General features: G+C 47.3%; 8 protein-coding genes, 4 long non-coding RNA genes, 9 other non-coding genes and 2 pseudogenes across 35 annotated transcripts; 10 read left to right on the top strand and 13 right to left on the bottom strand.

The window, feature by feature from the left end:
• On the top strand, nt 8836–8907 carry TRNAC-GCA. Its single transcript has one exon. It is a non-coding gene; the product is annotated as a tRNA-Cys (tRNA).
• Nucleotides 13397–13468, bottom strand: TRNAC-GCA. Its single transcript has one exon. It is a non-coding gene; the product is annotated as a tRNA-Cys (tRNA).
• LOC106506878 lies at nt 15114–24859 on the top strand. The gene is made up of 2 exons (XR_002340272.1): nt 15114–17465; nt 22725–24859. It is a non-coding gene; the product is annotated as an uncharacterized LOC106506878 (long non-coding RNA).
• TRNAC-GCA lies at nt 17050–17121 on the bottom strand. Its single transcript has one exon. It is a non-coding gene; the product is annotated as a tRNA-Cys (tRNA).
• Nucleotides 21799–21871, bottom strand: TRNAC-GCA. The gene has a single exon. It is a non-coding gene; the product is annotated as a tRNA-Cys (tRNA).
• ZNF746 (zinc finger protein 746) lies at nt 38076–59157 on the top strand. Its single transcript, XM_021078687.1, is given in 8 exon segments — nt 38076–38216; nt 41296–41595; nt 41726–41807; nt 42628–42741; nt 54347–54538; nt 55015–55140; nt 56684–57193; nt 57196–59157. Coding segments are annotated over 8 exon segments (1905 nt in total). The 5' UTR covers nt 38076–38192; the 3' UTR covers nt 57753–59157.
• ZNF777 (zinc finger protein 777) lies at nt 76933–107934 on the top strand. Of its 3 annotated transcripts, none has more exons than XM_003134910.5 (6): nt 76933–77261; nt 82148–83008; nt 84332–84458; nt 86694–86807; nt 102057–102308; nt 106448–107793. In XM_003134910.5, exons 2-6 carry the CDS (start codon nt 82163–82165, stop codon nt 107599–107601), a joined length of 2493 nt encoding a protein of 830 aa, XP_003134958.3. In that variant the 5' UTR covers nt 76933–77261; nt 82148–82162; the 3' UTR covers nt 107602–107793. The 3 variants fall into 3 exon arrangements, with proteins under 3 accessions (XP_003134958.3, XP_020934347.1, XP_020934348.1); XM_021078688.1 differs by lacking the exon at nt 76933–77261 and adding an exon at nt 77844–78006 and having other exon boundaries at nt 106448–107934; XM_021078689.1 differs by lacking the exon at nt 76933–77261 and adding an exon at nt 78356–78379 and having other exon boundaries at nt 106448–107601.
• Nucleotides 111232–116626, bottom strand: LOC102160792. Its single transcript, XR_002340270.1, has 3 exons — nt 116460–116626; nt 115830–115951; nt 111232–113049 (listed from the first exon to the last, which is right to left on the bottom strand). It is a non-coding gene; the product is annotated as an uncharacterized LOC102160792 (long non-coding RNA).
• TRNAC-GCA lies at nt 122468–122539 on the top strand. The gene has a single exon. It is a non-coding gene; the product is annotated as a tRNA-Cys (tRNA).
• Nucleotides 129331–129402, top strand: TRNAC-GCA. The gene has a single exon. It is a non-coding gene; the product is annotated as a tRNA-Cys (tRNA).
• Nucleotides 140098–140169, top strand: TRNAC-GCA. Its single transcript has one exon. It is a non-coding gene; the product is annotated as a tRNA-Cys (tRNA).
• Nucleotides 145863–145934, bottom strand: TRNAC-GCA. The gene has a single exon. It is a non-coding gene; the product is annotated as a tRNA-Cys (tRNA).
• On the bottom strand, nt 149472–149543 carry TRNAC-GCA. The gene has a single exon. It is a non-coding gene; the product is annotated as a tRNA-Cys (tRNA).
• Nucleotides 161634–177777, bottom strand: ZNF783 (zinc finger family member 783). Its single transcript, XM_021078756.1, has 7 exons — nt 177605–177777; nt 173334–173735; nt 173122–173248; nt 172863–172991; nt 167874–168002; nt 166507–166614; nt 161634–164656 (listed from the first exon to the last, which is right to left on the bottom strand). The coding sequence occupies exons 1-7, from the start codon at nt 177626–177628 to the stop codon at nt 163836–163838; spliced, it is 1740 nt and encodes a 579-aa protein (XP_020934415.1). The 5' UTR covers nt 177629–177777; the 3' UTR covers nt 161634–163835.
• Nucleotides 180793–194508, bottom strand: ZNF212 (zinc finger protein 212). Of its 2 annotated transcripts, none has more exons than XM_005673365.3 (5): nt 194350–194508; nt 185362–185751; nt 185115–185241; nt 183827–183919; nt 180793–182776 (listed from the first exon to the last, which is right to left on the bottom strand). In XM_005673365.3, exons 1-5 carry the CDS (start codon nt 194371–194373, stop codon nt 181917–181919), a joined length of 1494 nt encoding a protein of 497 aa, XP_005673422.1. In that variant the 5' UTR covers nt 194374–194508; the 3' UTR covers nt 180793–181916. The 2 variants fall into 2 exon arrangements, with proteins under 2 accessions (XP_005673422.1, XP_005673421.1); XM_005673364.3 differs by having other exon boundaries at nt 180793–182779; nt 194350–194490.
• On the top strand, nt 199203–202923 carry LOC110257509. Its single transcript, XR_002340214.1, has 2 exons — nt 199203–199777; nt 200931–202923. It is a non-coding gene; the product is annotated as an uncharacterized LOC110257509 (long non-coding RNA).
• ZNF282 (zinc finger protein 282) lies at nt 201345–227507 on the bottom strand. Of its 3 annotated transcripts, none has more exons than XM_021078538.1 (8): nt 227230–227507; nt 223994–224413; nt 215423–215549; nt 214825–214944; nt 212479–212598; nt 210990–211106; nt 209413–209526; nt 201345–204548 (listed from the first exon to the last, which is right to left on the bottom strand). In XM_021078538.1, exons 1-8 carry the CDS (start codon nt 227392–227394, stop codon nt 203734–203736), a joined length of 1998 nt encoding a protein of 665 aa, XP_020934197.1. In that variant the 5' UTR covers nt 227395–227507; the 3' UTR covers nt 201345–203733. The 3 variants fall into 3 exon arrangements, with proteins under 3 accessions (XP_020934197.1, XP_020934198.1, XP_020934196.1); XM_021078539.1 differs by having other exon boundaries at nt 210990–211103; nt 227230–227506; XM_021078537.1 differs by lacking the exon at nt 227230–227507 and adding an exon at nt 226135–226824.
• LOC110257530 lies at nt 239547–241120 on the bottom strand (annotated as a pseudogene).
• Nucleotides 256024–428997, bottom strand: VPS41 (VPS41, HOPS complex subunit). 2 transcript variants are annotated; one of them, XM_003134906.6, is made up of 30 exons: nt 426300–428997; nt 420992–421181; nt 409927–409965; nt 379935–380042; nt 372523–372600; nt 349335–349409; nt 342958–343020; nt 339946–340011; nt 320560–320679; nt 319366–319512; nt 311387–311453; nt 300086–300183; nt 295651–295780; nt 294130–294245; nt 292570–292626; nt 290319–290380; nt 288583–288664; nt 286061–286153; nt 283349–283476; nt 280530–280674; nt 278252–278293; nt 278057–278107; nt 275927–276064; nt 268237–268291; nt 267400–267540; nt 265650–265786; nt 259008–259107; nt 258862–258906; nt 256986–257065; nt 256024–256418 (listed from the first exon to the last, which is right to left on the bottom strand). In XM_003134906.6, the coding sequence occupies exons 2-30, from the start codon at nt 421010–421012 to the stop codon at nt 256338–256340; spliced, it is 2565 nt and encodes an 854-aa protein (XP_003134954.3). In that variant the 5' UTR covers nt 421013–421181; nt 426300–428997; the 3' UTR covers nt 256024–256337. The 2 variants fall into 2 exon arrangements, with proteins under 2 accessions (XP_003134954.3, XP_020934750.1); XM_021079091.1 differs by lacking the exons at nt 339946–340011; nt 342958–343020; nt 349335–349409; ... (3 more) ...; nt 420992–421181; nt 426300–428997 and adding an exon at nt 323727–324012 and having other exon boundaries at nt 259004–259107.
• Nucleotides 450263–451090, bottom strand: LOC100519753 (annotated as a pseudogene).
• On the top strand, nt 491024–977819 carry POU6F2 (POU class 6 homeobox 2). 8 transcript variants are annotated; one of them, XM_021079083.1, is made up of 10 exons: nt 491024–491368; nt 583424–583595; nt 694973–695064; nt 698113–698341; nt 833831–834162; nt 906679–906825; nt 939346–939552; nt 958520–958688; nt 969155–969323; nt 973444–977819. In XM_021079083.1, the coding sequence occupies exons 1-10, from the start codon at nt 491264–491266 to the stop codon at nt 973838–973840; spliced, it is 2019 nt and encodes a 672-aa protein (XP_020934742.1). In that variant the 5' UTR covers nt 491024–491263; the 3' UTR covers nt 973841–977819. The 8 variants fall into 8 exon arrangements, 3 of the variants coding, with proteins under 3 accessions (XP_020934742.1, XP_013841296.1, XP_020934743.1); XM_013985842.2 differs by having other exon boundaries at nt 973336–977819; XM_021079084.1 differs by lacking the exon at nt 491024–491368 and adding an exon at nt 491720–492183 and having other exon boundaries at nt 973336–977819.
• On the bottom strand, nt 922752–927610 carry LOC102158154. 2 transcript variants are annotated; one of them, XR_002340454.1, is made up of 5 exons: nt 926214–927610; nt 925689–925850; nt 924172–924292; nt 922921–923032; nt 922752–922791 (listed from the first exon to the last, which is right to left on the bottom strand). It is a non-coding gene; the product is annotated as an uncharacterized LOC102158154 (long non-coding RNA). The 2 variants fall into 2 exon arrangements; XR_002340453.1 differs by having other exon boundaries at nt 925689–927610.
• On the top strand, nt 1059445–1066135 carry YAE1D1 (Yae1 domain containing 1). Its single transcript, XM_003360217.5, is given in 4 exon segments — nt 1059445–1059637; nt 1060948–1061069; nt 1063523–1063776; nt 1063779–1066135. Coding segments are annotated over 4 exon segments (678 nt in total). The 5' UTR covers nt 1059445–1059508; the 3' UTR covers nt 1063952–1066135.

Below are 1076612 nucleotides of genomic sequence, written 5' to 3'. Positions count from 1 at the left end.
GAGGGAGGCTCTGACTGTAGCCCAAGGTAGAAGGGAGCATGGCAATTTCTCTGACTGTGTGCTTCCCACTTTTTTCCTTCTTTGAATGTAATTGTTGCGGTAAGTCTGTTCCTGCACTGTCACTGACTTCTGGCTGTGTGAGGGGTGGATAACTTGTCTTTTAAGTTCATAGGTTTCCAGGTCAAGGGCAGCCTTACCTGAATCTAATGGAGATCCTGGACTTTGTCTGATTGAAGGAGGCTTTGGGGACTTCGGATAAAGCTGAGTATATTTTGCATGTGGGAGAGATGTAGATAATTATGCCTGAGAGGGCAGACCATGGTGGATTAAACTGTTAGCCTCAGTTCTTATTCTGGGCCTAAGAGGCACTTATTATGCCTGTGCCCTTTGCCACAGGATTTTTCAGACCCTCCCATTAGAAGTGGGAGGACTTATCTCCCTGCCCTTGATTTTGGGCTTGGTCCTGGACTTGCTTCCACTGATGGGATGTTAGTGCACACGTGTGATACAGAGACTTGAAAGCTGCTTGCATTGGTGGGCTTGCCTTTTTGCCTTTCTGCCTTTGCCACAAGATAAACTTCCTCTGCCAGCTGCTAACTCCTGCAGCTGGGACTTCAGAATGGACAGGGAGCAGGCCTGAGCCCAACACGAAAAGAGAAACCAAACACAGATGGACCCACAGCTTGAAGCAGGGCCACCGGGTAAAACCCAGCCAAGACCCGCTGTTTGGCATCCATGATACGGCCCTGTGAACATGAAAACAAATGCTTATTGTTGCATGAATCAGAAGTTGGGGGTCATTTGTTTTGAAGCATTACTGTGGGAATAGCTGACCAATACAGCTGTGATTCTGACGTCTTCACCCCGACCCCCGACCCCCGACCCCGCACTGCTCACCAAGTTCTGAGCCAGGGGAGAAGAGACTTCCGTTTTTTGAAGGAATCCCGGTTGTGGCTACAGACTAGAAAAGTGCCTGTTAGACAAGTGAGGGGTCTCTGGGGAACGGAAGGTTGAACTCATGGCCCAAAGGCCGTCTTGGGTCAGTTTGTGGTGAGTCTACCAGGTTCCACAGACTGACTGGAAGTGAACAGAATGTATGACCCACCATGGAGTCCTTGAGTGTGAGGACATAGGTGAAATATGCTAAGGAAGACCAGCACATCAGCAAGGGGGTGTAGCTCAGGGGTAGAGCATTTGAGGCAGATCAAGAGGTCCCTGGTTCAAGTCCAGGCGCCCCCTGGTGGTCACTGTACTTATTGCCAGACGATAATGGATAATTGACCTTGGTATGCAGCATCTGTTTTACATTGACCTTCCCATTTAGCATCTTTCCTACCGGGAATCACCTTCATCACTACTCTTCCCCTGTGCCAGTCGAGCTAGTGCTATCTGGAGCAGATCTACGTGTGTTTCAGTTCCTAATGGGTGCCTCCTCTTTGAAGTTTGTGTTGTGGAGGACATGCTGAATCAAAGGTTACCCAGTTCGACTGCATCAGAGTTACTTAGCGACCTTATTAAAAATACGGATTACTGGGGGGTGGGGGAGGAGTGGGGTGGGAGGGGCAATAAGGGAAAATAGCCAATATTTTATAAGTATTAATGGAGTATAACCTTTAAAAACTGTGACTCACTGTATTGTACACCTGTAACTTATATAATATTGTGCAGCAACTATACTTCCGTATAGTTGGCCCCCCAAAAATTCTGACTTAGTAGGGCTGATGAGATGCCTGGGAACTTTTTGTTTTGGGGAAGCACATTCACCTGCTACACTTGATCCTAAAATTCAGTGATTCTAAGTGGCGGGAAAATTATTTTGGAACTTACCACCCTATGTAATTCTACACAAGGTCTCGCGGTCAACATCGGTGATTTTCAGGCTAGTGTCTTCAGCACTCCTGACTCGAGGGAAGGTGGGAGGCAGGGCTGTCGGCATAGACCAGGGCTAGGTGTGCAGAGGTGGGAGGATGTGGCCACCATGGTAGCATGGTGACAGACTGTAGTGGCACAATACTGCCAGGCATGGTGACAGCTCATACGTAGTAACTCAGTTCCGCTCGTTAATTGAAACACGCTCACAGACACCACCACTGGTTGTTTCTGAGTAAAGTATTTGATCAGTGATTCAGAGGCCCCTGCTTTCAGTTCAGATGTGTTGCTTTCTTTTTCTTCCCCCTCAACTTTTCCCATGTGCTGAGGATTCCCCGTTGTGTGAGCTCAGGTGAAGAAATGGCTCTACTTGCAGTGGGGCAGAAGCCAAAATTAAAGGCTACTTTGTCCTTCTGTGCCCCTGGCCCTTCTGACTCGTATTACACTCATATTACACAAATCCAGGGTTGGCAGAGCTTGGACACCGCCCGGCAGCGCCCCGACCAGTGTGACTTGCCCGTCAGTCTGGCTGGCATCCCTGGACCATCCCCTGCTTCACGTACCTGCACCTCCAGCCCAGCCTTTCCTTCAGTACCACGAGCCCCCTCAACCCAGACAGTGATTGGCCCGCTGGTTTCTGTTTCAGTAACATGTGCCTAGACTGATACAATAATTGGCGTGAGTTGCAGGCAAAAGAACTTTAAGATGTAAGATTGGTTTTCTGGCCTACCTGGGACTGAAGAAAGGGGAAATCCAGTCGATCCTTCAGGGCTGAGAGCCTGGGAGCCCAAGGCTGTCAGTGGTAAAGTAGCCGAGTAATTGATCACATAGATATGTCTGACCATCTGGAGCCAAGGCTGCCTGTTCGTCCGGTAGGCATTTAATGGCTGTTTCCGGCTGCCGTCCATTCTGACTGGTCAGGGTCTGTGGTCGTGGTTAAAGATTTTGGGAATCACCTCTTCTTGGACAACACCGTCAGGTACCAGCTGTTGTTCTGGAGTGGAATGAAGGGCCAAGCTGAGTCTGACAGCCTTGGGCAGCTCTCAGACATACACTGGAAAACTCAAATGTCAGCATTCTCTCCCCCTACACAGATGGAAATGGCCAGACTTCCCAATGACTGCACTAAAAACCTCAGCCCGTGCTGCTGTATGATGGAGATTGCTGAAAAACAAAGGCAAAATCGCCAGATTACAGTCATAGTTGGGTCCAGTGTCCCCATTTCTTGTATCACGTGCCACTTCAGGGACAGCTACTCCAGCAAAATTTCCAAGAGGCCATCAGGACACCTCCTCAAACCTGAAGGGCAAGTTGCTGCATCTTGTCCCCACCTTAGTCTTTGTTGAGAGTGTTTCCTGCTACTCAAGTGATGGTGCCAAGGACGATAAAACGCTTAGGCACAACGCATCTCTCCGAGTAGTTGCATAGAACTAGTGTTTACTAGCTGTCAAGTTCTACAGACGTGTATACACGTCTTTATATTCGTAGTGATCCCTAAAACTTTTTAAAAATATCTAACTCATGTGCACACACACACACACACACACATAACTTCAACATCTCTTGTTCGAATGTCTGTGACTGCCTAGACTTTGTTTCTTATCCAATAATATCCAATAATAAGTTGCACTTTGTAATTAGATACAGCCCTGGAACTGAATTCAAAGGGATATTTGGCACAAGTAAAAGATAAAGAACAGGAAAACACTGAATTCCCAATTTCCCCCTTCTCTTCTATGTCCACTTGTGACAATTCTTCCTATACTGCAAACCCAGCAACCATTCTTAAATATTTCTGGATGCAAATGTGTCAATAATACCAAATGTCGTGGACAGATGGGAGTATTTTGGCTTCTCAACATCCATTTCCCCTTCCTAATGACACCCCAGTTTTCCCTTGGATGGAGTCTGGTAAGACTGGACTCCAGGACTTTCTACAACCAAGCGATGTGTATGCTCTGATACTAGTTGCATCGTGCAGATGCTCTGTCCTTGGAATTGGAGCCTTGGACAAGAGACACATCATCCAGAATGGTTGCTTCTGGGTTGTGCCAATGCAATTCTCTGTCCACTCTGGCCTTATTGTGAGGTTACTGTTGCAATCTCCGAGGCTGACTTCAGGATCTGGGCGTTTGACTCCGTCCTGCCTTTTCCAAGCCTCATTCTCTGCCTCTGGGCACTTCTGTGGTGTGTTTCCAATAAATTCTTCTCTTCAATTCAGAGAAGAAGTTTGCTGAAAAACAGACACAACTGCCTTCGCTCTCTCCTTACTTTCTAGCAATTGGAAGAGCAACATGATGACATATTTGGGTCAGCAGGTGAGGAGGGACAGAAGCTTTGTTAAAAAAAAAAAAAAAAGTCTTCCTGGTTCTGCAGAAATGTGAAGACTCTCCCAAATAATAAAACCATTGGAGTCACCAAAATGAGGTCAGAGACCCTGAATCGGGATGTCACCCTTCTCTGAGACACCAGCCAGGATGCTGGGTCTTCCATGCAACACCCGTGGGAAGAGATGTGGGTGAGATCTGGGAGCAGGACCTGTCTCCACAGACCCATTTCAATCCTTACTGGAAACAGTTTCTTTTCAGACACGAGCATCTCTTAAGTGACACAGGCAATTGAAACCATTGTCCTTTTTAAAAGCAAAACTAAATTGGAAAAAAGCAAATAGTTCATCTCAGGGGTAATATACCTTTACAATGTGCATATAACTTTCTTACAAAAATGAAGCTATCCTTCCTCTTTTATGATGACTTTTACCATTGGAAGTCTTGTTTACTTTTTCATGCCAATAAAAAACTTTTACAACACCTTTCTAGTGGCCACATAGAACTCGATACGGCTACTGCTCTACTCTTTTTAGCCATCCCTTCTTTGTTGGACATCTATGCGGTTTCTAATTTCCATCCATGCTTGCAGACAACTCTGCAAAGGGTCTTGTTAAAGATGTGTCTCTCTTTTCATCTGGTTTTGCTTTAGCATTAATTCCTAGACGTGGAATTTCTGCATGTGCACATTTTATGCCTTTGTATTGCTAAATTTCTCACCAGAAATGACATATTGATGTGTACTTTCCCCAGTCATGTATGAAAATACGAGCAAATGGATTTTTAATTGTGAACTTTGAGTACAGAACAGTATACATGTGGTTATATACACAATTTAGTACAGTTTAATACTTACAGATAACCACATGGCCACTGCCAAGGACAAAACTAGAACACTGCCAGAGACCCCACCCAAGGATCCCTTTGTGTCCCTTTTCTTTATCACAATATCCTTTCTTCTTATTTGTGTCCTAATGTTTTTGAAAATAATAATTTTGTGAAAATCAAGTAGGTCATGTTTGTGTCAGTTCCGTTATTCAGATTCTCACACATCCTTACTGCCATATTTTTTGCCTGTTGTATCAGCTATTGAGAAAGTTAGTCTCCCACTGTGATTGAGGATTTGTCTTTTTCTCCTTTAGTTCTGTCCATTTTTGTTTTATATATTTTGACGCTACGTTACTGGGTACATTTAGATTTAGAGTTGTAATATCTTCCTAATGGACTGATTTCTTTATCACTTTTTATGATATTAAAAAACATTCAGTTTTATTCATTAGCATACATAAAGTTCACACATAGTCTAAATAAAGACTTTCAGAATCCACTCTGATCCGTAATCAAAATACAGATTACAGGAAGAGGCAAAATTGTCATTACTTGCAGATGACATGATACTCTACATAGAAAACCTAAAAGACTCCACGCAAAAACTATTAGAACTGATAAACAAATTCAGCAAGGTAGCAGGATACAAGATTAACATACGGAAATATGTTGCACTTCTTTACACTACGAATGAAATATCAGAAAGTTTAAAAAGATCACATTAAAAAAATACAATCACATTAAAAAATACCTAGGAATAAATTTGACCAAGGAGGTGAAAGGTCTGTATTCTGAGAATGATAAGACATTGTAAAGGAAACTGAGGAGGACTCAAAGAAATGGAAGGGATCGCATGCTCTCGGATTAGAAGAATTCCTATTGTTAAAGTGGCCACACCACCCAAAGCAATCTACACAGTTAACACAATCCCTGTCAAATTATCCACGACATCTGTCACAGAACTAGAACAAATAAATCTAAAATTAATTAATTAATTATTTTTATTTTTATTTTTATTTTTCATCTTTTGTCCTTTTAGGGCTGCACCCACGGCATATGGAGGTTCCCAGGCTAGGGATCTAATCGGAGCTGCTGCTGCCAGCCCACATCACAGCCACAGCAACGCCAGATCGGAACTGTGTCTGCAACCTACACCACAGCTCATGGCAATACCAGATCCTTAACCCACTGAGCGAGGCCAGGGATCAAACCCACAACCTCATGGTTCCTAGTCAGCTTCGTTTCCACTGCACCATGATGGGAATTCCATAAACCTAAAATTTATATGGAACTGCAAAAGACCCAGAATTGCCAAAGCAATCCTGAAGAAAAAGAACAAATCAGGAGGCATAACCCTCCCAGACTTCAGACAGTGCTACAAAGCTGCAGTAATCAAAACAGTGTGGTATGCACAAAACAGACATATGGATCAATGAAGCAGAATAGAGAATCCAGAAATAAACCCACACACCTATGCTCAATTAATCTTCAATAAAGGAAGCAAGAATACACAATGGAGAAAAGACGGTCTCTTCAGCAAGGGATGCTGGGAAAGCCGGACAGCCACGTGTAATTCAATGAAGCTACCACATACCCAGGAATAAACTCAGAATGGCTTAAAGACTTAAATGTAAGACATGATACCATAAAATTCTTAGAAGAGAATGGGCAAACATTCTCTGACATAAATCATAGCAGTATTTTCTTAGGTCATTCTCCCAAGGCAAAAGAAATAAAAGCAAAAATAAGCCAGTGGGACCTAATCAAACTTAAACAGCAAAGGAAACCATAAATAAAACGAAAAGACAACCTACAGACTCAAAGAAAATGAGTCAACCTACGGACTCAAAGAAAATGTTTGCAAGCAGTGTGGCCGACATGGGATTAATGTCTAAAATATATAAACAGCTTTATACAGCTCAATATAAAAAACAACCATCAAAAAATGGTCAGAAGATCTAATTAGACATTTCTGTATAGAACACATACAGACGGCCATGTGAAAAGATGCTCCACAAGATCTGTTGTTAAGAAATGTAAATCAAAACTACAATGAAGTATCATCACCTCACACTGGTCAGAATGACCATCATTAAAAAGTCTACAAATAATAAATGCTGGAGAGGGTGTGACAAAAAGAGAACCTTCCTACACTGTTGGTGGGAATGTAAATTGGTACAACCACTACGGAAAACAGTGTGAAGCTTCCCGAAAAAAATTGAAGGTGGAGTTGCCATGTGACTCAGCAATCCCACTCCTGGGCATGTATCTGGAAAAGATGAAAACTCTAATTAGAAAAGATAGGTGCATCCCAGTGTGCATAACAACACCATTTATGGTAGCCGAGACACGGGAGCAACCTGAGTGTCCATCAAAAGATGAATGGATAAATACGCAATGGAATACTACTCAGCCATAAAAAAGAACAAAATTTTGCCATTTGCAGCAACATGGATGGAGTTGGAGGGAATTGTACTAAGTGAAGTAAGTCAGACAAAGAAAGATAAATACTATGTGGTATCGTTTCTATGCGAAATCTAAAAAATGCAACAAACTAGTGAATATAACATAAAAGAAGCAGACTCAGGTATAGAGAACAGCTAGTGGTTACCAGTGGGGAGCAGGAGGAGGGGCAATTTAGGGATGGGGCAGTGGGCGTAAGATAGGCTAAGGATGTACTGCACAACACGGGTGTACAGTTTATAATAACTGCAAAGGGAAAGTAATCTTTAAAGTTGTGCTATAATTTGAAATTATAAATTAATTAATTGATTTTAAAAATTAGTTTCCCCTAGCCTAGTGCCATATCGTTTTAAGACCAGCAGTTGTTTTGCTGGTGAGATTAATTTTTTATGTCCTTTCCGTTGTTTATTTGTGTTGAACATCTGTAAGTTACCAACAGGCAAGGAACTGACATGAGATGTTCTTTTTTTTTTTAATAATCTTAAAAGAAGCAACATTTCTTTCTTCTTAGACACCCCCCCACCTTCTTAGGGCTTCTTCCTTTTACCACACTGAACATCTCTGTTTTATAAGAATAATTGAATCCAGACTTCCCTGGTGTCCTGGAGGATTAAAGATCTGGCAGTTGTCATCACTGTGGCACGGGTTCTATCCTTGGTCCAGGAATTTCTGCATACCTTGGGCACAGCCGAAAAAAAAAGAATTGAATCCCATTCCTAGTGGGTCTTTGCCATGGTCCTTCACGGCCTACTGGGTGGCAGCCCTCTGATGTTTTAGCTGCTAAGAAGGAGCAGTGAGTGACATCGTGGCCACAAATCTGACAGAGAAAAGGAGCCCATCCTTCAGAGAGGGGGTGGTCTCTCCTGCTGTGGGCAGGGCCTAAAGGGCCGGGCTTGGCACCTCTCCAGTGGTACCCACCCGCTGGTTTGGGCCTCTTGTAGGAGCTGGGACTGCCTTTGGGCCTCGCTGTGGAGGCGGCAGCGTTTATAGCCAGATGCCTGTCCGGGTGCCAACCAAGCCTCTGGAGGCTCTGCCAAGGCCCTGGCTGAGGGAGGATGGTAAAGGAGACCCAGAGTCCATCCACTTGCTCTAGAGGGGACAGTGTAGTGGCCCCAGGGGGGTATGGAGGCAGGGAGACCTCAGGTCAGGGCAGAGGAGGCTCTGGGTTCTCACAAAGCACAGAGGGCCAGGCGCTCACTGCCAGAAAAGGGTCAGTTTGCAGTGAGGTCCATCCACCAGGCACCCAAGGGTGGCAGACTAGGATGCAGAGAACAAAGGTGTGAGATTCTAGGGGATGAGGGTGTGGCCCTCACTGCTTAATAGTCATAAACCAGAGCCTTGCAAAGGAGGGGGTATAGCTCAGGGGAAAAGCATTTGACTGCAGATCAAGAGGTCCCTGGTTCAAGTCCAGGTGCCCCCTGGTGGGTACCCTTTTTTAACCCCTGAAACAGCTGCTGTCTGCCCATATTGAAATCTCTAGGGGGATGAGAGGGAAGAGGTGGGGTCTGGACCCCTTGAGTCTCACAAACCCCCCGGGCTTCGTCACCCAACCCCAAGGCTCTGGTCACTCCCTTTTTTTGTGGTCTCAAGTGGACTCCTGTCTTCCACTCTGCTAGCCCAGCGCTGGAACCCTCTTCCTCTGTTTTAGCAAAAGCCCAGAACAGTGCTGCGCCTTGGCGGAAAGCACAGCTCTGCAACCTGTTACCAAACAAGTTGCCAAAATATTTCCATGGCATGGCTCAGATTTTGAACATGGAGAGAGCATCGCACAGAGGCAGGAGCCTCCCGCCCTCAGTCAGCGCTGCTGGCTGCATCCAGTGTCCCTCCGGGTCTGGGGGCTCCTGCCCACAAGCTGCTGTGCTGTGATCTTGGCTGTGATTCTGGCCCCTCATCGCCTTGAGGCTGGCTCCCCTGCCCTCCTCCAAGGCTGCGGTTCCTGATGGCCTGTTTCCCCTGGACAGTCAGGCCAGCACTTGTGCTGCCACTGTACAGAAACTGGTCTCAGGAGTGATCTGCAGGCAAGAGCTGCTTAAGGAAATGGGAAATGGGTGGGAACTGGGGGCTGTCAGACCTAGTTGTACTGAAATCAGTAAAAACCCTGTTGGACCTTCCTGGATGGGAATTTAGCATCGGCTTCAGAGAGGCAAAATGGCTAAATCAAAGGTTGCCTGTGGTCAGCAGGAACCCAGGGCAGGTGGAGAGCAGGAGACCCCATAGAGTGGCTGATCCTGGTCACGAAGCATGGCTGGATCGAAGGCCCAGCTTCTTCCTTCTGTGCACAGGCCGGACACACGGCTTCCACGGCTGCGCTGAGAGGGCTAAGGCACCGCAGGGCAAGGAGCCCCAGAGGCAGACTGATCCGTTGCTACACTCAGCCAAATTCATAGCGTCCCTGGACTCTTGTGTGAACGCTGGGCATTTAGCAGGGAAGAACAGTGCTCCAGGAATTGTAAGCGGATTTATGAGAGACTGGAGAGAATTCGATGCAAACATCCCAACAAACTCCAAAGGCCGCCAAACCCCCATGGTGGCCAAAGCACCCAGGCTGGCAGCACCCCGGCCCCACCCACTGGCTGCAGTAACGGAAACGTCTCGAGAGGGAGGCTTTCCCGCCCATCAGAACCCTTGTGCTCTTGGTTCAGAATCGACACAGCCTGTGGCTCCAGGAGGGGGACATGCAAGGCCCCTGCAGAGGGAGAGGAGGAGGCGGGCACCGCCCGCAGAGGGAGAGGGTCCCCATCCCAGTTCGGAAGCCCCGTGGGGTCTGGGGTTTGGCCTTCAAACCGGGCAGGCTGAAGCCCGACCCCTGCCCCTCCGGGCGTGCGGACGCCCCCTGAAGTGGGGTCTTCCGAGGCAAGTGGAGCCGCTCCCCAGAACCGTGGCCTCAATCCGAAGCGCGGCCCCCAAAACTGGCCTTGGGCTAAAGAAGAAGAGGTAAAGGTAGAGGGTGGAAAGGAAGCAAAGTCTGGTCCCTGGTCCAACGCGGGGCGGGGGTGGAGGACTGGGCGGGGTGGGGGGATTCTAGAACAAATGGGCCGAGGGAACGGGGGTGGGGGGGGTCCAAGGAGGCGAAAGTGGGCGAGCGGGAGACGGGAGGGGCAGGCGCTGGGCAGGGCGGAGGAAGCTCTGGGCGCTCAGCTGAGGGAGGAGGAGCAGCTTGTCACCCGGAGAGGTGGGTCAGCGGGGGCACGGGGGACCGGAGCTACACGGGGCGACTGAGTTGCTGGAAGACGCTTCCCTGCCGAGGCCGCAAGCAGGAAATGGTGCCCCTGGGGAACGGTTTGCCGTGGGCTCCTGGCAGGAGCATCTGAGCGCCGGTGGCGAGGTGCGCAGTTCGCATTTCCAGGCCCCTGCGAGCTTGGTACCCAGCGTCGTGCGGAAGCCTTCTGGGCCACCTCTTGGGAAGGCCTGTCTCACCGCACCCGTTGAGGGCTCGTTCGGGGGAGTGGGAAGCCGATGAGGGCAGCCGGCCCCGTCGTGCCTCGCCCCAGGGTTGGCCCTTGGGGGAAGAAGACCGCAGCCCCTGGTTGGTAGCTCTGGCCCCAACCCTGTTATTAACCAGGTGTGCGTGCTTGGTTGGGTACATCTCCCAATTACGGCCTCTTTCAAGCCCATAAAACGGGCACAGAGCTAAAGCGGTGGTTCCCAGTTCCACTCTCCTTTGGCATCTTCTCAGGGTTTGGTAACTAGAGTGCTTTGGTCTCACTCCCAACTCTCCTGATGCAGGAGGTCTGCCTCGGAGCTTGAAGTTCATTTCCCTGAAGCCCATGCCTGCTCTCACCGCTCCACCTCCTCCCAGTGACCGGCAGCCCAGGTTGGGGGGCGGGGCGCTCTGGCCTCAGTTTGGTTCCGAGGCCTTCCGCTGCCACAGCCATGGCTTTGACACTCCTGCCCTTGACCCTGGACGGCTGGGCGTGGGCAGGGGATGTGCAGAAGCAGAGGGATGGTGAAGATCTGGATGCGGCGGGGCAGGTCTCGAGCTGACTAGACAGAAGGGGCATCGCAGTGGCTGAAGGAGTTCTGCATATCATTACAGAGGTGGAGGTCTTTACTGGGCAAAAAGAATGAGACGAGCTTTTAAGGACAGATGTGCCTTACCTGTTCTTATTTTTACATTTTCGCTGATTTTATTTTTTGTTATTATTTTTTAAAAATGATTTTTACTTTTTCCATTATAGTTGGTTTACAGTATTCTGTCAATTTTCTACTGTACAGTAAAGTGACGCAGTCACGCACACATATATACATTCTTTCTCTCATGTTACCCTCCATCGTAAGTGACTAGATAGCGTTTCCAGTCATTTTCACTGATTTTAGAAGGTGATTCCAGCTCCCTTTCCTCAGCCGGAGCCCATGAATCTGCACGGAGGAGAGAAGGAGGCAGGGAGCGTATGGCACAAATGAACCTGTCTACAGAACAGAAACAGACTCACGAACGTGGAGAACAGACCTGTGGTTGTCAAGCGGGCGTGACGGGGGAGTGGGATGGACTGGGAGTTTGGGGTTAGGAGACGCAACCTATTACACTGAGACTGGATAGACAAAGGGGTCCTGCTGTATAGCACAGGAACCTATGTCCAGTCTCCTAGGATAGACTGTGATGGGGGATGATATGAGAAAAAGAATGTGTATATGTGTATGACTGGGTCACTTTGCTGTACAGCAGAAATTGACACAGCATTGCACATCAACTAACTTAATAAAAGGAAGACTAGGCTTGACCCTGCTCTGTCTTAAATGGCTGTGTTTTCCTGCCCTTCAGCGTAAAGAGATTAAGACTTGTTGTCAAACAGTCTTATTATGAGAACCTGTCTTTAGCCTATCTAAAGGATAGACTTTGGGTGTTTAGATAAATCCGAGGCATCACGAACTGTATTTTCGGTGGCTGTGAGAAAGGTCATAGAAGATGACTAGTGTCAAGGATAATAAAACTCATGAACTGTGCTTTTTCTTTTTCTGACCACACCCACAGGCCTGCAGAAGTTGCCCGGCCAGGATCCAGCCCCGCCCAGCAGCACAATGCACCATAGGGGCAGCAAGGCTGGATCCTTAACCCCCTGCACCACTAGGTAACTCCCATGAACTGCACTTCTGAACGACGGCTGTACCTCTGAACCGCAAGGAGCTCTGCGATCCTTTACCCAGATGCCCAGCTGCTTGTTCTCCAAACCCTGAAAAGTCACCGTGTTCTTTAGTTTTGAGATGGTTGCCTTCAGCCGAAGTTGACTTTTAAAGCTTGAATAAGACCTGAAATTGTCTTCAAGAATCTCACAACCTAAACTTACACTTCTGTGTGTGGATATTTCGGCCTCTGCAAAGCTTCTCAGCCCCGTGAGGGCTCACTCCTTGCAGCCACGGACCCTGGGGGTTTGGCTACAAAACAGAATCCAGTGCTGCCCCATCCCACAGAGAATGACTGGGCTGAGCAGGGGGAAACTAGGGACACTAAGAAACGCTGACCCAGCAGTTGCTCCTGGAAGAAGCCATTAAGGTCAAGGCAGAAATAATGGCCACTTCAACAGGAACAGGAGATGCAGAACACAAGAGGCTGGGCCAGCAGGGCTGGGCTGAGTTTACCTGGGTCTGAGCAGCCTTCCTAGAAGCCTTGCTAGAGCCAGTTCTCAACTTAGCTGCAGACCAGGGGCTCTGGGGAGTGGGGACGGTCCCTGGGCTCCAGCCCAAACACGCTGAGCTCATTGGTCTGGGGTGGGGCCTGGGAAAGGGCACTTTCATAGACTCTTCAGGTGCTTCTCATTGACATTTAGAACTAAGAACCGCAACAACCATAGTAAAGCTTCACCATTTGCTGGTTCCAGAAAAAACAAAACAAAACAACAAAATTTTATGTTGTGCCTCATAAAGAAGTTGAAATGCAGCATGAATTACAAAGGTCAAGAATCAGGAAAAATAGGGGGCACCCAGACTTGAACTGGGGACCTCTTGATCTGCAGTCAAATGCTCTACCACTGAGCTATACCCCCTTCTGCTATATGTGGTGACAATTAATACTGTTCATCAGTCTAGCCACGCCCAGGCTGCCTGTAAATCTAAGAGCCGCCACTTCAGGAAGGACCTCTTTTGGGAACTGGCAAACCACTCTTCAGCCTGCCACCTAAGAAGCAACAAGCTCTGTCCTCAAAAGCCCTGCAGCCTGTGTCCACCCACCCCGCCCCAGCCAAGGGCCCCAGGGTGTGAGCAGCAGCCGGGAGAAGCCTTGACGTTGGCTGTAGAATGGCCTTCAGAGTCAGAGGCCTGGCTCCATCATGGTGGGCACCTAAAAAACAGACACTGCCGGTGACTGAGATGTCTGTGCAAACCCATTTAATGAGGCCTGACTCTCATGGGCCGACCGTCGGTTCAGGGCACTTTCTGCTAAACTACAGTCTGGGACAAAAATGACCCTCCTCTTCTGCAGTTAATAGAGATGGAGAATCATGGAGGTGATCCACTCCTAGGAACCGTCAGGAGTAGGCGGCTGAGTGAATTTAGGAATCATCCAAATTATCCCTGAGCTAACATGATGCAAGGACCAGGCCATGCTGCTGGAGAGGAACCATACTGAGCCCCGGGGCCCTCTGATCCGTGGGCAAATCTGTCTGCACACTCACGCCAAGACCTGCTTCTGCTCTTGTCCAGGAAGCTGGGAACCTTCTCTTTGGAAAACCGATGTTGGGAGCTCTCCCTCTCACCCCCCAGCTTCTCCCTCGGGGCCTCGGCAGCCCAGCAGTTGCTTTTCCTCCTCCCCTGGCTGAGAAGCTGGGGAGAGGCTGACCTTGACCGTGATGCTGAGGTGGAAGGAGACCCGGGGCAGGGCTCTGCGGGAGACGCCAGCCTTTGCTCTGCCCACTAACAAACTTAGAAGGCCCGCAACTGGGAGAAAGAGCGGCCACCAGAGGAAAAGGCAACAAGGGGAGCCCTGGAGGAGACTTGTGGGTGACTGGGGAGAGGAGGGGGGGGCAGGCAGGGAGGAGGGACCCGGCCTGGAACCCCAGCTGGGTGAGGCCCACAGAGCCCCTACCTGCCCTGCTCTCTCCCCAGACACGCCTCGGCCCTAAGATCTAAGTGACAGCGAAGCAGGTGCCTCCCAGCCACAGCAGGCCCTCCACCCCTGAGCCTCTGTAGAAGTCTTTCCTGCCGCCTGAAATGCCCTCCTTCCCGGCCCTCGAGGACCAGGCCCTGCACCCAGGAGGCTTCTCATTGGCTTCCTTCCTCTGCACCAGGCGCGGGCGGTCTGCTTCCGCATCAAAACTACTCAGCCTCCCTGGCCACAAGTTTCTAGGGGAGCCGCAGGGTCAGGCACCGCCCCCCCCCCCGCCCCCGTCCCCACCATGATTCCATTCTCTTAACACTAAGAGGAGGTCACAGAGGGTGGTCCTTCTCTGTCCTTGGCCTTGGAGTCCTCAGACACATAGGGGCTATTGGTTCAAACCCAGTGAGCTTAACACAGATTCGGGGAGTTTATTCCATAATGTGGCGGGGGTTTTTGTTTGTTTGTTTGTTTTGTCTTTTTAGGGCTGCACCTGTGACATATGGAGGTTCCCAGGCTAGGGGTTGAATCGGAGCTGGAGCTGCTGGCCTGCACCACAGTCTCAGCAACTCTGTATCCTAGCTGCGTCTGCAACCTACACCACAGATCACTGCAATGCCGGATCCTTAACCCACTGAGTGAGGCCAGGGATCGAACCTGCACCCTCATGGATACTAGTCGGGCTGGTTAACCACTGAGCCACAACAGGAACTCCCATTCCATAACTTGGGCTTTGTAGGGAGACTTCTTTAGAGACCGGAAGGAAATTCAAGCAGCACAAGCAGTCCAGTGACCTTTCCTTGAGAGAATCAGCCTCCACCCAATCCCAGCGCCTCTGCCCCTGGAACAGAGAGACAAGCACCTCTCTGCTCCGGTGGTTCGTGACCTTCTCCAGAGGACGTGGGCCCTGGCGCTTCCTGTCCACTGGAAGAAGAGCTCAGCATCTGCTGAGTCCAAAATCATGGCCTTTCAAAGACACTCCCTGAAACAGCAGTTGAACAAGAAAAGGACTCGCACAGCCACCATCTGTCTGTTGACCTGAGGGTAGGTTTTAGCTGGTGATACAAGTGATGTTTGGGTACTAGTTGCTGTTCTAAGTACTTCAAGCTCTCACCAAAAAAACCTATGAGGTGGGTCTATTATTATCCCCATTTTACAGATGGAGAAACTGAGGCACGAGTGAGGTCAAGCCACTTATCAGAGACAACACTCTCTCATTCATTCCTGTGAGCATCTGGCAGGCTGTGACAGTTGTAATCCCAACCAGATGTCCCACAGGAACTTTCCAGGTGTTCCTTTGTTACAAGGAATAACTCGCCTTCTCAACTCCATGGCGTGACAAAGGATGCAATCTGCAGCCTCCTTCAAGCCTGCACCTCCAAGGTGTCCTTGTCCTTCTTATGCACAGCCTTAGGGGAGGAGCCCGGGGGTTCACACCTTGGCCAGTGAGGACCCTGGGAATTCAGAAACACAGCTCAGCGCTCAGTAGCCCCCACAGGACCAAGTTGGCCCCGTTTCTCCTTGATGCTGGGGGAGCAGGAGGGGGTGTGCGGGGTGATGGAAGGACCATCCATTGAGTAGAGTAGTTTCTCAAACCTACCACGTGTGCCTTGGTCTCTGCAGCAGGGGATTCAAGTCAGGGCAGCCTTGCGTGGGGACTTGAGGAGGCGCACACGCCATTGCACATGTAGGGGCATGACATGGCCTGCTTTATGCCACCCTGGGAGGCCTCTAGTGTTGTTCCTGGGGCCACCTGACCTGCACTCAAGTGCTCTAGCGCTGAGCTGTATCCCCAGGCCTGGCAACAACCTTTAAACAACACCTTTCATCTGTGTGGCGACACTCAACTCTGCGCAATTAAGTTACACTGTCTCCACCAGGCCCTTCTCTTTGGAAGCTATCAGACTTGGCTCCTCCTAAGGCATTTTCCCTCAGGCCTGCAGCTTCCAGGCCTCAGTCCCTGCGCGAGGTCATCCACAAGGAGAAAAGGACAGAAGCTGCCTGATGAACCCCCAGCCCATTTCCCCGTCCATTGGTTTAGCCCAAGAGCTGGCCAAAGGTCTCCAAAACTACCCACATTCCCCTACCTGGGCTCCCAGCCCTTTGTGTCTATAGGTCTGACCCCCCCATCCCCACTCCCACGCCTCACCCCCCACTCCACTGAGCCTGTTTTGGACGGAAGGTGGGGTGAGGGTGACAGTTAGGGTTACCATCTATTGTCTGCTCCCGGGAAGTCAGTTGCATCCACAGCTCTCTGGTCTGCCCTGAAAAAGCCCGGCAGTCTGTCTCAGTCTTGCCTTCTCTTTGGGGATCCAACAGAGTTGGAGAAACGAGAAACAGAAGGAAAAGATCCAGATGCCAGTAAGAGGAAGGCTACCCAGAGTGTTGACACAGGAAGAGGCCCTGCACCTGGACTGCTGCTGTTCGAGGGCTGACCTGTAGCTCCCAGTAGTCTCAGGGAGGTTCCTGATAACTGGAGGATAGAGGAAGGTAAAAAGGAGCAAGAGCTTCTGTGAATGGAAGACCCAAGAGAGCAGGGGGCACCCGGGTTTGAACCAGGGACCTCTTGATCTGCAGTCAAGTGCTCTACCCCTGAGCTATACCCCCACCTCCCTGGTGCAGGTGCCTAATAACGACCTTTCACCTTTGTAGTCACACCCAAGTCCTACAGATGGAAGGTTTCTATTTATGTCCAGAGAGCTGGAAAGACCAGCTCTTTATTCCTTTGAAAATTCAGCCCAGAGAGGTCTTCCCCCAGGTCCCAGAGTCCCACATTCCTACCCTTCACCTGTCCTCAGTCTGTGGTGACAGCAGCATCCTGGAGGAGCACTGACATTTACCACTGGAAGGGACTTAGAGTTTGTTTTTCTCTTGTTCTTCATTACGAAACAGCACCTTGAAGAGATCCTGCCCAAGCTCTTTGGAGACATGTGCAGGACCTACACCTGAAGGTATATATCCCTTCAGTTGGCACATCTGTGCATTAACCTGGAAGGGGCTGGTGGGGGCGGCTGGGGAAGCTGGTGAACTTCCTACTCCCTAGCTGGGAGCTTTTTTATTTTCCTAGAGTGTGGTAACTCATGTCTCTTAGGCTAATATTTGATGTGTGTAAGCAGGTTGTAGCCTCAATTATATTATTATTGGCTATTATTATCCCCTTGTTTTGGAGGGAAAAACCTGCAGGGATTATGCAGGACTGGCTTCAGAATTTTTCTTTTCTTTTCTTTCCTTCCTTCCTTCCTTCCTTCCTTCCTTCCTTCCTTCCTTCTTTCTTTCTTTCTTTCTTTCTTTCTTTCTTTCTTTCTTTCTTTCTTTCTTTCTTTCTTTTTCTTTCTTTCTCTCTTTCTCTCTCTCTCTCTTTCTTTTTTTAAATGGTTACACTCATAGCATATGGAAGTCCCTGGGCCAGGGATTTAATCTGAGTTGCAGTTGCAAACTGTGCTGCAGATGGGTGACATCAGAGGGCCAGGGATTCTTTTTTATTATTATATTATCAAAGTACAGTTGATTTACAGTGTTGTGCCAATTTCTGCTGTACAGCAAAGTGACCCAGTCATATACATATGTTGTATTATATATATAATAAAATCTTGTATTATCTTCCATCATGTTATATCCTGAGAGACTGGATACAGTTCCCTGTGCTGTGCAGTAGGACCTCATTGCTTGTCCATTCTAAATGGAATAGTTTGCATCTACTAACCCTAAACTCCCAGTCCATCCCACTCCCTCCCCCTCCCCGTTGGCAACCACAAGTCTGTTCTCCACGTCTGTGAGTCTGTTTCCGCCCTGTAGATAAGTTCATTTGTGCCATATTTTAGATTCCACATATAAGTGATATAGTGGTATTTGTCTTTTTTTCTGACTGACTTCACCTAATATGAGAATCTCTGGATGCATCCATGTTGCTGGGATTGGCATTGTTTTGTTCTTTTTATGGCTGAGTAGTATTCCATTGTGTATATTTACCACGTCTTCTTAATCCATTCATCTATTGATGGACATTTAGGTTGCTTCCATGTCTTGGCTATTGTGAATAGTGCTGCTATGAACATATAGGTTCATGTTCTTTTTGAATTGTAATTTTGTCCGGATATATGCCTAGGAGTGGAATTGCTGGGTCCTATGGTAGTTCTATGTTCAGTTTTCTGAGGAACCTGCATACCTTTCTCCATTGTGGTTGTACCAATTTACACTCCCACCAACAGTGTAGGAGGGTTCCCTTTTCTCCACACCCTCTCCAGCATTTATTATTTGGAGACTTATTAATGATATTCTGACTGGTGTGAGTGGTGCCTCAGCATTTCTCTAATAATTAGTGACTTTGAGCATTTTCTCATATGCCTGGTGGCGATCTATGTGCCTTCTTTGGAGGAATGTCTATTTAGGTCTTCTGCCCATTTTTCAATTGGTTTGTTTGGTTTTTTGTTGTTGAGTTGTGTGGGTTATTTATATATTTTGGATGTTAATCCCTTGTCTGTTGCGTTGTTTGCAACTATTTCCTCCTATTCCATAGCTTGCTTTATATATATATATATATATATATATATATATATATATATATATAGTTTCCTTTGCTGTGCAAAAGTTTGTAAGTGTGATTAGGTCAATTTGTTTATTTTTGTTTTTATTTCTATTGCTTTTGGAGACTGACCTAAGAAAACATTTGTACCGTTGATGTCAGAGAATGTTTTGCCTATGTTCTCTTCTAGGAGTTTTACGGTGTCTTGTCTTCTGTTTAAGTCTTTAAGCCATTTTGAGTTTATTTTTGTGCATGGTGTGAGGGTGTGTTCTAGTTTTGTTGATTTACATGCAGCTGTCTGGTTTTCCCAACCCAGTTGCTGAAGAGAGTGCATTTCCCATTTTATATTCTTGCCTCCTTTGTCAAAGATTAACTGACCATAGGTGTCTGGGATTTATTTTTGGGTCCTCTGTTCTGTTCCATGGAAAAATATATCTGTTTCTGTGCTAATACCACACTCTTTTGACGACTGTAACTTTGTAGAATTATCTGAAGTCTGGGAAGTTTATGCCTCCTGCTTTGTTCTTTTTCCTTAGGATTGCTTTGGAAATTCTGGATCTTTTATGGTTCCATATGAATTTTTGGATTGTTTGTTCTACTTCTGCGAAAAATGTCATGAGTAATTTGATAGGGATTGCATTAAATTTGTAGATTGCTTTGAGTAGTATAGGGCTGGGATTCTTAATACATTGTGCCACGGTAGGGACAATATTTACTTTTAAATATTGTTGTTTCTGAGTGTATCGAGGGGTTGAGTGGAGTCGTCCCCTGACAACCAGAATAAGAGGTTCAAGTGGAATAAGGCAGGGCAGTAAACGCACACGCTGAAGTCGGATGCAGGAGTGAATTGGCTAGAAGCGCCCCCGTGTGGTCATGATGTGGGCTTATTGACCTGAAATATGAGCACCTTCAAGAGACAACGGGTCCACCATCTAGATGCCACCACAAAGAATGACAGCACCCAGTAGTACAGAAACCACTGCCTTTGCCAGACTTCCTCCAACATTCCCTGGTCAGCGCTGAAAGACTCTCTAAAGCTGATCACCTATCTTACTGAGAAAACAGCTCGAAGCTCACTCACGCCTGAGAGCTCTGTGAGTCTCTGCTGCTTAGATGGGAAGCAGACTCCAGGGAACATTTCCAGTGTCCCTGTTCAAGGCAGGTGACAGAGGTTCCTGTGTGAAGGCAGGGGCAGGGAGGTAGTCCCACACAGCCTCCTGCTTGCAGCCGCACTGCCCAAACGCTTGCAGCCCTAGCAGGTAGCAGGCAGTCCCCGCAGTCAACTCCCTTCTCTCTGTGCGGAAGCAGCTCAAGACGGAGCCCCTGCAGCCCTTCGGCAAGCACAGCCCTGTGCTCGGTAGTGGGGGAGCACACAGGAGGCGTCGAAGCTCCCATTCCCCCCATGCTGATGCCTGTGTGTGGCAGAGGTGGGACAGTGCCCACATGAAGGGCGGCATCAGCAAGTCTCTGAGAATAAGCATCACTGGGAGTGGGGGTCGGGTCAGCCCTGGAGAAATTCACCTGGGGCTGCAAGAAGAAGCTAGAGAGGCTTTTTCTAGCAAAAGCTCTAAACTATCGAAGCTCTCTTCTGTCCTAGGAAGACTCAATTCCACAGGACCCAGAGGTGAAAAGGCATTTCTTCAATCTGCAGAGAACTGAAAGGGGTACTGAGGGGTGGAGATATTGAGAAAAGTCCTCCAAACGGAGAAGGAACTTTAAGAGTGAAAAACAAAGCAGGCAACTCCATAGAGTAGCCGTATGAAGTTTATTGTGGATGACACCACAGGTGGGGCTGGCCTTCACAGCTGCACTCTGTGCTGTCAGTGGGGTCCAGGGGCATTTAAAGGGGCCACAGCAAAAGACAGAAGCTGCGGGAGAAGCGTGTCTGCACGGATGGCAGCCGAGGTTTTTGCCTCCCCTGTGGGGTCTCATAACCATTAACCCTTGCAAGTCATTAACCATCTGTCAGCAAAAGGCATATTCTTCCAGCGTGCCTTTCAGAGGCAGACAAGGGAAGAGGTTGATGGACACTCGTCTGTCTGGGGTGCATTCCTGGTGAGAAGGCTAAAGCTGTCTTGCAGAAGGGGAGGGGCAAGAGACGGAGCTGACAAAATGGGGTCAGTGTGGTTCAAACACACAGGCCCCTCCCTTGTGATCGCTGTCTGATAAGCACCCGTGTGGCCTCATCAGTACTTCTGTTTGTTTGTCATCAGCCCAGGAGGACAGCTCCACTGCAAACTAAACCCCTTCTCTCTCATTTTCTCCTTCCCCCAAGCCCTGACCCTTCCCACCTGGCAGCCCTGCAGCTTCCCCTCCCCCCAGTTCAAGGCAAGTCACCTAAAGCCACCAGTGTTCTCCTAGAAGAGCTTTTAGAATGATCCAGAACTTTGGCCAAACGGGGCACCCAGGAAAATCATCTCCTGTTTCTGTAATGTGGGTGGATGGAAAAAAAAAAAAGAAAGAGTGCTGTTGAAAAGTAAAACTTCCCAGGCTTAACAAACTCCGAATCCCTAGGGAGGGGCCTGGGGAAGTCCCGCAGCAGCCGCAGGTAGCTACAGTGCCCAGCCGAGCTATGATGTAAGGCCTTGGCATGGTCTTGGCTAGAACCACATTTCTGGTTCTGGGACTTTCCATTGCCCCAGCCTCGGAGATGAGGGGGACCAGTTTCCTCTCTACCCCCACCTCCCCCAGCTACTGGTTGTCCTCTCAATCTCAGCAGTGAATAAAGCCAACCTGAAAGGGCCATTTGGTGTGAGACCTTCAGGGGACACCTGGATTTGAACCAGGGACCTCTTGGATCTGCAGTCAAATGCCCTACCCCTGAGCTATACCCCCTTGCAAGGTATAGTGTCTAACAAATACCCTTTCACCTGTATTGAAATGCCCACACCCACTGTGCACTGCCGTTTCTACGATTCTCAGAAAGTTCTGGAGAGATGGGAATTTTGCCTTCCAGAAAATGAGCACCTTTTGGCCCTCTTCTTCCACATAAATCCCGTCCCAACTTTGGCCCCTAAAAACCTTCTCGTAGTCTCGTTTTTCCCAGTACCACTTTGAAGTTACCTGCTGCAAAAAAAAAAAAAAAAAAAAAAAATCATTGCTAAGAGCTGGACCACCCCTTCTTTCCTTCCTCTCCTCAGCAAGCCCCTTAAGCTTGTCCTCAGCCCTCTCTTCCTCCCCCGCCAAACCCCTGCCCTGTGGATGGTCTGGGGCTCCATTGCCCCACTTGTCCTTGGCTTTGAGAAAGGTCTTGACTGAATCCAGACAAATTGTTTGAATTTTTTGCCTAAGAGGTGACGAGCCCCGTCCTGGGGCCTGGAGAGCCTCCCCAGCAGTCTCAGGGGGACCTCAAACCAGGGGGTCAGCGCAGCCGAAGAACCAGGGCCCTCCCTGAGAAACAGGACCGGAGACTCTATGCTGGATGAACCCCTGGCCCGAGGCACAGCACGGTGAACCTGGCCCCTGGCCAACGCTATCCCCAAGGTTTAAAGGCCCCAAAGACCCCAAAAGTGTAGAGAAAAGGCCTTCACCCAGAGGTGGTGAGAATGCCTGTTACATCCGAGTCCAGGAGACCGAAGCTCAGAAGGCACAGGGGCCTGTGAAGGGAACCCAGCCAAAGGGGGCATAGCCGCCATCACCCCTCAATTTAATGCAGTGATTTTTTTACACTCTCTGTATCTTTCTACAGTGTCTAGCCCAACCCTAAGCATGAAAGTTGGTTTGCAATAACTATTTGTTGGATGGAAGGAAAGAGAGAAAAACTAGCAAAGACATTTTTGTCTGGGGTAAATGCAAATTACCTCAGGTACCACCAGCCACGTGAACACTGCTGCTGTTTATCCAAACTTGTGCGAGTACGTTCTCCCGCGTTTGGGTTGGAGCCCTTCCTCCCGGAGGTGAGCCAGTTCACAGCTCAAGACGCTCTCTCACGGTCATTCTCCCTCACGGGTCTTCTGGCTCCTTCGAAATGTTCCCTCTCTTGCTGAAAAGTAAAAAAAGCCAGGAAGGAATCGGAGAAATGCTCGATTAAAGTTTCTCTTGTTTGGAGTTCCCGTCGTGGCTCAGCGGTCACGAACCCGACTAGCATCCACGAGGACATGGTTCTGAGCCCTAGCCCTGCTCAGCCGGTGAAGTACCCGTGAGCTGCGGTGTAGGTCGCAGAGGCGGTTCTGATTCCCTGCGGCTATGGCTGTGGTGGAGGCCGGCAGCTGCAGCTCCGATTTGACCCCTAGCCTGGGAATCTCCACGGGTGCGCCCTAAAAAAAGACAAAAATAATAATAATAAAACATTTTAAAGCTTCCCTGAAAGACGTTGCAGGGGACCTAAGCAAAGGGCACGCTTTTAGGTGGTCCCCCAAACTAACAACTTCACAGCAATGTCGATGCTCCTGGATTGGCCTAGAGATTTAACGCAATTCCAGTCAAAATCCCAGTTAGGATTTTTATCGTCTTTGACATGCTAACGCAAAAAGTTATGTGGGAGGAGTCCCCTGGTGGCTTAGTGGTTGAGGACCCAGTGTTGTCACTGCTGGGGCACAGGTTCAATCCCTGACACAGGAAATTCCGCATGCTGCAAGTACCGGCCAAAAAGAAAAGTTATGTAGGAAAAGGAAGAGCTGGGAATAGCTAGTGTTTTCCTGAAGAACAAGAGCTGGGCAAAGAAACTAGTGCTATCAGATGTGAAGACATAAAATCGGTAAGATGGTGTTGTATTGGCACGAGGATAGACACACAAGACCGATAGAGCAGAATCGGACCAGAAATGGACCTCTCCATAGAGAGAAACTGATAAACGAGAGAGCTGGCATTGTAGCACAATGGAGAAAGAGCAGGTTTTTTGATAAATGGTGCTAAGACAATTGGATGGCCATACACAAAGTAAATTCTGGAAGGATTTAAGACTTAAGTATAAGAGACCAATCTGCAAACTTTTAAAAGAAAAAGTAACAGAAAACCCTTATGACCTTGGAATAAGAGAAGGATTGATTAATTAAGACGTACGTAAATACGATGAAGAAAAGGATTGGTCGATTCTAGTTTGTTGACAGTAGGAATTTCTGTGTACTGAGAGTCTCCAGAAAGAAAGCGAAAGGGAGAGTCATAGATCAGAAGACGCATGTCAATCGTTATGTCAGCCCAGGAATAGTCGGAAAACAGAAAGCACTCTAGGCTGTTCAGCAGAGAGAATGTGATACAGGCGATTGGTTAACTAGGTTTAGGAGAAGTAACACAGCAGAAAGAGAGCCTCGAGACAGTGCAGAGATAATAACCAGGAAGCAGCTGCCCTAGTGCTAAGAGAATAACTGAAGAGGTTGCAGGAGGCTTGGAGGGGGGCCCTCTAACGTGTTGGGACTCCAGCTTGTGGGGCAAGAGCACCGCCCAGCTGGTGCTGGTACCCTGGGAACACAGAAGGCTGGTCTCCCAGAGAAGTACTGAAAATAAGGCTGGTTCTAGGCCTGCCAAACAAAAGTGTGGGCATTTAAACCAGTGCCATCCAGGTGGAGGATCATGGCTGGGGTCCCCTGACAAGAGCGGGCAGAACAAAGCACGTTCTGGTCTGCTTTTGTCATCATAGACCACTTCGCATTTTCTTGTTGGTTATAAAAATGGAATGAGACATCACGCACTCTTTTTCTCTGCCTCCTTTCACTCAGCCTGTTTTCAGATTTGTCCATATTGCTGCATATGTATCATTTCTTTTTATTGCTCGGTAGTGCTCTCTCTGTTCAGTTTTGTGTACCCACCCGCTATTCACCTGTTTATGGTCATTTATTTGATTTCCAGTGTTTGGCTATTGCTAATAAAGCTGCTATGACACTCACATACAGATTTTTGGATATATGCTTTCGCTTCTTTTGGTTAAACACCTGTGAGTAGATCAGCTGAATCAAAGCGATTGTAACATTTTACAGTCAGCCAAGAGTGTATTCGCCCTGCAGTTGCTCCATATCCTTGTCAACAACTGATAAGACCTGGAGTTCCCATCGTGGCTCAGCAGTTAACGAACCCAGCTGGCATTCAGGAGGACGCAGGTTCTATCCCTGGCCTCGCTCAGTGGGTTAAGGATCTGGCAATGCTGTGAGCTGTGGTGAAGGTTGCAGACCTGGCTCGGATCCCGTGTTGCTGTGCCTGTGGCATAGGCCGGTGGCTACAGCTCTGATTCGACCCCAGCCTGGGAACCTCCGTGTGCCGAGGATGCAGTCCTAAAAAGACAAAAAAAAAAAAAAAAAAGGTATGGTCTCTCTTTTTAGCTTTAGTTATTCAAACAGGTGTGTAATTATATTAGGTGATTTTAATCTCGTTGTGGTTTTAGTTTGCTTTTCTCTAATGACTAGGGAGCACCCTCAGCTATGTTTGGTATAGCTGGAACCACTTTTCCAGGGTCATTTTTCTCGAACAAGTTCAAGTTAAGGTTGACCAAAATCAGCATCCACATGCTATTTGGGAAGTGGAATGAAGCAGCAGAGCCCTTCATTGTTGTGGTTAGGTGCTATGACAGACAGACACAGACACTCACAGATGCCAGCCTATCCGGGCTCTCCCCTGTTGTGTCCAGCTTCTCTTCCCAACTGCCTGTCCATCAACAGTAACCCCAGTGCCATCACCAGATATCTGGCTGAGGACCTACAGAAGCAGTTGCTAGCAGAAGTGGTAATTTTCTTTTCTTTTCTTTTTTTGTCTTTTTGCCTTTCTAGAGCCGCTCCCACGGCATACGGAGGTTCCCAGGCTAGGGGTCCAATCGGAGCTGTAGCCGCCGGCCTACGCGATCCGAGCCCCGTCTGCAACTTACACCACAGCTCACGGCAATGCCAGGTCCTCAACCCGCTGAGCAAGGCCAGAGATCGAACCCGCAACCTCATGGTTCCTAGTCGGATTCGTTAACCACTGCGCCACGACGGGAACTCCCAGAGGTGGTAATTTTCTATCAACTTTTTCACCAGTGTCCTCATGACCTCACTCCAGGGGTGGGATGTGCTTGGCTGCCCAAGCACAGATTTCCTGGCTTCTCTGACTTTTCCACCTTGTCTTGCTTTAGGAAGGCTCGGAAGTGACTGTTCTTTGATCCTCCAACTCCCCCTTCTGGACTGTTACTTCTCCCAGCTCTTGATAGCATCACGTAGTCTTATTTGCATAACAATTCCTTTGTTCGATAATAGTGCAGTGATTCTGCTTCTCTGATGAATACTGACTGGCACATCTCACTGGGTTTGTTTCTCACTTTTTCGCTCATGTATGAAATGTACAAAAACGCATCGATCATGGAGTTCCCGTCGTGGCTCAGGGGTTAATGAATCTGACTAGGAACCATGAGATTGCAGGTTCGGTCCCTGCCCTTGCTCAGTGGGTTAACGATCCAGCGTTGCCGTGAGCTGTGGTGTAGGTTGCAGACAGCGGCTCGGATCCCGCATTGCTGTGGCTCTGGCGTAGGCCAGCGGCTACAGCTCCAATTGGACCCCTAGCCTAGGAACAGCCCAAGAAATAGCAAAAAGACAAAAAAAAAAAAAATGCATCGATCATAGGTGTTCATCTTGATGAATAAAAAAAAATACACCTGTGTAATCTCACATCCAGATCAAGAAATAGAACATTAGGCAGAGGTGGATGGAAAGAGATATAAGGGACGGGAGTTCCTGTTGTGCCTCAGCAGAAACGGGCCCAACTATTATCCGTGAGGATGTGGGTTCAATCCCTGCCCTGCTCGGTGGGTTAAGGATCTGGAGTTGCGGCGTAGGTTATAGACGCAGGTTGGATCTGGTGTTGCTGTGGCTGTGTTGTAGACTGGCAGCTGCAGCTCCAATTGGACCTCTAACTTGGGAACTTCCATATGTTGCAGGTGCTGCCCTAAAAAAGCAAAAAAAAAAAAAAAAAAAAAAAAAAAAAAAAGAGAGAGAGAGAGACAAAGAAAGAGAAGGGATGGAGTAGGGAATTGGTCTTCCCTGCGTGTACATTTTTAGATAGCCTCGACTTTTATATCATTTTAACGTCTTCCATTTCCAAAAAAATAACTCAAGTACAAAGAGATGAACCTGAAAATAAATATAAATAACCTCCAAACCTTATGGTATATCGCATTGATAACATGACCACAAAGAAGGAAACGCCTTCAGTGGTAAACATTCTAAGGGAGAAAGAGGTACTAAACTTGACCTAGAAAGTCACTTGGGTGTCACCTGCCGAACCTATGATTTTCAGCAGATGAGTAAATATATTGATGGTTAGGAAAACCTAATTTCTAATTGTGGGAGAAAGGAGATATCAATTTGGAACGGAGATAGGCAAGGAAGAACTGTGGAGTTGGACTGGAATTGTAAGTAGCTTGTGAATACACACACACACACACACACACACACACACGTAACTCTGCCCTCAGAAAAAGTGCTAGAAACTCAGTTGCAATGAGCACTCCTTATGCCCATATCGTGGTTTTTAAATAACCATTTAAAAGAACAAGAGGTTTGGCTGATTCCAGGGCTGGACAAGAAACCTAAAAGATAAACTATGGAATATTTTGTGCCAGAAAGAATGAAAGTGCTCAAAAACTGATGGGTCATTCAACAGAACAGGGCCAGCTTGAAGAGGCTCACCACTAGCTAAATCTGGGACAATTTGAGCATCAAAACCAAAAGAGGAATGTATTATAGCTCATCACATGATCCATGAATCCAGGGTAGTAAGTTTGTTTTTTTTTTTTTTTCATTTTAGGTAGAGAAAGGACCACATTACGAAATCTTTACAGAAAAGTCAAACTATAAATGTTAAAAGGATAGAAATATAAAACAATCGTTTTATAACCATCATTGTAAAAACTGACTCAGATAAGAATCATTAATGAATGTTGGAGTTCCCGCCACGGCTCAGTGGTTAACGGATTTGACTAGGGACCCGGAGGTTGAGGGTTCAATCCCTGGCCTCACTCAGTGGGTTAAAGATCCCGCATTGCCCTGAGCTGTGGTGTAGGTCTCAGACGTGGCTTGGATCCCGCATTGCTGTGGCTGTGGTACAGGCCAGCGGCTACAGCTCCCATTCAACCCCTAGCCTGGGAACCTCCATATGCCGGGAGTGCGGCCCTAAAAAGACAAAAAAAAAAAAAAAAAAAAAAAAAAAAAAGAATCATTGATGTATGCTAAATTTGTTGAATGAAAATTATTAAGGAACAGAATATAGAAAATCTGTCAAACACCACTTAAATTGATGAATCAAATTCAACTTCATCCATAATGTAACAAACTAGAAGTTCCCGTTGCAGCGCAGCAGTTAACAAACCCGACTAGGATCCATGAGGATGCGGGTTCCATCCCCGGCCTCACTCAGTGGGTTAAGGATCCAGGGTTGCCCGTGAGCTGTGGTGCTGAGGCTCGGATCCCGGGTTGCTGGGACTGTGGTATAGGCCAGTAGCTGTAGTTCTGATTCAACAGGCTGGGGGTCGAATCCAAGGTACATGGTGTATCAGGTAGTGCAATCCCTCCAACTTTATTCTCTTTGCTGTTCCTACATGTCTTGCTGTTCCTGGTCTTTTGAATGTCCATACAAATTTTAGAATCAGCGTATAAATATCCACAGAAAAATTATGTGGACTTGCTGAGTCTATAGATAAAGATGAGACAAGAACTGGCATTGTTACTGTATTTAGTTCTTCATTCTATTAACTTAGTATATTCACCATTTTTTAGGTCTTTTAATTTTTCTCAGTGATAATCTACAGTGTTTCATAAAGAGATGTATGTATATATCTTTATTCCTCAGTAGTTTTTATATTACTGTAAATAGAATTGTTCGAACATTTTCTAACTCTTAAATTTCTGTCTTACAGAAAAATAAATTTTTAAATATTTTAACCTTCTATCAAGTGACATGTAATTTATCTGCCGATGTTAGTTGTTCATCTGTACAGTTTTGGATTTTCTGCACACCTAATAATACCTGTGAGTAGTGACGATGTTATTTCTTCCTTTTTTAAATCATTTGTGACTTTAATTCCTTTCTCTCTCCTTATCACACTAGCCAGGACCTTGGAAACATCATCGAATAGATGTGGTTAGGGTTGTCACTGCCTTTTTCCCAATCCCAAAGGAAAATCTTCTGGTATCTCCTCATTAAATGTGATGCATCCTTCCAAAGAAGACATACAGACAGATGGCCAGCAGGCACCTGAAAAAAATGCTCAACATCACTAATTATCAGAGAAACTCAAATCAAAACTACAATGAGGTACCACCTCACACCGGTCAGAATGGCCATCATTAGTAAGTTTACAAAGAACAAATCCTGGAGAGGGTGTGGAGAAAAGGGAACCCTCCTGCACTGTTGGTGGGAATGTAAATTGGTACAACCACTATGGAGAACAGTATGGAGGTTCCTCGGAAAACTATACATAGATCTACCATATGACCCAGCAATGACACTCCTGGGGATATATTGAGACAAAACATTCATTCAAAAAAATACACACAACCCTATGTTCATTGCAGCACTAGTCACGATAGCCAAGACATGGAAACAACCTAAACGTCCATCAACAGATGAATGGATTAAGAAGATGGGTATACGTATAAATGGGATACTACTCAGCCATGAACAAGAACAGAAAATGCCATTTGCAGCAACATGGATGCATCTAGAGACTCTCATACCAAGTGACGTAGGTCAGAAAGAGAAAGACAAATCCCATGTAAGATTACTTCTATGTGGAATCTAAACTATGAACCTATTGCAGAACAGACACAAGGAACAGACTTGTGGTTGCCACGGGGGAGGGAGGGGGAGTTTGGGGTTAGTAGATGCCAATTGTTACCTTTAGAATGGATAAGCAATGAGGTCCTACTCTACAGCACAGGGAACTACATCCAGCCTCCTGGACTAGAACATGATGGAAGATACCACAAGAAAGGGAATGTGTGTATATATGTATGACTGAGTCACTTTGCTGTGCAGCAGAAATTGGTACAACATTGTAAATCAACTATACTTTAATTTTTAAAAATGTGACGTTTACTATAGAAGTTTTCTAACACCCTTTATAGATGGATAATGCTGCCTTCTTTAGGAAGGCTGAATAATGTCTCCCAAAGATAACAAATTGTAATCTCTGGAGTCCCTGCTGTGGCACAGTGGAAATGAATCTGACCAGCATCCATGAGGATGTGGGTTCGATCCCTTTCCTTGCTCAGTGGGTCAAGGATCCTGTGTTGCTATGGCTGTGGTGTGGGCCAGCAACTGTAGCTCCAATTTGACCCCTAGCCTGGGAACTTCCATATGCCCGGGTGTGGTCCTAAAAAAAAAAAAAAAAAAAAATTGTAATCCCTGAAACCTGTGTACCTCACAGGGGGAAAGGGTCTTTGAAGATGTAAAAGGATCTTGAGCTGGGAGATTATCATGGGCGGCCCTCCGTGCAGTCACACAGGTGTCCAATAAGAGAGAGGCAGAGGAAGATCTGACACAGACAAAAGAGGAGGCGGCAGTAGGACACGAAGCTCAAGACTGGAGTGATGCAGCCACAAACCGAGGAATGCTGGCAGCTTCTGGAAGCTGGCAGAAGCGAGGAAGAGATTTCCTGTAGGGGCCCTGGAGGGAGGGCATCACTCCGGACACATAGATTTTGGCTCAGTGAAACTGATCTTGAACTTCCGGCCACAGAAGTGTAAAACAATAAACATGTGTTGTTTGAAGCCACCAAATCTGTGACTGTTACAGCAATAATAGAAAACTATGCTGGCTCAGAGTTGGTTTTGTTTTTTTTTTTAAATCATGAATAGATGTTGACGTTTTCAAATGCTTTTGGGAATTTTATTCTATTCATTCTATTAAGATGAATTTATTGATGTGATGAATTGTATTAATTGATTTTCAAATGTCAACTCAACCTTGAATGCCTGGACTGCATCTGATTGGTCTTAATGTTTTATCCTCTTAGATATTGTTGGGGAGTTCCCACTGTGGCCCAGCAGGGATCAAGAGCATCTCTGGGAGTTCCCATCATGGCTCAGCAGTTAACAAACCCGACCAGCATCCAAGAGAACACGGGTTCGATCCCTGGTCTCACTCTGTGGGCTGAGGATCCAGCGTTGCCGTGAGCTGTGGTATAGCCGGCAGCTACAGCTCCGATTGGACCCCTAGCCTGGGAAACTCCATATGCCACAGGTAGGGTCCTAAAAGGACAAAAAAAAAAAAAAAAAAAAAAAAAAAAAAAAAGAGCTTCTTTGGAGCTCTGGGATGCAGGTTCCATCCCTGGCCTAGTGCGGTGGGTTAAAGGACCCTGTATTGCTGCACCTTTGACAGAGGTTGCAATTGCAGCTCAAATATGATTCCTGGCCAGGGAACTCCACCTAACGCAGGGTAGCCAAAAAGGATTTTTAAAAAAAAATTATTATTGGAGTCCTCTAGTTGACAAGAGAGATTGACCTATATTATTCCTCTTGTCTTTCCAGGTTTTTGTTTTTTTTCTTGTCTTGCTTTAGGGTCATGAGGAATTTCCCTGGCCAGGGATCAAACCAGTGTCACAACAGTGGCAATGCCAGATCCTTAACTTGCTGAGCCAGCAGGGAGCTCTTGGCTTTCAATATCAATCACACTGGGCTCATAAAATATCTTGGAAAGAATTCCTTATTTTTCTAATTCTCTGATAAATTGTATATAAGATTTGTATTAGTTCTTCCTTCCGTATTTGGAAGATTTCACCAGTGAAATCTTCCAAGACTTGAGCTTTCCTCCTGAGAAGGGTACTGGCACGGAGTCTATTTAATAGATACAAAAAGAACTCAAGTGTCTGTTTCTTCTTGGTCAGTTATAAGAAATCATGTTTTTCAGGAGTTCCCATCATGGCTCAGCAGTAATGAACCTGACTAGCATCCATGAGGACGCAGGTTTGATCCCTGGCCTTGCTCAGTGGGTTAAGGATCCGGTGTTGCTCTGAGCTGTGGTGTAGGTCGCAGACGTGGCTTGGATCTGGCAGTTGCATGCAGCTCCGATTCGACCCATAGCCTAGGAACTTCCATATGCTACATGTGTGGCCTTATAAAGACCAACAACAACAACAAAAAAAAAAAAAAAAAAAAGAAAGAAAGAAAGAAAAGAAAAGAAAAAAAAAAGAAAGAGAGAAAGTTGTTTTTCAAGGGATTCGATATTTTCCTTGAAAATTATATCTAACTTTTGGGACGCCTTGGCATCGAGCTGTTCACAATATTCTTCTTTTATCCCTTCGATGTCTCCAGGCTCTGAAGGCTCTGTCACGGAGCATGCTTCATGTCCCTACCTGTGCCTTCTCTCCTTTTCTCTCCACAGTCTTGCCAAGGGCTCACCAATTTTGTTGGTTTTTTCACCGACTTGGGCTTTGTCGATTGGGTCACTGAGCACTTGCTCTCTGTTCTTATCTTCATCATCTCCTTTCTTCTACATTCTTTGGGTTTAATCTGTGGTTCTTTTCCTGATTTCTTGAAATGGCTGCTTCTATTGCAAATTGTTCCGCCTCTCCTCCTTTTCCAGTATGAGAGTGGAAGGCGTTAAAGGTCCATTAAGTGTGACGTGAGGTGTCACGCAGGTGTTACATGCGTTCTGTGTTCATCATCATTTGTTTCAAAGTACGTTCTAATTGCTGTGCGTTATGTAGAAGAGTCCTGAAATTTCCATTGCTTATGCTTCAGATATTCTGATCCTTGTCTGGACTGTTCCTCACCCCCCACACCTCGTCTGCCTAGCAAATACCCACTGCAGTGCTTCGCTCAAGCTGCATGTGTCGAAAAGCCACCGTGACCCCCAGGAAAGACCTAGAAGTCCTGCATGCGACTGCATGTTGTTTGCACAGCCATCCCCTTGTCTCCCTGCTAGGATCTCTCAGGTGCCTCTCCCACTCAGCATCCAGCTCCTTTTGCAGCAGCAGCGGCATCTGTCAACATCATGTTTAACCCTCACCAGTGTCTGTCCAACTAACAGCCTTGTATGCTTGCTCTCCTGGGGCAATGGTCATTTCAGATATTCTCTTTTATCCAGAGAAACCTATAAATTGTCCTAGATTTTTCTATTTGGGGGAGTCCAAATTACATCTCCCAGACAATCTCTCAGCACCAGAACGTGACATAAAAATTCTTTGTTATACCAAAAACCCTGGGGTGTTTTTTTTTAGAAAATATGGCCGCTTCGATTGCACACACTCCATGCTCAACACCAGGCTGAGGACTTGCAGATACTCAGTATGGGCTTGTTGACTAATTTCTACTGAGTAGGTTTTGTCCCTCGCCAAGCTAGAAAGGACTCAGTGTCCCTATAAAATACTCCTAATTTCGTCTGACTAGGCTTTGATGTGACAGGCGTCCCTCCAGAAAGGAATACAGTCATCACCAGGTCATCAAAAATTGATGACTCAAGGGTCGGCCTTATAAAACGTCAACATCTCTTGTAAACATGAGTCAGAATCTGAGTAATAAACTTGTTTCTGTTATAATTAACAGTGTCATTGCTGGGGTTGGCCGTGTTCTGAACAGTAAGTATTCCTGAAAGTACATGGTGAGAAATCTAATTTTATTTTAAAATAAAACACAATTTTCAAAAGCTGGGGTGGGAGAGAGGACTTAGTTATGGGAAAATCCAATCAATTCACTAACTGAAATTCAATATTTTGAATTCTTTAAAAAACATCTAAAAGCCCTGATGCTTGTTTCATACGTCTGGATTTTTCCACATTTGGAGTTTGCTTAAAGTAAGACCCACCTAGATTCTTTGCTGTGCTTCTCAACTTTACTGGCTCAAAGTGACCTCACTTTTGCCCCCCAGGGGGAGTCCAGGCCCAGAGCCTTTGCCTCTGCGAGGAAGCCTGGAAGGTCCCGGAGTTCAATTCTTCATCCCTGAGGCTCAAAGCTCTGATCTCACGGATGATGCAGAGGCCTGGGTGGGTCCCTGTCTAGGCTGTTGTCAGGCACTTCAGCATATCAGAATAGCGGAGGCTATGGAAGATTCTAGAAAGCATGAAGGGCCATTGTGAATGCCAGGGCACTGAAACGGCTCCCACATTTTGCCACACACCCACCTTGCCCCAGACTCTCTAAAGCCACATCGGGAGCTTCCCGATGGCTGAGGGTGATGTCACCACTGTGGAAACTGAGCCTCCTTGGAGCTGTGCTTCTCAGACTGAGGCAGAGACACACCCCCTGCCCCCCCCCACCCCCGGCCCAGGACAGAGGCCAAGAGAGACGAGGCAAATGGGAGCAAGAGAGGGACTTGAAGTTTCAAGTCATCAACCCTTTTTAGCAGTTCATAAGCATGCAATCTTTCAAAATTCAAACAGGCGTGGACGTGTCACAAAAGGGCTACAAGATTTCTGTGCATCATTAAAGTATGACGACTCAACACAACTTCCAGTTTGCGGAGGGCCGTTTCACGCAGTGGCCGGCCCACAAGGCAGGCACAGTCTTGGCTCCCTCCTCGAGTGCCATGGCGTGAATGTCTGTGAAGGGCTGGTCCACAGCCAGCCGGTCCTAGAGACGGGCAGAGCCTCCCCGCAGAAGAGCTGGAAAGGAGGTGGCCCCTCAGAGCCCCCTGTGGCTCCTCCTGAGCGATTCTAGAAAGAACCCAGTGCCCGCCCCATAGAGGAAGTCCAGAGCCAACGCTGGTTCTCCAGCTCTGAGGGCTGCAGGGCAGGTTCTCTGTGCAAGCTCTTGGTACCTTCTTTCCCTTGGGTGTGAGAAAGGCATGTGTGAGAGGCATCAAGCTTGAACAGACACCACCTGGAGTCAAGGACATCTTCCCTGATGCCCAGCCAACTTCTGCCAAGCCCTGGTATGGGTCAGGATGGGCCGGGGTCTGCTGCAGTAACTGTGAAACCCAAAGTCATGGGGCTTATTACAGTAACGGCTCGTTTCACGCTTGTGCTACGTGCTCATCAGAAGTTGGCTAGGAGACCTATTCGAGGTCACCAGGATAGAGGCTGATAGAATAATCACCTTCTCCAATATTGCCGGTCACCATGGCAAAGGGAAAGAAATCTTTGAAAGGCCCCAATTAAATGCTTAGCTCAGAAATGACAACTCATCGGCCAGAACACATCACAATCCAATCCAGGCAGAAAAGGCCAGGAAGCACAATCCAGCCGCATCCGTCAGGGAAGTGAACTAGAAATATTGGGTGAAGAGCAGTATGACCTTGCTGAAAGGCCTAGGACTGGACGTTTGGGCCATGTGCCCGGTGCCAAGGGAAAACCTCAGAACTAAGGGACCAGAGGGAAAAACGCGGGCTGTGCTCAAGCACAGAGGCACCTGCAGGAGATCCCGGGGTCAGCACCCCCCACATCTAAACAGTCTGAACCGCCTGCTTCAGCCTCTCCCCTCCTGGGGCTGACATGTGGTCTCATGGTCACCAGCCTCGCCAGGCTCCTTCAGAGGGGGCTATGGGTGCGCAGTGCCCTTGCTCCGCAGAGGAGGTGGGGTGGGAGTGGTGACAGCCCAGAGGAGAGTGCCTTCTTGGGACCATAGTTCGTCACACTGCATAGAACAAGGAGTCAAGATTCGTATTAAGTGAGACAAAGAACATATGCATGACTGGAGTTGACACAACATTGTAAATTAACCATAATTAATTTTTTAAAATTTAAAGGCTTAAAACATAAAGATTTGTATGAAGTGGTTCATTTATGCTCTGTAAACCTACCCTGTACCAGACACGGTAGGGGAGAGGAGAGAAAGGAGATCTGAAGGCTGCAGGGCCAGCTACCCAGGATGCTTTGCAGTGAGTGGATCCCAGTCTTTAGTGGCAGGTTGGGTGGGTCGTTATTCCCCAGGTTCAGGTGTGTATCCGAGCCCCACTCCCACCCCACCCATAAACCCTACTAGGAGCTTGTTAAAAATAGACCTTCTTTCTAAAAAGCTTTCCCCACAATAGTAAGGACCCATCCCCAGAGATTTAGATTCAGCAGCTCCAGGAATTGGCCCGCTCGCAATTCTCTGCTTGGCTGATGGTGAGGTGACAGGCGGTGTCACGGGATTAACACTGTCAGTCCTCAGGCTCTGAGGCCCGGGGGCCGTGTGTACTTAACATCTTCCATTTGGTGGGAGTTTGAGCATCTATAAAACAACTCAGGAAACATGCATCAGATTCCCTTATCTGGGCACTTCAAAAGAAAGCTAGGGCAGAGGATGTGGGGAGGGGTCTGTCCCAGGAAGGCCCAGGTGGGGTCCTGCTTGGTTACACTTTGAACAAAAGAAAAATCAAGGACTTGACTATGAAGCTAAGGAAGCTTCAGAGCACACCCCTTGCGCCAGCTCTTACCTTCTCTTCAAAATTTGTAATTCTGTGAAGGTTTATTTTCTTAAAAATAGTCCCCGAATTATACAAGCTTCCGGCCCACAAAACAGGGGTCTGGGAGAGGGGAGGCATGATTTGGAAAGGATAAAAAACACGTGGAAGAAGAGCGAGAGGAAAAAAAAAAAATTGGAAGACAACCTCCGAGTAGATTCCAGAACATTCTCCCACAGTGAGTAGGTCCAATTTGCCTGGTCAGGAATTTCCTTCCAAAGACAAAAGGTGCAGGGGCTCCAATTCCAAAATCTCTCTCCCTGACTCCCAGCCCCACTGAGGGGCAAAATCCCTGGGAGCTGAGGGCTGCGGGAAGTGGACCTCAGAAGACAACTGGGCCAGCAGCACCAGCGGGAAGAAGAAAATCAGGCCTCTGGAAACGACCTCTGGCAACAGTCTGAGGAAAGCCTTGGCCCCAGGCCGCTCCTGGGGAGATTCCGCTTTCACACATAAAGAAGAACACATCCGGGATAAGCCGCTTCCTGGACCTTCAGCCCAGAATGACCAAGAAACAACAATCTGCAGGTTGAGACCCCAGCTGCCAGACCGCAAGCCCAGCAGGACACGGAGCACGTGGCCCGCAGGTTCCGCGGATCCAGAGAGTCCCACTTAAGAGGAAATTCTGCAAGGAAATGCGTCTCGCAGCCACACGAGGGCCCCATTCAAAGCTCCCTCCAGCCACCAGCCCGGTTCGCCTCTTGAGGAGTTTTCCAATTTATTTGCCTTTCTCTCCCTGGTTTAAAAACACTATTCTTGTGATTACAAAATGGTATAAAATATTCGTGCTCCTATGACAAAATAAAGAACATTTAAGTTAGAAAATGTATAAAAATGGCTTGTGGTTTCACTTAATACACTTTCAAATCTTCCAATTTATATGTATACACACACACATATGCACATACATACACACACATAAAGTATCATTATTATATATACATAAATCATTCTGGACAGACTTCTCTTAAAATGCCATGAACATCTTCCCATACCAAGTTCTTCACCACAATAATTTTAAGTGATGGTATTGTGTTCCGCTGTTGATGCCGTTGAACATATTTTTACGGGTCATCTTAGAATTATAGAAAGTTCTAAGCGGCTGCCTATCAGGGCTTAGTGAACTATACTCCTCTTGTTGGAAGAATTTCTTTGCATTTCAAATCAAGGGCGGACGTGAGGTCCAGCCGTCCGCGTCCACACCCAAGAAGCCCAGAGCGCCTGGCGGGACCTAAAGCAGCAGCGGCGACGTGGCGGGAGCCCTTGGGCAGAAGGCGCGGGTCTGCTGGGGCTCGCAGGGGCCGCCGTCGCCACGATCCCCGCCCGGGGGCGGCCCGGCTGCTCCCGAGTCCCTCGGGGCGCGGGGGACCAGAGCCCGAGGCTCTCGCGGCCGGCGGGGGTCAGCGGGTCGAGGGGCAGGTGGGCAGGTGGGCCGGCGGTCGGGGGGTCGGGGGATCGGGGCGGCGGGCCGGGGTGATCGGCGGGCCAGACGCCCGGGAGGCCGGCGGGCGGGCCGGGACCAGGGCTCGGCCGGCGGGCGGGGCGGGCGGGGCGGGCGCCGCGCCTGCCGTTCGCCTCTCCGGGCTGCAGGTGGGGCTGTGCGGCCGCGCTGCCTCCAGGAAGCCTCACGGGCCTGCGCCGGCTCCCAGGATGCAGTGTGGACCGGCCGGGCGCTGACGGCGGCGGCGCGTCTGCGGGCGGAGCGGCGCGGGCGGACCAGCGAGGCGCGCGGCGACGCGGGCGGGGACGGCAGGGCCGGGCGGGCGCCGCCTGCGGAGAGGCCGGGGGCCGGCCTGCGTGGGGCCGCGCGCGGCAGCGGCGGCGTTGGCGGCGGCGGCGTTGGCGGCGACTTCCTCCGGGCCCGGCCGGACAGCACAGGGCCATGGCCGAGGCGGCCGCGGCTCCGGTAAGGGCGGCCCGCGCGCACGGACGCGCGGACGCGGGGCCCGGGCGGCCCGGGCCCAGCACACGGCGCCGCAGGCCCTGGGGAGCGGCTCCGGGGGCCGGGCCGGGCCGCCGCGCCTGGGGCTCCGGCGAGCGGGGCGCGGGGTCCGCCGGGGCCTACGGCGCCCGCCGGCCGGGCCCCCCGTTCCGGGCCGAGCCTGGGCGGGCGGAACCGGCCGCGCCCGCCCCCGAGGCCGCCCCACGCCGAGTTCCTGCCGGCGCCGGGGCTTCCTGCCCCCGCCCATCCGCTGGCCCCCCGCTCTCCGCGCCCCCCACCCCGCGTCTCCTTTCTCTGCCCACCGCCCAGCTCCCCCCAGCGGCCTGGTGGCACCTGGGAGGTGTCGGGGCGGCTGCGACGCCGAAGACACCGAGCACCCTCTGAGCGCCCAGCTCGCGCGGGGTCGGGGCGCAAGACAGCTGCTCCCGTGGGTAGAGGCGGGCCCGGCAGCAGCCCTGTTAGGCGTGATTGTGTCCTCACCACACATCTCGGGGGGGGGAGGTCCGCCTCCTCCGTGAGAAACAAGCAAAACGCGAGGCCTGAAGAAGTTAACTTACCCAGGATCGCACAGCCAGGAAGTGTGTGCAAAGCCGGGGTCGCTCTGTGTTCAGGGACACACACTGCGCCTTGCGGGGAGCAGACGGGTGCCCGGACGAAGGTGAAGCAAGACAGAAGGAGGTGCGTGCACCTCCCTGGCCTGTGCTGCTGTGATTTGAGCTGGGCTTTTAGGGCGGGCTGGGATTTCATCCGGCTGAGCTGGACCGGTGGAGCTTCTCTGGTAGAGAGGAGGCTTGGACCCAGAGACGGCAGAAGGGACCCTGTTTGCCTGGAAAAGATGGTTTCGGTAGCGAGGCAGTGGGAGAGGAGGCTGCAGAGAGAGTTGGAAGGGGTTTGGATGCCTGGACTTCATCAGATGGGTGGGGAGCCATTGAAGGATTTGGAGTCCTTTTAGCATCAGCCGCGCTCAAGCCAAGAGTGTCGCTAGCAGGAGGGTCAGGACGGCCCCATCATGTCCACGCACCGTTCTGTGAGTCGCTGGGCTTCAGGAGAAATATCTCCCACCACATGGTGTGAAGGCCGCGGTGAGGCTGCCTGGCCCTGTTAAAATGTAAGAAAGCTGTGTGCCTGGCTGAGAAGATTGGGGTTTATGCAGGTGCTGTTTTCCAGCCACACCAAGATGGTAATAAGGGCACTCAGATGCTCTTGGAGGTTGAGTGGGACTTCAGTGGATGGGGAGCTGGGTGATAAAGTGAAAGGACACTTCTGAAGCAAACATTTAGAGGTGGCAGTCGTGTGGCAGGACCCATCCAGAGGAGTGAGGGGAAGGGGCAAGGCTGAGCCCGCCCAAGGCGCCAGCCCAGGGCAGTCCCTGCAGCCTCAGGGCAGAACCACCTACCTCTTGAGCAAGAGTCCCACCCACATCCAGTTTCTCTGCCAATCCAGCTCCTCCCCATCCTTTGAGCCCCGCTAAAGCCCTTCCTTCAGGTCAGAGGTCATCTGGTCCAGCTGCCTTCCAAACCGCAGAATCCCTGATGCTCCATCCTTGGCAGTTTCTTCTGCCTCTGCTCAAACTCTCAACTGTCTTCGGAGGGGTCCACCCGTGTTCTAGTTCTCAGTGACTTTCCCTAAATGACTCCACCCTGCTTCCTAGTAGTCATTTCTTCATTTTGTAAATAGTCCCCAAACACTTGCTTGGGAAGGATTTTCAGAATGCTGTCAGAAACCATTGATCCTCAGGCACTGCTGGAAGGCGCAAAGAGCAGCACACGCTCTCTGACCCTTGGGTCCCAGCTTTAGATGTGGGTGTCCCGGGAGGGTGGTGGGCCAGCCCCACCCAAAGCAAAATGTGCCCTTGCCTCTGTGTCCCCAGCTGCCGGCCATCCAAGCCACCATGTGACTTTTCCAGTGGCAGGCAAGTCCCTGGGGCATCTCTTTATCCCTCTACCTCTTTATCATGTCTGGTAGCTGCCGCATATATCAAAGTCTGACCTTGAGGCATTTGTCTTACCTTCCTCACTAGTCTCTGTAAGGTTGTCACTGGTCTTGGGACAGCTACGAAAATGTTGGAGACCTTACTTCTCCTTGGGAGGAGTAGGAACAAGGAGAGAAAAAAATCAGTCTCACTAGGGCAGGGGGCTCGTGTTGTATCAAAAAGTATAACTCTTGGCTGGAGGATATTTGCAGTAATAGTGATTTTTAGGGGTTTTTTTTGAGGGGGATTGCATGGGAGGGGACAAAATCGGATTGTCCTGGGGTGGAGAGGAATTAGTCATTAGGTTTTTTTTTGTTTATTAAAGAGACACGAGATGCTTTTTTTAAAAAAAGCAGTTGGGCAACACTCGTGTTTGTGTCATTTCAGTGAACCAGCTGTTTTGGTGTGGTTTTTTTTTTTTTTTTTTTTTCGCTAGGTCATCATCAGTAGAGAGATCCTGTGCGATTATGATGGAAGGTGCTGGCTGGGCTAAATCTACAGTTGACTATTTCTCCACCAAAACACCCCAGTAGCGCCAAGTCTAGCAAAATGGCACTGTTTAGCAAAATGGCGCTGAGGGCCTACCATGGGCCACTCACTGTGCTGTGAAAAGATGCAGTACTGGAGTTCCCACTGTGGCAGTGGTGTCTCTGGAGCACTGGGACGCACGTTCAATCCCTAGCACGGCACAGTGGTTTCCTTGCATCTGATCCCTGACCTGGGAGCATCATATGCTGCAGGGTGGCCACAAAAGAAAAAGACAAAAAAAAAAAAAGACGCAGTATTGCTTTTGGGGGGCTCCTAGAGGCAGATGCAGGGGTGAGGTCCATGATGGGGGTCTGCTGGGCTGCTGCCAGGGCCTGGAGCAGGGGCCACCCGCCCAGCATAGGCAATGTCTAAGACCCCCAGAGGAGCTGACCGCCAGGCTGAGACCTGGCATGTGACACAGAACATCCCCACTCCCACCTGGCACTCCTGGCTCCCAGCCCAGCTCCTGGATGCCTAGGGGAGGGGCTCAAGGAACCTGGCAGGTGGAATGGTTGATGCTGGTCTTCTTTGCATTTCTGAAAGATTTCTCCGTGGACGATGGCAGCTACCATCCAGGCCATGGAAAGGAAGATTGAATCGCAGGCTGCCCGCCTGCTTTCCCTGGAAGGTCGAACCGGGATGGCCGAGAAGAAGCTGGCCGACTGCGAGAAGACGGCCCTGGAGTTCGGGAACCAGCTGGAGGGCAAGTGGGCGGTGCTGGGGACGCTGCTGCAGGAGTACGGGCTGCTGCAGAGGCGCCTGGAGAACATGGAGAACCTGCTGAGGAACCGCAACTTCTGGATCCTGCGGCTGCCCCCGGGCAGCAAGGGCGAGGCCCCCAAGGTGAGCCCCCGGGCGCCTGGGGCGGGACACCTGAGGCCTGGGCCTGGGCGTGCGTGGGTGAGCGAGCGTGACACTGTGGTTCCAGGTGCCCGTGACCTTTGATGACGTGGCCGTGTATTTCTCTGAGCAGGAGTGGGGCAAGCTGGATGAGTGGCAGAAGGAGCTGTACAAGCACGTGATGAGAGGCAACTATGAGACGCTGGTCTCCCTGGGTAAGGCGTGGGCCTCATGTCTCTGCTCAGAGTGATCCGGGGAGCTTTAACCTCTGTCTTCCCGCTGGTGGTCTTTTGCCGCAAGGCTGAAACATCCTGGGAAGCTGGACCAGGCACATTTATCTTCTTCCTAAGGATAAGCACTGGGTGACTGAGTCCAAAGCTGTCTTCTGCTGGGTGACATTCATGGGTTGCCAGACCGAGGGGCCTGGTGGCCGCTCTCCGAACCAGGCTCGGAGCACCCACGTGTCTGCTCTCCTGTGAGGCTTGAGGCGGAGAAGCCTCTTACACTCTCAGACCCAGTGTGACCAACTCACATTGGAGAAAGACTTTGCACTGTTTCTTCCTGTGCTTCTCACCTCCCGGGGGGGTGCCTGGGTGACCCCAGGTCTGAAGGCAGCGAGGCCTGCTGAGTGGGGCTGGGCGCAGGCGCGGGTGTGACGTAACAGTTCAGGCTGCAGGGACGTGTGGCCTCTGAACCCGGAGCCCCGTCCCAGGGTTGCTTCCACTGGGCACGGACGTGGGGCCCGGTGAGGCTTCGTTCAGGGGACCGCCCTATGCCTTGTAGGACAGTTTATCAGCCTCCCCCGCCTCTTCCCAGCAGATGCCAGTGGCATCCCTGCCCCAGCCCCCATGGTGACAACCAGAAATGTCTCTGCTTTGACACCTGTCCCCTGGGAGACAAAATCGTCTGTGGTTGAGAACCACCTCCCTTTGCCGATCAAGAAATCTAGTTCCTGGGCCGTCCTGGTTTCCCGGGCTGCCTGGCCCCAGCTCTGAGTGGGACGGGACAAAAGCTGACCCTCCTGTCTCTCCTCAGACTACGCCATCTCCAAGCCCGAGGTCCTCTCCCAGATTGAGCAGGGCAAGGATCCGTGCAGCTGGCGTCGCGCTGGCCCCAAGGTTCCTGATGTGCCCGTGGACCCGAGTCCAGGTGAGGAGGTGGGGCAGGGCCAGGGCGACGGCAGGGGGGAGCTGAAAAGTAAGGAGCCGGAGAGGGCGAGCCCAGGAGAAACGAGGCTGATTTGAACCTCCATAGTTGTCCGCTAGTTGAATCAGGACCCATGGCCTGTTAGCTGACACTCCAGGAACACTTCCCAGTGTGGACACCGCAGCACACCTAGTGTTTCAGGAAAGAGATGGTGCCAGTGGCTCAGAATCGGGGGAGGAGGGAGGAGGACACAGACAGGAAGGTACTAGAAGACAGTAAAGACAAAACGTAACTCGTTCAGAGCCTTGGGAAGAGTCTGCCTTGGCTCCGCCCAAGACCCAAATGTCTTAAATTGATTAGAATCGCGGAAGAGTAGCCTGTTGGCTAGCCACGTTTCGATATGATTAGAGCCACGGATTTATTTAAGATGAGTCTGGATACCTGACACCACGGGCTCAGATTTTCCCAGGCCTGTCAACACTTTTGAACGTTACGGAAAGGACAGGTGGACGCCTGAGGAAAGCAAAAGGGCTGACGTGAAGACCTTGGTGGACTGGGTGCAGCCACTCTGTCCCTTGACCAGGGAGACCCCGCCTCTGCAGGCTCAAGCCTGCTTGCCCCCAAGACCCCTTGTCTTGGGTTTCTCTTGCGCCTGAACACCTGTGTCTCTAAAAAGTCTTGTGTGTTTAGTGATTCATGAAACGTGACTTCCACGTTTGCTGTTTCATCGACATTAGATTTCCCCTTTACTGGGGCGGGCCGGCCCCCATCCTCCATCAGGAGAGCATTCGCCAGCTCAGCTCGACAGAGATATGTTGAGAATCCCCTAGGTGCCAGGGACAGGGCTGAAAGCGAGAAATGGACGAAGAGCAGGCTGCTGTCTGGATGGGAGAGACGGTTATGACACTGGAGCTGCCAGCTGTGACCTTGGGAGGGAGGTTCCCGCTGGGTTTGTTTTATTATATCGCATGCGTGTGGAGGCCTCCCTGGCTTCCACACACATTTGATGAGATTGAATATTGAATAGGGGTCTGGAAACGCGGGGACTTCTGGCAAGACTCTCCCCGCGCCCTCCTGTCTGGCACCCACAGCTCCCCTCTCTGCCTTGAGACCGTCAGCAGGAATCCCAAGTGGTCCAAGAAGCCTTCACGCACCTGTGTAGCCGTAAACAATCTAGAATGTGGTTTTGCGTGTTTTGAAAAGTCACCTGACGGTCATCATATCCATCCCTCAGGACTTCGTGCTCCATCCTTATCTTTGTTGGCGCATGTCCATCAAGCGTGTTCATTCTTTTGGAGTTCCCATCGTGGCGCAGTGGTTAACGAATCCGACTAGGGACCATGAGGTTGCGGTTCGATCCGTGCCCTTGCTCAGTGGGTTAACGATCCAGCATTGCCGTGAGCTGTGGTGTAGGTTGCAGACTCGGCTCGGATCCTGCGTTGCTGTGGCTCTGGCGTAGGCTGGCAGCTACAGCTCCGATTAGACCCCTAGCCTGGGAACCTCCATGTGCCGCGGAAGCGGCCCAAGAAATGGCAAAAAGACAAAAAAAAAAAAAAAAAAAAAAAAAAGCGTGTTCATTTTAATGGACGCTCAGCGTCCCCAAAGCGACTAAAATGCAGTTTATTTTCCCTCCCTCCGTTGAGTTGAGCTCAGGCTCTTTTGAATTTTTCACCCTCACAAGTGGTACCAGGGTGAGCGTGCTTGAACGCTGTGGTCGAGGGTATGTGCTGCTGTCTGTCTAGGGAGCGGACCCGGAGCTGGCACCCCGGCACAGAGGGCACGGCCGCCTTGCACCTCTGCCGCGGGCAGAGGGCCGTCCTGTGGTTCCCCGGGTCCCGACCCCTGCAGGCGGGAGGGCCCGCTTGTCGGAATTGGACCCTTGCCGCCCTGAGCGTCGTCTTCAGAGGTTTCCTTGGTTTCTTCTCCAGTGAATTCGCTTTTTCTTTCCTCTTCTGTTGTTTCACATTTTCTTGTTGGTTCAGGACTTGTTTATACAGTTCTAAATACTAACCCTTGGTCTGATGTTTGCGCTACAGATACCTTGCAGTCCGTGGCAGATCTTTTAACCTTGTCACTCTTGGACAAAATTTCAATTTTTGGCGCCAGTGCATAGCCGTCTTTTCCTTTGTGACCTGTGCTTTTTCTGTCCTAAAATACCTTTCCTGCCTCACTCCATTTTTGCTTTTCATGTTTGTCTTTAATCCAACTAGAGTTAGTATCCCTGGAAGCTGCAAGGGAGAATTAAAGACATCCTCCCCCACCCCAAGGGCATCTGATTTTCCAGCGAAGTTTGCCTGATAGCCTCCATCTCCCCAGTGATGTGCGATGCCAGTTGGGTCTCGAAGCAGCTTCCCAACCGGCCGCACCCTTCCTGGGCTTCTCGACGCCTCTCTTTGCTCTCTTTGTCTAGCTCTGCCCTGAAGCTCTTCGTTTCCAGTGAGCCTTGACGTCTAGCAGGCCAAGCGTTCCCTACCTGCTCTTTAAACTTGTTTTGGCCTCTAGGCTTGGACCTTGGCTCTTCCACAAGAATTTCAAATCTTTATGTCAAGTTCCCAGAAATCCTACTGGAATTTTGATTGGCATTGCATTTCGTTTATAATTTCATTTCTGGAAAATTACCCTCATTGCAATATTAAGCCCCCCATCCATGGGAAACTTGTTTAGTGAAGCCTTCTGCATGTGCCTGAATGAGGCTTTACAACTTTCTCCTGATTGTTCTGGTTTCTATTATGAATGGGACTTTTAAATAAATCGCATGTTTTAAGTAGTTGTTGCATTTAGGCTGTTGACTTTGTTTAGTAAAAGAAAAAATTTTCTCAACTCTCTTTTTACTTCTAATGACCGGTCAATTTAGATTCTCTTGTTTTTTAATGTAGATAATGGTACCCTCCATAGATAACACAAAAGTTATCTCTTTTTAAATTGTTATAACTTTGTTTTTCTCATGTAGCAGTGGGGCTAGGACATGTTAATAGTAGCTGGCATAGCTGGCATCCTTGTCCATGGGATGCTTCTAGAGTTTCAGAATTTAGGGTGATTTTTGCTGTGGACATTTGAAGATACTGTTAGTTTAAAGAAATTTCCTTCCACTTCTGGGAGTTCCCGTCGTGGCTCAGTGGTTAACAAATCTGTCTAGGAACCATGATGTTGCGGGTTTGCTCCCTGGCCTCGCTCAGTGGGTTAAGGATCTGGCATTGCCATGAGCTGTGGTGTAGGTCGCAGACAAGGCTCAGATCCGGCATTGCTGTGGCTGTGGTGTAGGCCAGCGGCTACAGCTCCAGTTGGATCCCTAGCTTGGGAACTTCCACATGCTGTGGGTACTACCCTAGAAAAGACAAAAAGAGACAAAAGAAATCTCCTTTTGCTTCTGGCTAGCGTTTTTATTCATGAACAAATGTTATATTGTATCAAATGTTTTGTTTTGTTTTTCGTTTTTTGTTTTTTTTGTCTTTTTGTCTTTTCTAGGGCCGCTCCCGCGGCATATGGAGGTTCCCAGGCTAGGGGTCTAACTGGAGCTGTAGCCACCGGCCTACGCCACAGCCACAGCAACGCGGGATCCAAGCCGAGTCTGCAACCTACACCACAGCTCACGGCAACGCCAGATCATTCACCCACTGAGCAAGGGCAGGGACCGAACCCGCAACCTCATGGTTTCTAGTCGGATTCGTTAACCCCTGCACCACGACGGGAACTCCACGGGTGCCTTTTTTTAAGGCACATTTTCTGTTGGTTGCGAGGGCTTGGGGGCAGGGAATACCCTTTCTCAGGGCTTTTTCTCGTGCAGCAGGGGCCTGGTTATGTAACGTCCTGTTCTCTGTCACCCACTTAGGTCCCTCACCAGGGGGCCCACCAGGGACAGACCTCATGGGCAAGTGTGGGAGCAAACTTTGGGAGCAAGGGTTGGACAAGAACAGTCCCTACTCAACCTTCTTTGCTTGGGCAGCTGGCCACCCCCAGGGACAGGTGGTCCCTGCTGCTCGGCTGGGGACAGCCGCCTTCACTGTGGCCCAGTGTGTGACTTCCTGACCTGAGGGTCAGTACTAAGGACCCCTCTTGCCCACAGATAAAAGCTGCATCCTCATTTATCAGTAAGAAACAGAGTTCACCCTCACCCAGCCTTCCTCCTTTGCTTTATTTCTCTGTTAAGATCTGTGACAGAGAAGAAAAGTGCTAAATGACAGGCTCCCTTAAAGCCCTAAGAGTAAACAAAAATGTCTTTTATTTACTGATATTTCTGTCTAGGAACCTTGCCAAAATTCTCATTATTGCTAATAACTTTCCCAGTAATTGTCTGGTGAGTCTCAGGTTTTCTGAGAAGGTAATCATACCCCTATGAGTAATAAGAATGTTTTTGTTTCCAAATCTTTGAGGTTTATTTTTCTTTTGTTTTATTGCACTGGCTGAGAACTCCCAGAAAGTCCTAAAATGAAAGTTATGACAACAGGTATTCCACCCTGTTGGTTTCTGCTGTTTCTGGACTTCCCACTGTGGCATAGTGCGTTAAGGATCTGACTGCACTGGCTCTGGTCACCGTGGAGGCGTGGGTTCAGTCCCTGGGCTGGGAACTTCCATATGCCATGAGTGCAGCCAAAAAAAAAAAAAAAAAAAGGAAGATGCTTTTTAGCTTTTCACATTGAACTTAATATCTGTTAACGGTTTTGTTGAGTGGTGCCATTTATATTTCTGGTTGACTAGATGTTTCAAATAGGAAAAGTTGTTGAATTATTATAGAATGCTATTTTGTTATCTATTGAGATGGTTATATATTATTTTTCTTCTTTAACCTGCTAGTATGGTAAATTGTGTTATTTTCTAATGTTGAACCAACCTTGCAATTTTGGAAAAAACCCAACTTAATTACGATACTTGATACACATTCCTGGATTTAATATGCTGATTATTTTGTTTGGAATCGTTGTTTATGAATGAGACTGGTTGATAATTTTCTTTTCTCAGACTGCCTTTGTCTGGTTTTGAGGTTAAAGATATGTTGTAATATATTCCCTCCTTTTTATTTGCTCAGAGAGTTTGTATACTATTGGAGTTATCTATTCCTTGAAAGGTTTTCTCTGTAGGGGAATTTTTGTCTGCTGATTTAAGGTCGTTAACATTTATAGGACTATTCAGGTTTTCTGTTTCTTCTTTAGTCAGTTTTGGGAAGTTCTAGTTTTTCTAAGGAATTTGTCCATTTTCTCAGAGGTTTCAAATTTCTTGGAATAGCATCCATAATAGTCTATCATTTTAATCTCTGCACATCTATAATTATGTCCTTCTTTCATTCTTCGTGTTGATTACTGGTGCTTTCTCCTTTGCTCTTGATAATCCTGCTTGGGACTTATTAGCTAATGTCCTTTCCAAAGAACCGACATTTGGTTCTCTGTGTTCTATCTTTGTTTCTTCCTCTTTTTTTTTTTTTCCGTTTAACTTAGTTTTTATTTTATTTTATCCTTTTTTTTTTTTTGTCTTTTTGCCTTTTCTAGGGCCACTTCCCACGGCACATGGAGGTTCCCAGGCTAGGGATCGAATCGGAGCTGTAGCCGCTGGCCTACACCAGAGCCACAGCAACACGGGATCCGAGCAGTGTCTGCGACCTACACCACAGCTCACAGCAATGCCAGATCCTTCACCCACTGAGCAGGCCAGGGATGGAACCTGCAACCTCATGGTTCCTAGTCGGATTCGTTAACCACTGCGCCACACGGGAACTCCTTAATTTAGTTTTTATTTTATATTGGAGTATGCTTGCTTTTTTTGTCGTGTTAGTTTCAGGTGTATAGCAAAGTAATTCAATTATGCATATTCATATATCCATTCTTTTTCCATTCTTTGTTTCTTCTTTTATTAATTTATACTCTCATAGTATTTCCTTTCTTTTTACTTTAAAAATTTATTATTGATGTTATTTCTTTTCAACATTTTGCTTTGACTGCTTGACCCACTAATTTTTTACCTTTTCCCCTTTTTTAATGTAAACACAAGGCTATAAAATTTCTTCTAAGTACCATGCAGATGCAGCCCATGCATTTTGATAAATCATATTTTCATTTACATTAGGTTCCAAATAACTCCCCATTTTCATTGTGATTTGTCCTTTGAGTCTTGGGTTATTTAGAAAACAAATATATATGCTTTTTTAAAAAAAAATTTGGTACATATGGGGAGGTTAGAGATAGCGTATTGATTTCTAACTTAATGGTGTTAAGTTAGAAAATAGCTGTGTAAAAGACGAATCTTTAAAAATTTACTGAAGTTTGTTTTATAGCCTAGAAAGTGTTGGTTTTTCTTTAATGTTCTGTGTGGCTTGAGGAGCTTGTGTTTTCTTTGCCTTTAGAGCCTCCTTACGTCCATTTGGTCCGTTCGTTGATAGTATTCAAATGTCCTGTACTCTTTGGTTGGCTTGGTTTATCAGTTAGAGACAGTGGTATGTCAGTCTCCCACTGAGAAGGGGGTCTGTTCGTTTCTCCTGGCGTTCCGTCAGCTTTGCTTTATGATTTTGAAGTGACATTATTATATTTGAAACAGAATTATTTTATCTTTCTGGTCAGTTTACCATTGCACGGTGATTCTCTTTTATTTCTATGAGTATTTTTGTTAAAGTCTGTTTCATCTGATATGGTACAGATACCGTATTTTTAAAAATTTTTAATTATTTATTTGGCTTAGTATGGCTTTCATTCTCTCTCAGTGCTTTTGCATCCTTGTAGTTTAGGTGTGTCCCCTGTAAACATCATACAGCTGAGTTTCTTGTTTGTTTTTAGTCTGATCATCCTTACCTGTTAAATGTTTACCTGTTAAGGAGTTCCCGTTGTGGCTCAGTGGTTAACGAATCTGACTAGGAACCATGGGGTTGCAGGTTCGATTCCTGGCCTTGCTCAGTGGGTTAAGGTTCCGGCGTTGCCGTGAGCTGTGGTATAGGTTGCAGACACGCCTCGGATCCCATGTTGCTCTGGCTCTGGCGTAGGCCGGCAGCTACAGCTCCGATTGGACCCCTGGCCTGGGAACCTCCATATGTCGCGAGTGTGGCCCTATATAGCAAAAAAAGAAAAGAAAAAGTTTACCTTTTAAATGTCCAGAAGAGTGGGCTGCGGCCACATGTGACTATCGAGGACTTGAAAAGTAAAGATGAAATAATATGTGTCTGAATGAATACTTCGGATATGTTGGGTTAAATAAACGTGATTCAAGTTCTTCCAGCTGTTTCTTTTTATTGTTACGCAGCTGCTATAAACCTTCAAGTGGGGCGTGTGGCCCCCTTAGATCTCTGCTGGACAGCCCTGGTCTAAATCACTGCCACTGACCATGGCCACTACTGTGTTCGGATTCTTAGGCACGATCTTAAATTGTGCTCTGAGACCTTAGCCCTGCTTTTTTCTATATTTCTTTCTTTCTTTTTTTTTTTTCTCACTCCTCCCTTGAAAATTATTCATTTAGATTTTACTCCTCAGACTATTATTATTTTTCATTAGTTTGGAAGTTGTGTTTTCTATTTCTGTACTTTTAGAGGTGACCTTAGACATTTTTATCATCTAAAATGCACCCTTTAGGAGTTCCCTTGTGGCACAGCAGGTTAAGTATCCATTGCTGTCACTGCAGTAGCCTCAGTTGCTGCTCTGGTGAGGGTTCAGTTCCACATGCCACAGGCACAACCAAAAAGATACACCCTTTAGAAGGGTTTTTTTTTTGGAGGGGGTGTGGATCTGCTTCTACTAACCTCTCAGTTTGTATGTGTTTGTGAGTTTCTGTGCCTGAAAACATCTTTGTTCCTTTTCTACATTCAAGGGATGTAATTCTAGTTTGACCGCTACGTTTTCGTAGCCCTTAGAAGGTAATTTGTTGCTCTTGAGATGTCAGTTAGCAGTCTAGCCATTGTCCTTGTGCATAATCTGCCTTTTTTCTCTGCCTTTTAGGTCCCTCTCTTTGGTGAGCTGCAGTGTTGCCACAGCATGTCTAGCTGTGGATTTCTTTTTTCTCTATCCTGCTTTAATCATTGGTATCTTTCAGCTCGTCGGGAAACTTGGCAGTGCTGTCTTTCTGAATATCACCTTGCCCCCATTTCCTCTACTCTTTTATTCCGGAACTGTTCACGTGGGCCTCCCGGGCTCCCGAACGAACAGCTCCACCTCTTCAGCTCTGTCCCTCTGCTGAGCTCTAAGTCGTTTCTTCTGCTTTCTCTTCTAGTTGGTTCACCTTTCTCTGTCCAGCTGTTTCCATTCTGTGGTTTAACCTATCTCAATTATTTTATTTTAATTAATTAAATTATTATTTTAATTATTGTAATTCTGAAGTTACGTTTTCTTGTTGGTGCCCTGGTCGGGATCCTGGGCCATCTCCCGCACCATGAAACTGCCAGGCAGTGCAGCCTGAGGCAGGGGCTCGGTTCGGTAGAGCTGGCGGCCAAAGGTGGGGGCGTTGTCGTTGACATCGGCAACGGGCAGCGAGAAGGCGGCCTCGGCCCTCGGCGGGGCCAGCCCGGGCCTGTGGCCGTAACTCGCAAGTTATGGGCATCCCGTTCCTCCCGATCCAGCCGGCGAGCCGCGCACACCAGGTAGATGATGCTGCCCTGAGACTCTGTCTGCCTTTGCTGATCATTGGAGTCATCACAGTCTCGACCTGTGGAGGTTTGGGGGCTCCAGGTTGGAGCGCTGAGAACACTGCCCTTTGGTCCCAGGTTTAGGTGTGTGTGGAAGGCGGGGGGGTGTCTCCAGCCCAACTTCCCCCCGTGCTTGAGCTTGTCCCACTCCCTGCCCTGCGTGTGCACAGTCACTCAGCCCAGCAGTGGGGGAGCCCGGCGCGCCCTCCAGTTTGCTGTGGTTGACCTGGGCTTTCCTAGAGCTTCTTAACGGTCATCTACCTTAAAGATTTCTGTGCTTTTACACTTCAGCCATCATTTTTATTTGTTTATTTGCTTTCTAGGGCCACACCCGAGGCATATGGAGGCTCCCAGGCTAGGGGTTGAATCAGAGCTGTAGCCACCGGCCTACACCACAGCTCATGGCAACGCCGGATCCTTAACCCACTGCGTGAGGCCAGGGATTGAACCCACATCCTCGTGGATACTAGTCGGGTTTGTTTCCGCCGTGCCACATCAGGAACTCCCTTGACCCATCATTTGTAGATGTTCCGTATTGAGGGGAGTTTCTCTGCACAGCTCGCCAGCAATATGCGAGAAATGGAAGAGCTGCAGGCTGCTTCTGTGTCTTGAGACAGTGGCATTGTCTTCTGCACTCATCTGTCTATGAACCGCATTACTCTTTTGCAAGGGGAGCTTATCCTTGAGGTCTCAGGATAAACCCAGTTTGGTCATAGTGTATTGTCTCTTCTTTTTGAAGCATATTTACTGGATTTGATTTGTAAGTCTTTCATTTAGAATCTTTGCGTATCTGTTCATAAATGATTATTTTATAGGAGTTCCCATTGTGACTCAACGGTAATGAACCCGACAAGTATCCACGAGGACATGGGTTCAATCCTTGGCCTCACTCAGTGGGTTAAGGATCCGGCCTTGCCATAAGCTTGTGGTGTCGGTCTCAGACGTGGCTTGGATCCGGTGTTGCCGTGGCTGTGGTGTAGGCCGGCGGCTACAGCTCTGATTTGACCCCTAGCCTGGGAACCTCTATATGCGTGGGGTGCGGCTCTAAAAAGACAAAACAAACAAAAAGGGTTGTGGCTGTGGCGCAGGCCGGCAGGTGTATCTCTGATTCCACCCCTAGCTTGGGAACTTCATGTGCTGATGGTGTGGCCCCCCCAAAAAAAAGATCGTTTTATGTTTTCGTATATTCTCTAGTTATACCAGGCTCAGAAAGTGAGTCGACAGCTATTTCCCCTCGGCATGTGACGATATTATCTTCTGACACATTGTACTACTTGCTGATAGGAATCTGCTTTCGGGGAGTTCCCGTCGTGGCGCAGTGGTTAAGGAATCCGACTAGGAACCATGAGGTTGCGGGTTCAGTCCCTGCCCCTTGCTCTGTGGGTTAACGATCCGGCATTGCCGTGAGCTGTGGTGTAGGTCGCAGACTCGGCTCGGATCCCGTGTTGCTGTGGCTCTGGCGTAGGCCGGCAGCTGCAGCTCCGATTCAACCCCTGGCCTGGGAACCTCCATATGCCAAGAAATGGCAAAAAGACAAAAAAAGAAAGAAAGAAATGTGCTTTCTGTCCGATGTCATTCTTTTCTCTTTGGAACCTTTAAGATCCCTTTTGTCTTTGCCGTTTTTCCATTTCACAGCATCTAGGTAGATAGCATTCCTCATTTCCGACTTAGGAATTGGTGTTTCCCCTCAAGCCATAGGCTTATGGTGCCTCAGTTTTGGAAGATTCTGTTATTATTTCTTACCTATTTCCATTCATCCATTTCTCATTCCCTCCTTCTGGAATTTCTACCAACATATGTTGGGATTTCTCATTGAATCCTCCACGTCCCAACTTCTCTTCCATATTTGCATCCACTTCTCTCCCAAAGTTGTGTTCTGGACTCTTTCCCCAGATCCATCTCGAAGTTGCTCATTTTCTTTGCAACTATGTTCATTCTGTTGTTAAGGCAGCCACTGGGTTTTTCATTTCTGTGACTGCTTTTGTCATTTCTAGAATGTCTATTTAGTACTCTTTCACATTTGCCTTTTTAAAAATAATTTTCTGTTCTTGCCTTAGAGATTCTGTTCCTGCCTTTATGTCTTTGAATATTTTAAACATACTTATGCTGATGTATCCTTTAGCCTTTCTTTCTGCAGTTTGTGGGAGCAAGTTCTGCTGTGGCTCTCAGGCCATTTGACTCCTCGTCTGGTTTATACGTTTAGCTTTTTAAGAGGGGGCCTGGCCTGCCCTGTGGGGAGGGCTTGCAATTTGCCTCTGTTCGGGGGCCTCCTGAGTTGCCGTGGTTCTCAGTCAGTTTTTCTGTGAATTTCTCAACAGAGGGTCTCTGCACCATGTGGGTAGGTGTGAACTCAGTGTGGGCCACGGGATTCTAACATCTTGCGGGTGGCTTTCCCACCCTTGGCCTTGAGCAGGAGGTGGCTTCCGAGAGGCTCCCTCAGGTGGTTTCCTGGGCCTCATCTCCCGCATGGGACAGAGCCTCCCAGCTCCGGCTGATGCAGGCAACTCAGCTCTGTTCTCAAAGCCCAGCCCCCGAGGCCTGCATCCTGTTCCAGCAACAGTGCTTGGCTCTCACTCAACTCTTGATTTGACTTTGTGTTTTGTCTTTGATTCTTATATCTGGAATCTTTCTTTTGTGTTCAGGTAAATACATGGGTAGGGTCAGGTTGTGGAGACAGGGTGGATTGTATCTAGCATTTCTGCGTGTGCAGTGAGAGCAGGACCTCCCCAGGGCAGCTCAGTCTTGCCCAAGGTCCCTCCCTGGGAGTGCCTTGCTGTGCGTTGGTTCCTTCCCTCCGGGAGGACCGGAGAGGCTCAGGCCACCTCGGAGGCTGCCTCAGTGTCATGTCACCTCATGCTTTGCCAGGAGCCCCCACGCCCTTGTCTGTGCTCTCACCTTCTCCTGGCACAAGGCTTTTTCGCTCCTTGACCTTTGCCAGGCCCCGGTGCCTTCCCTCGGCTGGTGGTGTGGCCGCCCAGGGCCTCTGATGTCCACACGCAGGCACTCTCTTTCTCTCAGGCTCCGGGGCCCCGGTTCCTGCCCCTGACCTCTTAATGCAGATCAAGCAGGAGGGCGAGCTCCAGCTCCAGGAGCAGCAGGCCCTGGGCGTAGAGGCCTGGGCCGCCGGACAGCCAGATATTGGGGAGGAGCCGTGGGGGCTCAGCCAGCTGGACTCCGGAGCAGGAGACGTCTCCACCGACACGGCCTCCGGTGAGTGGCGGAGGCTGGGAGTGGCGCCGCTGAAGATGCAGGGATGCAGGGATGCAGGGCCTGAGGGCTGTGCTGGGAGGAGGAGTTCCCAGAAGCCTCCTGGGGGCTACGGGGTCTGGAAGGGCGGGCCTGAGGTTTAGGTTTCCCACCTTCCCGCAGGGGCTGCCCCTCCGGTTCCAGAGTGCCCTTGTCCTGCTTCTCTCTGCCTCCCTTGGCCAGCCACACTCCTGCTCAGCCTGTCCCAGCGCCCGGCATTCGCGTCACCAGCTGCCTCGTGTCCCAGAGGGGTGTGGGACAAGAGTCAGCGGTGCCTCGGGGAAGGGGGCAGAAGAAAATGGGCTTGGGAGCGGGGGGGGGGGGGGGGGGGGGGTCGTGAGGCAGGAAGGTCCCGCGACACTGGCCTGGGGTCCCCCCGCGGGTCCGCCCCCTTCCTTCCCTAACCTGCCGCCTCTCGCCTCTCTCTCCCCCCGCCGCAGGCGTCCACTCCAACTTCTCAACCACTATCCCGCCCACCTCCTGGCAGGCGGATCTCCCCCCCCACCATCCCTCTTCCGCCTGCTCCGACGGGACGCTGAAGCTCAGCACGGCCGCCTCCACGGAAGGTGAGGGTGGCCGAGGGAGGAGCGCGGGAGGACGGGAGGGGCTCCCGGCTGCCGTGGCCCGGCCCCTGGCCGGCCGTTGGCAGGCTGCCAAGCGCCGGTGCTGTCGGGGGCTCGGGCCTGTCCCACCCGCTTCCGAGCTCTTGGGCGGGAACAGCCTTTGCGGAGAGGGTCGGTGTTTCGCAGGATCCCTTCTTGTGTTAACCTGTCAGTCCTGCCGAGCTCTTCCTCTGCCAGGAGGTCCGTGTCCCCAGCCTCAGCAACCCTGGCTCCTCTCTGGCCCGGAAAGACCCCAGCCCAGCCAGAACCACTTCTTAGATAGACACACAGCCAGAGACAGGTGTCCACGGGTGGGACGAACTGCTGCCTTTATGTACTCGTTTTTTATTTACTTATGTTTTAAAAGGCAGTTATTTGAATAACAATTTCTATCATATTTTAGCACCCCCAAGCTGTGCTAAAATCCTGGATCTCTGGGGGGAGGAGTTCTCTGGGGGCACAGCAGGTTAAGGATACAGCATTGTCACTGCTGTGGAGTGGGTTTGGTCCTTGGTCCGGGAACTTCCACATGCCACAGGCACAGCCAAAAACAAACAGAAAAACACAACGACTTCAGGAAATTCAAGTACATTTAGGGAAAACACATTTTTACTATTTTACTAATATATTAATCATTAGCTAGCCGGCTACATTTATTGAGGGCTTGCTGCACGCAAAGCAGCATACTATGTGTTTTCACACATTATCTAGTTTAATCTTAATATTTATGTGGTTTATTTATTTATTTGTCTTTTGTCCTTTTAGGGCCGCAACTGTGGCACATGGAGGTTCCCAGGCTAGGGGTTTAATCGGAGCTGTTGCTGCCGGCCTACGCCACAGCCACAGCAACGCCAGATCCGAGCCACGTCTGTGACCTACACCACAGCTCACAGCAACACCAGATCCTTAACCCACTGAGGGAGGCCAGGAATTGAACCCGAAACCTCATGGATACTGGTCGGATTCGTTGCTGCTGCGCCACGACGGGAACTCTGGTTTAATTTTAATACAATCCTTTGAGACACAGGGTCTTGCCAGAGGAACATGTCTGAGGTCACAGCTGCTCTCTGGGGACCCATGGTCGATCTCAGATCCACCTGAGCTCCCCTCTGCTTTTGCCCCTCGGGCACCTGGCCCCCAGTGGTCAGGGCTCCTTCCTTGGGATAATGTCCTGGTGAGCCATAACAGCCAAAGTGAAAGTGGAACAGGTGAGCAGATGCAATGGTTGCTGACCTGTGGTGAAGGTTCAAGAACAAGGCGAGCAGTTGCCATGGTGGTTTTACCTGTGGTGAAGGTTCTGGAACACAGGGTCCTCACCCATAATTTGAGGCAGTCCACCGACCACCTGGGCAATCTCTGCTGAGCTGGATCCCAGGCTTGGAGGCTCGGGCTCAGAGTGGCGAGAGTGGGGCCGAGAAGCAGCTGACTCTCCCGATGAAAGATCACCTCTTCCCTTCAGCAGGAGAGACGGGGACAGAATGATACCTGGTCTTTCTGTCTTTCTCAGCAGATGTAAAAATTGTGATAAAAACAGAAGTCCAGGAAGAGGAGGTGGTGGCCACCCCAGTGCATCCTACTGACCTAGAAGCCCATGGGCCCCTGTTCGGACCTGGCCAAGCCACAAGGTTCTTCCCCAGTCCTGTCCAGGAAGGCGCCTGGGAGAGCCAGGGCAGCTCCTTCCCCAGCCAGGACCCCGTGCTGGGGCTGAGAGAGCCCGCCCGGCCCGAGCAGCGCGACTTGGCCGAGCCCAGCCCCGCGGTGGCCCAGGACGAGGCCCCGCCCGGGGACTGGCTCTTTGGGGGGGTCCGCTGGGGCTGGAATTTCAGGTGTAAGCCGCCCGTGGGCCTGAACCCGCGGACCGGGCCCGAGGGGCTGCCCTACTCCTCCTCCGACGGCGGGGAGGCCGTGCTGGACCCCGGCCAGGCCCCGCGCCCCTTCGCCGACCCCTGTAAATACCCCGGCCGGACCAAAGGCTTCGGCCACAAGCCGGGCCTGAAGAAGCACCCGGCGGCGCCCCCGGGGGCCGCCCGTTCACCTGCGCCGCCTGCGGGAAGAGCTTCCAGCTGCAGGTCAGCCTGAGCGCGCACCAGCGCAGCTGCGGGCCGCCCGACGGGGCGCCGGGGGCGGCGGGCAGCGCACGGGACGGCAGCGCCCTGCGGTGCGGCGAGTGCGGCCGCTGCTTCACGCGCCCCGCGCACCTCATCCGGCACCGCATGCTGCACACGGGCGAGCGGCCCTTCCCCTGCACCGAGTGCGAGAAGCGCTTCACCGAGCGCTCCAAGCTCATCGACCACTACCGCACGCACACGGGCGTGCGGCCCTTCACCTGCACCGTGTGCGGCAAGAGCTTCATCCGCAAGGACCACCTCCGCAAGCACCAGCGCAACCACGCGGCCGGGGCCAAGCCGGCCCGGGGCCAGCCGCTCCCGCCACCGCCGCCGCCGCCGCCGCCCGCCGCGCCCCCGGACCCCTTCAAGGGCCCTGGCACCAAAGGACCCTTGGCCGCCACAGACCTCGTGACCGACTGGACTTGCGGCCTGAGTGTCCTGGGACCCACCGACGGCGGGGACCTGTGAGCCCCCGCGGCCGCGCGTACAAAGGCCCTTGTCCCGCCGCCAGGGGGCGCCCTGCGTCCCCCGCTGCTGTGCGGAGCCCCGGAGCCGGAGCCTCCACCTCGAAGCAGGCAGAAATCTCTGTGAAACTGAGCAGCATAGAGTTTTCAGTAATTTAATTACGAACTCTTTTTTTTTTTTTTAATTCTTGAAGCAAAAGCTGGAAAATAGTAGTAGCGCCAGTTTAGAGTGTCCTTTTGGTTTCTGGAGTATGTGTGTTTCGTGGGCTGTGTCCTTCCCGAGTCTGACAGTGAGTGTGCTGGAGGCCTGGCCAGCTGGGGACCAGCCAGAGAGGCACCTGGACCTCCGTGGCCCCTCGAGCCCTGGCGCACAGGCCCAGGGGAGTTGAGACCCCCCACCTTCCCCTGCGGGGCTGGGAGGTGAGGTAGACTGGGCGCTGCGGAAGCGGCTCAGGGGGAGAGGGACCTGAGCCGGCGCCCCCGGAGGTGTTTCTTCTCATCCAAAGGCTCCGCAGAAGTGCTGGCCCTGCCCGTGCCCCCCTGCGCCCCTCGCCCTGTTAGTGACTCCTGGGCCTCGTTCAGCAGAAGGGTCTGAAATCGCTGTTAGGGCGGCGGGAGGCGGGGCTGCGCTCCACTCCAGCGAGATGCTTCTTGGCTTTGCTCTCTGTGTGATGTCTGCTCCCTGCCCACATGCTCTCCGACCGAATCTGGTTTGATCGTCACTGTGACCTAGCGAAGCACGCAGGACGAGTATTCGTTCTCGTTGGAGGCGAGGAAAAGTTACCCCGAGGAGGCCCATCTTGTGCGCACGGTTGGTGCCCACTGCAGGGAAGACCCTCAGGGCGGACGCAGCTCATCCTCCTGGAGCATCAGTTTGGGGGAGGAAAGCTTTTGGGTTTTGCCCTAAGGTCTTCAAAGATTTGCCCCACTTCTGCCTGAGCAAAACCCTCAGGCCTCAAGCTTTAGCCGAGGCTCAGCTGTGGTAGCCGGCCGGCGGGGCAGGCGCTCTCCCCCGGGAGGGGCCAGGCAGCAGGGCTGGTCAGGGACAGGCTTGCTGGTTCCCTAGCCGACCTCTTAAAGGTGGGATTAGAAATGCACCCAGGTTTCTTGATTCCACCACAAGGCTGCCCCCTGCCACACGAGTATCCATTCCCGTTGTGTTGAAGCAGCCGCTCGTTCCGTGTCCCACGGGGAACTGGTCTCCCCTGAGGAAGGGGAGGCCATGGCTTCTGTTTATTCAGCTCCCTTGTGTGTACTTTTATTAGGCGATAGACTAGTTAAGAAAATTGTTTCTATGTACTGTATATTTTGTACCTGTTTACACTTCTAATATTGATATAACTGATATTTTGAAAAACAAATGAAGAGGAAACGTCCTGTTAAAATAAAACCTAACCAGCGCCAAGGTGGTTTGGAGGTTCTGTTCCTGGACCTGCGTCTTTGGTGCTGATGCCTCTGTGCGTGTCCCCCCGGGGAGCTGTGTGGTGAGCCTTCTGAGCGCCCTCCTCTTGCACAGGGTCGCCCTGGACCCAGGGAGGTCCTGTCCCTGAGTGCGAAGATGGGAGAATCCAGACAGGTTTGACTGCAGATAAAACTGACCTCTGGAGGAAAAAGAAAAACCCATCTAGTCACTTTGCTTCAGAATGTAGTCTGGTTTTTGTTATCTAGTTTAACATGATGCATTGTACATGAAGATAGGAAGGGCTGGGTGAAAAGATTGCAGGATATCAAAGAAAAACAGATGCAGGGGAGTTCCTGGCTCAGTGGTTAACGAATCCGACTAGGAACCATGAGGTTACGGGTTTGGTCCCTGCCCTTGCTCAGTGGGTTAACCATCCGGCATTGCCATGAGCTGTGGTGTAGGTTGCAGACTCAGCTTAGATCCCGCGTTGCTGTGGCTGTGGCACAGGCCGGTGGCTACAGCTCCGATTCGACCCCTAGCCTGGGAACCTCCATATGCCGCAGGAGCAGCCTAAGAAATGGCAAAAAGACAAAAGAAAAGCAAAGAAAAACATGCAGGGTGTTTTCTCTTTGCATCTTGTCTTGGCTGAGCAGAGGCCAAGAAGGGATCCGGGATGCCTGCGGTTGCTGCAGTCCTGGTCTCGGGGTGAAGTCCATCTGACGCTGTTTGATCCAGGCCAGCTGATGCCCATATTCCCACCAACCAGAGCTAACGGTTGTTTATGTTCTGTCTCCTGTTTTGATTTCAGTCTCTTTTGTTTTGATCATCGTCTTCTTAAGAAAATGAAAATTAAAATAATGGAAAAAAATCCACCGGGGCGGCAGGGTGGGGTGGGTGGGGGGCTCCAAGGGGACGCCCCGTCCGTGGTTAGGAGACCAGACAAGCCCCACGCAGCACATTCCCGGGAACCTTGCTCTGCCTCTGCTCTCAGGGCTCCTGCTTAGGCCGGAGACAGCAATCCGTGCACTCATCCCCTCCTGCTGCCCTGGCAAGTCAGCACAAACGTCATGGCTTCAACCAGCCTGCTGGGTCCTGTGGTCCTGGAGGTCAGACGTGCACAGTGAGCCTCGTGGCACTAAGGGCAAGGTGTCATCAGGGCTGCATTCCTTCCTTACCGTTTCCAACTTCTAGAGGCCACCTGCGCTCCTTGGCTGGTGGCCCCTTCCTCTTCGAAGGGAATCTCTCCAGCCTCTGCTTCTGTCATCACGTCTTTTTTTGACTTTGACCCTCTTACCTCCCTCTCATAAAGACTTGGCATTTCACTGGACCCACCCAGATCATCGGAAACAACCTCTCCGTCCTAAGATCCTGATTTAAGCACCCCCGCAAAGTCCCTGCTCCCATAAGGCTACACAGTCACAGCTTCTGGGAATGAGGATGTGGACTGCGTGGGGGAGGGTGGCCATTGCTGGGCTGACCACACCTGCCACGTCTCGGGACGACCCTCATCACCTCTCCGAGGCCAGGACAAGTCCTCCCCGGGATGCTTGGGTGTGTTCTGGAACTAAATCATGGGCCAAGATGAGAACATTGAGGTGCATTGTTCCCAGCCATTCCTTCATCTCAGCCACCCTCTGTTGTCCATCAAAAGGTACCCATCTGCTGCCTGCCTCCTCTTGACAGCTTTCTTTACCTTCATCTTTTTGCAAGCATCTTTCCTGATGCTTCCAAAGATGGTCGCCATGGCTTCAGACCTTACCTTAAGTAGTAGTGCTGCATCATTGTCGTGTTCACAGGTAGAGTGAGGACTGCACCTGAACCATTTCAACAGCATCAAGATTCTGGCCTCTGCTGTAACTATTACTCTTTTACGTCTCCATCCTGGGGAAGACACCCCAACTCTGAGGTTCCTGTCACCTTCTCTCTTTTTCTCTGTCATTTATCGGGCGTACTCCCACATCAGTGACGGCTTGCCAGAAGTCCTGTGGCTCTCCAGTCTGTGACTCCCACCCCACCCTGCACCGCTGCATCCAGGGTGACCTCTCCGAGAGGTCTGAGCTCTCTCCCCACTTAAAGTCCTCCAGTGACTCCATCACCTGCCCTGAGAACCTAAACTTCTGCACAGCATCCCACCCTCAGGGGTGGCTCCTTCCCCATCCTCATCTCCTGCAACTTCCCTTGCATCTCTCCCTCCAGATGCACTGAACCACCTGCCCTTCCCAGAGCGCTGTGCTCGTCCTCATCTCTACATATGCTGTTCCCGCTGAAGACCATGCCCCCCCCCCGCCCCCTGGTGCCCTCCCTCTCATCCCCTAGGTCAGGTCTCAGCACCACCAGCCATCCCGTCTCTGCAGATGGAATGGATGCCTCCCTATTCTTCCTCAAGCACCTGCTCATACTCCATCCGTCACCTCATTAGACTCTCCCTTACCTGTATGTCGTGTTCCTGGAAATGTGTATAAAGGTGTACATGTACAAATGAAGCAATTAAATGATGCAGCCAATAAGGAGTTAATTTCCAAAACATACAAACAGCTCATATAGGTCAATACAGATTAAAAAAAAAAACCCAACCCATTCAAAAAATGGGCAGAAGGCCTAGATAGTCATGTCTCCAAAGAAGACCTACCGATGGCAGCAGGCACAGGAAAAGGTGTCAACATCACTCATCGTTAGAGAGATGCAAATCAAAACCACAGGGAGGCATCACCTCACACGGTCAGAATGGCCATCATCAAAAAGGCGACAAATAATAAATGCTAAAGAGCATGTAGAGAAAAAGGACTTTCCTACACTGTTGGTGGGAGCGTAAACTGGTAAAGCCACTCTGGAGGACAGTATGGAGGTTCCTTTAAAAACTCAAAAAAGAGCTACCCTCTGATCCAGCAATCCCACTCCTGGGCCTACATCTGAAATGTGTAAACTCTAATTCAGAAAGATACATGCACCCCAATGAGCATAGCAGCACTATTTACAAAGCCAAGACATAGAAACAACCCAAATGCCCATCAACAGATGGCTGCTTAAAGATGTGAGATGTATCTAATAAAACATTTATAAATAATAAAATATTACTCAGTCATAAAAAGAGTGAAATATTGACATTTGCAGCAACGTGGATGACCTAGAAATTATCATACTGAGTAAAGCAGATCAGGCAGAGAAAGACAAATATTACATGACATCACTTGTATGTGAAATTAAAAAATCATACAAATGAATTCATTTACAAAACAAACTCACAGACATGGAGAACAAACTTATGGTTACTAAAGGGAAAAAGGAGGGAAGGAGAGGGATGAATTAGGAATATGGGATATACCAATACACACTACAATACATAAAAGAGATAAGCAACAAGGATTTACTGTACAGTACAGGGAACTATATTCAGTATTTTATAATAACCTACAATAGAACATAATCTGGAAAAAATCTTAATCACTTTGTACACCTGAAACTAACACAATATTGTAAATCATTATACTTCAATTTAAGAAAAAGAAGCAATAGACTTACAGACCATAAGGAAGGCTTTAATTCTTTGACAACTGTATGACAGATTCCGATTTGGCATAATTGTCAAGTTTCTTTCTGAGTATTGTACAATTTATTATTTAAAAACACTAAAAGTATAATTTAGACATTAAGTATATACACTTAATTTCTGTCTTAAAATTTTTGGTCAAAAAGTAATAAATCCAAAACATTCCTGATACAAACACCTAAAAATTCCAGATAGAACATAATAATTTTAACTGCAGAGCTAATACAAAAAGGAATAAAGGGAAACACTATTGTGCCAGAAACGAAGACAAAACCGAGCACTCTTCTCGGAAGCACATGAGTAGCTGCTGCATCTGCCTAAAGTAGGAGTAAGGAGAAAAGTGTGTAGGCCTTGAGCCCGTGAAAGTGAGAAGTTGGAACTAACACCTGCAGATAAATTCCCTTTAAGGCTTCTCTTCAGAAAATACATGGTTCAGGAGTTCTCTTGCGGTGCAGCAGGTTAAGGACCCAGTGGTATCACTTCAGTGGCTTGGCTTACTGCTGTGGCTTGTATTTGATCCCTGGTGAGGGAGCTTCTACATGCTGAGCGCATGCCACCCCCCAAACGCATGGTTCAGAAAAAATGCATCCTAACAACAAAAGATGGCGTGTTAGTTGGGTCCTTGGGAAGCAGATGCTGAGACACGGTTTGAAGTGCAAGAAAGTTATTGGAAAATGGTGCCCATGAAAAGGTAAAAGGGGGAGGAATCAGCGTGTTACAGGCAAAGTCTTAGACCAGGACGCAGATGCAACGTCCACAATGGGAAAGAGGAGAAGAAGCAGGTTTGGGCAACAGGAAGAGGGCATGATGCAGCTCTGACAAAGTCTCAGCCTGAACAGAGGGTTCTAGAGCAAATATTCCCCCCAGAGGAGTTGTGTGTTGCACAGAAATGACCAGGCTTAGGACCCCACCTGCTCACTCACTGGCTTGGGCTGCCCAAGAAAAGCACGGCCTTAGTTTGAGGGCCAAGGCATTTCCCAGAGGTGTTAGTGGTAACTGGTCAGTTAACTGCCCTTCTTGTAGCTGAATGGTAAGGTCTTCAACAGATTGCTGAGTGGTATAACTACATGGTTGCCACAGAAGACAGCAAGTTCCTCTGTCTCAGCTGGGCTCTGAAAGATGGAAGTGGATGGGATGATATTTTTCTTGAGAATCCAAAACCACAGCTAGTACCTTGTGGAAATTGGGCTTAAAATTTACATTACCCTCAGGGCTGATAAACTGACATTAAAAATAGGACCTAGGCCAATGATAGCACCTGAGGTTTCTAGCTGAAGGAAACAAAAACAAGAGGAGTTATCCTACAATCCAGACCACAAACCCAGCTCAATGTAAGTTCACAATCAGAAATTGCAAAACCCACAGAGAAACAGTCCACCATTGGTGAGAACACAGCAAAAGAATAGGAGCAAATATCCAAGAACTTGAATTCATGTAAAGTAATCCAAATAAACTACAATGTGAATATTTTTATAATTTATAAAACTAAAGGCAAAAAGTGGAAGAAGCAGCATGGAAAAAAATCTAGGTAAATAGAAATCACCAAACCTCAAGAAAAATCAAGATACTATTACAAAGAAAAAAAATTGAGAAAGCAAGAAGAAAAAAAAAACAGAGCCATTGCAATTTTTAAAAAACTCAAAGGTAGTTCCTACCATGGCTCAACAAATTAAGAACTTGAGGAGTTCCCTTTGTGGCACAGTGGTTAATGAATCCGACTAGGAACCATGAGGTTGCGGGTTCAGTCTCTGGCCTTGCTCAGTGGGTTAAGGACCTGGGGTTGCCGTGAGCTGTGGTGTAGGTTGCAGACGTGGCTCGGATCCCGTGTTGCTGTGGCTCTGGTGTAGGCCGGTGGCTACAGCTCCGATTAGACCCCTAGCCTGGGAACCTCCATATGCTGTGAGAGCGGCCCAAGAAAATGGCAAAAAAGACCAAAAAAAAAAAAAAAAAAAAACTTGACATAGTGTCCATGAGGTTTTGGTTTGATCCCTGACCTCACTCAGTGGGTTAAGTATCCAGCACTGCTGCAAGCTGTGGCATAGGTCACAGATGTGGCTTGGATCCATCATTGCTGAGGCTGTAGCATAGGCTGGCAGCTGCAGCTCCAATTAGACCCCTAGCCCAGGAACTTCCATATGCTGCAAGTGCAGCTGTAAAAATCAATAAAATAAAATAAAATACTCAATGGACTAGTTAAGGTTAAACAGCAGACCTAAACACAGCTGGGAAGAATTAGTTAACTGAATGACAGATGAGGAAAGGACCCAGAAGGAAAGATATATAAATGATGGGTAGAAACACATAGTATGTTAAGAGCATAAATTAGGAACACCTCGCATACATCTATCAAATCATATTTTCTCACCCAGAAACAGATAATTATGAAATTAGGAGAAATTTAAAAAAATAACTAACCATCTTCAACAACTGATGAAAGATATAAATATTCAAATCCTAGGGGCACAAATGTAAATCCACATGTATAAACATTGTGGTGGAATTAGAACACCGAAAGCAAAGAGTAAGTATTAAAAGCAAACAGAGGAGTTCTGTCGTGGCTCAGTGGTTAATGAACCTGACTAGTAACCATGGGGTTGTGTGGTCAATCCCTGGCTTTGCTCAGTGGGTTAAGGATCTGGTGTTGCTGTGGCTCTGGCATAGGCCAGCGGCTACAGTTCCAATTAGACCCCTAGCCTGGGAACCTCCATATGCCACAGGTGCAGCCCTAGAAAAGACACAAAGACAAACAAACAAACAAAAAAAAAAAGCAAACAGAGAAAAAGACAGATTGACATCAAAGAAGGAACTAGTAGAGCGACAATAAACTCTTCCATGATAAACATAGAGGTCAGAAGACAGTAGACTCAATAGACAATGGTGTGGGAAAATAACTGTCAACCTAGATTTTATACCCTGACCAATTATCACACTTGAGCAAAACCAAATAAGGATATTTTCAGGAAATAAAAAATGGAAATGTACCATTTATAAACCCTCAACGAAAAACTGGAGTTCCCGTCGTGGCGCAGTGGTTAACGAATCCGACTAGGAACCATGAGGTTGCGGGTTCGATCCCTGCCCTTGTTCAGTGGGTTAACGATCCGGAGTTGCTGTGAGCTGTGGTGTAAGTTGCAGACACGGCTCTGATCCTGCGTTGCTGTGGCTCTGACGTAGGCTGTCGGCTACAGCTCTGATTCGACCCCTAGCCTGGGAACCTCCATATGCCGCGAGAGCGGCCCAAGAAATGGCAAAAAGACAAATAAATAAATAAATAAATAAACTAATGAGGACTATCCTTTGGGAAGTGCAAACTTGAACTCAGTGAGAGGAAGGACACAAGGAGAATGGTGAGCAAAACAAATTTAGTAAATCTTAATACGGGCAAATTTTAATATGCATGACTTTGTAAGACAATAATAAAGACAAGCCTTGGGAGCACAGAACAAATGGAGCTGTAATACTAGACAACGTGTAAGAAGGATGGAACATGAGTTCAGTGAAAGTATCCTATGCTTCTTGCGCTTTCAAGAGAAGGGCAGAGATAGCAATTGCGTTTAGACTCTGTAACTCAAACATACATGTTTAGTATGTTCATCATAGCCACTAAAAGGACAGAAGTAGAATGACTCCTAGAGAGTGAAGAGGTGAATAAAGAAAACCTCACTGGCATTCTCTTGTGGCACAGCAGGTTAAGGATCTGGCATTGTCAATGCATGGCTTGGGTCACCGCTGTGGTGTGGGTTCAATTCCTGGCCAAGGAACTTCCACATTCTCCATATACAGCAGTGAAAAAAAAAAGAAAAGAAAAATGAAAAAGAAAACCTAATTACCTAATTAATCCAAAGAAAGAAGGTAGGGAAAGGGGGAAAGAAGCAAAGTTATGGTAGGAGCTCCCATTGTGACTCAGTGGTTAACGAATCTGACTAGCATCCCTGAGGTCACAGGTTCAATCCCTGGCCTCGCTCAGTGGGTGAGGGATCCCGTGTTGCTGTGAGCTGTGGTGTAGGTTACAGATGCAGCCCAGATCCTGTGTTGCTGTGGCTGTGGTGTAGGCTGGTAGCTACTGCTCAGATTCAACCCCTAGCCTGGGAACCTCGGCCCTAAAAAAAAAGAAAGAAAGGAAGGAAGGAAGGAAGGAAGGAAGGAAGGAGGAAAGAAAGAAAGAAGGAAAGAAAGAAAGAAAGAAAGAAAGAAAGAAAGAAAGAAAGAAAGAAAGAAAGAAAGAGGAAAGTTATGGTAAATAAGGATCACTAAACAAGATGATAGAAAAAAATCCAAATATATCTACATTCACTATAAAGAAAATAAGCTCTCCAGTTGAAAAGCAAATTGTCAGATGATAAAACTAAACAAAAATCCAGCTCAGTGCCTTGACGTTTCATGAGGAACATTAATTCACTGGGGCATAAACAAAGTTGTTTCCCTTTCTCCAGTGACTGTCCCATAAAGGTGTTTTGTCAACTTTTTTTTTTGCTTTTTAGGGCCACACAGTCAACATATGGAAGTTCCCAGGCTAGGGGTCAAATCCGAGCTGTAGCTGCCGGCCTACACCACGGCCACAGCAACGTGGCATCCTTAACCCACTGAGTGAGGCCAAGGATGGGGGCCCCATCCTCCCGGATACTAGTTAGGCTTGCTACCACTGAGCCACGATGGGCACTCCAAACCCTTCTTTTCTTACTGTACAATAGTGACATCTTTCTGAAATTCCAAAAGGTTTCATCATTTTCTGTTGTCAGAAAGTGTCGGGGGCGGGCAGGGTGAAGCTGAGCACCCCAAGGGGCCCTCAGACCGCCTACCTGGAAAGCAGCCCCAGAGGCGCGATCCAGGGGGAAGTCAGCGCTCCCAGGATTCGGATCAACACATGCAGTCGCCTCCTCCTCCACCTCCTTTCTGAACACTCCCTGCCTGGGCCAGGAGCGAGGCTTTGAGAAGTCCTAAAAGCCAGAGCGCGGGCCAAGGCCGCTGGGAGGACCGGGGGTCGGGGGTCGGGGGGGGGACGGAGGGCGCGTTTGATCAGCAGACCTCGTGCTCTTTTCACCCCAGGCGCTAGCGCCCCAGACCCATCCAGCCCGACTCGAGCGGAGGGAACCCCGGCTCAGTTCCAGTAGGGTTCAGACTGAGGTTAGAATGAGGCTGCTTGAGTCTTACCCTGAGCCATCGGGGGCTCAGGGGAACCAGGATGGGGTAGAGTCGCCCAGCCTTTTCTGGGTGATGCCTTTAAGCCTTCAGAAATCTACATTAGAAAGTGTCTGCTTCCCAATAAAAAATTTAAAACAGAAAACAAAAAACAGAGGCGTTCCCGTCGTGGCTCAGCGGTTAACAAAGCCGACTAGCATCCATGAGGACGTGGGTTTGACCCCTGGCCTTGCTCAGTGGGTTAAGGATCCAGAGTGGCCATGAGCTGTGGTGTAGGTCGCAGACACGTCTCAGATCTGGTGTTGCTGTGGCTGTGGTGTAGGCCAGTGGTCACAGCTCCAATTAAACCCCTAGCCTGGGAACCTACATATGCCGTGGGGGGTGGCCCTAAAAAAGACAAAAAGGCAAAAAAATAAATAAACAAAAAAAAACACAAACTTTAAAAACTCCACATATTTAAAGAAAAGAATCATACTGTGAAAACATTCCACCCACTACAGTCCCGAAAACCATGAAAACGCCTAGAACCAAAACAAAGCTCTTGACAAATGTAGGATATATTACAGTCTTCTAAACCGAATGAAAATAAACTTGCTTTATCTTTTATGATTAAGGGTCTAATATGAAACTAAATTAAGAAAAATAAATATTTCTTTCCTACCAAAACAACAACCCACCAAACCCTGGAGTTCCCATTGCGGCTCAGCAGGTTAAGGACCCGATGTTGTCTCTGTGAGTTAACAGTCCAGTGCTGCACGAGCTTCAGGATTCTTTACAGACGTGGCTCAGATGTGGTGTTGCCATGGCTGTGGAGTAGGCTGCAGCTGCAGCTCCAGTTGGACCCTGGGAATGTCCCTATGCTGCAGGTGCGGCCGTATAAAAAAAAAAAAAAAAAAAAAGACCTGTCTGCTTCCAGGGTCCAGTGTGCCCGCCACCTTCAGGGACACACATCAAACACCCTCCGCTTCCCTGTAAAGGGAGAGGGAGACTGCAAAGGGCAAAGAGCCACACTCCCGGGGACCGAGGGAACAAAAGGGGACGGAGCACTCTCTGGCTTGGTGCAAAGGGAGGGACAGCCAAGAAGGTCCTCTGTTTCTGTGCATGGGAAGGCTGGGGGGCTCCTGTCGGTTCTAGTAACTCTGTAGGTAAGGGACTGTCCCAACACCTACCGACTACATGAAATAAATCAACTATTCCTCAATTAAAAGGGGGGGTAGTTTATGTCTTTTGTCCTCAGCTCTGGACCTTAGCCTGGATTCCCAGACAAGGGTGAAAAGACACTTGACACTCTGAAACACGCTGTTTATAAGAGCTATCCACAACTTAAGGGCACAGTATAGTGCAAAGTAAGGACCGAGGAAACAGGCAGACCAGCGAACACCTTCCCAAAGAAAGCGGCAGCAGCACCACTAGACAACACAGACTTTAAAGGAAAAACCATTACAAGGATAAAAATGTCACTATATTGTGAAAAAAAGTAAGGAACAATGTACCTAACAGCATGATCTCAAAATATATAAGTCAAACAATGGCAGAATTACGAGAAAAAAATTGAAAAGAATCACAATGGAATTTTTCTATATACCTCTTTCTCTGTGTTTGAGAAACCCGGGACAAAAATTAGCAGGAATATAGAAACTTTGAAAAGCGTATTTCACTGGTGTCATCTAAACAGCAAGAGATTTTACATTACTTCAAATATACACGGAGTAGTTACAAAAATCGGCTGCGAAGCAAGTTACAACAAAGTCCAAACCTTCCATTTTTTCAGATCCCTTTTTATAATTACAATGCAATATTTACAAATAAATAATAAAATGAGATGCGAAATATCTTTTAAAGAGATAAACCACTTATTTAAGAAAAAACATTTTGCTGACATTTTAATACTGCCGCATATGCTTGTGTTTTGGAACAATTCCTATTGTAATAAGTTCCTAACAAAAAAACTTCAGCTGATTACACAATTTTTTTTTTTTTTTTTTTTGGTCTTTTTGTCTTTTTGCCATTTCTTGGGCCGCTCCTGCGGCATATGGAGGTTCCCAGGCTAGGGGTCCAATCGGAGTTGTAGCCACCCGCCTACGCCAGAGCCACAGCAACGCGGGATCCCACCCGCCTCTGCAACCTACACCACAGCTCACGGCAACGCCGGATCGTTAACCCACTGAGCAAGGGCAGGGACCAAACCCGAAACCTCATGGTTCCTAGTCGGATTCATTAACAACTGCGCCACGATGGGAACTTCTGATTACACAATATTTAATATTAGTGTGTCAGATACGCAGCTGGTAATCTTTTTTTTTTTTAATTTTATTTTATTTATTCTTTTTGTGGCTTTTTGCCTTTTCTTGAGCTGCTCCTGCAGCATATGGAGGTTCCCAGGCTAGGGGTCTAATTGGAGCTGTAGCCACCAGCCTATACCACAGCCACAGCAACTCGGGATCTGAGCTGTGTCTGCAACCCACACCATAGCTCACAGCAATGCCGGATCCTTAACCCACTGAGCAAGGCCAGGGATCGAACCTACAACCTCATGGTTCCTAGTCGGATTCATTAACCACTGTGCCACGACGGGAACTCCTGCAGCTGGTAATCTTGAGGGAGAAAATATACCACGAGTACAGACAATTGTAGAACTAAATTCATATTAAACATGTCGAATGGAAGATACATTTCATTTTTCGCACTTTTTATGTTGTCTAGAAGACAAAGGAAGATAAATGTACCCCAATCAGTGAATTAATTACTCCGGTGATTGAAGTCTTTAATTTTATTTTGGTAACAGAAAATCCAAATTTTTTTTTTTTTTTTTTTTTGCTTTTTAGGGCCACACCCACTGCATATGGAGGTTCCAGGCTAGGGGCTGAATCAGAGCCGTAGCCACTGGCCTACACCACAGCCACAGCAATGCCGGATCCAAGCTGCTTCTGTGACCTACACCACAGCTCACGGCAACGCCGGATCCTTAACCCACAGAGCGAGGCCAGGGATCAAACCTGCGTCCTTGTGGATCCTAGTCAGATTCATTTCCACTCAGCCATGACTTGACAGGAACTCCCAAAATTGCTAATACTGAATTTCTCATCTTATAGTCATCCAAAAAGAATGATCATAGATTGGTTAACCTCGAAGATTTTTAGTGGGATATAAACTGATTACTTGGCTTCTGGGCCCCATCAAAATTCCAGCTGGCTTATTTGCAGAAATTGATAAGGTCTTTCTAAAATTTACACAGAAGTTCAGGAGAGCCTGAAGAGGTCAAAACAGTCTTGAAAAAAAAAAAGCAAAGTCGAAGGACTCACACTTCATGATTTTGAAGCTTGCTACAAAGCTACAGTGATCAAAACAGTGTGGAACTAGCACAAAGATAACATACAGATCAATGGACAGAATTAAAATCAACTCTCACATTTATGGTCAATTGATATTTTTAGACGAAAGTGCCAAGACAATTCAAGGGGAGTAAAAAATGGTCTTTTTAACAAACGGTGCTGGGACAACTGGACATCCACATGCAAAGGAATGATGTTGGACCCTGCCTCACACTTTATACAAAATTTAACTTCACAGACCTGAATGTAGGAGCTAAAACTATAACACCCTCAGAAGGAAAACAGGCACAAGCCTTTGTGTTTTTGTTTCAGGCAATGGTTCTTTAGATATGACACCCAAAGCACAAACGACAAAAGGAAAAAACAGGTAAATTGGGTTTCCTCAAAATTAAAAAAAATTGTGCTTCAAAGGACACCTTTAAGAAAGTGAAACTAGGAGTTCCCGTCGTGGTGCAGTGGAAACGAATCTGACTAGGAACCATGAGGTTGCAGGTTCGACCCCTGCTCAGTGGGTTAAGGATCCAGTGTTGCCATGAGCTACGGTGTAGGTCGAAGATGTGGCTCAAATCTGGTGTGGCTGTGGCTGTGGTGTAGGCCAGCAGCTGTAGCTCTGATTAGACCCCTAGCCTGGAAACCTCTATGTACTGTGGGTGTGGCCCTAAAAAGCAAAAAAAAAAGGGGGGGGGGGAAATACAACCTACAGAATGGGAGAAACTATTTGTGAATAACACATTTGATGAGGGACCTGTATCTAGAATACAGAACTTTTACAGCCAAATTGGAAAATGGGCAAAGCAAACAATTTTTTAAAAAAGGGGCCAAGGACTTAAATACACACTTTTCTGAAGAAGATATATGCATAGCCAACAATCACAGGAAAAAGTGCTGTGCATCGCTGCTCCTTAGGGAAATGCAGGTCAAAGGCATCATGAGATGCGTTAGAATGGCTACTATCAGAAACAGAAACAGGAGTTCCCGTTGTGGCGCAGGGGTTAACAAATCCAACTGGGAACCATGAGGTTGCGGGTTTGGTCCCTGCCCTTATTCAGTGGGTTAACGATCCGGCGTTGCTGTGAGCTGTGGTGTAGGTTGCAGACACGGCTCAGATCCCGAGTTGCTGTGGCTCTGGCGTAGGAGGGTGGCTGCAGCTCCGATTCGACCCCTAGCCTGGGAACCTCCATATGCTGCAGGAGCAGCTCAAGAAATAGCAAAAAAGACCAAACCCCCCCCCCCCGAAAAAAAAAACCAAAAAAAAAACAAAAACAGAAAATGACAAGTCTGGTGAGGATGTGGAGAAATTGGAGCTCTCGTGCACTGCTGGTAGGAAAGTGAGAAGGTGCGGCTGCTGTGGAAACCAGGACAGTGTTTCCTCGAAAAGGTGAAAACAGAACCCATTTGATCCAGCAACTCAGCTTCTGAGCATATACCCAAAGAACTGAAAGCAGGGTCTCAAAGAGACCTGTCTACAACCGTGTTCGCAGCAGCATTATTCATAACAGCCATAAGGCGCCCGTAATCCAACTGTCCCCTAGGCGACGAATGGATAAGGGAAGGATGATCCATGCACACGACAGGACGGAATGTTATGCACCGGGAAAAGGAGGAACATTATGACCCATATGCTGCAACGCGGATGAAGCCCGATGACCCACATCATGCCAAGGAAGATGCGCCAGCCACGAAGAGACAAAGCGTGTCCGATTCGCCTCATAGGAGGTATACCTAGAGTAGGCAGATTTGTCGAGACGCAAAGGGCGGTGGTTGCCCAGGCACTGGGCTCAGGGAAATAGGGAGTAACTGTTTGATGGGTGTGAGTTTTAGTTTGGTCGGATGAAGAGCGTTTTGGAGACTGGTTGGACAACAAGGTCAATGTCCTTTATACTGCTGACCTCTGAACTGCACGCTTTAAAATGGTTAAAATGGTCACTTTAATGTTCTGTGTATTTTACCACAATTTAAACATTTTTAATGGCAAAAGTTCTGAGAAGACACACAGAGGACCACTATGCCCATAAAAAGACCTGCGACGTCATCAGTCACAGAGGAAATGTCGGTGAAAACCACAGTGGGACGCCACGCCACAGCCATCGATAGAGACAACAAGAAGGAAAATCCTCTTGGTGAGGATGTGCTGCTGGTGGGAACGCAAAGCGGTGCAGCTGCTTTGGAAAACAATCCAGCAGTTCCTCAAAGTATTGAAGAGCTGGCTCAGCTGGTCTGCTCTCAGGTAAACACCCAAGAGAAATGAAAACATCCATCCACGCAGACACCTGTAGACAAGTGCTCACAGTGGCATTTTGGGTAACACAGAGCAGAAATGATCTGTCTACGGAGCGATGAACTGAGAGATAAAACCGGGTCTGTCCATACAATGCGCTACTATTTGGCAATGGCAAGGAAGGATACACTGATGCATGCTACGACATGGGTGAACCTTAAAAACATGACGTGAGGAAAAGAAGCCAATAACAACTGACCACATACTATATATATGCTTCTATTTATTTGAAATTACCAGGATAGGCAAATCTATAGAAACTGAAAATGGATTAGTCATTACCTAGGGCTGAATGGGAGTGGTTAGGGGCAGATGGGTAATGACTGCTATTGGGTACGGGGTCTCTTTTTAGAGTGATGAAAATACTCTAAACAGGTCATGGTTGCATAACTCTGTGAACTTAATAAACCACTAAATTGTACACTTATCTATTTATTTGGCCATGCCCGAGGCATGTGGCCAGGAATCAAACCTGTGCCACTGTAGCGACCTGAACCACAGCAGTGACAACACCAGATCCTTAACTCACTGAGCCACCAGGGAACTCATGAATTGTACACTTTATTATTTTTAGGGCCGCACCCGTGGCACACGGAGGTTCCCAGACTAGGGGTCGAATTGGAGCTGTAGCCACAGCAATGCCAGATCCAAGCCGCGCCTTCGACCTAAACCACAGCTCACGGCAACGCCAGATCCTTAACCCACTGAGCAAGGCCATGGATCTAACCCGCCTCCTCACGGATACTAGTCAGATTCATTTCCACTGAGCCACAATAGCAACTCCAAATGTACACTTTAAATGGATAGATTTAATGCTATGTGAATTATATCTCAGTAAAGATGCAATTTATATTAAAAACTAAAAAAATTAATTCTAGATTAAAGATCTGTGTAGAAGGTAAACTGTAAACATTTTAGAATAAAAACATTGAGGCATATCCTTAAGGCGCTGGGTAGGGAAGAAAACAAAAATTAGAAGTACAGACCCTAGGAGTTCCTGCCGTGGCGCAGTGGTTAACGAATCTGACTAGGAACCATGAGGTTGCGGGTTCAGTCCCTGCCCTTGCTCAGTGGGTTAACGATCCGGTGTTGCCATGAGCTGTGGTGTAGGTTGCAGACGCGGCTTGGATCCCGCGTTGCTGTGGCTCTGGCGTAGGCCGGGGGCTACAGCTCCGATTCGACCCCTAGCCTGGGAACCTCCATATGCCGCGGGAGCGGCCCAAAGAAATAGCAAAAAGACAAAAAAAAAAAAAAAAAAAAGTACAGACCCTAAAAATAAACTAAATGTGATTACATTTAAATATAAATATCTGTGCAACAATTACCATGAAAAATGTTAAGACGAGACAGAATGGGAGAAGATATGGGTCATGTGCAAACCAACAATTTATTATGTGGATTATAACATCTAGAAACATAAAATGCATGCCTACGACAGCAAGAGGATGGTGGGACAGTTGCTGGAAAGTTAGAGCACAATGGTGGAGTGATAGAGTTTATGTGAAGCAGGCTGCTGAAATTAAAGATATATATTGTGAAATGTACAGCAACCACTAAAAATGAGGTGTAACTAATAGGTGAATGATGAAAATAGAACTGCTAAACAAAATACTCAATCCAGATGCAAGCAAAAGGAAAAACAGAAAAAAAAAACATGTTATTGAATGCCTGGAACACAGAAAGCAACTGTGATAAGTAGTGAGATGGGAGACATAAATGTAATCGTATCAGTCAGTAATCCCCTTAAGTATTTGGTGACAGAATGAATATCCAGAATACCCTAGAAAAAAAAGAAACCAGAGTTCCCGTCGTGGCGCAGTGGTTAAAGAACCTGACTAGGAACCATGAGGTTGCGGGTTTGGTCCCTGGCCTTGCTCAGTGTGTTAAGGATCCGGCGTTGCCGTGAGCTGTGGTGTAGGTTGCAGACGCGGCTTGGATCCCGCGTTGCTGTGGCTCTGGCGTAGGCCGGGGGCTACAGCTCCGATTCGACCCCTAGCCTGGGAACCTCCATATGCCATGGGAGCGGCCCAAGAAATAGCAAAAAGACAAAAAAACAAAAACAAAACAAAACAAAAAAAACTTATAAAACAATAAGAAAAAAACTTTACAGCAGAAATACCCACAAAGGATATAAAGAGGAAATTCACAAAGAAACCATACATCTAGTAAATATGAAAAGATGTTTAACTTCCCTTTTTTTTTTTTTTTTTTTTTTTTTTTTTTTTTAGGGCCAAACCCCTGTCATATGTTGGCTCCCAGGCTAGGGGTCAAATTGGAGCCATAGCCGCTGGCCTACACCACAGCCATAGCCATGCAGGATCCAAGCAATGCACGTCAAGGCAATGCCAGATCCTTAACCCACTGAGTGAGGCCAAGGAACCAACCTGCGACGTCATGGATGCTCGTCAGATACGTTTCTGTTGAGCCATGACAGGAACTCCTCAACTTCCTTCATAATCAGGGAAATACAAATCTAAACACAAAGTAAAATAATGAACTGCGGTTTCACATTCATCCTACTGGCAAATGTTTTCAGGCCATTATCTGTAAGCGTTGGTGAGGATGTGAAAACAGGACGCAGGCCCTGCTGGTGGACGTGCCCCTGGGCCCTCTCCCTCTGGTGAGCACTTCGGAGCCCAGGGAGGATGAAAGCGACACTGTCACCCAGGCCCCTGGGTGTCTGGGTCTCCCTGTCCCTCGGAGGGCCACTGCATGGTAGGCAACGTGGCATGTCTACAGACACCCCTCCCGGGAAGGGGGGTCAACTGGAGTTTCTCCAGTGAAATACTATACAGTGGTTAAAATGAACCAGATATGCCTATCTGAAGATGACTATATCTCAAAAACATAATGATGCGCCGAAAAAAGGCAAGTCCCGACAGGGTGTGGGCCGAAGCACAGCAGCCACATAAAAATGGGAAACAGCGAAACGAGCGGAATGCACTGTTCGATGCTGCCCGATAGGAAAGGGCCGGGAAGGGGAGGGAAAGGACGCCGGGGCCCCGGCGTGGGCTCTGCCCTCACTGTCCCCCTTTCGAGGGGGGTCCGAGCTGACAGCAAAATAAGGCCGGCCCGGCCGCCTCCCGGGCAACACCACCCCTGAGCCCCCTGGGGTCCCTTTAGGTGAACACAGAGCGTCTGCCTTCTTCTCTCCTTCCGTTAGTCCCGGCGGTTTTCGCCACCTGCAACCAGGAGGCCTGCCTGTACTTCCTCCGTCCTTCTTTTCTCGGGTCCTGCCCAGCGCTGGCCAGCTCGCGGGCGCTCCGCAAACGGGGGTGGGCGCGAACCTGTCCGGGGAGGGGAGTCGCCCACTCCACGCTCCCCCGCTGCCTGGAGGCTCGCGCCCCGGGTGAGAGCGCGCGCGCCCACCAGGCCCCGAGAGGCCGCTGCCCCGGGCCTCAGTTTCCTCCCCGGCGCGGGGCCTGCGCCGCCGGCCGCCCCCCGCCCCCGCCCCCGCCCCGGTGCGCGGCGCGCTGTCCTTTCAGGTCGAAAACACCACTCGGGCGTTTCACAAAAGCACCCAACCCCCTGCGCCCCTGGAACCCGGGCTGCACGGCGCTGGTCACATGAACTCCGGGCCTCTTTCTGTGGGGCGACGGGCTTCCCAGATCCCTTTGTGAGCGCAGGTTTTGAAAGCGAGCGCCCCGGGTTCTGGGTTTGAGAGGCGCGGGGGGATCCGGCGGGAGGAAGGCTGTCGGAGCCAATCAAGCCGCCTCCAGACCCCGCCGCGCCGCCTCGCCGCGCGCTCTCGCCGCCGCTCCGCTCTCGCGCCTCCGGGTCTCGCCCCAGGCGCCCCGGGGAGGCGAGGACCCCAGGTGAGCGGCCGGGGGGCCCCGGGGCGGGGGGAGGCCCGGGCGGGCCGGCCCGGGCGGCACGACGGGCCGGCCCGGGGCTCAGGGCGTGTCCGTCGCCGCCTGGCTGCTCGCTCGACACACTGTTCGCTCCTACCGGCTGTAGATGGAGCTGTCTGGGTTCCTGCCGCCTCCGACGAGCCTCGGAGTGTTTCTCTTTAAACGGCCTGAGAGGGACATGCCTCCCAGGATGCAGTTTGTATCAACATGGCAGCTGCGGTGCAGCTCCCCTGCTGAAGAGGCGCCGGGACGGCAGCGCAGCTCGCAGCGGGGCCGGGGCCGGAGCCGGGGTCGCAGCCGCGGCCGCTGAGGGGCTGCGCGCGGGCCGGGGGCCGGTGCTGAGGGCCGGGGCCCAGCTCGCGGCCGGGGCGCAGCCCGCGGAGCCGCCGCACCGCCGCGCGCCCCGCTCCGACGCCGCCGCCGGGCTCGGCCGCTCCGTCCCCGCCCGCCGCGAGCAGGCCGGGCCCGACGGCCGCGAGAGCCCGGGCGGGCAAGGCCGGGCCGGGCCGGCGCCGCCTGCGGAGAGGCCGGGGGCCGGCCTGCGTGGGGCCGCGCGGCGGCGGCGGCGGCGGCGGGCGGACAGCGCAGGGCCATGGCCGAGGCGGCCCCGGCTCCGGTGAGGGCGGCCCGCGCGCGCACGGACGCGCGGACTCGGGGCCCTGGGGACGGCCTGCGCGTCCCGGGCTCGGCGGCCCGGCCTGGGGTCTCGGTAAGGGACGGAACGGCCGCGACGTGGGGGCGGGGGGCCCGGGGGCTCGCGCGCCCCGGCTGGGCGGGCGCGGGGGGGCGGCGGCGGGCGGGGAGCCGGGCCGCGGAGCCGGCCGCCGTCCGGGCGCGGCTGCGGGGACGCCCGGGGCCTGGCACGCACGCGGGCCGGGAGGCGGGCGGCGGGGCGGCGCGCCTCGCTCCCTGCGGAGCCGGCGCTGCGTCCGTCGGGGTTGCCGCCGCACGTCTTCCGCAGAGCTCGGCCCCGCGGAGCCTCCCGCGGCCGGAGCGCGGCGCTGACGCGGCTCTCCCCATTTCGCAGAGCGGAGACACTGAGGCACGGACACCTGGCGGCGACCGGCCCTGCCTGCCCCAAGGTCACGTAGCGAGCCATCCGTGGCGCGGCGCCCGCGTGCCCAGAAACGCCTGCCTCGGGGCCGCGGGCCTGGACGGGGAGCGGGCGGCCCTGGCGGCGGCCTCCCCGGGGGTGGGGGGCCTGGGCCGGCGCGCCGGGGACGCGGCCCGTCGGGGGGTGGGCGGGGGGAGGCCGGGCAGCGCCCAGCCGATCGTCTCCGGCGTGGGGAGCAGGTGACTCTCGGGCTCCGGCGCCTGGGCCTCGGGTCTCTGCGTCCGGGGGTCCGGGTCGAACTCTGGCTGTCGGGACGGATGGGGCCTGGGGAGCGATGTGCTACAGCCTGAGGGGCTGGCGTGCCTCTTCGGGGGGGCCGTTCTTAAAAACCTGCCCGCAGACTTGCTCTTTGAGATGCAGTAGCCGGTGCTGGGAGGAGGATTGCTGCATGGAAGGAAGGCAGTGCCCCTGAGCCTCAGTTTCCTGTTGTGTCCATCAAGGCCTGGGGATTTACGGCTTGCTAAAAGGCCTCTCAGGTCTTAAAATAATAATAGCAATAGTGATGATATGTAAACACTGCTTGGAAAAATCAAATAAAGTGGCTTTGAAATGCTTAGACCTCTAGGGCCCTTGAATAGTGTGTAGTTCTGCGTGAACCACGCTGGGTATGACAAGACAATGGCACAGCTTTTTTTCTAAGTCAGATGGGTATGAGTATGTGTTTTCCTGCTCATGGATGAATCCTGGAGACCCCACCAGCTTAGGATGATGCACGGGTAGGGAGGGTGGGTTCAATCCTGTGAAATAGGAACCAGGAGAATTCTCTCCCTGCCCCCAACAGGAAAGAATGCAAGCTGCTTCTTACATATTGTATTTACAGCTCCAGCCTTCTCTTGGGCCATTTCTATCTGCTTAGGGTAATATCGAGCCACAGGTTTCCTGGGACTGATGACATTACAGCAAGGGTCTCTCATTCGGGGGTACTGGAGGGGATGTGCCCTTGTGGCCCCTCGTGCTCTGCAGTCCTCCAAATCCAGAAATGGATCGAGACAGTCTAATAACAGAGAGCGAAGAACTGGTATTTTCCTTTGAGCTTCGATTAGACTAGTTAGTAAAGATGTCTTGGCCCTAATGGCTTTATTTTCCAGTCCTGAAGCCTTTCTGCATTGTTTCAGTTAAACCTCTGTATTACTCTGGGAGACTAACTTGGCCCCCCTTCTTCCTACTAGTCGTAGGCAAAGACCCTAATCCTCCTGTGAGGACAGGGCTATCAATGTGCCTGTTGTGTTGCATTATGCTCGTCACTTTCCCTGTGGCTGAGGCTCCCATCTCAGAGGGTCGGCCAGTCTTGCCCTCACCCGTGCAGAGTGGAGGGGTGGCTTGGTTGTTGATGAGCCATCAGGTTCAGGGCTTTGCGAAACCCTTGAGAGTGCCTGCAGAATTTTGTATGGATGCCCTTGTGTGTTTTTTGAGGGAGAGAATCCATAATTCTCATTAGCTTTTCAAAGGGGTCTTTGACCCCAGCATCAGATGGAAATGTCTTCCCACAGGTCTTTGTTTAATCTGCAAGCCTCCAAATCTTAGAGGCAAAAAGAATTCAGAACACATACTGACCGGCTGTCTCAGTTGACAGATGAGGCCTAGAGGCAACCTGTACGGTGCAGGCAGAGGCCCAGGCTCTGGAGCCAGACTGCTCTGTGACCTTGGGCTGGTTACTTAGCCTCTCCAGGCCTTGGTGCCTCCCTGTGCTAAGTCTAGTAGTCCCTGTGCATAGGGTTTTGTGAAGATTAACCCTTTAAAACAGAGTTCATGGCACATAATAAATGTCAAATAATTGTTAGCTGCCACCTGACTCATTAGTCTCACATCTGGTTCAGTGCCGAGCTATGGGATCAAATAACTCAAAACCTCTGGCCTGAACTAGGTCTTAAATCTTCAATCCTTTTTTTTTTTTTTTTTTTTTTTTGTCTTTTTGCCTTTTTCTAGGGCTGCTCCCATGGCATATGGAGGTTCCCAGGCTAGGGGTCGAATCGGAGCTGTAGCCGCCGGCCTATGCCACAGCCACAGCAACGCCAGATCCGAGCCGTGTCTGCAACCTACACCACAGCTCATGGCAACACCGGATCCTTAACCCAGTGAGCAAGGCCAGGGATCGAACCCACAACCTCATGGTTCTGAATCAGATTCGTTAACCACTGCACCACAACGGGAACTCCCTCAATCCCTGGCTTAAAAGTGTGATGCTGTCTCAGTTGAGCTATCCCTAAGTGAATGAATGAACAAAGAAAAGAAAGCAATAGAAGACACAAATGGGTTTTGGTGGCTTTGATAGATGACCAAAGGAACTTTGTTTAGTCTAATCCCTTTTTTTTGGTAACACAATCATTTACACTATTCATTCTACAGACGTTTGTTGAGCACGTGCTATATTTCAGACTGGACACCAGGGATATGCTAGTTTTCAAAGAAATCAAAGGGGACTTTCGGGTACTTCAAAGACAACTTGTATTTGGTGCAGAGTAATTGGCCATTCAGCAGATTCACTGAAGGGAGATTATGAAGAAATGGACAAACATTGATGCAGAAGAAATTCTGTTCAGTTCCAATAAGCATATTGATTGTCTGGATAGCTGAACGCAGAGCTGGTCACTCAGAAGCCCTTGGCTTCGCCTCCCTGATGACACGAGCATTCTCTCAACATGGTCATCACAAGGTGGGGTGGGGGGGTGACTGACTGAAGGAACCGCCTTTATTTTGATTCTAGTCCCCACCAACCTTGACACAGATCACAGAACTGATTACTTCAGCTCTGCTTCCGGTCCAGGCCTCCGTTTCTCCTCGCGGACCATGGGGGGAACCCTGCACGGCCAGGACACACCCACCGCCGTGGGCCATCTGCCCCAGGAGCCTCGGCTCCCCAGGACAGTCTGCACTGGCATCCTCGCACCTGTCTCGGTGTCTCTCTCCCCTCTGCACACAGTGGGAGCCGGCCCCAAGGCCCAGTAGCCCATTCTGCCTCTCCAGCAGGGACCGGGTCGTAGAGCAGGTCGTAAAGGCGAACCCGCCCAGGATTAACCCTTTGAGAAATGTTATTGATAAGTCAGCACTTCAGCTTTTAGCAGAGTCTGGGAAACTTAAGGTCCTGGGGTGCCCTCCCTGGTGGACAAAGTGAGGGGAAGGACAGGGGCGCCACGGCTGCCTGATAACACAAGCCGAAGCCGTGGGGCTGGATGTCAGGTTCACCTTCAAGGCAAGTCTCTTAACAGAACCAGCCCCACCTTGCTGGCAGCCTTGGGACAGCCTGGCATTGACAAAATTCTCTATTGTCTTTCAAAGTTGTGTTTTATTTAATGCGCGATATGCTCCAAGAACTCAGCGAGGTAGCAGGTGTGTCCCTGATGGATGAGGGCCCTGAGAACAGAGAAGCTGCATGACGGCCAGGCGACCTGGGCAGCGTTGGGGTGGACAGGACAGAAAGCCAAGTGTTCTCATTCAGAGCCAGCGCCCTCCCTCCTCTCTCATGCCGCCACTCGTGAAATGACACCTGTGACATGTATGTTGTGAAAGAGGAGCTGGCTCTATAAAAAGCAGGTGGCATAGCCCCCTTTTATTTGGTGTCAGCAGTCGTTTTGCCATTGATGTGTAGATCGGTGCCAGGGCCTCAAGAAGAGGTTCACGTCCGTGAAACATACCTTATTTGCTCCTGAAGCCGTTTTCCTGTGGGCGCCTGGCGTTGGGATTTCTTTGCCAGCTGGAGACTGGCCCTCAATCCTGTCCTTTCTTTCCTGGAATACAGGTCCAGCGGCTGGACATGGAGGCCCAGCGCTCCTCACCTCTGTCATTCCCCAGCATCCTGCAAGAAGAAACCCCGGGTCAGGCCCCTGCTGGACTCCCTCGAGAAACCCTGTTCCAGTCCCACGTTCTTCCCTCCAAAGAAGCTCCTTCTCTGTCCCCCGCTGCTCCCCGGCAAGGCTCCCTACCCCAGACTCCCAGTCCTCCCAAGCAAGAGACTTCTGGCCGAATGCCCCGTGTTCTCCAGAAGGGACCCTCGCTCCTGTATCCTGCCACTTCCGAGCAAGAGACTCAGATCCAGGGCCCCCTGACTCCCCAGGAAGAGACCCCATTTCCGCCGCCAGCTGCTGCTGAACGAGAGACCTCACTTCTCTCCCACTCCACCCACCACCAGGAAGCCCCGCTCCACTCCCCCGAAGTTCCCGAGAAAGACCCCCTGACCCTCTCCCCGACGGTTCCCGAGGCCGACATGGACCCCCTGCTCCAGAGCCCGGCTTCCCAAAAGGACACCCCCTTCCAGACCTCTCCTGGGGCCCAGAAGGACCCGCCCCTCCCAACGGCGGAGATCACCCGCTTGGCCGTGTGGGCTGCCGTCCAAGCAGTGGAGAGGAAACTGGAGGCCCAAGCCATGCGGCTCCTGACCCTGGAGGGCAGGACCGGGACGAACGAGAAGAAGATCGCCGACTGTGAGAAGACGGCTGTGGAGTTTGCAAACCACCTGGAGAGCAAGTGGGTTGTGCTGGGGACGCTGCTGCAGGAGTACGGGCTGCTGCAGAGGCGCCTGGAGAACATGGAGAACCTGCTGAAGAACAGAAACTTCTGGATCCTCCGGCTGCCCCCGGGCAGCAACGGAGAAGTTCCCAAGGTAACCTCATCCCAACTGGGGCCTCGTGGGGAGTGTCCGGGACTGGGAATTGTCTTGGGACTTTGACATCAAGGAAAGGGAAGGCCAAGGTTAAGAAGGCAAACAAGGAGTTCCCGTCGTGGCGCAGTGGTTAACGAACCCGACTGGGAACCATGAGGTTGCGGGTTTGGTCCCTGCCCTTGCTCAGTGGGTTAACGATCCGGTGTTGCCATGAGCTGTGGTGTAGGTTGCATATGCGGCTCGGATCCCGAGTTGCTGTGGCTCTGGGGTAGGCTGGCGGCTACAGCTCCATTCGACCCCTAGCCTGGGAACCTCCATATGCCGTGGGAGCGGCCCAAGAAATAGCAAAAAGACAAAAAAAAAAAAAAAGAAGGCAAACAATACGATGGGACCTTGTCACCAGTCCCACATCTCTAAGAACAGGACACAGCAAAGCCAAACCACCTCTCCTCTTGACAAAAGCGTAGGTTGTGGATCAGAGGGATGGTCGCTGGCTGTGGGTGTGGATGGGGACTCCGTCCGCGATGGCTGAGGGTAGAAGGCAAGCTGAGGGCCAAGTGGTAGAGCTGTGGACGAGGGTGAACCCGTGGGTCCACGTCGGGGTGGAGGGAGAATTTGATGAACCGTCCCAGGGCTCCGTCCTGCTCGACATTTTTATCAGGTATCTTATAAGTCATGTTCGTTCTGGTAAAGATGTAATTTCAGAAGGTATCCTAGGAGTTCCCTGGTGGCTTAGTGGGGTAGGGACCTGACATTGTCAGTGCTGTGGCTCCTGTTGCTGCTGTGGCACAAGTCCCATCCCCGGCCCGGGAAGTTTTACATGCTGTGGGTGCAGCCAAAAATAAAAATAAAAAAAGGTATCCTAAAAAAACTAGGGAACAGCGAGGTTTAATATTTTTCCCTCAGAGGAAAGCACTTAAATGTGGACTGGTGTTCTTTCTGCTCTTTTATGCTCCTGCCCGTTGTCACGGCCTCATGGAGGGGGAGCCCAGGGACCATGCTGTCTAGGCCAGCACTTTTCCGATTGTTATTGTGTACACACATCACCCCGTTAAATCCCGAATATGAATCAGTGGGTCTAAGGTGGGGCCCGAGAGTCTGCATTTCCAGCAAGTTCCCTGTGAGGCCATTGCTGCTGGTCTGCGGGCGGTGCTTGATAGCCCCATGGATTGTCCCGTTAGAGAGGAAGGGACCAGACCAGATGGGGCCCTTCCTCCAGCCCTAAGAGGGGTTGGAGCCAGGCTCAGGGGGTCAGAGCCATTCAGGGCCTTCGGAGCTGGCAGCCCAGGGCCTGGCCGGAGCTGAGCCTGCCTGTGCTTTCAGGTCCCCGTGACGTTCGATGACGTCGCCGTCCATTTCTCGGAGCAGGAGTGGGGGAACCTGTCCGAGTGGCAGAAGGAGCTGTACAAGAACGTGATGCGGGGCAACTACGAGTCTCTGGTGTCCATGGGTAAGGAGGCCCTTGTGCCCACGCGGCTGCCCGTGCGAGGGCTGGGGGCTCGCCAGGAACCCTAGGGAGCTCCGAACCCCCAGAACAGTGTTGCAGAACATGACACCCCACATGCCCAAATACATCAGTGCAGCACAGCCCAGCTCAGCCAGGGCCCCGCTGGGGCCAGGGGACAGAGGCCAGCTGCCCCTCACCTTTGTATGTTATCTTCCCCGTGGCCGCAGTGTGTATCTTCAGATGGTCTTGCCAGCAAACTGTCATTAGGCAGAGTGTGAGGTCTCTGTGAGAATCCCAGGGAGCCCTGTCACCTCTCCCGCACAGAGCGAGCCCGGGCGTCGGCCCTCCTGAGGTTCCGCCCAGCTGGCGGAGCGCTGCCATCCATGGACGGAGGTCCCCCAGGTCCTCGTCCCCATTGTGCAGAGACCAGGCATGACCTGGGGATTACATGCTCATCCTAGGTCCCCACGAGGAAGTCACCGTATCCCCGAGTTCTCTCTTACCCCAAGGTCTGTGGGTGCTTTTGCCTCTGTTCGTGAAAGTATTTGAGGGGAGACCTGGGGGTACACGCTTTAGCTTCTATGTGTCCTTTTCTCTGATATGGGGAGTTCTTTGGGCACAAAGGGATTAGAAAAACACGCTGCTGTTGCATGGACACTTTGGTTCTTGCTGGAATTATTAATTGCATGCATGTATACCTCTCCACAGGATTTTTCTTTTCACAGTCTCTACGGAATGTGAACATGCAGCCATTTAGATTTGTACCATAAAGCGCACCCCCCACACACACCCGCCAGTTCTGCTCCCTGGAGGGAACCCCGAGAACCCTTGGGCCCTTGTTGTTTCTCCGCATTTCTGTGCACTTGTGCCCATGTGGTTTGTGGTTTGCACACATGGGATCACTCACGTCTTTGACCTAACGGTAGTCAGAGACAGCTTTCCACATCAGCACACCGGGCCGGGCGTGGTGTCCCCACTCGCCGCAGGTACGGAACCACTGATGAGCGGCCGCCGCTGGGGCTCTCGCTGCTGCCGCTGGGGCTCTGGCCGCTGCCGTTCACGGTCAGCATCTCTGTGCTTTTGTGCTCTTCTGGGGTATTTCAGTAGGATGGACTCCAGGAGGGGGCTCGGTGACAGTGTCACGGGCCCTCCCGAGGGCTGTGGTGTTTATGTGGCAAAGCCGTTCTCCACACCCTGGCCCCGACCAAGGTTCTCCCACCGAAAAGATTTGTCTTTTCTGATGGCTGGAAAATAACACTTGGTTATTGTGACATGTGTTTCTTTGACGCTTAGTGAACTTGTGCTTCTTTTTGTACGTTTGTTGGCCATTTGTCTATTTCCTACGAATTATTTGTATCTCTAATTTTTTATTTTTCACTAAATGTAGAGGCGCTTTCTATGTAATGACGGAGATTAACCCTCTGCCCTGTGTTTTACAAATGTGCATGTGTGATACTCTCCTCCACGTTTCTTCATATTTCAGTTTGACTTCCAAGGAATTTTAAAGTTTTTTTTAAATGTTAAAAAAAAAAAAATCTGTCAGTATTTGGAGTTCTTGTTGTGGCTCAGTGGGTTAAGAGCCCGACTAGAATCCGTGAGGATTTGGGTGTGACCCCTGGCCTCAGTCAGTGGGTTAAGGATCTGGTGTTGCCACAGGCTGTGGTGTAGGTTGTGGATGTGGCTCAGATCTGGTGTGGCTCTGGCTGTGGCGTAGGCCGTGGCCCGGGCTGCAATTTGATCCCTAGCCTGGGAACTTCCATATGCCACAGGTGCAGTCCTAAAAAAAAAATAAATAAATAAAAATCTATCAGTATTTTGTTTCATGGGTTCTAAACCTTATCAGGATTAGTTTTTTAGTTCATAAAATTTCAAATATCTTCTGCTTTTGTCAGGAAAACCTGAGCAGCCTTTGGCCACCTGTGAGCTGCAGGTGACAGAGGGCATTTCCCCTGGTGGGCAGGTGGTGCCCCACCGCTGGTCCCGATGGGAGGAGACAGGGTGAGGTTAACACATGCACGTGTACGGACGTGCTGCACGTGCGCGCGCGCACACACACACACACACACACACCCCTACACTCTGTGGGCCCTACAAGTGCTGGACACTCAGCCCTTCTGCAACACTGCCAGCCTCAGGTAGGGCAGCTGTTCCCATTGTCACACTCACTCAGGTGACCCCTCTGTAGCACCTAGTGTGATCTCATCCCATAGTATGTCTTCTCTTCTTCCTCCTGCCCAGACTATGCAATTTCCAAACCAGACCTCATGTCACAGATGGAGCGCGGGGAGCGGCCGGTCATGCAGGAGCAGGAGGACTCTGAGGAGGGCGAGACGCCTGCAGATCCCAGTGCTGGTGAGTGGCTGCCAGGTGACCTAGACCTTCCAGCACTCAGGAGGCCCAGCGTGGGGGGTTTACAACGCACGGCAGGCCCTGGAGGGCTCTTTTGGTGGTTGAGGGCAGGGAGGAGGCCTGCAGGTGCTGCGACCTGCTCGGGCCTCCATGAGCGCCAGTGGCCCGAGTGGCTGAGACGGGAATGCCGTTGGCTCATTGTCTCGGGGAGTTTTTGACGGAATGAGCATCACCTCACTCTTTGCAGGAAACTAAACAAGAACCGAAAGAAAGGCACTCGCGTGTCAGGGTGCGGTGCTGGTGCAGCTGCGAGCTCCCAGAGAAGGGCCGGTGCCTGGTCCTGCAGCTGCTCATTGAAGGGATAGGGATAGACGTGGACCTGAAAACGTCCCACAGAGCGCAGGGCGGTGTCTAGACGAGGAGGCGAGGTGTGGCAGGCAGGCCTGGCTGTGGGCTCAAGGGCAGACGCCAGGGTCAGGCCGCCCACACTTGAACCCCAGCTTCTCTGCATCCTCACTGTGTGGTTTTAGCTACTCAGCCTGTGGGAGGCCTGTGTTCTCATCTGTGAAACGGGACTGGTCCTGCCAGCGAGGAACCTGGCATGCGCATGGGCAGGTAGCAGCGGCCCAGGAGACACCAGCCGCTGTCTCTGCGTGGGGAGCCGTCCCTTCCGCGGTGGCCGCTCAGCCGTCCCACAAGTGCACTGTGCTGCTTTCGGGGTGCGGTTGGTTTTGAAGCCCCTGCTTTGGAATTGCCCTTGGACTTGCATCACTTACCTTGGGTCTTCGTAGGAGCAGATCCTTGTCCTTTGCAGCCAAACATCATTGGTGAGCCCGGCTTTTGGAAGAGGAGGGTAATCTAGCCGGAGAACTCGTGGGGCTGTTAGCCAGGCCCTGTATGAAATAACGCCGCTGGCTCTGGAACGTGGAAACTAGCTCCCAGGAGGTCCAGAGTCACACAGAGTGATGGCAGCCCCGTGGAGTAAGGACAGAGGTCACTTCCAGAGAGACAGAAGCCTGAGGAAGAATAAGTGCTGATGTGTTTCAGGGAAACCCTAAAGCATCATGACTTTCTAGATGTTTGCCTGGAGGGAGGCCATCCTGGTTCATTCCGGAAGACAAAAAGGATGGATTTAAAAGTTAGACGAGGAGTTCCTGTCATGGCTCAGTGGGTTAAGAACCTAACTAGTATCCATGAGGACCCCGGTTCCATCCCTGGCCTCACTCAGTGGGTTAAGGATCTGGCGTTGCTTCGAGCTGCAGTGTAGTTAGAGAAGCAGCTTCGATCCAGTGTCGTGTTGCTGCGGCTGTGGTGTAGGCCAGCAGCTGCAGCTCTGATTCAACCCTTAGCCCAAGAACTTCCATAAAAAAAGAAAAAAAAAGGAGATGAGATGATGCAGTTCCTGCTGTGGTGAGGTGGGTTAGTGATCTGGCTGTGTCTCTGTGGCAGCGCTGGTTCGATCCCCAGCCTGGTGCACTGGGTTAAGGATCCAGCATTGCTACAGCTGTGATGTAGGTCGCAGCTGTGCCTCGGATTCAGTCCCTGTCCTGGCAACTTGAATATGCCGAGGGTGTGGCTGAAAAAGAAAAAATAAATGTAGATGAGATGAGAGTGGGGGTCAGGATCAAAGTGTGGCGTGTGACAAGGTGTGGCCTGTGGCAGATCTTTTGTTCGGAGGAAAGTAAGTCTGTATGTGAAAGGTTTGGGTGGCCGTGTCTGAAAGCACGTGTCGGTGGGACTGGAGAGAGACTTGAAGGAGGAGAAATCAGAGGGGGCTTGGGGGGCAGTGGACGAGAAAGGGGAGAGGCGGTTTGTGATAAAAATCCTAAAGCCCGGGGAGTTCCCATTGTGGTGCAGTGGTTAACGAATCCAACTAGGAACCGTGAGGTTGCAGGTTCGATCCCTGGCCTTGATCAGTGGGTTAAGTATCCGGCGTTGCCGTGAGCTGTGGTGTAGGTCGCAGATGCGGCTCGGATCCCGTGTTGCTGTGTCTCTGGCGTAGGCTAGCAGCTACAGCTCTGATTCGACCCCTCGCCTGGTAACCTCCATATGTCAGGGGAGCGGCCCAAGAAATGGCAAAAAGACAAAAAAAAAAAAAAAAAAAAAAAAAAAAAAAAAAATCCTAAAGCCCACCTGGTGTCCCTGGGGGTTTGTGATCCGGGTGCTTCTCTTCTAGCATCTTCTTAGACTCGCTCTCGGGGATGGAAACTCGGGCCCCTTCCTCTGTCTTCTTGTTCATGCCCTCATCACAGGTGGGCCTCCCACAGTGTGGGGCCAGGATCGAAAGCAAATAACCCCAACCCGCTCTGTCGAGGGCGGGGTTGTTTCTGGCACCAGTGCATCCACAGCCGGAGCTTCTGTGGGCAGTGACGGGCTCACAGAGGCTGCCTTGTGTGGCTGGAATGTGCCATTTCTTCCACGAACTGTCTCTGGCCACTTGGGGCCTGCCTGGAGGGAGAATGGGGGAGGACGTAGGAACCGCTGGCCGGGGGTGGCCTTGAACTCGTACCTCTGTGGGAACCTGAGGCCCTGGCCTTGGGCTCACAGGTTTACACTGTGAGTCTGCAGCTGCCAGAGCCCTGAACACACCAGGGGCAGCCTGCTGTTCGAGTGTCCTTCTTAGAGGGACGGCCACAGAGCCAGCCCCGGGCCTGACCCAGAGGTGTGATACTAAGGGGAAATGTGTAGAAAACGGAGAATTTTCATAGCTGCAAATACACCAAGCGTGACAAGTTTGCGAGCTGGCTGAGTGGATGTTCCAATAAACCATTATTTACGGTTGGGATCCCGAAGGGCCAGGAGACCTGAAGATGATTCAGGTATCGACCCTGCTCTCAAAATTCTCGGAGCTGGGGCACCTGTTCATGGCCTGGGAAAGCCAGGGACCAGGGTCACCCAACCAATTAGCAGAGAAAACAATCCAGAAGGCCTGGCTGACATCCAGGTTCGCACATGTTATACGTAGCTTCAGTCTTTTTAAAAAGCAACCTGATATTTTTTTTGGTCTTAAACTATGTTTTCAATATTTAAAATGTTCATTTACTTAACTGAATAATTTCCTTTCTCAGAGTCTGTAGTCTAGAAAAGAATCCAAAATATGAATTAAGATGTACAAATAAGGAGTTCCTGTCATGGCTCAGTGGTTAATGAATCCGACTAGGAACCATGAGGTTATGGGTTCGATCCCTGGATCCCTGGCCTCGCTCAGTGGGTTAAGGATCCGGCGTTGCCGTTGCTGTGGCTGTGGTGTAGGCCCAAGGCTACAGCTCCAATTAGACCCCTAGCCTGGGAACCTCCATATGCCACAGGTGCAGCCCGGACAAACAAAGAAATTATGATAAACCGTTAGACAGCCCCTAAAATCATGAGTTTTTACACCACATTTTCACTTGTATCTTTGTTATTAAGTTTATCTGATGCTTTTTGCACCAGGTTCTATGTCAGGAGACTGATGTTAACAGACTAAATACCCCACACATGTGACAGGCATCGGGGTTCTGAGGCATAAGGAGGGGCCCTTACTGAGACCCGGTGATCAGCAAGGGCCCCGGAGGAGGGGGCTCTCAGTGGAGGGACAAGTGGGAGTTCCACCTGCTGGAGGGAGCAGAGCCTGGAGGCCAGGAGACCGGCAGGCTCTTTGTGCCGCCCTGGGGGCAGACCTGGCACCGCCCCGGGGGACGTGGGTATTTGGAGATGTGTTTGGCAGGAGGCGAGAGAGAGGACTTGGTGGCTGGCGGATATTGAATATGAGGAGAGGGGTCCCCAGGGTGACTCCCAGTGGTGACGAGAGTGAAAGGGTGGCTGGAGGACAACAGGGACGGGAAGGTGGGAAGGCGTTAGGGGTGAGGTCCCTGGACCTCAGGGAGAAGGTGTGAAGAGAGCCTGGAGCTCGCAAAAGAGGGCGGGGCCAGAGGCCGGGGCTTAGGCCCTGGATTAGCTTTCGCAGCCTAGAGGAGCCGAGGAGGCACAGGCCGAGCCCTTGGAGCCCTGAGCCATAGGGCGGATTTGGAGATGTGGTCTGAGCAGGGCCCAGGACAGGTGTTAGTATTTGTGTTTTTATTTTTGAAGCTTCCACAGTGATTCTCCTGTGCAGCCAGGACTGAAAATCACCATTGTGGGATTTGGAACAAGAAGGAGGAAGGACCAGAGGAGACAAAGGAAACAGGAGGAGTGGCCAGAAAGGCAGCAAAACATGAGGAGGGCACATCACTGGGTGTTTCAAGAAAAGAGTGTTTCCAGAAGGAGGGAGCGCGGTTAAAGGTGTTGAATTCCACAGGGTGGTTTTTCGGGGCAGAGACAGATGTGTCCGTTGGATCTGCTAACTGGCAACGTCGGTGACCTTAGCGAGGGAAACGGTGGTGGCATGAGGTGGGGGGGGGAGCCGCAGCGAGTGGGTTGAGGAGCGGATGGGGGATGAGGAAATGGACATTGCTCCCGTGGAGCTGGGAGCGGGCGGGCGGGCCAGCGGCCAGTCTCCTTCGCTTAAGATGGAGATGCTGAAGCCTGTTTGAAATGCTGAGGGGAGTGATCCGGTTAATAGGAGAAGCTGGTGATACAGGAGCGGATGATGTAAATACATAGGGAGTCAGCAAAAGATAGAGAAGAAACTGGCTGGAAACCTACCAAAGTCATATTTCTCTGTATTTCATAGAGTTTTCTGAATTGAGCCTGTATTACTTCTTAGTAAAAATACTTTTTTTTTTTTTTTTAAAAAAGACAGTGCATGAAGAAAGACGCCAGGTTAAAGACGGCAGATTGAACATGCATTTACTCCCACCTCCCCAAATCCTTCTAAAATAAAAGGGAAGGGGGCTTTTAACAGGAATGGCAACTAAGTTTTGGAAGGCTGAGAGCAGATGGCTGGGGATCACCCGTGTAGAGAGCAGAATCCAGAACTGGTATTGAGGTCCAGCCCCCTTATGGTGCTGCGGGTTAAGGATCTAGAGTTGTCATTTCAGTGCCCTGGGTTGCTGCTGTGATGCGGGTTTAATCCCTGGCCCTGGAACTTAATGGCGCAGGCGCAGTGAAAAAAAAAAAACCCAAAATTGGTATTTGGGAAAGCCGAAAAGAAACCCAATTTGCACTCCCCCCCCCCCCACTCAAGACTCAGAAACTAGCAATACTGGAGGTCCAGGTATCTTTGGAAATGGCGGGAAAGGCGAAGCTAAAAACAGAGCATTGGTCAAACATCTTTAAAGAGGCATCTCAACACTACCGTATTCCCCCAGTGCCTCACCCAGCTCTGGTAGACGACCAGGGCTTATTCCTTGGAGAGGGGTCGAGGGGCTCTGCAGACACAGGCCCCAGGCAGTGGGTACCATGTGGGCAGTGGGTACCATGTTGTAAACAAGGGGTTAAGTGAAGCTTGACATAGAGATGTTGAGATCTCCAGCCTTCTTCCCTAACCTGGCTCCCAAAATGATCCTGACATCCAAGATTAACCCTGCAGGGCAGGATATTAGAAGAATCTTATCTGGAGACTTCGGGGGCTCCATAAAGCCCAAGAGGTTTCTCAGTGGAATGACCAAGCCAGGTCTTCCTGCTGGGAAAGCTAAGACCTACCCAAATGCACAAAACGCCATTCTCTCCTGAGTGTTCTACTTGGAAAAATAAATGCATCACCAAGAACTGCAAGACGTTGTGGAAAAGCCGCTAATATATTGAGACAAAAGCGGGAGGTGGGGGGTGGGAGGCAGAAAAAATGAATTTCAAGGAAACAGATCATGCAGAGAGGGAGAAAAGTATGTTTAAACACTTACGTTTATTTAAAATACACACTTTTTCCCAGTTCCCTGGTGGCCTAATGGTTAAAGTTTCGGCATTGTCACTGATGTGGTTCATGTTGATTAATCCCTGGCCCAGGAACTTCCTGGTCCCGTGGGCACAGCCAGTACAGACACACACACACACATATATATATACATACACATGCATTTTTTCATATTCTCAGATAAAAGAAGTGAATGGACTCATGACAAAAGTATAATGCTTATTTTTTAAAAAGAACAGAAAGGAACTCTTGGAAATTAAAAATATAATATACAAATTAAAGACTCTGTAGCAGTGTTAGAAAATAAGGTTGAGCACACAACCCAGAATATATAAGAAGAAGACAGTAAAATGGGGAGAGACTAAGAAAATCAAAAGACAGAAATCCGGTGTCCAGTTAATAAGAATTATCAGAAAAAGAGAATATAGCAGAAGCAAGGAAGAGAGAATTAGCAAATAAAAGACATCAAGAAAAATGCCTGGCACTTACCAGACAGATTCCCAGATCGAACGCCCACCAACTGTCCAGAAGAGGGGATGAAAATAGACCCCACCTCCGATACTTCCGCAAGAACTATCAGAGCAACTGAGGACCTGGGAGGTCTGACAGACTCCTGGGAGAAAAACCAGGTTCATGCAGAGGAACAGGAATTAAAGTGGCTTTGGACTTTTCAACAGGATTGGAAGCTGCAAGACAGTAGAGCAATGCCTTTAAAATTCTCTAAATTTTAACATTAAAAAATATTTTCCAACACTCTAGAACTGAGAGCTAGGCAGAGTAGTGTAATTAAATATGAGAGTGAACTTGAGACATTGAGATATTCAAGGTCTGCCAGGCGCCCTTCCTCAAGCTGGGCAAGAACTTTGTCAAGTGAGGAAGCAAACCAAGAAAGAGGAGTTAGCTCCAGCTCAAGAAAGGTGAAGGACTCCCTGGGGTGCTGCCGAAGGGGATCCCCCAAAGACACCAGTGGGCCTGGAGGCACCCCATCCAGAGAGGAGCACATGAGAGGTTCCAGAAAACTTGTCTTCAAGGAGATGAAACTGAGAAATACCCATTATGCTCACATGTTTTGAGAGTTCCCGAGGCAGGGTGGGGGAGACTTAGAAGCTGACTTAGTGGTAACTGATAGCAAGCAAAGCAAAAGAAAAGAAAACTAGCTCCAGGGAAAGCAGAAAAGGTTTCAGGCATAGGAAAGTACTTCTAGTATCCTACATGGTTTGATTTTAAATTACATTGGCAGGAGTTCCCGTCGTGGCTCAGTGGTTAACCAATCCGACTAGGAACCATGAGGTTTCGGGTTCAGTCCCTGGCCTCGCTCAGTGGATCTGGCATTGCCGTGACCTGTGGTGTAGGTCGCAGACGCAGCTCAGATCCTCCGTTGCTGTGGCTGTGGTGTAGGCCAGTGGCTACAGCTCCAATTAGACCCCTCGCCTGGGAACCTCCATATGCCGTGGGAGCGGCCCTAGAAAGGTCAAAAATAAATAAATAAAGTACATCTGCATAATTTAGGAATGTAAACACCCAGTTTTAATCCAACCAGAATGACACACTGGGAGAATCAGGGACTTAGAAGAGAAGTGATTGGATGCGGAAGAGATGGCCCTTGCCTCCTGCACTTGGAAGTCAGCAGGTGATGCTTCAAACTGAAAACTCAAGGAGTAGCAATGTCATTATGTTACAGAGAGTCATGAGGGTAAAGGACAGAGAACTAAAGTGACTGTCTCTGGGGAGCAGGTGATAAGGGGTCAGAAGAGCTTTTTTCCTTTTTTCTTTTTTCCTTTTTTTTGGCGGTATCCTTTTATCCATTATGCTGGGCCAGGGATCGAACCTACATCCTGGTGCTACAGAGATGCTGCTGATCCCGTGACACCACCGCAGGAATTCTGGGAGAGTTTTAAAAACAAGCTTTGTAGAACTCTTCAAATCTCTGGCCTATGTACATATGTAACTTTTAAAAGAAGATTTGAAAAATTACCATACCAAAGTTTAAAAAATCTAACAAAGTGTAGCTGTGACAATGTTGGAAAGTCAGTGTCGGCCATCATCCCTTTGCTTTGAGCTGGTAGAAAAAGTAAATGTTGTAATGTTGATTTTTACCTTCCAATGAAACAGCGAAGTTTCATCAACATAATGCAAAAAGAAAAAATGCAGGAGTTCCCCAGTGGCACAGAGGGTTAAGGATCCAGTGTTGTTGCTACAGTGGTGCGGGTCACTGCTGTGGCGTGCGTTCCATCCCTGGCCCTGGAACTGCCACATGCTGCAAGTGCGGTCAAAAGAGAAAGAAAAAATGCAGAGAGAGTGGACGTCCCACATAATTCCCTCAAGAGTCCACGATTTATTCCTTCCATTTTGCAGACATGTAGTAACGCACTCACACAGCCGTAATTATGTAATACTTAAATGCTTTCTCCCTGTTAAAAAATTTCAAACTATATAGGAGTACGTTGTTGAGCAACTTGCTTTTTCCAGTAGTATATCTTTGGCATCTTTACAGTCAGAACATATAAGTCTCTTCTTTTAAGAGAGCAGGCTATGTGCTAGTATTCTGTATACTGATTGCATACCTTATTTAAATAAACTCCCATTGATGTACATTCCGGGTGCTTACAGAGTTCAGTGCTTCGTTAAAGATCCTTAGTAAGTAAATCTTTGTGCACTTGTCTGAAACTGATTTAGAAGCAGACTTTCTGGGTCAAAGGATGTACCCATTTAAAAACCTAATCGATGTTAGGAAATACCCTTCAAAACAATTGTGCACAATTTACACACCTGCATCTATGCATGAGACTGTTTCCACACACCCATGCCAACAGTAGGTATGACTTATCTTTTTTTTTTTTTTTTTTTTTTTTTTTTGGTCTTTTTAGGGCTGCACCCACTACATATGGAGGTTCCCAGGCTGGGGGTTGAATCAGAGCTACAGCAGCCGGCCTGCACCACAGCCACAGCCACTCTGGATCCGAGCCATATCTGCGACCCACGCCACAGCTCACGGCAATGCCAGATCCTTAACCCACTGAGCACGGCCAGGGATCGAACCCGTGTCCTCATGGATACTAGTCGGGTTCATTAACCACTGAGCCAGGATGGGAATTCCTACTTATCTTTTTATTATTTGCCAAACGATGGGCTGAAAATTCAACATTTTGACATTTTTAGGCAACCTCTTTAAGAGTGATGTTGAGGATATTTTTATATTTTTATTGGTCACCGTTATGTCTTATTTTATGAATTATTTTTTAACAATTAAGGATGTTAGCTCTTGGCTGTCTTACATGTGGAAATGTGTTTGTGAGTTAATGGTCTACTTTTGTGTGTATCTGCTATAGCTGTTTTAAATTTTTTATGTGTTCGAATTTATTAATTTTAAGTGTCCATGTATTTAAATTTACTAGAAATTTTCTTTTTGGTGGGTGGGCTTCATACCGAGTGTAGAAATATTTACTTGGCCTGTTTTATTCGTAAACATTATGATCACAGGCCTTGGACCTATAAGCTTTTCAAAAACCTATAAAAATATTTGAAAAATGAAATAAGGCATTTTTGCTCCAGAAAACAGGAGCAAGATTACAAGATGTGCATAATTAAATGTTTAAGTGTCTGTCACTATCACATTGTATCAGTTTCATGAATTATTAAATGTCATGTGCACAAACATTGAATCCATTTGAAAACAATTTGTAGGATAGGTTTTTCACATCTCAGAAGAGTTTTTATGAAGAAACATGATTACAGAAATTAAAAACCAATCACAAATGTTTCTTATCACCAAACAGTGTCAAGGCAAAGCTATAAAAATTCTTTTGCAAAAAATTTTCTCAGCTCAAAATTGTTTAAAAAAAAAAAGGAAGAGTTCTTGGAGTTCCCATTGTGGTGCAGCAGAAACGAATCCATGAAGTTGCGGGTTTGATCCCTGGCCTCGCTCAGTGGGTCAAGGATCCGGCATTGCCATGAGCCATGGTGTAGGTCACAGACACAACTCGGATCTGGCGTGGCTGTGGCTGTGGCTGGCAGCTGCAGCTCCGATGAGACCCCTAGCCTGAGAACCTTCATATGCTGCAGGTGCAGCCCTAAAAAGACCAAAAAAAAAAAAAAAAGAGAGAGAGAGAGAGTTCTCTGTGGTGCAGCAGGTAAGGATCCGGTGTTGTCACTGCAGTGGCACAGGTTCAGTCCCTGACCGGGAACTTCCACATACCACAGTGCAATCAAAAAAAAAAAAAAGGAAAGAGAGAAAGAAAGGGAAAAAAGCTATGCTCTTTTTTCTAATTCTAGTATGATTTCATTATTTATATCTAAAGTTTTTTTTTCTTTTTCAACTTTATTGAGGTACCATTGACACATAACATTAAACTGAAGGTGTGCAGCAGGTGGACTTGACACACTTAGATATTGCAGAGTGATGACTGCCATAGTATTAGGGTGTCTAAAGTTTTGATTCATCAGTAATTTATTTTGAGGCGAGATATGTGAAGATAGTTTTTTGTTTTCAGGTTTTGTTGTTGTTTTACTGTGCCAGAGCGGCATTTGGAAGTTCCTGGGCCAGGAATCGAACCCATGCTGTAGTTGCAACCTGCACCACACAGCTGCAGCAACACTGGATCCTTAACCCACTGTACCACATGGGAACTTCCTGAAGAGAGTTTTTTGGTTTTCTGTTTTCTGGTCGGGAAGCCAGTTGTCTCCACTTCATTTACCCAAACATTTTCCCACTGATCGAAATGCTACCTTTAGTCATAAACTGTGTTCCCACAATGTCTGTGTCTTCGATTCATATTTTTTAATGGGAGAACAAGTTGCTGCTTCTGAATGCAGTCTGCTCGTCAGTACTCTTTCAAAAGTTGTTTGGGGCGGAAAGCACTTTCAGGGGTGAGGGGGAAACACCAGCTTCCCTGCTCTCTAGCAAATGGGGGGAAAGAATGAGATGCCAGGGGTGAGAAAGCAGTGGTCTTCGGGCTGGAGGACCCATGCCTCCGGGTACCAGAGACTTTCCAAGGGGACACAACACAGGTGGCTTTGTAGGTACTTGCCCCATCTGTTCTCCTTCCTAAAGCGCATCATCGAGGGTGAAGGACACGCAAGGGCCCTGTAGAGCTGGTCCTTGTCTCTGGCTGCTGGGAAAAAAAGCACAGGCTCCTCCTGCCCACTCCGCCTTGTTCTGGAGGGCGTCTCTGATGTATAAAGAACTTCTGGGTCCTGAAACAAAGAGACCGTCCATGGAGTTCCCATCGTGGCGCAGCAGAAATGAATCTGACTAGAAACCGTGAGGTTTCGGGTTCAATCCCTGGCCTTACTCAGTGGGTTAAGGATCCAGCGTTGCTGGGAACTGTGGTGTAGGCCGCAGATGTGGCTCGGATCTGGCATTGCTGTGGCTCTGGTGTAGGCTGGCAGCTGTAGCTCCATAGCTCCGATTAGACCTCCACAGGCCGTGGGTGTGGCCCTAAAAGGACCAAAGACAAAAACATAAATAAATAAATAAATAAATAAGAACAAAGCAAACGAACAAAGACCATCGGGGAACCGGACCAGAAGCGCAGTGCTCTGGGCCCTGGATGGTGAATTCTTCTGCAGGTTAGATCATTTGCAGTACTTAGCTTTCAACAAATCAAAAGAGACCAAATTAAGTTGTCAGCTAATAAATAGGTCATTAAAAACAATTTTTGATGATACGTTAAGCATGTGCTTTGGCAGTGTTATAATTCAGAAGTTCAAAGAATGAACTGATGATTCTCTAACAAAGCTCCTGCCAGCCCATCTACAGATCTATGTAAATGAGCTTTCCCAACGCTTACATTTATAAAAACGAAAAATAGGAATGGATTTTATTCCGAAGTCTCATTCAAGCAGTAACAATATTCATTTTCAGATAAGTGAACTAATTGGGAAAAAAGTCCCTATCCATCCTTGTAAGAGATACATTTCCAACAGGTTTTTTTTGTTTCCTACTTTGAATCATTATTTTGCATTCCACAATAATAACGACTGAGGACGACTTAAGCCAGGCAAAAAAAAATAGCGCTTAGAGCCCTGTGGTTATTAGAAATGAAAGCAAAATTAATCTTTCAATTTGCATACGCATTTCTGTGGCAGAGCATTAGACGAGGTGATGGGTAAAAAGCATCTAAGCATAAAAAATACGTTCTATTGGGGTAGAATTCTGTGGGAATGGAAATAGAAGTTCATGGTGAAAAGGAATGATATTAAAACTTCAGGCATCAAAGAAGAACTTGTTCGTGTATTTTTTAAGTGAATAATATGGTGGGTTTAAAACTGCCAGAGTATTTAAGTTCCATTGGCGACATTAAATGGTGACGAAAGAGTTTATTTTAAAATATCAATATTTGCAATACTCCAGAAATTACATCTTTTGCAGTTACTGAAGCAGTTTATGTATTTATCCAAAAAGGCGCAAAGGGGTATACATGCTTTAAAAAAATTGGGGGGGGAGGGATGAGGCAAGCAAGATATTTTCAGGAGTTTATGAAGTCAGGGAAGATTTTTTTCTGGTGCTGGTGTCATAGCAGTCGGGGATCTAGTACAGAGCCAAGAAGAAGTGGGGCACAACCAACCGAGCAGAATTGCAGGGAGAAACCCGAGCAGGGCTGAGGGAACCAGCAGAGGATGCCGGAGAGAGAGGGCGAGGAGGGGCACAGGGGTTGCATCCAGCTGCAGCAGGAGGAAGCCCGGGTGGGTGTGCGAGACAGAGAATAGGATGGAGGCGTCTTTGGAGACTCGCCCGAGGGAAAGTCAGCCGGGCCTACTTGGAGGGCTTCGGGGAGCACAGCCTGCTTAAAGGCCGTCCACTCGCCAGCAGCCCGGATCGACTGGCTGATCAGAGAGGAAGTAAAGGATTTCCAGAAAGAACCCAGTGTTGGGTCATGTGGCATCAGTTGCTAGCATGAGCCATCGGTCTGCTTTCTGGGCCATGTGGCCCACTTTGGGCATGCCACGTGGCTTTGTACCCTGGGTTCCTCATTCCTTTTTCCCACAGCATTTCTCACCTGCTAACATACCATGTAATTTATCAATTATGTTTATTGCCTTATGGGAGATGCGGTTGGGCCGGGGGCTCTGTTTTGTTCCCTGATGTACCGCAGGCCATTCGAATACTGCATGGCACAGGCTGGTGCTTAACAAATAGCTACTGAAGCAATGTTCAAAGAAAGAATATGTTTACCCATTATATGTCTATAACTTCCTTATTCACAAGGTGGTCGTGGACCTGTAAAGGGGGGTGTTGCTGGTACAGCTCTGACCATAGGCGAGAAAATAAAGCTGAACCCCCACTGACACGATACACAACATGAAAAGCGATTTCAGGTGGAGTAAAGAGCTAAATGTACAAAATTAAACAATAAAAACCTGGGAATAAAATCCAGGTGGCCAGAGGAACCATCCAGGACCAGAGGAGACCCTCTTAAACTAAGACAGAAAACCCAGAAGCCATAAAAAGAAAGAAGGACATGTTTGATAAGGTGAAAGCTTTAAGAAAGTTATATGATAAAAAGGTAACACACAGGCAAAGACAAATGATAGATTTGGGGGGAAATTTGAAATGCCAGTAAGAGAAAACGGGTTATCTTTAATAGCAGAATCAAAGGACTCTGACCCACTGACAACAGAACACAGTTCACACAGAATCAACTCCAGAAGGCCAGGAAAGAAATAACAATCAGATTACCCTACTCAGGGAAGCAGAATTAAAGTATCAGTAAGTTGGCATTCCCACTGTGGCTCAGTGGGTTAAGAACCCGACTAGTATCCATGAAGATTCAGTTTCAGTCCTGGCCTCCCCCAGTGGGTTAAGGATCTGGCGTTGCTGTGAGCTGTGGTGTAGGTCGAAGATGTGGCTCAGATCTGGTGTTGCTGTGGCTGTGGTGTAGACCAGCAGCGACAGCTCCGATTCAACCACTAGCCCAGGAACTTCCATATGCCACAGGTGCAGCCCTAAAAAAGACTGAAAAAAAAAAAGTATTAGCAAGTTATCCCTTTGAACCCAACTGAGGAAAATTAAAAAGAGCAGTGCTGTCTGTTGCTGGCAGGGACATGGGGAAGGCTGTTCTTATGCAGGGCTGCTGGAAATATGAATTATTGAAGCCTTGTTGAAAAACAGTCTGATGATCTATCAGAATTTAAAACATTTTAATTTTTGACCCTGCAGTCCCACTCCTGGGGCTCTCATAACAATAAAGGCACAATTTTAGGGTGAGAGACATAAATCAACAACTGTTTATGGCAGCATTGTTCGTCTTGGCAAGAGGCTGGGCACGGAGAGTGAACGTTCCCGATAAGGACGTGGTTGATGCCATCGCTGTGTTGTCCTCCCGGGGGCCACACGCAGCCTGTGAAAGCAGGGCGTCAGCCTATGGAAATCGGTGCGAAGGGGTTTCTCCAGGCCGTTGGAGCGAGAAGAAGAACACAAAGGACTATGTCTAAGGCAATTTCATGTTTTTAAGTAATAGCAGCCAGAGAATAAAGGCATAAATGGAAAGCGGCTGTGAAGACTGCTCGGCGAGCAGAGGGAAGAGGGCCCGAGCAGAGGGAAGAGGGCCGGGCAGCCACGGGAGGGACCTGGGAGGGTCCCGCGGGTCAGCTGGGGCGGGAGGGATGGGGAGGCAAGCGAAGAGGGAAGAAATACTGCCCTGAAAAACAGAAATGTGTGCTCTAATCCCAGTTCTGTAAAGTGAGGACATTTGCAATTAACCTGCAGACGTACAGGCAGTTTCAAAAATGTCAGGGCCATGGATGTAATCGGAGCTGTGGAACTAAAAACAAACCCTACAGCCCATACTGCGTGTGTTTGGGGGCCTGCACATGTGGGCTGCGGGGGCACGGGGCCTCTGGTCTGTGGATGTAGGACTCCTGGCGGGGACTGCAGTGACGACAGCCAGCCTTTTCTGCCTTTCTTTCCCTCCTTCTCTCCCTCCCTCCCGTCTTTCCTTCTTTCCTTCCTTCGTTTTCCCAGCAGCCGCTGGGGTCACTGCTATGGCTTCCTCCCTTGCTCCCTCCCTACCCCCTTCTCTCCTTCCTTCCCTCCGTCCCTCCCTCAGTTCTGCGACCAGGGATCCTGTGCCATAGTAGTGATTCCAGCAGCTGCAGTGAAGACACAGGATCCTTAACTCGCTGGCCAGAGGGAAACTCCCCGATTAGCGTTTTCCTTTATTCAACATGATTGAGGGAGAGAGAAACCATTGGCTGTGCCTGTCCTAACCTGGGGAAGGCAGTTAGCATCTCTTTTTAAAAGGAACCCTGACTGTATCCTTTTTAAATTGTAGGGGTCATGGAAACAAACGCCCTCCATTTTAACTTCACCCCTCTTTATACAATGTCCAGAAAATTCTGCTTACTCACCGCCAGCTTAGGATATGTCTTCAGGGCCTCTAAAATAAAAAATTTTGAACTATAAATTCTAGGGCTGCAAAAACCTGAGCAGGTGGAATGAACATATTCTGGATTCTTTTGTCTCCCCCCTTCCCCCACCCCAGCCCATGACGGGATCGTGATTAAGATCGAGGTGCAGACCAACGATGAAGGCTCAGAGAGTTTGGAGACACCAGAGCCCCTGATGGGACAGGTGGAGGAGCACGGCTTCCAGGACTCAGAGCTGGGGGACCCGTGTGGCGAGCAGCCGGACCTGGACATGCAGGAGCGGGACACGGCGCTGGAGGAGTCCACGGAGGGCTCCAACGCCTTCAGCAAGCTCAAGCAGATGCTGGTGCAGCAGAGAAACTGTGCTGGTGAGTTGGGGGAGCCAGTGCCATTAGGCCCGAAGGGGACCGTGCCTGTGGGGCAGCTGAGGTCTCCTTCAGAGAGGTGGTTTGACGTCGATGGGTCAACAGGTGTGACACAACCCCAAACGTGGCCTTAGGTACAGGGTCCCTGCTGTGAGATTTAGAAGGAAAGATGGCATCACAGCCAGAGGCCAGGTCAGAGGAGGACACAGAGAGAGATCGTCTCTCCACCCCTCCCTCTGCAGGCAGAGGAGGTCAGATAGATTGGCCTCACATGGTAGTGGCAAGGCTAGAGCTTCCGTCTCCTGTCTTGATCATCCCCTGGTCACACGAGAAGCCTCCGGTGACTTGACCATTGCTACCCTTGGGTGGCACAGCTCTGTCCATGGCTGAGACTGTGCTGCCTTCTTCTGGTAGAATCTGGGCGTCCTTTCTGTTTAATCCTAAGACCTCAGGGTCACCATTCTGCACACTCTTGCTCTGTGTGAGCGTGAGGGAAGCCGTAAGGAGGGGGCTCACAGTGCTGCCAGGACACCTTGGGTGGTGAGTTCACCACTGCTGAACTGGCCTGGCAGGCCTGAGAAGAGCCCTATCTGGGTATGGAGTATTTTTTAAATACACTCCTAGACTTAGCTGCTATTTTATACAGGAATTTTACAACCACATTCATAAATGAAATGGACCTGAATTTTTCTTGAAAAATCATTAAGATTACACTGGACTTATCAAGTGAACTCAGAAGCTTTTGCTCTTTTTTTGTTTGTTTTTTTCTATAGCCTAAAAATAATATGGAAAATAGGAATTAGGTAATTTGGTAGAAAATTTGGTAGAACTCACTTGGGTTTTGGTTTTTGTCTGGATGTTTTGTTTATGTGCAAAAGAGTCCCTTGCCATCGTATTAATTAATATATCATCTATACTCAGAAACGTGACCACATGCGGTTTTTTTTGGATATTTTTATTTTTATTTATTTATTTACTTTTTTTCCCCATTGTACAGCATGGGGACCAAGTTCCTCTTACATGTGTACACTTTTTTTCCCACCCTTTGTTCTGTTGAATATAAGTATCCAGACATACTTCTCGATGCTACTCAGCAGGATCTCCATATGTAAATCCATTCCAAGTTGTATCCGATAACCCCAAGCTCCCAATCCTTCCCACTCCCTCCCTCTCCCCCTGGGCAGCCACAAGTCTATTTTCCAAGTCCATGATTTTCTTTTCTGAGGAGATGTTCATTTGTGCTGGATATTAGATTCCAGTTATAAGTGATATCATATGGTACTTGTCTTTGTCTTTCTGACTCATTTCACTCAGTACGAGAGTCTCTAGTTCCATCCGTGTTGCTGCAAATGGCATTATGTCATTCTTTTTTATGGCTGAGTAGTATTCCATTGTGTATATATACCACATCTTCCGAATCCAATCATCTGTTGATGGACATTTAGGTTGTTTCCATGTCCTGGCTATTGTGAATAGTGCTGCAATGAAACATGCGGGTGCATGTGTCTCTTTTAAGTGGAGTTTTGTCCGGATGTATGCCCAAGAGTGGGATTGCGGGGTCATATGGAAGTTCTATGTATAGATTTCTAAACTATCTCCAAACTGTTCTCCATAGTGGCTGTGCCAGTTTACATTCCCACCAACAGTGCAGGAGGGTTCCCTTTTCTCCACAACCCCTCCAGCACTTGTTATTGCCACATGCATTTTGATTTAGGCTTTTAAAAGTATTGTTTCAATGGTTTTTAAAGTATTTTTCACCTTATTTTATTCCTTTGCAGTTTGCCTTTTTTTTTTTTTTTTTTTTTGTCTTTTTGCCATTTCTTGGGCTGCTCCCGTGGCACATGGAGGTTCCCAGGCTAGGAGTCTAATCGGAGCTGTAGGCACCAGCTGACGCCAGAGCCACAGCAACTCGGGGATCCGAGTTGCGTCTGCAACCAACGCCACAGCTCACAGCAACGCCGGATCCCTAACCCACTGAGCAAGGCCAGGGATCGAACCCGCAACCTCATGGTTCCTAGTTGGATTTGTTAACCACTGAGCCACGATGGGAACTCCATAGCAGTTTGCCTTTTTGCACATAATAAAATATCATGGACAAAAGATGTGGCTTATTTACCTCATTTTTAAATATATTCGAGATGACATTCAGGAAATCTTTTTTAATATATGCCGTGTCTTTCCTTTGAGAATAGCGAAAGACACAGGTGAATTGTGTGTGTTGAATTCGAGCATCATGACGGGAATTCCAGATGCCCTCTGAACACACCAGTAATTCTGTTAGTACCATTTAGCAATATTCTGAGGGTCTCTGTGGGATTTTGAGACCTGAATTTTAGGGCCAGCTGTTTCATTTCTTATTTCATTGAAACAACAACAAAACAAGCAAACAAACTTGGATCCTCCAGGAAGGCTTATATCTTCCAAGGCCCATATTTTCCCTCTGCCTTTCATAAACAACCTTACTTTCAGGATCAACACCAGGGCAACGAGTTACCAACCTATGAAGCTGCTTCTTCCTTCCTCATCTTTTAAACTTCGTGTTCCCAGGAGGCCCCCGGTACCCAGGCAGCATTGTCTTATGACGAGAGGCCTGAGCACACCTGTGTGCTAATTTTAACACACTCACTGCGTGCCAGGACTAGCTGTGGCCTAGTGGTCACTGACAAACTTACAAGACCCTGGCCAGGCCACCAAGACTGCCAGCTGCTGCTTCCCTGGCAGTTGAGGGGACAGACTAGCTGGTCCCGAAATTCCACATTCTGAAACGGTCTTCCAAGTATTTACTGGACTTGGATACATTACTTGATACCCTCAGGCGCGGAGGCTCCACGTCTGTGAAATGGGGAGAATTCTTGCTTGACTTCTCCTAGAATCAGATACTGTGACTATGAGAGAGAAGAGGTGTGACGTGCTTTGAGAAAGTTCCCACGGGTTTGCTTTTACGAAGTCCGCACCTGCAGACTCATTGCTTCTTCCATCTCAGGTGGACTCAGCAGGGAAGGACTTTCTCCGGTGACACAAAGTCAATGACTAAAAAGAGAGCACGCCCATTAAGTGTTTAGGGAACGCCAGGTACGGGGCATTTGCGAAAATTCCAACAGGTGTTGGCGGCCTCTTCTTTTCTCTCAGACTTACATCCTTGAGGGACACTGTAGAAGAGCTAAGTGGCATCTTAGGGCCAAGCAAGAGGGCCAGGGCCTGGGAGCGGGAGGGCATGCATCATTGGGGTGTTGGTGAAATACCATGTCTGGGGCGCTGCACACCAGAGATTGTGGGAAAACAGAGGAAACCCCAGCCTGGGGTCGGGCTGGTGGAGTCTGACTGTACAGGTGAGTCATCCACCTGTGCAGGTGAGGTGCTGCGGGAAAAGGCCGCGTTCCTACGTCCTGGGGAGGCGCGCCAGTGCCACTGTGGGTGAGGGGTGCAGGTTGGGCTGGTCCAGGAAGGTTTCCAGAAAAAGACAGGATTGGATCTGGGTGTTAAGTAACGGGCAGAATTTGGAGACACGGAAGAGGGCAAGTGTGCCCGAGGAGGGGGAGGAGAGGCACCTCAGGAGGAATCCCGGGTGCGTCAGGCAAGCAGAGCAGGGAGGCTGCGCAGAGTCCGGGAGGAGGAGGCCGCAGCGGGGAAGGAGGTCGGGAACTGGATGCGTCGAGACCCTTTTGATAGATCAGGGGGTAGAAACCCAGCCCTCAAGGGGCGCGAATTAAGAAAAAGAGGTGTTGATGGGCTTGGATAACGGGTGGGTCCACGAGTGTGCCAGCCTCAGCCTCCCTGGGTCCGGGTGCGGCCGGGAGGGTTCTGCGCGCGGGGCCTCCTTTCCTGCTGCCGCCTGCTGGCGAGCAGGTGGGGGCATGGGCACGCGCAGCGCCAGCCTCCGTCACTGGGAAGCGGTGGGCCCTGTTTCCTCCGCATAAATTCCAAGAGAGGCCCCGGGCTCATTCCTGAACCACCCTCGGTGGCCCGCCGGGGTCTGGCCGCAGGGCGCCAAAAGGGGCACTTAGTCCCCGAAGGCCACGGTACACGCACACACGCGGCGTCCGTGGGTGAGGGTGAAGCCGGGCTTACCTAGACCCAGGTCAGGGGCACCAGGCTGCAGCTAACGCCGCCTTTGTCTCTCTCCCTCTCTGTCCCCGGAGCAGAGGGGATCGTGATCAAAACCGAGGAGCAGGAGGAGGAGGAGGAAGAGGAGGAGGAGGACGAGTTGCCGCAGCACCTGCAGTCCCTCGGGCAGCTGTCCGGGCGGTACGAGGCCAGCATGTACCCCACACCGCTGCCGGGGGAGCTGTCCCCCGAGGGCGAGGAGAGCCCCCCGCCGCTGCAGCTGGGGAACCCGGCGGTGAAGAGGCTGGCGCCCCCGTCGCACGGCGAGCGGCACCTGGGCGAGAACCGGGGCGCGGCCAGCCAGCAGCAGCGGAACCGGCGCGGCGAGCGGCCCTTCACCTGCATGGAGTGCGGCAAGAGCTTCCGGCTGAAGATCAACCTCATCATCCACCAGCGCAACCACATCAAGGAGGGGCCCTACGAGTGCGCCGAGTGCGAGATCAGCTTCCGGCACAAGCAGCAGCTCACGCTGCACCAGCGCATCCACCGCGTCCGCGGCGGCTACGCGTCGCCCGAGCGCGGGCCGGGCTTCGCCCCCAAGCACGCGCTCAAGCCGCGCCCCAAGTCGCCCAGCTCCGGCAGCGGCGGCGGCCCCAAGCCCTACAAGTGCCCCGAGTGCGACAGCAGCTTCAGCCACAAGTCCAGCCTGACCAAGCACCAGATCACGCACACGGGCGAACGGCCCTACACGTGCCCCGAGTGCAAGAAGAGCTTCCGCCTGCACATCAGCCTGGTCATCCACCAGCGCGTGCACGCGGGCAAGCACGAGGTCTCCTTCATCTGCAGCCTGTGCGGCAAGAGCTTCAGCCGCCCGTCGCACCTGCTGCGCCACCAGCGGACTCACACGGGCGAGCGGCCCTTCAAGTGCCCCGAGTGCGAGAAGAGCTTCAGCGAGAAGTCCAAGCTCACCAACCACTGCCGCGTGCACTCGCGCGAGCGCCCGCACGCCTGCCCCGAGTGCGGCAAGAGCTTCATCCGCAAGCACCACCTGCTGGAGCACCGGCGCATCCACACGGGCGAGCGGCCCTACCACTGCGCCGAGTGCGGCAAGCGCTTCACGCAGAAGCACCACCTGCTGGAGCACCAGCGCGCGCACACGGGCGAGCGGCCCTACCCCTGCACGCACTGCGCCAAGTGCTTCCGCTACAAGCAGTCGCTCAAGTACCACCTGCGGACCCACACGGGCGAGTGAGCGCGCCCTGTCCCCCTCTGCTGTGAGGCCCCCCCCCCCGCTCCTCTTCCCAAGGACGCGGGGTCCTAAGAGCGGGTCGCCTGCCGCCGCCGCGTTTCCCCGGGGCCCCGGGGCGGGGGGGTGGGGGGAGCGCGGACCCGGGGAACCCCTTCGGGCTGTTCATTTCCTTGACAATAAAATGGATGAAACCAATCGGCACGGGGGGCGTGATTTGGCCGCCGGCCGCTCGGAGGGGCGGGGCAGGGCCTCTTAGTCGGGGATAGAACTTTATAATTACATTTTGGATACTGTGGTTCTATTTGATAATAATAGAGTAATTTTTAAAAGAGCGTTTCCTGTTTGCCGTTTTTGTTTGCTTTTGAAGGGGAGGGGTTGAGAAGGTGGCCGAGGGACGTGTGCCTAGGCTCAGTGGACAGGTTCCGTGGAGTCCTTCCCCGTGAGGGGTGGCGAAGGGAGCGAAAGGAGAGGCAGACCTGCCGAGCTGGAGATGGGAACGAGCCGCTAGAGGGTGGCGGTGCCGGGGCAGGCCTTCCCCGCGCCCGGCCTCGGGGTTAGTGGGGTTCAGCACGGAGGCGGGGAGAGTGACAGGTTCGGAAGGGGCTGGGCGCTTCTCTCGGGCCGGTCAGCCCTCTCACCTGGCTTGGACCCCAGCTGGTGGAGGGTGGCGCAGGGAAGGGGACCTGGTGCCCATCCTGGGGAAATCCACAAAAGGTACCAGTCGGAAGACGTTTTCCTTGGATCTTGCTCCCCAGTGACTCCCTTGTTAAATGCACCAAGGCTCCCGCGCTTCGCCAGGTATTCTTTCACCTCCAGTCTCCCTCCAGGGAGAAGCTGCAGGTGTGTTTCGCTGCCCACAGAGCCATTTATTTACTCTTGCTCTGCTCCTGGGGGTGGCAGCGACTCTGAGAGAATTGAAGCAATTTGAAGGGATGATTCACAGAGGCTAGCGGAGTGCCCAGCTGGGCCACCTGATCTGGGGGGCAGACTTGGACCGAGGGCAGAGCCTGGCCTGAGAGCCAGAGCTGCTGAGAGGGGAGGACATACTTACAGGGGCTTCAGAAAAGAACTGGCGGGCAGAGTTGCTACCTTAAGGACTTTGAAAAGGCCCTAGAGGCCATCAACCCCCTCCTTTACAAAGATGCATAAAGTAAGGCACCAGGGGAAGTGGTGGCTCAGGAGCTCATACCTGAAAGGATGGGACTTGTTGGTTTACTCTGGAATTCCTGAAAGTTGGCAAGATGTCAGGGCTGGCAGCCGGAGGAGGCCAGTCTCACCCTTGACCTGGGAGCGGAGTCAGATCCAGGAGCAAATCCTGTCATTGGTGCGCCGGGAACACTTCAGGGCAAAGCGCATGCTAAGTACTCTGCCGGCCACGGGTGTAGACACAGGACAGCTTCTCTGTGGAGCTGGAATCCGAGCTGGTCCCTTGGGCTGAGGCTTCCACAGTGAAGAGAAAAGAGGAAGGCCTTCCAGCTGTGGGTGTTCCCGAAGGCGGAAGTGTGGAAAGTGGGCCCAGCTGAATTAGAGATGGGCGACTGGATTAGACCTGCTATGCTGGAGAAGGGGCTTGTGGAGAGAAACCAGTCCCGAAGGCTGGCTGGGAGCAGACTGCGGTGCAGAGGAGTCTCGGATTGGAGACTTGGAGCATGTGGAGTCTGCATTTGATCTTGTAGGAGATGCCTCCGAAGACAGCTGAGCAGGGGAGAGACAGGGGCCAGCAGGTATCAGGAGGCCGCAGCGGATGCGGATGGAAGCGGTCTGCAGGCAGACACACGGGAGAACCGGCCGCGGGCAGTGGTCGGGCCTGCGGACCACGCAGCTGGGGCCTGGAGGTTGAAGGCGTGACGGAGGAAATGACTCTCTTGAACACCAGATGTCTGGGGCCTCGAAGAGATGCTGGAGGAGGTGTTGGGAGACGTTTGGTGGAAGGTCACTGCTGCTCAAAACCTTCACTAGGCGTGGAACGTGAGGACCAGAGGGAGCCCGAAGTGTCGCGGCCTGTGCGGGAGACCCTGGTGGTTTCGGGTGAAACTCAGAGGGTACCTTCCTTTGTGGCCAGGACATTCCGGGCACTGAGGGGCTGTGGGGACCATGCCTGTGGGCCTTTCTTGTCCTAGGAAATCTGGTTTACAAGGGGTTCGGTATGATCAGAGCCTGGTACTTCTCCTGCGGTGCAGACCTGGACTGTCTGGGGCCCTCTGGGCCTCAACCCCTCCTTCCTTGGCTCCCAGCCCCTTTCCTCCTCGGGGCCCAGCGCCCTGAACTCATCAGCCTCCCTTTGTCCCCCTTCCTTGATACCATCCTGAATCTCACTTTCCATCTGCCATAGTCTCTGGGAGTGGTCCCAGACTAACGCCACACAGAGGTGGCTGCTATAGACTCTGGAATCAAACGGATGTGGATTTAAACATGATAGCTGTGTGGCCTTGAACAAGCTGATTAACAGCCATGTCCTCATCTGTCAACCAGGGACAAGAAAGGTCCCATTGTTCTGAGGCTTCTTAACAAATGGAGTAAATACACAACAAAGGAGTTCCCTTGTGGGGTAGTGGGTTAAGGAGTCAGTGTTTTCACTGCAGCGACGCAGGTTGCTGCTGTGGCACAGGTTCAATCCCTGGCCCCGGGAACTTCCACATGTCGTAGGTGTGGTGGAAACACACACACACACAGTAAAGATGTTGGTACATCCTAAGATCTAAATAAAAGTTTGCTAAATGCATGATTAGCTTATGGCTAATGACAGCTTCGCTTAGTAAAGGCAGAAGTTCGGTAGGTTTTGGGCTAGGGGTGTATCTTAAAAGAATGAATCTCTGAGAAGGAAATTTCCCCAACAGCCAGAAGCAGAAAATTCCTTCGGTGTGAGGAAGTTCACATCAATCCACCCAGGCAATTACACTTGGTCTTGCAGTCAGAGTGGACAGGGGTCTAAATTCATCTTTCAGCCACACACCAGACTCTGCACGGTGTAAGAAAGACCCGCCTTCGAGGGTACCCAGTGTTCTCACAGTGCTTTTCCTCCGCTGCCCTCAACTTAACTAGAAAGCCAGGCTTTCAGCGGAAGTTGTCAGTTGCCACTGGCTGAGTGAGTTGTGCCCCGAAAGGAGTAATTGCCATTTTATCGAACACTTACTTTTGAAGGCTTTACACACATTACCCCATAGCTCCGACGTGTGCACCACTACGCTCGCTTTATAGTGAAGGGCTTGAGGCACAGAGAAGTTAAGTTGGCCCAGAGTCACACAGCAACCACACAGGAGAGCCAAGATTTGAACTCTGGTGTCTTGACTGCAAAGCCCATGTGTTTGACCATTTCACTGAATAACCCAAATAGTTATTGAAAAAAGGGAAGTCAGAGCCCCTTTCAAATTATTCTGTTTTACCTTCAGATTTTGGAATTTAAGACGTTAAGTCACAACGAGGGAGTTCCTGTTGTGGCAGAGCTGAAATGACTCCGACTAGTATCCACGAGGACGCAGGTTCAATCCCTGGCCTCGATCAGTGGGTTGAGGATCCGGCCTTACCGTGAGCTGGGGTGTAGGTCTCAGACACGGCTCAGATCCTGCATTGCTGTGGCTGGGGTGTAGGCCGGCGGCTGCAGCTTTGATTCAACCCCTAGCCTGGGAACCTCCATATGCTGTGGGTTCAGCCCTAAAAAGACCAAAGCAAACAAACAAACAAACAAAAAACCAGACACAATGAGGTGAAACAATATATTGAGCAGAACATGATCTGTGCCCTACGTTTGCCAAAATCACGAACATGGTAAGAGAATTAGAAAAAAGATTTCTCGAGGCAAGAAAGGCCTTAGCATCGTGGAGCCCGTGCTCGCAGCTGGACAAATGGATTCAGGGAGGAGCGGGTGGTCCAGGCCGGCGCTCATGCAGGAGCAGCGGGGGTCTGGCGCCCTGGGGGATGCCCATCACCCCCCGGACGCCGGTATTTATTAGGCATCTGCTGTGTGCAAAGCATTGTACCAGGCTCCATGGAGAAACACCAAGGGATCAGGGGACCCTCCGCTGCCTGGACAGCACTTAGAATCTGGTGGATGCTGCAGCCTGATTCTCAGGACTGAGCCTCTGGGGTCCGGAAGGCTGACGGAGACCCCTCGGCAGCGCTTGGGGCAGGGGAGCCGCACCACCATCTTCTCTGCCCTCCTTTCAGATGGGGAGCCTTAACCAGCCAGGTGTCTGTGGGGACCTTTCCTCAGGCAATGTTGTGGCGGCGCCTCAGATTAAGGGATCAGGGACAGAGGCCTCCAGGCCCTACTGTTGCCAGGGCAACAGTGAGTCAGGCCAAGGCCTCTCCTCCAGCTTTTTCTGGAAAGCGTTTCAGCCGCTGAAGCCTCTTACTGCTTCCCAGGCACCGTGGCAACTTCTAGATTTGAATGTTTAGGAAGTCCGTTCTGCATTTACCATGTCTGGTCAGGTCTCTTGGAATGAGTATTTTTAGTTAAAACATAATAGAATCTAACTCTTCTATTTCTATTTTCTACAAAAGTAACTCCAGACTAAAATAATGTTTCCAAGCTAGAAAAGAAAGGATGAAAGGGAGGGAGGGAGCGAGGGAGGGAAGAAGGGAGGAAGGAGGAAGAAAAGAGAAAAAGAAAAAATTTCAAGTAAACTGAGTACTACTGACAGTGAGTGACCTCACATGAAAACTTTCACCAGAAATCACCGCTTGTGGGGCGTTCCCGTCGTGGCGCAGCAGAAATGAATAAACAAATCCGAGGAGGAGCCATGAGGATGCAGGTTCCATCCCTGGCCTCACTCAGTGGGTTAAGGATCCGGTGTTGCCATGAGCTGTGGGGTAGGTTGCAGACGCGGCTGGGATCCTGCGTTGCTGTGGCTGTGGTGTAGGCCTGTGGCTACAGCTCCGATTCAACCCCTAGCCTGGGAAACTTCATATGCCGCAGGTGCAACCTTAAAAAGCAGAACAACAACAACAACAAAAAAAACCCCCAAAAAAACCAAAAAGAAACCCTACCTTGAGTTTATTAGGGATAATAATAATTATCACTACGGTTCATTGGGTCTTACCATGTTCCAGGCACTGCGCTAAGTAAAGATTTTCACTTCGTTTTCTCTTTTGACAACCTGTGAAATTGGTATTCATAGCCCCCTTTACAGATGAAGTTCAGAGCAGTTAAGCAATTAGTCCATGGTCACACAGCCAGAATTTAAATATAAGTATATAAGTGTGTGGGACCCAAAGCACATGCTGTTAATTGCAGTTGTAGCCTGCCTCCCAATTTCTTCAACATCGATCCCTAATAAAGAGGGCACAACAGGAGTTCCCTTGTGGCTCAGTGGGTTACAAACCTGACTAGTATCCATGGGGATGTGGGTTCAATCCCTGGCCTCCCTCAGTGGGTTAAGGATCCAGTGTTTCTTTGAGCTGCAGTGTAGGTCACAGATGCAGCCTGGATCCAACGTTGTCCCTTGTGGGGCCCTTAAAAGAAAAAAAAAAAAGGCAAAACAGTACTTTTTGTCAAACTGCAGCTCTGACTGTCTCATGGACACTGTGTGTAAGTTCTGGACCTGGCAGACAGGCCAGCCCAGCCAGGCAGCACTGGGACTGTGGCTGGCTCAGCTAACCAGGCAGAATCGAGGCAGGGCGCTAAGCTGGCCCCTACTCTCTGGTAGGGATTTTGGGAAGGGGCTATCTGTTAAGGCAAGAAGCTCCCTGTCTGCGTTTGTTTCCATGTTGTGACCTAAGAAGCCATTTGTTTAACTCAGAGAAGGAGTTGGCTGAAGAAGATTATCCTAAGGAAAATGCACCTGCTCCCCAATAAGACTGCTCCCCCCTGACTCCAATCCCAGACGCCTGCTGCCTCTGGGGTCTCACCTCTAGCAATGAAGGAAACTCTCTGCTTCTCTTTATGAAATAAACAGGAGTTCCCTGGTGGCCTGGCAGTTAAGGATCTGGGTGTTGTCACTTGCTGAGGCTTGGGTCACTGCTGTGGCTCGGTTTTATCCCTGGCCTGGGGAACTTGCGCACGCCACGGCCAAGGAAGAAGGCAGGGAGGAAGGGCGGGTTCTCAAAGTAACATGAGCATAACAAGATGTAAAGGCAGTAAATTGGTTTGCATAGCTGCCCCCTGAACAATTCAATTCCAACTAAAATTATTCATTTCCCACTTCACCTTATCCTGAATTAATCAACGCCTTTCTAAGCCAAAGGTATGTGACACATTTTGAGATAAATTTGGGAGAAAAATTAAATCTCCAATGTTTCAGAGTCAACATCCAAATAACAATGTCTAGGATATTTAAGTCAAACAGTAGACATATTGAGAAGAAATAGACACATTTTTCTTGCCCAGATCTGTGCCAGCTCTTCGGAGTCTTGGAACAAGCGTCGACTAAACGGCATACAAACATGCTTGGGTGTTCATTTTACCAGAAAGGATTAACTCACATTTTAGTATGTTATTGCCATGTAACTGAGTTTCAGAATTTAATTTAAAATCCTTCTTCCCCAAATGAAAATAGCGTTGATGTTGTTGTGGCTGTTTTTCTTATGGCAAGGAGAATGTCTGAGGTCCAAAGAATGAAACCTTATCTCAACTGAATGAGCCACTTCCTTCTCTTCTCCAAGAGAAGGCATCAAATCTTATCCATAAATGTACCAGGAGAAATTCACTTCACCCACCACCCAGTGCCAGGACTTTTAACCACCTTTCCCCCTGTGAAATTAAATGGATTTTGCTTGGAAGTGTCCATCCCTCTCTGTAGAAACCAAGTCTACAGTATTATATTTTAGAATCTCTTTCAGAGTCAGGACACAACATTTTCATCAAATGTATCATGATCGGCCAAATTTTCTGTGCTGCATCTGTCAGTGTTTCCAAGCTTTTAGCCCCAGAATCCCTTGTTTAAATAAAACCAGTTTCAAAAAAATAACAATTAAGAAAACCATTTTTATAAGCTAAATATGTAAAATAATTGGAGCCAGAGGACTGGGGTTGAGTGGGGAGGTAGCTGCTAAAGCCACCTGCTCAGCCCTTCCCGCCCTGAGGGCTGCCCTGAGGGGTCTACCAGGAGGAAGCTGCTTCAAACGCCCCCTTCCACCCCTGGGCAATCGTGCTGACCCTTAGGCTTTGCCTCGATTTTCCCAGTCTCAATCCGAACTCCCTGTCTCCCTATGTTTAATTTATCCACTTTTTTTTTTTTAATTTTTACGGCCACACCCACGGCTTATGGAGGTTCCCAGGCTAGGGGTCCATTTGGAGCTACAGCTGCCAGCCTACACCACAGCTACAGCAACACCGGATCCTTAACCCACTGAGCAAGACCAGGGATCAAACCAGCAACCTCATGGTTCCTAGTCGGGATTCGTTTCCGCTGCGCTATGAAGGGAACTCCCTCTCCACTTTTTTTTGATAGGGCACAGGATTTCTAAAGTTTATTTCTTCCTTTTAGAGTGTACCTGCATCTCTATTCTCTAACCTCTACCTTGGGAGGCAGATATTCATGGCGAGTCCCTGCAACTCACCAGTGAAATTCTAGCAAAGCTGACACTCACCAGGAATCCCTGGAAGGCAGAAAGAAATTGTGGCACAGATGTCCAGAAAAACCCTGCAAGGAACCCAGGAGTTATTTTTACACAAACACTTTCACTGTGAAGGCAAGGGACCATCACAGCCCCGAAGGACCCTTGACCACACAATCTGGCTGTGGGAGGCTTTGAGGGTCTCTTCCTCCTGCAGGCTTTCCTGGGCTCTGGGCCTGCCTGGCCGGGGCCCTGGGCAATATGTGTGTTTGATACTCTCAAGGGCAGGCTTCAGGTCATTTCCCTGCTTGCTTCAGCGTCTGGCACCGGGGTCTGGCCTGGGTAAGGTACTCAACTGTTCAGTGACCGGGGAATTAAGACACAGGTAAAAATATGCAGGAAAGAGACAGGAGTAAAAAACCCCAAATCTCTGTGCAGTTGGGATGCAGATGATTTTCTTCATTGAAGTTAATCCACCGAGTTCCCTTTTGGTGCAGCAGGTTAAGGATCTGGCCTTGTCACTGCAGTGGCTCAGGTCACTGCTGCCGCCTGGGTTTGATCCCTGGCCCAGAACTTCTACATGCTGCGGGCATGACAAAATAAAAGGAAGGAAGGGAGGAAGGAAGAGCTAATCCAAACCTTTTAAAGAATGCACAGAAAATGTATTTTATCATCCCCGCTGATAGTTCAGCTCCAATTCTAGGTAGAATTCCCAGGTCACAGGCAAATTCTCTTACCAGAGTTGCAGGGTGGCTGGGGTGATGACAGAAATCCTTCTGGGCTGCGCTGCCCTTTGAAGGAAGGCCACCCAGCTCCCGGATACGGAGTCCAAGGTAGGCAGGCAGGCAGCAGAGCTAGACTGCAGGGGGATGGAGCGGTTGGCTTCTCCCTGGCATCCAGAGCCCTCCCACCTTCCCGGGCTGGCTGAGCTCTCCGATTGATTGTCACTTCTCTGCACAAGACAGCAGCCCCTCGCCGCTTCCTCTCATTTTAAGTCGCCTTGCTCTGCTGCGCCTTCCTGCTCTCTAGAGCAGCAGCACATGGCACATCACGGAGGCGTCGGGGCCCCTGGGTAGAGCCCTATCCCAGTCCCAGGCCCCCAGCCCCTTGAAGGCTTCCCGGGGGACCCTCAGAGCCCGCCCAGGCTCCCAGGGGACAGCCGTGCCTGTCCTCAGCCTCCTTCGCCGGCCTCCCAACTCCATCTCTTCCTGAGGCATCGACTCCCTCAAACATCTGGGCGCCAGTTCGGACCCGGGAAGTAGGACCTACATCATCCGTCTCCCAGGCGCTCTGAAAGCGACGCTGTGCGGAGACGGAGGCAGGCCTTAAGCAAGCAAGCAAGCAAGCAAACGCCCCTATAGGTTTACATTTTAAAACTGCGTTTCCAGAGATTCCGACGTTCCCGTTTAAATAAATGTATACGTATTGCGGAAACTTAATTGTCAGCCCTCTGAACGTGCTTAGCTCCTCGCCAGACCCTCCGCTCGCCCTGCGGCCGGCCGAGCGCGCGCGGGCCGGCGGCGGGGCCGGGGCCTCGCTGGGGCGCCCGCGCCACGTGGGGCCGCGGCGGGCCGTGCTGCCCCCTGCCGGCCGGAGCCGGGAGCCCGGAGGCCGCCGCGCCGCTCTAGGAACGCGGGGCCTCTCGGTGGTGGCGGGGCGGCCGTCGCGCCGGGAAGCGGCTCTGCCCCCGGAGCCGGCGTCTGCGGCGCGCCGGGCTCCCGGCCGGGCGGCCCTGCCTCGCGCGCGGCCCAGAGGCGTCCTCGCGCGCCGAGACCAGCCCTTTGGGGCCGCAGCCGCTCTGCTTTGCCCGATTCGTCGTCCGCGGGCCTGGCCGGTGCCCCGAGCCTCGCGGGGCGCGTTCTTTGTGCAGATCCGGAGGCTGGGAGGCCGTGGGTGCGGAGGGGAGGCCGCGGGGCGGCTCCGCAGAGGAGCAACGAGGACACCCGCGAGCCGGGGGACCGGGCAGGCGGCCGCCGGCATTGACCCGAGCCGCAGCGAGCCGGCCCCTTTCCGCGCAGCGCTCCATTCACCCACGTTCTCAAGCTGGCGTCGGTTGAGCTGGTGGCAGATGTGTTTACACACGCGGAGGCGGGCCTGGAGATGCGCCGTGTCCATGGGCTGGACTTGTTTGTTTCTGCGTCCATGCTCAAACGTTTGGTTGTTTTCAAAAGATGGCATGGCCCTGTCAAAGGGGAGGCTTTTTCCCCCTTCTTTTTAGGGCCGCACCCGCGGCATATGGAAGTTCCGAGGCTGGGGGTCGAATGCGAGCTGCCGCTGCCCGCCTCCGCCACAGCCCCAGCAACATGGGATCCCAGCGTCTGCGACCTACACTGTAGCTCACTGGCAAGGCCGGATCCATAGCCCGCTGAGCGGGGCCAGGGATTGAACCTGCGTCCTCACGGTTACTAGTGGGGTTGTTACTGCTTAGCCACAAGGGGAACTGGGGCTCTTTAGCTGTTAAGACTCCCGTGCCTGTTGTCTCCAGAATGGCCACCGGTTTATCTTGTTCTCTGTGGGATGTGGGTCGGGTACCAGCAGGCAGAGTGGGCAGCTGGGAAGGTGGTCTCTGGCCGGATCGGTGGGGGCCGAGAATCACCTGGCGTTTAAGGGGCCAAACATGGTTCTGGTCTCTATCTCTTCTCCTAAGGACGGTGAATTAAGGACTCACCCCAATCCAGACTGACCTCATCTTAAACTATCTGCCATGACCCTACTTCCAAATAACGCCATACGCTGAGGTTCCTGGAAGGACATGGATTTGAGGGGACACTATTCACCCCACAACCTGCAGCTCCAGGGCCCTGGCCTCTCCTCTCTCCTGGCTCAGCCTCCACCCACCTTGCCCGGCACCTCTGGGCCACCCATCTCTGTCTCACGTCCCCTCCTTCGAAGGCGTTGTGGAAATGTTACTGCCTCCAGGGAGCCTCCCAAACCCCGAAGATGAGGGGCGACCTTCCCCTGTTTTATGGGCCAAAGACACATCACAAGTCCATCTGAAGAAGTGCCTGGGTCACAGCGTCACTCTCACCTGTGCCTCCTCTGCTGGAAAGCACCCCCATGATGGCAGGAAGCGGCAGGGTTGCGATAGGACGGACTAGAGGGGTCAGGGCCTGTGTCGAGTCCACTGCAGAGCCCATCAGGAAGGTCTCCGAGGTGGTGGCCCCCGGGCACAGGAGGAGACAGACCTGCGTTCAGTGCAGGCTCACACTTCACTCTGACCATGACTCATGAGGCCCTCTCTACGCTGCCCGCCCCGCGTCACTGACCTCTGCTCACACCTCTGTCCTGGGTGTCCCTTTGCACTGTTCCTGCTCCTCCATCCATCCTGCCAAGCCAGCTCCCACCTTAGGGCCTTGGCAGACTCTGCCCATGGCCTGGAGCGCCCTCCATCCAAATTTTTACGCAGGGGCTTCTTAGCTTTCCGACTTCAGCTGCAGTGTCACTTCCTTACGCCCCATCTCACCCCCGTGGTCTTCCATCACATCAACCTGCCCTAAGGTCCTCTAGTGTTTTCAGTATCTTGGGATGATTCTGTGCATTTGTTTGTTTTCCTGTGTGTCACCCTAACCTCTCAGAATATAAGCTCTAAGAGGACACAGACCTTATTTGTTTGCCTGTTCACTGCTGAGCCCTCAGTGCCAGACTAGAACCTGCTATACAGTGGGTGCTTCCTAGATGTTTGGTGAACGACTGAATGAAAGTTAACCCCTCCAATACTCTAATAAAATTTTTTTGTAAAAATAAAATATTCCTTCATTTGTACACCAAAAGAGAGAGAGAAAGCAAGAAAAGGAAGAAAGAAAGAGAGAGAGAAAGAAAAGGAAGAAAGAAAGAAAGAAAGAAAGAAAGAAAGAAAGAAAGAAAGAAAGAAAGAAAGAAAGAAAAGAAAGAAAGAAAGAAAAGAAAGACAGAAAGACAGAAAGAAAAGAAAAAAGAAAAGAAAAGAGGAAAGGAAGAAAGGGGGTAAACTCCTCCAGCCCCTGCTTTTTCATCTGCGAAATGAGGGTAACCTGAGCTGCTTCGTTGGAGGTATAATAATAATGCCTGCCTCAGAGGGAGGATTAAATGAGAAGAGGTACATGCCATGCCTCCAGCACAGTAAACACGGAATATATCTGAGCCATTGTCAATTAGCTTAGATTGACACACATCCTAATGTCGACGGGGATGAGAGGGCAGATGAGGCGGTAACTCTTACAGATCCTCAGCCACTCAACTCTGATCACCTTTCCCACAAAAGGATGGAAGAAGTATGGTGTTGAAACAGCCCCGGACTTGGACCAAAAGGTCTCGACATTGGGTCTCTTGGACACTTTCCAAGCTGTGTTTTCTTCTGCAAAATGAAAATAATTATTCCTATAAAAGCTTAAATGAGTTATATGTACGTTACAATGCGTATTTCCCCAATTAGTATTCCATTCATTCATTTTGTCTTAAAGCAATTATTTGTTAATTATATCATAGTAAATGGTATTACTTGCAATTATTATAAGGAATGTGTTTAAATTTGTAGTATTTGTTGTTTTTTCTGGCTTCGAAAGTAATACATCTTCTTGCAGAAAATTTGGAGAATATAGAATGTATGAAGAAGAGTTTTTTTTTTTAATTAAAATGTAGTTGATTTACAATGTGTTAGTTTCTGGTGTACAGCAACGTGGTTCAGTTATATATATATTTTTTATATATTCTTTTCAATTATGGTTTATTACAGGATATTGAAAATACTTCCCTTTGCTATAAGGTAGGACCTTCTTATTTATCTGTTTATATGTAGTAGTTGACGAACAAAGTTTAAAAATCAACCATAATTCCCCCTTTTACGCTGCCACACTTGGGGCATATGGAAGTGGGGTCAGATCCTTAACCCACTGAGAGATGCCAGAGATCAAACCCACATCCTCACAGCGACAACGACAGGTCCTTAACCCACTGGGCCACAACGGGAACTCTCCCAGCCCTACCTTTGTAGTCTCACCTTTATGGGCCCAACAGTGCAAACTGAAACTTGTCCCTGGGAGGCACAGTGACGCAGGCAGGTAAGTCTGCTTCCTGAAAGGCCATGGGGAGTAGCCACTTGACAGGGTCCCGGGAGTGGCTCAGAGGGGTTCAAGTCCCATTATTTTAACTAATCTGGTTTTATAATAATGCCGTTCTCCTCAAGAAAGAGTGTACCAATTCACAGTTCAAATTTATAGGACTAGTATGATAATCATTATTTTAATTTTTTCCTAATTCGCTAGGCAAAAAATGTTACAATGTTTTATTTTGCATGTCTTTGGTTTTACTAGGATTTGCCCTGATTCGCTGAGATGGAACACAGCTTTGATGGCCGAAGTGGGCCCTTTACATATTCAGGATATTTGTAATAGTTCGTCTGTTGTAAATGATGGGAGTATTTGCCCAGCTTGCTATTAACCTTCCAATTTTGTTCATATACCTAAACTCTAACGCGTATGTGGCCAACTCTATTGGTGTTTTCTGTTGAGGTTTCTTCCACAGAAAAGCCTCTTCTGCTGCTCAGAAAAAAATGTATATCTGCATATGTAGGACCAAATCACTTGGCTGTACACCTGAAACGAACACAACATTGTAAATCAGCCATACTCCAATAAAATATTTTCAATAGATACTCGTTTGTATTCATGTTTGTCTGTGGTTTTTTTTTTTTTTTTGTCTTTTTGCTATTTCTTGGGCCGCTCCCGCGGCATATGGAGGTTCTCAGGCTAGGGGGTCCAATTGGAGCTGTAGCCACCGGCCTACACCAGAGCCACAGCAACGCGGGATCCGAGCCGCGTCTGCAACCTATACCACAGCTCACAGCAACGCCAGATCCTTAACCCACTGAGCAAGGCCAGGGATGGAACCTGCAACCTCATGGTTCCTAGTCGGGTTCCTTAACCACTGCGCCACGACGGGAACTCCTCATGTTTGATTTTGCTACACACAATGCCTAATCTACTTGGACTGTATCTTGAGATACAGAAAGAAGATTCCTTGCTACTTTAATTATTTTTCCCTAATAGCCAACTAAATTCTCCCAACATAATTTACCGAAATAACCTTCCCTTTCCCCTATGAATTCGTGACTGCTCAGCTCTTGGCACTAAACCACTGTGGTTAAAGAGTTTCCATGTGGCTTAGTGGGTTAAGTACCCAGTGTTTTCACTGCAGTGGCTTGGGTGGCTGCTACAGTGCGGGTTTGATCACTGGCCAAGGAACTTAGGAGTGAAATTTTAAGGAAACACACTGTGCTTAAGCGTGTGGGCTCTAGCACCAGGCTGCCTAGTATTTGCAGCTTGTGAAGCTGCACTTGGCCTATCACGATTACTAATAGTATCAAACACATATAGTACCGATTATGTCCAAATCTTAAACCTCCTACAATGCTAAAAATTATTATCCCAACAACAATACCACTCCCCGGTTTGCAGCCCGGCTGACAAATCATTTCTCCCTGGATGGCTTGCTTAGCGTCCTGGCACTTGGGGTTCCTCAGCTGCGCAAAAGCACTGGCAATGATCTTTCTTTTTTTTTTTAGGGCCGCACAGGCGGCACTTGGAGGTTCCCAGGCTAGAGGTCCAATTGGAGCTGCAGCTGCCGGTGCAGGATCCAAGCCGCATCTGAGGCCTATACCAACGCAACAGCAGATCCCACAGAGCGAGGCCAGAGATCAAACCTGCAACCGTCTACGGTTCCTTGTCGGACTCGTTCCAGCTGCAACATGGGAACTCGTCACTGTCTATTAAGCTTTTGCACTAGCTGTTTCCCCAGGCCTGGGTGCCAGGTATCCTGCCCTCACTCTGCCCTGGAGGATGTTGGAATCCTTACAGTGGAAAAGTCCTCCGGTGTCGCTCCTGTTATTTTCACAGTTTTCTTGGCTTCCGTTACCTATTTTAGTTTTGGAAATAATCGATCTACCTTTTAACTAGGCCTGAGCTTCTGTGCACATCTCAGGGCAAGAGTGTGGAAGGGCCACGGCCGATGGAGGTGAAGGACTGGCCGAGGCCGGGACGGATAGGAGAGCAGAGCCCCGAGAGGCATCAGGGTGGCGGGAAGAGGACAGAGGGTGGGGAGTGAGCTAGAAGGACAGAGGACGGAAACGGGCAGTTGGAGCAGAACCAGCGAGGCCACCGGACCGCGCTTGGTGAGGTGCGAGGGCTCCCGCCCGCCAGCGTTTTCTCCGGGTAAAGCGAAGGGCCCGGAAACTGCCACCTCCCGACTGTGGGCGGAAGATTGTGACCAAACCCATCGCCCTGCCAAACAGGTTGGAATTCAGAGCAGGAAGCAGGCACGGAAGCCCAGGCAGAGGCTGTGGGGGAAGAGCAAGGTCAGGGTGTGGCTAGAAAGGTGTTAGTGAGGAAAGCCTAGCAGCCTAGGGGGTATAGCTCAGCGGTAGAGCATTTGACTGCAGATCAAGAGGTCCCCGGTTCAAATCCGGGTACCCCCTGCTGGTTGTCTCTTTTGGAGCGTCCGGGCCTTAGCCGCTCTGAGGATGTGATTTCAGGAGGCCCGCAAGAGAAGGATTTTCATTGGTTGCCCCACTCTACCGAAGAGGAAACTGCCCTGGCCATAACGCCATACAGTCTGGGGATAGTGGGTCTGACAGGAGTTCCCTGGCGGCCTAGCAGTTAAGGATCTGCTGTGGTCAGGTCTGATTCCTGGCCTGGGAACTTCCACAGGCCTAGGGCACCGCGAGAAAAAGAAAGAGAGAGGTCAGGAACTCAAAAATCAGAGCCAGAGAGGAACAGCAAGGCCCCTCTGCTTGGCCAGCGGAGACAGAGCCTGGGCGAAGATTTGCTCCCCCCAGAAACAGAACTCATGTTTACACCTACCAGCAGCCACGTTAAATATTTAAATTAAAAATGGGAGATGGGGGCCGGTAAAAGTACAAACTTCCCTCTGGGTCTTAAAGTCCTCAGCAGAAGGGGGAAAACGTAACTGCGGAAGGGATGGATGTTAACCAGACCTATTGCCGTGATCCTTTCTCAGTACGTGCGCATGTCAAACCATTATGGTGTCAGCATCTTTAACACAAGATTGTACGTCAGTTATATCTTATGAAAAATGAGAAAATGCTTTAATAAAAATAAAAAGACATCAGGGAGGAGTTCAGCAGAAACGAATCTGACTAGCATCCATGAGGATGCAGGTTCGATCCCTGGCCTCGCTCAGTGGGTTAAGGATCCAGTGTTGCCGTGAGCTGTGGTGTAGGTCCCAGATGTGGCTCGGATCCTGCGTTGCTGTGGCTGTGGTGTAGGCCAGTGGCTGCAACTCCGATTTAACCCCTAGGCTGGAAACTTCCATATGCCATGGGTGTGGCCCTAAAAAAGACATTGCTGAAACTAATTTCCAAATTTTTAAACCCAATATATCCAAAACATTATCATTTTGACATGGGATCAATATGAAAATTGATAAACGGGCTGCTTGTTGGGACCCATCTAGCAGTGCGAGTTTCCTCTAAGGCACCTGTCCATCCAGACCAGCTGGCATGACACTGTGATTTTCGATGGCTGCCTGCAGTTTTAAGGAAACGGGGAGGGGGTGCTGGTGGGACTGGCCAGGGTCCAGGGAGCCTCCTCTTGCTCCCCAGAGTGTGGCAAAGGGAAAGAGCCCCTGAGAGGAGTCAGATATCAGGATTCCAGTCTCAATGTTGACATAACCCCACCTTTCTCATCAGCACGCAGGGCATTAGCCTGGAGCCAGGAAGGCACAGCCACTTTCAGTTGACTCTTCTCTGCAGAACAAATTTTTTTTTTTTTTTAAACCCACAGCTTGTGGAAGTTCCCGTCAAACCTATGCTACAGCAGTGGCAATGCCAGATCCTTAACCTGCTGAGCCACCAGGGAACTCCCAGAGTCTGTGTAATGACAATACTTTCAGTACAGGTGCTGAGGTAACTGGTAAGCTCAGAGCAAAGTGTGCTAATTGAAAAGTACTTTTGGTTGTAATTTTTATTTTGTATTGCAATATGTAAACATTTTAGCCACACAATTTTCACAGGTATCATCTTTTTGCTTCCATTCAATGTACATTTCTTTGTTTGGGGTCTTTTTGCTTTTCGTTTTGGGGCTTATCTGCCACATACGGAAGTTACTGGGCCAGGGATTGAATCTGAGCCACAGCTGTAATGCCAGATCCTTAACCCACCATGCCACAGCAGGAACTCCCCAAGCACATTTCTAAAATAAATACAAATATGGAGTTCCCTTGTGGTGCAGTGGCTTGAGGATCTGCATTGTCACTGTAGTGGCCTGGGTCATTTTTGCGGGCATGGGTTTGATCCCTTGCCCAGGAACTTCCACATGCCCTAGGTATAGCCAAAAAATAATAATGATAATTAATATACAAAATAAATACCAATTAAAAAAGGAGACAAAGTACATTTCTTCCACAAAAATATTTACAAGACAAAGCTCTTGAACCAAGTATGATTCTTTGGAATATTTCACCAAATTTAGATGCTGAAAAATCATAAGCTTTGAAAATGTCATTCGCTTCAGGTAGAGAATGTAAATTTATCCAATTTAAACGAGGTGCTCCAGCCAAAGATTCTCCTGAGACACCGCAAGAGCAATTTTAGAATTTCAGAAATAAATCTTGCATATCATGTGAACCTTCATTATTTAATTTGTTCAGTTTCTCTCTTGCTTTTGCAAGATTATATTTCAGTGTCTTTCTGTTTGCAGATTTTGTTCATTTATTGCAACTCCCTAAAGCTTCAAAAGCTGACTTTGGGGGCCTACCACTTGTGGAAAACTTTGGTTAAAGATTTCCAGTAGATTTGTGCAAAACACGACAATAATTTTTGGTGCTCATTTTTACACAAAAAAAAGTTGAATACCAGTATCGCTGTAGGACACTTAGATTAATTCATGAAGTAGTTATTCAAAGGCTCAAATGTCTCTAAAATCTTACTGGTCCTGGGGACAGACATGTCTAAGAGACTGCGTGGGTAAACCTACACATTAGTTCTTTTTTTGGCCGTACCTGCAGCATATGGAAGTTCCCAGGCTACGGGGAAGCTGTAGCCATGGTCTACACCACAGCCACTGAAAGGTCAGATCCTTAACTCCCTGATCCAGGCCAGGAATTGAGTCTGCATCCTCACAGAGACAACAGAGGGTCCCTAACTCACTAAGCCACAATGGGAACTCCTCCAAAATAGTCCAATTCCATAGCTATTTGTATTTTCTTATACATACTGCCATGATGAAATACCTTCTTGCTTTTTCTTGTATGTTTTTTCTTTTTTTTTTGGCTGCACTTGGGGCATGCTGAGGTTCCAGGGCCAGGGACTGAACCCGCACCACAGCAGTGACCTGAGCCACAGCAGCGACAAGGCCAGATCCTTAACACACCGAGCCAACCAAGGAACTCCATGTTTTCTTGTATTCATTCAACTCTGTCAAAAAATTATTTATTTTTAAAAGAACTTTTAAAAAACCAATTCAGCTTTTCTCTGAGCTGGTAGAATCTCACAGTTTGCCAACCACATTTCTGCTTCGTTGGCTTAGAATGTACCGAAGACTTCCTTGCTAAGAGCATTGCTTTTATCACAATGCTGGGCTCCAGACGTTGCATTCTTATATTATTACTGCAAAAACAAAGACTTCTGTCTTTGACTGCATTTTTAAATGGAGTTTAGAAGCATTCACAAGCTGTCAGGTGTTTCATCTTGGACAAAATGAACTCCCAAAGCTTCACTTGGAATCCATGAACCGGATGCCAGGACAACAGACCTGAAAGCGAGACCCTCCCCAGGGACAAACTTTCGTGGCCCTAGTTAACCAGACTGTGCAGTTCCTCAGCTTACCAGCTCCTCCTGTTCCTGAGATGGGGGTTCTCCTGGGAAAGGCTCCTCCCGCTGGCTGGTGGAGAGGTTGGACCACAGTCCAACCTGTGGGAAGGAGAAAGTGAAGGCAGGGCGGGGTGTTTGTGGGGAGGCCTGAGGTCCTAGATTCTGGAGCAGAATCAGAACCTTTAGGGTCTGGTTCTGACCCCCGTGGGCAGCCCGGACGTGCCCAGGCATGAAGCGGACGGCAGATCAATGTTTTTCAATGGTGCTTGAGTTCGCCTGAGAATCTTTCAAAGTTTCTATTCATATATATATGTATATATATTTGGCTGCACCTGCAGCATGTGAAAGTTCTGGGGTCAGGGATCAAATCCAAGCCTCAGCTTCAACGTGTACCACAGCTTGGGCAATGATGGACCTTTTTTTTTTTTTTGCCTTTTCTATGCCACTCCCTCAGCATATGGAGGTTCCCAGGCTAGGGGTCCAATCGGAGCTGTAGCTGCCGGCCTACACCACAGCCACAGCCACAGCAACGCAGGATCCGAGCCACATCTGGGACCTACACCCAGCTCATGGGAACACTGGATCCTTAACCCACTGAGCAAGGCCAGGGATCGAACCCGCAACCTCATGGTTCCTAGTCGGATTCGTTAACCCCTGAGCCATGACGGGAACTCCCATGCTGGATGTTTTAAGCAAGTGCGCCTGGCCCGGGATTAAATTCATGCCTCTACAGTGACCCAAGGGGCTGCAGTCAGAGTCTTAACCCACAGCACCACAGTGGGAACTCCCTCATATTTTAATAACAAACTTAACTGTTTAAAGATTGGCATCCTATGGCTGGTTTGCATGGCCTCCTATCATCTAGATACCAGTGCCGGCGTGTGCCCGTGTTTATGATCACGTTGGCACCGCCTGGGCTGTAATAGCTGTAATGACAGAGGAAGAGAGGCTAACGTCGTTTTTTGGGTTTTTTTCCTGCACCCACAGCATGCGGAACTTCCCAGGTCAGGGAACCCATGTCACAGCAGTGATCCAAGCCACAAGAGTGACAATGCTGCATCCTTAACTCACTGAGCCGCCAGGGAACTCCCAGAGGCTGACTTCAAAGGCAGCTTTTTTTTTTTTTTTTGGCTTTTTAGGGTCGCACTTGAGGCATATGGAGGTTCCTAGGCTAGGGGTCAAATGGGAGCTGCATCTGCCAGCCACAGCCACAACCACAGCAACCCCAGATCTGAGCCACATCTGTGATTTACACCACAGCTCAAGGCATCGCTGGATCCTTAACCCACTGAGCAAGGCCAGGGATCGAACCTGCATCCTCATGGACACTAGTTGGATAAGTTCCCGCTGCGCCATGATGGGAACTCCGAAAGCAGCTCTTTTGCTCCTTTCCTGTTTGCCCATTTCTGTTCCCCTCTAACCTTAATAGAACCTGATTATAGGAATGAGATCACTAGGCAGTTGGCCCTAACTCCTGACTCACACTCTCCTGAACGCACGCCCCGCCTTGTCTAATCCGTTCTTTCCCTAGATTCAGCGACGTAAGAAGGAAGAATTAAGCAGTTCAAGGACGGCCAGCTTGCTACCCCCAAGAGCCCCTTAGCAATTCTGCAGGCAGAACCCCCAGGGGAGAGCCCCTGCGGAGAGAGCCAGCCAGTCTGCCCGGAGGATGCAGGGGAGGTCTGGAGCAGGATGCAGAGCCCAGCCCCCTGCCTCTGCGAGTCACCCAGGTTCTTCCCCCTTTTCTCCCTTTAAAAGCCGTCGGGGCTGAGCAGGGTCTCCCGAGTTCTTCCAGGACCAGAGTCCACCTTCTTCTCCCAGACTGTCGGCTTTCCTGACGAAAGCACCTTTCTTTCTACCGACACCTGCCTCTCCCTTGTTGGCTTTGTGCATCGAGCCGCTGAACCTTAGCACCTCGGGATGCGAAGGAGCCACACCTGCAGCCTGCGTGGCAGCTCGGGGCCAGGCCGAGCAAGGCCGGTTCAGCCACAGTGAACTGAGTTCAGCCCCCCAGAGGCGGACTTGGGCGGCGGGAGGCCGCTGCCGGGCGTGGTGGCCGTTTCAGAGAGGAGTTGAAAGGGATAGCTGGGACTTCAGGCAGGAGCAGCCTCCCAAGCGAATAGCAAAGAACCTCATCTGGCAAGACATTTCCATCGGAATTGCTATGCACTTGAACGTTGTTGGGCTTGTGATTTCGTTTGTATTGATTTCGAGAATGGTTTTGTCTTATTAGTGTCGAGAGCTCCAAGTAGGAAGCATTTATATCCAGGTATGTTTACATATTTGGATACAGAGAGAAGCACCGCAATAAACTAAAGCTCAGTTAACCCGGGGCGCTGAGAGAACACGTTCACTTTCCAAGGTGTGCTCACACCTGGAGGCCAGTAGGGCGGTCGCGTGGCGGCTGGGTGACAGGGATGGAAGGGAGCCTTGACTCTTCTCTGAATGCTGCTTTGTACGTTTTCAAGTCTGTGACACATGATTGCGTCAACTCGCCCAAAGCTAGTTCAGTCACACGTTTAGGAAGTCTCGGTTCAAGCACTGTGACTTCCAGAGGCCTCGGTGGGTCCTCGGGAGGTGCTGGGTTGGGTCCACGCCCCAAGAGCCCCATTATAAAAGGGGGGAGAGCTGGAGTTCCCCATGTGGCTCAGTGGTAATGACCTGACTAGTATCCATGAGGAATCGGGTTCGATCCCTGGCCCCGCTCTGTGGGTTAAGGATCCCTCATTCCTGTGGCTGTGGCGAAGGCCAGCAGCTGCAGCTCCAATTCAACCCCTCGCCTGGGACCCTCCATAGACCTCGGCCTTAAAGAGACAAAAAAAAGAAGGCGGGGGGAGAGTTTCCAGGGAAGTGGGGTGAGGACGGCTGGGGTTGCAGAGCGGGGAGAAGGCAGAGGCAGAGGGTGCTGGGATCCAACCTCAAAGGGCAGCTGAATTGAGGCAGGATGGTAAAGATTTTTAGGGCCACACCCTCAGCATATGGAGGTTCCCAGGCTAGGGGTCGAATCAGAGCTGCAGCTGCCAGCCTCAACCACAGCCACAACCACTCTGGGTTGGAAGGAGCCACAGCTACAACCTACACCGCAGCTTGCAGCCATGCTGAGGGAGGCCAGGGAACCAACCCACATCCTCATGGTCACTGTGTCAGGTTTTTTAATCCACTGACCCACAGCGGTGACTCCCAAGTGTCAGTCTTTTAACTCTTGATTCTGTCACTTACGCTTTGTGTTCCCTGTGTCACTGTCACACATGTGGCAGGTGGCAGAGTGGTGCACGTGGCATCATCACAAATAATTTCTAAAAGTATACACAGGAAATGAAGGTCACAAAGCCACATTATAAGCACCCAATCAACATCAGGTCTTAAAATTATCACAGGTGTCCTGGGTGTGACCAACAAAGGGAGAAGTTCTGAGGATACGAGGAGTTACACCAGCAGGGGGTATAGCTCAGTGGTAGAGCATTTGACTGCAGATCAAGAGGTCCCCAGTTCAAGTCTGGGTGCCCCCTGTAATTATCCTGGACTTCCTCTCCCTGGGAGTTATTATTTGCTGGGCCTCCTGGGACTGCAGCCCTCCAGTGTAACCAGCAAGGATGAGGATGTGGAAAACTTACTGCCTGGGATGCTCCCGGGGGACCCAGCCCCCTGACTTTGGGGCTTCATTCCTCAGAGGCCCTGGGGCTGATTTGAGTCCTATCAAGAGAAACGGTTCCCAGTCAACACAGCCTTTTATTTATACAAAGTCAAGTAAGATGACAAAAGCTGAAAAAGCGAGATCCAGCACCGTGTGCGAGTTATGCCAGCATCTGCGTTTATAAATAAAGTCGGGGAGAGGCTGCGCTTCACTGACTGGCAGGCGCAGACTGTCCGCGGGAGAGCACAGAAGAACCCGTCGACACCAGCTCCGCCAGGGACCGTCTTTTTTAAAATTTATTTTATTTTATTTTTGCTTGTTGGGGCTGCGCCCTCGGCACATGGAAGTTCCCAGGCTAGAGGCTGAGTTGGACCTGCGGCTGCCGGCCTCCACCACAGCCACAGCAATGCAGGATCCAAGCCCCATCTGCGACCTGCACCACAGCTCATGGCAACACCAGATCCTTAACCCACTGAGCGAGGCCAGGGAAGGACCCATCATCCTCACAGGTGCTAGTGGGGTCTGTTACCACTGCGCCACGATGGGAACTCTTTTTTTCTTTTTAATGTCCATACCTGGCATATGGAAGTTCCTGGTCCACAGGATCTAACCTGTGCCTCCGCTGAGACCCAAGCTGCTGCAGATTCCTAACCCACTGTGCCACAGCGGGAACTCCTGGAGAGACTTGCTAGATGCCTCCTAGGGACCCACCGAGGCCTCTGGAAGTCACAGTGCTTGAACCGAGACTTCCTAAACGTGTGACTGAACTAGCTTTGGGCGAGTTGACGCAATCATGTGTCACAGACTTGAAAACGTACAAAGCAGCATTCAGAGAAGAGTCAAGGCTCCCTTCCATCCCTGTCACCCAGCTGCCGCCGCGCGACCGCCCGGCTGGTCTCCAGCTGCCTGCACACCTTTGACAGTGGATGTTTTCTCTTAGCGCTCCGGGGGCGTTACCTGAATTTTAGTTTATTGTAGGGCTTCTGTCTGTACACAAATATATATATACAAACCCAGATATAAGTGTGTCTTACTCACTGCAGTATGTGGAAGTTCCCTAGGCTGGGGAGGGAACCCACGCTGCTGCAGATGCACCTGCTGGATCCTTAATCTGCTTCACCACAGCGGGAACTCTACCTTCCGAGTACTTTCAAAGAAAATCAGACAGTAAGGAATTGGATGACGTTTTATCTAGGACTGCCCGGCAGACAGAGTCCCGACTGGATCTGTGTTTTTGAAAGAATTCTTGCAATATGGTCATCAGTTTTAATTCTGGAGTGAGTCTCTCTGGGTTACTGACTTTCTCTGAGCTTTCATTTCTCTCTCTGTAAATCGGGGATAATAATGGCACCTGTCTCATAGAATTGATGAGAAGAGGAAAGGCAACAATTCACCGAAAGCTTTCTGTACCACGTCCTAGGAAAGCCCCTGTAAGAGCAGTCTTGGAAGGATGGGGCATAGGAGAGTCATGGAGGGAAGACGGAGAGAGCGCGTGGGAAGCGGGGTCTTCCCACGGTTTAATGCCAAGGTCACCGCCCCGCCTCCCAGGCTGCTCTCTCCCCACCCCATCCCCTGGGGAGGTCTTTTGTCTGACAACACAGGGAAGGGATGACCCTGAAGATCGCGAGGTGTCAGTGCTCCGACATTGTGGGTGCTGGGGGATTCGGGGAACAAAGGTTGGCACCACTCTGCGCCAGCACGGGGGGGGGGGGTCGGCATGGCCGGGATAGCCAGGGAACGGCGGGGGGGGGGGGCACAGAAGGGACCAGCCTGGGATCAGAAGGTCCAATGTGGTCAGGACGACGTGGGGGCCAGATGCCAACCCTGCTCCCAAACCCATGGATACGGAAAAGCACTTTCAGAACTTAGAGGCAATGCCAAGGGGGCTGGGGTGGGAACTGGGGGAGTCCTGAGGTTGTCTCATTAAATTCCTGCCACTCAGTGGGGGTGGGACAGGAAGCAGAGATCAAGGTGTTTTGTAGAAAAATTATCTCCTAAATCCATGGACTAAGATGTCCACACTGAGCAGATCCCGGGCCTGCTGCACCGAGAAGGGACTCGGGGTCAGGAGGCGGAATGGTGGGTGCAGGGATCTAGGAGGGGCGCCTGAGGACACACGGAGGTTCCCAGCTCCAGGGCTGTGAGGATTCTGGCCTCTAAACAAAGAAAGCTACTTTGGAACAGGAATAATTCATAGTAATTTTCCGTGGCCTGAGAAATTACCCCCAAGAGCCTTCAATTCCCATGTGCCCTGATGGCAGCCTCAGGAAGCAACCTCCTGACCGCTCATCTGGTTTCCCGGGCAACCCGGAGGGCCTTCTGGCTTATTCTGCACCCGTCTCTCGGACCCTGATTAGGGAGGGCTCCAGAGCCAGGTCCAGCCCGGTTGCATCCCCGGTTGGGTCTGGCGATGCAGGTCTGCACGCCAAACTCCCCACCTGGGGACCACCCGGAGGTGCTGCCAGGTTAGGACTCCAGGGAAGGGCAGGACGGCGCGGGGGAGGCGGGGGCTGAAGGACAGACCTCAGGAGAAGCCCGGGGACTGTCACTGCCCAGGGCAGCTGTGAGCCGCAGAAGCCGCCCCTGGAGCCCCACTGCTTGGCTTTCAGGAGTCAGTCCTAGGGAAACCGCCTGAGAAGCGGGTTCCCGTTCCCGGAGGGTCGTTTTACGATCCCGGGAAAGCGCCGTCTGCTGACACTCTGAGCTCTTCTCCCCCGAGGCAGGCGGACCGCCGCAGGCAGCGCCTCATTCGACGTGTCAGGAGCCTCGGAAGCCTGACGAGCCCACGTTGGACAAATGGACCTTGAGCGCTGGTTTGGAGGTCAGAGAAGGGCTGCGGCTGTCCCCACACCCTTGACCAAGGAGCCGTCCTCCTCCGCCGGGAGGCCGGTGGCGCTCAGACCAATCTGAATGAAACAGCGGACGGTGGTAATGCCGCGTAACCGAGCAAGACTCAAACAGATCGGCAGCGACGGCTCAGGACTCCAAAATGTATGACTGCACAGCAGGGGCGTTTTGAGTTCCACAGAAGTGGGCAGGAGCCCAGCCCCAGGCCCGGAGCTGTGCTGACAGCTGGGTTCAGCCCTGCCCACGCCTCTCCCCTCAGGCAGCTGGGGCTGCAGTCTTCTTGGTCAGGTGCCTCCCCTGGGGTGAGCGGAGATCCCGACGGCCGCCCGTAGGTCTCGGGGCTTGGTCCCTGGGAAGGGCAACCGCAACAGAGAGTGGGAGATGGAGAAAAAAGAAATGAAGCGTCTTGGACATGGAGGGTCTGGACAGAGTTCCTCCCGCAGTCAGCAGTCGTCACAGTAATAGCAATGATAACAGTAGACAAAGAAGCGGGTGCTCTGGGAAGAGGGCTGTTTGGGCAGGCACAGGTGTGCAGAGTCTGAGGAAGGGGCGCAGCCCTGACAGGTGTGGTAGTGGGTCTCCAGGGAGACACAGGATGGTGAGAGGCAGCTTGGGAAAGACTGCAGTTGTAGAAGGACCTTAGAGACCCACATAGGCCACTGAGGGTATAGCTCAGTGGTAGAGCCTTTGCAGATCAAGAGGTCCCTGGTTCAACTCCAGGTGCCCCCTGTGTGATGTAGCTTTTACCTACTCGTCTTAAGCAGAGACCCAGCCTCATGGAATGGAAATTTCCAGTTCCTTCTGTGCCATTTCTCAAGTGCTACATTTTCACTTCCTCAGCCAGACTCTCTTCCTGGAGGGCAGAGGAAGTCTGCCCTAAGGTGTGTCTGCGTTTCCCTTGTGCCTAATTATTATCATCCTGATTTTTATTTGTTTAGACCAAGCTTGCTTCAAAAAATAGGATCTGAGGCAGCTGGCAATAAAAGACACAATAAAAATCCACCAGTGGGGCAAATATAAAAAGGCAAAGGATGACTTATACGAGGCAGTCAGAATCATATGGACAGAAAGCAGAGGGCAGTTCCCAGGGCTGGGGGGCGGGAGTTATTGATTAATGGGGACAGACTTTCATTTCCACAAGATGAAGAAGATCTGGAAATGGATAGTGGTGACGGTTATACAACACGATGAAAGTCCTAATGCCACTGCGCCGTATACTTAAACGTGGTTACGATGACAAGTTTTATGCTGTGTGTATTTGAGTACAATTTTTAAATTGAAGGGCGAAGTACTGCTGCTGAACATACAAAACTTATCCCTGAGCTTCCTGGTAATGAAACAGAAGGGAAAACATACCAATGCATCAACCGAGCAAAATATTTTCCTAGCTCTGAAAAACAGCAGGCATTCATATGATAAGTCTCTCGAGATGAAACGTTGGAGAGATGATGGTTATGCCAGGCCAGCCGAGTACAGTCACACAGGTTGCGTACTATGCAACTCCACAAATTGCACAGTCCCTGGAGTTAGGCACCATACCGACCCCAGATGTTGGCCATATTTTACCCCTTTGATAGAAGAAATATAAATTGTGTGTGTGTGTGTGTGTGTGTGTAGGGAGCAGAGCTCGCTAGTTCACTACCCAAAATATATTCTTCCTCCTCCCCTACTGACAGCAACCTGATTTTATGCCAAGCCGTTGTGTTCCAGCTAAAAGAGCCCCATTCCTGGCCTCTCTTTGCCAGGCGAGGCAAACGACGAGTAAGAAGCAGTCATCAGTCGAGATTTCTAGGAAAACCTAAAAGAAGGAGAAACATCAAAAGGCCGCCTTTTGGCCTTAACTCATGCTTCCTACTTGGAGCAGAGACGTGCTGGCTGGAGTGCCAGCTGCCAACTTGGACTATGAGTCAACCTTGAGAATGGGACCTGCATTTAAAGGAAGGCTGGAGTTCCCTGGTGGTGCAGAGGGTTAAGGATGCGGCATTGTCGTGGCTGTGGCCCGGGTTACTAAGGTGGTGCAGGGTCGATCCCTGGCCCAGGAACTTCAGCATATGCCTCAGGCTCGGCCAAACATAAGTAAATAAATAATGAAGACTAACCAGAGAGATTCAAAAAAGCCTGTGTCCCTAAAGACACCCTGGTGTGGCCGTGCCAGCCCTGGTCTGCTTGCCTTGCCTTTTACCAAAGAAAGACAGACATTTCTGGCTTTGTGTCCGGATGACTCTGAGGCTCGTATGCCCTTTCTCCACCAAAAACCTACTAAGCCCCTAACTCAGTAGGTCTGGGTTAGTCATTAAGAGGAGGCTTTTCTAGGAAAGCCACTTCCTACCGCAAGAACCTCCCATTGTCACAATCAGCCAGGTGCCCCCGAGGCGGTCTCAGCTCCCCTGGAACAAGGCAAAGCAGGGCAGGCAAAGGCCTTCTACAGACGCACACTCCGCAGAGTGCCCACTTCTGGTCTAGCCCCTTCCCTGTGGGACAGGGAGCCCCGTGGACCACATGCCGGGGCTGCTTCCTCCCCTGTAAGTCCCCCCACTAACTTTCTTTCCTTCACATCAGAGATGCGTGGTGCTGTGGTGAGCGAGTCTGAACCAGGAGCACAAGAGCCACTCTCATTTCTAATTGGTTACCAGCAGCTGAAAACTGGTGGAGTATGAGTCTTCTGGCGGTTGGAAGGGGCAGTTCCGAGGAGGTTTTGCATAACTAACTTAGCAGTGATAAAGTCACCCCTAGATTCCAGAAGAATCCGTGGTCAGCCTGCCCCTCGGACGGATGCTGCTCCAAGCGTGGTCCATGAACCTCTTGGGCGATGCTTAGAAATCCTACAGCCTGACACCGGCCAGCTCTGGTTGAGGTCGGTCTCGAAGACCGCAAGTCAGGGGTATCAGTACTGAGCCGCGGCAGCAGCTTTTCAGGGAAAGAAGAAACAACGCTGTTTGCTGACCAAAGACACAGCTGGAAACTCACTGCTTTAATTTACACCTTGGAGCACATTTCTCAGCATCCTCCGCCTGGAGCAGCGCTTCGGGCGTTAGCTTGTTGTGACTGTCAGGGCCTTTAGGCGCCAGCCACAGAAGGTAGTTTAAGCTGCAAAAGTTTATTAAAAATAAGTATCTCATTAGATAGGAGAGGCTGAAAATAAGTCTCCAGACTAACCTCCCAGGAAGAATACCCCACGCTAAGCTGCAGAACCACCACCGCTCCAGCCCCGCACAGCTCCAGGTGCTCCTCGGTTCCTGCCCGAAAGCGGCGCCTGTACCACATCCACATCAGACGCTCAAGCCCCGAACGCTGGGCGATGACACCATCCTTGCGAGCAAAACGGACTCAGTGCCTCCCTTTTCCCTCTCCAAGCCTGACACGTGTATTACTGGAGCCTGAATCTGTTCCAGAAACTCAAAGGAGAACAGGGTTTTCTAGCTTCTCTTTCGGGGCTGCTGCTCCTGCAGGGAAAGGAATTCCCTGGACAAAACAAGGGCCTTCGAGAGGCTCTGCACAGTCCGAAAACGTGGAAATGCCCTTTGCAGTCCTATTGGATTTTGGAATACTTAGTAACAAGAATAAAAATGCAAGGCGTTCCCATCATGGCTCAGTGGTAACCAACATGGCTAGTGCCTGTGAGGATGTGGGTTCCATCCTACCTCCGTGAGTGGGCTCAGGATCCAGTGTTGCTGTGAGCTGTGGTTGCAGACAAAGCTGCATTGCTGTGGCTGTGGGGTAGGCCGGCAGCTGTAGCTCTGATTCAACCCCTAGCCTGGGAACTTCCATATCCTGTGGGTGCAGCCCTAAAAAGCGAAAAAGCAAAAAAAAAAAAAAAAAAAAAGCAAACAATTTCATTATTAACTTTGCATGTCTTTTTAAAAAACGCAAACAATTTCATTACTAACCATGGTTTGTTCGTTTGTTTGTTTTGTTTTGTTTTGTTTTTTGCCACACCCAGGGATTGAACATGCACAAGATGGGTGGGTCAGGAACTCCAGTAGAGAGTCCCAGAAAGTGAGAACAAAAATGCTTTGCCAGGTCATGGGAGCAGTCGAAAGCTATCAATAGAGGCCTGGGAGGAATTCCATCGAGATGCCCAAGGAGTCGTTTCAAATACTTCCCAGGCCCAGAGAACTTCCTTCTCACACTGTCCTCCCTGCCTTCCTCCTCCCTCCAAAGTGCTAGGAAGGAAGGCCTGGTGGAGGAGAAAGAAGAGGGACCAGGTCCCCACTCCCACTTCTGGGGCGGAGGGAGGCTGAAGCCAGTTTCACCCAGGGAATTGCTTATTACATGGGACTGGACATTCTGGTTACCAGTTCAGACAGTGACCACAGGACTTTCTTTCTGTTACCTAAAAATATCATTAAACTCAGCTGGGCAAGAGAAATATTTCACTGAGAAAGTTTAAAGGGACAGGGAACGGCAAAAATGAAGTTGCCTTTTTTTTTTGGTCTTTTAGGGCCTGGGAATGTGGCGCTTCCCAGGCTAGGGATAAAATCACAGCTGTCGCACCAGCCTACACCACAGCCACAGCAATGCCAGATCCCAGCCCCATCCACAGCCTACCCCCAGCCAGGTCTGTGACCTGCACCACAGCTCATGGCAACACTGTATCCTTAATGAGAGAGGCCAGGGATGGAACCATGCGTCCTCATGGGTACTAGTCAGACCCATTTCCACTAAGCCATGACAGGAACTCCTGAAGTGGCTTTTACTCTTACTCCTTGAGTCCTTCAAGTTCAATGTACCAGATACAAGAGCAACACAGAAAGCTCTAAAAATGCGATATCATGTGCAAAAGAACTTAAGATGGAGAACTTCTGCACGTATGCCATTTGGGTTTTTTTTTTTTTTTTTTCTCTTTCAGCCAAACCCACGGCATATGGAGCTTTCCAGACTAGGGGTCTAATCCAAGCCACAGCTGCAGATGACAGTCTACACCACAGACACAGCAACGCCAGATCCGAGCCATGTCTTCGACCTACACCACAGCTCACGGCAATGCCAGATCCTTAACCCACTGAGCAAGGCCAGGGATCGAACCTGCAACCTCATGGATACTAATCAGGCTTGTTACTGCTGAGCCACACAGCCATGTCCACCATTTGGATTTTTTAAAGATACGCAGAATAATGCTGAGTATTGTTACTGAATGTAAAAGTATTACAAATGAGACTTGGTGAGATTAACACTGGGGGAAGCCAGCTGCCATGTCACGGGGCACATCAAGCAGGGAACTGAGGCCACCAACTAACAGCCCGTGAGGACCTGAGTCCTCATTCCAGCAGCTGATACCTTATCCACAATCTCAGGAGAGACCCTGAACCAGAACCACCCAGCTGAGCCACTCCCGGACACTGCGCGGTCTCTGAGACTGCATGACATCGTGAAGACGTGTGGTTCTAAGCGCAGCGTTTGGGGACGCGCTGTTATGCAGCGGTATCCAACTAGCGGAGTCCTACCGCCGGCAGCCTGACACCCGCCCTGGAGTCGGCCAAGCCTCTGGACCGCTTTGGGAAATGACACGAAAGGCAGCGACTGGGCGAGGAGAGAACAATCCAAGAAATGAAAAACTCAGAAAACGGATGTCAGCATGGACGGCAGGGGACGGCTGGAGGGAGACAGGAAGGGGAAGCGAGCAGCCTGGGGCAAGCAGACGAGCCCCAGGGCTGAAGTAACAAAAATCTGAAAGTTCCAGGGCCTTCAACAGATGGGGGATTCGGAGGTGAGATGGGAGAGAAAGTCATCCGCTCTGGAGGCTGTTTTGAACGTGATCTCAGCCGAAAAGCTCTCAGTGAACCTCTGGGCTTCATCTTCTGTCTGCACATCAGGCCAGGTACAGGCTTTGTTGTCTCAAACAGAACCTTCAGTGACCTTCCAAGCTAGTGCCCAAAAAGGACGTGCTTTTGTAAAAGGAGAGTTACAGCATACAGGGGTGCATGCACAAGGGGTCAAGCCGGAAGCAGCTTCGGGCCGGGTTAGAGCGAGCAGCCTGGGTCTGAGCAGAATGTAAAGAAGCTTGTTTATTACACACTGTGATGGCAGAGTGGGGAGATAGTGCAGTGGCTGAGCCGAGACCTGCAGATAAGGAGGTTCCTGGTTCAAGTCCCAGGTTCAGCTGGAAGGCATCCTTTTTCCTCCTTGAGCTGAATTGACAATATCTAGTCTTCGAGAGACCACCCTCAAAAGGAGAGGCTGGCAAGTGCCCAGGAAACAACACCCAGAGGGCCGCCCCTTGTGATTCAGGGTGTAGTCTGACACAGACCGAACCCGTCGCCAGGGCCTCTTGGAGGGCCTGTTTCCTGTTTCCCAATGGTATTTCTGTATTATCCAGGGTCCCATCCAGAGACAGAAATAGCACTCATTATTGCAACAGAGAGAATTCAATATAAATCATTGCTCGCCTGTGTGTCGGTATCCTGGGTCTGCTGTAACAAAGCACCGCAAGATAGACGGCCTGAAGCAGGAGGTGCTTTTGGGCTCACATTCTGGAGGGTAAACGTCTGAGACCCAGGTCGGGGGCTTCCTGGCCTCCCAGCTCCTGTCGTGGGTTGGCGTTCCTTGGCTCGGACAAGCCTCTCTCCCGTCTCTGCCTCCTGCTCACATGGCCACACAGTCCCGTCTCTTCCCTCTTGACAAGAGGACTCCAGCCCGTTGGAATAAGGGCGTGCCAGTCTCCATGGTGATGGCATCTTAACTAATAGCAGGTTGGTCGCCCCCTCCAGGTAAGGTCACATGATGAGGGCCTCAGGGCTAGGATTCAGCATTTCTTTTCTTTTCTTTCTTTCCTTTTTTCTTTTTTTTTTTTGGAGGGGAACGCAATTGAACCCACAACCCCCAGAACCAGAGGACCGAGAGTGACCGGGAAGACTAACTACCTACAAGAAGCAGCTCCCGCTCCTGGGCTGTGGGAATAAGAGAGGGAGATGAACTTGGTCAGTCTTACAAACCCGGGGAGGGTCTCTGTGGCTCGAGACCCAGACCCCCGTAAGGAGTGGGTAGTGTCCTTGCAGAGACGTGACAGAGCTGTGCCTGTGAGCGCCCGAGTGCAAGTGGCAGTATCCTGGGATGGACTGTCACTGCCAGCTGACACTGACAGGGACCCAGCAGGCAGGAAGGACGGTGCTTCTTCCTGCTACTGCCCTCCAGTTTCCCTCTGAAGCCCCACTGGCAAGACCAACCAGGAAGCTGCCTGGCAAAGGACAAGTGAGGTTGACAGAGTCCCAGACCCAGCATCACAGAGCGGAGCACAGAAGGGCGGATGGGGGGCTGAGAGAGTCATTTCTTTAGACAGCTCATCTCTCCCAACAGGGTAAGGGTGGAAGAGGTTGGATGTGGGCAGTGGGAGAGAGGCCAGCCTGCACCCTAGGATGTGGCGTCATGTGGAGCGCTAGCTCATAGGCAGTCAAAGTATGTTCTGTCTTGAGGCGTCGCGTGCTGGGCCCAGCCCCTGGGCGTTTGAGTCTCAGGTGCTCAGCCCAAAAGCCACAGTGGAGACATCAGAGCCTTCCAGCTGTCAGGGGAATGTGCTCCCGGGGTCATGCCTTCCTCCAGGACGGACAGTGGAGAGCTGTGGGGCTGAGGGAGAAGGGACCCTGCTTCTTCCTAAGGCAGGGAGGTGAGTCAGCAGTAGAGCAGGTCTGGCAACTCAGCCAACCCATCCTGAAGGCCCGCCCCCACCCCCTGGGGCTGGGCGTGGCAGCATAGAGAAAGGCACTCAATGGCCCTCACCTACGCCACAGGGGGTATAGCTCAGGGGTAGAGCATTTGACTGCAGATCAAGAGGTCCCCAGTTCGAATCTGGGTGCCCCCTGTTCTTTTAGCCACTGAAGGTGGCAGAGGAGGTGCCATTTCCTCTCTCCTCTTCCCGAATCTGGCCTCTGCTGCAGGTGGATTTAGAGGAGGCCCCTCTGACCCAAGCAAGGCAGCTCCATTCTGACATGTGTGTCCCACTCATCCATCTCCCCCTCCCCTGGTCTACACTGCAGTCCAATGTGTGCTTGATGCTACAAGCTGAGGATGAGGATTTTGTCCTTTGAAGGTAGCCAGAGAGAAAGCTGAGATCACCTACAAAGGAATAGTAGTTCAGCTGCTGGCTGACATCTCAGCAGTTGCAGAGGAAGCCAGAAGCCAGTGCAGTAACACAAGCACTGTCTGAAGAGGAAGTAACAGCCAGCTTAGAATTCTATTCCCAGCCAAACGGTTCTTTGAAAACAGACACAAGCTGAGAGTTTAGAGCCAACTACAGAAAACTCTAACATACATACTTTAGACAAAAGTAAAATGATCCCGCATAGGAGGTCTGAAATATACGAAGGAGTGTTGAACAAAGAAACAGATAGATAGGCAACCAGACTGATAAGTCGTTGTCTACAGCAGTATTAATTCTACTTTGGAGGGTTTTTTTTTTTTAAAGATAGAACTAAGGTAGTAACAATAACATTTTAGGGAAGGGCTGATAAGAGTTCGGACGCCTCTACGTAGTTTGGGAAGAAAATCCAGATATTGATTACCTTTAGTGGTTTTACCTTTGCATGCAGAAATTTCCAGTGCGTCTGAAAGTTGTAGTTCTGCTAGAAGCAAAAGGAGGTAAGAGAATGAAGGGTACCTGTTAGCAGTGTCGCTAAACACTCATTAACTCCAGTAATTTATTTGTTGATCCTTTTAGATTTTCCTACACAGATGATCATGTCACCTAAGACATTTGAAATTTTTATTTCCTGCAGTGCAATCCTTATTCTCTCTTTTCCTCGCCTCATTGTAATGGCGAAGACCACTGGTGTCATACTGAATAACGGTGTTGACATCTCATTCCACTTTGGTTTCAGATGAAAACCTTTAAACATGTCACCACTAAGTACATGTTGTGAATTATACGTTTGGTAAATGGTCTTTATCAAATTAGGGGATTTGGGGAGTTCCCATTGTGGCTCAAAGAGTTATGAACCCCACTAGTATCCATGAGGACACAGGTTCAATCCCTGGTCTTGATCAGTGAATTAAGGATCTGGGGTTGCCATGAGCTGTGGTGTAGGTCACAGACATGGCTTGGATCTGGCCTTACTGTGCCTGTGGTGTAGGCTGGTAGCTGCAGTTCCGATTTGACCCCTAGCCTGGGAACCTCCGTATGCTGCAGGTGTGGCCCTGAGAAGCAAGCAAACAAACAAACGATAACAAATTAGGGAATTTCCCTTCTACATCTAGTTTGAAAAAAAAAAAAAAGAAGGATCAATGTAGAATTTTCTCAAAAATTTTACATCTGTGGAGATAATCATATTTTTTTCTCCTTTAGTCTATTAAAACGGTGAATTACACTTATTGCTTTTTATAAATTAAACACACTTAGGGAGTTCCCATTGTGGCACAGCGGAAATGAATCTAACTAGTATCCATGAGGATGCAAGCTCGAGCTCAGCCTCACGTCTTTGACCTACACCACAGCTCATGGCAGTGTCGGATCCTTAGCCCACTGAGTGAGGCCAGGGATTGAACTTGTGTCTTCATGGATACCAGTCAGATTCATTTCCGCTGCACCACAATGGGAACTCCTGCATATGCCATCCTTGCCCAAGGTCCATGCTGATCTTCACTGTAGCATTTCAATTCTTAATATATGTGCTGCTGAAGTGAGTGTTCTCATAGTGTCCTTTTATCCAGTTTTTTTCTAACTTGAATTCTTTATGTTTATTCTTCTTTTCTTGCATATTGCTCAAATCTATAAGTATTCCTCTAAATGCTGACCTAGTGTCCGTCATGGATGAATGGAGAAGGAAAATGTAGTGTGTATCTATGTCTACAGTGTGTATCTACACTACATCTGTAGTGTGTATCCATTTTGTGTGTGTGTGTGTGTGTGTGTGTGTGTGTGTGTGTGTGCAGTAGAATATTATTCAGTCATTAGAAAGAAGGAAGTCCTGCATCTGCAGCACATGGATGGAACTGGAGGGCGTTGTGCTAAGTGAAGTAAGTCAAGCAGAAAAAGGCAAATATCAAATGACATCCCTTGGATGTGGAATCTAAAAAAAAAGTCAAACTCATAGAGAGGGAGGGCGAGGGGGAGATATTCGTCAAAGGATGCAAACTTTCCATCGTAAGATGAGTAAGTTCTGAGACTCTGCTGTACAGCATGGTGAATACAGTTAAGAATGTCGTTTTATAGGAGTTCCCTGGTGGCACAGTGCATTAAGGATCTGGTGGTGTCACTACAGCTGCTCAGGTCACTACTGTGGCATGGGTTTGATCCCTGGCCCAGGAACTTCCACTTGCTGTGGGTGCAGCCAAAAATAATAATAATAATAATAATGACAATAACATTTCAGGTATTATATACTTGAAAGTTGCTCTGAGGGTTGATCTCAAGCATTCTCACCCTTCCCAAAGAAAAGGTAACCGTGTGAGGTGATGGCTGTGTTAACTAACTTGATTGTGATAATCATTTCATATTGTATATTGTGTCATATCATCACACTGTGCACTTTAAATATGTTATGATTTTACTTGTCAATTATGCTACAGTACATCTTGGGGGAAAGAAACTAAAAATATATAGAAATTATTCACGATGTTTTTGTATGACTGTACTAGTTAGTTTTAAAAAGTATGTAACATTTCCTTACTCTAATTCTACATTTGTTTTCTTTGTTACCCTGTCCAGTTTTTACCGTACTTTTTTTTGTCTTTTTAGGGCCACACATGCAGCATGTGGAAGTTCCCAGGCTAGGCGTCGAATGGGAGCTACAGCTGATGGCCCACACCACAGCCACAGCAACGCCAGATCCAAGCTGTGTTTGCAGCCTAAGCCACAGCACATGGCAATGCCAGATCCTTAACCCACTGAGCGAGGCCAGGGATTAAACTCATGTCCTCATAGATGCTAGTTGGGTTCTTACCACTGAGCCACAGCAGAGACTTCTGGATGCAGGAGACCGAATATACACACAATTCTACTGCCTTCTGGCTTTTATTACTTCTCCTGAGAACTCAGTTGTTAATCTAACTGGCACTCCATTGAAAGTGGCATGTCTTTTTTAATGATACTTTTGAGTTTCTCATTATTTCTGGTTTTCTGCAATTTCACTCCAGTAACTCTAGGTAATGGATTTAATCTTGTTTATTAAGTTTGAGATTCATTAAGGTTCTTGAACTGAGTCAATCTAGAATTGATGTCTTTCATTAGCTGTGAAATAGTCTCAACGTACTATTTCCTCAATTTTTTTTTTTTTTTTTTTTTTGCTTTTCAGGGCCAAAGCTGTGGCATATGGAAGCTCCCAGGCTGGGGGTCTAATCAGAGCTGCAGATGCCGGCCACAGCCACAGCCACCGCAACGCCAGATTCAAGCCAAGTCTGCGACCTACACCACTGCTCACAGCGACCTGGATCCTTAACTCACTGAACAAGGCCAGGGGTGGAGGCCATGCCTTCATGGATGCCAGTCGGGCTCGTTACTGCTGAGTGACAGCAGGAGCTCTCGTGTCTCCTCAAATCTTGCATCCTCTTCATTCTCTCTCATTTCTTCCAGGACTCCATTTAAATGGACATTAGACCATCTCAACTATCCTCTATATTTACTACTCTCTATTCTGTGTTTGCCATACTTTTGTCTCTTTCTGCTTTATTATGGATAGTTTTTTTCCCCCCCAATGTTCTAATTCATTGATTTTTCTCTTTGACTGAATCTACTCATTGAGTAGAAACTGGGTATATTCACTGAGTGTTTAATTTTAGTTATCGATTTTTAGATATAAAGTTTCTATGTTGTTCTCGCTTCGAACTTTTTCTTTTTCTTTCTTTCTTTTCTTTTTTTTTTTGTCTTTTGACTATTTAGGGCCACACCCATGGCATATGGAGGTTCCCAGGCTAGGGATCCAATCGGAGCTGAAGTTGCGGGCCTACACCCCAGCCACAGCTGGGATCTGAGCTGTGTCTGTGATCTACACCACAGCTCATGGCAATGCTGGATCCTTAACCCACTGGGCAAAGCCAGGTATTGAACCCAGGTCCTCATGGATACTAGTCAGGTTTGTTAACCACTGAGCCATGATGGGAACTCCTCAAATTTTCTTAAGTTCCTTTTTTTTTTTTTTTTTTTTTTTGCTTTCCTATTTCCTACTGAAATATTCAAGTTTGTCTTTTCTCTCTCCAAGCAGAGCAAGCACTGGTATTTTACAGTGTCTTTCTGGCAGTCCTAAGATAAAACGTCCCCGTGTTTAGTTATATGGGCTGTTGTTTCTATTGATTTTCACTCATGGCATCTTGCTTCCCTGTGCACCTTGGCTATGTTGAGCATTGTATTCAAAAATGTATTTGTATAACCAGCTGGAGGAAGGGGATGATACTATTTTCCTTCATTTGTTTTTTCCTCGCCCTCAATGGGCTCTAGCGGTCAAGGAACCACAGCATAATATCAAGGCTGGAGTTTCCTGGGCCATTCAGATGTCACAAAGACCAGCCAGAAGTTCTTACAGTAGCTGTTTTCTTTCAGTTCATCCTTACTCCTCAGGATCCAGAAGCCAGAGATAGTTTCACCAGTGTCCCTAATCCAGGTGGGCCCAGAATTCTGATTTTTATCCCCATAGTCCTGAGAGGCTTCCAAAAGTTCCACTTAGCCTCGTCTTTCTCCTCTGGACTGAAAAATCCACTCAGGGTCAAAGCAGCTTCAAGTATGAAGATTTAACCTTCTGTTACCCATCCTTTCCAAATTTCTATCTATTATTTCCTGTCTAAAGTTAGCTCTTAGATTCTTTTAATGAGATCTTTAAAAATACGTTTCCAATTTTTAAACGTGTCTTCCTACAAAAGAGTGTTTCAGATTACCTTGTACATTAAAGAAGGTAGAGATTCTTCTGCAGGACTCTTTATACCATTTATATGTCCTAAATATTTTGTCTGGATTGGGAAAAAAACACTGTATAAAGCAGGGTCTACTTCTAGGCATTCCTCACTAAGGAAATACTGATTGAGGTTTCAAAAAGAAAAAAAAGAAATGGTAGGAGAGAGAGGAGAGAGAAGGGCGAATCATGTGCCCTATAGGAGAGTGTCTATTGCAGAGGCAACACCCCAAGAACGTCCCAGGAAGAGCAGAGACTTTTGCTTTTGACGTGGTTTTCAAGGCTTTACAGTTACCTCTGGAAATTAGGGGAATATACACCCTCCATGCTTTACAAGCAGTAGCAGCAAGAGCAAAGAGATAGCCTTCCTTCCGGAGATGACAGGGGGCTTGGGAAAATGAGGAAGTGAAGTCTCCACACCAGCCCTGAAGGGCAACAGTGTCCAGGTGGGGGTGGGGATGGGGGCGAGTTCGGACAAAGTCAGCCTCTTCAGAGAAATGTGACCTGCTCCCCTTATTGTCTGAATGACACCTGGCCAAGGGAGGATTCTTGAAGCCGGTTCCAGTCTGGATCCTAAATTTTTATAATAAGATATTACACATTAATATAATGTTCAAGTGTGCAGGAAGGGGGCTGAAACTATAGCCCATGGTTCAGTGGTTGAAAATGTGAGTGACACAGGGGGCACCCGGATTTGAACCGGGGACCTCTTGATCTGCAGTCAAATGCTCTACCGCTGAGCTATACCCCCATGTGGGACTCATACCTTAATTGTACCTTTTCATCTGGGCACCAGACTGCCTGTTCTGGATTTACAGCCCAGCTTCTGGGAGCAGGCAGCCTGACCAACGATAGCTTGGTTCTCACTGTCATTACTCCCTCACCCATCTATAAACACCTACTAATGGCCAGGCACAGCCTTCCTTCCGTTTTCTCTGGCTCCGCCTCCCCTGGCTCCGCCTCCCCTGGCTCCGCCTCCCCCTGGCTCCGCCTCCCTCTGGCTCCGCCTCCCTCTGGCTCCGCCTCCCTCTGGCTCCGCCTCCCTCTGGCTCCGCCTCCCTCTGGCATCCCAGTTCCATCTGCCCTGTAAAGGCGGCCTAACGGAACCCTGGTCCCCCCTCGCTTGCTGCACACAAGGGCAACGAGCTGCAGAGAGGACTCCGCACACAGGGAAACAGAGACAAGAACTGGTGCGGACAACCCCTCTTGGGACACAGAGGACCCCCTTTCTCCTTCCCCCGCCCCACTTTCTCCCTTCCTCCTCGTCCGCTCCCCTCCAGATCCCCTGTCAAGGAGAAAACTGACTTGGAGAGGGGGAGGAACACCACGAAAGCTTGCTTGTGAGCCCTCGGGGTTGCCAGCTTCACAGCCCAGGGCACCCCCCTCTGCATGAGCGGCGAGAAGCGGGAGGCAGCCAGGGAGGAGGCTGTGCTCGACGGGGGAACGCTGGGAGCTGGCGTGGGGCTGAGCCACTGATGGAGAAGCCGAAAAAGGCTTCAAGTCCCCTCTCTACCCTTCCCGCGGCTTCTTCCTCTCTCCCCAGAGGACAGCCTATGATGCTCACGGGCCCTGGGGAAGTACTTATTTTATCCAGAAATACTGAGGAGGGTCCTGGTCCCCACGGGCTGGTTTGTGGCAAGTTTGCCTCACACCCTTACTGTGCTCTCCTCTTCTGGCGAGGCCGCTGGGACCTTCCTCCCTCCATTGGCCCCCAAATATTTGTAGAGTATTTCAGTGATGTTTGCAGTTTCAGCTACGACAGAGGAAGAAGGTGGCAATCAGCCCGCCAGCACAGCTGACGGAGCTGGAACTGGTCCCCACCGGGCGTCCTAGGGCCCAACACCTGCCTGAGCGGAACTCCCCCTCAGCAGGAGGACCTGGGTCAACCCAGGCCACTGGGCACCTTCCTGCCAGAAACCTGGCAGTGAGACCACTGGCCTGGTCCCACTCCATATGGGACCCCCAACGCCCCCCGCCCCCCGCACGGGTCTCCATACCCTTATCCTTTCCCACCCCAGGACGTCGGCTGTCCCCCCAGGCCCCTTGGGAAGGGGGCTCGTTTGAGCAGCTCTGCTAGGAAACTGGCCTGAGCGGCCGAAGCAGCCAAGGGCTTGCGGCCCCGGCTCAGGGTCAGGGCCTCTGCATAGACCTGGCCCTGGGAGGCAGGACAGAAAGGAGACCCCTGAAAGAGGACACGCTGAGGACAGCCTGCAGGAGAGGCCAAGCCACGGAGAAACCGAGAGTGGGGAAGGGCCACTTCCGCGGGGTTTTAGTTCATTTGGGCTAGGAGAAGGCAGCCCTAGCTCGGGCAGGCAGCATGTTGGGTCACTCAGGAAGCCAGAAACGTGCATCAGAGCGGGTAGGGCTTTTCAACCAGATGAAGAAAGTTCTCGCTGAGGGTCTGGTGATGGGGGAGATGAGAGAGGGGACCCAGGGGAGGGTCCTCTATCCATTCGTTGCGAAAATGGTCAAAGGATGCTGTTACTGCTGCTTTATGTTGAGGAAAAACTGGCAATTTTTAAATTGTCATAGCACTAAACAGGAATCTTTTGGCTTTTACATAGTAAATTTCAGAAAAATTTTCATTGCTGTCTTATTTTCAACAGTTAAAGCGAACTGGTTTCTTTCTGAGACTGAGGGCTGGTGGTGTGACTTTTAGTAAGGCAGGAATTTCTTGGATATGGCACCAAAATTTCAACTGATAAATGGGACTTCATCAAAATTAGAAACTTTTGCACTCTTGACACTGTTAAGAGAATAAAAAGGCAAGTCACAATCTGGGAGCAAGTGTTTGCAAGCCACGTATCTGATACGGGACTTGCACCCTAAAATATAAAGAACTCTCACCACTCAATCATAAGAAACCAAACCACCCAAATGAAAAAATGGAGAAAAAAGATCTGAAGACACTTCACTACAGAAGATACATGCTGTCAATGAGCACATTAACGTACTCAGCATCATCGGTAATGAGAGAAACGAGATGCTACTATATGACGTTAGAGTGTAAATCAGAAAGAGTGACCATCTTCAAAACAACCTAGAGACCTCAAAACAAGCAAAAAAGCTGGAGACCGTAAAAACAAACCAAAAAACCCAAAACAACAACAAACCCAAAAAACTGACCGTAGCAAGTGCTGATGAGGTAGGTTGTGGAGCAGCTAGTACATCCACACCCACCGTGTGAATGCAAAATGGTACAACCACTTTGCAAAATGGTTGGCGGTTTCTTAAAAAGCTAAACACACGCCTAGCTTATAATCCAGCTCTTCCACTCCTAAGCATTTAACCAAGAGCAGCGAAAGCATTTACCACATGCTTGTGTACAAATGTCACTGTTAAAGCCCCAAACTGAAACAACCCAAACATCTACCAACAGGTGAGGGCCGAACAGATTGTGGTGTGTGCATAAAATGGAATACTTTCCATCAAACAAAAAACGAAGGAACAATCAATTCATACCACAATAGGCAAAGATCTCAAATAATTTTCCCTTTTTTAATGGCCACACTCACAGCCTATAGACGTTCCCAGTCCAGGTTTGCAACCTACACCGTAGCTGCGGGAATGCCGGATCCTTTAACCACTGTGCAGGGCTTGGGATCAAACACGTGCCTCCACAGCAACTCAAGCCGCTGCAGTCAGATTGTTGTGTTTTTTTGTTTGTTTTGTTTGTTTGTTTTTTGGCCTTTTTGCCATTTCTTGGGCCGCTCCCGCGGCATATGGAGGTTCCAGGCTAGGGGTCGAATCGGAGCTGTAGCCACCGGCCTACGCCAGAGCCACAGCAACGCGGGATCCGAGCCGCGTCTGCAACCTACACCACAGCTCACGGCAACGCCGGATCGGTAACCCACTGAGCAAGGGCAGGGACCGAACCCGCAACCTCATGGTTCCTAGTCGGACTCGTTAACCACTGACCACGACGGGAACTCCTGCAGTCAGATTCTTAACCCATGGCGCCACTGTGGGAACTCCTCAAATAATCTTCTTGAGTGAAAGAAACCAGATCAAAAGGGAGAAAGAACACACACACCGATTCTTTCCTCCCTGTGTTGTCTTCCTCCAGCCCAGCCAGGGCCGGGCCAGACAAGGCTATGCTGTTCAATGTGATCGCTCCCCCTGGTGGACATCTGTTGAATCTGTTTACCCAGCATCCCTCGCTGTGCTCCTTTGCAATCTCCCATTTCTCAACTTCCGCCCCCCACCCCTTACTCTGCAGACCCACCCTTTCTCTCTCTTGAGAGAGGAACTCTAAACCCTAGAGCGCTTTAGGCTTATAAAAGGGTTAAGGGGGCACCCGGACTTGAACCGGGGACCTCTTGATCTGCAGTCAAATGCTCTACCACTGAGCTATACCCCCATCTGTACTACCAGTTCAGTTAATATCATTTTACCTCCAGAATCATGTTACCTTAGTGGCAATGATTACATTTCAACTGATAAAAATTGTTTTAAGGACTTTAGATCAGAGAAAAAACTAACTCCCAGGCACGGAAATGCTATCAGGACTCTCCCTCCAGCTTTCGTCTTTGTTTCCCTCTCAAATCAGATTTAATCTCTCAAACCAATCTCTTCCGGCCTCTGAGACCCCCACCTCCAGCATCTCTAGGCTCACATCTCCGCATCTTGGTTGCCTGAGAGAAAAGGGCTTAAGTCTGAAAAATCCTAGAGAAGGACTGGCTTGGGTTCTGGGCCTGTGACCAGGGGAACAGAAGCACTAATCAGCCACACCGCTGTTGAGACTGAGGTTTAGCGGTTTGATGGCAGAGCCAGGAGCTGGGGTTCAAATCCAAGTGCCTTCTCCATATTCTAAACGTTCTCTCCTTTTATCCACATCAGACCCACTTGGCAGACAAGATCGCTGATTTCCTACGCCTCCTTTTCCACATCTTGTAAATGGGGATTAGAAAAGGCCCTGCAATTGTGCGGATTAAATGAGACCATTTAAAGCAGCCGTCAGGGAGTGCCCCTGAGGACCTGGGTTCGATTCCTGGCCTCCTTGTGGGTTAAAGGATCCCACTGTGGTGTAGGTTGCAGAGGCAGCTTGGACCCAGCGTTGCTGTGGCTACAGCTCCTATTCCACCCCTAGTTTGGGAACTTCCATATGCCCAGGTGTGGCCCTAAAACGACAAAAAATAAAAAATAAAAATTTAAAAAAAAAGGGAAAGAAAAAGAAAAGTAAGCAAGCAGGGGTCACATTTTTAAAAAGGTGGGGATGGAGGTAGGGGGATGGGGCAATGGTACAGAGTAAGTGCTCAGTAAATATCAGCTGTTATTTCTAAAATGATGCATCGTAGCAAGTAAAAATTATGCAATTTCTTTTTTTTTTTTTTTCCTGTCTTTCGTCTGGCCAGGGATCAAACCCTGGTCCTGATGGATACCAGTCCGGTTCGTTAACCGCTACCGCTGAGCCACGACAGAAACTCCCCTAGAGTTTTCAAATAAAGGTGTATTGGAGCGCGGAGCTCTCAGCCACCTGTGGAGGCTTTCCTCTACAAGGGCACAGGTGAGTGGTTGCAACAGGGTGGGTAGAGCCCGAAAACAAAAAATATGTACTGTCTGGCCCTTTTTTAAAAAAAAATGCGCTGACTCCTGACTTCATTTCTTTAGAGTGTTCTGCTGGATGCATAGCAAGTGCTTAATACAAAGTTGCCCTTACGGCTAGTAGTACAGCCGCAAGCAAACATCGCTCGTTGAGAGTGTGGAGTCTCTGGCTCCCTTGCTTTGGGACATTATCAGCTCCAGCTCCCTCCCCTTCCCAGGCCTCCAGATTGTTCTCCAGGGGCTTTACAGTGCAGTGCCCTGCGAGCTGACCACCTGCTGCCTCGCTGGGGCGGTGGGATGGACACGCAGGAACAGGAGTGGGTGTGCGTCCACTAGGAGCATGCGCTGATGCACTTTGGTGGCAGGAATCTGGCCAGGACACTCGGAACGACGAAAGCACATAACTTTGACACAGGACGACATTTCTAGAAACTTAGACGCACACCTATGTGGAATGACATTTGCACAAGGCTATTCCACTGCTTCGGCGTTTGTAATGCCAGAACAACGACAACCACGCAATTGCCCCCCATCGGAGCCCTGGTTAAATACGACACGGAACATCCTAGAATGCGATGCTAATAGACAGCCATTTAAAACAATGGTGGTGCTCTTCTCTTTATTCAGCGACCAGGAAACAAGGAAAGCAAGCTGCGGAAGAGTGTATCTACACCACAGAGTGCGACCACTAGTGGGGAACAGAAGAATGGAGAAAATACAGTTGCATTTATGCATAAAAATTCTATAGAAAGATATACAAGAAACTCTCAACATTAGTTGGCTTCAGGGAGGGGAAGCGGGTGGGGGGGCCCGGGGAGAGGAGATCTACCTGCCTGCCCTTTCCTACCTTTGAATGTTGAACCAGGCAAGTACATCCTTTATTTCCATACGTCATGACTCATCTAAAAAAGAAAGCGTAGGCGTTCCGTTGTGGCTCAGCAGGTGACAAACCTGACTAATATCCATGAGGATGTGGGTTCGATCCCTGGCCTTGCTCAGTGGGTTAAGGATCCTGGTGTTGCTGTGAGCCGAGTGTGGGTTGCAGATATGGCTGGGATCCTGTGTTGCTCTGGCTGTGGTGTGGGCCAGCAGCTGTAGCTCTGATTCTACCCGTAGCCTGGGAACTTCCGTATGCGGTGGGTGCGGCCCTAAAAAGACTAAATAAGTAAATAAATAAAGTGTAAACAAGAACAGAAGCCTGTGTCACCATCTGTGATGCGCTCCCTCCACCCCCTGCCAATGGGCATCTATGTGCCACATAAACATGCACATTTTTTAGTACAAAAATAAATATGGAAGTTATTATTATGTACAAAATAAATGGGTGACAGGAACCTACTGTATAGCTCGGGCATATCTATTCAGTCCTCGGTGAGAACCTGTCTGGGGAAAGAGTCTGAAAAAGAATGGGTATAGACATGTCTGCGTGTGGCCGATTCACTTTGCTGTAGGCCTGAAACTGACACAGCAGTGTAAGTCGCCTATACACCAAGAAAATTCATTTTAAAAAGTTTAGGATAGAAGAATATGTGTTTTAAAATAGTCATAACATTTTAAAGATACTGTTTAATACAGTGTCTTCGATACAGTAATACAGTTCCCACACCCATTTGTTTGTGTAAATTATAATAAAATACAAACAAAAAAGGATGCACACTTGCAATTTCTAGGCACCTTAATTTTACAGACCGCCAACTCTAGCACCAGTGCCATCATTTGTTTATTTACCTGTGGCCTCACTAGACAGAGCTGCTTGAGAAGAACCACTGTTTTACTCCCCTGGGAAGCCCCTCATCTAGCACAGTGCCTGGCATTTAACTCAGATTTGGAGACATTCTGCGCTGACGGACGTTCTCCAGCTCAGCCAGCGGAGATGAGCGCTTCCTGTGCCAGCAGATTCTGGTGCTGCATCCACAGAGAGAGGGGGTCTGGGGGCCATGCCTGTGGCCTCCCCCCACCAGCCTCACCTCCTTCCTCTGTCCACTATGCTGCCCAGCCAGTGCCTTAGTCTGCTTGGGCTGCCATCACAAAGTACCACAGACTGGGGGCTTAAATGACAGTTCTGGAGGCTGGAAGTCCAAGATCAAGGTGTGGCAGGGCTGGTTTCTTCTGAGACTCCTCTCCTCCGCTTACAGACAACCCCTTCTTCTTTTCCTCTCTCTCCTTTTTCTTTTTTTAGGGCTGCACCTTCGGCATTTGGAAGTTCCCAGGCCAGGGTTCGAATCTGAGCTGCAGCTGCTGACCGACACCACAGTTCACAGCTACGCCAGATCCTTAGCCCACTGAGCGAGGCCAGGGATCGAACTCTCATCCTCACGGATACTAGTCAGGTTCATAAGCTGCTGAGCCACAATAGGAGCTCCAGACGAGCCCTTCTTGCTGTGTTCCCACACCATAGCTCTGCTGTGCGTGTGCCTCACTCCTCTTCTTACAGAGACGTCAGTCCTATCGGATTGGGGCCTCACCCAACACAATAACCTCTGCAAAGGCTTTATCTCTAATTATGACTGTGTTCTGAGGTACTACTAGGAGTTGGGACTTGAACCTACAAGTTTTGGTGAGGGCACGATTCAGCCCATGACATCTACAAAATTAATCTGGTCACCCCATTGCCTTCCAGAAACGTTTGTCTCTTGATCAAGATCCTTTTTCATTGTCGTTTTGGCTTTTTCTTTGTTGTTTATTTGTTATCTAGCACTGCCATTCTAAGATGGCAACACTGATGGAATGGGTGACTTTACCAATCTGTGCCAATCGCTAAGATATAGTAAGGATATTAAGAATAAGGGGAGTTCCTCTTGTCGCTCAGAGGTAGTGAGCCTGACTGGTATCCATGAGGATGAAGGTTCGATCCCTGGCCTCACTCAGTGGGTTAAGGATCCATTGTTGCCATGAGCTGCAGTGTAGGTCACAGACACAGCTCAGATCTGGCGTTGCTGTGGCTGTAGTGCAGGCCGGCAGCTGCAGCTCTGATTTGACCCCTACCCTGGAACCTCCATATGCAGCATATGCAGCCCTAAAAAGACAAAAAAAAAAAAAAGGGCTATTAAGAATAGGGGATAGGAGTTCCCATGGTGGCTCAGTGGGTTAAGAACCTAACAGTGTCCATAAGGGTGTGGGTTTGATCCTGGCCTCACTCAGTGGGTTAAGGATCTGGCATTGCCATGGCATAGGTCACAGATGCAGCTAGGATCCCACGTTGGTGTAGCTGTGGCATAGGCCACCAGCTATAGCTCTGATTCAACCCCTAGCCTGGAAACTTCCATATGCCACAGGTATGGCTGTTAAAAATAATAATAAAGAATAGGGAATAATGACTGTTCCTTTTTCTTGCTCGGGTCTGACACAGGGTAGGCACAATTTTTGTCAAATAAATGATGAAGAACATTCCAGAAAACCAATATTTACCCACATCTTACAACACTGTGCCGCATTTTGTCCTCAGGACTAAAAGATAGAGCTCTTTCCTTTCCGTGGTACCTGGAGGCAACTTTGATGCTGTTACATTGAGGCACAGCCAGCCCAGCCACCTGGGCCCGGGGCTACTCCATTTGTTTTTCAAGTGAAGTATGATTGATTTACAGTGTTGTGTTAGTTTCAGGTGTACAGCAAAGCAATTCAGTTGTATAGGTGCTTTTTCATATTACATTCCCTTATACGTTGTTAAGAAATATTGCATATTGTCCCCTGTGCCATCCAGTAAGTCCTTGTTGCTTATTATTTTATATATAGTACTTAATCCCAAACTCCTGGTTTATGCCTCCCCTGCCCCTTCCTCCTTTGTTAACCATAAGTTTGGTTTCTATGTCTGTGGGTCTATTTCTATTTTGTAAATAAGTTCATTTGCTCATTTTTTTTTTTTTTTTAGATTCCACATATAAGCGGTATCATAAGATATTTGTCTTTCTCTGACTTACTTCACTTAGTATGGTCGTCTCCAGATCTGTCCATGTTCTGCAAATGGCATGATTTCATTCTTTTTATGGCTGAGTAATACCCATTGTATAAACATACCACATCTTCTTTATTCATCTGTCAGGAGTCATTTAGGTTGCTTTCATGACTTGGCTGTTGTAAATGGTGCTGCAATGAACACTGGGGTGCATGTATCTTTTTGAATAATATTTGCCTCCAAATATATGCCCAGGAGTGAGACTGTAGGCGCTGTGGTAACTATTTATAGTTCTTTAAGGAACCGAAAAAAATAAAAATAGTTTAGTACCAATTTACATTCCCACCAACGGTGTAGGAAGATTCCGTTTTCTCCACAACCTCTCCAGCATGGTTTGTAGGCTTTTTGGTAAAGGCAGTTCTGACTTATATGAGGTGACACGTTGTTGTAGTTTCCATTTGCATTTCTCTAATAATTAGAGATGTTGAGCATTTTTTTCCATGTGCCTCTTGGCCATCTGTATGTCTTCTTTGGAGAAATATCTATTTAGATCTTTTTTGAGGCATATGGAGGGTCCCAGGCTAGGGGTCTAATCGGAGCTATAGCTGCTGGCCTACACCACAGCCACGGCAACACAGCATCTGAGCCTTGTCTGTGACCAATACCACAGCTCACAGCAATGGCAACGCGGGATTGTTAACAACTGAGTGAGGCCAGGGATCGAACTCACAACTTCATGGTTCCTAGTGGGATTCATTTCAGCTGCGCCACGACTCGAACTCCATCTATTTAGATCTTTTGCCCATTTTTTGATTGGGTTGTTTGCTTTAATTTTATGGCTACACCCACCACAAATGGAAGTTCCTGGGCCAGGGATTGAATCCAAGCCACAGCTGCAATTTATGCCACAGCTGCAGCAATGCTGGATCTTTTTCACCCACTGCTGGGGACTGAACACACACCTCTGTAATTTGATTCTTAACCCACTGTGCCACAGCAGAAACTCTGCTTGTTTTGTTCTTTTTTGATAATTGAGTTGTAAGAGCTGTTTGTATATTTTGGAAATTAAGCCCTTGTTGGCTGCATAACTTGCAAATATTTTTTCCCATTCTATAGGTTTTCTTTTCATTTTGTTTATGGTTTCCTTTGCTGTGCAAAAAAGCTTTTAAGTTTAATTAGGTCTCATTTGCTTATTTTTATTTGCTTTACTCTAGGAGATGGATCCAAAAATATATTGCTATAATCGGAGTTCCCACTGTGGCCCTGATTAGGAACCATGAGGTTGCGGGTTCAATCCCTGGCCTTGCTCAGTGGGTGAAGGATCTGGTGTTGCCGTGAGCTGTGGTGTAGGTCGCAGACACGGCTCAGATCCTGCGTTACTGTGGCTCTGGCGTAGGCCGGTGGCTACAGTGCCGATTCGACCCCTAGCCTGGGAACCTACATATGCATGGGAGCAGCCCTAGAAAAGGCAAAAAGACAAAAACAAACAAACAAAACAAACAAACAAAATATATTGCTATGATTGATGTCAAAGAGCGTTCTGCCTATGTTTGCCTCTATGAGTTTTACAGTATATAGTTTTACATTTAGATCTTTAATCCCTCATAAGTTTATGTTTGTGTATGGTGTTAGAGAATGTTCTTTAACATTCCGGATCGTTAACCCCCTGAGCAAGGCCAGGGATCAAACCCAAAACCTCATGGTTCTTAGTCGGATTTGTTAACCACTGCACCACGACGAGAGCTCCGAGAATGTTCTAATTTCCTTCTTTTACATGTAGCTGTCCAATTTTCCCAGCACCACTTATTGAAAGGGCCATCTTTCCTCTACTGTGTATTCTTGCTTTCATTGTTGTAGATTAATTGACCATAGGTATGTGGGTTCATTTCTGGGCTTTCTATCCTTTTCCCATGATTTATATGTCTGTTTTTGTGCCAGTGCCATACTGTTTTGATGACTGGAGCTTTGTGGTATAGTCTGAAGCCAGGGAGCCTGATTCCTCCAGCTCGACTTTTCTTTCTCAAGATTGCTTGCTGGAGTTCCCATCATGGTTCAGTGGTAACAAACCTGACCAGTATCCAGGAGGACAAGGGTTCAATTCCTGGCCTCACTCAGTGGGTTAAGGATCCAGCATTGCCATGAGTTGTGGTGTGGGTTGCAGACATGGCTCAGATCTGATGTGGCTGTGGCTGTGGTGTAGGCCAGCAGCTGCAGCTCCAATTTGACCCCTAGCCTGGGAAACTCCATATGGTGTGGGTGAAGCCCTAAAAAAAAAAAAAAAGGGATTGCTTGCTACTTGGACTCTTTTGTACTTCCATACAAATTAAAAATTTTTGAATTCTAGTTTTGTGAAAAATGCCATTGGTAATTTGATAAAGATTGCGTTGGACTTGTTGATTGCCTTGGATGGTATAGTCGTTTTAACAAAATTGGTTTTTCCGGTCCAAGAACACAGCATATCTTTCCATCCGTTTGTGTTGTCTTCAGTTTCTTTCATCAGGATCATCGTTTTCAGAGAACACATCTTTCGCCTCTTCGGGTAGGTATGTTCCTAGGTATTTATTCTCTTCGATGCAGTGGTAAAAGGGATTCTTTCCTTAATTTCTCGTTCTGATCTTCCATTGTTAGTGTATAGAAATTCCACAGAGTACTGTGGATTAATTTTCTATCCTGCTACTTTATGGAAATCATTGATGAGCTCCAGTAGCTTTCTGTGGTACTAGCTGCAAACTTAATCGGCGCCCAGGAAACCAAGTTCCTATCATGTATGCAAGCCCAGGCTCTCAGAGAGGCAGCCAATCAAAATGTGCCGACAGGAGAAGTTCCCTAAGACATTTCTGAGTGAAAAACGGCAAGCTGCAGAATGTATGCTATGCACAGTTTTTAAACCCTGTGTTTTTCCACACTACCTCCATGTATGAAAACACACAATGGGGCGTTCCTGTGTAGCGCAGCAGAAATGAATCCGACTGGTATCCATGAAGATGCAGGTTCGATGTCTGGCCTCCCTCAGTGGGTCTGTGGTCTGGCGTTGCCTTGAGCTGTGGTGGAGGCTGGCAGCTACAGCTCCAATTAGATCCCCAGCCTGGGAACTTCCACGTGCCACGGGTGCAGCCCTAAAAAGCAAGCAAACGAACAAACAAGAACCAGGAGGAAGGAGCCTGAAAAGCTATATACTAGAATGGCAGTACTAGGGGCCCCAGGAGGGGAGGGGGTGGGAGGGGGACCAGCACGGAGAGCCCTTCAGCTTCATGTGCACCCGTTACATTTCTTGGCCAGAGTGTATTGTCATAAGAACACATCTGCGGAGTCAAAACGCCAACAGGTTAGAGCCCGGTCTGTCTCCGTTCAGAGGGTCCCCAGTCTTTGTTCTCCAGTGTGGGCCGCCACGCCCATCCCCCTGGGAACCTGTTAAAACTTCCGTGCCCGGGCCTCCTGAGGGCGAATGGGTTTCCGCCTTTCCGGGACTCCCAGGAGGAGGAGCCCCCACCCCACCCCCGGCCGGAATAAGTAAGGCAATTTGCACATTCACTGTCTGCCACTGAAATAGCTCCCCGGAGCAGGGCGGGTCCTGGGGGCAGGAAGCAGAGCTCCCTCCTGATAAATCTGGAAAAGCTTACAGAGGGTGGAAGGCAGGAAAGTAACTGCTGAGACATGGGGACTTCGCCGAGCACAGGGTGGCGCCAAGTCCCCAGGCGCTCATTCCTCCACCTCCACAGCAGAGCCCAGCTGATCCCTGGTGTCCCCAGAAACAGGGCCCCAGGGTTCCTATCCCCTGCGTCAGCCAGGAAGGTTCCACTTTGCCCTGTGTGGTTTCCAGCTGTCATTTGGATAAAAGCGTCCTCACTTAAAAACAAACAAAACCCCTTGAAAACTGCATATTGGATCCAGTGCTCTTATTTGAAAGACAAAGAAAACGGAGCTCCTCTCGGGTTCATCCTTCGTTTAATAACCCTCACTACCATCCGTGTCTGCACCGGGCACTGCGTTGGGTGCTGGGGACCTTCCAGAAAGACTCAGGCCCTTCCCACCAGGAGACCAGAGCCCAGGAGAGAGAGAAGGGGGCAGGAAAGGGAGCGCAGAGTGAGGAGGACTTGAGAGCTGGTGCCGGGGGACACACGGGGACAGACACAGGTCAGAGAGGGGCTCTGAAGGCCACCCTGCAGCCCATGTCTGCTGTGCGGGCTCAGCCTGCCTGACCACAGCTCCAGCCCGGGCTCTGGGCTGGCCTCTGCCCTCGCCCAAGCTCAGGCCCCAGTGACGTGCGTGTGTGCACGTGCGTGTGCATGAGAAAGAGAGGGAAAGAGAGAGAGAAGGCGCACGGACCTTCCCTGGGCACCAGAAAACAGCTGGTCCTGCCCTAACCGTGTGACACAGGCAGCTCATCCCTCCTCTGCCTGTTTCCGTTTCTGCGGAGGCCAGGACCTCGCACAGCCTGAGCGGCAGGTTTCAGGGCCTCGCCCTCTGCATCCCGTGCCCCCCAAGGCTCCCTGCCTCCCCTCTCCTTCCCTCTCCACGCAGCTTGGGCTGGGTGGTGACTCGGCCTATGAGGGAGGCAAGGGGCCCATCTGCATGGGGAAGTGATGCCGCTCAGCCCTGCGGGCCCCCCAGGGGTCTGGAGCAGGATCTGCCCACGTCTCCCAGACAGGTGGGGAAAGCACCACCTTTGAGGCAGAGCAGAGGTGCCCCCAGGCTCCCCAGCCCCAAAGTTCCGTCCTGCTGTCCCCACAGGGGAAGAAGTGGAACCCAAGAGAGACAGGAGCCCAAAGTCACAGCCCAGCCACTTGCTGGACAGAGGGGGAAACAGGCCTGGAAGTCAGCTCTCCGCAGGTGCAGGGGTCACTCAGAAGCCTCCCCCACAGCCTCACAGCACAGCTGACCCCCTTCTGGAAGAGGAACCTTGTAGGCACCTGAAGGGAAGCAGGGCACTTGTTCTGGGCCTCAGGCTCCCCAGGAGGGGAGCGTGGACAGAAGCAGGTTGCTTACCTGCTCAAAGCTGGGGGTGGGGGGAAATGCGGGCATGCGAGCCGGGGCAGAAAGGGGCCGGGCAACCTAGGTCAGTTATGTCTCACACTGGATCTTTAACCACTGCCTGAAGAACTTAGCCTTCTGGGACTGGACCTCCACTCCTAGGCCTGGGCACCCTTAAAGTCTGCCCACAAGGAGCTCCTCGTTCAGCAGGTGTTCTGGATCCAGCGTTGCCATAACAGCGTTGCTGTGTGTGGTGTAGGTCACAGATATGGCTCAGGATGTGGCATTGCTGTGGTTGTGGCACAGGCTGGCAGCTGCATCTCCAATTTGATCCCTGGCCTGGGAACTTCCATATGCCACACCAGCCCTAAAACGAACAAACAAAAAAACACTTAAAAACCCAAAAAATCAAAAACCCTAAAAATGAGAATCAAGGATAGAGTCTACCTGCCCGAAATCTGAGGGGTAATCAAATTATCTCAAACTGCTTCAGCTCTCAGATGGGACAGGCTTATTTGATCAAAAAGAGGAATAAAACCAAAGACTTTGGCCTTGGAAGTCCCCGGGGCTCGCCTTCATGACGTGCTTACAGAGCCTCTCTGCCCGTCCTCCTCCTGACCCGCAGGCTGCCCTCCTCCTGCTCTGGGAAGCACGTGGCCCCATCACCAGCAGTGACAGGCACTGCCGGCACCTGGAAGTATAGGTCACCGGCGCCCAGCATGAGCCATTTCAGAGAACAGCTAAAACCAGCTCCCACCTCTTCTCCACTGGCCCCAAACTAGAGCGCCCTGCTGGCCAAACCACTGCAAAAGCACCTCCATCATGTCTGCTTCAGATCAAGGGCAAGGATCCGTGATTAAAAGGATTCAGGACCAGGGCTCCCGGGTTCTCCTGTGCCCTCCTAGGTGCCCATCTCCCGTGAGTTCCCCTATGAGCACCAGTCCTCATGCTCAGAGGCCGTAGCAAGGATATTCTGGGGAATTTCAAGAGGGAGCAGACACCCAAACACATCCTGATAGGAGTCAGGGTTCAGACCTAGAAGAGCTGAAGGGACCCTCACTGCCAGAGGCAAGACTGCTAAGGGGAGGAAGCCAAGGGCCTAACTGGAGTGGCAATAACCTCCCCCAGACAACTAGCTTGGCAAGAGGATGAGAATGGGGTGACGGCATCCCTGAGATGCTCAGTTTGGGGGATGAGGGCTGAAGGGCAGGTTCAGGATGGAGGCCCTGGGGTGTCTCTGGAGTACGGATGGTCACAGTCCATCCGGCCCGCACCCCGACCCTGAGCCACATCACAGAACGTTGGGGCTGGCGGGCGGGCGTCCCTGAAATGTCGGTGTTAAGTCTGTAGTTGCGCCCGCCCGGGGCCAAGAACGGATTAGGGATTTTGTCGAAAGCCCTCCAACAGCTCCCCTCAGGTCCTCTGGCCTTAAGCGTCCGTGTCCTCATTCCTCTACCCAGGATGAGCCTCCCAGCTCCAGGCGGGGCGGGGATGGGAGGCAGGACCTTCTCGGTGATGCTCTTCCCGGAGACGGGCCGCTTCAGCCACGGCCCTGCACTGTCATGCGGGGCCCGAGCGTCGCCCCCGACGACCCTGGGCAGGCCCGTTGCCGGCCTCTCCCTGGCTCTCGGGGCTGTCAGGCCCCGCTGCACCGAGCGCGCGGAGACAGTCGGACCAGGCCCAGCGGCAGCCTCAGAACCAGGCGAGCGCCGCGCCGGCTGCCTGCGGGGCGGTGGCGCGGAGACGGCTCCTCATTGGTCGGACCGGAAGCTCCGTCCCCGCCCCGTGCGCGGGAGAGCTCCTCGCGGAAAGCAGGCTCCCCATTGGCCGGCGCGGAGGCCCCGCCCCCGCGGCGTGAGCGCGGGCCTAGCCGGCGCCGGGCAGGTGTTGGACGCGGAGCAGGTGCCAGGCTGGCGCCCCGCCCGAGGGCTGCCCTCTCGCGCGAATCTAGCCCCGGACTCCTACCGGGAAAGGCGTTGCGGGCATAGACTTCTCATACCGCCGCTCACTCGCAGACAGCAAGAACCAGATCGCGGGCACGCATCGAGTACAACATATTTATTTATAGCACTGATCGGGTCAAGGTTCTGCCCCTGTCAGTTCTTGAGGGCCTTTAACACCAGAATCCCAACTTTGTTTTACAAATGACGAAGCCGCGACCCAGAGCTGGGAGTGAGTCTGGGCCCAAACTAGGCTCCAGCCTCTCCCAGGCTCCGCAGCCTGTGTTGACTCAGTGTAAAGAACGTCCTTTGCACACTTGTTCGTGCCCGGCAAACTCACAAGGACTAGCTGGGAGCCTGGCACAAAAAATGCTTTGGAAGGGGAGCACCAGTGCTTGGCAATTGCTCCTTCTGTTAGAGCTTGTGTATTTACACAGGGCATTTCGCATTAGAAGGCCTAGAAACTCTGAGCCCTGAGCATCCCCAAGGAAACACCTGAGACTAGCTTTTGCAGCTGAGGGTTAAACTCTCAGCAGCTACACTAGCACAACATCCTGTCTGAACACTTGCTGACAGCCCAGCCCTGACTTGTGGGGCCCCCAGCAAGCAGAGTCCACAGCAGCACACCAGGGAAGCTGAGCTGTCACCGACGTGGGTACTCGCCCTCACCCCAGAGGTGATAGCAACATACCCATCTGCCCCCAACTCGGTTCACGACTTTAGGAGACGTGTGAGGGTCAGGGGGCAACAGGAAGTGGTTCAGCCAGGAGGCCTGAAAACTTCAAAGAGTGCCAGACAAATTAGACAATCAGAGAGCTGAGGACCCATCACTCCAGCTTCAAAAATCACCCAAACCAGGGGCTGGTCTATAACAGGTAGCACCCGAAGTGGTTCGATCTAAGAGGCACAAGAAGCTAGCTGCCATCAAGGCTTCTCCATGAGGCCCGATGCTACTGCTGGGGCCTCCCGTCTGGACATCACTGCTTTGGTAAGAGTCTGTTCCACTGAGGTACATGGGGCTCCTGGGCAGTACAGCCCAAGGGGAAAGTCTTACCTCACTTGGCACCCGTGGGACTTTTCACTCCAGAAAGAAAGGTTCTTCTTGAGTGATTCTGACTAGGAAAAGGGGTGGAGATCAACATGGAAGAGAAAGGGGGCTCTGAACGTGAAAGGAAGGTCAAAACCAGGCTTCCTATGTGCCCGTTGCCTCTAAATCTGTGATGACCCTGGCGACACGAGGTGAGGTAGGAGGCGCTGGGGTTTACCACCTTCCACGGACGAGGAACGTGTGGCTGGAGGCGGTTAACGTTCACCTAGATCTCCTGCTCCAACTCTGCCATGACCCCGAGTTCCAGAAGACAGGCCCTCCTTTACGGTGGCAAGGCAGGCCTGGAAACCCATGTCCCAGGCTGGCCGACCGGCCTCGCCCAGACCCGGATCTTCCTCCCAAGGAGGCACTGTGTGGGCCCACCCGGCATCTGACCCGCCCACCGCCCCCACGTCAGGGGGAGGCTCACTTCAGCCTGCAGTGTGCACACCCACGAACACCGAGACGGCGGGGAGGTGTCGTCCACTCCTGGCCTCCGTCTGGCTCTCAGCTGATAAGCAGAGTCAGTCGCGGGCTGAAGCATGCACGGGCGGAAGGACGATGATTCAGGAATCACTCTGGACCAAGCGACACACACCTGGGAAGAGCCCTGCTTTCCGGGGCAGCAGCCAGGCTGGTCTGGAGAGCGCTCCCGCCACCCCACACACGGGCAGGTGGCGAGTAAGGCCTGCCCTTCAGGAGTTCTCGGTCCCCTTGACAACCACACGCAACACTTAACAAAAGCACTTAGCCAAACTCCACAGAAAGAAAACAAAGTTTCAGAGTAACAGCCACTAATCTCCAGAGCCTGGTCTTCAGCCTGTCTGTCCACTCTGTGGCTCCTCGTTGTGACGCAAGGCCAGACCTCCGTGTGCGAATTCAAGCCCAGGCCCTCAATGTCTCTATCGGCCCCTATTGGAAAGGCAGGGACCCCTGGTCCTCTTGCCTGTCCCTGGTCCCTGTCAGAGGCCCCCACCAAACCTGGCATCCCCTGAGCCTTACAGGAGCCTTTCGAAGTCAGGAATGTGGAAAAGGCAGCAAAGAGCGACAAACTTAGGAAACCGGAAACTGAGACATCTGCTCAGAGGCATACACTCTGTCACCCAGAAGGCCGCGGAATGAGAAACAAAACCCAAACTCCCCAAAGCCATCCCAGCAAGAGCCAGCGTCAGGCGCCCGTGGGAAGGGCCGGCAGGTGGCAGGAGGCCCGGAGCCGGCTCAGCCCTCCTCGGAGCGGCTGGGCCGCGGCAGGCCGGGGCTCCCCGGGCGGGCCGAGGGCGCGGGGAAGTGCGGGCCCAGCTGGCCGCGGGCGTGCGTCTGCATGTGCACAGCCAGGTGGTGGTTCCGGTTGAAGGCCCGGCCGCACTGCGGGCACCGGTACGGCCGCTCGCCCGTGTGGATGCGCTGGTGCCGGAAGAGGTCCGAGGGCCGGCGGAAGGCCTTGCCGCAGTAGGGACAGGCCGGCCAGCCCTGGCTGTTGCCCGTGTGCAGGCGCTGGTGCAGCAGCAGGCTCTTGCGCTGCTGGAAGAAGCGCAGGCACTCGCTGCAGTGGTACAGCTTGGCGGCCGCCGGCCTCCGCCCCACCAAGGCCCGGCGGCCCTCGGGCTCCTCGGGGAGCCAGCGGATGACGGGCCCGGGCACCACCACCTCCCCAGGCTCCAGGGCCGAGTGGGCGTCCCCCCACCCGGTGGGCGAGCCGGCCCGGCTCTGCCTGTGCTCCTCCTCCACGTGGCTCCGCTGGTGAATGGTCAGGTTGATCTTCAGGCGGAAGCTCTGCCCGCAGTCAGGACAGGGGAAGGCCCGCTCTCGCCGCCGAGGGAGGATGCGGGGTGGCTCGCCCACCGCCCCTGGGGGCCGAGGGTCCCCTGCCCGCACCCTGGGCACGCCCCCGGGGGGAGGCCGGCCGGAGCCCCCAGGCCGGCTCCTGGGCCCCTTGGGCAGTCTGCACTTGGTCTGCCTCGGGGGCTCCCCCAGGAAGAGCTGCTCAGGCATCATCTCGTCCTCGGATTGTGCTTCTGTCTTGACCACACCGCCGGCACCTGGCAAATGGAATCTGCAATGATTTCCAGCAGGCCACATGGCCCCCAGAGGCGCCGCAGACCCAGTCCAGGCCCCGGGGCAGCTCCAGCCACACCAGCCCCTCCCCCGTCCTACCCCACTGACTTCTCTGAGTGCCCCCGCCCTCACCCCCACCCTCTGCCTCCTTCGCCACCTGGTCCAGTGCCCCACATTTCTAGGGGCAGCGGAGGCTGTGGGGAGAGAGGGAACAACGCTGCAAACCGGGAGCCTACATCCTGGCCCCTGAGACATGACGTGCTGGCCACGGAGGCCCCCACAGTTCCGACGACTTTGGTTCTGATCCGTGAATGCAGTGAACCTTGTGGGCCCTGACGGCCCCGGGACAGGAAAGGGGCTTCGGGCCTGGAGGTGGGGCGTGACTTGCAGCTACTCAGCCATGTTACAAATCCACGCTGAGCGTCCAGCCCGTGCCCGGCACCATGCTCTCTGGTAACGCAGAGCAGGCACCAGGGCCTGGGCTTCCGGGCTGGGTGGGTCACATGCGACTCTGAGGTGGGACTGAGGCAGGAACGGGTCTCGGCAGCAGCTCCCAGGGGTCCCTAACGCTGGGAAGGCAGGTCCTGACCTTGGAGCCCCGCCTGGAACACTGCCTTTCCCCCCATGCTCCAACGGGGGCTCAGCTGGTTTCCTCTGAAGTGGCCCCTGACCCTCCTCCTCTCCGGCCTCGTCCAGCCCCTGGCAGCAGCGTGGTCTGCTCAAGGGCGGACAGCGAACCTTGCCTGCCCTCTGCCTATCAGAATAAAAACCTTCAGCCCTCTGCGGACAACTTCCACGGCCCAGCACGAGAGTAGTTTCTATTCTTGCTGAAGTGTGAGCTTAATCCACAAGCCGGAAGGTCACGGAGGAGGAGGGCCCTGAACTGGCGAACCTCCAGGGCAGCACCTGCTCACCGTCCACCCAGTCATCACCCAAATAACACGTGCAGAACTTTGCTCTGATGTTAGGAACGCCCCTGTTTTACATTTGGTCCTTGAGCCAAAGAATCATCTAAACTTTGAGGTTAAACCTTGGTTCATTTAAGAGGCTGCCGCTGTCCTCATCCCGGGCTTAGGAATTAGTGACGTCTCAGGCCTTCTTTGCGGGGGGGGGGGGGGGGGGGGAGTCCAGGCTCCCAGAAGTCTTCATCTGAAGCCCACCTGCGGCTGCGCCACCGCCCCGAGGGGGATGTCTGCCTCCCACTGGAGGGGGAACCAGGAGGGAATGGGCGGGGCAGCTGATTTCTTTCTATTGGTCCAGAGTATATTTTTGTATTTCTTCCTTCCTTCCTTTCGCCGCACCCATGACATGCCTGGGGATCAAATCTGAGCCATAGCTGCAACCTACGCCACAGCTATGGCTGCACCACGTTTTTAACTTGCTGCGCCACAGCAGGAACGCCAATAATGGCTTTTTTTTTTTCTTTTTACTGCTTATTGGAGTGTACACTCGGGTCACAGAAAATACAAGGCTCTGAGCGGAGCTACATTTAAATCGCACCACATTCAAACTGTAAGATGTGAGAGGCTGTGGGGCTGGGCCGCTTCACAGGGTGGTGGGTGAGGTCGTGTCTCTGTCACCAGACCACACTCCTCGTGACAGGAAGCTTGTTTCAAGCAGCACTTTTCCAGCCAGGCCAGTGGGTGGTGGGGGAAGAACAGGGCCATAGGTGACCTGGGTGCCCAGAAGCCCGGAGAAGTAATACCGGGGGTGAGGGAGGCGCCCTCAGGCGGAAACGCCTCCCCAGGTCCCATCATGCGCCCCCCGCTACTCCCAAAGGGCCCCAAGCTCCTCCGAGGCTCTGCGGTGGCCTGGAGGCCCTGCCTTCACTCACCTGGCCCTGGGCCGGGCGGGACATCCCGGGGAGGGGACCGTGACTCTCCATCTGAAGATTCTTCCTCCTCTTTGATGGAGGACAAAACGCTGGTGCTGGCAGGCGGCCCTGTGAGAGAGAGTCCCATGAGGGTCTTTTCCCAACAGCAGGCTCCTGCAGGGGGACACGGCTGTTCCCCACCAGGCCTGAGGTCTGCTCAAGCGCCTGCAGGCCAGGAGGACGGGGCCCCGGGTTCTGTCCCGAGGCTGGCAGGTGGCCAAGGTGCAGCCTCTGTCTCAGCGGTGGGAGGAGAGCCGTGAAGGCCACGCCCCCAACCCCCCGTTGGTCCCTCAGCATCTGGGTGTCACCCTAATGGGCCTCAAAAGGGCAGAGAGTTTGGGGAGGCCCCAGGGCTCGGCACCAGGAAACAAAGCAGGAGCAATGAGAAGGCCACAGGCCACGGGGGAAGGACAGACACAGGGGTGGCAGAGGGGGTTGCCTCACACTGCAGGGGCCACGTTCAGTGGGGCAGAGGAGCAGAAATAACTGGAGAAAGCAACCCAGAGACCGACCAGTCAGCTGGGCAGGAGGGGGACCAAGGCAGCGAAGAGCACCCTGGAGACAGAAAACAGGCTCTGGTTTGCTTTTCTCTTTCTGTAGGGCCGCCCGCACCCGCCGCACATGGAAGTTCCTGGGCTAGGGCTCGAATCAGAGCTTTAGCTGCCGGCCTACACCACAGCCACAGCAAGGCCAGATCCTTAAGCCACTGAGTGAGGCCAGGGATCGAACCTGTGTCCTCATGGATGCTTCTCAGGTTGTTAAGCCACTGAGCCACAGCAGGCACTCCATTTTTCTGCTATGTGCTAGGCTAAATGCCTTCTGAATTATATTTCATTTCTGTGAAAGGATCAGCAGGAATTTTCCTAAACAAAAGCAGGCAGAGAATGGTGGGAGGGGTGACCGGAGCCACAGCCCTCACAGGCCTTCGGAAAGAGGAGTTCACCAGGGGCATGCCAGGCACACGACACACACTGCCCCACAACTGGACTGTCCTGAGAAGCCTGAAGAGGCACAACTCCCGTGTCCCATGCCCTCCCCCTCAGTCCAGCAGGGCCAGCACACCCAGCCCCGCACGCCCTACACTCCTGAGGAAGCTACGCCTTTGCTCGGACTGTCTTCTCCTGCCAAAAATACCCCCTGTTCCCAGCAGGCCTACCTCGAAGGCCTGTCTCAGGGACCCCCCTTTCTGGGAAGCCTGCCCAGCCTGGGCCGGCCCAGCCCAGTCTGGCCATCTCTTGCATCTCAAGCTGTGGCACTTATTCTCAGTACCACTCTCTGGGCCCATGGCTGGGCTCGCGTGTGCACTGCTGCCCAGAGCCCTCACTCACCAGCGCTTGTTTCGGGTGGGGTTGCTCTGGCTTCGGAGTCTCGCTGGTGCTGGGAAGTCTGACCTTCTTTTGGCTCCCCCTGGGCAGGGCTGACCGGGCTGAGGGTGTGCTCTGGACATGGTGCAAGGCCTGAGGATGCAAATCGGTGACACTGAGGACAGCACAGAGGAGCGGGGCCTCTGGGGAATGGCTAACTGCACTCCCTGGGCCATCCGGTCACACAGAGCGTATGGTCATTAAGAGGGCTTTGCTGACTGTCTAGCGACTAGGCTCTAGGCTAGAGCCTCCGCATCTGAGAAAAGAAAGTGGCACACATGACACGGCAAGTTCTCTGACAGCAGCAGACAGGCCGTGACACAGCAGGACCAAGGATCCGACTTTTTAGGGGTTCACGGCTCAGAACATTACAACAGTGGCTCCCAGCCCACATATAACGATCCCTTGGGGAAGAATGCCCGTTGTGGCTCAGTGGGTTAAAAACCCAACTAGCATCCATGAGGATGCAGGTTCGAGCCATGGCCTCCATGGGTTCTGCGTTGCCACAAGCTTCAGTGTAAGTTGCAGATGTGGCTTAGATCTGGCGTTGCTGTGGCTGTGGTGTAGGCCAGCAGCTGCAGCTCAGATTCAACCCTTAGCTTGGGAACTTCCATTTGCTGCATATGCAGCCCTAAAAAAAAAAAAAAAAAAAGATCCCTTGGGGAGCACCCCCAAGATTCTTATCAGTAGTCCTGGGTGGGCCTAGGAAGTATGCATTTTTAAAAAGCTTCCTGGGGAAAATGAATATTTTCACAATAAAAAATTTAAATGGAAACTACAGACCAAAATCTCTTAGGAGCACTGATGCCAAAATCCTCAACAAGATATCAGCAAACCAAATATTAAAAAGGACTAGGAGTTCCCGTCATGGCACAGTGGAAATGAATCCAACTAGGAGCCATGAGGGCGCGGGTTCTATCCCTGGCTTCGCTCAGTGGATTGAGGATCCCGCGTTGCTGTGGCTGTGGTGGAGGCCGGCAGTTGCAGCTCCGATTAGACCCCTGGCCTGGGAACCTCCATGTGCCATGGGTGTGACCCTAAAAAAAAGACAATAAATAAAAAAAAAAATTAAAAGGACTAAACATCAGAACTAAGTCGAGTTTATCTGCGGAATGCAAGGGTGATTCACGGAGGAGACCAGGCAGGTGGAACGCACCGCACGGGAGACCCGCGCGGTCACCTCGGCTGATGCAGAAGAGCCTTTGACAAACTTCAGCACCCTTCGGTGAAGAACAAGAAAGCCTCACAGAACCAAGGGCAGACGGAAACGAGCTCGTGTACCACGGGTCTTGATGAGGAAGGAAATTCCGACACAGGCCTCACCACCGATGAGCCGCCGACACTACACGCAGTGAGGTAAAGAGCCGCGCACACAAAGACAAATTCTGTGTGATTCTACCGACGGAGGTACTCCGAACCACAGGGACAGAAGGCAGAATTGTGGGTGCCAGGAGGTAGGAAAGGGCGCAACCTTAGGGGGGTGGGTACCATCTGACGGTGGAGAATTTCAGTTGACGAGAGGAAAAGAGCTGCAAAGACGGACAGCGGTGACGGTGGCACAACATGACTCTATTTAATGAATGCATTTAGTCCCACTGAACTGTACACTGAAGAAAAGGTGGCAAATTTTATGGTATGTGTATTTGACTACAATAAGAAAAAATAGAGCGCTGATACGCAGTACAACATAGATGAACCCTGAAAATACTATGCTCAGTGAAAGAAGACAGACACAAAAGACCACATATGATATGATTCCATTTATATCAAATTCCAGAACAGGCCAATCTATAAAGTCAGAAAGCAGATTTGCTTTTGCTTAGGGCTGGGGGCCTGGGAAGGGGTTCAGGGTAAGAGTTGAAAGATACTGGGTTTTTTCGTGTTTTTGTTTTTTGGGTTTTCCTTTTTGTTTTTCTTTTTAGGGCCACACCGACGGCATATGGAGGGTCCCAGGCTAGGGGTCCAATCGGAACTGTAGCCGCCGGCCTACACCACAGCCACAGCAACACCAGATCTGAACCACGTCTGCCACCTACACCACAGCTCACGGCAACCAGATCCTTAATCCATGAGCAAGCTAGGGATCGAACCTGTGTCCCCATGGATGCTAGTCAGATCTGTTAACCCCAGAGCCACAACCTGGTGTTTGTGTTTGTTTTTTTTAAATGGCCGCACCCATGGCACATGGAAGTCCCCAGGCCAGGGATGGAATCTGAGCCACAGCTGCGACCTGTGCCCCAGCTATGGCAATGCCAGATCCTTAACTCACTGCACCACAGCGGGAACTGCTGTATACTTTAAATGAGTGAATTGCATGGGGTGTGAATTATCTATAACAGAGCTACCATTTCTTAAAAAACTCCACTGAAACACTTCTTACCTATAAAGAGGACAAAAATCCTACAAGTCTGAGCACATTCTCTGGCGGCGAGGCTGCGGGGAAGGAGGCCCTCTTTTACAGGGCTGAAGGGAATGTAGATGATACAACCTCTATGGAGGGGACTGGGTGATAAGTTCTTTAAAAATTACATATTCACTACCTTTGGCCCAGCAGTCCAGCTTCTAGGAACCCATCCCAAAGATACACTGGCAAAAACATGAACCGGCTTAACGCACGAAACATTCCCTGCAGCACTACTTACCTCGCAAAAAACTGGCTCTTCCCCAAATAATCCTCCTGTGGGCGCTGGTGAGTCACACCCCAGAACACTCTATATTCACCACGCTCACAAAACCCGAGCAAGGTCTCTACGTTTTGCTCTGAAGAATCTCCAAGCCAAATACGACGGGCGAGCACAGAGGTATCGAGGTGTTACTCACCTTTGCCAAAGGAAACATCGGAAGTACCAACAAGAAGTAGCGGTGGTCCTGGCTTAGGAGGGGGAGAGGACAGGGATGGAAACGAGACTTCCCTGAATGTTGCCTGTTCAATCATTCCGACTTTGCAATCAGGGCTTACATATTCAAAAAGTTAAGTAGACAAAAAATAAAAAGTGCCATCTCTAAACACACAAAAAATAAGCAGAAACAAATAAACTTAACTGTATATCCAGTTGGTGGCATAACCACAAAAAGAAAACAATTATTTCAAGTGGTTTTAAAAGGCTCAGCCAAACAAAACACTGAATTATATACTTTAATCCACGAATTGCACGGTATGTCAATTACATCACAATAAAGTTGATTAAAAAGGATAGAGGGAGGGGCTTTTATAAGTTTCTTAACAGACTTAATAAACCAAATGCACACAAGACGTTTGGGTTATAGGATCAGGATCCCAACACCTGCAGAAAACATTTTTGAGATAATCAGGAAAAAGAGAACATGAACTAGGCATTAAACGACTGTCAGGTGTGATAATGGTATCGGGTTTGTTTAGAAAAAGGAAAACAACAGACGGACGAAGCAAAGGTGGCAAAATTTTGATCACTGTTGAATCTGGGTAACAATCATTTGGATCCGGTGTTGCTACAAGCTGTGACACAGGTTGCAGATGCAGCTTGGGCCTGGTGTTGCTGTGGCTGTGGTGTAGGCCGGCAGCTGTAACTCTGATTCAACCCCTATCCTGGGAAATTATATATGCCACAGGTACGGCCCCCAAAAGAAAAACAAACAAAAATTTTATTTATTTTTGCTTTTCAGGACTGCACCTGCAGCACACGGAAGTTCCTGGGCTAGGGGTTGAATCACAGCTACAGCTGCCGGCCTAGACCACAGCCGCAGCAATGCTGGATCCTTAACCCACTGAGTGAAGCCAGGGATCGAACCTGCATCCTCACGGATACTAGTTGGGTTCATTACTGCTGAGCCACAATGGGAACTCCTAAAATTTTTTTTCAAAGTAAAAAAACCCCAAAATATGGCACAAATGAACCTATATCTACAAAACAGAAACAGATCCCTGGACAAGGAGAGCAGACTTGTGGTTGTGGAGGGGGAGGGGGAGGGATGGGCCGGGCGTGTGGGGTCAGCAGATGCCAACTGCTCAGGATGGATAAACAAGGTCCCACTGCACAGCCCAGGGAACCACATCCAGTCTCCAGGGACAGAACACGATGGAGGAGAATATAGAAAAGAACGTCCACGTGTGTGACGGTCACTTTGTTACAGAGCAGAAACTGGCACAACACTGTAAGTCAACTACACTTTCGTCTTTTTAGGGCCGCACTTGCGGCAAGTGGAAGTTCCCAGGCTAGGGGCTGAATCAGAGCTGCAGCTGCCGTCCTGTGCCACAGCCACAGCAACACAGATCCGAGCTGCACCTGTGACCTGCACCACAGCAACGCTGGATCCTTTACCCACTGAGCGGGGCCAGGGGTCAAACCTGTGTCCTCACGGATACTACTCGGATTTCTTACTGCTGAGCCACAACAGGAACTCCCTAAATCAACTATACTTTAATTAAAAACATTTTTTTTTGTTTTTTTTTTGGTCTTTTTGTTGTTGTTGTTGTTGTTGCTATTTCTTGGGCCGCTCCCGTGGCATATGGAGGTTCCCAGGCCAGGGGTTGAATCAGAGCTGTAGCCACCGGCCTACGCCAGAGCCACAGCAACGCGGGATCCGAGCCGCGTCTGCAACCTACACCACAGCTCACGGCAACGCCGGATCGGTAACCCACTGAGCAAGGGCAGGGACCGAATCCGCAACCTCCTGGTTCCTAGTCGGATTCGTTAACCTCTGCGCCACGACAGGAACTCCTAAAAATATTTTTAATTAAAACAATAAAAAACGAGAGGTTCAACTTCCTGCCTGTCATTTCACTTAGTCCTAACAACCAAGCACTCTCCCTTGCACAGACGTGGAATCCGTGAGGCTCCAAGGCAAAGCCCCGCATCCCCGCCGACCAGGCTGGCCCAGGACAGGGTCCTCCCGCCGGGTTGAGGGCCTCTGCTCCTTCCCGACCTCGCAGCCCCGGGAGTCACGGCAGAGCCCCCAACCGCCCCGCTCGCTCACCAGCGGCCGGCCTCTGCGGGCGCGCCTCCTCGCTCTGGCGCCCCTCCTCCCGGCCCCACGTGCCTTCAGGGCAAGGCTCCTCTCCCCTCTCCATGCGGCTGAGGATGTCCGGTTTGGAGATGGCGTAATCTGCGCACAGAAGAGAGAGCTGGGCCAGGGCCCTTGCCGCCCGGCGGCCCAGAGGGACGCCCGGAGGAACAGCAGCCAAAGCAAAGGCCGGCTGGGGACGGCGGCCTGGGTGGCCACCGCGCAGCCTTACCCAGGGAGACGAGCGTCTCGTAGTTGCCTCTCATCACGTGCTTGTACAGCTCCTTCTGCCACTCATCCAGCTTGCCCCACTCCTGCTCCGAGAAATACACGGCCACGTCATCAAAGGTCACGGGCACCTGGAACCACAGTGTCACGCTCGCTCACCCACGCACGCCCAGGCCCAGGCCTCAGGTGTCCCGCCCCAGGTGCCCGGGGGCTCACCTTGGGGGCCTCGCCCTTGCTGCCCGGGGGCAGCCGCAGGATCCAGAAGTTGCGGTTCCTCAGCAGGTTCTCCATGTTCTCCAGGCGCCTCTGCAGCAGCCCGTACTCCTGCAGCAGCGTCCCCAGCACCGCCCACTTGCCCTCCAGCTGGTTCCCGAACTCCAGGGCCGTCTTCTCGCAGTCGGCCAGCTTCTTCTCGGCCATCCCGGTTCGACCTTCCAGGGTCAGCAGGCGGGCCAGGCAGGAATCCACCTTCTTCTCCACGGCCTGGATGGCGGCCACCACCGTCCACAGCGTGATCTCCGTGGAATAAAGGTAGGAGTCCTTCTCAGCAGCCGACTGGGGCGATGGAGACGGCGTCGAGGGCCTTTCTTCCCCTGGCTGCTTGTCCCTCTCTGGAGCCTGCGCACAAGAGAAAAGAGAGTGGTAGAAGAGTTATGCAGTCAAAACGTCTCGTGCAAAGAGAAACCTCAGGAGTTCCCGCTGCAGCTCAGTGCGTTAAGAACCCAGCTAATAACCTTGAAGATGCAGGTCTGACCCCTGGCCTTGAGCCCTGGGTTAAGGATCCGGCACCACCGTGAGCTGAGGTGTAGGTCACAGACGCAGCTTGGATCTGACATTGCTATTGTGTAGGCCAGCAGCTGTAGCTCCGATTCGACCCCTAGCCTGGGACCTTCCATAGGCCGTGGGTGCAGCCCTAAAAAGCAAAACAAAAACCAAACCAAACCAAACCTCAGAGTGGCCCCTGCCCAGGTAAAGTCGAAGGCTTCTGAAGACCAGTCAGGCAGCCACTCGGGGGGGTGGGGGAGGCTGGGAGGCCATGCGGCCTCAGGACCAGAGCCACTGGCTGGACCAGGCTGTCGGCAAGCAGGAGACAGGAGGGAAAGTACGACCAAAGGGGACGCATCTGTGCTTTTCCTTCTTGGGTGTGACGCCTCCTCCGACACTCGGAGGACTGTTCGAGCCCTGCAGTCAAACAGCCGAGCGCAGCTACCAACGCCACCACTCTCAAGGTTTGTTCAGCCTTTTGATTTCAATCCCACGTCTGTAAAACGGGGTAATACTAACAGCACCTACACGACAGCACCCTGAGAATTAATGACACAGTCTTTGTCAAAAGCACTTAACGCAATGCTGAGCACCTGGCAAATACTCAATAAATGTGAGCCCTGTGCTGTGACAGCGAGATGACGCGGAAGAGGATGCTGGCGCTTCTGGCTCAGGGATGCGGCCTTCACACCGCCTTTTCCTCCACCTCTCTGATCGCACTGTCCCTCGGCATCTTGGGAAGGAGCTTCTGACGCGCCTCAGCTACCCTGGGGCCTGACAACAAGGCCTCAGCCCCAGATGTCTCGCTGAGAGCCTTGCTGGAAAGAGGAGCTGACGTTCCACCCTCACTGCGTGTGTCCTCATGGTCGAGTCGCCATCAAGTTCTCCGCGCGGGACCTCTGACGTGATCTCAAATCCGTCCTCTTGTCTCCTCTGCCGTCACCGGTCCACGCCCCGACCACCCTTCCCCTGAACCACCGCAATTCCCCCCAGGTGGTATCCCAGGTTCATCCTTCTCCCCCACAGGACACCTTCCACACGGCGTCAGTAAGCTGTGTTTGTTTGTTTTTTGCTTTTTAGGGCCACACCAATGGCATGTGAAGGTACCCAGGCTAGGCGTCAAACCAGAGCTCCAGCTGCTGACTAAACCACAGCCACAGCCACGGCACTACTAGATCTGAGCCACGTCTGCGACCTACACCACAGGTCACGGCAATGCTGGATCCTTAACCCACTAAGAGAGGCCAGGACTCGAACCCACGTCCTCAGGAATGCAAGTCGGACTGTTTCCACTGCACCAGGACGGGAACTCGGGTCAGTGATCTTTTACACCCACAGACTAAATTTTTTTTTTTTTTTTGTCTTTTTTTGTCTTTTCTAGGGCCGCACCTGCGGCATATTGAGCTTCCCAGGCTAGGGGTGTAATTGGAGCTGTAGCTGCCGGCCTACACCACAGCCACAGCCACAGCCACGCCACATCCGAGCCGTGTCTGCAACCTACACCACAGCTCACGGCAACGCCGGATCCTTAACCCATTGAGCAAGGCCAAGGATCGAACCCATAATCTCATGGTTCCTAGTTGGATTCGTTAACCTCTGAGCCACGAAGGGGACTCTGACTAAATCATTTTAGTCACCTGCTTAAAACTCTTCCCTAGCTTCCCAACGTACCCAGAGCAAAATCGAACCGTATCCCACCCACCCCCCTTATCTCCTCCTGGGTATTCCCTACACTCCAGCTCCCCTGGCCTCCCTGGCTTCCCACGATGCTCCCAGCTTTCTCGCCATCTTTGTGTCAGCTCTTCCTGCACCTCTCTGTATGCCTGGCTCCCTCTCATAAGGCTTCAGCTGACAAACTGCCTCATCGAGCCCTCCGCCAACTAACACCCAAAGTAGGCCCCTGTCCGTCTTCGATTGTGCCCCGTCTCCTGTACTACACTTTCTTTCCCTCGCAAGAACATAAGCTCCACGGGGCTCTGCTATCCGCTGCTGCATCCCCAGTTTCTCAGAGTGCCCGGCTCATAGCAGATACTCAGCAAGCATCTAGGTGAATATCAACAAATATTAGGTGAATGAATGACTAAACAATTAAACACCATGTTTACTCAATTATGGAACACGAGTCATGGTGAAGCTACAACGGGGATGCAGAGAAAAGACGTGACTCTTCCTTTTCCGGGAGGAAAGTTCTGTACAAAACAGCCACGGTGAATAAGTGCGACACCGCACACTAGCAAAGGCTGGGGGCAAGTCTCTCCCGTGTGGGGAGTCTCTTGGGGTGGCAGGCGTTGCCAGAAGGGCAGCAGGAGAGGAGTGGGTGGGTAAGGATGGTCAAAGAGGGCTGAGAGAGGGCTCCCGGGCTGAGTGGGAGCTGAAAATGTCCCCAGAACCCCTTCGGGAAGGCCCTCCTGGGGCTTCCCCAGGAGCAGGGCCATACACCCCCCGAACGCCCACCCTCTTTTCCTCGCTGCCCGCAGAGAACCCTTTAAAATAAAACACACACAGCGTCTAACTTCTAAATGCCTCCTTTTTTTTTCCCCCCTGCACAAATGTCTTATTTATTTACTTTCGCCTTTGGTCCAGGTTGGGGCACGTGGAAGTTCCCAGGCCAGGAATCAAACCTGCACGACAGCAGCGACCCCAGCCCCAGCGGTGACCGCGCTGGGTCCTCAACCCGCAGAGCCACCAGGGAAGTTTCCAAATTCATCTATTAAAGAGGAGAAAGAGGTTTCTCCTTAAAAAGCTCCAGGAAAATCAAGGCTTCGTCACCTTTATTAAGATGAATTAATAGCTGACACCGTTTGTTTCGCTCTTTGCAAAGGTTTTTCTAGTAAGTCAGAAAAGGCCAAGAGATGATTTTCTCCGAACTGGACACACTGCACATTCTAATACCTGCCAAACTAATCTTTAAAAAAACCCCAGCCAGGAGTTCCCGTCGTGGCTCTGTGGTTAATGAATCCGACTAGGAACCATGAGGTTGCGGGTTCGATCCCTGGCCTTGCTCAGTGGGTTAAGGATCCGGCGTTGCTGTGAGCTGTGGCGTAGGCTGGTGGCTACGGTTCCAATTGGACCCCTAGCCTGGGAACCTCCATATGCCGTGGGAGCGGCCCTAGAAAAGGCAAAAAGACCAAAAAAAAAAAACAAAAAACCCCAGCCAAACAAAACCACTTTCAACCCCTCCAGCAAACAACTCGGAACACCTTCCCTGGGACCCTCGAAGGGGCCGTGATTCCGGAGCCCCAGCCTGGCCGGCAGGCCCCGGCCTCATCCCGGTGGAGGCGGGCGACCCGGGGCTTCGGTGGTCAGAGCCGAACGGGGCCGCGCCCCGCCCGCCCGCTCGCTCGCCCTCGGGCCGCGGACCCCCGGGGAGACAGCGGGCGGGGGGGAACCGGCCACTCGGTTTCCACGCGAGGGCCTGTCACCTGAAGTGTGACGGAAAGCCCAGCCTGCGCCCCCGACGTCAGGCGCCTGCCCGCCCGCCGCGCCCGGCCTGGCGTTTGGGCCGCCCGGCCGCTCGGCCTGGAAGCCCGGCGGGGACCAGGGCGGCCCGAGCGGGCCCGAGGCGCGGGCGCGGGCCTGGGCGCAGGCGGCGGGCGAGGAGGCCGCGCCGCGGGGCCGCTCGGGCCGCCCAGCCGAGACCCTCGCGGGCCCCGCGGCGGGGGCGGCGGGGGCGGCGGCGGCCCGGCCGGGCCAGGCCAGGCGTCCGCGCGCGGGGCGCTTACCAGGGCGGGCGCCGCTTCGGCCATGGCTGCCCGCGTCCCCGTCCCGGCGGCTCTTGTCCCGCACGGCCTGTCGGGCCCCGCGCGGCGCGGCGGCGCTGGCGGCGGCGGCGGAGCGGAGCCGCCCAGCCTCGGAGGTCCTGCCGGGCGGCCGCGAGCTGCGTCCGAGCCACGTGCCCCGCCGGCCCTTTAAACAAGAGCTGCGCTCGCGGCCGGGCCCGAGGGCGCGCACAGCGCCCCCTGCAGCCCGAAGGACCGCACGCCCGCGGCCGGCGGCCTCCCGCGCCCACCCGCCCCGGCGGCCGCCCGGGTCTGGCCAGGGGCGCCGGGCGGCCGCCCTCGCTTGGGCCGCGGGAGTCGACGTCGGGGCCGCAAGCGCGCGGGTCCAGCGCAGGTGCGGCTGGGTGGGCCCCGCCCAGGACCCTAACCTCTCGCCAGGGTCCGGGGGCTGAGGGACCCCAGACACCCACGCGGGGAAATCCAGGCTGCGGAGCTAAGGAAGGAAACGCGCAGGAAACTTCGAAGCTTTGGGGGAAGAAGCGGAGTCGCTGCCAGGTCATCTCGAACGGATGCAGATTTGCCGTTTTAACGCCTCTCTGGACCCTAAGTGACCATTTGGGTAGACATCATGCCCCAAAGCCAGAGGGATGGGAGGGATGGATAAGTGTTTTTAAACCCCTTTCTTCGCTTTCCAGAGTAGACCTCAGGAAAAATTTATTTCGTTAAAACAAACAAAGAGCCCTACTTGCCGCCCCCAACCTCTTTTTGGGGATCCTGGGTCTTCTCCTCCCTCCCAGGGTCCCAACCCTCCGGCAGATACCCTGCTCAGGGATCCTCCGGAATGCTCTGAGGCCCTCTCTGTCACCCCGTCTTCACTGCCCACCAGCCACCAGCTGGGGATCGATCCCCTGTAGCAGGAGTAGATACATCACCAGTTCAGGCCTTGAGGCATCTCGAATAAATGACTCGATGTAGGCCCTATTTTCCTCATCTGCAACCCAAGAGCCTTACTCTGGAAAAAACAGAGTTAATCACTGAATATAAGGCAAAGTACGCCCTACACAGTTTCCGCTTTATCATCTATCTTTCCTGCATTTCCCATTCATCTCAGTCTTTCTTTCAACAGCCTGCCAACTCTTCCCACTAGAAATTACTCGCCGGTTTTGTTTCTTTTTTTTTTTTTTTTTAGGATTTTTCTCTTGGAGGGAAGGGAGAAATGGTTTGCCCATATATTCGACCCAAGCAAGATGTGGTCAATTAACATAGTAGAAACATAAAGAAATTGATATCTTCTCCAAGTAAGGTGCACCCCTAGAAATCCGCAGAAGGTTACAAGAAGTGTTACTTTAAGGTAACAAGAAATCAAATCAGTATGTGGCATTGTTCATTGAGGAAACCCTTGCTGAAATAACCCAATCTAACAGTTTGCAAACTTGTGCTGAAGACAGGAAGAGACTTTCAACCCCCCCCTCCCCGCCATTCTCAGGAGGAGTCAGTCAGACCTCAAAGATATATTAAGGATTATAAATTTCTGGTAAATTGTGACCTCATAAAATAAGAGGCAAGCAGAGTCTGAAAAATGGATTCGAAAGAAAATGTTAGTATTTAACAAGCTGTGTTCAGTGAAGAACGCTCTAATTTTTGACAGCTGGTCTTGTTTAGAAAAGCTTCAGTAAATCAGTGGTATTCAGACTTCGGTATATGGAGTTCCCATGTGGCTCAGTGGGGTAAGGATCCAGTGTTGTCATTGCAGTGGCTCCCAGGGTTTGATCCCTGGCAGGGGAACTCCTGCATGCTTCAGGCACAGCCAAAAACAAAACAAAAGCCCACCATCAGTGAGTCAGAGTCTGCATGTGTACCAAGCTCCCAGGGGATGCTGCTGGTACAGAGACCACACTCGGGTAACAAGGACTTAGAATCCAACCCAGACACACGGAACCTGATTGTAGTCAAGTGTGTGGGCTCTGAAGTAAGATGGCCTGGGGTTCACTGCCACCTCTCAGGTCTCTTCCCGAGTCTCACGTGTAAAATCGGGTAATAATCACACCCACCACAGAGGGTCTTGTGAGGGTTTTTTTTCCTCATGAACTTAAAGCAGTGACTATCGCATGAGTGCTCAGTAAATACCAGCCATTATTACTACACTATTCTGACTGCTCAATGCAATTATTTCCTTGCCTCAAGAAGATGCTAACTTTGCTAACTTTCTCTTGTCCTTTGCTTTTCTCCCCGCAATGCAAGGCAAAGTTTGGTCACCTTCACGCCTTGGTCGGGAGGTAGGAACCGTGAAGTCTATGAGGCAAGAGCCTGGGGGCAGGAGACCGTGGGAGGGATTTAGGAGCCACTCCGGTTGTCCTCCTCACAACGCAGCTGAGACCTCTCACGGCGAGGCCCTGTGACAACCTCCCTGCACGTCCGTACCTACACCAAGTTCACGGATGCCTCACAGCGACCAAGTTCTTTTTTACCTATTTATTTAATTTACTCCTTTTTAGGCCCGTATCCCACTCACTCCTCCCCTGGGCAACTGTAATGCTTCTATGCAACTTTTTGTTTCTACATGTTTTTGCAAAATGATTTTTTCCCCCTTTTTTTAGGGCCACACCCACGGCATACGGAGGTTCCCAGGCTAGGGGTCGAATCGGAGCTACAGCTGCCGGCCTACACCACAGCCACAGCAACGTGGGATCCGAGCCGCGTCTGCAACGTACACCACAGCTCACAGCAACGCCAGATCCTTAACCCACTGAGCAAGGCCAGGGCTCGAACCCACAACCTCATGGTTCCTAGCTGGATTTGTTTCTGCTGCGCCATGACAGGAACTCCAAGATGATTTGTTTGGTGTACATGTGTTTTTTAATTTACAGAAATGGTACTGTTAAAGACCTCCCAAATTCTTAATTTCCCACTCACCCCGAATGTTTAAGATGGACCCACACAGCTAGACATCCATCTAAGGTCCCCAGTGCTCCGGGCGCACCTGCTCTCTCCCTCCCACCTTCTAACTCCCAGACCGCCTGCACCTTGACCACCTTGGCAGGTCCTGAGAACATTCCCAGGCACGCCCTCCTGGTGTGAGGACACGGGTCAGGCGTGCCCAGGCCTCTGGCACTGCTCCAGGTCAGACACTGCCTCCACCTGGCCCCAAAGGGTGTTTTTCACAGGTAGACGGAAACATCAAACACAAGCACTTTTTTTTCTTTTTACTAGTAGCAAGTTTTATTCTAGGCAACTGCAGATCATCAAAGGGGACACTCACATAGGGCCCAGGAGCCCACTCCCCCCCGACAGCAGTGGGGCAGGCGTTCAACACTCCCAAGAGACAGGCACCCGTGTGCCTTTTCTCCATCATCTCGAGAACAGCCAATCCCAGAACTAATGTGGAAAAGCGTGTGACTGGAACTGCCTCAAGAAACAACGGGTGTGACGGGAACTAACTCAAGCAACCACTGGCACAGGCTGAACGACCTGAAGTAACAAAGCAGTCTTCTGGCCTGGGAGGCTGCGGAACCACGCGAGGAGCAGAGAGGGCCATGGACAGAGATCCAAGCTCGAGGAAGCGGCGCTGTGCTCTCAGCTCCTTTCCAGGACCTTGGCGCCCAACAGGGGCAGGGGGTCTACCCTCCCCACGTCCTTCCCCTGGTCAGCTGCCCACCTCCAGAGTGCTGGGGCCACCGTGCAAGGGAGCCCAGCACATGGCCTGGTCTCAGGCCTAGTGGTGGGTGGGCTGAAGAAGCCCTGGAAATGACCCCCTCCTAGAGGGCAGGCCCGGTCCCCACGTTAGGAGCAACTGCTATAACCTTGGAAAAATTTTAAAGTATCAGACTTTTGTTTAAATCAACTAAAATCTAATTTGAAAAAAGGTTCTTTAGAGCAGGGTGAGCAGTTCATTTAAATTATTCCTTCACTTGTTATTAACAGAGAGACTACAAAGGAAGAGGACGTGGGCTCTGCCCCCAAGGCTCTTCCCCGCCCAGCTCACTCTTCCAGCCCGACTCCACCCCTGGAAGACCCGAGAGCCGGACAGGCCCTGGAACTGGGCACCAGCCTGCGGGCTCAAGGAGCCAACCCTGGCCCAGAACCATCAGCTCAGATGGGAAACCAGACACTCGAGGTGCCAAAGAGATGGCAACTTGGCAGCAGGGTGAAAAGACATAGCAGGAGAGCCCTAGGGGCTTGGCCTGACGCCTGGTCACGGGGAAGAAGTCAGAGCGACTCTCCTCAGGAAGCATCAGTCCCTGACTCTGCAGTGTCTCTTTGGGGGGACAGTGCCAGCCCCCTCCGCCCCCCCCAGCCGGGCAAGGGGCTGGCACTTCTAAAGCTGGCCATTGGGCCTTCCCGGCTCCAGGGCCGGCCCACCCCGCTCCCGCTGGTGGATCTTCTGGTGCTGCAGGAGGTGCTGCTTCTGGACAAAGCTCTTCTCACACTCGGTGCAGCTGTAGGGCCGCTCGCCCGTGTGGATGCGCTGGTGCCGCACCAAGTCCGATGGGTGGCTGAAGCTCTTGCCGCAGTAACTGCAGATGAGGGAACTCCGGCTTTTCCTCCAAGGGATATGGCCGGGCAATGCGACCAGGCTGTTGGGCGAGAACCGCTCCTGGACCTGGGGGCTGGCGCTGGGCCCCGCCTGCAGGTGGCAGCGCTGGTGGGTCAGCAGGCTCACCCTGCAGCTGAAGCTCCGGGGGCACACGTCACACTGATGCAGCTTCGCCTTCCTGGATGGGGGCTTGAGCCGGGGCCGGGGCCGAAGGCTCTCTGGCTCCAAGGCTGTGTGAGACCCCGACTCCGTGTGGGTCCGCAGATGGGCGGCCAGCTGCTGCTTACAGCGGAAGCTGAGCTCGCACTCGGAACATTCGTAGGGGCCAGGAATGTCTCTTTTCAGCTTCGGGCCCTGCCTGCACTCCTGCCCCAGCTGCAGGGGCCTGTGAGATGTCTGCTTCGGGGAGCAGCCCAGAGTCCGGCCACCACCAGGGTCTCTCCTGCCCTCAACGGGCTCCTCTGCATGCGTGTCCCCAGGACCTGACTCCGAGAGGCCAGAGCCGCCCTGACCGTCCCCGAGCTCAGTCGGCTCCGGGCTCAGGAAAGCGTGCGCTTGGGCGAGGCCCGAGATCGCCCCGCGGGGGTGCACAGCGCCGTCCCGCGCGCACTGCAGCTCCTGCTTCATCAGACGCCCCTCTGCTGCTAAGACAAAGAGGAGCCACTGAGAAGAGCACATTCTAGCACCTTCGGTTTTTTTCAGAGCTAAACAAACATCTGGGAATTCCACAAGGGCTCACCTCAAAGTACCCAGGACCAAGGGGTTAGGACAGTTTGGAAGAAGATGAGACTGTCTGGGTTCCAAAAACTAAACCTACACTCAGGTAGAGACTGATTGGAAATCTAGATATTTCATTCTTACAGGACAATGTTATAAACTCTCCAAGCTTGTCTAAAAGCTTGTCTTCAACCTCTGTGAAAAATGGCAAATAGGGGAGTTCCCTTAGTGGCTCAGGGGTTGACAAATCCGACTAGGAACCATGAGGTTGCAGGTTCGATCTCTGGCCTTGCTCACTGGGTGGAGGATCCTGCGTTGCCGTGAGCTGTGGTGTATGTAGCTCGCAGATGTGGCTCAGATCCCGCGTTGCTGTGGCTCTGGCGTAGGCTGGCAGCTACAGCTCCAATTTGACCCTTAGCCTGGGACCCTCCATATGCTGTGGGAGCGGCCCAAGAAATGGCAAAAAAAAAAAAAAAAAAAAAAAAAAAGGCAAAATATACTGTAACACCTATACTAATTTAAGTGTTACAGAGTGCTAAAATAAATGTGAATAAAAGGAAAAAAAACCCCAAACCTGTAGTTTAAAATTTCATGTATCCAGCTCTGTTCTCCCTACATTTTCTCCCATTACCTGGTTTACAGCTGTTTCTCCTGCCTCTGACCCAGTTAACTTCCCTCCTGAAGAAGTGACAACCCTATTCTCAGTCTCTGGGGGTTAGACTGAGGCCTGTCAGGCTCTGCACTCTGTAGGGCGTGAGGAAGCAGGATGCGGCCGTGAGTCTTAAGGACGCCACACGGCAGTTAAGGGGGAGGTACACATATAACAGATGAACTAATGCTAATCATAAAGGAACCTGGAACAAACAGATGCCAGCTGAGGCTACAGAGCATCAGTGTTGTTCAGTTTAACAGTGGGAAAGCTCACTCTAGGTTGCAGGGCGTGGGGACGGGTGGAATATTCTGGAGCCACTCACCTGGGTGGTCACCACCAGGGCCTTCTCCCTCCTCCAAGTCTCCCAGCATCTCTGTACCCAACTCTGCTTCTCCTTCTGGCTGGCCCAGCACCTCTGGGGTGGAAATGGCACAATGTGAGCCCAGGAGAGAGGACCGGGTCATTTGCCAATGAAAAAGGTGACCAGCGTCATGGCGCTGACATTAAAGCTTCGATGCGAAAAGGATGGCAATTGGAGCAATCCCTTCAGCTGCCTGCTGCCTTCGCTGCTCCTTCTCATCTGCTTGTGGCGCAGGTGGTGGGGCTCTTCTCCAACCCCCTTCCAGTGACACGGTCTCCCTCCCGGGAACCTAATTTCACCTGGGCCACAGCACTGCAAGCTAACAGGGGCTCTGCCATCCCCCCGTGACAGCAGAGGAAACTGCCACTGGCAGAACAGGTGGCCAAGCCGAAATCACAGTCACTTCTGACCCATCTGCCACCGCCCCCCCCCCCCCCCCCGCCACCCCGCTCCGGTCACACTGGCCTTGCAACCCTCCATGGACCTAGGTTTTTAAAGACTCTGTCAGGAGTTCCCATTGCGCCTCAGCCATCACGAACCTGACCAGTATCCATGAGGATGCAGGTTCAATCCTTGGCCTCGCTCAGTGGGTTAAGGATCTGCCACTACCATCAGCTGTGCTGTAAGTCACAGACTCAGCTCAGATCCTGCATTGCTGTGGCTGTGGTGTAGGCCGGCAGCTATAGGTCCGATTCCACCCCTAGCTTGGGAACCTCCATATGCAGCAGGTGTGGCCCTGAAAAAAAAAAAAGAAAAGAAAAATTTTGTCAACCAAACAAAATGCACTTATTGTGTAACAACCTATATTTTACACACAAAGATGTACATCTATCAGGCAGCGCTTCAAATCAACACAAAATGAACACTGAGACCACAAACACTGGCTGTCAATCCCAGGCAAATGCCAAGAGACCCTGTCTGGTGAGCCTCTGCTGCATGCCCGGCCCCCAGGTAACAGAGGATTTCTTGTTGAACGGTCTTAAGTATTAAAAACATGAGGCCCGCGATGACGTCTTATCTAGCAGTAAATATTATCAAGAACTGACTGTGACCCCATAAAGAAGGACTTAAAATGCAAAACACCGGGGCCCTTCCAAAAGTCTCCATAAACTGCAGGCTTGGAGACCCCCATTTCTCAAGCCAGCCGAGGTCAAGGGAGGATCCAAAGCCCACCGGAATCACAGATGTGGCCTGGGTTGCAAGCTTCTCGGCCGGGAACCGCAGGATGTCTAGAGAAACGGCTACTCACTCAGAGAGACCAGAGCCTCATAGTTGCTCCTCATCACGTTAGCGTAGAGCTCCTTCTGCCAGCCCTCCAGGTTCTCCCAGTCCTGCTCAGAGAAGCAGACCCCATCACTCTCAAGTGACCTGGACACCTGAAATCACAAATGTCACACAGTGAGGACCGCCAGTTACGGGCACGAGGAAAAGCCACTGTGAATCTTCCCTAAGGGCTGGGCCCCGCCCTCCGGTCGGACTCCCCACCCCGGGCTCACCTTGGGGGCCTCGCCCCTGCTGCCCGGGGGCAGCCGCAGGACCCAGAAGTTGCGGTTCCTCAGCAGGTTCTCCATGTTCTCCAGGCGCCTCTGCAGCAGCCCGTACTCCTGCAGCAGCGTCCCCAGCACCGCCCACTTGCCCTCCAGCTGGTTCCCGAACTCCAGGGCCGTCTTCTCGCAGTCGGCCAGCTTCTTCTCGGCCGTGCCCGTCCGCCCCTCCAGGCTCTGCAGCCGGGCGGCCTGGGCCTCCACCTTCTTCTCCACGGCCTGGATGGCGGCCACCACCGTCCAGAGTGAGATCTCCGTGGCTGGCAAGTAGGAGCTTTTCTCTGTGGCTTGTGGGGGCAACAAGGAGGAAGTCAAAGGGGTGGAGCGGCGCTTCCTCCTGTGCTGAAGAAGCAGGCACAGGGTCAGGCGGTCAGTGTCACTTCCAAACAAGAGGTATAAAGCACAGTGGGTCCAGAAGCGTTTACAGCTGTCCAGTTTTTCTTTTTCTTTCTTTTTTTTTCCGTTTTTTAGGGCTGCACCTGTGGCATATGGAAGTTCCTAGGCTAGAGGTCGAATTGCAGCTGCAGCTGTAGGCCTAGGCCACAGCCACAGCCACACCAAATCCGAGCTGTGTCTGTGATCTACACCAACGCTCACAGCAAGGCCAGGGATCGAACCCATGTCCTCATGGATGCTAGTCAGGTTTGTTACTGCGGAGCTACACTGGGAACTCCCCAGTTTCTGTTTAAAATTTAAAAAGCATGTGCTTTTATATCCTGATACTGCAAATTATATACATACACTGTAACAAGAAAATACTGAAAAGAAAGAAAGAAAAAATTATGGGAGTTCCCCCTGTAACACAGAGGGTTAAGGATTCAACATTGTCTCTGCAGTGGCTTATGTTGCTCCTGAGGCATGAGTTTGATCCCTGGCCCAGCAAGCACAGTGGGTTAAGGATCCAGCATTGCTGCAGCTGTGGTGTAGGTCTCAGCTGCCATTCAGATCTGATCTCTGGCCAGGGAACTCCCATACACCCTGGGTGCAGGGGAAAAAAAAGAAGGAAAAAAAAGAAAAAATTATGTAAAATACCACCATTCAGAAATAAGCTGTTAGAATTTTGGTATATTTCCTATAAGGTTTTTTCATCTTTCAACTTATTTCTTTTTCAGCAAAACTGCAATCATATTGTATATGTTTTGTTACCTGCATTTCACTGTCAGAATACTCCATGAGACTTTCCTGTGTTTTAAGCCTTTTTTTCTCTGTTTGATATTTGGGACTGTTTGTATACTTTGCTATAATAGATGAGGTGATTTACACTCACTGCTGACTCCACATTCCTGCCGCTTCACAGCTGATCATGTCACTCCTGCTGAAAACCTCTCGGCAGCTCCCCCAAGTCAAGACAAAATCCTTAGCAGGACCTACAAGTCTCACCTCAGTCACCTTTGTAACCTAGCAGCTAATACAGTGAAAACACCTACTAAATTCCTTTTCATTACTCAATGAATTTTATTACATTTATAGTTGCACAATACTCATCACAACCAAATTTGGGATTTCCATCCCAAACTCTCAGTGCATCCAACATGTCTCATTAGGAAACTGTAAGTTTTTCAAAGTCTGTGAGTCAGTTTCTGCTCTGCAAAGAAGTTCATTGTGTCCTTTTTTTAGATTCCACATGTCAGTGATAGCACATGATGTTGGTGTCTCATTGTCTGACTGACTCACTTAGCATAATTTCTATGTCCATCCATGTTGCTGCAGATGCCATTATTTCGTTCCTTTTAAAGGCTGAGTAATATTCCATTGTGTGTATGTACCACATCTTCTGGACCCACTCCTCTGCTGATGGGTATTTAGGCTGATCACATGTCTTCCCTGTTGTAGATAAGGTGCTGCACCGAACACTGGGGAACATGTATCGTTTTGAGTCATGGTTTTCTCTGGATAGATGCCCAGGAGTGGGACTGCTGGATCAAATGGTGGTTTAGTTCTCTGAGGAATCTCCACAGTTTTCCACAGTGGTTGCACCAATCTACATTCCCACCAACAGTAAAACACCTACTAAATTGTGAATACACATTTGCTTATATGGTTTAAGTTCTCTGACATTTTCCTTCCACTTCACATTTTTATGGTCTGTCCGTGACAGTAGAAAAATCACTGTGGTTGAAGCTTCAAATGACGAAACCCAACACTTGAGATGTCTTCCTGAAGCTGTCCTCTCGCCCCATCATCCCACTGCATGTTCATTTCAGTCCTAAAGCCCTAAAGCTTCGTATTCCCTTCCACGGCACACACTTTCTTCAAGGCTGCTGCTCTAACCACAATGGGGACAGTGAAACCAAGACGCTGAAAGGAAGTATCTTGGGAAGAACTGCAAGGGCCTGAGCTCATGGTCACCAGAACAGGGAACAACACGAAACCAAATGGCACAGAACCGAACACTTCGGTTTGGCCGTGACCTACTCCGGTGACCCACCTCAGTCCACTACTGAGCATAGGAGTCAAAAACTTCAATATGCCCTTAAAAAAATTTAAAGAAAAGTTTAATTAAAAGAAAAACACAAATAAAACAAAACATCAGATTTCTGAATAAATTCATTTCATCATACGTCCCGCTTTTAAGTCTGTAGCTTTTTGGAGGCGCCTCTTTGGCCCAGCACTGTTTTGCCTGCTAGCACTTCTTCCAAACAGGAAGGTGGGCTGGGACCTGAGCAGAAAAATAGCATCCTCCTCCCCCACAGGGTCAAAGGTTAAAAAGCGTGGTTAAGCCAAGTTTCTCTCCCTTCTGTTTTAAATTATCTATCACGATCTATCACAATTCAAATGTCCATCAACTGGTAGGCGAATGGATAAACCACCTGCTCCGTTTATATATTATGGGTTGGATCATGTCTCCCCAAAAAGACACGTGGAAGTCCTCACCCTCTGTACCTCAAAACTCGCTCTTAGTTGGAGACAGCCTTTACTGGGGTCGTCAATTTAGAGTGAGGTCATGGGAGTTGCCGTTGTGGCTCGGCGGTAACAAACCCAACTAGTATCCATGAGCACGAGGGTTTGAGCCCTGGCCTCGCTCAGTGGGTTAAGGATCTGGCATTGCTGTGAGCTGTGGTGTAGGTTGCAGACAAGGCGTGGATCTGGCATTACCGTGGCTGTGGTGTAAACTGGCAGCTGAAGCTCTGATTCGACCCCTAGCCTGGGAACTTCCAGATGCCCCAAGTGCGGCCCTAAAAAGCAACCATCCACAAACAATCAAGAAAGTGAGGTCACGAGGGTGGGCTCTATTCCAGTGTGACTGGTGTGAGTAGCGCCCTTATCAAGTAGGAGAGATGTGAGCACAGAGACAGACGCACACAGGGAGGAGGGGGCGGGCAGCAGAGCGAGAAGAGGGGCACGGGAGAATGGAGGCGCAGGTACGCTGCCACCAGTCAAGGAAACACGTGGCCCCACCAGAAGCTAGACGGGGGCATGGAACAGCTTCTCCCTCATGGTCCTCCTAAGGAACCAACCCAGCGACACCTTGATTTCAGGCTTCTCGCCTCCAGAACCACGAGACAACAAGCCTGCTGTTACTCAGCCTGAGGAAAGAAACACGCCACAGGTTAGAATGCAACTCGGCTATTAAAAGGAACCAATTATTGATACTTGTAACAACATGGATGAACCTCGAAATCACTAAGCCAAGTGAAAGAAGCCAGACACAAAAAGCCACATGCTGTGTGCCATTTACATGCCATTCCGGAAAAGGCAAACCTATAAGGACAGAAACCAGAGATGAGTGGTTGCCAGGAGCTGGGACTGGGGAAATGGACCACAGCTTTTGGGTAACTAACAACACCTGGTATGACAGGTCCTGGCTCCCTGTCTTACAGGAGTGTCGTGGCTATTTTTGGCCTGTTGATAGTGTACAAGCTTGAATGGTTTCACAAAAATATCTTTAAAGACTGTGGAACTGTATCAAATCTACGGATAAACTGGAGAAATGACATTTTTAGAAGAAAATGCTTCCACTCATACATACAGTATACATTACTTTCTAAGGTATTTTTAATATATCTTGATATTGAAACATATTCCATAGGTACCTGTCCCAATCGTCAATTGCTATACACAAGCTGTTTCGCTCACGAATCTGCAATTAAGGAGGTCCGGCAGGGACAGTCTGTCTCTGCCCGACTCCAGCTCAAGAGGAACCAATCACAGGCTGGCAGGTTCTGGAATCACCCGATGAATCCCAAGCCGCACGGGACGCGTGCAGGGTGATGTTCTGGTCAACCACCTCCCGAGGTCCCATTTTACAGTTAGCATCAACCAGCAGAACACACTTGCATTCCCTTTTTTTTGTCTTTTTAGGGCTACCCCACAGCATATGGAGGTTCCCAGGCTAGGGGTCAAATCTGAGTTGTGGCCAGTGGCCTACACCACAGCCACAGCAACGCAGGATCCAAGCCATGTCTGCAACCTACACCACAGCTCATGGCAATGCCGGATCCTTAACCCACGGATCGAGGTCAGGAATCAAACTTGCATCCTCACGGTTACTAGTCAGATTTGTTTCTGCTGAGCCATGACGGGAACTCCCTACTTTCATTCCTAATAGGGTGTATCTTTCTGCCCTCTCTTTTTCCTGCATTAAACTCTCTAAACACTGAAATTATATATTGACAGGTATGTGGATAAAAAGTGAATATTGTCCTCTATATCTGTGAGGTCCAATATAACAGGCCCTAGAAACACATAGACGCTTTCATTAAAAAATTAAAATGTGGAGTTCCCGTCGTGGCGCAGTGGTTAACGAATCCGACTAGGAACCATGAGGTTGCAGGTTCGATCCCTGCCCTATGCTCAGTGGGTTAACGATCCGGCGTTGCCGTGAGCTGTGGTGTAGGTTGCAGACGCGGCTTGGATCCCGAGTTGCTGTGGCTCTGGCATAGGCTGGTGGCTACAGCTCCAATTCAACCCCTAGCCTGGGAACCTCCATATGCCGCGGGAGCGGCCCAAGAAATAGCAACAACAACAACAACAAAAAAGACAAAAAGACAAAAAAAAAAAAAAAATTAAAATGTCAGTTCCTCAGCTATTGAGCTACACACTTCGAGTGCTCAAAAGCCACATGTAACTTGTGGCTACCATACTGAACAGGACAGAGGTAAATTCCCATCATCTAAGAAGTCTCTACTGGGTGTACTACACCCTTAGCAATTTTCTTCTGCTCATAAAATACTAAGGTTGCATTAAAATCTCTACTATGATGGTGAATTTTCCTGGTAGTTCCATCAATTTTTCTTTTATATATTTTGAGCTATATAATCAGGTGCATATAAGTCAGAAATGTCCTATCAGGCTGGTAAATGAAGTCTTCTGCCATTATAAAAGTAGTAGGGGCCCTGTATCTCTAGCAATATTGATGCAGCTGAGCCAATTTTCTTTTGCTTCATATTAGTCTGGTACATATTTTTATACCCTCTTATATTCAACTAATTCTATAGTTTTGTCTTTCAGTTGTATATATATATACGTATATATATATATATATATATATATATTTTTTTTTTTTTTTTTGTCCTTTGTCTTTTTAGGGCCGCACCCACGGCATATGAGGTTCCCAGGCTAGGGACTGAGTCAGAACTGCAGCTGTGGGCCTACTCCACAGCCACATGGGATCTGAGCTGTGTCTGCGACCCACACCACAGTCCACAGCAACTCCGGATCCACTGAGCCAGGCCAGGGATCAAACATGCAACCTCATGGTCACTAGCTGGGTTCGTTAACCACTGAGCCACGAAGGAACTCCACCTCTTTTAGCTGTATCTTTTATAAACCATTTGTTGAGCTTTAACTCATCCTATCCATCTTTGCCTTTTAGCTAGAACATTTAGTCCATTTACACTTATTGTCATCATTTTTACTTATTTTTACCTTTGTGCTGCTTATCCCATATTTCTTACCTTTTTAGATTTTTTATTATTCCCCCTTTTTAAATTGTAAGTTATACAGTCAGTTTCTAGTCTTTTAGCAACCATCCTAGACATATGTATGTAATTATAGACATAAGTATGTAATTACCTAGACATACTTACAAAGATCTTTATCTGAATTCTGACCATCTCTTCCTAACTTTTACATCAATGCTGCCATGTATTTTAATTCTGCCCTTGTCTTTAACCATGTAAGAGATTATTTTGTTCAATTAACATTTGTTTAGATTTACCCATTTTAATAATGAATCATCATACTTTCTTGTATTTGCATTTTCCACTTGAATTTCCTTTTATGAGAGTACATTGGTAACAAATTGTCAGTTTTGTCTGAAAAATCTTTATTTTACTGTTGGTTTCTGAAAGATGCTTTTGCTGAGTATACAAATCTGGGATTACATGGTTATTTTCTTTTAGCCCTTTGAAGATACCATTCTACCGCTGTCTGGTTTCCATTGTTGTTGGGAAGCTGCACCCCATTAGTCTTACAAGGTTCGTCTGAAGGTCATCTTTTTCCTTTGGCTGTTTTTAAGAGTTGTCTTGTATTCTGTACTTTCACCATGTTTCTAGGTAGAGATTTCTTAATGTTTAGCCTGATTAGGATCTTCTGGGCTTCTAAGAATTAGCATCTGCATCAGTCCTACAGTATCTTCAAACATTAGGTATTCATCAAATACGGTCTCCAGTGCAGACTGTGTGTGTGTGTGTGTTCCTACTTGAATTCCAACATGTTTTTCTTCTAGAATAGTAGTATCTGAAATCTCTGGAGGTCTACTTTTATTTCCCATTAATTTTACCAGCTTTCTCTTGTAGTTTCTCATTGCTTGGTAATTTTTTATTGTGAACTTGTTTGTCTTGGAATTTTATCTATGGAGTTATTTGAAGTCTGAGTTAACTGTAGATTCCTGCAGAGAAGATGTGTATTTATATCTGAAAGATAGCTGGAGACAAACTAAACTCTTGGCTTAAGGTTTTTTCCCAGACACCCAGGTTGTATGACTTCAGGCACTAAACCCACTTGAGAGTCATCATGAATTCTCAAGGGCTACCGTGCACCCAGCTCTCAACACCAAGGTTTGAGGGGATTTTCTCTGCAATTGCCGGGGTAGGAGCTTACTTCCAGTTCACCCTGAATGTTGCCCTTTGGAGTCTCGGCTTTATAGGATTGGTGTAGGAGGCATTTTAGACTCCCACCTTAGGCTCCGAGTTTTGTCTTCTATTTTCCAGACCTCTTGAGTTCATAAACACTACAGATGAATGTTCAGCAAATCCCCTCAAAGTTGGCTTCAGAACTCTGTTTACCTCTCAGGAGTTCCCTCTTTCACTTAGTCTTTGGGCTCCAAGTATTCTTTACCAGATGCATTTCAAATACATTGGTGTTTTTTCACCTCAGTATTTTTAGGTGTTTTCATCCAGGCACCTACTTGGCCATACTTCAAATAAGAGGTACAGCATCCTCATCTGAAGATAAGGATGGAAATATGTTCACAGGCAATTTAAATACGTTCCGCAATGACAGATCAATAAATTACTTAAAGTGGAGTTGGGGATTTGGAGGCTCTTTAAGATGTCCTTTTAACAAGGTCTGTTGAAGACACGTAGGTAACTGCACTGACCGGTCAGGAAGAAGTCCTCTGGAAGTTAGTAACGTGTCCTCCTGCCCAACTTTAGGACGACTCATTTGGTCTTGAGGAAAAGGCAAGTCCCTGACTGGATCACCTTAGGTTAAGGGAGTCAGATGAGGTAAATACTGTGGTATTGTTGACATCTGTCTTGTCTTCAAAATTCAACTGTAACTTCTTTAAAAGCAAACACCTGTTCTTTAAGTCTTACAATCCTTCCACTCTTAGGTCTTACCCACTTCCTATAAGAAATCAAGTGCAGGCACTCCAGCATCGCTTAGCCCTCAATGCTCACAAAGATCTCACAGGATTCCGAAGGTATTTCTGGATGAAGAAATGCCGGAGTTCCCGCCGGTGGCTCAGCAAAAACAAACCAGACTAGCATCTGTGACAACGCGGGTTCCATCCCTGGCCTCCCTCAGTGGGTTGGGGATCCAGCATTGCCATGAGCTGTGGTGTAGGCCACACCCCTACACCCCTAGCTCGCTTGGGAACTTCCATGTGCTGTGGGTGCGGCCCTAAAAAAGCCCCCCCCCCCAAAAAAAAGCCAAAAAAACCAAAAAACAATTAAACTCCATCTGCCCTTTCCATAGCAAATCCTCTAGTATCATCAAAGAAACCAACACTCGGGAGTAATGAGAGTCGGAGGCAGTTGGAACCTTAGAGATCATCTAGTAACTAGCCCAACGTGGAGGTCCGGCGCCAACACTGTTGCCTAAAGTTACTCAACTAGATAGCGGAGAACTGACTGACGCTGAAATCCAGTTTCCCGACTCCAGGCCCAAGCCCGCCCCGCAGTCTTGCCATTCCCGGAAGGGTGATGTCTGGGGGAGGGGAAGAGGGGGAAAGATCGACAGCTTCAAAACAAAACCCAGCAACTACACCGTGAGGTAACCCTGTCCCCAAGGAGAGGCAGGCCAGCCTGACTTCAACCCAGGACAGAAATCTGTAGCCGGAGGCACGGCAGAAGGCATGAGGAAACCCATCAGGCAGAGAACAAGCTGGTCTGAGAGCCTGAGCCCTGGGGTGCCCGGGCACGGGCCAGCTCGCCAGCGCTGCTGGGGACCCAGGGTTTCCAACCCGCGCCACCTCGCCAGGGCGCGACGAAAACGTGTCGGGACGGTCGCAAATGCAAGAACATGAAACAAGCCTCCGAGAAGTTTCTCGGCGAAGGCGCGTGGCGCGGAGGCTCTAGCCCGACGTGGAAGGAGCCGACGGGGGTAGAGCCCAGCGCTGGGGCCGCGGGGGGTGGGGGGCAGGTCGGCGTTGGCCTCGCCGGCAGCAGCCCGTGGACGCCCAGCCCCTCCCCGGTCCGCACCTCGAAGCCCCGCCCCGGTCGGGGCGCCACCATCCCGAACGCGCCCCCGGGCGGGCGCCGGGAGGACGCTTACCCGAGCGGGCGCCGACTCCGCCATGGCTGCCAGTCGCCCTTCCACACCCGCCCCGCCTGATACGCCCCGGGCTGCGCGAGGGTCCGCTGGGCGCCCCTGGCCCCTCCTCGAAGCCGCCCCCAGCGCTGTGTTGATACAAGGTGCATTGTGGGAATGCGGCCCTCCGGGGCCAAGACGGGCGCCGGCCGCGGATCCTCACCGTGCGGGAGTCCCCTTGCGCCCCCGTGCGGCAGGAGGGTGAACAGCCGCTGGGAGCTCGGCCGGAGCGGGACGGGACTTGGTCCTTCCAAGCCGAGGGCAGGCTCGGAATTTACCGCGTGCCCAGCGCTTCTGCGTGCCCAGCACTCTGGTAGGGCTTTGAGGGATTCAAAACTGTATAAACTCAGACTGTGCCCAGAGGGAAGAACGTGTACTCTAGTTGGGGAAAAGAGATACAGTCCCAGACGGCAAGCGGTGTTATTCCGAAAGTACACTTTTTTCTTTTTGTCTTTTTGCTAGTTCTTGGGCCGCTCCCTCGGCATAGGGAGGTTCCCAGACGAGGGGTCTAATCGGAGCTGTAGCCGCCAGCCTACGCCAGAGCCACAGCAAAGCGGGATCCGAGCCGCGTCTGCGGCCTACACCCCAGCTCACGACAACACCGGATCCTTAACCCACTGAACAAGGCCAGGGATCGAACCTGCAACCTCATGGTTCCTAGTCGGATTTGTTAACCCCTGCGCCACGACGGTAACTCCCCGAAAGTACACATGTTACTTCGCTTTTTGGAAATTAGAAATAGGGAGTTCCCGTGGTGGCTCAGGGGTTAATGAATCCGACTAGGAGCCATGAGGTTGCGGGTTCGATCCCTGGCCTTGCTCAGTGGGTTAAGGATCTGGCGTTGCCGTGAGCTGTGGTGTAGGTTGCAGACGCGGCTCGGATCCCGCTTTGCTGTGGCTCTGGCGTAGGCCGGTGGCTACAGCTCTGATTCGACCCCTAGCCTGGGAACCTCCATATGCCTCGGGGGCAGCCCCAGAAACGGCAAAAAGACAAAAAGAAAGAAAGAAATTAGAAATACGCTTCTCACATCAACGTGGGTTAGGTGCCCAGGCCAATCCACTGAAGCCTATCAGTTATAATAATCACATGCCTTGGAAAATGCAATTTTAGATAAAGTCTAAGTCCTGATTTCATATCCAGCCCGCACGCTGCATGTTAAACCATGCATTCAGAGTTTTGGATTGAAAAAGCATGGTTCGTGTGTTTGATAATGTGAGAAAAAAGAATGTATACATGTATGTGTAACTGGGTCACCTTGCTGTACAGTAGAAAATTGACAGAACACGGTAAACCAGCTATAATGGAAAAAATAAAAATCATTACAAAAATAAAATAGCAAACAAACAAAAAAACCCATGGTTGCAGAGTTCCCATCATGGCTCAGCAGTAAGGAACCTGACTAATAACCATGAGGGCGCAGGTTAGATCCCTGGCCTTGCTTGGTGGGTTAAGGCTCCAGCGTTGTCATGAGCTGTGGTGTTGGCTGCAGACACTGCTAAGGTCCTGTGTTGCTGTGGCTGCGTTGCAGGCTGGTGGCTGCAGCTCCAACTTCACCCCCAGTCTGGGCACTTCCATATGCCTGCCCCAGGTGCAGCCCTAAAAGACAAAAAAAAAAAAAAAAAAAAAGCCTGGTTGCTTTACCATTGGCGTATCCAACACTAATGCAACCATAATTACCGAATTCGTGCCACACCGTCTCAGTATCATCCACTCTGAATGATAGGTATGAATAAAACTCTTAAGAACAACAGAAAAATGATGATCAAATGACTGGCTCCTTCTTAGCAGGAGGGCTCAGTTCAGATTTACCTCCTGCTCCCAGAGTCATCCCCGTCCACCCTGTCTGCATATAGCCCAACCCCCCTCCATCCCAACAGTCAGTCTGCTCACCTTGCTCAAAGTTTTTCGTAGCATTTATCACTGTCTGAAATAACCTCTTCTTTTTATTAGTCTACATAGTAAATTTTGTAAGCTTTTCTTTCACTGAAGTATCCTCCATTCCTTGCACACAGAAATGCTCATAAATGTGTTTGGACGATTGAATGGTGAATCAGGAAGTAAGGACAGGAGTCCAACTGTGGCTCAGTGGGTTAAGAACGCGACATAGTGTCTGTGAGGATGCAGGTTCGATCCCTGGCCTCAATTAAGCGGGTTAAGGATCCGGCCTTGCCGCAAGCTGCGGCGTAGGTTTCTCAGCTGAGGCTCCAACCTGGTCTTGCTGCGGCTGTGGCACAGGCCTCAGCTGCAGCTCCAGCTCCACTCCTCGCCCGGGAGTAGAATTCATGCTCTCTGTTCTGTCTCTGTGTTCACCAGGCTGCCTTCTGAGGACGCAGGTTCCTGTGTAGCTACTGGGAGACAACCTACAGATCATGGCAACGCCAATGTCCAGACCACCCGTGGAAGTTATTCACCTGATTCTCGGCCTACCCATCCGTCCCCGAGAGTCAGCAGGACTCAGCATCCCCGCCTGGAACTCTGGGAGAAATATTTAGATCAAATCCCAACGTCAAGGGCAGCGGCATGGGGCACTGGTTTGCAGTTTCTCGGGCTCACAGAGACGGTGCCGTGATGGGGAAGGTGGGGCTGAGGAGTGAGAAAATCCGGGTCCGGAGCCCAGCGCTACTGCCCCTTTCTCGGCATGGACTGTGGGCAAGTCATTTGAACGTCTCAACACCTCCTCGTTATTAGTGAGGAATAATAGTAGCGCCTAGTTGATAGAGTCCTTGTGCAGGTGAAACGAGTTAGTTCAAATCAAGGGCTTCGAACAGTGCCTGGCACAGATTAAGAGCTCAGGAAGCGCGCCTCATCTCCACTGCTCTTTGCAAAATAACGGATGTAAGTGTGCGATGTGCAGCCGAGTGCCTGGTGTGCAGCAAGGACTCAGTACAAGCAATTTCTCTCTTTGCGGACCGGCTTCAGCAACATCCAAGCCTTGAACTGCAATGAATTCACCAAGGTCAATGTCGCCCTGTTGCATCTCTTAGAAGCCACCCATTTGTTCTTTCCCAGTGACAGTCAGCCTTTTTTTTTTTTTTTTTTTTTTTGCCACACCCGAGGCACGTGGAAGCTTCCAGGCCAGGAATCCAACCCGCGCCACAGCAGCAACTGAGCTGCTGCTGTAACGCCAGATCCTTAACCCACTGAGCCACCAGAGAGCTCGTTGAAACTTTTTTTTTTTTTTTTTTTTGGTTTTTAGGGCCACACTTGTGACATATGGAGGTTCCCAGGCTAGGGGTCGAATCGGAGCTGCAGCCTCTGGCCTACACCACAGCCACAGCAAGAGGGATCCGAGCCGTGGCTGCAACCTACACCACAGCTCATGGCAGCACCAGACCCTTAACCCACTGAGCAAGGCGGGGAATCGAACCCGCAACCTCAAGGTTCCTAGTCGGATTCGTTTCCTTTGTGCCACAATGGGAATGCCCCTGAAACTTTAGCTCAAGAAAGTTTTCAGACTACAGCTTTGAGGCTCTATTCTGTTCCTCTTACTTTCCTACGAGCCTCTAGGTGGCAGGGATCACAACTTTTGTGCTCCTGCCGTCAATAACCCCCGGGGAGCCTGCTCCACTCAGCTTCTGGGCCAATGAGCGCCCGGATGAACACTCCTTGGCTCCAGCTGCCCCCGCCCTGGTCATATCTATGTGTGAAGTGGGCGTCTGGTAACTTTGTCAGCCTGGCACTTCTACTTTCCTCTGGCCATCTGTGCCCCTCCTTCCCTTTGGGGAGGGTGCCAGGCGGGCTCTAGCATGTCATTCAGGCGGCGGCTGCCATCTTGTGCCATGACAATCCCGGCCTGGTCACAGTGACTGTCTGAAAGGCAGGCATCTGCCTCAAGCCAGCCCAGTCACAGCGCCCCAGCCCCGGGCCGCAGTACTTGAGCCGGAGGTGGAAACACGACTCAAGCGCTTCCCGGGATCCTTCTCACTGGAGCTGAGGGAACAGGCCGGTTTCCTCTCTGGTGAAGCTGTGGGTCAGGAATAGTCTTATCCCCCATTTTTTGGAGTTGGTTTGAAAAAATGATCCCAACACTCAGAAAGGCGCAGAGATGACGCATCTGACCAGGGTTGGTTATTCAACTGTTCCTTTGAGTCTGTGAATGATTCCAGGTTCCTTCCAGAAACTTCCCCTTTCTCTGCGGTTGGCCAGTATGCCTCAGGTAGGGAAGCTGGGTGTCTGGGTGACAAGGAAAGTTTTTACTGCTCATCTTATTTTTTTTTAATTTTTTATTTTTTCCCTGGCTGCACCCATGGCATGCGGAGGTTCCTGGCCAGAGACAGAACCAGTGCCACAGGAATGACAAGTCCAGATCCTTAACCTCTTTCCCTTTGGGGATGGTGCCAGCCAGGCTCAAGCCATGTAATTCAAGCGGGCACTGCCATCTTGTACCATGTCGAGAACTCCACTGCACATCTTTTCTGCACTTTGAATTTGGAAAGTAAAATCTTTTCAAAACTTCGTTAATTGGTTGATTACAAGCTGGTGCCGAATTCCTTTCAGGGGGCAAATAGCATTTTGTTCAGCAAAAGAGTCTTATTGGCTTTCCCCCCACCACTTTTTGTCTTTTTAGGGCCGTACCCGTAGTATTTGGAGCTTCCCAGGCTAGGGGTTGAACTGGAGCTACAGCTGCCAGCCTGCATCACAGCCACGGCAACACCAGATCCAAGCCACAATCCGAAACCTATGACACAGCTTGTGGCCATGCAGGATCCTTTAACCCACTGAGCAAGGCCAGGGATTGAACCTGTATCCTCATGGATACTAGATGGGTTCTTCACCCACTGAGCCATAAAGAGAACTCCTTTCCCCCCCCCTTTTTTAATTGGCCATTTTAACTGGGGAAAATCAGGCCCCAGGGGCAAGGCTTGGAAGGCAGAGGAGAGCAAAGACCAAACTGCTCTCCACAGTAAATCGGGATTTGGGGGTTTGCCTGGGTGCCTGGGATGGGGGAGGAGCGGCCCACGTGGGAGGGGAGCTGCTCTTCACAGGCTGGGAAGGTACAAGACGGAGAGAGGGGGTGAACGCTGAGAAATTCCTGAGGGTGAGAGTGGTTAGGGTCTTTTTTTTTTTTTTTTTTTTTTTTAAATGGTCACACCTGCAGTACATGGTCGGTCGTTCCCAGGCCCAGGCTCAAACCCGAACCTCAGCAATGACCTGAGCTGCTGCAGTCAAATTCTTACGTGCTGTGCTACAGCAAACACTCCCTTCAAGGTCTTTTAAGAGCAGAGATGCTGGGTATTTGGGGTCTAATTTGGGGATGTTTGCTGTGCTAGGCTGAGATGGAGGCTGTAACCTCCAACGTGTGAAAGCAGAAGCATCTTATCTGGGGAAGGCAAAGCAAAGGCACCGCGCTGCCGCACCTGGGTGCCTGAGAGGCGAGACCAGCGGCGTGAAGGTGAGCTTGTGATCCGGAAAGCGTGCATTCACCAAGGAAGATAAGCCTCTCCTCGCCCCCAAGTCCTTGAGATGGGGGGCAGGGGCTGCTGGATTTGACACCATATGTGGCATGGGGACTCAAGACACTTTACGAGGAAAGGATATTGATCCCATGGGCTGGAAGGGGTGGGGACGCCAGGGTAACCAACACTGGCTTTCACCTCTGAGACGGTATGAGATCTCTCGACCCTGAAATGGGAGTCTTCTTTTATGACACGGGATAGTGGACCTACACAGCTTTGTGGGGTTTGGGGGCCACGTCCTCGGCCATGCCGAAGTTCCTTGGCCAGGGACCGGAACCGCGCCACAGCAGTTACTGAACCACAGCAGTGACAGTGACGGATCCTTAACTGCTAGACCACCAGGGAACTCCTGTAAACCTACAGACTATGATGCTGAGGGACGGTATGGGTTTAAAGTGCCTAAAGAGGTTTGAACGGAGGCTCTGGGCCTCTGGGACAGGGCCAGCAGCTCCCCAGGAGAGACCCGTGGGAAGCTGGCAGGGTGGGGGAGGCGTGTGAGGTTCTGTGACGTCCCCAGACCCCTCTTCCCGGGAATTACCACTTGGCGCCCTCCAGGATGGCCCCTAAGGACCCCGAGTTGGATGGAATGACAGTCATAGCTCCCTCCCCGCAGCTGCCAGGGCCCCAGGGCAAGATGCTATCACATAATTTCCTTTTTTTTGTTTTGTCTTTTTTTTTTTTTTTAGGGCCGAACCAGCGGCGTATGGAGGTTTCCAGGATGGGGCGGGGTTGGAGCTGCAGCCGCCGGCCTACACCACAGCCACAGCCCCGCAGGATCCGAGCCTCATGTGTGACCTACACCACAGCTCATGGCAACGCCGGATTCGGATTCTTACCAGTTGGGCTCTTAACCTGCTGAGCCACACCAGGAACCCCCGTTACATATCTGTCTAACAAGAACAATCAGACGGGCCACTACTGTGAAGCACAGGCGCAGGCTGGTTCACCTTCCTGGGGTGAGGCGTACCCATTTTTCCCCTACTCTCTGCCACGACCAAAGATCCTGGGACCACGTCTCAGGGAGCCAGGTCTGTGCACGAATCCCTGATGGTAAGAGGACCGTGTTCACCTGTGGCTCTTCATTTGCAGCGGCGTCTGGCCTGGACTTGCCTCCCGAGAAGTCCAGTTTCATCCTCTGGGAGCTGTGCACGTTCTGTGTCCAAGGAGCTCTAAGGGGGGCAGATGGCAGGCGAGCTGGCAGCCTGTCTTCGGAAGAGCTGTGGCACTGCAAGCCCTCCTGTGGCCTGGCCATGACCCGTCCTGCATCTTCACCCACTTCGCCCACCCCAGCTCGGGCCAGGCCCGCTTCCTGCCCTACAACCTCCAATTTCTGCCTCCCCAACACCCAGCCTATTCCACCCTCCTCTCACATTGCCTCTCCCTCCTTCCCTGCCCCGAGCAACTCGTCCTTTAAGCTCCGACTCCTCCAGTTCCCACACACAAGCTCTTAGCCGTGGATGCTTCTCAACGGGAATCTGGTAGGAAAGAGTTTTACTCTTTAAGTTTTTTTTTAAACCAACTTTTACTGCATGCATTCATCTTTTCATTAAAATAGTTACTTTTAATTAACACATCATCAGAAGGAAAATAAAAACCCACCCCAAAGCAGGGCCGTGGTCCAGCTTCAGTAAGTGGACTACAGGGTCCACACCAAGGATCCTGGCTGCCTGGTGGCTTTGATCAGCCCTGGGGGGAGGGGTCACTCGAGGAGGACACCCCCACCCCCACCCCGGCCCAGGCTGGTGCTGGCGGCTGGGTTGACTTGTCGCATGACTGAGGGGCACTTGGTGCAGTGGGACCTACCAGACTGGGGCGCAAGAAACCAGAAACAGCCTTTGCTCTCACTCGTCCGGTCGCAAAACCTCTTTGGGAATCAGCTCCTTGAAGGTAAAGGGACAGACTCAAGCTACGTGCTAAACCTTTCAAACGCCTGTCTCAACAGGGCTTTCTCCCCTCCTTCATACTCTCAGCAGCCAAAGGGGGAAAAACACCAAAATCAAAACCAAACCAAAAAACCCGTGTTGGTCTTGCTTCCCATGACTTAGGTTACTAAATGCTGATTTTCTGCATATGCTTTTGAAAAGCAGAATACTGCCACCTCCCAACCAACACAATGGACTAGAGGGTCCCTTTCTGCTCTAAAGAAAACTCCACTGAGCTTTTTTATAGTTAACATGTCATCTTCTCATTTGCCTCCTTCCGAAAGCAGGATAAAGGAAAAAAAAAAAAAAATCCCAGTTGGTTGGATTCCAGTTCATTGAGGGTTTACTGTACGAAGCCACGCTGGAGAGCCCTCCGGCCTTGCGAACATGCAGTCTGCAATCTGGACACCTTTTATTTAATTTCGAGAATTCCCTTTGCATGGCAAAAAGAGGTCGGAGGAAAGCAGAGAGGCACGGATGGGGAAGGGCAGAAGCAGAGTGCTCACAAGCGGGCTCCCTGGCTGGGAGGGGAGGGGGATGGATGGAGGAGCAGAAGTCATTCTTGACACAAACAAGGTCCTGGGGCGTGCGGCCCCACCCCAGTGCCTGGCCATGCAAGACGCAGAAATGGAGACTGGGGCCCGTCAGGCCCTTGGAGCAGATGCACCAACACGGGGAGTCCTCTGGGCGCCTCCCCAGGCGCCTGCAGGGTCTGGAGCAGAGCAGGGTCTGTGTCCATGTCCACCAGCACAGTGGGTTAACAGATAGCACCAGTTGGGAGGCTCAGGGAATGAGAGAGACTGAAGCTCTCAGACGCTAGCACCCACCGGCCTGGCCCTCCTGGCAAGAGACCCACTTCCCCCACGGCTGCAGCTCGAGCCTCCCCTCCCGCCTTTGCCCTGGGGAGCAAGTCATCAGGAGGCGGTCTGACCCAGGGCAGGGGCTACGCGATGGAAAGACGCTGCCGCTGCACCAGACCGAGGGGCCGGGGGTGGGAAGGCCAGGCTGGGGGCAAGGGCCCGCCCTACCGCCGCGGTGCTCACAGGAAGAGCCTTCTGGAAACACACCCCTGGGCCTTTTGTCGTCGATTTGTTCCCCATTCCCGGGAACCCAATGGGTTGGCCCTCTGTTGCTTCAGAGCATTTTTGGTGGGTCGGGGGAAAAAGAGAGGCCAGAGGCCACAGGCCAGGCCCGAGAGGTCTCTCGAATACCAGAGGTAGGCAGTGTGCGTGTGGTGGGGACACTGCGCCGGGATCGGGGGGCCTGGTCCCGGCCCTGCCACTCTCTTCTCGCGCGATCTGGGGTAAACCGTCTCACCTGTGTCTCACTTTTCCTGTTACCAGGTCAGGAAGATCCTACCCCACCTCCCTCAGAGGGATAGGCTAAGGGTGAAAATAGATAACGGATAGAAAACGTGTTTAAAAAAGTATAAAGCGCTGTTCAAACGCGAGGCAGTGTTGTCACCACAAGAGATGCTGTCCCTTAGCACACCCCTCTTCTTGGGCACACCTTCGCTTCCTTTTTAGGGTCTCAACCTTAAGACCTTATTTCTGTAGCTCAGAAGGGTTTCCAGGCTCCCTGGTGGCTCCCCCTGGTCACTACCTGTGACGGCAGAGGCCAACGGGGCACGCTCGGTGTTCAGCGGGGCTGTGCCCGCAGGGGGGCGCTCGCCTCACGGTCCTTCTGGCCCCTTCCCTGCGGGAAGCCACTCGGCCGACCCCTTGGTCCACCCCGTGAGAATAGCTGGGCTGTCCATTCAGGCCCGGCAGGTTCAAGGGACCCCTGCCCAACCCTCGGGGGACCCTGTCTGGAGTGCAATTCCTGTTCCCGATCTTCCAGCAGGCGGCGGGGAGAGGGAGGGAAGGCGCCCCGAGAACCAAGGGCAGGATCGTGGGTCCTCAGGACGCCCCCGGGCTCGCCCCCCCACCCCCTGCTCCTGCTGCCGGGCCTCCCCTCCCCCCCGCCCAGCCCTAGTCTCGCTCGGGCGGCGCCTGGAGGGGCCGCGGGGCGCCGAGGCCCGGGCCACCGCTGTGCACGCGCAGGTGGTCCTTGAGCGACTCCTTGTAGCGGAAGCTCTTGCTGCACTCGCCGCACGTGTAGGGCCGCTCGCCCGTGTGGATGCGCTGGTGCTTGAGCAGGTTCTGCTTGCGGATGAAGCTCTTGCCGCAGAGCGCGCACTGGAAGGGCCGCTCGCCCGTGTGCAGCCGCTGGTGGTTCTGCAGGTGCTCCTTGCGGCTGTACGTCTTCTCGCACTCGGAGCACTTGTAGGGCCGCTCGCCGCGGTGCGTCATCTGGTGGCGGATGAGGCCCGAGTGGCAGTTGAAGCTCTTCTCGCACTCGGCGCACTCGTAGGGCCGCTCCTTGGTGTGGCTGCGGTGGTGGATGATGAGGCTCTTGCGCACGCCGAAGCTCTTGCCGCACTCGGGGCACGCGTAGGGCTTGCTGCGCGCGCCGTGCAGGAGGAGGCTCCGGCGGAGGCCGCCCGGGCAGCAGCTGCCGCAGCCCCCGCCGCCGCCGCCGCCGCCGCCGCCGCCCGGACCCCCGCCCGCGCCCCCCGCATCCCCGCCGCCCGGACCCGCGCCCGCGCCCCCGCCGCCCGCCTGCGCCCCGCCCGCGCGCTCCCCGGCCAGCGCCGGGAAACTGTCGTCCAGCAGCGAGCCCCCGCCGCGGCTCGGGGGGCGGCCCGCGTTCTCGGGGGGCGCGGGCAACGGGGGCAGGCTCTGCGGCGCGGGCTGGGGCTGCGGCGGGGCCGGGGGCGGGTTCTTCACCATCAGCAGGCTGTCACCTGGGGAGGAGACACGAAGAAGAAATGACGTGCTGACCGCGCTCAGGCCAGGACCGCCCCTGTCCCTGCCAGGAGCCTCCCCCCCACCCCACCCCCGGGTCCTTAACTGCCCTCTGCGACTCTGTGTGAGTCACAGGCTAGCCAGGCCTCAGCTTCTCTAAAGGGTGAGGGGACAAGGCAAATGGTCACATTCCCTAGGGCTCTAGGGCTCCTTGACCTCCAGACCCGCCCAAAGCCACCAGCTGGAGAGGGTCAGGCAGGAGACTGGCAGTTAGGATGGCAAACACCGCCAGAGGCTGGGGGCGGGGGCCGCTCTGCGGCGGTCTCCTTGGAGGGCAGAACTGCCTGACCATAATCAGACTTCACTGTATTCTGCTATTCGCCGCTCATTTATCTAAGGAGAATCTCTCCACTGGAGGGAGAGAATCTACCAGAACCTATCCCAGGTTCTAAAGGCTTGCAGGAGCGGAATGCGGGAGCTGGCGCGTAAGCACCCTCCACTTCAGTCCTGCTTTTGCTGAGCAGGCAGCCTTCCCTCCCGAACCGCAGCAGCGGGGTCAGCTGGGTGGGTGTGACCCTGGCCGGCCTCCCCAGAAAGCACCTTTCCTGCTCCCACACCGAGGCCCTTTCCTTGCGCCCAGGAGTCTCCTGACGCCACGGCTCCCCACTGCCTTGGGGGTCAGTGGGGCACAGCAGCCAGGGTCCGGGCATCAGAGCATGGAAGTGAGGCCCAGGACTCTGACTTCCGACTGAGGAAAGCCTGGGTTTGCTGACTGTACTTGGGAGTCTTTTCTCCTTGCCTTCCAGAGTCTCCCTGATCCTGTTCACAGTCCTTTCTCTCTGGAGGAGCCCCTCCCCATGGCACGTGCTCCTTATGTGACACAGACGGGGCCCAGCCACCCCCGGCTCTATCCCGACCAACACGGACCAGGCAGAGAACCGTCTCCAGAGGACGCTAGCCAGGGGCAGAGGCCAAAGCCCTCTCCTGGCTCAATCCCGGATGTCGCGGCTCTGATCCTGCAGCTTTGGCTCTGGTCTCTGACCAGCCACACCGAGGGCTTTGCTTCTCTGCTCAAGCGGCTACTCTCACTCCTCTGTAGGTGTTATTCCCAAGAGGACCTCCAAGGAAACCGCGTGCAGATAAACGTCCATGTCGGGCTGCTTCCCAGGAAACCCAACGCCAACCAATCCCAGCCTGAGTCTGACAATTCTTCAAGCTCGGTGTGGGCACCAGGCCGCTATTGTCACTGTCCTGACCTGCTCCTTTGGTCTCCCTTCCTGACCCAGCTTGGTTCCCGTGGACCCTCGGCCCTTCCCTCTGCTGCTGGGCTTTGCCTGGGGGACCCCGTGCGGTGACTGCCCTCATGCAGCTGGAGAAGATCACACATCTCGAAGGCCTGGCATCTGACCTCAGGACGGGGCGTCCCACTTTTCCACTCTCCGTGGGGGTCACGCCATACCTCCTCCTCCAGCCTCTCACGGGAGGACTTTGCTCTGGACTCATTGGCCAGTAACTGCTTCAGAACAAGCATGTGACCTTGTTCTGGCCAATGAAGTGTGTTTGCCAGGACGCTTCCTCTCTCCTTAGAGAGAGCTCAGGGAAAAAAGATGGCTTTTCCTTTCCCTCTGGGTCTGGAGGTGATGCTTGGAAAAGTGGCAGCCTCCTGGCTCCATCTCCACCAAGGATGGCTGAGCAAGGAGTTGAAAAGAAACTGGGTCCTTGGTAATACAGCTGTGTCCTTGAATCCACCGAAACTGAATTAGCCTTTAGTTATGTCAGAGAAGAAATGTCTTTATTCTTCCAGGTTCTAAAGCAGTGGGAGCACCCTGCCAGACACAGTGGTACAGCATCGCTCCACCCAACACTCCCTTGCCCCGTGGGCTGCCCTCCCCAGCTCCCCTCTCCTCTCATTTCTCTGTCCCTGTTCATAGCAGTATGCTTTTTTCTCTTTCCTTTTTTTGGCTAAGTCTATGGCATGCAGGAGTTCCTGGGCCATGGACCAAACCCATGTCACAGCTGTAACCAGAGCCACAGTACTAACAATGCCAGGTCCTTAACCCCTTGAGATGCCAGGGAACTCCTTTAGCCATAGTCTTTAAGAGTCATGTACACTTGCTTTAACTAGTTCTTCGCCTCCTAACTCTTTCAGACCATTGCAGTCAGGCATTTGTCCCAGCAGGCCAGTCAAACTTGTCAAGGTCACCAACAGCTCCCAAACTGCCAAATCCACAGGCCTCTTCCCTGTCCTGTCCGCCCCGCCCCCATCACAGGTAACACAGTTAAGCCCTGCCCTCTCTTGAAGGATTCTCCTCTCCTAGCCTCTGTGCCACCACGCTCCTCTGGGTTTCCGTTAGGCTCAGACCTGGAGTCTCTTTGTCTACACTCTCCCTAGATCTCAGACAGTCCCTGGCCTTAAAACAACTTCTGTGTAATACTTTGTCAGGCCTTTGCCTTGGTTTCTGAGAGGCAGCTTCTAAGTCATTGGAATTTCCCAGGTGACAGGTGTGTCTTTGTTACGCTCAGTCGGCCCTGATGGCTTATGTTCACAAGGTGACTAATGTGCATCCCTAGATGCTTCAAGCCAAGAAGATGACTCAGGGCGGGAGCTGGCTGTGCCAGAAAGATCAACCACATGATTAGAGGCTTGGCAGTTTGAGCCCAACCTCCAGAGAGGGCACAGGGGCTGGAGAATGAGTTCAACCTTGTGGCCAATGATTCAATCAATCATTCACATGTGAAGAAACCTCAGTAAAAACTCTGGACACAGAAGCTCTCTGATAGGCAGTATTGTCACGTATCTCCGTGCTGCATATTGTCACATGTCACCGCGTGGGGAGGGTGATGCCCCTGATTCCGCAGGGGGTAGATAACCTGAAGCCTCATGCTTAGGACCCTCCCAGACCTGGCCCCCTGGGTCTCTCCTCTTAGCTGGTTCTGATTTGAGTCCTTTTGCTCTAATAAAACGAATGGTAAGTGTCGTGTGTTCCTGAGCTCTGTGAGTTGTTTTAGGGAACCACTGAACCTGAAGGGTTAAGGAAACCTCTGCATTTGCAGCCAGCTGGTCAGAAGTGAGGGTGGCCCGGGGACCCTGGGAACTACAGCTGGTGTCTAAGGGGAGAGCGGTCTTGTGGAGGACGAGGTGCTCTGCCTGTGGCATTTGCCCTAAGCCCAGGTAGTTGGTGTCAGGAGTCCTTGCAACCTGTCACTCCCAAATCCATCTAGCCCCAGGCTCTCAGACGTCAGACTCTTAGGCTTATCTGTCTATGGGACATTGCTACTTGGGTGTCATCTTGAGTTGAACGGGTGCGGAGGACAATGCTTGGTTTACACAGCTAAATGGTGCATCTCCAGGACTCAGCATTCCAGCAAAGAACACCGACATTCTCCCAGGTTTTCTTTCTTTCTTTCTTTTTTTGTCTTTGTCTTTTCAAGGCCACATCTGCGGCATATGGAGGTTCCCAGGCTAGGGGTCTAATCAGAGCTATAGCTGCCTGCCTACACCACAGCTACAGCAACTCAGGATCCGAGCTGTGCCTGTGACCTACACCACAGCTCATGGCAGTGCCAGATCCTTGACCTGCTGAGTGAGGCCAGGGATCGAACCTGCAACCTCATGGTTCCTAGTCAGATTTGTTTCCACTGCACCACGATGGGAACTCCCGCCCAGGTTTTCAAAATCAAAACCTAGAGGTTGCTCCTGACCCCTGTCCCGACACTGATGGACAGCCCATCAGTTATCCCTCCAACCGTCATCTCCTCACCGGCCTCTACCCCCTGCATTCGCCTCCTACATGGTCTCCTGCTTCTGCTCTTGCCTGAAGCCCAGTCCAGTCAATCCCCAAACTTAGTTTTTTAGAGTAGAAACCAGATCACATGACCCCCGTGTCTAAAACCCTCGGGAAGTCTCCTTTCATAACAGAGTGAAACCCAAACGCTAACCTGGCCCACAGGTCACATGTGCTCACACAGCCCCTTGTCTTTGGCTCCAACCTCATTCCTGAAGCCCCGCGAATGCCCCACGCCCAGCAGCCCCAGGGGCAGCCCCTTCTCATCATCTCAACGCATGCAGGGGTTTCTTCCTTTCCTGCCCCGACTCCCAGCCTCCTCCAGTCATTATTCAAACAACAGAAATTAAAAAAGGTGGGAAGCCCTGTTTTCACCCGAGGCAGTGAATAGTGTGGGGATTTTAGGAGGGTGCTTTCAAACCATGTCTGTGATTTGCAAGGGCGAGTGCGGAGGGCTGGCATCCGGGTGGCGCGGTCCGGCTGGAGCCTCCCCAGTCACTCTGGAAACTCCTAGTGGCCACTGACCCCAGACTCCTCTGATACGTCCTGCTTCGCTGGAGCCCCGTGCATCTTACCTTTGCGAGCACGAGCTTGTGTTCCCCTGTTACACTAACTGTCACAGAGCAGAGAGGAAGAGTCTCACTAATACGTAAATCCAAGAATCCTTTCTACTTAAGCGTCAGGTCTGGTTAGGCTGATGTCTTACTGTGAGCCAAGCAGGATACCAGATCTTTCCCCCTCGTGTACAGCAGGGCCAGGGAAGGATCTTTAACCCACTGAACAGGGTCAGGGATCGAACCCATGTCCTCATGGATAGTAGTTGGGTTCTTAACCTGCTGAGCCACAACGGGAGCTCCTAAGTTTCTGTTGTTTTAAGCCACCCGGTTTGTGGCATTTTGTGAAGACAGCCCCAGGAAACACACACACCTGCCATCCTCCAAAAGGAAAGAGAACAGTGCTTTGATACAGGCCTTGGAAAGGCTGCCAAGGCAGAGCATCACCCCCAAAGGGGTAGGGCTGGGTGAGCATCCATCCCTCTGGACAAAAGACCCAGGGCCCGGCCGGGGGCAACACTCACCGGGGCCGGAATCTAGTCCGAGCTCGCCATCCATGGAGTCGCGCGGGCCCCACGGGTACGGCTGCTCCTCCTGCTTTATCCAGGACAAAATGTCATGTGCGGAGATCAGAGCCTCTGTCCGTGGAAAGAAGGAGGTCTTAGATCCTGTTCGTTTCCACCGAGCACCCCCAAGGTTCGAAAACCGTAGATGCAGAGGCTGCTGCTCTGCTCAGAGGGCGGGCGGCAGTGCTGGTGTCTATGCTGCCCTCAGCACAGGCCGTCCTCCCCTCCCGATGGCCTCCCCGACCGGGACCCCACTGTGCTCGCTGCATCCCGACTGGGCCGAGGGGGAGGCTTGTCTCAAAGGCCTTGGGGTGGTAGAGTCGGGATCGGAACCCAGGTCTTCTGAGTCCACTGAGCTCCAGCGCAATCTGTGGTCCTGCCCGGCCACAGGGAAGCCTGGCCTCTGGGGCCCACAGGACGGAGGCAGGAGGGGTAGGACTTAAAGACTAGCAACGGTGAACAAAGGTCATTAGTAAGACGTGCAGTGGACACCGCCACCCTTTATCATGAAGGGTCTGCTTTCCCTTCTGCCCTGGACCCCTGCACCTTCCCACTGAAAAGCTGTAGACCACCTACAAGGAATCTTAGGTTTTACGTCTGCTTCTCTTCCTGGTAGGGGGTCGGGGGTGGGATGAGACTTTGGGGTCATAACTACCAAACACGATGACACTGGCTTTCTCCAGCTCTGCAAGCAGCACACACACACACACTCACACTCAGTCTTGCCTACTGTTCTTTTATGTCTCCTTTTATGCCTGGATACTTCCCAGAAGTTTCCTGGGAGATGTCTAACTAGTCGTCACTCAAGGAAAATTCCAGGAAAATGTAAATTACTTTTTTTTCTTTTTTATGGCCACACCTGCAGCATATGGAAGTTCTAGGGCTAGAGGTTGAACTGGAGCTGCAGCTGCCAGCCTATGCCACAGCCACAGCAATGCCGGATCCAAGACGCATCTGTGGCCTATGCCACAGATTGTGGCAACGCCAGATACTTAAGCCACTGAGTGAGGCCAGGGATCAAACCTGCATCCTCATGGAGACTATGCTGGGTCTTTAACCTACTGAGCCACAGTGGGAACTCTGACTTTTTTTTTAAAGTACTGCCCTTTTTTTTTGGCTGTGCCCATGCCATGGCATTCGGAAGTTCCCGGGCCAAGGATTGAACCCAGGCCACAGCAGTGACTTGAGCCACAGCGGTGACAACGGGGGATTCTTAACCACTAGGCCACCAGGGAACTCTATAAATTACTTTCTGTCACAGAAACATATGCAACTTTTAAAAGACTTTCTGGTTGTATTTCAGAAATCAGGGACGTCATTGTAGTGTCAGTTACACTGAGGTAGCAAATTATCCTTTAACGGGTCCTTTAGGAAAGCTGCCTCCAGTGATGTGCCAAAATGCCTGCACCGGCCGACTGAGGACCCCATCAGGCTCCAGGCCCTGAGCCTTTCACTGGCCTTGGACCCAGTGATGCGCCATCGATCGCAGCGACTCCCCGCAGCCACCGGTCTCCCTGCTCCCGCGGTGGGCTCACCTGAGCTGGGGTCCGTGGGCATGTCCCTCTCGGCCAGGTCCTGCTGATCCCACACGCACGGGTGCTCCTCCTGTTTGATCCGGGACAGGAGGTCTTGGGCGGAAGCCGGCGAGTCTGCTTGTGGGAACAGAGCGGCACAGGCGTCAGGGACCCGGCCGCGCCCGCCGGGCCGCGCTGTCCGTCTCTCCTGTCAAATGCAATTCTGTCTCTTCCCTAAACGTCAGCAGGAATTACTCCACTCAGTTAAAGCCTTTGGTCAGTTTGGCCCAAGTGAATGGAGTGTTTCTGTCCTTCAGAAACTTCACCCCTTCCAGCGAGGGTCACGCTGGAGCCTGTGCGCCACTGTGGAAGGAGGTTCCCCTCACGCGGGGCTTTTCTAGAATCCGCCGCCTCCCGGGAAGCCTTTTATTGCGTCCATTTTAAGGGGATTTTCTAAGACAAATCCTACATTTTCTTTCCTCCGCAGCGTCTATTAACCCTCATTTACCCTCTATTGCCTTCTTATCTCTAAGGTGCCTTTGCAGATCGTGATACTGTGATGCTTTCGAGGAAAGTGTCGGATGAAAAGGGAACCAGCCTCTGCTTGGGACGATTGTCATGGACCCAGGACCAGCCTCTGCTCGGGACGACCGTCACGGACCCAGGACCAGCCTCTGCTCCGGACGACCGTCACGGACCCAGGACCAGCCTCTGCTCGGGACGACCGTCACGGACCCAGGACCAGCCTCTGCTCGGGACGATTGTCACGGACCCAGGACGGCGAGGCCCCCCGACTACGGGGGAGGAGGCTTATAGGGCTCCAGTCCGGGGCCGATAAAGGGCAACAGGGCACCAACATATCCTGTGATGGTCACCTTTCTGTGTCCACCACCGAGGCTGCGGTTCCCAGCCATCGGGCCAAACATTGTTCTCCATGTTTCGGGGCTGTTGGTATTTGTTTGTTTATCTATTGAGGAGTTTAACTTTTAAATCAGTAGACTTGGAGTGATTACCTTCCATAACGAGGGTGGGCCTCCTCCCACCGGCTGATGGCCTTAATAGAAAAAGATAGACGTCCCCTGCGGAAAAGGGAGTCCGGCCAGCGGACCGCCTGGGGTCTGCAGCCTGCCGGCCTCTTGCCACTCTGCACAGCCGCAGACGCCACCTCCTTAAATCCAATCAACCAACCAATCTCTCTCCACACACGTACACACACGCCCACGTGATGCACGCCCCCCACTGGCTAGTTGGGAGCAGGTCTTCAGGAGGCGGTCCCGGCCCCACCCGCAAGCCGCGATGTGCCCTCACGCTGGGTACTGCCGCAGGCCCCGCTCTTACTGCTCTTCGCGAGGAGGAAGGAAGAGTTAAAAACTGACATGTAAAGAAGAGGAAACAGCACGGCTGAGCCCAGATGTGCTGGCAAATCGTCCAGGCCGAGTGCCGTGTGCCCATGCTGTCCCCCGCCCGCGCTGGACCTGTCCTCCTGCAGCTGGCGTGGGCGGCCGCTCACCGGTGATGGACTCCGTGGGGATGGTTCTCTCCTCCAGGCCCCGCTGACCCCGGATGCACAGGGCCTCCTCCCGCTTCACCTGCGAGGACGCGTCCTGGGCAGGCACCAGGGGCTCTGCTCCTGGGGACAGAGAGTTGTGTCACGTAACGTCACCCGGACAGCCCTGGGGTCAAGAGCACAGCTGACATGTTTCGTGATGGTCAGCTTTCATGGGAAGAGCAGGGGGTCTTGGGCTCCCGTGGGCAACTGCAGGGAAACAAAGAGGGTTCTGGGGGCAGAGAGGTTACGAGGCTCAGGACAGAGGGGTCGGCAGAACCACGGAACAAGGGGTGGTAATGCCGGGAGAGGGTTCTGGAAGCTCCCATGTTGGATGGCTGCGAATGGGCACAGGCCCCAGGTCCCCTTCTGTGTGTGAGACATTCGTCCCTGTTCTAACCCCAGTCAGAAGGATGGGCCAGGAGTTCCCACTGTGGCCCAGTGGGTTAAGGACCTGATGTTGTCTAAGTGAGTTTGCAGGTTCGAGCCCTGGTCTCGCTCACTGGGTTAGGGATTGGTGTTGCTGAAAGCTACGGCTTCGATGACAGATGTGGCTCAGATCTGGGACTGCCGTGGGTGTGGCTCAGGCCGGCAGCAGCAGCTCTGATTTGACCCTGGTCCAGGAACTTCCATACACCACAGGTGTGGCCCTAAAAAGCATAAAAAAAGAAGGGCGGGCCAGACACAGAGACACGCTCACTCTTGCAGGTACACACACACACACACACACACACACACACACACACACACACACACACACGATTAGGAGGAAGTTCGACTGGGCAAAGAGAAGCAACCCAGGCCCTCTCTGGATGGATAACGCACAGCATGCTTATGGATAAAAGACAATAACCTATCTTCCAAGTAGACCCCGAGACGTGACAAATGGGGTGCTTTCCTCTTGGGGGGGGGGTCTATGGTGTGACGTGCAGCACTAGCCCTGGCAGGACGCAGCTCAGGCAGCAGGAAAGAGGCGGTGGGTAGGGAACCGGAAGACATGGATCTGGACGAGTCCTTGACTTGACCTCTTTGGCTCAGACTGCTCAGTCCAGCCATAACATGGGCACAGTGGTCCCTGTTCTAGCCAGTGCAGTGATCGATGCTAAGCCGGTGAAACTGCTGAGGTTACTTTACGGGGGGAAGGTCACCACCGCTGCTGACCTCAGCCATGTGCAGCGCTTAAGATGGGGAAGGAGCCGCGTAGACAAAATATCCAGAAGAGGCAAATCCATGCGGGCTGTGGGTGTGGAGAACTGGGGTGACTGCTGGCGGGTGGGGTTCCCTGCCATGCGAATGTACTTCCAAAGAGTGAATTTACAGTATGTGACTTATAGCTTAATAAAGAGAACGGACGGAAAAGGGGGAGCTGCCATCGAAACACCTTCTAAGGGACGTTTCGGTGACACACACTTGCCACTTAAAAAGGAGGAAGCACAGGAGTTCCTGTGGTAGCTCAGTGGTAACAAACCTGACTAGCATCTATGAAGACGTGGGTTCGATCCCTGGCCTCGCTCAGTGGGTTAAGAATCCAGCCTTGCTGTGAGCTGCGGTGTAGGTCGCAGACACAGCTTGGATGTGTGTGGCTGTGGCTGTGGCGGAGGCCTGCCGCTGCAGCACCGATTGGATCCCTAGCCTGGGAACTTCCATATGCTGTGGGTGCAGCCCTAAAAAGACAAAAAATAAAAAAAAAGGGGGGGGGGACGAAGGACCGAGGGCACTGATGGGTGAAGGTTCACGTGACGAGGCAGAGGACACAGGAGAGCCAAGGTCTGGAGAGAACGCGTCAGGGGCAGAGCCGGGACTAGAACCCTCACAACCAGTGAGAGCTGACCAGGTGTGGCATTCTCAAGGACCTGGATGTCCTCAGAACGCAGGGTCCTTCTCGAGTGAGGAGAAGGCCTTGAAGGGTAGGTCTGCCTGTGTCGGGGTGTCTGTGACAATGGGTGAGGGCACTGAGGTGACAGCCAAGCAGGCAACCACACCAACGACACACCCATGCCGAGCGCCCCTGCCCCTCCACCCACCTGCCTGGCCCGGCTGCTCCCAGGTCTTCACAGGCCCCGGGGAGGCCTGGGGGGCTGCGAGGTGGACCCTTCCTCTTCTCTCTAGGCTACCTGACGTCTCGAGCTGCACGGCTCCAACCCCAAAAGACACACATCCACGGTGTGCTTTCTGGCCCTGAAATCTCTCCCTGTAAGTGACCGCCAAAGTCCAGGGGCAGCAGAACTGGCCTCATGAACAACCATGAGGAGCCCCCCAGCCCCATGCCTGGAGGGTGGGGCCCCGCCCAGGATCCCTAGCTGCCATCACCTGTGTCCGGATCCATCAGGATTTCTCTCCCTTCGGGGTCACGCTGCTCCCACACGCAGGGCTCGTCGCTGGGCTCCGCCTGGGAGGGAGCGTCTGGCTTGGGCACGGGCCCCTCCGCGTCTGGAATGCGGTGGAAGGGAAGGAGGACGGAGGGAAGTTAGCGGTGGGGCCCCAGGCGGGTCCCCTCCCCCGGCTCCCCCGCCCCCGCCCCGAGGGGCCCTTAGGTCTGCCAGGTGATTGCAGGAGGAGCCGTAAGAGCAAGTCGAGGCGCTCCGCAGTTTCGGTGCAGAGAGCTGGTCTCTGCAAGCCGACAGCGGGGCCAGCCTGGCTTCTCCCAGGCTGTCGGGATGCAGCGAGCAGCGAGGTGCAGATGATGCTATCTGACTGCTTTCCAACAGGGCAGCAGCAGCGCGTTCACGTCTACAGCCACAGGCCCTGTTCCTGGCTTGTCCCTTTTCACCCTGGTTTAAACCATTTAGCCTCCTGGCACCACAAACGGGCCTTTTCTGAGTTCCCTGCGGTGTCAACAGGGAGCACCTTGCCCAGGGGGCGCGGCGTGGGGGGGAAGATGCTGCCACAGGGCGGAGGGCGTCCTCACCCAGGGACATCAGGGTTTTGTAGTTCTCCTTAACGAGGTTGTGGTAGAGCTCCTTCTGCCACTCGTCCAGGTTCTTCCACTCGTCCTCGGAGAAGTAAACGGCGATGTCGACAAACGTCACGGGCACCTGGGCCAACGAGAGAGAGCTCTGGTCTGGCACCACCCGCTTGCTCCGCGCCCCCGAGCCCAGCGCCCCAGAGCCTGGCCTGGCTCTCCGCCTGCCCATCCTCCGCCGCCCTGCCGGCCCGTTTCAGTGGGGCGGCCCAGTCTCTTCCTGCGCTTCTGGTGACAGTGACGGTCACCGCTGCCTTTCTAAACTTAAGCATTTAACCACATTGTTTGTACTTTCCCTCTGAGGTTCAACTGGGTACCTGAGGCTAACGCTTTCGGTGTTCAGGGGACAGAGATGCGGGAGGCTTGCGGAACGGGTCTCGGAGCCGACACGATAGAACCCTGTTACAACACCTGTATTTCCGGTCAGCTCACCCCCAAGCACCAGTGACATTTTTGTCACTGAAACTAGCACGTGCCAAGGTTCTGGAATCCTGGTCTGTTTCGGTCACCGCTGTATCCTAAGCATCTAGAAGCGCCCTGTTTGGAGTCGGTAAGTGCATGTTAAATGCGTGGAATAGCTGTTGCCCGAACTAAGAGGGTCTCACTGGAGCCTGTGTCATCCAACGTCTAACGTCAGTCACCTGGCAATTGAGGTAGTCTGATCTGTTCCAGAAAGCTGCTGCTTCCCTTTAACAAGGATTCTCCCCACCCCACGGTCACACCCATGGTATCAAAGGGCCAGGGATGGAATCTGAGCGGAAGCTGCAGCAATGCTGAATCCTTGAACCCACTGCGCCAGGCTGGGAATCGAACCTGTGCCTCTGCAGCAACCAGAGCTACTGCAATTGGACTGACAAGGATTTTTTTTTTGGCTGCCCCACAGCACATGGAGTTCCTGGCCAGGGATTAGATCTAAGCTGCCGTCACAACCTAAGCTGCAGCTGCGGTAATGCTGGATCCTTAACTCACTGTGCCAGGCCAGGGATCGAATCGGAGTCCCAGCGGCCCCAGGACGCCGCTGAGCCCACTGTGCCACAGTGGGAGCTCCTGACTAGGATTCCCGTGTGTCCTCATTTCAGTGGCCAGCACGGCCGCATCCCGGACGGTGTCGTCCAGGAGGGTTTCGGGTTCATGTCCTCACTACCTGTGCAGCCTCACCTGCTGCCACTTTCATCCCTTCTGGACCAGCCTGTCCCTCTCCCTCTGAAATCCAAGCCCTCGATTCTCCCCAAGGCCCTAGTCCTAGGCTATCAGTCTTTGCACCTGCACAAGAGGCACCCTGGAGCGAATTAGAACAAATAGCCCTCTTGATGTCAGACCCACAGGCGCAGGGCTAGGTGGGTGGGCGGAGCCTGTATGTCCATGACAAATGCCAGCCCTGCATCAGATGCTCATCACCCTAACAGTGTTCTAGCGTCCTGGCAGGTGCCACGGGCACACCTGGAGGACACCTACTGACTGGCTCACCCCCATCTTTAGAAACAGAACTAGAACTTTTTTTTTAAGGGCTGCACCTGTGGCACATGGACGTCCGCAGGCTACGGGCTGAATCAGAACTGCAGCTGCCAGCCTACACCACAGCCAAGGCTTTGCCAGGATCTGAGCTGCATCTGCCACCTACACCGCAGCTTGTGGCAACACTGGATCCCTAACCCACTGGACAAGGCCAGGGATTGAACCCACATCCTCATGGATGCTAGTAGGGGTCTTAACCTGTGAGCCACAATGGGAACTCCAGAACTAGAACTTCTAATTCCCTGGACCTTCCACCAGATTCGGGCAAATCCCCAACCCTTCTTCATTTTAACTGCCTGTCCCTAGAGAGAAGTCACCAAATTCTGCAGGTGACATCCACACATACTCATAGCCCTTGTCTCAAGGCTGCTCCAGAGCCTCTTGGTGGTCGTGCTGACATCTCTGAGTCTTCTGGGAGGCTTCTTCCACACTCTTCCCTCTCCCCGGCCTCCTGGCCTCCCCCATCCTCCGGGCCTCCCCCGTCCTGTCCCACTCCCCCCATCCTGCCCCATCCCCCCCATCCTCCCGGCCTCCCCCACCCCCCATCCTCCCCCAAACCCCATCCTCCCGGCCTGCCTTTGAATGCAGGTGGCTGTTGGCAAGCGCTGGTCTCTGCCTTTCGTCCTGCCAATCCGAGCCCCACTCCCTGCGCGTGCCCTTCACGTCTCCTTGACCTCCCGCCCGTGGAACTCGGCCCCCTTTGCCCTCTGCCACCTTCAGTCTGTCCCTCCCCACCGGCTCTGCCCTCGGGATCCTCCGACCCAAGGGCGACCCACTCAGCTCGCCGCCTGCTTTCTGTGAAACATCCCCAGACACACGCTCTGTGTGCTCGTCTCCACAATTCCCACGGAGGCCCCTTCAATGTGCTCACGACACCCCCTTTCCGAAACCGCCCCCGGAAGGTCGTCGGGGGCCTCCTGCTCGGTTTCCACAGCCACGCGGCCTCCTCGCTGCTTCCTCTTCCACCCCCGAGACCAAAGCTCTGGCCTCACCTTCCCTGCGTCTTCACGGTTCCGTTGGCAATTCACCCTTTTCAGCACGTCGGTGTCACCTCTTTGCAGGGGCCCCCTGCAGCCCCCCTCGCTCCCTTCAAAGCTCACCAACAGTCTCCTGAGTGGCTTCATTCAGGCACCTTTTAAGGACAGACCTCAAACTAAATGTATCCAAAGGCAGGTTCCTTATTTTTGCCAAAACGCCACCGCCTCGGCCTCCTTCCCCACGTCTGCGGAGGGTCTAGAATCACCCTCACAGCTGGAGACAGACATGGCTTTGCCGAAACCTCGCTCGGAGGATGCAGCCGAAAGCGGAGCCACAGGGGGCCTCCAGACCCACCGGATAGAAAAGACTCGGGGACTGTCCGCCAACAATGAACCAGCTCACAGAACCCGAGAGGCACAGAGGAGCGGAGGGACCAGAGCCTCCCTTGACTCCGACAGAGAGAACGAATGCGTGTGGCGAGGCCCAAAGCACCTGCATTCTAACTCCGACCGGCGACGCGCACGTCTGACGGGTGCTTTTTGGCTGTGGAGGTTTGAAAACATGCCCGCAGGAGTTCCCGCTGTAGCACAGTGGAAACGAATCCAGAAATGAATCCGACTAGTATCCATGAGGATACGGGTTCGATCCCTGACCTTACTCAGTGGGCCGGGGATCCGGCGTTGCTGTAGCTCTGGTGTAGGTCAGCAGCTGTAGCTTCCATTTGATCCCTAACCTGGGAACATCCATATGCCGCAGGTGCAGCTCTAAAAAAAGGTAAATAAATAAATAATTGTGTTTATTAAAAATATGCAATACAGTACAATAAAGTAAAACATATCTGCAAATTCTTTGACGGCCCCTTGAAAAAACAGAGCCTAATTCTCCCCCACTTTGAGTGTGGCCGGGATCCAGTGACTCACTCCCAACAAAGACAGAAGTGATGGTGCCTGACTTCTGAGCCTGGGTCCTAAGAGACACCGCAACATCCACCGTGGTCGCTCTTTGCTGAATCATTCTCTCTGGGGGAGGCAGCTGCCATGTGGCAAGGACACTCGAGCAGCCTCGTGGGGCAGGTTCACACCATGCGGAACGAAGGCTTCCTGCCAACACAGGCGAGTGAGCACAGCTGAGGCCGATCCTCCAGCCTCGGTCAAGCCTTCAGATGACAGCAGCCCCAGGCAGCAGCCTGGCTCTAACTTCATGAGACTCTGAGCCCAAACCACTCAGCTAAGCTGCTCCTGAATGCCTAACCCACAGAAACTGCAAAATGATCAAGGATATTTTGGGGGGGGGGGCTGTGCCAATGGCACACGCAAGCTCCCAGGGCCACAGCAGCAACCCAGCCACTTCTGTGGCAACATTGGATCCTTAACCTGCTGAGACACAAGAGGACTCCACAAATACTAATGTTTTTTTAGGCTGCTAAGTTTTGGGGTAACTCGTTACACAGCAAAGTAGACAACTAATACAATGAATTACTTCATGTTGTCCCATCAAGAAAATCTGCTAAACCTCCCCACTCCATGGACGAAGCGTATTTTACAGGGGAGAACACTGAAATGCAGGGGGGCCACCTGGTAAATTACTTACGGGATTATTTATTCTAAATTATTTATTCACTTCTTTTGAGAGAAAAGTTGAGGAGGCTCAGAGACAATGCAAAACATACTTGACCAGGGTGGGAAAATCAGCGTGGCATAGCCAGGATTCAAACCCAAGCCTCCGGCTCCCAGAGCCCACAACCACTCCCTTCTTCCACGAGGGCACGTGTCAACTCAAGCCCCAACACCGGATCCAACGCAGAGAGCACACAACAGGGCCACGTAAAGACACAGCCCTGAGTCAGAACGCAGAGTTCAGGCCAGAGAAGAGAGCAGTGCGGGAGGAGACTGGCTGCGGGGCACAAAGCACGTGCCAACCTGTTCTGAAAACCAGGCCCTGTGGGCTGCAGTGCAGGAGGTGCCTCAGGGAAGAATTAAAGCCACCTGTGCCACTCAGTCCTGTGCAGCCTCAGCAGCTCACTGTCAAGCACCTCCTCTAGCAAAGCCGTGGGTTGGCTGCCAGCGACAAAGACAAAGAAGACCCAGAGTCCCTGGCGCGGAAGCGGAAGCCCTCCAGCTGGAGGGTCACTGAGCAAACGTTTTTGCTCTAAGCCAGGTACGGTCACAGGCATGGAGACACAGCAGTGAACCGAGCAGAGGAAACCAACCAAGAGATTAAAAAAAAAGAGTAAGTATTCAAAACGTCGGATGCACAAGTGCTTTGGAGACGACGAGGGCAGGGCTGGAGGAAAGAGTGTGCTGGGGTTGGGTGGCCAAGGTCACGCTGATCCAGTGACAGCTGAGCAGACCCCAGATGGAAGTGACAGGGAGCCGTGGGCGGGGACCCAGAGATGGAGACTTTCAGTGGAGGAAAGTCCCTGAGCTTGGACCCTGTGGCACCTGGCAAGAAGGAGCGGACAGGGGTCCCCAGGGGGTGCGGTGGAGATGAGCTTGGGGGGGTGACGAGAGGGAAGGGAGGGGACCATTGATACGACAGGGTTTCTCCACTGGATAAGATGGGGAGCCATCTGTTTTTTGTTGTTTTGTCTGGTTTTTCCTTTTTAGGGCCAAACCCACAGCATATGGAGGTTCCCGGGCTAGGGGTCGAATTGGAACTGCAACAGCCAGCCTCCGCCACAGCCACAGCAACGCCAGATGCAAGCCACATCTTGGACCTGCACCACAGCTCATGGGAACACGGATCCTGAACCCACTAAGTGAGGTCAGGGATCAAACCTGCATCCGCATGGATATGAGTCGGGTTCACAACCTGCTGAGCCACAACAGGAACTCCCCATCTGGGGGTTTTAGGAAGAGGTGTAATAGACTGATTTATATATGTTTTTAGCCGTGCTCTTGGCATACAGAAGTTCCAGCACCAGGGATTGAACCCACGCCACAGCTGTGACCTGAGCCACAACAGTGACCATGCCAGATCCTTAACCTGCTAGGCCACCAGGGAACTCTAACTGATTAATATATTTTAAAGGATCACTCTGGCTGCTCTGCTGAGACTAGACTCTATGGGGTGGGGGACAAGGAGGGAAACAAGGAGACCAGCGAGGAGGCGTGGTGATAATCAGACGAGAGGTGACGGTGGCTTTGACCAGACGATGGAAGGAGCAGTGGTCAGGGTTTAAATATATTTTGCAGGAAAATCAGATGGTATTTACTACCATCTGCAGTGGAAGCCAGGTGTGAGAAAGAGAGGAGCCAAGGACAGCCCCAAGGCTGTGGCTGGAAGGATGCTCTTATCTTCATGGAGACGAGGATGACTTTGGGTAGAAAGGGCTCAGGCAGAAATCGAGAGTTCAGTGTGGTTGAGTTAAATCTAAGAAAGGTACTGACGTTCCGAGGGAGATGCTCAGTCAGCAGGTATGAAGGTGAATCTGGCGTTCGAGAAGAAGTCTGGAAAGGATACACAGAGCAGAGCTCCCTTTGTGGCTCAGCCAGTAAAGAACCCAACATAGTGTCTGTGAGGATGTGGGTTCGATCCCTGGCCTTCCTCACTGGGTTAAGGACCTGGTGTTGCCGTGAGCTCTGGTGTAGGTCACAGATGTGGCTTGGATCTGGCGCAGTCATGACTGTAGCTTAGGCTGACAGCTGCAGCTCCAATTCAATCCCTAGCCTGGGAATTTCCATGCGCTGCAGGTGCGACCATAAAAAGAGGAAAAAAAAAAAATGGGAGAGAAAGTGGGAGGAAAAGACTGCATCTGGGAGTTAATAGCATGTGGACTACCTCTAAAACCTGGAGCCAGGGAGTTCCCTGGTGGCCTAGCAGTTGGGGATCTGGTGTTGTTATTGCTCTGGCACAGGTCTGATCCTTGGATCCTGGCCTGGGAATCTCTGCATGCCATGGGTGTGGCCAAAACAAAACCAAAACCCAAAACCCTGAGCCTGGATGAAATCACGAGGACAGGGTGTAGGGAGTAGGCAGAAGTCAGGACTGAGCCCTGGACCACTCCAAATATAAGAAGTCGGGAAAAGGAGGGAAGGCAGCAGAAAGGACTGAGAAGGAACAGCTAGTGATGTAGGAAGAGAGCCAAGGCGGGAGGAGTGCCGGAAGCTGCACGAACAGGTGTTTCGAGGAGGGAGGGGCCTCCTGCATGAAATGCTGCTGACAGGGCAGGAAATGAAGACTGGGACGTCAATGCCACGGCTTTAAGAGCCCTGGCTTTCAGGGTCTGACATCTAATGGTGTCATTAGAGCTTTGGCGAGACGAGCAGGGTGGACACATGGTAGCAACAGCCTCATCCTGTTCCAGGGAGATGCGTCCAGTGACGGACTTACTGCAATACTGGGGGTAGAGGAACATGTTACGTGGGACCACGGAGGATGCAGCAGCAGAATCCAGCCTGCAAGAAATTCCACAGGACAGGTGGCCTAGTTTCTCCCACAGATAAACTACAAAGAAGAATGAAAGAGATGGAGGAGGAACTTACAGATTGAAATAAGACTTCAGAGACACAGCAATGACCGTGTGTAGACGTATTTAAGCTCCGATTCGGGCAAAAGCTAACAGAAAGAAAATGTATAACATTTTTGGAAAAAATGAACATTTGAGGATGTGTGAGGAGGCTGAGGTTTGTGTTGGGGTGGTCATAATAACGAGATCATTACGTACAAAAAAGAGTCCTTACCTTTTAGAGCTAAAATATTAACAATTAAAAGGACTGCTGTCTGAGATGTGCTTCAAAGTAAGATGGGAGGAGACGTGGGTGGGGATTTAGACAGAACAAGACCGTTTAAGAGCTGGTAACACCAGAAGCTGAAGGATGGAGTCACAATTCTTTTTTTTTTTCTTTTTATGGGTGTTCCTGGGCTAGGGGTGGCATCAGCGCTGCAGCTGCTGGCCTTCGCCACAGCCACTCCAGGTTCTTAAACTCCTGAGCAAGGCTAGGGATCAAAGCCGAATCCTCATGGATACTATGTCGGGTTCTTAACCCACGGAGCCACAACGGGAACTCCTCATTAAACAATTCTATTTACTTTTATGTAGATTTGAGTTTTCTGTAATAAAAAAGTTTAAAAGTGAGGGATAGAAAATGGGGAAGAGAGAACTGGAGACGGCAAAGTATCGATTTCTCTAAAGGGGGGCAGAGCTACGAGGTGGCGCCACAGGGAGATGAGGGTCTAGAGAGTTTTTTAGGTTTGTTGGGATCAAACCCCTGCCACAGCAACAACCCGAGCCACAGCAGTGACAATGCCAGGTCCTTAACCCACTGAACCACCAGGGAGCTCCTAGGGAGTTTTTTATTTCAGTGGTGGGTGGTATTGCAGAATGCCTCCAGCTGGTGAAGAAGCCAGCGGAGGTGGGGAGGTGACAGCGTGGGGAGAAAGGGGTGAAATGCCAGCGTGGCCTCCTGGAGGAAGTGAAGGGGGGCGGTGAGCCCACGGTAAAGGGAAGGCAGAGGACACCGGCTGCGGGGAGGTCTCCAGAGAGTGACCCCGCTTTCTCAGAGGACTGGAAAGCTGGGCCAGCGACTGGGAGTGTGGGGCCAATGAGCCGGGGAGAGTGGGAGAGCCAACGGAACAAGAGAGGATCGAGACCTCCTGGCTTCAAGAAGGGCCCACGGGAGGGAGGGGGTGCCTCAGGCGACTCTGGTCAGTCTGGTTTGGGGTCTGCCTCCAGCCGTGTTCAGGCGAGCACACCCAAAGACAGCCAGAGACAAGGGGCCAGCTGCAGGTGCCCGGGGGAAACCGAGGCATGAAAAGATCCCCTGGGAGGGCCTGGGAGCAGTGAGAGCGAAGGCTCCCGGACAGGACGTGCGGGCTCTGCGGGGACCGGTGGAGGCCAGCCTCAGGGCGGTGGAACGTCCAGACGAGGTTGTTGGAGTGGAGCCAGGCTTTGAGGAGACCCTGAGGTTGGGCAACGGGGGGCCAGAGACACCTGGGAGAAGGCCTGCCAGGACGCAGTCAAGGGCCTTGTTCCCCCGTGCCGCTCCTCATGGCCATCCCGGCCCCTGGGGACACGCCACTCACCTTGGGGGCCTCGCCCCTGCTGCCCGGGGGCAGCCGCAGGACCCAGAAGTTGCGGTTCCTCAGCAGGTTCTCCATGTTCTCCAGGCGCCTCTGCAGCAGCCCGTACTCCTGCAGCAGCGTCCCCAGCACCGCCCACTTGCCCTCCAGCTGGTTCCCGAACTCCAGGGCCGTCTTCTCGCAGTCGGCCAGCTTCTTCTCGGCCGTGCCCGTCCGCCCCTCCAGATTGAGCAGCTGGCTGGCCTGGGCCTCCACCTTCCTCTCCACGGCCTGGATGGCGGCCACCACGGTCCAGAGTGAGATCTCTGCCGTGGGCAGCTGGGGCTCCCGCATCATGCGGTCGGGGAAGACGGGCGCCCTATCTGGGAAGGGCGGGAACTGAAAAGGCATCGGTCGCCGGGCGTCCATGTCCCATTCTTGAGCCTGTGTGCAGGGGGAGAGCGTGTCAGCAGGGATGAGACCCGCGGGAGGCGGGAGGTGGCCCGAGAGCAGGGACACCTTGTCACAAAGCGGCGTGTCCCAGCAGTGGCTGCCGCAGCCACTCACCCAACCTGCCCACTTCCTGCCCGGTGAGGCTGGTCACCAGGCTGCCACCCACCTTGATCTCGGCAGGTCTAGGCTGGGGACCCCGGCCTGAAATGTCACAAAACCATGTTTTTCTGACTAGAACAGCCGCTTTCTTCCTGGGCGCAACTCAATGTTGAATTCTTTTTTCTTTTGCTTTTTAGGGCCGCACCTGCAGCATACGGAAGTTCCCAGGCCAGGGGTTGAATCAGATCTATAGCAACACTAGGTCTGAGCTACCACTGTGAACTTTGCTATGGCTTATGGCAATATCAGAGCCTTAACCCACTGAGTGAGGCCAGGGATGGAACCCGCATCCTCATGGATACTAGTCGGGTTCTTAAGCCACCAAACTACAACAGGCACTTCTTAACACTGAACTCTTTAGGGCTGCCCAGGGTTGGCTGCTTCAAAGTAAAAATTTTCCTATCCGTCATCATTCCCTAATCTCCCAGCATCTCTAAGCAGGTTGGGGCAAGAATGTTGATCTCTCTGCTTTAAAGATGATGAAATCGAGGCACAGAGAAGCAGCTGGTCATCCTCCAGCACCTCACAGCACTGCCAACTGGAGCAGTTCTAGGTGCAGCAGGTAACGCAGTTCAGTAACTGCTCCTGCCTGAACAGCAGGACAGTGGCCAAGGGAGACACAGGGAGCCCGAGCGAGACAGCCGCCAAGCAGCCGTTTCTCCCTGTGCAGTTGTGTATTCATGTTTTCCAAAATGCAAATGGGTCTGCCACAAAGTGTCACTCACTGGGGGAGGCAGGAGGGGACATTCCCTAAGAGGCAGAGAAGACCTCCTGGTCCCCTCCTGCTTCCTGGGGGAGGGGTTCCCGATGGCCAGGCCCTCTGGCACTGCCGGGGTCTGGCTCCTTCACCCTGGAAGGCAAGGCCCCACGGGTGCAAGTTAGGAGCTGAGCCCTATGACCAGGAAAGGGTGGTGACAGGGCACTGGTGACCTGGAAACTGGCCCCATGTCATACCAGCACCTGGGGCTTGCTGGACAACAGCAGGGCTGATATTGGCCTCTCCTGGGTGCTTGGGACAGGGGGAGGTGTCACCTCCTGTTCTCTCTGTGGTTGCTGAAGAAGCCCTCAGGCTGGGCAGAGTGGAGACCTGTGACTTAGAGCTGAGCTGGGCAGCAGGGGACAGGCATGCTCACTGCCCTACCTCAGAGCAGCTGTGCCAGCCAGGAAAGGGCATCACACAGCTTCTGGGGGATCACCTCTGCCGTGGGAGAAAGGGCAGCGGAGTGGGGACCCAGACCCTGCTCCGTGAGAGGTGACAGTATTTTGAGCAAAGCCACGCACCGGGGCTCCTGTGAGCCTCGCTCCAGCCTGGCCCACAGAGGGGACGAGGGCTGACGGTAGAAGTTCAGAGAGTCACTGGGCCCAGTTTACTTTCTGCAGGTGTTGGGGAAGAAAATTTTTCTTTTTGGGTTTCTTCAGCTAGTCCGATAGTCAAATTGACATAAGCCAGATTCCCACGAGAAAGATAAAGTTTGCTAACATGTCAACCTCCTGAATACAGGGGAGAGACCCAGGAAAACGGACTCACTCGCCCGAATGTCCCAAGCCCTCACCTTCAACACCATCTTCAGCTAAAGACAAAGGATGAGGCTGCGGGTAGGGGCGTCAGTTATGGGAGGTGCCAGCAAAAGGACTGCATACAAGACTGCTGTGCAGATAGAAATCCTTGCCTTCTCATTGATAAGAGTTTTTTGAGATGGAGTCATGCCCTCTTCCTGGTACAGCAGTGGAGACTTCCTTTCACAAAGGGTAACTCCTACTTGGTTTTCAGAGCGTCTCCTGTGCCTGCAGTTTCTTTAAAATAACCGTCTTAAAATAATCCTTATGCCACAGAGGCTATCTGGGGGCGGCAAATTCTGTTCCCTCTGCACAGGTTTGGAGACCTAAGGCTGAAAAATGATCAAACACAACACAGCAACTGCTGGAACACTCGTCAGAACCCGGTGGGCTAAGAACCAGGCGCGGGGGACGGAAGGCGCCTCCGCGGGGTCCAGCCCAGGGTCAGCTGGCACCCTCTGCTCCTGGCAAGGCCATCCAGGCCTCTCTCGGCATCACGGTCCTCGTGTCTTACGCACAGCTCCGCAGCCCTGGCCCCGGAACTCGTGCGCACCCTGAGATCCTTAGGGACCTTTCAGAAATGATTGCGGCCCACTCTCCACCCCGGAGACGGAGCCGCAGGTTTAACCCGGCCTGGGACCCGGCTTGGGCTTCCGGAGGCCTCCGAGCCGCTCAGGTGCTTCTATCGTGCGGCCAAGTTCACCCACCGCTGGAAAGAAGGCAAAGTCACCGCTCCACGGCCCCTTCCCTCCGTCACACCCGGTGCAGGGGAAGCGTGAATCGCTCGTTGCACTTGGCCCAAGAGGGCCACACCGCGCAATGAGGACATCTTTCCGGCCAAGCGGCCGCGGCGGACCCCGACGAGGGGTCCTGCGCGCCCCCGTGCCCGGCCCGGCCCGGCGGGCGCGAGCGCGGCCGGCCCCCGCCTCGGCCTCCCGGCGCGCCGGCGAGCCCGGGCCCGGGCTGGAGGCGCCGCCGCGGCTGCGCCAGGCCCCGGGGATCGCGCGTTCGGGGCCCCGGGCCCGGCCTGCGCTTCCGCCCCGCGCCCCGCCCCCACGCAGCCGGGCGGCCATGGCGCCGCGGGCACCCACCTGCACGGGCGGCATCCCCTCGGCCATCTCCCCGCGCAGCGCCGGCTCCTGGTGGCAGACCTCCTCCGGGGGCAGGGCCTGCGCCCAGCTCCAGCTCCCGCTGTCCAGCCCCAGGCCCTGGATGCCCAGCTGCTGAGGCTGCGGCCGTGTTGACACAAACTGCATCCTGGGAGCGCTGTTCCCCGCTCGGGCCGGCCAGGGAGAAGAAGAACGTTTTCCAGGCGCCTTCCCCCTCGCCGGGGCCGGACAGCTCCATCTACAGCCCGTAGGAGCAAACAGTCCCCTCGGCGGCGCTCCCGCCCCTCCGCCGCCAGCGCGCCAGCCAATGGCCTCCGAGCTCGCGCCCGCCTGCGGGGAGCGGCGTGGCCACTCCGGGGCCAGGGGCCACGCCGCCCCCCGGGGGGCCCTGTGCGGCCGGGCTCGGTCGAGCCCCTCAGGCCGGGGCGGCCTGCCCTGAGCCCTCGACAAGGCAGGCTGCTGGGCCGCAGGCTGGGGTTCTGACCCTTCTGCCCGCATGTCTCGGGCATCCCAGAGGACCCGACCCTTTGGGGACACGGGCAATGGTCTCCTGACTCTTTGTTCTGGCCTCTCCACTTCCCTCAAGCAGGCCTCCCCTCCCCACGCTCCCTCTTCCCAGTCCAAACTGACCTGGACCAACTCCGGCCGCCTTTGTACTGGTCTGGGTGACAGAGAAGTGACCCAGCTGGGTGGGAAGAGGGCCAGGCTCTTCCTCCCAGGTAAGGTGCCCTACACTGTAACAGCAGCCTCTTCCGGAACCCTCTCGTGGTGGTCAGCGTCACTCTGAACCATCAGGCCAAGGCACAGGAGAAGCTGGGAGGAGACAGGGTAGACTGCTGGAGAAGTTACGAGAAGGGGGAAGGGCGTTCATTCCTTCCGCAAACATTTACTGAGCACCTACTAAGTGGCAGGCCGCTTAGACAGCAGGTGGGCGTCACAGTTGGCTATACCTGTTTAAATTCCCAAATCCCCACTCACTAGCTGCGACTGCGACTGCGAGCCATTTCGCGTCTCTGAGCTTCGCTTGGTCTTTTCGTATGTAAATGTAGAAAATCATGCCTATTCCACAGCTATAGAATCAAATGAGACGCGGACAGTGCTTACAGGCGCTCGACAAAGGTAACTGCCCCCCACAGGTAAGTCCCCGTGATGATCCTCAAAGTAGTGTCTACGCTGCCTTCCCGAATGACTAGTCCCACCTTGGTGAGAGAGAGATCTCCAAGGCCTATGGCCCGAGTGGAGGCAGGCCCGCCAGGGAACCACCCCTCCCCCCGAGACCGGTCCCCTTTTGTCACCCTGCACTTAGTGCAATAAAAGGCGTTATGGGCCCAAGCGAGACCTGTGCCGAGAACAGCGACTTCAGAAGGGCCCTTGCCAGGTGCTTTCTCCGCCAGGCGTCCTTCCAGCATCCAGAAGAGTATCTCTCAGACTTTGCGCTATCCTCAAGGAGCTTACAGGTCAGCAGGTTGTGTCTCAGAAGCCAGTGGTTTCCTTCTGTCTTGTTCCCCGACTGTCCCCTGATTGTAAACATCAGGTCGCTATTGTCAGGGGAACCAGGCAAGTGGAATCTAAGAAGTCTTTTAGATAAATTCATTTCCACCAGTGAGACACAGTGCAGTGCACACGTGTGGCCCTGTTCATCGTCAGCCTCGCCCTTCTTTCCTGGAGGTGGAAGAGAGGCTGGGTGAGTCCCAAGGGCTTAAGCTGTCATTTCAGTAGAAAGCAGTTACGACTGCTCCCCTTCCTAGGCCTGAAACTAAAAAGGGTAACTACCTCCCTTTTCACACAGTAAGATACCACGTGGCACGTCCTCTTTCCGCCTGTCCTTCCTGGAGGGTACATTTTCGCATCGCCATCACATGTTCACCCCTGGCGGCCGGTTTGCCGTCAGGAGAGAGGAGCAGAGCTCCTGCGCAGGAGACGGTAAAGACCCAGGCTTCGCGGCACCAGCGTTACTTTACACACGCCAACCCAGCAACCACAGGTCAAAGAAGCTGATGGTGGATATAGCAGACGGGTGGGGAATGAGGGGATTGGGGGACCGTCCCAGAGGGAAAGCAAGGTTATGAGGAGGGGGCACTGTGGCAGCACATGCCACAGACCTAAGGACTCCAGTGATCGATGGGCTGATGGGGCTGAGAGATGCTGGGCCTCAAACCTGCATCCCAGGGCTCCAGGGACGCCACGGATCCCGTTGTGCCACAGTGGGAACTCCATAGGAAGTGTTTATGGGAGTTCCCGTCATGGTGCAGTGGTTAACGAATCCGACTAGGAACCATGAGTTTGCGGGTTCGATCCCTGGCTCAGTGGGTTGAGATCCAGCATTGCCGTGAGCTGTGGTATAGGTTGCAGATGCGGCTCGGATCCCACATTGCTGTGGCTGTGGTGTAGGCTGGTGGCTACAGCTCCAATTGGACCCCTACCCTGGGACCCTCCATATGCCGAGGGAGCGGCCCTAGAAAAGACAAAAAGACAAAAAGAAAAAAAGTGTTTATGAACATTGATACTTGGAGTTCCCGCTGTGGCGAGTGGGTTAAGAATTCAATTGCAGTGGCTCTGGTCACTACAGAGGTGCAGGTTCTGTCCCCAGCCTGGCACAGTGAGTATAGGTCAGCAGCTCTGCTTCAGTTTTTATCCTTGGCTCGGAAACTTCCATATGCCACAGATGCAGCCATTAACAATATTTTTCTTCTGGTTATGGAAGGTCCCAGGGCTGGTCCCTTAGTCTCGGGTGGGAATTGACGGCTTTCCCCCTCCTCACTTAGGAGTTAGACAGCTTCTGCTCTCATGGTGTGGACAGGGTATTTGAAGTGAAAGATGCTGAACTAAAGGATACAGGAGAGGCCAAAGGAGAGTGAATTCAAAATTTCCAAACATTTATATGTTGCGATGGTTGGTTTCATGCATCAATTTGACTGAGCCAAGGGAAGCCCAGAGAGCTGGTAAAACGTCATCCCCGGGTGTTGCCAGAGAATTTAGCATTTCATCGAGGCTGATTAAAGAAGGCCGCCCTCACCAAGGGTAAAGAAGATGGGCAGCAGCTGATCCGTCGAGGGCTTGAATAGAACAAAGAGGCAGAGGAAGGGCAAGTTTGCTTTCTCCTGGAGCTGGGACGTCCCTCTCTCGGCCCTTGGACATCCGCGGTGCTCTTGGCTCTGGGGGCCTTGGACCTGGAATGAATCACACCACTGCTTTCCTGGTTTTCCAGCTTGCAGGTGGCGGCGCATGGGCCTGCTTGGTCTCCGTAATTGCGAGAGTTAATTCCTAGGATAAATCTCCTCTTAGAAATCTCTAGATATCACCTGGGTCTGTTACTCTGGAGAACCCTGATATTATTCCCTAGGGATTCCTGATACTCGGTGGCCTTTCAACAACCACGAGCTTTCTTTGAGGAGGAAAACGCCCAGATTAGCCCTTGTGAAGAGGAGAACCAGACTCGGACTTCTCCGTGTCTCTTCATGCGTCAAGCAGGCTAAAGGACCACAGCTCATCAGCGAGGGGACAGCCTCGAGCCCCCTCCTCCGACTCGTCCCTGGCTACAGCACCCTCCCCTCACCGCGGGACACTGTGCGTGGCCATACCAACCCGCAAGGATAACGCACTGGGTTTCCAAGTGAGGGACACCCTAAGTACGACCGGCAATCAGAGGCAAGGCTTTCGGAAGGCGTGTCGCTAGGCTGCGGTGACTGAGCACCAAGACCACTCAGGGGAGGCAGACACTGCTAAAGTGGGGTCACAGTCAAACATTTCGTATTATACAATTTTAAGGTCAATTTGCTCTTGCTAACAAATTCTTAATATTTGTGCCTTCTCCCTGTGCCAACAGTTTAATTCAATATTTCAACGCCCAAACACACACACACACACACACACACACACACACGCGAGATCTCGCTCTTTCTCTCTCCCTCTCAGTAACGTCTGAAAGTTCCCGCTTTGCACTTATGCAAAGTTTGGAGAAAATACTACTCTTTTCCTTGAGAATTTATTCTCAGCCTACTGGAAATAGGATTCCGTCACTTTCTTCGCGAGCCCTGACCCAGCAGAGTGGTAGTCACTGGCTTCTCTTCCTAAGGCCTCTGTGGTCCTCTCCCCAAGTGCGATTGTCTGCTGACTTAAGTGAACAGGACACCCATCAGGCCTGACACACAGCCGAGGCTTAGAAATCCTTTATGTAGAAGATGTGTTTTATTTTTTCAATTTTGTGTCTATTTATTTACTTATTTCTTTTTAGGGCTACAGCTGCGGCATATGGGGGTTCCCAGGCTAGGGGTCAAGTCGGAGCTACAGCAGCCGGGCTACACCACAGCCATAGCAACGTCAGGTCTGAGCTGCATCTGCGACCTACACCACAGCTCACGGCAACACCAGATCCTTAACCCTGTGAGTGAGACCAGGGATCGAACCTGTGTCCTCATAGATACTAATGGGGTTCTTAACCCGCTGAGCCACAACAGGAACTTCACAGGAGACATGTTTTATGTTGGTGATAATTGCGGTATATTCTCTTGAATCTTCTCAATGGACAAGGCTTCCACATTTAAGTGTGGCTTGATTATTAAAAATGGTCCAAATTCAGAGCTCCCGCTGTGCCACAGCAGGACGGGCAGTGTCTCTGCAGCACCAGGACGCGGGTTCAATCCCTGGCCCAGCCCAGTGGTCAAAGGATCCAGCGTTGTTGCAACTGTGTTGTGGGTCACACAGAGGCTCAGATCTGATCCTGTGCTGCTGTGGCTGTGGTGTAGGCCGGCAGCTGCAGCTCCAATTCGGCCCCTAGCCTGGGAACCTCCGTATGTCGCAGGTACGGCCCTTAAAAAACAAACAAAAACGTTAAGCCAGTCTCTCCAGTGACGTGCCTGCCTTTCCAGTTTGTTCTAATTCCTCACTCACATAAACCTGGTTCTCTTGCCCGAGTTGCTGGTAGACGTCAACACAGCACAGAGGCCACGTTATATACGTCACCCTGATACTTTCTGCATCGAACTTCGCTTTCAGTCTCCACCCGCACGCGCCTCTGTTCTCTCACTGCTCTTCCCAAAGAGCCGGCTCAGGCAGCTTCCCCGCCCCCAGCAAAGACCAGCAAGTCGGAAGTGAAGACTGCCCAGTCTTTTTTTTTTTTTTTTTTGTCTTTTTGCCTTTTCTAGGGCTGCTCCCTTGGCATATGGAGGTTCCCAGGCTAGGGGTTGAATAGGAGCTGTAGCCGCCAGCCTATGCCAGAGCCACAGCCATGCGGGATCCAAGCCGCATCTGCAACCTACACCACAGCTCACGGCAACGCCGGACCCTTAACCCACTGAGCAGGGGCAGGGATCGAACCCGCGACCTCCTGGTTCCTAGTCGGATTTGTTAACCACTGCACCATGACGGGAACTCCCAAAACTGCCCAGTCTTGAGTGAAGCTTATTAAGGAACATTCGGGAAATTGTTTAACTGATCCATAAGTAATCCTCCGGCACCTACTATATCCACACTTTTTCCTTAGGCCTGTGGTAAGTTTCAAAGCCCTTTCTAAGACGTGCCCTCACGTGAGCCTCGAAGCACACGGTAACCCTGGTAAATTGTGTCCCAGCCTCTCTCTGCAAACGAGACCAAACAAGATCGAAACTCTGGCCTCTGCCCTCCTTTCCAGGATCTCTTTCTTTTTTCCTTTTTGCTTTTTAGGGCCTCACGAGGGGCATGTGGAGGTTCCCAGGCCAGGGGTCTAATCGGAGCTGTAGCCACCGGCTTACACTGCAGCCACAGCAACGCGGATCCGAGCCGCATCTTCGACCTACACCACAGCTCACGCAACCCACTGAGTGAGGCCTGGGATCAAACCCGCATCCTCATGGCTACCGGTTGGATTCGTTACCGCTGAGCCATGATGGGAACTCCTTCAGGGCCTCTTTCACTAAGATAATCCTTATTTTTATACAAGCATTACAAATGCCACATACAGGAAGTTCCTGTGTAGTGCAGCAGGTTAGGGAGCTGGCGTGGCCACAGCTGTGGCCCAGGTGGAGATCCCTGGCCCAGGAACCTCCACATGCCTCGGGTGCGCCAAATAAGAGTAATAATAGTAATAAACAATAATCCATACGCAAGATGTTTCACATCACGTAAAATTTACAGGAAAAAAGTAACCACGGAATGACCCCAGCACCTAGAACAACCATTGTTACTACGGTGTATTTTCCTAGGCTAAAAATACAATCCAACACACACTATTTATTTAAAACAAATTTTTATGTTTACTAGCATTTTGTCAGATTGTGTGGCTTTGGAGTAATCATAATACAGTTAGAACGAGGTTTTTTTTTTTTTTTTTTTTTTGTCTTTTTGCTATTTCTTGGGCCGCTCCCGCGGCATCTGGAGGTTCCCAGGCTAGGGGTCGAGTCAGAGCTGCAGCCACCGGCCTACGCCAGAGCCACAGCAATGCGGGATCCGAGCTGCATCTGCAACCTACACCACAGCCCACGGCAACACCGGATCCTTAACCCACTGAGCAAGGGCAGGGATCGAACCCGCAGCCTCCTGGTTCCTAGTCGGATTCGTTAACCACTGCGCCACGATGGGAACTCCAGAACGAGGTTTTTATTCCGTGATAAAGCAGACCTGTCTGAGGGGTTCTTTCTGCTGCATCAAAGCATCACTCAATAGGGCAGAATCTGGGGAGAAGCCAGACAAGAAAAACAGGACCAGAAAGTAAGACCTTAAATTCTGTGACTGTAGAGTTGAAAGGGACCTTATGTCAGCCCCTCGGTCCATCTGCCCACTAGAAGGAGCAAAGTGAGGTCTGCACAGATGAGGTGGCTGCTCTCTATCAAGTGGCAACGGACCGCCACGCTGCGACCAGTCACTGTTAACCCTGACTGGGTGGGCTTCCCACTGCGCAGTTACCCGTCAGGCACCCACGCCCCTAACAGCATGTGGCACTGGGAGGAATACAAAATAAGACATGGCCTCAGGTCTTGCGTAGCTTAATTTTTAGACCAGATTCAAGCTTCTGCAGGAAATACTGGCCTTGCTGAGAGCAAACACAAAGGTACATAGGCCAGTGAGGGCTTTTTGTTTGTCTTTTGAGGGCCATGCCCGTGGCACATGGAGGTTCCCAGGCTAGGAGTTGAATCAGAGTTGTAGCTGCCGACTTAGCCACAGCCACAGCAGTGCTGGATCTGAGTCGCATCTGCGATCTGTATCACAGCTCACGGCAACGCCAGATCCTTAATCCACTGAGCAAGGCCAGGGTTTGAACCTGCATCCTCATGGATACTAGTCGGGTTCATTAACCACTGAGCTATGATAGGAATGCCCCAGTGAGGTTTTATCAGATATTTTATTTGAAATGTAACCTGGGGATCACCTGGGGATCCTAAGAGCATGGCAGCACCGTGCGTTTAATGCCTCTCTGATTTGGCTGCATCTCTGCATTCTTTAGTGCGTGGTTGATCTAAAGGGAGAAATGCTTTTTGTTTTGAAGAGGCGGCGTCGCTGTGTGTGCGCGCATAGGATTGTGGCCAGAGTTACTGACTTATTTATTTATTTAGGGCCACACCCGCAGCATATGGGAGTTTCCAGGCTGGGGGTCGAACTGGAGCTGCAGCTGCCAGCCTACACCACAGCCACAGCAGCACCAGATCCAAGTTTCATCTGTGACCTACACCACAGCTCACGGTAACACTGGATCCTTAACCCACAGAGCGAGACCAGGGATGGAGCTTGCATGCTCTTGGAAGCTGGTCAGATTCGTTACTGCTAAGCCACAACAACTGCTGAGCCACCAAGGGAACCCCCAGAGTTGCCAGAAAGAAGGGATAACACCTGACAAAATTACAAAACGATAGCTTTTGTGAGAGAAGCAGCAGCTTCCAGGCCCTTTGCGCAAAGGACCGTGAGCTCTGGGCCTGTGTCAGCGCTGATGAAGAAGTCTCTTCCTGTTCTGGCCGTGCTGGAAACGCCCCACTGTGGCATCGAAGTGAATCTGCCAGGCCTGCAGCTCCCATGCAGGGTCCTTAGGACCCTCCCTTCTGATGGCAGCTGATGGAATCAGGATGAGCTTGTCTCCCAGGGTAGCCAGTCCAAGGGCGGGCTGGAAACTTCCGTAGCCTGGTATGGCAAGAGGAGGGGGGTTCCCTACCCAGATTCCACAGCCTAGGATCTGAAGAAAAGCCAAGAAAATCAGGGCCACGTGGTGTCACACTCAGAAACTTTGGAGAGCCAGAAGATACAGAAAAGACAGAGTGAAAGCCACCGAAAGTAGGCAAAGCGAAGCCATGGAGCCATCCGGGGCCTCTGCAGCGCAGCCCCCGTGAGCTGTTCTCCAAGCTGTGCCGTCTCCGGTGGTTCCGCAGCAGCCCCCCACCCCCATACCTCTGCGTGCACCCTGACATCCCTGAGACACAGCAGCGGTTTATTTTACCGATATGCAAAGTAGGCCCGTGATGGTTACATCGTGTACATTCTGTTACTTCCGATGAGGTGTCAGGACTTGAATCTAGGTCTCCCTCAGAGGCCGTAGGAAGCCATCCACGGGCTGGGCTGTAACCAAGCCACAGGCTGTGTCTTGGGAGGCCCGCGCCCTTGGGTCCCCATCCTCCAGCAGCTCGAGCTACCTGGAGGGTCTCTTGTGTGAAAGCACCTGCCACTTCCCAACTCAAAGGACGTGCCTGCGTAAAACCCTGCGAGAGCGCTGCTTTCTCCGCAGCGCCGAGGACGAAGGCAAAGCTTCCACCAGGCGCGCAGCCCCCTCCGGGAGACTAACCAGCTCCCGGTCTGTGAGACGCTTTGCGGAGACCTGCTTGTCCTCGTGGCTCTGAGCCGCCCTGAGGGGCCCAGGAAGATGCTTCTCATTGTCGAAGAAGCGACAGTGTCCAGCCGCTCTCCTCAAGAGGACGTCTGAGCAGAATTTCAGGTGCTCCATCCCATTTGAAATGAACAGATGAAGGAACTTAGGTCCTTTTTTTTTTTTTCCTTCTTTTTAAACTAACACGACTTTTGCAGCCCTCATCAGCCATGGGGTCTGGTCCTGGCTGAGACAGGCATGGTCACCCAAATATTTTAAAATGCTCCAAAAAGAAGCCCAGCAGAGTCGTCCGACAGGCACCCTGCAGACGCTTCCTAAGGATGAGCTGAGTTATGTAAAGCGCTGCTAGGAAGTTATGGGCAAATGACGGTGTTCTAGTAACAAATACCCAGCAGAAAAAATCAGAGTCGTCTTCTTTCACTTTCTAAACCGTCAGCTCCCATAGGTCCACCTCTGTGGCTGAACCGGAGATTCGTCTTATGAAGACATTAAAAAAAAACCTAATGAGCAGAGTTCCCGTCGCCGCTCAGTGGTTAACGAATCCGACTAGGAACCATGAGGTTGCGGGTTCGATCCCGGCCCTTGCTCAGTGGGTTAAGGATCCGGTGTTGTCGTGAGCTGGGGTGTAGGTTGCAGATACGGCTCGGATCCCATGTTGCTATGGCTGTGGTGTAGGCCAGCAGCTACAGCTCCGATTCGACCCCTCGCCTGGGAACCTCCATATCCCGCAGGAGCGGCCCAAGAAATGGCAAAAAAGACCAAAAAAAAAAAAAAAAAAATCGAAGGAGCAGAGCGTGAGTCTGGTTACGGTCAACAGCTGGGTCCACTGCAAGGAGACGGTGCCTTGTTCTGGGCGAAGCCCAGACCTGTCAGCCCAGAGGCGGACGGCCCCCTGTGCGCTGCGGGATTTTCCTCCTTCCTACTGAGTCGGGTCACAGTGACCAGCCCTCGGGTACCCTTAAGAGTCTCAGGAGCCCTTGATGGACTGGGTTTCTCCGCACACTGGAACTCGTCTCTGGACTTACCTTTTCTGATGATCTATGTTACCCACTTTGAATCTTTTTGTTGTTTGTTTTTTAGGGCCGCACCCGTGTCGTATGGAGGTTCCCAGGCTAGGGGTCAAACCAGAGCTGCAGCTGCGGCCTACGCCACAGCCACAGCAACACCAGGACCGAGACCTGCACCACAGCTCATGGCAACACCGGACCCCCGACCCACTGAGCGAAGCCAGGGATGGAACCCGCATCCTCATGGATACTCTCTGGATCCATCTCCACTTCGCCTCGACGGGAACTGCTCCTTTTGAATCTGAAGCAAACTCTGATTTCCAGCTGGCGGGCAGTTCTGGCCGGTGGAGGGAGGAGAGACCTGACGGGTAGTCGCTGGACCCTGGTGTGTTCGAGGGCTGAGGGTTGGCATAGCACCGCTTCTGTCTTTCTGGCCTGAGCCTGCCCATTCCCTTTCGCTGGGCTTCATGGCTCTTGCCTCATCGATTGGTGTCTGAACTCTGCTCACTTCTTGCCAAAGTGTGGGTCCCTGCTGGCTGCCGTTCCGGGCAGAGGGGACTGTGGGCTCTACCTGCAGCGTGTGAACCCACAGGTCTCCGGCATTAATAAGCTCTGTGTCCTCGGTAAACCTCGGGGCAAAAAACATTTCCGCATTATCGAGTCCATCATCGCGCCTGGTGTAGGAGCGCCTTCCCCACCCAACCCTGGCGAAGGCTCGGGTTCATCCGCTCAGAGAACAGCGAGCTCACGGCCTAAAGACAACGCTTTGACCCGCCCCTCTTTTGTCAAGATGCTGGTCGCACACTCGGGTTCCCAGGGGGTCACCAGTGAAGCTGGACCCCTGGCCTTGGGATCCCGTTATCCCCCAATTTCCCAGGTTTGGGTCCAGAAAACGCGCACTCCCAATGTCCAGAGGCCCTTGTTGTCACCTCTCTTGGTCTGCTCTCTACCTTTGCCTTCACCTTGACCACATGGCGATAGACGAGGTGCCACTCACGTGTCTCGGGCCTCCCGTGACCCCGGGTGTTGTGAACTCACAGAGCAGACATTTTATAAGGGCGACTATTCTGAAGAGCCGCATGTTCAGACAGGGCCTTCCCAGGAGCAAAGCCAGCCGGGCAACACTTTTTCCTAGTGGGCTCACATATAACTAGGCTCTGAAGTGTGCGCTGGGCGATGGGGGGAAAAAATGGGTCCTTCCAGGAAGTTGCCGTTGTGGCTCAGCGGTGACAAGCCTGACTAGTATCCGTGAGGATTCGGGTTCCATCCCTGGCCCTGCTCCGAGGGTTGAGGACCTGGCGTTGCCGTGAGCTGTGAGGTAGGTTGCAGACATGGCTTGGATCCCGCGTGGCTGTGGCCGTGGCCATGGTCGGCAGCTGTAGCTCCGATTCGACCCCTAGCCTGGGAACTTCCATATGCCATGGGTGCGGCCCTAAAAATAAAAATAAAAAAAGTGTCTTTTATCATTTCCTCAAGAAAGTGGCTTGTCTAAATACTCAAACAACTTGTCACACCCCACCCGGGAGATTCAGGTGGTCCTGCAGCAAGAGGGTGCAGGACAAAACAACTCTTCTGCCCAAGATCTGGGGCTTCTGTGTCCTCTAGCGTCGCCTCCAAGAGAGAGCAAAACGGCAGATCAAATGGATTTCAGTCAAGTTTCAGCAAGAATGTCTCCGCATTGGTTTTGCTGTCTTACTTGGCTTTGCTTGGATAAAAGCCAGAGACAGACATAGGATTTTAGCAGGAGAAGGCGTGTATCACAGGATTTTTTTTTCTTGTTTCTAAAGGTTCATTTTTTCCCCCTTCACCAGCCTCATTTTGCAGATGAAAACCTGAGATCCATGAAGGAAAGTGACCCCAGTGCAAAGCCACCTAGGAGTGGGACTGACTCCGACCAGAAGACACATGGGGCCCAAAGTCCCCAGAAGCAAGGCCACAGGGAGAGGCTGTCTTGAGCTGCATGCTCCGGGGTCTCCAGAGCCGCTGAATCTGTCCATCGCCAGGGGGTGAACACTCAAGAAAGCTGCATTGTCACTGTCATCTTGCTACCAGGGAAGTGAAAGCTGAGAGTCCACTGGCACTTTCTGAAACTGTGTAATGCTTCTGGAAAGTGCCACCACCTTTTCTGCTGATGATTGTCAGAATATCAGGCACCAGAAATGGAAAAGCCAGCTCACTAGCTTGGAAAAGATAAGGAAGAGTCTGACATGAGTCAATTGAAGAACATGGTTCAGGCGTAAATTCTAGGCTGCTCTGTCATTTCTCTGGGATCTCTAGCTTTTAAAGTTGGGGCTAGAGTTCCCACTGTGGTGCAGCAGAAATGAATCCGACTAGTATCCCTGAGGACACGGGTTCGATCCCTGGCTTCACTCAGTGGGTCAGAGATCTGGCGTTGCTGTGGCTGTGGTGTAGGCCGGAGGCTACAGCTCTGATTCGACCCCTAGCCTGGGAACCTCCACATGCCTCGGTGTGGCCCTAAAAAGACAAAAGGAAGGAAGGAAGGAGGGAGGGAGAGAGGGGCAGGAAGGAAGGAAGCTGGGGCTGAGAATAGTGCTCCCAAATTTTTAACCAGAGCTTAAAATGGTTTCTAACAGTTTAAATGCCAGAAAAAGCCTGGCTGCGCCACACCAAGCTAGTGAAAGAACTGTTCTCGAGAGGCCTTTAAAGTCAGATTTCTTGCTCCCTCAGTGTCAAACACAGTGATCAGAAGAACGGATCCAGGAGCCCTCGCAGCAGTCCCGAGTCCTCATTTTGGGAGAGACAGTGCCTCGCGGACTGCAGTTGCTAACTGGGGGGAGCAGAAGCTCTGGGCCAGGTTCGGACACTTTTTTCCAGCCACCAGCATGCGGCGCAGGAGGTAATGAAAGGCCCAGTTAAACGTTCTCTGCCTCACCGTGGGCCTCAAGCCTTGGAGGCTCCCAAGCACCCAAGTTTACCCAGAGCTGAACCGTGATCCATCTATTACCCTGGGATGGGTCACCAGAGGCCAAACCTTGCTTTCCAAGCCTCTGCACCATCCTGACCACTTCTGCTTGGCTACTATTTTTGAAAGGTGGGGACGCTGAGCCCTTGCCCAGGTCTTCTGGGTTTCTAAACAGGGCGCTTTTGTGACGTTCAAACTCGAGCAAGTCTCCAGACCAGCGGAGGGGCTGCGGGGGTGGAGGGGCTCCGGGCTTTCCCCGGGGCTGGATTTACAAAACCCCGCTTCCACTCCTTTCCCCTGATTGGCCTCTGATTGGCTTCTAGACCCTCAGTGCTAACGCCCTGCCCTGCCGAGGCGTCCTGCCGAATTAGGAGGGCCCCCGGGGACCAGGCGCCTGTGGCTGTCCCGAGGGGTCGCGAATCGCCCTGCGGCCTCCGCCGTGGCCTGCGCGCAGGTGGTCCTTGATCGGCCGCTTGTAGCGGAAGCTGCGGCCGCAGGAGGCGCAGGGGTGGGGCCGCGAGGAGGCGCGGGTGCTGCCTGGGGTGGTGCTTGCGGATGGAGCGCCGGGCACCGTGCGCGCGGCTGCAGGGCGGCTCGCGGGTGCGCAGCCGCCGGGGCCCGAGCAGGCGCTCCTGGCGCTGGTCGCTCTTGCTGCCGGCCGGGCACCGGTGGGGCCGCTCGCCCGTGTGGAGGCTCTGGAGGCGGATCAGGGCCGAGGGGCCGTGGAAGTAGATGCAGCTGCGGGCAGCGGCACTGCGCGCGGCCCCGCTGGCGGCGCAGCAGGCCGAGCTCCAGGCCCAAGTGCCGGCCGCACTGCGCGGCGAAGGGCCACTCGCTGGCGCGGGCCCGCCGGGGGCTGCCCGGCGCGCCTGGTCGGCGAAGGGCTCGGGGCGGCGGGGCAGGGGCGGGGGCGCGGGCGCAGCGGCGGGCCCGCAGACGGTAGGCGAGTCCCCACGGCGCCTCAGTGCAGGGCGGGCAGGGGGCGGGCGGCTGGCCGGCGGGGGCTGCTGGGGCAGGTGCTGGGGGCACTGGGCGCGGGCCCCGGGGGCTCGCTCGCGCTTCGGCAGCGTGTTCCGACTGAGGCTCTTGCCGCAGGAGGCGCTTGACCACACCTGCTCCCCGCGGGGGGCGTGAGGGGGTGGCTGCCCAGCTGCGTGAAAGTCACTTGTTTCTCCGCGGCTTCGGCCAGGTCGGTGGCTGGACGGCCAAAGGGCATCGCAGGCGCGGGCCTCTGGCTTTCGAAAGCCACGCCTGGAAAGGGATCCTTAGCGGCTGCCACCGGTGGAGAGAAGGGGACAGGAACCTCAGGGCGCAAGGAGGCTCTGGCGAGGCGCTCAGCTTTGGTGACAAGCTGCCCGTCGGAAAGAGAGGCCTCACACCTGTCAGCTTTCCTGTATCCCTGACCAGCTCCAGCAGACGGCCGCTCCCAGCTCCTCACCGGCTCAGGGGAGAAAGTCGGCGAGGGCTGAGGTCCTCGGCGGAGCAGTCGCCGCTGAACCTCTCCAGGGCGCCCTGTTTGCAGAAGGACCAACCCTGACTTCTGCCTTCCCAGCACCCCTCTCATTGTTTCGCCTCTGCTTTGAAATGCTCTCTGTTGCCCGTTGTGACAAAAGCTCTAACGTCGCGTGTGCATGAACCCCATTCCTTTTTATTCTGCCAGGTAAGTCCTTCACTACCCTCGGCTGTCTCTTTACTTTCCTGAGAAATAAAGGACACGTTTCTGCTTATAGAGCCTCGCTTATCCTGCGCCCCCTTTTGGAGACCGCACCTCTTCCTGTCTACCCGGGACACAGCCACCACATCGGCGGACTTTGCAAGGCCAGTTCCAGCTTCGCTCCCTCCCTTAGGCTGTCTCTAAGCACCTCACCTAAAAGGAACGTCATGTTCTTCAGACTTAGTTCTCGTTCCTAAGTCACCCATCCCATTCGTCCCCGACGTTAATAAAAGGCGTGCCTGGTATTGATCTCTGCGTCCCCAGTGTAAACTTCTTGAAGAGCAGAAACGGTCTTATTTTTCTTACTTTTTATTTTCCGGGGTCTAAACACAGAGGGTAGAAGAGAAACAGGTGGCATTAAGGTGCATAAATGATCGTGTCTCTTCTGACCTCGAGAGTCTCTTCCGTCCAGATGGCAAACTACAGGCGGTGCTAAATGTGGTGGAAACAGCTTCTCCTCCTGCCGCCGTTTCCCGAGGGAGTGCCTTCGTGAACATTCCTGTTGGCGCCTCTCCAGTGACGCTGCCCCTCCACCCCCACCTTCATTCTGTCCTTTCTGCCTGATCTTCGAACAGTCCTCTCTTTCCCCCAACCTCGTCCTTTTGGTCCACTTGTGGCACTTCTTTTTCTTCCTCTGACCATTCTAATTTGTTTTCACATGTAGGAGGATTTTCTCACTTAAAATTTATCCTAGGAGTTCCCATCGTGGCTCAGCAGTAACGAACCCGGCTAGGATCCATGAGGACACAGGTTCGATCCCTGGCCTTGCTCAGTGGGTTAAGGATCCGGCGTTGCCGTGAGCTGTGGGGTAGGTTGAAGAGGCAGCGTGGATCCCGCGTTGCTGGTGCTGTGGTGTAGGCTGGCAGCTGTAGCTCTGATTCGACCCCTAGCCTGCGAACCTCCATGTGCCACAGATGCGGCCCTGAAGAGCAAAATAATAATAATAATTTAAAAAATCACCTTGGTTTGCTTCCAGTTGCACTTCTAACTGGCTTGGACGTGCCTCTTTTTCCTTTTCCTTCTTCCTCACCCACTTCTCGCCTCCAGAGCCCACTCCCTCTGTGGTTTCTTCTCAGGGGTCTTGGCGTAAGCTGGCTCTGGGGGGTTCAGCACTCACTGGCATAGGTGCCTGTGCCCATGGCACTCTCCTTGGGCCCTTGCGGGGCACCCAACGGTCTCTTCCTCTTGTTTAATCCAAGACGGAACATCCGATGTTGAAATGCTGGGCTCTTGTGGGGAAGAGAATGGCCTTTAGGGCCCGACTCAGAAAGTGGAAATACTGCTGGTTTGCTCAATACTACTTTCTGCCCAAATATTTATCTCTCATTAACCATTTCAACAAAACAAAACCAGCCTTTAAACAATGCGTATAACATCTAGGAGTTCCCATCGTGGCCTAGTGGAAACAAAGCCGACTAGGAACCATGAGGTTGCGGGTTTGATCCCTGGCCTCGCTCAGGGGGTGAAGGATCCGGCGTTGCCGTGAGCTGTGGTGTAGGTCGCAGACGCGGCTCGGATCCTGCGTTGCTGGGGCTGGGTGGAGGCCGGCAGCTGTAGCTCCGATTAGAGGTTCCCTAGACTGGGAACCTCCATATGCCGCAGGTGCGGCCTAAAAAGCAAAAACAAATGAATAAATAAAAATTTAAAAATGAATATAACATCTAAATAATTAGTTGAAAATGAAACCAATTTTTTTGCAGCACCCACAGCATATGGAAGTTCCCAGGCCAGGGACTGAATCTGAACCATAGCCGTGACCAATACCACAGCTGCAGCAGTGCTGGATCTTTAATCCATGGCACTGGGCCTGGGATCAAACACAGGCCATCAGAGAAACAACTCCGGATCCTTAACCTACTGTGCCACAGCGGGAACTCCAAAATGACCCAATGTATGAATTTTTACATGATAGACTCAGTTTGATTCATTATTTCTGATGAGCACATTTTAAAACAAATCAATTTCTTATTTCGGAGATGACAGCCTAAAAATCTAGAATCAATAGCACCTTTCATTTTATTAGCAGACTTACTTTCAAAGTGTTTTCATCTTTTCCTCTCACAGCTTTTTAATGAAATAATGAAGCAGGTAATATTTTCTCCGTTTAAGTAGAGAAAGCCCACAGAGCTTAAGTAAATCGCCAGTAGGAAGCATTTATAATGAAAATGCCATATTATCAAAGTTTGGTTTAAAACACAGCAACACTGACCAAAAATTTTTTAAAAAGGTTAGTTAAAAAACATGGGACTTCCCTGGTGGTCTAATGGTTAGGGTATGGTGCTTACACCGCTGAGGCCCAGGTTCAATACCTGCTCTGGGAACTGAGATCTCGCATCAAGCAGCTGCACATTGCAGCCGAGAAAATAAAAAACAAAACTGAAGAAAGCAAATACACTTCCAGAATCACAACGTTAGGTCAGTTTAAACACAGATCTGACTGTTCAGAAACATTTTTCAGTTTCCCAGCTCTGTGTCATTTCCAAGACATACAACCTTTGCCTGTTAAATGATGCATGGTATTGTTTCCTGACCGCCGAGCGTGGGGAGAATAATATTTGCAAGTTCCTCAGGTCTTGGGGATTCTTTCGGAAAGAAAAAAAAAAAATAAAAGAACTTGGATTTCCCCTTGAAGTTTAGCAGAAACAGATCTGACTGCTATCCATGAGGGTGCCGGTTTGATCCTTGGCCTCGCTCCAGGGGGATGTCGTCACGGTTGTCCAGCTAAGGGCACCTCTGAGGGACCACACAGACCCCCAGCCCCTCAGCATCTCTGAGCAGCTGGGCACCCCCTCAATAGCCCTTAGACGTGTGGTGCGGATGGGGGAAGGCCTTGGACACGGCAATTTCTAAGCTCGATTTAAATGTCCCGGGACCAATTCACAGCTCTTGCTCTAGCACCGAGAGGCTCTAGAAGCCCCAGCCCTGCAACCTTCTCGGAGCCATCCTCTCCGACCGGGACAAGGAGACAAGGACTGAATCACCTCTTCTCCCACTTTCCTTCGCGGGGCCGCTGGCACTCTCGCTCCCTCCGGCCCCGCCTGCCCTCTGTCCGAGGGTCTCCCTCCGGCTGGCTCTGCGTGGAGGCCTCAGGTTGGTTCCTGGCATAATCGCGGAGAGGAAAATGGGAACAAGGGAAGGACAGAGACAAATGAGGATGACAGCCAAGGGCCGGCAAGGCTGAGCCGACGGCTCTGAGGTCCACGGTCCCGGGCAATTCCTCCTGGAGTCTGGGTCGCCTCCCCCCATCCACTCACCTCCATCTCTGGAAGGCAGGCGAGCGCAGAGGGGAGGCTCACGTGCACACGAGCTCCCGTCGGCTAAGAGAGCCCGTGTCTGCGGGGGCGGCAGGGCCCTTCAGAGGGAAGGGCCCCCGGGAAAGCACAGCAGCCGGCGCGCCCATCCCCAGACCTTCCTTCTCTGTCCTGTGATTTGGCAGGAGGAGCGAGCAGGACTGCCTGCTTGGCCCGGGCGAACCGCACCTCTTTGGCTTGGAACCGACTCTGAAGTGTATGAGGACCCAGTGGGAGAGAGGACCTCGCTTGGAAATACTTCGGGGGGTTCTTCACCTGGTCAGTTTCTGTCTGAGAGACCCTCTGGTTTCCTGAAGTCAGGAACAATCTTCCTTTTTTTTTAGGGTTGCATCTGCAACATATGGAGGTTCCCAGACGATAGGGGTCGAATCTCAGCCGCGGCTGCCGGCCTACACTGCAGCCACGGCATCACCGGATCCAACCTACACCATAGCCCATGGCAATGCTCGATCCTTAACCCCCTGAGCGAGGCCAGGGATCGAACCTGCATCCTCAAAGATACTAGTCAGGTCCATAACCCACTGAGCCACAACAGGAGCTCCCAGGAATGCTTTTCTTCATCTTTTATTTTAACCCTACTGCCTAGCATACTCCATACAACGCAGTGGTCTTGGAAGTGCGAGGATGTAGAGGGGAAAATACTTGGAGAGGTTTTTTTTTTAAGTGGCTTTACACAGGTTATTTAAAGGTATTAAAAATACATTCACTTTAATGCCTCCTCTAAGCCAGCCTTCTCTCCACTCAATCTGTGTGGTTTGAGTGGAACTGACTCCCGTCCAGTGGCTCCAGGTGAGTACCTAGGAAGCAATTTGGGCCACTCACAGTCACCATAAAGAATTTTCTGGAACTACAGGAAGAGAGGCTCTTTCTCTGAATGGGACCTCAAATGGACTCTTAACTGCATTTCTGGGAAAAACCTTAGCTCAATCCTCCTGAAGCCAACATGTCTTTTCCATTCAGAAACTTTATCATTTGTTATTGAAAAAGAAAAGTAAGGTTCCCATTATTTTTGTAGCCACAGAGAAAAATTATAGTCATAAAATCTGAGCCTGGATACGGCCAGTTACCAGCTGCCGAGGTTATTAAAGTCATTTTTCTATATTGTATGAAAACACGAAAGCGAAGGTGCTTTGGGGAGAAAAACCACGGTGCGTCCGCAGCGATCTGGAAGCGGTACCCTAGCCACGCCGCGGGTCACCCGGAGGTTGTGTGGCAGGAAGCGAAGGTGCGGCAGGCAGGACCGAGGAGTCAGAGGAAAGCAAGCTGACACCAAGGGCTTCGTTCCTTCGCGGGGTTTCCACGTTGCGCACCAGACAGCGTGGTGCCCCGTGGGAAACGGCCAGTCTCATGAACCCTGGATGGAGGACCACGAGGTCGAATCCTTCTCCCACTGCTGCTCCTGCCCCTGCTTCTGGATGGAGTTAGCGAGTCGTGAGCCCCGGAGAGGCCAGCCCTTGGCAAAGCCATGGCAGCTTCTGTTGAGGGCATTTGAGTCAAAAATGGCTATAGCTGTCTACATAGACAGACAGACAGATGACAGACAGATAGAGATGTGGATTTTTTTCCCCCTTTTTTGGCCGCCCCACAGAATGTGGAGCTCCCGGGCCAAGACACCACATTGGGTTCTTAACCCGCTGAGCTACAGAGGGAGCAAGAATTGAAAGCAGAGATGCTAATAGATACTTGGTTTGTTTGCTTTTGTTTTTTGGCCACCCGGTGGCATGTAGAGTCTCCAGCCAGGAGTCAGATCGGAGTCACCGCTGTGACCTATGCCGCGGCTGCAGCCATGCCGGATCCTTGAACCCACTGTGCTGGGCCAGGGATGGAACCTGCGTCCCAGCGCTCCCAAGACACCGCCGATCCCATTGCGCCACAGCGGAAACGCCTGGATAAAGATACTTTTGACTCAAACAGAAACACATGTGTGTGTATATATGAGAGAACCTACTGTGTTTAAAATACTTAGGAACAGAAGCACAGAAGCCTCTTCATCTTTCGTTCTTACTCGTATTTCTGTGACAGGATGGCATGTGGGTGTTTTGTTTTGTTTTTTTTTTAAGTCTGGCATGAAAATGGGGAACTTGCTTACAACTTCTGACTCCTTCCTTCCTTCCTTCGTCTTTTTGGGGCCGCACTCTGGGCACATGGAGGTTTCCAGGCTAAGGGTCTAAAGGGAGCTAGAGCTGCCGGTCTACACCACAGCCCCAGCAATGCGGGATCTGAGCCACAGCTGCGACCTGCACCACAGCTCACGGCAACCAGATCCTTAACCCACTGAGGAGGCCAGGGACCGTCCCCATATCCTTATGGATACGAGTCGGGTTTCCTATGGCTGAGCCGCGACGGGAGCTCCTGCCACCTCTGTCTTAGGCAAGTCACTCTTCCCTCTTTGGGTCTCAGCTGCCGTCTTTGTAAAGTGAGGGCAACGCCCTTACCTCGTGGGAGCACAATGACGAGGAGCGGACCGTGTGCCCGAGATGTGGCTATTCTGACACATGGCAGATGGGCGTGGGATCCGAGCGTAGGAAAGCAGCAGGGCACGAGAGAAACTGACCAAATGTGCTGTTTCTGGAGGACGTAGATATGCTCAGAGCGGAACGAGGCTCTACAGACCAGCTCCTCTCACGGGCAGCCTGGGGTCCAGCCAGCTGCAGCCCGGCTCCTATGGGGCGTGACCCCCAAGGCGGGTGGCCACAGGCCTCTGCTGCTGACATCATGGACCTTCGAACATTCTCAGGCTACACTCCGCTAGCCAGAACTTCCACTGGCCAACGTCAGCCTTTGGGCTTCCGAAGCAACGTGAATGCATCTCCTCCCCTTCGCACGTGACAGCCTTGTAAATCGTGCCACTCAGTGTGGTGCCCCCTCGACTCTCCCGTTTGGGACAATGTGCATCCCATCCCCTCGCATGTTCCTTTCACGGTGTGATTTCAAATTCTGTCCCTATGCGACCACTCCCTCCTAGGTGGTCAAAATCTCTGCTAACAGAGGACGCTGCTTTCTGGGAGCAGGACAAACAGTCCATGAAAATGTCACCTTCGTTTTTTTTTTTTTTTTTGTCTTTTTGCCATTTCTTGGGCTGCTCCCGCGGCATATGGAGGTTCCCAGGTGAGGGGTCGAACCGGAGCTGTAGCTGCCAGCCCACGCCACAGCCACAGCCACACAGGATCCGAGCCACGTCTGCGACCAACACCACAGCTCACAGCAACGCCGGATCGTTAACCCACTGAGCACGGGCAGGGATCGAGCCCGCAACCTCATGGTTCCTAGTCGGATTCGTTAACCACTGTGCCACGATGGGAACTCCACGTTAGATTTTTTGAGGCGTCATGGCGGGTCCGTGTTTGTGGGCCTGCAACCGCGAGTGGCCTAATGATTACTAAGCACTTGCTGCATCAGTGAGCCACTGCTGCATAACAAATTCTCCCCAAATCTAGCAACTTCAAACAACAAGTATCTCACAGTTTCTGAGGATCAGAAATCCAGCTCGGGTCTTTCAAGAATTTTCAGTAAAGTTGAGATCTGTCAGGCGCTGGAGCGTCCCTTCCAGGTGCCCTTACGCGGGGCCTTGGTGCCTCGCCAAGCGTGCCTCTTCGGCCCCAGTCTGCCTCCCCCAGGGCGGGGGGCGTCACGCCGGTGTCTTTTACGACCTAAGCGTGGGAGTGGGGTGCTGTCGCCTCTGCATACCTGTTGGACACAGACCAACCCCGGCAGAGGTGGCCATCACCACGACCATCCGGGAGGCTGGCACTTCTGAGGCACTGGCTCCGTGCGCGTTACTCTTCCTCTGCCCATGACCTGACGCGTTCCGTGCGCCACCTCACTGGATGGTCTCAGCATCCTTCGAAGCAGGTGCTCTGATCCTCATCCCATTTTACATCTGAGGCAACTGAGACTGAGCGATATTAAATAACACACCCACTCCTGGTTTTCACCCGAGGTCTCTTTCCATTTGGACAACTAACCAGGGCTCTCCCGATCCGTCCTCGAACAAATAACTTTTCTGAGCATAACCAAAGGCTTTCACATTTGACCCTTAATCAACTTGGCAGACTTCTTAAACATCACAAGGTGATTTTTATTCTTTCCATTTTTTCTTTTTGCTGCAGTTGATCTACAACATTCTGCCAATTTCTGCTGACAGGACAGTGACCCACTCGTGTGAATACCAGACGTACGTATGCACGTGATATCCGGTATCTGTCAGGCGCGACTTCCTTTCACTGTCTTTGCACCATCTACAAATCCTCCTCTCTGCACACAGACGTCGACTGCAGACGCTCTGGAAGAAACCAGAATGAACGGATGTGTCCTTAAAACAGGATACGTATGAGGATCAGGATAAAAGCCTGGTGATAAAACACGCATAGTTTTTGAAGTGAAATTAGCCAAGAGACTGAAGGTTAAATTGGCCTCTGTAGCCGAACTGTATGCATGTGGACGTGGACAGGTGACTCGACGTGGCTGAGGTCTGTCCTTTGACATTTACGTAAATTATCTCAGGGCCTTTATCCACCTCCCTTGGGAAGACCGGCCTTCTGCCAACATTTTAGCAAATTCCAGGGGTTTTACATTCTTCTTGTCACTTGAGGGTCTGAGCAGCTGTTCCCAGGCGTCAGGCTCTCGCCTCCAGCCACCGCTGTTCACTTCTTTCTGCTCTTCACCGTCCAGGATGTAGAACGCAGCTCCTCTGTTTTCTCTAAACACTACTCATGGGCAACTGTTTCTGCGCCAGACTTTACTGAGCATCCCGGGAGGTGGAAGGTCCAGCATCACTGCATCACAAAAGTGAATACTAAACTCTCCTTTTTAAAAATTGTTTCCCCATACAATTTTTTTTCCCACTGTACAGCCTGGTGACCCAGTTACACATACATGTACACATTCTATTTTCTCACGTGGTCATGCCCCATCACAAGTGACTAGACATCATCCCCAGTGCTACACAGCAGCATCTCATTGCTAATCCATCCCGAAGGCAATAGCTTTTTTTCCCCTTTCTTTTTAGAGTAGCAACTCTGGCATGTGGAAGTTCTGTCTAGGGGTCGAATCAGAGCTATAGCTGCGGGCCTTTGCCACAGCCACAGCACCGTGGGATCTGAGCTGCATCTTCGACCTACACCACAGCTCATGGCAATGCCCGATCCTTAACCCATTGAGCGAACCTGCATCCTCATGGGTATTAGCTGGGTTCGTAATCTGCTGAGCCACAACAGGAACTCCTAAACTAAGATACTTTTGTTTTTCTTTTTAGGGCTGCACCTGAAGCACATGGAGGTTCCCAGGCTAGGGGTCAAATGGAGCTGCAGCTGCCGGCCTACCCCACAGCCACAGCCATGTGGGATCCGAGCCACATCTGCGACTACACCACAGCTCATGGCAATGCCGGATCCTTAACCCACTGAGCAGGGCCAGGGATGGAACCCACATCCGCAAGGATACCAGTTGGCTTCATCACCGCTGAGCCACGCCAGGAACTTTCCTCCTCTTAAAAGTCCCTGCTCAGCCAGGTTTTGCCTTGTTCCCTAAAACCCTCCCTTTCAACTCCCGACCCTGGAAAGCAGAGCAGCTCGGCCCATTTCCTTCCCTCTGGGCTCATTTCATCAGCTAACGATTCAGTCATGTGCTCTGTTGGCAGCAGGGGCTCAGAAGAGGTTTCGAAGCTGTGGTGTTTCCCCTCTCCTCTGCAGCCTCCAACATTCCACACGGCTTTCTAAGTGGAACTGGGCAGAAAATTTATGCCTATTTTTTAACTGGCATGACTTACACGATGTGCCTCAGCAGCGGACCCTGGTGTCAGTTCGGCTTTTTCGGTAACGGTCCTTTTTTCCTCTGTCACTTGTGGGACTGACCCAGTGGTACTCTGAGTCACAGGGAAGGTGACGGGATTCTTAGGTTGACAGACCTGTTGGCTGGGAGGAGTTCCTCATACCGCCCCTCACATTCGCCAAAGGTCCTGCTTGGGAATCACAAATTATCTGATGGTATTCCAGCCCAAGAGAAGCGGAGGGATTTTGAAAACCCATCAGTGATGTGCCAACATCAACGTGAAAGGGACAGTTGAGGCTACTTGGGACAACTGGGGCAAAACAGGAGGGTCACAGTAGGAAAAGATATTTTAGTTGAATTCCTTGGAATATATGGACCCGGGATGACCCGGCCTATTCAGGCATTCATGGTGTCTGGAGCTCAGGACCTTACAACGTGTCTGGTTTGTGACAGTCAATAGGCTCAGCTTTAGAAAAGCCACAGCAAGAGAGGGGAACTATAGAGAGTGGAGCCGGGAGTTCCCGTCCTGGCTCAGCGGTAACGAGCCTGACTAGCATCCATGAGGTTCTGGGTTCAATCCCTGGCCTCAATCAGTGGGTTAAGGACCCAGCATTGCGACAAACTGCGGTGTAGGTCACAGACTGGCTCAGATCCCAAGTGGCTGTGGCGCAGCTCCAATTCGACCCTTAGCCTGGGAACTTCCATATGCTGTGTCTGTGGCCCTCAAAAGCAAAAAAAAAAAAAAAAAAAAAAAAAAAAGAGACAAAAAGTGGAAGCACAAAGTTTCAAGAAACATACATCATAGGCACTGGCCAAGCTTGCAAGGCTCTGCCCTCCTTCTACCTGCCCTCTAGCATCCCCAACACCTGCCTCTGGAGAAGAATGCCACGCCCAAAGGGAGAACGAGGTCTTGCTCGGTCTACCGGGGACCGCGGTGAACGCCCCTCTGCAGCACATGCCTTTGGAGACGTGAAGAGATCTGTCTCCTTTGAGGAGCAGTTCCCCTGAGAGGCTAAGACACGGGTACGGGATGCTGTATCACATAAGCAACTTAACCAAGTTGTTGGGGCCACAGTAATGGGAGGTGGGAGAGAAATCTGCTTTAGGCTGGGGAGGAAGGCACGGGGATGGTGGAACATGAAGCTGGAATTTGAAGGCTGATGGGCTTTAGATGGATCAGGAGGTGGAAGAGGGAAGTGAAAACCTGGGAAAATTGTTATCAGTGGAGATTTCGAGGATTCTGAGTAGCCAAGTATCTGGGAACGTGACTGGATCATCTGGAAGATTAATTTAGAAGCTGGGTGCAGAATAAATCAGAGACGGGTTGGTACTGGAGGCAGGAAAGCTGGGAAGAAATTGCTTATAACCAATCTGGATGCTAGATAAGAATCCGAGTCCAGGACGACAGCATCGAGAAAACAAAAGACAGTGCAATGGTGAGAAAAGACGGCAGACTGGACGCAGGCACGGGAGGAAGAGTTCCCAGCGAGGAGCTTTCAGGTAAATGAAACTTTTCTGCTGCCCCGTGGCGTACGGAGCTCCTGGGTGGGCCAGGGATCAGACCCCAGCCTCAGTTGCAACCTATGTGGCAGCTGCAGCAATGCCAGATCCTTTAACCCACTGTGCCGGGCTGGGATCAAACCTGCGACCTGAGGCTCAAACCTGCAACCTGGTGCTGCAGAAGCTGCCAATCCCATTGCATCACAGTGGGAACTCAAGTGCCTCTTTTGTGTCCCTCTGCCATGGGAAAGATACACATGAAACGTTCCTCCTTCTCCACCGACTCGCAGGAACAGACACCTGAGTGGAACGAGCAGGGTATCTGGTACAACAAGCAAGGCGGGTGGACTGGCCCCTCAGGTTTTCTGCTACTGTTGCCTTGTTCGTAGAAGCTGGAACGACGGCAGGATGGATACAGCAGTCACTGCAGAACCACTGCTCTGGGTGAATGCAAAGACAAGGCCGGGGAGCGGCTCCCTCTGGGACACCTGCTCCCGGAGGCTGTCTCATTCTCTCCCCTGCTTATCTTTGCCACTAACGTCAGGGCGACTCTCATCACCCCAAGATCTGCACTGATGGCAAAGGAGGAAGGCATTTCTTTCCAGTTTTTATAAGGTGACAATCGGCTCCACGCCCAGGACTAAGTGTTTGGGAAGAGAAAGCCGTTGTTAGGACCAAAATTGGTGCAGTTTTAATGGCCCAAGTCTTGATGAGAGAAACCAGGGTAAACTGGGGTGATATTTAGGAGACAAAAATGTCTCCTGATGCAAATACGGACGTCACTAACCTTCCTTATTTAGTGCTCCCAAGAATGAACGCGAAAAGAAACTGAGAAATGTACATATTTTTACTTACACAAAGTTTACTTAAAAGTAGCAATTCCGAGGTTCCCGCTGTGGCACAAGAGGATGTGGGCAGCGTCTCTGCAGCGCCAGGATGCAGGTTCGCTCCCAAGCCGAGCCGTGGGTTAAAGGATTCAGCACTGACCCAGCTGCAGTGTAGGCTGCAACTGTGGCTTGGATCTGACCCCTGGCCTGGGACCTCCGTATGCCACAGGGAGGCCAGAAAAGAAAAAACAGAGCCATTGACACTGCTCTGTGCCAACTTGTCCTCTGATGCTGGGGGCTGGGGCGCCCTGGCAGGCCTGTTTTGGGGGCTGCTCGTGGTGTTCCTGGAAGCGCTCCCTACTGTCTGTTTCTGCAGCCCTCTCAGCGATTCTGTAAGCCATTCATTCAATTCTTTATGACACATCTCTTTCTGCTGCTAGAGTGGATTTTGCTTCCTGTACACTGACCAAAGCATGGCAAATAAGCACTTCTTAAAAGGATCAGGAGTTCCTATTGTGGCTCAGAGGGTTAAGAATCCAACTAGTATCCATGAGGACATAGGTTCAATCCCTGGCCTCACTTGGTAGATTAAGGATCCGGCGTTGCCACAAGCTGTGGTGTAGATGGCAGATGTAGCTCAGATCCTGAGTTGCTGTGGCTGTGACGCAGGCCGGCAGCTGCAGCTCCGATTCAACCTCTAGCCTGATAACTTCCATGTGCTGTAGGTGCAGCCCTAAAAAATAAAGCATTAACACTTAAAAAAAAAGGGTCAAATACGCACGGGTTGGAATCATGGACTCCTGCGTGTCCCGTGTCTCTGTGGGGTTAAGGATCTGGTGTGGTCACTGCGGTGGCCTGGGTGGGATTCCTGGTCCAGGAACTTCCATGTGCCGTGGGTGCAGCCAAAAAAAAAAAAAAGCAAAACAAAACATGACCCTATACGCCATACTGCTTAGGCCTAAACTCCAGCTGTACCCCTTGCCCTTGCCTGCTGCTCGACCTCAGTTTGACCTTGAGGTGCTCCAGCGTCCCCGTCTGTAAGATGATGACGCCTGTATCGTGTGGTTGGTATTATAATACAGGCAGGTACTTCTAACACTGCCTGACACACAGGGACTGCTCAACAAATGTTTGGTTTTGTAATATTAAATATATATAGTTCTGCACTAAAACAATCAAATTAATTAAAAATTTGAGAATGTCTCAAATTCACAAAGACAGACCTACTGAAACTAGTGTAAAATCCTTTTGGCTAAGAACAAGAGCAAAATAAAACTGCTATCACAAAATAACTTTGAACGTGGTGGTTTCACAGTCAGAGAATGGCTTTCTTTTTTAGGGCAGCACCAACAGCACATGGAAATTCCCGGGCCAGGGATGGAATATGAGTTACAGCTGCGACCACGCCAGATCTTTAAGCTGCTATGCCAGTGGGAACTCTGAGAATGGCTTTTTTTTTTTTAAGGAGAGTACAGGAAACATGCAGTCTTTAACTATGTTCCTTTTCCTCAAGGCAGAGCAGCTTTGCTTTTTAGCTGTGTTTCAAACTGGGCTCGCTTGTAAGGTGTTTTGTGGAGGGGTTTCTCTGGTTAAAACAAAAAACCCCCCTGAAAACTAGCAGTGTTACAGATCCTTAGTCTTGGAATATTCAAGTACCAAGAGGGCTAAGGACTATACTCAGTAACAATAAAGACTTTTCTAATTTATTTTTTAGAACCACACTCGAGGCACATGGAAATTCCCACGTTAGGGGTCAAATTGGAGCTGCAGCCGCTGGCCTACGCCACAGCCACTCGGATCCGAGCCGAGTCTGTGACCTGTGCTGCAGCTCATGGCAATGCTGGATCCTTAACCCACTGAGCAAGGCTGGGGACTGAACCTGCATCCTCATGGATACTAACCCACTGAACCACAATGGGAAGTCCTCCTGTTCTAAATATTTCAGACTAACACAAAAAGTCTGCTCTCTGCCACCAAATGCTCTTTTTTTTTTTTTTTAACCTTCACTGTGAAAGACGTGTTGTGCCTCTTCTGAACTGGGCCATGTGATTTCTTAGAGCAGAACTGTGCTCTGAAGTAAGGCAGTCACCTTGGAGACTGTGACAACATCTCTGAATTTTGGCTGCTTCGTGGGTAAACTCGGGGATGCACGTCTTCTTCCCGGGGTGGGGGGCGGGGTCCCTTGAGAATGAAGTGAGATGCTGCCCATGGGACCGACTGAGCCACGTTCAGCGGCTGGTCCGCGCGTGCTCGTCATCAGCAGCCCAGCCCGCCTTCTCCCCAAAAGGCAGACTCTGAAGATGCGTTTATTCCCGTCTGTGGGACAAAGAGAAAGGGGGACGGCGAGCACATGATTTTCACGGGTCGCAGGACGGCCGTGGATCCCAGAGGACACAGGCCCAGCTTTGAGCTCGCAGCCTCTGCTCTCTGCTCCCCTGCTCAGTGCGGGCGAAGGAGGCTCCAGCGAGGCTTCGGAGACGAGGCCGGGCTCCCCCCGAGCCGCGCAGGCCCCCTGCTCGCGAGCAGCCCCCTCAGGTTCCCCCTGCCTCCTCCCTGAGCACGACCTCCCCACGCCCCCCACTCCCGCTGCTGCAACTCCTCTGCTCCTTACGAGGGTGCCCATGCTCGTGCCACCCCGTGCAGGTGAGGCTTTCACAGCGGGCAGGGCTAACATTCCTTCTCCAACCGACAGCGAGCACCTGCCAGGCCGGACAGCCCGCCGTCGCTGTCCCCAGACACGGCCGAGTCCGTGGCAAGGTGCTCGGTGCTTCACTCGGCGCCTTGAAGAAGGTACCACAGCTGATGACACTTAGAAAAGAGCCAAACCCAGACCTGGGGAGCTGTGGCCGGCGGAGCCCATGAACCCGGACCAAGCAGCTGGCGGGGCCGACTCTCGGGAGCCCATTTTATGGCTGGACAGTGCCACCAGGACCTAAAAAGTCCTTTCTGACTCAGACGCTGGCTCATTCTTTATTTAGGAAGGGAAACCTAACAGATGAATGATTAAATAATGACCAGGAACCCACGTCTTTCGAGGCAAACATCTTTCCACCCATTTCTTTCGTGGAAAGGGGCAAACCCCAACTTTCTTATCAACTGCAAAGAGAAACATCTAAGAGACAGAAGAGGAAGCAGCTTTTCTCCAGCAGGACACACACGTGCACAAATCTCTCAAGGGCACTGGCGTCAACAAAAGCTTCGGTTGCTGCAAAAACCGTCTTCAGAGCAGCGAGGACGAGGCGGACACACAGAAGGAGCTATTTTTTCATCTCCAAAATGGCACTTCCCGGGCCCCGGTGCTTGGCGCTGCAGATGTTGCAGAACTGTGCAGGGGAGCTCTGCAAATGTAATGACACGCAGAGTTTACAAGACGACCTGGCCGCCCTGCTCGCACACTCAGAAATCTGACGGGAGTGGCGGTGGTTGGCGGCGGGGGGTGGGGTGGGGTGGGGGGTGGACGAAGCGATGAACGCCTCGCTCCTTTTCCTGGGGGGTTTCTGTCGGTCCACATGGGACTCTGTCTGGACCAGCTTTTATTCCGAGACTCAAGGGACACCCCACCCCAAGACAACGTGGCCTGGGGGTCCATGGGGGACCTGACACTGAAAAACAGCAGTGTCATGATACAGAAATCAGGGCAAGAAGGTTACATGCAAACAGAAGGCGCCTCTCACTGCGGCTCCCGTCTAGAGTGGACGTGCCAATCGGGACCCGAGCAGGTGCGCTTTCACGCCTCTGCTCTTGTGAGGTTTAGTGTACCACGCAGTGCTACCTGTGAGAAGGAGGCACACTCATTTCCTGATGTGACATAAGCTGTCTTATAACCGTGAGAACCCGCGGAGCTGACGGATGATGCTTATAATGTGGAGCGCGTCCCTCTGGCTGCAGCAATTTTCTCAACTCACCATGCTGGGCACGGGCAGGCACTCCTTGTGGAACATGTGCCGGCAGTGGAAGACCACCACGCTGAAGGGCTTGGCCGCGTCTAGGGGAGACGGCAGGACGGTGGGGGGGAGAGTTCAGGGTGACAGCAGATGCCGGGTTTTCCAGCAGCGACCTGCCTCGGGTGGCGGTGGGGGGACGGCTACCGCTTAAGTTCACTCCCGAGGGGCAGCGCGGCTGCACACAGGGCGGGTCTGAGAGCCCTGTTGCGACGGGGGTCCCAGGTGACCTGCCTGGGCTCCAAGTCAGTGACACAGCTACCTGCTGGGGACAAGGCCACCGCACAGGCAACAGCCAGGCTTCGTTGTACAAACGAGCATCAGTGTGTGTGCACATGGATGGCCTCCTGCCACCAACCCCACCAGCCACTTGCAAACAGTCAGGACACACTGCACGCGGAAGCGGATTCGGCGGCTGTGTAAGAACGCGTCCTGCTGTTCAGCTGCTGCTGCCGCCCTGGCCAGGACCACGCGCTGACTTCGGGAGGGCCAGGCTAAAACCCTAGGCAGTGACCTTGCCCTGTGCCCCACTTCTGCTGGGACACCTCACCTCATCTGCTCCTGCTCTGCGTGGCCAGCTTACTTCTCGTAAGATTTAGGATCCTCAACAGACTAAATTAGGAATCTCACTATGTAACGCAGGTGCCTGTGTCTCCCTCTGTTAAAACTCTGCCTAAGACACGATGAGAGCGCGCTGCTTTCCCTACACCCACTGCAGGTTTTAACACAAGCCCTGAAAATCCAAACCTCTAGAAAAGACCCTAAGGTGGAATGACTTTTTCTGCTCTTGCCCCGTTTTGTTCTGTTTTGCTTTTTAGGGCCACACCTGCGGCATGTGGAGCTTCCCAGGCTAGGGGTCCAATCGGAGCTGCAGCTGCTGGCCTACACCATGGCCACAGCCATGGAGGATCTGCGCTGTGTCTGCGACCTACACCCCAGCTCATGGCAACGCTGGGTCCTTAACCCACTGAGCAAGGCCCGGGATTGAACTCACATCCTCATGGATGCTAGTTTGGTTTTTAATCCATTGAGCCACAATGGGAACGTCCTCGCCTTGTTAAATAATCCCTTAAAGCTAAGTAAATGGTATAGAAACCAGGTCTTTTAGTATTTTTCTACTCCAAATTTATATATAAGAAGCATTTTTTTAGCATCTTAAAATGATGCTTTAAATTCCACTTTCAAATCACGAACACTCCTCATGTCCTCTGATCTTTACTTAAAATGCTTTGATTATATGAAGATAAACACAGCTACCAAAAACTGTAAATAAACCAATGCGTGCATCTTTAAAGGAGTCACGGTTGCCATAAGAAGGCGAATATTGGTCCCTATTGACCTGAGACATAATGTGGGTGCCTAGAACCCTAGAGCGGTGCAAGGATGAAAGAAAAGGAAAAGCTACCTGCAGGATTTTCCCCAGATACACACGATTCTCCACCGTGGAATCTAAACAGAGTGATGGTGAGTTTTCACTGTGTTTCGTTCCATAGCAGGAGGACTGGCCCTGACCCGGTAGCCTCAACATCACCCAGCAACTCGTCAGAAATGCAGATTCTCAGGTCCCACCCTGAACTACTCAATCAGCACCTCTGGGGGTGGGACCAGCAATCAGAGTTTTCACGAGCCTGCCCTCGGATGCTGACTCAGCCTGGAGCTTGGGAACCTCGGCTCTAAGGAACCAGCGCAAGTGAGTGGGAACGTGGGCTGGCATTCCTCGCGAAGCTGATGATCCCAGAAGTTCCATCGTTTTCAAGACAGGAATTAGCTAACTCTGAAATGTTAATTCCGCTGGTCACTAACACACACTCGGGGGTTTTCTGCCCCTCCCACGTCTCACCTGAGGGGAGGACCGGGGACAGGCACGACTCGCAGATGTTCTCCTCTGCGGGGACACAGACGGCGGCGCTCAGACCACGCTCCTCCCTGCTCTGGCCTCCGCAGAGCAGGGCAGCGGGGCCACGGCCGCCCTTCCCTCTTACCCACCATCCACCAGGACGCCTTTCATCTGGGTTCGGTGCATCTTCTTTAGTAAGGACAAAGAGTCGGCGACCAGAATCTTCTTGCAGCCTTCACGAAGCAGAATCTAATGCACACATGGCAAAGGGAAGCCACCTTAAGAAGACTCAGCTCTTGGGGTGGCGGGAGACTTCAGGTCTTTGCTGTGCTGGAAATACTCCGCCGAGGCGCCCGCTGATCTGCGGCCCTCGGGACCCTCCCTCCCAGCGGCTGTCAGACCGCAGAGCAGCTGCTCTGCTGGCTTCTGCAACATCGCAGACGAATCCCAGTCTGGCCAGGAAGCCCCTCTACGAACGACCTTATTTGTTATTCTCTCACAGGGCTTCCTCTCTCTGGCAGAGCCTGGCCTGCCGTGCTCGGCTCACTCCAACCTCCAGATCTTTGCCCCGGAGAACAAACCTGCTAGGCCCAAGTCATCCATTTTTTCCGTAACTCCATCTATTATCGTACAAATGTGCACTGGGTCCCTAGAACGTACAAAGCACAAGGCACAGACCAGTCAGCTAAAGAGCCACCGTCTGTGCCCCAAACCCGTGCAGGGCGCAATCTTTTCTTCCAGTCTCATCCCCCTACTAAGCGTGGCGCTCGAAACGTGCACGGTGGATAAAGTGTCGACTGTACTTTCTCTTTCTTTCTTTTTTTTTGGTCTTTTTAGGGCCATGCCCATGGCATATGGAGGTTCCCAGGCTAGGGGTCGAATCAGAGCTACAGCTGCCGGCCTCCACCACAGCCACAGCCACACCAGATCCGAGCTGTGTCTGTGACCTACACCACAGCTCACGGCAACACTGGATCCTTAACCCACTGAGCAAGGCCAGGGATCGAACCCGCAACCTCATGGTTCCTAGTCCGATTCGTTTCTGCTGCGCCACAGCGGGAACTCCAAGATATTATATATATATATTTTTTTTAACAAATTGAAGGTTTGTGGTAAACGTTTATCATCAGATAATGGTTAGCATTTTTTAGCAATAAAGTAGTTTTAAGGTATGCATTTCTTTTTAAAAGACATAATGCTGCTGCAGACTTAGACTACAGTACAGTGTAAGCATACCTTTTTTATGCCTTGAGAAATCGAACAATTACAGTTGCTTCTCTGACACGTCTGCTTTACTGCAGAGCCACAAACCTACAGGGCCACCGAGGTTTGCCAGCACACACCTTTCTGTGGAGCTGCTTTTCCTCTCGCGGGGAAACACTTGCGAATGAAGCTGCTGGTCACGGGGTAGGTATATATTTTAATTTCTAAATTAACTGTCAAACAGTTTCCTAAAGCAGTTTACTCTTTACTCTTCTCAGATATTCTTAGCCTTTTCTTTTTTTTTTTTTGGTCTTTTCTAGGGCCACACCCGAGGCATATGGAGGTTCCAGGGCTAGGGGGCTAATCAGAGCTGTAGCTGCGGCCTTTGCCAGAGCCACAGCAACACCAGATCCGAGCCTCGTCTGTGACCTACACCACAACTCACGGCAACACTGGATCCTTAACCCACTGAGCGAGGCCAGGGATCAAACCCGCAACCCCATGGTTCCTAGTCGGATTTGTTAACCACTGAGCCACGACGGGAACTCCCAGCCTTTTTATTTTTACATCAAATTTATGACAAGAAAAAGTTCTTTTGGGATTTTGATTACAGTTTTATTGAACATGTGGATGGTGGTTAGTTTGGAGAGAACAAAATTTTGATAAAAATCTGCCTCTGGGAGTTTCTGTCGTGGCGCAGCGGAAACAAATCCGACTGGGAACCATGAGGTTTTGGGTTCAATCCCTGGCCTTGCTCAGTGGGTTAAGGATCCGGCGTTGCTGGGAGCTGTGGTGTAGGTCGAAGACGTGGCTCGGATCCCGCGTTGCTGTGGCTGTGGTGTAGGCCGGCGGCTACAGTTCCGATTGGACCCCTAGCCTGGGAACCTCCATATGCCGCAGGTGAGGCCCTCAAAAGACAAAACACAAAACACACACACACACAAAAAAATCTATCTCTGAAGTTATCTGTGTAATAGGGCCTACAGGTCTATTCTGTTTGCTCTTGAGTAAATTTTGGTAATTTATATTTTCCTAGAAAATTGTTTACCTAAGTTTTCCAATACACTGATATAAAACTGTAGCATTTACTTAAGCTTGTGTGTGTGTGTGTGTGTGTGTGTGTGTGTGTGTGTGTGTGTGTGTTTAGAGCCACACTCTCGGCATATGGAGGTTCCCAGGCTAGGGGTCAAATCAGAGCTGCAGTTGCTGGCCTATAGCACAGCCACAGCCACACAGGAGCCAAGCAGCGTCCTCGACCTACACCACAGCTCATGGCAATGCTGGACCCTTACCTCATGGAGCGAGGCCAGGGACTCAACCTTCGTCCTCATGGAAACTAGTCAGGTTCCTTTCCACTGAACCACGACGGGAACTCCATCACTTAGCTGTTAAATCCTGTCTGCATCTCTCGGTACACTCTCCCCCCCTTTTTCATGTTCCTGATCAACTTTGTTAGAGATTTTCTTATTGTTTTGGATTCTTCTGAAACCCTTCTGGTGAGGTGCTTTCCTTCTAACCTCCACGTCCCTGTTAACGACGCTTCTCTATTTTCCACCTTAATGATTTTGTGTTTCACGTGGAACAATGTCGTCAGCTCTGTTTCGGTTCTTCCAGCCTCCCCTTCAGCTGTGTTTAATCTGCCACGTACCTTGTCGCTGAAATAATTTGCATTGGCTAGCCTCTGAGGGCACTTTCAGAAACCACGCCCGGCTTGAAACCACTTTATCTTGTCATCTATGAAATGCCTCCACTTGGCAAATAAGATGGAACCATGACTCGCCTTTTCCCCTCACTTTCTATCTTGTCTCTTTCCAAGCAGCAATTCACTGAGGAATCAACTCCCCAAGCGTGTCTCTGCTTTATTGTAACTCTGCCCCTGGGTCCCCGAAGCAAATGAGCAAAGTGCGGTGCTGCCTAACTTTCTCCAACATCTGGCCTCGGGGGCCTGCGTCTATGGACCATTCTCCCCCAGCCCCGCGGGCACAGCAGGTCCCAGATTCTTACAAATTCACGGGCCTGCAAAAATTTCCCTAAATTTTATGAGTTGACAGGGTAAGAAACTTTTTATCCTGCTAGAACAGGTAAAAATCAACTGCAGTGTTAGGAAATGAACAAAAGGCTAGACCGAATACAACAGAATCAAACAAACACGTATGTGAAACCTTTCTGGAAACTTCGGACTGTCCTATAAATAGATGTTATTTTTACAGTGATCCCCAGAAAAAGGAAATAAATTTCCAGTAATGGAAAAAAAGTAGTCTTTTTCAGAGAAAATCATTGTAAACTCTTTCTTCATATACCAACAGGAAGGACCTCCCGGAATTCTTTGCACACCCTGCTTTAGTGGAGCGTTTTCTCGGGGATCCACACCTAAGGCTCCCGCCCCCCCTAGGAGACCCCAGGAGGGCGGCTCCCAAGGCTCCGGCCCTCCCCTCCAGCCCCAGAAGCCCCTCCCTGGTCGGGACCGATGCAGCTTAGCCTCCTTCACACACCAACTGCGTTTTTCTTTTTTTGTCTTTTTTGCTATTTCTTGGGCCGCTCCCGCGGCACATGGAGGTTCCTAGGCTAGGGGTCCAATCGGAGCTGTAGCCACCGGCCTACGCCAGAGCCACAGCAACTCGGGAATCGAGCCGCGTCTGCAACCTACACCACAGCTCATGGCAATGCCGGATCGTTAACCCACTGAGCAAGGGCAGGGACCGAACCCGCAACCTCATGGTTCCTAGTCGGATTCGTTAACCACTGCGCCACGACGGGAACTCGCCAACTGCGTTTTTCTTACACAATTGAAGGAAAAGCTCTTAGGACATTTAAAAGATAATTAAGAGGATAAAATATTGATTCAGCAGCTGTTTAGTAGATAATTTTTCATATAGGATTCACTTTGCACCCAATAATAATTTTCTTTTTATTCCTGGCTGACTCAGAACTATGTAAATACAGCCGGAAAAAATGAGCAGTGAGACACAGTGGTACCCTGAGCTCGGCTCTCGGGAAAGAGCCTTGGAAGAGGGATCTATCAGGTGTTTCTGCAGGCACTGCAGAGGCTGAGAGAAGTGTTTTCAGCCTAGGAGCTAGGCTGCAGGCCGTGGAGCTGGAGGACAGAGGGGTCATTATTTCGTCCCCTTCCTTGGGGTAGAGCTGTTCACAGACACTTAAAGGACTTCACGACAAACTGGAATCTGCAAACCTGGAGCACATCCGGGAAGACCCAAGGGGGGTGGGAGCCCAGGAGGCACAGAGCATGATCAGGCTCCCCCGCACCCCGAGCTTTAGAAGGGCTAACGCTGGGCCCGCTCCCCCAGACTCACATTCAGCGTTCAGTGAATCTTTCCCGCCTGGACGGCTGCCCTGCAGCCCTCGAGAGCCACGCACACCAGCCCCCGGGGCTCCTCTCCTGCGCCAATTAACCCCCCATCCCCACACGTCCCCTTCCTTCCCCGCCTTTCTCACCCTCCCCATCACCTGTCCCTGGGTCGCCCGCTCGCCTCCACCTGCTACCGAGAACGACTCCTGTTCGTCCTGAGATCTCCTGACTACCTGCCTGGACCTGGATTTCCCACAAGCCTCTCAGCGAAGGCTCCTAGTTTTGTCACATCCTGTCCTCAAGGAAACCTCCGCTCCTCTAAAGCTGCCTCGCCCCGTGAGGCCCCGGTCACGGTGGGCTGCGAGGTCAGCCTCTGCGTTCAAGGACATCGCGGGACCCCAGCCCACAGCCCAGCGCCCACGCGGACGACGCCTGCCCCAGAGCCGGGTTCTGCACCGTGACCTCTGCCCTCACCCTCCTCTTCTGAAGGAGGTCACAATGACCCCTGTGGAAATTGTAATGCAACAGCAGCCCACTCCCCGGCCACCAGCTCTTGGCCCTCCAGCTGTCACGGCCTGATGTCGCTGGCTCCTCCTCTCGATGCTGCAGAGCCACCGCCTCCGGCGCACCCTGCCTCTCACTGAAGCAGGAGACGGATGGGCCCGGCTGAGCAAGCGCAAGCCCTTCCCTGTGGACAGAAGGACAGAGACCGGGGAGGACAGGGACCACCTAGGCCTCGTCCTCGAGGTCCAGCAGAACCCCCACAACTACATACTCGCAAAAAGCTTCCTCAGGGGTTGGAGACTGGAGGGCACGGGCCACAGGACATCCTGACCCCTTCCCAGAGGCCCGGATGCTACAGTCCGTCCGTCCCGAGAGCCGGGGTGAGTCCGGCCAAAGCCAGAGGAAGCCCGGAAGGACCGCCCCACACGTGCTTCGCTCGCCTCCAAAGCCCTGCGTCTCCCTCCCCCCCTTTCCGCCCTCCCCAGCCTGCCTGTGTTTTCTCTACTCCTGTCTTCTCCCTTGATTTATTTATTTATTTTTGTCTTTTTTTTTGCTATTTCTTGGGCCACTCCTGCGGCATATGGAGGTTCCCAGGCTAGGGGTTGAATCGGGGCTGTAGCCGCCAGCCTACGCCAGAGTCACAGCCACGCAGGATCCGAGCCGCGTCTGCGACCCACACCACAGCTCACGGCAACGCCGGATTGTTAACCCACTGAGCAAGGGCAGGGATCGAACCCGCTACCTCATGGTTCCTAGTCGGATTCGTTAACCACTGCGCCACGACGGAACTCCCCTCTTCTCTCTTTAAAACTCCTATTTGCCTCACAACCCTTTCTCTCTTTGCAGAATTCTTTCTCCAAAGGGACAAGTTCTAGGGACCTACGTCCAGTGGTCAGGGTTCAGCATTCCCACCCCACAGCCGCCCCAGTGCATCACCTAAGGCCACCGCCCCAGGTCTGGCAGGCAGGCCCCGACTCTGCACCCCTGCCGGCATCCCCCCCTCCCTCCCCGAGGCCACCCTTCTCCCGCCATCTCTCTTTCAGCCCTGCCTTCAAAACCTCTGCGTTTCCAGGAAGCAATTCCACCCACATTCTAAGGAAAACCCATGTGCAAATGAGATGGAGAGAGAAGAGTCAGAATTTTAAGAGAAATGTGCTGTAAACAGCTTCAGGTTCTGTGGGAGCTCCCAGGACTCTGCAGGGCAGCCTTTGCTAGAGGCTTTGTGGGGAAAAGGTCAGGAGGCTGCGTGAGGCGCTTACTGATCATTTACATCAAAGCAACAAGGTCTGTGGCTCTTATCACAGATGCTGAGGGATCGAGCGTAATAAAGTGAGAGAGCTCAAGAAACAGACAAAAGCTTAACCATAAATCCTGAATTTTAACATCTTTCAGGCCCTAGGTTACGAAGCGGCTTCAAGGAAATTATCCAACTATTTGAGAAACATTTTAACGCCTCTAAGTGGACACAGTACCCAAGCTGCTGAAGACTGGTTTGGGTGGCCCGATCTCACAGCCACGGTAACCAAAGCCTGCTGTGTTTCCACGCAAATGTAAGAAGGCTCACCGAGAGGAGAAACTCTGGGCATGGTTAAAAGCACGGATGGCTTCCGTGGAGGGTGGTGGTTCCAGTCTCTCTATGTGAACAGTGTTCCAGGCATCCCGGCCAAAGTCAAGCCTGGCTATTGAACTGAACTGGTATCTAAAGGAGACCCCAGCAATGCTGACCCAGGCGTCACCTCACTCAGCACACGCCTCTGTCCCGGGAGCCGCTACTTACCTGCAAATTGTAGTCTTGCAGGATTTTGACCAAGGAGTCTCTCAGGTTAGGAATCTCCATCCCTTCCTTAATACGGTGAATCAGGAGAATTGGGTCAACATGGGTGCCGATGTTATTCAGCAAGCCGGTGATAAACGCTGCAAGACAGCACGGAAGACACCTGTCAGCAGGGCAGCTCAGGCGACTTCAGGCTGAAAGTAACGCCAAGAAAAAGGGACTTCCCTCCGGTAAGTGTAAAACCACTTGCATTTCTAAATCCCTCCAAGAGCTAATCTTCCTTTACTTTCCTTAAAGGAGAAGCCAACTGAGAAGCGAGAAATGAACTGGAGAACAAACGATTCCTTCAGAACAGAGCTCGGGACATCGAAGGCAGGCAGCTCATATTTACTGAGAACTGACTGTGGCTCAGCTACGGAAGATTTTCTCCAATGTTCTGCAAGGGGATGCTCTCTGTTCCCATTTTACAGACGAGGAAGATGGGGTGGCTAACGAATGCGTTCAGGGGCCACACAGCTGGCAACTTTAAAACCCAAATTCAAGGTCAGACCAGGCCAGGTTACGACGTGCTTCCTTAACCCACTTTGCCGCCTTTTGGTCCTTAAACCACCACCGGGCAGCGCTAAACCACAGTCTCAAAGATACTCAAATACACATGTACACGCAACTACCTTAATCTGACACGGACTCCAACACCACCAGCCTCTTGCATCTTTTTTTTTGGCCACACCCGTAGCTTGCAGAAGTTCCTGGGCCAGAAAGCAAACTGGAGCCACAGCAATGACAACATCGAATCCTTAACTGCTAGGCCACCAGGGGACTCCTTGCATCTCTTATTAAAAAACAACCAGAAGTTTCTAGAGCTTGAAAATCTTGAAATATATAAGCCTTCCTTCGTACCAAAAAATGCAAAGGAGGGGAAAGATTTTAAATCACGACCACTAGTTTCTGAATCTTATCTGCATCTGCTAAAGAGGATCTGTGTTGCTATTAGGTAACTGCTTTTGTTTCTTTCCAAGATGGGAGATGCAAGGCGAACGGCCGGGGCAGGCAACAAAACACACTCGCTGCTACGCTGATCGAATGGCAGGAAAGACAGACGAGATACCCCAGGAGCAAAGCTCCGAATACAGTCCACCTCCAAGCATGATTATGGGTTTCCAGAGACTGGGTGAGGGCTGGACTATACGCTTCCAAAGTAAAGGCCCCCTGTATCCAAACAAACCCCAAATCAAGGCTGTTATTCTATTTATTCCATTTGGGGGCAGTAGGTAAACATATGCTTCGGGGGGCACAGCTGACAGCATCAGGTCGGCCTCACGTCCGTCTCAAGTTCAGGTAACAGGAGGCGATGAGGCTCCAGGCTTCCCTGTGCAGGAAGAGGACTGGAAAGCGTTACTAAGTACCTGGCCTATGTTGATTTTTTAGTTTTGTGGGGTTTTTTCCTTCCTTTTTTGGCTGCTCTGAGGCACATGGAGTTCCTGGGCCAGGGATCAGATCTGAGCCACAGCTGAAATTGAAGCCACCGCTGCAGCAACACCCACTGTGCCAGGCCAGGGACTGAACCTGCGGCCCAGGGCTCCGAGGACGCCACCGATCCACGGTGCGCCCCAGCGGGACTCCTGGCCTGTTTTCACTACACATATGTCACCATATGGTCAACCCAGAGCACCCTGAGATGACTCCTACTCTACAGACAGCTGGCTAAACCGAGAGGCAACAAGTTACAGTCCCAGACGGCTTTCCTGCTTACGTGGCTTGTCGATGGAATATAAAATCAGGTCTTCCCAGAGCTCCCCGTCGTCCTGCTCCTTGGCGAATTCGATGGCTTTGTCGACGTCCTGCAGCTCCTGCGTGATCATCTTCAGGGCGCTCCGGCTGTTGCCCATGCGGCCTGGCGGGACGCGACAGGCACCTCTGAGGACGCTTTCCCGAGACACTCTGCAAACGACCGCCCCACGGCCCACGGAGCTGCCAGGCCAGGGGTCGGATCCGAGCCGCAGCTGTGACCACACCACGTAGGTCCTAACCCGCTGCGCCACAGCAGGAACTCCCCGATAAAACATCTAAGAGAAATCAGGCCTCTCTTGGTTTGTCTACACGTGGGAGAGCCGCGGCAAAGGCCGGCTTCCTCACGTGACATCGGGAACGTGGTGTAACAGGCATCGCTCACAGGGTGTGCCCTGTGGGCCGAGTCCTCCCTTACGCGCGTCACTCCAACCACATCACGCGCCACCACGACAACCCTGTGCGGTCGCGCCTGCCGCCTGTCCGCTTCGGCCAAAGAGGACACAGACGTGCGAGGGCCTCGCCGAGACCTCCCGGCTCCTGAAGGGCAGATCTGGAATCCAAATCCAGAGCCTGGCAGGTCCTGACCTCCTTCTGGACATTACAAACAACGTAAACTTAGCGACCCATCCGCCGCGGGTCCTCATTTAGGCTGTGAGGTGGACACGGACCCCGTTCTGTTTACTCCGCGGCACGAATATGTCACCTCAGTATCACCCATGAGATGACGCCTCCTGCTCTTGAGCCGAGACGCCACCCGTTCCTTAGCGTACAGGGGCCCAAGCGAAAAAGGGCTACTTACTCAGAAGATAAACTGTCTCTTCCACAAAGTTCCTCTGTTGACAGATCTCAAGAGCCTGCGAATAAAGCAGAGTGAAAAGGTCACTGGGGGAACCGGACAAGAGCGCGTGTCAACAGGGCCAATCACCCACGTTGGAAAGACTGTCCGTTGCTTCCCTTGAAAAACAACACGAAGTAGGAGTTCCCTCTGGTGGCTCAGTGGGTTAAGAACCTCGATCCCTGGCCTTGCTCAGTGGGTTAAGCATCTGGCGTTGCCACGAGTTGTGGTCTGGGCCACGGATGTGGCTCCGCTCTGGCCTCGCTCTGGCTGTGGCGTAGGCTGGCAGCTGCAGCTGATTCAACCCGCAGCCTGGGAACCCCCATGTGCCGCGGGTGTGGCCCTAAAAAGCAACAAACCAGACCAAAGCAACAATATCAAGTAAAAACCAAACACAGACCTCCTCAAGCTTTGCTGCGGCTGTCTCGACGGACCTCTCAGAGGAGCAGGACACCCTACAGCACTTCACTGATAACATATTTGAGGCAACTCAGAACCTTCCACGAGCAAAGGCAGAAGATGCTGGGAGAAAACCTCCTTCCCACAAACTTTCACGCCGCGTGAGGATTCTTCTCGGCACCGCTGCCCCTCTAGTGCACAGGCGGCCGTGTAAGCCTGGTCTCCGTCCTGGACTGTAAACGCCAGGAGAGGACTGCTGTTCGCGGGTGTGCGTCCCCAGGACGGAGCGCCCTGCAACTCAGCGAACCCCGCTGCATAAAGAATTAAGCCCCGGGAATATGCTGGGAGGTCCCTTGTGGCTCAGTGAGATTGTCACTGCAGTGGCTCGGGTCGCTGCTGTGGCGTAGGTTTGACCCCTGGCCTGGGAACTTCCATGTGCTGCAGTGGCGGCCAAAAGACAAAATAAAACACAGGGAATGTTTATATTGCTGGTTCACAGGGTCTAAAAGAGAACTCTGCGCAAGGACCCGTCACGAGTGGGAGGATGCAGCCCGTGTCCGTCGTGGCACTGGCCGCGACAGCCGAGATACGGAGCAGCCTGAGTGTCCCTAAGAGAGCGATGGACCAAGATGTGCTGCATGTACACAAGGCAAGACCAGGCCTAAGGAGGAGGGACAGTGCCGCTTGCAGCAGCTAGCGATCACACTGGGTGAAGTCAAAGACAAACGTATCACTTAATGTGGACTCTAAAACCGATACAAGTGACCTTTTTACAGAACAGAAACAGCGCAAACAAATGTAGTCACTCAAGCGGAAGGCAGGCAGGGATACATTAGAAGTTTGGGATTAAGAGATACACACTATACATATAAAACACGAAGGTCCTACTGTATAGCACAGGGAACCTTATAAAAAATAAAAGAGGCAAAACTATCTGACAAAAATCCCATGAAGAAACGAGGGACTATACAGACGACAGCCTCTCCTTGAGTGTAAGGGAAAGACACACTGAGAATTTAGAGTCTGATAATTCTGGATGAGCTGGCACACACACACTCTGCCCTCTGCCTGGCATGAGGGGCCCAGGGTGGATGGAGATGCACAGACAGTAATAACACTGCCTCTGCTGCCACCATACGAGGGCAAGACCGCGGCAGGGGCAGCGGCAGGAGAAGCACCAGCAGGAGTCCAGCAGAGGCGTGCACGGGGCCCGGCCAGCGCGGAAGCCCAGGACTGCGATCGCCAAGAAAGGACACAGGCCCAGGCTTGGGACAAGAGGTGACACTTGAACTGGATGCACTGTGACGAGCAGGTCCACCAGGACGCCTCATCCCGCAACCCTCCCACGTAACCTGCCTACTTCCTGGCTCTGCTCCGACTTAAATCCCAGAATCTTTCCCATAAGATGAGGCATCTGCAGTCTGGCCCTGCCTCGTGCCGCAGCTCCACCTCGCACCTTGCTGGTCCCTCAGCTGTGGTCCCCACTCCCCACCCCTTGGCGAGTCCCTCAGCAAACACTCCTCAGACCCAGACCAGGGCAGATCCCAGGTCCTCACTCTCCGCGCCTCCCGCACACTTCACCACCATCACAGGGACGTGAACGGGCTCCCCCAGCTGGTCGTCTGATTTCTGGTGGCAGGAGCCACGTGCACCCTAAGCCCTTCTGCACACTGCCTGGCTCACAGCAAGTGTGCAAGAAGTATTTTTTATACAGATGAGCAGGTAAATGGGAGTTCTTTGATGACCTAGTGGTTAAGGAGCTGGCACTGTCACTGCTGTGGAGGGGATTTGATCCCTGGCCTGGGAACTTCTGCATGCTGTGTGGCAGCCAAAGGAGAACATACAGAGGAGCAGGCAGAAAAGGTTTCGGAGGAAGATTACTGGGTTGCACAGTCAGTCATTTAAAAGTAACTAGGAAGTTCCCTTGCGGTGCAGTGGGTTAAGGATCCAGCGTTGTCCCAGCTGTGGCTCGGGTCACAGCTGCAGCAAGAGTTCAGTCCCTGGCCCAGGTATTCCCACATGCAGCAGGTGGGGCCAAAAAAGAAAAAAAAAAAAAAAAAAAAAGGGCAACCAAGCAAGGATGTTTTCAAAACAAGAACCAAGGAGATGAAAAGAACTGCACAAATTCATTGGCTTTCAGCTCCACGGTCTGTCTTGAGAGGTTACAGCAGGAGCTAGTTTTGACGTTTTGATTTTTGACTGAAAACCTGTGGGCAGAATATATCTTTAAATCCATGTCACTGGTTGGACATTACCAGCTAAAAGGGGCGGGGGGGCGGGGGGGAGCAGGTCACAGAGATCAACGGGGTGGGGGGGGCAAACTAAACATGACACAAATGGAAAAACCATGTGGGTGATTTACCCACATCTCTGTATGGTCCCGCCCAGTTCTGACTGCAGAACTGCGATGAAACCAAGACAGTGTTTTAAGCACATAACCATTTAAAGGAGAAAACGCAAAGACCTAAAGGCCGTCGTAAGGAGGAGACACCACTCCTCTGATCACTCACAGGGCCCTTTAAAAAGGCAGAGACAGGAGTTCCCTTACGGCTCAGTGAGTTGGGAATCCAGTGCTGCCGCAGCTGTGCTGCAGGTCGCTGCTGTGGCACAAGTTTGACCCCTGGTTCCAGAGTGTCCACGTGCCATGGGTGCAGGAGAAAGAAAGAAAAAAAGGCAAAGATAGCTAGGTGTCCCCAAAATCCCACACCCGTTTCTTCTATAGTAACGAGGTTTTAGGGGGTTAAATAGACTCTCCAGGGCTCCCCGGCGGCAGGAGAGCTATGTGACTAGAGTCCATCACGAGTCCGCCACGGAGATGAACCAGAAGCGCGGGCCGGCGGCTTCCGGGCTGTTCTTTACGAAGCGGTGCGTGTGAGCCCCCGGCTCTCTTATTTTTAATCCTTTCATCCAAAGTGCTCCTGGAAACACGGATGGCACCATTTTCCAACACGAGGTTAAGGTTGTGCAAGGTGGGAAACGAGAGAACAGAGCCCGGGTCTCTGACCCTCTGGCCACTGAAGTTAGGACTTCTGTGTGACAGAGACCTAATCTGCTGCTTCCGTTTAAACCACTGCCAGTTAGGGATTCTGATCACTCATACTGAACCTCATCCGAACACTGAGAACGTTCTCATTGGTTTAGATTTAAAAGGTGATTTACCCACATCTCTGTATGGTCCCGCCCAGTTGTCATCATTTGAACAGAACTTTCTTAAAAACATTTCACTCTCCTGGAATGATACAAGAGCAGAAACAGGACACACAGGTGAGGCGTTCAAGAGCCACGGGAAAAGCAAAACAATCTGAAGTCAGAGGACCTGGGACTATTCCAGTGAAAACATGGAGAAACCAACCAACTTGTGCTAACTGCCGGAGGTACAGATGGACAGACAGTTCACGTTCTGGTAAGACCGTGTCATGCACAGACAATGGTACATGGCAATACAGTCGGAAGGGGATGCTTAAAGTGATTTATTACTAAAAGGAATCCATGAATCACCTTTGTACCTGGAAATTTACCAACATGTTAGAGCATCACTCAGACGTTTCAAACAGAGCCACCCTCTTTCCTTGAGCACAGGAGGCTGCTTGAAAACACACACGTCTCAAACCACAATGAGTCTGAAGTCGGAGGGCTCACCAGAGCTGGCTGAGACAGGAGCCGCTTGCTATAAGTGGCTCTTGAAATGAAGGGAGTTCCAGTTGTGGCTCAGCGGAAATGAACCTGGCTAGTATCCATGAAGACTGGTTCCATCCCTGGCCTCGCCCAGTGGGTTAAGGATCTGGCATTGCCGTGAGCTGTGGTGTAGGTCGCAGACACGGCTTGGATCCTGCGATGCTGTGGCTGTGGTGCCGGCTGGCAGCTGCAGCTCTGATTTGACTCCTAGCCTGGGAACCTCCATGTGCTGCAGGTGTGGCCCTTAAAAGTAAAATACACAAACACACAAATAAATAAACCAAAAGAAAACTTCAGTTCCTCACGGCCAACAGCTCCAATACTCAACGGCCACGTGTAGCTAGTGGCTCCCTGGCCCATTTCTCTCAGCACCGAACATTCTGCTGCAAAGCGCAGCCCGAGGCTGTTTCAGGACATTATCAGAAATGGCCATTTGGGTGGAAGAGGTGTCTGAAGGCAAAGCCTGAAGGCAGGAATGGTCTGAAAAGCCAGCAGGTGTGTAACACCGAGCTCAGTGACAACTGAGTCTCCGAATTTGAATTTCACAGATTTTCTTAATGTTTTAGGATGTGTTTCTAGCAGTATCTTAAATTAGCCTTTTCTCATATATGAGGAAGTAGAGACTCTAGAAATCTCTGCACATTGTGACTAAAGTGTAAAAAGCAAATATTTCTGGTACAGAGGATTTTTCTAATATTGAGACAAGTAAAGCATAAAAGCATGTTTTCTTATTTTAGCTCCTGGCATAATCCTGGGCCAGAGTGCTCCCTCTAGAGGAAAGAGCAGGGAAACTAAGATTTTTAAAGCCAGTAGGACACACACACACACACACACACACACACGCATGCTAGCACAAGCACAGAAAAGGAGACTAGAAAACAAAAATGACGAGGCAGAATAATAATGTAAATTGAGTAAAAATGATGTAAAGAACATTTTAATGCCCTTTTCCTGATTTAACGTAACGGTAAGTAACAGAGTTAGAAGTTTAAGGATTTACTAACAGAAACCTCGTCAACTATAAATTCTATGACTTCCACCTCGCCTGGACCCTGTCTCTTTTATCGAGTCTTACTTTTAAAATGTCTTTAATGAAAATCTATAAACTTTGCATCTCCCAGCTGTAGTCCTCCAAATTCGTAAATGCTGCCACCTCGTGAATGCCATTAGACGCGACAGTGGTCGTGAACTCAGGTGTGGATGACGAAGCTGAGTCTCTGCGTTGGACTGTTCTGCGCACAAGCAAATCCGGTTTGCAGGTGAGAACTCCTGCCTGAGGACCACACGTGGAAATTCAGACGCAGGGACAGTTCAAAGCCTGGCGTCGTTCCCGAGTCCTGCGATACTGAGGAGCAGCTTTCTTACTGTTGCTGTGGTGATGATTTTAATGAACCTCCCCTGGTGTTAAGAATGTGGGACCCGAGGCGAGGAGGCTCAGGTCCCAAGGTCCTGGCCCTCTGGCTTGGCAGCTCCAGACTCTGGGCCGCTGCTTTCAACTCCTGAAGGCTTGGCTTGTCCCGTATGAAACGACCTTCTCCACCTGCTGCACTTGGGAGAGATCAAATCGAAACAAGGAACATCGAAGCACAGCACCGAGGAGACAGCACAAAAAAGAGCTGTTCCAAGACAGTCTTCTTTAAAAAAGACTCTCTGCGTTGACTTTGCCGAGTGCTGTGCTGCTGGGGTCTGGGGTCTGGGGTGGCTGTGGCTGTGCTGCAGGCCGGCAGCTGTGGCTCCAATTCAACCCCTCGCCTGGGCACCTCCATCTGCCGTGGGAGCAGCCCTAGAAATGGCAAGAAGACAAAACCAAAACACCAAAAAACTGCTTTGAGATGGCAGGACAGTGGTGGACTTTTTTGCAAACATACAGACTTCCCACAGTGGAGCCTGACAAAAAGATCATCTCTTATGAAGAAGCCTCAACGACCTATGTAACCGGAAGGCCCATTTAGGGAGTTCTGAAAATGTGGAGTATTGACTTGATTATAATGACACGCTGCTACCCTTCGACTCTCTAATCCATTTTGCTCACAATTCTCTTTCAGTGGAAAACATGGGATAACGTAAAAACTGTTTAAACCATAACTGTTTTCAGACGCTTGCGTGGCGCTGTCTTACATGCAGCTGGTTCTTCCAAGTGGGTCGGAAAGAAAACCCCGCCAGGTCGACGCATGGCGTGGAGCGAGTTTGGGTGTTCAAAGCACCATGCGTGGGTCCGAGGTTTTCCGACGCTCCCTTTTGGGCGGAGCAGTGGGCTTGGGTTGCGCACCGCTGGACTGGAATCCGTAACCCAGAGCGTGGAGGCCAGGTGCCTTTGCACCTTGTTCAGTGAACGGGAAGCAGGAGCCCCGAGTGGACATGGATCCCTCTCGGGCGTGAGGCTCTGGCTGAGGAGGCGACAAAACACAGCCCGGAAACAAACGATGCTTCCTCCGCAAGGGAGATACAAGAAGGGGCGCTGTTCAGAGAGTCAGATTCTCCCCTGTTCTAGAAGACAGAGTCTATCATGAGAAAAGAGAGGAACGTTTGCTCTGCCAAGATGATGTGTTTCCAAATTTACTTCTGAGAAAAAGCCTTAGGGCTCAAACATAAGATGTTAATGTTTTTCATAAAATCATAGGCAGGCAAGATTTTTTTTTTAAGTTAACTGCAGAATTTGAAAATTCACTGAGCTGAAACTGGTTCACACTAAATTCAACACATTTGGAATTAATCCTGAGCTGAAGGAGCAACTGCAGAAGCTGTGAGGGCACGTGGAGCAGGCGTCACCGCCACCCGCGTCACACCTGTGCCTTATGGGTCAACCACGAGTTTCTGTCTTGTCGACACACCCAGCTGACCACGACACGTACTTGTCACCGGGCTGTCTGAACCTGCTGACATGTGCAGATGGTCTGGGGAGCCGCAGGAAACAGCAGCGACGGTCGGCGACTGCCCAGCTGACACAGGTAAGTGCCTTAGTTCCCTGTGAAACAGCAGGCTCGCAAAACTCCCGAGTCCACAGTCGAGCCCAGCGGGTGTCATTTACTCGCTCAAGACGCAACAACACTTGTGTCAAATGCCTGTTGGCTACTGAGTTTATCAAAGTGAGTGAGTGAAGCTCCCTGTCCTTGAAGAATTCACAGGACGGTGGGAGAGAGAGTCCAGTGATTACAGTCACGATGGGATGTAGTGCGAGGGAAAAACACACACATACCTCCGGTGGGTATTTCAAGCACTCAGGCTGCAGGACTCAGTGCTCCACTTTGACCTCTGGCTTGTGGCAGTCCATGCGCCTCCCGGGCTGACCCCGCCAATGTGCCTCAGACCCCCAGGGTTTATGGTGGAGTGACTCCTGCACCCTGGATCCAGCTTTTAACCCAGTTCCACCCTCATGGGAACACCTGGGCTCTGTACCACAGTCAAATCCAGCAGGGCCTCTAGTTCTCAGCAGGAGGCCCCGCAAACCTACTGCTTTGTGAGCGAGTCTCGTCTTGAACGGATGCATGAGCAGAGACAGGAAGACCAGGATGTAACCCGGAGTCACCACCGCCGCCTGCTGCATGGCCTGCGGCGCGTGGGCCGGGCACCCGTGACTCACCTTCTCCAGGGGGCAGTGGATGCTGTCTCGGAGAAACGGGAGCAGGTTCGGACGGTCGTATTCGGCGTAGAGGCTGATCTGCTTCTCGTGGTAGCGCTGCCCCTTACGATGGTCTCTCCGGAAAAGCTTGTGCAGATACTAAAAAGAACGGGATAACGCGGGCGTGTTCAAAGCGGAAGAGCAGTGCCTGTTGCACACGGCTCTTTTCGGTTCTCAACAGCTTCCGTGGGGAGGCGGGCGAGGGCCGTCTCCGGAAGACCCTCTAGGTGAGGGGGGGAGCGGGGAGGAGAAGGCCCTGGGGAGCCGGGAGACGCCAGGCTCCCTCCAGAAGGGCCCTGAGTCGCCTGGCTCTGCCACACCCCAACCTCGTCACCTTGGGTAGGTCACTAACTTCCCTGGGACTGGGCGTCTTCACTGGTAAGCATCTCTGGGGGTTGCTGTGAGGCCCGAATGAGTTACCACTCGTAAGTGGCTCCGAGCCGAGCTGTGGGCGCACACCGAGCACCGCAGAGATGTTAACGACGGGAGCTGTGAACTATCATCATCACACCTGTGCTGCCTCCGAAACAACACGTGTGATCAGCGGGGCTCCTAGGTCATAAAACCCCCATCCTCTATATAAAGGGGCAAGAATATGTCCCTAACGCCCCCAAGAGCAACGAGCGCTAAAAAGACTCTCATTCGGTCTGCAGCTCCTCTCTGACAGTCAAGATCTGTCTTTGCAACAAGATGCCGCCTGTCCTGGCGCCGTCAAAACCAAAGCAAGAGTTCCCGCTGTGGGGCAGAGAGTTATGCACCCTGCTGCGGTGGCTGTGGTTGCGGTGGACGTGCCCAGCCCACGTCCTCCTCGAATAAGCCCTGTTTTCACTGAAGATTCTCCTTGGATAATTTTGAAAAAGGCCACAGAAAACAGCCAGCGCTGCTTTCCTTCCATGACGACAACTACGCAGAGCATCAGAGACCACCTCCCACCCCCCAGTAACAGGCCTGTTGGCCCCCCCGCCCCGCGAGACCGCACGAAAGACGCGGGCCCAGGGTGAGACACCAAAACCGAGACTGGCCTGGGGTCTTTCCGGGTCCTGGATGAGGACCACCTTGCATGCTACGTGCTCGGCTCGAGACCCTACTGTCTGCAGTGCACGGGGCTGGCTTTGCTGTCATTCGCGCCGTAGCTGGTTCTATGGAAGCGGGGACAAAAACGTTGCCTGCGATTCTGGGAAACAATGAACCAGTAGCCCCACCCAGCCCTCGGCCACAGCGGCCCAAGGATGGTGGGCTCTGAGGGGCCTTCGGACGGAGATAAACAGGATACTGGCCCAGGGGGGTTCAGAGGCATCTTTAAGGGATGATTTCAATGGGCCCAGACGTGCGCAGCGTCCCAGGCAGAGAAGGACAGTAGAGTCTCTAACGGGGAGCGGCTGCTTTCTGCATGTGCTTCGCAGGCAGCTTCTCACACTTGACCACGTTCCGCCCCCACCCCCAGCAAAACTCCTACAGACCCCGGCCCTCCCTCGGCCCCTCCGACCAGGGCCTCCGCAGGCCACGGGCTCAGGAACGTCCCCGGGAACACATCCTTCTCGCTCTCGGGCTGGGCGCTGTGCTTCTGCCGCCAGAGGGACAGGGCTGTGCTCCCAGGCGCCACGTGCCAACGCAAAGATGAATGGTAGCTTTTTTAAAATCACCATTCAATTGTGAGACAAAGTTCAAGTGCCTGATCTGGTACCGTTAGGCCGGAATCAGAGCACACGCTGCATGTTCCACCCGTCACGGAACACTGTTTGCGGGCAAACCTCCCAGCTGAACGCGTTCTCGAAGCAGCACTGGAAGGTGGGCTGCCGCACTGTCCAACCAAAGGGCAAAGGAGGAGCCTGTCGGAAGTTCCCGCTGTGGCTCAGTGGCAGCCCCCCCTGACCAGGAGCCATGAGGGTGCTCGCTCAGCGGGTTAAAAGACTCAGGGCTGCTGTGAGATGTGGTGTAGGTCACAGACCTGGCTTGGATCCCCTGTTGCCGTGGCTGTGGCACAGGCCAGCAGCTGCAGCTCCAATTCAACTCCTAGCCTGGGAACCTCCCTAGGTCGCAAGCGCAGCCATAAAAAGCCAAAAGAGAAAAAAAAGAGACCGTCAGGCTTACCACGTGCTGCAGCTCCGGTCTGTCTTCCAATTCTTCCACAACCTTTTTAATCTGCAGAAAAAGAATGTTTGAAATGTAAAGTCAGGAGAATATACACACGGCAGCAAAATCACCTGAGAAAACATCTCTCTTCCGCATGGAGCCAGGGCTCCCGGACACTCATCCGTCTGAGCACAGAGGAAACACGACACTCACTGAAATTTTATCTTCGTTGTCCAGAAGCATGTCGACAGCTTTCTGCAATGAGAAAATAACCACAGTCATTGAAGTTGGTCATACGAAGAAAAGAGAACACAGAACACAAGGTACTGGAGAGGATACCACCACGAAAGGCAGGGTCTTAGTTTATGCAGAGAGGAGGTTCTGGCTTTAGAAGGGTCTCGAAGAGAGAGATTCCTAAATATACTTTAAAATGTGCTTCAATCTGAGGTCTTGGTGCTTTGCTACAGCTCACGAACACGGGCCATCTTGGCGTGTCCGATATCTTTATCAGTTTTCAGGTGATTCTCAGTAGTTCTAGAGTGTGTCATTCACAGGACCACAAAAATGAGCTCTGCTTCTGGCCAACTGAAGACTGACTAAGCCCCTCTAACAGATTCCACAGATAAAAGGAGCTGGTCGTATGTGGAGAAGTGTAAGAGCCAGAGGTTTAAAAAAAAATAAAAGATGCCTGCGGTTTCAGGCCAACACAGAGCTTACAGATTTCTAGGACTGACCTTAGCTACCTCGAACATTCAGGAAACGAGACAGACTGTGCTTGTAACAAGAGGTGGTGGGAAGGGAGCCCAGACTGAGCCTTGTACAGACCACCTGGGGCTTATTCTATTTGTTTTTTCTTCTTTTTCAGCTGCATCGGTGGCATATGCAAGTTCTCAGGCCAGGGATCAAATCCAAGCCACAGCTGTGACCTACACCACAGCTGCAGCAACAGGGGATCCTTAACCCACAGCGCCAGGCCAGGGATCAAACCCGCGCTGCCACAGAGACAGTGCCCCAGCACGAACGCCCTAAGATTTGTTTGTTTGTTTGCTCTGAGCCTCGTTCTTGACTCTACTGCCGACCGACTACTCCAAAACTGTTTCTCTCTGAAACGTCAGGATCTTTATTTTCTAATTAGAAAGTTCTATGACTTTGTAACTTTGGTTTCTGCCCTTGAGCTCACTCGCCTCTGTCTACAGCTACGTGTGCAAAACTAGGCTCCTGAGACACCCGGCGGGTGGAAGAGGCAGAAGGGGAGACTGGGTGTGGGAAAGGGAATTCGGTTCTGTAGGAGGCTCTCATCTTAAGCCTCTTCTGTCAGAAAAGCAGAACCTCTGTACCCGAACTTTCTCCAGAACTGCACTCGTTCAGAAGACTCAGATCTGTACTCCCCAAGGACGTGACCCATTTCGTATGAAAAATGGGCTAAAAGCTTCTTTCAAAAAAAAGGGTAGATGTAGCTATTTAAATTGTTTACATGTGTGAAGACTAATATACAGCACATCACAGATATATGATATAGCACATACTATCCATAAATACAGCACCATAAACAAATCCCAAATAACCCTTTCAGAGACTTAAGGGTTCTACTCTGATTTACATAAAATTTTAATTTTTCCGAATGAGAACTACTGTGGTTTTTTTAATCTGTTTCCCCTAAGTAGTTCGGGAATGCTAATGTGGGCATTAGCCTCCTCCTCTCCCTCCCCTCCTTCCTCGCTTAAAGTTGCACCTGTGGCATAAGGAAGTTGCCAGGCCAGGGGCTGAACTGGCGCTGGAGCTGCGGCCCACACCACACTCTTCGTCAACACCGGATCTTTAACCCACTGAGCGAGGCCAGGGATTGAACCTGCGTCCTCACAGAGACTATGCTGGGTCCTTAAACTGCTGAGCCACAACAGGAACTCTGCAGCTTTCGTTTTTAAGACACACACACACACACACACACACACACACACACACACACAGAGTTTGTATCACTTCGCAAGAGCCACTGCGAGGGTGAGCGGTGGAGGCTGGTGCTCTCATTTGACAGACGCCACGCTATTCAAATTCGTCCTACATGTAAATAACACATCCCACGCGTCCCGGGCTGGGGCATCACCCGAGAACAACAGGAACTGTTGTGAATGGGTAAAACGGCAACAAATGGACCGAAAGAGGGCACTTAAAAAGTAAATGCTGGGACACAATTACAATGAGCTAAAGCATATGGCTAGTTTCTCTGTTTCTATGAATATATGGATTGTTTTACTAAAAGCCAACTTCACACGCACACTTCGAAAGTTCCACAGCAAATTTGGATCGCTATTGCAGACCCACCACAGGGAGGAAAGGGCTCCTGCACGCCGATCAGGATAACACCCAGGGAGGGTCGGGGTCTGAACACGAATGTGACTCGGTAACGACCCAGGGTGTGGGTAAACGGTAATTACTACAAATCTGGGAGAGCGCAAAGAATTCGTCAGCATGAAAATGAGGAGCACGTTACCTCGGAATCAAAATCCATTAGTAAAACAATTTTATCCTTGATAGAACTGAAAAGGTTATGCTTGTGGATCAGCTGGAAGGCGTCCTTGTGTCTTAAGGTTAGGTATATCTCCAAGGCGCTGCTGTAGTTCTTGTCATAGGTGTACCTGGGAAGACACAAGGTTTTACACTGATGCTCCCCAACACTTCTAACGAAGCACTCACACTCTCACACACACACACACACACACACACACACCATGTTTTACACTCAGGAACACAGAAAAACCTATTCAGAGAGAAAAGTGAACTTTATTTAGGAAAGTTTTCCTTGGGATTTAACTACATGGGACCAATACGTATTTCTTTCTCAGAACTATCTCACGCAAATTTTGGAAAATTTGCAGTATTCAACTAATACAAATTTTCTTAAGAAAGAAAAGCCTCGGAGTTCCCGTCGTGGCGCAGTGGTTAAGGAATCCGACTAGGAACCATGAGGTTGCGGGTTCGGTCCCTGCCCTTGCTCAGTGGGTTAACAATCCGGCGTTGCCGTGAGCTGTGGTGTAGGTTGCAGACGCGGCTCGGATCCTGCGTTGCTGTGGCTCTGGCATAGGCTGGCAGCTACAGCTCCGATTAGACCCCTAGCCTGGGAAACTCCATATGCCGCAGGATCGGCCCAAGAAATAGCAAAAAGACAAAAAAAAAAAAAACAAACAAACAAAAAAAAAAACAATTAAAAAAAAGAAAGAAAAGCCTCAACATTTTTTAGAGAAATCCGTATACCAAAGAAATTAGACTCAAAATGAAGGCAATTCTTATTCTAGTAATAGAAAAATCAGTTAAAATTCTTACAAGCAGTGTTCAGCTGACAAGTGGATGATATTCCAAAAAGCTTATTTGCAAGGAGACTGTATAAAGTTTAAATGTGTTTCTCCTGTTGAAACAATGTTTTTCACATTGTGTAACTCCCTAGGTTGGGCAAAAAAGGTGACTGGACCTGAGTGGCACTGTGAGTGCACCATCAGTGCCACAAGACCACCAGTGTTGTCAGGACAGCCTTCGTGCTGCAGAGGCTGATGAGAGCTGGAGCAGTGTTTCTGGGAGAAAATGGTTAGCGTTCCAACACAGAATGCCACAATCATGACTTCTTCTGTGGAGGCAAGTTTTGTTTTTGCTTTTGTTTTTAGACAACACAGAAACTTTAACAGCATCCTAAATTTCAAGGTGCTCCTTCCCAACAACCATACAAATACATTTTTTCCAAGTCAAAACAGATATTCTGATGCTTGAAATGCTTCTGCTAATTTCTAATTTATTCTTCTAGGCTAATATGCAAATGAAATTGTTTGGATGATTGGTTAGTAGTAAGCTTGGCAAACCAAATCGGCTTTTACATTTAGAGAAAGGTTAAGTCTCCTCTCGTAATAGTCAGGAAATATTAGAAGCATTAATGATAATTAAATTTTCATAATTAAAGAGTCAAATTCTGAAATAACAAGCAGAAATGAACATGAGTAGGCGGCAGCAACATAAACTGTAATTCTTGCGAATGGTTATTTTGAGCTCTTGTCCTGGGATAAAGCAACGTCTAAAATGCAACTTGCTGAATGATACATGGACCACCAAGTACCATGGTCTCTGGGGAGTTTGGAAGCGTATTAAACAGAGCAAAGATACTCGAAACAGTGCATAAACTTCTAAGAACTGTAAACGGAAGACAAAGTTGTTTTAATAGATGCTATGATTTCTAGGTCTGATATTTTAAACAAATTTAAAAAGCAGGAATTACTGTTATCCATATAAATGTGTTCGAGGAAGACTCTTGTTTACATATGATAGGATTTGAGCTTTCTAGGGCAAGAGTGTTTTTGTTTTTGTTTTTTTTTTGTCTTTTGAGGGCTGCACTCATGGCATACAGAGGTTCCCAGACTAGGGGGTCGGATCGGAGCTGCAGCTGCCGGCCCACGCCACAGCCACAGCAACATGGGGTCCGAGCCTCATCTGTGATCTACACCATAGCTCACGGCAACGCTGGGTCCCCAACCCACCGAGCAAGTCCCGGGATCAAACCTACAACCTCATGGATCCTAGTGGGGTTCTTTAACCGCTGAGCCATGGAGGGAGCTCCTGGAGCAAATCTTAAAAAGCCCTGATTCTAGGCCATGTTGATGTACCTTTCTTGGTCTTGGGTACAAGGCGTAAGATGAGGGTGGCAGGGGGCTCATCTGAGGGGGTGGGAGTGTGGGGAGGGCTGCTTGTCTCCTAGACCATAGCTCCTGGAGGGCACGGGCCTATCTCATCTAACTCTGCATCAAGGCTTTAGCGCAAAGCCCGGGTCCCTCAAAGTGCGATGAAAAGCATGAACCCAGCTTCCATTTTCTGAGCCTGACTCAGTGCCAGGCACTGCACTTAGTTAGCTCTTGATTATGAAGTTCCGTTAAAATCATCCCATGAGGAACTGGCCCGTGTGGTCTTACAGATAAGGCGTCTAAGGTTAGAGAAATTTGCTGACTTTCAGATCCAAGAAAGACAGGATCCGGAGCCTCACTGGGCCAAGACCTGGCACCGTCCCTCCCTGAACCACCGCTTCTACCCAGCGATGCCGACCAGGGTTCCTCTCCTCCGGCAGACAGAGGTCATCACGCTGGCACAGCTTCACACGCCTTCCCTCCCTCCCCGTCCAGCTGTTCGCTGGAGTCCCTGGAAGGTTTTTACCAAGAGCGATTAGAGCAAAACGGTAGAGAAATCTGCATCTTCCCCACTCAGCTTTTGCCAAATCTAAAAGACGGCAAACCTTTCAGGGAGACTGGTCTGGAAAAAGAAGCACTAAAATATACTCACAGTTCTGCTAGGGTTTTAAGTAGAGTCCTGTTCTGACTGTCTTTCTTCAGGTGACCCCGAACTGCCTGAACGATTACCGAGTTGTTGTACAGATCTCCAGGCCATTCCCGGATCAGCGTGGCAAAACCCTAACCGAGGAGGGGAAAAAAGAAGAATACTCTTTAAATGGGAAAACAATCCAGAGAGTTCAAACAATGCCCAGAAGTATCTGGAAAACAGACAAAATCACTTCACGATAAAAACATTGGTCCATAAACCTATCATCAATTTTCAGACTGCGGGCTCGGGGGGTGGCGGTGGGCGCCTCTCCCCTCGCCGATCCTGGGAAGTAGGCGGTGCCATCTCTCCCCTTGTCCCTGGAGGACGAAATGCACAAGGAAGAAAGGCCCCGGGTGCTTCCATAAAGTACCAGTGCGCAGACCGAGTCTAGCCTGACTTCCCGTCTCCTCTTTCCGGACCAGCTCGGACACGCCGAGGGCACATCTTTAACCGCTCACGGACACTGTCCGGGCAGCGGCACAGCCGCCGCGCACGGGCGGCTTTGCTCCTCACGGAATCGCCCGCAGTCCACCTCCAAGGCATCGTCTCTGTCTTCCTTCCACGCCTGCCGCTAAACCCAGCTTTGTCTGGGGGTTTGGGGGCATCCTGCACAGCACCAGGAGATTTACTCAGTACTGTGTGGGAACCTATGTGGGATCAGAATCTGAAAAGGAATGGATACATGTACAACTGATTGACTTTGCTATATGCCTGAAGTTAACACGGCTTTTTAAGTCAACTCTATTCCAGTACAATTTAAAAAATAATAACGTTTTCCTTATGTGTAAAACATAACCTCAGATTGTACGGAGGCAATGACAACTTGCAATGTCCTGTGAGGCACCAAAAAGGAAAACATCACTGGGTTAAGCCTCTGAGCTTTCTAAGGAGCTGAAGATGCTGCTACTGCCACGACAGACTCTGAGGGGCGAGCAGGACCCTGAGGACAGCAGCCCGCGTCTGACACCTCCTGGTTTACGGATCTTCCCGGCACCGGTGACAGCTCTGCAAAGGAGCTTAGCAGCCTTGTCCCGAAGCTGCCCAGCAGAAACCCTAGCTTCTCCTCTAGTTACAAGCGGGAGCAGACCGAGTACCCGCCACACTGCATCGACGGCCTGGTCGTAACACGCCGCACACTGTGCACTGATTTTTCTGCTCACATCAGGGGTTCTCAAGCTCGGTACTGTCGACCTTTGAGGCCAGGTAATTCTTTGTGGCGCGCGGGGCTGTCCTAGGCCTTGCAGGGTGTTCACCAGCTGCCTTGCTGGCCTGTACCCGCTAAATGCCAGCAGAGCCAATTCCCCAGTCATGACAATCAAAAATGACCTCAGCAATCGCCAAAGGTCCCCCCGGGGGCGCAGTCCGCCCCTGCTGAGAACTGCTCGTTTGCATGCTTGGGTGTGACCAGACAACGAGCCGAGCACGAGTGAGCAACCGCTAAATATGCATTGCGTCATTCACATCTGCATGCCTCGGGCCCAGCACACTCCTGGAATATAGTGAGCGCAAAAGAGATATTTTTTTGAATAAATGTGTGTTAAAGGAACAAACCTGAAACATTATCATCCATTCTGGGTGCACGCAAACACGAAATTTAAACCCAAATCCAGGCATACCTACTATGTACGGCCTTGGGCAAGGAATTTTATTCCTTTCATCTTTGGTCCCGGAAACGTTGGTATTATTATCATGCACGATGTTGTGGGGGGTATAACGCTGCAACAGGCACATCAAAGCACAGAGCGCAGGGTAGCTGCGCACGCGCAATTCAAGGGCTGCCTGCGGAAGCAGACAGACCATTTCCACCCCTTCGCCACTCCTGCCTCCCACCCTTTCTCCTTTTCACTCTTTGGCTCTATCAGTGACACAGAGACGTTCCCAGCCAGGGACTGAATCTGAGTCACAGCTGTGACCACAGCTGCAGCAACGCCAGATCCTTAACCCACTGCACCCGCGCCTCAGCAGTGACCCAAGCTGCTACAGAGACAATGCTGGATCCCTAACCTGCTGTGTCACAGCGAGAACTCCCCAATTTGTCTCTAACCCCCCTTTGGCAAACTCAGTTCTGAGACTCAGGTTTTAGAAAGTTCTGTTCTTTAGGGGCAGCAGAAGCATCAACAGCAGATGCTATTTTATTTAGGAAATCCCCCAAGCGGTGCTTGGTCCTGTTCCTTTAGCTATTATCTAGGAGGTAGCTTGACGGAATTCTTCAAAATGTACATGGATTAGATATTTTCTCTGACAACGTCTGCAAGAACACTAGTTGTCACCAGAGTGTATGGACCTCAGGTTTTTTCCGGTCTTTTATTTTTTTATTTTTTTGCTTTTTAGGGCCTCACATGCGGCATAGAGAGGTTCCCAGGCTAAGGGTCTACATCTGCGACCTACACCACAGCCACAGCAACGCCAGATTCGAGCCACGTCTGGGACCTACACCCCAGCTCATAGCAATGCCGGATCCTTAACCCACTGACCGAGGCCAGGGATCGAACCTCTGTCCTCATGGATTCCAGACAGATTCACTGCCACTGAGCCATGACGGGGACTCCCCGTTTCATACTGCAGAGAAACTATGTTTCTCTTAAACCAGCTGCTTCAATGCACATTTTTTTCTAGATTTCTTAATATTTTCCACTGTGAACAAGTAAATACGACCATGTTAGAATGTCCTACCTCATAATCACTTTCCAAAAATTCATGGAGGGTCATTTCATAGATGAGTGGTTTCAGAACTGGATCCCCTCTTGGCAAATAAGGACTAATAGCCTAAGGAAAGAAAAGGGAAAAAATTTCTTTAAAATGTAGCAAAACAAAACTGTACTCCAAACATGCAGCCAACAAAAAAGCACACATTCACTTAAAAAATTTAAGGCAACTGAGTACTTTGGAAAAATATTATGAAAAGATTCAAATAAACTCTACCTTCCTTCTCTCTCTCTTTTTTTTTTTTTTTTGCTTTTTTAGGGCTGCACCTGCAGTATATGGAGGTTCCCAGGCTAGGGGTTGAATCAGAGCTGTAGCTGCCGACCTACGCCAGAGCCACAGCAACGCGGGATCCAAGCCTCGTCTGTGATCTACACCACAGCTCACGGCAACATGGGATCCCCAACCCCCTGAGCAAGGCCAGGGATTGAACCTAAGTCCTCATGGATACTAGCTGGATTCGTTTCCACTGCGCCACAACGGGAACTCCCCTAAACTCGACCTTCTTTTAGCAAATTACAATATAATTTAAAAAGCATATGTAAGGTGTCTATATGTATGAATAAATTTGAATCAAAACATTCCCTCGGTTAAGTTAAACCTTCTCTTCTTCCTGATGAATTAATGAAACTCTAAGTAAGAGGAGGAAGAATGTCACCGAGATGATAAAAGTCAGCTTCTTACGGCAGTTACAGGTCATCTAGTCATCATTTGAAATCACTGGGAAATACACTCTGTTTTTAGCTATCTCGGTGCTGCGTTGTGTCGAATTTCCAAACACTACAGGGGACTCCGCAGTGCACTACCCACCAATCACAGGCTCTGTCCTGGGCACCTCCAGGGGCTCACAGTCTCAGAGGGAAGACAGGCAGGTATCTAAACAGCCAATCGCACCACTGCCTGCTACGTGTCACACAACACGGGTTAACAAGATGCTGTGGCAAGGCGCATCTCGCAGATGGAAGCAGAGCCGACAGATGCCAGGGCCTATCAGAGAGAGAGGGAGAAGGGGAAGGGTGCTCTGGCAGAGGGAACAGCATGAGCAGGGCAGGGCAGGGCACCCTGGATGTGTACTCTGCACAGAAGGAGGCCAGAGTGGCTCCGGGATGCAGAGGAGGGGTCAAGCAAGGGAGATGAGGCTGGAGGGGGAGGTGAGGCGGGTCATGAAAGGAATCTGGATGAAATACTCTGAGAGGGGGAAGTGAGGGAGCATCTTTAGTTTTAAGGGGCTAACTTGGCTTAGGGTTGTCCGGAGGTCTACCAGAAGCCCTTGCAATAGCTCCGGCAGGAGATGAGGCCGGAGAGGGGAGGCGAGGCCTGGGTGGGTCTGACAAAGTAAAGCTGCGAGAGAATGAGGAGGTGAGGCAGATGTGCTCGGCAGGACGGTGGCTCTGGGCCACTACGCGTGGCGGTGGCTGTGACACACAGACTGAGAGGAGAAGGACCAAGCGTGGGGAGGAGACGCATTCGCACGAGCTCGAGTCATCACCATGGGCGGGACACACGAGGAAAAGCGGCCGACACGCACTCGCAACACAGGCATGCGATTCCAGGGGGCGCGTCTCGGTCGACGCGGCCAAAGCCCTGGACCAGATCCTCCACGACAAGCCCCGTAAACTCGACGAGGAGTGTCCTGGCGGGTCTCCCGGAGAAAAGCCACATTTGGGGGCAGGCACAGCTGAACAAGTGGACTTTTTGAACGCATATTCAGAACACCAAGAGAACACGGCAAAGGCTCACAAGAACTGAAAATAAAAAGTTTTAAGCAGATCTACATGGGTATACTTCACTGATGTGCATCTGGATACTGTACACTCAGCTGAAGCCAAAAAAAGTGAACTATCAGAACTACTGGTTGGAGGCACCTGGTCAAAACTCTCCGTCTGTCTGCCGGCAAGTGAAATGCTTTTTGAAACCGCATTCATTTCTTGAGGACATTTGGAAAATGTTTTAGTCTACCGGCTGAGACTATACCCGTTTTCCACGGTCACTAAGGAGAATGAAGAAAACTTCATCTGAACAGACAGGGAAGTAGAGGGAGAGAAAGCGAACACATCATACACGTACCTGTTGTGAGCACATAAAACATACGTCAGATTTTCACTTTTAACTAGTTTCTACGTGGCACTTTTAACGGATTTCTAAATGTCTGATTTCTTTTTCTAGCTTTAGTACTCGTTTCCCAGTAAGAACTGGTTATTCTCTTATTTTGATGTCCATCTCAATATTAATATACAACATACAAACATCAAGAGTTAAAAGTAAAGCTATTCTGGAGTTTCCACTGTGGTGCAATGGGATCGCTGGTGTTTCTGCAGTGCCAGGACTCAGGTTCGATCCCTGGACCAGGAGATAGGGCTAAAGGATCCTGTGTTGCTGCAGCTGTGGCGTAGGTCACAGCTGCGGCTTGGATCTGATCCCTGGCCCGGGAACTCCCTATGCCGCTGGGCAGCCAAAAAAGAAAAAAAAAAAAAAAAGAAAGCTAATCTTACCTTAAGCTGTCCAATTTCTTTAAATTTATAAACTTCATATTCCCAGAGTGCTGCATTTTTCCCAAGAATTTTCTGGCATTTGCTGGAAGTAAAAACATCCGGGGAGAGAGAAAGTATATAAAAAAAGAAAATAAACAGAGGCAGAATAAGGAGCCATTTCCCCCAGTGGTTCAGACCCAGCTCTCATCCCAGAGTTTGGACAAATTTCTATCTCAGGTGCCCATGAGCATAACGTTATTACTGGTACTATTTGACCACATATGCAAGGTTGCTGGAAATCATGCAAACACAAAACACTTATAAATAAAGATGAGTCTCCTTCAAAAGACGTTGGTTAGGTGGTTTCCCAATAATCTTCTTGTTCTGAGCTGAGCTTCCTACTTATCCAGACAGTTTGGGGACCCCTTTGGCTTGAAGAAATATCATCATACCTAAAAGTGTCAATTTAAACCACTTCTTCACTGGCTTTAAATAATGGACCACAAAATCAGACTTTAGAAAACTGGACTCCTACCTTAGTACAATCTGGAAAAATGTTCATGTGTGAATAAAACTTCGATTTACACATCAAAGAAACACAGCCCCCTAAGTCAAGGGACAAAACACAGGCCTGAAGGCGACCTTCCGGGCTGCCAGGCAGTTCTGCGGGTGGCGCTGCACGGCCTGAGGGGGGACCGTGCCCAGAGGCCCGCACGAGCGCTACATCCCATTTACGTGTCTGTCCACCCACAGGCCCTGCAGACCGGGAGCCTGGGGTCTGATCGTTTCCACTGCCGCCCTCCTAGAGGGAGACAGTTCTCCTTGAGCTGTGAGCAGAGGCATAGGCGGCCTTTCTCTGGACCATCTTTTTGGGGATGCGTGTTAAGTGAACATTGTAGAGACAGATGGCATCCCTCTCCAGAGCACAGGGCAGGTTTGCTGCTGCCCAGCAAAATAAAAATAACCTCTCCCTCTGGAGTCAAGGGCAGGCAGGCAGGCTTACGGCCCATTGTAAAGAACCAGATACCCCAAGCTCAGGGCCCCTCTTCTCTAGCACAACCCACTGCCTGTGCAGGGTCATCTGGCTCTCTCTGCGTTGTGCCTTGGGAACCAGAGCAAGTGCTGGAACTCTGGCCACAGCTGTTGCTGAAGTAGATGGTCCTGTGTCTCTGACCCAGGAGAATCAAGTCTTCTTCCAGCACTCATGAGACAAGCGGGTACCCCTATACAAAGGGTAAAATCTTGGACGCTTCATGGGGATTTTTTGTTGTTGTTTGTTCTTTTTAGGGCCGTATCCCAGGTATGTGGACGTTCCCAACTAGGGGTTTAAGTAGAGTTGCGGCCACCGGCCTGCGCCACAGCCACAGCAACGCTGGATCCAAGCTGTGTCCGCCACCTACACCCCAGCTCACGGCCACGCCGGATCCTTAACCCCTGAGCGGGGCCAGGGAGCCACCCTGCATCCTCATAGATCCTAGGTGGGTTCTTAACCGGCTGAGCCACGGTGGGATCGTCTCCTCAGAGTTTCTGACACCTCGCTCGTTAAACAACGAGAAGCCCAGTTTTCATTTGGGGAAAATGAGGGTCACAGGCGGGTCAACAGCTTCGGGGTCCGTGATTAAAACCCTCACTACTGAGAAACGACCCGTGAGGTGTCAAAAAAAGAGCCTGCCACCTGCAGAGAGCACCTTAGCTTTGCTGTTACCGTGACTCCATCCTACTTTCATTCACAAACCACCACGAGCCGCCCTGATTACCGTGCCGCTGCGTCGTACTCCCCCTTCTCCACCAGGTGGTTGATGTAGGCCAAGCCGATGTCCTGGGGAAACGAAAGCAAGGACTTTCCTGATGAACCGGAACAAACGGAAAAGGCCGCTCTCGGATCCCGAGGCCCGCGCCCGACCCGAGGGTCCCGCCGCTCGGCCGACTGGACCTGCGGATGCGGCTTCACCGCTTTATGTAGCTACACTCGCTTCTTCCCCGGGCTTATTTCAATGTGCTGGAATTGTCACAAATTTCAGAATTCACAATTATTTTTTTCCTTTTTTTAAAGTTACTACTTCAAAGCTCCTAACCTGCCTGCTTCTAAAAAATTTCCCACCAAAGAAACCTCCGATACTAGAAACATGATCTGACAATTTCATCTTTTCACTGAAGGTAAAATTGCTTCTTGTGCTTTCGTCTATAACATGTGAGCATATCCTGTCTCCGTCTGTATCAAGGGTGAAGAAAGGCTATAAGAAAAGTTACAATAGACAGATCATAATAAAGTGGAAATACTAAAAATTAGAAAGTGAAAAGTGAACACGAGCTCAGGAAAACCAGGTCATTCAAACCCGCGTGTCTGCGCAAGAGGAAACGGGCCCAGAGCAGTGACCTGACCGGTTTCAGTGTCTGTGCTCCGTCCCCCATTCCACCTCGGTCTTGAAGGGACCAGGGGTGACCTGTGTCACCAGAGCCATGGCAATGCCTACAAGCATTTTCACGAGAAGCCTAAGACAGTACAGACAATGAAACTTGGTTCTAAGTTCTACTTTATGCACAAAACAATTTGGGGCCGGCAGTGAAGACGCTTCTTTCTCTCTCTGCTCTCCTGTCCCAGGGGCCTAATGAACGTATAGAACACACGCCCTTTCCAGAGTGAAGGGACGTCCCCACAGTTCCTCGCTTATGAAACGTTGACTTTCACGACCGCTACGTAGCAAACTGTAGCTCCACTCTGCTGGAAAGGGCGCCCAACTCTGTTTCTCTGAAGAACCATCACCTCTCGTGGGAGCTCTGGGGAGCCCTTCTGGGCCGGTTCCTGGAAGAGGTGCTTCCTTCTCCAGACTCTCTCCTCAGGTTCGTGCCCCCCGCCCCCCGTCCTTGTTCTCTGTGCTCTTTTAACCTCAACCTGACCTGGTCTCTTCTCTGCACATAAGCAGATTACACGAAAAGCCCACCACTGCTGTGAACCGGCCCAGGCTGCCGGACCCCCAGCCGCAGCCTCCCCACTTGCCCACTGGCCCATCCGTCCATTTCAGCTCGACTCGCTCGCCTCCTACTTGGTTTCACTCCAGCAAGCGTGCGTGGTAAGAACAGATAAACACAGACCATGCACCCACCGCCTTCCTGTGACCGGACCCCGTGCGCAAGCGCCTCGCTAAGCCTGCCTGAGCTGCTCCCTTCAGCTGCACCCTCCTACTGGGAGGGACGCGCCAATGCTGGACGGTCCTTGCTCATCTGCTACAGATTTGAAGGAAGAGAAAACACAAGACGCTCTGGTTCTCGTTCTTCCTTTTCATTCCCGGGTGACTCTGCTCGTATACGCCCTGGGAGTGAGGCTTTTAGCGAGAGTTTCAAAGAGAAGGTCACGGTGGGGAGCGTGCGGGCAGAAGGAATTTCACCGAAACCCAAACAGCCGTCAGCGATGACATTTCTAGCTTTCATCCAGAAACCGGATCCGGGGCTGGACCATCTCGAGGGACACTCACACTCAGAGGATAAAGTTTCTCTTCGGCTTTCCGCCGGCACAGTCACCGTCACGTTTAGGCAGGAAACGGGCTTTCCCGCAATCTATTTTCCCAGAGTCTACGATGCAAGACGGAAGTACTTCACGTCCCAGACTGGTCTCCATGACAAAGTCAACTGAGTCTGCTATTTCGGAGACACTGAAGCAGCCTAGTTTTACGAAACGACTCTTTTGTAAATTTCATGACCATGTGACTTTACCTATGATTTAAAGAAACTTTCCCACACGTAACTGGAAAGCTTGGTGTTTAAAGTGTATTTCATAAATCCAGTTTCCAAATTACCTACAACTACCTCCTAGCAGGTGTTCAAGTTTCTTGTTTACAAGCAGAAAGTGATTCAATACAATGAAATATTTGGACCTCTCAGGTCAGAGAATTCGTTTGAAATAAATTCTCAAAAGGTAGGGAGAATCTGTTCTTTTCAAATTATTTTCCGTCTCATTACCACTTATTGAAAGGTAAATTTATGTTTCGAATAGTAAGATTATATACTTACCAGAATCTTATGTCTTTTAATGTTCTTTTGGCTGATTTCAGCTGCCATCAGAGCTTCCTGTATTTAACGATCACAGTAAAAGGAGCAGAAAAGGGAAAACGGGAGAGAGCGGGAGAGAAAGATAGTGAGGTTGTAAATACTATATTTATTATGTCTTAAAGTTCTAGGCTACATAAATGAGCCCCCCTTTCCCGTGGCTTTTTCTTCAAGCACAGGAACTGTTTGTGTTTTGGGTGAGTGAACCTCGCCAAATTCAAGCCCAAACAAAAGCAGTCAACCAAAATGAAGACTCCGCTTATTTCCATTTGAATCCATTTCCACATGAGGATGCGGGACTCGCATTTCAGACACAAATCAAAATATCAAAATACGACAAAATTCCTAGGTTCCAATAACAAAAAATTCATCTGTCACTTAAGTATGTACGATGCGTGTTAACACAGGACACTTGTCCTTCACGAAACAGAAGAAGTAAACTCTATGCAGACTTTCAGGCGTGAACACACTACGATGTTGAAAGTCTGATTTTACCTTTTATCTTGGTAAGCTTACAATAGTTACTTTAACAAAAATCTTTGAGACACAATATTCCTCTAAGAAGCTACTGGATCTAAAGCAATAATGGTAATAACTGGGGTATGAAATTGGTATCAACACTTGGACACTAAAATTAAACACATTTTACCCCAAATCCTTTCAGGTGATTACAAATAAGTGGACCTTTTTTTTTTTTAAGCTGATTAGCAGAAAGTTTCTTTTTTTTTTCTTTTTTTCTTTTTTCCTTTTATGGCCACACTCACAGCATATGGAAGTGCCTGGGCTAGGGTTGAACCGGAGCCGCAGCTGCAGGCCTACAAAACAGCCCCAGCAACTCCAGATCTGAGCTGCGTCGGTGACCTATGCCACAGCTTGAGGCAACGCCAGATCCTTAACCTCCTGAGCGAGGCCAGGGGTCAAACCTGCATCCTCATGGACACTATGTTGGTTCTTACCTCTCTGAGCCACGATGGGAACTCCCAGAGGGTTTCTCTAACTAAGTCAACACCATCGTGTCTTTGCCGCCATTAAAATTAAGAAACGTTTTCCTTTTTAAAAAAAGCCACGATGGGACATTATCTACTCAAATTAATCTGAACCAAGACTCGAAGAAGCCTAACGGGTCGTCTGAATCATCCTGAGCGAGTGTAGCCAGACGGGTTTACTGTTACACGTGAAATAAGCACAAAATAACGGCTTCCCTAAAGTGACCAAACGGATGATTCGGAAATACCAGCGCTTCTGTATCTTCCTGGAAGAACCACCCAACAAACACGGCAGCAGGCTGGATCTAACCCACCCTCCCCCCAGCCCGTTCCCTCCATCGCCAGCTCCTCCTCCGCAGAACAGTGAGGCCAATTGGCCTCCTTGCAAGGAGTTTCTGGGGAGCCCTGGCAAGTTATTCGCCTCCTACATGTTAGTAGGAGGTAATAATTCACCTACATAAAAGATTTATTACAAAAACCTTGCATCCCCTCTCTGCTACCACTATGTCAACACGCTGAAGAGCGTCCGAGCAACCACCTCGTATTTCTTCTTCTCGAGGAGCCAGTCGATGTGGTCGTCTTGGTCACGTTCCTTGGCAACGACAACATCTCTTGGACTCACGATGTAGAAGAGCGACTCCCCTTCCGAGTGCTCTACAGGCGAGAGGAGAGGAGGACAGCCTGGGTGACTCCACCGGAGGAACCTTGGCAGTGGGGGGGGGTCAGGCCACCGAGCTGAGCGTTAACAGAAAACGCTCCTACCTTTGGCCCAAGTGCGCTTGGCTGTGTTTCAATGTAGGGGTGGGAGGCAGGGTAGAAAAGGATGGAATATATTCCAGGGCTTAACAAAATATTTACATGTAAGATTATTTGGAAAAAAAAAAGAAGGGAAGGAGGACCGAAGGGAGAGAGAAAAGGAAGAGGGAGGAAATTTCAAAAAATACGGTCGGCTTAAAAATTCTGTTTCGTCCGCTGACATTCTGCCCTCTGCTGAAAGAGAGTCTTCAAAATTTGCCGTGTCTCCTGCATATAATTCATCTACTGTGTATACCCTTTATTTACGGCCATTTACAGCGCTGCTCTATTTTCACAGAACAATTACACCCCACAGTTGGCCGTGATGGTTCCCTCCTCCTCAAGGTCAAGGCCATCTAAAGCATAAAGGACAGACGCCCGAGCCCTCAGGGCGTCATCCATCCCTTGGGCAGCTGCGATGCTGCTCGCAAGGCTTTCCTGCAGAAAATGACGACGCCTGCTCTGCAGGGTTTCTAAGTGTGCCGCAGAGTTTTGCTCTGAGCCAAACACTGACTGGACGCGTTCACTTGCAGTGTCCACCCAGAGTCCACGCTCCCATTTCTCAGCGGATCAAGGGCGTCATCTAAAAGCTCAAATGGATTTAGACGAGTTCCTCCTTTCTTTTGACCAAAATGTGAACTGAGAATATTCTCAAAACACGGCAGTTGTTTTTAAAGCAGGAAAGAATTTCTCAACAGCCAAAGCGGTTCTGATCAATGCATTTTTCAAGGCTATGACGCCCCTGCTATGACTCCGTGGCAGTGGTTCTCCCTTTATTTCTGAGTAGTCACTACCTAGTCACCCACCCGCTCAGCAAATATGCCGCGAAAGCCTAGTAGGTACCCGGCGCCCTTCCGAGTTCCGAGCACTGGTCACAGAAAGACGACTTCTCTGCAGCCCAGAGAACACCTTCTAGGGACACGGAGTTGGGAGTGATGTGGCAACCACAGCACCACACTGCCTGGCATCAGTGCGAGTCAGGCGCCACGGGAAACAGGAGAGAAGACCAAATACAAGAACCAAGGCCAGGAAGCCTCCCCTCCTTGGTCCTGACTCCATCTCTCCCCCTCCCTCCTGCTGTGGGAGCTCAGGTGAGTTCCGCAGCACCTCTGGGCCTTGATGCCTTCGTCTGCAACCTAAGAGGCCCGCCCAGGGAATTGCTAAGATCCTTTCAGCACCTCAACTGAAATTCCGAACTGCGTTACTTGAGCAGAGCAGCGAAACTATGAAAGCAATGAAACGAGTCGGATCCTTCATCTCTCACCTAAGTGATAATCTCTGCATTCATTTTCCTGGAAGCCCCTCACAGTCAGAGCATCAGAAGAAATCTCTTCGCAGGTCTCCGAGAGCGGCTGGATGATATCCAGTCTGGGCCTGGCGCAGTATTCGCTTTCCTGGGGCAAAGAGAGGGGAGAGGCTCGTTTGTTTCTCTTTTTGTCTTTTAGGGCCCCACCCGCATTATACGGAAGTTCCCAGGCTAGGAGTCCAATCGGAGCTGCAGCTGCCAGCCTACAGCCACAGCCATGCCAGATCTGAGCCACGTCTGTGACCTATCCCACGCTCACGGCCGCGCCAGCTCCTTAACCCACTGAGTGAGGCCAGGGATTGAACCTGCATCCTCATGGATACTAGTCAGGTTCTTAACCCACTGAGCCACAATGGGAACTCCAAAAGGCTCATTTAAATTGCCTTTCTCGGAGTTCCCATTGTGGCACAGTGGTTAACGAATCCAACTAGGAACCATGACGTTGTGGGTTCGATCCCTGACCTCGCTCAGTGGGTTAAGGATCTGGCATTGCCATGAGCTGTGGTGCGGGTCGAAGACGTGGCTCGGATCCTGCGTTGCTGTGGCTCTGGCATAGACTGGCAGCCACAGCTCCAATTCAACCCCTAGCCTGGGAACTTCCATATGCCACGGGAGTGGCTCAAGAAAACTCAAAAAAAAAAAAATTGCCTTTCTCTAGATACGAATTAATTCTAGTCAGCCATAATTAAGCACTTTGGGTTTGTAAGTTCAGCAGATGTAAGCCCTTCTGACCACCTGCCGTGGATGGCCCCACAGCAGTGGTTTACTTTGACCTCTTGTATGAGACACACAGGATGGACACCACTGGGCCAGGTCCATGGTCCACCGCTGCAGCCCCTTCATCTCCAAGGGCAGCCCCCGCATCCTTCGACCACGTGGTTAGGAAGAGCCGAAACCATCCCAGAACCTGCCCCCCGAGCCAGACCACGGCCACCTCTAGGAATTTCAGTGGCTACGCTGAAAAGCCAGAGACCAAGAGTTATGTCTATGGCCGTGCCTGCTGAGCTGATGGAAATGGTTTCGGCCTGCACCAGCCGGTGTGACGGACATGGGTCACAGGGGGACACCGCTCGCCTGACCGGGATTCCTGTGACTGAGAAGCAAATGTAGACAGCACATGAGGGCCACGACTACAGTTTTGGCCATGGCAGTTCTAGAGCCGGACAGAAGGGGTACAGATGCTTTGCTGAGGGCCTCTGACAGTTCTACTGACTGGCCAGGTGACTGTCAACAGATTATTCTCCTTGAGGCCTTAAATCACCTCTGGGGAAATACTGTTGTTCCCTGTCCTGCAGATGAAGGAAGTGAGAGGATGAAGACATTTACGGAGGCCGCGGCTGCCAAAGGGGGAGGAGGAGGGAGCAGGAGGGACTGGGAGCTTGGGGTCAGTAGATGCAAACGACTGCATTTGGACTGGATGAGCAACGAGGTCCTGCTGTGTAGCACGGGGGACTGTGTTTAGCCACTTGTGTTGGAACATGATGGAAAATAATGTGAAAAAAGAATGTGTGTGTGTATATATATATATATGCATATATATAAAAATGTACACACACACACACGTATGATTGGGTCACTCTGCTGTATAGCAGAAATTGATGGACCATTGAAAATAAACTATAATAAAAAAATTAAAAAATTCTTTTTACTAAGGCCAAAGTTACATGAATAAAGAGTGAGACAGTGATTTGTGGAAAAACTGGGACTATGGATTTGAAATCCAGTGTGTTTTACATAAAGCTCACATGCCCTCTGACCATTGAGCACAGAGGCATAAAACATAACACCTGACGACTTCGCAAGGCAACAAGACCTAAAGCTGCGTGGCACTGGTGCAGAGAACACGGATGAAAGGAACAGAATGAAACAAGTCTAGAACATTCCCCAACTCTCCAAGGTCCCTCAGTAAAACAGTAAGCCTCAAAGATTTTTTTTCATCCGTTCTGTTAGGTTAATTGAGAAGCAATTATGTTAGCTTTGCATCTCATATATTTAAAGCATTCCAAAAGTGAAAAGGCAACTAGGAAAGATCAATTAGTAGGGGAAAAAAACCCCAGTGGATATGCAGGATAATTCAGTGGTTTTGTGGAGAAATAAACAGTATCTGAATTTTAAAACAATAGCTACAAAAAGAAAAAAAACAAACTCAGACTTGAAAGTTTTAAAAATTAACTGCTGTGACAATGACAAAAAATATCAAAATTAAAATAGCAAAATAGAAAAAAAAAAATTGAACCAAAGAATGTTAAAAGAAAACCATCTTGCTAGGCCATATAAATAGCTCCTTTGTGTGTATGAGGACTCCATCAGCCAAATGCGATGGATGAGAAATGCATCCTCTCATTATTTTACAACCTTTGCTCCCTGGTCAAAGAGCCTTGCTTACATGTGAATTTCCAGGAGCCGGAACTTGGCCTTGCTGATCTTTGAGAGTCAATGCTAAGCACCATTCTTAACATACATGTGTTTAATTAATTAATTTACGAATTATTAGTTGCACCCCCCACACGTGGCATTTCCCAGCCAGGAATCAAACCCATGCCACAGCAGTGACCATGCTGGATCCTTAACCAGGAAAGAAAAACAAAACACAAATTGATAACAGCTTCATAATTAGGTTTCATCAGCCAGATGAAATAATTCACAACCACCAGAAGCGAGGCTAGGAGACCCCACAGCCATGTGGAGAGAGAATATGCAGAAGTGCTCCTAAAAACATGGCTATAACTGTGTCTGCCACTGCGTGAGGGGGCCGGCATGTGTATAACAGGTGCAACGAGGGAAAATATGCTGGGATAGTATTGTGACTCAGAGAAAAACCAATTCTGTTTACTGTTGCAGTTAAACTGGCTTTTTGTTATGAAAAAAAAAGAGGGGGCATGGCTGGCCCTAGGCTTGCTTCTTTATTCCTTCTGTTGTATTGGTTCGTCTGTGTGTAAGGATTTTAGGGCCCTCTGGGGCCTCTGGGGTGGGAGGAGAGGAGTGGTCACACGCACTGCACACACGCTTGTGCGTCCCTCCAAGACCCTCGCTTCGTCCTCTGGAAAAATCCCACTTTTGCATTTGCTCTCCGAGGCTGGCCTTTCTTGATTTTTCCTCCTTTCCAATGGTGTCTTTTATTAGCAAAGGTTTCCTTCCTTTCTTTTTTTGGGTCAATTGTTGATTAGGCTTTCTGTTTTCATTGTACTGCTTCTTTCCTTATGTCTTTCAATCACCTTCTCAGTCCTCCTCACACTCATCAAAAAGCACTGCATTTACTCCCTCAGGAGCCACTGCTTTTCTTTATTTTCCAAAAAATAAATAAAATAATAATAAATGGATGGCCTGCAACAGGGCTAGCAGCCAGCCCTATTGATTTCAGCGGGTTTGAGTGTTCACTTAAGTCTACAGCATCCCATTGCCTAGCAACACGGGCGCCCAGAGCTCCCGGTTACCATAGTGATGGCTTCCTGATGCAAGTGCTTGCTCGGAGAAATGCTGGAGAGCAGCTACCCCTTCCAAACCAGGGCTCCCAGGGTTCTTCTCCCCGCCGTTTGAAAAGGGGCAGGGAGAGAACAAGACAAGGAGACTCCACTCCTTGTAAAGGGCGAGACCATCAACTGCAGTTCTTTTACACACAGCATCCAAAAGAAAGTCCTCTGCAATGACTGCGCCTTGAAGCCACCCCTAGCCTCTTCCTGGCAGGGCCCCTAGACTCTGACAATACAGACAAACCGGGCACGGGACCCATCTAGTCTTCAAACAAAAACTCAGCACACAGGCCCCTCTGCTGGACCTCCTAACAGGCTTCATTTCAAAGTCATGTACAACGAGATTCTGATTCTCGGCTGCTTACCCTCAGCCATTCATCTCATACCATCATTCGCACTGATAAGTGAGACTTAGGAATGATCCAGCTACTTCAAAACAAGAATCAAGTTCCTCAGCATCACTGGGCCGCTGGGAAGTAAACAAAGACGTCCGGACCCCAGACATAATGGCCCGCCCTCTCTGTCATTCGCTGCGACCACAGGCACCCCTGCTGTTGCTGCAGGTCAACTTCCTTGCTGTCATCTCCGCTGATGCAGAGTGTCAGCTTGGCTGCTTTGCCTTCCAGCAAGAGGAATCCTTCATTCCTTTTGACTGAAATGTCAAGAGAGGTGGAAAAAAAGAAAGAAGAAGAAGAAAATAAAAGACTCCCCTTTGCTTGGCAAAAGGAACAAAGGCAACCATTGAATGGAGCTCCTGAAAGGTAAAGACGTCAGGTCTGCAGGGCGGTCTCTGTCGACCTTGTTTTATGGGTCAGAAGGTTCTGCTTAGACTGGAGCTGAGTCCTTTCAGGGGCAACGTGATCTGGGCAAAGGAGTACCGATGACCCACGCTTCCCATTGTACTGGGGGTGAAAACAAATTACCGTTTTTTCCGAAACCTCCTTGACGTAGGAAAGGACGACCAGCTGATCCCAGAGAGGCGCCAGCCCGCTGATGTAGAATTCAGTTTCAAACTGAGACACTGCAAACAGAAGGGATGCAAGGGTCACCACCAACAGCAGCAAAGAGCAGCTCGCAAAGGACGGGACACGTCGCCTCCGAACGCTGGATGGACTCACTTGGGAAATCCAGCACTAAAGAGGGCACAGATAAACACACCTTCTCGACAACGAGCAGTACCAGAAAAGGACAGCTGGGAACTTACACTTGAAAGTTTCTATGACGAACAAAAAGCGACCTTGACAAAAACGGCAGCATGAACGATGGTCAAGGGTGATACCCACGTAGCGAGTTTAAAAATGACTGTGAAACCTCATTGAAGACACTCTGACATCCAGGAAAACCCAGTGTAAACAATTATGAATAACAATAACTTAAAAAAGTTACATGTTAAATAATTTTAAAATATCAATGACAAAATAATTTTTAAAGAAACATACATTTTTGTCTTCTGCGTTATGGCGGTACGATGACCTCAAGGAGCACGCTGTTTGTAATTATGGAAAAACTGTGACTACTTTTCAACATCTAATAAACGTTTTCTCTAAAGACTTAACAGTTTTTATAGAAAGCGTGTAAATACAGATCCCACTATGATGAAACACCAGTTTCTTAAGTGAAATGAGCTCAGAGGAAATAAACTTCTCTTTCCTTCTTACAGCTAGTTATTCAAACTCAGCTATTGCATCAGTTAAGAAATACACAGATTTAATTACAATGGACCTCTAAGATCTTACAGAAGGCGCAACGGTACAAGCATTGCTACAGTATGATTTTAAGGACTAGCTGTTGTTGAACATTTATAATAAATGGCTCTTGTTTTAAGCAACTAAGTTTTGGGAGGGTTTGTTATATGCAGTAAAGCTGAGACAGCAGCGGTCCCAGAAAAGGCCTCTTCTAGGAACTACACGTACAGATTCATTCGGGAGTAAATGCTCATTTGGACCCACCACATTTTCTAAGAGTTTCTTTTTTCTTTTTTACAACGATTTTTATTTTTTCCATTATACCTGGTTTACAGTGTTCTGTCAATTTTCTACTGCACAGCAAGGGGACCCAGAGTCTGTTCTTCTCAGCACTTCGGTGGTACTGGCTTCAGGTTTCGTTAACTTTTATGCTAAAATGACCATCTTTTTCAAACCAGCGGAAGTCAGCATATTGCAAACGATACTGAATGTGGAGTCGGGAAATCTGGGTTTTACCTGCAATTGAACTCAACTTGGAAAATTCATGTGCATTTCTGTGGGTATAATTTTCCCATCTACAAAAGAAAGGAATTGGCCTAGAAATAAACCCTCTAACGCAGATGAAACGAGAGGGTCCCGAGTTTTTCTTCCCCCTCCATTCTCCTGGTAAATCACCTAGTGATACTTAGTGCCGGTCTGCAATGAGTGCTCCTTCAACAACTGTCTTGGAAATTTAATTTTCTCGCCAAAATGAAATTTTATTTTGCGGAAATACTAAACAGTTAATAACAAGAGGAAACTATGTTAAATGTTAAAAGGATGTTAAAAAGGATACTATTTCTTAAGCTCTGTCCTTGGTTGGACTGCGCAGGTGGTCAGGGTGCCCTGGACAGAGTTCGAGTGGTGCCAGCTCTGCCACGAACCCTTTTTCCTCCACCTCTGAGGATCTGAACGGAACACCCTTGTTTCACACATGAAGCACCTGCGTAGAGAACTACCTCCCCCACAACCACACGCGCAGAGCCGAGCACGTCCAGCAGGCACTGAAGGTTCTGGAGAGGCTCCCCCAGTGCTGGGTGTGAACATGGTGGGGGCAGGGGGTAGGGACAGGGAAAGGCTGGAATGCACCCTGTGGGGCGACACACGACCCAGCGGTCAAAGAGGTGATAGGTTCACGTCCTAGAAGATACACAGGCATGTAAACAGGAGCTTTGGATGCCAGCACTCCTGAGGTTGCCTAAACTCTGGTAGAGATGGCCTTGAGTTTGGTTTTACTAAATCGCTTTCTATCACTGAAATGTCACACACACAGTTCCCTCACCAGCAACCTGTGTGAAGAACGAGCCATCAGAGATGCCGCAGAGACTGCTCAGGGCACCCACACGGAGGCTTTGATGTGCTTGTCTGCCGTAGGCACCCAGGGCAGAGCATCTTCTACGGCTTGGTGGGTGAACGAGGTACCCTCCCCATCTGGATGCTAAAAGGGCTGCTTAGGCTCACACGCAGCGTCAGACAGACGCCCTCCTAAAGTTAACGGAATCCATGTCAAGGCCTTGGTTTACATGAATAAGCTCTAGGAATCAGAACCGAGAAGCTAGGAAATAATTTTACTCCATGGGAAATAATTCTTTCCTCCTCTACATCCAGATTTCTGTCCTCAAGGGACGGAATAATTCATACCACAGAAGACGTCCTGTCCTTCAGCCACGAACATGCAGAAAATCTAATGTGTAAACAAGGCAAGAGACGAAGAAGCACACACCCACCTCCTCAATTCCAGATACTATAACAATGCTTACTTGCTACGTACTAAATCCTACCAGACTTTACCAATTTAAAAGCAGTAACAATTTAGGTAAAAATGACAAGAAGTGACTCAATTACAAACCAACAACCGTTATTTATGAAGGTAAAATGGTATATAAAAGGGCATGGTTGAGATTTCCAGGGCTACAGTAAGCAAGTTTCAACATTCGGATAAAGCTGCAATTAAATGATTCTCTTCATTTTATTAAAGTGATTTAATATCAACAGAGATCTTCTTATGGAAAACAAAATTGCAATTACAGTCATACCCAGTATGGGTCACAAATCAAGAGCTCTAACAACGGCTGCTTTGAAGAGTCCACCCCTTAGAAATTCATCTCCGTCAATACTTGTTAGGAATGCTATCGGCTGGAAAAAAGACACCTTCCTAATGCGAGTTCCTAGTTTAGGGAAATGTCTACAGCTACTCTGGATTTTAAAAAAGGCATTTTGGAATGAACGGCGGGGTTCTGTTTTTTCATCACTAATTACGAATGCAGCGAAACAGGACTGTTTTAAGATCTATCATGACTCAGCATATCCTTTATATTAATGCTGAATCCATGCAGGGCTGACTGGAGGCAGTGGCGTCAGAATGAAGTATAAGGAACATTCTTAATGAATAGATTAATTATGAACAGATTTAGCAAAAGAAATGCTGACTGGTAATATTTACTCACCTGAAGAACATATATAAATTATGTACGAGTTTATTGACTGGCTGTATAAAATATCTTCAAATAGTTACTGCCTTTCTATTTCAAAATTCCAGTGGACCAAAATTTGTTTGTTTTCCCTGAAACTGTTTTTTCCCCACATAACAATTTTTAATACTTTCAATGAAAAAAATGTTCTAAAGGAAAGCCAGTTTGAATACAGGTGGTTTATAGGTCTCCTACCACAGAAGCTCAACCTTCCAACTACATCTGGAAAAGCGAGATTGTAAAGAAAATAAGGACAAATTCAGCTGGAGAGCACTAAAAGAAAACAGAATGCAAAAGCTGGAGGAGAGGCAAAAAAAGGAGAGAAACCTGCAGAGTTTCTAGAAGGAGTCACAAAAGACTGCAGCTGGCCAGATTTCAGTCAAGGAGACCCAGAAAGGGGCGCCTCGGGAATGCCCCGCAGGAATTGCTCTTCGGTCCCCTGGACGCCGATGCAGGTGAGCTGAGGTACACATCACAGCTGCAGCACAGCCTTCGTTCTGGCAGAGGTGGAAGGTCTGCTGTGCTCTGGTTTACTCCAGAGGATAAAGCACTCCTAGACATGCTAGAAGAAATAATTCAGGAAAAGGATTCTAAGCAGAATAAGAGAATAAGAGGAAGAAATATCAAAAGGACCATTCACATAAACATGCTATTCAGGCAGGTCCTATGGTCCCAGAATGAGGGCAATTCTGTACACAGCCCTGAGCCAGAAAGGCGGCTTGAGTTCTAGATCAGTGCTACCCAACAGGACACTGATGAAAGCTGAAAGCACGGCTTCTGCATGCAATTTAAGATTTTCTAGTAGCCATGTGAAAGAGTAAAAGGAGGTGAAACTTTAAAAGTATTTTATTTAATGTAACATAACCAAAACATGACCATCTCAACGTGTAACAGCATAAGAAGATATTAATGAGATCGTCTGCTTTTTTAATTTTCATCCTAAGTCTCGGAATCCCGCACACTGCACGTCCCCATGGCACCTGCCGCACGTCGAGCACTTGGTATCTCTGAGCGGCAGGTGGCTGCCATCAACAGTGCAGGTCCAGGGCCCCGCAAATTTGTTTTTAAAGTGGGAGGAATTTTACTCAAATACGTTCTGGTGATGCTCGCCGTGGTCATAATTTTCAGATACACACTGTATTACTTTAATTTGTAGTTTCTAGGAGGGGGTTTTATTTGCTTTTTGTTTGTTTTTGGTCACTCTCTCAGCGCACGGAGGTTCCTGGGCCAAAGGTCAAGCCTGAGCTGTAGCTGTGACCTACGCCACAGCTGCGTCAGTGAGGAACCCTTGGCCCACTGCGTCCTGCTGGGGGTTGAACACAAGCTGCTGCAGAGACAATGCTGGATCCTTAACCCACTGTGCCACAGTGGGAACTCCCTACGGTTTCTACTTTTGTCTCTCCGTAGTTTTAGGAAATTTTTCTTGAACTACTGTTTCTGGTATTTATTCCATTCTCTTGTTTTGTTTTGTTTTCTGGGACTCTAACCTGTAGGCTGAATCATCTTTGCCTACCTTTAATAGTTACCATTTAATCAAATCTTTTTTTCCCTTTATTTGTGCTTATAATTTTTTCCTCTTCTAGTTCTCCTATAGCTTCTATTATGTTTGTTTCTATTGTTCCTGCATTTCTTCCAGTGTAGTTTTCATTTCTGAAATAATCTCTTACCTTGTTTATAAATATTTCTTGAGTTCTGTCATTTTGAGATTTCAAGACTCTGATTCTTACTGTTCTTTCACGCCGTCCAGCGCGCCCTCAGAACGCCTGGGAGGTGTTGTGAGGCGGTACAGTTGTGACCTCTTTTGTGGGCGTTTCTTTCTGGTGTGCTTTCATTGCCAAGGAGGTTAATTCTGCTCCGTGTTCGTTTTTCCTTAAACCTTAGTGTGGAATCCAAGCTTGGTACTTTTCCATGCTTGCTTCTGTGTGTGTGTGTGTGGGGGGAGTCCCTGATGCCTCAGGAGGAGGCAGGAGCTGGGATCCGTCCTCTGACCTCACGGAAGCCCTCATCCGCAGTCCTCATCCCGCGTTAAAGCGCCGGCCCCGCGCTTTCTGGGACTTCATCTGGACTCTGCCTCTCGTTCTGCTTTCCTCTTGCCCATCCGCTCAGGGTTTATTCTCCGTGGGCTCGGCGCTTGCAAGAAGGGCTGGCCACTCACCTGTGAGGGTCCACAGGGGCTGCTGGGCTGTCCGAGCCCCTCACCCTAACGCAGCCCTGCACCCGCCCCTCGAGGGCAGCCATGGTCTCTTCCAGAAAACACCCTCCGGCTGTTGTGGGGTTCTGGCCTCGAGTGCCTGAGAAGCCCCTTGCCTCCTCTGTTTTCTCTCAGACACTGGAACCACAGTGGGTGCTGGACTACTGGTGTGTTCTGCCATCTACGTGTATCTGGGGGTCCCCAGGGCTACGATGGAAAAGTGCTGTTGGGTTTTTGGTTGCGTGACCCGTACACTGTGGTTGAAATGCAAACTGTGCAGTCACTACGGAAAACTTCAGAAAGTTTCAGAAAGAACTGCCATATGACCCAGCCATTCCCTTTTGGGTGTGCATCCCAAAGAAGTGAAAGTAGGATCTTCGAGAGACACCAGCACACCCGTGTTCACTACAGCATCACCTACAACAGCCAAGATACACAAACAACCTAAACGGCATCACCAGAGCAACAGGTAAAGCACGCACGGTGCATATACATAAAAGGAAATATTACGCGGCCTCAAAGGAAGAAAATGCCGCACCATATGCGGCAAATACAGATGAACCTTGAGGAAGGCAAGCGAAAGAAGCCAGCTGCTGAAAGACAAACACCACATGGCCACTGACACAAGGCGCTTAAAACAGCCAAATTCATAGGATCAAGGTTTAAAGGGGAGGGGGAACTGGGGCGCTGCGAATCAATAGGCATTAAGTTGCCCTTAAGCGAGATGAATGAAGCAGGAGACCTGCCGGCCAACATTTACACCTGTGGCCGCTAACAATGTCTCGTGTCCTTTAAAATCTGGTAAGAGGGTAGATCTCATGTGAAGAGTTCTTACCACAATGAGATAATCTTTTAAAATAAATAAACAAACAGTAAGTCCTGAGACCTACCCCCCCAACCTCTCTGATGCGACGACTAACTTAGGTCAGACACCAAGAACACGCACACAGAGCGCTTCTGTTTCAAAGGGTCACGTCACTGTTTGGATTTGATTCCCTTTTCTCAGAAATCTTTTTTTTTTTTTTTTTTTTTTTAAGGGCTAAAGGCGGGGCACATGGAAGTTCCCAGGTTAGGGGGCAAATCGGAGCAATAGCTGCCTACACCACCGCCACGGCAACGTGGGATCCGAGCTGCATCTGCGACCTACACCACAGCTCGCGGCAGCGCCGGATCCTTAACCCACTGAGCGAGGCCAGGAATCAAACCTGTGACCTCACGGATGCTAGTCAGATTCATTTCCGCTGAGCCATGACGAGAACGCCCTCCTTAGAAATAATTTTGATGGCCATTCAAGGCAACTAGCTTCTAGAGATTCCCTAAGAATTTGGAGGGAAACACTGAAGCGCTGCCAATCCCAGGATACAAGAGGGGAAAGAGAATTCCTACTTTTCCAAATGAGACACTTCACTGAATGCAAATAAAACCAGCATACTGCCTTTCCATTTCATCTTTAAAGACCAGGTGAGCAGACATTATCACTGGCATAGTTAAAGGGTCTTCAGAGAATTTCTACCCCATGGTTTTTATCTGAGAGCCCAGCTTCTTTTCTTCTCATCAGCGCCTCTGGCTGCAAAGGAGGGCCTGGGGTTGGGCGGAGGGCGGGCATGGACGAACAGACGGCACAGCGGTTGGGAGCAACAGCTCTGAAACCCTAGGCTTATCACACGCTGCCTTCTTTGCGTCTGAGTGGGCTACTCGAACCCTCCGAACCTCAGCTTCTCCGCCTGTGAAATGGGCTAACAGCCCCACGCGCTGGGGTCACTGTGAGGAACAAATGAAACTGTCAGTAACGTGTTCAGCACGTGCCTTGGTGTGGCTGTTATAAAACGGACACAACATACGTACTACTTCAAGTGCTTCGGGTTTCTTACTGCTACTTACTCTGGAGAACATTTATCAACTCCATGTCCAACACACACTCGAGTCTCCAGCACAGAGCGGGGAAGAGGAGGAGGAAGGGCGAGAGGAGCAGACGTGTAACAGAACAAACAAAAGCAGACAGAGCTAGATCCTTAAGCCCCAACACCCTGAACGGCAGCAGAGCCGTCCCGGCTCCTGTTGAGACTCAGACACGGAGAAGAATCGCGTCACTCACATGCACAGGAGAACAGTCCCACTGCTGGAACCTGTGTGTCTGGGTCAGAAGGGTGACAGGTGGTGGAGAGAGACACTTAGATCTAGGAAAGGCATTAATCTCCAGCTCTGCTCCACCATAGGCACCAGGCCTTCCATTTCCAAGTCACCGCTTCCCCAATCAGTCAAGAGCTGAAAACGCAAGAACGCGCGCAACAGAGCAAGGCAGAGAGCCGCTTGACTCAGGTGAAGAAGACGCCCCTGTTGCCTCCTCCCGCTCTTTCTTCCGGCTTCTCTGTCGCTTCACGCAGATTCCCATGTGGCTCTCCTCGTGATTATTACTGGCTGGGAAACAAACTTTCACCTGAGCTCAAGGCCAGGAAGTCAATCATTAATTCCTCGCATGTAAGTTACATCTAGCCCAGGCAGGCAGGAGACGCCCCCAGAAGGACACACACATATTGGCTTCATTTCCCAAACACAGCATCAGCTCCCAAATGCCATCCCATTAAGACCGTGGATGACTTTGGTAAAAAGTGCCAGAGAGTCCTCTGACAACCAGAGACCCAACTTCAGTTGAAATAAGTACAGCGGGAATGGGCCACAGCCTACTTTGCACACTGTCACTGGAAGAAGAAATGACACCCCCGCGTCTTAGGTAACCTTATGTTTTCACGGATTGGAGACTGGCCAGTGAGCTTCATCTTTATTATCATTATTAGTGTTCACTTGTAAGAATAAAGTACTATCCGCTTGAGAGGAATACCTGTGTGTTGTTTCTGAGATTCTGACTCAGGAGGAAGAGTGATAAACCTGCGGCTCCTAAGAGGTGTGCGGCCACGGATATCCCCTGCATCTCAATGCCATTTTTCACCTCATTTCCTAAGGAAGGCTGGCTCATACTGTTCAGGGCTAGAGCGGATTGTAATGCAGCCCTCCTAATATTTCTCTTTTCCTTTATCCTAGTCAAGGACTCTTATCTAAGCCACTTTGCCTCCTGCTGGGGAAATGGTTTATATCCTTAAAGGTTTGCTCTCAAGAGGGGAAAAAAACGGTACTTAACCACTAACCATAGTAGTAAAACGTCCAGGAGGTGACACTGTGAGTCCCACACACGGTCTACTTCACGTAAATTGAAGCACAGATGCGCCTCACGTTGATACCGGGATCCCAGGGCTCTAGGGCCACCGGGCGGCTGTCAGCAGCCCTGGGGCCGGGCCCGAGGTCCAGCGCCTTGATAACGTGCTATGCGCCTCGAGTCAGCCAGCGCCACTGCAAGCCACCTACGGTGACACTCCTTCCCCCGCTGACGTCTGAGGCTCACGGCCCCCTGGGAGGGTAGAGGTCTCATCACCTCCATTTCACACGGGGGCGGAGGTCAAGCGACCTGACCAGACAGACAGGAATCTGGCAAAAGGCCTGGTCCCCTTGAGAGTGAAATCTGAAGGTTCCGCAGAGTTAGATTCTAGGCATTTTAATGCCAAGGCAGGATGACCCTGGAGCTTAGTTGCCTTCCTGAGCCTCCGTTTTCTTCAGCTGCAGAGCAGGGGACATGCCACCTGCCCTTCAAAGGGCCGCTGTGACAGGGACGTGAATGGCAGCAGGTAACGCACACAGGCAATGCCCCCCCACACCTAGGAAGCGAGCAGTAAATGCTGACCAAGGAGAGATGATGGCGGCTGCATTTTTATGTTTTCCTGGCAATTTTTACATCCTAAAATTCCCAGAGTTCTTGGTGGTGGTGGTGGTTGTTTTTTAAACTTGTCTGCATATAAATATTCTAATACTTATCTCTCAGGATACTATGCATTGAGATGCTCAGGTTTTTGTTTTTGTTTGTTTTTTCCTGGCAGGCAGGGAAGGGGCAGAAAAGAAGAGGGAAATACTGAAAAAAAGTTATCTTTATCTTCCAGTTCTCAGTCTTTTCATTTTGTTCCTCAGTTTTTCTCAGGACCACTATATTCTGCATATACCTGTTTTGTTCATATGCTGAGAAATCTGAACTATGAATTTATGTATTTATTTATCCTTCTAAGGCAATGCCTCCCCCGGAAAAAACTACCAAAACCCTACCACCAACTTCTGACTTCAAGCACAAAATATCCCAGGTTTAAATGCTGTCACCGTATTAGCCAGGTCGGCACATCTTTCTGTTTCTAGAAATATAATCGGGGCAAATGATTTATCTCAGCTTTGCCCTGTTTTAACAAGCCACCAAATGTATACTCCGCATCCACCATGGAAATGGGTAAATCAACTTTTCAGTTGACTCATAATAGGGCAAACTTTTTTTTGGCCACAAAACTGTCTCCTATTGCTCAGTTCTAGATAACACAAAAAGAGCTTTTACCCTCTGTTTAATGGACAAAAGTCAGTCAATTTTGGTCCTTTTTGTCTGAATAATTTTGGCATTAGGTCATGAACCAAGTTCGAGACTGGCATGTCATCCTTGGCATTCTTTTCCTGAATAGCTGTTTCCCACAGTCACCGAGTCATTCAACACAATAGATATTATTTAACACCGACTATGTGCCAGGTATCAGGTCACATGCCTGAGATACAAACACTGAGCAAAAACAGACCCAGTGTGGCCCTCAAGGAGGCTTCAGTCCAGAAGAGACAGAAACGCGCTGAGGAGCCACCTGATCACCACACATGATCCAGGGCTGGACAGAGGAACCTTCCCCATGCCTGGCACGGATCTGACCTGCTTAGGAAGGGCCAGTGGGTTTTCCCAAGAAAGCAACACCTGAGCTGAAGTCTGATCAAAGATGACAAGGGGTCAGTGAAGGGAAAAGGGGCAAGAAGAGCATTCTAGAGAGAAGTGAAGCAGCAGCCTGGATGGGCAGAAGCAGCCCCGTGTGGCTGGAGCAGAGGCCGAGAGGAGAGGCTGGGAAGGCAGGCGAGGGGCCAACGCAGGTCCCTGTGGTCGTGCTGAGAAGTCTCACCTCCACCCTGAGCACCAGGGCAGGGACGGAAGGTGGTGACACCATCTGACGTGTGCTCTGACTGCAGCGGGGCCCAGGTCCAGGAAGGCGCAGTGGGAAGAGGGACACCAGGTAGGAGGCCGCTGCAGGACCCAGGTGAGACCGCGGCAGCGCGGACCAGACTGCCGACGGGGCCAGGGGTGATGGCGGTATTACGAGCCGGGCAGGCATGACTCGTAGAATTTTCATGAACAACCTGTGGGACAGGTATTCTCTTCTGCATTTTTTGTTGTTTGTTTTTGCTTTTTAGGGCTGCACCTGCAGTACATGGAGGTTCCCAGGCTAGGGATTGAATCGGAGTTGTAGCTGCTGGCCTACACCACAGCCACAGCAACACGGATCCAAGCTGCGTCTGCGACCTACACACAGCCCAGGGCAACACTGGATCCTTAACCCACGGGTGGGGCCAGGGATTGAACCCACCTCCTCACGGATGCTAGTCAGGTTCGTCACCGCTGAGCCACAACGGGAACTCTTTCTCTTTCCTGCCTTTTACAGATGAGAATTCTGAGGCACGTGGGACCTGTCCAGAGTCCAGGCGCTAAGTGACAGAACCAGGACCCCACCCATGGTTGTGCAACTTCAGAGCCCACGACAACATCATTGGGTAAGAACAGAGCTGGGAAAAAAAGGGTCTCTCCCGCCAAGTTTCATAACTTAACAAAAGCTTCCTGCTCCATGTCACCGAGGGGCAGGTGGCGAGCCCTGCAGAACAGGGCGTCAGGCCTGTCCTTCCCGACACGGTTCCCTTGGGGAGGTCACACCACAGAGGCCGTACCTATTTCAACGTATCGACTCGGTAGGTCCCGCATCTCGCCGGCGTGCCGCTCCTTCACCGAGCATATCTGAGAAGAGAAACCCGCAGGTTACTTTCTTCATCGGCTGCAACACGCGTCATCCCATTTCAATCACACCCGACACGTCGGCTAATCGAGCCTCGCAGCCCTGCAGCTGGCGAGCGAACAGTCGGCCCTGTGACTCAAGGGACAGAAGTGAACCTCCGCGACTTAGACTCTCCAACATCACTGCTCCGTAAAGTCTCCTTGGAGGGCCAAGGAAGGAAGGGAACTGTAATTCGGTTTTCACGTGTTTCCAACGACCTGCTCTCTGCAACTGGACTCGGCCCACCTCTACCACCGTCCAAACGAAGCTCCGGCAGAAGCAGTGGCCAAAACCGCCCAACGGCCAATCTGGCAACGTGCACAGCAGGGCTCCCCATGTTTCCGATGACACAGCAGTAAAGGTATTTCACTGCTGCGCATGCATGACACTTCCGCAAAAAAAGTGTCACATGCTCTCCCGGGCACGTTAAAATCAACCGATTATAAAATTTAAATCAGCGCTGGCGAAGTCCAGTCCAGCCACTTGTCTGTTTTTTTTATGGCCTGTAAGCTAAAAATAGTTTTTACATTTTTGAAGGCTTGAAAAAATGAAAAGGAGGGAGGGAGAAAGGGAAGGAAAAAGAAAAAAAGAAAAATCCTCAGCAGAAACAGTATATAGTGTGCAAGGTTTAACACATTTACCACCAGCCCTTTACAGAAAAAGCTTATCAGCCCCTATTTTAAACTGTATGTATACAGTTTGGATACAGGTCCCCCCACCCCAGTTTTTTTCTTTTAATTGAAGTATAGTTGATTTACAGTGCTTTGTTAGTTGCAGGTATACAGCAACATGATTTTAGTTCTAAAATACACATATATATACATAGGAGTTCCCGTTGTGGCGCAGTGGTTAATGAATCCGACTAGGAACCATGAGGTTGCGGGTTCGATCCCTGGCCTTGCTCAGTGGGTTAAGGATGTGGCGTGGCCGTGAGCTGTGGTGTAGGTCACAGACCAGCTCAGATCTGGTGTTGCTATGGCTGTGGCGTAGGCTGGTGGCTACAGCTCCGATTAGACGCCTAGCCTGGGAACCTCCACATGCCACGGGTGTGGCCCTAAAAAGACAAAAAAAAAAATATATATATATATATATATATATATATGTGTGTGTGTGTGTGTGTGTGTGTGTATTTTCAGATTATTCTCCCTTCTTTGTAATAATCTTACAGGTTATTACAAGATACTGAGTACAGTTTCCTGTGCTAAACAGGAGGTCTTTGGTGGCATCTATTTTATACACAGCCGTGTGGACAGGCTCAGCCCAAACTCCTCATCTGTCCTTCCACCTGCTTTCCCCTTCAGTCACCGTGCCTTTGTTTTCTGTCTGTGGGTCTATTTCTGTTTTGTACATAAAGTCATTTATCATTTTTTAAAGATTCCACAGATAAGCGATATCATACGAGATTCGTCTTCTCTGTCTGACTGACTTCGTTCAGTGGATAATCTCTAGGTCCCTCCACGTTGCTGCCAGCGGCATTATTTCATTCCTTTGGATAGACATTTTATATATTTACTTTTAAATATACCTCACTTATACACACACAACACAACAACAGCGGGTGTTTTGGTTTTAGGGTGAGGACCATGGATATTTTACATTTTCTTTCTTTTTTTTTTTTTTTTTTTTTTTTTGTCTTTGGTCCTTTTAGAGCCCCTCCCACAGCACATGGAGGATCCCAGGCTGGGGGGCTAATCGGAGCTGCAGCTGCCGGCCTCCACCACAGCCAGAGCAGCACAGGATCTGAGCCACGTCTGCGACCTACACCACAGCCACAGCCACACTGGATCCTTAACCCACCGAGCGAGGCCAGGGATTGAGCCCGCAACCTCATGGTTCCTTGTCGGATTCGTTTCCGCTGCGCCACGACAGGTACTCCGATATTTTGTACTTTCTTTGCTTCATTTTCTAAAGTAAGCACGTTCTATTTCATTATAAGAAACGAGAAAAAATGCACATTAAGTCCAACCATCCAGGTTAAGACTGAGCCTCAAGGTAAGCGATGACCCCTCTCCAACTTTCAAGAGGGGCCAGGTTTTTCCTTCTTTTAGACACAGCATGTATTGTGCTACTTTACAGCTGTAACCCTAAGTATAGCCACAATGGGAAAATTTCTAAAATACAGAAAACTCACAGGGAAGGAATGAATTACTACCTGCTGTTCCAGGAGGACGTGAACCACTATTAGCAATCCACATTTTTGTGGAAGCTGCTTTTATTAACCCAACATTTACTACAAATAATTTAATGTATTTAGGTATTCCTCCACAATTCTTTAATATCTTTACAGTATTTCATCACAGGCATGTCATGTAATTTGTTTACTCAACACTGCTTTTTTTTCTTTGTGGCCACACCCATGGCACATGGACGCTCCCAGGCCAGGGGTCGAAGCGGAGCCTCAGCAGCACCCTGAGCCGCTGCAGAGACAATGGTAGATCCTCAACCCGCTGCACCACAGCGGGTCCTCCTACTTATTCCTGTTTTAGACATGAATTATTTGCCTTTCTCTCTCCCTCTGATGCAAGCACCAGGGCAATCAACATACCTGTATATAAAACTTTTGGACTTTTGTTTCCTTAGCATAAATCCCCAGAAGTAGAACTGACAGATCAATGCACATTTTGCAAGGTTTGGTTTTGTTTGTTTAATATTCAGATCCACATCGCTGTCTAGGAATGCGATGACTACAAGGCAGCAGAGTCATCCACAGGACCCCGGAACACGGACATCTGAGGATGCTCAGGTCCCTTATGTAAGACGGCACAGTGTTTGCACGTACCCTACACACGTACACAATGACTCGTGTCTGGATTACTTATGATACCTAATACAATGGGGATGCTATCAGTAGTTACTGGTGTCCAGCAAATTAGAGCTTTGCTGTTGGAAACTTTCCGGACAGTGCCCCAACTATTTTCAATCCGAGGTTGGCTGAATCCACCGCTGCAGACCCACGGACACAAGGGGTCTTGATGTTCTTTCTCTGACACTGAACTTGACCCCAGTGCTGTGGAGGCACAACCACCGACTGAGAAGAGACTGCTCTTTTCCTCCTTGACTGCTTTCTGTCGGCTGTTTCCTGTCCATCTCAGACAATTTCCTGTTCCCTTCCCCAGTTTTCCTCCTCTTTCAATAGACTTTTGATAAGTTACCTACTCTTCAATCCACACTCAGGAGGGAAACTACTCAACTGTCCAACAGGCACAGTCCACACGCCAAAGGGACAACCGCTTTAATGCGCCGACAAAAGTGTATGAGGAGCAGGCTTTCAAATGGTTTTAAATACCTGTGTGTATATGCGTGTATGTGTGTGTCTATGCATATGTGTACATGTGTGTATGTGCCTACATGCATGTGTATATGTGTGTAGGTAGATATATACATGTGCACATATATCTATATGTGCCGTGTGTACATATATGCATACACATGTGCATACGTGTGCACACCTGTGCATGTATGTAGCTATATGTGCATGTGTGTGCGTACACATATACACAAAATAGCGATATCGACTGGTTTTTCTGAGTAACCACTGGGCAACAGTCCTGAGTTATGGGCTTTGTAAAACAGAGGTAGCTCTGTCCTTTGGAAGATCTGGGGGCAGTGAGGGAGACATGCTCAAGGCATCTCACTCAAGTGTGAGGGGGAAGCACAGAAGTACAGAGCCGAGGCGTCTACCAGCAGGGATGGAAGGCTTCCTGGAAGAAGTGTCTTGTAAGCAGGAGACATGAGACGGGTGCAACAGGGCAGCCCGACAGCATGGGGCCCTCAGTTGGAAGGTGATCAGACAGCAGCAGAGAGCATGGGGGAGGAAGGTGCAGAGGAACAGGGAGTGGATGGGGCGGAAGCCTGGGAGCGGCGTGAAAGAGGCGGCGGCCGGGCTCCGAGTAAGGGGACTCCCTGGGGGGCTTCTAAATCTGTCCTCCAGAAAGGTCGTCCTGGCTGCACTGTCTAGGGCGGATTTAAGGGAGGATGAAACTAGAGCCAGGGGGACCCGACAGGAGAGTGGAGGCTAGAGGAGAGACGTGAGGGCCTGTGACAGGACTTGAAGACAGCCTGGGCCTCCTCCAATCCTCAGACACCCCTGAAAGGTGATGCTTTCAGCCCTAAGGTAGAAAGGCTCCCCCCAACCCCCCCCCACCCACAGCCTCTCTAAAGACAAGGACATGTGATGCCACTGGTGGCTGGGCTGTGGCCTCTTCTTCCCTGTCAGCTGTGGCCTAAGCTCTTGTCCTGGCACCTGCCTCTTGGGGGGCAGGGGGTGGAGGCAAGTGCCACTGGGGAACAGGGAAGGGCCAGCCTTCGCTCTCCTGCTGCATGAGTGCAGACTGATGATCTCAGGAGCCCTCTGCACGGACAGGCACATTCTGGGCCCCGACCCCTCATCTGCTTGGTCTGTCTCCTTGAGTCTAAGAGGCATCGCTGGCACCACCCAAAACCCGCCCGTGTCCTCCTCCTCCTCCTCTCAACACCTCCGCCAGTAGCCTTCCCATTTCAGTCAAAGGCAGCTTCGTTTCCTCCCAGTTTTTGCTCAAGTGAAAAAAAAAAGAAAAGACTTGCCATTCTCCTCTCTCTTTTGTCTTACTGCCCACATTCGACCATCCCCAAATACCAGGCAGAGCCCAGCCGGTCCTCAGCAGCAGCACCGGGCTGACCCCAGACCCCGTCACTTTATACTGAGGTTACTGCCGCAAGCTCCTGGCCAGTGTCCTCTCTTTTCCCGCCCCTTTGCTGTTCAGCACCGCACAACAATCAGAAGAATTTTGTTAAAATCCAAGTTAGAACACGATGGAAGAGAGTAGGGAGAAAAAAAAGTGTGCGTGTGTGTATATGTGTGTGTGTGTGTGTATATACATATATATATATATATATATATGTATATACATATATATGAATGACTGGGTCACTTTGCTGTACAGCAGAAGTTGAAGGAATCGACTTTAATAAAAAATAAAAAAAAATCCAAGGTAGATCATTTGACTAATTCACTGCTCAAAACCCTCTGCTGCTTCCCGAGCTCGCTGGAATCAAAGCCCGCAATCTCATGAGGGGCCCAAGAGCCCCTGTGACCTGCTCCATCCCAGCACCCGCCGCCTCTTCCCTCCCTCCCTCCCCACACCTGCTCCCTCCCTCCCCACACCTGCTCCCTCCTCCGCCAATAACCCTGCCCCCGCCCCGCCCCCGGGGGCTGCTCCCCGAGCCGCACCCCTCCCTCCGGATCTCTGCCCACGCACCACGCGACTGGGCCCCATGCCCGTCCCTGCCCCCTCCTGGCACTTGTCACCATCCACCTGGTATAGTCACCTGCCCGTCCATCTTTGCACACTAGAGCATCGATGTCCCCCAGGGGTTTCTGTGTGGACTTGCCCCACCAGAACCTTCCTGGCGCTCGGCGAGGAGGGGTGCCCGCGTGACGTGGGCCACACACCACACACACACACACACACACACACACACACACACACGGCTGTTGTGCTTGGTTTTCCCTAAGGATGTTCCCTCTCTGAGGGGACACACTCTGTCTTCTCTTCCCTCAGCAGGACACTAGGATTCTCACCTGGGAAGCGGTGCCCCACCTGCTACTGAGTCGGAGGAAATCCCCAATTCACGGCAACATGTGGCATGAAACACTGCCTGGGAGCTGGGCAGAGAAGGGCAGTAGCTGTCAGTGGCTGCTGTAACAGATGACCTCAAACTTGGAGGTTTGAAAGGACAGAAATTCATTCTCAGAATGAGTTCTGTAGGCGGAGTGTCTGGTTTCACTGGGCCGAGGTCAAGGTGTTGGCAGGGCCTCACTCCCTGCAGAGGCTCCAGCAGAAGGGGCGTCCTCTGGCCCCCGGGCTCCTGCGTTCCTTGGCCGCGTCTCTCCAGTGCCTGTGTCCCTGCTCACGCTGCCTTCTCCTCCCTGCGGCACCACTCCCGCCTGTCAGGATGCTGCATTTGGGGCCCGCCCAGAGCACGCAGGGTCACCTCCCCATCTCAGGATGCCACACCTTCTGCTCCCTAAAGAAACAGGGGTTGCTATCCCTGGAGACCATTTTTCAGCCTAACAGAGGAGTATTTCTGAGGCAATCAGCAAACTCCTTACATGTCCCTACGGGCCAATTTTCCTTTTTTTTTTTTAACCAAAAGAAAAGAAAATTGCAACTTTAAGACAAAGGAGAAAGCGACTTGGTCCATTTAAGAAATTTAAAAGTATTAAGAACATCAGTTCATTGGATCAGTGAACACACGCAAGGGAAGGGGGACTGGGAACGGGGAATCACAGAGCACACGGAAGCTCCTGGACTGGGAACCGAATCTGAGCCACAGCCGTGACCTAGGCCGCCACTGCAGCAACGCTGGATCCTTTAACCCACTCTGCTGGGCCGAGAATGGAACCCACATCTCTACAGTAACCAGAGCTGCTGCAGTCAGATTTTTTTTTTGTCTTTCCCCTATTTAGAGCCACACTTGAGGCACATTGAGGTTCCCAGGTTAGGGGGTGAATCGGAGCCACAGCCGCCAGACTACACCACAGCCACAGCAATATGGGATTCGAGCCACGTCTGCGACCTACACCACGGCTCACAGCGACCCTGCATCCTTAACCCACTAAACGAGGCCGGGGATTGAATCCGAGTCCTCATGGATGCTAGTTGGGTTTGTTAACCATTGAGCCACAACGGGAACTCCTGCAGTCAGATTCTTAACCCACCGCACCACGGCGGGAACTCCCTGGGGTCACATTTTCTAATCCTAGACTACAGGGTACCACCTCTTTCTTGTTGCCTAAACAGGAATCACACAGTGTTCATTTAACACATGCAAACAATGACCGCATGTTCAATTAAGGAAGAGAGCCTGAATCCTATCAATGCGAGGGCCGCGAGGACCTCACCTCAAATGAGCAATGCTTATTTTGGTAATAACAGTCACTGCATTTATAATTTTTGTGCTTTCTTTTCCACAGAAGAATTTTAAATAGCTATGTCTCTTTCATGACTTTCCCAGAATTGCGTGGCCTAACGATGGCAGCTGATACTTCTTAAACATGGTATGTCAGATTCTCTGCTAAGCTCTTGGTTGAATCCTCTCGAAACCGTGTGAGGTGAGAGCAAGGAGCACCCTACTGGGCGGAGGAGGGAAGGAGCCTAGGAGAGGGTCACGCGGGAAGACGCGGGGAGGCCCGAGTGGGTCCCGGGTCTGTCTGCCTTGAAAGCCTGGGCTCTTCTAGTAACGAGACTCTTTATTGCTGGGCTCCTTTCCTGTTTTAATCGCCGCTGTTATTTTACTTTGCTTGGATTAAGCTGTATCTTTTTAAAGGGAAGCAAAGAACTTTGGGCTCTGAAATTCCTGGTACCAGCCAAGCACTGCCCGGCAGGAAATAAAGGGGAGCGAACCTCGTTACTGAAAGGCACCCAAGAGGCAGGTAATATAAAGTGACAAAACCGTCCCCAGCCTTATCATCAATGAGCCTGGGTCTTTACCCGACCAAACCATTAGCAGGCAAGCAGGACGACTTAGTTTCAACCTTCTTTTTCCACCCCCAGCTTGAATGAAGATGCCCAGGATCAAAGCTAAGGGAGAGGGAAAGAACGATAAAGAAGGGACCCAAGGGGACCACACCACTAACCACGTGCTCCACAACAGCTCAGGCCCACCGGGTTAGGGGAAATTTTAAAAAGATCCAAACACGGAAGCATTCCTGATTTGATCTGCATGGCGTGGAGCAGAAAGGCTCCAGCTTGAAACTTATGCGTATGGAAAAACCTCAGCATTAAATGATTATCACATGACGACGATGTGCAGGGGAAAATGGCCTGGCTCCCCTGGACCATCAGCCGTAGATTTATAGCAACGTGGACTGAGGGGAAAGACAAGCAAAACCACCTTGACAGATGTTCCCCAGCCAACAATCAGGGTCACGCTGTCCTTCCAGCAGAGGCTGCAAGGGTACATGTCCGGGCGGAGGCTCACATCGTCCCTGGGCACGTTGGTGATCCTCTGCTTTGAGGTGACGTCAAAAATCTTCACACCCTGGAAGACACAGGAGCGTGAGGCAGCCTCTGCTTGGGAAAAGGGAAGGAAAAGCCAGGAACGGCTCCTGCTGAGCAGTGATGACCGGCCCTGCAAAGTACCGCACTGCCAGGAGCCACCCAACAGAACCACTCCTACTGCACAGGAACCCTGCGGAGAGCCCACACCCCAGGAGCCCTCCGCTCTTCTTTCCGGGCAAATGCGCTTTCACAAGGGTTTGGTGTGGGCGACTCGAACCCAACCCAAGTGGGAAATGCACCGACGTCCACAACTCCACTTCCAAGACCACCGGCAAGTGACAGCCCTGTTGTTCCACCACGAATACGGAGTATGGTTTTCAGAGAAGCTTTGAATCTGAAAAAACGTTACGTGAAGAAAACCACACTCGACATTTTAAAAGTACGCAACTGGAAACATGAAAGCAGCAGCTAAATCGCAATGAACCAAGAGGCTGGACGTCTGTTTACCTTGACCGTGACCCAGGAGGAAGAAGTCCTGCCGGGCACAGTAGATTCTGGGAGGTTGCTACCATTCCACGGATTTGCCAAATTATACCCCAAATTCCCAAAGCTATGCCAGGTCTCCTAAAGGTCATACTGAAACACCCTCCTGGGCCCCAACTCACACGGGGTAAACTTGAAACACGGAAAATTAGGACCGTGATTATACTGGGGGTGAAAGAAGAACCGCAAAACCCTGCCCTGGCTTCCCATCGCTGGCTTCTCCCCTGGCTAATAGGCAAATAGTACTTTCAGACCACATTCCCAAAGCTGCGCTTCCGTTATTAAGACGCCTTTTCATTTTCTGGCTGTTCTCTCTGCCTCGGGCCCTTCCTCTGAAACAGAGGCCAGAATACACTGGAAATGACTCTCTGACGAAAGCCAAAGGCAATCTAATTTCCTCACGCTTCTGGATAAGGTCTCTCTGGCCCTGGGTCTCTCTTAGGAAGGGCAGCGGCGGGAGCGGCATCTCCGCCCTTGGCCCCAGCGCTCGGGTGGGTCCTTCTGGCTCTGAGCGAGCAGCAGGGAGACGGGGACGTGCTCTTACCATGTTGTTCGCCCAGGCAATCAGATGGCCCCTCCACTTCACGCTCCTGATGTTCCCTTCTCCTTCATGCAGAACCGACGACTTCCACCTGCTCATCCAAGACCGTTCGAACAGCAGCAACTAAGGGTAAATATCACAACACCAGAATTTGAAAAACTGAGAATCATACATTAAATGCATTATAATTTTGGCCTGTCCATTCATCAAGTAGAAAACAAATTGTTTTCCACATTTTAACTGCAGACTTGCAGTGGTACGTGGGTTTTGCGTGTGTGTGTGTGTGTGTGTGTGTGTGTGTGTTTTGTCTTTTGTCCTTTTAGGGCCACACCCGTGGCATATGGAGGTTCCCAGGCTAGGGGTCCAATCGGAGCTGGAGCCACCAGCCTACACCACAGCCACAGCAATGTGGGATCCGAGCCGCATCTGCAACCTACACCACAGCTCATGGCAACGCCAGATCCTTAACCCACTGAGTGAGGCCAGGGATCGAACCCGAAACCTCATGGTTCCTAGCTGGATTCATTTCCACTGCGCCATGATGGGGACTCCGCGTTTTGTTTTTGTTTTTCCATTTTGGAAAGTACTCTGTCTGTATTAACCTGCTCAAAAATGTTTGAGTGTTGACGTTACTATGAAGTCCAGCCACAAGATGGCACCAAGACACCAAAATTCAGGGAAAATTCCGTCTATTAGCTAAAAGATTTTTCTTACACAAAGTTCTCCAAATAATTGACCAGGAATTAATTTAGTAAATTGGGGAATCAATAGCTCCTAATGTTTTCCCCTTTAAAATAAGATATTAGCCACAGATGAAACTGCAATGATTAGAAGGGGTCTTTCATTTAATCCAACAAAAATAACAATGATTTATGAGCAGTAATTCATGTCATAGTATAAGAGAAATCTGCTTTAGGAGTAAGCTTCTTTAAAAAAAAAATCTGAGTAGCTAAGGTCTTTATTTTAACAGAGAGACTATTTTTAAAAATCTGCTGAACAAATTTTATTACCAAAAATAAGTGATCAAAACCTCTATATACAGATGTAATTCTAAATTCATGCATTATTAAGGATACAATTACAAACATTTTCTTCTCTCTCTCTTTTTTCTTCTAGGGCCACACCTGTGGCATATGGAGGTTCCCCGGCTAGGAGTCAAATCGGAGCTACAGCTGCTGGCCTACACCACAGCCACAGCCACCCGAGATCCAAGCCACATCTGTGACCTATACCATGGCTCACAGCAGTGCTGGACTCTGAGCAGGGCAGGGATAGAACCCGCATCTTCGTGGACACCAGTCGGGTTTACTTCCTCTGACTCACAATGGGAACCCCCAATTACAAAAATCTCTTGATATAGCCAAATTAAATCCCAGAAGAAAAGATTTTTATACAGTATATAAATACATAGATATAAGATATGCTTTATACAATGGATAACTCAAAGCATATAACTTTAGACATATAATCCAGAAATACAGTTACTTTTCAAAAGCAAATGCTGACTCTATAAAATTTATAAATTTACATTAAATTTATATTATTTTACAAAATTATTTGCTTTTTACAAAAGCAAATGTTGACTCTATAAAATTTATAAATTTATATTAAATGTATATTATTTATTTTACAAAATTATTTATTGCCATAGTACAGCCCCCCAAAAAAGGGGGGAAATAGGTAAGAGTAGAATAAATTCACATTTTATTTATATTTCTTATACATCTTTTCCAATCATTAGGCTCCTACAGACAAAAGGGGCACAAAAAGCAGGGTGGGGGGAGGCTCAAAATAAACAAACGTTAGTCTTCACAAACGAGCCAAGTTGAGTCCTTTGAAAACGGCAGAAATGTTTCAAGTTCTCTACTACCCGGTAAAAGCACAGTGTCCTCACCATGCCCAGAGGGGGGCCTGGAGACAAGGCTTGTCCTAACACGGGGAGTCCTCTGTTCCCAGCGGGGGAACAGAGCACAGGGCTCCCCTACGCTCCCCAACCTGCTGCCTCGTCACCTCCCCTCCCGCCCGGGCTCTAGGGAATCGCCCCCCGTCAGCGACCGTGGGGTCCGGCCCCCCATCTGTGATTCACCCTCTCCCACAGCCACTCTTCTCAGCAGAGAACAGAGCGCAGGTGGCCAGTGAGGGTGTCCAGTGTCTTGGGATGCGACAGGTTTGAAGTATGGGAATGGTGAAAGCCTGAGGACGCAGCTCCTGCCCTGCCCGAGATGACACTGCACTGAGGTTCATCTTCCCTCCGTGGCGGGGTCAGGCCGAGCGGAAAGTACCAGGCGGGGGGGTCCACAGCTGCCTGTGGGAAGGGATGCTGGATGCATGGGCAGGGGGAGACTGTGGGCCTCAGCTTCCCCGCCCTCACCAAGTCCCACCTGGAAATGGCCCAAGTAGTAACACAAGGGGAGCGATCGGCACCTGGGGAGAAAAATGACATGCGCCCCAATTTTTAAATGAGAAATCCTGTACAACGTGATAGAAAGAAGACTCCCAGCGAGGCCTGTGACCCGACGCATTACAAGGACGAGCCCTCCTTGGTCAGGTGCACAGCAGGAATACGGCAAAGCACTCCCATCTCCGTGCCATAGGGCGCATCTCAGGCAGGGACAGTTTCCGGTGGCTGGAGACACAGCTTGGGAGGAGACGCAGGCGGGCTTGGCACAGGAGGGTGTTTCCCAAGGGTCGTTGTGCCAGTTACATAAGTTGGGCACATGAACTGTAGCAATCCATAAAAACTCTGAACTGTCTCAATAAATACGGAAAGCAAGCTTGAAAATACAGCCCTTCCCTGCTGCACCAACGATTACACTCTCTTTCAGCCACTTTCCCAACAGACAACTGTGTTCCAGTTCAGCAACAATGAAAACATAAAACTTCCTTCTCCCACAGTTGCCCAGAATAAAAAATCCAGACAAAGTTCTCCCAAAATCTATGGGCAAATTCACCGTCACTTCTCGTAAATAAGAGATAACAAGAAGAAACACTAGCAATGTGGGAAAACGTGGTATTTGAAAACAGCAGAACTGATCTAGGGAAGAAGAAAAAAAGATCTGCCTCTCCCAACACCACATAAATGAGATATTCCGTACAGCAGAGACGGACCTTAAAATAATTCTTATTCTCAGGTGACAAGAAAATTAAGAAATTAATTTTGAAAGACTTACGGTTACCACAGGGGACAGGCGGCGGGAAAAGGACTGGGGTTTGGGGTTGGCACGACGGGCCAGCGGGGACCTGCCGTCCGACACAGAGAGTGGGATTGCTCTGCTGCACAGCAGAGGCCATTACGAGCCTGTAAATCAACTCTACTGCAATACAACTTTATGAGAAAAGTAGAGCAAAACAAACAAAAAAGAAGTAAAAAAATTAATATTCTCTGTCCTTGGGTAAGAAAGGAAATCAAACCGCAACCAGAGCACTTGGAAATGAAAACACAGACAGCATAAACCGAAACTCAAGAGGACGCAATCAGAGCTGTAAACAAGGGAGAGATGGTAGCTCTAAAAGTTAATAATGAACAAAACCAGATGTGTGTGAACCAGCTACACGGCAAAAACAAAAACACCGTGCTGGGGGACAGAGAAGGAGAACGAAATGAATAGATAACGTGTTCCTGGCTGTTACAACTTAAAATTCTCACTGAGGAATGAGGTTAGGAATTACCTATGATTCTAATGCAAACCCAAAGAAAATCCCAAAGGAATGGTTTCAAAGCTTCCAAAATGCTTTGAATTGATTTGAAAATGTGTGAGAATACCAAGAATTTTTCAAACAGGAAGCCATTTGAGGCTGGGGGGTGGGGGTGCAGATCTGCCCTGCCAGATGGGTAAAATATTGTAGGAAATTAACACCAGAGCGAAGATAGCAGTGGTCCTAGAATGGACAGGTGAAGAAAGAAGGAAAGAAGGACCTGACAAAGATGAATCCAAATGCTACGGCCAGACCCTGGGAGAAGCTGGGCACGTGTGTAAGACCGTCCCATCGTCTTTCTGGAGGGCCCTTTAGCGTTATGGGCTCAGAGCTTTAAATATGACCCCAGACGTCCACGTCTAAAAGGTTTTGCTCACAAGTGACCAGACAGTGGGTAAAAGTGTGTGTAAGGTTATTTATGACAGCCAGAAAGACACTGGGTAAAACGTGGCAGAGCTAGACGCTTGAAGAGCGTGTGTCTGTATGTATTTATTTGGCCCGTCCTGCAGCAAGTGGGAGTTCCTGGGCCAGGGATCGAACCCACACCACAGCCATGGCCCAAGCTGCTGCAGGGGCGACGATGGATCCTTAACTTGCTGTGCCACAGGAGAATTCCAGCATCTGTTTTTAAATGATTCTGTATACGGACATCAATGCACAGAAAGAGATGTTCAGGGCATATTAAATAAAAACGCAGACTGCAAAACAGGATTCAATAGGACGACCTCTAAGTCATCCTATTTCGTTTTATACATCCATTTTTATAAATGGATACACATACATCATGAATATGCGTCTGTATGTAAAAATCTAAAAGGCACATTATGAAGTACTCATGATTCCAGAAAGAGGTGACAGGAGACACTCACACTATTTCTATTTTATAATCACTCTGCGTGGCACAGGTGGGTCGTTTTTGTGATGTTAACAAGTATGGGGACGAAAGTCCATTCTCCCGTTTTCACAGTCAGGATAATTCAGGGGAATGTCTGAAATAAAACGGTATCAAAACTCACCGGACCTTAGAGAAAGAAGGGATATTTGAGGCCTCCTGATTATGCCTGAGAATTAATTCCTGTAAACTGTGCCTACCTTTTAAATAAGACGCTAACTTCTTCGGAAACTGTTAATAAAATCTTGTTGCAATTCTGCTTCAAATCCAAGTCACGCCAACCCACCCCTTCTGCTGTGGTTCTGGGAGGGAGCTGGGGCCTCCCTTTGTCTGCTCCGGCTCCAAGGAAAACGTCCAGCAGAGGGCAGGAGGAAGAGGAGAGAATTCTGAATTCAGTCGGGTTTCCAGAGTTCCACTACAATACACCTGCGTACCCGGCTTGGACAGGAATCCGGCAACAAAGAAGCCTCTCCACGTTATTTGTATAGTTTCGAGGGTAGAGGACATCCCATCTGTGAGATGGGTGCTCCCCATTTTCATGGGTGCTCCAAAACAGAAGCAGGGGGCGGCTAACACCTAGCTTCTGGGGATGAAGCAAGTTTTAACTAATTCCATTACAATTTCGGACACAATTTGCATTATTCTCTCGTGTTTTTCAAACAGCGGCCGTTTCAGCACTTTATACTTGAAAAATAAGAAATGATCTGGAAAGAAATAGCCTAAAATGTATGAGAGAAGACTGTCACTTCAGGGAATTGTTTTGTAAGTGAAATAATTTCCGCCTAATTTCCTGGTTCTACACTCATGTTGGGGGCAGCCTGGCCCCGGGTCATGGCACCATGAGCACCTGTCATACGGAGTTCGCTGAAATCCATGTATTTACTTCTCCTCTCCCCGACGGACTGCACATCCCTCAGAGGATGAAACCAGATCTTACGTGCACTTTGCCAGACACCAGGAGAAACAAACATCAGACCCGGAGGCGACTTTCCCAGTCTACAGCGCCTTCCTGCCTCCGTTGTCCGCAGACGCGAGGTGAGCTCTTTTCCATTACAATTCCACACGGGGTTCCCGTGATTCTCACTTGCTGCTGGCATCCTGTGCGATTCCCCGTCCATCACTCAGCCCAGCTTTAGGAAGAAATGGCTGTGAAGCATTTTTTTGTGTGTGTGTGTCTTTTTGCCATTTCTTGGGCCGCTCCCATGGCATATGGAGGTTCCCAGGCGAGGGGTCGAATCGGAGCTGCAGCCATCAGCCTACACCAGAGCCACAGCACCGCGGGATCCGAGCTGCATCTGCAACCTACACCACAGCTCACGGCAACACTGGATCCTTAACCCGCTGAGCAAGGCCAGGCATCGAACCCGAGACCTCATGGATACTAGTCGGATTTGTTAGCCGCTGAGCCACGACAGGAACTCTGGCCGTGAGGTATTTTTGACACACTGGAATCTGCCCTCATCTCACAGACCTAAAGGAGGGAGCCCCGAGACTGAGTCATCCAGTTCATTCGTCGCACGCTGAGGAATGGCTCATTTATACTGACGGCATGTCCTTGTCCTCAAATGGTGGCCTCCCTCCCTTTGCTCAAGGCCAGAGGATATGATCTGTGCCCAACGTGGCAAAACCTTGCAAAGTCCTCTGAAGGTGAGTCCTTCCCTGTTTGGTTTAGGAAACGGAGGCTCCCTGATTTCAGGGATGCTTCCTGGCCTCTCCTTGGCCTGAGCAGCAAGCCCTGGAACGGATCTGTCCCCGAGCACAAGGCTCTTCAACGGCCACAGAGCCCACTTCCGGTCATCCTCCGCCTGGCCTGCCTCTCCAGCCTCCACACGACCTGCCTGGCCCTTGAAGCACGTCTGTCCATCGTCCCCCCATCCAACTTCCTTCTTTCCTCCTGAGCCCTGTGCACACACAGCATAGAGCTCTAAGTCTCAGCTACTAGTTAAGGAATTATTCCCATCACTGGCCTCTGAAAGTTCTCCAAAGGCCACCGCGCGGTACACGAGGATCGGATGGGTGACATTCTGCAGGACACACGGTTTCAGGCGGGAGCGATGAGGGTTTCTTTTATCCTAATCCTTGGAACTGCAGGCAGAGACACGCCGTCTGGCAGCAATGCCCAGGGAAGTTCTGCTTTGGTGACTGAAGACCAGAGAAGCTGCTTTTCTCACAAACATTCTAGGCTAATGTAACTACCACAACACTGGTTATTTCATTGACATTTAATAAAATCCTTTGCTTTCTTCCGGCCATCAAACCTCCTAGAGACCTACTGAGCGTGAATGTTCTACAAAGCATTTTAGGGGAAGCCACTGCGGGGACCACTTTTCAAAGCAGCTGGTTAATTTATTTGGTTCATCTTCCGCATCCTGTCATACTGAATTGTCATTATCACAAATACTGACAGCAATTTAAGCTCAATGGGAGGAACTGAAGCTCCATAAGAAAACACTGTTTCCAAGAGGTCTATTTTTTGTTGGAGAAAGTATGTTAGGGCTTGATTTCCCATAAATCCGCATTCTGGCAGTCAGCACTCTCGGTACTTATATTTCAATAGGAGCCCTCGCATCCTCAGCAATATACTTTATTCTCCCATGTTCTGTGCTGATAAATCTATCCAGTACTTTCCTACAGCACAGAGTGGGGAGGACACACATCCCAGAATCTCCCACTCACGGGGTGGGATTCCTATCGGGCTGCAATAAAGCTGCCGATTCTGGGAGCATAACACCCATCATTACCCATCACCCATTCTTCCCTGATGGAGGCCAGGGAGCGTGATGGGCCCCTTTCCATCATCTTGGGATCCTTCAAGTATATAAATCACTCGAGTCCTTCAGTCTCCCTAAACACTAGCAACACTGCCAGCTCTGAGGCTGGGGTCTAAGACTACAGGCAAGGGTGTTCCATCAGGAAGGACCGAGGGGCTTGGAGAAAAGACAAAATGCTTGGTCAGAGAGGATGCTGGAGCTTGAGATCATAAAATAGAGAAAGAAAGAAAAGCAAAGCCCAGCAAGTTAGAATGTGCCAGGTAAGACTGCCTCAGTAAAAGACACAGAGGGCAAGGGGAACGAGGAGCCGGAGGCTTGTCACGGAAGGATTTTCAATCCAAGGTAGGAGGAGATTAGGAATAAAATTTTAGGAGTTCCCACTGTGGCATAACAGGATCAGCGGCGTCCCCAGAGCACTGGGATGAGGGTTCGATCCCCGGCCTGGCACAGTGCGTCTGGGTTCAAGGCTGGACCCTCCCCATCAGAGCAGAGCAAACACAAACGCCATATCCACTGGGTGATTAGCCCTGAATGGATGCTCTGTGAGATGAGCCAATCGCTCTCACTTTAAGTACACACAACCTCAGTCACAGACGACTGTGCGGAGGTCTCTGCACAGTGAGGCTATGAAGGAGAAACACCAAGCGGCTAAGCCTCCAAGAACAGAAAGGGGCGCCCGAACGCGCAGGTTTGTGGATTCGAGCAAGCACCTGACTCGACGCAAAGTAAAGCAGGGGAACAACTGAAAATGAAGACGCAGCAGAAGAAACCAAGTCAGATGAACTGCTTTTAACTGGGCATCTCGCCTAGTCTTTGAGGAGGAGGCGCAGGACAGAGGTCTGGGGGCGGACTTGCATCGCGGGAGCAGCACGTCTTTGTCCGCTTTTTACGCAGTTCGGCATCTACCCGAAGGTCTCATTATGACTCCAATATAATATATGCCTCCTTAGAACAAGAATAATCATTCCAGGTTTCTCCAAAATTGGAGGAAAGGCTGCAGGCTATTCAGGAAGCAGCGATAATTTGTGCTCAAACTGACAATAAATATCAAATGGACAGTCATCATTGTCCTGGCTGCTACGGTAATATTAAAAGCTGCCCCGAGCAAAGAACACAGAGAAATCACAAAAGAAGAGATATAGGTGACTAGTAAAGAAAAACACTCAAAATCACTAATAATTCAAAGAAGTTACAAAATAGAACAATGGAATCTCTTTCGCTGTATATCAGATTGGCAAATCGATACCGCGAAACGGGCCTTCGAACGCAGCTGATGCAAATCCGTGTGTTTTCTGGAGAGCAACTTTCCTTGGCAGTATGTGTCCTGAGCCTAAAAAATCATCATCGTCTTTGACCTAGGTGTCCAATCCGGAGAATCAGTGCTAGGAAAACATTCAGGAAGCAAGATAAAAGTCCATGCCCAAAGATTTCTGGCTTCATTACAGTATGATTTATGATAACCGAAAACCGGATACAAGCAGTAATATGAGAATGATTAGGAAAATGAAATTGACCCACAAGATGGAATGCAATGTAACCACTGAAGAACATCTGAGCTAAGATTAGACTTCAATAAGGTAGGGAATTTCATATGCTTTACGATACGGAGTTGAAAAGGGAAACAAAATAGTTGAGATGGCTTTGTACATTCTTTTATTATTGCCTTTTATTATTAGGAAAGGCATGTTTTCTGCCCCCAAAAAGCAGAGAATAAAAGCCAATGAAGGTCAGAAAGGATGCAAATGATCCTGCCCAGATATGAGTATGTGTCAATATTACTGATATTGCTGGTCACTCGGTACACACAGCTTTCCCTGAATACTGTCACATTATACATGATTATATTTCTACCAAAGGAATAAAATCAGACTGTACATATATTTTCATAAAGTTTCCTGATAGAAGCCATCTAGAAAATGCTGGGCATTTTATCTGTCACATCAGAGCAAAGCTGGCAGGCAGGAGCTGGCCTGGCATTCGCAGCTGGGCCATGGCGTTCTCTGGGTGAATATAAATAATTTCACACAACACCGACATCAGACAAGGCCCCCGACCATGCCATGAGGCCACTCCAGAATCACTTCTGGACACAGCCGAAGTTCGAATGTTTTCCAAGCGGCAGAAATGACCCAACGCCTCCCTGTCCTGACTAGCACGAGAGACGGCTGCGTCTTCACCGTCTTCGCTTTGCTTTGGTCCTTCCTCCCTCTAGATAAGGTGTATGCTGATACCTGGTGATGGGGTTATTCTTGCTTCCTGAGAGCATCCGATCTAGAGCCAAGCCCTGCTTCCCTGAACCCTCTCCTACCACCTCTCATCAGCCCAAATCCCGCAATGCCCTCTTTCTAACACCCCCTCTTCCTCATGCGCCACGGGTGTGTTCCTGGAGATCTCTGGCTCCAGGGCACGGACAAAACTAATTCACCCCCACTAGATGCTGAGTTTGTTCAAATTTATGCTGTCGCAAACATCAGAGGAATATTGGCTGGAAAACGAGTAAGAACGCGGAAAGGAAACAAGTAAATGATGGCAGGGATGAAGCCCCAGGTGCATAAAGACAAAGGACGGCAAAATGACCCCACGGTGACACAGACACACACATGTTCTTTCCCTCAAAGAAGGTGGGAAACGCGTTTTCCTACCAAATCACCGTCCTGACGAGTGCTCTTGCAGACTAACTGCTGTCCAGGCAGTGTCTCGCCTCTCCGCTCTTGGAAACACACCACCGTTCCCGAAATTCAGATCCTGTGTGCTCACAGCACCAGCTGATGTGGACCCTCTTACCAAGGTGTGTCCAAGAGACAAAACTGTTCAAGCCAAACAGTCCTGTGAAATAACCGTGATTCAGTCTCTACTGGTGACGCCAACTTATAACTGCCGTAACGCTGACCCCCTTGCAACAGAGAGCCTTATCTTAAAAAAAGAAAAGGGAGGAAAAGCTTCTCAAAGTTAATGACAGTTAGCTATACAGCCTTATCTTTTAAAATTTTTATTTTTTTTTATTGTGGTATAGTTGATGTGCAAGGTTGTATTAGCTTCCGGTATACAGCAAAGTGATTGAGCTAGATAGAGAGGGAGGGAGGGAGGGAGATAAACTCTTTTTAGATTCTTTTCCATTATTGGTCATTGCAGGATACTGCATATAGCTCCCTGTGCTACTCAGCCTTATCTGAGGGGGAGGAGGGAGAGCACTCCCGAGTGCTAAGCGGAGTTTACTGGTATTCAACGCTACAGGAAAGCAGGATGGGCCCTCGAAAGCACACAACGATTCTTGTACAGACAGCAGCTACTTCCAATACTTAGGAACAATCACAGCTCTCTCAACATGCAGAGGAAGATCTTTCAGCAAGGAGCCAAGGACGGTTTGATTGCTCCGAGACGGCAGATGGTAAGCAGAACGTCAGAATCCAGAGGGAAGCTGCAAACAATATGGAAATATTAGCTGAACTCATTAAAGAAAAAAGGCTCCTGTTCTCAACAGGTGTTTGATGGCTGTGAAACAAGGGGGCGTGAGCGCGCGAGTGCGCTTGGCCAGGGATCCATCTCGAGGGTGCCGGGAGGTCCACACACTCATGTGAGAAAAAACAAACCAGCGTTTGAGGCGATGAAATTCATTTGGAAAGCAGTGTGCAATGGCTGTTGTTGAGACTGAAAATGATTTCTATTTTTGGCTTCAGCTGGGTCGGTACATAGAGGAAAACCCCCACCCAAGTGCAGTTTTATCTCACGGCTCTTTTACAACTTGGTTTTACGTGCCTCACAAACACTGGGAAAAGTGACGCTGTGTTACTTACTATCAGTTGGTGGTTTTGAATCAACTTTGGTGTGTTTACAGCATGAGATGAATTTCTAGGAATGGGACCACCACTTACACCAGTGTGGCTAGTAGAAACGAGGGGTTTGTTCACAATGGTTCTACATGCAACTGCGAGGACATAAATTTGGTGGTTGCCTGAGGAGTAACGTCTGAGAAAAATCTGCATGTAGAAAAGCTGCCTGAAATCAAGCATTATTATTCTTGTTCTTATTGGAGAATTATTATTGTCAAGATCCACCGGTTGGTCAGCAGACCATGTGGGGTAGCGGATGTCAAATCTTTTTAACCCTGAAAACCCATTTCCATCTGACCAGGAGATAAGCAGACACATAAGGAAGCACCTCTATATTTCAGTGCAGTACCAGGCTGCCTGGATTCTAAAAAGATTTACATTATTACAAAAAGCTGCTCTGCTGCATTTCTTCCAAAAAGAATTCCAAATGCAATGCACTATTTGCTGATCATTGTTGGCAACTGAGAAGCTAGTTGATGCTACTGTCTCGGTCCTCCGAGTAAAACTGGCCACAAGCCTTCAGCCCTGAACAGTGAAGCGCTTTCCTCATTTCACGCACGCAGGTCCCTGCCTCCTTTGCTGACTGACATTTTCCCGCTTACAAAGCAAGCTGTCCCTGCAGCCGGGTCCCCTCACTCTAGCCCACCACAATGCCAAACAGCTGACTGCCTCGTTTCTAGAAGTGAACTCTGATGCAAAGAGCATCGTGACAAATAATTTGTCAAAGGAGGAGAACCAGTTATTATAACGTATATTTCAAGTTCAAAGGTAAAGGCCACAAGGAGCTCAAGTTCCCCTGCTGACAGAGGAAGGTGAGCAGTTCAAAAAAGAAAAAAAAACCCAGACAAGATCTGCTTGGCAGACTTATTTCTAAGGAAGATACCTCATTGCTATGCTCACACATTAGAATTCTTGCTACACAAGGAGGCTGCAGTTAAAAAAAAAAAAAAAAATCCATCGATTCACGTGTTTGAAAGCTCTCTCCAATGGCATTCTTAAGAGATGTGCTCTTTCTTTTCCTTTCTTTTTCAACATGGAAACAAAACAGAATTTAGAATAAGCTTTCTATGCTCATGTGTCAAGTCGCAGAGTCCATGAATCCAGCCATGGCATTCAACTACTAAGAAGTTACCTTGAAAAGCTAAAATAAAAGTTTATGCCAGACAGAACTATAGCCTCCTCTTCCTGGTCCCAGGTGGATAAGGGGCTCTCTTGAAAGACCTGAGAAGCTAGAACCTTAAAAAGGAAATAAATGTGTCAAATTCCAGTTTCAGGTTTTTTCTGCTACAATGCTGTTTTGTGGCACTGTTCTGATTACTTAAAAAAATGTTTTTCCAGGAATCAAAATTTTCTAATACAATCAAATCAACTAAAATATTAAAGCAGACATCTCTGTCAAGTAGTATGAAATAACATCACGAATATCTATCTCATTGCAGGACATCCATCTTTCCTAGTTCATTTCCGCAGCTGCTGTGCTGTTTTCATCACTGCTTACAGAAGCTGGCATATAATTCCAAGATGCGTTCAGCTGTCAGTCTGGGGAAGATCAGTGTTCTTCAGGGTTAAGGATGCCTTTTTCCCACATCACACCTTCCTCTGGCTAGTCCTCGCTCCAATTGTTTTTTTCTGTTTCTTTTTAGGAACACAGCTGTGGATATGGACGTTCCCAGGCTAGGGGCTGAACTGGAGCTGCAGCCGCTGGCCTCTGCCTCAGTCATAGCAACAACAGATCTGAGCGGTATCTGAGACCTACACCACAGCTCACGGCAATGCTGGATCCTTAACCCACCGAGCAAGGCCAGGGATCGAACCTGCATCTTCACGGATACTAGTGGGGTTCATAACCTGCTGAGCCACAACAGGAATGCCCCCAATTTTTCCTTTTTTATTGAAGATAAAATTATTTCTTGAAGGCAGGACGTCATAACCTCTCAGTATAGGGTATTTGTCTTTGCCCCCCCCCCATATGATCTGCTATCTACTCTAAACAGAGAAGTCTTACAGCACATGATTATTGCAAGGTTATCACCATTTGCTAAATGGTGGACTCTACACACCTGTTCTGCTTAGTGGATGGTGCTGGTTGAAAACTGCGGTTGGAATGATCGGAGTTGTGATTGGGGCAATGCAGTCTTTGTTTTTCTCATTTTTTCAAAGGAATAAAATGCCATAATTCTGTTTTAAGAAATTTTTTGAAAAGTAGTTCATCCTAAAAATTTTCTAATGCCTTAAAAAAGAAGAGTCTTTTCACAATAGTATCTTTCTTAATATTAAAAAACATTATAGTGTAGTCGATTTACAGCGTTGTGCCAGTTTCTGCTGCACAGTGACCCAGTCACACACACACACACACATTCTTTTCCTCATCCTGTCTTCCATCACGTTCTCTCACGAGAGACTGGGTATGGTTCCCTGGGCTGCCCGGCAGGACCTCATGTCGTCTCCATTCTAAATGTAATAGTTTGCATCTGCTAACCCCCAACTGCCCCTCCAACCCACTCCCTCCCCCTCCCACTTGGCAACCACAGGTCAACTCTGTGTCCCTAAGTCTGTTTCTGTTTGGTAGATAGATTCATTTGTGCCACATTTTAGATTCCACATATAAGTGATATCATATGGTTTCTGTCTTTCTCTTTCTGATTTCACTTAGGATGAGAATCTCTAGTTGCATCCATGTTGCTGCAAATGGCATTATTTTGTTCTCACAATAGTATCTCTTTCTTTATGTTAACTTCCAAAAGCCTTTTTCTTAGTTTTTAAAATCAAAGTTGCATTCTTTAATAAAATCAGAAATATTTCCTGAAATATCTTCAACTAAACAAATCTATTTTAAAAGAGAGAACACAGTAGTGCCAAACTCGTACAGCGCAAGTGATCTTTGAAGGTGCATACCATACACAGAGCGAAGGAAGAACTCTCTGGAGAGTTTTTCAGAAGACATCAGGCTGGTGCCCATACCGGAAATCTCCAATTTAACGCTACACAAAGAAATCACTATAGTTTAGTGAATAAACACTACTTTTTTACCACTCATAAAATACTTATTTATATAATAAACTTTCATGAATCCAGAGAAATCAGTCAATAGCCTGTATGTTACAAGTCCCTGAAGAAGGCACATTTATATACCAGTGTTTCTTAAACCTCTACGGTAAGCAGGAGAAATTATAATGGCTTTTAAAGGGAAAAAACTCAAAATAATCAGAATATCTTCCAAAGAGTTAATCTGTTGGTCATCCCATAAGTAACTGTAGCAAAATTAGTGGCTCTAAACCTACATGGGGTACAAGGACAGATACACAGATCAACAGAACTGAAAGTCTAGAAATAAATCCTAACATTTACAGTTAACTGATTTTTGACAAAGGGCCCAAGACAATGGCAAAAGAACAGTCTTTTCAACAAATGGCACTGGGACAACTGGATGTCCACGTGCAAAAGGATGACTTGAGACCCATCCCAAACACCATACACAAAAATTAACTCAACGTGGATTGAGAGCTGAATTTTAAAGGTTAAAACTAGAAAACTCTTGGAAGGAAACATAAGCATAAATCTTCATGACCCTGGATCTGGCAGTGACTTCACAGATCCAATGCCAAAAGCACAAGCATCAACGGAAAAAAGAAAACACTAATACATAAATGGCATTCCACCAAAATTAAAGATTTTTGTACTTCAAATGACACCATCAATAAAGTAAAAAGACAACTCATGGGCGAGGAGCAAGTATTTGCAAATCACACATTGAAAAGGGACGTGAATCCAGAATACATACAACAATTTCACAACTGCGTCATAAAAAGACAAAGAACCCAATCAAAGAATGCGCAAAGAAGTCTGGGGTTAGTAGAGGCAAACTATTCCATTTAGGATGGCTAAGCAATGAGGTCCTACTGCACAGCACAGGGACTCTATCCAGTCGCTTGTGATGGGCCTGATGGAACACGATGGACGATGACATGAGAAACAGGGCACCTGGATCTGTAACTGGGTCACTTGCCTGTGCAGCAGAAACCGACAGAAACCGACAACGTAAATCAACTATAATAACCTTTTTCTTTAAAATGGGCAAAGAATTTGAATAGATATTTCACCAAAGAAGACAGGCAAATAGCCAATAAGCACATGAAAAGATGCTCAATATCATTAGTCATTAGGAAAATGCAAGTCAAAATAAAAATGAGACACCACTTCCCACTCGCCAGATGGCTACAATCAAAAAGACAGATAAAAATGAGTGTGGGCTGGGAGCTTCCCTCGTGGCTCAAGGCAACAAACCCGACTAGGATCCATGAGGACATGGGTTCAATCCCTGACCCCAATCAGTGGGTTAAGGATCCAGCATTGCCGTGAGCTGTGGTGTAGGTCCCAGATGCAGCGTGGATCTGGCATTGCTGTGGCTGTGTGTAGGCAGGCAGCTGTAGCTCTGATTCTACCCCTAGCCTGGGAACTTCCATATGCCCTGCGTGCAGCCATAAAATAATAAAATAAAATAAAATAAAATAAAAATTTAAAACAAAAATGAGTGTGAGTGAGAATGTGGAGAAAGTGAAACCCTCCCACATTGCTGGGGGAATGTCTGATGGTGCAGGCACTTTGGAAAACAGTGTGACAGCTCTGCAAAGTGTTTAACACAGAGTTACCACATGATCCAACCATTCCACACCTGAGGGATGAAAATACATGGCTGCATAAAACGTTAGACATGCATGTTCACGACAGCATGATTCATAATGGTCAAAGGCGGAAGGGGCCCAAATGCCCATCAGCTGGTAAGTGCTAAATAAGTTACATCCACACAATGAGATATAATTCCGCCACAAAAGGCATGAAGTACCAAGACACGCCACAACACGGCAGCACCTGGAAAGCCAAGGAAAGGAGCCAGAAACAAAGGCCCCCACTTGGTGTGTGATTCCATTTACGCGAACTGTCCAGGGCTTAATGAAACAGCCCCATCAGGCAAACCCACGGGGAAATGCGATACATTAGTGGTTCCTTGGCGCTGGAAGCAGGGGAGGGACAGGAAGTGACTGCGACCGGCACGAGGTTTCCGCACTGGGGTGACGAAAATGCTCTAAACCTAGATGACCGCGCCGGCGGCAGGGGGCGGTAACGCCCGAGAAACCATGGAACTGCACCCCTTCAACTGTGCACTGCGGTACGCAAACCACACATCAATAAAGCAGTTAAAACATCTAGAAAGAAACGACTTGGTATCACTTACCTTAACATGTGGATTCTTCACTTCAAAATATCACACATCCACCTTTATCCAGCCCAAGATCCTCAGGCCCTTTATAGCTGACACGAACCCTTTGGTGTGGCGTCTTTTCGTTTTTCAATTATTGTAATCCAGAAATTCTAACTTAACAATACCATTTTTTAAAGGTTCTTCACCAGACTGCCTGAACTGTTTTTATTCTGTACACATGTCATTGAACATCTTTTTCGTGCTTGGGAAGAAACGTCTACACCTGCACGTCTGGAGAGGGAGCAGGGAAAAGGAGGAAAGCGACAGTCCCTCTTAGAACCACCGAACGCGGACACACTCACCAGGCCTTAGGGACAACCAAAGAGGCAAAGCAAGTCTCTGCTGCTCTCGCCTCTTCAGCTTTCAGCGAATTCCTCTCATTTCACTGCTTATCACGATGTACGTCTTTGCATAAATTCCAACTTCCTCTCCTGTGACCTTGCCAGCGCCTGGATCCTGGACCTATACTGCTGTCCATACAACTGTATGGATCCGAGTCTGCTCAATGAGCTCCGGCCCCAAACAGCTGCATTCGCAAGGTCCTTCCTACCGTGCTAAGTGCTAAGCAGGAGGATGAAGAACGTGCGATTAAACGACGCAGTTACCCGGGCATCTGCAGGGCGACCAACTACCGCAGCAAACTGGATGAGGCTGCAGGTGCCCTCATGGTATAAAGGAAATTACTAACCACCACCAGTAAGCTCACTATGAGAACACAAACCAACACAGAAAAATCCCACCAAAGTTCAAGTCCACGGGCATCACCACCATATTACCTCTAACGTGTTCTCTTGCACCAACACCCGCAGAACACAGCAGACAACTGCGCGAGCTCTAACTTCCGCAACCTCGAAGGGGGAACTCAAAATGCCACCCCACACGAGGACAATACTTAAACCAAAGTGATTTATCAGTATTTTAAGTTGGCAACATTTTTACAAGGCTTTGCTTTTAAGAAGGGCAGCAGACATTTCAGAAGCAGATCCTCCAGCCCCAGTCAAGCCTTCAGATGAGCACAGCCCTGGTCAAAATCTAGACTGAAATCTCTTGAGAGACCCTGAGCCAGAACCATACAGGAAAGCCAGTCTTTAATCTCTGAAACTGTGAGATAAGGAAAGTTTCTTGCTTTAGGCCCCAGAAAAATCAAACGAAACCCAGTGACCCAGCATTTTTTATCCCCATTTTTAAATAAAAAATGCATGGGTTTAAATTACACCTAAGTAATGTATGCTGTATCTCTTTAAAATTTCCTAACTAGAGAAGTGTTTAGTAAAGAAATAACTTGAACAAGAAGAATTTTAAAGATACTCTTTTCAACAAAGACAAGTAAGGGAGATTTTTTTTTTTTGCTTTTTTTTTCCTTCAGTAATGAATCAGCTGCAGGCCCAAGATATATTAGTGTAAATCCTTAATTCCCACTGATTAACCCCAGAGACATTTTTATATGAAGCTAGCGATACTAGCGCCCAAGGATAACAAAGAACCGTGGGGAGAGGAGGGAAGGAGCGGGTTCTTAACCAGCAGTCGGAGCTGGTGTCGTCTTGGCTTTCTGCTGTGGAATGGAACTGGGATCTACAGGACCCGCCACTCGACCAACCGTTACACTGAACTCAAACCAGTGCTTGGAAGACGTCGGCTGAGGCAAACCAGTAGGCGTTCCTGCCCTATCATCCATGGGAACAGTGGACCAAGGGAAAAAAACAATAGACAGCTATCCTAAAACTCCAAAACCATTTGGTAGATGAACCGCAAAGCAGCCATTCCATAGCTACACCTGCTACAGAAATAACCAGACAGCCTCCTCCTGACCGAATGTGAAAGAACAGAGTTCCAGCGCCGTGACAGCGTTTGTTAAAAAAATGGTTCTAAAAAACATCAGTGAATAAAAACAAAAAAATCCACTTGTTCTATAAACAGATTCTTTCATTTTATTTATTTTTTTTATTTTTTATTTATTTTTTTGTCTTTTTGCCATTTCTTGGGCCGCTCCCTCGGCAATATGGAGGTTCCCAGGTTAGGGATCGAATTGGAGCCGCAGCCACTGGCCTACGCCAGAGCCACAGCAACACAGGATCCGAGCCGCGTCTGTGACCTACACCACAGCTCACGGCAACACCGGATCGTTGACCCACTAAGCAAGGGCAGGGATCGAACCCACAACCTCATGGTTCCTAGTCGGATTCGTTAACCACTGCGCCACGACGGGAACTCCCCAGATTCTTTCATTTTAAAATTTACTCTATCTGCAAACATGTAAATGAACAGAAGCATTATTTTACTCTCTTATTTTTTAAATAGCACTAAGACAATAAAATATGCGAGGACCATGCCAGTAAAAAATAGCCAAAATTGTTCTAAAACTTTATCAAGTCTTGCAAGAGATTTTCTACGAGGGGGAAAAACCACTGGTTTAACTGCTCTTTTGTTATTTTCAAATGCTCCCTTTTTCTGTGGAAGGGACACCATTTCAAAGCCTAGATGGCAGTCTGAGGAACATCCCCGCGTCTGCCCTGTACCTACTCCAGAGGCGCCGTAGGGAGGGGTCCTGGGGCCACCCCTCCCCCAACGGAGGACGGGGCTCCAGTTTCACCACGCTGTGCTGTCTCAGATTTTCTCCTAATGAAGGGTCAGACATTTAAAATCTGAAGGATACATTTTGGGTTTTTTTTTTTTTTTTTTGGATTTTTAGAGCTGCACCCACAGCAAATGGAAGTTCCCAGGTTAGGGGTTGAATTGGAGCTGCAGCCGCCAGCCTGCACCACAGTCACAGCAACACCGGATCCTTAACCCACTGAGTGAGGCCAGGGATCGAACCCACATCCTCGTGGATACTAGTTGGGTTTATTACCACTGCGCTACCACGGGACCTCCAAGGGTTAATTTAAGAGCCAAAAGCATCCCCTCCAAGGCTGCATCCGAGGGTCGACACGCAGTGCTTACCTTCTTGCCGCCGGTCACGAACTGCTTGCAGCTGGACCTCAGGAAATGTGGATGCACGGCGATGATCTACGAGGAAACACAGACAGGAGGCGGGTCAGGAGGCACCGCGACCGCCGGACCGCGAGCAGCAGCACCGCCTGCTCCTGGCCCGCTTCAGAAGGGACCCGCTCAGGTCATGCTTTGCACCAACCGAGGAGGAGTCTGGCCCTGGTGTGAAAGGCCGTCTGCAGGAAGCCAGGTCCGAACTAAAAGATGAGAGGGAACAGTTCTGGTTTCTGTGAGGGGGACCCTCGGCAGGGGCGCCCCTCTTTGGAGAGAGCAGAGAAGTCAATCAAGGCAGCGAGATGTCACCAATGGCTGGAACCGAATGCCCTTCACAGAAGGAACCCGGCGAGGGAACTCGACCATCTGCCGGTCCAGATGCCGTCCAGAGACGGCGCCCAGAGCAGAAAGGGGCTGGCAAGGCAGCCTCGCCGGCAGCTGACAAAGTGACCCGTGGGCCCCGTCACAGGACAGACCCCGGAGCTGCGGGACCAAGAGCCACGGGCTCAGTGCCCAGGACCTCCCCCGCACCTCTGGGCCCCGGGCCTCACGCCTCCTCCCGATCTCCGGCCGGCCCCGACCCAGGCTGCTCCAGCCCCCGTCACCGCTCACCTGCCAGGGGCCTTCGGAAGGTCTGTGGCTGCCTGCGCTCAACGCCAGCCCGTCTCCGAGGTCCCCTTCCAGACCTGTCAGCCTGCCTCCTTCTAACCCCCATGTTCTGTGACGCAGCATCCTCACGGCTGCGGCTCGGGCTCCATCCCTGGCCTGGGAACTTGCGCTCGCCACGGGCGCAGCCAAAAACCCAAAAAACCAAACCACTTGGCTAATCCATCCTAGACCCTAATGGCATCATTTATGCAGGCTACTGTTGCACACTTACACCTTCTCACGAGAGCCCTTTCGTTCTCTCACACCGCACAGCCCTAGACGGCACCGCTCTGCCAGGTGCCGTGTGCCTCAACCGCAGGACCGACCCTTCCTCCTCTCCGCCCGGGAGCCAACACAGATGCCAGGCTCCCTGCCCTGGACAGCGGCTCCCTTGCGGCCCAACCGAGCAACACTTGTCTCACGGCTCGATCCAAGGCCTCTCCCCTCCCCACGCGGTGGATCCCAGCCCTTAGCGCCGCCCCTTGGCACGTGCTCCGTTTCTCTTCTTTTCAACCTGTCCCCCTCTGCTGACTTGTTACCACCCACCGAGACACGGTGGGCAGAAATCCCCCGGACTCCGGCCCTCCCTGCATCGAGCAGGCGCACCTCCCGCCCTCGTGACCTGATTTTCTGAGAAGGGTCTACACTGCTTGTTTCCACTTCTTCAGCTTCCTGTGACTCCCCGATACGTGCTGAGCCTCCTGCTCTCAGGCTGCTCTCGTGAAGGTGCTGTGGGCCCCAGTTCCCAACAAAGCGCCCCGCTGCAGCCCTCACCTCACGGGATTGGGGAGCCCCTTTCACGCGCTACCCACGCCTTCTTTCTAGAAACGCCCTCTCCTCTGGCCTCCTGGACACCCCTCTTCCAGACCTCCTCCCAGCCGCACCTCGTTCTTGGATTCCTCGCTGACCGCCCAGTCCCGCTTCCTGAATCTTTACATCAGTTCCGAGAATGTCACCAGCAGCCCTCTCTGCTCCCTCTGTGGTTGGGTCCCATCTTTAAAGCAGTTGCATCTCACGCCGCCACCGTCAGCAAGTTGGTGGTTTTAGGGCCCATCTCCACGCTGAGCTCCCCGTTCACGTTTTCAAAACCCCACAGCATTTCCAGCGGATGTGCCGCAGTTATCCAGACTCAAGACCTAAGCGGCCACGTCCTTCCTCAAACCAACCCCCGCCGCAACCGAGGGCGCCCCACACACCACCGCCTAAGCAAGAGCCTGGATGCTCCCTCAGCTCCCCGATCTTTCATCACGCTCGGCCGAGCCATCCCTCAGGCTTATTACATCTGCCTCCTCCAGGCCTTTTCAATTCATTCCTTCGGCTCCACGTGAACACCGGCCACTGCTCTCTTCACTGAGCTCCTGTAACACCCGGCCCAGGGTTCAGCGTTAACCTGCTGCATTGTCTCCCGTGCCCAGCCACTCTCCTGCTCAAATCCTCCTCCGTTCTGGCAGGGCTGGCTTCCTAAATACACATCAGATCCTATCTCTCCTTTACCTGGCGATCAATAAGTGTCTGAATAAACACACACAAAAAGAATGGCCTCTTCTTTAACGGCCATAATAGCCATGCAACCACCACCACTGTTGCCTGAAACTGGTCCTCCCGCCTCGGTCTGTCAGCCCGCCCATCCATACCGTGTGCAGCTGCCCTATTAGTCTTCCTTAGGCTTAGCTCCGTGTACGCCACTTCCTTGCTCCTCAACGTTCAATAACTTCCACTTATCTACCAGACGGAGTCCAAATTCCTTAGCCTGAATAGAAAGCCAGCCTCGAGCTGCCTGCCCAGCTCTTCTGCCCCGTCAGTATTTTATGCACCATCTACACTGGCCTGGGTGCCACTTCCTCAACACAATGTGAGCATCCCGGCCTCTCGTCTCTATCACACTGCTCTCCGCACGTGCAAAGTCAGCTTTTCTCCATCCGCCCATCCTGTCCATTCATTACAGCCAGTCAATCACTTCACCTGTGGAGTCATCACTAACCAAGAACGGCTATAAGTAACTTTCCACAGCTTTCCAGACTCCTTAATACTATTTTTACCTCTTTGGGTCTTTAACCACAGACTCTGTGTGTGTGTGTGTGTGTGTGTGTGTGTGAGATCCTCATCCACCACGACAAGAGATTCCTGAGGACAGACTGAGATCACAGCCACGTCATATACGCCCTGTGCCCCTTCAAGCATCAAACAGTATCTGCACATTGAAAGGGATGCACAGACGCCTATGGCAAATTTAACGCGAGACTGGTAGGGCTCAAAGTATTGCCATCTTATTGCCTTTGTTGAGAAACTCCTTCAAAAAATTAAAACGAACTGGATACTTACTTTAATGGGACAGTCGAAAGTCTCATGAAATTCTTCTCCAGAATACAGTCCAAACACCTGAACCTAAAAAACACATGGATCCTGTGAGTTCACCGTGACAGTAACAGAGAAGGCTGCGGACTCGGTGAGAAACACACTCTCAACAAAAAAGACGACCACGGGGTTGTCGCCAGCCCTTGTGATCCCATTAAATAGTCACTGTGCCCAATCCCATCAGCGTGAGAATACGCCACTGCAATTAAGTTCATGCAGGCATCTCGGGCACAGAGTTCCCTCTGCACACCACAAATGTTTTATCAAATGGACGCTGACTTTAAAAATGAAATAGACATGAGCAAGTTATTCATACTCTTATCAACTTCCCATAGGCTATTTCTAAAAGGAGTTATTTATTCCTTCCCCTGACGGAAAAGGGACCATGCAGGTCAAAGCAGCAGCGAGAGATCAGGTGAGCGGCACTCCATCTGCAATCTTTTCCTGAATCTGCTGAGAAGACAGGCATGTGAGATTCACGTTTCTAATTAGCAGCGCCTCCCTCGAAGGAGTTTAATCTTTTCCCTCAACGCTTTATTTTTTAAATGGAATAATATACATGTTCAGCTGAATAATAGACAAGGGAATGTATAGATTTAGAGCCTGACAGATTTTTATGACAGGAACGCATCCCTGCGACGACCACCCAGGTCACGACGGAGACTGAAGACGCATCTCTGCGCCTCGACCCATCCACGCGCAGCCTCACCAACGAGCCGCCCTGGAAATCTGTCACCACAGGTAAGCTGTGCAGGTGTTTGGACTGTGCTGTGTTTGGACTCTATGTAAGCAGAATCACAAACGCTTTCCCTGGCTTCTTTCAGGTGCCGTTTTCTTGCTGGCATCTATCCTCACTGTTACGAACCGTGATAGCTGGTTCTCTGTCATGCCACATAGTATTTCATGGTATTTCACTGCGGTTTGTATCCATCTTCCCGGATCATTTGGCCTGTTTCCTGATTGAGGCTATTACGAACAAGGCTGCAGCGACACTCTTTACAAGTCCTCTGGTACCTGGACACGCCCAGCTCTGAAGGAGGTGGACGCAGGAATGGAACTGTTGAGTCGCAGGCTATGCATTTGTTTGCGTCTCTACCAGAAAGCCAAACTCTTTCACGAGGTTGTTCTGATCAATTACACTCTCACCAGCACAGCCTACGAATTCCAGGAGCTCTCGAACCCTTGGAAATAGCTGCTGGGGACACGGAGAACTATTCCCCCCCACTTGTGAGGTCTCATGCTTTTTTCCAGTCTCTAGAAGAGTGGTCTTAATTCCTGTCTAGGTTTTGTAAGACTTCACCCGTGAAGCCATCGGGTCTAATGGCTCTAAGTGAGAGAGGTTTTAATTACAAATTTAATTTTAAAAATAGATATGAAACTCCCCAGACTTCTGATTTCTTCTTGTTTTAATCTTAGTAAGTGGTTGAGTGGTTCATCTTGCAAGTTCCAAGAGGAAAATGGGCTCATGCTATGACATAATTTTTGGAGATAAATCCTTTCTTTAAACTATAAAATCTTTAGACCATTCCATTTCTCTTGTGACTGCTGTTTTCATATCCTTGCGCCAAGCAGCACACGGTACAATGTAACACAGAGGGCATCTGGTTCACCCTGAGGCAGTCTGTTAAATTGTATTCCTGACATGGCAAATGCACCCAGGCCCCATGACCACCCTGCCTCCCACGGTTCAGAGGGCATCACATTACTGCTTTTACATAAACGTATGAGCAGAGGATACGCTGAACTTCTTATAGAACCACCGCTGACATGCTCCAAGGGAAAGCACTGCATTCGGAGATTTACTGGATGATCCCAAGGAAGCCGAGAACATGGGGCCAAAGACCGACAGGGACTGGGTCACCTGACTCTCAGTGGAGTAGATTAACAAGCCGTCAGCTTCCTAAGGTTACATCGCTGTAAACTCACACTAATCCAGGAAGTCCACAATCTCCAAACGTAAAAGCTGCTTCTACTTACTCTGACAATGTCACTGCCAGCAGGGTCTTGTTTCACTCCCACCAAGAACTTGGACCCCTAAAGGTTTCCACGTGCTTTACTTAAATGCATGGTTAAGAGCCCTGGATGCTAATGGCCACACTCCACCCTAGACAAATAAAACTTTCTGCTGGGGTCAAATGATATATAATTTTTCAGGTGGATCATATTTTTTCACTCACACTATGGTCAACTTCTAACTAGGAACGTTAGTTCCTCTTAGCTCTAAATTTTTTTTAGCTGTAATTTGATTCAATTTTAACCAATGGGAAAGCCTTGGTTAAAACGGCAGGAGACACAGCACAATCTCTGGGCTGAGATTCGAATCGGAGAGTGTATTTCCCTTCTCAAAGATGTGATGTTACTGCTTCGGTTGGACAAGGAAAAAACTTTCTGGAAAAGTTATCTACTAAAATGGTCAATATCAGGAGTTCCCATCAGGGCTCAGTAGTAATGAATCTGACTAGGATCCATGAGGACGAGGGTTTGATCCCTGGCCTCTCGCAGTGGGTTAAGGATCCAGCATTGGCCGCAAGCAGCAGTGAGGTTAGAGATGTGGCTTGGATCTATCCTTGACTGTGGCTGTGACCAGCAGCCCGCGGCTCCGATTCAATGCCTAGCCTGGGAACTTCCATATGATGCAGGTGTGGCCCTAAAAAGACAAAAGAGAAAAAAAGTTGTAACTTTGTTTTTAAGAATTAAACATCTATCAGGCTGATATGAAGACGAGCTGGGAGAGAGGGATTTCAGAAAAATTAAAAATGCAAAACAATAAAACTCTGGGAGTTCCTATTGTGGCTCAGCAGTAATGAACCTGACCAGTAACCATAAGGATGTGGGTTCGATCCCTGGCCTTGCTCAGGGGGTTAAGGATCCAGCATCACCAGGAGCTGCAGTGTAGGTTGCAGATGTGGCTCAGATCCTGCACTGCTGTGGCTGTGGTGTAGGGCGGCAGCTACAGCTCCGATTCAACCCCTGGCCTGGGAACCTCCATGTGCCACGGGTGTGGCCCTAAAAAGCAAAATAATAAGAATGATAATGAAACTCTTCTCCAGAGAGCAAAAGTGACACTGGAAGAAAAGCAAATCAGCAAAGGGACAAGACGAGAGACACTCTTCCTGCCACAGAGAAAGGAGAGGATAAAAATCACAAGAAAGCAAAAAGCACACGTGCGGGGGGTGTGTGTGTGTGTGTGACACAACACGACCCATTTTTCCTACAACCTATTTTTGAAAGAGAAGAAGGGTGAACAGGGCTTATCCCTTCGCCCGCGCACCGTCAACAGTTTAGGTGCAACACAGTGGGAGCGGAAGAGGCCAGGCAATGGCTAAGTGCGAGGTCAGCCACAGAACCGAATGGCCTGGGAGCTGGCTGCACACTGGGCACCAGCTCTGCAACCTCCCCGCCCAGTCCAGGCCCGCGTGCCCGGCCCCGCTGAGGAAGGGGAGGGGCTGTGGCTCAAGGCGACAACCCCAGCCCCGCAGAGCAGAGGCGGAGCCGCCCAGGCAGGCACAGGGCAGAGCCGCGCTCTTGGCCTCTGTGCGATACCGCCTCCAGCCCAAGTGTTATTGCGTCTCTTTGAAGAAATGAAAACACGTGGAACAGCAGCAATAATCAAAATCAGGACTGAGGTCCACTTTCCTGAAATGAAAACAATACTTCAGCATATGGATCAAAAGGACTTACTCTCTTCCGGACAAAAATGAATGAAAATAGACTCGAACAAGACATTAACTTAGCAAACTGAATTACAACGGCTGTGCGTTGCTGCTGTTACTGTTGTCGTCATTATTATTAGTCTGAGCTCCAAGGCAGGACAGAAAAAAAATTAAAAAGGTTTTGCGAAAGAACAAACGTAGGCTAGCCTCTGACATGTCTGTGAAAATAAAGGTCGGACAGAGAGCGCAGTCTCCAGGATTTTGCGAGAAAATATTTCAACCCAGAATTCTATCTACACTCAATTGATTCTTGTTTATGTATGAAGGCAACATAGGCATGAAATCAGAAAATAAGCCTTGTGTTTCTCCTGAAAGTTACCTAAAAATGTGTGCCAGTAAACTGAAACTAGACACACACACAGGCACACATGCACATGCACACGATACATGTGTGAGTATATTTCAAAATTTGGAACTCAAGTTTAGAGAAGCCATGGAATAAAAAGATTAGAAATGAATAAACAGGGTACTTTCTAAACAACTGCTAGAATTATGACTTTAAAACTGAATACAAATATAGGTTATCACTGAAAGAGCGGGTAATTATTTACCTAGAAAAGAAAGATCACTGAAGAATTAAAAACGCACTGAGGAAAGAAAAGTCACAGCAGTCACCTAAAGATGCATCGGATCTGGATGTCTGAAGCTGATCTCTGTGTTAATCTTTGTTATCACCATCAAACACTTTACCAGACCATTCTACATTAGCTCAATTTTTACAATCCTGACTAATCCGTGGAAAGGGCTAGCTTGCGTAAATATGTGCCCTGAAACATTTGTTTTCAATTCTATCAATGCTGATAAAATATATGAGAAAATCGTTTTTTAAAATGTATCATGGGTCTACAAGAAAATGAGGAAGTTATAAATTTGACTAAAATAGAATAGAGGTATTTGCTGAGAGGGGTACCGGGAGATGATCTGACGGTCATCTCATTATTCAGCAGGCATAGCGGTTAAAATACTGCACTTCGTAACATCAAATAATAAGTCTTTAAAATTTAAAGTTCTGAGAATTCTTTTTTTTAGCTAAATTTTTTTTTTCCCTTTTTATGCCCTGCCCCACTCCTGGCATGTGAAATTTCCGAGGCTAGTGGTCAACTGGAACTGCAGCTGAGGCCTAAGGCACCGACAGAGCAAGGCGGGATCTGAGCTGCATCTGTGACCAATGCAACAGCTTGCGGCAACATCAGCTCCTCAACCCACTGAGCAAGGCCCGGGATCGAATCTGCATCCTCATGGATACCGTGTCGGGTTCTTAACTTGCTGAGCCGTCACAGGACATCCTCTGAGAATTCTTCGAAGCACTATCTTGGTAAAAGCTCTTTTTTAGTTCAAAACCAATATTCTCCTTCAACAAATTAGTTCAATTAAATTGGCATTAGCCCAGAAGGAATTCCTCCCCGCCTCTTGGAAAAACAAAAATGAAATTGCTCTTTCTCTATAAACATGAAACGTTCCAACAGTTTGGATAATTCTCAATTTCTGCACATACCAACTGCTCTCTTCTCTCTGACAGTCTGGCTCATCTCGGAATTTCAGAAAGTACTGTAAAATTTGACAGTGCTTTCTGAAAAGCACGAGTGTTCCAATTACTATTTCAAAAGACTCTTTGGGAAACATCAGGCTCAGATACATAGGGACGCATTCTTGTATGTCAAGAGGACTTCATTTTTCTTTCAGTAACAGATTAAATGGGTCTAAATCTTTCACAATGAGTACGCTGTTTTTAATTTACTCATCCTCATGGCCCACTGAGTTTAGATCACGCAAAAAAACATACAATTAGATTAGGAAATCTGCTCTATTCAGTCAAGAATATGTAAAGGTTCTGTAATGATTCGTAATGCTCTCTCGTCCTAAACTGTTATTTTAGAAGAGGAGCTTAAATACACTGTGCATGAGAATTTTATTTGCAAACCAACATTAGAAAAGACTTGCATCGACTGGAAAACAAAAAAGACATTCTTGTAAGTGGAAAATCAATCACCACAACCACTAAATGTCACAGCTCAACATCAGCAAGAAGCACTGATAACTGTTAGTTATACGCTGTGCAAATGATGTATGTCCTTGGTTGAGGAAGTGGGGGCCGGGTTTTTAGAAAACTGTACATATATTGATTTTACATTTATTTAATGTGGCCATTGTAGGACACTTTATTCTTCTGATAAACTATGATTGCTTATCAAAAGATTCTATAATTCAAGAGAAACATTCATAACGGGTGTGTGAAAATGAAAACCACCGGCCCACAGAAATCATGCCCACAAAATCCAATTTTGTAGATTTATGGCAGCAAGGCATTCAAGCACTGTCTTGCAGGAACTGCAGACTAGTCGCTGAAGTCTAAGTGGCACGGCAGTAATGATTAAGGTGACACGTCCCCCTGCCACAGCTGTTAATCAGCTTAATACTCGTTACATTATTGACATTCTTGTAATTACTTTTCCTAAGGCACATTTGCGCAAAATATATTTTACTTTAATTATGAGCAATCGGGAGCAAGTCCAATACCCCAAAAGCATAATTAAGCTCTAGTGCAGGTATCCAGTGAGCGGAGCTCATCCCCGTTCTCATCTCGGGGCTGGACCACTGCTCCCGATGGGAGCATCTCACCCGGCCCCGTACCTTGCCGTCCTCGGAACACACGCCCATGTGCTCTCCGCTTTCATCCAGGCTTATCTGATTTATCTTCACGCAACTCTATTAAAAACAAACAAGCATGTAAAGCTTTAGGAATATATATCACATCAAAAGTCAAATGTCCATCAGTTTAGACGCGTGAGCCCAAGATACGGTGTTTCTGCAAATGAAAACGGTAAAATACAGCTTTGTTCACAGATGTGCACAAAGCGTGGAGACCTAAGATTTCCCCGAATTACCTCCTTCATGGACTCGAAGTCCCTGATGAAACGGTATTTTTCTTACCTGTTATGTGCCTTTTTATTAGTTCTGTTCTATTTAATTCACACTCCTAAAACGCCTTCCCACCAGCCAAATTCATTAAAAGGACAAAACAAAAATCATGATGTAAAGAAAAATTCTTTTAAATGAAGTATGTTGATGTACAATGCTGTGTTAATTTCTGGTGTACAGCAAAGAGATTCAGTTATACATTCATACATTTCCTTCATATCTTTTCCATTACGGCTTATTATAGGAATTTTCCCAATAAAACCCCTTTTTTGTTTTTTATTTGCTTAAAAGTTTTATTGGAGTGTAGCTGATTCACAACGTGATCATTTCTGCTGTGCAACACAGTGATTCAGGTATTCAGCCACACATCCATTCTCTCTCACCTCTTTTCACATATTATCACGGAATATTGGGTAGAGTTCTCTGGGTTACACAGCAGGGCCCCACTGGCCAGTCATTCCATACACCACAGTGTGCATATACCAATCCCAAAGCCCCGGTCCACCCCTCCCCTACCTCCCGCCTGTTCCCTTTGGTAACCATACGTTTGTTTCCAAAGTCTATGAGTCTGTTTCTGTTCTGAAAATAAGTTCACCTGCACCCTTTTTTTAGATTCCACATGTAAGTGGTATCATATGATGTTTGTCTTTCTGTCTGATTTACTTTTCTTAATATGATAATCTCTAGGTCCATCCATTGTTGCTACAAATGGCATTCTTTCTTTCCTTCTTTCTTTCTTTTTTTGCTTTTTAGGGCTGCACCCTTGGCATATGGAAGTTCTCAGGCTAGGGGCTGAACTGGAGCTACAGCTGCCAGCCTACGCCACAGCCAAAGCAACGTGGAATCCGAGCCACATCTGGGACCTACACCACAGCTCATGGCAAGGCTGGATCCTTAACCCACTGCGTGAGGTCAGGGATCGAACCCACAACCTCATGGATGCTAGTTGGGTTCGTTTCCACTATGCCACGACAGGAACTCCTATTTCATTCTTTTTTATGGCTGAGTAATTTTATTCCACTGTACCTATGTACCACGTCCTTTTTATCCATTCCTCTGTCGAAGGACATTTAGGTTGTTTCCATGTCCTGACTTCAGACTATACTGCAAAGCTACAGTCATCAAAAGAGTATGGTACTGGCACAAACCCAGAAATACAGATCAGTGGAACAGGACGGAAAGCCAGAAATAAGCCTATGCACCCATGGTCAACTAATCTACGACAAAGGAGGCAAGTACATACAATGGAGAAAAGAGACAGCCTCTTCAGTAAGTGGTGCTGGAAAACTGGACAGCCACATGTTAAAGAATGAAATCAGAACACTCTAACCCCATACACAAAAGTAAACTTAAAATGGATTAAAGACCTAAATATAAGACTGGAGACTATAAAACTCTTAGAGGAACATGTAGGCAGAACACTCTTTGATATAAACTACAGCAATATCTTTTCAGATCCACCTTCTAGAGTAATGAAAATAAAGACAAAAATAAGCAAATGGAACCCAATTAAGCTTTACACAGCAAAGAAAACCATAAGCAAAACAAAAAGACAATCCACAGACTAGGAGAAAATATGTGCAAATGAAGCAACTGACAAGGGGTTAATCTCCAAAATATACAAACAACCCATGCAGCTCACTATCAAAAAAACAACCCAATCAAAAAATGGGCAGAAGATCTAAATAGACATTTTTCCAAAGAAGACATACAGATGGCCAAAAAAAAAAAAAAAAGAAAAAAAAAACACATGAAACACTTCTAAGTAGAGACATGAAAATTAAAACTACAATGAGGAATCACCTAATACCAGTCAGCATGGCCACTGCAAAAAAGGTTACAAATAAATGCTGGAGAGGGTGCAGAGAAAAGGGAATCCTTCTGTGCTGTTGCTGAGAAGTAAACTGGTACAACTAACATGGAAAACAGTATGAAGTTTCCCTCAAAACCTAAAAATAGACCTACCACACTCTCCAGCAACCCCAATTCTGGGCATCTATCCAGAGAAACCTGTAATTCGAAGAAGACGTATGCACCTCAGAGTTCACTGCAACACTATTCACAACAGCCAAGACATGGAAACAACCAAAATGTCCATGGACAGAGGAATAGCTATTACAGGATACTGAATACAGTACCCTATGCTATACAGTAGGACTTTGCTAATCCCAATTTCCTAATTTATCCCTCCCCACCCCTTTTCTCCTTTGGTAATCATAAGTTTGTTTTCAATATCTGTGAGTCTGTTTCTATTTCAAAGATAAGTTCATTTGTGTCATATTTTAGATTCCACATATAAGTGATAGCAAATGGTATTTGTCATTCTCTTTCTGACTTATTTCATTATGATAATCTCTGGGTCCAGCTGTTTTGCTGCAAATGGTAATATTTCATTCCTTTTTATGGCTGCGTAGTATTCCATTGTGTGTGTATGTATGTGAGTGAGAGAGAGAGAGAGAGAGAGAGAGAGAGAGAGAGAGAGAGAGAGAGAGAGATTCATCTGTTGACGGACATTTAAGTTGCTCCCAGGTCTTGGCTATTTTAAACAGTGCTACTATGAACACTGGGGTATATGAATTTTTTCGAATTATAGTTTTCTCTGGATACATGCCCAGGAGTGGGATTGCTAAATCACATGGCACCTCTAAAATTTTAGTTGTTTTAATTTGGTTCACGAGCCAATCTATTTGTTCTTTTCTTATGAATTTTGACTAAATCAACTTTTTACTTACACTCCATACTGAGTACTTTCCCGGCAAAATTCACAGGGTCTAATTGATATTAACTAACTTTGCCACGCTCTATTCTTCTGAATAACCTCAAATTTAAAAAAATCTGTAAAGACAGGAATTAGGCATTCTATTTTGGATATATTTTCCCAAGAGTAATAAACGCACAACTGTACTTTTAATACTTTTTACAGCTTTCCAGTTCTCTATGCAGCCAACGGTTTTCTCACTAAAATATTCATACAGGTGAATTTTCTAATAGAAGTCAAAAAACCAGTAAATACTGACAACATTTAAAAAAATGGCAAGCTCGTCTTTTTTTTCTTCTGAAATAATGACAGTTTCCAACTATCTTCCACAAAACATGATAAAACAAATTAACTATGAAAAGAGAAGTAAGCCTTCATTGCTTACAACATGGGCCTGCAAATTAGTTTTTTTAAATACCTAACCTTAAGATACTATGGAAAAGAATAAAATGGAAATACACAAAACTGAATGTTCCACGCTCAGTGGAGAATATCCGAGCTCGGAAGCAACGGCCAAGGCAGACAGAGACCCCCAGGCCCTGGAAAGGCCACCCACTGACAGACGCTGTGGAGGGAAACTGCCGTGCTACAAGTGGAGACAGCTGGCTGCAGAGGGCGTGCTCATCCTGACCCCTAAATCGCTCCTGAAATGCAGCTCATGAAAACCAAGCTTATCTCCATAAATTCCTAAAATGCTGGAAGAGGAAGGACCTTCAAGAGAGATATCGGCTCCGTCTGCAGAAGAATACACCGACACCCACAGGTAAGGTTCACAAGAAAGAGCAGAGCCAGGGCTCTGACTTTGAGGGGAGGAAGAGACCTCTGCGCCGGGCAGCAGGGAAGATGCAGAACAAAAGCGCAACTGGGAAAGCCCTGAGGCTGGTGTGTTTGGGCCTCTGGCCCACAAGTCGGAACGCTCTGCTTCTCCAGGCTTCTTCGGATAAACGCTGTCCTCCCTGAGGATCTCCTGGTAACAGTTTCCTTATTCTGATCTTTGAGTCACCAAACAACACTTTAATACCCCTTTTACTCTTGGCAAATATAAACCCCACAGACCTCTGGCTGTCGCTTAACTGGCATTTGGCGACAAGCTACCTCAGATTACGATCTAACAGGTGTGTGGAGCCTCACCACTGCCAAGGTTTCCTGTCCTGTTCAATATGGTGCTTATCCACACGGGCTCCTTACATGGAAAGTTAAATTAGTTCAAATCAACCACGATCACAAGTCCATTTCCAGAGTTTCCTTGTGGCTCAGTGGGTTAAGGACCCAGTGTTGTCACTGCTATGGCTCTTGTTACCACGGCGGCTCGGGAACTTCCGCAAGCTACAGATGTGACCAAAAAAAAAAAAAAAAAAAAAAAAAAAAAGTGGGAAATAAAGGACAAACTGAGAGGCCTTGGGTTTCATAAAACACAGGAGAGAGCCTTAAAAAAAAATTTCCCCAGCTGCATTCACACATGCCTAGTGCTCAACAGCTGTATGTGACTGGGGCTGCTGTCTGAGGAAGTACACAGGTCACGGCATGTTTTCATCATTTCAGAACGTTCCAGAGGACAGGGCTGCAGAGACCTGCGCTCAGCACTGGGGCTGTTTTCCACTACGTATCTGTATATGTTACTTAGCTTATTCACGGTCAAACTCCCTCCCTGCAATATTAACCTCATGAGGGAGAGTTCAAAGACTATCAACTCCAATCCTACACAAATTCTTCCAGAGAACCAAATAAAAAGGAAATGTCCCCAGCTCACTTTGCTAAGACAGCACACCCTTGCAACAACACAACTCAACAAGGATGCTCTGAGAAAGTGTGAGTAAATCTCATTCATGAACAGAAATGGAAAATCCTACAGAAAATTTTAGCAAGGTCAGCATATACAAAAAAGACAATTTTATTTCAGAAATACGATGCTGATATAACATAGGAAAATTAATGCATATAATGTTATGCAATTAAAACAAAAGAGGAAAATCCTAAAATGTCTAAAGAGGAAATTCATAAGATCATCTCTACAGATGCAAAAAGCGTTCTGATAAAACTCACACTCGTTCACAGTTAATGATTCTTAGCATTTTAGGGAAAATTCCTCAATCATTTAAGGAGGAAGGTTGAGAGCTTTCTCTTTAGTATGTTTACCACATTGACTCTTACAACCCATAAACATGAGTATTTCTCCATTTACTAGGCCTTCTTGGTGGCCTCGTGCTTTGTTTTATTCTGGGAGTTGCAACAACAGTGAGCAGGCTTTTCTTATTCCTGATATGTACACATATGACTCCACTCACACACTTTACAAAAACAGACACAACTACACCACAGCACACAGAAGGCGCACGTAGAGGGCACACAAGGCGAGAGAAAAGCTAAGCAGGGATTACTACGAAGGTCACCACGGTGGCTCCCTCGAAGGGACTGGCGAGCGAGCCGGGTGTGTGTGTGACATCATCTGTTGTGGACAGAGTGGTGGGTCACAGACGCGGCTCGGATCCTGAGTGGCGGTGGCAGTGGCTGTGCCTGGCGGCTGCAGTTCCAATCCAACCCCTAGCCTGGGAACTTCCATGTGCCATGGGTGCGGCCCTAAAAAGACAAAAAAAAAAAAAAAAAAAAAAAAAAAAAGGTTATATCTCAAAATAAAAACAAACATCAAAGATTTTAAAACAAACTAAAAAGAATTTGCCCGTGAAAATGCCTGGGATCTACACCTTTAGTGGGTTATTTCTTGAATTACATCGGTGTTTTTTCCCCATAACTGTCAAGTGACTCAAATGTCCTAATTCTATTCTGGTCACTTGTATTTCCTGAGCGTATTTCAAATTCTTAGGGATGACATTTTTTTTTTTTTTGGTCTTTTCTAGGGCCGCTCCCACGGCATATGGAGGTTCCCAGGCTAGGGGTCTAATCAGAGCTGTAGCTGCCGGCCTACACCAGAGCCACAGCAGTGCAAGATCCGGGCCGAGTCTGCGACCTACACCACAGCTCACGGCAACGCCGGATCGTTAACCCACTGAGCAAGGGCAGGGATCGAACTTGCAACCTCATGGTTCCTAGTCGGATTCATTAACCACTGTGCCACGACGGGAACTCCAGGATGACATAATTTTTATTTTATTTTGTATTCTTTTAACCTTTTAATAAAACCGGTGAGACTAACACCGCTATTACTACCAATACTCTTATTGCCAAGTAAACATTCTCTGTATGCTCATCACGCGTTGGTCTCTTTTTCTACGAGTTCTACACCTACTGTACAAACGAATCCTCACAGCAATTCTATGAGGTGTGTACTCTTCCTGTTCCTATGTGGAAATATGAAAATACATACATAATACTATTTCACATGTTTATAAATATTTTGTTTCCTTTTTTCTTTGATTATCCTTATCAGATATTTATTGGCTGTATATTACCTTTTTACAGAAGCAATACTACCATCAATCAATTTGCTATATTTTTTGTTTTCTATTTATTAATATCAACCTATTCCATATTTTCTCTTTTTGCCTTAGAACGATTTTGTTGACCTTACTCTAATTTCCTGGTATTTATATATCATCTGTTAGTTGTAATTGCTCATTTGCTCATCATAAAATAATCAAATGCTTTGAATTTCCTTTGGGGAACAGCAATGGCCACAAACCAGAGACCAGAAAATACTGTGTAACTGCGATAATTATGTCCCCTTTGAGAAAAGTAACATTTTGTTTTGTTTTTAAGGAGGGTGATAGTTATCTGCTTATTTATTTATTTATTTATTTATTTTGGTCTTTTTGTCTTTGTTGTTGCTATTTCTTGGGCTGCTCCCGCCGCATATGGAGGTTCCCAGGCTAGGGGTCTAATCGGAGCTGTAGCCACCGGCCTACGCCAGAGCCACAGCAACGCGGGATCCGAGCTGCACCTGCAACCTACACCACAGCTCACGGCAACGCCGGATCGTTAACCCACTGAGCAAGGGCAGGGACCGAACCCGCAACCTCATGGTTCCTAGTCGGATTCGTTAACCACTGCGCCACAACAGGAACTCCCTATCTGCTTATTTATTAAACTATTAGTAAACTCTAGTGTGTCTACAATTGTAATCAGCTGTGTGGTTTGTATTTATTTGTTAAATTAATTGGTGCTCTTTGAAACTTAAAATACGATCATTTTGAAGTAATTCATATTCTCTCTTTTGGGGTTCAAATACATACATACACAAACATATTTTTGTTTGTTTGCTGTTTTGTTTTGGTTTTGTTTTTTTGCTTTTTAGCGCCACACCTGCGGCATGTGGAAGTTCCCAGACTAGGGGTCAAACTGGAGCTGCGGCTGCCAGCCTATACCACAGCCACAGCCAGGCCAGATCCGAGCTGCGTCTGCGACCTACACCACAGCTCATGGCAACACCGGATCCTTGACCCACTGAGGGAGGCCAGGGATTGAACCCTCCTCATGGATACTAGCTGGGTTTGTTTCCACTGTGCCACGATGGGGACTCCCTCAAAATACATACATTTTATCATTTAAAATTCAGAATTTTAATTATTTATTTTAAAATCATTTGGTTGCGTTCTTTAATTTCCGTACATCCGTGGTTTTTCCTCCTGGACCTGGCACAGACTGATGGAAACACAGCTTATCGACATCTCAGTGCGACTGCAGTTCTGTCCACGCCTCCTTGATTTTCAAGTACATTTTGGTCTGTGTGTTAGACGACCTATAATTACAAAGCTGGTAATCGTTCTATTTTCCTTCTACCTTGTACATGTCATCAACACAATACGTCTTCTGCTGCTTAATGCTTTTTTGCCTTAAACGATTGTTTCCTCACATTTTTACTGCCAACGCGCTTCACTCTTGTTTGGCTTTTCACAGCACATTTTTGCTCACATCTTTATTTATCACTTCCATCATCTTAGGGGATATGTGACCTTTAAAGCTTTAAAGCTTTTATTCTTTTAGTTAACAGAATACCTCGCCCATTCAGTGTTGTCTTAGCTGCTTATATTGTTTTTTACTTTAAAAAATTATGTTTCTCCATTTCATTATTATACTTTTGCTATTATGACTCAAATCCTTTTTTCTTGGTCTATTGAAAAAGAACTTAGACACTGTTAATTCCACTTTTATCTTATTTGTGATTATCTTTACATTGCTATAAATTCCTGAATTTTGTCCCCCCCACTCCCCAAATCAACGCAACTGCATTAACTGACTCATTTAGAAGACCAGGTATTTAGTGCATTTATTTATGACCTCCTTCATTCTCTATTTTAAAACAAGAGCACACATATTTTCTATTTCATAGGTCACTTCAAAAAGAATTGGAAAGAGAAGCTTGTTAATACACCAGCAAGGACTGCAATCTTCAACGCTAAGTTCTAAGAATGAAGCCAGAGGAGGAATCTGCTTTGCTCTCAGGGTGTCCACAATTTTAAGACTGATTCGCAACAGGTCCTTATAGATTCGGGATGTTTACCCCTTATCATGAATACTGCAAACCACGCTGCAGCTTATTGTACATTTCAAAATATTCTTTAGTTTGAAGAAATTTGGATTTCCTTTTTTTTTTAACTCAAGCAAATCAAAATAAGTAGACAGTCAACTCACAAAAGAAACAGACAAATTATAGATAAATAAGAACACGAATCAACCTCAGTAGTAATCAAAACATGAAAAGTAAAGCTGTGAAATGTTTTAACTACGGCATCGGCAAAGATTTTTCCAATACCTAGTTTTAGCGAGGAAGCACAAAAACAAGACACTCCCGTTACCCTACTCCTTGTAATTCGAATTTGGAGAAACTGTCCGAAGGATGGTTCGGCAACGTGTGTCAACTCCTTAAAACACACACTGCCTACCACAGCCAAGAAAGGACGAAGATTATTTCGCAGCAAGGTGCTTGTCCACAGTGTCTTCTTTTGTAAGACACTGATACATGGAAGTGACCGAAATTTCTATACGCCCGGAACCTACACGATAATTTTTATAAATTAAGACAAAAAAGAAATCTTACGTAGAAAAGAATCTGGCCTCAGCCAAAGAGAGCTCTGGCCCTTGCCCTTGGCTTCTGGGATCTGTGTCACACCTGCGTACCTGATGGGAGTGTCCTGCCGTGGGGCTGCCCGTGCCAGAAAGACCACCCTGTGATTTAGGGGGGTGCTTTGGATCAATCTGAAAGCAGAGATCAGCCAGGTGGACAACCCATCCACCAAGCATGCCTCCGTAATAAAGACCCAGTGACACCCCTGAACACGGGCTGAGCTGAGCTGGCTGGCATGCATCTACGCGGACGCGGGGGGACGGTACTCGGCATGTCCTGAGGCCAAGGACACGCCACCCCGGGAACCATCCCAGGCGCTACCCCTGCTCTGGCTCCATTCTTGACCCGTATCCTGTCCCTGCAGCGAAGCACAACTGTGAGTGTTACAGCTTCCAGGGAGCTCTGGGAGGTCTTTAGCCGATCAAAGGGGAGGGTGGCTTGGGGAGCCCTCAGAACTTGGAGCAGCTGCCCCAAGTCCTCAGCAGACTCGCAGCCCGGAAGACTGCGCCCTCCAGCCTCAGGATTTGGCTACTCGGGCTACGTACAATCCCACGTTTCTCCATCCTCCTCTACGGACGAGCATTTGCATGTATGTGGCAAGAGGTCGATGCTCCCTAATATCGGCCCTGCCTACATCGGGGTGCTGACGTACTGCTACTGTGTAGGTGGCCCCTTTCTTGGTTTTGCTGATTTTCTAACGAAATATTTATTTTGTTTGTTAGCAAAAGATAATTTTAAAAATGATTACGTAGTAAAATTGTGACTCTATAAACAAAAGAAACCACAATTAAGCTTAATGGTTAACTCCATCATCCCGAGTGCCTGCAAGCACCTATGTCTAATCCTGAGTGACACTCAGTGCCATCCCCATGCACTTCAGTTCTGTAACAGTTCCAATGACATCTAATAAAGAATAAATAATAGGATTTCAATAGTACAGCTGCTAATGGTACATACTCACTTCCTCTCAGAAACAAATGCCTTACATCTAGCTGCCATTTCTATGCACCAGAAATAAGCAACAACTGTAAGAAAACAGGAAGGAAGGGAGGGAGGTGCAGGAGGGAAACGGAAGTGCAGGATCTCGTCTTTCCTCAGCACCGGCTTTTCCAACTCGCTTGCCTTACACACAAACTCTCCGCAGAGCGGGGCTCCTGGAACAGCTGAGACGAGGTAAGGGACGCGAGGGGAAAAAGACCAGAGAAAATCGGCCTCAGCTGCATCTTCCATTAGCTACAATTTTATTCCTAATGGAGACATGTTTGGAATTCTGGACAATATAAGTGAGTTTGTTCAAAAATCAATAATGTCAAGCTGACACTATAGAACGCACAAAAATGTTTCCTTAATGGAACGAAAAAAAAGAAGCCCGAGCGAGCAGGAGGGGGCCGAGACCAGCGCCTACCTTCTAAATCCGAGCCCACGATAGGTGGTCGCAAGGTCTTAAAGAAAAGGCAAAGTCACCCACACGCACGCCTCGTGTGACAATCAATTACCTAATGCGCGACACCGGAAATAAATACACTCAGTGCGGATTATGGCAGCTCTTCAATTAGGAACAAATTCACGGTCGTTGCGAAAGCTGCTTTTAATGGTGTTCTTTGTGGCAACTTCTTTTCCCCGGACACTCCTCATCATCCCACCTTAAGCTATCGGTCCCCCAACGTGAACCAAAGAAATCAATCTGCTAATGTATCATGTGCAAAGCTCCTCTGACTAACAAATGGATCATTGATTCCTTCACAAATGCTGCAGCCCCACGCACCCAGGGCGGAATGAATAAGAAACCGAAGATGCAATTTCGGCTGCGTCCTCCCAGGGATCCACTGGTTGTGACCCGCGGCCGCGGGGCGGCCTCTGCAGCTTCAGGCGCCTCAGTCCCGCCGGCCAGCGAGCGGCACGTCCACCAGCGGCGGGAAAGGCAAACCCTCCCCTTCCAGACCCGGGGAAAGCGCGGGTTCCTGCTCCTTGTCCCTCTTCCCTGACGACGCCCCTGAGGTCGCCAAGACTGCCACCTGGATTGAAGAAGTCCCTGGGAAATATGCCTAATTGTGGGTTTTCTACGCATCTACAAAACAAAATCAATCAACACGTTTAAGTTCTGTGGACGTTTCCTGGGCCAGAAGGGCCTAACCGGTCACGGTAAACTCTGCCATCTTCTCACCTGCTCTGAGATTTCGTCTCTGGGTTCTCAGGAAATCTTTCTCCCAGGCCAGACGGAGAACAAATCTATCAACGGGCCATCTTCCAGGTGGAAGACTTTTGTGGCGCTTTCTGGCAAGTCTCAGAAGGCGGGTCAGTAAAATCAGAAGGGATGGTGTGGAGAGTCCAGCCTGTCCCTCGACAAGCTGTCCCTGTCCCAGGGGGCCCCGGATCCCCGTCACTCCTGACATCGTGGCCAGCGGCCCGGCCCATTCTCCCTGCCAAGCACTCTCCCCAGGCCACCGAGCACTTCCTGGGGCTTCAGCCCCAGGAACGCCCGAGGCCCTACTCTGCTCTGTGACCAAGGACCCTGCTGCCCAGCGGTGCCTCCAGCTCGCTCTTCCCTCAGCAGGGCTGAGCACGTCCTCCTCTAAGAAGGCAATACACCGACTTACAGTCCTGAAACACACCATTCTTACCTAACGCGTCAGTTCAAATAAGCCAAAGCTAAGAAAACGTGAACCCGCGGTATATTCTTTGGGGGAACAGGATAATGTTTTCCTTTAAGAAAATGGGGGGGGGGGTTAAACCATCAAAAAACTTTAAATCTCAAGTGAACACCCAAGACAAACATTAGGGAAAGAGGCCGAGAAACACCCACAAGAAAAGATGGAGGATACACTCCTGCACCCCGACTTCCAGACAGGACTGAACTCTGGATAGTTAACAAATGTTAAACTGATTACGGTGACGAGTTTAAAAATCTTTAACAGAAGACAGAAACCACAATGACTAAACATACACTAAAAACTGGCTCGGGATTTTTAGAAACAGAAGAATGCAAAAATGAGCACTCAATTTCAAATGACAGAGAAAAATGAGGAGGCTGGAAACTTCAGTTACCACCAGAAATTTAAAATATCAAATTAGTTCCCAGGAAGCCAGAAGATGACCGCTGTTTAAACGGCATTTCCCATTTAAATGCTCTTTCCCGCTTTCACACCAGGGGCAGACAAGGACCAGGCAGGACCGACTCTCGGGTCCTGGTCACCCGTCTGACACTTCACATGTGCCCGGGAGCTTCTCCGGTGACCTTGCTCTCCGGTCACCACGGTGCTGGCAGCAACTTCTCCTCCTGTCCCCTCCGCTTCCACTCAGAACCAAGCGAGGAAATGGAGAGGCGGAAGCATGCAGACCATCAGGTAAGTACTCCGAGAACTGAAGTTACGAAAACCACTTCGCAAGAGCCCAGAACTTGTCCACAAAAATAAAGAGAAGCACTGCTTTTGCCAAACATCATCATGTTGTTTAAATCTGATCATCCACCAACAAAGCAGCTTGGGTCACTGGCCCCATTCATGCGTCTTTTCCATTTCTCACAGTCACGGGTGTGAGACACACCCTACGCCGTGTCACCTGTTTGGCCAGGTGATGAGAAAAGGAAGGCTCTCACAAGGAACCGGTCACACGAGGGACATAAAGGAAACGGCGGTCTATTCCTCTCAATTCCTTAAAGAAGGGCAAAGGCTCAAAAGAAGGCCAATGGAAAGAGTGGAGGCCCAAGACGCCCATGCTCTTCTGGGACCCAAGGTCTTCAACACCCAGTATCAGGATGAAAAAGCTAGAGAGAAGCGGAGGCTTCCTTAAGGCAATCATTTCCCCGTGGTATTAACTGTACCTTAGAAAGTTCAAACGAACATTCAGGAGCTGTGTCTTCTTATGAGGTTTTAAAGGTGACTCCACCTCTCTAAGATGTAATAACTACGTTAATATGACCCTCTTGGAGGGATAATCCAGCTTTGACCAGAAGCTGCTGTTTCCGCAGATGCGGGAAAACGTTTATCAAGAGCAGTTCATTCCAACTTGAGAAAGAACTGGGATTTTTTAAAAGTTGCACAGTTTTCCACTCTGAACAAACCGAAGTGGCAGCGGTGAGATGTGGCATAGCTGCAAACATGTTACATGTAAACTCGGCCATGATAATGTGGCTGGAATGTGCCTCATTCCAGAAACAACTACTGATCATCTCTTATAAATTTATCCCTTCAAAAGTACAGCCTTTTCCACAGAAATAGAAAAAAAAATTCTAAAATTCCAATGGAATCACAAAAGACCCCGAATAGCCAAGCAATCTTGAGAAAGAAAGACCTGGAGGCATCACACTTCTGACTTCAAGCTATGTTACAAACCTACAGTAATCAGAAGAGTATGGCTACTGGCATGAAAACAGACACATAGATGCATGGAACAGAATCAATAAACCCACACATATAAGCTCACCTAGTGTTTGATAAGGAAGCCAAACATACTCAGTGGGGAGAAGACGGTCTCCTCAATAAATGTGGGAAAACCAGACAGTCACATGTACAAGAATGAAACTGGACCCTATCTTACACCACAGACAAAAATTAACTCAAAATGGATAAACCTGAAACTCTCAAACTCTTGTAAGAAAACAAAGGGGAAAGCTCCCTAACTTGAGTCTTGGCAATGACATTTTGAACGACGTATCAAAAGCACAAGTAATAAAACGAAAAATCAACAAGTAGGACTATGTCAAGCTAAACATCTTCCATGCAGCAAAAGAGACAACCGGCAACATGAGAAGACAATACAAAGAATGAAAGAAAATAACCGATAAGGGGTTAATGCCCCCAATATATAAGGAACTCAGACACTTCAAGAGCAAAAAACAACTTGATTAAAAAATGGGCAGAGGACTTGACTCTACATTTCTCCAAAGACGACATACGAAAGACCAGCAGCACATGACGAGGTGCTCAGCTTCACCAGGCATCAGGGAAACAAATCACAACCACAGTGAGCTATCACCGCGCACCTGCTGAAATGACTTACCTCAAAGACGAGAAAGAAGCGTTGGCCAGGCTGTGGAGAAAAAGAACCCTGTGCCCTGCTGGTGGGCATGTGGACTGGTGCCACCACCAGGGAGAAGACACGGGGAGTCCTCAAAAGAGGAAAAACGGACCGCCTCCATGGTCCAGCACTTCCACTCCGGGATAAGTATCCAGAGGAAGCGAAATCAGGATCTCAAATAGGCACCTGCACGTCCGCAGTCATTTCCGCATCATTCACAACAGCCGGGACCTGCGGGTGACCCAAGCGTCCACTGACGAATGAAAAAAGAAAACGTAACCGTGTGCTTATACAGAACAGTATTCACCCGTGAAAAGGAAGGAAACCCTGCCTTTTTCAACAACACGGATGGGCCTTCTGGACATTATACTAAGTCAAATCAGTCCGAAAGACAAAGACAAATACTGTGTAATCTCACTTTAAGTGGACTCTAAAAACAAGGACTCTTGGAAACGAGACAGAATGGGGGTGGCAGGGGCTCGTGGGGAGAGGTGCATCAGAGAGCCGCAACTTTCAGCTCTGAGGCAGCGCCAGGGTCAGAGGTACGGCACGGTGACTGGAGTTGGCAACACTGCACCGTACACGCGGAGGTTACTATGAGCGCAGGGCTTTAATGTTCTCCTCATGACAGCATCAACGACAAAACGGTAATTACATGAGCGGAGACTGTGTTAACCAGTCTTACGGTGGTAAACATTTCACAGCACGTGTGTGTGTTCAAAGCATCGCACATCATGCATTACGTCCATGAGCTAGAAAAATAAAGTCACATCGGAAAATGCTGCTGATATGTGGGATCTTAAAAAATGATACGAATAAACATACTGAAAAAACAGAACAGGCCCACAGACACAGAAAACAAACTCTGGTTACCAACGTGGGGGGGGGAATAAATTAGGAGTTTGGGATGAACAGGCAGGTACACACGGCTGTGTGTGAAACAGGTGAAGGAGAACCCACTACCTACAGCACAGGGAACACATTCAACATCTTGTGATACCCACAAGGGAAAAGAATCTGAAAAGAACGTGTGTGTGTATTTACAGTCAATACGTACACACCTCGGTCACTTCGCTGTACACCTGAAACAAACACAATCCTCTAAGTCCACTACACTTCAATAGAAAATACAACCTGCTTATGTAAAGCTGATACCTAATTGAAAATTATCTGAATAACTTTTATGTTAAATACTGAGCACAGCATACCAATACTGTTATTTTAATAACACGAAACAATTACATGTCTGTTATTTCAGGTGAGGCCTGCTGTACGCCTAACACGAGAATTCAAAAACACTCCCCCAATATCACAATTTATTGAACTACAGATGGTTCGTCTCACAGCGATTGCGAACTAGCTCTAGCGCCTCTGGTGGCTTTGCGGTTCATCACATCTTTCCCTTGACGCTGCAAAACGCACGTGAATGATACGAAATGATTACTTTAGGGGATGGAGTCCACTGTCTACACTTATCACCACGCAGGCTTCCTGTTCTGTCCATTTCACAAGAAAAACACGGTTAAAGAGGAAAAAAAATTTTTTACTAAGTATCTCTAATCCTCCACCAAAATTTAGCTTCCATTCTAATGATCAAATAAACAAAGCACCTTATTAGACAACGAATTCCTTGATCTAAACTCTAACCAAAATCTTGAAAACAGTCCAAGCAAAATAAAAACCATCTGGGGAAAAGAATGGAAATAAGTTCTGAGGCGGAGTCACCTTGTTTGGAAAAAAAGAATTTTCTCAATCCATAGTCATCGCTGTTTTTAAGTTAACACTTGAGTTTTAAGTTTTCTGCCTTTATAAGACTGCTTGTGAATCAAACAGCCCTTGCCATTCTCAAAGTCATTCGGAAGTACTTTTTTGTTTAACTGTTGAAAGTATCCTGCAATGAGGGAAAACCGGAACACATAAGAACCTGAGACCTGCCAGTCAGTCTTAGACAGACAGCACAGACACCGGCACATTTGGGCCAACAAGGCACCACTTGGATACAACATCAAAAGATACATGCCATGCGTCCCACACCTGGAACTGCACACTGTGGATGGGAGTTGCTTCAGGTTGAAAGACAAGTACCATGCAGCCAACAGCAGAGCAGGGTTCTCTGTTCAAGAGTATACGGCTTGGGTCCTGAGCTCCGCTCCACGGGTTCTTCAATGAACAGCCTTCCCACACTAATCTGGCTACATTCTGAAGGAAGCCCAAAGCACTGGGCTCTTCAGGGTACTGACGACCGCCGGGTACCCGGCTTCACCCGCAGAGAGATGGTCACGCCCATATCGTCCCCCATAACGCACACAGGATCATCCCGTGGAGGAAAGAAAGGTGCAAAACCCTGGTTGTCTGGAAAGCAGTCCAGGTATGTGGACATTTCCAGACCCGCAACCACCCATCCAGCCAGGTGCTATCAACTTCTCACTATTCACCAGCTTTCCGCTGAGCACTAAGGATGTAGACAGAAGCGCGACACAGAAACCGCCCTTAGGAAGCGTATATTCTGGGGAGAATGGCACAGATGCAAATCGTCTCAACAGAAGTACTGTATGTTCTGGAAGTGGAAGTGACAGGCAGAAGGTGGCTGAACCGCGTGAAGGATGAGAGGGTTTGTGTCTATTAAAGATGCCACCGAAGACGCTTAAAGGAGCACTCAATTTTCAGGGCTCTACTGGCCAAGAGAGAGAGAGAGAGAGAGAGAGAGAGAGAGAGAGAGAGAAGATAAGCATTTCTTTTGCTGGAACATAAAAAATAAAGATGGGCGACCCTCTAAACAACATTTATACATCAATACAAGAGAAAAGAGGAGCTGATTTATATTAGAGATGAATTCCTCGAAGCCACAGAGAGCAGAAAAGGTCTAGGGATGGAATCCAAAAGACGACTGAGCCCCAAATCTCAGAGAGAGAAATGAAACCGTGGCCGCTCCTGGCAGGATCCAGCGCCCAAACCATCTTGGTAAAACTTAAGTGAGGGCAAAAACGCATAGCTTGTGAGGAAGGCAGAATGAACCAGAAGAGGAGGCAGAAGAGTGAGTGGGCAGGGAATACAAAACCAAAGCAGTTCAAGCCCAGGGTCCCTCAAATTTCCTGACTCGGCACCTTTTTACGGTCGGAGTTTATCTTAAAAACCTGCTGAGAATCACTGAATAAAGGGCTTACTTTCCAAAGGTAGGAGTTAAGGTTCTGCTATCCATGTAAACATGCTGAATTATGAATCCCATGGGGAGCCGAGGGTTGAATAATACACGGAAGAGCAGAGCTCTGACTCCCAGAGGCCCCCTGAGAGGCTACGTAATGACAGCCAAGAGCCCATTTCACAGGGGTTTTTCCAGACGCTATTATCAGTCAATGTGCCTACTGGGCACCAAAAAGAGGAAGAGGGGACAGTTACAGCAGGAGACACGACCCCTGCCCTCCAAAGCCTTGGATACCAACTAGGAACATGAGGCCTGAACTGGTGAGGACCTAGCACCGCAAGTGAGACGGCAATAATCCAGGAGCTCGGAGAAAGGAGACGACACCGCAGGACGAGCATGTCACAGGAAGAACGGGGCTTGAATGGAAGAAGGGCATTCTCGAAACCCCGCGATCAACAGGCTGGAACAAGCATGTCCACGTCCATACTCAGAAGATGGGGCGTGGGTCAGAATGAGTGGGCAAGGGAGAAACCGAACCCAAGACTGGGATCCTGGGATGCTCGGCCAAGAGTAGGACCGGACCTGGGAAGGCGGGAGGAGCTGTCCAGGGTTCTGAGAGACACGGCGACAGGAGGCAGGGTAGGGAAGATGAGCAGAAACAGAGAGGCCTGTTAGGAGGCTGTGGAACACTGTGGCATGAGCTAGCTTTCAGAGAAGTCTGGGTTTTTCATACTACACCACTGTACGGAAGGACCAAAGATCAGCAGTGAGGAACTGAGCGTGTTCGTTTAACCCCAAATCAAAGGGGGAGGGAGTGGGGTGGACTGGGAATTTGGAGTTAACAGATGCAAACTGTTGCCTTGGGAGTGGATAAGCCATGAGATCCTGCTGCTATCATAGCACTGGCACTATGTCTGGTCACTTGTGATGGAGCAGGATCATGTGAGAAAAAGGCATGTATACATGTTTGTGTGACTGGGTCCCCTTGCTGTATAGTAGAAAATTGACAGAACACTGTAAACCAGCTATAGTGGAAAAAATAAAAATCATGAAAATAAAAAAAAAAAACAAGAAAAGAAATATCAATTGACTTTGCTATCATAAATGCAAGAATTCTAAATGCTTCTTCAAGAGAGACTGTTTTTAAGCTTTGTGCTTGTCTCAATATAAAATGCCCTGCTCTGTTTAATTTTGTTTTCCTGCCCTTCTTACAGGTATTTGTCGTAGGTCTCCTGCCACGGCTCCCCGGTGGCCCGACTTCGTCGTTTTCTCTTTCTAGCAGAGAAGGAACACACACAACGGTAAAGAGTGGACGTCTGCTTGGGAAGGAGAGCTCCTGGCTTCCCTCCAGCACACTCCTAAAAGAAGAAAGATGCGAGGCACACGACTAATGCTCCGAAATAACTCGCCCACTGCTTAAAGGAAGAACTCCTAACGAGTAAGCCACGCGGTGACAGGCTTTAGGCAAGGGGAGGCTGTGAAAGAGAACGCCACTACAATGACTAAGGACACCGCACGGGCATTTAAGCGGAATCTGAGATCCTCTAAGGCTTTTGAAGTCGTAGGTCACATACCGTGTAAGCAGTTAAGACAACGTTATTCAGGAGAATACAGCCTCATCTATATTCAAGAAGGCAATTTTCTTAGCAACTTGAGCCCCTTTACATGAGAAGCTAGGCCTATTTTATTTTCATTCTGTGATTCAAGTAAAATTGAACTTTATCAATTAAATCTGAACATAAAGTTATACCTAGGAAAAAACTTTAAAAAACACACGTGGAGTTCCCATCGTGGTGCAGTGGTTAACGAATCCAACTAGGAACCATGAGGTTGTGGGTTTGATCCCTGGCCTTGCTCAGTGGGTTGAGGATCTGGTGTGTTGCCGTGAGCTGTGGTGTAGGTTGCAGACTCAGCTCGGATCCTGCTCTGATTGGACCCTTAGTCTGGGAACCTCCATATGCCGTGGGAGCGGCCCAAGAAACGGCAAAAAGACCAAAAAAAAAAAAAACCAAAAAAACCCCACAAACAAACAAACAAAAAAAACCAAGTGTAGCTAAAGCATTTTAATTAACGTGTATTCTGAATACCCCTCTCGCGTACCGAAATCAGACTGTCAACATGCAAAAGGGATATCACTCTGGTGGTTTTCACTTCTGAGCAACAGAAGAGCAGTCGCAGACGGCTGAGTGGCACCAAATCCTTTTTATTAACTCTTATAATGCAATTGTAGCAGAACATACAGCTGTCCAAATAATCTTAGTGGCATGATTCATTCATATAAAGATCTCGGAACAAGATACCAACCTAGAAAGGAGCTGGCATTTAGAAGTGAGGAGAGGAAAAGGCTGCTTCAACAGACACAGGATAAATTGAGCATTGCTCCAGGTCAAAGACACGGACACGTGTATAGGTATTTCCGTTCGTGTGTGTCCGCCGTTGAGGTATAACCTGTGCAGAATAAAATGCACGCATCTCAAGTGTGCGGTCCAGGATTTTTACCAGTGTGTGTACCTGGGAGGCTGTCAGGACAGTGACGATCGTCAGTATTTCAGAACATCCTTCCTTTCAGAACATCCTACCTGGCCTCCATCACCGTGGTCGGATTTTGCCTTCTCCCAGCCATCACTAAAAGGAATCATGCGACGCGTGCACATTCGCGTCTGGCTTCTCTGGCTGAACATCAACAGTCATCCGTATTTGCTGCATGAATCGACAGTTAAAAAGAACAAGCTACTCACTAAGACTACACCACATTTGTCCATCCCTCTACTACTGATGAACATCTGGGTTGTTTCGAGCTTGCGGCCATTACAAATTAAGCCACTGTTAATACTCCTCTCCCCGCACATGTGTTCTGTGGACACAGGCACTGCGTTCCGTTTCCTTGACTATATACCGACGAGCAGAACTGGTGGGTCATTAGGAAGCATACGCTTAGCTTTCGTAGACTCTGCTTAACAGTATTTCTCTTGAAATAGTAATGGAAAAATAATATTCTTCAACGTGCAGAATGACTGGTTTAGTTATTTCTTCGTCTATATCATATAAAGTTATACAGCGTCTAGTGCAGTATTCCATCCCAACACACAGAGCAGAATCATCTGAGAAACCTTTTAGAAATAAAGACTCCTCTATGTCCCCACCCTCTGCCAAATAAGACCCTATGATAGGTGGGAATTTTCAGCTACTGCTTCATGACTTTACTGTTGCAAAATCGGAAACCGTAAGTGCAATGAATGAGCTGAAGAGACACTTTCAGGGAAAATTGTTTAAATGCTATGCAAAAGAAGTATTACTTCCATTTTTTTTCCATCTTCAAGAGTTTTATTGAAGTGGGTTTGACCTGCACCGTTGTGAGCATCTCTGCTGTACAACCAAGTCATGCAGTTAGACCCGCACCCGCACCCTTCTCCTCCGATTCTCCGCCCACGCAGGCTGTCACGGAATACGGGTCAGCGTTCTCTGCGCTCTACCGCGGGTCCCGGCTGGCCAGTCACTCCGCACACCTCAGTGTGCACATGCCAACCCCAACCTCCTATCAAGTTTTAATTTGTTCAAGTTATTTTGACCCAGAAGTAAAAACTAAAGTCAGACGTGTTTCCTGATTTTTGTTAATATGTGTTTCGCTCTCCCTGAACGTCTAATGACAAAACCTGTTCTTGACTGAATATGGCCATTGCTTCACCCAAAGAAAATCTGCAAATTCACAGTGTTTTTAGAATTGAAAACATTATTTTTTTTAAAGAAGAATGATACATCGCCCCCACTCAAAGCAACCACATAATCAGAAACAGGAAAATAAAATAATAAAGGCAAAAAACTCATCTGAGCTGAGAAGCTGAAGATTAAGGCTCCTTGCAAAAGATAATGACATTCTGAAATCTGTCACCTCAAAGTCAGATACCTACAATGTAAGGGTCGTGAAGGCACAGGGCCTCGTAATAAGGCTTCTCCAGAGCACACCATTGAATTTCTGTGTGAGATAAACAAACAGCACCAAACCAACTTCCTCCCCTGCCAAAAAACAAGTGCAAGGCTAAAACGAACTTAATATTCAAGCATGTCGTACAGGCAGGACTGAAAGAAAAAAAGAACCGGAAATTACATGGAAAAGGATACAGCACACACCTGACTTGAAACGGACGTCAGAGAAGAGACAACTGAAGGCATTTACCGAGTCACACGGCCATCAGCCTACCTGGATGACTGACTGGGTGAGCAAAGACGCGAGTAAACGCCTACCGTGCTTCTCTCGGTTTCTCTTCCGGCCCTGGAACCAGCAGTGTCTGCCCTGTGAACCTTAGCCATCAGGCAATTTCTATACAATATTAAAAAGACTTACTTAGAAGCAGAATGTAATAGAATCATTGAACTGGAGCCAGACATTTCAGAGACCATCCAAGCAAGCCCCTTTTTTCAAACGTGAGGAGATATGGGCACCACCACAAAAAAAAAAAAAGAGCTCTGCCCATGGAGTTCCCGCTGCAGGGAAATGGGATCAGCAGCCTCTGGAGAGCACTGGGATACAGGTTCGGGCCCCAGCCCTGCGCAGTGGGTTTAGGATCTGGCGCTGTGACCGCTGAGGTTTAGGTCACAACTGCAGCTCGGATCTGATCCCCGGCCTGGGAACTCCATGCGTCGAGGGGCAGCCAAAAAAGGAAAAGAAAAGGAAAGCTCTGCTCAGCGCCGGCTCACGTTTTAATGGATGGCAATGGGAAGAACAAACATTTACTAAATCATCAAAATAGGTGCCCTGTGTCCAGGAGGGGGAAGCGGGAGGGCCAAAAGCATATTCCTTTTTGTCTGAAAGGGCCTCGAAGCCGAACGAGAACCCGCCCTTTGCCTGATGGATCCGTGTGAGGAGAGCACATAATTCCCTTCCCGGATTAGTCCACAGATCCCAAGGATTCTGGCCTCATTCTGTGGTTCTGTTTCTTTTAAGCCAAACAAAGCAACCTGGTACCTTTCACACACAACGTGTCAGCTTTAGAGACCGCGGTCTCCTTTGTAAACGACACCAATTCCTCATGATGGATCTTTCAACACGTCCTGAGGCTTTCTTCAAAACAGGACCATCTGTTCCCCCGAAGGATCACTTTTTTCCTCCCCAAAGGTTCACATTTACACACCACGGATACCTGACACTTTCAAGGCACATCCTGAACACCAAAAGCAAGCTTCCAATTCACCATTTTCTTCATTCTCGGTGATCCCAAACCACGATGAAGGAAATAAAAAGCCTGGCTCTTCTCTTTCAATCAATATCACCCCCTAAGAGTCCGCGCCTCAAAACATTCACATAAAATATGAGCTTTATATGTTTAGAAGAGATAAACGGAACAAGAAGGGTTTTTGATCGATTTCCATTACATCTGGCCTCTGGAGACGACGACGGGGGTCACACTTTAAGGGGCCACACCCCCGTCGAGGATGCCTGTCAGCGGCATTAGTCACCAACGGAGGCGGAATGTTTTAACAACAATGCGCCTAGACGGTGCCCTCTGTGACCACACACGCGCACAGAGAACTATCTTAAGTGCTCCATGTAAAGCCAAGCGGGTGACTAGAATAACTAAAGAATTGTAATCAAACAGATGTATAAAAATAACATTTTTAAAGTTCATATGAGATACCCAGTGACACCATAATGTATATTAATATAAAAAATATACAAAAATAGAATCTTAAAAGAAGTTCATATATAAAGATAGCCAGGGAAACTACATTATATACAATATATAAATTACATGTATTTACATGTAAACATACACACACACACCTCTTTCTTTACGAGTTCACCTTTAAAATTTTTAGCATAGGCTCATAAAGTTCAGAGTTATAAAACCTACAAATCAGCACTCTGATTTAATTGATAATGATAAAACAAACTGCTAAAACAAATAGTCTAAAGTACAAATTCTTGCAGGAAATTTAGCTCGCAGAGTATTCAGTACTGAATACTTACTACATCGAACTTCTGAGTGATGTTCCCCTGCACGTCCAGCAGATACACTTTGCCGTAATGCGTGCCCAGGGCCAAGAACTGCAAGAAGATCAGAGGGGGCCGTTAACACACAAGTAGTAATGAAACCAGGTGCAAGGTCAAGGCTCCTAAGGCGCCTGGATCTGCGTCACTTACTCAGACAGGCAGTCCTTCCAGAAGCCTTGTTTCCAGCTTTGAGGAAATAACAGCACAGGCCTCCATCACGGTGACGGCGCGAGCCCGCGGCCCGGTGACTCCCGGGGGACCCTCGTCTACTCACAGCTGGAGGTGGGGATGTGGTCTACACACCTCGCCTGACAGACTGAGGCCACGAATTAAGATGCAGCTAGGAAAGCACGGCCGCCTACGGCCGAACTCCGCGTCCAAGAAGGGGATGGTTAGGAAACGCCGTCTAGTGTGCGGCAAATGTGCAAATCTGTGCACTCTTTTAGGTTCAACACACACAGCTACACACACACAGCACGAGTATTCTTTCTTAGAAAGGAAAATCCATGCCACGTTGAGAGATGAAAAAATACAGACGTACTTAGACTGCTGTGATCATGGGACACGTCTGTAAGTAAATGTATGACGTTAAGTGTCAGTGTTTATTTCTAAATGCAAAAAAAAAAAAATCCCTTTCTGGCACCTAAATAACTGTTGAGCTGCATATTCATTTTAGGACAAAGACTAGTTAGTCAGTCCTACTGTTTCTTTAATTCTCTGAACGAACCCTAAACAAATGAGGAGAAACGTTCTACCTGATAGGACACGAGAGTTCTCTTCCTTCTCCTTTCTCCAAGCATTACTCAAATAGTTCCAAATTCTCTATTTTGTTACATGTGAGCATGCTGCATCGCAACCTATAACGAAATGCTCAAATTTACAGGCACTGCTAAGCGTTTCAGTCAAGCAGCACAATCTTTAAAAAATAACCTTACAGAAACTCAAGATTTGAAAGGATTTATCGAAATGGAATTGCTGAAAATGAAATTTCAGATCAGGCACTTAAAATATGACGCTCCATTAAAGGGGAGTCGCAAAGAGGAAACGCAGGGACTCATCAGAAATTCAGCCCCTGCAATGCCTTTCACTCCTGCAAGGTTGCCTTTTTTCAGGAAGAAAAAAGTCCCCCGGGTAAAAAAATCAATACTGGTTAATAAAACATCAGGTGTGCAGACATAACTAGGTGTGACGATCCCGCCGCACGGCCTGCCTGGATGCACCAGGTGCCAGGCCGATTACTCATCCAGGGCAGACAGCGAGCCTGGTGCAAACAGGATGCCGGGGTCCTGGAAGGCGAAGGGGAAGGGGCAACTCTGGGGGGAAATTAGTCTGAATATTTAAACCAAACAGGGATGTTGCCTCCAAAGCAAAAGAACACTCTAAGCAGAAGGGGAGGACCCAGATGGTTGTGAATTTTGTCTCCACAGTGAGACTCCGACAATATCCAAGTAGAAAGACACTGCCGAATACCAGCTGCAAACAAACAATGCTCCGCTTGATCCTGAGGCCGTCCACGCTGCAAGAGTAGGTCTTAAAAGCTCACTGCGCCCGAGTACGCGGCTGTATTGACTTTCCTCATAAATACTGCATTTCGCTGGTTAGAAGACAAAGGGGTTTGGGTCCTGAAAAGGCGTTAATGCTGGATCACCTCTGTGAAGGCCACTCTTGAACTTCCGATCACATTCACTCCATCAAAGTTTTAAGGTTCTACTCGGAGTACTTTACCCCAATTCACTTCCTTCCCCTCAAAACTACGTTTCATCCACTTAATATTGAACACAGGAAGAAAACATAAACTAATTATTTCGATTTTACACTTTCAACCTAGAACTACAATTACTTTAGAATATCTTTGGAAAACAAACGCAATGGTTTTTATGACAATCTACCTTTTGCTTTGGAAAACAGTTCATCATTTAATTATTGCTGCTCCCTTTCAGACATAAATAACTTTATGTGCTCTTAAAACATCAAATTGGATAAGGCAACTGCACAGCTCTTAAAAATTTTTACTTAACTACCCAAACTATTAATGGGTCACGCTTTCACTTGCTAGTGCTTTCGACTACTTAAAAGACAAGAACAAGGGCAAAACTGGCCACAAATCACACACACAAATACACAATCTTTAACTATGACTCTCCTTCCAGAAATTAACAACTGTGCTTCTGTCGCTACTGAGCTTTTTTTCTTTTTTTCCCGTTTAATCTGAGAGCGCTTCAAGCCCAGCGTGGGCAGAGAATAAGAACAATTTAATTAGCCCTTTCCTGTTTAAATACAGAAACTAGACTCGTCCTATAAACTAGCATTTGGGCATCCAATCCTTCCCAACCACCCACTAGCATAACTGGACTTCTTGTAAGTAAACAAGCAGCTCAGTGGAAACGAATCCGACTAGGAACCATGAGGTTGCGGGTTTGATCCCTGGCCTCGCTCAGTGGGTTAGTGGGTTAAGGATCCGGCGCTGCTGTGAGCTGGGGTGTAGGTCGCAGACGTGGCTCGGATCTGGTGTTGCTGTGGCTCTGGCGTAGGCCGGTGGCTACAGCTCCGATTAGACCCCCGCCAGGGAGCCTCCATGTGCAGTGGGTGTGGCCCTGACAAAGGACAAAAGACAAACAAACAAACACACCAAGTAGAAGTGATTCGCAGACTTGAGGATATGAAAGAAACGAGACGTAGCATGTTCCAGACGTGGTCAGCTGTGTAATAACAGCATCCGCATCTCACCTGGCACTTAATAGCACTCAAAGCATTAGCGCAGGGCCTTTAATTCCATGTGAGGAAGTCGGTTCTGGGAGTTGATGTGGCTGCCCTGGAGAGCTCCAATGAGTGGCAGAGCAAGGCCAGAATTAAGAGCTAAAATACTCTCCACAGGATCAGAAGAAGCCTGGTAAACTGAAACAAGGGTTTCGGATCAGGTGCATATTCTAAGCAGCCTGGCAGCTGCTCGGGCTGGGAGGGTTGGTGGGGAAACGAGGGTGGTGTCTAAGGGGTATGGGGCTTCTTTGGGGGATGATGACGAAAATGTTCTAAAATTGACTCTGGCGACGGCTGCACAGCTCTGTGAATATACTAAACCACTGAACTGTACACATTAAATGGGTCAATTATTTGGTATGTGAATTACAGCTCAAAAAGTATCTTTCGGGAGTTCTCATCGTGGCTCAGTGGTAATGAACCTGACTAGTATCCATGAGGACTCGGGTTCCAGGCCTGGCCTCGCTCAGCGGGTAAAGGATCCAGTGCTGCGTGAGCTGTGGTATAGGGGGCAGACATGGCTTGGATCCCAAGTTGCTGTGGCTGTGGTGCAGGCCAGCAGCTGCAGCTCTGATTCGACCCCTAGCCTGGGAACCTCCACATGCTGGGGGTGAAGCCCAAAAAAGACAAAAAAATTTTTTAAAAATTAACAAAAACTTTAATGTGGTGTAGTCATTAAAAATAAAAAACAATTTGTAAATAAAAAATAAATCCCTTACTACCCCCGCCCCCAAAACGAATGCATGTTCTAAAACAGTCTGCTTACAGGCCCGCCATTGGGCTCAAGCTGGGTCAAGCGTGGTGTCAATAACGTCTGCTCTCTGGGGAGGCAGACGCTGTTCTCCGCGTCGGCCATTCAGTGGCTTATTCAACAGACACCCAAAAAACACCTAAAATATGCTTAGACAATACGCAAGTATGTCTTAAAAGGGCGATGGTACAAGGGCAGAGACAGACACAAAAAGCTGGCCAATTAAAATTAAATTCTCTTTAATGAAAATTAAAGAGTACGCTTGAGGCGTTCCCGCTGTGGCACGACGGCGTTGGCAGTGTCTTGGGGGGCCGGGATGCAGGTGCGAGATCTCCATCCCAGCACAGTGGGTCAGGGAGCCAGCACTGCCGCAGCTGTGGCTCAGGTCTCAGCCACGGCTCGGATCTGATCCCGGGCCATGGAATCCCTATGTTGCAGGGTGGTCAAAAAAAGAAAGGGGGGGGGTGCTTATATGTAAGAAAAGTTGTTTTCTGAATAACACAGGTTTGAACTGGGAGGGCCCACTTATACACAGGTTTTTTTAACAGTAAACAGCTGGCCTTCGAACAGTGTTGGGGGTTAGGGGACACCAATCCTCCCTGCAGTTGAAAGTGTGCGGGCAACTCAAGAGCCGGCCCTCTGCGCCTCGACGGTTCCTCTCGATCAGCGGTGCCACGAGCACGGCTTCCACGACCAACCAGGGACCGTGCAGCAGTATTTTTTATTTTTATTTTTTATTTTTTTTAATTTATTTTTTCTTTTTTTTTTTTTTTGTCTTTTTTTGCTATTTCTTTGGGCCGCTCCCACGGCATATGGAGGTTCCCGGGCTAGGGGTAGAATCGGAGCTGTAGCCACTGGCCTGTGCCAGAGACACAGCAACGCGGGATCCGAGCCGCGTCTGCAACCTACACCACAGCTCACGGCAACGCCGGATCGTTAACCCACTGAGCAAGGGCAGGGACCGAACCCGCAACCTCATGGTTCCTAGTCGGATTCATTAACCACTGCGCCATGACGGGAACTCCTGTGCAGCAGTATTTCCTACCGAAAAACACCCATGGACAAGTGACACCTGCAGTTCCAACCTGTGTTGTTCAAGGGTCACTGTCCTTCTAAGGGCCTGAGGAGCCCAGAGGATCCAGCTGTGCTGAACTCTGAAGGAGGAGGAGACAGCAGACACCGAGGCGGAGGATGGGCTTGAGGTAGAGCCCATGTCAGGCAGAGAGGACACAACTTGCACAAGGGGTACAGTCACAGGAAGAGCAGGACAACGTCAAGAAATTACAAGTAGTTCGGGTGGTGGAAGCAGCGGGGGGGAGGAGACCGGCCGCGAGATCGGAAAGGCCGGTTAAGAGGACGCCAGTGAAGAGTTCTGGGAAAAGGGTAATCACACGCTCGGATCTGAACTTCTGGAAGATTATTTCAATCAAAAGAGGTGCTATAAGGACGGGAATGAAACTGAATCTAAACAGACTGGCTGACAGTGTGTTCCAGGGAGAACGCTTCATTCATCCCAGGGATCCTTGCTTAGGATGGGAGTGGATTCAAACAGGGGACACGGACAGGCAGCACCTACAGGCAGAAGAGATGCTGTGAGTAACACGAGCCGGGGGTGCTGCCAGAGCACCATACTTGTGGCAGAAAGGGGTCAGACACTGGGCCAATTACACAGGGAGGCAAGATCTCAGAGGGCCACAGACACCACATGAGTAGGTGATGAAAATCTGACAAGGTGTTTGGATTTGTTTTAATTGTATGGCCACAGCCGTGGCAAATGGAAGTTCCTGAGCCACGGACTCCAAGCTGCAGCTGTGACCTACGCCACAGCTGCGGCAACACCTGATCCTTTAATCCACTGGGCTGGGCTGGGCTGGGGATCCGACAGTACCTCTCCAGGGACCCAGGCCACTACAATCAGATTCTTAACCCACTGCACCGTGGTAGCAACTCCAGAAGAGGGTTTTAAAATCTGTATTTTCAACATATCATTCTGAAACTGACAGCACTAAGGGCCTGAACCGAGCCAAAACACAGGCTGGCACTAGAACCCACGTGCCAGGACTCAAACCCAACCTAAAGCCAGATTAGGACTTAAACCCACCGTTTCAAATTCGAATTACTCACCCTGTGTCTGGACTCACCAAGGCTCAGGTTGCGAGAGACAAAGTGGTAGGCAAGAAACAGATTGATCAGGATAGGACGCTTATAAGAGGTGCGAGCAGGCGGGCAAGGAAGCTCTCTGCCTGAGGATCCGGGGGCTGGTTTTATCCTCCAAGGGGCTTGGGGACTGGAAGGGCTCCCCTCTTCCTTTCCAGGAGTAGCAGCTCCTCCTTGGTACCCGGTAAGGTGTGTATTCACATCAGCTGCAGGGCGGTCCTCACACTCCTGCCCTTTGGCTGAATCTGAATCCAGGCCTCATCCCACCACCCCCAACAACCTGAGGCCATTCTCGCACCTCCAGCAGTTAAGCATCTGGCTTGTTCTGAAGGTTTTCCTGAACTTACTGGGGTCTCCCAACACCTCCCAGGTTTCTCTCTTTATCTATGATCCCCTATAGGGACTTCCACGACCAGCTGTGCCCACTCTAGCCCTATCAATTCCGCCGGCCAGGTGGCAGTCAATTTAAAGTAGGACGCTCAGGAGTTCCCGTTGGGGTGCAGCAGAAACGAATCCGACTCGTTTCCATAAGGATGCGGGTGCTACCCCTGGCGTCGCTCTGCGGGTCGGGGATCTGGTGTCGCTATGAGCTGTTCTATAGGAACTGGCACTGCTGTGGCTGTAGTGCTGGCCAGCATCTATAGCTCCAATTTGACCCCTAGCCTGGGAACCTCCATATGCCATAGACGCAGACCTAAAAAAAGTGGGGGTGGGGTGGGGGGAGACATGGCCCAGGGACGGACCCTCCAGGGTGTGGCCTTGATGGTGGAGAAATGAAAAAGAGCAAAGGCCAAGCTGCTGAGATTCAATCAGGCTGAGGAACTGCAAGGCCAGGCTTCAGTGAGGGCAGAGAGGCGGGGAGGTGGCGCTGCAGCCACAGGGCAGGTGCCTCCAAGGAAGGGGTTTCTGGAGAAACCAGCCAGAGAGCACACAGTCCACCGGCACGCTGAGTGAGGGCTGGAATCTGTTTATAACGGAATGAAACCTGCAGTAAAGGGGAATGGGGTGGAAGGCAGGAGGAGAATGAGGTGACACTGCCGGTCACGGGGACACAGCCAGGAGCTGGGTCACAGCTGGGGCTCTGCTTTGTGGAGGCACCAAAGGCCCACCGTCCGGGCTCAGAGGGAAGAGAGGGCAATGGCTGAAGCCGCCTGGCCTCCAACACTCCAACCACGACTGTGGATGGTTTTGGTCCAAGAACGAGCTAAGGGTCCCGTAGAGTCCTTAGCCTGGACTCAGAAAGGTGGGGGGGTTTTGTCAGAGCAAAGACCCAGATATGGAATTCATTCATTCATCCGTCTAACAAATAAGTTATAACTGGGGGCCTCTCTGAAGGCCCCCAAGGTTAATCTCTTCTACCCTCATAAAAGCAATAGCTCCACAACGATTCTAATCCTAACACTTTGCTACTCTCTGACTTAAGATTCGAGGAATTTAGAGTTTCTAAGAACTACTTGCTACAAACCTTTCACACCCAACATCGTCTAAATTCTACTCAATACACCCTTGCAGTGGGGGGTGTGTGTGGGTGGGTGTGTGTGTGTGTGTGTGTGTGTACACAAAGACACATCTCTGGTGGTTGTTTTGATTTTTTGTTGGTGAGAAAGAACAAAGTGGCAGGGAGACACACTTACCACCCCCCAAAAGCACCCAGACGCCACAGCATAAAGAAACTTGTAGGAGGAACGACTTGCAGCCGCAGCCTCTTCAAGGGCCACCTCACCTTGTCATGGACTGTCATGCAGCTGGCCGCATCCTTCTGAAGGATTTCCGTTACCCCATTGGAGAGCCTTTCATACTTCAGTTTGGGCTCCTCCTCACTTTCTTCTTCCTGCAGGAAGGCAGAGACCGTGAGAGCCCTCGCGACGTATCCCAAATAGTCAAAGACTCAAAACACAGGCCTCGGGGGACCCAGAGACGACTCCCTCGGTGATGGCCAACCCTCCAACCGCCGTGAAGGCAAGGCCCTCACAGGGCACGTCTGCAGCCGGCCTGGCAACGTCTACGGCCGACCAAACTCAAAAGCTGGAAACAGGACGATGTATACTCGCTGCTGGCAGTGGGCACCGGGGCCTATTAGTGTAAATACAAAACTGTCTGTCCCACTACGCGGACAAAAGCCCATAAAAGGTGTGTGGGTGACACACTAGTCAGTGTGACCACGTGGACGTAAAAAGAGCGGCGAGACAGGAGCACAATAAACCTCTGAAATCATGAACTTTGCATTTCAAGGTTCTAAGTATTTGTGACAGACAGATCGGCGAATATCCCGATTTAATTAGAAAAATATAACTATGAAAATTAAGTCAAAGTGAAAGAAAATTAGAAAAATTTAAAAAAATTTCACGGCCACACTTGCTGCATATGGAAGCTTCTGGGCCAGGGATTGAATCCAAGCCACAGCTGCGACCTGTGCTGAAGCTGCGGCAACGGCAGATCCTTTCAATCCGCTGCGTTGGGCCGGGGAGCAAACCTGCGCCTCTGCAGCGACCTGAGCCACTGCAGTCAGATCCTTAACCCACTGCGCCACTGCAGGAATTCCTAAAATTGTTATATATAAAGCAAAGTATATACTTACCCTTCAGACAAAAGTATTTTAATATTTGTTTTAAATAACTGAGGAGTTCCTGTCATGGCTCAGTGGTTAACAAACCCGACTAGGATTCACGAGGACGTAGGTTCGATCCCCGGCCTTGCTCAGTGGGTTAAGGATCCAGCATTGCTGTGAGCTGTGGTGCAGGTTGCAGATGGCTACAGCTCTGATTCAACCCTTAGCCTGGGAACTTCCATGTGCCGCAGGTGAGCCCTAGAAAGACAAAAGACTAAGTAAGTAAGTAACTGATAAAGCAGTCATAATTTATTTAGTTTATGTCAGAATATACACTGTTTGCTCTCACCTGAATAAAACTACTTATGCATTAAAATTTTCTTAATCATTCGTGTGGATTATTATCAACTTTATATGTTCAACTTCACCGTTCACACATCATAAGGCAGCCTTAATCCTCAGAGTTATAAAAAGTTAGGAATCTATACTGACTCTAATGGCCATGAATGAATCAATCGAGGATAATTATAAAAACTACTACAGTGATTGAGAAAAATATTTTATTTTACTGCATCAATATGCAATGAGAAACAAAAAAATATGCATATACTGACAATTGTGATGGGCTAAAGCTGGCCGAAAAAGGTCAAAGAAATAACCCACTCATTGAAATTTCCTTCAAAAATAATTGCATACTCCTCACCTTCAACTAACATTTGGGTAGCCTGAGGCACATCAATACTCCCATTCAGAAAAACCAGGAAGGCTTAATGAAATACAGTGCAACATCAGTTCTAAGGCACTCAATAAAGGGCTGGCAAGGCAACTTGAACTAGAAGAGTAGGGATTCCAAGATGGGGGAGAAACCACACAGGCTGGCTGGCATCCTACAGCCATTCTTACTGAATCAACAAGAGGCTGAGAACTCAATCTCTGCTTGGAAAAATGGCCACTCCTGGGAGCACAGAAAAGAGCAAGCCTTTTGGTATTCGTAGGGAGTGGGGACTCAACGGGCTAAGACCCAGTGGAGGCGAGAGGCAAAGAAGTGAGTTTGCTGCCTACTACTTTTCACCAGAAGACAACTCTCGATTTTCAAAGCTACATGAGATACAAGACAAAAAGAAACTGAACAGAAAGCCTCAAAAAAGCAAAGTCACTGCCTTGATGTGCCGGGAAGCCTAGAGATCAGAAGCCATCAGGAAGAGAGGCCCTGGGAGAAACACCATAGGCTCTCATTTGGGACCACTGGTCTCCAGGCGACATGAACAATAGCTTACCAAAACCTCCAACTAGCTCTGACTCCGTTCAATCCCCGACTAGGATAAGGTATGTAGCCCCCAACCTGTCCAGTATTTGTCCAGTAAAGCAAAGGGTGACTCCTTGGAGAAAGAATACTATGAGGCTTCTGTAATTCTTTACTTACAGTACCGAGAATTCAATAGGAAAACTACCAGGTACATCACAAGACAGGACTAAAAATTAAGGAGAAAAAAAAGATTATAAAAACAGACCCATGGGTGACCTAGAAAATGGAGTTAACAGAAAAGGACTTTAATTTAGCTGTAACTAGTATGAAGAAAGGAAGAAAAAAAAAAAAAAAAGGAGAGAAAAGGAAGGAAGGGAAAAAGAAAGACAGGGAGGAAGGGAGTAATAAAATAGATAAAAAGAGATTTTCAATGGAGAATTATAATCTGTAAAAAAGAATCAAATGAAAATGTTAGAACTGAAAAATGTGACTGAAATTAAGAACTCAAAAGATGGTGCAAGAGAGGATTAGCAAAGCAGAAGACAGGATTAGTGAAATGAAAAACGGGTCAAAAGATATCCAAAGGGAAGCCCAGAGAAGAAAGATGGATGGAAAATACAGAAAAAAAAAAAAAAAATAGATGTGGAACACGGTGGCGAGGGCTGAGGAGCCTCTCAAGGCAGCCACCCAGGGCTCAGGCCCCGTCTCGGCGTCTCGTCGGGCAGGAGGAACATTCGCAGAGCTAACAGCTGAGGATTTTCCAGAACTGTTAAGAGACCACCCCATAAACTCAAGAAGCTCTGCAAACCCAAGCGAGATAAATATGAAGAAAAATGACACCCGGGCACATCACAATACAAAGAAAGTTACGTAAAAGAAAACGGACTTGTGAGAACTATGTCTAGATACTCATGTTGCAACAGAACAAAGGGTGGGGGAAAAATGTAACTGTAATGTATACATGTAAGGATAACCTGACCCCCTTGCTGTACAGTGGGAAAATAATAATAATAAAAAAAAAAAAAAGAAAACGGAGGGTAGCAAGCAAGGGCCTGAGGAGGACTACAACACGGTTAAGACACACAGACGGAGAACTCAGACGCTCACGGGGCTTTACCTCTGGGGTAAAGAACTGCATCTTCACGGGCAAAGACACTAATTTCTGGATATCAAACATCATGCAACGGACTTAACATTATTTTATCCTGACTTAAAAAAATTATAGAGGGTTAAGTATAATTACCCCATTTTACAGATTTTCAGTAAAACCTGATGATCAGAAATTGTAGGTAATCTCCTCAAGACACACAGTGGGTAGAAGATAAAGCCAAAACTCGAGTTCAGCCATGAATGCTCTACCACCAATGCCTTATACAGTGTATTACTCCACACTCCTATGAAAATTACAATGCGGGGGGAGTTCCCGTTGTGGCGCAGTGGTTAACGAACCCGACTAGGAACCATGAGGTTGCGGGTTCGATCCCTGCCCTTGCTCAGTGGGTTAAGGATCCGGCATTGCCGTGAGCTGTGGTGTAGGTTGCAGACGCGGCTCGGATCCAGCGTTGCTGTGGCTCTGGCGTAGGCTGGTGGCTACAGCTCCGATTCAACCCCTAGCCTGGGAACCTCCATATGCCGCGGGAGTGGCCCAAGAAAATGGCAAAAAGACAAAAAAAAAAGAAAGAAAATTATAATGCATGTCACAATAGGCACCTCCATGACTTTTATGCCTGCAAAAAAATATAAACTGTGTGCTCAATAGGAAATGTTTAAGAGTATGTTTGTTTAGCAGGTGGGTAAGTTATTCATAGATACACATGATTATAACATTTACTGACTTGAAAACAACAATATGTATTATTTAACAGAATTTCTGCAGGTAAACAATCCTGAAGTGGCTCAGCTGATTGGTTCAGACTCCAGTACCCTTCTGGGCTTGCAGGCATGACATGAGCTGGGCATCTAATGACTTTACTGGGGTCAGAGTCCTGGCTTCCAAGATGGCTCACTCAAATGGGGGGGCAAGGTGGTGCTGGCTCTTGGCAGGAGGGTTCGGTTCCTGGCCTCCTGGACTTCTCCAAAGGGCTGCCTGACTCTCCCCAGAACATGGCAGAGATGGCTTCTCCCAGAGTGAGCGAGCGAAGAGAATGCACACTGGAAACCTGAGTGATTCATATGACCTCCTCTCAGAGGTCACACACCGACACTCCTGCAGTCTTGCACTGATCACACAGGCCAGCCCCGCTTCCGGGTAGGAGGGAGGACAGGAGGGCGGGAACGAGAGGAGCCGAGGGTCACTGGGGGGTCAGCGGCAGCAGACTAGTTTCAAGAGGAGTAATCAAACTCTAAGAGCAATAAACATGGTTTAATTAAAAATTAATATTCGGAGTTCCCGTCGTGGCGCTGTGGTTAACGAATCCAACTAGGAACCATGAGGTTGCGGGTTCGGTCCCTGCCCTTGCTCAGTGGGTTAAGGATCCGGCGTTGCCGTGAGCTGTGATGTAGGTTGCAGACGCGGCTCGGATCCCGCGTTGCTGTGGCTCCGGTGTAGGCCGGTGGCTACAGCTCCGATTCGACCCCTAGCCTGGGAACCTCCATATGCCGCAGGAGCGGCCCAAAGAAATAGCAAAAATACAAAAAAAAAAAAAAAATTAATATTCCACGTCTCCTAATGAGCTGTCTTAAATTTTCTTCTCCAAGTATACACAAGTTTTGAGTTGTTTATTTAGTAAAAGGATGTTAAAGTCAAAGACGATACACCTACTATTAACTTTCCAAGAAAAACTCTAAGAACTAATAGCAACAAAAGGATGTATAATTGCATGGTAATTTTAAAAACCTACGCTTTCTGAATGTCTGTATACATATGACTGGGTCACTTTGCTGTCGAGAAGAATTTGGCACACCGTTGTAAATCGACTATACGTTAATAAAAAAAATTAACCAACAAAAAATTATATTCCTCCTAAGCAAAAATAAAAACCAAACCAACCAAAAAAACCCCTTTTTAAAAAAAAGGTACCTAATGATAAATCAACCCAACCCAAGGAGCTGCTGCATGTCCAAAAGTGACCTGTCATTAAAATAGCTAGTTAACCAAGTCTAAAAATCCTCGGGAAAAAACCACGAACAACAACAACTAAACACTTCTACTTATGCATCTACAAGCAAGAAATAGAAATCACTACAAAGTTAACAGCAAATGCAGCAAAGACGATGTGTGCATTCTGAAGGAAATGCCTTAAATACAAACTGAACCCTGCATGTTAGTCTTTATAATAAGATGCCACATGGTGTTCACGTCTGGACGTCAAATGTGCATCCAACGTGAAAAGTTAATTCTAGCCTCTTGACTATTCTGCATAAAAGCACTCATCCACGGACCATTAGATAAAGTTACTGTAAATAAGCTTTGCCTGTCTTAGTTATAAGTGAAAACTAAATAATTTCTCTCACATAAATATACGGAAATAAACACTTTCACAACACAGGTCACTGAAGCATTCGTGCTAGGCTTCCAAAACCGTACTGAAAATGAAAACTCCAGCATTAGGCACTTGATGTAGCATTTCACGCTTTTCTGACAGGTATCTTTTATGTTAAGTTAAAAGCAGGCTAAAGGTGAATTTTTAAGGTGTTTTCTGCTTGCTGTCAACAAAGAAAATGGAAAGTGATTCAAAAATACAATTCGTGGAGGTTATTCTACTGCTGCAGACTATATATCACATTTTAAATAAAAAACATTTTAAGGAAGCAGGTAGATTTAACACAGAGTTTCACTGTAAAAAAAATTTAAACAGAAAAAAAGACTCTCATGCAATGTGAACTTCCATGGAAAACAACCCGGTGTTAATAAAAAGCAAATCAATAATTTTTGTTAAATTTTAATAATCTTGCAAGCCTACAAATAAAACCATCAACAGTCTGAGTTGAGATGACAGTTAACTGCGTTTCTATGACAACCTAGAGGAATAGTACAAGTCCTGACTTGCAGCTAAGCGAAGATAGGAACAGAGTGACATTTACCCATACAAGAAAACTGTGCAGCTTTCCTTTAAAAAGAATCAATTCCTCAGCCAACATGGATTTTCATTAAGTGTATAGCACTTTTAATTAAAGACAAGTCCTTTAGATCATCCTATAGGATTCTAAAACGCCACCTGAAAATGAATTTCTTACCACGGTTATTTTTAGGGAGTTTCGCACTTAAAAGTGAAAAAAATTGCTTTTGGGGACAAGAGATGAAGGCAATTAAAGGTTTCCATCTGAAAAACTATTTCATCATTTATAGCTACCACCACAGGGTGAGTGTTCACAGAGGAAGCCCTGTCCCTAACTCGGACCTGAGACACCAACGTGAGTACTGACCGTCCTTTTCAGCCGAGAATTCAAATTTCGGATGCAGGGAAAAATCGGGTGGGGATCGTAACCAATTTTTCGGCCTAACTTTAACCACGTCTCTCACACGTCCGGGCATTTTATGTACCACCGTGGCGGCTCAAACGAAGACCTGGACTTTGCTTTGAAATAACGTGTGTCCTATGAATTCAAGGAGTTAACAGCAAGATCATCCCATTTCCTGTTGTTTCTGTTAATACAGAACTTAACACTTTACTTCTGGGTATCAGTTCTTTAGTAAAACACCGTTTTGCCTTTGGCGGGTTCTTTCTTCCCCACACACAAAAAGTGGTACTAGGTCTACAGAGAGGTGACTGAGATATTTACAAAGTCCACGTAAAGCCGGTGGGAAACTTCGCCAGTGGAGCTGGGAAACCATCCGTGACGTCATGCACGGAGATGCCCTCGATCCCGTCCAGCCTCACACCTGAGCAGGACCTCAGCAGGACTTCTAGGATTTTACTAAGATGAACGGTTTAACTGATCTCATGTCATCAACTACCTGTGACCAGGGGCAAAGCCTTCTAACAAACACCCGGCGTGTTAAGGCTGTAAGTGCAACAGGGGACACTGAGATGCTCAGAAACCAACCAGACCAAGCCAAACCCTCGTTGTTTAAGGAATGCAGTTTGAATTTCCACAGGAAAAAACCAAGTGTTAATAAAAAGCAAATCAATAATCAACCATCAGTCTACAGGTGAAAAATAAAGGCTCTCTCCCTCGAGAACATTTTCTCTAGAATTCTAATTACCTTAAGAAGAATTAAAAAGCTCAAAATTGATAGTCACCCATAGAAGACATCTTTAAAAAGCTATCAAAATCTCACATCCAACATCTGAAATTTTTTTTTTGATCGCGCCTGCAGCATGTGGAAGTTCCTGGGCCAGGGATCGAATCTGTGCCACAGCAGTGACCCAAGCTACGGCAGTAACAATGCCAGACACCTTTAATCGGTTGTGCAATGAGAAATCTAGACATTTGAATTTTTAAAAATCTGTATTTTGAAACATTTTCTTTCTTTTCAAATAACTGACTGCATGAGAAGCCCCAGGATATACTAAAATATTTCTTTTTGATCACTATTTACTAGAAGAGCTAGAGAGAGAAGAGGAAAATTATACAAGACACAGTGGGTGCCAGATACAAATAAGAATTTTTTTAAAAGTATAATTGAAATTATACTGCAAGGAGTTCCCGTCGTGGCGCAGTGGTTAACGAAGCCGACTAGGAACCATGAGGTTGCGGGTTCGGTCCCTGCCCTTGCTCAGTGGGTTAATGATCCAGCATTGCCGTCGTGAGCTGTGGTGTAGGTTGCAGATGCAGCTCGGATCCCGCGTTGCTGTGGCTCTGGCGTAGGCCGGTGGCTACGGCTCTGATTCGACCCCTAGCCTGGGAACCTCCATATGCCACGGGAGTGGCCCAAAGAAACAGCAAAAAGACAAAAAAAAAAAAAAAAAAAAAAGAAATTATACTGCAAGATAATTTGAATCTCAAGAACATAACTACCAATTTTTAAGGAATACAGATCCATTTACTACAACAGCAATTGTATCAACTTTATTATTAACAAAGGCAATTAATATAAATAGGCAAGAATTCCATCTTATTTTGCACATGCACTTATGTGAAACTGTAATGTTAGCGGTAAATGTACACGGACAACAAAGGACATCTCCAATGATGTGATAGCAGACTTGAGCTTTTCCAGAAAGAGAAGAGATTCACAGATGAGAAAAACTGTAGGGAAAAAAAAAAGACTCAAAAAAACAAGGTTCCTAATTCATCAGGAACTAATGACTCTTACTGGCTTTGTATTTGCTCCTTCCCTCAGTGATGCCGGCTCCGAAAAAGGCCAAGTGCGCGTATTAATTATTACAGGCTATAGTTCCATTACAAAAGGACGATTTTCTTTACACAAAAGGATGACTATCTGGTAGGAAATATGGCTTCATATATCCTTCTAAATGTCAAAGCAGATCAAGAAAACTACATAAACAAGCCTAGAGAGTAACTTCTGGTTTCCATTAATAACACAAGGTATTACAGCTGCCTCAATGACCAAACTTTTTAAGAAAGTGACATGGAAATAATGTAATTCATCTACAATAAAGCAACTGTGGTCAAAGCTCCCAGGACGCCTTCCCATCAGGCCGGGACAGACAAGCAATTACATTCTTATGTGAATGCAAATAATGTTGTTACATTTTTCACTTTCGAGCAATACTGCTATTATTAAAAAGATATATTAACCCAAAAAAAGGTAGCTGAAATTAGGAGCTGATAAATGTAAATCTAGACGCCATGGGTCTACTTTTTCATACAGAGAGTTAGAATGAGTCTACTCTTATCCACACACACACACACACACACCCTTGTGTCTTTTTAGGGCCTGTGTGTCTTTTAGGGCCACACCCTTGGCATGTGGAGGTTCAGACTAGGGGTCCAATCGGAGCTGTAGCCGCTGGCCTACACCACAGCCACAGCAACGCCAGATCTGAGCTGAGTCTGTGACCTACACCACGGCTCACAGCAACACTGGATCCTTAACCCACTGAGCAAGGCCAGGGATCAAACCTGTGTCCTCATGGATGCTAGCAGGGTTCCTTAATATATGGGAGCCACAACGGGAACTCCCATATATTATTTTTAATAGCTTAAAACACACATGCTTCTCGACTGCAGGCAATTTTGTCCCCCCACCCCAGGACATTACTTGGCAATGTCTGGGGACATTTTTGTTGTCACACCTGAGTTGGGAGAAGGGGGTACTGGTATCTAGAGGGTAGAGGGCAGAGGTGATACCAAACATCCTACAATGGACAGAACAACCTCCCAGAACAAAAATTTATAGGGCCAAAAATGCCAACAGTGCCAAGGTCAAGAAATCCTGCATTAAAGAAATTTCACAAGATTAAATACTACGCAGACCTTAAAAATCTGTTTTCGGGGCGTTCCCCTGTGGTGCAGTGGCTTAAGGATCTGGCAGTATCACTGCAACAGCCTGGGTCCCTGTTGTGGCTCAGGTTCAATCCCTGACCCAGGAACTTGCACATGCTGCAGGTGTGGCCAGAAGAAAAGTCTGTTTTCTAGGAATTCTTGTTGTGGCTCAGAGGGTAAAAAACCCGACACAGTGTCTGTGAGGATGCGGGTTTGATCCCTGGTCTCGCTCAGCAGGTTAAGGATCCAGTGTTACCACAACCTGAGGCACAGGTCAGAGATGCAGCTCGGATCTGGAGTGGCTGTGGCTGGGGCACAGGCCAGCAGCTGCAGCTCTGATTTGACCCCTAACCAGGGAACTTACACATGCCTCAAGTGCTGCCCTAAACACACACACACATACACACACACACTAATGTGAGCTACTGTCAATATTTCCTATATCTTCCAAAATAAATATGTATTTATTTATTATATTAAATATGTATATATTTATTTATTATAGAATTGTTACATTTCCATATACTTTATCATTCTGTTTTGTTTTGCTTTATTTTTTCCTATTACTCGAATGAATTTATCACATCTGTAGTTGTGTCATGATCATAACAATCCAATTTCACAGGATTTCCGATATTTCTATACACTTTAAAGCTAGTGTTCAATGCTTCCTATCCACTGAAATAAGATTCTTATCTCTCAAAGCTGCTCTCCTGACTGTTTAAAACTTTGACTAGAAAAGTGAGAAAAAGTTGAGCCTCTAATAATTGAAGAGCTCTGCTTAAGATTCACAAGATATGCAGGCTTCATAAACCCCGGCCCCTCTTTGCCCTGTCGTGTCAGAATTTCATGTTCAATTCAAGCAGGAGAAAAAGAAGAGGTGAAGGTCTCCGCGCCCTAAGCCACATCCCACGCAGGATCGACTCCTATCATTTCCTTTATATTGGGAACGCGATAAGAACACAGGGAGGGGAAAAATGAGAAAAGCAAATAAGCTTTTCATTTCCGTCCAGCCGTTGGAATAACCGGACCAACTTCAAGACATGCCATCAGGTGGGCAATTTCCGCCACCAAAGCCAACATAACCCTCTTTTCCTTTCTTCCCAATATCCCTTGGTGATCGCAAGATCCTGAGAAGCAGGGTTTAGGCCTTTTCATTGTTCTGAACTTCACCTAACAGAACTGTGGGTACCTAATAAAGACCAGTGAAAACAAAAGTACATGGTAACAGCCGAAGGAGTTGAGTAAGAAGCTTTTCTAAGACATTCTCATTTAGAGTTCCATGCAGGAAAATCCAAATCACAGCACAGCAGCCAGAAGGAACCTCAGAGATCTTTGAAGGTAGGCTTCTCTTACAGACCTGGGGGTGAGAGACGGCGGAGGGGAGGGGGGAGGGAGGAGGGAGGGGGGTACCCAACGAAGGAGGAGCAGCAAATGGCAGCAGCAGCACAGAGCAGCAGCAGCAAGAGAGGTCCTGCAAACTCCATTTTCATGAAAAAGTTACATGTATTTGTAATTTATATGTTTATTGTACTAAAAAATAAAGTGCCACAGTTCTGGAGACTATCTTTTTTGAGAGGTGATTAAATCTCTCTCAAGCATCTTCCAGTATATCCAGTATATTCTACATTCCAGCTGCAAAGAAGCACCTTGCTAGCGACTCTCACCAAAGCCTCCAACAGCTTCTCAATAATGTCCATGAAAAAGAAATCTAGATCAAAACCCCAAATAGCAATAAATAAGACAAACTATTAACAAAACCAAGGAGAAGCTGTTACATATATTGAACATGAATCTGAACTCATGACATATTTCGATTTGTTTCACGAAAGCACAACCCGCCTGAACAAAATGGAGAAGGACGCTTTCACTCTCCCTGCAAACCTCCAGCCCATGACTCAGAACCTGCCCCACTGGACAGAGCGGACACCCAACCCCACCTAGTAGGGACTGTTTTCTCCAGAAAGGGGCGACTGCAGCTGCTGCCCCTGTTTCTCCACACCTGCACTTCCAGCCCTGGCCACCATCTGTCCCCACCTCCCTCCTACAGGCAGAGACTCTTAGCCCTGACACCCGGGCGCTGCAGCACTGACAGTGACAGTCCAGGAGTCCCCGCTGTAAGCACAGCAGGACCAAGAATACACGGGTAGCGGGAAGGTGGGCCCTGCAGGAACGAGAGCACACTAATAATAAAGGGAAAAGCAAAAATCAGCAAAAAACTAGAAGACTGACTAATAAGTCCAAAGGTTAGCACTTTTTAAAGACAAACAGAATGTGATAACCACAGAATAAATTGAGAAACTTAACATTAAAGTACTACCTATCTCCTGTAGGAAGGGACCTAGCCCAGACTATTGTAGCAGCAAGTTCTATTAAAAACTCCAAGAGTAGAGAAAATTCCCAAGTTATTTAAACTGTCCCGAAACAGTGAACTACCGAACACTTCCCAACTGATCTCAAAAAGGTAGCGTTAAAGTAGCCCTAAAATCAAAACTCCCCAAGAATACATCGAAGGGAAAAAATGCAGTTCGGAATTTAAATGTAAACATTCAAAAGGGAAGATCACAGAGCAAACCCTGCATTTATCGTTAGAAAACTAGGTGATCGCCCAGATCACACACTGCAGGAATTCAAAGACTAAAGCCTAAGAAATCTGTTTCATCATCTGAGAAGTCAAAGCAGGAAAAGCCCACAGATACTGAAATAGTATTTGACAAACTTTTACACTCATTTCTGATTTTAAAAAAATGTTTTCCAGTAACTAAAAACGTCTACTACTGCTTTATTTTTCAAAACTGATTTAGAAATTTTAGCCAAGGAGAGGGACAAGAAAATGAAAAACCAATGAATGTATCACTGTTGGTATGGTCTTATTTGAAGACGATGGGAGGGGCAACACAGCATACAATGACGAATTTTCTGTCAACTCGATTGGGTCACCGTGGGCCCAGATATTTGGTCGATCATCATTCCAGGTGCTTCTGAGAGGGAGTTTTGGATAAGATTAACCTCTAAATTGGTAGACTGAGTAAAGCCAATCACCCTCCCCACTGTGGGTGGGCCACATCCAATCAGTTGAAAGTCCAAACACACCAAAAGGGCTGACTCTCCCCCCAGTGAAAGAGGTCTTCTGGCCTAACTGCCTTCCAAGTGGGTGGCTTTTTTCCTGTCTTAGGATCTGGAGTGAGACATGGGCTCTTTCGGGGTCTCCAGCTTGCGGACTCCCCATGCAGGCCTTGAGCGGTGTCAGCTCCATAATCACATGACCCAGTTGCTTCAATAAATCTTCTCTCTCTTTTCAAATCCTCTCTCAAATCCCTCCCTCCCTCCCACCCTGCCATCTCTCCCTCTTTCCCTCTCTCTCTCCGTCTTAAATACAGCCCAGTGGTTCTTGTTCCCTAAAGAACCCTGACCAACACACAGCTCTTGCCAAGACAGAGAGCGCTGGTCTGGGCTGCTGAACCCCTTCACCCAAATCAATCCTAAGCACTGGATAAAAATGAAAAGAAGGAGGGATTCCGGAACCATATCCCTGAGTGAAGAACTCCTGAGCTTAAGTGAAATCATCCAGCAAGGGGAGCTGTGTAGAACCGGCGCTCACCTCTCCCCCGAGGTGCCCGAGGAGGTTTCGCAGTGCCACTCGCTGCAGAGTCGACCAGAGCACCTGAGCCCTGGCAGGGTGGGGCTGACCTGCATTCACTCCTGCTTCCTAGCCTCCGCTCCTCCAGCTGGAGTCACCTCTGCCCAGCGCTGCTTCCCATCGATCCCCTGGCCCAGAAGCGGACAAGGGCACTTCACAAAGAAGACCTGTGGCACAAATTTCCACACCGAAACATACTGTTCCATGTTCAAATAGAAAGAGAAGATCTAGGAGGTACCGTAAGAGGTAAGAGAAATAAGGCCGATCAAAAAATCTTGGTAAAGAGTTCCTGCTGTGGCGCAGCGGGATGGGTGTCTTCCTAGGAGCCCTGGGACGCAGTTCAGTCTCTGGCCTGGTACGGTGGGTTAAGGGTCCAGACTGCTGCAGCTGTGGCTTAGGTCGCAACTGCAGCTCGGATCTGATTCCTGGCCTGGGAACTCCGTAAGCCGTGGGGCAGCCAAAACAGGGAAAAAAACAAGAAAACTTGATAAAGTTCCCTAATGTCATTTGTTAAAAAAGGACAAAGGAAGAAAGGAAAGAAAATTATTCAAAAACCGACTGGCATCCATAATCGAGTGGCCAATCACAAAATAAGCTAAAATAAAGTCTTCTTATGCCAGTTCCACCATATGCAGCCCTAATACACCAGGCAAGGTGCTTAAGCCTCAGGTACCTCATCTTTTGTGAAAGAGGATGGTCACGTGTCCTTACAGAATTGCTGTTAAGGATTAAGTGTAGTGAGCGTGTGTAAAGTACAAACCACAGTATCAGCTGAGGACCCAGTGAATGTCAGTGACTAAACATACTCTTTACTGGTAGGAGAGCACCCACTTTTAAACGTACAACTCAGAGCCTCCCTTCTGAGCCTGTTTCCAGACACAGAATTGAGTAAACATAACATCTCTAACCTAATTAGCTCTTTGTTTCATACTACTTACAGAAAAAATGAAGACACATTACTTTTGCGTTTTGTCACATCATTAAAAAAGATGTTTTCAAAAATATCTAAGTGTGAATCTTGTTATTATGAACGTAAAAGGAAATGCTACAGCCCCTTACTTATTGAGCCAAGAGTCTCTCCTGGAGATTTGTACAGACTTAAAGTCGCCCATCAGAGGCCAAATATCTCAAAAATGCCCAACCACTGACAACAGAGACTAAAATCTTAAGCTTTATCAGAGGTTTTCCCACTCCATTCACTTCTGATACTATTTTGAGAGAGATATTTACACTGAGGTCTTTGGAGAAGAAAGTCATATTCTAAAGTAAAGAATTATGATCACATATGGAGTTCCTGTTGTGGCTCAGTGGTAACAAACTCGACTAGTATCCATGAGGACATAGGTTCAATCCCTGGCCCTGCTCAGTGGGTTAAGGATCTGGCATTGCCTTGAGCTATGGTGTAGGTTGCAAATGTGGCTCAGATCTGATATTGCTATGGCTGTGGGGTAGGCCAGCAGCTGCAGCTCTGATTCAACCCCTAGCCTGGGAACTTCCATATGCTGTGGGTGCAGCCCTACAAAGACCAAAAAAAAAAAGAACTATGATTACATAAATGCCTGTGAATTTCTATACTGAAAAACAGCTGCACTCAAACTGAGATAGCTCATGAATGAAAAGAAATCTGTTAGAGCCTTTCTGAGTCTGCAGAGAAAAGAATGCCTTAAAGCCTTGACAGGGAAATCTTGAGTCCTCGAGCCCTAATTATCGTTTAAACCATGTTCTCCAACAGGCATCAGAATATAAAGACAGCTCCAGCTCCGGACAGCATCGGCCATTTCCTTACAAATGTTTTCTGTGTGCCCTCCCTCGCTGAACGTATTTCACTCCCCAAAACCTGAGAATAAGGACTAAGGAAAGTGCTCAGGGAACAAGATCATCCCAGCACATTACTTACTGTACCGGCCTTTCCTACGGCTGCTGTAACTAATTACCATACACTCAGTGGCGTGAAACACCAATTTGTTGTCTTACAGTCCAATTCAGAAGTCACGAGGCTAAATCGAGATGGAGCAGACTGCCTTCTGGAGGTTTCTGGGGAAGAATCTGGTTCCTTGTCTTTTCCAGCTTCCAGAGGCCACCTGCACTCCTTGGCTACGGGTCCCCTTGGAAAGGTCGCCAACGGCCTCACCTTTACGGAACTGGGGCTGAAGCCCTAGACCTCATCTTATTCCTCCTCCCCAAGGATCTGGTATAACTGCCCAGGTCTTCCTCGAGGATGCATTCCTCCCAGGGCCTCTGGGCCTCTGCTCCCTAGTGGGTGGTCCTCTTCCTACTTCACCGGCTACTCCTCCCCCTTCTTTGAAGATTTTCTCTTCATCCACCAGATGGCTAAAATGTCACCACACCCCGGGTTCAGACATCAGGCCTCCTACGCATCCGTCCTCACACCCTGAATGATCTTATCCAGTTTCGTGGTTTGTTATTTTTTGTTTTTGTTTTGTCTTTTTTGCTATTTCTTGGGCCGCGGGACCCAGGCTAGGGGTCGAATTGGAGCCGTAGCCACCGGCCTACGCCAGAGCCACAGCAACGCGGGATCCGAGCCGTGTCTGCAACCTACACCACAGCTCACGGCAACGCCGGATCGTTAACTCACTGAGCAAGGGCAGGGACTGAACCTGCAACCTCATGGTTCCTAGTCGTATTTGTTAACCACTGCGCCACGACCAACGCCGGATCCTTAACCCACTGAGCAAGCGCAGGGACCGAACCTGCAACCTCATGGTTCCTAGTTGGATTTGTTAACCACTGCGCCACGACGGGAACTCCCAGTTTCGTGGTTTTCAACACCATCTAAATGCTGACTCACAAGTTCTTAGCTTCAGCCCAGACCTGTACCAGTCTTCTTTGTCCAACTAACTACTTGACATTTCCAGTGGAAGTCTAACTGACATCTCCAACTTAAAATAGCCAAATGGAATTTCTGACGTATGCCCCCCATGCCCCCATCAGCGCCTGCTCACCCTCAGCACCAAAACCAGCTCCAGCTAGAATCCTCCCACCTCAGTTAACAACAACTCCGCTTTTCTAGGTGCTCATCCCTGAACCCTCTCCTTCGTTTACGCCTCCATATCCAGGTCAAGAAATCCACTGGCTCCATCTCAGAAGCAGCCTAGACCTTCGTCACTTCGAGCTCCCTTTCTGCCAAGGACTCCTCGTCAGTCTCACTACTTCCTACTGGCCACCACCCCTTGACTTTTTTCAAACATCATCCAAACTACAACAATGACGGCCCCCCCCCCCACGGCTTTCCATCTTACTCACAATAAAAAACAAGTCCCTAAACTGACTTAACAATCCCTTCACCCAATGTTATTTTATTTTTATCCGCAATATTTATTACCACCTGATACATATTTGCTCATTGTCTGCCTCCGTCATCAAATGATGCTGTATCCTAGCACCCAAAACATAACAGTATTCAATAAACATTTTTTGAGTAAATAAAATAATCAGCCCATCTGGGGTTGTCTAAAATAATTTTTCTCCGAGGTGGTGCAATGATAAATTCCGTTCGAGTATCTATCATGCCAGGAAGAGTCACGTTCATCTTCTCCATCTCTGACAAGTGACAGAAACACAGATTCGCAAAGCTTGCTTCTGGAAAGTTTCTACTAAGTTTCCAAACATATAATTTTTATAATATATGCTTCACAGGGAATGTTTATTCTTGCCCGAATGATGCAATAATCAGGAGAACCTGTTAATATTAATAGCTCATTAAATGAAAAAGCAAAATTTCAATCCAAGGGCTATTTGGAAGGATATAATATTATAACCCTATGCTCCATTTTTCTCAGCAATCAATCGCATAACAAGGTACATTACCATTTTAGTTCTAGCTGCTATAAATTTGTTTATTAAAATTAATGATGTAAAGAATCAATTTAAGTTTCAATAAATGATTCACAATGTTCTACCCACCAGGTAAAATAAATAAATCACTTTTGTGTGATACATTTTCTGACATAAAAAAGCTATCTCCTAAGAAAAATAAAAAATAAAAAAGCTATCTCCTGATTTCTCACAATGACTAGTTTTCATTTTAACATAACTGAAAGGAATTTTCCTGGTGGCTGATGCACCTCGGCACAGGCACACTGAGGTGTAAGAAACGATTGGCCAACGAAGACCTGCTGTACAGCACAGAGAACTCCACCAAATATTCTACGAAAATCTATGAGGGCAAAGAATCTGAAAGACAATGGATGCGTGTGTGTGTGTGTAAATGAGTCACTGTGCTGTGCAGCAAAAACCATCACAACCTCGTAAATCAACTCTACCGCAATAAAACTTAAAAAAAGAATGTGCATTTTCAAATCAATTTCTCATTCAACATAAATTGTACATAGGTTTATTTTAAATAGGTTCAACCACCTGTCCGTCTTCTAAGTTTACTAAAATTAATTTATCTAACACAGTCAAGGCCTCCTAACTGTGGTGTCTGAGAGAACTAAGCCAGGTCTTAAGGAGGCATGTCCATTCATGATGGCAACAAAACTTACAAAGACAGAAGCGACACTGATTAACGCTCTGGTATTCTACGCCGTGGCCCAGGCACAGGCTACGCAATTTAGATGCCGTCCTTGCTTCAAAGGACCACCCTACAGGCAGAAGGTGCCTTCGTTTAGCTGCCCACTGCGTCCACAGACAGCGAACAGTCCCTGGCGCCCTTTCCTGGTAGAGGCGGACCTCACCACCTGCCAGGCTCCAGCTGGTGCTCCTCTCCTCCTTCACACCCTCCTTAGCCTGATGGTCCTCGTTGTTCTCCTCTCTGCTGCGCAAGCTTGATCTCGAAAGGCTAGGCTCACAATGCGATGTTTCTACAGCAAAAATTTTTGTGTAACCCACCATACCCCCTAAAACAAACAATACACTAAAAACCTATTCAAAGCAGGGTTTAAAAAGTACGTATCTCCATGAAGCAGAGCAGCTTCAGCTGCCCCCTCTGTGACCAACTTTTTCACAGCACATTATACCTGGTCCAGAAAGAGGAAAGACCTTAAGGAAGAGGATGGCATTTCTGTGTTGTTGATGCCTCAATTTCCTCTCTCTGTACCGCTGATTGACTCAGAAATGAATCTGTGCTGTTTGAAGCCACTCCGATTTTGGAATTGTTTGTAACTGCAGCATCCTGCCTTATGCAGTACTTCATAAGATCATGGTCCATATTAAAGGAAATAATCCATGTAAACAGCAGTGAGCACAACACATGGAAATAATAAGTGAGCCCCCAAATGGAAGTAACTGATGATTCTTCAGGATTTAAATACTGTCTTCTATTACAATGTAAATCGTAAGAACAAAATGGAACTATCTGGCAAGGATTTCAAAGAAGACATCAAAAAAGTGCTTCAACAAGCAATTATAAATTCCCTTGAAACAAATGAAACAATATGATATTTCAACAACAACAAAAAAACCCAGAAATTATTTTAAAAATGGAAACTTTAGAACTGGAAAATAGAATACCTAAAAGAAATAACTCACTTGTTGGGCTCGATAGGAGAGCAGAGGTGACAAGGACAAAACCTATGAATTTAGGGATCAATAGATTTTACTTAATCTGAACAACAGAGAGAGAACAGACTAAAGAAATGAACAGTCTCAGGGACTTGTGGAACAATAAAGAAAGGGCTAACCTGCATATTATTCAAGTCCCAGAAGGAGAAGAGAAAAAATATTTGAAGAAATAATGGCTGAAAATTTTCCAAATTTGGTGAAGGACATAAACCTACAGACTCAACTAGCGAGCAAATTCCGAAGATCAATCAAAGGAACCCACACCGAGAGACATCCTAATTAAACTCCTAAAAACTAATGTAAAAAAAAAAAAATCTTGCAAGTAGCCAGGGAAACACGACACATTACTTATAAGGGGGCATTAATTCAAGTGACAGCAGATTTCTCATTTGAGATGACAGAGGCCAGAAGGAAGTGGCAACTCATTTCTCAAGTTCTGAGAGAAAAGAACTGTTGACCACAAATGCCCTATCTAGTTAAAAAATGTCCCTCAAGAATGAAAGAGAAATAAAGACATTCTCAGATGAAGAGAAACTACGAGAATGTGCGGCTTGCAAATCTATCCCTAAAGGGTGGGCTAAAGGAAGCTTTCTGAACAGAAGATAGATGATCACAGAAGAAGGCTTAGAACCTTAAAAAGAACATAAAAATGAGTGAAAACAGGGATAAAGACAGTAAATCATCCTTCTTTTATGAGTTTCCTAAATCACATCTGATGGTTGAATTAAAAATTTTAATACCAACTGATGTATTCAATAAATGTAAATATTTAAGCCAACTATTTAAAAAACTGGTAACAGTAAAGGGACATAAATGCAAGAGTCTACACATGACTAGAATGAATAAAATGGCATGATACCAGTAGACTGATCAGTTACGTATGCATATTTTAATATGTAGGGCAACCATTAAGAAAACTTTGGGGAGTTCCCATTGTGGCCCAATGGTAAGAACCTGACTAGCATCCATGAGGACATGGGTTTGATCTCTGGCCCCGCTCAGTGGGTTAAGGATCTGGCACTGCTGTGAGCTGTGGTATAGGTCACAGATGTGGCTCAGATCTGCACTGCTATGGCTGTGGCATGAGCCAGCAGCTGCAGCTCTGATTCAACCTCTAGCTTAGGAATTTCCATATGCTTGAGTGTGACCCTAAAAAAAAAAAAGAAAAAAGAAAACTTTGTATAGTCATGTACTCAAAAACACTATAAATCAATATGCAATCTTTAGAAAAATGTTCCATTTGTTGAAAGGAAAGAAAGGAAAAACAAACAGAAAACCAAAAAAATGGCAGACTTAAGCCCTAAAAGTCAATCATTACCTTAAATGTGAATAGTCTAACCACACCAATTAAAAGACAAGAGTGGCAGCGGAGGAAAAAGTCAGTCTCAAATGGTAAATACAATGTATGTTTGCATCTGCAAAACATGCTTAAAAGGACAGATTTACAGAGATGGAGAACAGAATGCTGGTTGCCGGGGGGCGGAGGAGGGAGTGGCTGTGACTCCGAACAGTAGCACAGGGAGCTTGCTCTTCCTCCGCAGTAAAACGGTTCTGTACCTTGACAGCACTGGAGGTCACGAGAATCCTTACATGTGATGCAAGGGCACAGAACCAAACACACACACACCCACGCACATATGCGAATGAATGCATGTGAAACGGGTGAAAGCTGCATAAGGTCTATAAATTGGGACAACATCAACCACGAAACACATCAGGTCCTGGTTGCAAAGATGTTACCCTTTGGGAAACAGCTGAAGGGTGTAAAGAATCTTGGTACAAAGAAAAGAGACTTGTGGTTGCCAAAGGGGAGGGGGGAGGGATGAGCTGGGGGTTTGAGATTAGCAGATGCAAACTATTACGTACAGAAGGAATAAAGAACGAGGTCCCACTGCGTAGCAGAGGGAACTGTATTCAATACCTGGGATAAACCGTATGGAAAAGCACATGAAGCGTGTGGGTCTGTGTAGCTTGAATCACTGTGCCGGACAGCAGAAACCAGCACATTATAAATCCACTATACTCGAGAAAAATAAACTTTTCAAAAGATAAAAAGTAAGAGAATCTATTATTTCTTAGAACTGCATATGAATCTACAATTACCTCAAAATTTAAAACTTTTTTTTTAAACTCGAGAAAAAACGTCGATTGGAGTAAAATCGATTTTGGCTTTTATATAAAATTTTGGATGAAATAAAGAAGCCAAGAAATAAACCAAACTGTTCCTCGCAATTCCTCTATCAGAGTCTGAGGTGGGAAAGGAGAGGACACACAGCTTCACTTCCGGTTCCACGGCTCGGCAGCCCCGAAGTTCTGTCACATCGACTGCCACAGACGGACGGCTGTAATAGGGGTTTGTTAAAAATGGAATAACTGTGTTGTTTTGCTAAGTATATAAGTAACACATATTCGTTAGGACAGATTTGGAAAAATGAAGGCAGCTAATGATAGTAAGCAAAGTAAGAATCACATGATCCAACGTGATTCTTGCCTGGCCTTGTAGTCTTTCTTTCTATAATCACATGTGGACTAGGAGGGCGAAGAGAGACTGGATCGTACTCTAAATCGATAATCAGCAAGCCGCAGCCGATGGCCAAACCCAGCCTGATGCCTGGTTTTGTACATCCCGCAAAGAAGGGTTTTTACATTTTTACCTGGTTACATAACTACATGATACCCTCAATACTGCCTCTTTGATTGCAAAGCTTTAAGTACTTAGTATCGAAAACATTTACAAAGAGAGCTGCCAACCCTTGCTCTAAATGGCATTTTTGTACAAATTTTTTCAATTAAAAAGAAAATACAACTCTTTATTTTCTAGATAGTTAGCCTGTTCCCAAATGTTTATATTATACAAAGTTACAGGGAACATTTTGCAGCTAAACTTCTGCACAGAGATGGACGTACTTTTCAAAGGGGATATAACTTATAACTAACATTATTTTATAGCTAAGTTTTTATAAATGTTTATAATTATTATTGTATAAATAAATAACATCATTTATTTTATGACAAACAGGAATTTTACTGGAATTATTAATTCATATATAAATTAGCTAGACAATCCTCTCTTCTCCAGACTAGAAAGCAAGTTCACAGATTCTGTAATTGATATCTTATCCTACTAATTGAATAAGCCAAAATTTGTAACATCACCCAAAACACCACTTTATACATAGGTAAGAGTTCCAAGGAAGATTTTGGTCTTTAAATCCTCTGTCCAACCCCTTAAAGGTACAGAGAGGAAGAGTCCGGCATAAAGTTAGATCACAGTGAAATCAGAGGTGGTAAAACTGAGTTAGAAGACCAGGCTTTTAATTCAGACTGCTGGACTCAAACTGATCTATGAGCCAGGTGACCCAGCGCAAGCTAACTCAACACGCTAAGTCTGCTTCTTTATGCGTAAAACAGAAGCAATTATCACGGCCAAGTCACAGGGCCGATTAGAGGACCTAAGCACTGTTTGCTCCACTGAATGTGTTTGGTTTTGCAGTGATCTCATCAAAACAGATCCCAACACTGGGCTCAGCCCACTACACCATCTTTGCTCCAAAGACAGCTCAGAAACTTCCTATAATGTGTCAGATTTTTAAGATAAAATAACATGGGGGAGGGAGGGGGTGGACTGGGAATCTGGGGTTAATAGATGCAAACTATTGCCTTTGAAGGGATAAGCAATGAGATCCTGCTGTACAGGCCTGGGAGCGCTATCAAGTCACTTGTGATGGAGGATCACGCGAGGAAAAGAATGTACACATGTGTGCGTGACTGGGTCCCCTTGCTGGACAGTAGAAAGTTGGCAGAACACCGTAAACCAGCTATAATGGAAAAAATAAAAATCATTTAAACTCTCAAAATAAAAATAAAATAAAATCCCAGATATTAGCTTGCTCACTTGTTTCTGTTTAAAGATATATATATATATATATATATATATATATATGAATATATAGGAAAGCTTCTTATTTGGTTCTGTCAGAACAAAGCCATTACAAAAGGAAACACCAATGGATTAAAAGAACTACCTTCAGGAAAAAAAATCATCTAAATAGAGAGGTTTCAATTTTAGGCTTAGAAAGTCTTTTTCCTGGAACTGCCTCACCATGGAGTCAACTCTGTTTCCTACAACACAGCTGAGCTAGATACTCCGGGAACCTCCTTGACGCCCGCTTCGAGCTCATCTCTCACATTCCGTCCTGCACTGCCTGCTCACTGAACCTGGGCAACACTTCCTCTTTGTCTTCTGCCCGGGACCCTGTATCTCTAATGGGGGCTCCCACTGGAACTTCCTGCCGTGGGTCGCTCCTGCCAGTTCATCAGTCACCAGCCCCTCTCCCCTCTCCCAACAATCTAGGCTTTGGCCGCGCCCTCAGGGTCAAGTCCAAACTGCCGCGTTTGACACAGCGGGAGCTTCACGCCCTCACCCGAGCTTCCCCGTCCAGCCTGATTTTCCCAACTTCCTCCCGCATCTTGCAACCACACAGAGCACATCCCAGGCGGCTGAACCTGCACCCACGTTCACGGCTCGGCCTCTGCACACACGCGCCCTCCCTCCCAGAGACATGCCCGGCCTCTCTGCCCAGACTCATGCTCCAGAACTCCTGAGGGCTCCCAATGAAGTCAAGCCCAACTACCCACCCACTCCCCTGTTCCCACAGCACTCCACCACCCACACACACGGCAGCCAGCCGCCCCCGAGGACCGCAAAGATCCTAGAGCTTTAAAGCGGGAAGGAAATCCTTTTGAAGATAACATACGTCCTTGTTAGGCTTTACAAGAGAAACGCCATCAAAGAAATCGTCTGGGAGTTCCCCCTGTGGCACAACGGGTTCAGCGGTGTCTTGGCAGCTCTGGGACACATGCTGGATCCCTGGCCCAGCACAGTGGGTTAAGGATCCGGTGTTGCTGCAGCTGCAGCCTGGGTCACGACTGTGGCTCCGGATCTGATCCCCGGCCCAGGAACCCCATATGCCGTGGGGCGGCCAAAAGAGAAAAAAAAGGAAGAAAGAAAGAATCTGGCTGCTCGTATCAAAGTGTAAAAGACAGTGGATTGCACATTAATAACAAAAAATCTTAGACCTGAGGACAAGCTTAGTTATCTTCCAAATTTGCCATAATTAATTATTACACGAATACAAGACCCCTAACTACACAGCTTACCAACGAACATGACTATCTTGGTTGTGACCTGGTTTTAAATTTCTACTTTAAGTGCAAAGAACAAAGTAAAATTCCTAAAGTTCAACATCCTGACATATACACCACTTCCAATTATTTTAACTATATGACACACAGCAAATTCATTTCCTTTGGCTGCAGTTTTCAAGATTAATGAAAAATATAAGGGCAATTTTAAGCAGTCAATATTCTTTTCTCAAACATACATTAAAATAAGAACTTTGAAGAAACCACAGGGAAGCTTCCTGACATTGGCTTTGGCAATGACTCCTTGAATATGACACCAAGAGCACAGGAAATAAAAGTAAACGTGGATAAAACGGACTACATCGAAATTAAAATTTTGTATATGTCAAAGGGTACACTCAGTGAAAAAGCAACCTATGGAATGAGAGAAAATATTAAAATACTTGCAAGTCATATAACTAAAAAGGGACACACAGATATAGTAATAAACATTCTTGATACATATTATTTAGATACATATAGATACGGGTAAGTCTTATAACTCTACAGCTCTATCCTATCTAGCTAGCTATCTATTCAGCCATCCATCCTAACCACAGGTTGTTGAGATGTATCGCTCTCTAATAAGGGGTAGATAGCCAGGTATCTACCTGATATCCATATCTACACCTGATACATAGGAAGGAAAATATAGACTATATCTATATCTACACCCAGAATACAGGAAGAAGTCCTTAACGCAACAACAACCCAAAAAAACCCCACAGAACCGGATAAGGGGCAAAGGACGTGAGCAGATGTAGGTCCATCTACACCTTCACAGATAAACAAGTGGCCAAGGGGCCTCTGAGGAGATGCTTAACATCGCTCATTGTTAGGGAAGCGCAAACCGAACCCTCCTGGGGACCACCTCACCCCTAGCAGGACAGCTGCTATCAAAAACAGCCAGAAGGAAACAGAAGTGTGGGTGGGGCCGTGGGACAAGTTCCAGAGACAGGCTGCCTAACCACCGAGTGTCCTTCACACCCGAGCCACACACGTCCAAGTGGTGAAGATGCTACATTTTGAGGTACGTGTATTTCATCACAATTAAAGATTTTTCAATTTAAAATTAATTAAAAACTTTAAAAGAGCTTTAGAATAACCTAACACTATGGGCTTTCTAATAAAATACAAAAGCTCAGGTTAGAGGAACTGCAGCACTTTGTGAAGTGATAGAAAAACCGTTACACGACATGGCTGAAGACACTAAGCACTGCTGTTCACAGAAAACGGAAGCATCTGAGCACTTGAACAAAGACGAGGTATGTGTACATAAGGGCAACAGCTGCCCCGGGAAAGCTTAATTAACTACAAAACCAATGGGAAGAAGAGACAGAGGAAGAAAGAAAAGAACAAAGATTCTTTGTAAACCAAACAGTGTCTCACAGTATCAATCCTGGAACTGGATAGTGGTCCACCCTGAGTGAGAAACCAAGAAAATCTTCTCCAAAGACTGGACTGCAGGCCAGCCCACGCTACCGCCAAGCCTACAACTGGCACGACCATCAGCCTGACTACTCTGCTGGTCCATAAACTCACCAGAACCAGCACTATCCGGGAGGGTAACCACTTTCTTCGAGCCGGTGGGAAGTCTCTCTGGCCGGCAGGTTGAAGCATCAGGCTGTAAAATCAGCCACCAGCACCACATCCAAAATATAAGCGTAAGATCACTAATATTCACGAGTGCTTCCCATCTTGTTTAGGTGCTAAACAAGATGCTCTGCCAACACCAATTTCTCCAATCCTCATGACGAGCATACAAGGTTAGCAGTAACTCCCGTTTTTCACAGCAGGAGACTGAAGAATGGAAGGGTTAAATGCTATGCCAAGGTCGTACAGCAAGTATGAAGCACAGCTCAGACAATGAACTGGAGGTACCATCCTCAGCAGGAGGCACTGGAGCTGGAAGGCAAAGTGACCAAAAGAGCCCAGGGTCTGGGGACTCCAGTCTGAACCCATTTCTCCCACGAAACGGCCACGACATCAGATGGTGAGGTTACTTTCTGGGTCTCAGTTTCTTCAGTGTAAGAAGTATTTTTTCCTGCCATTTCTTTCTTGAGTGTGGTCAACTCTTAGTCCCTAACTTCCTAGCTCTTGGTTCACTTCTGGGATTTTATATTTCTGGTTTAAGATAGTCTTTCAAATGTGCAAGTACTTGTTTAAGGTACTCAGCACAGGATGGACCACAATCTTGGTGTTTTCTTCGAAAATTGCTGATTCTTTTTTTTGGGGGGGGTCAGGGCTGCAGGTGCAGCATATGTACGTTCCCAGGCCAGGGGTCGAATGAGAGCTACAGCTGCTGGCCTACCCCACAGCCACAGCAATGCCAGATCAGCGCCGAGTCTGCAAACTATTACCACAGCTCTCAGCGTGCCCACACCTTAATTAACCCACCGAGCAAGGCCAGGGATGGAACCTACAGCCTCAGGGATACTAGTTGGGTTCATTTCCGCTGAGCCACAACAGGAGCTCGGGGTTCTTCTTTCTTATAATAGATTTGTACGGATACTACCTGCTGGTTCAAACCATCTTTATGCGTCTTAGATTTTCCCAGATGGCATCATCAGGTGCTCCTGTGGAAGGGTGGGTACTTGGGTGGTTTACTAGGGTTCTTCGTTAGACTGGTAAATGAAGGGCATTTTCATTAGTAATGAAATGGCATCCTTTTTTGGAGGCGAGAAAAAGAAGCAAATCTCCTGATTCTATGAGATGGTTTTGTTTCTGGGTGCCCTGATTTCTCTGCTTTTTCCTTTTCCCCTCACCACCTATGCTGCCAGGGAATTCGCCCCCCAAAAGCAGCTCCACTCCCACACTGTCATCCCTCCTGTTTCATGCAATGTCAAACCCCTTAATCTTTTTTTTTTAGTTTTAATGAAGTACAGTTGGTTTACAGTTACTGATAATCTCTGCTGTACAACAAAGCAATTCAGTTCTACAGAGACACACATCCACTTTTTTCAGATTCTTTTCCCACACAGGTTATTGCAGCCCACCAGGTGGGGTTCTCTGTGCTGTACAGCAGGTCCCCGTTAATCACGCATTCCACAGACCACAGTGTGCACATGCGAATCCCAGACCCCAAGTCCATCCCTCCCCCGACCTGCCCCCTTTCATAACCATAAACTTGACTCTGTGTCTGCTCTGGAAATAAGGTCATTTGCATCCTTTTTTTAGAGTCCACATATAAGTGATATCGTATGTTGTTTGTCTTTGACTTTCTTCACTTAGTATGATAATCTCTAGGTCCATCCATGTTGCTGCAACAATCCACTTTTACGGCTGACTAATATTCCGTTGTGTATATATGTACCACATCTTCATCCATTCTCCTGTGGACGGAACTTTAGGTTGCCTCCGTATCTCGGCGATTGTAAACAGTGATGCAGTCAACGCTGGAGTGCATGCATCTTTTCGAATTACGGTTTTCTTCAGATATGTGCCCAGGAGTAGGACTGCTGGTTCATGTGGTACTTCTATTTTTTGTTTTTCCACCAGTCTCAGGCTTCTCCACTCTTCCCCACTCAGGGTGGGGCCCTCCCTCTCCTGGGAGTGACCTCCCTCTGTATTCTGCCAGAGCCGGGGCCGGAGGCAGTCTCCTCACTTGCCCCATCTGACCCTCAGTTCCGAAGTTAATCCAGAGCCGGCTCTGCTGGTTTTGGATAGTTATTTCCCCACTTCTACTGAAGTTTATTTAAAAAATTTTTAAATTATACTTGATTTACAATGTTCTGTCAATTTCTGTTGTACAGTATGATCCAGTCATTTGTGTGTGCGTGTGTGTGTGTGTGTGTGTGTGTACATACATTTTTTTTGCATTTTATCCTCTATCATTTTCTATCACAAGTGACTGGATCTTGTGCCCTATGCCATACAGCAGGACTTCACTGCTTATCCATTCTAAATGTAATAGTCTGCATCGACTAATCCCAAACTCCCAGTCCGTCCCACTCCTTCCCCCTCCCCCCTTGGCACTACAAGTCTGTTCTCTATGTCCAAGAGTTCGTTTCTGTTTTGCAGATACGATCATCTGTCCCATATTTTAGATTCCACATATAAGTGATATCATATGGTATTCTTCCCCCTCTTTCTGACTTACTTCACTTAGTATGAGAATCTCCAGTTGCACCTATGTTGTTGCAAATGGCATTATTTTGTCCTTTTTGATGGCTGAGTGGTATTCCATTGTATATATGTACCACATCTTTTTAACCCATCTGTCAATGGATGTTGAGGTTGTTTCCATGTCTTGGCTATTACGAATAGGGCTGCAATGAACACAGGGGTGCATGTATCTTTTTGAATGAAAGTTTTGTCTGGATAGATGCCCAGGAGTGGGATTACTTTATCATATGGTAGTTCTCTATTTAGTTTTCTGAGGAAATGCCATACTGTTTTCCATAATGGTTGTACCAATTTACACTCCCACCAGCAGTATCAGAGGGTTCCCTTTCCTCCACACCCTCTCTGGCATTTGTTATTTGTAGACTTATTAATGACAGCCATTCTGACTGGTGTGAGGTGGTACCTCACTGCAGTTTTGTTTGCATTTCTCTAGTAATTAGTGCTGCCGACCATTTTTTCATGTGCCTATCAGCCATGTCTTCTTGGGAGAAATGTCTACTGAGGTCTTAGTTTTATAATACTCCCTGCGACTAATTACTGCTGGGGCGTGAGTTACGCAGGCTTTTGTTTGCCGTCCCTCCGGATCCACTCAGGGTCTGAAGGATGGGTGAAGACAGGTAGATGTAGGTGGCTGCCAACATCATGCTCACCTCTGAAATGAAACACCTGGACGGGGCTCCAGCACCGCAGGGCTCTGCACCAGTGATTCGGCTAACACGGGCTTCTCAGTGAAGAAAAGCTTTCCAAAACTAAGAATGGCGATCTGAAATGCTCTCAACACGTTATCAAAGATGAACAGCTACTACATCCTGGCTATAAGCAAACTCCGTAATGCCTTCCCAGGGGCTCCAAAGACAGTACTGGAGTGCGAACATGTTGGGAACCACAGCTCTACAGCCAAACGACACAGGCATGCTGGCATAACATGTAAGATGTTTCCTAGAGGCATGTGTATAAGCCCAACTTTTCCCCCAAAAAGCAAAGAAAATCCATATGATAACAATCTGCAATATCAACCCAAATTTAATAGCTCATGATGGCTACAGTAACATGGGTGTAGACTTCTGGTAGGTTATCATAAGCTGATCTTTACATAGTCCTTTGAGCCAAAGGAAATAAATGAAAAAAATATACAATTATTATTGTTAGTCCAGGTCTAAAATTAATAAGCTGATTAATCGGTGTTATGCTTAAACCTTTTTTTTTTTTTTTGGGCAGCATTCAGCTTGAGGACATTCCCAGGCCAAGGACCAAACCTGCACCACAGAGCCGACAACACTGCCTACCTAACTCGCTGAGCCACACAGGAACTCCTAAACTTATTTTTTACGCACAGCCTTGAGAAGAAATTTTTTTAAGAGTCTTCCTTTAGGAGTTCCTGTCGTGGTACTATGGTTAACAAATCCGACTAGGAACCCTGAGGTTGCGGGTTCGATCCCTGGCCTTGCTCAGTGGGTTAAGGATCCCGCATTGCCATGAGCTGTGGTGTAGGTCGCAGACGCGGCTCGGATCCCGCATTGCTGTGGCTGTGGTGTAGGCTGGTGGCTACAGCTCTGATTAGACCCCTAGCCTGGGAATTTCCATATGTCTCGGGAGCGGCCCTAGGAAAAGAGTCTTCCTTTATATATTACTTTTTTTCTCCATAAAATACCATCTTTAATACACTTGGCTCCCCAATAATTTTTAAGGTACTTCCTTTTCTAACTATAATTTCAAAGATTCAGAAATTATACCGATGAGCACCCCATGTTCATTAAAAGAAGAAAGAAAGATTAAACATTGCAGACCCTACTGTGGTTACTTGGAAAAGCAGGTTTTTCAAGTGTCAAGACTGGTTTGGACACTCTGCCCACCCCCCACCCCCCCCACCCCCCGCCCCGCCAACACGCTTCAGGTGAAAACATTGCTCAAAATGAGGAAAAACCTTCATTCCTTCTCATTTATTTTTCAAGCTAATTCATTTAATGTCTTTAAAGATGACCAGCAGGTTCTTCCCCAAGTCTTGAAACCCATAGCCCTGACTTCACCACCCTGGGCACACTGCATTCGCCGAGGCATGGCCAGCTCAAGCTAACGGCTGAGCTAGAAATCCCCAGACTTCTGAATCGTCACCTTACCTCAGACTCATCTGTAGATTCTTCAAGAGACCCGGTTTCCTACAAAGCATAGAGGGAGACATGGTCAGAACACATGACAAAAGAAGAAAAACATTTTCCAAGAGAAAAAGAGTCCTCATGTCCCCACCAGCAATACCCACTGGCCCTTTTCGGGATGCAAGTCTGCAACTCTAGTTTTCTACATAAACGTACATATATTTAATTAATGCATAGTGGATTTACAATCTTGTGCCAATTTCTGCCATACAGCAGTGACCCAGTCGTACATATATGTGTGTGCGTGTATGGACACACACACACACCCACCCACACACACCCACACCCCCTTTCTTCTATTATCTTCCATCATGGTCTATCCCAAGAGACCACATATAATTCCCTGGGCTGTACAGCAAGACCTCACTGCTTATCCATCCTAAAAGTAACTGCAACTCTAGTTTAAAGAACGCCACACAGTCCGACTCTTCCTAGGCCTCCTACCACTGCTCCACACCCTACAAAGCTCTGGGGCCACCTGGATCCACGGCTCCTGCTGACGCACCTCGATTAGTCAGCAGGCTAACAAACGACCCCAGGAACTCACCCTGGGAGTGCACGGGAGGCTATTCCTAAAGATGGAAGTGGGTCTGGCAGAGCCGCCTCCGTGACCTCAGAAGGGAAGAGGAAACGGCCGTCTCAGGTTATCTATGAGCCCATTTTTATGCCGCAAAGCTCCTGTGCTAGTAATTATTATGCTATTAATCTGGCTGAGTCAAAACGACTGTCTTGCTTAAACAGCCTTTACCAAAGCATCCCCCCAGAGTGGTACCTCTCCGGCACGGCGCAAACAAGCGGTATAATTTACATCCACTCTTTAAACCATTAACCAGAAGACAAATTCTGCCATTTAACACAGTTTCCCTCCTGCTAGACAATGAATCTTACTGCCCTGGAGAAAACAAAGCAAAAAGGGGGAAAAAAAACACCAACTTGATCCTGCTAATCTCTCACCTGCCCAGAGAAAGAGAGAATCTGCTGATGCCACGTATCCTCAAAGAAGTCAGCAAAATGAAGATTTACTTAACGTGCTTATAGATATCAACAGCAATAAAAGGTTACAACTACTATGCTGACACCGAATGTAAGCACTTCACAACAATCCATGAGATAAAGAAAAAGATCAAAAAGATTGGTCAAGGACATTTTGGATACAACTAGTACTTTTTCAAGAGCAAAAAAAAAAAAAATTGAACATTTTAAAGAAAGTTGGATGCATGTATTACTCAATGCAAACAGGACTGCAGGAGAAACACAAATGAGTGTTTGAAAATACTTGAATTCCCTTCATCGAAAATCAGGAAGAGGCTGTCAGGTCCCTGCTCTCAAAGTTCACCCGTAAAATGGGAATGAATGTTACTTGTAATTAAGAATTGGATGCTAGGAGTTCCTGTTGTGAGGATGCGGGTTCGACCCCTGGCCTTGCTCAGTGGGTTACGGATACAGTATTTCTATAAGCTGAAGGAGAGGTTGCAGATGTGGCTTGGATCCAGTGTTGCTGTGGTGTAGGCCTGAAGCTGCAGATCCAATACAACCCCTAGTCCGGGAAACTTCCATATGCCAAAGAGGTGGCCGTAAAAAAGAAAAAAAAATTAGACTGTAGTCATATCATTAGCCATCATGAACATGGGAAGCCCCTCCACATTCCAGTGTAGGCTGTTTAATGTCACTGTAATCGAAGCATCAGAAAGTCCTTACTAATCTGGAGCCACTATCTCTCTGCAGTAACTTTTAGTTCTTAGTCCTAACAGGACACATAAAAAACCCAATGCGTCTGCTGCCTGCTAGGTCTCCAGGCAGTTACGCTGCCGAGCCTCCTACGTGGTTTCCCCCCGGTGCCAACCTTCCCCGTCGCTGGTTTAGTCCACTCACCCTCCAGATCACTCTGTTTGGACCCGGATATGGTCCGCTTACTATTAACAGTCACGATTCTGACATCTTCACTGAACAGCTATAACACACGGGTCACGATGCTAAATGTTTCCACACGTAGCATTCTGAGATTTCCTAACAACCTCTGGGGCTTAGAGGTTGAACCTAAATGACTTGCAACATCCCTGACAGTTCCTACATATTAAGGTATTAGCATTAGCAAATCTAGGCTTTGACAAATGTGCCCCCAAAGTCACAGCCAGACTCCTATTTCCCACCTCTAGAACTCTAAACGGGCAGTTTTCCAAAAATTACATTAAACCGAAGGAAAATTTTTTTCCTAGTTTGGAATCCATTCAAATATGCTCGTGGCATAGAAGGGCAAACATCCCACTTACATGCTTTGTTAAAACAATAACCTAAGTCCCCAGCTAGCGATTTTAATCTGAAAACTCAACATCCAATTACGCTTTGGTTCCCACCAGAAAGCACACACTGGCAGAATCTGACACCCCAAGGCACACAAAGCTCAGAAACCTGAGTCTTCCAGGAAAATCAGGCTCTCAGAGTAGCCTCCTGCGGCTGCTGGTATCGGTGGAGAGCATTTATTGCAGGGCCCTCTCAGACTTCGTCTCAGCATCAGGATGAACCCCCAAATCCAGCCAGGGCCTCAGAGAATGTATACTTCTGTGCACAGCAATGCCGCCACAGCAATGCCTGAGTGCCTCCGGGAATTGGCTGGTCTGTTGCTTCTCAGCACCCTTCATTCATCGAGTCCCCTGCTTAGCACTCCGGAGACAGCGGCAACAGGAAAACGGAAGCCATGTCCCCAGGGAGGGGTCCCAGAAGCAAGGCTGAACCTCAAGAAAGGTTATGATTCAGAAATAGTCAAGGATCTTCAAACATTCTTTAACTTCACACTCTCTTTGCAAGAATCTACCCTCAAACCCTGAAGTCTAAGCTATAAAAATGGTGCTCGCTCCTAAGATAAAGAAACAGACACAAAAAGACAAATATTACAGGATTCCGCTGATTGAGACAGAAAGGTGACTAGAGGTTAGCAGGTGCTGGGGGCAGGGCGAGATGCGAGTTACTCTTTCACGGCTTCAGGTCCACTTTGTGATGATGAAAAGTGCTGCAGATGGGGGGTGGTGATGGCTGCGTGACAACGAGAATGTACTTAATGCCAATGAATCGTTACACCGAAAAAGGGTTAAAATGGTAAATACCATATTTTACCACCAAAAAAAAAAAAAATTCTGCTGTTCTGCTTGAAGCAAAAACGAAGGGCTAGAAAGCACCCAGTGACACGAATGTATACTAGCTGGGCAAATTCTGGGCAACAGCCTGAAAGCTAAACTCAGCAATTGTTTGACTTTATCTTTCTTTTGCAAACTGGTCCCTTTTAACCTGATCTTCTCTCCAAACAGCTCTAACTAAGGCTCTCAGTGCCCTGACACGTGACCTCCTGAAGCAGCAGGAACATCTTCCTAAAACACACCTCTGACTGGTCACCGCGCCCCTTAAAGAACCCTCGGGAGTCAGGAGACGGCCGATTCCTCAGGAAGCTCATCCAAGCCCACCCCAAGCTGGTCCCCGGTGCAATTTTAGCCCCCACTCCCCACTCTCTGCACAAACCCCCACCAAGCCCCAGTCCCACCATTAGGGCCCCGCGACAGTGGCCTGGGAGAAGACTCCGCACCACCGGCCTCAGAGGCCAGGAGGGGTTAGGGGACAGTGGGCCCGGGAGGAGAAAGAGAAGCCGGGACCTCCCAGGCGGTGAAGTCCTTGCAGGGAAGACACACCGCTCGTCAAGGGAAACTAACAGATCGGGGCGGGGGAGCTGGAGCCTGAGGGAGGCCGGCTCCCAGCGCTGCAGGAAACAGGGCAGAGACCAGGCCCCCGGGACCCAGACCGGGCTGGGGACAGAGGGGAAACAGAGCACGCTGCGGCCGCCTCCCCCCTTCCCGACAAACTGTGGCCCCGCTGAGCCCAAGGGGGGGCGCCCAGGCAAAGGCTGGGGAAAGAGGAAGTGTTTTGTGTGAGATGGAGCTGACGTCCTGGGCACAGAGCCTCCATTTCAAAACGCTTCTGGGTCCCCGAAGACTGGGCTGGCTGAGGAGGAAAGATGACAGGTACCCGAGGAGCTGGCAGGAGCCCGAGACTCAGGTTCTCAGCCCTGTTCCACACACCAGGCTCAACCACAGCACTAGCTTTGATCTGCAAATGATGACAAGCCGCGAGGTCAGCCCCAGCTTGGTGCCCTAGTGCCCCAGGGCCCAATGTGACTGTGCCGCAGAGTCATCTAAACTGGGTTTGGGGAGCTGGCTGATACTTTGCTAAACCACTCCATCGCCAGCTTTTTTTTTTCTTTCTATTACGGTTTATCACAGGATACTGAATACAGTTCCCTGTGCTGTACAGGGGACTCTGTTGTTTATCCAGTCTACATATGCCTGTTTACACCTGCTAATCCCAGACGCCCCCTCCAACCCCCCCCCCCCCCCCGCAACCGCCAGTCTATTCTGTCTGGGAGCCTGTTTCTGTTTCGTGGATGTGTTTATCTGTGTCGTACTTTTAGATCCCACGATGAGTGACAGCCTACAATGTCTTTCTCACTCTGACTTACTTCACTGAGTAGCCACTCCATCTCAGATTCTAATTCAGTGGGCATAAATAAGAGACCAGAATCACAAGAATTCTAAAAAAAAAAAAGAAAGTAAGGAAAAAGAAAAGAAAATGGAAAGAAAAGAAACTCCACGAAGGACCAAGCTTCTGAAAGAACAAAGGTGACTGTGACTGAGCCATCACGAGTGGAGAACCTCATAAAACACAGAAGCCCTGATGTGATGGGCGCGCCCTCTCCAAGGTGGTAACTGGGGGCACCGGGGAGGCGAACTCTCATCAGCTAGTGTCACTGGCCTCCAGCCACCCAAAGAGCAGGAGGAGAGGAGAAACTCACAAGGTCATAAGCACATCCCTTGAGCTAACTTGTGCCATTTTCGTTTTACGACTGTAAACAGTGGGCCCTCTAAAAATTTCTCTGATCCTCTGCTTTTGCAACTTCTCCTCGGGAGTTTGTTCTCCCTTGCGTTTATCAGTAAAGTTGCTTTCAGAAGCTCTGTCCAGGCCAAGCTACATGAAAAGAGAACTGTGCACCCCAAGCCACGCCCAAGTTTGGATGATAAATCACAGTTCTATTTACAAGCCGACCACTGCAACCTAGCACTTAACACGCTCATTTCACACTCACAAGAGTCCTGGCGGGTAAAATCCCCAATCTACAGGAAAGAAAACTGCAGCACTTAAGGATGTGTCGATTTTTATTTTATACCCGGGGCACAATCGCAGTGGGGTATATACATGCTTATGAACGTCCCACTGGCTAATCCTTCCGTGCTCTACAATCCAGAGAGAATGTCCCTAATTTCAAAATTCCAAGTAGAAATTCTCCTCTCTGGTCAAGGAATAGATGGCCTGAGTGACCAAACCGTTCCAGGGACCAGGTCCCCTGCTGGTTGGCAGGAAAGATGAAAGGGTACCCAGGGAGCTGGCAGAGTAAGGAACATAGGAAATGTAACCTACCATTCACCAGACTTAATAATATTCAAACGTTTCAAGTTAAAATAACGACACAAATTCTACCGCATCTTGACGATTTGACATTTTCAATCCAGAAGGCTATTCTCCCCCTAAAAAATCCACTGAAACATATTGTTAAGCACCTGGTACCCACAAAGCACTGGCCGTGTGAGGAAAACAGACACGAGTAAACTGGAGGCCTCAGCAATCTGCAGGTGGGATAAGTCAGACGCAGGAACCAGACTTCAGGCCTCGTGTTGCTCATGAGCGAGGTGTGGACAGATGGTGCTGGGCATCTGTGATTATGAAACGCAGCAATACGTCTTTTTGGAACTGGGTAAAATAGCTGGCTAGATGGTCTCCAGGCACAGTGCAGGGTCCTAGTTCTTTCTGTGAACTCCAATATACATGTACTGATTTTTACTCAATGCCTTAACCACACTCAGCACAAACACGGATTTCCCAATGCCTTTTTAAAAATGTGCATTCATATCCAAAGAGTGACGTTTTTGTGTTGTTCTGTGTTGTTGCTTTTTTTTTTTTTGTCGTCCGCGGCATATGGATTCAATTGGAGCTGTAGCCACTGGCCTACGCCAGAGCCACAGTAACACAGGATCCAAGCCAAGTCTGCAACCTACACCACAGCTCACGGCAACGCCGGATCCTTAACCCACTGAGCAAGGGCAGGGATCAAACCCGCAACCTCATGGTTCCTAGTCAGATTCGTTAACCACTGCGCCACGACAGGAACTCCTGTGTTGTTGTTTTTCTAGCTGGCATGTGGCACATGCGGTTCCCAGGCCAGGGATGGAAGCTGTGTCCTGGCTCTGCAGACACCGCTGCTCTCGCTGTGCTACAGTGGGAACTCCAGAAAGTGACTGTGAGTCTGAGTCTGTGACCTGTGCCATGTTAACTCCGTACAGCTCTCACCACCTGTGTCTTCCCACACTGAAGGGGGAAGAAAAGAGCAGCCGCCCAAAGCGCAGCGCTCAGCAAAGTGAGGAGCTTTCTTTCCGTCCTGCTCAGCGTGGAGGGCTGGGCGCTACAGGCTCAGTACAGGTGAGCAGGCTGCGACCTGGAACTTCTGCCGCAGTGCCGATACCTGCACAAGCGTCTCGAGCAACAGAATTCAAAGACACTGTAAGGGACTAAAATTCACTCCATTTCGGCACCGATGGGGGAAATGATGAACAAGATACAGAAAGACCAAAAACCCCCATGCTACTTCCGCAGTGTCAGGAGCAAACAGGGTGGGCGGCATGATCCCTGCACACAGCACCGCGTTGGGGGGGGGGAAACCACCCAAGCCACCACTCCCACCCAACCCTAGACCCAGCCTTACCCTCACCCCACTTAAGAGACCGCTCACCCCCTACTTAGGGAGCGGGCAAGGGAACTGACTGCTTGTTTTCCCTCCCTCTTGACCACAGTAAATCCCAGTAAGACTCGCCCAAATTTCTCACCCCGCCTCTTGCCAATTGCTATTGACTAAGGCGTCCAAGAACCCTGGTCAGTAACGGTGCTAAGGGAAAAAGCTTCCTTTGCTCTAACTTGCTCACCGTGTTTAATTTTAATAAACATCTTGGTTCTTAAAGCACCAGGGGCGGGGGTGGGGGTGGGGTTGGTTTATGTCAAAATTGTCTAAAAGGTTCAAAGCAGTAGGATAGAACAAGTCACAAATTTATTTAACATCACTTTTGTGCCTTCAAAAAAGTATATAACGAAGGCCTATTATCTTGGTCAGAATTTAGTGGCTTCCTATGTGAAACGCAAAATAACGTCAAGCAGAGTGGGAAAAGTTCAGCCTTTTTTTTTGTCTTTTCTATGGATGCTTCCCACAGCATATGGAGGTTCCCAGGCTAGGGGTCGAATCAGAGCTGTAGCCACCAGCCTAAGCCAGAGACACAGCAACGTGGGATCTGAGCCGCATCTGTGACCTACACCACAGCTCACGGCAACACCGGATCCTTAACCCACTGAGCAAGGCCAGGGACCGAACCCGCAACCTCATGGTTCCTAGTCGGATCCGTTAACCACTGCGCCACGACAGGAACCCCAAGTCCAACCATTTTTAATCTATCAAGGCCTGATAATACAGGCACAATTATTTAGCAGCTTTCTTAGAAAAAATTAAACAGAACAACAATTTGTGAATGTTAGCTTCTTTCTGCTGTTGAAAAAAGACTACTGGTCTTTTTGAGAATGACACTGACACCAGAGGGGACAAATGCCTCTCAGAGCACCTACCGTTTGTCACGGCTGTGGTGTAGGTCACCATTGTGGCTCATATTTGATCCCTGGCCCGGGAACTTCCACAGGCCCTGGGTTCAGCCAAAGCGGAAAAAATTAGGTTCTTAAGGTTGGTTTTTTTTTGGCCACCCCAGAGCATATGGAGCTCCCAGGCCAGGGATCAGATCAAAACCACAGCCTCAAACTAAGCCACATCCGAGGCAATGCCGGATCCTGATCCACCGTGCTGGGCCTGGGATCAAACCCATGTCTCAGCAATCCCAAAATGCTGCCGATCCCAAGGTGCCACAGTGGGAGCTCCAGTTCTTATGTATTTTTTAAAAGCCAGGGTGGTCCAATGAAAAACTGTAAGCTTTGGAAACAGAAGACTGGAGATTTATTACAGACATAAGCCTGGGTAAGTTGCTTAAGTTGCCTGAATTTCAATTTACTTATCTGTAAAATTTAATTATTTAACACGTATTGAAAGCCCAGCACTATTCTAGGTGTCAGGCATACAGCAGCGAGCAAATCCTTTCCATCGTGGAGTTTATTTTCTTTCAGAGAGAATATACAGAATATAGACGGGAAAAAAAGAAATGTAAGAACACAATATGTCAGACGGTGATGAATGCTAAGGAGAAAATAATGCAGAGAAGAAGTTTCAAATATGGGCAGGGAAGGTCTCAATCAAAAAGATAACACTTGGGAGCACCTGCTGTGGTGGAACAGGACGGGTGGCCCCTCGGGAGCGCTGGGACTAGGGTTTGATCCCAGGCTGGCACAGTGGGTGAAGGATCTGTGCTGCCAAAGCTGTGGCTCAGATCTGATCCCTGGCCTAGGGGGAGCTCCACATGCCTCTGAGCAGCCAAAAATGAAAAGAAAAAAAAAAAAAAAAAAAGAGATAATACTTGAACGAAGGGAAGGGGAAAGCCCTGTTCATAACTGGGGTTCAAAAAAGGGAGCAGCATGAGCAAAGGTCCTGAGGTAGGGACACACCTAGCTTGTTGGAGACAAGAAAGCCAAGACAGCTGATGCAGAGTGATTAAGGGGGAAAGAACAGTGGAAAATGAGGTCTGAGACCAGATCCAGGGAGCAACCGTGACAAGATGCTGTAGGGCAGCTAGACTATTTATTCCAAGGACTCTGGCTTTTTGCAGAGTGAAACAAGAAGCCACTGGAAGGTTTGGCACATAGGAGGTACTTGATCTGATTAATGTATCAGAATAAAATCTGCCAATAGAATTCTTTTGTGAGAACCAAATGCAATTTGAAAGGGTCCTTTCAACTGGAATGTGGAATTCCCGTTGTGGCTCAGTGGAAACGAATCTGAACAGGAACCATGAGGTTGCGGTTCAATCCCTGGCCTGCTCAGTGGGTTAAGGATCTGGCGTTGCCAAGAGCTGTGGTATATAGGTTGCAGAATGGGTTGGACCTGATGTTGCTGTGGCTGTGGTGTAGGCCGGCAGCTGTAGCTCTGATTTGACCCCTGGCCAGGGACTCTCCATATGCTGAGGGTGAGGCCCTAAAAAGCAAAAACAGAAAAATAAAAAATAATTATAAAAAACAAATAAATAAATTGGAATGTGCTGAAAAAAATGCAAAGCATGCTCATTATATCACCTTTTTTTTTTTTTTTTTGGCTTTTTAGGGCCTCACTTGCAGCATATGGAAGTTCCCAGGATAGGGGTCCAACTGAAGCTGCAGCTGCCAGCCTATGCCACAGCCATAGCAACGGCAGATCCAAGCCCCACCTTTGACTCAGGCCACAGCTCATGGCAATGCCGGATCCTTAACCCACTGATCGAAGCCAGAGACTGAACCTGTATCTTCATGGATACCAGTCAAGTTTGCAACCTGCCGAGCCATGACAGAAACTCCTATCACTGTCTTTTTACATTGGACACCTTTGCTGGACTCTTCTTCTGCACAAAACAGTCATAAATACTTAGAACAATTCTCTCCATTCTATGCTATAGCTAAGAACGTAGGTTCTTTTTTTGCTTGTAAATCAAACCACCAAAAACATAATTTCAACATGGAAGCTGAAACAGTGTGAAAACCAGTATCACCACTATCATCCAACCCCTGTGAGTCATGAAACTACACATGCTTAATGAGCATGTCCCTTTGAACCACTTGAAATGGAAAAGAGAACAGACTCTCCTGTTACCATAATGACTGCCCAAACCTAATTTCTACCTAGGCAGTTTTCTTCTTTATTGGCATATACAAAATGCACACAGGGCCAATCTTCATCATGAAGTGAAGTATGCTGCAAATGGTACAAATTACCTTATTAAACTGAATTAACTTCTCTTACTATGATACTAAACAGCCCAAGTCACTTTTTAGAAGCAATTATGGAAACTGACAGCTCTGCTAATTTGCAAGAAAAACAGTGTCAAGCTAAAGTAACACTGGAAATAGAAATTTAATGCACTTCTCCAAATTCGGGCCTTTGTCTGCTTTTTTTTTTTTTTTTTGGCTTCTTGATGTTCTTTTCTCATTCCATCTGGTCTGGCTACCACTACATCCCATATGAAAATAACTCTATTGCCATTGCTGACTTTTCCCTAAACTCCAGTTCCACAATGCCAAGTGTCCACTAAACGCTGCCATCTGATGTCCTGCCAGCAACAAATAATCCCAAATAACTTTTACTGAGTCCAACTTTCCCTAAGCACTTTAGCTTTGTGTTACTCATTCCATCTTAAACCACCCTTCGAGGACAGTGATATTATTATCTCCATCTCATATATACGTCAAATAACTAGCCCAAAGTCACATGTTAAGAAAAATAACCAGCACTGGAGCCTAAGACATTTTTGCTCCCGAGGTGACTGACGCACTTAACACTCACTTCGATTGTAACTAAATGAAATAGATTCGAAACAAAGCTCATTGCGTCTACTCTCTCCCAGCCCTTCAGCAAATCAGCCCTGTCCTACTTCCAGTGGAAAGGAACTTAAATTGCAATCACCTGACCTCAAAACTCAAATCAGTTGTGACGCCTCCCAAGGGCAGTCAGCCCCTAGGAGATCCCCGGCTGCCCTCGAGCCCAAATTTCACTAGGCTGAGGCCACGAGGGTGGCACCAAAGGAAAGGCCGCCCTGAGAAAGCCGGGGGTGTGTCCGGGCGGTGTCCCCGCAAGCCGTCCAAGAGCCGGCATCCCGCCCGCCTCTAGGCTCCCCCAAAACGGACTCTGCCGCCGCCCAGCCCGGCGAGGGTCTGCCCCGCCCCGCCACAGCCCCGCCACAGCCCCGCGCCTCCGCACGCTCCACTCCGAGCCCCCGACCGCTCACCCTCTTCCCTCCTTCCCCTGCCTAACAGTTGTAGCCCTCACCCGCTCCTCTGCTTCCGCCATGGCGCAGCCAGGGAGTCACGTGACACACCCGGAAGTGAGTAACAGGGCCCGGGGTCCGACGCCTGCTGGGAAATGTAGTTTTAGCAGCATCTGAGCCGGAAGGTGTTTTGCTGATGAATCTATTGTGCCTCATTTTGGCTGCCAATTCTCCAAGCTCGGCGCAGTTGTACTATGGAGAATACAGACATAACCACTGTTAGTGCTACGATTTATTTTTTGGTGGGTCATATTGTTACATGGTTACTAGAGTTTTTATTATATTTACTGTGTATCAGGCCCTGGATTTACAGTTTTATATGAATTATTTTATTTAATCCTCCGTAACAGTAGAGATCCCTACTATTATTCCCATTTATAGAAGAGAACACCTTGGCCAGATGTAACACAGCCAATAAAGGATAGAACTAGGGTTTCAATTTTGTTTTTTTCTGATGCCAAAGACTCTGTGATTACCAGATCCTGCGTAGTCTAAAAGTGTTCTTGCCTTTCCCCCCTCCCCTCGCCCCCGTTTTTGGCCACACTGCAGCATATGGAGTTCCAGAGCCAGGGATCCGATTCCAGCCATAGTCATGAGCTAAGCTGCAGCCCGATCCTTAAACCACTGTGCCAGGTCAGGGATCCAACCTGCGATGCAGTGCTCCCCAAACCCGGCCAATCTGGTTGCACCGCAGCGGGAACTCCTAAAGCAGTCTTTTAAAAAGGGAATCAGAGGCAATTTACAGTCCAAAACTCTTTAGACCCTACTGTTGCTGCTACATTAATTTGGCTTCTTTTTCTAGCTTCTGGACATTGAAATGTTTTTAAGTCTCTATTGTTTAAGACTTGTGGTTGCCAGGGTGCGGGGGAGTGGGATGGGCTGGGAGTCTGGGGTTAATAGATGCAAACTATTGCATTTGCCGGGGATAAGCAAGAGATCCTGCTGTATAGCACAGGGAACTATATCTACTCACTTATGATGGAACGTGATGGAGGACAGTGTGAGAAAAAGAATGCATGTGTGTATATACATGTGACTGGGCCGCTTTGCTCTACGGTAGAAATTGACAGACCACACTGTAAACCAACTTTAATGGAAAAAGTAAAAATCATTAAAAATTAAGTGCTTATGAATCGGGAAAAATCTCTACTGTTTAATTAAAATATCTGTCTAAATTTTTGTGGAGTATATTCTGTAGGTAAACATTCAAGATAGAATATAAATGTCTTTGGTAAAATCTCTGAAACTGCTGTATTACTTCCATCCTTTAGAACGAATGACCTCTCCATGTTCCTGGGCAGCATACACTCCCCTTCCTGGCCCTTGGGAATCCGTAGTGTCCTGCCCAAAGCCAGGCATTTCCTTCTTTCCATCCATCTCCAGTAGGTAGGAACTAGCAGAGGGTATCCTAACGAGCAGCGCGGTGACCGCTGTGCTGCTGGCCTCCGACTTAGGAAGTGGGGGCTCAGGGCTCGGGGCCTCCCAGGTCTCTGGCGGGAACCTGCTCAGCACAAGGCTCCCCATCCGGTCAGGGTGACGTCATCTGGGAGGCTGGTCTTCTCCCCCGCCCCACCCCCCACAGCCCAAAGACCCTTCGCTCCACCCCCTTCGTCCGAGTCTTGGGTGCAGGGGTCCCTCTTTCCGTCTGCGAATCACTCAGTCCCAGGCGGTAAAGAGAGATCGACCCCGAGGTGTCTGCACCCACATACAGCCAAGCCCCCAGGGCCCCAAGGGGCAACCTTGCTGGTGTGACTTTCTAAGCTCTTCTCCTACACAACCGCCTGGGGCCAAACGCTCTCAGGAGGGACTCCAAGCCCCGCAAGGGTCCTTATGCCAACCAGAGGCTGCGGAAGCCCCCGGCCATTCTCCGCAGAAAAAGAGAAATGAGCCGAGCTGTCTACTTCTCTGACTTTCCGCTCACACTGTAAGTTCCCCTTTTCCATGAGGAGCTGGACCCCCACGTAGGTTTCTAGGACGACGTCCCCCCTCCAGGTCGGCGATCTCCTCTGCCTCGACGGAACGCAGGCTCAGAATGAGGAAGCAAAATAGAGGACGATAAGCCCTGTCTTTGCCCCTAAGGCGTTTTTGTTTTATTGTTCAGTTTTACTGTCGTGAGAGTTCAGATCATGCCTCCGGAAAAAGAGGGACTAAACACTGAGAAATACGTGGGAAATTCACCCCTGAAATTCAGAACAAAATCCTGTGCTCCTCCAATTCTGGTTTTCTTTAAATGAGGAGTTTGGGATTCATATATACATAGATATATAATAAAATAGATACACAACATGACCTACTGCATTACACGGGCAACTACACGCAGTATTTTTTTTTTTTTTTTGGTATTTTTAGGACCGCACCCTAAACATATGAAGCTTCCCAGGCTAGAGGTTGAATCAGAGCTGTAGCTGCCGACCTGCACCACAGACAGCAACCCCAGATCTGAGCCACATCTGTGACCTACACCACAGCTCACAGCAACACTGGATCCTTAACCCACTGAGCAAGGCCAGGGATTGAACCTGCATCTCATGGATACTAGTCAGATTCGTTTCCCCTGAGCCACAACAGGAACTCCTATACTCAATATCTTACAATAACCTATAACGGAAAAGAATCTGAAAAAGAAAAAGTGTATATAACCGAATCACTTTGTTGTACGTTTGAAACTAACGCAGCATATTGCAAATTAACTATACTTCAATAAAAAAGAAAAGGAAAAAGTTAAAAAAAATAAATTCTGCTTTTCTTTCCCCAAAAACGGTCTGTGCACCATCAGAACTCTGAGGACTTCACACCCAGAGGAGGGGCTAGCTTCTCCCTCTCCCTCTCGGCTGGCGGTCGGTCTTACTTTGAACCCCTCCCGGCCTTCAGAGGGGTCCTTCAGAGGCCAGGCCAGCTATCCCGGGTCTTCCCCCAGACCACTGCGGCCTGGGCCTGTGCTGATGGTAGAATTAGGGTGAAAGCCTTTATTGCCAGAGTCTTCTGAGAGCCACAGTCAGCTCCTTGGCCAGGCCTGTGCTGCTCCCTGATTTCACTGTTAACTATGCTCTCTTTTCTTTCCTTGGAGGCTGGAGCTGCCTAGTTTTATTTATTTATTTATATTTTTTCTTTTCTTTTTTTTAGGGCCTCACTCATGGTATACAGAAATTCCCAGGCTAGGGGTCAAATCGGAGATATAGCTGCTGGGCTACGCCACAGCCACACTGGATCTGAGCCACATCTGCAACCTATGTGGTAGCTTGAGGCAATGTTGTATCCTTAGCCCAGTGAGCAAGGCCAGGGATCAAACCTGCATCCTCATGGAGACTAGTTGGGTCCTTAACATGCCGAGCCATGGTGGCAACTCCCCCCAAAATTATTAACTAAATTCAAAAGTCATTCATAATTTCTCCTTCTAGATGATTTTTTTTTTCTGCACCCACAGCGTGTAGGCCAGAGATTTAACCAGAGCCCTAGCAGTGACAACACCAAGTCCTTAACCAACTAAACCACCAGGGAACTATGAGATCATCATTTATGGATAAATTTATTCTCTCTCTCTTTCCTTCTCTTCCTTTTCTCTTTCTCTGTGTTCATTTTTTTAAAAAATTCTAGCAAAAGTCATATCATTTTATCATCTGTTTTCGTCACTTAATCATATTTCAAGATCAATTTCCAATAAGCTCATAAAATGTTGTTCTAATATATAATTTAATGGTGCACAATCAAATCGCACTCTGTGAAAATACCGTAGTTTATATAATCAACTCTTTTTCGGTTGCATACTTTGAGTACATTTAATTAACGTCGTCGTACATCATTTTGGTAGGTGTGCTAATGAAAGGCGGTATCCATTATAGAAACAAATACAGCAATAACCAGATGAGAAAAGCCATGGCTATTCATTCAGAGCCTGCTCCAGCATGGAAATCAGCCACCGTCACTGGCGTTTTGGCAGAGACACAGGTACAAGCAGAGGCGTGGTAAACTTCACGGTGGGAAAAGAGAAGGCTTCTGGGAACACACAGATTAGAGGCTGTTGGCACGGGGAAGCCATAAGTGAACCACCGGAAGCCAGAAATGCTATGAAATTGGCTAAGAATGCATATTTAGCTTTTTCAGGTTCTAAGTTGGAAGCAGGGGCGAAAATTAGGGAAGCTGTCAGTTATTAATCAAGTCTTGGCCACTTTCAGTCAGTTGTTACAGAAATTACTGTTTGGCTTCCTGGCTGTTGCTAGACAGCAGTCTGACTGCCTATAAGTCTGATTTAATAGCAGCCAGGTTTCCTGGGCTGTTGGTAAGGGGTTGATTTCCCGGGCAGGTTGCTGCAGGTGTGGGTCAGTGTTCTGTTTTCATATACGGTCTGGCCATTGTCTGTCTGAATGTTCCATCTCCCACAGTTTATATTGCTAAGAGTTGTGTAGGAGATCTCTTGACCTTCCTACCATCAAACATTAGTGTTTTCATTTTCTTAAAAATGTCATCAGTTTCGTTGGGGAAAAATAATACTTTACCTTTTGTCTGTTTGTTGTTCAAATACGTATAGGATGGTTTTATTCATACAATGTGATGTCAACAACATAAAGTGCATAGAAATTAAACCGGAGGAAAATATAACATGGTGAAGTGATTGCTTCTGTAGGTGGGATGGTAGGTCCCATCATTTTGTTTGTTTACATTCTTACGAAATTATTTTAACAAGTTCCACTTTGACTGCAGGATATAAACAAGGATGCAAAAGAAGTGTGATACCTGAGACCATAACCTACTTTCTGATATTGGGATGAAATTGCTAAAAAATTCCAAATTAAGCCCAACTGATTTCGTGTGCCTTCATCCTGCCCCGTTCCTGTGATTTTTGTCATTGTTCCTAAGAAGAGTTGTAGTTGAATTTATGCACAAAATAATCTCCTTGTAGATCAAAAAGCAGGAAACCCTCAGCGACTAAGACAAAGCATGCCATTTTGGTGCATTTCAGTATTCAGTTTCTGTGCAGGTTAAGCGAACACTGTGTTAAAAATACCTCATCAAGAGTTCCTGTCGTGGCGCAGTGGTTAACGAATCCGACTAGGAACCATGAGGTTGCGGGTTCGGTCCCTGCCCTTGCTCAGTGGGTTAATGATCCGGCGTTGCCGTGAGCTGTGGTGTAGGTTGCAGACGCGGCTCGGATCCCGAGTTGCTGTGGCTCTGGCGTAGGCCGGTGGCTACAGCTCCGATTGGACCCCTAGCCTGGGAACCTCCATATGCCGCGGGAGCGGCCCAAGAAATAGCAACAACAACAACAAAAGACAAAAGACCAAAAATAAATAAATAAATAAATAAATAAAATACCTCATCAAAAAAGGAGTATATCTTCCATCTATGTCCTCTGGACTTGATACAGAATGCATGTTTGCCGGGAGTCCAAAACACTGGTTCCTTTTCTGCCATCCGAGACGTAGTCCTTTACTTGTTGTTTCAACTTGTATTTGTTTGATTTCTGAACAGTCTATGTTTTTCATGTATTTGCTCGTGATTTTCAGTTGTTTTCTGCATTTTTCTACTCTTGCTCTTCTTTCTGCTGGGAAATTGATCTTTTTTTTTATTGACTTGAAAACTAATGTCCAAAAGACAGTTGGTTATTTGGTTTTGAAGCTCAGAGAAGTCTGGTGCTAGAGGTGAATGGTCTTTGAAGTACAAGGGGACTACGCAATAAAGGCAAAATGCAAACTAAAATATAATCTTTGCGAATATGCAAATTTGAAGGAACACCGAAGAGGATGTAATTTAGACTCAGTGTGGTGGTTCTCAGCTAGGTTCTGCGAAACAAGGGTGCCTTAATTTGGATAAAAGGATTTATCACTAAAATGAAACATTCACAGCATTTTCCCAATTCAGACGGGAAAATTAATTAATCGAGAACATATAACATTTAAAATTTTTCTCTTACATGTTTTCTTGGAGTCTTTGACTTTGCTATTGCTTAGCTACAAACAAGCACTAAAACCAAAAAATATATTTAAAATAGTAAGATAGCCACTTATTTTTAAATAAACATGTGCCCAGCACCTACAGCAGTGCTGGCATATAATTGGACCTTTATAATTATTTGATGACTAAATCAATTAATTAGGGAATGAATTCATTGAATGTATCTCCATTTCATTATGTTTTCCCAAGAAATAGACTTTCTTGGTGTCCTGCCACCATCCCATCTATGAGAAAGCGAGGAGACACTGAGGATTTAAGCAGAGCAGTGGAATGGCATGACGAGGGTGGTGTTTGGTCAAGTCAGAGGCCGCAGGAGGCCTCCAGATGGGCGTGATGGGCGTTGGTTGGAAGGTTCGGAAGACTTCACGGAGGAAGTACTGCATCAGGTGGTGCTTTTTAAGAAAATGTATCTATTTTTTAATTTTACTTTTTTAATTGAAGTATAATTGACTCACAATGTTGTGTTAGTTCCTGGTGACCATTCTTCAGCCTTATTTGTTTACATAAAAAGAAAACAAAGAACTGGGGATTCGTGCCCCTTAAAGGAAACTTTATGCAGGGATCATCAGAGGGCTTGTACAGATAAAAGGAAAGTAGCCTTAAAAAATGTTATTTTCTGGGGACTTCCGACTTCCATTTCTTCAAACAAGGAAGGTGGAGGTCCCCACTCCACCCTAACAACAAGTCAAATGCTGAACACGAGGGAAAAGATGAATAATTCTAGGATCTGTGTGAGGGGAGGGCACAGGGCAAAGCCCTGTCCTCTAGATCAGAGAGACCCACAGGGCGACAGGGAGAGTCAGGGCATCCCAGAGCAGGGACTCACACGGAGAAGCCACAGTGGAAACGAATGCCAGGGTAGGAACATCTGAACTGAATGTGACACAGTGCTGGAGGCTCACCGTGGACAAGCCTGACGGTTAGAAACTCTAGGGGCCCCAGTGTGTGTCCCCCCAGCAATACTGTGAGATTCGCCACCAGGAGCTCAATCAGCTTCCCAGGGTAGATACTGGGGGAAAGTCCCATCATGTTCCCAGGGAAAGGAGGCAAAAAGAAACCATCGTGAAGTCAGCTTTGTTCTTAACAAGGCCAGCTCTCAGGTAAAGTAGTTAACCAGAGCCTCACTCCCCTGGGAGAAGGGAAATACCTAATTCCAGCCCCACTCTAGCCATCCTGTCCCACCTAAGGAGGAAGGAAAAAAACAGAGAAGCACTTGTGGAGTTTAGAGTCCAGAGGCACAGGCTCCCTCAAAGCCTGAGACCTAATTACAGGGGCACTTTTCCTCCCTCCACGCCTTACACCGCATTACTAAAGGCTTTATTGTGGCACTTCTTTTTACCTAGAATATCATGGCCAGCTATTAAGAAAGAAGTACAAGGCACACTAAAAGGCAAAAGCACAACTTGGAGAGACAGAGCAAGCACCAGACCCAGACAGGGCAGAGACGCAGGAATGATCAGACTGGGAATTTAAAACAACTATGATTAAAACGCTCATCATATTCAATCAATACGCTGAAGGACGAAGTAGACAGTGCACAAGAGCAGATGGGCAGCATCCGTAGCGAGCTGTAAATCCCAGGAAAGAACCAGAGTAAATGCTAGCAATAAAAACAGTGTAATGAAAATGGAGAAATGCCTTGGATGGGCTTATAAATAAGCTAGACATCGCTGAGGAAAGTATCTCTGAACCAAAAGATATACCAAAAGAATCCTCGAAAATCAAAAAGCAAAGAGAACAAGACAGGAAAACCAAAAGAGGACAGAATATCCAAGGACTGTGGGACACCTACCAAAGGAGAAACAGGCGTGATGGGGGAATACCAGAAGGAAAAGAAGGCAACAGAAGAGGAGTTCCCGTCGTGGCACAGCGGAAACGCATCCTTCTAGGAGCCACGAGGTTGAGGGTTTGATCCCTGGCCTCGCTCAGTGGGTTAAGGATCCAGCGTTGCCATGAGGGGTGGTCTAGGTCACAGACACAGCTCAGATCTAGCATTGCTGTGGGCCTGGTGTAGGCTGTGGTGTAGGCCGGTGGCTACAGCTCCCATTAGACCCCTAGCCTGGGAACCTCCATATGCTGTGGGTGCGGCCCTAAAAAACAAAACAAAACAACAGCAAAAGAAAGCAACAGAAGAAATATTTGAAACAATGTCTGAGAATTTCCTCAAATTAATGTGAGACACCAAATCACAGATCCAACAGGCTCAGAGCACGTCAAACAGGGTAAATGTGGGAAAAAAAAAAAAAAAAAACCCACTACGACTAGGCATATCATTTTCAAATTACAGAAGACCAAAGATAAGGAAAAACTCCTGAAAGAAGGCAGAGGGAAAATAAAAAAAACACAAAATGCCTCACCTATAGAGGAATAAAAATAAGAATTACGTCTAACTTCTCCTCAGAAACCATGCAAGCAAGAAGAAAATGGAGTGATATAGTGAGAACATTGAAAAAGAAACAAACAAACAAAACCTCGGCTTCGAATTCTGTGGTCTCGTGAAATGATCCTCGGACAGTGAAGGAGGAACAGACTCTCAGCAAACGAGAACTGAAAGACTTTGTTGCGAGTCGGCCTGCCTTGCAAGAAATGTTAAAAGACATTTTTAAAAGTCAGAAACTCAGATCTACAGGAAGAAAGGAAGAGCGTCAAAGAAGGAATACGTGATGGTAAAACAAAACCTTTAATTTTCTTACTATTACCTGATCTGTAGTTACAAGTTTGTTTGATGATAATAATGTTTTCAACTACAATGGATACTTATGTATACATTTGTGTATATGTACATATGCTTATGTATATGCTTTTATATAAGTAAAACGAATGACAGCAAAGACTCAAAGGATGAGAAGAAAAAATTAGGATCATTTGGTCATCGTCAGATGCTCATACGATCTGTAAAGTGGTACAGTGTTATCTGAAAGTGAACTTGGATTAGTTGTAAATGGATATTGCAAACTCGAGGGCAACCTCTAAAAAATTTTTTTTAAAAGAAATATAGCTGAGGGGGTTCCCTTCGTGACTCAGCAGTTAACGAACTCGACGAGGATCCATGAGGATGTGGGTTCGATCCCTGGCCTTGCTCAGTGTGTTAAGGATCTGGCGTTGCCGTGAGCTGTGGTGTAGGTCGAAGATGTGGCTCGGATCTGGTGTCGCTGTTGCTGTGGTTTAAGCTGGCTGCTACAGCTTTGATTCAACGCCTAGCCTGGGAACTTCCATATGCCGCAGGTGCAGCCCTAAAAAGAAAAAAAAACTATAGCTGATATGCTACGAAGGAAGAGAAAATGGAATTATATAAAATGCTCAATGTAAACCGTAACAAGCAGAAAGAACTGGAAGTCAAATACTGTTTTTTTTTTTTTTTTTTTTTTAAAAAAGACAAGGACAACAAATAGAAAGTGTGATGAATACGGTAAATACGAATCTAACTGTATCAGTAATCGCTCTGAATGTCAGTGGCTTAAATGCACCCATTAAAAGACGAAGATTATCAGAGCAGACCACAGGAGACCTCACTACTCAGCTGGGTGTTGGCTATAAGAAACCCATTTTAACTATAAAGACACACATACATTAAAAGTAAATGGATGGAGGGGTTCCTGCCGTGGCTCAGCGGTCAGCGAACACGACTAGCATCCGTGAGGACCGACTGCACCCCTAGCCTGGGAACCTCCATATGCTGCGTGTGCAGCCCTAAAAGACAAAAAGACAAAAAAAAAAAAAAAGTATATGGATGGAGAAATAGCATGCTAGCACTATTCAACAGAAAGCAGGAGCAACTGTTTAATTGCAGACAGAGCAACCTTCAAAGCAAGAAAAGTTAGGGGGCAGTTGTCCAAGAAGATGTAGCAGTTCTTACCATGCATGTGCCTAACGACACCGTGTCAAACTACGAGAGGCAAAAACTGATAGAACTTCAAGGAGAAGTAGAAGAATGCACTGTGATAGCTGGAGAATTCTACCAAGAATGGACAGGTTGAACAGACCGAAAATCAGTAAGGACGTAGTTGAACTCAACAGTGCCACGAGTCAGTTGGATAGAATGGACATCTCTAGACTACTGTGTCCAACAGGAACAGAATACACATTTTTCTCAAGCTCACATGGAATATTCATCAAGATGGACTGCACTCTGGGCCATGAAACACACCTGAGCAAATTTTAAAAAGTAGAAATTATACACTGTCTCCCCATAGGCCACAGTGGAATTAAGCTAGAAACTATAATGAAAAGGTAATTGGAAAATCCCAAGATACATGGAGATTAAATAAAATACTTCTAAATAATACATGGGTCAAAGAAGAAATCTCAAAAATTTTTAAATATTTTGAACTAAATGAAAATTAAAATACACTTTATTAAAAATCAGTGCAAAGAGGGGAATTTATAGCATCAAATGCATATATTAAAAAAAGAGAAAAATCTAAATTCAGTCATCTAAAGTTTCCAACTTGGGAAATCAGAAAATGATGATGTATGAGAAATCTCTGCACCTTCCTCTCAATCTTGCTGTGACCTTAAAACTGCTAAAAACAGGGAGTTCCCGTCGTGGCGCAGTGGTTAACAAATCCAACTAGGAGCCATGAGGTTGCGGGTTCGGTCCCTGCCCTTGCTCAGTGGGTTAATGATCTGGTGTTGCCGTGAGCTGTGGTGTAGGTTGCAGACGCGGCTCGGATCCCTCGTTGCTGTGGCTCTGGTGTAGGCCGGTGGCTACAGCTCCGATTCAACCCCTAGCCTGGGAACCTGCATATGCCGCAGGAGTGGCCCAAAGAAATAGCAAAAAGACAAAATAAATAAATAAATATATAAATGAAATGAAAAAAAAAAACTATGCTAAAAATAATGTATTTTTCTGTATAATTAGAGTGGGTACAAAGTTGTATCTTACCAGTTATGATGGTAGAACCCTACTGGCCATGCTTTTCCCACCAGTGGCCATCGCTTTAGGTGGGTTGACCCTTACATCTAAGGATATATAAAAGGAATGGTGGCGTTTAATCTCTTCGTAAGAAGCAAAAGGTAACGGTAAGTGACCTGTCAAATATTACTCAGTAATGACTCAGAGAAGAGCCCTGGAAGGATTTTTTCTTACATTCATTTTCTTGGGATTTTTTTCTCAGGTTTTTTCCCTCATATGCGCATACAGAGGGCGGCCTGCACATGAGTTTTCAAACCTAGTTTGATTATGCTCTACTGTTCTGCAGCACAGTTTTTAAAACTATTAACATACCAAAAATGTAATTCCACATAAATTGGTATGGAGTTACACGATGGTTTATGCTTGGATAGTCTTCTATTGCGTTATCGTAATTTATGCAGCAGTCCCTTACTTTTGAATATTTATTTATTTTTTCTTTTCGCCTTTTCTAGGGCCACCCCCACGGCATATGGAGGTTCCCAGGCTAGGGGTCTAATGGGAGCCGTAGCCGCCGGCCTACACCACAGCCACAGCAACGCGGGATCCGAGCTGCGTCTGCGACCTGCACCACAGCTCACAGCCACGGTGGGTCCTTAACCCGCTGAGCAAGGCCAGGGATCGAACCCTGGGTTCCTAGTCGGATTCCCGTTAACCACTGCGCCACGACGGGAACTCCACTTTTGAATATTTAAAGTGCTTTCAATTTTTTGCTGTGAAGACATATTGTGATGTGCATTCTAACTTTGTGTACTTGCACCGTTTATAAATATTTCCTTAGAAAAATGTTCAGCGATGGAATGGCTTGGTCAGAGGCCCTTTGAAGTTGCCATAAGAGTTCTTCAGAAATATCAAGAAATGCCTAAAAAACCTCGTCTTTTGAATACTCTACTGTGGTAGTTCTGAATAATTCAGGAAGTCTTCTATTCATCTTTTGCATTTCCGTCGTCTGTCTCACTAACGAATGTTCCAGAGACCGTCTGGTCGGTCCCCAGACACAGACCTGCTTATGTGTAACCCATTTACTGAACTTCTTTCATATTTTTGACAGAAAAGCACAAAACTAATTTTTTTAACCTAAAGCATGGATTCAATCTGTTCAGAATCCAGGTGTTTAGCGGTGCCAAGAAAATGTATTATTTTATAGAGAATCTTTCATTTTCAATCAAAATTTTGAAACAAAATACTTAAACACATCCTGCCCATTGGATCCAAATATCATTTGTGAAACAAGGTCCATTTCTCAGCAAGAATCCAATTTCAAGGTATGTTTGTGGAGCAAGAGACTTTCTCTCCTATAAACCTGAGGCCTTTAAACACAAAGACACTGCAAATTGAGAAAGAGGAGGAAGAGGAGAGAAGAGGCGACGGGGAGGGAGGGTCTGCTTCACTAAGTAAAGGCCATGCCCGTCCTTAGCTGTGCCTCAAAATTTAATGTCGCCTGTGTTAACTGATTGAAACTTCACCGTCAGTTGTTTGCATAAATAGTAGTGTCAATGATTTCTAGCCAGACCCCTATTTAATCCGCAATACTGTGGCGTCTATACCTGCGGAGAAACAGAAAATACTATTGCGGTACCAGCGATAAACTAAAACACTGTGATGTTGGGGTGATGGTTTGTACTTACGTTGAACGTTGGCTCATGAAGAAAACCAAACCTCGTCATCACGCGGCTTTATTTTTTACTTTATTGTGTTTCTCTAGGATTCTAGTCGTCTCTTCTCTTCTCTTCCTCCTCTTTCTCAATTTGCAGTTATTCCAACCGAGGGGCTTATCTGCCATTTCAGGCATCACTGTCACAGGAGGGCCCCACGTCCTTATAGGCCCCTGACCCAGAAAAGGGTTTAGAGACTTTTGATTGTTGCCTTAAGGAGAGAAATGGCTTTAACCATTACTAGAGAAGACATATCCCCTCAAAAAGAGAGCTCCGCCAAGGAGAAAGAAGGACATTCCCAAAACGAGCATGTAAGGTAGCATCGTGGCCTAACGCGAAGCCAGACCTGCATCTTGCAGTCGCCCTTGTTAGATTCCCATGGGACATTTCTAGCTGGTTTGACAGCTACTGGAGAAAAGCAGTTGCTCCAGCCCCGCCATGCTTACGTAGCAGCACAAGAACCCAAGGCCTGACATCTCTAGTTGATGTAGCACCAACTTCTTTGGCATATAGATGCCTGGGAAGTTCTGGAGGAACCGCTCCTGCCGCACACCCCCCCCCCCAGCCACCTCCCAAGGCCATCCAGAATGTCCTCCTTTCATGCGTTTGCCTCGCTCTGGTTCCCGTAGTTCCCACTTCTAACGGGGATGCTCTAGCCTTGCTGTTCCCACAAGCCAGGTCCTACCCCTTCCCCACTTAAATCCACGCTGGAGACTCGCCGTCCTCCTTTTCGCTGTGCTTCAACACCTGACATTGGCAGGTGAGTGGAAAGATCTTTATGACACGATTTGCCACGGAGAAGAAGATCATGTCTTACCGTAGGTTGAGAGAAACGAAGGGCTTCCCTCTACCAAGGCTGCCCCTGGCCTTCTCCCTCTCTGAACTCTTTGCAGTGGTCGAGAAGGCCTGTTGGTACAGAAAGCCTGTTTGAAGTGTTCATGACATGGCGCAGTAGCCACTGATTGGACGGTCTATCCAGCACCCTCTCCTAGGCTTTTCCTCCCTGCCGCCCGTGCACCTCGCCCACCACCCACGTGGTGCCTGCAAGGCCCTCCCACTTGCTGGATATAATTTAATTGCTCTTCATCCCTTTCTCGGAAATTTTAGAAATAAGACTGCAAGAGGTCAAAAGATTTCCTGATTCTGTGAGCTATCCCAGAATAATTTTTGTTGTTGAAACAAATTTAGTTTTCTGATGCTTACAGTAAAATAAACAAGTAAATAAATGAATAAATAAAATCACTCACTCTTTAAACTGGTATGGACACACACGCACACACACACACATTCACAACTGGCTTTCTCCTCTAGGCCATCTTTCTGTCATATCCTCCTTGCCTTTGCTCTAGTAAATGGGCTTTGGTAACCAGGGAAACAGTCCCCATTCCCAGCCCTTAGGGATTAAGGAAACAAATCTCAGAATGAAAATAGGACTCAATTCCCTGCCCTTTGGATACAATCGGCACTCTCACCTCTCCTCTAGGTCCCCTCGTGGCCTGCAGGACTGTGCCACCCTTCTGTGAGCGGAACTTCAGCCCCCAGCTGATTTTACCACAGGCTCCTGTGCTAGATTTCAGATAAACTGTAGATGAGCTGAATACCAGACCGGAAATCCCTTTGAAAGGCAGTTTCAAGTTCAGGAGAAACTGTAATACGCAGCCCCTCAAAGATACTGGCTCAATTACCCGGTGCAGGGACTAGGTCAGCAGTGTACTAGCTTTGGGGTCCGTTCCTGGCTGATCTGGGGGCCGGGGGCCGTGCACGAGAGAATGTTCAAGATACTCCTGAGGGCGACTGGCCCGGCGGCCAGCCCAGAGCCTCCGGGCCATTGCCCTGGAGGATTCCTCTTGTGCTGAGAATACTTTGAGTTCAAATGAACAGATCTCCTCTCAGGTAAAAGGCCTGTGGTTGGAAGATAAGGCTCCTGCTTGTCTATGGAAAGGAATAAAGCACTAAACAACTAGGACTTAAACGCGAGCAGTACAGCCCTTGCTGAATAGGGTGCAATCCACTCTCACAGCATTGGATTTCTCTGTCCTTTGAGTTCTCATCTTATAATTCTTGGAAATCTTGCCTCTTCCAAAAACAGACTGAAGTGAATGACAGGTTTTTCTCTTCCTAATGATGTAAAGTATTGCTAAGTTTTCACTCTGACCCACAATGTGGAAACATTATCTATGGTGCTCCCTCTGTGCTAAACTGAAGCGTTGAGGAAAATATTCAGACGTTAGCTGTGATAGTCTTTGCAGACCTGGTATACTTTCAGTGTGATTTCATACCTGGGAAATGATTTGCTGTAACCCTTGGAAGATGCATTTGACAAATACATTTGTGCTGTTTCAGAGCCAGCTCTGTGGGCTGCTTCTGAGATTCCGAGTTTGCAGTACCCAGTCCAGAACATTCAAGTCGTGGGCACTTATTGTTTTGTTTGTTTGTTTTTGTGGGCGCTTATTGCTACAGCTATAAAACTTTTTTGTTTCATTGCTTTCATGACCAAAGGCTTTAAAAATATATTGACATTAAATCATTAAATATGGAAAAAAATTTGCTTTCTCAATGGGAATATTTAATCTTTCCAAGTACTAAGTAGAATTGATTTGTTTATTTATTTTGGCCGCACCCATGGCATATTTAAATTCCTAGGCCAGGGACTGAACCCAAGCTGCAGCTGTGACCTATGCCACAGCTACGGTAGCGTTGGATCCTTAACCCACTGCACCAAGGATTGAACCCATGCCAGATCCTTAACCCTCTGCTCCATAGTGGGAACTCTCAAAGTAGAATTAATTTTCATCTTCCAGAAAATTAAGAGTGTGCTTGAAAATCTCATTGCTAGGTATATCAACTCACTGTGCCTTAAAGGGTTTTATTTTGTTTCATTTTCTTTTGTTCTCTACCTACTGTATCCCACAGGAAGAAACTCATGCTACATCATGACCTAGATAGATCCATCACATACCCACACAACTGAAACCAAATTTCCATGCAGGAATACCTTTGTTTATGTGAGTCACACTGACAGCATGAAATTTTTCATTCTATCCAGTCTTATGCTATTCTCCCCTACAATATTCTGGTCCCCATTATGTTGATTTCATTATCTGCAATTGGGGTACAACCTTGCAATTTGAAAAGGACTGGATCATAATTTTTTTTTTTGTCTTTTTAGGGCCGCACCTGCCGTATATGGAGGTGCCCAGGCTAGGGGTCTAATCAGAGATGCAGCCACTGGCCTATACCACAGCCACAGCAATGCCAGATCTGAGCTGTGTCTGTGACCTACACCACAGCTCATGGCAATGCTGGATCCGTGACCCACTAAGCAAGGCCAGGAATCGAACCTGGGATCTAGTCAGATTCGTTTCCACTGTGCCACGACAGAAACTCCCGGATTGTAATTTTTGACAGTAAGAAAACAAGGCAGCTAAAGTAGACTGGAGCATCTCTGGTTTTTAACTTTCTAGAACATTTTCCCATCCCTTTCCTTTGATCTCCAGGTGATCCTGGCGGGACCTAATCACACAGGCTTCTTCACCACTTCCAGCCACGGAGATGAGCAACGAAGCTGGGCCAATACAACGCATTTCCTCCTGGACACAGCAATCCCTCCAGATAAGGAAGGATATTAACGCCAAGGCGCCTGGTTCAAAACTCCTCTGCTGGAAAGAGTGTGGCGGATGTGGCCTCTTCCTGCTGGGGTCGCTGAGCTGCAAGGACGTGGGTGTGGGTTGTTGACAGCCATCTTCATCTTGCTGCAGAAAAGCCTGAGAGAATAACAAAGCCGCCGTCCTCAGAGGGATGGCAAGAGGCAGAGCGCGCCCGGGCCGTGTTTCAGCACCTGGATGGAGGTGGGAGGAGTTCGAGCTGCCTCTCGCGTTGCTCAGGTCTCCGAGGTAGTAAAGTTTTCCCGTTCTTTGGGCTGTTTTGAACCGAGTGTTCTCACCTGCCCCGTGGAAGAGTCTGGATAGAAAGGTAAACCGGATGGACACAGGGCTTGATACTTGAGCGCAGAGAGGGCAGGCATATGCCTGTGTCCACGTGGGAAGGATTCATAAAGGCCGCCTCCCGCCTCCCTTCCTAATCTATGGAGAAAGGGGTTGTTCGCTGGTTTATGTGGCAAGATAATCAATTTTAAGAGGCTCTGAAGTGTTAATTTGCATGTCATCCCCCACCAGTCCTTCCACCCCTTTCTCCCAACCGCTCAGCTTTGCATCCTTTATGCAAATCCTCAGAAAAAGGAGTGACACAGCAGAAATGCAGAGCCTTGGCTTTGCATTTTTCTAGGAGAGCCCGAGGGAGATGCGATGCATAAGATAAAAAGCTTTCTGCCTGTAAGGTGAGTAAGGGACACCTGGGCTGAGGTGGGTGAGAAGTGAGGGGACAACGGGAGGACGTGGGGAGAGGCCCTGAGGAAGCGGTCACCCAGTTCTGCGTCTGATCCCGTGAGCAAGATCCACACCCGCGCCCGGGGCACTTCCTGGATCCATTCAGGCGAGGACCACACAGGACCTGAGCTGAGGAGTTTTGTTTGTCAATCTTTTTTTTTTTTGCTTTGTAGGGCCACATCTGTGGCATATGGAGGTTCCCAGGCTAGGGGTCAAATCGGAGCTACAGCTGCCGGCCTACACCACAGCCCCAGCAACGCGGAATCCGAGCTGCATCTGCCACCTACACCACAGCTCACGGTGATGCCGGATCCTTAACCCACTGAGCAAGGCCAGGGATTGAACCCGCAACCTCATGGTTCGTAGTCGGATTCATTTCCACTGCACCACGACGGGAACTCCTTGTTAGTCAGTCTTATGCTGAGGTTCAGTGAGAATCTCTCTTCCGTTGCGTTACCACGTGGCTGCTGCGTGTCTGGTAGAAGGACTGCCCCTCTCTGTCGTCATGTCCACATCCCATCAACCCCGGGTAGGCACTGCCTACCAGGATGCCCAAAAGCCCCCTGAAGGGGAGAGTAAGGGGCCTGGATATGCAGATATTCCTGAGGAGAAAGGAAAGCTCCCTTTACCTGAACTTGGATGAAGCAAGTTATTGCTAGTCTGAAGTTTCTTCAGAGTCAGGCAGGAATAATAATAATTAAAAGACCCAATCTGATCCCCAAGTCTTCCAACCACCACCACCACCACTCCACTTAAATATTATTTAAATATTAAATAATTACGTGTACACACAGGTCAGGCTGTACTAAACTCTTCTATACATCTTGATGTCACGGCTTCTCAGCGGAGAAGGATGTTAAGCAAGGTTAATGACACCCGGTGCCAGGCACTGATGACATGCAGCTGACAAGGCGAGATGCCCTCACGTTGCCCACAGTGCAGGGGACTGGTGGGGACAGAAAGATGTAGGTACCAGATCCCATTCAAAGGACCGATTGAATGGGAGTCTGCCTGGGTGGCCTCCCAAGGCTTCTTCCATTCTATCATCGGGTAATTATTATTATTATTTGTCAAAAACTACCCTGCTTTGTCACAATTCTCATTTCAGTTTAGCCATAAACATTCAACCTGGATAGTTCGATGCGGGAGTTTTCCTCTATTTCCTGAGGGGTAATATTCGGTGTTAATTACAGTTTCAAAGACCCAGAGTAAATGATGCGGGAAGGAGCCTCTGAGAGACCCTTCTCCCCACCTCTGTTGGTAGATTCTGGCGGGAGCGCGCAGGGCCGGTTCCATCGGCGGCGGTGCGGCCACAGGGTCCGGCCCTAATCACGCCCTTGCCAACAGGATGGCCTCCTTCAGTGCAATTTCCACTCCAGTGCTGTATCCATTTTCTTTCTCCTCTTCAGAGAAACAGCCGGCCCTTCCTACTTCCCCGCCTCCTCCCCAGGCCCCTTCAATAATTGAGGCTAAGCTGGAGCCCGGCACCCTTGGGCAGCCCTTGATTAAGACGCCATCGAGTGGCCGCCTTCCATGTCCGCGTCCTGGTCTCCGAGGTCAGCTCCATGCCATTAAGTGGTGCTTGAAAGAGACGGCTTAAGTACACGGCTTTGGGGTGGGTTCCCCCCCCATTTCTTCTTCTCAGTGAGCCTTTCTAAAGAAATACATTTCGAGCTAAGAGCTTCTTCCAGGGTGAAGAGTATGTCTGTATGTTTCAAGGAATTACAAAGCAGGCCACTCCCCTGCAGGCTGGTTAAGATGGAGCCCAACGGCTCTCCTGGAGAAGAGTGACCCACCATCCCGACCGTGAGAGAGAGGAATTTTCGCGAAGCGGAAGGCACATGCTTCTGAGGAGAGGATCTGGCGTTCCAAAAGACTTACACCTTAAGCAGAACATTCTAACTGGGTGACTGTGGACCCGACTAAGTCAATAACTCAACAGACCGCATCTTAAGAAAAGGCAGAGAACTTCCTTAAAACATGGCTTTTCTACATTCTTTTCATTCTAGAGACTCAGAGAAGGTATTTTGATGGCTCAGAAGCCCTTTATGAACCCCTAACCTGGATGTAGGAAAGCTGTAGTTACTGCATGTTGACCTTTCATAATAAGCACCGTTCACCCCTCCCAGCTCCCAGCCCCAAAATGAACTCCACAGGGTTCAATCCAGAAATCAAGAACTACACGCACTAGGCGTTATGGCCAGGGTTTAACTAACCCTGTCATGTTTTGGCAAAAATTAACCGGTTAGATTATTAAGGACCAGATACTGAACTGAAGTGCCATTGCTGATTTATAGTTGCTATAATGGGCACCTCTCTGAAAACAAAAACATTAAGATGATTTATGTTCTTCACCTGTATGGTAGCAACTTCATCTCATTGTTAGGTGCCAGGGCTGGCAAGAGAGAGGGAAATTTCAGATCGGAAGGACTGGCTGCCCAGCCCTGGCTGCCTCCCTTGGCCGAGGCCATTTTTCCACATCAGTGTAGACAGTTCTCAAGGTTTTTTGGTTTTGTTTTTGTTTTTTTAAGAATCCAAGCCAAAGGAATAGATGGCTTTAGGCAAGAAAGGTTTACCTCTGGCTCCTGATGAAAAGGCTCAGTTCTCAGTTTCTAATTTCCTGTTCTGGAATAGTCTGCGCAGTATGATGGGCACATAGGAAGTTTCCCCTTCTAGGAGAAAATGCATCTCTGAACTTCAAGGGGTAGCCTCCTTTTATTTCCCTGGGATACCGTGTTAGTAGAACACCACGGTCTGATATTGACGGAAGAGACCGTATGTGGGTCTTTTCCTACAGGATCAACTGTAACTGATCACTGATGAGAAACAGCATCATAGTAATTCACACAAATACTATGCCATTCACATATAGTTACTTCTCTTTTTTTAGGGCCACACCCGTGGCATATAGAGATTCCCAGGCTAGGGGTCAAATGGAGCTGCAGCTGCTGGCCCATGCCACAGCCACAGCAATGCGGGATCCGAGATGTGCCTGTGACCTACACCACAGCTCACGGCAACGCCGGATCCTTAATCCACTGAGCAAGGTCAGGGATCGAACCTGTGTCCTCATGGATGCCCGTCAGATTCGTTAACCACTGAGCCATGATGGGAACTCCCGCATGTAATTACTTCTTAATTTCTCTCAGCCTACTGGAGAGTTAATCATGACCATGACCCTTCTCTACTCAAAACAGTCCACCAACTCCCCTTAAACTACAAGCTAAAGTCTAAATTCTTTGGCCTGACACCTAGCATCCTTCAGGAAGCGGAATGGAAAATAAAAAATCAAACCTGAACAGCCCTCTGACGATGTATTTGTGGCCAGTTCCCTTCTAGACTGTAGTCTTCGAGCCCATGATTGCTTTCCAGGGCTCTTTCTGCCACTTCCCATCCTTGTTGACGCCTAGAAACAACCCCGTTTCTCTTTTCCATGTAGGAAACTGCGTTTCAGAAGCATTAACTGGATGGAAATGGCACAGATGGAGTTGGGAGCCAGTGCGACTCCAGAGCTGAGCTCCTGTGAGTGTCTGTGAAGCAGGTCACTGATGTTCCCAGTGATGGGGACATACTGAAGCTCACCACAAGCTTATTGTTGTGATAAGTCCTTCTGCCACATGGCATCCGGAGCTGAGCACCTGGCAGCGCTTCTGGTAACTGGCATCTCATGTACTATGAACTGATGGCTAAATGCATGACTTTCACTTCTCAGATGAGGAAACTGGAACTCAGGGAGCTTAGATGGTTAGAATCCAAGTCCTTTGATTCTTATTCTTCTTGCCATGCCACTCATGAATCATATATTTAAAATTTATAATTAGGAAGCAGTATAATTAAGGATGAAAGAACACACATGTAAACCTTCTAAGAGAAGAGATTTCTTGGAGAAATGTTCATCTTATTCCTCTATTGGCAGGATTGACATAACATATATTGTTTTAAAAATAACCCATTATTGTACTTTTAAAACAGATTTTTTAAAGTAAAATCTATGCTTCCCTGTAGATGAGTAAAACCAGATTTTATCAGGTAGTCTTGAAGGTGCTGGAAGCATATTTATGATAAATAGGAAATCTATTTTTATTGACTCAATCCTTAGGATATCAGAGTGAAAGTATATGTGTATGATACCATATTATTCTCCTCAACATTTTTCTTTCTTTCAACGCGCAAGTCATCCTGCGTGAAAATTTGGGGGAAGCCGAATCTAGCATTTGCAGTAGATTTCTTAGCCTTTGACACCGACAGAATCAAGGCACAACCTAAAAAGTCAGATGCGGCCTTGGCAAAGGCAAATATATTTGTTAGGTTTTCTGCACACTCTTCAGAAACTCTCACCGATCTAACATCGAAAATGGATATAGCTTTAAGTGTAAAAAAAAAAAAAAAAAGGTGGGGGGTGGACAGAAAAGAACCAGAATGTTCCCCGCCCTAGTGTTGAAACGGCCTATTAGCAGCTTGAGAATAAAACTGCCTCTCCTATCCATGTTTTCCTTTTCTATTGAGCAAATATCGACCTCCCCTCCCCCGCTTTTGATACAGGAGCGTCCTGGTGACCGTGGCCCTTCTGGTCTCTGCTCCTTTCTTTGTGTGCGGATGATGGACAGGGCTGTGTGTTTATGACGCCTCTGCTGCCAGGCAGCCAACAGGGGGTGCTCACTGCATATTAGGACAAAGGGGAAAAAAAAGATTCGAACAATCTTTGGTTTTTTTCTTTCCTTTCAATGCAAAAGTAAAGGCGATTCATTCTTCTCACACACAAAGGTTTGCAAATATATCCCGAAGCAAAGTGAAGGGAAGCTCTGGTCAGCGAAGGGGTGTCGGGAGAGCCTGTAGTTATCCACCAAGTGGGGACTGAGCTGCTCCGGGACTTGGGTCCCGGGAGGATTTGGCTCACTGATCATCAATTACACCTGAATTTTCTTGGCTCCAATGACGATATTTATTGGACAATTTATCAACTTCTTACTCTGCGTTTGCAGAAACAGGGTAAACATTGAGGAAACATGTTCCCGTTTTGCTTCTCGCTGAGCCCCAGCCCCGTGACGCCTCGCCTGTCACTCGGTGCTCAGTCTCAGCTGCTCCAGGTACAGATGCAGGGGGCGGGGTCGTGGGTTCCTACGGACACTTTCTCCTACAAATCCGCTTCATTTGTCCAAATGGCCTACGAAAATTATACAGGCATTTTGGCATAGAGAATGTTGACGGCAACTGTGTCTTCCGAGGTGACGGAAAAACGAGAGGAGTTAGGAGTTGAGCAGCTCTTATCTACCGGGGCACAGTTCCAATTGATACCAATCCCTAAAAATAAAGACGCATAAGCAAATAAAATAAAAAGATACATGGCATATCTAAATATTGTAATGTTTGATAGATCAAGCGTAAACTTGGAAGGCGACTAAAAAGAAGATGCTCGGATACCAGACAAGTTATTTAGAATCATTTGCCTGTGAAGACAGAGGCAGATCACAAGTAACCAGCTCCCATTTAGAAGAAAACACAGCATGTAGTGAGCCCTGTAAAAACGATGGGGATATATCGTTAAGGGTCTCAAAAGTCACAGGCGGATGCACACTCTTGTCTTTGGAACGGAGGGGCAGTGGGGCCCTACTGTGCAGCACAGGGAACTCTCTGTGGTGGCTCACTCTGCTGTACGACAGAAACTGAAGAAATGTTGGAAAGCAACGGTACTTTAATGCAAAATAGGTATTGCGATATTTAAAAAATATTTCACATTGCTGACTTTCGACCAGACTGGGAACTGAGGTTTCCCATAGAAGTTTCTCAAAGCCTTATTTTGATTTACACAGCAAAGGCTTCAGGAAGCGGGAGGCCCGGTTCATTATTCAACAAAAACCACCAGGAAAAAAATGTGCGTCTTAGAAACATACTTCGTTTTTTTCTTTCCGGAGCCCAAACAACTTCTAGCTAAAAGACATATTTTGATGAAGATAATATTTTTCCCTAATCAATATTTTTTACCTCTGGGTTATTACTTCCTTGAAGGCTTCTCTGCCTTTTTTGCCCTTTCTAAATTAGTCCATGTAGTTTATGAGAAATCATGAGCACTGCCACATGCTGCTGTTTACATTAAATCTCTCCCCGAGTATCTGCGGCTTAGGTGGCAAGCCTTGTCTCTAGCCTTTACGGTTTGGCATCAAATCCTGAAATGTGTATTTTATACTTAATTGGAATGGGGATAGGAGGGCAGGAGCAGAACTAACCATTAATGAAATGAGACGCCTCTCGACCAGCATTCACCAGTTTCCAACTTGGTTGGTAAAACGCCTGAGGGCTCCTGGGTGTGGCGCCACTTCCCGGGCGATGCCTTGCTTTGTCCATTCCCTTGCTTTGTCCATGTGCCTAGAAACAGGTACCACCAGGTCGGTGTCCAGTTGCTAAGACAGTATCTGAAGGCTTACTCGGGAATTTGGTACCTGTCCCATTGTTTTGTGGGTGATGGTGGTTTGGGGGCCAGCGCGGGTCTGCACCCCACACTCGGAGACCACTGATCTGAGCGTGAGGAGGGGAAGGGCCCTTCAGTCTGTAGGCCTCCTTCTACCCTCCGAGTGCTGCCCGCCCCTGAAACACACAGTGGCTACACATCCCCCCTTCCTCCCCTCATCCCAGCACACGCGCACACACGTATGCACCCCCCCACCCCCCGAAGACACATGCAGTTGTTTAAGGCCTAAAATTAAGGTTTGTCTTGGGTGCTGCCTTGACAGCTGGTAAAACTGGAAAAGACTCGAATGACTTAACCAAAGGCTCCCCTTCCCTCTCTGTTCCCACGGATACAGTCACCTGCTAAATAACCCTCCTAACAAAGGACCAGCACCACTCCTGCTTATTCCTTAGCGATGGGTTTCACTTTCCTGCCAGCACAGAATTATTCCAACAAGGCAATCACACGCCCCTGTGAGAACCAGGGGCACCCTGGCCTCTTGATAATACTAAGATTGCCTCTCAACAGCTGTCTCTCTCTCTCCTTTTTTTTTTTTTTTGGTAAAAAACATAAATTTATTAGCTAACTACCCCAGGGCACCTCTGTTCTTGCTCTGGGGTGTCCACCGTGTCCCTGAGCACAAATGCTACGTGGCCCTGTGTGGAGTGTCCCGGTCTCTCTGTGGGTTTGTGCAGACTGCTGCCGATCTCATCCCTCCAGTCTTGGTATCATGTGTTCAACCATCCCCCGCCCCCACGCCAGGGGTGGGGGGACCCTCCGTCATCAGTGGGCGGAATCGGAGGACATTAAAATCCATATACAGGAGTTCCCGTCGTGGCGCAGTGGTTAACAAATCCAACTAGGAGCCATGAGGTTGCGGGTTCGGTCCCTGCCCTTGCTCAGTGGGTTAATGATCCGGCGTTGCCGTGAGCTGTGGTGTAGGTTGCAGACGCGGCTCGGATCCCGCGTTGCTGTGGCTCTGGCGTAGGCCGGTGGCTACAGCTCCGATTCAACCCCTAGCCTGGGAACCTCCATCTGCCGCGGGAGCAGCCCAAGAAATAGCAAAAAGACAAAAAAAAAAAAAAAAATCCACATACACAAAGCTTCTGAGAAGGAAGAGGTTTACTCTAAGCCCGATATCTTAGGACAATACCTTCAGTTATAGTCCTGACCCTGCACCACTGCTCTAAACCAGAGTTTGCTCTTTGCAGTGGGGGGAGAAGAATTAGCAAGAGGAGGCTGTGGATCTTCAGGTTTGGAATCCGATCCGAGATGAAAACAAGGAGCATCAAAAATGCCCTGGTGTATCGCTGACTTTAAAAGAATGTGCATTCTTCCCCATTCCTTCTACGACATCACGGTAATGGGTCCAACATGATGGCAGAAGTGAGTATTATTGCAAAATGTTGTATGTTATTTTTTAAAGGGAAGCTTCTCAAAACGATGGCTAACGAACAATTCCTGACTCATTCTGCCACATTTTCCTGCTGAAGTACCCAAGGAATCAAGCAAAGCAGCGTAGCATTACACTCGTAGACGCTGGTGTCCTGGCAGGTGCAGAGGCTGTGAAGATGGCCGTGAGAGGAGTCAGGCGTCTCTCCCCTGCCCTCCCATTGCCTCTGCCCTTATCTGTCCTCCGCATATATCCAATTAAATCCTCAAAAGTGACCGTAAGGCATAAACTATCTGTTCGGGACATTTGTCTTTTATAAATGGGGTCAGTCGCGTTGGGCACATTTTCATTGTTGTCACTCCATCTCTAGGACTGTTTTTATCTTGAAAAACCGAAACTCTATACCCATTCGAAACAGCTCTCCATTTTTTCTCTCCCCCTGTGCCTGGAAACCCCCATTCTATTTTCTGTCTCAAGGAGTTTAGATACCTCATGTAATTGGAATCATACGGTATTTGTCTTTTTGTGGCTGCCTCATCTCCCTGAGCATCATGTCCACAAGGCTCAGCCGTACTGCAGCGGGCGTCAGAATTCCCTTCCTTTTCAAGGCTAAGCAACATCCCATTGTATGGACACACCATGTTTTGTTTATCCGTTTATTTTATTTTATTTTATTTATTTTTAACTCAATGAATTTTCTAACGTTTATAGTTGTACAACAATCATCACGACCCAATTTTACAGCATTTCCATCCCAAACCCCCAGCTCATCCCCTAACCCCCAACCTGTCTCCTTCGGGAACCATAAGTTTTTCAAAGTCTGTGAGTTAGTATCTGTTCTGTGCCTGCAAAGAAGTTCATTGTGTCCTTTTTTTAGATTCCACATGTCAAGTGATAGCACATGACGTTGGTGTCTCACTTTCTGACTAACTCCACTTAACATGATAATCTCTAGGTCCATCCATAGCCAAGATATGGAAACAACCTAAGTGCCCATGGACAGAGGAGTGGATAAAGAAGATGTGGTATGTATACACAATGGAATATTACTCAGCCATTCAAAGGCAAGAAATAATGGCATTTGCAGCAACATGGACGGAGGGATCCATTTATTTGTCGATGGACTCTTGGGTTGCTTCTACCTTTTGTCTCTTGGGAATAATGCTGCTGTGAATACGGGAGTACAAATATATCTTCCAGACTCTGCTTTCAGTTCTTGTGGATAAATACCCAGAAGTGGAACTGCTGGATCAAATGGTAATTCTATGTTTAATTTTTTGAGAAACTGCCATACTGTTTTTCATTGTGGCTGTACTGCTACATTCTCACCAATTGTGCACAAAGGTTCCAATTTATCCACTCCTCACCAAAACTTGTTATTTTCTTTCTTTAAAAATATGTTTTACAGTAGCCATCATTTGGGTATGGGTGGTATCTTCTTGCAGTTGTTTTTTGTTTTTTTTGTTTTATGTTTTTTTTTTTTGCTTTTTAGGGCCACACTTGTGGCATATGGAGCGTCCCAGGCTAGGGGTCCGGTCAGAGCTAAAGCTGCTGGTCTACACCACAGCCACAGCAACGCAGGATCTGAGCCGCATCTGTGACCTACATCGCAGCTCATGGTAATGCCAGATCCTTAACCCACTGAGCAAGGCCAGGGATCGAATTTGCAACTTCATGGTTCCTAGTCGGATTCGTTTCCACTGCACCATGAAGGGCACTCCTCTTGCAGTTTTGATTTGCATTCCCTAATGATTAGTGATGTGGAGAATCTTTTCATGTGCTTATTGACCATTTGTATATTTGGTCTATTTGAAAATATCTATTCAAGTTCTTTGCCCATTTCCTTCCTTCCTTCCTTCCCTTCTTCCTTCCTTCCCTTCTTTCTTCCTTCCTTCCTTCCCTTCTTTCTTTCTTCCTTTCTTTCTTTCTTTCTTTCTTTCTTTCTTTCTTTCTTTCTTTCTTTCTTTCTTTCTTTCTTTCTTTCTTTCTTTCTTTCTTCCCTTCTTTCTTTCCTTCTTTCTTTCTTTCTTTCTTTCTTTCTTTCTTTCTTTCTTTCTTTCTTTCTTTCTTTCTTTCTTTCCTTCTCTCTCTCTCTTTCTTTCTCTCTCTCTCTCTCTTTCTTTCTTTTGTCTTTTTAGAGCTGCACCTGCACCACATGGAAGTTCCCAGGCTACAGGTTGTATCGGGGCTGTACCTGCCTGCCTACGCCACAGCTCACGACAATGCTGGATCCTTAACCCACTGAGTGAGGCCAGGGATGGAACCCACATCCTCACGGATACTAGGCAGGTTCGTTACTGCTGAGCCACAACGGGAACTCCCTCTTTGCCCATTTTTCATAAGATTTTTGTTTTGTTCAGTTGTAGGAGTTCTCCATATATTCTGGATATTAATCAGATGGAAGATTTACTTTTTTCTATTCTGTGGGTTGCCTTTTCATTCTCTTGATTGTACCCTTTAATGCACAGAAATTTTAAATCTTGAAATAGCCCAATTTGTCTATTTTTCTTCTGTTGCCTGTGTTTTTGGTGTCATAGCTAAGAAATCATTGCCAAATCCAATGTCCTGAACCTCTTCCTCAGTGTTTTCTTCTAAGAATTTTACGTTTTAGCTCTTATTGTTTAGGTCTTTGATCAATTTTGAGTTAATGTTTCAATATGTGGCTTAGTAAGAGTCTAAATTCCTTTTTCCCCCCCTTTGGCCACACCTGTGGCAGATGGAAGTTCCCAGGCCTGGGATCAGCTCCTTGGTGGAGCTGCCATTGCCATCTGGCCTTCGGGGAAGCCTCTATGTTCCTGCTCCATTGGTAAGGGAAAAAGGACCATGGCTAATTTAAAATCCAGCTCTGGTTGGCCTCAAGCTTTTCTTTTTAAAATTTTTTTATTTTTAATTTTTTGGGTCTTTTGTCTTTTTAGGGTTAATACACTGATATAAATTGCAAACGTAGTTAATTTTTTAACGTTTGAAAAAAAAAAGAAAATACCATACAGATGATACACGTAACTCAACTTAGTATGGCAAAAGACTTTCTGATTATAAGTACGACGAAATATATTAAAAGAGAAATGATAGATTTGATTTTATAAATTGTGCGCAAAAACCCTTTAAAAGGAAACAATAAGTTTATCATGGAATGTTCATCTTTTTTAAATTTCTTTTTTCAAATGATTTTAATTTTTTCTATTAAAGTTGGTTTACAGTGGTCTGTCAATTTTCTACTGTACAGCAAGGTGACCCAGTCACACATACATTCTTTTTCTCACACGATCCTCCGTCATGCTCCATCACAAGTGACCAGATACAGTTCCCCGTGCTATACAGCAGGATCGCATTGCTTATCCACGCCAAAGATGAAATGCTCATCTTTAAGGATCACATATAAATTAGAGCAAACCATTCCGAGAGGAAGGGGGAAAAGACAATTCGCAAAAGAGAAACAGAAATGGTCAATAAGCACATGAAGAAACGTAACATACTTACATTCTATTAGAGGTTATGAAGATTAAAATAAAAAAAATAAGAGAAATATAGATTTGATCTTTTAAATTGTGGGCAAAAACGCTTAAAAGGAAGCAACACATTTTTATCATTAAATGTTCATCTTTAAAGATCACATATAGGCGTTCCTTCATGGCTCAGTGGTTAACGAACCTGACCAGGATCCATGAGGATGTGGGTTCGGTCCCTGGTCTCACTCAATGGGTTAAGGATCCGGTGTTGCCATGAGCTGTGGTGTAGGTCGCAGACATGGCTTGGATCCCACGTGGCTGTGGTCAGGCCAGCAGCTGCCTCTGATTGGACCCCTAGCCTGGGAACCTCCATGTGCCATGGGTGCGGCCCTAAAATAGCAAAAACAAAGGACCACATACAAATTGGTAGCCAAGAATTCCAGGGGGGAGGGAGCAAATAAGTGGTCGCCTCAACAGGAGGAGCACATGGTCCCTTCTGCGAGCAGCCGGGAAGGGGGTCGAGGATTTGGTCTCAGAGAGGCCTCATCATCCCAATTCGTTTGGTCACTTCCGATGAAAAACATAAAAGTTGCCCAAAGATACTGTAAAGCTGAAAACCTGAATAGCCCCCCCCACACACTTTTTTTTGCTAACTCCCGGAATCACCTTTCCGGTTTGGCAGGTGCTTTTGGCAGAGCGCCAAGGGTTCCCAGGAGGAGGCCTTTCTCTGGGCAGCGGGCCGGCCGGCTCTCCCTCCTCTGTGCAGAGGGCAATGTGGATTGAGCTGAAAAGTACCTTCCAAAAGTGAGCAAGGGATTAGGCTGCTGCTTCAAAACCGTGAAATTATCCGGAATGTGTTTTACAAATGGTTTTGCTCCACCACCACCAGCGAAAAAGGTATACGAAATGCGTGCCTCGCAGGCCTTAAAGACACGCGGCATCGCGCTCGGTCCCCTCCGACGTCCCTCTCAGCGGCGCTCAGCCTCGGGCCCGCGGGCATCTCCCGGGGCGGGGGCCGGTCGGGGTCGAGGGCACAGGGCGGGGGTGGGAGAGGCGGCGCAGGAGGCCGCGGCCTCCGGTCGAGCTCAGCCCTCGGGCCGAAGGGGGCCTCGGCAGGGGCGGGCGGGCCTCGGGCCCTCGGAGGCGCAGGCAGGGGCAGCGGCAGGGCGGGCCGGGCCCCGCTCCGCATTGGGGTCAAGCAGAGCCCGGTCCGGCATCCCGCGTGTGCAGAGGTGTCCTCTTTGGTCCTTTTCGGGGTCTCTTCCCAGTCGTCCCGCGTCCCTTGCGGCTCGGCCACCCGTCTCTCGGCAGACGCCGCCTCCTGCACCTGCGCAGCAAGACTCCTTCTCTCTTCCCCGGAGCTGTGTCCTTCTCGAGGGCGCTTTTCTTCGGCAGCGCTCAGACCTCAGACCCTTCGGCCTCGGGCCCCTCAGCCTGATCTGCTCCTCCCGCTCTGGGCAACGGGCCGCCGCCCGCTCAGCTCGCTCCTCGGTGCTTCCAAGTCCCCCTCAATAACTTAGGGGCCCGTCGTCGTGGTTCCCGGCCGCCTCTTCGGCCGTGTGCTTGGCTTCTTGGAGTGGACGTCCTGGCGTTGTCCCATTTCTTCCTCATCTCTTAAGGCTCGGTTTCGGTAACTTTCGGACCCCTCTCGCGCTCATCAGCAGCTTTCTCAGCTTCCTGCCGCGTTTGCAGGGCAGTGGCCAGGCGCTCCTGAGCGCGGCCCAGCTCCTCTGCAGCCAGTTGCCTCCTACGGTTCAAGGAGGCCACCTCAGCCCCGGCCTGTTCCCGGCTCGCCTTTCTCCCTCCACTGCCCGCTGGAGGCGCTGGGCCCTCTCCCCCGCATCATCCGGCTGCTGCCGCTGCGGACCCTGGATCTCTGGCTGCACGGCCTGGATGGGGGTGATTCTGGCCATGGCATCCCCAGCTCCTGCTGTGCCCTCGGGTTCCTGCCTCCTCTGCGCCGGGCTGCCCCTGCTTCCCACCCATGCTTCCACCTGCTCCGCCCTCAACCAGAGGGCTTCAAACCCATCTGCGTCAGTTTGGTGGTGCATAACTATTACATTCTTTTATTAAATACTGGTAGCCACCAACATCAAAACTCTGATGGTTAGCTAATTCTCCACAGTCTGGTGGTTCTGTCTTGCTATTTTTTTTTTTTTTCTTTTGGCTGTGCCCTCAGCATGGGAAGTTTCTGGGCCGGGGATTGAACCTGTGCCACAGCCGTGGCTTGAGCCACAGCAAGGACAATGCTGGATCCTTAACCCACTAGGCCATCAGGGAACTCCTCCAGAATCTGGTTTTAAAGCAGTGTTTCAGAACAAATTCTGACACCCACACAAATATTTATTCGATAAACACTTTTAGCAAAGCAGGCACACAAATCACCATGTAACTCAGTCTGCAAGTTCCACGGGGACCTAGCTCTCTGTTCTCTGAGTGCTCTGCAAACACCTTGACTGAGGGCCCATTTGAAGCAAATGTAGCCGCAGACCAAAGATAGAAGTTAGGTGACCTGATAATTGGCGAGAGAAAAGCCTTTAAAGTTGGGCCTGGCAACATACTGCAGGTGCCATCCTGAGGGCTTTGCCAGTTCATGCAAAGACCAGGCGTTCCTAAATAACTAACTGTATACCTCAAATGCCACTTATTTAACTAATTTAGCCATTTCTAACTGTCTTTGCCCTAATCATGAAGCCAGTAATTTCACCAACACAAATCGATTTCAATACTCAGTATGTAAATTAGCACAGGGTCTCGTTTGGATTGAAGATAAAGAGGGCTGTAGCCTCGGGATAGCTGTGGCCTTTTGGATGAAATGCTGGCTGACCCCCTTTGAGTGTGAACTCCTGATTAGGATAAGTGACAGCCCGAGGGTGTGGATTAAAATTAACACGTAATCCATGTACGTCATGCTGTCTGGGTTACTGTATTTCTAAGCAAATTATAGACAACGCAGGGCTTCAAGATACACGCAGTTTCAATACCATTTTAGTTCCTTCTGAATAGTAGCAAAGCTCAGGAAGAGCTTTGGAAGGATGGAGTTTGACCCCTCCCTGAAATTATCTGTATTAAATATACTCCTTAATGACAACTCTATTAAGATAGGAAAAATGTCATTTTAAAGTTATTTGCTTATCTATCCTTTACTTCTCTGTTGAAGCTCGCAGGCCTAGGAGAAAGGCAGAATTCTTCTTAGGGTACAAACGTCTCTGTTTTAGAATAAAATAGCTTACTTGACACTCCGAGTCTGTAGGGATAACCTGGAAAGTTAGGATGGAGGCCAGTAGACAACTAAACTAGCCGGCGTTATAAAGTAATGGGAATTCTCCCCCGATAAAATGAGTCCTCAGGAGGCTCCAAGATTGAGTGGGAGTTGGGGGCAGAGGAGGAGAGATGGAGAAAAAGTGATAGAGCCGAGAGGAGGGACCCAGGGAAATGGAAACAGTGGAGCCTGGAGGGAAGAAAGACCCACGCAGGATCATCTGCAGTAGAGATGACCCCGGGATCTTAGCACAGTGGCATCTAACACTCAGTTTTATGTGGTTGCCAATTCCAACCCGTCTGTGCGTAACTCACTTCTGTTAGCCTGAGCCTTCAATAGAATGCCTGCTACACTGAACAGCTGTGGTTAGTGGTCCTTGGAGGAAATGAAAGACAAGAGCTGCGGCAGAGTATGGATTAAGGGAGTTCAGAGAGAGGACAGCCGCCCGTGCATTGACCAAGGGGTATCGGTCTCGCTCTGAACTCAACAGACCAATTAAGAATTCAGAAAGAGGGGAGTTCCCATTGTGGCTCAACAGTAATGAACCGGGCTATCCATGAGGACATAGGTTCGATCCCTGGCCTCACTCAGGGGGTTATGGATCTGGCATTGCCATGAGCTGTGGTATAGGCTTCAGATGTAGCTCGGATCCCACATTGCTGTGGCTGTGGTGTAGGCCAGCAGGTGGAACTCTGATTTGACCCCTAGCCTGGGAACGTCCATATGCCGCACCTGTAGCCATAAAAAGACCAAAAAAAAAAAAAAAAAAAAAAAAGATTTCAGGAAGTTCATGCATTTAGATAGGAGGTGACCAGGAATTCTAAAATCTTGGGGAAGGCTTGAAATTCCTACAATTCCTGTAGCTTAAGTTGGCGCCATCCTACTTCAGATATTAAAGGACAGGAAAGCCCCGAGAGACCACAAGACATCTAGACCCAGAAGGTATTTTATTAAATAAAAACAGTTAAGTCTAGGATGTATCACTTGACATGTGATCCATTTGTTACATTTTGTTCTAGATAATTAAGCAAGTTGAACTTATAGTGGAATAATGAGAAAACTTTCATCCAATAATGACTGTCCCCAAATACAGGGAGTTTATTCGAGGATTTTTGTTTATTCAACTGAGAAAATGAATTGTTTTCTTATGTTGGAAATTTTTGGGTTTTTTTAACCCTCATTTTAGGACCGTACCTGTGGTATATGGAAGTTCCTGGGTTACTGTTTGAATCGGAGTTGCAGCTTCAGGGCTATGCCACAGCTTGTGGCAGTGCCCAATCCTTAACCCAGTAGAGGCCAGGGATCGAACCCACATCCTCATGGACACCATGTCAGGTTCTCAGGCACTGAGCTACAACGGGAACTCTGAAAATTGTTTTTTTGTTTGTTTGTTTTAAGCCAGCAATTTTCTTTCTACAGTTAAAAATACACCTTTGGAGTTCCTGTTGTGGCTCAGCAGAAACAAACCAGACTAGTATCCATGAGGATGCGGGTGTGATCCCTGGCCCCACGCAGTGGGTTAAGGATCGGGCGTTGCTGTGAGCTGCGGTGTATGCCACAGATGCGTCTCAGTTCTGGCGTTGCTGTGGCTGTAACATAGGCCAGAAGCTGTAGCTCCTGTTTGACCCTTAGCCTGGGAACTTCCATATACTGTACCTTTGACCCATAAAAAAAGATGTACATATTTATTAAAAATGTTTTGATGCCAGAATGACTTGGTGTTTAAAGCAAGATCGCAACATAAATCATAGCTGCTGCCTCTACACCCCGCCCGGTACCAGGGGTCTGGCATGGTACCACGCGTTGAAGCTACACAGACAGGAAGACAGTTGACGCCCTCTTCAAGCTCCTGCTGGGAGAAAGGGAAATACTATTGAATTTCACGGAATCTGATGATTCTTTCTGAGCAGCCTTTCAAAACCTACTATGATAACTTTGAGATCATAAAATAAACATTCCTGTAAAATGGATCCCAAAGAGGGTTTTTTTTGGGGTTTTTTTTGGTCTATTTTCTAGGGCCACATCTGCGGCATATGGAGGTTCCCAGGACAGGGGTCTAATTGGAGTTGTAGCCGCTGGCCACACCGCAGTCGCCCAAAGAGATTTTTTGTGCTGAGGATGTTCAGGGCGGGCCCAGCCCCTAGGTTCTGATTCTGAAGAAGCCAACGTGCCTTTGAGATTTAAGTTTATTCAGAAGCAAACCATCTCTGGGCATCATTTCCCACCCTGTCCAAGGCGTTGTGATGGTTCTCAAGGTTTGTGATCACCTGGGGCTCCCCATTCACCTTGAGTTTTAACAGGTCTAAAAACACTAGGCTGACAGTATCTGGAAAATCTGATCATTTTCATCTTATGGGTACCACTCACGGTTTGTTCCAACACATCCAGCCTTGAGACAACATTAAGAAGGAGGTCAGTGGATGCTCATTGGGCTTTCTGAAGCGTGAGCGACATGATCCAAAGGATGGCAGGAGAATTCTTCTGCAGGGTGTTGTGGCGCTGGGTCCAGAGTGGGCGAGGCACTGGTTACCATGTGGAGGAAGTTTAGGACATCAAGTCCTGGTACTGGAGTTGCAACTGTTATTTTTTTATTTGCAATTTTTTTTTTTTTTTTTTTTTTTTTTTTAGGACTGCACCTGCAGCATATAGTTTCCCAGACCAGGGGTCAAATCAGACCTACAGCTGCCAGCCTACACCACAGCCACAGCAATGCCAGATCCGAGCCAGGTCTGTGGCCTACACCATAGCTCACGGCAATACCTAATCCTTAACCCACTGAGCGAGGCCAGGGATCGACCCTGCCTCCTCATGGATACTAGTCAGATTCATTTCCACTGAGCCACCACGGGAACTCCTATAGTTGCAACTTTTCGACGAGAAATGGGAAGACTGGGAATGATTAGAGGGGGGTAAACGGCGTCGGTGGCTGGCTCTCTGAATGAGTGTGTTGGAGCTGAGGGCACAGGTAAAGGGGGTGCAAAGATGTGCAGCAGATGACCTGTGTTCTGGCCCCTTACTTGCAGTTTGGTGTCTTGACCATTCTTCGGTCCCTCTTTTCCTTCCACATCATCTGGCCACGCTGGATGGGCCCGACTGTGGTAAATCAGATTTTGAACTCAGGAAACATCCCTCCCTCCCTTCAAATCTGTGTGAAAACTTATTACCTCTTTTAGCCTCAGTTCCCCCATCAGTAAAATTCGTGTAATACTATGAAGAAGATTTTGGCTAGTTTACAACATTTCGTAGAATCTAAGATATGATTGATTATAAAACATAGTTTTTTTATGCTCAGCTAAGGAAAGAAAAACTCAACGGAACCATCACACCATCAGTTGTAAAACGCATCCTGATGTTGGAGATGCTGAAAGGCGAGATCTTGAATCCAAAGAGATGACGAATGAGATATTTAGTGTTAAGAGGTCTTTTAACACAGGAAGTAGTATGCAAAACTATTTTTATTTGCTTATTGAAATGTATAATGACATGAACCTGATGGACACATAGAAATGATTAGCTTCCTTCCATTTCTGGCACATGAGCATGAGGAATTATCCCCTGAAATTTGGGAAGGCAGAGACTTTCTGAAAAGCCTGATATTACTGCGGACGAACTAGTAATTTGATTATAATTTGCATAGATGATCTGACCTATTTTTTACTTTAAAATTTGCTTCTTGTAGATAGTACAGACCTGGATTTTGATATTTTTAATCAGTCTGACAATATTCTCTACTTTCTTGGATTATTTAGTTTGTTTCACATTTCTTGTAGTTACTTACATATATGGATATATTTCCAACACCTTATTTTATGCTATTTTTTCCTGTCTGTCCTATTTCTCTTTTTCTTTTAAATTATTGATCCTTCTTCATCCCATTGTTTTTACTCTACTATTTTGGATAACATGTACTTAATTCTATCCATCTAGCGATTGCCTTAAAGTTATAAATTTTATGATTAAGAAGATTTGAAATTAATCAATAGGTCATTTCCACTTTTGGTCAACAAAAAGAACTATATTGCTTTCTCATCTAAATGACTATAAAATCAGACAAAATTTGCATAACAATAGCCTTAAACCATTGGCAACAGACAACAAAGAACAATGATCTCTAAGAGAAGGAAAACACATAAGTTGCACCCTATGAGTACATCAGCTCACAATTAGGGAGAGTCTGCAGGTCACAGGTAGGGAGGGGTGAATCCAAGAAGAATCCAACTACCTTGTTGAGTTGAAGGAACAGAGTTTGGAGAAGGATGGCAATGGGAATTTGTGGACAGAGAGAGAAAGTGCAGAGGCAGTTTTTGGCTGAGTATCAGTTGGTGAGCATGTCTGAGGAAACTACTGAACTTGGGGAAAGGACCCCTGGAAAGGAATGGGCAGAATAATCTTGAGGGCTCACAGAAGGTCCAGGGGAGTTTGTTTAACCAGCCAGAAAGAAAAGACTTCCGACTCACAGGCTATCAAGTAAAGTTCTCAGGAGTGTTATTTGTCAGCAGTGGGATCAAATTCGATCTAGAGTAAGGGCTGTTCTGCACACAAAATGTATAAGCAATGCTCATGAGGAGCAAACTGATCCCCAGCAACCTAACTCTATTCCAGAACCAAGGCTGAAATTATTTAAATGAATGATAAAAGTAAGTCACTCAACAATATAAAATCCATGATGTCTGGTAACCAATGAGAATTTGAAAAGAAAGAAACAGGAAATAAAATCTGTAACTTAATATATATGTGATAAATATATATAAAATATAAATGTATATATAATAAACATGTTTTAATAGATACATTCAAAGAAATGATACAGATAATAAATTTAATTGATAAGGACATGAAAACAACTATTAAACATCACATGTTCAAGAGGATTGGAGAAAGTATAAACATAAGGAAAAAAACTCAAGTCACCTTTTGGAAATTAAAAAGTATAACTGTAATTTAAAAACTAAGAGATGGGAGCCAAGACAAGATGGCTAAGTAGCAGAACTTGAGCTCACCTCCTTCTACAAAAACATCCAAATCACAACTAACTACTGAAGTTTGGACAAACTGAGATGGCAAAGGAATATATTCCGGATGAAGGGACAAGTTAAAATCCCAGAAGAGAACTAAGTGACATGGAGATAGGCAATCTACTGAGAAAGAGTTCAGAGGAATGATTGTAAAGACAATCCAAGAAATTGGGAAAAGAATAGATGCACAGAGCAAGAAGCCACAAGACATTTTTAACAAAAAATTAGAAAAAAAATAAAGAAAAACCAGAGTTGAAGAATACAATAACTGAATGAAAAATATATTAGGAAAAAATCAGAAGCAGAAAAAAATGAGGCAGAGGAATGGAAAAGTGAGCTAGAAGACAGTGATAGAAATCACTGTCACAAAACAGAATAAAGAAAAAGGAATGAAAAGAAACAGGGACAGTCTCAGAGACCTCTGGGACAACATTAAACACACCAAAATTCAGGGGTCCCAGAAAAAGAGAGAGATCAAGGGCCTGAAAAGATATTTGAAAGATATTGGCTGAAAAATTCCCTAAAATGGGAAAGGAGACAGTCAGCCATGTCCAAAAAAATGCAAAGAATCCCATACAGGATCACCCCAAGGAGGAACAAGCCAACACACATAGTAATCAAACCGACAAAAGTTAAAGACAAAAATATTGACAGGAATGAGATAAAAGCAACAAATGACATACATGACAACCCATAAGGTTCTCAGCTAGTTGTTCAGCGGAAACTCTGCAAGCCAGAAGGGAGTAGCAAAATATATTTAAGCAGGGAAAAACCTGTAGCCAAAAATATCCAGCAAGGCTCTCATTCAGATTTGATGGAGAAATCAAAACCTCTACAGAGAAGCAAAAGCTCAACAAATTCAGTACCATCAGACCAGCTTTACAACAAAGGCTAAAGGAACTTCTTTAGGTGGAAAAGAAAAGGCCGCAACTAGAAACAAGAAAGTTGCAAGCGGGAGAGTTCACGAGTACAGGCAAACATACTGTAAAGGCAGGACGTCATCCGCACACAAACGTGATGTCTAAACCAGTCGTCCTAGGTCCTAGAAGAGGAGGAGGTAAGAAATGCAGAACATTTGAAATGCATTTGAAAGTAAGAGCTCAGTGACTTAAAACAATCATATGCACATATAGACTGCTACATCAAAACCCCCCGGTAAACACTAACTGAAAATCTGCAATAGATACACACAGGAAAAAGAAAAAGGAATCCAAACGACACTACAGACAGTATTTGAAGGAGAAGAGAACAAAAAAAGGGAAGAAAAAAGACCCACAAAAACAAACCCAAGGCAAGTAACAAAATGGCAAGAAGAACCTACATATCGATAATTACCTTAAATGCAAATGGATTAAGTGCTCCAACCTGAACACAGACTGACTGAATGGACACAAAACAAGACCCATATGCATGCTGTCTACAAGAGACCCACTCAGATCTCGGGCACATACAGACTGAAAGGGAGGGCATGGAAAAAGGTCTCCATGTGAACAGAAATCAAAAAAATACTGACATCAGACAAGGTAGACTTTAAAACAAAGACCATTTCAAGGGACATCACATAATGATCAAAGGATCAGCCCAAGAAGAAGACACAGCAATTGCAAATAGATATGCACCCAACATAGGGGTGCCTCAGTAAGACAAATTCAAGCCGCCATAAAAGGAGAAATCTCCAGTAACACGATAATAGCGGGGGACCTTAACTCCCCAGTTACTGCAGCGGGCAGATCACCCAGACAGAAAATCAATGAGGAAACACAGACCTTCAGGGACACAGTAGAACATTCCATCTGAAAGCAGTAGAGCTCACGTGTTTCTAAAGTGCACATGGAATATACAATGGAGAAAAGATAGTCTCTTCCATAAGTGGTGTTGGGGAAACTGGACAGCCGCATGTAGAAGCATGAAATCTGAACACTCTCACACCATACAAAAAATAAACTGAAAAGGGATTAAAGACCGAAATGTAAGATCAGATACAGTAAAAACCCTTAGAGGAAAGCATTGGCAGAACACTTTTAGACATAAATTGCAGTAGGATCTTTTTTGATCCACTTCCTAGAGTAATGAAAGTAAAAACAAAAATAAACAAATGGGACAAAATTTAAAGCTTCTGCATGGCAAAGGAAACCATAAACAAAATGAAAAGGCAGCCCTCAGAACGGGCGAAAATCTGCAAAACAAGTGACTGACAAGGGCTTAATCTCTAAAATATACCAATGGCTCACGCAGCGCAACACCAAAAAACAAACAGCCCAAAAAACTGCCTGTTTATATTTAGAAAATCTAAATAGACCTTTCTCCAAAGATGACATGTAGAGGGCCAGCAAGCACATGAAAAGATGCTCAACATCACCAATTAACAGAGAAATGCAAACAAAACTGCAGGAGGTATAACCTCACACATGTCAGAAAGGCCATCATCAAAAAGCCTGCAGGAGCTCCCGTGGTGGCTCAGTGGAAACGAACCTGGCCAGTATCCATGAGGATGCAGGTTTGATCCCTGGCCTCGCTCAGCAGGTTAAGGATTGGGTATTGCCATCAGCTGTGGTGTAGGTTGCAGATGCGGATGGGATCTGGGGTGGCTGTGGCTGTGGTGTAGGCCAGCAGCTGTAGATCCCATTCCACTGCTAGTCTGGGACCCTCCATATGCTGTGGGTGTGGCCCTAAAATGACAAAAGAAAACAAAAGCCTACAAACAATACATGTTGGAGAGGGTGTCTGGTCCCTCCACTGCTGGATGGAAGGTAAATTGGTGCAGCCCCTGTGGAGAACGGCATGGAGATTCCTTAAAAACTAAAAAGAGGAGTTCCCGTCGTGGCGTAGTGGTTAACAAATCCGACTTGAAACCATGAGGTTGCGGGTTCGGTCCCTGGCCTTGCTCGGTGGGTTAAGGATCCGGCATTGCCATGAGCTGTGGTGTAGGTCGCAGATGTGGCTCGGATCCCACATGGCTGTGGCTGTGGGGTAGGCCAGCGAATGCAGCTCCAATTCGACCCCTAGCCTGGGAACCTCCATATGTCGTGGGAGCAGCCCTAGAAAAGGCAAAAAAAAAAAAAAAAAAAGCAAAAAACTAAGAAGAGAACTACCTTATGATCCAGCAATCCCACTCCTGGGTATATATCTGGAGAAAATCATAATTCGAAAGGATACATGCTCCCCAGTATTCATTGCAGCACTATCTGCAGAAGCCAGGGCATGGGAGCAACCTAAGTGTTTATCGACAGAGGGATGAATAAAGACGGTATGGTGCACACATGCAGTGGAATACTACTCAGCCGTAAACGCATGAAATAATGTCATTCGCAGCAACACGAAATTGAGCTAGACATTATCCGAATATATAGAGATTATCAAGTGCAGTAAGACAAAGACAAATATCACATCACTATATGTGGAATCTGAAATGATGGAAATTAACTTCTTTACACAACAGAAACAGAGTACAGATTTCAAAAACAAAGTTATGATTACCAAAGGGGAAATGCGGGTGGGGGAAGGGATAAATTAGGAGTTTGGGATTAATGTCTGCACACTACTACATATCAAATAGATAATTACAAAGGACCAACCGTATAATACACAGAACTCTATTCAGTATTCTGTAATAACCTATATGGGGGAAGAATCTAAAAAGAAAATATATGTATGTGTATCAGTTTGCTATACACTTGAAACTAACCCAACACTGTAAATTAACTATGACTCCAATATAAAATACAAGCACTAAAAGCAATGTGGCCATATGGGTGGGCCCTAATCCAACATGACTGCTGTCTTCATAGAAGAAGAGGTTGGGACACACACGCAGGGAAGACCAGGAGGAGGCACTGGGAGAAGGTGGCCTCTTCTGCGAGCAAAGAAAGTTCTCAGGAGAAGGCAGCTCCTCTGGCTGACGCTTTGGTTCTGGACTCTAGGTTCCAGAATTGTGAGAAAACCAATTTCTGTTGTTTAAGCCATCCAATGTTCAGAATTTTGTTATAGCAGTTCAAATTCATATGGGGACTGATATACTGTGATTTATTTTATTTTATTTATTTTTGCTTTTTAGGGCCGCATCCGAGGCATATTAAAGTTCCAGGCTAGGGGTCAAATCAGAGCTTCAGCTGCTGGTCTACACCACAGCCACAGCCACATGGGATCTGAGCTGCATCTACAATCTACACCACAGCTCATGGCAACGCCAGATCCTTAACCCACTGCGCAAGGCTAGGGATAGAACCCGTGTCCTCATGGATCCTACTGAGGTTCGTTACTGCTGAGCCACGATGGGAACGCCCTGATTTATTTTAAAACATTTGATTTGATTACCGTCCAGTAATCATGCAAACATTCAGCTGTGTGTCAATCATTCAGGGACTTCATTGTTTGGAAAAATTGCTGGTAAATAGCCCAAAGTTGCCTATTCGGTCCTCATGTACTAGACTCATATTGAGTGAGAATATTGCCCTTTGCCCTAAATCATGAGTAAGATTGGTAAACAAAACGCCCCAAAGCCTCCGCGGTATTTACGCCAGGGCTATTTAAAGTGTATTTCATGGAGCCTTCAGTAACTGGTAGAGTCCACGACCAGACATCTCACTGGGTAGCTCAGTTCTAGCTGGTGTTTGCAGGCAGGTGTCAGTCTGCTGTATTGAGAACATTTTAGAAGACGCACTTGGTCACACCTCCCCAGACTCTCTTGGAGGAGGTGGGTTGGTTGGTCTATCAACTTTCAGATTTATTTTGAATTCAGTACTAGAGGATTCTGCTGCTGCTTCATCTGTTCTGTCTACCGTGTTCAGCATTAAGGCTACAGGATACTTGCCATTGCAAATATTTTCTCAGGTAGGAAACAGTAACCTTCAGCCATCCCCCCACACAGGTGTAAACAAAATTGTTGTCTGTGTTTAGCTGTTGCAAAACTATGATTTCTTGACATCCAAGTCAGTGTTGGGGCTGTTCAAATCGTTCTCTTTTGATGCTGTTCAGGAAGACATAATTGTGCCCACAGAGGAAGATGTGTTGGAAATATTCATAGCAGCATATACTTAAAGTAACTCAAGTTGAATAGAATTACATCATTCAACCTGCAAACCTAGTGAAACATTTGTCGCAGGATCCCTTCGCAAGTTAGATGTCTCATTTGGAGGGACACGGTAATGATTCGCCACTTATCATCAAGTGTGCCTTTCGTATCAGTAATTGAGTAACACAGATTGCACGAGATGTCTTGATGAGAGTTTTTCAGAATAGCATCAGCAACTTCACACACAGTGTTAATCATGTGCTCTCGCTGGAGTACAAGAAATAACAAAATACCAAAGCTTTTGTTTTGACATATGGTTTCCAGCTAGTTACTGAGCAAGCCATACATATTCAGCGTTCAGAGCAGAGAATCAAAGATGAAGTTAAGAAAAGGCAAACAGTCTAGTTTTGGAGGATCCAGAAAAATAGATTTGGAGGAAGCATGCAATATAACCAGAAGGTCAAGATTTACATATCTCACACCAAAAAATTCTACTCACAATAAAAACCCAACCCCAAAGCTCCCAAGAGCCTTAGCAAGAGTTGTGAGGAAGTTATAAAAAGAAAATGACAACATTCCACCGAAACGTATAAAAAGTGGAAAACGGAGACTCTTGGATGAGTGACTAAAGATAGTCAAGATGACAACTATTTGTAAATTAATACATTCTAATAGATAAATTAGCGATATGTTTCTGACAATTTCAATTCTCTTGGTTGTACTTTTCTGGAGATACTAAACTTTATAAAAGAAACATATAGGAGTTCCCGTCGTGGCGCAGTGGTTAACGAATCCGACTAGGAACCATGAGGTTGCGGGTTCGGTCCCTGCCCTTGCTCAGTGGGTTAACGATCTGGCGTTGCCGTGAGCTGTGGTGTAGGTTGCAGACTCGGCTCGGATCCCACGTTGCTGTGGCTCTGGCGTAGGCCAGTGGCTACAGCTCCGATTCAACCCCTAGCCTGGGAACCTCCATATGCCGCGGGAGCGGCCCAAAGAAATTAGCAAAAAGACAAAAAAAAAAAAAAAAAAAAAAGAAACATATACACACATACACACACTTTTTTTTTTTTGGCCTTTTTGCCTTTTTAGGGCCGCACCTGTGGCATATGGAGGTTCCCAGGCTACGGGTCCAATCGGAGCTGTAGCCGCCGGCCTATACCACAGCCACAGCAACGCAGGATCCTGACCATGTCTGCGACCTACACCACAGCTCATGGCAACGGCGGAATCCTTAACCCCCTGAGCGAGGCCAGGGATGGAACCCGCAACCTCATGGTTCCTAGTTGGATTCGTTAACCACTGAGCCACAATGGGAACTCCCACATTTTTTTTTAACCAGGAAAAGGTTATTAAAATTTTACTCTGTTTTAAGCAAGAAAGTGCCTTTGCATGCTGAGTGGTAGCATGTCATTGGTGACCTGGGGGCTCCCTGCCTTTGTTTGATACTGCAGGGACATGTATTGTACCCCTCTGGGGGTACCGTTTTCTTGTTTTCTTATTTATTTATTTTTTGTTTTAGGGCCACATCCGAGGCACATGGAGGTTCTCAAGCTAGACGTTGAATCGGAGCTACAGCGCGGCCTACGCCACAGCCACAGCAATGCCAGATTGGAGCCACGTCTGTGACCTACCCCACAGCTCACGGCAATGCCGGATCCTTAACCCACTGAGCGAGGCTAGGGGTCAAATCCGGGGAACCTCATTTTCATCACAGTCTATGTGGATGGGACTCTCTGGAGTTGTACAGTGTACAACCTAAGCTGCTGGACAAGCTAATCCAAACCTGTACATTGGGAGAGTTTTGTTCTTGCTTTTCCCCTAACTTCAAGGAAAGTCTCATATTCTTTTTCTTAAATATTTTATTAATAGTGTGACAATGAAGGAAACCGCGTTTAAAATGGAACTGGGACGCCCCGAAGGGGGCGCTCTCGAGCACTGTGGGTCATCCAGGCATCTAGGGTTTCTGATCCTTCTAGCTCTCCAGACCCTTTGGCAAGATGTCGTTAAGAGCGTGGACTAGTGCGATAACTTGCCTGGCAGGATCAAACCTGTATTTCTCTATTCACGAGGAACCCGCAATACACCTGTTGACTGTGTAGGATCTCCTTAGCATTGTTTTACTGCTTCCCTTTTGCTGAATCGTCGGTATTTGCTGGAATAATAAGAGATTTGAGAGTCATAGTATATTTTTTATGCACTATATCTCTTTAGTAGTTGTTTTTATCATCTGCATTAAATGCTAAAAGCACGTTATGAAACCAGATGTCAATAGAGCTAACGTTGTCCCTTAAGATCTTGTTAAGATTGTTGTCCAGGCTTCTGCTGCTTACCACGCAACGGGCCAGTACGTCGAGACCGGAGATGCTGGGGCGGATAGCAGCTTTCTCAGAAAGCCAGCAGACCAAGGAGATGCGGGACTGACTTCTGTCCCAAAGAACCATCTCTCCTGAGTTAGCATTCAGGCTTCTTTTATACTGAGAGGGGAGGGCGTACAGTCAGACATTTCCTGGTTCTCGTCAGTCTCCGGAGGGAGATGTTTCCTCCCGCCCGCCTTGGTACACAGCTGGGCCTGGTCAGGCTGTTCCCTGTGAGCTGAATGAAGGTGTTTTAGCTTAATTCTCATTACCTGGGAGGCGGGGTTCCCAGAGATGGGCCGTGATGTGTGGTAGGCAACATCCCTTTAGAGATTAACCTGTAACCACACAGAGGTTCTTCCCTCTGACAGTTTCCCACTGTCCGTGTCCATTCCGCACGCCGGTGGACAAAGGCATGCAGACGGCTCTGGCTGCTTGCTGTTGAGTGGGGTGAGGATGAGATGATTGTGGAATGGAATTGATCAGCCGTGGATGGGGACTATTCCTTAGAATCTTTAGGCAGGAATCCTCTTTCTTTTATCTGCAGCTATTTGAGCCTGATGGAACCCCTTAGCACTTTGTTGTCTAATTTGTAATTGAACTTGGGGTTTTGGTTACAATTCCCAATACAAGCCCCATCTATTAATAATTTTAACTTTGTGCTATAATTACTCTCAGTGTCTGGGTTATTTATTTGGACAAAATTAGATCGTCCCTTCTCCAGCTACAATGAAATTGTAGTCTCAATACTTTTTTTGGGTATTTATTTTAGGGCCACATGCATGGCATATGGCAGTTCCCGGGCTAGGGGTCAAATCAGAGCTGCAGCTGCTGGCCTACACCACAGCCACTCGGGATCTGAGCCGTGTCTGCAACCTACACCACAGGTCACGGCGACTCCAGGTCCTTAACCCACTGAGCGAGGCCAGGGACTGAACCCACATCCTCATGGATGCCAGTTGGGTTCATTACCCCTGAGCCACGATGGGAACTCCCCCTTTTTTTTTTTTTTTTTTTTTTTTTAAGCAAGAACTTACGTCTAAGCGTTTGCAAGCCCATTTTCCCCCAGGCTTCTCAGGAGTTTAGTTTTTCTGATGATGATGGTGCTGCTTTAATCCAAGTGTGGTGAATCTATGGTTTTACGCCAGCTAACCTGATGGCTGAGTGTGTGGTAAGGAGTACCATGTGTCCACCCAGCGGTCAGCTGAAGTTCAGAGCCTGTTCTCTCCAGGTTTTAGGGAGAAGACGTAAGGCTACTTGAGTTGGACAGGCAGACCTTTGGAGGCAAACTCACAAAGGTTAGTATGGTGCCCAAGGTGTTAACATTGTTTGCAACTGCTAGGTCTTCTAAAGTATTTACAGGTTCTTTCACCTGAGCAGGCACCTGGAACCAAAGCTTCTGAATGTAAGCCTGCTGCTGGGATCCACTCTGACCTGTAGCAGGGCAACTGGCTAGGCCTCATCCCAAGTAAGTCTCGACGTACTTTAGAAATCCTCCTTTTTGATGTATGTTCATTTGCTAGGTTTCCCCATTGATTGGGGTCTTCGGGATGAGTGCAGTTTCCAGTTAATTTGCAACCCTTTAATCCAAGCTGGGTAATAATTTCCTTTGACATTTCCGGGGATTTTTTCTGTCTGGGTGGAATATGCCTTCCCCCATCCTGTGAAAGCGTCCGCAGATATTAGCAGATGGTCCAAAATGTCCTGCAGCTCAAGGTATGAGTTCGGTCTCTTTGCCAGTTCTTGGGGGGCAGCTTCCTCGGTGTTGAGTCCCCATCCGGTGAGGTCTGACAGCACAAATCACGCACTTCTGAATGAGTTGCTGGGTTGTCTTTTGTAGGTCAGACCTCATTACACACGTTTGAATCCATTGTAAGGTGGCAGATTTCCCGTAATGGGCACCACGTGAGAGGAAGAAGCCCCAGGGATCAAAACAATTCCTTGTGCACCAGATTTCCAGCCAGCTGCGGTGTGGCCGAGAGTGAAACCCTCCTTTGGGGCCCTGCCTTTATCCTTTGCTACAAAGGCGATCTCCGCCCCAAGAGGGTTTGGACACTCTGGCATGCAAAGAGACTGTCTCAAGCTGAGGTCCCCAGCTGGCATTCTAGACAAGAATGAAGGCTTTTGTCTTCCTCCAGAGAGTGCCATGACCAGGATGGGTGGAGATGTTTTCTGGGCACCTTGGGGTTTCCCACAGAGTATCACTCGCTGCCATGAATGTCCTGTGGCTCCTGTGGGGAAATTGGAACCGGACACCTGGAGGGTGGCGGGGCCCCTGGGCTCCTTCACTTGTCCGTGTTCCTCTTTCTACCAGGTGAGAGGTTTTGTCCTTCGTTTATTGTTGTGCTTCTCCTGTTTTAGCCAAGGATAATCTGTTTTCTCCCCAAAGTCCTTCCTCGTACAATAAGCACGTTGTTCTTTCCTCGATGGTGGCTCATCTTCTCTCCAGCTGACCTCCCCCTGCCCCCCCCCCACCGTGCCCAGTGCCGCTGCCAGAAAAATGCCTTTTGTTTTGCGTCTTCTTTCTTCTGTCACTGTTTCCTGTTGAACATTCTAGAAACAGCACTTGAGAACTTTTTTCCTCCAAATGCACCGTATAAATTTTGCAAATTTCTCCTAATATCGGAGGTGCTTTACCCCCCAAAAGATCAAATTTACCATTTTAATATCTTCAGAGGCCTTATGATCTGCATCCATATGACACCTGTAGGCCTGATAATCCTTCCCCCAAATTCAGAGGAGTCCTCATTTGTTTTTTGCTGGATTTCTTGAAATTTCTTTTTACCTTATTGTTTTATTGAGATATTTTAAAATTTTTATTAAAATAGAGTTGATTTACAGTGTTCTTTCAATTTCTGCTGTACAGCAAAGCGACCCAGTCACCCATACACATCCTTTTTTTTTTTTTAGTTCCCCATCCGGCTCTTACCCAAGAGCCTGGACACAGTTCTCTGTGCTGTACAGCAGGACACCACGGCTCATCCATTCTAAATGTAACAGCCTGCAGCTACCAACCCTACACTCCCCATGAGCTTCTTGAACTGTGCTCAAACTCATTTGCTTTGGCTCCCCCTTTTAAATCGCTGCTAAGAGGCACTGACAAGTCCTGCTCTCGTTAGGGCATTCCGCCCTTGCTGGGGTCCCAACCTGCTTCAGCTGTGGGTGCTGCCACGTGGGCTTCAGGTGTACCATTTGGGTCTGTTAGGTGGAGGTGTTACGCTTCTTCCCTGGCCTTATGGGTACCCATTCTCCTTCATCTCCTGTGAGCATCACATGACAAAGGCTGCCCACGAAGGCTGGTGCGTGGCAAGAGCAGACGTGAACAGTTCTATCACTTGCAGAGGATCCTGCGGCAATTAAACAAGTGTGCGATGGAGAAAGGACTCTGCATCCACAGCACCGCAGCTGGCCGGCCCTTTGCATCTGAGCCTAAGGGCCACTGCCTGGCCTGGGAGTGGTTTCTGGCCCAAATTGGGTGCCCCGTTGAATCTTAGATGGGGGCGCCAGACCAGGTCCCTGTGCTCCAGGAACCTACACACAATTTTTGAATTAATGCCTATGAGGAGGGGGAGCCAGTCTGTCCATCCCCTGAGCCCCAGCGGTGGGACCTCGGGCTGGCTGGGAAGGGGAGGTGGTGGAAGGGTCAGTGCATCAGCATCACCGCTGGAGCCGCTGGGCCGGCCAGCACGGCGGCGCTTCAAGCGCCATATCCTCCCCTCGTTCCCTTGTCTGTCTTCTCGTGTGGCAGACTTTCTTTCACCGTAAGTGACAACTGTCTGACTTTCTCCCACCCAGTGTGATAATCCTAAGTACCTGTGCGTATGGAATCTCATCATTTTCCCCTGTGCTTTTTTTCCCCACAAAACAATTCCAATCGCAAGATTTGCACAGGAACTGAGCGAGCAATTTGGGCACCATTATCACGCTTCTGATTCTAACACATATCTCGGGGCTCACACATTATTACAATAGAGTATCACCTGTTTCTTAGTCACAGGGTCACAGCCGTATTTTGCCCAGTTAAGATGTTCCCTAAAGGGCTTCCTTAGGGACACATGGACTATTTCTCATATTTATAAGTTCAAGAACTACAAAATACCTTGGAGTTCCCTTCGTGGCTCAGTGGTTAATGAAGCAACTAGTATCCATGAGGACGTGGGTTCGATCCCTGGCCTCGTCTAGTGGGTTAAGGATCCAGTGTTGCCATGAGCTGTGGTGTAGGTTGCAGACATGGCTCGGATCCTGTGTGGCTGTGGCTGTGGCATAGGCCTGCAGCTACAGCTCTGATTCAATCCCTAGCCTGGGAACCTCCATATGCTGCCCTAAAAACAAAACAAAAACAAAAAACAACCAACAAAGCACCAAGAGCAGAAACACATTCCAACACGAATGAACATGGAACAGAAGCAAAGAAACTCGTTCACAAAGTGGGTAAAAGCCCAGCAACTGTACCCTCTCTACCGCTGGGTCCGCCGGGTACCCCATTCACATACAAGACACGGGCTTTCTCCAGAGGAAAAAAGCCCCAAACGCAGGAAAAAGGCTTTCTGGCTGTGCGCACAGGAGGACTCCCCGCTGTATTGAGTCCATCGGCTCCCAGCCGTCCCTTCCTTGTCCCAGTGCCACGTGCTGGGGCAGCCAGTGCTTCTTTGGGGGCCTTTGAAGGGCAGACTCAGGGTCGGTTGCCTGAGCAAGTGCTAGGGCCTTGCTCAAGATTCGCCCCCTCGGGGCCAGCTGGCCAGGAGCAGCAAGGCCCCCAGCTGGCTTCGCCGGCATGTGTCACTGAGTCCAACCTTGTGCTGGCCACGGCACGAGCCTGGGGCGAGGAAGAGCGACTTTACTTGGAAAGCCAGCAGGCGGCGAGGGTGACAGACGTGGGGCCCGAGGATCCATCTTCCCTGAGGTGAGCTTCAGGCCTCTTTTACACGAGGAGGGGAGGGCGTCGAGTCAGACATTTCCTGGTCCCGGTCCAGTCCCGGTCAGCCTCCCGAGGGGACGCATTCGTTCCCCCGTCCTGCCGTCATTGCCGTCGCGCCCGGGCAGGCGGGGCGAGGAAGTTGCTGATGAGCTAAATGGAGGTATTTCAGTTTCATGCTCATGACCGAGAGGCAGGTTCTCCGAGATGGGCCACTGCGGACCCCTGACGCTTCGGGGCAGCCCCCTCCAGGGTTAACCTTGGGACGGGATACACAGAACTTCGCTATTTTGCAAGATCTCCGCACACTCTAGTCGGCGGACCCTCTGGTTTTATCAAGATTTATAAAAACTCTCAGGACCTTGCAAGCCTCCAAGTTACCTCTGGCTGTGATGTCTGCCTTCTGTCGGATTTTAAAAAGTTAGTGTGTGCATTTCTGTCCCCGTGTTTCCCAGACACACAACACACCTGCTTCTCCTTAATGCTTCCATCCTTCAAATGCGTGTCAGCAAAGAGGGAGTATGTGTTTGTTTCCTTTAGTTTCAGGGGTGTGATGGCAAAAGGCAGGGGTGGGAAGGTGGAGGTTGTGTTGGGTTCATTCCAGCATCACCTAGTAGAAAACTGAAAGCATAAGAGTGAGTTTGTGTTCTTATGAAGCCTCAGTTCTGTCACCTCGGCTCCAGCTTCTCACTGAGGCGTGAAGCCCTTTTTCTCTCCTGTCTTCGCTCATCGCTTTTCCTGATACTCAAATTCCTGCTCTTTAATAAATATTAGTATCTGTCACATCGCCGAGCGTGAACTATGTCCTTGGGGCTTTGTATGGGTTGTATCCACTTAATGTGCTCACAACTCTGTGACGTGGGTGTTACGATGCCCGTTTTACAAGTGAGAGTATTGGTCAAGAGCATAGGAACAAAATACATCCATAAACTCTTCTGAGTTTCGATAGAACTCAGACAATACCCTGGCTGAATGTAGAAATACACTGTTCCTGGGCTATGGCTGTTTCCTGTCCCAGTTCCCACCCCACAGACCCACAAGCACCCAAGTGGTTAGACAAAGCACCCAAACCACTCATTTGTGAAGGGAAAGATTCAACTAGAGACGAGTAAACAAGGTTAGGAGTTAAGAACCCAGCCATCGCTGCCCTTGGAAAAATCACAGGTGTAAATGGAACTTGGCCCCATTCCAACGTGAACAAACCAAAAATGATATAAATTGGTGTGGAACTCATGAAATCATTTTGCATAAACTTCAAAAATTTAGGTTTGGAGTTCCCAATGTGGCACAGTCGGTGAAGCTCTGGCAGCTGCAGAGGTATAGGTTCCAACCCTGGCCCAGCAAAATCGATTTAGGGATCCAGTATTGCGGTAGCTGTGGCATGAGTCCCAGCTGCTGCTTGGATTCAGTCCCTGGCCTGGGAACTTCCATATGCTGTGAGTGTGGCAAAAAAAATTAGGCTGCTGACTACAGATTAAAAGTACTTTTTGAATGGAGTTCCCTGACGGCTCAGCAGGTTAAGGACCTGGTATTGTCACTACTGTGGCTAGGGTTGCTGCTGTGGTGTGGATTTGATCCCTGGCCCAGGAACTTCCACATGCTGTGGGCGCAGCCAAAAAAAAGGACTTTTTTTGAAGAATAAGAAAAGGTAATTTTGGTATTGCTAGAAACATAAAAGAAATTTCGAGGCACATGAATGCTGTGAAAACCACAAAATATATGTGATAGAAGAGTAAGAAATAAAGTGAAACTAGTAGAGCTGTGAAAAATTGAAGACAAGCAAAATGTATTGCACTTTTGGTTTTTGATTCAAATATCCTTTGCAGTAAAAGAACCAAAACAGTTAAATACAGTTAAAGCCAACAGCAACTCTTTCTAATTCTATCTCTTGACATAATCACACTCCTTAATTTGGTGTGTTTCCTTTCTATGCATGATTTTATACTTTTACTGCAAGTGAACGTGATCATAAATAAGGGATGATATTTTATGATTTTGGAATTTATACAATCCACATAATACCATATGCAGTACTATTACAATTTACTTTTCTTTTTAACTCAATATTACCTTTAAAAAGTTTTTCTGGAGTTCCTGTCATGGCTCAGTGGTTAACGAACCCGACTAGCAACCATGAGAACGCAGGTTTGATCCCTGGCTTCCCTCAGTGGCTTAGGGATCTCGTGTGGCTCTGGTGCAGGCCGGCGGCTACAGCTCGGATTTGACCCCTAGCCTGGGAACCCCCATATGCCAAGGGTGCAGCCCTAAAAAGACAAAAGACAAAAAATAAAATAAAAATACAAAATGTTTCCATGTTGATCCATATCAGTCAGTTGAACTGGTGCATATCATTCCATTACAGAAATAAGCCTCAATTTATCCATTCTCCTCCTCACAGGATTTTCTTTATTTGTTGCTATTGTCAGTGGACATGGAATTAATATCTGTTTCTATGTCTCCTTAAGCACATATCGATGCAAGATTGTTCTCTAGAGCAGACTTCTAAAAGAGGTCAAAACCACGCACGCCTTCAACGTGACAAAGTACTGTCGATTTTTCTCCAGATTATATTCTCATGGGAATGTAAATAGTTCCACTCCCCCCCCATCCTTGCTAAATACTTGACAACTGACGGTCGTGAGATGGTATCTCAGAGTGGTTTAATTTGCCCTCCTGATTTGCTAATAGGACTGAGCATCTTTCCAGAACTCTGAGAGCCCATCCCGAGTCCTCTTACAGGAATTGTCCATTCGTGTATCTTTTACCCATTTACTCTGGGTATCAATCCCTCATGGATTAAAGGTATTGAAAATATTTTTTGGAAATGAATGACTTGTAAGTTTTAAGGTGATTTATTTTATGAGAAATAAATTCGTAAGGTTTAAATTTACCCATTTCATCTTCATGATTTGTGGTTTTGCCTTAAGAAGCTGTTTTTTTTCCCCCCCTCGTGTAATACATGTCATCTTGCACATTTTCTTCTAAAGGTTTAAACTTTCTCCTCTTCATATTTTGGTCTGAGGACTTTTTAAAATCATAAAAAAGTGATGAATTTCATCAAATGCCATTTCTACACCTATTGAGATCATCAAATGGTTTTCCTGTTAACCTGTTTACATAATGAGATACAGTAGTAAATCTTCCAACTTACTGAGAATGCAAACTTTTGCATTCCGCAGAAAATACTACTTGTTTGTGATTTATACTGTTTAATGTTGTAGGAAAAAGATAATTCCCAAATAACTTTTATTTACAACTCTCTGCCCCACCCAATGAGACAACCTAGAGGGAGACTTTGAAACAAAGAAACTACCCTTGTGCAAGTTATTTTGTAAATAAAATCAATAAAGGACTTCCAAATTAACTGTAAAATACAATGCAAAACCACCCCACAGGATTCCCATCCTGGCTCAGTGGTTAACGAATCCGACTAGGAACCATCAGGCTGCGGGTTCCATCCCTGGCCTTCCTTGTGGGTTAACGATCCGGCGCTGCTGTGAGCTGTGGTGTAGGTTGCAGACGCGGCTCGGATCCCACGTTGCTGTGGCTCTGGCGCAGGCTGGCAGCTGTAGCTCCGATTCGACCCCTAGCCTGGGAACCTCCATATGCCACGGGAGCGGCCCTGGAAAAAGGCAAAATAAACCCAACAAAACAACAACAGCAACAACAAACCACCCCACATTTCTCCAGTGCGCTGATGTATCTGCCTCCTAACATATCGTTAGAATTTTGTCGCTTTGGTTTTAGTGAAACATGGACATCATTTCTTTTATTCTAATTCCTCGTCCAGGGTTGTTGAGATGATAGCGGGTTATAAGTGGATTGTACAAGCCACATATTACTCATTCCCTAGATTTTTGCTGAGTTAGAAGATGCCTCGACCTGGTGCTAGTTTTTGGTAGATTTTAAGCTATTGATTTTAAATTATAAATTTTGGGAATTTATATTTTTATGTAATGTTGTTCATTTCAGTTGTTGTCAGGCTCACTAGTATGGTGTTATAAACTGCTAATTGTAAAAACGTCTTTTTACATCGCTGGTCATTATTGCACTTGAACTCCAGCAGTGTTATCTGCACTTCCTCGTTTTCAACAGAGTCATTAGTGCCCAATACTGTCTATGTTATTAGTTTTTGTCAGGAAAACGAAAGAACTCTTCTATGGAGGGAGAGGGACGTCTCTTCCTTAGAGTATAATTACCACTGGTAACTATCGAAGGAATGATAGAACAGACAATCACTGGTCAGCAAGCATCACAGTAACAAATTGGCAGGCAAGAGCCATTGATGGATGTTAAAATTAATAGATCAAAGCACAATAAGAGGTTATTTGTGTAGTCTTAAAATACCTCCCCATGAGATATTTATTAATTACAAAGAGAAAATTAATAGCTTTACATCTGAGACACTTAGCAGATACTATCTTAACCGAATGAGCAAAATTAATGTCATCAGTACTGGAACACATTGATATCAGGTACGTCCTGTAAGAACGCGCTGAGAAGATCATATATCTTCCCTGAGGAATTTTTTGCTAAAAGTGTAAAACTTAAATTTAAATATAAGGAGCATCACATAAATTGACTGAGAGACATCCTACAATATAACTGGCCAGTACTCTTCAGAATTATCAAGTTCATGACAAACAAACCATAACAACTGTCCCAGATTAAAGGATACTAAGGAAACACAACAACTAAATGCAACATGGAATACTGAATTGAAATCTGAACTTTAGCTCCCACAAGAGTGGGACAAATGGCAAAATTCAAACAATGCCTGTAGATTAGCTCATAGAATTGTATCAGTATTAATTTCTTGGTTTTGATACATTTACTCTGGTTCTGTAGGATGCTATGAGACAAAGCTAGGTAAAGGTAAATGGAAACTCTTTGGGATATTTTTGCAATATTTTTGGGGAGTCTGCAATTATTTCAAATAAAAGTAAAAGCTAAAAGCCAAATCCTTTGCTATTTGATTTTGTTAGTTTATTTTTGCAATATTTTTGGGGAGTCCGCAATTATTTCAAACAAAAGTAAAAGCTAAAAGCCAAATCGTTTGCGATTTGATTTTGTTAGTTTACTCTTTCCTTCCCCTTTTTTAGCTTCCTCTGTTGGATTCTCAGCTTATCATTTTTAATGCTTTTGTCATTTCTTGCAAATGCATTTGTACAAGTTACACATTTCTGTGTAACAAATCACCCCAAATTTGGTAGCTTAAAGCAATGAACCTTTAGCAACCTCACAATTTTTGTGGATCAGGATCTGGGCTCAGCTTAGCTGGTTCTCGGGCTGTGTGGCCTCAAAGAGCTACAACGAAGGGCCACCTGGGGCTGTAGTCACCTCCAGGCTCCCCTGCGCAAGGATGCGTCTGCAAGCTCACGTGGGTGTCTGTGGGTGATTTCCCTTTGCCGCGGGTCCAACTGAGGACCTGAGCTCCTCCCCCTCGGCCTCTCTGTAAAGCAGCTACCCCCTGGTGGCGTTATCGGAGTGAACAAGTGAGAAGAGGCAGCAGCACAAGCGAGGTGGAAGTGCCCGTCCTTTGGACCGGGTCTCAGTGACATCCTTCCGGTTTGCCATGTTCTAGTTATTCAAACAAAGCATCAAGTCCCGCTGCCACTCAAGTAGAAGGGGGACCAGGACCCAAATTCCATGAAGTGGGAGTTACCCGGGCAATCATCTTAGAAGCTGCCAACCACAGTATTCAAGGGTATAAACATTGCCCGCTAAGTAATTTTTGTTAATTTCGCATATCGATCTCATTGTTAATTCTAGATATTTAATAACTTCCGATGTACATTTATCTCTGACATAAATTATATTTTGACTAAAGTATAGTTGATTGACAGCGTTGTGTCAATTTCTGCTGTCCAGTGCAGTGACCCAGGCTTATGTGCGCTATTTCCCGTCCAGAGATCGGACATGGTTCCCTGTGCCGCACGGTAGGACCTCATTGCTTATCCGTCCTAAAGGCGACTGTGTTTTCAACTTTCCAATGTATCAACTTATTTCTACAGTCAATGTTTTGCTTTATACTTACAGCGCACTGCTTTCATATATTTCCTTTCTCGCCTTCTATTGAAGGGATTATACGTTCTTTTCTTTTCTCCCTCTATTGGCTAAGAAGTCATAGTACTCTTTATTGGGTGATGACCTATAAGAATTTAACATGCATACTGCTGTCTAGAGAGTACCAATATTCATACTCTTCTTCTGAATAATAAGACATTTCAATATTTTAACTTCACTCTCCGTTTCTCTCATTTTACAAATTATCGTTATTTAGTCATTTAATTCCACCTTGTTTTTAATCCCTCATCTCCTGTTAAAGGTAGTCCCCCCCCCAGTCTTTGCTTATTTAGATTCATCCACATGTTAACCAGTTTTTAGTAGAGATTTGTGAAAAACGGTGTCACTTTTTGCTTTGTTTGCTTATCATTGGTTCTTGGGTTCTTCAGTTTGCGTTCAATTTTCTTCTTCCTGAAGTACCCGCCTTTGAGCAATCCTTTCAGATAGAGTTCTCCTAGATTGGAAATGTGCTGGACTTTGCTATGCTCCACGTTCCTGCAACCTGCTTGAACAAGTCTTTTCTTTTTGGGCTCCCCTTTGTCTCTTCTCTTTACTTCACCCTCTTCAGTTAAATTCTACTCTTTAGCTTATACACTGAGCTTTGATTTTAGTTGTATTTTTCATTACGAGAAGCTCTATTTGATCCTTTGACACTCTTTTTTTCTTCCTACTGATTTTCTTCTTTAAGACTTGGTATCTCTTTAAATTCACTTATTATAATTCTACCCATTTAATCCTTTTTAAAAATCTGAAGAGCAGGAGGTATTTATCCTCCCGTTTATTGTTTCTGATGACTCTTGCTACTGGTGGATTGTTTTCTCGTGTGTTTTTAGTTTTTTAAATTTCAAGCTTGTCTTTAATTTTTTCCCCTGGGTGAATGCTATATGGGAAAAACCATGAGAGTGTCTTCTACAGTTTCCCATGTGCCTCTGTCCTGTCTGCCAGGTAAGTCATGGGCCTTGGACCTGTTTTCATTATGACTACTATGCAGACAAACAAAAAAAGTAAATACACCCTTAAAACATATGCCAGGACTAGGTTTGGGTTTCAGCCTATTAGATGAGCTTCACGAAGGGGCTTTATTCTATTTCCTGCCTGTCATTACTTGGAGGTGCAGTTCTTGTCCTCCCAGCCCATTTTCACTACCAGATCCAAAAGTCCATCTCCAGTGGTTTGTGTCTCCTCGACTGCTTACTGTGTGGGTTTTCCATGTTCTTCTTATTTCTGTTTCCCAGGCCCTTCCCTTTCTTTCTGATCAGAGTGGCTTTGCCCTTAAACATGTAGTGTTATTTCATAGGCTATTCCATGTGACTATACTTTCCTGTACGGTTTGAAGTGGGGACCAGCACTCAGAAGAATCTATCCAGTGAAAGATCCAAAAGTTTGCTGGGACTTGGGCTTCTCCCAATTCACATGTAATGGGGACTCCCAAGTTTTCCAAAGCCTGGCACCAAAGTAGTTTGTTTATCCTCAAATCCTATAAGGTCACCCACGCTTAAGTGAATAAGTAACCATGACAACAGGAAACACAGCCATAAGTCGTCCAGCTGGGCCTAACCCAACCATGCAGAAAATCATACAAAGGAAAAGAACTAAATGATGATATAATGGTTTAAATGGTCATATCTTAGGTATTAAATATATGTAATAGATGTTAAACATATAGCAGAGAAAGAAGTTTTAAACAATATACACTTAGTAATAATTAGTGATCAATGGAACAAAAAATACTCACAGATAGAATTTAAACTTCCCACAAATGAAAGAGTGAATACGTTCATGAAAACGGCTTATCTTGTTCTAAAAAATTAGTAAATGGATATAAAATCACCAAGCACGTTTCATTTTATGAACTATTTTGCATATACTCTAGGGTAAAATGAGCACGTACCTACGTTCATGTTATCTTGAACCAAGATATTTATCATAAGAGAAAACAGAGATAAGATGGAAGTGCAAAATAAAAGAGGTCAAGAAAAACCGCAAATTTTAAGTTTTGAATTGGAAATATCAGAGTGAACTTAGGATTTTTCTACTTAAAAAATTTTCTTTTTGAATTTGGATCTCTGAAACAATGTGTAATCAGTGGTTCCCAATCCTATTCCCTAAAAAGAACCAAGGATTGGTGTGGGAAAAGTGCAGGAAGATCCTGGGACATCTTTTTGGACAAAAAGCAAGCAAGGCTAACGGGGTCACATCAAAGGCATAGAGCAGCTTGATGGGCTCCCAGGGCACGAGATGTGGCAACCAGAGCATCAATGAGAGTGATGATTGCAATCGTTTAAAACTCACTGAAAATATAAAAATCTATGAGTTATTAGTGATATTAAAAGAAGAAATCAAACATAACTCATGGTACAATATTGGAGGTTGCCAGGGCACAAACTCACTCTGAAAATTGATAATGAAAGGAAAAGAACTGAGCATTTATCCTGCCTTTGCAGCAGGAACTGTGATTCAGAGGAACCAGATGTCTTCAGCAGATGAGGGCAAGTTTTTCTGTACGAAACGTGTTTATAAATAGAGAAGGAATTATGGAATTAGAAAAATCACCATTTTGCCTCTTCTGAAATATAACGATTTCAGGCCATGGTCATCAATGGGCCATAAAACTGTTGATGAAATGTCAATGGAAATTTTTGCAATGAAGGGAACAGTTTGTCAGCAATGGGACCCTGAAACTTAGTCTAAAAGTGATGCAACCCAGATCTTAGGTGCCTCCTAATAAAATGCAGTGTGAACCTGCACCATCCATGATGAAATTTGAAGTTAAATATAAGCAAGCCTCTAGTTCTAACATCCACCCTGGAGGAAATACGGGAGCTGGAGAAACAAATTAAATCATATCAGGAGGAAACAATCAGCCAATTCGAGAAGTGAAACAGACTCCATTGCTTCAACATTTAAAGGGTAAGAAGCAAAATGAAGAGGAGATATCTTATAGGAAGGGTTTTTTTTTTTTTTGAGAAACTTGAAAGAGATAACAAAATCTAAAAATGAAATGTATTTGAATCTCAATTCAATTAAAACAGTAGTAAAAACACATCTTTTGACAATATATAAATCTTGAGTTTGAATGTGGACTGAATGTTATAATATTGACTATTAAATGATACAAAAATGACTAAATGATTAATAGTAGTAAGTAAAAATAATGGCCTGTAGTCATGTCAGAAAATGTTCTTTTTTTTTTAATTCACATTATAATTTTAGGAGTAAGGGAGCATGGCCTCTGAGTTTTGCTCTAGAATATTCTAACCAAAAAAAAAAAAAAAAAAGCATATTCTAGCCAAGAAGGCAGAGAGTGGGATAATAAAACAAATCTGGTGGTAGGCTGGATGGTTGTTACACGGCGGTGCCTTGCACTCTTTACTTTTGCGTATTATGGCAATTTTTCCTAATAAAAAGTCGTGAATCCCCCACAACACTGTACATAAACTATACTTCAACTTTTAAAAAAGGAACAGGAGTTCCTGTTGTGGCCCAGTGGGTTAAGAACCAGAGTAGTATCCATGAGGATGTGGGTTTGATCCCTGGCCTCACTCAGTGGGTTAAGGATCTGGCATTGCTCAGAGTTCCTGTCGTGGCTCAGTGGTTAACAAATCCGACTAGGAACCATGAAGTTGTGGGTTTGATTCCTGGCCCGGCTCAGTGGGTTAAGGATCTGGCATTTCCGTGAGCTGTGGTGTAGGTTGAAGACGTGGCTTGGATCCTGCGTTGCTGTGGCTCTGGCGTAGGCTGATAGCTATAGCTCTGATTCGACCCCCAGCCTGGGAACCTCCATATGCCGCGGGAGCAGCCCTAGAAAAGGCAAAAAGACAAAAAAAAAAAAAAAAAAAAAAAAAAGGACCCAGCATTGCTATGAGCTGCGATGTGGGTCACAGACGCAGCTCAGACCTGATGTGGCTGTGGCTGTGGTGCTGGCTGGCAGATGCAGCTTCCATTCGGCCCTTAGCCCGGGAACTTCCATAGGCTGTGGGTGTGTGGCCCAAAACAGCAAAAATAAAAAATAAACAAATTTTAAAAAAAGGAACAAAAGGGAATGATTTGACACTTGGCAAAGCATCAATTCAAAAAAGTAAAGACTAAAACGTTTCAAATATTCAAGCATATGAAGCTGGTTACCTACAAAAGATTTTTCTTCTGAAATGTTGAGGCAAAAGTAATCATGGAGAAACGTCTACAAAGTTGAATAAAAAGGGATGTAACTCACGACACTATCTAACCAGGGACTTAGTTACATAAAGGCAGTGGTACCTGTGTAGTAGTCAGGCTCGCACTGGCCAAAAGCCTTGTCTGAAAAGATAATATCGCCTCTGCTTAAATATGACCCGTGCTCAGGACTACACGAGTGCGGATTAGTGTTATTCAAGGACTGGTGAAAACCTTGGGTCCGTTTAATCATTGGAATAATTCTAAGAGTTGTGCTAATTATTTTTATAAAACATGTTACTTTAAAAATTAATGATAGAACAATCCTGATATTCTTTTATAGCCCTTGGTCTGTTGTATGATGTTTATCAGAATTACGAATTTAGGTCTTTACGTACAAGTTTGTTTAAGTTCTGATTCCAATCATGAGTCTGTAAGCTGGTTGCGAGCAGGGACCACATCTTCTTCTGTGTTTGATTTCCGTTACAGAGGGCACACTCCTACTTAACACCTCTGCTTGTTGCTGTTGACCCAGATGTGGAATTCAGCTCTTCTTCTAAAAAAAATCCCTTACACAAGAAGTTGTGTGGGTCGCAGATTTTGCTGAAGGTTTGGGAATCAAAGAATACGTACAATGCAGGAAAAAAGCCCAATGATAACAGCATATTCAATTAACATTGAATAGTAGCTATTTCTGTCTGTAAGAGGCTCTCTCATTCATCTCGTGGGAATTTTCACCCATTCCTGCACACTCAGCCTCCCCTCGTTCCTGCTTTCCCTGACATGTAATTTTATTTTACTTAACTATGGCTCTGTTACCTTGTCTTTTTCCACCTTGCTTTGTACCGTCCTGGCTAAGCAGTTGATCAAATATTTTCCTGAAGTAGTAAGATTCCCTCCCTAAGGGGAGAGCAGGGTTAGATGATTATGCTATTGTATACATTCTGTAAATTCTGCTGTTTCATGAGTGTCTTTTTTTTTTTTTTTTTTTTTTTTTTTTGCCCAACACTTCAACTGTAGTTTTACAATTGAATGGATGTTTAAGAATTATAGATTTTACTCTTTTATGTTCTGCATAGATCTGTTTGCTAACTGACACGGGGATTTGGCAGATACAAATGTTCTAACTGGAGAGGGTGTTAAAACCCAACACTCTCATCCCGGCCCAGTGTCGTGAAGGCATTAAGGGGACCAGAAAATCCCTGCTCCTTTGGGCTCCACTTCGAGGCCTGTGTGACAGTCACCAGGGACACTCCGGCATTACTGCACCGTCAGTGTGATACTGATCACAGATGTATGTTCTGTATAAAATCTTTAACGACCTTAGCGTAATGAGTTTTTACAATATTCCTGTCTGGGAGGTGTTGTATATGTCGGTTTACGTGCGTATACAGTTATCGTTTTGGGTGGGTTCATCTCTAAGAAACTTCGCCTTTATTTTCCCCAGAGTTTTGAGGTAGAATCGACACACAGCACTGCCAAGTTAAAGGTGCACACAATCTCCCACAGATACAAAACAAAACCAAGGTAAAAGATTTTTTTCCCTTGCGATGAGAGCTCTTAGGATCCACACTCTCTTAACAAGCTTAAGATACAGCAGACGGCAGTGTTAACTATGGTCGGTATATCGTATATTATATCCCTGGTACTTATTTAACTCACAACTGGAAGTTTGTATCTCTCTCTCTTTTTTTTTAGGGCTGCACCTGCAGCATACGGAGGTTCCCAGGTTAGGGACCGAATCAGAACTGCTGTAGGGGCTGGCCTGCACCACAGCCACAGCAACACCAAATCCAAGCCACGTCTGAAATCTACACCACAGCTCATGGCAACACCAGATCCTTAACCCACTGAGTGAGGCCATGGATTGAACCTGCGTCCTCGTGGATGCCAGTCAGATTTGTTTCCTGTGAGCCACGATGGGAACTTTGGAAGTTTGTATCTTTTGACCAGCTTTGTCCAATTCCTCCTCCTCTGACCTCATGACCCCATCTCTAATAAGCGCAAATCTAATCTCTTTCTATGAATTTGTTTTTTTCTTTCTCTAGATTCTACATATAAGTGAGATATGTGTATAAGTGAGACACACACAGTGTTTTTCTTTATCAGACTTATTTCATGTAGCACGATGCCCTTAAGGCCCATTCACGTTATTGCAGATGGTAGGATTTCTCACTTTTTGTGACTAATATTCCATTGTTCCTATTGTGTGCGTATATATATATTTTTTTCACATTTTCTTTATGCCTTAATACATTGATGGACACTTATGTTGTTTTCCTATGTTGATTATTGTAAATAATGCTATGATGAACATGGAAATAGAGTTATTTATTCAATATCATGTTTCATTTCCTTCAGATATATTTCCAGAAGGAGAATTGCTGGATCATAGGATAGCTTTATTTTTATTTATTTATTTATTTATTTTTTGCTTTTTAGGGCTGCACTTACGGCATATGGAAGTTCCCAGGCTAGGGGTTGAATCAGAGCTGTAGCCACCAGCCTATGCCACAGCCACAGCAACGTGGGATCCGAGCCATGTGTGCAACCTATACCACAGCTCATGGCAATGCCGGATCCTTAACTCACTGAACGAGGCCAGGGATCAAACCTGCATCCTCATGGATGCTAGTCAGATTCGTTAACTGCTGAGCCACAACGGGAGCTCCCCGTTTTCCGTAGTGGCTATACCAATTTACAGTCCCACCAGCAGTGCACTAGGGTTCCTTTTTCTCCGCTTCCCCTCTCCAGCGTTTGCTGTCCTTTGTCTTTTCGATGATGGTCATTCCAGTGGAGCCCGGCGGTGAAGACTCATTGCAGTTTTGTATTTCCCTTCCGATCAGTGCTACTGAGCACCTTTGCGTGTACCTGTTGTCCATTCACACATCTTCTTTGGAAAAAATGTCTATTCAGGTCCTTTGCCCATTTTAAATTGCATTTTTTTTTTTTTGCTATTGAGTTATAGTAGTTTATTGACTATTACAAATGCAAAGATTCTCAAAAGACAACCTGCAGAATGGAAAAGTACTTGCAGATGATAGATCTAATAAGGGGCTAATATCCAAAATACATAAAGAACTCTGACCAAAAAAATTCCAATTTAAAAATGGCAAAAAACCTGAATAGACATTTTCCCAAAGAAGATATAATCGTCAATCAAATACTCCAGTGTCCTCATTTGTAAAAACTAAACAGAAAATATTTGCCTCCTGGGATCAGTGTGAGGACTACATGTGTTAATACATACAAAGTGCTTGGGACAGCGCACGGCCCATGGTAACTGCTCTGTGACGGCTCATTCTCAGACTTTTAAATTAGGACCTATAAACTATTATAAAATTATTAGCATCCCCCAAAACTTTAGTGCTTATGAGTTATATTTATCAATATTTACTACATAAGCACTTAAAACCAAGAAACTTTTTTAAGTTTATATTTTATTTGTTTGTTTGTTTGTTTATTTATTTATGTTGCTTTAGGGCCACACCCATGGCATATGGATGTTCCAAGGCTAAGGGTCCAGCGAAGCTACAGCTGCCAGCCTACGGCATAGTCACAGCAAACACGGGATCCAAGCGGCGTCTGCGACCTACACCACAGCTCATGGCAATGTCAGATCCTTAACCCACTGAGTGAGGCCAGGGATCAAACCTGCAACCTTATGGCTCCTCGTCGGATTTGTTTCCGCTGCGCCATGATGGGACCGCCAAAACCAAGAAACTTTTTAAATGGTTTATTTATGAAGTCATTTAAAATAATTATATGATAACGGTAATTTTTAAGTGAAAAATAACTATATTTCCCCCCAACCTTCAGTGAGAAGAGTGGCACTGTTTGACATTTTTGCAGATCGTGGCAGGGTCTGGCTTACAAGAAGGTGGTTGGAACTACCCCTGCGTTTGCAGTCAGTCTCCTGCTGACCACACATCGGGAAGCCTCGAACGCCCATGTCCTCTCCTCAGCAAATGAGAGTGAAAAAGGAGAACCTCATTTTTCATTATTTCAAAAAGTCTTGCCCTCAGGGACCACCCAAAAGACTCCCAGGCACCCTCGACTGAATGCCAGCTTGAGACCCACCTCATGTTGCCTGTTAATATTATGGTTGCGGTTATTGATGCTGATAATGGAGAAAACCAGAGTGGAAGTGGCCTTTCCAAAGCTAGCGCTCTGAATGGTGCAGTTCTCTTAATGACACTGGTTCTGTGCGGATGCTCCTTTAAAAGCACTTGTCCTTGGAGTTCCCACTGTGGCTCAGCGGGTTAAGACCCCACACAGTCTCTCTCTGAGGATGTGGGTTCCACCCCTGGCCTCAACCAGTGGGTTAAGGATCCTGCATCGCCACGAGCGGTAGCATAGATGGCAGATGAGGGTCCGATTCGTTGTTGCTGCGGCTTTGATGTAGGCCCACAGCTGCAGCTCCGATTTGACCCCTCGTCTGGGAGCTTCCCTATGCCATAGGTTCAGCTGCAAAAAGTAAGTAAATACATAACTGAAAATAGATAGATAAAAATAAAAGCACTTGTCTTTGAAAGAGGGGAGCCGGCCTTGGGTCAAAGTGCTGTGAACCTGTTGATACTCAGAATAAATGGACAGCGGCATTTAGCTTCTTCAGGCAGGTGGAGCTACAGCTGAGAATTAAAGAGGAAAAAGTCCCCTAGGGCCCTGTTGCTGTAGGCAACCGCGTGTGTGTGTTTGTGTAACCCGGGAGACTTTTCATGAGGAGTTACGTGTTAGCATCGGGCTCAGACACCAAAACTGCACAGCAGTCTTGGGAGAGTGCAGCGAAACCCAGGAACACGCTAATGCCTTTTTTCAAGGATGTTTAGGCAGCAGAAATATATTCTGAAAGGCTAAAATGCGTAACTGTAACCAAAGCATTTCATGAAAGGAGCAAATGGAAATTAAGGGACACTGGCTCCTTGTGCTGGATTTTTTCTGTTTTTTGCTCAGGATAGTCATCTGATAGTGAAGATGTTGGTATTAAATCTTTGATAGTACGTTGCTTTCTGATGAATTTTATTACATGTATAGTTGTACGATGATCAGCACGACCCAGTTTGTATGGCATAATTATGTCATAGGCTATCCTTGCCCAGAGTCAACAGGGTCTTGAGCATCTCAGCTACCTATTTTAAAGGCAAAATCTTGTCATTTTCACTCAGTGGAAAAACACTGCTCCCAAACTATGTTACAGAGAAAAACTAAATCCCAGGTTCTCACGACCAGGGGGCTCTGGCTCAACACTGCCACGTCACTGTTAATACTGTAGTTCCTGGGTCTCGCTGTGGAGCAGTTTCCTTTTAAAAATAATCATTCTGGGAATTTGCATGGCGGCACAGCAGTAACGAACCCAGCTAGCATCCATGAGGATGCAGGTTCGATCCCTGGCCTCGCCCAGGAGGTTAAGGATCCGGTGTTGCCATGAGCTGTGGTGTAGGCCACAGACGTGGCTTGGATCCAGCGTTGCTGTGGCTGTGGTGTAGACTGGCAGCTAGAGGTCCGATTCCACCCCTAGCCGGGGAACTTCTGTAGGCCATGGGTGTGGCCCTAAAAAAATAAAAAATAATAAAATTAATCATTCTGCTTTTGTGCTTCTCCTGTCCTCAATTTCCCTAGAAATATGACAATAACAACAACTAAAGATCCCAGGGTACCGGGTAGTTATGCTGCTCAAGACCCATGGAAGTAAAATCCGTCTAATATTGGGAATGCTTAGACCGCTTAGGGAAAATAATGGTGGCTGAAGAGTCTCTTCCAGAAACATGATCTACCACACTTGAAAGGGGGAGCAGAAGTGCGATGTGGAGGGGGAGGAGCAAAGAGAGAGGCAGCGGATCATTGCGGAAGCCGATGGTGCCAAATAACATTCTAGGAAAAATTGACCTTGAACACGAGATTAGGCGAGGAGCCAAGGGGCAGTGAATTAAAGACTCTAGAAAGGAAGTCGGGAAGTCTGGACCGTGTCTGTCTCCTTCCTCTGTGCTGCGGCCTGTGATCTGGCTGGGAAATCACGGGGCAGCGGCACGGTGCGCCATGCTCCAGCGGATGCCCTGCCATGATGCATCCTCTCGGAAGAAGGCTGAACAGGGGTGGAGAGATCAGGGGAAGAAATGAACGAGCTAGTGGAGGAACAGTGAAATTAACCTTCTAGAGACCAGGAAGCAGAGGAAGAAAGAGTGGTCGAAAAAAATTAAAACACAAACAATTAGCTGGAGAAAGAACAAATCTTGGAGAGAAAGGCAGCTTGTCCCGCGTGGAAGTACACCTGCACATCATGAAAGCGTCAGTGGAAACAGACTAAGGAAGAGTAGATTCTTCTTGGTGACTTGTTGAATGTCTCCTTCTCTTGGTTCTTGCGTCTAGAAGCACTCAGTTGTATTATCTCTTCTCACTTTACACACTGCAGAGGACGTACTGAAAACAGATACAACCAATTCCTCTGTGCTATCTTGATTCCCTGCGCAGGATTTATGAATCTCTCCATATCCTTAGAGTTTTAGTCTTTAAGAAACTAAGGACATCTTGGGGAATGCAGCCAATATTTCATACTAACTATAAATGGAGTATGACCTTGAAAAATGCTGAATCACTCTTTGCTGTACCTGGAACTTACATAGTATCACACATCAACTATTCTTCAATAAAAAAGAGATGAAGGCCATCTCTACCTCACGCCCTGAGAAGCTGGGGGGCTAGAATTTGTGGGGACCTGCTGCTGTCACATACATCAGAGCTGCTGGGAAATGGGTGTGCCTAGCTGATCTGTGATACAAGGAGACGGGCTTAAAGGATGGGAACGGCATCATTTTGTGGAAATTTGGCGGCAAGAGGGGAGAGCAGAGGTGGTGAAGGTAACGAGGACTGTTTCACTGAAGGAGTTTTCTTCCCTAAGTTCTTCCGTGGGAGCGAAAATTAGTCGAGACGCTTCCTGCCCTTCTCCATTGGTTTTCCATCGGGATAACCATGAGAGTGTCTGCCACCCACACTGGCAGAGGGGCGGACGGTTTCGTTGTGCTATTCCCTTTGCCCGGAACAGAAGATGCCCTGTTTGTATCACAGTCAAAATCCTCCCAGCGTCTTCACAGAGCCCTCCTCGACTCCCCGACAGAATTCATCTTTCCTGCCTTTTTTGTAGTCCTCGCATAGGGGAAAATCACTAACATTTGCTGGGTACCTACAGAGAATAACTCCATAAACTCATGCGGCACCATCTCCCCTTGAGGAGTTCTAAGACGAGGGGCTCACAAGGCCAGCGAAGTGGCCGCTTCCCCCGGGCCGCACCCAGTCAGAGGGGAGGACTGGAGCGGATGCTGGCCCCAGCCTCTACGTTGTGATATGGAAGCCTCTTTCACCAAATAGGATCAGACAATCCCCACAGATACATTTTTTACACGTTTAGTTTATTTATTTATTTTTAAAGCAATCTGTGCTGTATTTCAGTCCTTTACATGTATCCGTGTTTCCTACGTGGTTACGAGTCTTTGAATGTCATGAAGCAGGTCTCTGTATTACCCGGAGTACCTACCAGGAGATATCACTAGAGACCCCGCTAAATATAAGCCATCGGTCGAATCACTCAAAACTACCCTGGCGTGTTCATCCTTACACTCTTCTATCGTGGCCGTGCTTGACCTGAACCTCAGTCCTTCCCTTCACATGGGCAGGTCTAGGGTCTCGAGCAAACTTTTATACAAAAGGGCGGCGCCTTAACTCATTCCATCCGGACACCTGTCCAAGGGACTCCTAAGAACAGCTCCGGTCACCAGTGTTACCTTGGTTTCCTGGTAGGACTTTTTTTTTTTTGCTTTTTAAGGCCAAACCTGCAACATATGGAGGTTCCCAGGTTAAGGGTCAAATTGGAGCTGCACCTGCCAGCCTGCACCACAACCATAGCAATGCAGCATCCAGGCTGCGTCTGTGACCTACACCACAGCTCAAGGCAACGCCGGGTCCTTAACCCCCTGAGTAAGGCCAGGGATAGAACCCGCATCCTCACGGCTCCTAGTCGGACTCCTTACCGCTGCGCCACAACAGGAGCTCCCCTGGTAGGATAATTTTAATCTGTTGGATAACCCAGAACAACCAACTCATTCCAAAGCCGTCAGGAACCTGGATTCCCTCGGAGGAACCTCCCCTGCTGCTGCCTGGCTGCGGGCAAGTGGCTTCCTCCCTCAGATCCCTAGGTTTTTTCCTCTGAGAAAGGGGGCTGACCATTCTTCCCGAGGACTGCAGTGAAAATAAACCTCAAGCTCCGATTATGATCCATACGGCCCTTTCTCTAACTTGCTCTTCCTCCCGATTCCTAGCACAGAAAACGGCATCAGCACCTGTATATTTTGTGCAAATCCAGAAAGACACCTCCCTCTTCTTCAAGTTCTCTTACGCATCAGAGAGTTCCTGTGAATTATACCTCTCACTATAATTAGCTGGTCTCCCCAAATCCACTTTTATCACCCCCCCAACTTTCCACACTGTGCCAGAGACATCTTTCAAATAAGGGTGACCCACTGCTGAAATAGTCTCAGTGGCATCACAGTGCTCCTGGCTCAGGCGAGGACGCTCTGATGCAGCCTAAGTGACACTGTGTGCTCTGGTCTCGCCGCCAGCCTCTCTCTCCCTTCCGGCCCCAGCTCCACGCAAGGCAGAAAGCTTTCTTCAAGCTCCTCCAATGAGCCAGTCTCCTTGCAGCTTCTGCAGGTTCCTCCGCAGGGAATGTTTCCACCGTCATGCCCCTCCCCCGCCCCAACATTCTTCCGGTTTTAGTTTCTTTCAGGTTAACTGCCGAATCCCCCTCTGTTCACCTGCACTCTCAAGATGAAGTCAATTCCTTGGAAATAAGTTCTCTTATTAGGGTTTTGCTTTCCTCCACAGCTCTCAGAATAATTTAAAAATGTACATTTCTGTGACTCGTTGACAAATCTCTATCCAATCACTAGAAAATGAAGGCCTCTGAGGATCTATGTTTGGCTGTGCCTCTAGTACTTAACACGGCACCTAGCTCTTAGCGCCCGCTCCGGATCCATGTACTGAGAGAGTCTGTTCAGTAGACTGAACGGCAGTCTTCACTCTCCGCTTTCCCTTGAAAAGCGCCGTCTTCCGATGCCGAGCAGCGTTAGATCACGGCCCTGTGAATCCTGAGTCGTCGTATCTTTTGGCAGCTCATCTACAGAACGGGAGGGACTGCTCCTCTGCCTCACTGAGTTGGGATGAGGCTTTCGTGAGAGCTCGCACGGTGTCAGGTGTCTGACGTCTTGCTGGCTCGGGGCTCCATTCGTGTTGGCCAGTGACTCTTGCAATTATCCTAGGCCAGAAGGTCATGTAAATAACCCGAGGGCAAGCAAAGAGTTGTCCTTACGGGAGCCTGGACCCCCTGGAGCTTCAAGTGGGGTCTTGGACCTCATCCTGCAGCCTGCCCTCCATCCCCACCCCCACCCTCCAACTATCCGAAGTTTCCATCCCCGGGTGTGTGTTTGTGTGTGTGTGTGTGTGTCTAGAGCCTGCAGTGAGGTGACAGCGAGACTGGGCTGAGCTGCTCTGCTGAGATGGGAGCTGCAGCCCAGCCCCAGCTCGTCTCGCCCCTCCTCCGCAACTTTCCCGGTCCGACAGGCTGCCTGTCTGTGTGTCTGTCTCTCTATCCCAGGCAGGCGACGCTAGGAGCCCCACCTGCCCGCAGGCTTTGGGCAAGTTTGGCACAGCCCTCGCGGGTTCCACGGCGACCCCGGCCCTGATTTCCGGGCTCGGGGCTTGGGAGGGGGTGCCCCCGCCTCCCCTTCCCTCTGTCGCCTCCCCTCCCCTCCCTCGCCAGACGTGGCGACCTCGCGCGGGCAGCGTCCGATCTGGGGCGGCTGCACAAACACCCGGGTGTGTCTCCGTCTCCAGCGGCAGGGACAGGGTGTCAGCGCCAACTGTGCGTTTTAATCATGTCTAGGAGGATTTTCCTGCTGTCAGTTCCTAGGAGGGCTCTCCAGTTGGTGCCATTTGTGTGTGTGTGTGTGTGTGTGTGTGTGTGTGTGTAATCTTTATATTGTGGAGCAACTCAGTGAGAGGCAAATGAGATTTCAATCCTCGTGCTTCCCTCCTAAAGCTTTCTTTAAACATGGAAATTTGTTTCTTTGCTTACTTGAAGTTCCTTTTATTTAATTTTCAAATGATGATACAGTACAATGCTATAATACATGTAATAATATATATTCTGTATTAAACATTTCTTATAACTCCTTTACTTCTCAAGTTTAACCTTACTTTTGAACCTTGGGGGCAAAAACCCATTTTAATAACACAAAGTTTTCCTATAAATTTTTTTTTTGAAAAAGTTAGACTACATGAACCAATGAACTTAAGTTTAAAAAGTGGACTCTTGCAAATGTCAATAACTCTACAAAGCCGCCAAATCAATGGCTACTTTTATGGATTTGGATTTTCCAAGAGTAACTTTGCAGTATCTGCCAGGGTGTCTTGAATAATCAGGTTCTGATCTTAATGCTGAAAGGGTTAAAAAGCATCTCGGTTATATTCATGACATTCTTACAATTCCGACCCATATACATCCACAATCTATCGCAGGGTGTGTGGGATCAAATAGCTTAAATTAAACGCAAAAAAGTTGAAATATCTGCCATCACAGAGGAGCTGCCAGTAAATCGGTTCCCAACCTTTTAAAAGATGAAAAGTTTGGTGGCTACTGTTTACACACTTTGAATATTTTATGTTTGCATGGTCACCACAGTTTGCACACATGATTATGCATATCTGTTTCCAATCAACAAACATTAGGGTGTCCGTGTTATTTGAGGGTTCACATCTCAGGCTTTCCCATAAAGGCGGTGTTATGTAAAACTACAGAGATATTATCACAAGGTCATTTAAAGAATCTGAAGATAAAATCATTGGGAACAGAGGCTGAGAGAGGGTCACGGACCCGTCATCCAAAAAACGTATGTGGTGGCATAGAAATCAAAGTCTCAATTAGCACATGAAGTAGTTAATTTTGGTTCTGTTTTTGTTTTAAACATAGATTCCTAGAGCATTAAAAAATCCTCTTAGGTTTGTTAAACCTTTAGCGGAAGATTACAGCCAATGTTCTGTCTTTGGTGAGTAGCTGTTTGTTTCACTTTATTTACTTGGTATTGGATATTTGTCAATGTCATTTCATATCTACAGAAAATTCTTACGCTCCATGGAGGTAGTGAATGTGTGTGCGCGTGTCTGCCGGAGGTCACATGACAGTTTCATCCTATTTGGTGGAGCAGCTTGACTTTTTTCCCCCTTGCTTTTGGTGATGGTTGTGAGTGCAGGAGTTGATTGACAGATGCATGCCAGAAACCCCCATTCTCCTTTTCAAAGACAACATATGATGGATTGCGATCTCTCAGCCCAGCAGGACACGGGGACCATGCAAGCTGTAATTGGTCAGGTATGGAGTCAGCCATTTCTCAACTCCCCTTTTTTCCACAAGGGTCTCACCATATGATTCACATAATTCATATTTACAGTACCATCTTTCTATCTGTATCTTCAGCTACCTGCCAGTATAGCCGCTGAAAGTGCAAAAGGGAAAAGACACCCATTAAAATCTAGCTAGGCAGCCTCAGCTTAAAACTTCAATGCGATGCTTAAAACCCCCAACTAAATACAACCACAAAAAAAAAAAAAAAAAAGAAAGAAAGAAAAAAAGCCAAAGAAGAAATTGAATTTATCATTTGGCCTGAATGTTTAAAAATATATGTTGTTTAGAATTTATATTCGGTTGAGATTGTGATCTCTGAAAGAAAGTATGAGAAGAGGTTCAAGTGTTCTGTTTTCTAGGTAGTGGTTAACAATTTTCTGATTATTATTTGGGTCTGGATTGCGTTCTGTCTGTCTGTCTCGCTCGCTCTCCCTTTCTCTATGGAAAAGATACATGTGTAAATGCACGTGCTTTCACTTCTAACCCAGATAATGTGTGATTGCCTGGTAGATGGATGGAGCCGTGGTCTTGGCCGCTGCAGAGGGCAGGCTGCAAATTAAACACGCCACGCTCTGGAAGGTCCAGGTGCTCCGCTCGCGCCTCCTAATGCAGCCCGCGCCGCGGCGGCTTTAATAAACAGCTCTATTTAGTGCCTCCTCCCGGATCCGGGAGGGGACCTGGTCTGGGGCTGCTGTGATGAAATGCCAGAAGAATCTCTCTCAGAGGCCTCAGGAGCTGATTTTTAGAGCTTTCCCGTCCTGTCGTCTTTGTCTTCCAAATGGGTCAGTGAGTCTCGCTCTTTCTGTTCTGGTTCTGGTGCCTCGCGGGAAATCGGTAGTTTCTGCTTGTGGGTAAAGGTTTGCGTCGAGCGCTAAATCAGAAGAGGGAAAGGGTCGTTGTCTTTTCATTTGCCTTCCAATAACCGAAGGGGTGAGAGGAATGAGCTTGCCCTGCTGCCGAGGAAGGGTGATTTTTTCCCTGACGGTGGTGGGGGTGGGGTGAGGAAAAAAGGGAGTGTATGTGCTTTCCTTCTGCATTTTGTTTGTTTGTTTTTTGGAAGGTGTTTTTGACCAAAATGTTTCTGAGTTACCTCTGCTTACTTAGGAACGGTTAACTCATAAATCGGAATATGGTAACGAATATTGATGAACTCCTGAAAGTTTTTTTTTCCTCTTTTTTTTGCACACTTGCCAATCAAGACAAGCCCGCCAGGTGATGACCTCAAATTTGTTTGCTCTGTGTTAATAGCATGGAGGAAAAATCTACCACCTTACTCGGTTTTCAACAAAATTATAGCAGAGCACCTTAGGGTTCTGGAAACACATGGTTGATTAATGCCGGCATGCTTCGTAATGTATTTTTCCGTGGAAAGTGTCAGATATGTAATACCATATTTTTACAGGCTCACACTATTTTAAAAGCAGTAGATAGCTGCTTCAACTGAACAATATTTTTTAAAACTTTCAAGTGGCTTTTTGTTATACAGGCATATATAAAGTGAAGTCTCTGGGCATATATCCGTCAGGAAAAAAATCTGTAAAGACGGATTTTAGACACTGTTAATAACCAGTGTAAGTTGTTCTCGGATGACCAAGTAAGTGTGTGAAATACAGCTGAAATCGTTGGACCGTACGGAATTAAATACATACCTGTTAAAACAGGTGACCGTTTCATGTATAAATAAAACTTGAGCTCTTGGTAACTATCTTGTCCTGCTTAATGAAACTTTTCTTAGTTGGCAAGCATGTTCTGTCCTCCGTGGATCATAGAATGGCCTTTACTACTGTGCAAATTCAGTGTTTCAGTACCGAATAAGAAATACAGATTCCTTTGGCATGTTGTTTCCTTAGTTGGGAAAAGCAAGCTTGGTTAAAAAAAGCAGGAGAGATACTTCTAATTTGTTATTCAGTATTGTTTATGGGAAATAACTGCTGATGTGTATACTGTTAAAAGGTTCAAGCACAGATACTAAAAACAGGAACTGGCAGGCATTTTACAGGCACCAGGCTTAAACTTCTGATGTGTCAGGATTTAAAGCGGGTTGTTATTGCCCCATCACTCTGTATTTTGTGTGTACTTTAAGTGATTTTTAAAGGCTCGGCGTGTCCAGGAATGATATATGTTGGTTGCTATGATACTTACTAAAATAATTGCATCAAACTAGCCATTGTTTTTCGGAAGATTTCATTTCTTATAAATTGTCTGTTAAAAAAAAAAACCCAGATACATATGTCAAACTAGTAAATTATGAAAGCAGTTATGCTGAAGGTTGTAAAATTTTCTGTACTAAAAATGTACAAAAACTGAAAGGCTTATTTTTTGGAAACTGAAACACTAATATTTAAAAGAAAAATAGCATGCTGGCCCTCCCGTAGGCTTACCATGAGGTCAGAAAACCTAACTGAACCCATATTTATGGATATCAAAAGAAAGACGACATCCAGATTTGAAATGATTTCCTTTTAATTGTTATAGCAAAGATAGGAATATTGACTCAAATGACTCCTCCTAACAATAAGGACAGGAATATAAAAATAATTTTTCTCGCTTTTCAGTCACTCATAGCTGGAAAGAGATGGTTTATTTTCAGCTTTTGCTTTCAATATCATCTTGTACCTACTCGGCAGGTGTGACTCAGTCCCAATGGATGAGCCACATGTTTGTGTGCAGTGTTTCTCAATTACGTATTGGAGTAGTAGTTGCTTTTGTCCCCCCCACGCCGGTCTGAGTTCTCTTGCTCCGTGGCTGTGAGGGAGGAGCAGATCCCCGGCTCGAGGCTCTCTTCCATCCGGAATATCCCGAAAGAGTCCCGTGAAAGGCGACCTTCAGGTGTTCTCATTCTCCTCTTGGATCACAGTTCTGGTTGCTTCCAGCGGACGGGGAGAGGGGCCATGATCCAGCTCAGAAAAGTGCGGTGGCTTCCCGGAGCAGACAGAGCTCGTGTGTGCCTTTCCCCGGCGGTCCCCTCCCTCCCCCAGGCGAGCCACCCGCCTCCCGGACGTAAGAACACTCCCCCGCCCGGTATCTCAAGATCAGGAAACTTGGTTCATCCACACAGTTTCTGGAACTCAAACCAGATTTTTGATAGTTACCTGTAGCAAGCTTCCTCAGCCTTCGAACCGTAGGATGGATTTTACCTTCTGATGCTTTTCACATCATCAGTTCAAACTACACAGTTAAGCAGGTTCCGAACCGTGGGCTGGAATATCAGTTTAAAATGCAGACCCCTGTTTTCACCTGTCATTACATGTTTACTGCATCTTTCCTTGTCTGCAGACCGAGCCTGTGGCTCGTGAGTGATTAGCTGTCAGTGTTACGGCCCCTCCTGTTTTTTGTTTTTGTTTTTCTCATGTCATGCAGACGGGTCACTGTTTCCAATCCTCCTTCTGGCGCTGGTGTCCCCAGAGAACCCTTGGCCAGCCTGCCATCTCGAGGTGCAGGCCTGAGGGTCCAGGCTGGCCGTGTGTCTCTACGGACCGACTTCGGCAAATAATACACAACAGAGGCTATTAAAGAGCTGTTTTTATTAAAACCACAGAGGAGGAAAATTAGATAAAAATATTTATCAGGCCTCTAAGAATTTCCTAGGAATGGGAGAGAAACAGCTGGGTGAAAGTGTTTTGGGGTGCACTCCCCATGGGCATGGCCGAAGGACTCGAGAGGAGTGGAGAAACCGTGTATAGTCACGTGGGAAGTGCAGTCAAAAGCTTTTGCCATTTTCCTTACCAGGAAAATGGGTCGTTCTTTTAAAAGACAGATTCGAACGCTTTAAAGGGTTTGAAAGTGGCACATTAGAAAGTGCAGACAATTGTCTGAGACCACGCTCAGCGAGTGAGCTAATGGCCCAGAAAGCAAGGGCACTACCTGGATGCCTAGCCCATATGAAGGTTCTGGAACACACAAATATTTCATTGTTCTAGCCTCAAAACAACCTGCTCTGTGGGTTTGTTTATAACCTCCCTTGTTCCAAAAAAAATAACCTGCTGTGTGGGTTTGTTTATAACCTCCCTTGTTTATAAACTTGTTTTATTTTTTATTTTTATTTTCTTTTTGCTGTTTCTTGGGCCGCTCCCGCGGCATATGGAGGTTCCCAGGCTAGGGGTCCAGTCGGAGCTATAGCCGCTGGCCCACGCCAGAGCCACCAGCAATGCCAGATCCGAGCCCTGTCTGCAACCTACACCACAGCTCACAGCAACGCCGGATCCTTAACCCACTGAGCAAGGCCAGGGATCGAACCCGAAACCTCATGGTTCCTAGTCGGATTCCTTAACCCCTGCGCCACGACGGGAACGCCTATAAACTCATTTTAATGTTGCTCTAAGAACAGTGTGCTTACCTGGACCCTACTTAAGCTCGATGTGAAGTCGAGGTGGCTTAGGGAGAGGATACCCTTTGTGTGTAAATAACACACCTGCAGATTGTTCTCGGTCCATTGAGACTGTTTTTCAAGCCCCTTATATAAAAATTAAACCTTGAGGCCAACCTACTCCTGTCTTATGCATGCCAAGCCTAGCTCTCATGTACTTTCAAGAAGTCATTTCTTTGTAGTGTGAATGCCCATTTTTGGTAAACTGACATATTTGCTTCAACAAGTATATGTACAAACGCTACATAATTGTTGTGGTTTGGACTTTGAGAACACTTTTTTCCAGAATAGCATAGGTCAATAGTATATTAGAAAAATACAAATGAATTAAGGATTATACTTTCTGAATGCAAAATGGTGCCAGTTTGCCTTTTCTAAGTACAGGGCTCACCAAAATATTGAATTTGTACCATGTGTTTCTAATTGTCCTTAAACACTCAATGTTCCACTTAAAGTTGATGTTAGCTTTTTATTTTCTATCAGATAGACTCAATTTTTATTATCTTTAAAATATTTTAAAATTGAAGTTCCGTATGTTACTGGAGCAGGTATTTAAACTGTAAAGCTATTTTTTCCCCTTACGGTAAAATTTGTCAGTAATAATACTATACAATAATATTAATAGTAATGCCGAACAACCAGCACATGAAATCTGGTTTTGAAACTAAATTTGCTTTTTTATTTCTAAGGTCAATGAATGAAATTCTCCATACTATTCAAATATAATTTTGTTGCTTAAAAACTTAAAGCTTTTGGATTCATATCTCTAGAATATGGAGAGAGGCTGCTGAAATACTTCAAATATGAATGCTTGTGAAAACATTTGAATATAATATGTCTTGCATGTAAAATCTGTACTATAGTACTCACTCTGTAGGTCATTGGAGGAAGGTATTCCATTTCTTTGCTGTGTAAACTGCATTGAATCAGTTTAAAGCATCTTTATCTTTTCAACTTTATTGTTTTGACCAAAATTAGAACAGAACATGTTTGCCAATATTGAAAAACTTCACTTTTCAGTTGCATTATGATACATGAGCTGTTGATTTTTTCTAACACTTGTTTGAGTAGAAAATAATCTGAAATAAACTGCAAATATAAAGGGATCAGACCTGAAGAAACAATGTGCAAAATGATAAATATTGACCTGATTTTGAACACTAGGAGAAAATCCAAATTACAGAACTTTTAAATAAACGTGTATTTCGTAGCCAAACTTTTACGTGGGAGCTAATAACTGCTCCGAATATAATTTCAAGCCTGCCTTTATTCCTCTCTCCCTCTTCCATCCTTCCTTCTTCTTTTTTTTTTTTGGTAGGTGAAATGTGTGTTCAATAAAGAAAATTACCCAGGGACGCCTTGTTCTGAGATCACGTGTCAATTACTCTGTTGAGCCGTAATGCTTCGAGCTGGTCCAAAATTGTAATCAGAAGTTGTAGAAGGGGTTGGGAGAGATTACCGTTCCATTTCAGTAAGATTCATTTTCCTTTTTATCTGTTATTTTCTTGGTCTTCCCAGTTAGACGATGTGAGCCAATTATGGTGAAAATTGACTGATTATCATTTGATAAATTCTTTCCTGGGTTGCCCTATGCTCCTGTTATTTTCTTTACCCAGTTTAAATGGCCATCTTATTGTGATTTCAGGGCTCCCACTTCTCCTGAACAGAAAACCATTGTATGTAAGTAGCAAGGTAATTGAAAACATTTCTGATTGTTTATATTAAAGGCAACGCTCTAGATTTTAAAAGCCCTTTATTTTTCAAGGTGGCCGTTTTTTGGAAAATTGCTTTTTGTTTTATCACCAGCTTTAAAACCCCCATGATATGAAGAACTCTTTCTTCTGAAGAGAGAGATGAGCTGTCGATACTTGGTACTGATTCCAGGTGACCTGAAACCCTATTCCCTTTGGAGTGTTTTTCCAACCATAGAACAAGAAAACAAAATTGAGGAGCAGCAGAATACTCTAAATTTTACCTGTTTTTAGTCCAGCTCCGCACCCTCACCCCCGGGGCTTATTTCAGTGGGAAGAGCTACTCATAATTTCCAGCTCCTCCCAAGGTCAAAGATGCAAATACACGCGCGGACACCTCCAACGAAAAGGACACAGTTCCGGTAACACGGTGCTCTGCGTGCTTTGCTCTCTTCCTCTAGCGTCGTTTCTCTGTCAGCTTCCTTTTCTTTCCCACTGTAATCCAGAGTCAGCTGGATGAGTAAGGAGTGAAAAGTGAATCCTTGCGGGCGGCCCAGGCAGCAAAGGGCACTCTGGAAAGAGAGAAAAGGCCTGAAGCAAAACAAAGCAAGATGCTGGCGGAAAACTCATCAACGCACTTGCTCCTGCAGTTAGTATCTTTGGTGAGGAATTTTATAAGCTTCCTTCCCCTTGTCTCGCAATCGTCGATCGTAGACCACACAAATAAGCAGTGAAACAATGGTTTGGGAGGGGGCAGACAGAAATTTAAAACAATGCCAGAAGGAAAAAAAAAATGAGCTTCACTGTGCTGGAGCCATGGAACACAAATTTCAAAATTAAGAGACACTTGCAGGGGGAGCTTTTTACAGGAACGTCGTAGGTGCTTGGTGCTGTGAAATAGCAACCTGACTAAAACAGGTGTTTGGTGGTGATGATGATGTGTTAACTCTGCATATTTTATGGCTTTTTTTGATTTTTCATGATTAATTAGCAAGGAATTGAAGAAGAAAACCTCTAATACCTAAAACCTTAAAGAAACAGATCTACTTTTTAAAAGATTCAATACCTGTTAAATGGGGTTCTTAGCATTGATCAGAAGAACTGAGGTAAGGCGTTTCCTTGTGACCCAGTGAGTTAAGGATCTGATGTTGCTGCTTCGGCTCAGGTTGCTGTTGTGGCGCAGGTTTTCTCCCTGGCCAGGGAGCTTCTGCTTGCCTGGGTGTGTCCAAAAAAATAATAAGAAGAAGAAGAAAAAGAAAAAAAAAGAACTCAGATAAACTTTAAAAGAACAAAGGGCATCTTTATAGAAAGCTTCATCTTCAGTGCAGAATTTATACATAGATTTTTTTTAAGTGAAATACTTAAAATTAAAAAAATTTTTTTTTGTCTTTTCAGAGCTGCAGCTGCAGCATATGGAGGTTCCCAGGCCAGGGGTCTAACCAGAGCTACAGCTGCCAGCCTATACCACAGCCACAGCAAGGCCAGATCTGAGCTGGGTCTTCGACCTACCTACCCCACAGCTCACTGAGTGAGGCCAGGCATCGAACCTGCAACCTCATGGTTCCTAGTCGGATTCATTTCCACTGCACCACAACGGGAACTCCTAAATGAAATACTTGATGAGAGAGACAAATATTGCACCATCACGGAAGTATGGGTACAAGAAACCCTAATCGATACGGAAGATATATTTTAAAATGTGCATATTTCTTAGGTCTTCAGTTGTGTCCTTCCAGCCTTGAAGGCCAGTGTGGGTGAGGATGGAGCCAAGCTTGTAATGTAAGGCTGTGGCTGGCCAGACTCGATTCAGACCGAGCTAGTTAATTCTGTAAGCCTTAAAACTACTTGAAAACAAGGCTCTTTGAACCTTTTGGAGAAGAGGTTGAGAGTCGGGACAAATGTAAAATGCTGCTCAGTGTACACGAAGGACGCTGAGAACATGAGGCTCATTTCACTTCGTGTCAGTCCTGATGATCCATCACGATGGCCAGGGCAAACCGTGGTCCCTGGGCGGAAACAGTTCCATCCACTTTCTTTCTTTTTTTTTCAAAACAGAATGTTCCAGCTTGGATCTTATATCCTTAGGGTTACAATATTGAATTCTGCATTGGGAAACTTAATCTTGCAGCCAGATTTGACAAGATGCTGGTCGGATGGTAGGCACAAGTGATGATTGTGGGATAAAGGGCCCCAGGTCAGAATTTGGGAAAATAAGAGATTTTGTGTGTGTGTGGAAATTTGGCCTTGATAGAAGAACCCCAAATTTGACATTTTCCTCACCGCTCATATTAGCAGATGGGTCAAAGGTCTGAAAAGTAGACCACTGCTGTATTCATTTTCTCGGCCTCAAATCTTTCCCTAACGGAGTTTTTACGCATTCTTAGGTGTATTTCTTAGTGTGTTTCTAACGCTGCTCATATACAAGGTGTCTGTAGTAATAGTCAAAAGGTTTTTTGGGACCAAAGAATAACATTGCTCTAATCCAGGACAGGTAGACTTTGTTCTTGGCAAATGTTAATACGTAATTCAGGAACTGAAGTTGTTTCTTTTTTGAAAAATTTTTTCCGTTGGTAAACAAACCTATGTCTAGATTTCCAGAGACTTAGGGAATTTAGAGGAAGAATGAAAATGAGGCAGTCTAGTGAAAACACCCCCACACCCCTTCAATGTTTTAGGAATTCTTGATTATTTAAACCTCTAATAACTGAAAATATCGTAACTGTTTTCAGCTTTAATACATGAAAAAAAATCATGGTAGGTGTTCACTCGCCATACTCCTTCTCTTGACTGTGTGGCCAGGTTTGATCCCTGGCCACACTCAGTGGGTTAAAGATCTGGTGTTGCTGCGAGCTGCAGTGTAGCTTGCAGACACAGTTCAGAGGCAATGGAAAGGTACTTTGCAGCTTCTAGAAATCCGGATTATTGTCGAGGTTTGAGCATTTGGTTGATCACTGTGCTGCCAGAGGGAAGTTAGCGTGGTTCTGTCGCCTTCCAGACCCCGAGCAGGTGCTCGGGCTTGGTCGGGCAGTGGACGTCCATGACTTAGCTACTTTTTACAAGTGCTGAAACATCAAGTGGCTTGTTTCCTCTTTGTCTGCCGTTACCCACCATGTAGCATTTCAATAGTTCAGGCAGAGGGAAGCCCCGGAGTAAAACCTACCGGAGCATGAACGCAATTCTGAAATGCATGTGATTGAGGGGAGTGACAGAGCGGAATCCTACAAGTCTTTAAACATTTTTTATTAAACAAATTATAGCAGTGATGGTGCGTATGACAAAGAGTTTCAACAACACAGGAAGTGTAGAGTGAAAGGTAAGGTGCCCCCTCATTTCCTTCCTCACAAATAATTTCTTATAGATCCTTCTGTAAATATTCTATTCATGTAAAAGCAGAGAAAAATCTTCATACAACCCAAGTAGATTCACTGTACATAGAGGTTTTTTTAGGGCTGCACCCTTGGCATATGGAAGTTCCCAGGCTACGGGGCCAGTCAGAGCGACAGCTGCTGGCCAACACCACAGCCGCAGCAACGCAGGATCCTTAACCCACTGAGTGAGGCCAGGGATCAAACCGGCATCCTCATGGATCCTAGTCGGGTTTGTTAACTGCGGAGCCATGAAGGGAACTCCCCTAAAAATGCATTTTTAACAAGTCATATCACCACCAGAAGATCTGCATCCTTTATTTATTTCATTTTTTATTGAAGTACGGTTGATTTACAATGTTGTATTCGTTTCAGGTATACAGCAAAGTGATTCAGTTACACACACACACATAGTTGTATATTATTTCTTTTTCATGTTGTTTTCATACAGGTTATTACAAAACACTAGTGCAGTCGCGTGTGCTGTACCGCAGGGCCTTGCTGCTGCACCCTCTTCTGTATGAGTCCCTTTTGAGGATACTCACTGACTTCCCTTCCACTCTGTGAAGTGTATTTGATTTACAGTGTTGCATTAGTTTCAGATATACAGCAAAGTGATTCAGTTACACACACACACATACTCTTTTTCAAATTCTTTCCCATTGTATTATTACAAGATATTGAATATGGTTCCCTGTATTCTCCATAGGTCCTTGTTGTGTATTTGTTTAATATATAGTGTGGTGTGTGTCTGTTAATCCCAAATTCCTAAATTATCTCCTCCTAAAAGGGGAAACCTTTTGGTAACCATAGGTTTGTTGTCTTTGTTTATGTCTTTTTCTGTTTTGTAAATAAGTTCATTTGTATCACTTTTCAAAGATTCCACAGGGAGTTCCCACTGTGGCTCAGCAGAAACGAAGCTGGCAAGTACTCATGAGGATGCAGGTTTGATCCCTGGCCACACTCAGTGGGTTAAAGATCTGGTGTTGCTGCGAGCTGCAGTGTAGCTTGCAGACACAGTTCAGATCTGGCCTTGCAGTGGCTGTGGTGTAGGCTGGCAGCTGTGGCTGTGGTGTGTGGCTGGCAGCTGTAGCTCTGATTTGACCCCTAGCCTGGGAACTTCTATATACTGCATGTATGGCCCTTAAAAAAAAAATGATCCCACATATAATTGATATCATATATTTATCTTTAATTTACTTTGCTTAGTAGGCTGATCTCCATGTTGCTGCAAATGGCATTATTCCATTCTTTTTAATGGCTGAGTAGTATTCCTTTGCATATATGTACCACATCTTCTTTATCCATTTATCTGTCCGTGGACATTTAGCTTGCTTCCTATGTCTTGGCTATTGTAAACAGTGCTGCTGTGAACACTGAAGTATCATTTTGAATTGGAGTTTTCATCTTTTCTGGGTATGTGCCCAGGAGTGGGATTGCTGGATCATAGTGTAACTCTATTTTTAGTTTTATAAGGAACCTCCACACTGTTCTCCATTGTAGCTCCACCAGTTTACAGTCCCACAAATATACACTGATTTATTTAACCAGTTCTCTTTTTAAAAAGTTGAGGTATAATTGCATGTAGCAGTATATTGCTTTCAGGTGTACAACATAAGGATTCGTTATTTGTACAAATTGCAAAATAATCGCAACAGTAAGTAACCGTGCCTCTTGATGAACACCTAGTTTTTCAAATATAAGTTAGTCTCTGTCATGATACCGACAAGCAGAGATGTTTCATTTCTCTTAATGTAAAAAATTCCAGAACCTTCCTTCCAAATAGGGTTTGGCTTTACCAAAATAACTCCAAGTAGAGACTCCTAAAAGAAGGTGAGATGTAATGATAAAAATGAAGGATAACGGGTGCCACAGGAACAGATATTTATCATTTATGTATTGAAAACTCAAGCCAGTTAAAATAGCCGTAAAGATGGCAGTATTGTAGTCAGTGATAAAGAAGTAAGATGAAGAGGTAATAGCATAGACTGTTCTCATTCGGATACATTATGACTTTAAAACCTCTGTGTCTGTTCCAGGAGGAACAAAATGCATAACTTGTTTTCTTTCGTGAACTTCCATGCCATTTATTAAGGTAATTGACAGAGATATATGCTCCCCATGCATGATTCAGTTAGGATACCTCGATTAGTGAAAAGGAGACCAGAAGAAATTCATGGTAATTAATGTCAGTTAAATTCCTCTTTTCTATATTTCACCTTGTCAGACCAATCCTTCAGCCATGATTCATAGGTTAAATAATGCAGGCAGGGGAAGGGCCGAATCAAAACTCATCAGACATCATGCCCGTATTCCACTAATTTAGGGTTTTGGTGAAGTAGACAAAATGCACGCCACTGAAATATTTAAGAGATTGTGAGAAGTTATGCTTTACATTTCTTTTAGGGAATGTCTTTCATTCGTCTTAACCACATCATTTCACACATCCAAGAAGAGAAGTGGGGAATAATGAAATCGTATTTGTATGAGAGATGGAGGTGTGGGCTGCCTGTGACATCTTTCACTGTGCGGATTCCCTAAACTGATTCTAGAAAACTGCCTGTTGGGTGGGTATGTGCTTCCTCCTTCTCTCTTCTTCCCTGAAGATGCTGGGAGAAGTTCCTGTGTAGAAGGCGATCACGCTTCTTTTATAGGTTTAAAAGTAGCTGACTCCCGGAGTTCCCAGCGTGGCTCAGGGATCAACGAACCTGACTCATATCCACAAGGATGCGGGTTCCATCCCTGGCCTCGCTCACCAGGTTAAGGATCCGGTGTTGCCCTGAGCTGTGGTGTAGGTCTCAGATGCGGCTCGGTTCCCACCTTGCCTGTGGCTGTGGGTGGACTGGTAGCTGCAGCTCCGGTTGGACCCCTAGCCTGGGCACCTCCATGTGCTACAGGTGCGGCCCTGAAGGAAAAAAAAAAAAGCTAGCTGGCTCTCTCGTGTGACGCTGAAAGCAGGATTTCGAGTCCGCGTTGCAGAGTAGCTCTCTGATGTTGATGCTCTCACTTGAAAGCAGGTACAAAGCATCCCGCCCAGTCCATGGAAGTGGAAACTGCAGAGAGCTCACTGGTCTTATTCGGAGCCATAGCGCCAGTGAGCAGAGTGAGGCCTAGACCCCTTCCTTTCTTTCATTTATTTAGTTACTTATTTTTGGCTGCACCCACACCATACATGGGGAAGTTCCCCAGGCCAGGGATTGAATCTGAGCTGCAGCTGTGACTTGGGCCGTAGCTGTAGCAAAGCTGAATCTTTAACCGTCTCCTCCACAATGGAAACGCCCCCAGATAGTGTTCCATTATTTTCCTCAACACCAGTTCTTAACTGTGGCTGCCTTTTTATTTTATTTATTATCGACTCTTTAATTTTTATTTTGTGTTGTTTTGGCTGTGCCCAGGGCATATGGAATTTCCTAGGTCAGGGACTGAACCTGTTGCCTCAGCAGCAACCTGAGCTGCTGCCATGACAACGCCAGATCCTCAACCCGCTGCTCCACTCCATGCCTTTTTAAAATGAGTGAATGAATTCATTTTTGGTTTTGGCTGCAACTGCAGCATGTGGAAGTTCCCAGGCCAGGGATCAAACCTGCGCCACAACAGTGACAGTGCTGGACAGTGCAGGGAACTCCTGGCTACCTTTTAGAATCACCTGGGGGCAACTGCTGATATATGGGACCCATGCACAGAAATTCTGATTCACTCTCCCTGGGTAGGGCCTGAGTGTCGGCAGTGTGAAGAAAGCCTTACAGGTGACTCTAATGAACCTATCACAGCACATCTTACATGGAGTGAACGTCGTTTTAAATAAGGTGAGATAATGAAGGGTAATCAATGTTGACTTGTACTCCCCCCGACCCCCACACGCATACACACAATCCTAAATCCACAGGAGAAGAATGGAGGAAATTTAGTCTGGTATTCGTGTGTGTGTGTGTGTGTATTTCAGTGGGAATCATGTCAGTTTTGTTGAATAGCCAAGAAAACGTTCGATAACATTTTTCATCCAGAAAAGACCTAGAGCTAGATACTCAGTCATTTCAGAAATAGCATCACTAGTAATAACCTATCAATTAGGGGGCGCTTACTAGGTACAGGTGTAAGTGAAACCTCACAGTTGCTCTGTGGGGTAGTTACTGTCATAATCTCCAGTTCACCAATTAGGTGACAGACGAGGTGGCACAAGTTGTCACGGACCGTAAGTGGCAAAACTGGCCTTTGACCTAAGCATGTTGGAAGCCAGAGCGTAAATCCTTAGTGGAGCCGGAACTCACAGGAGAGAAACATGGCCTAGCACTGCCTGTGGAAAGTACGCTTCTTAGGGTCATCTCTGATGAAGGCCTAACTTGATCGCAGAAACGTCTCTGTTTCTCCCCTTCTCCCCTGCCCTCCTCCGCCTCCTCCTCCTTCCTCTCCCCACCTCTTTCCCGGTAAGAACCCCTGACTCGTTTCCTAGGTAAGAACTGGAGTGTTGCCATCACTCCCTGTTACAATCGGGTGCTACACGGCGGTCTGGAAAGTGATTCTTTCTTGAAATGCGAAAGCGTAGAATAGTTAGGGGGAGGAAGAGCGGGTTGGTGCTGTCCGGGAGGCGTCCCTAAAAAGAGTTGCTCCTGGCTAAAGGAGGAGTCACGCTGGCCTCGATTCCCCAGCGCTCCAGGAGCTGTGCCTGCAGACACAACAGACAAGACGCAGAGGGGCCAGCAGGCGCGGCTCTGTGTGCAGAGGAGCCAAGTTCCTGGAGAGGGTCAGAGACCTTTTTGAACATGTATTTGTGTTTTATAATATGTCTAAGTATGTAATATATACATACGTGATAGGATTATACTATGTGAGAATGTAAGATAGAAAACAACTTTCTATTTCATGATAGTCCTCACTATTGGACCCTCTTGGCATCAGATACTCTATCTTTTGTCTTTTAATGGATCAACAGTTTATCTTCTCTGTCTCTCTGTCTCTTGACTAATTAACATCCTTGCCTGGATTTGAAAGCGTGCTGCTACATTGGCCCAGTGAACTTGCTTTTGTACTCACTCTTCATAAAATCTCAACTACATTCCGGCCAAGTGTGCATTGACCCTTCGAACCTAGTTATACTAACCATGAAGGCGTAGTGTGTTGAGAAATCAGTGGTGGTATTTCTTAACTCAAATTTTGGGAAGCTTTAAAATAATACTGTGGTATTTCACCTACTTCAACTCCATTTTTTGGAAATTGCAATAAGGAAAGGGTATCTTTTATCCTGGTTACCGATTTTCAGTTAAATTTCTTCCTGTCAAGTGACCTTTTCAACACTTGTGAACCTGAAGTCAGTGGTGGGGCTGAAACAAAGAAATCTCTCCCCACCCGGTAGTTGGAAATTTTCAGCCTTCATTTGCATTTGTGTTATGCCTGCAGAACCAAGTAGAGTTTTTACCCTGAAACGTCTCCTTTAACCTTTACCGTAAGTCAGTTACGTCGGAACCCTTAGGTATTATCAGGAAACAACATGATGATTTGGGGGACATGAGCCATGGTCTTCAGCAAAGTGATTATTGCTTTGGAACCTCCGAAGAGAAGAGAACACTCGCACGATACTTGGTAAAGACGGCGTTGCAGCGGGTGTGCTTGTTTGTTTTGTTTTTTGCCTGGAGCTTGCAATCCCCTTTAGGCTAATACGTCTTCTGCTTCTGGTTGCCACCTCTTCCCCACCCACACCCCTCCTCTCAACGACCACTGGGAATCAGAGGCAGGAGACCCTCATTGCTCAGACAGGGGAGCTGAGTCTTGACAACTTCGTCCGCAAGAGCCCAGCAGTCGGGGGGACTGGGTCGGGCCTGTTGAGAGGGAGCAAGAGTGAGGAGTACGCCGGAATTCAAGGACGCAGACAAGGGTAGAGTCGAAGGATCTGTGCACTGAGATCTTTGAAGGTCTCTGCCTCTAATCACACCTCTCCTTCTCTAATATTTCTTGGTGGTTTTCATTCTTTCCAGTTGAATCAAATCTCTATTAGAAATAGAGCGTTAGGAGTTCCCGTCGTGGTCAGTGGTTAGCGAATCCGACTAGGAACCATGAGGTTGCGGGTTCGGTCCCTGCCCTTGCTCAGTGGGTTAAGGATCCGGCGTTGCCGTGAGCTGTGGTGTAGGTCGCAGACGCGGCTCGGATCCCGCGTTGCTGTGGCTTTGGTGTAGGCGGATGGCTACAGCTCCGATTGGACCCCTAGCCTGGGAACCTCCATGTGCCGCGGGAGCGGCCCAAGAAATAGCAAAAAAGACCAAAAAAAAAAAAAAAAGAAATAGAGCGTTAGGAGTCTCCTGGTGGTTCAGCATGTTAAGGATCCAGAGCTGTCCCTGCTGTGGCTTTGGTTACAGCTGTGGCACAGGTTCGATCCCCCGCTGCAGAAAACTTCACATTCCGTGGTTGTGGCAAAAAAAGAAAAAGCAAGAGAGAGAGCCTTTGAAGGAGACATTGAAGGTGTGGGATCATATGCTGCCTCCTGGGCGTTTTATTTAAAGTCTGCACCTGAATTTGCTAGCTCACCGTCACTAACACAGGGTCTCAAATTATATTTATGAGCAAGTGACTGGAACAGTATATCCCTGATCCCCTGCCCGTCGTTGTCATCATTATTTGCTTTTTAGGGCCACACCCACGGCATATGGAAGTTCCCAGGCCAGGGGTCGAATCAGCCATAGCCACAGCAACGTGGGATCCCAGCCGTGTCTGCGACCTACACCACAGCTCAGGGCAGCGCCGGATCCTTAACCCACTGAGCGAGGCCAGGGATCGAACCCGCATCCTCATGGGTACGAGTCGGATTCGTTTCCGAGGAGCCGTGACAGGAACTTCCCCAGCCATTGTTTAAGGTTAGGAAAAACTATCATCTTGTGACAATAGAAAATAGCCAGGTGCTTCATGCACCCATTTAAACAATTCTATTAGGGTTTCACGAAGGCGGTAAAGACGACCTTTGCGGCGTTCTCGAGTTTGGTTTTGGTTTTGTGCACTCACCGGAAAAGGTGGCCTTAGGTCAGCAGCCGGGCGGACTTGCTGGGTTCTGTGGTGCCTTCGTCTGGCTCTTGGGACAGCCTCTGCCGTCCAAGGCGCGCTTGGGTCCGATGCAGAGGCTCACCACGTAGGGCTTCCACCTCCCACTGGCGGCGGGAGGAGGGAAGAATCAAGGTCTCTGCGGCTGTGAGGGCCCCGGTGTCACACTCTTGTCACTCGTCAGCCTCTGGCACAGGCGTCTCCTCTCTTGGGCGAGAAGACCGTTCACCTGGGAACATGGGGCCAGGGCGTCAGAGCCCCCTTTGTCTGGGCAGTTCCATTTGGCCTGTTTTTGCAGGAAATGGGTGCCATTGGGCTCTTACTGGAGTCGTTATCGGACTGAGAGTCCAAGGGGAATAAAGTAAAATTAATTTATGAATAGAAGTACCTCCTGGACATTTTGCATTTTCAAATTAGAAAAGGAAATGTTTCCTTTTCTTTCCCTCCTCTTTTTGCCTCTCTACCTTTCCTTCCTTCTTGCCTTTTCTTCTTCCCCTCTCCTCTCCTTCCCTCCGTCTGTCTTCCTTTCTGAGACACGGACACATCCTCGGAATAAAGAGTCGAAAGCGCTGCTGGAGAGGAGACAGCTTTTTCCTCTCTCTTTATCCTCATCGTCTTACTCTCTCCCCAAACTCCTAGGTCTTTCTCGAGGTACGTCCGGCGTGTAGCGGGGCCTCAGTATTTGCTTTGGGAAGGTTCCCCCAAGACAGCTGTCACCCTTCTAATCTGTATCTTGGGGAAGAACCCTCTTCCCGGTGGAGACTTGGCTCCGTTTACTCATCTCTCGGAATTTCTTGTCTGGGATCTGTTGTTGTTCTGCTACCAGTTTCATTTCAGAACATGCCAGTGAGGCTTCAGAAGGATTATTTTCCATTTTCATGTTGCTTCTACAAGGACGGGGCTTCCCCAGCTGTGGATTCTGGCTCATTTTCCGTATTGCATTTAATTGAAGCATCCATCACCCCCACATCCAGGGGGCGCTTTTTTTTTTTTTTTAGCACATGTTCAGGTGCTGAAAGTGGACTTCATAAGCATCCATGCTCCTTGTTAAAGCACAGAGGAGGGACACAAGGTCCAATTTAACAGACCTTGAAAGACAGAGAAGAGTGAGTGGAGAACGAAGGCACAGAATCTGTGTTGCAGAAGTTTACACTGGCTAGAGGTTAACCTACGTGTCAAATAAACAAGCTGTGGCCCCAAAATAAAACCAGCTAAAGGACATCTTGTAAATCTGATATCATCATCTTCAGGGATGCCATGAAAATATTCTTTTATTTGTTTAGTGGTGAAAACAAATCTGTTCTAACACGATGTCACCTCTAAAATATATTCCTCAAAATATTACTCCGGGCGGAAAGATTAGATTACTGCTCACTTTAGCAACATTTCAAGCAATACAAATCAATTGACTGTGACTAATTTTTATCTTTCCTCTGTCTGGGAAATGGATTATTCAAATCATGTTTTAAACTTTTAATACAAAAGGCTACAGAGTGGCACATTAAATGAGCAGCTACCTGTGTACTTAAACATGATAAAAGTTGATGAATAAAAAATTACAACCAATGAAGAGAGCATTTTGGTACCTGGAAAACAATAGCGTGAATTTAGGACCTATGCTAGGTGATTCTTGAGTAAGTTTTTCTCAAAATAATGTATAAGTAAAGTTATTAAACTTTTATATTTTGATGGGATAAGCAGATAAGCAAATTAAAAAACATTTAATCATTTTCTTGGTTTTCCCACTGAGTTTTAAACAAGTAATGAAGATATATGTACATAAATACACACATTTTTATTTTCGTAAGTATTGCTCTTTTGCAAAACAAATTGAGAAAAAAGGAATATAGGCATAGTTAGAAAAAAGATTTTTAGACTAGATCAGTAAAAAATGAAATGATTGGTTTCATTTATTTGAATGAGTGACATGCAAAAGCTGTGTTTCAAGTTTCAAATTATAATTCTGTAAACTATAAAAAATAAAAGGATATCTAAAAAGAAAAAACATGCACATGTCAGGGATAATGGCTGAGCATGAAAAGACTTTTTTTTTTAGCTTTTTAGGGCAGCACCTGCTGCAAATGGAGGTTCCCAGGCTAGGGGTTGAATGGGGTTGAATTGCAGCTGTGTAGCCACTGGCCTACACCACAGCCACAGCAACGTGGGATCCTTAACCCACTGACCGAGGCCAGGGATTGAACCTGCAATGTCATGGTTCCTGGTCGGGTTCACTAACCACTGAGCCACCGTAGGAACTCCCGCTACTGACATTATGACATTAGTATTTCTGAAGGCCATTTTTACATTGGCTCTGGTTCTGTCAGAGGTTACTTTCGTATTATTGCTACACTTTGAAAAAGGGGCTCGATTCAAGAGTTGGTCTGGCTGTGTGAAATATTCCTAGAGCAAGGACGTGGAATACCTGCATTCCTCATCCTGCCTTGCGCAACCACAGAGGAAGTGTGATAGCTTTGTTTTCCGAAAGCAGCACCTGTAACTTTTTCTTTACTGTTTATAATTACAGACTTTTAAAATTGAAGTATAGTTAATTTATAATGTTGTGTTTCTTTCTTTCTCCTACTTAAAAAACCTTTTAGGGCTGCACCCTCGGCAGATGGAAGTTCCCAGGCTAGGGGTCGAATTGGAGCTGCAGCCTCTGGCCCGCGCCACAGCCACAGCAGTGCGGGATCCGAGACTCGTCTGTGACCTACACCGCAGCTCACAGCAACGCCAGATCCTTAACCTACTGAGTGGGACTGGGGATCGAACCTGCATCCTCATGGGTACTAGTGAGGTTCCTAACCCGCTGAGTGCTGAGCTACAGTAGAAACTCCCCGTTGTGTTACTTTCAAGTGTACAGCAAAGTGATTCAGTTGTGTGGAGATGTATATATTCTTTTTCAGATTCTTTACCATTATAGGTAATTACGAGACATCGATTATAGTTCCCTGTGCCAGACAGTAGGGCAGGGGCTTGAACCCACATCCTCATGGATACTAGTTGGGTTCGTTTTCGCTGAGCCACAGCGGGAACTCCCTGAATTGAGAGCATCGTATTGTTAAAACTGCTTTACTCCTAAGACTGTTCCCCTTCTGGTGATCACGTAAACAGTTAGTGAAGCAAGCATGATGTTTTACCAATGTTTACAACCCATCATCAACTAGCATCAGCCTCTGCTCCGCCAGGTGTTTTCTGCTAAAGCGTCTCTTGATCCGTCTACATGTCTGTGTCTCACCTTCTTCAGCCTCTCAACACGCGCACGCACACGTCCTCCCCCCTCCTCCTGAGTCTCCACCTTTTACGCGTGGGGCCCTGGCCTCAGACGGAACACCTGCCGTCTTTGCTTCTCTTTCATGTGTCATGACTGGGTTCATTCAAACACATTTGTTGAAATGTAATAAAAATGCTCCCACATTTTACTGACGGGAAAACCTGGAAAAGCCTGGCGCCAAGCAAGGTATTTTTTTCATTCGCATCCATTGGCATCCCTTGGCCTTGCAAGCGCAGGTCTCCTGGCGCGGCGTCTGGTCCCTCCTTTTCAACCACGTGGCTTTCCTTCCCTTGCATCTTCCGACACCTCAGTCCTTGGCAAGTCAAAAACAGCCTGTCCAGTGGTCTTGGTTCAACGCGTCTGATAAATGAATTCACACCTAAGTGTAAATATATGAACTACCATCTAGTATTCTTATTTTAAAAGGAATTTCTTGGCCTTACAGTGTGTTCATCTTAAAGATTAATTTAATGGTGGGGATTTCTTGTTGGGCAGGTGACAGAGATGTTTCTGAGCGAAGAGCTCACGCAGCCTCTCCAGTCACACGACTTCATGAGGCCACTTGCTCTGCCTCAGTGCAATGCCTCTGTGGTTTTAGACAGTTTAGAAAATGACTACTTATGGGCATGGCAGCACTCCATTTCCATACTGGGACAAAACACACTGGAAAGATCATTTTGCATCACAGGCGTGTGTGTGTGTGTGTGTGTGTGTGTGTGTGTGTGAGGTGAGGATAGGTGGATAATTGATTAATTCATGTGCTTTTTATTGAGCGCCTGCTCTGGGCCAGACACTCTGGAATGTTCTGGGGCTAGAATGATGCTCTTGAAAATGGTGATCACTGACCACACTTAGACTGCAGTGTAGATAAAGAAAGAGATGAAAAATAAGTTAAAAAACAAAGAGGCGTTCCTGTCGTGGCTCCGCAGAACAGAATCTGACTAGCATCCATGAGGATGCAGGTTTGGTCCCTGGCCCCGCTCAATGGGTTAAGGATCCGGCGTTGCCGTGAGCTGTGGTGTAGGCTGCAGGTGCGGCTTGGATCTCACATTGTTGTGGCTGTGATGTAGGCCAGCAGCTACAGCTCCTATTTGACGTCTAGCCTGGGAACCTCCATATGCTGAGCCCAGCCCCAAACAAAAAAACAAACAAACAATCCTGACTTGTGATAAGTACCAGAGAAGACATTAAAAATATCCCTAAGATGGTGAATTATGATTGAATGTGGGCATCCGAATTTAGATGGGGAAATGCAAGAAGGCCATGTTTAAGCTAAGACTTGAAGGTTGTGGAGAATGGGTGATGGGTTGGGAGACATGATGATGATGGTGATGCAGATAGTGGTGATGCAGATGATGAGGGTGATGGAGTTGACGAGGGTGATGGAGTTGAGGGTGATGGAGTTGAGGGTGATGCAGATGACGAGGGTGATGCAGATGACGAGGGTGATGGAGTTGAGGGTGATGGAGTTGAGGGTGATGGAGATGACGAGGGTGATGGAGATGACGAGGGTGATGGAGTTGACGAGGGTGATGGAGTTGACGAGGGTGATGGAGTTGACGAGGGTGATGGAGTTGACGAGGGTGATGGAGATGACGAGGGTGATGCAGATGACGAGGGTGATGGAGTTGAGGGTGATGGAGATGACGAGGGTGATGGGATGACGAGGGTGATGCAGATGACGAGGGTGATGGAGTTGACGAGGGTGATGGAGATGACGAGGGTGATGGAGTTGACGAGGGTGATGGAGTTGACGAGGGTGATGGAGATGACGAGGGTGATGGAGTTGAGGGTGATGGAGTTGACGAGGGTGATGGGATGACGAGGGTGATGCAGATGACGAGGGTGATGGAGTTGAGGGTGATGGAGTTGACGAGGGTGATGGGATGACGAGGGTGATGCAGATGACAAGGGTGATGGAGATGATTAACCACACTGAGGCTTAAAACTCCTCTCTGGTAAAAATAACAGAGCTACGTCAAATGTTAGTCCGTCTTTGACAGCTTGTCTAAGAAGACCTGGAGGTAATGACAATTAGGGTGAGATTAAATGACTTTTAAAACGTGCCCTTGCCTGTCATCAATTTACTCTTTTAAATCAATTGAAAGTACATTTAGTAGCAAAGAGCAAACGATATTTTCCCAGCTTGTGTTTTCTTTTGTAGATGAGGAATTCTAGAAAAAAACCAAAGTGACTGCTGTTACTTTCTTCTTCTTTAGGCAAAATCCACAAGTTTTGAAACGAGTTTTTTGATATCGTTCTGGTTTTGCCTTGAGGTCAATGATTTACAAGTATTAAGGAGGAAAATAACATTTTAGGGTAATTAACTGATTACTGGCCTGCTGTTTTGGTAATTTATTGATTTGATCAACTTCTCCAAAGCTCTACGCTCAGTCCTCTCTTCGGGGGAGTTTCTGAGTATCTCCTGATGTTATCTTCTCCTTCCGGCCTCCTCTCCTTCCAAAGCATCCTTAGCAGAGACATGTAAAGTTCTCATTAAGGATCAGGTATTAATGTTAAACAGAGATGGCGTTTTAGACTTTGTCAAGTGGCTTTGAATTATATTCAGTCTTATTCATTATCTATGGGAGAGCACCTGTGGAAAACCAGCACCATTTAGTTATCTTTTGTTTTTGAATTTGAAAGATATAATGACATGAAAAGAACCTGTTATTTTTAAATTAGAAAAAACAAATTATAATACATTCTGTATTTGTCAATTTTATAAAACAAAAATATGAAATGCATATGGAAATATTTACATTTGCGTATAAAAGCCGTCATATACACTAAGACATCCATTTATGTCTTATCAGTGGGATATTTTGAAAAAATTTTGATGTTTTTTCCTTTCCTAAGTTCTAAAATTTCAGCAATGAAAGGAATAATTTTGAAACAAACCACAAACAAAACAACAGCTTGTCTTGGCCTTTGACCTGGTAATTCTAGTAATTTAGAAAATAACCAGAGATCTGGGTGAACAAATGTGTTCCCTTCTGTCACCTATATTAGCACTCACACACAGAAAGAAAAGCCCTGAAGTCTTAGAAGAGGGGAGTGGTTAAATTACACGAAGGTAAATCCATAAATCATGAGACATTAAAATCGTTTTCAAAGAAATTGAGTGACACAGGTTATGCTTACAATGTAATGTGTAATGTTAAATGAATAAGATTAGTTTATGTAGTAAGATACTAATTATGTCGAAAAGATAATACATGTCTGGGAAAAAAGACCATAAATAAAGAACCAAATTTTTGGCAGTGGTAATTCCTAGGTTTGGGGAATCATGTTTCCTAATTTTTCAAAGAGGAGGCATTCCTTAAAAAAAAAAAAAATACACACACACACACACACACACACACACATTATAATTGGAAAAATCAGAACAAGGTGGCAAGAATTCATTTAGATGTTTGGGTGAAAGTAGATAGGCCTGGAAAAATGTTTCTTTTCTCCATGTTCATCTGGTGGTGTAAGTAACCCGTAGCAAATAATAGCCTCAAATTTCTTGGACACTTCTTAGAGACTGTTGAAATACAGAGAAATCTCAGGCTTTAAGGCTGAATTACTGGACGGCCTCTGCAGTTAGAAGCTCGGATGGATTATTGGTAATACGATCATTAGCGACATCATTGACCCTTGTCCATTGATTAGGGTCGTCCATTCAGATTAATAAGCAACAGAAGCATCTCCTAAAGCTTGTCTCGCATCTTGGACACATGGAATAACAGTCGAATGTATTAACCTCAGTGCCCCTGTTAGGCTGTAGGACAGACCCACATATGAACTGACCCAATGGCTTAGGTGTCCTTGGGCCTCCGGCTCATGGGAAGAAAACCCGTGGATTAGCAGTGCCTTGCGCAGAAGAGGCCTCAATACATCAGTGAGTGATCAGAGAGCAACTAAAGCGCATTTGATCCTGCCTGTATCCCCTCCGCAGTTTTAACTGGGAAGCAAGTGTTTTATATATGATGTTTACACAGATGGTACCTGTCTGGGGTAAAAAGTCAAAATGGCCGGAGTAATTGTATTAATTGTAATGAAAAGATAGTGAAAATTATGGCTACCAGTGATTGTGCCCCTACCGTGTGCCAGGTCCTAGGAGAGCTGCTGGCATGCGTCTTCTTCATCAGTGATGCCTGCCCCTGATTTGCTCTGGTCTGTTCCTGGCGGCTATCGCATGTGAAAAGACAACAGCCAGGCTCTCAGCACCTAGGGTGTCTAATAGCCTTCACCCCCTGCCCACCTCTCAGTCTTGGTCTGCGTCCTGATGGCGTTCCGTCTCCATCTGAGGCGGCTGGGATTCACGGGAGCAGAAAGAACAAATCCTGGAAGGTAATTCTGCCACTCACCTCATCTTCATAATCTTCCCTGAGCTTCCTCCGCCGCTCGCCCCGGTATTGATCGTGTCACAGGCTATAGCCGACCAAGGCAGGGGGCTGGAAAACCGTTCCTTGCCAGCCTCGCCAGTGCGCCTGTTTCAGCTCCAAGAAGAAAAGCCTGCTGTGAAAACAATCAGTGCATTTGCTTTAGATCTAAGTGATTCCAACTAGGTCGATGCTTCATGCTGATGTGTTGAAAACATTTTAAAAATTTCTCAGAGTTTGATTTCCACGGGAACATTGTGGCATGTGTCTGGGTGTCTGAGTGTTTGCCGTTGTTATTTTTCACTGATGCAGCTGACAACTGCTTCCTGCCACTGCATACAAAAGCAATACGGAAACCCAGGCTTTTGTCTGCCTGGCTATTTACCGTGAGGGCTTTTTGGAAAAAGAGAGGAACGTGTGTGTGTGTGTGTGTGTGTGTGTGTGTGTGAGTGTGTGTGCACGCAGGTTTGGTCGACAGTTGCTTGTTGCCTGCCCTACAGTGGTAGCCTTTCGTTTTTGTTTGTTTCACCCCGGAAGTGAATGCGAAGCGACATGGACTGAGTATAAATGTGAGAGAATGGACCACCCTCTGGTTTGGTTTTGAGTTTTGAGACTTTCTTTGTTTTGGCACAGACTTTCCTAAGGCCAATTGTGTGTAATAATATCAAGAGTGACTTTCCTAAGAGATCTATCCGATTTCTGCAAGTGTGCATTTCCATTTCTGTTCAGAAACCCTTGCGCCTCTTCATCACACCTTGGCGTCAAGTGGCAAGACAGGCGTAAGAGAAAGGAGCGCTCCTCACACACGTGGATATTTACTTAATCTCTGGCAGGGATCCAGGACAGCATTAATGAATAATTTAACAAAGTCTATAAATTTGTTACTATAAATACATTTTAATTACAGAAAATATGATAAAAAATTTTCTCCCCGAAAAATTCTACCTAAAGGGAGGGACTGTTGCACCCTCCCTTTATTTATGTGGTGTTGGGGAGCAGTGATATGGGGGGGTCCAGTTTAAAAGCAGAGGGTTCAGGGACATTCATAAACTTGTTATACCTGATCACATTTCTAGGTTCCTCGTCCTGTTATTAACAGCAGACCCAGGACTGGTTCAAAACAAAACAAAACAAAAGTCGTCTATAAATCACACTTTCAAAATGACTTTTCCTTTATTTTTTAAACATTTTATGTCTGCACCGTGGCATATGGAATTCGTGGGCAGGGGATTAATCCAGGCTGCAGCTGTGGCAATGCTGGATCCTGTAACCCATTGCACTGGGGCAGGAACTCCCAACTTTCCTTTATTTTGAGATACAGTCAGAGGCTGGCATTAGGGGGTTTCCGTTTGTCTATATAGCTCCTTGGGAGCTCTGTGGCTGAATCAGAGTTAGAACTCAGTTGGTTAGTGTTTCATCTGCCAAGTCCTAGGAAACCTATGTGTGTCAGTTCAGCTGCGTTTTCTTTTCAAGGCCATCGTTTAAACCAAAATTCGGGGTTTTCTTCTAGGCATGAACTCTCTGGGGTTGTGTTGCCCTGTTTGCCGTTCACTGTCAAGATGCTGAGCGAATGTTCTTTTAAAGATCCCAGAGGAAGTGGCAAATGAGTGCCCTTCTTCAGGCCTTCCGTTGATTTTTCAGAATACCTGGTGCTGGGAAGACTTCCACACAACTGTCATCCGTGCGTTTCTTGTATGAAATCGCGGTGTGTGTGGGGGGCACTGTCGCGTTTCCTTTAGTCAGATGAGTGCCGATCCCCTTTGCTCTGATCTGCTGCTTCTCCAGGTTACATTTATCTTATGCCACAGTTAGTGCCTACTTCATTACCCCCCTCCCACCTCTGGTGAAGTCGGTATCCATGGGCGATGGTGCGGTTACTTTTCCTGAACACACACTGAGTGCATGTTGATTGCGGAGGGGGAGAGGGAGGGAGAGAGATGGCCGGGGAGTTTGGGGTTGATAGATGCAAACTGTTACATTGAGAATGGTAAGCAGTGAGGTCCTGCTGTCCAGCACAGGGAACGATACCCAATACCTTGGGATAGACCACGATGGAAGTTAGCAAGAGAAAAAGAACATATGTATACAAACACACACACACACATACATGTATGACTGGGTCACTTAATTGTACAGCACAAATTGGCACAACATCGTAAATCAACTATACTTTAAAAAAAGGAAAAAAGAGCTTATCTTCTAACTACAAGCTGTTTATAGATGACACTGTGGAATTTTTAATTGCTATTTTTGTATCTCCTTAAAAAATAAGATAGAGAGGGTGTGGCTTTAATGGGGAAATGGACCGTGGGTCTTGATGCGTTACCTGCCCTTGTGTTTTGACCTCTCTGGGAAGCTCGGTGTGTTTCCATGGCGTGAGGCCAGTGATGCCCATAGCCTCCTTGGGAAGAAGGTGGGAAGGACATTTCCAGTAGAATGTACTCCATCTTGAAGGCACAAAAGACCTGTGTTTAGGGGAACCTAGGTCAGTGCTGTTGGATCTGGGAAGAGAATTTTCCCCTAGCTTTCTAATTTTCTTCTCTCTATCGATACTCGCTTCTCTAGGATGGGCCAGCCCTTCAGAATGTCTTGGTCTGTAGAGTTTTAGGACCCTACGGATAATATAATCAACACATTTGGCTCTTATAACGATATTTGGCAGAGTTCCACAGATTAAACAGGCAGCATCTATTTAAATCCTTGTCCCTTCCAATACTATCATCCGTTTGAAAGCATTGAGTGTGGAGCTGATGCCAGTCAAGGAGTGGAGGCAATAATTCTAAAACGTCCTCTTTCCAGCATCATTTCACTCATTTAAAAAACTGTGCTCCCTGAGTGTGCTGTAGGACTACTGTTTGCACTTTAAATATACTGTCAAGAGCCCTATTTGTAAAGAATTTATGCACTTAATTTATGAACTCAGCTTGGCAAGTTACTTTGTTTCTAGATCCCCCCCACCCCAGAACAACGGAGAGAGTCTGCATGAGTCGCAAAAAGAAAAACTATAGGCGTATATTAAGCTTATACTGGCTCATGCATGAAGCTTAGGTGACTATCGATTTTCCAGAAAATCAAATATGGATGTGGCAGGAATATCTTTTCTTGCCAAGAGAAGCAACTCATTATGGGGCCTTTAACTGGATATCTCTTGGGAGTGTCTTTAAGCAATTATGTAAAAGCCAGTGTTTACCGGGAGAACTTTCAGAGAAGCATAACCCAATGCGGACAGTTCAGCAAAGCTGCTTTAAATGAATATTTCCCCACAGGAGATCATTTCAGATGGGCCTGTGGAAAAGGCAGGTGGCGTGGTGTCCTCTCCTAGCTAATTAGAAAAGCATGTTTTCACAAGCATGTGTTCTATTGTTACAAAGATGAAGGTGAATATACTGAAAAAAAGAATACAATTAGTTTAAAGGAATAATAAAAGTTTAGACATTGTTCACCAGCTCTTAATGTTAAGAAGACCTTTCCTCTTTCGGTGGCTTAGGTCATATGAAGACCACATTATTGGGTAGTTTTAGGGTGAGTGTTACGTGCAGGACGTCTTAATTCTCCTGGGGAAGCCCATGAAAACGTTGTGTTGAATGTTATGGATTCAGTCAAAACTGACTTGTAGCGTAGTCGCAGTTTGACCATTTATTTTTATTCTTTTGTAACTCTCTACTTGTCACTATTGCTTAGTCCTGGAAAAGAAACTGCAGGTTTCTGGGTTTTGGTTCTGCCTCTTTTCCTGGTCGCCGGGGAACTTCGAGGGTCACATGGAACATTCTCTCACAAGTGCTGGAAAAAGCTCTTTTTCACAGTAGGCAATAAAAATATATCCCTGGTTTAGTAAATGACAGGCCCTCCCTAGTTCTTCATTTCCTTTTGGCAAAAGCTGAATTATTTCCACGAAGCTGTTGCTTTTCTTTCCAGGACTGTTGACCTTTCTCTCCTGTTGGTGGGTTCAAAAGGCTTTTGACAAAAAGAATGGCATATGAGAATAAATTACTGTCTCCTTTCTTGTAGTTCCCTTTTAGATGACCACTAAGAATATTTAGCTGCTTACCTATAGATTTTTAAAAACACTGAGTTAAAAAAAACTGTATTAGTAATGGTGTCAGAATAGTTTCTTTTGTCAACAAGAAGAATTTAAAAAATATCTGGATGCCTAAACATGTTTTGTTCTTCAAATCTGTTTTCCCCTTCTGTTTCTTTTTTAAAAATTGTGATGGCCATTCATCATACCTGTAGGTCTGATTAGCTCCCTTTCCCCACGACCTAAAGTAGAAAGAGATTTCTTCTAGAAGGGGAAGTTGGTTTGAGGAAAATGTTAATTTGCTTAATTTGTTTGTTTGCTCACTCATTTTATTCATTCACTTAGTTATTCGCCAGTTAGTCAGCAGATATTTGTTCAGCTTTATTAAATGGTAGGTGTTTTATTGACTGTTGAAGATAAAAGTAAAAATATGCATGGCTTCTGTTCTTCAGGAGTTTATGGTTTATTGTAAAAAATAGGTCAACACATAATTCGCAACATAAGGATAATTGCTTCAATTCATCCAACTAAGAACTACTTGTTGAATCCCTACCATGAGCCAAGCACAGCCCTCGGAATTGGGAGATGATGCATGTGGTCCCCTGTCTTCTGATGGCCCGTAGGTGACAGTCTCCTTCCTCAAGTCCCTCATCCTTTTAGTGTGGCCGCACTAGGATTCTTGTAGTTCCTCAGACATGCCAAGCATGCTCTCAGCTTAGAAACCTTTCTGTCCTCTCTGCTTGGCAGCACTTCGCCCAAATAGTTATATGACTCCCTCTTGATATGACATTCAAATTTTTTATTAAGCTTAGTCCAATATTACACATGTACGTTGTGTGTGTGTGTGATTTTAAGGGATTTGTTTCAGAGTTCTCTTATATTTCTCTTAATTTGTTAAGTAATTATCGTGGATTTTCTGTATATTTTTTGTAAATTATATTAATATATATTCTCCTTTTATTTTTTTGCTTTTTAGGGCTGCATCCATGGCATATGGAAGTTTCCCAGTCTAGGGGTTGAATTACAGCTGCAGCCGCCAGCCTACACCATAGCCACAGCAACACTAGATCAAAGCCATGTCTGCGACCTACACCATAACTCATGGCAAAGTCAGATCCTTGACCCCCGGAGTGAGGTCGGGGATCTAACCCACATCCTCATTGATACTAGTTGGGTTCGTTACTGCTGAGGCACGACAGGAACTCCTATATTGTCTTTTTAAATAGTTATACTTTTTAATTTCTTTTTCATGTCTTGTTGCATTGTCTATTACTCGCATATCAATGTGAGAAACTTGTAGTGATGGCAGGCACCTTTGTTTTGGTCCCATCCTGTTGAAAGTCTTTGTGATTTGTGTTCAGTATAAAATCAGTCTAAAATTTTTCAGTTACAAAGGACAGAAACCCCAAATCAAACTGTTAAGCAAGCTGGCTTACTTAACTAATTGATAAGCCCAGGGAGAGACTGTCTTCAGGCAGAGGCAAACTCTGAAGTTGAGATAATTCTATCAGGACTGTCTCTGTTTCTGTCCCTCACCATTATTTTCCATTGTGTCAGTGTATTCTAAGAAACACGTTCTCCCTGTAGTAGGAGATATGGAATGATTCTGATTAGTCTTTCTGAGGTTACAAGCTCTCACCCTTTAGTTCAAGTTCTATGTGGCGTGGCAAGATTAACCATGCTTGAGCCAGTGGCCTGAATTCCCTGGGCCATAAAACCTGACCTGGACTGACATGTTTACACGTTTTTTTTTTTTTTTCTTCCCCTGCAGAAATGTGTGCTGTTCCAGAATTTGCTGGGAGTGTTGCTTAATATGTAGTCTAAGCATTGTATTGTGCTTGCAAAATCTCTAAAATTCTGAGTTCTGATGCATGTCTTGGTCCAAGAAATACAGGGGATTGATTGTAAGCCAGTATAATTAAATTTTCCATATGCATCTTTAAGGTGAATCTAAAAATGGAGAACCATTCCAGTATTTGAAATATGCCTTATAAAACAAAATAGAGTGTCTTATAGGCGAAGACATATAGTCTTATGTCTTGAAAGCTGTATCACTAAAAGAGGCGATATGATTAGTAAAAGTTTGAAGTGGGGAGGGAAATGGAGCAGGGTATTTTTACTTTAAAATATTTAATATGCCTTTAATCATCAAGAAGATTCACTTCCCACACGAAGAAATGTACTCCTTCGAATTCGTTTGCTTCTTAAAAACACTCCCTTCAGAGGTCCACGACTTCAAGTTAAGCTGCAGCCTGGTTTTCCAGCCCCACCGAACGGCCATCTCCTGGGATTTCCTTTCATGCTGCTGCCTTACTTGGTCCCTGGTTTCTTTTTTTCTTTTTACTTTTTTTTTTAGGTTCTCACTTGCGGCACATGGAGGTTCCCAGACTAGGGGTCCAAATGGAACTATAGCTGCCGGTCTACACCACAGCCACAGCAACGTGGGAAATGTGGGATCCAAGCTGCATCTGCGACCTACACCACAGGTCACAGCAATGCTGGATCCCCAACCCACTGAGCGAGGCCAGGGATAGAACCCGCAACCTTGTGGTTCCTAGTTGGATTTGTTTCCATTGCGCCACAATGGGAACTCTGGTGCCTCGTTTCTTAAATCTCATATTTTCCTCACTCTTGAATTCCATGTTTTTGTCGTTATTGTTGTTGGAGTATATTTTCAAGTAATTCTTCAAGAGCAAATCTGTAGATGGTGAAATTTGCATGTCCCTGCATGTCTAAAAATGATTATTTTATCTTTACTTTTGATCGATAGCTAGAATTCCTGGTTCCAAATAACTTTCCCTCAGAACTTTGAAGACATTGCTCTGATTTTTTTTTTTTTTTTTTGGCATCCAGCCTTGCCTAAGAGATATCTGAAACCAGTTTTGTCCTTCTTCCTTTGAAGATAAATGTTATAATCACTATGAAAGCTTTTAAGATCTTTAGAATCCTGGTCTTCAGAAATCTTACAATAATGTGCTTAGATTTTTTTCCCCTCATCTTTCTCCTCAGCACCCGATGGAATCTTTCAAAATGAAGACAGTCTTTTTGTTGGTTCATTTGAGCTTTGGGTAATTCTAATTTTTATTATTATTTTTTTTGATAAATTGACCATGTCCCTTTTCTTAGCTATCTCTTTCTGGAACTACTAAACAAATGTTTATCTTCCTGGATTGACTGTCTGTGTTGAAATATTTTACATTTTCTGTTTATTTATCATTTTTTCCCCTAGATTTTTAGAAGCTTCCTTGACTGTTTCATCTGGTATCCTATATCAAGATTTCAAATGATAAGAAATACCTTTTGAATTTTCACAAACCCTAGTTCCTTTTATCATTGCATCCTCTTGTTTTATGGATAAAATAATTTGTCAACTCTCTCGTAAGACCAATTAAAATTCTCTTTCCTTCCTTGAATGATTTCTTTCCTCCAGCATCAGTGGATTGTTTGTTCTTTTATAGTTTTTTTTGTTTCATTGCCATGTTTTTCCTCGAGCATCTGACAAAGGTTTGTTGTCCATTTATAGTTATGAATGAAGGAGTAGGATGCTGATTGTGTGTTGCTTTCATGGCTTCCCTTTGAAGTGTACCTATGTCAGCCTTCACCCTGTGACGTGTGGAATTAGGAGCAGGTAAGCAGAGTGACTGTGCCCTCCCAGACCCAAAAGGAAAGCTGGCCTCCACTCTGGGGGTCCCAGGCCTCATTCTGGAAGCCAGTGCCTCCCTTTGAAAAGTGTTGGTGGGGATCAGAGGGGACTTCCTCTCAGGTCCCGATTAAATAAGGACATGTTTTTATAAGGCTGTGAGATGAAATATCCAAAATAGTGAGAGAAATGGATAAATGGATTTTAATCTACTCAAGATACTCAGTTTTCTACTCAGGATATTATTAGGTAATAACCAGATATCACCATATTGTTTTCTCAGGCTACTCTTTTTTTGTTTTGTTTTTAGGGCCACACCCATGGCGTGTGGAAGTTCCCAGGCTAGGGGTCAGATTGTTGCAGCTGCCGGCCTGCGCCACAGCCATAGCTATGTGGGATCTGAGCTGCATCTGCAACCTACACCACAGCTCTTGGCACCACCGGATCCTTAACCCACTGAGCGGGGCCAAGGATTGAACATGCATCCTCATGGATACTAGTCAGGTTCTTAACCCACCAAACCACAGTGGGAACTCCTTCTCAAGCTACTCCGATGTGATTTGTTTCATTTCCAAAGTCTGTGCAGAAGTGTTAATTTCCACATCACGGCACTGAAGATAACGCATGGGCTAACTGCTGTCATTCTTGGAGGAATCTGTTGAGATGGTCTTTCCAGTCTTATGGGCGACTCCTTTTCGTTACCATTCCGTGACCATTTGAAAAGAATCCATCTTTTACGTCTGTAAGGTACAGCGTTCCTCTCCTACCCTTTCTCCTCAATAAATCAAACTCCTTAATTGTATTATGCAAGGACTCTATTTTTTGTCTACTTGATCCGTCACATCTGCAGGACGTGTTCTCTCCGCTAAGACTGTAGTTTCTGCCAATTCCTTATTGTCCTTCTAAAAGTTCGTCATCTAATGTGTTTTTTGAGGTTATTTTTTTCAATATATTTAAAGTTTCTTGACAAATATTGACAGAATGTACCTTTTATAAATATGAAACACCCATTTAATGGCTTTTGCTGGGGCTGTGCTTCGATAGTATATTGCCACCTGCTTTTCTTTTTTCCGCACCTGCTTATCACATCATTAATGACCTTCGGCCTTTCCCTGTCGTTTTGTTTAAAATGCTCTTTTATTTATTTGTTTGTGCCCATGGCATGTGGCGATTCCTGGGCCAGGGATTGAACCCACACCACAGCAACAACCCAAGCTACAGCAGTGACAATCTAAATTTAAAAACCATATTGTTAATTTCTTAGGCTTATCTATTTTATTGATTTTATTGCCCAGATATTTCCTGTATACGACGAAGTGACAATGCCAGATCCTTAACCTGCTAGGCCACCGGGGAATTCCTAAATGTTCTTAAGCAGCCTCTGGCCGGTTTTTGTCTTTCTTCTTTAACCACAGTTTTAGACATTGTTTCTTACAGGAAGCTTTAGTTCATTCCATTTGTTATGGTAATTGATTTGTTTGCTCTTGGTCTTATTCTTACCTGATACTTACTGTGTTTGGTACTTTTCTTTTTTCTCTTTCTTTCTTTCTTTTTTTTTTTGCATTCTTTTTTGGAGTGATCAATTCTTTTTCTTACTGGTTTGGAGGTTCTGTATCTTGTATCTCTTCTACTAGTGAGCAGTATTAATTTTTGTAAGAAATACACTTGACCAGTTTTTTTTCCTAGCAGCAAGATCCAAACTTTATTTGTTGCTTCTCCCATAATCTTTGCCATATTTCATTGACATATTTTATTGAAATTACATGAAATTTTGGTTCCAGAATTTGTTAAAAATAAGGTTATTTTTCCTTTGATGAATCTTTTCTTCATAATTGATCTAAACTTCAAAACCATATTGTTAATTTCTTAGGCTTAATATCTATTTTATGGATTTTATTCCCCAATTATTTCCTGTATACAACAAATTGATTCTATTACATTTATTTTGATTCATACCTTCCTCCAGTAATTTTTACAAAGGGCACATAGGTGTCATAGTATTTCTTTTTTTTTTTTTTTTGCAGTATATCCTTGTAGCTTATTTTATTATTTATTTATTTTTATATAATGATTTTTATTTTTTCCATCATAGCTGGTTTACAGTGTTCTGTCAATTTTCTACTGTACAGTACTTCAGTCCTCACATTAAAAAAATATAAAAATGATGATATGTATGAGAATAGAATTTAGGAAAATAGTTCATTTTGCTAAAGATTCCTTATTGCATTCTTAGCATTTATTTGGAGACTCTTCTATGAAATTATTTGGACTTATCTGTAAAGAAATGAGGAAATATGAAAAATGTGTAGGCATATGTTGTATCATTTTTGAGGAATTCCTGCCTATACTTTTGATATATCCTTCTTGTTTTCTTGTGGTGCTGTTAGGTAAAGGTGATAGCAGATGTTGAAATTTTATAGTTTTAACTTGTACAAAAGTAAAATTCGGCAACCATTTAAAATTTTTTATATTGGTACCTAAAATCCAGTTCTGGCAGCCCACGGTGCTAGCATATTTTCTTTGAAAGTAATCTTTTTTCTTTCTTTCTTCTTTCTACGCATATTCAGGATTTCATCTTTAGTCTTAGAATTCAGAAATTTGTCAGGAATGTCAAGAGACAGGCCCTTAAGAAAAAACCCCTTAAGAAAGAATTGCTCTTTAGAAGGTCTTTGGGTATAAGACTTGTGGATTTCTTCAACTTGGGGAAATTTTATTATATCTCTGATTAATGCTCATCTTTCATTTTCTCTGTTCCCTTTTCTTTTATGATATTCTGTTTTTTTGTTTTTTTTCCTGTATTCTTTTCTCTGGATTTCCAGTTTACTACTTTGTCTTTTTTCTTTTTTGTCAATTACTCCTTTTTCTTTTCATTTCTTTTGGCCGTGCCCACGACATGTGGAAGTTCCCAGGCCAGGGATCACACCTGTGCCACAGCAGTGACCATGTGGTTCCTTAACCAAGAGGCCACCAAGGAGCTCCTCAACTGCTCATTTTTCACGCTTGTTTGCTTTTTTTTTTCCCCCTGGATAAAATATGTTCTTAAATTCACAGAAATGTCTTGAATATGTAGGTGTATTTAACATTCACTTTTTTTCTGTAGGTATTATTATTCTGATTGCTCACCTGGTAAACCCCCTATCCCTCATTATTTTTTACAGTAAGACACGCAGGTGTGAATTTCAATCAATTTTGATACATATGTACACCTGTTGACCACTACTCCACTTAAGACAGAATATTCTCATGGGCACAAAAAGCTCCCTAGCTCCTCAGAGGCAACAGCTATTCTGATTTTCTTATCATAATTTATTTTTTGCCTTTTCTAGAGCTCCACATAAATAGAAGCATATAGTGTGTACTCTTTTATGTCTTGCTTCTTCCCCATATAATGTCTATGAGACTCATTCATATTTTTGAATGTATCAGAAATCCTGGTTCAAAGTGACTCACAAACGTCCAGTAAGTTTTCCTTTCTTTCTTTCCTTTTTTTTTTTTTGGCTTTTTAGGGCCACACCCGCAGCATATGGAGGTTCGCAGGCTCGGGGTCCAGTCAGAGCTACAGCTGCCAGCCTACACCATAGCCATAGCAACGCCAGATCTGAGCCACGTCTGTGACCTACACCACAGCTCACGGCAACGCCAGATCCCTAACCCATTGTGTGAAGCCAGGAATCGAACCTGCGTTCTTGTGGATACTAGTCAGATTCGTTTCCACTGAGCCGAGATGGGAACGCCCTTTCCTTGTTTTCTTACGGGGAGTTCTTACTAGGATGTTCCCTTCTAAGTTAGACATTTAGGAGGCCTAATAGTCTCCATCTCGTCTGCAGTGCCACTGAGCTCGTCCTTCCTCCGAGCAGGGTTGCTTCTGTGTCCTGTGCGTAGTATCTCACTGCAGCCTGACCAGTAGGCGTTCTCCCACTTCGCAAATGGAGAATCTGAAACCAGGAAGGAAAAAGGCCCACGGGTCAAAGAGCCAGGATTTCTGTGTAGGTCAGTGTGATAGTTTACTCTAAGACTCTGGTTTTTTGTGTTTATTTTCATATAAAACAACCTATCACTTAAATTTACGTTAATGTTAAACTAATACTGATACTCAAAAATAGGTGTGCTGTGTTTGTACCGTGATGATAGAGTAATTCAGCTTGAAAGGTAGGGCAGTAAGATACAGTATTTTCATTTCCGTCTCGGAGGTCGCCAAACTAAGAAACTGAGCCCAAGTGCCGCGTCTGACACCCAGGGATGAATTTCGGCAATTCATTTTGGCACGTCCACTGTTTTTGTTTTCCATTTGACTGTCCAACTTCCTGATGATGGAAAGCAGTATTGAGTAGGTTTTGCTTAGGATTAAGAAAAGACATTAGCAGTTTCTCCTGACAGCATGGAAAACAAGGTGAGCAAACTGCTTATGCAGCTTAGTGTACTTCCGGAGCGCTTTGAGCAAGTTGAGCGAGTAATAGGAAATATATTTGTATGCCTGAGACCTTGGAGGCTTCTTTCAAAGACATGGGATACACTTGATGTTTTTCCAGAAATCCTGCCCACTGTGGCGTGTTGAGCAGGTGTGTTCTCTAAGACACACTCCCTGGGCTCTCTGCCATCCTCCAGTCCCTCTTGAGGTTCTAGGATGCCTCTGTATTTTTATTTTTATTTAGTTTTGTTGTTTTTTGCCTTTTCTAGGGCGATTCCCGTGGCATATGGAGGTTCCCAGGCTAGGGGTCCAATCGGAGCTGTAGCCGCCAGCCTACACCACAGCCACAGCAACGCGGGATCCGAGCTGCATCTGCAACCTACACCACAGCTCATGGCAATGCCGGATCCTTAACCCACTGATCGAGACCCTCTGAGCGAGGCCAGGGACGGAACCCTCATGGTTGCTAGTGGGATTCGTTAACCACTGTGCCACGACGGGCACGCCCTAGCATGCTTCTGTAATGTACATTAAACTCTGGTACTGCAGAGCTCCAAACCCATTGCCCACAAGGGTTTTTTCTAACTTGTGCCCAAGACTTAGGTACATTACGACATGTCCTCCGGCCTCCATGGGGAGCAAGGAGGGGCTGTGGCAGCAGGGACCAGATTCCTCCAAGTTCAGGTTAGAGCAGCTCTGTTACTGTGATTTTTCACATTTTGGAAGTTTGATTCCGAGGGGTCTTTCGACTAAAGATACTTGCAGATTCTGGTATATGTAGGTCAAAGGACAAAGAGTTAAGACTACAGAACACTGGCCGCGAGTTGCCTCCAAAGTCGCTGATCAGGTCTCCTCTTCCTCCGTAAACATGCACCCTGTGCTCCATCCATAGAAACTTGGTACCCTTTTCTGGAGTTCTCTGAAGAGGTCTTATTATTTCATTCCTCCATCGATTTGTACATGCGTAGTGGTTTTACTCTGAGTTCTTTGCCATTCTTTTCTATCTGGAGTATGAGAAAATTCCGTTTGAAAGATAAAGGCAACTTGTGTTTCAAATGGACCAGTTTATATTCCTACGAGGTGACAGTTAAAAGTCTCCATTGATCCACATCTTCTCCAATACTTAATGCAATCAAATTATTAATTTTTCCCAATTCTTATGGGAGAAAAGTTGGATCTTACTGGTCTCTAAGTGCATTTCCCTGAGTGTTAATGAGGTGAAGCATCTTTTCACACATTTGTTTGCCATTTTATCTTTCACAGATGATGATCTGTGAAAAGTGGGTTCGTGATTTTTGCAGATTTTTCTATTCTTTTTCCCATGTTATATATTCATTGCATATGCAGAATACCAATATTTTGTCTATTGATAGAATAGGGACTATTCTAAAAATAGTCTCCCTATTTTTTCCTTATATTTTTGCTTTCTTTGTGGTATCTTTCTTTATGATGCAAATGAAACGAATGTTAAAACTGTTTTAGGCACAACTAAAAAAGTGTTGTGCTTAAGAAATCTTAACTCTCCTCAGTGTTTTAAGGATATTCTGTTTTATGTTTTTTAAATATGTTAAAATTTTATTTTCCCATTTAAATTTTCTCTCTACCTGGAATTAATTTTTCTGTTTGCTGAAAACAGGAATCCAATGTCAGCTTTTCTCTATATGGATAACCCAGTGTCCCAGCCATATTTATTAAATATTCACCCTCTTCCCCAGTTATCTGCAATGTCACTCTGTTACAGATTAAAATTCAGTATGTGTGAGGGTTTATTTCTTGGCTTTTAATTCATTCACTTCCATTCTGTCTCCATTACTGCTGTTTCATAAAGGTCTTGATATCTAGTAGGGCAAGGGCCTAAAACCTTGTTGAGATTTTAATTTGCATGTCTTTTTTGAAAAAATTGGGGCAGCTCAACATCTTTAGCCATAGAATTTTCTAACCAGTGATCATGGCCTGTCTCCTCACTTATGTAGGTTTTCTTTCTAAAATAGCTCATATGCATTTTTAGAAAATGTGTGTTCTCACTGTGCGGGACTTGAATATCATTTTAGATGTATTCCTAGATACCTAGATACCTTTGCCACCTTTTTAACTTAGGTTTTCTAATTACAGTTGCCGATGGGAAGGTCGTCAATCCGTCATCTTGTCGTAGATTAATCACTTTGTCTCCATTTGTAAGACTTTGTCACTTCTTTGGGTTGTCTATGACGACAGCTATCTAATCAAACATTTTTTTCTTTTCTTTTATACCTTTCATTTTAGCTTGTATGACACTGGCTGAGATCTTGACTCCAATATTTAATACAAATAGTGATAGTGAGACTGTTTGGCTTTCCCTTCGTTTTAAAGGGTACTTGAATCTTTCATGATCAAGAATAGCGTTTCCCATAAGTTTGATGTAGGTGCCTTTTAAAGTGGTGAGGCCATGCTCTTCTATTCCTACTTTGCTAAAAAATTTATCTTACGTTCTATACCTATAGTGGAATCTTATTCATATGCTTCTTCGGAATATATTGAGACAATCATGTAATTGTTCACTTTAATCATTTAATATATCGAATGTCCCTTACAGGTGTCAAAAAGTTAAATCATCCTTGCGTTTCTGGGATACATGTAACTTGGTTAAGATATATTATTTTCATATACCATGAGATTCTGTTTGATATTTTATAGATTTTGCATCCTTTATTCACGAATGAGATTAGCCTGGGAACATGATTTGTCCTGTGTCCTAGTCGAGTTGTGGTGTTAAAGTCTAACTTCATAGATGGGGGAGTAGTCCCTCTCTTTTTTTCTCTTTGAAAGTGTTTTTAAAGATCAGATTTGGCTTTTTAGAAGTTTCATCTGTAGACTCATCTGAGAGTTTGCGTGTGCGTGTGTGGATGTAAGCTTAAAGTTACAGATTCAATTTATTTACTAATGTTGGGGCTTTCATACTTTCTATCTCTTCCTGAACCTTTTGGGAAATTTTCCTGGAAATTGGCCGTTTTTTAAATAGGAATTTGTATTCTTTGACAAGAGTTTTTCATTGAATTCTCTCATCTCCTCTTTTAAATATGTTTCCATTTTTATTCCTAATATGGTTTATTTGTACATTCTCTTCTTTTTGAAATCATGCTTGTTGAGATTTGAGTATTTATTTGCCTTTTCAAAGGAAGAATTTTTGCTCTTCTTCTCTGTTGAATCATTTTTTAATAGCTGTAACTAAATTTTATCATTTTAGCGCTCTCCTTCTACTCTTGGTGAGTTCATTTTGTTGTTTTTTCCCACTAACTATTGAGATGGATATCTAGCTCATTAATATTGGTCTTTATTCTTTTCAAATATGTGCACTTAAATGTACAACTTCCTCTAGCAGAATTGCTTTCTCTGTATCTCACAAGTTTTTGTTTGTTTTGCTTTTTAGAGCTGCACCTGTGGCATATGGAGGTTCCCAAGCTAGGGGTTGAATCCGAGTTATAGCTGCCAGCCTACACTACAGTCACAGCAATGTAGGATCCAGGCCTCATCTGCAACATACACCACAGCTCATGGCAGCGCTGGATCCTTAACCCACTGAGGGCTGCCAGGAGTCGAATCTGCAACCTCATGGATCCTAGTCGGGTTTGTTAACCTCTGAGCCATGAAGGGAACTCCCCACAAGTTTCAATGTACTATGCTTTATCCAAGTCTAAGTATTTTAAATTTCTATGATGATTTCTTGTGTTATTCATGGAGAGTAGTTATTATTACTGGGTGCAGACTCCTATACCAGGAGCTCATGTTTGTTAATTATATTGTTCACATTTTCTGTGGTTTGACTAATTTTTGTATGTTTTTCCTCGCAAAATAGATATGAAAATCTCCCACTCTGGTGATAGGTTTTTAAAATATCTCTGCAAGAGTTCCTGTCGTGGCTCAGTGGAAACGAATTTGACTAGTATCCATGAGGATGCGGGTTCCATCCCTGGCCGTGCTTAGTGGGTTAAGGATCCAGCGTTACTGTGGCTGTGGTATAGGCCGGCAGCTACAGCTCCTATTTGCCCCCTAACCTGCGAACCTCCACATGCCACGGGTATGGCCCTAAAAAGACAAAAAGTTAAATAATAAATAATAAACAAAATACCTCTAGTTTTATACTACCTGACTAGATACATGTACGTTTCACAATGTTTTGGTTTTTTCCAAGTGGATCAAATATTTTATCGTTTTCTAGGGTGGAAGGGTTGCAGCTGGTGAGAAGTAGTTGGAGTCTGGGTATAGTTTGATTTACTCCTGGATTCGATGTGCGATGTGGGAAAAAGAGTCAAGCACAATCCCGAACATAACCTGAGCTGCCGGAGGGATGAAGGTGGCATTTGCTGAGATGCAGGTGCCTAGAGGAGGTGCAGGCCTTGTGGGGTGAAAGCAGCCATTTACTTTTGCACAAGAAAACTTTTGGATGCTATTTGATATTCAAGTGGAAATACACGGAGTGTTTGGTTGGGTATTTGAGACTCGCACTGAGGAGCCAGGTCTAGGCTGGAATTTAGCATTTGGGGACATTAGCCTGTGGCTGGGCTTTGAAGCCAGGAGCCTAGGTAATGTGTCCACAGGACAGAGGGAGGCTGGAGAAGAGACCAGCGGACCAGGCTCTAGGGTCCTTTGGTGCTCGGAGGTGGGAATCGGAGAGACACCTGCGAAGACGACGAGGCCTGGGAGGTCGAAGGAACAAGTGACAAACGTCACGTACTGGAAGCCAGGAGGGTTTTAAGGAGAAGCGGGTGATGGATTGTGTCAAGGGCTGCTAAAAGGTCAAGGCATATGAGCACTGAGCATTGACGATTTGACTCAGAAATGTGGTGGATCTGGTGACCTTTAGTTGAGCAGTGTGTAGTCACCAGTACCCTCTCCATGGATTGTTAAGAAGGGAGCCGCGTCAAGCCTGGTGGAGGCATCCAGGGACAAGCGTTCGCTGTCATTGTCCGTCGGATTGCCGGGCTGCCGCTTCTACTTCGCTCTGCAGAAAGCAGCTGCCAAGAAGAATGCCCGGTGTTTTCACCTGCCCGTGACACAGGTGGGCAGACAGAGCCTGCTCCTTGTGCTGTCCCAGTGGCATAATGCCCTGGGACTGCTGCCCACCAGGACTGAGGTCCCTGCATCTCTGCTTCAGCACAGCGGTGCCACAAGGCAGGTGACAGCCAGGCACTGGGATTCAGTTCGAGGCTGTCCATTTCAGGTGGCCCTCCAGAGTTCCTGCCGTGGCTCAGTGGTAATGAACTTGACTGATATCCAGGAGGATGCATGTTTGATCCCTGGCCTCGCTCAGTGGGTTAAAGGATGCGGTGTTGCCATGAGCTGTGGTGTAGGTCGCAGACGTGGCTTGGATCCTGCATTGCTATGGCTGTGGCGTAAGCCGGCAGCTGTAGCTTGGATTGAACCCCTAGGCAGGGAATTTCCATATGCCGCTGGCGCGGCCCTAAACAGCAAAAAGCAAAAAAAAAAAAAGTAGTCCTCAACAGAAGGGGAGAGAACTTGACAAGCCCCGTGGGGCAGGGGAGGTGCTGGTGCGATTGCAGCAGAATTAAAACTCTTCATTAAATAACAGCTGGTATTGGCTTTACCCCCTTCCAGTACCTGGTACAGGCAGAGGATGAATGAAGCTCAGCGTGTGAAAAAGATGATGCCAGGGTAGAAGCTGTGGAAGCAGAGACTATGAACTCAATCTATTCATTGCTGATATACCTCGAGAAAGTTCTAGAACATTTAGAAGCATCAAAGGAGATGGAGAAGGAGCGGCCAGCGATGTAGGAGAGCCTGGCAAGAACGTCATCCCAGGGACGTGTGCCCCACTCTGTTCTAACAGAAAAGTCTCTCCTGTGCCAGCGAACGCCCCAGGTCTGCAGACCAAAGGGCTCACCAAGAACCTTTATTTAATAGATGATCTGTTTTTTAAATGTTAGAGCTTCAGTTCACAAGGTACACCAGGATAAATTTCAGATGGATGTAACAGTCCAATAGAAAAGAAAATTAGTTTTAAGCGTAGAATAAAAAAATAAGGCAACATTGATCTGCTCCCAGTTTAGGAAGACATTGTCCCAGGTGCAAACGAGCCTGGAAGGAGATGCGAGAGTGGAAAACAGAGAGATGTGGTGAAATCAAAACGTGACGCTTCCAAGACCCAAAAATACTGTGAACCACATTCAAGAGGACAGTGAAAAACTGTCTGCCTGTGGCGATCACTTCACACCACATACAAATTTGAGACGTGTGGTATGAAACGCATGGGATGCTATAGGACACATTCGGTCTCACTAAAAAATTTGCATAAATGTGGCAAAGGATCAGCCTCATTCCTGTGAAGAATTCATGCAATTTGATGAGTGAGGTAATTTTTATGTTAGAAACTATTATGTGGTAACAGTGATCCAGGAAAATACATCTAAAAGAGATTCTCATCGTCTCCTTGAATACTGAAATATTGTGACTAGCTTAACCGTCTGGCCTTAACGCAGGGACTGTCTTAACTGTTACAGAGCCAGTACAATTGTTGAGGAATGCTGAGTTTGGACAATGGTTAGATTATAAGCTTAAACGGAGTGAATTAGGATAGTAAATATACCATATATGATACCGAATGTGTGTGTGTATGTCTTAAAGAAATATGTCAAATAGTGTGACTGTGGCATGTATACATTTTAAAATTCATAAGTATATTTTCAAAATTGTCTTCCATAAGCAAGTGCTTCTTTACGTATTATTATATTAATTCTTATGCAATACATTACATTAATGCTTATAGTCACATATACTGACACAAAGGGGTCAGGAGAAAAAAGGGAGCGTAAAAGCGAGGGATGATGTCATCAAGAGCATTGGGAGGCCCGGTCGTGGCTCAGCAGGTCACGAATCTGACTAGGATCCATGAGGATGTGGGTTTGATCCCTGGCCTCGCTCAGTGGGTTAAGCATCTGGTGTTGCCACAGCTGCGGTGTAAGTTGCAGCTGCGGCTCGGATCTGATCCCTGGCCCTGGACCTCCACGTGCTGCAGGGCGGCCGAGAAAGAAAAAGAAAGTGGACAGGAAGAACCACTCAATTTACCAAAACCTCGATGCATCAGCTGCACATAAGACTGTGGGTGCAATGGTCCCACTTAACTGCTGGCACCCTCTGTCTTCTGAGAAGCGTCCGCCGATCGATGTCGTGGCTACCTTGTGATGCTGCCCGAGAAGTGATGCGTTTGGCCAAAACCCACGGTATACTGATTTTAGAAAAATTGTCCATCAAGTATTTTATTAGAGGCTTAGTAAAGGATGATGGTTAGGATCCCAAAACAAACCTCTGGTACTCATGACGCTCTTGGAATCAGGGTGCAAACCGGAACCGCGTCGGAGGAAACCTTCCATCCGAAGGCCCCTCGCGAGTGCGAGCGTCTCACAAGACGCCTCCTCCGGACCCCTCTCGGCGGTTTTATTGACGAAGCAGCCTCCATCTCTGCCTTGAAAAGGGGCTGAACGGCCTCCCTGCTGTATCCTTTACTGTCCCGAAAATGGCACTTGGCGCTCAGTGAGTAAGACTCCAGACGCCTTGTCCCAAGCTCTGACTTGGAGGAATGTGCGCTTTCATTCTCGAATAGTTGTTCCCACTGAATCTGCATCAGAAAAGACGCCGTCTGTCGTTTCTAGATCCATGCTCTTTTTGGATACACTTCAAAGAAGGTACACGTCCCCCAAACGTTTAGAGAGACCAAGGGCTCTTGTTTCCTTTGCTACCCCGTAGGCTGCTCTGCCCCGTGTGGTTACCTGGTGGGCATTGGGTGTTGACTTGGTGTAGAAACTTGGACCTTGCTTCTTAGGGCTCTTCCATCCTCTGCTCAGAAAACTTTGCAAGGCCAGACGGTGGGGAGTGTATGGTCCCATGAGTCCTTTTGCTTCCCGAGGAAACGATAGTCACTCTCTCTCGTAGCTGAAAGAGTGTCCACATAGCATCATTCAGTGACGAAACAGAAGGAGGCGGTTAGTGAGAAAAACTTGGCCACAGCCCCCACCCTTGAAAAGATACCGGGGTGTACAGTTCCCGTAACACGTGTCCCTTCCATCCTGTACGGTTTGTGTAGTCGTCACTCTGGGAATGCCCAGCTCTCTCGCTCCTTCCTTTGTGCCCGGATATTGTGCGTGAGCAGAGTGCCTCCCGCGGCCGAGCTTTGTGTTCCCCCAGCTGCTATCCTGATGCTCATTCTGACATAAATGTGCATGAAGACCAGAAAAACTCAGGTTTGAGCCTGCCGTGCTGAGCGTTTGCTTGGTTTGAACCGGGTATCACGGGGCACAGGGCTGTTTAGCAGGCTCTGAGGCCCCTGCAATGCCTCGCTGCCACGCAGGCCGTATTTTTTAATAACCGCTCTTACAGGGGAAATCTCAGCCACACGCAGCTCAGGATGCTATCAGCAGAGACTCTCCTGGGAGCCGCTGGTCCACTCCGAGGCTTGTTTTCTCATGACACACGTCTTCCGTCGAAATTCCGTAGCAAGGATTCTTGGCGTCTGGAGTGGGAGGGACCACAGACAGCCCACAAACAGGGCATGTGGAAGTGGGGAGAACTGGCGGCACCCCAGTTCAGTGTCGCAGAGCGTGCGTGATAAAACCAGGGCCTGGGGTTTCCTTGGTCTTTGCCTGGGAATTGAAAGAGGGGTTCCTGGAAGGACGGGTGACACCCCCTGACTCTGAGCATAAGACACCCCGGTATGTTCAGACACGGAGAGAACGCACGCTTTATATTGATGAGCAGGTGCCTAAAACCACACAGACACATCCGAGGAATTCCAACAGCACATCGCGTGGCTACCCGGAGGACTGTGGTTAGAAACACACGTGTGTGTGCGGCCGTAATGACATTTCCTTGTGCCACATCTATCAGGTTACAAGCAGCTTATAATTTTCTTTTTTCTAGTCCCAGCCAAACATTAGACGGGCACAAACCATACATCAACATCAGCACAGAACATGGCTTAGCAAATATAAATGTCTGTGCATTGCCGAGTGATCTGAGATTACAAAAATATATCAGAAGTCAAAAGGAGCTGGTGGAGAAAGCTGTGTCTTTACTTTATTGAGATGGTTTGGGGGATCCTAATGCACTGTCACTGAAAGAATAATTTTTCCTTTACAATCTACTTAGCAAAGATTTATCGATCCTTCCCCCTTCATAGAGAATTACTGATCCATTTTAGAAAATCAGATTTTCACACCTTTCATGAGAGTGTGCCGGGCATGGTTGTCAGGGGAGCGCCCGGAAGTTGACTTGGACTCGGGGTCCCTGGAAACTCACCCAGCGCGGCCCAGGGTCTCATCACTGATTTGTTGCACCAGGCGGTAAAATACTTTCATACGTTTGTAGAGAAGTGATTGCACTGCAAGGACTTATTTTTCTGTGGTCGTGGATGTATTCAGGGTACTGTTATTTGTGTAAATCACATTTTTCAGATGCGGTGGTTTTCCTTTTCCTTTTCCTTTTCTCCGCCTGTCTTCTCAGCGGTGATGTGGACAGTGAGGTAAGATAAAAGTTGTTGAAATTCGTGCTGCACAGCCGGAGGATGCGGCAGCATCTCTCAGTGTGTGAGTAAATAACTTCGCAGCCACGCACATGTCTGCTCGCCGCTCATCCTGGGAGTATCCGTGGTAGCAGCGAAGCAGCCTGCGTGGACTAGTGAAGTGAGCCTCCTAACGAAGGTGATTTATTATAATTAAAACAGCGTGGAGGGGAGCTTTGCCTTGGACGTATTGTTTCACAGGAGGGTTAATGAAGAGCGTTCGTATTAGTTACGGATCCGGGTGAAGGATGTTGACGGGGAGTTAGGTGGGTATTAGTCAGAAGTCTGGGCTTGCTCTTTGCAGTGCTTCTGCATGGGAGGGAAGAACGGTAAACAAAGAATTTGAGTACTGACGGGGCGAGTGTGGATGGGTCTGCCTATGAGCAGGAGAGCCGGCGAGAGAGCCTGCGAAGAAAACGGTGTGCACCTGATCCGCTCTCGGCAGGGGCAGCTCTAGAATATACTTTATTACACACCCAGGGAGACAAAGGCGTGGACTGTAAGCGGCTCCTGTCTCTTGATATAATAATGCACATAAAGTCGGGGTCAGACGGGGTTCGCTCCGGGCTCTGGTGCTGTTGGGAGGTCACGAGGGGAATCGATGGACCAAAATGAGCCCTGAGTCTCCTGCAATCAATGCGATTTTTCTGGACACGGCAGGGTGTGAGCCTCGAGCTTCAGAGGTGGTTTGGCTCAGCTTTTTTCAGATCAAGGGTAGATGGCAAATGCAAATCGGTGGTTTATGATCACATCTGAGATGAGACGGTCACTGCAGAACAGGAGAGGCAAACACTGCTTTCAAGTTCGGCGCCCTGTTTTTTGAGCAAGCAAATTAGTAGCTGCTTGGTGGCTGCGAGAATACCTTGATCTCTGTTTATTTTTGCAATTTTTAATGAGTCCAGAATTCAGGGGGGAACCCTGTAAATACAAAAAATGAATTCTTACAGAAACCAGACTATTTCTAGATCTTGTCTATTTTCTATCCATCCATAATCTATCATTAGGGTTTGCTGAGTGGAAGATAGAAGGATTTTCTGATGTCTGTCTGTCTGTTCTTTCTTTCTTTCTTTCTTTCTTTCTTTCTTTCTTTCTTTCTTTCTTTCTTTCTTTCTTTCTTTCTTTCTTTCTTTCTTTCTTTCTTTCTTCTTCCTTCCTTCCTTCCTTCCTTCCTTCCTTCCTTTTGTCTTTTTAGGGCTGCACCCGGGGCATATGGAAGTTTCCAGGCTATAGACGTTGAATCGGAGCTGTAGCCAGGGGCCTACGCCACAGCCACAGCAACACCAGATACGAGCCACTTCTGCAACCTACACCACAGTTCACGGCAACGCCAGATACTTAATCCACTGAGTGAGGCCAGGGTTGGAACCTGCATCCTCATGTTAGTAGTTGGGTGTTACTGCTGAGCCACAATGGGAACTTCTCTAATGTACTTTTTCATCAATACCATTTATGAAAATTTCGTGGAAGTTTTGTCCTGTTGGATGTGAACCGAAGGCCTTGGAGTCTCTGCAAATCCAGAAGACTTCTACTTTTCCATGGTTTCTTCAAGCTCTTGTGTTCTTGGTGCAGGCAAGCAGCTTCCTATTTAAAGGGACAAATTACAAGTGCAGTTTTCCCACCGGAATGGAAGTTCTGGAGCTGCTGAAGGGTCTCTCTTCGTCATGTTACATTGCCACCGAGGTATGCTGCGTGTCATTTAGGGAAACAGATCACAGAGGGAACGCACTGCTCTTGGCTGTTTGGGGGAGAAGGTGCATCTGAAAAGACTGGGATTTTTAAAACGTATTCGAGGTCTCTGAAGGACCCGACTTGTGCTCTCTCCCCCGGGAGGACTGCAGTGACAGAGGCGAGTAACTGGCAGCTTCTGCATTTTACTCGGGGTGAAACTTTACTTTTTCCTGCAAATTGGGGTTCTTTTTTATAATTTTTTATTGTGGTTGATTTACAATGTTCTGTCAATTTCTGCTGTACAGCAAAGTGACCTCATCAGACATACATACGTGTATTTATATCCATTCTTTTTCTCACATTATCCTCCATCATGTTCCATCACACGTGTCTCGATAGAGTTCCCTGTGCTCCACAGCAGCATCTCAGCTTCTAATCTACTGAGAGGAACCCCAGTCTCCCAGGTACTAAGGGGCCCTGAAACTGGAGGAATTAAAGAAAAGTAACCCTCCATTACACTGAAATACTTTTGCCTCTGAATTGGCACTTGATTTTTTTTTCTTCCACTCTAAATGATAACATTGCTGCCTAGCTTTTAATGTAAACTTAATTTAATTTAAGCTTCCAGGGTTTTAATTTAGTAAAAGAAGGCAAGAAGAAGTGGTGGACCCCCCCCCCCCCCGTTGACCTGTGGCAGAAGGCCAAGTTCACACTCCCTCACACAGGCCCTGGCTGCCTTTCACATCCAAAGAAACGGTTTTTTACAGAGAGCTAATTGAGCATCTTTGCAACAGCGGAGGCCAAGTACAGAGAGGTCTACACTGATCTGCTGAAACTGGAAAGATGCCCCCAGAGGGTGAGAGGCGGGGAGAAGAGGTGTGGAGGGGACAGGGCTCCTGCTGCCCGGACAGCGTCTTCATCCTGAATCCCGGGTCTGTGTGTGCAGCGCCCGACTGGAGTAATTTGCTTTGCATTAGCGTCCTTATTCCTGGAAAATCTTTTCATGGTCTCTCGAGCTCTGTGCAGTAGGACTGGTGAGGGTTCTTAGCCAGACCATTTGGAGTCTATGTGTTTAATTATCATCTCCTCAAATAACGCGGGAACCAGCTACTGAAAATGGCATCTTAGAGTGTGTCTCCAGTTGAGGAGAACCTTGAGCCTTAGGAATTTGAACTTTGCAAATACCTGGAAGACAGGGAAAGAATGGTGTAATCATATTTAATGGTCACGAATGACGCTGTACTGTTTCCTTCTAGTTACTATGGTATTTCCTTAACGGAGCCATCAACATTTACTCCGTATAACACTAAATACAAAATTTGACTTATGGGCAGATGATGTTTTTTCTTTGTTTTACCAGTGATTCTATAAGGTATGTGCCCTTTAGAAGTGAGAGGAAGGGGGAACTTTGAGATTTATGGTTGTGATTCTTACTTGCTAGAATAAGTCTGTTGGTGAAAATAATAGGCTACTGAGTTTTCTTTGAGGTAGATTTTAAAAAAGATCACACATTTGACATTCCAAGAAAACGTGGTAAATGGGAAAAAGGAAATGTACTTTGCCTATGAACTTACGATGTGTATTGTTTTATGTTTTGTCATGTGTGCTGTTTAACATTCCATTTATATTTATTATTCCTTATGTGTAGTATTTTATTTTTGCATTCATTTTTACATTTGTTATTCCATTTAACTCATCGTATTTTAACCCATAGGGTCCATGGGAAAATGCAAGAATACCCCTCATGGATTCTGATTTTGAAACCTTTCTTCCACGGTCCTTCGAAAAATGGCTTTGAGTGACTCAGTTACTGCTTCTTAAAGACCCTGAGGCTTTGGGGGAGGGTGAATTGAGACTGCCACTGAGATGCTTCTTCCTACAAAATCACGTCCCTTCTGATGAGGATACTGGGGTAATGGAAAAATCCTTAATCTCAAAAGCATCCCTGAACGTGCCACCCCGAAAATTAACCTCATTCATCCATTTCCCCCTCTTTCATTTTTCTTCTTTTTTGAGATCTTTGGAAAAATTGAGCACATAAATTAAAGTGTCCCTTTAGCCGCCCTAACTTATGCAACCAGCATTTACTCAGCAGAACCCTGGATTTCAGAGACCTTGACAACAGCGCAGAGGTCATATTTTCACCCAGATGAACTGCTCATGAGCAATTTTTTTCAATGTCTTAGACCCAAACAGGCTTTTCTTCGATTTCAGAGACAAAGGCTACTATCTTTTTTGTCTTAATATTTTTTTCTGAAAAAAATGTCTACTGTGGCTCTTTCTGGGAAAATCCCACTTTCTGGTTTGACGGGTGCATCTTCAGTAATGTATGAGGCGAATAAAGGTATAGGCTCTTATTCTGCACTTAGAGGATTTCTTTTTCATTTGGCGGCACCCCTTCCCTGTTTTGCAATACCGCAGACCGGCGAGCCATGTTTATTGATCTTTCTCAAAAATCGGTCCAGTTCACGGAGTTCCCATCGTGGCGCAGTGGTTAAGGAGCCCAACTAGCATCCATGAGGACACGGGTTTGATCCCTGGCCTCGCTCAGTGGGTTAAGGATCCGGCGTTGCCGTGAGCTGTGGTGGAGGCCGGCGGCTCCAGCTCCGATCCGACCCCTAGCCTGGGAACCTCCATATGCTGCAGGTGCGGCCGTAAAAGGAGAAGAAGAGTTGGTCTCTTTCTGGGGAAAGGTTTCGACGGCCCAAGTCCTCTGGAGAGATCCTCCTCCCGCAGCAGCACTGTCGCTGAAGTTAGGACGGCGCTCCTGTTTTCCGAAGACCTAGAGTAAAGAAAGGCTCTCTCCACCAGTAATCACCCCCAAGCAGATTGGGCAAAGAGGAGACACGCAATAAACAATTTCCCATGATTTTCCCATATTTCATTTTTTTCCTAAATACATGATCTCGGGCAGGTCATCTAATACGTCCAGTCTTCCAGTTCCTCTTATTTGTTTATTTATTTACTTTTTGGGCTGCACATGCGGCACATGGAAGTTCCCAGGCTAGGGGTCGAATTGGACCTGCAGCTGCTGGCCTATATGTAGCACAGTCACAGCAACAGGGGATCCAAGGTGCATCTGTGACCTACACTGCAGCTTGTGGAAACACCACATTCTTAACCCACGGAGGGAGGCCAGGGATCTAAGCTGCGTTTTCAGGACACTAGGTCAGGCTCTCAACCTACGGAGCCGCAATAGAAACTCCCCGATATTTCAAATATGTAGTAGGTTTATAGCGATAGGCCTTTTTTTCCTCTTTTTTTAGGGATGCGTCTTTGTTCTATGGGAGCTCCCGAGCTAGGGAATCAAATTGGAGCTGCAGCTGCTGGCTTAAGCCACAGCCACCGCAACCCAGGATTCAAGCTGCATCTGGGACCTACACCACAGCTCACAGCAACACCGGAAACTTAACCCACTGGCAAGACTGGGGATCGACCGACATCCTCATGGATATTAGTCAGGTTCCTTACTGCCGAGCCACAGCGGGAACTCCCACGTGTTGATCGTCTTAAGGAGGGCCCCGTTGGACTGGTTAACTCTCCTGGGTAACTGGCTCAAGGGACCACCTGAGGGAAAGCGTGCTGTCCGCCGGTAGAAACTCTAGCTAACTGAACACTCAAGAATTAGGGAAGTGGCTGACCAGTGTCAGCGGGGAAGAAATTTTCCTTTCTGATTCTGTTGCTGGAAATTTGGCCACTGTCCACCGATGCCGACTAGAAACGTGGAGACAGTGTTTTGGGTGAAGGAGAAAAAACAGCTTTTATCGCTTTGCCAGGCAAAGGAGGCCACAGCAGACTAATGCCTTATAGACTGTGCCCTCTTTTGGGGAAGAACTGCCAGGAGCTTTATAGTCCGAGAGGAGGAAAACAGGGTTTCAGATAAGAAGGAGGATTGGGGCAAACATGCACATTCCTCTTTCTTTGGGGGAACCTTAGTCATGGAAGCGGGAGTCAGGAGGTCTCGGCGTGATCATGATGGGGGCTTTTAGGTTATCAGCGAGAGGAACAGCACTTGCGAAAAGGGCGTATTGATCAGAGATGAGAACAGACTAGGAACGTTCCAGAAAAACGTGCGACTCACCTTCAACCCACAGGCAGTTGTGCTCAGGGTGCCCAGTCTTTAGCGAATGGGTGATTGTGTTTGGGGTGCAGTGAGTCAAGGGAGGAACACAAGGACGGGCTCCAAGCTGTTTGGTTTTTTTTTTTTTTTTTTTTTTTTTTTTTGTCTTTTTGCCATTTCTTTGGGCCGCTCTCACAGCATATGGAGGTTCCCAGGCCAGGGGTCCAATCGGAGCTGCAGCCGCCGGCCTACCCCACAGCCACAGCCATGCGGGATCCGAGCCGCGTCTGCGACCTACACCACAGCTCACGGCAACGCCGGATCGTTAACCCACTGAGCAAGGGCAGGGACTGAACCCGAAACCTCATGGTTCCCAGTCGGGTTCGTTAACCACTGCGCCACGACGGGAACTCCAAGCTGTTTAGTTCTTACGTATTCTTTTCTGAGAGAAGCAGGAGCCGTGGAACTTTTATCTTAGGGGTGTAAGACGGCTACATCATCACATTTATCTCCTGAGAGGAAGCCAGGGTCCCGCCCGAAGGCTGAACTCTGTTTCTTGACTGGTCCCCCTGTCTTTCCAGCCCCCCTTCCCCGCTCAGCAGCCGTCCTGCCCCTCGGAGCTCGGGAAAGGCCACAGAGGCTGAATGAGGCCCACTTCCTCAAACAAGGACACAGAAAGGCTTTTGTGCCCAGGAGCCCCTCAGTGCCCTGCTCGGCGACACTTCTAGGTTCTTCTGGACGGTCTAAGAAGCACATTAAGACAGATTCACAGGAGAAAATCACCCCCCAATTCACTGCCATGCGTACAAGGGAATGCCCTCTGGGCACGGCTGAAACGCATACCATCTTCAGCTTAGACCAAAGAGGACATGGCAGGCAAGTGGCTTGAGCCCTCAAACGGGAGGAGGGCAGTGACACGGCGAGGGCGAAGGCAGATGTTTGGTGAACACAGGGGTTTGCTGGGCCCGTGGAGATCACGGGACCCAGAGAAGAATCTCAGCAGGGCTTCCTCCCACCTGCAGAGCTCCTTCGCATTCTAGATCCTGTGCTTGGGCAGCCTTCCTGGCACACAGCCCTATAGCTACATTCATTAGGCAGTTGGGGCCGATCCATTATTCTTTCTGAGACTTTTGGGCCTGGGTGGTTTTCAGCGTGAACTAATCCAGTGCCAAAGAGACACTTTGAAGTGGCACGTTTTGCTCCCTCCCCCAACTCTGGGGCCCTTCTCTTGTCTCATAAGACCATTGCTCTCCACCTGGGAGAATGGAGGGCAGGCCTCACTGTTCCCCCAGGGCGCAGGTGCAGTTCACGCTTTGTGCTTGGGTCACACCAACTTTTTCCTTCTTCCGTACGTTTCCCTCCTTCAGGCCGTCCAGGCTGGACGCTGCACAATTTGCATTCGCTTCAGGGGAACATTAAGCGGACTCTTTCTGAGGAATTTGAATTCTCCCATGAAGCCCTCTAGCTTTCACAGAAAATGGTATCTTCCTTTTGCCAGGGGTAAACGTGTTTGAATCCCAAAAGGTTTAAGTTAGTTTAAAGGAAGGTAACCAATGGCAAAGGGAAGGCCAAGGAGGCTGGATGAAAAATGCACATCTCTAAAACTGAGCCTTAAGGCAGTGTGAACCTTGGAGAAGAGTCTTCCCATTTTCCAGTATGGCTTGATGTTCTTATAACCTTGGAATTAAGGGCAGAGTTCCTTCTTTCTTGGCCACCCCTTTACAAACCTCCCTGGTAATGCTGCAGAACTTCTAGGAGCCTTGCCTTAGTGTCTACACTTCCTTTGTTTGTTCCTGTTACCTTCGTTAGCCTTCAGTTCTCTATTAAGTCTTGACTGGCGTGTAGCGGGCCCCACGAAAACAGCACTGCTGGGGCTGCCCACAGTTAGACTTTCCTGCTCTGTCTTGGGCAAATGAGAGAGTTTCCTCCTACCCCCGTCTCACTTTCTGGTGACAGAGAATATGATGTCAGAAAGACGTCAGAGGGGAAGTTGTGGGTGCTTAATAAGGTGGAAGACAAAACTGCTTTTAAAATGTTTTAGTTCCTTGGGAAGAAATCATATATAAATACATGGGTGAGGGGCACAGATTCAAGCCGGTTTGAATTCACATAACTTTTGCTGGACAATTGCATCACAATATTGACTCAAGTCCAGACTAGGGCCTCTGGGGTGTCCCTTTCTCTACTGATTTGCAGTTTATTGGTTCTGTGATTCCATTACTCTCTATCTGATTTTTCTCAACATTTCCCTTGCTATTTGACTGTGGTCAAAAGTTCTGTTTGGGGATGGCAGGTACAAAAGGTTACTCTTGTACGAAATGCTGGCATCCCATTTAATTTCCTTGATTCTGGCACATTCACTCTGTTCTCTATAATTTATTAAAAGAAGAAGTAGAATCAATAGCCGAGAGGTCTTGTTAGCTAATTTCCATGGGGGTCTGACTTTTGGGGGCCATCTCTGTTCTCTGAAGTCTCCATCTTTAATTTTGCGAAGTAGAGATGAGCCACTTTATGGATGCATCAACTAATTGCGTTCACTTAAAGAAAAAAAAAAGAGACTATTTTTTTTTTGTTACTCAGACACTATAGACATACTCCATCACTGCCAAAGAAAGGTACAGTAGCCATCCCAAGAAATCCTAATTAGCTCAATGGATATTTGAGCTCTGTCAATTACTCAGATAACTTAGGAAGTGGGGGTATGTTGGGTGAAGAGTCATTTGTCATGTAGGTTGGCGGTCCCCAGTAAAACAAACAGCGTGAAACACAGATAATGCCCCAGACTCTGGTCTTGGGATACCTCTGACTGTAGCACCTGGTGAAAGACGTGTCTGAAAATTTGCGTCTCTAGTTTTTGAGTAACAAGCGAAGGTTAGGTGAAGGGTGGATTTCAAAAGGACACTGTGACACCAGAAGTGTGATGGGAGCTGGACTTGGTGCTGTTTAAGTACAGAGCGCGACTCGGTGACTTCAAGTCCCTGGTGGAGGCTTGCGTCTGGAATCTGGGGCTGAGGCTTCTCGTACTCGGTTCGCTCACTGCTTTTTATCTGCAGCTGCATTGACAAAAGGCTTCGTTGCTTCCGAAGTGTCCCCTTAAAGTTTGATGTGTGTGTGTGTGTGTGTATATAAAGGTAACTCATCGTCTCGGTCCCCTCTGACGTCGTCATCCTACCTGCATTCCGACGCCGCTTTTCTTCCTGTGAAGACATTCTTCTTCCCTTCGAAGTCCTTTACCTGGAATTAACCCAGTCATCTTCCTCCGTCCTTGCTTTCTGCAGAACGCATGACATGGCCCACAGTTTTCTTGTAAAATAATGTACATGTAGTAATATATATGTATGCATGTAATGTAGTAATATTACATGTGCATGTAATACATATGTTTATGCATGTAAATGTATACATGTGTGTATCATGCACACATGTGTGTATGTGTAGGAATGTGTATATCTTTATATGTACCTATATGCATATAACAAATACATCAATAGCATTTTTAATGCCTACTGCCATAAATAACTACATGTTTTTAGTAAATTTAAGAAATTTTTTTTTTTTGGTCTTTTTAGGGCCGCACCCACGGCATATAGAGGTTCCCAGGCTAGGGGTCTAATTAGATCTATTGCGCCGGCCTACACCACAGCCACAGCAGAACCAGATCCAAGCCACGTCTTCGACCTACACCACAGCTCACAGCAACGCTGGATCCTTAACCCACTGAGCAAGGCCAGGGATTGAACCTGCAACCTCATGGTTCCTAGTCGGATTTGTCTCCACTGCGCCGCAAGAGGAACTCCAAGAAATATTTTTCTATATTTAATGATTTTTATTTTTTTCCCTTTTAGCTGGTTTACAGTGTTCTGTCAGTTTTTCATTGTACAGCAAGGTGACCCAGTCACACATACACACATACATTCTTTTTTCTCACATGATCCTGCTCTATCATGAGTGACTAGATGTAGTTCCCAGTGCTACACAGCAGGATCTCATTGCTTAGCCATTCCCAAGGCAGTAGTTTGCATCTATTAACCCCGAATTCCCAGTCCATCCCACTCCCTCCCCCTTGGCAACCACAAGTCTGTTCTCCATTGTCCATGCTTTTCTCAAGAAATAAATAAATATTTTGATGACATAGTATCCACCTGAATTGCAATGAATAAAATATAGTCATCATCTCTTTAAGATGTATTTTGTAGTCTTACCTTTAATCAGTAATTAATACCACTTCTAAGATCATAAACAGCATCATTTCCTAAGGAAATAATCAGAAATAGAATCAAAATTTATGTAGAGTTAACGAATTACTCACAAAATGTAAACTTGTTGGGCAAAAACCCAAAGCTATGTTTTTCCAGGAAAAGCAACTGGAAGAAAAGACGCAAAAATATGTGTGGTTATCCTGAAGCAGAAGGACTGTGGGTAATTTATAGTTTCTCCTTTATAATCCTTTACGTTTTACAGGTTTCCTACAGTAATAATGTATTACTTTTGTAATAAAATGCTTAAATCTTAAGAAAAGTAATAAAGCAATCAGGTTCAAGGGAACCAATTCCAGCAATACCAAAGTATGAAAGGTTCATGCAGATGCGGCTCAGTCACACCTTCAGGGCACACTGACGTGTTTTCAGTTGGGCAGAGGAAATAGATGTGTCTTCTTTTCAGCTCAGACGCCTATGCTGCACCCTCCTGTTAGAAGCCCTTTTAGGGTTGGGGATACCTATCAGGACATCCATAAAACTGGTGCTTTGATCTCCCTTGGGCGGTGATTCTTGAGTGTGTGTGTGTTCTCTGTGGGTGGAACCGGAGGGGATAACGGGGGATGCTGGGCGTCCTGAGACCCCACAGACGGCATTCTCCTTAGCTTTACCCTCAGAGGAAATGAATGCGTTTGCCCGGGAAGCAGTTTTAGCAAGGTTGTATCTTGTACACGCTTGTCTTTACACGTGACACATTTAATTCAGGAATTCAGGGCCCAAACTCCATCACCTTTAAAAACAGTAAGAGAATGTGTTGGGGGAAAAATGTAACTCTTGGAAATTTCACTATCTGGCCTAGAGTGGACACTCATCCTGCAAAGTTTCAAGGGCTGTTTGTGAGAGCAATTTGTGTGACATTATTCTGCTGCCTATAAATATGTTCTAGATGCAAGACGGCTAAGGAGGGGGACCTCCCCTGTCATGCTCGCTTAGGAAAGAGACGCCGTGCTTTCCAAACCAAGGAGAGTGCTCTTGCGGTAATGGGGCATCAAACAGGCAAAATTGTACCTGTTGTCAATGGCTACAATATAATTTCATTGATTTACAATGTTTAGAGTGAGACATGATTTCTAGCTTATATAAGATGTCACATTGGAGTAATTGCACACCCACTGGATTTTATGGCCAGAAAAGAGCATGGTTACGCGCACACAGATTCCTTAGGCTGCCTTGCATTTAGGGTTGTTCAGTAATCAGGGAGTTATTATTAGCAATTGTCCTGCTTGAACGCTCACGGTCGCATGGGTATTGTGCGGCCTGGGTTTGGTTCGGGGCACGTATTTGAACCATCCAAAGGAAAGCCTCTTGAGGCTGTTTCTGTGATTTCGTCCGCATCTCTTCTGTCCTTTTGGTCTCCAATCCTCCGCGTTTTCCTGAACTTCTCCCCATAACACCCTCTGTTGTGTCCTTTACAGTATCTCAGGCTCCTGTACAAAAGCTCAGGGAAAGACCGCTCTCTTTGCACATGGCATGGGAGTCTTGGGGTGGTGTCAGTCAATGAGTAATTCTCCCACTGCCTGCCTCGGGTCACCCGGTTGCTGGGTCCTGTCTTAGACATAAGGACTCACAGTCTCCGGGGGGCAGGGCCGTGAACGGTGCGTTTTGAAGAAGCGCCTTAGTGGATTCGGTTGCACAGTAGAGCCTGGGAGCCTGGAAGGGAGCAAACACTTACATCAGCTATGACTCATAGGAAGTTGTTTAAAGAATATCTGGGTTTTATTTTCATTATCATCTGGTATTACACTTGCGTCATACCTTTACTCGGGGAAACTCAGAAATCCGAGTTCACCAGCTTTCAGGTTGCTTTGAGGCAGGTTACATTCAAGATGTGTTATGCGGAAGAATACATGCCCATATATTTTACGCTTACACAGGAACTATAGTATATTTTATGGAGGGACCTTGCTTAGAGTTCACCTGTGCCATTTTTGACTGTGAAATGCTTCCAGATATTTCAAGAACATCGTATCTGGTAAGGAAACAGACTGTCACATTTTTGTGTGAAATTAAAACGTGCTTGTTTGTCTGAGACGGACCCAAGTTTATAAAGCGATTCTAAAAATATTGCCACCTCCGTTGTGAAATAATAAATGTTTCCTGGGACTGACCACTAGTGTGGTGTGATGAAATTAGAAAGCCATTTCTGTTCTTACAAGTTGTTGTGGTCAAACACAGGATGTCATTTCTCACAGGCTAAAAATTGCTGACCGAGCCCATGAATAAGTTGTGACAAATATGAGCGTTTTTCTGCAGGGAAAAAAAGTGTGCACAAGTTAGCATTCAGGAGAAGAAAGGACATCTCTTCATATGCTCTCTTCGGAGAAGGCTGTGCCGTTTTGCAATTATGATTGCTTTAATTGGGAAACATCAAGCGGTGATTATTATCCGCCCCCGTTAGAGCCCGAACTTGAGTTCCTGCTTGTGATCATCCCGGTGGCACGGGCTCACCCGGTTCTGAGCTCTCGTTAGGTGCTAATCTTACGTGACCAGTTTACAACCCTGTGTCGAGGCGGATGGTCCACGGGATACAGGCCTCTTCTCAGCAATTTCTCTTGGTACACATGCACCCTACTCACTGCAATGCCTTCTTTCAACTCTTTCTTTTCTTTTTTTTCCTTTTTAGGGCTGCACCTGTGGCATATGGAAGTTCCCAGGCTAGGGGTCATATTGGAGCTGCAGCTGTGACCTGTGCCACAGTCATAGCAACGTGGGATCTGAGCTGCGTCTGTGACCTACACCCCAGCTCATGGCAACGCCGGATCCTTGACCCACCGAGCAAGGCCAGGGATCAAACCCGCAACCTCATGGTTCCTAGTCGGATTTGTTTCTGCTGTGCCATGACGGGAACTCCAAGGGGCTCCCTTCTCGAAACTCTTTAAGGCTGACAAGCCTGTAGTTAGGACCCTGAGACACCACTCTATCATTTCCGGTTCCTCACAGGTACAAACATACATTCACACCTGTACCCATACCTTGAACTGAGAAATTGTTAGCACCTTGGTCAGCTCCAGGGCTCAAGGGGTAGAAACCAGAGGGGCCCGGAATTCCAGCTCTCACCTTAAAATAAGCATTAGGCTTATTCTAAACATAACCCAGTGGCAACTCCAGCCCTTATTCATTCCAGGAGGTGGAGGAAGGAGTTTCCAGCCTAGGTCATAGCTCTTTCTACTCTCCTTGCTAAGACTGCAATGAGCAGATTTTATGATATTTTCCAATATTTGTTTATTTGCCTTAAACCTCTCTTCTGACTTCCCTTCCGTGGTTATCTACAGTCTCACATGAAGATTAGGTTTTTTGAAGTGATGACCAACTTGGATTTTTTTAAAAAAATCTTTGTCTAGGCATAACTTACACGTGATATATCCACTCACTGTAAAGGTACCCTTCGGTAATTTCTAGTAAATGTGCAGAGTTATGCAACCATCCCCACAAACCGGTTGGAGGATATTTGCATAATCCCAAAATATTCCTCATGTCCATCGGCAGCCAGTTTCCACTCTGACCCCAATCTCAGACAACCACGGAGCTGCTTGCTTCCACTACAAATTGCCTTTTCCAGATATTTTATTTCTCTTTAAAATGTTTAATTACCACCACATGTTACCTGCCCATTCAGCTGTTGGATGCTTGGATTTTTCTCAGTCTTTGGCTATTATGGAAGTTATTTTATTTTGCTTTTTTTTTTTTTTTTTTTAAGGGCTGCACTAGAGGCACATGGAGGTTCCCAGGCTCCCATCGGAGCTGCAGCTGCCGGCCCACGCCACGGCCACAGCACTTCTGCTGTCGTGAATGGTGTTGTCATGACCATCCCTCTGTCATCGTGGTTTGCACATATGTTTTCATTTTTCTTAGGCAGATTCCTAAGGGTGGGATGTCTGGGTCATATTGATAGAGTGATGTGCCACTTTTTAGGAAGCCGCCAGTTTTCCAAAATGGTTGGATCATTTTGCATTGCTGCCAGCAACATACCAAGGGCCCAGTGTCTCTAAGATCTTGTCCCAAATTGGCGTTGTTGTATTTTTCTTTATAGCTATTTCGTGGGTGTATAGTGGTGTCTTGTGCTTTAATCTGAACTTGCTTAATGGCTAAGGAAGTTGGACATCTATTCATATGCCTTTTAGCCATCTGTAATCTGCTTTGGTGAGAGAATATATAAATTTCTTGCCCATTTTTTTTTTTTTGGTCTTTTTAGGGCTACACTGGCGGCATATGGAGGTTCCCAGGCTAGGGGTCGAATGAGAGCTGTAGCCGCTGGCCTACGCCCCAGCATAACCATGCCAGATGGCATTAATCCCTTGTCGGTCTCTTCATTCGCAAATGTTTTCTTCCATTGTGTGGGTTGTCTTTTCATTTGGTCTACGGTTTCCTTTGCTGTGCAAAAGCTTTTACGTTTAATTAGGTCCCATTTGCTTATTTTTATTTTTATTTTTCTTACTCCAGGAGGTGGATCCAAAAATATATTGCTGCAATGTATGTCAAAGAGCCTTCTACCTGTGTTTGCCTCTGAGAGTTTTATAGCATCTGGTCTTACAGTTACGTATATAATCCATTTTGAGCTTATTTTTGTGTACGGTGTTAAAGAGTGTTCTAATTTCAGTCTTTTGCATGTAGCTGTCCAGTTGTCCCAGCACCACTTATTGAAGAAACTGTCCTTTCTCCATTGTATATTCTTGCCTCCTTCATCAGGGATTAGTTGACCATAGGTGCATGGGTTTATTTCTGGGCTTTCTCTCCTGTTCCACTGATCTATCTTTCTGTTTTTGTGCCACTGCCATACTGTTTTGAAGACTGTAGCTTTGCCGTGTAGCCTGAAGTCAGGGAACATGACTCCATCTCTGTTCTTCTTTCTCAAGATTGTTTTGGCTCTTCAGGCTCTTTTGTGCTTCCATGCATATTTTGAAATTATTTACTCTAGTTCTGTGAAAAATGCCAGTGGTATTTTGATAGGGATTGCAGATGGAAAGATATGCCATATTCTTGGATTAGAAGAATTAGTATTTGTTAAAATGACCATAACTACACAATTATTTATAAAAAGTTATAAAATTCCTCATCAACTCTGACCCTCACAGCAGTCAGGGGAGGGATAATTGTTCTTATTCTATAGGTAAGGCAAATAAGCCACAGGAAGTTTAAGGAACTTACTCCAACCTACAGTTTTGTGAGAGCATTGACTAAATGCATATTAAACAGGGCGAGTTTATCTTGGATCTCTGATAACTTCAGAATAACCATGTTTTATTTAATGTTCTGGGACTGGGCGGTAGAATGTAAATATGAATTAACCCAGGTGACGGTCCTTCGAGCATGAATATAAAATTAAAGGAGAGTTACTGTCGTGGCTCAGTGGAAACGAATCCAACTAGTATCCATGAGGATGCAGGTTTGATTCCTGGCCTCACCTAGTGGGTCGGGGATCCGGCATTGCAGTGAGCTGTGGCGTGGGTCACAGATGCGGCTTGGGTCTCATGTTGCTGTGGCTGTGGTGTAGGCTGGCAGCTATAGCTCTGATTATATCCCTAGCCTGGGAACTTCCATATGCCTCAGGTGTGGCCCTAAAAAGCAAAAAATAAAAACCAAATGAAATAAAATGAGACAGATATTGAGAGGACAGGGAGAAATGGCTCAGCAAAGGCTACCCGGAGGTAGGAAGTTGAAACAGACACAACTGCTGAGTAGGAGCTGTCTGTGGGCCGCGGTGGGGTTGGAGGAAGGAGGAGGGAGAATTTCTCCCCGCAGAGCCCAGGGGAAGAATCAGAGCCCTTCGGAGGAACTGAAAGAACCACTGTGTCAGCGCATGGAAAAATCAGAGGAGCTTAGGATGAGAGGTGGGTGGGGGCACCTCCCGTAGGATTTTTTTCATTATCCTCCAGGTAATAGAGAGCCTCTAAGGAACCTTAAGTGGGGGTTGGAGGCTGTTGATGGGTGGAGAGGAAATGATCATACTTACTATTTAAAAGGGTCACTTTAAGGACAGAGCGAAGGGCAGATTAGATGGGCACACCATGAATGGTTACCCGAAAGTGACTTGGATTGGAAGTAACGGACTGGGGACGAAGGAGAAGATACCACCAAAAGCTACTCAGAAGAAAGACTGAATCTGGAGATGAATTGTGGCTGGTGAGCAGGGGAGATGGATTTCACTGCGGCTTTTAGAATTCGTTTGGTGTTGTTTTTTTAAGCTATTGATGAAGCCATATGCTATGATTTACATGCCATTTACGGTTTTCTCTTTGGATAAGAGAAAAGGTGCCACGGCAGGCTTTCTACCTCCAAGGCACGAGATAATCCAGAGTTGCATTTCAGGAAGCCCCCAGGCTCAGAACACTGCCAAGCTTGAATCTTATTTTTGACAGCAAATCCTGTTGTTCTGATCATTATGAGAAAGAGTCATAATTTTAAACAATTCTGCCTTCATGAGTAAGAGTGTTATGGGAGTGACTCCACCAGTTAAAGATGATTAGCCTTAAAGCCTTTAGTTAGGAGCAAATGGGAATTTTTTTCCTTTAAATCATAAATTAGTTCTTCTTTCCTTTCTCTGTTAAGTCCTGTTTGTTTCATTTTGTGGTCAGATTCTATATGTTTGGCCAAAACAAAAATACGAAGCAGGTAAATAGTATTCTAGATCTGGTAGGGGAAAGAAAAAAAACAAACAAAAAAAACCCTCCTGAAACTGAAAACAGTAAATTCCTTCTAGAGCCACACAAGCAAAACACACACAGTTTTCTTCTGTAACCTACTAACATGACTGTGTCTCGATGTTGAGCTTTGTGTCAGTACTTCCTGAGGCACAGTGGGGCTTCCAGACTCTACATTTTAAGTCTTTCGTGTCTAAATGAGTTATTAAAATATTTTTTCTCGATGTTACAGTTCTTCTGGTATTCTCTTTGAATAATTTTTGTCTGGATTCTCTGCCTACCGATATCTCTCTACCCCAATCTTTTTTTCAAAAATTGTGGTTTTTGTTTTGTATTTAATTTCGGCTTTCAATCCATTCCACTGTGTTTTCGCATACGTGGCTTCAGTTTTGTCTTTATTTTTGTGATTCTGTTTTTCTAAAGCTCTGCCAACATGCTTTATCTCTGTGGTCTAACCATATCTCACTGAGTTTTTGAATCTCTGCTTTGTATTCTTGTTTATAGAGACTATTATTCCATTAGGTTTAAAAATATATTTGGACATGTCCTTTAAATTGCCCCGTGGTAGAAGTTTTCTGGTGACTGTTCTTTACCTGGTGATTTTTTGGTTATTGCTCTTCCCCCATCCTTTTAATAGTACTTTTATATAGATAAACTATTGGTTTCTTTTTATTAGAATACTCTAAGACTTCCTAGAACTCAAGATTAGAACTCAGCAGAAGCTATATGTATATGTGTGCAAGGGGTGGTGGTTGCTACTGCTACGTTCTATGCCAGCAAGACTTTGTGTGTGTGTGTGCCCATGGCATGTGGAAGTTCCCAGGCCAGGGATCAAGCCTGCACCACAGCAGTGACCCAAGCCTCTACAGTGACAAGGCCAGATCCGTATCCCATTGTGCCACAAGGGAACTCCAGCAAGACTTTTTTTTTAAAGGTCGCCTCTGCGGCGTATGGCAGTTCCCAGGCTAGGGTAGGGGTGGAATCGGAGCTGCAGCTGCCAGCCTATGCCACAGCCACCTCAATGCCAGATCTGAGCCGTGTGTGCGACCTACACTGCAGCTCACGGCAACGCCGGATCCTTAACCCACCGATGGGGGCCAGGGGTCAAACCCGCATCCTCATGGACAAGGGCTGGGTTCCCTTCTGCTGCGCCACAGCGGGACGCCCCAGGACTTTTGTAATGACAGGGTGTGCACACGATCGTGCTTTTGTAGACTCGGCTTCTCCCGGGTCAACTGAGGGAGGCGCGGTGGGCGGGCTCCCAGGCTGGCAGTAGGGACTGTGTGTCTTCTTTACTCTGTCTCACTGATGCTTCCTGTGTGGTTCTTTCTTCTCTCTTCACCGGAGTCAGACAAGAGTCAGAGCGGATTCATGTCTCTGTCAGTGTTGACCCCCCAGCGTCTTTGCTGGGAAGTCGTGATGTTTGGATCTGACCTTAGAGTGGCCCTTCGTCTGGAGAAGGGGGCACTGGCAGCATTGCGCAGGCGCGGCTGTCCTCCTCTTCGTCTGCCCTCCCCGCGCTGCCTCGGTGCTGTCACGGCTCTGGGGTCAGCGGCTCCCGGTTCGGTTGAAGGCGAGTGTGCGCTTCCTGGCTGCTTTCACTTGCTTGGAAGGAGGTGCATGGGGAAGCCTTACGTTTACACCTCTGTTCTGAAACCCGAAATAAGAATATATTTTCTGATGAGATGAACCTTTTACTAGTGAAACTTTTATACTGTTTGGCTTTTTCAAATTGTCGTTGATGTCTACTGTTGTGCCAATTTGCACAGCAAATCGACTCAGTCATACATACGCACACACACACATATGCATATACATGCTTTTTGAAGCGGTATTTTCCATCATGCGCTGTCCTAGGAGATTGGATACAGTTCTCTGTGCTACACAGCAGGACCTCATTGCTTCTCCATTCTAAATGCAACAGTCCACATCTATTCATCCCAGCTCCCGCCTGTCCCACTCCCTCCCCCTGGGCAACAAGTCTCTTCTCTGTGTCTGTGAGTCTGTTTCTGTTCTGTAGAAGGTTCACTTGCGCCCTATTTTAGATTCCACCTCCTGCTCCGTGGGTTAGGGATCCAGTGCTGCTGTGAGCCGCGTGAGCTGTGGCGTAGGTCGCAGACGCGACTCGGAACCGTGTTGCTGTGGCTGTGGTGTAGGCCGGCAGCTACAGCTCCGACTGGACCCCTAGCCTGGGAACCTCCATGTGCTGTGGGTGCAGCCCTAGAAAGACAAAAACCAAAAAACAAAAAAGTGGTATCATATGGCATATTTGTCCTTCTCCTTCTGACCTCACTTAGTGTGCTGGTAAAGTTATACTACCAGGTGAAATAATACTTTTAAAATATTTTTGATTTAAAAAGATCACGATTTTAGGTTCTTTTGCGTTTTCTTTAGTATTAGTCATTTGGCTCTTCATAGCGTTTTTATAATTCTTATGTGCTTTGTTTTAAACATTTACCCATTTTTAAAAATTGCTTTGCAAGAGAACATTCACCTGTCATATCCCTAGTTTGTTGTAGTTATTAGTCTCAGCGTGTCATTTGCCTCCTGTTTTATCATGTTTTGACACATAAAGTTCAATACTTTTGTGTAAATTGTTCTTCTTTGTGATTTCTTCACTCTTCCGTGCTTAGAAAATAGTTCCTTATTCCGAGAGCTGCTAATTTTCACATTTGTATTCTACTTTTTTTTTTTTTTTTCTTCGTAGTTTCGCTTGTTGTGTTTAGCTTTCTGTTTCGGGTTTATGTCAGTGCTCAGTGTCAGGCGAGGCTTGGGGTTCCTCAAGCAGTCCTTTCCCCAAGTCGTTCACTGGAACATTCTTCCTCGCCCACTGATTTATGATGTTTTCTATGAGTTTTCTAGCATAGTTTATGGCTCACATATTGAGGCCCACACCTGAATGCTGGCTTATTCTTTCCAGAGGGAAACCAGTATTGTCTCCAGCTGTCCTGTCTGCCCAACTTCTGGCTGACAAAGAAGGTTAAAAACAGAATTGGTCCATTAACCTTAGCCCAGTAGGTGCTTCGGCTGTAAGATCCAGTTGACTCAAGTTAATGTCTTTCTTCCAGCTCTTGGACTCTTTCATTATTCCACAAGTCACCTCCTGTTTAAGTGTACTGCCCGAAGGGCAGCACACCCCAGCATGCATCCTCTTCTCCAAGCCACCTGCAGTTTTCTCAGTGTTGTGGTCTCCCAGAGGGCAATTCACCAACATTTTGGTGAGTTCTGTACTAGGAGTCAACCAGAACTTCCAGATGAATGGAGCCACAGATGGATGTGGGGAGTGGAATGAGGAGAGAGGAAGAAGATTCTTGGTGGTGAATCCTTGCATGTCAGGAGTAAGGCCAGGCAAAGGGATGAGCCGGCCGGCCTGCACAGGGCAGAGTGCCCGTGTTTTGGGAACGAATTTCTGTAGTGACCTCAATCCATCCCTAAGCACTGACTCTGCAGTTGCTCTGCATCTCCCCACTGGAATTTGGGAAATCGTCTTTCTTCCTCAGTCTGCCTTCTTAGTCCTAATGTTTAGCTATTTTTTCAGACTCTTAATGAGTAGAATTTGGAGGTGAGTGAATCTGTCACCATGGAGGCCTGGCATCGCAGGGAACAGACTTAGATGATGCCAACATTTGCAGAGCCTTCGGGGAGTGGGTCATTCTTTACGTGATTAGACATGTATGGGGGTTACTTGCTTATCAGTTTTGTATTGCGAATATTCAGTAACATTTTTATGTAGTTCAAGTGGTAAAGGGGACATCTCCAAAAATTCAAATTGTGGCTCATTTATAATTTAGGTTTTTATTAGTTTGAGTATTCACAGAAGCTGACACCAGACCAACTCCCAGAGTCTTCATTTTTTTTTCTTTAAACTTATTTTATGGAAACAATTTAGATTTTATGAAATCAAGTGTTTAATTTCCTGAGAAGTTAAGAAATAGTCTCAAAGACTTAGGAAAATAAAAATGTAAAGAAATATGCACCTTTTAGAAAGATGCTGTCAAAGCAAATTAAGGTTCTTGGAATGTTTTTGTGCCTTTTTCGTACGCTGACAAAATAGCATGGAAATAATGAAACAGCAGAGTCATTTCCATAATGACTTCTCAGACAATGTGCTGCAGCATCCGTAAGTGTTCACTTAGGAACTCCATCGTAAGTTTCAGGGAGAATTTTAGAATATTATATTTAGAGATAAGACAAAGATTTTAATTAGGAAAAGAAAGCAATGTTGAGAGCTTTTAGGTCAAGCTCTTAGATAAATGCACATGTGCTTCAAAGAGACTCAGGAGTGGAGTTCCCGTCATGGCTCAGCAGAAGCGAATCTGGCCAGCATCCATGAGGCCACAGGTTCGAGCCCTGGCTTCTCTCAGTGGGTTGAGGATCTGGCGTTGCTGTGAGCTGTGGTGTAGGTCACAGACATGGCTCGGATCTGCTGTGGCTGTGGCTGTGGCGTAGGCCAGCAGTTGCAGCTCTGATTGAACCCTTAGCCTGGGAACCACCAGATGCCACGGGCGTGGCCCTAAAATTAAAAAAAGAGACTCGGAAACTTGCACGAAATATTTGAAATGAGTGACCAGACCTCATTCGTAAATGTAATTTTAAAAACATGCTCAATTTCTGGAAAGCGCAGTGAGCACTCTCCACCCACTAGGCAGCTGTGGTTTAAAAGTGGAAGAGAACGAGTGCCGGAAAAGGTAGAGACATGGGCCCCTCTGACGCTGCTGGCGGGAACGTGAAAAGGCGCAGCTGCTGTGGAAGGTAGTGGCAGCTCCTAAAAAAGTTTACTGTGTAATTACGATAGGACTCCGCAGTTACACTCCTGAGTGCATTTCCAAGAGAATTTAAAGACATACGTATAAAAAAGAAGGTATAAGTGTGTACGGTTGAGTCACTTTGCACTTTTCTGTGCAGCAGAATTTGGCACCACATTGTAAGTCGACTATGTGTTAATAAAAGCGTTTAGAAACGCGTGTGTAAACAATGTGCACTCGGATGTCAGTAACGGCATCATATTCATCAGAGCCAAAAGAGTGGGCGCGACCCGGCCACTCACCAGCGGGTGCATGCCTACCATGGGGCGTTATTCAGCCCTAAGAAGAAGAGACCAAGGACACCTGCTGTGGTATGGATGAACCTTGACACGTTGCGCGAAGTTAAAGGAACCAGACACCGTAGTCGCGTGTTGCGTGTCCCGTGCATCTGGGGTGTCCAGAACAGGCACACGTGTAGACATGGAAAGACGATTAGTGGTTTCTTAGAGCTGGAGGAATGAGGCGATAGGAGGGTCGAGCTGAAGGGTCTTCTTTTTGGAAGTGTGGAAGTAGTCTCAAATTTACTGTGGTGGTGGTTGCACAGCTCTGTGAATACCATAGAAATCACTGAGCTGTATACGTTAAAAGTGGTGGGGAGTGCCTGCCGTAGCCCAGTGGGTTAGAGCCCAAGAGCAGCAGCTTGGTCGCTGTGGAGGCCACAATCCCCGGCCCAGTGCAGTGGGTTGAAGGGTCTGGTGTTGCCACAGCTGCGGCATAGATTGCAGCTGCAGTTGGAGCTTGGATTCAGTCCCTGGCCTGGGAACGGCAATATGCCAGGTGTGGCCATAAAATAAAGAAAATAATAAAAAATAAAATGGTGGCTTTTTTTAGTATGTGAATTACATCGCAGATTAAAAAAAAATTCTTCATTTTCCACTAAAATACATGAAGGAATTGATAACATTGAAATTTACAAAATCCCCAAATAGAGCACATATCCACCTATTTATTTTCCAAATCTGAGAGGGATTTTTGCAAACTTCAAGATGGAAGAAATTTGAATGAAAAATACCATTGGTGGTAAAACAATGCTTTATTAGCCAGACCCAGAAAGTTTTTGTTGTCCCTTTCTAGCTGCGCAAAATAGAGTGGTGGCTCTCACTTTTGAACTCAAGACTTGATTACAATCTTAAAAATTATTGAGAATTGCAAAGGGCTTTCCTTTTTGTGGGTAATACCTATTGATATTTATCAAATTAGGAGTACAAATGAGGACAATTTGAGTTATATTCTAAGACATTTAAAAATAATAATAAACTCAAATATTTTTGTTAAAAATATTTTCTTAAAATAATTTAGGAGAGTGGTATTGTTTTACATTTTGACAAATTTCTTGCATAAAAATTTCATGAAAGGCAGTTGGAATCAGATATCTACTTTAGCGTCTATTATGCCGTGATATGCTCCTTTCATCAAAGTTTAGGAGGAAATTGACTGTCCTGCAGATAAGAAGTATTTTCTCTGCCCTTTTGATGGTGGTGGTTTTTCTTCGGCATCACGTCACGGTCTGACAAGTGGTAGTTTCGTAAAGCTTTGTGGCAAAATGTAGAACCAGAAATCATGTTCACAATTTTTTGGTGCTCGTTTACACTAAAAGCCCATTGATCAGTCTTGCACTTCGAATTGATCTTTTACCAGTGCATAATTTTGCCACGTCATGCTTTGGTCACTTGGAAAGTATTGATTCATTGTGTTATGCAGCTCTTCCAAATGTTGACACATTTCATTACACAATATCTAAAAAATAGTATTTCTTAAAATCACTACTTCAGCAGAAAAGCCTTTAAATGTTGGAAAGTTCTTAAACTTTTGGTGGCAGATGTAAGTTTCCCAAAATTCTAATTTTCTCTTTAGAGCTTGAATTTTATCATTGACAGCAAATACTTTCAGTTATTTTTTTTGAAGTGACAGGCTCATTTCATTCATTTCCCCCCAAAATGTCCGCCTGCCAAAAAAATCGTAGTTTGTCTTTCACTGGTTTTTTAAGTATGCCACTTAAACAATCATGGGAATGCTTTTTCTTGGTATTTTGGTGTCCAGCCAAGGCGCTTTGTGTGTACATCCCAGTTCATCACACGGAATATTAAAAAATGTACTCAAGGACTGCAGTTTAATAAAGTTGACGGTTCTTTGCCACTCCATCAAGGACATTTTAAAGTGAAACTATCTTCTGCTTTTTTGAAATGTTAATGTGAGTTCATGGGTACCCCAAGTATCGTTGGGTGCCATTGTATGATTTATGCCAAGGCACGAGCAATTTTACCCACCGTTGCTTTTGCATCAGCGTTAGTGTCAACGTGGTGAACAGGCGATTAATGTGGAGGTGTTCCCACAAAGCACTTCACATTATAATATTGTAGCATTGCTCTGAAAATGATTTCCATCCTGCAGACTTCCCTGAAGGATCTCGGGGACCCTCAGAAATGTGTAGCTCCTGCTTTGATAACGATGGGCTGAAAGAACTCGTGAGGCTCCCCGTACCTGCATGGAGGGAGTTTGAACACAGATCAAACTGTGGACCTTCTGCCATTTGTCGTCGCCTTTGTGTACAGTCAGACTTACAATATTCTTGTCCAAAGGGATGACAGAGAAAGTAAAGGGTAGAGGTAACTGCCCAGTCCACCCTGAGATCTGAATTTTGCTCGTGGACAGAATATACTAAGAGACAAACGAGAGATGAATCAAAATGAAGAGCAAGGAAGGAGGCCGTCAGGAGTAAAGGGACGGCTCTCGAACTCTGAAGCCAATTAAATGCAAAATGGGCTCGATAATTATGGTTCATTTAGTTAAGAAATTGAAGACGAAAACAAAATAATGTTGATCGAAAAGATTCCAGACTATGAAATAGTTTATAATAATAGTAAATGTGGTGCAAAATTCCAAATTAATGACTTGGAATGAGGTACGGTTCGTGGTTGTATATAAAACAATTCCTTTTAAAAAAAAGTCTCTTATTGAGAGAGACTTCAGGAGTTCCCACTGTGGCGCAGCAGAAACGACTCTGACTAGTATCCCTGAGGATGCGAGTTCGATGTCTGGCCATGCTCAGTGGGTCGGGGATCTGGCTTTGCTATGAGCTGTGGTGTAGGTCGTGGACATGACTCGCATCTGGTGTTGCTGTTGCTGTGGTGTAGACCAGCAGCTGTAGCTCCAATTTGAACCCTAGCCTGGAAACTTCCATATGCTGCAAGTGCAGCCTTAAAAAGCAAAAAACAACAACAACAAAAAAACAAAAAAAACAAAAAAAAGAGAGAGAATGGCTTCAGTTTTATCATCACATTCTCAATTGTTCTGATAGGTGAAAGCTAAATATATATGGTAGTAACTATTTGAAGAACTAAAAGCAGAATATAAAACTTCCAAATTTCTGACAAGATCAGTAAAAACACACACAAATGAAACAAAAATTAGCAAGACAAACAAAAACTCCAAAAAAGAAAAGAGGCAAAAACAAAAACAAAAACCCACAGCATAATAACTGAAAACAAAAATGAAAATAAAACAGAAAATAACAAAATTATAACTGTGTAACCAAAAATAAAAACGGAGGTAATCAAGATCAAATATATTGATTATGAAAATAAGCATAAATATTTAAAATTTCTCCATAAAATACACACTGCAAGTTTGCATTTAAAATCCAGACATTTTACTAACAAGAGGCATATCTAAAATAAAATGTTGTAAAAATGTTAAAAGCAAGGAAGCAATTATTTATCTGTAAAATTTAAACAAACCCAAACCCAAAGTAGAATTCAAGACAAGAAGGGCTAAATGAGAAAAAGCTCATTTATAATGATGGACGATACAACTGACAACTAATTGAGACATTTCAAACCAAATACCAAAGTTAAAAATACATAAAGCAGAAACTCAGAATTTTAATGCAAAATTGATTAAAATACAGAATTCTGAGAAATAGCAAGTCAATCAACTAGCTGGACCAAGGATTCGCAAAGTAAATAATGACATAAATTTCCGTTTTAATTACATTTTAAGTATTTGATTCATATATCAGGTTCTTATACAAATATAGAACATACTTTATATTCTTATACGTCCACAGAATATTTACAAAAGCTGGCCATAAACTTGACTGCACACATAAAAATTATCTCAAAAAGGACTCAAAAATCATGTTCTCTTCCAAAATATATTAAAATTAAAAATTAATAATAAACATCTAATTTTTAATTTAATTTTTCTATTGAAGTAGAATTGATTTACAGCATTGTATTAGTTTCTGAGTCCACCAAAGTGATTCATTTATATATGTGTGTATATATATTCTTTTTCAGATTCTTTTTCCTTAGAGATTATTACAAAATATTGAGTATAGTTCCTGGCGCTGTGCAGTGGGTCCTTGTGGTTATCTATTTTATATATAGTAGTGTGTAAATATTCTAATCCCAACTCCTGATTTATCCTTCTCCCCGTATTTTCCCTTTGGTAACTGTAAGTTTGTTTCTATGTCCATGATTCTGTTCTGTTTTGTAAATACATTCGTTTGTATTATTTTTTAGATTCCACATGTAAGTGATATTTTAACATCTGTCTTTCTCTGTCTGACTTATTTCACTTAGTAAGAAAATCTCTAGGTCCGTCCATGTTGCTGCAGATGACATTATTTCATTCTTTTTTATGGCTGAGTAATATTTCCTTGCGTATAGTACTCCTTCTTCTTTATCCGCTCCTCTGCTGATAGACACTTAGGTTACTTCCATGTCTTGGCTATTGTGAATAGTCCTGCTATAAACATTGGGGTGCATGTATTTCGTCAAATTAGAATTTTTGTCTTTTCTGGATATAGACCCAGGAGTAGGATTGCTGGATCATATGGCAGCACAACTCAATTTTCAGTTCTTAAAGGAAACTCCATACTATAAAGCAGCCGTAAAAAATCCCTAATGATTTGGGACTTTCTTATATCATAAAGCTGACCTTTAAAGCAACAACAAAAATACTACAAATACCTTCAGGCATCATGCCACTGTTGTCATGCCCTATTTTTCTTATAGCGTTACACGATATGAAACATCCATAAATACAGAGGAGGAGACATCTCTTTTTATTTGTTAAAGACATGAATATATATGTACAGTCCTAGTAGACTCAACTAAAAACTCAGTAGCTTTTATAAATAAGAGCAATAACTATATATCATTTTGTCCTTGAAAGGTAAATTGATTTTATTTATAATAGGAACAAAACAAAAAAATTTGAAAAATTTTAAGCAAAAGTGTTTGCAGTAGATATAAAAAATAACCACACATCACTGATAACAATACAAGAAAATGTAAATAAATGAAGAAAGACTATGTTTCTTGATGGTGACACTGAGTATTATAAAGCTGACATTTACCTGTTTAATTTAAAAATTAGTTAAAATGTTCTAAAGTTCATCTGGAAAGAATGGCAGAGAATATGTAAGAAATTTTTGAAAAATAATAAAATATAAAGAGGATTTATTCTTTTTCATGTGTATTATATAGAACACATACATAATTATATATAAATATGTTTATGTTTACAATGTCTAAAATGTATGTATTACATACTTGACAAATATATCTATATTGCATTATGCATGGTCACACTTATATATGGTACAAAACATAAGTTTCCATTAGAACTTAGTTTTTGATTTAAAAAAAAAGAAAACATAGGAGTTCCCGTCGTGGCGCAGTGGTTAACGAATCCGACTAGGAAACATGAGGTTGCGGGTTCGGTCCCTGCCCTTGCTCAGTGGGTTAAGGATCCGGCGTTGCCGTGAGCTGTGGTGTAGGTTGCAGACGCGGCTGGATCCCGCGTTGCTGTGGCTCTGGCGTAGGCCGGGGGCTACAGCTCCGATTCGACCCCTAGCCTGGGAACCTCCATATGCCGCGGAAGCGGCCCAAGAAATAGCAACAACAACAACAACAACAAAAAAGACAAAAAAAAAAAAAAAGGAAACATAATATGCCAATGAGTAATTCAACTAGTCGTGCTCTGAAAATTGGCTGGAAAACTAAGAATTTCAGTTAATGCCATATACGCACATTCCAGTTAAATTCCAGAATTGTTACAAATAAAATAATTGAAACAGTGGTGGATATTTATATTTTTCATGGATGATTTCTTATGATAAAAGCAATAACATATAAAGGAAAGGATTGATAAATATGACTGGATAACAGTTTTTAAAATATATTTTTAAATAAAAATTAAAGGGATGACAAATTCCAGAAAAATATTTGGAGCTCTTGTTTGGAATCAGGAAGACTTTGCCAAGTTACATGTAGTTTGACTTCATAACATGTCAAGTTCATCCTCAGTGGAATGGGGATAATAACACTTTTCACTGTTTAGAAAACTAGGAACAGAGTCTGTATTTACAGCACAGCACCTGTTTAACACGGTAAATGTCAGCCACTGCTTTTAAAAATTATTAGTATTTCTATGTATCTGCAGAAAGGTCAATGAGAAAAATACTTAGATCCCAATAGAAAGACGGGCAAAGGATGTGAGGAATTTATGAAAGGAAAAACCTAATTAGCTAATAAACTTGAAAAATTTAGCCCTGCTAGTGAGATGCAAATTAAAACATTAATAAAATGTCAGTTTCCATCTAATAAATCAAAAAATTTAAATATAATACAAAAAAAGCTTTCTCAGACACTGGGAGCATAAATTTTCCACCAACTGACCTAGAAGGCAATTTGGCAATGGTCCATCCCCTTTTGCTTGTAATTTCACTCCTGAGAATATGTTTAAAACTGTCACAATTTTATTTTTATGTGAATAATTGGAAGCGTCTTAAATCTAAGGATTGCAAGGTTTGGGGATAGCCCAATTTGAACAATGAAAATAATTTTTCCCAAGGACTCCCACCATATATAAATTTATTTATATACTTTTTTTGGTGTTACAGGTTTTCACTGCTAAAAATCATACGCAAAATAGAACTGAAAAAGTTGCAATAAAAATTGAAATTCGAATACTTTCTTCCTGCACCTCAATGTATTGTCTTGCACATCTTTTTGTGTGCATGTACCCTTTTGCGAAAGCCCACAGCCCAGAGTGTCCCGCAACTAGAAAAGAATTAAATTAACCATAGGACTTCCATCAAAGTAGTTATTATTTAGCTGTTTGAAATCGCAATTTTGCATAATCATTCATTTCGAGAACACGGTTACGCTATAACATAATAATGTGTGTGTTGGCAAAATACGGTGCCCGGCTGGCTCACCGTGTGCTAGCTGGTAGCCCTCGTTAGGTCTCCGACAAATATTTACTAAATAAAAAGCGAATTACAAAAACAGGATACTAACTTGTATGCGACATGGATCTATAAACATTAACAAAGTTAGCAAAGATTGTATAGATAAGTTATATATCTGTGCCTCGCCGTGTAGCCCTGGGAACTCTGTCTAGTCATTTATGATGGAGCAGGATCATGTGAGGAAAAGGCATGTATACATGTATGTGTAACTGGGTCCCCTTGCTGTACAGTAGAAAATTGACAGAACACTGTAAACCAACTAAAATGGAAAAAATAAAAATCATTATAAAATAAAAAATTATGTATCTGTGTGTGTGTGCATGTATACACACATAGGTGTATACTTTTCAAAGACTTCTGCAGTGAGTCCCATAATTCTAAATAAAACCCAAGTAGATAGGGATGAAAAAAATACAGCTTAAAATATAATGTGACTGTCAAAATGAATGATGATGTTGAAAGGATAAAAGATAAAGTCTGAAATTTAGGCAACAGGAAATAAATAGTTCAACACCCCAAGTTTTATGACTCAGAGGACAGAATAAGAGAAATGATAAAAAGTGTTCTGTTAAAAGTTATTATGAATCTGCGCACGGCTATGGCAGGCTTCCTTCTGAAATGCTGCGGGACGTGGGTAGCCCTCCCCTTATTCCTTGGAATATACCTCTAAGGTAGGAGTTCCCTTATTTTAGTGTTGGTAAGAATTCTCTGAGGAACTTGTGACAAGTATAGATTTCCGAGCCCCTGACTCTGAGAGTCTGATTTGGCAGGTTGAGGAGGGAGCCAGGAATCTGAATTCATCCCCTTCCCCCCAGGCGGCTCCAACCCACAGGACTCAGGATCACAGTTACAGGGGGTTGGGAGCAGGACCCGGCGCTGGCCCTGAATCACCCAGAACCTCGTGCCACGACCCTCCTGTGGGTCAGGATGGGTGATGACGGAGAGATGGGGTGGGACTGAAAAAGCACGGGCTTCTTGCCAGGGCCACCCTGGAACCAAAAAGTGCCTTAAGAAGTCCCCTCTTAATGCCGTTAGCATTTGAAAAGGTGGCTTTGTGTGGGACCAGGTCAAAGAGCCCAGAATGCGAGTAGCCAAGTGTCTTAGAAGAGACTGGCTTTTACAGGTAGAGCAGAGGCCCCTTCCACAAGGATGCCCAGGCCAGGGGTTTGGGGGAAGTTAACGCCTGGAGAGTCCCAGAGGTGACGGTCACTGCACAATCCTTAAGCCCCACTGGGAAGTAAGTCACAGATTTTATTTTGGCTAAAGGAAACATTCAGAGAATTTAAAGTGACTTTTCTAAAGCTGTGTTGGGAGCTACTTAAGTGTCAACAAGAATGGACTTCAGGGATGGTGGGGACCCCCTCCTCCCTCCCTTAGCCTGGCGGACTTCGGCAATAATTTAATTAATCCTGAAAAGCAAGGAGGAAGCAGCCAGGGCAGCTTCTACAAAGGCAGGTAAACCTGAGAGATGATTCATTCAATTAATTTCTCAAAAGAAATTAATTGCTATAAAGGCTGTTGGGGATAAGATAGCAAGAAAAAAATTGTGGCTGGAATTAGTATTTTCCTAAGATTTGAGTTATTGCAGTGTTTTCTGGTTCCATAGAACTAACACCTTTTATATGGTACAGTAGATATTTTTGTAATCTTTTATTTGTAATTAAATTTTTACCCAAAAATGGGAGGCAGGAGGAAACTTTTAGAGGTGATGGAATGTTATTGTGATGGCGTCACCTGTGTGCATACGTCCAGACTTAGCAAATTGTCTCCCTTAAATACCTGTGGTTTTGCATATCCCTGTGTCTCAGGAAAGCTGTACGAAGTGTTCTTATCTGGTACCCAAACTGCAAGGCGTCCTCTGCATACTTTGCTCTCGCCTCCCCACAAAGCAGCCTTTTGAAGGCCGAGTCAGACCTTGTTGCTTCTTGCTCAAAACCCTCTTGTGCTTGGAACGAAGTCCCCCAAGTCCCCCAGTGGCCCCCCAAAGCCCACTTGATCTTACCCTTGGCCATCTCTCTGGCACCCAATTCTTTGGCCTCACTGCTCACTCACTCCTCTTTTAGCCACCTCAGCCTCCTGGTCCCTAGAGGGCCCCAAACAGGCTCCCAGGCCAGAGTCTTTGTATCAGCCTCCCCTTATGAGGCTCCCTGCCCCTCCTCTTGCTCCTGGCAGCCTCTGCTCAAAGGTCCCTTGTCTGTGCGGCCTCTCTGACACCCCGTTTGTTACACACTCCTCCTCCCCCGTCACTTTGCCTCCTTGCTGCCCAGGGTGCTGGTCACTACCCAACGTCCTGACATTTCTTCAGTTGTCGACCGGCCTGTGGTCAGTCTCTCCAAGTTATTAGAGCTGCAGAGTGGTCTGCCCTTGACCTTTTGTGCTCAGTGATATGTTCCCATCCCCTTGAACCCTGGGTGGCTTGACAGGTAGCACTCAGTCAATACCTGTTTGTTGAATAAATAAATAGCATGAAAAAGGGGGTTCCCATTGTGGCTCAGCAGAAACAAATCTGACTAGGATCTGTGAGGATGTGGGTTCGATCCCCGGCCTTGCTCAGTGAGTTAAGGATCCGGTGTTGCCGTGAGCTGTGGTGTAGGTCACAGACAAGGCTCAGATCCCATGTTGCTGTGGCTGTGGTGTAGGCCAGTTGGCTATGCTCCCATTTGACTCCTAGCCTGGGGACTTCCATATGCTATGGGTGCGGCCCTAAAAAGCAGTCAGTCAGTCAATCAATCAATCAATCAATAGCATTAAAAACACTCCCAACATCAGAGTTAAATGAGGAGAAAAGAATCTCCAGTAATCCTTCTGCAATAACACATCAAACTCTTTTCCACTGAATTTTTAAAAAACTCAATTGTTAAAAATCTCTTATAATTGACTACATCTATTTTTATATCAAAAACTTGGGGATGCATTTCCTAGTTGATTTTGGTGCTAATTGGAATGTACTTTCCTGCTTGTTTTCAGTTCGAAGTGATTTTTCTCCAGATTTTTTTTTAACTGAGCTCTCAGCAGGTGTGATTAGAGTTTTGCTGGACACGCTAAGGGAATGACGGCCGGCAGGTGGCCCCTCAAGATCTGGAAGCCAAGAGTGAGGCTTGCAGGCAGAGTACACATCCCGCAGGGCTTCCCAGCAGGACCCATCTGCTAGTGGGCATGGAGAAAAGTAGAGATGTGGGCTCTTCTGGCTGAAGCTGTGAGAAAGGAACACTCAGCGATAGTCCACCTCTCGTTGGTTTTGGGAAAGAATCAGGAAACTTCTCAGGCAACATGCAGGTGCGTGGGGAGAAGTGGTGCTGAAGCTCCATGGAATAGAATGAAAGAGGACTGTGCCATGAGGCTGCATTCCAGACATGGATGGTTGAGATTTCGGGGGCCAGCGGTGCCTTAACGTCATGGGGATGGGCCCACTTTCACAGATGCGGGGTAATTCAGCCGGCCTCAAGTTAGCATTGTGTATTTTTAATCACGAAACATTCGTCTAAGCGAGGTGATGGTAGAGGGTGGGAAGGGGGATAGAGGCTTCTGAACCTCTGAGAAGAGCCAGTTGTTTGTAAAGACCTCAGCACATCTGTTTTTCTTGGTTTTATGAGTGTGCCTTACTGATTTGCTTAAAACAGGTCTGTTTCCCTCTTGACAGCACATTACCCCGTCTCGTTACTGTAGGTGCTTGAGGATATTACAGAAAGAATTCTTTAAAAATACTCAGTGACAAACAGTAGCAACTCCGATGCTTCCTCTGCTGCGTTTGGTAACGTGGCCTTGACTGCTCCTGATCCCAGGGGTGGCTAGGTTGCTACCTCATTGTGGGTCATCTGCTGAGGATTAAAGCAAGGAATTAAGCCTGGAAAACCCCCTTAAAACACCCTGAAGAGAGTAACATGTTTATTCGTTCGCATCTTTTTAACGATGTTAAAATAATGCTTCAAAGAAAGGGTGCCGTGTGTATGTGTGTGTGCACACGTGCACACCCGCAAGTGTGCATGGCATCCACCTGCTCAGTCTACTTGGCATTTTACCTAAAAGGAGGGTAAGGGGTGCCCATAAAGTGTTACACCTGTGAAAGAAAAAGCGTAGGAAGCTTTGGAAGGTGCTGAGTGCCGTTCCTTTACTGTGTGTAGATGGTGGAATTTTTGATGATAGCAAATGTTTCTCCATCCTCACATTCCCCATCATCCCTGGCATGACACCTCCTACTCAGTAGGCTGTCAAAGAAATCTTTGTTAAATTGTATCCGTTTTGTCTTTTTTTTTTTTTTTTTTTTTTTTTTTTTGTTAGGGCTGGGCATGAGGCATGTGGAGGTTCCCAGGCTAGGGCTCGAATTGGAGCTGTAACTGCTGGCCTATGCCACAGCCTCAGCTACACCAGATCCAAGCAGCATCTGTGACCTACACCACAGCTCACGGCAATGCATGATCCTTAACCCACTGAACAAGGCCAGGGATCGAACCTGCGTCCTCATGGATGCTAGTCAGATTTGTTTCTGCTGAGCCACGATGGGAACTCTCAGTTTTTGACTTAACTAGACCCCGATTCAGAGCCATCCCCAATCATGCCAACTAAAGGGGACATAAATAAATATTAACAAAAGCCAGCCTTGCTTTAAAATTGCCCTCGATTTCAAAGGCTGGAGATTTTGAGACATATTTCGTTAAGTCTCTTTTTATGGTTGGGATTGGAAACAAATATTTAATAAGATAGCTGAGGGGGGCGGGGAGAGAATCCATACAAAAACAAACCTCCCAGTTCACGTGTTTGTGAGACGCACGTCCCCAGGAATGAGAAGATTGAGCTCATCTTTCCAATCGCATTCTCCCTCTCTCCCCACCCCTGGCTCCTTGGAATTATGTTATCTCTGCTCGTCTTAAAAGCTCAGAAGCCTTTTGAATTGGAGCAGCATTCAAAGGACAGTCAAGGGTCACCCTTGGAATATTAAAGGAGAGCGGATCACAGGCGCAGGAGGGAAAGCGAGCAGCTGGGGCTAGAGGTGGCCTGCGCAGACCCAGGCAGGTGGCGAGGCGGGCTCCACAGGCGCCGGGTTGGCCCAGAGAAAGCCGCCGGGACTGCGGGAAAGGCCGGGAGGGGACGAGGGCGCAGCCCCGTGTTGTGCGTGTCCAGCCTGTGCCGTTGCCCTTCGCGAGGCCGGGAGAGGAGAGGGAAGCACGTCTTGGTGAAATCAATTAGACGGTGGCCTTTTGGAGCAGAAATAGAATGGCTCCTTTAGAGAACGTGGCTAAATCTTGGAAAATTAAAAGCCAGATACCTTTTAACTCAGGGGTACAATTCCGCAGAATGGACAGGGCCCCCCCACCTTCAAACAAGAAGGCCTTGGGATTTATCATGCAAATTCCTTCTCAGAGGACATCAAAGTTTTCAAAAATAGAAGGGATTTGGGGTCTTTCTCCCACCCTTTAGCGCCATCAAGTCTTCTTTTTATTGTTCAGATAAAATCAGTGGACATTTAGTGAGGGCTCATTCTGTGCCAAGCACCATCCTACAGTTTCGCGAAGGGAGATGCAAAGCCAGGCCCTGCTCCTCGTGGTGCTCGCTGACTTGGTGTGTGTCGGGAGACAGGACATGCGTCGTGAACCCCTTTAAACGTCGGGTGAACCGGGCCAAGTTTGTCCAAGACAAGAGGCACGCATATTTACACCTTTTGCCAGGCGAGTCTCAGACGCAGGCCAGTGTGTTCCTCTCTCGAGCGCTGTTCACTTGGCCTCTTGCAAGCACCGTCTGGGAATCATGCACTGCATCTGCAAAGCTAGCCCACGAGGCACCTTCCGTTATCACTGCCAGTTCCTCTCTGGGAAACGGGGGCTCGGAGAGGCGTAGCACGGTCCTTGCGCAGGCCCTGCCGTGAGTAGAAAGTGACCCAGGCCTGGGCACCGGCTCTCTGGCTCCAGAGCCCGAGTTCTCACCCTGGCACCGTGGCCTGTGGACATTCGAGATCCCGGCGAGGCTGGCCAGAGTCAGAGAGCATCTCTGTGCAAATCCGACCGGACAGCCCCAGCGACTTCATCACCACCTCCCAGAAGATCACCTCAGTAGGTTTGCCGTCATTATAAAAATGTGAGTAGCGTATTGTATGGCTGTGCATCGCCCAGCCGTCCTCCGCAGCCAGAGAAAAGCAAGACCCAGCCACATGGGGAGGGGCTGGCATCTCAGGCAGCACCGGGAGGTAGTGCTGAACCTTCAAGCTTCACACTGGATTTTTAGGAATGTTAGTCTGTCAGCAGGGGGCAGAATGGATATTTCTATTTATTTATGGAAATTTGAAACTTCTGGGATCTGGATGCTGTTGAATAGGAAGTTTTTCTCCTCAGCTGTCTTTTGCTATTCAGAGTGGGAAAATAGAATTCGGTGTGCATATTTAATGTACTGTTCATTTAAACGAATATTTGCGTCTGAGAAAAATGACAGATTTAGAACATTTGTAATCAAATATTTCTAACGCGCTGCGAGTGCTTGCCGCTATTGCTCCTGCAGGACCATGAGGGCACTGGGAACCAGAGCGAATGGTGTAGCGACAGGGTCGGAGGGAGATTCGCCAGGCCGAGCGGGAGGCTGGGAGGCTAAGGCCTGGGCTGCGCTGGCCACGTCCTCCCCGGGGCCGCCTGAGTCCAGCGCTGATGCCTCTGCGTGGCTGAGCTTATCCCCCAGACCGCAGGTAGCTTTTGGCCCCTTCAACCTCAGTCCTAAAGAGAAAGAAAATCTTCCTCTTCCTTTTCAGGGCTGCTGTTGCATTCTTCCACTTTGTCTTACAGTAAAACAAAGTAACACAATCACGCAAAAGCACACTCCCATTTCTGGAAGCAGAATGTGGGTCAGTGTGTGTGGATGGCAGACAAGTAAGACAGCCAAGTCAGGCCTTAGTTTCACACCACAAAAAATAGGAGGAAAAGAATGTGTGTGTGTATGTGTGTGTGCGTATGACTGAATCAGTTTGCTATGTAGCCGAAATTGACCGAACATTGCAAATCAACTGTCATTAAAAAAATGTCAGACATGACTGAATATATGTTTAAAATATTAAAAATGTTAATCCAGGACAATCCTTGCCCTTAACCTCCCTCCCCCTTCCCTCCTTCTCTCCTTCCTTCCTTCGTTTCTCCTCGCAATCAACCAATGAATGACTCAAAACCCATTTATTGAGAGCCTGTTGTTGTATCAGACACCGTACGGGGACCCCCATCTTGGGGATTCTGAGCCATGTCTGCCCACAGAGCACCCCAACATCTCAGCTGTAGCATAGGATGCTTCCGTCTTTTGGAAAAGTAAGTGATTAACCAGCCGCAAACCTGTCATGATTTTATTGCCTCTGTGACGCACTGCAAATGTGTAACGTGGGCAGACCCATGAAACACTTTCAAGTGCACTGAAGACTCCATACAGAATAGATGCGAGAAGCCAACATGGTGTTAAAACCTGGGAGTGGGCACTTTGGACCTCCTGCCTCCTTGGAGGTCCTGGAGGTACCTCCCTAAAAACTTTAGGGCTTCTCAGATCAGTGCTCAATTTGAAAACTCTTGAGACTGGAGACTAGGTCTTTCCATTTGTAATAAAACATGTGTAATAAAATATTTCTAATGTGCTGCGAGTGAAACAGCTATAGCATCCACTTTTGCAGACGTTTACAAATATATTAGAATTTTTAAGATGATGGAAAGTAAGTATTTTTAGGACAGAGATAAGATTTTTTTTCTTTGTAACTCCTTAGTAACTACATATTCAAATCTCTAAATGCAAGTCCACTTTAATCTGAGTCGTTTCCTGATTAAATTCTGATACCTAGTTGAAGCCATCGGATTATAAAGAATGTATGAATATAGGGTATGTGCTTGCAATGTCGATACTGCTGTGTAACCCCATTACCCAAAGACCAGATCCAGACGAGCCTGGATTGAACTCTTATTGATGCTTTTTCACAAAGGCAGCAGGAAATTGAATTGATGGTGCTATTAGGTTGTCAATACCAGTGTCTCCCTTTCTTCCCAGATAAGTATACATGAAGCATCGCCCATACAGTCATTTCAACCTCCTGGGGGCAAAGGAGCTATAGAGGTTTCAGGTAATGAGCTAGAAGAGGTGTGTCTATTTGCACGCTAGATGCTTTGCAGAAACCCAGAACGAGCAGACTGCTGTTGGGTTGATTAGGATGTTGTTATTTCATCTTAGCTTGATGGGCTCTTTTGCCTGTTTGTGTGCTTGTTTGTGTTTAAATACAGCTGTGTCTGATGCTCTGGTCTTTAATTGGAGTTTCTCTGTAGCATTGGCAGAGTCAAGAGGCCATGGCACTCATGGTGGGACTTGGAGGAAGATAGAAGCCCTAGGTGGCAACTGACGGGGGAGAAGGAGACGTACGTTTCACTGAGGTTCAACTCACCTCAACAAAAAACCTGAAGACTTTTCCGCTGTGCCCATGTGGACAAAATGAAATCCCACCCTCTGACACCAAAGCAAATCAGATACTTTGCAATCTTATTTTATGATTCTGGGTGTTTGCCCAGCTAAATCTCCCCAAGATAGACTGTTGGGGGATTGGTGGAGGTAACAAGTAGTGTAATTTGCTCAGGGAGTTTTGTGCACAGGTGTTCTGGACCCTATTTCATTCTGTAAATGATCTCGCCTGCCCCCTAAGACATGGTGTCATCACCCAGCATAGTGGGTTGTGTGGCAATGGCCTCAGCAAGACTTTTTTTTTTTTTAAAGATACAGTGTTGTGTTTAGCTTCTGCTGTTCAGCAAAGTGACTCAGTTATACACACATCTATATATTATTTTTTGTATTCTTTTCCATTACAGTTTATCACAGAATATCGAATATTGCCCCCTGGGCTATAGAGTAGGACCTTGTTGTTTATCCATTAAATAGTCCCAAACTCCCAATCATTCCCCCGGCAACCAAAAGTCTATTCTCTATGTGAGTTTGTTTCTGTTTCATAGATAAGTTCCCTGGTGCTGTATTTCAGATTCCACATATAAGTGATATCGTACAGTACTGGTCTTTCTCTTTCTGATTTACTTCCCTTAGTACGATCATCTCTAAGTCCATCCACGTAGCTGCAAATTGCATTATTTAATTCTTTTTTATGGCTAAGTAATATTCCAATGTATATCTGTACTGCACCTTCTTTATCCATTCACCTGTTGATGGACATTTAGGTCGTTTCCACGTCCAGGCTGTTGTAAACAGTGCTGCTGTGAATATGGGGGTGCATGTGTCTTTCCACATTAGAGTTTTGTCTGGGTATAGGCTCAGGAGCGGAATTGCTGGATCATACAGCAACACCGGTTTTAGTGTTTTGAAGAACTTCCATACCGTATTCCCTAATGCTAAGCCAGATTTTATTTGTACAATTACTGAGTTCTTTTGGGTAGATAATGATAGTCAGTAATGATTAGAAGTGGAGGAGAACTTTCCTACACCCCCCAAACCTCGCTACCTGGTTATAAGAAAAACAAGCTCTGAGACTAAAAGCTGCCGTACATACAAGATATTTATTAATTATCCCCAAATATTATTATCCCCCAATTATTAGTTATTCTAAAACAGTTTGTTCAAACTGTTTGTGAGCTTGTTAGAGTTGATCTTTGTCATTTTGGGTGAACCCAGCAACCTGGTATGGAAGGTTCATTAAGACCTGAAGTGGCTAGATTCTAGAAACAGGGTGTGTTTCCCTCACAGTAGCATTAGACAACTCAAATTCTCTGACCCGAAGATGGACACGGGACAGTTTGGGGATCGTGCCTGAGGCCAAGAGCATAGGTGATAGGACTCGCTAGATTCTTTATATTCTCTGGCCAGGAAGGGGAGCATCTTCAAGATATTTTAGCCAATACGTAAGTCCTGAATACGGCTAATTTGACCCAAGGAGAATTCATTTCTAACCTCCATTAATGCTCATCAGCAGCTTCAAGATGAATACAATCTGAACAAATTAGCAAAGTGCAGGCTAGTGAACAGAGGTAGCTGTGGGATTTGTGGTGGCCACGCCTGGAGTGGGCACTTCTGGATTAAATGCCAGCCCCTGGACCGTGGTGTATGTTTCAGACTCAGCTCAGATCTGGAGTGGCTGCGGCTGCGGCTGCGGTGTAGGCCGGCAGCAACAGCTCCAACTCTGCCCCTAGCCTGGAAACTTCCATATGCCACGGGTGCAGCCCTAAACAGATAAAAAACAAACCAAAAAAGACTCCAAGATGGAAGAAGAGATGCTGACTCACCGTCAGGTCCGCAGGTGAGGTCTCCTGGCGTTTCTGTACGTCACTCCCCGAAACCCAGCCTGTGTTTTGACTTCTGAATGTCCTGCTGATATTCACACAACATTCATCTTAATTACGGGAGAGGGTAAAAGAAAATGGTAGCCACACTACCTAAAATTGGAGAGATGAGAAAGAAATAATTGTTGGGAATATTAGGTTGAAGACGGCCATTGAGGTTGGGGTCACCACGTCGCTCTGGAATCTGTTTGGGACAGTTGCAGGTGTATATGTTTGAGCTTTGGAATTCCGTTTTCTGTAATGCAAACTTTTGTCTGCTGAGTCTTTGCTAAAAAATGTGGCATTTTCTGTTTTTCCGCAAAACAAGTTTTGTTGGCAGTCTCCGAAGTGACAGTCAAAAGAAAACACTCAGTGGTGGGTAAATTTATGGCATTTTTAATGTCTTGTGATAGTCGTCAATTTTCAAATGTGTGTACATTTATATATCAAAATAAATAAATTGATAAATAGACATCAATAGAAAACACTTAAAACACACTATGGTCTTATTTCTAAAAGTCAAACAGAATATCTTTTTAAAGCTTGCTGATAGAAGGAGGAAGTGTTGAATGGTAAATTCTTTGTGGCTTTGCGGGGAAGCTTTTCTTTTGTTTTTTTTAGAGCCTCACTCATGGCATATGGAGGTTCCCAGGCTAGGGGGCGATCCTGAGCTGTAGCCACTGACCCACACCACAGCCATAGCAATGCCAGATCCGAGCAGCATCTGCGACCTACACCACAGCTCACAGTAACCCTGAGTTCTTAACCCCCTGAGCGAGGCCAGGGATTGAACCTGTGCCCTCATGGATACCAGTCAGGTTCGTTTCCACTGAGCCACAAAGGGAACTCCTGGGGGAAACCTTTTTTAGGACATTAAATTTCATATTGAGAACTAACTTCACCTTAATAATTGGTAATTAGTTAAAGAGAAAAAAAATTTTTTCATGACTATGATAACAGATTTCACACTTGGAAGGTTCATTTTCTCCCAGCCCACGAAGGGCTACTTTCTTCCTTTTTGTTCATTTGTGATGTTGATTTTTACTTCTTCTCAGCGGGAGAAATTAAATACAAAACGGGATACTGTCTTTGCATCTTAAATCAGCTGTAGGTGATGCGTTTCTACTGTTCCCTAAGTTGAAATGCGGCATTTTAAGGTGGGGGGAGAATCCAAATTCCCCCCCCCCCATCTTGTTTTCCTTTACAAATGATGTAATTTTCTGTTGAATTCTAGAGACAGATGTACTGAGTGTAGGTTGCCCTCCTCGGGCGCTTTGCCCTCCAGTGCACTTGCTTCCTCAACATCTCAAGCTGCCCGCGTATCTTCTTCGCATCTTCCTCAAAGCTGTTCTGAGGGCCTGCGTCACAGCCGGTTTGTTTGTACATAAGACACCTGGACTTGGGTTCAAGCTCAGTGTCGCCCGCGAGGGCGTTTCTGTCGTGTGGCTGCCGCTGGACACAGGCGCTCTGCGGAGCTAACGGTCTCGCCATCCTTAGTTTCTCTGACTATCGGACGAGAGTGATTTGGCTCACAGACCTCTTGGTTAAATTACGGAAGGCCTTTAACTGAATCGTGTCTTTGTTTATCTGGCATTCTTTTGAACAGCCTGCGGAAAACCCACGTTGAAGTCTTCCCTTTGCACAGGGCTCTATAGCCACAGAAATACACAGGGACATACTTATTTATGCCCCCTCTTTCTCTCTGTCTGTTCCTTTGTCTGTCTGTCTGTCTCTCCACCCCACTCCCAGGCCTGCCTGTGCTTTCTCCACACGTACCGTCTCTCTTAATAAACACTTACTTAAAAGGTGTCAGGAATTAGCAAATGATGAGACTAGAGCTGGTATATACTAAGCTGTGTCTAACTGTAAATGAACAAGCAAAGGAATATTAATAAGGTGAAAGAGTGTGAGAAGCGTGGACAGGTGTGTACGTGTTAACGCCTCTAGCCCATGGGTGTAGAGTGGCTAAAAGTCAGAGCTGCGATTTCCACGAGCTGTGATCTGGGCGGCCACATTCCAAATTGCCTCAAGGAGGACTCCACCCGCCAGGTGACGTGATGAAGACCTTCAGGAAAAGTCTTCCAGGGTCAGATAACGCGGGGAAATGCTGGCTCAAGCGGCGTTGCCCTGGGTTCTCTCCTGGGAGACTTTTTGGCTGTGTTTCCCCTGTGCTGAAGTTTTCCCGTCATCTCCAAACTCCCTTGTTGTCGCCTCTCTTTGAGGACCGGTCTCCTGTGGCGTGCACTTTGGAAAATCCGTTTTATTCCAGCCTTTTCATTTTCCGGATGAGAAAACTGAGGATGAAAATGGTTAGGTGATCCTAAGCTTAGGCAGAGCTTGACCTGAACACGAGCCTGCATGTTTGCCACTGTCTGATGCCCTGTCTGCCAGTTGCTGTCTCGTCGTGGATTTCACCCAGGCAGCATCAGACAGAGAGGTGTTTCATTCCTAGAGTCTCAGAGGAAGAAGGGGCAACACACAGCGTGCTGTGGGAGTCAGTCGTCCAGGGTTTGACACGCCTCACAGCCTGCAATGCGAGTTCTGAGTTACCCGGTCCGTGAGCCTCGGTTTGTCACCCAGTAGAGGGTGCTGTCTAAGAGGTGCTCACCCTTGGAGACGAACCTACTGGGATTCAGAATACAGCTTCACCACTTAGTAGCTGTGTGGCTTTGGGGTACTCACCTAGCCTCTCTGAGTTCCCATCTATTATTCCTAAAATGGGGTGAATACTTTGCATAGACTGAGGGACATTAAAAGTATCTATTGGCAAAGGCATTCGATACATGTGACCTGTTTTTCTTTTCTTTTTGGTGGCACCCGAGGCAGCTACGCTGGATCCCTTAACCCACTGTGCTGGGCCAGGGATCTCGATCACGCTTTCACAGTGACCCCAGCCTCTGCAGTCCGATTCTTTTTTTATTTTTTTATTTTTGGGGCCCCACCTGAGGCTTATGGAAGTTCCTGGGCTAGGGGGCGAATCTGAGCTGCAGCTGCCGGCCTACACCACAGCCACGGCAATGCCAGATCCGAGCTGTGTCTGCGACCTAAACCACAGCTCATGGCAACGTCAGATCCTTAACCCACTGAGTGAGGCCAGGGATCGAACCCACGTCCTCGTGGATGTCAGTCAGGTTCATTACCGCTGAGCCACAACGGGAATTCCTTTTTATTTTATTTTTATTTATTTACTATTTTTTTATTTTTAAATTTTTGCTTTTATTTTATGCAGTTGGATTCTTAAGCCACTTCACCGCAGCAGGAACCCCCTCATTTTTAATATTTTTAAAAACCTTTTTATTGACGTATACTTGATTTACAATGTATATGTTAATCCCAACCTTCTAATTCCCGCCCTCATTTTTATTCTTTTTTTTTTTTTTTTTTTTTTTTTTTTTTTTGGTCTGTTTAGGGCCGCACCCATGGCCGTTCCCAGACTAGGGGTCTAAGGGAGCTGAAGCCGCCAGCCTACACCACAGCCACAGCCATGCGGAATCCCGAGCTGCATGTGGGACCCACACCACAGCTCACGGCCGCGCTGGATCCTTAACCCCCTGAGCGAGGCCAGGGATCGAACCCACAACCCCGTGGTTCCTCGTCGGATTCGTTTCCACCACACCACAACATTTTTATTTTTATTTTTTAACATTTTGCCCAGAGGACGTGTGAATAATTCCCGTGTGCTTCTGATGTTGACTGCAGTCCTTTCATTATAGGACGTAGTGAGAATTTTTGTGAGATTTTGCTAAGACGGTTTATGTCCCATATTTCTTCTTTTTTAGCATCTGGCTCTTGGGTCTCTTGTGACCCTTGGGAGTATCCTGCATTGGCACAGGCATGTCCTATCCTTGTTCATACTTGCCACTGTCCCATCTTGGACCAGTCCCTCGCTGGGGATCAGGGCTAATTAACACACCGCAGGGAAGTCCCAACTTCCTCAGCGCTCCTTGTGACAGTTTCAGATTTTCAGAAGTCTCTTCTCCAACTCTCTCTCTCTCTCTCTCTCTCTCTCTTTTTTTTTGGCTTACTCACTCTTTCTGTTCCTGTTTGCTGCTGCAGAGATCCTTGTACATCTTGGAGTTGTAACTCTCCTACTTTCCTGCGAGCACCCACGTAGGTCTAGGTTGGAAATCCTTTCCTTCTGCAGGGAGAAGGGAGTTTACAGGCTGCCATGGCTTTTGGCAGGAAGAGAACGGCTTCCAAGGCAAGTGCTGCTTGACAGAGTTATGCCCCATCATTTGTAAGATGGTACTCAGTGGCTACTGCTTGTGACACATTTTCAGATGGACCCCCCAGTGGCTGCAGCTGTGATTAAAAGCTCTCTGCTCTCTGCCTCGCTGGGGGTCTGCTGTTTAACCATGTCGTGGCCATACGTATGTGGGATACAGCTGTGTCATGGAAAACCAGATGAGCCCCTGAGTGACAAACTAGTGAATTTTTGAAGCTCAAGTCACTGCGGGGCACTAGTTGGGAAAACTAGCCATGGATGAGATACATAAAAGGAATTTAAAGAAGCAGAGCTAATGGTCAGTGAATATACACCATCTGCCAGCACATGCGTTGCACACGTCAGCCAGACTGAACATCTCAAAGGTTTAAGTGCACTTGAACCCAGCAGCTGCATCTCAGCTCCTCTGTGGGATTCGGGGTTCAGTTCGACCATGCACAAAGAAAGCAGGGCTAGACTAAGTCTATTCCGTCTGCCCGGATTCTCGCTGATACATGACTCACCACGTTTGGCTTATCACGAGGGTGGGAACGCGTTCCAAACGCAAGTCTGCCTTCACCACCGGCTTCCAAGATGGTCAAAGCAGTGTGACCCCAGGGACTGGGTGCCCTGAGGGCATACATCACACCCCCTCCTTTGGAGCGGAGAGATTGAGGACGTAACCTTTTAGAAAGTAAAAGGAGGGTCCTGGAATTTAGACCGGGGGCCTTTGCTTCCCGTGAAGCTGGGAGGTCAAGCGATGGTCCCTTCCCTACCTCGCCCCGCTCCACGAACCGAACCGGATCACAGTCCAAACACGTGCTCGTTCTTCGATCCCTGGGAAAGAAACGGGGGCCACTGGGAGAATTCTGTGTCTCCTCTCCCGCGGCCTGCCCCATCTCGCCCCCACCCACCCCCATTGTCCAGCCCTCCAAACCTCAGCCTCCAAAGACAGTCAATGAAATGCTAATCTGTCCCCGGCAAATTTGGGCTGACAATACCCCTCGTCGACCGCATGGATGACATTGATTACTTTTCAAATATTTACAATATGGCGAGACAAGCCTAATTTATTTCCTAAGGAGTTCAAGGTAGGTCTCCCCGTTTCCGAGGGGCAGGGAGGGGGAGACAATGGAGAAACGTTTGCGGTTGCTATCTGCAATAATCGGATGCTGACAGAGAGGAGTATTTTATTTAGTAATTAACAGTGTAAAGGGGAGAAGCTGTCATGTTGGTTCTTAGGCTGGGGGATGTGATGAAAGATGATATCTGCGATCTCATCCTTTCCACTTGTTTAGGATTGTCAGGATGAGAAATGTCAGCATTATGAAAGCTCGGCTCTGCTCTTGATATGATAAAACCCTTCAAAGCCAGGCTTCCCCCCCGCCCCCCCTCCCCCTCCTTTCTCCATCTCTCTCTGCACTTGCTTTTTTATTTATCCTGTTTTGTTAGATGGCAGAAATATAATTCTTTTCTTTCTTCCTATTATAAGCCACCATTTTTGCTTTATTATATGTTTCACAACCCCTAATGCCCCACTGAAAATTACCTTGTTAAATGACAGTGTTTCAAAGCCATGAATCCTTTCCACCAGTCCCTCAGAGGTTTGAAACAGTCAACAGACTGTAAAGAATAAATAATAAAAAAGTATTGATTATTTTGATGACTGTGAGATTCAATTAAGTATTAATTTTGCCCTCCAGTGGACCTATCAAGGTATATTCAAAAGGGAGGACTCGGCTCAGCTAAATGCGCGCTGAGTGCTCCAGCCTTAAATAGGGAGAAAATGTGTTTACCTCCAGTATTTGAAGAAGAAGTGCATTGATGCACAGAGTCCAATATTTAAGTGCTGTGCAAATTAAGCCCTGGTGACAGTGACATTGTTTTCCATGGTATGAGTATTGACTAAAGAAGTGCATTTGATGACAGCTTAAACTATTTGTATTGATTAACATTTTCATAGATTATCATGTGTCATATCAAATTCACTTTTCAGGCATGAATACATTAAAAAAAAAACCATCACCACAGGCATACCGCAACCAATGTCATGATGGGACAGGGGATCTGCGCCACACCTGCTCCTGCGCTGGTCACCTGTTTCCTGCTCAGGAACCATTTAGGCATGAACTTGGCAATAAATAGCTCCCAGATCACGCAAAAAGGGCGCTTCTGGCTTTTCTTTCCCTCTGCCTCCGATATCTGTGCCACAACAGTATCATGCGTCTTAGTTGGCAAGTGGAATAAAGGGCTACACTTGGAGAACATTGCTGATCCTAAAATGCCTTCCTAATGAGCTGAAGATCAAGCAGATTTACATTATTGGGGGGGTGTCAAGTTTGCCTTTTCGGAGGTGCTTTTTGTTTTCTTTCATGCTCTGGGCGTATGATGCTCTGGGTATCCGAGCTATTGAACACAGTTTGTAAGTATTTTTCCGATTCCTTTAAAAAAATGTCAACCCGTGTTCATGTCTTTTTGTCGTGTATGGTTCGCTTTCAGATGTTCTTCGGAGGTGGGGTCAGCTTCCGTCGGATCTGGGACCAGCGGAGTCAACTTCGGCGGCGCTGGTGGCATTTACATAAGACGTCTCTTTCATTCCAGCGAAAGCCTCCGGAGGGCCTCTTTCTCCCTCTCTCTTTTCTCTGCTCTGGGATCGGGTTTAATTGCTTCTCCCCCAGGGAGAGGGCTTCCTAAAATAGCCCCTGGCTCCTCCGTAGGGTGCTCCTTCCTTTTGAGTCTGTGGCCAAAGTACCAACCCCGCACTTTCTTCCTTTCCTTTCTTTTTCTTTCTCTCCCCCCCCCCCTTACTGCGTTGAAGAGGCGCAAGGTGTAAAAACAGTCACACAAAAGCACGTCCCACAATTAAAGCTGCGTTGGTTAGGTTGCTTTCAAAGAAGTTTGTTTTTTTTTTTTTTCCCTCCTCTCTCGGAAGCCTCCTGCATCTCTCACATGCTAGTTGAGCTTTAATAGGGAGGGAGTAATGGAGAACTCCTCGGCTCTGTAATAGCTCTTCACTTGACTGCAGCCAGCACTAACAGCGGGAGCAGGCAGAGATAAGAGAGAGGGAGAGAGGAAGAGGGTGTGTGTGGGGAGAGAGAGGGAGAGAGGAGCGAGGACACGCTCACACTAAAGCGGCCACTTCGTCTTCCTCCCTTCCCGCTTTTCCCCATCCTAGGATCCAATGATAGCTGGACAAGTCAGCAAGCCCTTGCTGTCAGTGCGGAGTGAAATGAATGCAGAGTTGGGAGGTGAGGACAAGGCTGCTACTTCAGACAGCGAGCTGAATGAGCCCCTGCTTGCGCCGGTGGAATCCAATGACAGCGAGGACACTCCCAGCAAGCTCTTGGGTGAGTCCGTCTAGGTGTTTCATTTCGCTCCTACCGTGTTGCCTAGAAGAGCACCCGCACCCCCCTCCCCCCCCACCCCAGGGCTGTTCGTGCGAGTTTCTTCCAAGTACCCAAAGAGGACCTTGGCATCTTGGGTGCCCACCCCCCCCACCCCCAGGCGGAGGCCCACTGGCCGGGAGGGTGTCCTCCAAACTTTTCCCAACAAGGAACTTCCTCCTGCGCCTTTGGACTGGTCAGATTTCGCTTGAGTCCGCAGGCGAGAAATCATTTGGGGGGAAAAAGAAGAAGAAGATGGTAGTATCATCAGGAAATCAGTTCCATTGTGAGAACTGGTTAACGTTTATTGAATAAATATCGACTCAGTTTCGGGTTGCTTCGCAGCCTTTTGTTAAGGGGAAGGAGAGTAAAGAGTTATTATCTGTAGTCAAAAGACCAGAGAGGGGAACTGAAAAATATCAATACCGGCGTCCGCTGCCAGGTAAACAAAGGTGGCTACGGGAAGTGCTCGAAGAACAAACATTTCATAATCGCAGTCAGAATGGCTATCTCTTCTTTTAAACGGGGGAGGGGGGAGAGGAGGACAGAAAATAGGTCCTTGGCGCCCCTCCCCTTTGCCTCTCCCCTCTGGCCAGAGTTTATAGCCTCGTCCTAAGTGTGGAGGCAGCCCGATCCTGTTAGAAATCTTTGTTTCATAAACAAAACAGGAACAAGCGGAGTGCCACTCCAGCAAAGACATCTGTCATTCAAACAGATGACACTCTGTAAGCCAACTCAGGCAACTGTGATCTCTAATCAGAAGGGGAGCAGGCTGGGGAGGCGCGTGACTGACGGATGGAGGGTAGATGTCCCCGCTGGAGGGGCGCTTACGGGATAGAATGACAGGAGGCTTTCAGAACAGTTGCTCCTGAAGCACGTGCTTTTAATTGTTTTCTGGTATCCATAAGCTTATAAGACTGAATCTGTGTGTTAGGTATGCACATATATGACATACTAACCTGTGCATATATATATGTTTACCTGATGTATATGTACTTAAATATATATACACACACCCTCACATCTCAGTATGGATGTGTGTGCATTTATTAGACAGAAAACTGCTTGAGCTCAGGTTAATCGTGCGTCTGAACTTGAAAGAAGCACAGCATCGTTGCATAGACTGCTTTATTAAGGAAGCCATTCATTCAGTTAAAAAGATAAGCTTAACAAAACAAAAACAAAAACAAAACCCTATGGACAGAAAGCGACTTGGACAGTGTGGTAGCTCTAGGCCAGCTTCAACAGGGAGCTGTCCTCTGATTTTAAATGATCCAACTTTAGAGGAGTGTGGCAGAGAAACTTTCTGTATCCAGTGTTCCATTGGTAAAAACACTGTCCTATAGTTAAGAGCGTAACCGCTTCCAGTTGCAAGGAATTTTGTTGTGTTACTCTTTTTCTTCGAAAGGCAGCAGTTCCACCTCTGACGTTAATTTTCCATACCTAGGCATTAAGGTTTTAGCGTTTTCACTCTAAAGAAATATTTTGTTGTTGTCTAAGTTTTTATCTGTGTGGGAAGAGTTATGTCCTAAAACACTCATTTCATTTCAAGGGGTTAGTGAGAGAAGTCAGATGGACTCGTAAATGACAGAAAGGCAGAAGCCATGCTCTAGCCTCTTTGATGCTGAATGCTAACACTGGGCACTTTGACTTTTAAGAAGTAATCAATTGTGAATTCAACATAACTGCAGAGAATGGACTGTGGGTTACTAAACTTGGCGGGCATTTTCCAAAATGAATGCTTTTTGTAGAGTTTGCCTTAAAACCCCGTTCTTCCCCCGAGTAAACCAATGGAAGGGTAATTAATTTGGCACCTCAACATCTGTTTAGATTTTCCAGTGTCGAAAACTGCCAGAGATTTGTTATGTCACCTCTTACTGATGGGCATGTGTAGAGACATCAGCTTAAAAAAAGAGAAGTCCAAGGGGAACTCAGAGAAATTTGAATTCAGAGTTCTTTGAAAATATAGCTTAAGTGGACTCTTTACGGGGTAAACTAAGGCGTCGTGGTGTAGCTTAGAAAGGTCGGTGGGTTTTAGAAGGTGTCCGTCTTTGCTTTGGCATATGCTCACCTGAACTGGCGAGAGAGAAGCCCTCAGAACCTGCGTCTCATACCTACTATTTCTTATTTATTCCCTTAATTTTTTGGGGGTCTCTAGAGGGCTTTTCAAACACAGTGGGACTATTTTCCAGTTTCCAATGAGGCAAAGAAGACATCAGTAGCAGAGCAGTTTTGAAAAACTTAAGAAACAAAATTGAAGACAGGGTGAGACAGACACAAGAGAAAGCGCCCCCCAAAAGGGAGGAACCCCGATGTTCTTCAAGATTTCCTCGGCCCCGGGGTCTGTTAGGCTTTCACCGCTTAGCGGTATTGGGGCTGCGGCATTAGGAATTCTAGTTCATGGAACTGGCTGCGACTTTCTAGAGTCATTCTCTCAGAATTTTTAGCAACGTTGGCAACGCTTAACCAGTAATCATCTAATGAACCATTATTTTCTTTGACCGGAGTATGTTCACGCCTTTTGTTTTTCTGTGTAGCTGTGCTTATGGTCTTTACCTGGTAAAAGGAGGAATTTCCTTCCTCCCGAATCACGCAGGGAGGGCGTCCAGGTTTATCTCTGAACGATGCTGTTCTGACGTCCTCTCTCAAAGCAAGATTCCGAGAGCATGTGCGTTGCGGTTTTGAAAATGGAGCTTCTGTCATGACAGGAGCAGGTGGAAGCAAACGGTGCATCTTGCTGTGTGTACTTTTGTGGAGGGACCTTTCCTGGCCACGGGGGACAAGAAGGGTTCTGATTTTTATTGTAGCTGAAATTTCAGGATAAATGGATCTCTTTGGCGCTTAGTCCCCCGTCTGTGTCTTGTTGAAATTAGCAACCCAGAGGACAAGTCTGTTTCTCTCACAGTAGGACCCCTTCGGCCCAAAACTATGGGAGAAAGGCTGATCCTGATGCCCTCTATGGATAAACAAAGGAAATTCCAGGAAGCCCTGGGTCTTTTATGCCTCTCCTTAAATTGCGCCTCTGCACTTAGCAGCATCCAAAGGGAAAGATACTGTGCAGAATGTTTCAGGGCTCTGAGCAGCTCAGAGCACCAGAAGGAGAAACCAGAAGCCTAAGGAGAAAGTTCTGAAAGGGGCCCTTGTGTTTTATAAAGTAATTACATCCGAGATCATGTTTTGCTTAACTTGAACAGCCGTGGCAACTAAAGTACACTTTGGAGAGACGAGTCCACATTTTGTTGAGGAACGTGTGGTTAGCTCGCTGTCTGTGATGTCATCAAGGGGTGCATTACTGATTCCTGGAAAGCCTGTGGAATAACTTCCTTTTTCAGCTCATGACTGTATTAGGCGAAGCTCCGAGCAGTGGGAAACAGTGTGGAGCCGAAAAGGCTTGCATGTCAGGGGGTTTTATCAGAGAATCGGGCTCTGTGTCTCACTGGGTTTCAGCTGCGTGATCAGATGAGTGATGCCAGACAGGGCCAGTCATTTAATATGTGATGAGTGATGTACATATTCGAGACCATTCTCCAAACTGGCCTTTGGCAAACGACCTCAGAGGGAAAAGGAGGCTGTGTTTCTCCAGTGACATTCACAGAGAGCTTGTGTCAGTGTGGTGCTTCGTTTTTAGTTACGCCCATCAAGAATTCAGTGTTCCACGTTCAGCCAAGTCGAATGCTGCAATTCAAATGGCAGCCTCAACAACTTGGTGAGGAAAATGGCCCCAGAAAGGATAAAAATAATATATATCCCTCAAAAAAGATCTGCACGCAAGTTTTCCCGTGCAGTCTCAGCAGAAGAAGTGAGACAGTGCAAACCATGCCCTAAATATTTTTTCTCATACTATTTGAAATTCGAGAGGTGATTTATTAACAGTCTTCCTCCCGGGAATATTTTTTATTGTTTCAAGTTAAGCCTCATGATTGCTTTTCTCAAGTCCCAGTTACCTCGGGTGGCTGGGGCAGTCTCTGTGGCTTACTTCTTAGGGGCACCACACCACACAGAAACTGGGCACACATCTCGAAAGCCTTGAGCCAAGACATAAACAAGCAAGCAAACAGCTCCCCATTGATAAACATTTTATCTGAAATAAAAATTGGTGTTGGTCTTCTCTTAGGATAGTGGGTTTTTTTCTAGGTTAAAAGAAATTGCATGCAATGATACTTGGAAGGGTGAGTATTTTCAGCATCATTTATCTATGAACTATTGCAAAAGGGTGGAAAGTTGGGCCAGTGATTCCTCCTAGCCAGAAAATGCTGCACTATCTATAAGGGTTTTCTTTCCCTTTCCTTTCTGTTGTCTTTCTCATGGAAACATGCATTAGACTTTTTTTTTTTTTTTTTAAATTGCCATCCAGTTTGACTTGATTAAAATTTATGGCAGTGGAGTCGTTTCCAATGACAAAAGGATAAAGGACTAAATTGTCTGTCACCCCTTGAGACAGTGGTCTCTGCAGGTCAGCATGGAGGTCATTGGTAGGGCAAGGTGGGGACTGTACTTTGTGGTGAAGCTGCCCCTCGCCTGTGCATGAGCGGAGGCCCTCATTATGGCATCTCTCTCTCTCTATTACTTTATTTAAACATCGTTCAATGCCTTATATTCTGATAAAATATGCTGGGGCCAATAATCAGTAATGCGGCTTAAACCCAGGAGGGATTTAGCTGGGAGCTGATGGGGAAAATTGCCTAGAGAAATATATTTATTTAAAATATGCACCATGCTTCTGTATCTTTACAAGTTTTGCTATTATAGCTATTGAAAATTCATACTCATTTTTCACTGGAGAGAGTGTGTTTTGCTAGAGAAACATTAAAACAGCATATTTTTAAATAAACTAAGTAATTCGAGTAACAGAATTGCAGCTACACCGGTTGTTTAAAAGAACCCAGCAGAAACCTGTATTTGTGTGAGTGAACGGGATGCATGGTAAGGTATTTGTCAAAAATCAATTAGGGTTTCACAGTCAAACGAGCCCATGTGGTGGTGATCTCTGACTGCTGAGGGGGAAGTGCGCGTTTAGAGACATTCCCAAACATTTAGGATCGTCGACTGCACCGAAGGGTTTCTTTAAAAAATCCAGGGTGTGTGTTTAGACGAATTTAGTTTAGTGTTTTCCTTCCAGAAAACCATTGCGATCCTGTGCTGATAAATAGATCCCCTTTAAAGGCATTAATGTGTAAACTTTGCAATCACAACTGAATTCATAGGAGATGGCCCTGGGGTTTAAACGTCTCATCGTGCTCGTTCATGGAGCGGTGTTCTCACCTCCCCATGGCACTTCAGTGGAGAAGAGTGCACAGTGCCTGACATCAGATTCAGTGGGGTCTTTCTGGGTGCCTTTTTTTTCCGTCTCTTTGCCATGCCTGGGGGACTCAGGTCAGACCTCTGTATGCAGAAGAGGGTTCAATCTTGCAGTGTCCGAGGATGCTATTACACAGTGACGCATTAGCAAATCAAAATGCTGATACAGATTTACACTTTCTCTTTGACTTTGATGGCCCAATAGGCTTCTATTTTTTTTTTTTTTGTTATTGTTGTTAAATGGTCCTATAAACAATTGGAAACAAGACTAAGTGGTAGAAAATACATTAATCTGTCTGCACCATCACCCTTAAAATGATCCCATGTTAGCCTTTTTAATGTCTGCGATGTTCTGATTTAAAGGTTACTTGGCACTACGGTGTTTTTGTAGATCACCCAGCTCAGTTTATGTCGTAATTAATACATAGAGGTGCATTTGGGATCAGGCTCTCAAGGCTCAGCCCTTAAGTAGATGGCTTTCTTCCTCAATTACCTGATTTAATTACGGAGTTAGTATTATTCTTTGCAAGAATTGACCACGTATTTCCCCCCCTTCAGAAATGCGATGTCAGCATCTTTTGGAAGTGGACTTTGCTGGTTATTGGACAGTAAACAGATAATTTGTGAGCGAGGTGGTACTTTCTTTGATTGGCGACCTTGCTGGTTTATGTTTGGGGATTAATAATACATCAGACACTCCCACATTAAAAGGGAAGTGGATGTGAAGGAGGAAGGGAGGAGGATGCAGTCCTGTTGTTGGGGCTGCTCCTGATTTTCTGGACCTTCTCTGGGAACGGAGACCGTCCGAGGAGCCCTCCCATTTGCCCAAGTTTCACCTGGCTCCGTTTCACCTGTGTCTTGCTTTCCTTATGCTAAAGAAAAAGGTAGCAACGTGTTTATACCAACCTGGCACCCTGTCAGGGGGCAATCTGTGTAAAGTTTCCTGCTGTCAGGTTAATGAATTTTTAAAAAATATCCAAAGGCAGAGGTAGCTGGAGAAAGCTCCTAGTAACAGTTGCCATTCTCCAGCAGATGGGTTTCTCTTTAATTTCCAAGGTGGCTCTGGAATTTTCTTGTTTGTTGTCCTCCTTGCTTCTTTCCCTCGCTGGAGGTTTTGTTCACCTTTCCTTTTATTAATGCCATTTCAGCCTCACTTTGAAATGTTTTCCCTTTTAAATTTCCAGTCTTTCCTTGGAGGCGGAGATAAGTGAGCATATACTTTGTTGCAAGATGGATTTTATAGTTGCACCTATACTTTGTTATAAGCCTGGATGAGGTGCTAAATCTGTCAACACTGAGCTTTTCTCTGGGAATAGCTCCAAGTAGTGTTTATATTAAAATTCATTCAGAAAGGAATATTTGGGCTTTGGCAAATATGGGGGCTTTGATGAGGTACGTTTATTAAACCTATTGACCTGACTCAGTGCTTTAAATGTCAACGCCGACCTGGTTCTCAACATTAGAAAACAATGTATCTTAAAAAAAATGATGACATATGAATTTATTTATAGAAAAGAAATAGACTCATAGACATAGAGAAAAAACTTATGATTACCAAAGGGCTAGTGGGAGATGGGGAGGGTATCAATTAGGAGGCTGGGATTTTAACACAGACGTACTACTACTACTGTGTGTAAAATAGATAAGCAACAGGGACCTACTGTGCAGCATAGAGAACTCTACTCAGTGGTCTGTAATAACCCATAGTGGAAGATAATCTGAAAAGGTGTGTATATCTGAATCACTTTGCTGTACAGTGGAAATTAACAGTGTTGTACATTAATTATACGTCCATTAAAAAATAACCGCTATCAAAAAAGAAAGCTAGTCCACCCTAAAAAAAAGTCGGATTTCACGCAGGTAAGAAACAAGGGCACACTGGTTTGGGTACATGTCTTGCCCTGTGTTGTGACCATTGTTAGCTGTCAAATTGGTCTCAGCCTTTCTAGTGTGAACGGAAGTTAGAAAAAAAGAACACTGAATTGCTTTTGGTTGAAGAAAGTTGTCATTCTCGGAGAAACGGAAATTAACTTTTTTGAGGGTAAGGGTTCAAAGATCATCTTTAAAAACCACCTAGTCAAATTGTAGAGCTCCTTGCATCTGTTTTTAAATAGTTAACCAACACTTAAAAAACAATCGTAGGGTGTTATATGAATTTCTCTATTTCATTGGAGAATTTAAAAGACAAATCCGTGCTCAAACGTCTCTTAGTCTTTCTTTTTAAAGTGCTTTCAAGGTCCCAGATGGGGAAAAACATACTGGTTTTTATTTTAATTAAAAATTAGCTACCAGGAACAACCTAACATATAGTCTGAGTCCCTTTGATAAGAGGACTGCATTGCCATCAGAACTGTTTAATATTTTTAGGACACTTGTAATCTACCAATGGTACCCAAGGTGAAACAATTTAACAATTTAATGAATATTTGTCCTGCTGTATATATTGTTTGGCATTAGGTGTTGTTTTCATATTTCATCTCTTTACGTGAAATAATACTATTTTCCAGACGGATGTATTTTCCAAATATCTTGTGCTATTTTAATTTTCTCCTATGAATGAGGAAAAAAATCCCCAATTGTGATAAAAGTTTGTGAAAGCCAAGAAACCCATATTTAAAAATTAGTATTAATCCAGTGCTGTAAAATAACAATACCCATCTTCCATTTTCTTATCACTTCCATACTGTATCCCTGCTTTCTTGTATTTTCTTTATAGGTGCTGAGTGCACTGTGAATGCATGTAGCACTGCCCATGCACATCATGCGAGTCGGCTCTGTTCTCCGTAGTTTCTCCTGTGGTCACGTCACTTCAAATTGTCCTGCTAAATTTGCAGGATGCATGCTTTCTCTGTTGTAAATTAAGGACGTCTAGCTTGTAGTAATAAGCTTTTAGTTCACACTCTCCATACATCATTTAAATGTACTTTTCCTAGACCTACGTAGATGTTAAAAAGTAGTTTCCAGATAAACTTAACACAATTAATGGATTGCCAGTAAAGAACGACTAGTTACGTTAGAGCATTGCTTCAGGCATAGTGGGGCTGTAATCCAAGTTCCAGTGTCATCTTTGAAGCTGCTGTTCACTGAGCAGAGGAGACAACTGGATTTCTCAGAATTTGTGCAGTTTCATTCAGTAAAGCGATGTAGGGGTTTCTGCAGAGTTGGACTTATACAGAATAAGTATACATTTTTAAAACATACAGAACTTGCCCCTGCTAAGAAAACCTCTAAATATTGGAAACTTAAATATTTGCCTATAATATTTATATTGTATAAATACATATACAATACAATATATACATTATAATATAAACATTTATCTCTTCTCTTTTTTTGAAGTAAAAGGCATTTGTGCAAGAGTTAGTAAAAGCACAATTTTGGTTACACATTCCTGTAAGAATTCCATGTGCCTAAATGTTCATGTACATATAGACATATCCAGTTGGGATGTATGATTGATGCACGATTTAAAAAAAAAATCCCATTTTAAACATTTGGTATTAAAGCCATGCGGGATAATTAATCTCCTTTTGCAGTTCTTGATGGCCACATATGTGGTGATTTGTCTTTTAATATCAATATGGCAGGATTTATTTTTATAAATGAATGGTTTGGGGTTACTTATTGCAGGAGAGAATCGTCACACAGTTGGAGAAGGGCTGAGGGATTAATTTGATTGAAAAATGCAAACATTTAAAGCTGTTTAAAAAGCATGAAAAAATTTTATTGCAGGGTGAATTTTTGCCAAAAAATCCACCAAGAGTGGAAGAGAATAAAAAATCAAATAGAAAAACACCTTTTCCTGAGTTAAAAAAAGTATAGATGCAGAAGTGGTATGTGGGGTGAAAAGCTGTCTTCCAAACCTGCATTTTTTTCTTTACTATGTCTAATTTGATTTAGCAAAATATGGCAAAGAAGGAATGTATCCAGTAGGAAACATCTAATTTTCAAAATGCGAAGCATGAAAAAACTATGGAGTAAAGCTAACGTTGTAATGACTCCACTTAATTATATGAACGTACCGCACGGTTATGGATGCACGTGGGTCAATATTCAGAACAGGGATCGTCTTGATTATGTGGGAAGCTCTCATACGCTTTTGGGAAGTCACAGCCATCACGGTTTTCGGTGTAGCTGGAGCTCATCTTGTTCTGATTTCTAAAATTAAGGCAGCTTTTAATCTTAAGAGTTACCTAAAGCATTGGTCACATTTTCAGGTATAGCGGGTCTATTTCTTTGCTTTAGTTTGGCGTCTTTACTTTTCCCACTATACTCCATGTGCGCAGTAATTCAGAAACACTAACAGGAATCTGCAGGAAATCCGGAAGACGTGTTAAAATTAGGCATAGCTTCAAATGGGATTGATGTCTACAGCTGCCTGTTTAGAAAAAAAAAAAAAGCGGGTCGGGTTGAAGGTTGCTGTTGGCGTTGAGATGGCTGTCCTAGCCTAGCGGGGTCGGTCCCTGTCTTGTCATCTGTAGTGTATCGATATGTTTTTCTAACAATTCCATAACCTGAACCCTGTAACAGTTTATGGTCCTTTCGAGAATTCTTATGGATTCTTGCGGTGACGGAGGTCTGAGAAAAGATCTTGAAAGCTTTCACAAAATCTGGCTGGGTGACAGAAAGCTGGCATGACTGTGATTTAGCTGCTAGGGGATCCTGTTGACTCGGAACATCCTTAAACTTTTAAGTTAAAACAAACCCTGCGAGACAAACGCTGGGGCTGGACGGTGAAGGGGACCCCCAAGGGCGGCAGAAATTGGAAAGTGCCGAAGGGGCTGCGATGAGAGGCAGAACGTGGCAAGGCCAGTGGGGACCCGGGCATCCTCCCTCCGAAAGGGACGTTGGCGTCTGTTCCGCCCCGAACACGGCGCCGCGGAGCCTGGAAAGCCGCAGGCGTGCGGTCCTTCGTGGGGGTTTGTGTTTTTAATCTTCCCTGGTTATTTTTTCGGCAGTGATGCCTAAAGGACTTGAATTTTGCATGTGGCCCCCGTGAGAGAGGAAACCGGCAACAGCAGGACGGGACCGTGCCAAAGAGCCTCACGGCATCGGTGCCCAGAGATACCAGTCTTAACATGGGCAATGCTGCTAATTTCTCCGGGCTTTTAAAATCCCCTCTTCCACACGAGCTCTCCCAGCCCATAAAGTGTGGCATGCGAAGTAAATTGTTTGTCCCTCGCCGCCGACCTGCCATATTTATTGTCAGGAGAAATGGACAGTCGTTGGAAGAGCAGTTGTTAAAGGCCAAACAATTTTTAAAGATGTGGCAAAGACGCGGGAGGGTTTTCCTTTTTCTAACAATGAGCCACCCCTTCAGACATCAAAAGACAAGATAATAAGACACTTCAAGCACAATTCAAGATTATATTCAACATCTAAAGGCTCATCTCTTGTCAGTTTGCATTTACTCTCCCAGGGATGTGATGCTTCTATCATCTTTCTGTCAAGAGGAGTCTGGCAGAAGAGGCAAGGGCTCTTATTTCACACACTTAGGGTTTTTTTTTTTTTTTTTTTTTTTTTTATCAAATAGCCCACACTCATTCTGATTCAGCCAAAATGGGGGGATAATTTGAAGAAGGTCATATGCACACGCACAAAAATCTCATATTGATTTGTGTGATTAGAAGGCATTAAAATTGCACGTTTATGTTAGTTGCTGAGATGTTTTGTCAGTTTATTTGGTAATACACTTTTGCAGCCCAGAAAAAAAAAAAAAAAAGATGACTTAAGATTTTCCGAGAGAGGGCTGGAAGCTAAAACTGTTTCCTTCAATGTGATCACATTTGAGCATTTTAACAAGTGAGCGTAAAAATAATTTCATGCTTTTAGTTGAACAATGTTTGAAATTAGCTTATAGAATGAAATACTTCATGCAGTGGAAAAACAAAACAGCACGGTTGCCTAGGAGAGGAAAGAAATACATATGTGAAATTATTTTTTAAAACTTTAAAAATTGATTTCATGTATTTAATATATAGATAAAAGGTGATGACATTTTCAATATAAATGTAATTATGAGGTTAGTTTACAATGGTTATCAAATTTTTAACATTTTGTACTGTTTGAAATTACAGTGTCATTATATTTGTCATTTTCTGCCATTTTTAGTATATATGCCCCTTTCCAGAGAGCGTATTAAAGAATATATAAAGGAGTTTTAAAATTATTATTATTATTCTCCTTCAAAATTCATCACATCTCCTCCTTTGCTCTTTGACAGCCACAGAGCCATACAAAGAAACATTCTATTTTTATTTTTTAGTGGCAGGAGGGGTGGGGGTGGGGCAGATCTATAGATGTGAGAAGAATCAGCTTTTCCTCTCAAAATAAAACAATTGATGAAAATCAAACCACAATATCCTGGGATCATTTCTATATTGAATCTTTGAAATTACTTCTCCTAGGAATTTTCATCAACTCTATGGGTCTCCATCGCGTAGAGTTTCTCTTTTTCTGTCGTGAAGTGTTTTGAAACCCACTTCCTGACCTTTGCTCTCCTTTAACATCTCAAAACAAAGGAGGTGGATGTGCATGCCGTGTGATTAGAGGAGGGTGTCAGAAGCCAACCCGGAATTCGTCCTCCTCGTTGCACAGGCATCCTTTTCTACTAGGCAGAGTATGCACTCACCATTCAGCTGTGAATTCATCCACTCAACCGATATGTGGGAGCACCCACTTTGTGGCAGGCGCTGTGCTCTGAGGACTTGGTGGGGGGTGCGCCAGACAGCATCAGTCACCTGGTCTGGCTCACCTACTCCACAGGATGCTGAGGTTGCAAAAATGAACAAGACATGGTCGCCCCACCCTCAGCCCACAACCAACATCAGCTGGTGACATTCTCTCTGCCTCTGCAGGAAAGCTTCATCGTCAATGTCAGGAATTTCAAAAGGTGGTCATTGGTCATAGCCTAAACATTTCGAAAATCTCTTATCTCCAAAAAATGCGGAAGAAGAAAGGATGCTTCAGTTTCAGGGCGCATGGCATTCATCATGTTTTCACTGGTGCTCATGAGATGGAACACAAATGCGACTCTTTAGCAAGTGTCTCTTAGTCGCATCCAAAGGGACCATGACGTAGATGTATCTTGTCCTCTCCTGACTTTATTCCCCTTCCAAGATTCTTTGTTTATCACACAATATGGTGTAACGAGTCAAGGCTCCGGAGGCAGGCTCTTTGGATTTGAGCCTGGCTGTGTTACCTGTCAGCTGGTCTGGCCAGGCACGTCAATATGTTTAAACCTCAGCCTCGCCATCTCTCAGTGAGGTACCAGTGGTACTTACTTCGCAGGACACTCTTGAGGTGGAAGTGCTGCGTCGCGGGTAGAGCCCTGTGGAGCGCCCGGAAGGTAACCAGCTCTCAGCAAGTACCAGACGGACCACACTATACTGAGGTGAAAAACGAACTTTTTCGAAGGAATGGGATGAAGTTTTAGCGATGGACATTGAAAACCAATGACAATAATTTGGAGGTATTTGAATTCCTAAAAAATTTCCCCCAAAACATCAGCTCCCAAGTTCTCTTGGCCAAACAAAAGTTGGGGGGCTCTTTCCTCCTGGATGACACCTGCTCCTCTTCGGGAGCAGCCGTCACGGCTTTCTTCCGAAGTCCATTCAGGGAAGGACTCAGACTTATAAGTAGAGGACAGTCTGATTCACTGTCTTCATCTTGGAGAACGTGGGGCAAGGTGATGAGCCAGGGGAGAGGGCAGTTTCATAGCTGCCTCTTCTCTAAACTTGAAACGTTGGAATGTACAATTCCATCAAATCGTAGAGAGTTTAAAGATACTCTCGGCAGTGGGAAGTGATATGAAGCCATATGTCTGTGGGCGGCAGCAAATGCTTCTCTGATTTGTGGTTCAGTCGGATACCCTCATGGCAGGCCGCCGGTGGGCAGTGTTTCTCCAAGGGGGACAGCTGTCTCTCCGAGGGAATTTGCCAGCTCTCAGGCCAAGCACGTGTTTCTTTCTGCCTTGACCACATTGTTGCCAAAATTCGGAACATAGCACTTGCCTCCCATTAAAGGCCCAGAGATCTTTCAGAGGATGCTTTTGTGACCTGCCAAGATCAACCACACACCATTTCGGAAAGAGAGAAACATTCCATTGAAGTCGCCGAAGTTAGGGGGAATGATACGGCAGAAGGAGTATAACGGGGGTTCCGTTCACTGCTCTTGACCTTTGCTCAGAGATAGGACCTCTTGCGGCTCTGTTTCCTCTCCTGTAACACGAGAGTTCGAGCAACAGTTCGGAAGGGCATTAGACATTACGTAAAGGAAAGAAGTTAAGGTGCCTGCACGTGGGGCTGTTAAGTAAACCTGAGTTCCTTGCTTCCACTTCTTAGACCAAGTGTAACTTTCTTAGATCTGAGAAGGGATCCTATGGAATGTGGATCAGATATTGATGATCAGATGAGGCGGGAGTTTTGACGGATCAGACCTGCTCTCCGAATCTACCTTTCTCCAGAAAAGCCCAAACTCAAGCTAGAAATAGAATAACCTCTGCCCCAGAAATAAAGTGGATTCCACTAGCTTGCGGGATTTCTCCATCCAAATGGGCGCTCTTTTCTGCCTTCAAAATAAAGCACTTCTTTCAAAGTGTTGTGTGTCAGTCATGTGCTAGTTGGGTAACTCTAGGCTGCGACTAGACATCCATGTCTTTATAACTTTGGGGATTTTTACAGCCAATGTTTAATTAGGATGTTCTCATCTTCAAGCATGAACCCTTCCTGTTTCTTTCAAAAAAGGAAATAAACCCCAAACAGGAGGACAACCTCAGAAAACCTGTCAGCACAACACTTCTGAGAACTGAACATGCTACCGGTATGTGGGTAGGTTAAACTGACGTTTGAAGCCGTGTTTGTGGGAAAATGTATTATCTTTAGTAAGGGTGCTTAGAGATTCTGCTTGAGATTGCTAAAACCTACTTCCCTGTTTTTGCTGCTGCTATAATCTTATCATTATCATCTTTTATAAACATAAATTGGGAATAGCTACATGGGTGGCTTCTATTAAAGGTCCCCAAATGCAAAAGGCATATTCTAACAATGCTTATAAGAGGAAAAGAGACATATAACAATATAATTAGGCTTTTCCCAGGAAGTTTTATAAAGGTTATGGAATCTGAGAAAACTAAGTTAAAACTTACTTCCTTTTATAGATGCCAAAGTAGTCAGCATCACCAAGGGAGCATCTCTCTCCTGTTGTTACCGTGGCGGCCCCACATATTTGCAATTATGTATTTATTCATGCCTTATGCACGTTTATCAGAAATTATTGGCACTTCTAAAACCACGTATTTAGCACATGTCAATTGATGTCAATAACTGTGCGGCACTATTGAAAAATATTAAATCACGCCTTCAGATTGGATTAATGGACGTGTTTGTGTTCGTGTTAAGGAGACAAGACAAACTCTCCTCAGAGCCAGTGGCAGTGACCATTCCCTTCGTACAGAACGTGTCTACTTGACAGTTTCGACTTTCTTCTCTGAATGTAGAGGCTGTTTTGCCCCTTAGATGTCCCCGCTGTTATCACTGATCCCTCTGTGGCTTTGTCATTGGGCGAACAAACAGATCTGTTCAATTGGCTGTGCCCCTGGGTAGCGACAGCATGGAAAGGATAATGTTGGGAAAACGAATACAAGACTGAGCCCTGTTTCAGGGTTTACATCATACAGAGGGCAGGAACCCAGCTCTTCCTGCTGTGCCAGGAGGCTCTGATGTGCTTCTCCCATGCTCTTCCCTTCTGGCCGCCACCTACTAGGTACTTTCATCAAGCACTGTGCAACAGCCGAATCCTCCACTTTTTCATTTTTTAATAAAAGTTAGGTTGCGTTCTTAATCTGTCCTGACTAAAATCAGTGCTTAGAAGAATTGCTTCTTCTAAGTTAAGATTTTTCTTTCTTTTCTTTCTTTCTTTCTTTTTTAACTCATCTCTCTGCTTTTATGTTTCATGGTAGTTCAGAAATCTTCCATGTCTCAAAATCCTCAAGACTTTAACAGTCTTAGACACCCAGTAGGGATTTGCAGCTTACCTTCTTATTTAAATATTGAAATAGGCTTGCCCACTATTAGGCTTTTTCTTTAAGGCGATCCTCCCCCATGAAAATGGCTCTGTTTCTGTGCTACCCTTTCAAAGGACGTCTTGGTTCTTGGTCTTCTTATCATTCAGAGATCCTTTCTCTCCTGTCAGATATCACCAGCCTTTTAGAGAGAAATTATGGCATCCATATAGCAGCATGTATTAGCTAATGTCTCTTTACTTCAGTTAGGTTAGAGGGGCTAGGTGCAGTTAACTGTGTAATGTCTTTTTTTTTTTTTTTTTTTTGTCTTTTTGCCATTTCTTGGGCTGCTCCCACAGCATATGGAGGGTCCCAGGCTAGGGGTCGAATCGGAGCTGTAGCTGCCAGCCTACGCCAAAGCCATAGCAACATGGGATCCGAGCCACGTCTGCGAGCTACATACACCACAGCTCACGGCAACGTGGGATCCTTCACCCAGTGAGCAAGGCCAGGGATCGAACCCGCAACCTCATAGTTCCTAGTTGGATTTGTCAACCCCTGCGCCACAACGGGAACTCCCTATGTAACGTCTTGATGTGTTCTCTAAGTTGTTTATAATGAACTTATTGAGGGGTTAATTTATTCAGAAACATGTACTGTGTCCCAGTCTTCTGCTCCTCCCCCGCCTTTTTTTGCGGTCAAAATGTTTGGACTAAGCTTTCTTCTTTCCCTCATGACAGTGACTCTTGCCTTCCCTTGTTCTCTGACTCTTCTCTCATTTTTAAACCTCTTTTGCAGCTCTTCCCAGTGTTTGCCCAGTGCTATGATGACGTGTGCATTTGTCTGCCTCCCTTGCTGAGGATCGAGCCCCCAGAGGACAGATAATAGATCTTGCATATATTACGCGCCGGATAAATGTTTTTTGAATTGAACTGCTTCTGAATTGGATGTTTCTGGACATCATCCGCATGGTCAATACTTACTGAATATTAAGGGGAAATAGACTCTACTCACAGGAGTCTCCTGTTCACCTGAAGGAAGAATGTGTGTGTGCGTGTGTGTGTGTGGCATGTGTAGGCACGAAAATGAATAACAAAACAAAGGTAAGGTGTGTTTGTTCACCTCGTCTACAAATATTTATTGAGCACCCTTGTGCCACGTATTGGACCAAGTGCTGAGACTACAGTAATAAACTAGATAGAACTGAAATTTTTTTCATGGTGTTTACAGATGATAGGGAACTCAGCTATGAAACAGTAACTGACCAGAAATTTAATAACTTGCTGTTGTGAGAGGTGCTTTGCAGGAGACGTTTGGATGCCACAGGAATGAGCAGAGGTTGTGACTTAGTCTGGAGGTCCAGGCGTGACAGTGGACATGGAGGGACAACCTGTGGACATTTGACAAATTGCTCCTCTCCTTTGGAAGCAGTCTTGCTGGAGCTTTCACACAAGATGCTCTGTCTTCTCCTGGACAAAGGGATGATATGCGCCCCAAAGCAGACAATCAGGTGCTCTCTTTCCTGGGAAAATAATTCTTGAACCGAGTGACCAAGGACTGAAAAACAACTAGATGGTGACGACCCCAGAGACCGCCACTGGTTTTACCACCTAAAGCCTGGAAGGTTCTTTATGGCCGTCCTTTCAGGGTTCTAAATCATTAGCTTTTTCATTTGACTCTGTGAGCTGCCCCTAAACCCTTATTATGGATTCTTTTATCTCCCTTTCTCTCTTTTTTTTTGCTTAGGTAAGGAACTAGAGATTATCATACTAAGTGAAGTCAGTCAGACAGGGAAAGACAAGCATCATATGATATATATCATTTATATGTGGAATCTAAAAAAAATGGTACAAATGAACTTGTTTTAAAACAGAAAGGACACTCATACACATAGAAAACAAACTTATGGTTACCAAAAGGGGAGAGGGGAGAAGGATAAATTAGGAGTTTGGGATTAAAATATATACACTACTGTATATATAATAGATAACCAAGAAGGACCTACTTTATATAGCCAGGGAACTATACTCAATATTTTGTAATAACCTATAATGGAGAATAATGTAAAAAAGATATACACATGTATTCTTATACATAAAATATGTAACTAAGTCACTTTGCCGCACATCTGACAGGAACACAACGTTGTAAATCAACTGTTTCAAAAACTTATTTTCCAAAGACTAAGTTTATATGACTTGCAACTAAAGAACTCTTTTACTGATATGCTCAGGATCTCCAGAGCTGCATTCAGATAAGACATTTTTCTAAAAACGGTATCTCAAAATGAGAACAGAGAAGGCATTCCTAGTTGGGCAAACAGCATGGGCACAGGAACAGAGTGAGAGAGTTATGTTCAGCTGCAACTTTGTAGGATGGAAGTAAAGAATTAGGACTTCCTGGAAGAGAAAGGGGTGGGGCCAGGTGAGGGTTCATGTCCGTAACTGAAATCCGCCTTCAGAATTAGAAAAGCTGGGCCGCCCGAGGGATGCGACGTGGGCTAAACTTCCTCTCTCCCTCCCATTCCTCCTGCCCAGCCTTGAGACCCAGCCAGAGCGCCCACCGCCAGCTCTAAGTTCTTCTACTAAATTTTGGTTTAAAGCACCACTGATCCTTAAGGAACACATACTCTAGGTACAGTGATTCGTTGTTCTCATGATCTCTTTGCTGCATCACCACCCACATCAAAACTTAGCGGCTTAAACAGTGACAAAATTTGTTTTGTTCACACATCTTCAGTTTGGCAAGGGGTTGGTGGGGGGGGGGCATTTCTCTTCCACTTGATTTCAACTGAGGCAGTTCAAAGGCTGGAATCATCTGAAGGCTTGTTTCTCCCTGTCTGGTGGTTGATGCCGACTGTTGGCTGGGACTGTATCTGGGGTTGTTGACTGGAAGACCTGCATGTGTTTTTTGTTTTTGTTTTTTTTCATGTGACCTGGGCTTCCTCGCAATATGGTAGCTGGGTTTCAAGGGCAAGCTATGAGAGGGAGGAAAGGAGGGGGGGTCGGGAGGGAGGGAGGGAGGGAGAGGATGTGGAATCTGGCTTTCATGAATTAGACTTTCCTAACCTATTCTTGGAAGCCAATAGCATCCCTTCCGCCACTTTCTAGCCATTAAAACTGAGCATTAAGGTTTTTGCATATTTAAGAAGAGGGAAGTTAAACTCTTAATTTTTTGTTGAGAAGAGTGTCAACAAACTTGTGGACAAATTAGAAAACCACCACAAAGGCAACGTTTCTACGTATCTCTTTCTTTTCTCTTTGATAAATTAAAATAAGTAAATGCATTTCGGAGGCAGTGTCCTCTTATTTGGTGAACAGATATGCCTAATGAATCAGAAGATCTTATTAGTGGCCAAGTTAAATGGAGGACAAATTCTTTACCAGTTAATGAGTGTAGCTCAGTATCTTGTAGATATCTGGGTGTTTAGTTCTGTTGAAAGTTACCTTACTTTTATCACTTTCATTTTTCTCATAAAGACTAAGAGGTTTAGTTTAGATTTGGGGAACTGGGTCTCTAAAAACAAACACACACACAAAATGAAGTCTCATCTTAGGGTCTGGGGCAGATGGACGTCCACTCTGTCCACATTTATGACAGACCATTGGTTATAGCGAATGAAAATAGATTTCCCAGACCTAACATATTAAGTCCCATATTTTTCTCTTTGGTAATAACAGACAGAAATTTCAGTTATAATAAACGATTTCTGAGCCTTTATGTCTACCACTAGACATTCTAAAGAAGAGTGAGCTGGTGAAAGAAGATTGGTGTGTTTGAAGGCATTTCATGTAACCATTGTCATTTATAAGAAAATCATCCACACCACAATTTTCTAAAAACATTTTAAAATTAAATAAAGTTAACTCTGCCTCTGAGGAGTTTTACCTACATCCTTCCTTCCTGTCTTTCTTTTTTGCCTTTTAGGGCCGTACCTGCAGCACATGGAGGTTCCCAGGCTAGGGGTCGAATTGGAGCTGCAGCTGCCAGCCTGCGCCACAGCCACAGCCACGTGGGGTCTGTGCTGCGTCTGCAACCTACACCACAGCTCACAGCAATGCTGGATCCTTAACCCACCGAGCAAGGCCAGGACCAAACCTGCATCCTCATGGATGCTAGTTGGATTCATTTCCACTGAGACACAAGGGGAACATCCAACCTTAGTTTTTTCTGATTATATGTAGGATACTCCCTCTTTGAGCACCTTGAATTCCTATAAAACCTGATTCCACTTTTTCTTTCTTTCATTTTTTTGTCTTTTGTCCTTTTTTTTAGGGCCGCACAGGCGGCATATGGAGGTTCCCCGGCTAGGGGTCCAATCAGAGCTACAGCTGCCAGCCTTCGCCACAGCCACAGCAACGCCAGATCGGAGCCGCATCTGTGACCTACACCACAGCTCACGGCAATGCCGGGTCCATAACCCACTGAGTGAGGCCAGGGATCGAACCCACAACCTCATGGTTCCTAGTTGGATTCATTTCCGCTGCGTCACAACGGGAACTCCTGATTCCACATTTTCTACTGTGAAATAATTTCTATAAAGAATGGTTATCAAAGGCAAGAATAAATATTCTGTGTTGTAGACAGATGGAGAGATAAATGAGGCATAAAGTTCTTTCTGATCCTATTGTGGAAAGTAGGGGAGCAACAGACCCCACTAAAAATCGTAATTAGCTGTGGTTATTTTAAGTATGGACTCAGCAAAGCAAAATGTGCACTTGTCCTTTACGTGGTTCGAATGGTGGGCAGACCAAGAGGTTTTTAGTAACTGAAAAAGTCAAGAACTGAATTCTGAATTCTTTTCAGTAGTACAAGAATTCTAGTCCAGAATCTTTTTTCCCCTTGGACCAACACCCTCTGGCCTCCCTTTCCCCCAGGCAATACATGAGCGGTCAGTGTAGAAATTTGCGGTGGCCCGTCTTCACGCACAGGGCTGAGTACCCCTGGATGGGAAGGGGATTAGGGCACCATGGGAGACTGTTGAGCCTGGTGCCAATGTCCATTCTCTATAGGTCGTGGCGTATGTGGTGCTGATAGATGGTTATGAGATCCTATCTGCAAAAAGTCTTACAGAAACACGCCTTTAAATCCAGTGAGAAGAACTTCGTGATGAAGTGCATTTCCAGGTATGTCGACAGGCTGAACCCCTCCCTCTCCGGTCTTTAACAATGACGGTGATGATGAGACCGAGGACGGTGATGATGAGACCGAGGAGGACGGCTGCACAGATTGGCATTTTCAAAGTATTGCTACCTGCAGAAATTCCAGGGAGAATTTGATTGGGATTTGGCTCTTAGACGTCAAGAAAGATAGAGTTTATAGGGTTGTGAGTGTTGTTTTTCTCCACTGCTTAGAAAAAAAAATCAATTGAACATAAAACAATTTTTTTTTTAAATGGGGAAAAAGAGTCTCCTTACTGTGGCTTCCTACCGAACTCAGAATAATTTCAAACTTTCATAACATGAACTTCATGTTCCAGAAAATATGCCCCTGTTTACCTGCAGGTGATCTCTAACTGCTGAAATGAAATGCTTTTGTAGTTTGCCTTTTCCTCATTTAGCTTGCTTGTAGGGGAACTATATATGGTAAACACTTTTTCTATGAGAACAAGCACTTTTATAGCAATAGCTTAAATGACTATGAGGTATCTTGTCGCATGCGTGTACCGTCAAGTATTGCTGGACAGTTTCTGTTTTTTTAAAATGAACAAGCTTGTGTATATCCTTAACTATTTCCTTAAGATAAATTAATACAATTAATTAGTATGACATAGAATTACTAGGTTAATATGTATGTATGTTTGAAGGCTCTCCAAAAAGGATATGCAAATTTTTACATCCATGAAGAGGATTTGAGATTGACCATTTTCTGATTTTTATCTTTATTTTTGGTCTCTGGTAACTTGAAAGGTAGAAATGATATCTTTTACTTTGCATTTCTTTGACTACAAATCCAGCTTAAATCTTCCTTTTGTGATTTTTGGCTATTGATAATTCCTCTCTGAATTACCTGTTCTTGAGTTCTCCTTCTGGAGAACCCAGCTTTTTTTTCTTGTTGCTTTTGTGAGCTCTTTATATAAAAAGACACCAGTATTAAATTTCCCATATTGACAAACTTCCAGACTTTGCTAGCGAGAGGAAATAAAACATATTAACAAAAGCATGATGGGAAAACGTTTTCTTTTGAATTGGCTACTTCGCTAAAGACCAACACTTGTTTACACCGGACAGAATATTACTGTAGCTATTTTAGTCAGGATCCTGGCAGGAAAGAGACAGCACAGTCAAACTGGGCAAATTGGGGCAAGTCGAATAATGGTACCATTTGTAAGAGTTTGGATGGAATGTGGGGAAATGCAAAGGATCATAGAAATCGTTCTCCCTCCAAAAATGAGCAACGCAACCTCTTTATCACCCTTGGACCCTTGGATCCCGTCGTCCGCTCCCTTTCCTTAGAGGACGCGGTTACTCTGAAAGGGCGAAGGAAAAGGACAGAAAGGAAAACTGAGGGAGAGGGCGTGTTGGGAGAGGACCACCTCTGTTGGGGGCACAGCCGTTCCAAGACCCCACAGGAGGGGAGGCGAGGCAGCCAACACCCAGTTTTATGTCCTTCCCTCTCTCCACTGACAACACCCAACTGGAAGCCAGAGGGAAAGAAAGGTTTTGATGTAGTCCTTGTAGGTCAGCCTTTCGGGGCAGCCGGCAAGATGGGAAAAAGTAACAGCGCTCCCTGTAGGGACAGATGGTTTCACTCCTAACTCTTCCGGAACTGGTCTCAGGAAGGCTCAGCTTCTCAGCTCTGCTGAGTAACCGTCCTTAACCTCTGGGCTTCCCCTGTAACATGAGGAGAACCGCAGTACCCACCTCCCACGGTTGTTGTGTGGCGAAAGCACTTAAACCCTTGGTGTAGCCTTGGCGTGGAGTGTGTGTGATGTGTGTGCAGTTGAGGGTCTGAGAAAGCTGAGGTGTTTCCTCTTGTCGATGTCTTCCCTCTCTTTCCCATGCCCCCTTTCTTGGACAGTCCCCGCTTCTGGCATGTCTGCTTGCTGGTTGGGCTCTGGCTGGTACCTGGAGCGCAAATCGCAGGAGCCAGCCCTGCCCCTCTCCTCAGCCCTCTGCTGGAAGGGTCATGGCAGCAGGCGACCCCCCACCCAGTCAGACCCGCACATCACTCTCTGGATCCTCTGACCACTGACCTGTGGGAGGCTCTGGGGGGCCATGTCCCCAGCTATTTCACCAGATTTTTCCAGCCTGTGCACTTTCCAGCTGTGGCACACACATGAGGGAATCTTTCCTGGAGATGCTTTCACTTGCTCAAAGAAATCATGAAATAAAATCAGTAAAGCTTCCCAAAGGGATTTTTTTTTTCATATTCTCACAGTAGCCATATGAGATGAATCGTTAGCATTTATCTACAGGCTTTGGTTTCAGTGTTTGGCTTCTAGATTAAAAATGAAAGAAAACCATCAACCCAACAAAATGTATGTGTGGAGATGTTTGTGGATTGGGTATGGCATATGCATGGACACAGAGTTATACCCACTCTTCGGATTTTCTAGGAAGTATTTTGCGACATAAACTCTGTCTTCTTTTGAAACATTGGTTTCAAACATTATCTTCCCAAGTGAAACTAGAAGAAAACGTCAAGAATACAATTACATGCAAAAATCACTTCCCGGGAGCTTTTAGTGTTTCGTGTGTTTGGTTTTCTAATTTTATTAGTGCTTATTGCTTTCTGAATGAAGTAACAATAATTTTATATACAGTGAATACCATTTTAATACTCACTAATGGGTATGAAATTGCCACATTTGTGCTTAGTAGTATTAATTCAAGGCATGGATACCTGGCTTGAGTTGGTTTTGAAAAGGAATAAATTCTGCCTGGTGAATGTTAACATAATGTGATCAGGTATCTAATGAGACATTCTCTCCATCTGCTAGGAAGCAACTTTGGTTCTTGGGGACAAGCTTCCAGTATTTTTATAGGATTGGTAAAAGAATTGTTAAGTTTGGTCAGGTAATTTCTGTTGTAGTTTAACGGCTGAATGAATATTAGAGATGTAGTCTGCCTCATCTGTTGTAACAGTAGGACGTGTGAGTCATAGGAGGGGCATTACTGATTAAGCTATTTTAGCTTTAACTTTTTTTTATTGCTCAGTAAATTTTACTGCCTTTATAGCTGTACAGTGATCATCACAACCAGATTTTATAGCATCTCCATCCCACACCCTCGGTGCATCCCCCACCTCCCAACATGTCGCATTTGGAGACCGTAAGTTTGGTTGGCTTGAAGTTTTGAGCAGTGTTTCCCACTTGAGTCGTGATTTCAGAACTCGGGAGTCTAGGAGATCAAGGGAGACTGAGCAATTGAATGCCTATCCAGGTCTGTTACTGGTGGGGTACTGTAGCCAGTTCATACTGGCTTGGGAGAGACAACTGTTATACTTTCAGGAATGTTGTGAGCCAGTTGTTAAATGCAGTCCCCGTTAAGAATTAAATTATAGGAGTGCCCATCGTGGCACAGCAGAAACCAATCCGACTAGGAACCATGAGGTTGTGGGTTCAATCCCTGGCCTTGCTCAGTGGGTTAAGGATCCGGCATTGCTGTGAGCTGTGGTGTAGGTCACAGATGTGGCTCAGATCTGGCATTGCTCTGGCTGTGGCGTAGGCTGGCAGCTGTAGCTCCGATTAGACCCCTAGCCTGGGAACCTCCATATGCCGAGGGTGCAGCCCTGAAAAGACCAAAAAAAAAAAAAAAAAAGAAAATTAAATTATATAATTTTATGATACATAAATTATGTTGAAGAACGAAGGTAAATCATACACAAGACTCACTACTTCCTAAATATTTTGCGTTTTGAAATCTGTGCTTTTGCGGTTATTTATATCTGTCTTCATGGTGGAAGTACTGTATCACGATAGAGCGTATCTTTCCCACCTCTGCCTTCAGTGATGTGCTGAAACCGGCCATGGAGAGAGTATTGATACCAGGAAAGCAGCAAATGCTGAAAGTCAGCATTACCTTTATTGTCTTGTTGATTGTCTAGACCTGAGAAAGTGATTTTAAGGTTGATATAGATTAAAGTTAAGCATGTGTAGTCACTGCAGGCATCATATTGCGAATACCACAAAGAAAGAAGAAACACTTTTCTAGTGTTCAAAAAATATATTACGTGATTCTACGAGGTCGTCACAGATTGTTGACAAACAAGTGAGAGTCTGACGTGTCGTTATTTCACTTTCGTCTTTTGCTTGATAACAGATGCAAATACCAACCAACATTTCCTCAGCATGTTTGTCAGTGGCATGAGTGACTTGTTGGCGAATCAGAGAGTAATAGTCTGAGAGTGTAGTCTGATCTTGTAATACCACGGTGGATAATAGACTTGAGCAGTGGATTTTGTAAGAACTAGGAAATCACAGCTATAGCTTTAAATAAATAGTACTGCGTATTCTGTTATTTGTAAACTGTTTCGATTCTTTATATCTATTTATAATAAATGTATATATGCATGATATGCATACTTTTTTTTTTTTTTGGCAGAGAGCTGGCCATAAAGCAGTCCTCAGAACACAGTTGGTTAGATATTGTTAGTTCTAAAAACAGGTCTTGGAAGCTCTGTGTCTTGGTCCCAACATACTAGCTTTAGATTTGTGGGGACCCACAAAGAATTAAGAAGTTTTACTGTGAAGGATTCAACCCCACTAACGTCATGAAGACTTTGAGAAAGTATTGCTGTAGTAGCATTTTGGCAGCAATACCTATACGTTCTTTTAAGAGGAAAACCTGCTTATGCATTTCTCTTAGTATTGAGATTTCTCTGGCTAGTAAAATTACAGTGAAGTTGTCGCCGGTGTAGACGAGCGTAGCCTTTCTCCCAACCACCGAGTGTGTTAATGTCTCTCGGCAGAAGGATTTTAAGCGACAGAAAGTCGCGGGCGTCCCCCTTGGGTTCTGGAGCGACACTGTGGGCAGATTTACTCGAATAGATTGGGGAGAGGAATGGGTTTCAGTAGAGACGTACGGATACCTGGAGACACACCAGGCGGACGTGGTCTGCTCTTCAAAGTGGGGCCATTGTTTTAGACGCCACTGGTCAGAAAACGAAGACTGTCGCATGTGCTCCGGTGAGAGTTTCCTGGAAGAGAAAAGGACTCACGATCTGTCACAAGGACTGACTGGTGAGAGGCAACAGCCGCCTGCCGTGAGGGAGACCTGGAAGGCTGTGGGAGGTCTGCAGACACTGGAAGGTTTTTTTTTTTTTAATCTTGGAGAAATGCTGGGCTCATTTTGCTTATTCTGGGTGGTTTCAGAGGGCTTAGCAAATCCCGATGGATAGACTGTAAGAAGACCTGTCGGCCAGCTAGGACTGTCCAAAGTGAAAACGCCTCCTAAAGAAGGGGCGGTCTCTCTATCATTACACGTCCTCAAGCAGAGCTGAGGATTGTTAGCGATGAGATTCAGAGGAACCTCTGTGTTCACCCTTCCAGTTCTGTAATTCTCTGAGTTACCTGATTTCTCACTTGTGTGTTAAACCCAAAGCAGGAGCCAGCCCTTATAAATGTGTTGGCTGATTTGAAAATTGGCTGAACATATTGGTTCAAAAAGTTAAAAATTGAAATTAATCTTTCAGATGTGAGGTGAAATATACATGTGACCATATACTACTTTAGAAAAACGAATTCCAGGAGTTCCTGTCGTGGCACAGAGGAAACAAATCCAACCAGGAACCACGAGGTTGTGGGTTCAATCCCTGGCCTTGCTCAGTGGGTTAAGGATCCGGCGTTGCTGTGAGCTGTGGTATAGGTTGGAGATGTGGCTCAGATCTGGCGTTGCTGTGGCTGGGGTGTAGGCCGGCGGTTACAGCTCCAATTCGACCCCTAGCCTGGGAACCTCCATATGCCGCGGGGGTGGCCCTAAAGAGACAAAAAAAAAAAAAAAGAATTCCACTCAAAAATCATTTTGGAACAAATCCCTCTACAAAGACGTATTCTTTATAACAAAAACGTTTCCACTGATAGTGGATTACATATTGTATGCTTATATCATATAATATGCTTAATCACAAATTCCTTCTTTGCCTACTCATTTTTCAATACAATTATTTTATAGCTAAAAAATGGGCCGGTCAGAGAGGAGACATTAAAAATACTGTCTAAACTGAGTTGCCCCTGGCAAGCTATTTCAATAAGTACACACGGGGAATTGCATAGGGCCTAAGAGTTGAGTGGCTTTTTTTCCTTCTACTTTTAAAATACATTCTACCCTCCGGGGGCCAATTATCTCCTCCAAATCAGTGTTTTACTTGAAAAAGTTCATAGATCAAATGAACAGAAATGAATCTTGACTGGCACTCTGGAATATTAATTATACTTGGCATGTAGCTATTTAATAACTGTGTACTTCAAGGATCTGTGTTGATCAGCAATGCTAATCACAATTCTAAAATTTCTGTTCCCTGGAGAAAACATACTGCCATCTTAAGCTATTACGGATTAGATGTTTATATTTTTACTCTCTAACTATTCCTGATTTTTACAGAACAGTTGAAATTTTTAAATTTCAGTTTTGTTCTCAACAGGAAAAGATTATTTCTAGGGATCAGGAAACTCACATGAATATCCCAATTTTATCCTTGAACCAGTTTGGACTATAAATTACAAAGAAACACAAGAAATAGGAAGAAACATGTGGAAAACTTTTGAAGTATATCAGTGTTTTGAGTTTAAATTCAAGAAAGTGTCTCTTGGTTCTCATTCTGTGAAACTATATTACCTTGTTTGCAAAACAACGAAAGCAGAGACCAGGTGCTCTCGGCTTAGTTTTGATTTAATTTAACTTTTTAAGCAGCAGGAATAGAAAAGAGAGCCCCCAAGTGAACTGAGAAGGTGAAACTTCCTAGGACTTTTCACCACCACCACCACCATCGAGAAGTCTTACCCCGGGGTTGATGTTGCTGTCTCGGAATTCACGGCTGCATCAATCCAGGCTTCTACTTGAGGCGGCCCTTTAAGGAGAAAACAAACCTCGTGTTTTCTCTTCAGTCAGAATTGAAGGGGGAGAACATTCAAGGTGAGAAGAATAGTTGTTGGGATAGAAGATTTGTCTTCTCGAGATTAAAGGAAATGAGAGCTTAAGTGAGTCAAGGTAAAATCAGGGCTTCTGTTGGGTTGGCTCCCTCCCGAGTCAACTCACAAATGGGGTAGAAATTGAGGGCAAACCGGGTGTGATGTCAGTTCATCTCTCTTCCTAGATTAGTTTCTTTTCATCGCACATCGCCTCTTCAAGGACCGAGCCTCAGAAATAATTCATCTCTAGTTTCTATAAGCTAGGAAGGTGCCTCATGCCGCTGAAATCCGTCGTAGATCAGAACCTTCTGTGAAGCACATGCGCACAATGGAGAGTCACCAAAAGACGTTTGCTTCCAACGTGGTGCCCTGTGGTTGGTCCCAGGTGACTAGAGGTGAGCAAGTACAGAGAATGGACACGGGTGCCCTTCATCAGGGAGCAGAATCCCAGGAAGTCCCCCTTCTGGCTAGGTCCACAGCACACTTCTGATAGGGAGTGATCAGCGTATGAAACACTAATTTGGGGTCCACCAGGATGCTAGACTACTAGGTCTACGAAAAAATGCATGAATGCCTAGTTTATAGGTAAACATATCTTGAACATGGACATGCAGTTGCAAAGACGTGGCTAGTTATTTCTCTCTCTCTCTCTCTCACACACACACACACGACAAAGGAAGTGATTGGGTGAAGCCAAGCGTCTTTGTCGTCTTTGTCATTGTGTGGTGATGGTAGAGTCGTGATGATCACCCTTCATCTGATGGTAAAAATTTTATCCGTCTTAGAGTAATTTAAATAAGGGGCAACTCATGCATCTATTTTGAAGGGTTAGAATGACTATTTGACTGTAGGAACTTAGCATTTACCCTTCATGGGTCAATGGGTAGGTGAGTCTTAAAACCTCTTTAGGTGGAGATTATTCTAATAGAAACTTCCTCCAGGCCTGCCTTTCAAAGGCCCAGAGCAATATTCCATATTTCTTAGAAGAAATGAGGTCAAGTGTGGGGAAAGTGCAGATAAACAATATCATTCACATGGAAATCATCACCTCAAGTTAATGAAAGATGATTTTTCTGAAAAAAGAAAGGAAATGGAACTGATTTTTGGTGATACTAAAAGCTAGGAATTTCATTTTAAAAAATCGTTGTCGGCAAGATGCAGAATTACAGTTTTTATGCTATTAGACTGATGTTTTTAAGCCTTCCACCGAAGAAGATTATTGTCTTTTAGTGTTTCATTATATTTCTTGTGCTGCGAACACTGTGCTGCTAATTGGAGAAATTACCAATGGATCTTAGCTGAAGAAGAATTTTAAAGGTTGTGAAAGATGTGTAATGTAAATGCTTATGTGAGTACACATGCAGATAGATGGGCGGATAGTTACGTGTGTATTTGTGTGTTTGCATGATATGCCTGTACTAATTACCGTGATTTAGGTAGCTAAAGTACATATTAGCTGCTCAAGTACGTGGAATTAGCAGTTTATGTCCCCTGGTGTAAAAGGAGGGAGGAGGTACCCTCCAGATCAGGCAGACATGGAAATCGAACCTTTGGGATTGTAGACCGTACTTTGCATTCACCGCCGGGAGCTCTGAGACCAGGGGTGAGGGAAAGCCAGAGCCAGCCGCGGTCCCCCGGCTTTCTGTCCAGCAGCCTTCAGACCTCTCTTAGTTATTGTGTGGGCAGGTGTCGGGAGACGTGAAAGCAACCCCATCTTCCTTCTTAGCAAGTTCAACCTCTTTTCGGCCTCAGGTCAGTCTCAGCTTTCCTCAAGACCTTCGGAGCTTTTTCAGTGTGTCTTCAGTTCACGTCTTCCCGTTCCTCCTGGGTTCCTTTGTTTCCCATGCCTGGGGCTCCAAGGCGGCAGCTGCGGTCAGAAGCACCTCCTTGCACCCTGCCTTTCCCCTGGGCTCCTCCCCTTTCACCCAAGATTTCACGTCTGTAACAGCCAGACCCGGGCTTTGCCTAGTCCACAGGGGTTTCTTCAATTACATGGACATCTTAGAAGTGAGAGCAGAAACTTCTCTGTATTTTCTGAGATAGAAATCAACTTTTTTCCCCGCACCTCTACCTAATTTTTTAAACATAATTGTTTTATTGAAGTATAGTTTATTTACAAGGTTGGGTTAGTTTCAGGGCATAGCAAAGTGATTCAGTGTTTTATATATGTATATGTATATATATAAAACTTTTCAGATCCTTTTCCCGTATGGGTTATCCCAAAACAGTGGCTGTAGTTCCCTGTGCTGTACAGCAGGTCCCTGTTGGTTATCTCTTTGGTACATAATAGCGTGTAATGTTAATACGAGTCTCCTGATGTATCCCCCTCACCCCCACTTCCCCTTTGTTAACCCTAAGTTAGGTTTCTATGCCTCTGGGGCTAAGAAATCAAGGTCTTTTGAGGGAAGGTAGTTGTTGGTCAAGGTAAAGCCCCTGAACTCAGATGTCAGGCTTGTTTGTGTTTTGGAAGCTGCCATTTTTAATCGGGAGAAGAATGAGAGCGTTTAGCATAAAATAAAATGAAGAATGATCTCTTTTATTAAAAGGCAACTTCTCTTTGTATAATGTAAGCATGTAGCTCTGGCAGTGGCTGCTCTTACCAGGATTGTGTAGGCATTTATTTGGTTATGGGCCCAATTCAGTTCTGAGCACTTGTTCTCATTTATAGACAGGAAAGTAAGAGATTGTTCTGAGGTTAAGTAACCCATTCACTGTCTTACAGTGAATTTAGGCACATCTACTCAACAGACCTGCAGCTGGGTATTATCTTTGGCCCTAAGACACCCAGAGCCAGCTCTAGTTTAATTTGGAAAGCAAGTTATTATTATCATATCACTACCGTTATTCTTGAGCAGTTATTGTTTGTTGAGCATTTATTGAAGTTTCGGTCACTTTGCTCAGTACTCGTAGAACTTCATTTCATCCCACAACTCTTGAAGTGGATGTCATCTCTGTTCTGAAGATGAGAAAATGAAGGGCTAGGCTAACTGTTTACCATTACGCAACCAAAAAATGAGAAAAGAACCCACCATGCAGTCAAATTCCGGAGGGCCATGACTGGTGATCTCTTGTTGATTATCGGCGCCAAGAAGACTCAGAAACCTGAGGTTAGAAAGGCTCTATGAAAACAAGCTATCAGGGCTGCCAAGGAAGCAAAAAAGGCTATGCAAGTATCTAAAAAGACAGCAATGGCTGCTGCAAGGGCCCCCACAAATGCAGTCCCTAAGCAAAAGATTGTGAAGCTTGTAAAGTTTTCTGCTCCTCGAGTTGGTGGAAAGTGCTAAGTTGGCAGACTGGTTTTTTTAAGTAAAGGTCTGACTATAACTTTAAAACAAATAATAAGCGAGAATAGTGGGACTGGAACCCAGGTCTCTCTGGCCCCCAAATCCTCTTATGCTAAATTGCTGATCTGAGTAAGCACCCTAATGGGATATTTGGTGCCTTTCACTCTCCTCAACTCTAGGCTCTTCCTTTTCTCCAGAATGTCTTTCTCTCTTGCCTCCAGTGTCAAGTACCTTAATAATCTCCCTCCAAATAAAATCTTCAGAGTGTTCATTTACAGCATGATTTTTATATGACACCTCCTGTGAGTACTTACACATCAAGGTGAAAAATGCTTCGGCTAGAAAAAAAAAAAAAAAGCAAAACCTGAAAACAGAGTTTTAGGCAGGAATTTTAGAGATTCTGGACTGAATTAGGTACCTATCCTGATGCACCATAAAATGACAGTATATAGTAAGTACCTTCTTGTTTGTATATTGAACTTGAGAAAATTCCCTTTTCAAAGTGAATTGCAGCCAGGAGGCCCATGTATTCAGTTGCCTATCAATTTTCTGCATTTTGAAAGATATATTTGTTTCAAGAGAATTCAGCAGTGTGTACCCAGAAAATTACTTAATAGCAAGTGAATCATTGCTTCGCTTGTTATATAATACGTTCTTATGATAATAAATCTGTAGGGTGACTGAAAGCTTGGGCTTAGGGATTGTGGAACAGCAGAGAAGTATACATAAATGACTCACAAGGAAAGATAAACTTGAATTACCAAGTTATCCTCCCCGGGAAAGCAAGTCCTAAATTGATACCCCTAGGAGAAATAAAACAAATAAAGAATCAAACAAACAAAAATAAATAAAAACACCAGCGTGAACTTTTGGTTAAACATGGGAGATTGAACGCATTTATTTCTCTCTACTCACTACCTAAATACAATCACCATAAACGCAAAGGAATTTTAATTTAAAAAAAATTTTTTTTTTGTCTTTGTGCCATTTCTTGGGCCGCTCCCGCGGCGTAAGGAGGTTCCCAGGCCAGGGGTCCAATCGGAGCTGTAGCCACCGGCCTACGCCAGAGCCACAGCAACGCAGGATCCGAGCCGCGTCTGCGACCTACACCCCAGTTCACGGCAACGCCGGATCCTTAACCCACTGAGCAAGGGCAGGGACCGAACCCGCGACCTCATGGTTCCTAGTCGGGTTCGCTAACCACTGCACCATGGCGGGAACTCCTCACAAAGGAATTTTAAGAGGTAAGATATTCAAAGGACAAAGAGGAGCAGGAAGGAGATGGTCCTGGACAGGGTGTGTCAACAAGCTTTCAGGGAGGGAAGTGGATAAGTCACAGCTGACAAAGCTGAGCAGAAAGACACGAGCCAGTCCACACACCTGGGTTCCTGGTCCTCTCTGGAACTGAGAGAACTAGTCCCTCTGCACAGGCCATTCTGGGGAAATAAGAGCGTTGTTTGAGATCTTATGAAGAGCAGTTAGATCTCCAAGACCTTTTCTGCATCCCCCTTAGAAGGTGAGTGATCTCCCAACCCAGAAGGTGCAGCAGCCTTAGTCTCTGAAATCTGAAACAGAGAGCTTCCGGTGTTGGGGATACGCAGACCCACAGGGGGAACCCAGAGCTCTGAAAGCAAAAGCATTGCATAAGAGCTGGACAGAAAGTTGGATGCTCTAGCCCCTTCCCCTGCATAGGCTCTAGAACACCAGCAGTGAATCTTACTCCCTTATACCACCACCACCTCCACATTCTCCCTTAAACAAAAGGTTGGAGGAATCTTCTCTGGAGACATGGTTTGGTCCAATGGAGAAGACCTGTAGGTTTGACATTGAGTGTTTCCCAGCTAAACGACTGGTTCTCAGCCTCATAAACGAGAAGTCAGTAAAATCCACCAATGCATAGAGGATCCAATCAGTGTTTTATTGCCTTACTTTAAAATAACCACTGACATCCAAGGAGTGCTTAATATTTGAGGAAAACTTTGAATATGAAAGACAGATAATAAAGAGACAGGTTTTGGAGGAGGGACTCTGAAAAAATAGAGGCAATGCTTACAATAAGATAAAAATTGAAGAAAAGAAAAATCCTCAGCAACTCAAGATGCTACCATTATGAAACAGGAAAAGGATGCTACAGAAAAGGGACATACAGAGATAAATAGAGAGTTCCTGGAAATACACAAAAAATCTGGTAGCAGAAATAAAAAAAATCAGTAGAAGCTTTGGAATAGATCATTGAAATATATCAGTTTTCAGAGAAATACAGAACTTGAACATAGCGTAGAAAAGATTGGAAATTAGAGGACAGAACCAGGAAATTCACTGTTTAGTTCACGGGGGCAGCAGAAGAATGCAGAAAATGGAAGGGAGAGAATTATTGAAGAAATAGCACAAAACGGTTTTCCCAGAACTGAAGGACACGAGCTTTCAGGTCAGAAGTCAAAAAGCCCACGAAGTACCTTGAATATAGTAAATGACAAAAGATATGGCATATTACGCACTTTTGGAAGACTCTAAACATTTTCAGAAACAACGAAAGCGCACCTATCAAGGATTGAGATGGTATTTGTTTTCTCAATGTAACAGGAGAAGTTAGAGGACGCGAGCGGAATACTTAGACTTCTACGAGACAAGAGGTGGTTTTCATTCTCTTGTGTTCAACTTTCAAAAAACGCATCTCCCGTTCACTGCTTCTTGGGAAGCTGCTGGAATGTGTACTCCACCCAAATGAGAGGATAAACCAAGAAAGAGGACCTGAGAGCCATACAGGGTTTGTGGCCCAAGGCAAAGGTGGAGGACGTTCCCGGGAAGATGGTAAACAAGGCCTGGACCCTGCGTGGAGCAAGACAGCACTGGAGTGGCTGGGGCTGCTGGGGGGCGGGGGGGGGGGGTCGAGTTAGATCCGCGATGTGTTGAGCAGTGTCGACGGCACTTACAGAGGTTGGGAGAAGAAACAAGGATTCATAGGCAATTACTGAACAAACAGGGCAGTTATGCATACCAAAGCGTTCTAAGAACTAAACATAAAAAGTGTGCGCTGTCCCAGCGGGGAACAAGTGCATCATAATATTTGAACATCAAAGACTGATGTATTCAGAGGCAGTGGTGTCATTATTTTGGGAGGGGAGCAAAAAGAGGGATGGGGGAGGAGAGAGAAAATGGGAAAGGGAACTAAGTTCTCATCTTCCAAATGAGAAAGCCATCAATAATGGCTAAAATAGGAAAAATCAAGAATAGAATGGTAAGCATATTATTTAGAAATACGAGTGTTGAGATGAAAAAGGGAGTGAAAAAGGAAGGCATAGGATAAGCAATTTTTCTTGTAAGCTTTGTACTATTCGGCTTTAAAGAAAACCTGCTGGTGTATTACTTTAGTAAAAATTGAAAATGAGTTGGCGTTCCCACTGTGGTTCAGTGGGTTAAGGACCCAACATTGTCTCTGTGAGGATGTGGGTTTGATCCCTGGCCTTGCTCAGTGGGTTAAGGATCTGGCATTGCTGTAAGCTGTGGTGTAGGTTGCAGATATGGCTTGGATCCAGTATTGCTGTGGCTGTGGCAGAGGCCTCAGCTGCAGCTCCAGTTGGACTCCCAGCCTGGGAACTTCCATATGCCACAGGTGCAGCCGTAAAAAGAAAAAAAAAATTAAAAATGAGTTTAAAAACCTGAAAATCTGACTTAGAGAAAAAGTACTCTTATTTGAGACCCAAAATAAATTAATCATGGCTAACCAAAGCCAGTATAATTTCTCCAGATTGGTAAAAATAAATGATACAAATGGTTCAAATGCAAGGCAAGATGTTGAAACCAAAGTCTTGCAATTCGTAAAAGTGAAAGGAGTCTGTGATGAAGTTGTTAGAGCAGAGGACCGCAAGCCCTTATTTGATGCTGTCTGCAATAGTGTGACAGAGAAGGTAAGTTGCTGCATGGTAGGGAGAAATTATAAACCAGCATTTCTCAGTAGGAGCTTGACAAGTATCACACCATTTACTGGCCAGAAGCCGATTAATTCCATGGATATGATAATATGTATCAAATTCAGTACTCTATGAAACTTCATATATCTGACTTTATGATGCCCTGTATACCTAAAATAATTACTTATAACACAGACATAAGACACCAACCAATGCAAAAGACCTCTATCTGTCGTGAAAATTCCTGCTTTTAAAAAGCAGCACAGCATTATACGTGACATAATGCTGATGATTGTGTCAGTCTGTTGAGCAATAAAATAGACCCTTTTGGTAGCTATTCTGTGTTAGAAATAGATGAAGAGAAAGCCACATTCTCTCATTTATTTATTGACTCAACTCAGCAAGGCAACCTTTATATTAAAAATAGTTCTGGAGTTCCCGTTGTGGCGCAGTGGTTAACGAATCCAGCTAAGAACCATGAGGTTGCGGGTTCGGTCCCTGCCTTCGCTCAGTGGGTTGAGGATCCGGCGTTGCCGTGAGCTGGGGTGTAGGTTGCAGACGAGGCTCGAATCCCGCGTTGCTGTGGCTCTGGTGTAGGCCGGTGGCTACAGCTCCGATTGGACCCCTAGCCTGAGAACCTCCATATGCCGCGGGAGGGGCCCAAGAAATAGCAAAAAGACAAAAATAAATAAATAAAATAAAAATAGTTATATCCCATTCTTTCTGTTTCATTTTTAAATGGTTGATTTCCATCCAGTGTCATGAAATCAATCTAAGTGAGTTACTGGCTGCATTTGCCTATTTAAGAAAATGGAATAAAAACAAAATATTGCAGGAAATTATGGAATATAGTATTTGTGACCCATAATTCGAACACTACCGCACAATTCCACATTGTTGCCTTCGTAGAAACTCTGTCCCTTTCATCGTACCTTTCAAAGGCTTCGTCCTCTTTGGAATCTGCTCAGGTGTGCCACGAGTGGCGAGAATGACATCGGCTAGAGAGATTTGGTGCACCAGCACTGTCGGTGCTCAGCCACATTTCTAGCCAACTTGCAAGATTCTTCTAGGCTACTTAGCTAGTTTTTCAATCCCTTAAAAACGGTTTTTTTTTTTTGTTGTTTTTTACCATGATCCATAGTGAAAAAAAGGTCAGTATGCCAGGAATGTAAGTAAGGACAGTTGATGTTCTGTAAAACTTTTGTTTCAGAAATAGATAGATAGAGAAAGAGAGAAGGAGATAGGCACAGAGAGACAGATGGGTGAGTACATATACACACACGTACATACACAACTTGGGCAAGTTCCTTTTCCTTTGTGAACTTCAGTTTCCTTACGTATTAAGTGGGAATGACCTCTTCCTCACGTGATTCTTTCCGCAATGAAATGTGATAATCCCTGCTATACTTTTTCCCAGTTCACGACAGAGAGAAAACCCTCGGAAGAGGCTGGCTTTCACGTCAAATGTTTTCTCTCATCCAGACGTGTCTCTCACTAGAATTCTGTGTGGCTTGATGAAGACTGGCAATTTATAAATGAATGACTTTCCCAACTGGTTAGGAAGAATTGGTCAGTATTTCTCTGTCAGAATAGGTGCTTCTCATTATTCTTCCTCATTCATCACTTTGCAGTATGTTTGCTGTTCTCTTAATTTGTGCATTTGGCCCAGAATCTTTGTTCAAAAGGAATCAGGTGCTCAGAAAGGTGGTAGGAAATAGAACACTTGTTTGATTAGATACTTGTGGGGAAAAAAAAAACTTCAATTTTCTTTGCTTTGGGCAGGAATTAAAATATCCACTCTTAAAAGGTCTTTCCTTAGAGTTAAGCACGATTTCCCCAAATATTAGAAAATCAATTGCTTGCAAATTTGGGGGCATTTTCAAAACGTTTGAGGATTATCCTCTATTGTGCTTTTTTGGCTTGATCAGGGCTTGAAATGTAAAAGCACTTCTGTTATCTCTTGCTCATTTTCGTAATGTCTTGGGTACTTTTAAGGCGTCTATTTTTTTTTTTTTTTTTTTTTTTTTTTTTTAGCCCCGTGGCATATAGAGGTTCCCAGGCTAGGGGTCTAATGGGTGCTACAGCTGCCAGCCTGCACCACAGCCACAGCAATGCCAGGTCCGAGCCATGTGGCGACCTACACCGCAACTCATGGCAATGCCGGATCCTTAACCCACTGAGCAAGGCCAGGGGTCGAACCTGCAACCTCGTGGTTCCTAGTCGGATTCGTTTCCGCTGCGCCACGACGGGAACTCCAGAGGCATCTATTTTGATGGTACCACCTCATGGCAATGACTGCTCAGTTTCTTGGAGAGGGAGTTTCGGGATTCCTTGGTTTTTATTTTTTTATTCTTTTTAAAAATTTACAGCATATATTTTGACATTTCAACAGCTTTGCATAGGTCAAGAAGAAACAAATCAAGTAATACAACTTGTTTTAAGACCTTTAAATTAGTAATGAGTATTTGTACACACACCCAGGACATAGACTACGTTGCATCTCTGCACACGCATGTGACTCTGCGTGGCTAGGAAACAGTTGTGTCTTTGACCCTCCATAAGCCTGCTCTGCCGGCCCTTCCTCATCTGTCGTGTAGGCTTTTCCTGACGTCTGCTTGTGTGGGTCTGGCGCAGATTAACGAGTTTGTGTCCACGGAACATTTTATCTGAACACTTTGGGAAGCAAGCGCGGTAGAAAAGAACGCAATTCCTGACTAGTTGGCCATGAAATTCAATTTGCTAGTAAATTTTCACCGATATGGAAATTCTGTTTATCTCTGCACATTTTCAGAAATGAAAATGCACCGTGCACATGTAGTGTTTGGTGATCAACGACTCTGCTTTTTATGACCTGGCTGGTTTTGAAATAAATAAGAATCACTTCCCAGGCCGCACAAAGACCCTGTTGTCATCATTCTGGTGACATCAGTCGTAGCTTCTGAGACATACCGGAGGGTGTAATTCTCCAGGGTTCTCCTGCACGGTACCAGGGGCTCGTTTCACAGAAGCAGATAAAAGTAAAGAGCAACAACCTGCACAATCAAAAGCCCTTTGGCGACAACTGCAACACCACGGTAAACACTCCACGGCTACAAATCACGTGACTCACGGGATAACTCCGTTGTGACCAAGCTTCACCTCACAAGTTTTCCCAGCTCTGCAAAGCCAGGCGTACCTTCAGAAGTCAAGTTTGCCTTCGTTTTGGTTGGGCAGTTAGTGAAGGTGTGGACACACCCTGAGGCTTCTGGTCAGGCTTCATTTTTCTTTTTGTCCCTCTTTGATGTGTGTGTGTGTGTGTTTCTGCACGGAGGAGGCGTGGTTGATCTCGTCTTTGGACACATTGGTAGATTGTGTGTGTGACGATCGGGTGTGTGAAGCACCTGCTGTTAAGTGGCTGTTAACACGTCTCTGTATTTACATAACTTATGTGCTATTTCCAGATCCTGGGCCCTTTTACATGAAAATACTTAGCACGATCCCCTTTGTTTTCCCCTTTTTGTCTTTTTTTTTTTTTTTTGTCTTTTTGCTATTTCTTTGGGCCGCTCCGGTGGCATATGGAGGTTCCCAGGCTAGGGGTCAAATCGGAGCTGTAGCCACCGGCCTACGCCAGAGCCACAGCAACGCGGGATCCAAGCCGCGTCTGCAGCCTACACCACAGTTCACGGCAACACCGGATCCTCAACCCACTGAGCAAAGGCAGGGACCGAACCCGCAACCTCATGGTTCCTAGTGGGATTCGTTAACCACTGCGCCACGACGGGAACTCCCCCTTTTTGTCTTTTTAATTGCACTTTCACTTCCACAGAAAATACTGTTATTCCTGTCACAAATGAGCAAAAAAATATCACGCCTTTAGATTTGAAATCATGGACCTACCTTGAAGCTTGGGAAGCACGTCTGTGTGAAGTGGGCATTTATGTATCCGTGGCAGTGTGTTACAGCAAGCTTCCTGTGCAGTTGGAACCCGATGTTGGATGGTATTTTTAAAGCTGAAATTAGATTCTCTACTTTGATTATTCCATTGTGGGTCCCCAGTTATAGTTTAGTGTCCTTCACCCTTTCCTGCTTTATTATTTATAACCCGTACTCTTTGAGCAATGACCAGTACTAATCTGTAACCTTCTGTCCTTCTGCCTGATTCGCTGCCTTTTTTTGAAACTCCAAGATTGAAGCATATATTCTGAGACTTTTCTGTTAAAAAATATATTACATTTTTTTCATATTTCTGAGCCTGAAATGAGAGTCAGTCCTGGGTTTGCTTGTCTCATTCATTTTCAGCAGGCCAGCTTCAAACCAGAGAGAGAAAGAAAGAGAAGAGGGTGAGAGAGATAGAAAGTAGAAAGAAGTCGCACTTTCAAATTCATTATGGGCTAATATCTCTCCCATGAGCACACAAATATACTTTGGCATATGCATTTGTTAAAAAAACCCTTTTTGCACTGTCTTGATGGCTAGATCAATGCATTGGGTCTTTCTTGCCTCCCTTGTCTTGCTTTTATCCCCCCTCCATCCACAGTGCCAGACCTAAATAATAATAAAAACAAATCATAGCAATTCATTCGTGCCGGTGTGCATTAGGAGAAGTGGGGCATAGAGTAGCATTAGTGGCACATTCCCCGAGGACCCAAAATTCCCACTGGTTCCAGTCTCCCGAATGGTGCCTGTCCCTCCCATGCAGCTAATGACTGAAATGGGATCCATTGCCACCGGGAACTTTTAATTTCTTTTCGAGGCTCAGGTCAGTCTGATGCAATGCAAAGTGACAGCTTCCATCTCAGTCCGGCTCATGATCCGCTCTTATAGCAGACAGCGGGGACACACATAGTTATCTGCACATTGGAACGAACCCTCGTCGCCACATAAACTGAATTTGGCCTTGGCTAAGGTACGTGGTATAAAGTAACGTGAGCGTGCGTGCAGACCACGTCATGGCGAAAGGATCGGAAAGAAAGCACAGTGGAGGAGAGGCATGGATTGCTCAGGACTCACACACCGAAAGACTTCTGTGTGACTCAGGTCCACCGCGTAGAGAGCAAGACAACTCCTGAGGGGTGTCCAGCAGTGAGAGGGTGTGGGCAGATTTAAGATGTGGGTCCGGATATAGACGCAAGGCTCCTCGGCTCTGTCCTTGGTTCCTATTTGGCCATGAGCATGTGGTCTTGAGGCTGGATACTGGGTCAGCCCGTGCCGGTGAAATCTGCATCCTGCGTTTTCCCTCTAGGAAAGGCTGCATGAACTGTGGCGCGATGCGTGGATTTCTGCCAAACTCAGTCTTTCTTTAGAAATAGAATCAAATCTGGCTTTGGCTTTTCCTAAGCGTACTTCTGCCAGCCATTCAAAGACAGTCCAACTTCTCCGTGTTTTAGTGTTTTAGCGAGGATCTAGTCCCCTCTGCTTGAAAGCTGACCCTCTCTAACGTTGCACGTGAGCGCTGAAGCCATTTGCGTGTGTGACAGAGCTGTGCTATGCGTATATACCTGTGCAGACATATATACATATGTTATGCATGTGTGTGTGTGTAGCAGAGATATGTACACGTGAATAACCCATACCAAGAGATACTTATCTGCAAGGTGCTTGAGTATTGAGTTTAGATAGGGTGAGTTAGATAAATGGGCTAAAGGAATAAATAAAAGACTAAAACGTAGGTGAGTTAGATAAATGGGCTAAAGAAATAAATAAAAGACTAAAACGTAGGTGAAATATGTTTTAGATATGCTTTCCCAGCACTCTCCAGTAGAAATTAAATGTGAGCCACATATGTAATTTTGCATTTTCTAGTAAGCATATATAAGACATACAAAGAAACAGGTAAAATGAATTTTAGTAAGTTTTCCTTAATCTAGCATATACAAAATACTATTATTTCAACATGCACATTAACATCATTTATGGGATAAGATGTAAATTATTGGGATAGTTTATAGGCTTCCTTTTCATATCCAGTCTTTGCAATCCAGTATGTCGTTTATACTTAACAGCACGCTTCAATCAGACTCGGCGCATTTTAAGTGCTCAATAGCCACATGGGATTTGTGTGGACAGACGTGGTGACTCAGAGGAAGTCACGGTTTCTTACTAAAAGGAAGCTATTTGAGACAAATGAAGAGGGGTTGTTTTTGTCTGCTCTGGATGCTTTAGCAAAATATCACAAACTGGATGGCTTAAAACCCCCAGCAGATTCCACGTATAAGTGACATCACACAGTATTTGTCTTTCTCGGTCTGACTCATTTCACTTAGTATAATGCCCTCTAAGTCTATCCATGTTGTGCAAATGGAAAGGTTTCATTTGTTTTCATGGCTGAGTAGTATGCCATCATATATATAAATACACACACACACACACACACACACGCGCGCGCGCGCGCACACACACCACTTCTTTATCCATTCCTCTGTTGATGGACCCTTAAATTGTTTCCATATCTTAGCTATTGTAAATAGCACTGCTATGAACATTGGGGTGCATGTATCTCTCTGGATTAGTGTTTTCATTTTCTTTGGATATACACCCAAGAGCGGAATTGCTGGGTCGTAGGGTAGTTCCAGTTTTGGTTTTTTGAGAAGCCTCCGTAGCTTTTCCCCACAGTGGCTGCACAAATTTACAGCAACATAGTGAATATAACAAAAAAGAAGCAGCCTGCAAACTGGGGGGAGAGCTCTCAAACTTGACCATGTCATGATACCCTGATCTCAGACTTTCAGCCTCCAGAACTATGAACAAATAAACGTATACCTAAAGAGGAAGAAGCGGCCTCACAGATACAGAGAATAAACTAGTGGTTACCACTGCAGAGAAGAGGGGGCAGTGTAGGGTGGGAGAAGGGGACCTATAAACTCCTGAGTATGAGAGAGCCTCAAGGATCTATTGTACAGCACAGGGAATAGAACCAATATTTTGTAATAACTGTAAATGGAAAGTAACCTTTAAAAATTGTATATATATTTTTCTTTTTATGGCTGCACCTGAGGCCTATGTTCCGGGGCCAGGAGTCAAATTGGAGTTGCAGCTGCAGCCTGTGCCGCAGCCATGGCAACACTGGATCCCAGCCACATCTGTGACCTATGCTGCAGCTTGCAGCGACGCTGGGGATTCTTAACCCACTGGGCCACAACTGGGAACGCCTAAAAATATGTTTAAATTGAAAAAAATAGCCCCAGAAATATTATCTCTCACAGTTCTTAGAAGGTCCGAAATCAGGGTGCCAGCCTGGTTGGGTTCTGGTGCAAGCCCTCCTCGGGGTTGCACGCTGACACACTCAGTGTGCCCTGGCATCTGGTGGGAGGGACGGGGCGTCTTTGGCGAGTCTTTTTGGGAGAACACTAATCTCACGAATGAGGACTCCACCCTTACGACCTGAGCATCTCTCAAAGGCCCTGCCCTCCTGATACCATCACGTAGGGCATTTGGGTGTCAGCAGATGAACTGGGGGCGGGGGGTGGGGATACAAACATTCAGACCATAGCAGGGATCTTGAGAGCACCTTGGTTTGGGCAAAAGCAACATTCAGTCATTTATGTGTTCATTCAGCCAGTGTCCAGGGCCCATCGTGTACCAGGCGTCGGAGGAACACAAGGCACGTAGCCGGTGGGAATGGGGGTGGTGTGTAGAGGTGAAAAAGACCGACAAGGTCAGTCGTGGTCGGCTTCTGTCACGGAGCTGACACTCCTGTAAAGGGTACGGGGAGGGGGGGAGACAAGTGAACGTGTAACCCATCAGGTGGGTAAAGCAGGGCAGGAACTAGGAAGCGATGGGGTGCCGGTGGTAGGTTGGAGGGGCCACGAAGGGAAGGGTACATTTGAGCAGAGACCCCCATGAAGGAGGACACTGAGTCCTGTGGGTCTCCCCGAAAAGACTGTTTCAGGGAGTAGCCGCAAAGACCCTGGGGCAGGAGGATAAGTCTCGTAGGGTCCTTGGAGGCCACTGTAAGGCCTCCGGCTTTGATTTAAAGTTGTGAGCCAGGGATGACAAGATCTATCTGGATTCTCCATGGAGAACAGACAATGCAGGCCTTCTGTTTAGACAGTTTTGTGCTGTTTATGCATGTATGCGTTTATATTTGTATTTCTTTGTGCTGATCCACTTTTAGGCATTGCGTTGCTCCCAGATGAAATTCAATATGGAGCAAGTTGACATTTTTGAATCCTACTCAAAAACGGCTATTATTTTAAAAAATTCTTCTCCGTTATGGTTTATCACAGGGTGTTATCTACAGTTCCATGTGCTGTACAGTAGGACCTGCTGTTTATCCATCCTCTATATAACAGTTGCCTCTGCTCATCCCAAACTCCCAGTCCCTTCCTCCCCCATCCCTCTTCCCCCTTGGCAGCAAGTCAAGGCCATTATTAATCAGGGAACAAACAATGAGGTCTGCCTCCCAAATACTGAGGAACCAAATCCTAGCCATAAATTGCACGTTAGAGCAAAGGCCAGGCAGCTCATCTGACCATTCGCAAAAAATGGGGTGCGTGGATGACTGCAGATAAACGGGCTACGGTAGATGCGCATCTTAGTGTGATGGCGAGAGAGGGAAGCCGTCCCCCACAAGGACTGCATGTTTGACTTTCGGGCGTGTTTTTGTAGAATTCCAGTCTGCCGTCAGTCTTTACACAAAATTCTGATTATCATCCGTGATGAAAGCACACAGGATGGAACGAACGGGGCGGGGGGGGGGGTTAGCCTTATTCAAAGTGTGTATCACTAGGAAACCAGAAAGAGAGCCAAAGATATCCAGTTGTTTAGATCTGTGATCGCCATGTGTTCTCAGGCAGCCTAGTAGCCGGATATAAGCCGTTTCTTATCTCCTATTAGAATCACAAGTTATTCCCGCTCTCTGATGTAAGTTTTCTGCGGAGTGAAAAAAGTACATTTACCTCTGAAAAGGAATTCAGCTGAAATTCCGTGGGAGTATATTGGACTCTAAGAGCAAATCTCTTGCCGGCATCCTTATTCAGTGAAAGACTCTCTAAATGCAGTCGGGATGAAATCCGGGATCAGGGTAGGAGTGGGTGTTGCTTTGGGATATCACAGTGAAAATAAACACATCTGAAAAGACAGGGATGCCCCCGGAGTCGAGACAGCATAAAAGGCTGGCGAAGGATTCAAACGGGAGACTCTTTATCTTGGTAATTGGTTATTTCTTCGTGTGGTCAGAAAAATTGTTTTTAAGTTGTGCTCGGCCATTGTATCTGTGCTTTCTTAGGAGAGCAGCTGTCTCCTTGGGCGTCTCAAGATGCAGTAACACCAAAGTCGGTTAGACTCCCAAGCTCCATGAGAGCAGCAGTTGTGCTTATCTTGTTCGGCACTGCATTCTTGTTTCCAGAGGGCACTTAGCCTGCAATAGATGCTCTCTAATAAATACCAGTTAGATGAAATTTGACCTGGATGGGCCTAAATATGAAATATTCTTTAGGAAAACCTTTAGAACTACAACGGATTCCCCCCCTTGTGCCCGCCTTCAATTTAACTGACAGTGGTCTTATCATATAATTTGATTCCGAAGTAACAGATATTTTTTGGCATTTAACCCTAAAGGTTGTTTGTCAGTTGTAATATTATACTCAAACTACTAGCAAAATATTTTTCATGTGTCCAGATGGCTGATGGATAGTCAAACTTCTGGCTCCTTATTCATTTTAACCTAATTTGAGGAATTTTTTTTCCCATCAGATGATATAAACGTTCAAACTTTAGCATTATTAGAATTATTTAAAGTTTTCTTTTCCTTTCTGTAGGATCTTCTTTATCAGCTGAGGAAATTATATTTTATATTATACAAAATTTGCCTGGAAGGCAGAGGAACGCGGCACCTATGGGTTAGGAGACTTTTTCCTTAAGAATTTTACTGAAAGAAAAATTCAAAAAATGCCAAATTTTGGCATTTTTTCCTTAAGAATTTTATCAGGATGCCTGATCCAGATACACAGAGGCCTTCCTACTTTGTTGACAATGTATGGAACTGTATCAGCTGTAAAAAAATTCACTGGAGAGGAGTTATGTAGGTACAACCCAACATGCTGAGCTCAGCAGGCCATGGCTTGGAATTTTCTGATTTAAAGTGCTTCCTCATCTCCCTACACAAGTAAAAGGAAACGGCATCTCTCACATGGGGGACTCCACAGATTGTTTTTAGAAAACCGTTTGCCAAATATATTTGGAGAGAGCACCAAGCCACAATGAAGTTTATTACTCAGAAGAGCAGCAGAAAATAAGTAGGTATATATTTTTTTCAAATAGGAAGAAAAGGATTTGTTTAAAAAAATGTATATATCTGTTCTGGACCACGTGCTCAAGTGCGTCTGAAACTTGAGATGCGAAGCCGGCTTTGGGTGGGATTGCCAGTCACCCCCGATGAACAAGTGGTGTCTTAAAAGGCGCCGTTTAATTAAAAGCGCACACTTGGGGTTTCCTCCCCCAGCGTTTGGGAGGCCGGGACCCTCCGCACTGCCACCTGCTGCCCAGCGCGCCGCCAGCGCTGTCACCGCGGCCCCGGATGCAGGTGAACCTGGTACTGAACCACTTTCACAGTCCAGAAAGCATGACATTCCCTGTTACCAGTGGGAGGAAAGGCTAATTGAGAAGTGTGTATAAAGGCTGTAATGAGTAGCATTTACATGTATTGATTAGAAGCAGGGCCACCGTTTCTCATTTATCACCACCGGCAGCTGTGAAATTTTCCCCACGTCGATTGGCACGGCTCATATTCCCGCTCCTCTGGTTCTTTATTGCTTTTTTTCCCTTCCCCTCCTGAACCAGAGTGCTGATCCACCAGCTGGAATGGCCTGGTAATTACTCCAGCTCCTCCACCAGCTGCCACAATCGCCAAACCGCTGGAGTGAAAAATTCCATCCCGCATTTCCGATTTTTTACATTACCATTGCATAATCATATTTGACGAATAATTAACCTGGGTTAATACTTCAGGGAGCCATTTGCAAGTAAATTGATAAGCTGAGTGCTGTAACGGCGCGGGGCCGAGCACTCCGGCGGCAGCGGCATGCTGCTGCCGGGGCCTCGCAGCGCCCAGGGCCGTGGGGATGACTGCTGACCCCCTGCACTGACCAGGGATGCCAGCTTTTCAGAAGACCCCTTGATCGTGACTCGGGTGGATCGGAGGAGCCAAGGCTCTACATCTCAGGTCACCTTGAATGTCTGGGTCCCTCTTTCTTAAAGGGGGACCCTTCCTGGAGCTGGGATGGCTATTTTAAGTGTCTTAAGGCCCTGTTGAGAAACTGACTAACTGGGGAGATGGTGGGTTGGTATTTAGGAAATTATTAACTCTATTTTGCTTTTATCTTCTGATCTTTCACCTAAAGGGTGGAGAGGCCCCTTTGGCTGCCTGGATAAGAGCAGGCTTTACCTTCGCACCGGTGGCAGTCATTTCATCGGAGTAAAGGAACCATGGACCCGTGTGTCCATGTATGAGCGTGTGTTGACATGCGGCAGAGAGAATGCACGGGATAGTAAACAACGACCGTATTTCCAGATCAAAAATAATCGGGCCATTTTAGAAAACTCTTTGTAGGACCAAAGTCATAGGCGCGCACCGGAGGCTAACCATTTGAATCTGCCTAAGCTTGTGTTTTGTGACCCACTGGGGCACTGAATTTTTTTTTTCAGTTGCCTAAATCTGATGTCTTATCTCTCCGCTTGTTCATTTTGGGCCACACTCTCTTTCAAGGCTCATCAAGGGGGCAAGGGATGACCCTATGATTTCAGAAATATTTGGATCATGTGGTTGGGCTTTGATATGTGAGCTGACTGTTCTTAAAGTGGAACCGGTGTGTGCAAGCCAGACCGAGAGTCGGCACTCAGCATTTGTCACCGGGCGAGGCATTATAAGGAAAAGCCGCTCCTTTCAGACTCACCTGTAGCACTAAGTGAAATCAATGGCCAAACAATCTAACACAATTGGTCACATATTGATAGAATTAAACACTGCTGTTAACGTGACTTGCCATTGATCTGACAAAAATGGAGTTCAGGGTGAAAGCGGCCCGAAGCCTTTAGACTCCGTGTTTATGGGGAAGGGAAGGAGAATGCTTTCGCTCCGTCTGCTTACATCACGATGGTTTGTGTTCTCCAGCCACGGTGCTTCACAATGGAACACATTTTCAGGATCTCAGTTTTTTCCCACTGGCGACATGGAGGGGGAATTAGAGGGAGCTCATTTAAAGCTCAGATTTGAGGTTTCGCTCGAGGAATATCTTCTGGAAGGTGTGGGAGATGACCTCTGACAGAAGCCCTGTAGGCTCCTGTGGACAATGAAGCAAATCCACTTAGTTGATCAAACAGTGCATTATGCAATATGCATTTCTCTGCCTATGAACAGGAATCGTCTTTTGAACGCAGATTAGGAAAGTCTTTCCATCCTTTTCGTGTAGTCCTGTAATCCTGCCGTAGAGCCAGGCTGCATCATTCCTCATGGTGCCTCTGAGCACTGCAGTCAGCTGTTTCTGGGCTCCATCTGCCGCAAGCGCACATATGACTGATAAGAGACTGTCCCCGACAGAGGAAGTCAGCTGCTGCGTGTAGCCGGTGTGTGGTTGAGTCGCCAGTAGCCACATCAGTTGCTGGGCTTTCTGAACTATTGTGTAAGAGGAAGCAGGGCTGTGGCGGTGTCTGGTCTCTGCAGTGAGTAAAGTCAAGGGATGGGATGGGTTTGGAAAGAGGCATCACTTTCCTTTATTATGTTTCCAAAGGAGTATGGGTGCGTCGGTGAATAAACCGAAGGATTTGAATGGAGATTTTTTTTTTCTCCATTACGAAGCCTGTTCAGTTTCTTCAGAATACGCTCCCAGTCTACGATTCTCCTGTGCATTTGTTGGCCATGTTAATGTGTCTCCCCTACGAGACCGTAGACTCCAGGAGCACAGTAACACTGTCTGCCTTGTTCTCCGTAATAGCCCCGGAATGCAAAGCTGGGGCAGAGCAACAGCCCATGGCTTGGTGGATTGTGCTGTGCCCTGCACAACTCCAGGGGTGCTCTAGCGTTGTCTGCGGTGTACAACCTGTGCGTGTTCTACACGGTGGCCCTGAGGGGCTAGAACACAAGAGATAATGTCTTTGAAACGAATAAATGCATTTTCTTATGTCACTGTGGACATATAAAGTATCACTTTATTGATAAATAGTGAATAGCTGCATGGGAGTGGTTCTTTCGCATACCTGAGAATCATCTGGAAGCTTTTCTAAAACACAAATTACTGAGCGTTACCCCCGGAAAGTTGGATTTAGCAGATCTGGAGTGGGGCAAAAGAATCTGTATTTTAACACTTTCCTGGGTGGTGCGAAGGCTGCTGGTCCAGGACCACGGTTGGAGAACCACTGCTAGGGGCCCACAGACAGTGAGGATGCTGAAGGCGATGAGACATGATGCCATGGCGGGTCCTCATGCTCCCTCTTCATTCCATCTTTCACTTTGGAACCCCCCCCCCAGTGTTATTATCATAAAACAGCTGATCCAATCCAAACCTTAACCCTGCTGTCAACTTCCGTGGACTCCTTGTGTCTAAAGCACAAAGTTCAGGAGTTCCCGTCGTGGCACAGTGGTTAACGAATCCGACTAAGAACCATGAGGTTGCGGGTTCGGTCCCTGCCCTTGCTCAGTGGGTTAACGATCCGGCGTTGCCGTGAGCTGTGGTGTAGGTTGCAGACGCAGCTCGGATCCCGCGTTGCTGTGGCTCTGGCATAGGCTGGCAGCTACAGCTCCGATTCAACCCCTGGCCTGGGAAGCTCCATATGCCGCAGGCGCGGCCCAAGAAATAGCAAAAAAGACAAAAAAAAAAAAAAAGCACAAAGTTCAAATCCTTTCACGCAGCTGAAAGCCATCCGTCATCACTGAGAGTCACCCACCCTGCTCCTCTGTCCCACCCCAAACCCCGCGGGAGAGCACATAGAACCACGGACCTGGACTCTGGCTGTGCATCGAAGTCACCCAGGAAGCCCTCCCAAAAGACAGATGCCTGGACTCTGTTCTAGGGATTCTGATCCAGTGGGTTCCAGGTGAGCCCTGCCTTTTAAAAAAGGCTTCGCAGGGAGTTCCCACGGTGTTGCAGTGTGTTAAGACCCCAACTGCAGCCCCTCCAGTTGCTGCTGAGGCGAGGATTCAAGCCCTGGCCCCGCACAGTGGGTTAAATGACCCGGCATTGCCGAAGCTGCAGATGATGCTGGTGTCCAATTGCACAATATTACCAACTTCTTGGATGTGGGCAAGGTTATAGTCAAAAGCCAGTCCATAATTTTATAACTTTTCATATTAAAAGAATGACTTAAAATGAAATAGGCAATAATTTTAAATTATGCAGAGAACAATAAAAGAAAATTTATAGACTGACATAAAAATGAAGACAGGAGGATTTAGTAAATTAGAAAACTAGAAACAAATAGAAAGGAAATGAAGTCTAGGCAACAGATCTTGAGGAAACTGAGATAGACAAACCTCTGGTCAATACACGAGTAAATATACCCTAAGAAATTCGAAAAATCAATGAGAGAGACAATTTTATGAGAAAGCAATTAGGAACTGGGCCAAGAACTTAAAAAAAACTGTATTCTTTAGCTCAACAAATATTTATTAAGTGCTTACTGTGTACCAGGCACTGTCATAGGCAGAGAGACAGAAATCCCAGCCCTTGTGGAGTTTGCTTTTTATGAACCTAAGCATCAGACTCCAATAACTGCATACACAGAGGGCAGTAGACCAATCATATGTAGAAAAACATGGAAAATGTAAGTAAATGACCAAGAAACTAAGTTCAACAGCACATTAAAAAAAAAACAAACTCATCCGCACTCATTCCAGGATTGTAATGATAGTTTACTATGAGCAGCTGCATTAATATAATGCCTGAAATCAGTGTCTACTAATTTTAATCATGTTATCTCAGTAGATGCTGAAAAGATCTTCGATTCAATTCAGTATCTATTCCTGATAAAAATCCCCTGGAACAGTAGGAAGAGGAGGATATTTCCTTAACCTGACAAAGGGTATCTGCAGCCAAGAGCCAACATCATACTTCTTGTTAAGACAGTGGAAGGATTTCCATTTAAACCAGAGACAAGAGATGAATTCTTACTGTCACCATTGTTATTTAGCGCTGTCTGAAAGTTCAGGAAGATACAATAAACCGTGAAAATAAGAAGAATACCTATAGCAAGGGAAGGTAAATGATGACAGCATGATTAGACACATCTAGGAAACCCAGGGCAACAACTAAATAATGTTTTGAATTAATGAGCAAGTTCATCAAGAGTGGATAGCTGCAGGATAAATACACAAGAATCAATGACAGTTCTGTATAACAGCAATAAACATGCTAGAAGATGTAGTGGCAACTAAAACTATGAATTATCAAGGAATGTGTGACACCTATACGAAGAAAACCACAAAATTTTATTGAGCAATATAAAAGCAGATTTAAATAAATGGAAATGCATCTACCTTCTTGAATGGAAATACTGTAAAATTAAATGAACTTCCTTTTCCCCAAATAAACAGTTTTCATATAATTCCAATCAAAATCTGTATGAGATTATTCAGTTGGCCTGACATAACCTAAATAAACTCTTTAAAAATACGAAGAAATTTTTGAAAAGTAAAGAGAGTGGAGTAGAATTATCCTCCTAGATACTAACATGCATTGTAATGGCATAAACATTCTAACAGCAGGGTACTGACCTGGGAATTAAAGGTCAAAACAAAGAACAGTTACACATACCTCTGAGGCTGGTCCGAGAATACATGAATGTTCCAGCAGGGTGAATAGAACGGCATGTGTAAAAGTCCTGGGGTAGAAAGGGATTGACATGTTGCAGAGCTGAAGTCTAATGTGACTAAGTTTTGTACACATCGGAATATTTGTTTTTAAGAGATCAATCTTCATATGCTTACAAAATATGCAATTTTAAATATAAGAATAGTCTTTGACCCCATTGTTCTTACTCAAAGAATCCCAGAAATGAATAATTAAAGGCACCGATCAGTTATTAAAACTAGAGATGTTCCTTGCAACACTGTTAAAAGTAACACTGAAACTCAAAATAGGAGTTCCTGCCATGGTGCAGTGGGTTAAGAATTTGATTTTAGTGGCTTGGGTCACTGTAGAGGTACAGGTTTCATCCCCAGCCCAGCAGCCTGGGTTAAAATATCCAGCATTGTCACAGCTGTCGCACAGGTCGCAACTGCAGCTCAGATTCAGTCCCTGGCCCATGAACTTCCATGTGCTGCAACCACAGCCATAAAATTAAAAAAAAAAAAGTTAAAAAAACTCAAATAACTTCATTGACTAGGAACAAGGAACATGTCAAATAAATTACAGCACTTTCATAAATTGGAGTATTTTGAAATTATTAAAAATGTGATTTGAATGACTCAAATTTATTAAATTAAAAAGCAAAGATTCAAATTATGTTCACTATAAAATCCCAAATTTTTATTCAATATGCGCACATGCAAAATATTATAAAATGTATCCTATTGTTAGCAATGATTACTCTTGGGATGGTGGACTTGCAAATTTTTTGGTAAGATTTTTATTTTTTCTATTATGGCTGATTTAAAATGTTCTGTCAATTTCTGCTGTACAAAAAAAAGACCGCATCTCACACACACACAACACACACACACACACACATTCTTTTTCTCACATTATCCTCCATCATGTTCCATCACAAGTGACTAGATGTAGTTCCCTGTGCTACACAGCAGGATCTCATTGCTTATCCACTCCAAATGCAGTAGTTTGCATCTGCTGGCCCCAAATTCCCAGTCCATCCCACTTTCTCCCCATCCCCCTTGTTCTCCAACCACAAGTCTGTTCTCCATGTCCATGAGTTCGTTTCTTTTCTGTAGACAGGTTCATTTGTGTGGTTATTAGATGCCAGATATAAGTGATGTCATATATTTGTCTTCCTGACTTTCTTCACTTAGCGTGAGAGTCTCTAGTTCCATCCATGTTGGTGGATGCAAATGGCATTATTTTCTTCTTTTTATGGTTGAGTCGTATTCCACGGTGTGTATATACCATGTCTTCTTAGTTCATTCATCTGTCAAGGACATCTCAGTTGTTCCATGTCTTGGCTATTGTGAATAGAGCTGCAATGAACATAGAGCTGAATGCATTTTTTTCAATGAAAGTTTTGTCTGGATATAGATTTTTTAATAGTTATTAAAAACTTTTAATTTCTCAAAACTTCCAGTTAAGTGTCACACGAATAAACAGTAACATAAGCATTAACAACTCTTCATGTTACTTCATGCCCAGCTCAACTATCACCTCTTTTGCGAACTCCTGACAGATTTCCCAACCAGAACTAATCTTCCTTCTCCTGAGTTCTTACGAACTCCACGTGTCTCTTTGTAATCCCATATAGAACACTCTTAGGTGAGTTATTGTGTGCAATCTCTTCCATTTAATTGATCCTTCCACTGAATTCTAAGCTTCTTAGGGTTGCCTGCCTTAGCTAAGGATTTCCTGTGGGAATCATTAAAAAATGCTGAAGAAAGGTGTCCACAGCATATGGTTGTGTAAAGAGATGCTGCAGTTAACACGGGACCTGAGGAACATGAGTGCAGAGTTGGCCGTCTTAGCAAGTGTATGTCATCCTGTGTGTTACAGGAATTGGAGATCTGAACTCTTTTGCTGTTCATTTAGGTGGTGGTGCATTTCTAGGCACTTGCTAAATGTGAGGAGATAGGATCGTAGAAATCACAAACCAGACTTTTCGACCTTGGAAATCTTAACCCCTGTGAACCTGTCTCTTCATCAGTAACATTTGGAGAACCATATTACTTACTGGTGGGTGGTGGTAAAAATTAAATGAGGTGATGCGAGCTCATAGGCACAATGCCTGCCCACAATGAGTCTTTCATGCAGCACATGCGTCATCAGAGGAATTCTGTTATTTACAATAGTCTGACTAGAACGCCCCCATCTTCCTCTTTCCCTCACCCACCTCCTCCTTAAACTATAATTAAACTATAATTTATCACCTGTCTGGCAAGGGAGCCATCGTTCATGGGAGAGTCAACATTATAGGCATGAGACTTGGTCACACAGGACTCCGGGCTCACAAGGGGCCACACTTGGTTTAATGCTCTCCTCTCCCCATCGGAAACGTGTAATAATTTTGAACAGAAGGCCCTGCGTTTTCGTTTTGCACCAGGCTCTTTAAATTTTGTAGGCAGCCCTGCTCGGTAAGCTCCCCCATCTTACTGATGCCGCAGTGGTTGCTCGCAGGGGATGCTCGCCAATGGACTGTCGCAGTTCCTAGATTATCGAGGCTTTAGGGGTACGGCTTGTCTAACTCCCCTTATCTGTCATCGGAGGCGCCGTCTTCACCCAAGAGAGGCAGCAGCTCGGGAGACCAGGCTTAGGGGATCACTTTGGTGCTGATGAACTGAGTTTGGCTGCTCATCCTGGGACTCCGGGTGTAGACCGTTCTGCTTGCGCTGTCTGCTCCCTGAGTTATTTGTCAGAGTGACCACTACTCTTTGGCCGTGAACGCTTACTGCTGTCTGCTCTGTCTTATTCGTGTGCATTACCGAAAGGACACTGCCTCTGCTCGTGGGGGCGTTAACTGCTTTCTAACCCTGAGGCCTCTCACTGAGGGCACCTACTCGGGTTCTTTCTTTTACCAGGAAAGGATTGAGAGCACACACAAGCTGAACTGACCATTACTGCAAAAATCTCACCTTTCCCAGAAACACTTCTTTCTTTCTTTCTTTTTTTTTTTTTTGTCTTTTTGCCATTTCTTGGGCCGATCCCGCAGCATGTGGAGGTTCCCAGGCTAGGGGTCAAATCGGAGCTGTAGCCACTGGCCCAGGCCAGAGCCACAGCAACATGGGATCCGAGCCGTGTCTGCGACCTACACCCCAGCTCACGGCAACACCGGATCCTTAACCCACTGAGCAAGGGCAGGGATCGAACCCGCAACCTCATGGTTCCTAGTCGGATTCGTTAACCACTACGGGAACTCCCCAGAAACATTTCTAATTTAATGAGCCGCAGAGTCTTAATAAAGCAACTTGGGATTTCCGGTATTGGGAAGAAGTTGGAGGGGGTTTGGGCGAAATGGAATGTCACCTTTCTAGGGGCAACGTCTACCCTGTTCTTAGGACTTTCCCAAATCCCAGCTCACACCCAGACATCTGGAACTTTCTTTCACTTTGGGATGTGGCACAAGAAGAAGCAGGGAGACCCAAGCCTAAAGTGATTTATTTATTCTTTAAGATACCAGTGGCCTCCTTGTTACTGCAGTTGTATCATATTTTTTATACATCTTAAGCATAATTCCCGAGATCTTTAGTGCCGTATAGTTCTATCCTGAAAGTTGATCTCACAGTCCTGAGTGCAGAATACTGCAAATAAAAATGAAATATTATGGTCTTAAATTCCCTGATCCAATCCCACAATAAGGTATCAATAATAATCATAATGAATATTTGCATTGTTGAAAAAAATGCATTTTCAGGTGGAGCTTTGGGAATGCCATGAAGGAAGACTGAAAAATGATATTACAAATATTATCACACCAAACCCAAATCCTTGCTGTCTTAAGAAAATACCAAAGTGTGTCCTAGCATCTGGCTCAGCTCTTTCCCTCTTTTTGTGACAAGCTAACGGAATGAGCTAAAGCACCAGGGCCTGCCCTGGTGACTGGCAGCTTGAGCTCTGCCTTTGCAGAGAGCAGGTGGTCTGCTCCTGGGCCTCAGAACCCAGTGTGATGGGCAGTAGAAGGGAATGTGCATGTTGCTTGTCGTGTTTCTTGTACTCCTCTTTGTGGCAGGAGAGGTGGGTCACGAACCGAGCACTGCTGGAATTTTTACAGGCTTGTAGATGTCCCTTTGCATTTAGCTACACGTCTATTTTAAAGGAGGAGAAAGAATTCACTTGTAACTAATGAAGAAGAAAAGATAAGGGCTGCTTTTTAGAAATGAATAAAACTATTATTTCCTCAAGTTGGTGAAATTAGATTTTCCCTGAAACTTCATACGCCCTTGCTTTTGTGTCCTTATGGATGTTTTTGGCTGAATTGTAACACTCTTGGCGATTGGAAATACACAGAAGGGAGCTCCCGACGTAGCTGAGCGGTGAAAAAATCCAACCAGCATCCATGAGGACGCAGGCTGGATCCCTGGCCTCGCTCAGTGGGTGAAGAATCCGGCATTGCCGTGAGCTGTGGTGTAGGTTGCAGATGTGGCTCAGGTGTGGCATTGCTGTGGCTGTGGTGTAGGCTGGCAGCTACAGCTCCGATTGGACCCCTAGCCTAGGAATCTCCATATGCCATGGGTGCAGCCCTAAAAAGACAAAAAAAAAAAAAAAAAAAAAAAAAACAAAAACAAAGAAAAGGAAGAAATAGATTGAGTCATCTAGTTCTGGCCCTGGAGGAATTTTGAATTTTTAGTTAAGGTCCTCAAAATTGATCTTCTCTTTCTCCTTGTAGAGAAGGAAAAAATATGGACCCACTAAGCTTGTTTCCTCTAAGGCTGTTAAGCTAATGATTGTTAACAGTTGTCCATGTGGTCTTCCGTGTCATATGCTTTCGTGCACATTTAAAAACATATGGAAACATATTTAGATTTGTGAGACATGTATATTTATCCAATAAAAGTTATTTAAAAACAATAGTTTATTAAACAGATTTTTTATTGAATTGTTAAATTTTCCCAGCACTGTCTAGATGCTGGTGATGTAGCATGAACGAAACAAGTCAAACCCACCCCACCACTCTCACAATCATTCCAGTGGATTTTTTTTTCCTGAAGGAAGTCTGAAGATCTGAAATAGCTTTAGTTTTGAGAAGTGTGATGCATCCGACCTCTTTAGGGAGCTCTCTGACTTCTGGTGGCCTCCAAGTTGGACCTCACTGCGATGGCGTTTCGAGGCAGAAGAGCGCTGCCAACGGGGCACTTGGACACGTGAGGGGAAACGAGCATGTTCCCAGGAACACTGCCCTGTTTGCGAAAGGCGGGAAGACCCAGGTCTGCGCTCGCCTGCGAAGGATTTGGTCCAACGGAGGCGATAAAATGCTTCTGTACAGCTTCCTGAGAACTTCGGAAGGAGCATGCAGAAAACATTGGCTGGAATTAAATTTGACTCATCAGAGGATGAAGCAGATAGCAGGGAAGAGGGGAGGAGGGGGATGATAGGCAGGTACATTGGGAGTTTGGGACCAACGGATACATACTACTGTATATAAAGGAGGTAAGCAGCAAGGACCTACTTATAGCACAGGATGCTGCACTGCATCTTGTAATAACCTATAATGGAAAAGAATCTGAAAAAAAATAGACGCACATGTAACTGAATCAGTTTCTGTACACCTGAAACTAGCGCAACATTGTAAATGAATGACACCTCAATTCAAACGTTTTTTAAAGATTTCAAAAAAACTGTTGCAAGCTTTGAAGATGGAGAATTTTAAAAGTCGTAAAAAAAAAAAAAAGGAAGAGCACTGTACACAAAAGGAACAAGAATATTTGCCCCAACCACCTCTGCTTCATATAAGCAAGGTGCCTTGACTGAGCAGAAGTGGGCACCTGGAGAATAAGAACCAATGAAGGGGTGAGGGCTGGGGACTCTGTGGGGCTGAGGGTTTGGTACTGGCCATTGAATCCCAGGACCTCACTCAGGTTTGGGCATCCTTGCTGAAGTACAGAGAGAAGGGGTGGAGGAGCGGGGAAGAAAGGAACCATTCTGAGCGTCTGGACAGTTAGGCTGAAGAGCTGAAACTTGCAGGAATGCATTCAGTGTGGAAGAATTACTGAACTGCTGCAGTTATCACGGCTTTTTTAAAGGGTCACTGATGGATGGAAGAAGCTGAGAGGTCTTCAGAGGTCGAACAGAGGGCTTCGGACAAGCAGGCAAACTATGGGGACATTTTTAGGACGTCTAAAACACGAAGGCTACCTGCACCAGCCAAACAGCTCATCGTATCCAAAGTCCTCCCTTATTTCCCTCCCTGTCTTCCTCCTTCCCCTCATCAAATATGTATTGACTAGCTGCTAGGTGCCAGGCACTGAGAACATGGAACTGAGCACAGCTTGGCCTCTGCCTTCGAAGAGTTTGCCTTCTTTGCAAGAAAACTGCTATGGTCTCCTTGCTCCCCAATGAAATCATAGAGCAAATATGTGGAAAAGCTCATTTTCAAGGATGGCAATCTGGATCTCATCCTTGCTTGTGGCAAAGGAACTACTGGGCTATGGGAAAGCCTGCTTTTTAAAAAACGTTTCTCATGTTACATGATGATTGTTTCGAAAAACTGTGGACAAATCTGAGTAATTTAAAAAATAAAGCCTTATTTCCTTTGATCTGCCTTATTTGCATTGTATTTTCTTCTCAATTGGCGATGGCCCTGGAGGCAGCACTGTCGTCTCTCAGTTTCTGTTAGGTTTACTCTAGTATCATTTTCATCCTCCAGCCAGCTCCTAATTGTCCCTGGGAGTAAACAACTCTGTTATTTGGGACATCGTTCGTAAAGTGTTGGACTCTGAATAATTACCCCATAATTCTGTGTGGTTGGCCGGCACCTCTGTGAGTTTCTCTTAGGATTTAGATGGTCTCTGCTGCACTCTAATTCCCCCTGGAAATTACCAACCATCTTTCCAAATGCTGACTTTTTACCTGGGAGACCTCGGGCACAGCTCTCAGCTGGTGTCACTGTGATGACAAATCCCCTTAGAGTTACCCAGTGCTTTCTTCTTCGTCTGGGGTGTTAGGCATACTACTGGGCACAGGTTCTTCTGGCTTCTCCTCCCGCAGGCTTCTTTGGCTGTCCTGGCCTCTTTTCTCCAGTGGAGGCAGGCAGCCTGGACCATTTTTCACTCATAGGCAAGATGTTGACGGTTTTCTGGAATGAAGGCTTGATTCTCCCACAATGCAACATGTTCAGTCACTTTCTGTGGACCTTCCAGGCCAGTTTTCCAGCTGGGCCTCCTCCGACTTCCCTCTCCACTTATATATGATATTTCAGGGGGAAAGAAATAAGAATGAGCCAACCGTTGCTTCTCTGTAATATCTATAAAAATTAGAAAATACCAACACAAATAATCTTCCTGCAAGTTGATGGACCAGTATGTTCTTTGAGAAATCGGCAGTAAGACAAGATATCAGACTTACATAGAAAGGGACGCTGGAAATAGTTACATTGTCACTTTAGATCGTATTTGGCATCAGTGCGTGTGCGACGTAGATGGGAGAGAGTGACAGAGAAACCACACTGCACCATTTTATTATAAGCAGTTGAGTAAAATCTGCCTCAACAGAGAGAAATGTCCTCAGTGCATCCGTTGGGCCTGTTTGCAAATACGTCGAGTGGAACAAACCTGAATCCCAGCCTTTCTGTTCTACCCGGCGGTGGCTTTAACCAGTCCTAACAAAAATGGAAGGACTTTGAAAATAGGTCTGTCAAGTGTATGATTAGTGCTGGAAGACTCTTACCCTTTGGCCGCAGGTTAGGTGGTTGGGTCTGGGGCATTTTCATCTCATTAGTCATGTTAGAAAGATCAGGGGAAGAGTACCCCCAGAGTGGTCGCCCCTGTTCCCTGCCCCACCCTCAGGAGCTGTAGTGTGTATTTCTAAGCAGTGGGATTGTGAATGATTCTTACTTTTTTAAATATAGTTTCTGGAAGAGAGAGAAAGAGTAACATAATTCACCCTGCATTTGTTTTTCTTTGCTTACTATTTCTGTGCATGATACCATAGAGGCTGTGAGGAAGTTTTCTTAATGGAGACTCTTCAAGGCAAAAATGCAACTTAACCTGTTTGGAGGAGGAAATAGGCAAAGATAAATTTATTCACTTGTTTAAACAAATATGTATTAAGTGCCTGCTATGTGCTCAGAATACAGTGACGAACCAAACAGCTCTGTTTGCCTGGAGCTTCTAGTCTAAAGGGGAAGGCAGGAGCATATTAAATAGACATAGACACAGATTGATTAATGTTACAGGCCTGGAGCACATGGAATTATGATTTCATTAACTCAAGGGAGGGAGGTGGATGTTACAGCATCCCTGAAGGCCAAAGGATGGACTCCTTTTGGAGGATGGGCTGGGCGTCGATGGGGACAGCGGTGCATGGAGCTGGTGGAACCCTGGATGCCAAGTCCTAGAGGCTGCAGGGCTCAATGTCCTCGAGGAGCTGAAGGGTGTGGGAGGGCAGGCCGAGCGAGAGGGAGCAGCAGATAAGAAATGAGATTGGGGGTCACTGGGGGTCAGTGTAGGCAAAGCCTTGATAAGAGCAGCTCTGGGCTGTTGGTGGGTATTACTTGAAGAGCGATGGGCAAGACGTGTTTATATATTGAAAAAAAGGAGAGATAAAAGGAAGTCGGGCTACAATGAAAGCACCAAATCCTGACTGTAAAGTTTCATTCGTTTGATGTCTGAGGTCACCACTGGGAGTTGGAAAAGGATTGTACCTAGCAGCGGGCAGGGCGCGATGCAGCCCAGCCTGGGGACAAAGCTCCCCGAGGGGCGTGGAGGCTGGAAGGTCAAGTGACGATCTTCCTCCGAAGAGGTGATGCATTGGGGGGAATTACTTTTTTCCTAACTCTCAATCAGAGAGACCCAGAGAAACACCGTGAGTTCCCCAAGGTCACACAGCATGTTGGTGGAAGAGCAGACTATTCCCAGGCAAGGTGTTTTTCCACTCGGCTGCTTTCTATGCCCCTGGTGATTGGTTCATATCATTTAAAGTGATTGTATAAAGAATCCCATGGCTTGGAGTTCCCTCTGTGGCACAACAGGATCACAGCATCTCTGAAGCACCAGGACACAGGTTCAATCCCTCGTGCAGCACAGCAGGTTAAAGGATCCCGTGTTGCTTCAGGTTGCAACTGCAGCTCGGGTCTGATTCCTGGCCTGAGAACACCATACGCCGTGGGGTGGCCAGGCCAAAAAAGAGGAGAAAAAAAAGAATGCAATAGCTTGAATATTTCTAACACTGTGTAACCTTATATGAAAAAGTAAGTTATGAAACACTAGATACAAATAAGAGTTTAACTATGTAAATACATTTCCATATATTTCTAAGTGTGTTTGCATATATACATAGAGACACGCATGGAAGAATGTATATTAAAACATTATTTTATCTGAGCGGTGGGATTATGGACAGGTTTTATTAACTCCTTTCTACATATTTATTTATATTTCCTAAATTTTGATGATCAGAATGTGTTGCTTTTTAAATTATTAAAAATAATTTTAGGTTATAAATATTTTCCTCTCTGATGAAATTTTCAGAAAAACTAAATACAGCATAATGGAGTAGGTCCTACTGCAAGCACAGTGCGCATGTATATGTATTTAACTGTAGGAGACAATACGTGAGCTGTTTCGCCCTGAGTGTACGAACATTCTGGAAAAATACAAATTTAACCTATGCTTGAGCTGAAGTTGCTTGTAAACTAATAAAGACTGAACAAGGAAACATGTTTTCATTTGTAAGGATTGATTTTATGAAACATACTTTGAAATGAACAGGAAGGAACCCCAGACCAGGCTTGAGTGTCTCTGCCCCATTCATTTTCTCCGATCCGTCTTTTTCTTTCCTCTCCTCCAAGGAAAAGCGCTCTGGGGTGTTTGCATTTCTGTTTTCCTTGCCATTGTTCACAGAGCAGCTTAGACCCGGGAGGAGGGCTGAGTGTTGGGAGAAGTTGGGGTGCTCTGGACGTTATGGTGGGAAGTAAATGAACTTCTCTCAGGCCGGAGTACACACAGATGATCGGGGCTATAGCTTGTCTACAGTGACCTAATCTGTTCTTTGTTTCAGGGAGACCCTCTTACCACGGAAGCCTCAGACCCCTAGAAAAAGCAGAAATGTGCACCTCACTCTCATTTGCATGGGGCCACGCCCCGTCTTCACAAGCAGTTTTTGAAATATTTCAAAGGTTTTGCAAAGGAAGCCCTTACCCCTTCTCACCCCAGGCCCCACCTCCAGCCGCACCTTTTTAATGACTTTCCCCATACCGTGACCTTGGCGACGTTCTCCCAGGGATGTAAGGAGCTGTCCCACACTTGGGACGGGTCTCAGCCATCCACAGAAAGGTTGGCACAGGACAGAGAGGGGTTTTCATCTTGCCTAGGGTATGGTTGCCTCTTTGCCCACGAGCACTCCCCTCTAGTCGGGAGACTCCAAGGTCAGGTTATACCCCTTACGAAATGTGGAGATGAGACCAGGGTCAGGCCTGGGGCACGTCGGCTCAGAAGCTCCTTTGCCCCTGGCTGCACTCTGACCTCTGGCTGCCCTTGCTCCCTGCTCACCGGGTTTCCCGTTTCCCCTCAGTCTCTGGCAGGACCACCTGCTGGTCACAGACCCTATTCCTTTGGTCCATCCTGGTCTTGGGTACCCTCCCCAGGAAGAGCGTCAACTCCAGCGAGGCAGTGACGCTTCCTGAGAGCTTCCTGTGGACGCAGCAGGAACTCTGTGCGGGAATACCACGTCAGCCCATTCCCTTATAGAAGGGACACAGACTAACTTCCTCGCGTTAACCTGTCGAGTGAAACGCTCCAGCCTCCCAACCATGTGCCTCACTCCAGAGATCCTGCTTGGTCAAAACAGTTATCGGGCACCGGGAGCAGCAGGGGGGGCGTAGGGATGCGGGGATGTGGGTGCTGTGAGTGCTGGCGTTGAGGGATTTTGTCAGTCGCGAGTGGAAGGAGTGGGAGGGACTCCTTGGGAAGGTGGAGGCTTGTGCTTGGGTGCAGAGACGTCAGCATGTCTATCTGTGGAGGAGAGGTTGAGAATCCAGAGCAGAGAGGGGATTGTTGATGAAGGGGCCCCGTGGGAAAGCGGGGAGGAGGGGCCTGGGGGGAATCGGAGCCCCCGAGGCACTCTCGAGTTGGCGGTCTGTAGGTTATGATGTATTTACTCGGCTCCATCCATTGCTGTTTCTCCCGGTCCCTCAGGCAGGTGGCCTGTTGTACTTGCCATGCGCTAATGATAACAGAACCTCCATTAATTAGCCTGTGTACAATTCGAGTCTATGTCCAGCCACATCCTTACTTGCAGGGAATTTTATGGCAAAATCGCATCAGAATACCATTGAAACAATACAGGAGGTAATGGGTAGGATCGAGGGAAGCGTCTTCGTTCGGGGAAAAAAAAAGGTTTTTCTGATAATACAACGTGTTCCTGGGGGACTCTGTGAAATTGACTCTTCCCGCTCCTTTGACTCTCCTAGAAAATCTTCTGTCCTTTGGGAAGTGGGGAGCTCTCCCTCTGAGGTCTCATAATCTCAAATCCGTGCTGAAGTGGCGTTGTTTTCTTCGCTATTAAACACGGACATTTTCGGCCTCTTCTAGAAAGTTCTTTTTCCTGATGGAGGTCGTCAGCAAGCTGCAAGGTCTCGCCGTGATTGATCCAGCCCCGTGCGGCACTTACGAAGCCGAAGTAACAACGGCCTAAGCCACCGCACAGTAAGAGTGGTTTTATGTTTCCAATGCCTGTCTTAAAGTAGTTTTAGAGGTCAGTGTTAATCAATAAATCATTCTGATCACATGGATCCCCTCTGGAGGCCCATTAGCTGGTGGTGATGACTTAGGCATCTCACCACCAGCTTCCGCAGACCAGAAATCCTTGGGACCACACGTTCAAATCCCTGTTGAGCTGAGGTAGCTCTTGGCTCTTCAGAGGTAAGTAAATTGAGCTTCACGTAGTTGGATGTGTGGAGAAGCATCATTTGCTGTCCGGGGGGCAGCACATTATCCAGGACCCCTTTTCAGAAAGAGGAGGCCATGCCTGATCTATCCTGTGCCTTGTCTTTTCATCTGTCAAATAAGGTGTATTTAGGGCTCTTCTGAAATGGCTGGATCCGTTTGAGTCTTTGAAACACCATATGTCAGATAGTGATGGGCTTCGGTTGATAATTCCACACCCTAAACTCTGCCACAGATGCTATGAGGGTTTAGGGGAAAGAAGCTTTCAAATTCAGTAGTTCCCCAACTACTGCAGAAGATTGGAGGCAGGAATTAATAAAGAATGGGACAGATGGGAGTTCCCACTGTGGCTCAGCAGGTTACGAACCCAACTAGTATCCCGGATGATGTGGGTTCAGTCCCTGGCCCTGCTGAGTGGATTAAGGAAACGGCATTGCTGTGAGCTGTGGGGTAGGTCCTGTTGCCGTGAGTGTGGTGTTGGTCACAGATGTGGCTCGGATCCCATATTACTGTGGCTGTGGTGTAGGCCAGCAGCTGCAGCTCCAGTTAGGCCCCCAGCCTGGGAACTTCCATATGCCACAAGTACATCCCTAAAAAGCAAAAAAAAAAAAAAAAAAAAAGAAGAAGAAAAGAAGGGGGACAGTTATGGGAGTTCCTGCTGTGGCACAGCAGGTTAATCATCCGCTTTGTCTCCGTGGTGCTCAGGTTCAGTCCCCAGCCCAGTGTGCAGTGGGATAAGGATCCGGGTGTTGCTGCAGCTGTGGTGTAGGTCACAGCTGCGGCTCAGATTCTATCCCTGCCCAGGTAACTTCCATAGGCCACAGGTGTGGCCAAAAAAGGAAAAAAAAAAAACAACAAAAAACTGTTGTAAATCCTCTGGAAAGCCAGGAAACTGGGTTTCTACCACATCCTGCTGTGTATAATGCCAGGACAGTACTGCCAATGAGGCTGAAAAGTCCTACTGCCAGGCTGCTCTTTGTCATGAGATCACAGCGATTTCTGTGTTTTTTCTCCTGTGCTTTGTGGCTGGTGAGATTATCGGGATGAGAGTGGCACTAGGGGTTCCTCATCTTCCTTCTGTAGCCAGGGGGGCCCGGGAGAGAAGCAGCAGCGATCTGCAGGCCCAGGGACACTGTCCACACTGCAGATCTGTGTGTGTGTGCGTGCGTGCACAATGCTAGAACATGTAGCTAACCGTGCGTTTCAGTTGGGCGTGGTTATGTCGAAAGCTGAAGACTCTGAAAGTACCAGGAAACGTCCCATCCCTGAGGTGCTCAGCATCCTTCAGCAAAAGTCCTGAAGACTCAGAACCTAATTCACCCTCCTCAGTGAGTCCCAGGGACACCAACCAAGGGAGACGATTGCTTCTGGACTTGCGGGTGGATAAGCAGCCCCCCGCTGGTTGTGAGGGACTGACCGTGGCAGTTGCTTATCTCACTGGCCTGGAAATGGCACGACAACCACTCTGTCCCCACAGTGCCTGCCTGTCATCCTGGCACTGGAGAGAGGTGAGGAAAGTGATCCAGGCTGCCATTCTCTTTGGGGTCCGAGTCTTGCCTCCCTTGTCTCTGCACCAAGAGGTTTCCCATTCCTGTTGGCGTAGCACACCCCCCCCACCCCAAATGATGAGTGCACACGAGATGAGGGGTGTGAGCCCAAGAACTCAGTAGCTGTGTGGCTAGGCGGGCTCAGTCCCAGGGTCACACTCAGTGATTTGTGCCAGAAGGGAAATCAGTTCCTAGGTCCCCTGACTCTGCATTCTGCTCTCCGTCCATTAGACCACGCTGCCTCTCCTGCCAGCACAACACCCTCCGGACACTTTAATTTCAGAGTTTGCGTCTATGTCTATTTTTCAACTATTTGCTACGCCATTCTAGGAAAGTAAGGTTTAAATTTCCTACAGTCCAAATCATTTTCTAGTTTACTTATAAGTGATTCTGAAACAGTTGGCCCTGGAAAGCTGACAACTTGACAAAATGTATCTTTCAAATCAACCCACTGCTGCCTTTGTATATAGTTAAATCATCCGAATCCAGGTGCCGAGCTAAGAGGCAGAGATCTTCTGTTCTCAGGCTGCCTGTCACTTTGGGTGAGAAAACCCACGGGGTCATGCTCACTTACGCTTACTCAAGTGTGGTCTCCTGGGAAAGAAAGAAGCACTGGCTGTTGGCAGGTTTGTCTGCTCTTAGCCAATAAGAAATGGTTCCTGCAGAGATATGCACTGGGCAAAGGAGGTTTGGGGAGACTTAGAGGCAAAACCAGCAGCCAATATAATATTTATGGAGAAAAGATTATATATATAATAGAGAGAGAGAGATTATTATATATAATGTATAAAGATTATATACTATATATATTTATACTTAGTTATATATATTTATATTAAGAATTATAGGAGTTCCCGTCGTGGCGCAGTGGTTAATGAATCTGACTAGGAACCATGAGGTTGCGGGTTTGATCCCTGGCCTTGCTCAGTGGTTAAGGATCCGGCATTGCTGTGAACTGTGGTGTAGGTTGCAGATGTGGTTCGGATCCCGTGTGGCTGTGGCTGTGGCGTAGGCCGGCGGCTACAGCTCCGATTGGACCCCTGGCCTGGGGACCTCCATATGCTAAGGGAGCAGCCCTAGAAAAGGCAGAAAGACAAAAAATAAATAAATAAATAAATTAAATTAAATAAAAAGAATTATATATGTATAAAGGGTTGGAGAGCAATCTTGAGTGTTCCACACCAATGATGGAAGTTTCTATTGCTTTAAAAAGTAGATTTGTCTGTTACTTGAGTTGGTATAGCATCCGTTCATGAGACCAAGTTGCGACTGATGGGACACAGCCAGCACTGTGCCTGCACCAGTCAAGTGTCCCAAACACAGTGGCTTCTCTTATCTTGCTATGATAGGGTTGCATCCAGCTCTTTTGGAAAAGAGGGCCAAGAGCATGAAAAATTAAGAATCATTTCAAGGAGTTCCTGCTATGACACGGTGGGTTAGGCATCCAACCACAGTGGCTGTAGGATCATTGCAGAGTCATGGGTTTGATCCTTGGCCCAGCACCATGGGTTAAAGAATCCAGCATTGCCACAGCTGTGACGTAGGTTGCAGCTGTGGCTCCAAATTCAATCCCTGGCCTGGGAGTTTCGATATGCCTTGAGTGTGGCCATAAAATTAAAAAAAAAAAATTGAATCATTTCAAAACATCTAAATTTATGCAATTCTGGATTCTGGATTTCAGCAAAAGGATTTTGATGCATTTCGAATCAGGGTAAATCAGTGAAAAGAAACCAGTGAGTCCTCATACTACCACTGTGCATCACAATTAATTTAAAAATTAATTAAAAGAGTAGAACAGGTACAGCAGTTAAGCAGATGGTCCTTATTTTTTTCCATTTCTTTACTAAGTTATAGTTGCTGGACAACATTACACAAGTTTCAGATGTGCAATGTCGTGATTCGCAATTTTTAAAGTTTGGACGCCATTTATAGCGACTGTAAAATATTGGCTATGTTCGCTGTGTTGTGCAGTATATCCCTGTGGCTTATTTTATACATAATAGGTTGTGGTTCTTAGTCCTCTAGCCCTAAATGGCCGCCCCCCTCCCCACTGGTAACCATTAGTTTATTCTTTCTATCTGTGAGTCAGGAAGGTTTTTACAGACTCAACAGACAGAGAGAAAAGAGTTGCAGTTGCCAGGGTGGGGGGCCGGGGAGGGGTGGCTGAGGAGTTGAGGATTAGTAGATGCACATTATTACATTTAAGATGGATAAACAGCAAGGACCTACTCATAGCACAGGGAACTGTGTTCAACATCCCGCAATAAACTCTACATGGAAAAGAATGTGGAAAAGAATGCGTAGACGTATGTGTATATAAAACGGAATCACCTTGCTATACAGTAGAAATTAACACAACATTGCAAGTCAACTGTACTTCAATTAAGAAAATAAAATAAATTTTAAAATGAAATGGTTAAAACAAGAAATCGCAACCATGGGCCTGAGCCATTGCCAGGTGTTGATGGATCCCGAGTGAAACACGAATTCATGCCCTTCTTTTCTGTAGAGGTTCTGTGGGTGAGGCTGGGGCCCCCGGGCTGAGTGGAAGAAGACTGGGGCAGAGAACGCCTCTGTGGAAATGGACAGAGTGCTGGTGAGTGTCCTGGTTCAAGGCGCAGTACTCATTCCATCTCTTTGCTGTGAATCTAGAGAGAAGCAGGACAGTGGAGACGTTGGCTCTGTTTCTGTAGTGGTCTCAGGGCACAGAAACAGGAAAACGGCTCAACATGCCCCTTCCAACTGAGAGTATACTCTGCTAATGCCTAATTCCTGCTCCAGGTTGTAGGACCGCTGGATCTTTTGGATAAAATGACTCCAGTACCTGGATCCAAAAGTAAAAAACCCTGTACCTGGAGGGTCTTGTTCATAAGTTGAAAGGTTTAACAGGGTTTCTCTTCACTGACCAATGCAATGCAGAGAGTAACGAGGCAACCTCACACCCAAAGCAACAAAACAAGATCCGATTGAAGATAAAGCATTTGGGGGTTTGAAGGGAACAGAGCAACTTTGGAAAGGAATGATAATACCAAACCAGTATTTATCTTGCATGTATTGATTTTTTTTTTTGAGGAGTTTAGTATCAAAGATATTTTTTAGGTGTGAGATAGAGCAGCTTTTTGTGAGATGAGGAGAATGAAGAGGATGCTTTGGAAAGGACATTAAGTATCTCTCACTATAGTCAGAATAGCCTGCTTTCCCGATATCCATGCAAATGGCAAAAAAGTGGTTTTCATTTGGGGAAAAAGAAGGAATGGGATAAGAGGGTGGTCTTTTGGAGGGCTTTCTGAAGAGTATAATTTCCATGTAGAAAACCTCAGTTTGCGAATTGTAAGCTCTGAAGTTGCAAATATCTTTGAAAAACTCTGCTAGCAAATTTAAATCAAATGTATTCTGTAGCATTTGTCTTAAACTGGTTTCGTGTTTCCTGTCATGTTTTAAATTTGAGGCAACTCCCCTTTGTATCAGAAAATGAACGAAATAAAGGCCGAATACCCAATTTCATAATTCACATTCTAATTCTGTGGTTTTCATCTTTGTCCCCTGAACTTTCAAGAAAAAAAAAAACTGGCTTGAGAGAAGGAAATTCATTTTAAAACTTAACCTGTTAATGTTGAGCATGAAAATTTAACATATGTATTTAGGATACAATGTGTAAATAACAACATGGCAGACGCTCTTCTGTCAGCCACTCAGAACAGAGAAGAGAACATGCTGCAGCTGAAGCCCTCAGGTGTCTCTCCTCCAACAAAGTTCCCTCCTTGCTTCCAAGATGCATTTGGTAACTAGCTAGTAGACACTTTTTCAAAAAAAATACAAATCAAGTACACATTTTGGCTGTTGGGGAAACAAAGGAATGTCCATGCCTTGTTCTAAACCACCAGGTAAACTTGTAATCGCCAGCTTCTTGCTTGACATCGGCACTTAGCGGAGGGACGCACATGCTGTGCCTAAGACTATACGTTGTGATATGGTAGCGAAAGATGCCTTTGGCAAAAGGCCATCCTAACCACAGACCTCTGTCAGGCCATTTCGTTAGCTGAGTGCTCATGAAAAAATTGACCAGTGTTCATTGACTTTTGAGGCTTTTCCATTATTCAGTAGTTATTTTGCAGTTTCCTGTGATTTTGCCCTTTTAGCCTCGTCTCTAGTCTTCATCGCAACCACCAAGTTTATGTCCCGCACAGTGCTTTTGATTAATTGGAATTATCTGCTTTTAAAATCGGTTTAGGAGATCGTGCAGCATGAGACCAAGGCCATGATCACTGCTCTGTTCCATAGAGAGGAGCCAGAAATTTCAGAGGTACGCGTCAAGGAGAGTGGGGAAGAGATCGGAGCGGGCTGTGCCAAGCAGTTACTGCACACGAAAGGCTTAGTCCTAGATTTTTAGAGAATTGAAGTGTAGCTGATTTACAATGTGTTCGTTTCATGTGTGCCGCAAAGCGATTCAGTTATGCACACGTGCATATGTGTATAAAGACACACACACACACACAGACACACACGTGCATGGGTCCTCCTTCAGAGTCTTTTCCACTAGAGGTTATTACAAGATCCCGAGTAGAGTTCCCCGTGCTGCACAGTAGGCCCTTGTTGGGTATGCATTTTCTGTGTAGCCGCGTGTTTCTGCCCAGCCCAAACCCCTCGTTTATCTCCACGTCCTTTTGCCTTTGGTAAAACCACAAGTTTGCTTTCTATTTTCTTTTGTCTCCACTTTGAAGAAACTGGTCTCTCTCAGCCTAGTCACCAGCAGATATGTCCTTAGCACTTTTTCGTATGTATTGTAATCTGTGACTATTGTGTTTTACAGCTTGTAAATTAGATACAGAGTCGAATACCGAGGCAGAGCACAGAGTGTTAAGAATGTTCAATTCCGGTGGGGGATCCAGCGAGCGGTTAAAGCCTGCTGCATATAATGTTAATATTACATTAAGTACGATGTTATTGCACGAGATGCTTATTGCTAATGTCTGTGGGGAGGGTCCGTTCCAGAGATTTCAATTTCAGTAAACAGATTACGGAGTTCCACCATATGCAATTAGGGAGGCGGTAATGAAATGGTTATAAAGTCCCTTGTGGGCCTGTCGTCTTTTTTTTTAATTTTGTAAATAACATCAGAAGCATTCTAGAGGGAAGTGCTTATGCATTTATTTATTATTGATTTTTTAAAAATACATTTCACATTACTAGTTATTGCAAATCTAGTCTCGGTGAGTTGAAGAAGATACGCTCTTTTTACATTATTAAATGCTGAATGTGTAGGGAATTGGGAAGGAGGTATTCTTCATATAAATATATTAAATATGCATGAACAGTGATTGCAAGAAATTAATTTACAGCTACATTTACTTGGCAAATAAAGCCTTTTCAAGGTTTGACCCTCTCGTTGTTCATGATGCGTGATTACAATACCTGCCTTTGGTCAACGGTTGCAATGACTGCAGATGGTTCTGTCCTCCAGTTGAACCATGTGCAACTGCTGAGAATAAGTTGGATTAAATGTACCCTCTTTCAACAGGCAACGCATTGGTGTAGAGGTGACTTCAATATACTGCCAAAGTTTTGATGTATCCCTAAAGAGTTAATGGTTATTCCTTCTGAGGAGTCTAATAAAGCAGTAAAAATGAATGCTAGGTTGCTGTCAGGTAATATATCTCCTTGGAGTAAGATGCTTCATATAGTAGATAAAAACTCAGCGTGCCAGCCATTATCCGGAAGCCCTCCTCCGGGGGAGGGGCAGGGGCTTGCAGCGGGCTGTCTGGATTCCATTTCTTCCCAGCTTGGACAGGTCGCATAATCTCTGAGCTTCGTTTGCTTCATCTGTAAAATGGGAGTCATTATAATATATTCCTCCTAGGGTATTCTGGAGATTAAAGGAATGATACCTATCAAGCCCCATACACTCTGTTGCTCACGATGCTCAATAATTGCTAGTCATTTTTATAAAGCGTTTTTTATTCACTCATGAATGCGGTAGCAATTATTAAATTGACCATTTGGCAGAACTGGGGGTAGAGTGATGAAGAGCAGTCCCTTGAGTTTGGTGGACTTTGCCGAATTCCTGGACCTGACTGGGGACTGTGAGGACCTTGAATGCCGCCTCTGGTGCCCAGAGGATTATGTTCCTGTGGGCTCCTTGTGTCTTTCACTGGCACTTTATAAGGACGCAAGTATGTAACAACTCTTTCTTCTTCTTCTGTTTCTCCCCCAATTCACCCTTCAAAACTCATCCAAGGAGTGGTATTGAACGGAAGACTCCAAATCTAAGCGCGGGGGAGATGCTGGATGTAACGAATCCACTCAGACTTTGTTGTCCAAAGACTTATGCTTGTGCAGCCTTGGCCAGCATCTTAAATTGCTCTGTAGTTTTGTGTGAGGGCCGACATGCACACGCCTTTCTACTTTGTACATGCATGAGCATCTTTAGCTCAACCTAGGCAATATTTGCAGACCTACTCTGTGCATGTCCCTGCTCCCAAAAATATATAGAACATTTATTAAAATGGGTGTTATAGTAGGTACTGTAGTGGGGGAGATGTAGCAGAAAGATGATAGATAGACAGGCAGATAGATAGGAAGAAAGAAAGAAAGATAGAGGAAGAAGACAAGGCAAAATATGCTGTTTGGTAGGCAGAGAATTGAAAATGGGAGTTCGGCAATGAGTGAAAAAATGAGAGGGGGAAGAAGAGGAAGAGAGGCAGGAGCACAGACCCGAATCCGCTGGAGCTGGTCAAAAAGGAGAGGCACCAGAAAGACATGCCTTCTCAGAATCTTTGGATGGGCCGCCCCCCACTCCTGAGACTCCGATACAACCTGAGAGGCCAGCCCTTCAGATTCTGTGTCTCTGATGGTTTATTCAGAAGTGGATTCAGGAAGGGAGCAGAGGAGGAGGCATCACAGGATATCAGGAGATGCAGGAGAGGACAAGGCCCCAAAAAGGTGAGAGAGGGTTTCCAAAAGAGGGTGTGGCTGGAGTAACGTCCGTGCTGAGGCTCCTGTCAGCTATGGTAACACTTAATAAATGCGAGTTATTAAAATCACTCATAAATTCCGTACGGAGCATCCAGCAAGAGGAAGGCTAAGAAACGGCAAGCAGATTTTGTAACTTCAGGAAATGGGTGATGGAGGCTTATTTTAGGCACTCAAGCCCGTCCCTTCCTTTGTCCTACTGTCATCCTCCTGTTTCCCTCTGCCTTGGTCTCTCCAGCTGGGCTCTCGGCTTTGCTCACAGACTGTCATCGATTCCCCAGTTCCGTTTAGTCCGTAGCAAACTCCTCAGCTGTCTGCGCGAGAGGACCAATCTGGGCTCTGCGTCAGGGGATGTTTCTCTGTTAGTACCTGATTTTCAGCTAAATCTGGGCCTTCCGCCTTCCTCTTCGGGATCTTTTCTCAAAGCCCATCTTCATCTCCACTAGTCAAAGTCCTGCCTCTATTTAAGCTCTGTTTTAGAGAATAAGGGTATTTCTTGAAGACTTGGCTGGTTAATTCTTCCGACTTGGTTTCTTCCTCTTTGCTGTAATATTCTGAAAGTACTTACAAGAGTCTAACTCGTGTGGCCATTGTAAACTCTTCCCATTCTCCTTGCTAGGTTTCAGCCCCTTGCGTGTTGTAAGGACCCAGAGGGTAACTTTTGTCAGAGTGGCTGAGGAAGAACGTTACCTTTTTTGGTGCCTCCCTGGGTCCCAGACAGGGCACATAATAGTTGCTTGTTAAGCAGATGTTGAACTGAATTCATGGCAGTCACCGATGTCTTTCCCTAACCCTTAAATCTTCACCCCTGTGCACAAAGTAAGAATACATTCCAGTGAAAATCCTTGGTTGGACAGACAGAACTGCTGGATCTTGGGAGAAGCAAATCCTAAGGGGTTGGTACTGGAGAGAAGTCACCATATCTTAGTTATCTTTTCTGGTCCATCTCCTATTCTCGTCACCATCTATTTCTAACTACGACGTCTAAGACTTTTATCTTTTTTTTTTCTTTTCTGTACTGAGGTTTATCATCACAAATCCTTTGATACAGAGATGGTTTCAGACCTCCCAATTCATGTAGTTCTTTATCTTTTCAAAAGAACATCACCTGCATCCCATTGAAACTGATATGCTACGTGAGTCATCTCAATCTGCCTTGAGTATATTTCTTTGTGCCAACTTGGTCTCATTTCTGCAAAGGTCAGCAGAATTGTCATACTGAAATTTAGTGTTTCCTCAGTTTTCCGTCTGCCAAAGCCAGCTGTAAGACAGATATGTTGGCATAGGTATTAACCCTGCTGGGCAGATCCATATTGGTGTCTTTGTTTTATAGATGAGAAAATAGGAGCCCAGAGAGGTCAAGTGATTTGCTCAAGGTGGCTGGCTTCAGAATGGCCTGTGTAGACGGATGAGGTATCTGAGAGCAAAGCCATGTGGGTGTTGCTTGGCGTATGGCCCCATTCATTTATGCCAGTTTCCTTATCTCCCCACAATTTCATGATGCAAGAGCAGTGCTATGGAAATTAGGGACTATCAGGAAAAAACAGCTGAAGAATAGGAGAAAAGATAAATCCATCACGAGTGACAGGAAATAGACTGCCCTGCCCCTGCTTAAGTCTCTTTTGCTCTGATATTTGGGACTCGGGGTTTTGCTGTCCTGTGGATCGTCATCCCCTGTGGTCCCCTGGTCGTCGTCAAGGTTCATTTAGTCCTCGTCGTGTAGTTACACTGTTCTCGGATCAGAAAATAAAGCACCTGCCCCGCCATTCATCATGACACAGGCGTTGAATGTTGTTGTTGTTTTCCTATCTGTAGGGATGCCTTTCTGCGCATCCATGTAAACCCTCATACTGCGTTTCCATCGTGACCAGGACGCCTTTTTATAAGACACATGGTTGGGGGCTGGGGCTACTTTCTGAAGCTGTAAAACTTGGAGAAGCGAAGAGCATCTGTCACCATAGAGAAACTTGGTAAATGCAGCGGTGTAATATTATAGAAAGAGCTTGAGAGGAGAGCAGAAGCGTGCAAATGAGATTTAGTGAGGAGCATTTCAGGTACTTAGGATATGGGTTTTTTTCAATTTTGATTTTCTAGAATCTCTTTTAGAGAATGAGGTGTGTTCACTAAGTGGGCCTGGCTACATGCAACTTGAGAAGGTTTTATTACTGGTACCCCTCATTTTGTCCAAGATCCAGATAGTGTCCATTTAGCAAGTCAGAGAAATCCCTACCCTGCAAGCCACCAGTCACCCCAGTGACACCGTGTTTGCCAAAGTGTGTCTCACGGGTACCACTTCGGTAGAACGCTCATGGGTACAATGGAAAACCGCAGCGCCGTGTCAGCACGTTTGATGCAAACCAGAGCTAAACCGTCTGACATTCGCAGGGCCGTTATGGTATGTTCTGCGGGAGGTTCTGGGGGAGGTGGGGAGGACGGTATTAAGTGTTTCCCTGACGTTTTCGTAAACAAAACACTTTTCCCTGGAACAAACATGAAGATCTCTTAAAAAACTAAGGCACTGGGTAAATGCTGTGATAGAGCCTGGGTGTCCCAGGGTCTGGGACATCATCTGTCAACACTGGAAGGAAGTTTGGCTCAGGAATAGTAGAGCCCAGTCACCTTGTGGCCCTTGATGCTTCTCACTTTCGGTAGAGGGTCCATACACGACTCTGCCAGCCCCCCCCCCCCCCCGAGCTCTTAGACAATGCCTGGTGATTGTTTGCTAGTACGAGGTGAATTCTTATTTCCTTGCCAGAGATGATTAAAAATGCAAAGAGTCAGAGCAGTATGACCAAGTAGCATCTGACTGAGGTGGAGTGAAATTGATGGGCAATTGGATGATGTCTAAAAGGCCCCCAAGAAGCGTGTCTGCAGACCATCAGTGCTGACCTAAAGGAGCCACTTTGATTCCCCTGTTTGACTCTGGTTAGGTGTCTGCCCATTAGAGCCAATGCAGACATGGAGAAGGCTCCGGGGGTGGTGGAAGCCACAGCGGAGAGAACAAGGCACCCCCCAAGGCACCCTCTGCTCTGGGAAACGTTCTAGCTACAGGTTCAAGGCCTAGTCCCTGCTTTGACACTTTACTTCCCAAGTGACCATGAACCAGCCTCTAAAACCTCTCCTGTTCTCACTTGTATCTTTAACATATGATGGGTTAACCACTGATGCGTTTTTCATAATCTTTCCCTTCTCACATCCACGATTTGTCAAATGAAATCATTTCTATGAAACGAGTAAAAAGCGTACATGCTAAGATCAAAGGGAGGCTCAGGTTCCCCTGCTCTGCTGCCCTGTTGCTTCCCCAGGGCATCCCCTGGGGCCTCCGGGTAGGGCTTTGTGGGCCCGGGGAGGAGCACCCTCTCTCTCCAAGGCCCGTATCCCCATCCGGCGGCTCCGTGCTTGCTCAGTCTCAATAAGGGCTGAATGCGGCGTCGGGTGGGAGGGGCCTGGGGAGGCACTCGCTGTCCGAAGCCGCTGCTGGTCACCAGGTCTGCAGTGATGCAGGTCCAGAGCTCGAAGGGGGTTATGGGTCGGTGTAGTTCTGTGTAGGGGGGGGGAACAGAGCACCCTGGCCTCACAGTGGAGGCAAAGAGCAGAAGGAAAAGCTCAAATCTTCTCCTAACCTTAATTAAAGGTGGGATTCTACCAAGGATTTGGGGCCCGCCAGTTATTTCTTTACAGGAGGCTTTGCGAAGAGATGCTGGTCCTACCATGAGCCGGGTAAGGCTCTCCCCGCGTCAGTTCCCAACTCTGCATTAGACGCAGCGCCTCCCTTCTCATTAATATGAAGCACAGCGCCATCCAGTATTTCTCTTCTTTGAGGCCGTCGTTGGCCTATTTACTTAAATTATGCAGAGAGTTTGTGTTTCCTAAGATGACAGCTTCACTAGGATCCGTTATTATGCTGCACTTCCCAGGGGATTCCGGCCGCTGACAGACAGCCACTCAGGGTTTTTCTAGACCCTTCGAATCCGAGGAACTTAGTGAAAATGCAGCCCCGCTCCCCCAGCCAATCAGAAAGTGGCATCCCAGGTGGGACTAACTCCCCCTTCACAGGCTAACCCTTTTAAAGCCAGGTCTTGTCTGCGCGTTGATTGTGTTCGTCGTGATGAAGCCTCATGGAACTTGAGGGTCCGAGGAGACCTTGGAGATCACATGATCCAGTGCATTCCATCGCATTTCATGCGAGAGAGTGGAGGGACGTGACTTGTCAGAGCAGAGGTGAGACTAATGATGACATCAACATTTATAGACCCGCAACCTGACAAGCATAAGCGCGGTATCTGTTACTGTGTCTTCGTTCTCTGCACTGCCGCCGTGGACTCAGTGGCCTTGTTTTGCTGATGAGAAGGTTGAGGACCACAGACCTTAGACTAATTGCCCACGTTTTACGTCTGCACAGTCAGTCATGAGTGGCTGGATTTGCCCGAACCCCTCTCTTTGGCTCTGAGTATATGCCTCTCCTACTGCCCTACCATCCACCGCTCTGGGCCCATCTCATTGCCAGTAGCTCTCATAGTTTGTTTTTTCTGTTCTTACCACAGTTTTGGTGGGTTGCCAATTTTTAAAATGCTATTCTCATTAAAACATAAAAAAATGAAGTTCCCTCTGTGGTACAGTGGGTTAAGACCCTGACTGCAGTGGCTCTGGCCCCTGTGGACGTGCAGGGATTGAGCTGCAGTGTAGCAGCTGCAGCTTGGATTCAGTCCCTGGCCCAGGAATTTCCATATGGTATGGAGTTCAGCCAATAAAAAAAAAAAAAGAAGACCAAAAAAAAAAAAAAAAAAAAAAAAAAGAAGAAGAAAACAACCTACAGTGATCACTCTAGTCCCCTGGCAAATGGTGTTGCTGTCTCACCAGAGATGCTGGTACCCAAATGATGCCCTCTCTTCTGGATGCATATCATTCTTGATCCTCCTATTAGACAGGAATCATGGTTCTACCTTTTATCCGCTGCCCCTCACTCATAGCTCTCCTGTTTAACTTTAAATCTCTGAACTTCTCTGCTCAAAATTCTTTCTAACAGACATCATAGTAAATACCTCTTCACTTGTTGGACAAGTAAATGATACACATTCATCACAGTTTGGCAGCCTGCCCTACGAGGGTTTTTAGGGCACCTCTAAGCCACAGCATGCCTATTGAGAACTGGGTGTAGATTAAAGGCCAAGTTCCTGAACACTGATTGAGCAGTCTTTGTATTCTCTTTTGTGTACTGTATTTTATGTTACGTATTTGTGCTTGAATCCACATGCCTGAGTAGATTTGTTTCTCTCCTGTATCAGAAAGATTAATTCTTTCCTTCTTGTACCTCTAGCACTAAGATCATGCTCCTGCATTATTTATTAATTTTGAAAAGCCTTTTATTTATTAGAGACAGTATTTGTGAGCTCGCCACCAATAAAACAGTTATTAAATTGCTTTTGGCTGTTTCAAAATTGTATTTCATTTCAATAAGTATTTATCAAGCACTTGAAACATGTCCAGGACTATACTCGGCCTTACGGAAGGAAGCAAAGAAGTGTAACACTTGGTCTTAGCCTTCAAGGAGCTTATAGTTTGCATGAAATAAAACCTATTCCCATGAAACAATTTAACAGACCAAATGCCTAAATAATCATCATGGATATTAAATCTTCCCAGAATTGTTAAGAGAAAAAAAAAATCTGTGGGTTTCAGGGGCTTGAAGTAAGTTCGAATTGTGGGTTAGGTGATGACAAATGGAAGGAGGTCATTCCACGCCTGGAAATGGGAGGTGAGAGGCACAAAAAGCCCCACAGAGCCTGTATGGGTGACTTGGTAAGAAGAGAACGGAGGGCGCAATTTACTCTGTAATGTAAGCAGTCCTGGGAAGGGGAAGGTCACCTTGGGAGGCGGGTCCAGAAGCCTGGGGTAGGGGACTCGGAAACTACCCTGAAGATTTACATTTTACCCTGAGAGTGCCAGGAGCCCGGAAAGGCTGTGAGCCCAGGAAACGCTTAATGACGATGACGATTGATGGACATCCGTGAGAGGACAGGTGGCAGAGGACACTAGAGCCAGGGGAGAGTCGAGCCAGCAGGAAGGGAAGCTAGGAGCTTATGAAAGCAATTCAGTACAAGGAGGTGAAAATATGGAGTAGGATATGCGATAACTTGCTAAAAGAGATCAAACAAAAGTGGACTAAAGAAAGTGGATGACTCTACTATTGTGTATAAAATAGATAAACAACAAAGACCTAATGTGTTGCACAGGGAACTATAGTCAATATCCTGCAATAACCTGTAGTAGGAAAGAGTCTGAGAAAGAATACCTATATGTGTGTGTGTATATATATGTATATAAACATGTATAGTTAAATCACTTTCCTATACACCTTAAACATTGTAAATCAACTATACTTCATTTTTTTTGTCTTTTTAGGGGCACACCCAAAACATATGGAAGTTCCCAGGCTAGGGGTCAAATCCGAGCTGTAACTGCTGGCCTATGCCAGAGCCACAGCAACGCGGGATCCAAGCCGTGTCTGCAGCCTATACTACAGCTCATGACAACACTGGATCCCTAACCCACTGAGTGAGGCCAGGGATCAAACCCACATCCTCATGGATACTAGTCGGGTTTGTTACCGCTGAGCCACGACGGGGACTCCCAACTTCATTTTTTCTTTTTTTTTAAGTGGATGATGAGTTAGACGTATGAGATGCCGAGAATGAGTTGAAACTGGCTTCAAAGTTTCAAATGCTGATGTTGGTAGGAATTCTATTTCGAGAGAAACGTGAACATTTTTTGAAAATCCACTGTAAAAACACAATGTCACATAGCGTAATAAAAGCTTTACATGCATTGGTTTATTCATTCCACAGATTACCTTGAAAGTCGGATATAAATGCAGAACTTGCACTCCATACGCAGGAATTCTCAGGTCCAGGGCGCTTATGTAGCTAATTCAGGTTCTCTCAGCTGCCTATCTGACACCCCAGCAAAGATGCCTTTCGCTGCACAGCCCACCCTCACCAATCTTGGCCGTACTCCGATACTGTGTTTCTGTGCAGTGACCCCGTGGGCAAATCCAGCGGCCCTTTCCCAGTCTCACTGGCTTCAGACACACATGCTGTCTTCATCTTTTCCATTCCTCCTCCCTTGGCCTCGGGACACCATTCTGTTCTAGTTCTTCTGTTTTTGATGGTTTTCTTTTTTCTTTCTGTCTCCACTGGTTTTTAAGATTCCATCTTCTCACTCTCCCTGAGCTTTCCTCTCAAGTCCCAAGGTTTCATTACTATATATGCAGATGATTTCATCATTGGTTTTTCTCTCTCAAACCTCCTTCTGGAACTTGGGCTTCATAACTATGTACCTGTGTCCAGACTCTCCACCTGGATGTCTTAGACAACTCAGACCCAGCAGGCCTGTCATCTTTCTGCTCAGCTTCCTTTTCCTCCTGTTGGTTTTGTACTTGCTGCTGTCCCTGTGTCACGAGTGGCCTCACCCTGTACCTGGTGTCCCATACTTAGAGGACAATTAGTCTGACCCACTGTTTTACAGATGAGAAACATGTCCCACCGACTTTATTAAGTCCTCTCCTGTCATAATCTTGAGAACTTGGAGAGAGGTATTGTACTTCCCAGCCCCAACTCAACCACAGGCAAAAGCTTCTTTAAATTAGAAGTTCCCAGAGTGTCCGTCATGGCTCAGTGGTTAACGAATCCGACTAGGAACCATGAGGTTGTGGGTTCGATCCCTGGCCTCGCTCAGTGGGTTAAGGATCCGGCATTGCCGTGAGCTGTGGTGTAGGTTGCAGATGCAGCTCGGATCTGGCGTTGCTGTGGCTCTGGCGTAGGCTAGTGGCTACACCTCCGTTTAGACCCCTGGCCTGGGAACCTCCATATGCCGCGGGTGTGGCCCTGGAAAAGACAGAAAAAAACAAGCAAAACAATAACAACAAAAAATCAGAAGTTCCCAATGTACTTGATTTACCTTTTTCATATTAAAAAGGGGTGAGAGCCGGAGAGATGATGTGCATAAAAGTGAGAGCTCTGGAATGGTAGGAACAGTCTGAAATTGAAAGGACGAGGGAAATGACTAAACTGTCAGTGATTCCCAAACTGCTCTGTGTCTGGTATACGTGCTTCCTAGAATCAGTGCTTGCGATTGAGTTTTGCCACTTAGAAATACTATGTGTTCCCTGCAACAACAACCAACAAAAAGCTAATTCAGAAAATGCTGGCAGTTCTGAGAAATAAATATAGCTCGCAGGCCACTCTCTTTCCCCATCATGCAAAGAGTTCTTGGTAATATTAGTGACCATGGAATGTGAAACTTGTGTCTGCGATCTGTAAAAAATGCACATCCTCCCCACAAATACATCATTGGATAGAGAAGAGGAGGCTGGGAAGTGAACTACTGAAGTGCTCCCTTGCAATAGTCATGTGTTCAACTGCCCAGAGGGGCTTATTCTTTGCCCACAGTCCCAGCTGAAGACATGCGAGAGAATGCACTTCCACTGAAGTATGAACAATTGCGGTTAAGCCAGTTATAAATTAATTGCCTGAAATGGTGATACTTTACATGAATCCCTGGACCCCAAGAGCGTCTAACGGCGATAATGGCAGTGCATTGACCGTGTTTGTTGTTTCGGAAGCCGAATGAGAATGACACCTTTACTCACAATATGCAACCGAATCAAATTTCTTCAGTTAGACTAAAATTATACTACTTTTGTAAATTAACTCTGGATGGTCATCATATGCATTTTGGTAAATAGAAATGGGATGGAAATATTATTAAACCAGTACTGTTTGTTTAGCCTAAACGTCTTCCAAGACCTGGATACTATGAGAGAAGATTAGTTGAGCTCTCGATGGTGAGAAACGAAGGACCCAAGAGAGACGAGAGAGGAGAAGGGAGAGCTTTCCATCTAGGGATCAAGATGAACAACGTTCAAAAGGCAAGAAATAGTAATTAGCCAATATATGGAATAAGAAGCAGGAGTTGACCCACCAAAAATGAGTAAAGCTTTTCCAAGTCCCAACTCACCAAATCTACATAAGACGTTGCAGCCCTGGGTTTTAACTCTTGACTCGTGATGAGCAATGACCTCCTCCCAGAGACCCTCTTCCCACTCCTTCCTCTCCTCCTTCCGACCCGTTATGTCAGGCTCCGCCCTCCTGCCACGTCTCCGTCGGGCCCCTGTCATCACCACCACCTGCTGTTTGTCTTTATCTCATCAACCAAACCGTGCCACATGACTGGAGTGTTTCAATACCCAGCAAATTGTCAAACACAGATATTTTACCAATAGCGGTTGGATCAGGAAAAAAATAAATACATAAATGAGCCTTGCTGCCAAGACCTAAGACATTGTATTGTTTTAGGTTCCGTTTTCTGAACTAACATTCTGCAGACAAGGTGGAAAACTTGACTATAGTCACAAAAGTAAAAGTAACTTTGAGGAGTTCTTGTCGTGGCTTAGTGGTTAATGAACCTGACTAGTATGCATGAGGACGCGGGTTCAATCCCTGGCCTCGCTCAGTGGGTTAAGGATCTGGTGTTGCCGTGAGCTGTGGTGTAGGTCACAGATGTGGCTCAGATCCCTCATTGATGTGGCTCTGGCATAGGCTGGCGGCTACAGCTCCGATTCGACTCCTAGCCTGGGAACATCCATATGCCGCAGGTGTGGCCCTAAAAAGACAAAGACAAAAGACAAATTAATTAATTAATTAAAAAGTAACTTTGAAAAATGCTGTATGCTATAACCCCTTATATATCTACAGTACAATTTACATATTAAGGGTAGTTAGCTATTAATCTCGGCTTGGCGTGGACTTTCCCAAACTTATTTGATCCTGGAGACTTTATTCTTTCACTGATCTGGTGTTCCCGGTAGTAAATATCCTGCAAGATGCTGGCTGGGGAACAGGCCTCTGGTGAAGGTGGGTGTGCTTGGGAGGAGGGTCAGCAGTTTGCTTCTGGCAGAGCCTACTGCCAGCCTGTTATCTCTGAAAGCTGGATCATGTCGCTAGCGATTAGAAAACGCTCGCCCGAGGGAACTGGGAGCTTGCTCCTGCCCACGCCCAGCCCTGGGCCCCCGAGCTTCTTCCTCTCTAACCTGGGACGCTTGTTTACTCTGCTCGGTCCTCGGTTATGACTGTGCACGTTACACCTGCCTGTGTCGTGTACCGTCGGAGTGCTGGACTCTCCGTTCCAAGGCACAGTGGCCGACACCTCTTTTCAAGTAGGCATACTTCTTGGAGGATGAAGGAGACATTTCTGTAACCACTGGTGTCCCAGCCTTGAATGGGGTTTCCCTACAGACTAGTGTTAGCTCCGTCAGTTTTATATAGAGATATAGAGAAACTTAGTATTGTAGAAAACTTTCGTGGTTTTGCTGTTAATGAATGAAACATGCCTTTTGCAGTATATTCACATAATATGGTATCTTCCTTCACTGCCTCATTCCATCCTCCAGTAAACATTTTGCATAGTTTGGTTTATAGTCTTCGAGATACTCTGCATAGTCAAACAAACAATACAAATGAATGTAAACAGAGATATAGGTAATATGTCAGTTTATAAATACAGTTGTTTTGTTACCTAACAGGCTCATCCTATGAATATCATTCTGAAATTTTCTTCTTTTACTCCCAAGACACCATGAACATCTTTCCATGGTAGATCTTACTTTTTAAAAAAATGATTGAAATATAATTTATTTGAAATGTGCTAATTTCTCTAGAGCAAAGTGATTAATTTGTATAGATATTCGTTCTTTTTCATTTTCTTTTCCATTATGGTTAATCCAGGATGTCGAATATAGACACTCGTACTGTACAGTAGGGCCTTCTCGCTTATCCACTCTGTGTAATAGTTTGTGTCTGCGAACCCCAAACTCCCAGTCCATCCACTCCCTCCCACTCCCCCTTGGCAACTGCAAGTCTGTTCTCTATGTCTGTGAGTCTATTTCTGTTTCATAGATAGGTTCATCTAGGTCATATTTTAGATTCCACATAGAAGCAGATATCATATGGTATTTGCCTTTCTCTTTCTGACTTACTTAGAAGGATAATCTCTTGGTCCATCTATGTTGCTGCAAATGGCATTATTTCATTCTTTTTAATGGCTGAGTAATATTCCTTTGTATATATGGACCACATCTTTATCCGTTCATCTGTTGATGGTCATTTAGGTTGTTTCCTTGTCTAGGCTATTATAAATAGTGCTGCTGTGAACATAGGGGCGCATGTATCTCTTCAAATTATTGTTTTATCTGGATATATGGGCCTGGCTTACTTTGTAACGTCTGCTTGGTATCCTAGTACCTCATGTTATGGATGATTCATAATTTATTTAAATAGTCTCCTATTGAATGCTTTATCTTTGGATCATTTGTAAAATATTTACTTGTAAAATAATGGCCCCATGAATAGCATTCCATGAACCTCCTGGTGTTAATGTGACTATTACTGTGGGCAGGACGGCTGGAAACAGAAGTGCTGTATCTCATGAATGCACATCTTCCACTGTAATAGATATTACGAACTTTCCCTTCGAAACCACTGTACCATTGTACACCCTTCTTCAATTATTAGTGATACTGAGCACTCTGTTCCTTTGTTAGCTGTTTGTATTTCTTTTATGAATTGTTTATTCATATCTGTTGCTTATTCTTCAGTTAGATTGTTTATCTTTTTATTGTTGATTTATAGGCAATGCTATATTTTATGGATGTTCGTGTCCTGTTACATTTGTGGAAATTCTTTATACCAATTCTTCATTGTCTTCAAAATTTATTTGTGCCTCAGAGAAGTTATATATTTTTATGTAGTCACATATATTACACTCTTTCTCTTGGCTTTTAGATTTTGTGTCCTGCAAGTAAGTCTTTTTCTAACTCAGGCTTATAAAACTACTCTCATATTTTCATATGGTACTTTCTCAACCTAATTTTTTTTACAAATAGATGTTTAATCTATCTGGAATTTATTTTTGTGGATGGTACATACTAGGAATTTTCAAGGTGGGAAGGATACCATGGAAAACATATCTAGGATTGTACCACTATTTATTGCATTTTAAAAAATATTTGTTAAAGTTTAGTAAAAATAAAAATAGATGTTTTGGCCAAGTATATAAGCTATGTTTATTTTCTCCAGAGTCATAACATTGACAAACTGCTTCATGTTTTTGTAGCACTTTAAAAATTCCCAAACATTTTTGTATCTGCCCTCGCTCTATCGGCATCAGCCTTTTGAGGGAGAGCAGATGCTATTATCTGTTTTAAATAGCTTGTGTATAAAGTCTCTAGGAGAATTAATGGTTTTATTGATGCCAGGAACCAGCTCCCTTTACTTCCCAGTACTCTCTCTACTATTATAACAGTTATAACCTGTGGACCAGGTATGACTCTATATTAGAAAACAAACAAACAAAAAAAAATTTCAAGGCAGAAAGTCTTGACTATGATAAAAGTGAAAGATTTAAGTTAAGCAATATAGATTTGTTAAAACCATTGATCACAAGCCCTTTCTCCCCATCTCTGGCCTTACATAAATGGCCATGACTGAGTTACAAACCTGCTGGAAATGGGAGTGGGGTGGGTGCCTGGTGCAGGCTTAACTGGAGAGGTGCAAATTGTGCCAGTGTAATTCCTAATACAAGACAGTGGAAAATTGCTAGCACAATTGAGAGCTGTTAACACAACAGAAAGGACTCTGAAGGAGAACCTGATGTGTCTCTCCTGCATCTTTTTTGTCCCCACTGTCATTTTCCAAGGGGATAAAATGAGATGACATTGGGAAGAAAACTACCACACCAGAGCCAGCAGTGATTGCTGCTTTGAATGCCGTGCAGCTGAGCCAGTGTGGCCAGATTGATCCATCTCTAAGCAATGGCCATTATATTGCGCTTTACTCTGAAAATGCAGTGCTGTTGTGTTTCCCCAGTTGTCTGTCGTGATGGATGGCGTGACACTCAGTGCATTATTTTATGTTTAACAATCTTGTGTCGTGAAATTAACTGAGGTGTATATTTTCAGTAGCATCCCCAAAGGAAGCCTGGACTATGAAAAGAATGCAGATGGGGGAGGAAGTTTGAACACGAAGGAAAGAGCTTTATTTTGTTGAAATGTTCTTTAGATCATGCCTTCCTTAGATCTGATTAGATCCAGTGTCTGATTTTTACACCATTACCTTAGTGCTCACTGATTTTTGTCTCCGAGAAAATTCTGAGATTGAAATCCTCTTTAATTTATCTATTACCTTAATTTTTTGAAGTCATGATGCTTTGAGAGTGCTTTGAAAGGGGAATTGTTAGACTTGTCAAGCATATGTATGAGCCGAGACATAGTCATAAAGTGTCAGCCCCCCCAATAAACGAGCAAACAACAACAAAAACGGAACCGCAAAAACTGTCGGAACAGAATAAGCCTGTAACAGGTACATAATCCATTGCAGTGAATAGAATGCCATCAAATCACACAAGGTTTAGAACTTTTTGCTGCGAGAGGATAACTTCTGTGTTCGCCTTGGGCCTCTTCTAGGAATGAGATCTGATTGTGACTGAGTATATCTGGACCTTCCACCAAGCCCAGTTGATAGCTGACCTGTGACAGCACAGAGAACAGTGTCCAGCCTGGTACAACAATTATTTGTTGAATAACTGGATAAGTTAGTGAAAATGGGGGCTGGGGATTAGCATGCGCACACTGAGGCACATGGAATGATTGGCCCCAGGGACCTGCGGTATAGCACGGAGAACCCTACCCAATATTCTGTGAAATCTGTGTGGGAGAAGAATCTGGAAGAGAGTGGGTAGGTGTGTATGTATGACTGAATCACTTTGCTGTACAGCAGGAGTGATCCACCACCTTATAAATCAACTATACATCAATAAAACTGTTTAAAAAGGCGAATGCTCGGAGCAAAGTACTTGTGTTTTCCAAAGAATTTTTTTTGTTATAATGTTAGGTATCATTTTGTGGCTATAAAATTGAGTTAAAAGATAACATATCCTACTGGCTATTATGATGTTTTTTGCTTAGGCTCTGCATATTTCTGCCTCTTACTATACTTTTGCATGTTGGAGAGTTGGATTGGTTAAAAAAAGTGCAAATTCTTATATTTTGTCTATCTTCTACAGAGGAAAACATGAAATAAAAGATACCCCAGATCTTTTGCAAACTATGTACTGTATATAGACTTTAATAATAATTTTATTAAAACAATTGGCTCTGTGTACTGTGGATGAGTTCACATAGCCAAGAGGACTAAAATTTTCCAACATCCTGGCTCTGAACAGCATGGCCATGCAATTTCAGTGCTGCAGTGTCCTTATATGTATGTAATCATAAATTAGGAGCAATAGAGACAGTAAATGTATTAAGACTGTCTTAATCTTCATTTACCTAAAATCCGAGAACCTCCATAGTCCCAAAAATGATTAACCCTTTTAAATGACTTTTCAGTAACAGAAGTTTGAATTGAAATGGAGTTCCCATGTATCTTAGTTGTATTTTATAATATATTTTATCCCATAAGTTCTGCTGTAAAATATTTCTATGAGTTTTGCTATTAATTTATCAACTAAAAATTAAATAACTTCCTTAGCCAAATGTTTTCATAGTTATATTTAAAGGCAGAACACCTGAGTTTTAGATATCAGGGCACATTTTAATTTGGGAAACAGTCTATAAATTATAAGATATTATTTAGATTTTTCTTAGACATTTTAAGAAAGCATCTATCTTAGAGCATTGTCTTTGTTCCAAAAAAAAAAAAAAAAAATGAAGAACAAAGAACAAGAGACTGTTGGACTTTTTTTAAAAAAGATATTCAACTAGAAAACAAAAATAATCCTTCAATTGGTTAATGGCTGTCCTTGATAGACTGCAGCAAGAAATCCAAATTTCAGCGTATTTAGCCCTAGGACACCCATTATTGCTTCTTTTCATGCAGTCTTAGAAAGGAAGAGATGGTACCCTGTCCTTGGCCCTGTCTTGGGCGGCAGCCCCGTCTGCTCAGTCTTCTCTTTGAAAGTCGTTTCAGTCTCTTAGCACATTCAACTGTTAGAAACTTAAAGTCGGGAGAATCTTCCTTGTATTTACCTCACTTCCTTCATGCTCAACAGTTTCATGGTTGTTGGAGTAGGGCCATCAGACAATTTTTGCAGTTGCTTTTTTGTGTGCTTGTTATTTATTTGTTCGTTTTATTGGGGGTGGAGAAGGGGAGCAGAGAGAGTCTGGAAAAGGAAAGGTGATTGGCTTCCTGAAAGCATCATGTTTATAAAAGAAATACTTGCTCCTTTCAGAGAAATCAGAAAATCAAAAAGGAGTAAAGAGATTTTTTTTTTATATCGTCCCAATTTCATCTTCTCCAGGAGATGGGCATTGTTCACATTTTGGTGGTACTCTCTTCTGTTTTTTCTTTGCAGACAGTGTTCACATATTTAAGATGCTATTGGATGTTTGACATTAGATCAAGAACATTTTTCTTTCTTTCTTTCTTGGGCTTAAGCAGCAGAAATTTAGTTTCTCACAATTCCAGAGGCTAGAAGTCCAAGATCAAAGTGTCAGCAGGGTTGGTTTCTTCTGAGGCTTCTATCCTTGGCTTAGATGCCACCTTCTCTCTGTATCTTCATGTGGTTTTCCCTCTGTGTGTGTCTGTGTCCTAACTTTTTTTTTTTTTTTTTCTTTTTAGGGCTGCACTTGCAGCATATAGGAGTTTCCAGTCTAGGGGTTGAAATTGGAGCTACAGCTGCCAGCCTACACCCACAGCTACATGGGGATCCGAGCTGCGTCTGCAACCTACACCACAGCTCAGGGCAATGCCAGATCCCTGACCCACTGAGTGAGGCCAATCAATTTTTGATACACGTAGAAACCACATGGGAATCTTTTTTTATTTTGTTGGAGTATTGTTGGCTGACAATGTTGTATTAGTTTCAGGTGTACAGCACATTGAATCAGTTATGCAATGCATACACATAAATCCATCCCTTTTTTTCCATATAGGTTCTTACCAAATATTGAGTAGATTTCCCTGTGCTATACAGTTGGTCCTTGATAGTTACCTGTTTTATGTATAGTAGTGTGTGTGTGTTATTCCCACAGAAACGAACCCACCTGGGGATCGTAAGCCACGGATTCTGATCCAGTGGGTCCAGGGTGATGGGAGATTCGGTGATTGCTTCTGGTCTGTAGACCACACCTTCCGTACCGGGGTCCAGAGCAGATGAAGAGCAGTGTTTACAGAAAATATGATTAAGAGTGGAAAATCAACATGCCCCCGTTAGAATCCCTCCCTGCCCCCTGGACATGTCCAGAGCTGGCAGGGCGTGGAGCAGATTCTGCGTCTGGCCCTGCCACTGCCGTGCACCAGCCGGACGTCGTATCACTTAGGGCTGCCGCCTAAGTGCGTCGTCTCTCATTTCCCCATCTTCCAAATGGGGATAATAACACCTGCTCTCCCTACTTCACGCGACTGTCGTCAGGGTCAAATGAGAAAACGCATGTGAAAGCTCTTTGAAAATTAAAAGTGCTGTCCAGTTGGAAAGGGATCAATAGTAGCAGAAGGAGGGGTGGGCCGAGGGATGTTGGGTAACAGAGGGCTCCCCGGAAGAGCAACCTCTGAGCTTGGGCTGGAAGGGGGTGAGCGAGGCCGACTTGCTGTTATTCCAAAGGAGAGGTAACTGGGGGAGAACACACAAAGACAGAAGCAGATGCGTCTCGTAGGCACATCCCTGCACGAGAACCACAGCAAACGGCCAGGCTCTGTCCCGAGGAACTGATGAGATAGGAGATTTTTTTTTTTTTTTTTAAATGGTGCGGCAAAGAGCATGAGAGGAAAGAATACCACATCTGAAATCTCGATTGCAACCTTCAGAGTGGATGCAGCGGCAAAAGAGGTATTATTTCGCAAGGCACTTCCACTGTTGCCTGTTTAGCGAACAGCTCCCCCCTTGGCAGGTGCGTCATGCAGATGACACCTCTGAGCTCCTGGTCACTAAGACTGTCGCCACGAGGCCTGGACTCTCCCAAGGACCTGCCTGTGTCTGCACCAGAGGTTTGATCCCAGAATTGTATGGGAAACACCTGCCTTGCATCTTTGCCTGCTTGGTCATAGGCCTTCTGCCAGTGTCTTCATGGATGTCTCTGGGGTTGGACATGGCCCCACGTTGAGAGGGCCTGTGTTTAGTTTAGTGCTTTCCTGTCACTGTCTTGAAATTCCTAATAATTTTGATGGGAGTTCCCATTGTGGTTCAGCAATGGGTTATAAACCCTACTAATATCCATGAGGATGTGGGTTCGATCCCTGGCCTTGCTCAGGGGGTTAGGGATCCAACGTTGCCATGAGCGGTGGTGTAGGTTGAAGACGAGGCTTGGATCCCGCGTGGCTGTGGCTGTGGCATGGGCCTGCAGCTGCAGCTCTGATTTGACCCCTGGGAACTTCCATGTGCTTCATGTGCGGCCCTGAAAAGAAAGAGAAACTCCTGATAATTGTGACTAGGGGCTGCTGCAGTTTCACTTTGCACTGGGCCCCATTGCTGCGTTCGTACTAACTCTTCTCCCCCCCAACTACCCACCACTGACCTTCTTACCAACCCTGCCTCCCTTTTGCCTTCTAGAAACACTTTTTTGGTGATAATCTGTTGCGTCAATGGTTCTCAATCAGCTGCACGTCGGTATCACCTGAGGTGCTTTAAATAATGAGAATATCTAAATTCTCCCCAATTAGAGCAGGATTTCTGGGGCTGGGGCCCAGGTCTGCATGAACATACGTGTTGAGATATGCACGTGATTCTTAGCATGTGTCCACTGCAGGGAATAAGTCCACGTTGAGAAGAAGATTCCGGCTGAGAATAACTATCCATTTTGCAGAAAGCATCCTGGATTTAACTGAAACTTGACGGTCCCCTATGGACGTGGCTTGCTTTGGCGTCCTTTCAATTAGGGACTGATCATTCTTTTTTTTTTTTTTTTTTCTGTCTTTTTGTGTTTTTCTTGAGCCGCTCCCTCGGCATATGGAGGTTCCCAGGCTAGGGGTCAAATCAGAGCTGTAGCCACCAGTCTGCACACCAGAGCAACAGCAACGCGAGATCCGAGCCGCGTCTGCAACCTACACCACAGCTCATCGGCAACGCCGGATCCTTTAACCCTCTGAGCAAGGGCAGGGATCGAACCCGCAGCCTCATGGTTCCTAGTCGGATTCGTTAACCACTGCGCCACGACGGGAACTCCGGGACTAATCGTTCTTGAACAGCAGTGCCTCATGCTCCAAATGTTGCTAACAGTGCTTTCCCCACCGTCGTCCTTGCAGAGCGCTCTCCCGCAACATGCTGTGTGCTTCATGTGCTGCGAAGGCAGCATTCTTTGGCCGCCTCAGCTCCAGTGGACGGCACCTCTTCTCCAAGGACATGCGCTGTCACACCTATAACTCTGTCATTAGAGTTATAGGATGAAAACGCCATGTTCTCCGCATAGACCCACTAAGAATTCCGTATTCCACCTCCCTGATCACAGTCCTGCACAGTGACACCTGCATTCTTCACCAATTCTCATAAATGCCGAGGGCCTCCATTCCCAAGAGTCCCATCCTGTTCTCTTACACAATAAGGAGGGGCAGTTTCGTGTATCTGTCTAGTTCTTGGGAGAGGACAAACTGGTCCATGTGGATGGACCATTAATACAAGCATCATGAAGGTCAGAGTAATCTTGGAGTTCCCGTTGTGGCTCACAGGTTAAGAACCTGATTAGTATCCATGAGAACGTGGGTTCGATCCTTGGCCTCGCTCAGTGGGTTAAAGGATCCAGCATTGCCGTGAGCTGTGGATTTGGCTCGGATCTGGTGTTGCTGTGGCAGCTCCGATTTGACCCCTAGCCTGGGAACTGCCATATGCTGCGGGTGCAGCCCTAATAAAAAAGAAAAAAGAAAAGATTAGCGTGACATAATCTATTAACCTTTTTTTCTCAATTTCGGTTCTTTTCTCCCCCCTTCAGGTGCAGAAAATTTGGATCAATGCCAATTTGTGTAATTGGATTTTTAAAATAAGCACACACGAAGAAATATCCAGCAGTTCTTTTAAGCTCTTTTAGTGAGCTTGACAAGGGCCAAATCAATTAAGAAAATTGCTTTAAAAATACCTACTAATTCCAAATAAACCTCTCCCCGACTTCAGAGACAGTGTATGCCGTGGTTTATGCAGAACACATTCTTCCAGCTGAATTACCAACTTCTCAAAACTGGGGATTTAGAGGGGAATGCCGACACTCTCCCTGGGGATCTCAGCCGTGGTGGTGAAAGGGGACAGCTCTGATCCAGCACAGCTTGTTTTTTTGTTTGGTTGTCTTCGTTTTTTCAATTTTATTGGAGCATCGTTGACTTATAAAGTTGTGGTCGTTTCAAGTGTACAGCAGAGTAAACCAATTGTACACACACATATATCCATTCTTTTCCAGATTCTTTTCCTGTGTAGGTTGTTACACAGTATGGCGTAGATTTTCCCCGTATAGATTATTTCACAGTATATATAGTAGGTCCTTGTTACCTATTTTGTATGTAGTAGAATGTACATGTCAATCCCAACCCCCTAATTTATCCTTCCTCCTACCCATGTTTCCCCTTTGGTAACCATAAGTTTGGTTTCAAAATCTGAGTCTGTTTCTGTTTTGAAAGATCTTTCTGTATCATTTTTATTAGATTCCATGTATTAGTCATCTCATATGATATTTATCTTTCTGACTGACTGATTTAGTATGATAGTCTCTAGATCCATCCATGTTGCTGCAAATGGCATTGCTTCATGCTTTTTTATGGCTGAGTAATATTCCATTGTATCTATGTACCACATCTTCTTTATCCAGTCCTCTGCTGATGGACATTTAAGTTGCTTCCATGTCTTGGCTCTTATAAATAGTGCTGCGGTTGAACATAAGGGTGCATGTATCTTTTTGAATTATGGTCTTCTCGGGGTATATCCCCAGGAGTGGGGTCAGCAGGGCTGTTCTGACAGCAGTTAGGGGACAAGGCGATACTGGCCTGGAGACATTCACCATGCCTATGGCTGTGACCTGACTTACTCGTGCCTGTAGTGGGCACTCAGATTAAAAATATCTGCACTCTGATTTATAAAACAAGACATTTTTCTCTCCTCTTTAGTTTCCTTAAATAAACACACGTGAAACATTACCCGAGAGGAAGTTTTCATGGTTTTCTCTCTCTCTTTGTTTGCCTCCTCCCCGCTCACCTACCATTTAAGAAATAGAAGCACGAGAGCTGTGTTTTCTCATGAGCGGTAATATGTAAGCAGAACAAACAGAGGACATAGGAAAGGTGGAGAAAAGTTAGATATATAAGCAAGAAAAAGTGAGGTATTGATTTTATTGACTGGTCTGTTAACTTCTGACATTGCAATAAAGTCTTATTTATTTGTATACAGAAGACTCAATTACATAGATACATATCATTTTAACAACTGGGTTATTTACAGGAGAATTGCAGCTTCATAAATAATATAGACCTGAGATTTCTCAAGCTGCTGTTTATCCATTGTTACCCAGGGAAGCTGTGACGGCTGAGCATACACACCCGTGCTGTCGTTGGAGCAGCATTGCAACAGGCGAGGGAGAAGGAGGAGGGGAAGGAACAAGAGGGAAGTAGGACCAGAGTCTCAGCCCAGCCAAAATGTGCAGTGAATCACCCTGGGGTGATCAGATCCAGATAGAGCTGCTCATCTTCCTGCTGCCAGCACAGAAAAGCTGTCAAGGAGACCATTGGCTTAAGGGATCCAGGTCTTTAAACTTCTGTTTGAATTGTGCCAGCCGTTACGATTCTGATAGAAGATTTTGTTTTTTAAACATGCAGCTATATCTCAGAGGAAGTTCTGTTGTGTTTTGTCTTGCTTTTTAGGGCTGCACCTGTGCCATATGGAGGTTCCCAGGCTAGGGGTCGAATCGGAGCTGCAGCTGCCAGCCTACACCACAGCCACAGCAACGTGGGATCTGAGCCATGTCTGTGACCTACACCACAGCTCACAGCAACGCCGGATCCTTCACCCCCTGAGCGGGGCCGCGATTGAGCCCGAGTCCTCATGGATACGAGTCAGGTTCATAACCTGCTGAGTCACGGTAGGGACTCCCTCAAAGGAAGTTTTATGAGGAGAAGTCAAGCACTTCCAAACGCCTTCTCTTGATGGGGCCCTGGTGGACGTGGAGACTGATGCCCTGAGGCTGCCCCCAACCCTCTTGGGGTCCCTGTAGCCTTGTTCAGAGGGTCTCCTGAAATAGCTCTTTGTTTAACTGTTGGTTTAACGCTTAGCTTCCCTGCTAGGCTGCAAGCCCCAAAGTTCCAGGAACTCTATCTGGTCTTTATTCAGTAAATATTTGTTGGGAGTTGGTGAATTAATTAATGAGAAGTGGGACAACATAGCGTTATTTTTATTTGTCCCTAGCATCTTGTAAAATACCCTCCACTAGCAAGAACTGAGTAATATCGTGAAGAAGGGATAATCAGAGAGCATCCCAGGTTTCAGAAAAGATGGCCAGAGCTCACATTTGGTCGTGAGTTTGGAATCAGACTCAGATTTCAGGGCTCAGGATCCTGCAAGAGTGACTCTGCTACAGAGCAAGGGCGAGGTTGCTGCTGGAAGAAAGTGTGGATAAAGGGCACCTGCAGGAAATGCACCATGTATGTCGGCCTCCGTGACTGGCTGCAGTGACTACAGGAGTGCAGATGTGTCTTCAGGATCCTGACTTCATTTCCTTGGTCATACCCCGGAGTGAGATTGCTGGGTCCTGTGGTGGTTCTCTCTGTCGTGGTTTTGAGGAACCTCCACACTGTTTTCCGTGGCAGCCGCACCATTTCACATTCCCACCAGTGGGGCCCATGTCTCCACGACCTTGCCAACACGTATCTTTTGTTGTTTTGAGCTATGCTAACAGGTGTGATACCTTGCTGTCCACCGTAGCCACGATATGGAAAGCACCTAGTGTTCACGGAGGGATGAATGCATAAACGAAACGTGGTGTATCCACACTATGGAATACTATTCAGCCTTCAAAAACAAAGAAATCCTGCCGTAGGTGACATGGATAAACCTGGAGCACGTTATGAAATGTCAGACACAGAAGGACAGGTGCTTTATGATTCCACTTCTACGAAGTTTCTGAAATAGTCAAACTCTTCCAGACAGGGCGTTGAATGGTTCTTGCCAGGAGAAGGGGGGGAGGGGGCTTGCTCTTCAATGGGTGTGATGTTTCAGTGACTGAAGATGAGCAAGTCTCAGAGTTCCCATCGTGGCTCAGCAGTAATGAACCAGACTAGTATCCATGAGGATCAGTGTTGAACCCAAAGGCCTGGACTGCAGTGTATCCTCTCCTTCCCTACCTAGAATTAGTCAAGATTTCCAAAGGTAGTTAACTCCTGTTAGCAACATTAAACTAGTCTCTCTTTTAAAAAAATGCTCCTTATAATCCCTGGCCCAGGAACTGCCATATATCGTGGGTATGGCCATAAAAAGAAAAAAAAAAAAAACAACAAAACCCAACAACTGGAAGTTTCCGTTGTGGCTCAGTAGGCTACACACTGGTGTCCATGAGGACTTGGGTTGCATCCCAGGCCTCACTCAGTGAGTTAAGGATCTGGCGTTGCTGTGGCTGTGGCGTAGGCCAGCAGCTGCAGCTCTGATTCGATCCCTAGCCTGGGAGCCTCCGTGTGGGTGTGACCCAAAAAAAAAAGAAGAAAAACCAGATGAACAGGGGCTTTAGGTACTGCTTTGCGCCTGTATTTAACCATACCATTCGTGCAAAACATGTTGTGTTCTTACCACAATAAAGTAGAATAAAAAGAAGTGAAGCAAAAGGAAAATAAACTGGAAAACACGAGTAGAACACAGGCTGACCTGTGAGCAGTTGCTCGCTGTTCACTCCCCGCGAGGGCTGGCTGTCACCACCTCCTTCACGGCTGTTGTCTGTCTGGTCCTTATTTTAAGAATCCATGCACGCGCCTGTGTGTGTGTGTGTGTGTGTGTGTGTGTGTGTGTGTGTGTGTAGGCGCGTGCGCATGCTTATGATCTATTTAGGAGCCGAGTTCTCTTTTGGACTCCCGTTCAGACACCACCCAGCCCGTGCACGGATCCCTAGGCTTCAATTGCACCATTTTGGCCAAAGCCCTCACTGCCCGACATGGCCCTGAAACTCATACCTTGCACTTGGAAAGTATAATGTCTCTCATTCTTCTCCCACCACAGCTCACGCTTGCCCGCGTGTACATCTGTCCTGGGCTCCCTCTCCCCTGTGTCTGAGCCGTGAGCAGTGCCTGCCAGCCCCCTGCCCACAGAGCCTCCGCAGACCTCTGGGGGCGGTTGCTGTCAGGTTCTGCTTCATCCTGCCTGTGCTCCTCGCCTGATACACCTGTGGGCTCTACCCTGCCCTCCAGGCATTGACTGTGTTTGAGGCTAATGTTCAGCATCTCGAAAGATCAAACAGCTGCGGCCGCGGTTCCCAGCCTGGCTGCCTGGCCCACTGCCCGCCCTGCGTGTGACAGCCTTGCTGGGCGACACCCCCTGCCATGCAGACCTCAGCATGGGGCTCTGTCTCCCTTGAAACATGAGGCTAATGATAATAAGAAAGCTCACATCTATTCAGCGTTTCCCATTGCCAGAAGCTCAGATTATGCCATTTACTTATGTGGATAAGGGTCTTTCATCCTCACTTTGTGAGGAGGGTACCGTTTTATTTTATTTTTGTCTTTTTAGGGCTGCACCCACAGCATATGGAATTTCCCAGGCCAGGGGTCGACTCGGAGCTGCAGCTGCCGGCCTACGCCACAGCCACAGCAACGCCAGATCCAAGCTGGATCCTTCATCCACTGAGCGAAGCCAGGGATCGAACCTGCCTTCTTATGGATACTAGTCAGGCTTGTTACCACTGAGCCACAGCAGGAACTCCAAGGGCGGTACCATTTTAATTTCAGTTTTACAAATGATGAAACTGAGCGGAGAAAGATTAAGCCAGTTGCTTGAGGTCCCGCATCTGGTAGGTGGCGGGGATGAGCAGTCTGGCTTCTGAGCCTGTGCTCCTTCTCATGAGGCTTTCATTCCCTCCTAGACCTCTCCCCAGGGCCAACCTTACCCTGACAGGTCTCCTGATGGAGGCTGAGGCCTTGCCTGCCACCCCATGCCACCCCACCCCACCCCCAAATACAGACCCAGCTTTCTGTCTGAGAGGGAGAAGCCAAAGGTGCAGGCATCTCTAGTATTTACAGGTCTCCCTGCCATCGGTGTGTAGGATGCACAGGAGACAGGACAGACCAGAGGTCTGGGGACCATCCCCACACTCTGAGTGCGTGACAACGAGGGGGACAGCGACACAGAAGGAAACAGTGGTCAGTGATACTGGGGTGCAAGATTTGCGGTCTCTGATGGTGGAGCAGAGAGACCAGGCCAAGGGAATTTAGAGATTTCATTTGGGAGCATGTGTGATTGGACAGAACAGAAATCATGTAGTTAAGACGTCTAGAATTTCTGAGAGGGGAGATACTGAGGTTTCGTCCTTTTTTTTAAATTTTTTTTTTTTTGGGGGGGGAATGTGCTATTTGGAAACACTGGTCAGGAGTTCAGAGGAGTTTTTGTTTTTTGGTTTTTTTTTTTTTGTCTTTTTTGCCATTTCTTGGGCCACTCCTGCGGCATATGGAGGTTCCCAGGCTAGGGGTCTAATCGGAGCTGTAGCCTCCAGCCTACGCCAGAGCCACAGCAACACAGGATCCGAGCCACGACTGCGACCTACACCACAGCTCATGACAACTCCGGATTGTTAACCCACTGAGCAAGGACAGGGACCGAACCCGCAACCTCATGGTTCCTAGTCGGATTCGTTAACCACTGCGCCACGACGGGAACGCCTCAGAGGAGTTTTTAGAAGTGGACATTTGTTTATTTATTTTATTTCCCATACCTGCAGTAGAAGTTCCTGGGCCAGGGGTCAAACCTACACCACAGCAGTGACAATGCCAGATCCTTAACCCACTGAGCCACCAGGGAACTCCTATAAGTGTCCTTTTAGATTCAGATATCACCCTTGTTCCCCAGTCTTCTTGCGTTTTTTCCCTCTACCTGAATTCTTTCTTGGGTATTGGTTGCTGTGTCTGTTTCTACAGGCTCCTCCTAAGTGCGCCCTCTCTGGTCACGTGCGTTCTTCTCCTTCTTTCTCAAAATCACTTGTGATTGGATCATCACTTGCCAATATCATTTGTAGTAATGCTCCAGCAGTAACTGCTAATGACAGCCAACTTTCTTGAGCATTTATTCTGTGCCAGGCACTGCTGGGCTCGCTGCATTCAGCAACCTGTTGCCCCATCACAGCGATAATAAGCTTGCCGTAACCACCTCCACTTTACAGTTGAAGACACTTAAGATCAGAGAAGTTGAGTAACTTATCCAAAGTCACAGAGATAGCATGGGGGAAGCAAAGATGAAAACACAAGTCATTTTGACTCCACGTTGTAGTGTCAGAATGTTATGGCCTGGCGCTCGCAGGAGGCCTCCATGTGTCCTTCGGAACACAGTTTCTCAGAAGAACATGAGACACAGCCACTCTGACCAGGATGGGTCAGGACAAAGCCAAGGCCACCCCCATGGTCACATGGCTGACGACGGACAACAGCAAGGACGTTGCCCAGACCATAAAATGACCAAATGTTCACCCATCCTGCCTACTATGAGTGAATATTGTTCTTTTCCTGATTGTAGCTTTTTCACCTCGATCCCTCTTTCTTATCTTCTGCACAAGAATTACCAACCGATTAAATCCCAAGACGGCTCTGACTCCCAGATAGTGTCCAGTCCAGAGCAAAGCCCCACATCCTCCAACCCTTTCCAGAATCACGCAACACGAGCCCAGATCCGCGCCATCTCTTCTTGCCGCGATGCTCTGCGGCTCCCCAAACCCATGGCGGGTGTTTTCTTCTGTCTCTGAGTCTATAAAGCAAAGTCCAGCTCCACGATGGTCTCGGGCTGAGGCACATCGACTTAGGTTTTCCTGCAATCCAGATTTTCCTACAGTGCGACTTGAACCCCCAAACTCGGCCAGATGTGAGTTTGAGTTCCAGCTCCTCTTCCTCCTCCTCCTCCAGTAAAAACAAGAAAAGTTGTAGACGGACGTCAGTTACTTAAATTTTCTCAGCCTGAGTGCTGACATCGTGGGGTGGTATGAAGAGTAGGTGGAGTGGCGGGTGTAGCATACGCTAGCGCTGCTGCTCGGAACTGTTGATCTCGTTCCCTGAGCTCTTCTTGATTGAACCCATTGCTTCCCAGGCATTTTATCCAACCATCATATCCCAGTCGTAAAGTCTAACCCACCCAATCTTGAGGATATTTAGAGATTTAATGTAAAAGTTCCAGTTTATGCTTTTGCCTCTTCTCTGTGCCTTAATTTATAGCTACATGAAGGCCAAGGACTCCTAATGTATTTTACTCATTCTGAGAAACACAGCTTTCCCCCTCGTAGTTGAATGTGACATCTGAAAGGGAAGATTTTAGGATAAAAATTGGGGTGTGTCTTTTAATCAGTGTCATGCCGTGGTGTACTTGGCAGATTTTTTTGTCTTTCTTAGTGGAACATAAAATAGTCACGAATTTTACAGCAGTAGCCTCCTAGATGTGATGGAATGTGGTGTATATTTTTAAGTGACGGCTCATCGACGCTTGCACCTTTTCACTATTGGAGTGAGTGGCTGGTTCCGTTTCCTACTTCCTTTTGGACATTGCTACTTCAAGCCCAACGTAAGCTCAAGACGTAGATTTTCGAAAAGCGTTTGGGCTGAAAACCTTACCATTAGAATCTGAGTCCAGGTCTTCTTGAGGAGGCATATTTTTATCATATGAGCTCTGACACAGATCCAAAAATAAGTCCATATAACAAATGGAAATTGCTACACATTTGATCCTGTCATGTAATGGAGTTAAAATAATGATTAAAAAAAAAAAACAATCTGAACAACTTCTGCGAAGCTTTTGTTCTGTTTGACTTTAAGTGGAACAAAATCTTCTGAACACGAGGGCAACAAAATAATGCTTTGCTAAAAGGATAAAAGAATATGACCTAAGTCTATTAGTGATAGAACACTCTATGAATGCACTCAAGTTAATAGCATCTTTTAGCAATAGATACTTTTTCAATTACAGTAATGCGAAGAAATAAATCGGCTAAGTGAGAGAAAAATGGCCAGAGACGTATGAATTGGACTAGCTGTTTGGCTGTTTGGTTTTTTATAACCAGCTCTCTGGGGGGAAAAGATCTAACCAATAATCTATTGATGGGGCATTCATTTGAGTTTTCGTATTCTAGACCTACTTAATCTCATCACGGATGCAGCGTTTGCTACCCCATCTCCGAGGAAGGTTTTGTAGCACTTAGCAATTTGTACACAGTGAGTCGTGCGACATCCTTCCCGTCCTGCACAATTTTGTGCTGTTGTGCTGTCACAGAGGCTCCATTACCGTAAGGGGTTGCTAACTAGGTGTGATGCTACAATTTCATGCAATGGAATTCCTCTGGGGGAATTTCCTTCCTGTCCTTTGCTGATTTCTAAATGACCCCACTTTCACCAATCTTTAGTTGCACGCAAGAGTGATTGCAAATGCTACCCTTTCGGAGCGTCTGTGTAGAAATGCAGTTTTATTTCAGCTTTAAGGGATTTAAAATTTTTATTCCCCCCTTTTTAAAGTGGCGCTCCGGCTACTTTTGCCAAGAAGTGGTGTTCGGAGAGTAAATAACTGAAGTGGAAAGGCCAGACTCTTATCTTCACGGACCCTCACAAATGGAGAAGCAGAGATGCGGATGTGGAAGGAGAAAGTGTCAGGAAAATCGCCATCAATCACAGAGCGAGGATATTGGGCTGCATTTGGCATCAGTGTTGCTGTGTTTTAAAAAGGATAAATATGCTTCCCTTTAGGAATGTAGGCGCAGCTCTTCCCGCCGTGAGAGCCTCTTCACTGGGAGTCCTCCCCCCGGATGCACAGGGTGAGACGCGGTCCAGGCTATTCCTGTGATGGAGAGGGTGCCTCTTGGACGTCTTCCTTCCCTGCATCCCCACCTGCCCCCACCTGACTTTTGTGAGATAGACTGTGAATGTCTGATAAAAGCTGGGTGTTTTAGGTGCATTGCCACATTGAATGCCAACCAAGGGAAGGAAGGAAGGAAGGAAGGAAGGAAGGAAGGAAGGAAGGAAGGGGTCATTATGAGGTTGATAATACATACAAATAATTACCGTATTACTTGGCACATAGAACTTTACATATAAAGAAAATTATACTGACATCTCTACAAAAGGATCAAGGGAAAAGAGGACATTTTTTAACGTTTAACGTATATATTTTTTATTTTATTTTTGTCTTTTTAGGGCCTCACCTGCAGCATAAGGAAATTCCCAGGCTAGGGGTCAAACTGGAGCTGGAGCTGCCGGCCTACATCACAGCCACAGCAACCCCAGATCCAAGCCGCGTCTGCAACCTACACCACGGCTCATGGCAATGCCAGATCCTTAACCCACTGATTGAGGCCTGGGATGGAACCCCAGTCCTCATGGCTACCAGTCAGGTTCGTTACCACCGAGCCACGATGGGAACTCTCTATTTTGTAGTTTTTTATTATAGTTGATTTACAGTATTCTGTCAATTTCTGCTGTACAGCAAAGTGACCCAGTCATACATACGCACACACACACATATACATTCTTTTTCTCATATTATCTTCCATTATGTTCTATCCCAAGAGATTGGATAGAGTTCCCTGAGCTGTGCAGCAGGACCGCATACGAAAAGATAAAAGGAAAAGAGGAATTACACTTTGGAAAGAAGAACCATTTTAGGACTGTTTGGTCAGACATTCCTCATGCCTGGAGGAGTGAAAGGACGGGGTGGCTCTGACTCCTCGAGTCCTACCATGACGACCGGAAGCTCCTGGAGGCTCGGTGGCAGATCAGCGTCGCTCTGCGCAGAGCGGCCACCGGGCAAAGGGCGGACTGGACGCAGTGGGTTGCGCGGTGGCGTGAATGGCTTCGGCGCAGAGGGTTTTCCCGCCGAGAACACGACCTGGCGGTGGGAGGTGCCTTTGTGGCAGGATAATGAGAGCGCGTGGCAGTTTAAGAAAGGTGTTTACTCGACAAAGAAATGCCGAGGTCTCCCGCTTCACACGGTCGTTAACGGGCTCCTCCAACTTGCCGGCCTGTAAAACCCCAGCGTCTGGGAAGGTCACCCGTCTGTGATGATCTGCTCCCTCGCTGTTCGCAGCCGCCGAGGACCGAGGGCCGCGCGCCTTCCGCGCAGCGGGGCTCCGGGACCTCGCACCTCGAGCACGATCGAAAGCGACTGCACCCAGAGGCCGTCATTTCCAATTGAAATAATGGTGTCTCCCTCTGTGGCTCTCGGTTAAAGCGCGTTCGGAATGTCAGAGCAGCAGCCTCCTTGCCCGGGAGGAGAGGCTGAGCAGGGGCAGCTGGGTTTGGAGAAGAAGAGAGCCATGCCTCACGGCGGCTCCCTGACCGGGGTCTGAGCCGGGAGTCTGGGCTCGTGGAACCGCAGTAGCTCCATTTCACCCTCACCGCCTTCCCAGCCGCGGTCCAGGTATCCACGGGCAGCTCTTGTTCCATGCAGCGGCCCTTTAATGTACTTCACAGATACCGCATTTCTACAAAGTGGAGGGTTGCGGCCACTCTGCCTTATCAGATGGTGGTTAGCCTTTTTTAGCAGTATGTTTTGTGTTATTTTATGTTACTTGATTTTGTCTTTTTAGGGCTGAACCTGTGGCGTATGGATGTTCCTAGGTTAGGGGTCCAATCAGAGCTGCAGCTGCCGGCCTGCACCACAGCCACAGCAACGCCAGATCTGAGCCACGTCTGCGACCTATGCTGCAGCTCACGGCAATGCCGGATCCTTAACCCCCGGAGCAGGGCCAGGGATCGAACCGGATACTAGTTGGGTTCGTTACCGCTGAGCCACAACAGGAACTCCTTGGCAGAATTTTTAAAATACAGTGTGTACTAAGGCTGTTGCGCACTGAATAGACCACAGGAGAGTGGAAAGGCGACTTTTACATGCACTGGAAACCGAAAATAGTCATGGGACTTCCTTTATTGCAATATTTGCTTTGCTACGGGGGAGTCTAGACCAGACCACTGTATCTCTGCGGTCCGCCTGTACTGGGGACTGCTGCGTGAAAAATCTCAACAAACTGAAAACAGCTTAAAAACTCGTAACGATTCCTCGGTTCTGCTTTTCTTTTTCAATATTGCTTGGGCTCTTTGGGGTCTTTTTGTGTTTCCATACACATTTTAAAACATTTTGTTCTAGTTCTGTGAAAAATGTCATTGGTAATTTGCAGCAGAAATTGGCACATTATAAATCAACTATACTTAAAAAGTTAAAAAAGTTAAAAAAGGATTTCCTGTTGTGGCTCCGCAGTAATGAACCTGACTAACATCCTTGAGGACACGGGTTTCATCCCTGGCCTTGCTCAGTAGGTTAATGATCTCACGTCGTTGTGAGCTGGTGTAGGTGGCAGACATGGCTTGGATCCTGTGTTGCTGTGGCTGTAGTGTAGGCCGGCAGCTGCAGCTCCAATTCAACCCCTAGCCTGGGAACCTCCATATGCTCTGTGGGTGTGGCCCTGAAAAGCTAAAAAATAATAATGAATGAATGAATGAATGAAAGACAGACAGACAGGAGTTCCCGTCGTGGCGCAGTGGTTAACGAATCTGACTAGGAACCATGAGGTTGCGGGTTCGGTCCCTGCCCTTGCTCAGTGGGTTAAGGATCCAGCGTTGCCGTGAGCTGTGGTGTAGGTCGCAGACGCGGCTCGGATCCTGCGTTGCTGTGGCTGTGGCGTAGGCCGGTGACTACAGCTCCGATTCGACCCCTAGCCTGGGAACCTCCATATGCCGTGGGAGTGGCTCTAGAAAAGGCAAAAAGACAAAAAAAAAAAAAAAAAAGACAGACAGACAGACATTGGACATACGGGTAACCTCCTAGCTCCCTTTCCTACCTACTCCCCCCAAAAAACCAAAAAAGCAAAAGCTCATAATGAGATTTTTCTGTAGGTCTGTGGGCTGCAATTAGAGCCTTGCCGATATTAGAAACAAACCCAAGTATTTGCTGCGAGAGGCTGGAGGCTGGGCTATTGTAAAAAGAGCTGCTGCTACTCCGACCCTAGCTCTCGTCCCCACCATACCATGATGAAGATGTCAGGTAAGGAAGCACGGACCAGCTCCCCACTTTTCCACCCCTCCCTCCACCCCAGTGCACGCGCACACACACACTTCACATGAGCTTGTATCGGAATTTTAAAGCAGGTTATTTATCAGCTTTGAGCATTTTCCAAGCACACTTGGCGTCAGAGCTCTCAGTAGCTCTTGCGTGTTTCACCACGTGGCTAAGGAGCCTGGGAGACGTTCAGACCCAGGCCAGTTGCACTGCCTGGAGTGTCTGGGTCTCATCATCCCCTTGTTCTCAGGCTTGGCAGCCAGTCGAGAGGGGAAGCTGTGATTTCGTTAGTGAAAGTGTAACTGATAGATCCACGACTGAGGACAGCTATCTTCTACGTGATTTCTCTCTCGAGGCATCGGTGCCCGGTCTCCCCGTTCGAGGGGTAGGTAACTGAGAATTGATAGGAAACAATCACCTGGAGAGTCCACCAAGCGACGTATTTGTGTGGTCACTGACAATGACATTCAGTAGACGTGTGGATGATTAAGTCCGGTTTCTTGCTGGGGAAGAAAAGCCTCTATAGAGGGGGTTCCTGCCGTGGCTCAGGGGGTGACGAACCCATCTAGTATCCATGAGGATGCAGGTTCGATCCCTGGAGGTGTTGCCGTGAGCTGTGGTGGAGGTCGCAGATTCAGCTTGGATTCTGAGTTGCTGTGGCCGTGGTGTAGGCCGGCGGCTACTGCTCTGATTGGACCCCAGCCGGGAACTTCCCTATGCTGCAGGTGTGGCCCTAAAAAAAAGGCGGAAAGTAAATGAGTAAATTCCTCTGTAGACATAAACAGTCTTGTCAGCATTTGCCGATGCGGAAAATGGCTCTCAAAGCAGTGTTCAGGATTTGAGGCCCCTCGATGAGCAGGTGTCTTGGCCAGGGCCTGCTTTGTGGGCCATCAACCACTGCAGCGGCCCATGGCCCCCCATCTAGCAGGGCCCCATGTTTGGAGTTTAATGGTGCGAGGTCACTGTCTTGAAATTCTGAGTAGTTTATCTGTGAAACTGTGTTTTGTGAGTCAAGTGCAGTGGGACCACAAGAGCAGGGGGTCGGAGGCAGGGAGGCTTGGATCGGAGGCTGGGCTATTGTAAAAAGAGCTGCTGCGGTCCAGCCACCACCTCCCCAGGACAGGGCACTCCTCAGCCACCTGCTCCTTGCCCCTGGTGCCCCTGGACTCCCCGAAGCCTGAGTGGAGCTGTGGCCTTCTCCCTTCTGCCCATCTCTGGGGCCTGGGCTCAGGTGCAGGGAAGGTTATGGGATCAGCGTGCAACTCACCCGGATCCAGGCGTCCAGCGCATCCCAGCGGGAAGGTTGCAGTCCCTTGAGTTCACCCGTCCGCCTGCCGTGGATTAAGCCTGCAGCCCCGGGGAAGGGGAAGATTGACTTCTCAGTCCCAGGCTAGGGACTTGCATTTTCACTTGGCACGGAGCCCCATGAATTATGTAGCCGGCCCTCGTGTAGAGTTGAGCACGGATGAAGCGAGCTCCCGGGATGGGCTTAAACACACAGGGACTGCACAGCCTCCATGTCCAGGGGGCTGTGCCAGAGTCCCATCAGTAGCTTGAGAGCGAGGACGTCACCCCGGATCCAGTGCAGTGTTGAGCATGGCCCCTGGCAATGACCTTGTCGGAGGATGTGTCCATTTCCTGGGAGAAGTGTGTAGAAATTAGCACAGCTTCTTAGATCAGGAAGGGCGTTTTATGCTATTTGCAGCAACATGGATGTACCTAGAGATTCTCACGCTAAGTGAAGTTAGTGAAAGACACATTGTATGAGATCACCAACACGCGGGATCTAACAAAAAATGATACGCTGGAACTCACAAAACAGAAACAGACGAAAGATATATTGAACTTATGGTTACCAAAGCGGAAATGTGGACGTGGGGGGGGATAAATTAGGGGTTGGGATTGAGACTGTACACCCTACTCTATATAAAATAGATGGGCAGTAGGACCTACTGTGTAGCACAGGGAAATTTACTCAAGGCTATGTAACAACCGCCATGGCGAAAGAATCTGAAAAGGAACGGATGTGTGTATGTGCATTATTGATGAACTTTTCTTTACACCTGAAACTAACACACCTTGGTAGGTCAGCTGTATGCCAACAAAATTTAAAAAAAAACAAAAAAAACAAACAAAAAAAAACTCCTGCTGAGAACAGGAAAAAAAAGAACATTGTAAAAATTAGACATATCCTTTTAAAGTGGTTTAAAATCTGTTTCTAAATTGTTTTAGCCCACTCCGATCCCCACCTCCATCATTTTAAGAATACCAGCTCACGCCAACCTACCTAAATGGCAACACGCGCGCACGCGCACACACACATACACACACAGGTCCATACGTACACACACGCACACACACACACAGGCCCATACATGCACAGGCGCATACGTACACACACACACACACACACACACACACACACACACACACACAGATCCATGCATGCATGCCAGGGGCCAGAGCTGGCCTGCAGGAGCTACAGAGGCGAGTGAGAAAGAGTTTGGGCCCTAAAACAACTTATACTCCTGTAGAGACAGCAGCGCTCCAGGGATAATCCGCAGCGCAAAGCTCTCTTCACAGTGTGTCGTGAAATTTTGCTTAAGTATATTTGACGATGTCTCCTCTTTTCATCTCTTTTCTGAGAGGAAGCATTTGCAGACGTTGAGACCTTTATTGGCCTGGATATCACAGGAATTCAGCTCTGCTTTTATTAGACGGATGTGAAAACAAGTGATAAAAGAAAAAAATGGTTGGAGGAAGACTGAAAGGAGATTTAGGAAATTTTGAGAGGAAAAAACGTCCTTAAAGTCTTCCAGGGCTCCCATAGACTAAGTCTGCATGGAGGACTGAGGTAATTATTGGACAATTTTGGTAGATATTCCAAGAACATCTTCAGACAATCGAGTCCAAATAAGAGATTTGTAGGGTTCCTTGTGCTTTATCTCGAATCTCCCTTTGTCTTTTCCTGCTCATGTGCAGCCTTTAAATAAAGATCAGCGTTTAAAAGCACTGAGGACCTAGACCCCTCGCTCAGAGGTAACTGGATTTCCCTCCTCCAAAGGCCAGAGAAGTCACGGGCGCGAGGAATAAAGGAATCAGGTCTGCACATTAGTGTCATCAGACATTAAGTGTTCCCCGAGCCTCACCGGTGGAGTTGTAAGCACTTGACAACGGGACTTGGAAACACACGCAAACCCTACATGAATTAACGGATGTTGGATTTTTCAAGTGTGGCTTGTTACTTCAGAGTCTCCAGTTCCCCGTGGAGGGCGGGAGGGGGGTGCTGTCTAGTGGTCTGCACATAAATACCTGTGTGGACCGTATCATAAAGAAATCCCAGTGGGCAATAAAAAAGAGCAAACAATGGCCGTGGCTCTGAAAAGATGTTTATGGCCCTTTTCCACTTCCTCCTTGGCATTTCGAAATCTTGAACAAATTGAAAGAAAAGGAAGTTTAATTTAGAGGCGCCTTCGGCCCCACTTAGCTGGGTTCACATGCCCACTATGAAATAATAATGCACTCAACTGTCCATCTTCTAACAAGCAACCACGGCATCACCTCGCTCGCTGGTGAAAATTGCCAATAGTGGGCGAGGTAGGTATAAATATACCGGAAAAAGCCGAGGCGTCCCTGTGACCTCCGTGTGATTATGTTTGTGCTAATGCATAGAGAGCAGTCTCCCAAACTCTCCCTCTGAAGAACCCAATTCATTAAAAGTGCATTGGTCGTTAACGAGGGAATCTCACGCGCTGGAGGCTGGCAGGATGCACGGATGGCCGACACATGGGAGAAGGTGAAACTGGTGTATTCGCACAAGCCGTTCACACGTGCAGCTCTGTGTTCTTCTCCATCTGCTGTGGCCCTTGGAGCCTCTGTGCAAGGTCACGGAGCAAGGCTCTTCTTTGGAAGAGTCAACTCCAAAGTGGTAGGCCAGGGTGGGGGCGGGGCGTAGAGGAGGTCGGGTTCGAAACTCCGTACTGGAGTCTGTTTTCCTTTTAGAGTTGCTTGAAGCTGCTGTGTCTTGTTGGTCTTAGTTAATGAAAACGCGATACAGAAATTTAATGAGGAACTTGCATAAGAACAGCTACCTTGCCATGAGGAACGCAGTGATGGACCTTCAGAAACCTTGAGTTGGGGGGCGGGTAAAACCTTCAGGCTTCCTCAATCAGGAAGGCACTGAAGGGGGAGGGGCCGAGGGCCTGGGGTCTCACCCCCCACCCCCACCCCCGCTGATCCCCACCCCCAGGTCCGTGGCTACTCCAGGCCTCCAGAGCAGAGAGAGCTGTGCGCAGCTGTGCAGGTTGGGGATACAGTATCCACACTGGAAAGACGGTGTGGAGTGAACTGATTCTCTGACAAGCAGGCATTTTAACAATTAAAATTAAGTTTTCTTGCAGTGTCCCAGCCAAACTCCTCAGTCTTTCAGGGCCTCTAATATGCATGACCTATGCTTTCCTTAGCAGACTACTCTCAGGGCTCTGGATTTAGAGAGTCGATGCCTATGTTAGAGCCATTTTAAGTTTTGTATTATGATCCCTTTGCAGTCAGTTTTTATACTCCTTGAATTACCTGTGAAACCTGTAAAAGAGATGCACCTAGGATGGTTCTTCCCCTTTCGAAGCTACATGTCCACCCGGTTGCAGTGGAAGAAAAAAGCTCCAGGTGAAGAAGCCTGGAAGGCGGGGGGTGGGGTCATGCTGGCTGGTGACTTGTGAAGCCGATTGTATGTGGCGTCCTCCGTGCAGAGGAGATTCAGACTTACCTGGACAGCATCGAAGCCCCTGTTTTCTCCCTGTGGTCTTCAATCACCACTGGAGTTTTGTAGAGTGTACACATAAGCCGCCCTTTAGACCCTCTGTCAGTAGCCCCATGAGGGCTGGGAACCTCTCTGCGTTCAGGAAGATCCACAGGCAATTCTGATTCGTAGCCCTGGTGAGAACTCCTGGTCTACACTACAGTCTGGGTGAGAATGTGGGAGCTAATTGCCAGTATCTTTGTGCCCTATTATGTAGTCATGGAACCATGGATAAAGGGAGCGTATGCATGGACATCTCACTTCATCGGGTCTTAAAGTTCTGTTCATTTAGTTCAGTTCCAAACATCTATCAAATGGACACAGTTGGGTGGTGTGGGAGGAAACGCAGACAGCACACATAGGCGTGGGAATATGTATTGAGAATATGTGTTGACTTGGGGCAGGTAGATATTATGGGTAAATTAAATAATATTAATAATAAATATTGTATTAAAGACAAATTTGATCTCATTAAATAATTATAGCCAAAAGAAATAGCACTTCAGAGCAAGCAAGCACTGTTCTAAGATGTTTACAAGTATATCTGCTCATTTCATCCTCACCGTATCAACTCTATGAATGATCTACCATGATTTCTCAGGCTCTTATGAGAGGAAGCTGCTGTGTAAAGAAACTGGAGGGAGTTCCCGTCGTGGCTCAGTGGTTAATGAACCCGACTGGTGTCCATGAGGACACAGGTTTGATTCCTGGCCTCGCTCATGAGTTAAGGATCCAGTGTTGCCGTGAGCTGTGGTGTAGGTTGGAGATGTGGCTCAGATCCCACATGGATGTGGCTGTGGTGTAGGCCTGCTGCTGTAGTTCTGCTTTGACCCCTCGCCTGGGAACTTCCATGTGCCACGGGTGTGGCCCTAAAAAGTAAAAATAAAATAAAATTAAAGAAAGAAAGAAACTGGAAAACTAGCCCAAGTTCTCACATTTGGTTAAGTGGCGAAGCTCAGTCTCCATCAGCAGGGCTTCAAATTTAAGCGGCCTTGCTTTGAACCTGCAACCAAACCGCTTTGAATATCTAAATCAGAAGGGTGGTAGAATTTGCCAAGAAGCTAATATTTAGAGATTGCCCAAGGTTTATGCTAAACAACAATGACTCATGGAGCAGATGTCGACACCTGTCTTGAAGGGATTATTGTACCAGCCCCCACTTAAAGCCAAGTCTCTGTTTCCACGGCGGGAATAGTCTGTCGTGGGAGTTAGGCCGCCCATTGCCTTGCTGGTGCAGGGACAAACCAGGGAGCGCCGCCCTGAGCTCCCGGTGACTGCGGAAAAGCCCAGACTCTTCAGTTTGGAACCGGCCACAGAGAGCTTCCTGGGCTTCCTTGTCTCCAGAGAGGAAGGAAGCCTGTTTGCCGAGGACCCCGATGCGGAGGCCCCTGCCTGACGCCTCTGCTTGCGGATGGCTGGGCCCCGCTCCCCGTCTCTCCGAAGCCCTCAGCCCACCTCCTTTATGCATCCCGACGGCTGGATCCTCTCTGGCTTCGAGAAGGCCCCTGAGGTGGGAGCCTTTATGGTCCGAAAGAGGAAGCCTGGCGCCTGGGGTTGGGGGTGGGGACGCGCATTAGGAGCGACGCTGCGTCTTGACCCAGGCAGGGGAGCGGGCATCCTCTCCTCCAGAGCCTGGGGAAGACTTCCCTTGGCACCGGACAGGGTGTGGATTGCCAGCCTCTGCACAAGCGGCCGAGCGCTGCAGAGAGTCCCAGCAGCAGAGAGGGACCTGGCGGCGAATGTAATCTGTGTAAGGGACGGGGACCAGAGCCAGCATCTCGATGACCCAGTGCCTCTGTGGGACGGTCCCAAGTGGTACCTTGGTGGGTCCTTAGGAGCCCAGACGAAAAGTGGGCCCAGCACGCGTGAAAGAAGCATAAGGCGAAGGGCCTGGCACGGTATCAAAAAAAAAAAAAAAAGAATTTTTAATGAAGATGGCTATCTTTCTAACTGTATAAAAAGGTTTCTCTCCTGTGTATTGCGAAACTTGTTTTCACAGTCCGACGTGAAAAATCCATGCCTGGCGAGTATAAAAAACAAAGAGACGTTTAAAGACCTGTTCATTAGCTAAACCAAGGTGGACTTTTAGCCACTTGAGAATTTATCTAATTGGCGGAAAGCCTCCCTTTGGGACCAGGTTAGCTGTATAAAAGGGTATAAAACGCTACTAAGGATTCTAAGGCAAAATAGGATGTAGGTGTAGAAGAACTGAAGTTGTGAAATTTCCGCTGCATAAGGCACCTCCCGGTTTAAAGTGCCTGTGGGAGTTTCCATCGTGGCTCAGGGGTTAACGAACCCAACTGGTATCCATGAAGATGCAGGTTCCATCCCTGGCCTGGCTCAGTGGGTTAAGGATCTGGCGATGCCATGAGCTGTGGTGTAGGTTGCAGACGCTGGGGTCCTGCATTGCTGTGGCTGTGGCACAGGCCGGCACCTACAGCTCTGATTGGACCTCTAGCCTGGGAACCTCAAGATACTGCGGGTGTGGCCCTAAAAAGACAAAAAAAAAAAATAGAAAATGAAAATAATAATAAAGTGCCCTGCAACTCAAGCATAATAAGTAAATCACATATAACAAATGTAGAAGAAAGATCTCCTGCACATTATGACATCTTATGATGGGTCACCTTAGCCTTGTTATTAAATGACAGCAATCATTAAAATGCCAAACATATTTTGACAGAATTCACTTTATAAAATGTCAGCAAGTCTGTGTTTTTTATTAGTTTGTTCCAAATCAATTTAGAAATTTCAATAGAATGCTTGTAAGTATTCCCCAAGCAATGTCCATTCTTGACTTTCTGCACACAAAAAAAATATTACAAATTAATCAGATTTTTGGATTTCTGCATAATGGCTTTGCACATTCATTGCTTAATCCTATTATAAAATGCTGTTATGATTGACACATGGCTGTGGAGGTAGAAGTCAATTGAATAATATGTAGCAGTCAATTTTATTTGTAGCTTAATGTGCTGAAGTATTTTTTTCCGCATTTCCATTATTTATAAGGCTGTCCCTTTGGAGACTATATAGAAGAATTGGTTTTAAATGAGCCAATAATACCTTCTTTAAAATTTATAAGTGTGACAGAATCGTATCTTTTTTTCGTGGCCGTCCATGGCAGCCCGGTAAACGGGGTTTGAATTGTCTTCTGCTTGCTATTCATAGGACAAACATCGGGAGAGAGGATCTTATTAGGGATGTGGCTTGGAATTGGATTTCAGCCTCCAAGAAAACAAAACTACCCACTAAGAGCCCTCAACAATCCTAGCGACCTTTGTTTGTTTGTTTATGTATTTATTGTTACTGCCCATCTCACCCTCTGTGCTTTGTCCTGAAACAAAGCACACAGGCACACGCAGAGAAGCTGTCGTGTTGAGGAAGCCTTGAGCGATGTGCTGTGGTGGCATTTCATTGTTCATGCTTTGGTGTCCAACGGGATTCTAGCCAAGGAAGGACTTGGGTGCTCTGCTCACCATTGTGGGCACCCCTGGGGGTGGCGTGGGGGGTGGGGTGTTCCTGTTTCAAACAGCACCCCGGAAATTTGCTTAAGGAGATCCATGAGCTTTTTAGGACATAAGATGATATCAGCAAGGACCTGCCATGGAGCACAATGAACTCTACTCCGTGTTTTGTAATAACCTGTAAGGGAAAAGAATCTGAAAAATAACATACGTATTTTTAATATGTGTAACTGAGTCTCTGTGCTATACGCCTGAAACTAATACAACATTGTAAACCAATGATACTTCAATCTAAAAAAAATAATAAAAGATTTTCTCCCATTCTGTGGGTTGCCTTTTTTTTTTTATGATTTCCTTTGCTATGCAAAAACTTTCGCGTTTAATTAGGCTCCATTGGTTTATTTGTGTTCTTATTGCCCTTATTCTAGGAGAAGGATCAAACAAGATATTGCTACAATTTATGTCAAAGAGTGTTCTGCCCAGGTTTTCCTCCAGGAGTTTTGTAGTTCCTGCCCTTATGTTTAGGTCTTCGATCCATTTCGAGTTTCCTTTTCTGTGTCTGGTGTTGAGAACGTTCTGATCTCATTCTCTTACCCCTAGCTGTCCAGTTTTCCCAGCACCAAAGAAAAAAGGCTTTGTTTTTAGGAAAACACATCCGTAAGATTCAGTGTCTGAAGCTTGTGTAGAGAAGGAGCTTAAGGGTCTGAAGCAATATTACGGGCTCATATAGATGCGCTTGGTGAGGTCTAAGATGCCGCTTTTCTCTGACTTTGGGGAATTAGATTAACCGTTGCCTGCCTATGCATAAAGGATGCGGGTTTCCACACAGGGGTCACGCTGGCACACCCCATGCAAACTGATGTATAATGCAAGCCTATTAGCACGACTGAAGACTGGGTCACTTTCGCCGCCGCCACGGCCTTCTCCCTCCCGGAATGACTTTGTCCCGTAGCATGAGCTCTGCAGTTGACAAGGGGTCCGAGCCCCGGAACTCCGGATAAAACGTATATTATCCGTGCCTTTATGTGTCGTGACATCATAGCAGAATGGGGTTCCGTGTGGATCCCGGGCTGGACCTTATATTAAGGGTGCCCTTCTCTTTTGAATTCCAGGGGCCAGAGGAAACCCTGCGCTGTCCGACCCCGGCACCCCCGAGCACCACCAGGCGGGCCAGACCCACTCCCCGTTCCCGATTGGGCCTCAGGTCAGTACCCCTCCGCTGCTGCATCTCGGCTCCGGTTATGGGATGATTTAGCCGCAGAACTAACCAAATAAATAATAATGAGTTGAAACCAATTAGCTCCAACCGAGCAAAGACGGTGATAAATTTTTGTACAGGAAGCTGTATGACTACATTATTTATTAAATACCACCAAGAAAAAAATGTGTTAGCAGAACTCTCTTTTTAAAGGGAACGTTCCTGTTAATCATTTGGAAACTTTGTTTCCGTCTTAAAACCCGTTGCCCTCGCGCTGGTGGTTACCATGCCGTTTTCTGGAAAGTCAAACTTTAATGACTGGAGTGTGAAGAAAATTAAGTTATTTCAACCTTACTGTAGCCACTTTTGAAATACAAGATGTGATTTAATAGAAAAAAGTTAATGCAATTTTAATGCAAGTTCAGCTTATTGGGTTTGACAATACTGTACATCACACACGACTCCTGCATTAATAAAGAAATACATTCATTATTTTTTAAAGTCCAATATTTGTTTTTTGCAGCCTGGCGTGGTTATATGGAGAAGTAGAACACAATTATAAAAAGCTGGGCTTTTTTTTTTTTTTTTTAACCTCTATCATTTATTGTGAAGTTCTCTGAGTTTACCCGCTTTTATAGAAAAACAAGCTGATATCGAATCTCTCTCTCTCTCTCTTTTTTTGTCTATTTATGGCTGTGCCCAAGCGTATGGAGGTTCCCAGGCTAGGGGTTGAGTCAGAGTGGTAGCTGCTGGCCTACGCCACAGCCCGATCTGAGCCATGTCTGCGACCTACACCACAGCTCACGGCAACACCAGATCCTTAACCCACTGAGAGAGGCCATGGATCGAACCTGCATTCTCAAGGATACTAGTCAGGTTCGTTTCTGCTGAGCCACAATAGGAACTCCTAGTGTAATTTTTTTTTTTCTCAAGGGAGTCACAATTACTTTGTGTAAAAATGTAGCAAAGTCTAGCAGATCTGTGAGGAGCCAGGTCCATGGGGTCCAGAACAATGGTTCTAAAACCAGGGTGCACGGACTCCCAGGGCTTTTTCTCAGGGCTCCCCGGAAGGGGCCTTGTGGGGTGACCACAGGGAAGGTGGAGCATCCCCTATTCTCAGTCCTCCCCCCATTCTTCAAATAAAGCTCCCACTTCTTCCGACCTGTTTTGTTACTGAGAAGGGGTGAAACCTGGGCTCTGGTACAGCCTGGCTGGATTTGAATCCCCTCACCCCTCTGACTCTGTGACTTTGGGCACCTTTCTGGCCCCTCCGTATGTCCTCGGTAGGACACTGGAGTTAATCCGCATTAGAACAGTGCCCGGCTATTAAATATTGGGCTTTGTACTATGCCTACACCGAATTACCTTTTACTTTACAGACTCATGCTGCATTAAACACCGAAAAGTTGAGGAGGAAGTGGGAGGGACCGGGACTTTGGGGTTGGTAGGTGCGAACTGTTACATGCAGAATGGATGGGCAAGGAGATCCCGCTGTGGAGCCCAGGGAGCGGCGTCCAGTGTCTTGGGCGAGACCGTAACGGAGGATAATGACAGAAACAGGATGTGTGGGTATGACTGGCTCACGGTGCTGTACCGCAGAGATGGCACGACACAGCAAATCAGCTATACTTTAATAAAACACACACACACACACACACACACACACACACACACACACAAAAGTTGGCATCCTCCAATGAGAGTTGTGGTTCCTCTAGAAGAAAAGTGGACATGGGCTTAGGTCTCCCACAGCTCCCACAGGGGTGCAGTGAAAGTCCCAGATGGAGGACTCTGATCGCAGCCACCCTTCTGGTCACGGCTGGACAGCAGTCCTTCCTACGTCATCCTGGTGAAGAGCCCACCCCGAGCTCAGATACCTGCAGTGCCCAGAAGGGCACACCTATCAGCTGCCTTTCCGTATCGAACAATGGCTGTGGGATAAATACGGAACATCAACATGTGTTTTTAATGCCATTTTAACTGGACAAAGAATGTTAGGGAATAACAAAAGAACATTTTTAAAGGTTTTGAAATTTATCCGCATCAAATATTTTTATTTTTAGATCTTTGTCATTATACATAGACAGTTTTACCGCTTGGATTATGATTTCATCATCATTTTCTTGATTATTATCCAGCTTATTTTATATATTCTCATGAACATTTTCTAAATTTCTAAAGCGGTGTCAGAATTATCTAATATCTTATGGAGTTCCCTGGTGGCTCAGCGGGTTAAGGACCCAGCATGGTCATGCTGTGGCTCTGGTCACTGCTGTGACACAGGTTCCATCCCTGGCCTGGGAACTTCCACATGCCGTGGACACAGCCTCCCCCTCAAAAAAAAAAAAAGGAAAGAAAGAAAAAAGGCTATATAATATCTTAAGTTATTACTGTAACAAACTATTTTTTAACATTAATATATTTTAAAATGTAATACGTATTTTCATCATTTCTCTTTTTAAAAAAATTCTATCTTCAGGGGCATATCCCAGGAATATATTCTGAGCCAAAGGGGGGGGGTGAATATTTTCATAGCTCTTGATAGGAATTGTCACACTGCTTTCTAAAAGGCTTGTGCCAGTCCACATGTTCTAAATCCATTCAGTAGTGTCACTGTGGACTTACCAGCATTGAGTAAAGCTTTTACATTATTTTTGCTACTTTAATAGACAGAAATAGTATTTCACGGCTATTTTTGAACCAAAGAAAAATTCCACTGATCCCGATGAGTTTTGTCTGGAACAACAGAATAAATTAGCAGAGTTTCAACTATGTGAGCAGCAACAGTTGGGAATTCATTGGAAGACTCTAAGGATAGGATTTTCCTTTGAAAGATAAGTGGGCCTTCCAACTCAGATGCACTTTTCCCCAAAATATTAGTGAAATACAACTTCAATTTTTTTCTGCAAGTCCAGCTCTTTTCCTTGGGACGAAACATGTTTCTCTGCTACTTGTTCAGGAGCTTTCTGACCCTGCTTGAGTGAAAGCAAAATGCTCTAACAGTCCATGTCTTGGCCCCTGGAAAGTGACCTAGGATTGTCTGTTTCCTTGCAGCCACTTCTGACGGCCCAGCAGTTAGCCTCTGCTGTGGCCGGGGCAATGCCAGGCGGCACGCCGGCCCTCAACCAGCCTATCCTCATCCCCTTCAGCATGGCCGGTCAGCTAGGAGGGCAGCAAGGACTGGTCCTCACACTGCCTACTGCGAATCTCACCAATATCCAAGGGCTGGTAGCAGCAGCTGCAGCTGGAGGCATTATGACTCTGCCATTGCAAAATCTACAAGGTAACCCACTGTGTCCTTGTGTCCTGTAGGGCTCCGTCCACTGGGCAGTGCTCTCCGAAGTGGACGGCTTCCCTGAACGTTGAATGTGGTTCAAGGGTGCTTCCACCATAAAGGGCGTGGAAAAGCCAAGTTTCAGTTTGCCTTTGAATCCTGAGTTTGCTGTGGGCTTTATCTGTCTTCATTTCTTAACATTGATTCGAAACCTGTCACGTCTTCTAGAAGCATTTATGAGCAATCATTGCATGACACCTCAAAAACTTAGGTGTAAAATTATTGTGTTGTTGCTTGAGGAGCTTGGTTACAGTTTCATGAGTTCTTCAGTTTCCCATCTGCGAAGAAAGCTTAGACGTTACTTTGCTGTGAGGTGTTTGGAACATCTCAGATACAAGGTAGCATATTCTAGTTATAATTTTTAAACAACAATTGTAGTATTGGAGGTCATATTTTGTGATGAGAAAAATAGACATATAGAGAATGCTTATCTCATGCAGTCACGGGCGTGTGCTGTAAGAGTGGGACTCTACTCAGGAGGGGTCTGGGTATTTTGCAGGCTGTGACTTTTCTTGAAAAGATTTGGTAACACCGACTGATTGGTCGACTTACGGAAGACTGTCCGAGGAAGAGCTGCTGTGGTGGGAGAGAGCTCCGATATGATTAGGTTGCCTGAAAAAGAGAAAACGCATTATTTTGGATCAAAGAGGGTCGTTTTCTCCATCGATGTAAATGTTCGCAGTTACATTTCTTTTGTACCGAGGGCGTTTGGTTGGGCAAGTGATCAGAATAACAATTTAAAGTACTTTTCGAGTGGGTCAAAAGTCAGGGCTCCTTATAACCTGTTGAACTGGTTGGTCCCTTGGTCTCTTGTCGGGCCGTAGTTTAAGAAATAGGCCGCGTAAGACCCGGCTAACCCTTGACCCAGACTCCTCTGCACGCGCTGTGTTCCAGTACATGCTGCTCATTGTTGCCACTTCTTGACTTTCCCTTTAATGTTTAAAACAAAGTCTCTCTTATACCATTAAATTGTGCCAAGAAACCTGCCATTCATAAATCATGCATGTCCAGGACACGCTAATGCACAAATTTTGCTTGTTTCAAATTTGAAAGTGCCTGGGAAGCCAGGATCTCAAGATTAAGCAAATAAGGCAGGAATAAACAAGGTGAAAGCAAAAGCAACAGAGTGTAGGGAGAGGCTTTTTAATGTAGGTGGATGATGAAATCTTAATGAAGAAATGCACATTATCAAAATGCAGCCTTCCACTGGGAACATTTATGCCTATGGGAATATCGACTATTATAAATAAACATAAGCTCACGGAGCTCCTAGGTCACGCATTAATCCTGCTTGGTTAAAATGTACGCCAAATACAGAGTCCAAAAGACGGGCCTGTTATATCTTAATTATGGTTTGGTGTTCTTAGGATTTTCCTACCAGGTTTATTTCAAGGGTTCAGAGTTAGTGACTCGTCCAATGTTGACTTCCATCAAGATGTTCTTTCTCTCGTTTTTTAAAAAAATATCAAATTTAGTGTGAACTCATAGTTAGGAATTTGGTTCTTTTTGGTGCCTTTGGTTTCAGAAAGTGAATTCCTATGGTTTGTGTCCTAAGTCATTTCAGTCAGAGCTCTTTTTATCCCTTGGCGCTTCTTACTCAATTTCCTTATTGGTCTCATCCTCAGAAGGGTATTGGGGTTGACGGTCAAGGTCTTGTCTAGTCCACAGGCACAAGGGGACCTTTCTCCCGTGGGCTCCATCTCTGACATTTCAGAGATGCGGGAGGGGGGTAGGGAGGCCATGAAGTCAACACCTCCTCGCTGCACGTCAGCCAGTTGGAGAAAACGCTTCCTAGTTATTCCTAACACACAGGCACTTCTTCCAACACCCTTGCCGCTTATATCCTTATGAAGGAATCCCAATTGCAAGTCACTGTTAGGATCCAGGAAGGTTCCACCTCCCCGTCTCCTTGGGCTTTTTCTTCCTTCCGTCTCTTCCTACGTAAGTTCTTCGCCACCCAGACCTCACTAGTCTAAGGGATCAACCATCCCGGTTTGCCTGGAGCTGGGGGTTTTCCGGGATGTGGGACTTCCAGTGTTGAAACCAGCCAAGTTCCAAGCACACCAGAAAGAGTTGGTTACCCTAAAAAAAAGTCAAGGGCAAAAAGAATGGGAATCAGAGAAATGTCTCATTTCTTTAAGCTGTCCAAGATCTGGATCCACCACCTGAAGGACAATGCCACTTGGTCACCTTGTTGGCCAGCAGCCAATCCAAGGATGGTTTCACCACTTTTCAGAAACCTAGTGCAGCCCTTGACAGTCCCTAGGCAGTGTCTAGGGCTCGGGTAGCGTCCCAGGTTGTGTCACAGACGGTAGTGGAACTCAGGATGGTGAGTGGATGGCTGGCGGACAGGAAGTCATCCGCAGGCTTCCTAGTTGACTTTGAGACTGAGCCAGTCCCAGATGTTCTTGAGTCTTATACTTTTTCAGGGGTGGCGGTCTTGTAAATGGGCTGCAAAAGTCCTTACACGCGTTTATATCATCAGCTGGGTAGAATGCTCTGCCACCTCCCCATGGCCTGCTTCCAGACGGTGAGCAAAATAACCTCTGCCCAAGGCTTTTAAGTCTTTCAAAACAACCAGAGAACCCTCCCCGGTATTCTGTGATAATCAACGTGGGAAAAGAATCTGAGAGAGAATGGATATGTGTGTATGTATGACTGGGTCACTTTGTCGCACAGCAGAAATTATCGCAGCTTTGTAAATTAACTAAACTTCAATAAAACTTAAAGAGTTTTAAATCCATCAGTCAGTAAGTCAAACAACCAATAAGTCTGCCCACCTATCATAGGCAGCGTATCTTTCTGAGTGGTTTTCCAGGACAGAGCTGATTAGTTAGTGTGAGGGGGAGGGATTGAAGCATTAACCCCCCAGTCTGCAGTTGGTCCTGTTTCTTTCATTGTGAAGCATTGAGATTTTACACATGACATTAGTCTGCCAACTGGAATTGTCTCTGATTATTCTCCAACTCTCTTGCCTAACCCTTCAGCCTGTCTGTTCTTCTAGCTGATAAGCAACAAATTTGCTAAGAAAAAAAATACTGACATTGGTTTCTTAAGGGTTTGGGATCCAGGGATAGATTTTCAACTGTTTTTCTTTTTACTAAAGGGACTGAGAGCTGGTTCATTTATGTTCCCTATCAAGTGACTCGGACCAGCTCTCAGAGCCTCTGAGGCTGTGATTCTCGCCTGTGTTTTAATGAGCATTAATGGCCCGTTACCCCGAGAGTGGCTTCTCTCTCTGCTCAGGCAGCAGGGGTCCTATCACCATCTCCTCCCTTATGTGTTGTCCCCAGACCAGCGGCATCAGCATCTTATCAAGGCTCCACCGCAGACAGCCTGAAGAGAAGCTGCATCCTTAAAAGGAGATTCCTATGCACACTGAAGTCTAGGCAAGCCTGGGCTAAGGAGCACGTGCAAACCTCATTTGGCTCCTCCCCGCCATCTCTAGCGTCCACCTCCAGATTCTGAGCATCTTAGGGTCGTGGGGAGCCATGTGCCTGTGATAAGTGCCTTCATTAATTCTTCTGCTCTCTCTCATCACGCCAGGCTCTAAATGAGGGTAATGACTGAAAGGGTGACTTATTTGAGAACATTTTCACTTCCGTTAGGACAGTTAGATCCCCAGGACCAAGGGGCATTCTCTTGCGAATGAATACATTTGGAAGCCCTTGCTCTGAGATTTTATTCAGCAAAAGCTTTGCCTTCCTGAAAAAGAGATCGCATTGCCCTGCAGAAAACCCATCTGCATGGCCTGGGGGTTGTTTTCCCTTTCTCTTCAGAGTCTTCGATGCGAAAAAGACAGGCACTCCTGTCTCACCAAAGATGGGGCCTTCTTCTAAGGGAACAGTTGGGAGTGAGGAGGCAGAAATCTTGCAGAATCCTAGGAACAGCCTTGCAGCCCAGCCTCAGGGAGCCTGGAAGGAGGTTTGGGGATCAGAGAGTCGAGTGAACCACTAGGATGCAGGGTGCATCATTCTCCCCTCTGAGCAGGCAGGGGTCTGCCCCCGCTCCGGGTAACTCATACTCTGTCTTCTCTTTTCCCTTGCTCCCCTTGTGACTCTTTTCTAGTTTGTTGGTTGACTTTTAGCTAACCCATAATTTTGGTCCATTTTGTCTCCTTGGCATCTTCCCAACTCATGTACCTCTCAGCAACTCTCCGTGGCTATCTCTCTCTCTCTCCTCCCCTCTCTCTGTCCCCTTTATCTCTATCTCCACATCTATCTAAAGTTCAAACTCCCTGAAACTCACCTTCATGCTGGGCTGAGGCTTTTCACTCTAGGCTGCCCACCCGGTGGGACCAGAGAGTGACTGCTCACACTGAGGGTTCCTTTCCGCCCAATCAGCTATGATGTGGGTGGGAGGAAGCCAGGATGACGTGGTGTATGGGACATGGGCAGCCTCCTTAAGAAACCACTAGGACCTCTGCGGTCTAAATTTGGAGATACCAAAGCTGGGGTCTAGCTTCTAAATGTTTTAAGGGAAGTCTTTGAAGGTTCTGGCTGGGATGCAAGTCCAGAAATTCTCTAAATGCAGCTAAGACCTAGAAAGAGCCTACTCAACATCCTGCGTCGCTACCTGAAGTAGGTGTAGTTGGGTGTTCTCTCCTGTCTTTCCTCTGAGAGCCCTTTCCCCTTCCAGGTTCCGCCCACCGTCAGCATCGGGGTCCCTCCGTTCCTGTGAGCTTTGTCTGTCCTGTGCTCATAGGCCTCTGGTTCCAGGTGCCTGTCAGCCAGCCCATACCTGTGAAATAAGATTAATCATGACCATAAAACTCAAAGAAAGAAAATGACTAAGGCTGCTCCGTCACAGACTTTATAAGTCCCCTTAAATCACTGTCTTCCATTTTCCTTCCTCTTGTGGAACACAGATATCTGTACTAAAAATGTAATTTGCAATTATCCTAGTGTGGGAACTAGATTACTATTTGATGCGGCGAAACTAAGACCCCGCTATGGAACTCACGCCCATGTGTTGGCTTGTTTCCTTTTTTTAGATGTAGGCAGAAAATGCAGATTGCAAACCTCAATGCAAGTGACAGCAGCAGAGGTGGGTCACTGTCTGGGACAGATGATTCAGGCGAGTGACTTGTTCCCTTCGCACCGGCCGAGATAACCCTCTAATCGCTGAGGGCAACATAAATGGGGAATTTAAATGCGCTACGTAGGAGATTTATATCCAAGTGTGAACATTCCAGTTAAGTCAAGCATAGCATTTAAGTTAATGGCCAAAAATACATTAGAGAGTCCTGCTTACCCTGAACATGGAAAAGCAATTAGGTTCAAGGCAAGTTGGAAAATCAAGGCCAAGAATGGTTTTCTTGCCCTTAGCAGGGGTCGGAAATCCAGCCTGGTTTTCTCCAAGGCTCCAAATCAAAGCCCTTAGAGGGCATGTGGGCATAGTCTTGGGGTTAGGAATTTCATGTGCGAGTGAGGTTGCATTTCCCTTCCCTTGGAGTTGCTGTTCTTACTTTAATTGAGGCGTCGTCTACATGCAATAAAGCACACGGATCTTAAGTGCACGATCGTTCATACCTGTGCCAACTCCACCCACCGCAGTCCATACGGAAAACTCCTCGCTATCCCCAGGGTCCCCCGTGTCCCTTTGCAGTCCATCTCCTCCCTCCAGCCAGGCAACCTCCGATCTGCTTTCCGTCCCTGTCATTTAGTGTTGTCTGCTCTCGAACTTCATGCATGTGGATCCATACCGCACGTGTTCTTTGGTGCCCGGTTTTGCTTGCTCAGCCCGATGCTGCTGCGATTCACCCATGTTGTTGTGTATGGACCAGGTGTTTCCTTTCCTCTCCCAGGAGTTTTCCAGCATGAGAATGTGCCGCGATTTGTGTCTCCACGGTCTCCACCACATCCTAGGAGGCGGACATGGAGAGAGTCCCCTCCCTTGGGGGAGGGCGGGTTCCTCCAGTGGGCACTTCTTGGAAAACACCCCTGAGCACGGTTCGCCCTCGGCTACATCCCAGGAAGATTCTTCTCTGTCCATTATCTTCCTTGAGTACCTCTGAAGAGAAAGTTGAGGCGTATAGCTTTCTTTGGGGGCTGTCTCGGTTCATATACAGCTTATGGAAGCTTGGGGGCTGAAGGTAGCTTGAAGTTTCCAGCAGTTAAAGATTTGTAGCTTCTTTGGGAATCGAGGTCCCTCAGACATGGAGGATGCTTCTGACCCCGTGCTTTCAGCCAGTTCCATGGGCCGATGTTTTTTCTAAGACATACATCTTCCATCTAATTTATTTTGCTTCTTAAACCCCACACTCTCCTTTTCCCGTTATGAGGGGCTTCTGGCCACCGTGCTGCTCTTTAAACATGCTCCTGCCCAAAGGCTTTGCACAGGCTGCTCCCTCGGCCTGAAAAACTCTGTCCCCAGAAAGCATCAGGCCTCACGCCCCCCTTGTCCCTGCCTCGAGACTCCAGTTCCCATCACCCACTTTTCCTTATCTCTTTTGTTCATAATACTTATGACCTTCTACATAACTTTGAAGTTTCAAAAATGATTGAGGCTTGTTCTTCCTTTCTTTTTTACTTTGGGACATGCCTACTGTGGCATGGGGAGCAGGGGAGGCAGCGTTGTGATGCTTGGCCCTGGAACTCAAGGAGAGGGTTCTCTATGATATGCATGGTTTATGTCTGGCTGTGTCCTAGAATGTAAGCCCTGAGGTCAGCATCTTTGCTGGGTTCTTCGATGTGGTCCAGCCATGCTGCTCAGTATAGGAACTCTAGAATAGATGCTGGATAAACAGATGAGTGAAGATATATGCACTCCGACGACCTGACAGCACTGTTTGCATAGCCAAGGCATGGAAGCTACCCAAGTGCCCGTCAGCAGATGATCAAATGAAGATGATGTGGTATAGGAGTTATAGGAGTTCCCGCTGGGGCTCCGTGGGTTAAGGACCCGCCATGGTATCCATGAGGATGGGGCCTTACTTGGTGGGTTAAGGATCCAGGGTTGCTGCAAGCTGCGGTGTAGATTTCAGATGTGGTTCAGATCCAGTGTTGCTGCGGCTGTGGCGCAGGCTAGCAGCTGTAGCTCTGATTCATCGACCCCTAGCATGGGAACTTCCATGTGCTACATGTGTGGCCATAAAGAGAAAAAAAAAATGATATATATATATATATTCATTCATAAAAAGAAAAAATATATATATATTCATTCTTTTTCATGATATATACATATTCCTTCATAAAAGGAAAAAAACATATATATATTCATTCTTTTTCATGGCTCAGTTATATTTCATTATATATAACTGAGCCATGAAAAAGAATGAAATTCTGCCATGTGCAGCCATGCGAATAGACCTAGAGAATATTATACTTAGTGAAATAAGTCAGACAATACTGTATGACCTCACTTATATGTGGAAAATAATACAAATGAATTTGTATGCAAGGTGGAAACACATTCACAGACACTGAAAACAAACTCGGGGTTACCAAAGGGGAGAGGGAAGGGGGAGGGTGCATTAGGGGCCTGGATTCACGGGGACAAACTGCTGTGTCTGTAAAACAGAGGAACATCAAGGCTGCGTGCACAGCACAGAGACTTATGGCCACTATCTCATAATAAACAGCTTGTAATGGACCAGCATCCGCAAACCTACTGACCCACTGTGCTGCACACTTGAAACTCACATAGCATTGTACACACGTCAACAAAACTATACCGGTAGGAGTTAGTCAAGTGGAGAGAAGTTATGAGAGCACAAGAAGAGGAATGGGGAACATGGAGTCTACGGGGCTCTGCGGACGGTTTTGGTGGTTTGTGAAGTTTAGGCGTCTGAGGCAACAAGAAGTCAAGCTGGAGGGGCAGGAAGGGGTGACACTGGAGGGGCTCGTATGCCTCTTCTGGGCACAATGAGTACGTAATTACATGGTCCTTAACTGCATGTGTTCATAAGGACGCACGTACCTAAAGACACTGCGACTATGCTATGACATTTGCATGGTTATAGGTGTGTGTTTGTGCAGCTGTGCCAGTGTAATTCCAAGGATTCAAAGCAGCTTGCAATGTAAGAAGCATGAAAGACAAAAGCAGTTTGTTAGGAAGGTAAGAAGCCTAGACAGTGGAACTAGAAGAGACGTCCGAGGGGAGACCCATCACATGACCTAGTCTCAATTATCTGATAGCATTAAGAAATCATACCAGCTTAGCCAGAAATGGGCTGATTTATTTTGGTTTTTGGTTTTTTACTGCGTTTATTCATTTGCTCAACAAAGATGATCGAACTTTCATGGGATTCTAGACCTGGGATAAAGCAGGAAACAAACCAGAGAGCCCCCGCAGGCACTTCTCTGCTTGTGTGGGGAGCAAAGCGATGGAAAGATGAAGGGTGGCGGGAATGGGGCATGACGTGTTTATACGGGATCATCGGTGTTGTTCCCCCCCCCCACCCTGGTCAGAGCCCCAGAGGACAGGAGGGACTAAGTCCTACAATATCTGCATGTCGCCAAGTGAATCCAGGTGCTTAGAAAAGTTAACGATACAGATTCTCAGGGAAGAAACATCCAAAAGCCTGATGGACAGGATGTTTATCTTTTAGCTTTCATAGGTCTTGCTACAGGAACAAACAGGCACAAAGTCTCAAGGAGGGGCAGCCAAGGTTTATGGTTCCCGTTTACACCATCATCTGTGTTGCCCGTGGGCTGGCCGTGGTTCCGCTGCACGTCTTCATCCTAGGATCCAGGCTGCAGGATCAGACGCTCCCTGGGACAGACCTTTCTCCGCACAAAGGGAAGACAGACCCGCAGAACCACCATGGCGCTCACAGCTTTGGGTCACAAGTGGCACACATCACTTTTGCTCGCATCCCCTGAGCCAGGCAGGCCACCTGGTCAACCAGCTGCCTGTGGGAATGAAGCTCCTTGAAGGGGAGAGAGGTAGAAGCTGTGTTACAAGGGGCTGCCATGGTGTTCGGTGGCCATTGAATTAAAGATACACTGCAGGAGTATTTGACTTTGGTTTAAGGTTCTTTCCGACACTGAGCGCCTAGATTAGGTGAACCCATTCGGATCCGGGGAGCAGGGGTGTCGCTCCTCAGAACCCTCAGAACACAGCACGGCCACGATTTCCTAAAGGAGCAGACCTCAAAGGACAAATACAAAATAGAGAACAAATACATGGGACGGCTGGGGATGATTTAGTATAGCAAGTGAGCACATCCAAAAGCGCAGCTCCACTTGCGTCACGTTCAGGAAGAGGGAAGTCAGGAGAGCAGGGCGCTCAGTGGTCGCCCGGGGGCAGGGGTGGCAGGAATTAATGGTGAAGGAGCACAGGGAGCTTGGGAGGGGCTGAGGCAACTGTTCCTACCGTGATCAAGGTGGTGGGTACGTGACGTTCCGTGTTTGTTGAACTCGGACAGCTGTTCACTTAGAAAGTCTGAATTGCACCGAATATACAAAATATACCTCTATTTTTTTTTTCAAAAAGAGGGAAGTGGATGCTGCGGGGCTTATGAAATACTAACAAAATAACAATTTATTGTATAACATTGAAAAACGTGTGTGAGTACAAAACTGCTAATGGAATGAAAGCTGGAAAAGCTTCCTGGGAATGGGACTCCAGGTTCTCCTATCAAAGAAAATGTTAATGGCTCTGTTTCTCAGATGCAGAAGCTAAGCTAAAATAATAAAGATTTCACATGTACACAGTTCGATCCCAATCCTTTCAAAGAAGCCCAAACACACACACCACACAGAAAGAAAGAAAGAAAAACATCATCTATAACAAAGTACTCCTAGCTGCCTCTAGACAGTGAGAGATTATGGGCGATTGCTTTCTTTCTTAAAGTATCTGTGTTAAATATTATTTTAAAATCAGAATGCTTTGTACATGTGAAGGCGCAGGGGCATATACCCAAGACATCCTTACTGCGCTGACAAGGTTAGGTCTGTGGGTCTGTTGTCTTGACCTTCTAACCAACTTTTTAGAACAGCATGTCTTGCCTCAAAGTGGATTGACTCTCAAACTAAACCCAATACCACCACCAAACAACTCTATGCATTCGTTATGTGTGAGCAGTGTCTACTGTTACAGTGTTGCCTTTACACGTGGGAGATTTTATGGATCCGAGGAGGAGAGTGGACAGGGCGTGGGAGCGGGGCAGCGTTCTGGCGTCCTTCCTGAAGGACGAGGCAGGTAGCTGGCCATGGGCTCTGCCTTCCCTTGTGGTTTCCTTTGGTGCTGGTCTAGCGATGCCCACACTCAGAAGAAAGTCGCCTTCGCAGGGGCCTGAGGTGCACGAGAGCCGAGGTCTAGCACACATCACTTCTGCTCGCACTCTCAGGATGGACAGTGCAGTACCTGCCACAGACCCGAGAAGAACGGGCTCAGGCTTTTCATACGTCGTGGTTCCTCAGCCTCTGGTACGGGGCCTGCTGTCTCAAAGTCCAATATTAAAAATACCTAGAGCATAATTCATACGTGCAGTGTTAGTCGGAAGAGCCCCACCTGACACACTACGCAGTCATACCAAATCCACCATAAAGAAGGTATGAAGAGTTGTTGCAACGTGTCTCACTTTGGCAGCTTTTCAAACCTCCATATCTCCGAGGCTTCAGACTTTTTATTGAAAACACTTGAAGAGCTCGTTCTGCAGTACATTATCCTTGAAGCAGGCTTTGCCGAGGCACTGGGGCATGGATTAAACTGGAAGCACGTGAATGAGAAGTCTGACTAGTGTAGTGTGTGTTTAAGAGATACTGTCAATGGAATAAAGCATTGTCAAAGGATAATAGTTTCCAGCTGCCACATACATGTCAAAGCAAAGCCAAAGCGTTTATTTTCAAAGCCAAAGGCAGGGAAGTAATGGGATCCCCAGGTGGCACATAATAAGGCTGCAAATCCATTGGGGCTCTTGATGGCATCTGTCGATGTGTCTACACTAGCAGGTGCAAACTGGATTGGATTCCAGGGCAGCCATGGGAATGCTTTTCCAAGATGGCCGCCACTGCGGGCGCCTGAAGAAGGGAAAAACCACTCGACCTGCCTCCCCGTCTCACGCCATTGTCAAGAACGAGAGCGAACCAGGGTTCTTTGGTCCGATCTCCTCTGGCACCAAAGTAAAGAGGACCTCTGTATCCGAGGGGAGTCAAGGCGTGGGGTCAAGGAGTGGGGAGGTATTGAACATGGGGACCGGGAGGTGGTCTCCAGCTCCCCGCTGCCCATCACTTAGAGAAGGGAGAGCTGATGCGCTCCAAGGAAGTTCTGTCTTCCCTGGTGCCCAGGGATCGCAGGACAGATTGCCAGGGACAGGTGGTGGCTGTGGTTTCTCACCTGCCTCTGGGGGAAGCTGAACCTCCTCTCCTCCCATGAACTGGGCACAAAGATTAAACATTTTCGCAAAGACATACTAATTTACCAGGCACCGCCGTAGGCACTCCAGCATAGTTAGGAAGGAGGCTGTGGCGTTCATGCGGGGCCCTGGTAGCAGTGACGAAGAGCAGAGGGCTGGTTTAGGAGACGTTAACAAGGTGGGTTTGGTAGGGCTTGTGGATGGGTTAAATGTGGAGAGATGAGAGGGAAGAGTGGGAGCACCTTAGTTCTGTGGGATGTGACTGGTCCAAGCTTCCTGTGGAAAATTTAAATGGAGATGCCAGTAGCCAACTGGAAGAACATGGATCTAAAGCTCAGAGTGGGATCGGTGCTAGAGACCCTGAAGTAGAACCATCAACACGTATCACAGAAGCCGGGGGGCGGGGAGACATTTCTGGGGAAGAAGAGGTTAGGGAAGGAGCACCGCAATCCAGGCCACTGGGAAGAAGGAAAGGGGGCGCTCCCAGTGTGTACGATCGCTCTGCTTCAGGTGGGCTGAGGTTTCTGGCATCCTCCTTGTTCAGCTTCCCTTTCATTGGGCATAATCTGCACGTTCTCGTTGGCGCTTCTGACTGTGGAGAAGCCTTTACGTGGCCAGAGTGCAACAAGAAGGAGCCCCAAAAACGCATCTGTCAGTGTGCTTTTTCTCTAAGGACGTGCCAAGTTTCCATGTATAAAGAAGCTGTTTTAAGAGCTTGTACATAAAAGCTTCAACAGTGTTTGCTCTTTTGCTGAAAAGTTACTCAAGTGATGTAAATCTATTATTTAAAAATGTAGCTGTAGCCTTAAAATCTCAAAGTGAAAATGTTGCACTCCCTTTCCCCTTTTCTTCTCTTCAAAGCACATTGGGTCATGCCCACTGTAGCCTCTCAAGGCACTGGGAGCAGCATGCTTTCCTTGGCCTTGATGCTCAGGAAGAGGCTATTTGGGAGTTTACCTGTGGCGCAGCAGGTTAAGGATCTGGCGTGGTCACTGCTGTGGCTTGGGTCACTGCTGTGGCACAGGTTTGATCCCTGACCCTGGAACTTCCAGATGCCATGGGCACAGGCAAAGAAAGAAAGAAAGAAAGAAAAGGAAGGAAGGAAGGAAGGAAGGAAGGAAGAAGGAAAGAAAGAAGGAAGGAAGGAAGGGAAAGGAAGAAGAAAGAAAAAGAGAAAAGAAAGGAGGGAGGGAAGGAAGGAAGAAAAGAGAGAGAAAAAGAAAAAAAATAAAAAAGAGAAGAAGATATCTATGCTTGGGGAAAATTGTAGCTTTAATTTTTGGAAATGGTTTATCTTGGAAAGTTGCCTCTTATTGTAAGCAAAATTAACCTCTGAAAACAATCTGGTTCCACATTCACCTTTTCCTTTGGTTTAGTCTCATCTTCTCCCAGATAATATTAATCAACTGTGCTCACCAAGTTTATAGCCCAAACTAAAAAAGCAAAGAAAAAACAGAACTGAGTGTGGTTGTCACTGTCACTGGATTAGGATTAGCAAAAATAGGCAGGCCCATTAACACATGCTTATGCATCTCTGCTCCCCTGTGTGCTATTATTTTAGAAATTCTTAGCAAAACATATATATATTCAATATTTGACATAAGATAATTTGAGTTTGCTGTGTTTGGAAAATAACTCACATGGGAGAAAGTTGTATTAAATAAATAATAGAGATAAAATTTATACTTCCATATATTTCAAAGCTAATGTCGCTAAGTTACAATGGAATGGTAACATGAAGACACAGTGCTATAATTTGATTGATTTGTTTTGACAGCAGCCAAATAATTGAGAGTGAAAGGTGTCAGCACAGATGAAATATTGTATCAGCCACGTTCAGAAAGCAACCCTGGCGGCTGCAGCAACTGGAGTTTTATTTCCTTTGATTCCGAACTGGTACTCACCTTCAGTTTATTATGAAACCATGAAAGGTGCATGACTTCCCCAACTAGGGAGACTTTTATGGAGAGGCTAGAAATAGAAGTTTGTCAAGTAGCTGAACAATGGATGTAGACAAAAGGATGGCAGGCGGCGGCAGGGCGCTGAGCTGAGCGATAGCAGCCATTCCCTTTCTTTTGCCAGTTGCTGCTCTTCTGCTTTCACCTCATTTGGAAGTGATTCTGCATCGGAGCAAATATTAGATCCCATTTTCCAGCTCCTTGAGAGGCGATGGGCAAAAGACACGCATGTGCTTCGTATCCTTACTGGGCCCAGACCAGGGGCGCTTACCCAACTGAAAACCCAAATGCCTGATAGGAATCAGATTGAGTGGAGAAGCTCAAAGGTCGGGGGAAGATTAATTAGGAGAAAGGCTCTGTCTCTAGGCCATCCTCCAGCACAGTGGGTTAACAGAGTGAGCCGTGATTTTAACTCCACCTCTACAGCTTGCTGGCTGTGTGACCTGACTGCTGAGATCTGCTTTCCTCGGATGTTTCCTAAGGTTGTTTTAAGGATTAAATGTGATGCTCCATGGAACGTGCCCAAGGTAGTGCCTGACACTTGGGACGTGCAAGATGAATGAGAGCCGCTCTCGTTACTTAGAGCTGCCAAGTCAGGGCGGTAGCCATGAGCCACAGGTAGCTACTGGGCCTTTCGAAGGGGCCCCTCCAAATCGACAAGTACTGTAAATGCAAAATCCACGAAACTGCCCAAACATCTCAGTAATATTTTCATCCTGGTAACGTGTTGAAGTGATAGTTTTGGATATATTAGATCCAATGTAATCTATTATTAAAACTGATTCCACCTGTTCGTTTTTACTTTTTTATTTTATTTATCTATTTTTTTTTTTTTACTTTTTTAATGTGGCTACTAGAACGTTTTAAATTATACATGTCACTCACATGTGTGGTTCAAATTATATTCCTATTGAATTGCACTGGCCTGGCCTGGAGGATCCTTCTAACTCTCATACACATGTGGCACTGGTTCAAAGCAATGTTCATTCAAATAGAAAGAATTAGCTCATATTCAAATTTTAGACACACACCCCCCCCCAGGCAGAAAATCACAAAGGATCCTCTTTGGTATCAAACATTAGAACACGTTTTGTAGAGTCTCTGCTGTGGTTTAGGAACTGCTTGAGATTTTTATTTTTTAATTTTTTTTTGGTCTTTTTGCCTTTTCTAGGGCCGTTCCTGCGGCATGTGGAGGTTCCCAGGTCAGGGTTCTAAGCGGGAACTCCTGCTTGAGATTTTTATCTGTAAAGAGAGAAAAAGGATAATAAAGAGAGAAAAAGGATAAAGTTATGAGCAACTTCCATTGATCAGAGTCTAAAATTCTCTTTTGTTTTCCAAAATTGTTATACTTTGTCCTCTGAAATATAGAAGAGAGGTATATATACACACATATATATACATATTATGTAATACAGTGATCTAGATTTAACAACCGTTAACATTTTGCCACATTCACTTAAGATCTTTTCTTAAAAAAATGTAACAATCTGGAGTTCCCGTCGTGGCGCAGTGGTTAATGAATCCGACTAGGAACCATGAGGTTGCGGGTTCGATCCCTGTCCTTGCTCAGTGGGTTAGGGATCCGGCGTTGGCGTGAGCTGGGGTGTAGGTTGCAGACGCAGCTCAGATCCCGCGTTGCTGTGGCTCTGGTGTAGGCCAGTGGCTTCAGCTCCGATTCGACCCCTTGCCTGGGAACCTCCATATGCCGTGGGAGCGGCCCAAGAAATGGCAAAAAGACAAAAAGACAAAAAAAAAAAAAAAAAAAAAGCAATAATGTAAATAATACTGAGATCCTTCCACCCTCTCTCCGCAGTCACTCTATGGCATTCCCTCTCTTCTAGAAGCAAGCACTACTCCTCCAGGGCATTTGCTTATAAATTTACTCCATATATGTACATGAAATACGTGGTAGTATTTTGGAGATATTAAAGCGTTACATAATGGTAGCACACCTTAGATAGAAATACATCTTTCCATCTAGAGTGTACAAATTTATATGTGCTGTAAATGCAAATATATGTATATATTACATAATATATAAAATTATATATATTTTATAAATGTGTATGTTTATAAATTATTAATATTTATATATTTATAAATTATGTATATAATATTATTACATATATAATTTTTTTACAGCTTCATCTGCAGCATATGGAAGTTCCTAGGTTAGGCATCAAGTTGGAGCTGCAGTTGCCAGCCTAGGCTGCAGCCACAGCAACGCTGGATCTGAGTCCCATCTGCAATCTATGCCACAGCTTTGCAGCAATGCCGGATCCATTAAGGATCGAGCAATGCCAGGGATCGAACCCACATCCTCATAGACACTATGTCAGGTTCTTAAACCACTGAGCCACAAGTGGAACTCTTAGATATATTATATACATTAAAAATTAGATATATTAGATATATTAAAAATTTTTTCTTTCAAATTTTGCCTTGAGACTTATCCATGTTGATACATTTAAATAGGGATGAATTAGAATTTATTTCAATCATATTATTTTTTGTGCTTTTTTAAACCATACTTTTTTTCTTGCATTCTAAGTGGATTTATCATATTTTCCCTTTTAAAAAAAATCAAAGTATAATTGAGTTACAATATTATATTGGTTTCGGGTGTACAGCATTTTTATACACTATTAAATTATCACGATGATAAGTCTGGTTACTGTCTGTCACCGTGCAAAGCTACTGAAGTATCATTGACTCTATTTCTTAGGCTGTACATTACATCCCCGTTATCATGAGTTGTTTTTTCCCTCCCCCTGCTGGATTAGAAGTTAACATCGATTTTTGTTGTTAGCCGTTACCCATGTATTTTGAATATGTGTTTGTTCTGAAGAGCCATCTGTCTTCCTAAGTGATAGTCACAACCTTTCCGTCATCTCCCGCCGTCTTCTGTTTATCACTGCCCAGCATTAGTCATTCTCCACATTGTTGTGTTTACAAACTCACTTAGCCTTCATCACTGTTGCAATTTTTTACTTAAATCATGTCTCGTATCCCATTCTTTCCCTCCAGAGCATTCTAATTCTTTTAGTAGAAGTCTTTGAGTGGTAAACTGAGTTTCATTTGTTTGAAAATGCTCCTTTTGTCCTTATTTTTATTGTTTAGCTGGACCTAGCATTGTAAGTTGGTAATTATTCCTTAGTGAATGAAGGCATCTTCCAGGCTCTATTTTGATGACAATAAATGTTTTAGCAGTTTAATTCAGTCATTCTTTCATGGGTGCAATGTCTTTTAATCAGGGTTAGCGTTAAGATTGTTTCTCTCTGTCTTTGGGATTCACCAATTTTATGATGAAAGACTTCAGCATGGATTCTTTTTCTTTTAATCGTGCTTGAAATCATGATTCCTGACATTTCCGTGATGGTTTATTCTCTCCAATTCCCTCAATTCTTTGTTCCAGGAACTCCGATTGCATGTGCCCTGTCTTCTCTGTCTCACAACCTCCTTCACATGTTTTCACTCTCTGTATATTTTGCGCTGCATTTGGGAGAGTTCCTCAGATCGATTATCCAGTTTACTAAGTCTCTCTGCAATTATGTTTCCTCTTACATTTAACCTTACCTTTTTCATTTCAAAGACTATATTTTTCACTTCTAGAAGTTGCATTTTTCTTTATGGGTTCTGTTTTTCTTACTTCTCTGATAACTATAAACATAGTTTTACAATTTTCTTCAGACTGCCTCTTAGCTTAAGTACCCAAGGAGCTAATTCCTGCTGTCTCTCTCTTCGTGATAGCCGACAATTTCCTCATGTTGTCAGTAACTTTTTATTTTGAACTCACGTTAAGCAGAGAGGTTTCCTGTGAAATCCTTTGAACTTGGGTTACGTGAGTATATGGCTAATATGAATCTTTGCACTTGCTTCGGCCAAACATTTCACAAATGATCTGTCTGCTAGGACACAGCTGCACCATGTACACAGTATAGATTTAGACTACAAACTGTGCAGAATGGGGCTACAGTATCTCATGGACACTTTCCCTACCCAGAACCTTGATCAGAAATAAACATCGTTGTTAATTCCCTGGGCTACTGATTGGGGTTTGTCTCATCTCTTTTCAATGTTGGGGGAGCCTTTGAGGGTGCTGGATCTCTAGGGGGGACTCATGTCAAACAGCTCTCCTTGCATGAGCTCAAGCCCCCGTATCCCCTCCCTGGGTTGGTGACCAAACATCATCCCCAAGGTGGCCAAGCCTGCAGCTATGCCTGCTTTCTAGGAAAACAGGGTATCAGTTGCTGGTCTCCCTGGTCTTGATTCGTGATGCCTCAGGATTTGCCTTTCTGCCTGTATGTTTAAATATTTGGGATGTTTTACCCAGGGTTTCTACCTGTTGGAAGCAGAACGTTTGTCTGTGTGTGGTCAGTCTAATATTTCGTCGTGAAAATTTTCTTCCTTTTCCTGTTGTCAGAATATCTAGGTAGTCTGGATAATTACTCCTGAGCAGATAGAGAATTCCTAAAAATTTCCAGCATTCTATTGTGTTTGATACTGACTTAAATCAGTTTTTTTTTCTGGAAACGTCAGAAATCTGCAAAAATCCTTTGTGGAATTGATTGCAGATTTTTAGTAAGAAAGCAGTAGGCCCATTACAAATATACGTAATATTGTGCTCTGACGTGCCCTCGGAGATATTCCTGAGTAATAGATATGGCCACGGTTCTTATTAAACAAGCCAGGTTCTGTGTGGATGCCCAAGCGTACTCAGCTCACCTTGGCTCATGGAAATAAGTAATCAGCAGATATCACAAATAGGTGAAGGAATGTGTCAGTTTAGGAAATAGCATGCATGATATTTTTGAACTTTTGAATTTCAAATAAAATAAATTTTGATTTATGAATTTAAGACATTTTTAATTTATTAAGGGTGTGGAAGTTAATTCTGAATGCTGCCTTTTAAAACTCTTAATATTTTTATTTTGAGAGATTTAAACCATAACAGAGGAATAAAGTGAATAACGAAAGAACACCTGTGTACCTACCATACTCTTATACGAAATCCTAACATTTTTCCCTTCTGGCTTAATATTGTTTCTTCTTTGTCTCTTTTAGGGCCATACCTGCAGCATATGGAAGTTCCCAGGCTAGAGATCGAATTGGAGCTGTAGCCACTGGCCTACACCACAACCACTGCAATGCCAGATCCAAGACTCATCTGCAACCTACACAACAGCTCATGGCCATGCCAGATCCGGGCCAGGAATGGGACCTGGGTCCTCATGGATATTAGTTGGGTTTGGTACCGCTGAGCTGCAATGGGAACTCCACAGCATTTTTTCTTTAAAAAAAAGTTGAGTGCAATTGAAGTACTTTTTGTAGCACTCTCGGATCCCATTCCCCTCCTTCCCTCTTTTTTTTTTTTTATTATGGTAAAGTATGCACCACATAAAATTTACCGCTTTAACCATTTTTCAGTGTACACTGCAGTAGCTTAATACATTCACATTGCTGTGCATCTACCACCATCATGTCTAGAACTTTTCCATCTCACGCAACTGAACCTCTATACCTGCTAAACAGTCACTGCCATTAACCCTGTCCCCAGCCCCTGGCACCGTGATTCTATTTTCTGTCTCTATGAATTTGACTAGGTACTTCATTTATTTGGAATGATACATTATTTGAACTTTGTGTCTGACTTATTTCGCTTAGAATAATGCCTTCAAGATTCATCCATGTTGTAGCATTTGACAAAATTTCCTTCCTTTTTAAGACTGAGTAGTATTTCATTGTACAGATATACTACTTTTTGTTTATTCAGTCGTCTGTTGAGAGGCTTTGGAGTAGCTTCCGCCTTTTGAATGTTGTTAATCATGCTGCTATGAATATGGGTGTATAAATTATGTTTTCCTTGATTTCAGTTATTTGGGGTCTATATCCAGAAATGGAATTGCTAGATCATATGATAAGTCCAAGCTTAATTATTTTTCACAACCACAGCACCATTCTACATTCCTACCAACAAAACACAGGGTTCCAATTTTCCATGTCCTTGCCAACACGCATTGTTTTCTGTTTCTTGTGTTTTGATAACAGCCATTCTAAGAGCTGTAAAGTGGTATCTCATTGTGACTGAAGGAATATTTTTGAGAAAACAGTTAATTACTTAATGACGTCGCCTGGTATTACTTAATCAGGTTTAGGTATGATCTCAAACTTTAAAATAACCCTAAGGAGAATGTATTCTTTCTTTCATTCTTTCTTTCCTTCTGGTCTGTTTGTCTTTTTAGGGCTGCACCTGCAGCATATGGAAGTTCCCAGGCTAGGGGTCTAATCGGAGCGACGGGGCTGCCAACCCACACCACAGCCACAGCCATGCAGGATCCTTAACCCACTGAGTGAGGCCAGAGATCGAACCCGCAACCTCATGGTTCCTAGTTGGATTTGTTTCCACTGCACCACGACAGAAACTCTGGAAATGTATACTTTAGGGGTTGCCTGATTGCTGTTTCATGCCCTTCAAACGATAAGTATACGGTTACAGTCTTTGTATAGCTGAGCTGAATTTGCGTTTTCAGGTATTTGTGTGCAAATGTGTATATAAGCAGGTAAGTACCAGCAGTAGCTACCAGGAAAGAGGTTCCTGCAGTGGGAATGTTCTCGTCCATTGCAATTAGACATTTCACTGGACAAAAGTGTATGTGCGTATTTACCTATCGACACAGGGAATATTTTCCTTGAAGAAGATTTTCAGGTAGTGGCCTGATGAGTGAAACACTGCCTCCTGGACCTCAGTGGAAGAGTACCTTTGAAGAGATTCGGAACCTACACAGCAGTTTTCTTTTTCTTTGCAGCATTTTGTTTCCCAGTCTTGAAATCTCCCCCACCTTTGCATCTATCTAAGCTCCTTCCTGAATCATAAGAGTTTCTTTCATGCCAGGGTATTGCTTTATTACCTGCTTTGAATGCCACCAGGGTTGCTATATCATATTCATGCTTTGGTCTAGTGGCGACCACTCTTAATCCATTGGAGTGTAATATTTACTTTTCTGGTGAATGCTATGCTCTAGTTCTTGTTTTATTCTAGCCTAATTTTTTATCCTTTAAGACTCAAGTTACAGTTTTAACAGAAAGTTCTTTCTCTACGTTAGCATTTCTGTTCAATCCTCTATGCCTAATATGCTTTTGAACATTGCTGGTGCATTTTCATATGCAGTGGATGGTTATTGTTCAAGTCAAGGGGTACCTGCTGTTAGCAGAGCTACACTTTAGCAGCAAGGTTTTTTGTTTGTTTGTTTTTTGCATTTTCATAGTCCACCATCTGCGCTATACTCGGGCAGAGAATAGAATACAGGATAAGATAGGCGGGTCTCCTCAAAGGAAGGAGCTGGTGTACCAAAGCCCCTCAAAATCATAACGTCTTTGGTGCTCATAAAACTATACTGCACACTTTTTTCAGGAGATTAACGAGCGGGTCATAAAATAGCATTAACATTTGGCCAAATTCCCACCCGAAAGTTGCATTTCCTAGATGGTCTTTTTCCAGCGGGTAAAGCCTTGCTCTGAAACTATTTGCAGTTCAGAAAACTAATGCACATTATTACCTGTAGAATGGATAATCAGTGAGGTCCTACTGTATAGCACTGGGAACTATGTCCAGTCTCTAGGAATAGACCAGAGTGGAAGATAATATGAGAAAAAAGAATGTGTGTGTATATATATATATGACTGGTTCACTATGCTATTCAGCAGGATTGACATAACACTGTAAATCAACTATAATAAAATTAAAAAAAAACTAATGCCATCACATTTCTTCACTTAAAAAAAATGAAGAGAGGAAAAGTAGCAATGGAACTTGCTCAGCTATCCAGTCTTCCTACTCAGTCATGTCTTGAATTAAACTCCTAGTTTCCTGGGGGTGAAGATGAGGTGTTTGGGGCAGAAGGCTAATGAGAAGACAGGGCGTGGCTAAGGACTTTCCCCAGAAGGCACATCTTAGAGCCACAGATGAGTGAGTGTCTTACCTTATCCCAACTAGCAACTTGAAAATATAATTTAATTTACTGGTTAGAAGACGGATAATCTTAAGAAATGCAACTCCCCTGCCCCAAATCACTGCTACTGGAAAGACAAATAACCGTTGATCAGCCCCCAGAACCTCTGCAGTGACACGTTCCCTCACATGCTAAGTCCAGAAAAAGAACGTGCCCAACCACCACCCCAGCTCTTCAGAAATTCTGGGAGTCCCTCAGAGATGTGACAAAGTCTCTAAGAGCACTTTTCCCTGTGAGCTCTGGGAAGGCTTCCATGCTGGCGCCTGCTTCCTGAGTGTTCCAGGGTAGTAAGTGACCACGTGATTTACGGCCTTACAGTCATGTGTCCACTGTATTTTTCAAATGAGAGCTCCTCGTGCGTCTCACCTGAAGTATTTCAGTTGTGTTCCTGTAAAAATATCATTTATGAATTGAAAAAAAAACTTTAAGCCACTTTGAATTTCACAGGCTCGTGGAATAGATTATACCATCAGATGTAAAAACCTATTCAATTTAGAATACCATTAAAATAATAAACTTTAAATTAAGGAGCTAAAACTCAAAAAGAGGCCTCTTTTATGGTGATTAGGGGCATCTGCAATTGCCCAGCTCTCTCCTATATTACTGTTTTAATCTGGATAGTTTACGTGCTCAAAACAGGAGCAAAAGATGCCCTTTTTTGGTCTGTTTCTGAGAAGAATCTCTGTGTCCTGAGATTGAATTCCTTCCTCTCCACCAAGGAGAAACCTGGAATCCCAAAGCATGTTCCTATCACGGCAAAATTTCCACATCCCAAACACTCACAGAATTATCAGGTATCAAAGAGACTTGATCTATAATTTTATTTTTTAAAACTGGACATGTACCCACATGCCCGTGCGTGGACTAGATGTGCGAGACTATGTGAGCCCTGCAGCAACTGTGCTGTACCTTTTACTGATGTAGAACGTGGCCGTGTTTGTCAATTTTGTTATGACAAGTGCTTGACCACGTGTGATACCTTAAAATTACATCTGCATTTTTTTTGGTGGTGGGGGGGCTAGGATGCCTCAGGTCTCATGCCGGATTTTAATGTAAAATTAATTCCTTAAAAAAAAGATTTTTAAAAACACAACATTTTTCTAATGTACATTAAGGATGTGGGAGACGTTCACTGAAGCATATGCTCTGAGCTTTCAGGAGCAATCTGTAGTCAGGCATTTTAAATGAAAATTGATTTGTGATTTACATGGTCAGTGGAAAGAAAATTAACTTATGGAAGGTTGTAATGAAATATTAGACAAGTAAAAAAGTAGATGGTGATCTAGTGGAACTAAAAGTCCCATCTGGAAGAATTCTGTGACATTTTTACATTTATCTGTGTTCTGCATGAGCTGTAATGTTAGTGGTAATTTTATGGGACTGAACTGAAATGAAAAGGGTGTTATCACAGATTGCCTACAATATAGGATTGTGTTCAGTGGAGAGTCCTGTATCCTTTTCTCCATTTTCCTATAATATGACTCATTGCACTTTTTTCGGCGACTGTTGTTGAATGCATTCAGCCTTTTACTTGAAGTTATTAAAGAAGAACATCAAACGCTCACAAATACAATCTAACTGCACTTTTAAAAGCAACACTGCAGCTTCGCTAGTTCTGCATTGTTTAGGTAATGTCCGAGAAAGAACCTTCAAAACGTGCACGAAAGAAGCAAGAGCGCTGGATGTAAAGCTTGTACCTTAACCTGGCTTTTTTCGTCTCAAAATATGATTACCTCCTCACCAAACCCTAAAACGTATTAGCAGAATGACACTTTATGTCTTCCTAGAAATGCATCCTTTTCTCCCTTTTAATCTGTTCATTTTCTCCCCTTTTCTTCTCATTTTACAAAAGCAGTCACAGTTGTGTCTGTGATGAAAAACCTCCTGTTTGATATGGAACGTCCATCATATCTCAGTAGTAACTAACTGACGCGAACTTTAAAAGGGAGAAAGCATCGTGGGTTTAATTCCGTATGTTGCTTTCTTTTCCCTTTACATTTACTCTGTTTGGCAGACGGTCATGATTTCTTGAAAGTATATGGCATCTGAGTTAACTGTATCTTAAACATTTGACAGAATGTAACTACTTTGACCCTGTGCTAAAGCATATGCCGCGGAATTATGTGCCTTAGGATTTCAAAATCTGTTTTCTGCCTCTTTTGTCTCCTTTCCTCTCTTCCTCTGTGAACCACAGCTGAACATAGGTGGAAATTCTAAAAAATTCTAAAGATTAAGGTTGTTGGCTAACTCTCCTATGTTTGAACAAATCCACTCAATGTGGGAAATCTTACTTTTAGGATTGGCGGTTTGGTTTGTCCTCTTTTAAATTATTTTCATCAAGCACTTTTCATTTCTGAAGTGTCTCACTTTTACTTATGATTTTCTCTAATAAGGGATAGCTAATTATTTCAGTAGATTAAAACTGTAGCATATTTATTGCAGCCAGAATGATAACCTTCCATCCCTGTAGCCTTAGGGGTGGCTCTCAAGCCCAGGCTGGGAGGGAGTTCCCACTGTGACTTGGTGGGTTAAGAACCTGACTAGTATCCATGAGGATGCAGGTTTGATCCCTGTCCTCAATCAGTGGGTCAGGGATCTGGCGTTGCTGTGAGCTGTGGTGTAGGCTGTCAGCTGCAGCTCTGATTCAGCCCCTAGCCGGGGGACTTCCACATGCTGCAGGTGTGGCCCTAAAAAGAAAAAAGAGGGAAAAAAAGGAATAGAAAAAGAAGCAGCACTTGGAAGCTTTGTGGAAAATATCCATTCCTAGGCCCCATGACAGAGTTTTGATTCCGTGGATCCAGGCTACTCCTGACATTGGTTCCTTTTAAAAACTCCCTGCTCAGTTGACCATGCAGCCAGGCTGGAGCCTATAGTTTTACAAGAACAAGCCATAGAGGAGCTGTCTACGCAGTGACAATACGGTAGGCGAGGGGGAAGAGGAGGTGAGAACTGGGGGGAGGTGGAGCTGGATTCACCCCCCCTTTACCAGGAACACAACTCCACCTTCTTCTGCATGCAATTCTGATGTTCCAGGCATCAGTGTTTGGCCCACAGTACCTGGATTGGTGCATTGGACTAAACACACATACTGCCAGATTAGAAAAGAATACTGTGCTGCTGAGTTAACTGGGTTTTCAATCTATACTCAAAATATACTTTGAATCTCTTCTTCTGCGGTTGTTTGAGGGCTTACATCGAGACTTCCGATGTAACATACAATTGTAAACAGCTTAACACTTGCTCCCGGGAGCTGGCTAGCAGCGTCCGTTCCTGGAGCAGAGGACGGCCTCCAGCCTCCATCCTTTCAGCTTGATTTTTCAGTCGTCTCATTCAAGAGGAAAGCAGAGATCCCCGCCACCGCCCCGCCCACGGTGCCCTCCGGCGTCCCAATCTGAGACTGGAGCTGTGGGTGCTGACGTAGGGTTCAAACAGCCATTGGACGTCCATCCCTCCCGTCATCTCTGTGGCATTTTGGGTTCTGACATTTCTAGGGGAAAGGCCAGGGATCTGTCACCGGCAGTGTTTGTGGCACTCAGAACATAAAGCGGGGTGGTTAATGGTACCGGGCCACCCGAGTCATCGCAGCGCGCCGCCGAGGTCAATATCCCGTATTGGCTTTCCGTCCTGTCCATCCGAAACAATACCCTGCAGGGAATGTAATCAGTAAGTGCTTGCAAATGAATCTTTTGGGGACATCAGCATTACAGAAACAAGAGACCCAAGAAGAGATGCTAAGTGGATCTTTGGGTTTGTAATTGAAGCCCTGGGAATCATTGCCCTAATTAATAGCTGCTAAACCTGCACCCTTGCTCCCCGGGCACACGGGCGATTTCAGAACGGCTGCCCGGGGAGCGCCTTCTGGCTCTGCCGAGGGTGTCAGCGGGGTAAACAGACCCAGGGGACCCAGCTCAGGCGCTGGGAAGCCCCCTGGCCCCCGTCTTTTTCTAACCACGGGAACATCCCTGGCGATCAGATAGCTCTCTCCACAGACCGCAACGTGGTGAGAGGAGGCGGCAGAGAAGGATGGAGAGAGGGGTCCATTTGGCCCTGGGTTCCTGTGTCGTAAAGAGAGCCTTAACTGTGTGCTGCCTCCGGGGGACAGATGGCTCTGGGAGGAGGACGGCAGGCCTCTTGACCTTGGCCTGGAACTGCGGAAGGAGCTCGCGCCGGAGACCCTAACAGCGTGGATTCTGCCTGTCGATCCCCCAGCCCCTCTTCAGTCCCCACTGTGTCTTGAAGGGAGAGACTCTTGTCTGAAGAGCCAGGCTCAGGCAGCCCTGAACAAAGCCAAGTGTGTTTGCGGCCCTCGGTTTCCTTTGGCCTCCTCTGTGCCGCTCCCTCCCTCCCCTGCTCACCTGCCATCCCCGCCCCGGGCCACCAGGAACCTCTGCCTCCGCTCCTGGTCCCAGCCTCCTCTCGGGAAACGTGCCCATGACCTCGCACCTTCTGAGGCCTGAGTTCCCAAGAATGTTTCCAGAGACGTTCACGGGAAGCAGAGGCGCAACCCAAGCATCGCTCAGCAGGGCTTGGGAATTACTTTGGAAGGGAAGGAAAAACCCTGCCAGTTCCCTCCTCGGCCTGGAGCCCGACTGACCTCGCGGAGGAGATACGACTTCTCGAGGAGCTAAGTCATCGTTGGGCCAGTGATTTCGAAGCACATAAGCCGAAGCGCGGGCCATGTCGGAGGAGCCCCACTGAGCAGAGTTGCCTCAGCAACGATCCAAATGGAGTCTCGCAAAAAATGTCCACACCCGCGCTTTCCCAGTGTATGTGTGAGGAAGCAGGTCGGCGTTTTGTGGTACTTGCCTCGCAATCTTTTTTTTTGCTTTGTAGGGCTGCACGTGCGGCATATGGACGTTCTCAGGCCAAGAGCTGAATTGGAACTGCAGCTGCCGGCCACTGCCACAGCAGCGCAGGGTCCAAGCCGTGTCTGCAGTCTGCACCACAGCTCATGGCAATGCCATATCTTGAACCCACTAAGTGAGGCCAGGGGTGGAACCCGTGTCCTCACGGATCCGGTCAGGTTTGTTACAGCTGAGTCACGATGGGAACTCTCGGCCTTGCAGTCTTTGCCCTAAACCACCTGTGCAATCCTGGACCTCGTGAGGGAAGGGGAGACAGTACCTCACACATTTCGAGGACCTCGATGCTGGTGTTCTGACTCAAATCCAGCTCACGTTTACTGAGTGTACACTAAATGCTGAACACTCAAAACTCACCTTGCTCCACCCCAGCCCCTGTGAACCAGGCATGATTCTCCTCGCTGTGCACAGCAGCAAAGCAAGGCACGAGGGTGATGCAGAGATTTCCCGCAGTGAGACAGTGAGGAAGCAGCCGAGTCTGAGTTTGAACTTAAGTTTTCTGCTGGGGCTCCCTTATTCCTCCCACTGTAAGGCTGCAGTGATTTAGGGACCCCTGTTTACCTGCCGTGGGTTTGGGATATTGACAACGGCTCCCACAAGGGCCAGCTCAAGAGAGCATGGTTGGGTGACATAGACCTGGTATCATATTAGTAGGTGCTCAATAAAATGAGGAGTGGAATTGATTCACTGGAGCAACCTCATGCATTTTCATGTAGCGTTTCTTCTTCCCACAGCAGTAACTCCAGACAGGAAGAAAATCATTAGGGGTCCCACCGAAGGATCAGAACTGATTTCAAAGAGTTTCTTCCATTCTTAAATAAGCAAAGAATGACTTTTAGATGGTACTGGTCGGTATACGTGATGTGGCTTTTTTTGTGTCTGATGAATATTATTGCTAAAATGTTAAAATTAGACCAAGGACTAAAGCGGTGGTTCTCAGCAGGGAGGGATTCTCTCCCTCCTCCAAGGTTCATTTGGCAATATCTGGAAATATTTTCAGTGTTACAGCCGAGGGTGGTGATGCTACTGGCTTCCAGAGAGTAGAGGCCAGGAAAGCTGCTAAACATCCTGGGAGGCACAGGACAGCCCCACAACAAAGAGGTGTCAGGCCCCAAATATTATTTGTGCTAAGATTGAGAAGCCCTTGAGAATTAATGTTAGGGGGGAAATGGCAAAAGATAAAGAAACCCAGAAGAGTTTATAATTCAGAGGGGAAGTGTATTTGGGAGAAGCTGCAATAAGAAATGAGTCTCAATATTGTTAATTTTTTTAAATTTGTTATAGTTGATCTACAGTGTTCTGTCAATTTCTGCTATACAGCAAAGTGACCCAGTCACACACACACACACACACACACACATATATTCTTTTTCTCATATTATCGTCCATCACGTGATTGGATATAGGACTTCCCGTGTGACCCACAGCGTAACTGCTTGGCGTTGCTTCCGCAGTGGCTGTGGCTCCACCCCTGGCTCAGGAACTGCTGTACATGCCACAGGCGCGGCCAAAACCAACAAACGTGAAAGTGGTTGGGTGTGGTTCCCTGTGATGTACAACAGGCCCTCTTTGCTTCATGTCCTTAGTTTGGTGGAAAAATTATTTCATGGCGTTCTCATTGTGACTCAGCGTTAAGACCCTCACATAGTGTCCTTGAGGACGCAGGTTCGATCCCTGGCCTCACTCAGTGGGTTAAGGATCTGGCGTGGCTGTGGCTGTGGCATAGGCCCGAAGGAAGGAAGGAAGGAAGGAAAGGGAAATTATTTCATTATTTTTCACAGTTTACCAAGATTAGCCTCATAAGAAACTTCAGTCTGAGTTGGAGTTGAATTCCTGGAAAACAGTAGTGATAAGAAGCAGCGCTTTTGACCAACGACTGTATTCCAGGCATTACTTTTGCGTAGAAACATGGACTCATCACACCTGGGATGTGTGGTCGGACCCTTTTATACATGAGGACGTCTCGGCTGTGAGAGAGTGCGTGGTGGGGTAGGGAGATTTATTCGTGTTCGCCAACCCTGGTGCCGCTTCCTCCTGGGCACACAAACCGTATTTTCCATCTCTCCTCCTGCCGTTCAGTGTGAGAGAAATGGAAGGAGATAGAACGGGTTTCTATCTCCCAGAAGGATGGACCCTGGCCAAGGGGATGTGGGCGAAGCGAAATCTGCCCCTGGGGACTGGATCCTAAACCTCTCCCCAGTGCCTCGCCAACTTGACGGCGCCCCTCAGCTGCTGGCCGTTGCAGAGGCTCCCGGGGAGGACTCGGGGACCTGGGGGGATGGCCTGGGGTCCAGCAGGTCCCTGAAGGGTTGTGTGGAGCAGAACCCCCTCTGCCTCGCTCAGGGTCTTAATGTGAACGAAAAAATCTACACTGCATTTCGCCGTGAAGAAATTGAGGCTGCTTCCTGGAGTAGTTGGTGTGCCCAGATTAACACAAGCAGCTTGTAAGTCATCTGGAATTCGAACACAAGCCCGCTCATGTCTACGACGTTGTTCTGCATATAAATGATAGGGAACCTTTTCTAAACAAGTGTAAAGTATTATTATCTTTTCTTACTAGGGCTGTACCTGCGGCATACAGAGGTTCCCAGGCTAGGGATCAGACAGGAGATACAGCCACTGGCCTACACCACAGCCACTGCAACACCAGATCCAAGCCCCATCTGCGACCGACACTGCCGCTTGCGGCAACACTGAATCCTTAACCCACCAAGCAAGGCCAGGGATTGAGCCCCCATCCTCATGGACACCAGGCGGGTTCTTGACCCACTGAGCCACGACAGGAGCTCCACAAGTATAAATTATTTTCAAGAAATAGATATTAAAAGATCATAATTTTTCTGTTTCTTCTGGATAGAACAGTCAGAGTAATCATCACTGAGATTTTATAAATGGATCCAGACGTATCCCTGGAGTGTGTAAAGATTCAGCAATTTTAGAAGCAGGTAAAAATATATGATTTTATGATTACCGTATGAATAGATACTATTCTTGCCTTGTTCTTGAGACGTGAGCTAGGTGCCTACCATCTGTCTGGTTTCCAAGGACAAAACACGGGTAAGTAGATCACAGCGATTTCAGGGGGAAAAAACGGAGAAGAGAGAGAAAATGTTTCTAAGCTACAAGGACCATGTGACACTTACTTGTTCCTATTCCAAGTGAAGTTAAAATGCCGACCCTTGGAGTTGCTGTTGTGTGGTGGGCTAATAATCCGACTAGTATCCATAAGGATGTGGGTTCCATCCCTGGCCTCGCTCCATGGGTTAAAGGATCCAGCATTGCTGCAAGTTGTGGCATAAGTCACAGATGCACCTCGGATCTGGGTTGCTGTGGCTGTGGCGTAGGCCGGCAGCTGCAGCTCCCATTTGACCCCTAGCCCAGGAATTTCCGTGTGCTGCAGGTGCGGCCCTAAAAAGAAAAAGAAAAAAAAAAATGCTGACTCCTGATGAATGGTTGAGGCCATCAGCTAGGAAGGTGAGCATTGCGTTTCCAAGCTGGAGGAAAAAGGAGGGGCCTCCAAAGACACCGTGATCCGTGGTCACCAGCTGAGAACTCCCTAATGGAAAAGGTGCAGTTAGAAGACTGTGTAGCTCCCTTCCGCGCAGGGTGGGTTTTCAAACACCCATCGAATGAGTGTGAACAGTAGTAGGTCCGCGTGATGTTGGGCTCCGAACACAACGAACACGCAGTAGAGTCGTTGGGAGGTTTCCTTTCCCGTCCTGCTGCCGAGGACCTCACTGAACTCAAGCAGGTATCACTGCTGTGACTGCCATTCTCTGCTGCCCTGACATCCCGAGATCACGTGTGGTTATAGCGCATGCCCCTTGCCCTTTGCCTGAAATGATGTGCAGGTTAAAGCTGAGGAAACTTCGAGGTGGCATCAGTTCCCATGGCATTTATCTAAGGGCTCGCCTAGGAGAGGAAGTTTGTCTCTCAAAGACACGACAAGATGCCTCGACTGTGTGTGAGTTTTTCACTCTTTGGGGGACTGTTTTTTGGTTTTTAAGCCTTTAAGCTCATTGTCAGTAACTTTGCTTATTGCACATCACTCCATGGCTTACTGTGTATTTAAGATGCTTTCTTATAAATTATGTGGAATTTACTCATTAACTCATGTATTCATCGTTTTATTAACTGTCTACCCCATGCTGTACTTAGGAGATGCCCATTATCTAAAACCTGCACTTAATAATGCAACATTCTGGGAGTTCCTGTGGTGGCTCAGCAGTTAACGAGCCTGACTAGCATCCATGAGGACGCAGGTTCAATCCCTGGCCTCTCTCAGTGGGTTAAGGATCCGGCATTGCCATGAGTTGTGGTGTAGGTCGCAGATGCAGCTCAGATCTGGCGTGGCTGTGACTCTGGCGTAGGCCGGCGGCTGCAGCTCCAATTCAACCCCTAGCCTGTGAACTTCCATATGCTGCAGGTGCAGCCCTGAAAAAAAGACAAAAAAAAAAAAAAATACAACATTCCAACAGGAGTTACAAAGAGCTCATGGTTTAGTAGTAGACACATAAATAAGGACGTTACAAAATAATTGATGGAGAACTGATGGTCTTATTGTCTCACCAAAAAGTGACTTCTATTGAGTGGGATGGCATGTGCACCGCGTGGAATGGATGGTCAGTGGGAACCTGCCCTGTGGCACAGGGCACTCTGCCCGATATTCTGTGATAAGCTTCATAGGGAAGGAATCTGAAAAAAATCAATGTATGTATATGAAAAAAAAGCCAGGTATTCACAGTGTCAGAAAAACAACTTCCCATTGTGGCTCAGCGGGTTAAGAACCCAACTAGTATCCAGGAGGGTGTGGGTTCCATCCTTGGCCTCGCTTAGTACGTTAAGGATCCGGCATTGCCATGAGCTGTGGTGTAGGCCGCAGATGCAGCTCAGAGCTGGCGTGGCTGTGGCTGTGGTATGGGCCAGTGGCTGTAGCTCCAATTCGACCCCCAACCTGGGAACCTCCAAATGCTGCAGGTGCAGCCCTAGAAAGCATAATGAATTATTTTAAAAATGTCCAAAAGAAGAATTGATGGCTTTAGTTCTTACCCCCAAATTACTTCTATTAAGTGACATCTGATCTGAACTCAGCATTTGATTTTCTTCAGAATGATCGTTAACTGCGTTCTTAAGCCGCCAATATTGCCAATAATCTAATTCAGAATGTTTTTAGACATCTGTTCCTGCGAAGCATCACGCACTTGCTATTTGTTCTCATCCTCTGGGACTCTCTTCGTCCCCCCATCGTGGTCACACCGCTGATGCCAACGGCCAGGGCTCTGCGGGCACTAGCCATCCCGCACCAGAAAGAGCCAACGACTGTCACCCCACTCGTGACGGTCACAGGACTCGGCCTGCCGGCGACTCCTTTTCTCCTGCATAGCTAAGTCTTTAAAACCCGAGAACCTTAATTATTTCAATCCGTCTGCTTAGCTGTCCTCCACTTGTGTTTCCCAGGCTCCCGGTGGTGAAATCAGAGCCTGTGAATATGTCCTCTGAGACTTTTCATTGAATGGCAGTGCTGAATCTTTAATGTTCAGCTCCCCATGTATAGGCGGCCTCCTGTCCTGCTTGTTTTAGTATGAATTTTACGGAAACTGCATCTTTGGTATGTGCCAGGCAGACAGCGCCATAAGAGGCTCACCTTGTGGAAAGTAATTCAAGGGTATTATAATTTCTCTGTTAGCTACAATGCATCTTTCCCTTTGAATGATGAATCGGTCTGTTCAAATATTGAGTAGATGGCACTCTAAGGCTTTCTTATGATTAAAATTAGGTTACGGAGGGGAAAAAAGAGTCTGGAAATAGTTTGTGGGCCTCTAGTTAGTGCTCGGGTACTTTCGGCCATGCCCTGTTGTATTAACGTCCTTGGTGTGTTTATTCTAAGCGAGTGTCCCCCCCCAGTCCCTGAAAACACGTATAAGTGGTGCCCCCAGAGCTGTGCGGTGCTGCGGGCTACGCACCCCTGAGCCTCGGCCTCTGTGAGTTTGATGTGCAGGCGAGCATTTCGATCAGGTATTAGATTTCTTGGTATTTTCTGGGGAGCGCAGAATGTAGCCACCTTGCTAGACGCTCAGTTCTGGGACGAAGGCTGACGGAAACGGAATGTGCTCACCTTGATAGGCCTTGGAAATTCTTCCTTTGCTTTTCCATGGGCTGCCTCGCAGGCAGCCTCTGTGTTGACGCAAAAGCATCCTTTGTTCCGATGATACCACTCATTCCTTTTTCATGTGAGCAAAACCACTGTTTAATCGAGACTTACAAGAAATTTGTTCTCTGCTAATGGCAGTTTTCTTGCCAACACATTGAATTGTCCATGCGTCGTTCACACCATTCATGGCTCCCGTCTATTTCTATTACACGTGGTATTTTTTCTAGAAGTAAAACTATTCAGATGCAGAATAATTTTTTTTTCCAGACTGCTACCTGGATAAAAGCTATCTCGTACATGACTCCCTGGGCTTGGCTTTTTCGCTGTCTTCCGAAGCCAGTTCTTTCATATTAAGCCAACAAAACATCAGTCTTCCCACTTTTAATTCATGCGTTTCTAACGCCCTGTCGAGCCCGCTCTGCTGTCTTTTCGCGGCCACACTCGACCGCCGAGGGAGTGATTCTGGTTCCACCTCGTACCTGCCTCGCCCTACATTTCCCTTCCTGATTACACCATCCTTTTCCTTCCCTCGCTGTATACGCACCTGCTCCTCTTGGTCCCACCTCTCGGTGCAGCCTGCCTTTAGCTGACCCAGATCCGTGGCCTCTCATTTTTATAAAAGAAGGAGGAAGGAATCAAAGCAACACATGAGATGTATCAGGCAGATAGATCATCGTCAAAACGGCCCCCCGAGTCCTGGGCTCAGGACCGCCGTCTGGTGTCGCTTTTATACACGTAATGATCTCATGCAGTCGTTATTATCATCTCCGTTTCACTTGTTCAAGGTCGCACTGCTGGAAGTGATGCTAAGATGAAAAACCAAAGTCTCTCTGCCTTCGCCGCTGTACCCCACTGTCCCTTCTCCTTCCTGTTCCCTGGGCCTTCTCCCCTAGGAGTCAAAGCCTGGCTTCTCTCTGAGGTCCTTGGTGTTGACAAAAACCTCAGTCAGATTCATTTTACCCCTTTATTCCCCAGGCCTTGTCTCCACTGAGTGTTGGAATAGCTGTCACCCGGGCCTATTGTAATTTATACCTATTGACACTTTCCTGCAGGTAATTCACCCTTGCAAACAGTCACTTTCCACTGTCACCAGAAGTAGCTAGCAAAGGGAAATCGGATGTACAGTGCCTATCAATCGAGGGCCTTGTGTCATGGGATGCAAACGTACGTGGGGAAAGCTGAGCCTGTCCCTCTTGGACCACAGAGATGCCTTGTTTCTGAGAAAGAGCATCCTTTAATGACGCTGAGCAAAACCAAAAGAGAGGACTAGCCCCTAAGATATGATCCTTATTGCAATAAAATACTGGACAGGTGTACCTGCCTTTTCGGAAACTTCCTTCTGGTGGATTTTTTTACTCTGGCAGGCAGTAGTAAAATGCAGCTGCAATTTTCTTCAGAGAAACTATCGATACACCACGTATGGAAAACCAACCGCACTGACCATTTCCTTTTGAGTGTTCAAAGATGAGCGTCAGGGGATCACAGAGTTTCCTTTAAATGGAAGAGACGTTAGCAATTACTTGTTCCCCCGCCTCTGTTTGGCAACAAAAGAAATTGAGGTGCATAGATATTAAGGAACTTGCTCAAGGTCAAACGTTGTGAGGTTACCTCAAAGAACACAACTAAAGGGTCCCTCTCTCCTCAATTAATATCGTGGCGGTTAAATACGTTTCTGGACCCCTTACTTTTCTCTGCTTCACTGGTGCCTATGATGGAAGCGGTGAATGCATTCAGTAATCATGGAAGCCCATTCCTGCCTTCGGAGGGCGTTTGCATTTCCCCCTCATCCTCGTGGTTTGAAACAGTTAAAGCATCGGCTCCAACTCATATGCAGTTGAATTTGAAATTTACCGTATGATGCTTCTGCTTTTCATTTTTTACCATTTCACACCTTGTCCGCATCTTGAGCAAGCTTGTAAGTTTCCAGCGCATCCATTTCTTGTGATGATATATTGTCCTGGTGGAAAATTTCATTTACTGGCTGTGCCCTTTGCTGAACCTGTTGCTAGTCAGGGAACATGATAAGCGTATAAGTAGCATGCTACTTCATTTATCATACATCGTTTTAGACACTCAAATATCTCATATACAATTCTGCATGCTGCACAGAGGGGAGCTACCTAACTCACACACACAGACGCAGACACAGATCTTCAAATACATGGTCCGTTTATGATACATCAATGTATCCTCTTAATAAAAATTAATAATAGTTTATACTAAAGCTGTAAGTACTTTTCATTTTTTTTTATAACCCTGCTAACCACAGCTATTAAACATTAATAGAAGGGGTCTGGCTTTTGTGATTTGGTGAATAAGAGAATTGGAGAATATAAACACGCTGTCTGTTTTCAATAATCGAATTACCCTGTGAAATAAATCAGGGCACTGAGGATCTCTCAGCAGTGCTTCCAGCATTCTCTGGTGCCACCCTTCTCGTCGGGGGAGGCTCCTTAATGGTTTCCTCCTGCTGCCTTGAGTGAAAACTGCCATCAGTCAGAACCCACATCTTGAGAAGTTTGAATCAGGCTGGAGAGAGAAGACGTGCATCTCTGAAAGGAAAGCAAGAAAGACAAAGCTAGAAAGTCCCTTTTTAAGGGTGGTTTTCTGAGGCTGCTTCAGGAGGTCATGCCTCCCCAGTTTCAGTAAGTTTTCATGTATCGATTTCGGCTCGTCCCCCGTCTGTCTCTACATTCTTTTACTAGCACCCATGTTTTATGTGTAGCATAAAAAAATCTACATCCTGTCACCAGGGGGCCTTTGAAATTTTGAAAGTGAAACTTGATTTACATTAAACACTGCTAAGACTAATTAGGACCTTTCTCGAAGGACTCGTGAACATGAGATATAGCTAACAATTAGGCAGTTGCCCTCTCCCTGCTCTTCAGAGTCTAGGGAGCACTTTAGCTGAACAGAACCCATGTGGAGAGGCAGGGGCTTTGTGCACACGTGTGAAGATACAAACACGGATAGAGGCCAGGCGTTCTTGTTTGTATAGACTGCTGTCCTTCAGAAACTACTTTGCTGATGGGGGGCAGAATTAGGAGTTTGGGATTATATACATGTGTGTGTGTACATATATATATATATATATATATATATATATATAATAGATAACCAACAAGGACCTACTGCATAGCACAGGGAGCTCTACTCAATATCTTATAATAACCTATCACGGAAGAGACTATAAATATATATGTGTGTGTGTGTGTATGTTTATAACTGAATCACTTTACACCTGAAACTAACACAACACTGTAAATCAACTATACCTCAATTTTTAAAAAAAAATTTTTAAGGGAAAAAGAAGAAACAACAGTGGTGCCATAGTGCATCCCAGCGGCACTGCCATCCTGAAGGTAAGCGTGTCTCAGGTGGGCCTACGAAAGGGGAGGTGCCTTTCAAGTGAAAAATCAGTTATAGTTTGTTTTTTTTTTTTTTGGTCACACCTGCGGCACATGGAAGTTCCTGGGCCAGGGACCAAATCCGAGCCGCAGCTACAGCCTACACCACAGCTGAGGCAACACCAGCCTTGACCCGCTGTGCCTCAGTGGGAACCCCTTGATGATTGTTTCCTAAAGAAGACTAGGATGCAGGATTTAAATGTCACATCCCTTCTGGCCACTGATAAAACACCCTGACTAGATAATCGGCAGTCAGCTATTTGATTGTCTCTGTTTCTCTTGTTGATGAATCTCTAGGCCTTGGTTGTTCTTCCTCTGTGGATCCCAAAATCTGTGTGATGCTAATGAAAGCATGGATCTTCTCCACAGGAAGAAAGAAAGCATGCACCCCGGGAGGTGTGCTTATCATTCAGGGGGTACACAGAGGGCTTGAGGCTTACTCAGTGGTCCCTGGGTGCGGTGGAGAGAGCACCAGATTCAAATTGCTAGCTAATAACCAGAGCAGGTGGTTCAGCCTTTCAGAACTCAGGTTGAGCATCTGTAGATTGAGCACAAAGATAATACCTGCCTAAGCAGGTGGTTGTGAAGATTAAGCGAAACAGTAGCCGGACGAGGACAAGTTCTGCCAGGCACACAGTAGCTGCTTAGTCAGCGCTGGTTTGCTTTCCTTTCTTGCACTAAGCTACCTGCAGCAGTCATCGGCTGGAAAGCAGGGCCGGCCCAAATCTGACCCAGCACCTGCTTTTCTAAATAGGGCTTTATTGGAACACAGTCACATGCATTTGTTCACTTATTGTCTGTGACTACTTTTGTGCCACAATGGCAGAAATGAGCAGCTGTCATAGAGATTCTTTGGCTCTCAAAACCAAGATATTTACTCAGGTTCTTTATAGAAAAAAATCTGCCAACCCCTGCCCTAGAGCCATCAACACGAGTCAAGGTCATTTGCAGCCTCTTCCCTTCGTTCGGATTGGTGCAGTCTGTTGATCCCTGTGGTGACCTGGCCCTGTTGGAGGCTGCATAAGGAGTAGATGATGACAGTGGCAAGGAGGTCTGAGAAGCTCCAAGCTGGAATCAACTCAAATGTCCATCGAGGGGAAAATGAACGAATGCCTCACAGTGCAGTTGCGCAGTGAAATAGGACACAGCAGCGAGAAGAGACAGGGATTCAACAAAGACAACCGGGGAGAGAAGAGCACTGTGTGGCCGCATCTAATGAAGTTCTAGAACATGCAAAACCAATTCATGGTGACATGCCAGAGCAGTGGGGGCGAGGGTGGTCCCTGGGAAGGGGGTACGAAGAAAACCTTCTGAGCTGCTGGATATTCTCTACCTTGATCCCTTAGCTCAAGATGATAGTAAAATATGTAAAAAAATGTTTAGATGTATGCTTAATATGAGCGCACTTTCAGTACTTGGTATGTTCTATCTGAAATGAACTGAAGCTAGAGAGAGAGAAACAGAGACACAGAGAGAGAAGGAGAGGGAGAAAGAAGATGCTCTGACTCGTCCAGGTTCAAATCCCAGTTCCACCACCAACTAGTTTGGGGACTTTGGGCAGCTGTCTTTGTGGTACCTCAGTTTTTTCAACAATAAAATGCCCGAAGAGTTGGCATAGGTCTAAGTTTTCTTGTCTACCATTCCAAAACCCACACAGCTCTGAAAAGCAAAAGTGTTTCCATAATTCATTTAGCAGCAAAACTGAGCTTAACTAATATCAAGATATTTTGCATTTTTATCAATTGCACTTACTACAAAAAGTAATACATTTTGTTCCCATGTCTTGGCCATTGTGAATCTAAAATATGGCATAAATAATCACATCTATTAAAACAAACAGATCAGGGAGAGCAGACTTGTGGTTTCTGGGGGTCAAGGAGAGGGAGTCAGATGCGCTAGGAGTCTGGGGTTGGTAGATGCAAGCCGTTACTTTTTGAATGGATAGGCAATGAGGTCTTGCTCTGCAGCACAGGGAACTATGTCCAGTCTCCTGGAAGAGAACCTGATGGAAGATAGTATGAGAAAAAACTGTGTATATATACATAGGTACATACAAATACATGCCTACACATATATATACATATACATGACTGGGTCACTATGCTGTACAGCAGCAATTGATACAACACTGTAAATCAATGCTACTCCAATAAAAATAATACACTTTGCTGCAGAAATAGTAATGTTTTTGATTATGGAATGCCATTCTAGATTGTTCCCAGGGTGTTATGCGATGTCTAGTGTATAGTTTCTGTATTAACTTTCTAAAATACAAAAAATTCTTAATTCTAATACCTCTACCCCAAGGGCTTCATGCTTTAAGGGATGGTGGGCTTATGCCTGCCTTATGGAGTTTATGAGAATTAAATAAGACCCAAAGAACCCTTAAAACAATGCCTTTCCCATGTACTCACTCCACAAGATTAATATTCTCATTAACGCTGGTCTCCGGTCCCACTCCAGGAAAGCTTGTAACTGTCGTTTTCTGTAGGGCCCGTTGACAGCAATTGGTGGAAAACCACCATGAGGCTGATCTCTAAGCACCACAGTCTATAAACTTCCCCTTGAGCAAACTTTATGGGAAAGAGGTGAAAAGCTCACAGCGGGCAAAGCCCTGACTTATCAGCAGGCAAGTGTCACAAGTGGGTCTCTCTTAAAAGCAGGCTGTTTTCTACCTCATCTCCAAGTGGCTACTTCTTCCACTAAAACAGAAATTGCTAAGTGTCCTTGAACGAGGTATGAGGGCTTCTCTGAAGGACCGGGAGAGGGGTTTCTATCTAGTGCTGATTCTGCCTGAGTTTAAAAACCACACCATTTAGAGCATGTGTGTTTGAAGCCTTCCACTGAAGGGACTCCATTGTCCCCGACGTCTTTGCTTGTGCTGGGATTAAGGGGGCACTGAGCTTAGAAGTTCTCTCAAATCAGAACAAGGGAAGGAACAATTAGCCGAAAAAGTAAATTGCATAGCAGATCCTACAGAAGGATTTTCAGGACCTGGAAATCATAGAAAGAATATGGTCCTGCTTTAGCGGGAAGAGTGATGGCTCTAAGTATCCAGTGCCAGCTCTGGCTTCCACTCCGACTAGCTGGACAACCTCGATGGGCCTCCGTTTCCCCATTTATAATGTGAAGGGATCTTGGAGATTTGAAGTTAATTTTGAATATGCCTACCTATTCTATGAATTCTGGTTGTCTCGATTTTGGACGGCCCGGCCGGAAACCAGTTATTACCAATCATTTCAAAATTCTGTATGATGGAACCGGTACAGACACACGAGGAACTTTATAAAACGTGTTTTAAAACGTGGCTTTGTTGTGTTTCCTGTGGCATCCTCGGTATCTAAAACACTACCTGGCATGAAGTAGGTACTCAGAAAAGTGTTGTTGAATAAATGACGAATGGTGATTTTTGTGATCGATCTGCTATTGAGGCAGCAATGCTCTTTGATGCCTTAAATGCTAGTAAAGTTTATATTATTTAATGATTGCAAATTGCGGGTAGAATAGTTTCAGCTGTATGGAAAACCACGGCTCAGAGTGACTTTCGAGGAAAAAGCCCTGTCTCCTATAACAGGAATTCAAGCAGTAGACAGGTTTTTATTGGCTTATTTGGGGCTCAAGACGGTCCTCAAAGATTCTTCCGCGTCAGGACCCTCTGGTGTCTTGGGCACATGCCAGCTTTCTTGCGGCTGGATTATCGGTGCTTGCAAAACAGCTACTGTACTTCCAGGTGTCACTTTTTCTAGAGGATCCTAGGAGACGTCCTCTTCCTTTCTCATTGGCCCAAATTAGGTCCCATGTCCACCCTTAATGTCTTCCTGGTAAGAGGGCCGATGTTCGCGCTTCGATCATTTAGGGGAGATGGTTGAACCCTGTACAAAGTTAGGGCTCTCTTAGGAGGAAGAACAGGAAGAGATACATCAACCAATAGTGGTCGATCACTCGAGTATTAAATATCTGTTTAATAAGTATCTGATCAATAATAAAAGAATATGAATGAATGAAGATGCAAATGGCATCAAGCTAAGAAGTCACATGTTAAAATGCCAAATGAGTGCGCCAAAGCCTACGCGGGTGGACTCGCGTGAGCAGGAAGGGGCGGCTGAGATGATGGCTTATGACCTGAACTTGAATGGCTCAGTGTGGCTCAGGGGCTGGTGAAGTCATTTCATTTGCAGGGACAGAGCCATATATAACATGTATTAGCAGCAAAGGAGACATTGAATGAGGAGAGGAAGGGTCAATAGGGACAGTAATTAAGGATCAATTTGGAGAATGGATTTTATCACTCAGCTAATTGGCTGGACTTTCTGCAGTTGATAATGGGAAGGATTTCCTTCTCGGTCGGGTTTAGTGAGCTGTCCTTTACATAAACTGAAATGCACCCTTTTTAGTTCCTGCTCTGGGACTTTTGGCAGATACGTACAACCAGTGTCACTATCACTGCAGTCAGGAGAGGATAGTTATAAAAACGTCCCGTCATGTGCCTTTGTGATTAACCTCTCCGTGACCCGCCAGCCCCTGGCAACCTCCGGTCTCTTTTCTGTCTGGTAGTTTTGCCTTTTTCTGAATGTCATCTATGGCCTTTTGAGCTAGTGCCTTTCACTTAACACATGCATCTGAGATTCATGCAAGCTTGTACTGTGGCAGTTAGTTCCTTTTGGGTTGAGTGGAATTTCATGATACGGATTTAGCACAGTTTGTTTATCTATTCCCCAGTTGAGAGTTATTTTGATGGTGTCTCGTTTTTTAACAATTATGAATAAAGCCACTCTGAACATTTGGATACAGCTGCTTCTGTGAATACAAGTTTTGTTTCTCTCTGCTAATATATTTAGGAGTGGGGTTTCTGGATTGGATGTTTAACTTTATAAGAAGACTGCCACACTCCTCTAAAGTGGCATTGCCACGTTATAATCCTACCAGCAAGGCATGAACAGTTTAGTTATTTCACAGCCTTGGCAGAACTTGGAATTGACAGTTTTTTCCTTTTTGTAAGTTTAGCCAATCTAGCAGATGTGTAGCGGTGTCTCGTTTTGATTTTTACTTTTCTCTAATAACATCTCTGATGACAACAAAGATGTTGAACATCTTTTTATCTGCTTATTTGCCGTCCACATATCTTCTTCAGTAAAGAATGAGAAAACTAATGAGAAAAGTTTTCTTTTTGGATCATAGCATGGTAAACGCAAAACTTTAGAGAGATGAGTCTGAGTCTGGAAGGACAGTAGTGGGGATACAGAAATAGGTGGGGGCTGTTGCATAAGTCAGATCAGAGGTGATGAACAAGGCAGTGGGTCTCTAACCTACGAGTGTATTTCGCCCTCACAAAGAGATACCAAGTACTGACGGCACTGTGCACTGTGACCGCCAGTGTGGTGAAAGCGATGAGGCCACCTCCGTGGGATCCCAGTTCCCTCCCACGTTTCACCCCAGAAAACTGACGTACAGAAAGCAAAGGTGCTCACCTAAGATCACGTAGCCATTAGTGGCTTCTGAGGGATTTGAACCCCGGTTGTCTGCCTCTGTGCCCCCCACACGATGTTGCCCTCCAAAAAGCACCTCCATGAAGGTCTGTGAAATTAACTGAATTCATAGACTCTAAGAAATCACCGGTCATACCTATTTAGAATTAAAACTGCTTGACAAAGACAGCAAATGTCATGTCTCCATGATATACACCAAAGGGAGTTCCCGTGGTAGTTCAGCAGGTTAAGAACCTGACTCCCATCCATGAGGATGCTGGTTCCGTCCCTGGTCTCCTCAGGGGGTTAAGGATCCAGGGTCGCAGTGAGCTGTGGTGTAGGTTGCAGATGTGGCTCGGATCTGGCATTGCCATGGCTGTGGCATAGGCCTACAGCTGCAGCTCTGATTCTACCCCTAGCTTGGGAACTTCCATAGGCTGCAGGTGCAGCCCTAAAAAGAAAAAAAGATACACAGCACATATACCATATTGTTTGGACAAGAATAAGGACAACGTTCTTCCTTATTTATCCAGCCTTGATCAAGAGTGGTGGTCCCCAAACGTAGCAGACTGTGGGATTCTTTATCTGCTTTTTGATTCTGTCTCGAATCTGTCCACCTGCTGAAGGACAGGGGAGCCACCCCACCCCACCTCTGCCCTGTCCCACTTAGCTAGTGGTATTCGAGCCGTTTCTTCTCTCAGCGCGCTGCACGCCGGCTCCCCGGAAGGCCGGCATCACAGCTTGGGAGCACTTAGGCCCTTCGGGGGCACGGCGACACCCAGCTTGGAAACCACCTCCATAGCGCCTGAAGGGTGCGGGAAAACAAACAAAAAACACAACCAAAAGCCCGTTTATCCTTTCTCATTTCGTGGCTCAGCTAGAGGACGGTTATTTCACTGAGTGCTCCAAGAAGAGGCAAGAGGTGCTAATTGTGGTGCCAGTAATTTAGTCTAGGAACCAGAGCAATTTGTGCTACTAGCTCAAAATGGACAGTTTTAGAGATTTTGTATCCCAAGAGTGAGAAGAACCCAGCTTTATCAAGATAGTACATTAATCCCCAGAAATGAAGTCCCTACAATCTATCTAGTTTGTGTCTCAGTCAATCAGGAAATTGAGACTTTGCTTTTTTTTTTGAAACTGGGAACCTTCTTTGAAACAGGTATTTGATCCTGGGCTCTAGCAAAGATGCGTATATGGACAATGAGAGTCTGAGAGGTTATAGAGAAGTGTTAGGCCTATTTTTGGTGCCAGAAAGTTTTCAGGCCATTGATGGTTTCAAGATTCACAGCATCCGTCTTCAACACGTCAAAATGAGATGCTTGTTGAGGAAAGAGACTCAAGGAAATTTTTAATCAAAAAGGCAAAGGTTTTTGATAAATTTCCACTAGCTGACTTAATCCTTTCACCATAATGATCCATCATGAAATCAGCAATTGGTTGTCTCAAGAGGAAATTTGGGGTTTTACTCTATTTCCAAAGACAGTAGGACTAAAAGTGGAAAGCAGAAACCCTCGGATTTGTAAAAAACAAACAAACAAACAAACAAACAAACAAAAAAAACACCTAAGTTTCGTGATGAGACATTGTCTCACCTATTATCATTAACTTTAGATTGCGCTGTGTCTTTCTGAGGCATAGTCATGTTTTAAATTGCTTCTAAAAAGATGACGGAAAATACTTTACCCCCAGCACATACTATGCAGAATCCCACACGTCATCCTTTCGCTTAATTGCGGGGAAAGTCTGATTCCTTGGCAAGTTCTGCCCTACTCATTGCCTGTGTGGCCATGGAGGATTTCCCTAAAACCAAATTTCCTTACTGTAGAGTGGGTGTCCATTAATGTGTGTGAAATAATAGCTGGAACAGAATAGTCACTAAGTAGTGGATAGTTTCTTTTTCCTAACATGATATAAAATCCCATAAAAATCCCAAGGAATTTCATGTAATTGTTCATTCTCACACACTCACACACACACACACACACACTCTCTCTCTCTCTCTCTCTCTCTCTCCCCCTCTCCCCTTTCAAACAAGCTGTATAATGTTAATATGGGAGAGACCATAGCCTACAGTGATCTACCATGTAAAGGCCCCAAGTCCGAGTCAGGTCTTTAAAATCTTGGCTCCCATTTATACTTAGCAGAATCACCGTAACCAACTCAGAGGACCTCAAGCTGCTGTAAGTTCTTTATCAGCATTGCTTCACAGGCCCAGAAAGGACCCTTCCCTTGAAAAAGATTTGATTTATAAAAATTCTATGTTTGAACGAGCTGGAAGTCCGTGGCAGCCACAAATACTCCAAATACCTTTAATATTTCTGAAGGAACATCAAGGATCTCTGAACTTCGCAGCAGCCCGTGGGGAAAAACGGTGTCCTGAAGATGTCCCCATTCTAAACCTTGTAGGTATTTCATAGAAATAATGTGGGGCTTAGATAAGAAATTGCCAAAGTTAGGAATTTTGTTGAGTGAATTTCTGTCAGGCAAAGATAAGTCTGCTTTGGTTTTATAAACCATAGAAATAAATGTCTTTAAAGGTTAGGCTTGCCTGGGGAAAATATCTGGCCCTACTTTAGGATCTTGAGCTGAAGATAATATCAAAATTAATTTCTCCGAAGCAAGCAGATGGTTTCATTAAACTTGACTCCCATAGAACGTTGAGCTCTCTCTCCTTCAGTCCTGAGAGCTGAAAGACGCAAGTGACGTGAGATCCCTTACCCTCCACTTGGGCATCGCCTCAGCAGACTCTGTCCTTTCTGCTTATTGTTAGACCCGCTAGGAGAATATTAGCAAAGCCATTAGGCCAAAATATTGTCTCAACAGCAATAACGTCCTCCCCCTTGAAAGAAAATCTTTCCTTGCCATTTGCCCTTTGGTAAGTTTTTCACCTTTTCCCTTCAACCTGTTAGCCAGAGACGCTGTCCTGACACATCCTCCTGTGTTTGGCAGTCTCTTAATTCTCCCCGATGTATAGGATTGAACACGAATGCGAGTCTCTTTCCACCCTAGTTTTTTAGGACATCGTGTCATCATCCCAGTACAAACCTCGGTCGTCCCCAGTATGACATAGGGGACTGCACGTAGCTCCCGCGGGATTTCTGTGGAGGGCAGTGGCGGGGAAAGACAGAGTCCTCCCAGAGTTCGTTGTAGGTGAACCAACAATTTGGCCAAGCGTGTCTTGGCTCTGATGGCCTTTGTTGCTTCACCATTTCCAATTCTCTTTCTGCAAACGTGGTGAAAGGCTCAAAGAGGACCTCTAAAGACAAGCAATAGGGGTACAGAGGAGGAACTTAAGGATTATTCATAATTCCGTTTCTTCCTTTCCCCACCAAAAAACTGAAAACCAAAAAACAATTCCTGGAAGCTGCGCATCCCTATGTCTTGTGGACACTGCTGAGAGAGAGAGAGACAAAGAAGTTGTGTCTTCTTTGCACACAAGGATTTTGTGTCCCCTGCTACCACCATCCTTTACAATGGACTCCGTGGAGGAGTTCCTGTTGTGGCGCAGCAGAAATGAATCCGACGAGGAACCATGGGGTTGCCGGTTCGATCCCTGGCCTCGCTCAGTGGGTGAAGGATCCGGTGTTGCCATGAGCTGTGGTGGAGTGGCTCGGATCTGGTGTTGCTGTGGCTATAGCATAGGCCGGCGGCTCCAGCTCCAATTGGACCACTCCGATGAGACACCTGGCTTGGGAACCTCCCTATGCTGTGAGCACGGCCCTAAAAAAGCAAAAACAAACAAACAAACAAACAAAAAAAACAAACCCCAAAATAAGTAAATAAATACATAAAAATAAAATTGACTCACTGGAGTTTCCGCTGTGGCTCAGTGGTAACAAACCCGACTAGTATCCATGAGGATGAGAGTTCAACCCCTGGCCTCGCTGAGTGGGTTAAGGGTCCGGTGTGGCAGTGAGCTGCAGTGTAGGTCAGATCTTGCATTGCTGTGGCTGCAGCCTAGACCAGCAGCTGCAGTTCTGATTCGACCACTAGTCCAGGAACTTCTGCAAGCCACAGTTGTGGTCCCCAAAAATAAATAAATAGGATAAAATTGGCTTGTCAGGGTAGTGTTGGTCAGCCGTTAGGAGCACAACAAATGAAATCATGTTTTCCTTCTATCAGCAAGTACACACGGAGTCCCCCTCTATATCCCAGGCATGAGGGGAGTCCCTGGGACTGACACAGGGGACCCGAAAGGCCTGGTCTCCCAGGCAGCATTCTTCTGGGAGGGCAGGTGTGTAGCCACAGTGCACGGACAGGGTCGTCCTTATCCGCAGTGGGAAGAAGGAAAACACTGTCAGGAGACAGAAGGGGGATGTAATTTAGATTCAAAGGGTTCAGGTCGACCCCCTGCTGAACGTGACCTTTAAGGAACATGAATGGAGGGCAGTGCGATGGCGCGGCCAAGCCAGGCTGCCTGGTACTGGATCTCAACTCCAGCCCTAGTCATCTGACCCTGGAAAAGTTACTTAACCTGTCTGAGCCTTGGTTCCTTCACGGAAAATGGGGATGACAAGAATAATCTGTCTCATGAAAATGATGGGATGGTTCTCTGAGAATGAGCTAAATCCCATCAGTGGTTTAGTAAATATCAGCTGTCATCACCTTCACCGTCAGCGTCATCCACGGTGTGGTGTGGTCGCCGTTAGTAACGGCGTGCTGAACCCCGTGAATCAAGACAGTCTTGAGCGTTCAGTTTTGCCGTAGCGGCTCATTCCGTGGATGTTTCTTGCCAAGAAGGGAGCTAGAGAGTCATCTTTCTGCTCAGCACTGAGACACATTCTAGCTCGCCTCAAATCCAGGAGGACGTTTTTTCAGCCAGTCATCACTCTGAGTGGAGAGCAAGTCAGAGAACAAACGGTACCCCAATGGCTCCTAGCAGCCCAAGCTCTGTGTTAGGTGTTTCCTCTTAGAAAGCTGCCATTTACTCACAGCCACGGCTGGTCTGGGATTATTATTTTCGCTGGACAGATAAGGAAAGGAAAGCTCAAAGAGATTCAAGAAGTTTGCTTCAGGTCACACAGCTAATACATGATGAAGAAGGATTTCGATCAAGGATGCCAACCTCAAGTCCAATGTCCTTTCTGCTCTAAGGCAGTCACTGAGGCATCGGTCTCGTCCCTGACGTTTCAGGTACTCATCGACGCCTGTTTAATGAGCCTTCTCGCTCCCATGAGAGACCGGGAAGGGATTTCAGAAATCACCCCCTTCCCCTGGGCTCGCATGTGCTTCAGCCCAAACCAGGCATCTCTGAATTTTTTTTATTTTCCACTGCCACTTCTGGGTAGAGGTTAGGTCTTTCCCGGCAGTCTGGGATGGATCCTTCTCCCAAAGGATTATAAGGTACATTTAACTTCTTGCGATATGTCGCACGAGGAAACCTCACACCATACCCACTGTTAAAGACGGGATTTGGCGTGTTGATTCTAGTAGACGCCACAGTAAAGAGTCTCTTTTCCAGGACAAAAAGCACAGTGGTACTTACCACTCTGAGAGAAGTGGGTATGTTGTCTTATTATGAGCTGTTTCTGGTTTTTCAAGTTTCAGAAAGATGCTTAAAATATAGGATTAAAATAGTATGTCTGGCCAATGAATTTACTTTCAGACCAAGCATCAGCAAAGAGGAAAAGTATCTTCCCAGTTCAAACCAAAACAAAACCTAGGAAAGAATCCTTACCAGGGAGCTAATAGAAAGGTCTTTCAAAATGACAAGGAGTGTTCGGGAAAAAACGAAGGATCATCCGTGCTGCTTGCGCTGCCTTTCCCATCCTCCGCCCAACACAGAATCCCCAGAGAGGATGCTCCTGGGCTTGCCAGGAGACCATGGTGGCCCAGCCATCATGGAAATCCTTTCTGCATTGGCGTTTAAGCCCCAAAGGCCCTTCTCAATGCGTGTGTGGGTAAAATGCCTGGGTGGGTCATTTTTGTGAAATGCATCCATAGTACATGCCACAGCCACAGTTCAAATCCTTATTATCAGAATAACCATGGTACTTCCGGCCATTGCTTTGGTCCTTGTTTTTGTTCCCACAGCATAGGGAAGTTCCCAGGGCCAGGGATCAAATCCAAGCCTCAGCTGCAACCTATGCCACAGCTCTGGCAACGCCCGTGTTTTAACCCACTGCGGCAGGGCCGGGGATCAAACCCAGGCCTCCACAGCGATGCGAGCTGCTGCAGCTGGGTCCTTAGCCCACCATGCCACAGTGGGAACTCCTTCCAGCAGATTTTAGTAATCTGTTGTTTACTTTTAGAACCCAGACATTAAGCCACTTCACACTGTAAATTTAGAGGCTTAACTTACTTGCATGGCTGCCTCAGGGTGATGGTGTGTCGCGTGTAGAAGAGACAGGCTAGCTTTGTTAGTTACCGCACGAGAGCTCTCCTGTCCCCACTGCACTGACTGCCTGTCTTGCCAGAGGGTTTTCCGAGTTGGAAAGAGTAGCATCTCCCCCCCACCCCCCGGGACAAGACCACATAAACACATGGTTTAACCTCCACATCCCAGTGAGGCGGGCTCACTTGGGTCCATGACTTCACTTTCCCCCTGGTTCCGCGTGCCAAGCTCCTCATTCCACCCGCCCACCCCTCTGACATCCCGGCCCCCGAGCTAGCTGTAAAATCTTCATTGCAGCGGGTCGGAAGAAGAAGAGAAAGATCTCCGTGTTGTTGCTGACTACTTAATGTGCTGTCACAACGTGTCTTTGGGGTTCCTTTCCAACTGAATTAATTTCAAGGATTTTTTTTTTTTTTTGCTTCATCATTAAATTCCAACGTGTGAGCCTTCCTGAGCCTTCACTTAGCAGATGCCATTAGCATTTTAAACGAGGGATGGGACTTGGTCTCGCTCTCTGTCTTCTGCATCACCCCTGGGGTGTCCGCTCTTCCCAGGGACCCGCAGATGCTGTGATGTGTCTCTCTCAAACCGTCTGGCGCCCACGCCATTTCCATGCTTTCTCAGATCACGTCTGGGGAAACTGAGAAGCTCCTTTTGAAGGATTGCATTACGGCTTTGATTTTTATTTATAAAACATAAAGGACTAATATATATCAGTTAGGGCATTTTGCTTCCAAAGTGCATTGTAGCAAAATAATTGGAAGGCAGTTGCGGTGTGAAATATATGACAGCTTTACAGGACATAAAAAGCAGCTTTTTCTTTGTGATAGTGTAATTGCCGTAAACCCCACAATCATAATTGTTATCAAAAAATAATCCCAAGGAAAGGCTAATATAAGGTGAGCAGACTATTATGAGAGCTCTAGCACGCTCGATTCCTTGAACGGCGAATACGGCTCTCAATCTCCCCGTGCTTTTAGTGTCAGTCAGAGAGAGCACTCAGTCATTTCTGTGCATCAAGCCCGCAGTATTGATTTTTCCACTGACTGAAACAGCCATATAAGCATAAATTTTGCATGAGCCCTTCGCTTTGTAGACTCTCCTTTGGTCAGATGACACATGATGTGAACAGGAAGCCTGTGTAATAACAATATGTGGTCAACCTGCAGGCACTAAAGCCGGGCTCGTGCCGCTCTGAAGGACAAAAGCTGAGCTGGGGAGAGGAGCGCCTCGCCGGGCAGGGCCCGGGAAAGCAAACATCATCTCCATCTTGGCAGCCCCGGCGCGACTGTGTTTCGACTTCCCGCCTGTATTTTCCCATCCCCTTTTCTAAAAAGCCCCTACCACACACACACACACACACACACACACACACACACACACACATGCACACGCATCGCATCTTCTCCAGCCACTCCAGGTCAGACCCGCTTTGGGGAGAGAGTCACTGGGCTGGTGACAGAACCCACCTCCCTCTGTTTTCCACGGGTTTTCCGTGTTGTTGGGTTGTGCTCTGTCCTCCCTGGCCCTTCTTTTGTGTCAGCTCTGGAGCTGAGAAAGAGTACGTAATGACATTTGATAAGATCGTAGATCGGGCTGAAAACAAACAAAACAAAACACAGGCTTATCTAAAGATGTGGCTCGTTGATACACAGAGACCAGGAAGCCACCCTCCTTAATAGCTGTATTCTCTTTAACCTGCCTCGGCCCTGCTGGAAAGCTCCTTATTCACTAAGACTTCTTTAGCTCACGGCCTTCCAACGTTCACCGGAAGAGCAATCATTCTGTTCGGAGATGTTGCCAGTGGCAACAAGGGGTGACGAACATCCTACCCTGATGCATCCTGTCTCAAGTGCCAGCGTGCGTGGCTCGCATCACGCAGTCCCCGCTACTGCCCAGTCCTAGGCACTTGGGTATTGATGTAATTGACTCACACTGTGCTGGGGAGAGGTCTCAAGTGTAAGGTGAATTGTCTTGGAGGAAAAGCTATCTACCAAGACTAGAAATTCCTGTTTGCCAAATGGAGTCAACCAGGAGGTTACCATTTGCTTTTAAATAAAAATCGGTGCACAGAGGACTTGCACCCCTGCAAACCGGCAGATGTGTTTACTTTTCCCCTTCATGCAACCATCAGGAATATCCTTCACCTTGAAACTTGCTAACCTGGAGGAAGAGAGGTGCTCCACCTGGTAGAAAGCCCCCCAAACGTCGGGATCTTAGGACGGGTGTAAACCTCGCACCCCAGCCGCATTAGCTGACATGGCAAATGTAAACGGGGTGTGGTTTATTTTTAAGAGGAGCAGGTGGCATTCATCCGGGAGCCCTCCGTTGCTCGGAAAGGAGCTAGGACTCTGTCTCTTAATTCCTTTAATATTTCCCCTTTCCAGAGGCAGCCGCCTGCTTTTTCTTTTCTCTTTTCTTTTTTTTTTTCTCCTTGTGATCGGCTTCATCACTGCTGCTCGTTGTCTGAAAAGAGTTTTGAAAATTATTCTTTTTATTTCCAGTTGATGGCATCATAGGAGATAGTTCTACTTAAAACCGAAGTTATTGTAGCGCGCAGTGTTCTCTGAAATGAGGCCTGGCCAAGGCGAAGGAGCAAAAGGATGCTTGTGAGTCTGATTTGTTCTCCAGGCTGGAGTGTGAGGGGAGGCCCGGTTTGTTTGTTCTCACAGGAAGCGAACAGTCCGTGGAGAAGAGAGAGCAAATGCTCTTGCGGATGCTTTACCGGATGGCCCCTCCCCCTTAAAATCGGCTCACATACCAACGGGGCACAGTAAGGATGCCTTCGTGTGGAGTGAGAAGCAATGGAAATGAGAAGAGGACGCAGCAGCTCCGCCGACCCCCCCTTCCCCCCGCCCCGCGGAAGGAGAGGCCCTCTCAGCCCTGGGGTCCTGGGAGGTGATCCGGGAGCAGGTGCCCCCTGGGCACAGCATCTGCTTCCCAGCCCGCCGGCACGGAGAGCACGGCTCTTTCTTCTGCTTTGCTCTTTTCTTTATTTTCTTTGTCCTTTCCCCATGCCCCTACCCACGTCCCCACAAAACTCGATGATACCCAAGGGGAGGGAATAAGGAGACCTCGCGACACGGAGGCGCTGGCGGAGATGCCGCTGGAGTCCCTGGAGGGCCTGTCGCCGCGCATCCACCCCGGAGTCCAGAAGTGGGTCCTGCCCCATCCGTGGCCTGTCGGACACGTGCTGGCCACCTCCGCGGCCTCTCAGACGGGTGGCTCCGCCCGCAGGTGCCCGGTGGTCCTCCAGCCCCGGGGCGAGAGATCAGCACCTAAGGGGAAAGGAGGCCCGAGTGTGTCCCCTGAGCTCGGGAGCGTTTCTCCCCACGCGGCGGATCCCCGTCGAGCTTCCCTCTGCCTGCTCCCCAGTCAGAATGGGGGTCCCGCGGAGCCACGGAGGAGCCTGGGGAGCTTAGGGTTTTCGTGCAGGCAGCGGCAAAGTTTAGATCCACAGGTTTCATGGACTCTTCACCTTCGCCAGGAACGACAGACACACACACACACACATGTGCACACACAGAGACATGCACGCGCACACACCCTGCAGAGCAGCCCTGGACCCGTCCTAGCTCCCCTGGGTATTTAGACACGAGTTATGGGGTATGCTGACAGAGCAGCCTCCCAGAGTGTCTTCTGGTCCCAGATTCGGCTGCATGTAGTGTGTGTGTGTGTGTGTGTGTGTGTGTGTGTGTGTGTAGAGAAAGAGAAAATGAAAGAACAGGTGGAAGAGGAGGCTGTCATTTGCCCCGTGCCAGGCAGGGTGCCGGGTGTTTACAGCTGCTCTGTGACTTCATCTGCACAGCTGTCTTTCTGAGTCGAGTAGATTCTCTTTATTTAAACGTTTAAGAAGTTTTATGAAAAACTGAGATTTGGAGGGAGAAAGGCGTTGACTCGGCGAGGTCTCCGGGCTGGTGAACACTAAGTGACGCCCTGCGGGTTTGCGTGTTGGTCTCTGCCTTCCAAACTCACACGCTTCCTCCCTCTAGCCCCCCCCCCCCCCCGCACTAGCAGTGGCCTCATGATACAAATATTGGTGTGAACTTCGGAGGGAGAATGGAGAGGAAGGGCTTGTCTGTGCAGGCTGAGCTGGGGACATGGTTTGGTTAAGTCTCTCCTAGTTCGAGTGTAAGTATTACAAATTGAGGCAAAAAAAAAAAAAAAAATCTACTGACTTACCAACAACTAGAAATAGAGACATTTTTACCAGCATGAAATGAAAAGCATTAACCCAAACCAGTTTCAGTGTTCACACAGCTTTCACTGCCACAGAAATTGTTCTTACATCAAGTTATGAACAAGCATCCTGTGTATAGAGGTCGGGCACTTGTGTTTGGAGAAACGCAGAGCCTCCATTTCACTCACACTTTGCTCAGAGTTTTTGCACGTGCTGTTCCCTTCCCTTGGAATACTTTTCCCTCCAGTGTCTGCACGGTTCTCCTACTCACTGCCTCTAAGCCTCTTAGCAGCGAGACCTTCTTGCACTACCCTGTAGAAAATAGCCCCTTCCAACTCCCACCCTGACACACTTTATGCCCTCTTGCTATTTCACGTTAGCCATGACTCTGAAATCCCGGGGCCACCATACATTTTCTGAGTATTTGTCCATTTCCTACCCCACCCCACCCGCCGTGGAACCTAAGCTCCAGCACAGTGGTGACTGCCTGTGTACTCACTGCTGGCCTCCCAGCCGGAGACACCGCCCCCTGTGGGCCGTCCCGGTCCCTGCAGTGAAGGAAGCCTAACCGGCTCCCTGCGTGCCCTCATCTGGGCGAGGAGAGAGCCCATCCAGACACAAAGATGTCCTTTTGGCTCCGGATGCAGCGCGGGACAAAGCGCCCAGTGTTAGAGCTCAGCCCTGGAAAGACCCCAGAGGGGGGCCCTTGCGGCCCCTGGGAGAGGCTGTTTGGAGAAGTTCCTCCAAGATGCAAGATTCTGAACGGTGTCTGTCGCCTCGGGGAGGGGACCTGTGTGCTGATAGAGGCAGGAAGCGGGTAGGCGCAACGTCTGCCGGTTGAGGAGCACCTGGTTCACGGAGCTTCTGTTCTGTCCAGGTACACACAGTGGCCTGTGATAGACACGCTTTATAAAATAACAGCAATGATAGCTTTTATTTAATTTTGGCATTTCTGTATTTTTTGGTACGTTGCCTTTGGGCACAGTGCAGCTTCAGTAAATAAGCACACGCCTTCTAATGAGGGAATGAAATTGCAGAGTTGCTACCGACCCAGAACAACGGCCGATCCCTCCCGCCGTTGCCTAAATGAGGAGCCGGTGATGTGGGTCACGATACTGAGGAGCTGGGGACCCCGTGTCCTGCGAGTGTGGGGCGCTAGAGCGGGGTGTGCAGGGGAGGGGAGGAGGCACGGAGGGGCCTGGAGCCACGGCGGAGATGGGGAACTGTGAAGAAACCTCTGTTTCTTTCCTAGGTGTGTGGTAAAGTGATTTAACTGTTTCTTTCCTATTCTTCACATACAAGGAAATAAACCGTTACTTTCTTTCTCTTAGAATTCACCCATGGCGTTCCTGTCATGGCTCAGTGGTTAACGAACCCGACCAGTATCCATGAGGTTGTGGGTTCAATTCCTGGCCTCGCTCAGTGGGTTAAGGGTCAGGCGTTGCCGTGAGCTGTGGTGTAGGTTGCAGACATGGCTCAGATCCTGCGTTGCTGTGGCTCTGGTGTAGGCTTGGTATAGCAATAGCTCCAATTAGACCCCTGGCCTGGGAACCTCCATATGCCAGGAGTGTGGCTCTTAGAAAAAAAAATAATAATAATTTGCTCATTATCAAAATGCTGCCTCTTTATCTAGGAAATCACCTCCATGGATGTGCTAACATTTGTCTTGCCTGGAATGTTATGCACCTGACAGGGACCTACCTCCGGTTGCCACAAGCCCATTCAAAAGCCAGAGCCGGGTTCAGGGTCTCCGGGAGAGGGGTGCAAGGGAGATGGCCGCGTCAACCTCTGCTTTCTTCGGCCTCTGCACTTGCTGCTTGGTCTCGCCGTCTCATCTCCCCAACCCCTTCCCGGAGGCTGCCTGTCTCCAGGGCAGGCACCGGCTTAGTCCTCTCTGGATTTGTGACCCCTGCCCAAATATTTGCAGAAAAGATAGAAGACTGAAAAACTTGAAAGCCAACAACAGTGAGGTTTGCTTCCCATCTTTTTGCTAAAATATTTCCAACAGCCCAATGACCACAATTTGCTTTCCACCCTTCCTTCAAAGAACAGGGTAGCTCCTGCATTACCGGAAGTTGTCACGTGGAGGGTGGAGGTTTGTAAGATGAATGAGCTTGCAGGCTCGTCTGGCTCTTGTAGTGTGAGAGGCAGGGCCTCGCTTGAGTTGCTTCAAGTCAGAGGGAGCCTCTTATTATAGGATAAATATTGGTGGGGATCTCTTGAGAATCAGAGGCACTGCCAAACAATTGACTCTCAAGGAGCCAGCTTTGAGAAACCATCAGGAACCTACCCTGTGCTCCTGGTGGCTCTGTCTCATAGCGTCTCAAGCATTTCTCCACGCATTGGCCTCGTCCCCTCCCTCAACAAACCAAAGGGCTCTGCTCATTTATCATATTCCCCCATGCTTCTGGCTTCTACAGCCATTTGGATCATCCTCCAGCTGATTTCTGGCTCCTCTTTGTGACTTCAGCTTTAGTAGCCATGACTAGAGCTCTTTCAGGTCCTGATTTCACATGTCAAAGAGAAAGAGGATTGGCCCTGATCATTTAAGCCACAGCACGTACATCTTCTAAGAGAGGATTCGTAGGGAGCTGGCAGACCCTGGAGGCTTCCTCAAGAAGGTGGGCCCACCTCAGGGCCTTGGCAGGGACATAGCTTTAGACTTAGAATGTTTCAAAATTTTGCAGTTCTGCTCAACCTATTCAGGTCATTTTGCAGCCCAAGAACAGCTGCACAGATTAGTCTCCAGAGGCTGCAAATAGCATGTCGTAAATGTATGAAATGTCTAGGTAATTTTGAGAGTGTGACCATGTCATTTGATGAACAATTAGCTGTACAAGTAGATAAGATGGTTTGAAACACTCCTCAAAAGTGAAACTTCGGTTTTAAAGAAATCCTTACAACTTTTGAAGATTAACTCGAATTCTTTCTATTGCAGTGCAAGCGGCATTCTTACTTAATGGCAAACACTTACTTCTGGTTAAAATTATTTCCATGGGGAATAAAATTTTAGGAATCAGTAGATCACAGCTACTAGATTAAAAGAAAATCCTAAATGGTCTCAATAGAAAAGCTAAATCACAAAGTATACCTTCACAGAATAAATGAGAATACATGCCACTAAATTATTAGGTTTGCTAAGAACCTGACATATATTTAGTGGTCAATAATGTTTGGGGAATTAATAATAAATGAATATGGTCTTAATATTTTGGGAAATAGAGCAGAATATAAACTACTTTGGGAAGTGAAAAGGTTTTAGCTCAAGTTATTTAAAAATTAAACCAGTTAAATGCCTGGTTTGAATGACTCAATCACCATTTAAATCATGGTTAGCCTGTAACCTGTCGAAATTTAAGGGACAGCCATAGCCCTGGATGAGGAAACCACTTGAGGCAGCCTGTCCCCCAACGCCGAGGGCACTCCGAGGGGTTCTAGATGATTTCGCTCAAGGCACTTGTGGTATGCATGTCTGTCTCCTCCTCCCTTTTAAAAAAGCCCCCTCCTCAATCCTCCCAGTTTTTGGCTCTTGACTTCCTTAAGGGGAGTACCTTCTCCTTTTCCAGCTTCTAGATAGTGTCTAGTACATGTTTGCTGAATGAATAGGTTTTTCCATACGTGAGAAAAATTTAAAAACACCTGGAACTATGGGGTAGGATCTCATTGTGCTCGTGGATTTGAGAGGGCCACAGTTAGAATGATTTTTGCCCTTCCCAACGACATCCCTTGAATCCCCCTTTCTTCTTCATTCCGCAGTGAGGTTGTTTGGCGTACTCTTCTTTTCTGATCCCGGTCATTTTTCTTTTCCGTTGCTCTCATCACTCTGAGGTTATTGCTTGTGTACATCTGCTTCTGCTGTTTGGAGTGCATGGCCTTGCGCATAGTCGGCCCTTAACACGTACTTAGTTCAAGGAGGATGGAATCTGTTGGCTCTGACCCGGGACATGCCCTACAGAGGGCCACGTCGCCAAGGTCAAGAAACATGACTAAGCTACGACATTCCTAAAAATAGAAATAGAAATGTAAACAAAATGAGACCGCAAAGGAATACTTTCCAGATGAAGGAACAGCAGAGAAACCAGAACAGGTTAGTGAATGGAAGATAGGCAGCCTCCTTGAGAAAGATTTCAGATGATAAAGATGATCCAAGAACTCAGGAAAGAGTGGATGCACAGGAGTTCCCATTGTGGCTCAGTGGGTTAAGAACCCAGCATAATGTCCACGAGGATGCAGGTTCAATCCCTGATCTTGCCCAGTGGGTTAAGGATCTGGCATTGCCACGAGCCACGGCATGGATTGCAGATGCAGCTCAGATTCAACCCCTAGCCTGGGAACGTCCATGTGCCTCCGGTGTGGTCACTTAAAAAAAAAAGAATGGAGGCACAGATCAAAAATTTGCAAGAAGTTCTTAGCAAAGAGATAGGAAATATAAAGAATGACCAAAGAGAGTTTGAAGGATACAGTAACTGAAATGAGAAACACACTAGCAGAAATCAAATTCACGTTGTTCATACTGCTAAGTTTGTGACAACTTGTTACAGTGGCAAATACAAACTCATACACACCCTGGCCGTCTAGCAGGAAACGGCACCTGTGCACCTTGTAGTTTGCCAGTGCTCTCAGGTAGGACGCCCATCAGACCCTCTCGGAGGAAGATTGTCACATCTGTTTTTTCCCACCAGCAAAGCTAAGCTTGCCAGCCACATATATATCTATATTTGGGAAAACTTAGCCTCGATGACAAAGGAGAATGGGTAGAGAAGGAATGGGTGGCAATTCTCCCCTGTCTCATATCATGACTGAAATACTTCCTAACACTTTGGGGGAAAGATATGTGCCTAGAGTCAGGAGTAGTTTAAATTCTGGAAGACTCAGGTAATCTTAGCCATTGTAAAGTCTACTGACCATTTCAAATCATTTAATATGCTTAGATATAATTTTCAACTTTTGAAAATCTTACTAATACCGTGCAATTTTACATTCATATTTCTGTGGGTCTTTCTTTTTCTGCTACCCATCCAAAAATCGCCATACATTATCTAGCAATGAAAACTATAACCAGCTTTCTTTAAACTGTCTGCCCAGTGTCTCTGCGGGATTATATACTCACAAACCTGCCATGGGAGGTGTGAAAGGCACGAGCTGGGGCTCCATACCTACCAATGAAGCTTTGAGAAGAGGCCTACTAGGGAACAAAACAAAACTACAAAGGCGAGAGAAATGGGCTTCAAATAGAGACGAAAATGCAACCCCAAGCCCCAAACACCTAAAATAAAAAGATAATATTTATGCATCTGAATAAAAATCACATACAGCATTACAAATTCCACTCAGCGAAGAGCCATTACCGAATCGTTGTGTGCCTGGGAGGCAGAGTGAACACGGGGAATTCACACGTACTCTGCACCCACTTGCTTATTCTATTTTTATTATTTCCTGTAGATAAGTTTTCATGCATGTAAGAGCTTTCAGACACTTATGCAAAAGAAGCAAAAAATTCTTAAAAGAAAATATTGGTGCTTAATACTATTTACGTCCACAATTTTGAAAGTAAATTATTAGGTCTGCTAGTATATCCCCTCATTTCGCACCGATGCCGGGTGTGTGGTGGAGAGAAATTTAATGTAAATGGAGACTGCCCATAAGTAAGGACATCACATATTCTTAGCTCTCACGTCCTTGGGTGGAATTAACATTCAGATAGCACCACGTGGATGGCTCGGGTATGACTGCACCTCACAAAAGAAACAACAGTCCCATAGTTTTGTGTTTTCATTTATTTGGCTCACAAAATAGAAAAAATACACAGTGGCAACAGCACCCATTGAACTCCGAGAGATTTGAAGGAGGCAGATCTGCCTTTTACTTGCTGAAAACATTTGCTGAGTGGAGATGAAAAAAATAGGGAGGAATATTCACAAACTCTTGATTCTGGGGCTTTGGGTTTCATGCAGTAGATCCACATGTTGGGTTTACAGGGGGCTTGACTTCGTCCTGTCCTCATCAGTAGCTGGCGTGGGCCCCAGGTTTTACATTTTAAGAAGCTCATGCCTAAACCTCGCATATAATCAGTTCATCAACGCATCTTATTCCTGGCTGTTTCATCCCGTAGAGACGCTTCTGGGACGGTCTGGAGTGTGGTAACGCAATTGCGGCTTTGCACTTTTCTTGCTGGGCTCAAAGTATGTTTAACAGCTTTTTGACGTCTCAGGTGTAAAAATCCCCAATGGTCACAAATTGTTTTCTGGCCGCTTTGAGTATTTTCACTCTACATGGTAAAACACAGAGAGGAGGGGGCGGGACATGTGATGGGAGGTGGTCCATGTGGACAGAAAATCGCAGGGGCGGCTCTAAGCCACCTTGCTCATGGCCCTTGACAAAGACTGGACGGTACACAGGGAGAGGAAGGAAGCCCAAATGAAAGCCAGCTACTTGCAGGGCACTGGTACCTGCTGAGAAGAGGTAAAACACATTGCCCTTCTCTCAGTGTAACCCACGCTCCTGGGTGAATGGCACCTAATTTTTTTCTTATGATGCCATTTGAAGGACAAACTCATTCTTCATAGAAATTGCTTCAGGGCCTGAGGGCTCATGTAACTTGTTTAATCATGATTGTTATTTGATAGCCTTACCTGGTAATCGCTCTATCAAAAGTGGGATGATTATCTAGAAGCCACGTTAAGCAGACACGTGTAAAGCCCATAGCCTGGTAAAACCAACAGCTCGGCCTTCCTGGAAACCGTGCAGGCTGCGAACTTCAGAGCAGCTCATTTTTGGTTTTGGTCTCACCGCCTGCGATATGTGCCGTAATGAGAAAAAACCCAAAACAGTGGAGCGCGTTTTAAGCCAATTTACTATCTAGAGGTAGCCTCGATGAGCTCTTTAGACTGATTGTATGTTGAGAAGCTTCCTGGCCCTTGAACACAGACCATGCTTCTAAAGTATACACAAGCCACTGCCTGCCCTGAGGAGAGAGAAAACAAAATGGCCTGTCCCCACCCCTGCCCCCCACCCCCGACCCCGCCGGGAGGCGACAGGCCCATTGAGACTGGTGCAGAGAGGTCAGAGGCAAGTGACCGGTCAGGACTGCAGGCAGGAGGCGCCCAGTGCTGTGCAGCAAGCTCAGAGTCCTTGGGGCCAGACTCCTCTGAGGGTGACCCTAGGGCAGGGCCGCTCCGCCAGAGTCAATGGCCATGTGGCTCAGGGCCACACGAGCACCCTGTCCCGTGTGGTTCCAGTTTTCTCAGGCCTGGAGAGCAGACATGGGCTCTGTCAAAGCCCGTCTCAGCATGAATCCAGCTCCCACACATGCCTCTGACTCTCTGAATGACGCCTTTCTCTTCTCTAACCACGGCCTCTCAACCTCCACGCCAACACCAACCCCCTGGCTTCTCCCTGTCATGGCCGTACCTGCGTCTGCAGCAGCAGAAGTTTCTGTCTCAGAGCCCTTCACCCGGCTGCCCCCGGTTTTATTTCTCTGTTTGTGTCCTTTAACTGTCCAATAGCCTCCCCTTCCCCTTAGGGAAATTGGTGGAGTGTGCAGGCCAGCCCATTCGCCCACTCAGTTCCAGCTTTGTTAGAAACTAGGCAGAGCCCAGATGCCCAGGGCTTCCCCAGCTTGAGAGCATAACTGCAGCTTCAGGACCTGGGAGATGCCAGTGGGGCCGGGAGCCCATGTGCATGGGTGTGCATGCACCCACCCAACACACACACACAGTTTGTCTCCTTGCCTCCTGCAGCTAACAATAAGAGCTGCCATGGAGACAATCCCAGACAAAGGTTCTGATGCCACTAATTCCACAACCAACCAAGGCTCAACCAAGTTGTCTGTCCTGAAGGGCAACAGACAGATGGGAGGCTCTTCCTGCCTCACCAGCACCTGACCCATCAGCCAGGTGTCTCCAAAATGTCAAATTCCCCTTAACACCTTCATCACTTTATTATTAAATTGCATACATTAGATGATTAGTTTCAGTACTCATTCAAATCATAATATGTATTTCTCTATTCACTTGGAACTAACTTCCTATTTTTGGCTCTCTTAAAGAATTAGCTTTTCTCTTTTTAAAAAATGAAGAATAGGGAGTCCTTGTTGTGGTCCAGCAGGTTGAGAACCTGACTAGTATCCATGAGGATGGGGCTTCAATCCCTGGCCTTGCTCAGTGGGTTGAGGATCCAGCATTGCCACAAGCTGTGGTGTAGGTTGCAGATGCAGCTTGGATCGGCGTTGCCTTGGCTGTCGTGTAGGCCTCAGCTGCAGCTCCAGTTCCACCCCTAGCCTGAGAATTTTGGTATGCCACAGATGTGGCCATAAAGAGAACTAGAAAAGAAAAAAGAAAGAAAGAAAAAATTGAAGAATAGTTGATTTCAATATTAGCTTCAAGTGTAAACATAGTGATTCAGTATTTTTGTAGATTATACTTCATCTAAGGTTACTGTACAATGATGGCTGTATTTCCCTGGGTGGTACAGTCTATCCCTGTAGCTTATTTACGTCATACACAGTAGTTTGTACCCTTATTCCCTTACCCCTGTCGTGCCCTCCCCCGTCCCTCTCTCCGCTGGTCACCACTGGTTTGTTTTCTTTATCTCTGAGTCTGTTTCTGCTTCGTTATAGTCATTCATTTTGCTTTTTTAGATTCTGCATATAAGTGGTAACACACAGCATTTGGCTTCCTCTGTCTGACATTTCACTAGGCATAATGTCTTTTAGGCCCATCCTTGTTTTTGTTGCAAATGGCAGGATTTCATTCTTCCTTATGGCTAAGCAGTATTCCTTTGTGTCATGTATGTATGACATCTTTTTATCCACTCATCTGTTGATGGACACTGAAGTTGCTTCCATATCTTGGCCATTATAAATAATGCTGCTGTGAACATAGGAGTGCATATATCTTATTTTATTGCATTGTGTTTTATTTTAATGATTTTTATTTTTTCCATTATAGTTAGTTTACAGTGTTCTGTCAGTTTTATGCATGTATAGTGAACCAGTCACAAATGCATATATGCATTCTTTTTCTTTTTCTTTTTTTGGTCTTTTTGTCTTTCTTGGGCCACACCTGCGGTGTATGGAGGTTCCCAGGCCAGGGGTCCCAGGCTAGAACTGGAGCTGTAGCTGCCGGCCTACACCACAGCCACTGCAATGCCAGATCCAAGCCACATCTGTGACCTACACCTCAGCTCACAGCAACTCCAGATCCTTAACCCACTGAGCAAGGCCAGGGATCAAACCGTCATCCTCATGGGTGTTAGTCAGGTTTGTTAACCACTGAGCCATGATGGGAACTCCCCTTTATACATTCTTTTTTCTCACTTTATCATTCTCCATCACAAGTGACTAGATATCGTTCCCAGGGCTACACAGCAGGATCTCATTGCTTATCCACTCCAAAGGCAGGAGTTTGCATCTATTAAACCCAGATGCCCAGTCCCTCCCATTCCCTCCCCCTCCTCCTTGGCAACTGCAAGTCTGTTCTCCAAGTCCATGAGTTTCTTTTCTGTGGAAAGGTTCATTGGTGCCATATATTAGATTCCAGATATAAGTGATATCATATGGTATTTGTCTTTCTCTTTCTGACTTACTTCACTTAGTGTGAGAGTCTCTAGTTCCATCCATGTTACTGCAAATGGCATTATTTCATTCTTTTTTATGGCTGAAGAGTATTCCCTTGTACATCGCCACATCTTTGAATCCATCCATCTGATATATATACCCAGGAGTGGAATTGCCAGGTCATGTGCTAGGTCTCATTTTTGTTTTTAGAGGATCCTCCACACTGTTTTCCACAGTGGTTGCACCAATTTACATTCCCACCCAGAGTATAATAGGGTTCCCTTTCTCCACATCACTAACACTTGTTATTTGTAAGCTTTTTGATGATGGCCATTCTAATAGGTGCAAGGGGCTACCCCGCTGTGGTTTTGAATTGCGTTTCTCTCCATGATTAATAATGTTGAACATCTTTTCATGTGTCTCTTGGCCATGTGTGTATTTTCTTTGGGAAAAAATGTCTATCTAAGTCTTCCGTCCACTTTTTAATCAGTTGGGGGGTATTTTGATATAAGTTGTATGAGCTGTGTATTTTGGTTGTTAACCCCTTGCCAGTCACATCACTAAGAATTAGCTTTTCCGCACCTCACCTTTCGAAGGCATTGCACTCATCCTTAGCTTCAAGCTTCAGGGAGGTGCTATTATTACCTCTGTCTTATAGATGAGAAAACCGTGGCGCAGAATGTTTAACTTGCTCAAAGCCCACTCAGCTCGTAGGGGGCGGAGGCAGGAGATTTAAACTTGGTTCCAGCCACGCTATGCTTTGCTGTCTTTTCTCATCTAAGAAATGGCAAAACAGAGCCAGTCCTCCCAGGGGGCCTCTTCATTTCTGTTAGTTCTGGGATCTGTCTCATACTCTGCTGTTCAGGGAAATGAGGTTTTATTTTCGTCACATTGATGCAGATTGGCTTAACCAGCAAATTCACTAGTATTTATGGCTTTAAGAAGTCAGAGCAGATAGAAAAGAAATGAGCCAGGAAATCTAAAATACATTCAGTATTTTCTCTCCTCTTGATGTTAGGCTTCGTGGGTCTCGGTAGAGATGGAGCTTGAAGTGTGCTTTCTGAGTGGGCTGCTGCGGGAGGTAGTTTAGAAGGATGATGTCACACTGGAAAGAGGGTCCAGGACACAAAAAGTCGCTCAACACGCTCAGTTTCGGGACACCTCTAAAAGCTCACCTCAAACAGGTGTATACCGGAGTTCCCGTCGCAGCTCAGCGAAAACGAATCTGACTAGCACCTATGAGGATGCAGGTTCAATCCCTGACCTTGCTCAGTGGGTTAAAGATCCAGCATTGCTGTGAGTTGTGGTGTAGGTCGCAGACACAGCTTGGATCTGACGTGGCTGTGGCTGTGGCTGTGGCTATGGCCAGAGCCTATAGCTCCAATTTGACCCCTAGCCTGGGAACCTCCATATCCCACAGGTGTGACCCTAAAAAGACAAAAAAAGAAAAGAAAAAGTATATAGCCAAATACAACCTTCATACATTAGATAACTAAGCTGAAGACACATTACATGACTAAGTTGAAGACAGTGACTCCGAAGATTCTTGTTTGTGGTCAGAAAATAGGGTTGTTTTTAGGCCTCAGATGGCCATCAAGAGGAAGAGACTCAACTGCCAACAGTCAAGTCTTAGGGACGGATAGCCTACGGGGCCAGGAGTGAGTGACGCCTGAGCTGTCCCAGTGCACTTGTGCCCATAGTCACAGTGGCCAGAGACCCCAACAAGCTCAAATCTTCACAGATGCTTGTTTGGCCTCAATTTCTTTCTTTCTTTTCTTTTTAGGGTTGCACCTGTGGCATATGGAAGTTCCTGGGCTAGGGTTCGAGTTGCAGCTGCAGCCTATACCACAGCTACAGCCACACCAGATCCCAGCTGCATCTGTGACCTATGCTGCAGCTTATGGTAACATTGGATCCTTGACCCACTGTGAAGCCAGAGATTGAACCTGCATCCTCAGGGACTGAGCCACAGCAGGAACTCCTGGCCTCAATTTCAAACCCATTTTCTTTCCCATGTGCCTCGGTGTTAGTAAAAGTTCATTGATGGACTTCGCATTGGATCACTGTTCAACTCTTCCTCCAGTAATTGCCAGACCCACACCCATGCACCTGCCTAGAGCAATTTTGTGCTCCTTCTTATAAATAAGTTTTATTTTACTACTTAGGAAAAGCATCATAACATACTGATCAACACCACACTGGGAAAACCTTTATCAGCCCAGAAATGTGTAGATTTTTCATATCAGAACATAAACTTCTTTACTTTCAAGTCTTAGAATAATGCATTTTATTTATAGCATAGTTGCAGTGTTTTTTTTTTTCCCCAACCTTCGTGAATCATGGAGTCAGACTTTTTTTTTTTTAATATAAAATGCATTGGAACCTATAACATATACTTAACAAAATTACCCAGTGCATTTTCTGTGAATAGTACCCAACTCTCTCCCCCTTCTCTTCTGACAGCAAGAGTGCTATTGCTAGGAAAATCACCATTTCCCCTCACTTTTATTTGACTGAAAACAGCCAAGTTTCTATGGGCTTCCTAAGGTAGGGTGTTCAACTCATCCAATGTGAGATAAAGATGATTGTGGCAATTTGTTTCCTCTTGTTGTGAAACCACATGCTGTCCCCAGAAATTCAAGCACATTTTTAGAGACCTCTTTTGTGTGCTTTTCATTATTATCAAGACATATATCACAATTTGAAAATTCAAAAAAATGCGGAAAAGTATTAAAAAGAAAAATACAGTGCACTTCTAATTTGTCTTGAGATTAAGGAAAATCTTCTTTCCCTCTTTCTCTTTTCAGTATTCTAAAAATTAAAGATTCATTTTGAATTCACTGGGAATTCTAGAATTCCATTGATGGTTGGTAATATTTTAATAGCCTTTCCTTCCAGTGTTTCGCTAACCATGCAGACTGTGTCTGTATTATTTCAAGTTGAAATTGCACTCTCTTATAGTAAACAGGGCTCTTTATTTAGCATCTTTGAGTGTATTCCTCAAGCAGTACCTTTAGTTTTGAACTTAAGTAGATCTGTATAGATTGGAGTGGGGGGTTATTGTATTTGTTTAATTAAGATGCACATGGTTATATGATGTGGTTTTCTCTTGGATACAATGTACGAATAAAGAAAAGTAGAGGAGTTCCCGTCGTGGCGCAGTGGTTAACGAATCCGACTAGGAACCATGAGGTTGCGGGTTCGGTCCCTGCCCTTGCTCAGTGGGTTAACGATCCGGCGTTGCCGTAAGCTGTGGTGTAGGTTGCAGACGCGGCTCGGATCCCGCATTGCTATGGCTCTGGCGTGGGCCGGCAGCTACAGCTCCGATTCGACCCCTAGCCTGGGAACCTCCATATGCCGCGGGAGCGGCCCAAGAAATAGCAACAACAACAACAACAACAACAAAAAGACAAAAAAAAAGAAAGAAAGAAAAGTAGAGTTGGAGTTCCTGTCGTGGCTCAGCGGTTAACGAACATGACCAGCATCCATGAGGATGTGGGTTCGATCCCTGGCATTTCTCAGTGGGTTCAGGATCTGGTGTTGCCATGGCTGTGGCATAGGCAGCAGCTGCAGCTCTTATTGGACCCCTAGCTGGGAAATTTCCATATGCCATGGATGCAGCCATAAAAAGGAAAAAAAAAAAAAAGAAAGATTCTGATATAACTGATATTGGTCTTTGATTTGCGAAATCCACTAGAAATGCATCAAATTACACACACACACACACGTGCACACACACAGGTGCACACGCGCGTAGTGGCACCTTAGCTCTTGCTATTCCTCTGCCTAGAAGTTTCTTTCTGTGCTTATTTCCGATCCTCAAAATCTCTGAGCCAAGGCTTTTTTCACAACATCTAATCTGTGTTATTACTGCTTATGTTTAGTAGTTGAGTCCGTTTGAAAGTGGAGCCCATACATTCACGCGTGTTTACACGTGTTTTCAAGAGGAGTGTGCCATTGTCATTAAGTTATCCATGTTGTTACAACTGAGATCCCCCCTGCTTTGGGACCTGCTATCAAGATTAAAATAATAACATGTTAATCGGCAGGGTTTTTATTTGACTCGGTGCTCAGAGCTGGGCTTTCTGTGGTAAGGCTGGCAGGCGAGTTCCCCGTCTCACTTAGACTCCATTAAAGTAGGCTTCTATAAACAGACATCAATTACAACCAGTTTTAAGGGTTTTAAGGGTTTTAAAATGTAATCCGATGGTGCTGCTTAACTAAATGAATCCCAGGAAGTGCTCTCCAGTGAATTCGTAGAGATGTGTGCCGACGATTCACTATGGGCCTGAGTTAATGACTAAAGAAGATCAAATTAATTACAAGTGTCTCGAAGGAGTTTCCAGGACAAAGTCTCCCTTATCAGTTAAAGTCTGTGGAGAGCTTCATGTTCAATGTCCGTAAGTCTTCTAATTGTTAAAATATCAAGTAATGGGAGAGGATGGCAGACTCCCCGAAGGAGGGAGCTGCCCCCCCCCCCCGAGGGTGGGTTTTCAGATGTTTCAAAGCCCCTCACCCCACTGAGAGGGAATAATTCCCGGGAAGACACTGTGATTCTCCAGGGCCTTTTCATAGATTGGAATCCTGCTGGGCTTGTGTTTGACCCACCAGTTGAATTCCCTGGGCAAAGATCCATGGGAGATTTCCTGACGTTTTTATCATTAAAAAGTGTCCGAGAGATACCTTTGATTAGGCGCGGGGGCGTCTGTGTGAGCAGGGTCAGACAAAAGCCGGAGCTGACCAGGAGGAAGAGTTCAAGGTCATCAGACATCGTGTGGCTCAGACCTCAAGGACGTCATCGGTCGTCAGCCGGAGGCTCCTGGTCAAGCTGGTTTCCCCAGGAAATGGCTCGGCCCTGCTAACCTGCACTGCTTTTCTGGCCTCAGGAATCATTGTCAGCCTAGCTCTGGGTTTAGCCCTTGCATTTCCCTGTGTAGTGATTTTTAAATGAAGATTCCATCTTCTGAGCACCAGCCGCCTTGTGTTTTATTATGACCGTGACCAGCGCTGTACTGGTGAGTGCTGGGGGTGGAGTGCTTGCTTAAAGAGCATCACTGGAGAGTCACATGGCAGTAGACAACTGAAAAAGAGGCAGGTTGGAAATAAGAGGTGGAGTTCCCACTGTGGTGCAGGGGGTTAATAATCCAGCTTGTTTCTGTGGAGATGTCAGTTCGATCCCTGGCCCAGTGCAGTCGGTTAAGGATCCAGGGTTGTCGCAGCTGGGGCTCAGATTCAATCCCTGGCCCAGGAACTGCCATACACCGCGGGGATGGCCAAAAATGAGAAAACAAAAAAAAGTCTGAATAAGGAATAAAAGTTTGAGGATGGGGAATAAGAAAGAGAACACACACACACACAAATTATACTGTACTTGGAAGCAACAAAGACATCCTTCAGTCGGTCAGTGGATAAGTAAACTGTGGGCCTCTGACAGCGGAATATTATTCAGCACTAAAAACAAATGAGCTATCGAGCTGCGAGAAGACATGGAGGGAACTTAAATGGACATTTTTCCAAGCGAAAGATGCCGACCTGGAAAGACTCCACACTGTGTGATCCCAACTAATGGCCCTGAAAAGGCAAAACTATGAAAACACTAAAAGATCCGTAGTTGTCAGGGGTCGGGGGAGGGAGGGGTGAATAAGAGGAGCCCAGGGGATTTGGGGGTCAGGGAATATACTCTGATCCTCTGTACAGTGTTATAATGGTGGGTGTGTGTCATTATGAATTTATTACCCAAACCCATAGAATGTACCGCATCAAGGCTGAACCCTGGAGTCCCCATCGTGGCTCGGTGGTAATGAACCCGAACAGTATCCATGAGGATGCCAGTTCAGATCAGTGGGTTAAGGACCCAGCGTGGCCACAAGCTGTGGTGTAAGTCGGAGACACGGCCCAAATCTGACATTCCTGTGGATATGGTGCAGGCAGGCAGCTGCAGCTCTGATTGGACCCCTTGCTTGGGAACTTCCATATGCCGTGGGTGTGGCCCTAAAAAAAAAAAAAAAAAAGAAGGCTCAACCCTAATGTACACTGTGGAGTTTGGGTGATGATGAAGCAGCCATGTAGGTTCATCAGGTGTAACAAGTGTACCCCTCTGGTGGGGGAGCTGAGAATGGGGGACGCGATGCCTGCATGGGGGCAGGAATACATGGGAAATTCCCTACCTTCTGCTGTGAACCTAAAGCTGCTCTGAAAGAGCATTTTATTTTAAAAATGTTATTGGAGGAGTATTTTAAAAGTTAAATTGGAGGCGTTCTCTTGTGGCACAGCGGGTTAAAGATGTGGTGTCACTGCAGCACCTCGGGTCGCTGCTGTGGCGTGGATTCTGTCCCCGGCCCAGGACTTTTCACATGCTGCAGGCATGGCCAAAAAATAAGTAAGTGCAAATAAAAATTATATTGTAGACAAAAACAAAGGGAAATGTGCTTCTGGGTTCTCCATTCTTCAGATATGCAGTGTGGTTTTCTGCAGTTTTCACAGCCCTGGAGCCACCCCTTATTTTCATTGGATCATGCATTAATTCGTTTATGTCTTCAACGCGTGTTTCCCGAGTGTCTCTCCTGGACAAGGCGTGAGCCAGACCCTGGGGAGGCAGCAAGGAGCCCCCCGTCTGCTGTCCATCACCACATACCCTGCAAAGGTCTGACTTGTGACCAGCCACAGGGAGGAGCCCGGTGACTCTGTAACTGGCGTGACTGGGAAAAGAACTGCTTCTATCAAGCAGCGTTCCCAACTAGTACTAGCTTTGACTTTTCATTAAATGCTGCAGGTTCCCTTAAGAAACTTGCAGCACATATTAACTGTAAGGAGCCGACCTGCTCTCACTCTGACGCCTCTTGTTAGATTTGTCCCTATATTTAATTCGTTCCTACGAGGAGGTCCACCCCACCCAAGCCCTTTGTCCATTGGTCAGACCTTTAAATAAGGTGACTGGTACCCAGTGTGCCCGGGAGGAGAGTCTGAGGAGAAGAGATTGCTGAGGTTGGTCCTACAGCCAGGCTGGCCTTCATTTTAAAATACACGCGTTCCCGAGAAGCATTAGCTCTTGGTGACTTTCTCAATTTCAGCCTCGGAGACAATAGGCCAGGTTTTTATGTGTTGTCTGCATAAGGAGATGCGGCCACAGACTGTGAAAGTCATGGAGTCACGTGCCAGACGGGCTGTGATTTTGTTACCGGCGTAAAGTCCATCAGAGATAATGGAAAGTAGATAAAATAAAATCACAGGCTCGTTCTGCTCCCACCCGAGCTGGAAGTTCAGCGCCGAGACACTAATTGGTGCCCGTTTAGATCTGCCTGATGGTATCTTTATGGGCGCTGGGACGATCACAGAAGACACTGGGGTGACAGCTCACGCCCGCGAAGGGAGCCAAGTCCATAAAACGCTGAGCAAAAGGCGCGTGATGACTTTTCATAGATGTTCATAAGCTGAGAGAGAGAACTGTTGTTAAGTTGCTCAAGCAGAAGTGTCTGCCGGGCACTCCCCGTGGCAGGGTTTGAAAAGACCCCTTTGCCACCTCATGTTGCACAGGAGATTGGGTGAGGGGCAGAGCAGCTGAAGTCCTCCAACACCCGGGTCGTTGCGCTGATTCAGTCCGACTCTTAAATGTCCTGCCAGACATTCACGTTGGTGAAAAAGCTTTTTATTTCGTGACTGGAGCTGATAAACTGAGATCCATGGGACATAGAAACCCACATAATTGTCCTGGTGCAGAGCTGATACACATTGAATTTTCTGGGAATGCCACTCTCTGATGTTGACATCAAAGGGGGATTAACATGGTTTTGTTTGCATTTGCCCCAAATTCACCACCAGGGGTTTTCAAGGATCTGAAAAGCCTCCAGTTCCTACGTTGCGGGTGGCATTTACACAGCTCATCTCAGGCTCCTGTGTCATTCTGTTCATGTCGTCTTCATGGGCTTCTACATATGGCTACAAAATCAGATGACTTTACTTTGTCTTTCAGTATAATTTTTACAAGTCAGGTTCCTTCTCCTTCTTCTTTATGTTAGAGTTGAGAGATTATATTATGGGGTTTTTTTTTAATAGAAATGATGTGCATTGGTAGGTTCATTTCAGCTACTAAAGGATGTTTTAAATATTTGTTATGAAGAAGCGGGCATGGGTCTGATGTGAGGACCCAGTACAAGAGAAGGAAGAAGTTTTTTTTTTTTTTTTTTTTTTTTTTTGTCTTTCTGTCTTTTCTAGGGCCGCACCCATGGCTTGTGGAGGTCCCCAGGCCAGGGGTCTAATTGGAGCTGTTGCCAGCGGCCTACTCCAGAGCCACAGCAATGCCAGGGATCGAACCCGCTTCCTCTTGGTTCCTAGTTGGATTTGTTAACCACTGAGCCACAACGGGAACTCCAGAATTTTTTTTTTTCCCACTGTACAGCAACGGGATCAAGTTATCCTTACATGTATACATTACAATTGCATTTTTTTCCCCTACCCTTTGTTCTGTTGCAACATGAATATCTAGACAAAGTTCTCAATGCTATTCAGCAGGATCTCCTTGTAAATCTATTCTAAGTTGTGTCTGATAAGCCTAAGCTCCCAGTCCCTCCCACTCCCTCCCCCTCCCATCAGGCAGCCACAAGTCTCTTCTCCAAGTCCATGATTTTCTTTTCTGAGGAGATGTTCATTTGTGCTGGATATTAGATTCCAGTTATAAGTGATATCATATGGTATTTATCTTTGTCTTTCTGACTCATTTCACTCAGTACGAGAGTCTCTAGTTCCATCCATGTTGCTGCAAATTGCATTATGTCATCCTTTTTTATGGCTGAGTAGTATTCCATTGTGTATATATACCACATCTTCCGAATCCAATCCTCTGTCGATGGACATTTGGGTTGTTTCCATGTCTTGGCTATTGTGAATAGTGCTGCTATGAACATGCGGGTGCATGTGTCTCTTTTAAGTAGAGTTTTGTCCAGGTAGATGCCCAAGAGTGGGATTGCAGGGTCATATGGAAGTTCTATGTATAGATTTCTAAGGGATCTCCAAACTGTTCTCCATAGTGGCTGTACCAGTTTACATTCACACGTTAGCTACAAGTGGTCCCACCCACCCAGAGGCACGTGGGTTCTCTCATTACGTGTGATATTGACCTTTCCTGGAAGAATCCTCCCAGTATGGGAATGCATTTGCTTCAGGGATCAGGAGGGAGACCTGACCTTCCTGAGGTTCCTCCTGGGACACTCCCAGCCCTTTGACACAGCCCTCCTGGGCCAGCCTGGCCAAGACAAGCCAGCCATCCCAGGGCAAGCCATTCCGTCTATTTCATCATTTTCCTCTCCCCCTGGACGTGGCTCTCCTTCCCTCATCAGCTCCTTTTACATCCGGCCACAGGACCTGCCTCCCCAACACCTCCCACCTTCTAGAGAATGAGGCAGGGCTTGGGGACCAGGCACAACTCCTTGGGAAGCCCCCTGAACCTACTGGCACACAGGCAGCTCCAAGCTTTATGTTCAGTTCTTGGTGCAAACTCAGGGCTTGTGATGCTCTCTTTGATGCACTGTTCATGCGGAAAACAAGACAACAGACACTGAGAGTCATATGGTCAGGGGGCCATACTGACAGTATTTTTGCTGCTATTGTAAAGTCCATCAAAGATAAAGGAAAGCAGATGAAAAAGAATCCACACGGCCCCATTCTGGTCTCACCAAAACTGGACTCTCAATGTCAGGACAAAGTCAAGGTGAGCTCTCGACATATTTTTAAAAAACAGGAAGTCGGCTTAGCACTCTTGTGGTTGAAGCTGCGATCATGAAGAGATGAACCACAACGGGGAACTTGGAATAATCCATGGCAGCCCCTGCTCATTTTTCTCTCTGTTTTTCCTTCAGGAGGAGAAAGAATAGCCTCACAGTTCAGAGAATGGGCAGAGCTGGCTTCAAATTCCAGTGGGGGGACCTTGGTCAAGTCACTTGTCCAAATCTTGGTGTCCTTATATGTCACATGATTTGTTCTTGCCTGTAAGGGTCATTTGAGGATGAGGGAGTGTAAACACCAGCAACGCTCCAAGTACTATCTTAAGCATCTTCTGGTTCAACCTCAGGACACACAGGGAGGCTAGAGACCTTGCCAAGGTCCCATAAAGAGCACGCGGTAGAGAAGGGACTTGAACCCAGGCACTTTGGCTGTGGAGCCTCTGCTTCTAACTCATCTGCCGCGTTGTCCTAGAAAAGGCGTCTAGTAAGTGGTAGCGGTGTTGCTGTTAGCGTCCTTTCCTCCTCTGCCCTTCCTCTGTGGAATGGAGAGAACCAACGGGACACAAGCTTTTGCAGCTAAAGGACAAAGAGTCGGGGGCCTCTGGCTCCCACAGCCTGTACTGCCCAGACCTGATTCTTGTCGTGCTCAGAAATGAGGTTGCGATGCCGCATTCATCCTTGTGGGTCCCTGAGAGACTCAGCACAGCAGGTCATGCTGCCACTCCAGCTTGGTTCCTATCGGCTCCCTAAACGGTGGATGATAGAAAGACGTCCAGATCAGAGAGTCCACACACCAGTGTTCTGCTCCCCACTCGTCACCCAACTCTCTTCAGGTCAGCTGCTTACCTTGTCTAAGACTTGCTTTCTCTACCTGTCAAATGGGGCTATTTTATTTCAGTGTGCTCCAAGACGCCTTCCCTCCTGAGGACTCTAGGATGCTCTTTCGGAGACGTGGGCCACCCCGAGCCCACCCTGCTTTGTACACCTGTGAGCTAAGAATGGCTTTTACATTTTTTAATGGCTGAAAAAAATCCAACGGTGAATCATCTTGCAAGACACATGAAAATTACATGAAATTCAAGTTTGCATCCATAAAGAAAGATTTATTGAAAGCCAGCCTTGCTTATTCGTTTGCCTGTTAGGTATGGCTGGTACCCACTGACAGAGCTGAGGAATTACAACAGAGACCGTAGAGACACAAAGTCGGGAAGACCTGTACTATTGGGTACTGGACCGAAAAAGCTGGCCAACCCTAGACCGCAGTGAACAAGAGGGAATTTGTCCAGGTTCTGCTTTGTCCTGCTTTTTCTCTCAGAGGAAATCCAGGTAGTGTCCTGTGTTCAATCAGTGAAACACATAACCCTGATGACCAGGGAGCAGTCCCCACAGTCAAGAAATTACAGAAAGCCCCGTGCTGGCAGCACACCCGCCGAAGTGGCCGAGGTGGCTGCGTGAGCGGTGGGGAGCGGCAGGTTATTTCAGCAGCGGGAGCCTGTTGAAATATGCCCCTGTTGTGGCGGAGCAAGCCTGCTTCTTGTGCCCCAACTTCCCATCAGTAACGTGCCTCAACGTTCATTTCCAAACATTATCTCCACCAGGAGGGATAATTTGCTGTAATGCGGGGGTAAGAAGTCCAGAGGTGGTTCAGCAAGTCATTCGATTTATTTCACTCTTAAAAAATAAAGTCAACAACAACAAAGAAAAATCCTGGAGATGGACATGTGTTCAGGAAAACCAGTTTGCTGGGGAAGAACAAAACCCGAGGGAATTGATTGTTCCTGATCAGGTAGGAGGCTGGCCTGATTTGATCCGTGAGGAGGCGAGGAGGCGAGGAACTGGTGTCCGTGACTGTGCGTTGTGTGTGGTGGTTGTTCGACCAGATTCCAAAAAAGCAAGTGCTGCTGGAAAACATGTAGGTGGCTGGTGTGGAGGTAAATTTAAATGTGGTGGTGGTTACACAGACGCCCTGGGGGAGGTCCAGAGATAACCCAGGATCACGGGGGGGAAACTATGCCATTTTAAAAGTGAAGCGTAGTTGATTTACAACACTCTGTTCATTTCTGCTGAATAGGGAAGCGACTCGATACAGGGATTCTCTTCCATCATAGGTTGTTACAAGACACTGAATACCGTTCCCTGTGCTGTGCAGTAGGCCTTGTTGGTTATCGATTTTATGCAAGGTAGTTGCGTGGGTAAAGATGAGTCACAAGTACCACATAGAAGTTGATTAAGAACTAGGCAACTTGGAGTTCCTGCCATGGCTCTGTGGTTAACGAACCCAACTAGGAACCATGAGGATGCGGGTTTGATCCCTGGCCTCGCTCAGTGGGTTAAGGATCTGGCGCTGCCTTGAGCTGCGGTGTAGGTCACAGACGCGGCTTGGATCTGGCGTTTCCGTGGCTATGGTGTAGGCCAGCAGCTGCAGCTCCGATTCGACTCCTAGCCTGGGAACCTCCATATGCCACGGGTGCGGCCCTAAAAAGACAAAGAAAAAGAAACTAGGCAACCCAGCCTCCTCTCAGGCACCCCAGGGAGGTCCAGAGTTCAGGCTGGCTCCTACTCACTGCCAGCACAGCCAGCTGCTGCAGTCTCCCCAGCCAGCCGGGTCAGTCTCCCGCTCTGGACCAGGGGACCCTCTCACGCTCCCGTGGTACATAGGACACATTCTGTTCAGCACTGGCCGGGTTGTGTTGAATGTATCTGTGGATGTGTCTCCTTTCCCTACCAACCTAGAAGCCCCTGGAGACCAGGGTTTTACTCATCCGTGAATCCAAGGACCGCCCTCCAGCCCAGAGTCGTAATAGGGACCCAGTAAATAAGACGGTTGCTGGATGAAGCCAAATGTGGAGGGAGTGAGGGAAAGAGGAAGTGTGTGTTGGGTTTAGATCTCTGAGAACAAATAAACTAGGTATTATAGCATTAGATTTTCTTCAAACTTGAAGTTCAAGATTGAGTTCCTCAAATACTGGTTCAGTGCACCTCAACAAAAAATATGAGCCAATTTGCTGTGTCTTACTCTTGGATTTTTTTAATGATGTGTTTTTAGAAAGATCTATTTTTAAGAAGAAAGGAAAAGATGTCCATAAAGTGATTTATCTGATGGCAAAACATTCCCTTCCCCGAACTCTTCCTCTCTACAACAGGTGGGAGAGGACTTCGTGAGACATAGAGTGTGTTACTGAAGCAGCAGTTAACACTAGTTAAAGAACAAGCAGTGAGAAAGTTAAAGCCACTGACGTCCTTCTGGAAAATTCTTTGATGATGAGGGTAGAAGATGACTTAAAGAAAATTATGAACATTTTAGGGAATGAAAGCTGGTGGACAATGATGGGAAAAGGCATGAGAATATGATACTTTGCAAGACATTAACCCAGAAGCCTTAAATACTAACAGCAGAGACAAGAAAGAGACCACAAGAAGTCTTAAGTCTTCCTTAAAGAAGAATTAGAAATAACTCATACAGGAGTTCCTGTCATGGCTCAGTGGTTAACGAATCCAACTGGGAGCCATGAGGTTGCGGGTTCAATCCCTGGCCTCACTCGTGGGTTAAGGATCCGGCATTGCCATGAGATGTGGTGTAGGTTGCAGATGCGGCTTGGATCCCATGTTGCTGTGGCTGTGGCGTAGGCCGGCGACTACAGCTCTGATTGGACCCCTAGCCTGGGAACCTCCATGTGCCATGGGAGTGGCCCAAGAAAATGGCAAAAAGACCAAAAAAAGAACGAACTTATACAGATATGCCCCACCCTCTAGGAGGTGGAGCTCAATTCTGCCCTCCCCCAGGGTGGGCTGGACTTGGTGACTCCCTCCCTTAGAACAGAGAACGAAAGGGAAAAAGAGATCTTCCCAGGGAACAATGCTGGAAAACCGTCTTCACCAATCGACGAAGGCTGACGTCCCAGTGATGCTTTGTAGATGGGTGTCGTGAACCCCTGACAGCATTCACGAGAAGGGCGTTTCCCCCTGTGCCGTTCTCGCCACAAACCCGTGACTGCTGACAGATCCAGACTGGGGGGACTGTCCATGCAATACGCAGCCAGTCCGCCACGGACCTTTAAGGTCTTGAAGAACAGTGGAAAGAATGAGAAAATAGGGAGTTCCCACTGTGGCTCAGTGGAAACAAACCCGCCTCGTCTCCATGAGGACGTGGGTTTGATCCCTGGCTTTGCTCAACCGGTCAAGGATCCCACATGGCTATGAGCTGTGGTGTAGGTCACAGATGCAGCCTGGATCCTGTGTTGCTGTGGGAACTCCCAGGTGTGGCCCTAAAATTAAAAAAGAAGAAGAAGAAGAAGAAAGAATGAGAAAATATTACAAAACAGAGGAGAGGGAGGGTACTTGACAGCTAAGGGTGATATGTTTCCCTGGATTGGACCTGGGACAGAAAGACGACATCGGTGGAAAAACTAGTGAAAGCCAAATTAGGTATAGAATTTACGTTTAAAAGGCGGGGGAAGGCGGATCAGAATAAATACAGTTCTTGCCTTCCTTTATCCCAGGAGATCACAACTTTTCTGGAGCTGCTTTCTCAGTGTTCAGATGCTCAGAAAAGTTGAAGGAAACAGGGTGACTCTGGTTGATGTCACTGTACTACAGAACTGAAATCCGCTGGGAAATGGGACTTAAATGATACCATCAGAGAGGAACCGAAGGTGTTAATTAACTAGATGGGAGGACTCCTCTCACAAAGTACACCACAAAAAGTCTGTATTTATTGGCGACAAAATTGTCGTGATAAAATGATGAAAATGTAAATGAGTAAAACATGATATGGCTAAATCAACTTTTGGAATTTCTTTTATAAAATGTAAAGGGTAGAAGAAAAGTATGGATAATAACCGTACGGATATGGCGGCTTTGCATGCTCAGTCCCAACAAATTTAATTTGCTCAACAACTGTATTCAAAAATTGGGTGAACCCTTCACTTCACCTTCAAACTACCCACCGAAATATTTATTGCTGCCTACCGGCATTTCATGTGTATAAAATTCTCTCTCAGAACCTAGCTAGGAGCACTGCGTTTCCATTGGGAAAAAAAACAATAAAGTTTTAGAAACAGCACAATTTCCAGTAAACAGAGGTAGACAGGAAGGTTTCTGTTTTTCAAATCCCCCAGCAGACCAGAAAACACTGGAGAGCGCGTCTCCAGGCCCCGGTGCCCGATTTCAGCCCCGGAGAAACGCGGAATATCCAGGATCTCAGAACCTTTGTCCTCATGGGTTGAACTGGACAGATGCAGCGAAAGGGAAAAGGATCGAGGCCCTGGTTGAATTTCCCTTCAAAACCTTTCACGAGGGGCAGGTCTGATACGGTTGGGGAGAAGCAGGGAAGCCACTGACGTCAGGCCGCCTTACTGGGTGGGATGCGGGGAGCCGTGGCTGAGAAGCAGCTCCTCTAGGTCACGTGCCAGAGGAACTCCAGGCAAAGGCAGAGACGGGTTTCAGAAAAGAACCTGCGATGGGGAGCCCTGGACACATCCGCATTACAGCGCGGTCAGACAGCGCAAGTCCGCCTCGTAAATGCAGGTGCAGAAAGCCCCAGCAATGGCATTGACCTCACTTACAGCCATCTTGCTTCTAGCGTCGCCTTGGAGGTTGTGGGAAGTTGGCTCACCTCCTTTTGCTTCCTCCGCAGAGGTCAAGCAGGCCCAGGTTCCCGTATCCTTCAGCTCTGCCCTTCACGAAAAGGAGTTAGTGGAGAGAGGCTGAGCCCACAGTCTCCGATGAGAATGTTCATAACTTACTGTAGGTGGGGATGCAGTGGACAACGGTTGTTCCCTGGATTCCGACACTGGTTTCCAGATCTGAAGTATGACTAGGTTTCAGGCGGGCAGCCCCCTTGCATTTGTCCCGCTCTGGGCCAGGTGGCAGAATCCTCGTTACTGCTGTAGGGCCCTTCTTTCTGATCACTGATGATCCTTTGCTTCTTCGTGGACTCGGAAAAGCTCCTTCGCTGAAGGGTGCCATGTCTGTCCCCTTTCTTCACACCGGTATCCAGGGGAGGCTCTACAGGCATGAACGACATGCTAAGTGCCTGTCACCAAGCCAAGCACGTGACTCAGCTGAGAAGCATTTTTGTGCAATTCTCCCCTGTGTGTTAGCTTTCACAGTCAAGGCATCGCCATCCAAGCGTTTCTCAAGCTGGAGAATTGCATCTCAAACCTCCTTCTTCCTCGAAACGAACAACTCCCAACCCGTAAACCCCCACATTTTAGAATCTGCCTCTGAAATGGCACCAAAGTCTCGTCCTGCTTCCTAACCCCATTCTTCCAGCCCAGATCCCAGCCTCATTGCTTCTAACTGGGATGAGGAACCGCCCAGGTTCCCAACTCCTCCACGGCCCTGGTCTCTCAAAACTGCCTGGCACGACAGACACAGCTGTTCAGAACTGGGCTCCACCCACCCTTCCCAGTCCCATCCCACCCCCTTCATGCCACCCACCCTGTGTTCTGTTCACCCAGCTCTTCTCTCCATCCTCAGCATCCTCTTTGTTCACACCGCCTGGGACGCGCTCTCGCACCCATCGAGCAAACTCTGCTCCGGTTACAAGTCCAACTCAGATGCCACGAGGCAGCCTCTCCGGCACCCCAAGCTGCTCCTGCCTGGAGCGTTCCCGAGATAACTTGTCTGACTTTTTGTTCCAGTCCTTACCTTTCTGAGCGCCAGTTTCCACATTGGTAAAATAAGAGAGAAAAACATAACCTCTCTCCCAGAGTTGTAGGTCCCGTGGCGTAAATGGTTGTAGGAATGAAATGAAATAACGTACCGGTTTCCTAGGGCTGTCCTAACAAAATACCACAAACCGGGTAGCTTTGAAACCACAGAAATTCAGGATCTTGCACTTAGACAGTCTAGGAGTCCAAGGTCAAGGTGTCGTTCTTGCCTTTTCCTGCTTTGCCTCCTCCTAGTTTGGTGGGTTCCTGGCAATCTTTGGCATCCCTTGCTCACAGATGCATCATGCCAAGGCTCCCTCTTCCCGTGGTCATCGTCCCTCTGTGTGTGTCCATGCCTGTGTCCAGATGTCCTTTTTTCATCAGGACACCAGTTATATTGGATTAGGGTCCCCTCATGACCTCATTTTAACTCATTTGCTTCTGTAAAGACATTATTTCCAGGTAAGGTTGGAGTCTGGGGTACTGATTGTTAGGATTTCAACATACCTTTGGGGGGAACTTAATTCACCCATGAGGAATCATAAACACTAAGTCTGGGGATGTGCTAAGCCTGTGCTTTCCCACAGTGTGTTCAGACAGCTCGCTCCCTCCCCTCTCAGGGAAAACCCCAGATCAAGGCCGGGCAACGCAACGTGCATCTTCAACAGAGGAAGGGCGGTTGGTGCTGCTGCCTTTCTTTCCCTTTCCCCCCAGGGGTGTGTTCACAGCAGACCTTTAGGGACCCCAGAGTCAGAAACTGTGCCACTAAGGTGTAATACCAGCCCAAAGATAAAGATTCATATGGACCCTGTCTCTGGAACTTTCTTTCAATTGCTTCTGCAAATTGCTGAAGAGGCAATTACAGCTGCGTGTTGGTAATGGAAATAATTATGACTACTTTCTGAAATTATGTATTTGTTATATTTCTCATAGGTAATTTAAGGGGGCAGTGAAGTGGTGTGTGCGCGTTCTTTCACTGAAAGCTCACACTAGATAATTGAACAACATAATGGAGGAAGAAAACTACATAAGTGAGCATCAGATAATGCAACCAAGAGAAAATAAGTTAACATGCTGATTGCTTTGGGATTTCACTAGAATCTCACAACTGAAGCACTGGGAAAGACCTGAGCCTTAAGACACCAGCTGCCCACAAAGTGGTCATCGAATACCATCTAAGGTCACTAAAACGTGGGGACAGACGCCAGTGACGTCCCACATAGTCATGGTCTTCCTAGAATCCAGAGCACCCTGATGCAAAATGTCCGAGGATTGTCCTAAGGGACGCTTGGCAAGAGAAACGCAGCTTGTAAAATTTTAGGGTTTACTAATGGAAAACACCATGGAAATAAACAGAGAAAGCGAGAAATATGACAGCAAATTCATTTACAAATCATGACCTTTTCACATTTAGTTTCTTAAGTGTGGTAACATATACATAACATGAAAATGTCCATTTTACCCACTTTTAACGGCATCGTTGACCCTGGCATTAAGTGCATTCACACTGCCGTGCAACCATCACCACTGTCCGCCGCCAGAACTCTCTCCTGTTTCTTTCCCAAGCTGAAACTCTGTGCCCATAAAACACGGACTTCCCCAGCCCCTGGCAAGCACCGTTCTAGCTTCACACCCATCCTAGGAGCTTCTGCCTCTGTGAATCTGATTACTCTCGGTACCTCAGATAAATACAGAGTTGGTTTGTCCTTTCATGTCTGGTTATTTCACTCAGCATAATGTCTCCAAGGGCCATCCATGTTACAGCAATGTTACAGCCTGTGTCAGAATTTCCTTCCTTTTTAAGGCTGAATAATATTCCATCATATATAAATGATGTGTGTATATGCATACGTGTGTGTCTGTGTGTGTGTATAAAACACATTTTGTTTATCCTATTATGCATCAGTGGGCACAGGGATTGTTTCTCCCTTTGGGCTTTTGTGCCAATTTTGACCTTTTGTTATTGAAATGTAACTGTATTACTGTAAAACTTTCTGGTTTAAGTGCGCCTCCGTACAGGGCGGTGTCAGTTTCTGATGTACAGCAGCGCGAGGCAGCTGTGTATGTTCACGTATATCTTCCTTTTCTCCTTTACGGTTCATCGCAGGATACTGAATATTCTTTCCTTGGCTGTACAGTAGGTCCTGGCTTATCTATTTGATATATAATAGTTTGTGTCTGCTAATCCCAAACTCTTAAGTTATCCCTCCCCCTCCCCTTTTCCCTTTGGTAAACATAAGTTTCTTGTCTGCGTCTGCGTCTGCTTCTGTTTTGTAAATACGTTCCTTTGGGTGGGATCTTAGGTTCGACCTGTAAGTGGGACCCTCCTCTCGGGTGCTGTTCTTTCTGACTGATTTCACCAAGTGTGGTCATCTCCAGGCCCGTCCATCTTGCTGTAGATGGCGTCATTTCATCGTGTCACTCTTTTTTATGGCTGAGTGGTATTCCACTGTGTGTGTGTGTGTGTGTGTGTGTGTGTGTGTGTGTGTGTGTGTGTGTGCATGTGTGTGTGTCTACCACATCTTCTGGGTCCACTCCTCTGTCAATGGACATTCAGGTTGTTTCCGTATCTTGGCTACTGTGAATAGTGCTGCAGGGAACATAGGGGTGCAGGTGTCCTTTCAAATTAGAGTCTGCTCTGGATATACGCCGAGGAGTGGGATTTCTGGATCATATGTCAACTCTATTTTTAGTTTTTTGAGGAACTTCTATACTGTTTTCTGTAGTGGCTGTATCAGTTCACATTCCCACCAACAGTGTAGGGGGGTTCCCTTTTCTCCACATTGTCTCCAGCATTTCTATTTTATTTTATTTTATTTTATTTTATTTTATTTTATTGCTTTTTAGGGCCACACCTGTGGCATAGGGAGGTTCCCAGGCTAGGGATCAAATCAGAACTATAGCTGCTGGCCTACGCCACAGCCACAGCAATGTAGGTCCAAGCCGCATCTTCGACCTACACCCCAGCTCACAGCAATGTCAGAACCTTAACCCACTGAGTGAGGCCAGGGATGGAACCTGCAACCTCAAGGTTACCAGTGGGATTCGCTTCTGCTGCACCACAGTGGGAACTCCTGTCTACACAGCATATTTATTTGTAGACTTTTTAATGATGGCCATTCCGACCTATGTGAGGCAATGCCTCGTTGTAGTTTTGCCAGTCATGACTTTTTAAGCTACTTTATTTAACTTGCACAAACCTATGGATTTTATCCACTGAACATGGCAAAGAAACACTTTCTGAAATAGCTCAGCGAAAAGATACTTAACTCATTTTCTTTCATAACTTCTTTTTTTTTGCATTTTTTTTTTATGGCTGCTCCTGCAGCATATGGAGGTTCCCAGGCTAGGGGTCAAATCGGAGCTATAGCTGCTGGCCTGCACCACAGCCACAGCAACACAGGATCCACGCTGTGTGTATGACCTACACCACAGCTCATGGCAACACCGGATCCTTAACCCACTGAGATTGGCCAGGGATCAAACCTGCATCCTCATGGATGCTAGTCAGACTCATTTCTGCTGCGCCACGAGGGGAACCCCTCTTGCATCACTTCTGAAAAGTGTAGCACCTCAGCTCTCCGATGTGACGCATATCTGTTATTACTGCAGTTGCTGCAAATGAGGATACAAATGTTTAGATGTTTTAGAGTTCCCTTTGTGGCTCAGTAATTAATAAACCCGACTAGTATCCATGAGGATGTGGGTTCGATCCCTGACCTAGCTCAGTGGGTTAAGGATCTGGCGTTGCCGTGAGCTGTAGTGTAGGTTGCAGATGCGGTTCAGATCCCATATGGCTGTGGCTGGGGTGTAGACTGGCAGCTGCAGCTCCAATTCATCCCCTAGCCTGGGAACATCCATATACCGTGGGTGCAGCCCTACAAAAAGACAGAAGAAAATAAAACGCTTAGACGTTTAAGTAACTTGCCCACACACATCTAGTAAGTGATGAAACCAGGATGCAAATCTGTCTGTATACCTCCACGCCTGAGCCTTTTCCCGACACCGCCGTTCAAGTCCTGCCATGCTATCAAGATCCTTCAGTCTTGAGAAGCCAGGCAGTTGTTTTGCAAAAGAGAGCTCGTAGGGAGAGCAGTCTCCCTCCAGGCACGTGATTAAGACAGATCTTTAGCGTGGACGTTGGAGATCTGTTTGATTCCGTGCGGAGCTGGCAAACTCTGTATATATAAAGGCATATTTCGTCCAAATTCTGCACAGTGGGGGGCAGACGTACAAGGCAGGGATACAATAAGCCTTGTGAGCTCTGGGCTTTCTGTGGGCTTTGCAGCTGTGGTGGTAGCTGTTTACAAGATAAAGGGATCTGGTGGGGTTTTCAAAGGCTGCCAGGCTTACCTGTATTTTCTCCAATGAATGTGCTGTAGGAAATTTCTCCTGACAGGTTATTATGACTGCTTTAATGTACATATGACCAGCTGTCTGGAAAACACTTCAAATTATGAATTGTTCATAAATATACTGACATCCTCGGCAACAGCACACGGTAACATTGGACATTTAATTTGATCTTTGTTCTTTAAAATAGTGATATTGCCTCCTGAGTGGGAGTAAGACACTCTATCCTTTGGAGAAATACACATCTCTTTTGTGTGTGTGTGAGCTTTCAAATACTTTCTCTTGGTGAAGTGCTTACCATTAAAATTATAACAGGTTTGGGTTTCTCCATACCACTCAAGGAATGAGAAATTGATGTTTTTTTAACCCTTAGTTAAAATATGCTGAGATTGGTAAGAACTTTCTCCTAAGTTCAATTCAGCTGAGATTGCTAAGGCGGGACCGTTGCCTCCTCCTCTGACCCTGTAAAACCCCTGGGTACATGCAGCCCTTAACACTTGGCTGCTCTGACTCGTGCAGTCGGGGGTGTTCTCAGAAGCCGCTGCTTCTTGGCTAGGCCCGTGGGATCCACTCCGAGCGAAGGCTAACGTCTCCACTCCCTCTGTGCCAGCTTCCCCCTTGGGCATCTCCATGCAGTCCTGGAGCCCACAGCGCTTGGTGTGGGCCCTCACAGGGGATGACCTTCCACCTCATGGACAAGCAAACCCAGCTGGCTTAGTAGTGTAGAAGGTAGCAAAGCCTGGATTTCAGCCCCAGGTCTTCAGCTCTGGAATCAACCACTCTTTCTGCTTTGTCACATGTATTCGTTGGCTTTTTCATCTGGGAGGTTTGAAGCTCACCTTGGACCTCCTGTGATGCACCCCTCACTTCACGTATCCTAACCCCCTCCCCCCAAAGACTCAGATGCTCTGGTTGGTTATGTGTATGATGCATCTACCGGCAATGAGACAGGAAGATTTCCAAGACAGCCCCAGAAACCTAAAACGTAAGGCCATCTGTCCATTGTACTTGTGTATTCATCGTCCATGTTTTCCTGATGAACTACGGACTAGCCAAAAAAAAAAAAAAAAGAAGACTTTTGAGTATGAGATTTGTTTCCAAAACCAGTAGCAAAGATTTGGGAATTCCTACTTGGGAATACAGGCAGAATTGCGAATTATTTCAAGAAACGATATTTGTGCAGGACCCAATTGCTGTGCAGTGTTTTGAAACTTTGGATGTCAAGTGTGTGGGTCTTAACATTTTGCAAAAACTGAAAGACTCCTATTAAGGAAGTAAAACCTTTTTTAATTGGGTGAGTCACGTTTTGAAAATACATCTGTATTAACCAGCCATAGAGGTTATTTAAAATGCATTCATAGGACGGGCCCTCGTCTCCTACACGAGATGCAGATGTTTCCAGGGCTAACCCATGAGTTCCCTGTTCTCCTCTTTGACCCCTCCCCACCCAGAGCCCTCCTCCCCATCCTCATAGCTAGACCTGTTTTCAGGAAGGCACATGCTCTCAGCATTTACTCCCTAAGCTCAGGAAGCCTGTGGCTCCGTATTCCCAGCACATGGCATGTGTTGATTCTCCTAAACATTGATTGACAGAGGGAATTGGTGAATGAGTGAGTCAAAAGGAGCCAATGGATTCCTGTGCTTTTTTTTTTTTTTTTTGGAAGAGAATCTTTAAATTTTATTTTTTTAATACTTAAATTATAAAACTTTATGTTCCATGACCATCAGGATGGTTTAAAATCACAAAACCCACAAATGTAATTCACCATATTGATGGTTTAATGGAGAAAATAATCTTATTTTTTTTTCTTGTTTTATTATTTTTAATTTTTTCCCCCACTGTACAGCATGGAGACCAAGTTCCTCTTACACGTATACATTTTTTCCCCCACCCTTTGTTCTGTTGCAATATGAGTATCTAGACATAGTTCTCGATGCTTCTCAGCAGGATCTCTTTGTAAATCTATTCCAAGTTGTGTCTGATAAGCCCAAGCTCCCGATCCCTCCCACTCCCTCCCTCTCCTGTCGGGCAGCCACAAGTCTCTTCTCCAAGTCCATGATTTTCTTTTCTGAGGAGATGTTCATTTGTGCTGGATATTACATTCCAGTTATAAGTGATATCATATGGTATTTGTCTTTGTCTTTCTGGCTCATTTCGCTCAGTACGAGAGTCTCTAGTTCCATCCATGTTGCTGCAAATGGCATGGATTCCTACTCTTACCAGCATTTGAACGCGAAGCTTCCTCTCTCCCTGTTGACCGTACAGCTTTTCTCCTGTCAAAGGATCTTTAATCCCCAGGGTGTCTTTGAGAGACTTGTCTTGGAAGTGAGGCGTGGGGGTGATGGTTTACACAGGCACACACCTACCCCGCTTACATACAGATGGGCCTCTGTGCCACGTTTCATAAATTCAAAGACCCTAGAACTCTTGCCCAGGCCAAGGATTGCAAAAGCGTTCCTGTAAGAGCATGGCTGGGGCACGTGTGGGTTATAAGGAGAGACCCTCCTGATTCCAAGCGAAGGTAGGACAGTTTAATTATTTACAATGCTGCGGGTGCAGCCCTTAAACAAAGACCAAAATAATTACTTACAGTCGTCCTGTACCATTATTCCCTAATGTGATGGGTTTAGTGCCATAGCATGGTTTAATCTTACTAGCACATTACAAGACAAAATTAACCAGACCACCCACACACACGGTGTTGTAACACCAACAGCACGTTGTGTAAAATGGCCTGTCCTTCCAGTGTGTTCAGCTTTCTCTCCAGGAGGCCTGCCAGCCTCTCTCTGAAGGCTCCTGGCGATGGGAGTTTGGTGCTTTGGACAGGTCAGATTGTTAGAAGGTTCTCCTTGACTTCACTCTGGCATTGGCTTCCCTGTCACTTTGACTCATCGGCCCTCACCCATTTGTTGATGTCTGTGTTTCCCAGAGTGTGTCCTGAGCATATTAATTTCATCCATGGTAGGCAAAGAATATTATTTTTTTAAGGGACGAGAGGGGGCTGTGGCTAAATAAGAATGAAAATCCCAACTTCAAAGCCACCATATGTACCTACTTGCTCGGGGACTTCTCAGAGCCTTGACTAGACTAATGGGGCGGCGAATCTGTCTGCGGAGGGGCACAGGGCAGTCCCGAGACTGCAGCATCACTTTTTTCTACAGAGCCTTCCTCCAGCTTAATAGCGCAACAAGCGGTGTTTGCAAATAGTGACCCAAATAAACAAAATAAATCTACCTCCCCTTCCATCTACAGCGCTCTGAATGTCTGAAGAAAGTTTCAAGGAGGACGGGCACTAAATCCAGGCTAAGCGTCCGAGTTCCCAGAGGACTCCTCCCCGAGGAAGTTTTAGCCTTCAGCGCTTGGACGCTCTTCCTCGATTTTTCCCGAAGCCTGTGCTCTCCCTCTTCTAAGGCACAACGCATTCAAGGAGAATGTCAGACTTAGAGCAGCTGCAGGCTCTGTGGCTCACCCGCTCTGCGCCTTAGTTTCCTCATCGAAAAAATGGGGAAAGTCTTGCCTACTGACCTCACTGAGTCGTTCTGAAGATAAATAGGTTCGCTGAGGGGAAGTGCTGCGTCCGTGCTGGCTCTGGGATGCTTTTCTGTCTTCTCTTCTATGTGGGGCCCATTCCCTCTTAAACGTGTTCTGTTCCTGCCTTTCACATTCAGACTCCAGAGAGGAAACCTGGGGTCAGCCGTCTCAGGATCTTGTCTTACCTGTCTCTGGTTATCCTTCGGTTTCCAAGAGCCGTGCTACTTCCCAGTTACCAGGAACTGGTTAAAGGGAGAGACTCTCAGACCCCAGCCCCGATTTTCTGAATCCGAACCTGCATTTTCTCAAGGTGATTCCTGAGCACATGAGTTGAGATGCACTGGCCTGGAGGGTGTGCACAGCACGGAGCCTCTCCTCCCCCCACGGCACCCAGCCCAGGGCTCTGCACACAGCAGGGGCTCCATGGGGCTTTGTAGCATCAGTGTTTTTTAAGTGAACTGTATGAAAGTAGCAGGGGGGATTGCTGACTGAGAAATTCTGGAGTTGAAAATATACACAAGGTAAACAGAGAGGGGCTATAATAGCCTCATGGCAATTTTTGCTATAATTTGCCTAAATAAGATTAAGAGCAGATACAGATTAAACACAGAAAAGTAAAGACTTTTGAATTATCTTTTCTTTTAATTATTTTTCAATTACTTAGTCTTCTTTTGATATAATCAAAGCTTTAAAGTATGATAGGTTGTTTTTGTTTTGTTTTGTTTTGTTTTTTGCTTTTTAGGGTTGCACCTGTGGCACATGAATGTTCCGGGCTAGGTGTCAAGTTTAGCAGCAGCTGCCAGCCTGCACCACAGCCACAGCAACAATGGATCCTTAACACACTGAGTCGGCCAGGGATTGAGCCTGCATCCTCATGAATACTTGTCAGGTTCAAAACCCACTGAGCCACAGCAGGAACTCCCCGTGAGGGGTAGAATTAACCATTCAGGGGACTGTCTGTCCTCGGAGGTGACAAGATAGGACGTCAAGCGTGTGGTCTTTGCTTTGAGACAGACCTGAGTGCAGAGCTTAGCTCCACCTCTTATCAGCTGCATGACACTGGGCAGATCGCCGCTTGAGCTTCGATGCCCTCGCCTGTAAGAAGGGCATCCAACTGCCTCTGTACCAGGGCAGAGAAGGACCAACTGATGTCATGTCCTGCATCACCCGGCATCGTCCTTCGCACGCGACAGGCACTCAGCCAACACTGGTTCTCTCCTTCTTCACCACATGCCACCCTCCTCTTCAGGAAAACCATGACGAAGGGGAAAATCAATGTGCTTTTTAGATGCACATCCACACGGTTCAGTGGTTTGCAAGCCCATTGGCAAAGCATGGATCGTGATCCCTCTGTCATCGTAGGGAGCAAAGGGACCGTTTTCACCCATTCTTCAATTACCTGCCGTAGAGACCACATGATTTTTAAAAAGCAGTCAAGTCGGAATATTATATGGATGCTGACAACACCAGACACGCCATAGGTTATAGTGTCTGGCACGTTGAAGACGCTCAGTTAGTGGTTTTTCTAATTTATTCATCAATCAGTGCGTAAAATTGAGCCGTGGAGGGCATGCAGTCTGAGCCCCCATCCTATGTGGGTATTCTTCCATACAGGTGGTCACCCAGGCGCTGCCTATGGGGCCCCAGCATCAGGCACTCAGTGCTTCACAGTCTAGCAATTCTGATTCTGGTCACGAAAAGGTAGGAGAGAGACTCCCGTCTTTGTCTTCTCTGAAGAAAAAATTCAGCCGAGAGACCAAGATCGTGAAAAAGACAAAAGCGTTGATTATAAGCAAGTGCATGTGGAAGAACATGTGAGCCGATTCGGAGGCGTCGCCTGCCGCAGGGGCAGCTCAGGTTGCAGATACGGGGGCGGTGCTCTGGGGCCTTTCCTGGCCCGTCGTCTCCACACTTGGTCCTGGGGTACGTGAGCATCTCCCAGCCCAGACGGACGCCAGCTGGTGTCTTCTGCCTGCTTCTGTCCTTCCTCTGGACGGAAGGTTTCCTGTGCATAAGCGTCAGGCTGGAAAAGGCACAGGAATGCAGCCAAACGGGGCCCCCAGTCCCGTCTTGAGGCGTCTTCAGGAGACCAGCTGCAGTGGCCCAACCAGGGGCCAGTAGAGCTCCATCCCTGTAATCAAGTCATCAGGGTTTGTTTTGGTCCCAGATTTCCCTGTCCCCCAGCTCCCCGCAGTGGTCCTGATCTTGCCTCAAACTAGAGCTGCACTCTCTAAGGACCAGTCTTTTTTCAGGAGAGCATCTACTCATGTACTAAGATACCCCTTATCCTACCTTTTCTGCTCATCATCCCCCCCCGTAATCCCTCCCACCTTGGCACCTTGGCACCTTGGCACCTCCCACCAATACCCTACAAGTCTCTACTTCCCCAGGCCGTCAGCTCCGGCCCTGCAGACTAGAGATAACAGAGCCCAGAAGGGCTAGTGTACCCTTGATTTAGACCCCAGTCCAGACCTGAAAACCACCCACCACACAACCACTTTAGAGCCATCGTCAAATTCTTGGGTTATAATCAATAAAAACCCTTTCATTGTTTCCTAGACACCGCTATTAAGCTAAGTTTTTCTGGTCTTATATTTGTAGAGCTTTTTTTTTTTTAACCAAAAAAAGCAGGACTTGACATTTTTTCCTGTCGATACCCATTTAAAAACCTATCAGGATCTTCTAGCCTTTTGATTCAACTGTGGAAAACATTCGCTGTCGTCATTCACTGACCGTGCTCATCAGTGATCCGGTTTCTGGCTGTTTGCAGTTCGAGGATGACTGTTGATCCTTCAACATCATTAAAATGCCCTTGCAAAGGAAAGTGTATGCAGTCAGTTTTTAACCGTTTCCTCCAATAATCTGAATTTATGAGTCAAAAGAGTTGGCCCCGCTCTTGATAGGTAGAAGCTAGGTCATTTACGGTTAGAGATGCTGCATTCCTGTTAGTACTCGTAGACTCGGACAAGCCTCGGGGCGGGGCGGGGCGGGGGGTGCTTACGACGTCACCTCTGGACCTTTGTACTGACCGCCCCAAGGACACAAAAAATATCACTCATCGTAACGATATGTAAAGCCACTTCTTTTTACTAGAAATTGTCCAATAAAGCACTGTCCAAAGTTAGGGGAAAAACGGCTTGCGGAAAAGTATATATACTTTATAGAGCACATGAAGTTTATTTTAGACCCTTTCTTGTAGAGGAGGACGTTGAAGATTTTTTTTATTCCGTTTCGCAGTTTGGGTTGTCAGCTTCCTTTTTCATATTGGTCCATCTCCTTGTGGGAGGACTGAATTGCTCTTCAAGACCCGCCCTCCAAGGCTGCCCATCCCCTACCCGTCCCCTTCCGGAGCCCAGATCTCACTGCCAGGATTTCGGTGGCGGCAGCCCGCTCACCTTTAACCTGGAGCATCTCCCTGGTGCTGGGTGGACAGCTTCAGGTTACATGGGCAAGTCTCTCTACCAAGCCACCCCATCCAGAATTTTTTCTCTGAGCATCTTGCTCTTATAGTCCAGATTCTAAACCTGGCTGCGCCACATTCCTTTCAATTGAGGTCTTCAAGCTGAACCTGATGAGTGGCTTTGCAAGAGCCATTTTTCAAGGACCATGCACACCATGCTGCAAAATCAATAGACGCTCTATTCAACGCTAATCGTAATTTCTGGTAAATTGAAATTAGCCTAGAATTTCACTGAAGGTTTTTGTGTGCTGCCATTATTGTTTTTCCTCCCTATGATGGAGCGTGTTGATCTTACATAGACCCAGCCCTGACTTCTCTTTACCACCTCCTGAGATATTCAGTGGGTGCTGACTACACACATGAAATAGAAACAAAGTGAAACTCACTGGCCGTTTTTAGACTTTAATCACGCAGTCCAGTTGCCCACCAACAGGAATGAGCTGGGCTAATGAAATTACAAATGCTTGTAGAGACGACTGGTCCAAAAACTGTCATGACTATAAAGACCAATTTTAACCTAGAGTTTATCAGTTCACTTTGGTCCAGGTCTCCATAACGACATTTAGAGGCAAAGAGGATGGAAAACGAGACAGCACAGGGCTACAAAATAATCATCATTGCTCAAAGTTTCGACTGTAAGCTGTTCTCCAGCGATGGATATAAATCTGTGACTCACGCGTTTCCTCTGTTCGCTGATAAAATAGCATTTGGCAGAGCTATGCTTAAGAATTCACAAATGAATCCCAAACTCATCATCATTTTCTTTCCCTCTAGGAAAATTAAACATGAGCTAATTAAATGAGTCTTTTGGAGGGGACGTTATTTGCTAGTGTTAACCTACATTCAGCCTGCTGTGGACGGTGGGTTAGACTCCCAGTGAAATCAATGCATCACTTTAGGTTTCTCATGATGTTGTTGTGGCCAGCCGTAATTGTAAGGGGAAATTTTCCCCTTGTATATGACACATTTAGATGGCCTCCAGACGCTACATCTCATTTTGTTTTCCTCTGGATGGGATGCAAAGATATCGCCACCCTCCAATTACACTGGCTCACAAGCTTTACACCTGCTAAGATTTAATTACATTTTCGTTCACTCAAACATTTACACCTCGTGTGTGTTTTCAAATCATTCTCACTCCAGTGGCAATTTCCCAGTGTGGCTGTGGGAGAAAATGGCCTTTGAAACAGGGCTCTCTCTGTCGTGTGTAAGGAAGGAAGTCAGCACAGGCAGAAGAGCCTCAGAAGATGAGGCCAGGCTTGAAGCACGGTTTCATTAATACTGGATGGCAGAAAAGGAGCCAAGTTCCAGATAATGAGGGAGGAGTTGCAATTTTTTTAAAGCTATCTGGTGACAGGGAAAACAAAAATGACATTCAGCTGACGAATGAGCGGAGTTTGACCTAGCCTTTTGACCCTTGACAATCAATCTTACCTACTACTTCATAAAGAATTATAGCTCTGCCACTCACATTTGACTCCGGATTTTTACTATTCCCTTTACCTTTTTTTTTTTTTTTTTTTTGGAATACATGGTCCAAGAAGATAAATGTTTATGTTTTATGTAGCAGAGAGGAGGAAATATGGGATACTCAGAAGGGGGAAAAAAACTGAGAAAGAGAGGAGAGAGCGACAACAAGACTAACAGCCATAAAATGGTTTATACATGCAATTCGGAATTGTCAGGGCTATGTTTTATGTGACTGACCAAAATAGCAGCTGGGAATAACGGATGACCCCATACACCGGGTCCCGACGTGAAACCCCAGAGAGTAGGGGCTGAGATCGAAGCCCGCCTCCCCGCTGCTCCCCACCTCCACCCGCCCCCAGAGGCATCCAATGAATCTTGATGAATCCGTTCCCATCCGCGGGCTCTGATTAGGAGTGAGATGGGAAGGGTTTCGGTGCCATCATTACAGGAAAGCAAGGGCGTTGGGTCCAGGCCACGAGCTGTGCGTGTGATATGTTGACGGCACCGAGGCAAACTCTAAACAGTTTGTGCTCTGTCCACCTTGCATCCACCGAGGGCGCGTAAATCAGCAGGGGTGAAGACCACCTTACTGGGGAGGGAGGGGAGACGTCTCAGGAATGAGAGATAAGCACTGGAGATGCTTTGTTGTTATATATAATTTGATGCTGTTGGTCCCGAGACACTCAAACCCAGGCTCGTCAGCAAAAGCCAACTTTATGGAGCTCGCCCGCTGCATAAGCTGGCCGTGGGGATGTCTTCTTGCCTTTATAGAGTCGAGAGGCTTTTTCATGACCGTGCTGGAGACTTCGGCACAAACTCGCCCTCTAGAAGCAGGATGCCATTTCCGACCATTTAATCCATCCCGGGTCACTGGGACACCAAGCTGATTTCCTAGTCTGGCCTGGACTAAGAGCCAGGTTGGGTGGTGGGGTGATGGGTGGAGTCTTGCAATAGCCCTCAAAAACAAAAACGAGAGTTCCCACTGTGGTGCGGTGGGTTAAGAATCCACTGCAGCAGCTCAGGTCGCTCCAAAGGCGAGGGTTCGATCCCGGCCTGGCACAGTGAGTTAAGGATCCTGCGTTGCTGCAGCTGTGGCATAGGTTGACGCTGCAGCTTGGATTCAATCCCTGGCCCAGGAACTTCCACACTCCATGGGTATGGCCATAAATTTTTTTTTTAATTTAAAAGAATTTTTAAAGACAAAAAAACATCCGAGTGGGCTGGGTACCAGTTGGTCCTTTCGGTAGCATGTTTTCAAAGCTGAATCTTGCACTCTGGCTGCTTCTGTCTTACTGAAAAAAAAAAAAAAAAAAGGCATCCAGGCAAATAAACAGAATGCCGGTTATTATCTGAAAAGCCATCTATCCGTCGCTGACACTTTTCTCAATAAGCAAGGACAACTCTTTGCTCTTAGCTGCTGCCCAAACCTGTCCTGTGCCCACGCTCCAGCCGCAACCGAGCCAGGCACATCCTGCAGCCCCATCTCCCTGGTCAGCCAGTCTCCCAGGCGTCGCCCTCCCCCTCCTGGGCCTGGACCCCGTTACTTCCAGAATCAAAGGCTGACAAGCTGCGTATGAGGTGTTCCTGAGCTGCGTGTCGCGGGCTCGTTAATGGAGGAAGTGGGGTCAGTGCTCTGACGGTGCTAACGAGACGACAGAATTTATGACGTGCTGCCGTAGAGGGACGGCGTTCTCTGCAGTCTGTTCATGTAATAAGGCCACCGGGGGCCCGTCGTTACCCCCCTTGAATTTGCTCTCCTTCCTTCTCTTCTTTTCTGTTGACTGCTCTTCCTTGGCCTCCCTTTCTCATCCAAGTAAAACCCTGACCACTCTGGACCGTGTCAGAGCAGAGGCAGACGGGCCGCTCCCTCTTGGGGACCCGTGGCTGCCCTCTGGTCTGTGTGTCCACTGCGATGGAGAGCTCTGGGGGCCAAAACTGGCCTCTTGGGTGAAATCTGAATGTGGAACCAAACGAGCGACTTCTTAAGACTAAGTTAAAATGTTCATCTTAAAACAAGAAACGCGTTGCAGTTGCTTTTCTAAGTCCACTGTCCTTTTAATCCCAGTGAATGGTGACATCTGTTTTTTCATAACTTGATGAGGTGGGGATGAATTGGTTTGTCCCTGGTGTGGAATTACTATGGCCCAGATCATCAGGGAAGACTTGGAGAGGTGAACTTAGCTAAACAAGAACGGAGCGAAGGATTTGAAAAGTGAGAGGGAGGAGTAAAAAAGATATAATCGAATCACTTCTGATATTCAAATGAGAAGACAGTTGGATAATAGAATTTATTAGTTGTAAAAGCTCTCGAGAACCTAAGTGAGTCAGTCACAGGAGATGAAATATGGCTTGTTTTCAAATTTTGAGAGTTAGATCTAAGGAGATCACTTCACCATGAGAGACTCAAAAGTCTTCCCAGAAACCCACCACCACAACGGCGGCAGCTGTCTTCATTTCCGCTCTGGCTCAGAATTATTTGTCAGTCATAAGTATTAAAAGTTGGGTTTCCCAGTCGGATTATTAAGACTCATCATATATAATTTTTGCTGCTGACAGTACTTCACAATTCATCGGCGAAAGAGAAAGATAAAATGAACTATCTCAGGAGTTCCCATCATGGCTCAGTGATTAACGAATCCGACTAGGAACCATGAGGTTGCGGGTTTGATCCCTGGCCTTGCTCAGTGGGTTAAGGATCCAGTGTTGCCGTGAGCAGTGGTGTAGGTCGCAGACGCGGCTCAGATCTGGTGTTGCTGTGGCTGTGGCTGTGGCTGTAGCCGTGGCCGGGGGCTACAGCTCCTATTAGACCCCTAGCCTGGGAACCTCCATATGCCACGGGTGCGGCCCCAGAAAAGGCAAAAAGACAAAAAAAAAAAAAAAAAACTATCTCAGATCAGAAAAACAATAATAAAGCAACTCTTCTTTTTTCTACCTCTCTAGACCCAAAGAGCTATGAAAGTAGCCTGTCTGCCTCCAAACAAAGTTTATGTCAACCTCGTTTACAGGGGAAAAGTCATTTGACCTCCAACCCCATCCAGGCTGATTGCATCTGACCCCAGAAAAGCTCTCCTGTAGGACACCTGCTGGACTGCGCTCATGACATGAGGGCATTCCAGAGTCCAATCTGGGACTTGCCTCAGTGAATGCTCCTCAATGGGGTAAGAGGTGGGTCCAGGGAAAGAGACCCCTCCGTCTGGCAGGTGCCTCAGGACCTCCCCCAGCCTGGATGCTGATAAAGGATGAACCCAGCCTCCTCTGGGTCTCACCAAAGGTCGAAAGACTCCATTTCTGGGCTTGAATTCTTAGAGTCCTATGCAAGATTATTTGAAGAGCTTTTGTTGTATTCCTTCCCCAAAACATTTAGTCCGCGTCGCTCTCTGGGCAGTTCCAGGACAGCTCACACTTGCGAGGTTCCTGAACTGAACCCCTGGAGGCATGTGTGACTGGGTTCTAGACGAAGCCCAGGAAACTCGGTCTCACTGCTCTCGGGACCGGTGGGAGGATCGCGATGCAACAGTAAGAAGTGGGATGTGGCTGCCTGACTCCGTCTTGAGGTAGAGGGGGCCTGTGCATCCTTGTGTCTTGATAACCATCAGAGAGTCCGGGTCACTTCACTTAGCCGCCACAGTCTCTCTGCCAAGTGGTCTGAACTTCATCCCTTAGAAAGTCCTTCCTTTATATAATTAAACGCATCTTTTCACACCACGAGCAACTTGGGACAATTAACTTAGTTTCATTCCATAGTAACAACTCTGTACCAGACACTGAGCGAGACCTGAGGGTTTAAAGAAGAAGCCTGGTCCCTGCCCCCACAGATGGCATCTCACCGCTGTCAGCCCTCCACACCCCGGAGAAATTAACTAGGAGCTGGTGACGCTGTAATCGGCCCTTCACCACGTCATGTGAATTCATTTATCACATAAACATCTTCTGTGATATCCTCATAAGAACAAAGCCACACCATAGATTTCAGGAAATTGGAACCTAGAGATATTAAGCTTACTGCTTTCTTCTTAGCAAAGTGTAGCTCCATTTTTCCAAACAAACTCCTGCTGAGAATTCTCTGGATTTTTATCTTTCGTGGGATCACAAGAAAATAAAAGAGTTAGTTGAGGTTCATTAATTATGTGAACTCTAAAATAGTAGTTCCCATTGTGGCTCAGTGGGTTAAGGACCTGAGGTTGTCTCTGTGAGGATGCAGGTTGGATCCCTGGCCTCACTCAGTGAGTTAAGGATCTGGCACTGGCGTGAGCTGTGGTATAGGTTGCAGATGCAGCTCAGATCCCACGTTGCTGTGACTGGCATAGGCTGGCAGCTGCAGCTCTGATTGGACCCCTAGCCTGGAAACTTCTATATGCCGTAGGTACAGCCCTGAAAAGAAAATAAATAAACAAATAAGTATTTTTTAAAATAAATCATTTCCCCTGTTATTTTCCAAAACTAATTGTAAATCTGTATTCTTGCCTCTCCTCTGAAGCCCACCCTGGAGGGCCAGATAAACTCACTTAAATAAGCAATAGCCCCTCCTCCCTCCCCTCCACAAACCAATCTGCTCTTCTCATTGCAACTAGACACATCTTTTCAAAGTGCAAATCTGAGCACACTGCACCCCTGTGTCTCTGGGAAATAAAATCCCAGCCCCAGACGCAGCCACATAACCTCCTTCTCCAGCTTCACCTCCTCTGGCTTCACCTCCAGCTATGCCCACTCTCTCTCCTGCTCAGAGTCTTGGCAGGTACTGTTCCCTCTGCCTGGAAGCCCCTTCCTCCCTCCCTCATTGGCCCAGATGTGTCCTTGGGGCCACTTACCTTCCCACCTGCGTAGAAGAGTGTCCAGAAGAAGGCGAGGCGTCAGTTTGCACGTGTGTGTGTGTGTGTGTGTGTTACAGGGCCAGTGCGTGTGTTCCCTCTTGGATGGCAGAGTCCTGTAGCTCTGGGACAACAGGCTCTGTGCCTGGTTTTGTCTGCTGTTGCTTCCCTGTATCTGCCAGTGCCTGGCAATGAATGAATGAATGAGTGAGTGAGTTTAACTGCCCAGTGAAGTCTCAGTGAATCAATCCGATTGGAGGACACAGGAGTTTTTAATCCTAAGGTCCTCTGAAACCCTAAAGCATTACAGTATGCAAAGCCTAGAGAGTTTTTAATTCTAAAATAATTTTTCACGGGGAATTCCCATCATGGCTCGGTGGAAACGCATCTGACTAGCATCCATGAGGACGCAGGTTCGATCCCTGGGCTCACTTGGTGGGTTAAGGATCCACCGTTGCCATGAGCTATGGTGCAGTTTGCAGTCACGGCTTGGATCAGGCGTTGCTGTGGCTGTGGTGTAGGCCGGCAGCTCCGATTCAGCCCCTAGCCTGGGAAACTCCATATGCTGCGGGTGCGGCCCTAAAAAGACAAAAATGCATACATACATACATACATGCATACATGCATACATAATTTTGAGAGCCTAGGTCTGTTTCTACCTGGGAAATGAATTAAGTTTAAGAAAAATTAAGGAGAATTATTGATTACTGTAAAATCGCTAATAGAAATTCTCTTTAAATTGTATTCTTTAATTTTTGTGCATACTTATTTTAATAAAGCTTTTTACACACACACACACACGTTCACACTTTCTCTCACACATACACGCTTACACACATACACATCTTCTGTCCTGGGAATGAATGATGCGTGCCCGTAGGAAGCCTGGAAACTTGCACCGTGACGCCATAACCACCACCAGATTCCTGTTGTCCCTTGACTTTCACTCTGAGTTAAAAGTCACTTGAGGAGTTCCCGTCGTGGCGCAGTGGTTAACGAATCCGACTAGGAACCATGAGGTTGCGGGTTCGATCCCTGCCCTTGCTCAGTGGGTTAACGATCCGGCGTTGCCGTGAGCTGTGGTGTAGGTTGCAGACGCGGCTCGGATCTCACGTTGCTGTGGCTCTGGCGTAGGCCGGTGGCTACAGCTCCGATTCAACCCCTAGCCTGGGAACCTCCTTACGCCGCGGGAGCGGCCCAAGAAATAGCAACAACAACAACAAAAAAAAAAAAAAGAGAGACAAAAAAAAATAATAAAAAATAAAAGTCACTTGAAACTCATATTTAAGAAGTGATGACAGGAGTTACCATTGTGGCGCAGCAGAAGTGAATCCGATGGGTATCCATGATGATGCAGGTTCGATCCCTGGCCTTGCTCAGTGGATTAGGGATCTGGCGTAGCCGTGAGCTGTGGTGTGGGTGGCAGACAAGGCTTGGATCCCGCGTTGCTCTGGCTGTGGCGTACGTCAACAGCCGTAGCTCCAATTCAACCCCAGCCTGGGAACCTCCATACACCCCACCTGTGGCCCTAAAAAGAAGAAAAAAAGTGATGACATGGGCCATATTATTATAATAAAAGAACAAGTTAAGTAGATAGTTCTGCCTACGTTCAGTCTCTTATCTGACTCGTCCTAGAACTAGAAACTTGGGGGTCCAGAAACCCATTGCTTTAATATATATATAATCACAGCCTGAATTTGTGTGGGAAACCCTTGTGGCATACATTTTCCCCTCGGAACGCCACTCTTAAATGAAGGTTAGTGTCCTGGTGGATATTGCTACACAATAGCTGCCAGGCTGCAGCAGTCCCATTTGTGACGTGTCACTGGCAGCATGGGCTGGGATCCAGCCCAGTCAAATTAGACTGCCCCTCACCTGCTTTCTGTCTGGCCTGTCAGACAGGTGCAGTTTTATTTTTCATCGCTGACTTCACATATTTCTTTTCATCTTTTTTGAATAAACGGACAGTCTTATCTGTCGACCCTTTTGGCTCCTGCTGTGTATTTCATCCAGCTCATAAAGACCTGTTTGGGTTCCCTTAGAGAGGGGGCCCAAATAATTAATAAACCCCATTCCCTGAATTGTGCCCACAGCATTAGTACTTCTCAAAGACACTGGAAAATAAACAAAATAAAACCAGCCAGAAGTGAGTCAGTTTCACAGCAGGCTGTGAAAACGACCCTCCGTGCCCAGCAGAAAACTACAGGAAGTACCTAATGAGGAGCTGGAATTGTTTCAGACTGGGTCCAGGCTTCATTTATAATTGAATGTCGAAATCTGGAAATGGTGAGAATTAAACACACGGACTTGAGGATTTGCTTGAAACCTAAACAATGCTTCAAGGCTCCCGGTCTCTCTGGCATTTGTGCTGTTTCTGCACATGGGTCCTCACTGAGCTGCAAAGGGCCATTGTGGATGTCAAGGTCCCCCAGGCGGGGAAGGCCCGGGAGAGTTCGCAGCCAGGGAGAAGGTGGGGAGCACGACTTGATTAACTTAGCACGCAGGCGTCTGCCCCAGGCAACTTCCTCCAGGCCATGCTTTGTGCTGCCAGCCACTGTTCTTTCATTCCCCAGCCAGCAGGCGAAGGCTCCATCTCAGCATCCTGCCTGCCTCTCTCGGCAGTCCCAAAGAGCCTGCCCGACTTCTGTCTGGAGAGCCAGTGCACTTGCTTCTCTCCAAAGGCAAGCCAGACAGGGAAGACCTGGACCTGGAACACTCCCCCAGACTGATACCCTTCAGTCACAATGAAACCCTCCAACCAAGGGTAGGAAAGTGCTTCCTTCACTAAAAGGTCGTAGGGAAAAAGATGAACAGATTTGATTTTGTGAAAGTTTAGAAGTTCTAGGGAGTTCCTGCTGTGGATCAGTGGGTTAAGAATCCAACTACAGCGGCTCAGCTTGCTGTGGAGGTGTGGGTTTGATCCCCGCCAGGCACCGTGAGTTAAAAGATCTGGCATTAATGCAGCTGTGGCATAGGGGATTCAGTCCCTAGCCTGGGAACGTCCCTATGCCACGGTGTAGCCATAAAAGAAAGGTAAATAAATAAAATAAAACTTCTAAATGACTCACCTAAACATTGTAGCAAATAACCAGAAATAAAGTGGAGGTGAGAAGTCAGTTAAGTGTGGAATGGAGGTGTGCCAAATAATAGGAGCACACTAGGATTCCCGAAGACCGGGGGCGGGGGGCGGAAAGCTGGTGGAGGAGCGGCAGGGGCCTTCGGAATGTGCTTTAAAGTGCCAAATTCCACAGGAGCATTGGAAAGGGCTTAGGAGAGGGGCTCATGGCTCTCAGGTCCTGTCCCCATGTCAGGTGACAAATGCCAGAGCCAGAGGACAGCCACCATCTTCAGCCCTCACTTAACTGTGTTGGTCTGTTCAAGCTGCCATAACCAAGTGCCATAGCCTGAGTAGCTTGCACAACAGAATTTTATTTCCTTATTGTCTGGAGGCTGGAAGTCCAAGGTCAGGTGTCAGCAGGGCTAGTTCTTTCCCAGCCTCAGTCATGTTGGATGAAGGCCTACTTGAATGACTTCATTTTAACTGAATGTCTTCTTTATAGTGTCTCTAAATACAGGCACGTTCTGAGGTTTGAGGGGAGGAGTTCAACGTATGAATTTTGGGGGAGACACAATTCAGCCCCTCCTTACTGGAAAGTTTACCACTCACTCTTTAGAAAAGCCATGGTCCTTGGAGCACTGTCTTTAATTTTGGAGGGAAAATTGTACCCCATTTGTATCTTGATAAAATGCTATAGAGTAAGTTTGCCCCTTTTTGCCTTGGGAATTTTACACTTCAGTCCTCTAGGATGGAAAAAGACCATCTAGAAGTTCAGAAGTATTTTGCAGTATTATTTAGTAGTTTTTCTACTCCTTCTCTTGGCCATCCTATGAAGTTAGTACAGATAGGTCTAGAAGTTTCAATTTTAATTATTGCGAGGTCTTCCAGCATCAGAAATGATGGAAATCTTCTCAGTGCTCCTTGTAAATCATGGCATCCAGAACTGAACACAATATTCCCAGTAGCATCTGCCAGGCCTGAGTGGAGGGGATTTTACAGCATTTGTTCCGGGCTCTGTTCTTTGATCACTCATGGTAGCTGCGGGCAGCCACATCATATAGTTGTTGTTGCTTATTGTCCTCAAGAACCTGAAAAGCTTTTCAATATGTGCCTCATGGGTCCTCATTCTTGCACTTCTGCAGAGGCATGTGTGTGTGTGTGTGTGCATGTGCGCGTGCACGCCTGTGTATGTGCATTATGTGCATGCATGTCCCTGTGTGTGTATTTTAAACCACCACCTAAATTAACTTTATCTTTGTGATATCATATTTTGTCAGGTCTGTTTATCATTCCAGCTTGTCATGAACTTTTTGGACCCTTGTTCTGCCAATCATGGCCTTGGCAGTCATTCCCTCTATCCCTTATCCCAGTCAATAATGAAAATGTTAAACAGGAAAGAGCCGAGGACAGATCTTTTAGGTGGTGCATCAGAGAGTTCTATCTGGGTCAATGCTGCCCCATTAAAAAGTTCTCTGGATTTGCTTGCTCAATGGTTTATGAACTTTATGAAGCCAGGCAGCCTACATTTTCCAAACTTACTCACATAGCCATACGAGAGATTTTGTTGACTCTTCTGCCTAAATTCAAATAATAATAGTACTCTTTTTTTTTTTTACAGCTTCCTCCAAATCCACAAAGCTAAGTTTTGAAGGGAAAGGCAAGGACTTCTTCCATTTAATTTGTTCATGGTTAATGTGTGGCAGCTTTTAGTTGTCAACACTGCTCCTTTTAAGCAGTTACAAATCACTTGTTTAATCCATTAGCTGTGAGTTTTGCGTGAGAATGTCAATTTCTACAGTCGACAGTTTCCAGAAACCACCTTCTTTCCTCTTTTGAAAATTATCAATTTTCTCAATTTCACACTCCATTCTCCTATGCAAATTCAAAAGTTACTAGGCAAGTTTTGTTCAAATAAGCTTTCAACTAATGTAACCTAAGAACTCATCAAAAAGGGTGGATAAAGGATTACAGGGAAAATCCCTCTCCACCCAGGAAGAAAGATCAAAACAGATGGGTCCAACCAAAAACATGGGCTTTTGAGGGTGGTATTTATTTCCTCTTGTGCATTTTTTCCCAAAGCCAAAATCTTGGATAAAACAATCATTTAAAGATCAGTACAGTGGAAAAGGAAAAGCTCCAAGTATTCCAACTCTAAATATTTATACCCCTGAATTGAATATTTAATCTATATCTTATCTTGACTCTACCCCTTTCCTGCATGTTTGATTGGTCCCAGGGAAATTCTGAATTCCTTGAGGACAGGGGTTATGTATGTTCTTTCCTTGGACGCCTCCACCACAACTTGCACAGTGAAAAAAACTTACAGAATTTCGATAGGTACTGGTTGTCTGGACTTGAAAGAAACAATCAATGAGAGCCAAGAAATTGGGCTAAAATTCAAATTATGTTTTTCACGACATGCGCACCTATAGCTTTCCTTTCCTTGCAGCTTGAGCATCCATCATAGAGCTGGTTACAGGCAGAGCATCACAAGTGCTTATGGAACTGAACACATAGTAGGCATTTAATATTGGGTGACTGATGCTTGACTGTCAGAGATCAAGACCTGAGGGCTGACCTAGTCCAGTGCTTCTCAAACTTGAACATGCAGCAGAATCACTTGTAGGGCTTGTCAAAAAAAAAGATTGCTGGGCTCTACCAGGAGCTTTCTATCAGGTGGTCTAGGGTGTGGCCTGAGAATTTGTATTGCTTACCAGTTCCTAAGTGATTCTGATGCTGCTGGATCAGGGACCGACTGGGAACCGGAACTGCTGCTCTTGCCAAGATGCTTGCAAAGGCAGCAGTTGTCACAACAGAACTCCTGCCTTTCCTACTAGTGCCGCTTTATGTTTTGTTTCTCTCCTTGGCTATCTTACGTGAATGTGTAGAAACGGCTCACATTCTCGGTTGGTAAATGGTTTTTATCCTTTATCCTTTCACAATAGTTTCATACCTGTGACTGTTGGGAGATGCAAAAGGAATTGATCTTGTGGACTGGATTGAGTGGGAGATACCCTGCAGGGTGGACTGACTTCCCTTCCTTCGGTAAAGTGGAAGGAGAATGTTGGCACCCACTTCGTCCTGTGTGGCCAAGTCCCATCAAGCTGCAGCCTTTGGAACGACCATGCGGTCTATGTGTTCACAGAAAAGGAAGGGGGGGGAAGGAATGCACATAAACCCCAAGAAATAATCTCATTAATTCCTCCCAGAGGAGAAAACTACTTGGAAAAACTAATTCGTGGAAGACCTGGTTCAGACCTTTATTATTTCTTACCAAAAGTGTTCCACTCAACAACCCCTCTCTCCAGTCTGCTTCCAACTATCCCATTTACGGAGTCCAGCTGTTTCACAAAACCGCAACCCTGATCATGTCACCCCCTTGCTCAGACACCCTTTCAGTGATATTTATCTCCTCTCAAAGGGGATTAGGTGTTTCTAAAAATAAAAGCAAAAGGGAAAAAAATCCATGAGGAAAATCTTCAAAGATTTGATATATAAAAACCAAAAGATCTCTATATTTTTTAAAAACCCAAAGTGAGAGAGTAAATACCAACCTGAGGGAGAAGGAAAACAGTTGTACATACATACAGGACAGAAGGAAGTACCTTTAACATAAAAGATTTTACACATCAATGATAAAAAGATGACTGTGTTACGGAAACAATGGGCAGAACACAAGAGAGAAAAATGTACAAACTGCAGAAATGGACTTTGGAGATCTTTAGAGAATTCAGGTCAACATCTCTTTCTTGCGCGCTCTCTCTCTCTTTTCTTTTTTGGCTGCGCCCGAGACATGTGGAAGTTCTTGGGCGGGGATCAAACCCTCACCACAGCAGTCTGAGCCAGTGCAGTGACCATGGCTCCTTAATCCACTGAGCCACTAGGGAACTCCCTCAGGTCAACATCTGTTGAACCAACGTTTGGTGAGAGTCTGGGACGTCTGAACAAGCCCGTCATTGTCTCGGGGATTTAGCCCTGAGCTCACCTCTGGGGTCACCACCTAATCTAAGTATCTGACTAAATTCCAGTAAAACTGTTCAGGAATTTAGAATTTCTTGGAGCACATGCTAAACCTAGAAATTCCTTTCCGCATAGACAGGCATAGCATTTATGTCTGTTTGCAGCTTTTGAGGCACATCGGTCTGATGGTCACTTTGGAAGATCTGGAATGACGGGATGGGTTCGTTCTTAGGCAGGGGCGGGCCGTTTATCATCTGTGTCACGGGGCTGGGATGGAGATGGTGCCTGATTTCTTCGCTCCTGTCTCTAACTGGCTGTCCTTTCTGCTGGCTCTAATTTGGGACCAGACGTTTGGGGAGACTGTGGGATACATGTACCTCTCAGATGGAGACTTAGGAGAAGAGGTTCAATAGGAGCCACTCATGGTGACGTGACCGAGAGGTGAGCTCAGGGCTAAATTCCCCGAGACAATGACGCCTGCGGATGCCAGGGTGTGATAATAAATCCTAGGAAGTGGCATCATCCAGACCATCACTTAGCTGAAAATCTCAGTCAAATAAGGCACGGTAAGAGCACGATTTATACCTTCGGCCGGTGCTTGCCCAAACAAGTTCATAGCCTATCTTGTCAAAAAATAAACCTTTCAGAGTTCCCATCTTGGCTCAGCAGTAATGAACACAGCTAGAATGCCTGAGGATGCGGGTACACTCCCTGGCCTTGCTCAGTGGGTTAAGGATCTGGCATTGCTGTGAGCTGTGGTGTAGGTCGCAGACATAGCTGGCATCCCACGTTGCTGTGGCTGTGGTGTAGGCTGGCAGCTGCAGCTCCGATTCAAACCCTAGCCTGGGACTTCCATATGCTGCAGGTGCGGTCCTAAAAAGAAAAGAAAATTTAAAAATTAAAAAATAAATAAAAATAAACCTTTATTCAAGTACACAAATATAGTTTACAAAGTATTGCAATATAATATGCCAGTTCACCAGTTAGCATGTTTGATTCCAAAGCCGATATGAATCTCATAGGCCAAAATAATAATAATTAGCATTGTTGAACACTTGATGCTGAGAAAAGTTTTTTGGATACTTTATTCATTTCCTCTTCACAGTAAATTTATTAAGAGGGCATCCTTCCTCCTTTTACTCTAGAAGAAGCTAATTCTTAACGAAATCAAGTTAACTGGCCCAAGGGCATACAGTTGGTATAATAATATCACTGAGTTTGCCCTTCTCACTCTGTGATCAGCAACATATGCCCATCTAGTTGTTTCCTAAAATGTGTTTAACTAAAAATGTGCTTTAACTTAAAAGTACCTTTCTTATAGCTCTTACAGCAGAATGGCAGTATACTGGGTTTATTGACACGGGACCAGTATAAACAGGCTGGTCACAAGTGTTCATGCCGAAATCAAGATGTTTATACAGATGTGCGGGAAGGGTTTGTGGTTTTTATTAGTAGTTATAGTCCTCGAGGTAGAAATTTGGAGAAGGTTTCCAGGCATTGTATTTACAGGTGGGGGCTTCTTTAGAGACTTTCCCCTGCTGTGCAATTCCATTGAGAATATATGTAAACAAGTACAACCTGAAGGGGAAAGGCTGCCTTAAATTGGCAATATTACGTCTTTCAGAAAATGGAGGGAGGTAAACAGGACTTTGCTAATGTGCTTCAATGCACATAGAACGACCTGGAGCATGATGCCTTGAATTGTCATGTCCGTGATTCCCACTGAATATACGTAGAAGAAAAGAGAAATGAGCTAAGTCCTCTCCTAGGAAGCTTCAATAGATCGTTTTCATTGTTGGAAGAGAATGGGAAATTCTTCAGCCACCCTGGACTCTGACCCAATTTCCTTTCCTTTAAAAATAACCCTCATCACTGTTTCATTCTCCTTTTTTTTTTCTTTTATCGACCGTTACTTAACTGTGGGGAGAGACTTTATATTTGCAAATGCAGTCCATGAAATCCTAGATACATGAACAATATTGAAAACTGCTGGGCTCCTAACGAATGGAAACCAAGTCCACACATCAAGAGAGCTCAACCAGAACAGCCAGCCTGTCAGTAAACAATAAATTAGCATTGTTGAAAATAAAGTCATACTTCCTTATAAAAGCAGCTGTTAATGATGAGACTAAGACTTTGACCTTTGACCGGCAGTGGTGGCATAAACCCACCAAGCAAGTCGTAGCTGTCATCCATCGAGTTACCGTCAGTGCCCAGATGCTCTTCCCGCAGCACGGTAGACGCTCACTGTCACATCCGGGTGGGTGGGTATCAAGAAGCTCGTGCTGCAGATGAGGAAGCTGAGGTTCCGAGAGATGCACCAGCACCTGCAGGGTCGATTAGGAGGGCGAGACTTAAACCCAGGTGTTCCGTGGAAGCAGCCTGAATGTCCATCGACAGGAATGAGTAGAGAAGATGTGGCCCATCCATACAGTGGAATATTACCCACAAAAAGAGCGAAATCTGGCCATTTGCAGCCATGTGGACGGACCTAAAGATGGTCATACTGAGTGAAGTAAGTCAGACAGAGGAAGACAACGATCACGACGCAATTGTAGTGAGTCTAATTCAAATGGATACAAAGAACTATTAAAAATAGAAAAAACAGACAGATCAGTCAAGACAACGATCACGACGCAATTTGTAGGTGGAGTCTAATTTCAAATGGATACAAAAGAACTTATTTAAAAAATAGGAACAAACCACAGATTTCCAGATCAGTCTCATGGCCACCACAGGTGAAGCCGTTGGGGAAGGGAAGAACTGGGAGCGTGAGAATAACGTAAGAACCTACTTAAAGCACAAGAAAATCTACTTAATAGTTTGTAATAACCTGTATAGGAAAAAAGAATGAATATATTTATATGTACGGCTGATTCACTTTGCTGTACATCTGAACTAGTACAACATTATAAATCCACTATACTCCAGTAAAATTAAAAAAAAAACAAAACAGGTCTCCAAAAACCCATGTTCCCCCTTTATCACTACCGAGGTTCCAGTGGTATCTATACACATTCTTTTTCGGATTATTTCCATTATAGGTTGTTATAAGATATTGAATATAGTTCCTATGCATATGGTAGGTCTTTATTGTTTAGCTAGTGTGTATTCAGTAATCTGTATCTGTTAGTCCCAAACTCCTCATTTATCCCTCCCCCTTTTCCACTCTGGTAACCATAAATTTGTTTTCCATGTCTGTGAGTCTGTTTCTGTTTTGTCAATAAGTTTCTTTGTGTCATTTTCTTAGATTCCACATGTAAGTGACATCACATGGTTTTTGTCTTTCTCTGACTTACCCACTTAGGAGGGTAGACTCCAGGTGCATCCATGTTGCTGCACATTTTCAGCCCAAGGTTTCGATAGCTGTTTCTGGAAACTGTCTCACAGCTGCTCCCTTGTGTCCTGTGGCACAAGCACACGCTCGCGTGCACACTCACTCACACACACACACACACACCCCTTCATGAGGTCTTTCTAAGAGAACCGTGCTTCTTGCAAGCAGCCATGAAAAGGCTCCTTCTATGTCACCCATGTCCTGTTCGGTTTTTTCCCTGTGTAGATAAAAACAAGCCATTCTGGGTATAGATTAAAAACAGAGCAGAGAGAGGCACAGAATAGAGAAAGAACTGAAAAGGACTCAACTGCATTTCAGGAAGGTCCGGACTTGGGGCCCAAGGAATTTTCTCTGAGGCCGTCCAGGATTCTCCACGAGAGGGAAGCCGGTGTCTCTCTGGGGAGGACCTCAGTGGGTGGAACCGTCTTTGCCGTCTGCTCGCTGCCTTCCTCCACTAGCCCTCTACCCGCTGAAGAGCAGGGGAGGTGGGAGCGGGAGAGACGGCAGGTTCTTAGAAGAAACGAGGGAATAGAGGTGGTGAAGGAAGGCCCAGAGAGCGCCAGGGGCACCCTGTGTAAAGGGAGCTCGGGCAGGAGGGAGGTTGCGTGGCTGTACACAGTCTACGCTTTAACAGAATTTCCTCAAGTTCGCAAACCGAAGGACATCTAAAGAAAACGGAAGGGTTAGGACAACGTCAAGGTTAACGTTTTAATTGCATAAAACACCGAGAAAGCCTCCGCTTGTCATTTTTACAAGGTTACCTTTCCTGTACAATGGAGGCTTTTATCGACAACTGTATACGAGTTGGTGACATGACACCGATGTGACTTTTACATAAATGGAGGCGCTCACACTGCTTCTCCACATAGCTCCTCCCGAAGGCACCAAGTAGCTAAACTGCGGCCTTTTAAACCTTTCCTCGTAGATAAGAAATGCACATATAGGTGTCATTTTGTAGTTTTTGAATGCACGGGGCCTAATTCTCCTGTAGTATGTCTGGCCCCCCCATGCCCAGAGCCCTGTCGACTTCAAAGAGAGGTTTGCAGGTGGAAGAGCAGATAAGCGGTGGAGAATTTAGCTCTTTTGGACGATGTGATCACGTAACAAAAGGCTGCTGTATCCCTGGGAGAAGGCAATGTTGAGGTTACTGTTGGAGCCTTAACTCTGATTTCCCTGAATCTAGGGCAATCCAGGGCATATAGCCCCGCAGTGCAATACTTCACAGTGTTTTACAATGAGCAGGAAAAGAAAAAGGGGAAAAAAATCTTGTAAAAGATGGGAAGCCTTTCAGATCTTTGCACTGGACTTTTTTTTTTTTCTTTTTAAAAAAATAACTTTGCAAGGTTGAAAAGTAGCTGAAGTAAGTTTTAACACATTACACACACTCAGGAAAATAACAGCTTTATATATAAGATGCAGGAGGGATAAGGGTCCTTATTGGTGGAGACACAAACATCTGTTTATGCTTTCGTTTCATAAGACTCAGGAACACAAAGCAAGTTGTCATCCATAAGCACAGACTTATTCATAAAAGACCCTCGTTCCCACTGCCAGTCTTGAGATAGAAAGCCAAATCCTCAAGCGTTGATGAAAAGCATTTCTCAGTGCCTTACACCTCAAAATGAAGATGCAATCCCCTTGAAACAGGACTGCTTCTTTTTAAAATTAAGAGAACATCCCCACTCAGTTTATATGTGGTGATGCTGAGGGGTAATGTTCAATGCCTTCTGTTTTGAAGTATTAAAACTCTAGCTTTGTTCTCCCGCTAGGAGGAAGGCAGGACTGTTTGTCATCACCCAGAGTGAAAACCAGGGCTTTGGCTGAGTCAAGAGCCGCTGGAGAGAGGCCCTGGCAGAAGTGTCCTGCTACTGCAGACGAGGCCCCCACCATCCTCTCCTTTCCCATCTTTCAAGAGAGCTGTGAGGAAAGATGCTTGGGCAGGGAGGGTGAAGGCAGGAAGCAGAGAGAGGAACACCTGGCATTGACCCGCTTTGTTCCCAGTGGGAGGACCTTCATCCTGAACCGGGAAAGGTCAGGAGGATAAGCCCCCAGGGAAGCCAGCTACACATCTCTTTGGGTGGAGTCATTCTGGTTGTGCAGTTTTTAACAGTGTCTCAAGAAAGGAGAGCAGAGGTGCATGGCCAAGTCGCTGTCCAAGGTTCCAACTGACCTCTCTCCCTTAATCAGTGAGGAACCTCAGCCCTCAGTGGAAGCTCTGAGGGGCCTCTGAGAGGAAAGAAAAGGGTCAGGGAGAATCCATCCCACTCCGTGTAAAACCCAAAGTGCTTATGATGGTTTTTACAAGATCCCACACCTGCTGACCTTTCTAACCCCATTTCCCATGAACTTCCCTCCCCTCCCCGCCCCTCCCGAGCACTTCAGCCTCACTCACCTCCTAACTGATCCTCAAACACACTAACCACACCACTGGCCTTGCCACGCCCCCTGCCTGGAGGGTTCTTCTCCGTGTGTCTGACGCCTGGTTCCCTCAGCTCTTTGGTGAAGCCTTCCTCACTTCCGTATGTAAAATGTCAGTACTCCCTGACACCCTCTTTTTCTCTTCTCTGCTTGATTTTTCCCCTTAGCAGTTATCACTATTACTGAACCCAGGTTTGGCTTCCTACTGCTCAAGAATCCAGTATGGAGAGACAAGTGTTGGGTAAAAGGAAAGACAGCTGAGGAAGCTGGCGATCCTGGGGAGAAGGTGGACTCATGTCCCAAAGAACCAACTCCCAACTCCCCAGGTTTTGATTGGAGAAAACATAGGGGAGGAAGGGGCTTTATGCTGAGGAGGGAAGAGTCTCCTATTCCCAGAGATGATTGTCTCCGTCACCCGGGTCCAGGTAGCTGCCATGTCTCGCTTGTGAGAGGAACCAGATCTCTGTTCTGGTTCCAGCCTACCTGGAGTCTATGTGTTTGTGATCAGCATACAGTTAACTTCTTCCACCTCATGGAGGTTTCAGTATCTGCAAAAACAGCTCACAGGATATGGCTCAAAATATTACCTACAGCCCTGGAGGAGGAGCTAAATTTCTTGCTCTTGTTTAATGGCTAACTAAACTACCATTATTTTGCTTTGCTTGACTGTTTCCCTTTGTTTCAGCATTTTCTCACTTCTCTGGTTAGATTTATTCTTGGTTAAAGAGATAAGAGCCAGGCATAGGGCATGGGGAGGTGGGGTGTCTGTCCCAGGAAGGCCCTATAGGTTCCTGTTTGATGACATCACCATCTAACATACTATCCGCTTTGTTCATATATCTTGTTTCTTATCTGTCTACCCCCCACTAGAATATAAGTTCCTTAAGAACATAAATTGTTACATGTTTTCTCTATTTCCTTATCCCTAGAACAGTGCCTGGAACATAGTAGGTATTCAGATATTTATTCAATGGATGAATAAATCCCCTGAGGTGCAAATCCGTCCTTTCCCATCCATCCCCTCAAAAGCTTGTATTCCGAACGACCCCAGAAGCTGAGCAAGCTGTCTTGTTACAACAAGCTAATGAGCTTTGTGTGAATCGACCCTAAATGTGTTAGAGGGAATGTCAAAGAAGTGTCGTCTTGCTTCTTTGGTGTCTGCTGCAGACTAGAGTTTGGACGTTTACCGCGAGATTCTTCTTCTGTTTTCTAAGAAAATAACCTTACAGTCAGAATTAACAGTGGAATCGGCCTCCTGATGAATGCTGAGGAGATTCCCTGGCAGCAGGGTTTGGGAAATAGGTATTGGGTGTTTTCTGACCTGAACCCTATGGAGAAATTCCCACCAGGTTAAGGATTTTTAGTTCAACTCTTTTAGAGAGATCTCCCAAGTTTCTCTCCCGCTGATGTTTTAGAATGCTCTGTTCACGTGGCACACACAGTTTTCATTGCTCTGTGGTGTGTGATGCTGTTTTTCAGACAGTTACACCTGGGGGCTGGAGTCCTGCTCCTGACCATGGGTCCCCCTGGCTGGACCTCAACTCCTCCTGACTGTGCTTTGAATCGGAGCCCTGCTGGTGGGCAGGATCCCAGCAGAGCTGGTTGACCAGCCTTTTTTGAGGAGATTTACTATTTAGCAGTAGTTCCACCAGGAGTAATCTGTTTACTATAATTGAGTAAGCAAGTCACCTCATATTTCTTTTGGAAAAAATCATGACTTCATTAATACAACCTCCAGGCAATTTCTCCAAGCTGGACATATACCTTGGTTAAAGCAAGATTCTACATTTCCCTGCAGTAAAGAGCAAAACCTTACGTGAAGGAAATAAAGATTTTAGAGAGAGTTGAGTTAGTTCTGGGCATGGGGAAAGAGGGCACATTATTGTTGGGGAGTCTGAGGGAAATGCATGAAACAAATTTTCTGTTTGTTTGCATTTCTGTTTTGTTGTTATCATTTTCCAAATAACCATATTTTGTGTGGCTGTTGCTATCTCTGAGTCCAGTTGACAAGATGTGGAATTCAAAGGAGCATACTTTCCAATAGTCAAAACTTAAAACTCTTATTCCTATATTGTTAAAAAAATACTTATTTGAACTGGAACGCTGGAAGCTAAATTAATCATGACTGTGTTCTATAGGAGACATGAACTAAACTGTAGCGAAGGCATTAGAAAGATCTGAGGCTTTGTTCCCAGTTGTTCTTTAGAAATGTACCATGTTAAGCCCAAATGATGGTGATCAGACTCCTGAGCTTTAAAGTGGGCACCTTAAAAAAAAAATCTTTTTTTTTTTTTTGGTCTTTTGTCTTTTTAGGGCCGCACCCTGGGCATGTGGAAATTCCGAGGCTGGGGTCGAATCGGAGCTGTAGCCCCCAGCCTACGCCACAGCCCCAGCAACGCCAGATCCAAGCCGTGTCTGTGACCTACACCACAGCTCACAGCAATGCCGGATCCTTAACCCACTGAGCAAGGCCAGGGATCAAACCCATGTCCTCATGGATATTAGTCAGGTTCATTAACCACTGAGCCATGACAGAAACTCCTAAAAAAAACAATCTTTTGGAGTTCCCTTCGTGGCGCAGTGGTTAACGAATCCGACTAGGAACCATGAGGTTGCAGGTTCGGTCCCTGCCCTTGCCCAGTGGGTTAACGATCCGGCGTTGCCGTGAGCTGTGGTGTAGGTTGCAGATGTGGCTCGGATCTCACGTTGCTGTGGCTCTGGCGTAGGCTGGCAGCTACAGCTCCTATTAGACCCCTGGCCTGGGAACCTCCATATGCCACAGGAGCGGCCCAAGAAATGGCAAAAAGACAAAAAACAAAAAAAAAAAAAAACCATCTTTTGACCGTGGAAACATGACAGTGGTAAACCTTCCAGAAGATAGTCTGGATGAAGCTTGGACTGATCCAAATTAAAACACAACAAAACCTCAAGCCTCTGTGGCCTTAAGAACCACATGTCACTGTGTTTCATACCACTTCCATGACTGAGATCCAGGGTACTGAGGACCCCCAGAAAGACAGGTTTGTGTTTCCCATTCCCTACTGAGTGAGGGATAGCCACGCGCAGGTTGGGGCTTTTGAGCGAGGCTCACTGGTCTGATTCTGTAAACCCTCTCTTTCCGTTTGTAAATGTTTCCTTAACAGCTCACAGCATTCACTTTCCCAGAGGTGCATCCTGACACCAGGGCACTGCTAGAAGGACGTGCGTGGCATAACTTGGCAGGAAGTCATTGGAAAAGGCCCTTGAGCCCTTCGTGGGCGTTAACCACTGGCATTAGCAGGAGGGGTACAGCAGGTTGAGTGTGGCACATAGTAAGTGCTCGATGAATGCTCAGCAAGCTCTGTGGTTGTGTTAATTGGTGTTTTCGGGCTGATTATTTGTTATCATTGGAAAAGTAAATGCCCCCTAGTTCGTGGACAGCTTCCATCCTCCCCCTTCCTTCTGGCAGGTAGCCTGTACTAATGGCCTCACGTCGCAGCTCCCAGAGTAATGCAGCCCTGCTTTCCTAGGGGGCCGTCTTCCCTCTATTCCTCTTTATTCCCTTCCTCTTTCTCCTTCAAACGCCCCCACTGACCTCGCAGATCTCTTACTTCCATCCTGGATGGCGCCTGCAGAGCAGCAGGAGTGGTGGGTCAGGGATGGTCCTACATCTCAGATGGCCCTGAGCATGACATGCAAGACATCAAGTTACCTTTAAAACATTCAGGTGGAGTCACTCACTTTTCTAGTCTTTAGACAGAAGACCTAGAATTTGGGTAAACAACCTGCCACAAGTTAGTTATTTCATCTTTTTGCTATGCTTGTCCTGTGAGGAAATCCTGCCAATTAAAGTAGGAGACTCTTAATCGTGGTGATAGCAATGCAGGTAACAGCAGTGAGAACAGGAACAGTGGTATGACAGTAAGAACGTGGTAGAAATACTCGATTTCTCCTGATCTGTTGATCGAGTTCCACATTCAACTTCCTATCCCTTCAGTATTCCTGTTTTAGACGTTCGAACAGCACCAGTCGGGTCCCCGAGTTTATGGATCTGAATCTGCCTTGTGGCCGGGGGTCCTTTGGACACTGGTGGAACACAGTGTTTTGATTTCCATTTTTAACTCCAACAAGTGACTCTGATCCGATTCGAGGCTGTGTTGGACACTTATCCCCACAGATCCAGGGACTCAAATGGGATTTGTCAACAAAGGCTTATGATCCCGAGCACTGTGGCCGAGAAGTTCCTGGGACAGAGCTTGCCTGAGCCCCTGGGACCTCCTGGCCAGTGCCTGCTGGCTGCGGTGTGAGTGGGTCACACCACAAGGGGGCTGGAAGCATCAAGTGTAGGGATGGGAAAGGGGCACCAAGAAGCCCCACATCTGCAAAGTTCCTGCAGTTCTTTCCCATGGAGACGTAGGACTTGGGAGTGACTACGTCAGTCTAGCACCCAGCGCTTTCATCATCTGAAAGGCTTTCACTTTCTTTTTTTAAAATTAATTTCCTTGAAAATACTAACACCACTAATTATGAGAGAGATGCAAATCAAAACTACAATGAGTTACCACCTCACACCGGTCAAAATGACCATCTTTAATAAGTCTAGAAATATCAAATGCTGGAGAAGATGTAGAGACAAGGGAACCCTCCTACACTGTTGTAGGAATGTAAATTGGTAGAACCACTATGGAAAACAGTATGGAGGCGCCTCAGAAAACTAAGTATAGAACTACATATGACCCAGCAATCCCATGCCAGAGAAAATCGTAATTCAAAAAGATGCATGCATCCCTATGTTCATGCAGCCTATTCACAACAGCCAAGACACGGAAACAACCTCAATGTCCATCGACAGATGAATGGATTAAGAAGATGTGGTACATTACACAATGGAATACTACTCAGCCATAAAAAGGAATGAAATGCTGTCATTTGCAACAATATGGATTGCAACTAGAGATTCTCATACTAAGTGATGTAAGTCAGAAAGAGAGAGACAAATACCATATGATATCACTTATATGTGGAATCTAACATATGGCACAGATAAACCGATCTAAAGAACAGAAATAGATCCACAGACTTGGAGAGCAGACTTGTGGTTGCCAAGCGGGAGGAGGAGGGGGTGAGTTGGACGGGAGTTGGGGTTATAGATGCAGACTATTACATTTAGAATGGATAAGCAATGAGATCCTTTGGTATAGCACAAAGAACTGTATCCAGTCTCCTGGGAAAGAACATGATGGAAAATAATATTAAACACGTGTGTGTGTGTGAGAGAGAGAGAGAGAGAGTCACCATGCTGTACAGCAGAAATTGACAGAACATTGTGAATCAACTGTAATAAATTTAAAATTTTTTATTTGTTGAAATTTAATTGATTTACAATGTTGTATTAATTTCTGCTCTAGAGCAAATTGGTTCATTTACACTGATATGTATTCTTTTTTATATTCTTCTCCCTGTGGTTTATTGCGGGATGAATACAGTTCTCTGGGCTCTAGAGCAGGACCTTGCTGTTTACCCATCCTTACGTGTATGATAGTTTGCACCTGCTAATCCCAAACTGCCAGTCCATCCCTCCCCTACCTTGGCAACCACAGGTCTGTTCTCTATGTCGAAAGGCTTTCACTTTCTTCATCACCCTTCCAAGTTTAGATCCACATACTTTCCAAGTAAGTATTCTTGGAAATACTGCTCCTCTTTGCTGTGGCTGAAGGAAGATAAAAGGTTGCAATTGACTTTCAGGGTAGAAAGTGATTTTATTAACTGTCTAATAATAAAAAAGAAAAACCTGAACTAATGTGGACCTGAGTCTTTTCAAATATCCATTCTCTGTTCAAGTGTTTTCACTTGAAAAGCGGGGGCAAAGCCCATGCAGGCAGGGCCTGGGATGATGAAAGCTTCCGGGTGACGTGGGATTGTCTCGGTCTGAGTGGCGTGCCTCCGAAATCCTCCCGAGGGAGGGGTCGGGGACTCACCTCCCTTCTTGGGATGAGCAAGATGCTCTATTCCGGAGCAGGGATTTCTCCTTCAATCCCGCTTCCTCTGCAGCAAGCCATCCTTTAGGCTGGAGGGAAGTAAGTGTCACCAGATACTGTACCTGTGCTCGAGCGCATTACAGGGACAATAGCTCCTGGAGGCTCCCTGATTAAGTAACACGTAAAAGTGACTCTCAGCCAGCTGGCCCGAGAAACTGGCTGCCCACACGGCCGGCACTCTGAGGGTTTGTAAAAGACAGCACGTACCCAGAGAAAGCTTCTGTCCTTTCTAAAGTGAATTTCTCCTATAATATTCCAGATTTTCTTGGGAGCAGCAGTGCCTGGAACACAGCAGGCACTCAGTAAATATGTGTGACCTGAACAAATGAAGATGTATATACACAGTTCAGTTTTTGTACCATTGATATTTTTCAGGTTTAATAATTTATGATCAAAAGCAAAGAGATAATAAATCACCATGGGGATTTTTTTCACTTGCTGGTATTATGTTAGATAAAATAGTTCTCTTAGAGGCCTGATTATTTCATTTAATTGCACATTTGCAGGGAAACTAACTATTAGATTAGAACTGCCTGAAAAATTTGAAGCCATAAAAGATTCCCCTGGTAGAAGTGGTTATTGGTTCAAGATAGTTCCAAAATGTACAGACGAGCAAGCCTACCTCTTCCTCTGTGTGCACTTGAGCAAATTACCAAAGGTCGCTGGGGTCTCATTTTCCTTATTTCTCAGGGGTGAGGTTTGGTCTGATGAGTTCCAAGGATCCTGCCAGCTCTGATTCTTATGCGTTTGGCAGAATCCTGGCAGAAGAATCCTCAAATTAGAATTCACGCTTTCACTGTGAGTGCTCCTTAAAGATTTTCATCCTTCATTTTCCTTTTCTCATCAAACCCAACTCTCACACCCATAGGAACACTTTTCCTTCTTGGAATGTAGAGTGGGTTTTCTCTCTTTTCCTGCACTAATCCTATTGCTGTTCCATGGCTTCTACATACTTCCAAGGAAATAAACACATGCTCATAAATGTTGATAATTTGTAGACTCTCTTCATATGCCACCAAACTTTTAGATTTTTGAGATCAAGAAATATACCTGGTTGTTTGTGGCATTGAAAGTACCCAGCACAAGACTGGAATCCAGTAGAGACCAGAGCTATTCACGTATGGACGTGCCAGAAGCTTGTTATAAGTTGCCAGTCCCCCAACCCCCTGGAGATCAACGTCATCAAAATCTCTGGAGGGGGAGCCCTGGAATCAGCATTTTAATAAGCATCCTTGGTGACCCCTCTGTACACTGCAGTTCCACAGCCTCTGCAGCATAGAGCTCAGAAATACGTGTCCACTACAGAATGAATACCGGAGAAAGGGAAACTTACCCTTTGCCCCAACAAAGACCTTAGATTCACAAAGGCGACATCAAGGAGAGAAGACACAGGGGAAAAAAATATCCTGCCCTTAAACCAGTAGTTATTAAGTATCCACTGCCAAGTACCCATTGGCACACTTAGGACAAGGCAGACCCAGGCTCTGTTCCTCTAAAGTTAGTGTAACCATACACTGAACAGGCACTTGTTCAACTTTATGTTGACCCTACTGTCACTTGAAATTCACTGATCAGGGCTGGTTCCTCCCTGCTCACAAATGACAACTCAAGGAAGTCCCCCAGCCTCTGTGGTCACTCCTAGGTGATACAAACACTACCCTGTTTCAATAAAACAATGTACAGACCATGGTAACAGTCACAAGTCCAGTCTGATTTGCAGTTTCAGCCGCCTCACCTCCCACATCCTCCTCTCTCGGCCACGTGGTGAGCAGAGAGCCTGTATTTGAGGAGAGGAGTCTGTCGGTTCCCTCTCTTTGTTCCCACCTCAGGTTTGGACACCTTCTCCTCTGACTGTCTTCAGTTTCTGTCCCCTTCAGAGGTGGGGAAAGCGGGCAGGTCTGACTGGCGCTCTGCCAGCTGGCCTCATGCTCATGGGGATATACTCTCAGTTGACCCTTTTTCTGAGCATGACTTTGTGGTTTTTTAGAGATCACCCAACCATAGTCTCTCACATATAGATCCCCTGCTGGGAGTGATGCACCACCTCTGTGTTCTCTGTGCTGGCATCTATCCCCCCTCCGTGGGCTCCCTCAGGCGGGTCTAAGATGGTCCACGCCAGCGCTGTCCCATGCATGAGGCCCTCATCCGGCCCCAGGAAATCCTCACTCAAACCGGAGGCACCACCCCCGGGCCGCCATCTCTTGCAGCTTCCCATTGGAGCAGGTAACAAGTCTGTCTCTTACCCTCTGCATTTTCCAAGTAAACACCTGACACAAGTGACGTGTCCCCACTGCAAGGAGATAAGCAAGCTCTTTTTGTCACTCCATGGAAACCCTCTTTCTTGAGATCAGGTGAAAGGGAAAAGAGCCCCTACTCTCTGGAGGGAGCTGGACTCATAGAACACCATAGCTCTTCCCAAAATGTGATTTAAACTCATATGTCTTTAAGGTGAATGGATTAAGAAGATGGGGTACATATACACAATGGAATACTACTCAGCCGTAAAAAATAAAATAATGCCATTTGCAGCAACATGGATGCAACTAGAGATGATCACCAAGGGAAGTTAAGTCAGAAAGAGAAAGAGAAACACCGCATGACATCATTTATATGTGGAACCTAAAACATGGCACAAGTGAACCTATCTACAAAGCAGACTCACAGACATAAAGAACAGATTCGTGGTTGCCAAAGGGGAAGGGGAGGGAGTGGGATGGACTGGGAGTTTAGGGTTAATAGATGCAAATTATTATATTTCGAATGGACAAGCAATGAGGTCCTATAGTATAGCACAGGGAACTCTATCCAATCTCCTGGGTTAGACCGTGATGAAAAATAATGTTAAAAAAATAATGTATGTGTATGTGTGTGTGTGTGTGTGTGTGTGACTGAGTCACTTTTCTGTACAGCAGAAATTGGCACAACAGTGTAAATCAACTATATTTTAATTTTTGAAAGCTTAGCATGAGTTAAAACCACAATAAATATTTGTGGCTAGAAAAAAACATATGCCTTTATAACATAGGTGAAGAGTTAAGAGGTATCCACTTAATTCTCAGACAACCTCTTTATAAAATCTGCACCTTCGTCCAGCAGGGCCCTGCAGAGTCTGATACCTGCCGCCGTAGCATCAGCTTAAGCCCCCATAACAGAATGAGACAGCAATGGAATATTTAAACATGATGTTAGGAGAAGCTCAGAGAGTAATTGAGCTCACTCAGGATGAATCTCCATGCGGCAGAGAAAGCTTTCAATTCTCCCCAACTGGGAGGCCCAAAGCACAGCCAGGAATTGTCAAGACCTTACCCGAGAGAATAAAAACCGTCAAAGGGCCAGAGTTCCTTTAACCACCTGTGGTGCATCTTCCAGTCTTTGAATCTTTGTCTGAAGACCTACCTCTCCCCATCTATGGACGCCATCAAGGGCCCCATATTTCCCAGAAAGCCAGCTGCCCTTCACCCTAAGCTGTAGCCTGATCCCCCAGCAGAAGTTCTTAGCCTTTGGGTAGATATCTATGGATAGGGGTCTGAAATCCCCTAAAAAGTTAAGTCAAATTTACAAGTATAAACATATCTCTAGGAGAGGAATATATTTTTATCAACTTCTCAAGGAGTTTCATGATCAAAAAACCTTTGAGTCTCCACATGGTCTCAACAGACACAATGCAACGTGCCTAACAAGTGTAGAAGAGACACATATGTACCATAACCAGGTACTTCTTTGCACCTACTATGTGCTGAGGGCAGAAGAGACTACACAGAAAGATGAACTGGGTTCTGAAAGGAGACCGGGGTCATGACAGAGCAGGATGGGGAGAAAGACCATTTCAGGAGGCATATGACAGATGGGAGCAGAAGCACGGGCACAGGAAAGCCAAGGGCGTGTGGCAGATGCCATGCAGGTTGTCCATTGGGCAAGGAGGGCACCCGTAGGAGGATGGCAGAGCCCACACCGGAAAGCGGGGGTGGGAAAGTCGTGAATGGTTTTAACATGAAGGGTAAAGACTTATACTTATTTTGGAGAAATAAAGGGAAATGGTGAAAATCATTGAATGAGAAGAAGTATTAATACATCACATTGTATCACGATTGGGCGTTTGATTGGGCGTTTGCTTGTCTGTTTTCCCAGGTAGACCGTGAATGACCTTTGGGAAAGCAGAATCAGTCTAGTTCATGTTTATGCTTCCTGCACATCCCCCAGCGTGGGGTAGATACTTAATAACTTCTAAAAGAGGGAAGATGTCTAGAAAGAAGGAAGGAGGAGAGTGGGGGAGGACGAAGGAGGGGGGACAGGAGGGGAGAGGTGATTGCAGGAGGAGAGAGCTTGTCTTTGAAAGTAGACGCATCAGAAGAGAAAACAGGAGGTGGTCGCCCTGGTTCAGCACCAATGAGAGCATTCCTGAGGGAGAGAGTAATGTATTTATGGGATGTTTTGTTGCCATAGAATTTGAGCTCTCATCTTCCTCTAGACAGCTTTTCTACACCTGCCTAGGATTTGTATGTAATGATTTCATTCATTGTAAGTAGGAGGCTCTGTAAGTGGTGTTTAAGAGACACTGTTAGTGAATGTGCCCCCCCCATCCTACACTTTTGCCCCGTTTCCGAGATGAACAGAGTAGGTGTTTGCCAATGGCGAGTACAGCACAGCATGGAACCACAACCCGAGATCGTAACTGACCCAGGAGCCTCCCCATCGGCTTTGCAATGCTTGTCATGCCTGCCTTTCACATCCTGCTAGCCCAGACACACTAAGGACCTGACCTTCAACTCAAACCCTCTTAATCCATTGCTCTATGATGTTTCTCCCCAGATGGGGTGAAATTTGGATCAGTCTGGGTTGTGATGACATTTTTTCCCTCTTCTAAGATTATGATTTAATCTGCCCATCTCAGACCCACCTGAAGCACTTTTCTGTTTTTCCAGATAACCTTTCAGGGCATTCTAAGCTTGTCCTTTCCTCTCTGACCACATCTTATAAAGGTTATTTCATGTTGGATTTCTACAGCACACCTTCAAATGTTGAATCTTTAAATGTTCATTCATTTCCTTTATGAACTTTCTAGTTCATAAACAAAATTATTCTACAGAATGTTAGGACATGGCTCCGGATGTGTCAGAATGGCTCTTTTGCCTGCATTAAAAGGAACATAGGAATTTGCCTTAGTTTTTTTATATACGTGCATATCCTTCTCCAAAGTTCATTGTGAAGATACTCACATCTTCAGAAATCACATAACTTGTATGTAGTTGCCTAAAAGCAGTGGCTCTTTTTAACCTCAAGAATTCTGCCGTTATATCTCTCCTCGTGTGAGCCAAACCAGAGCAAGCATGTGACACAGTTAGGGTTAAAAGAGTAAGAGGAAATTAACAAGTGGCAAAGCAAACTATGGTTCCCTGCAATTGTCATTTCCGAATTACTCTGTGAACACCTGCTATACGCAGGTTGCTGAGACAAGGCAGGAAGTTGGGGTCGGGAGGAGAACTGAATAAAATACGGTTCCTTTCTGTAGGTAAACCGAAGCAACAAACTGCATATTATTCATTGTAGTACAGGGCACCCTGTGAATGTCCCGTTTCTGGAAGTGCAGAGCCCTACCTAGCAGGCCAACTGCTACTGAACTCTGGCTCCCATATGGGAAGGCGAGTTGCATGGCCACACCTTCTGGATTATTTTTAAGAGAAATGGACTATGCATATTTTATGTAGGCGCTCCTGATTTTTTAATCCTGTCAACCAGTTCAAACTTTCTAAAAGCCCTTTCTCTGTATGGGAGTGGGGCACCCGTCTTTATGTCTGTCCGTGTACTACCAGCTTCTACCTCTGAAATGAGGGTACTCAGAAGAGGTAAGAATGAGTCTGGAAAGGTGGGCTGGAGGCAGAGTGCAGCCAATTTATTCTCCAACACAGGCTGAAAGCTATGGTTTCATTCTCTGATGAATGGGAATTATCTACATTCTCTTTTTAGTTTTTTAATTAGTGATATAATCCCAGCTATGTTTTAGAAAATTAACTCTGGTGGCAGAGGGGCACTTGACACATGACCTGATAGTGTTTGTTGAATAAATGAATGAGAAAAAGAGGGTGCAGAGAAGGTAAGAGTTTAAGAGGCCAGTCAATAGCCCTTTCAATGGTCCAGACCAGGCCTAAGGAAGCTACACTCAGGAAGATGGAAATGGCAAGAAAGTAAGACACGCAGCAACGGACCGAGAGGCAGAGTGATGCCTTTGTGGAGATCATTAATGCTGGTCACCAAATTTTTCCGACTCTCCCCCTCTCTGGGACTTGACAGTATGGCGCCTCCGGGCCCCCTTGCATTGTAGGGGTGCCATGTGACAAGTGCTCCAGAGAGCTGTGAGAGAAAGTGACAGGGTTCATTCCCACCCGAAAAAGCCCTCTATCCTTTTCAAATCATGTGCAACAGTCAAGCTAGTGACTGCCCCATTAGCTGGGTACCTATGTGACTACACTAAGCTAAGACTCCCTGTCAACTTATGATGGCACGAAACTTTGTTGGACTAAGCCAGTGCTGCTCGGGGCTGCTTGTTACCGCAATAGAATTAACCTATACTGACTGATAAACTAAAACGAAAGTCATTTGAATTCCTATAGCAAGCTCAACTCAACCAGCCTGGCAAAAATCCATGAGGCATTGGCAGAAACACTTCTACCCACGTTCCACATTACATCTAACCCAATTGATATTCCAGCATCTATTGCTTTTTATGAAGTTTCCCAGGATTCTTTTTTTTTTTTTTTTTTACCCAGACTCTTTTCTTCCAGTAGTGTTATCATTAGTGTAATTAATGATTTCACTAAAAGTATATGTTGTCTTCTTGTTTAACTTATATGAACACCTAAAATAAACTATGTAAAGTGAATGACTCATTTGCACATCAGTACAAAATAACCAAATTACCCATACAGTGTATTACTTATCCTACTAAAGAATTCTACTTGTAGCGATGGAAAGAGAAAATAAGACTGAGGAGGGGAATGATGTTTATGATGTAATGAGGAAATTTAAATAGCAAATATTTTGCTACCCAAAGTCAATTGTTACAGGTTTCTTTCCTATGAATCTAGAATAGAATTGCAAATCTGACAAGAGTATGTTTTTATTTCTGTGTCTCCAAATATTAAAATAGATGTAGCTTCAGAAACTTTTGTAATTTATTGTGCAGGCCAAGGAAAGCTAGAACACATATGGTCCTAGAATCATATCTGAGTTTAGATTTCTTCACTTGTAAAGCGGGGAGATATGTGCGCCATCTCCTCTTCTCAGAAAATCAGAAAGAATCAAGAAAGTATGATCTGGAAAGCTTTCGGCAACCCAGAAGTTGTTGTATAGGGACAAAACTGAACTGCCTGCTTATGGAATTTAAAGTTCAGCCCATATCAGGAAGATTTGTGGTGGTCTGGGGGAATTTAAAACGAAGAGAACATAGTCAGATTCTTAAAAGGAAATGTCTTGCAGTGCAGCCATGTCCACAGGCTTCTGGGGAAATCAGCCACCGTATCTTTGTCACTTAACTTTTTTTAATCTCAACTGACAGATCACTGGAGAATAACTGTAGGGAATAATCCCCACGCTGGCAGAGGGGATGGATTAAATCAACCATGAGAATAAGCACTGGCCCATGTGCCTATAGCCTAAAAGAAATCTGAGCGAACACAGTGCTGTGTTTAAACCAGGCGCCGTATCCATCGAACTCCCTGTAGCATTTTCTCCTGCAAATGTCCATTTGAAGGGAAAGGCAAATGCTGATGCGCTGAAAGCCAGGGTATATTTTGTTCACCTGCTAAGCTTAAAAAATTGTGCCATTAATAATAATAATGTAATATAAATATTATTTATAATATTTAAATATAAAAGAATAAAAATTTTAAATGATGCTATTAGTTTATCAGCATATAAGGAATATAAAATGAGCATGTCTCCCTTATCCATCATTTCATTTTCAGTGAATACGGTTGCACTTCTACCCTAATAATGTTTAAATATCCCGGGAAAAACCATGCTCAGTAAATGGTAGCTATAATTTTAAACCTTTTAACCTCGAGTTAAAAGGGGGGTTGGCCCTCTGAGAAGGGGTCGTCAAGGTTGTGAATAACGGTTTTCACATTTAAGGAGGAGAAATAATGGGATTGAATGTTACACAAGTGCTTCGTTGAGCTGCCTTCTAATTCACCCAAATGCATCTTCGTAATTAAACCAGTGCGGCGTTCGGAAGGGAGGGTGGCACATCAGGGCTGTGCTCTTCGTCTCAGACTCTAAAAACTCAGCAAACAAAACCGCCTTGACCATCCACCTAGAGGAGAAGGAGCAGAGCACAGAGAACTGACACACCCAAGCAGCACCTTGTTTCAGCCAGATTCTTTACCAAGCCTCCGCCAAACTCCGTGAGAGAAGGAAACCAGTTAGGATTCTCTGATGAATAAATTTGGTCTCATCTGTGGAGCAAATGGATTTCAAATCAAGAGTGAATGTTTCTGTACACAGTCTATGATTCCCTGCAGGTCACGGAAAAAATCAATCAAGCAAAATCAAGGAACATGTAGAATCTATCCAGTGGAATTTAGTCAAAAACCCTGCAAGTTCTAATTTGATATGGTGTTACCACCTGAAGAAGACTTGAAAATCTGATGGCAATGCACAGGAGGGGGTTGTTCAAATCTTTTTTCTGAAGAAAAGTTTTATTTTTTATATTTGTTGGTCTGTTTATTTATTTATTTTTAGGGCTGCACCTGCAGCATGTGGAGGTTCCCAGTCTAGGAGTCGAATCAGAGCTGTAGGTGCCAGCCTACACCACAGCCACAGCAACACCAGATCCTTAACCCACTGAGCAAGGCCAGGGATCCGACCCACATCCTCATGGATGTTGGTCAGGTTCATAACCTGCTGAGCCACAACGAGGATTCCTTATTTTTAAAAGTTTCGTATTGCTGGAGCTCCGTTTTCCTTGCTCGTGCCGTGCGCTCCTTTGAGAGAAGATACGCATATGCCAGGTTCCTCAGAGCTAAAAATCTGTAACAGGATGCTTTCCCAGTGCTTGGGGAGCGTTCTGCTAGCCCCAGGCTGTCCTGGCCAGTCATAGCAAGTTCCAGCTCTGAGTTCCCATCTTTGAACCTTTCAAAAGTACTTTTTGTATTTCTTTCTCCTTTCCTATTAGACTGCCTGAAAGGCGTGGCCTTCAAGGAAATGGAATTTTTGGGAAATTCATAGGCACATACTCTTAACAACTTTAAAAGTACATTTTTAATCAGCCAGAGATGTTCATTATACTCTTTTAAAGTTTCTCTTCAGCATGAATTAACCAGTTTCACCACACTGGGTGAGCATGGTTATAGATGAATCCATGCAGTCTTATCTGGGGCAAACTTGAGAATTTCATTATATTGAAAATAGCACATTATTCCTCCAGAGACCCTGATATATAACGTATATATCATATATATAAAGGTTTGTAAGTGTGTATATAATACATTCTACATGTGACATGAGGCGTGTGTGGACATTGTATATATGTACTTTGTCTATATCATACATATGTACGTTGTGTTACATACCTGCTGCAAATATGTACAGTATCCATATATATCCATCCTTCACGGTACATTGTCTGTGTACCTTATATATACATTGTGTGGGGGGGTGTATGTGAGTTGCATGTACACTGTGTATATACATGTATCTGTAATCCTCCATCTATAAAATGGTCGTGTCGACTACATCAGATAGATACACCCTCAGGTTACTCCTGAATGGGTCCTCGTAATATTAGTTCCACACATGCATAAATTTGGGTCCAAAAAGCAAGATAATGGCGTTCCAAAGTCAAATTCGTTTGGTCCGTGTTAGATGAAAAATGTTAATCAGGGAGTTCCCGTCGTGGCGCAGTGGTTAACGAATCCGACTAGGAACCATGAGGTTGCCAGTTTGGTCCCTGCCCTTGCTCAGTGGGTTAATGATCTGGCGTTGCTGTGGCTCTGGCGTAGGCCCGTGGCTACAGCTCCGATTCGACCCCTAGCCTGGGAATCTCCATATGCGCGGAGTGGCCCAAGAAATAGCAAGAAAAAAAAAATGTTAATCAGGTTTCTTTAATGCTGATGTTCTAAGTCATTAATAGTCTCATGCTAACCGTGGATTTCCAAAACTAGGAGACAGCATGTCAAGTCTCATCACCCATTTGAACATGGTACGTCTTCCAGTCATGGGACGTATCTGGGGACTAGCAGCCTGTGATGATCTCTGGGAACAGGGCTCAGACTATCAGGAACAAATGTCTATTGTGGACTTTTCCAAAAAAGTTTCATGCCACAGTGTCATCGGCAAAGCCCGAGGCAAATCCAGTCCCACCCAGGGTCTAGATCTCCGTGTAAGGAGCTCAAGAAACTCAATCCAAACAGTGTCCTGGGACAGACTGAATGTCACAGTATCTCAGCGAGGCTCATTTCCACGCTCAGAATTAGGTCCCCAAGGCAATCACGTTGCATTCCTGCTCTCGGGCCTTAAAGATTTACTTCCATGTCTCTAAAAACTTTCCATTGACCTCTGACTTTTGATGTATTAGCTTCTGTATCACTCGTTCATTTCTGCTACAGTGTATTTGGATTGCGCTCACTTAGAGCCTCTCCGCTTTGTCTTCCTCCCCTCTCTTCTAGAAGCACAGAGAGCTATCTTCAGTTAACTGTGCAACTTTAAATAGCACATTTAAATCCCCATTTGTTCTGTCCACTACAGAGGTGTTTCTTCATTCCCCACTCCGTGCTCTGGTCCTTACGCCTCTCTTCCCTCCCACCAAGCTCTCACTTCTGCATTGTCATGTACGTGTATGATGATAGCATTTGCGTTCTCATTAAATCCTTCCTGCCTTGTTTACAGGTTGTTTCAAAAACTGAAATCCAGAAACACTCTTAACCTTAATATAGCAACCTAATGATTTTCTGCAGAGCCAAAACTATACTGTGGTCAGGGGTCTTTCTCAGTTTGGTTTTTAGTGCCTCTCAAAGAAAATACTCAAATAGCTTATCCTTCCATGTTCTACCAAACATCAAAATTATGCCACATCTTGCACAACTGGGTCATGTTTGTCTCTTTTATTATTTTTTGAAAATTATTTTTATTAAATTATGGTTAATTTACACTGTTGTATCCATTTCTTCTGTATAGCATAGTGACCCAGTCATGCATATATATATACATTCTTCTTAAAAAATTTTTTCATTACAGTTGATTTACGATGTTCTGTCAATTTCTGCCATTATCAAAGTGACCCAGTTATATACATTCTTTTCTCATGCTGTCTTCCATCACGTTCTGTCCCAAGAGACTGGATATAGTTCCCTGTGCTGTGCAGTAGGATCTCATGGCCTATCTATTCTAAATGTAATAGTTTGTATCTACCAACCCCAAACTCCCCATCCATCCCACTCTCTCTTTCCTCCCTCTTGGCAACCCCAAGTCTGTTCTCCATGTCTGCGAGTCTGTTTCTGCTCATTTGTGCTGTATTTTAGAGTGTTTCTTATTAAAGTATATATTCTCTCTTCTATTGTTTATTTTGCCTGGAGTGTCTTATTGTCCATCCTTTTTTGAATTATGAGAAGAAATGTACACCCTCTGTGGGAGTGGCACTGAATTATGAGAAGAAATGTACACCCTCTGTGGGAGTGGCACCATCGTCTAGCTTCTTACCTTCTCTGTAGTATTGGATCCGTTCCGTTTTCCTTCTTGGAGCTCAAGAACTTCTTCTAATTTGGAACAGCTGCATCATTTCTAGATTATGGCTTTCCCAGACAGCCTTTGTTTTCTCTGAAGTGTCTAGTTTCCTTTTTTTTTTCTTCTTCTTCTTCTTCTTTTTTTTTTTTTTTTTTTTTTTTTCATAGTCTCAAACTCTTCCAAAAGCACACACATTTTATCACGTCTGTGGAATCATCCTTTATTCTGGACGTGTTTCACTGGAACGCTTCCTAAATGCTGCAGCCTGGACCGGCTACTTCTCTGAACTCCCAGACAGCTGCTCCTTTATATTCTTCTGAGGAACACCCACTAATTCCTAGATCCTAAATCTTCCTCTTCCTTGGTTCATCACCTTATTTTGCTGAGGCATCTATTCAACTTCCTAAGAAAAAGTATGTAAAGATGAGCTAAGTCCTGGAAGTTCCCATTGTGGCTCCCCAGTAACAAGCCTGACTAGTCTCCATAAGGACGTGGGTTTGATCCCTGGCCTCACTCATTGGGTTAAGGATCCAGCGTTGCCATGAGCTGGGGTGTACGTCATAGATGTGGCTCGGATCTGGCATTGCTGTGGCTCTGGTGTAGGCTATAGCTCCAATTTGAGCCCTAGCCCGGGAACTTCCATATGCTGCGGGTGAGACTCTAAAAAGCAAAAAATATATATGTGTGTGTGTGTGTACACACATATATATATACATTAAGTCCTGGTAAGTCCCAAAATAGGCCTCTTCTTCCACTCTTGCTGTTGACAGGGAGTTTTGCCAACAATAAAATTCTTGGCTGGAGATCATTTTCTTTCAGAACGTGAAGGCCGTTGCTCCAATGATTATAGCTTTTTATTGTTTAGCTTATGAGAAGTATGGTGCCCATTTGATTTAAGTTTCTTGTGGACTTTCTATTTGTCTCTCTGAAATCTTTTTTTTTTTTTTTAGGGTTTATCTTCGGTGTTCTGCCGTGCATAAGGGAACTCTCAGTATCCCCGGGCGGAGGGGGGGGCTTTCCTTTCACCCGGGTTGGTGCTCAGTAGAAGCTGGATGGACTTCGGGGGGCTTGGAGGAGGGATTGAGGGCTCAGAGCGTTGGGGGGAGACTGTGAGCTGACTGGTTTTCTCAGAGTTAGAAGGACTTTGGTGTGCCTCGGCCACACTGGAAATCTTCATTCCTCCCCAATCTTTCAGTTTCTTTAGAGGAGAGCCTTTCCACTCTTTTTCTGGGCACCTAGGCCATTCTGCAGGCAGAGATGTTGGGAGGTCAGCTGTTCCAGAGAAAGGCCTCAGCAAACCCCTCTGGGAATTCAGGGGGAACTTGCCACCTCTGAGTCCTCAGTCTGTCTGACACATCGCTGGACAGGTGCGGCTCCCCTCGGGAAGGGCCTTGCCACCACTTGATCCTTGGCTTTACGGTGGGAGTGTGTCCTTTCACGTTCCATCTTCCATATTTAGTGGGGCATCTCAGAGCTAACATGTCTCAGACACTCTAGACAAGGTGCTCCCCCAAATGCCAACAAAGGCAGTAAGCGGTGTTGAATGGCTCTACCAGCTAAAAGAAGGTGCTAAAGCATTCTGGAAGAGTCCCAAGTGTCTGTTTTCTGGTCTTTCCAATCAGTGACTTTATTTTGATAGTTTTTGCTAATAGAAGAACAGACTCGCTTTCTGAAAAGAAATAGTCTCAAAGTTATGAAGACTGAGAAACAAGCTGCTCAGGTTAAAGGCCACAGGAAGAGCCTTCTCCTCCTGGATGGGGCTGCTAGGAGCCCCAAGGCCAGTGGCTCCTGATCCCCAAGGGGGTGCTTTAGAATGCAGACTTTGTCCTATGCTCTGGCATACACTCGTCTAACAAGCTCCCCAGGTGATTCTGGCCCATAATTTAAGCTAGAGTTGGTGAAAACAACTGACCTAAGAAGGAAGCTTGTGTGGTTCAGGCGATGTATGGAAATTTGTGGAGATATCTTCATTGGAAGAATTTCGCTCTTTGTTTTTCCCTGACATCTCAAGAAATGCTCAGATCTCTGCCTTACATACCAAAGAAGCAAATGACAGATTAAAGATATGTATATACAACCTTTGAGGCAGAACTGACTTTATTTGGGGGCATCGGCATGGTTGCCAAAAATAATGGTGAATTTTTCAGAAAGTCTTCACCTTCTGCACTTTTTCAAAATCCCAAGTCCCCAACACACGCTTTCCATCTACTTCGCAAAACGTCTGTGCAGGCCAGGGATGGCTTAATGAGGGTGCCAAGGCGAGTTCATGACCTTCATCCTTGCCTCGGCCACCTTACCGGTTTTCACTTCGGAGGTTTGGGGAGGGGGAAGACGTCTCATTTTGCCAACTCAGATTCTTCTAGCCGGGTTGTTCTAGATTCCTTTTTTCCTTTTTGTTCTAGGGATTTCAGTAGGCAACAAACGTGAACAGTCAATAGAGGTAGGGAGGCAAGGCCGCATCCATCAGGGAGCATGGGTTTCCTTTTCAGTGGCCCAGGAGCCCAACGATTTACAAAACTGGGGTTGACCCGGGAGTCACTGTCCCAGTGAAGGGACAAGCCATACGGAGAGCTCTTAGATGCCATCTGACAATAGAAATGACACAGCCCAGAGTGCTATGGACTAAGCTGAGGCCCCACTCCGTTACTTTCCTTAAAATGTCACCATTCTGGGCACAGTGTTGCTGCTGCCCAGTGTCTGTGTGTAGAGGAAACATTCTCTCACCATCAAGGCAAACTTGTGACATGAATAAAGTGCACGGTGGCCCTTCCCCACCTCCCAGCCTCGGGCCTCTCACACCCCTTCCGTCGACCGCGTGTCCCTGCTCTTCTAATGACTCCTGGCTCACACTCAAATCAGCATCTTTATCCTCCAAGGGCTCATGTACATTTCATATCAGCAGGCTCCCAAAACATTGTGCCTGCAGCAGGGCAGAGGTTCAACTCTACAAGGGACAAGGTGAACAAGATACACTCTCCCAGGAGCTGAGTGATTCATCACCGAGCGGACACCTTCAAATGAGCCTGCCTTAGCCAGGTGCCTGTGCCACCTCTTCCCAACCAAGGGCAGGGGCGTGGAGAACAGCCCTCTGCGAGTGGGTAGTTATCTTTGCTCCAACCCTCAGGAGGAACTAGGTTGCCGCTGATTGGTTATGGCAAGAAGCGTTGCCGAGTGGCAGCCCAAGACCACTCATGCGGGATGGTCACTAGCCTTCTGAGCCCAAGTTCGATGTGCTTATAACATGGCAGTGATATCACCTATCCATCGGTTGTCCTAAAACGTTCTTCTTCCTTATTAAATGAAAGTGCTTTCTAAATTGTGAAGCCCTGTCTTATTTTGAACCCTAACTGCCATCCCTGTTCACGTGCCCAGAGTCCAGTTTCAGCAACATTTCTTTTTTTTCTTCTGTTTTGTTTTGTTTTCAGGGCCACACCTGTGGCATATGGAGGTTCCCAGGCTAGGGGTCAAATCGGAGCTGCTGCTACCAGAGCCACAGCAACACCAGATCCAAGCTTCGACTTCGACCTACACCACAGCTCACCGAAACGCCAGATCCTTAACTCACTGAGGGGGACCAGGGATCGAACCCACATCCTCATGGATACTAGTCGGGTTCATAACCACTGAACCACAATGGGAACTTCTGCAGCAGCGTTTCTAAAGGGGTGTCTAGGAGTGGGCCCACGGTCCGTGCTGACAGCAATCCATTGCTCTCACGCCAGGCCTGTGTCTCCTCATCTCCAGCAGACACAGCATTTTCCTCCCTGTGCTTCCGGCATCGGGGCCCTGGCCACGGCTCCCTCTGCTCTGCCAGGCACAGCCCTGGCCCTGGAGACTACACAGCCCTGCAGAGTAGAGAAGGAGGATTTCTCTTCCCTCGTGGTGTAGTTTGGTCTCCAGAGAGTGCATCTGGAAAACAACTGTTCTCTATTAATATTCTTATTAGAGTAAAATACACACTGGCTAAAACTGGCCATTTTGACCATCTTGAAGGGTACAATTCAGGGACATTAAGTACATGCAGAATGTTGCCCAGCCCTCTCACCACTGTCTAGTTCTAGCACGTTTTCCTCCCCCACCCCCCGCAAGGAACCCGTGAGCAGTTATTCTCTTGTCTTCCTCCCTCAGCCTCTGACCACCACTCATCTGCTGTCTGTCTCTGTGGTTTCACCTATTCTGCTCATTCCATGTAAGTGGAAGTATACCGTGTGTGGTCTCTGGCGTCTGGCTTCTTGCACTTGGCAGCAAGTTCAAGGTTGCCCTTGGTGCTCTTCCTTGGTGCTCTTTCCCTCCCTCTCCCCGGCTTGCCCCAGGGGACTGGGCTAAGGATGGTGAGCGTCAAACTCTTCGCAGGGCTCCCGGTCCCTTTCCGAGATACACCCCATCCGCTTCCTTCCTCCTTAGCGCAGGTCCTCCCCGGTTGGTGAATGGACTGCTGTGAGGCAACTTCAGCCCCAAGCCGGTCCAGAGCTTGTGCTTCTTCCCTGCAGACTCTCAAACCCACGCCTCCAGTTTGCCAACCATGCTCACAGATCCTTGAACGTGGAAAGTCCCAGAAAATGCCGAAGCGGAGCCCCCAGCTAGAGTGATTATAATAGTCCGATGCTGTGCTTTGTGTTAACACAGGTGAGAGCCTGTTGCTAAGAGTCACACTCCCTTTAGCGTTGGAGTCCCACTGGGCTTTCTGTGGATCCCAAGGTGTTTCAGTACCTTTGCTAATAAGTACAAGACACACGTACATTTCTCCAGACTCGTTCATGAGCTTGCTCTTCACGTGCAGGTACAGAGGATGTGTTCACTTTTCACATCTCCGCCTCGGAAGCAATTTTATGTAAAAGCCATCCGCTATATTTCGGATACCCCTGTGGTGTGGCTCCACTTGTGTGTGTGCTTTCCTGAGAACACTTTGAACAAAGACTACAAAGGAGAACCCTTTTTCCTAATTTGCAGTTAATATAGAGAAACAACAAATGGAGAAACGCAAGCTTCCTGACTACTCCTTTATCATATTAAATTATTTATTTGGGAAGTTCCAACCCACCGGTTTTGCCATGGTCCTTTCGTCTCTCTAGGAAATTCAGTTTGGTGAAATTTTATTGTGTCGTTCTTTTTCAAAATTCCAAGTTTTTAAAAGTTCAAAACCCTAATTAAATTTCTGTGCATCTCTTTAAGTTCTTTGGGACCTGCTGTTACTGGAATTAAATTTTACATTCAGTGCTGGCCCATGGAGTGTGTAATAACCAGACAGAGAGGAACTGATCATAAAACCATATGAATACCTTGGAAGAAAGTAAAATGTTTGGTTTTCTATGCACAGGGTCAAAGCTCTAGCCCAACAATCATCATTTCATCAGCAAACATTCTCAGTAGATCAAACATGTCCTTGAACCTTCCTAACTTGTGTTCATGTCTCGGTATGTGTATAAGGAACATTTGGAGGCTTCGTGCTTAGCATTTTTCACTTTTGTTTTCATGTGATTGTGGAGGTGCCTTTGGCATTTTTTTAAGACTAGAGTTACATTCTTGTACCACGCCCTTGAGCTTTTCTCTGAATCCACTACACACCTGAACATTTTTTCTTGCCCGTCATTTCTGCCTGCAGATGCCAAATTAGTTTATGTCACTCAAAGAGCTTTAGTGGAGGTTAATGCCTTTCCAGGCAAAGTGCAGGTTACCGGAAAGACAGAGCCAAGCAATGGGAACTCACCAACGTAAAGGAGCGAAGGCACATTTGGGGCCACATCTCATGAGAAGGTTAGGGTCTGCTGCACCTGCCCATCTGCCAGTATCTATCTGCCAGTATGTCCCTGTCTTTCCTGATTTCAGATGCTGATGTAGATAAATGCTTTTCTAACCAAAATGAAACAGGATGGTATTTAAGTCAACCATGAAAATAAGCTCAGACACCTGTGCCCCACCACCACCACCTGGAGAAATCAGGACCAGCCTGATCTGAATCAGGCAGGAGGCCAGATGCAATCAGGTTCCACCAAAAGGAGAGATCGAACTTCGCTCCCCCAGGACCCTCCAGACTGCAGAAGATTCTGGGAGGCCAGAATTGAGCTGGGCTCCCAGCTCTTCAATAAAGTGGGATTCTGTACAATAGGAGCAGGGAGAGGGGAAAACGGCAAAACCTAATCATTCTCTTAAAGCTCCAATAGGAGTTCCCGTTGTGGCTCAGCAGTAATAATCCAACCAGTATCCGTAAGGATGCAGGTTCGATCCCTGGCCCCATTCAGTGGGTTAAGGATCCGGTGTTACCATGAGCTGTTGTGTAGGTCGTAGAGGAGGCTTGGATCATGCGTTGCTGGGGCTGTGGTGTATGCTGGTACTGCAGCTCTGATTCAACCCCTAGCCTCTAGGAACTTCCATATGCTGCAAATGCGGCCCTAAAAAGCAAATCAAAGAGAGAGAAAAAAAAAACAGCTCCTATAAAGGGTATTTCTTTATGGACTTTATTTTTAGAGCAGCTTTAGGTATGCAGCAAAATTGAGCAGAAAGGTCAAAGCATTCCCTTGACTGGGTATCTTGCAGTCCCCTCTCACACAGCATCTCTACCTGTAGAGTCCCAGAGCACTACGGATTGACACGCAAGGCAGGACACACACTGGACGGCACCTTCGAATGGGCCCAGAGTCATTCAGAGACCCGGTGAGGACTTGCCATCCCCACTGGTCCAACATGGAAGCCCACATGGACCTGACAGCACAGAAGGGTCCTCGGCGCCCCTGGGGTCCGTCAAACTGTCATTTCTTCAGTACAGCTATGCCTTGCTCTAAACAAAGTTGATTATATACTTAAAACCTGACTTATACCAAGTGTGAATTGAGGGGTGATCCATCTTCCTACCACTTTCAAAGACAAGCTCCCACCTTCTCCAAGGTCGAAAGTCATCAAGACTGCCCAGAGCCTCTGTTCCAGGCAGTCCACTATCCACAGTGTCCTTCAGAAACATCCCTAAGCCGGGATGTCCCGGGTCTCTAAGCCATGCTGTCCCTGGGTCTCTAAGCCATGCTGTCCCCGGGTCTCTAAGCCGGGCTGTCCCCGGGTCTCTAAGCCGGGCTGTCCCCGGGTCTCTAACCGGGCTGTCCCCGGGTGTCTAAGCCAGGCTGTCCCCGGGTCTCTAAGCCATGCTGTCCCCGGGTCTCTAAGGGTGCCGGGCTAGCATGCTGTCCCGGGTCTCTAAGCCATGCTGTCCCCGGGTCTCTAAGCCGGGCTGTCCCCGGTCCCTAAGCCGGCTGTCCCGGTCCCTAAGCCATGCTGTCCCCCCTAACCAGGCTGTCCCCGGGTCTCTAAGCCGGCTGTCCCCGGGTCTCTAAGCCGGGCTGTCCCGGGTCTCTAAACCGGCTGTCCCCGGGTCTCTAACCAGGCTGTCCCCGGGTCTCTAAGCCATGCTGTCCCCGGGTCTCTAAGCCGGGCTGTCCCCAGGTCTCTAAGCCATGCTGTCATTCAGGAGCCTGAAACATCCTCTCTTCTTTCTAAATACAGAGCTCACTCTCTAGAGAGCTCTTGTCGTCGTTCCGCCTGCTTCATGCACACTGCCGTGGCATCTCTAGCCTCTCCTCCTTCTCCTGGCCCTTTGGGTCAGTTTCCACACCATTGCCCATTTAGGCAAGTAACGGATGTGTATCAAGCATGTACCATTGGCAGAGCTCTGTAACAGGCACCCCAAACCTGGTTATTTCTTATGACTTAATCTTATCTCCACAAATAGACTACAAACACCTTAAAGGCAAGACTATGTCACCTTGCTAAATCCTAACATTACCACACACAGCGTTAGCACCCAGCAGGTTCAATACCTTTTACAAAATGATTCTTAGCTTACCAAAATAATCACTGGTTATTAAAAATAAACATGCCACAGGAATATATTGTACCACACTGGGAACAGAGCAAATATTTTATAACTAAATGGAGCATAACCTTAAAAATTACACGTCACTCTATTTTACACCTACAACTTACTGCTGTACCGCAGGTTTTAAAAAGTTAAGGAGTTCTCTTGTGGTGCAGCAGGCTAAGGATCCAACGTTGTCATAGCAGCAGCTGCTGCTGGGGCGCAGGTTGGATCCCTGGCCTGGGAACTTATACATGCCATGGGTGCAAAAAAAATTTTTTTTTTAATAAAAAATACTTTTTTTAATTTAAAAACAGTTACCGATTGATTTCCTTACAGAGAAAGTTCTCAGATGTGCTCAACATATGGTTCCACAAACATATGTTTTTAAGAACGTCTTTGTTGTATGAAGGTGGGTGTATGATATGCACTTTCAGAACCACTAGATTTTTTTTAGGGAGCATTTTTTTCTTTTTTATAGCCACACCCCTAGCATATGGAAGTTCCCGGGACAGGGATTAGAAGGAGCATTTTTAAATGGGGACTTTCATGTTGCAAACAGGAGTCCTACCTTTGGAAAGCGTGACTAATTCTAGGGAGAGGAGGAGGGGATAACACTGCAGCCAAGGCCATTGGGTTCCGCCATTTTATTTATTTGCAGGCTTACGAGAAAGCTTTGAGACTGACCGTCAGGCAAAGAAGGAAGTGAGCTTGCAGCAGAAATTTTCTCTAGCTCATTCTTTGGCCAGACTGTGACCCTGCTGCAGCAATCATTCAGAGCTAGATGGGCATACGAGAACAAATTTAGTGAGCTCTGTGTTAAGCCAGCTTATCCCACCACCGCTTCGTCTTCATAGAACAAGGAAATCTAGAAAGGCGATTTCATCCTCTCAGGTCCGGGCCTGTCCTTCAGGGTCCACTGGGTCTAGTCACCACGGTAAACCATTCCCAGTGGCCGACTAGAACCCTTCCGGTCTAGGGGTTGCTCTGCCCCTCGGATGAGCAGGCAAAAAATTCAGACTCAAGCTTTTGATTCTGCAAAACTGAGAAGCCTATACTATCTTTACATTAAAAAACAAACAAACTAGAAACTGGAAACTCAAATGTCTAAGCAAGTTGGCAGAGGTTTAAAGCAGCAAGTGGAAATGACACCCTTCGTGGTGCTGATGATGCAAAGGAGATGACAGACACTTCAGCTTTCTGTTCTTAACTCCACTTGAGCAGCTGCCAAAGGAGTGAAATGGGCTGAACTTCAAACGTGTGAATCGCATCCAGAGGGTCTAAGTGTATGTCCCTGTGTGGAAAAGGAGAGGGGGAGTCCTTAAAGGTGACTTCTGTTCCTAGTACCTCCCCTCCTTTGCTCAGTCCTTTGCCTGATGTGTTCCAGGCTTGTCCTCCCTAAATTTTAAAATTTCCGTGACAAGTGACTTGTTCTCCCCACAGCCCTTTGAAATGCCAAGGGGTTTCAGGACATGAGGGCAAACTTTTTTTTTTTTTTTTTTTCAGCTCTTGTTGTTGTTGTTAATAAATTTGATTGGCATAGAGCTGACTTGGAAAGTTGTGTTCGTTTCAGGTGCACAGCCAAGTAAATCAGTAACACATACACAAATAGCCGTTCCTTCTCGCTTGTTCTCCCCCGTATTACACAGTCTTGATAGATTAGCCTGTGCTGTACAGCAGGTCCCTGCTACCTATCTATTGCACACACAGTAGCGTGTCAATGCCGTAAACTTTTTCTAAAGGAGAGCCTTCTTGGCTCGCACGGGGCCGGTGTCCAAGCCACAGCGAGCTGTGGGGCCGTGTAGGTTTCAGCTGCACGTGTCGGTGTCAACTCCACGCGTCTGTTTCAACTGCACGTCGCCTGTCTCTCCTTGCAGCTACCTCATCCCTGAACTCCCAGCTCCAGCAGCTCCAGCAGCTCCAGCAGCTCCAGCAGCAGCCGCCGCCCGCCCCGCCCGGCAGCCAGCACCCGCAGCCGGCCCCGCAGGCGGCCCCGCAGCCCCAGCAGCCGCCGCCGCAGCCCGCCCCGCCGGCGCCGCAGCCGCCGCCCGCCTCCCAGCCGCTGCCCGCGCCCCCGGCGCAGACCCCGCAGCCGCCGACCCCGAACCAGCCGTCTCCGACTCAGCAGAGCGCCAGCCCCCCGCAGAAAGCCAGCCAGTCTCCGGGACACGGCCTCCCGTCGCCGCTCACGCCACCCAATCCGCTGCAGGTAGGCTCCCCGCCCCGCCCGGGGCCCCGAGGCCCTGGCCGCCGGGTGGCGCCCTCCCCCGGGGCAGAGGGCCCGCCTAGCTTGGCATCCACGTCTGCGGCGTCTCGCTGCAGCTCACCTCTTAGACGGAGGGAGAGAGGGAGCCAGAGCAGGCAGCCGGGGATGCATGTAAACGAGGCAGAGGCCCGTCGAGGTGGCCCCCGAAGGATAAATGTCAGCTGTTCCCTCCTGTGAGAGGCCCGTCCTGGAAGTGCGCTTGGAGCCTGTAATAACTCCTCTTTATGATACTTCGTGAAGGCAGCGGAGATAGCATCCAATTAAAATTATTACTAGCAGAGCTTTGTGGCCCCGTGGAGAACCGCGTCTCCGGTCCACGAGGCAGGGCGGTTATTTCTCCAGATTATGAATACGGCAGTGTCTCACTCTGAGTGCTCGGCGCTCTTTTGTTTCTGTTTTTCTAAAGACTCTCCGGGGTTAGGAGGGTAAGGAAATCAGCCCGGGTCTCTGTCCCAGATTCCAGCCATTACTCCATGGACCAACAAGTCCTCTAAATTCATGCGGAGAACCTCAACAAATAAGCATCTTTCGAAAACAATAAAGCTGCTGTATATTTACCTTATTGACGTGAGGCCGAGGGCTTCCAGAAGAGCCTTTCAGGCTAATCAGGAAGCTCATCTTTAATCTGCTGTCCCTGGGAAGCCATGGCTAGGAGCATTCAAGAATAGGTAACTCCAGCGTCCAGAAACTCCTAGATGCCTTTAAAATAAATTGGCTTCAAAAGTAATGACTACGATGTCAACCCATCAGACCCAGAAATTAGTGGCTCAGTGTTTGACTTCAAAAACGTAAGAAATCAAAAAACGTAATGATGGTTTTTTTCCAGTGAGATTTCAGATGGTCTAGTGTATCTGGAGTAGGATGACCTATACCCCACAGAGGGAGCAGCCTATGTCCTCCTCTCAAATGCCAGCCCACCTCCCTCCTTCGCCGTCAGTCCAGCCCCCTGCCCCCGACCCGGGGACCGCAAGAGGGATGGTAGCCCTAAGTCTAAACTGCGAAGTGTACGAGTCAAGACAGATTGGCCTGCAGGCAGGAAGAGGAGAGGACGAGGGACTTCGTATTTCAGAACCAACTTCACGTCGTGTCCCCTGACTTGGTTTCTGTGGGCTTGGAGTCTCAGAGGGTGGCCCAGGATTTTCCCAGAAATGGAAACATTCAAGTGAGATGAGGAGTGGTGTGTTCCTGGGAACTCAGGTCATGGCTACTTTCAATCTGAACATTTTCCCTGAGTCAGATTTGCAGGTATGTGGGGGGGGTTTGTTTTTTGTTTTTAATCTTGCAAGTATTAGACAACAAGCTTTGACATAAGGCAGAAAAGAACACAGGCTAAAAAAATTTTTTTCATTGTACACTTGACATATGGGGGAGAGTAGGTAGAATCAAATTCATTGACCGCATGATTACAGCAATCCTAATGTTTTCAGCATTGGAATTCAGCTCTGGTTATTCCAAAGAATGGATTTAATGCTTTTTTAAAGAGCAGTTAAACGAGATATGCCTCAGCACCCCATGACTAAGTACTTCCTCTATCTGAGTCATCAAAATAGGTGAAATTACCAAAGAAAACACTTGCCCCGATCTGAAGGATGAGATTACTCATGTTCCCAGCGGCTCTGTGTAGGCTGATTGAGCGAAAGCTTTGAGTTCTGCAGACATAGCCTTCTCTGAAAGCTGTCAACAGCTTATAAATCTCTATCAGCCAATGAAAGACGAGGGCAGACCACCCCTTCGAATGGCTGTTGATAGAACTTTAGATGAAATGACCACTTAGCCTCATGGAAATAAATTCTTTGAGGAGAATTCCCAAAGTTCTCCCATGGTTTCCCACGGAAACCCAGGAGATGGTTCATTCCGTTTCTGCAACCCAGGAAGGCTCAGAGCCACACTTATTTCTTTATGACCTTGAGAGGCTATCCTAACTTTTCATTGCTGGAGTTTGAACTGATAAACTTACTAACTTCCGCCAGTTTGTCAGTTGGTCAACTTTACTCCTTTCTTCTGTGGGTCCAGCGGATGACCACTGAAGGAGTGAGTTGGTGAGATTTCGTAAATATTGCTGAGTAGATGGAGAACTAATTTTGAATAAGTCTAAATCAGTAGGAATGTTTTTTTTTTTCCCTTTCGCTGTAGGCATGTGTAAAGAAATGGAGAATGCCATGGTTTTGACATACTGGTTTTTGCTACATTAGCTAAAGGGTTTTGAGTTTGTGGAACATGAAATATTTGAACTTTTGAAAAAGAAAACTGTTTAAAAGGAACTGCAAAGACATTTAACTCTCAAAGGTAATGGTTTTTATCAACTAGAATAAAGTGATTTCATTTAAAGATGATTAAGAGAAAAAAGATAAGCTAAATTCATATATGACAGCTTAAATTCTATTTTACAATTCTTTATTTTCTTCTGGGCTTTGGCCTTTTACATTATTCAAAATCTTTCTGAGAGATATGAGTTTAGAACCTGCAGTCTAGGTTGTCAGAGAAAGCCAGTAATTCAGAAGGCCTTTTGTTTTCAAAAAATTTGAAGGGTAATAATCATTTCTAAAACTGTGCAGATGCTGTCATGTCTTCAGGAAAAATAAAAAATGAAAATAGCTTATATAGGTATATCTGGTGAGGTAATTTCTTGAGAAACAAATTAATAGTACTGGCAGGTAGTAACATCCTAGACTAAAATTCTCCAAAGAGTTCTGGTGAGGTTTTTATCTAATATTATAAGTTTTTTTCACTCTTTTACCCAATTCCATTAAATGGATTGCATTTACAAAACCAGGTTGTTGTTTCAAGACACATATGAGTCTAAATTCTCATCACTTCAAAGGACTAATTTTGACTGCTCAGGGTATAGGAGGGCTGATGGTCCATCATGGACGCCAGAAGCTGGTCCCCAGAAGCCTGTCTTTAAAGTCTTCATGGAGACACAAGACCCATCCACTCACCATTTCATTCTCAGGAAGGATGAAGAAGGGAGTTCCAAACAGGGCTTATATGTGCGAAGATCTTCAGGGCCAGGCAAAGCAGGCTTGAGTGTAAAGCCCAGAGTGAGATGTCGAGAGCAGTGTGCAGGACCAATAAAATACATCTGTGCGTTTAACTGAACCCTTAGGTCCCAGGATGGGTATCAGTCCATATACTCATTCTTGCTCTAACCCGCCTGCCACGAGCTGCACCGGAATCTAAAACCAGAGATGCGGCCTGTGTCAGATAGGAGCACATTCGAAACGAAAGTGGAAGCAACTTTGGGGAGGGGAACAGAGAGGGTCTCATCATCCTGGGTAGAAAAAACAATACACAGTTTTAATTTCAATATATGGTAGTGATGTGATAAAGACCCCTTAAGCCTAAGAAGGGTGGACTGCCTCCTTTCTATGACTTTTGGGATGGCTTTTCTGGAGACAGTTCTTGGGAGTTTTTAACTTGCACTAAGGAAACCCCAAACATTGTCCAAAAACCGCGAGTAGTCCTGAGGGACCTGGAGATGAGCTGGGCATGGTTGGAGCCTCGTCATGGTGCCACCGAAAGATGGAGCTTGAGGGTCCGAGCTTGTTCTCACTCTGACCCTGTTTCCAACTAACTCACAACTTTGGACAAGCTCCTTGGGCCTGGTTTTCCTCATCTGTTCAAAGTGTAGTGTATATGACTTTTGAGATCCTTTGAGTCTATGATCTAAATGTTGGTAGGCCTCTAGAGTTTTACCGGCTACTGGAAAACCGATGGTCCTGAAGATTCTCTGAGTATTCTTCAAGGTCAGCTTACGTTCTTCCCACTCAGCTGGGTGACGGAGTAGCAGGAGAGTGAGGACAAATGTAACTGGGACAACCACAGCAGAAGCAGATTTTATCTTAGCCAGAGAGTCCGCATTAAGGTCGAGTTCTCATCCTCTGAGAGTCATCACTGGAAACTGGTCCCAGATGGCTTTTTCGCACTCCAACGTTAGAGAAGCTTAAGAAACCAAATGCTGCGTTTAACCTCGGCCTTCTGCGTACTGCCTCGCCTGGCAGGAAGCGGGATCATCTTTCCCTTTCCTTGCTATAGTGCACATTTAATAATAAAAAAATACAGAGGGAGAGAGATATCAGTGGCAACAGGGGAGAGAAGCTCTCTGTGCTTGGATGAGGAGTGAGAAGCACAGTCACCTCCTCCGAGGTGAAGTGGTTAGAGAGTGAGCGTAAATTATTCTCCCCCACGTGCATTTGCTGATGTACAGGTCTTGTGACCACTCAGACAGCCAGGAGTAAAGCTGCGTTCAGATTCCGCCTCTGCCAGGCAGCGGGCCCAGCCTCCTCATCTTCTCAGGTGGCGTGTTTTCCTCCTGGCAGATTTTCAGTCCCAAGTTTCAAAGCCTGTGAGCGATGGAGAGGGTGGCACATGAGCCCTTTTTCAAACCAAGAGCCCAGAAGTCATTAGATCTGTGTGGTTGCCATCCTTTTTTTCCCCCTTTTTTTCTCTTTTTCATCCTTTTCCAATTGTGACTCCTTCCTATAGAAAAGGTCTAAGGCCCAGAGCCATCTCCCTCTCTCCCCAGAAGTTAGTCTTAATTTAATACAATACTAGTCAAAGCTTTGTAGGCCTAAGTTTTTTCATTTATCCTTGGGGGGGGATAAGATTAAATACTTTCTGGAACTCTTTCCTCCTTTTGGAGTTTCGTGTTACAAACCCTAAAAATCAGTCGGGTGCCCTGTATAGGTACAGGGGAGAAAAAACTCTTTTCTCCTCTACTTGTCCTGGATTCTCAAGCGGGGGGCCTGTAAACTAGATGAGCAGAAGACAGATGAATAAGAGACGAGCAGGAGCTCATGATGAGCGCGGCACCCTGGAGCCCTCGGTGATGAGCAGCCCAAAGGGGTAGTTAGAACTCGGGCTTGCGTAGGGGCCGAACCAAAGCACCGTACGTTTTAGAGAAGCAAACAAAACAGAGAAAAAGGACTGTGACTTCCTAGGGGTGGCGAATTGTGGGAAGGCAAATATATGGGGAAACCAACAGTCGACAAGCAAGATTTGTTGCACAGATTCCTCTGGTGCCATCTCTGGGCTAAGAGTCTACAGACTTGTCTCACGTAATGAACTCCTGTCCTTCCTGAAGGGGGGGCACCTTTACAAATGTGTGTCTTGCTTTTGGGGAAGATGGGAGGATGGCAGAGAGCCTTTCTTACATCTGATGATGCCTCCAGCTCGAAATAACCCTCATGCCAAAGTGGCATATTTGGGGATAGCACATTCTGCTACCTTTTGCAGGCATGGTCATATATCCCCTTTGTGGCCGTTGTAAATTCTAGTAGAACTCAACCCCCACAGGGCTGAATCGAGTATAAAATTCTTCTCACCTCAACCAAGACTCAGGTAAGACGAGAGAAGTGTCCATGTCAGGTGCATAATTCAAGGTGCACCCCAAAATGCAGTCATCAAGATAGATAATACTTTAATGCAATATTTGAACAACTCAGAATGAATGCCAAAATCCTTGATGAGCTGAATATCACATTTCAAGATAAATAGGATCAGTCACCGTATTGAGCCATGTTGGGGTCTGAAGCAAAAGGAAAAATCACTAACTCTGATTTTGTTGGTCATGACTTTTTTTTGCATTCATTTTGATTTTTTTCAAATATTGCATTAGATGTCATTCATCTTGATGAGTGTGTTTGGGGCATGCCCTTGACTTTTGTGCCTGAGATGAGTACGTCATTTGCCTGAGCTTGGCTACCAGCTGTGTAAATTATCTACTTAGCAAATATTCTCCAAGGTCAGTGGCATTCTGTCTGCTGGAAACTTCAGCCAGATCTTACATGCCACTTTCTCATTGAACTTGAAAATCACACCACATTTTGTACAGTAGAAAATCAAGTGCAGGAGTTCCTGGTGTGACTCAGCAGAAATGAGTCCAACTCATACCCATGAGGACGTGGGTTCGATCCCTGGCCTCACTCAGTGGGTTCAGGATCCGGCATTGCCATGAACTGTGGTATAGGCCGCAGATGTGGCTCGGATCCCAAATTGCTGTGGCTGTGGTGTAGGCTGGCAGTTATAGCTCTGATTCAATGCCTAGCCTGGCAGCTGCCATATGCCGTGGGTGCAGCCCTAAAAAGCCAAAAAGAAAGAAAGGAGGGAGGGAGGGAGGAAAGGAAAGGCAGAAAGGGAGAAAGACAAGTGCCTCTTGGGCCCCGGATTGGGGCAGGGAGATGGAGCAGACACTCATCCTCCTTGTGTGTTGGACAGGTCCAATGAGCCAATCATTTTTATTGAATTGGAATGTTCTGACAATCAGATAACTCCTTTGGCCGATACTTTTCACTGAGCTAATTTATGGCTTTATGAAATTAAGTGCGTTCAGAGAAAAACATTTACAAATTTATGTCTTGCTTTTAGGCGAAATAGGAGGATAGTGGGGAGCTCGATTCTCAATTGCCTTCAGCTCAAAATAATTCTCATGCCAAAGTGGCGTATTTAGGGGTGGCATATTCTGTATTGCTATGTAGACAACATTTTCCCAGAGCCATCCAGGCTATCAGGACCTTCTAAAAGTCCTTATAGAAGGACTGTGGAATTGTCCACAGAGAGTGAGTAAGGCTTCCTCTTGGGCTCAAGGACCAAAGAAAACTTCATTATTATGGATGAGAAAATCCATCCACGCCCAGAGAGTTCCCATGAAGATTAAAGGTAACATACTAATGAAAACGCTTTGGATGCTGTAAATTTGTTAAGTAAATGCTGATTATACCACAGACATGAAAGCGTATGAATTTATGTCTGTTCTCATGGCCATCCAGTACATTGAGGTCTTCATGCACGAGTCGCTCATTCAGCAGCAGGAGGTCAGGTGAGACATGGCGGTCCCTTTGCCCAACAATACTCAACACTGATAAAATAAACAAAACATCTTTTGCTCCATTCTCTACAAGGCACAATTTTTCCTTTTATGAAAGAAAGAAAATCTCCTCTAAAAAAAAAACCACTCTGTTCACCATTACTGACATTTCAAAGAATTTATTACAAGCATTTGAGATCCAGGAGGAACAACAAAGTCTATATTGCTTTGAGAGTGGCAGGGGAAAAATTAGTTTACCGAGAATATACTTATATACCGTGGTGCTTCTCTGTCATTGTCTAGATTTGCCATTCCTGGATACCGTTCTGCACATTAGTCAAATCATGTAGAAAGGGGTTTAACAAAGCAGGTGGCATGTCCATACCACTGACTCTGGACGTTCATTGTCAAGTAGCGATGGATGGAGAGGGTGCCAGACTCAACGGGGGAAGGGGAGGGGGCAGCAAGGTTCCTACAGCGTTGGAACATGGAGAGTTACACTTTTGCAGGAAACCAGCTCCGCTCTGATTGTGAGAGTGGGACAGACCCCTGGCCTTGTCTGCAACGAGTCCAGCAGTGAGTGTGGGGCCACACATCCCCAGGTCCCATCACTGATGGAGGTGGCTGATAAGCTAATCCCCAACTCCAGTTCAGAATGCTCCTGAAACGTTCTGCCTCCATGTGCACAGATGCAGGTTCGCGTGGCAACCAAAATGTGCTGGTTGGCATTTTGCTCTGAATGAGCAAGGCATAGCCTGTATTTATGTTAACCTGATGCAATATTCTTGTGTTTTCATGTGCAAATCTTATTCCTCATAATTTGGCCTCAATTCAGTCCCCGTGAGTTTGGGGTCAATTTTCCCCAAACTTTTAAATTGACTCCCAGCATATGGGCTTGCAAGTGAATATTCTCCACATGGTAAAGAAAGCACTTCGATGGTTATCTGCGTTTATTAAGCACCCACGGTGCCCTGTGCCCTTAAGGAAGGTTTGTACTATAGTGTGATTCCATTAGAGCCAACGTGGTCTTTAAAAGCAGACAGACTTGGGCTCAGATGCTGGTTCTCCCAGGAAGTCAGGTGAGGTCAGCCCATCACCTCCATTCCCTCGTCGGGGTGGAGGGTTGACCAAGGATTAAATAAGATGATGTGTATGAAAGTATCTAGTTCAGCTTCTGATAGCTGGTGCTCAAAAATTATCAGTATCCTGCCTTCTTTTTCCCCTCCCTTGACTGTAGATATTATAATTCATGGAAGACTATGAAACAAGCAGACCCAGTCAAGGTTGGACAAAAAGAAAAAAATCATGTGACTAAAAATGCACGTGTACACCATAAAATTATGCTCGGCACACTACGAGAGGCCCCCTGTAAGCTAGGATGCAGCTAATAACGCACGTGAGTTTTGTAGCATCAGAGAGACTAGGAGGACGGCCAAGGAGGGGGACTTAGCAGAGGGCGGGTGGAGGCATGGAGAGCAGGCGGAGGAAAGTGGAGCCGTGTGCTCGCATCATTTGAAAGAATCCTCACTTCAACCCACAGAAGTTCTGTTTCTCCGTCAACATTAGCGAGAACCGACATTTCCTGTATCCTTCTAAATTCCCAAGGTTGTGGTTTTTGATGTGTAAGTAAACCGGAAGAGTCTCGGTGATGCTGGTTCGGCCTCTAGCGAGCTGTGTGACCTTGGGCAAGTCACCTAACCTCTGGGACTCAGTGTCGCTTAGTACAGGAAAATTTACACTAAACCATCTTTAGGTCCACCCCAGCTTCACATTCTATTTATGGCATCACCCCCCAAAAAAGGTGGTTTGTTGTGGGAAGAAAGAACTATATGTGCACAACACGAATGCAGGACTCAAGAGATGCTCCTGATAATATTTGACTAACACTGGCAGAGTGTGTTGAAATTCACCAAGTGGGCTTTATGTGCATTATTTCATGCGCTGTCCTCGTGGGCTCACAGCTCCAGTCAGGAAGGACCACTATCATTCTCCCACTGCATCTGTCTGCGCATCTTATACTCTCTAAGGACTTCGGCCTCTCGTTTGCTCCTCTCACCATAACCCAAGAGGGGCAAACAGTGTCTTCATTCAGATCCGAGGAAGGAGGCTGTCAGACTTCAAAGCACCTCCCTTCGTTTTTCACTCCTCGGCCAAATGTTCATTCGGGTTATTGGTATGGTCTTCTTTCCTTACTTGGTTGCCAGCATTTTTTCTTTTCTTTTCTAGTTTTAATTTTACTGAAGTATAGTTGATTTACAATGTATTAACTTCTGCTGTACAGAAAAGCGACTCAGATACACACACACACACGCACGCACGCACGCATGCACGCACGCATATTCTTTCTCACTTTCCTTTCCATGATGGTTCATCCCAGGATATTGAATTTAGTTTCCTGAGCCACGCAAAGGACCTCGTTGTTTATCCATCCTCTATGTAATAGTTTGCATCTGCTGATCCCAAACTCCCCGTCCTTCCCTCTCCCACCTCCCCTCCCCCTTGGCAACTACAAATCTCTTCTCTATTATCCGTGAGACTGTTTCTGTTTCATAGATATGTTGATTTGTGTCATATTTTAGATTCCATGTATAGCTGATATCATATGGTATTCGTCTTTCTCTTTCTGACTTACTTTACTTAGTATGAGAATCTCTAGTTGCATCCATGTTGCTACAAATGGCATTGTTTTATTCTTTTTATGGCTGAGTAGTATTCCATTGTGTATATATACCACATCTTAATCCATTCATCTGTGGATAGATATTTAAGTTGTTTCCATGTCTTGGCTATTGTAGCTAGTGCTGCTATGAACATAAGGGTGCATGTATCTTTTTGAATTAGTTTCGTCTGGGTATATACCCAGGAGTGGGGTTGCTGGATCCTATGGTAATTCTGTTTTTAATTTTCTAAGGAACCTCCATACTGTTCTCCATAGTGACTGCACCAATTTGCATTCCCACCACCTGTGTAAGAAGGTTCTCTTTTGTCCATATTATCTCTCCAGCATTTGTGGTTCGCAGGCTTTTTAATGACAGCCATTCTGACTGGTGTGAGGAGTTTGTAATTTATTTGCATTTCATTGATAATTAGCAATGATGAGCATCTTTTCATATGCCTATTGGCCATCTGTATGTCTTCTTTGGAGAAATGTTTGTTTAGGTCTTCTGCCCATTTTTCAGTTGGGTTGTTTGTTCTTTCTGGTATTGAATTGTATGAGCTGTTTGCATATTTTGGAAATTAAGCCCTTGTTGGTTGCATCATTTGCAGATATTTACTTCCAGTCCATAGGGTGTCTTTTCATTTTGTTTATAGTTTCCTTTGCTGTGCAAAAGCTTATAAATTTGATTAGGTCTCACTTGTTTATTTTTTGCTTTTATTTCTGTTGCCTTGGGAAACTGACCTAAGAAAACGTGGGTATAATTTATGTCAAAGAATGTTTTGCCTATGTTCTCTTATATGGCTGCCAGCATTTCCTAAAAGGAAACATTTCCGAAAGTGTCCTCCACAAAATGCTAGTCCAAAGGCATTTTATTGAATAATGGTTCCAGGGTTGGTAGGTAGGTGGGTAAATAAGCAGATAGGTGCTAGGTGGATAGAGAGATAAAGGTTGGACAAGGTGTGCTGCTCCTGGATTCTTCTCGATAATACTGAAAACTAAAAACCTCCTGTAGAAAAGATGTCTCGTTGATGTTATTTAACCAAGAAATACTCAAACTTATCTAACCACTGAACCTTTCTCACGCAACCCCAGTAAACATCCCACGGGAAATCTAAGGCTTCTGTACCGAAGCATCCACACAACTAAAATCACCTTGCATTTCCTTACCTAGAGCATCATGCAAAAAGCCGTAGATCTAATCCAATGGACTGGACAGTGGAGAAAAGAATGTGTAGAAAGATTGAGGAAAGAGGAGAAGGAAATACTCAAAACCAAAGCAGGAGCAGAGAAAGCTGACGCCAAGGGTGGTGCTTACCTTTGGCCATGAGCAGAATCACCCTATCAAAAAAATGAAAGGAAGGTCTGGCCGGGGTGCCCTCAGGGCAGCCGAGGTCTTGGAGACCTTCTCCTTCCAATGGTCCTCCCTCCCTCTCCCCTTCTTCCCTGCCCATTGCTTCACCTGTTCACACCACGGCACCTGCAGTCATGTCTCCCCAAAGCCAAGACCTGGAGAAGTGGCAGCAGGTACCACTCAACCCCATAGCCCTGGCAAACCCATGGAGTCACCAGGACAGGGAGAGGCACGTCTTTCCTCACCTCACCTCCATCCTCCCATCTTGTGACTGAGTCCAGGAGTCAGGAGATTCCCCAGTACCCTGCCAGCCTCATTCTGCACCCCTGTGTTTTAAGAGGGGGCATGGATTCCAGACAATGGGTCAATTTAGTCTAAAACCTGTAGCTGGGGCCAAGTCCCCTAGGGTACCAGGCTGTCTAAACTCTGTGTCTGTGGGACATTCTTGTAGTCCTAAGGCTCTTATCCTGGCTCTTTTTCTGTTTCCTATTAAAAAAAAAAAAAAAAAAAAAAAAAAAGACCTTTCAGGCGCTGGTGTTGTCCTTCTCTTTTCCCCCCACCAGTGAGAACTAAATTGGGCGCTCTGGCTTCAGACACCATTTCTGGGGCTCCTCGAGTGCAGAGACAAAACAGAGAAAGGCAACACGCTGAGAGTACCACTCCCAGAGTCTCTTCTTTCGTGCCCAAGAGGAACCCACATGGCAAAGGCTCAAATGTCCCCTTGGAGTGGCCGTCAATGGGAAAGGGCAGTTCTGTGTCCTCAGCCAGGGGGAAGATGCCCGCGAGGCCGCAGAGCTCAGCATTTGTATGCTGACAGCTCTCTTCTGGGAACTCTGTTGTCTGAAGGCCCAGTTGGGCTCCAATCAATGCAGCCTTTCCAGGCCGACGCGTTCCGTGTGAACTGCCATTTGACAGGGATCCGCCTGGCGCCACCACGCAGTTTTCCACACCAGAAGGTATTTAAGGGACATAAAAAAGAAGGAAAGTTAGGGACCGCCTTCTTTTTCTCAGCTGGACTCCATACCCTCCCAGAGGCTAACTCTTACAGAGTCGAACTCTTCGTCCCTGAACCGGGAGGTGACAAATGCAGCATTTACAGAGAGCAAAGCCGTGTCGGAAGGTTCAGAGAGGATGAGATTCAGAGAAACCCCTCTCACTGCCCCCAAGGAAAGCTCTCCAGAGTCTGGCTGGCTTCGAAAATTCTCTTTTTTCAATCGAGGGCAAATAAGCTCATCCTCTTGTCTGAGGCTCCAAAAAGTAACATTCCTCGGAGGAGTTACCACCTCCAGGGGTTCGTACCCCTTGGAAGGAATCGGAACAGGTTAGGGCTAAAACAAAACAGTCTTAAGACCAATCTGGACAAGGCAGAAAAGTATTAAAGGCAGGAAGCACAACTGGGGTCATTTCCAAGCTCCCTGCCTGTAACGACCACAATGAATTCATTTTAAGCCTCTCCACAGCACAGTCTGCATACCGTCTGCATCGCCAGTGAGTCTCCCGAAGTGATAAAGCGGGGATCTGGGTATTAGAGGTAAAGACCCCAGGGGCCCAACATCTCCCTGCCTTGCTGACCTCCTCCCTCTTCTTGGCCCAAGCCAGGCCATCTCCAAACAGCGGAGGCCATGCCCACACTCCTGCCCACAGTATTTTGTTCAGTTCTTTACTTGGTTTTCCAAAAGAAATTTTCCAAATTCAGTGCCTGTGGTTCTCCTCATTGGAGGCACATTGGAATTCCCTGAGAAGTTTTTTTATTTTATTTTATTTTTTAAATTATTTCCCCAATACAAATTTGTTTCTACTGTACAGCCTGGTGACCCAGTTACACATACATGTTCACATTCTATTTTCTCACGTGCTCCTGCTCCATCACAAGTGACTGGACATAGTCCCCAGCGCTACACAGCAGCATCTCATGGCTCATCCAGTCCAAAGGTGATAGTCTGCATCTATTAACCCCAAGCTCCCAACCACCCCACTCCCTCCCCCTCCCCCTTGGCAACCACAAGTCTGTTCTCCAAATCCATGATTTTCTTTTCTGTGGAAAGGTTCTTTTGTGCCATGTATGAGATTCCAGATATAAGTGATATCATTTGGTGTTTGTCTTTTTCTTTCTTTCTGACTTACTTCACTCAGTATGAGAGTCTCTAGTTCCATCCATGTTGCTGCAAATGGCATCATGTCATTCTTTTTTATGGCTGAGTAGTATTCCATTGTGTATATATACCACTTCTTCCTAATCCAATCATCTGCTGATGGACATTTGAGTTGTTTCCATGCCCTGGCTATTGTGAATAGAGCTGCAATGGACATGCAGGTGCATGTGTCTTTTTTAAGAAAAGTTTTGTCCGGATAAATGCCCAAGAGTGGGACTGCTAGGTCATATGGTAGTTCTATGTATAGATTTCTAAGGTACCTCTATACTGTTCTCCATAGTGGTTGTACCAGTGTACCTTCCCACCAACAGTGCAGGAGGGTTCCCTTTTCTCCACACCCCCTCCAGCATTTGTTATTTGTGGGCTTATTAATGATGGCCATTCTGCCTGGTGTGAGGTATCTCATGGTAGTTTTGACTTGCATTTCTCTAATAATCAGTGATGTCGAGCATTGTTTCATGTGCTTGTTGGCCATCTGCACATCTTCCTTGGAGAAATGTCTATTCAGGTCCTTTGCCCATTTTTCCATTGGGTTGTTGGCTTTTTTGCTGTTGAGTTGTATATGTTGCTTGTATAGTCTAGAGATTAAGCCCTTGTCAGTTGCATCATTTGAAACTATTTTCTCCCATTCTGTGAGCTGTCTTTTGTTTTCTTTTTGGTCTCCTTTGCTGTGCAAAAGCTTTTCAGTTTGATTAGATCCCATTGGTTTATTTTTGCTTTTATTTCTGTTGCTTTGGGAGATTGACCTGAGAAAATATAAGGTTTTGCCTATGTTCTCTTCCAGGAGTTTGATGGTGTCCTGTCTTATATTTAAGTCTTTCAGCCATTTTGAGTTTATTTTTAGTGCGTGGTGTGAGGGTGTGTTCTAGTTTCATTGATTTGCATGCAGCTGTCCAGGTTTCCCAGCAATGCTTGCTGAAAAGACTGTCTTTTTCTCATTTTATGTCCTTGCCTCCTTTGTCAAAGATTAATTGACCATAGTTGTCACCTGAGGAGTTTTTAAAGAAGAGCGTTTGCCTGGGTCCCACCCAGACGTTCTGAGTGAACCTAATGTGGTGAAGCGTTGGTGTGAGCATTTTTTTAAGCTCCCCAGGGGATTCCAATGTGGGGCCAGGGTTAGGGACAACTACCTGTGGTCTTACGAATAGACTCCCATTTCATAGGAGCAAATTCCTACTTCTTGTTTATACAAAATGCTTTTTCTGAATGCGTTAGCTGTGTGAGTTGGTGTTAAGTTTACTTTTATGATACGATAAAACTAGGTCTTCATTTATAAAAACAGAATAAGCCAGTGTTGGGGTTTCCTGGTGGCACATCAGGTTAAGATCTGGCATTGTCACTGCTGGGGCTCAGGCCGGTGCTGGGGTAGTGGTCCAATCCCTGGCCCAGGAACTTCTGCATTCCATGGGTGTGGCAAGAAAAATAGAACGAGCCAGTGCTCCTTCCACCCAACCCCTAGATTCACAGCCCATCACGGAAATGGAAACAGCCGTGTGTGTGTTTTGTTATCCACTGGAACCTCTCCCCAGGTCTGAAGTTGGGTTACTGGCCAGTATTTGCAGAAGAGTCTCAAACTCGATGATTCACATCTGATGCTCAGAACTTAACAGGGGAAATGCCTAATCCTTTCAGAATCTTTAGCCTTCTCTCCAAGCAAGAACAACTGCTACTGATTGAGAGCCTGTTAGATGTTCCAACTTGGTGTTAGATGTTGTCCCATCTAATCCCAACTAGGGCTTTTCAAGCTTTTATTTATGTATGAATCTCCCTGACACGTGTAGACTCTGATTCTGCAGCTCTGGGGTAGTTGGCCTACAGTAGAGTCTGCGTTTCTTTCTTTCTTTGTCCTTTTTAGGACCACACCCGCGGCCACATGGACGTTCCCAGGCTAGGGGTCGGAGATCTAGCTGCCGGCCTACACCACAGCCACAGCAGCGTGGGATATGAGCTGCTGCTGCGACCTACACCACAGCTCACCGCAACCCCGGATCCTTAACCCACTGAGCCAGGCCAGGGGGCCAACCCGCATCCTCACGGATATGAGTCGGGATCATTACCACTGAGCCATGACTGGAAGTCCAGGGTCTGGTATGGCACTGCTGCTGGTCCTCCATCCTTATCTTGAGTAGCAAGGCTCTACTCAGTGACGCCTCAAGGTCCCACCAGCTCCATTTCACAGATGAGGAAGTTAGGGGTAATGCCTGTGAGAAGCAAGAGTCAAGCCGAGGCCTCCCCACCCAAAGCCTTGCCCACTGTGCTGATCTACCTCTCTGCAGCCTTTTTCCACCATGGCACTGCCGTCTTTCCCAAGCGGTCTCACTTACATCACATGGTGAATCCTCTCTGCAGAGGAAGATGAAGGTAGAGGCCCTGTTGGCAGAAAGACTCACTTTCTGGCCCTGGTTTTTCTTCCTGATCTCAATCTCCATCTTACCGAGGCTCAAGAACCAGTAACTCTGAGGTTGAGGGTGAGAACTCGCCCCCGCCTTCTTCTCTTTATTTGGTAAATATGCTAGTTTCGTTGACACTGTTTCTACCAAACTGACGCTCAGGCGCAGAGATGAAAGCAGCCTTCGACCACTGCCTACCTTAGAGCTGAGATAGCCAACAGGATCTCTTGAGCAGTCTCAAGGTCTCATTCCAGGTTTTAGGATCGCCAGCTACGTAACCAGGTACAAAGACCGCACCTGCTGCCTTTCTCACCACCGCCTTTCCTGCAGCTGTGAGGGAGCATCTGAGACTGGCTTCCTTCGCAGGGGGCAAGGGACTCTTCCCTGCCGTCATTTCAATACACTTTTTCAAGAGCAGAAGCCAAGATAGATGCAAAGAGTCCAATGTAGTATTTTAGCTGATGAAAGATGCTCTAGGGCAGCTTGTCACGATACTTGACTCTCTTCATCAGGGGGTGGGAGCTGTCTACAAAATGACATTCAAATTTGGCATCTTTGCTCCAGGCACCTTTGTTTTCCAAAACAGCCATTCCTGTTAGAATGGGGAATCTGCTTTGTGATCACTGGGAGCTGTGCCATCATCATGGCGAAGCAGTGTTGTTCTCTTCATAAGATGCAAGATAAGTCTTCAAAAACCACCCGCTCCTTTGAAGGTTTTCCTCCCTTGTGTTTCCTGTATGTGGACGTGTAAACCCAGGAGGGCAGCACATCCTTGATACTAGCCCAGTGTCTGCCTACGTCGGGTTGGACAGGCAGATCCTGCTGATTAAACTGCTTTGCAGGGGGAGACTCACTGTCATCTTCATTTTCAAAGAACAGAAACCGAACTGAACTTGTGCAAGTATCAGCCACTCGCCTTAGGACGCCTGTATGAGCGCGTGAGTTGACCTAAAAGAAAACAAATTAGGGAAATGCCGGAGTTCCTCTTGTGGCTCAGCAGGTTAAGAACCCGACGTAGTGTCTGTGGGGATGCCGGTTCAATCCCTGGCCTCGCTCAGTGGGTTAAGGATCCTTGGTGTTGCCATACCTGCGGCTGTAGGTCACAGATGCATCTCAGATCCGATGTTGTTGTGGCTGTGGCACAAGCCTGCAGCTGCAGCTCCAATCTGACCTCGAGCCTGGGAACTTCCATATGCCGCAGGTGCAGCCCGAAAAAAAAAATTAATAGTAATAGAGGGTAAAGAAACTTAAAAAAAAGTAAGAAAATGCATCCTTAAGCCCTGCCAACCTGAATCCGACACATGGCTGGCCATACACTGGCGTTAAAGGATCAGACTCTACATTGGTCTACAGGCTCTAAGTCCTCAGAGTCACACGCGTGTGTCCCATGTTTGTGCATATTCATATCCGTGTTTGTCTGATACGTACATATGCACGTATGTATTTAACGTCTTTTTCCAGCAACATCAACTCAGGGATGCCGTCAAGTGTCCACTTACAGGGCTCTCCGTGGACTCCGGGCCGATCAGTGGGGTGTGAGCTCAGGGGGAGCAACGACATTGTCTGAGGCTTTCCTTTTCTCTCCTTTTCTGCCTGGGACGTTGGTTTTGAGAGAATGACGAAGCAGTGCTGGAGATTATGAATTTGCTTAAGTGTGAATGGCTGACGGCTGAGTGCCCCGCGGGCCCTCCCCAGAGGTGATTGACTGGGGCTGCAGGTCTTCACACTTGATGCCTGGATGTGACTCGGAAAGTCTGCCAAGTCTTTTACTCGGAAATTTATCTTAATTAGATCTGAAAGACCTGCCACAGCAGAATAGTCACACCGATTAAAATGAAAAACAGGAGAAATTACGGATCAAATTAATCATAATGTCGGGTTACAGCTGTAGGTCTGATGTAATTTGCCACTCCAGTGAGTTACATCGGCCCGGCCCGGGAAAGGGAGCTGGCTTTACGCTGAGCCGTAACCCCCGCCCGCTCCAGGCGGCCCGGCAGGAGGCTGATTCCATTCATTTTCCTGGCTTGCTCTGACCTCGCCGCTGCAACTAGAAACAAATCAGGCACCAAACAAATGGCGAGTGGAGGGAGGCAAACGAGAAATATTCTCTCCCCCAGCGATCGCACTCTTTCAAAACGGGGAGCCTCTAAAACCAGACCCGCCGGCTTGGGGCTTTGTGCTTGCTGGGGTTTCCGCTTTGGGTTTTTCCACTTAACCTCCTTTTAGTTTTCTTTGCGGTGACCTGACATGGATGAGATGCAGAACGGGAATCAAAAGGTCAGAGGACGAAACCTTTGGCTCTAAGCCATGAGGAAAAAACCTTTAGAAAAATCTCCCTGCCAACCTGTCTCCACAGTTCGGGCCTGGATTGAAATAATCTAAAGTGTCACAACAGGGGAGGGGGAAACCACACCTGTAAGGGCTGATTGTTCCCTGGAGGGTGGTCCTGGTTTTCTAATTTTAATATAAACACCGCTTCACCCCACACCGAGTGTTTGGGGTGGGGCAAGGACAGAATGCACTGCTTTTTTAAGAAGACAACTCAGAGTCCAGATTCTTTCCAGCGTCTATAGCCCCGACACTGAACTGTGATTCATTCCGTGTTCACAAAACCCCGTCTCCTTTAGCCACACCAAGAGGGGGCCCTGCAGCACACCCCGTGTAGCCCTTCCGTGGGGCTGGTTAGATTTTAGCAGCAGTGTAGGACCTTTCTCCTAAGTTCTGCTTGATCAAGGAACTAGATGAGCCGGTCTGGGGGGGACTCACCCTAAAACAGATGACTGGAAGGCGTGGGGGAAGGCGGCCTCCTCCCCAGTCAACAGTTATCCATCAGACCCCTCCCTTTGACCACGTGATGGGTTGTCCGAATCCCAGGTATTCACCCCTAGACTAGAGCTTATACCCTTGTTCGCTCCAGCCTGGAAGGGCCCCCGCCTTTCTCCATCCCACCAGGAATGAACCTGCTACGTTTTGTAAATGAGGGAGATGAGCAGTCACAGAAGTCAAGCTGGCCTTGGCACTCCGAAGGCTGGACCTTCCGGGCCTTTCCGTGGTTCCTCAGGAAGATTCGGGGCCACATGCCCAGACTGGGGAAGGATGTGGTAACCACGCTGTGAGTGGCCATGATGTCTGGTCGGGGTGTATGACCAGGATTTTATCAAGAGGACGAACGAGCGCTTCTGTTTATGATACATACGTATGGAGGCAGACATACAGTTACATGTGGAGAGCTGTGTATGGACGTATGTAGTTGCATGTGGAGAGCTGTGTATGGACGTATGTAGTTATATGTGGAGAGATGTGTGTGTGTAATGTATAGAGAGGAGAGACATTTGTTCATAGATATAGACGCATATATATTTGTATGTATATATACGTTGGCTTGAGTTGCAAAACCCACTCCTTACTGTGGAACAAGGTGAGAAGAATTTGAAACACAGTCCTTTAAAAGCCCTGGCTATTCCGGAGGACAGAGGCGGGGCTTCTCAGACATATGACAGCCTGGGGAGCAGATTTATCCGTACCGCATCACACGGAATGCGTTGATGAGCCCCTAACTCCTAACCGCCCTCCACAAGGTCAAAAAGACCAAGACACTGAGGTCAACCACCTCCCTACACCCTGCACGTCACATGAAAATTCAAGATCAGCATGAGAAAAAGAAGGTATATATGTATAACTGGGTCACTTTGCTGAACATTGTAAATCAACTACGATTTAAAAAAACAAAAATCATGCTACTGGCCATGCAGCTGAAAACTCACAGAAGATGAATAGTTTCACAAACCTATTAAATTGAGAAACAAAATGATGTATTAAAAGCCAAGTTATCCTACCAAAAATGAAGAGCTCATTCTAAAGAGGAAGTGAACGTGGGAGAGAGAAAAGGTGGGAGGGAAACGCAGGGCCCCACACCGATTAACCGACTGACTTAGGTTCTGAGGATTTATTTCCCCGGGGGGCAAAGCCTGGTTCCCCAGAGGCGCACACCAGGGGCCAGGTCCACGGGCCCTGGTCAGACGAATCCTGGGCTGTAGAGCTGTGCATCCAAGGTGGCTGCAGCTTTCCTCAGTTCTCCCACCTCGTCTGGCCCCCTCCTCCCTGACCTGGTCTTCATACGTCCGTTTTCTCCTTGGTTCAGCCCACTTTGCAAAGCACCACCAAGCAAGGCTCTTCCTAAAGGCAGTCTGTTCACAGCATCCCCGCACTCAGAGCCCTCTTTCTGCCTCTTAGCCTGGGTGCTTTGCCCTCCCTGCCCCGCACCTCCATGCTCCTCCACTGCCCTCAGCCTCTCCCAGTGCCTGGTGCACCTGTGCCGCCTGCATCCCTGGCTCTGCAGGTGTTGGGCCCATCACCAGGAGCACCCACTCTCCTCATGACTGGTCCCTCCTGGCGCCATCACCTCCTGCTCCTTCCACGAAGTGCCCACACTTGCCCTGCTCTCCATGATTGCTCTGTTCTCTGACCTCATGTGCTAGGTAGGCACTTTGCCCTTGCAATGCCAGTCGTTTTTTCTTTTCTCAAAAATGGACACATTTGTTATCTTGCTTAAATTGTAAGCCCCTTAGGAACAGACAGTAAGTCTCACACCTCTGTTCACCGCAGGCCTGTCAATAGTGGGGGTTAAGTCATGATTTCTCCTTTAACAGTCACTCGCTCGGTAAATACGTAGGGCCTGTGCCTGTCTTAAATTTATTTGCAAAATTACTCGATGAAGATAGCAGTTACCAGTGAGAGAAATGCTGCCTATTTGTTTTTATATTTAGCATATGGTGCCTAGAACGTAGAGTAAGGGTCATAAGTGAAATAGATTTTATTAGGAGGTGATTCCTTTGAAATTGTGGCAGCCCTGTTTTTCTTCGCACTGTCTTCTCAGCGGGCTTTGGGAAAGGCAGACTTGGTTTAGACTCTGCTTTCAATCAGCCTTTTTCACTGGGGGGGAATGTACATCAAAGCAAGAACCACCCTTTTCTAATTAATCTTTTGTTTCCTTTGCCCCATCATCTCAACCACACATGATGGTTCTTGATATTCAGAATAGCATAGACAGTGGAGCAGGCCGTCTTAATATTTTATAGAGCTGATTGATCTGTGAGTTACATTATATTTTTCAAAGCATAAAAGTCTTCTAAAGCAGACAGGAAGACCCAAAGACAAGGAAAGTGGCTCTCCCACTGGGGGTGCACCTCAGGCCCCCGTCACTGGGTGTCAGAGACCCTCGTGTGACACCCTGGATGCCCCAAGCCCCCTGGTAAAGTGGACAAACATACAGACTCTCCCGATAGAACAATGAAAGTCTGGTTTAAAAAATAGGCAATGTTGAGCGCTCAACCCCTGCAAGGCACAGTGCTGGGTTTTCCTACTTTGCCTGGCAATGACTTACGGAGTACGTAAACAAGTGTCACAGGAGCTGGGGACCCACCCCAAAGCCCAAAGTTTGTCAGAGGTGAGGCTGGGATTTGAGTCCCATCTGATGGGCTCCGACCGGGGGGACCACACGTGCCGTTTTAAGCAGGGCGGTCTCTGTGTCTGTCTTCTGTCCAGTGCACTTACGAAGACCACCCGTTTCCCTCTCAGCACTGCCCAGTTCAGGGCAATAGAATACTTGGGCATCTTATTTCAACTCATTAAAAAAAAAAGGAAAAAAAGGAAGTTCATAACCGTGTTTATACCACTGTCCCAGTGGGAGTTCCCTGGTGGTCTAGTGGTTAGGATTTGGTGCTGTCACCACTGCGGCCCAGGTTCAACCCTGGCTGCACACCATGACCAAATAGAAAGAGGAAATGCAAGTCATGCCACATGTCCACTATGCCCCCCCCGCCAGCGTTTACCCCCACCGCCTCCACCTGACTTCACCCCACTGGACGCCACAAAAGTGGAGGTACTTAGACGTCTTCTTAATCTACTGAGAAGAAGGAACTAGTGGTTCTGATAAACAGATTGACGGCTTGCTAGTTAACAACTTAAGTAATAATTCTTCAAAAATGTGATGCTACCTGAGACAAGAAAATCCTTGGATGAAGGGCCGTAGGAGACACCGCCCTCCTTCAAGAACCTAATGGGACAGCTCTTGGATCCTGGCTGCCGTGCCCAATGCCATGCTAGCAGAACTGTAACTTAGAACAGAGAGATTTCCCAGCACCCCTCCCAATATGATGCTCCATAAGGTTAAACACACGTGTTGTAAGGAGAGGAAAAGAAATCACACATACATATAAGAAAGTAGAATTAATGATTTTATTTTATGTTATTTTTAAGGTGTGTACCTTGTTTTTATGAAAGTAGAGTTGATTTACAGTGTTGTGCCAATTTCTGCTGTACAGCATAGCGACCCAGTCACACATACACACATTCTTTTTCTCATGCTGTCTTCCATCATGTTCTATCCCAAGAGACTGGACAGAGGTCCCTGTGCTGTGCCATAGGACCTCATTGCTTAGCCATTCTAAATGGAATAGTTTGCATCTACTAACCCCAAACTCCCTGTCCATCCTGAGCCAAAAATGCAATGATATTAAAAGGTGACCTGGAGGCGAAGGGGTGCAAGGTTTCATAGACAGAGCTGGGGGCTCCGGAGCATGGGTCGCTCAGGCCCCTGGGCTCGGTGGCGCCTGAGGGTGCTTCAGAGCCGTCATGACCCCCGGATTGACCATACATCAAAGTCCCCATGGGGAGAGTCCTTCAACAGATACATTGTAAGAAAAAGAGAGAGCGAGGTAGATCTGGAGGGTTGGTCCTGTAGATCAAAAGACATAGCAGCCCATTTATTTATGTGGATTTTGTTTAGATTATAGTTCGAGCAAAGTGCAAAAGGGAAAAAGAACGATGCTCGTGAGACGATTGAAAATAGGCCACTGACTGGAAATCCAACGATGTTAAGTGATGATTTTAAGTGTTTTTAGGTGTGTTGGTGGTACACGGTCATACTTTTGAGTGTCTTTTGAAGACACATTTTGAAATACCAGTGAAATAATAGGGTGTCTGGAATGTTTTCTCAAAGGATGTGGGGGGAAACAGTATGTGGATGGGGGGGGGAGTAGAGAGGAAAGCTTCCCATGAGTTGATAATTACTAAACCTGGGTGATGGGCCCATGTGATGTAATTATACTATTTCATCTTCAACATGTATTTAAAATTTCCCACGAGAAAAAATTAAAGAAAAATAGTTTTAATCACCTGGAGATTGTTTAATAATGTAAACGACCCTCACCCAACCTAAGAACTGCAAAATCAGACTCTCTAGGTTGGAGCCAGTGATTCTGATGGTCAGCAGAGTTTGGGAACTCCTGCTCTATGGTGAATAGATCGTTGGATCAAGGCAGGTGAGTCGAGGCTTAGGGGCGGCACACACACAGCGGTTGGCAGGTTAAGACACAGTCTCTTAAGAAACAGATTTTTCAATTAAAATTTAAAGAACTTAAGATGGTTGCTAATATCTGAGGAATCGTAAAGACTGGGAAAGGTACCAAAAAACTGAAAAATAGCACAGGTCTTTACAATTCTTGAAAAGAAAAAAACAAGAGGCCTTCCTCTTCAGCGGGGAAAATTGAATACATACATCTCTACACCCTCCGCTAAGATGATACCAGAAGAATTTTTTTTTTAATTTTTAAAAAACTTAATGGAGTAGGACTTCCTGTCGTCATGCAGTGGAGACGAATCCAACCAGGAACCGTGAGGTTGTGGGTTCAATCCCTCGTCTCACTCAGTGGGTTAAGGATCTGGCGTTGCGTGAGCAGAAGCAGCTTGGATCCTGTGTGGCTGTGGCTGTGGTGCAGGTGGGCAGCTGTAGCTCTGATTCGACCCCTAGCCTGGGAACCTCCATATGCCACGAGTGCGGCCCTGAAAAGCCCAAAAAAAAGAAATTAACGGAGTAAAGTTGACTTACAACGTTGTGTTAACTTCAGGTGTGCAGCAAAGTGAATCAGATATATATATATATTCTTTTAAAGAGTCTTTTCCCATGGAGTTCCTGTCGTGGCGCAGTGTAAAGGAATCCAACCAGGAACCATGAGGTTGCCCTAAAAAGCAAAAAAAAAAAAAAGAGAAAAAGAGTCTTTTCCCAGATAGATCATCACAGAGTACTGAGTAGATTTACCTGTGCTGTACAGTAGGTTCTTGTTACTTACCAATTTTGTTATCGTAGTATGTTTATGCCAATCCCAACTTCCCAAATTATCCATTCCCTCAACATTTCCCCTTTTTTAACAATAAGTTTGGTTTCGAAATTTTTGAATCTGGTTCTGTTTTGTGAATAAGTGCTTTTGTATCATTTTTTTATTAAATTCCACATATTAGGAAGTTCCCATTGTGGCTCAGTGATGACGAGCCCAACTAGTATCCCTGAGGATGTGGGTTCCATCTCTGGCCTCGCTCAGTGGGTTAAGGATCTGGCATTGCCTTGAGCTGTGGTGTAGGTTGCAGACGTGGCTCGGATCCTGCATTGCTGTGGCTGTGGTGTAGGCCAGTAACTGTAGCTCCAATTGGACCCCTAGCCAGGGAGCTTCCATATGCCACAGGTGTGGCCCTAAAAAGCAAAAATAAATTTTTTAAATAAAAAATATTCCATATAGTAGTAATCTCATGATATTTGTCTGATTTATTTCACTTAGTGTGGTAATCTCTAGGTCCATCTATGTTGCTACAAATGGCATTATTTCATTCTTTTTTATGACCAAGTAATATTCCATTGGATATATGTATCATCTCTTCTTTATCTACTCCTCTATGATGGCATCTAGGTTGCTTCCATGTCTTGACTATTGTAGGCAGTGCTTCCGTGAACACTGGGTGCATGCATCTGTTCAAATTATGCTTTTCCCCAGAGATACAGCCAGGAGTGGGATTGCTGGGTCATACGGTAGTTCTCTTTTTAGTTTCTGAGGGACTCTCCATGCTGCTCTCCACAGTGGCCGTTCCCTTTTCTAAACATCCTCTCTCTAGCATTGATTGTTTCTAGACATTTTGAGGATGAGCATTCTGTCCAGTGAGGCGATACCTTATCGCAGTTTTTACTTTGCATTCAAGAGAAGTCTTTTTAACATGTGTAAATCCAAAAGGGCAAAGAGAAGTGGAGAAAAAACAGCTGTGGACAAGCAGTGTCAATAAACTTTTGGAAGAGCAGGAGGAGGAATTAACTCAGCAGAGAAAGCTAAATACCCAGGGCCTAAGAGATACACACAAGGCAGCTCTGGAGCCCTCCGGAGCCTGGGGGATTGGAGGCCCTGGCTGCTGCCAAAGGTGGGGGTGGACGGGCACGTGGCTGAAGGCAGGGGGGTTGGTTAACGCCTGTGTGACGAACAGAGCTCCTCACTCCTCCCCAGTCCAAGCAGACAGGCAGCTGTCTCTGCAGCAGCTTAACACATGAGAAACGGAATGAGAGCCACTCTGGACGTGGAGACCTAGGCCTGGCGCTACGCTGCGGTGGAGGGAGTCTGTATCCCGAATGATGAGACCTGGCCTCGTTGGGCCGATCAGATGTATACACAGGTGCTCAAATGTGCAGGCATCTCGCCACCTCCTACGTTATCACCACCCCAGGTAGCGGGTGGCACAGCTCCGCAGAGAGGAAAGACTCCGCTGTAGGTCTTGAGGAGCTCCCAAGACACGGCCAGGTCCCTGCCTTGTTCTTACACCTGAAAAGACAGCAAAGAGTGAGTAAATATTTCAGAAATGCCTTTGAAGTATTTCTGAGTTCTGAGGCTGAACTCAGCAACCAAACCAAAACGGACTGGGGAGGAAGGGGCGGTGGGAGGAATCCATAGAAGATAGAGACAACACAGGAAGGAGGAAAACTTTATATAAACTTAAAAATTAATATCCTGGAGGATAGTCACAGAAACAGCAATGCCTCAACAAAACGCATAATAGGTGCGACCCACAAGGAGCATTTCAAAAACAATTCAGAGGGCGTTTAGATAACAGCTAAGATAATTACAGCGGAAATGGAAAAGCTCAATAGAAGGTTTAGAAAATAAAGAAAACCTATCAGAATGTAGCACAAAAGGACCGAGACGTGGTGGGGAAAAAAGAGCAGTAAGTAAACCGGGGAAGGAGTAGTGGGGCGGGGAGCGTGGGAGGTCCAGCTTCGAAGCAGCAGAGCAGGAGAAAACTTTGCTAAGAACAAGAGCTCCCGTAAGAAGGGAAGCGATAGCTTTGTGCAGCCACAGGCTCAGCGGTAAGCAGAACTTGGCCAGTCACAGGCGGGCTGGACTGGGCCGGCGTCGTTGGAGGGCAGGGAAGCGGGCGATGGGGAAGCGCGCCCTGGGCCAAGAGGGTGTCTCTTCCTCCCCTTCCACACTGGAAGACGCTAGATGACGCCCCACACCGGCAGCTTCAGAAAGCTCATTTAAGCATGTCATTGAGAAATACGCAAGTGAATACCGAAAGAGACGCTGAAGAATTTGGAGACTTTGGAGAGGAGTTTTAGGGGTACAGGTGCGTGCGTTATACAAGTCGCTGCTCTTCCCAGGCTTGGTGTTCTCTGCTTAAGACCTGAGTGCTCGCCGTTCCCACCTCACTCAGGTCTGGGATTAAATGTTGCCTCATCCAAGGGTCCTTCCCTCACCGTCTTAGGTAAAGTTGCACCGGAGTTCCTGTTGTGGCTCAGTGGAAATGAACCCAACTGGTATCCATGAAGATGCAGGTTCGATCCCTGGCCTTGCTCAGTGGGTTAAGAATCCGGCGTTGCCGTGAGCTGTAGCGCAGGTGGAAGACGCGGCTCAGATCTGGTGTTGCCGTATGGCTGCAGCTCCCATTCGACCCCTGGCCCGGGAACATCCACGCGTCAGAGGCGCAGCCCTAAAAATAAATTAATTAATTAACATAATTGAATATGCACATTTGACACCGCTCCCCCCGACCTCAGAGAGAGGACGGCCTCATTGGCCCCTGTTTCCTCAAGGGCTTTATCACCACCTGGCACATCATGCATTTGTTTGCTCATTTATTGTCTTCGTCCAACTAGAATGTCAATGTCACCATCACAGTTCCCAGCAGCAATCAAGTGCCTGCGGTGGTCGAACAAGGACCAGTGGGTACAAATTCTCTAAGAAGGCGCTTCTAAGAGATGCATGCCGAGACGGGGTGTGCGGTCAGGTGAGCCGGCAAAATGCCCATCAGAGAGAAGCGGTATCCGCTTCCGTGCTTCTCCGGGAGTGTGGACATGTTGGGCCACATGAGCCTCGTGGTCCCGTCCAACTCTGACAGTCTGTGGTCGAGCTTGAGAAGAGAAAGAGCACGGAAGGAGAGGTGCTTCTGAGGAAGAGCCATGCGCGCAAGAAAGATGTCTCCATCCCCGGCTGCACAAGCTGGAGATGACAGAGGAAAGTTAAAGTAGCTTCATGAATCAGCGCTAATGGGAAAAATCATAAAATTTTAAAAAAAGTTAAATCAACTGCAATGGGAAAAATCATGAAAAAGAAAGCTTGGCAGCACTGTAAGCACAGGCTGGAGTCTGCTTGTCTTAGACTCGAACTGATGCATCTCATTTGCCTCTGTATCCATCACGCTTAATACGGAACCGAGAACTTTGAATGCGGCTAATTGAGCGCTGTGAGGTCCTCAGATGGGTTTGCTCTCTGAGATGACTCCCGCGAGGAAATGAGCTTAATGTGAGAGGAGAGGAAAGGAACCTGATACGAAGTGAGCATCTGGCGATAAGTCAGGCGATATAGAGGGGGTTTTTCCTGAGGATACTCTTTGGTTTTAGAAAGGGAGGTACCACTTCTCAGCCTCATCGCTGTTTGGCTTTCTCATTGGCCCCAAGTATTAGCATGGAGTATAGAGAGAAACACCGTCTAACCCATTAAGATGCTCCTGTATTTTTAAACATTCTTTTTGTGGGTTAGTTATAGAAAACTCTTTGACAATTAAAGTTTAGGAAAGTTCCTGTTGTGGTGGAGAACCCGACTAGTATCCATGAGGATGCGAGTTCGATCCCTGGCCTTGCTCAGTGGGTTAAGGATCTGGTGTTGCCACAAGCAGCGGCATAGGTCACAGATGCAGCTCAGATCTGGTATTGCTGTGGCTGCGGCGTAGGCCTCAGAGGTAACTCCAATTTGACCCCTAACCTGGGAACATCCATATGCCACAGGTGCAGCCCTAAAAAGAGGGGGAAAAAAAATAAAAGTTTGAAGTTTGTGGTTTTCCCTACCAGAACTAAAAAAAGCTTTTGTATCAAAATATTTTTCTCTGAAGCATCTGCTCGCAGCCCTAATTTATGGAAATAGAAAAATTAGGTATATTGCAGGCGTTTTAGTTGCTTAAACAATCACATTCCTAGACCAAAGACATAGAGAGAAATAGGAAGAAAAAAAAAACTACAGAAACGAAGTCCTGTTTTATCTTTCAGTAATATATCCAGGACTTTCTGTAACAGCTGATCAGAGTGCTGGCAAATGCACTGATGAGAGGTTTCCCGAAGTTAATTTTTCACATAATACAATAACCAAATTTGCTTTACCACTTGAAAAGGCCCATCCATACTAAAAAGAATCAGTTGCTTAATCCTAAAATTAAAGGTTATTGCATGCAAGAGAAAATAATTACATGCTCAAAGTATGGAAAAAAGAAAACTTTTTTTAATATGTAGGTATTTGTATAATTAAAGACTAATCAAGCAGGAAGTGCTGCTGACTAAACCAGAAAATGAGATTGTTGGCAAAGCAATATTGTAATGTAAATGCCATTTTTGTTTAACTACTAAGAAGCTGGAGAAACGATATCCTGAACAGATTAAAAGCAAACAGCATTGATAATAAATATTTATCCGATTTCAAATGCAACACAGAGGATTTTTATATTTTACGTGCAGGAGTTGTTTGCAGTGAAGCATCCAGGTGCTTTTCAAGGGGGTGCTTAACAGCCTTATGTAGAATCGCATTTTCGGATAGAGTCCTCCTACTGTTGGAGTCCAATTGAAATATTTTTTAATCTTTCAAGTTGAAGTATGGTTACTTTACAGTGTTGTGTTGGCTTCAGGTGTACAGCAAAGTGATCCAGTTTCGTATACAGATATACATGCATATATGTCATACGTACATGTTAATTACGTGCATGTATACACACTGTTTCAGATTCTTTTCCATGAGAGGTTATGACAAGACATTGAATACCGTTCCCTGTACGATACAATAGGTCCTGGCTGGTTATCTCTTTCATATACAGTACAGTGTATCTCTGTTCATCCCCAGCTCCTAATTTATTCCCCTTCCTGCCCCTGTTCTCCTCTCTGGTAACTGTTAAGTGTGTTTTCTAAGTACCTGTGAAATGTTAACCAAAGGAAAGTGTCCGTAACGAGATACACTGCCTGCAGTGTAGTCACCTATTAATCAGAACTTTGTTGATTAATATCAGTTACTTAGTATCAGACAGAGACTTTCTAATGAACAGAGGCATACCCTGGAGATACTCTGGGTTCCAGTCTAGACCACCGCAGAAAGCAAATATCTCAACAAAGCAAGTTGCACACATTTTTTGGTTGCCCAGTGCATGTAAAAGGTATATTTACAGCATACCATCGTCTATAAGTGGGCAAAAGCAATCTGTCGAAAAAGTCAATGTACGTACCTTCAGGAAATGTCGCTAAAACCTGCTGGCCACCATCCAAGCCTTCAGGGAGTCAGCACAGTAACATCAAAGACCATGGATCACGGATCCCCAGAACAGATAGAATAATCACGAAAAAGTTTTAAGTGGGGTGAAAAGTACCAAAATGTGACCGACAGACTCAAAGGGAGCAGAGGCTGTTGGAAAGAATGGCGCCAACAGACTTGCTGGACGCAGGGTCGCCACCAACTTCAATTTGTAAAAACACAGTATCTGCAAAGTGCAATAAGACGCAGTATTGACAAAGTGCAGTCATACTGAGTTTGTTCTTAGAGAGATGAGAGACCAGCCAAACCCAGTTGTCGAAATAAAGAAAGTAGAAGCATTGGAGTTGCCATCATGGCACAGTGGTTAATGAATCCAACTAGGAACCATGAGGTTGCGGGTTCGATCCCTGGCCTTGCTCAGTGGGTTAACGATCCAGTGTTGCTGTGAGCTGTGGTGTGGTCACAGACTCGGCTCGGATCCCATGTTGCTGTGGCTGTGGTGTACAGCTCCGATTCGACCCCTAGCCTGGGAACCTCCATATGCCGCAGGAGTGGCCCAAGAAATGGCAAAAAGACAAAAAAAAAAAAAAAAAAGAAAGAAAATAGAAGCATTAAATGTAAACAATTTCTGTAAACCTCAGGCTTAAGTTTTAAAGTAGAAGAGAAACTTTGACGTCACGTATAAACATTCTGAGGAGTTCCCATCATGGCTCAGGGGTTAACGAATCCAACTGGGAACCATGAGGTTGCGGGTTCGATCCCTGGCCTTGCTCACTTGGGTTAAGGATAGGGTGTTGCCATGAGCTGTGGTGTAGGTCTCAGACGCAGCTAGGATCTGGTGTTGCTGTGGCTGTGGTGTAGGCCGGCGGCTGCAGCTCCCATTAGAGCCCTAGCCTGGGAACCTCCATATGCCGCGGGAGCGGCCCTAAAAAAGACCAAAAACAGACAAATAAAAAAAAACATTGAGACTTTCTGCAACTGTACAATCTTACACGGCCTACTCAGTTGCCTTAAATGTGACTTTACTTGATTAAATAATGTAGATAAAGCGCCTTTCGGCACCCAGGACGTAGAGGTCCCTCGGCGACTCTCATTTCTGTCCCTTTCTTTCCTCCCCTCTGCTGACTGAGTTCAAGGACCCCTCTCATGTCTGTTCTCAGGGTGACGGTGTCGCCTTTGGAGGCCCTGCAAAGGGTCCTGTCCTGCATTCTGGGTCAGCTGGAGAGCCTGACCAGACCTGACCCCTCAGCATCCCTGAGATGCAGGAGGAGTCTGAGGGGTACAGAGAGTCAGGGTTTTCCGCTCTGCCTGAGGGACTTAAGAAATCCAACACAAAAAAAGAACAAACCACAGAGAGGCCAAAGATTTTCATCTCACGAAGCCCTCACTGTAAAACTTGCTTTGCATTGGTATGTGATGAGTTCCCTGTGATCAGCTCTGATTTATCTTCCAAATCAAGATTTACTGGAGTTCCTGTGTGGCTCTGCAGGTTAAGGATCTGGAGGTGTCACTGCCGTGGCTCAGCTTGTTGCTGTGGCACAGGTTTGATCCCTGACCTGGGAATGTCCACGTGCTGCATGTGCAGCCAAGAAAAAAAAAAAAAAAAAGCGTAACTGTGGGCATGAGCTCTGGAAAGCAGACTCCTTGACCACCTGTAACAAATGTGAATGAATTTATCCAAAGTAATTTTCAAACCTCAAGTGTTGTGTACAGCAAGTATGCTGTTTTCTTTCTGCCACAAAGCATAATTATAGATAAGTTTTCAGGCGAAGAGGCAAGACTGTCAATTTTTTTTTACCTTCAAAAACAGTAGAAGATTCACTTTTTGGTTTCTAAATTAGAATCTGTCAGTTTGACTGTTTCTTTTGGGTGTACTTTGAATGGTATGTGATCGAGAAAGTTGAAAGCTTGCAGACCTACTAAAATGCGTTTGGGGATTTTCAGAAACAGATTATTGAGTGACAATATGATAGCCTTCAGGCTGGCTGCTGGAAATTCTTCTTTAACTTCTTTTCTCCCTCATGTGGTGGGAACATGCACCTGTGTCTTCTGAAGATCGTGGAACGCATCATCAAATGACAGTTCAAAAACGGTTTAAAGTTTATTCTTTTTGTGTAACTTACTTTGAGAGCCAGAGAGCAGCACGAGAAGATGCATTTTCTCCCCCCGCTTGGCGCCACCCACACAGTTGGAAGAGGTCACGGGAAATTGCAAGTTCTGGGGGCCCAGGAAAAGCACCCACAAATGTTTGAGCTCTAGTTTCAGAGAGGACCTGAGGTTATTTGCAGAAGCGAATGGGTCAGACCAGGGGAGGTGCCCCCAGCAAGTGTCTCTGTCCCCGAGAGATGCTGTGTCCTTCACACGCTGCCAGCAGACGAACCCCGGGGCACGCCGGGCAGGTGCCTGACCTCCTTCGAGTGCCCGTACCTGGTAGCTGTGTCTGATAACGCGACTCAGCTCATTCAGCCTACGTTTCCCTAGGTGTCTTTGTGTCCCTTACCTGGAGACACGGAGTGGCTCTTTCAGTAAATCCCAGTAAAAGTATAATCTAGCCTTAAATTGCTCAAAAAAAAAAAAAATCCCACCTTCCAGTAAAATACATCTTGAAGTGTCCAGTCCAGACCCAAATTCAGAGAACTTACCTTGAGAAAGTGCCTTTTTATTTCCTACTGGAAGCCGTCAGCCTCGGCAAGGTGGGGGAGGAAGGAGGAGAGGAAGAAAGGAAAACGTTTGTTCCGATGCGTAAAAGGGTTGAGAGTGAACCTGCCATGGCCCCCTGGCAGAGGCCCACCTCTCTGGGCACGTTTGCTTGGAAGAACAAAATCAGGAGCATTCCATGGCAGAGTCACAGAGGATTCCATGGCAAACTCATCCAGACTTCATCTGGGGCCTTTTTTTTTTTTTTTTTTTTTTGGCCATGCCCCTGGCATGCAGGGGTTCCCAGGCCAGAAATCAAACTCAAGCCACAACAGTGACCCACGCCACTACAGTGACAGCACCAGGTCCTTAACCCACTGAGCCACCAGGGGACTCCTGTCTAGCGACTTTTATGAAGGTTCCATGTTAGATTTCCGATGCCATTTTTTTTCCTTTTTTTTTTTTTGCTTTTTAGGACTGTACCTGTGGCATATGGAAGTTCCCAGGCTAGGGGTCGAATTGGAGCTGCAGCTGCTGGCCTACACCACAGCACAGCAATGCCAGATTTGAGCCACATCTGTGACCTACACCACAGCTCATGGCAATGCCGGATTCTTATCCCACTGAGCAAGGCCTGGGATCAAACCCACATTCTCCTGGATACTAGTGCAGGCTCCTTACCGCTGAGCCGTAGCAGGAACTTCTGCCATTTTCATTCTTTGAGTCATGGATTCATTCGTCCAAAACTCTGCGTATATGTTTGTGTGTGTGTCTGGAGAGGTCAAGCACTCTTCGTAGAGCCAGAGCGGGAGTCGGGATGTGTACAAATAAATCAGACAGACACATAGATGAAGAGTCTAGCAAACACTGATAACTGCTCTGGAGGATCCTAAATGGGGTCAAAGAGAAAGGAGGTGCCGGGGGCGGGGGGGCTGCTGTCGGACGTAGGCTGATCAGCAGGGGTGTCTCTGTTGGAACGGAGACTTGTCCGGAGATAACGTGCTGATAGGTAGAGGGAGGGTGCTCCAGGGGAGAGGACCAGTGCAGAGCCCTGAGTGGGAAGACGCCGGGCAGGTTCGGGGAACTGGGGAATGGGCGGCAAGGCTCAAGCCAAGTGGGCAAAGGGCAGAGTGGCGGCAGAAGGGGCATAAGGAGGCAGGAGCCAGGCCACCTGGGATCTTGCAGGTCCCGGTCAGGACTGTAGTCATCTCTCTGCATGAAACAGGAAACCCATAGATGCTTTTGGAGAGAATAGACTTTTGGAGTCAAGAGCAGAAACAAGTTGGGGGTGGTGGTGGTGGCAGGGAATCGGATTCTGCGTATGGGTTGTGTTTTTTTTTCTGACTTTAAAGTCTGTTTTATTTATTTTTAAATTTATTTATTTTTTCATTAAAGTAGAGTTGATTTACAATGTTTCTTTCAGTTTCTGTTGTACAGCAAAGTGACCCAATCACACACAGTTCCCCGTGCTGACAGTAGGGCCCCCTTGTCCATCCATTCCAGACGTAACAGTTTACATCCAAAACCCTGAAATGGGGAGTTCCCATTGTGGCTCAGTGGTAATGAACCTTACTAGTGCCCATAAGGATGTGGGTTCTATCCCTGGCCTTGCTCAGTGGGTGGCATAGGCCAGCAGCTGCAGCTCCAATTCCACCCTTAGCCTGGGAACTTCCATATGCCACAGGTGTGACCCTAAAAAGCAAGGCAAACAAACAAAAACAAAAAAAAATACCCTCAACTGCCTATCCAGTCTACCCCACTCCTCACTGGGAACCACAAGTCTGCTGTCCTTGGCTGTGATCTGTTTCTGTTTTGTAGATAGGATCATATGTGCCATATTTTAGATTTTCCATAAATAAGTGATAGCCACAAATAAGTAATATTTGTCTTTTCTTTATGGCTTACTTCACCTAGTGTGAGAATCTCTTATTCCATCCATGTTGCTACAAATGGCATTCGTTTGTCTTTTTTATGACTGAGTAGTATTCCATTGTGTATATGTGCCACATCTCACGCATATATTTTGAAAGAAGAGCTGACAGGGTTGGCTGATGGATTGGCTTTGGGATATAAGAAAAAGAGGAGTCTAAGTTGTCTGCAGTGATTTTGACTGGAGGTATGACGTTCCCATCGATTGAGACGGGAAAACTATGCAAAGAGCAGGTGTAGGAACCTGTCTTGTCTTTAGCATGTCAGTTCGGGACAGTTGATATTTAAGAGATTACTCAGTGTTTGAGAGGAAATATGGAGTAGGTAGCCGAGCTATCAAGTGCTGGAGGAAGGTCCTTGCTGGAGATATCAAATTGAGAGTTCATCGTGTACTGCTGCTATGAAAGCCTGGTAGGATCACCCAGAGAATGAAGATATAAGACAAGAGGTTCGAGAGAGGAAAGAGGTTCAAGCACTGGGCTCTGGAGCACCTCAACATGAAGAGTCCTGCGGGGGAAGAAAAATGGGCAGGAGACTAAGAAGTGGAGTCACTGCGGTAGGAAACGAGAGACCCAGAAGCTGAAGTAAATCAGGTGCTTCAAGGAGGGAGTGGTCCCTGTGTCTGCTAGTTTTGAGAGATCAAGTAGGAAAGAGTGGAGAATTAACTCTGGAGGTGGCACCGGAAGGTAGCAAAGGTCCAAGAGCCAACATTTCGAGGAAAGAGGCATCTATAGATTACCTAAGCATCTATAGATTATTGCAACAAAGAGCAGCAAGGAGGATTCCAAGGGCATGTGCTTCAAAGTGAGGGTTTTCAAAGACATGGGAGGGGAAGTGGCCTGAGGCCACCAAGGATAAGCAAGCATACTCCCCACCTCCAGGCCCAGAGACACTAGCAACAGGTAGATAATAGCCACCACATAGGAAGTCTTCAGAGAAGCAGTGTCCTCAGAGAGCCAAATTTCTGTTGGTGCAAAAAGGAGCATGTTCCAAGATGAGGTTGAGGAGACAGGTGCTTTGGCTGATGAGGGACCTCAGTGGAAGAGTCTCAGGGAAGGTGGAGGAGATGGGGTATGCGGGGCCACTTGAGGAAGCCTGTCCGGATGATGAGGGCTGGCTTGGATACTGGGGCTTCCTGAAGTGACGCATACAAATAGGGATACAGGACATGATGGCTTACTCCTGGTGGCCTCCAGGACACTCTGGCGGGAGCTTTGAAAGCCCAGAGGACAGAGAGATGAGGATTATTCCAGAGTGATGCGTTTGGGGGACTCATCTTTGCTCCCAAAGATAAAGGTGGAAACTAAGAGAGGGACAATATTTTGGGAACCACAAGGAGGCTTTCAGGTCCTATTCACTCGTGAAAAATGCTTATTTGGCTGAAATCGTTTATTTAAAAATTTTTATCCACCTGTATGTTCACAGCAGCACTGTTCACAACAGCCAAGACATGGAAAAAATATTAATGTCCATCAACAAATGAATGAATGAAGAAGATGGGGTGCATATACACCATGGAATACGACTCAGCCATAAAAAGAATGAAATAATGGCATTTGCAGCAACATGCTGCAACTAGAGATAATCATACGAAGTGAAATAAGTCAGAAAGAGAAAAACAGATGCCATATGTGGACTCTAAAATATGGCACAAATGAACCTAACTACAAAGCAGAAACAGACTCACAGACGTAGAAACAAACCCGTGGTTGCCAAGGGGAAGGAGGAGGGCGTGGGATGGACTGGGAGCTGGGGTTGGTAGACACACTAGTACCTTTAGAAGGATAAGCCGCGAGGTCCTACTGTACAGCAGGGGACTCTGTGCAGTCTTTTGGGATAGACCATGAAGGAAGATGATTTAAGAAGGGGAATATAAGTGGACGTATAACTGAGTCCCTTTTCTGTGGAGCAGAACACAGTGTTGGCACAACACTCTCAGTCAGCTATACCTTAATTTACAAAATTTAAATCAAAATTCCTTTTTAAAAATGTTGTTCCCTTGCAATATAGTGGACTAAGGATCTGGCATTGTCACTGCAGCGGCCTGAGTCACGGCTATGGCGCACGTTCAATCCCTGGCCCAGGAACTTCTACATGCCACGGGTGCAAAAAAAAAAAAAAAAAGTTGATGAATTAGAAAATTCAGAGACATTTAAATTGGAATCTTTATATTTGAACATTCGAATATATAAAAAACTTGGTAAGCTATTTACCTCATAGATACCCATGCCAGGAAAATACATGTTAATTTTTAAATCTGAGAAAGCATGTACTTTCAAAAACACAGAATAGAAGAAACATCACGATAGCACAGGAAAATCTTGCCTATCCACCCACCCTCAAGGAAGTAAGTCCTCTTGATAGCTGAGTTTTCCCAGAAGAGTGAAGGGTTAAACCTTTTAGTGCAGAACAATAAGACTTGTAAAATGTAAATCACTTAAGAGCATCTTACTCCCACCTCCTGCCTCCTTAAACAGAGTATCATGATAATAAAATCTTCTATTTGTATTATGCCTTGTGGTTTCCAAAGTACTTTCAGGAACATTATCTCATACTATCCTGGGAAAGGAGGTGTTTCAAAGACTTGACAGATCGGCGATATGGACTTTCACAGGGGTGTGAATTGTCCAGTGTAGATGAAAGGGAACCTCACTGCAACTTCCTGATGACCCTGGGCCCTTGTTGTTGGGATAGGTCATGAGAATATCCCCCAAGGCAAGGCTAACAAGATCTCAGAGAACATAAGGAAAGATCCAGCTGTGTGGGCAGATAGCACGTGCCCTCAGAGACCCAGAGAGCAGCCAGCCGCGGACTGGGATGTCCCAGAGGACTTCCTGGAGGTGGTGGAGCTTGAGCAGAGCTCTCAAGTCCTGATAGATTTTCTGAGGGCAATAGCCAGGGAAAGTTAGCGTAAGGGTGCTCTTGGAGGTTGGACCTGGATGATTTCTGTCTTGCAGTAAATGAATACCACTGCCTTGTGCCCCCTCCCCACCATCCCCCCCCACCTAAATTGTTCCCCGTGATGGTTGATTTTTGTGTCAGTTCGGTGGAGTCATAATGCCTAGATATGTGGTCAAACATTATTCTGCATGTTCCTGTGAGAATGTTTCTCGATGAGATTTACATTGAAATCAGTGAACTTGGAATAAAGCAGATTGCCCTCCATCGTGTAGGTGGGCTGTGTTCCATCAGTTGAAGGTCTGAAGAGAACGAAAGGCTGACCTCCCCTGAGAAAGCGGGAATGCTGCAGCAAACAGCCTTCAGACTTGAACTTCAACATCGGCTTCACCCCGGGTATCCAGGCTGCCAGCCCACCCTGCAGATTTTGCACTTGCCCGCCCCCGTATGCACGTGAACCGAGTCCATTAAGTAAATAGTAAATATCCCATTGGTTCTGTTTTTCTGGAGAACCGTAACGAATGCTGTGCTTTCCCGTAAATTGTACGAATTTCTAGAAAGACAAAAGGGATACCTTCTCCTCTGCTGCGGAGTATGAGTGTGTGCAGTGAGTGAAAGAAAGAGCACTGGCTTATAAAGTTGACAGGGTGAAGGATGTGCCTGTGGGTTTGTCAAGGCCAAAGAAGCCAGACTCTGGGAAGTGTTTCTTCAGGTTCCGCCTGGGAGAAAAACCCAGACTCGGAGCATTGCAAGCCCTCCCTGCTCTACCCAGAACCAGTCCACTGGTTATCCTGTCACGGACAGGTTTCCCTCTTGAGCCAGCTCTGCCTCTTCCCACCACCACCCAAAGGGGAACTGTGCTGGACATGCTGTGGTTGCCCTGCCATGTTATTCCCCTGATAATTCTGCCAAACAGTCAAGGTGGACACTTGATCAGACTAACTTCCCAGCTCAGACGTAACCACAGGCTCCCTGCCGTAAGGCCGGAGTTGGGAAACATTTATGCAGAGAGTCAAGCAGGAAACATTTGGGGCTTTGCGGTTTGAGGCAGAATTGAGAATATTCTTTACGTGCTCATGTGACAAGAGAAACCAAATTGCCACAGAGTTCTCATTTGAAAAGAAAGCGTAATGCTAGCAACTGAGTAGAATTTTTTGTGATACGATTGCTAATGAGAAGGATGAATTCTTTGGAGGGGGTGTTGTATTAGGGGTCTGCAGAGAAACAAAAGCAATAGGTTCAAAGTACGTGTGTGTGTGTGTGTGTGTGTGTGTAAACGCACACACATATATAGACGCACGATGTGTATATATCCACATACATTGTACATATTACATATACACAGTTAACCCTTGAACAACACAGGTTTGAACTGCACGGGTCCACTTATAAGTGGATTTTTTCAACAAATACATGAGTATAGCACTACACGATCTGCGGTGTTTGAACCATGGATGCAGAGGGCCAATAAGAAGACCCTTCACTGCAGGGAGTCGGCGCCCCTTCCCCATGTCACATTGTTCAAGGGTTTACTGAAAAAATATGTGTGTGTATGATTTAAACGTAGGTCATGTAAACACATTCCCATAGAAACATCCAGACTGTTTGACCAAATATCTAGGCACTCCTTGGCTTAGTCAAACGGACTCATAAAATTCGCCGTCACAGGGAGGTGACATGTCACTTCCCTGGACTTCAGAACCCGTGGTTCTTATCACCCAAGGAAGTGCAACTACTCACCCGCAAAAAGCATTCTTAGCTTGTAGGTTGTGGAAAACAAACCACGGGCCGCATTTGGCCTGCGAGACGCAGTTTGCAGATCTTGCTATAGAATAACATTGTAATGATAATAAGGACGGGGCTCCCCCCAAAATAACAATGACACGAATCCGTACAGTGCGTGGTTAGGAGAGGAGGCTGAAGCCTGCCTGCCTGGGGGTGAAACGTGACTCTCTCACTTAGAAGCCGCGTGATATCACTCATGTTGCACAGGCTTTCTGTGCTTCAGTTTCTATCTTTTTAAACCGCAAATGAAAGCATCAGCCTCATAGGCTTCCCATGGAGATGAAATTAGTGCCTTTAAAGTTCTCAGAAAAATGTCTGATACGTAGTAATATCTAAGTCAAAGACGTGATGAGGGGGCGATGCTGATGCGAGAAGGGGGAAGAAGAGGGAGAAGCAGAGACACACAAAAAAAGGGAAATAAATCGTTACGATGCCAGGACCCTGAGCTGCTTCTCCAGGTGGAGAACCTACTAGAAACCTGATGTGTGGACTGACCAATCCCATGAACAACTCAAACCTGGGACAGACTCTTGTATTCCAAGCACCAAGAGTCGTGGTCTTGCCTTGTAGCCCAGGCATCAGAATTATGAGTGTTTCTTTCACTCTGAAAACCCAATAGCCTAGGAGAAGTAGCGGCTGGGGGAGCATGCAGGGGTGGGAGAATTCTGATACGGACCTTCAGAAATGATTCTAGAACCCAGCATGCAGGAGATGCAGACCTGCCTACCTCGTCCTAGCTAACTGTGAGTTTACGGGAGAAGCAATAATTTTACAAAGAGGCTGGGAATCTTATTGAATAAAGAATAAGCTCCCAGATTTACATTCATTGATTTTCTCTCCAGTTTCTATCTATATGCATCATGTTGAATTTCTTAGTATCCAAAAATCAAGCCACTGAGAAAGCAGACGTATTGGTACCCTTATAATACCCCCATCCTTTGTAATGCGGCCAAGTTTGTAGAGACCTTAACTCTTAATTGTACTCATGCCAAAGAGAAGATTTAGGAAAAAAAAAAATGATGAATTCTGGAAAATAAAAAGATCCAGCCTTATTGCTTTGATGAAGATTCACCACCCGTGACCCTTTAAATATTGAACTTGGACTATAAAAATATCACTTCTTATTGATCACATGGTTATTAAAGTCAGTCAAATGCTGAATTTATATGTCAAACACTTGTAATATTTCCTGTAAATATTAGGGGAAAGGGAGAAGATGATAATGCCACCCGTGCAGTGTCACATCAGGTTTGTTCAGCTTTATGTCACTGAGAAATAATACAGCTGTCATCAAGAATTTCATTACATATCCCAGGCACTTGTCAAAAACCCCGGCACGTCATTTCTGCATGTGTAGGTGCCCGCGTGTGAGCCCAGAAACACGCACACACTGCGCCGTAAAGGAGGAGGGGGTGCGGGGCCATCTGCCTGCCTTTCCACCTGCACAGGTGAGTGACAGACGCTAGGATTACTCGGGAGCCTCTGTACACACACTTGTTCGGTTCTGCTTTTTCCTGAACTCCTCTACTAGGGGACACGCCATCGGGGGAAGCCTTGCGACTCAGTAAGTCAGCCAATCCTAATCAAAAGCTTAAGGCAGGTTCTTAATCCCCTTGGGTGCACGTCCCCACCTAACGACATTCGAGAGTGCTCTGGGGGGAGTTCCCATCGCAGCTCAGCGGTAACAAACCCGACTGGTGTGCATGAGGCCCAGGGTTCGATCCCTGGCCCCGCTCAGGGGGTTAAGGACCCGGCGCTGCTGTGAGCTGTGGTGTAGGTTGCAGATGCGGCGCGGATCGGATCCCGTGTTGCTGTGGCTGGGGTGTAGGCTGGTGGCTACAGCTCCGATTCAACCCCTAGCCTGGGAACCTCCGTATGCCCCCAGCGAGGCCTTACAACACACACACACACACACACACACACACCACACACGCAGACTGCTGTGGGGGCGAGGTCGGCAGAGCGATTTGTCACCTCCTCCTTTTCCCCAGACAACTTTGCATCGAAGCAGACGCTCTCAGATGGGTAACAGGGAGGAACCATTCGTCAATCCCAGCGTCTTGACGGGGAGACTGGAGTTGGGGGCGCAGGGCAGGCCCGCGAGGGGAGCAGTGTGCAGGCATTTCTAATGGCATTTTGATGTACATGCGCAAAATTGATGTTGGAAGGATCATCGTAAAGTCCCAAACAGTGGAATCTTGAGGACATTTTCAGGTGGCAGTCAGATTCTGGCTGGGTGAGCCCAGTATATTTTCTCATGTCACAGCTGATTAGGTTCACAGGGAAGTGGAAAGAGTAAAAAATTCTCTTATTACTGCAGCAAGGCCGTCTCGGCCTCTTTTCCCTTTGAATGCAACATTAGTTTTGTCCAGAAGTCTATAACCGCTTTCTACAGTTTGGGGAATTGTAAAGCAGAAACAATTTTCCCAGCCAGACTGACCTTCACAGTAATGAGAAATGACTGGAATTTCTCCCTATTTCTCTCACTTTTAGGGAGGTTTGGGAAGGAGGGGAGGAAGGAGGAATATGCTTGTTTTACTTGATATTCGGTTGTGGGCGTCCACGTGGCACTTGGAGCCTCATTTTTTTCCGTTCGGGGGATTACATGCACTGTCGCTCCCCTGACCCGGGAGCCAGACCGCAAGGGTATTGAGAGACGGCAGGAATGCTCTTTAAACCTTTTGTTATCACAACAGAGATGGCATTTTGTTTCAGCCACTAAATGAATAAATATTTTTCTCCTGGGGGTGGCTGTTTTCATTTACTCTCCAGCACTTACTCGGGTGAAAAGCAGGAGGGAGAGGAAATTCAACCTCCGTTTAAGCCGAGCCGGGGAGTCTCTGGTGCCCTTGGAGCTGCCCCGCCCTCGGGCCCTGCCCGTGGCTCCCCCATCAGTCAGCCAAATGGCACTCCTTTCTGGTTACTCCTGCCCACCCTCTTGCTCAGCACTCGTGCCTTTAACTTTGGAGCGAGGGTGGGACAGGTGGACTCTGTGGCCAAGGCCGATGCTTCCACCTTGAATTTTTTCAGATCTTTAAGGGTCCTATTTAACTGCAGAAGCACAGAAAACTCCCTAGAAGGGAATGCAGAAGATGCAGTTGAACCAACCTCCCCTCATCCTCCAGGAAAAGCAGTGAACACTGAAGGAGCAGCAGGATCCCCAGGGACACACCCAGAGCTGTCCTTTGTCTCGTGTTCAGGGCCCCACGGCAGCGTTCCCCCGTGGAGACCCTTTGGCAGAGAGAGTAATCTCTAAGAGGGCAGTTTTAGCATTTCTCCCCACCCAACTCTATCCCTGCCCCCTTTCAGAAAGGCCCTGGGGCAGCGCGGCGATACTGAATTTAAGGCCTGCTCTGCCCCCTCACTAGCTGTGTGACCTTGGCCAAGCTATTTCAACTGTCTGAACCTCAGTTTCCTCAGCTGTAAAATGGGCCTAGCCTAGGACCTCCCTCGGAAGGCGTTTTCATTTGAAGGAGAAGGAGAAAAAGCCGCTTAGCACGCTTCCTACCGGTGAACGGTAGCTGGTGTTACCACCTCAAGCCTGTCCTTTTCTGACGCCAGTATTGCGACTGGTGATGAGTTTGCCTTATGGCCTCACACAGGCCTCCACGGCTAATCCGTCCGGTGATGTGTGTGCCGCGGAAAAGGTGTTACTGGATGGCGATACTTGGAGGCCAGTTCTTGGAACTGTGGCAGCTGGTGTCATGGCTGGAGCCTGGCCGTCGGGCAGTTAAGTTCTTCTGCCTGGTGGGGGTTCAGCACCTGCCAAAACAGTTTCAAAGACATGGCTCAACGGACAGCCCTTGAGGAGGGACTAAAGGCCCTTGACGTTGCTGAATGACCAACTATGATTATTTTGCCCGATTTGACTGCTTTCCTTGGGCTTCTGCCTGTTCACACTTCTCTGATTAAACTTACTCTTCGACTAAAGTTTGTCTACAGACCAAAGGCCGGCGGAGGACATGGCGGGAAGGACCAGGGGTCCCCTCCATCTCAGTGACACTCTATAGCTGTATGATTGTCTGCAATGGACGTAGCTTGTTCATTTATTTGTAGCATTGTTTTTATTTTATTTCATAGTAATTTAGTATATTTTAATATTTGTGTAGTTTAATATTTAGTATGTCTACATGCATACTTTTATTTTAATTATATGTAAATACATGTGTTCTCGTATCTTATATATAAATATATGTGGACTTATGTATGTAATTATATATAAATATATCATTTTATCAGTAAATTTAAATGTTTGCCAAACTTGAGATTAATTCCAGGATTCTCTTCCTGGGCCCACATTCCCAGAATTTCCAGAGGCACCTAAGCTGTGGCTGCTTTCCAGGAGGGGTTTTCAGAGCTTTATTTAATGGCTCCAGTTGATGCTTCAAATGACAGTGACCAGCTCCCTGTCCCCACCTTGCTGCATCAACCTTGAGACAAAAGGACTCAAATATACTTGCATTGCCACATGGGTCAGAGATGGCTTTAGCACCTGAAAAACGTGGGTGTCATCTCCAAAGTTCCCCAAAGAACTAAGGGTAGGCTTGGGAGGAGGGCTTGGCTGGACGTCCCGTTGTGGCTCAGCATTAACAAACCCGACGAGTATCCATGAGGATGTGGGTTCCATCCCTGGCCTTGTGCAGTGGGTTAAGGATCCAGAGTTGCCACAAGCTGTGGTGTAGGTTGCAGATGCTGCTCAGATCAGCCATTGCTGTGGCTGTGGTGTAGGCCAGCAGCTGCCTGTCAGATTCAACCCCTAGCCTGGAACTTCCATATGCCACAGAGAAAAAAAAAATACTCTTGGCTTTAAGGTCAGTGTTGCATCTTGAAAGTGATGTAGCCAGTAAGCCGCTTTCCTCTTTTATCCAAAAAAAAAAAAAAAAACAAAACCAAAAACCTGTCACTTATTTTCAGTATCATATCAGCTCTTAAGTTCCATCCCTCCTAACCTGGAGGTCAAGGAACTTGTATAAATAGTTGGTTTTTCCTTTTGCATAACCTGTTACTAAATGCTCTGCAGGTAAAACTTTACCCAGTTCCCGTGATCTTGCCATGGTACCAGAGAGCTAAGAAGCTCTGCTATTTCCCACAGCGGTTTCTATTGTTCTTCCTTTATATTTAAAAAAAGAATTTTTTTTTAACAAAAAGAAATGCGGGGCCTTCCCCTCCGTATCACCAACCCAAACTTCTCTGGTTTTCCGAGCAAACCGTACACTTGGGTCAGCGCAGGAGAGGGTGTTCCTGCTTAGAATGAAAGCCCTTGTCATTTCGAGGTAAAATGCCCTTCTAGACAGAGCTGTACGACTTTCTGAAAGAAGGCATTTATAGAACCTCAAACAGATGAATCGTTTTCTTTCAAGCAGGGAAATGTGTTTTACTCTCCTGCTTCAACTGGGATTGAGCCCATTCATTTCATTTTTTTATGCTCTCCTGTTTTATTTAGAAATGATCTATTCTTCCGAACCCAATTGAAGAAATATAGATAACTCAGGAAAAAATGGCCACATTATTCACATGAGGAGCATAGAAGCTCCCACCGAATGTTTTCATAGCTCCATTTCATGTGCGCTGTATAAACCTGGCCTACAAAGTGTTCTTTTATTTGTGATACTCGAAGAAGGCAGCATAATCCCTGGAGTGAGGGAGACCCAGATTCTAATTGCAGCTGCCTCCCTGCCCCTTAGACAAGTTGTTTACCTTCAAGGATAATAGAGTCTGTTTTGCGGAGAGTCGTGTGATTAAATGAGACGTTAAACATCTGCTTTATACCGTGAATATTCTCACACGTGGTCACGTCGTATTTTGCAGGCATCTTTTTGTGTCTGCAGTATTTTGGATGGTACACGACTTTGCCAGCCTAATGGGGAGTGTGCTGTGTTTCACACCTTTATTCTCAGCTCAGCACTGCTTGTACTGCACACTGTGGGAGATGTTTCAGTTCAAACAAGAACGTTTCGGAAGCTAAGGAAGAGTGTGAGTGTGTATGTGTGTGTATCTGTGTACATACATGTACACCTGAATCACTTTGCTGTACCGCAGAAATGGGCGCAACACCATAAAGCAACTATAATTTTAAAAAAAATTTAAATAAGAATATTTTAAAGGTGAGCGTGTTAGATGCTGGCACTAAAAATAATCACTCACTGCGCAAAAGTGAATCCTTTTTGCCATCACTCTCTTTGATGATCCTGTCTGCCTCTGTGACACCCGTCCGTACAGAGGCAAAGCAACCGGGAGCTACTGAAGCCTTGTCTCCTGCCTTTTGCTCCTAAAAGTCTCGGGCTCCCTTCCCTGTGATATTTAGTAATGTCATTAGTAAGACGGAGTTCACAGCAGATCCCCGCATCCTGCTGCGTGGTACCAGGCTCCCCAGAAACTCTACTCATTTTCAGACCAGTGGAGCCAGGGAGAAGCATCCGTAATATTCAGGGGGCGAGTAGCTCATCCTCCAATTACCCATCATGAAGGGAGAGACGCTTCATGCAGGAGCCCAGGGCCCGTGTGCGATGTGGGAGAAACATCGTCAGCAATCCGTCCGCCCGTCCCTCCCCATCTCTCTGAACTTGGTGGGCTCTCTCGCGCCTCCTTAAACACCTGGCATTTCACCTCGAGTCACTTCTCGCCAGCCCATCCAAAGCTGCTTTCAAGAGAACCCCAGTGAAGTCTTTGTTCTGGGTTACAAAACACTGGTTTGTCTATACAGAGCTTTCTCTTCCTGGGGAATATCGGCATGATTGCAGGGGCACAGGCCCCTCTTCCAGTTTAAACAGAAAAAACGACCTGGTCACACAATGGAGTCTCCTACTCAGTTGATTAGATTCCAGATTTCCTGTTTGTTAACCCAGTGCGTGTCTGTAGGAAAGTTACATACACTCTCCTAGAACCTGGTGACAGACACTTTTGAGAAGTCTCTTGAACTAATAGCTGTGTAACTTCCATCAAAGTATAAGAAAAGCAAATTTTCTCAAGGTGGCAACTCTCCTATTGGAAACTCCTTTATCCAGCTACTTGACTCTGAAAGGGTTGAGAACCAGGCGATAACTGATACTGGTAAACGTTGTAAAACTCTTCATCATTCAGAGGAGAGAAAAGCCAGTCAGGCTCTCACCCAACCCAAAACAACTGGCTGTTTTTAAAAATGTTTATTTTTTAATTTGCCTAAAGGTGATTGTAAAGGCCACAGCAGGTTGTTTTTGCTTTTGTTTGTTTTTGTCTTTGTAGGGCGGCACGTGCAGTATATGGAGGTTCCCAGGCTCAGGGAGGAATCAGAGCTACAGCTGCCCGTCTACACCACAGCCCCAGCAAGGCAGGATCCGAGCCACGTCTGCGACCCACACCACCGCTCAGGGCAATGCCGGATCCTGAACCCACCGAGCGAGGCCGGGGATCGAACCTGCCTCCTTATGGGTACTAGTCAGGTTCGTTACCACGGAGCCACAAGGGAACTCCCACAGCAAATTATAAGCAGCAAAAGGGGAAGAAGTGTTTCTAGAAGCAGGTCTGAGGACAACGGAAATAAACGGCATTGCCTCTCGGGACAGGAAGATGCAGAAACGCTCAGGTGGAAAGGCACTGCCCGCAGCCCCGGGGCCTGGGGGGGCGGAGGCCCAGAGTCCAGCGGCCAGGCGGGCAGGACCAGCTCTGAGCCCCAGCGCGGGACCAGCAGCGGGAAACCAGGCAGAAGAGGAAATGAGGTGTGGCAGCGGCTGGAACAGACCCGAGCCGCAGACCCAGCAGAGAGGAGAGCGCCCCGGCCCCGGGGGTCCGCGGGCGGTGACGCCGGCCCTGCGGGAAGGAGCCGGCAAGGACAGAGGGCGCCCGGCCTCGCCGGTCCCCGGGAGGAACCGAAACACGCGAGCGGAGCCGGACCTGGGAGAAAAGCTCGCGATGGGGCCCAGGCCAGAGCGGCTGCGGGGGGACCGTTGCTGGGCCAGGGCCGAGATCCCTCAACTCCCCGGAGGACAAGACCGGCAGGTGGGGCGCCCGCGACAATGACTGGTTTTCCTCTAACCGCGCCGGGGGTCACCCAGAAAGAGAAACGCCACCCGTCGGCCGGGAAAAGAATGACCTCTGGCCATTTGCAGCGCCAGGGATGGACTGGGAGGGCCTTAGGCCTGGTGGAAAAAGTCGCAGAGGAAGAGAAACGCAGGGCGACGTCCCTTGTCTGTGGAATCTAAAAAGCACAGCAAACTAGTAAATACAACAAAAAGAAAGCAGCAGACAGAGAGAACAAACTCGTGGTTACCAGGGGGCAGGGGCAGCACAGGGGTAGGGCATTTAAGAGGTACACACGAGGACGTGTAAAATAAACTACAAGGCTCTGGTGAGTGACACAGAGAATAAGCCAATGTTTTAGACTAGCTATACATGGAGCATAACCTTTAGAAATCGTGAGTCATGGGTGTTGCCTTTGTGGCTCAGTGGGTTCAGGATCCGATGTTGTCTCCGTGAGGATACGCAGGTTTGATCCCCGGCCTCACTCAGTGGGTTAAGGATCTGATGATGCTGCAAGCTGTGGTGTCGGTTGCAGATGTGGCTCGGATCCCATGTTGCTGTGTCCCAGCTGCTGCTCCGATTCACCCCCTGGCCTGGGAACTTCCATATGCCACGGGTGCGGCCATAAAAAGAAAAAGAAAAAAATTTTAAATTGTGAATTGCTGTATTGTACACCTATAACTTATAATATTGTACAGCAACATACTTCATTTTAAAAAATGAAAATAAAGTCAACTATTGAAGAAAGAAAGAGAAATTCCATTAAGCCTAGAGAGGTACCAAAAAACACATTGGTATGGAAAGGTATGAACTGTATATAATGCGGGTTTTTTAAGTGAATGAAAAGGATTACCTTCACCCCACAAGTACCTGTATTGTGCTCCTGTTGCTGTAAAGAAGTGCAAGAGAACAGGCATCAAAATGTTGACACTGTTGTCTCTGGGATTTGGGGGATAGTTCTAATTTCTGCCTTATTTGCTTGTCTCTACAATTTTCTACAACAAACATGCACCTCGTATGTCATAAAAGCGATAAAAGGTAAAAAGAAGGTGGTGACGTTGGCGGTCCATTTTTTAAGTATTTCCACGCACGAGAGTAAACCTGTTTTTGAAAACCCTCGGCTAGACGTCTCGGTCACATCTCCTACGACTCCTGCTTCCAGGAACCCCACACAGCCATTGAAATGAGAACCTCAGCCTGAGCCACCAGGTCGCAGAAACTTTTTATACTGCTGTCCCCTGCAATATTTTAGCTTGTTCTTTAGGAAAATGTTAAATTCTCTTTGATCCAGAGGTCAGAGAGCCCTAATTAGATTACCCCAGTGATGCAAACGCTTCCGCATTGAGGGCTGCGTCTTTGACGTTCTTGGTCTTTACCAATGGGGTGTCCAAGTCACCTCTGAGTCATAGAATTCGCTCCGGATGTTTATCCTGGGACCAAAACCTGGAAGGGTTGCCTGAAGCCACAGCAGTGACCCGACAGCAGGGGCAGCTGCACACGTGTAAAGTGGTCAGGGCATTCCGCACCTGAAAGAATTGGGGCAACTTGTCTAAGCTTCATTTTCTTCATTTGTCAGTCGTCTGCCTCCCAGCATGCCTGTTGCATGGGGTTTTGCATGGAGATGCAGCTTCCATGTTTGCTGTCCTCTCTCACCCTTTTCTGCAAGGGCGGGATGTTTTAATTCCATCGTCCTCTCCCAATGGGCCCCCCAGACGGGGCTCTTAAATTTGTGAGAAGCAACAAATCATTCAAACGTAGGGAACTCAAAGATTTTTAATTTGAAGGCTGATTCTGATTCAGTAATCCAGAGCACTGCCCAGTTAGAGGTCAGGGAGTGGGGGATTCATCCATTACTAGCCCCAGTGGTTCTCATTTGTTCCAGTGAACGTCTGGAGAAAGGAATTTTATTGGCTGCGGCTCATAAAATAATAGATACTTCATCCTTAGAAATTCTTGCAGTTGGTTCAGATCAAATGCTCCAGGGCTTGGACCAGATGCCATGGCTGCGATGTTTTCCCTTTTTGCAATAGCAGTGACAGATTGCCATGTTAAAAACCTTGTAAAAATTTTAAAGTTTTAACAAAATGCAACTCGGAGTGTGCTCGTATTGGTGCTCGTACCTGTGGTCTGTACAAATACAGGGTAAGAAAGGAGTTGAATGCTGAAGAGTCACTTGCCGTCTGCAGTTGTTTTGTGATTCTCTACCCAGAAAATCTGCCATGTGTATTGGGTATAAACTAAAATAACCAATATCCCAATAACTACAAATGGTTTTCAAGCCTGGGGCTTGTAAACAAACTTGCATGTTTCTGCCTCGGGGCCTTTGCATGTGCTGCCTTCCCTCCCCCCCGCCCCAGCCCAATTTTTAAAAATTTTATTAGAGTATAGTTGACTTACAATGTTTGATTGTGTACAGAAGAGTGAATCTGTTATTCATATATCCATTCTTTTGTCCCATATGGGTTATTACAGGCTATTGAGTAGCTTTCCCTATGCTGTGCAGTAAGTCCTTATTAAATATCTGTTTTCTGTACAGTAGCATGTATATGTTATTACTAATTTATCCATCTTCCCCCACAGTTTCCCCTATGGTGACCATCAGTTTAATTTCTAAATCTGTGAGTTTGGTTCTGTTTTATAAATAAGTTCTTTTGTATCACTTTTATTAGTGATCTCAAATGATATTTTGTCTTTCTGTCTGACCGACTTCACTTAGCATGATAATCTCCAGTTGCATCCATGTTGCTGCACATGGCACTATCTCATTCTTTTTTATGGCTGAGTAATATTCCATTGTGTGTATGTACCACATCTTCTTTATCCATTCATCTGTTGATGGTCCCCTCTGCCCAGTTAGGTACTGAGTTATTCGCTCTGCTGGCTCTCTCTCATCTCTAAACTCCCACCTCAAGTCTCAGCTTCTCAGAGAGATGTCTCCTGACCACCCTGTCTAAAGTTTCTGTTCCCTCTGCCCCCACCAGTCCTTCTATCACATTTTCCTGTTTTAGTTTCTTCCTAGCTCTTCCTGCTACCTAAAATGATCCTGTCCATTGCTTACCCGTTTACTTCTGTCTCCCCCCGCTGAACTGCAGGTACATGCGTTCTGTGCCAAGCATGTGACAGGCACTCTGTAAGTACAGGCTGAATGAATGATTTCACTTAGCTTCCCCTTTGTCCCAGCATCTGTGTTTCTGTCCTATGGACCATGTTTAGGCAAGATCCCGCCAACATCTTGATTATATCCCTGTAAACCTAGAATGGGAGCAAACTGTTTTGGGTCAAGGCGACTTGGAATACAACTGGAAGCTTTGCGTTCTATAAATAAATCTAGGTAGAGGGATGGCTTCTGGCAGTAAAACCTAAATGTTCCAGAAGGCCAGCATTTAGAAGATGTTGCTGTTTGCACAGATGTCATTCACAACCTGCCGAATTCCAGAAGTGATCTGAGAGGGCTTAATGGTCAAGAACAGAATATTCGTGGAGTTCTCATCGTGGCTCAGTGGTAATGAACCCGACTAGTATCCATGAGGACACAGGTTCAATCCCTGGCCTTGCTCAGTGGGTTAAGGATCAGGTGTTGCCGTGAGCCGTGGTGTAGGTTGCAGATGTGGCTTGGATTCCATGTTGCTGTGGCTGTGGTGTAGGCCGGCGGCTACAGCTCCGACTGAACCTAGCCTGGGAACTTCCATATGCTGCAGGTGCAGCCCTAAAAAGACAAAATAAAACAAAACAGGACACTCATAAGCAGAGTCAATGAAACAAACACCTAAATCCATGCAGCATGAAAGGAAAATGGTACCCAAGTTGCTCATATCATTTCGACAATTTCTCATTAAATCTAACCCTGGACTTCCTTTGGGTGAAGGTAGAAAGGGACAGTGGATTCTGTACGTCTCAAATTCTTGCGTCAGCAAGTTCCATGTCGCAAATGACCTCTCCTCTCGTTCCTGTATTCATTCAACAAACACACATCGGTTGCCTCACAAGGCACTTTGCTCAGTGCCAGGAGTGCAGGAAATAAAGAGTAAAACATGTCTCTGCCCTGAGTTACTCCTGGTCCTGGGAGGGGATCAGACATGGCTGATTCATTGTGCTGTGATGACACCGTATTATAATCACATGCAACGTGCTATGGGCAAAACAGAAGGGAGTGATTCATTCTGCCGGGGGGGGGGGGTCTTAGAAGGGAGATGGCGTTGGCTCTGGGTTGGGAGGGAGCTTGCCAGTGAAACAGAAGTACTCTGGTCAGAGGCTGGGAAGCATGAGAGAAGGCCAGGTTCTAGAAGCAGCAAGTTATTCAAATGTTGGGGCGGAACGTGTCCAGTGATAAGCATATAAAACCCATTTTTTGAGCATTTACGATGTGCCTGGGCACTTCGAACGGATGCCATAAGGTGAATGCTCTTCTTCCTCCCACGGGCACGGAGCTGAGGCTTGGGGAGGGTAACTACGATGGACACTGGGATGCCCCAGATCGCCCTTCGATGGAGGCATCTTGGGGGCACGTTGCTCCCACTGCCTGGTAATCACCCAGCCTTCAGCTGTCAGCAGCCCCTCCAGGATGACCTCATGAGCAGCTAAACTCTCAGCGTCGGCTCCCTGTCAAACGCACCTGTAACTCAACCAAGGTGACAGGGTGGTGGAGCTTTTCTTAGAACCCAGGCAGTAGGGCCCCAGAGCCCTGTCATTTTTGTTTAGCTCTCTGACCCCTGATGCAGAACAAAGAGGAGGCTAGATTATAAATTTGCACCAGGCAAGTGTAAATTGTGACTGCCCATTTGTTTCATCCCAAAGATGTGAGATGTTATTCTGAGTCCCAGGGAAACCCAGCAAGGATTTTAAATGGCAGGATGAGCTCAGAAAATATTGTGGGACGGTCGCTCCGGTAGCGGCACAGGGACTGGACTGTGAGGGGGAAGGTCAGCTGGTCCCCATGACGGCCCCGATTGGGTCTCACCTTCCGTATGTTGCCTTCTTTAACTTTCTGAGAACAGTGCAAAGGAGAGCGAGAATAAGTTGGACTGAAGAGTAGCGGGATGCAGTTAAGAGCACATGTGTCCTATGCAGAGTCCTTAGATGGATGGATAACTTCTGATTTCCATTCCACACAAAAAGGCCTTTGAATGCACAGCCCGCGAGCCGGTTAGATGATGCTAACAGCCAATGCCGGGCTCTCCTGGCTTCTCACCTTCTATTGATTGGGCTCATGATGTCAGCCTTTAAAGTGCAGCAGAAACAGTCTAAGCTTGAGTACCAACTGTTCAGAGGGGCTGGCTACCAGCTGGGAGTACCCGCTGCCTGAGACCAGGCATAAGGAGCAGCCCTGTAGCAGGTGGAGCCCACGTGAAGCGCCCCCTGCTGGGAGAGTGGGAAACCGTTGGACTCCACCAGCCCATCACCAGGAATAGAAGCAGGAACTTCCCTAGGGCTCATCACAGACCCCCAGTCAACAAAAGTCATCTGCTTACGTCTACTGTTTAACTGTCCTGTGGTACCCTTGTTTGATTATCAAAATGATTTTTTTTTCATTTTTCGGCCATACCCATGGCATGCGGAAATTCCCAGACCGGGGATACACACCCATACCACAGCAGTGACCGTGGCTGGAGGGATCTTTAATTGCTAGGCCACCAGGGAACTCCAAAAATGATTTTTAAACAAAGAAAAGTTGGCTGTGGAGCGTCTCTCCTCATGGTGAAATGAACTCCCTGCACTTAGTCTTCTAAGGAAAAAGGGGGGGGCACCTTATTTTGCTGCCAAGTTCACCTTCTATCTATTGTTAAATTAATGGCTAGTATCTCAACCCCATTTTATATTTGAAATCATTGCTACTTGAGATAATGCATTTTATAATGTAGTCCATGGTTGCTGTTTGAATACTAGGTGACAAAGGTCATGAAAGGGAGATGCATTTTGAAATGTTTACGAAATTACAGGATTGCTTCAAAATGTTCATAAATGGAATACAGTTTTCGCTACAATTCACAGGTTTATTTATCATGGTCTCCTTGTTTTACTTTGGGCAATTTGGGGACATTTCTGTACATCGTTTATTGACCCTACCTCTGGAGAAGATACTCCTTACGGAGAATTATGTCTGTAGTGGTTACGGGGTTAATAATGATGCGGCCGTAAGAGGAAAAGCAGGGTCATTCATTTTCAGAAACATACACTGTCGCTGTACCGCACGGGGCAGATGCTGTACAGACTGTGTGAAAATTAAGGGAGAAGACAGTAGCACATGACTATGTCATATTTTGAATAGATTTATTTCCCAGAGCAGCAAGCCTGCATGCTTTAGTTTCTGACATGCTTCAAAAGAGTCTTGCCAACGACAAGGTCTAAAATACAAAAATGATTTGTTTTAAAGCCAGGCTTTTAACTGTAGGATTTAATTATGCCTTTATAATGACTCTATTTTGTGTTAAGGAAACCCTTTTTGGAACTTGGAAGTAAGGTTTTTTTTAAAAAAATGCTGATTACAGAAACTAAGGAAAATGGAGAACCAAACGTAAATTGGTAAATTTCCTTCTTCTTCTTCTTCTTTTTTTTTTTTTTCTTTTTTCTTTTTTATGGCCACATCTGTGGCACATGGAAGTTCCAGGCTAGGGGTTGAATCGGAGCTGCTGCTGCTGCTGGTCTACACCACAGCCACAGCAATATGGGGTTGAGCTGCATCTGTGACCTATGCCGCAGCTTGCAGCAATGTAGCTCCTTAACCCACTGAGCAAGGCCGGGGATCAAACCCACATCCTCGCAGAGAGAGTCTGTCCTCAACCCGCTGAGCACAACAGGAACTCTTAAATTTGCTTCTTAATTCGAAAATTTTTTTCTTAACTTCAGTATCTTAGACATGTACGAAACAATGTGTCCCTTGGTTTCACTAATATTGAAGACTTAAAACGAAAGCTGTAGTGGCCACTGTTTCCTGTTTAGCACTTAGCTACTAAGGTGCCTGCAATAGAAAATAAAGAGAGTTTTATTCTTAGGCTGAGCTTGGGCAAGTCATCCACAGACGGAGTTTGAAACCTTAGCCTTTCGAACAGACACACAGGGACACACAGGGCCCTTCTCCAAATCTCCAGAGAACCGTCTTTCGGTTTTCCGCTCGAGGGTCCCTCTTCTAGCGCCCGTCTTGCTTTCTGGTTCCAGTCCATTCCATTCCGAAGCCCTCGCTTTCTGGGCTGTCAGCGGTGCTGTGTCAGATGACGATAACGAGGACAGCTCAGACGCCCTGCGTTCACTTAATGGTGATAGTCCACCTCAGAGTCATTCAGAAATGCTCCCATCCTGCTCACTTAACGGTCATGCCGTGTGTTTGTGAGCGCTCCAAGTATGTGCGGTCCCCGGGCTTCTTCTGAAATCAATAAGTTTGATTTTAGCCAATTTGCATGAACATTGACAAAAGCACCAGAGGGAATTTTGCTCTGACCTAGAGGGTTTGTGGAGCATCTAGGCTTGGAATAGAAAGCCCTGCCTTTAAAAAATAATTGATGAGAGTAGCCAGAGTGGATTACAAGCTTATTCCATTAGCCCATTTGTTAAATCTGTGGATAGCAAAATAATAGAGCATCCACCTTTTCTCAGAGTTCGCAACACAGAGGGCCGGTCCTGGGGATGTCAGCAGCATCACACACCGAGGCGAGACTGATCAAGAACGACTGGGAAATACAGAATGGGGCACGCTGGACAGGTTTTCTTCTGTAAATCCCCAGGACGAAGATGCTTCATGCCGTTTCCCGAACCTTTTATTGGAGAGCCCATCCAGGACCAGGGTTCCATTAAACACACTTTTGGAATGGCTGTAATTTTCAGGTGTTCTGCTAAAATATCATTGCTTGGAGTTCCCTTTTGGCTCAGGACCCGATGTGGTTTCTATGAGGATGGGGGTTCAAAGCTGTGGCGGAGGAAGCAGGTGCATCTCAGATCTGGTGTGGCTGCGGCTGTCGAGGAGGCCCGAAGCTGTAGCTACAATTCGACCCCTGGCACAGGAGCTTCCATATGCCGCAGGTGCGGCCATAAAAATAAAATTAATTAATTAATTAATTAAATAAAAACATTGCTTGCTAGCATGTAGAGCTACAAGCTAAAAATACATTGTTCTAAAGACATTGCCAACTTCCAATTTATTTTGGTAAACCCTAGGAAATTACATTGCCCCTTGTTGTGTGATGCTTTTTCTTAAAAAGCCATGTGATTATCTTAATCAATTTGTCTAAGTTCTTAAAACCAAAATTTTGGAAAAGTAAACCTATGTACGTAGGGGAGTGTATATCTTTTGAATTAAAGTTTTGTCTGGATAGATGCCCAGGAGTGGGATTGTTGGATCACCCGGCAACTCTATTTTTAGTTTTTTGAGGAACCCTCCATACTGTTAGAAAAGATAGATAGATAGACAGACAGACAGTCTTTTGTCTTTTTAGGGCTGCACCCATGGCATATGGAGGTTCCCAGGCGAGAGGTGAAATCGTAGCAGTAGCTGCTGGCCTACGCCACAGCCACAGCAGTGCAGGATCCAAGCCGCGTCTGCAACCCACACCACAGCTCAGAGCAACGCCAGATCCTTCACCCACTGAGCAGGGCCAGGGATCAAACCCACATCCTCATGGGTACTAGTTGGGTTCATTAACTACTGAGCCCTGATGGGAACTCCAACATTTTTAATGTAATATATTTATTTAGTAACTCTTCCAGGAACATAGAGCACCACAGCACTGTTTGAAGTTTTATTCCACCATTTAGCATCAGAATTTTACAGTTTGAAGGGGCTTGAGCACACCTAGTGGGGGTTCTCCAGCCTTGCTGTGCATTAGCACCACCCGAAGAGCTGCTAAATCCCAGATCGCCACTCCCGCCCCAGAGTTTCCGAATCCGCAGGTCTAGGGCGAAGGCTGAAAACGGGCATTTCAGTTCTCTCCTCGTTCGCTAGTCCCTGGACGCCACGTTGCAAACCACTGCGGTGGGAAAAAGCCCTTCCAGCCCACTCCAGTGAACCTGAACCTCCCTAGAGCTGGCCTGAAACCCAAACCCTGCAGAGCTCTCGCGGAGGGGAGGAAGCCGTGCTGTCTCCAGGCCTTGGAGCAGCACGAGGGCTGATGCATCGGCGACCTCAGGGTTCACTGGGAGTGTTCGCCAGCAGAGCTAACCCTAAACACACGCCTCTGAAACTCTAGTGCCTTAACTGCCCATCAGCAGGGACCGCACCTTGAGAGCCACTGGTTTAGCTCAGCCTTCTCGTCTGACAAACCAGATGGAGTTGGGGCAGGGCAAGACGCCACGTCCAGGTAGCTGCTGACTCAGGAAGGAAGCCCGCTGCCCTGATGTCCAGCAGTTTCACATCCGCTGCTGCATCCCTGGAACCTAGATTCTGCCTGTTAAGGTGCAGCCAGGCTTTTCTCAGTAGTTACCAGTCTGGGCAAAAACATTTGAAATGTATTTTGCCTCTGCGCTGATTGGGTAGATCGGTTTCTTCCATCGGGGACGACCTGTTCTTTTCTCCCTAAATGCGGAAAATTCTGACACAGCCTTGCTTTTGCTCTTGGTGAGATTAAGCTTTATGCTTTTTAACCTGTGTTCGGTTTTATTAATGGAAACTTCCCAAACGATCTCTACAACAACTTTTTATATCTTCTTGGCTTACGGCTCCTACAGGTAGTGGTTCTCCTGTTAGCTTAATGTTTTTCAAACAACCTATAACCAATATATTTTGTGAACGCAGAAGGATTTTACTTACCTCTGAGCATTCTGGTCCTGTTTTTTGGTTTTTTGTTTTTGGTTTTTTTGTTTTTTTTTCCTTTCCCTTACTTATCTTTCTCTATCTACAGAGTCGTATTTCCTCTAATAATTTGGACCACTTGTTCTTCCCGAAGGCAAAGTGCGCTTGCGGGCGCTGAGGTGAGGCATGCCTGACGCAGGTGGAGCTGTGCTCTCTACCTCGGCGTCTTTACGGCAGAGCAAGAACGCAGGTGCTTAAGGGCGTCACTTAAAGATGGGTGTGACATGGCCAGAGATGCATGTTCTTCTCTCCCTGTTCTAAATAGTAAATCTAATCCTCTCGTAAACTCAGAGTGGCTGTTCGAAAGTTTCCGTCACTCATCAGTAATAACTAGGTTGACTTCTGCTGGTCCTTGGGAAAAAATAATGCCTGCCTCAGATGTGGTCTTGTTTTGCAGGAAGAATAGCATATCTTCTCATTAGCTTTCTTCTACAACAGCTGCTCAGTGAGTAAATTTTATGAAGCAAGCAAGCCATTATGCATAATAAAAGAATTCAGTAACAGCTTACACAAGGCTCTCCACTGCCCATGGGTGGATAAGACCACGATATTATGTGTAACATTTGTTACAGGCATATTTTAATAACCAATGTGGTTATTGGGGTGGAAGAAAGAGGAAGCACATGTTTTGTTCTTTTATAAGTGATAGATGGGGACTTGGAGAACCGACTTGGGGTTGCCGAGGGTGAATGGGAGGGAGTGGGATGGACTGGGGGTCTGGGGTGAATAGCTGCAAACTGCTGCCTTTGGAGCCTCTAAGCAGTGAGATCCTGCTGCGCAGCACAGGGAACTCTAGTCACTTACGATGGAACATGATGGGGGCTACTGTGAGAGGAAGGATGTATATATGTGTGTGTGTGTGACTGGGTCACTTTGCTGGACAGTAGACACTGACAGAACACTGTAAACCAACTGTAACGGAAGATATAAAAATCATTTAAAATTTTTTAAATGGGCAGAGGAAAACAAATAAGTGATAGATGGAACTCGTTTGGATCTACACAAAGTTTCAGAGTTCCCGTTGTGGCTCAGCAGAAACAAATCCAACTAGGAACCATGAGGTTGCGGGTTCGATCCCTGGCCTCGCTCCATGGGTTAAGGATCTGGTGTGGCCATGAGCTGTGGTTCTGGCGTTGCTGTGGCTCTGGCGTAGGCCGGTGGAGACAGCTCCGATTCGACCCCTAGCCTGGGAACCTCCATATGCCTCGGGTGTGGCCCTAGAAAAGGCAAAAAGACAAAAAAAAGTTTATGAGTTTCAGTGGTAAAATTAGTATCTATAGAGAATACACATATTCAGGGGTAAAATAGCCCCAAAGTAAATAAAAGACTTCCGTTCCCTCTGGGCAGATTCTGAGACTTGAGATCTTACAAATGAATATGACTCTTATACTTAGTTGACAGAATTATCATTTATAAAACCACAGCTCAAGACACATGCACACAGCCATGGATACGATGGTTGGCTACATGGTTAAGATTAACCATCTTTGTGGGTTTTTTGGTAACAGAGAACATTCCGTATTTTAAAAGATGACGGGTTTAAAATTAAAAAGACAATGGGTTTTTTTAATTGTTCAAAATGCAAATTTTTTTGGTTAGTCTTCCGTTTAGATTTCCCTTTAGCGAAAATCAATGAAGTGTTTTATGATTTCGTGCGTGTCATTTAGTTCGCTTCCCAAGCTGCAAAGCTGTCAAGGCTGCGTCTCCGTCACTGGAAGAGGCTGTGAACTTCCAGGTGCTTTCTTCGCACCAGCTTGCTGGGGAGTCTCGCAGGAGATGCTTCCGTCATGTGGACACACGCATGCCGTTCAGACAGGCGCTTCCCAGTTTCTCTTTTCCTTGGCCTTCGCAACCCATCTCAGGGTCTTCCTAGCCCCACCTCCTGCCCTAACCCCGCTCTGGCCATTCCAAACGCACCAGGCATTTCTGATGTTCCCGTAAATCTGTATGTGTTCTAACCGCCCTTCTTCTCCCGTCTGCTGGGGGATCTGCCATTTCTTCGGGGTTGAGCTCCGATCCATTATTTCCTGGAGCTTCCCTCGCACCTCGCTCCTCTCCTAGTGAACCATCCAGTTGCCCCCTCTTCCCACAGTTCGCCAATCACACTGCTCCCTGCTGTGCCCACCGGCGCTTCCTGTTTTTTTGCTGAGACATAATTGACACACACCATTATATTAGTATCAAACACAACAAAATGATTCGACATTTGTATGTCATGGGAAGTGATCACTACAATTGGTCTAGTTAACGTCCATCACCATGCCTAGTTAGAAATTATTTTCTTGTGATAAGAACTTTTAAGAGCTACTCTTTTAGCGCCTTGCAAATGCACAAGACGGTATTATTAGCTTTAGTCCCCATACTGTCCCTTATATCCCCATGACGTTTATTTTATTACTGGAAGTTTATAGCTTTTGGGCCCCTTCATCCATTTTGCCCACCTTCCCACCCTCATCTCTGGCAACCACCAGTGTGTTTCTGCACCTGCGGGCTGGGGCTGTTGTTGCTGCTGTTCACAGACAAGTGACATCACGCTGTCCTTGTCTTTCTCTGTCTGACTTACATCACTTAGCATAATGCTCTTGGGGTCCGTCCATGCTTTGCAAATGGCAAGATTCAATCCTTTTCATGGCTAAATAATATTCATAGTATATGGATATTAATATATACACACACACCATATTTTCTTTCATCCACTGATGAATATTCAGGTTGCTTCCTTGTCTTGCCTATTGTAAATGATGCTGCAATGGACATGGGGGTACAGATATCTTTTTTTTTTTTTTTTGTCTTTTTAGGGACACACCCATGGCATATGAAGGTTCCCAGGCTAGGGGTCGAATCGGAGCTGTAGCTGCTGGCCTACACCAGGGCCGCAGCAACGCAGGATCTAAGCCACAGCAACGCAGGATCTGTCTGCCACCTACACGACAGTTCATGGCAACACCGGATCCTTAACCCACTGAGCAAGGCCAGGGATTGAACCTGCCACCTCATGGTTCCTGGTCGGATTCGTTTCCACTGCGCCATGAGGGGAACTCCCAGATATCTTTTCGAGTTAGTGTATTTGTTCTCTCTCTGTAAACATACAGCAGTGGAATCGTGCGATCACAGGGCAGTTGTCTTCTTAATCTTTGAGGACCCGCCGTGCTGTTTCCCATAGCGGCTGCATCAGTTTACGTTTCCCCCAACAGTGCGTGAGCGTTCCCTCTCCTCCTCGTCCTCACCCACACTTGTTATTTCTTGTCTATTTGACAGTAACTGTTCTAACAGGTATGAGGTAATCTCTTATCATGGTTTGGATTTGCACCCCTGTCTCTTAACGAATCTATCCAGGTATGTCTTCCCCACAGCCTGGAAGCTCTTTGTAGGAGAAGCAGGGAGTCGATGCTCCATGAATCAATGGACAGTGAACTCATCAATCATAGTAAAAAATTTTTAAATGAATTAATTTTTAAAAATGGATAGTGGACTAGACTGTCTTCCGTGTCCCAAGCTACCCCGAGCCGCACCCCTTCTCCTACTGAGGGGCAGCCCTTCCTCTCTGCTCTAGCTGCTTTCTCATCTTCTTTGCCTCCGGCTGGCCCACCCTCACCCCAGTCTAACCATCTCCAAAGTGACCACGCGAAACCTCAGATCTGATCAGGTCCCTCCACCCTCACCTACACAACGAAGGGCAGAGCCTGTAAAGTGACATGCAAAGTGCTCCTTCCATAATCTCACACCTCACCCCATCCTCTGCCTCCCCCCCCCGCTACTTCACGTTCCCCAAATCAAGCGCCAGTGCAGTGGCTCAACACCCACGAAATGCCCTCTCTGACCCTCACTGTAACCGCGCTACTCCCAGTGGCTGAGAAGCCTTTTCTCCCCTTCTCAACTCTCCCTAATCGATTCCTAATCATCCTTTAGGATTCTAACATCCTGGGTGGTTTGGATGCCTGAGGTCTCGTGAGGGTCCCTCATCTGGGCTCTGGGTACCACTTTCTTTTTTTAATTTTAATTTTTTAATTAATTAATTATTTATTTATTTTTATTTATTTATTTTTGTCTTTTTGCCTTTCTAGGGCTGCTCCCGCGGCATATGGAGGTTCCCAGGCTAGGGGTTGAATCGGAGCTGCAGCCACCGGCCTACACCAGAGCCACAGCAACATGGGATCCAAGCCGTGTCTGCAGTCCACACCAGAGCTCATGGCAATGCCAGATCCTTAACCCACTGAGCAAGGCCAGGGATTGAACCCCCAACCTCATGGTTCCTAGTCGGATTTGTTAACCACTGCACCACGATGGGAACTCCTATTTTTAAAATTTTTTTAAAGTACAGTTGATAGTTGATTTACAGTGTTGTGCCAGTTTCTGCTGCACAGTCACCCAGTCGCACACACACACACACACACACACACACACACACATTCTTTTTCTCATCCTGTTTTCCATCATATGTTCTCTCACGAGAGACTGGATATAGCTCCCTGTGCTGCACAGTAGGACTTCATGGCTTATCTATTCTAAATGTAAAAGTTTGCATCTACCAACCCCAAACTCCCCGTCCATCCCACTCCCTCTCCCTACCCCCTTGGCAACCACAAGTCTGTTCTTTATGTCTCTAAGTCTGGTTCTGTAGACAAATACTGTATGATATCACTTATATGCGGAATCTAAAATGTGGCACAAATGAGCCTATCTACAAAACAGAAACAGACTCACAGACATGGGTACCACTTTCTTATGGCATGGCTACAGCAGGTGGAAATCAGCAGTTCATCCATTAGACTGGAAGCAGTCAAAGTAAGAAGCTACCCTGGGCTGTGGCTCAGAGCCTGGCCCATGGCTACGAGCAGAATTAATATCTTCAGGAGTTCCCGTTGTGGCCCATTGGTTAACGAATCTGACTAGGAACCATGAGGTTGCGGGTTCCATCCCTGGCCTTGCTCAGTGGGTTAAGGATCCGGCGTTGCCATGAGCTGTGGTGTAGTTTGCAGATGTGGCTCAGATCCCGCGTTGCTATGGCTCTGGCATAGGCTGGCGGCTACAGCTCCGATTCGACCCCCAGCCTGGGAACCTCCATATACTGCAGGAGCAGCCCCAGAAATAGCAAAAAGACAAAAAAAAAAAAAAGAATATCTTCAATATTTGATGAACAGAGTTGTCCTGTGGCTCCATAGAGCAGCCCCTGTCTTGTCTTTCTCTGAGTGCCTCGTCCTTCCTTATCTTTCTTCTGCTCTCAGTAGTACCTGTGTTCCCTGCAGGGGCTCAACCCGTGTTGGGGAGTAACTTGATTAGGTGTGGGTGGGGCAAGCGTGAGCTGTGCGTTCTCATAGCTATAGAAATGAGAATAGTACCAACGACTGCACCATGGAAGCAATTTACTCTGTTAAAAAAATAGCCCTTTTTCTTTCATCGGAGGAGTGCTCCCAATCTCTTGTTTAAACTGGATGATAGAATAAAAAATACAGGAGTAATTTTGAAACATCAACAAATTCACCTAACTAATGTGCCATGACAGTAGGCAATTGGTAAGAAGAGCACTATTGTATGTAAGTAAGCGAATAGCATGAAACTCAATAAAAAGACAGATTTTCAGGTTATTAAATGGAGGGCTAGACAGAAAAGGAAATGAGATGTGTAAGCGCGTGGTAACACGGCATTGGTGTACACAGGACTTGGATAAAATCTGATGTGGGGTTGATGGGTTTCCACAATGTTGACCTTTCTGCTTCAAAATCGAATGACCGGGGTAAGTTAAAAGCTAGTTTTCCCCTCAACTCTGGGTTTGACAATTTTATCAGCAAATTTAAACATAAAAAAGAAATGCATCCCTTCGCAGAGCTTTCTAAGATTTTGCCACCAAATCACAGTTTGCTGGCCAGGCTTGTTCTTTTTCTTCCCCTGCCTCAAGTGGTCCTTGTTTCCTGGATACAGATCTCATCAGTCAGCCTGCAGAGCTGGACCCGGCCCCCTGCCAATCCACCTCTCTCTCCAGTGTACTTCTAGAACATTCCCAGGGCATCCACCTGTGCTCGTAGATGCCCCACCCCCCTCATCATCCGCCCGCAATGGTGTGCAGGGTTTGTGAAGCCATCTGAGTAGAACCTTACTTTTGACTCTGCATCCAGTGACCACAGACCATCTAAATGCCCAAGCGCCCAGATACCTCCCGACATCCCAGCTCAGTGAGGCTGTGCAAGAGCACGCCCCTTCCCCGTTGAGGTCACACGCTGTCATCTGGCCTCAAAGCAGCATTGCACATGGATCCATCCTTATCTGGGGAAACCAGGCCTTTCTGCTCCCGCCCATGCTGCTGTCTGCAGGGGCTTTGCTCCAGTCCACAAGGCTGGGCTGGCCATGTAGACGTCTTAGCCCAACTCCATCTCCACCACCACGAACCAAGGATTAAAAAATAATGACACTAAAAGCCCCCACTCACTGCCACCTGATCCTTCAGCTCCCAGATAGCATCAAACCTAGAGCTTACGCCCTCCACCCAGCCCCGTCCCCACTCGATTCCAAGCATGCAGTTTTGATCCGGGGTGTCCAGGGAAGAGCTGGGCCTTCATCTCTGAGGCTGCCATTGCTGAGCCTTATATCCTGGGATATTCCCAGGATGCCTTGCGGGAGTCTCCCCAGGGCAGCTGAGAGGCCAGCTGGTGCTGACTCATAGGAGGAACTGACCCATCAGGGATGATTCGTGAACCCTCAGGACAGAGTCACCGTGTTCCGGCTTCCAGCCAGTCAGTGAGCGGGTGTGATCGACCAAAGTATGGTGCTGTATTTTTTCAAAGATGAGTGTAAACAAATTTGCCTCCGAAATTCTTAGTCTTTTCTGTAAGTTGAAGGGTCGAGCTCCCGCCAAGGTCCCAGCAAGACCGAGGTATCGTCAGCTCACACGTTCACTCAGTCAGAGTCGATCGAAGGCTGACTCAGTAGTACTTGGTGCCTGGAAGTATTGAAGGAGCTGACGATACAGCAGCGACCCCAAATCTGCATTCTAAAGAGAGGGATGAAGAGCAAAAACAAGTAAGCGATTGAATGTTAGACTCTACAAGTGCCATGAAATACATGAGAAGACTAGGTGGAGAGCGAAAGGGAATTGGTTAAAACGTTGTATTAGGGAAAATTGCAAGCACATATAAAAGTAGAAAAAAATAGTGTCATGAACCGTACCGATTCACCATCCAGCTTCTCCAGTGACCAACTGTGGACCGACCCCCTTGCATGATACCCCCACCCTCTCTCTCCATCGCACTGATGATTTTAAAATGCATCCTCAGCCTCATTTCCGTGTACATGTCTTGGCATGAATCTCTAAAAGAAAGCTTTTTAGATAAAGTAGTTGAAGAAGGTGTCTCTCAGGAGCTGACCCGGGGGAAGAGAGGCGTGAATGGGAAAGGGTTGCATCTGTAGAAACAGCAAGCGCCAACACCCCAGGGTGGTTGAGGACTTGCAAAAAGCCCGGTGTGACTCCAGAGGGAGCGAGGGGCCACGGGGACTCAACCCTAGAACAGCAGAATGGCCACACCTTCCTGGAGGAATAGAAATTACTACAGCAAAACTTGCATGGTGTTTACGACAGGCCAGGAGCGTTTTTTGCAATGTGTTAATTCATGTATTTTTCACGCCATCCCTATGACATCGTCCCTTCTCTTCGTGTCCCCATTTTACTAAAACTGAAGAAAGCAAGACACGGCGAGTGTTTCCGTCCTCTCCGGCTGCTGTAGCAAAATACCACAGACTGCAGGGCTTAATGAAGCAGAAGTGTAATTCTCACAGTTCTGGAGGCTGGGAAGTCCAAGATCAAGGCCCCAGCAGGGCTGATTCTGCTGAGAGCCCTCTTCCTGGTTCCCAGTGCCTGCTGGCTGTGTCCTTGGGCGCCTCTTTCCTAAAAGGCACGGATCCCACTCAGACAGGCTCCGCCCCTGTGACGTGAGCGCCTCCCCGAGGGCCCCGCTCCCAGAGCACCACCGTCGGGGATGAAGATGCCGGGGAGAAACTGGAGAGAGGAGATGCGCCCGCAGACCGTAGCAGAGAGGTTCCGTGCCTGGCAGCCTCGCAACGGGACCCCAGGCAGTCGGTTGCGGAAGACGAGCGCCTCATCCTCAGCCTGCGCTGCTTCCCTGTCCCCTTCAGCCCGAATGTCTCGGGCCCTGCCAGCCGCGTGTCCCTGCAACTCTGAGACCCAGGGCTGCCCTCCGCTCTCCCCGACGCCGCCCGGACGCCACCCCCTCCAGGTCCGGGTGCTGCTCCCGGGCGGCTCATCTTCTCCCGCTTCCCATCTCCTCCCACCAGATCGCCTTCCCTGTTTGACGGGAAGCTCCCAGAGGGTAGGAACATGTCAGTCTGTCACCGGCTCCCTCCCACTGTGTCCAAAACATAGCGGGGACCCCCTGCATGAATGTTTGCAGGGCGGAGGCTTTACTGAGGGAAGGGGAGTGACGTTTGGCCTGTCGCAGTCAGTGTTCCCGTCCCCGCCCAGATTCCCTGGAAGGCTTCTTTTCTGTAAGTTGCCCCCACCTCGGGGCGGGTGGGGGGAGCTTTCAGCAACCAGCACCCAGGGCACTCACTGGCAGGACTCTACTTTGCCCCAGGAGCAAAGAGCCACTGGTCAGGTTTGCCGAGGGAGGAAGGTGCAAGGCCACGTGGGTACAGCCAGAGAGATTTATGAAGGCCTCAGAGGGGGGCGGGCTGAGCCCCAGATGGCACCGGCCCGACGGTGAGGAGGCGCTGGGCTTCTCCGGCTTCTGTGGCGGGCATCTGTGGCTGGATGGAGTTATGGCGGGAACCTGTGGTGGGAACAGCGAAGGAGGAGGGGGCGGTCAGGGGAGGGGGAGGGGGTCGAGTCCCAGGACAGAGGGCAGTTCGTCCTTGCAGGTGGTGAGTCTACGCAGACAGGTGTTTTCCGCAGGCCATTGTGTCTTGCTGCCCAGCTTGAGCAACCACATTCCAGGAAGGGTAGAGATTTTGTGCTGGGTGCTGGGCTGTACCCATGCCCGCAGCAGGTCCCCAAGATGAACAGCCACATTCGGGATGCGGGCGGGGGGTGGGGGGCGTCTGTGTCCATCCTCCTGGGAACCCACCACCAACAATGCCGGGGGATTTGATTCCCAAGCCTCTCCTCTACCCAGGGCTGTTGCCTTGACTGTCAGATGTGGAGTGAGGGCCGCCTGTTTCCTTACCTCGGGTGGGAAGTCACGCCCCAGAGCCCCTCCCAGACTGGAATTCCTCCCTCCCGCCCTCCATCCTGTTTCTGGAGGACTCAACCTCAGACTTCAGTTATTTGGAAAATTCCTCTGTTCGTCAGTATGGCTGAGTGTTGATAGAAGATTCCTGGAGGAGCTCCCTCTATGGCACAGTGGATTAGGAGTCTGAAGTGGCTCGGGTTGCTGCACAAGTGCATGTTGGGTCCTCAGCCCAGTAGAGGGGGTTAAAGGGTCTGGCATTGCTGCACCTGTGGTGTAGGTCACAGCTATGGCTCAAATTCAACCTCTGGCCCAGGAATTTCTATGTGCTGTGTGCGTGGCCATTAAAAAAAAAGTTACTGGAGTGTTAATGGAAAGTTACTATACTTAACAGCTTTGCCACAAAATTAAAATCAAATCCATTCTGAGACCACACTGAAATCCGTGTGATTTTACGCGGATGACTCCCAGGTGTTTCAGGACGTTCCAGTGCCCGAGAGTCCTCACTGCAAACCTCAGTCGTCCAGTCTGAGCCTTCCCAGCAACGGGAATGGAGCCTCTTGGTTGGCAGAAAGATGGTTAGCATCCATCACGCTGTCATCTCTCCAGGGAAGGGGGCAGAGAGCAAGCAGCAAAGCTTGGCTCAATATTAAAACGCACAAAACTGGTTTCTAACTGTTATGAGGTTTTATAACACATGATAATCATGAGACCCCGAGGAAAACCTGGAGGATCAACCTCACAGCAAGGGGACCGTTGAGATGAGTCGGCCGCCCTGCCCCTATTTGCCTACTGGCGCTTCCTTGCCCTTTAAGAGAGGACTTGAGAGGAGGAGGGGGAGATACTGGTTTGGGTAAAAGAGTCCCCATGGGTTCTTCATGTGAACAGCATAAGTATAGTCCAGTTCTGTGTAGATGAACTTGAAAAGCCATGTTTCTAGGCAGGCGATGCGAGTCATTTCAGACCTTCAATGGGGGGGATTGCAACAAGTGTGCTTATCGACACCCTCATGGAAAAACAAGTGGCACCGCAGTTCCCGAGTTTTCAACTGAAAAGTTAGTAGCAAAAAGAGCGGCTCCAAAACCCATACTCCGTAAAACTCACGGAGCTCATGAGGCGAAGGATAAAACTGTAGATCGTGGGCAATTATGCTCCCAAGAGTGGTTGGAGCCCGTTGCATTCACAAGGTCCTCCCCGCAGAGAGACAGAGCCATAGAATGTAGGGCCACAGGCGAATGCCACCCACGCTGACATGTTTGCAAACGAGGTTTATGATGACAGACGGATGTCATCAGCCACTTTTCACACAGAACATCCTGATGACGAATGCCCAGATTCAACAAACCTGCGCGCTTTCGCAGGCTGCAGGATGAGTCTTTCAGAGAAAGAGAAGAAGGGGCAAGACCCGCCGTTGTGCAGCGACACCATCTGACATCACACCTATGACATCATCACAGAGCAATCCTTTTATGTTTTTGGCTGTACCTGCCACCTGTGAATGTTCCCAGGCCGGGATCAAACCTGCGCCACTGCAGTGGCAATGCCAGATCCTTACTCTGCTGTGGCACAAGGGAACTCCTAAGAGGAATCCTTGAAGAAAGTTTAGCGAAGCTTTTCTTCTCGTTACCAGTTAGTGTCCACAGTTAATGAAAATGTGCAGAAAGCACTATAGATTTGAGAATGTGGGTCTATTCTCATGATGAGATGAGTAACGAGTACCCCTGGTGATACGTGAATATAGAAATCAACCCCTGCACATCCTACGGGAAATTCTTTTTATAAATCCTCTTCCTCTGTGCCCTCACTGTCAAATCAGTAACCGTGGGACCGACTCACTCACAGTATTTTGGCACGAGGCAGGAATTAAATGGCAAATGGAATTCCTTCTGGAAACCTAACTTAACGTGTTGGGGAGAAAGTGTGAGATAACAGACTAGAAAAGGTGGCTGGTCTGCCCTCTCTCTAGCCTGGCCTCAGAATCAAAACAGTGCTTTCTCTGTACATTTCTCTGTAAATGATCAAATATGAGAGGTCCCAGCCAAGCAAGCAGCAGCAGCATGCTTTACATACTTCTTTCTGACGCCCTCCAGTTCCAAATAATTTTTTGGGCCCCATCTGCAGTGTGTGGACGTTCCAGGGGCCAGCGATCAAACCCACCCCACAGCAGCGACCGTGGCAACACAAGATCCTCAACCTACTGTGCCACAAAGGAACTCCCATCCCAAATATTTTTAAACAGCATGTTTATCTTTTCAATTATGAAACTCACCTCATTCAATAGTCACATTACTTGGCTAATAGCTTCCTTCAAGCTGCTCTTGAAAAATAAGCAAAATATGATGTGGCTGTGGTAGAGGCCGGCAGCTGTAGCTCTGATTCAACCCCTAGCCTGGAAACCTCCATATGCCACAGGTGCAGCCCTCAAAAGACAAAAAAAATAAAATAATAAAAAGTTAGCAAAAAATAATAAAAATTTTAAAGTAAAATAAAAATAAGCAAAATATAGTGAGAGAATTCAGTTTAAAATATAAAAACAGGAGTTCCCGTGGTGGCGCAGTGGTTAACGAATCTGACTAGGAACCGTGAGATTGCGGGTTCAATCCCTGGCCTTGCTCAGTGGGTTAAGGATCTGGTGTTGCCATGAGCTGTGGTGTAGGTCACAGGCGCGGCTCGGATCCCGTGTGGCAGTGGCTGCGGTGTAGGCCGGCGGCTACAGCTCCAATTCAACCCCTAGCCTGGGACCAGCCATGTGCCGCGGGAGCAGCCCAAGAAATGGCAAAAAGACCAAAAAAAATTTAAAAAAATATATATATGTATATATAAACAGAATTCAGTTACCTGTGTTCACATTATTTCCAGAATAAGAAGATATTTGTGGAGGGAGTTGTAATTCTGATAAGCTTACTAGTTCAAAATCCCGACGCACAGAATGAACGGTGAGAATCACGGCTCTGACATTAATGAGAACACGCTATACGCTAAGTATTGTTCCAAACCTTTTGTATATGTTGTCTCACTTAATTCTCATCATCACTCTGAGCTGCGGTGCCATCTTTACACCCGTTTAACCTCTGAGAATGGGAGGCATGGTTTTCTTGCAGTCACAGGCCAAGGGGGTCTGTTCTCAGAGCTGATGCCCACAGCGGCATGAGCGGATGGCCCAGGCTCTGTGAGGTTTGGAGCCCTTCCTTACCAGGACGAAACAGGTTTGGTTGTAGCATTCTGTTATTTCACTCTCTAAAATTTGGGCACACAGAGCTGTCTTAAGAAGTTAGTGTTTCAGAGTTCCCGCTGCAGCTCAGGGGTAAGGAACCCAACTAGTAACCATGAGGATGCAGGCTTGATCCCTGGCTTTGCTCAGTGGGTTAAGGATGGCATTGCAGTGAGCTGTGGTGTCCATCGCAGATGCGGCTCAGATCTGGCATGGCTGTGGCTGTGGCATAGGCCAGCAGCTGCAGCTCCTGCTCCACCCCTAGCCTGGAAACTTCCACATGCTGCTAGTGCAGCCCTAAAAATCCAAACAAAAAGTGTTTCTAGTAGTAGGTGTCTAGAGTGAGGTTTAGCAAAGGAGAGCTGAATGTATTCAAGGCCCAGAACCCAGGGGCACGTGGCATGAGGCCTCTTTCCGTCTGCACATCCCTGCTGAGAGAGCGTCCACGTTCATAAACAAGCAGGCGCAGAAGCCAGCATGCGCCTTTTGAGGGGCCCGATGAAAACACAAGTACGCGCCGCGGGGCCCTCATTGGGGCCGTGCTTGGCGGTGAGGCGCGTGGGCCGGAGAGCTCTGAGGGCTGCCCTTGGCCGCAACTGCGAACATCCGGTCGGTCCCAGGACGTCAAGATGCTCGCCGTGCGCGTGCGCGGTGCCTGGGCGCCCCGCTGTCCGGATCCGCGCGGGGAGTCCCATCAGGAAGACGTGCTGAGAGGAGCACTGCTAATAGGACGTGGCTGGAGACCACACCGAGCGCCGCGGCCCGAGGTGATGAGAAGGCTGCGGTTGCCCAGCCATCCCGCCCCATCCCTGCCGCAAATGCACATGCATGGTACAGCCCGGCCCCGGCAGAGTCACACACAGAAGAGCCGAAAGGCAGTTACGACGCTGCCTCCATCACCAGCGCTCCACCCGAGATGCCGTCAACTTACAGATTGACCTGCCCCCCCTCCCCGGCCCCCGGCCGGACACGCCACTCACTCCCCCGCCCTCACGTCTAGCCCCGCCTCTCAGGGATGGCGAGCGCCCCCACCCCATGACCTTCACAAAGACCTACAGATGCAGAGCAGGAAGGAGGAGCGCCTGCCAGTTGGCATTTGCTCCATTAAGAGGGGAAGGTGGCAGAAAAAGGAACAAACGAAGACCACGAGATAGAGGAAATCAACATGTTTTAAAAAATTAACCAGCAGACGTGCACTCTGGTGTGTGCCTTGAGGAGGCTACGCAGCCAATGGTTCCGTGATTGCTGCTACGGGGGACATTTTGCACCAGGAGGTAGGGAAGGGGAGAATACATTTTCCATCTATTTGTACCTTTTGCAGTATCCAATGCAGGTAATACCTTTATGAAAACTTGAATAACAGTAAGGTGAAAAATTCAAAAAAAAATTAACCAAATCTAAATCTGTGATGGCTGAGGCCATCTTCCAAGGCAAAGACAGGCACCCGTTGCTGGCCCCATATCACAAAAGGTCAGAGCCTGCCTTTAAGTGGCTGCTTTGTTTTATATTCAGAACAATAGTTTATCCTTTATATAATGCCTACTTGTATTGCAGTGACATGGGATTCGAGCTGAACAATATGCAAGTGAGCTGGATGTCAGGAATTCTTACCTACACCATTGTGTTGTATCTAGAAAATAATTCCAAAATTTCCTACCTGAATTTTTGATTGACCTAGATATTAAGGAAATGTCTTACAATTTTTTTTAAGTATTTGCTTTTAAGTAGGAATCACTGCTGGAGTTTGTGTTGTGGCTCCGTGGATTAAGAATCTGACTAGCGTCCATGAGGGCCCAGGTTTCATCCCCGGCCTCGCTCTGTGGGTTAAGGATCTGACATTTCGTGAGCTGTGGTGGAGGTCGCAGATGGGGCTTGGATCCCACATTGCTGTGGCTGTGGTGTAGGCTGGCAGCTGCAGCTCCGATTCGACCCCTAGCCTGGGAACCTTCATATGCCACAGGTGCAGTCCTGGGGAAAAAAAAAAAAAAAAAAAGGCAGTAGATAAATAAAAGTTCACCCCAAATTTATCCACAAAATTGCATTTGCAGCGTTAAAACCAAATTGCACATAATTCAGTCTTTGAGATGGAGAAGTTTATTGTGAGATCTCCCTGAAACCCAGGAATCTGCTTATGAGTTCAGTTTGTGTTGTATGAAAGAAGTGCACACAGCAGCTGGCAGATGACCTGGGACTTGTGTGGCGCTGGGCAGTGTCCATCCTGGCCATTTGGAGCAGGTGCTCCCAGAGCGGTCTTCTCAGCGGAGGAGCGACAGCAAAGAACACACCGTGGGCTCTTTCACTTTAGGGAATCAAGCCAAGAGGAAGGAGCGTTTATATTAAACATCCACCATTACTGGCCTCAGATGCACTAAACACATCTACTCCGGAAACCAAGATCAAGGCCAATTCGAAGTTTAAATCCCATGGTGGTTATCTAGGATAAGACAGGGTTTCTCTTGCGGCTGATGAATGAGAATTTTTTTTTTTTTTCTTCTTAAAAAGAAAATCATTATTATCTTTTAGGAAAGAGATAAAGGCCAAGTAATGAGCTGAAAATAGGTATCCATTCCTTAAAAAAACAAAAAAAAAATGTGCTGGGCCAATAGTATTGCTGTAGAATTAGTTCTATGAAATTTGGTTATAAATGAGTCAAGAAGATAAAAACACCACATTAACGAGGGGGAAAAAGGAATTATTAAATTCTGGTCCTTTTTCATATTTCCTTTGATAGTATTTCTGTCCTCACCAGATGATGTAAGCTCTCAGCAAATTTCCAAAGGAATTCGGTGATAAAATAGGTTTTGAGGGAAGGAAAGAGTAGAAAAGAAGAAAAAAAGAGAAAAAGAAAAGAAACAGAGACAGTAAAGACAAAGTGAAGCAGGTTAAAAAGAAAAAAGAAGAAGCATCTTTAAAAGAACTTCTAGAACTTGAATTAAATATGGCATTAATTTTTTTCCACCAAGGCTTAGTCTTGGCAGGTTTCTGCTAAATGCAGGAATTTCATGGATGTGGGGATGGGTGATGGAAAAATGCATTATTATACACAATTGTTGTACTTGAGAGGAACTGTATGAAAAAAAATAACAGCCTAGAATAAATACAAATGAAATTCATGTATCAAAACCAATACTGTGAAAATAGTTTAAATGTTTCTTGCATTTATATCTAGTCATTAACCTAAATGCAGATTTTAGTTCAGGCTACACTTCTGCCTCATGGTCAGAAGGCTTGAAAACCTGCGACGTGGAAAATTGGCAGGATAAAGAATATTGAATTGGTCTCCACAGAAAAACAAAATTTGGCAGCCCTAACCGCCTCCTTGGGCTGCTCCCTCCCCTGACCCCAGTCAAATTCTCCTCCCTTGTTTCCTCTTGTCCCAGGAAAGAGGCCAAGGGAAGGCCATACACCAACTACAACAGCAAGCCGAGGTCAACCTGACCGCTCACCAAGGGTCCTCTTGTCCTTGGCCGTGAACCCCGTGGTTCGGAGGAGCGGCCCTCCCCGACCCCAAATGCCCCCACTGCAGGCTCTTGCTCTGAGAGCACAGAGGCTGGAGGTTTCCATTTCTCCTGACTTTGGTTTCCTTCTTCCTTGGAGAAGGCAGTGGAATGACCTTGGACCCTAAAAGAGACTGCGATGCACCCGTGAAAGCGCTAAACCCGCTTGCAGAAATTCCCACCCGCTCTTCCCTCCTCCCCACTGCCTCCCATCCTGCGTTCATCCCGCGTTTGGACTGGCTGCCTCCAGGAAAGCAGACAGTGTCTCAGAACTGCATTTAGTCTAGAGAACAAAACTTAGAGACCTCTCTCAAATCATTTCTCCGTCGGGGAGGTCCTGACAGCCCACCTGGCTCCCGGCCCACCTGCTCGAGTCCCAAACCCAGGCTCCACGGAGCAGCCGGGGTTGGTGAAGACGAGGTCCCTTCCAGCCCCGTTTCCAACCTCACCCCAACCCCACAGCCTCAGAGGGAATGCCCCCCGCCCACGGGTTCCAGGCCCTTTGCATGAGCCATTCGGAGTGAGAACTGCCTCCCCAAGTGAATGTTGTTGCCGTGTGCTGTGCCTGTCTCGGTGGTTTCACCCTAATCTTTTCTCTCTTTGCAGCTGGTTAATAATCCACTAGCAAGTCAGGCTGCAGCGGCTGCAGCAGCAGCAGCCATGGGCTCCATAGCAAGTTCACAGGGCTTTGGCAATGCCCTCTCCAGTCTTCAGGGGGTCACGGGTCAACTAGTTACTAATGCACAAGGACAGGTGAGTGGGAGACGGGAACAAGAGTGAATTTTTATGGCAGATTGAACTTGGAAAGGAAATGAATTTCTTTTGCATGACAGTGATATGTAATCACAGCCATTCGAGGCAAATAAATTATGTTTACTGGCCATGATGAGGACAAGGGTTGGGAGGGGTCTATTTTAGCAGCAAGATTTTTTTTTTCCTTCCCCTATAATGTCTAAGTTTTCTTTGGGTTTTATTTATATAATGACTCGTGTTATGACCTTAATTGAAAAAAATTTACTTTTCGTGACTAGGAGACTCCTTTTTTTTTAAAGTTATATTTTATAAAGAAAATTTCAGTTTTGCTTTTTTTTTTTTTCATTTTTTTTGAAACTTGGGTAATGGAGGAAACTGGTAAGTTTCCTTTCCTAATTGCTCGACAATTTCTAAATTAGCCTTAAGAAAGCCAATTTCTGGATGCAAGGGGAGGTGGTGGGTTTCCAGTCAAGATGTCTCGTGAAGGTTAACAAAGTGAGTTAGAGTGATGCCAACTGCCAATTGCGCACCTGCCTGGCCTCTTGCAAATTCTCACAAAAGAAGCAGACTCTAGCGGCCTTGGCGTTTTACTCAATCTGCCAGGACCAATAACACTTCCCCACAGCACAGGCTGTCCCCTCATATCACTAAGTGCCTGTGTCCTGCCACCAAGATGCTGGCGAAGCTTCAAATGCGGGTGGTTGGTCCCTTTTCAAGGCTCCAGTAAACCTAAAAGCTGCCTGCAGAGCCTAAGAGGTTGAAGCCGATAGTGTCAGCGGTGCCCTCCCTTCAAAGGTGGCGCTCGGCTGGGGCACCTGGTTCTCGGGTGTAGCTGTTTCTGATGATGAAACGCAAGAGAGAAGGAGCCTGCATCCTTGCCAAGATTTTCCCTCCCCGGGTTATGTACCCAGCAGTGGGGTTCCCACGTCTTGCTTGGCCCGCTCTCGGGAGAACAGGCATGGCCAGTGTCTTGTACCCTGTTTGGATTTTACATAAAGAGTAAACAGAGATGCATTATAGACTAAACCGGCTCCATCCACATCCGGGCGGGTAGGGGGGAGAGAAGAAGCTGACCTTGTTCTATTTCCTGGGCCGGTGTGGGATTGCCCCGTCAGAACCCCAAGGCCTGAACGATGGAGCTTGTCAAAGAGCGGCCCCAGGTAATGAATCATCTGATCACAGGTGCACACCACACACATCAAAGAAGGGTTGTGTGAACAGCGTGCCCTCTGCAGTCACCTTTCAATGTCGGCTTGAACCCTGTTCCAATCCCTTTTCAGCAAAGGATCATTTTATGCAGCTGGCTCTGCATGGAGGCTCACAGAAGCCTATTAAGATTTCTGGAGGGTGGGGAATTGGAGTGGAGGAAGGTTGGTTATGATGTCTGTAACACAGACTCAGGTCAGGCCCATCCTGGAAGCCACTCCCTTGCGTCACGCCCCCGGTAGGACACCCCGATGGGCCTGGAAATGTAAATTTTAAGAGTTCAAGAGACAGCGTAACCACTGATGTGTAGGCCCTCTGATTTCTTTATTCCAATGTCCACGTGAAAGGTACCACGCTGCCCTGCCACTTAAGTATTTTTGAGGGAGAAAAATGCTTTATTGTTTAGAAGGAATTATTAAGGAGTTTTATGCTTCTGATGGTTGGATGGCTGAATTTTTGCCAGTTACACATTGCCTCCTTCTCAGGGGCTAGAGTTACCACCTTTGCGTTGTGCAGCCTTGACCAGCCCCCGTCCTGGGACAGCTCTCCCAGCCCACGAGTACCCTTGGGAAAATGGGCTTCCGAGTAGAATCTCGATTGGCACTCTCTATCTATTGAATAAGCGTTGATTTTAGCTTTACTTTTTCTATTTTAGAAACTGTGTTAGGATAGTTGGTTTGAGATGGTATACGAATCTCCTAAAGTTAAAAAAAAGGAGTTCCTGTTGTGGCTCAGTGGGTTAAGAACCCAACATACTGTCCTTAAGGATGCGGGTTCGATCCTTGGTCTTGCTCAGTGGGTTAAGGATCCAACATGGCCCTGAGCTGTGGTGTAGGTAGCAGATGAGGCTCAGGTCTGGCATTGCTGTGGCTCTGGTGTAGGCCAGTAACTGCAGCTCTGATTTGACCCCTAGCCCCAGAACTTCCATATGCTGCGGGTGTGGCCCTAAAAAAAAAAAAAAAAAAAGAGACCCAACTTACATTTACAGAGAAATCCATCTTGCCTGCTTGTGACGTCTTGTCTGAGAGTTTAGACACACCCCATGGCATCGTGCCCTAGCGGAATGGGCTACATTCATTAGCGCACTGGGGGTTCTTTTACTCCTTGTGATAGAAAACCGTCACCTCCCCAGAAAAAGGGAAGCCCTATATCCTTAGCACAACAGCACTTGTTTGAGCTTTGCAAAGTAAAGTAGTCAGACTGCACCCCCAAAGGCAGACCGTATTTGGCGTGGGTGCGTATGAGCCACGCGCAAAATACCACGGAAACTAGGATGACGTATTCAGCCCCCTTTCAGTTCCTTAAAAATCTCCGTGGAGCTTTCCCAGAAAAGAGACGAAGAGAAACCCTCCTGCCGTTCGAGACCCTTTCATTCTGCATTCTTGACATCAGCGCTTTCCCACAAGGGAAAACATTGAAATCCCAACCCAAGTTAGAAAAGTGGGTTTCATTCCACTGATAATTTGGTCAGGTAGGTCTGTTGAGAAGGCGTCTCGGGGCGCGGCGGGGGTCGGGGGGAGGCGTTGTGTTCTCAGAAATGCCCTGGTCCCTGCTCCCCACTGCTACGATCTTGGCTCCGTGGAGACCAAGGTGGCACGATTCCATAGGTAAGAGCGGGACTGAACTCATACCTGCCTGGGATGGGGTTTAGGCTCTGCCTCGTGCTGGTCCTATGACACTGGAGCAATGACTTGGCCTTCCTAAACCAGAGCCTCATCCTCAAAATTCGAACGCCACCCCTCCAAGGCAGCCTGGGCCAGTGGCTCGTGCTCAGAGGGCAGGGAGTCCTAGGTCTGTGCCCTTGGCCGCACAGATGTCCACCCCACACAAGAAGACGTGTCCAGATCTTCCTTCTGGCTCTAGGGCTTAGACTCTCAGCAGGAAGACATCCCATCCCCTGGGACTTGAAATTTTGCTTCCCTGTCCTGGAATCAGTTTCCATTTACTGGACCTCAGTAAATTTAAAGGGATGGGATGTGTCATTATAGCTAAGGATTTTTATGTTTTTTTTTTTTCCCAATTAGTAGTTATGAGCATATATGGAGGAAAAACTTCAGCCGCACTAGACCCTTTTAACCCTGCCATTCATTTAGTTAATTTAGGAGTCAGACACCAGTCCTAAGAGTGAATAATTCTAATAAAATGCTACATTCTAAATTCACAAAGCATACGCCTTACCCGGGTATGTTAAAGTATTTTAAAATTACATCACACGCAACTTCACAGTGTCCCAATGGTAATTAGTTGTATAATGATCATCACAATCCATCCCCAGGCATCTCCCCACCCCCCAAACCTATGTGGAGACCATAGGTTTCAACGTCTGTGAGTCAGTGTCTGTTCTGCAAAGAAGTTCATGTGTCCTTTTTTCAGATTCCACATGCAAATGAAACCATTTGATGTTGGTGTCATTGTCTGACTGACTTCGCTTAGCATGAGAATTTCTAGGTCTATCCATGTTGCTGCAAATGCCGGTATTTTGTTCTTTTTAATGGCTGAGTAATATTCCATTGTGTATATGGACCACCTCTTCTTTATCCACTCCTCTGTCGATGGGCATTTAGGTTGTTTCCATGTCTTGGCTATTGTATATGGTACTGCAGTGAATATTGGAGTACATGTGTCTTTGCGAGTCAGGGTTTTCTCTGGATAGATGCCCAGGAGTGGGATTGCTGGGTCAAATGGGAGTTCTATTTTTAGTGTTCTGAGGCATCTCCATGCTGTTTTCCACAGTGGTTGCACCAATTTACATTTCCACCAACAGTGTAATAGGGTTCCCTTTTCTCCAGCACTTATTGTTTGTAGACTTTTGGATGATGGCCATTCTGGCTGGTGTGAGGTGGTACCTCCGAGTGGTTTTGATTTGCATTTCTCTGATGATGAGTGATGTTGAACATCTTTTCATGTGTCTTTTGGCCATCCATGTGTCTTCTTTGGAGAATTCTCTGTTTAGAGAAGAACATTTTGGTCCCCTCTGCTTACTGAATCGGGAACTGACACAGGTGTGGAAGCCAGGTAATGGGAGAAGCACTAGCTGTAGACATGTTTGTATCCAAAGTTAGCAATAACTAGCTCTGTGACCTTAAGCAAATTACCTAAGCTCTCTGAGCCTGTTTCATTATAAAATAAAAAATAATCAAATCTAGGAGTTCCTGTTGTGGTGCAACAGAAACAAATCCAACTAGTATCCATAAGGATGCAGGTTCAATCCCTGGCCCCCCTCAGTGGGTTAAGGATCCGGTGTTACCATGAGCTGTGGGGTAGGTCGAAGATGCAGCTCGGATCTGGCATTGCTGTAGCTGTGGTGTAGGCCAGCAGCTACAGTTTTGATTCAACCCCTAGCCTGGGAACTTCCATATGCCACAGGTGCGGCCCTAAGAAGCAAATAAATAAGTAAAAATTAAAACTAATCAAATCTAAACTCCTAGGTTATAAAGATTAAATGAGATAACATGTGAAAAAAATACCTACCATAGTACCTGAGTAGGCTGTGAAAGACTCAATGATTGTCATAATTCTCACTGTCACCATCATGGTTTGGAGTTTTTCTAGCATCTTCTGGAAACCTTCCTTTGGTTTGGAGATAGATATCTCAGGGGCAGTACAGTGTACAGGAAAAGCAAATGGGTTCCAGAACCACTCACCCTTGACCCTCTCTTGGTTGACCTACCCTCTCTGTACCTCAGTTTCTTTATCTGAACAATGGGGACTATGATGGCACCAGCTTTTAGGGCGAAAGGGCTTAGAAACGTCCAGTACCCCGGCACACATTCAATAACGCCATCGCTCGTGAGCGTCACCTGTTACTGTTCATCAAGAAGCTATGCGTTTGCAGTTTATGGCTGTGCAGGGGGGGTGTGTGTTCCCAACACTTATTCAGTGGGATTGTTCAGGATTTGGCAAGTAGATTTACCATCGATTTGTTCAGCTACAGAATTGGCTTCCCTCATGTTCCCCCGGCAATATCTCTTTATTGGCATTATTGCAGATAAGTAAAAGCAAATGAAATTTTATTTTATCCTGGGGCTAAGGAAAGCATTTTACATTTTAACTGAAGCTCAGAATGTTTCCTGATGAAATTAGTTCTCGACCACTGTGAAATTTTCTTAAGTGGCAGCAAGTCAAAAACCCTCTTTTTAGCCTTTAAAGACCCATTCAAGCAAAACAAACAAACAAACAAACAAAACAAACATTACTTTTTTATACGTAAGTGGAAGAAAAATTTGAAGGGACTTACCTTAACTTACCATTCAGGTTACCAAGAATACAGCATTGTATGAATAAACGACAGCTAAGCAGAGCTGGTTTGGCGAGAAGGAAGGATTTGCTGCAGAATAGGGGCCACTTCCTAAATGACCACAAGACCGTGATTAAAGAAAAACAATGTGCTGATATGAATAGTAGCCCGGGCTGGAGGGGGGGATGGGTGGAGAGGCAGGAACACCACCAGCACAGCTGGAGGACCACTGCAGTATCAAAAGTGCGTTCAAAAGTGGTGAAAAATACATGTATTAGGGGCATATTAGGGGCATTCCCTGGTGCCCAGTGGTTAAGGATTCGACGTTGTCACTGATATGGCAAGGGTTTGATCTCTGGCCAGGGAACTTCCACATGCTGAGGGCATGGCCAAAAGAAGAAAAAAAAAAAAAAACTACACGTTTCAGAATTGAAGACACTTAATGCCAACATTGGGATGCTCCTCTGAATTGTAATAAATCATAAGCCGACTCACATCTTTAGAAGGCAGTAGAGTTGCTAAGAACACAGGCAATGAAGGAAACAGGTCTGATAGGAACACGTTTCTAGCTCTGTGGCCTCAGAGACGTTACAGGACTTTTCTGGGCCTCTGTTTCTCATCAGCAAAATGGGAGTGATAAGACTTTTCACATACTTTTGTTGTGGCGTTTTAGATGTGATAAGAGCAGGGAGTGTGCTTACCATGGGGTCTGCTGTGTCTTAAGAATTTAATAAATTATGTGAATTTGTCCATACGTTAATGCAAGAGCTATTCTTTGAGGATGAAAAAGCAGCACCTCACCCTGAACTATGGGTTGCTAAGGTCATTCCACCCATAATTTAAATAGAAAGGTGAGACTCTTTTGGAGACAATCGCTACAAGATGAACAAAGATACAGTTATAATACATGCAAATCTTACCCAAAGGATTGAGAGGCAATGAACTCATTCAGTAAGTGTCCCCTGAGCCCCTTGGTGGGTTTTATTAGGTCTGTTGCATTAGAGAACTAACAAAGACACAGCTGGCCGCGTCTGTAAAGCTAATTTTAAACTTTACGCAAAGGAGATCAAGTGTGGCGCTCTGACGTGGGACCAGAGCCAACGAGGTGCCTTAGCCACATCCAGCTAAAGCCAGCTGGTCAGCAGTTTAGGGAGTTTCACATAAATGCTGGAGTTTCATTTTTTTACAATGAAGCAAGTTAAATGTATAGAAAAATAGCAATAATTTTTACATGGAAAATAGTACAAAAGACATCTTTGTTCAGCCACCTAGACGCTAACTTTTTTCCACCCAAGCTTCAGCTCGTTTGCTTGTTTTTACAAGTGGAGCATCACGGATACAGCCAAGTCCTAACACCCCTCCCTCCACCCTCTCCTTGCTTCCTCGGGTGATCAGAATGAGAAAGACGGGGGTGCCTTTTGTGTGAGTTTTGAATTTTTACTATAAAACATTGTTTTGGTTTTTTTTTTTTGTCTTCTTTATTTAGGGCCGCAACCAAAGCATATGGACGTTCCAAGGCTAGGGGTCAAGTAGGAGCTATAGCCTTCGGCCCACACACACCACAGCCACAGCAACACCAGCTCCTTAACGCACTGAGGGGGGACTAGGAATCGAACCTGCATCCTCATGGATGCTAGTCAGATTTGTTTCTGCTGAGCCACGAAGGGAACTCCTAAAACATTGGGGTTTTTTTAAAGTTACAAAATCATATTACAGAATACTATTGTAATACAAAAATAGAATATATATTTATGTATTTTGAATAAATAAGCATCAAACACACTCTGTTGAAAATTCAGAGTAGGTATCTAAAAATTCAGAGTAGGTATCTAAAACTTCAGAGTTGGCGACTGTAGTATTTCCCCCAAAATATTATGAACAGAGCAATCTGTGTAGGCCATCCGTTCAACGAATGGGTTTGGCCATGTTTTCCAAACTAAAACTGAAAACAATCCGGCAAGAGATTTTGTTTTCTCATATCCCATCACTGTGTTGTGCCCCCAGAACTAAGGCTTGTAGGCAGTTATGTTTCCATATAAAAAACATTTTATTTTCTCATTTGCAAGTATTATATGAAGTTTGTTCTAAAGGTGTAAAAGAATTAAATCACACTCAGGGAAATGCATAGCAAGTAACATTGTTTAGTAGAATGACATTTTTGTTTTACATCTGCTCATTCTAGAGGCTGGGAAATCTATGTGTAAGGGGGTTAGTAACATTATAAGAATTTTACCCTGGCTTCGTCCGAGTAATAAAGATAAAACAATAACCACAATAAACCGCCTCCCTCTTTCCACTAACAGATCAAATTTCCCCTCTGAGCCCAGTTAAAAGCTCTGTTTCCTCATTGCAGGAGAGGCTGTTGCATTAAAGCAATGTTTCCTTACATGCGCCTCTCACGACTCCGCACAAACCGGGCTTCCAGGGGAGACGCAAGGAGATGCTGCGCCGGTGTCGCGTGCGCATCCCCGGAGCCCGGAGCCCGGGGACTTGAGTCCCAGGCGGCAGGTGGGCGGGAGGGCCCAGCGGCTGATGAATATGGATGAGGACCCGCCGGGGGGCGCCCCACCGAGCGAATGCGCCACAAACCCCTCTAATTTCTCTAACCCCGCTTTCCCCAAACTCCCTTGTCCACCTGACATCTCGGAGAATTTTCTCTTTGGGAAATGCCACGTTTTCGAACGTGAAATAATGACTTCGATCAAAAAGGAGCCACCGCCAGGGAGGTTCTGCTCTGCCAACGGGGCTCTGCGGTGATGTCTGCGCTGCTGTTTCGAGTGCACCCGCCTGCATAGCACGTTTGCGGAAAGAAGGGACCCCAGGCCGCTCCGAAGAGCCCCTGGGGGCTACAGTCCCGACACAGGCAGCGGGCAAAAAAACGGAAGGCAGCCCGCAGGCTCCCCGCGGTCCCGAGCTTTGTCACCTGCAGGCCCGGGCAGGGGTAGAGAGAGTGGAGGGCTCAGTGCGAGGAGGCCTGGCCTCAGGTCCTCGCCCTTCTGGGGGGTGGGGGCGCCCTTCGCGGTAAAAGGCGCTAACGAGCCCCGAAGGCGTGCAGTGATTACGGGGGATGGATTTGATGCGAGGCCTTTGCTTCTGCGGTGGCTCGGCTGCGTAGGCGGGTCTCAGAGCCCAGTCGGGCCTCAGAACGACAGCGAATTGTTCGGCCCAACCTTCGCTGCCCTGCCAAAGGTCGCCCCGCTCGCCTCCTGCTCCCTCTTTACCGCCCCAGTTCTGAAATGAAAGGGTTAATTCCATCAGGGCCATCGGCCGAGCGAGCTAGCCAACCTGGAAGATTAAGCGCCCTCTGAAATCCTGCTACCGTCCTCCCCCCGCCAAAATCAGTGGGGCAAACTGTCCTGGACCGTCAAAGCCATGGGCAGAAACAATGCACCAGCCAGTGAGGGGGTTCCCTTTGACGACTGAGCCAGGTCCCTCTCTCTCATCTAAACCAGCACTTTGGATTTGTGTGCTGACACATTTCTTTTCCTCTGGCCACTGCATTTTTGAAAAAAAAAAATTCTTCCTCCACGAATATTTCATTTTCCTGAAAATAGGGAAATGTGTTCTTGTGTGGGTTCTGGATCGGGACGGTTGGCACAATGGTTCTGACTAAAGAATGGGAAAGGGGCCAGTTAACTTAGGAAGCAACCTAATAACCAGCTGTAACTCTAGACAAGCAGTAAGTCTGAAGACACCTAGCTCTCTCAAAGGAAGGGTGACGTTTCCACTCTTTGTTTCACTAGCATGGTTTACATTCCAACTGATGCATCCTTGTGGCAAAATAATATCCCTAACTGATGTCCACGGGGACCATTTCAATGTGCAAAGCTCTTTAACCATCTTTATGTCTTAGCCCAGTGCTGTGTTTTTGCAGAATGGTCCTTTAGGCTAAGCGATTTTAGAAAAAAACAACGGAAATAAGAGCTCGCACGCACTGAGGCCTCACCGCGGCCGGGTGTCACGTGTGATCGCAGGACGCTTCTCCGTAGGTCTGATTATCCCAGCTGTGCAGATGAGCAAACTCGTGGGAGAGTTAAGACAGGGAGGGAGTGGGATGCACCCGGAGTCTGGGGTGAACAGATGCAAACGACTGCATCTGGGGTGGCTAAGCAATGAGATCCTGCTGTGTAGCAGAGGAAGCTATATCTGGTCACTAATGATGGAACATGATGGAGGCTACTGTGAGAGAAAGAATGTGTACATGTGTGTGTGTGACTGGGTCACTTTGCTGGACAGTAGACCCTGGCAGAACACTGTAAACCAACTATAATGGAAAAAAATCGTTACTAAAAAATTAAATCTGCTTCTCCAAAAAAAAAAAAGACAGCTCTCCCTTTAGTAAGTGGCCCGAGATGTGAGCCCCGAAGCCATACCCACCCTCCCCCATTTCCCTTGCTTCCTGGGCTTCAAAGACTTAGGTTCATCTTCTGGATGCTCCATAGATTTGTCACAAATCCAGAAACTTCACTGCTCCATCTACAAACAGGAACTGTAATTCTTGCCCTATCAACCTCCTGAATTTCTCTTGAAGATATATAAACCTTCACTCACTTGAACACTGCAAAGAACTATAGATCTTGCCAAAATAAATAGAGAGTATTGCAATCAATATTCCCACCATTGTTATTTTTTGCTGATCAGAGGAACTAGAGAAGTCGTTTGGGGGAAGTCTCTACAGCAACGAGATAATCTTGAAAAGCTGACCTCAGATCTCTACTTCATCTTGCCAGAGAAAAATAAGACTTAAGGTGCCAGGGTCTGAGGGACCGTAGGTCCCCTGCCTTCCTGCAAGGCTTGCTAGCCAGGAGGACAACCATGGAGAAGGAGGTGGGCGCCTCACATGGAGGCTCACCAAAGCGAGCCTTTCAGAGCCGCACAGGGAACTCTAGCCCCGTAAATCCTTGGGTGGGGCTTTTTGTAGTATGACGCAGGAACGTGATTTTAGAACTGGTTAAGCTCCCAAAGTGGCAAAGCTCCATACGTTTCTAGATTCTTTCCTTTGGAAGCTGCCCCTCTAATGAGGTAAACCCTCAGTAAAAAAAAGAGAACTATCCAATTCTGTATTATGAGTCTCAGAAACTCCTGATTTGAAGTTATATCATCAATTAATAACAGCTTTTCTGTAATGGGAAACTACATTGCCACATTAAACAGATCAGTTGTCAGGGGCAGCCTAAGTTCACCAATATTAAAAACTAGAAAAGTGTGGGGGCTTGTAATCGAGATGATGTTATTTATTTGATGAATAACCTTAACCAGAGCCAGTATCAGGAAGACTGTCCCTGGGGCTGTTCATGACAGTCAGGAGTGGAGGTAGAAGCTGTTTATGTCTCACCTTTTCCGGCGGAAGATTGAAAACTACACTTGATTTAGGTCGGGGGTAAGGAAAGAGAGGGAGGCCTGAACTGTGACTTAGCAACTCTAGAGCAACAGCAGCTTTTCCTGCAAACAATTTTATGGTTAAGAAGAATATTATCAGAGAGGCGAAGACGTCACATTCACATGAGATGCAGTCAACCTCCCAATCAATGCTGACCGTCCGTTTATTACACCACATGCCCAATAATGCACTCAGCTTTCTCGTTGGCCCACAAGTTGTTGATATGATGCATTCTTCTTAAAGCTGTAGGCATCACATCATCAACTTAAGGGCCAGTAAGAGAGAAATGAGAAATAGATCAGAGGTCGGTAGGACTGGAAAAGTCACAACTCCGAACAGTGAGAGGAGCCAGGTGCAAGTTCAGATGTACAGAAATAAGCCCACACGATCCAATTGAACCTAATGCATGAGCCAGAGAGCACTGCTCTAAACTGCTATGCATCTCATCGGCTAACACTTTCCACCCTGTAAAATACCAACACAAGTAGATCCCGAGAAGATGTCATGGGGGAGGAGTTCAGAAGATGACAGTGAAATCAAGATCGATACAGCTTTATACTTGAAGTCAATGGCATCAGTCAAGCAGCACACAGACACACAAGGACAAAAACCTCACCCATCCCCTAGTCTGACACCTGTCCGTAGATGTGCACAAGAGTCCAGTCTCAGAGTAACAGAGGTGGAAGGTGCGAAGCGCCATGTGCTCACGTGGAAGGCGGCCCACAGTAAAGACCACGGGCGTTTGAATTAGACTTCATCCCCGGGCAGCTCCGCAACCCCGGGCAAGGCACCTGATCTCACTCAGCTGCAGTGGTCTCCTCCTTGCAATGACAATATTCATTCGGGGTTGTTGGGGATTATTACAAACAACAATAAAATCAATCCATTGCTCCCATTCATTGAGCACTTCCTACATGCCGAGAGTCGCTAGCATTCAACATGCTGTTTCATTTCATCTCGATGGAACACGGCTTATCCGTTTCATAGGTTAAGAAACTTCCAGGATTATCCACCTGGAAATGCCAGGATTCCAACTCCACTTTGTCTGATACCAGAGATCCTTCTTACTGTGCTCTAATACTAACTGAAAACGTTTTGCTTTGTTCCCTGACGGATCCCAGTGGCTAGAAGAGCCCACAGTAAGCGTAGACACAGTAATAACATCTGTGGACTGGATGAATCGAGCACTCCATGTGAGCTAACACGCTCGGCAGATGCTGTGTACATTCATCATTGCTTTTCATTCCTGCGATGGTCTTGTGCTACTGTCTAATTGACCACTGAGGAAACAGACGTTCAGAACCAGCTGCCCTGGGCCGCAGGGTTAGAGAAAAGGGAAAGAGCCTGGATTGGAGCCCAGATCTGGCTGCATCAAAGCATCGCTTTCCTCTGAGGGGCGCTTTCAGCGTCATGCGTCTAAGTGCCTAGTACCGTGCCTGCCGTAAATATCAGGCTGTCCTCCTCACTTGTGTGTCTTTTAATCCACTGAGGGTGGCTGATCCAAAGGAGGTCTGTTTAGTGTCCTGAAGTTTTACATGGACGTGCTTTTAAGCCTTCTGCCATCCGGCGTTACTGCACCTGAGGAAAACGGCATTTGTCTATTTACTTACCTTTCTTCAATTTTTTCAGCCACTGTGCTAACATTTCAGGGTTGTTGTAAGGAATCAAGGCAGTAAAGGATGTGAAGTGCTTGGCGCAGGGAGCACCAGGCAGGCCCTGCTTCTCCCGCCTCAGTCCCTTGACCACCTGCGTCTCGAGACCCGCGGTGGCCCCAGCATGCAGAGGGGCCAGTGTGATGACTCAGAGGCCATCAGCAACAGAGTGAGCGGACTGTTTTCTTTTCTCCTTATCGTCACCACCAGCAGGCTAGGTGACGTCTAGCTTGCCTTGGTACCAGGACCATGGAGCGGCTGGATAGGACAGCCTCCACTTTTCCTTAAGACAGAATGTTGTGTTGGCTTTAAGCAAAAGGCAGGGCCGCGGGGGTTTTACCTGCGAGGTTCATTAAAGGTCTCTGGGTTCCCCTTATGCTCTAGAGTAAACACATGCCCGTCAACCTTCAGTAAATCTGTACTCAGGCTCTCGCAGACACAACCAAAAGGAAGAGATTTTGTGATCTGCACAGCCAGCAAAACCCCAAAGTCTGTTTGAAACTCACACAGAACTTGAAGAGTTGTTTGCAAGTTGAAAATGGATTTTAACGTGAGGATCTCTTCTCAGTATCATCGCTTCTATCAAAGAAGGACTTAAGGGTTTTTTTTAAATGTAAAAAGGCAATATCCTTTCAGAAGAAAGATACTCAAATCATTATTTACATTTAAAAAGCGATATACATATTAGAGCAACATAGGGTGAAATGTGACATCTACTCAGGATTCTAAGAACTCATTTTGATGTTCTGACATCACAAAATCATACTTTTTTAAAAATGAAGAAGTAGAGTCTGCTCACGCTCAGCTCACACAGAGATAACACAGTATAAATGGGGATAATGTCAGAATTTCTGCTGAAGTGCAACAGGTTAAGATCTAGCATTGTCTCTGCAGGGGCTCAGATTCACACAGGTCACAGCTGCGGCACAGGTTCGATCCCTGACCCGGAGACGTCCATGTGCCTCAGATGTGGCTAAAAAACAAATGGGGTAATGTCAGTGGTTTTCATACGTAGACTTGTCCTTGCAGGCGGAGCCCAGAAAAATCCGAAAGTAGTAAGAAAGCACCCTTCTCAGACACTCAGTCTGGTGCCACAAACATTGCTCGAAACTTTTTAGAGAAGGTAAGCAGACGATCTCTGAGTTCTGAGCTGTGCATTAAGTTAATGGTTTTGTGACTGAATACCTCCCTTGCTCTTCAATGTCAGGGTCTTCATGATTTAATACCGCAGATGAATGAACCATCCGGTATGACTGTGAAACATTCATGACAAGGCTGTACTTCAAAAATATCTTTGAAATTAAAAATACCAAAATTCATACTATTGACATAAATTTTAAATTACCGAGCTTAGAACAAGACTGTTGGAAAACCATTACACTAGCGGCTTATTTGTTATAATGAGTTGACATTTCCCAGGACTAAATTTGAAGTACTGGATATATATGTGTGTGTGTGTGTGTGTGTGTGTGTGTGTGTGTGTGTGTGTGTGTGTGTGTATGTGTGTGTTAAATATATATCATATATATTATGTCTAGTTATATATTATATATATATATATATAAACACATTATACTATATATTTTATGTATATACTTTGAGGGACATTTAAAATAGGAACCAAGAGTTCCCACTGTGGCTCAGTGGTTAAGGAACCTGACTAGTATCCATGAGGATGTGGGTTGGATCCTTGGCCTTGCTCAGTGGGTTGGGGATCCAGCATTGCTGTGAGCTGTGGTATAAGCCAGCAGCTACAGCTCTGATTCAGCCCCTAGCCTGGGAACGTCCATATGCCGTGGGTGTGGCCCTAAAAGGTCAAAAGTAAATAAATAAAGAAAATAAGAACCAGAGAAATTTAAGAAACCACAACTGAAAGAGTGAGGTGCCCCTTATCAGTTACCACTCTCGAAACCCACCTGATGGTTAGTGACAAGAGGGCAGACTGGTCACCCAGGAAGATGAGGGTGCCGTCTCATGAGGCCGTCTCCTCAGCGCATTTCTAATGAGTTACAGCCGTTGTTGTGAGAAATGAGAAATCCAGTGGTCTCCCCCTAAAGAACATTAAAAAAAAACATGACTGAGAGGAAATTGAAAAAGTAATCTATGGTAGAGTGATGAAGATAACTTTTTTTCCGATTGAACAGAGAGAGAAATATTGCATGCAAGTATCCAAATACATTTACTTTTGCCACAACAATAGAAATTCTCTTCACCAAAAGCAAACGAATCATCTTGGACTCATGAAACTGGCTGGGGATAAACAGACGTTTCTTTAATGACACCTGGTGTGAGTTCATTCCCCCCAATGCTTTTTCTTTTCCTAGAGGCTTGTTGTTTATACTAATTTAAATTCAGCTTTACAGCCTGAATGCACTCACAGCATTAGGTGATGCTAAATGCATGCAGCATTTTTTTTTTTTTTTTGCACAGAGAAAGGTTTGTTGCAGGGCCAAGTGAGGGGAGTGGGTGGCTTGTGCTCAAAACCCCGACCTCCACACAGCACTTCCTTAAGTAAGTGCCAAACATTTCCTTCACCACTTCCCCCCGCTCCAAAGAATTTTGGCATTGTGGACATCACTGGTCCCTGATTTAGCTTTTTTGCTGTCTTTGCTGTAGCTCTTTTGTCTCTCATCTGGGAAGAAATGTGTAAGAAACAGTACATAGATCCAGGGTTTCATTTAGGGATGTTTACTAAGCTTCCAAGGTCTAAGGCTGAGTCAGACTAAAAAGTGCTCTCCCAAGCAATAAATAACTTTAATCTGATTTAGTCTCTTAATCTGGCATCAACAGGCAGAAGCAGAAATACTTCCCCACATTTTAGGTGTTTTGTTGTTGTTGTTGTTGGCATTACAACTTAAAGTCTTAGGCAAAGTCATGTAAAGATTTACAAAGTTCGTCTTTCTGCAAAATGATGGCTTCACCCCAGTTGTGACTCTCTTTTGCAGGGAAAAAAAATGGTAGTAATTCCACCCTGTTGGCAGCTTTAAAGAAAGTGAAAATACTCATAGTTTAATTTGTAGTCACTGGGGAAAAGGGGAAAGGGATGATGAAAAGAAATGTTTCTAGTTCACCCTTGAGAATGTGTAGTTGTTTTCTGGTATGGACCACCCTGCTGGACAGATATAATGAGTATTATAATGACAATGTGAAATCGCTCAAGAGAATTGGAAATTGACACATTAGATTATATTTATAAATATTTTGTTTTCTTCTCATTGAAAAATTATGTAAGAATAGAGTTCCCATTGTGGCTCAGCAGTAACGAATCCAACTAGTATCCATGAGCACATGCGTTCGATTCCTGGCCTCAATCCGTGGGTTAAGGACCCAGCGTTGCCGTGAGCTGTGGTGTAGGTTGCACGTGCGGCTCGGATCTGGTGTTGCTGTGGCTGTGGCATCGGCCGGCAGCTCTAGCTCTGATGTGACCCCTAGCAGCTCTAGCTCCGATGTGACCCCTAGCCTGGGAGCTCTCGTGAGCCACACACGCAGCCCTGAAAAGACAAAAAAAAGAAAAGAACATGTAAGAAGCTACAAATTGAAAGCAGGGTCATGAAGGCATTTGCTTTTGTATCAGGCGTCACACTTTAACTCGTGATAAATGATTACACATTGAAACATACCTTTGTTTTTACTCCAACTTGGCCTCAGTCGACAGGCAGATTCTCGCATCGTCACTGAAGGAGTGGGCACTTTGAGGGCATGATAGACCGTGTAATGGGCTCACGTCGATCCCTGTGGCGGAAGCAAATGGCAGAGTCAGGGTTACGATGTGGTCGCTGAGGAGGAATCTCGTGTCCTGAAAACTGGAGGGCATTTCCCCCTGTGCGCCTGTCATTTCTACTCTGCCACGGGAAGTGGGGGTTTCAGTGACGTCCTTGGAGACCAGAACTACCAGTTCCTGGGGCGCGGGGGGGTCTCTTTCCCACCTACCCCACCCTCCCTCCAGAAATAACCCAGCCCTTATTGCTGCCTGACTTTTGCAGGCCTTTTAGCCATCTCCTTTTTCATAAAGAAAGTTATCTAAAAACAAAATTTAGGTTCGTCTTTCTCAGATGCCCCAAATCTAGAACAGTGCCTGGCACATAGTGGGCATTCAATCAGTGGAGTGCAGAAATCAAAGTTTAATAATACTGGAGTTCCCACTGTGACTCAGTGGGAACGAACATGACAGTATCCATGAGGATGCGGTTCGATCCCTGGCCCCAACCAGTGGGTTAACCGTGCAGCACTGCCGTGAGCTGGGGTGTAGGTCACAGACCATGCTGTGGCTGTGGTGCAGGCTGGCAGCTGCAGCTCCAATTTGACCCCTAGCCTGGGAACTTCCATATGCCACAGGTGCTGCCCTAAAAGGGAAAAAAGGAGGATAAGGAGCCTATAAGAGCCTATCTCAGTGAAGGGTGATTCAGCCGTCCCGTGGCGCACCTGAGTTCGCAGTTCTTGGTCCTCCAACACAGGGACCTAAGGGAGATGGCCCTCAGTCGCTGGCAACCACAGCAGCTTCCCTGGAGGGAAAAGAGCCAACAGGGCGCCTGTCCGCAGCAGGGGTTTTAGTTTTGTGTGAACTTCTGCCGTCTTGACTGTCCTCACCACTGGGAGCCTAGACTTTCTTCTTTGTTGGTGGATTGCTACTGCCATGGATGGCAAGACTTACAGGAAGTTTTCGTGGATCCAGATAGCTGGGTCGTTGCCCAGCCTTCCACAGCGGGAGGGAGAGCAGTGTGGTACGGCCCGGTGCTGGGCACTGGGATTTGCTGAGTGAGTGGGCGGGTGAGTGAGCCTTTGAGCAGCTGCGCATGACTAAATGCACGAAGGCAGCACTCCTCCTTTTAAACCATTCAGAACAAAGCAGACAGGTTTAGACAATTGCCTACCTTCTCCAGACAAAGTTGAAGAGGGCTGTTGTCCCCTTTATAAGAATGATCTCAGTCCTCCACTCTTGACACCGAAAGTTCTGCCGATATGTCTGTGTTACCCATCCACACAGGCATGCTTCTGGTGTGTAAAGAATTAATATTTGTATAAGCACCAAACTCATACTCATATGCTAACCACAAGCAATGCACTTCCGAGGAGAACAGGCAGGGGACAGAGCGGCAAGCTCTCTGTCCGTTTCCAAAGGACCTCGCTGCGTTCCACGTCCTTTGCCCAAGAAAATCTCAGTAGCAGTAAGCGTCTTGCTTCTTTGACCTTTGCTGGGAGAACTGACCGCACCTCCCGGAGCTTTTCTTCCCAGTCCTGGATGAAGCCTCTGGTTCCACGATCATGCCCAACCAAACCTGAGCTACCCTTTTGCCAAGCTGACTCTCCCCCTTCTGTCTTCCACATCCCACCTGCCAGCTGAGTAATAAGTAAGCAGAGCAAGTAGAGGGAAAACAGAGCCATGGAGAAATCAAGAACCCCCAAATAATCCAGGGCTTGCCAGTCTGCTTCTCAGGATCGTGAATCTGTAACTCAGATACGATTTTAAACCTGGTGTTGGTGGTAGGTACCTACACTGTGTTCAAGAAGAGGATCTGGCTCCTTCCAGCGACTCCGGGAATTAGCCCCACATGCACTTACGATCCCCCTCACTTCCTTCTCATCTCAGTGTAATATCATCTTGTGTAAATTTATTTCATCTTCTGATTATGCTCTGGATCAATACATCTTTTCTCCTGTCAATATTTCCTAGCCCTTGAGTGGGGACCCAAATAGAAGAGAAAATTGCAGATCTCACAAATACAGTAAAATATTTAAGAACAGACAGGATGCATCTTAAAATTTAAAATGAGGAGTTCTCACTGTGGCTCAGTGGGTTACAAACCTGACTAGTATCCATGAGGATGCGGGTTTGATCCCTGGCCTCGCTCAGTGGGTTAAGGAGCCAGCGTTGCCATGAGCTGCAGCATAGGTTGCAGACGCGGCTTGGATCTGTCATTGTGGGTTAGGCCAGCAGCTGCAGCTCCGATTCAGCCATTAGCCTGGGAACTTCCATATGCTGCAGGTGCGGCTCTAAAAAGGGGTTAGTAGATGCAGGCTATTACACTGAGAATGGACAAGCAATGGGGAACTGCTGTACAGCCCAGGGAACCCTGTCCGATCACTTGTGATAGAACGTGATACAAGATGATGTGAGGAAAAGAATGTATATATATATGGATGACTGAGTCACTTTGCTGTACAGAAGAAACTGACGCCACACTGTAAATCAACTATGCCTTAAAAAAAAATTAAAAAGTTAAAGCAGAAAAGAAATAAGAAGCACCCGGCTGTAAAGTGTAGGGGTGCCTGATTCGGCTACAGTATTATTAGAGCAGGGCTGCAGCTGCTAACTCCATTTTGCCAAAGGGCTCGAGAAAGACTCAGGTCCAATAAGAATGGTCATTGTATCACCCAGGTGGACTCTTACCGGAGGCCTGTCGGTTTTCTGAGACGTGCGGTCCCTTCCGTGACGTTTGCTGCTAAGGGGCTGCGTAAGTGGATGCAGCCGCTGCTCTGTCGGCACATGGCTCCTCAAAACTCCTTTGGAACTGCCGGTGGTCATCCTCACTGCGCTCTACGGTCCTTTTACCTGTGCTCGTCGTTCGGACGTGAAAACAAAGGCATGCACATGACATTTCTCCTGTCTCTGTGCGTCCTTTCGTTTGAATTTATTTTTTAGTAGGGTGCAGTTGATTTACAGTGACTGGGTCACTGGGGGTACAGCAGAAATTTTCTCTGTTGAGGCTTAACCATTAAACAAACAAAGGCTGTGTTCATCAGTGCATTGGGAATTTGATGCGTGTCTTGTGTTTAATTAAAGATGAGAGAGGAAATGGAGACCCATAAAAACACATCATTACTACAACTCAGAAATATTGCTGATTACTAAGGAGAATAATCTTGCTAACCTAACCATCAAATGACCATATCAAAATTCCCTGACTTTTCTGACCTTGCCTTTTCCCAGTAGTATCACTGTGTTCTCCTTTGACGGACACCAGTCTCTCCCAGTTGGCATTTCCAGGTTTTCAGAAGCTTCAAAAGAACTTCAGGGATGAAGGCATTTGAAGAGTATCTGTTTTTAGGTCCTGAAACTTCAACAATCAGTGTTGTAAATAGCAGTGGAACTACTTCTCAGAAATAAACCAATTCACAGTTTACGGGGAAATGTATATTCTGCTCACAATGTAAAATTCTCTACCTCGTTCAATCCGCTCCTCTCTTCCTCCATGTCCCCTTCTTGCTTATCTTTCTCCTCAATTTTTCAAGCATCCTTAGGTAACCAAGTCTTGATAGTGTGATCCACAAAGGCTTTTTAGTGTTATTGATTGACCTTAATAATTTAGGTAAAGAGAGTCCCTATTTTCACCTGTTTTTAAAATGACAAGTGGCAGTGGGCTTAGAAAACACTCACGAGTATTCATGAACAAGTCTTGTTTAATTTAGACAAGCTACTCCATTATAGGCTCCAAATGCTAAAATTAAATTTAAAAATAAAAAGATAGTACGTTACTCTCACACGTGATCCCCCCTCACATATACTCGGGGGTTAGCCAGAGGGGTGGGAAACTGGGAGAGGTTTACAAGTTAGAATTTCTTTGTCTAGTAATTTAATTTCCCATATAAGTGGGGAAAGAGGGCAGACCTGGTGCTGGGTGATAGTCATCAAAGCCCCCCTGTCCCTTTCAACCTTTGCAGTGGCCATAGGCCTTCCTCTCCCCCTGGATAAAAGTGGGGGTTCTTGCCCCAGGGCTGCCTTTAGGGGAGTACAGTCTCCTATGATGGCCTAAATTGCAACTAAGATGCCCAACTCCCCGACCATAATCAAAATTGCGAGCCTAATAAATTTCCCTGCACTGCCAGTAGCAGCCACGACTGGGCCCCCTTCCTGGTGTTGCTGCCCTGGGAATGGGTGGCTTGTCCCCTTTCCTCCCCTGTTGGACTGGCTCCTTGCCTCAGCTTTCAGACTCAGTTTCTGACAGGTCAGGCTGAGGACAGATGGGAGGTAAGAATGGCCCCGTTTGGCTGACCTGTCCTAGGACGGCCTCTGATCTCTGGGCCGGCAGATGGCTCGGGCCAACTCTTGGGAGCGTTTTCGCAAGGTCTTCCGAGGCCCTGATGCGACCTTCCAAGGGCACGTTGCTGTGGCTAAGTGGCTTCTTCCAGCCGCCCACTCCCCTTTCGGAGCTTGGTTTTCTCCACCACCACTCCTCAAAGCTCGATCGATGATGCTGTCCCAGTGCCCACTGCCCAGGAGGCCCTCGGGGACAAGTATTTTAAATGGCTCAGACCCATGGTAACCAGTTCAGGAAGACACTCACATCCCGGGGTGGAGCTGGCATGGATGCACTGAAGCTCGTGCCCGTCCCCCCCCTTCCCCCAACCTCCTCCTGCCCCCGCCCCCCAAAAGCTCCTCCTCTTCTCCTCCTTCTTTTCTCTCTCCCTTCTCCCTCCCTCCCTCCCTTCTTCCTCTCCCTGCCTTTCTCTCCTCCCCAGTCAGCTCTTAAAGCCACAGCATCTCAACTCCAGATTTTCCCGGGGTGTGTCCCCCAAACGGAGAGGACAGTATTTATTCAGCCACTTTCATTAATGCTGAGGGGAAGAGAAGGCACCCGTGCCTCATCCCTGAGAGCGAAGACACACGGAATTTCAAAAATTCTCTGTATCAAAAAAAAAAAAAAAATTCTTCATCTACCCTCACTGTGAGTGTCTGAGTTCTGGAATCATCTAACTGGTTTTCAGAAACCTCTTCTGTAAAAGCATAAAGATCTAGCCCTTCTTTTGGGATGAAGCACCTATTGAATCTTAGTACCTCCACAGAAAATCCCAACTTTGCATATTCAATGACAAGGAAGATTTCATTATTTTTCATTTCCTTTTTTCATCTAAATATATTTTTTTATTTTTATTTACTTTTATATTTTTAATCAATGAATTTTATTACATCTGTAGTTGTACAACGATCACCGCAACCAAATTTTATCGCATTTCCATCCCAAACCCTCAATTCATCCCCCCACCCCCCAAACTGTCTCCTTTGGAAACCATAAGTTTTTCAAAGTCTATGAGTCAGCTTCTGTTCTGCAAAGAAGTTCATTGTGTCCTTTTTTCAGATTCCACATGCAAATGATAGCATTTGATGCTGGTGTCTCATTGTCTGACTGACTTCACTCAGCATGATAATTTCTAGGTCCATCCACGTTGCTAAAAATGTTTGGTATTTCCTTCCTTTCAATGGCTGAGTAATATTCCCTTGTGTATATGGACCACCTCTTCTTGAGCCACACCTCTGTCGATGGGCATTTAGGTGGTTTCCATGTCTTGGCTGTTGCACATAGTGCTGCAGTGAACATCGGAGTACATGTGTCCTTGCGAGTCAGGGTTTTCTCTGGAGAGATGCCCAGGAGTGGGATTGCTGGGTCAAATGGGAGTTCTATTTTTAGTGTTCTGAGGCATCTCCATACTGTTTTCCACAGTGGTTGCCCCAATTTACATTCCCACCAACAGTGTGACAGGCTTCCTTTTTCTCCACACCCTCTCCAGCACTTACTGTTTGTAGACTTTTTGGTGATGGCCATTCTGGCTGGTGTGAGGTGGTACCTCATAGTGGTTTTGATTTGCATTTCTCTGATGAGGAGTGATGTTGAACATCTTTTCATGTGTCTTTTGGCCATCCATGTGTCTTCTTTGGAGAAATGTCTGTTTAGATCTTCTGCCCATTTTTTGATGGGGTTGTTTGTTTTTTTGGTATTGAGCTGTAAGGGGTGTTTATAAATTTTAGAGATTAATCCCTTGTCAGTCAATTCACTTGCAAATATTTTCTCCCCTTCTGTGGGTTGTCTTTTCATTTTGTTTAGGGTTTCCTTTGCTGTGCAGAAACGTTTGAGTTTAACTAAGTCCCATTCGTTTATTTGTATTGTCATTACTCTAAGAGGTGGATCTGAGAAGATGTTGCTGTCGTTTATGTCAGAGAGTGTTTGGCCTATGTCTTCCTCTAAGAGTTTTATAGTGTCTGGTCTTATATCTAGGTCTTTAATCCATTTGGAGTTTATTTTTGTGTATGGTGTTAGGGAGTGTTCTAATTTCATTCTTTTACATGTGGCTGCCCAGTTTTCCCAGCACCACTTACTGCAGGGGCTGTCTTTTCTCCATTGTATATTCTTGCCTCCTTTATCATAGATTAGTTGACTGTAGGTGCGTGGGTTTAATTCTGGGCTTTCTATCCTGTTCCACTGATCTGTATTTCTGTCTTTGTGCCAGAACCATACGGTTTTAGTAACTGTCGCTTTGTGGTATAGTCTGAAGTCAAGGAGTCTGATTCCTCCAGCTCCATTTTTCTTTTTCAGGATGTCTTTGGCTATTCTGGGCCTTTTCTTCTTCCAAACAAACTTTAGAGTATTTTGTTCTAGTTCTGTGAAAAATGTCCTTGGTAATTTGATAGGGATTGCATCGAATCTGTAGATTGCCTCGGGTAGTATACTCATTTTGGTAATATTGCTCTTCCAAACCAAGAGCATGGTATGTCTTTCCATCTGTTTGTGTCATCTTTGATTTCTTTCATCAGTGTCTTGTAGTTTTCAGAGTACAGGTCTTTTGTTCCTTTAGGTAGGTTTATTCCTAGGTATTTTATTCTTTTTGATGCAATGGTAAACGGGATTGCTTCCCTAATTTCTCTTTCTGATCTTTTGCTGTTAGTATATAGAAATGCAGTCAGCGCTGAGAAGCCCCAAGGCAAACAACAATCCAGGTGGGATCACAGCCCCACCCCTCAGTAAACAGGCTGCCTAAAGACCCCTCAGGCACACAGCCAGCCTCTAATCTCATCCAGAGACACAGCCCCACCCATCAGAGGGATGGGAATCAGCTCCACCTACCAGTCTATATATATATATTTATTCTGAAGTTTTGATATAAGAGTCTATATATATATATGAGATTCCTTTAAGTTGTTGGTCTCTTAATTGCAAGTGCATCTCCAGTGTCCTGCATGTTTACCCTCCTCTTCTCATGATTTCTGATTTTGGTGGTATAATTGTGCACGGATGATTTCGTATCTTTACTGTATATATGCCTTTACTGGTGAGCCTTGTCATCTGTGGTATCTTTGTTCCCTGTTGCTGCCTTTTCTTTTCTGCCTAGAGAAGTTCCTTTAGTATTTGTTGTAAGGCTGGTTTAGTGTTGCTGAATTCTCTTAGCTTTTGCTTATCTGTAAATCTTTTGCTTTCTCCTTCAAATCTGAATGAGAGTCTTGTTGGGTAAAGTAATCTTGGTTGGAGGTTTTTTTCCTTTCATCACATTAAGTATATCATGCCACTCCTTTCTGGCCTGCAGAGTTTCTGCTGAAAAATCTGCCAGTAACCTTATCAGGGTTCCCTTGTATGTTATTTGTTTCTTTTCCCTAGCTGCTTTCAATATTTTCTCTTTGCCTTTAATTTTGGTCAGTTTGATTAATATGTTTCAGGGTGTTCCTCCTTGGGTTTATTTTACATGGCACTTGTTGTGCTTCCTGGATTTGAGCGAGTGGTTCCTCTCCCATTTTAGGGAAGCTTTTGGCTACTATCTATTCAAATATTTTTTCTGTCCATTTCTCTGTCTCTTCTCCTTCTGGCACCCCTATAATACAGATGTTGGTGCATTTAACGTTGTCCCAGAGTTCCCTGAGACTCTCTTCATTTGTTTTCAATCTTTTTTCTCTTTTCTGTTCCCCATCAGTGATTTCCACTAGCCTGTCCTCCACCTCGCTTATTTGTTCTTCTGCCTCCTGTATCCTGCTGTTGGCTGCTTCTAATGAATTTTTATTTCAGTTATCATATTTTGCATCTCTTCTTGCTTAAGTTTTATATCTTGTATCTCTTTGCTCAGTGTTTCCTGTAAGTTATCCATCTTTGCCTCCAGTTTATTTCCAATGTCTTGCATCATCTTCAGCATCAACAGTGTAAAGTCTTTTTCCTGGAGGCTGAGAATCTCCTGACCACTTAGCTGATTTTCTGGGGTTTCTTCTTTCTCCCTCATCTGAGTTATAGTTCTCTGTCTTTTCATTTTTATAGGTTTTTAGTGTGGTGACCTTTTTATAGATAATAGAGTAATAGCCTCTCTTGTTTCTGATGTCTGCCCCCCTTGTGGCTGAAGTTGGTATGGGGACTTGCTGTAGGCTTCCTGATGGGGAGGGACTGGTGCCTGCCCACTGGTGGATGGGGCTTATTCCTATTCCTCTGGTGGGTGGTGCCTTGTCTCTGGGTGAGATTAGAGGAGGCTGTGTGCCTGGGGGGTCTTTAGGTAGCCTGTTTACTGAGGGGCAGGGCTACGATCCCACCTGGATTGTTGTTTGCCCTGGGGCTTCTCAGTGATGATGGGTGGGGCCAGATTTTCTCAAAATGGCCCCCTCCAGAGAAACGCATGCTGATGAACATTCCTGAGAGCTTTGCCTCCAGTGTCCTTCCCCCACAAGAGCCACACTCACCCCTGTTTTCCCAGGAGATCCTCCAAGAACTACAGTCAGATCTGATCATTTCATCCACTGAGCAAGGCCAGGGATCGAACCTGCAACCTCACAGTTCCTGGTTGGATTCATTTCTATTGCAACCACAACGGGAACTCCAGGAGTAGGGTATCTTTTTGAAAGTTTCCAGTCCATTTGGTTGAAGGTTGCTCAGCATTTGGTTGTAATTTTGTTGTTTTTATGAGAGAAGTTGAGCTCCAGTCCCTCTTTTCCGCCATCTGAACCCCATCTCTGGTTTTGTTATTTTTTGTGGCAAAGTACTGTGTTCTGTTCTTCATGGTAAATCCTTTTCATGGTGAAATTATAACATTCAGAGAAATTCAAAAAAAGCTCTTGCAATTAAAAAAAAAAAAAAAAAAAACCCAAGAGGAGTTCCCTTAGTGGCTCAGCTGTAATGACCCAACTAGTATCCATAAGGATGATGGTTTGATCCCTGGCCTCATTCAGTGGGTTAAGGGTCCAGCGTTGCCCTGAGCTGTGGTATAGGTCTCAGACACAGCTTGGACCCCACATCGCTATGGCTGTGGTGTAGGCCAGCAGCTGTAGCTCTGATTCGACCCCTAGCCTGGGAAGTTCCATATGCCATGGGTACAGCCCTAAAAAGAAAAAAGAAAAAAAAAAGCCCAGGAATTACCACGAAAGAATGTAAAAAAAATGAAGTTATGAACAAACGTTTAAGGAACACCTCTTTGGTTGTCAGAGCACAGAATGGGGGGGGCGCTTTGCATGTGTTAACTTAATCCTCACAATAGCCTTATGAAGTGTACAGTATGATTCCCATTTTATAGATGATCAGACTGAGGTTCTAAGAGGTGAAATAATTCACCAACAATTTCTCACTAGTTACGGCAAAGCCTGGGCTGGAACCCAACCAGTGAGGAAAGTACTGGCTTTTAAGAAACTTTTAAGGAAGAGGATTTTTTTATTGTTGTCATTGCTGTTTTTACATGTTTTCATGCAAATTATCCTTTTCATCATGTGAGTGAAAGTGACATTTTAAAGATCATGACACCTCCAGTTCTTACTCTCGTCTGTGAATGTGTTTCTGAAGTTGAAGCCAAATACAAGGGCACCCAGTAGGGATCCTAATTCTAACCAACAGTGAAAAACACTGAGTAGGTAGGTATTCCCAGGAGTGGGGTACTTACTGACACCCATAACGTAAGTGTTAAAATGTACACTGTGAAAGACTCTTTCTCACAGTAGCTCATTAAGACAAGGCATATCATTCAGTTCTTACAAGTTGATCTAAGCTCATCTGTCTCATGTCCTGGGCTTCAGTTATGCCACCTTCAGGCATACTGCATGCCCTGTGCCCATACCCTTGCCAGACATTGTTAATCAGTCGTGACACTGACTGATTCTGAACATGGTCAACTGATGAGCGTTTTTTGCAAGATTCAACTCTTTGTCCTCAGCTGAGTGTCTTCCTCTGACTGGACTCCTAGCTCAGGTGATCTTCATGCCTTTAACACCTGTGGTTCAGAGTCTCTGCTAGAGACCCTCTAAACATGCACACTTCTCTCCTCCCCATCTTGGACATATGCAAGAAGGCCCTCAACTGCACGATGCAAAACTAAATTTTGTTTGGGAAATAACTGTATTCTCCTGTTCTTCCTGGATCAACATTCTAATCAGAGCTGCCAAAGTAACTGTGAATTTAACCTTAAACCTGGGAACACGGTGAGACTAAAGTGAACATATTATATAAAGAAGACGAAACTCATCCCTTGGAGGAAGAGAGAACAGTGGCTGTGGCCAGAAAGGAAGGGGAAGGGGACCGGCTCTTCCCGCACTGCTGATCACTCACGATGGCTCCTCGGCTCTGGCATGCTGAAGCTCTATGTTCAAGGATGGACGAAGTGATGCCAGGTGTTAACAAAAGCCTCTTGACCAAAAAGTGCTGAGGTTACACAAATGTTTGGCAAAGAATTGTCTCTGCTGATGGGTTGAAAGACCTGAAAAGTCATTGATTTACAGCACTGGCGGGTTTCCTTTTCCTAAAGATGTGTGCGACAGAACTCCTTGTCACACCGACATCTGCAATCACATTCTCCGGGGCAGAGTTTAACAGCATGTCATAGACTATTAGGACATGTGGCCCATCAGACGGCTTGTCTGGAGGCCCTCGGCTTCTGTGATACCACCCTCAACTGCTGCCAGTAACACCTACGTGCTGGCAGTGAATAAACTCAACACCCGTCCCCCTCCATCAGCCATAATTCATCCCTACGAATACCTCAATTAAACTGAGGTCTAAAGGGGCATAGTTATGATGACCTGGTAACCCAAAGGCGTTTCCATGGCCCTGAACTGCGGAGTCACAAGATAATCTTTACGGTGGCTTAAGTTACAAGTGCTGCTGAATAATGATAATCAGAGTTAGGTGGAAGCCACTTCAAGCCTTATGGAAATGGGGTGTGCTGATGAACAGCAGTCATCACTTAGTGATTTTTTTTCCTTTTAGTTGCTCTTACAACGTGGACTTTATTCTCAGTTGTGGTTTACGCTCGTAACTCCTCTAAGCGAAGAGACAAGCACACCTGAGCAGCCCCGTCCAAATAAGTCCCCTGTCAGAGGCTGGAACTCTTTTAGGCCACAAATTATCATTACAATACCAGTATGGGCCTCGTCCTGGCTCAGGCGTTCATCCGAGATGAATCATTACCGGTGGAGTCAGGGCAAAAACAGAGAGGATCATCGCAAATGATGCCTGAGCTATTTGCTGCGGGATTGATGGGGCAATAACCTCACTCAAAAATCTCTAATGTTGCAACCTAGGCATAAAACAGGCCATGCTTTCTGAACTGAAGTGGAAGCCGGTCACATGTCAAGGATTCACTGACGCCTTGCGCTTCTCCCTGGGACGACTACAACGGCACCCTGGCAACTCGCCTCCTGGTCTCCAGTCTCTCGACCGACTCTGCCGTCTGTTTGCTCCAACCTGGTCCCATCCCCCATCGAAATAGCTCCGTTTCAGTACTCTTTCCCCACACCCCCTCAAAAACAATTCATGGAAACGTCTTGCCTGGCCGGAAATGGATCCTTCCAGGCCGATCTGCCACTGCCCAGTGTCTGCACCCTCTTTTGCATGCAAACTAGTCAACTCGCACTGCCCCACGTTTCTCTCCGCTAGGTTGCTCTCTCCTTTAGAATGGTTTCTCTGCCCTGCCTGATCCTGCCCAAACTCCAAGACCAGGCTCTGCCCCCTTTCTTCTAGGAAGTCTTCCCAGCCGCCTATCCCCACCCTTCTTTTTCTCAATCACTCATTCACTCCCACCTCTTTTGAGCACCGACCCGTGAGTACAGAGATTTCTATCAGAGTCCTTGCCACTCATTTGGTGCAGATCACGTCTCGGCTGGGTTCTTAGCATCTCTGCACGCACCGTGCCGGTCTCATTGCCTTGCCCCTGCCCCTGTCGTGTCTTCTTGGTGTCCTCGGTGGGGCACATGACACCGTGCCTTACTCAGAGAAGGGTCTGCCAGTACCCGGCAGCACCGGGCCGGTCTCATTGCCTTGCCCCTGCCCCTGTCGTGTCTTCTTGGTGTCCTCGGTGGGGCACATGACACCGTGCCTTACTCAGAGAAGGGTCTGCCAGTCCTCAGCATCTCAGGAGAGCCGGAATTTGTCTGGTGTGGTTGGGACCTGGATCTGAAGTCCCAGCCTAGTGGCTTTGTTTGCTCCGTGACAGGTCTTCCTCCCAGCAGGAAATCTGGGGCTCTGGCAGCCAGAAAATCAAACTCCAAATACTAGTCCTAGAACTTTGTCTCGAAAGCTGCCTCTTTCCATCTTTGCCCTTAAATCAGTTTTCCTATCGCCCTTCAAACCCCAGCATCTTGATTCCCTGGTTTAGCTGAAATATGTGTAGATGCAAATACTCCCCTTGACAAGGGAAAGGCTTTTCATGTAAAATACACTTTCCGAAGTTCCCGTGTGGCTCAGTCGTAACAAACGTGAGTAGTATCCATGAGGATGCAGGTCCCATCCCTGGCTCTGGCCTGTGAGTTAAGGATCCGGCGTTGCCGTGAGCTGTGGTGTGGGTCGCATGCACCTCGGATATGACGTTGCTGTGGCTGTGGTGTAGGCCAGTAGCTGTAGCTCTGATTTGACCCCTAGCCTGGGAACCTCCATATGCCGAGGGTGCAGCCCTACAAAGAAAACAAAATAATAAAATACAGCTTCCCAGGTAAGGAACCTCCCACCTTTCTGTCTCGGCTCCTCTCCTTTCCTTGTTGCGGCCTTTCTGAAATCAGAGTCTGCGGAGGAGTTTCAGGGAGAGATCTGTGGAAGTGCGGGGGGGAGCGACCAGCCTAGACAAAACGGGCACATCCGAGGCGTTTAAGCAACACGGTGTGTGACCATCTCCCTGCTTTGATGCCCGGGAGCAAATTAAAATGAGTGTGTTAAGACTCGGGAATGTTAGAAGACGCCCCATGAAGCACCGCCAGGTTTTGGCAAAAGTGCGATGGTGATCCCAGCGCCCCGAAAGGGGAATAAAGATGAGAAAGGCTCGGCTTCACAGAGGCCTTCTTGACTTTAAAACCACCCACCCCCGTCTGCCCCGCCCCAACGGCCACCTTGCAGGCAAACCCTCCTCTTAAAGGGTTCCCTCCATCGTGCCACTGCAGACCCTCTGGCTGACACCAGCGCTGTCCCATCCTCCGCAAGTGATGCCAGAGCCCCGGAGAAGCGAGGAAGGGGGCGGGGTGGGGAGCCAGCCTGGCACCGTGTTTTAGTAATGTCGCCGTGCAGGGTTGGCAGGCAAGGCTGCACTTGGGGAAGGGGCTGGTGAGATGTTCGCGTTGGCTTCTTCTTTCTACCCGGAAGGCAGGCAGAGCATCTCATTAGCCCGGAAAGAACAGACTCGTGTCAAATCTTCTGGGAGCAGAACGCCTCTCTCTGCACCACGGCATGTTCTGTGCTGCCCGGTGCTGTGCCTGTCTGAAGCTTTCTCCCAGGTAAACACGCTGACACCCCACCTAAAATAGAACCACAGCCCCTGCCGCCTACGAGAATCCAGCTTCTGTAGGCTTTCGACTCGGGCCCATCAGGTGGAGCAGAGCCTCCCAGGCCCAAGACGCAAGGAAGCCAGAAGGGATGGGTCAGCCGCTGAGCTTTTACCGGCCGCTGGGGAAGGGGGCTTGCACACTTCACGGTGCCAGGCCAGCGGGGAAAGGGGGAGTAGCCAGCACCAGAGTGAGACCAGGAGCCTGCCCCCACATTGCCTGTGGGGGTAGGAACAGACTTTGAAGCCTGAGCTGCTTGATGCAGGACCACTCGTCACCACGTACTCACGCGCATGATCTACTGACGGGGACGCCTCCCGACCTCGCTGCCACCGATGGGACAAGCTCATCACGATGCCGCTCGGGGGACAGTGCAGGCCTGCTCAGCGAGACTGCGGAGCCGCAGACGCCCCGAGGGCCCGTGGCTGACCCCTCTCGCAGGATTACCTGGCCTTCATCGGCAGCCGCTGACCACTGCCGTGGACACTCGATATTCGCGGGCCTCCGCCGTTAACACCATCCCACAGGCGCTTTTGTGGGCGATGCAACAACGGTGAGAAGGGGGCGTTTCTCCATCCCAACCTTTGATACTGAATCCTGTGATCCTGCAGGCCCTCTGTGGGGCCAGTTGCCTCTGGAACCCCAGCAGTGGCGGAGTTCTAGAAGCCATTCACGCCGAAGACAGATCTTGAGAAACCACGTTCAAAGCCCCATTTGGGCTACTGTGGGGCAGAAAGTGGAGTCCCCCATCAACTCGGGGCACCAACAGCTTATCATCTAGTGGGAAATTGCAAAGGGGACGCAGGCAGGGCCTCTTCTAAGTGCGGGTGCCCCTCCCGCCGCCCCAGCTGTGTCCTCCCAGGGGGACGAGCCAGTGACACAAGGATCAGCGAGCACTGGCGGCTGCCACACCGGGAAGCCGCTCCGCCGCCGACAAACTCCTCCCTGACCCTCCACCGCTGCGTCCACTCACAGCGGGCCGGACTGGGAGCCATGGGACTGAGCCGCTGAGAGAATGGGGCATGAATGGAAACCACACCCGTGAAAGCCCTTCCGGAGACAGCATCACTATGCCACGAGGCCCCGGGGCCTTGTCACCCCAGTCCCCGACTGGAAGGCAGCCTGGAAGGGGCCCCGCAGAGCAGAGCCGTGTAAGCAACCTGTGGTGCCTGCACCCACGCTCTGCGACGTTCCCTGGACCTGCCTGTGATGTTGGGAAACACGCATCGTGTTTTCTTTTTCACAGATGAGCTTTCGTAAATTTTACTATAATTCTGTCAATTTACGCCGACAGCAAAGTGACCCAGGAGCACGTCTAAACACACTCTCTTTCTCACAGTGTCTTTCATCATGCTCCCTCCCAAGTGACTGGACACAGTTCCCTGGGCTATACAGCAGGGCCTCACTGCCTAACCTTTCTTAATGTAACACTTTGCATCCATGAACCCCAAGCTCCCAGTGCAGCCCACTCCCTCCCCTCTCCCCTTTGGCAGCCCGTCTGCTGTCCGTGTCCCTTACAGATCAGATCCGTCCCTGACGGTGGACCAGTGTGAACTGTGTCTGCAGACCCCACAAACACCGTGTGCTCTGGGCAAGCTCCCTTTCTCCGCCACACAGGGCTAGCCCCCCTTCCACGCCATGATGCTCCCCACGAGGCCTCCACTGAAGCCAGAGGCCACCAGATGCAGAGAAGAGCCTTCTCCGCACCTGCCACGAAGGCCCTGGTTTAAGACACATCATTTAAAATGCATTTTAGACATGTTTCGTCCTGGGTGGTCATTTTACCTGTATTTTGAGGGTCAGCTATGTGTTGGTGATCCGTTTTTTCAAGCCTTCAGAAAGCTCAGGCTCCTTGACAGTGTTGGAGAGGACAGGGCACAGCTGGGCATGGACCCCATGTCCTTGACTCCAGAACCCAGGCTCCAGACCATCATGACCACCAGTGGACTGAGGCCCCTCGTCCTGCTGGGGTGTCGGGGAGCGGACCCCGACCTTGAGAGAGAAGCAGGATGTCAGGGAAGGGCAGGAGAGATGAGAGAGCAAGGCTGTTCTGAGGAGCCCTGCAGGGAAGAGGTGCAGCCCCCCAGCCAGGGGAGGACCTTGCCTGCAGGAGTTTCCATCTGGTTCTGAGACAGAGCAGGTGTCTGTGCTGCCCGGGCTGAAGTCAAATGTTTCTGCCCCACTGATGCTTTATTTTATTTTCGAATTTTTTTTTTGCCACGCCCGTGGCATGCGGAACTTCGGGGGCCAGGGATCAAACCCTCACCATAGCGGTGACCCGAGCCTCAGCAGTGACAACACTGGACCCTTAACCCGCTAGGCCACCAGGAAACTCCTGATTTTATTTTTGAATAAGATGTTTTTCCCTTCCCTCCATGCACTCGGTCAGCGTGTGTCTCTCTCCACTTCCGAGGCTCCCATCTGCCACTTTCTTCCACACCCGAACCCCCAGAGCTGATCGCCGACTCCGCATCGGCTCCTGGGGAGCCCCGACAGAGGCCGGGGCGTGGGTGGTCTCCCAGGCGCGTGCACACCCTGCGCAGAGGCCAGGCCTCACCCGCGGTCATGTCTCTTGCAGATTATCGGGACCATTCCTCTGCTGCCGAGTCCGGGGCCGGCCGGCCAAGCGGCCAGCGGCGCGCAGGGCCTTCAGGTGCAGCCCATCACCCCCCAGCTCCTGACCAACGCTCAGGGCCAGATCATCGCCACCGTCATCGGGAACCAGATCCTGCCCGTGATCAACACCCAGGGCATCACGCTGTCCCCCATCAAGCCCGGCCAGCAGGTAAAGGCTCCTGTCCCGGCAGCCGTGGCTCCCAGGACACCGCTCCTTACCTCCCTTCTTCTGTTTGGGCTCAACTGATGAAAAGTCACTTTTAAATTGGAAAGTACTGAATCCCAGCAATCCTAACACGTCAGTACCTATTTTTTAAAAAGCAAGTAACTTTATTTTTCATTCTTAGTGAGTATGAGTGATAACTAAACAGCTCCCAATCTAAAAACATGAATGCATTCAGTTATAACAGAGACGATGGCCTAAAATTCAATAGGTATGTTCTTATTTATCTCTGCTTATGATACCTAATTTTCAGTCAATTCTAAAAGGTATCAAGAAGACCCTTGATGTCTTAAGCATAAATAAGAAACAAACTATTACACACCAAGAGATCGAACTTGATCAAGCACTTCCTGTGTATTATGCGCAGGGCTGGGTACACAGCACTGAAAAAGAGAGACATGGTTCCTGACCTCATGGAGCTTCTGGTTAATTGCTGTCCTCAATAACCCTTTCTGGATGACCCACTGTATAGCAGGCCCTGCCAGATGCTAAGAAACAGGGGTGAGAGACTGACACTTCCTGGTTTCAAGAAGCTGGTTGTCTTGCAGAAAACACAGATGCATAAGCAGAGCCCCCGTGTGCAACAGAAGAGAAAGTTCTGGGCTGGAAGGGAGTCTCATCACAGAGATGAGAGGGACCAAGTTTGTCCAGGGAGTTTTGAGTCTTGACAGAGAAGATGGTTTGGGTACTGAGTCTTGACGGATGCGTAGGAGTCAAGCAGGTGAGAGATGGATCCACAATATTGCAGGCAGTGGTCCAGCAGGCAGGAGGCAGGGGGTGTGCAGGAGGAGAGAGTGTTAAGAAATGAGAGGGAGTTCCTGCTGTGGCACAGCGGAAATGAATCCGGCTGGGAACCATGAGGTTGCGGGTTCGATCCCCTGGCCTCACTCAGTGGGTTAAGGATCCGGCATTGCCAAGAGCTGTGGTGTAGGTTGGCAGCTGTAGCTCCGGATTGGACCCCTAGCCTGGGAACCTCCACATGCCTCAGGTGCGGCCCTAAAAAGCCAAAAAAAAAAAAAAAAAAAAAAAAAAAGAAGGGAGAGGAAGGTTCCTGGGATTGGAACATAGACGGAGTCATAGAAAGGGCTTCCTAATCGAGCTGAAAAGGACACACTTGGTGTGACCCTGAACACATCAGGCGCATCTTGACACAGGACACAGCAGGACCTGCTTCACAGAGCAGTGGGGACGAGGAAGCGGGTGCCACAGGTGAAGCGGTCAGAATAGTGCCGACCAGTAAGCACTCACACAGTCACCGCGACGGTGACATGGTGGTTTACCCCGCACCCCGGGAACCAGTGAGGGGGATCTAAGGAGGGGGATGGTAGGCGGCTTCATTTTTCCAGAGACCAACTCTGGCAGCAAATGGAAGTTGAACTGAAAAGGTGAAACGTCTACTGTATACAAACCATTCAGGAGACGAGAGTGAGACACAAATCAGAAAGTGGGAGGGCGAGCCTGTGCTGAATCTGCGCGTCGGGAATTACAGCTGAGCTCGGGAGGGGCGAGCTGGACCTGAGAGTCACAGGTGATCTGTGGCAGCTGCAAACAAGTGAGGTGGACAGAGAAGGCACCGGGAGCAGGAGGAGAAGGGAGAGCAGAGGAAGCACGGGGAGCAGGAGGAGGAAGGAGGCCCAGGGAATCGCCTCGCGAAACACCAGCTTTTAGGGATGGAGGAGGCAGCCAGAGAGAGAAGAAACGGTCAGGTAAGTAGGAGAGGAGCCCAGAAGGGGGAAGACTTCACATCCAGCAGGTTAAAAAGCAGGAAGTAGACACAGTGTCAAATGCTGCAGAGGTGAAACCAGGTAAAGTGATGGAGAAACATCACTTCTATTTTTTTTTTCTTTTTTTTGTTTTTTTAGGGCCACACCTGTGGCCTATGGAAGTGCCCAGGCTAGGGGCTGAATCAGAGCTGCAGCTGCCAGCCTGTACCACAGCCACAACGATGCCAGATCCAAGCCAGATCTACAACCTACATGGCAGCTCACAGCAACGCTGGATCCTTAACCCACTGAGCAAGGCCAAGGATTGAACCTGATTTTATTTTATTTTGTTTTATTTGCACATAGATTATATTTTTTTAAATTACTCAATGAATTTATTACATCTATAGTTGTACAATGATCATCGCAACCAAATTTTATCGCATTTCCATCCCAAACCCTCAGTTCATCCCCCCACCCCCCAAACTGTCTCCTTTGGAAACCATAAGTTTTTCAAAGTCTATGAGTCAGCTTCTGTTCTGCAAAGAAGTTCATTGTGTCCTTTTTTCAGATTCCACATGCAAATGATAGCATTTGATGCTGGTGTCTCATTGTCTGACTGACTTCGCTCAGCATGATAATTTCTAGGTCCATCCACGTTGCTAAAAATGTTTGGTATTTCCTTCCTTTCAATGGCTGAGTAATATTCCCTTGTGTATATGGACCACCTCTTCTTGAGCCACTCCTCTGTCGATGGGCATTTAGGTGGTTTCCATGTCTTGGCTGTTGCACATAGTGCTGCAGTGAACATCGGAGTACATGTGTCCTTGCGAGTCAGGGTTTTCTCTGGAGAGATGCCCAGGAGTGGGATTGCTGGGTCAAATGGGAGTTCTATTTTTAGTGTTCTGAGGCATCTCCATACTGTTTTCCACAGTGGTTGCCCCAATTTACATTCCCACCAACAGTGTGACAGGCTTCCTTTTTCTCCACACCCTCTCCAGCACTTACTGTTTGTAGACTTTTTGGTGATGGCCATTCTGGCTGGTGTGAGGTGGTACCTCCGAGTGGTTTTGATTTGCATTTCTCTGATGAGGAGTGATGTTGAACATCTTTTCATGTGTTTTTTGGCCACCCGTGTGTCTTCTTTGGAGAAATGTCTGTTTAGATCTTCTGCCCATTTTTTGATGGGGTTGTTTGTTTTTTTGGTATTGAGCTGTAAGGGGTGTTTATAAATTTTAGAGATTAATCCCTTGTCAGTCAATTCACTTGCAAATATTTTCTCCCCTTCTGTGGGTTGTCTTTTCATTTTGTTTAGGGTTTCCTTTGCTGTGCAGAAACGTTTGAGTTTAACTAAGTCCCATTCGTTTATTTGTATTGTCATTACTCTAAGAGGTGGATCTGAGAAGATGTTGCTGTCGTTTATGTCAGAGAGTGTTTGGCCTATGTCTTCCTCTAAGAGTTTTATAGTGTCTGGTCTTATATCTAGGTGTTTAATCCATTTGGAGTTTATTTTTGTGTATGGTGTTAGGGAGTGTTCTAATTTCATTCTTTTACATGTGGCTGTCCAGTTTTCCCAGCACCATTATTGAACAGGCTGTCTCTTCTTGAACCCGCATCCTTGAGGATTCTAGTCATGCTCTTAACACACTGAGCCACCGTGGGAACTCCCAGTTCTTCCAGTTCTTTGTTGTAATGTTCTAAAGTCTGTATCAGCTCTGAAACATTTTGAAACAAGCACCCCTGTGACCTGGGTGTGTTGAGAAGCTGGAAGGTGCAGTAACAAAGGAAGGGGTGGAAAGGAAAGATGAAGACCCTTGGTGAGTGTGTGACAGAGGATGTGGTTTCATGAGCTGCTGGGAGGCGGTATTATGCAAAGCCTTTAGCAGGGAAATAAAATACAAAGGAAAAGGGAAGAAGAAGACACTGATTCATCATTCATCTGCAGCAAAGCAGATGCCATCTTCCAGAGACCTCAGCCACAGCCTCCGATTTGGCTTCTGACCCAACCATGAATACCACTCGTTCTTGGTGGCACTCAAAGGCGATGCTTGGAAAAGCCACTTGTTGGTTTGATGACTACTTAAAAATCTGTTTAATAGCAATGCTGATTATTGACCACCTATTTCGGGCCCGGAACCTGGAAGCTAGGCTGGTGGACATGAGCCCTTTCTTCGTGGAGTTTACAGTCCAGCAAGGGAGATGCACATTCATCAAAGACTGGTCCAAATATGTGCCTGAGATCTGTAATAAGTGCCACATGGGAGCAGTGAGGGGAGCAGGGGAGTGTCCAGCAAGAGGACCTCCTCCAGTGAGGGGCCGACACCAGGAAAACCAAGACAGAGCCGAGCACACGTCCCTCCCAGAGGCTGACACCACCTCCCAGTCTTGCTGGTTCTCGCTGGGAATCTGAACCGCTGCCTGGGGAACCAAGGTCCCCACCGTCCTTCTCTTCCTCAGCTTGCTCTCAGGTAGGGGACAGTCGCTGCCCAACTGTCATGAGGAATTCCAGCAGAAGGGATTAAGATGGCGGAATAGAAGGACTAGAGCTCAACTTCTCTCCTAAAAACAACAAAATTCACAACTAAAGGCTGAGCATTCTTCAACCAAAAGGAATGGAAACCTTAAAAAAGATATCCTACTCCAGAAGACAAAGAGGAGTTCACATCAAGAGGTAAGAGGGCAATTACGTGATATAAGCAACCCCATACCTCCTGGGTGGGAAGCCCCACAGACTGGAAACTAACTGGTTCACAGAGACGCACCTACAGGAGTGAGAGTTCTGAGCCCCACATCAAACCCTCACGTGTGGGGATCTGGCACGGGGAGAAAGAGCCCCAGAGCATCTGGCATTGAAGGCCTGTGGGGCTTGTGCGGAGGAGCTCCGCAGGACTGGGGGGAAACAGAGACCCCATTCTTAAAAGGCACACAGAGACTTTCACGTGCACTGGGTCCCAGGGCATAGTGAGGTCTCCATAGGAATCTGGGTCAAACCTGACTGCAGTTTTTGGAGGACATCCTGGGAAAACAGGGGTAAACGTGGCTTGTTGTGAGGGAAGGTCATTGGAAGCAAAGCTCTCAGGAATGTTCATCAGCAGTGCCTTTCTCTGGAGGGGGCCATTTTGGGAAAATCTGGCCCTACCCGTCAGCCAGCCGCTGAGAAGCCCCAGGGCAAACAACAATCCAGGTGGGATCGTAGCCCCACCCGTCAGTAAACAGGCTACCTAAAGACCCCCCAGGCACACAGCCTCCTCTAATCTCACCCAGAGACAAAGCACCACCCACCAGAGGAATAGGAATAAGCCCCATCCACCAGTGGGCAGGCACCAGTCCCTCCCTGTGAGGAAGCCTACAGCAAGGCCCCATACCTACTTCAGCCACAAGGGGGGCAGACATCAGAAACAAGAGAGGCTATTACTCTATTATCTATAAAAAGGTCACCACACTAAAAACCTATAAAAATGAAAAGACAGAGAACTATAACTCAGATGAGGGAGAAAGAAGAAACCCCAGAAAGTCAGCTAAGTGATCAGGAGATTCTCAGCCTCCAGGAAAAAGACTTTACACTGTTGATGCTGAAGATGATGCAAGACATTGGAAATAAACTGGAGGCAAAGATGGATAACTTACAGGAAACACTGAGCAAAGAGATACAAGATATAAAACTTAAGCAAGAAGAGATGCAAAATATGATAACTGAAATAAAAATTCATTAGAAGCAGCCAACAGCAGAATACAGGAGGCAGAAGAACGAATAAGTGAGGTGGAGGACAGGCTAGTGGAAATCACTGATGGGGAACAGAAAAGAGAAAAAAGATTGAAAACAAACGAAGAGAGTCTCAGGGAACTCTGGGACAACGTTAAATGCACCAACATCTGTATTATAGGGGTGCCAGAAGGAGAAGAGACAGAGAAATGCACAGAAAAAATATTTGAATAGATAGTAGCCAAAAGCTTCCCTAAAATGGGAGAGGAACCACTCGCTCAAATCCAGGAAGCACAACAAGTGCCATGTAAAATAAACCCAAGGAGGAACACCCTGAAACATATTAATCAAACTGACCAAAATTAAAGGCAAAGAGAAAATATTGAAAGCAGCTAGGGAAAAGAAACAAATAACATACAAGGGAGCCCCGATGAGGCTATTGGCAGATTTTCAGCAGAAAACTCTGCAGGCCAGAAGGGAGTGGCATGATATACTTAATGTGATGAAAGGAAAAAAACCTCTAACCAAGATTACTTTACCCAACAAGGCTCTCATTCAGATTTGAAGGAGAAAGCAAAAGATTTACAGATAAGCAAAAGCTAAGAGAATTCAGCAACACTAAACCAGCCTTACAACAAATACTAAAGGAACTTCTCTAGGCAGAAAAGAAAAGGCAGCAACAGGGAACAAAGATACCACAGATGACAAGGCTCACCAGTAAAGGCATATATACAGTAAAGATATGAAATCATCCATGTACAATTATACCACCAAAATCAGAAATCATGAGAAGAGGAGGGTAAACATGCAGGACACTGGAGATGCACTTGCAATTAAGAGACCAACAACTTAAAAGAATCTCATATATACATATAGACTCTTATATCAAAACTTAAGAATAACTGCAAACCAAAAATCTACAATTGATACACAAACAAAGAAAAATAAACTCAAATACAACACTAAAGATAGTCATCAAACCAGAAGAGGAGAGAACAAGAAAAGAAGGGAAGAAAAAAAGAGCAACAAAAACAAATCCAAAGCAATTAATAAAATGACATTAAGAACATACATATCAATAATGAAATAAACGCCCCAACCAAAAGACATAGACTGGCTGAATGGATACAAAAACAAGACCCATATATATGCTGTCTTGTTCAAGAGACCCACTTCACTTCTAGGGACACATACAAGTTGAAAGTGAGAGGATGGAAGAAAATATCTCATGCAAACGGGAATCAAAAGAAAGCTGGAGTAGCAATACTCATATCAGGCAAAATAGACTTTAAAATGAAGAATATTTTAAGAGACAAGGAAGGTCACTACATAATGATCAAAGGATCAATCCAAGAAGAAGATATAACAATTTTAACTATCTATGCATCCAACATAGGTTCACCACAATATATAAAGCAACTTCTAACAACCTTAAAAGGACAAATCGACAATAACACAATCATAGTGGAGGATTTTAACACCCCACTTACAGCAATGGACAGATCATCCAGACAGAAAATCAATAAGGAAACACAGGACCTGAATGAATCATTAGACCAGATGGACTTAATAGATATTTACAGGACATTCCATCCAAAAGCAACAGAATATGCATTCTTCTCAAGTGCACATGGAACATTCTCTAAGATTGATCACATCTTGGGCTATAAATCAAGCCTCGGTAACTTTAAGAAAACTGAAATCATATCAAGCATCTTTTCTGACCACAATGCTATACAACTGGAAATCAACAACAAGAAAAAAGCTGCAAAAAACACAAACACGTGGAGACTCAACAACATGCTACTAAACAACCAATGGATCACTGAAGAAATCAAAGAGGAAATTAAAAAATACCTAGAAGCAAATGACAAGGAAGATACGACACTCTAAAACCTATGGGATGCAGCAAAAGCCGTTCTAAGAGGAAAGTTTATAGCAACACAAGCCCACCTCAGGCAATAAGAAAAAGCTCAAATAAACAAGCTAACTTTACATCTAAAGCAGCTTGAGAGAGAAGAACATACAAGACCTAAAGTTAGTAGAAGGAAAGAAATCATAAAGATCAGAGCAGAAATCAATGAAATGGAAACAAAACCATAGAAAAGATGAATGAAACGAAAAGCTGGTTCTTTGAAAAGATCAACAAAATTGATAAACCCTTAGCCAGACTTCTTAAGAAAAAAAGAGAGAGGACTCAAATCAATAAAAGTAGAAATGAAAAAGGAGAAGTAACAACGGACATCACAGAAATACGAAGGATCATGAGGCATTCCGCCCCCTCCCTACCTCCCTCCTGCTTCCTTTTACTATTTACAAAATTCCATTGGAGTCTCAACCTTCTAAATAGTTCCCCCCAAAAAGGCAAGGTTCTCTGTTTCATTGGCTTTTTTTTAATGGCCACACCTGTGGCATATGGAAGTTCCGAGGCCAAGGGTCAAATCAGAGCTGCAGTGCCAGGCCTATGCCACAGCCACAGTCATGCCAGATCCAAGCCGCATCTGTACCCTACACTGTGGCAGTGCTGGATCCTTAACCCCTGAGTGAGACCAGGGATCGAGTCTGAATCTTCTTGGACACTCCGTCAGGTTATTAACCAGCTGAGCCACAAGGGGAGCTTCTCAGTGGCTTTTTAATCTGTTCAAACTTTGGTTCAACATTATCGCAAAGGGGAAAAATGAGATCATCCTCCTTTCATACAGTCTGCTACAAACTACCTGTCAGCACAGCCAAGTTGTAAATTGCCAAAAAGGTGATGCATTAATTAGCATAAAGAGCTCTCACTCTCACCTTGCATTTCTAAGGAAGGTGTGTGGGTGACAGACTGGCTGTTACAGAAGGGGACAGCTGTGTTCGAGGTACTACGGTTATAATCCAGAAGGACCTGAGAAACAGCAAAACAGAGGCATGTGGGGCCCTGCCCCTCACCTCCTCACCCACGGCAGACATCACCCATCCATTCCCGGTCTCTCTCGAGCGCACAGACACACCTCAGAAGCTTCCTCAAGCAGCACCTGTTGGCCCCTGGAATGAAGCCTCATTACTGTGGCAGACTGTCTGGTCCTCTGCTGGGCCAACCGCTGCCGCCGTCCTCATCACGGTGGAGTCGGAGATCGGGTAACTGGGAAGAAACAGCCAGGCTCCAGGGATGTGCCTCGCAGATGCAACTCACCAGCAGCCCGGGCGGCAGGACCCTCCTTGCTGGCGGACGTGCACACACCTGGCAGGTCTGTGCTTGCTGAAAGGACACGTGGGCACAGCTGAGAAGAGTGACACGAGAACCTTCCTGACTCCTCCCGTCGCACAGGCTCCAGTGGCCCGTCCTGCTGTTCAGGGCTCGCGTGCCGTGGTCTATCCAAGCCCCGGAAACCTGGACAGGGAAAGGAGCAGATCACGCGTCTGGTGAGAAATGGTGGGAAGGTGGTGGCAGTGGGTGACTGGTACTCCTTCTCGGCATCAGCTCTGATGGAAGCACCTTGGAATGTGCGGTACAGTTAACACGTTGGGGACTCGACAGGAATCGCTCAAGTCGGAGCCCCTGATATGAAAGCTGGGATGCTGAGGAGAGCAGGTCATAAAATGCCCAGAGTCCAAAAGGAAAAAGCTCAGAGCTGGAGGCGTCAGGAGGGTGGCCTTCAACTTTTTCTTTAACTGTTACCCTTTCCAGTGGAGAACGATGAGATGAGCAACCACTGAAAATAGAGGATTTCTACACAGTAGAGAAGTTGCTCAATTTATTTTTCACGTGATTTATGACAAATGCTTGATCTCACAAGAGCATCGCTCCAACAGTAAAACAGGTCATAAATTACAGGAGCCGAGTTCCCTAACCACACTCAGAAGGAGGCCCACGTTTATGGAGGGAAGGACGGAGCTCTCGGACCAGACGAGCTGGGTGATTCGCTTTAATGTAATAGAAGTCATTGCATCTTTAATCTTTACATCTGCCCTCCCCTAACTCAGAGAACCTGAATAAAACCTGCTCTTGATGGTGATTAATCCCAGTGATGAAAGACTGAGAACCTGTAAAGCCATCATCTGAAACGGGAACAATATTTTTTTAAAGATACAGCAGAATCGGATAGCCCTAGATATCGCTTCCATCGTGTCTCATCAGAGCTCCTCGGTGGGCAATGAGAGAAAATAAAAGTCAGGAGAAGACTAGATAAAAAGGAGAGAGAGAAAGAAGGACCTTACTGAGCGTGAAACAATCGCTGACTTCAGAAACGTGTGGTGGCGCTTGAAAGCAACCTTTTGTCCCCTCCCTAGGAATCTTCACTCCTGCGGATTACAGGGAACTGCCCCCCAAAAGTCAGAGTGCCCCAGATGCCTGGGTTTGCCCTTAGAATCCTGTGACTCTAAGTTAATGACTCCTCATGAGCAGCACAGACATCATTTTTGTGTATATTTATCCTTCCTCTAAATCCCAACAAAAATTAAGGGGAGTTTTTAGTGTCAGAAAGGAAACAGAGACATTTGAATGTGGAAAAAAATGTTACAATTTGTAAAATCAAGTATTTTTCAAAAATTAAATACCACAGCTCTAATGCTTGGAGACAGCCAGCCATGAAGGCACTCAGTTGTTCTTCAAAATGGAATCTGGGTGCTAATAGGAAGCCAATTGATTTAAATTAGCCCTCTAGAGAGTTTCCCCTGCGGCACAGTGGGCTCCGACTGCAGTGGCTTGTGGTACTGTGGAGAAAAGGGTTTGATCCCTGGCCCAGCAGAGTGGGTTAAAGGATCTGGAGTTGCTGCAGCTGCCGTGTAGGTCGAAGCTGTGGCTGGGATTTGATCCCTAGCCCAGGAACTCCTATGTGTGGTGAGTGCAGCCATAAAAAATAAAAATATAAATAGGAGTTCCCATTGTGGCTCAGTGAGTTAAGAACCCAAATAGTATCCATGAGGACTCTGGTTCGCTCCCTGGCCTCGCTCAGTGGGTTAAGGATCTGGCGTTGCCATGAGCTGTGGTGTAGGTCCCAGACACGGCTCCAATTCCACACTACCGTGACTGTGGCATAGGCTGGCAGCTGCAGCTTTGATTTAACCCCTAGCCTGGGAACTTGCATATGCTGGGCATGTGGCCCTAAAAATAGATAGATAGATAGACAGACAGACAGACAGGTAGGTAAATAGGAAAAATAAATTAGCTCTCTAAAATGCCATATGATTTTTTTTCTTGGAGCCCCCAGAATGAGATACAAATGAGGCATTTCCACCCATAGGGATTTGAAACAGTGCAGGGTTTCCTAGATGGATGAAATGCGGACCCCGGGCAAAAGAGACCTTGACCTGCCAGCCACACAGCTGGGCGTCTGCCCTCTCTGGTCTCCTCTTGTCACTCCCTGCCAAGCTCAGGTGCCAGGGCAGGCTGCCAGCAACTCTGCCCCCTGGCCTGGGAGCCCTAGCCTTTCCCACCTCCTCTGTCTGGCACACGCCCACCACTGTCCCCCCCCACCACCCCCCGTCCGGGTCCCTCCCTTGTAAGGCTTCCCTGCAGGGCCTCCTCCCTCTGCTCTCCCCGCACTCTGCTCACTGGCGTCGCACTGTGCCGTCACTGCGCGTCTAGACCTGAAGGGCAGGGGCAGACTGAGCCTCGCTCAGGACCCAGACCGCACTGGGGGCTCCCTCCATCCTGTTCAACCTAACGGCTGTAGAACCACCGCGCTGCCCTGTCTGGGGCCCCAGACCGCAGAGCCGCGCTTCCGGGGCAGCCCAGCCAGGCCCTTCCAGGGCCCCCGATGCTGTCCTCGTTCGTTTTCCAGTTTGTTCTAAATGAGCACCTGCCGGCAGCTTGGGAAGACCCTCCCACAGCCTGGATTCGCTCCTCTGTTTCCTCTGCCGGCTCCTTCCTCTCTCCCGACTCTCCCACCTCAGTGTCTCCCCTCCGTTTAATCCCTCGTTTCCTTCTCGGCTCTCAGATCTGCCTGCCCTCCCGTCATTGTCCCCGCTGAGTCCTGGTCGTGAGGCCCAGGTTTGTGGGGCGACTGCCTGGGCGTTTCCTGCCCCTGTCTCCCCAGAATCCCGCTCAGATTCTGAGTCTCCTCACGCCTCTCTTCCTCCGAAGTGCCTGGAGGGGTGACGCTGCTCTCAGCTCCTTCTCGAGGCCAGGAGCGCTTCTTCCCGTATCTACCCTCTGCAAGCAGGTGTCTGTAATGGGGCCTTACACCTAAGGCCCTTCTTCCTGCTTAGGTTAAAGTGATGTTTCAGAATCACAGAACTGAGTGGAAAGGAAACGCAGCAGGTCCCCTAAACTCTACCAAAAGGATCACTCCCTCTAGACTTTTTATTTTTTAGGGCTGCACCCATGACATATGGAGGTTCCCAGGCTAGGGGTCGAATTGGAGCTGCAGCCGCTGGCCACGGCCACAGCCACATCACCACAGCCTGGATCCTTAACCCACTGAGGGAGGCCAGGGATCGAACCTGTGTCCTCATGGATGCTGGTCAGATTCGTTTCCACTGCGCCACAACGGGATCGCCCCTCCTGACTTTTTTAAACTTTCCACAGTAATAACTAAAATCCCCCTGGGGTATCATGTTCTATATCCTCAATTTTTTTCTTTTTTTCTTTTTATGGCTGCACTTCCTGCATGTGGAGTTCCTGGGCTGGGGATGGAATCTGAGCTGCAGCTGTGACCTACGCCACGGCTGTGGCAGTGCCAGCTCCTTTAACCCGCTGCGCCAGGCCAGGGATCAAACCCGCATCTCCACAGTGGCCTGAGCCACTGCCACTGGATTCTTCACCTACTGCACCACAGCAAGAATTCCCATCCTCAGAAATGTTCAAGTATTTCAGCTGTCCTGAGGTGAACCCTAAATCTTTCAGCAAACGTAGTGCAGTTTTCCTGTCCACAGGAGAAGGAACTCCTCAGTAACAGCAAGGCATTCATCATGCCTCCTTAATTACTCAGTTCTTAAATCTGAGCTCTGGCTTCTCTTATCGAGGCATCATAAATCCACTTTCTTTACCCTTTTCCTTTTCCTAAGAGGAGCTCCTTCCAAAACCTTGTGTGTTCTCCCAGCCAGCAGCCTCAGCAGCCTCTGGGAACGTGGTAGAAGTGCAGTCTTGCGCCCCGCCCTGCACCTGCTGAACCAGACACCGTGGGGTGGGGCCAGGGATGTGTGTTTTAACAGCTCTCCAGATGATGCTGAAAGCACTCCATCCTGGGAACCACTGAGGTCATTGCTCTGCACGGTCTCATCGGGCACACAGCACAGGGGAAAATGCCAGCCAGGGCAGGGAGGCCGGCTGTGGCCCCTGCCCGCCCTTCTCCTGCTGGACGCTCAGGGTGACACTCACTGCCTCCCTGCACTGGGGCTTTGGCCTGTGGTCCATCACGGCCCTCTGACGTATTTATAAAAGCCCAGGTCGCCTCTGTTTTTTGCCGTTACATGTTTGTAGCGTTTCTCCTCTCTTCCCAAATGAATTTCTCTATGTTTAATCCCATTTGACTTTTCCTGTTTATCGGAATTGACTTTTCCAACTTGTATATCACATTCTGCTTCTGCATTTTACCCCATTTTCCAAGACTCGTCACCCCCACTTATCTTCATAACAACTGTGAATTTTATTCGAAGAGGCTTTGTTCCAGAAACTAAAGCATTATTAAGGATACGTTGTGTTATGTGTGTAAGTGGCAGGGAAAATCAAGAAAGCCTTTAAAGTATGCTTGCACTTGAATCTGCTTTTGTTGACCATCTGAAACCTCTCTGGCACTGATGACCAGCACAAAACACCCAACGAGGCCAGCCTGTGAGAGGCAGCAGGAAGTATCAAGCTTTTCAGACCGAATCCTGCCCCTCCCTGTGGGACCGACGAAGCAAAGCCTCTGACACAAACTGCCCCTTTCCTTTCCTGCTTTTTTGGGTGGCCCTCCATCCTCTCGGCCTGTGCTGACCTGCTGGAAGTGTCGTAACCAGTGCGACAGACCGGGTGGTTCAGGTGACAGAGATCCTGCGGTCACAGCTCTGGAGGCTGGAAGACCGAGACCAAGGTGTCGGCGGGGGGGCTTCCTCCCGAGGCCGCCCTCCTTGGCCTGCAGACGCCCACCTTCTCCCCGCTGTATGCCGGGGCCTTTCCTCTGTTCCTGCCTGTGTCCAAATCTCCTCCTCGTATAAAGACCCCAGCCCGCCCTGATAACCTCCTCTCACTAAAGTGTGTCGTTAGAGACCCTGTTTCCAAATGGTCACATTCCGAGATATCAGACTTAACATATGAAGCTGGGGTGGGACACAGTTCAGCCCATAACGCAGCGTATGCAGGCCTGATTCAGAGGCAAGCAAGCAAGAAAGGAAGGAAGGAAAGAGGAAGGAAGAAAGAAAGGAAGGGAAGGAGGAAAGAAAGAAAGGGAGGGAAGGAGGGACGGAAGAAAGAAGCAGGGGAGGGAAGGAAGGTAGAGGGAGGGAGGGAAGAAAAGAAAGAAAAGGAAAGGAAAAGAAAAAGCAATGATCTCAGCTTAGATGGAGAGAAACTCCAGCTCGTTCCTTCAGGCGGTCTAACGGGGTATATGGTGAATAAATAGAAAAGATGACACAGAAACAGGATGCAGTGCTGAGAAAAGTAAACTTGGGGCGCTGCAGGTAACCAGCATTCATTATACAAACCAGAGAACAATCCACAAACAACTCTGAGATGTGTCCCAGACGACACCAAAAGCATACTTTTGGATAATGCTCTAGCCATTATGTTTTCTAAAATATATGAAATTTTAAATACTTTGGAACCCATAATGAATAATCCTAAGTTAGAAAATTATTTAAATTTTCATACTTAAAAAGATGAGCAGTGTTCGAATCGAATGCTCGTGATGGCCACTTGAGTGCTTGTCCGCCCTGAGGGCAGCTCGCCAAGATCAGTCTGAATATATGGCCTTTCTTCCCACAAGTCCCGGCTCAAGCTTCCAGCTGTTTCCCTGACTAGTAAGCACTGCCTGGGGCAGAAGACAGGAGTTGAGAGGCTCCCAGGGAAGGAGTGAGGGCGCTTGAGTCAGACTTACCTGGATTCAAAGCTCGCTCATGCCAGCCGTGCGATCCCAGGTAAACCACTTTTAAGGCCCCCGTTTCCTCTTCTGGAACAGCGTCGCCAGTACCTAATGAAGAGGGTTATTGCAGATTAAAAACCATGTATGGAATTCCTGTCGTGGCTCAGCAGTAATGAACACACCTAGTATCCATGAGGACTTGGGTTCAATCCCTGGCCTCGCTCAATTGGTTAAGGATCCAGTGTTGCCGTGAGCTATGGTGTGGGCTGCAGATGTGGCTTGGATTCTGCAATGCTGCGACTGTGGCAAAGGCCCGTGGCTACAGCTCCAATACAGCCTCTAACATGGGATCTTCCATATGCCACTCATGCGGCCCTAAAAAGACAAATAAATAAATAAATTTTTAAAAGATAAAAACAACATATGAAAAACAGGTGGAAGCATCCAACAAATGGTAGCCGTATAGCTGGCCTCTCAAGCTCAAAGCCGCGTAACAAACACTTGCCTTTACAGAAGCTTCTACGTTTCCCTTTCTCTCCAGGAAGGAAAAGGAGTCCTTTTCCTTCACGCTTCTAGTTATTCCCAAACTTCCTGCATTTTCTTTTGGTAAACCGTTTAGGGGCAGTTATGTTATTGGGTATCATACATATATTTTTTGCCAATACAAACATATGTGATTTTCACAGTTAGGTCAGTGTCTGAAAAACAACATAATTAAATTGAATTAAATAACATTTTCTTAATGAAGCTGATTTAAAGCATATTAAGTTTTTATACTGAATCCCAGAGTTGTTTCATGAAGTAAATTCTGTAAACTCTACTTTCTCTTTTCTTATTTGAGATTTTTAAACGTTTTTAAACACATTTTTAAACACATTTTTAAAACAATGCACCAAATTCATTAAACTAAGAATATCAAAGATATGGAATATTTTTATAGGTTAATCTTTGAAATTGCAGTTTCAGGGAGAAGAGGTCACAGAAGTGGCACCTCTTTTTCTGAGAGAAGGAGCTACGAAAGCAGGGTTAGGCTTCAGCATGATTTTGATATGTACAGGAAGCTTCATCCATCTAAGCTTCCGAGTGATTCTAGAATTAACAGACGCATGTCTACACTGGCAACTGGGATGAGATAGAAGGGCTCCATTAGGATGTTACTGCTGATAAAAATCTTGACTCTCGACAAGTAAGAACCTTTCAGAATTTTTATTGCTTGTTCTGAACTGTCTGGTTGAACTCTGGAGGGTAAGCAGGACCCTGGAGTCCTAAAAAAAAAAATGCTTATTTCCTTTGGAAAAAAAGACATTTTTCTTAGATTCTTAGATATCTTATATTCATCTCTCTCTCTCTCTCTGACTGTGTAGACGTGAAACAGACTCGTAAAAGAACTATTTTATCTCTAGAATTCCTTCTCCTTCATAGCTTAGTGCGTAAAACCTAGCTCGCCTTAATGACTCCTAAGTGCGATTGCAACCTAGTAATTTTTTCTTTACTGAGTTGTGTCTGAGGAAGAAAAATGTTAATTGATTACTGTTTTATCCAGTTCCTTGATGGTACTTTACCACACCCAGGGCCAAAAAAACATCGATGGAATATGGCAAAACTGAAGACCATTGCAGGCTTCAGTAACTCGAACCTGTGAAAAGCTTTTGTCAAGTAACAGTATTTAGAAGGACAACTCAGTAGGCCGGGGGGGTGACTGACAAGCAAATACCCAGCACATTTTAGTACACACATTAAAAATAGATTCAGTCTTCGGCGTGTGTCCCTGCAGGATAGAATTTACTAGATTCAGTTGCTGATGATGTGCTCAGCAGATTGGCTGATTACTTTAGGCGGATGCTTGATGCATATTAATTTGGGTTCCGTGTCAATTATAACTGTCTTTAGTTCACCATCCAGCCGCCGCTTAGCACAGGGGTGCAGCAGTAAAGATGTTCACTTAGATTAACCGCAGGCAGATCTGGAGCGGGGGAGCTGCGCACCCTGGAAAGAGCCCTGAACTGTGGGGGAGGAGCCTGGATTCTGTCATCAGACGCAAGGTCTTGAGACAGTCATTTACTTCCCATAATGCCGCACAGGGATGTTCTGTGAACACAGGATGCGCAAGCGCTCAGAGGACCAGAGGGGAAATAGCTCCCCAAGCGCATTTCCAAAGGAGCACTATACCAGCAAGTGTTTGCAAGTGAACTGTTAATTGATGGTTATAAAGGGTTTAGTGAATTAAAAAGACTGATAACCCAGGTGCTGGTGAGAGGCGTGGAGCAACCGGGATCCTCACCCACTGCCACATTCAAGGCCACCACCACTTTGGAGATTACACGTGCATTTACAGTGTGACACCACTTTGGAGATTACACGTGCATTTACAGTATGACTCAGCAGTCTCTACACTCCGGCTCTTAGGTATTTGCATATAGGAAATGAAAACACAGGACACTCAAGACTTGTACATAAATGTTTATAACAGCTTTATTCATAATAGCCCCAAGCTGAAAATAACCCAAATGTCCATCAACAGACGAATAAACAAGCAGTCTATGGCAGAGATATACATATATACTGTAGACACTATTCAGCAATTAAAAAAAAAAAAAGAATGAGCTACTGATTATGCAACGAAATGGGTAAATCTCTAAAGCAGTATCTGAGCAAAAGAAGCCAGATGTAGGAAGAGTACATACCGAATGATTCTATTTTTAGGATCATGCCAAACGAGTCCATTGTGGAAAGAAAGCGGAGGAGTCTGGTCTGAGGCCAGGCGTTGAGGGAAAATTGATTGCAAAGGGGATTAGGGAATTTTATAGAATGAGGCAAAGGTTCTGTATCTTAATTACATGGTGGGTCCACAGAAGAATACACTGGCAAAGCTCATCAAACTCTATGCATAAAATGGGTGCCCTTTATTATCTGTAAATTCTCTCTCAATAAAGCTGAATGGAAACACACACACATACACACCCTGGGAAAGCGGTGACAAATCTGAAGTTGAAACCTCCCAGGCTGACTCTCAGATCAGTGAGAGCCATCAGGGCCTTTCGGCAGCTGGCTCCCCTACCCAAGTTCAGGGCCCGGCCTGATTCTAATCCCGGTCTGACTTCCTTTTCTAAAAACCTTTTATAAAAGCTTCCCAGCCTCTGGGGGTGTGATGATGGCTAGGAAAGCACTCGGTGAAGTACCCTGTCCCATCAACAGAGTGGCTGCGGCTGAGGCCACCTGTGCACCTGAGCCGGGTCCGGGGCTGCCCTTGGTGCCAGCTTCCTGGGAGGTCTGCACACGAGCGGGGAGAGACCCCTCCAAGTGGCCCAGCCCCTGCAAGCCTTTGCCTTTCCCTCTCCTTCCTCCCTTCAATCACACTCCTCTCACTCCCAGAAAGACGGCGCTTTGATAACTTGGAAAGGAGTCATGAATGCACAGGAAAAAAGACAGCCTTCCGTATGGCACACAGAAGTTTTTAATTACTTCATTCTTCTGGGGGGGTGAGGGGGAGCACATCTGTGGCATATGGAAGTTTCCAGACTAGGGGTCGAATCGGAGCTGCAGCTGCTGACCTACACCACAGCCACAGCAATGCTGGATCCTTAATCCACTGAGCGGGGCCAGGTATCGAACCTGCATCCTCATGGATCCTAGTTGGGTTCGTTACTGCCGCGCTACAACAGGGACTCTCTAAATTAGTAAATTCTTACTTGCGTCATCGTGACTATGAGCTTGAGCCCCAGGATCAGACTCTATAGGTCCAGACACCAGCTCCTCCGCATCTGCTGGGTGACCCTACGAAAGCCTTTCAACTCTCTGTGCCTCAGCTTCCCCGTGGTAAAAGAGGCATCAGAATAATGCGCACTCCACAGGCGGAGGTGAGAGTTAAGTGAGGCCGGTGCTGGCGCAGAGTAAGAAAGTGATGACAGAGAGCTGCAAACATTGAGGTTTCTGTCCTGACTACCCCAACCTCCCTCTGAATTCCTACAGAGTCTTAGCATCTGTCTCAGCTCCGCAGTGATACACTCAGACTCTCTGGTCTTGGGGAGCGGAAAGTTCCCACATACTCAGCCTAAACTGGAACTTTCCTCAAAACACCGGTTACACAAGACAAAGTGGTTGGGCTCAGTGCACCTTTGCTCTTGCTTTGCACCCCGGAGTGGATGGCAGGTGTTATGTTTAATCTGTACGTACTTGAGAAGCCTGCCAAGTGCACCGAAACTGCCCGAATCGGCAGAGGTAATCCACTCGCACGCCGTGGTCAAGAAGTATAGCAAATTGGGCGCTCCAGCAAGCCGAGTAGGAAATTAATAGTATATTTAGAATTACTCATAAACTGCCTGTCAAGGCAGCAGCAACATACTGTATACAGAAAAAAAAAAAAAAAAAAAAAAGGGACCTGCGAATTGTGGAAGAGGCGTGCACTCTTTCAGAGAAGTGTACGTTTTTAGAAATAAAATGTTTCAACCCCAGATGAAACTTCTGTTCCCTGGCATTTTCCTCCTAATTTTTCATGCCTTTGTGTATTTTTACATCCTCCTCTGTAGCTCCACCAACCCTCCCAGACGTCAGTGGGTCAAGCAGCCTCCCAAAGCAGCCTTCTGCACCTGGCTCACAGCCAAGCATCCATGTCTCAAAGCCCCGTCCGGCAGGCTTCCTCCTCCTCCTCCTCCTCCTCCTCCTCTTCAGCTTTGAGCGTGGGCCAGTTAGTCAGCAGTAAGTATCCCTTCTGGCTCGGGGAAGTCATGGTGGCCCCCTCCGGACTAATTGCAATGCCTTTCTCTCTCTCTCTGTCTCTCTCTCTTCCCCGTCGCTTCCTCCCTCCCTCTCTCTCTGAGTCTTTCAAGATGAAGAGGGATGGCTTGGCCCTGCAAGGCCAGCACTGGGATGGGGTCAGTGCCCATGGCCAGACGGTTCTTTGGGAAGCAGCTCCCCCTCGGTGAGTGTGTGCAGGGCCTTTTGCATCACAAGGGCTCTCGGATGAGCTGAGTCAGCCCTGCCACTTCAGAAGGGAGAAACGGAGCAGCTTTCAGGGCATGAGCCATGTTGCTCAGAACTGAAAGAACCAACGACAGGCACTGGGGCTGCAGGTCAAGCTGCTTTGCTGGGTGTTTGAGGTCCCTGCCATTCTCCTTGGAGGCGTCAGAGGAAACAAAAGACAGCATGCCTTTGGGAGGGTGGGTCGGTTCACAGTTGCCCCCGGTGGTGTGAGGGGGAAGCGGAATGGGCTGGAATCTGGTGAGAAGCCTCTGCCCAGCCATTCATAAAGTAACGTGAGCCTGCAAGCCCGCTTCCCTAAGCAGGCCCTATATATACATTTTAGAGCTGGTATTTGGCCCTACGGGAAGACGGCCTATGTATCACGCTCAGATAGAAACATGCTGACATGAATGTGACAATGGTCTAAATGAATGTTATTCACCGTTCGTGCAATTTTTATTTTTATATAAAGTCACAGAGTATGGGCACAGGCACCCCAAATCCAACAGGTATGGGTTTAAAGGGCTCAAGCACTGCAGAGGCATCTGTGCGATAAAACAAGGACACATGTGAATACCTGCGTTTGGTCAAGTGTCATGAGTGACCTGTCACAACAGGAACAGTCGGGATTCTCGCATGTCGTGGGGCAAGTCTGGGATGCAAAGCAAAAGGGAGGGCTGCCGTGTCTTCCCCCACAAGCAACACCCCCCAAGAGAATATACGCATGTGCACATATCCGTGCATGTCCACCTATGTGTTCACTGACATGGGCAACTCAGGCAAGAGAGATGCTTGTGGAGCGGGGAAGACAAGGACAGACCACGGGACGATCTTAAAACACATGCCCACAGACTTCAGTGGACCAGCCTGGAGGCTCCTGATGCTAAAAATGGGCTGACACCAGCGTTTCAGAGTTCACACAGAGATTGCCAAGAGCCTGTCATTTTAGGTTGTTTAGTTATACAACTGTTCTCATTTGAGCCAAAAACTCTAGTCTTACTTGAATAAACTCCTATGCAAAATTAATTTAATTATAGCCAGGTTTTTCTCCAACAAAGAAACTCTTCTTAGGGTGGTTGTAGGAAAAAATTCAAACTTTGTTCCAATCCAATCTTCTGCATAAGTTTCCACAAAACACTCTATTTTTTTTCTTTCTTTTTGTTTTTTTTTTTTTTCCTTTTTTGTCTTTTTAGGGCCAGACCTGTGGCATATGGAGGTTCCCAGGCTAGGGGTCGAATCTGAGCTATAGCTGCCAGCCCACACCACAACCACAGCAACAGCAGATCTGAGCCACATCTGCGAACTATACCGCAGCTCACAGCAATGCCAAATCCTTAATCCACTGAGCAAGGCCAGGGATTGAACCCACACCCTCGTGGACAGTAGTCGGGTTCATTAGCACTGAGCCATGATGGGAACTCCCCACTCTATTTCTGAATAGCAGCAAGGTCATAAATTTATGATAGGCTGTTAAGCTTTGGTCCTGAAAGAAAAGGAACTGATACCGAACATCTTCTAGAGAATAAGTTACTGTGAAATATTTAAATACGGAAAGTGCAGGCCTCCCCCACCAAATACGATATTTTACACAGGGTAAACACTCAACATATGTTGGATGGATACAGAAGTGAATGGATGGATGGATGGAGAGGTGAAGGGCACTGGTTTCTCTCTGGCCACTTGTCTCCAGCTGAGCAGGGATGGATTAGCCTTTTCGGCAATCAGTGCAAGCTACTTCATGGGCCAAATGACATTTCAGCTGCACAGTGGCCAAGGGGACATCCAGGTTCTAGGTGCACAAGGTGAGAACCACATTCCACATGCTTGCTACGACACAAAGACCTGGGGGAGAGAACCTCCGCAGGCACTTGAAGCTGCAAACTCCAAATTCCTATTCCGAACCTGAACGAGCATGGTGTGAGATCGTGTTCTCATTTCATTCTTTTCCACGTAGCTTTCCAGTCTTCCCAGTACCATTTATTGAAGAAACTCTAGAGACTCTCACACAAGTGCAGTAAGCCAGAAAGAAAAAGACAAATGCCAGATGATATCACCTATCTGTGGGATCTAAATATGGCACAGATGATCCTGCCTACATCACAGAACCAGATCACAGCCAGAGAGAGCAGACTTTTGCTTCCCAGGGGAGGGAGTGGGATGGACGGGCAGTCTGGGGTCTTGGGATGGAACCGTTATATTTGGAATGGATGGGCAATGGGGCCCTACTGTACAGCACAGGAAGCTGTGAGTGATTAGCTCACTTTGCTGTACAACAGAACTTGAAGAAACAGTGTAAATCAACTATAACTTTAAGGGAAAAAAATAATAAAGAACCCGAATGAGGAACTTTCTCTGGCAGATATGTCAGGGTCCAGGAGGACCCCCACCGCCGGGGGTCAGACTTGACCCAAACTCATCGCTGGGCTTAGAACTACAGGTTTAGAGCATGTTGTTGAGTTAATTCCCTTCTGTCTCAAAATCCAACCACAGAAAGAGCAATACCTGGTGCATTTTCTGATATCAATTACCCCCAACAAAACTCTAAGACTTCATTTACAAATAGGGTTTTCAAAGCACATTCAATATTTTACAGATTTTTAAGACTCGCAGCAAGTAATACAAATACTCATTTTCAGATACTGAAGCTGGCCTCAAAGTACCTCCCATCTTGACCACCTCATGTCAGAGAGACCAGAGTCAGCCTGAGCTGAGAGACGGTGCCACTGTGTGTGACAATTCCCTGGGTGACGAGGCCAGGATGGCGACCCAGGCAGCCTGCTTCAATGGGTCATACACTTTTACAAGCCACTGCTGCCTTAAAAGACATGATGCTTTCATGTAAATTTTATCCAGTGAAATTTGAATGACAGAATAGCTCAAATCACCTACATATTTTTCAAGTAATTTTTAAAAGCCTGAACTCATGTCTCATGAGTAAAGCACAGGCTTTTTCTCCCGGCCAATACGAAGAGAAAAACTGGATGTCTTGCATATTTTGAAATTTATATTCAAGCATGAGATATACATTTAAAATTACTTTTGTCTGAAACTAAACTTCACCAAATTTTCAGGTAGGCTAATGAGGGGAAACCCAACCCCATACTTCAAATATAGTTGTTACACAGGTTAAATCACAGGAGAGAAAAGCGTGTTTTAGTCAGAAGATGCCAACTTAAAAACAAAAAACTTTTTGAGGAGTTCCCGTCATGGCTCGGTGGTAATAAACCTGACTAGTAGCCATGAGGACGCAGGTTTGATCCCTGGCCTCGATGAGTGGGTTAAGGATTCAGCACTGCCACGAGCTGCGGTGCAGGTTGCAGACGCGGCTCAGATCCTCCGTTGCTCTGGCTGTGGCGTAGAGCAGCAGGTGTAGCTCTGATTTGACCCCTAGCTTGGGAACTTCCATGTGCTGCTGGTACGGCCCTAAAAAGACAAAAAATAAAAACAAAACAAACAAACTTTTTCAGCACCAGGTATATGCAGGCACAGGAACAGAAATTGAGAAAGGCAAAAATAAGCAAGATGTGGTCCCTGCCCCGGGGGAGGTGACAAACGGATAACAAAAGAAACACAGTTACAATGAGGGGAAATAAATAGTGTGATCAATGTATGAATAAGGACTATGGCAATTTAGTAGGCGGTTATCTCAGTTTCAGCGACTGAGACAGAACAGAAGGACCTGTTGCAGTAAATAATCTTTAAGTTGGGTGTTTAATGGGTCAACAAACCCTCCACTTGGCCAAGGCCACAGTTAAGCCAGGTCAAACTGATTTTGAACCTGTGGTCAAAACCTTGGTGAATGGACCTCCAAAGTCCTGGTCGAGGCTGCCTAGAGCTGGGCAGCCTGCCACTGTTCCAGATGGACTGGTGGGTCCTCCACCACCTGCCCTACTCCAGGCACAAGAACAGAGTCGATACCAAACACGCACACCCTTGAGACCTTTGCACACCTGTCCCCACCTCCTGCACAGCCGCCTGTGTCAACACTGCCTCGTCTCTACCATCACCAGAGGTAACTCTCGTTTCCATAAGCAAGGCTTTTGGAAAGTCTGGAAGAGTCACACCCATGACTTGACAAAATCCCAAACTGGCTGAAGATGTACACGGTACGAGTTTTTAACTCTTTGCTGGGTTTGGTCTGGTTCTTCAGGATCCTTTTTTAAACCCTCGGCCTGTAAACCTAATTCTCAGACACCAAAAGGACAGATTGTTAAAAGCAGAAAAACCCCAGTTAAAAGTGAGCGTAAAGGTGCATGTGGTGATTGTTTACGGCACAGCGGAGGCCCTGAGCACTGGATCACACCTCACACCATTTTCCACGACTCAACGAAGTCACCAGAAGGCAAGCAAGCTGTTCTCCCAAACTGCGTTGCACTTTCCCAAACAGCTTATTTCTCAGAAATATTTGGTGGATACGCCCATTATTTGCTGTGACGACAGCACTAGAATGCAGACAGCTGTTTAGAAGGCAGTTAATTCATACATGGCACCTTCTCGATAGACGCCTATTTCTCCTGGGACAACCCCACCAGCAGAGGCTGTGGAAAGAGGACCTTGACCGAGGGCAGTTGTGCCGTCCACTTAGCATCTCCTTTACACTGAGGCCCAGGTGGACACTGGAAGGAGTGAAGTGTTTTAAATTAAGCAAAGCAAAACACCTGTCCGGATCCATCCTCTGTGCTCACATGGGCCCAGTGACCATGCAAACAGAGTCTATGGAACAGGCTTGATTTCACAGAATTTGCATTTAGCTGCCATAAAAATCTTTCCTTTTTCAGCCCATGCCTTCCAGATTGATTTGGGAAATATCATCATTATACTTGCGAACTGCTGCCAACAGTCAATGCCAGTATAAATCTCGGGCCAGTCATTCCCTACAGAGGCTGGCTCCTTTAGCAAGGCTCAGATTCAGGGTGAACCCTGGAAATCACTGCTTTCTCACTCTGGTATTTAATATATTGGGCCGACATGGCCTGGAGCAAACTTCTATAAAAGATGCCTTTTCCTTCTCTGTGCAGAGAAATCCAAGTCTGGGTTACCCTAGAGCTGCTTAATCGTATTGGGTCTGTCTTGTGGGGGATCTGGGGGCTCCTTCTGGGGTTCTCATTTGAGGTTGGCCTCAGATTCATCCTTAGAATTAACCCAGCCTCCCCTGAACCAAGAGAATGGATGACATGATGGAAAGCCAGACTGTGGATGGACTGGGAGTCTGGGGTTAGTAGATGCAAACTATTTCATTTAGAATGGATAAGAAATGAGGTCCTGCCGTACTACAGCACAGGGAACTATATCTAGTCTCTTATGATAGAACATGATGGAAGGTAATAGGAGAAAAAGAATGTGTGTGTGTGTGTATCTACATATACAGATAGATGTGTGTGTGTCTAGATCTATAGACAGATAGGTGTGTGTGTGTATCTGTATATACAGAGAGATATGTATGTGCGTGTATATCTATAGATACGGATAGATGTGTGTGTGTGTCTAGATCTATAGTCAGATAGGTGTGTGACTGTGTCACTTTGCGGTACAGCAGAAATTGACAGAACACTGTAAATAAATTATGACAAAAAGGCTGAAGAACAGAACAGGGGGAAAAAGGCCAGACAGACTGACTGACCACAGGGTGGGCTGCAAACCTCTGGGGCGGACTGAGCGCTACAGTGACCTCCCGGGGGCGCGTCTGTTCACCACATTCGCCTCTTGTTGCCCCTCCCCAAACAGAAAAGCCTGTATCGCTTAAGAAAGAACTGTCCAACAGTGGGGGAGAAAGACCAAGAGTTTAAGACAAACTTTAGGACTGAATAAAAACAGCATTCGTTTTTCATTAATTCCAACCACCTTACAGCCATCATCTGACACATTCTCCCAATTTGGGAGACAAGACCCACATGTTCTAATTGGGGCAAAATTAGTATCTGTCCACAGGTGGGCCCTTGTTTTGGATGCAGAAATTTTTGTGGTCTTGGGATTCATGGAAACCACAATAATATATTTTGTCATCTGACTGTCTGGATGAGAACGATCATATAAAAAAAGCCAGGCAGCTCATCTCGAGCATCAACAAATTGCACAAAGAAATACTGATTTCTCCTCCCCAGGCCTCTGCCCAACAGACCATTACCCTGTTTAAATTTCACCAGAATTCCCGTCTTATCCGCTAAGTAGAACCAGGAAAAAGACAAGCGTGGGATACGTGTGAGAGACGGAAGAAGGAGTTCAGCTTCCCGGTGTTAGGAGGGTTTGCTTGGGGCCTCACAGAAGTCCACGGGCTCAGTGGGCCAGGAACCCCCCTCCCCAGCTTTAGAGTAAAACTGTTGATAATCCACACAACGCTGCTCAGTGCGAGGGCGTGAGAGGCCACGGCTTTCTTTTCTTTTCTTTTTTTTTTTTGTCTTTTTAGGGCCACTCCCGCAGCATATGGAGGTTCCCAGGCTAGGGGTTGAATCAGAGCTACAGCTGCCAGCCTACACCACAGCCACAGCAACGCCAGATCCGAGCCAAGTCTGTGACCTACACAACAGCTCACAGCAACGCTGGATCCTCAGCCCACTGAGCGAGGCCAGGGATCGAGCCTGAAACCTCATGGTTCCTAGTCAGATTCATTTCTGCTGCGCCACGACAGGAACTCCCACAGCTTTCTTTTCAACTCTGGTTATTATTAGTGATCTGGCCAAAAGCATCCTGCACAAATCACACACATGGATTTAGCTGCTAGTCTCGAGGAACTAGTAAGGAGACAACAATAAAGGCAGCCAGGGAAGGGAAGATAGAAATAGAATGGACTCACCCAAAGCTGCATCCCAAGGCCTAACCCGCCGGCTTCTGCATTTTGCCAAATTAGGACTGGAGTAGAGCAGACCTCGCAGGTCCTTCCAGCCTAACTCAAGTTCATGTTCGTCTAGAGGTGGGGCCGACACAAGGCAACGAATGTACCCCCCACAGGACCTGCTTAGTTCTGCTCAGAGAAAAACCCTCCCCCCCAACTCCAGATTCCACTGGCCACCCCAGCCCACTGACCCCCAGACTCTTGCCACTTGCCATAAATCACGGGATCGGTGGAGGGAGGGCAAAGCCAAGGTGCCTGCAGAGCTGCCTACACAGCGGGTAGGGTCTGTGGATAATGAAGGGTCAAAGGAGGCCACGCCCCAACTCCACCAGACCAGAGCCACAGAGAAAGCTCCTGTCTGGGGGGTCAGGGGTTCCCCCACAGGCATCGGAATGGCCTGCGGTGCTTGTTAAAAACAGCCCTCCCAGGCCCCATCGGTGACTCCAAGACCTCCTGCACTAAGAAAACCACTGTCCTAAAAACCATCCGTGACAAGGAAATGCCCCGGCTTCCACTTCCCACTCTTGGTTTTGAAGCCGCAGGCCGGCCGGGTCCTCATTCTCTCTTGGACAGTGGCCAGGCCCCCTACCTGCGCTGTCCTGTGCCACGTGTCCCGCTCTGTTCTACAGCGGAGCTTCCGGGCTGCTCTCTCCTTAGGACCTTCTCCCACAACAAGGAGCCCGTTTGGGCTCTTCGGAGTTGCCCGCCCCCGCCCCAGGAAGCGGTCCCATCGGTCCCAGCACGGGGTCGGCCCGTTTGTGCTCGTCCTGCCCTTTCAGAAGACAACCACCACTGCCCGAAGGCGTTTCCACCTCCCTACCGCCACCTCCGAACCCACTCCCGCCCCCTGGGGGGTGCACGCTCCACGGGCAGGATCAGCAGAAAGGGCTCGGCAAGGCGGCAGGACTGAGGAGGCTGCAGGGGAGGGGAGGAGGAGGAGGAGGAGGAGGAGGAGCTGAAGGCGCAGCCGGGACCACTTCCCACTGACGGGGCCCAAGCGCAGACGCGGCCCTGGCCGCCAAATCTTCTAGCCTTTCAAAACAGGAAACCCAAATGTCCTCCGGAAATTTCCCAGGGTTTAATGTTGGCAAGTAATTCTCCCAGACTGAAGCACTCGAAAAGCTGAGTGTTCTCTGCAAGCTGCTCATCTGCAACTTCTACTCCAGGAATTTTTAAATGAAGAAATGGAGAAGGGGCTCAGAGCTGCTCTGTGCGTGGAGGTGACTTCCCAGAATCCTTAGCAAACCCTCCAAGCTGCCCCAGACTGCTCTGCTGGTGGGAATTAAGATCCAGAGGGCAGGAGTTCCCACTGCGGCTCAGCAGTAACGAACCCAACTAGTGTCCATGAGGACTCGGGTTCAATCCCTGGCCTTGCTCAAGGGGTTAAGGATCCAGAGTTGCTGTGAGCTGTGGTGTAGGTGGCAGAAGCGTCTCAGATGTGGCATTGCTGTAGCTGTGGTGCAGGCTGGCAGCTGCAGCTCAGGGTCTACCCCTAGCCTGGGAACAGTGCAGCCAAAAAAAAAAAAAAAAAAAAATCCAGAAGGTATCACCCACCAGGCAGAACCCAAACAAATCCTCATTAACAGAGTGATGCCAGCTTTCTGGGGTGAATTTGGGGAGAAAAAGCAGCCAAATCAGTTTTATAGCCACCCTCGGCCCCTGCCCATGGACGTAGATTCTCAATGTCCTAAACGAAAGTCCCCACTCCCAGCACAAGCTCCCTCCTCCTGCTACTCAAACCCTCGAGGGCCCCACAGCCCCGCTTGCCTCGCTGCAGCGGTGCCCGCCCACACCCGGCTGCCACCGACCAGAGTATTCTCTAAAAGCTGCCCGCTGGGCGGGGCCCTCCCAGTGACATGTCCCAGAGACATCCCAGACAGATGTACCCTCCCCGTCACCTCGCCTCCGCTGTAAATTCCAGTGCGGGTGCCCCGCGGTCAGTCCTGACTACCCTCGACCTGGTATTTTCCTCGCATCGTGTCTCCTTGGTAAGGCTGGGCCCCAGCCGCCTGCAGGCAGCGAACTCCACAGAGGCTGGAACCCTCTTCTCTTTCTCTTGCTCCTTCTCTGCACTCGCTGGGACTCCCAGGAGTCGCCTGGGAAGTACGGACGGACGAACCGCTGTGGCTACGCCCACTTTGCACCTGTCTTCCCCCAGCGAGATTAGGCCTAGTGGCGTGTGAACGTCCTACAGGACTCTGTTTTAATGAGAGAGGAGAGCACAGCGTACCCTCCCTGGCTGATGCCAGTGACGCAGCCCCTCTCCCCTGTAATGACAGAATCTACATAAGCGCTAAGCCCCCCATTGATATGAACAGCTTTGTTTCAAAGTCCTTGAGAAACTGGCCATTGGGCGACAGATGTTTAGTTCTTCTCACGGTAACAGGAGCGCCTTAGACAAGTCGTGGGATGGGCTGCAAGTGGGGGGTTCTTGTGTAGGGAGAGGAAGAGAAAAACCTTTCACCTAAGTCGGAGGAATGAGGGACAAACGGCAGGGTCAGCTCGCAGGAGAGGGCTTCACTCCAGGCAGGACGGAGGGGCACTTGGAAGTCGCCACCATCCCCGGCCAGCCGTGTTGTCTCCAGCCTGGAGCAGGCGTTCTTGTATCCAGAGATCAGGAGCCCGGGCCAGGGTGGCGGGGGGCGGGGGTGTTCATTCTCCAGCTGTTGTGTCATTTCCCTTGATAAGTCCTAAATTGACCGCGTTATCTGGCACCAAAGGAGCCTTCCTGCAGTAGGCATTTTTTATCATGCGCCCTTTCAGGGGACAAAGCTGTCTGTGTCACTAAACTGCTACTGGGGGGAAACAAACCACAACGGTGTTCTCGCAGCTTCATCAGCAGGCTCTTCCGAGGGGCTGATGTGAACACAGGAAATCAGGCGACGTTACCATCTGTGTAACAGTGCCGTGGTGACCGGGGATGGAAAATGCAAAATACTGCCTTTTTCAGGGACGATTTTTAGCACTAAAGAGTCCGATTAAGACACTTCAAATGGACACCTCTCCATCTCGGTATCTTTGCATGATATCGGAACATGTCTATGGGCAAAATGGAGCGCCGTCCCCCGAGCCAGGGCCTGGCCGTTGATGGTTACAGGCCCTAAGGAAGGCGCCCTCGCCTTGTGGAAGGGGGACCGTGGGCTAGCGGTGGCTTGATCTGGGCTACAGCTCTCTCGAAGGAGGACGTGTGGCCATGTAATGAGTTGAGGATGGGGGCCTGTGTGCCTCACTGGGGAGACAAGGAACATTCGACCCTGGCTGCCCCACCGCTTGGCTGTCATAAATGCAGCCACTTTCTGCTCAACCGGGATGAACCCATCGTACCCAGATGTGCGGTGACGTATTGATCCTATTTTTAAACACATCTCCACAGATCCTCAAACGGCAGCGGGTGAGGTGGATGGGGTTAATCTGGAGGAGATCCGAGAATTTGCCAAAGCTTTTAAAATCCGGCGCCTGTCCCTTGGCCTGACCCAGACTCAGGTGGGCCAGGCTCTCAGTGCCACCGAGGGCCCCGCGTACAGCCAGTCGGCCATCTGCAGGTAACCCGTGCCCGCATGCTGTCACCTCTCCGGGCCGGCCCGGGCCTCCTTGTCCTCTCGGCCCGGCTTCTCTCCTTCGGGTGGGCAAAGCTGGAGGGTTAGAGTGTGGGAACGGAGTTCGGGGTGGCTGTGTGCTGGCACTGCTGATACTGATAGAAATGGAGCTGCTCAAGCAGACTTGGGGACCTGGCTTGATAACTCCTGTCAACTCGCAAAGAGCTTCCGAGGCGGTTTCACTGGAAATACCCCGCCCTGGGCCGAGGCCTCCCCCTGGACCCACCGTCCCATGCGGGGCCTCTCTTCTAGAGAGTGGCCTCTGTGAAGCTGCCAGTCCCAGCTGGCGCTCATGCTCCCGCCACTTCTGCTCAGGGATGGCTGTCTGGTTGGTGCAAGCAAACTCACCTTAAAAAAAAAACAACAAACTTAACCGTCTTGTGACCACGAAGGAATTTTGTCAACTTGCCTTTTGCCAGACGCAACTTTAAAAGCACATTCACTTTTCCAAAGAAGCGGCTGCTTGGCTGCTTTCCGCAGCTCAGAAAAGGGCAGGGAGCATTCGGCCTAAGCTCGCCTGCTCCCTCCCCAAGTTCAATAAGTAAGTGACAGAAGCCGGCCTCGGTCTGTTCGAGTTGACTGGGTCAAGCCGCCAGAAGCGGACCCCGCGCGTGCATGTGTGTGTTGCACTAATCCCGAGTTTATGCATGAGGTAACAAAGGCACTTGGGTAAGAGCTTTTTCCTCCTGGGCAATGTCTTAGGAGTCCTCCTCCATCAGGAAAATCCAAGGAACCAACTCTAAACTCATTTAAGTGGATTTTGTTCTTGGTGATCCATGAAACGCTGTCTTTTTATCTGCTCTTTATACTTTGAATGTATTCCCCAAAGGACGGAAGTGCGCTTTCCCTGCAGTTTAAGACTGAGGTTATAAACGACATCAGTAGGGGCAGCGGCTTGCGGCTCACATTTTGCTCAATGATTTTCCATAAAACCCACTGATTGCTGTTAAATACAAAACGCGCCGTGGGATCCTCGCGCTTGTAGGGTCCCCCTACTGCTTTTTCTTATAAGATACCTCCCTGTAGAAAATAACCTTTATTCAGTCTACACAAGGATGCTACTGCTGGGAAATTTGTTTCAAGGCTTGTATATGTTATTCCAAACGACATGTGCAGAAGCCTCAACACTAACAAGCAGCATCAAATGATATGAATACCGCTGCTCCTTGCTGGGAGACATTAATTTGGTTTCATCTCCACAGCCTTGTGATAAAGGCAGCCACAGGTTTTTCAGTTGTTGCCCATTTGCTGTTGTTGCTAAAATCCTCTATGGCTTCTTTTTAGCCCTAAAATGTGATTTCCTTTCGGAGGTTTAAGCGCTCGGGTTTTCACTAACACACATAGTGTTCCTGGGCATTCCCACTCAATGATGCTGATTTCTCAAATCTTCCCCGGGGAAGCTCAAAAACAGCTACGGCTGAAATGAAAAGGGACCTGGGGGATTCACTATATAACGGAATATGTCAGATGCCCTGACTATTCGGCCTCCCCCTAGTTTTCTTTCTTTCTTTCTTTCTTTTTTTTGGCTTTTTAGGGCCAATCCCATGGCATGTGGAGGTTCCCACGCTAGGGGACGAATCAGAGCAGCAGCCATGGCCTATGCCACAGCCACAGTAATGCCAGATCCGAGCCACATCTGTGACCTACACTGCATCTCACAGCTACCCCGGATTCTTAACCCACTGAGGGGGGCCATGGATCAATCCCGAATCCTCATGGATACTAGTCAAGTTCTTGACCCACTGAGCCGCAACAGGAACGCCTCTCTCTAGCTTCTAGTGCTTCAGTGGGGTAAGAAAACAAAAATGGAAGTCGTAAAAGAGACCAAGACCTGACAGTGGGGAGTTCCCCTCGTGGCTCAGTGGAAACGCATCTGACTAGTAACCATGAGGACGCAGGTCCGAATCCTGGCCCAGATCAGTGGGTTAAGGATCTGGCGTTGCCCTGAGCTGCGGCGTAGGCTGAGTACTTGGCTCAGATCCCGAGTTGCTGTGGCTGTGGTGTAGACCAGCAGCCACAGCTCCGATTTGACCCCTAGCCTGGGAACCTCCATATGCCGTGAGCGCAGCTCTGAAAAGCCAGAAAAAGAAAAAGAGGTCTGACAGTGGAAAAATTCCAGTGAAGGTAAGGGTGGGAAGGAATCTGCATTCGAGCCCGCACACCCTGGTGTCACTTCTTCCTTATTAGCTGCAGCAGCTCCCGCTGCTGCCTTGACAAGTCCCTCCTCATCAGAGACCCAGGAAGAAACACCAGCAGCACACTGGACCGCCCATCACAAACGCTGCCCCTCCTCCACTGTGCCATGATGTCATAAAGCCTGCTGTCAGGCTGTTCAGAACTTAGCTTCAGCACTTTCACTGCGAAGGACGATAAAACATGGTATACAGCAAATCAACACAACAATGAGGGCCTTGGGGGGGCTGGCCACGAATGCAAAGCTCATGAAATGATATTAAATAATGAATTCGTTTTATACTGAAAGCAAAATGTACTTCTTTCCTCTTTGACCAGCCAAAAGTTGGGTTTTTTTAAATAAACAAATAATTCCTTCAACTATACGTGGGAGGGAATGCTATGGGAATCCCATTAAAATTTGATACTATTTGTGCTGCTTATCACAACATAAGATATCTAAAATGCAGTGCTAAAAATAAGATTAATGTACATAAAGGAAGCCTACCCTTTTGTGTCCTTTTGCAAGCATCCTTATAAAACACACTGTGACTAGAGCAGGTTCATTTTAGCACGAGGAAAACAGTCTATTGCAGTAAGGTGCACTCTGCAGTCAGAGGGTTGTTTTTCAACAGCACTGAACTTTCAAAGATGGAGGAGAACTCTGTGCAGCCCACGCTGTCATCCTGGAGGGCTGTGAATTTGGATTTCGAATAAACAAACACACAAATAAAAGGAATTGGTACTTCTGGGTATTTCCTTGAGAGTGAGTACGGATTTGATATGAGGCTAACCTCTGAAAACCCTGTATATCACTGTCCAAGATGCTTCGTATTTTTTTAAGTCAGTGTGGCAAAGAATTGCTGATGGCAGTTGATATATAGAAGACCTCATTTACAGAAAATGGTACCATTCAAGTACAGTTTGCAGATATAGCACATTAAACGCAGCTTGATACCCTGGTGCAAAAGCACACCATTACACTGGACGGCGAGGGAAGGCAGGAGGTCGCCCCAGCACATCCAGGGAGGGGTGTCCACAGTAATGACGATGTGTCCAGCTGTTTGAGTCCAATAGTAAAGGAGCAAGGGGCTGTGTCGTACCCGAAACGGGAGCAGGTTGTTAACTTACATACGGTGAAAATTGTTTGTTACCAGGGAGAGAGAGAGACAGGAGGGGTTGAGGGGAGGGAGAAAGATTAAAATGAGCCACAAAACAGAGATGAAAAGAGAACCATAAAAAACCGTGTCCCAGTTGCCAGCCCTGATGATTATAATAGAGAGAACATTTTTATCACCAAGTCAATGGGGGGAATTTAAGGAACCCAAATGGGAAACATAAAAAGACTCCATTTAAATGGAAGAACATGACAGCCGGTGTCTTTGATGTCACTTCCTGGCATTAATTTCTGCCTAGAGGATTCTGCAGTGTGGGGGGAAGGGTGCTGGGCTGGTTCAAATCAAAGCCTAGATCTCTAGCGTCTCCAGGAAAAAGATCTGCGAGGTGTTTCGTTTCCATCGTGATGGCTGGCGTGTCGTGCTGTCTCCATCCTTGCTCACCTGGTCCGTGTGTGGGTGTGCGGGCTGCATGCGGGGGCATGAAGCATGCGGGGGCCGGGGGACGCTGGCTTGAGCGGGGAGGCGGGGGGGATGGGCACCTTGCAGCTGGCTGCTCATCCGGAGTGAACTCGCTCTGCCAGTCAGTCAGGCAGGCAGGCAGGCAGGCAGGCGGCCCACCCTGGCAGAGGACTCAGTGTAAGACTGTTCTTTCTCAATTCTCCCCCCAGACACACCATCCTGAGAAGCCACTTTTTCCTACCACAGGAAGCCCAAGAGAGCACTATAGCTAGCAGTCTGACAGCCAAACTGAACCCTGGCCTTTTGTATCCTGCCAGGTTTGAAAAGCTGGACATCACCCCTAAAAGTGCCCAGAAGATCAAGCCGGTGCTTGAGCGGTGGATGGCTGAGGCTGAGGCCCGCCACCGAGCAGGTATGCAGAACCTGACCGAGTTTATCGGGAGCGAACCGTCCAAAAAGCGCAAGAGGCGCACCTCCTTCACGCCCCAGGCCCTTGAGATCCTCAATGCTCACTTTGAGAAGAACACACACCCCTCGGGGCAGGAAATGACCGAAATTGCCGAGAAGCTGAACTATGACCGGGAAGTAGTTAGAGTTTGGTTCTGCAATAAGAGGCAAGCCCTGAAGAACACAATTAAACGCTTAAAACAGCACGAGCCGGCCACGGCAGTCCCTCTGGAGCCCTTAACAGACTCGCTGGAGGAAAATTCCTAAAGAGATGCCCACCTGGAATCCGAAAAAAAAGAAAAAAAAATCTGCAGAAACTAAACTCCACTCTTGGGACTTCATCCCCTAACCCCTCAAAAAGAAAAAAAAAAAAAATTACACTAAAAATAAATTTTAAAGTAGCCCCCATCATCACCCTTGAAAGTAAAAGACTAAGAAATCTACAAGTGGACGGGGTGGATTATACGTGTCCATTGGATTTTCTCCAGAAAAGGAAAAAACAATTTTTTTTGAAAATTTTTAAACAAGGAATACACGACAGTGCAGGTGTTGGGGGGATAGTCCCCTCCCCCACCTGTCTCCCCAAAGCCAGTTTTTTAATGGACTTAAAGCAAACCAAATAACCACATACTTTTTTCTGTATATTATGAAAAATATGAACACATTTTAAGGAAAAAGAAAAACAACTAAACCAAAAAAAAAAAAAAAAAAACTCACAAACAACAACAAAACCCACAAAAACTTTTCTCTGTTCAAAGCGAATACAAGCCTGCCCCCTGGAGGAGGGACTGCGGACGGCACTCCTTCAGGGTCCCAGTGCTGATTCACTAGAAACCTATTAACCAAAGTCAGAAACGCCACCACCAGTCTCCTCTTTGCGTGTCAAGTTGTGTTCCGAGTTTTTACCCTTGTACTTTCCGGGAAAGCAGCAAGCCTGGCTTCTCCCATCCTCCCCCTCCGCCGTCACCACCTGCCGGCTGGGTGCCGCTGCTCAAGCCATTCTGGGAGGCTCCCTGTCGCTGGGGGGGGGGGGGTGGCGCGCGCGTCGTGGTTTCCCTTTGTGTGGGGAGGGCGTCCCGGAGCGTGTGCTTGCTTCTCACGTGTGACGTGTGGGTCTGAGAAAAGGGAACGGAGCTGGCATTCCGCATCCTCCTCTATCGCGCCCGCGCCCCTGGGCACGGCCGCCAGGGTCTGCTGGGAGGCCGCAGCGCGGGACGGGGTCTTTTCCACTCAGACCCCAGGGAAATGCAGGAGAGACTCCAACATAACTAGGGCTTTGCTCGATGGACGGTCGACACTGGCATAAGCTGCAACTGTGCTCCCTGCCCACACCGGAGCGTGGGATTCTTCTCCGTCTGCTGGCCACGGCCATGGAGAGCTGACCAAAACTAATTTTGTAATATAAACATAAGCTGCACACTTGGTTCGATGCTTACATCTCTGTTATGCTTCTGTGCAAAGCAATTTCTCTCAGAAGTCTGATAGCCAAAGAAATGTCTCGCGATTTCAGTCAAATACACACACAGCATGCACACAGCCACACACACAGACAAAGAAAACAGGCCAAAAAGCGGGGCTGGGCTGTGGGAGGCCGCCTCGCAGCCGTAAACCCTGTCTTCTCTGCTCCCACTTTCATTCCAGGAGCCCCAGCAGACTTCTGGGGCGGGGGCTGATTACTCTTGCGTTGTATGAGTGGAGCCGAAAGTTCTCGCAGACGCATTAAACAACTGGAAGTGCACCTGGGTTCTTGAGGGGACAGGAAGTTCTAACAAGAACGTGCCTCCACTGAAAGGAAAAGCACTGAAGTGGCTTATCAGACACAGAGGATAGCCTTCACTCTTAGAACTAGGGGATTACTGCACTTTTCAAAGTACCTTACTCCAGAGACCCGTGGGCCAAAATAACCTAATAAGCCAGGAAGAAAGGCAAAGATGCGAGGATGGCTGTGCAGGTAAACACTCGGCACCTGCCCTGGTCTTCTGCGCCGAGAGGCAAAAGGCGTTGCGTTACAGGAACAGGCAAGAGAGGATGGCAGTCTGCCTCCTGCTGAGATGCAAATACTCCGGAATAAGTAATTCATAATTAGTACTATCTAGAAGTAAATCGTGAGAGGAAACAAAACAAAACAAAACAACCTCGAGTTGCCCAAGTGATCAGAAACGCCATCGTTTTCCCCTAACACACTCCCTCCCAGTAGGGACCTGAGGTTCTTCTGCTGGCCCCTGTGCTGGTGGCGTCAGTGCAATGGTGTGACTGTCCCCACCCTTCGTCCCCTCCCCAGATGATTCATACAGGAATCAGGAGACAGACCACCAGCAAGGAGAGTCTAAAGTGAAATCCTGCAAGTCGAACCAGTTGCTTGCACAGGGGTTTCCATTTGGCCAGCCTGATGCCGACTGGACCACAGCCAACTTGACCTCCTGTGTCACCAACATCCCGGTACCCGCTTGGCCAGCTCAAAACAGCACAAACACCACCAACCCAGAAATCCGATAATGTACTGATTACACAGATTTTGTATTCTCCTAGGACCTTCTCCAAATTCCATCAAGAAAAGCTCCCCAAGAAGAGAAGTTAACAAGATAAAATGTGATGGATGCTAAATGTTTAAACACATGCCAGCAGCAGTTACATAAGGCCCGCTCAGTTCAGAGATCTATAATTGGGAGAGTATAACTAGAACAGTGAAAATATAAAACAAAAGTAATCTTCCAGAGTGGAATAAAATCACACCTTCATCCCACAGTCATAAAACCATTCACGTGCAGTGATTTTTTTTATAGTTTTATAATTTTGTATTGTTTTATAAATTATTTATAAGGTGTTGTAATGCTTCTTATATTAATTTTTTACAGATAAATTTTTTGCTACAAGGCATAAAAAGGTGCCTGAACAGATTCTTAGGAATATAAATTACACTGTGTAACTTGTAAGTCTTTGGGGCCACACCTACCGCCTCATTTACATTTCTTATTTCCACTTGTAAACAACTTCATATGCCAGCAGCATTTCAGTGTTTTTATGTTTCCATGAACTGAAGGTTAAGGTTGCCACTTACAAAAAATAAAAGCCGTGTCAGGCATAACATGATTGTATTTCAAGCTTCGATATTTTTCTTACATATCTTTAAATTATTGTCGTCTTCATCTTCTTCATTGCTTGATGAAAAAGAGAAAATGACTGATGTTATATTTTACACTTGTGGGTTCATTTTCTTTTTCGATCAAAAAAAAAAGCATTGTGAACAGTTAAGAGTTTTCATTGCATTGCAAGGTTTTTGGTTTCTTTATTTTGTAAATCACACGATACACATCCACACACACACACACTCACTCACTCATGCACACACTCCACAAAAGAGAGAACATAAAAACAAAAGGAGCTAGGGAAAAAAAAAAAACAAAAACAAGTAGAGGCGTATCAAAGAACTCAAGCTATAACCAAAAAGAAATTGTAAAATGCCTTTGCTCATCTTCTCTACGCTGGACCAAAGCTCAGTATTTGTAGGTATATGCACATTGTATAGCTATGGCTAAATGTTGCTGACAATCTTGCAATACTAAACTGTTACTATTTTAAGAAAAAAAAAAAAGAAATACAAACTGTTCATCAATGTTTTACCTCAGCACTCTACTTGTACCCAGTTAATGACCAAGCTTAAAAAAAAATGGAGAAAAAGGAAATTGAGTTTCATTTCAATGTTTGACTGTAAAATGTTTGGATAAGATTTTGTAATGAGCTTTTTGTCACGTGATTTGCTTGTCTTCAACTTGAAATTATGTGAGGCACATTTGTTTCTTTGTTGTTAAGGAAGTGATTTTGTTTTTTTGTTTGGTTTTTTTTGTCCTACGTGCTGTGATTCAGACTGGCCACCGGGTCACTGAGGAGGCACCACAAAGACAAGCTGCTTCTCTGTGCCCTGAGCAGCAGCAGGAAGGAGGGCGGGGAAACAGACTGGGTTGTTTTGAAAAAAGCATCATGACAACGGGTTGACATGATGGACTTGTGACCAAGAAGCCAAACTGGATATTTAAAAGCTCCTTACTTGCTCTGACATTGAAACCAAAGCTGATTTATCTGCACAGGTTGCTTAACGTTTTGAAAAAAAAAAAAAACTGACAAAACTGTACTTAATCTAGAGCAATATCTGTACGGTCAGTAAAGCTGCACTTTGTGTATTTCTTAACAGCTTCAGATCTGTCACTTTTAATTTGTACCATGAAAAATAAACAACTGTTTGACATGAGCTTCTAGGCGAAATGTGTCTTGAACTCAGACATTCTGGTTAAGTGGTGAGCATGTAAATGAGCATGTTCATTTGTGTTAAGAAAAGGAGGGTTCACGACAGACTGGTTAATACCATGATTATTTTAACTTTTCAAATACTAAGGGAATTAGGATTCCTTTGGTTGCAAGTTACAGAAATCCCAAGTCAAACTTGTTCAAACAAAGTCTTAAAAGTCTGGTTGGTGGGAGTTCCGTCAGTGGTTAATGAACCCGACTAGTATCCATGAGGACGCAGGTTCCATCCCTGGCCGTGCTCAGTGGGTTAAGGATCCAGTCTTGCCATGAGCTGTGGTGTAGGTCTAAGACATGGCTCGGATCTGGCGTGGCTGTGGCGTAGGCTGGTGGATACGGCTCCAATTTGACCCCTGGCCTGGGAACCTCCATGTGCCAAAGCTGCAGCCCTAAAAAGACACAAGAAAAAAAAACCTGGGTGATCTCTAGGTAATAAGAAACGTTTGCTACGGTTACTGCAAGTACAGAGATTGTGATTCTAATTTAAAAGACTTACTTCTTTTTTTTTCAGCAAGACGTTCCCACGTCCTTTGGAATGAGTAAATCACATAACATGAACTCCTTCCTCCTGCCCACAGGTAGCAGCACCGTCTAAATGCCAAAACTTTCCAGAACATGCAGTCACAGGCATGGCATGACTCAAGAGTAGCAAAAACAGTGAATTCCCGTTGTGGTCTGTGGTAACGAACTCAGCTAGTGTCCATAAGGACACGGGTTTGATCCTTGGCCCCGCTCCGTGGGTTAAGGATCCAGCATTGCCGAGAGCTGCAGTGTAACTTGCCAGTGCAGCTCGGATCTGGTGTTGCTGTGGCTGTGGTGTAGGCTGGCAGCTGCTGCTCCACTTAGACCCCTAGCCTGGGAATTTCCATTTGCAGCAGGTACAGCCATAAAAAAATAAAAATTAAAGAAAAGAATTTAAAAAATACAGATTCTACTGCCCTCATGGGTAGGGAAAGACAAAGCAGTCGTTTTCAAAGGTTTCCATCTAAGATACCCTAAAAATATTCTGGGCTAAGGTCTTGCCTAATATACCTATTATTATGAAATACGTTTGGCTTAGGAAACTCTGAAATGTCTTCTTTAAAAAAATAGCTATCATTTAAATTCAGTCATTCAGTATTGTACAAATATCTGCTAAGCACTTTGTATGTGCCAGAAACTTCTATGTGCTGGGGACTCAGAAATAAAATGAAGCCTTCAAGAAACTCACATTCATTCTGCAAAAGCAGTGGTGTTTCCCCAGAAATGAAAACCATCCCATGTTTCTTGTACCACAATATTTTACAAATAAAATACATTTCAGAATTAAATTGATGGAAAGCAATTCTGAAGCTGATTTCAAAGCAGTAAATGAATGGGGAGAAACAGCCTTGGCCTACAAGACAATCGCCAGTATCTGTTTTAAACTATTTCAGAAGCTGTTCCAAAAAGAAATGTCTGCTAAACCAACCGCATATACATAACCTGATCAGTGTCACGTATGCAGGTTGATGAGTGTAATCAAAACTCTACAGGGGGAGTTCCTGTTGTGGCTCAGCGGTAATGAACCTGACTAGTATCCACGAGGATGCAGCCCTGGCCTCACTTAGTGAGTTAAGGATCCAGCACTGCCATGAGCTGTGGTGTAGGTGGCAGACGCAGCTCATATCTGGTGTTGCTGTGGCTGTGGGGTAGGCCGGCAGCTACAGCTCCAATTCAACCCCTAGCCTGAGAACCTCCACACGCCACGGGTTCGGCCCTAAAAAGACAAAAAACAAACACAAACAAACCAACCCTCTGTGGCTGGAAAGAATTCCGAAGCAGTCTATCACAAAGTAGTTGAAACCAGCTCCCCACGAACACACAGAGGCCCAGAGTCCTCACTCATTGTTCTGCCCTTTGAAGGGAGTCCAAGAAATAGCACTTCTGCACCATTTACCTACTGAACCACGTGGACAGTCCTGGCCGGGGAAGATGACACCCAAGGCGGTTTTCAGTGTCACTGGACGAAACTGAAACACACATGCCACACTTCTCTGTTGTCTAAGATCAGGTCATGGACATAAGGTACCCTCTCTTCTCAGCAGCCTTTCTCCGCTTGCCTCCTCCTCGCTCACGGCCCCATCTGTCAGCCCCCGAAGCAGAAGCCTGGGAGTCATCATGATCTACACACACACACACACACACACACACACACACACACACACACTCAGAGCAAACTGCCCAAACTGGCAATTCTGCCTCACGAGTCCCTTGTGACCCCGTCTCTTGTCTGCATCTCCCCGCCCCGCACTGCGCTGTTCAGCTCAGACGCGCCCACCTCTCCCCAGACCATCACGCTGGGCTCCTCGCAGCAGGTACACGCCACCACAGAAAGTCTAAAAGGCCTGTATGGGACGTCCCTGGTGGTTGAGGATCTGGCGTTGTCACTGCTGTGGCTCAGGTCACTGCTGTAGTGTGGGCTCGATCCCTGGCCCAGGAACTTCCACAGGTTGCAGGCACAGCCCCCGCCCCCAAGAAAAGCCTGTGTGAACATATATCCCTCTTTTATTTAAAATCTTTCCGATGCTCACCACTGCCCTCAGGATGGACCACAAACTCCAGCACGACATACGCGCCTTTCATGTTCTGGCCCTTGTTCCTTCTAAAGCCCCACCTCTCATCCATTCCCAGTTCACCCGAGCCCCACCAAACCTCTCACCAAAGTTCCCCAGCGCCCCAAGCACCTTTGGTGCTGTGCCTGCTGCTCAGAAGAGCATCCGATGCACTGCTGACCTATCCAACTTCCGCTCATTAAGATTCAATTCTCTTCAATTCCACAAACAGGTGCTGGACTTCTACTCTGTGTTTGTCACTGTGCCACCCCATCGCAGCACGGACCAGGTCTGCCCATTCATCAGCCACCGCGGACACGTTACAAAACTACTGCCAGATGCCGCTGAATGACCCACGAACTTAGCTTACCCTTTAAGCCAGGTGTCACTTGTATGTGACATCTTCTCTGTCTAATTAAGGACAGGAATCTCATATTTGTAGTTTTCAAAGCTTCTTCATGTACATTGTTTTATTTGCTCCTAACAGAAACCCTTGGAAGGGTGATTTCTACTTTACACATGAGAACTAAGAATTATAAAAGTCAACAGGCTTGACCAAGAACCCAAAGCACAGGAGTGGAGCCAGCATCTGAATACATCAGGAAATAGAGTATCAGCCAAGGTGAACACACATAAACCGCAGTGAAACGGGGTCTGACACCCCCTGTCTCTGAGTTGCCAATGTACACTACCTGACGTATGGATGGTTTAGGGAAAGGCTTCCTGTTGTTGATGATAAATTCCAATTATCTAATTACCAAGTCCACCAAGATTTAGGGGAACATAATAACACAACTTCTGCCAAGTACTGAATGACTAGTACTTGGCAGAAATAGTAAAAAACGAAAAAAAAAAATACATGAAGGAAAGTTAGAAACGCCTATACGTGTGTGTGTCTTCATTAGGACTGAGAGTTAGGGGCTCTAGATAAGAATGCAGAGACTTTTTTTTTTTAACATGTTTTATTTTTCAAAGTTTTCTCCTCCACGTACTTTGTTTTTCTTTTGTCTTTTTGTCTTTTTAGGGCCATAACTGCGGCATACGGAGGTTCCCAGGCTAGGGGTCGAATCGGAGCTGTAGCCTCCGGCCTACACCACAGCCATGACAATGCCAGAGCCGAGCCGCGTCTGCGACCTACACCACAGCTCACGGCAACGCCAGATCCTTAACCCACTGAGCAAGGCCAGGGATTGAACCCGCAACCTCATGGTTCCTAGTCAGATTTGTTTCCACTGCACCACGACAGGAACTCCAAGAAGAATGCAGAGTTTTAATCATTCCAAAGGCAAATGCATTGGAAACAATGGAAAAGGGAGAGAGGAAAATAGCAAGTTATTTGAGTAATTCCATCAGCAATCGAAGAAACTGCAGTGTGTAGAAACAGAAGCTGAACCAGAACCTGGTGGAGTGGGTCCGCTCCAAAACCGTCTTTAATAATCTTATGTCATCTTTTTTCCTTCTTTTTACAGCCAAACCTGCAGCACATGGAAGTTCCTGGACTAGGGGTCAAATCAGAGCTGTAGCGACGGCCTGGGCCACAGCCACAGGACACCAGATCCAAGCCGCATCTTCAACGTACGCTGCAGCTAGTGGCAGCACTGGATCCTTAACCACTGAGGGAGGTCAGGGATTCAACCTGCATCCTCACAGAGACTTCAGGTCCTTAACCTGCTGAGCCACAATGGGGACTCCTCTTAGGTCGCTTTTAAGACCTCAAGTTGTGCTCCTTACCAGACCTGCTGAGATGCCCCGTTTAGGGGCAGGTCACACTTTCCCATTGCTTCCCATTGTAGCACCACTGCTGTCTGGGGCCTGCATGGCAGCCTCAGTATGTGTTAATGGGCCTTATTAACACATTGTGGCATCATCTCTGAAAGTGAGGATGCTCCTAGGGCGTTGGCTACATGTGTATACACAGCGGCGGGCGAGCCAGTGTAACCACACAGACCCAGCACTGGAGCTGCTCCAAACACGGAACTTCAGTCAAAAAGCAAGCGGCCCGTGTGCAAAGACAACATCTGTGGTGACCTGGACTACTGTCGTCTTCCGCAGCTGCTTTATCAAGGCCCTAGAAAAAGCGGCAAAGAGCCTGGCGTTTCTGGGTTCCTACCACACACGGGCATGGCTCCGAATCGTGCACTCTCCTCCGAGATCTGGGGCTCCCGCTTCGCTACACTCAGTGCTGCCGACAACTGCTCTGGGGCCGCCCCGCTGAGAATCACGTGGATGGGGAGGCATATACTCCCGAGCGAACCGTCACCGGAGAGGATCACTGGGCCTCGTGAGGCTCCACTTTGGAGCCCATGGGTCTGGCCACCACTTGGGTCACGTCTATGACTATAAATGAAGGAAAAGATATAAACTGGGAGACATTTTTGCTTATTTTTCCTTCCAGTTTTTGTTGGTGTCCATATCTCTTACTCTGTAAGTAAGCTATGCTTGAAGTGGAAAAACTAGAAAATACAAAGAAAGAAATTTCCATTGTAAGAATATCATAGTTCAGCTGTGTTTCTTAACAGCGCTCTATTCTGACATTTACAGGCTATCTTAAACGATTGTCTTGAAGTCCAGGGACAGAGGGTAAATCAGGAAATCAAAAACGGAACGCATGCATCTTGAAATCCCATCTCAATGGAACACCACAGCTGCATGAGTTGCCCCGAATCAGTAATTATTTACCCAGAATCCTCACTAGACCCACCATGCAGCTCGTCCTGGAGGTAAGCGCAAGCGCCCCTGGCTGTCTGAGAAGAGATGCGATACCTGAGACGGGTCCACACACCAGCCAAGAGGCACAGTGAAGAAGCAGAAGAGGAGGCTTCAGTCACAGAGACGCCGAGTCCCAGGGGCTCGGGCAGGACTGGGGGAGCTGGCGGCGTGAGCTCCTTCCTAAGGTGAGACCCTTCCTCTTACATCCCAAGGACAGTTCTGTCTTCCAATTGAGTCACCACGTCGTCTGTCTCATCCACGTCTTCTAGCCACACCTTCTATGACCACATCATGCCCACATCAGGCGTCATACACGCGACCTAATGGGGAGCCAGTCCAGGATACAATGGCACGGGAAGAGAACTGAAACCCATCAAGACCTTCTCTGCTACCTGACAACACACTCCGACACACACACACACACACACACACACACACACACATACACGCACCCCAAATATTTTTGTTTTTTAATTTTTATGTTAGTATTATTATTATTATTTGCTTTTCAGGGCCGCTCCCACAGCATAGGGAGGTTCCCAGGCTAGGGGTCAAACCAGAGCTGCAGCTGCCGGCCTACACCACAGTCACAGCAATGCGGGTTCTGAGCCACATCTACGACCTTCACCACAGCTCATGGCAACACTGGATCCTTAACCCACTGAGCAAGGCCAGGGATTGAACCCACATCCCCCTGGATACCAGTCGGATTTGTTTCCGCTAAGCCACAAGAGGAACTCTCCCAAATATTTTTAATTGTTTCTCTCCAATAACACAGGCTTCAGGCTCACCCGCCGAGCCCCTCCGCCGAGCCATCAGTATGCAGATCCTACTTTTTCTTTGAATCCAGCCACAGGCTCCTGGCTTCGCTCCCGGGAGGTTACAGTCCAGCCCATCTTTGCAAAAAGTGATGTGGGCTCAAGCACTTGCCGTAGATGTATTTTTTATTTCTGCTTCTAGAACTATCAGACTCCTCAGGAGAAGCAAAAAAAGGAAAAGTGAGTGTCTCTGAGTCTTCAAAGAGAGTCAGAACAGTGGGTTTCTCAAGCCTTCCTTCCGAGGGCAGCACTGGCCTCTGAGGGCGGCTCCGTACACCTCCCGCCAAGAATAGCAAACGGCCCTCCCGGTGGTGGCAGCGGAGTGGGCAGCGACCCCGCGCCCCTCCTCTCCCTCCGTCTTTGCTCCCCCAAACTCAGAGTGTGAGGGGCGTCTCCGCTTCAGCCACACGGAAACTCACTGCTTCCTGCACACATGGCTCAGCTCTCTCAGCCGGGGTACGTCTCGGGTGCTCTTGGCCTCCTGCCCCCTCCCTGTCCCCACGTCCCAAACCTGGCCCCTCCCTGGGCCAGATGACGAGGGGAAGACAAAGGACAGTGCAGCTGAGCACGTGGACCCGAGGGCAGGAAGTTCGAGGTTTAGCACAGGGCTTGGCGCAGTTTTTCTGTGAAGGGCAGAGAGAGAGCAAATATTTTAGGCTTCGAGGGCTGCGCTCTGCTGTTACTGCACAAAAGCGACCATAGCTGGTGTGCAAACAGCGGCGTCGTGTTCCAACATCTTCGTTACCAGTAACAGCGGCTGACTGCATTCACCGAGTGAGCTAAGTCTGCCCACCCCGATCCCTTGGGTCATGCTGGCCTGAGGGTCACACGTCCGCATAAGTCCTCCCTGGACTCTGGGTGTGGATTCACTTTCTGCTCCACCCAGACCCCCTAGGACTTTTTCCTTTTCTTTCTTTCTTTTTTTTTTTTTTTTTGCTTTTCTCAGCATATGAAAGTTCCCAGGCTTGGGAATTGGAGCTACAGCTGTTGGCCTACAGCACAGCCACAGCAACGCCAGATCCGAACCTTGCCTGGGACCTACACCACTGCTCACGGCAACGCTGGATCTTTAACACGCTGAGCAAGACCAGGGATTGAACCCGAGTCCTCATGGTTCCTAGTCGGATTCGTTAACCACTGCGCCACAACGGGAACTCCTGGAAGCCCCCTCTTGATAAATCGCTTGTACTGAATCTTTGTCTCTGGGAAACCCAACCTCAGGCACCATTTCAGGATGTGTCCAGAACTTCCTATGTCCATGAAATGTTTGCTGACCCTGGAACAGAGGCTCAGACACACCCCGAGATCTGCATGGGGCCCAGAAGTCCTGCAGGAAAAGCCTGAAAGCCAGCCCGCCACTGGGGTTCAAACACAGGCAGAACACCTAAGACGGGGGGGGGGGGTTCCACAGCCAGATCGGACACAAGGAGACGGCCGTGAGTGTGGGAGGGCCCAGCAGAGGGGACCAGCCTGAGCTCAGCACAGCCCTGGCAGTGGTTCCCGGGACACGGGAGGAGGTCCTGTGTGAACTGAAAGCGAAGGGGCATTGGGGTATAAAGTTCCCACTTTCACCTCGAGAAGCAAGGCCGGGATCAGATGATCCAAGGAGACCCCGAGGCCACGAAATGTAAGCCGTTGGGCACCCCCTGAGAGCGAGCGCCTCCTGAAAATTGCATCCTAGCACCTCACTGGCCTCCCTCTCATCCTGGCCCCTCTAGAGGGGCTGGTCCAAGAAGCAGAGGGACAGCTCCCCCGGCCAAAGAAGAGCTCCAGGGGTCAGCTCCAGGGGACACTGGCAACTTGAAGGTAACAGCAAGGGCGGAGCTCAGCCCGGAGGCCATGCCCTGCACAGGGCCAGTGGACCCAGCCTCCTTGCCTCTCCTAGAATGTGCCAGGCACCAGGCCTGGCTCGGCAGCTCGGCTTAAACTGGACATGTTGGCCAAGCTCCTACTCCTGCCCCTTCTTCCTGTCTTTGCTCAAATCTTATCTTTCGAGTGACTATAAGGGCCACCTTCAAGAGTGTCGCTACCTGCACGGCCAGCTCCAGCCTCTCTAAGCCCCCGCTCAGGTCCTTCTCCCCCCTGCACTCGAAATCAGCTCCCACGTGACGCAGTTTAATGATTTACGGTCTGCGTTTGTGGCCTGTCTCTTCCTCCTCGACATCCGCAGCCGCGGTCTGACTTCCTTTTTGTCAGCCAGAGAAGAGCACCCGGCAGACACCTGTGCTCAGTAAATCTGTGGCGCCTGAATGAAGGCCTAAGTCTGGGAGCAGGCCGGGTGAGGGTTGCCAGATACAGCAGATACTACACAGGACACGCAATTAAAATTGCATATCATATAAACAACAACACAAATTTAATAAAAGGATACCAGCAATACTGCATGAGACATTCTTACATGTTAGATAGATAGATAGCCTATCTGAAATTCGCATTTAACTGGGCAGCCTGACCTGATTTAGTGAGTCTATACTGGTTACAGCTACAATGATAATCACCATTTGGTGACTGAACAATTGCAACGTGCCAGGCACTGTATTCCGGGTTTTACTCATGTTTCGTCTTTACGACAACGCTGTAAGATGCCAGAGGCATATTCAGAGACATTGCGGTTTTGATTCCAGACCACCACGATAAAAAAAATATTTCAGTGAGACAGGTCACGCAAATTCTGGCTTCCCAGTGCATCGAAAAGTTATGCTTACACTATAGTGTTGTTTATTAAGTGTGGGACGGCATGCCATAAAAACAACATGCAGACTTTAATTTACAACATACTTCAATGCTAGAAAATGATAAACCGCCACCTGAGCCTTCAGTAAAAGCTGTGATCTTTTGGCAACAGAAGCATCAAAGATCACTGATCACAGAAGTTCCCACTGTGGCGCAGCAGAAACGAACCCGACTAGTATCCATGAGGATGTGGGTTCAGTCCCTGGCCTCGCTCAGTAGCTTAAGGATCCAGTGTTGCCATGAGCTGTGGTGTAGGTCACAGATGTGGCTCGGATCCCACGTTGCTATGGCTGTGGCGTAGGACGGCAGCTACAGCTCTGATTCGACTTCCATATGCTGCAGATGTGGCCCTGAAAAGCATGAAAAAAAAATCACTGACCACAGATCATTACAACAAATACAATAATAATGAAAAAGTCTGAAATATCGGGAATATTACCAAAATACACCACAGAGACACAAAGTGAGTGAACGCTGTTGGGAAAAGGACACAGACAGACTTGCTCAATGAAGGGATGCCACAAAGCTTCAATCTGTAAAAAGCACACGATCTGCGAAGCACAATAAAACTAGCTGGGCCTGTGTCTAGTTTCTTCCTTTTGCAGAGGAAACTGAAGCAGAGAGAAGCTAAGATTCCAGCCCAGTCTTCTGGCTCGTCAGTGGGAAAATGAGCTAAGAGACCAGGTCAGTCTGCACTCAAGACCTGCTCACCAAACTGAAGCCGCACTGCTTCACCCTCCATGCCCCCAACGAAAACCAGACTCCCCGCCCCAGGTGCCCAGAGCATTGCACAAGCACCATGTGTGACTCTTCTCCCTTGTTTCTTTCCAGAATTACGTCCTGCCCGGCACCTGCCACTGTGCCTTTTTACCATTTCCATCTAATCCTGGCCGAAGAAAGCATCACACAAACTGCAGGTGGAAACCCTGGAGCTGACGCCGTGCTTCCTCCAGCTACAGATGCCCACCTCCGGTGCCTACCCTGGGCCTCTCAGAGAAAGGATGCACACGGCCAGCTTGAGACCGAAGGATGTCCATCATCCAGAGGATGCTGAAACCCTGCTGCAAAACTATGATAAATCATACAAGCTGGGGAGTTCCCAGTGTGGTGCAGTGGGTTAAGAATCCAACTGCTGAGGCTCAGGTCGCTGGGGAGGCACAAGTTTGGTCCAGTGCAGTGGGTTACGGCTGCAGCATTGCCGCAGCTGCAGCATAAGTCATAGCTGCTGCTTGGATTCACTCACTGGGCTGGGAACTTCCATATAACGTGGGTGCAGCCATAAAAAAAAAAAAAAGAAAGAAAAAAAAAAAAAAAAAAAAAGGCCCAGCCCAGAACAGAGAGAGCTGGAGAGGCTGACTCCTTGTCTGTGATCTGGAAGCCTCTGAGGATAAACGCCTACTTTGCTTATGCATCATCCAGACACTTTAGAGGATGTTAAGGACAAGTATAAACTACGACCTCCTTTAAATGTAGGTCATTAAATAAAATACTATTCATTTTACTTCTCTTTCTTTTTCTTTCCTTTTTTTAAACGGCCACACCCTCAGCACATGGAAGTTCCCAGGCTAGGGGCTGAATCGGAGCTACAGCTGCCACCTACACCACAGCCACTGCAACGCCAGATCAGAGCCTCATCTGCAACCTACATGGCAATTCACAGCAACGCCGGATCCTTAACCCACTGAGCGAGGCCAGGGATGGAACCTGAGTCCTCACGGATACTGGTTGGGTTAGTTACTGCTGAGCCACCACGGGAACTCCTCCTTTGGCTTTTACTTATAGATTTGCTTTTTATGAGAATTAAAGTTGTAACAAAGGTCAGAAACTTAAATGCCTGCAGGGCTGGAAGATAATGTATATGAGTAAAACGGACCCAGGAGAGCAGTGTAAGCACAGGATGAAAAGCCACTGGTGCTGGGCCTCGATGGCAGGGACAACAGCTGGGGAGGGCACGCCTTGTCTCCAGGACAGAGCCCTGTGTCAGCTCTGGCCTGTCACCTCCGCGCGGAAGGGCAGGGCCAGAGCCATCAGATCTTCTACCTTTATTTTTATGTGAATGCTCCTAAATCATAATATTGGCCACAATTGTTAAAAATCGAAACAGATGCAGACTAAACAAGCTCTACCTGAACACTCCTGCTTTCTGACCTCTGAGGATAAAAATGAGACAATGCATACATCGTGAAGTCCAGCAACTTGCTGCTCATCCTATAAGTAATTCGTTTAAATGTCCATCTGCTCAGCACTGTGATCGGAGTGCTGGGTCTCACTCCTTTTGGAGTGTCCAGCCCCTGCTCTGGGTGTGTACTAAGTGACCCACAAATGCTGACTGAGCTGAAATACTGAACCACCACTGCAGTTGATCCTTGTAGCTGTGGTCCTCGGGGAGCCCTGGGTAACTGGAAAAACAGGTGGGTCTGGACCCCAGATATACTGGAAAATCTATTGACCCCAGGAAGACCGCCAGCACCCTGAGAGCAGCCCAGGTGGCATCTCAAGGCCAACTCAATGTCTTCTCTAATTCTCTTGCGATTCAGAAACCGTGCCCCCAACTTCTGATACCAATGCCATCAGGGTAACATAATAATCAGAGCCTTTATCAAGAAAAGCAGAAGGGGGGATCTGGATACTTTCTTTCTGGTGGATTAAAAACACTTACTTATTATTTAGACCATTCACATTTAAAGTGATACCATTAGATTAATATTTCCTATATTTGTGTTTTCTACTCATTGCCTCTGTTTTCTGATCGCTTTTTTGTTTTCTTATTTCCTCTCTTTCTCTGCCTTCTCTGGTTTTAACTGAGTATTTTATGATTCCATTTTCTTTCCTGTCTTTTCATACCAATTATACTTTCTTCTTCAATTTTTTTTTTTTTTTTTTAGTGGTTGCCCTAGAGTTTGCAATACACACTCACAACTAACCCAAGCCCACTTTCAAATAACATAACATTACACTGGTTCACAGGTAGTGCAAGTTCCTGGAATGGAATACCCTCCGTCCCTCTCTGTCCCTTATGATACTGCTGTCATTCATTTCACATCTAAGCTGTGACCAAACACACTGCTGTTATTATTTTGAACAAGCTATTGTCTATTAGGTCAAGAAAAAATACTTTATTCTACCATCATTTGTTCCTTCTTTAATGCTCTTTACATAGATCTGAATTTCTGACCTGTATTACATTGCATCTCTCTGAAGGTTTATTTCAACATTTCTTGCAGGGCAGGTCTACTGACAACAAATTCCTTCAATTTTTGTTTCTCTGAGAATGTCTTTATTTCGTCACTTTCGAGGGATAATTCTGCTGGATATAGAATGCCAGGTTGGTGCTTTCTTTCTTTTAACATTTTTAATATTTCTCTTCACTCTTCCTGCTTGCATCGTTTTTGAAGAGAAGTCCAATACAATTCTGATCTTTGCTCCTCTGTAACAAAGGTATTTTTTTTTCTTCTGGATGCTTTCAAGATTTTCTCTTTGACTTTGATGTTCTGCAGTTTGAATATGATAATGGCCTCAATATCAGAGACGACTGGTTGTAGGTAGGTGTAGATTGTTTGTTATTTTTCCTGCTTATTCTCTGAGTTTCCTGGATCTGTGGTTTTGTGTCTGTCACTAATTTCAAAAGATTCTCAAACATTATTGCGTCCAGCATTTCTCTGTTCCTTTCCCTCTTTCCTCCTGCTGTTCCCACGACACATCTTATGCCTTTTATACTTGCCCTCAGTTCCTGGATATTCTGTTCCATCTTTTTCATTCCTTTCTCTCTTCGCTTTTCTATCCAAGAAGTTTCTACTGACATATCTTCAAGTTTGCTAATTCTTTCCTCAGCTGTATCCATTCTACCGATGAGCTCATTAAAGCAATCCCTCATTTCTGTTACAACACTTTTTATTTCCAACATTTTTTGATTCTTCCTTAGCCTTTCTATTTCTCTGCATACATAATCCATCTCTTCTGGCATACTGTCTGCCTTTTCCATTGATGTTTTTAGCATTTAATTCTACTTATTTTCTTTTTTAATTAAAATATAGTTGATTTACAATGTTGTCATAATTATAGTTACTTTCCATTCTGTGTCTAATGGCTCCAAAATATCTGCCATATCTAAGTCTCATTCTGATGCTTGCTTTGTCACTTCAGATTGTGTTTTCTGTTTGTTTTGCTTTTTGCCTTTTATCATGCTTTGTAATCTTTTGATGAAAACTGACATGGTGGGAGTTCCTGTCGTGGCGCAGTGGTTAACGAATCCGACTAGGAACCATGAGGTTGCGGGTTCGGTCCCTGCCCCTGCTCAGTGGGTTAACGATCCGGCATTGCTGTGAGCTGTGGTGTAGGTTGCAGATGCGGCTCGGATCCTGCGTTGCTGTGGCTCTGGCGTAGGCCAGTGGCTACAGCTCCGATTCGACCCCTAGCCTGGGAACCGCCATATGCCACGGGAGTGGCCCAAAGAAATAGCAAAAAGACCAAAAAAAAAAAAAAAAAAACTGACATGGTGTAGCAAGTAAAAGGAACTGAGGTAGGCAGGCTTCTTGCATGAGATTTTAGGTTTTTCTGGCTCAGAGTAAGGCAGTGCTCACTATTTGCCATAGCTGTGGGGTCAGAGGCTAAATTTTCCTCTTGTGTCCTTGTTCTTGCTCCTCTGTTGTCTCTGAGTTTCCCTAGAGGTTTCTCGTTAAGTCAGGTCTGAGACATGTAGTTTTTCCATTGCTGTCCCGTTAGGATTTCCATTGTCGTTCCTATGTTATGCAATAGACGCCCTACTGCAATGGTACGGTGTGGGGCAAGGGGAAGCATCCTGTAATTCTATGAACAGGTCTCAGTCCTTTAGTGAGCCTGAGCTGAGTATCCTCCTCCCCCCACATCAAAGCCTAGGAAGATCTTGAGGTGGATATTTCCTTCCCCCACGATGGTCAGCATCGGACACCACTGCCATCACACAGGACACGGATGCGGCCTCCATCTGGAAGGAATGCTAAAAATACTTTTGCCTGGTTTGGATTTTCTCAAGAGGGTATCTGGCCAAGACTCTGCCCCATCCCTGGGAGCCATGGAGTGGAGAGAGGAAAAGCTCAAGCCCTTTATCCTCAGGAGCAAGAGGCCAAGCAGTACTCACTGTAGCATCACAGATCGGAAAAAAAAAAAGAGCTCCCGTCGTGGCACAGTGGTTAACGAACCCAACTAGGAACCATGAGGTTTCGGGTTTGATCCCTGACCTCACTCAGTGGGTTAAGGATCTGGCATTGCTGTGAGCTGTGGTGTAGGTTGCAGACATGGCTCGGATCCCACGTTGCTGTGGCTCTGGTGTAGGCTGGCAGGCTCTGATTCAACCCCTAGCCTGGGAACCTCTATGTGCTGTGGGTGCAGCCCTAGAAAAGACAAAAACAAACAAACAAACAAAAAAACACATTACAGAGTAGCTAGAATTGTACACTGGAAAGTCAAAAAAATATCAAAGTTCACCATATGTGGTTTTTTTTTTTTTTAATATTTTAGAATACCGTAAGGCAGAACTGATATTCAGAGGATATATATCACTATAGGTATAACCAGCACCTGTTCTGATCAGCCTGTGTTGTTAGATTTTTAATATTATCCTATAAATAGAGCCATACGAAGAAGATTTAATTAAATAAGGAGTGATAATGCTAAATAATATAAACTTAGGTCAAATAAAAAGATGTGATTAAGGAGCTCCCATTGTGGCTCAATGATAATGAACCCAACTAGTATCCTTGAGGATGCAGGTTCAATCCCTGGCCCCTCTCAGTGGGTTAAGGATCTGGCGTCACCATGAGCTGTGGTGTAGGTCGCAGACGCGGCTCAGATCTGGTGTTGCTGTGGCTGTGATGTAGGCTGGCAGCTGTAGCTCCGATTCAACCCCCAACCAGGGAACTTCCATATGCCACAACTGCAGCCCCCCCCCAAAAGATGTAACTAATAAGCAATCCGACCACTTTTCTGGTGCGATTTCTATTTTTTTCTTTTTGTTTTTTTTGGCTTTTTAGGGCCGCACCCACAGCACATGGAGGTTCCCAGGCTAGGAGTCTAATCGGAGCTACAGCTGCTGGCTACATCACAGCCACAGCAACACCAGATCTGAGCCGCATCTGCGACCTACACCACAGCTCATGGCAACACCAGATCCTTAACCCACTGAGCAAGGCCAGGGATCAAATCCGCAACCTCATGGTTCCTAGTCGATTCGTTTCCGCTGTGCCACGACAGGAACTCCTGGTATGATTTCTAAATGAGCTCTAAGAACAGTTTCAAAAGAGGAGTCCAAAAGTTTTTTAACCTTTGGCAGTAGCACTGGGATAAGAAGGCTATGGTGAAGGGTAGTTTTTTTGTTTTTGTTTTTTATGTTTTTATACAGAAATGCTGGTGTATTTCTTTAGGAGTCAGTTTTTTCATCACGCTGTCCCAGGACAAAAGTACCCACATATAAAAACCACCAGCCCACCAGCTGGCTTAGTTATGAACTTGGCAAAGAGCAGCAATGGGCAACTTGGGCTAAGAAAGTGAGTAAAAGAAAGATTACTTTGAAAAGGGTAGCTATTGTGTTCAAATAGCCTAGCATCCACACCAACAAGAGAGAGTTGCAAGGAAAAACATCAGAATGAATAACATGGGCATACATTCAATAAACCAAAAGGATCAGCACAAAGAGGAAAGCAAACTGGACTCGCCAGATAAAATTTTAAAAAGAGACAACCACAGGCACAGGAGGGCAAGGGGAGGGGAGAAAATGGAGGACTCGAAACGAGTCAACACAAAATCTACAAAGAAAAACAGAATTATAGATCTTAGGGCAGAGAAAGCAAACCACTGGGGCCACATAAAGCCCCTGGTGAAGGCAGGGCTGTCCGCTGCACTAAAACCCGCTCGTTTTTCATCCGTTTGGCCTCTGTCTCCCAACCTCGCCCCACTTCCCCCTGTTGGAACCCGGGGACCTCGCCCCACTTCCCCCTGTTGGAACCCGGGTCTTCACAGCTGAAAAGCTTCCCTCCTTCTGATGGGCCACTCCCCTGCGTTACACTTTCAACCACGGTCGGTAACGGGTCCCTCTTCCTTCCGCTGTCACTCCTCAGTATCTACAGAGGCGTCAGTGGTTTCTTTCCTGGAAACGTGCACATTCGCTTCCCTCAACCCCCGCTGCCCAGAATGCATGATTCTGCAGAGCGGGAAGGCGAGATGGGGGCCGTCCTCGTGAGCTTCGTGCACCCCCATTTCACCAGCGCCTCTGCCAGGGGAGGCCAAGCCGAACCAGCAGTCAGTCATGTCAGTGGGCACGTCTACCAGCTCTCCCTTCGTACTGACCAGCGGGTTGATTTCTAAGCTGTATAGAAATGCACTCGCTGCCAAGGTCTCTGGGCAACCCCACGGCAGTAACGCCAAGCAATACAAAGAGGCGGACGGTCCTGTCCCAAAGGTCTCCTGCCCTTGGAGGCGTCTGTGTGTGTTTAATGCACATTAAAAGGCAGACCGTATGCCACGCGCTGGAGTTCACCCAAACAAGATCTGCTGAGGGGTCGAAAGGCCCAAGTTTTCATTGCCAACGACAAGCCTAAAAAATTCCCCTCCTCCGGCCTCCGGAAATTCGAAGCATCATCATCTCAGAAGAGCCGTTAAGACTGCTGCTTCCCCAGCGCTAACCCGCGGTGTAGAGCTAGTCCTTCGCTAGTCCAAGGGAAGTTAGAAAAAAAGAAAAATGCCAATGTAAACAACTACGTTTTTCTAAATGCTACCTCGGTTTAAAGACCTAATCAGTATTTTGAGATGATGCCCTTCCTAACTTTTGGTATTAAAATATAGTACATTTTACAAAATGAGAGTGACAGTAACCGAGAGTCGTTTTAAGTGATGTCTTTACTGGACAAAGCAAGAAAAAAAAAGGCAAGATGCATATGTTCATCCCCAAAATTCCCTTTGAAATTTTACCATTCAGTGAAATTCAAAATCTGGAAACCTTTGATTTTGCAGATAAGAAAACTGAGGGTCAGTGAGGCGGAGTGACTGCTAAGCCCCAGCCAGTTAATGGCATGATTCAGAAGAACAGATGGCGCTCCAAACCCCCACAGCTCCCACGAGAAGTCCACCTCGGCCCCCGGCAGTGCAGGTTTATCATTTCTTGCCACCCCAATGCAAAAAAAAAAAAAAAAAAGTTTTCCCTTTGGGGAATTGCTTCCCCCTGTACAGGTCTAAGGAGGTTCCTTCCCCACGCCCTGGCAGCCAGAGGGCTTGGCTGCATGGCCCAGTGCACGTGCTCCCACCTGGAACTTGGAAACTTGAACTACGGGTCCAGAGGTGATTAGAGACTTTGATGGAGGCAGAGCTAAAAGCCAGCAAAGGACAGGCAAAGAGTCAGTGGCTCCAGGGGCACCTCCTAACCAGATGCTTCGGCAGCATGGCTTTGGCTGTGCCCTGGGCTTCCCAGACCCCCTAGTTCTTACCTTTTCTTAGCCTGGTTGTACATCTTTTCCATTGGTCCTATGGATTATCTATATACTACCTACACTTCCAGCAAATTTCTCTTCTGCTTAAATTAGCCAAAGCAGGTTTCTGCTATCTGCAGCCAACAACCCTGCCTAGAGACCTCCCCCTAATTAGCACTGACCAGCATTTGGGTGTTTCACACCAGGGCCTCTCAAACAATCTCTAGTGAAGGACTGGTTATTTTGTTACCTAATTCCTTGTGCCAGATTGCTAGATATAGAAAATTAAAATATGGAAGCCCAGTTGAGTTTGAATTTCAGATAAACAATGAATAATGCTTTAATATTAAGTATGCTTGTCACAAGAGCATTAAAATTAATACATTAACAATATAATAAACATTATTCGTAGAACCCATTTGAACTGGACGTTCTGAATTTTATCAACAACCCTACCCATGGGCCAACATATAGTCCTACAGTCCATGACCAGGAAACAGTTCACACCACGTAAGATTCATCACACAGCTTTGTCAACACCTGCCATGGTGGGAACTCTTTCCAAAGATATGAGTAACAATACTCCTGGGTTCTACTTCCAGGTCTTCAGTGGACCCAGGGTATGGATATCTTTTAAAAAAACCCCTAGATGACATTAATGTGTAACTGGGATTAAGAAACAGTCAACACAGAGAAACTGCTGGTGAAAATGCTCAGGCCGAAGACATGGAAACAACCTAAACGTCCATCAACAGATAAATGGATTAAGAAGATGTGACATATAAACACACACACACACACACACACACACACACACACACACACACACAATGGAATACTACTCAGCCATAAAGAAGAACAACATAGTGCCATTTGCAGCAACATGGATGGAACTAGAAACTCTCATACTAACTGAAGTAAGTCAGAAAGAGAAAGACAAATACCATATGATATCACTTATATCTGGAATCTAATTATATGGCACAAATGAACCTTTCCACAGAAAAGAAACTCACGGATTTGGAGAACAGACTGGTGGTTGCCAAGGGGGAGGTGGAGGGAGTGGGATGGACTGGGAATCTGGAGTTAACTGATGTAAACTATTGCCTTTGGATGGATAAGCAATGAGATCCTGCTGTATAGCACTGGGAACTACATCTAGTCACTTGTGATGGAGCATGGTGGAGGATAATGTCAGAAAAAGAATGTATACATGCATGTGTGACTGTGTCACCTCGCTGTACAGAAGAAAACTGACAGAACACTGTAAACCAATATAATGGGAAATCATTTAAAAATCATTTTAAATCATTTAAAATCATTTAAAAATCATTTAAAAAAATAAAATAAAAAGATCATTCCTAAGTTAAAAAAAAAAAAAAATGTGCAGGCTGGACCTAATTAACTTCAGACATGGAACAAACACATACAGCCAAGGCTCCCTGGGTAGCCTACTGAGCTCAAAACCAGGAATCATCTCAGGTCAATGACTGACAAAGGTTACTGACGACCTAAGCCCAGCTCTAAGTCAAAGAGCATCTTGGCTCCTCCCATACTCAAAACAGCATCTCCTTCTGAGGGGAAATCTAGCCTGGGCACGGGCTACCACAACCAAAAATAAAAACAAACTGATTACAATACAAACAAGAAGAGCCCAAGAAATATGAATGACTTTTCATTGTACAGCAGAAATTGGCACACTATTGTAAATCAACTACACTTTGATTAAAAATTTTTGAAAGCAGAGCCTGAGGGGTTAGAGGGACAATTCATTCCTTCCCTTATTCGTTCGTTCGTTCTGGAACTGTTTCGTGAGTACCCACACTTTCTCCACATTCCACTTGCCGAGAATACTGTGACACGCAAGAAAGACCTGCTTGCTCTGCCCACGGGGCTCACGCTCCAGTAGGAACATTCAGGCAGCAAACCAGAGCGTCACAGGACGGTGAACAAGTGCCATTTGTGACAGACACAATGTCACCACCATTTCCATTGGGCAGGGCCTCCCTCCACCTGCCAGAGGCCCCCTGAATCCCCACTCCTGTTGGACGACTGCCTGGTGGTCACGTGACACTGGAAACAGAGCCTCCTCGATTCCGGAAATGACTTCGCGTGGAAATGCCTCCCCTCCCCAGACTGGAAGCCTTCAGTCAAGAAGGAAGATGGTCCCTGGGCCCCCTTCTCCCCTACCCATTAGTTTCTGTGTCATTCCTTGCCTGAGGGGAAGGGAGGAAGAGAGAGGAGGAGACGTGAGAGACAGCCTATCATCACTGGGGTGTGTGACTCTGGGCCTGGTGAGCTGAGCGCAGACTCTCTCGGCTGGCTCACCCTCGTGGCCCTGTGGGAAGGTCCCCCTGGAGCCCCTCTCTCCGCAGTTCTCCCGACCAGGGCAATGCGTCTCTAGTCCAGGAGGGCGCTTTGCCGCCTTCTCGCCCAGGCAGCCGCTGTCCACCATCAGCTCTTCTTGTTTTGGTCCCACTGTCCTTCGTGGCTGCCCTAGTGATAGGACGCAGGACCACCACACTTGAGTGACCCCTGCTTCCTCACCAGGGACAACCCTAGCTCTGCTTCGTTCCTCCATCTCCTAGATAAGAAAATTGGGGAGATTCCCAATCACTGAACTTCTCTCATTCCTGAAAGTCCCCAATCTAGAATGACCCCTCACTTCCTTAAACCATTACCCAGCACAAGCCAGGTCCTAGAACAAGTCTCTCCTGACTCCTCTCTCCAACACACCCACCCACAGTTCCCCTAGTGCGCAATTTCCTTTGCTAGAGCAAGTTAATACACCTAATTTTATTTGGCTGTAGGAATGTTTCTTGTGGCTTTGGTGGATAGGCTTCAATGGTACCTAGAAATGAGCTGCCACCACAAGAAATACCTATAATATCTGTGGCATTGGCTAAGTGGGCAATTAGAACATTGAAGAACCAGTTATTGGAAGCTAGGAAGATGATGCCATCCAAAAGTGGTGAAATGTGGGCAAAACTGTAATTTCAGATTACCTGAAAGGTAAATAACGTCCTGAATGAACCTGCAGTTTTAGGGAAAGGGGTAGAAAGCAGAATATTAAGGGATGTGTTGGCTGCTGCTGACAAGGTACCGCAGGAAAACTGTAAGCTCAGAAAAGTATCTGCAGGTGCACGAGTAAGAATGAGAAAGAAAAGAAAGGCTAGAAATTCAAGGACTTGTAGGCTGAAAGAAGAAAGCTCTCTAATCTACCCCAACTGGGGAAGATAAAACTTAGATGGCCTCAAAGCAATGAGGGCCAAATAAAACTCAGCCCTGAGATAAAGTCAACTCAAGACCACGGTATCAACGTACTGTTCAAACCTTTGAAGAGATTCAGAGGCCTCAGACTTATGGTTTAACTAAGGATGTGATGCCCAGAAAATCCTTCCTATTGGAAGAAATATTTCAGTCAATAGAGACTTAACATGTGGATCTTCAGTCTAAATCTGATGAGCTCAAGAAACTGGACAATTAGGGCAAGAAAAAGAAAGGCTGACATGAGGATGAAAACGAAAAGAATTATTAAAAAAACCTAAATATGAAAAGAATTGTGGATGGGCTACATGGAGCTGAGAGCAATCAACTAGTTTAAGCGTCAGCAAACTTTTTCTGAAAAAGTACATACAGGCCATTACGGTCTCTGTTGCACCTGCTGGATTCTGTTTTTGTAGAGCCAAAGCAACCATAGACAACATACGAATGAAGAAATGTCTCTGTGTTCCAGTAAAACTTTATTTACAAAAATAAGGAGCGGTCCGGACTTGATCCATGGGTCAGGGTCTGGTGGCCTCTGAACTAGAATAAAATCCCAGTAAGCTTTTGAAGTGACTTGTACAGCCAAGGAAATTACAACCTAGATTAGAAAAGCTTGTGACTGACTTTTTAAAAATTTTTTATTGTAGTTGATTTACAATGTTCTATCAATTTCTGCTGTACAGCAAAGCGATCCAGTCACACACACATATACATTCCTTTTTTCACACGATCCTCCATCGTGTTCCATCACAAGTGGTTAGATACGGTTCGTTGTGCTATGGAGCAGGACCTCGTTGCTCGTCCACTCCAAATGCAACAGTCTGCGTCTACTAACCCCAAACTCCCAGTCCATCCCACTCCCTCTCCTCGCCCTTGGCAACCACAGGTCTGTTCTCCAAGTCCATGAGTTTGTTCCTTTTCTGTGGAAAGGTTCCCTTGTGCCATATATTAGATTCCAGATGTAAGTGATATCACATGGTATGTGTCCTTCTCTTTCTGACGACTTGAGACATAAAACAACTCCACCCAAGGTGGGGTCCCGCAGAGTCTGTCTAGGCCTTTTCTTCTCGTCCTCTCCCTGATGAGCCTCGTCAAGGCTCCTTTGGTTATGAGAAGCAGTAACGCATGCGAGCTAGACTGAGTGCCAAAGGGGAAACTTAATTACAAGGGCATAAGCTTTGTTATCAACTGCAGGCTCTTGGAAAACCAGGAAGCTGGTAGCTGCTCACTCTCTCTCCCTCCCTCCCTCTCTCCCCACATTCTGATTTCTGTCTACCTCTCTATGCCCAGCTGCCTATGATCCCCTCTGAATATGCCGGACTTGGGCCCTGGGTGCCCACTTGGACACCACCAGCTCCGGCCAGGGAGCAGTGAGGGAGTTTCGTGGGGGACGGGAAGGAGGGGCGGAAGCGAAGCGACAGAGCTGGGTGGATCGCCCTGAAACTGTGCCACGAGGCTCCATGACCCTTCCCGACCTGGTCCCTGACGACCCAACCGCATCCCTCGCCACTCCTCCACAGGCCTCCGCGCGCCCGCCATCCTGCACCGATCCTGCCACCCTCTTCCTCTCTTAGCTCCAAGCCTCCGCCTACGCTGTCCTTCGGCCTGGGAGCCTACGTTTCCTGTCTCTCCTCCTGGCTGATTCCTTCTTGTCTACTAGATCCTCCCATGCAGGTGTGATTCCCTTCCACCCATCTTTAAGGCGAAGCTGGACACCCCTCCGCTGTGCTCCTTCAGTTCCCAGAGCACTGCAGCCGCTGGCACCCTACACTCGTCCTCTCCTACCTCTCCAACGAGCCTGGAAACTTCTCGGGAGCAGTTTTCCCAGAATTTGTGCTGCACCTGCCCGGCGTGTTGTCAGTGACTGATAAACGCTTACTAAACAAATGACTCCAGCAACTCCCCAAACTCCCCTTCCTTCTCTGCTCCACCCAGCCGAGCTTCCCAATCGACATCCCGACAACACGTCCTACGAACTGTTTCAATCCCTCACACTCTGTATTCCACGCCCTACGAGCCCTGATCATCCTCAATCCCGATTCGATTCAAACCTCTCTTTTCTTCCTGGGCTGCTCAACACTGCTGGAAAAATGACGGACAGGGGCTGGATGGTACCATTTCAATTTAAGGTCTCCAGCCTCCATGGAACACCAAGTGGAATTCAGCACTTTTGTAACTTCGGGTCTGGTACATTTTCCAGCCCCGAGGGAGCTGTTCTGAAACTTCTGGCGTGGAGTTTAACCTACGTCTTAGTTTGTGCTGCCATGTTCGGGCCTGTCTGGGTGTGTGGGGAGCTACCAAGAGAAGGTTCTCTGAAATCTGCTGACATGGGGATTTGGGTTGCATCCTCAGCTGGTTTTTTTGTTTTATTTTGTTTCTTTTTATGGCTGCATCTGCAACCTATGGGAAGTTTCCAGGCTAGGGGTCGAATTGAAGCTGCGGCTGCCAGCCGGTGCCACAGCCACAGCCACACCGGATCTGAGCCACATCTGCGACCTACACCATCAACAACCTACAACAACCTACATCAACAACACTGGATCCGTAACCCACGGAGTGAGGCCAGGGAACAGGCCCACACTCTCACGGAGACTACGAGGCTCTTCACCCGATGAGCCACGACAGGAACCCCTCAGCCAGGTTTTAGACGATGTGGTGAGGTGAAGCGGGAGATGAGAAGCTTTCAAGACAGAAGGCTTGGTGGTGTTGATCTGGCCATAGGGCCTCAGCCACTGGAGCACAGCAGGGATTCTGAGAGCAGCAAGGGGGCTACGATGCAAACCTACGCCTGAGCCAGTTTCTGGGCACTTGCCCGTATACACGAGGGAGAAAGAAGTAAAAACCACAAGAACTGTTCCCCTTCGTACGGAAGCCCAGCAGGCCGAGGTACCACGGCTTTGGAGCGCCGTAAGAGAAAGCCAACGGGGCCAGCGGCAGGAGACGGCCAGGTCAGAAGGAAGAGCGGGCAGGACCACAGCCCAGAGGAGAGGGGAGGCCAGAGGAGCGACCTCTGTGCCCGGCCATGCAGCAGCCACTACCTACTGGGGCCGAGGCAGGAAACCCAGGGTGCCCAGTGCGCTTTATGGAGACCCTGACACCACGCAGAGAGTGGGCCCCTGAGCGTGGGAAGGACACTCTGGTAGCCCCTGAGGCACGGAGGGTTCCTTGAGGGGCGGCTGGACCTGCTGAAACAGGAGCTGCCGAGCTCGAGTGACCAGGTTACACTAGACTCCACTCTTCCTAATCTCTTCCTTTCGTCTTCCAGCGCCTCTGCGCGCTGAGTCTGCCTCCCACTTCACAGGTCCTCCGTAATTCCCCACCTCACCTCCAGGTACCAAAGCCGAACTCCTGCCCTGCACTCCCGAGGCAGAATGACAGGGGCGAGCGAGTGCGAACATGCCAGGGCACCTCCAGGGGCTGGAGCAGTGCTGACGAGAAGGAGCAGCAGCAGAGCGAGACGGTCAGAGTCGGGGCGCGTGACCTCAGGGCCTGATCTCAGGGAAATGGGAAAAGAACCTAAGCTTCGTTCTAGAGCACCACTGCTCATCTTAAGCAGTAGTTCCTTCGTAACTATCCTTGTACTTCCCAGGGCAGGTACAGGTGCCTGGCACCAGGTAAAAGCAAGACGAGTAAGTCCATGAAGAAGCAACATGAGTGAATCTCCTATACCCACGATGGCTGGTGGCTCCTGGAAAAAAGAGATTCGAGAGAGACTGAATAGCGGAAGTACTACTGGCCCAGGGACCCTATTTAGATCCAGGAGATGCTGTCTGTCTTCAGTACAGAGGCTCAGACCCTGGGGAAGGAGGAAAACGCACTCGAATCCAGGCTATGTCTGCGTCAATACTGCACAGTATCCTTTAATCACGTGACCACGTGCGCACCCTTCCTTGCCATGGTCCTCCATGGGCTGAGGGCTGAGGGCCAGGAAGGAATGGTCTCCAAAGGGCAGTGGACCAGGCTTTGAAAGGACCTTTACAAAGCCGGCAGGGTGAGAAGCAGCAGCAAGGACAGCAAAAGAAGCAGTAGGCTTCACAGACACAAAACCAAGCCACTATGACGGCAACGGTCTGGGAGGAACAGATGCCTTCATCTGAGCAGGGGTCCAGCTCGGGAAGGGAGAGAGAGGTCCGCCTTGCTGTGACCTTGTCTGAATCCCTTTACAAGTGAACTGTTGGACCAAATGCCCTCCCAGGGACTGGCTTTCCTGGGCCTGAAGCTAAGATGAACCAGGGTTCTTCTTTAGCCTTGGCCAAAAAAAAAAAAAAAAAAAAAAATGGTTTGCTATAGAAATGCAATACACTTAAAAGCAGCAGGTCCATTATTTTCTCTCAAGATTGACATTTATCAATAAATATCGGTTTATGCCTGGCCTGGACATGTGAGACTTAGTCATACATGCCACATTTGCCGTAAAAAAGTTCACTGACCAAAAAATAAAATAAAAAATAAAGCAAATCCTTTAAATTAAATATTTTCTTTATTTGATTTCATTTTCCAGCTGTTTTAACTTAATAGAATTTTTTTCCTTGATTTCAAACTATATAATGCCTCTTGGCTGAATGATGATTATCTTTCCAGCCCAGTGGCCTTGTTCTGTCAACGGCAATTAAATCCACAAAGATGATTTGCTTTCTAACTGTCCGAGATCCTTGTTTTCCCATCGCACATCAGAAACGTGCTCAAGTCAACCAAATTTTGTTAGGAAAATTTTATTTGACGGAACAGGATCCAAAGTCCCCAAATTAAAATGCACACATCTTAGGAGCGTGCCCACTGCAAGACGTCTTATGATGTAATTACTATAGGGCTTTGTACATCTTGCTAAGCTGAAATCCGTGGCCTTTTTTGTTTTCCTACAGTGTATTTTCTGGGATCACACCTCTGCTTGTTTACAAATATTTTTAATGGTCTTTATTTTTGAGTGGCTACATGTTTTTAATATGGGATTTTTAAATCTCATTATTTCAAATGATCATTATCTCCTACTCAGTGATTACAAGTGAGTCTTTTTGGTAAAAGTGAACAAAACAGACCCCCAAGGTATTTTTTCAAACCTGCATTTTAAAGTTCTTTCCCAACCATAAAAATAACTAAATCAGAACCAAACGTAAAGCTTAGACGCTTCCTTTTTTCCCTGTTTCTAAACCATGCAAAGCAATTCTATGCGTTAGTGCACCTTTTAAAAAGGCTTTTAAGATCTCAAACCTGAACTTAGACACGACACTCCCTCCTTCTCTGACAACGGGACTCTACGCACTGAGACACACACGCTCAAAAGGACCCAGACGCCCACACAGAACACGGTTCTTCCACCGTGTCGCTCAACAGTCTAGACGCGGCCAGGTCCTTCTAACGACCAGTGAGAAGCACTTAATGCAGATGTTCAGAAAGAAAACATATATGTATATTAAGAAAACTCTCTATTCTAACGTCAGGTCTTGGAACTCCCCTGTGGAGCAGGGGTTAAGGATCTGGGGTTGTCACTGCAGCAGCTTGGGTGGCTGCTCTGGCGAGGGTTTGATCCCTGGCCCAGGAACTTACGCGTGCTGTGGAGAGGCAAAAAAAAAAAGAAAAAAGAGTCAGGTCTTGAGGTTAGGGAAGCAATGATTCCGGAACTGTCTCTGTCCCAAGTGCCCAGAGAGAAGAGACAAATCAAGCCACACTCCACTCTGCCCACAGAAGGTACCTGGCCAAGAAAATCTTAAACAATGCTTCTCCCCATTTCACTTTGGCTGAGGACTAGACCTTAGGAAATCTTATTTCTCCGGATTTTTCCATTTTATCCGAGTTCTCCACTTGCATCTGTGTGCCATGACAGAAGTGTGGACAAAGCTATTTATCTGTAATAGGAACAACTGCCGCTTATTAAACTCTTCCTGCCAGGAACTGAACTAAGTGCGTCATGAAAAAATTATGTACATGTGTTCCTGAGTGTGTGTGCACGTGCACACACGTGCAGGAGCACATGGGTGAATGCAGCATGCATGGGACTCCGTGTACTGGATTTTCACAACAATCCCATCCAGGAGATCTTCTTACCGCCGTTATAAGCCTGAGGAAAAGAAAGCTTGGAAAGTTTAAGCAACTTGCCCAAGAAAATAACCGAGAGAGAAGTGAAACCCATGTCTATCGGACTAATGGTCTGTGCCCTGAGTCTCCCCCCAAAAGGCCCATGTTGTACGTGTTGCACCCGCCTCATTTCTTAAGGGCTTCTCATCCAAGGACGTGGACCTCCAGCCCCAGAATCACTGGTGGAAGGTCCTCACTCTACTGGGAACCCAGAGCCAAACTCCAGCTTTCAAGCTGCCAGGGCCTTCTCGGATTTCCCAACCTGGAGGCCTATGTGGCAGTGAAGGTGACGCATGAGACGTGGTCTCTGACAATCACTCACACCTGGAGTCAGAGGACAAGAAATGATGTTCCCCCCCCGCAACCCTCCCCACCTTGAAGGCTCCGAGGAACAATCAGCTGTCTCGAGTCTTTGAAGTCTGGCTCCAAAACACAACTCAAACCACCAATACAACGAAATGGCAGCATCTCTGGAGAATCAGAAAGCGGCTTCACGCAAATCTAAAGATCTTTACTGCAGTAGAATCACTGATGTGTTTTGAAAAGGGATAAAGTTGGAAATTCACCGGGGTGAAAAGCCCACCTCCCTCCACGGCTCTTGCGTATCACGGACACTCTGCAATCACGTTCAAGGTCGCTAATGTACAGACCCGCTCTGACTTTCTCTTTTTAAGATCTTTAATGGAAGAATAAAGGCGGCTCTCTTTCAACTGAGCAGAAGTTTTCTTTAATTTGTAAGAGAGAAAAAAAAAGACTTCTCTAAAAGGACATCTGCGTAAAGCCACTGAAACACGCTGCTTCAATCACCGTTTCCAACCCAAGGGATCTTGCCCGTTGGTTACAACCTAGAGTTTAACCTCCTCAAAACTTGTGCTATAATGTTCACTTGTTCAAATGACAGTTGATCCATTTTTTGTTAATTTAACCTTTTGTTCCTACAGAGAAATAAAAAAGGCAAGAGAATCAGGCATAGTAACTGTGGCTTTCCCCTATTATACAACAAGGCAGGGGGGAAACAGTTGGCTAATGTCTCACCCTGAAGGTACTAAGACAGGAAGATGGAGTTGGAGAATTTACAAAACAGGAACTGATGTATTTTGTCCATTTCTGAAAAACCGTAATTTCCAAGAAGCTAAAAACCTGAGTTAGTAACTGCATTTCTCACGTGCAAAACACATGAAAACAACTTCCTTATTTTGGTGACGAAAGCAAGGAAAACACTCAGAGAGTGAATCGTTTAAAAGCCATAAATATTAGTAATGGCTCTGCTCCCAACAGTGTGGAACTGTGGATTTCCAACAAGGCAAATAAACAGGACCTGAAATTACTGAAAACAAAGTCAACTTCCGTTTTCTACCACCATCCAGGAGAGCTTTCCCTCTGACCACAAACGCATTTCAATGTCACGATGAAAACAATAAACTGGTAAGAGCCTTCTCGGTGGCCAGGAGTCTACCAGACCCAACGCTGCACCAAGTGCATCACGTCGATACCTCATTTAATTTACTTCTCACCTCACATAAAAAGAGACTGGTGCTCACGAGGGTCACAGCACTAGAAAGCAACACAAGGTATTGGTCAGGCCTCATTTTGGATTTGTTTAAATACGAGTTGGTCTAACGGAGTAATTTCATGGCTGTCAAAAGCAGTAACAACCTGATGCATAACCAAGGAGAGAAGGAAAGAAGCCTCGGGCTGAGAGGCAGGACAGCCTCTCTCCCGAGCAGAGCACAGCCCGGGCCAACCGGAGATCTTTCATGAGATTTCCAGGCCTGTAAGAAACAACAAATACCAAGAAAACAGTGCCGGGGGCGGGGGGGTCCCTGGTTCTTCCTTAAATCTGCTCCTTCCTCTTCCTTTTTTTTTTTTTTTTTTATTATTACTTTTTTTAACGGCTGCTGTGCAGGATATGGAAGTTCCCGGGCTCAGGTATTGAATCTGAGCCACAGCCACACCACACCCCTTAACCCACTGCACCAGGCCAGGGGCGCTGGGCCAGGGATGGACCCAAGCCGCTGCAGTCCGGATTCCTAACCCAATGCGCCAGGGCAGGACCCGGCCTCTTTGATGACAGCTGGGATGGCTTTTATACAAACTTTCCGAGGGTTCTTTCCACACAGTCCCTCGCTCCCTCCAGTGGGACTGTCTGTTCCCCTCCTCTCCAACCGTCTGGAACTCTCACTTCCTGCGGACCCAGCTCGCAGCTTCCAGAAAGCTTTCTCTGGCCTGCGACTCTCCAGGCCGGTCATACCTCACTTCCTTCTTCCATCCTTCGCTCCAAGGCTGGGAATCTTGCTTCCCCAATCGGGCTGCGAGTTCTTCGAGGGCCAGAATTCTACTTCCACTGCTCCTGTCTCTCCAGATGCCAGGTTAAATGAATGCACTACTGATCCTTTTTATTCTTCCTTAGGTTAAAGACATCAAATGCAGAAGATAGGACTTCCAAACTGCACTCATCTATCAAGATACCACGACTCAGGGAAACCCTAAGACTGCCTAATGCATTATTCAGCCGATTCATTGATTCCATTTTCCATCTGTAATAAACGTACCTGCTGTCATCCCAAATAACCTCAGGAGTGGGAGACACTTCAGCTTCACTTACGACCTCCCCTGGTTTCTATGAGCTACGGAAGCACTTACTTTCCACGAGCTCAGAGCTCTTCGGTCCATCAAACAGGGTTGTCTATGAAGAACCGCTTTAATTACCTTGCTCTGGATTTTGACATCACTTCTCATTCAGCAGTTCCACCCATCTGAATCAGTTCAGCTATTGCTTCTCGGCCTCGCGGCTAAGATCACGTGAATGAGTTCAGCTAGTCTAGGCTGCGACATCAAAGGAACCCAGATTTCTTAGCAGTTCTGTGACATGAAAGGTTAGGTTTGGCTCACACACCAGTCCTTGCTTTGGAGAGCTAGGTTCTCCCCCATCCGGTCACTCTGCCGGGAAGACGGCAGGTAGGGGAGGGACAGCTGCTTCCGCCTGAAATGACTCATGTCTCTTTCACTTTCAGTCCATTGGTCAGAAATGGTCATATGGTCCCAACCCACCTGCAAGGGAAGCTGGGAAATGTCAGGAAGCACAGAGACACTCAGCAGCAGTGATTAACAGTCTGTGACACACCAGCCTTCAAGGCCCAGCTCAAATGCCTTTTCCTACAGAAAGCTCTCTCCAATCTTCCCCAAGTAGGTGTGGGCTCATCTTCGTTCCAAATTCCCAACACCCCTTGGACTCCCCTGTGGCTCACTTCATGACAACTCGGCCTTCTCTCTGCTGTGGCTCTGGTTCTACCCTTGGCCCAGGAACTTCTATATGCCACAGGTGTGGCCACTTGTTTAAAAACAAAACAAAATAAAAACAAATTCCCAACACCCTAATGGCCCATGTCCATATATTCCATATTTTATTTTCTCTGCCACAGATGCAATGTGCTTGTTTCATCCATGCTTTTCGAACCCCAGGCTCCTTGAAGGAGGGACTCTGTCATATTCAGGTCTTTAAGCACCCCCCCTTTTTTTTTTTGCTTTTTAGAGGGACATCCTTGGCGTATGGAAGCTCCCAAGCTGGGGGTCGAATGAGAGCTGCAGCTGCCGGCCTATGTGTGCCACAGCAACATGGGATCCAAGCTGCATCTGCGAGCTACACCACAGCTCACCACAACGCCAAATCCCCAACCCACTGAGCAAGGCCAGGGATTGAACCCGCATCCTCACGGATACTAGTGGGACTCAAGAACTCCCAAGGCCCCCTTTTTAAACTTAGCACAGCTCAAGGATCTTTGCTGAGTTCACCAGAATCGGATAGGCACCCAGGAAGGGACGAATCCAAAAGCACCTTGGAGAAAACAGAGGGAAGAAAAGAGCAGCACAGTTTATGGAAATTCAAAAGCAAAAGCCTCCCTTCAGAAAATGCTTTCTCATTTTCTTCCGTTTGGTGGGCACAGCAAGATGGCATCATTTGAAAACACCAGCCATGACTGAACGATATATTAGGGATTTGTTTAATAGTGGCAGTTTAAAAAAAAAAAAAAAAAAAGGTCCTTTGAAGAGTCTCAGCAAGGCCCAGCTCTCTCTCGCAGCACTGCTTTCCAAGTTAGAAGGCAGCCTCCTGTCCATCCCAAGCACCACCAGTGAAGTAGCAGGTCATAAACACCCCCCAGTGACCCACTGGGCTAGCTGGTATGGGTTTTTTCCTTTCTACTTTGCCGAAAGAAAAGACAGTAAAAGTTCCTCCAGCGAGCTGCCAAGGTGCTCCCAGGCCATTGTGCAGAATCATTGTCAGGTTAAATTAGGGAGTACAGACTCCATGAGTGTAAAAAAATCAATACTTGATGGAAGATTGCTCCCCGGAAAATCTGTTTTGATTCCAGGATTAATTCGCGACCAAAGGCTTCTGCAAAATGACATGCCATTAGTCAGAAAATGAACACATTCTATCCTTGAAATTGGATGGAAATATGTCAGCTGATTGACCTATTCATTCTCCCCACTCCCTGGGCAGAAAAAGGGGGTGTGGTAGCTCTGTGAACTAGTGCCCCAAACCTGGTCCATTTTCAAAGCAGGATAAAAAAATACACATTTTTTTTTTTTAAGTCCAGGGTGAATTGGGAGTAGTCTCCAGGCCTTTGTTGGAAAGCTGCTGCAAATGCATTTGGTCAAGGCGAATGCATTTGTCTGGAAGGCCCGACTCTCCTGAGTTTTCTAAGCCTCGGAATAAACCCTACTAAAAATCTTAAAATAAAACAAGGACTTTGCCCCCAAAGCAGTGACCTGCAATATTAATGACGACGTAATGTCTTTGTCACATACAATGTAACACTCCTCCTACTCTGTCTCTTAGGCTTCTTCAACTGAAAACTTTTGCAAGAGGCAAGTGGCAGCTCTGCGGGGCTGGCGCCAATGCCACGAGTCTTTGGGGCCTTCCCCACCTGGCGCAGCTGGACTCGAAGCAGGAATGAAATCACGCCGAGGACCCGAGGACTCGGAAATCTCGCTCGCTTTACTTCCTTTCCTTCAAATGAAGTCTGATCCTGAGGCCCTCGGGTGTCATTCATAAGGCTTCTCCATGCCCCGGGGTGATGAAAAGGCCCAGGAGCTTTGGCAGAGTCCCTGCGCAAAGACACCTTCTGTTCTTCCGTCCAAACTGGTCACCACCCACGCCTCCGAGAGAAGCCTGCGCGGTCCCTGGAAGGCAGCTCCTTCTCCCTCAGGCCCAGCCATCCTTGCCACCTTGTGGTTCCGATGCCAAGACCCAGGCCTCCCTCTCCCTTCTGCTCTCCACCATCTTCCCCAAGAGACACGCACCTTTCTCTCCTCCTCCCTGGGTCTCCTGGAGAAGCTCATCTTTGCCAAAACCAACAGAACGGAAGGGGGCTGCTTTCAAACAACAAAGCTTTCCATTCTGCTTGGGAGGACAGCACAATTCCTGGTTAGCTTGTGGGAACAGGAGCAGGAAATCAGAGGCAGACAAACCCACTGACTGTCAATAATTCACGCACCCGCGGACACCCCCTGAAGGATGCATTGCTGCAGCTCTACCGAAGCTTCCCGCCCCCGCCCGCCAAGACACAGGCCTCGTCCCCGGGGCAAAAGGACATATTCTGACCTACGTGCTGATGGGCGCCGGGCCCACGTGACGGCCGCTCACAGCGACCAGCAGGCGAACGGTGTGGAGCAGGCAGGGGGCGCGACCTGAGAGGTTTGTATTCATTCCGCCGCTGCCCCCACCAGGAGGGGGGGGGCCTTCCCCGCAGACACCCCCCCCCCCACGACCAGGCGGCAGAAACGGCCCGCGGGGCTGAGCGCACCGCCCACGGTGGCTTCATGAGAACCCTCTTCGCGGGAGTAAACGGAGACACGGAGACGGCAGGAGTCGGCCTTGAAACCCGCGTTTAAAAAGGAAAAGCTTCGAAACTGCCGCGTAGGCACTGGGGCTCCAGGCGACCCCAGCTCAACAGCGCGCCTCTGGGCCACAGCTCAGGTCGACAACACGCGACGCTCAGAGAGAAGAGGACCTGCGAGAAGAAGACAGATGCCAGCGGCCAACGGACAGCACGCCAGCGCTCGGTCCCACAGAAAGCATCTAATCCGCAGAGTTCAAGTTGCTTGAGCAGCCCGAGCACCTCAGGCACCGAGTTAGGGGCCCCAGGGCACAGTTATGATGGCGCGAATCTTCACTCTTTGAAAAAAAAACCAAGTGTGGATTATTGTGCAACTAAGTAACTCAACTAGATGGCTCAATGTTTACATACCGTTTCCTCATCTCTGCTTGAAATGCAGGGCTGCAGATGTACCAGGACTGTCATAAACAAAGAAGATTTCTGAGAAAACGGAAAAACTATCACAATTCAGTCCCCATTAGACACGAAAGAACAGTTTCAACTGAAATTAAGACCATGAATTCTGAAATCTTGCCCCAAGTAAATGACTGAAAAAGTTGCCAACGTAACTGATTACACCAAAATAGTTCCACTTTTGCCTAAGGATCTTAAGTATTAGGGCTCAGCTACTGAAAGCCTCTCTATTATTTCTTCGTTAGAATAAGGTCCTCCAGGAGTTCCCGTCACGGCTCAGTGGAAACGAATCTGACTAGTATCCATGAGAATGCAGGTTAGATCCCTGGCCTTGCTCAGTGGATTAAGGATCCAGCATTGCCAGGAGCTGTGGTATAGGTCACAGATGAGGCTCAGATCCCATGCTGCTGTGGCTGTGGTGTAGGCCAGTGGCTACAGCTCCGACTGGACCCCTAGCCTAGGAACTTCCATATGCCATGCGCTCGGCCCTTAAAAAAAAAAAGACAAAAAAAAAAAAAAGGGACAGCTGGGCTAGGGGTTGAGTCGGAGCTGTAGCCACTGGCCTACACCACAGCTCAGAGCAATGCCAGATCCTTAACCCACTGAGCAAGGCCAGGGATCAAACCCAAGTCCTCATGGATGCTAGTGAGGTTCATTAACCACTGAACCACGACAGAAACTCCATCTGAGAGGTCTTGATTCAAAAGAATGGACTGGAGCACTGGTTCATGGCAGATGCTCAAAACATCTCTACCCTCCCTGAACTATGGACCCTTCCAATGCACGCTGCTCGTCTTTCCAACCATACTGTCAGGTCCTCAGATGGAGTGATCACTCCGCTACTAGGTGTGATGCTGTGACCGGAAGTTAAAGATGATGGGTTCAAATCCAAGCTCCCCTCCACCCACCATTCCCCTCCCCACCAGTGAACGTTTGATCAACTTATTGAGTCTCCTGAAATCCTAACTTCCCCATCAAGTGGGGCTGAAAAAATAATCATCTCATAGGGTTGATGTGAGAACCAAGGACCAAAGCATCCAACAGGCACTTAATAGGTAATCCTTAAAAGGATTATATTTTTGCCACTTAATGTTCTTTCGTCTTGATAGGCTGTATCTAGATAACACATCTGTCCAGCACTCAATACCAAGAGGGATGGGATTCGGTCTTCCAGTTTGGGGTCAAAGATTCTTGCCAAGCATCATGTTTCCTCACTGAATTCTGACCCGGAGGAGAACAACGTGACAAGGTGTCCAGCAGCCCCAAAAACCTGCTAGAGCAACTCACTGAGTCCAGAGACAGTTCATCAGGATTTAGCAATAACCCCGGTTTCTCGCTTTCTCTTCATCCTCTTCAGAGGACGCAGCAAGAAAGTCAACCTTAAGAAAAACTCCCCAGAAAGATCCTTCATTTCTTTACTGTCCTAGGTACTGAGAGAGAGAGAGACATCTACAAGGGCAAGAAAGATGGGCTGGATTATGAAATCCCATAGAGGAAAACTTGAGAAAGATCTTATCACCAAACTAAATTTCCTTGCGGAAGCCAGGACAATGAAACCTTGAGCAACGACCAGATTTCAGTTTTGAAGTTCATTTAGGTTTCGTAAAAGAATTCATTTGTGGGCCTTCTACCTTGTGTGGTAAAGGACAGTGAACTCTACATGTGACTTTCCATCACAGTTTGCAGATGTAGTTCGCAGGAGTTAATGACCTTTCTTCTCTTCAATTTCATCTCGCAAGACAAACCCGAGCCGCACTAGAGGTTTCCTATAGCAGGGCGAGTGGTCAATACTTCCCTACTTGCTCTGTCAATGCCATCAAAACACTGTTGAATAATTTAGGAACAACCATGTCATTTTCTTCCCGAGCAAGAGCAAATTAGGCACTTACTAAATAATTGACAAAAATACTTAATTCTAGGACGTCTTGTGGATGTGCTTTCATTCAAAAGGAATGTGAAATAAAATTTTCCTCCAACTCCTCAACGCGTTACTTTTACCTTCATGTTATTTTCATGCCTGGCCATTGGAGTTTGCCCTCCAATCCTGATCTCCTCACTCAAGGTGGTCTACACGTGTCTGGGGCATGGACTGCCCCTGGTCAGGATCCTTTGGAAAAGTGAGCTGGGCGTGAGCTGGACCAAGGTCCCCTCCTTGCGGCCTGTCCCAATCAAGAACACTAATGGAGACACCACGAAGTTTTGGGTTTCAGAGTTTTGTTTTGTTGTTTGTTTTTCTTTTTTGGCCACATACAACGCATGCGAATTTCCCAGGCCAAAGATCAAACTTGCGCCGCAGCAGCGACCTGGGGTTTTGTGGGGGCGGGGGGGGGGGTTGTTTGATTTTTAGAGCCGCACCTGCGGCACATAGAAGTTCCAGGCTAGGGGTCAAATTGGAGCTGCAGCTGCCGGCCTACACCACAGCCCCAGCACCGCCGGATCTGAACGGCATCTGTGATCTAGACCACAGCCCACATCAACGCCACTGAGGCCAGGGACTGAACTTGAATCCTCATGGATACTAGTCGGGTTCGTAACCCCCTGAGCCACAACGGGAACTCCCAGCAACCCCAGGTTTTAGAGTTTTAATCTGGGATCCTGCCATCAAGGACACAAGAACACTCCAACTTGGAAGCCTTCTCACCTGGCCTTCTGCCAAAGCAAGGGCTCCCTCGTCATCCAGCAGCCGGGCTGGGACCCACCTGCTCAGCAGGGCCCTCTCTTAACGATCCCATCTGCAGGCCACCGAGGCGTCTTACTTAACACTTCACTTCAGAAATGCCTTGGGAGACTCACACTTCATGGACCGGCCTATTCGCCCACCAGGTTACAAGTTCAAAGGGTAGCGGAAGAATAGTAGCCAGTCTTCTGTCCCTATTTCAACAAACAGTCATTTTCTAGAGTGTTCTCTTACTGTTCTCTCCCCAAAGGACAAGTCCATGGTAATACTTAAATTATTCAAATGAGATTGCTACCTCTCTCCCCCCACACACACAGACACACACACACTCGCACTCACATCAAGGGAACGGAGGAAAGCATCAGCCCATGAAACCGAGCAGGGCCCTGGGGGGCTCCTGGGCAAAAAAGACTTTCTGTGTGCCCCACTTTCTTGATTTCAGTCTCCATGACCTTCCCTGAGCTCCAAAGGGCAAGCTGGCCAGCTGCTGATCAGAGACAGGCGGGGATGCAGAGACCAGGGAGGAGCCGTCAAGAAACAACAGTGCAGCCGTGGGGCAGGTCCTGGTTCCCCCCCAAGGGATACACAGAACGGTATCTCGGAGGCCTTCTGCAGAACAAAACCCCCAACAAATGGAAGACAGTAACTACCTGGTGACGCTTTTTCCTCATTCCAGAAAGGAGGAGGGTAACCAGAACCACCTCCAGGGCCACTAAACGCCAGCTTTTAAGAAGAATGAAAACTTGGAGTTCCTGTCGCGGCGCCATGGAAACGAATCCGTTGTGGGTTTGATCCCTGGCCTCGCTCAGTGGGTTAAGGACCCGGCGTTGCTGGGAAGGGTGGTGTAGGCTGGCGGCTACAGCTCCGATTGGACCCTTGGCCTGGGAACCTCCATATGCTGCCAGAGCGGCCCTAAAACGACAAAAGACAAAAAAAAAAAAAAAAGAAGAAGAAGAATGAAAACTTGCATCTACCCTGAAAGTCATCTGTGGGCCTATTTCCCACTCCAGAAACTACGAGACCGCCTCCTACTCCCTCCCACGGGAGGGCACAGTCTTTAGGGCATTAGCCCGCCATGGCCTCCTTTGCCGGCTGAGCCATAAAAGCTACTCATTCTCCTTTGGCCCACACACCGCCTCCGCGTTTCTATTCAGCACCCGTGCACAGTGGCCAGGCTTTGGCAGGATCCACCTCCTTGCTACCACCCGCTCTCACCTGGCTCATGACCACTGCAGCTTCCCTAGGAGCTGGCATGAAGAAATGGCCCCTCCTGTGGTCAAGTACTGTTCTGGCCCCACTGGCGCATAAGTGAGGGGTTGTTCCAGAATCCTCCACCCCGCCCCCATTACAGAGACGCAGACGTTACCTTAGAGGCCACCTTTACGGACGGGGACACACACAACCAGAGTCCAGCAGAGGACAAGCCTGCAATGGCAGCCCTTGGACTGTGAAATCAGCCTCTCTTCATTTGCAGTTTCCTGACCACAGGCACACGTTCTCGTCGAGAGAATTCAAGAGTGGTTTCACCTCTTCTCGAACCTCTCAAGGAATATTAGCACTCAGCAGCCCTTCTTCACTGCACAAACCCCCTTCCCTCAACTCTGGGTCCCAGGTCTCCTTGGCGCCCCGCCCCTCGCCCCAGCCTCTTTTCCTCCTCCTTCCACCACTATCCGATCTTTTTCTGCCTCATCACACAACCCTGTGAACGGGGCTGGCAAAGGCAGCATAGAGTAATAAGGATAAAGCTTGTGTTCTGACGAGGAATATGGACAGTCAATGAGCAGGACACCAAAATTATCAGATCGAGTGTTTTCTGATCGACACTGTACCGCAAAGAAAGCAGGAGAAGGTAAAGTGAAAAAGGCGAGCTGGCGGGGAGGAGAGCCAGGGTCCCACCTGTCGGGCAATGGAGAAAGACATTTCTGGGGAGGTGACTTGGAGGCTGACATCTAAATGACAAGAGAAAGCTAGTCCTGCAAACACTCGAGAGAAACGTTCTCTAGGAAGAGGGAACAGCTAGAGCAGCATCCCCAGAGCACAAATAAGCCGAGTCTCACGATGCTAAGACAGCAGCTGAAGAGAAAAATGCATGGAACTAATGTGTAACTCCTCCCCAAGACCCTGACGCCTGAACACAGCTGAGGTGGAGCCCCCCGAAAGCGGGGACTATAACAGACCTCATGAGTCTTTGTCAATGTTCTCTGCACGCCCCCCCCAATGGCACTCAGGTGTGTCCCTGGCTTGTTGGGCCAATGATGCATCACTTCCAGGCAAAAATATTCATAGTCAAATGTGCTTCCTTGTGTCCTTCCTCCTTCCCCTTCGCCAGGTCACCCAGGGGACCAGATAACAAGCAGCGTTCCAGCTGTAACAGCAGCCAGCCCACGACGAAAGTAACGTGAGCAAGAAGTAAACTTTTGTTGTTTAAACCACTATGCGTAGGGGTTATTTGTTAGTGCAGCATAACTTTGCCCAGCTTAACTGATACAGAGTCCGTGAGCAACCCTAAGATAACTCCAGTTCTAGATGAAAGCAGTTATGCAACTGGCCTCCCCAAACTCCCCATACACACACACACACACACACACACACACGCACGCACGCACACACCCATGGCCACAAGCAACTCAGGAGCAAGACCACTTTGGGGCCACCGAAGAGTCTACCATGAGTTAGTTTGCTCTTCTTCTCTTCTCTCTTCTTGATCTCCCTCTTTTCCTTCCAGACCTTCCTACTGACTCGACAGAATCCCTCTGCCTGAAAGATGCCAACTCCCCAGGCACCACCGCAGCCCCTATTTCCACAACCACTTCCCACCAGGCCCTGCATTATTAGCTACCGCTTAGAATTTTGAGACAGAAGTTGGAAGAATGCCTCTCTCTCTTTCTGTGCGTTAAGCCCCATTACAAGACTATGAGAGCAGTGCTACCTGTGTCCTTAATAAACTTTAGTTGAACCAGCTCTCTGTTGTTCCTTACAGCTTTTGAACCTCCTCGCCTCTCCATGAGGCTGGGCCAGCAGGCGGAGTCCAGAGCTAGGCAGGAGGCCCTGCTCGGACGTTTCCCTCAGCACGAGTAAACTTTGGTGTCTACGCTCAGCCCCGGGCGTGACCACCTCTTCCTACAGGATGAGCTGCTCTCTGCGAGGCTCTCCGGTCCTCCGACAAGTGCTACTCGTGCAGGCACTCCTCTCTCCACTAGAAGAGAACTCCTGGTGTGAAGGGAACTGAGGCAGCAGCGACAGCTGCCTCACGGATCCGCACAGGGGGCCTCATAGCCAAGAACCCAGCTGCTGTGCTCTGAAGCCCATCACAGTGCGTGCCAAGGCCATGCTTCCCCTGGATGCTCCCAGGCAACGACCCAGCACGACAGGAATAAACACCAAGTCCAGTCGACACTCCTGGGAGATGCAGGGCTCCCCGACCCAAGACATTTGGCTCCAGGTTACCCAAGAGCCAGACCAAGACTGCCTGAGACTGCGGGACCGTCTGAAACATTTCCTCCCCGTCGTCTCGCCTTCCTTTCACACAAGATCAGACCTGCTTTGTGGTCGCGGCTCCCCCTCTTCATCCAGCTTCTTCCCTGTTCTTCTCTCACACAGGAGTTTCCTTCGAATGAGTCACACACTTCAAATCCCATCTTGACATCTGCTTCTCATAGGACCTCAGGCTGGCACACCCTGATACCCTACTACGTATTTAATGACAACGTAGGATATCTACCAGTTAGGAAAAGCGTCACAATGTCGTGAATTTGAAACCCCCAAGAGGTGAAAAATAAAGCAGCCATCATTATTCCGGAGAAACATACACATACTGCAAATAAGGCTTATCGCAAAGGAAAGAAGACTTCAGCGATAGAACACATGCCAATTAAGACAGTAACGAGATACCCTTCCCCCTGCACACTGGCAAAAATGAAAGAGAAAAGGTATGATTCAAGGTTAGCATGGTTTCAGGGAAACAGTACCTCACAATGTTGCTGCCAGGAGTGTAAACTGATACAACCATCAACTCGTTGTAACGATAATTTGTCTTAAGACAATAACTAAGAGCAGGCACCAAACTAATCAGAAGATTGGATGGTTTATATGTGACCATGTATATGTCTTTTGTGAACTTTTAATGTATTTTGCTCATATTTTTTGTTCCCTTTCCAATTGTAACATCTTATAAACTCTCTCTTTCCCAACCCACTTATTAAATTGCTTTTCAAGGTCTTCCTTAGAGGGAGAGCCTATCACTTGCTGTAAGTGCAGGGAGCAGCCTGGGTAGAGACAGCAGCAATACAGAGAGGCTCACGGGAGGCGCCATATCTACGCAGCTCTGGACCATTACAGGCACGCAGGAAATGGCCCGGTGTCACCAGAATCTAGACATACACATTTCAGGTGAAATGTCAAGATTTTTTCTTTTCCTCCCCGCCCCCTCTTTTTTTTTTTTTTTTTTTTTTTTTTGCTTTTTGCTTTTTAGGGCCATACCTGCGGCATATGGAAGTTCCCTAACTAGGGGTCAAATCAAAGCTGCAGCTGCTGGCCTACATCACAGCCACAGCAACACCAGATCCAAGCTGCACCTGCGACCTACACCACAGTTCCCAGCAATGCTAAATCCCTGACCCACTGAGTGAGGTCCGGGATCGAACCCGCATCCTCATGGATACTAGTTGGGTTTGTAACCCACTGAGCCACAATGGAAACTCCAAATTCCAAGATGTTTAGATGTTAGAATCGAATTCTTTTCACATAAAACTGTACTTCCAAATAAAACACACTTACAAGTAGTAGTTTAAACCTGAAAGTCCAATACTGTCATTTTTACCAATGACCGATCGGGGTGGCAGCCACATGCATGGACCTCTCAGATCTGCTGCAAGAAACAAAGCTGACGAATGCCCCCAGCTTCGGCCCTTCCGGACCCATCCCCACGTGCACACGGAGGCCACATTTCCCACCCTGCTCCCAGACGGCGACGGAGCACAGGGCAGGTCCCAATGTGGGCCCACTGCTTGTGAACAGGGCTCCTTCGACAGGGGACTTTGGCCCCAGGAGGCCCCGCCGGCTGACCAGAGCGCTCTTCGAGCTGTGCTGCAGTCTGAGGCTCCTGCTGCCCCACCATCCTCCTCCTCTCCTCCTTCAGAAGTGCCAGGCCTGCGCCACACGCGGAAGGCTCCCCTCGCCTCCGGCTCCTTCCCTCCGCCATGAACCAAGTTGTGTTCCCACCCCGACCTTACGCTGCAGCCTTAACCCCCCAGTACGAGTGCACCTGGAGAGGGCGACCAAGGTTCCACGCGGCCACGGGACCGGCCTGATTCAACGAGGTCAGGGTCCTGCAAGGACACAAGGAGAGACCCCGACAGCTCTGTGTGAGCTGGTCATCTCCAGGCTCCCTCACCAGGAACCGAATCGGCCCGCATCCTGATCCTGGACTTCCCTGCCTCCAGACCAGTGAGAAGTTAATCGCTGCTGTTTAAGCCACCCACTGCATGATATTCTGCTGTGGCAACACCTGACAGTCATTTCCTACCGCCATCCCAAGTCCATCCTGGCATCTGCTTCTCCAAGAACTCAGCTAAACCATCGGCAAGAGGTAACATGACCAGACCAGACCAAATTGCTAGACTAAATCAAACCTTTGATTGCTGACTGGACTAAATCAAAACCTTTATTATCATAATTCCTGTTTTACTCAGAGAATGAATAGTATTTTATTATAACTAACTAGAAAAATAGTAGTTCTAGTAACAAAAATAAGAGAACCAGAGAGTTCCCGTCGTGGTGCAGTGGAAACAAGTCTGACGAGCATCCATGAGGACGCGGGTTCAATCCCTGGCCCCACTCCGTGGGTTAAGGATCTGGCGTTGCTGTGAGCTGTGGTGTAGGCCGCAGATGCAGCTCCAGTTCAACCCCTAACCCGGGAACCTCCATATGCCATGGGTGCGGCCCTAAAAAGACAAATAAATAAGTAAGAGAGCCAGGAAAAGAAGCAGCTTGGGATTGTGGAAGAAAGAATCACGAATTCCAGGAGATGATAAGTTATAATTTCATTTTTCAACAAACCGTGCTGACTGACTCTAAACAATGTCCTTTGCAACTGAAAACAGGCATTATGAAAAGAACTGAATGCCACATTTATCTCCTCAGGCCAAAACAGGAAACTATCTTTATCTTTTGGCTACTGGTTCATTGGCTTGAAGAAGGCCAACAGATGCAGAAAAGGTATTTGACGAAATACAACATCCATTCTTGATTTTTAAAAAAGAAGGAAGAAACCCCTCAGCACACCCGAAGTAGAAAGGAACTCCCTCACCCTGGAAAAGCGCATCTATGAAAACACTAGAGCTGATCCCGTCCTTCATGACCAAAGACTGGAGGCTCCCCCCGAGCGTCCATTCACCCCTCCTGTCCAACACTGTACCGGAGGCTGGAGCCAGCCAAGGGGGAAAGGCACGCGGTTTGGAAAAGAGTAGGAGAAACTCATTCTTCTCTACAGAGAGCATGACCATGTATGTGGACTGTCCTCTGGAACCTACCAAAAACAAAGCTAACTAGAATAAGCAAATCAGAGTTTGGCAGAGTGGCAGGGTGTCGTACCGATAAACCAAACCCCACTGCACTTCTACGTACTGACCATGAATAATCAGAAATTGAAATTCAAAAATCATATCATTAGGAGTTCCTGTCGTGGCGCAGCAGAAACAAATCCGACTAGGAGCCATGAGGTTGCAGGTTCGATCCCTGGCCTTGCTCAGTGGGTTAAGGATCTAGTGTTGCCATGAGCTGTGGTGTAGGTCGAAGACGCGGCTCGGATCTGTGCTGCTGTGGCTGTGGCGTAGGCCAGCGGCTACAGCTCCAATTAGACCCCTAGCCTGGGAACCTCCATATGCCATGGGTGAGGCCCTAAAAAGACAAAAAAAAAAATGTATCATTTATAACAACATCAATAGACATAAAATACGTAAGGGTGAAGTCTGACAAAACTGAAAGACTAATACATTGAGAACTGTAACAAACTACTGAGAGAAGTTAAAGAAGATCTAATATGTTCATGGACCAGAAGACGAGGTATTATTAAATTGTCAATTTCCCCAACTAGATCAATAATTCTGTGAATTTCCAATGAAAATCTTAAGTCTTTTTTTGTACAAATGGACTAAACTAGTTCTTATGTTCATACAGAAGTGCAAAGTATTATCTAGAATCACCAAAATAATTACGAAAGAGATGAGCGATTTGGAAGACTAACACTAGCTGATTTCAAGAGCTGTTACAGAGCTACAGTACTAAAGACAATGTGGCACTGGCATGAAGATCAATAAACAGATCAGTGCTACAGAATGAAGCGTGAAGAAATAGACCCTCACACACGGGGACAGGTGATTATTTTACAAACGTGCAAAAGTAACTGGTGGAGGACAATACCTTTTCAACAAATGGTTCTGAAACAACTGGATAACCATATGCCAAAAAGAAAAAAAATTAATCTGGATCCATGCCTCACATTTTACTTAAAATTAACGCAAAATGGATCATACCTAAATGTATGTTTTAAAACAATAAAACTTTTGGGAGGAAAATACAGGAGAAAAGCTTTGTGGCATTGGGTCGGCAGAGCTTTTTTTTTTTTTTTTTTGGCTATACCTGCAGCAGGAGTTCCCAGGCCAGGATCAAACCTGCACCACAGCAGTGCCAGTGTCAGATCCTTAACCCACTGTGCCACCAAGGAACTCCCAAGGCAGAGCCTTTTTAGTAAATGCCAATAGCACAACACATAAAAAACAAATAACTAAACTGAATTTCATCAAAATTTAAAACGTCTGCTCTTTGGAAGACACGACTGAGAGAATGAAAGACAAGCCACAAACCGACGAGAACGTGTTTGCAAATCAGATAAAGGACTTCGAGTCAGAAAACGTGCCCACAGATAGTACTAGTACTGTTTTAACACCTCAGAGTTCTTGAGACTTTTTAGGGACAGACTCGGGGCGAAAGGCTCTCTGACAGTTAATCCTCACCCCGCTGGGCGTCAGGAACGATCGCCGTGCTTTACAGAAGGGCAGCTAAGTCTTGGGAAGTTCACCTGGATCATCTCCTTTGGTTTCACAATAACTCGAGACAGGCAGTAACTGAAACCCACAAAGTTCACTGGTTTCACACAACAAAGTGTGTTTCCCATTCACACGGAGTCAGCCGCAGATCCAGGTGACTCTTCAAGGCCACGGTCCCCCCAGGCACAGTCAGGACCGTAAAGCCTCAAAAGACACAGCAGACAAAGAAGGAGAGCTGGAGTTCTCACACCAGTACTCAAAGGCGAAAGCTTTTAAAAGCATCGACTCACAACGCGTTGGCCAGAATTAGCTGCATGGCGCCACCTATCTGCCAGGAGAGACACACCCACATACCCACGTGGGTGCTCGGAGAGATGAGCACTGGACACGGGTGCGCCTCAGAATGCCCGTTACACACAGGTAGCTTTTTTCTTCATTCTTTTGAAAAATACTTTATTTTTAATTGTGATAAAATACACATAAGACTTACCTCCCTACTTCTAAGTGTACAGCTCAGTCGTGTTAAGTACATTCGTATCGTGAGGCCAACCTCCAGAAGAATGCTTTTATCTTGCAAAACTGAAACCCTAGACCCTTAAACACCCACCCCCCCCCCCCCGGGCAACCCCAGTTCTACTTTCTGTCTCTGAGTCTGATCACTCTGGATACCTCCTATAAGTGAAATCATACAGTATTTGTCTGTTTGTGACTGGTTTATTTCACTGAGAATTTGTCCTCAAGATCCATCCAGGTAGTAGCGGGTGTCAGAACTTCCTTGCTTTTTAAGGCTAAAAATACTCCATCGCATGCACACACCACATTCTGTTCGCGAATATTCACCCAGGGACACTGGGTTGCTTTTACTTTCGGACTGTTGCAAACGATGCTGCTATGAACACGGATGTGCAAATATCTCTTCGAGCACAGACTCATTCTTTTTGAAAACATATAGTTATTAAAAAAAGAAAAAACTTTTTTCATGGAAAATTTCAAACATGGGGAGAAAAGTAGAAAGAATGCTACAATGAACTTCAGAATACCTGCCACTCAGCTTCAACAGTTTCAACCTGTAGCTTGTCCTTCTATTTCACAGACAGGTAATATTTAGATGGTATTTTTTGTAACAGTTTAGAGACGTTGCTTTCTCTCCCCACTAAAATGTCCTTCCTTGATGTATGCAATGGTCTTTAGACTCTCTTCCTAAAGCTCTCGTTTCGCATCTGAGAAGAGAATTTGACAGCCAAGATCCAAGGTTTCCAGGATTTTGGAATAGTCCACTCACCTTCTTAACAGATGGGGCCTGAAGAGACTGCTAAAAGTTTAAGTCATGGAAGCTTGGAAGGGTAAAAGAATAATGACCGTCACTGTCACTGTGTGTTTCAGCTCTTTGGGCTCTGGTGAAAATGCACACTGGCCCTCAGGCGTGTGGTCCCCAGAACCATCTAGACACAACCAGAGAACAGACACGAGACGATAACCTAAATGAGAAAAGGCTGGTTGCTTGATCATCAGTAGGTCTTCTTGCAGCACAAATCAACTAGGAGCTAAGGGCATTTCCACAGGCAAATAAGGGTAGTGAATGGTTAATTAAACAAAATAATTAGGGTTCCATTCTGCAGAATTTTGACTGGAATCATCAGTAATCCAATACTCACTATGAATGTCATTATGGGAACATGATACAGCATGTCTGTCAAACTTACTTGGCATTGTGTTGACATCTTGAGAAATCCTAGAGTTTGGCGAAACGTTCAGGAAACGGTGCCCTGGAGAAATTAAAATGAGATATTAATTCTCCTACATAGCCTTCTCCCCACTCGCATCAGTACCACTGGCACGACCACAGACTAACAGCTGAAACCCCAAGCTGGTGTCCTGACGTTCACCTCCCGCCCTGTGACCGCCTTCTTCCTGAATACTCTCCCCTTAGTTCTGGCTAACTGGCCCCGGGCGGGATCAGATCTGCCTGCACCTAGGAACCACTGAGCTGGCCCGTTCCACTCCACGTCTTATCAAATACTCATTCCCAAAGAGCCCTCATATTCTAGACGGTGCATGCCTCTGAGCTGAACCCTAGCCAAGCCAGTGGCTGTCTTCTCATAAGGAAACTCTTACAGCTACTCTTGTAAATGTTCCATGATCACCTAACACCAGGCTGACTGCTGAAACAGGGTGTGCCCAGGGACAAATGGACCATTTGTAACACTAATTAACAAATAGATTCAAACACCCCATGCTCCAAAGCCAACACACAATTGAGATACCCTATTATTCTTCTCAGCCAGCTGATAACATATTTCCAACGGCAACAGTGTGACAAGCCTGGAGCAATGATGACAAGGAGCCATTGGCAGAGAAGTGACTGCTACAGAGACTATGTCTGCTGGTTGAGTTGGATTTACCAGAACCCAAACTTCTCAACAGAGTTTATAATCGCTATTAACTACCACCAACGGCTCTAACACCACTTCGCCTTCAAACCACCACTGTTAAACCAATAAACCTGCTAAGGCACAATAAATACTTTTAAATTTGAATATAGATTTCTCTAGACAAATTTCACCACCAAAGAGCATAGTATTCTTGTGGTGCAGCAGGTTAAGGACCTGGCGTTGTCACAGTAGCAGTAGCTCAGGTCATTGCTGGGGCTCAGGTGCCACCCCTTGCCTGGGAACCTCCACATGCTTGCTACAGGTGCAGCCGAAAAAAAAAAAAAAGCAAAAGCACTATTATTAAGAGCTCATAATTGCTCCAGAAGGGAAATGGAACACAGCTCCCCACGTTTGAGACTTTTTTTCTTCTTTCTTTTTGTTATAGTTGATTTAGAGCGCTGTGCATACACACCCATTCTTTGCCTCACACCACCTTCCACCACGATTTCTTCAACCATAAACATCAGGTTGAGTCCTTCGCCCCGTATGTTTACTTGGGTTATAACCTTGTCTAAAGCGCCTGTGCACGTCTGCAGCTGTCAGTACGGACCCGAGTGCCTGTCACTTGGGCAGCTGAGACTCCTCTGTACGTCCATCTTCTAAACGACAAAGTAGCATCCGAGCACACTAGCCACCCCTCGGTTCCACACATCACAATCATATATAATTTAGGCCATTATTCTACCTAAAGAAGGGTGAAGGGGTCTTATTTTACAAAATAATAGATGACCTCTGCTCAGAACTAAAAACAAAAACAAAAACAAAAACACGTTTGACCGGTTTGTATAGGATTCCCCAGTCCCCAGGAGCTGTCCCATACACAACATTTTTATTCGTTTATAAAGCTTGACCAAAGGGGGATGAATAGTGACAGCGAAAATACAAAAAAGATACATGAGGCTCCCTTCCTCCCGACCTCCTCTCTTCCCCAGAAAGAAGAAAATTTGATTACTAGCCCAACACACAGACTAAGACATGCGGCTCTGAAAAGGCAGCTTGGGCCGGTAGAGTCTCATATCCTAATGGAACAGAACTCAGCACAGGGGAGCCACAGTGGGGCTGGGGGCTTGGAGACGCTGACCTTCTTCTGCTGTCTGAGCTGCAGGGGGAAAAAAATCGGTATATCTCCAAAAAGACAAAAAAGTTATAAAAAATAAAGCTACCATTGGAAGAAGGCTGAAAAAATATCCTAGCTAGTTAGCCTGCTTTTGACACCGAATAAAAGGATGCTATGTATCTCCCAGATGTGCACCTGACTGCGGCGCTGCTCAGGCCCTCTTCCTGTCACACGGGCTCACCACTAGCCTCCACCCCGCCCCCCACACTCACGCACACACTCCCATGTCCTATTCCAACAGACCTGGGCAGGGCAGTCGTGACACCAAGCCACGTTCAGAGCAACGTCTACCTCAAGGTTCCTGTTTTTTTCCTTGGAGTCCCTCGGCAAGGCTGTAAAACCTTTTCTGACATAGCAATGCCTGGAGAGAGCAGAGCCTTCCTATTTGGGTCATGGGTACAGCATTAACTAAAACAACAACAATCCAGATGGTTGAACTGACAGAGTCACAGCAGTACCCCTATATTATACCGGGAGCACTGAGATTACGAAGAGAGAAGTAAAATGCCTCAGGATTAAGCAAGCCCTAGCTGTTTTCTACTAGGTAAACCTCCACAGAGCTGAATGTTCTTAACTTCAAAAATTACTCGACAAAAACAAGTGAAGATGAGACGAGAGCCGGGGAGCGGGGGTGGGGGGGTGGGGAGTTGGTCAAGAAAGAGCTGGAAAGCAACTGCAGAGCTGACACACAGTTAGAGGCACCGATTCCATTCCTCTACCAGCTATGGAGGCCTGGAGTGCGATGCAGGACAATCTGCCAAAGTCTGAGACGACTGTCAGCGGCGCCCCAGCTTTCACCTTCTCCATCATGGTGAAAACTGGAACGCTTACGAGAGGCTATAAATCTCCACTTAATTTTTAATCACATCTGCGAGCTTCTAGCTGCCACACCTATGGAATCAGAGTAAATAACCCGAGATCTCAGAGGCTGTGCCCCCCGCCTCCCAACTCTTCGGCGTAAATGGAGACATTCAAGGAGGTGGAATAACATAAGGATTCTGCTGCATAAATGCTTGCTTAGTCCTTCCAAAGAAACTTTCTCTCACAAAAAATATCGAGCTACCTTCAGCTTCAGGGGTACATCCTGCTCTACACGGAAATCAGACTCTCCCTAGCAGCCAAAAGACCAGATCAATCAGGGGTTCATTACACAGCTCATTTTCCTGGGCCCCATGGGCATAAAGACTATAGATGGCTGTATATTTATGCTGCCACTGTTAAAAATTCAACCGCAGCATTTATTTCAATGAACTCCTTGACTACATGTTAAACAGATGCACTAAGGGAATACATAAAATATTAGCTCTATTAGTGCAAATTTTCTGACTTTAAAAGCTTCCAGTGACTGAAGGAAAATGCATGTGTAATATAACCCCTGCCATACAAATACACTCATGAAACGACACGCAGCTTGACAGTAAGTGAGCATTAAGCACGTACCTGCACACGCACGTACACACACAGCGTAGCTTGGGTGTGGAGATTTTTTAATAGCATCTATGTTTGAGACTTCACAGCTAACAGACCTGGACGGCATGGACACATAATCAAAGTGCTGCTTTAACTTGTAATGATCCCTTCAATGCCTTAGGTGTTTTCTAAGAACCCTCTAATCCTAGATGTGCAGGGCTGGAGTTCCCATTGTGGCTCAGTGGGAACAAATCTGACTAGTATCCATGAGGACGCGGGTTCGATGCCTGGTCACACTCCGTGGGTTAAGGATCCGGCCTTGCCATGAGCCATGGTGTAGGTCGCAAATGCGGCTTGGATCCTACGTTGCTGTGGCTGTGGTGTAGGCCGGCAGCTACAGCTCCTATTCGACCCCTAGCCTGGGAACTTCCATATGCTGCAGGTGTGGCCCTAAAAAGCAAAAACAAAAAACGAATTCCAAAACCCCAAAACTAAATGTGCAATGCTGCCTGGCGCTGCCCACTGCGGAGTGGACAGAAGGGGGCGCTGATGCTCCCGAAGGCCTCGGCTTGGCCCCGCCCAATGTCCAGGTGGTTCTGTCATCCAAGACGAATTCATGTGGTGGCTCCACCTCTTTACCGAGATCCACCAGGAAGAAGTGCCCCGGACATCAAGCTTTTGTCAGGGTTTATGACAACAGGAGGCGGCTGCCTTTGAAAGGAGAATAAGAGACATTCCTGTCTATAGCAGCTCTGCCCGGGCACCACCCAAGTCTGAATCCCATCACCTCTCCTGGTGTGTGACAGCGTGGCGTGCCTGTGCCCACACCGTGGTCACAGAGCCCGGGGCACCTAGAGGAGGTGGCTGATCGGAACCATTTCAGGACAACACATGAGGTGCTCTTCCTGCCCTGCCCCCGCGGGATGGTGTCATCACCAAAGAGTAGGTGGTGGCAGAAACCACGGTGCAAGAGCATGAAAGGACGACTCGAGTTCCCACTGTGGCTCAGCAGTAGACTGGTATCTACGAGGACACAGCTGCAATCCCTGGCTCCACTCGGCGGGTTAAAGATCTGGCGCTCCCCTGAGCTGCGGTGTAGGTCACAGAGGTGGCTCAGAGCTGGCATTGCTGTGGCCGTGGTGTAGGCCGGCAGCTGCAGCTCCAATGTGACCCCAGCCTGGGAACTACCATATGCCTCGGGTGCAGTCCTAAAAAAACCAAAAACTAATAACACCCTGAGCTGGCACAGCCACCAGGAGAGAGGTGGCTTTGCCTATTATCAGGACAACTAGGAAAGGATGCCTCTACAGGTTCAGACCCCACTGAGGCCAAGAATTACTGTCCTTCCTTGAAAATTCCCCCAAAGAGGAGACCCATGAGCTCTGCTCTCTACGGCCTGAGAGCCCCGCGCACTCTTGGTGGAGAGACAGGGCTCTATTATCAGGAGCAGAATCAAGGGCAATGCCAGCCCCAGTGAGTTGAGGTAACACGTCCCAGACAGTAAGTGGAGCGTCCCCTGTCCTGTGAGAAAGGCTGGATTGAGGGCAGGGAAATAAGGGGCTGTCAGTAGGGAGGGAGTCATCCCTCAGTCCCAGAACTGACTAGAGGAGGGGACACCTCCCTCAGACGACACCCATTTGGCCAAGGAGAAACTGACACCAAGAGAGTTTGCACCACAGCAAATTGCTGACGATGCCACGGCTGATGTTTTGGTCTACGAACACTGTGCTCATTTTTCAACATCATTTCCCACCTTAAACCATCATTAAGGAAACCCTGGGGACATGAGCAACAAACACACACATCAAGTCACGACGCAGGAGTCCCCGCTGTGACTCAGCATGCTAAGGACCCGAGGTCATCTCCATGAGGACGCAGGTTCGATCCCAAGCCTTGCTCAGTGGGTTAAGGATCTGGTGTCGCCGTGGCTGTGGCACAGGTTGCAGCTGCAGCTCCAATTCAACCCCTGGCTCCAGGAACTTCCATATCCATCAGGTGAGGCCGTAAAAAGAAAAAAAAAAAATCATTGTTTGAACACCTTGCCCTTATACAACGTTATCTGTTAATTATATCTCAATAAAACAGGGTGAGGGGACCAATCTTATGTGTCAGCCAACATGGGCACACGTTTCTAGAATCCCTTTGAGGCCTTAAATGAAAGACAGCAGAGCGGTGGGAAGTCGTGAACGGTCCCCAGCAGGCGCAGCGGCTAATCTGTGGGCAGAGGAGGTTATCAATCACATTCCCATCTCGGACTCAGCTCCTGAAAAAGCCAGTCACGTCCCTTCTTTGATGGCACGGCTCGCATGGGCTGAACGAGTGTCAATTGGCAGCACGGTGTCTAAATAACGGTTCCAGAAGAGAATGTCGAACTAAATGGACCAAACGTTGAAGACGAAGAGAAAAGGCTGCCTCCCTGTTGGCCAAGGAACACCCAGCTGTCCAGGTCATGCCGAGCTAAAGGTGAGAACCAAGCCAAAGGCCCCAAGACGGTTCACCTGCCACCACGTCCTCCCCCCCACCCCGTCATGGGGAGGACCTTGACCAGGGAGGAGGGCAGTGGGGATGGAGGATAAATCACGTCGCCTTACGTCAGCAATCCCACTCCTGCTGCCACTGTCTTTGGGGCTGACCCACTCAGGAGGCTCCACGCTCAGCCTCCCTCCGACAGCGGGAGAATAATGCGACCAGGGAATGAAGAGACAGCACGCGTTGTGTGGACCCAGGGTCAGATCCGGCTGGACATGATGCTGAATCACTCGTGGAGAGTCATTTACTTGGTTCTAGTGTCCCCAAGTGTCCCTGGGCGATGTGCCCTGTTTCTCTAAAGGGTACCCACAACCACCCTGCAAGAGATTCATGTCAATCAAGCATCGGTAAGACCTTTACCCCTCAGCTTGCTTTTTCAGTGAACCTGACCTGAGAAAAGAAAAACGCTGATGGGTGGAAATTCCAGACAATTTAAAAACATCCCTCCTTCCCCAGTGGCCCCCCCGCCAAATTCACTTCCCAGAGACCCTCCCTCTCAATGTTCCAGTATTTCTGCCCCAGGAGGCACCTTCCACGTGCCCACTCTCTCCCTGAATATTTGTCATGCTTCAACTTAGTGGCTTTTTCAGGCTCCCTGAAGCAGATCTTTGCTTTTTTTGGCTTTTTTTCTTTTCTTTTCTTTTCTTTTCTTTTCTAGGGCCGCACCCGCGGCATATGGAGGTTCCCAGGCTAGGGGTCGAATCGGAGCTGTAGCCGCTGGCCTACACCACAACCACAGCAACTCGGGATCCAAACTGCGCCTACAACATACACCCCAGCTCACGGCAACACCGGATCCTTAACCCACTGAGCAAGGCCAGGGATCGAAGCCGCAACCTCGAGGTTCCTAGTCGGGTTCGTGAACCGCTGCGCCCCGACGGGAGCTCCAAAGCAGACCTTTCCACTTCACCTCCTGCTGGTCTCCTTTCCGTCCTCTTGGAGGCCCGGTGGAAGTTTATTTTCCTCTTTAAATCCACAGCCTCTCAGAGTTCCCATGTGACTCAGCAGGTTAAGGATCTGGCATTGTCACCACAGCGGCTTGGATTCAAACCCTGATATGGGAACTTCGGCATGCTGTGAATATGGTCCAAAAATTTAAAAAATTCCAAAGTCTCCCTTTTGAATTTTACTTTCCTGGTAACGGCCCTAGAGAAAAACATTTCTGGGCACATTGGAGACTTCTAGAAAGCAGGGGACGGGGCAGATAATAAGAGCAGGCTGGCGGGAAATCGGGCCCATCCCCCTGCCGTGTTTGGGCCTGGAGCGATGGAGGCTGCTTCTGCACAAGGTCCCCGAGAAGGAATTTCCGGATGCTCTTTTCTTCCGCCGCCACCCCGACCAGGCTACATTCCTGGAGAGGAGTCCGCAGCGGCGAGAGCAAGGCCGGCCCTCCAAAGCCGCTTCTGAGCAGTGCGTTTTCATTGTCCTTCACAAAACCTGGGTTGGTTTTGGTGTTTTTGCCCCTTGAGGCCTTCGTCTACCCACACCTTCGGGGGGTCGCCTCTCGAGGGAAGAGACCGAGACAGGTAGGCAGGGCGAGGCCAGCATCGCTGGCTCTGGGCGCTCGCCGGACGCCAGGGCTGCGCTCGCCCTTCCTTCCTTTAACGGGCCTGGGACACAGGGCGCAGGGCCCAAAGCCCAGTCCACAGGCCAGACACCCCACGGGCCATTTCCAAGTTCAGTCCTTCAGCGCCACCTGCTGCCAGCTTTTCAATCACTCTTTCGGCCAATAAAATGAAAACTACCCTTATAAACTTCTTTTTGAAAGTCCCGACAGCACAAAAGTCGGATTAACACAGGGCCAAGCTCACTTAGGAAGACACGATTCAGAGGACAGGACGGCATTAGCATCACTGTTTGGGAATCACAGGGCGAGGCTGTTTCTCCTGTCACCATTGCTGCTGTCAACAGACTTCCAAGCTGGGGGATTCAGGAGAATGTGTCATGTCTGAGATACGGGAGTTTTTTCAGACTATCAATGAACTGTACTTTATGAGGCACGAGAAATAGTTCACTGGAAATCTAGCAAGAATAGTCCTATTGTTAAAGAGACAATACCTTGAGTAATTAAAATGCTTAAGGAAAGACAAGCTGGCCCTCACTGATTTTATCCATAACAAGGGGCTATGTTTCTTTTTTTGCTTAGTTTTTTGTCTTTTTGGTGCTGAACTCACAGCATATGGAGGTTCCCAGGCTAGAGGTCAAATAGGAGCTGTGGCCGCTGGCCTACACCACAGCCACAGCAACGCGGGATCTGAGCCGCATCTGCGACCTACACCACAGCTCACAGGAACGCCGGATCCCTAACCCACTGAGCAAGGCCAGGGATCAAACCTGCGCCCTCATGGACAGCAGTCAGCTTCGTTTCCACTGAGCCATGACAGGAACGCCGCGTCTCATATTTCAGCAAGTCCCTATCAAATAGGGTGTCAGCGTCCCCCCATCCCCGCCCCCGAGGAAAGGGAAATTTCAGAAATAACAGAAGCTTTGACTGCTTCCGAATTCCCTCGCGGACGAAGTCTTTTTTACGAAAGGATAGTTAGTTACAGTGCTGGTCCGATGTCTGCTGCACAGCAAAGGGACCCAGTCAGACACACACACATCCCCTCTCTTGCCGTCCGCCAGGCTCTATCCCATGAACCGGGACAGAGTTCCTTGTGCTGAACAGGACGACCTGACTCTGTGTCCACTCTAAATGCAACCGTATGGACTGCAAAACTCCCAGTCTATCCCACTGCCCCCCCTTGGCAAGGAGTCTGTTCTCCACATCTGTGAGTCCGTCTCTGCGGAATAGATGGCTCGTTTATGCCATATTGTAGGTTCCACATATAAGTGGTAGCATAGGGTCTCTGCCTTTCTCTTTCTGACTGACGTCACTCAATATGAGAATCTCTAGTTGCATTCATGTTGCTGCAAACGGCGTTATCTTCTACTTTGCTACGGCTGAGTGGTGTGTCACTGTATCTATGCACCGCATCTTCTTAGTCCATTCATCTGTTGATAGACATTCAGGTGGCTTCCATGCCCTGGCTGTTGGGAATAGTGCTGCTAGGAACACAGAGGTGCAGGTATCTCCTTGAATTGTAGTTTTGTCTGGAGAGATGCCCAGGAGTGGGATTGCTGGATCATATGGTAGTTCTCTATTTAGTTTTCTGAGAAACCACCATATTTTTTCACCTCTTGGGATATACCATGATGGAAGATAATATAAGAAAGGGCAAAAATAATATAACTGGGTCACTTTACTGTATAAGAAGTTGGCACACCACTGTAAATCAACTATAAAAAAAACTGAATTTAAAAAAATACTCTTGAAGTTCTCCTGTGGTGCAGTGGGTTAAGGATCCAGCATTGTCACTGCAGCAGCTCAGGCTGGCATGCCACAGGTGCAGCTAAAAAAAAAACCAAGTTCAAAACTTTCTTGCCGCAAACAATACCATCAAGAATGTGAAAAGAAAACATACAGAATGGAATAAAATATTTGCATATCATATACTGATTAGGAATTTGTATCCAATATATGTAAAGAACTCATACAACTCAACAATAAAAAGACAACCCGACTGCATAAATGAGCAAAGAATTAGAATAAACATTTCTCAAAAGAAGACATACAGGGAGTTCCCATTGTGGCTCAGTGGGTTAAGAATGTAACTAGCATCCATGAGGATGCAGGTTGGATCCATGGCCTCGCTCAATGGGTTAAGGATCCTGCATTGCCATGACCTGCAATATAGGCTGGCAGCTATAGCTCTGATTCCACCCCTAACCTGGGAACTTCCATATGCCAAGGGTGTGGCCCTAAAAGGACCAAAAAAAAAAAAGACATACAAACGTACAAACGACTAATAAGCACCTTTTAAAAAGTTGCTTGGCATCATGAGTCATTAGGGAAACACGAATCAAAACCACAATGAGGCACTGCCTCACAGGCACTAGGATGGCTATACTGAAAGACACAGTGTTGGTGACGATGTGGAAAAGCTGGACCCTCCCGTCCCGCTGATGGAAAGACAAAATGGTGCAGTTTCTTCGGAAAAACATCAGGCAGCTCTCCAAAATGTTAAGCACAGAGTTATCACATGACCCAGCCATTCCCTCCTAAATGCATACTCCAAAGAAATGAAAACAAATGTCCACACAAAAACCTGCACACGAATGAGCTAGCAGGAGTATTCATGTTAGCTGAAAGGTGAAAACACAAATGTCCACCCACTAATGAATGAACAAAATGCTTTCCATATAGCAGAATACTACCCAGCCATGGAAAGAAAGCACGGACGTGTTCTAACACGGACAGTCCTTGACAACATCATGCTAAGGAAACGAGCCCGAACACAAAGGCCACACAGCATATGACTGCATGTCCACCAGAGGCCGATGTATAGAAACAGAGCAATCGGGGGCGGGGCGGGGGGAGCACCACTCTTCATTTGGCCTAGTAGAAGTTCTGGGACGACGTGGAGCTAACGGTAGTGCAGCCCCATAAATACACTAAAAACCACTGCGGTGAACTGTGAGATACGTGAACCATGTCTCGAAACGCTGTCGGAAAAAAAGACAGCACGGCCCTGCCGTGCCCTCCTCTCTCCCGGACCCCTCTCTCTGGGGGGGGGCCAGCTGCCTTGTTGGAAGAAGTGCAGGTGGCAGAGGCCCTGAGGCCTCCGGTCAAAAGCCATGGGAATAAGTCATCCTGCAAGCAGGTCCTCCCACCGGGCCAAGCCTTCGGATGACTGCGGCCCAGGCCACACCTTGACCGTAGTCTCATGAGATGCCGTGAGCCAGAATCATCGGCTAAGCACTTCCTGCGGTCCCCTGACCCTCCGACCAAGTGAGGTGATACGAGCCCGCTGCTCTAAGCTGCTAACTTTGGGGGTGGTTTGTTACACAGCAATAGACCCGTCTTGAGTAAAAGAGCCAAAGGGGTAAAACATTACGCACATACGATTCCTTCTGAGCTGCAACTGTATCAGTGCTTAAGTAGGAAGAAATCAAGACGCTGCCACCGCCAGGTGGAGACTTACTTCTTCCTTGTGCCTTCTCACTGTTTTCCTACTTTTGACTCTCTTTGTTTCTGAAACAAAAATCAACTACAGTAGTTTTAATATTTTACAGATGAAATGAGGGGGCAAAGTAGGAAAGGACTTTGGCAATAACTCAGGCGTGAGACAAGAGCTTGGGCCAGAGCAAGAACAGTGTCAAAAAAGAAAAGAAAAGTGAGGTTTGAAAGAAGAGGCGGAACTTGCTGAAGGACCTGATGCAGGAGATGAAAGAACAGAAGGAAACCCCAAGCTGCACAGGTCTCAGTGGCGGTGCCGTGAGTAACCCTCTGCTCTGCCGCTAAAAAGCCAGGCTGTGCGGCACCATGAGGCCCGAGGCTCCGCCCACCCTCCATTACTGAGATGTTTCTCCAACTACCTTCAGCACCCCCACGACCTCCTCAGCCACCAGGCAGGAACCTCGGAGAAAGTTCTCTCATTTCCCAAGGAGGAAGAAAGAATACAATCTTAGGAACACTTGCCTTAACTCATATTACTGCAGCCCAGGGCTGGGTATAGGCTGTGGCTGCAAGTACATTCCACCTGTTGCACAGCTGCTATTATTAGACATTTGCTAGGTGGCAGCACTGAGCTTCACACTTCTTTTCTTTGCTTACCGAGGCACCAGCGGCACACGGGCATACGGAAGTTCCCAGGCTAGGGGTCAAACCAGAGTTGCGACTGAAGGCCTATGCCCCAGCCACAGCAACACCGGATCCAAGCCACATCTCCGACCCGTGCCACAGCTTGCAGCAACTCCGGATCCTTAACCCACTGAGCAAGGGCAGAGATCAAACCCTTATCTTCATGGGCACTGTGCTGGGTTCTTAACACACTGAGCCACCACGGGAGCCTTTTTTTAAATTGAAGTAAGTTGATTTACAACGCTGTGTTCGTTTCAGGTGGACAGCTCTTCTCTTGCAGATTCTTTTCCATTACAGGTTATTCCAAGGTACTGAATACAGTTCCTTGAGCTACACAGTGGGTCCTGGTTGCTGTTTTATGTCTAGTAATCTGTGTTGTTCATCCCAACGCCTAATGTGTCCTCACCCTTCCCCTTTTGGTAAAACCATCATTTGTTTTCTACGTCTATAAGTCTCTGTTTTGTAAATCAGTTCATTTGTATCATTTATGTATGATGTCTACTATTCCTCTCAACTTTTCCTGTAAGTAGAGTAACTATTCTTTCTGTGTTTTATTTTTCCCTTTTTTAAAAATTAAAGTATATGGAGCTCCCATCATGGCGCAGCGGAAACAAATCAGACTAGGAACCATGAGGTTGTGGGTTCAACCCCTGGCCTCACTCAGTGGGTTAAGGATCCATCATTGCCATGAGCTGTGGTATAGGTCGCAGACACGGCTCGGATGTGGCGTTGCTGTGGCTGTGGTGTAGGTTGGTGGCAACAGCTCTGATTAGACCCCTACCCTGGGAACCTCCATATGCCGTGGGTGAGGCCCTAAAAAAGGCAAAAGACAAAGAAAAAAAAAAATTGAAGTATAGCTGATTTACAATGTTGTGCCAATTTCTCCTTTCCATGGTTTAGAGAAGAGGAAGCTGGGTGTTGAGAGAGGTTAAGCGACTTGCTCCAAGTGTCACTGCTGGTTCACCATAAAGCTCAGTGTGGACCCGTTTCTGTCAAAAGAAGCGGAGTGACCCTCGAGCAGCACAGGTACAGCATTCCCAGGGCTTCTCCCAGGAGTGACCGGTGTTGCAGGTGGCTCAACGCCGCTCCCCAGCCCCAGACTTTCTGGGGATCTGGACCAGACCAACTCTGAGTTCCGCAGCTGCTACCCGCGCGGGGAAGGACTCTGTGCTGCTGTCACAGCATCAAGAATTCAAAGCTACGGGCGCCAACAGGCTGAAAAACAAATTTTTTTTTCTGTTTTGCTCTTTAGGGCCAAAGCCTTGGCATACGAAGGCTCCCAGGCTAGGGCTCTAATCAGAGCTACAGCCGCCAGCCTACACCACAGCCGCAGCAACACAAAATCTGAGCCGCGTCTGCAATCCCAGGACCGGGGTGGCCCAAGGGCCATGACACTGATGGGGACTGGTTTGCATCTCTGCGAGGGACCTAAGCCAGCCTCCGCTCCTCCAAATCAGACTTGACCTGCCGCTGGTTTCCTGAGTGAGTCTGGTCAGTTATTTCGCACGAGGGGTTCTGGAGAGGTTTTCAAGCGTTTGGGTGATTCTCTCTCCCCCTTCTTCTTGAATGTCAATACCTCACACCTACTCTTCAGGTTTTTTCAGTTACCTTTAAAGAGCAGAGGGAGGGTGTTGTGCTCTGAAGCTGCCAACTCAAAATGAGGAACTGGTCCCAGCAAGTACTTGAAGGGTTTTTAAAAACTGTGAAAGGAGCCCGTCCAAGAACTCACACGGCCCCAGTGACGCCCCCAAGGCCCCAGGTTTTCTTGGACGAGACAGATCTTCCTCCCCAACCCCCACAAGGGCAGCAAGGCCCTCGGGGCACAAACAGGCCAGTCTACGTGGGCCTAAGGGTAAGGGACTTGCCACATGGTTCTCAAACCCACAGGCCAACCCTGCTTCAGGACCCAGGTCCTAATGCCTCAACCCCCTCAGCCTGCTCCCCAACTGCTCCTCGTCTCTCTGTATGAGAATTCCCAGTTCCCAGCTTTGAGTCATCCTGAATCTGACCTTGGAGCTCGTGTTACACAAGAAAGGAGGTATCTTTTTTAAAAGTCTACAGAACCTGAATATTTATACACCACATCAAGATGTCCTTGAGGAGAAATGTAATTCTTGTCACCGATGGCTATTGAAAAATGACTTTCTGGATACACTAGTGGCGGTTTTTATCTTTCATAGGCTGACAGATAATGGGATTGCAAGTTCCAAGCAGTAATCTCCCCATCTTACGTGGTTTCAGGGGGCGGGGGCGGGGAGACAACACAAACCTGCAGAGGCCTGAACAGACAAGCCAACAAAATAACACCCTAGGCAAGAAGTCCCTGTCCTGTAGGAGAGCTGGGGGAACTCACACTTTCCCGGGAACTGACATTGTTCAACTTTGTGATGCAGAGGGAGAGGAGGGGCTCTGAGTTGCCCCAGAAGGCAAAGCCAGGACCGGCAGACTCCAGAATCCAAGTCCTTTCCCACTACATGATAGTCTAATATCGCAAGATGAGGTCTTAAAAATGGATCTGACTTTTCTCTGATGTCATGGAACACTTGTAATTTCCTTTGGTGGTTGTGATGCAATAAAAATAAATATTTGGTTTTACCCCCAGTTCCTGTGCACCGTTCCTAAATCCCTTGGACTCTCCAGCAATGAATGTCTTTCTTAGGCTAATGAGACGAATTGCTGGGGCGGGGAGTTAGTTCTGGATAGCTTCTGGATGGGGCTTGATAAGAAGCTTGGAACTTTCAGCCCCTCCCTCCAACCTTCAGGAAGGAAACAGGGGCAGGAGAGAGTCCACTCACCAAGGGCCAATGATTTAACCCGTCATTCACATGTAAGGAAACCCTAAACAATGGGGTTCAGGAAACTTCTGAGTTGGTGCGAATCCACATGCTGAGAGGGTGGTACACCCCAACTTCACAGGGTGGAAGCTCCTGTGCTCGAGACCCCCCCAGACCTCATCCTATGTACCCCCTCACCTAGCCTTCATTTGTATCCCCTATAATATCTTTTACGATAAACTGGTAAACGTAAGGAAAGTGAGTCCCTGAATTCTGTGACCCATTCTGGCAAATTACTACCCCTAAAGGGGGGTTGTGGGAACCCCACTCCCTGGTGATGAGTGATGCTGAGCACCTTTCCAGGCAACTGTTGGCCATCAGTGCCGTCTTTGGAAAAAGGTCTACTCGGATCTTTTGTCATTTTCTTAATCAGATTGTTTTTCCCATTGAGTTGCATGTATTGTTTACATACATTTTGTTTGTTTTGTGTTTTGAGGGCGGCACCCAAGGCATATGGAGGTTCCCAGGCTAGGGCTGAATCGGAGCTGCATCTGCAACCTACACCACAGCTCTCGGCAACGCCGGATCCTTAACCCACTGAGCGAGGCCAGGGATCGAACCTGCATCCTCGTGGATACTAGTTAGATTGGTTTCCACTGAGCCACGACGGGAACTCCAGTTTACGTATTTTGTGTATGGATCAGATATGTGATTCGCAAATGTTTTCTTCCATTCACAAGGCTGCCTTTTCACTGGGCTGGTGGTTCCTTTGCAGAAGCTTTTTAGTTCCATCTAGTCCCACTTGGTATTTGCTCGTGCTGCCTCTGCTTAATGGTGTCAAGAGTCAATACTTACTGCCAAGACGGTGTCAAGGAGCTCACTGCCTTCGTCTTCCTCTAGGATTTTTAAGGTTTCAGATCTCACACTCAAGTCTCTGACCATTTCGAGTTCATTTTTGTGTATGGTGTAGGACAGCAGTCCAGTCTCATCCTTTTACGTGTAGCTTCCAGTTTTCCGACACCGCTTACTAAAGAGATTATCCATTCCTCGCTGCGCATTCTTGGCTGCTTTGTTGTAAGCTAACTGGCGATACACGCGCGTGGGTTTACTTCCCGGCTCTCTTTTCTGTATTCTGTCCCAGTGATCTGTGTGTCCATTTTTACAACAAGTCCACCCTGTTCTGATTACCACAGTTTGAAATCAGGGGACATGACGTCTCCATCTTCGTTTCTTTTTCCTTTCTAGGGCCACACCTGCAGCACGTGGAAGTTCCCAGACTAGGGGTCTCATCGGAGCTGCAGCTGCCAGCCTACACCACAGCCACAGCGATGTGGGATCTTTAACCCACTGAGTGAGGCCAGAGATTGAACTCACGTCCACATGGATACCAGTCTGTAACCTGCTGAGCCACAGCGGGAACTCCTTCACCTTTGATCTTCTTTCCCAAAAGTGCCCTGGCTTTTCAGTCTCTCGTGGTTCCCCACAAAGCTTAGATTGTTCCATGTCTATGAAAAATGGCTTTGCAACCGTTTGATTTGCCAAGGCTCCTGTGCCTGCCTCAGATCCAGTTCTGAGATCACATCAGCAACTTGATCCAGCTCCAGCTTCAGAGACTTTCACAAATATAAGTATTTTTAATCAATTACAACTAATCAGGAGAAGAAAAAGAATGAGCAGCTAGCCTTCAACGTGTTCCCTCTGGACTCTCCTACCGGAACTCCACCGACAGGTGTGGTTTATGCGTAGGGAATTAACCCTTTGCTCCTCCCCCTCCCACCCTCATGCCATCCAATCATTAGCAACGTTTTACAGAAAAGACCCGAACCCCCAAGAGACCTCTGGGGCGGGAGCAGGGAGAAGATTTTAATGGCAACTGTATAGGCTTTGCAGGGCTGGTCCGCTGCGGGCCAGCCAGCGGGTCTCAGCAGTTCCTGGCCTCTCGCCGACTCTAGGGGCTGAGCGCCATGTTCTCCTCTAAACGCCAAACCACACTCTGCCGTGAGCAGCGGAGAGCTGGCAGCCAACGGGCACATCGGGGTGACCTGTCCGCACAGGATGGTTCCCAAGCTTTTGCCACCAGCCTTCTGTTTCCTTTATGGAGGGAGGCGAGGAGGAATCGGGAGCAGGGAAGAAGTCGGGGGACAGGAAAAGCAGCGAGGGGAGGGAGCAGGGGTCACACTGCCAATCAGATGCCACATGGAGAGCCCTCAACCAGCCAGACCACGGGCACGGCACGCGTGCCCACCATGGCCCAACACCTCAGATGCTGCTCTTCAGTTCGGCCTGCGGAGATGCATACTGGTTGTAGCAAAGGATTCAATAAAGCAAGACCTGACCACACACCCAGAATCCTAACCACAAAGGACCACTGGGCGGGGGGGAGGGTGCTGTCTGAGTTCACCCCCTCCAGGAGAAGCTCCAACACACCATCCAAATCCACTCTCGAATGCCCCACGCGGCGGGATTTTCTCGGCCTCCCCTGGGAGGTTAACTCTTAGAGCTGAGCGGCCAGGGTTATTTTTCCTGATACTGTGCACCCATCTCTCCTTCTCTTCTCTTCATCCCTGTCATCCTGTGGGATAAGCTCCTGCCCTCGGCTCTGTCTTCTCCATGTTTACCAATTCATTTCCAGGGCCTACGTACTGCACTGCTTCAGCATCTATGCACTTAAGCCTCAGAGATCAAGAAGTGGCTGAGAAATGCAACGACAAATAAAGGCTCTGCCACCTGGCAGGCAGAGGCATCAACGAGACGTGAGCCCAAAATCTCACCAAGGAAAGGCTCGTCATCAATCCACACTCCACGCAGAGCCCCGCGACAATGGCAGGCTGGCTCTGCGGGGGGGGAGGCTCTGCCAGTGGGACCCTGTCTGACCGTGATTCATATTCACAGCCTAATGCGTCCGCCCTCCTGCGCGATGCCTTTATGAAAGGCCAAATTTATCCCCCATGGAGCCTTCATTTCCTTCACTGGCTTCCATACTTTTCATCTCACTGTATTATCATGCAGAAATGGGTGGGTGGGACACAAATTCTCATGGTACGAAGTTTTGAGAGTTAAGAGCTTATCGGCTCCTTGTTTTGGGGAGAGGAGCCGAGGTGGGCTCTGAGAGCAGGCTGCCCGAGTGGGTGTCAGCCTCGTTTCTGTCCTGATGAATGTGGGGGATTTGGTGGCTTTCCCCCTACATGGAGAACCCTATCTCGCAATCCAGAAAAATACCAGTACTTAAAGACGACTGTTGGAGTTCCTGTTGTGGCTCAGCGGGTTAAGAACCCAACACAGTGTCCGTGAGGATGCCGGTTCAATCCTGGCCTCGCTCAGTGAGTGAAGGATCCGGTGTTGCCTTAAGCTGCCATGTAGGTCACGGATGCGGCTCAAATCCGGATCTGGTGCTGCTGTGGCTGTAGCACAGGCCAGCAGCTGCACCTGCATTTACTCCTAGCCTGTGAATTTCCATAGGCCATGGGTATGGCCCTAAAAAGAAAAGGCAGTGGCTGTTGAACCTCCAGCCCTTTTGTCAAGGGAGCCTCCCTTCATCCCCACCATCCCCCCTTCAGCCCCCTTCACCCCCTTTATGCCCCTTCATCCCCCACCCACCGCCTCTCGTTTTGTTTTGTTTTTTTCTTTTCTTTCGGCCCTAAAAGAAAAAAAAAATTGGCATATGGAAGTTCCCAGGCCAGGGGTCAAATCAGAGCTACAGCTGCCGGCCTCCACCACAGCCACAGCAACGCCAGGTCCAAGCCGCATCTGTGACCTACACCACAGCTCATCCTTAACCCAACGAGCGAGGCCAGGGATGGAACCTGCATCCTCGTGGATACTAGTCGGGTTCATTTCCACTAAGCCGCAAAGGGAACTCCAAGGCTGGTTTTTTTTTAAGAAGAGAGAACGAGAGATTTAGAAACACTTGGACGTGGTGCTCTGTTCACAGGGCTTCTTTTCATTTTCCTACGAACAGTTATTATACGGCGTTGAGATCAAAGTCATAGTCCCTGTTCTAAAGGAGCGCAGCCTGGTGGAGGCAACCGACTGTCAATGGGCAGTCGGGACTGTGACTCGGACGCGCTCCAATAAACACCCGACGCTGGGGGACTACACAGCACGGTCCTCAAGCCAGAGTGGGGTCCGTCACGCTTTGCACCGGGGACCTCCCTCCGAGCCACTCTCCAGGTTGTAGTCGGAGTGAGCTTTTAAAGACGGGACGGGCGTCAGGCCGCTCCTTTGCTTAGAAGATGCCAGGGGCCATCTGCGTCTTCACACCAAATCCAAACATCCTAGCGGGGCAGCCACCACCGGGCCCAGTCCCGCTCGGCAGCCCCTCCTGCTGGCGCTCCTCCACGGTGCCTCAGACCCAGCTCCGCCGCCCTGCTTTCACGCCCTGGCCTTCGTGAGAGGCCCTGGGAGCTCACCTGCCCCCCAACCCACCCCCACCACGGGAGGACACGGCGAGCCATCGGCATTCCGCAACCCGCAAGTGGGTGCCCACGGAACCTGCCTGGGCTGGCACCCTGATCTGGGACTTCCAGCCTCCAGAACGGTGAGAAATACGTTTCTGCCTTTTATAAGCTCCCCCGTCTGCGGTCTTTTGTGACAGCAGCCCCAAGAGACGAGGGCGGATTCTAAGGTCGCTTCCTCGGAGGGTTCAGGGATGTCACACAGACCAGCTCCGAGGGCAAAGGGAAAGGGGACCGTCGAGTTCTGTGGCGTCCTGGGCTGGCCTCTCGACTTCAGCGACAGGACCATTTAGTTACACCCTCCCCTGCCAGGATTCCTCTGCCAGCAGCAAAGGGAAAAGCGTGAACATTTTAAATGATTCGAGCCAGCTTGTCAGCATGTTCTTCAAATCACTCTACAAATATATTTCCTCTTCGCTAACAAGATGCACCCCCTCAGCTGGCAGAGAAGGTGAGTGTGCCGGATGATCAGCCAGAACTGGCTCTACCTTGGCCCTGCTTTCCCTTCTCTGTGAGAGCATCACCCCAACAACAGCCATCTTCTGTTTAAACGAAGAAAAAAGAAACATATGGTAAAGTCATTTTCTCTTCTAAACTGCCCTAGGTTAGAGCTCAGAAAGCCCTAGGCAGGAGTTCCCATCCTGGAGCAGCGGAAACGAATCTGACTGGGAACCAGGAGGTTGTGGGTTCGACCCCTGGCCTCGGTCAGTGGGTTAAGAATCCCGCATTGCCGTGAGCTGTGGTATAGGTCGCAGATGCAGCTCTGTGCTGTGGCTGTGGTGTAGGCTGACAGCTACAGCTCCGATTGGACCCCTAGCCTGGGAACTTCCATATGCCAGAGGTGCAGCCCTAAAAAAAAAAAAAAGCAAATGTTAATCTCTTCCTGAGACACCCAAAAATGTTTACCAGCTACGTGGACATCCCGTAAGCCCCGCGGACCCTCAGAGGGTTCGCAGGGAAATCGCAAATCGCACCTATTTGGCGGGACCTACCGCTCATTTTATTTTTTGCCCAGAATCCTGCTTCACAGAACCATAGAAACTTCTGAATCTGAACCAACCCACAAAGGGTAAAGCAAACAGCTGAAGTCCTTCCTCCTAATAAGATGACTTTTGCTTAATTCTGCCTTTCCGTCATCTGCTCCTAAACCTCGAAAGCGGCTGAGAACAGTCACGAGTGCTTTTTTTGAACCTGCAGCCCACGAACCAACTTCTGGGGCTATGCCACCTCCACCACCCACCACCTGATGACTTGGGAAGAGGTGGAAACTGCCCGACAAGATTTGGTGATTTACACGTGAATGGAGGTGCCAACAGAAACTGAAGGCTCTAGAGGAATTTCACTCACACCTACTGCCCCTGCCTCTCCCCACAGAGGGAACTGTCAGAGGTGCAGGGAAAGGGTTTTGCCCTGAACTCAACAGCTCATGAGAAGCTGAGAAGAGGACAAGAAAGGAGCCAAAAAGCCGAGCCGACTCGACTAAATAAATAGCGGGACTCGACTGGTCCGCTTCACCACGCAGGAGGTGCTTCCGTTTCATCACCAGAGTAAATTCCGACCAGAAAGGGACAGAACACTGGCATTTTGATCCAGGCAGCTTCACAGAGACATACATGTACACAAGCACACAACACACACGCAAGCACACAGGCTCATGTACACGTTTCCTGCCCAGCCAGCTCAGCTCTGCATGTTGAAAGCTCTACGCAAGGAAGCCTGGAAGATGTCCACGGACTGCCGACAAGATTCAAAGGCATGGAATTTCACAAATCTTTACAGAAGAACCTGGAGCCCTTGCCAGTGGGCATTTGAAATACGTCCCTCCACTCCTCTGGCTGGAACAGGAGAACAAATCATCGACGACGTGCAGCGAGTCCCACAGAACATGTCACCCTCAAGCCCGATGCCCGCTGTCCTTTCTTCAAGAACTAGGAATCCGTGACGTTACCAGCACCTTCAGTCACTGGGCAAATTAGAAACCAGGGCTGTGTCACTTCGGCTCCTGAAATAAGGAGGCAAGAGCCGCATTACCAAAAAAGCACCTGCAGGGCGGGGCTCTGGTGAATGCCAAGTGCTTGGGCCACATCCGCTGCAGGGCACCCTACGGTATCTCTTCAGGTGCACACACAGCACGAGGGTAAACTGTTCTGTGCACATGGGTGAAGTATTTCTCTTCCATCAGCTTTCTTGCCTGTAGGAAAATAACAGCAGTTCTTTGCGCTTATGCCAGATGCGTTTTACAATGGAAGCCGCAGCCCGCTTCTAAGCAAATGTTGAAATCAGCAGCTCTGGATGAAATGGAATTGTCTGCACTGATCTTCCAGATAAAAGATGCTCTTCTGTAGAAAATGACTGTCCCAAAATACAGAATTAATTCAACCACGTGCTTCAGAAGATTGTGAAGTAAAAACCAGCACTTGCTGAGTAAAATCCCGACACCGAAAGAGAAACGCAGCGCAGTGCGAAGTCCCTGATCCCAACACCAACCTGCCAGGGAAGAACAGCCACCCCCATTCCAGAGATGGGACAGTCAAAGAGGCTGAGCCGATCGCCCAGAAACGTGGGGCTCAGAAGCGGAGGGAAGGGGACCTGGCTCTCCACACTCGACTGTCACCCGAGCTGCTTGTGCACGCGCCTAGCCTGGAAGGACGGGGCCTCGACGCTCTTGCCCTGGCTTCTCGAGCCACAATTAAACACAGTTTTCGAAAGTCCCCCGTCCACAAAGGGGTGCTAATGCCCACAGGCACTGAGCAACGGGTGGCAGTACTGCACGCAGACGATACGCTCTCACACCGCTGCTGTTAGTAATCGCAAGTAGGGTCAGCACGAACTGGGGAAAGAGCTGATGACGCGGGAAGCTAGGGATAACCCAGCGCATCCTTCCATTTACGCACTTACCCTCTCGACACACGCCCACCGAGTGCCTGCAGGTTGTGCACTGCCCCAGACCCTGAGGACGCAGAAGCACGCACGACACGCAGCACCCCTAGCTCACAGACCTTCTACTGTGAGGGCGAAGACAAGCAATAAATAGTATCTTCACCACGGCGAGACCTGGAAAACACCACGGTGACCAAGTGATGGGAGTTAGTGTCATGTGAAGGTCATTTATCCCCTGACGGGATGTGATTAAAAGGACAGCTCACCTCGCTGGTATTCCTTCCCCAAAAAACATAACTCTAGGCTAACTCTTAAAAATTATCAGGCAAACTCATACTGGGGACAGTCTTCAGGATGCCTTGCCAGTACTCCACAGAGATGTCAAGGTCATGAAAAACAAGCAAATTTACAAACATGCGGCAACTAAACAACATACTCCTTAACAACCAAAAAGTCAGAGAGTAAATCAAAAGAGAAATCTAAAAATATCTCAAAACTAATGAAGACAGGAATGCAACATACTAAAGCTTATGGGATGTTGCAGAAGTAGTTCTTTGAGGGAAGTCTATGACAATAAATGCATTTATTAAGACAAAAGAAAGAACTCAGAACAACCTAACTTTACAACTTTAGGACCTAGAAAGGGAAGAACAAACCAAGCCCAAGATAACCAGGAAAAGGCAATGATAAAAATCAGAACAGAAATAAGTCAAACAGAGACTAGAAAAACAACAGAAAATATCTAAGAGCTGGATTGTTTGAAAAGATTAAAAAAAGACTAAATCTTTACCCAAATTAAGAAAAAAAGAGAATACGCAAAGTCAGATGAATGGGGGGAGTCATAACTGATACCACAAAAGTACCCAGGAGCATAAGAAACCACCATGAGCAAACAGACGCCAAGAAATCGGACAAATTCCCAGAAACACACAACCTGTCGAGACTGAATCATAAAGAAATGGAAAATCTGACCAGACCAGCAATGAGTAAGGACATTGAATCAGTAACCAAAAACTTCCTAATACAGAAAAGCCCAGGACCAGATGGGGTTCACTGGCAAATTCATCCAAACATTTTAAAAAGGACTACTGCCTTCTCAAGCTTTTCTAAAAAAGTCAAAAAGGATGAAACACTCCCAAACTCATTTTTACAAAGCCAGCACTACCCTGATACCAAAGCCAGATAAAGACACTACACGAAAAGAAAATCATAGATCAATTATTTCTGATGAAAATAGATACTTAAAAACTCTCAACAAAATATTAGCAAATCAAATATAATAGTACACTAAATGGATCATACACCATGATAAAGAGGGATTTATCTCTGGGATGTAAGAAGAGTTCAACAAATGAAATCAATAAGTATGATTCACCGTATTAATAGAATAAAAGATAAAAATTGTATAAGCATCTAAACAGATGCAAAAAAGCATGTGACAAAATACAGCATTATTTCATGATTTAAAAAAAAACCTCAGGAGTTCCCATCGTGGCTCAGTAGAAACAAATCTAACTAGTATCCATGAGTACAGAGGTTCGATCCCTGGCCTCACTCAGTGGATTAGGGATCCGGTGTTGCCATGAGCTGCAGTGTAGGCCAGCAACTACAGCTCTGATTCGACCCCTAGCCTGGGAACCTCCACATGCCGCGGGAGTGGCCCTAAATAAAGACAAAAAAACCCTCAACAAAGTGGGTATAGAAAGGATGTATCTCAACATAGTAAGTGTTATAACCAACAAACTCATAGTTCACATCATACTCAGTGATGAAAGACGAAGTTTTTCCTATAAGATCGGAAAGAAAACTAGGGTGCAAACCATCACCACTCTTATTCAATACAGCCCTAAAAGTTCCAGCTATAGAGCAATCAAGCAAGATAAAGAAATAAAAGACTGGAGCTCCCATCATGGTGCAGCAGAAACAAGTCTGACTAGGAACCATGAGGTTGCGGGTTTGATCCTTGGCCTCACTCAGTGGGTTAAGGATCCGGCATTGCCATGAGCTATGGTGTAGGTCACAGACTCAGCTCGGATCTGGCATTACTGTGACTCTGGCGTAGGCTGGCAGCTGCAGCTCCGATTAGACCCCCAGTCTGGGAACCTCCATATGCCGCAGGTGTGGCCCTAAAAAGACAAAAGAGAAAGAAAGAAAGAAAGAAAGAAAGAAAGAAAGAAAGAAAGAAAGAAAGAAAGAAAGAAAGAAAGAAAGAAAGGAAGGAAGGAAGGAAGGAAGAAAGGAAGGAAGGAAGAAAAAGAAAGACCATCTAAATCAGAAAGGAAGAAGTAAAATTGTCTTTATTTACAGATGATATGACTATATATTTAAAAAGAAATCCTAGACTAAACCAAAAAAACTGTTGGAACTAATCAATGAATTCAGTAAAATTGCAGGACACAAAATCAATATACATAAATCAGCTTTATTTATTTATTTATTTAATCTTTTGAGGGCTGCACCCACGGCATATGGGAGTTCCCAGGCTTAGGGATCGAATAGGAGCTGTAGCTGCCAGACTATGCCACAGTCACAGCAGTGCCAGATCCGAGCCATGTCTGCAACCTATACCACAGCTCACAACAAAGCCAGATCCTTAACCCACCAAGCGAGGCCAGGGATCAAACCCACTTCCTCATAGATACTAGTTGGGTTTGTTACCACTGTGCCACCACAGGAACTCCATAATTTTATAAACAAACAACAAAATATCTGAAAAAGAAACAAAACAACCCCATTCACAATAGCATCAAAAACAATAAATACTTAAGAATAAAAAAATAAGGGAGTGAAACATCTATACAATGAAAACTATAAAGCCGATGGAAAAAAGTGAAGAAAAAAATTGAAAGATAACCCATATTCATCAGTTGGAAGAGTAAATATTGTTAAGATGTCCCCACTGCCCAAAGCCACAATCCCCATCAAAAACCAAGTGCCATTTTTCACAGAAATAGAGAAAATAATCCAAAATTTCTATGGAACCAAAGAAGAACCCAAATAGCCAAAGTAATCAGGAGAAAGAAGAACAAAACTGGAGGCAACTGATTTCAACTATCTTACAAAGCTACAGTACAGGAGTTCCCATCGTGGCGCATCGGTTCCTAGTGATCCGACTAGGAACCATGAGGTTGCGGGTTCGATCCCTGCCCTTGCTCAGTGGGTCAAGGATCCGGCGTTGCCATGAGCTGTGGTGTAGGTTGCAGACGCGGCTCAGATCCCACGTTGCTGTGGCTTCAGTGTAGGCCGGTGGCTACAGCTCCAATTAGACTCCTAGCCTGGGAAACTCCATATGCCATGGAAGCGGCCCAAAGAAATGGCAAAAAGACAAAAAAAAAAAAAAAAAAAAAAGCTACAGTACAGTTTTTAGTGTGCTACTGAAATAAAAACAGACAAATAGACCAATGGAACAGAACAGAGAAAGAGAACCCAGAAATAAACCCCCGCATGTATAGTCAACAAATATTTGCCAAGGGCACCAAGGATGTTCAATGGGGGAAGGATAACCTCTTCAATAAATGATGCTGGGAAAACTGGCTAACCACGTGCCGAAAAATAAAATGGGACCCTATCTCACACGCTCAAAGCTAACCTGAAATGGATTGAAGACTTAAAACATACCACCTAAACCCATAAAACTTCTAGAAGAAAATGGGTAAATTCACCGCTGGTCTTGGCAATGACTTTTCAGATGTGACACCAAAAGCACAGGCGACAAAAGCAAAAATCAACAAGTGGAACCACATCAAACTAACAAGCAAAAGAAACAACAACATAAAAATGCCATCTACAGAATGGGTGAAAATATCTGTAAACTATATACCTATCTCATAAGGGGTTAACATCCAAAATATATTTTTTAAAAACTCATGCAACTCAATAACAAAACACAAACAAAACAATCTCCTTTTAAAATGGGCAGAGGAGGAGTTCCCTTTGTGGCTCAGCAGTAACGAACCCGACCATGAGGATGTGGGTTCGATCCCTGGCCTCGCTCAGTGGGTTAAGGATCCAGCATTACCATGAGCTGAAGCATAGGTCATAGACGTGGCTCAGATCCCGAGTTGCTACGGCTGTGGTGTAGGCCGGCAGCTGCAGCTCCAATTCAACCCCTAGCCTACGAACTTCCATATGCTTCTAGTACAGCTCTAAAAAAGAGAAAAAAGATAAAATGGGCAACATCACTAATCATCACAAAAATGCAAGTCAAAACTAAAATGAGATATCCCCTCACACCTGTTAGAATGGCTATCATCAGAAAGACAAGAGATAACAAGCCTTGGCGAGGACGTGGAGAAACGGGAACTCTTGTGCACTCTTGCCAGGAATGTAAACTGGTTCAGGCACTAAAGAAAACACATAAGAGGTTCCCCAACAAATGAAAAAAAAAAGGAACTATCCTAAGATCAAGCAATCACACGTATGGGTATATATACAAAGGAACAAAAAATAGGTTTCTGCAGCATTATTCCCAACAGCCAAGACATGAAGTAACCTGTATACCCATCAATGGATGAATGGACAAAGACGTGGTTTCTGAGTGCCGTGAAGCAGTACTCAGCCATGAGAAAGGAGGAGACCCTGCCATTTGCAACAATGTGGATGGGCCTGAGGGCCCTGGGCCAAGTGAGATGAGTCAGACGGAGACAAGTACTGCATGACACCACCTACATGTGAAACCTTAAAAGGCTGAACTTGGAGAAACAGAGTAGAATGGTGGTTACCAGGGACTGGCAGGAGGCGGGGGGGCCTGTGGAGATACTGATCAAAGGTTATAAACTTGCAGTTAGAAGGTAAATATTTTCTGGAGATCTAATGTAGAGCATTAGCCAAAACAAACAAAAAAAAAGACAAAAATACTCCAGGAACTAATAAGCAATTACAGGAAGGTTTCAGTTAATATACAAAAATCAGTCACTTTGCCTTATACTGACAATGAGCAAATGGAATATAAAATAAAACACATGCGCATTTACGTTAGCATTCCTAAAAATGAAATACTTAGGTAGAAACCTAACAAAACATGAGGAAAACTACGAAATCTAAGATGTCGAAGCAGAACTAAGCGAACGAAGAGGCATTTCCAGATTTGGGGCATTAGGAGCAGGCCTGCTGCGAGCAGCCCAGCACATGTCCTTCAGCGCTGCACACACTCACTCCTGTCGGACGTGCACCAGGGAGTGGAAGTGCTGAGCTGCGTTCGGTGTGGGGCCACGTGTGCATTCCGACACTGCCGAGGATCCAAGGTGATGTCACAAGCCTACACGCCCACCATCAGCGTCTGGGAATTCCGGGTGCTTCCCACCCTTCTCACAGCCCTGCCCCAACCCTCCTGGACGTGCGAGATCAGCAGCTCACAACATGGAGCCTTTCAATCCGCGAAACTCTAGTTTTTCCCAGCATTTTATAGTTTTTAACACGGAAGTTTTATACATTTTTGTTACTTATTCGCAAATACTGGATGATGTGATCCTATCATAAATGTTACAATTTTTTAACTTTATTTTTCTATGTGTCAGTGACTTGTCTAGCTCCTGGTTTGCCTTGTTTGCTAAGGTCCTTTTCATTGGGACTGGGCAGTGGATAGTCTCAAGGGCTTGTGTCGCTGCATCCGCTGTGGTGATCGTCTAATCTTTATGGCTTTTTCCTCAGACATGAATTTTGTTTGTTTGTTTTTTGTGGGTTTTTTTGGTCTTTTTGCCTTTTTTAGGGCCACACCAGCAGCATACGGAGGTTCCCAGGCTAGGGGCCTAATCGGAGCTGTAGCCATCGGCCTACACCACAGCCACAGCAACACAGGATCCGAGCTGCGTCTGCAACCTACACCACAGCTCATGACAACGCTGGATCCTTAACCCACTGAGCGAGGCCAGGGATGGAACCCGCAGCTTTGTGGTTCCCAGTCGGATTCATTAACCACTGAGCCACGGCAGGAACTGCTGAATTTTTTTTTTTTTTTTTTTTTTTTTTTTTAATGGCTGCACCCGCAGCATACTGAAGTTCCCAGGCCAGGAGTCGAACCACAGCTGCAGCTGCCAGCCTACACCTCAGCCACGGGAACATCTGCATGATGTGAGCAGCATCTGCAACCTACGCCGAAGTTTTGCAGCAATACTAGGCCCTTAACCCACTGAGCGCGGCCAGGGATCCAACGCGCATCCTCACGGACACTGTCAGGTTCTTAACCCACTGAACCACAACAGGCACCTCCAACATGCAAACTTGTAAAGTGTGCCATGCGATAAACACTGAGACGCTCGCAGCTGAGAACTTATCACACGTCAAGACAATGAGCGTATCCACGTAATCCTTCCATCCTCCCGCCTCACCCTCCACCTGCCATCTCTTGGCCACCATTGATCTGCCGGCTGTCACTAGAGGTTCGTTTTCATTGCCTGGAGTTTTATACAAATTGACTCAGCATATATATCCTTTTTTGTACGGCTTCTTTCACTTAGCATGATGATTCTGAAATGTATCGATGCTGGTGTGGCATCAACGGCCGATCCTTTTCAGTGCTGGGCAGTCACATCCATAGGACAGACTACAATGCAGCTATGACAAAACAACAGCAAACCTGCTGTCACTGCTGGATCATCATGCACAAGCCTCTGCACGGACAGAGGCTTTAATTTCTCTTGGGCAAATACCTACCAGTGAAATCGTTGGGTTACACAGTAATTTTTTAAGAAAGTGCCAGGGTGTTTTACTAAGTGGCTCTCACATTTTTGGCATCTGACCTCCAGAGGCAGAATCTGAGAGTTCCAGTTCCTTCACATCCTCACCAGCAACTGGTACGGTCATTGCTTTTCCTACTGGCCATTCTAACAGGGGTGTAGTGGCGTCCTGTGGTTTTGATTTGATTTACCTGATGATCAGTGATGCTGGACTTCTTTTCATCTGCCTGCCTTCCTTGAGGACTGTCTGTCCTCATCTCCTGTACTGCATGTTTTCAGAAGGGCCAGCAAAGTTGAGGCATAGCGAAGTATCAGGAATAAAACTTCTTCCGTCTTTTTTCTCCCTCAGTCTCTCTTTCCATTATCTTACAAGATTCGACCTTTTTGTCGGAAGTTGCTCAATATTTTTTTTTTTTTTTTTGGCTGCGCCCAGGGCATGCTGAAGTTCCGGGCCAGGGATCGAATCTGCACCAGAGCAGTGACCCAAGCCACAGCAGTGACGACGCTGGACACTTAACCCACCGAGCCACCAGGGAACTCTCACCAGTATTTTCTTCATAATACTTTGTCTTTTAGAGCAGCTTTAGGTTTGCACCAAAACTGGGCACAAGACAGAGATGTCCCACATAGCTCCTGCCCCTGCCCCAGCCTCCCCGAACTGCGGTAGGACATTCCTTTCAACTGATGGATCTACGTGGACACGTCCTTATCACCCAGAGTCTACAGTTTCTTTCAGGGGTCACTCTCGGTGTTGCACATTCCATGGTTTGCACAAATTTATAACAGAGTGTATCTACCACGGTAAGATTCATACAGGGTAGTTTCACCGCCCGCAAGCCCTTTGAGCCTCACTTATTCATCCCTCTCTGCCAGCTCAACCCTACAATAGACAGTCTCTTCACACCAGGTTCTTTCACTTAATAACATGCATCAAGTTCCCCCCATGTCCTTCCAGGGCTTGATGGTTCATTTCTTACTATCACTGGGTAATAGTCTACCATTCAGATGTAACGGAACCTACCAATTCACCTACTGAAGGACATCTTGGTTGCTTCTAAGTGGGGGGGACTCACTCCAGGGCCTCCTGGGCCTCCAGGGAGTCATCAATTACTGTTCAGGTTTTCCTACCCTGGCACTGCTGTCTGCTTTGGGGTTTATGCTCCAGTATGCTGTGATTCTGTGTCCACTTTCTGTCTCTCCAATTTGGGAGAGATAGTCTGCCCTGGGATCTCATTTCTCTAATGCATCTGGAAGAAGAGCTGTTGATTGTTCTATCTGTTCAGTATTTCAATCGTTATTAGGACAGAGTGGCAACTTCTACTCTCTCACGGGCCAAAGTCTCTCGGTTACTTTTTGATTAAAGACATCTAATGAGTATAAAGTGGTACCTCACTGTGGTTCTGACCGAAACATTTGGTTTTAGTGGTACATAATATAACGGTACATCTTAAAATTTATGGCACGATTTCCATTTTATGGATGAGAAAACCGAGACAGAGACAAGTTCGGTCCAAGGCCACACAGCTAGAAGCGCTAAATTTTGACTGAACCCCAGTGGTCTAAAACCAGAGCCCATACTCTATCGCGGGTTTTTTTTAACCAACTAGATTTCAATTACATGATAAATAACTATACAAGTGAATATAACTTTGGCATCCCACAAAACATTTTTGATGTCTAGATTTGTATGATGCAGCTTTTAATCTTACACTTGCATGTGCTTCACCATTTTCAAAGCTTCTTCTTTTTCCATTCTCACTCTGCTAGCCATCTTGAAGTAACACTGCTTAGTATAAACTGCACTGTCGAGTTTGGCTTTATAGTGTAAAACTGAGGTTACATCATTATCAGAGACACCGTGTTCTCCAAACACTGACGGTGAAATCTGTGCGACAAGATAACAGGCTTTCTTCAAAACTAGCCTTTGACCTTCTGTTTTGATCTAGAACTGTAACCTATTGACTTTTTAAAATTTCATCTTCTCTTCTGTTAATTTTTTTAAACGAGATATTTCTCATACCATAAAATTCACCTTTCAAAGTATACAGTTCAGTGGCTTTTAGTATATTCACAAAGGTGCGTGCTATCAACATTATCTAATTCCAGAATATTTTCATTATTCCACAGAAAACCTTGCACCACCTGCAGGCCCCTCCACTTCACCCTCCTCCTGACCCGTGACAGACAATCTTCAGCTCTGTGGATCTGCCTATTCTAGACAGTTTACATAATGAAATCACATAATACGTGGCCTTTGGGGACTGGCTTCTTTTCACTTGGCACACTGTTTTCAAGGTTCACCCGTGCCGAAGCAGGTTCCGGACTTCATTCTCTTTATGGCTGAATGATAGTCCCTTGCACAGACATCTGCCTTCCAGGGCCATATTCAACCAACTCCCCTCACGACCGCGCCTTTCAAAACGTGAGGGCACAGGTGTGCTACCCCCTGACACTGAGAACCCAGGAAGAAGAGTGGGTTTGGGGCAGAAAGACAATGAGTTCAGTTTTACACAGATTAAGTAGGAGGTTCCTCTGGTACTTCTTTGTACAAATGTCCAACCTATAGCTGAACGCGCAAGTCTAAAGCAGAGGTAAGGTCTGGTGTAACGACACCCATGAGGAGAGGGTGAGGTGAGGCAGCTGGATGCTGTTTGAAACCATGAGAGCATGAGGAAATACCTAGAAAGATCAGCGAGCACATACAGTACTCACATCTGCAGGGCTCTGCAGGGTAACACGTGTACGCCTAGCAGCTTCACAAGTTAAAGTCCTCCTTACCTTAGACCTGGGCTCTCCAGGGAAGCTCCCTCAGAGTGGTCGCTCAGGGGTCCAGGCTGGCTCTGTCTTGCGACCCCACCATCCCAGTTCACGGCCCCTTGGATTGCTGGGAAGTGGGAAGAGACAGCTGGGGCTCAGATAAGCGCTTTAAGAGCCTAAGCTGCGGGGAGTTCCCATTGCAGTTCAGCAGGTTACGAATTCTCAGGCCCTGACTTTAGAGGCCATGTTTTTAATGCTCTCCTATCATTTTCACTGCTAGCAATGACTTTATTTTTCCAGTACATATTTCACGGCTTCGAGAAAACGCCATGTAAGCAATTAAAAGTCAGCACCCAAAGACTCCAGTGACTAACTGGATGCCCCGGAGGTTCACAGAACATGAAAATTTAGAAGGGACAAGAAAAAGTGGAAAACTACTTCCCTTGGCATCAAGAGCTCTGGAGTTGTGCTGGCTGGTCGCCAGAGACAATGATTAAAGCCAGTATATGTGCGAAGCTTTGAAGAGGAACCGAGAAAGGTCTGTGCCCTCTCGGAGTTTATTACACCAACCACAAAAGAGCAGTTGGCAAAAGGCACAAATAAAGTGTGGAAGACTGAGATAAAGAATGAAACTGAGCAAGAGATGGGAAAGAGAAGGACATAAAAAAGAGTTATTGAAGGCTTTGAAAGACGAGACAAGGATGAACGATAAGCAGAAGACTTGGGAGAGAACAGAGTGAATCCTGAAGCTTGACCTCATCATAGGGTATTTATATAAGAGATACTGAGATGCAAGATAAGTTTACTAAATATTTTGAGTAAGTTCACACTGTGACACCAAAATTTATGCAGGAGACGTCGTTGTTATTTATAGCTCATTAAAAAAAAAAAAAGGAAAGGAAAGGAAAGCTCTTTTGGAAAAAATAGAATCATACACTTGAAAGGACCTTGAAAGATCAAGTTCTTGACAACGGAGTAGGCTGTCAGTCTCCAGCCACTGGCACCTGTGGGATTCCCCTCAGATTTCTAGCCAAGGCATCCAGGGCATTCCCCCAGCCACTACTGAGCAGGGCAGGGGTACCTAGGCCTGGCCATGTGTGCCTAATGCAGAATTCCTCTTTGCCCTTTGCTCCAGACCCCTCTTGTATGTTAGCCGAGACTTGCCCAGATCTACCTACTGCCTGAAGCTCCCCCTGCCCAATCCCACTTCCTTCTCCCTTCCTATCTTAGCATGGGGATCAGCTCGGCACCCCTTTATATAAGCTTTCCCTGCCTAATCATGCTTCCTCCTCTTCCACAGGTATTGTGCCCCCTCTCCCCCAAAAAAGCCTCATCAACTCCCACCACTAGCTCCACAACTATCTGATGGATACAACTAATGCAAAGAATTTATCTGCAATTCATATATCTGACCAAAGACTTATACCCAGAATATATAAAGAAACTTTTAAATATAACAAGACAACCCAATTTTTAATAAGCAAAGACTTCATTTTTTAAAATATATACATGACAAATAAGCATCTGAAAATATCTGGAAAATGGACATTTCAACCACAAAAAGACACCACTACACACCTATCAGAATAGCCAATATTAGAGTTCCCTGGTGGCTCAGTGCATTAAGGATGCAGCACTGTCACTGCTGTGGCTCTGGTAGCTGCTGCAGCGTGGGTTCAATCCCTGGCCTGGGAACTTCAAAAAAAGACAGCTAATACTTAAAAGACTGAAAATTCCAGGTGAGGAAGAAAATGTGGAGCAAGTGACCCTGGCGTACGATGCTGCTGGGAATGTAAAGTGGTCCAGTCACTATGGAAACAGTTTAGCAATTTCTCATACAGTTAAATGTATACACACCATCCGATTTAGCAGTTCCACTTCTGGATATTTACCCAAGAGAAAGGAAAACATGTGAACACAAAATGACCTGTACAAGAATGTTCGTTACAGCTTTATTCACAAGAGTCCAAAACTGAAAACAATCCAAACGGAAAGCCATCCAAATGTCCAACCAGAGAAAGGACAAACCATGGTACATCCATACAATGAAAAGAGTAGTTAGCACTAAAACAGAACAACCTGCTGGCCCATGCAAACGCATGAATAAATCTCAGAAACATTCAATTGAGTTCAAGAAGCCAAATACATAAAAGAGCCTATGTGATTCCAGTGATAGAAATTAGATTGGGGTTGCCTCTGTGAGGCATTGGTGAGGAACTGACTGCAAAGAAGTATGAGAGAATTCTCTAGAGTGATGGAAATTTCTATAGCTTGATTGGGTGATGGTTATATAGGTATATATATGTCAAAACTCAACAAACTGCATATTCAAAATGTATGCATATTATTGCATATAAATCATACCTTTTTAATAAAACTGATTTTTTAACATCCATTCCCAACATTTATAAATATCTACACTAAATAAATACCAAATACTGAACAAATACATAAATACTATTTCTAATAGTACGTGCTGTATTGCAAGGGGAATATTTACCTCACTACATTTCTGGATGGTTATTGATAGAAAATAAAGAGCCTATTGGTTTGTTTATAGACACACACACACACACACACACACATTTTTTTTTTTTTTTTTTTTGTCTTTTTAGGGCCACACTGGTGGCATATGGAAGTTCCCAGGCCAGGGGTCAAATCAGAGCTGCGGATGCTGGCCTACCCCACAGCCACAGCAACACCAGATCCAAGCCATGTCTGCGACCTACACCGCAGCTCATTGCAACGCCAGATCCTTAACCCACTGAGAGAGGCCAGGGATCAAACCTGCACCCTCACGGAGACTACTGAGGTTCATTACCCCTGAGGCACAACAAGAATGCCTGTTTATATTTCTTATATCCAGAAATCTTACCAAATTCCCTTATTCAGTTGTTTTTAACTGAAATCCAGCGGATTTTCTAAGCCTACGTTAACTTCTTTTTGGCATTCACTAGTCTTCCAAAGAACACTGAATAACAATGGTACTCAGCAGATGTCCTCTTTTTTCCCTACTCTATAGGAAGTATCTTAACCTCTGAGTGTTGAGAATAGTACTCGCTGTTGGACTTTACATAGTCCCTATGAGTTCGTAACTTCTATTTTATTAAGAATGATTTTTTTTAGTTTTCCACATGCCTTTTTCACATTCACTCACACAATATATGGTGTTTCTCCTTTAAATTATGGATGCAATGAAATATACTTACAGATTTCCTAATCTCTAACAAAATACAACCCTTGAATTACTCCTTTCATAGGCACTGGATTCTCTTTTGAATACATATTCACAAAATAACCTGAACTGTGGAGTTTTTTTTAAAATATTACCTTTATCAGGTTACAGTAAAGCTGGCTTCATGAAATGATTTAGGGAGTTTCTATCTTTTTCTGTGCCCTAGAAGAGTAAAAAAAAAAAAAATTAATTATAACTCTTTAAAGATTAAAAAGGATCTAACTGTGAAAACATTTAATAACTGTGAAACTGTCAAGTCTCCATGCTATTTTTTATAGTAGACATTGAATCTCCAATTTTTCTAGGGTAATTAGTCTCTTCATGTTTTCCACTTGTTAGATAAATTTTACTAGGCAGTCATTCATATCTTTTAAGTTTTCAAACATGTTGCTTTTGAGTTTTAGTTAATAGTTTACATTTGAATTTCCTTCTCCACCCTCACCTCCATTCTCATTTCTAGCTTGTATAATTTTGTTCTCTTCTTTTAAAATCAGGGTCAAAAAAGGATTATCTGTTTTATTGGTGTTTTCAAAAAACAAGCTTTTGGATTTACTGATGCAAGTTTGGGGGGTTTTTTTGTTTTACTAATTTCAATTGTTTTCTTTATTTCTTCTCGTACTACCATTTTGTTTCTGATAGTAATTTTGTATCTTTTTTTCCCTCTTCTTTAATAATAAAGACATTAAAGCCTACAGAATTGCCTAGTAGGGCAGCTTTCATTTGTTCCCAAGGTTTTTGGTAGGAAGTATTCTGATTTGTTTACTGAATATGTTGTTCTAATTTTTATTCCTTTTTTGATCCAAATGTTATTTAGGGAGGTGTTTCTAATGTCCAATATGATATTTAAATTACAGTTAACCTTGTTGGGGCAGTTTTTATTATTTCATACCAATTTTGTTGGATTACAAAGACTATGACCTGTAAAATCTGCTTTGTCGTTTATTACGGTATTTTTTTTATGGTAAAGTATAGACTGTTTTTATACATATTCCATGGACCTACGAGTACATCACATATATTTTTTCATATATACAAAAAATATATACAAAAGAATCTCTGTGAACACCTAAGGTTATAACCTGTATCACCCATACATAATCATGATTCTCCTTACTTTGCTTGTTCTTAATTTTTTTTCATGGCATGTATGTATTACGACCATAATTTACTTTTATAGCGCTTAGTGTTTACTCTCTGTCAAATCTAGATTAAAGTCCACCGAAGCTGGGACTTTCGTCTGTGTCCTTCACGATGTATCCCAATAGCCTACAAAGGTGCCTGGCACACGGCAGTTCCTCAGGAGTATCTGTTAGCTAAATAAATCATCATTACATGAGCCAGTAAAGGGCAAAACAGGAGTCCTGCCGGTGCCCATTCATTAACATGTTTCAACACCTGCTACAGGTCAGAACAGTGACGGCGCTGAGAACGCAGAGATGCACAGGTGCCAGTCCTCACCCAGCCAATAAGCTCCTTTTCCGGCACTTGAGAAGGAACGGGGTCGTCGGAGGATACTGTGAAGCAACGAGAAAAGGACTTCGTTTTGAAAGTGGACTCTATATGTACGGACCTCGAAATGCCGTAGCATCCAACTTTATGTTACCCTCGGCTCCACGCTCCTAACAACTAAAGCGCATCGGGCGCTCCAACCTCCGCGAAGCACCGGGCGGGGGGTGGCGGCGGAGTCTCCAACGGCCTCCCAGAAGCCGACTACCTTGCGCGGGTGCCCACTCGCGCGTCCCCACGCCCAGACCCCGGCGGAGACCGCGACGGGAGCGGACAGGCTCACTGAGAGTCGGCACTGCCCTCCGCAGGCACCGAGGTCGGACAGACCCCACGGCGGGGGAGGCCGCGTCGCCCACGAGCGAGGCAGCGGCGCGGCAAACGCCGGCGGGAGCGCAGACCGTCCCGGACGCGCGCGCAGAGCGCTGACGCCGCGAGCACGTCGTGCGCCCCCACGCGCACGCGCAACGGTCCCGCGGGCTCGGCTCGCAGCCTCCGCCCCGCCCCCGGGCCGGAAGGAGTGGCCGGCGCTTCCGGTGCCGTGCCGCGCGGGGGCTCCCTCGGTGATGTCGTGGATTCAAGCCGCAGCTCTGGTCCCAGGTCCTGGCGAGGAGGGGGACGTGTTTGACGAGGAAGCGGACGAGACGCTCCTGGTGCAGCGGGAATGGCGGAGCCACATGCAGAGACGAGTCAAAGTAAAGCTGCGTGGGGGGCGGGGGGCCCTTGCCGTGCCGGGCGTTGCGGGGAAGCGCGGTCCCGAGCGAGGAGGCCGGCGAGTCCGGGCCTGGCCCGGCGCTGCCCTCCCGACCCTTTGCCGCTCAGCGCGGTCCGCGTCCTGCCAGCATTTCCCAGGGCGGTACCTGGAAGCGTGCGCGCTCCGCGGGCGCCCGCGGGCTGCGTGGGATGCTGGGGACGGACTGAAATAAAGTCGTTCTGGGCTTGGAAGCGCTTCGGTTTGCTGGGGACGGCGAGGAAGGGGTGGGGGAGAAAAGTATACACCGTTCTAATGACGTCTGTCGAAGGACACGTGCACAGTGTACGTGGGTTGCTTGGGGGATGGGGCACCCGAAAGGTAGAAGGGGAGTTCACCGAGACAGGTGGAAAAACTGAACTGAGACTGGTGTCGAAGGGCGGTGTGGGAAGGCGAGAGTGGAATGCCGGTGGCCGGTAAGGGACTGTGATTGTGGGGTTGGGGGGGGGTTGTGACTGAATGTGAATTATCTGTCTCTAATTTGTCTTGCTATTCACCGGGACGCTGCTTAATACCACACACCCAGTTTCCGGGCGAAGCGCTGGGAGCTCAGCTCGGGATGAGTACCAAATGATGAAGTTCATTCCACCTAATATCCTTGCCAGCCATTAAATTGCCATCAAATCTGCCCTTATTTAATGTTTCAGTAAAATAATAGTTGCTTGGCAAATACTCTGAAATAGAAATGCCGTATGTGAGGCTGAGCCTAGACCAGTATGTGTTGGGCATCTTTTGAGTGCTTTGCAGGACAGAATCCCTGCCACAGAGAATTTGCAGGTTATTTGAATGTAGGGATCAAGCAAAATTTCCGAAACCAAGTCTCTCATCTTTTTGCTAAACCAGTTTCCTATTTCCCTACTTCACTTCCAAGACCTCGGTAGCCCTGTTCACTGCCCCGCCCCATCCACCCACACCCATCCAGTCGCCAAGGGACCAGACGCTTAATTCTTCATGTTTACTTTCTGTGGAGCTATTGCTAACACAGTTTTTTAAACTATATAGAATCAGTATCTGTAAATGCGCCCAGTGGGTCTAGACGTCAAGAAGGGAAAAACCAATAGTAAACTTTTATGAGAAGCATAGTCTACTCTGGTTGTGTGGGTGGCAATGCCATGTGTTACAGAAGCAGGATAACACAGTAAGGCCTATCTCATCAGTTTTGTACATTGGGTCTCTGACTTATTGGGAAAACCTACGGTGGTTTACTTGGTGTTAGTTACAGCGGTAATTTCTTCGTTATCTCCTTATATTTAGGAGGGTTATAGAGATGGGATAGATGCTGGCAAAGCAGTAACTCTTCAGCAAGGCTTCAATCAAGGCTATAAGGAAGGTGCAGGAGTCATTATAAGTTATGGACAACTCAGAGGAACATTGAGGTAATTTTTAAAACTTAAATGCTGAATCATTTTAACCTCAGTACTACTGGAGGACTTTTAAAAATAAAATGTTTAAACTGAAGTGCTTTTCCTAGTGTTAACTGTAAGAGGGTGCTGCAGAGAGTAGAATAAAGTCGCCTTCAAAACGTCAAAAGTTCATCCGCTTTAATATGTGAGCCAGGTGTTGTCTTTATTGCCAAGAAACGATAGGGATATGTATTTGTTTGCTAACGGAATCACCGCCAATCTATACCTCAAGGAATTAAAAAGAACTTCAAATTTTGAATAAAGCTTTTAGTCTTGCGCATGTGGCACAACAGTCTACTAGACATCTAGACCAGAAGGACTTGATGAAGATTGTAGCCGGTGATAGAAAAATGATTCCATTTACTTTATCCTGAACTTTGAACACCCATCAAGATTCCATGGCAGTAATGACGTGTTTCAGAACCAAGTGATCACATGACACATGGAGCTGGGAGCATGACAGGTGTATCCTTGATGCTTTGTACATTTTAAACTGCCTTCTTTAGAGAACAGCATAAAATGCTTCAAGAAGTCACTGATTTTAGGAAGATATAAGAAGTTCCCTTGTGGCATGGTGGGTTAAGGATCTGGCATTGCCCCAGCTGTGATGCAGGTTGCAACTGCAATTTGGGTTTGACCTCTGGCCCACAAACTTCTGCATGCTATGGGTACAGCCAAAAAAAAAAAAAAAGATAAAAAATAAAAACTATCAAAACAAAAAGTTTGAGGTTTGAGGCATTCCTTTTGTGGCTCAGCAGGTTAAAAACTGACATAGTCTCCATGAGGACGCCGGTTCAATCCCTGGCCTTGCTCAGTGAGTTAAGAATCCGGTGTCTCAAGCTGTGGGGTGGGTCACAGATGGGGCCCAGATGTGGTGTTGCCATGGCTGTGGCAAAGGCTTGCAGCTGCAACTCTTATTCGACCCCAAGTCTGGGAATTTCCATATGTTGCAGGTGTGGCCATAAAAAAAGGAAAAAAATTTTTTGAAGTTTTATAAAATTCAGCTGTCAGGAATCAGCATTTATAGTGCACAGTGGGAAAAAGATCACGTATTTGTCCTTCCATCAAGTTAAATTAATCTTTTATATTTAGAAAGCCTATTGCTAAATCTTATATCAACTGATTCCATTTTTAAAAACATTATTACTTCCCACAACTGTTATTTCATGACATGAGCAGTCTCAAATGTCAAAAGATACAAGTACTATCTGTACAGGAAAAGTAAAGGTATTTATTAAGGCTGGAAGAATTCTAACTTTCAAGAAAATTGTTTGCTCAGCAAAGTGTCTGCTCTCTCACATAAGTTGAAAAGGTGAAGTTGTCCGAAAACTTTCATCCCCTGGTGGCTCAGCGGTTAGCGAGCCTGACCAGCATGCATGAGGCCAAGGGTTCGATCCCTGGCCTCGATCAGTGGGTTAAGGATCCGGCATTGCCCTGAGCTATGGTGTAGGTCACAGACGCAGCTCGGATCCCGAGTTGCTGTGGCTCTGGTGTAGGCCGGCAGCTACAGCCCTGATGGGACCCCTAGCCTGGGAACCTCCATATGCCTCAGGTGCAGCCCTAAAAAGACAAAAAGACCAAAAAATATTTTTCCCCCCCAAACCTTTAGTTTTGATGGCAAACAACTGTATGGTTAGAACAGTGGTTTTTAACCCTGATTGTACGTTCTTATCAGCTGAGAAGCTTTAAAAATTATCCGCAGATGGGAGTTCCTGTTGTGGCTCAGTGGGTTATGAACCTGACTGGTATCCATCAGGATGTGGGTTCGGTCCCTGGCCTCACTCAATGGGTTAAGGATCTGGCGTTGCCGTGAGCTGTGGTATAGGTTGCAGACCTGACTCGGATCCCGTGTTGCTGAGGCTCTGGTGTAGGTCGGCAGCTGCATCTCTGATTTGACCCCTAGCCTGGGAACTTCCACATGCTGCAGGCGCAGCCCTAAAAAGAAAAAAGGGGAAAAAAAAAAATCCCCGGAGAGATTCTGATTTAATTGGTCTTGGGTATGACTGGGCCTTGCTGAGTTTAAAAGTTTCCCAGGTGCTTCTGTGTGCCTCCCGTCTTGCAAATCACTGGTTTGGAAGCAGGTCGATGTCCTTAAAGGAGGAGCTAATTTCTCAGCTCGTTCTCTGAGTTGTGTCCCTCTTCAGCAGAAGCGACACAGTCATGAGGGGAGAATCTAAAATCAAGAAAAGTGGGTGTGGAGCTTGAAGAAGAGGTCGTGACTTAGAAACAGTTTATACGATTAAGTCCAATTGTTTAATTCCTATTGAAAGATAATATCCTTGTATTTTTTAGTTTCCTGATTATTGACTTGTGTTACTATTATTAATAATTTTAAGAGAAACTTGTAAGCTTAGCGTCAAGAATTCTAAAAGCCTTTGATTGCGTAATTGTTTTCCTGTTTAACTCTTGTTTATATTTTTGCTCAGCGCTTTGCTCTCCTGGTGTCACCTTCATGATAATAGTTCAGCTTTGATCAGTGAGATAAATAATCTTCTGGATGCAGTTGGCCAGTGTGAAGAGTATGTGCTCAGACGTCTGAAATCAGTCATTTCACAGCCCCGTGTTGTGGGTTTGTTGGACTCCATTCAGGACATGGACCTTGGTCATGTAGCTCCAGCTGAGGAAGAGCTTGACGAAGCCGAGGAGGAAAGATTCTGTGACGGTCACGCTGAGGTTACGAAAGCTGTGGTAAGAACCTCAGTGGGGTAGCCTGTTCATCTTTAAAATGTTGCGGAACGCAGGAGCCTGCACGTTCCGAAAACCCAAGCCTCACTTGGATTTTGGAGCAGACGGCCAGTTTGGTGAAACAGCTGGGGGTGTCAGTAGACGTGTTACAGCACCTCAAACAGCTGTAAAATTATCTTCGCTGTAATAATGAAAATAATGTCAGGAACATTCATAGAGCGTTTTGTTTCTGAACAAGCTAGAACCAAAACTTGTACTGGTTTCCACATTGAACACTTCACAGAAGTTTGAAAGGTTTTCAGAATTAACACTCTTAAATGTACCATAAGCCTGTTATCTTTGTCACTGGTAATTTTTTTTTAGGGCCACACCTTCAGCATATGTAAGTTCCCAGGCTGGGGTCCAATTGGAGCTGTGGCTGCCAGTCTACACTGTGGCCACAGCAACTCCAGATGCTTTACCCACTGATGGAGGCCAGGGATCAAACCCACATTCTCATGGATACTAGTTAGGTTCATAACTCACTGAGCCACATTGGGAACTCCTGTCACTGGTAATTTTTATGTAGTGTTAAGATGTGCTCAGAAATTCCAGTTTCTGATGAAAGTCAAGCGTTTTCAGACTCTGAATTAACAACAATGAAGAAAGAATCAGGCCACAGTTGACCCTTGAACAACACAGGCGTTAGGTGTGCCCACCCAGCATGAGGTCAAAAATTCTCATATAACTAACTCATGGCCGGCCCTCCATGTCTACAGTTATGGGTCTGCCATTAAATCAACTTCAGATCGTGTAGTACTGTGGTATTTACTGTTGAAAAAAATCCAAGCATAAGTAGACCCTCCTTGCAATTCAGACCCATGTGGTTCAAGCATCAGTTGCTGTTTTGTTTTTCGTTTTTGGCCACCCCACAGCACATGTAGTTCCCAGGCCAGGGATCAGATCCAAGCCACAGTTGTAACCTGTGCCATGGCTGTGGCCACACTGGGTCCTGTAGCCCACCGTGTCAGACCAGGGATCAAGCCTGTGTCCTGGGGCTCCAGAGACACAACCAGTCCATTGAATATATCAAGAACTCCATCAACTGTTGTTTTGTGAGGACTTAGCCTTCTGCGCCTGTCATGTTGTCTTGTGGTTAGGACCTCATCAGCTAATCAGAGGAATAAAAAATAATGTAATGGCAGAGTTCCCGTCGTGGCGCAGTGATTAACGAATCCGACTAGGAACCATGAGGTTGCGGGTTCAGTCCCTGCCCTTGCTCAGTGGGTTAAGGATCCAGCGTTGCCGTGAGCTGTGGTGTAGGTCGCAGACGCGGCTCGGATCCCGCGTTGCTGGGGCTCTGGCGTAGGCCGGCGGCTACAGCTCCCATTGGACCCCTAGCCTGGGAACCTCCATATGCCACAGGAGTGGCCCAAGAAAATGGCAAAAAAGACAAAAAATAAAATAAATAAAAACCTAATGGCTAAAGTTGTAAGTAGACACACATAGATATATAGATATGTAGATACCTATAGATATTGAAATTAAGAGGCTAATAAGTTTAAGAAGCTGAAGAAATGTTTATACTGATGATTAAAAGTAAGATACTAAAGTTTGCTTCAGGGAGTTCCCATCTCTGCTCAGCAGAAGTGAATCTGACTGGCATCCAAGATGAGAAGGGAGACAGTCCTCTCTCCAAAAGGTTTATCCCGAAATTTTAAAGAAAAAAGGGAGCTCCGGTCGAGGCTCAGGGATTGACTCACCCGATTAGCATCCATGAGGACTCGGGTTCAATCCCTGGCCTCCCTCGATGGGTTCAGGATCTGACATTGCCATGATCTGTGGTGTAGGTCACAGACAAGGCTTGGATCCCACGTTGCTGTGGTGCAGGCCAGCAGCTACAGCTCCAATTCGACCCCTAGCCTGGGAACCTCCATATGCTGCTGGTGCTGCCCTAAAAAGACAAAAAAAAAAAAAAAAAAATGGTTTCGGTTGTTACTGAAGTATGATTGACTGAGGTCTCGGGTGTGCAGCAAAGTGATTCAGTCACACACGTTGTTTCCCTTGTATCTTCTTACCAAATATTGGCTGTAGTTCCCTGTGCTGTGCAGTAGGTCCTTGTTGCTTATCTGTTTTGTATATACTAGGGTATGTGTGTTAATTTCAAATTCTTAATTTATTCCTCACCCCTTCCCCCTTTTGTAATCATAAATTTGTTTTCTATGTCTGTGAATCTATTTCTGTTTTATAAATAAGTTCATTTGTATATTTTTTAGATTCCACATATGAATGATATCATATAATATTTGTTGAAGTTTGTTTTAGTTTTATTTAAAAGTAAGGATACAATTCCATTAAAAATACATTTCATGGGAGTTCCCATCGTGGCTCAGTGGTTAACGAATCCGACTAGGAACCATGAGGTTGTGGGTTCAATCCCTGGCCCCGCTCGGGTTAAGCATCTGGCGATTGCTGTGAGCTGTAGTGTAGGTTGCAGAGGCGGCTCGGATCCTGCGTTGCTGTGGCTGTGGTGTAGGTCAGTGGCTACAGCTCCAATTGGACCCCTAGCCTGGGAACATCCATATGCCGTGGGAGCGGCCCAAGAAATGGCAAAAAGACCAAAAATATATATATGTATGTATGTATGTTTCATGCTCAAGTACTTAGTCTTTCCAAGTATGAATGAGTTAGCCTGCTACCTGACAATGTGCCAGATTATTCCTAATTACAGTTTTGCTTCATATTCACTTAGTGATAAAGCATCAAACCACTGACATCTCTATTACTTGTAGCAATATTCTTAGTCTAGCGTGGAAAAATTAGATCCAGATTTTTGCTCCAGGACCTAAGCATATAAGATCAGAAAAGGGTTTTTCATTATATTTTGGCCCAGAATACAAATTTGTATATATATATAAAACACGCTTTACTTCAGAGACACCAAATGGTTGCCTCATTGATAATCTTAATGTGTATCTACCATCTATTCTAAAAGACACGGTGAGAGAGAAAATCTGATAAAATGGGTCTTTCAAGAGATTGAGGAGTTCCCGTCGTGGCGCAGTAGTTAACAAATCCGACTAGGAACCTTGAGGTTGCGGGTTCAATCCCTGCCCTTGCTGAGTGGGTTAAGGACTTGGCGTTGCCATGAGCTGTGATGTAGTTTGCAGACGTGGCTCGGATCCCATGTTGCTGTGGCTCTGGCGTAGGCCAGTAGCTACAGCTCCTATTGGACCCCTAGCCTGGGAATCTCCATATGCCGCAGGAGCGGCCCTAGAAAAGGCAAAAAGACAAAAAAAAAAAAAAAGAGAGATTGAGAAAATGTACTCTTGTGATCTTAGAACCTCCTCAGAGCTCACTGAACATGACGAAATTCAAGCAACAGATTTAAGCCAGAAGAGCGCATAGTATTTCAGGACATATTCAGACATGCTGAGGATATCAAGTGACATTTGACGGCCAATTTGGGGGTGTTTTGTTTTGTTGTTGTTGTTTGTTTTGGCCGTGCCCACAACATGCAGAAGTCATTGGAGCTCCTGAGACCACCAAAATTTTTGTGATACACAAACAAGCAGGGAGTGGGCAGCTGAATTCACCTACCTATATCCTTACCTCGCTTATCTCCTTAGCACTAAGCATAAACTGTGTTTATGCTAAACCAAAATAAAAGCCTTGAGCCAAGCCCAAGTTGTAGTTGTCACCTATCTTCAAACTGAAATAAAGCTTTGTGTTCCGGGCGAAGATGGAGAGATAGGTATAGAGACACCCTTTTTTTTCTAAATACTCTTTTTCCATGTGGGCTATCACAGGATATTGAAGGTAGTCACCTGTGCTATATGGTAGGACCTTGCTTATGCATTCTGCATGTAATAGTTTGCATCTGCCAGTCCCAAACTCCCAGTCCATCCCACCCCCACTTGGCAACCACAAGTCTGTTTTTTTAAATGTCTGCGAGTCTGTTTCTGTTCCGTAGGTGAGTTCATTTGAGTCATGTTTTAGATTGCACATATAAATGATGTCATACAGTCTTTTTCTCCTTTGACCTCACTGAGTATGATAATCTGTAGGTGCATCCATGTTGCTGCAAGTGGCATTATTTCCGTAGTTTCCATGGCTGAGTATTATTCCATTGTATATATGTACCACATTTTCTTTATCCATGCCTCTGTTGATGGACATTTAGGTTGTTTCCATGTCTTGGCTGTTATAAATAGTGCTGCTTTGAACATAGGGGTGCATGGATCTTTTCAGATTACAGTGTTGTCTGGATATATGCCCACAAGTGGGATTGCTGGATCATGTGGCAACTCTTATCTTTAGTTTTTGGTGGTGCCTCCCCACGGTTTTCCGTAGTGGCTGTGCTAATTTACATTCCCAGTAAACGGGCAGGAGGGGTCCCTTCTCCACACCCTCTCCAACGTTCCTTATTTGTAGGTGTTTTCGTGATGGCCGTTGTGGCCGGTGTGTGGTGGTACCTCCTTAGAGCTTTACTTGGCGTTTTAGAGAGACGTGCGTAATTTCAGACCCAGAGACAAGTAAACATCGCATGTCGTGTTTGTGGACTGCCCTTCAGACTTCTCGCTCTACAGTTTCTATTCCAGTGAAAGTCGCAGGTCTCCATCATGAAGATACTTCACCATAGTTGCTTTTTTTGCTTTTGTTCTCATTTGCTTCCTTCTCTCAACAAACGTACTGGAGGGAGAGTCAGCCGTCTCCCCATTCACTCCTCAGCTTCAGACTGTTTTGCTAAGATCCCTGGTGGCTGCGGAACCAGCAACTGCCGGACGGGCTCTCAGTTCTCCCACTTGTCCCTCCATCTTTGCACGTTTTGCACCGTCCCCTTTACAGTTCCTCTGCAGCAGCGCTTCTCATCCTGCTCGTTACGCCTTACTTCTACTGGATAAAGTGTAAACTTGAATTTCATTTCCAGGCCCAAGCGCCTCCTGCTCCACCAGGCACATGCTACGCTCTTGCTTTTGCTTTTGCTTTTTTTTGGCTTTTTAGGGCCGCACCCACAGCATATGAAGGTTCCCAGGCTAGGGGTCTAATCAGAGCTACAGCCACCAGCCTTCGCCACAGCCACAGCCATGCCAGATCCGAGCTGCATCGGTGACCTACACCACAGCTCACAGCAACTCCAGATCCTTAACCCACGGGGTGAGGCCAGGGATCGAACCCACAACCTCATGGTTCCTCTCAGATGCATTTCCACTGCACCACAACGGGAACTCCCATACCACACTCCTTATGGACAGTGCTTCAGTGCTTTATGGGTAGTTCCCAACTTCTGAATTTACTCCCGGCTGCCCAGGACACTTCAGCTCCTCATCCTTTCCAGCACGTTCCTACTTATCCTTCAGTGCCAGCTCATGTTTTGACTCTCAGGCAGAGGTAGTCGCCCTTCCCAGGGCTCCCTCTGTGCCGCTTTCAGTACCTCAGAGTTCAGATTTGTTCAGGAAAACCCTTGCTCACTCTTGTATCCCGGCACTTAGCACCACAGCCTGAGTGTAGATGCGTATGTGGCGCTTGATACGAGGAAAATTAACTGAGTCTTCCAGCCAAAATGAAATAAAACTGGGAATTCAGGGTTCCAAAATACATCATGGTACAGCCTTTTGTTTTTAGAAGGGAAAACTAACCTTTATGTTTGCCCTTTAGTTTTTTCTTTTAATTTTCATATTAATAAAAACCCACTATACAAATTCTGGTTTCATCTTGTACTAAGCTAAATAGAAACACAAAAGCAGTAATATTTACCAATCATTAAAAATCACACAAATGGGGGCATTCCTGTCGTGGCTCTGTGGTTAACGAACCCCACTGGTATCCGTGAGGACGCAGGTTCCATCCCTGGCTTCGCTCAGTGGGTTCGGTATCTGGCGTGGCTGTGAGCTGTGCTGTGGGTCACAGATGTGACTCATCTGGCGTGGCTGTGGCCGTGGCTGCGGGGTAGGCCGGCGGCTGCACCTCCAGTTCAACCCCTCGCCGAGGAACCTGCATGTGCTGCCCCAGGAGCGGCCCTTAAAAAAGCCGAAAAAAGAAAAAATCCACACAAATGAGTAATATTTCAATGTAACTTTTAATGATACTAAATTACGCTTATGCAGTTTAGCTATTCAGAAGAGAGAAACAGCTGCAAAAGAAGAAATGCGGAAGGACGCAAAAAGTGCTCCTGGCAGAAGGCCTTGGACGCTTGGAGCGGGAGCGTCGTGTCCGCTCACAGTCGAGAGGTGCAGCAAGAGCAGGAGCGGGGGCACGATGTGCACACGCGCGGCGGAAGGCTGCACCGCGTCATCTGCTCCTCCCCGTGGCAGCCCTTTGAGCAGCGCTGTGCGGTGTCCCCCCACCCCGGAGGCGAGGAGCCCAGGGCCCTGTGGCCGCACCACGTGTGCCGAGCAGCCCACGTGCGACCCCGGCGCCCGGCGAGCAGGTGCAGAACCGACACGGCCGCGGCGACCGTTCGCGGGCGGGCGCAGCTGCACCTTCCCCTGGCCCTTCGCGTCTCCTTTGCTGCATTTTTCCAGTCGTCCCCAGTCAGCACGTAGTATTTATGGTGTGTAATGAGAAGCAGCTACAAGGAACGAAAATTTTGTTTACATCAAGAGAGATTCCATTCCCCACTGGGAGGAGAAACTGGGTCATCTAGGAAAGGGAAGAGACAGCTGTGTTTGGGAGCTCCCGCCGTGGCTCTGCGGTTAATGGTTAACGAATCACCAGTATCCACGAGGACTTGGGTTTGATCCCTGGCCTCCCTCCGTGGGTGAGCACCCCGTGTTGCCATGAGCTGTGGTGTAGGTACAGAGATGTGGCTTGGATCCAGCGTGGCTGTGGCTGTGGTGTAGGCCGGCAGCGGCAGCTCCAATTTGACCCCTAGCCTGGGACCCTCCGTGTGTCATGGGTGGAGCCCTAAAAAGACCCAAAAAAAGTGTGTGTAGCATAAACAGAAACTAAATTCTCCTTGGACTCCTTAGACCCTCTACACGCCTCATGGAGAGGATAATTGGTGTCACTCACTGTGATAATGTTTCTTTAGCTTTTTCATAAATTCCTACTTTCGAAAACAAGGCATTCACTATTGAGAGGTGTAGCTATTGCTACAGGTCTGCGGAAAAGAACCAAGAGTCTTTCACATACACCAGACTCTTTTCTTGCCCTGTAAATAGCCCGATATTCCCATAGGGAAGGTTAACAACGTAGAATCCAAACCACGTGCAGCAGATTCACTTTTGCAGACGCCAACCTGGTGCTTTCCTGCGTGTTTCTGTCTTGAGAGAGAGGCCCTGAGCTGCATCCTGTTTATTTCCAAGGAGCTGTTGGATTCGCTCAAGGCCACCGGGTGGCGCTAGTGCACCCCGATATGTGCTGTGCGCCCAAGAGCAGGGAGCCAGCGATCATCCCGAAGCTCTTATCTGTGCCAGATTAAGTCGTTTATAAAATTGGGTGGGTTAGGGTGCACCCCTTTTTTAAAAATTCGAGGCTAAGAATTTTAAAAATGAAAGAATCATCAGGCAGGAAGCTGGTTCATAGCAGAAAACACCCTTCAGTCTCTAAATCCCTGAGGCCTAAAAATAAACACCTAGACCCCAAAGCCTTTGAACGGAAGTGGTATAAAATCAGAATTTTACATGCATGAAGCATTTCTCCTCTGTCCGAGGGCACTGCCTCAACTGTAACCTCCCCCTCCGCCTCACCCCTCACTCTGTTTCGCACACTCTCAGGCAACTCAGGATTCACCGGATAGGAAGGTCCAGAGAGACCACAGCTTACTTTGTTACCCTAGCAAATACATTGCAACCTTTTTTTTAAGTCAGCAAATCTATAGGTAAGTTTTTCTCATATCAGATAAAACTCATTCCAGCTCATATTTAAGCTTGTTCCCTTAAGAATTGCAGACTTACTGTTATATAATATTCCTTTCTTACAAGGTTTCCTAAAGAATTTTGAGCATAAATTATTTTGTTAGATCCTTTGTAATAATATATGAGTGATTTGACAGCAGTAGTACCGACCATTCTTGTCAATAAAGTGAAGCTGGACCAAAATGAAGATATAATGTAAATAACTTGAAAATGAACTTTTTCTTCTTCGGAGACATTGCAAAACACTTTTCTTCAAATATCAGATCCTAAAATAACCAGGGATTCTAATTTGTGATTATAAAGTACAGGGAAACAGCAAATTGTACATTAGGAACCTTCAGTGATAAAATCACTGCTTGTTAAAAATTAACCATAAATGTTAATCTACCAGCTGTACTAGAAACTACTGCCACAGACCAAAACTCATTTAATTCATTTAGACATTTAAATCCCCAGTGGGTGCCAATTAAATTATTTTCATTTGAAATAACTTTGTTTTGCTGTTCAGGATGCCAAACGAGACGTCATTAGTCTGCATTTTAACCTTGTGGGCCCGAGTGAGGTTCGTGGGCCTCCTGAGTCGGGCGTGGTGTTGATGGTGATCCCGTCCGAGAGCTCAGAGACCAGGTTTTATTTCGATGTACTAGAACAAAGGCGTGCCTCCCGAAGGCAGCAGCAGGACTGGGGTCAGGGGTGTGATCCGCGTTTGCTCAGCTGCTCACAGGCTCCACCTCTGTGCTGTGCTCAGGAGACCTCTGACCTCCTCACAGTCACGGCTGTTGCAAAGCAAGTAACCAGGGGACAGCTTGAAAAAAATGAGGCAGAGTAAGTGGCCATTGACAGGTGTGGTTCAATTGATAGAATGAGCAGAGGGGCTAAGTGTGGTGAAAATCAGGGTAGCTTCTGGTTTGACAGAGTAGGTACCAAATCAGCGGTACCCCACTGCCAGGAATTTGACCTGAGAAAATAGTAAACGGGCAACAGAAACTTTCAACACAAAGATTGGCTGCCTATGTCGACTAGAAAGTAATTGGAAACAAACAACCAGCAATAGAATTGCTAAGTAAATGTTGACACATCCATGCAAGGAAACACCATATACTCATTTTTTAAGTGGAAGTCGCCATCAGATGTCATGTACGCATGTGTACAAATGATGTAAAACTTCGGAGATAAAAATCTGAAGATTATTCTCAGTTATGGTAAATGTATTAAAGAGTCAGGATTAGAGGAGTTTTTTCTTTTTCAGAACTTTTCTTCTTTTTTTACCTTTTAGGGCCACACCTGTGGCATATGGTAGTTCCCAGGCTAGGGGTCAAGTAGGAACGGCACCTACCGGTCTACACCAAGCCACAGCCGCACCAGATCTGAGCCACATCTGCAGCGTACACCACAGCTCACGGCAACGCTGGATCCTTTAACCCTCTGAGTGAGGCCAGGAATCGAACCCGAGTCCTTGTGGATACTAGTCGGGCTCGTTACCACTGAGCCACAACGGGAACTTCCTTTCAGAACTATCTTTTATGTCATTGGGCTATTTGACAATAAGAAAAGAAAACCATTTGGAGAAGTATTCGTTTTCAAGAAAAAGAACAATATTTACTTTATCCTGGAAATCAGAATCTGGGAAAAAGACAAATATGCTTAATTCAAGCAGTTGATCAGGAAAAGATCCCCGGACTACTCTCTGGTAAGGGGTACAAGAAATCAGCAAAAGTTTATGAAGTTCACACATTTTTCCAAGTATGCCAAAAAAGCCATTGCTATTTGCCTTCAGTTCTCTTTCGGCCAGGCTTTGTAAGGTTTTACTTCGGCTGATGCTACCAGTTACACCAGCCATAACGGGAGTAGTGTGCCAAGAACATGGGTGCATTCTTGGCAGCATGAGTAAACTGGCTTTCTTAAAAATCTCTGGGACTGCCTTCTCTTAAAGAAATAAAGTTTTTATCGGATTTGTTACAATATTACTTCTGTTTTAAAAGAGAAAGATCAATAAGGTTCAAAAAATTGGGACTACTGTTAGCCCAGTTGTGTTCTTTTGCACTCACTCCTGGGGAAAACCAATATCATACATATAAATCGCTTCTACACAATGTATAATATCCAGTAATAAGACACTCGGACAGAACCTCAGAAAATTCAATGAGAAGTGACTGCTAACTTACAGGGATTTGAAGGAGTCTGTATATTCATATCGTTTCTTTGGTTCTCGATATGGACTTGATTGTGGCAATAACGTTGGTTAAGTTTGCCGTGAATAAACGGTGTGCGTGTGAGCCGTCTACTTCCCCAAGGAGATTTGAGCCCCTTCGTGTCCGAGTGTGTAAAGCGGAACTCATGGCAGCCGTCGTCTTGTTCCGTGGGGATCACGCACCATGAGGGGTGTAAGGCAGCGCTTGCCAGGCGTTGGGCACCCTCCGCGCTCAGGAGGGGAGGGCGGGCACCCTGCAGTGGCTGAGAACGTCGGCTCTGAGCCGCAGCTCCGTCTCCCACAAGTCGCGGACCCTGTGCCTGTCTCTTCCTCTCGCAGGTGCTGGTGCTCATCGCAGGTTGCGGTAAAGATGGAGTGAATCTGCACGCGCGAAGCACTGCGCACAGCTCCTGGCGCAGGTTCCTGGCTCTCACCGCACGTTAGCTCTTGCTGCATTTTCTCCTGAGCATCACGCCTGCAATTTGGATAAACTGCAGCAAGAGGTTGACCTGTCTTGATTCTCTGCCTTCACTCAGACACAATCAAGCTTCCCCTGACATAGGAGGTCCCGTCGTGGCTCAGTGGTTGACGAATCCGACTGGGAGCCATGGGGTTGCGGGTTCGATCCCTGGCCTTGCTCAGTGGGTTAAGGATCCAATGTTCCCGTGAGCTGTGGTGTAGGTCCCAGATTCAGCTTGGTTCCTGCATTGCTGTGGCTCTGGCGTAGGCTGGCGGCTACAGCTCTGATTAGACTCCTAGAATGGGAACCTCCACATGCCACGGGTGCAGCCCTAGAAAAGGCAAAAAGACAAAAAATTTAAAAAATAAAAGTAAAGTGGCGGTGATCAGTGAGGTTTTTGGAAGCGCGGGGTGGGGCGGTTTTTGGCTGCCAGAGTGATGGAGGGAAGGGTACTCCTGGCAGTAGTTGTGGGGAGGGGCTGCCATGCATCCTGCACTGCCCAGGTCAGTCCTGCAGCAAAGAACGTCAAATCTCCGGCAGACGGTCACGCCAACGACGACAATAATGATCTAAGCCTAGGGTCTCACTAGGGTGTCACTGCATCTCAATTACAAACACTTTCATCCTAACACTTACTTTTCCAAATGATAAAGTAATTAGACTCTATGTAAAATAATACCCAAACATTACAGAAACATTGTCAAAAGATTATTTAGGAAAAGTAAACCTACCATGTGGCCACCAGTTGTGGACTAAACTGTATGTCCCCCCAAATTCATGTCGAAGCCTTAGCCCCTAGGGCCTCAGAATGTTCCAAGAGAGAGAGCAAGGGCCTCTAAGGAGTCGATGGGGTTTAAATGAGGCTGTTAGGATGGGCCTCATCCCCAGTCTGACTACTACCCTTAAAGAAGAAATTTGGACGCCCCCAGAGCCGTCCCGCTGAGTGCATGGAGGAAAGAGCCTGTGAACACACGGCAAGAAGCCTGCCGCCTGCAAGCCAAGGAGTGAGGCCTCGTAACTTTGGGTATCTAATCCCCAGGACTACGAGGAAATAAATTTCTGTTGTTGAACATCTGGTCCATGGTATCTTGTTACAGCACCCCTGGCAAACTAGTAAATAACCTCTCCAGATTCTTCCAGGATCTTTCTAGCAAATGGCACAACGTTATTTCATAGAAATTCATTGTTTCAACAGATCTCTATTGAGTACTTACTATATTCAGAGAGGATTTGTTGGTGTGCAAAACAAATCCCACTGAAATGAGATCATACCGAATAAACAAAAGCAGGTTTATCTTTTCGCTTAAAAATATATCCCACGTATCTGTGTCAGTCACGGTGGCTGTCATTTCTTGAGGCTCCGGCACGGGGACAAGCACTGCTTACAGTGTCTTAGAGTACCCCTGTCCCTCCGAGCCCAATGAGATGATGGATTGGAAAAGCCTCTTGGAGAAACTAAAGCTCAAGCTAGTGTGCAATCTGCCCTCCACTGTGGCCCGCAAGCCTGGATGGTAAATCATTGTGTTTACGCGGAAACTGAGGCCCCGAGGAGATGAGCCCTGTCGGGGCTCTTGGCTGTGCTCAGCGAATGGATTCTGGTCAACGGAAGCGCCCCCCCCCCCCCGAGCCCCAGATTCTTGGAGGATCGCAGGGAACCAAGGGGAAACCAAGCTCAGAAATTTAAGGGAGGGGGACAGCAGCCTGCCAGCCACCACTAGCCACTTCGACACTTGACGACGCTGCTGATGCTGCAGATAATCTGTCATCCGGGGTTTTCCCTAATCCCTTCCCACCCTGAATCCCAGGCAAGAGTGTGCAGTTAATCGTCCTGCCGGGGACAGAGAGAGGGACCTCTTGCACCCACACTAAGAGAGTCACGTCTGCCAGCAAGCCTCCCGCCGTGGGAGGGGGATCCCCAATCAGGGAAGGAGGCTGATGCTGGGCACCCAAAAGGGCCAGGGTCCACTACACGGGGGAGCGTTCGGGACTTGAATTGAACTTTCACTTCCACCTTTTTCTACAACCCTTTTCTTTACTCAAACTTCCTCATGCCATGGTTTCTTTAAAACATGAAATATCTTTATGGGGGGCGGGGGTACGGCTTAATCTACATTGAATTTTCCGGGGATGTGACCACTGTCTTAATGGAAGGACTGTGCTGTGCTGTGCTTGTAACTTGGCCAGCTGATGACAACACTGCTCCCGTATCAAGTCACCAGTTTAACGCACCTGCCCGGCTGCCCCTTGCCTGTGCCTCTGTCATGGCTTAGTGGGCTTGTGCACCAGCATCTGAGCATCGCAATACAGGTTCCTCTGCTGTGAATATTCTTCCTTTTATTTCT

The sequence above is a fragment of the Sus scrofa genome, chromosome 18 (assembly GCF_000003025.6).
Source record: "Sus scrofa isolate TJ Tabasco breed Duroc chromosome 18, Sscrofa11.1, whole genome shotgun sequence".
Classification (NCBI taxonomy): domain Eukaryota; kingdom Metazoa; phylum Chordata; class Mammalia; order Artiodactyla; family Suidae; genus Sus; species Sus scrofa.
This window is presented reverse-complemented; position numbering and strand designations above follow the sequence as displayed.

Bases quoted from the DNA above. Each gene is read 5' to 3' on its own strand.
- ZNF212 (XM_005673364.3), bottom strand. From the start codon at position 194,373: ATGGCGGAGTCGGCGCCCGCTCGG. The intron at 183,920-185,114 runs GTGAGTAGCCGT...TTTCCACCCCAG, and splicing joins TGAGGCTCTGGTCTCTCTGA to AGGTGCTGGGCCAGCCAGAA. The intron at 182,780-183,826 runs GTGAGTGGCTCC...TCTTTGTCTTAG, and splicing joins CCCTGGTGGTGACCACCCAG to CAGCAGAGGGGCGTCTGATG.
- ZNF777 (XM_021078688.1), top strand. From the start codon at position 77,890: ATGGCCGAGGCGGCCCCGGCTCCGGTGAGGGCGGCCCGCGCGCGCACG. The intron at 83,009-84,331 runs GTAACCTCATCC...CTGTGCTTTCAG, and splicing joins GCAACGGAGAAGTTCCCAAG to GTCCCCGTGACGTTCGATGA. The intron at 102,309-106,447 runs GTGAGTTGGGGG...TCCCCGGAGCAG, and splicing joins GCAGCAGAGAAACTGTGCTG to AGGGGATCGTGATCAAAACC.
- POU6F2 (XM_013985842.2), top strand. From the start codon at position 491,264: ATGCATGCCAGAAACCCCCATTCTCCTTTTCAAAGACAACATATGATG. The intron at 698,342-833,830 runs GTAACCCACTGT...CTCTCCTTGCAG, and splicing joins GCCATTGCAAAATCTACAAG to CTACCTCATCCCTGAACTCC. The intron at 958,689-969,154 runs GTAAGTATCCCT...ACATCTCCACAG, and splicing joins CGTGGGCCAGTTAGTCAGCA to ATCCTCAAACGGCAGCGGGT.
- VPS41 (XM_003134906.6), bottom strand. From the start codon at position 421,012: ATGGCGGAAGCAGAGGAGCGG. The intron at 283,477-286,060 runs GTAGGACATTCT...CTCCTCGGTTAG, and splicing joins TTTTGGAAAGTGATTATGAG to GGTTTTGCCACGCTGATCCG. The intron at 257,066-258,861 runs GTGAGACGTGGG...CGTCTCCCCTAG, and splicing joins GTCCCCGGTCCTCCCCTCAG to ACGCGGCCAAGCCCTTCAGC.
- ZNF783 (XM_021078756.1), bottom strand. From the start codon at position 177,628: ATGGCCGAAGCGGCGCCCGCCCTG. The intron at 173,249-173,333 runs GTGAGCCCCCGG...CTGTGGTTCCAG, and splicing joins GCAAGGGCGAGGCCCCCAAG to GTGCCCGTGACCTTTGATGA. The intron at 166,615-167,873 runs GTGAGTGAGGGC...TCTCTCTCACAG, and splicing joins CCCACCCGAAACAAGCGCTG to GGCCGCCTGCCAGCACCAGC.
- ZNF282 (XM_021078538.1), bottom strand. From the start codon at position 227,394: ATGCAGTTTGTGTCAACACGGCCGCAGCCTCAGCAGCTGGGCATCCAG. The intron at 224,414-227,229 runs GTGGGTGCCCGC...CCCTGCACACAG, and splicing joins AGGGGATGCCGCCCGTGCAG to GCTCAAGAATGGGACATGGA. The intron at 204,549-209,412 runs GTGAGTGTTGCC...TCTCCTCCCCAG, and splicing joins CGGACTAGATTCCGGCCCCG to GTGACAGCCTGCTGATGGTG.